The 831,469-nt window shown below is 36.0% G+C and overlaps 18 protein-coding genes, 3 long non-coding RNA genes and 3 other non-coding genes across 51 annotated transcripts; 10 read left to right on the plus strand and 14 right to left on the minus strand.

The window, feature by feature from the left end:
• Positions 1-290: 290 nt before the first annotated feature.
• Positions 291-482,695, minus strand: LOC143208911 (potassium channel subfamily K member 6). Of its 9 annotated transcripts, none has more exons than XM_076423865.1 (11): positions 479,384-482,695; positions 478,696-479,101; positions 415,276-415,340; positions 322,687-322,795; positions 257,132-257,190; positions 175,300-175,424; positions 91,740-94,099; positions 86,432-86,717; positions 3,727-3,932; positions 1,470-1,755; positions 291-714 (listed from the first exon to the last, which is right to left on the minus strand). In XM_076423865.1, the coding sequence occupies exons 7-11, from the start codon at positions 92,097-92,099 to the stop codon at positions 434-436; spliced, it is 1,419 nt and encodes a 472-aa protein (XP_076279980.1). In that variant the 5' UTR covers positions 92,100-94,099; positions 175,300-175,424; positions 257,132-257,190; positions 322,687-322,795; positions 415,276-415,340; positions 478,696-479,101; positions 479,384-482,695; the 3' UTR covers positions 291-433. The 9 variants fall into 9 exon arrangements, with proteins under 9 accessions (XP_076279980.1, XP_076279999.1, XP_076279989.1 ...); XM_076423884.1 differs by adding an exon at positions 376,721-376,783 and having other exon boundaries at positions 478,696-482,695; XM_076423874.1 differs by having other exon boundaries at positions 478,696-479,000; positions 482,281-482,694.
• On the plus strand, positions 281,180-312,423 carry LOC143208951 (uncharacterized). 2 transcript variants are annotated; one of them, XR_013009014.1, is made up of 3 exons: positions 281,180-282,030; positions 309,602-310,274; positions 311,463-312,423. It is a non-coding gene; the product is annotated as an uncharacterized LOC143208951 (long non-coding RNA). The 2 variants fall into 2 exon arrangements; XR_013009015.1 differs by having other exon boundaries at positions 309,602-309,770; positions 310,136-312,423.
• Positions 338,324-338,520, plus strand: LOC143215358 (U2 spliceosomal RNA). The gene has a single exon (XR_013010362.1). It is a non-coding gene; the product is annotated as a U2 spliceosomal RNA (small nuclear RNA).
• On the minus strand, positions 345,489-376,713 carry LOC143208943 (uncharacterized). The gene is made up of 2 exons (XM_076423959.1): positions 356,870-376,713; positions 345,489-355,262 (listed from the first exon to the last, which is right to left on the minus strand). Exons 1-2 carry the CDS (start codon positions 357,062-357,064, stop codon positions 354,945-354,947), a joined length of 513 nt encoding a protein of 170 aa, XP_076280074.1. The 5' UTR covers positions 357,065-376,713; the 3' UTR covers positions 345,489-354,944.
• LOC143215354 (U2 spliceosomal RNA) lies at positions 385,329-385,523 on the minus strand. Its single transcript, XR_013010359.1, has one exon. It is a non-coding gene; the product is annotated as a U2 spliceosomal RNA (small nuclear RNA).
• On the plus strand, positions 389,098-389,292 carry LOC143215351 (U2 spliceosomal RNA). The gene has a single exon (XR_013010358.1). It is a non-coding gene; the product is annotated as a U2 spliceosomal RNA (small nuclear RNA).
• A 19,438-nt stretch (positions 482,696-502,133) lies between the features above and the next one.
• On the minus strand, positions 502,134-504,438 carry LOC143212071 (uncharacterized). Its single transcript, XR_013009600.1, has 3 exons — positions 503,474-504,438; positions 502,543-503,374; positions 502,134-502,427 (listed from the first exon to the last, which is right to left on the minus strand). It is a non-coding gene; the product is annotated as an uncharacterized LOC143212071 (long non-coding RNA).
• Positions 504,439-581,480: 77,042 nt separating this feature from the next.
• Positions 581,481-588,948, minus strand: LOC143216396 (uncharacterized). Its single transcript, XM_076439425.1, has 3 exons — positions 588,856-588,948; positions 582,004-582,076; positions 581,481-581,941 (listed from the first exon to the last, which is right to left on the minus strand). The coding sequence occupies exons 2-3, from the start codon at positions 582,023-582,025 to the stop codon at positions 581,481-581,483; spliced, it is 483 nt and encodes a 160-aa protein (XP_076295540.1). The 5' UTR covers positions 582,026-582,076; positions 588,856-588,948.
• A 30,279-nt stretch (positions 588,949-619,227) lies between these two features.
• Positions 619,228-626,341, minus strand: LOC143214468 (protein obstructor-E). Its single transcript, XM_076435576.1, has 5 exons — positions 626,142-626,341; positions 623,748-623,942; positions 621,734-621,918; positions 620,172-620,404; positions 619,228-619,550 (listed from the first exon to the last, which is right to left on the minus strand). The coding sequence occupies exons 1-5, from the start codon at positions 626,188-626,190 to the stop codon at positions 619,514-619,516; spliced, it is 699 nt and encodes a 232-aa protein (XP_076291691.1). The 5' UTR covers positions 626,191-626,341; the 3' UTR covers positions 619,228-619,513.
• Positions 626,342-628,790: 2,449 nt separating this feature from the next.
• On the minus strand, positions 628,791-634,657 carry Cpap3-b (cuticular protein analogous to peritrophins 3-B). The gene is made up of 4 exons (XM_076435525.1): positions 634,499-634,657; positions 631,333-631,650; positions 629,777-630,173; positions 628,791-628,989 (listed from the first exon to the last, which is right to left on the minus strand). Exons 1-4 carry the CDS (start codon positions 634,533-634,535, stop codon positions 628,872-628,874), a joined length of 870 nt encoding a protein of 289 aa, XP_076291640.1. The 5' UTR covers positions 634,536-634,657; the 3' UTR covers positions 628,791-628,871.
• A 136-nt stretch (positions 634,658-634,793) lies between these two features.
• On the minus strand, positions 634,794-645,330 carry LOC143214500 (sodium/potassium-transporting ATPase subunit alpha). Its single transcript, XM_076435661.1, has 9 exons — positions 644,049-645,330; positions 643,233-643,545; positions 642,700-642,828; positions 642,193-642,599; positions 639,363-639,632; positions 638,400-638,714; positions 636,999-637,416; positions 636,563-636,851; positions 634,794-635,536 (listed from the first exon to the last, which is right to left on the minus strand). The coding sequence occupies exons 1-9, from the start codon at positions 644,340-644,342 to the stop codon at positions 634,966-634,968; spliced, it is 3,006 nt and encodes a 1,001-aa protein (XP_076291776.1). The 5' UTR covers positions 644,343-645,330; the 3' UTR covers positions 634,794-634,965.
• Positions 645,331-645,584: 254 nt separating this feature from the next.
• On the plus strand, positions 645,585-651,712 carry LOC143214403 (uncharacterized). 3 transcript variants are annotated; one of them, XM_076435444.1, is made up of 3 exons: positions 645,585-645,743; positions 646,677-647,850; positions 647,935-651,712. In XM_076435444.1, exons 1-3 carry the CDS (start codon positions 645,591-645,593, stop codon positions 650,169-650,171), a joined length of 3,564 nt encoding a protein of 1,187 aa, XP_076291559.1. In that variant the 5' UTR covers positions 645,585-645,590; the 3' UTR covers positions 650,172-651,712. The 3 variants fall into 3 exon arrangements, with proteins under 3 accessions (XP_076291559.1, XP_076291566.1, XP_076291551.1); XM_076435451.1 differs by having other exon boundaries at positions 647,938-651,712; XM_076435436.1 differs by having other exon boundaries at positions 646,677-651,712.
• LOC143214449 (aquaporin AQPAn.G) lies at positions 651,661-669,111 on the minus strand. 4 transcript variants are annotated; one of them, XM_076435553.1, is made up of 5 exons: positions 668,932-669,111; positions 655,477-655,734; positions 654,135-654,419; positions 652,940-653,137; positions 651,661-652,122 (listed from the first exon to the last, which is right to left on the minus strand). In XM_076435553.1, exons 2-5 carry the CDS (start codon positions 655,732-655,734, stop codon positions 652,087-652,089), a joined length of 777 nt encoding a protein of 258 aa, XP_076291668.1. In that variant the 5' UTR covers positions 668,932-669,111; the 3' UTR covers positions 651,661-652,086. The 4 variants fall into 4 exon arrangements, with proteins under 4 accessions (XP_076291668.1, XP_076291658.1, XP_076291677.1 ...); XM_076435543.1 differs by having other exon boundaries at positions 651,661-652,125; positions 668,932-669,110; XM_076435562.1 differs by having other exon boundaries at positions 651,661-651,981; positions 652,901-653,137; positions 668,932-669,110.
• Positions 669,112-680,303: 11,192 nt separating this feature from the next.
• On the plus strand, positions 680,304-727,658 carry LOC143214431 (aquaporin AQPAe.a). 3 transcript variants are annotated; one of them, XM_076435496.1, is made up of 5 exons: positions 680,304-681,264; positions 684,128-684,257; positions 709,992-710,185; positions 723,097-723,240; positions 725,532-727,658. In XM_076435496.1, the coding sequence occupies exons 1-5, from the start codon at positions 681,169-681,171 to the stop codon at positions 725,925-725,927; spliced, it is 960 nt and encodes a 319-aa protein (XP_076291611.1). In that variant the 5' UTR covers positions 680,304-681,168; the 3' UTR covers positions 725,928-727,658. The 3 variants fall into 3 exon arrangements, with proteins under 3 accessions (XP_076291611.1, XP_076291620.1, XP_076291629.1); XM_076435505.1 differs by lacking the exon at positions 680,304-681,264 and adding an exon at positions 683,231-683,251; XM_076435514.1 differs by lacking the exons at positions 680,304-681,264; positions 684,128-684,257 and adding an exon at positions 705,696-706,103.
• Positions 727,659-727,866: 208 nt separating this feature from the next.
• LOC143214420 (protein-lysine N-methyltransferase SMYD4) lies at positions 727,867-735,020 on the plus strand. Its single transcript, XM_076435465.1, has 7 exons — positions 727,867-728,914; positions 729,087-729,621; positions 730,080-730,402; positions 731,002-731,210; positions 731,327-731,451; positions 731,774-731,983; positions 732,525-735,020. Exons 1-7 carry the CDS (start codon positions 728,605-728,607, stop codon positions 732,844-732,846), a joined length of 2,034 nt encoding a protein of 677 aa, XP_076291580.1. The 5' UTR covers positions 727,867-728,604; the 3' UTR covers positions 732,847-735,020.
• Positions 734,343-740,268, minus strand: LOC143214480 (RNA-binding protein 1-like). Of its 6 annotated transcripts, none has more exons than XM_076435608.1 (6): positions 739,012-739,220; positions 738,741-738,827; positions 738,144-738,191; positions 737,963-738,010; positions 735,445-735,531; positions 734,343-735,034 (listed from the first exon to the last, which is right to left on the minus strand). In XM_076435608.1, exons 1-6 carry the CDS (start codon positions 739,218-739,220, stop codon positions 735,031-735,033), a joined length of 483 nt encoding a protein of 160 aa, XP_076291723.1. In that variant the 3' UTR covers positions 734,343-735,030. The 6 variants fall into 6 exon arrangements, with proteins under 6 accessions (XP_076291723.1, XP_076291742.1, XP_076291761.1 ...); XM_076435598.1 differs by lacking the exon at positions 734,343-735,034 and adding an exon at positions 740,105-740,268 and having other exon boundaries at positions 735,438-735,531; positions 739,012-739,227; XM_076435627.1 differs by lacking the exon at positions 738,144-738,191.
• A 1,145-nt stretch (positions 740,269-741,413) lies between these two features.
• Med18 (mediator complex subunit 18) lies at positions 741,414-742,596 on the minus strand. Its single transcript, XM_076435585.1, has 2 exons — positions 742,272-742,596; positions 741,414-741,959 (listed from the first exon to the last, which is right to left on the minus strand). The coding sequence occupies exons 1-2, from the start codon at positions 742,472-742,474 to the stop codon at positions 741,512-741,514; spliced, it is 651 nt and encodes a 216-aa protein (XP_076291700.1). The 5' UTR covers positions 742,475-742,596; the 3' UTR covers positions 741,414-741,511.
• A 449-nt stretch (positions 742,597-743,045) lies between these two features.
• Positions 743,046-745,441, plus strand: Trp1 (translocation protein 1). Its single transcript, XM_076435481.1, has 5 exons — positions 743,046-743,197; positions 743,754-744,203; positions 744,298-744,645; positions 744,711-744,814; positions 744,905-745,441. The coding sequence occupies exons 1-5, from the start codon at positions 743,162-743,164 to the stop codon at positions 745,074-745,076; spliced, it is 1,110 nt and encodes a 369-aa protein (XP_076291596.1). The 5' UTR covers positions 743,046-743,161; the 3' UTR covers positions 745,077-745,441.
• A 14,371-nt stretch (positions 745,442-759,812) lies between these two features.
• Positions 759,813-779,870, plus strand: LOC143221886 (uncharacterized). 2 transcript variants are annotated; one of them, XM_076447532.1, is made up of 8 exons: positions 759,813-760,194; positions 761,483-761,509; positions 762,923-763,460; positions 767,354-767,587; positions 771,146-771,303; positions 773,138-773,538; positions 776,108-776,185; positions 779,282-779,870. In XM_076447532.1, the coding sequence occupies exons 3-8, from the start codon at positions 763,086-763,088 to the stop codon at positions 779,422-779,424; spliced, it is 1,389 nt and encodes a 462-aa protein (XP_076303647.1). In that variant the 5' UTR covers positions 759,813-760,194; positions 761,483-761,509; positions 762,923-763,085; the 3' UTR covers positions 779,425-779,870. The 2 variants fall into 2 exon arrangements, with proteins under 2 accessions (XP_076303647.1, XP_076303637.1); XM_076447522.1 differs by lacking the exon at positions 761,483-761,509.
• Positions 779,871-780,472: 602 nt separating this feature from the next.
• LOC143221893 (inositol polyphosphate 5-phosphatase K) lies at positions 780,473-787,565 on the plus strand. Of its 2 annotated transcripts, XM_076447549.1 has the most exons (10): positions 780,473-780,675; positions 781,725-782,045; positions 782,294-782,410; positions 782,476-782,553; positions 782,648-782,795; positions 783,007-783,182; positions 783,254-783,481; positions 783,557-783,710; positions 783,782-783,971; positions 784,528-787,565. In XM_076447549.1, the coding sequence occupies exons 2-10, from the start codon at positions 782,020-782,022 to the stop codon at positions 784,701-784,703; spliced, it is 1,293 nt and encodes a 430-aa protein (XP_076303664.1). In that variant the 5' UTR covers positions 780,473-780,675; positions 781,725-782,019; the 3' UTR covers positions 784,704-787,565. The 2 variants fall into 2 exon arrangements, with proteins under 2 accessions (XP_076303664.1, XP_076303656.1); XM_076447541.1 differs by lacking the exon at positions 780,473-780,675 and having other exon boundaries at positions 781,640-782,045.
• On the minus strand, positions 787,497-798,393 carry LOC143221882 (putative G-protein coupled receptor Mth-like 10). Its single transcript, XM_076447506.1, has 7 exons — positions 797,768-798,393; positions 795,149-795,891; positions 794,426-794,658; positions 793,089-793,270; positions 792,434-792,667; positions 790,148-790,372; positions 787,497-788,705 (listed from the first exon to the last, which is right to left on the minus strand). The coding sequence occupies exons 2-7, from the start codon at positions 795,260-795,262 to the stop codon at positions 788,197-788,199; spliced, it is 1,497 nt and encodes a 498-aa protein (XP_076303621.1). The 5' UTR covers positions 795,263-795,891; positions 797,768-798,393; the 3' UTR covers positions 787,497-788,196.
• Positions 798,394-801,314: 2,921 nt separating this feature from the next.
• Positions 801,315-813,889, plus strand: LOC143221839 (uncharacterized). 3 transcript variants are annotated; one of them, XR_013011865.1, is made up of 6 exons: positions 802,216-804,375; positions 808,936-809,205; positions 810,285-810,377; positions 810,873-811,012; positions 811,191-811,959; positions 812,030-813,889. It is a non-coding gene; the product is annotated as an uncharacterized LOC143221839 (long non-coding RNA). The 3 variants fall into 3 exon arrangements; XR_013011863.1 differs by lacking the exons at positions 802,216-804,375; positions 812,030-813,889 and adding an exon at positions 801,315-802,189 and having other exon boundaries at positions 811,191-811,430; XR_013011866.1 differs by lacking the exon at positions 811,191-811,959.
• Positions 811,029-813,468, minus strand: LOC143221812 (putative G-protein coupled receptor Mth-like 2). 2 transcript variants are annotated; one of them, XM_076447384.1, is made up of 3 exons: positions 813,333-813,468; positions 813,233-813,262; positions 811,029-812,512 (listed from the first exon to the last, which is right to left on the minus strand). In XM_076447384.1, exons 1-3 carry the CDS (start codon positions 813,466-813,468, stop codon positions 812,058-812,060), a joined length of 621 nt encoding a protein of 206 aa, XP_076303499.1. In that variant the 3' UTR covers positions 811,029-812,057. The 2 variants fall into 2 exon arrangements, with proteins under 2 accessions (XP_076303499.1, XP_076303508.1); XM_076447393.1 differs by lacking the exon at positions 813,233-813,262.
• On the minus strand, positions 813,469-821,291 carry LOC143221827 (G-protein coupled receptor Mth2-like). 2 transcript variants are annotated; one of them, XM_076447421.1, is made up of 6 exons: positions 820,791-821,291; positions 817,704-818,422; positions 816,142-816,373; positions 815,027-815,190; positions 814,378-814,611; positions 813,469-813,620 (listed from the first exon to the last, which is right to left on the minus strand). In XM_076447421.1, the coding sequence occupies exons 4-6, from the start codon at positions 815,112-815,114 to the stop codon at positions 813,469-813,471; spliced, it is 474 nt and encodes a 157-aa protein (XP_076303536.1). In that variant the 5' UTR covers positions 815,115-815,190; positions 816,142-816,373; positions 817,704-818,422; positions 820,791-821,291. The 2 variants fall into 2 exon arrangements, with proteins under 2 accessions (XP_076303536.1, XP_076303544.1); XM_076447429.1 differs by having other exon boundaries at positions 815,027-815,207.
• Positions 821,292-831,469: the final 10,178 nt, after the last annotated feature.

The raw sequence follows: 831,469 nt of genomic DNA on the forward strand, positions 1-831,469 counted from the left end.
TTAATCGAACGACGTTTCACTATTACGTTGAAGCACGCTTGAGCGCGCGAGTTACAATAGAACGAGTATTCCTCTATTTTTAACATACATCTGTATCTTGCGTTACATGTATATCCACCGGGTTACTTTTCACATTGTTACCTAGATCAAGCATACTTGTTCGAACTACAAGAAGTGTAAAGTTTTACATCTCGGTGTTCTCCTCGGCCTCTTCGTCAACTTTCGGCAACATGTAAACACTAGGAATCGACGGCACGTGATCCTCGAGCTTTAGGATCGGCTTGCAGTCTCTAGTGACGTCTACCTGATTGAAAGAGTCCTTTAAGATATTGATTTCGTTCTCGTGGGCGAACAGACTGGTAGGTGGTTCTGTTCCGCATATGTCGTTCTCGTCAGTGCCGTTCCTGTGGCACAGGTTGCCAGACGGAAATTGTCACGAGGTCAACGCGAAAGGATCCGTCGACAGCTCGTCCACGCTCGGACTGGCTTTAATCGGCTCTGGCTTCTCCACCTGATGGCTGAGCCTATGGACGATCTCATCATGGAGGATGTTGAAGCACATCGCGGTGATTGCGATCCCAGACATTATGTAGCAGGAGCAAAACCAAATGGTTACGTTCCTCGACTCGTAAAGGTTTTGACGGGGGTAGGAACCGGGAACCATATCGCCGAACCCAATCGTGCTCATGCTCATGAAGCAGAAGTAGCTTGCATCTGCGGACAAATAGGAAGCAGGCTGTTTAAATGCTCAATATAACCCTTTTACCGCTAGCGTAATCTTAAATGAGCATGTGGATCAATTCAAGTGCTTCCGTTTTCAGATTTGATGCACAAAAATATTGTACTGCTATAATATGTATAATAATAATATAATAATCTTTACACGTATATGTTACTTGTTTCGCTTTATACTAGCAATGCTTTAAGTTCGCAACATTTATAGTGTGTTATAAAATTAATTTTCTGAGAAATAACATATTTAACACTAGAACTACCGAGAACTAAACACAATTGGCATACATTGCCTTATAATAATGACAAAATTGCATTTCTTTAGATTTTGTACCAATTTTGTTCAAATATTTACTTCAATGGAGAAGTTGACTAAAAAAATTTCTCAGAAAAACATATTTATAATTTTAATATTTCTAATAGAAGAAATCAGGAGCAAATCATTTTGACTCATCCGGTAGTTAATCCTACCTAACTATTTAACATTCTTTAGAATCATTTAACAATTTTACTATACAGTGTATATAATATGCAGTGTTTATTGTATTTTTATAGGTACTAATCTTTATAAAAATTAGAAACTCGCTTCCGTGGTAGGTAAAGCATGTGAAATCATTTTTGACATTTTCTGAATCATATCGTTGACTATATACCCCGCGGTCACGCGTGATACGTTTTACACTTTCGAGGGAATGCGTCTCATCCGGGAAAAATCTGGAATCTCTTTTGCAACGTACCCACAAAGGACCAGTCGTCCAACTTGTGCAGAGTAAAAGCGCCTGCCACAATGTAGCAGAGTATTGCACCCAGACAAATGCTGATTGGTGCGAGTATAGTAACGTTTGGCCTGTCACCGGAGCCAAGACTCGACACTTCGTCCTTTGGGCTGGCCTTAATTTCCACTGTGCTCGTGAACGTTGACGCATTTGCGCGGACATAAAAGGGCTCCTGTAACTGCAATTGCTGTTGCTGCTGAGCCAGTTCCTCCTGCTGCCTTTTCTTCCTCATTCGTCTCTCCTTCTCCTGGGCCCATGTCAATTTAAAAGCAATTTTAAGATCGATCTACCAAGAAAGTGTCTTCACTTTCTCGTCCTGTTTCGCTATCTTTCTTTCAAAATTTATCTTATCATGATCGATATGGAACGATACACTTCGTATACGCGGCTTCGCCATAAAATGCAATTGTTCGAGGATTACACACATCTAGAGACGCTAAAGGTGGAGTTATACTTGAGAATTGTTTCGTGATATTTTTGTGAAATTTTATTCTGTTATTATTAATAATAAATGAAAAACTCGTTATACAAAGAAAATGTTAATATACAAATGAATATGTTTGTTTTTTCATAATTTACAGAATTAGCAAAGTCGTTAGAAAATTCTTACTTTGCATAAACATCTGCAGACTAATACTTTTACACTTAGAATTACTAATTCTATATATATATATATACTTTTTAGTAGAATTTCTAGAAAAATTGTAATACATAAATGTATTTTTGCAAAATCAATTCATTCTATTCACTTACAATTAGATGTACGTAATTTCTTAACGAAAAAGTTGCAGAAAATGATTATGTAAAAAACTTAAAAACTGTGTAAAAGGTACAAAATTAGATTCGATGAAATAATGAAAAATATTCGCTCGTAATTATTATTACTAATAATTGTTTTATCGTGACGAATGTTATAATATATAATATAATATAAGTGCTGTATACTAGTATACTAGTATGTATTTAAAAATATGTATTCTCTTGTTTGCTCTATTTATCACTTATTGTTCCTCTGAGAAATATAACTCCACTTTCCTGCTGTTCCATAGCTTACATTCAGTCTGTATAATATTAAAGATATTCATATTTTACCATGCAAGAGAAATGTAACTCTCTTCGGTCTCATGAGGATTGAACATGTATATCTTTTCATGTGTTAGCACCTACACAGGATGGTCCACGTAAATGTAGACACCTAAAAATATCTCCTTTATTTGTGACGACATAACAAATATTTTTAATTCAATGATACTGTGCAAGGTGAATGCTATGAAATTGTTATTTTTTCTCAAGGTCGTTTTAATTTTAGATGTTAGAGATCACTTCGAGGTCATGTTACTAATATCTCTGAATGCGTTTTAATGTCGACTAGAATATGAAAGGCAAAATGATATTCATTTACAAGAAAAAAATGTCGATAAAATTTGCAAAGCATTCGCCTTATGATACTATGTGCATCGCATTAAAAATATTTGTTATGTAATCACTAGACTGCGGATTTTATGCATTTATAGCAAAATTGAGAAGATAAAATTCAAAATTGTGGAAAAAATTTAAAAATTAAACATGTGATTTCTCCTCTATTAAAATCTTTACGGGAAGAAATAACATTCAATTGAGTTTCTATTTCTTGAAATAGACAGAGACAATTTTTATTTTGCATAAAGATCCGCAGTCTAGTCATCACAAATAAAGCAGATTTTTCGATGGCTAGATTTAAGTGGGCCACCCTGTATACACATACCGTGAATCTGCATTGAATACATTATTCGAAAACGAATCAACATTCGGGACAATCTAATAAATAATTGTACTATACGGGGTGTTCCAGAAATGTTGCACTTCCTTGAATGAGGCGATTCCTGTGGAAATTTGAAGTAATTTTTTCTTTTTCAGAAATGTTTTCGGAGGTGCTAACGCAAAACACGGATCAACCAGAGTGTGGCTTCTGCGGACGAAGTTGCGTTCTGCCAATGCCAGCGCCACGCTCAGTTGTAGCCGCGCTCTGATTGGTCAGTGGTTTTCCGATAATAACTCCTGAACAAAGCCGTGGAGAACATTTTCGCAAATGAAAAAGTTACTTGAAATGACCTCAGGAATTGCCTCTTTCAAGAAAGAACAACATTTTTGGGACAACAACAGTTTAGGTGTGTCTCATTTGTCAATTGCTACGATATTTTACGTGATATATTCTATTAATTAATGATTCTTCGCTTACCTCCATTCTTCTTTCATCGTAGCAACAATAGCCGCAATTCGAACAAAGGCAGCAGCAAAGAGCACGTGTAAAGACACCTCTGGCACACCTGGATAACAGACCTCCGGCACTCGATAGGTAAACCACAGTCAACGGGATCCCAAGACTGGCGTAACCCATGGTCGCGATTTTACCCCAAGTGGATTTCGGCGTTATGCTACCGCAACCTGGAAAAAGATCATTAGGTATTTAGATAGGGTAAATGCTGCCAAAGTTACGTTAGGTTCGCCAAGTAAGTACACACTGAATAGAAAGTGTGTTTTTATTAAAGTGTGGAGCTTGAGAAGCTTCCGAAGTAAAACTTTCTAAGTTTTGAATTAACTTCTCCAGTTTATCAGGAGTCGAAACGCCTTTCGCGTCTTTAACCCTTAAAATGTCAATTATCTGGCAGCCTCTCAGGCGTTGAACTTTTTAAAAGAGATACCTCAGGTCTAAGTTTTTGAAGTGTTTTTTCAGCTTTAAGTACAGTGTGGCTCCAAATTTAAATTTCCAATTCTTGATAAGTTGTCGATATTTAAATTATTATATTCTCGTAAAAAAGAATCGTATAACAATAAACCCGGAATAATTTTTAAGCTCGAAGCTCATGCTTTCATTACCCATCAATCATATTTTCCGAATTTTTTTCAGATGTGTTGCACGATGTAGTGGATGGGAGATTGAAGACACGTTCTTTCTCGAAAATATTACAAACTTGCTAAAGTATAATATGAACTAGAAAGATTGAAAATTGCATGCACGTTTATACATTTGAACTTATAAAAGAGAATTTTTAAGTACTTTTATTCTACTGTGTTTGGTCATGTGTTTAATAATGACAAAGATTGTCCCTTTATCGTTCTCCATGGTTTTACTCTTTCGTTCTCTTTCCACCATTGTTGACTTGTCAAGGACAGTGCAGCAAACACAATCTTTACATTTTCATAGAAAAACCGATTCTGGGTACGAAGATATGTTTAATTTTCGAGTTAAAGTAGCTACTGCTACAAAGACTAAACATTACTTCAAGAGACTTGAACTTAATTATTATTTATTTAACAAATGAGATAAGATATAAGTCTGTGTTCTTTCCAGTCTATTTGAATCAAGTGTTAGTTTACGAACTGACCTAGTTTTAACTTATTTCATAGCATGAACACTTTTTAATTAATGCCACCCATTTTGTAGAGAAAGACCCGCTAGTGCGGCGCATCGTAAGTCGATCTAGAAAAGGAAAACGACATTTAACATTTCGCGAAAATGAAGAGGCGAAGGAAGGAGGCACTTCCTAGGTAGGAGGGACAGAATCAGAAAAAGCAGAGTGGCGAATCGATTGGGCTGACGCCGCTTAAGATAATGGATCGCCTATTGGAATTGCTCTGGACCGTGCATGATAGCGGCTTCGAGTCCATTGCCGATGGAATTGCACTCGCGAAAACCTCGCGGAACTGCACGGAAGCCTATTCGTCACTGTCGTTTCGCCTTATCGTTCACAACGGTGTGACCCTTTTCGTATCCGTTATCTGTTACCATTTGTTAGGACCTACGGCAGATTGTCAGCTCGAGTTTTATTAGTCGAAGAGCAACAATGTGTATAGCAAAAATGCAGGCTACCAGAAGTCCGTCGATCGTTCGATTCACGAATGCTTCTTAGGGGAAGTCTTATAATGTCCCTCCCTGTTGCTGTATTTTATTATTTTATTTAAATATATTTTAATATTTTATTTATAATTATTTATGTATTTTATTATATTAAATATTCTATAAACGCAAAAGCCTCGGTGGGATACGTTTGCATTTATCGTTGATGGGATATTATTTTTTTGAGCTTCAAAGGCCGAGCCGAAATTAGAGAAGGTCAGCGCGTGGTCAGCGCGACTCTCAGTGTCTCTTTCTTTTCCATACGCTGTCCTTCCTTGTACTCGAAACGTTCATCGTCAATTCCACGTACAATTATTCATATATCTAATAATTAAAAATAATACGAATTGATAAGAGATGATTGATTTCACTGTACCCAGGATTTAGGAGAACGTGTTTCCATAAAATTATGGCGAATGTAACAATTTTTGTTTGGCCGAGATTGGTCACCGTCACAAAGTGAGATGTTTGTTCAAGCTTTGCAAGTTCGTCTCCACTTGAATCTTGTGTAGCGAAACTCGGAGAACTCATTGGGAACATGTCCAAGTTTGACAAGCTGTCTTATTGTTAGACCAAGGAACTCATCCACAATGATCTAGTTACGCCTGCTTCTTGAACTTTCACTCGATCCCGGATAATGAAGATTTCCGTCCGACATGGGCAAATCTCTGATTCGGGTTTATCATAGCACTGTTCAAATGACAGTTTAAACAGTTGTTTGCACTTAATCACAACCGAGATTAATGCTCCAGATGAACATTGTACGCTACGCACAGTGTGAGTACAGCAGAAATCTAAGTGTAGTTAACCCTGTGTCTAGTTTCAAGAACCATTTTTATACAATGTGTAACTCGCATGAACGTTTTAGTTTTTGGCGACTACGTAGTCCATGTATTATATGTCATTTTTGTCAGTAATTTTGTACCCTTGTTTCAGCTTATAAAATGACGAGTTCAACGATACAAATATGTGTTGTCCTTCACATGACCTTGAAGAAGAAAAATCGTATTTGTTCTGCTTACATAAAAAAAGAAGACGAAACAAACTTGTCTGAGAACCTAATAGTTCCGATAACTATTATAATTATACTTCTATAATTTCTCAAAATAATAGAGGAATCGTGCGATTCTGAAGTTGATCACTGTCGAAAGAATTTAACTGTCGCATAAGGTTGCGCGCGCAGTTCGTTCACGAACATGAGAGTTCTAATTCACTTTAATGTTCTAGCCCCACAACTTCAACTCTGCCAGCGGAATTTAGTCGGTCGTAACGACATACGATGAGAAATCAATTAAAGGTCTTTACACCAGGCTGTACGTAGCGTATTGATACCGAAACTTCCGGAGCATCGTCGAAAGCATAGGACGACGTGATGTTACGGAGTAAAGTTTGCAACAACTGCTCGTGACGTTGCTGCGTCTCTATAATATACGGTAAATAGTTCTGAAAGTTTGACCGCTTCTCGAAACCGTCCCGTCGCGGGTAACGAAAGTTCATGGTTCGTTCGCATTACTTTCCTTAAGAGTTTAAAGTTCCGTTCTAAAATCTGCTATAATGGCAAGGTAGAGCCGCCTGAATTCACTTCAATTTGCACTTGGAAGAATGTGGAGACCTCGTATATCTCTTTTCGCGTTAAGAACATCAATTATTCTCGTTTCATTATTTTTATTCGGAAACAGAATTATCCGAACTTCCAATTTATGTAGTATATGTACATGTATTAGGTAATATAACTATGCTTTGAGCTAAGAACTTGAGTGGCGAGTGCCTGCAAAAAACACACAGACGGGAGTAATACAAAAATGTGTCCCCGTCTGTGGGTGGGCAGTAAGATAAAGGGAGAACAGGGCTTTAAGCCCTAGACTTGTGGTTTCTTTAGTGGGTATTGTGGACTCCAACCATCTGTGTCCCCCGAGTCCCACACTTCCCCTTCTGGGTGTACGTAAACGTATCTTCCCACACGTTTTTAATCTAAAAAAGAAAGGTATTACAACTATGCTAACAGATAAGAAATTCTCAGTGCATTCGGGACAAATACGAGAAGTGGGACCCTGTCTGCACATATTCTTGGCTAACAGAGGAGGAAACGGGTGCGGGCCCTCGAGCGGTGAGGTTTTTTAGTGGGTACAGTAAAAGCTCGTTCGTTGTCCAAAGGCCGGGGGTTTGAGAGAACAACGATCGTGCCCGGACACTATTTTTGATTTATGACTGCGTCTAGATCTCGCGCCGACCGCGCCGAGCGAGACTTCAGTAGAGAGCCGGACATAGAGAAGGACAGAATGAAATACGGATCGCGTGACCGAAGCGTGTCGCCGTCGCCGGCACAGTTCAAAGAATGTCCCATACGCTGTTCTTCGTTGCGTTCGAAACTTTCATCGTCGATTAAACCACTAAATAATGTCGAATTTATATCGTGTTTGGTGTCATTTTAATCAGAAAAATGCCAGAAATAAGTTAGTGAAAGTCCCATAAAAGCCTAATGAAAATTAAGAAGTTCGATTCACTCGAGTCAATGTTGTGGTGTTCACACCGGTATACCCGAGCCGACATCAATCGTTGCTGTCGTGCGGAGCGACTCGGCGTTGACAGGCAGACTGGGCAACGATCGTGCCCACGATTTTGGACAACGAAGCAGCTTTTACTGTATTGCGCTCCTAAACAAAAAAAAAAGGTACTATAAGTAATAATAACTGTGCTATAGTAAAAATGCTTATGATGTCACGCGACGCTCAGTACATACTAACATGGCGGCGGCCTTACCTCTCAAGAACGGTAGAAACCGCTGAACTTTAAACACGCATAATTTTTGGACCAATGAACTCGTAGCATCAAAACTTGAATTTTCGGCATTTTCTCGCCAAAATCGACAGGATTACGTAAAGAAAGATAAAAATTTTTGGGTTCCGGTGGTGAAGTACAGCTGAAAACACCTCTTCATAAAAAGTTGCACTTTCAAATTGTTCAAATTAATCCATATGGTACTGCGGCAGATTCTCAGTAGAGTATTACTGCACCACACACGATTTTCAAACTGATACTTAACAATTGAAATTAAAATTTTGTTGGAATTAATTATCCTTTGTTAGAAAATGAAGGTCCTTGCAATTACCGGCCTCCTCGGAACGGCCATCCAGGTCATCGCCTCCAGTTCTCCGAACTGCTTTTTCGGCCACGGCTCAATTAACTAGCGCGCGATTTGTCATCCGACGATTTTCAAAAACACCATATTACATTCAGGTAGAAGGACGCGTGGACGATAGAAGCAGCAGAACCGAGAAACGAGGACGGAAAAGCCGGAACAGTGTAACGAGATGACGGTATCACGATAAAAAAGGTAACAGACACGAGACACGCGAAGCGGAACGAAACGAGAAACGGAAGAGACTTCGGGGATTATTTATTTTCACGGTAACCGCAATCCGCGGCTGCATTTTCCGCGAGACGATCAACCAAACTGTCTGGAAAACGAGGAGAAATTACATCGGTAAAAATAATAGAGCCTGGCCACTATTGGTCGGACCCGTAACCAATTTGCGCCTGCACGATGAACAGCGGGGACGACAATGGATCTCTATATTTCATGTCACAGCGAAGAAGTCAATCTTTTCACACGACATCGACTTCGAAGTCGAAAAGCCAGTACAGCGAAATTCATTTACAAAGCGTGTCGAGTTTTTACTGTATTCGTGTCGAAGATACACTATCAGTCGAAAGCATGATTGGATTATTTATCTAACATAAGCAGAATTGCAGGACAATCATTAGAACGTAGAGAAAAGTCTGTCAGACGAGACTTGCTTGGTTTCGACGGTTCGAGATTTTTTATTTTGTAAATGGACGCGTAGAGAACATATAGAGGTCAAACTCCGTTTGTTTCAGGTGAAATGAAATATTTTTCTACCCCTCAAGGTGGTTGAAGGTCAACTACGATGGTAGTTCGGTGTTGGCCTTCGTACATCCTCTACGCGTCCACCTACAAACAAACCAGCAACATGAGATTATGCCTCCCTCGAAACCAAGCAAATTTCGCAGGACACATTTTTTTCTATCTTTAATAGCAACTGAGTTATTCATGTGGCCTGTGTTAAATGCCTCACCCTGTATACCGCTTAAAAAAAGACAAAGATGATACCACAGCGGTAGCTGTGAAAAAAAAATTGAAACTGTTAAAAGGTCAATTGAAATTCAATTAACTTTTTATACAGCCAGTTTGAAACCATTCCGTACATTTCATTTACATACGCGAAGACAGTGCTTTTTGCATTGCAGATTTCGTAACGGTTTAATAAATTGTTTCATTAAAAGTTCTATTTAATTAACGTTTTTAAAATTTTCATGCCTGTCAAATGCAAAAAGGCGGTGTAGTTATATCAATTGGGAAGTTCTTGCGTTACACATGTTCCGAGTACATCTAGACGTGAACGTATTATCGTGGGATTCGTGAATATCCAACTTTTAGTGATGAATTATGTATCAAAAACGAAATTTGGTCACGTATGATGTGTAGCTGACCACAAATTCCAGTATAAGATACCTCTTAAGGCTGTCTTCGGGGACCTGAGGTGCGACGGTTATGGCAATCATCCGTTTCGAGGGTGATCAAGAAATGCATCGTAAATTAATCCCTAATAACGTTCTAATAGTATAGCTCGTTTTCAATAAAGATTTATTGAAAATATAACATAAAAGTTACAGCTGGAATGTTCCTTAGAGTCAAATGAAAGTAAAAAGTGACAAAGTCCATGTAAAATCAAATGAATAAAATTGAAAAATATAAGAGATATTGTGTAAACTAAAAAGTTGTTAGGCAAACTAATGTGTGATCGGTGGGCGATTGAAAGAGAGGTAGAATTTTCATTCTATTCGGGCTGAACTTTCACTCATGGGACCAACAATTTTCAACTTTTCTGAATGTGATATTATATAATTCGACGAAAACATGATAAAACTTTAAATTCTAGTGTGAGGAATCCAATTTTTAGTGTGTGGAGTTCACTCGTTTAAAAGTTATACACGAATAAAGTTGCTCGATTTCAAACACGTTTCACAGGTTAGAACGCTGCCATATTGGTTTCCAGACATAGGAACGGATTCATTACGCCTGGGTTACGTCTCGTTCGACGTCATTTTTTCGTAAAATTATTAAGGGACTGCCGTAAAGGTTGGCACACCGTATAAGTTGAGACGGTGCTTCTTTTCCACATTAACGCACTGGAACCACCAACGTCATGATTGTCAACTTTGTTGACACACTTATTCTCTCTCTCTCCCTCTCACTTTTAACATGATAAATATGGCTATAGGTTCCATTCCATACTAAACCTGGGTATGTTCCGTTTCTGTCTACAGGGTGTCCCAAAATTCCTTCAACAGCCGGAAATGGGAGGTTTCTGAAATCATTTGAAGCAACATTTTTGCTAAGGAAAATGACGTCCTCCCATTTCCGGCTGTTGAAGGGATTTTGGAACACCCTGTACACATACTGACAAAAGTGAAAAGAAGACCTCGGACGTGAGCATTCTCAATTCCTCTGTGCTAATAATTAGTAAATGAGCGTCGTTTAACTTTATTATAAATAATCTAGAATACGAAATGATATTGTGTCCTAATTTTGTGATCTTCTGTAAATAGCAACACAATTGTAGCTTTAAAATTCACGGATGAAAACCGCAATTATTTTTGCAGGAACCTAATGTTAAGTATCAGGAGGTAACAGTGGTACACGATGATTTAGGGACGCGGTTCTCGACTTGCGTCGTCGTGGGGGTCGACTTATCTTGCGGGTAGCATCTACGTCCCAGTTTGAGCTGTTTAGTTTACCGCTAGAAATAATTTGCATACGGCAGGACGAGGGGCGCTTTCGTTGCGCAATAACATCTCGAAGATGAGCCGTATGTCGCGTTAGGCGAATGCAATGCGGGCAGCAGCACACGCTGTCGACTAGTACCCTGAGAGAGGAGCGAACAACCCCTATCCCGTGCCACCCTCTTCGTTGCCCGGCTCGTCGGCGTCGTTTCATGGCACAGGCCTGTCGAGATCCCCAACGTAACCTCCGAGCTCGTAATGGTAAGTCTCTCTACGCGAGGACCTGAAATTAATAACGCGACCTGGCGCAAATACGGTGCACATAATTAAAGCGATATTACGATCTGGGACAACGGCTGTATCGTCTAGCTACCGGCTGGCTCCACGTTGGATATTATTTAGCTGGCCGCTGCGCTGCGCTGAGTTGCGCCTGGCACGCCGTTGAATGCGCTTTGATTTCTAGCTCGGATGGAAGCTGTTTGCGAACAGGTGATTTATATCGATTCTTCGTTTTGATGAACAAAGAGGAACGGAAGAGAACTGCTGCGCGATAACAAACAGCCCCTCCCCTTCTCCAACTTGGTCGAAGCTTTTTGTCCGGGATTAACCTAATGGGTTCCGGGTTGATTTAATTTCTTTTGAAAACTGTTTTTATAAACGGTTTATCGTTTACAGGAATATAGTACCGGGCAAATGTTTTCGGACAGACAATTTTTCATATAAAATTTCAATATTCCGCTGCGATGTTTTGTACATTCGCCTTCTAACCGGGCATGACAAGTTAATTCGCCAATCGAATTTGCCGTTACCAGACTGCGGATTTTACGCATTTACGAAGAAAAATGAGTGAACAAATTTAAGAACGTTGTTACGTTATTTTCATTTGAGAAGGATGATTGCAGGTTGCCACACACGATTCATCTTGTTCCTTTTGCTTGTGCAGTCATCGCCCGCAATGCAAGGTGGGGCTTGGATGCGGCGAAATTGTCCGATTCGGAGTGTGCGTGTCCGTCAATATTGTCCGGCATGAACGCAATCACCACCGTGTTGACTTTTTCCGTCTTGCATTGCAACTTATGATTGGGCAGGCGAAAGGGACGACAAGGCGGAGAGTGTCTGGCTGCCTTTGCTTCATCGCAAGCGTTCGTAATTGAAAAGACGACCAGTGAAAAGATTATTCAATTTACGTATGGAGCAGGGGATAATATTTCGTTTTACGTGAACAATGCATTAGTGTTTGTTAATTCAGATCTTTCTCTTCTCGAATGAAACAGTCAGAAATTTTAGAACTGCGCAAGATAACGTGACTTTTTTTATCGTGACTGAGAGTAAAACCGACATTCAATAGTGCGCATTGAATCGGCTGCGTGGATCGTAAAGAATAAGGCATAAAAGGTATGCGCAATACCGGCACATAAAAGATTTCGAGATTAGTATGACCATGTTATTTTTTTTACCGAAATATGTAGAGACTGTGTATACAAATTTTCATGAAAAAATTTTGCAACAAAGTTAATTTTTAACATGCTTTTTAAACAAATTATTTTTTTGGAGATCAATTTCCGCTGCAAAATCCGTCATTTAAAGACGCAGAAATTGGATTTTGAAATTTTTGTCTGGGTCCGATAATTTCGGAGATATTCAATAAAATCGAGTTTTCATCCCCAACAGGCAATTTTCACCCCCTTGACATGAATGTCGGCAGGTAAAAAATATAGGTGTAAAATATTTTTTTGAGTTCTATGTCATACAAGAATTCCACTAAAATCGGCGTGTTACGATTGGTTAACCTCCTTTTTGTTAGAATAAAATGAACGATCAATTCTGACACTAGAGGCTTCTAGCTTTAAAATGAGTCCAAATTTATTGTCATGCGATCATTTTTTGCTGAATGATCACAGTTTAAATGTGAGCAATTGTTCGAGAATCAAACATTTCGGATTGATTTCTGAAGTAAGTCTCTGCAACGTTTGGCCAAGCCTCTTTACAGATCATATTCGTCGAAATTGAAGTTACCCAGTGAACTAGGCTTTGCCCTAAAATTGTCATTGATTGTACGTTAACGTCTCATCCTATTTTTCCTTTCACGTTTCTCGTTAAGAATAATTTAGCTGGCAGGATTCTCTTATAAAACCAGGAGAAGAGGAGCAAAGTCGTGACGGCAGACTAAAGAGTAGCTTAAGCCTTCAAGTATAAAGATCTTCCGTTCGATTTAGGCGTTAGGTTTTCAAGCTTTTACGAGTTGCACTCGTATTCGAAGACCCATAAAACTTCAACTTGCTTTGAATCTAACGACGTCACGTCACCTTCTTTGCTAGAGAGCTCTTAAGATAACACCCTCTGCTCAAGCCGGCACCAAATTTTATATCCGAAGCTTCCATAGAACATCCACCGAAAATAATGCGTGTACTCCAAATATCCGTAAATACGTGTGCAAAATCCTGATGCAAAAAGTTCAATAGTTTTTCTGAAAGAAATTACTAACCTTCGGTGGAAGAACAGCCTTGAAAACCTCAATAATTTCGTAAGTTGCAGTCTTTAAACGTCTACAATTAAATCCTTTCATACACATCTTGAAGAACACTTATACCCAAAGAAAATGTAAAACAGAATTCGATGTTTTGTCATTTGATTACTCAGTTTCTGGAGAATTAATTGAATGAACAGCTGCTGCGTTAGGAACGACACAAAGATTAACGTGTCGACGAGAGGTACCTTCAAAAATGTATTTTAAAAAATTTATAAACGTAACAATGAATGGTCTTGAACATCCTCGATTATAGTTATCAAAATAGTCTGTCGTTCGAGGGTTGAAAGAAGTGAGAAATTGGAAATGTTGATCGTGGGTCCGATTTGATATAATATGGCAAGGGGTTAATAAATAAGGGAAGAGAAGAATTGTCATTGGTAATATACAGAGGAAGGATGTTGACGTGAGAAAAAGGAAAGAGATGAGGAAGACGTGAGAAAGTGGGCTCTCACAGGGGCAGGAGAGAAATCGGTAATAGATTATGTGGCTGGAGATAGGCATCCATAAGGGGAAGTAGAAAAATGGCAGACGGGGAGGGAGTGGAATTCGACCATTAACCAGCAGAGGTGCATCTAATGTGTGAGGATGAGAGGTTAAATGGGAGAGGCGAAGAGAGGAAGGGGGAAGATATTATAGATTTGCAGGAGGAGGCAGGAAAGAAATGGAGGGGATGATTGAAGGAGAAGAGAGGGAGAGGGAGAGAGAGAGAGAAGCAGAAGCAACGGAGGAACTGTATTGGACAAGAGGCAAGAGCTGACGAGGGAATTAAGGAAATTGAGGAGAAGAAAAGGAAGAGAAGATAAATACGAAAATGCACCGGCAGCTATGTATGAGAGGAGTAGAGAAGAATAATTAGAGGAGATATCGAAGGAGGCAAACGTAAATGCACATAACTTTGGAGAATAATTAATAATGAGAGAAAATGTAAAATGGAGAGGAACCTGAAGAGGTAAAAACGGAAAATGGGGAATTATTTTAATAAATTATTAGAGGAAGAAAGTATTAACACTCGCGCGGTCGGCGAGTCTTTTTAGCCCCAGACCTTTTTAAATATTTACATAAAAATGGTTACTTATTTTGTTGAGTACACTATTTTGTAAAAAGTTTACATTAAAAACATTTATAAAATATCGGGTTTTTTATGATTCCCCGCAACAATTTCTACATTTGTTGTTTCCCTTGAGACTGTGATGTCTGGGGTTTAGAAAGACCCGCCGACGGCTGTGCGAGTGTAATGCACCGGAGCTACAATGAAATACGAAACGAATCGTGAGCTACGGTAAGGAAAATATACTATACAAATTATGTGAAAAGATATAAGAGATGAGGTGATGATGAGGAGGGATTCGAATAATGAAAGAGGGGATGCAAAGAATACGGGAGGGATTATAGAGAAGCGACTTTAATCTGACAGGGTACAAAATACACGTACATGTCAGTATTTGCAAATAGGCTAAAGAAGGAAATGAAATGATACCGGATAGCCAGACTGGCTTTAGAAAGGGACTGCAGAAGGTGCACATGCACGTATTGAACTCGATAACGAGGGAAAATGTGAAGCAGAAGAATATATCTTTACGTCGTTCACGTTCATGGGATAGTTTATTTTATAGTTTTTATAGTTTTCGTTTCAGAAGAGTGTTCTTGCAAGAATAATTTATCTTGAAATCATTTTATCCAGGTTTATAGGTAATTTTTAAGATGATAGATGCTTGGACGAGGAAATTTATTCCATTATTTTCTACAAATAAAATAATTTCAATAATTGTAGAATCTAAAACCGGTCATTATTGTACTTGGCCTCAAAATCTTCTTCAAAAATTTGAGTAGGAGCATCGGAGCTTTGTTTGGGGAAGTAAACAGATTAACCATACTTCACTCATGATCGGTGGCAATTGACATACCGTAGGTTTACACACAGTGAAACGTGATACTGATTTATGGACGAAGATCCTTGCACAAGGGACCTTTACGTAACGTTCTGCATAGCCTAGGTAGCAAAGCAGAGTTAAGGGTCAGGAGATATTGCACAATTTGTGACGACGATGCCCTAAACTGGTGATCTGTTCTGATGTTACACTTGCCAGTACGATGATAAACGAACGCTACTAAAATGCAATTCTTTATCGGTTTTTCTTTTGTATTTATTTCTCAAGTACATATATTTATTTCGCGTTGGTTTTCTATGACAACAATAAAAATATAGTCCCTCTTCGAATGAAATCGATGTCCTTGAAATCTTGAATTTTTGTTAACACATTTTGTTTTTGAGAGACTCCAGTATACCAGTTACGGGTCAAAAGTTGATCGTTCTAACGTAAAATCGTCAACTTATACAACTGGATCTAATGATTCGACCCCCCACCATATATCATCTTTTATTGTTAACTACTCCGAAAGTAAATTATCTCGGAACCAGCGGCGATTGTAGCCCAGCACGAAAGAAAGGATGCTAAAAACGTGTGTTTCAATTTAGTAGGCAGAAGGAGAACAATGAAGTCCGGTTTGCGTGACACAAGTCGATAACCGTTGGGCGAAAAAAGTCGCATAAACGTGACGCCGCTGAAGTATTCGAGTGCGACGTGTCATTGAAAGCATGTGAAGCTGTTTGAAGTTGATGCAGAAAATTATATAGACCAAAAAAGTGTATCGAGATAAGGGGGAAACGATAGGGAAGAAAACAAGGAGCGGTAGGAGCACCAAAAAGAGTATAGAGATCGAGAAATAAAATGAAATAGAGGGGGATGTGGATGGAATATGGAGATTGTTTGGGGGTTCATGGAGAGACGGTGTGTACTCCTGATGTATGAGATACTTCCCCGTAGCTGCTTGTACATGCCAACAACGTCAAGGAAATGTTGCCCCATAAAATATATCTCTCTCGCGTTGGCTTCTGCTGCGCACAGGCCGGCTAGATAGTTCATAGAAACGCACATTCTCTAGCTGAGCGTGTTGAAGGCGACACGTCAAGAGATAAGGTTGATGATGGGGTTGAAGGATAAACCACCCGGGGGTCGTTCGATGCGTCACCGTGTTTCGCAGCTTCTGTGCCGCAATACTACCGGAGATTATTGACGAAATTTTCCCGTTAACGCGTAATTTCCTCTTCCGGTGAGGATTATTTACTTGCGTTGCACAACGTTCAAGACATCGCTCATATTTTAATAGAGATCCCATGAAATGCATTTCTGGCCAAAACGATAATTTCTCGAAAACATAATTGCATATTGAAGAAAGCATATTGAGAAGCGTAGAGGACTGGAGAGAGTCTCTCTCGTGGGATATACTTTAAATTCTGTCGTATTTTATATCCTAGCATTTATTGAAAATTTTTAAAATCCCTAATTGCATAAAAATCTGCAGTCTAGTGATAAGTCACCCTATATGTTATATGTTTATTTACTATAACTGTTTGCTATAACATTTTATTAAACGAAAAGGTGCTTCTGTTGTTAAGCTGATTGTGGTTGTATCTTGATAAACATTCGGCACGATTTTTATTCATTGATTCATGTTAAAACTGTTTATCCGCATAATTATGTAAATCACATGGATAATTGTAAATCAACATTCATGGAGGGACACGTTAAGTCCGCGCGAGTAATTTTGCAGAGTAGGTTAAAATGGATTTATAAACATTCGGTCGGACTCAAGTAATAAAAGCAAGCTGCAGTGAAAGCTTGATTTAGCGGACTAATTGCGGAGAGATGTACGTTACATTCGAATGTCCATGAAATAACGTCTGTGCGAAAACAAAAGCTCAATAAATAACGTATTATCTATTTTCGGACAGAATGCAATCTGTTTTCACATTAAAACGAGAAATTTGGCTGCACTCGAGAATATTATGCATCATGAAAGTAAATATGACTTGAGATAATATTGATCGTTATATTCTATGGGGAAATACATGCCAGAATTGTAGCACACATTTTTATAATTGAATGTGAATCACTTTTTTCACATTAAACACAATCGTTTTACTATTATTTAGCTTTTACGTATCAATACAATTTCATCAAAATTGCTTTTATGTAAAAGTCACGAAAAAATGTTTCTCTTGTGTGTGGTTCACAAATAAAAATATTGATCGTTACTAATAAGATGGCGCTCGATACACACGCCCTTGTTAAACTACACGCTAACTAATCTTGGGCAATGTCCAAGTTTGAATCTGATAAACGATTACTCTTCTCGAAAGTTTCAATATAGGACAGAATATAATGGGGGATCTTTTGGAAAAGTTTCTTGGTCCCCATCCAAATTTGTACGACATACTTACGGTGTCCCCAGAATTATTAACCTATCCGTATTTCGGGGGCCTGTAGATACCCCCGGTCTCGGAAACAAGGATTACATAAATTTTCCCGGGGACTCTTTTCCACCGTTTATGTTCTTCCGCACTTTACCAACTTGCAAAACGTTGCAGACCTGTTCCTCGCCGGTCTATCTCCGATCTCGGCCATATTTCGTAAAAAGTCGGCAATTTGCTTCGACCCGTTCACTCGTAAAACGCTCGGCGCCGCCGTGCGCCGGCCCGGTGCGAAAATCGCCACAATAACGGCAACTCTATAGACAGCCTGCAATGTATGTAGCACCGAATGGCTTTCCCCGTGATTTATGCGCCGACCTTATCGCGTCTTTATTCCCTCAACTCGTTGCAATGTTCCGGTCACGACCACCGGGCTTGCATCTCGATGAGACGCGAACATCTTGCGTTCCGTACGGGAGAAACAATTACAGATTGGAAATTGCCAACGGTTCGAATTGATTGGTCACCTCCGCTATAGAAGTTATCGATGGTATCGTTAGTATTAATGCGACACGTTTGAGCGATCGCATGAATCTGGAATATAACTATAGCATGACTGAAATTTTCAATTTACATGCTGACTATCTCAATAAATTGATATTAAGAGTTTCAAATCACGCATTTCAAGCACATTGAATTTCTTCTCACCGGATACAATAATCTGGGAAACAACATTAACAATAGAACATCGAATATAATTGTTGGAAATATTTAATCGATATCATACATACAATTCTCGTGGTATATGTATACGTATACGTATATTCTCCTTCATCAAAATTCAGTAAAACCTCGATAATCTCAATTTATCGAAGAGAATATATATTATTATTATCATTACACTGACAATCACAATAAATTGTATAGGGTTTTGAAAACGATATTATATACCTCTAATAATGATCTTGAGAAAAAATGTCATTTTTGCGAAGCATTCGCCTTGTGACACCATTTACATTTCATTAGGTGGCTACATTTAGGTGGACTATCTTGTATATACCAAATTCTTCATTTTTATATTTTATATATATTTTAAATTCATATTTAGATTTTCCAATTTCACTATTTTTGTGAAAGAACTAAATATTGCCGATAATGAAAGAGCTGCTTAATTTTTCTGAAAAAAGATTTCGCATCCGATGGAACGGAGTTTAAAAGCAGAAACCGTCGAAGACAAACTCATCAGAGCGCTCGCACACATGGTATCAATGGCAACATCGATCCACATTTTCTTCATCGCGAATTTGTTCCAATTTCGGTACTTCAGTCAGTCACATCGCAACGCAGTGCAGCCGACATTCATGAATTTTATCTTTTCACTTTTGACGATGAGTACTAACACTACGATCGCTCGAAGACATTTTCTCTCCGGGTAATAAGAAGCGTCACCGAACATCTACAAGGAGCTCGAGGAGTGCACGAAAATTCCTCGGAATCCTGGAAAAATTTATGGTCTGGATGTTTACCGACGCTGAATTCTCTCGGGCTCTCTCAGGCAGCGCTAAGATAGCGGTGGCTCTATTTCGTTTCGCTCCTCCGGCGCTAGGGGGTGGCTATTAGTCGTAATTACTGGAGGAATAAGTCTCTGCTTAATACCTCCCGCTCGCACCCCTTTCATCTTTCACCTATCCGAGACGATATTCTCTCACCACCGTCGTCTTCCGGGGGTGTGAACCACTCTCCAGCAGGTTCTGCCGACCTACCTCGCCAAATCTTTCTCATCCGTACGACCTTCATTTCAGCTCAGGCAGAATGAAACAGTGAACAGGAATTGTCGCTTGCAGCTCAATATTTTCTCCTTCTCTCTCCTCTCTCTCTCTCTCTCTCTCTCTCTCTCTCGTCCATACGTCTCGTTAAATCAAGAAGTTAGGTAAATACATAGGCCTGATTCTATCAGATGATTGCATAAGTTCGCGCCCGATTTGAAAAGAATACAGCTTTATTAATCAATTATATAGTTCACTTTTCTGATTGTAGAAAAGAGAGAGAGAGAATGGTGACTATATATTTTTTTACACTTCACCGCGTAGTACAGTTTGCAACATGTATGAAAATCGGGCATGGACTTATACAATCACCTGATATTTTATTCCGATTTTCGAGCCATGCTCCAACACGGTAGACCCTGTCATAACGCGATCAAAAAACTGTTTAGGAAAACCGTATGTACAAGGTGGAACACCTTGATTGACGTCATTATTATTGGATGATTGGATCCATGTTTGGATGGAGATTAAATGGTTTCAAGAGATGATCATTCTTGTATTATCAGTTTGTTGATAGGTGGACACGTCAAGGACTTATGAAGGTCAATTTTTATTTTTTGAATAGAACCATATATTTTTTTTTGCATCAGTCGATGCCGCTTTTTATTCATTATAAATACGATTTACCTATGTTAAAAATGATTAGTTTTTAGTAGTTATTTTAATTTAAGTAAGTTTAGGTCTACATGCATACAAAACTGTATTTATCACTACTAAAAGGCAGTAACTATATTAAAGCTTACACTATTAACTTAATCCCTTTATTGATCCCTTTATTAATCCCTTGCCGTATCATTTTCCTCACAGTTACAGTGATTTGAACGTCTTTAGCCACAAAACTGTTGTCGAAGAGAAAAGAAAATTTATATTTTTTGTATGGTTTTATTTTAATGCTTAAATATTGATTACAAGGGAATCAAATTTTATTTAATTTAAAAAGAAACGCGTAACATTTATATTTGTTGGACTTTATTTAAACTTTTCATGACGAGTGTGACTCGTTAAAATACGGCAAGGGGTTGTTAACAGTACAAAACTTTTCCAATGATTTAGTTCATGATTTATCCTTAAAGGTTTGTAATGGAGACTGTAGTAGCAAATTTTTTGTAAAAGATCGTCTATTTTTGTTGTGGATTATTCAAGGTGGTTCCGTTCTAAATAAAAACCGTGTGTGCCCAGAAGTGCGCAAATTCTGGTTGCATCTCTGACGATCTCTGAAAAAGACCTAAAAGAGCGGCGATCAAAAAGCTTTGACTTCAGGAATCATCAGTGTACCTTCTGATCTCAAAAGGTGTACAAACTGGTTACCCACCGTGTTCGCTTGACTTCGCCGCGTTTGAATATTTTCTTTTCTTCAAATTGAGAATGGAAACGTAAGGTCTTTTTCATCGTTTTAAATTAAATATATCAAAGCGGTTTTCACAGGTTTCGTATTATAGTAAACGTGAATTCTTTCGTGAATTTCTTTTAAGAAATAACAAATCAGTCTTCTCAATAGCTGAAAACAAATACAAAATTACCTGTCGAGATTAACACGAATTTTTAGTAAAATATTGATATCTCTATAATTTTTTTTTCGTTTCAATCTATTGGGAAAATTGATTTTTTATTCCTCAAACTTATTTTTAAATATATTTCATGAATTACATTTAATATATATGTAAAATTTATAATCATATATTGTAGAATATAGTAGAATATACAAAAATATACTTGAATACACTGGAATATACTAGAATATAACAATATATTATACTAAAATATACAAGAATGTATGTACTAGGCGTATGTCGTGAGAATATACTTAATTTATAGTTGTTCATATTTCTCACTCGCATAGTATTGCAAAGATGAAATGAGTCGACATGTTACAGTAACAATTCCAATTTTCCATTAAAATTTCGTAAAGAGTATTGAATTTCGCATAGAATATGCGATTCATTAACGTGTTAGGGAGCTACGTGGTGTTCAAGGTGCCAGCAGACTTCCATCTTTCTCAACTGATTTTGATCGACATTTGAATGTCGTACCAACCGGTACTCCACCGCTGTGAAGACAAGTTTTCGGTGTAATAAGAGTAAATCGACGCCCTTAGAACTCTGTCAGTTCATCTTCTTCCCCCGAGATTCATTAGTCTATGTCAGAAGCCGTTGTAAATGCAGCTGTGGCGGTCATGTGTCGATATTATTAATAGTAACGTCAATATGTATAATACTTTACTACAGGAAGGAAGTATGGAAATACATACCAGTCATGTACCAAATATTACGTTTCGTTCGTTCACAACAATTATCCATATACGCCAGGTGCAACAACAATGATAAATCTACACAACATTGAAATGTATTTGTTATGCATGAAAATCTTTCAAAGAAAATCTTTTTCCCATAATAGAATATGTATAGTTAAACATTAGAATTATTTTAACTGTTTTTAATAATCGCAGTACCAACATTTATATTACTAGATTATTTTAATTTTTTAATTATACAATTGAGTTTATTATTAAATTTGTTAATTTACAACCCACATGTATTTATTTATGTAAAATTTATTTCACTGATTAATAACTTTACAGTTGTAAAGAGCAAAACTGAACCAATAATTAAAAATTTTGTATGAACCTACGCAATAACATTTTGGAGAACTCAATTGTTTTTTATGTAATTACTCAGGCAGGAGAATATACACATTAAAATGAATGAATGAAATTAATGGAAATTTTTAATAAATGATAACAATGGAAATTTTTAATAAATGATAACAACGAAAATTTTAATAAATGGGAGATTATCAACGGCTTTAAATTTACTTTACGTGATAAAGATACCTAACGCTTCGATTAACTTTAAAAATCTGCTTTTAAAGTTAATATCTACTAAAGTTTGATAATACAGTACTGCATCTGATCTATTAAATTCTTTTCTCTCGCCATTTTACTTATGCTCTTTTTTTTTCTTTCTGCTCATTGTTACCATTTTACATATTCTTCCACACGCTTCACTCCATTACGCCCCTCTTTTACATAATTCTTTCTCTATTGCACTTTTTTTCGTCCCGACATTCATTCTTTTTTCTATTTATCCGTCACATTTTTATCTGCGACGCGCAGCTCGGTTCTATTCTCCTTTCTCTGCATCAGCCGTGATGAGTGATCCTCTTTAACAGTTGAGTTATCGTTAGGCGATAGTTTAAAGAGGTTTAATATTTGCCTTTTGTTCCGCCCCGTGTATACAATGGATGTTCCCATTGGGAATGTGTGCATAGTCGGTTAGAAGCTTGACGACTGTCGCAAGTGATAAAACCAGAGAATCGAACCGAGGAGGAGAATAATACATAAAGATAAGGTGAAAAGCTTCGAAAGAGAATGATACACTGGGGAGGTAAGTTATAAAGCGATATGCAGGGTGTTTTTTTTTAAAACTATCGTGATTCGAAATTTTTTTCATGAAAGCGTAAAATCATGAAAATCATGAATCAACGAATCAATCAACGAATCATGAAAGAGTAAAAAGGTATCCTGTTTTTGCAAGCATGTGATTGTGTCTGTAATTTTTTCTATCCGCATTATTTTTTCAGAAATGAAAGAGACGATCAATTTTTTAAATGGAATGCTATGAATTTTTTTTAAGTGGTAAAAATTACAATAGAATTTTTCATGATTTTCGGCCTGCAACTGCCATTATTACCACTTTTGATCGTTTATAATTCGTAAAATTGCAAAACATTAAAAGGATTAAAAGACGTTAATTATTAATGAACAAAATAAAAAAAATTTGATTTTGCATAAAAATCCGCAATCTATTACACATCATTTACTAAACTAATTCTTCTAGCCTTACAGAGAAATTGAAGTCGTTTGGTCCATTCATAAAAAAGTTATTCTGATTTAAAATGTATGTGATCAATTATGTGCGTAACTGTATAGTCGAATTGTAATAGAAATGGGTACCTACTAATTAATATCTACTTAGGTTTACATTGGAATTATGAAATCTGATATGTCTCTCTCTGAAGCCACCGACTCTAACAATAAGAGCACTTGAGCCCACTCACTTATTCAGCCTTCACAGATTAATAACTACTCGGATCTCCCGACATTTACGGTTTCTAATAAATAGTTTGAATAGAATGTTAATGGCTAATTGGTCGTCGCGGTAAGATTTAAACGGTGGTCATTAGCGAGCAAGTCCGGAGAGTACAGGGCAATACCATATCAACGGTAGTATTTATGGGTTTAGAATTCGACGGAACCGATAAGTGATCGTTAACTGCCTCTCAATGGATATACATATATTTACCGTGATTCAATTTCGCAGGAGTTGAACGTGAAATTATATATTACATACTTAAATCTCAAATACAGTGGATCCGAAAAGCATTTGAACACTGAATTTCCCATTTTCTCAATACTGTTATAAGTGTATATAAAGTCAGTTATGTATAATAAATTAATTCAATAAGATTGTGTTTAGTCGCAATCTTTTGTTCCATAGTTCCATATCCTACATTCATTTGCGTTTACAGTAAATCTAAAAGTAACGCAAATCAGCAATATACAATAGAAATTTAATAAATTAAATATATTGAACTCGAATTTTCATTTTCATATTTTCTAGAGTTAATGAATGAAGTTTAATTAATTCATGCAATATATGATCTATACAGGATGTCCCAAAAATGTTGTACTACCTTGCAAGGGGTGGTCCCTAAGGTCATTTAGAGAAATTTTTCCCTTTGTGAAAATGTTCTTCGCGGTTTCATTAAGAAGTCATTAACGAAAACACGAACGGTGTTTTTCGTTAATAAATCGTTAACAAAGCTGCGGAGAACATTTTTGCATTGGAAAGAATTTACTTCACACAAGAGATCACCCCTTCCAAGGAAGTACAACATTTTTGAGACACTCTGAATTTATAAATGGCGAAAACAGAATGTTTATTTTGCACACTTTCGAATATATAATCTAAATAAAGAATATAATTAAATCTAATGTGTAATCACGTAATGTATATCACATAAATAACAGGATTCTTGTTTTAACGATCTCGTTATTTCATTTATGATTGCGACGGCGCATTTAAAAGTTACAAAGGCATCGCTGACAACATGCAAGAGATGTACTAAAATCCCGTTTCACTATCTCGTCGTAGCTTGTTTTATAAAAACTATTTGTTGCAGCTTGCCCCGCCGTACTATGTCGTCGCATTGAACGAAGGTTTTGGATTAGTCTTCGCCGGGTTCTGTAGTAATCGGATATTGGAAAACAGATATTCCCAGGTTCGTTGTTACCTAAAAGCACATTTCGGGCTTATTTGTACGACGTGTGTTCACCCGAAAAGTATAAAATAAATGTTCTTCCCGATTAAGAAAAACGTGGAGAATACGTGCAAAGGAAGCCGATGCTGGTACATGGGTAATGCGGGGAGGGGGTTAAAAGTGTTGGATAAAATCCTTGCCCACGAGCGCGTACAAAAAACAAACATTTGACCTGTTTCTGAAAACACGTTTATAATCCACGCTGCAGAACGCGACGTTGCAAAATCGCAAGAGCAAAAACCGTCCGCGCAGAAAACGCGGAAATCACCTCGCTCCGGAAACTTTCGCGTATATGATACTGGTTGGTATTGCTCCGCAATGATGGCAAAAGCCTTTCGTCTACTCTTAGTATACTAAGAGTCATCGACTCACGGTGCACAAGTTTCCCAGGCCTGAATTAAACCATAAGTCGATAAGTAAACAAATGTGCTGATGTGTGACTTGTTTGTTCACGAAAAATTTATTATAAAATCCTGATCTGTGAATTTTCAAAATCAATAAAAAGGTTTAAAGCTATGTTTATAGTTATAGTAAAGTACATCTCGGCAAGCTAATACAATAAGCGTGGTAAAAAGTCGACAATATTGATGAACTACGAATAAAGGCGTGCTTCAAGAATGAGAAGCATTTCGTTGGGAAGAGGCCATTTTTTAATTAGCAAATTAGCTCTTCTTCGTTGCATAAAAAGGAACGCGGTATTTCTCGTTTGAATTTACGACTCATTGTTTGGTTTGAAGGGACCGATGCGTTTTCTTCATGCTGTAACAGGAATTAGCAATGTAAAATAGCCCAATGATAGTCGTGTATGAAATGTGTTATTTATTCGTGACAAAATGTCAGATATAATACGAAATTGATGAAAATCGTGCTTGGAAACTAATTGCAGAATGTCATCGTTTAATGAAAGGATATTTTGCTTTCGCATACTTCGCAGACGGCTAATGGTGTTCGAAGCAATATTTATGACGCGGAAATCTCGCCATTGTTACCGAAATCCAAACGTTGCTGGACGTATGAAATATTAAAAAGCAGCGAACTCAACGGGAAATCGAATTTGTCGCCGAATTAATTTGATACTGCATGTTATTAATGCAGGCTATATAGCGGCGAGTAACGCCGATTTGTATACCAAAATTAAATCGTTCTTATCGCCATTATCGCCCTGCTTTTAAACAGATTATTTTAGAAATTTGATTTAAAGATGGAATCTGATTAAACTGAACGTCATCCGGCAAATTACAGCTTCAGGGTCATTTATAAACATGGATTAAAAGTATTAACGATGTATATATTTTGCTCCGATTATTAAATTAGACGGTGAAACTTTATTATCATATAAACTGGCGCTACTATTTCTTTGTGACCTCGCCGACCGCGCCAAACGTAGAAGAGGTCAATTAAGCCATTCAATAGAGTTCAAATTATATCGTGTTTAGTGTCATTTTAATCAGAAAAATTCCACAAATAAGTTGGCGAAAGTTCCATAAAAAGATAATGAAAAATAAATAAGTTTTGTAATTGTAATCTCCACCCGTGAAAGGGATATTCGATTTTCTTATATCAAGGCTTTGGTATACTATCCCTGGCAACAATTATTCGATCATACAAACAAAGTGTCCATCAATGTAATTATTCATATTTTCAATATGCAAGATACTTCCATGAACGATAAGAGTGAATATTGATTTTATTAACAACCATGTACTCGATTTTGATCGAGTATTTCCTGCCAGAGGTAGTATATTACATTTCCATATGATATATTTTTCATTACTTCTTTCCTTCGGTTTCCTCATCTTCTCGTGCATTTTCGTCACGATGTCCGTTTCTTGTTTTCACTCTTCAATTAACCTTCCACAATTTTCTCTCTTCTTTCTTACAACTTATTCAACCACCTGTTCCCATTCTTTCTTTTTCCATAATTCCTAACTTCCATTTTATCCCACTAATTGTTTTTACTCATCCTTTCTGTTCCTTTGGCTCCTTTCTCATTTACCACAATTTTCCCTAGTTACATTTTTGCTTTTTCTATTTTTACCTCAGCTCTACTAGCTCTTCCCACGTCCTTTTTATTTCTATTTTTCTGGCCTTCTCCGTTCTCACTCTCTGCTTTATCCCTTGCATTTCGTTCCTAATTTCTTTTAATATTACCGCGAACTCCTTATCTAACGCACCTCTTCCTTTCCTGTTAATCCTTTAATCATTTTTTCTCATTCCGTTATTATATTTTTCTAGATTCTCTAATTTTAAAATGTAATTTTCAATCACAATTTTGTGGTTAATATAATACTTTCCACTATTCATCCCTGCCGAATCTTTCTTCTCGCGTGACGCGGCAGAGGTGCCAGATCAGGGAACCGTTATTCTCGAATTGAGGGGGGAGGGAGTTACCCTATCGCTGCCAGTACCAGAGATTATTCCGTCTTTTCGACTCATTTTTCTATGTAGAACTGTAGGACTACTACCTGACCGCGTCTACAACGATTTCGGAAACATTCAACTGGTTGTTTTTGTGGTGTAAGAATTTCGGGTCTACAGTTTCGTTATTCAGAATGGCGTGTTACAGTTGAATGAATATCCCGGGCACTGGTTTATAGATTATTCGTCGCAGACAGAAATCGATCGGTGTTTCATTGGTGCTTGAAATATAGCGGCGTGGAAAGGGTACGGAAATACGAGGATTATAATTTCGTGAGAAAACATTGCGCAACGGTGACGGGAGCCGTTTAATTCCGGTTTACGGAACGAATCGAACAAAAGGTAATCGGACTCTTTTGTGTTCGCGTTTCTAATTCACTCTGGCTGTCAACTAATCCCGAGTTCATCGTCGCACGTTGAACATTGCGATACGTCGGTGTTCCACAAAGGAAATTAATTTGGCGGACACGCTTTTTTATGTGTTCTTTCGCATGTTGCGTAATTACAAGAGCTCACGCGTGCGCGGCCAAACATTATACTCCGGAGCAGAATTACCCAGGCAAATGAGATTTATGATAGCGCAACGACGCGCCGCCGCCGCCGCGCCGCGCCGGTGTAATGAAATGCGGCCGGGCTAAACAAAATGAAATTCACTGACCGATTTTTTAAGCCGAAGAGCAATTCAATTTCTTTTTCGTCGGAGTATCTACATTCCGCTCGCAATTAAAATTTATGCGTTTGCTACAAATGCTCGTAGGGACTGCCGGAATATTATACGGGCAAACACTATGACCACTGCGCTTATATAGAAATTATTTAATGCGTGGAACGAGTATTAAATTAACATTTCAACTAGATATTTCAGCAACCTACAGCATCGTGTAACCACTTTGCTTCATATATTATTGTTTCTTCGCACGGAGAGAAACTGCTCGCGGGTTTCTGGCATGCAAACATTTAATATTTCTTACTATAAACTTCGGCTCTTTTGTCATGTGTATACAGGGTGTCTCAGGAGGAAGGAGGCCACCTAAATATCTGCTTTATTTTTAATGGCACAAAACAAATATTTTTGGCATAATTTAAAGGAAAACTTTTTTTTTATTCCATCTTGTTAATGACTGATGAGAGAAAAAATGATATTTTTCCCGATGGAAAAATAATATTCCTCCTTCGATACCGTTTAAATTATGCCATAAATATTTTATGCCGTTGCCCTTGCCGCCCTTGCCGTATTTTAAAAAGTCAGACTCGTCATGAAGATTTTAACAAAGTCTAACAAATGTGAATGTTACGCGTTTCTTTTTAGATGAAATACAATCTGATTCGTTTGTAAAAGGATTAAAATAAATGTAGCCATACAAAAAATATACATTTTCTATTCCATTCTACGACATTTTTGGGGATAATGACGTTTTAATCACTGATAAAATAAATTCATTTCAAACACTTTATTCGTGGAAGAGCCGCACTCTTTTTGCAAAAACTATAATGATTTATATCTCAATAACAATTTGTTCGCGACATATGGTTCCTTTCAAACCTTTTCTAAGGCATTGATGTAAAAATAAACTTTAACAACAGTATTTGGTATAAACAATTTTGCGCGAGTTTCTTTTGCAAATGTCCACCGACTCAGACGTGTAGATTCACCCCTAGAATGGCTGACCATTACTTTTTATACACCCTGTACAATACAGCAGCGAAAATTAGTGCAACAGAAATTTTGTTGGAAGGGTTGAACAAGTTATTCCATTGTAAAGAGAGCTTTCTTCTGACGTTGATCTATTATCAATAATAAATGAGATAATATGGTTAGGTTAGGTAAGGGTAGTTCGTATTTTGTCCGACTACCCCATCAACAATATATTAAACGAAATATGTCAGGCTCGTCAACAGGCGCATTAGGGGGTTCTGTATTCGGAAAATATTACGGGCTGCAATTTATTCCGAGAAGCCGTCCGCTTCTCGAAAGGGATAGACCAATCACGAAATAATTAGGCACTAAAGCGGCTTGCCTATTATGGGGGGTAATATAATTAATGCCGATATTACACCTCGCACCCGTTTACTCGCGCCGACAAGTCCCTCCCTATATTCCCGGGAGATTCTGAAAATAAAATCCCGGGGATCATCCAGCCAGGCTCGTACGTACATAGCGGGGGGTTTCTGGGCCAGCGGCAGGCTTTCTCTGGATTTACGAGTGGATATTATGCAGATGGTACTTGCATTAAACGCACTGACAGTGCAATACTGTACGGGTGAAAAAGTAAGACTGATGTGATAACCAGGGACTGAAACGGTTTTGAAAATAATTGTTATATATCGGTTCTGATTGTGAAACAGTTATAAAGAACCGAAATAATATTGTAAGTGTTTCTCGAGAGAATATCGGTTACGGTTATACTCTAACTGTTATTTTTTGGTTCTGGATTTCGGTTCCGGTTTCGGTTATGATTCGGTTCTGTCATTCCGTATTCTGTTCGAGAACCGGAACCAGAGTTGGGCAAAAATTTGTATTTAAATCAAATTTTTGCCCAACTCTAACCGGAACCGATGTCATAACAGTTTTCAATGCCTGGTGATAACCAATTCGTAAGTGGTTGATCATATATCACTTCAACTTGACGGATTTCCTTTTGTCGGACGCGGCATGTTTACACATGACTAGACTGTGGATCTTTATGCATTTATAGCAAAATTGAGTATATGAAATCCGAAATTGTTGAACAATTTTAAATATTGAACATGTCGATATATAATTTTTCCTTTATTAAGATCATCATGGAAAGAAGCAACATTCAATTTAGTTTCCATTTCTTGCAATTGGTGCAGACAATTTTTATTTTGTATAAAGATGCGCCGTCTACACATGACACTGCTCGGCGACCGAGCCAGCTCGAGCTTCTGGGTCCTTCGTGGGGTATGCGCCCCAAGAAAGGGGGTAGGTAAACTGACTAAGATCGTACAGCTCCGTCCGGCTTACAATTAGTCAATCATTAAATTAAATTAATCAATTACAAAGAATTATTAACCCCTTGCCGTATCATTTTCTTTACAGTTACAGTGATGAAAACGTCATTGTCCCCAAAACTGTCATGGAAGAGAAAAGAAAATTTATATTTTTTATATGGCTACATTTATTTTAATGCTTAAATATTGATTACAAACGAATCAAATTTTATTTCATTTAAAATGAAAGGCGTAACATTCATATTTGTTAGATTTTGTTCAAAATCTTCGTGGCGAGTGTAACTCGTTAAAGTACGGCAAGGGGTTAATATATCAGAATTATAAGCATTCTTATTGACAAAAAATTATCACACAATAAGAAATTAGCCCCAACCCCCATTCCATGCTAATAAAATTCTTAAAATTCCAGGGCTAATTCTATTGCCTAAAGTTATAAAACATATTGGAAAGTGCACCAGCAAGTTTGCAAAGATTCAAATGCAAAGCCGAAATAGCTGGTGCAAGATGATTTTCTTAGCGAACGACACAGTGCTGATCGATACTTGGAACTTTCTCAAAGTGTCACCGAGCTTGAGATAATACGAATATATACAGAGAGAACCTTCTTCGCTTTTCCTACTACCAACTTTCCTCTATTCGACCCGGTTGTCCAACCACGTGGCTGCAACTACTTGTCTGCCTTTAACCAAAAGTTTGCTCATCCTCCGTTCTCCGGGGACAGATCGAAGTATGATCGAAAAAAGAAAGTACTGGAATGCTGACGAAATATAGTCCGAGTTTTCTAGTACAGGAGCTCTGTTTATTTAAGTTACACGCGAACGTTTTCGCTGCGTCATGACTATTAATAATACCGAAATGTAAAACTTGTTTTAGATGGAGCCATGTCCACTTAATATGCGATAGAAGTATGAATTATTATTAGTAGACTGCGGATCTTTATGCAAAATAAAAATTGTCTGCATTGATTGCAAGAAATAGAAACCAAATTGAATGTTATTCCTTCCCTTAACGAGTTTAATCGAGGAGAAATCATACAGATATTGGCATTTTCAATTTTTTAAATTTGCCATCAATTTTAAGTTTCATCTACTCAATTTTGCTATAAATGCATAAAGATACGCAGTATCATTATTAGTAACTTAATTTATATTTGTATAGTATACATAAAGACTGCTCTTCACTTTAGCGGACTCTAAATTTGTGCCTTTCTCCTACGAATTATGGTGTATTTGGTATGTAATCCAGTAGATTTGTACCCGGCGTGGATGCAGATCGAAGTTTCGAACCTCTAGGATCAATAGTTGAGGAGATATGGTCGCTTGAAATTGAGCATTTTTGACAGGAAAGGGTGCCGCCATATTGGTTTGTAGTGACGACCGCGAGCCGCTTACCTTGCCGCCCCTCTCGACCGAATCCTAACCAACTCAGCACGCGGCGTGCGATCGTCACTACAAACCCATATGGCGGCGCCCTTACCTGTCAAGAAACTGGAAATATGCTCAACTTTAAGCGACCATAACTCCTCAACTATTCATTCTAGAGGATCGAAACTTCGATCTGCATCCGCGCCGGATATAAATCTACTGGATTACATACCAAATAAATCATAATTCGTAGGACAAAGGTACTAATTTTGACTCCGGCAAAGTAAAGTTTACTCTACAGAAATATCGGAAATGATGTCACGTGAGTAATCTGACACTGACGTAGAGAGAGGGTAACTCTCTCTCTCTCTCTTTCCTCTCAGTTTATGCTCCCTCCCCTCATCTGACAACTCTGGCTGAAGTAGCCTGTATCATTTATAATCTATCTAATTAATTTTATATTTTGTGTCTTAAGCAATCATTACACGTATCTGTTATTACAGACAGTTAATTACAGACGGCATTATATCTTTGTTAATACTAGAATTAACAGAATTGCAAATATAAAAATGTCTTTGTCCAAAATAATCAAACGAACTGATCTATTTATACTCGTTACGATATAAATTACATCTCAGCAAATCTGCTATTGTAATTTTTTAAAAAAATTAAAAGCTGGGCACTTTGGCTATTCGGTAATTCCAGTGTTAAAAACAAACCCCGGTATGGAATAAAACGTTGATTGGGATTTATTCTATACGCAGACTAGTAGAGTTTCGTAAAACTCACGCGTACATCGTGGCATGTGACGCGTGAAATAAAAAAAAAAAGAAATTGTCGAAACTTTTGGAAAATTGTGAAACTCTTCTGAAATACTCTCCATTGATGAAAGTAGAAATTCGAGCTTAAATTGGATCGTATCAACGTGCTGTCGATAAATTGATGGAATTTAATTAAGAACGTTATCCAATTAGCGATTCGAGACGCGTAGAATTCAGATTGATGAAACGAAAATCAGGGAAAACGTTTGGTGCATTGTTATGATTACAACGTCGCTATTTATAGATTGCTCGACAAGAACCGAGTTTGATTTTTACAAACTGTTCGTCCATTTCGGACACGCGGTATCTTTAACTGTTCCAATGAAAAAGCGAATAACATGATTAAAAATTTCCCACTCTATTGACGAAATCGAGAGTTTTTATTGCTTTTTGTTTTGCTCCATTTGTGGCTTGCGCTTATTTAATTGCTTCACTCGACACTCCATGACGTTGATCGAGTTTATTTTTGTTGCATGAAACACCGTGTCGCCCGAAGACCATATTTATCCTTTTGTTCATAAGAAATCATTACTGGATTTTATGTATTTGTGATTTATTAAAAGGGATGAAATCCATTTTTTATTGACTCTTGTTTCTGCAATTAATGCAGCATTGAATGTATTGTAAATGAAATTTCTCGCATTTATGTTTTATGTGAAGGGAAACCTTCCATTGTATATAATTGTTATTAACAAAATTATGTATTTTATGCATAGGTGGATCTAATTATTAATTTCTTATTGCCGTAATTTCTCAGAGACGTTCTTAATAGTCTAATAAAAATATATTTCGAATAAAAGTTAACAAATTACAAACAATATTTTATTTTGTCCAAAAGTCAAAATCAATTTTACTTTTTTTAAATGTCACTCACTATACATATATTTTCAAGTGCATAGCATTATAAGCGGCACCAAAATCAATTTAATGACTTCCTTTAGTATAATCTTCTGGTGAGTTTGTACTGAGAAAATTTGATTTTCTACATTGGTATTCAGTAGCGAATTTAATTGTGTGAGATAATATAAATCTCATGTAATCGTTCCGCATGCACAAAGCTTTCGCAGAAAAAAATCAAGTTTGCGAGCAGGTCGCTTTGACCCCGCGTAAATGGCGTGTCCATCAATATATCAACGGGCTCGGTTGCGCCCAGTGAATAAACAATCTCAGGTTAGTGCGTTCGGGGGCAGCGGTCTGAAAAAAGCATGAGACACGCGCACTATGTCGGAAGTGCACGGCAGAGTTACGGTGAGAACGACACTATTCGATCAAATAATTTTTCGACTGGGTCGGAAATTCGATTCGATTCGAACCGTTCCTTTTTGGTTGTTTGCATCCGCGGATGCCGACAGTGTATTTGACATTGACTGAGAAATGTGCACAACGCGTTTCGAATTTTCCAATTTACGTTCGAACAACCGTGGGGGACCGTCATTTAATTCCTCGGCAACGGGCAGTGTACGATCGCATTTTTTACCGTGTCGTAACGAATTACCGGTAACCGCACGATTTGTATAACGACGAACGATCCACTGACGGAGATTACTACTGATCCGTCTCTACATTGAACGGCAAAAGCTTACTACGCTGCTTCTACTTAGCCGGAAGTTTGAAAACAGTTCTGCCAAAGTGTGCTTTGATCACTGTTTTTCAACCTGTATTTGTGAACCAGCACAAGAAGAAACATAAAAAGGAGTTCAGGAGTCTTTTGAGGGGATCTTCTGGTATTGAGCGTTATTTTGTAGGTCTTGTTTGGACATTTTTTATTTTGTATTAAGATTTGGTATATATATACACATTTCCTACAAAAAAATTTTATATTTCCTTGAAAATGGTGATTTCTCCGATACTTCGTTAAAGAGTTATTAATGAAAAACACGGACCAATCAAAGCACGGCTACTGCAGACGTATTCCAGCTCGGCCAATATCAACGCCAAGCTCAGCTGTAGCCCCGCTCTGATTGGTCCGTTTTGTTCCGATAATAACTCCTTAAGGAAGCCGCAGAGAACATTTTCGCAAAGGAAAACGTTATTTGAAATGGCCTTAGGAATCACCCTCTTCAAAAAGGTACAACATTTTTGGGACACCCTGTATGATGTTATTTTTTGAAGTCAAAACATAGAACAATTTATTGTTTTATTGGCTGACACGACAGCAGCCGTTCTATCGGTCTGAAATGTACGAATATAGTTATGGAATGCAGCAAAAGAAATGAAATATTTAATTATTTACAGAAACCGCGGCATTCTGCATTTCGAATTTTGATTTCTCAAGCATCTTCACATTTACTGTGAAGTGTTATTAAATAACAATTTGGTAGGACTCGATTATAAAAAATATCGCAAAAGAAATTTGTCAATTCTTTGAACCACATGTTCCTAATATACATTTGTGTAGATTCTATTCTAATGTTCGGATAAGTTAATTGGTAAGTTAGAATGAGTGTAGATTGTTTCGTCCTCGAATTCCATCTGTAGAATATGTTATTCCGCGGATATTTAAAAATGCGAACTTTGTAAAATGTATGAAAAAGAGTGCGCCGTCGCGATTGACTCTATTGATTTCGCGACCCACCGCACCGGTGGGTTGTAATCCGCAATTTGAAAAACACTGAGTTATGTAATCTGTATACAATCGCCATTGCAAACAAAAATTAATTTCTGCAGAGTGTACTTCATTACACCTATGATCCTCGCTAAACCTCAATATTTATTTAATCGATATCATACACACAATTCTCGTTGTATACAGTATGTATACGTATATTCTTCCCTCATCAAAATTCTGGAAAACCTCGATTATCTATTCATCGAAGAATATAAATGCGTGCATAGGCGAATCGTTGAATAACGTTCTGACGTATGTAAATTTATCTAGAAAAAATGTTAGTATAGGAGTGAAAACTATTAACATTAAGTACGATTTGATTTAACTCACTTCATTTATGGATTATTTCTTGTTATTTCTTGAAACGTAGTTCTCTTTATAAGACGTTCACCCTTAATAAAGTGGAACCAAACAATTTCTTTGACTTTTAATGAAAGTAATAATTTATTTAATGAAAGCAATTTCCTGCAAAATAGTATACAATTAAAAAAAGTAAGATCCGCAAGTTCAAAAAAACGCACATTGTTCGCTAATGTTTATTGATAAAAGATAATGAAACCACACTTCACTTTTCAAATTTCAGAATAAATTTTTAGATTTTGGTCTGATATTTTTCTTCATTTTTTCGGAAACCGTTTGTTTTACGGAAAAAAGTAATAGGACATAAGAGATGCAGCCTGTCTAGATATACAGGTTTTATGTAACGTATTTTTCGACGGGGTAAATAATTTAGAAGATATTCGTGAAAAACGATTTTATTATAATAATTAATTATTTTAATGTTTAAAGACCTTGGAGGGATGGAATAATCCTGAAATGTTGTCCTCCTGATGTCATTAGAGTGGACACGTGTGTCGCGACGTGCTCTTTTCTGCTCAATAAATAAATTTTGCGTGTTGCTCCCCGTGTAATTACATCACGCAAACTACGAATTGTCAATCTCACTTTATCAAAAATAATTATATTCAATCAGTGAAATATCAAGAATCAGTCAAACGAATGGCAAGACAGGAAAAGGACATGTCCAAAGATATATCTAAAAAGAGCTGGACATTCAAAAAAAAAAAAAAAATAAAAAACTAGAATTTCCACGTGTCCAATGTAAAAATGCAATTTCGGTACTGATTGTTAACAGCTGACAAGTATTCGTTTCCAGCCATGTCGAACAATGGTTGAAACTGTTGGATGTACTACGCGTTTGACGCGTGACGGTTTATTTATTCGTAACAATTGGAGTTGCCACATGAATTGTACTTTCTTTGATATAGTACGCTCGGTTAAGCTCTTTTAAATCCAACAATTTCACTATTTAATTTACATACTATTTACAAGCGTCACTTTATTCCCCAGACTTCTTTTATTTATAATTGTTGCCTACTATAATATCACATCCCTGTGATAAACAAATGGCATTTATAATATCTATAAATTCTTTAGATGTGTATTAAATAAGACCCTCCAGGAAACATTTCTAGTATCCTAAATGGAGTTTTGCAGAGATAGCTTTGGGAAAATGGCTGCCACGCGCGCGCGTCTCTTTAGATATTTCGTTCAAATTTTTCATCAAATACAAGATATTATATAATACGATGTGTGTACTGATTTTTTCAAGAAACATGAATTTTTCCAATTTTTTAACCATTCAAAGGTGTAGACTTAAAAGTTTTTGAAACTCGAAATCGTACAATTAGTTTGTAGATAATTGTAAATACACTACCTCGATGTTTAGTTAACCGGTGATAATTATGTTGAAGATTCAGCTAAGAAAATAAGGGTTCGAAATTTCTGCTATGTGTGCGGATGAAAGAGGACGCCGCTGTGTAAAACAAAAAAGAAGAAAGTATCGAGAAGAATGTGCTTCATCGACTAATTAAGTTGAATTGTAAGAGTTGAAACATTTCAGAACTCATTACGAAAGACTAAATTAATTAAAGAATTAATTAAACAATGAAGGATTGTAAAACAGATCGTCAAGAGACTTCTGTCCAAGAAAGAATAATGAATATCTCGTTATTTCATGAGGTTCTCGACAATGGGAAATAATTAAGTATCCCTTTCTCCGAGTTACAAGCAACAGGCTATATAATGGTCTTAATATTTCTTTTCATTGTTATTATTCCAATCTCCATTGGTCTTAATAGTATAGCGAAATTACATCCAAGATTATACCTACAGATGAATGTTTCTATTTCATAGAAATCTTACTGACTTTTTGCACTCCAATCATAATAGGTATTTCTATGAAAAATTGTGTCATTGATTGGAAATATAATTATATTTATCAAGAACTTTTTTCATTCTTTTTATTGCATAAATAATTAGTTGGATAATACCACTTGCTTTCAGTCAAGCTCCTAACAAGAAAAATAGCTACAGTACTGCTAGCGGTGCTAATTATTATTTATAAATTAGATTCAACCTAGGTGCTTGCCGAAATTCTGTGTGCCAGAAAAAGTGTAGGAAAAAGAAGGAGGTGATTCTAAGGCTTTGTTTTCGAGTTATTAACGAAAAACATGAACCAATCAGAGTGTGGTTACAGCGGATGGTTTTTGATCCGGCCAATGGCAACACAGCTGGGACCTGTCGCCGAGGCGGAATCTGTTTACTATATCCCCACTCTGATTGGTCCGTGTTTCTCGTTAATAGGTCGAAGAAGGTGCTTGGAAGCATCTCAGGAATCACCCCTTTCTTTTTCTACACTCTTTCTGGGACACTCAGTATACACGCTAATGATGCAAATGGGTTAACGCTCTATTTTTATCGAAACCAGTAAGATTCTACCACAATTTTCATCCTTTGTAAACCTAGTAGATTCTAGGGCAATGTTTCCTTAGCGATGCCAATCGTTAAAATGTGGCCGAACGTAAATTGGAAAGCATCAAATCTAAGCTTTCGTTCACCGATCACAAAAAGTTGATCGGTAATCATCCGAAACGGGAACGGAATCGTTCTTAAACGAGCTGCAATTTCCCCGAGAACTCTTAAATAATGCACGAGTGAAATTATTTTCATAGTACAACAATGCGGTGCATCCATGCGTGAGCATCTGCCGTATTATAAATCACCGTCCACGAGTAATTTCCTTTCAAATTCCTCGGGTTTCCACGGGTGCGGCCTGGTAAACGTCGAAGATCGCAATATTTCTCCGCTTTCCGTCGGAAGCTTCACCGTACCGAGAGCAACCCCCGCCCGTCCCCGATTATTTTTCCCCGTGCTGATGCAGGGGTGAAGAACGGGCCGGTAGATGAAGGGGAGCCAGAAACTTATTATGCCGGGCTGCTTTCTGCCGCGGTTTATTTGAATATTGCTACGTGACCGTAATGCATGTCCCTAGTTGCGAGACCAGCCCGTGGTGTTTGCGCCTTCATGGGCTAGATTCGTACGTGCGTATACTTATGGATGCACATCCGTTTGGTGCGTATTTGCGCGTGTGGCGACGGCTCGAACCCAATAACAACGGCGTGTCAAACAGCCACGCGATTTGTGACAGTCAATAAACCCTATGTATTCGAAGGCGAAAAGGTTTTAACCCCATGAGCTGTCTCCGAAGGACTCTCCCTTCGGCTCCCATCGTTTCTTGCCATCTCGCTGCTCGACCATAGGAGAGCACAGTAGTATCTCGGCAATTGTCGCATCGTTGGTAATTGTCAGTAAATGTCCATACTTTATTTTAATACCATTCCTAATTTATCATGAAGTAATAATATATGTAAGCATTTTATGGGAGAATGATGAGTTCCATAAGTAAATCTTTTCGCGCACTTCATTTTACTTCGTTTTCTATTTGTATTACTATTTTATACATTATTTTTCGATTTAATAATGTAATTATTTATAATACTCGTTATCTAGAATCGTGTCTTACCTGCTTACGTGTTTCGAATAGGTACCACACCGCAGTATTAGGGATATTACTACTGATCTTTTTGGGCCGCAGTAATGAGCTTCTCCTTCACTTTAATGCACATAATACTGTTGGCTTGCATTTTTTTTATTAAAAAGGCAAGAGAAGTTTGTTTTTATACTTTCATTGTATCGAAGTAGGTATCTAGATAATAATAAAACATTCCCCTACGCAATTTGAAGAAGTATAAAAAATGTACAATCATGTGAACTAACAGTCCTTTGGTGATCGAGATAGAAGAAAAGATTATGAAAAGAGATTAGAAAAATTATAAAAATATGAGGGGAAAAATACCGCTGCAATGGGTACATTTACCCTAGTAGAAATACTACTTTCGTTGTAGAGTGCCGAACGTACAGAATACAGAAGGTTAGTGCTTGAAAGAGAAAGAGGGACCGTCGTCTTTCACGCCCGAAACTCTAATCGCTTATTACACAAGTAATTATGATCGATGATAGAAGTTTCGTAAAAGACAATAAAAAATTAGGAAAGTTGTAATCTTTTGCTAGGTTTGCATTAGTGTGAGTCTCATCGATACTCGACCCCTCGCTAGCTCGGTCGTGAAGCGTGTTTACCGCTTGACTGGTTCCAACGGAATTCCCCCTATGGCGGCGATATAATTGTGACAGTTACTGTAGAGACCTTCGCGACAGTTATGGAAGTAATACTGGATATGTGTGCTATTATTAATTTACATTAATAAAAGGAACTCGAACTCGTTCAATGCTATCTCGACGACCCCAACGAACAATTTTGTCCAGGAGTGTACCTTTGTGTCGCCCACGTCCGAATAATGGAGAAAGGCGTCCGTCGACGTCTCGATCGTATCGTTTCCGTTCTCTTTCGTTCCTGATTTATCGCCGTTCCGCCCGATCTCCGAATTGGCTTCGTGAGACCAGAGTATTTTTGAAATGATTGTGTGTGTGTGTGTGTGGTGGAAGCGATAGGGGGGATAGCGACGCGCGGATCAAGGATCATTCGTTGGACTTTACATCGTGGAAAGACAATTGCGTGTGATATTGGATGCATTGGATGTCAGAGGTTCGTGTTTCGCGGCCGAATGCCGCTGAAAGAGGTATAGTTTGTGTTTCGGATTGCGATAGGATCCGAGTTCATGATGCGGACGTGATACCTTGGCTGTTTTAAGGATTCGGAATTTCAATATATCCTTTCGGTATTGAAGTGTCGCGTGCTTGTATGCTTGGATCTCTGCTATTTTTCTACTTACACTCACAAAGATCGCGGCTGATCCGACGGGCACGTCGGGAATTGTTCTGTAAATATTGCAACAATTTAACGAGGAAAATGCTTATCGAGGACTGCCCGCGTTACGATTGAATATCAACTAGAATTGGTCCTGCGATTGATCCTGGGATTGATCCTGGAACGTTCCATCCACTGGCCACTTACAAAGAGAGGTCGTGGTCGACGGAATACGGATTTTCCTGAAACTTGCAGTATTTGAAAATGACGTATTCAAATGTAATTTAGCAGAGCAGTAGCGTGCGCTTCTCAAGATTTTCCGAGAAAATTGCATTTGAAAATCTCTTTCCCAGTCATAAAGAGTTCGCGTTAATCTACGAACAACAACCGGATTACTGCGCATGATTATCGTCTTACATTATGAAATGTTAGTGGAATTTATTTATACGATTTTTAAAATTAGAAATTATATGATATATAATTTATTTCATACTCTATTATATGTAGAGAATTCCAGCCAAGCTGGAAGTACTTTTCGAAATGTCGACTATAATTTGGAACAAGTTTCACAGTGGATGTAGTAAGATGGGTGAAGTCAAATAACTCTGTGACGATAAGTTTTAGGACAAAAGTTCTTCAGTTCTATTATACTGAGAATTCACGATGCTGTGAAATTTAACTATAAAAAAATCTCCGTTTATCATTCCGTGCCGAGTTCATACATGCCAAACTTCTCTCTCTCTAGTCAAGTTTGCGATATTTTACTTCTTGAACAGAAAGGATATTTTAGTAATATAGTAACTGTGTTATTATTGTACCTAATTTATTAAATAATAAAATTCACATTCAGATCCGCTTTACACTAAAATAAAACTATCGCGTCCGCGTTTCTTCCAACTTACAATTTTGTTGTTACGTATTTGATTAATACCATGTTTATGGTGCACTAAAAAGTGGCTATTTCCATTGCTTTATAAAAATAACAATATCTCGCAATTAATGCGACCACGTTAAAATAAACTACTAATAAAAAAATAATGTATTTATTTTGATTTTTAATGGAATGTTTGCTCAAAGAAATAAATCTATTGGACTTACACTAAAAGTCGCCAGATTAAGACATGTCGCCACTCCACTTTCCCCTTCTACGACGCTATTCCCCCACGCTGCCACCGTGACTCGGTCACGTGACACAATTTCGCCTGTGTCGTGCATGTCTCAAAATGTCATGTGACTAAATCGGTACTGGCAGAGAGGGTAACATCTTCCCTCAATTCGCGCTCCCTCCCCTAATCTGGCGACTCTACTTACACTCTCAATAATCGGAAATTAAAAAATATATAACCGGTTATTTTGCCGGGTCCCCTAAATTCAGTATTAAAAATTAGGGCTGCTCCTTACTTTATCAGACTCAAAATTTGTGCCATTCTCCTACGAATTATGATGTATTTGGTATGTAATCCAGTAGATTTGTACCTGGTGCGGATGCTGTTTGAAGTTTCGAACCACTAGGATCAATAGTTGAGGAGCTATGGTCGCTTAAAGTTGAGCATATTTCCAGTTTGTTGACAGGTAAGGGCGCCGCCATATTGGTTTGTAGTGACGGTCGCACGCCGCTTGCTGAATTGGTTAGGATTAGGTCGAGAAGGGGCGGCAAGGTAAGCGGCTCGCGGTCGTCACTACAAACCAATATCCTTCCCTGTCAAAAATGCTCAACTTTAAGCGACCATATCTCCTCAACTATTGATCCTAAAGGATCGAAACTTCGATCTGCATCCGCGCCGAGTACAAATCTACTGGATTGCATACCAAATACATCATATTATAATTCGTAGGAGAAAGGTACTAATTTTGAGTCCGGTAAAGTAAAGATTACCCAAAATTAGTGGTGACTTTCTTATTAACTGAGGCCATAATTTTCTCGTGATCATCTGTGAGCGCAGGAGCAGAGAATTGCACGGAAAAGTGAAAAGGGACACGAGTAAGCATTCTTAAAAGACTGCAATGGTCCACTTAGTTTCGGAAAATATTACATACATGGATATGCTTTTCAGTTGTCCGATAAACACAAGGAAGAACAAACTACAAAAATTAAATACTAGTGTATTCTGCATAGACTGCGCGAGAAGGTTTTTCCCTTTGCAGAAAGCTCGGCAGCTAGTCCGTGTCGTGCTGTCCAAATAATGTAAAACTCGTAGCTCGAACTTTTTACCAGCAACCTCTGCAGCACCTTCATTTTGTGTCTACGTGTTTACGTTCCATGTACCTGTCACCTTGCTCCCTTTAAAAATATGTAACTGGAAACCTTTTGAGAACCAGACATGCATTCAATGTGCTTCAATGGATGTGCGTCCACACGAAAGTAATACCAGTGTTCATGAATGTTCAGCGAATTTGTCTGACAAATCCTGGTAATACACACCGCAGCAGAACAGTATCTTTTCCATTTTTAAATAAAAACAATACGCAACACGTCGCGTGTCTTTCCTTCCAAATGCTATCTATTCTAATTCTAAAATGTATGTATATTAGGGCCGTATGAGAACGGCTGAATATTTCACAGGAAATTAAAAACATAAAAAAATGTCGTCCAGAAGAGGTTTTTCGTTCATAGAGGGACACGTATGCAGTTTTTAAAAAGTCTAATATCGTTACGTCCAAGGAAACACTTTGTGCACTATGAACTATAAATGGTTCCGTCAGAGCTAAAATGAAACATTTTTCATGGGACTCTTTTCATTCTATAGTATTCTCTGGTTTCATTAGAAACAACACAAAGGCAAAAACCATTTATTCTATTCTAAATAAGTATCTTACTCGTGAATGAAATTATGTTCAAAATTAGACCATTTGTATCATTCATTTTAATAATTATTTAAACATGGTATAATCAATGTATCCACAAAATTGATCTTGTCGCGAATTTGATGTTGTTAATATTTATATCCAATACACAGAAGGTGAATTCACTTAAAGCATACTTTCAACGTGCAATAGATATGTTCACGTTTTATCATCCAATAAGTTATATAACCTTTCGCCAGAGTAATGGAGAACCAAAGGGACCTATAATAATATCAATAACCCCTTCTACTCAACCTACGTTACTCTTTGCCTTTCCACCCTTACTTGCGCACATCTCATGATCCCCACCTCCTACCATCTCTGTCACACTTGTGGCCCTTTGACTCTCCCTTTGATTTACCGGACTAATTTCCTCCCTGTGTTCGCCGTTCTCCTGAACTCGTGTAATCCTTATTTCGGAATATTTAATCGCAGAGTTTGTCTGGCCGCGATCAATTTACAAGCATTAGGTACTCGAATAAGTTTCTGTCGTTATTTCGGTAAAAAGAAACCTCCTTTGTTTGAATAGAAAAATAGAGGATATTTTATCCAAAGTACAGTAAATCCTCTATAAACGCATAAAAAATGTAGCAGATAGACGCAGAAAATAATATCCCCTCCACGTTAGTAATCTGATCTCGGCTCGGGTATATCGGTGTGAACCACTACTAATGCGACGCGGAGAGCCGCAGTCGTCGACACAGTTATCGACAAGTAAAGTAAACAAATTATAATTCTAGCATTTACCCCACTAATTGTAAGAGTTTGGAGTATACTAGTTTATTAATTTTCTCATGATAACGTACCCCCTTGTATTCGTTCCTATCTTTTGCTACGAATTGTTACTCGTATTAAACAAACTAGTATTCTAAATATGCTGCACTTTTTCCACATCTATGGAGAAACGGATATTTTTAGATTTTTCAGAACGTAGTGGAAAGAGACGACCATTAATGTAACACAGATTGTTCAATGTTAGCTTCGTTCTATATGATTACGAGATGGGCTGTACCCGTGAAGGGAAAGAGGCCACGCAAACCGTCGCGTCGGGAGTTTCCTAAAACGAGCCCCGTGGATTGGCATTAATTTTTATGGAAATTCAGACGCGACCCTCGGTTAGGTGGTTGCCGGAGCATGATGTAGGGAAAGTGGAAATGTCGCTTCCGTGTTCGCTTTCCTTACAGCGATCGCCCGCCCCGGATCACTGAAACTTTGTTAATATTCTTTAACTTTTTCTAACACCCAATTTCCAAGACATGTAAAAATAATTGAATATTGTTAACTAGAGGTTATGAACCATTATTTCATAAATTAGTTTATCACTCTGTAAATACATTCCTTAAACTATGACATTCGTTAATCAAATTACTATTATTAAAAGCGATCAGTGCTGTTGGACACTTGATGATGCAATAGGGTGGCTCTTATTTTCGACTTTTGAATTTCTTGTACAGTACTCTTAGAGTTGTTCCAAATAATTAAACGAAAATCTGTGTAATATTTATTTAAAGATTCATTTTAGAGGATTTTTCGAAACGTAGTTCTCTTAATAAAACCTTGGCTCTTGAGAAAGTGGAGCCAAAAAATGTTTATGACTTTCAATAAAAAAATATATGCAATTTCCTGCAAAATAATCTGCAATAAAAAAAAATAAGTTCCGCAAGTTTTAAAAAATACACATTTTTTGCTAATATTTAATACCTCAAACTTTATACAGATTTTTTAAAATTATCTGGTACAACTCTGGGAGGTACCGTAAAAGAAATTGTTTGTTAACAAAAATTGTTGACAAAAGTAAATAAGAGTCACCCTAATGATGCAACTTTAACTATGATGAAACTGCAGCTATCACAAATAAGCTTACATTGATTCCGCTCACGTCAGTTTCATTAAAAAATGTAATGGCACTCCAGATGCTTGTATCATAAACTCAGCCCAAAGGGAAGCCTCCATGCTAATAACGTTGTAAAATGCAATCTTTATGAATGTGTAAAAAATGTTTAAAACTATGATTAAGTTTTATCATATTTTCTATAGCAACTCGAATATAAAACACTAATTATATATTAATATAATTATATATAAATATCGCTAAATAAACTCTAACTTTATTTAACTCTAGCAGTTATATATCGTTTCAATAATAACAATAATAATCTATTAGACAGTTCCTTAGCCCAATACCCGTTAGCTGGAGAGGGAATTAATAGTCTTGTTGTGCTACCAATTTGGGCATGATCCTTCGATAACGTTGTCAATCAGAATTCCAGAAGGCACACAAAGGACAAAGGGCACTGTCAGTGTTTACAGAGCGGTAGGGTAAAACCTCTATCCAGCAGGTAGAGCTGTCAGTTCCGGAGGCGTTTCTGGTGCAAGGATATTGGATTGTCTTGTTACACACCGTCCTTTCTCTTCCATCGTTCGGTTCAGGTGTCGAGATTCTAAGCTTCACCTACAATCTATACGAGGAAAAGTGATACGATGTGCTTGCAGTTTGCCTTCGTCCTGTATTCCGCGACGATCGATGGAAGGGGAATCGGTGCTGTCAGATCTGGAATTGCTTTGGGGATCTTTGAAGGAATTCTGGATGTCCATACAACGCTCGTATCGTTTTCTTCCAGGGTGAAGGCTAGCCACCAATCGGTTCAATTATTATTGCGAAATATTGACATTCGTTTTAACAGCGCAAATTTGTTAAGCCGAAGTCATCAGGCTCGAACTTAGGGGTTTCAATCGCGAAAGCAATTTTGATAACTAGACTGCTGAACTTTATGCAAAATAAAAATTGTCTGCATCGATTGCGAGAGATAGAAACCAAATTGAATGTTATTTCTTCCCTTAATCATTTCAACTCCTTTCCGTACCTTTTCTTTTAGTTACAGTGATTAGAACGTCTTTATGCACAAAAATGTCGTAGAAGGGAAAAGAAAATGTATATTTTTTGTACGGCTACATTTATTTTAATGCTTAAATATTGATTACAAACGAATCAAACTTTATTTCATCTAGACTTTGTCAAAAACTTTTATCACGAGTCTGGCTCGTCAAAGTATGCCAAGGGGTTAATAGAGGAGAAATCATATATTGACATCTTGAATTTTTTAAATATTCCAACCATTTTGAATTTCATCTACTCAATTTTGCTATAAATGCATAAAGATCCGCAGTCTACTGATAACATATAACTTTCTTTATTTTATGTACAGGGTATTTATTCGCCTCTGGATTGCAGACTACAATAGTACTCGTCGCGAAGAACAAGAGTCTCAAAAAAATACACGTCTCAAGACAGCCATTCTCATAAAAAACAACTTTCAAGTTTCATAAAATATTTCATTCCATAAGTCTACATACAAAGTGTGTCACAATGGTATACACGTAGAGGAGATTATACCACATATAATAGGAGTCCACCTGTCTTCCATCACTGACTATGATTTTTCGTTCATTTAATAGGACTTCACGTTCATATAAGAGGATTTCACTCGGCTAGAATTCAGTTAACCAGGCACTGCTAAAATTTCGTTCATATAAACGCAGTTTCACTGTACTTATTGTTTTTCAGGTATTATTTTTCTATACGAAATTTTAACTGTTTCTCTATATGCAAAAGGTAGGATTTAATTTTATGTTTATTTAAATACAAGACAGATTAAAACCTAGCACATTGTACATGTTTTATTGAATGATCACGCGTTCCAAACGAAAAATTCACCGTTTTTTAAAACTGATCTTAAACTTAAAATCGCAATATACTTTGAAAAAAAGTGTCGTGAAAATTGGTCCAATATATTCGTCTGAAGCAATTATTGAACCGTTTATATCGAAATATGTGGACTCCCATGGCGACCAGTAGCGGAAAAGGTGCCCCATAAAATTTTTATTATAATATACATATTTACTAGTACCGTGGCCTCCCGGAATAGCATTTCCATGTATTTCGAGTATTGCTCAAAGTAGCCAGATACTTTTACCGGCGCGTTATTTCTGCCATTTATCGACGGGCCGTGTGCATTGTTCAACAGCAAATTTAAATTTACACGGGTGCAACGCGTGGAGCAGACGGGTTCTCGTGTCAGTGCAGCAGAATATTCGTGCGGCATGCAGCTGTGTCTAGTACTGTAAATGCAACGCAACGTTCGCGGCCGGGAACCATCAGCCTGCGTATGAGATCTGTGACGGCGCGATCGTTCCAACAAATAATAAATGAATAATATCTCGGATTGGCGCGAGTGTCGGGAAGATGCGTGGGGATTCGTTTCCTTCGAGCCAATCAGCACACCCGAGGTTTCCGTGAAAGATGATAGGGTTGACGTCGGTTTGTAATCCGGTCACGGTGTCAACCATCGATTTTCCCCGATACACATGCATATGTATAGCCATATCTATGTATGTATGTACCTCGTTGCATCGGACGGCACGCAAATATTATATGAGTGCAACTCGGGTATTCGCGTTTAAATGTTTCCGCGTTGACGGCCAGTCAACCGTGTTTTGGACAGTTCAATTCCTGATGGATTCGGGTCACGTTGCATTGACGCCTGCGAGAATTTCAGTTACACGACTGGTTAAGTGATTATTCCTACTTTCTCGCGACCCGTCGCGACGCGACGGCGCTAACAAGACTGTCGATTCTGGAAAGACTGGGCTATTCGATTTTTTCAAGTGAAAATTTTTTTAGTCCATCAATCTGGACGAATCCGGAAATAAATCTTTTTGTATTCTCATCAAAATCCTGAAAAAAGAGAATCACAATCAAATAAAAATCACTAATTGTTAATAATTACAAAAGTATTTAGAGAAGTAAAACCAGTGGAAATTTATCGTGAATGAAATAGTCCATTTTCGAGATTACACGTTAAATTATGCTTGACTAATGTGTTTGTTTCCTACGAACCGTTTCCTATTTAATGGACCACCGCATGCACAACAGATAACTTCACATGGTCGGGGTTGTGTAGAGATGTAGAACTCATTTTTTTTTATTTTAATGTCTTTCAAAGAAAAGAAAAGAAAGAAAATTGTATATCGTATTCGGAGGCGACCTAAGTATCTCCTTTATTTTTAATGGCACAAAAAGAATATTTATGGCATAATTTAAATGGTACACATCGAAGGAGGAATGTCATAGAAGAACAATTTTTTTGTCCGGTTATTTTTTCATAGTTTTTCAAGGTCATCGTTATTTTTTATCGGGAAAACTTATATTTTTTTGTTTTATGTTGTTAATAACTTAAGCATATTCAAATGTATTTTTTCAGCCGCCATAAGATGGAATAACATTCTCGATAAAAAAATAACGATGACCTTGAAAATACGGTGAAAAAATAACCAGACGAAAGAAATTGTTCTTCTATGACATTTCTCCTTCGATGTGTACCATTTAAATTATGCCATAAATATTTTTTATGCCATTAAAAATAAAGGAGATATTTAGGTGGCTTTCTTCAGCTGAGACAGCCAGTATATCATGTATATTAAAATGTTGTCTGTGTTGCATAAAGAATAGAGAGTATTCATGTAATTTTATATTGTATTATTTAGTCGCAGTTCAGTCACTGAAAAATGGCAAAATTTCCGATCAAAGGTAATAACAGTATTTTTTATTTCATCTCGTTCACATTTTACTTGAAAATTGAACGCTTACAGCACATTGATCCTAAATTATGTATATCGGTTTGCTCAATTTCGCCCGCAGACAGAGGTACGCTATGATATATCATATCAATACGAGTTCAACGTATAACGTGGCTGTGTTTACTGAAACGAAATTGAACGAACTGATACTTTGTAGTAAAGGCAAAGAACTGGAATGGAACTAATGAACCTGCAGTTTCTTCGTCAAAGTATTCACTTTTTCAAAATTGTTAACATGCTAGGAATATTTTCAATTCTTCCAGTTATTTTATTTTTGCGCAAAGTAGATTGCTAATTTATCTTTGAGGGTGACATCGGCGCGTGCTTGTGGTGCCACTTAGCAGTACTACATACATACCAATATAGCGGCGCCCTTACCTGTTGAATACTGTGAAAATCGCTGAACTTTAAACGCGTATAACTTTTAAACCAGTGGATTCCTAAATTTCTGGTTTCCTCAGATGAAGTTGCAGACCAATTGCTAGCAAATTTACTCATCTTTAAGGAAATAAAAAAACGAGTGCAAAGAATAATATTTTTCATTTCCTTGTATGGAGAAAATATTTTATTTCTAATATATGATGAACGGTGCCATAATTTTACCGTGGGAGGGCTTACATGACGAAATGGCGGAGCGATTGATTCGTTAACTCGTCCGTTCGAGTTTTACGTTCGTGGATACGAGGCAATTTACTTTTCACAAGCAACGCACGTCGCTCAGCTTCGACGGAAATACATATGTAACGCTTTTAGTCGCCAAACAGCCCTTGAATGGGAACTCGTGTCCAATTCGAGCATCGAAAAAGCTATTTTTTGAAAAGGGAGAGTCCCATGAAACCAGCTGGACCGACGCGACGACGTGTATAACGAAAGAGGACGCGACAGAACGGAAAAGGAAATAAACGATCCCATTGTATCAACAGTGGGAATCCGAAGGGTTCGAAAGTTTTTGCGGTATTTCGCGAGAAAACTCTCTCTCTCTAGGACGAGGCGTTATATCGTTCACCCTTTTTAACCTCACGAAACTCTTTGAAAATTGGCGTCAAAGTTAACGATTTCCGTTACTTTGTGCCCATCCATTGAATCTGGCGAGCTTTGCCGATTCTAAGGATGCACGGGGCCAACGCCGAAGCCTTAGAATCGGAAAGGAGGCGTCTGGCTTTGATAGCTGCTAAGGTGAAAAATATTTCTCTTGGTAGTGGCCTTTGGGAGAGGTGTGCTCACTCCTCTCTCTCTCTATCTCCCTCTCGTTTTTTTTCTCCTGAATCGTATATCTTCCACCATTTTCCTTCCTCCTTACCAACGATGACGCAGAGAATTTGAGAAACTGTCAAAAGTGTCTACACCACAGCTGAGCCTCCACTGTGTAGCTAGAAGGCAAAGATGAATGCTTCGAGCAAGAATATTCGTGCAATCAAGATACTCGATGCTTTATATTTATCACATGGAACATGTTAAAATTATCGTCAAATTATTTTATCGTTAAAATTGTTGTCGTTCAATTACGGTCGTTGATATAATCACTATTTGTATCTTTAATCTCTATTTTGTCGTACAGTTGACTTTTTCTGTAAAAGTATTGAATTCCTCTTTTCTTGCAACTAATTCCCTATTTCCCCTCTTTTTTCTATGATTGTTGTGTGCGTAAACAGCTTCCTCGGACAGTAATTCATACGCGATGGTTTGATACAATATCTCTTGCTACTCAAATCAAAATCAGTAAATTATGTTTTGCAGGAGACAAATTATCTGAATAGTCGAATTCATAGGCCGACGCTATCATTATCACGGAGCAGAATTTATGCAGGCAATCGAATCGAGACGACACAGAAGGGGGGATGGACCTATAATTAATATATGCTGAGTATCGCTTGTTGAACCTACTGAGCGGTTGATTATGCTTGTTACTGTCGCAGCATAGTCTCTGCGATAGAACAATGTTAGGCAAGCAGAGCTCCTCTACATGAATACGAACATATTTACCTCATAGTCCTCGATCTATTGAACTAATGAATCATTTGGCACTGGAAAATATAAGTACACTTCTCCGAAAAAAATAACAAATGATACGTGAATTACTAGGCTTACAATTAGATATATCTGATAAATCAAACAAGAATTGACAAATTGTTTGTCATCTTAACCCTCTACGTTTGCACCACCTTGGGACATCCTGTAGTTATATCGAATAAAATAGTTTACAAAACTTGATCGTTGTTTTTTGACTTGAGATCTATACTTCTTATAGGACTTATAGGATGCGATTAAATTCTTAAATTTTCTGTAAAATTAATTTTAATACTATTCCCGTCAATAATATTAAAATCAGTTCTCATAATAATTTAATGTTACTATTAAACGATATTAAATTTTCGATAAAATTAATTTTCATGTTATTGTTTTTATTAAAAGAATTTTAATAAAATGTGAGTTTTATGTGAGTTATAACACTTTAAAAACAGGCTTAAATCCTGCATTTATTTCTTTACAACCTAATAAAAAGGTTTTAAAAATGTCTTTTTCATTTTTGCATGTAACTTTGTACATTATAATTTTTGGAAAATTCTTTCTTTCATATCATTTCGTAAACCAATGCTTCTAATTGATTATAAAAAATCAGGTCGTTTGGTACAATTATAAAAAAGTTATTAGTTTTTAAAAGATGTACGAATACTTTGTACACCCACTGTATACAAAAAATAACCCGTTTCTACATTGAAAAATTCCACTGAAATAGAAAATTAGAGAAGATGTCCGTTTTATATTCGACTAACCCTTGTATATTTCCGTAAATATTGATACACCGATCCATCGCACCGTGAAATGGAAAGCTTTGCACGGGCATAGTTTTTCACGAGATTAGATTCAGCTTTATGCAATGTCATTCCGTTTTCAATTCTAACATCGATTCCGTGAAGGCTTGCAAAACGTTGATGGCGACTGCGCGTTGGATGGAAAGATCGAATGCGATTGGAGTAGTCATAGGTTAGCGAGAGGGAGAATAAATATGTTTATAATTGTCTATGTATATTCATCGCTTCAGTGTAACAGCATGAGCGTACGATCAAGGGGAAAAAGCAATTTTTCTAGCGATGCGCATGTCAAAGAACTTTTTTTTCGATCATTCAATTTCCTTGGCGTCGCGTATTCAACGGAATATTCGTACCATAAATAATCAGGACGCGACACGACCGTACGTGAAAAGCTTAGCGGTTTTTGCTGCGAACATTTAATCCCCACATCGATACTTTAGCTTGCATACGATCTTGTGACGAGTCGCGTGTATACTGCATGTATTTTTGGGGGCCTGTCGTCCCCGATGAAGCTGAAAAACCAGTTTCATGCCAAAATAAATTTGGTCACTATTCTAAATCTTCTTGTAGTCGTGAAAAAGGAACACGATTTCGATGCGTCCTACAGTGCAAAAAGATAGGCGTAGGCAACGAGCCATGGATAATTAAATGTCATTTCTTGTAAATAATTTTTGTGTGTGGATCTTGGTGTGTGAATAGTTTGCTTGGTTAATCCCTAATTTTCAACAAATAAATATGTTTTTGAAATTATAAAATACGTAAAAATGAATATTTTGTCCTGAATAAATTTGTACAATTCAATGAGAATGTATTCTCGTTGGCAAGGCTAACAAAATTGTCAATCATTCTTCCATTTGTCTTTTATCTCGATCATTAAAAGACTGCTCTTCACATGATTGTACATACATTCTTTACATTGCTTTAAATTGCATAGGGTTAATAAATACAAATGCAGTGGTAAAGGTTTCGTAACGAAACAACTAAAAGTAATAAAGATTCATCATCGCCAATCATTGATAACGAGCAGCGAACATATTTAATTGTTTCAAATAAGTGCCAATTGAACATCGAGGAACTGTCTCTTGAAGAAATCTAGACTAATATGAAGATTACTGACGTTTTGAAAAGTAAGGAAACGTAGTCGCATATTTTAGAGAAACATATCGATGTTGGCGACTACGACAAACGTGTGCGCACACAGAAGTTTTCCATTTATGTTCGATAGCTACATACATCAATTTTACTTGGGTTGCCTTTACCACAAAGGCTTCCTTGACGTATGGCGGTAAAACGGTGCCATAGGTCTTGCAGCTAACACAGTTCTATGCGTACAAAGGGAAGTGGAATTCCCTGCAAAGAAGCTCGCAGATCATCGCGACAATTGCTTCACGCGTCCTTCGAGGTTTAGTAATGACTTTCCGGTGTAAAGCTTCCCATGGCAGACACGAACTTGAAAATCGTTGTGATTGTAGTCGTCGGGGCGTGTATGCCGCTAGTAAATAGCCAGCGAGTTCTTGACGTATCATCGCTTTTAGCAGTTTCATGAAGGCTCGCGGAGCCAAAGAGGACACCTAACCGAAACGCTCGAAGGACGACCTTTATTCTCCAGTCAATAATATATACACTTTGTCCATCAGAACACGTCGAATTATAAATTCTGCATTTCCCTGTTGGCACCATTTGTTTCATCTGTTTTTAGTAGGTTGAATTGAGACTGTTAATTATCTTCATAAACAATGAGTATCGCCAAAAACGCTCGGACATGGGTCTGCATATTACCACGCTTATATTAGCTTGCCGAGTTGTCGTCGTTGTTGTTGTATGCGTCAAATCTTGTAATCGAATTTTAAACCATTTCCCGATGAGCTAGAGACTTGAAACTTTAAACATAGCTCAGATCTGGATGACAATGCAATATTAAAAAACAAATTTTTAAAAAACTGTGCGTTCAGGAGAAAAAAAATTTTAATATTAACCGTCACACCTCGTCGCGCGACGCTCGGTGGTACGTCATAGCGTTCAGCGATCCCCACTCCGCGCGCCAGCGCTCCCTACTCTACTACGCGTTCTCACTCCGACTCATCCCCACTCCACTGAAGGAGCTCAGTCAGTGTGGTGTTCCGTTCATTCAGTTCCATTTCGGACAATTTCGGACTCCATCAAGAGACGTCGTCTCTCGGAGTAACCCTCCATGTCTTGCATTTCTATATATCTTACTATTTCATACCAGTATTACTATATCTTGCGTTCCATTTAAAAAACACTAAAAAGTAGAAAATAGAAAATATATAAAAAAAACTTTTTAAGAACCACGCTTATATTAAAATGCACTAAAAAGGAGAAAATAATTTTTTTAGACATTAGTGACTATAAATAAAAGCGTGGAGCGCCCATGAAGATTATGTCAATATATTTTAGCGCTCCACGCTTTTATTTATAGTCACCAATGTCTAAAAAAATTATTTACTCCTTTGTAGTGCATTTTAATATATGCGTGGTTTTTAAAAAGTTTCTTTTTACATATTTTTTTGCTTTATATTCACCGGAGAAAAAGTTTCATTAGTATTGACGACCTCACCACTGTGACCTGTCCTTGTTAGTATTATTTCGAGGTTACTTAGACAGTTGTTAGTGTGAGGATACTATCGTAAATCCGCGTGCAGAGATGCAGAGTTGCACCATGGGATTTCCTTGATAAGTGTAGTTGTGATGAGTAAAGAGACTATGTGGCAGAACTTCCTGTAAAAAATTCTCAAATTTTCTCTAACAACAAAAACTCCATTCGACGTACAAATGTGACGTACGCATGCCAACTAGTCGTTGAAAAATCCCAGTTTACATCGTTCAAACAATGAACTGAGAAGATAGAACTCTGGAAGTTAAATATTTGGAGAAAAGTAATATTCCATTTTAACTGGCAAGGGAATAACCTCAACTGCGAGTGTTCAAACATTCATGAAACTGGTGTATAAGCTAGCGCGAAGTCGGAAAAAAACGTGACGATATAAAGATTAGTACTAAACACCTAATTTCAAAAGCTTGTCAAATTGCCTAGACTATGAGAACGAACGTAATACATTAGAAACAAAGCTTCCCAAAGGCAAGTACTGTTTTCCTCTTTGTATTAGTTCCTTCTTATGTAAACCTTATGTAGAAGGCCTGAAAATAATTGATAATTTTCTCAAACAGTGTTCCGTGAGGATATAAAAACAATGTAACATGTACGTAATGTAAGCTACATGTATCAATACTATACTTGCTAAATAAACCAATCGATTTAAAGCAATAATAAATATATAAAAACGGACGAATTCATTAAGGCACTGATACATAATTAAGTTGAAGTGATGAGAGGTAGCTCTTCTAAAGTTACATTCTGTTGGATATGAATTGAATGAGACTTTCTGTTGAATATGATGATACGAATTAAGAGATCAGGTTAAGATCGTTGAATATTGTTACGTTTGAGAAGGTACGCTCTCACTCAAGTCGTGTGGTACACTTAGGTTAGGGTAAGGGAATTAGAATTTTGGTTTTGGCCTTCATGTTAGATGCGCCTTGTACACGCAATGGTATTTTGGCATTAGTAACATCTCCGTTACATCTGCATACTTCATGACCTTGCTAATTGCTCGGATGTAGTTATGCGTTAGGTGCGCGGAGAATTTTCATGCATGTCACCGCAGGGAGCAGTTCTGTACTCGACAGTGCCATTGCTTTGGTCACTTTGTTCTAGCCAATCGAACACATGCGTACCCGCGAATGGCGAAGTATGCATTAATCAGTTATACCCACTATTGTGACCTACCTCAGCTAGTCGACAGTCGTAACTAGCACTGGCACCTTCGCTCCAGTCCGTTCACGCAAGCTCAAATAGTCATTAACCACGGTTCCCCAGCATCTGCATATCCCCCGCAAATGAATCTCACATTTATTATTAAGCAATTAATGTCCTGAAATCCCAAATCATGGTTACTAATTTCTCAAGGAGACTTCTGTACCAAATTGACACCACCGTTTCGAGAAGGGTTCCGGAGTTATGCAACATCTTAATAAGTCCCATTTAACCTGGTACATTGGGGACCCCATGCTTACAACAAAATTTCTGTTCATTCACTTTCGCGGTAATTAGTTAAGGGGCTGTCTATCTGTATCTATTGCTAACCAATTGACTCAAAAATTGTAACACTACCACCGCCACAAATATGTGACATCCATAATCTGACAGTTCACTTAAAAATAGTCAAATTAATTTTATGCACTTCGTTGTTTAAAGTCATAGTAGAATGCATAATTTTCAGAGAATCTGTGACTTTCTTCTGCTAAACTCTTTTAATCATTCAAAATTGAGTACGTTGTATTTAATAAAACTTTCGGACAAGGAAGATGAGCAACGAAACAAATGCTGGCAGCGAACAAACAATTTTTTTTTATAATTGTAATGTACCAACAACATTATTTTCCATTCAGAAAATATTTGACGGTTTAATTGCAAAATGATACAATTGAAATGTCAACGTTGTTTTTCGATTTTACAATCATTTCTACCCGACCAATCATAATTAGCAATCTTTCACGGGTTTACGACTTAATTTAAAATGCAAATGACGCACTTGTGGAATAGATTATTTTGATGATTGCGATCGGATCGGTACAAATCAATTAGAGTCCACCAATTCCTGTGCAACAGGCAAATCACTTTATGAATTTCTATGGGACAATTAATACAATTACAATGTCATTAACTGAGTTCAAAGCGTGACTCGTTTATTAATTATTATCAATCTGATACTGTGCCGTGATACACAATCTGGTGTAAAACAATGCATCCGTGATTCTGGAAGTGACCGTTCCAAATTCATCCGTAAATCATTAATCTGATAAGGGAGTATCGTAGGATATCGAATAAATTATAGTTCTGCAAAGCTAATTAATTATACGATTTCCTGTATGCGAGGAGCCCTTTAAAAAACACACATTTATCAAATATTTAAATTACTCTTTAGTTTGTATTACTTATTCCGTTTCTCGAAGAAATTATGCTTCGTCAAAATGATCTTCGTGATGTATTATAGTTTATACATATTTTTAGTATTCCATATATTAATCTTATAAGACAACAAAAATTATATCAACTTTAAAAAAAGAAATAAAATAGTAGCTCTATATTTAACCCTTTGCACTCGGAGCTGTTTTAACTCGAAAATTAAACATTTCTTTCTAGCTAGAACAATTCCATTGCATATGATTTTCATACAATACTTAAATGTTTAGTAATCGATTAGCCACCAACATGTTTAATAATGTAAACAAAATGAAAGGTAAGATTATGAAAATAGTTTTGAACAAAAGAAGAAGAGGTTATAGAGATATTCTTGTTACGAAAAAAATATCGTCGTCTTCTATCGAAAGAAAACTGTATAAGTTAGATCAGTCACACTTTTAATTTCCACAACTTCCTCCTCCTTCGAGCTTCAAAATAAGTCAAGCCTTATAGTTGAACTATTTGTTTTCACGAAGTGATCAGAATTTAAATATCCACAATTTTTCGAAAACCTTCAAGTATATTCTGAATCTACTGTATGTCACATTTGCAGCAAATTATCAATTTATACAAAACATTTTCTTACAAATGCATTTGTTTATAATAGTATTAAAGCAGTTCCGCATTAGACAGAGGAGTAATACTAATTGAGTAAGATATTAGTAACATTAACGAAAGTGGTGGTTCGAAGTTTTTCATTTTCTGAAACGCAAACGTTTACGTGACCAGCTGATTAATCGAAAAGAGCGATGTATGACGTTGATAAGTTGCGAGCAGTAGACTGAAACGATCGAATTTATATTATAAATGAAGGGTCACGAAAACTTCGGGAGGAAGCGTTTTGGTAAGAATTGAACGGTTTGATGTCAGCGATGATGGTAGCGTAATCCATAGTACCAATTGAAGCTTCTTTCGTAGATGAAGAAACAAAAAGGTAAATGGAAAGGAAACGAGAGATCCATAGAGCAGATAGTGGGATCTCTAAGGTAAGGAAAAAGTAGCCGAAAAGTGTCTTCATTCTTTAACGTCCGACACGGATTATAGTGATTGATATAACGAAATTCACTGGCTTCGTCATAGTGTTCCATTTTCAACAGCTGACGAGTATTGATCATCAGCAAGAATTTGATAATCGTGAAATTTATTTGGAACGAACAAATAAGAATGCATTTAATTTGCTGAAAATGTTTTATATTCAACCTGACAATAACTCATTTAATTCTCTTCCGTCTATTATTTTCAAAACTGAATTTCAGCTCCAGAGCACCATTTTTTAAACAATTTAATTTTGCTGATCTCCTAGGATTGAAACTTAGATTTATGGCATTTTCTCATCCAAATCTACAGGATTACTAAGGTACAGTTTGATAAAATAAATAAAGATTTATTTTTTAAATTAATTCTGTGTTTAATTAGGTATATATTATATATTTTTCACCGATTTTTATTAAATTTTAAAATAACCTTCGCAATTCCGATCAATGGCAAGTTTCTCCAAAATTTCTTTCACGTCATCTATAATACTAAACCAATTGTTCTAACTTCTCGAAAAAGTCGTAGTCCACTTTTCAAAAAGATATTTATAAGGTTTTTTACATCCCGCGTTTTATCACCTCACATGAGAACGGAAATATTATTTTCACACCGAGATATTCATCCTTTGATTATTTTTAATTGACAATTCAATTTTACATAGAACAAATATTTTTCCATACGATAAATTTGCCTTCTCTGTCATGTTCACTCAGTTTCTACGTACATATATTGTCGCGTAACGTTTTGTTCGAAGAGGGAAACACATAATACCGAGAGATTTCGTTTTGCATTTAGCTGTCAAAAATGTATCGATAATCCTGTTACGAAAAATCTGAGGACTTTACAGTAAAAGCTCCCCAAGGTTTAACTGTAGGAATAGCAAATTGCGCATCCGGTCCCAGTGAACCGTCGTGCGATGCTTGTTTTCGATCACGTCCGCTGCACCGTTGCTGGCTAGTCTTTTCGCTTTGACATCGATTTTGTATCGGACAGGTAATTACGGGTTTCCAGTTATCTATGCGAATCCACTGACAAGACGTGCCCCGAATTATTACCCTGAACTTCGTTCCGGTTATGTTCTTTTTTTCACTGATTCTGTTTTCTAGTTTAAGTTATACCGCGTGAGTTCTCTTCTCCAGTGAAAATTATCCGAAGCAATTATTATCAAAGGACACGCAATTGGAAGAACATTTAAAGTTGTCAATCGTTGATTAAAATAAGAAATCATCGAAAAGTCTGAGACCGATTCAATAGATTGATGAAGTTAATCGCCATACGGTCTATCCATAAATTGTAATAAGGAGCGAGAGAGAGAGAGAGAGAGAGAGAGAGCTCAGTTTACATATTTTCAAGTAGTCATACAGTTTTGATTCCGTATTTCATTTCAGAGTTTCAGCAGTTAATTATTCGATTGACGATTACAATTGAAAGGAATGTAATCGTTAATCGCAATTAATGACTAAAGTAGACATTTAACCGTTATTCTCAATTAGCGATTTATAAGTACTTAATCGTTAACCGCAATTAACGATTTATAAGTACTTAATCGTTAACCGCAATTAACGACTAAACTAGGAGATTAATTGTTAATTGCTATTAACGATTGAATGTAGTAATTCTGCTATTTCCCCACGCTTTCGCTGCGGTCACCTGGCGCGTTCCATCTCTGTCACACACTGTCACGTGACTAATCTGGTACTGGCTGAGAAAGGGTAACTGTATTCCCCTCAATTCCTTGAGCTGGCGACACTGACTTCACCCCCTAAGGGTTAAAGAGTGCAACGTTCCGTGTGTCATTAAAATCGGAAGTTGCAAGTTGAACAAAGAACTCGTTACAGAGCCAGGTACAATCTAGTGGATAAAAATGATAGCACTGGTCCAATTCACGGAAGGGATAAGTAACAGATCCGGGATTGGTGGAACAGGGGTCAGGCGCCGTCGGTGCTGCAGCGAATCGTGAGAAAGGGGTGAGTTTATTTTCGCGAGGCCGCAATATAACTTCGAGACTGGCGGTGTATCTCGAGCATTAAGGAAGCATTCGCCGTAGAAGTTTATCGGGTCGTGGGTTCGATTTTTCGGTCTCTTCAAGCATGTCGGTTCGACGCTGTTCTAGATTGCGAGTGGCTCGTGAACGGAATAAGAAGCAGACACGATATTTCTTCTGTTCAGCCGGTTTTTTACCCGTGGAAACTTACTCTCGATTCACCAGTCTACCACGACAAAAGTTCGTCGCCGGACACTGTCGAAATTGAGGTTAACGTTTCCGTCTGAAAAGACGCTTTTGTCTGCTCGATGAACATTTATAGAAAGTGAAAACCATGAATGCGAATATCCGGACAACGAGGGAGAGGGGTAGAGGAAATATATATCTTTCTTTAACCTCGTTCTTTTCAAGTTTTCACCAGACGCTTTCAAAGGATGGGGTGTGCGTGAAATAATAAATGCAGTCAGATAAATGAAACGACGTTTATAACTGGTGAGGTGCAGTTCTCTATTTTCTGACCATTCTTAACTAACCGAACGATATTCTTTCCTGTTACATCATGAATTGCATAAATTCCTATGTACTTCTATTTATTGTTAGCGTCAACTACTTATTTATTACGACATAAGTATCGGTATTGCAACTGTTATTTTGTAGTTTGCTCAATTGAGATTTTTTGAGTGAAAACACTTTTTTAGACCCACCGCGTACACAATTTCTGGGCAGTGAATGAGTCTGATCCGTCACGCTCCGAGGTGAAATGAGGTGAAATTCGGGTAAAGGAATTGGTCCGATTTTTTTTCATAAAACACTGACAATATTGAAATTCAATATTTACAATTGCAGATGGATTACTTATATTTAATTTAACGATAAACGCATGGTGGTTAGAGTGACTGCTCGTTTTGTATTGCATTTCTGACAGAAGCCCATTACTGTTTTCAATAATAATTGGATAACGAAGAATTTCAAGGGTTAAATAAACATTGATGAAAATTAAGTAATTTTAACATGGCATTTTTTGTTATTGAAATGCATCGTTTGGTGTGCAAACACACTACCGTGTTTGAATTTCATTGTTTGACACATTTTTGGCAAAAACGTTTTTTGAGCGCAGGCGTTGGGAGGCCCAACCAGTGTGTAGTAGTTCTAACATCATAATGACATTCGTGAAGATCTTGAGCAAATGTTGTCTGGGGAATATTAATCCCTTCGCTACATCAGCATTGGCGAAATAGCAATTTGGCGGTATTGCAATATAGGCCACTGGCGTTACGTCTCGGAGCAAGGAAATCACGATGCACTCTTCAACCATCCCACAGTTCTAACTCGTGGAATTGGAGGTATAACCTTCGAAACACTAAATGAAAATCCAATATACATAAGAGTTTATGTAACAATTTACAAAAAGAAATGAACATTATAAAAACGACTAGGTATTATACATTCCAAATAACTCATTAATTTAATTTTGTATAATGTATTATACTTTATGGGGTAACGTACGTCTAGCAAAATACGTGTTTTAGAAATTCGATTATTAGGATCTTTATGCAAAATAAAAATATTCTACCTGAATTACAACGAACTGGAGTGAAGTAGAAATTTATTTTCTTTTTTAATATGTTCAATAAGTTCTAAATAATATAACAGTACCTTTAAATTCTTCTACTGTTTTTACTGGTTTATATTACACCAATTTAAAAATTTTTTTAAAATGAATAATAATTAATTTCCTTATTGTCCTTTTATTAATTTTAATTTCATTGTGCAAAATAAAAATTGTTTCAAATTTCTTTCTTCCCTTAAAATGATTTTAGTATGCTACCACTGCTACATTGATATTCTTAAATTTATTTATTCCGCTTATAATAAATTAGTATTATAATATGATACTAACTAACTATATTAACTATAATAGTTTGAATGGGTTAAATTTAAATTAGATTGAAGTCGTTAAAATTAATCTAAATTATACTTATGTATTTCTGTCATAAATGTATAAAATCTGCAAATTAATTATTATCATGTATGTAGTTTTAATAATAATAATTTCTGCAAGAGGCGGAAAATTCCATCTCATCGGAAAATTTCAATAAAGGAACAACCGTTTGCACTAGACAGGTTGTTAAAAACAGCGTTTGCGGTGAATGAAATATTTTCAATAACTTTAATCTGAACAAAACGAGGACTAGCTTTCAAGTAAATAAATGAGGCAATTTATTGTCATGGCTAATTTTGAAAATTCAATTTTTTTAAAGAAAACAGCTTTTTTAATTGAAAAATATAAATTTGCATATAACAATTGCCCGCGTTCGTTATTTTTTAAGACAATCGAAGTACAAATATGTTCAGAACTGCAATACTGTTTATAATCACCAAGTAAAATGAACTATTAGAGTGACGAGTTGTTTGACAGTATGTATTACTTGAGTACTCACTAATTCCAATGAAAGTTTATAAATCATTACATAAAACATATAAAAGTTAACTCTGTTCACAAAACATTATAATTATTTAAAGTGAGCATAATTTAGGTTGAAAAATTGTTTTTGTGAAGTTATGCTATTTCCAATTGCATTTAAACTGTTTTAGTTGAAATTTTCAAGTTTTATATGTAGATTATTTATGCAATTCTGGTCCACTTTTACTGCTAAATAATTCTCTTTCTAGAAATCGCGGTAATATTACGAACAGCTGAAGTAACATAGCGACCGAGTTTCGATCTACACAGAAAAATAATCTCCATTTTCATTGTATTTAATACGCTGTGTTTGAAAGAGAATACTAAATTACATTCTACATTATTCTATAAATAAAAGAGGCACACAGCAAAAGAATATCAAAGGTACAATTTTATGTAAGAGAAACAACATTCTTAAATTCATTTAATATGTTTTAATTGGTTCCATCTCATTTTTGTCATAAATTCATAAAATGCATCATTTTTATTCAAACTCAATTTTTATAAATTAGTGCACTTCGTATATACAAATCCCCGATGCAGTAATATATTCTTCAATTTTTCAATAGTGTACGCAATATCATCGGGCACACAACTTCGCTGTTTTGTATCTCCACAATAAATTGTTTAAATGATGGCCTGACTTTGTTCGAAACGAATAAAGAATTCTACGACTCGACTGTACCTTCGCGCTCATAACAAATGTCGACCAAAATATAGAGAATACAGAACGTTGAATTGTATTTCGAAACTTGACGTTCGGTTTTCATCGTAATGCTCTTCCCGTCAGGTGTGTTCTATGAGCGCGGGCATAAACCTGTCGGGCGGTGATAAAAAATTTTTAATCGTCGAAACGAGCTCGGTGGTAGAATGAGTTTTTAACGGTAGTTGTATGTCAACGGCGTCACGGAATCGCGTCATTGCCAGATTGGCTCATTTGGATCAGGGGTCTATATCCCGATCTGATTTCTATTCGATATGTCGCTTCGACGTACCAGCTCGTTATACATGTATAGACACACATGTACCCCCTCCCCCTCCACTCGCCCTATTCACAGATTTTAACAAATCCCATAATTTTTATTACTCGGTTATTTGGAATTTAACACCACCGCCAAAAAACCACCGTGGCACTCGTGCGTTTCGGATATGGTAGGTTATACTACTGATGCACAGCAGAACGTTCATCTTTAACATATGTATGTACTGGGAAGTGCAAATACTGATTATTTTTATTATAATATGATCGAAATTTCTCTAGCTTGTATTTATTAATGTACTATAAGTTAATATGAACTATTCGACATAGATATCGGTCTTCCAGATATTGGTCCTCCATACCATACACAACGGAATTACTGAACAACAGAAATATTGGAATTAAAAAATACACCATTATAGACTTTTGATGTTTCAAACTAGTATATACTCTAGTAAATTATACTAAATTGTATAGTGAATACGTTTCAAAATTATGGTTACAAGTCATGAACCGTAGATCCGTAATGACACACACCAATGTTAATGTAAACTTTACAGTGTATGAAAAACAAAATGTGTCAGAATAATATTTCCCAATTAAATAAATATCCAAGAGACTTTTATTCAATTGTGCATTCACACATCGAGAAATATGACTTTGCAAATGCGTCTGAAATTCAATTTTTCTTCGAGGTAACTACATAGCTAACAGGTATCGAAAAAGAGAAAAAATGTTTTAATAAACACGAACTGGCAACGTGATCGGTTTTCCGAAATATTGAGTTGTGTTCTTCAAAGCGGAATTGTTCTTCAGGGTTAATATAAAGTTTATATTTTCCAATTAAATGAATATTGAAGATAGATTTTCATCAAATTGTGCATTTACACATCGAGAAATGTGACGTTGCAAAAGCGTCTGAAATTCAATTTTTCTTCGGGGTAACTACACAGTTAACAGGTATCGAAAAAGAAAAAAAATGTTTTAATAAACACGAACTGGCAACGTGATCGGTTTTCCGAAATATTGAGTTGTATTCGTCAAAGCGGAATTGTTCTTTATGAACGTACGCGAAATAATGGAAGATATTGCCAGTGCTCTACGCGTGCAACAAAGCGTAGTACACAAAACTGTTGTACCGTATGCAAACTGAATAATAGTCGCTGTATCTAGGATTGCATCTATGAATCAATGCTCACCCTTACAAACAAAAATCCGTCGACAGATGTTTACGACATTGAAAAGTAAATGAAATTTTTGTTAATACACGTGTCCTACTCGACCAGTGAAAATGTGGGCAAGGTTTTGGCAACGGATCAATTATGTAGAGTTGCAACTAGACTCCGGAGCACCGTGAAAATTTACATTCTTATACGCGGGTGCACACAAACGAAAATCAGGAACTCGTTAAAATTTAACATCATGCAGTTTCGTTTTACGTAGAATACATTTTTTAGTTCTACTTGAACCGTTTTTATTTTGGTCAGTAATTAATAACAATTAAAATCAACATTTTCTACATAAATTCTAGAAAACAGGAATCACGCATGTGAAACATTTTCTTCCTTCATTAATAAATCAAATAAGTTTAAAACATGATGATAGTTTTTTGAATTTTCTTGAACTTCACCTGAGGAAACCAGAAATTTTTAACTGTTTTAATGTAATCCTGTAGATTTTTACGGTACTAAACGTGTATCGTGGTGAGATGAATATAAGGTGCTTGTCGGAATGTGTTGACGTAGGTACGAATGCGCAGCCGATTGGTTCAGAGTGTTTCGATCGATTTTAGTTAGTAATTGAGATACGTTTTTCGTGGGGTGAACGAACAATTTCTAAAAGCCAGATATATTCGTAACGTTGGAACTATGGTGGAGAATGGACAGGGAAGGCAGCGGCGTTATTTTCCGGGACGAAGGTGGAGATTGCGTTTAATGTATTCCCTAGGGTGTACAAGTTCTTCGTCCTCGCAGCCGCAGCCATCGTCGAGGACAAAGTTGTCGTCCCACCATGGCAGCAGGCCGCTGCACCGTAACAATCGCTATTGCCATGTTAATGACTGCAAGCTTACGGTGCCGGTTTCACATTGCCTCGTTCAGCTTCTTCATCGCTGGCTGCGTAGAACTTTACCACGTTATCCGCACTTTTTCTGAATACCTGAGGGAGCTAGAGGTGGAGTTAGACTAGTTTGAATGCAAATTTCGACGAAGAAAGATGGCACTTTCGAAACTAACCTGAAATTTTTGTCTCGTAATCGCACCGGATATTTCGATCTAGGTCGCCGCGAAGAGCTGATAATAATTTAGCTATCTTTATTGACTCGAGAAGTGTCCATACAATTAGTGAAAATAGTTAAATGCATGGAATACCATTTTGTTTTTCTGATTAAGCGCAGTTTTTATCATATGAACAATTTTTTAAATCAGCTTACAGTAGAATAAGTCATCATATTTTCGTAGACTAGAACAAACAAGAGAAGTCACAAAATAAAACTTTCCTGTGACGTCACTAATGTTTCTTCAACTGACAAATTTCAATGTGTACAATATCAAAAAAAAAAACAAAAAACGAATAAAATAGTCTCTAGTTGATTGGCAAACGTTCATTTCTATGATTCTTAGAAATAGCAATATGTCAGATTGTACGGTACTTGTACGCTACTCCATGTTTGGTCAGTTGTTTCTATTAGTACGATGTCTCGTTAGTACTCTGCCGTCCGATATTCAATAAACTAATATTGAACTGAACAACGATGGTGAGATTATCAAACTTTCCCGGATTTCGAAACACGCAGGAATTATCGGTAATGAAACAGCTGACAAAGCCGCTAAAGCTGCCACTAAACTAAACTTAGGCGAAGAACACTTTACGATAAACATGCGAAATGCCAAGATGTGGTGAGACAATTATTGATTCCCGTATATTCAGAAGGATCAACAGTGGTCAAGTAAAATTACGTAACGTGAAAATCAATTTTCAGGAAGTACCTAACGTCACCATTTTTGATTAAGAGAGCCAGAATATATTACAATATAGTAGAATATACTTGCACATACCAGAATATACTAAAATATACCAGAATGTACTAGACGATACCAGAATATACTAGAATATATCGCATTTGAATTAGTTTCTTGCCGATAAGGACCAGAAGTTTTCTGAGCGCGAAATTATGAAGCTACCAGAAAGATGGCAGAAGATGATCGAACAAAATGGAAAATATTTGATCGATTAGAGTTCATTGCTTGAATAAAAAAATTGGCTTTCATTTCACCGTAAAATACCGAAATTACATTCTTGCCAACCCAATACAAAGTCTACTGGTCACAGTCGCTCATGTTTCCTGGATCAACGATCGAATGGCAAACGGAGTCGAGTCCGGTTGATGGCATGAACGCAGGAGAAAGCGGAAGACACAACGAACCGAGTGGTAAATAATTAAAGATGATAATACAAACACGCGTGAAACTGAAGGAAGACGGAAGCAGGACGGGAGGGGGTGAAAGAGGGGAGACTTTGCGAGCAACAGTACTATCGGAAGTTCCGTAGATACGGCACCGCCGGAAATATCGTCAGAATATGCTAAAAGCCGACCAGGCCTCCCTCGCGGTCTTAGCATAACAACGGGCTGCCATTCGGCGCAAAACTTCTGAATATGCAAAGGATGCCCAGGGCCTGGAATTAAAACAAGAGCTACCTCGGTTCTCGTTTGTTCTATTTCCTCCGTCTGCTGAACACGCCGTGTCTAGCGAAACGTCGAAACATATCGACAGAATACCTCTTTGGTGCTACTTGCCACCTCGCTCAATAGCAGTTTTCAAGGCGCGACCGAGTGCCTACTAGAGCTCAAGCTGTGTCGAATCTGTTCGCCTCGATTGGACACACAACAACCTACCGGTGCGAGCTCGCGAATATTAATCGGATATTAATCCTTCAGAGTCGGCGACCGTGCACCGTGCTTCCTCCAAAGAACACAATAGCGAACAAAAGTATTGGCACAGCACGAAATTCTACATACTAACACTTTGGGAGACGTAGGATAAACGCCACAATTGTTGCACAGTTTTCTTTCGATATAAGACGACGATGTTTTTCTCGCAACTACTGCTTACTGCCAGAACCAGTGGGTAGGGTAAATGTGCCTATTACTGCGCGTGTACGTTTTACTGCGGAATTTGTTCCCAATGAGATTAAAACACGTAAAAATAAATATTAGATGATTGCGCTTTTTAATAGATGTCACAAACTATACTGCACGGCGAAGTGTAAAAAAATTTATCTAAAATTATGTAAGCCCCATTTTCTAATTATAGAAAAGAGAAGTATTTTCGTCGTAGGCCTTATGTTGTGGATTTGTAGATAAAACCTCGAACCATATCCCAACCGACTCCCAACCGTTGGCCAACCATAAATGCTACTAGGGATGCCTTTCCAACTCGGGTGGAGAGTAGAACGAGGTTGGGGCGATTAAAGACATATTAGATCACTAATTTACAAAATTTAAAAGTGTGACACATTAAGGACATACATCATACTCGGAGCTCGTAATAGTACATTTTAAAATCATGACGTATTTTTAATGATAATCAGTTACAAATAAATGGAAACGAACGGGACAACATTTTCTTCTCGAACGCGTTCTCCCGACGAACAGCGGTTTCTGAAGATTCGCTTATTGTTTATGAATTTATGCTGTTGTTCTGGTATAAATACCTTTAAAAAGGACGGGGTGAGGCAGCGCACCGTCTGCGCAAAACGATCCTGGGAAACACGGCGGATTACATGGCTAACTTTTTGCGGAGATGGATGGTCAATGTATTTGTTGCAGTGCTGGTACAATAAATGTGCAAGTCCGACTGTTCTTGTGAAGCATATTGCTGCGATATTCCATGGAATTATGGCACATACATCTTTACGAGATAATATGGGCTTGAGCTGTTACATTCGGATACAACATTTATGACAATTTTAGATGTTTTTTGTAAAAATAAATATTTTGTCCTGAATAAATTTGTATAATTCAATGTGAATGTATTCTTATTGGTAAGGCAAACGAAATTGTCAATCGTTCTCATGTTTTTATAATCTCAGGATTTTACTTTATTGTGCAGAAAATCTGAAACTAAATAAATTGTGACCTTCCATATCAATAGTTACAATAGATTCAAAATAATATAAAACTGTAATAAGATGTCTTTTACGTATACAGGCGTCATTTTAATCCCTGAATCTTACGATTTTTATTGAAAAAAGGCATCTAGTTTTTATAAACTTTGTTAATTTAATTTTTTTCAACTTACTAGAATTCAGATTCAATTTAGATTCAGTCATACATATGTATCAGAATCAATATGATTGAATTTTATATATTTTTATTGATTTTAGTACGTCAGCTCTATCTCACGCCATAAATATTTTATGTTGTCTTAAAATATTTATGTGCTCCAATTTTTCAAATAAAATGGGATTACTCTCTTCAATATTTTTTTTAAGAAGTTCCTTTTTGCATTGATTAATATTCATTATTGTATATACATTACATGGGAAAATAATATTTTAATTTCATGAGGGCAAAAAAGAAAGTTTGATGGAACAAAAAAATTTTTTAATGCTTTATTCTTCAAACTCTGTTGTATTCGAGTCTCAAAGTGTTTTCATGTGGAACGTGAACTAACTTTCCTCGCGAGAGGCGTATCGCATTAATCAAAGGCAACTATTCTCGCTTTCTTGTCTCGTGTCGACATCGTTCAACCCCCTTGCAATCTTTCTACCAAGCAATTCTCACACGTTCTATCGTCCCTTTTAAAGTGCTCGTTTGCTTCGAATTCTTATTTTCATGAACTGTACTATCGCGATTACACTTATCGAATCTGAACCCTTCCGTTGCCACTAGAAATAGAATAACATTACATTTATTTCCTTATTTATCTACTTTGTTTAGCAATTTTGTCCTGAACTTTGCACTAAGTTAAACTTCACCTTAGAGACACGAAAATTGTTAACTTTTCGTAGATTTTGACGAAAAAATGTCGAAAGTCCAAGGTTTAATCTTAGGAATCAATTGGTTCAAAAGTTATGCGCGTTTAAAGATCTTCAGTATTGAAACTAGACTTTTATGAAACGAACAAATGAGCGAAATGTAATAGAAAATTATGGGGGCATTCGAAGAATCTAGGATTAGAATGTGCTCTGAATTTGAAATAAGTATTGACAATAGCAATGTATAACTTCCTTGCTCATGAAGAATACAGAGTAGAACAAGATACTTTTGTCATATTCTGACCCAAAAATAAATAAATTAGTATACACATATTAGTATGTGACTTCACAGTTCTACGGAGCTACAATAGGCTAATAGTTAATGGTGCAGAAATGATTTCAGAACATTATGAAAATGCTGTGATTTATTATGTTGCTGTAATTTTACGTTGCGTCATTTAGTTAATTTTCTACGCAGCCATGAATACATTACTGCCGCAGGCATAATTTTAGAGTAGCGGAGTTATCACCTCGTGAAAGCACAAAATGACATAAAATGTTACTATTATTTCTTCCATCAAGATGAGTATATGTAGGCGCAGAGTGCTCGGAATTTTTTCACGCGTAACTTACTCGGAAAAAGAAACATAGAGAAGAAAAAAGTATTGTGTTCCCTTCCACGTGGTGACAATGAGTCGATTTAATGTTGACACCTTTGTTTCCCTCTATATAGCCGTAATAAGTCGATTAATTTCGAAATTAATTAGTAATTTTCGAATATTATGTTTTTATACAAAATAAAGATTGCCTACATTAATTGCAAAGAGTAGGAGGAAGATAAATTTCTTTTTTGAATATCTGGCTATCGGAAGTGCCAAAAAAATCGTGGCGACGTGGGACACACTGTATAATATCATATGTTTAACTTCTTAAAATTATTAAACGATTCAATAAATTTCCATTTGGCACTCCTGCTTCTTGCGATTAACGAAAACAATTTTTATTCTGCAATAGATTTGCTTTATAATGTTCTTCACGTTCTAACAATTACTTGGCTATCAACGGATTTTTCTTGGACAAAGAAGCCTGTAGCTAGACGCTTACTATCAAACTATCAATATTTCTTTCGGAGTAAATAAAAACGAATCGGAGGGAGGAACCGAGGGAGGGTTAAAGTGAAGCACAATATAAAGAAATGTTCTTCCTCTGGTAATGCGAGCCCCAGTGGTAAGATATAGAAAAACCGTGCAGGTCGTCCGAGGCTCCGCGAGCCACGTATACCTACGGACGACGTTCGCGAGACAAGAAAAATTAGGGGAGATATATATTTTCAGATGTTCGTTTCACCTATTCAATCTACAATTTATGAAGCATCGCTGTCGGAAGAAGAAACGTAATCGGAAAGTTACCCCCGGTCGGGAATGTCGTGGAGGAAGCAAGGGAATCTGCGAGACGGGGATTCGAAGGGAGAGAACGAGATTAAAAAATATATCCAGCGAGGGCTACAATTCCAGAAACGATCGATCATTCGTGTGGGGGGTGAATCACGTGAAACGGAACAACTAAATGTCTCTGTTGGGATTGTAGAGTGGAGGAAATGTCAACGTGGAAACTTGTACCGTTCAAAAAGACAAATGAGAATATAAGATTTATTTGACACTCTCCTGCTCCACATTATTCTCAAGCGTATTTTGATTTGTTGGAAAACGAGTTTACTCGTCTAAAAAGTCGTAATTTTTAATCTGCTTTCTGAACCCATTTGTATTATAAATACGAATGAAAAATAATATCATTTTTTATTTATCATAATTAAGAAGACCAGTTTCAAACAGTACAAATAAACTTTATGTTTCGGTAATTTCAAAAATTCCTTTTATACTCGGTTTGGTAGACACAATAATACCATGGAACTTTCGTTGGAACTTTGTTGTAATATTATTTGTTGTTCTCGAGATATTTTACGAAAACGAAATTATCGAAATTTTTTCAAGGGCTGAGTTCACCCTTTTAATGTGAGAAGTAGCACGAGAAAAATGGGGTTGTCATTCGGTATAGGTTACTTTACTTGTGGCTAATGTCTCAAAATTTTTTTGAATTTACTCTCCCCACTCCTGTATCCTCGCAGTCACGCGAGGGGATAGTGGGGGAATCGGTACAGGGGTAGTTACATGAAAGAGAGGGGAAGAAAAAAAATACGTGGGGCACCCAAACACATAGCGTCATTCGAGTCCAACGGAACACAAAAGGAGAAGCCACCTCTTTGCCACTACGAAACTTCACCGTGATCCTCTCAAACGCTTTTATCTTTTCTTTTGCGTTCGTTTCTGTGTGCCTCGCTATTGGATTCGATTGATGCTTCGGAGCGGAAAACCGAAGTACCAACAATCAAGAATTGGTTTAAACAGCAAGAACGTGCAACACCCCTTTGTCGACAATCACGGAGTTAATCCTTTGATATTTAAATGTTTTAAAATACAAATGGCTGTATTTAAAAGTGGTTGAATGCTGTTGGCACAGTCTGTTCTATCCACTAGAAAGCACGGACTTACTAGCGACCGAAAATTTTAAAGGTACTGCCGAGTGTTGGTCCGGCGACTATTCTGTAACAAGTGGTAACTTTACATGCAAAAATTGTATAATGATTGCTTAATCATATAATTATTGTATGATAATTATTTAGTACAATATAAAAATTGTATAATAATTATTTAGTACAATATAAAAATTGTACAATAACTATCTAGTACAATATAAAAATTGTATAATAATTATTTAGTACAACATAAAAATTGTATAATAATTATTTAGTGCAATATAAAAATTGTGTATAATATAATAAATGGTATATCGAGGAACATCATATTAGTCTTAATTAGACTGCGGATTTTTATGCAAAATAAAAATTGTCTGCTTCGATTGCAAGACATATGTATAAACGAAATAGAATGCTTTCCTCATTTTGACATTTTCAATTTTCAAAATTATCCTACACAATGTTGAATTTTATCTATTCAATTTTCTTATAACTGCATAAAGATCCGCAGCCTACGTTAGTACTAATATGATGTCCACTTTTCCACGCATGATCTCACGTGGAAGTTTTATTATAATCCTTGTGTAATACATATATAATAATTAATAATATATAAATATTAAATATATATTTAAGGGATGTTCCGTGTAATTAAGCGTTTGCTGCGATGTGTCTTTCATGATTTTCGCTGCGAGTGACACGATATACGAAATCTTTTAGAGTGTCGGTTTTCGTTTAAGGATATTAATGTTGATCGGGCTCGTTCCACGAAGAAGCTCGTTATTTTATGTTGGGCATTTTTATTCTTTATTAATCCTCCGACGGCAGCGCTCCGGTCTACTTTGATCTAGCTTTCTAAAGGCTTTATGTACCTAACTTTTCAGGTTCCGGCAGCTAACCTAAGCTGTCGCTCGTTCACATAAAGCTTAATAAGAAGATCAACGCATCTCGCAGACGCACGTTTGAAAATGTGCTCAGAAAAATAATTGAATCGGGATTTAACCATTAACAAGAAAACATTCGCATTAACAAGAGAACAGGGCAGACAAAGAAATGTTCTTGAAAATAATAGTTTTGATTGGAATAATCCTAATAAAATACAAAAATAAAGGTTTTACCATACCTAACCCGATCACATGTCATTGTAATTAAAGGGTTTAAGTACTGTAACAAATATTGAATGCTATGTAATAAAAAGAAAATTTTCTTAACAATATTTAAATTAAAATAACTCTTCAACTAATAATTTTTCAACGTGCATAGATTAATACTTTTTTATAGAGAATAAAAAACTACATCGGTGCGTAAGAAAATAAGTCCTTGACGCGTCCTGCTACAAGAAAAAAACTGATATTACCAGTGTGTTCATCTCTGGAAACCATTAATCTGTATCCACACATTTCTCGCTGCGAACAATAATAATGACGTAAATCTGGTGACCCCCCCCCCACCCTGTATAACTAATATAAATCTACAGATCGTATTTTTTAAATTTTCGTTAAACAAATAAATACATTGTGAGAAACAAGTTTTACTGTTTTCCTAGTGATTGAAACCAAAAATATAATACATTTTCTAAAACTAGTCTCCTCCTTTTCTTCTTCCACTATCCTATTCCAGCACCATGCGCACACTCCAACGTCCCCCACTAAGGCCATAGACCACGGTGCCCGTGCCGTAGACTGGTCTGGTCATCAGAGAGGGAGTACATCATCTCACCGTGATTCTCCTCATCTCACAGCACTGCACTGAGCTCCTTCGGAGCGAAGTGGGTCAGTGGAGTGGGGATGAGTCGGAGTGGGAACGCGTAGTGGAGTAGGGAGCGCTGGCGCGCGGAGTGGGGATCGCTGAACGCGATGACGTACTACCGAGCGTCGCGCAACGAGGTGTAACGGTTAATATTAAAAATTTTTTTCTCTTGAACGCACAGTTCTTTTTTTAATTTGTTTTTTAATATCGCATTGTCATCTAGTTCTGAGCTATGTTTAAGTTTCAAGTCTCTAGCTCATCGGGAGGTGGTTTAAAATTTGATTTCAAGATTTGACGCATACAACAATAACAACAACGACACGGCAAGCTAATATAAGCTTGGTAATAAAAAGGTATTTCATTTCGAAGCGTGTACGGTATTTTCGACCGACTGCCTCTGTTTATCACGAGTCCTTGCTTCGCCAGTATAAGGTTCCATTGATTTCCGTTTTACCGACCATCATTCGAATTTTGACGGGATCTCCCGTCGGCTGTGCCCCGAGGACTAGCAATCTTCGCCCGAATATTCTATATTCCCCGATCCCGCTATTTCGTTAATTCGCAGTCTTTTGCTAAAACCGAGTACACTCCAATTTTGCCGTGCTATTCGATTTTCTATCGAATGAACGGTGCGCGGCGTGGCGCGGGCTTGGCGCGGCACGTCCGAGCACCGATTTGCAATATTGAAGTGCAATCAGCCGTGTCGGAGGGAAAAGAAAAGGGTGTTACGAGGCAACGAGCAGGACGGGGCTGGGGGGGGAGGGGAAGAGTGGCGAAAGGTCGATGAGATAACACGGCACTGAAACGGAGAACAAAATTGCGATTAGTCCGCGACCTCTTCTCGCCTAGCAATCCATTAGCGAGTCACGGAAAGGTCGAATGCTCCCGACCGTCTTAGGACGCCTCGGATCCTCTGATTAAAATTCGTGAAACTGCCGAGAATGAAAGGCCGTCTTTGGATCTCGCCAGGCCGGTCGGTTGCCGATGTCACCTATCCTTCGCTCTTCCATTCCCGCGTTCTTCGAACCTCCGTGCGACGCCGACAGAAAACGGCGGAAGAAATTATAGTGTTCGTACAAAATGCCCGCGTAGTGTCCTTGGCAAAAAGCAGTCGAGATGAGAGGAGAGAAAAATGTGACGCCCGGCTCAAGAACCACAGATCAGCCTCCCTCCCCTCTTCCCTCTTTCTCTGTCCCTGCTCCCTCTCTCATTTTCTCTCTTTCTCTAGCTCTTCTAACGCCCCATCTTCGGAAAAAACACCGCCATGGATGCACGACAACCTTGACGACGAATAGTGGTACGCAAGTGTGGAGATCACGACGACGTGAAAGTAACCACCCGAGATGATTAATGGATCCTCCCCATCTGACTATCGCCACTCGAAACCTGCTCGTGCCACGGAACAAGATCCGGCAAAACCTGAAAACGCGCATCCAGCATCTATTATATTGTGAATGGTGTGGATTTCGCTGGCATGATGCATCGGGACCAAACGCGGGCTAATTTAATGGTGATTTATGCGTGGCCGCGAAGACTGGCAGCCCGTGCTGCCGAGACAGTTTGTTCGGCTACAAATGAATTATCCTTTGGGATTGTAATGAATTTCAAGGGGAATCGAAATCAAACGTGTGCGATCGAAAGAAATTTAGGAGAGGCTTCAACAGATTGATACATTGGATGGCTTGTTGACACGTTTCTGTCTAGTTCTTTTCCACGTAAAGAACAGCATAGAAACGTTCAATCAAAATATTCAATGTACATACATACATGTCGATCGCAAGAGGCTGCGTCTAAGCGCGCTTAGGAGGTCCCACCTTAAATCTGACATGATCAGTTTTTAAAAATTGCCTTATAGTCTTAAACTAGACTTCTCCAATCGTATTTCGAATTGACGCTTCTGGGAGGTGCTCGACGGTGAACCGGACCGACTCGAAGATGCACATAGAGCAGATGATATACAACGTATATCCTCTTAGGGGATAAAAATTGTGTTTGGTCCTAGTGATCCGTATTCGCCGGGCCTTGGTCCTCGTCCAGAGGCACTCGGACTGTTTTCCGAATACGTAATACCGGCCCGCGGAGAGGCAATCGGCCAAATATTCATGCGACCTCATATCGAGAAATACAAACGTCTCTCGCGATACGTAAACCGGATTATGTGCCCAAGGGCCGGACCAGATTTATCTAGTAAGTGTCGCGTGATATTTGCGAATGGCTTCGGTGTACAAACAGCTGCGGGTTCTAGGGAAAACTTTCCTAAGGTACCTCGACTCCCTCGAGTATTTAAGAACCTGTGGCAAATGAAATTTCATGATTTTCCGTTCGGTAGCTCGATCTCCACTGATCGTCGATTAATATTTATTTTCGTGGAAAATTGCGAGGACAATCAGGCTTTCCTGGTGTTGATTAGTAACTTTATGCGAAATAGAAATTGTTTGCACGAACTGCAACAAACAAGAGTAATAATAAGCTGCAACTATTATATTGATCTTAAATTTTTTTAAATCTGTCCATTGTGTTAATTAGACTGCGGGGTTATATATGCAAATATATAACTTGATCTATATAACTTTTATGCATTTATGGTTTCTGAAAAGGTTCAAAAAATGCTAGAATCTAACATTTGACAGAATTTAATACGATTTTGATTGATTTCAAATCTACAAAGGCTACTACCACTGGAAATAATATCTGATTTGATTCTATTTCCTTAAAATGCATCTACAAAAATTGCATAAATATCCACGGGCTACTAATAACATACAGAAAAACTGTCAAAAATTTCAAGTAAAATAAGAAACGAAACGTTCTGCCTGGACGCACCATGGGTGCGGCTCGTTTTGCGTACCGTGGATCGATAAAGAGTCTGAATGAAAACCGTCACAAGAATTAAACAGTTGAGGATATTGTCAGTATGTATACCGAATGATAATGCATTTAATTAGTCTCACAAGTATTCGGACAATAATTGTCAAAAATTTGTTTATCTATTATGCACACGACAAATAATTACTCAGTATGCCTCGTGCTCTTATAATGTGTTCGTCTATGTCATTATATTTTAAACAAATGTACAGTAAATGAAAAAATGTGACATTGTTTCATAGTTTTGGAGTTTACAACAGATAAAGTTTACAAATGTTGAATGCATGTATTTATGTAATCTTCTGTACTGCTATTCTAATGTTAACCGTTTACCAGGGGGCAATTAAACCCCATACATTTTTGTAGAAAATGTGACCGAAAAAAGTCTGCATACGTATTTGTGAAATTTTACTGATTTGTACGCCTTAGCACTCGAGCGGCGTCACAAATTATACTCAGGGTCACAAATAGAAGTTGCTACACAGTTATTCAAAATATTGTTTATATTATTAAATATGTTGGTATCTAATCAAGAGACTGTGGATCTTTGTGCAAAATAAAAAATGTTTGCATCGATTGAAAGACACAGGAGTGAAATAAAAACTTTCTTCTTTTATATATACGTTAAAAGATAAATATAGTTAACAAAACAATACTTAAAAAATGTGAAAACATATCACAGATACCATTCCTTGAAAATGTTTTGAAATTTTCTATCCGCTTTTATCAGCTTGGGATGCATTTGCACCCCATACGCAGAGAGTAGGTTAAAAATGTTTTGATGAAACTACACAAATATTGCTCTTGAATTTATTTGATGTGCATTTACCGTAAATTAATCGGTGCTCGCCGATTGCGTCGAAAAATGATGCACTAATGATTTTTGAAGCTGCTCGTCAAATCAATAAATTATGACGTTTACAATCAAAGTTGCTACGCTAATCACAAGCGTCACGAATCGCATGTAACCTTCGTTTCTGAAGCACGATTATACCGCTCTTTATGCTGTTCCAGACAGCCACTCGTTGCCGCGATACACGAGCAGATCAAATTTTTCGAATACAGAGGCAACCAATTAAAAAGTTCGTTGCTCGGAATAAAGAAGACGACACTGAGGGTTGCTCGTCGGCGAGAACTTTTAGTTGGAAAACTAAGAGTTAATTTAGAAGAGGCTACCGGCGACGGGACAAAACACGACAACGCTCGTACTCAACCGCGCTCCGGAATATAATTAAGTGCGACACGTTAATGCAAATTGCTCCGTACCAGTAACTTCACGTTATTCATTTACTCACTCATCTAAGTTACATTTCAATGTAATTGTTCCTGAAACTACAGATTTTTCATTTTCGTAGAAAGCAGTTCTTTGCAATTTTAAAATGACATTTTAAACGACTGTCCCGGCGAAACACTTTCTTGTGTAGTCCATTAAAACAGCTTTTGAAAAACTTGATTAGCAGAGAAGGTCAATTTAAAGTTCATTCAAATCACGAATATTGTATGAAGGACAATAAGCCTTTGTTATTTATTAAGATTTAATTGTACACATCATGTACTTCATGATAGTTGTGTGATATCATTATTACAATAATCATTTATATAATATCTTAATAATCTTCGTTTTGATTTAAAAACTTCCAGTTCTGATAACTATTAAAAATTTCCATAATTTTATTATATTGCACTTGTGAAATATTGTTTTCCAAGTAAAAGAAATAGAAAAGAATATCCAAAGCCATTCAAAACAGAATATTAAATTTTGTAATCACGAAAGACCATACAGAACTGTAACTGGTATGCAAAATTTCCATTTTGTATTTACCTTCAGAAGAACCAAGAAGAATAACAACGCGTTGAGAAGCAAAGGGTCACTAGATAATGAAAGTGGAAGCCAAATTAGCATAAAGAACATACTTCATCCTTAGCAAACATTTTTTTAGAAACTTTTACCGTACATACGTAATGTTTACGGGGTATGCGGTGCTTCTATTTTGATTAAGATTTTTCACATAGATTAATATAGGTACGTCTTTTATATTATAACAGAGAGGATATGAGAGTATACCCAGATTTAGCACGGAACAGAATCTATACTCACTTTTAACCCTTTGCACTCGGAGCTACTTTAACATTGCCTTATATTAAGGACAAAATTGCATTTATTTAGATTTAGTTTGAGTTTTCTTTAAATATGTGCTTCAGTAAAGAAGTTCACTAAAAAATTTTTTTAGGAAAACGTATAATTTTAATATTTCTAAAAGAACAAATCTGGAACCAGTCATTTTGACCCATTCAGTAGTTCTAGTGTAAACTCGAAAATTAAACATTTCTTCCGACCTAGAATATTTCTATTCGTGTGGATATGAAATTGGTATAATACCTCGTGCAATAACTAAATGTTTAGTAACTGATTAGATACCAACATATTTAATAATCTAAACCAAATTTTGAATAATGGTGTAGCAATTTTTAATGGTGACTCTGAGTCACCATTCGAGTGCTAAGGGTAACATGCTAAATATGGGAATATGCTAAACCTAGATATACTTTAATAAACCTTTTAATTGGAAGTGACGAATTAATTCGTCATTGAAGTTTGCTGTCACCAATTATTCATTATTTCTTAATTTAATGAATATCTCTAGGACTCAATCGTGTTTCATATTGGTATAAATAAACTGTCTTTGTATGCATTCGTAAATTTATAGTCACTTAGTTAAAAGGCTGCAAATGAAAACAGTTATAGAACCGTTTAAACAATTATTCACTTGTGTTATTGTAAACAAATTTCATCTAATGCTGTACCTAAGTAAAACATAATGGTTATTTTATGTTAGGTCCAGTACAATGCATTTATGTTAATGGCACATTCGCTTCCAGACATTATAATTAATAAAGCTGTGCATTTCGTACAACACGATATGACCATTTCCAAGTTTGGGTCAATCACAACTGTGCGCACGTAAACGCGAAAGCCAGACTGGAATTAATTTCGAGAACCATATCCACCGACCAGAATATGATTAAACACTTCCACAAAAACAGCATGCGTCTGTTAGTTTCTCAGTTCCTCCACTTTGTAATATGACAGCTGATGATTGATGAAATTGAATATCAAAAATTGCAGTGTGCTTCTTGAATTATTTAACATTGGAGAGAGTTTCGAATATATTACTATAATGTAAAATATATATGTATAATGCAAAATGGCGAGAAAATGTCTGATGTAACGAAAATGATTTACCAAATTGCAAAATTTTACTATTAGAAGAATACACATTTTTATCGAATATTATAATGTTACGAACTTTATAAGGTTTTAAATAGTAATTACTAATTATACATTTTCTGATAATTATATACGTGCACATACTACGAATAAAAAAAAATTTGTTTTTAACATCAAATGTATTTAGTATCATTTTATAATTAAATTGAATCATCCATCCAGTATTTCTGAAGATAATGGTTCTTTTCTGAAAGTTTAAATCGGAGTTTAAAAAATTTGTCCCATCTTGTGACTGGCCATTTTCCATCTGGAAAAGGAAGTAAAAGAAACTGAAGAAGGAGTTAGGGAAAGGATTAAGACAAAAGACAGGTTCGACAGAAAGTTGAGAGAGGGCTTAGACGATAGAGAAAAATAGAGAAAATGGAAATTAATAGAATGGGAAGGTAGAGATCTCGAAGTACAGTGAGGAAGAAAATCGCGGAAAAAGTATGGATGAGAGAAAGAAAGATTTAACAATACAGTATTTTCTTGTCTTACTGTAGACGAAGTTATTATTATGTAAAGAGCAACACCTTTTCCTATGCAACATGAAAGCGAAGAAAACGAAAAAGAAACAATTATAATCAATTAAATTTGTTATCTACCTTTTTCATAATTAATTGATATTATGTACTGAATTTTTATTTAAATTTTAAAAGAATTGGAAACACAAGGTCCTTGAAATGATTAAGTAGTGCCCAATTATTTTAACTCTATTTGCATTCGTTATTTCAGATTATTTATACAAACTGTACACAGCTGATCAATAAATAAAAATCTTTATACATGTACCATTTTGATGTATTATAAAGACTTTTTATGGAAGGGACTACGCTATTGTGCATTAGGGATGAAACCCTGTAGAGGTAGGGAGTTTTTGTTTCCTTCCGAGTTGGGAAGGTCGTCCTACGAGAAAGGTTTGCGAAAACAATCAACGTCCGAAAGATCATCGGATCTACCGCGGACGATAACAATGATTAAAAATTGTTTCTGTACAAAGGAAATTGTTCCACAAGTATTGATTAGATCAGCAAATATAAAATAATGAAACCGTTAAAGTACATCCAAATTGAACCAGGATGTAATAATTAACCAGGCGTTATTGACACAGTGAACGTTCATTAAATGAATTACGATGTTTTTCGTGCGCATCGATGCAATGGTACAATTTGGTAATTGCTGTGGAAATCACGCGTTTACCGATCCGAGATGTAAATACGGTACATGTTACAATGAAATTTGTTTCGCGTAACTCTTAATGAATTTGTACAATGTTGAAGCGGACCGGAAAAATTTTAAGCAAATTTCATTATGAATGTCAGCTGCATTCACAGTTGGTATCATTTGCTGTACATCAGTACGTAGCCGTAGTATGTATTTCACGATGCAACTGCAGTAAACCATTTACTTTATTCATACAGACCGCAAATCCCATCACAATTTTTATTTATAGGCTATATCATTAGATTTTATGGAAGACCTCACAATTCATCTGTCGATTGAAATGTGAATCACATTTTTATTTCACTATTAATACAGCTTTCACCGTTGTAATTAACTTTTAAAGGATAGCAAAAATAATTCTGGTCTTACAATTTATTAAACTAAATTTCCTTTGCGGTAGAAATCAGCAAAATGTTCATTTCAAAAACCATTTCCATTGTTACAGTAGACGCAAATTGCATATTTTAATTATTGGAATATTGGATATTGGACACTGATTGCACCTGTAAACCGAATACAGATGCACGAACTATGTATAATGCAATGAAAATAACATTTATGTTTAATTTAAAATTTGTTGTAGTGTTTATTGCTCGATCGTCTACAATTTCGCGTGTTGTTGAACATTTATACGAAATGAAAATTTGTTGTTTGGAAACAAATAAATCTTAGTTTGAATCGAAATTGTGTTCTGGAGAGAGTAAATATATAAAAAAATGATTTTTTGACATATAATTTTTCGCTACGGATAATAATAGTTTAAAAAAAGAAGTTAATGACCTTCACATATCTTGCACGCGTCTAACCTACAAAAAATCGGACCGATACTGTGCGCATAAAGCCGCACGCACGCATAACACCGTCCCCAATGTTGTAATCTAAGAAAGAAACAATGGGCTTGTGATAACTAAAAATATGATATAAATAGTTTCGATGTAAATCTCTCTGAATATCTAAAAATAAGAAAAAGTATACGAAAAGAAAAAGAATAACTCTGCTCCCCCGAGTTTTCCCGAATAGCGTTTCACCTCGGAGCGTGACGGATAAAACTCATTCACTGCCCAGCAAAAATTGTGTACGCAATGCGCCTAAAGAACGTCTCAATAATAACGCTACGAGTACTAATAGTCATGTAAATCGAAATGGTAATATGTGGTAACCCACCCAGTATAAATATAAGCCTCGTCTTTTCCGAATATTGACGCTCGAGCGTACGTACGTATGTATGTACGTGAAAGACATATTTTTACGAGTTCCATTCATTAAACCAAGTCGAAGTCTACCAGGCGAATTTGCATATATACCGCGTAACCTCACGCATACAGAGCGCGCGCAGAGCTCTTCCATGTCGTAAGCCAGCTGAATATCCGCAGCAAAAATTGCCGATGCATTAGAAAGTCGGAGAAGGAGAACGCGACATATATATGGCAACGATAATTCGATAAGCTGCTTCGTATCCCCGTTTGTTTCTCCATTTCGTTTCACCTCGATTTTTTTCCGACCCTGCCCCCCCGTCTTTTTTTTTGTAATATCCACAAAACGCATAGACTTCCAATCTGTTTCAGTAATAACCAGAGTAAACGATCAGACGTGACGTCACTCGGTTCGAACATCGGTAAGCCGGGACCGGTTTGGAATTGTCGAGCACCGAAGTCGATGGTAGCCGGGTTCTGATATTTAAAGTGGACAACAGATGTCCGACCGAGGTCGGTGGCCATTACACGTTAATGTTGGACTTTGTTTGCCTTAAAAATTGATGCTGGCCATACTACCTAAACCCGCTCCTACCCCTTTCCCACCCGCCCAACCACTATTTCGCCCTTCCGGCCCCACCGACCATTGACTCGTGTTGCTTCCACGCTATTTTTCCATTGTGCATCCTCCCACCCGCCGTCAAATGAATATCGGTCGATTTCTGCATGTGCGAAACCAGTAGGTTTTATTAGGGATCGTCCGGGCGTGAAATTCTTCGTCGTCTCATTTCGTATTTACGAAAGGGATGACCACTTACCTTTGGAACGTCACGCGGCACTTCAATGTTTAGCCATCCGATTAATTGTCTGTTTAAACTGTTCTTGCCCCGGCCTGGTCTACCGTTTCAGCACGGTATTTATTCAAGGACATACTATCCGTGACGGAACATACTCATCTTCAGGGTTGGCTATTCGGTAAGCCCCGCTACTTTGAGTCTTGGATTGCATAGTAACGTTTAACAAACTCTAGATCAGTCGTATTTGACCGTGGAACGTCCTGCTCTACGCTCTGTCGTTGCTATAATGCAACCGTTTTCCTAGCGATGTACTGTTTAGCGTTCTCTTAATTGAAGTTAGACAATCGGGTAGAACTGATACAATTTTTATCATTTACTATGACCAAATTGTTATAGCTACTATCATAATTTGTCAAAATTGAAATAATCCAATTTTTTTGTCACATATAAAAATTCAGAAATTCCTATTTTAACCCTTAGCACTCATATGGTGACGTTGAGACGACGCTAAAAATTGCTATACCATTATTCAAAATATTGTATACATTTATTAAGTTAAATATTGTTTACAACAACACGATTGAATAATTGTTTAAACGGTTCTTTAACTGTTCTCATTTGCAGCCTTTTAACCCTTTGCACTCGGTTGTCCCCTCTGAGACACCACTAAAAATTGCTGTACCATTATTCAAAATATTGTTTACATTATTAAATATATCGGTATCTAATCAATTACTAAACATTCAGATATTGTACGAGGTATTATACCAATTTCATATCCATAAAATTTCAAAAATCATAGGGAATGGAAATACTCTAGATCGGAAGAAATGTTTAATTTTCTAGTTAAAATAGCTCCGAGTGCAAAAGGTTAACTGAGTGACTATACAATTACGAATGCGTACAAAGCACATAGTTTATTTATACCAATATGAAACACGATTGAGTCCTAGAGATATTCGTTAGATCAAGAAATAATGAACAATTGGTGATGGTGACGAAGCGCGTCACGTGACCGGTCCGCGGCGGGTGCATGGTGGGAATAGCGTCGTAGAAGGGGAGAGTAGAGTGGGGAGACGAGTCTTAATCTGGCGACTCGACTGTTAGCCAGCGAGCAAGGTCTATCGTATCGAGTACTGAAAGGACGAGTAAACACGCGTTCCTTCGACAAAAAGGGGATAATTGGATGACAAATTGGCCAATGTTTTACGTGTTTATAAAAGACCGTAAATTTCTACTCTGCCTAAAATACCATCGACGGAACGCTGGCGCGGTTCCAATGCGTCGCGGCAAATTGTGCAAGTTAATTTCGAGCGGGCGAGAAATTTTCAATCGTTCGGCAAAAATCATGGAGGCGAAATACTAGGAGTTTGGCGACGAGATTACATGCCCGTAAGAACTCGGCGTCTAACCGGTTAAATAATGTACCCCGGGTAAAACCGAGCGAAACCCCGGCGCTGAAATCAGAGTAGATAAGTATCTTACGCTATCGCCGCCCCCGCCGCGCCGCGGTACCATTATCGCTATCTTGTGTTACTGGCTGCCTCACTGCCACCGTCTGGAAATGTATAGTATTTACCTCCAGTAATTATTCGTTTGTGAACGGGCCCCCTCAAAGTTTACCCGCCGCGTTGGTCCATCGACCTACTAATTACATCGCGCTGCAGCAACGTTTGCAATTTTCTTGGCCTGGTTTCCCACTGTATGAAGCGAGACAGCTCACGAGAAAATATTGATGATAAATTCACCATTCTTACGTTCAATGGTTATTTCGCTGATTGCATGCCAGCACAAATTGCATTAACCCATTGTGACTTGGCTCGAATAATGGTAATATTTTTAAGGAGATATTCGAATTCATTCCGCTCCCTTGGTTCAATTTCTTTGCGTATCAGCCTTCTACTAGAGTAAAAGATTTGTTTTCTCTGTGGAATTTACGGGGTTTGGTGGTATTTATTTATATTTGAAATATTATTCTTGAATTGGATTGTATAGAGGTACGGAGAACTTTGACATGAAAAGAAATAAAGAGCACTCGCGCGACGTAGAAGGAAATATTGCATCGACATAAAACACATAGCATTTGAAAGTGCACAGGTAAATAAATAGAAGAATACAACGCCAATTGCTTTTCTGTTATTCGATCGTTCGTCACCTTGATTTTAAAACGTTCGATAGAGAGGGCACCCAAAAGTCGCATACTATTCTAAATAAAAATTTTTGTGTATTTTTTCTAGAATTTATCGTTAAGGGGTGAAACCACTTCTTTAAAAAAGAAACAATTTATTAAAGATTCAAGTATTTTACGAATATCTGACAGACACATTTGTGAATATAGACCAGTATCTAAAGGGTTAAAGGAAATTTTCAGGCCAATTATATTATGCATTCTTATTGGAATTTTAGAACATTTGAGTGCTCAAATTAAAGGTGCAGGACACACTTTATGATAGGAGCATTTGTGTTTAAGAGAAACACGAGAGAAGAGTTGTAACTAATTTTAAGTCTAATACATACGTGCTGTAATATAAATAAACCCCTGTAATATTTTTGGCTTCATAAAATATAAAATATTTACAGCTGTCGCGTCTTGACAGAAGAAAGGTATTGCGTCACAGTGAAATATATGCGGTTGGTTTTATAACAATGATTAATAACGAAACTGGATACACGAGTGCAAATATAAACAAAATGTACGGCTCCTAGGAAAAATGAAAAAAAGAAACGGGAAAGCATATTAATTTTAATATTTCACGACTTTGGTTTCACCATAAATATCTCTATATGTTTCAAATTTGAAAAACTGAATTTAATTAAACATAGAAAGCCTAATAATTAGGTATTAAGGTTTATTTGAGTTACGTGTTTTGTTAACTGCTTTATGTATAAAGTTCCTATTAAGTGTTATTTCTTATTTTCTATCTTGTTCTCTTCATTCCTACTTAGCATGAGTTTAATGTCAGTAATTAGCATATGGAACATCACATGTTTGACAATCCGGTGGGAAACATAGTTCATTTATCACATGCCATACCGATGAAACAACATCGCTAACGAAATTATTCTCGGAGATTTCTTCTTTAATTAATTGTAGCAATATCCTATATCGTAAAGGTGACTCAATAATTTAAAGGAGACTCTTTATCGAGGTAATAAAATTTTAGTAACTATTTTAAAGCTCCTTATTTTAGGAATAAGAAATTTCTCCTAAAATGCTAAAATCCTATATCCTACACCGTAGAAGTGACTTAATAGTTCAAAGATGACTCATTGCGAGCTAACAAAATTTTAGTAATTATTTAAAAACACCTTTTTGAAGAATAAGAAATTTCTCCTAAAATCCATACAAACCACAATTGTAGCAATATCCTACAATTATCGTAGATGTGACTTAATAATTCAAAAGAGACTCATTGTCGAGGTAATAAAATTATAGTAATTATTCTAAAACTCCTTTTGAAGAATAAGAAATTACTGTGGATCGATCAACAACATAAGCAGGCTCGTATTCGGAGCAGTTGCTGATACCGAAGTTACAGTAATCGAGTCACGAATTCAATGAGGACGATGTCCGCCATGACACCTAATATCACGTTAATGTAGTTAAGTACTTACCGATCGAAGTCGCCACCGTGAGAGAATACAAGAACGCTTTGGCGAAGTTCCATTCGTACTCTGGGGCACGTCGCTCGGTCACAGGATCGCTGGCGGAACTTCCAACGTAGGTCCCGACGTTCTGGTTCGCCTTCATGTCCTCGGTGATCCTCTTCACCAGTTGTTCCTGAAAACGTGCGATCTCCTGCGCGGCGAGCCTAGTCCAATTCTCACGGTAAAGAACGTTCAGGCTCTCCGTGATTATCCAAATGTTCTCCACGGTCTTCGCTCTCGCCTCGTAATTAACCTTAACACGAGAAAACGTCTCCTTGAAATATTGCATACTTAAATCCAACCGAACGTATTTTAAATCGAATTCTTAACCCATCGCACTCGGAGCTATTTCAACTCCAAAACCAAAGTTTTACTCTCTAGAAAATTTCCATTTTATACGATTTTGTGTGTGTGTGTGTTCATTATATTTATATTACACTGATGCAATTTACACGTACAGGGTATATAGAAATTATATGTCACGACTATCTAGCGAGATTCTACACCCTCGATTTGGTGGGAATTGAGACATGAAAACTGCTGCAAAAGTAACTTAAACCTTGAATTTCAAGGTCAAAAGGTCAACTATTTTTTATCATCTTTTCATTTATCATGTTTGCGACATTTATTAAAATGAGCCCAAACACGACATAATTCGAAGCATTTTCGCTTGTTAATTGACGTTTCAGTAGAATCTCGATTATCCGAACCGAGATGATATCTGGATTCTCCATCATTCAAATTAGTAAAGATGTGGCAGAATGAATACTCGATTCCACTGATTGGTACTAATCGATTAGTAATAATCGAGGTTTCACTACTGTGATACTTCGCGAATTAAAAAAATAAATATCATCCAAATTGTGTCGTGTTTAGTGTTATTTTAATCAGAAAAATGTCACAAATATGTTGGTAAAACTTTTATAAAAAGAAACTGGTTGAAGAAAATTATTTTGTTATCAACAGCTTTATGAGAAAATAACATTTTGTAAAATCAGACTCGTAGAAACTAGCGTTTTCACGTATTTTAATAATTTGTTTATTTCGTGCGTTTCACATAAACAAGTTTCTCAAATTTCCTGGCATTGCAAGGCTTCATATTAAAAACCATGTTTCACGAAAAGAGTTTTTGGTATCGTCCTGTTTGATATCCGTGTAGTTTTTAATTAACAAAATTCTATTCTACAACGTAAAACGACTGTTACAATTTTTGAACAAGTAGAACATCCTACAATAAAATTGGCCATTTCTGACGGCGGTATGTCCTGAAGAATTAAATTTCTAACCAAAAGAAGAATTGTTCATGACCATTGAATTTTAATCTCCACTTGACTGCGATGCGCACTGTAGAGGTATAGGTAGAAACTCAATTATACTTGCGAAAATAAGGAACGATATAAAAGTATAAAGAGGAAGAAATGCTAAAAAAGCATTAGAGCCAGCAGGAAAAATGCCTTCTATATTTCATTTTAGACTGCGGACACCGCAGTGTTTTTTTTAAGAACATTGCGGTAGATCCTGTATATAAATCACCCTGTATATATCTATATAATCCCTATACATATATATGTATAGAATGATTTTTATAAAGTAACCGATTGAGTTTTCGTTGAAATGGATAGACGTACAAATAAATCGAAACAACGAAAAATGTTCGCTTCCGAGGTGGACATCTCTTCTAATGTTTACATCAGTGTTCTATGTGGAGGGGCCTAGGTGATATCAAGGTCAATTTAATTTTTTTAGATAGTACCCTATGTGTTTTGCGCTGTAGTCTGATAGTGTCTTATGTGACGAGTTCGTTAACCACAGTACGTCATAAAAATATTTGACCTTGAAGAAAAGGATCAAGGTTAATGTTGTATCTGTTTTTAACAGATCTCTACAGACACAGAGTTATATAATTCACAAAAATCAAATCGCGATGAGTACTATAACGATGGAATAAAGAACAATTTTTACCTTGAGATTCAAGGTTAATTTTAAGTTTACCGTCCATTTTCTCAACAGATCTCCGATCCAGAGGTGTAGAATCAGGCTGTTGTGGTCATGGTATACAATTTTGATTAACCCTGTACAAGGGGTTAACAATTTTTCTCAAAATTGAGCAAACATCTTAACGCTAATTGAAACGTTCATAGGACAGGATCTTCCTACTCCGATCTCTCTACTTCTGAAATCACGATGGGGCTTTCTGATAATAAGTGAAACAATGGATCAAACGAAATAATGAAAAATGTCAAACGACCGCTGAAATCTCGAAATAGAGAAGTAAGGTCACGTACGTGTCGTCAATTCGACTTAAACTTGTGTCTCTAACGTAGGGCATAAAGGTTTAGAGGAGTGCCATCGCCAGGCCACGCAATTTAAGACTAGTGACCGTGAATAACATCGTGAAAGTGGAAATATCCTCGCAACGTAGGAGAGTTCCTGCAGGACGGGTTTCACTTTAAGGGAGGAAGAAAGTGAATGGGACGTTAGATCTATAAATCTTCGTTCAAACGAACTTTAAATGCACGGATAATTCAATTGTCTTCGACTCCAGTGGGAGCATCTTACAATTAGATAGAAAAATGGAGAACGAATGAAGACATTATGATAAATTGAGATTCACTTACGTCGGGTGAAAACGTAATAACTACATACAGGTGGTACGCAAGTGGCAAAATGATTATATTTTGCTGAAAAAAATTTCTATAATTCTGAGTTTCATTCATTTTAATCATATTTTAATTTTATAAAATTAATATTTTAAAATTAACCCTTACGTCAATATAGGTACAATTACAAATTACAATAATTTGGCTAGATTTCTACACCGAGTTTCTGGATCCTCACATTTTAAGAAATTAATCGGAGCTTATTCCAATATACAATACCCAAGATACAATAAAAAGTAAATATTTGCAGTTTGATAAAAGATACTAATTGAGTAGTTGCAAACTGTATTGATATTTCAGCTTTCCTTCGCAGACAGAATTTTTGATAATTGTTTCGTATTACTTCGTTTCTGTTTAATGGAACATTTCCCCATTGAATAACTTTATATTCCGAAATAATTGCTCCAGTTCAAAGAATACGTATACACGAGCGCGCACGCGAAACAATGAAAACCAAATTAGTCGCTTATGCCAGCAATTGAAATTGGATTACTCTGATGTTGACATGTTTGCTTCATTTTCATTTTGACCCCCACCCCCCCCCCCCCACCACCTGTCCCATTGAAATGAAAATAAGATTATGGAAACACCGCATTTGTTACTGCAAATATAGAGAATTTAAAGCAAATTAATAGCGCAGCAAATGTACATTTCTGGTATTCATGCGTTTGTGGAAAACGTTAATAGACATTATTGCAAATTGCGGGCGAAATATTGTTCCCTATGATTGGATTACTTCTGCGTATGCAGTTAATAGCCTACCTACGTATGTATATTGACGTACACAATCTTCTCCTTTTTATTTCAGTGTTAACAATTGTATATCTAAACTATTATTTGCATACATGTTTATATGGACCTATATTTCTTTCTAATTAATTACTCAAAATGCACAAAAACTGTTTTCCTTCAGTTGCATTTCATTCGATTAACCTTAGCAGCCACTAATGAGTAGTGTTGAATGAAAATGCTTATTTGCAAATCGTATTAGCGCCAGGATTCTTTGACTGAACTATAGCACAATTGGACAATTGAAAAATTCTGACAAAAAGTTGATAATACGTTAAAGTAGATACAGTAAGCCTTGATACAAGAAAAACCCATGGGTCCGTGCTGTCTTTTAGATCCTGTGGTTCTACGGCTTCCGTTTTCTTAGATCAAGGCTTTACCGTATTACACATTTTTCCAAACCAAACGAAACGAAACGTATCTTTTTGGTTCTAATATTTTACTAAATCGTAGCGTGTCCTACATACAAAATATATATTTGTATAAAACTGTGACGAAAAAATCCATCGATTTCTCGAAAGTTACATATGGAAGTTCGTACTACGTCATAACTAGTAAAAAGTGAATGTTTGATTTTTATAAAATTTTGTGAAAATTTTTGGGAAATGCTTATTGACGTATTTTATTCATTCACAGTAGTAGGATATTTCATATTTATTTTTGAAATATCAACTCTTGAGTTCATTCTTTCAATAATATAACACAAAATATTTGTATTTCGTTTTAAAAATTCCGTATTTAGACATGGCGTATTTGGACGGAAACTGTTTTGAAATTTCTGCTGCAATTTTTTACATGGAAGTTGTAAAAAAATTATGAAGTTCGTTCAGATAAAATTTAAAATTATCAAGCGAAATATAAACACGTGTGCAACAAGCTACAATAAATACATATACGCTGCGAGTGCAACAAAAAGTAAGCAATTTCATTTTAACGTAAAATCGAGAAAATTTCCAGTTCATGGATCTCTAAATAAAATAAAATAATTTATCGTAATTACTTTTACACTGAAGATACAAAGACAAACCATCGACAAAAATATTTTTATTTATTTAATTATTAATAATCCACTGTAAATTTCTTTATCGAAATAGATGAGGAAATTTTTCTATGCGACTACGTTGAGCGCATAATTTTTTTACATTTACCATTTGCCTGACTAAGAAAATACGATAGACATTTATAACGCACTAAGCACTAATTGTAAGAGTGAAAGCACTTTTGAAACCATGCTATACTATATCTGATAAAAACATTTTCAATCGAACTGTTGTAACTCGCAATTTTGTTTTGATGTCGTTAATATGAAATATACAGGTTGTGTCTCTGTGACTTGCGCGAAAAACAGTTATGCTCTCCGCCAATCAGAAGTGGTCTCAAAAATCACGGATCACTGTGAAAAATCACCGTGATTGGGAACGAACGTGATCGAATCACGAGTGATCCAAATGTAGATATTCACGCCATCCCTACTAAAGTGTGTGAGTTGTAAGAATTGGCAGCGCTGAGATTGGAGGTTAGGATGGCCGTGGGTGTATGATGTTGTGTGTTTGAGAGAATTGTGTATCGAGTGTACCACTTATGTGTCATTTATCCTTTATAATTAAACCAGTATTGAAAAAATAGTGCGTTCTGCAATTACCGAACTCGTCTCCTACACTTAGGGCAAAAGTGTACTATTGTAAAGGACACATGCAGCGATTCAATACATTGATATCTTACACCGTTATACTCTTATTTGATGACCCTATACACCAACCGATAGCACAGAAGGAAATGGGAAAAGAAAATTTTTCGGAGTACGAACCAGCAGGTGTACCACTCACCTGTTTCAGCCAAGCTGTTGAGTTCCGTCTGGTAGGTTGTCCCCCTGCTATTGTGGTAGCAAGTGTCCTTTGTTGTATCCCAACCTCGGCACCGCTTTCAATGGCAAGGAAGATAAAGCTACCTAGCAGAGCGTAACCCACGAGGAGGGCGCATATCCCTAGGTTTATAATAAAACCTTTCAGGAAGGAGTGCTGGCTAGCCTTGTCCGGCACTCCGCCGAAGCAGAGACACTTCACTTGTCTCGATGGATGTGTTTTCGAACGGTCCGACGTGGATCTCTTCAAGGACGACGTATTGCCATTATTCGCGGGCTTGAAGCCCTCGTAAGCCCTGTAATGTCTCGCGTTGTCCTTCTCCATTCTCCTTTTTCCCGTCCTGTCGTATCACCTGGGTCTGTCCTCTGACTCACATTTGTCGAACGGTACCTCGGCGCAGTCTGTCGTTCGCATCTCTCGGCTCGCCTCGCTGATATCGCCGACTATCGACAAAAGACTATCCCAAAAAGCAGAGAAATAATAGGTAGATAAACGTAGACACCTCTGACCTATTCGCAACCTTCCTCTACGGCTAACTTCGCGTAAGTCAGACGGCGCGCTACGGAAATCGAACTTTCCCAAAGCTGAAACGTTCCTAAGCACCTTCTCCTGTTCCCGGCCCCATTCCACTATTATTCATTGTTCACGCAGCTCCCGAGTGGCGAATATTAACCGTGTCGGTACGTCAACGTCGGCGGAGCGGCGGTGGACAGTTCTTTCCTCAACAGTTTTCTTCGCGACCATCGTCGAGATCTGTGCGAATCCATTCGGGCCGGCGGCCTTGCCCCGATCGCATGATCTGCCGAGTTATCAGATTTTCCAATGCAGGCGAGTCTCGGTTCGAAACACTCCATTGGACGAGGCCAGCCGTGACAAATGACGAACGGTTTACACAGGAATGTCGAACGCGCCGCGGGAACGGTCTAACATTTTCGACGGAAATTTCGCCACGCGAAGACAGAGGGCCGTTGTCTGGGAATCGACACCTCGATCGCAGTCACTGTCGATTTTTATTATCCTCGTAGAAAATGGTCGTTCGACGGGTCCGGGATCGCGAGAGGATTTCCAGGATCGGGCGTTCGATCGCGAGCGGGCCGGGCACTCCCGTCATTTTTCTAGAGGACTGCCTCCTCGGTGGAACGCGTTCCAGAATTCTATGGATAAAATCGATGTTTGAGATATTTCCTGGGATATTAGTTTCTCTTCAGGCCGAGGCGGAGGATCTCTATGGACACCGGTCCTCTTCCCAAAGGATATTACCCCCTTAAGGGACGCATACGTTTAAGAAATATTTATGTACGCGGCAGAGTAATGCCAAGTTTTATTAAAGAATCTGCCATTACGCTGGGCATAATGTCCTCTTAGAAGTTCGAATGAGGCGCATCGGCGATTGCATCTCTCCGATCGGCGGACCCGATTTCCGGGAGAGTTATATTCACAGCGACGTTCCTTGATCGCGAGCTATTATATTGTTAAACGTGTCTCCGCGCAATTCCAGTCCGACACCGTTGGCTAAAAGTCTTCTTGCCGAGGATGTATATCGATCAATCAAATTCGACGCGGCGACAGGAGGGAAAGTCGCATCACCGCGACAACCAGCACTTCTAGTACACGCTCTCTTTCCCTCTGTTGGCAGGAAAATAGAAACTTAAGGAACAGCGCGGAGTGAATTTCAAGAGTGTCTCCATAAGTCGCTTAAACTTTCTTTCGTAGCAGATGAATGTAAAGCCACCGCGACGGTTCCTGCTACCCCATCTTTTCTTCGTGGTGCGCGGGGGAGTAAGAGTGTAGCGTCGTCGTTCTCGCCACGAGAGCTGGAGTCGTGAAGAAGAAGAAGAAGAAGAAGAAGAAGAAGTAGTAGAAGAAGAAGAAGGGCGCAGTCGGGAAACGCAACCGGCAAAGAAGTGGATGGCAATTTCAAGGCTTCATTCCGACAAACCGGATTTCCGGAATAAGTATTCCCGATGCAAGTCGCGGCTGCGTGGTTCCGCTCATCGCTCGAACCTTCTCCGTTTCTCCCATCGCCTGTTCTCGGTGTCGTTTTTCCCTTCGTTTCCGCTTTGTTCGTCGACCTGGCAATCCCAATTTAATGCGGACTCGTTCTACCTCCAGGTGAGAACTCGCTGCGAAAAGCCGATTAACACGGTCAGACTCGATCCAGTAATTTGCCTGCGCCTTTCATGCCGCGCCACGCTGTTTTCATTCCGTACGCTCGGCGAATAAATCAGCAAAGCCGCGACGCGACGCGACGCGAGGCAGAATGAGGAAGAGCGAGGCGACGCGCGAGCTGCCCCGTCGTTTTCCTTCCGCTCGATCGAGGTAATCTGCAAACAGAAACGAGAAAATAGGATTGGTCGATTGGATTTCACGTTTACTTTTCTTTACACTACGAACCCCGCGCGGTATTGCGGTAATATTTCAATGCGGCGCGAGAACCCCCTGCGATGGAAATGGAACTGACCGTTTCCCCGTTCCCATCCTCCTCCTCCTCCTCCTCCTCCTCCCCCCGGCTTCTTTCCCCAATGTTAAGGTGCTTTCGATATTCGAGACAGCGAGCCGTGAAATTTGCAAAGCGAGACGCTATCGACGCTGCTGTGTTCAAGATGTATTTATGGGACAGGCGATCACGGAAGAAAGGATTTGAGAATTATTCGGGAAATAACACTTTTCGCGCTCGATTATTTCGGAAGCTGTATGTGCCGGTAATTATTTAAGTGGTCTAGGTCAAGGATAACATAAACAGATCAATACTGTGCACATAAGACCGCACGATTGAGGTGAGAACTTCAATGGCGATTGCACACCTGTCTGCTTCTCGCTCGCTCGCACGAATAGCGTTTCACCTCGGAGCGTGACGGATCAGTAGATGGCAGTGAGAAGAAACTTGTAGGAACCACGTGATATCCCTACTCTGCGCTACATGTTTTTCGCTATTGGTCGATTCGCTTGACCTAAGCGTATGAGTGGAGTCCGCAGACTGGCGTCAAGAATGCACCCCCCTGTCGAAATCACTACCATCTCATCTCCTGATGGACGATCAGTAAAAGCGGGCAGGAGGTGATTCTACATGTAAAAATAAATCGGAAAAAGGAATAATATCAAGGCATTTTTCGTCTTGATTTTGAGAAAATTGATTATAAAGATCCGCTGGGTTCGAGTGCTATAGTATATGCAAGAAGTAGAATTGGCTGGTCATGATCAGACGAATCAGACGGTTTCTATAATAGCACGCATATTCGCTGAATTTTCGAAATCGATTCTCTCGAATACAGGGCAACAAATGAAAAAAAGTTCACTCCATATTTTCGTTTTATTTGCTCATGTAGAATCTCACCATTCACGTTTGTACCATCAATACCGGGACATATAAAAAAATATTTCATACTTTTTTGTAGCTGTACAGTTTCGCGTTACGTGGTGTGAAAGTAACTCCAAAGTTTGTGGGCGAAAACCCATTTTTATAAAATATCTGGAAAATTAAACTAATGAAAATAAGTACAAAAATTCTGCACCCTTTTTATTCTTCATAAAAAGACTAGCAACTTTTATATTTAATATTTTGTTTTATACCCACATTTAAAGGTTATTTTATGACATAGTTTCTGTACCGACAATTTTCGGAATTTTTGCAATTCTTGAGGAGTATATAGGAAGCAAAGGAAGTATTCTACATTATTCAAGATTTTTATGATCAATAAATGGAACTCCTGGGACATATCGGCAAATTTTACATTTTTTATGTTTCTGCATGTGAAGTGACTTTCTACCCAAATGTAACGTTTGCCTCGTTGTATCCAGTATACGCACATAAATGATTTAAACCAGTACGTAAAAATTTGTTTCTTTTTTTTTCTTACTCCTTATTAGTGGTGATAATTTTGAGGAATTAATATTTATGTTTGTTTAAAATAATACTGGTTATTTACTGGATATCATGAATACTGTTCTTGATTATCATAAGAATACCGCATATTTTAATAATCAAGAACAATGTTTATGATATCCAGTGAATATCCAATATTATTTTAAATACGAACACAACAAACAAATGGACAAACATACGAACAAAACTTTTAACAAGTCAAAGAGTTCATTTTACATCATTCAAGTGCCAATGTGTTGCTCCGGTGTCTCCGGTTCGGAGGCTCTTCGACGAAAATGTTTCTAATTCAAGAAATTCCATTACTGTCTACATACATATTTTGTTTGAGTTAAAAAATTAATATTTGTTTGTTTAAGGAGTAGAATGTTGAATGTATTTCTGCGAAATCGTATAAACCCTCCTGAGTCCCTATATTATCAGGAAATTGAAGGAGAAATATATCCTTTAGCTATAAAGCAGGCCTAGGCCTGTAGATCTTGGACGTAAATTGGGAATCCGATCAAGCTGCAAAGGTAAGGATTTTGGCCAGAGAAAGACTGGAGAGTTAGAGACCGGTGGTCTATCGTGACTTCATAGGTGTGCTCGAACGCTTCTTATCCTCTTACTGGCCATATCAAATTTCAAGAAGAATCAGAGATCTGACGCGAACGAGAACGACTTCGATGTGCCGAAGAAGACAGCTGAATTCTGGGTGGACGTGGAACGTTGAATTATCGTGGAAGGCCCTTTGGGAAATCGTGGAGAAGTTCCTAGATGTTCCTGTTTCTTCGCGTACATCGAACGGGGTCCTCGAGAACCTTCCACCGGAGAGACCATAATCGACGATCATCCTCAAATCCGCTAATACAGGTCCCACAAAATCGGACAAAAGGAAGCGCAGGAAGGCCCTGGTCGGATAAAAACGGAAGGAACGACGGCCGGCGGCGGCAGCACAGCGTGGATAGCGAACGAAAAGTCGATTCGTCGTAAGCGGAAACCGTACGATATACTACGTCCTTCGACATCCATAAATGCATAGCAAGATCAACTGGTTTAAAGCCCCGGAGTTCTTCATATCCGAGCGTGATTCAGGAGCCGTGGCTGGCTAGATGTTCAGTGATATTTAAATTCGAAGATTCCACGGAAGCTTTTGTACCCACCTCGTATGAGGATATATGTATAGGAGAGAAGCTCGATGTCACAGTTGAAAACTGAAAACGTTTCTACGGTATTTTTAATATCGTCGTAACATTGAGTTATTGAAATTCTTGGCCGAGCGGAGCTGGGACCCGCGGAGCTACCTTTCGAACATGAACGATAACAAGATCACTATATTAACAATAATGATAGAGAACTGTCGGAAGATTAGAACTGTCCCATTCCGAGTTTCCACGTCCCTGAAGAGGAATAACATCGTACATGTTAGTTTAGTAGTATGCAACATGTTAAGTATGCGAGGCCTATCAGGAAACGACCTTATGGTGTAGTCACGGTCGTCTCTAGTACAAACCTGAACATGTTAAAATTCCATTCATGTGAACTCCTACTGAGTTTCTTAAACAATCGTTTCATTTAGGGAAGCGCTTCTTAAAATTGTCTTTAGTGTTCATTCAATGATGTCTTATTATTTTGTCCAGCATTGTATTAAAAATTCATGCGAGTTGCAGATTTCGATAGAGTTAGGGTGGCAATTGATCCGCACGAGAATGGATACTGCATTTGATTTTGTGGGAAATCCCTTTCTAGGAAAAAATGTAAGACTAGGGATGTATCAGGAAGGAGAGATTCGAAGATAAGGCCCAGACTCCAGACGCATAGATATCGGAAATCCAAAGTCGTTGCGCCGAAAGTGAACCTAACAAGGATTGATTAAGAGCCTTATCGAATAGGGGAAGCAAAGGGTTAAGACATAAATATTGGAGATCGTGGTCGTGACGCCAAGAGCGGGCCTGATAAGAATTGATTAAGAGCCTTATCTGATAGGGGGAGCAAAGGGCTGAGGTATGAATATTGGCGAAGACGGTAATCGTAGCCCCATATGGAATTTGGATCAGAGAAGAACGAGGAAGGGGGTTACTTTGGGACTGATAAGGGTTCGATCGGAATTCCGATACTGAGAATGGTCTCTGTAGTAGTTACTTTAAAATGATTGAGTTGTAACATAAACACGGTTGCAAGTACAAAACGTTGTTCTAGTTTTAATGACTGTAGTAGCTATTATATAGCATCTGATATTACGGAGTATTTATTTCAGATCTACAAAGGCTTCTAGCAATGAAAATAAAATTTTATTTGATTCCACTTTCGTAAAATTTTCCTACGAAAATTGAAAATTGCATAAACATCCGCAGTCACACTATTTGCATTAAAATTAGAATTTCATATTGGTTACACTCCACCTGACATTTTTAATTTCTTTTTATATATTCCTGTAGAGATTTTGACCAGAAAATATAAAAAATTCAAGTTTCAATTTTAGGAATCCACTCAGTGGCGGATCTAACGGTAAGCGGAGTATGCAGCCGCGTTGGGCCCCGAATTGTAAATAAATTTATGAATTTTTAAATAAATTTATGTAATGTGTAACGGTATGAAATATTTAATTACTTTTCTTTTTTGTTAATAAGTTCATAAGAGGTTTCTTGTAACTCCTATTTCTAACTTGAGTTCGAGGGCCCCAAAATTTTTACCGCTTGGGCCCTCCAGTTGACTTGAGTCGCCACTGAATCCAGTAGTTCGAAAGTTATGCGACTTTTCATTGTTTTTGACACGTAATAAAAATGAAAAAGAGTACATGACATTTAAATCAGTAGGAGGATTAGAATAGTTTAATATAGAATATATAATAAATAGTAAAGAGAAATATTGTTTTCACCGCACTAAAATTTGGCTCCTGGTTGATAAAAGTGAAGAAGTCTCTATTTGCATAGAGACACGCAGTCTGTATCACACATTACAGTTGTAGCTATTGAAAAAGAACAGAATTTCAAATCAGTTCTATCAAAGGGATTTAAGGTTATGGCGCCGGTAAACTCGTAACCGCTGCAACCTAATTGAAACGAGGCGTAGTACGTGCTACGAAAACCGTAAAATTAAATAGTTTAATTCCCGAAATACCTCTCATATCTTGCCAACCGCCGACAAAGACCTATCCAGTCAATGGTAGCACAATTACATTCCGACGGTTCGTTTGTGATTGGACGATGGTGAAAGGCGGTGAACCTTTCAGAATTCGATACCAACGACGAAAGCTCTTTCACCGTTCGCCTCGATCGCTTTTGCCAGTCAGATACTCGAAGAATAATGCTTCGAAGGATTTATCGTTCTCCGACTTCAATCCTATACGGTGGAATCCGAACGAGTTTAAGCCAAAAACTCCGCAACACGCAGATACGTGTGTATTTGTACAACAAAATTGGACGCGTACACCCATCGAAGTCTTTATAGCATCGACAACACACTCACACAATCCAATGTACCAGCCGATCTACACGGCTAAAATAGGCCAATGAATTTGATCGCGTCCGATACTAATTCAATGCTAATTTATCGTCGAACCTGATCGATCGTTGCGCTCGATCCTACTTTTTATCGGCGAAGAAACGAACACCCTTTTGAACAAACTACCGAAGCACGCTCACGACCATAAATCGGTTCCAGCGATGGCGCCGGCATGGAACTGACCTCTTCCACTTCCGTTCCGATTTCCAACAACCCCTCTCCGTTTTCGCTTTACGGCCCGTTTACGAGCTCGCCTGCATCCTCATGTAAAAGACTGATTGTCCTTCTCTGTATCTTTTATTGTAAACAATCAAAGAGCCGATGATACGGGCTTTATAGCTCATCAAAGCGGTGCTCGGATCACTGTGGTTTTACTGAGATACCGCGGTTTAATGCGTGGATATCATTCTTGTTAGCGGTTATTACTGATCACGTTGAAAAAATATTGGCCGATTCAAGTTTTACGAGCATTTTTAAGATCAGACCTGAATGTTTTCGAGACGTTCGAAGGATTAGTTTTGTAGCTGCCATGGAATCATTTTTTTAAAAAATCTTATTTATTGAAAAATAATAATAACAATATTGAATAAAAAATGTAAACTACACATTTAAGTGTATTGAAATAATACACATCCTGTGTACTGTGTACATACAGTGGGTAACGAAAGTATTCGAACGCCCTTTAAAACAGAATAACTTTTTTATAATTGCACCAAACGACCTGATTTTTTATAATCAATTAGAAGCATTGGTTTATGCAATGATATGCAGAAAAGATTTTCCAAAAATTATAATCTACATGCAAAAATAAAAAAGGCATTTTTTAAAACTTCTTTATTTGGGACCTTAATGAAAATTTTAAATATATCTTTTGTAGATCTATGTTAGTTGTACACATGTTGAAAATATCATCGAAATCGAGTAACATACACACGAGTTACAAGCGGTCAAAAATGGTGAAAATCGTAGTTTTATTAAATCCACAGAATCGTACATCTTTCGATGCGTGTCGTTTTTTCCTGCGTCAACCGATTTCGATGAAATTTTCAGCATGTGTAGAACTAACATAGATCTACAAAACATATATTTTAAAGTTTCATTAACTTTGCATTTAACTTCGTAAATTATAATTTTTGGAAAATCTTTTTTGCACATCATTCATAAAGCAATATTTCTGATTATAAACAATCAGGTCGTTTGGTACAATTATAATAAGGTTATTCTGTTTTAAAGGGCGTTTGAATACTTTCGTTACCTAGTGTATATTCTCAAAATTTCGTTGACGAGCATATTCTAAACGAAATGAAATGTCGGAATTCAGAAGTCCAAATAACTTGGAATGCGAAAGCTTACTGTACCATGTGAAGAGCAAGCTGTTACAACTCATTCAACAGATTATTATCTCAATATTCATTCAATCTGTGCCACGACTTTAATATCTCGTTTCGGTGGTTCCTTCACAGAGGAGATCATTCGACCACATTTCCTTAACTCTCCAAATTGGAATACATACGTCGTTGAACGCACCGTTTCCCGCGCAGTTCGTCTTCGGGCCTGATAATATATCGCGACATGGTCGAGCTTAAAATTGCACGTCGGCCACGTATCATCCGGGAACGTTCGTTCTCGGAGATTGCACCGCAGCTGGGTCGTACATTAGCATTTATAACCAATTCTCGGCAAGAATCGGGAGATAACTGGCTCAGAAAGTCAAGTGCACGGACCCCCACCCCTCGGGCTCGCATCTTGGGTCGTTGAGGGTCACGGATGCGCGGATTTTATGGGGGTTGGCGACTTGTCGATGGTCACGGGGGGCTGGAAACGGGCGAAAAGGGTCGGTTCTAAAGGTGCGAGATGGGAGGGGAACGATGGGAAAGGGGCGGTTAGTGTGAAATGCAATTTTTCCATTTGGCGCTCACCCCGGCGAGGCGGCGTGCAGCGGGGGAACCACCTGTGCTCGTCTCAGCGACTTTTAAATTCGTACCATTGTCGATTCTATTTGCTGAAAAATGTTTATTCAATTCCGTTTACCGTCACTGCAAGATATTTACCCGCTCGCTTTTGCTCGAACAGCCCCGTCGCACCACTACAGGCAATGGGAATTGGATGAGGTCGAGATGCGAGGCGGATGCCGCGGTGGTCTGGGGTGCTCCGAAGGGAGAGAGAGAGAGTGAGAAAGGTTGGGAGTGGCCGAGAACGAGCGAGACCGCAATAATTTCTCGCTAAGCAAAGTGGAACAAATTTTCCGGCAAATAGAGCACTGCCAGGTAAGTGTTAAAACGGCTTTGGTTTATGAGGGGAAGATATGACTTTTTAAACCCCTGCCTGCTGACTGTGCTAATTCGATATTGGCAAAGGCAATATTTCTTACCGCGTACGCGTCCAGGCTGACACGGTCACATTCATTTTGCTGGAACGTGGACGCACATTATGCGGATTTCATTTTGCTGGTCAGACATGCAGTGGCCGGGATTAATACCACCCCCGGCAGAAAATATTCGAACAAAATCGTGAACATGGTTGTTGAACGAATTACTTCAGTGTACGTTGAAAATGAAAAATAGTATACAAGGTGTTTCACCTAGTTTCACATAGCTTTAGGGACACATTCAATACGCTAAAATAAGAAAAAAGAGAGCTGTTTCGATGAACGGTCGATTAGGGTCCTCAGATTTCACTGACATTGAAATATGTTGTCAAGGTCACGGAAGATTCATTTTCTTTTTTCACCACTAAAAGTTGTACCATTATTCAAAATATTGTTTACATTCTTAAATATTGGGATCAAACCAATTATGAAACATTTAAGTATTGTATAAGTAAAAGTATGAATAAAATGAAAAAGATTGTATACAATGGAATTATTCTAGGTCGGAAGAAATGTTTAATTCTCGAGTTAAAATAACTCCGAGTGTAAAGGGTTAATATTTTTAATAGATTGCAAATTATACAAGAGTATTTTGAATTTCTTGTGACGTTTTTACTGTTTTAAATTACACCCACTCATTCTTGTCATAAATGCATAAAGATCTGCAGTTTACTTAAAATCGTTTGGTTAATGACATGTACGTTAGTTGTGTGTGACAAAAAGCAAACTTTGTTATCCAAGGTCAAGCACATCGACGAACAAAAAAGTCCTGCGATGCTGTTCTATTTTTTCAATTACCTGATTCCGGTGCAACGAAGATCGTATCTCGAATAAGAGTTACAAGAGTGGGATAATAGGAAGGTATACAAAAATCTTGGTACAAGAAGGGAATTCAAAGTCGATCAAGGATCCTCGAGGAACTTGGAGAGTTTACAGCATCCACTCCGTCTTGTAAGTAGCCCGAGCGGAAACACCTCGTTACTTCAAGTGCTTGCATTTGTAACTTTTTACAAAAGTCTATTCGGTTACCCTTACAACCATTCCGGCAAGAACCAAACGTGATGAAACGCTGTTGGACGGCGGTTGGGAAGCCGCCTGCAAAAAGGAACCACGCGCGGACAAATAACGACGATACATTCCCTGCAGATGTTCGCCAAACTTTATCACCATCATTTCTCCCTACACATGCGCGTATGTATCTACATTCGTGTCGCGGCGAGTTACACGTGTAGAACAGCCTGCACGCAGCTATGGCGTTAAGTTAAGCTGGTGCGATGTCCTGGAAGGATATCGTAAGTTGCAGACAATTTTCCACTGGTACATGTGACCGCTTCTCTTATCGAGCCGCGCGCAACGGGAACATGGGAAACGCCAGGCGATGGAAACAGATATCTACTGTTAAGAATTGGATTTCTGGAGACGAGTGTCGTGGCCGGTACGCTTGACAATTCTTATTATACAGTGGATCTGAATAGTATTTCAACACTAAATTTCCAATTCTCGAGCAATTTCCAATATTTGAATTATAATAATTTCGTTAATAACACACACGGTACATTGTACAGGGTGAGTCACCTAAGATATGCCACTCTACTTGTATACACACAGGGTGAGTCACCTAACGTTGCCACCTCAAATATCTTTGTTGTTTTTAAAGCCTAAGTATGAAGTCTATAAATAAGGGGCTTCGAAAATTAGTGAGTGATTAACGAGTAGACTGCGAATTTTTAATGATTAATGGAAAATGGTAATGTTTTGTGTCTGGTATATAGACTAGGTTATCATTGTAGGTGTTGAAAAAAGGGTGCTTCCATTTTAAAAAATGAAGATGACCTTGATATCTCTAAAACGAATCGCATAAAAACAAAAATATTTTTGGTATCATGTGAGCCCCTCTGAACCATTTAACTTTGTCCTTCGGACATTTGACGTATCTTTAAAAACAACAAAGATATTTGAGGTGGCAACGTTAGGTGAGTCACCCTGTACACTATACACCCTACAAGCCAACTTCTACATGTTTTGAGATACGAAGAAATATTTCAGACAAAAGTTATTTGGTTTCGAGGGGCCCATTCCGTGGTGTACATTACTTCTTCTCAGGTGAAGGTGCTTAGGAGATTTGAAGGTCAATCTAACATTTTTTTTTTTTAATAGAACTGCATATTCTGAACTCCTACGTTTGTAGTCCTTCGTGCGACAGTTTCAACGATATAAAATGGCGAATATCTCGACCACACTGGATACATGGAAAACTGCAAATTTTCAAGGCAGTGCTTGTTTCGGTTGTTTCCTGGCATCGCTAATTCCAGAACGAACGAACACACTCCCAAGAGTGAAACCATCTCGTAACCGCATCTCCTAACAAGCAGTATCGCGAATGAACCCCATCGAATGGATACGTATGTTCTCGTGAATATCACCGGTATATGGGAGCGAATTTCATCTTGAACTACAAATTCCAACCTGGTTCTATTTTGCAACGCCAGACATTGGTCCGTTGTACACATTATCCGACACTGTGCGACGCAAGCGCGGTGTTCTAAAAAGACATCATAAGTTGCACACTACTCTTTCCCCTCTGCAGTCACCCTTTCATATCGCATAACGTTATCCTTTGTCCTTCCACTTTTCTTCCTTATATCTTCCTTCTCCCAGTATTGTACGCTTAATACCTTTTTCCTTCCGTTTAACTACGAGATATTACATTTTTTATTTTGGTGTATTCTGTGCAGCGTGCGGCACCAGATATTGCCACCTGGATTTACGTCATTATTATAATACATGGCGAGAAATGTTTGCATGGAGATTAAACACTTCAAAATGTACGCTGGTTAAGTCGGTCTATCGAAATATTTACTTGCTTCCCTTTTATAACTATTGTGAAATACTTGTCATGCCTCTGTGATACTAGAAACGGTCCGTCGTATGCTCTGGCTCCAGTGGTTTCTTAATCCTGTCCACCCTTACGAAAACATGAGAGCAAAATTAGTAAAAATTATGATAGTATTCTCTATAATAAGGTAGTACCTACGCATTTGAATTTGCTACTTAATTACGTAACCATTCACAGTGAAGTTATATTTTTCATCCTTATTTTCGTTTCTGACCTTAAATGACCTTGAATGATTATATCGTTGATATTGTCTCGTGGAGGGCTACGTAGGAGTTCAGCAATAGGGTAAACTGTACAATGATTGGCAGCCTAAGCCAAAATCTTTTTATCTTTTTTGAAATGTTCAAGCGAGCTTAATTTGCTATTATTATAAGCTAATAGAGATTTTTCAGCAAAATCAAACAGTTTTACGAGCCATAAATCTCTTATTATAAAATATATTCAGTGAATAACAATCGTAAGACAAATAGTACAGTCATTGGCACAGTGAGAAGTAAACGTGAAACAGGCTATATGTTTTGTAATGAAACACATACGCACTTATTACATGTGTAGTACAGTCTGAAATTAAGTTACAAAGCGATAAAGTATACATACATACTCGTAACGAAAATGTTAATAAAACACTATTTATACTGAATGTACCAGCGTTGCTAGCAGCCATATGTGGAACTCTGTTATGAAAATTTACAACGTTGCTTCGAAACATAAATAAGAAGCAATATAAAATGATTTTCTATATCAGGGAATACTTAATATTTGCCGTTTAAATCAAAAGTGCCAATAACTACTTCAGTGCCAATAATAGTACAGTTTGTCCTAGTTAAATTTTAAAAAACTAGGTTGGCCTTCAAATCTCTTAAGCACTTTCACTTTCACTTGACAAAAAGTTAGGTACACCACGTATAATGGGTCCTTCGAAATCAAACAACTTTTGTCTGGAACATTTCTACCGATCTCAAAAAATGTAGAACTTATTCGGTGGCTTCAATTATGAGTATAAAATATTAAACCAATGGATATGAAAAATGCTGTATTAACGCACGCATGCTTCATTGAAAAATTATAGCAGAAGTATGAAATGCGAAATAGTCGATAACAAACATATACCATTGGTGCGGAACACGTAATCCGGGGTCTACACGCACGGATTTCGCTTTAGCCACAAAAATATACGATTGCAACGCACTGAAGCTCGGTTTGGTATGTTTTCCGCATCGTATAAGATAAGTCTACAATTCCCCATTAAAACGAGGTACAAATTTGATATGCTTCGAATAAGATATTTTAATGTTCAGTTTTATGTAACTACAGCTACGATTTCTAATTTAATATAATGTCATTAAATATATAATGTCTAATATAATAATTCTAATCTTTAAAAAAATTAACTGGGTTTATTACTGACAGTTTTGTGCAACCATATAATTATAATAAATGCTGGTTTACTTGCTTGTAAATAATACTTTTGATTGTAATATGTTTTAACATAATATAGAACTATAATGTGTATTGTGTATGGACAACGTGAGAACTAAATTTGAAGTTTGCACTCGATGAAATAGTTGTACAACATTTCTACAGGCTAAACGGACAATAAAGATATTAAACTGATGTTTTTAGATTATTAAATTTTGATTAAACACTGTACTTTTTAAATTATACATTGGACATTCCCCATTCTAAATTCTACATTTCGCGTTATATATTTCACATTTTATGTAACAAATTAATCATATCACGTTATACATACATCTTGCTCCGTGCATTTAGATATACATATGTCTAACAATCTAATAATCGAAATGGCAGTTGCTGTCGTTGGAATTGAAATCGATAATTTTAAATGGGACCAACGTGTGTGCTGCTAGAGTTACAGTTAAATCCTCTCGAGTTGCCTTTTCACGAACGCTGTATTATAGAGCCAGTGATGTGTTAAGTGGTTTTGTCTGCAGAGTGGCCGATAGTCCGATATGTCAGATACTCCGAATAATCCGGTCAAACGTTTATCAACAAAATTCCATTACTAGTCATATCAGCGAAAATTGAGCTAATGCACACGATAAACTGTCGTGGGTTGGCAACTCTTTGTAATAGAACTAATAGCGACCGGTATCGTTTGACTAAATCCTGTATGCGTTAATGTCACATCGACGAGCGGCCTGCCAATAATCTAACATTTTCACGGCTCTAGGTAACGTCCGTGTGTAATGTACTGCGTCAATGGTAAATAGTATAACATTTATACCGGCAATTAACTTCTAATTAGTACGATGTTGCGCGCGTACCAGCCTGTAGTAGCAGTTGCATCGTTCCTACTGGAAATCGACATCTTGCATCAACAATTATAGGCTAACGTGTAGCATTAATATTAGTATTACGAATTAATATTAGCGATGCTATGCGACATCAAACTGCTCAATCGGCTGTACGATTTGTACTGAAATGAAACGCGTAATCATCAATTATGACAAGTACAGGATTAGTATTAGCCAACGTGCTATTCTTAATATTAATAGTAGCTCGGTATAATTGAAACATATACTATAGTAAACTACTACATATTGTGTACGATTAGTTCCATGCTTGTTTCAAAATATTATTTGTTTTTTTAGATCGTTCAAACTAAAAGCTGATGCATCGCATATATTTTATTATTGCACGAATATATTTTGTTTACAGGTTGTAAAACCATGTTTATTACATACTAGCTTTCCCCCGCCACGCGTTGCTGTGGCTCAGTATTTTTTAAAAGCTTGTTTTTACCTGTCACAGATGTGACATTTATATGTTTTATTTTAAACTGCATCTCGCAAATGAAACACGAAACCATATCGATTATTATACATCAGTGTTTTAAAGTAAGTGTATAATCAGTGTTTTATTAAAGTAAGCAGTTAACGTTGTAGCCGGTGGAAAAAGTCATCAACTCTTGAAGAAACAACTTCCCGAAGAAACGCTGTGTCTAATGGCTGAAACCTCAGCTTTCTACGTTCAGCCGTTACGGAGATGACCGATTACAAACAAACGGACATTTACATTTTTATTTATATATTAGATAATCGCAACGTTGATCAGCACCGATTTATGGAACTTTATTAATATTAGAACTGTACCGAATTACAGAATTTTAAAACAGTGAGGTTTATAGGACGTTCTTTGTCATATGGTGTTTATAAAAATAGTAAACAGATAGCCGGACCTAGCGAAAGGAAACGTTGCCACAGAGCTTGTACGTATACAAGAAAATTCAATGTACATAGCAGTAGCAACAGTTTGTTGGGAATATCTCGAAAACTAAAAGAAATCATTTATTATATGTATAGAGATAGTTGTTCAAAATGTCTAGCTGCATAACATATTTAAATTTCGTCGAAATCGGATATGAGCACCGTTTTGTAAATAGTAATCATTTAAATTTAAGCCTTTCGGTCATGACGTTTTCATGTAAGGACAGAGTTGGGCAAAAATTTTATTAACATAAAAATTTCGAATAAAGTGGGTTTTAAACCCGCCCAACTCTGTATAAGGACATACTAAATAAATTCAGTAATATACTAAACATTTATATTTTCAAAGAACTGCTTATAGCAAAGCCATGATTTTTCTTCCAGGAATAAATAATTCGTGACCGAACGGGTTAAGATACTTTGATAGCATAAGGTTTCTAGAGTTCACATTTGGCAGTGAACGCGTTAAACGAAATAAAGATTGGTGTTGCGATAATTATCGAATTTTCAGGTGTATCTCGGACCTATTGGTCAGGTCATTGTAATACAGACACAATCCGGAACAAGTAATTCGGCTTACTTCCGCTAATGAAGGAGGGCCGCACCTATACGCGTTTAGACGCATGCACGCAGATTAATTTCGACGCTGCATCTAGAATAATACGAGCAACGCGGAATCGGCGGGGTTCAAATCGATCGACGTGCCGTGCAATTCGAATTCGTTCGGTTAATTCCGCCGGCTGATTCGACAGGTTTGCACCGGTCGGTCCCGCACTGCAAACGAGAGCAAATTATTGTCATACCGGCGATAATTGAGCATAGTCGGACTAATAAACTGAACCGAATTGCCGACTCTTCGTGGGGAAACAGGATTCTACCAATTGCTACTGTTCACTCCGTAGGTTCTCCGACCAATAACGTTGTCGGTCCGTTTACAGTAACGCGGTATTACGTTTACATCAGAAATTACCCCTGATTGGCCGTTCCATAAACCGGGAAATACCACTTAAGAGAAAAAAAAACGGGAACCGCCGCCGCGCTCCACTATGTCCCGGTCATATACGAACCAAATTGATTAATCGACCGATCTCTGCTTCTGTTCAACAGTTCCGCCAGATAAAATTAACGGAATAGCCTCCACGGTTCGTTACAATTCGCTGCAATTAGGTTTGATATCGATTATGGCTCCAATCCCGCAAAGCCTCAAAGAAGGAATTTTAAAAGTCGTTTTATGGAACAATTTTTGTCTTTTAGATCTCTTGGATCAGGCCTGTCTAACTCCTTCTTCATCGGGAGCCACATGGTCCCCACCATCAATCAGTCCATTTCCCCAATATTTAAGCCTCGTGTAAAGAGTAAAGACACAATTTGATCATGCTTAAGGATACATACAAAATTGATGGCGCAGACGCGGTTTAACAAGAAAATAATTTGAAATTAAGTGGAAAACTCCATTTATTTTTTGATTCTGTTTATGTAAGGTGGAGTAGGGTAAGTGCGTCCCATAGTTTTTGCAAAATTGGACTTTACAATGATCTATTTTCAGTCTGGTATGTAAACACTTAACGCTCTTGGTGTCAAACTCTTGCCACAGGATTCTAATTTTCCCATGAAAATTATCATTTTGATAGGATATTGTACAAAGTGTCAACTACTACGCACTTGCCCCGAAAATGGGGCAAGAGTGTCTCTGAGAGTTAAGAATGCTTTCAAACCTTGTTTCAAGTGCTACGGGGCAAGAAAATAATTATTATCCCGCCTGCTACAACATGCTTTTTATTGCATTAAATATATTGTTTAGTTTTATAGTTACCCATACAGTACGCACATTTACCCCATCGTGATAGTACGGACGTGCCCCGAGTAATAATATTTACGGGGCAAGTGCATCTTAGTGATCTTCCCAATAAATTTTAAAAAATACAATAAAAACGATTTATTTCATATAAACCTACATCCATATCTGTTGTACTTACTTTAATTAATAATTTGTAAACTATTGTGCACGTTCAGGGTAACCTCAAAGTTGTACGTGTACCTCGCACGCAACTGTTTGGCATTGGTTGATTTAAGCGAGGAAAACACCTTTATTCCTGGGCGACATCTATGTAGAATAGTTTATACTAACTTATACTTCATTAATAAATGCAAGCTAGAGAAATTTCGTTCATATAATAATAAAAATAACCAATTAACACACTTGCCCCGTTGACTCACTTACCCCACTCCACCTTATATCCTTGTCGATTATTTATAGATATGCAAATAAAGAAAATTAGAATACGGAAAGTTTATTTTGCTTTGCAGCACAATTCACTTATCCTTCGATGAAAGCCATGATCTCTAGCTACAACAGTTACAAAATTCGAATGACAAGGCAGAATCGTTATCTAAAATGACTAACGACTTGTATTTATACATACAATGGTTCATGTGTTCGCGCGGAACTGTCCGCACTGTCGACTGATCCTGAACCTTTTCAGAACTGGTCGACCGACTCCTCCACGATATCGTTCTCGTAGGATTGATGATGGACAAAGGAAATTGTGCGAGTCATGATCGATCGATATTTTCCTGGAGATGGAAACTCCAGATGGAACCGCTCGCGGAGCTCTTCGACCTAATTAAGGGACCGATTCCGGGAATCGGTCGGGCCAACCGTCACGGCTGTCTTGCAGGGCTCACAAATTACAGTGGCATTGTTCAGTGAATCGTGCGGTGCACGGCGTTACACTGAAACTTACGTGCCAACTAAGTTTCCTTCGAATCACAGTGGGGTATTCGAGCCGAAAAGTCGGAAAAAAGTCGATTTCAAAATTTTGCGTAAGTCGTACAATTTTTCCTATCTAACATAGTTGAAGGTCTGAAGAATAAGGTTTCAATATGGTTTTTGTTATATGTACACCCGTGAAGTATCATCGAAACTCAAGAAATTTTATAACTAGACAACGGATTTAATGCCATTTATAACAAAAATTAGTAGGCGTAGTTTAAAATATTAAAAGCATTGGACGAATTTAAAAATACTGTTATATTATTTTCAACCCATTGAACATATTAAGACAGAAAATAAATTCCTATGTCACTCCAGTTGGTTGCAAATCAGGTAGAAAATTTTTATTTTGCATAAAGACCCGCTGTCTATTTATAACACGCTTTGTGTTCTTAACCAGTCTCTGAAACAGCGTTCATTCTTTAGCGATTTTCAAGTGTTTTAAGAACATTGTGGAAATTCTTAGATTGCAGAATCTTTTCAAGTAGGTATACAGAGCATTTTCGCACAGAATTTCATTGCGTTATAATCTAAATTAGTATAGTTATTAATAATTGAGTATGATCAATAATTCTGTAAGTTTTTTTACGATTATAAAACTTCATTGACGATTTTGTTATACTATTGGTATATATTGGTATAACTCTTTTTGGTATAATTACATTCGATAAAGGCTTGTGATCATAGTGCAAAAGGAATTAGTCTCAGATTTGCACAGATGGAAGATTTATAACTAATTTAAGTAGAAATTAGCATCAACAGTCGCAGTCACAGTTAAACAGTTAAAATTTCTGAAAATATATATTCACTTATTAAAAAGTTTCGTAACCTCGACTATCCGAACCTTCGATGTCTGAAGTTTTAAGTAACTGAAGTAACTTATTAAAAAGTGCACCACGTGCCCAGAGCCTTCTCAAGAATTTAGAATTAGTCTACTAAATGATGTGTAAAGTAAATTTCAAAAAACCTAGTAAATGTTAATTTTACGACTTTATTATCTAAGTCCGTAACGAAAATTTAAAATATACGTTTTGTAGATCTGTGTCAAATACTAACGATTTTTATTTTCATGTTCAGTAATCAAGTTTTGCACCCTGAATTGTTTGAGCCTCGGATACGAAAGCATATTCACATGTAACATTTTATACGGTTGGAATTGTAAAAATTATGATAACGAAGCCCGAGCGTATGACGCTTATGGGATATCGACTTTCCACCGATGATGCGCGGTTCACTTTTTCCATTTAAAATGTAAATTTCAAATTGCCGCTAACGGCACATTTTTTATCCCCGAAAGCGTCCACCATGATTCTCGATTTTTCCCGTTCCTTCGCGTTCAACGGCTGAGCGATAGGTGGGAACGATTTCGAAATATCTCGAAACTTTATCGGAGCTTTTCTCTTCATAGGAAGCGCGAAAAGCGCTGTACGAGACACTTGAACGATTTCACCCGCTGTGAAACTTTCATTTTGTCGTACGACCGATAGAGAGGGAGAGAGGTTGGGAGAGAGAGATAGAGAGAGCAGTAGAAATAAAGAAAAGAAAGTTGTAGAAGCGAGAAACGTAAGAAAGAAGTTTTAAAGGATGAAATGAGACGGTGAAGAATTAGTCGTGAATAGCGAATTATCTCTGCCAAAATAAACTCTTAACAGAGAATCAAAAATCCATTTGCCATTCAAAAATGGAATCTAATACAACTGTTATTTTTTTCATTTATTCTTTAAGTTGTATCAACCTCACAAGGGTCATTAGCAACTACAGATTTATACACGAGTGATCGTTCTTTAGATTAATTAATTTTGTAGGTTTCAAGAAATTGACCATAACTGTTTGCATGCACTGTGTATCTTCATATCTTTTATGTAAAGTAATTATTTAAATCACAATTAATTTCTCATAAAGGTAATTCCTGTTTTTGGCAAAATTGTACGAATGTTAACGATAATGAAGTCCAATGTTTCAGAAAATTAATTAATTAATAAATGTACCAATTGCAAAGCAATGTATAACTTCCGATAGGATAAAGTTTGATCAAAGGAAACTGATATTATCAAGCTACCAGGCTACCGTTGTTTTTGTACAAAATCGTTGATGAATTGGAAATTATTCAAGCCATTTAACTGGAGTTTGTGCTCTACAATAAAGCGATTACTTGTCGAAGAAATGTACTTAAGTGGTTACAACTCTGCCGATCGCTTTTAATGAGCGAGATTGTTTCGGAGAGGAAGATAATTTGCGAATATGCTATTTAATTGCTTAACGAGTAATTGCTGAATAAGTCTTACAAAAATTGGAACATACAATCAATGAACAATACAATCATTTTTGTGCCATTTCATGAGTCACTACAAACTTATTACAAATACTTACAGAAAGAATCAAAACGTGCAATCTTAACAAGCACGTTTGGCACTGAATCCATAAATCGAACTTTTACAATCTCCAGAAGATTGTTTTTAATGACTGCAATTTGTAAAATATTTGTATCCTAACCATCTGAATCACAAAATAAAATATTCCTATTTTAACAATTTGAAACATGAAATAAAATATTTTACTTTTTGCGTCGTCATAATATTCTGAGAAACCGCATTACTTGTGGGTGATTTAATATTTCTTATCTTAGCAATAATTCAAAGAAGAAATGGTACTTAATATAAGAAACATTTGTCACTTTTCATTTCATTTTTGTTGGACTGCGGCTATTCGCATACAACAAGGTGCAACGTTCCAAATTCCCTTGTTTTACAGATCACAAACGCGAAGAAATTTTCTAATATAGCCAAAAAAGAGAAAATGGTTCGCTAAACCACTGTTTATTAAACAAAAGAACTGGTTAAGAACGGTTGCTTTGAGATGGAGTATCAGTTGTCATAGTACTCGATGTCCAATAGTTGTCAAAACTGTCGATACTGTACACTGGTAAAAATCTTGGTGTCATATTTCTACGCCATATCATATTCGTACTATCTCTGCTACGCTGGAGCAGTGGTAGCAGAGGAACAGTAAAGTAATATCAGTGGTATTTAGTGCTCGGAGGCTATAGTGTTAATTCAATCTCGAAACTAATTACATTACTTGATTTGCCTATATTGTGAGAACCAGTGAATCGAATATAAACATTTAACAAATACAGGGTAGCATCATGCAACTTGCACAACTCCATAACTTCCAACGCATGCGTCGTACGAAAAAGTTTTGTATACAAAAGTGGCGTGGTTTGAAAGAGTACATTATGTACTCTTCCAAAGAGTATATATCCTGTATTGATTGTGGGAAGCAGGAATAACATAAAAACCGATTTCATCCGTTAACAACTTTGTGTTTGCTTTGTTAAAAGCAACATTCGAACATTCTTGAATTTTTTAAATCTTTTACTGTTTTATATTTCGCGCAACCAATTTCTTCATAATTGCATAAAGATCCGCAGTCTAGTTATTATCATTCACATTCACTGTGGATGATTCATCCACGATGAATATTGTTCCAATACGGTTCCAATACTGTTTCTTGATTATGTACCCAGCTCTGCACAGTAGCCACGCATGTGTGGTCCGAGAAGGGGAGGAATACCAGCCCGTAATTTACGAAATAAGGATGAAGTAGGTAATATATGCAAATATCGCAGGTTCTTCTCGACGAGAGCTAGTTTACCGAATCGCTGACGTGAATTTCTTCGTGTAGTTTCAACGTTCGACTGTGGTCCCGCTTGGGGGATCGATTCCGCGGGGTTTCTCAGCGTCCGTTGGAACACCATTCGATCAAGAATTCAGAACTAGCGATGAAGTTTCCGCCAAGTAACCGAGGGGAATGTATATTTAGAGATATTCCGACGAAAAATGTATAGAAATGAGCGTTTCCGGTGCCTGTGAAACTTCGTTTTCAACTTTCCGCACGTATCGCGAGTTACCTTCGCACTTATTGCACCTTGAAACGGCGCGGCGTGTTTGAAGTTGTGAAAATATTTATTGCATTACCGTGGCGAGCGTGTCAGTATCCGCGAGACTGAAATCATGCCGGCGTCATGTAAAGTTTCAGACTGGGACGTGGCTGTACTTTGAAACGGAATTAATGTTCTTTAATTCACAACTCGTTAGTTACAACGTCAAATTTATTTCACGATTCAATTACAAAATAATTCGTCTTTCATGAATAGACTGTGAATTTTATTCGTTTGTGATAATTGGGCGTTCCCCAAAATAGGAAAAACATTTAAATAATTTACAGATGTCGTTGTATCATTTTCTATTCGATTAAAATTATTGAAAAAAATTGTCTCTGTTGCTTCTATGCCTTGAAATGAATGCAGATTAATTCTCATTTTGCTGAAAACTCCGCAGCCTATTTATGTCGCTCTCTTGTATTATTATTATTATTGTTACGTTAAGAAAAAATAGCTATTGAAGGTATGTGTAATACTATAGACAATTTGTAAATAATTTTTATGCCTGAAAAGGCATAATGAAGATGATCCTTTGAAAAAGACGATCCTTCTTAGCAAACGAAGATAGCATTTTAGCAGAAAAAATTATGAGAGCAAGGTTAAAAATTAATAAGAAATCGTGCCATTCATACACGTCATTGATTCTCTATCCAGAGACTTCGGATGACAGACAATTTTACTGAATTGATGAAACGTCATCATCAGACTGCTGTATGCAAATTCATAACCCTGTTGAGCCATCCCACGTCAAATAGCACGGAATTCACCACACAGTCACCGATATTTGTCAAATTCATAGAATGTGGTTTATGTTTTAAGAAATTCAATTGCGTAAAAGCTCTATTGATCTCAAAAGTGCTGTGATGTAAATGGTTGTTATGTTGAACCTTTTCTGCAATACATAAAAGCAAACACCGTACAATGACCCTGTTCGTGGGTAGAAGACAACGAAATAAATGTATTGGCTGTGTTCTTCGCGCGTACCTCAGAACATCTACATATCTGAAAAGGGCTAATATTTATGGTCTAATGTGCATCAAATTTTGCTCCCAGAGGAAGGACCGCGAATTGAGTTTCGTTTATGGGTATGACATAAAATTAGCAATATATAAAAGTAAAATAAAATAAATTGGCAATAATAAAAGCAACAAGAAATCTGCATTGGATGCAAGAAAACAACGTCCAATATGGTTCCTCATTAATGCTCTAGTGTGGCATCCACAATAGAAAAATAATAGGTTCTTATGTTTGTAGTTCTCATCCTCTATGAAATTCTATAGATAAAACACAAAACGTGTCCCAACCTTTACGACTGTCTCTTACTTTTCCACCTTTGAATTACATGAAATATTCAAGTATATTGAACATCCTTTAATTTTGCTCGGCTCTGTAACTGGTCACTTACTGATACACATTCACCCTAGTATCCGTCCCTAATAAATGTTTCCGACGGGACGTCTTGCTGCGGCTGCGGTCGCGCCGGACGGTGTTATTCACATGGCGGGATCAGTTTCGCGCCAATAATTCGGACGTTCCATCGATCATCGAGAAGTCGCGAGCGCGCGTCGCGACAACGCGACGGAAAATCGCGCGTATCGTTCGCGTTTTGCATATAGATATATATTATTGCACGCGGAGCACGAGGGCCAATTCGACGACGGTGACAGTCGCATGCAAATTGTCGTGGCGCGAAATGACAAATTAACGGCGCCGGCCCATTCATACGGACACTGATTAATTGCCATTTACTTGCAAATTTCCAGGGTGCGCGCGTTTACACGTTGGAACGGGGACTAACCCTCGACCCCTTTGCCCCCTCTGCCACTATCTAGGATCACCCCCTTCTCCCCCGCCCCAACCCCTCCGAAATTCTCTGCTCGCCTCGTCCCGGCGAATTTTGGTCCTGCGGCCACTACGCCGCGTTAACGCAGCTTGTTGTTTGTCATTTGTTGCGGACTGCATTAACGCCGACCGCACGGGAGCGTAACGGGATTCCTGTGGACCTAGCTGCGATACTTGCTGCTGCCGCCGCTGCTGCCCATTGAAAATTCCAGTTTCAAATACTGCGATTCCACTGGGGAGAAACTGATATTGCCGCGTCTACGGTTTTGATTACCGCGGAAAACGCGCGCCGGAGCTTTCCGATGAAACGGCGTCAGTTGTTCGTTGCCGGTCGACTCTTTTTCCAACCGACCGGGACAGAAGGAATGATCTATGAACACCGCGCCACACCGAGCCGGACCGCTCTAAAACGAATTTGTTTGAAGAGAAGAGACCATTCGCTGTTCCGGGATTATTTATCGAAATATTTATGTCGATGTACCGCGGCTCAGACTCATCTCTAATTCACTCGGCTATACGCGACCTGATGAGCGAAATATGGTAGTTCCCTGGGATATACTGCTCGCCAATTTTGACAATATTTTGCTGTGTAATTGATGGACGACCGGCGACTGTCAAGTCTGAATTACGAGGGGAGGAAGATAGTGTTATATTCCGAAAACAATTCTTTTATTTCATATTTTTTCCATCGGCTATACTGTGACTTGATAATACATGCGCCAGTAATGTGGACGAATCAAACACGCTAGCTAATGTCCGCGTCGGCCCGGGTCGGCACAGGGACAAAGGGTGTAAAGGTCTCGCTGAAGTTACGCCTAATTCCCAATTTGACGATTATTCTGCCGCGTATCGTCATCTTTCTCCGCCACGCGATATTGCAGACCCAAAGCAGTACAGTAATTCTTCACTCGAAGTCCCAACAGCCGTGTTTTGAACGGTAGTAGAGTAGTACGGTCAGTAGCGTAGTATGTAGAGGCTACTTTTTTATGACTGCGTCTACCGCGCCGACCGGACCGCGGCGAGACTTCAATCGACGAGCCGAACATAGAGAAGGACAGAATGAAATAGGATCGCGTGGCCGAAGCGTGTCGCCGTCGCCGGCTGCGTCATCACAATGTAACACCAAAATTTATTCTTCTTTATTTTTAATTATTTTTTTATGGAACTTTCACTAACATATTCATGGCATTTTTCTAATGCAAAATGATACCAAACACGATATAATTCCAACTGTATTTAGTGGTTTAATCGACGATGAAAGTTTCGAACGCAACGAAGAACAGCGTATGTGAAAGAAAGAGACGCGGACAGTCGCCGTCGCCGACACAGTTCAAAGGCCCGCGTTGTCGCTGTCCTTCCTTGCGCCTGAAAGTTTCACAGTCAAAAACTGCTTTTCACATACATCGAGACTATATTCATGTGCATACGTACGTGTTCATACGCATTTCTGCCAATGTCTATAGACATCGGTATAAACGTAACTCTATTAGACTGTCCGGCGATCCATGGTAGCAGATAGCGACAGTGTCGCGCGATAACCGCGCCGAAAGTTTCCTGACATCGACAAAACTTTCATCACGGCATGCAAAGCTTCCCGACGAGTTTCGCCGGTGCTCATACACGCCAGTTTGAACGAGCCCTGCTCGCCGGAGCGGTAATAAAATATCACGAAGTGGTCGCCTCTGATAACGGTGGCCGCGATAGTACTCACGAATTGTTGTCTCTGCGACTATAATCCGCCTTTCGACGAGGGTTTAATCCCGTCGACGTAACAAAGATTTCCCATGTTAACGTGCGCTCAAAGGGGCCGAACGTATTTTTAGGAGCTCTTAATCCCAGCCAGACGGAGCTTCCACTATTTTCGCGGTGAGACGTGATTGCAATCGTCGTGGACGTTCCGGGGTCGTAGATACTGACCTCGGCGCGAGACGGATAAGTCGACTGTATGTTGCACAGATTTTTTAAACATTAAACGTGGAGGCAGCTCTCCGTGTACCGTATAGGATGACTGTACCGATTACAGAGGTAGCATGTTTCAATTGTACTTTATTTTAATATTATTCGTAATTTATCATGAAATAATATGTGGACGCATTTGATGAAAGACTGATGTGTTCTGAATACAAAAAAAAAACGTTGGTGACCTTCCAAATCTAATACAACATTAGAAAATATTAAAAAGAGCCGTGTACTAATTACTGCGGATTAGAATTCGAAATGTACGAGCGTACGGAAATAAATTACGCATCTAGGAATTAATTTAAATATATAAATCCTGAATACAGTAACAAATAATGTTTTCACATTTAGATCTCAAATTTTAAATTCAATTTGTGAACACTGTTTTGAGTGAAAATTATTTCATTCAAATGTCATGTATTAAAAACAAAGAAAATCGACAATTATTATTTTAAAGCGTCTCGTTTGTTTTTGAAAAATTGACAATAAACACCTTTCTAGGACAATATTTTTTCATACTTTATAAGAGAACATATTCCTCCAAATGAAATAGAATTACAATGGAAGTTCTTGCAAATCAAACGCTGATAGAGAACGTGTTAATTCTACTATACATATAATTATTATATGATACTCTACTATATTTTATCTATGTATACATATACTATATTTCATTAACCAGTTCATCTAACAAATGAATTATTGCTTAATTAAATTAAAGATATTTTATGCTTTTAGAGATGAATTGGGTATAAATACACCTTTTATGCCCAACTATTGCAGTTCTTGCATTCACTCGACGATGGAATAGCTCCATTAGTGAGATACCGTTATTCAGTGAAATATAATTATCCCGACGTTTCATGACATAATATTTCACATAATAATAGAACCGTTTGAATTAATATGACTCGCACACGCATTGGTTCCTGGTAGTGTCTGTGTATGGAAACTAACCTTCGTAGATATCGAATGATGTATAATAGGGTTATCCAAATTAACAGGGAGAGGTCACATTCACAGTCATCGATTTTAACTAAACTTATTCTGGTGAATCTAGAGGAAAAATAAGCTGACCCATATCCGAGCGTTTTTGACAATATATATATATATATATATATATTCATTATTTATCAAGATAATTAACATTTAATTTTGTGATATCGAGGGTGGTAAAGGTTACGTTAACAAATCCCTCTTACGATTAATAATTTTTATTTTTGTTTTATTTTATCTCAATTTTAAGTTTCAAGTCCCTTGTTTCTCTTTTCTTCAAAAACGTTTTCTTTTCTTTCTAATCTTTCTAATTATTTATAATTATATATTTTCTGCAAGAAATAGACATTTGCTTATTTTTGCTCTAGATTCACCAGAAAAAGATTAATTAATTCCTTGTAAATATCACACCTTCCAACAAATAGCACTGTGAAAATTTTGACAGAGCGTCATTTGTTTTGAAAAGATCCTATGTGCTTCTATTAGTGCGCCTGCGTGATCTTTCTTTTCGTTAGTCGACAATAGAGATGCAAATGCGTCGGGTTTATCGGCTCGATTGGACTAGAGGTGTTCGAAATAATTCTTAAGTTTCGTTTGAAATTAGCGAGCGTAGGACAGCGAGCGAAAATAGCACATTCTTGAAATTCAGACTTAATTGACGCGCAGCGGAGGCTCGATGAAGAAGAGCGCGGAGTGGTTTCTCGGGTGAGCAAGGAAAGAGAGGAGCTGCAAAGAGTTAGAGAAATGGGTAAGAACCAGCTAGAAATATTGCGTTATGAATGCTAATGAGAGAGAAAGCGCGGGCAAAAGAAAGGGACGGTACTTCCTCCGCACCCCCTTCTTTCGCGTGAGCAGGAAGTCCATTATCTCGATTCGTGGACAAAGCATGAAAAATGCTTCAAACGAGATACGTAATTTCAAAAGAACGTCAAATTGTAGCTTTAACGATGCATGCTCTTCCCCTTGCTAAATTATTTACTGTAACGAAACTACGCAGCGTGTTACCTTCTCCGCTTTAATTGTAAGACGGGAGCGTGCACATTTTGAAAGCTCATAATAAATAAGTTCCACGCTAGCTAATCCTTCTGTTTCTCTCGAATAATCATCGGAAACGGAGAGATAAAATTTTATATCTCCTTTAGATCATTAAATAAAAACATCATTAAATGTAAATTTTACTTTTTGCATGATCATCATTCAATTCTACAATTTGTTTAACCCACATACTATGTAGAAGAATAAATATGCTGTTTTTTTCATAAAATGCTTCCACATATGTAGTATTATTATTTCATGATAAATTAGGAATGATATTAAAATAAAATACGATCGAAGCATGATACCGCAGTAATCGGTACAGTGACCCTACACGATCGAGAATCAATACGAGGGCGCAATGATTGCATTAACCTAAAAGGTTCATTTCCAACATGCATAATCCTCGCAGTCTCTTAATAAATTACAACAGGAAGTATAAAAGTATTTGAAAAGCAGGTAATACTATAATTAATTTATGAAATTGACTGTGTTATGAGACGCTCCAACCGGTAACGAGAATTTCCCAGGAAACTACAATTGACAAATGCTGTAATGCATTGTAGTGGAACATTTAATATTGTCTGATACCGTTACGCAATCATCTTTGACATCGACTTTCATTGAAGTGGTATCGGGTTATCGGAGGATCTTCTTGTAACGCGTTTAAGAACAGAGAGAAAGGGTATATCTTTTCCTCGACGGTCAGAAGTATAGTACTACTTTAACCGAGTCCCTCGCATATAAACGCGCTTTTCAAGGTTTCAATGTGAGAATCGATTCCGTGAAATCCTATTTTGCGAGGGATACCTCGATTAAACGAGGGGCAATCAAATAAATGGGATTTAAACGTCGTCGTCGACACTGTATTGAAACGTTGCAAACTTTCGACGGTGAAAAGTTACCTTCTGAATCGAGTTGGAAAAGATTCTCAGAATTCGAACGAATCTCCCGTATTTTATTCACGAGCTTCAACATTTTACGTAAATAAACATCTTTTATTTATATGTCCATTTTTTCAGTTTTTGATATATAATAATTTTCTCCATTTATCAGAAAAATCCTTCAATTATATGTACAGATTGTATAAAAAGTAATGGTCATCCGTTCTAGGGATGAATCTACCGCAAGATTGTTTATAACAAAGAAAATTGCAAGATTCACCCTTAAAACGGATGACCATTACTTTTTATACACCCTGTACAGAGATTTTCGAATAATTGTTTATATTCAAAGAGTGATAATTTCGTTAAAAAAGAAAATTTTCCTCGAAAAATACTGAAAAATACTGAGACGTCGTAAAATTATTTGCAGAAACGTGGGAAGGAGGGACTGTAGTTCTAGTAATATACGTTGGTGAACAACGTTTTATTAAATAAATAAATTGAACTATTCAGTTTATTTATCGTTATTAATGATATTAATTTGTCCATTGTTTAACCTCAATGGGAATATATTGATATATAATGAATTGATATGTAAATATTAAATAATATACATAAGGTGAGTTACATAGCGTTTAATCAAAACAATCTAATCAAATTTGAAACATATAATATTATTTTAAGAAATGAAGGTACTGTGATACCTTTACAACTAGTAACTACTCGCGAAATAAAAAAGTATTGAAATAAATCACCTGTAAAAAAAAAGGTTTTAATATCCTCCACAGAGATTAATTACATACGAACAAGCTGTATCACTTTAAATCAGTTATGGAAAGCGAATACCGATATAAATTTAGCGACAGCCAATTTCATGCTTGAACTAAATTCAATTTATAAAAAAGTGCAAGTTTATTTCACGGTGACGAAATTTATCGATTGTTAATATTTTGTACCGTTTTTTCGTTTTCAAATCTATTCTGTCCCAAAGAATATATCTTTCATCCTACATATATCACATCGAATATATGATAGTAATAGTTACTATGTTAAATGATAGATTTAAATTTTGATCGATTTATATTTACATATCGTGGACTCAAGAAAGAATGCAAACAAATCGATAAAATCAATTATTCCAATTGACAATTAGGACCCAAGAAATTGAAATATCACATTAAAAAATCTAGTAGATTCGACGTTATTGTTACAACAGTATAGCTAGAAAATATGATAAAAATTTTGATGAATATGCGTAACATTTATACTTTTATACTTTACTATACCATATTATACTATACTATGTATACTACATTTGTACATTTATACTTTATCAATTAAAAAACCATGGTATTTTGTTTCCCCGCGTTTTGGCAAAGAATTTTTGCAGTACACTGTTAAACTACTGAATAATACAAATTTATTTATTTATTGCTATACGTAAAATGAAAATATTAGGCTCAGTTGTGTTTAGAAAGAAATTAGCAAGTAAAGTAACTTTGTTGTTATTGAATGTAAAAAGTGAAGTAATAAAAGTTTGAAAAAGGTGAGACGTGTAGAGTTGCGTTAAAGTCTACAACCATCGCGCAAGATTCTCACGAAGATTAGAATACAGAAGGGAAATGTCGGATTGGATATTAATTAACGGTTAACCGAATTACCGAGAGATTCGTCTTGCGGCGCGTAACGAGACAATCCAAATAACATCGTAATTTGATTATTCACCCATCCGACGGCGAATTGGATAACTGCGGTGAGTTTGTATTGTTCCAGGCACAAAGGATTGGTTTGTAGAAGCCATGCACTTCGTGGTCCTCTTAGAAATGTATAATTGGTCCAAGGCGACCGACGACGTCCGTGTCAGATTTCCACTCGCACGCTAATGTCTGGTTATTGCGAATAACTGTTTAGTTTCATATCTGCCGTGTATAATTTGAAATTTGCTTAATGCGTTGATTTAATTACGATCGTGATTTTTCAATAAATTATTTCGGGAATAATACAATAGATAAGACAATATTTTATATAGCTACATGTTATTTGAAATAATCACCTGTCATTTTACTTCAGCAGTCAACTAATTTTTCTGTCAAAACTTTCATATTTTATACACTTACCTAAAGAGATTTCTTCATAAAGATTTGAAGTTACTGTATGTCTATTCTTAATTGTTAATATAAAGTCTTTTAACACGTTTACTGCCATCGTTACGCTTTTTTAACGTCCACTATTCGGAATTTTATGCAAGGAAAATAAAATTAACTTTACGTCCGCTGTTATTTAAAATGCATTCTGTAACATTCAGAAAATGTTAATGAAATTTCGCTTTTACATTTTCTAATATTTTATGCAGAGAATGTGCTGCATTTTACTAAATGTTTTAACTGCGAAGTCCGTTGCTGAAATAAATGTTGCTACTGACGTGTTCATTTTATTAAATAGTAACTAACATTTTATTAAATCGCTAAATCGTAAAAATAATTTGTAAATAAATTGCTAAAAATCATTACTTGCGAGTAGACGAGTGTGTCATGCAGTGAGTAGTCCTGAGAGCATCATCAATGATATAATTGTAAGAATGCTCTCTCTCAGGGTTAATAAATAAAGAAATTATTTTGGTAAAAGAGATCGTGAGTGGGAACATTTAGCTTACAGGGATTTTATTGCCCGGAAAATTGCATTATCTCTGGTAAATCTACTTGAGCTGAGGGGCCACGAGGAGGAGCAGTAGCCGTTGTAAACGGCTATTTACATAGTATTTATTTTAAACGTGAGGCTACGCTGCTCGCGGAATAGTGAAAAATTGGCAGTGCATATTCTCCGTGAACGTTGCGTGAACACAAGCTTCTCTCTCTCTCTCTCTCTCTCTCTCTCTCTCTCTCTCTCTCTCTCTCTCTCTCTCTCTCTCTCTCTCTCTCTCTCACAGGGCTGTCGTTGCTTTGCTCAATACGAATAACCGAATCCAATCGGATGAGTTTGCTTCGTCGAGTGTAACGCACTCAGTGTATACATAGATACTGGCCATAACCACGTGCGTGCGCACATAAACGCGTAGAGGCCGAGAGCTTGGGAGTCCGCGTATTTCATGGTTCGCATACCGCATAACGAATGTTCGGTGCTTTGTGATTTATGCTTTGTTCGGAGCAACCTGGTTTCTACCCTCAACACAATTTTCGGCGGATTACCCGACTTCTTGATTATGATCGCGCACCTGGCCTATGTGCATAAATGTATTTGAATATCATTAGACCGGATCATCATCGTCCGATCGTTCGGCATTTCATGATTTCGATGACATTTTGTGGAACAGGTCCTGTTACGAACTAATTATATATACGCTGGTTATAGCTTATGCAAATTCGAAATTCTGTACACTAATCTCTGCAAACAGCTGATAGTATTTACAGGTTGTTAGAGCAAGCACTAAGTAAATTATTATATTCGATAGAGAATTATATATCGGTAATAGCATGCAATCGTCTTATTCTATGTAGAGCTTCTTAACTTGCAGGATGCATTATAGTACGTTCATGAAATCACAATGTAGAGCAACGTGAAATTTTGATCGACTTATTCCGGTTAACACAGCACAATTTATCATTCATTAAATTTTTCTACTGTGTACAGCGTAAACACAAGTACAATATAAAAAATCGAAATTATAGCGACGATTAGATTGTAAATTTTTTAGATTCATAACAAAAACAAGTAGCATCCCGCAATATTATTTAGCACATCGACCTGCCAGGTCTCCTTGACCAGGTACAAAAATTAATTCTTATAGTGACATATTTGAACGAAATACATTTTGTTCGAATTTTTAGTATCGCCTAACAACATTACTGAAGTGTGCGCATCGAGAAGGAACCTTCTGGAACAACCAAATAAAAATTTCACTAGTACGTTGGAGTCCGCTTTGGCTACTTTCTCTTTTTCCTCTCTTAAATTTTGTTTCTCTTGTCTTTTATCATTTATTTTCAGACTACATCTGGGCCAGCTTGGAACCCCCAACATATCTTTTCATTCTTTTCTGTTACAACTATCTGCGTATGTTAGTGTGCAGAGTTCCCATTTCTCTTATCCTCTACCACCGTAATGTTACGTCCCCCAATTATATCCCGAAATCTACTACCGCCAAGTTTAAAAGTATCCCCTTTGTCTGGCTTCCGTCTTCTCTCAGAAATATCTGCCTACTTCTTTCATATCCTCACCCTTCTCTTTGTTTCAGTGTGAGCTACATTGTCCTCTCTCTTCATCGTTTTCTCGTTTTTTTTCTGTTGGCATATTTCGTATAACTGTCTTATCTACCGTATGGACCGCTGCCTGTAAAGAAAACCCACCGTTTCGCCATTTCCTTCTTTTACACGTTTTATTTATTAGTTATTTATTTATTTATAGTTTTGGAGTGGGCGGTATTTATGGTAGACATAATCCACACCGAACTAGTTTAACGGAGTTTAATACAGTCTAAGAACCAAAGGCTGTAAAGGTACGCCATCAAGTTTACGGCATACGATCCCGAAGTCGCTAAATGAGGGGAGGGAGCACGAATTAAGAGGAAAAAGTTACCCTCTCTCTACCAGTACCGAACACATGCACGGCGGATGTGTGGGGAATAGCAACATAAAAGGGGAAGGTAGAGTGGAGACACAGTGGGACAATTATTGTGATAGAGAAGTTTTTTCTCTGGGTTATATTTTCAGATATTTTAAGGTCATCGTCGTTTTTTTAAATGGAACGACATATTTTGATTGGTGTAACATTATAGCTAATGAAAAGACAAATTAAACAAATTGTAACATGTTTATCTTCAAATGACTTTCAAAAAGCATAATTTAACGTGGGAAGAGCATAATCATGCTTAGCTAGTAGGGTTCTGTTGATGTTCGACCGCGACCATAAATTTTCGTCGCGACGAAGAGGGTTTTCCTTTTTTTTATGTACTCGAGTCAAGGGTACGAAGTGAGGACCGAGAACGGTCTACGTCTCGTGACATAGACCAGACAGGATGTTCTTTGTTCACGGTTTAGTGCGGGTCAGCCCCAATATAAGCATGTGCGCGCCATAACGTAAACCATCGGTCGACTGCGCGGCGCCGAATTTTCCTGGGGTCTTCGAGCGAAGACAAAAGGACGGTTGGGCCCCAGATGAGGGAGTCGAAAAGGCGCGATCGAGGGAGTCGTAGAAAGTCGTCCGGTAGAGTCACTTCGATATCCTTCGGACAAGGATCAGAGAAGAGATCGTGTGATTGAACCACGGTAGTGTCCAGTGTGAACGATATTGCGCGATATTGTAAATCATGTTTGAACATGATCATAACGAACCTATATACATAACAACACAAGGGATCCCTCGGAGTCGTACTCCGCCAGGTCGTGCCGCAGCACACACAACATACTTGAGGGATCCCGCGGAATCACGATTCCGCCAGGTCGTGCCGTAGCACACCTCTATATACACTCGTGTGGATCCCATGGAGGAGTGTCTCCAACAGGTCGTGCCGTAGCACACATTTATCCATATACACCAAGGGATCCCTCGGAGTCATACTCCGCCAGGTCGTGCCGCAGCACACACTACATACTTGAGGGATCCCGCGGAATCATATGGGATCCAGTAGAACTCCGAGTCGTATACATAACGCTATCAATACATGATAATTCATGATTATCGCTACTCTAACGCTCACATCTTCATCGTTATTTCTTTTGTAATCCACGTTAAATTCTTTATTTCTGGGGTTTTTATGCCGCAAGGCTTTTCCCCAATGAGCCAATAAACTATTTAAGATATTTCGGCTCAATTCTGTTTTGTTTATTTATAATTCATTCCTTTTCCATTTTTATATCCTAACACTATTTTTGAAATACGGGATTTCTCCATGTTGGAGAGATTTCGACGATACAGTTGATATAAACGGGAATCAAACTCATTTTTCTCGAAAACGAAGCCTCAAACGAAAACAATATTATGTAGATTCACGTGCTTGTAGTTTGTAATGCCACATCGATACCCTGAATATGACACCCTGTATATGGGCTTATGTAAAAGATAGAGACGCTGCGGATACATTAATTAGAATTACGCAAATGGGCAATTAATGCTTGCTAATTCAGAGTGGATTAAACTTGAATAAGAAGCGAGAGGATCAGACGCTTCTCTGCGTTTGATGTCCGCGCAGTTCAAGGAGTCGTGATACCGTTCTGAAGGCGGACCACCACTTAGTAAACATTCGAAAATGGCTTTTAATTATTAGAACTCGAAGTCTCTTCTATTAGGAACTTTCTTAAGCCACTCGGAGCGTTATCATACTTCTTCGTGTTTCAATGAAACGATAAATTAATCCCGGACCTGATGACGCCCTGGAAGTTGGAGATTAGCAAGTTTCTCGCGAGTACACCGAAAGCACCTTAAAGTCCTGAGCAGGGAACCCATAAGAGACGCGTAATTCCTCGGAAATTTTGACGGAGTGACCTCTCCCTTTCCGTCCCTTTCCTTACTTTCTATGTTTTTTTTTCTTCATTCGCGTGCTCGCCCGGCGCACGGCTCCACTAGTTCTTTTTCCACTTCTATGGAAAAGTTCGTATGCCGAGGTTTCACCTGCGCCGCGCGTTCGGCCATAATGAGATTTCAGGCGAACAATAGTGTCGCCATTTCCCTAATGCGATTCGCTACTTAAATATTTTAATAAAATTCCTTCTTCTTTCAGCAAGCTCCTTACTTAACTTTACCCTCTGCTTTCCGCTGTCACCCACTTTGCATTCTCATACCTTTAATCTTTTTTTCTGCCCTCCCCTTTGACGACTTCCTTCCCATTTGGCTAAGTGAAGCCGAGTTATCGAAATGCCGACGGCGCGGCGCGGCCCGGCCGCCTCTCTTTGTTTTCTTTTCAGAGCAACTGTTTTTGCGAGCTGGCGCGGCAGCTTTGTCGAATGAAAATGCTTTCAGAAACAGGAAACACTCGATTCGTTCTAGAGTAAAACGTTTCCCGCGAGATATTATATCGACATTTATTGCCACAGGTAAATAAAAATCATTCCTACTCGAGTAAATGTTCAACTGAAAAGAAAAATTTTCGATTCACCCTCCGCCAGCGGTGCTTGGGTCTATTTTGACCCAGAGTATTAATATCGTCATTCAATACAGGATAATCGGTAAGTGGTGGTACAACCGAAAAGGGGGTGGTTCTACTCACAAAGATAAATTGAAAATGTACAACAAAATTTTTTCTCGAGAGGTTTTGTTTATCAGAAAATTCGACAATTTCTATTCAATCGCACGCGCGTGTTCGTCAAATTTTCAAACGCGATTTTCTCGAAAATAATGCTTTTCAGGAAAAATTTTATTTTTTTCGACTTATTTTTAATGTAGAATTAACCCCCTCCACGGATTTACTCAATACTGGGACACCCTCTCACAAAAGAACATTTGCGATCTATGGTTCCTGTAAGATTTTTGTTCTTCGTGACGAGTACTATGCGATGCAATCTAATAAAAATGTTGACCTTGAAAATTTACGTCGAGGTCATTCTTGCGGCAAAATTTGTTTATCCGTCTCCGCCGATTCCTAGCTGTAGAATCACGCTGTAATACACTTATCTTTTTATACTGCTTGTGTATGAAAAAGTCAGTGACTAATTTACATCACTTTATTATTATAACAAGAATGTGTCTATCCAAATTTTTAGCCATTTTTATCATAATGTATACCGAAGAAAATAGATTTGTTTAATGCTTCTTCAGAGATGCATGTTTACAATCTCTCAATAATCGTAAATTGAGAATATATATGTCTAAGATCCATGAAAAATAATTCGGCAAATTTCAGTTTATTAGCTCCCCTTCCCTCCTTCTGAAGGAATCGAAATTTGTCCAATTAGCCTATTCAATTACGGGCTGTACTTTATAAGCTAATTTCCGCGCTGAAATCAATTTCTTCACAATGTTTGTTCGTAGTCCCGTCGCCGACTTCGCCTAACTCGCTCTCACAATCGGACACCTCATTAGTTATGCAACCCCAACGATACACCCCACCCCTATCGAACCTTGAGAATCCTTTCTTATTGGCTCAGAATGAACTCGCCACGATTCGGTGCAGTAAGACCAACTTCCTTTCCGCATTTTCTGCTTAGGTTTGCCCACTGGTGGATACCAATCCTGGTGGTCTCTCCTCTTCTTTCGTGAAAAGTTTGAAGTAAGTCGGAGGAAGAGGGGATGGGGTGGGGGTGGAAAGTTTCACGAAAAATAGAAGCAGTGGAAAGTTTGCCGGTGGTCGAGTGGACATCAGACATCTCGGATTCTTCGGTTGGATATGTTTCTGCCTCTATATAAAGGGGGATTGTATATCCGTTCGGTTTCGTGAAGTTTTATTATTTCCCCGACTGTTCATGTGTGAATAATTCTGACATTGAAAGTTTATTCGCCCCTTGGCGTTACAGGGTTCCCAAACTGTGAATTAAGTGCATTCAAATAAATCAAGTGTACCGCGTTGACAAATGTCCGTGAGATTTTTACTTCGGATCAAGAGTTACTTATTGGTAAAACATTCTTCAAGGAACTATCTTCATCAACATTCAAGCCTCATTCCTGCAGCAGGATAATTGGAATTGACACTACACATATTTATTAATATTGTGTGAAATAGTGAATGTTCATAATTACATAGGATCCTAAACGGTAATAAATCGATTAATTAACTATTATAAGTAGTTAATTTTATTTTTATGAGTAAATACTTATTAATGTCATATATGTATAGACGTACAATAGTAGGACCATGATCTTGAAAATGCACAGGTCAAATACGAAACGCTTGATAAATATTTAACAAAAAAATATTTTATTATAGGGTTTTGGAAAGCTCCCAAAACAAGCTACAAGAATATGCAATAAAAAATAGGGGGTACTATTTAAGAAATTGAAGATGCCCTTCACGTGATTTTCAAACGACTATCCAAGGTCAAATCAATGATACCATTTAATGTCCCCCTTGAAACCATACAACTTTTGTGTGAAACATTTTTCTCCAAAATGCTTCATTTACGAGATATACGTCTGTTTCACTTTAACTAACTCACCCTGTATATGCGATATTAAGTACAAAATAATTACTTGTATGACTGTATTGCTGCAGTAAATGTGTTTATAGAAACGACTGAGAAGTGAATATGATCACGAGGAACGTGTTAATTGTTCATTCTTGATTATTAGGTCGATCGTAACTTCTGTATGTGCTAATTGTCGGGCACCTTGCAAGTTCGACACGCGATTAGGTCCCCGGTTCGTCTGGCTTCTGTAAAAACATATTGGCTCGCTCGTGGACAAATAGTTGCACGCGACAGTAAGACGAAGACATCGTATTTCTCTATTTCTGAGAAAAGTTACTCGGCAAAGCTAGGGAGTTCAACCGCAGCAACAGATAAATCACAGTTGGTCACGAAAGTTCTCAAGTAGCCCGAATCCACGAAAAGCAGTTTTTGACGGTTAAATTTCGCAATTACAAGGTACTCTGATGAAGGGTAATAAACGTAACACGAAGTGTTTATGTCGATGGCTGCAATTCTTAAATTATACATTTTTTAAACCTAACTTTTTATTGGTGGGAGAGGAACTTAACTGCAGACAATACTTAATACCGGACACTAGTATTTTAATAAGTAATTGAAACATAACGAGATGATTTAATGCGTGAAAAACACGAAGTCAGATTAATAGGAGTAAAAAATCCAATAGAACACTATGTCCCCACTCTATCTTGCCCTTCTATGACGCTTTCCCCTACCGGTTTCGTCGCGACTCGGCCACGTGACGCGTTTCGTCTACGTCGTGCATGTGTTACGTAATTAATCCGGTACTGGTAGAGAGAGAGGGAAATTTTTCCCCCTCTCTGCGTGTTCCGCGTTCCCGACTCTGCGTGCATGTTATAATCAGAGTTGGGCAAAAATTCAATTCAAATAAAAATTTTTAAGATTTTTCCCAAATGGGTTTTAAACCCACTTCACTCGAAATTTTTATTTAAATTGCCCAACTCTGGTTATAATGCACTTGATTTGCTTAGGGTTAGTTGCTAATTCTTATGCTAATTTGTCTTCTCTCAGGGTTTAGTGATGGACAGATTTTATTAGTCTGATATGCTTTCCATTGATTTCTGTTAAATTCTCACAGCTCTAAATGGGTTTTTAAAATTCATAATTTGTAAAACTACAATTAAAATATTATAGTAGAATGGAACACAAGTTGAATACTATCTGATACTATCTGATAAACAACAATTTCACACAAGCTAATATATTTAAAAAATATTCCCAAAACTATATTCATGAAATTTTTTAATAACGTAATATAATATTTTCTAAAAACGTCACTGCTCTCTCTTACTTCGTCTTTGAAATATGTATATTCAAAGCCTTTGAAAGTAATACCTCCAGAATTAATTTTGTCATAGAAGGGGAGCGTATGTATGCATAACATGCTTGTTAAAATAAATAATTAATGGGAGACACCTTATATTGCAAGTTATGATTTTTTTACAAAATTGTTCTAAAACTGATTAATTTATTCTCTTTTGTATATTCTATCTACAGGACGAACTTTTCATATTCACGAGCAAAGTATCCTTTTCAATCAGAAAATTTTCAATTTCCCGATTAAATACTCCATTTCAGCGTAATCAGTCGATCATCTAGTGGCAACGCATATACATGCTAAATTAAAGTTTCAAGGGAATGAGAATTAAAAGAATTCAAGGGAATTAAAACTCTATTCAAGTGACGTCGTACATGTAACTTTCAATATATTTTTAATATCTGTGGGTGTGTGTGTATGTGTGTGTGTGTGGATATACAAGTAATTTACATTTTATTAATTTCATATGTAATGCTGATTTCTTTCTGTCTGTGTTATCAAATATATTACTTTCAACTGTAGAGTTATAAATAAAAGGGAATTTTTTATTTCAAATTTAAATCACAATTGAATGAATGTATTAGCACATAATAATTTATTGGTCACTGCATTTTTCACTGCTTATCATCAACAATCAAATGTGTAATATTAGTCATATTAGCCATGCAATATTTTAATAAATTTTGCTTTAATGAACCGAGCGTTATTGATTTACTACAAGACACAAATTAGTCACATTAATCATTTAGGTCAATCCATGAACATTAACGAAATATAAAATCGTAATTTACTGCAAAGTACATAAGCAGAAAGATGAACAGAAAAGAAATGCCGGTTCGGACCGATCCGATTAGTATCGGTACTGATCGTCTATCAGAAGGCGTGACCCCACTCTTGAGAACGGTCGACAGGAGCTCAGAGTCATCACATCAACCAATGACAGAAGACGTGTAGCGCGGAGTAGGGATACCACGTGGTCCCCACAAGTTTCTCACTACCATCTCCAGATGGACGACCAGTACATACTCTCCGTGCCTCACAAGAAGTCTCCTATCAGGAATTCGAAAGGAATGCGGCGGCAAGCCATCCGATTGGGTCATTCCACTGGCACTTTCGGTTCCAGTCGAATTATTAGCTGAAGTGTGTGACGTAGTGAGAGTACATATTAAGTTCTATCACTGTATCACAGAATTGAAATTCAGGCTTGATAAGAAAGTTTCCATCGTTCCGGAAGAAATTTCGGTGACGATCAAGCTAGACTTAATTTTATCATTCAATAAATAATGTCAACCGAACAAGATAGAACTCGTTTCAACGTGACGTTCAACTTTTCTCCGGTACTTTCCGTTACGATCTCATAAATTATCGTGATTGTTAAACATCCACGCTGCCGCATACATTACAGGAATGTAGCCACTCGGCATGAATAACACTCGCGAACTTATTTACTTTCTGCACTTTGTAATAAAAGTTTCGGGGGTCGGGGGAGTTAAATGCCACAACTACGCGCACCTATCTGCGGATTCGTTGTCACAGTGAACCACAACATTACTTCTCGACCTTTCCTCAGTTTTAAACGCCGCCGCGCCGCGGCGTTCTATCTGCAATGGAGGCGAAACAAAAGACCATGACCTGCGCGTGATCTGTTTATTTTTTCCAGCATGGGAACTGGCGAAAAAGATCTCCTGGGACGAGCAAACTTTTCTATATTCACAAATTCACAACTGGCCCCGAGATCCGGGGAAACTGATACGAACAGAACGGATTATCCATTACGGTAAACAATATGCATTGTTTTGCGTGGCAGCATAAGAGACGTTGTAAAGGTATTGTGTACCTTCAGAATAAGATGAAACTTAAATTGGGAAGCAAAGTAAAGGGGATTATCACGCCTTGCTCTTCTAAGTTCCTCTTAATCCTTTAATAAAGTCTCCGCTGATCATATCCTATTTTATAATAACACGACTATGGAGTTTGTGCGTCCATGGGAAATGTAAACGTACAGGGTGTTTCGAAAATATACATCGTGATCACTATAGCGTGATTCTACACCTCTGAGAAAGAAGACGACTTTAAAGTTTCGTGAACCATTTTATTCCTTATGTCGTTCATTCAAAAGAAAAGTGACGCAAGTCAACAATAGGAAATTTTACTGTATATCTGTATATTCTTTTAGTGTATATCACCAACTTCAAAATTTAAAATAATGTGTTGTTATTTAGATACTGGATTAATTGTCATGTACATTAGTTATAAAAAAAAAGTACACGACGATTTATATATTTATTATTATACTTTTTTTTAAATATATTTTGAGTTGTGTCACTTTTCTTATGAATGAAAGATGTCTACAGGGTGTCCCAGAATGGTGTAAACGTGGAGGGGGTGGGAAAGGTAGACTACTTTGAGACTTTTGTCCTTCGCGATGAGTATTATAGGATACAATACAAACATGTTTGACCTTGTAAAAAACAATAATATTATAATCCAAACTGGTTCTACGAATAATTAGTCCTGTTCGTTTGTTCAATAAGTGTTAAGAAGTGCTAAGAATAATGAATAAATATTATTTCTATGGAAAACACGTCACTCTCTTCACACAGAACCTAACACTTGTATTATTTCTAGTGACACGATCTCTGCATGTTTACAGACCAATGAGTAAACAGTGAATTATACCACGAATTAGGCACACCCTCTGCGAGATCCAAATATGATCTTAACAAGTAAGCGTAGGAGATTTACATGCAAAGTAAATGTTCCACGACCGAATACGAAGGGAAAGGTACGTACAAAAATTGCGAAGCGTGCGAGTGAATCTTAAGTAGAAAATAAAAATAATTAACGGCTGTACACGCAGAAATATTCCGTTTATTTGCATAAGAGCAACAAAGGACTTGGTACATGCGGTACCCAGTGGAAAAAAAGAAAACAAGGTAACCAAGAGTGCGAATACATAATCTTTTCTGAACCGACGAAGAGGTTAGTATACAGGGTGACGCACCTAAGACTTCCACTGAAAATATCTTCGTTGTTTTTAGTAATACGAAAAAATGTTTCACAAAGAAAATGTTTGGTTCAGTGTTTGATTCTATATACAGTGGAGTCAAAAAATATTTAAATACAACATTTCCCATCCTCGAGACATTCTTCATATATTTATTCTTATATGGACTATTTCATTTTAAAAATGTAGTCTTTTATTTTATGTAAACAGCAGATAGCTCCAACTAATATTTATGATAGTTTCTTAATAGTTCAATAAAGTGTACAATAAAGAGGCAGCTAGTAAAGATACTTTCTTCTTATAATCTATCGTCAAATATTCTATCATTACAATATTTATATCTATAAATGTGTTATCTATTGTATAGTAATGGTTAGAATAAAATGTACTCTCTCTTTAAATCTCTTTAGTGAATATTTGTTATTTCTGTAATTTAATACAAAAAGGTGGCAGAAACAGTAAAATAAGTTTCATATTCAGTGTAAAAGATCTTTTTATCCATTAACTCAAATCACCCAAAAGTAGAGCTGCCTCGTTAATACAGAAATTAAAAATTGTATTCATAAAAATTAATCAGAGTAGTTCGTCATGATTTAATCACGATAGAATCGACAGTCTCGCGAGGGTATACATTTTGGAAGCACCTTGCACGTCGCAGCTTAGTGGTTGAAAGGAAAAAAATCACGTAAATTTCGTTATGGATTATCGGATGGCGGAAACGAAGAAATTTTATTGAAATTAGAAGCGGGGACGTAGAGCGGGTTTGATGGATCCGGCCAGATACACGAAAAGGTCTACGCATAGAAAGGTCTAAAGCGGATGTTAGGTAAATTGATTCAACGCGACGAAAAGGGATCTTCCAGGGGAGTGAAATTTAAAATTTAAATTCAGTTAAAATGTGAACGACGCCTGGCTCGTTATCGTTTGAATTTTTCAAAGAGAATCGACTCGCCCGCGAAATTTCATTCAGCCGCAGCAACGACGTTCTGGTTAAGCTCGATTCAAGATTTTGCATAGCGAAGGAACTCCGAATCGGCCAAAATTAAAGCAGAGCTCTCCATTGTCTTCGGTTATGTCGAATTACTTCATATCCCTTTATATTCAGAATTATACCGCGTTTATTTTTTACTGCCCTCGCGGTCTCGCGTACTTTTCAAAATTTTATACATAATTTCTCACTTCAAAATTTAATACATATTTTTTTTTATATAATTAGATTGCGAATTTTCATGGAAAATAAAAATTGTCTGCATCAACACTAGGTTTACACTGTAAGTTTTTCTCCCAACTTATACGTCACGAGTGCCTCAACTTTACGGAAAGCGCCATATTAAAACACACAAAAGAAACAAATTCACATTGCGCTTTGTGCACAATTCTTTTTGCAAATTTAAACTACATTAAATTTCCAACAAATTAGATATATTTCAGCAATCAGGGTTGAAAAATTTTCAGTTGAAAACGAATCAATAAGAAACACAATGAAACTTTTTAGGACATATTTTTAGCCTTTACTTGGAACACCTACACTGAACACGAGTTGTTGCTTCTAATGCTAATGAAAAGTTTGTTTATAAACAGAAATAAAATTGACAATCATGACATTGGTGTTTCCAGTGCGTTGATATGGAAACAAGCACTGTCTCAACTTATACAGTGTCCCAACTTTTACGACAGTCCCTTACTTTATAAAAATAATAAGAATACATCTATCCCAAATTTTTTCCAAAAATGTGTTTAGGAAAGTCAGTTTAGAAATATTCAATGAAGTATAAAGTGGTTACATGAAACGTTAATAATTGAAAAATGCAAACAAGTAATTAAGTAATCAGTACTTCTAAAATTTTTAGTCCTAAAGATTATTATGGAGCATTATCCAGACAATCAGTACTGTTAGTATTATTATAAAACAGATTGGTGTTGCCACGCTATAAACGCGACACGTATTACCATGCGGTGACGTTTCATGTCAGTTTTTAAAGATTAAAATTGGTATTCGTGATGCAATTCAATGATCCCAATATTCTCACGCAACGTTGAATCATAACATTACATTTTGTCCTGTCCATAAATCATATTATACGTGACACTAACTTTCAGTCTGCATTCACATTATCAAATAACCACAAATTTACCCCGCACTCTAAAAAAAAATATCGTAATAATAATCACAATAAAGTCAAGGCTAATTATTATTCATTACATTTTTGATAAAAATTCTACATTCTATAAAAATGTATATTACTTATAATTGTAAAATAATGTCAAACAACTTTGTTAACATTGGGTACTGAAAATCTCATTAGTTTTATCTCTATAGGATATAATTACCTTTTTTATGAACGTATTATATTCACTGAATACTATTTTATATGCAATTATTCGTATAACGTAGTAAAAGCCTTCCCTGGTCCGCACTTAAAAAATTTGCTTGAAAAATATACCAGACTGCAGGTTATAATCAGTTATTACGTTGTAAAATATTTATAAAGAAGATGAAAGGACCGCCACGTAATTTGGATCAAGTAGAAAAAGTTTTCAACATTATAAAAGACTGATGAACCGCCTGAGAGATTCCATAAACGTGTTATGCGAAACTGAATTTTCACTCGAGGAACCACCGAAGAGGGAAACTTTTTCGATCCTCACTTGAGGTCGCGTCGTCGCCGCGTCGTCGTCGCGTTTACTTTTACGAAACGTCGCGATTTCCCGAAGGCATAAGTTTCAACATGTACAAGTACAACGGACGTGAAACGCGAGACTAAGACTAACAATAAGTCATAGATACCAACGAAAATATTTATATTTGTCTTTCGCATCAACGGCTAAGGTTATTGGCGAGCGATCCAAGAGGAAACTTATATAACAATACACAATATACCCTAACAAACGAGATAACACACGAAGAAAATATTATGAAAAGTTGTGAAACACAAAGTTTATATGTATACAAGGTGTTCACGCTAACACTAGCCCGTTTTTCTTGCAGCTAGTAAACATTAGGAAAAAATGAAAGAGGGAAAAGTTAGACTGTATTATTTTATTTAGAAATGAAGGTAACCTTCAATTTTTTAAATGGAACGCTATGTATTTGTTTTATATCGAAACGAACGTCAACACGAATTCATTAATATACGAATTAATGAGCTTCAAGGTCACTCAAGGTCAGAAATCGTGTACAGATATTCTAGAAAAAATATAAAGTGGTATTTGATGAGAAGACTACGAGCTTTCAAATAAAAACTATTCCTGCACCATTTGTTTTAACGAAATTATTATAGTTCAAGTATTGAGAGTTTCTCGAAAATCCGAAATTTAGTCTTCCAATATACATTTGATATACAATAAATTTTCTATCCTTTCTGACCTTGAAGGTCATTATGTTCATTTATAGTTCATTTATAGACGACATTGCGCTTGCAAAGAAACAGTATAACTTTTCCTCTTTTATTTTTTTTCTAACGTTTACTATTTGCAAGAAAAACGTTAGCCAGAGTTAGCGTGAACACCCTGTATACTGCATACATAACACATAGGTTGCGTCTTTGAAGCATTTATTGGCTGTATTTAGCTATATTGACACTCTATGCTATGTGCTAATGAAACAGTCAAGTTTGTGCGGAAGTTCTTCAGGAACGTTTCAAAGGTGGAGACCAAAGTTCCTGTTCTAGGATGAGATTAACACCAAGATTACAACTTGTAGAACTTGTTGAAATTTCGGGAACTCGAAGCTCTTTTAGAGCATGCCGGGGTTACTTAATTCATAAAACTGAAGGGTACTTTGAACTTACATAAAGTAGGAGTCAGGGTAACTTTGATGGGTCTAGAAATAACTGTATAGACTCAGAATTTTAGACATGCTCTATCCACAGGTATACTTATTGTTAGTGCTGAATTCTTGAATGTAATCAATCGGTTCGAATTTAACTTGCCATTGAAATTGTTGCGTTACATATTCCAATGGTAGACAATAACTAACAATAACTAAATTGAAGAAAGAAAAGAATGTGCTTCAAAATATAAACATTGTTATATTTGTTACACAATCGACGTTTCCGATAAACGACATTCTAATAATCGACGTTTCAGTGTGTTACGAAGATATCGGTAGCAGACGGTAGAAGGCAAAGACACGGTAATTTCATTTTCCAATTTCTGTTCTACGGGAACCGTTCCATGAAATTTGCCAGGAGGTATGTTACAACTCTTCGGTAGGGAAAGAAGTAAAAATCAGCTGTTGATAAGGTTAGCTGAAGTCTGCATAGGAAATAACCTTTTTATTCTGGGATATTCGTAGCTGAGGAAAAATATGTAGGAGAAAGACTTAGAAAGGAGAAAATATACATATGTTTGTAATAAAGTATATAGTATATGATTTAACAATCTAGTAAATAGATCAATCAAGTAGAGAACTTTGAACTTGGAACGTATTATTAATAACACGAAAAAGTGTTATCATAAATCATCCTTATCATAAAAATGCTGACGAAGAAACGAAAGTTTAAAATACTAAATACAAAGCAAATTTGCCTTTAAGAAGGGCAAAGATCTTTTCACGGTATTTTGATTGCGTCTTTTAAATGTAGCTTTGGTTGTTTGAAGTTATGCACAGATCTGAGCAACTTGCAGCTCGCGAGCCACAGCAGTGATGCCAGATGGGGGGGGGGGGGGTCACAGTGAAATGATGTACCCCCTCTCTGATGACGGGGAATGAGTGGGGCGAATGGGAGACACGTTACACGTACGCGATGGGGACCGTGGAGTGTGCGCCTGCGCACGGTGCTGGAATGGAATAGTGGAAGGGGTAGGAGGAGAGTATATGAGCGCCGTCCGGCGCTCATTCTGGCTTCACTGAGCCACAGACGTCTGCACTCCCTCCTCCTGGGGCCTCCCCACCTCCTATAGAGTGTAGGAGGAGGTTGAAGAGATTATAACGCGAGGCAAAGTAGGGGCAATATGAGATAGTGGGAGAACTGGTACACTGGGAGTGGGAATCGTGAAGCGCCAGCGGGGAAGAAGTTGTCCAGGCCTGATGTACAATATTCATTGACGTAGTATTCTTTATTGCGAAAGGATTTAAGTGCCCTTTGCAAATTCTTCGCATTCCATTGGCCATAAGTTCTTTTACTGACCGTAAAAATGTTTGTTGCTGTTTGACATTCCGTACTGTAAGAAAAAGAGGAAAATACAGCAAGATGATGGTTGCAAAGAAGATATTTTTATTTGTTCTTGCTTATGCGAAACTAATGGGCATAAATTCTTTGTTGAAGTATATTATAAACGCGCACACATCTTACCACAATGCGGGGGATAAGATGTCAGATGTTATACGCAAAGAATTGACATTTTCATGGACTAACATTTAGTTCGACTTCATTCAGACATATTAAATGCGTTAATATTTATAGAACGGTCTTTTGTTTCAAATCATGAAACTCAATAGACATTAAATACAAGGCGTTTTGACTTCATTTCAACACTTACTTTTTAGAGTTTTTGGGGTGTCCCAACTTATAGGGCAAAATTTTCTTTTGTCGAGAACTGTATTCGGAAAATTGTCTATAACTTTTTATGCGTTAATGCTATCATTATACTTTATGAAGTGAAAATGTAGCTGGCAACTATGTATACCTATCCAACGAAATAAATTTTATTGCGTAATTCTCATCCTATGAAATTTTGTAGCTGAAAAACAAAATGTGTACCAACCTTTACAACACTCGCTTACGAATTTTGATTTATCGCGACAGCTCTCAGTGGCTTCTAAATTTGTTTATAAACTGACTGGTCGGAATAGCTGGTTCAAGCTACCGATATTCGAGGTTGTGTTCTCAAATTACGTCCATTCTTCACGACACACCTTGTGTACCCGAATACCGCGTCTACAGAATGGGCGAAGATAAGACCATTCCTAACAGTGAATATAACCTCCCGGGCTGCGGAATGTAGCGGACTGAAGGAGGGTGAAAGGTGCCGCACCTGGCGTATCCTTATAACTTCGGAACAACCTCTTCATATTTCAAACAGGAACGTTCGTTGAAAGTGGCTGGCAGAACGAACAATCTCTAGATATGACACGATTCGATTCACTAGCCTTCTTTAAACTCGAGTAATTACCTAGAAGCTACGGAATTTCACGTGAAATTATGCGAATCTCGTTTGTGACAGAACAACGTCGAACCTCTCTCTCTCTCTCTCTCTCGTCCCATCGATCCACTCGAGTAATTTATTCAATCCCGAACTTAATTTGGATCCTCGATGTTCTTTCGAAGAATCACATTTTTCAATCTTATTATCCTCACGTTTTATTGCAACCGGTGTTTCAGCTGTAAAATATAGATGTATGTAGAACGAATTTCCCGGACTTCATGCTCGGAAAGAATTATGATATTTTACTCGAGCTTCGGAACGATCATTCATTATGCTGTCCCTGTAACTCAAGAAGAAGAATTTTGCTTATTCGAACGTAAATGTTCTGTTGTTCTCCTTTTGTTTTTCTACCTCGAATATAAAAATGTATAAAACTGTTGTGTGCTTTCTTTTCTTAATGCATTGTATTCTACGTAGCATGGGGATGAAAAGTATCGAAGGGACCACGAGTCAAAGCTCAATAGTTCTCACAAAAAATAATAGCAACGTCTCATTGTTAGTATTTTACGTTATTGTTTCACGCTATTATTACAATATTATGTTTTTATATCAATATGATGTTCCGGTTATACGGATGATATATTTATTAAAATAAATTCAATACTTTTGATACATTCAAAAGGATATGATAATTATAGATTATCCGAAAACGCGAATTTATTTCGTTTTTTCAGTGCTATAAGTCGGATATAATTACATATAAACTTGGCCCTTATTAAATAGAAATAAACAAAGATTAGCAGTATCAAAAATTATTTTGATGATAATAATATCGACATAAAGTGCAAAATAAATGGTTAAAAATATCAGCAAAATGGATTGCCAAAAGTCGTTTTTAAAATACAATTTATTGTTAAATCTGTTAAGATATTTTAATCCTTTCGACTACTGAGCCGAGTGCCAACTAAGCTATTTCGACATTTACATGTATTTCAAAAAATGGCTAACACCCCTTGTACGTATAACAAGTAGCCATCAAAAGGATGAAACAATAATTCCATCCTAAGCCAGATAATATCAACGTTATAAATTCTAACAATTCTCCTGCAAAATATTCGTTCGTTATACATATGTCCTCTTCCGTTTAAATAGCCATTATAATTATTATATTATATATGTATTGGGTTGGCAAATAAGTTCGTCCGGCTTTTTAGAGTGCAATAAATCACAAAAAGCGAACGTACTTATTTGCCAACCAAATACATTATAATTGAAAATTATAATATGTTTACATATGATCTTAAACATTTAAATGTTCAAGTTAAACGTTTAAATGTTTTTAAACATTTTCACTTTGCTTTACTATACCTCCTGACTAGCGAAATAAATCCCTTATTATTAACATGAATAATAATATAATTTAAATATAATATTTCGAGTCCGACAAGATCCTACGTGTACCAGGAATTAATATAATGGCGTCAATACATGATGGTTCCAAAGTGTCTCCAAAATTCAAATAATTTTTATAGTTATGTTGACCATGAAAGCAGTTATTATTGGAAGAGCGAAACTTTTTTAAATGATTAATAAAATTCATTATTTCTCGTAGCACCAAATGCACTTTAAATAAGAACTCGTAGACCTAACATTAATAAAATGAATTATTTGTCATTATTATCTTAGTCGATAATATGTATACAGGTAGTTGAACAGAATAATATAGGTCATACCAAAATCACACGACTCTTATGCAATGTTTAAAACAATCTCGAATAAAACTGTGGTCGTACTATTTTATTCTAATAAGATTGGAGAACGTAACCTGCAACATAAAACCCTATACATAGGTAGGTACCACTGAATTACGTTCCAAGGGTGACGTTTCCTGCCACGAGAATTTTTCTGCTTAGCGTAACATAACCCGACAATGTCGTAACGTCAAGAGCTTAAAGTTTAAAGTAATCGTTATTAAAAGTAGAGAAAAATTACCATACTTAACACGTGGAAAGAAAGATTTGTTTAAAACCAAATTTTCACGAGAAATTTCTGGTATGGTTTTCATTATTCTTCTTGTTTCCTATAGTAAAAACTTAATTTTAATGTGTACAAAATACAAGGGCAGGGGGCACGTGTGTACACTTTTGTTCATAAGTATCTATCTACATTAAATATGTTGTGAAAATATTTGATAATCTATTTCTTTAGAAATACTTCAGTAAAATACTGAACTGTGAAGAAATTAAATGAATTTGAGAGTATTATTAAACTATTCTCTACTTATTGATATCATTAAAAGAGAAGATTAATATTTACATCATTTCTGATTGTTAACATTGACTTGGAAAATTTCCATTTTGTATGAACATACACAGTCTAAGCGTAATATTCAATAACAAACCTTTACAACCTTTAACATAGAAATCACAGTTTCAGACTTTCGCTTAATTTTACAGAAAGCATTTTATTTTACAAAAATACAACAAATGCAAATATAACAATTCTTCTTGACACTATGTACATCGAAAGATTTAAAACGAAAAAGTTTCGGAGCAAATTTTACCGAAGAATTTCGCTGTGATATTAAAAAATAGTAATTCTCTAACGCAGCTCAATTACATCTAGCACGTGAACGAAATTAATCCCTTTACACCGAGTATTATACCGTTTTGAACGTTTGGTGTGGTTTTAATGCGAATTTCAGTAGGCAATGTTGGGTAACGTTCTGCATACATTCTGCGAATATTGGAGAGGCGTATAGTTCCAACGATATTCCACATATTCGAAGATCTAAAATGATCTTATCAACCTAAACGTCTCAGTTTTAGGAGTGCTATAATGTTACCGCCATTGAATTTAAATTCGTATTTTACATCTTCAAGAAATATAAGACGAGTCAAATGTTCACATTTCAAATACTTTTGAAGGTTGACCCTGATTTTTTAATTGAATCAGTAGATTTTTTATGTACCAACCAATGTTCTTGGAAAATATATCTAAAATTTTAGATCAATCGGACGTCAGGAAGACGTGGTACATTGAATGCGATGTTTTGAAATAGAAATAACTGCACGCTAAATGGAAAGAGTACACTGAAAATTCAAGTCAAATAGTTTATATCTCCAAAAACATCATAATTCCTTACATGCATTAAAGCATAAGTTTACGTTGTACGAATTAAGATTATTTCACATTGATTGGTCTAATTTCTGACCGCCACCTTCCCCCTAACAAGTCAATTTTGGTGAAGCGTAATACCGGTGAGAACGACGCGTTCCAATTGGAGTAATAACTCTAATTCGCCCACCCTGAATCAGATGGGGGGGGGGGGATCGGGGGGATAGGGTTATATATTCTTTAAAAATATTCAAGTCTTTCTTTCATTATAAAATTCATATTTATCGCACTTTCATCTTTTTCAGTAATTATTTTCTTACTTAAAAATCTCACAAAAAAAATTTCAACAGGTACGGTTGTACCTACTGTAGAATCATGTTACCCTGTGAACTGAATTCCGACCAAAATGTGACATAGATTATTCGAGATTCACATTCAATTTAAGAAAACTTGAAATTCAGTAGAATCAATGTGGATACTAAGCAGAAAAGAAGTAAAATAAATTGAGGTAGCTAACGAAGAAAGCGAAAGCAAGAATACGTGCAGAGAAAGCAGTGGAGCAGCGAAGAGAGAAAGTGTAGAACTTCGTGAAAGCCTAGTTGATAAATGTGCACTATTCACATGGGCAGAGAAGGGCCACACAGAATATTGAAAGGAAACGTTCCGCTCATTTCCTCGGGAGTGACAGTAACGAGGCCAATAAGTATTACATATCGGGAATAGTAAATCAAGTAATAATAACGAAACGCGATCAAGACTAAGGGGCAATCAGTAGAAATAAATAAATCCTTTTCAAATATTGTATATCCCTCCGCTCTCTATTCGTGCAAATAGCTCTGTTTTGGGGATAACGAGGTCGCAGACCTGTGCCAGTAACAAGATCTATCGAACCAGTGTGCTGTATCAAGAAGAATGCCTTCGTTATTTCGCTGTTATGGTTTTTCTTCTTCTAACGAAGAGAATGTATCCTGCCAGTAGCCGTTTCTTATCGAACTGCTCTAAAATTTATCCCGGAAGCTGTTCTTTCTTTTCTCTGTACACAAACGCGATTGCGCTGATCTGATCGTTCTTATGTATTATTATTAGAGAGCGGATTTTATTCATTTATGACGAAAATTGAGTAGGTATAATTTAAAACAGTAAAAACATTGGAAGAATTAAAAAATGCTGTTATATAATTTTCAACCTATTAAACATATTGAGAAAGAAAATAAACTTCTATTTCACCCCAGGTTGTTGAAAATCTGATAGAAAGTTTTTATTTTGCATAAAGATCCGCTGTCTAATTATTATTAATATGTGTAGTATGTGTGTGTAACCAATCATATACATATATATTGTGTGTGTGTATTTCGTTTCTATAATAAACTATGAACATATAAACTATACGTTTATTCGTACTTTGTTGGAACTTGTTAATAATTTACAATAACAAACCAGGGAAAAGTAAAAGTCTATTTCGTCAATTATTCCAATAATAAAGCAAAAGTATTATAAAGCCTGCCCAAAGTAAATATCATTGTACATGTGACAAGTTCACAGACATGAAGAAATTGGAAATTTGCAAAGGTAAAAATCGAAATTGTGATTCCAGTGTTTCTCCGCAGCACGTCGCGTCGGCGAAACAATCGGTCATTCGAGGGTTATCTGCTAAATCGTGCACAGCTAAAACAGTCAATTTACACGAGCGCTGGGCGGCGCGGCGTTCATCCTATTAAAATTAATGTTTATAGGGAAAATTAATACCAATGAAAGTTGTATTAGCTCGGTTGTTAAATTACGGTGGATAGGCGGCGGCGAGAGATCAATTTCCCATTAATCGATTATTAATCAAACCGTTGTCGATAGCCGTGGATGAGTTACGACGGGTTCTCGAACAACGAAAACGTAACACGTTACCACGGTGATAATTACTCGGTGGCTTACAAGGGGAACTCGAACACCAAACGACGGAGAATTGCATTACCGTCAGGAAGTTCTGTTTCCGTTCCGTTGTAATTGTTCAAACGATGGGCGCCCGGGAGAATCTTTGTACTTTGTACGCACTTGGCGAGAAGGTATCACAAGAACGGATAGATGGAAAACCATCATCAGCAGACGGGCAAATAGAGATGTAAAGGAACTATGCAAGATGAATATTCTCTTTCGAGGAATGCTGACCTCACGGAGCTCTTTCTTTCTCCCCTCGTGGCAGAAAACGGATAAAATTCTCGATCTTGTACGGCGCGCATTGTATCGCTCGGCAAGGAAAATCTCGCTGCGATTTACATATACGATGTCGCATGGATGTTGTGCTCCGCGAAGTTCTGCCCATAGCTTCGAGCAATATGCTTTCGTTATTCTCTGGAATTCATTCGTGAGAATACTTCATGCGATCGACGTCAACGAAACAGTATCACCTGAAATATTCGTTCTTAATCCTCGGGCTACCAACGTGAAGAACAACGATATTTATTTCGGAAGTTCTTTGAAATATTCAGATCTCTGACATGTCCGAAAATCATCGAAATCGGAGGGTAGGTTCTGAAGTTTCGCAATTACTTTTTATAACTATTTAACAATGTTCCACCCATTTATACATAGTAGTTACATGACAAAACATTATTTTCGTTTGATTCCTGTTGGTTGCGAAAACTATCCCTGAAGAATCAATTGTTTCTTTCAACCCTTAATGACTGATTTGCAATTCTGGAAACAATATCCCTAACAAAGATAGTTTGTAGCTACATTTTCGCTTTTATTCCCTCTAAATATATTACGTAATAACTGAGAAAATAGAAGGTAAAGTTTACGCGTGTTTCACCCCTCAATTATCCGTAAACGAAGAGGTAAATGTCTGAAATTTTACAGAAAAGTGTTTCAGGCAGAGAACATTATTTAGTAGACGAAATAATAAGTAGTAAATGTGTGAAATGTAAATAGATTATATTTATTTTGGAATATTTTCAAGATGTAGGATAATTTACAAATAATAAGTCAATTGTAAATCGATTTGGTATATTAGAACAGGATGTCATTCTACTATGTATAACCCACCCTTGAATTCCCTGTTATTTATGATATGATCAAAATTAATGACAATAATACGACGGCAAACATACTCGGATATAAAGAAACGGTGGTGACATGTGATGCCGTGACATCCACCCTCTGAGTAGGAAAAGAAAGATGTCGGCACCGGTGGCTTCAATAAATAAATGTGATTTTAATGGTGCAACCTACACACCTTCCTCATTTTTCTCAGCAACCTTTGTAATATTTCCATGTCGAAAGTTCTTTCACTGTAACAATGTATACGGGCGAGCAAAGAAACCGCTTTCTTTTTTCGCTGATGTGACACTCTTATCTGCGCGGAGACAGATATATCAATTTTCCTTAGAACAGCTTATTTGAATCCGCGGAAAATACCTTCGGTATCGTTAATATTCGTAACCGTTTATAAATGTAAGTATGCTACTTACGGTGCTTAGGGTTAGAAACATTAGAAACCCAATTAAGTTCGTATTTGGTAAGGCGAACGATAACGGTGCTCAATGTCGGCATTGCCATTCAGATGCACTTCCATTATACTCGTGTCATTAGCAAAATACGGTGCCCACCCTATCCACAGAAGTTCAAAGTACCATAAAAAGTTATTGAATGAGGTCATGAGAATTTCTGCGAAATTAAAAGCAATAAATCGTGAAAGATATGAAAGCACCATGAAATGTAAAGGAGAATTACTATTAATTTTTACATAATTAATACTTCGGAAGATGGATTAGTTAAGTTTGATAGAAACGATAACATTTTGTTTTGCATGGATTGCTAAATAACCTAGTACGATTAATACAAGATAACGTACAATATGTATATTGTAGTATATTCTAGTATGTCCTAATATATTGTAGTACATTCTAGTATGTCCTAGTATATGCTAGTATATTCTGGTATATTTTAGTGCATTCTAGTGTGTCCAAGTATGTTCTAGTACAGCGCTCAGATTTACTTACTTGCGACGGCCGAGTTTCGAAGCCCCGTGACGGCCAAGGTTTTCCTAGGCGCCACGAATACAGGGTGTCCCAAAAGTCGTGAAAATCCCGAAAGGGGGTAGTTCCTAAGACCATTTCAAGCGACATTTCCCTTTGCAAAAATGTTATCCGCGGCTTTGTTTAGGAGTTATTAACGAAAAACACGGACCAATCAGAGCGCGACCTAAACGCGAGTTGCCACAGTCGGCCAATAGACATTTGGCGCGCCGGAACGACTGTGGCAACTCGCGTTTAGGTCGCGCTCTGATTGGTCCGTGTTTTTCGTTAATAACTCCTAAACAATGCCGCGGATAACATTTTTGCAAAGGGAAATGTCGCTTGAAATGGTCTCAGAAACCACCCCCTTTCGGCATTTCATGAATTTTGGGATACCCTGTAGAACGCGCTTGAAGAGCTCCGAACTAGGACCGCCACGAGGAGCGAGACGCGCGGCCGGGTCGAGGGGGCGTAGCCTTCGAAACTCGGCCGTCGCGAGTAAGTAAATCCGAGCGCTGTTCTAGTACATTCCAGTATGTCCTAGTATATTTGAGTATATTCTAATATATTTTAGTGCATTCTAGTATGTTCTAGTATATTCTAGTATATTCCTACATGCCTGCATGTTTTAGTAGATTCTAGTACATTCTGGTATATTCTAGATAGAATATAGATGTCACTAATACTCGTTACTACACATGCTACACATGTTCCCTTATATTCTTGAAATGTGCACATGCAATAGATGCATAAATGTTGTTGTGGATTGGTACGAATGAGCGTCAGCGCCATTGGGAGGATTGCGCGAGGGTGAGAGTGTGTGAGAAAAAAGAAGATCAGTTGTAGAACACGCATGATAGAACGTACATTAAAACCTTTCAACAGAAAACAGACACCCGGTTCTCACAAGTTTATTTATTTATTACCAGGCCCTTTATTCAGTCTTTGACAAATGTCTACTAGTTCGCCCAGCACTGTCAGGGGAAGCAGCAATTACCTGACCGGTAACAATTTCATCGAATGCCAGTGAAAGAATCGTTGGTGTCGAGGGGGTGGATAGGGATATAGCGAAGCGTTCGGCTTTCAGTAACCGGAAACACCGTCAAAGAGGAAATACGAGGTGCTGACTATAGGTAAGGGACTGGGAGTTTCTCGTGCGAGGACGAATTAAAAAGTTCGTGCAGGATGGCGTGGCAGGGGACGGAAATGGAGAAAGGTGGGATCCTTTTTACGCGAAATGAAACGACATCTATATATGCCGGATGAAGAGAGGCTTCGAGGGAAAGTTTTTATTGGACGTACGCGCAAGGTACTACGGTAGTTATCTCCGGTACACGGGTAACCGTGGCCGGGTTACCCTAAGTTCGTAACACGGAGGATCGGCTTCCGGTTGACGTCGACTCCCTATCTCGGGAAGCTCGGAAGCCATCCTGAAAAATCCCTTCAAACGAAGCCGCGTAAAAATTCACCGGAAATTACAAGGTTTTAATGGCCTTTCACAGCCCGTTGATTTTGCTGCAATTGAACATATTTCTGATAAAACTTCCTGTGCGTGCACAAGATCTCCAACTGTCGGCGTTATTGAATATTTAATGAAACCTTCCTGCCCTCGACGGGGAGCACGGACTCGTTTAGACGAACGTGGAAACTGATATGTTTAACTCTTAAGTGGACCTTCGAAATTTGCTTCGAAATCCAATGATTTCGTTAAATTATATATTTAATATTTATCTCCGTCGAAAGTGGACCTTCAAAATGTACTTTAGAAGTGCAGTGGTTTAATTAAATTATATTTAATATTTATCTCAATCGAAATGATCAATAGAAAGACTCGTAGTAAAATTTTATCTGAATACACAAATATAATTATATTAATAATACTCACTCTTCGTCTTAAGGGTTAAATTTAAAAGGAAAGGATGGTAATGTGGCCCTCCAGTTTCATATTTCTTCCTAAAATATGATTCATAACATACATTACTTTAAATTTTTGCTTAAAATGTAGGAAAACTGACAAAAGGTTACAATTTTATTAAATTTAACATTATGAAAATTAATCTTTTTTGGACAAGAGGGGGTAATATGAGCTCCTAACAGGAATCATACAAAACACTTCTGTGGTAACATTTGAACACCAGCAGTAAATAAGTAAAATAAATTCATTTCTTTATATGCAAAAATAGCACACGTATTTTCGTACGATATGAACTCACTATGTGTCCATAATTTACATATGAGGCATTGAATCTCTATTTCTCCACTTATTCTCCATTTTCTCCATTAATTGTTAAATACATGTAATTAGGCATAGATCGAGTAGATGGCGTTGCGGCCCACATATAAATCCAGTAGATGCAATAAATTATACCGTTCCCCGCTAAATGTCTTTGTTGTAATATCGAAAATTACAAGGTGGGCCACATTTACACCCATTCTCTAAGTTATTGATGAAATTTCTTACATTTATTTTCAATACTTTCAGTGCTCGCTCGTAGTTACGACAGTGTTATTGTAGCTTCTTCCTTATGTTATTTTCTGTTCTTGAATCCCTTGCCTTATGCTCTCCTCCACAGCTGCCCGCGCCAGAGCTACTTTATCGTCAATAATTTACGTCTAGAAAAAGGAGTTCTATGTCCGTCGGAAGTCTACATTTACCCCGAAAGATAAACATCAGGAGAATCGTATAATATTTACATTTGTTGGATTCCCTTCTAAATCTTCCCCACGAGAAAGACATAATATTATTTTGAGTGGATTAAATTCCAATCTATAGAAATGAGGGAAAAGAACTTTCTCACTAAAATACTGTCTTTTCCTATTACTCTTCACTTTCATATGTTCTTCCGATTGAAAATTCACTAATTTTCTGTTTTTAGACACTTCTTTCTATTTAAATTGTCAGATGTGAATATCTCCAAACTGTAAAATTATAAATAAATCACAATCTGCATTTTAAAGCTAAAATGAATGAACCATTATCCCAGCATCTTTTGTGCAACTATTTTACAGTTAAACCAATGGCAGTATTTTGTGTGTGTGATAATAATCAAGGAAGAATAATACGTATAATTATAATTACAGCCAATGTGCGTTTCAATGAATGAGGTATATGTAGATTAATTATAGGGACATAGTATATTGATACATTCATTATGTGAAACGAATTATCTCTTTTTCTAAATTAAAGTTATTATATGTGCTGCTGAACGTTCGTTTAAAAATAATATTCGACTCTTAACAATTTGTCTTCATTACATTTTCAACACGAAATGAGCGAAGTGTTGATGTGACTCTTTGGATTCATCTACCTCAGAATATACATATAGATTTTTGTACTGTCTCTATGAAGAACATGCCAAGTTATTTCACATGCAAACATTGTGAAAATGAATCAGACGATTAAGCCGGTTATTATTGAGTGATCAATGTTTTTCTTTGTGTCAAATCATGATCAAAGATATAAATACTCAATAAACATTGAAAATAAGGCGTTTTTGACTTCATTTCAACACTTACTTTTCAGAGTCTTTAGGGTGTACCAACTTACACGGCAAAATTTTCTTTTTGTCGAAAACATTATCTTCAGAAAATTGACTATAACTTTTTATCCGTTAACGCTATCATTATACTTTTTCTGCAGCAAAAACGTAACTAAATAGAATGACGTATGTCACATGTCGAAAGGAAGGGGGGGGCGGTTTCTAAAGTCTTACCCTGGCAACTGTACCTTCCCAACGGTATAAATTTGTTGGCGTAATTCTCACCCTGTGGAATTTTATAGCTAAAAGATAAAACGTGTCCCAACCATTACGACAGTCCCTTACTTATCTAGACGCATGTCGCCGCAGAATTTTGACACAACGCATTTATTTTGGGGGATGTAGTGGCATATTCGCGATACACTTTCAATGGCCATCGCGAGCAGAATGAACAACTGGACCAGTGAAGGATGCTCATCCACTACTAGGCCAACGCGAAGAGCAAGGCTACGTCGCATCATCGTTAAAATCTTGCGGCTGGTTGAAGATCTTAATGCGTCCTACTACGTTAAAAGCATCGGAACGCTATGGCTCCCGAGATAAAGGATCGCTACAATAACTGGCGCACCCTTTATTTTTTGACATGTTCCTTGCCATTCATATCAAAGAGCTGTCTTCCCATTCTCGCAACTCCTGTTCTGCACCGTCGCATATTCGTTCTGTTCCTGTTTCCTCCTGCATTTCTGGATAATTTCTGCACAACGCACCGAATATCACGATTCCTCGTCTTTCCTCATCGACAACACCTCGGGCTTCCTTACTCGACGATACAGGACAGAGTATCGTCGTATTCCTCGATCTACGACGCTTTCAATGTGCTTCATTCTACTCTGTTGAATATGCGATGCGCAAACGGAACGAGAAAGGGATGAGCAGCTCATTTAACACTACCTATTCTTTCTGACGATATTCCGACCGATCCGTAGACGGACGAATAAGGAGTGGAGGATGGTAGCAGAACATGGCGGTATTCTGCACTGCGTGGAAAACGATTGCCGTGGGATACTTAAGGGGTGTTCTGGTTCTGAACCTTTAAGAAATCAATTCTTGGCACTTTGGAGATCTGTTAATACAAGAAATACATTGCCTTATAATAATGAAATATAAGCTGTTTCAATATTAAAAAATTAATTTAAAATTTAAATATAAATGCTTAAATTTTTTTAAAGGACGATAAAAAAGACCCAATAGAATTTTATAATTTATATAAAATTAATTTTTTTACAAAATTGCATTTATTTAGATTTCGTACCAGTTTCGTTTAAATATGTACTTATTTATAACACATAATATAATATAACACATATTTATAATTTTAATATTTCTAAAAGGACAATTTAGGAGCAAATCATTTTGACTCATCCGGTAATTCTAGCGTTAAAGAAGATCAGTTGACCTTCACCCTTTGCTTAAGGTGAAACATTCTCAAAGAGAATTGCACTATCTAGTACTCATCGTGAAGAAGAAACTTCTCAAAGGCACTGTAGGTCTCTAGTGAATCGTTCTCTTAGAAAACGATTTTAAAGGTTCGTAAACTATTTATTTCATATGCTTACAGCGTGTCCCAAAATGGTGTCAACATGCAGGGGGTGATTCTACACAAATTTTTGTCATTTGACGGGACGTTTCCTAGAAAATTAGCTTTAAAAATCCGTCAAATTCGCGTACCTAGAAGTCGAATTAGTAGGTCATGAACAGACGCGTCAGACGATTCAATAGGACGCGTGTTCAAAGAATTTCCAAACTCAAGTTTCTCAGGAAGAAGTTAAATGAAAAAAATTTGTTCTATATTTTCTCATGTAGAATCACTCCCACCAAAACCATTTTGGAACGCTCTGTAAACATATGAAATGAAATAGTTGATGAAACTTTGAAGTTGTTTTCTAAGGGAACGGTTTACTTTGAGACTTTAGTTTGTCGCGATAAGTACTAGACGATGCAATAAAAAAATGTTTGACCTTAAAGTAAGGGTCAAAGTAAAGTTTGCGGTACAATGTTTTACAGATCTCCACCGACACAGAGGTGCTGAATATTGATATTGCATACCCTACATATTTAAATCCTAACGAAAATAGCCTGAAATGTTTACAAATCATCAACCTTGTAATTAGAACATTCTCTGGTACATAACTCGTATGCATAATTCGGTATCGAGGATAAAATATAACTTGACTAATAGAAGTCTAATATGTGTGTATAATATAATAATGTGACATAATAGGCAAATAATGAGACTATGGTATAATAAGATTATTATAAATTTATGTGGTAGAACATCCTAAAGGGTCACACGAGCATGAACCGGGGTGCATGAGTGCCATTGGCTCGGTAAATGTGTGCGTAAGATTTATGCGTCCATAGGCACGCGAGTGTCTATTATGTACGCATTGTTGAGAAGTGTATGCATAGTATATAGATCCTCACCTTTGTGTACGTACACATATATCAGCCTATGTACCTACGCACTGAGCAGCAGTATCATCTTACACATGCGAGTGTAGCTCCATGTGTATAAACAAATATGTATTGAAATTACCATTCACAGTACGCTACAAAAATTTCTAGTGAATAATTGAAAATTTTTAATATTCAGAGAATATGATTAGGTAACTGAGAAAATGGTTGTTCTCGTCAAAATCTACGGGATTATATATTAAAATGATTGCATAAATTCGTGCACGATTTGAAAATAAACTTCAATGGTTAAATAAAGGATACAACTTTATTAATCAATTATACATATAGTTACCATTCTTTTCTAATTGTAGAAAATTTAACCATTTCTAAATTTTAGTTTAACCAATCTTTAAAATTTAACCATTGAATTTTATTTTCAAATCGGGCACGAACTTATGCAATCATCTGATAAAAAAGAGTCCAACATTTTTGGTCCCGTAAAGTAATATCTAGCCAGCATTTATACATATAATTATCGTTCGAACATTTATACATATAATTGACCACTAGAGAATTCTAACAAATTAAGAGAAATTCAGATAAATTATAAAATTCAGAAGTTCTTCCTTGCGTTTACTTAAACAACATTATTCTGTGTAATGCAATTGTGGAATGTTACGTGTAGATTGTAAAATGTTCGGTGTCGAATTCTTCGGAGAAATGAGTGAGGTGGTGAGTGGAAGGATAGATGAATTACTGATTGATACGGTTTCTAAATTATGAACCGCTTACTGATCCGTTAATTTCGTTTCCCATGTAGGCCACGAGCGATGTTGCACAAAAGTTCCTTGTTCGAGGAAACCGACCCATAAATCAGTGTCACTCTTCCACTGCGTGCGGGTCAATTATCATTAAAGAAAAGTTCGACCGGTCTACTTGCTTAAAAGTAGAAAGACTAAAAGAGAGCTCCTGATTCCCAACTATACCAGAATCTTTAGAATGAAACTTTTCATCACACTAGCGAATTATTAACAAAATTCCAATACCTCAGTCAATTCTACTTGAAATATAAATGTGCTCGCGTATCTAGATAATATTTAAGAAATAATTGATTTTACACAATATTTTAACATCTTTATTGACAAGGGAAGGGGAAAATATGTTTTTAAATACATATTCTTTGAGAAATGCATTTAAAAAAAATTTTTACACAGTTTGGCAGAATAATACTACGCAACTTACGTTTCAACTTTTTTTTAAATAACGTTTGTTATCCTTGAGATATTTTACGAAAATATTGAAATTGTTTGTGAACAACCTGTATAACTTAATACTTACAATTTTTCATTCGTTGCAATTGATTTGCAAAAATTACGTTCAAAAAATGGTATTCCATATTTGACTACATTTCTCTAATATTTTATATTGGAACGCAGCGTCAAAAAGAAGCATTATTCATATGATCGGATATTTGCATTGAAACGGGAAATATTCAATATTATTGCTGTGCATAGTACAAAAAAGCGATGGGGAAATTATTTTCAAGCTATGTACTTTTATCATCCGTAAATAAATAATAAATTCGTGCAATGTTTCGCGTGGATATGTAATTTCTAGAAATAGCGACTTTTTAAATGTAATTTTGTAATCATAATCCTCATTCAATATGAAGATTTTATCTATTTATTAGAGATGATTTTATTTATTGTCAATGTTCCATACTTAGATAGCTATTCTACATTCGGTACTATTTATACTGTTTCATTGTTCAATATTCAAAATTGTTTATATCCATAAATAGTAAGTTGTTTGTAAAATTATTAGAAATATGAGACTGTTCTATAGAAATATTCTAAACTGTTCACATTCATAAATAGCAAGTAGTTTGTAAAATTATTAGAAATATGAGACTGCTCTAAAACCAATAACAATTTTTTATTCGTTACAATTATTTGCAGAAATGACAATTGGAAAATGGTGTTCCATATTCGACTACATTTCTCTAACATTTGATATTGAATCGTACCGTCAAAAAGCGGCGTTATTCATGAGATGGTCAGACATTTGCATTGGAACGGAAAATATTGAACACCATTGCTTTGTAGAGCAAAACCAAAACGTCAGAGGAGATCGTGCACCTTTGCAGCAACCTAAACCTTCCTCTGCGATATCGGCTCTCAGCTAACCCTACGGGTCCCGAACTAAATCTATCTGGTTTATCTTCGCTGATTTAATTTATTGCCTGGATATTACCCAGTGATATAGTCTGTAGTCTGAGTTATGGTCACTTAGGCCCACAAAGGCTAGTGGCTTTAAGTGACTTACTCGAATTACTTGAGACACGACGACCTGGTCCAGCCCAACGAGTCACTATCGAACCTGCTCTTTCACCCTTAGCTTATCTCTCGAACCAAACTCGATATAGTTATTAATGTATTTGATCTTCGATTGGATACTTCTTAAAATATTTTATAAGTCGTATTATTATAAATAAAGATGCATTATCAAGTGTGGATATCTTGGATGATCATAATTGAAAATTACACATTGTAATAGCTTATAAATTGTAGATATTCCATATTAGAATGAATAATAATAATAGCACTGTTATTCAGGAAAAATAGAAGCCGCTTGTTAATATGTAAATTATCAGTAAATATGTCTTTATAGAAATTTCAAAAAGGCTTGCCATGATATAGCTTTCTCACAAAAAGTTGCAAATATCTCCTAAACTAATAATTTTTCAACATACTTAGGTTAATACGTTTTTATAGATAATAAAAAGGTGCATAAAAAATATACGGTTTCCTTTAAAAAAATCAAAGTTGACCTTCTTAAAAATTAGTAACACCACCAATATATGCATCTTTTGAAACCATACATCAAGGTAGTAATACTTGGTGCCCCACCCTGTATAATGCATTTAATATTATGTTGTTTTACTTCATTATATGTAGTAATATGTATAGAAATTAGATAACTACCAATAATTTTACTACTATTTGCCGAGGCTTTCGAGTGTAAGCTGCGTCCAGGAGGAATATTATTCCAACGTTTCAGTATTGCAGCTACCTTCATATGGTATCAGTGTGTCCTCAGAACGTTGATGAACCTAGCTGAAATGCTGGCAAAATGTTGGGATAATATTGCTTCTGGACATGGCTTACACCTGCGAGCTTCAACAAATAACATTAATCCGAGTCGTCAGAGTCTCTGACATCTTTAATAACTCTAGTATTAGGTTCGCTGTCCCTTTTATTTGCCAACATACAGCACACAATTAGAAAAAGTTTCCGTCATAAATCCTTGAAGTTCTAGAAAGTTCTCATTATTCTCTAATTTCTCTAAATCAAACAGGTTATTACAAGAGTTCCTAAGGTGATTTGAAGTCACTTCTTCCTTTGCGGAAATGGTCCCCGCGGCTTTGTTAAGAAGTTATTTAACGAAAACCATATGACACATGAGGGTCAACTCCGTTTTTTAAATTAGGATGATATACTTTTCTATGTAGCACCTAATTGGGTATTTCAAGGTCATTCAAGGTCGTTGAAGGTCAACTACGATGGAAAATATTTTACTTTGAGGAACAGATATGCAGTATATTAACATTGTACATACATAGTATATTGAGCATGATAGCCCTTGACATGGGGCTAGAATGCAGAAAATGTAGAAAATAAAAATGTGGTAATATCTAATATTTAGTATTAATGAAATAAATAAATATCGGAAGTGGAAAACTAAGATTATTTATAAAATATACTAGTGAAAATTACCTTTCAAATAACAAACTTATGAAGACGAGTTCACGAAGTAATTTGTACGTCTGACATTTAGAAGTGGTAGAACAATATACTGTACCGACGCGAGGGAATTGTATGACGGTATTTTCACGGAATTGTGCGTCAAGGAACGTTCAGGTATAAGGAATTCCGGGCGGAAGCTTACGTTAAACGGCGACTTTGGTTCCATAATTAAGCGTACAAGGTTGTCGATGTCCTGTAATTAACAGGCCCGTTGGAAATAACGTCCGCGCGAGAGAGCTCTTACGAACTATGCGCCATTGACGTGACAAATACCTATTACTGTTCCATTCGTACGCGTCGGAGCGTCGCTAATCGACTCTAATCAAGCGCGATCGAGCACGCGTCGTACACGCCGGTACACGCCGAATTAAACGTTCCGTGAGAGCGCGATGTTTTGAGAATAAGATCAACGAGGAGCGAAGTCAGCGACGCCATTAGGACGCTTCAGCGGTTAAAGGTTAAAGGTATTCGCGTCCGGGTGACTTTCTGCAGTTGCTACATTAATTAAGCCCATCGAGAAATGAAACTCGCCACCCGAGAAACTCCGTTTCATGGAGAAAACACAGAGGATGCGAAACGACATTCACCGGGAAGCTGTTCCTTCGTCTTCCGTTCGCTTGGTCGAACTTATTCTGGAGAAACAGACGTCTTTCGATTTGTTTTTTAAAGTCCTTTAGCTGATGTGCCTGTCACAGGACAGTTCTCTAACAGATGTAGAATTAATGATTCTTCTCCTTCCCCTTCTTTATAATTTTCTTATAAATTTATATGTATATGTATTCAATTTATAAAATTAGGATTTCATAGAGGAACTTCGACATCTCGCTACACCACATTGATAAACAGGAAATAAACAGAATATGGACCATCTCCAGAAAAACATAACTGTACGCTTCTTAAAACGCCTTGTTAGATAGTACATACAAAAGTATATCATTCTAATTTAAAAAACGGAATTGACCTACATATGTACCCTACGCGTCCACCTACGAAACTGTTAACATTCAATTATGCCACCCTCCAAACCACGCAAGTTTCTGTGGTCAAGTTTTTACAATACTGTGGTGACAATGTATGTTGTCACAATATGTTGAACATAATATAATATGAATATAATATAATGAATATGTATTGTAACTATAAATATTCTTATACTTTTTTAACCAAGGTCACTTTGGTTAACATAAAAAGGATTGTATGCTTATTTCTCGAGATTGAACAGTCGTTGAAATAATAATATCTCCAATTCAAACCATTACTGAACCTTCAATCCGGACTGTTGATTTTATATTGTTTTTATTAAATTTATTTTAGCTTGACGTCTCATATTACATTGTTATCGGAATCAAATCGAAACTCCTGTTTCTCCATTCATTAACTATTTGTGCAAAGTGAAATATAGCAAAGATTGCTAATGGTATAATTTTTCATAAAAAATTTTTTACAATTCTAATAGTACCACAATAGAAGTCCGAAACGAATTATTTTAAACGATGTAGTAGTTCTGCTATATTGTTTCTGTAGAGTATTTGTGTTATACGTTTATTGCAAAATCTTTACACAGTAATCGATTTGCTGAGAATTTGTTAAAGTTAAGGGAAGATATAAGCACGTTCAAATTGGTTTTCATGTTTACTATATCAATAACGTGTGAATAAAAGTTTGTATCAGGTTGTGTTTATACATTAAACACGTTTCCCCAAACATTTAACAAAATACATAAAAACTTTTGTTGTTCTCCGGATATCCGAACGCTCTATTATTCTGGTATACTATTCGCTCGCACAGTAGAAACACACCGATCGATGATTCTGCTCCGGACGTTCCGAAAACAAGTGTCTGAGTAGTTCTTCGACAACTTAAAAACACAATTCCGAACAGTTCCCAAAACTTGGGGGCATGGAAATTCACAATGTGGGACACGCGAAAGTCACGCATGCGACATACAATTGAACGAAAATTGATACGTAAATGTTTGTTCTGCATTCGTCTAAATTAGAAGTAAAGTATTTTGAATAAAAATATTGATAAACTGGTCGAAACGTCATTTCCTCACGGATTTTGGTGAAATTGAAATGTGTTATAAATCTCGACATTTTGAACAACTTTTTTCTGTACAAATAATAAGCTCTTTTAGTTTTTAGATATTTACCAAAAACTGTTAATTTGATCATAGCGAATTCCGCCATAATAGGATTTTGGTTATGCCCGGGTTAGGATTGTGGTGGGGCGGGTGCAGGAGTGAGACTCCGTCCCTCCCCCCACCCTAAAACACCTGTTTCGTCAGTTAAAAAGAGCAGAATTCGCTGTAGTTAGTGTCCGTAGCTAAATATCTCAACAATAATACAAACAAGCCTCTAGCTCATCGGGAAGTTAGTTTAAAATCAATTGCAAAATTTGCCACCGAACAAATAGACAAACAAATACACAAACAAGAAAGCGAGCTAATAAAAACGTGGTAAAATAGCTGGATTTTTCGACATAATGGCTATAATTTTTCCAGTCTTTATTAATAATCAACTTGTAATGATCTCGGCGCACAGGTTCGATCAATGTGATGATTTTTAATAATGCTTTATTAATAATACCTGAGAATAATGTGTAATAAAAAGTGCAGTTATATTTTTATATTAAATCTAACTCAGACCTAACTGAAGTGTACCCAAATATTTAAAAAATGAGAATGGAAATATTAAATCGATATTCTGAAATTTACTGAAAATTACATTTACCCAATTTTGTCATGGTAATTATGAAGAGTCTTTTGTCTATAATGACTTAGTGATCTTGACAACATATCTGAAGGTCATCGAAATCAGTGAGATGTAATTACTGGATCTTTATGCAAAATAAATTATTGTCCAAGGCACCTCTATGAAACAGAAGTTAAACGAAAATGTATTTCCTCTTTTAATAATTTTAATGAGTCGAATACGGAAGAAAAATATCATTGAATTCGTGTAATGTCTTTAGAATTATGTATTTGATGAATCCATGTTGGAGCGCTATTTATACAAGAACTGTGTGTCAATTTCTTGAAACATACAAAATTAATTAACCAAATCTAAAAACGGCCACTAATGTATGAACCTGTAGTTGCGAATGACCCTTACGAGATTGATGCAACTTAAAAAGTGAACAAAAAACGAACTGTATGTGATAATGTGCTCGCCACTTAATTAACGCAATAAATGATGGCAGTACCGGTTGCTTTTATGCGAAATTTTTCACCTGGAACTAGTTATCTCCCGTTTTAAGCTGACCCTTGCGCATGACTGCTTTATTGTACATTATTGCGACGCAAACATGCGTTTTGTGGACATTTTTACACAGTGCAGTTTACGATATGGACGACCGAAACCGGCTGTTTGTGAAATTGTACTCCCAAGCGGTATTTTCAAAAGTCATCAAATCAACCATTTGCGGATGACAACTTTTTCCAAGTGTACTTCTCGGTAGGTCAAATATATTTTCTGTATAAAACGAAATTATAAAAGATGATTAGTAACTGGTGGTATAACTGATAATGTGATGATTCTATACAGACAAATAAATCGAAAATGTGGAATACAATTCTTTCGTATCGGGCCTTGTTTTCAGGAAAATCGATATTGAAAATCCAAATAAAAATTTCTGTTATCGTTTAATAACTCTAACAAGTGGGAAATAATATATTGGTATTATTAAATTCTTCAATTTTTTATTATTTCTTCAACATTATTGAACAATATCATTTTCACTGGCGAAAGAGAATTCGAAATACTTCGGTCCAACATTGATCGCGAAGAAAAAAGAATACTGTGCTCAGAAAAGAAAACTTGCGACCCTCGGTAAAACACAGCGGGGTCTCTGAATTAATCTGGGTTACATGAGCGGAGCTGGAGTGGGATCTTTACACTTCATCGAAGGTATTATGAATCATAGCACTTATGTTGACATCCTTGAAACTCGCCTCCATTCCAGTGCCAATAAAATGGGATTTAAGGTCGATTTTATTTTCATCCATGACAATCATCTGAAAATATTATTCATCTCGAGATTGAATGATCGGAACAGAATATATCTACAACGATGTAAGTTATGTTCGACAACAAAGTTGAAGAAAATATAAATACAAGGATTCGTTTAAAAAAAAATACATGTAAATAATAAATAAAGAATAGTTTGTCGCACAACAATAAATGGGACAGATTTTCAGTTAATCTTATATAGTTAAAATACCCTGTAAAAGCAGCAGGATTGACTGTTCCACAAACACTAACATTACAGGGTATCCTAAAAATGTTGTACTTTATTTATTCAGATTGCAAAAATATTTTGTGAAAAAAGACGTGCGGTTCGCTATATAGACGGTCTTCTCAGCTTCACAAACGACTGGCCACGATCGGTATTCGAAACCCTCACTCGTAAAGTATGGCGGCAAATCTAAGGTGCATTTTCTACATGTGGAACATCACGTGACAAAAGAGTCAATCAAAGTAAGAGTACGTTCCCACTGAGCGACTGTACGCGGCGATCAAGCTGTCGACGACCACAAAAGAAAGTGGCTCGCAACATACGTGACCAATTGGTGACCGCGAGAGGATCTATTGTGTTGAATAGATCGCTATGCATTCATACCAGGTTTCTGTCCATTCACGACTTTGCGAGTTTTCCGATTATTATACTGAAAACGTGGCCAGAGACTGTATACAAAATAGTTCAGGAGTGGACAGGAGACAGAAAAATTTTATTTCACATAATCACTTGATTCTAATGTTGTAGTAATTTTTTGTTTTAACCCTCCAACGGTGCCTGGGTCTATGTTGACCGAAGGTATCAAAATAATCATTTATGCTTTCAATATTTGGCAAACAAATAATCGAATAATCGAATAAAGTAATCGAATCGAATAATAATAATAATAATAAAAACTAATTTGTCTGCAAGAAGAACTCTTCAAAATATGTTTTAAAAAATTAATAATCAAATAAGCATAATTATAAAAAAAAGATACGACGTTAACAATCAACAATTGTTTAAAGGTAAAAGGTGAAATGGAACATAAGGATAACCATAATTTTGAAACTCAAATAAAACATGTTCATGTGAACTCTTTTCATTGTTTCTGTATTTCCAGGAAAGATAAAATCTGTCGAGTATAAAATTTTTTCGAATGGTAATTAATATTAGCCTGCACGGAATAATAAGTATCGGCGTGATCATTGAATACTTGTCATATGCGGAGTTTACGATGCTTTCCTAATTACGTCACTGTACGGGAGCACGTAATTCGAGGCCACCCTCCCTTAACAAGTAACAGCGTCGCAGGCGAGAATGTCTAACCACCTGCCGGCTAAATTAATCTTCCTTAATAAATGGAGCCTTTGCACATTCACGGAATTTCCATCACCGAATTTATTTACAAGGTTTGTTAGCAGTAATACTAAGTCGCAATTACGTCCGGCGAATATTCCGATCGTCGTCGTCGCAGCGGAAAGTCAATTTCACTCTTGCTCTTGCACTGCTGCCGGACATAATTCATTGAACCCTTCACCTCGTGACTAATGGAACTTTAATTAATTGCTTTGCAGGATGCTGGATGTCGTTTCTTTACTGTCGATTAGAATGTCGTTGTTAATTTATATGAGATAAGACGAGTTTTCGCATCAGTAATTAATAAAGCATCCTTGTTGAATGTCCATTTTTTTTTTGGTGAGAGTAATTGGATATTCATACTTATTTTTCAAAGTGCTTCTTGTGTATTCCGAGTAATCATACTGGTGACAGTTACATGTGTTTCTGTTTCTATCCCTCCCAAGTTGTATTAGAGAGGATATGTGGATATCCCCCCTCCTGGTTTAGCATATGTTAAAAGTGAGTATAGTTTCTGTTCTATGTTAAAAATGGGTATGATCTATATGGCAAAAGTGGTGGCAGGAAATACCCCGGTAGTTATGGCGATACATTTCAATTGTATCGATATTCCGTATCGTCAATACATATTGATAATCAAAGTATCGATATATATTATATATAAGTATATCGGAATGAAGTATTAATATCACCGGTATCGATACAGTTACCGCTCATGTTCATACTCGTGTCGTCATATCGATATGCGTGACCTTCTAGTTTCATTGACAATGCACAGTATTAATTAATATAATTCCATCTGTATAGCTTATAGGTTTGATGAAGACTTATGTTAATTAATTTTGTAACTTCTCATCGGAGTAACACAGCCCTTAATTAAAAGTGTAATTAGTTATATGATTGATGTTCCGTCGTTCACGGATAATTAAATATTTTTCCCTTCGCTAGACATGCTTTCAAGATGGATCTTATTTAATCATATTTATGTTGTAAATACTTGATAAATCTGTGACGTAAATATGAAAATTAATTAAAAATGTTACTTTCGTAAGAGAAAGGATCGGAAAATTAAGAATAATTTGAACAATTTGAATCTGTTATATAAACTAGTTTCGCTGTCAAGCAATGTATCTAATTGTAAGTTTCGAAACTATTTCGGAGAAGATTCATCGCCCTCAGATTGGTCAATGTTCTAATGAGGAAACGTTTATCGGGAGTAGTAATTAACTACCCGAATACTGCAGTCGAGGTTCGCTTAAGTTATCTATGACGTGTTTTGCTCTGCACGAACTGATTCGTTAGTCGAAATTTTGCACCTAACAAATGATTGCTAAAGTTCTAAGATTCTGTTTTGTACTGGATGCAATTCCAACATCGCCTTATCATCGTCGGATAGAATTGTATCGTAGATCTTAGAAAATGCAATATAAACTAAATTATTGATATAAATTAAAGAAGCAGTATGGCGGCTCCCTTACCAAAATCGTTCAACTGTAATCAGACATACCTTTGAACCAGTGAATTCCTAACGTTAAAATTTGGATTTTTGGCATTTTCTCGTCAAAATCTACGGGATTACGTAAAAGAAGTCCAAAATTTTTGGTCCCGCAAGGTGAAGTTTAGTCTCTATCGAAGAATATGTTATCATTTCTAACTTTTGCTCTATAAAATGGGTACTCACTTTCCTGATCATACATTTTCTAGGCTTATCAAATCGACGAAAACGTATTTATAACTTATATTTATTTACCGATGCCACACATATCTTTCGGATATTGAGAGGCTTCGATTTTCATATGTTTAAACTTACTTATTTCCAATTTGCAGTTGCAAATACAATGTGTTATTTCTATGTCTACTCTTATTATATCTGTTCCGTTTTAACCAGTGTAACATACTATCCTTTAACACGAATATAGACTCTAATACACATTGGATTTTTCTAAAGATTTTAGCCCTTAGTTAACTAACTTTATCCTTTTGCAATTGTACAATCCCTATTCTTTTTCTATTTTATTTTAACCAAAATAATATAGTATCATCTAACATCAATGTAAACTCTTATCTTCATAGTAATAATAAAGAGAGGGTTCATCTAACCACTTCATTCTTTTCCTGTTCTATTGTAAATATAACACACATTTATGATATATAGAAGAAAATTATTATATTATACATATAAGAAAATAATGTGTACTGCGTCTGGTCTAGTAAAAATTGAATATTTTGTATTCCGAATCAGACACAGGCGACAGCATTCACTGCAAATCAATATCGATATTCGACACTCCGTAAACTTAATCGGAAATGTCGCCGGCACGATTAGAAATCATCAGGTACGTTACTGACTGGCAGGAAACACCTGTCTGTAGGTGGAGAGGCAATTTCCTGGTTAGCCTAACCCCTGTTTACTCGCGCATTACGTTAGCCAGTTCTCTAGACGTCACTTACAGATAATGAATTTTGAAATTCATTAGATCATAAAACATCATTGTATTTAATTAACGACAAGATAGGACATTTAAAACATTCGCTGGTTTTCGACGAGAAGACGAAGCAGTGAAATACTTCAGAAGTTCCAGTATGATATTCTATAAACAAAATTCGATAACATTGAGGTGTCTTAGGTTTTTCTGAAATGAGCATAAAAAATAAGTGTAATTCAGGGTGTACTATCTAAATCGACCCAGTGGAATATCTCCGAAGATGATACTAAACAATGTTTCAGACAAAAATGAAACTATCAGGAGCACACTTTCCGACGTATGTAGATTTCTTCTTTTCAACTTTGTTTTTTAGATGGAATCGTATATTTGAATGCACTACTCGATGCTTCTACTAATAATATTCATAGTTATTAAATGCTCGGCAGAAGTTTCACCTCGTGTCTGACACGCTGTCACGTGGCAACGAGAGTTAGTACCTTTTTATTCGAACAGTATCATTTGACGCTCCCGCAGCGTATAAAGTTTTCAATAGTAATTGTCGACAGACCAGCTGACAAATGGCGATCGTAAAAGCGACTGCGTTTCCGCTTTTGTTTGCTCGTTATTTTAAAAAGCGGCCATTAATGTTGGTGATGGCCGACGGTGACAGCGAGGGTCGGTGCCAAGAGATGAGCAACTTTTGCGTCGACGAATCGGCCGCCGTAAATCTGTCTGGCCATTCTGTCTGTCTTCCCGCGCGATTTCTCCTTCTTCTAACCGGTAGCAATATTAAAGGGTCGAGATTCGACGGTAAACGATCCGTAACCAAATATTTTTCCACTGGACAAACGAAGAATAATGAAAGAGAGAGGCGCACAGTGTGCGTGTGTTCCTTCTCGTAACGACCTGGAACTCGCCCTCCTGTATGTTGCCGTAGCGCTTTTTAAAAGTCCAGGAAACCAGTGCTGGAAACTTTGTTAAAGATTCGGAAATCTCGTCCGAAATTTATGGCCTCGCAAAAGTGCTCGGTTATTTATAGCAGGGTCGTGGGAACGAACGGTGTCCGGAAAAGTTTACGGCAAATACCGGACGAAATCAAGCAAGTATCGCGATGAATTTATGAAAGATTAAACAGCACCCCCTGGTTTATACCTTTTAGAATACAGATGTCCTACAATAAATATTCTTTTAACGTCGACAGCACCCGTCGCGTCGGTATAACGGGATCTAACTTGTTTAACACTTTTTAGTGCTGACCGAAACATTAAACTTGAACGAGGAATGCTGAGACAAATTTAGGTTAATCTTTTCCTTCTGGGATCAAAAATTTCGCTCTTTTTTATGCAATCCTGCAGAATTTGACGAGAAAACTCCAAAAATACAAGTTTTAAAGCAGAGGACTCTCCGTCAAAAGTTATACGCGTGTAAAGTTGAGCGATTTCAACCGTTCTTGACTGATAAGGGAGCCGCTATATTGGTGTTTACTGAGCTGATCCGCTAGCTGGTAGAACAGGCATTTAGTAGCGGATATTTTCGGTGCAGAATTTTGGACAGTACTATGTTACTTCTTTTGAGACAATCTTTGAAGGCTTCGTTGAACCTACATAAAGAAAAAGGAAAAGCTCAAACAAACATTCCATTGCTTTCCATTTTGATGAATCGTCTTCAACGTCATTAATTTCATATTAGAACTTTCTTAAACACAAAATAATCTGCTGTACCACAGAAACTGTGGAGAATATTCAAAGATAATTTAGGTATTAAGCGTTGTAAAAGTTTGTACCAACTTAAAATTAATGAAACATTAAAATAATGATTTCAATTATTAGCATTATTTTCTAAAATTGTCTCCCAATGTTTTACAAGTTGGTGGATTGTTTTTTCTTGAAAACTGCATGGTTTTGCATCAAAGAAGAAACTTCTGCAATCGCCGACAATATATTGCGGTATTTAAACACATTTTATTGTACATTTGCGGCTTGTTTTTGCGTGTAATGCGAATCTCGGTTTGATGATTCTACTAATTGCGGGACAACCCGTACAATCTAGAATCGCACGCCTCGACGGTGATTGTTCAGCTAAACAGTTATCTTATTAACTTTAAAGGCACGCGGAAGTTTCACTTATGTAACTTAAGATTTACTGTTGCAGTTCCGCGCCGCAAAGTACACATTGTATACTACGTGTTTGCGCTTACGGTTCCCCTTTAATTAACGAATTTACGGGAACTTGGGATGTGCGTAATTTAGCTTAGACAAGTCGTGTAATTAACATAATTCATTCTCGAAGTTTTGTCCGGGCGCGTTAATATAGCCCTTTTAGTCGAAGAAACGCCTAATTACATGCAATTCCAAAGACCAACATTGTGATACATAACTGATAATACATGTTAATTCCAACCAGAGTGGATATGAAAGTGCTCACGCACGGGGTTTTTCTGCCTCCACTTTTGTCAGTGTAGACAGACATAGATCATACCTTAGACTTAGACCATATATACTTATAGACTCGGCTTCAGTCGTAATCCAAGATTACTTTATTATCAGATGACGGATATGGGCAAAGTGCTATATGTAGTCTGTTGAGAAGTCGGAGTGCCGCGAAGCTGAAGTGTTAGAGGAGAAAGGGGAGTCGTCGCCGTATCTCATTCTGTATAAATACATTCATTTCTACTTTACTATTATTATTTTAAATAGTGCTAACACATTTTGTCAATTATAATTTGGAAAAAGTTAAATGTTGAACTTTTTGGCTTCCTGAGGTGAAGTTCAGCCCAAGAATCAGTAGGTGAAATATAAATCATTAGAAAGCTTAGAACGACTTAAAAACGTTGATTATTTTCAACTGATTAGAATTATTACAGGAACGAACGAATTTTTACCTGACTCGTGTTCGTTGCAATTGATGCAAACGATTTTTATTTTGCATAGAGATCCACAGTGCATTTGTAACAACACTTCGTACAGAACACCATGCGAGGCATGAATCGAATTTATTTTGCGAAACAGTATAAATCGTCTCATCTGGCGAACAAATGAAGTGAAAATTTCAGATAGCACGTGCTTCGGAAATATGATTTTTTCATGTGAACGTATGCACACGTTACAGAACAATTTCTTCTCCTTTTTTTCACCTTATCAAAAGGTACGGAGATATTCAACATCTGCAATTTAAATGAGGCACGCCGTACCTATATTTTGAATACGCATAACAGAAAGGGATGTACAGGTTCGGGATAGCTTTGCAGCAAGTCTGCTTTAAATACGATGAAAACCGATGTGTACGCAGTGTTGCCCAAGTGCCGCAGACCCATTTCCTAGATTAAGCATAGGAACTTCCGGGAATACTGTTGGACGTCTCTCTTACGGTGGCCAGTTGACCGTTTTATTATGGTTGTTACATCCTTCTACCGTTGAAGCGGCGGCAGCCAGCAAATCCTGGCATTAATGCTGGGGAATTATCTTTTGAGCCACTTTCGTATCCGGGCACAATCTAATCTATCTGAATTTGCGCGGTGATGGTCCCTGTTGGATTATAGCAATAAGTTACCAGCATAATGAACTTATTGTTCGTTGTCAAAATTGAATCAACGATCTCAGAATTGTATTAATAAACAGAGATTACGAAGTACCGATGAAACTATCTCAGAATCGTTTTTAAAAAGAGATTTCGAAGTATCTTATTCGATACTTTGTTGTCTAATCTAAACAGTCTGGAGATACCCTGGAGGGGACCCTGGTTTCAGTCGAAGCTGAGATTTCGTAAAGTAAAGAGCTTCCTCCCGCTCCGTGAACTAATTCTATGATCATTTTCTATATATTTTATCTTCTATGATTATTTTATTGTGGAGAACAATGTTAAAAAAGTAACAACATTTTAAAAACTAGCATGTACGAAATGTTTTCACTAGTTGCAATAATGTGACGACAAATCAAAACTTGTCTCCCACTCTACTTAACCCCTTTCAAGCATCCCCACGCTTCCATCACGGACCAATCACACGACGCGTTTTGTCTTTGTTGTGCATGTGTCCCAAGGTCACGTGGTTAATCCAGTAATGACAGGGAGAGGGGTAAATGCATTCCCCTCAATTTCCCCTATCTCTGGCGACACTGATATTTTACCACGTTTTTTAAAATAGTGAATTGCTACTGTCCATAATTGTAATAGTTTTAAGTATTCGTAAGCTTATTTTCGCCTATTAATTTATGAATTGGAAAGTTTTCATTTGTACTGAATTATGAAATTTATTTAAATTACATTTACATTTCCCTTATATATAGCCCAGACGATTCTATAACGTTGAAGACAGTTCTCCTAGTTTCTTCTTCATATGTATATTCATTTCTGGTTTCTACTTTTCCCGAAAGTAGTGCGTACACATTGTGCAACCTGGAAACCCAGGTGCAGATTTAAAAATATACTTCAAGCATTCTCCTGCATGACGCGATTTGCATTCTTTGAAGCTGCCGTGCTCTCAGAGTAAGACAGCTTCGTGTACGTATTTTGTAAACCTACTTTCAGAGCGAGTTGAATTATTTGCTTTCCAAACATGTCACATATGCATTCCAAACAATATCTTATTTCATCTCTCACTAGGAATATATTCATCTCAGTGAGGAATTGTATTATACCAATTATTAAACGGAATGTAATATTTATAACTATAAAATTATATAACAATATCAGCAGTTGATGCATTCGAGAAAAATTCTTAGCGGATAATAAGTTAATTGTACAAAGCTGTTGTTTAGATACAGTTTGTTGGAATATAGAAAACAATATAACCTTGGGCATTGATAAGTATTGACTAAAGTTTTGTTACTCAATAATATAAGTGATTAAATTCATTAAACAATCATTTGATAAACAAAAACTTTGCTATACTGAATTTTTGCTGTTTTGATCTATGTACTATGACTCTAATAATTCCATGAACTACTGTAGATTCTGGAGACAAATCTCAAAAAGTTGAAAGTTTCAAAATGTAAAATACTAGATGGCTAATACTGTTACGTCAATAATAATCCAGTGGTCATCCCGGAAATACGTATGATCCAATGATTCAGACAAACGCGTGCTCTGACGTAACAGAAGGGAAGAAGATTTAAACGTCAGAGTGCGCCACGTGTGGGAAATTGCGAACACGAAACCAGACGCGCGGTTGTCTTGGGAAACAAAGACGGACAACTAGACGCGTGAATTTTATCGCGACGGAAACCATTCTTCGCGGGTCTCGTAAAAAGTCAGTGCGGATGCACGAACCAAAAAGAAAAAAAATGGGGAAAAAAGGAGAAAGATAGCCTGGGTGGATCTCGTTTCCGCTCGCGTGTGCGCCGCATAAAACATTTTTTTACGAGCTGTTCCTTCGACCCGCGATATTCCCTCGCGCATTGACGAACCTCGAAGGAAATTATGATAAAATATGAGCGGGCCTGTCGATTCGGTCGATAGCTGGCACGGTGTGCGTGTATGTGTTTCGGTTCTGTTCGGTTCCGTTTCGTTCCGAAACATCGGACGGTTAATTCCGCTAAATTAGCCGAGTTCTGACAACGCTCGAGCCTCGGGGAATATTAACAACACGTGGAGCAAAGCAGTTCATGAAGCTCGAGATGCGAATAATTACGGCAAGCCCCTGGCTCGACGTGCCTTTCCCTGGGAAAAACGTCGAACAACTAATTAGTAACTTTGTTCCGCTAACCAAGCTGACAATCAGCCGGAGGTGAACTAACTGCGATCTGACGTGAGCCGCGATTGGATTTCAATTGCTCGGTCAACTTACATGGCTGCACGTCATCGACCAGTTTCACTTGTATTTGATCGGTAAACTGCAAGAGTACACAGAAAAGAACCAGTTACCTAATTAGGGCTGTAAATTAATTTCAAACTTTGTACTGTAGAATATACATACAGTAAGGAGCATAACTGATTCCACACACTTTAAATCAGAATAACTTTTATATGAATGGACCAAACGACTTCAATTTCTCTGTAAGGCTAGAAGAATTAGTTTAGTAAATGACGTCTAATAAATAAGTTGAAAAAATGCATTTGGTAGGAATTGTGAAAAACAATACTAAAAATTGATTTTTACAACTTTTTTAGCTGGCCCAATAACGAAAATTTAACAAATGTGTTTTGTCAACTGGTATAAATTATATACGCTCTGAAAATTTCATTGATATTGGTTAATTGGCATACGAATTATAAACGATCAAAAGTGGTAAAAAGGTCGAAAATCTTGAAAAATTGCAATTTTTACCACTTTTGATCGTTTATAATTCGCAAACCAATTAACTACTTTCAATAAAATATTCAGAGCGTATACAAATTTATACCAGTTGACCAGACACATCTCTTGAATTTTCGTTATTGACCCAGCTAAAAAAATTGTAAAAATCAATTTTTACTATTGTTTTTCACAATTCCGTTCAAATGCATTTTTTCAAAAAACATACACATCATTTACTAAACTGATTTTTCTATCCTTACAGAGAAATTGAAGTCGTTTGGTCCATTCATAAAAAAGTTGTTCTGATTTAAAGTGTATGGAATCAGTTATATGCTCCTTACTGTATGTATAGCTGGGTAACATATTATTTCAAATAGTGAATAGTAAATAGTTTCAGTTGAAATCATACGTGCACTTCTGAATATAAAATACTTTATTTGTTAGAAATTTAAAATATTTTTCTCCAAAATTTTACCCAGTTCTAGGCCACTCAATCGTAATAGTTTCTAAAACAACCAACAGTATGAAGTGCTTTGGTAATCTCTAGAGGACTGAACTGAACGTTAAGTAGTTTCTGGATAAAATACTGTCTTCGTAGAGAAATGTATAAGATAGAAGGAAAACGAGGAATGGAGTAAAAAGTTCTAAGTCTAAGAGTCGACGGGAGATGGTTAAGAGAACCTCGTGAAAGAGAAAACTTAGAAAATGAACTATTAAGAACGAAGAGCTTCCGGCAAATTAATATATTTGAAAATGTAGACGTTATCAAATAGTGAAATAATTTCAATCTGACAATCATGACACAATCAAGTTCATGCATATGCAACAACCTAATATGAAGGTCACTCTCATTTTTTTAAATGCCACTACATCTTGTTTAGGACATAATATTATTGCTTATGTCAAAACAAGATCAACGGCCTAGTATAGTATTACATATCTTCACATGAGCTTAACAGTAAGACAGGTTTGAGTTGTTCATATCTCTTTCGAGAGAGCAATATCTTGACCAGTATCAATAACTCAAGCCTGCCTTACTGTTAAGATCAGGCCAAGGTCATGCCAAGGTCATAGTATACTAGGCTATTGAACTCGTTGTGACATAAGCGATAGTATCATGTACACATAATATCGTGAACAGATTTCCATTTTGAATTTCTTTATTGCATTTCGTAGCCCCGACTGAAAACTAATTAATTTTGTTCTAAACATTTTTTCATTTGGCTACCGGAAGTGCCCGAAAAATCGTGGTGAAAGTTACATGGGACACCGTATATGTGGCCGATATTACAGTCAACGTATAGATTGAAACAGAATTCTTTTTCTCGAGGAGTGAATCCAATACATACACGCTGCGTTTAAATGGTTCATAAACAGAAATAACTTATGCTGACCTGTATGCCACGCAATTCATAGATAAAATTTCACGGTAGAGTTTCCTCGACGTATAAAAAGGAAACTTCTATTCTCTCGAACGAATATTCAGATCGTTCGCATGCTCAGGGAAGAGCGAACAGTCAAGATAATACCAAACCGTTTGGAGCCCCTCCCCACCCATCCCCGCCCCCACCGAATAGTTACACGTTCGATTGCCACGGCCATGAATGTCTATCGAATCGACTCCAGTCTCTAGCTGGATCCATGTAAATACCAGTATCAAGGTTTCGAGTAGGCATTAGAGTAGTATTCAGTTTGCGTCGCGCTCGTTCGGGCACAATGCACCGAAACGTCGGTCGAGTTTCACGCGGTTCTATTTTCCTGGTCGGAGTTTATTGAACGCGAACGGAAGAAAACGAAACACATTGTCAATGAATACAAATAGAACTAGCCAAGATATGTGTCGATACGTGCCGCATGTGTTGCTACCTACGGGCTCGTTTTATCTGCGGCGCGGTACATTTCTGATCGCGTATCTTGAGAAAAGGTGCAGAGCCACGACGACTGGTCTTGCTATTCTTTTCACAGCTACCATAATTAGGACTATATTGTTGTCAATACTATTCTACAGGGTGGCCCAAAAATGTTTCGGTTCCTTCAAAAGGGTGATTCCTGAGGTAATTTCAAATCGGCATTTCAAAGTTTGTTTTATATATTTTAAAATTCAGTTTCGAAGATAAAAATTCTGAAAATATTTATTGATGTGCATTATAATAGCTAAAATATGCCTGATTTTTTTACAAAATTTTCGATTGAAGAGGACAAGAGAAATCACGGGAAAACCTGATTTTCTTAGTCACCCTATTACTATCCCTTATGTCGACGTATAAGGGTTGAAAATTGGCACAAAGTATTTTCTTTGGATAAGTTGTCGAATGGCCTATTTCAAATTTAATTTGGTCTATGGACACTTTTGACCTCCTTATCCGGCTACACTTAACTTACACCATATTGTACAAATTCTTATTGTGCTTCGAAGAACATGTTCTCTTGATTGGTACGATTAATTGAGGTTCTACTGTATCGTAAATTGAACAAGTGAATAAGAAGTTTCATAAAAAAGAAATGATTTTTTTATTGATATTATCACACCGATAGATCCCATCCCCTATCATCGACGATTGAGCTCAAAGGGTATCGTGCACTTCACTTTCACACATATCGAAACATTACCGTACCGAATTCATTAAATAGTTCCAGGACTCTTTCAGTCCCTGATTAAACCACAGCGGACGAACGATTCGAAACAGATGTAACGTCGAACGGTGCGATCGCGATGGAACTCTTCGAAAAAGAGTCCGAAGGCTTCAACGTGACAGCTAAAATGAGAGGATAAAAAGCGGGCATCTGTCCAGCGTTCCGTTTTAAAATCGATCACCTTAACGATCGAGCTCCAGAATAAAAGGAGCGCCAGCGATCAAAAGGTTCGGTTTTATTCCACTCTACGGAGCGTGTCATCCACGCTTCGTTCTACTTTCGTCGCAACCGAATCACTTTGTTTCGGCGGACAATAAACGGTCACATGACCTGTGATCAATCTACCGAGGGACAGTCTAATAAAATATCATCGGCCGTTTTCGATGCTCCAGATACCTACTGCCAAGAAAATTCCGCGTTGGCAATCCGCAGATGGGACAGCTACGGTAGTGCACCGTTAAATTTACAGTGGAACGCGTCGCACCTTGCGGTCGAGGACTGAAAACGCGTACAAATATCGAGGTTGTGCAACGAAAGAGGTAGCGCGCAGAGTCGCCAGATTAGGAATCGTGTCCCCACTCTAACTTCCCCTTCAATGACGCTTTCGCCGCGTGAAGTCACATACGATCACGTGACGCGTTTGGTCTCTGTCGTACGTCTGTCACAATGTCACGTGTCTAATCCAGTACTAGCAGATAGATGGTAACTTTTTCCCCTCATCTGGCGACTCTGGTAACGCGATATGTCCACTTTCCCACTCCTGTGCAGATTTACAACTGAAAAGGGAACATATTCTAATTACACAAGCTGATTTTGACGAAACTCATGCGAGACGTGTCTGTTTTATCGGCAACATCCACATTGAAGGGGTTAGAACAGCCCTCAAAATTGGAGCTCAAAACCACATTCTTTTAGATATCTCGGAAACCAGGGGTCGAAAAGAAATTATATGTAACGTCGTAGAGAGTCGTTTTTTTGTACCTGACTGTATGCAACGAACGAGCATTCGGTGCAATAAACGAGGTTCTACTGCATAGCTATATCATCGCACGATACTTGATCCTTCGCGATGTTATTAAAAAATGCAGCCGTACGCACGGGTTTTCCGTTGCGGTTTCCGTCGCAGTTGTCGTCACGACTCGGATGACGTTGAGAAATGACACGGGGGGTAAGGGAGAAGGAAGCCGGCGAAAAGCCGAGATGGAAAATCTTCAAAAATACCTTCGTCTCCTTCGGCTGTTGTTGGCTTCTTGAGATAATGGAATAGTTGCGTCACGGCATTCCCGATGCGCCGCAATGCCTCCAGTTATTTTTCAAAAGCGTCGTTCCCCACCCTGCCGGACCATCTGGAAAGATACGAAAGAAAATTTGTTGTCTTCTGGCTCGACCTTCGCACATGCAATAAGTCGCACAATAAAAACAAGGATAACAACTCCGCCATAAAGCAAGGAAAGTCGAGAGAGGCCGAACGGCGATGAGAGGGAGCTTTAAGCCGGCTGCTATAGCGGAGCAGGGAGGGTACGTTCACTTTGATCCCCGCTGTGATTATCGTAACTGACTTATGTTTACCCCGGGAAGGTACGCAATAACTTAGGTACCATCTTTTTCATTAAATATTGCCTTACTCTTGTTGCGAACGCGATAGTTTGCTGTGAATTTTGGTCGGCGAGGTTAAATATTTGATACTTCAATTTAGTGGCGGGAGTGATCAAATTCTTTCTCACGATTTTGAATGTATCAGTAATCAGAATTTTAAACGCGGTAGGAATTTTTCACACGAATTATTTATTTTAAAAATAATTAATTATCATAATTTTCAAACATATAAAGAAAGGTTCAGTGGCATATACAAGAACAATTCAATAACCTTCTTCAAAAAATAATACTAATTAATCAATAACCACGCAGACAGTTAATAAAATAGTTACAATAATATTTTTGATTAAATCATCTAATTAGTATTAAACCACTACCAATATGTATACCGGTTCCCCCACTATCAACTAACTTATTGAATAAATCTATGAACAAATATTTTAATTCTATCGTTGCATTCTAATGTACAAACGCTAAGAACTTTTTTTAAAACCATCGAAGTTACAATACACGTTATAAGATATATGCCTAGCAAAAACGTATAGGGGAATACTGTTACCCACAGATTTGGTAAAGTTGCATGATCTAAATAGATTATTTGTTTCGCCAAGGATGTTTGCACTCGGTTAAAACTTTGGACTAACCAACGAAATCAGCTCTTTCGAGAAACTTCGCAAGAAATTAACGCCAGTTACCCCCGATTTAACGCAAGAATGCAGAGTACAGACGGAGTATTCGTTTAATGTTAAAGTCACAACGAAACTGTATATTTGCGTTGAAATAATTGAGTCATTGCGTCTGGAGTACGTTTCCACAGTTTTCAACTGGTGATAAAGTGTCTACTTATCACTTGCAAACTTTTTCAGTTAAACCGTATATTTAGAAGAGAAAACAATGCAGAACATGAATTTAAAAAAAAACTGGAACAAAGTTAAAATAAATGGTTGTTCAAGACCTCTGAAACACTCTGTTTAAGTGTCATGTATTAAAATAAGTGAAAATGAATGTACTGTTCTCCGATATTTTTGGAACACCGTACACAATATATAATTTTTCAATCTACTATGTAAGTTTAGTAAAATCATTCAACGTAATTTCATAACAAGAAAAAAGATGAATTTGTTTGGCACAATTGATTTTGTATTGAAATATAGGTCACTTTGAAATAAAAGTGAACGTGTATACGGGTCATCTAATTTTCCTGTAAATACAGTGATATCAAAATGATTGTTAACGGCGGAAGCGCGAAGTAATGGTGAACGGCTTGTGAACGTTACAGTGTGCTCGTGAAAGCGTCTAACGTGGAGACAGTGAGGGAAAAAGAGAGAAAAATAGGACAGCGGAAGGTGAAAGGGCGTAAAACGCGCAACAGGAGTCGCGAAGCGTGAAGCTTCATGATATTTGAAAAAAGAAATAAAAGCAGAGAATGGGTGACGGGCACGGAGAACGGAAGGAATATAAAACGCGGAGGAAGCTTAACGCGGTGAAGGCAACAGTGATATACATACTACTAAATGGAATCTTTGTTTTCTTCATTGCTGTGATGAGTTACAATTCTTCGGTACAATCAATTAGATTAAATGCAAACCCGTTCTAACGACACTGGAATGTTTTCATTCATGTAAAAGTATGTTAGAGACATCGAATAATAGTCTCAAAAATATGAATCGTATTATGTATACACTTAGCTGGGCTCACTGTATACATAGTTACAATACCGATTCTAAAACGAAATGATCAATTCATTTTCAAAAATGTCCAATATTAATATTTTGGTAAATTTATATCATAGCAAATTAGAAGTAAGCATTATTCGTGATATAATTAATTTCTGAATGAATGGAAATAGTCAATTATTAAAAAATATATCGAAAATTTGGGGAATGACGAATACAACAAGACTGAACTTTCTCACAAATTGAACTCGTATATATTTTGTTCTATTCCAAGTTTACGTATAAACATTTACCTTGTTAGTACCCAAAAATACTGGGACTTTCTGTGATCGGTTACATACAACATTTGCAAGTTACTGTCGACCTGTTTTCGTTCAGAAAGTTAGTCACTGTACGTACAGTTTTGAGGTATAGTGCGCCATAAAATTTTAGAACCACGTATGTTTGCCGAAAGCGGATCTGATCATTGAATTTTAGTAGTTTACGAAGAAGTGAACAACTGAGTTTGACTTCGGAACATTACGGTTATACTTTTTTGGCTATGCCTCCGGCTTTATGGAGTGCATTCTCTGCATAGGGAATCGTTTGAGGAAGATTGGTAGCGATGCGAAACTGCCGCGGAAAATGGAAAGTGCAAAGACTCGCGATAAAATCAACCGATCGCCATTATTTTATACTATCTTCCGATGCACTGAATCAGCTTGAGCCTGTAATAACTAAAACTGAACGCTCTACAGTTTTTATCATCTTATCTGTGCTGTGCACTCATCATTTGAATTTCATTAGCAATGCAAACGTCCATATTTTAATGCAAAAATATAGGAGATCTTTCAGAGAAGATCTTCTGTGCTATGGATCAAAATGATTTTTGTTTACCTACATTCATTTCTTATACCAAACGAAGTCGTAAATTAAATTTTCGCATCTGAAATATTCATCTTATTCTTTCATCAACAAATAAAATTTTATTCATGGAGAAATATAATATACAATAGTGAGCAGAGATCAATTTCAAGAATATGGATCTTTATACAAAATAAAAATTATTCAAGATAATTGTAAAGAACAGAAGTTATATCAAAACGTATTTTCAATTTTACCAATAATGCTAATAAATCGGAAATAATATAACAATATCCCTAAATTTTTATAATGTTTTTGCAGTTTTGTATTTGACCTATTTATTTTTGTCTATTAATCTTTTGTTATTCATTATTAAGTCAACGATTTCATATAATTCGTTGTGTATAATTAGGCAATTATTTATTATCTCGTACGAATATTTATTAATTACATTCGAATTCGAATTACTTTCTTTATTTTTTCAGTAGGTAATCCTACGGATTTGACCTGCGAGTAAACAAATTTTGAGGCGGAAACTAATTCTGTCCAATAATATTTTTGTAATCTTTTAAATCTCTGCAGAATTATACATTAAAACTGTATACATATGTACACTAATGCGAACAGAAAGCGAATAACCGCATAACAGTGGTAGGAATGAGAAAGACAACTGCGCGTGGGATTTCGACTGCATGGTTAATGGTTCTAGCTAATTTTGTATTCTGTGACCTTTCTTCTCATATTTCATACTTAATTAATTAAACATTTGTTGTAAAATTTTCGTTGATTGCAGCTTCACTGTACTTTCTAGGTGCTCTTCAAGTTCACGGTTTACTGTACATCTTCAAGGTAGCAATTACACCATACTGTGTGTATGTAACGTGAGAAATCGGTTGCAACCTGGTTGATGGTCTGTCGCGACGAGCGAAGGGCGGCGCGTGTACCATACGGTTAATTTCGGCGCGAAAGGAACCCCGGAGCCGAGAAAGGTATGGCGAAATATGAAATGAAATTTCCTTTTTCCGTCATTGTTTTGGTGCATTCCGACGCGACGTTTCGAGATGCACGACTGTAAACGAGAGCGTGGATGAAGCCACTTGGGTCATACTTTAATGCCACGGGCTCCACGCAACTTTGTTTTTGACGCATTCACACACTGATGCTATGATTCTTTGTTTGCCATTTTCTCGAGCACAATGAATATAAATGTACTTTGTTTACTATTTTCTTTCTCGCTCATAAAAAAGCTACTGCCTGGCGATTTGAGCACGAACTCTTGTAGAGAAACGACGCTTTGATTAGGATTAAGACCATTAAACGTGTTTTCGACTGAACTCTCAGTGACTACGTATTGTGCATATAATTCCTGTTAATGAAGGAATTTCGAATTCATCCGTGTGGAGGACGTTTAATCCGATTAAAGTTGAAATGTGTTCTAGTTAGTTTATACAATTGAGAAATCCAAATTTTCAATTTTTTAACTTTCTCTGTAATATTTTGTATTTTTCAAACTGTCCTTATCGAATTATTTGTATTTCTTTAGGTAATTATTCAGGTTATCCCTAATTTGAGAATGTAAGTTTGGATGTCGTATGCTGTGTAAGAATAATCAAATAATTACTTGATACATACGCTACAATTTTTTAGTTTTTCAACTTAATTCTAAAAGAAGTTTTAACTATGCTTACAATTGGGGAAGTTTATTGTAGAACGAAAACTTTTTATCTTCAAAATTGTATTACGTTGGTGAATATGAGATACCATTTTCTCAAATGGGATTTCAAACTAGATATCAAAAATTTAATTAAAAAATATTTTATGAAAACGATTAATTCGTGAACATGGGGAAATAAATAGGAATAATCTCTTTGGAAAATAATACAATTTATTGTTGGTTAAATTTCAATTGTTTTAATAAGTAACATTTAACCTATGCTCGTTAATTTTCATTGTATTTATATATTTATATATTATACTGAGCTATTTTAATAGCAAAACACAGGTAAAATTTATATTTTCAATGTTCATTTATCTATGATTTATATATGAACATTGAAAATATAAATAATTTTTTACCTGTGTTTTGCTATTAAAATAGCTCAGTTTTGGTAGATTATGGAGCCATGAACAGTATCAGATAAATATGAAATATTAAAGTAAGTTTACAATGCTGCTCGCGGGCAATATTTCGTCCGGTGTTGATTTAATTCTGTGAATTAAGTCAACAAGCTCGCGTGCAAGAAAGATTTGTGAATCGTACGTTCTCTACTGAAATATATTGGTCGGTAAATTCCAGAGTTCTGTTGCTGATAATGGAACAATATTTTCTGAATGGTTATATTAAATGCGCGTAACAGCGAGCGGAAATAATGCATTATTCAACTATGATAACATATTTCTTAAAAGTGCAGTAATCTTTTCGAATGTATAATCAGACCATTCATTTCTATCGTCAATATTTTCATATTAGACTCCTACTTATCACAATATCATTAACACCTTCGCTGCTATGTCAGTCATATATTTTCAATTACGAAACGTGGAAATCAATTTTTATTACAGTGTATTAAATAAACAAAATTTTTGTAGAACGTGTAAGAAGTAAAATTTCATCGAAATTGGTCAATTGGTTTACGAGTTATAGGCAATGAAAAATTTTAAAAGGCCGTTAATTTTCACAATTTTTAATCGTTTATAACTTGTATACTAAGTAATTAATATCAATTAAATTTTCAACATATATATAACTTAGTCTACAAAACACATTTTTTAAATTTTCATTAGAAGCCCGACTAAAAAAGTTGTAAATAGCAGCTTGTCCTAATTTTTTCGTAAATCAAATTGAAAGCAATTTTTTCCAAAATTTTCATTACACAGACTCTAGTGGAGTGTAGGAGGAGGGGCACGGTGGGGGTTGTTACGCGACAGTGGAGAAGAAGTTGCTCGGGCCTGAACTAGTAAACTAATTTAGCTTGACAGAAATACTTGGTACATTTATACGAAAAATTTATTTGATCTAACTGTGTCGCATCAATTATGACTGTAGTGTGTTATAGCACCTGTCGTTGCGGAGTGTATGCAGTCTGCTAATAAGTATTAAATGTATGCAAAAGTGTAGGCCGGTAGCGTATCTTTTGTAGCTAATTTTCTTGGTCCACGACTGAATCTGTGTTTCCAAGGGAATTCGTTCATCATTGTCTTTCACAGTTCACAGAATATTGTAAGCGACCATAACGAGAGGCTGGTGAGACCAGCCGCCACAATGCTCCAATTCCATGTTTCGCGCCGTTGGTCGTTCCCTTTGCCTCTCGGAGCCGGAGTTGCAAGGCGAAATTGCAGGGCGCACGGCTAAAGGGTCGTAGCTATTGTTCGAGGGAGAATTCAAGAAGTTCTCCTGACACTACTGCGCATCTTTCCCTGCCTTTGGTCGATTGCGACTTGATCGAAAGACGTGTCGAACATGCAGCCCCAAGCGACGATTGCTTATTGATCATAGATCGCCACGGGTCAGTTCGCTCGCATCCTTCGACCCTTGAGACGCCCGTAGAACTTGTCCCCGCTGCGAAACTTCCTTAATTATCCTACAGTTCCCGCGGAATAATTCGGCCGATAGAACAGCGTGGTTTACAAATCTTCTCGACATCACGCAACAAACAAGTTATCGCCGAGGGGTGGGGGGCAAATGAACGAAGGAAACGGAGGGAGACTGGTTCGAAGGAACTGGTTCCGGTCAAAACGCCGACTCGACCGCTCCCCAGACCGACTCCTTTTGAAAGTTTGACTCCGTTGTTCGCCCCTATGATTCGTTTCGACGGTTTCACGAACTTCCCCGACAATGAAAACCTCGGAGGAATTCGATCACGCTTCGCGGGGTTCGACCGAGCCACGGAAAGCGCCGCGCCGCGCCGTCGTCGTCTAACAAGCGTTTCGGTTCGATAGAACAAACCGGAAAGATACCGAATTTATTAGTCATAAATTAGTGCTACACTATCATTGATTAGGAATTTATGTTTGGTATCTTATCTAAGTGTGACCTCCCGAATATCTGTTGCAATTGTGAAAACCAGAGACCATAGCTCTTATAACCAAAGGAGAAAAAGTGATAAGATTATACTATATTTTCGTTTAAAAAGGTTTTTATATCTTCGTCTAAACTTGACCTTCTAAGACGAAAAACTTAACACTTGTTTTTATACAATCCTGTTGATTTTTTACTAGGAGTTCTATTTCGAAGAGTGTTCAAATATTAATTCCGGCCACTGTCGACTCTGAAAGCTGGGAATTTGATTTTTGTCGCCGAGGTTCGTTCATTTGAGACAGTGTGCGCCGGTGAAAGCGGTAAGAGTACGTCGCGCAATAAACGTCAGCGGAGACACAGTTTAAGGCTGACCATCGCCGGGACCCTTGCCAAACGAACTTCTCCGTGCAGTTTTGCTGGTCGATTTGCTCGTTTAGCGGGGGCCCTCTTGGCGTCGGCGAGGACCTGTTTCCGCCTGGTTCCGTTCTCGTATCGTTAGCATCGTCACATCGCCGGCACGTTCGTCTCACACCCTTAGGCTTACTTTCCCGAAGCTCCCGGCTGTCACTCCGACAACACAAACCTCGCAAACAACCGTTGCCAAGATACAGTGAACCGTTCCTCGGCTTCCGGACCTTGTGGCACCGACAACCGGCACCCAGAAACACAGGAATGGCACCAGAAACGGCACCAACGGGTACCAAACGGGGCGCCCCTTTTCTTCATATGTCAAGTTGGAGCGGAGTTCACGGCTACCGGTCTCTGCGGGCGGGCGAACTCGCCAAACTGCCGAGTTTGCAAATGTGTTTCGTCAACCCGCGACGCGTATCCGCTGCTTCTCGCCGCTACCGAAACGAAACTACTCTACCGTCTCCATTTCACCCGCTGCAAACCGTTCCCTTCGAACGTGCGTTTAGCACCGGCGCCACCGGAAGTTTGTTTTAATTTCGTTTCCTGCCCGCGACGTTCGTCTCGCCTTTTTCCGGACGAGATTACGGGTCGAGGAAACCGACCAACCCCAGCTGGGCTCTGATTTTCGCAGCGCTGCGAAGCGAAATTCCGGGCGCGCGAAGTATTGCTCGCCACTTGTTCGCTCCGCAAAAATTGTTCGTACTTAACTTGGCTTGTCTTCGCTGTGCTCGATGCTGTCCAAATTGGAAACGTGTTTAGTCCCTTCCTCCCGAGACCTTACCAACCAGGAGTCGAACTAAAGGGCTAGGTTTACTGATATTTATTATTTTTCTAACGACGATGCAATGTACAAAAACTTCTGACAGAAATTAAGAACAGTAGTTTGAACAATATCTCATCACTGAATTTTTATGAAACTGGTATCTCCAAAACTTCGACACGCAATAATATAAATGTGGTACTTTGAAAACTTCAACATAAAATCGGCAATTTTATGCTTCCGGATTTTCTTAAAGTTCGATCTTGCATAAAAAAATTCTGAGATAATTCACTGGCTATTAGGTAGAATGTTCGTGATTTTTTTCGTAATAGAGCATAATTCATTAAATCATGCTCACTTTATAACTACCCTTGTTAGGAGTATCTCTTGTTGCGTATCTTGACCTTTCGCGAAGCACGCAAAAAGATCTATTGGCAGCTTAATGGAACTCTAATCGTCGAAAAGAAGCTGTTGCATTACGGCGCTTCGCGAATCGAATCGAAGTATTTAGTCGCGGTTGGGAATGGTTACGATATCGGTTTCAGTTTTTGAAACAGTTATATAAGAACGAAAATGATGTTATAACTGTTGTGAGCGGAAAAGCTTCTGGCTTATATTGATTACGGTTCCGGGTCTGCAGAACCGTTATTATATCGATTTTGAAACGGTTACGCATCGGTTCGGTAGCGCTCTTAAAAATATATTGCTTCTGCACTGGTCGGGTATCAGCGTGGAATGAATAATGCATCGATTATATGTATATCCGTTTATTAATTTCACTATTACGCAGCATTTATTGTTTTCGACAAAACCGGATATTTCCTTCGTAGAAGCAGAGTTTGATTTTTAAATTTTGATTTTCGATCCAGTCGAAACTATTTATCCAGAATTATTCTAAAAAGTGCTAATCGACTCTTTTAATAATACAGTTTTGCTTAGACTATAAACTAGGAATAGAAAATGTAATCTTTTTTTCTTTTTTCACAGATCCTATTTAAGGCATGGTTCGTATAATTTTTTATATAAAGTATAGATAAAGAAAAATTCTGGCAAGTAGTAAAATGGACATTTTACATTACCTAAAAAACTAGCAAGCATGTATGTATTCAAATTTTTAATCTTCAAATTCTTAAAACAAAATAAAATCCCGAAAATTAATAATAAAAAAAGTTATACTGTCTTTTGCAAGCAACGTAATGCCGCATGTAGTGTTTTTGTGTTGGCATTATTTTATGTATCAGTAGTGAAAATGACCTTCACTGTGTCACATGTTTTCATGTGATATGAAAGAATATTATGTATAGTATTCGATTAAAAAAATTGGAGGTCACTTTCTTCTCTAAAAAGGTACTAAAAACACAAAAATATTACATATCCATTACCATATTTTTCTATATTTTCTCTTCGATGCATTTATAGTTTGAAGATGAATATAGAAATCCCACTGTATTCCTCGGGTCAGGTTTTAATAATTCCATGCATAATTCCCGAAATTAAGTTTCCTAAAGTTTGCAGATGTTGAGAGTAATTACTTCAAGATGACCGGGTGAGGAAATCTTTTTCGCGTCGTTGTACTTCTCACGTGGCTAGCCACGAGAATGTACTTTCCTTGGATCATTAATCTTCGAAAAGCAAATGGTACGGGAGTAACATGATGAACGAAAGCGAACTCATTTCAACCCACAACAGGAATTTCAGAAAGTCATTCGGGAAGCCAATTTTTGAAAGAAATAGTTTAGCAAATCAGTTTTGCTTATGCACTTTTCTCCTACGGATTTGAAAAAAATGCGTTTTCATATTTTATAGAACGATAGTAGAATTTATATATGTTACAAATGATTCAATTATAAGTCTATCGAATTTATTTTGATAGCTATAACAATATCTCATTGTCATATTGGTGAAACAGGCGTATGCAAATGATAAATCGTTTTTCGAGTCATGGAATGTGTGCTAAATTTATAGATAAATTAGGCAAATATTAGAATAAATTTCAATAATTCTACGATACTATTGTAACAATATAAAGGCATAGAATATAGCGTAAAAGATTGGTAACAGCATATCAGAATTTATGTTCTAGTTCATTGTATATATGTACTTGAAATTACACGATCAAAGTTGGATAATGTAGTTGATTAGTAGCCATTATAGATTATACACATATCTAATTAATGGATAATAATGTAATAATACTACTACATCTTCATTGAATATGTTATAATACATATAGTGAGGTAACATAACATGTGCACGAACGGTATTAACCCCTTGAAATACAAATTAAACGAAATTCGATGTGACCAAAGATATTGTTTATCTTTTAATATATCATTTATGTGAGCTTAACAATGAATTCTCGTATAAACTCAAAATAGATGTGTTCCTGGGATAACAGATGTGTTGCTAGTAATATGTATTTGTTGGCAATATTATTACTAGACTATAACTACATATGTATATAGGACACTATAAAAGATGTATAGGAAATATAAATATTATATTATTTTTACGCACAGTTAATGACAAATTAATACGTGTTCATTCATTCTAGATGTTAATAATATTTGTATGTAACAAGGAAGTTCAAATAGGATAAAGAGCCCTATAAATTACTTAATCTTTTCAAGCATATCCGACAGACGGGATATTTTTGAAAAAGTTCAGCGTCCTGAAACTTTTCTCGGGTTGAAGCATTGTAAAAATTCGTTTGGCGATAAGACTTATCGTTCTCCATTGAAATCCTAAGCCATTGTGGTGACGTACGGGAGTCTTTGTTGCAAGCACAAATAAAAAAAAGAAAGAACGTCGTCCGTGCTCTATTTCCGCGATTCTTTTCTCCATCTTTATCACTATAAAAATTTACACATTTTTTCCTCCTGGATTTCGTCACGGTCTCTGCATATCCTTTTTAGTTACTTTAAAGGGGGTGCCTACCGTTTCTTATAATTCTTAAATATAATATAATATGTATATATATAATATATCTCAATTACAAAAATATTTCGGGGAATACATTAGTATTCCCCGAGCCTGGTAAAAGTATTAGAGAGAGTCTCTAATTATCGTTGGAGATTTTAGTTCTAAAAATTTATGTCAGTGGAGTCGTTTGAATTTGAAAAGTCTTCAGAAAGAAACAGTTTATTTTTTTGCTTTTTCACCTTTTTCTTTGAAAATATAAATCAGGTCTTTGAATGGAAACGTTTTACACTTTGAAATGAGCTCGGGACGACTGTTACACGATTTTTTGTCATGAAGTGACAACAATTTCTTGATGTAAATTTAGCGGTACTTTAATCATTCACAGCAGTATGCAATTTCAATCCTACGCAAACAATATCCAAGTGTTCATGGAGTTTCCAACCCTCATCTGTTTCCCCCTATTTCACTCGATCTTCCTCCCACAAAGATCACCCTTTAACTACCTCTCGCAGAATCCTGTTACAACACGACGTGGTAATGCGGATTTACTCGATTCACAATTCCGATTTCTTCATTCAGGCAGACAGGAGCAACTAAAAGTTCCTATGATAAACGACCGTGTCGGAGCGTTAAAAACGGAACGTTTCTTCCGTGGTCCGTTCATGCATCTTCCCCTGCACCCTCGCTCTCACAAGTTTTTTACTCGATCGTGATTATTTCACACTTTCTGTTCGCCGTACAGTTATTTTCTCGCTAACATTAAGTGAAAAAGTCTTCGCATACACTGACACAGTCTCTTCGATACTGTACATTTTCTTTTGTCGATGAAAATATAAATACAAAGTAAAGTTGATATTTACGTGTATTATTCAGAAATACCGTTAAAGAACGTTTTAAGGAAATATTGCAGCATATATCAATTTCAATGAAATTTAAATTAAATTATATCTCGTATGTCAATATATAAATATTTTTTTAAACATTCTTTTAATATTGATACACCTTTTCCTATTGTTGTTTAACTTGATTTTGTTTCCTTGAACCTCTACAATTTTCAATTCTTCAAAAATTGAAAACGATTTTTCATCTATAGTCCATAGAATTTTAAATATCGTTTGTACATACGTGACGTTACACAGTTTTTTGTCCACCTATGCGTGATTATACATATTAATGTCAGTGTTCGAATTCTGTAAACTGCGAAGTTCCGACAAGCTACAAACATTTTATGAGCAGAATTAAGTCATTTATGGTAAAACAAGAAACTATATCTTGATTATGGTAATTGCTATTCAGATTGCTTAGTCTGTCAGCTGACATAACACTTTCTTCAGGGAAACCAAATTACTGCTTGCAACAAATCTCTAACTATTAACTTATTTAATCTACGGAAGACAGATGTTCCGACACTGACGCGGCAAACGGTGGCAGATTCATTTTATCCGACAACTGCAACTTGATTATATGCGAGTTGGAAAGATGAATTTTATTTTCATGTGTACATGTGTTGCATTTCAGTGTAATTAATTATGCGCGCGTAGGGAAAAGTGAAAACAAGCACGTGCGAAGAATACATAAATATATTTTACACTCTTAATGATATGAGGAATGTTTCAAGCACAATTTAAACAGCTTCGTAGGAAGAAATATCACACAAAGAAATTGTCTTTAACATTATTCTTTTAACGTTGATTTGTTTCTTCAATATTGATTTTTTAAAATATTGATATTTGTGTTAGCCATGACATTGTAGATACACATCTAAATTAAAATATTATTTAATAATATTAACAATATGTCTATATTATCACCTCAAGAACATATCTATTGTAAATTTATATGGACGTTATTTTTTAAACTTGCACAAATGATATAAGTTAAATAATAAATGGTACATTTGGTTATATAGAATTTCATTTAACTTATTGTTTGTTAATATACTACCAATTTGTTCCAATATGATTTACAAATGCCTCCCCTATGAGTTTCACATATTATGCATTATTATGTATGTTTGCATGCATACAACTGCTCCACAGGATGCTGACAAGATGCATTTTTTCGATCCTCGTGTTCATATTCTCGCGACACCTGCTGCAACATTCGAGACTTATCGCACAGCGGAATTTGTGTCGCTCCGTATCTTTATGAAGCGCTTTGAAGACTTGAAAACTCGAATGATTTCTGTTCCCAGATAAAAATGACCCTGCACTCGACCCATGGGGGCTATGTTGTTTGCTATTTTGAGAAGAGTATGATTTCTCTATGATTTAAAAAACCATTACATAGTTTTGATCAGTTATACTCGCTGATCAGCGATTTGACATATGTATGTTCTGGTCCTTGTAAAAATAGCGAGGGTGTGATAAACGTATGCATGTAGAATTATCTGTATAGACCTCAGTTAGAAATTCAGCCGTATAAACCTCACTTATAGGTCAGGATAAGCTTCAATAGAAAAACATGGAATAATATAGTTTACGAAATTTTAAAGTTGTTTTTTAAGAGAACGGTTGACCTAAGACCTATAGTTCCTTTAAGACTTGTTCTTTGCAATGGCTACTATAGGATGCAATACAAAAAAAATGATTGACCTGAAGAAAAGTGTCAACGAGAGCTATTATATTAACAGATCCTATATAAAACTACTTTATTAACACGAAACCTAAGGCTCTATTTATTTAGATCTCGCGAAATTTTTAATACAATATGTGCTTGGACAAAAAAATTGATCGAATCAATTACCATGTATGCAACTTCATAATTTCAATAATCATAAAATGAAAAATATGAAACCGGTCATTTGACCGACGGTGGTAGGTTTTAGTGTTAAGAGATCTCCAATCAGAGGTGCAGAACTACGCTATAGTAGTCACGACATATAATTTTGAAAGACCCTGTACTTTGAAATAAAACAGCAATACAGTGTTAAAGTGAAACACTCCGATCATTTGATCGACACTCGTTCGTCTGGATTCCCTTCAGCCGTAGAAGTGGTTCTCGTTTCGTAATGATAACATCAGTCACAAACAAGCCGTAACTACGTACGTGGTCGCCCGGACGACTGGGCAATTGGTACACCGAAAACTATGTTAGACTTGAAGGCTCTTGAAATGTAGTTACCCGTACAAACCTAACCCAGTGGTCGGTATCCATACTTGCAATCCGTCTATACTGACGCCTTTCTGAAATGTAACCGTCACAGGTATTTGGGAACAATTAATCACGAACATGTTCTTCTCTGAAATACTGTTACAATGATATGTTTAACACATTCGCAGTCCCATATTAATATTAGGGGCACCCATCAGTAATGTAGTTAATACAGGTTGATTAAACCCTTAACACTCGAATGGTGACTCACAGTCACCACTAGAAATTGTTGTACCATTATTCAAAATATTGTTTACATTAACCTTTTGCACTCAGAGTGGAGTTGTCACTTATCTTACAATATGTTGGGATCTAAGCAATTACTAAACATTTAACTATTGTATGAGGTATTTTATCAATTTCGTATCCATAAAATGAAAAAAAAACATATACATTTGAATTATTCTAGATCGGACGAAATGTTTAATATTCGAATTAAAATAGTTCCGAGTGCAGGAACTAGGAAGGGTTAAATATTGCTTCCTTATTCGTGGATTACATACTGCTCAAATTCATTAAAATTCCGTGTGCTTATTGTGCAATTAATCTGTAATTAATTAAGGTGGGCGTTTAGAGTAACGACAGTGAAGACAAGTGATTTTTAAGAATTTCTCTTTTAGAATAAATAGATATATGGAACTGGACCTTTTTGAGATGTAAACATTTTCTATTGAAGTATAAAAAAAATATTATAAATAAAAAATCGAATGTATAGCCGAATATGTACACATGTAGAAGACCTATCAAAATTTCTCCGAAATGAAGAAATTAACAATAAATATTAATAATTAGTTACTATCAATTTAATATCTTTATTTGGTTGACCTTCCAAAAATTACGCCGAACAAAAGCGTTTGTAAATTACATTTCTCTTTCATGCTCCATGAAGTCAAAAATAACTGCATGTTATTTGAATTTTCCGTTTGTAACCCAATTTCATGTAATTTTCACATGGAAATCTTATTTGCATAGTTACTCGGTACTAGATTCAAAAATCGATCCACGAAGTCGTGGTTGCTGTAATTACATTCATGCATTACTGACGTTGTACTCGAAACCATCAATCTCATTGCTACATTATTTATGCCAATTCAGTAATATCCTATCTTGTACTTCTCAAATTAATGGAATTAAATACTTCTTTGAATTTTTTATGATAATTAAGTGAATATTTAAGCAAGTATGCGTGGAATATTTCCGTGAAAAAGCTCGAGAGCTTCACATAATATAGCAAAATTTATAAACATGCTTCCAGGAAAAGTAAACGCATAAACGGAAAAGCTTTCTTTAAACAAAGTAGAGCACAAAACTAAAAATGCAGCGGAACACTCAAAGGAATTTTGCAACAAAGAAATGCGTTTCCTTTGATGATGCTCAACAGTAAAGGAACGAATAAAATTTGGCGTACATCGTGTAACATCAACACGTTTAAACAGATGATGAGAGTGTTAATAAAAAAATTTTTATGGATCATATAAATATATTTTATATTACTTCATGTATCAATTTAAACTAATGTACTCTTGCTAGTTTTTTCTACACTAATTCAAATCACCATAAACTACATATTTTTCTAATTCTTGTAATGTCATCCCATTTCTTAAGAATAATTCTTAGGCTTCTGTCGTAGGAGATTAAATGGCATCGTCATTGTTAGGGACACAACTAAAGAATATTTGTACGAAAAGATCGTGTTGTACGTTTTTTAGTACCTTTTCTATACGATACGACGTCTGCTTAGTTGCCCAATCAATAGCAGCGCTCTGTAGAAGTCCAAGTTTCAGAACAAGACTTAACTTGTCTGCACGAAAAATTCAGTTGTCGAAGCCAGACTATTACTTTCTAAAGGTTTCTACGGACCCGCCCGTTGCATTTCCCGGGAACTTCGCTAAGTTGCGAATTTCGTTCACACACTCTCGACAGTGGGAACTAATCGCTGGAATTATGTGAAATTAATAGCTTCACTCTTGTTGAAAGGATATACATATAAGGTCACAAGGTACGGTAATATATTTCTTTCGGGTGTCGTTCCATTGAATTTATTTGATTAGAAACAGAGACTTATAAGTTAGATGATTGATTGTGATACTTTTTCTGTGAATACAATGTAAAACTTAAAAAGAAATAATTCTGTGTTCTGTGATTTACTTGCTGAATAAGGTTACACTTCACCTGAAGAAACTATAAATTTGTAACTTGTTTTATATGACTTTGAATAGAAAATTCCGAAAATCCAAGTTTTGATGTTAGTTTAATAAATCGACTAAAAAAAGTCGTACATACAGTTTTAAGGGGTGGTTGTGAAGGGGAAGATTCAATCTAGAATTCTATGATAGGTTCAGCCATGAGAAAGATTTTGAAATGCTTTTACAAACGTTTTAATATATTACACGTATTTCATCGACAATTTTTCAAAGACTGTAGTGTTCAAATGATTTTTACATCCACCGTGCATGATTTCATCTGAAAAATATTTTTTGCCTGAAAATTAGTGTTGAGCAAGCACTATAATACAAACACAGAATGAAGGTAAGCCGCGTTAAGCATCGGTAGCATCAGGAATTACTTTCGAGCGAGTGGCCTCATGAAGACGGCATTCCGACACTTGACTGCTCACGATCCCCTAATGAACAACCGCGTGAGATCGGTGAATCGAAATCATCCTTAAACGGAGAGCCGGTGTTCTTGGTTCGAGGGTCTCAGTCATCGGTATTCATCCTTCAGCACGTATTCGTCGGAGTACATTAACTTCCTGAGAAAAATCACGACCCTTGTCCGTGACTATGATCCGGCTCCCCCTACGCAGGTTATTCAACTAGCACTCATCGGTGAGGCGAACGATTCGTTGTACGTAGCACCGCACCGGTGCGGCGCGGCAGCGGATTCAATTTAGCTAAGACAACGTGCCGTGTCGAGAAAATGTCGAAGAAGATACACTTCTGCGAACGCGGAAGAGGAAAGAGGGTTTGGATAGGCCTTTGGGGCGAGTATCGTCCCAAGTAGTTATTCGAGTCGAGACCGGTCATGAAGCACGAAGACACACCGTAAGAATTTACCGCTTACTCGACCGTTTTAAATCCTCGAGCGGTCGAGCCAGCAGCACCACCATTTGCCCTCTTCCCTCCTTTCCGCCGTTTTTCAGCCTCCATTCGCCGATTCTTCTTCAGTTCCGGCGGTTCGCGCCACTCGAAGACCCCCAGACGAATTGCAGCGACCGCTTCCGCGTTGTCCCCGGTCGATTAATATTCCCACGAAGCGCAAAAGCCTGGAACACCTGGCTCTTTTTGCTCGACGGGAATCCTCGGAGCCGGATGAAATCCCGGGCTCGTTACTAATCGGCCCCCGTGAAAGAAGGTAATGGATTCAGGGGTCGCAGGAAGACGTGGCCCGGGTATGAATATTAAGTTTCAGATTTTCGGAAGATATTCCATAGCGCGCGGCGGTTCCCGCCTGGCCACCCCTATGATCGCGGCCGCTGAATAATTTTACGGCTCGCATGATTTTCCTGCTCAATCCCATGTCACCGGGATTTAGCCGTCAGATATTGAATTCTGTTTGCTCGATCGATCTACGTCGCAATGGTCGTCCGGCGGGTTTGTTTTCCTTTCTTCTACTCGGGGCTTGAGGTTGTTGTAATAGCGATTTGAAGCGGTTGCAAAGAGCTTTTCCTTTCACACTAGTTTATATAAAATTTAGCTGTATAATATTTATTCCTATTATACGGTAAGGTTGCTCAAGTCGTACCAGTGCTTAAATTGTACCACTTCAATTTTGAACGAACTACGGCGACAACAGCACATACAACGGCAACCAAATATACATACATCTGAGTCAACGAAGTTATTGTTTTACGTATTATTGTCTGCCATAAACCAGCCTCATTATAAATCCTGTCGTCAAGTAAGTTCATTTCAATTTACTTATAATTTTCTGCATATGTTTGGTAGTTAATCTTGCAAGTAAATTATTGATAAAATTATGTTCCTTATTAAATATAAATTCAGTAGACTTTACAAAATCATTTGGTTGAAACGAAATCGTATTAATTTTATTCAGTTAGGTCATGTTTAATTTTTAAATTTAACTTGCGCCCTGTCTTAAGTCGAACCCATATGAGATTCCTAAATCGTACTACCTCGTCAGTCGAAATAAACACTAAACGAAATGTACACTAAAATGAGTCCCTCAAATAGTAAAAGTTTCTTGTCAAAAAATTACTAATATTTATATATAGTAACTTCGTGAATTGTATCTCTTTCAACAAAATATGTTATTAAAAAATTTAAATATCTGAAGAATTTGAAGGAATATGAGCAAGCACATCACACACAAGAGATTACAGAGGGGAAGCTTATACATACTCTTGGACAAGGGGAAAGAAAGTTTAAAAGTTAGAAGTTAAATTAAAGTCAGAGCGTGTAAGTTTGAAGCATCTCTATACCAACATCTATGTACTTTTAAACTAATAAACAAACTGTGATTTCTGATGTGTGTATAGCATGTTCGAATATTTTCTGTACAATAAGCAGAGAATTTTAATAAAAGCTGATATTAGTCTATTATTTTCAAATTAATTAAATTATTATCATTTTTGTTTAATATTTACTTCTGTAAATTGATCTGTAAAAAAGTATTTGAAATTCTCAATTCTCTTTTCAATTCTCAAAAAATTGTTGATATTTAAATTGTGATACTTTCGTAAAAACGAAGCCTTGACTCATTTTAAAGTTTGAAGCCTCTAATTACTTAAACAATGACTTTATGACGACGTGATTACGTATAAATTCATCGTGTTTGTGTAGGAATAATCTACATCTTATTGTGCATGGACGACATAAACTTCTTTGTTGTATACTCGCCTATGAAGCCAGTTTTAATGAGCCAATATATAGTTTCTTGACATTTATATCCCAATAAAATTTCACCCAACATTGAACGAGCAGCTTAAATATTTCAAAATTCGGTTAATCGAGAATCTTCATCGATTTAGAAGCAACTCCGTTTGAAGCGAATTCTCAATACAACAAATCATTAACGTTAATGATTATAGTCCAATTAACGATTATCTGAATAATAACAATTTGATAAACGGCGACAAGGGAAATACCAACGTGCGATGCGAAGTGCATTAAACGCAGATTTATGCGCAACTATAGCGATTCGTAAAGTGCTCGAAGCAATCGTAAATCGACGTTAAAATAGTGCCACCTGTTAGCCCGGTATTCTTCCCTAAAATTTCGCTTAATCAAGTCGGCCGGTACTAATAAACTCAAGCTTATCGAGCTTGCGCTTAAAACATTATTTTATGACTTTCTCCGCCTTCGTGCTATCATGAGTAGACCTGGCTAAAAATATTTCAACTAAGAAATACAGTTATTTTCTTTTGTTACAATAAATTACTAATTTATCATTAGAATGAGAAATCTAATTGCAAGGAATTCTTATAATAAATTTAATCTGAGAAGAGCAGTCTAGTGATGATTAAAAGCTTACCACGAAAAAGTTGTTAAAAATTGGCTGCTCTAGATTACCTGAACACTCTGTGAAGAAATACTCTGTGAAATTCGTCTAGAATCCACAGGCATATCAAAACCCTTTGTATCGAATTTTTTATTAGAGCGCAAGTATCGACTAAAGTATTGGCCTGTACACACAAAGCGTAGCCACGAGAATGTTCGTGCCAACACAGCCAGTGTAATACGTAAATAAGGTTGGGTTAAAAAGAGCTTATACCTTCCCTTTGTATTAGCAGTGTAACTTCATTTCCTTTCTACTTTCTTTTCGTATACTATACATATTTTCTAAGTAGACTTTATTCGTATAAATTTTAATTTTGTATATGTATACGCGACAGATATTCACTAAACAAAAGGAAAAGTAACATGTAAATAGAAAAATATTCAAAAATTACTTTGCGTTTTAAATACATTGATCTATTGTACAAGGTGTTTCAAAATTATATGTCGCGACCATTATAGTGTGATTCTGAACCTCTGAATCGGCGGAGATCTATTAAAAAAATGGATATTAATATTGACCTTGGCCTTTTTTTTTAAGATCTAACATTTTTTTATTGCATCCTATAGTATAGTACTCCAAATTCCTTTTACATAATTATGTCTTTTCGTGTTCTGGAAATGTTAAGACAGTGTGTAGAATTAGGCGATGCTTTTATCATTGAGTTTTGAATAGTTCTTTTCGGTCTAACTGTCAGGGTCTTTATTCCTCCGTGATAAAAATCGTCGCGTTTAGCATCGATAAATTGAAGTCGTAAAAGCAAGGACTTACTTAGTTTACTGCCTAATACATACTAAAGTAAGCAGCGATAAATGGCTCCGTGTAAGAGCCAATCGAGTACTTTTCGTACACCCAGCACGTTCTGTAAGGTTCCAGGTAATTACATCGGTCATTGGCATCGATCGTGAAAGGATTTGGATTAACCTTTTGAAAGCATTCAAAAGCGTGAACATTCGTCCTTTCGCTGTACTTTCAATGAAAAACACAATCAGCTATTTTCGAATCCGGCGCCATTTGATGGAAATAAAATTAAGTACACTTACATTGAATATTGAAATGTGATTTATAAAAAGCATTTCAATCAAACAAGAATAGAAATGTAATTAAAATTATACTTAAGTAGGCTAAACTTGAAAAGCATAAAATGCTTAACTTCATTCTTTTTGCATGTATGCTGAGCTTACAAAATTATTCGACTGTTTTGGGACAAATCATTTTCATTAGAGTTATTATTGTAACCAAAGAGAGTCAAATCAAATACTAATGCAAGCTAATATATAAAAATAATAAACAATAACAACAATTTTGCATACATAATCAAATGTTTTAATTTTAACATACCAACGTTAGTCAAATTTGGACAATTAATTCTCTATTTTGGACATACAAAGTCTACTTATTTAGAATTTTGTTATAATCCATGCTTGAAAGAGCTATATTTCATTTCTATTTCACTAAATAAATTGCTCAGTTTTACACTTCCCTCTTGTCAAATTTGAACAATTAATTCTCTGTTTAGAAGTGCAAAGTCTAATTTGTTGGAAATTTGTTAGAATGTATGGCAGGAGTAGCAATCTATCAGATAAAGCTTGACCCTTTAATTTCCGTTTCATTAAACAAATTGCTTCGGTTTTGTGGAATTTCTGGAATCTCATAGGTTCGGGGACATAGCAGTCGAAACGTCCGGCAGTTCGTTTAAACAGGAACGATTCGCGTGTTCGATGTTGCAAATGTAAACGGACGAGTAGTTTCGTGTGCGACTGTACGTCGCCCTGATCAGACGTTGTAAATGGACTTCCGGTACACATTGCTCTCACCTGTAGACACATCTGCGCACACTTCTGCACAGTCGGTGACATTGTGCCCCAACATTGGATAAACACGTGCACTCGGGACACGCCTTGTTCAATGCATTATTCGCGGATTTACCGTTACGAGTTATTATGTGACTCGTATAAACACACACACAGGGACGTAGCTGCGGGCTTCGTACACGCGTTCCACATTCGAAATTTCGGAATACTCGCGATGTACTGCATGCATCTGTCGGCGCAACCCTCGCGACGAGTCTCGCCGCGAGGTCATAGAGGGGTTAGACAAAATCTCATCCTGTACCGTCGCCTCTGCACTAAACTCGAAGAGGCTTGATCTAAATTTCATCGTACGTGTACTGCGACACTGGTTCACGGCGGTGCGTAATGAAGACAATCGCCCATGTGCGGCATGGAATTAAACTTTTCATTTGTTACAGAAATTATGTCTGGCTTCACTAATATTGGGTTGGCAAGAAAGTAATTTCGGTATTTTAAGGTGAAAGGTGAAATACAGCCCAATTGTTTATTCAAGAAATCAACTTTAATGAATAAGATATTTTCCCTTTTGTTCGATTATCTTTTGTCAAAAAGAATAAATTAGAAAATATTTTATCGAGATTAAAAGTTCATCGCTTGAATAAAAATTTCGGTTTTACTTCACCTTGAAATACGGAAATTACTTTCTTGCCAACCCGATTAAACCGAATTACCGAGAATTTATGCATTTATAGCAGAAATGAGTACATGAAATCCAAAACAAAAATGTTAAAAATGTTAAAAATAATTGTTTCTTTAAACTAATTACTTATTCTCGATTGCTAAAGTTGTTTTTTAAGAGAACGCTTGACTTGACACCTATAATTCCTGTGAGACTTTTGTTCGTCGTGATGAGTACAAAGACAAAGGGGTCAAGGTCAAGTTTGCGGTCCATTTTTTTAAACAGATTTCGATCACACTATAGTGGTCACATATCATTTTGAAACACAGTACATACGTACAAATTCCACCGTGTTTCACAGTCGGTTCTACGTTTTCAAATATCATTGTTGGTAGTCAAAAGTTTATGCATTCTCAAGCTCCAACGAGCGCGTCGTATTTTCATAAACTAAACAACACAATATTCAAATGATCCCATCGTAAACACACAGCAACAAATACACGGATAGTTCTGGCCAGGAATGTTAATGCGAGTAACTGTGTATCTGTTCAGCGTCAAGTCGAATATGCAGAATATATTCAAATATATTTCAAACGGAATAATAAAACGAATGATTGCCCAGTTTTCCTTGGCGCAACTGCTCCGACAGAGAACGTTGGTCTTTCAAATTGACAAATACAGAGAGCACCAAAATTATGTGTAAAGACTATCACAGCTGTATTCTGTACCTTTGGATCTCGGCGGAGATCTGTTTGAAAGATTTCTGAAGGTCAATATTTTTATTGTTGCATCGTAATCTACTCATCGAGAGGATGAGTATAGAGAATATTTCCGATTTATTTTCTCACGTAGACACGTGGAATAAAATAGTTCACGAAACTTCAAAGTCGTTTTGTAAGAGAGCGTGATTAACCCGAGGCTCATAATTCTTTTGAGTCTTTTGTTTTTCGCGATGGGCACCTTGTTGAGGACCTTGGGAAAAGGGTCAAGGTGAATCTTGCGGTCCATTTTTTAACAGATCTCCGCCGGTATCCAGAGGTACACAATCCAGCTGAGATAGTCTTCACACATAATTGTGCTATATTCTGTACATACAGTGAACGTCACGGAGGGTACAAAACATCCGTGCAGTTCTTGGTTATAGTAGCCGTCCGTTATTCCACTCGCAAAAATTGGTGACACCTGTCCGGGACGTTCCGGTTCCTTGTTCCCGCGAAGAAGTATAGATTGAAAAGCCCGAGCGTGATCGAGGGAACAAGTGGTTACACGAAGATAGGCAAACAACAAACAGCGTGTGTCTAAACCGCGGATGAGAACCGATAATGAGCGGAAATAGCAGACAGACAGAGAAAAACCGGTGAAAAAGTGGAGACGTGTAAAATAGGTGGCAGCACAGTGTCAATTTATGGGTACGTTAAGCGGGAATAAAAATGTCATGCGAGGCATGCAAATAAGCAAGGGAGATTGTACCTCCGCGTCGCGCCGGTAACGACAGAAAAAGACGAACGAAGGCGAGCTAACAGGGACGGGACGGAGAAAAAAGAAGGAGCCATACTATCTTCCCACCTGTTATAGTTATTCGTTTCAGTTTATCCTTTTTCCGAGTCGAACGTAATCCTCTTTCTTTGTCATCATGTGTTACAGATGCGTTCTCGAAAGGGCTGAAAGAGTGTGCTACAGCCGAATGCTTTATAGAATATCAGTTTCCATACGAGGAGATTGAACGAGGCAAAGCTGCTCTCCCTTTATGTGCCTTTATCGGACCCTTTTTATCGACCTTGTACCTGCCGCACACTCCACGCATGTAAGCTCGCCCGATCAAAGCCTTCACTTCAAATTCCACGCCGTTAATTATTTCGGGATTATTCCTGTTCAGGATCCGACGCTGACGAGGAATCTCGTGGCCGTTCCGCAAGATCAATGATCCTCCATCGATGCGCGGATCCTTTAATAATGCTTTCGCGTTTCTTGCGTTCGAAATAAGATAATTCACAGATACACCGTTATTTGCACGTCACTCTCGTCGATGATTAAGGAAATAGACTGAGTCATTCATCTAGTCTCTAGACTGCGCCCATTGGGATATTTGGCCCGAAAAGTTGGACAAAACTATTTTAGCGTTATTTATGGGCTCAAGGTCATAATATAGTAGTTCGTTGAATTTCTACATGAAATCAAAAATATCCTTTAATTTTATATTCATATTAAACAGAAGTAAATGAAACAATAATGAAATCCTCATTGACGTTCTACGAGACAGTTATAAATAAGAAACTAATTAAAATTTTAAAAACATTAAAATTCTTGATATTTAACTAGTTAGGCTCTTAAAAAATATGAAACACACATTGCAATAAAAATATTATAAATTCTCTGAGTATGATGCTGTGCATAACTCGTGCAATATAATGTTGAATGAAATATACACAATTATAATTTACGCGAAATCATTGTCACATAATGTCAATCAAAACTAAAACAAAGAATGAAAGTTTAAATTAATATTTAATTTCTCTGATATTTTTTGTAAATTTTTTTCGATATGTCACCAAATATTATAAAATTTATATTAAACATCATACATTTTGAGCTATATTTTCGCATTAAAATTCAAACTGTGTAAAAGAGGAGTGTATTAAAAGCACATAACTTATTTTTCAATTAATTTTGAAGATTGAACGAGTTGAAACTGTTGTTATGCAACGAAAGAACTGCAATAGCGAATATTTTTGCTACAAGTTATCGAAGAAACGATTTCCGTGTATACGTCGAAAATGTATCAGTGGGGGTTCTCAAAATTCGTTCATTGACATTTCACGCATTCAATCCTACAAGTTTTCAACATCCCATCGCAATTTCGAATTGGAACCGCATATAAATCCAATGCGATTGTCCGCTGTGCGGGCTATTAAAAATCTCCTTAAATCAGGTTGCGAGGTCATCGTATAAACCGTCCGCGAAAGGAGCTCGAATTGCGTCATAAATTGAATCGCACGGATCGACGTCTTAATAAAATTGCTTTCGTTATATCTATTATCTCGATACCACGTGAGTACTTACTGCAAATCCCACAGGAAATTATACTGTTCGAACAATTTTATTTATAACTGGCTCACGAGTTCGTAACCTTACAAAAATTGATAAGTCTCTTATTATCGTTCGATACAGAACAAAAAGATATCGCACCCTTGTGACAAAGGGGGCTCGGCTAAAAAATATGTTTTCTAGGGGAAGTAGAAAACTGTTGGTTAACATGTTTAGGCGTTATCTTTACCTGTTGATCAAAGTTGTGGACAAGAAGAAGTAAACTTCATCCGAGGGAACCAGTAACTTTTAACTTTTTTTAAATGTAATCCTGTAGATTTTTACGAGAAAATGACGAAAATTCAAGTTTTAATCTTAGGAATCTACTGGTTCAAAAGTTATGCGTGTTTAAAGTTCAGTGATTTTCACCGGTAACGCATGTATATCGTCCATTTCATAAAAACATCTTGTAAGATAATGAATTCTCAATTTTCAATCTTTAATATTATAATTTGTAGTTGCGTAAATATCTACAGGTTATTAGTAATCTTTTCATGAGAAATAATATTAAGATACTAATATTCTCCCATCAATGTCCTTCTGCAACGGTTAAAAAATTAGCTTCGAATTGCATTAAGTTTACTGATGTTCGTATAGCTAATTACATTACAATGACTGGTGTAGTTAATTTACTAACAAACTTAGCTGATGAACTAACAGCTAACTGAGTAATACAGCCTGATTGGTCCAGAGTACTCCAAACCTCTCGGGATGCCTACAACCATCCGATACGACTGTCAATGTGTATTAATTGACCAGCCTAAGCCTTTCAGGACGTCCTGATTAGTACTTGAATCCGGATTCTGCTAGACTATGACTATGAGTGCCCTAATTGCCACCATACCGTTTCCATCTACTAGTTAAATTCTACCACAATGATATAGTTATAATTATTATAAGTTGCGTTTCGAAATCGCTTTGGGAAAGGATAAAATTTTTCAAAATTCTATCGTGAACTACAGAATTATCCAAATATTATAGATGTTACATATATTTAGTACCCTTTGGGGCCCCAAAGTATAATTCATTTGTACCACTTACAGTTTCACAGTCCAAGTTCAACTGGTTCCCTCTGTCTGTCACCTTGAGTAATTATAGTCACTGAATTCCTAATGAAAAGGGCCATAATCGTAGGTGTTTAAGAGGGTAATTGTACATTTGACGTAATTTTAATAACAACAAGGATATTTGTGGTGTGAACGTTAGGAAACACCCAGTATATGTGATTTTTAGACTACGAATTTTACGTTCACATAAGAAAGTTGAGTAGGTGAAATATTCCTTCTTTCCAATGTCCTAAGAGTACAAGAGCCTTTAAAAGGACTCCAGCGCGAAGACGTTCCAAGCCGATTCTACAGAAAGCAAAGATAACCCACGGGAATCGGCCGAATGCTAAGTAAAATTTGAAAATCCCCCTCCAGCCGCGAGGCAGGTCATTGGTGGTGCTGTAAATTTCACTTTGCGGAACTTAAGAGTATCGAGGGAGAAAAGGCGGAACGCGACGCGACGGTGGCACTAGTAAGAGTCAAGGGGACTAAGTTCCTAGGTGGAAGACATCTAGACCGGAGGCTGGCGATACCGTGGAAGCGGTTGCAGGATTCCCGCAAAGGGGGTGTGAGTCCTTTGGGAAGGACAGGATGTAGCGAGCGCTATTCGGCTTCTTCTCTTACGGGCCAAACAGTTTGCTACGGCAATATTAGTGCGACGGATAAGGGAGCACGAGCGCTGTAGGACGAGGAAGAGTGTTAGAAAGTGGGGAAAACTTGGGCCAGGTTAATCTGTGGATTCTCGGGGCTTCAGCCCGGGACGACGATGGTTTGTCTTTTCTCGGGCAGCCTCGTCCAGGACCTTCTCGACCGCGACTCGTTTAATACCCGAATGATTTACTCTAACCTCTAATACGGGATGGAACTCATGCCTGCATGAAACCGCCCGAGTGTTCTGTGAACCATCCTCGCTGTTTGATCTGTCCAGCTTTGCCAGGTCCTTTATCGTTTCGCCGGGGACTAGCTTTGACATTTTATTAAGACAAAGGGACGTTTGTAGCGGCCGGAGATACAGTGCGGAATAAAGTGATACGACACTTCGTATATTTATATGAATCGTTTAGTACAACAATGGTGTGTGGATCAAACCAGTTCATCATCGGACAGTGAGGAATTAATTTTGATTATTTTATGTGCGAGCATTTTGCAATTAAGAATATAGCAATTAATTCAGATTTTTAAGAAATCTGGAATATTTTTACAGTATCAGTGGTACAAAACTATTGATCATGAATTTTTCAGATTGTTTGATGAGTTGCGTCGCGGTTAAGAAAAAGAAAAACCGCTTTTTGGCCACGTTTTAACATTCTCTTTTATAGAGAGCAACCAAACATGGAAAATGGCAGGTCAAAGTGCTTGACACCCTGGCAAAACTTGAGAGGGTTGTTTCTGTCTGGCAAGAGGTCCGCGGGGATTGCAATTTAGATGACGACAGGTCTGAGAAATCTGAGGATCGGATCCGAACCGGTACACCCACGTTGTGCCTTTCGAGCAAGCCACTTTGGTAATTGCGACGTTATTAAATCATACAGCCTCTTAATTAATATGTCCCTTAAAACGGCGGCGGCACTGATAAAGAGGCGCAGCCCGGAAAAGAGCCTGGCCTCTTTATGACGCCGGGCCGGGCCTGTACCCGCGCGCCCATCCTCGGCGGGTTTTAATTCCGCTTCTCCGTCTTTCCGTTTCCCTCTTTATCTTCATCATCGTCTTCGTTTCCCTCGCTCGATTCTCTTTCTCATCCAACTTAAATAACTCGTTTGGCAGACCGCACCGAGGGATCTATAATAAGATCGTCGACGCGATATCCGTTCATCTTTTGCCTCGTTCTTCTTGCGTTTTCTTTCAGCTTCGGCATTCCTCGCTCTCTCTGTTCCTCGCTCGCAACGCTTCACCTCACTCTCAACCTCTCATCCTCTCTTTGAGTTTTCAACTTATCTTCTCCCATCTGCTTCACCGTGCCATTACTGCGAATCCAAGGTAGTCAAAGCTCGATTAAATTCTTCAGTTAAATGATTCACGAGAACGAACGCTCGTGCTTTCTCTCTCTCTGTTTCTTCCGGTTCGAAACTACCATGCGAAAACACCAATTGTTAAGGGTGCACATTGTACCGAAACGTGAAACGCGTCGATTTCTTTACGATCGCGGTGAATAGCGTTATTGTGACTATCGTAAGTACCAGATGGGTAAATATGAACCGTATCATTCGCAATTACTGAAAACATAACCTCACTTTTGTCGGGAATCAATAAATGAATCATTTACTTGGCCGTGTACTGTCATGCTTACGGAAAATCTTGATGAATGCAACCCTCTCCATTTTGTAAGACGTTGTTGGGCTCCGATGTGAACAAAAAGTTCTAATTGCTCAAAAATAAAGTAAGGTCGTTTGGACCGGTCATAAAAATTCAAGGTTCAAATACTTTCGTGGCTCACTGTACGTTCTCCAATAGCTATGCATCACGTAGCAGTCCTTATATAAAAGCCTCGAAAATAATGTATAATTTTAAACAATGTTCCCTAAGAATTTCGAATCTATGTAACACCTAAGCTACACGTAGCGATATTGTATTCGCAAAATAAACCATCTGGTTTAAAGCATTATAACACTGGAATACACAGAAAGAAATCGATGTCATTCTATGAATTGTGTCACGTGATTCGATGAATTTATATCTGAACGTTCCGATACGTTTCCGAGCGATGTACATTTCACTTTTTCGGCGATTGACATAGATTGCTTTTTAAATGACTTCAACGCAATCATAATGCGAAAATTTCGCCAACAATCGGTTACAGTGATTTTAATCTCGATATTAACGATTTATTTTCATGTAAAATTGTCTCTATCGGTTGTAACGATAAAAAAAAACATCGCGAACATTACTAAATTGTCTGTGAAATAGCAGTGGCTGCCACGCCAACGACCCTCCCGTCGGTCTTTTTGTTGAAAATCAATCTACCAATAATTTGTCATGGCAAGTTTCAACATCATCGCTCACGTGAAGACCGTCAATACGCAAAAATTGGATGGAATCGCTTGTCGACAAGTGGTCCGACGAACGCGGCCATCAAAAGCACGCCGCCACATTGCCGCAGGAAGATCGATGGTGGTAGTTTCGGGACGACCCCTATTTTAATGAGTTGTCCCCGCCACTACAAACGTCTAATCCAAACCAATACTTAGTTACGGGCATGGTAATGATACTAAGTAACCACGCGCGAACGTGTAAAGATCTTCGATACCGGTCGAACATGGCCACCGATCCGTGCATTACAAGCTACTAAGCGTGATGCTCCGTCGTCAAACATGGTGGTACTCTGGTATCCAAGCCCCGGAATTGTCTATCAATTCCATACATTAATTCCGCATTGAAGAATCCGGTATATTTTGACACAGAGCATTGAAATCGTCATTCAATTACTCAATCTCTAACGATTAAATTAAGCGAACATACTCTTACATTGGAAACAGCACAATGGCTCGTGAGTCTTCAAGAAATAGCTTCCAAAATATGTTTAACAGATTGACAAATAAAGCTGTGAATGACTATACAGATCATCAGTTTTATAGTTTTGATCAGGTTTCATTTTCTAAGCTATCAGAAGTGTAAATTGTTTATCTTCAGCACTGCAGAAAACAGAATAGGACTTACCAACATGGCGGCGCCCTTACCTGTCAGAAATGCTTGAAATCGATCAACTTTAATCACGCATAACTTTTGAACTAGTGGATTCCTAACATTAAGACTCGGATTTTTGGCACTTTCTCGTACAAATCTATAGGATTCTATAAAAAGAAGTCCCAAAACTTTTAGTCCCGTAAGGTGAAGTTTAGCCGCAATAAACCTGCTAATGGAATACATATACAATTTATTGGTAGTAGTAATATTGCAATAATTGGTTGAAACAAAAATAACCTAACAAGGATTGATTTATACAAAATTTCTTTCATTATCTAGAGAATTCAAACTTATTGCGAACATTTGTGTATCATACTGCAATAGCATGAAGTTCTAGGAACGTTTGCAACGTAAATATAAGCTACTATAAAATATGTCAGTGGAAACCTTTTAGCAGGATGGTCCTGAGTAGAACGTAAGCTTAAAATAATATTATGGAAAGTGTGTGTGCGCGAATATAATAGGTAAAGAAAATAGTGGTGTAGCCGTGTTGGGTAAAATTTGGAACAAATATATTCAAAATATTAGATGGCACATAGCTTTTAGATAAAATAATATTTGAACTACAGAGTGAAATTTCGAGAAATACAATATTTCTATTTTATTCATTTGACACAATGTTAGTACTTTCCTTGGCATATGTAAATCCTTCCCTTTAAACGAAGAATGTGATACATTTATCTTGCATATTAGATATGCACTTATTTAAAATATTTCTTTATAATAAAAGTAAAAGAAATATGATACATCGCACCAAAAAATATTTGTAAAAATAAATTCCGTTTCAACTTGTATCTAACGAAATACATTGTTTAAAATTTTGATTGCGTAGATTACTTATTTGTGGATACAAAATCAATTCAATTAAGCTAGAAGTACATATATACTTCAAAGCGAAGTATCAAAAAATTATAAATAAACTCCACAACATTACAAGCTATGAGTATTGTCAATCATAACAAATTTAATGTTGCCAATGTATTTATTCCATTATATGATATTCCCCCCATTCTAATAAATTGATACCGTCATGTTTCCAGTTATTTATTGTTAAAAAAAAATTAATACCTTTCCGAGTAATATTGAAAAAAAGCCTTACAGCTTAGTAGGATCGTTGCGCCCTCATATCAGTTTTTGATCGTGTGATTGGTGCGTGGATTTTGCGTTTGGCTTTCTGCGTGTAAGTAGTTTGATGTTAGTATATTTGTACTCGTATATTTTGTGTGTTGCTACTCGTGTAATTTCACCACGCAGATCTATTCATCTCGGAACCAAGTAAGCCGTCAATTCATTAACCAACATAATATTTTCAAGAGTATTTAATATCATCTATTCGCATTACTACATTACACTTCGAAATTATCCTTTACCTGTAAAGGAAATAGCTTTAAACGATTTAATTTTATACATTTTTGTGGAAACTACTGCAATTTTTTCCTACGAATGAGATCCCACTGGAGACCAGAAACTTCGAAAGTTTTACAGAAACTTCAAGGCAAGGATTTACATATGCCAAGGAAAGCACTAACATTGTAAAATCCTACTTTCACATTCGAACTTTTCATGGCGAACGTACAGAGCAAACTAACCCAGTCAGTGCATGTTTACGGAAGTTTTAGTAATATTTTATTGCGGGACTATCATAATGTTACTCGCGCACTAGGTAACCCATAAAAACTTCACCAGCTAAGAAACGTTAATTAAAATTACGAATAACCAAATTTATAAGAGAGCATTCACTGCATTAATTATGAGTTATCAATTTTACGGTTGTTCACTGTCCATTTTTAAATTTGTTAAAATTGTAAGTTCCATTTATTCAATTTTATGTGTATTCAATTTCGGCGGTACGAGTCATGCCATAAATGATTCTTCCTACACAATAAGGTAATATCAGAATGCCGATCATTAATCAAATTAAAGGGTGCTTATAGAAGCAGCACATTATTCACTTATTTGAGTAAACCAGAAATAAATACCTAGAGACAATAATATGAAATCAATTTTTAATGAATATCGTGCAGATCTTATTCACATACATCGAGAGACATTACCGCTAATAAAAAATTATCTACAGTGCCATTGATCTTTGAGAATTCTAAAATCCCAATTCCACGAACACAGTATATAATTAAGTATATAATTAATATACTCTTTTTCTTCGGCAGTTCTCCATTCGAAATTTCCAACAATTAAGCTGCTCCGCAGCACAAATACTTGTATATATGTATCTATGAATATATCAAAAAGAGTCCATTAACGCTTTTAATTAAGGACCCGAGAATCTGATAAACAAACAATTTGAATAAAAAGTCCGATTACTCAGGCCCGTGCTCATGTATAAAATATTCCGCGATTTTCGTGTGATCTTGAGTTCGTCAAAGGAGCCAGACATCATTATTATAGTGAACGCGTAGCTGTCGCGAAATTGTTTGATTAAAGCGGCACTGTTACGGTACCGCGTTAATTCTCCTAAAGACTTTTTCTCGGTGCGGCCCGGCACCGAGAGAGCTTTATCATTTCCTCGACAGTGTCGTTTCGCGGCGACAAAAGGCGTCATTCCGAGTGTTTACTTCGTTTCTTTGAGACGCGATAGAGCCCGGAGGAGAGGACTCAGTGGCGGCGTCGAGGACGTTTAGAAGAAAGGAAGGTAGGAGAACACGGCAATTGCGCGGTACATAATGGCGCAACGCCGTTTTCGACATTGTTGCAATCAACCGGAGTGTAATTACCCTCCCCCCACACCACCCCCCATCTTTCCTGGACTTTCGATTGCTAATCACTGTAAACGGGAGGGAAGACCGGAAGAGGGAAAAAGGTCGCCGTGAAAGAAGACCCACCGCAGAGCGTTCATCTTCTTCTGTTTTTACCTTATTTCCTTACTTTTGACCCGGCTCGCGAAATACCGGCACGCTACAAAGAAAAGCATCCCCTTCGATAGATGGGAAGTTTAACAGCTCCCCAGGATCAAGAAACTTTTACACCGCAGAACGTTCGCCAACGCGCTCGTAATTTTATTCTGCTATCGTAACTCGAAGTAGTCGAGCATCTGATTGGAAACGTTTGCGTATCGATTGCGTTCCGGTTTCGTTCATCAATTAATTGCCCGGGGTCGCTGCATGTAAACGGAGCAGAAGGTTCAATTACAGTTCCTTCAATAGATGACCGTTACACATTCAACTCCCGGACCAGAGTCGTCAGATTAAGACTCGTGTCCCCACTCTACCTTCCTCATGCTTCCACCACGGCCCGGTCACGTACAGGCAGAGAGAAAGGGTAACTTTTTCCCCTCAATTCGACTCTGCCTCGCAGGACCATTCTTATAAAATAATTGATAATGCTTAAGACCATTCACTGATTTATTTATCAATTTCTTTTTTTTAAACATACTTTTGAAGGTACTTCTTTGACTTTCTTCCCAGAAAGTCAAAACACTGTAGACGCATCAATATTTCTGCTATTCAGTTAGTTAATAACAAGAGAAAAATCATATCTTAGGGAATAAATTTAATTAAATGTACACATGTGCATTATAAATTATTATACAATTTTCTTTTCTTATAATTAAGAATTGCAAAACCAAAGTAAAGTAGAGTTTCATTTCTTGAATTATTAGATTCAGACTATCAAAAATAAAATTCTTTTTTAAAAAGTTAAAATTGTATAATCCCCATAATCTGTCTATAGACCACGTAAATTATCGATTCTGTTTTCACGTGAATACTATGTATAAGGAAAATCATTGTTTCAAATATTAGGGACTATTATTTAAATAATGAGTATTGCAGAGAGGACCCTAAGTTAATTATACGCATTCAGCATTACCTATGCATTTAGCGTTTTCACGCAGCAGCAAACTTAAATCGATTGTTAAGGACATGTCGAAACTAAGTTTTAAGTTCGACTGCACGAAACGCCAGAAACTTGTACAATTATAACTTATGCAAAGTTATAATAAGCATTGGGTGTTCAAGAATTCTGCAATATAATTGGAGACATGACCTGTATGGTTATAGTCTAATATGCTTAATTAGGTACGCTATTGTTTTTGTAAATACGTTTAAAGCAAATATTATCATGTTTTATTTATATCATTTCGGGTTAAACACAACAGAATTTTCGAATGTTACTCATTCATTCAAGTAGATCGAGTTTTAAGATTTGACAAGCCTTAGGCAAAATTCATCCGAACAAATCGGTTTTTAAAATCCGACAAGCCTATAAGTTCACAATTGTAGTAGAATTTTAGAATTTTACACATATATCCAGATAGAGACCAGTATTTAAAATCCCACGAGCCTTAATTTCTATCATAACAAAATTCACAATTACGGTAATAGGATTTGCAAAATTTTTATTTTTGTAAACTGATAGTTAACCCTTAGCACTTGAGTGGTGAGTCAGAGTCACCATCAAAAATTGTTGTACCATTATTCAAAATATTGTTTACATTTTACATTATTAAATATGTCGGTATCTAATCAATTATACTAAACATTTAAGTATTGTATGAGCTGTTATATCAATTTTATAATATATACAAAGAAAAAAATTATTATAGAATGCAGTTATTCTAGTTCGAAAGAAATGTTTAATTTTCAAGTTGACATAGCACCGAGTGCAAAAGGTTAAGACGGTTTGTCTAACTTAAAAAACAGTTTACGAATTTTACAAACATTTCCAAATAAATCGATTTATAAAATTCGTCGAGCCTTAATCGTTACTATACAATATTCCCAATTTAGGCAATGTTATACAAGTGGAACCGCACATGATAAACTCATAATCATCCGAAGGGAATAAAATGGAGCGTAGTAACAGTATTTCGCCGTTTTCAACCCGCTTTACACGCGCGGCTCCACCCTTTCGGTTAGCTCAGGTTCATTCGGACGCGGGTTCACTCAACTTCCGCGCGGAAAATGACCTTCCCGTTGCGGAGCTCCAGCGAGATGACGCAAACGCAATTACGCGGAAATCCTGAGAGCCTTGGCGCTCTCCAGGCTCGCGGAACAGACTGACGCCACTTCAGCGGGCCGGTTTTGTTACAACTTATTGTAAGGCTAGTTTCCGCGGTCCAATCGAGGATCGTTGGACCGCGCGATGCACCGAGATGCAACGCCATGCAGCTCGCGTCTCGACGCGTCTAACATAGATCCATTTCGAGCGTTCGGGGTATCCGCGGAGAGCGATGATGGTTAATGGGAACGAGCCCCGAGGGTTTTCACAGGAGTTTCCCGTCACCTGACAACGCCGAGATTTGTGTTCGTCTATGAGGAAGACACATGATTGCTTGAACTACGTTGCGCGGATGCGCGGCTGGCTCGTGAAGTTAATTTCGTTCTGCTCGAAGGTCCTCGCGATTCTCCCTTCAGCTGTGCCCTAAGCGCGTTTTCTTTGACGAGAGCACGTGACGCAGAACCTCTTGTTTCGCGATGAAGGCGAACATTCGATATAGAATTTCTTCGTAACAAGACTTCGGGAGTACAGTATCGGGTTAAACTTCACCTCCGGATACAAAAATTTTTAAACGTTGTTTATGCGATCCTGTAGATTTTGGTGAGAAAATGCCGAAAAACTAAGTTTTCATGTTAGGAATCCGCTGGTTTCAAAGTTTTGCGTGTTTAAAGTTCAGCGATTTTCAGCGTTTTTAAGTGAGCGTCGCGCGTCGCCTAACAAGCGGAGCCGATAGGTACCATAAGCACAAGCCGATGTTTGTTAAATATTACAACAGATTAATTTTGAACTGAAATTAAATGCATTTAAAATTCATCTAGAAAACACACGAAGTAGAATTTTTAAAATATAACATTGTTACATGATAATGGATCTTTTTTAACAATATCATTAGGGACTTATAACAATAATATGATGATTATATTTAACAGTATTTTGTTAGTTGCAGTAACATAATATTCCATGCCGATGCTCTTCTACATCTCGCAAAATGACAAGCATGTACATCTGACAAAGTGAGAAGCATGTACTCTCATTTTACGTACATTGTAAATGCTTTTTTTTTACTAATTAACACATTAAATTAATAATTTTTTTATTCTTTTTTTAGTAGGACAATTATTTTCTTTCTTTAGTAGGACTGTTATATTAGAAATCATTTGTATATTAATCTTTTCATGTGAGACACAATTATTATATCCGTTATGTAAACAAATTATCGTTATTATGTTATATTTAGTAATAATTTACTTAGTTATGTTATGTCTTAATTATTACCGGTGTTCTTTCCCGTTTCGTGTATAACGATAATACTTTTTGATCATAACAAGGTCCTCATCCGCTTGAAGCAAAAGTTTTCTCACTTTCAACTATGAAACACTTGTAGGAGAAACCTGGCTCTAAACAGTTCCGGGAAGTACAGCAGAAGTCTCTGCTACAAACTCAGTGCAATAAAGAATAAACGAAAGAAAAAGTTTGTTCTACTGCAATTTCGTATTCACTTCAATTTATTCGGCATTCCTTCCTACAAATAATAATGAAATATTTTATACGCTTGTGTTCATTGTTCGAAGTTTCTTCTTCGTAATATTGCTTCAACTTCAATCAAAATAAAAGTTCTAAAGTACTTATACTTGGACAATACGCTGATTCTTCATAATTGGATAAAAAACTTTAAGAACATGACGAATATTAAGGGTAATGAACCATGCATAAAATAACAAAATGTACACCCTAACTATTACACAGGATGTTCGGCAATAGGTGGGGAAAATTTAAAGGGTGCTTTCGGCTTCGTTTGTTAGTTATTAACAATGAAAAATCCGCCTGAAGTGCTACAACCCGAACAACAAAGGTATGTTGGTCGGGTTACAGCACTTTAGGTGGCTGTTTAATTGTTAATAACTAAAAAACAATGCCGAAGTCACATTTGTTTTATTCTCCATCCTTCAATTCGAGATCCACCACTTCAATTTTCTCCTATTGTTGTTTAACACCCTGTTATAATTATAATACATTCACCAAGGCCTCAATATTTTTTTTAAGTGTCTAGGACAAATATACTTAGACGAGAATAATTTTAAATATGAAGGACAATTTCCACGTAAAACAGAATCACATAATAACTTAATACATACCACAAATATTCGCATAGTAAATAGAAATTGTTTTCTTCACTTTTCTTTGTGGAATTATCTCCACTTCAGTGGGAGATCAATTTTTAAAGTATGTATCGTAGTTTTTTTATCGAACAACGTTAGAAGATAAGCAATCTCCAATTATTATATATGCAAAGTAGTATACATATAGTGAGACAGGCCATTTTAGACCATCCTATACAATTTAAAATAATTGAACCTTTATTTTCCTAGGTTCTCACACAGTAAAATAGTAACAATTTATTTCAAAACAAATAAGTAAAATACCGACTCAATAATGCACGTATAAACGATTTTTTAAATTAAATTTAAGATGCCGAAAATCGAATTGCGAATCATCTCGACGAAGAAAGATTCAATGAATCTGTCTGGAAAGGGTCCATTTTTCGAGTCCCCTAATGACACAAACAGGTTAGATATTTGTCCTCAAATGCGAGAGAGAGGGGACTTGATTTTATGGGGGATAATCCAGTATTTTTCAGGAACGACCGTCTGGAATCCAATTCCAATGATCCTTCTGCTCCAAAGAGACCCCGGCTTCACAATCATGTGTAGCGCAGTTCTCTCGAGTCTGTCTGAATGTTAACGCCTCAGCAAGTGCCAGGAACTCTCTGGTAAGAGACTTAGCGCCGTTGAGCGGCGCGACATCGGACAGAGGCAAATTCCATGGCTGATTATGGGAATTAGGTGGCCGTTTTGGCGAGTCCTGTGGAGTCCGTTTAACCGAGCTGTAACTGGAACTCGTGCCGCTCCACTATTCATCGTCTGCCACTGAGGCGCGCCAACTATTCCCGAACTGACAGCTGCCAGTTGTTGAATAAGCTTCGGTGTTTGAGCAACTGCCGGCGAATGAACTATAATTCCAGCGAGACCAGGGGATAGGAAGATTCGTCCTGTGGATCCTTATAGGTCCGTGGATCCTTCTATCGCAGCGTCCCCTCCATCCCTTCCCCGGGGGGTTTATCAGCGACACCATCCGTACGACACGCCGCAACTTTACGATTTTGCTTTCGCGGTGACGCCAGGCTTTTACGAACTGCCAGAAACGTTCGAGACGTACAGATATAAAAATGGAATTTCCGTCGTTTCACGCGTTCTCGGCTGTGTCGCCGATAAAAGGAACCGCGTCGGGACTTCCGAGCACAATTCCCCGGAGACTAATCGCTCTGCGAGCCTTTCAGCATATTTTATTGGACAAACCTCCTGCTACAATGCTGATCAATATAGTAAAACATGTTACATATGTGAGATTATTGCCACAATTAGATTGCGTATTTTATGCATTCATGGCCGCCTTTAGCACATATGGCTATAGCAGACGGATTCCGACTAGGTCAATGTCAACGCCACGCTCGGCGGGATCTGTAGCCCAGTCGGAATCCGCCTGCTGTAGCCGCGTTTTGATTGGTCCGTGGTTTCCCTTTAATAACTCCTTAACGAAGCCGCGGGGAACATTTTCGCAAAGGAAAAACTTATTTCAAATGGCCTCACGAATAAAGTTGCCACCCGTCCGGTTTTCCCTGGATTTGTCCTACTTTTTAGTGCGTTCGGGGATGTCCGGAGGGATTTTCTTTAAGGGTTTTTCCTAGGGTCCTTCCACACTTTTTAGAGTACTGTTTCGGGTTTTCTTCAAATTTGAATATGTTGTAGTCTTTAGTGACTTATGAACGAATCTGAAAGGATTTTTCGATATCTTAAAAATTTTACAGACGTGTACAAAAACGTGTCACCCTTTTTTCATTTTACAGGGTGTCTCAGCTGAAGGAGGCCACCTAAATATCTTCTTTATTTTTAATGGCACAAGAAATATTTATGGCATAATTTAAATGGTATCGGTTATTTTTTTATAGTTTTTTCGAGGTCATCGTTATTTTTTATCGGGAGAACTTATTTTTTTTTATTCCATCTTATAGCGCCTGAAAAAATACATTTGAATATGCTTAAGTCATTAACAAGATGGAATAAAAAAAATAAGTTTTCCCTTAATAAAGTTTTCCCTTGAAAAAACTATGGAAAAATAACCAGACAAAAAGAAATTGTTCTTCTATGATATTCCTCCTTCGATACCATTTAAATTATGCTATAAATATTTTTTTTGTGCCATTAAAAATAAAGGAGATATTTAGGTGGCCTCATTCAGCTGAGACACCCCGTATTATAAGGCTAGAACTAACAAACCAATGAGAATGAGTTTTTATGGGAGCTTATAATGAAAGCGTAAGATTATATCTACAATGCTTTCAACCAAATGCAATGCTTTTGCTCAATGCAAAATTTTTTTTCTCCTAGGCGCGCACAGTTTTTTTTTTAAATTTGTTTTTTAATATTGCATTGTCACCCAATTCTGAGCTAGTTTCAAGTCTCTAGCTCATCGGGAAGTGGTTTAAAATTCGATTTCAAGATTTGACGCATACAACAACGACAACGACAACTCGGCAAGCTAATATAAGCGTGGTAAAAAATAGTTAAAAGTGTCTGGGTTTCAGACGGAAAAGTCCGGAGTGTTTATACCGGTCGTTCTGGAATCTCGATTTTATAGATGGCACCCCTACTCTGGGATCACCCCCTTCGTTACTCAGACGTAACGTTTAGGTTGCGCTTCCACAATAAATCAGTGTTCAATCCGCAATTGATTGCGAGTCATTTCAATTAATCCCACGTCAGTGGGTGGTCTTTCGAACCCCAGTCGGCATCAAATATCACGAGTATCTCGTGAATAATTCGAATATCACAATTCAAGTCCTGAGCAGCTTCATTTGGCAGAAACGTGCACAAAGCAGATCTTGCGCCACACCATTTAAGTTCTTTCTCTTTCTCTACAACTTTCCTCTATCTTCAGCCAAATCCGAGATATACAATGCAATTGCTTGGCCCATTCTGTACGGTAAACGACACAGAGTAGGCGAGAAATAGTTTCGACCATTTATACACTGCGTCTGTGCGTTCATCTTACCGTATAATGGCGGCCGTCTCGCCGCGGAGCCGACTAAGTGTGTATAAATGTATTTTTCGGAAAGTTCCCTGGGAAAGTTCGTTCGGATTCTTATTCCTCTGTTCTAGTGTTCCACATATTTCGGCGGAGAACGAGACTTCCGGTTTGGAATGGGTTAAGATAAGTACTTCGCGCAGGGTGCGTCGTTATTACGGATTTTGTAAACAGTGGAGGAATGGAAGAGGGCAGAGGAGGCGGACGATTGAAAAATAAACGCTCGAGAGAGGGAACGGTCTGGCGATGCCAACGAAACTTCCCGCTGCAACGCCCCCTTGCGAAATTAAGGAAATGCAGGGGAGCAAAAAGATATCGGAACATTTAAAGAAAGCGACGCGACGGGACGAGCTGAATTTGATAAAACGCGGAACGAAGTTTGTCGTCGAGCTACCTATCGATTGTTCTTCATTTGAAGGAAATAGCACTGCACGTGGTATCTCGAATTTGATGCAAATTAGGATTTATTAAATAAACAGGAATTACTTGTGCTATTCAAAACTCCTATGAACTTTGTTGCTATTTATTATGACAAAATTCAAACATTTGGACGTTTTAGATGAAGTAAGCTTTAGAAGAAGATACAGCAAAGATTATATTTCAAATGAACATAAGAAAACGTTGAACGAAGCTAATACGGTTTTATTTTTACTAAACTATTTAAATACTGCATAATCACTACGTAACATCCTTGTTATGGTATTCCTATACCATTCCTATACCATATTCCTATACCATTTTATCAATATAATTTACTGTATAAACTACCAAACATGTACAGAAAATTATAAGAAAGCAGCAATAACCCCACTTTTTGAGAGAACTTATTACCACGCATATATGCATAATTTAACATTCTTATTTTCATTATTAAACTTTGATTCTTCATACGTATACTGCGACCATGTTATAGGAACTTATATAAATTTTGAATACAAATTTTGAGTAGATCAAATACAAATTAGAAGAAAACATTTGAAGAATTTATAAATGCTGTTGTATTATATTTTTAATCTATTAAACATATTAAGTAAGAAAATAAATTTCTATTTCACTCCAGCTGGTTGTAATTCACGCAAAACATTGTTGTTTTGCATAAACATCCGCTGTCTAGTCATTAATGTATACGTTTTCTTGTGTTCCATTTTGCATAAAGAAATATTAAATTTTTCAACTACATATTTTTAAACAGTACACTGGTTTTCAGCCAATATTCCTTTGAAATTCTACGACACAATATGTACCTTCGTTGAACAATATTGTGCTACGTCTGTCTCTTATAAAAATTGTTTTCGCAGTTTTACTGAAAAATAGCATATTTTTAAATATAAAGGTAAGAGGAGGTGGTTGTATTTTAGCTGTCCTCTTTGAATCTTTTCCTTTTACATCACCCTTGCATCCAATAAAAGCCGCTGGAAATGTTCAGACCACTGTAAGGAACATACGCGTTAAAAGGGTAACGTAAAGTGGCTGGTGTTGTTCAATTACTGCATGTCGTGAAACCTTGGTGACCGTGCCCGAGATAAAGGAAACAATAGCATGGTAATAGAATAATACTGTTTCTCGGCTGCAAAGTAATCTCGGATTAATCTCCAGCTCAGGTACTAGTTAAGTGGTTTGTAATTTAATTACGCCGAATATATCCTCGTTACCGTCCGAGAAGGGGCTTTTTTGTGCAGCTTCGAAAGATTTTCTTCAGTAATTCACAGCCGGATAACAGGATTCAGCCGTTCCTTTTCGTAACCGAAAATCCATTTCAATTACTTTCCACTTTGTTAAAAATTGATGTAAGAATTCTGCAAAATTGATTTCAAGATCAAAAGGTCAACAATGTTTTTTTAGTGTGTCTTATTCTATTCATCACAAGGATCAAGTAGAAAAGAAATCATTGGTCGAAACTCGACCGTTCTCTTAAAAAATTGTATCATTGTCAAACTGATTATTTTATATTTTCTGTACTAGCGGGCACGAGGTGGTTCCTTATGAAAAAATAAGAACAAAATATGAAATCAAATTTTTTCATTTAAAGCTTAGTTTTCAAGAAAATCGAGTTTGAAAATCCTATTCGTACGTATGCTCTTACGGCTAATTGTAAGTTACGGTTCGTCGAGCCGTTACAGCATACGTACGAATAGGATTTTCAAACTCGATTTTCTCGAAAACTAAGCTTTAAATGCAAAAACTTTCTTCCATATTTTGTTCTTATTTTTTCATAAGGAACCACCTCGTGCCCGCTAGTACATATTATTCGGCCGCAGCCTGTATTTCTCGCACAAAGAAGTAATTTCTAAGGGATTCACATATAGCACGCTATATGTACAATATATGGGTTGGAACGAAACTTCGTAGCGTTTGCCAATTATAATTTAAAGATGAAATTAAGATATTTATTCACAGCTTCATTAAAAAATGGCAAAAAGCAATAGAACAGAACGGAAAATGTGTTATTGAATGAATCTGTGAATAGATCTCTTAATTGTATCATTGAATTTTAATCTAAAATTAATTAATATAAATAAAATCAGTTTAATAAAACTTTACCGTAATTGTTCAACCTTGACATTCACGGTCAAAGTTAATTTTTCGGTACTTTGCTTACATCAAATCTATACCGAGCTTTAAATGGCGACCTTGACAACATATTTCAAGGTGAATGAAATCCAAGGGGACGGCCCTAATCTACAAGTTTACCAGGCTTGCAAAAGGGTTAATTCGGAGTGCAAACCCTGTACGAGCCTGTTCCTGTAATCCGTAGATTCTGCTCGATTAAAATTAAAATTGCAAACGCTAAAAGTTGTCTAACGGTGAAAAATACAAAATGTTTATTTGCTGTTTTTAAGAACAGAAACGAAATACCGGGTGGGTAATATGAACGCGGTTGCGAATAGAGGCATTTACTTTATAATCGTACGTCACGTTTCAATTAATTTGTAAATGGAATCGCGGAGAATGAGGGAGGTGGGGGGCGTACGGCGCGAACATTTCGCTGTTCATTTTTCCTTGGCCGTACTTCATCGGTTTCCAGGGACCGGCAGATTGCAGCGGCTCAAAAAATGTCGGTCTATTAATAAACGCGCGTGCTCCACCGTCAAGAGGGATCGCAAGGGTCCGTCCTGGCAATTCGCTGATTTATTTATCACCCTGCAATCCCAGTTTCATCGACCCCGGCCATTCCTGTACTTGTCACGTCCCTAGTGGTCCTGCTGAATGCGTACATTGTTTTGACCGTATACACGACAATGACGAATAGAGAACTTTTACAGACAATAAATGAACTCCGGCCGGCGCCTGTCTCGCCCGCATTAATTCCGATGGTATTGTCGGTGTTTTCGCTTCTTTTTTTCCCCGGCCCCGAAAATGGATGGATTTCTAGAAATATTATAACGTTGCCAGGTTATATTCAAATGCACCGGCGAAACACCCCGGCCAGAAAATATAAACCGCCTGCCGCGGTGATTTATTGTATTATCTTCAGAGCATGGACGCAGGGCCACTTGTGTGATCGAATCGTTCGGGAATAATAATTGCTGGGACGCGATATTAGCCGAATATTTCGTCCGTGACAGTGTCAGAAAATTTATTTAGCCGTGCTATTAAATACTTAATCTATAGTGACGTTTTACTTGTTCTCTTCTCCTAAGTGGACGTACACGAACATTGACAGGGGCAGTTAGAGTATACACGAAATATTGTGTTGTAAATACATATGTATACAGGGTGTGGCCGGACGGGTAGTACAACCGACCAGGCATGATTCTGCAGGTTGAAATAAGTCAAAAAAGACGAATAAAATTTTTTCGTTTGACGACTCTTTTTCGAGAAAATTGAGTTTTTTATATGCAGGAAGTAGAATTGATTGATCATGATCAGAGGCGCCAGACGATTCCTATCGAACAACACGCGTATTCACTGCATTTTCAATTTTCTTTTCTTATTTTTTCATAAGGAATCACCTCGTGCCCGCGCGCTTGTAAAAGTTTCTTTTCATTTATTAATAGAGTAATAACACCCAGACGCGTCTAATTTTTAAATCAGTTAACTTACGGCACCTTCAAAGAGGTGATTCCGGAGGTCAATTGAAGTAACTTTTTCCTTTTAGGAAGTAAACAATTTTTGGGACACCAAGTATATTTCAATTGTCGCAAGGCGATTTCGTAATGAGTATGCCCAAATCCATTCGAATATTACGTATTAATTTTCTTTTATATATTTTTAAGGTTACTTTTTGTGGTCCGCGTTCATCATTTTATTATTGATCCTAACCTATTAGAAAGTTAGAATGTAAGTAAATAGGACGCCTGTAATCCTGGCTCAAAATGCAGCTATGTTATTCCATTTAAAAGTTAAAAGGAAACAATGGCATAGCATCGTGACGTCTGCATTCGGTGTAAGGAGAAATAATACGTATTGGTCAGACGTAACAGTTTCCCGTCGCGTCGCGTCGTTGAAAGAAAGGTTGACCACTTTTCCCATTAAACTAGGGCTAATAAAACACAAGGTTTGAGTAACAAGGTTTGTACCTTGTTATTCAAACAGCATCGACTATGTTAAATTAACGATGTAAATATTAAATAAAATAAACATTTTATTTCATAGATTCTTTTGGTAGAATAATGTAATAAAATTGATATATATTTAGACAGTGGCAGTGTCGTGACATTATATCGTCTGCATTCAGTCAAAGTAGAAGCAGCACGTATTTGTCAGACGTAAAATTGATAAATTATACAATTATACAATTCCAAAAAATATTGAAAAATTAATTATTTCTAAATATGCTAAATATTTGATTATTTCATTCAATAGTTCAAAATAAGTGATAATACATTTACTTATTTTCCTCATGGAATTAAATGATCTCAGATAATTCAATGAACAGTTACATAATTTAGTGTAGCTAAATAATAGTAACTAACTTCGAGTCAGTTTCTATAACAAATAGAAACTTCTTTATTTACAAACCCGACACTTCGTTCTTAATGAAGACAACTAGTCTACAAAGAAAGTTCGCAGTTCCCAAAAGAAAGTACAAATCCACGAGATGCAAACGTATAGCTTTAACACGCCCAGTTTTGGACGAAAGTACGCATGCTCGGTGACTGTTCAAACTCGATTTTCTTGGGGTCGAAGTTTCCAACGACCAGACTGTGCCTTTCATTTATTTTGCTATATAAAATCAGCTCTGATTCCCATCGCACTAATTACGTTCCACTAAATTAAGAATTTTCATAATGCGTATTAGTATAATGGAACTCTCTGATCCCAGAAAATTTTTAAAATCATTCACAGACGCAATCTATAGAGCAAATTAAACCTCTATTTACATTGGGAATCTTCTTTCGGAGGCTACACCAACGTAATTAATTTTTGAATTGAATTTTCTAGCAAGCAAACAAAGTTTAATAATTCATGTAAAAGTGCTCGGTTTGAAGTTATTTTTCTCCGAGAAATACGCTTACCGGTTTGTGTTAACTAGCCAGTTAATTCGGAATTATTTAATCGCAGTTATCTGCATTCGCGATCAGTCACAATTAAATCGTAAACATTTGCAACCGAATGAATTTATGTTACAATACTTGCATTTACATACGGGGTGTCCCGTATACCCTGGACAATCGATTGAGATCTAATTCTATGTGCAAAAGTCGAAAGAGTTAGATTTTCTCCCACCCTGTAGTAGAACACCCTGTCTGTGCAGAAAGTAGAATTGGTCGGTCATGATCAGACGCGTATTCGCTGCATTTTCAAACTTTATTTTCTCGAAAACGGGACATCAAACGAAAAAATGTTATTGCATTTCTTCGACTTGTGTTTGCATGTAGATCACCCTGTATTACATCCGACTTACTAAAATGATTAACAAGAGAACGAGATTCCCAAGTAGCTTCAGTTTCTTCGAAAGAGGAAATTTGCATTTGTATTGCCAAAGCAAAAGAAGTATAATAATTCATATAAAAGGGTTCTGTCTGATCTTGCTCGCTTATTTTTACGCGAAAAATCGTCTGCTCCCCCGGTTTGCATTAACTGGCCAGTTCCATTCGGATACTGTTTAAGAGACAGGGAAGGGAGACGAGATGAAAGTACCGTAACAACGTAATTAATGCTTCGAACGTGGAACGCGGCATTTGCAGAAACGGGAAACGAAGAAAGAACGATCTTTGTCTGACCTGATTAGTCCCTCGGACCGACCTCGGTCGTCCACCTTTCCTCTGTTTGAGCTACTTCGTTTCTTTTCGTCGTTTCTTCTCGGACACATTCCACGACCCCTTACGAACTCAGTTTTCCGTCTGAATTAAGAATCGTCTGCGAAGTTAAACTCTGACAAGAGTAGTTCTAATTATAACCAACGTAAAGCTCCAGGAAAAAGTTTCAAGTGACTTTACGTGGTCAGTGAAAGAAACGGAAATGCACTGGATTTCGCATCGTAGTTCGAGTTTACGAGGCCGGGCAATGTCTGAAAATTATAATTAGTACGATTGTTACAAGTTCACATAATATGTGCGACAGGCGAGCAAATTTTCTCGGGGGCATCTCAAGAGAAACTAACAAGCAAACCATTTTTATTGTTGCATGCAGAGCACAATAAAGTGCAAATAATAACTGGACTCTGGATGTTGTGCATTCGTGATAAACATGTGACAGTTTTCTTTTCCTCCTGTTCCTTGCAATTCGCAGAAATAACTTTACTGTTGCTTCTGTTCCTTGCAATTTATACAGATCATTTTTATTCTGCTCCTCTTCTTTCCAATTCATGGAAATAACTTCAATGTTGCTCCTGTTCCTCGCAATTTATACAGATCATTTTTATTCTGCTCCTCTTCTTTCCAATTTATACAAATAATTTTACTTTTGCTCCTGTTCTTTTCAACCTGTACTCTGTACAGGTGTTGTCACAGCTATCCACGTTGATGTAAATGAAATTTTCATACGTGAAAGTGAGATTACTGAAAAAAAGATCCTCTTTTCTAGCAAATTGAAAATTATAATTTCATTGACATCGTTCTACCTCTGTAATCTCAGCGGTGTGCCTCAAGACCATCAAGGTTTAGATGCTGCAAGCTACAAGCTACAATGCTGGTACGATTCTCATTTTCCATTTACATTTCCTGATGTTTTTATATTCATAGAATAAGCTGATGCTCCCCTGAATGCCACTGGTTTTGATTCCGTGATGGAAAGTAATCACCGAGTGCGCGGCTGGCTTTATTTTCGAATCCTACGATTTTTGGCGATTTATTCTAGAATACAAAGACCAAAACAAAAAAGTTGATCTCTCTTCTCAAGACTCGATTGTTTTCCGTCATCTATCCAGAACAATGAAATTATTTATGGACACCGCTGCTTTTTCACCATTTACACGAATATTTAACAAATGATAAACTAACCTAACCCTTTCTAACCAAATTTTTGCAACTCCGACAAAAAGGTACACAACTTGCAAAAGAGTTTAAGAAATACACAAATAGTGCAACTGTGGAGTTGGATAATCTACAAAATTTCAATAAACCAACTCTTTGGTTAGAATTAGATGGCGGAAGAATTAAGTGTTTTTGTTGAATTCTAACGAACAGCCGAAGTCGATGTTAAAAATTGTAAACAATAAATTTGCGTTTTCTAGGTTGCACAGGATTGTAGACAGCTAAATATATTTTAATAGCTATTTAACACAAACAATCTTGTTAAGAGTAAATTATCTGATGTGATACGAAACTTTTTCCAAGTATAATGATAGTTAAATCGTGAGTACAGGGTGTAAAGAAATTATAGTGATTCTATACCCTCGGTTCGATGGAAATTGATGTAAGAAAACTGCCGCAAAATTAATTTCAGGGTAAAGAGGTCAACAAACTGACCGATGGTTCCTTTCAATGGTCAAAGTTAAATAAGGGAAAGTTCGGAATATTGGGGCAATATGAAATAGTTGGTACTGTTGGTAGTGGAGGATCCGGTACACAATGGTAGTGGGAATCGTTCTGTGACTTTTATTAACTAAACACTGCTAATGCGATTATTTAAAAATGTAGAAGACCATAATTCCTGATCAAAAACATTCTCGAATCAAAATATGCAATCACAAACCAAACAAAAGCTAATCCCTACGTATTGTAGTATTTAAATTCTCCAGAGTATTGCCCACTTCTAATGGCCCAACTTGCATTTGATTATTCAGAAGAACCTCTGAAAAGAGCAAATTGCAAGCAGTAAAACGAATAATGGAGGAATCGATCCGGTTGCTCGTTACGTCACTGAAGTATTGGGCAACGTCGAGGACCAATGAAAAACATTTCCTTCGATAACGATCATATTTGATAAGTTGTTGTAAGCACTGTGTAATAGTCGTAATCGCGAAGTTTCAGGTGTCTCGCTCATTAACGAAGGTAGTGTAGTCTCCGAGGAGAATTCTTTATGAATTTGTCAAGTTTCTGTGATATCTAAACTGTAGAATATCCAGGTAAATGCATTCACATTTTCATACTCCACTTTTGCTAGGAAATAAACTTGTGAAATTGACGATATCTTAACTTCCGGATGGCGTGACTCGGCTCCATTTTGATTCGGACATCCAGAATAAACATTCCATCTAAATTCTATTTTTTTTAGTACCCAGTTGAAATATTAGGTCCAATAAAAAGATCGACATTAATCGTGATATAGTTAGCCCGTCGTTCTTAAAAACATTCTGTTCAATCTTGTATTTTTCGTTTCAGAAAATATCTGCAAATTTTTATGCTCAGAAACATGTTACCTTTAGAAACTTTTTTGAAAAATATTCTGATGGAACAGATATCTCAGGATCTGTATAATAGATAAAATGGGAATCAGTTATTCTAGAATAGTTAATAAATTTGTTTTGTTAAAAGAAAGTCGAAGAATTTTTGATCTATAAAGTACCTACATATTACAAATAAATAATCAGAATAATGATGTAATATGATTTAAGCATTATTGTTAGATACTGAATTATTTAAATGTTGGTGCTACTATAAATAAACGTAATTAAAAAAGAAACAAAATTTTTATATTCATCATGTTCTATTCAAAAATTAAAACTTACTATCTGTATGGCAATTTAATACTTATATAATTTCGTGTCTTTGTTCATTGGAAAAATGTGTTCCTTACTCCACGTAATTTCTTTTAAAATAATATGATCAGTATTGCGAAATTTAATAGCACAAGGCACAAGGAACTCCAAGACATATAGGGAAGTTTATCAATTTATCTTCATTTTCCTTCCACAGCTGTCAAAGTTCCGATATATCTTCGTTTAATGAACATGGTTCCCAGAAAATGCACGTTTAATTTTAAGAAGATTATGAGTATTTAAACGCGTTCGAATACTTTTTGCCTAGTTATAAAATAAAAAATCCGAGCTAACAGTTAGCCCAAAAGTTCAACAGCCTCAATAGACCGCAGTTAAAAACTCTGGTAAAACATAAGAGTAATACTCGAGGACACAAAGGGTTAAAGAAAGAGATTCCCAAAGGTGAAGCGTAGTCCCGGAGGATGTGTCGCGAGGAAGACACGCGCGCGCGCGGGGCGTAGAAGAAAGAGAAATGGCGAGGAGAACTCGATTATTCCACAGTTTTAGCGCTCCTTCGACGACGACGGCTGGTTTCGTAAGAAAGCGAGAAAAAGCTGAATGCACAGTGTCGACCAAGAGAAACAAGAAATGCTGGGAGTTCCGTTTCCCGAACCAGGAAACGCGGAAAAACGCGTATATAGGCGAATTTCTGGACTGCCTCCAGTAACTGGCGGATGCCGACTATAGTTAATGAATCCGCTAGAATTTCTCCGGAAGATTAACGACGGAGGTAACGCCGAGCCACTGCCGAAGTCGAGAAAAGCGTACCGGATCGTCTAATTCTGTCTAGATAATATTAGCTTCTCCAATTTCGTGTCGGTCTTTTTTAAGAAACCACAACTTTAATTCATCGTTGGTAATATATTTAATCTCGCAGATTGAAATCTTTCGGAAATCCACGGTGAGTGAATTCGTCGCGTTATTCATTGAATCAATTTTCAAGTTACTCGGTTCCGTATAATTCGAGAAAGAAATTCTGCTCGAATTATTTCGAAGGGAAACGATAGGAAATCCCTCGCTTAAGAACTCGAAGAACCGGTTATTTTTAAGTTCGCTGTGTAGATTGGATCGGCGTCGATGAAGCTCGTTTTTATCCACTTGAAACTTCGTAATTTTGAAAAGCTTTATGGTTACTAACAGGGAAGGAAAACTTCGGGAACAATTCTGATCGGCAAAAGTAGAAGCTATCGTAATGGTATACAGGACGTCCCAAAAATTGTGTGATTTCTTTAATAGGGAAGATTCCTGATCTCATTTGAACTAACTTTTTTCTTTACGAAAATGTTCTCCAATACTTCGTTGAGGAGTTATTAACGAAAAACACGGACCAATCAGAGCAGAGGTCCCGCTGAGAGTGACGTTGGCATTGGCTGAGCCGGAATCCGTCCGAATCCCCACTCTTGACTTGTAGGGCCCACGTGGTCCCTTCTTCATTCTTATTGTGCTTTTATGAGGTATTGATCTTTGAAAATTGTAAATATACGATTCATTGTATGCACAATGAATATTTTCCTATTATGTCTCTAATAATTTTAGTTCATTTAATGAAACAATAACTGACAATAAGAAAATTAATTTAATTGCATCAGTGTAACGAATTTTTCAGTCTGGAAAAATATTTCTGTTACTTCATGAACAGGTTAGATACTGAACGTGTTAAAAAGCCGATCTTCTGTAATTCAAAGCGTGAAATAAGATCAGACAATGAGAATGCAGTTTCTCGACACTTGATGCCACGTTTCTCCACAGCGGAATCGCCTTGGGGTGGTTGTCTGAAATTTTGCGAGCGATAAACAACTGCCAGAGTAATCGCGACAGTAATGTATGCCCGCGATACAGATCCGCCTCCAAAATTCTCTAGAAGCAGTACTATCATGCATACTGCCGTATCACCACGTTCGGGAATCCGCGCTCTGCAGCATTATCAAGCGGAGCTCTAGGTGCGACCTCTACCCATTTCAACGAAATGGATTGAAATGATATTTACAGTGGATCCAGAAAGTATTTGAACAATATTTGAACTATGATAATTCCGTTAAACCAAATAATATATTCATGAAATAAAATGTTGAAAAGTGACTCCAAAATCAAGTTGATTTTTGGTCGCACCATTCGGTAGAATAGCAGTCTGTGACAAGTTTCAAGTCGGTTGAATGAATTATGCTCTATTTGTTCTGTTCCGCTCAACAAAAAATTACGAAAAAATTCATGAACATTCTACCTACTAGGTAGAATCATTTCATAATTTTTGGTTGCAAAATCGATTTTTAAAAAAATCCGGAAGCACAAAATTGCCGATTTTATATTGAACTTTTCAGAGCACTACATTTATATTATTGTTAGTTGTGTCTCATCATGATTATTAATATTAAATGATTTTCATAGATGTCTCAAACTGTACTGCACAGCGGAGTGAAAAAAAAATTATATGGTCACCATTCTTTTCTGATTGTAGAAAAGAATTGTGACTACATAATTGAGATTAGTAAAGCTGTATTCTTTAAAAATTAACCATTGAATTTTGTTTTCAAATCGGGCATGAACTTATGCAATCATCTGATAGAATTGATGTAGAATCTGACGATTTAAGAACTGTAACTAGAATTGATTTAGTTCCATTTTTAGGTTTTTCACCTAACAGTTATTCGGAATAAAAGTTCTTTTTAACTGTTTCAATCAGAACCTCCATATAACAGGTTGGAACGTTTCTCTTCGGAACTCTTTCGAGCCGCGATTGTAAGTAAGGACTCGCGTGCAGAAAGTAGAAGGTGTACGCGCAGGTGGTGCGTGCTGCGAAAGACCCTTCCTCATGAAATCCGTTTCTATCATAGAAGAGAAGCACGCGGCTCCTCGAACGGAAACGGCACAGGTGGTAGGTCACCCAACTACGATCCTGTCCTGAACGTCTGTGCTGTGAACACTTGTTTTTTACTTGTTCTACTTGGCCCGTTATGAAAGTCTTATTTCCACTTTTCCCGGAATTTCCTACGTTACTTTCTGACGGTTGTTTAGTTTCTTTTCTTGGTGAAGCGTTTCTTTCGTTGCGCGCCCCAAACAGAAGCTGACAATGTGTACAGAATGCTCCCCCAGTTCATGTAGACTGTCGACACTGTCGAGTATTATTGCTGGCGATTGTAACAGTTTCAGAGACTAAAAGTAGAAACGGTGGACAAGATGGATTGGAAGAAATACAATATCTGTACATACACAACTATGACCATGACACACAACTTTCGGCTGACTCGGATGAGTGGTGCTGACGCCTACTTTACCGTTCATAGTTACTTAAATGACAGAGATTTTACGCTTTGCTCAGCTTTTCACGCGGACGAGAACAAATGTTATTAGGTTACCACCAGTGGTTCACATTCTTTTTGTTACACCGGGTATAACAAACGATTCTACACCTTTGAATCGGTGGAAATGTGCTAAAAAAAGTAGTCGCAAGATTGACCTTGAGCATAATTTTCAAGGTCAAATGGTTTTTCTATTGCATTATTTAGTACTCGTTACAAAGAACAGAAGTTTGAACGGACCCATGGGTCGGAGAAATCAACCGTTCTCTTCAAAAACGACTTTAAAGTTTCGTAAACACACTGTTAAATACTATAATTTTTTTTATGAACTTGTCGATTAGAGTCCTCCCCTAAGATTTCATTGACATTGAAATATGTTGTCAAGGTCACTATTTTCAACATTTTCCTTTTAAAGTTTTTGTCGGTCGGCTTTAATTTACAAGATAATTGCATAATTCTTTACTTGTAAATGTATGGATTATGGTTGGGTTAGATGACCTTGACGACATATTCCAAGGTCATTGAAATCTGAGGGGAGGATCCTAATCGTCAAGTTCACCATTTTTAAATAAAAAACACTATCAAAGTCTTGTTTTACACGTTTCATATATTTATAACGTTTATATAATTATTTATTCATGTATTTATAACTAACTACTGTTGTGAAATTGGAAGAATTTTAGAATACAAACTTCGGTCAAGTGTGTTTATAAAATATTTATTATATTTTCGATTGTATAAACTCGTTCGTCAAGGAAATGATTCAATTTTATTATCAGTAAACGTCTTTGGTCTTTCCAAATTGATCAGAATATGGTATAGAGATTCAATTTATAAAAACACGCAAGACATTGATAATTTCTCAAAGTGTTCATGAAATAAAGCGTGCGTACCGAAAGCGTCGCAGACCTCAAATCCATCTTTTGAAATTTTCTCAATAAAACGTTTCGTCCTGTTATCTTTGTCCGACAATTTTCTTTTCCAATTCTCCAAACGACTTCTACGAGAGCATCAGAACAGGAGAAGTTTGAAAAGTTGTTCCGTCTTTCAAACTCGAGATACCATAGCTAAAGTAATGCATGTCGTTTACTTTTAGCTGCTTTATGGTCTCGCAAAGTTTTCAGAAGGTATACTGATTAAATGAAATTCTTTAGTACCGCGAAAATAAATTTAATATTTCCGTACAAAAACACACTGTCTGTAGAAATACTGAGAGCACGATATACGAGTGAACAACGAAATATTTTGTTTAATCTACTATCAGGCGAAGATTTCTAGCACCTAATTTTGCAATCGGAATGAATAAAGATTCACAATTCTGATTAATACAGTTCAAACTTTAAGATGATGAATCCAACATTTATTTTTTACCCCCTTGGATGTCACACATCAAAGTATAGGTCTCAAGTAGATGTATATGAAATTACATTAAATTTTATTATTAAATCTCTCCTTTCCTTTTTTATAATAGAAGTGTTACTATAATTAAAGTATTAAATATTTTTATCCAGATCTATTCACTGTTTGTGTTTCACAACAAACCTTGGGGTGATCTTGTCGATTATGGTCTTCAGATTTCAATAACATTGAAATATGTTGTCAAGGCCACCATTCTGAACAACAGAAAGTTTTTGTCAGTCGGCTTGTATTTACAAAATATGGTTGGAAATGTTGTTCACAATGGTGATCTCGAGAACATCTCTCAAAGTGATTGCAATTTGAGGGAAGGACTCTAATCGTCAAGTTCACCAACCTGGAACTTGAATAGTAGGAGAACATATTTAAATGAGTCGTCGTTCCAGTTTCAGGAATGATTAACGTAACTAAGTTAAATGGAACATTGGATATTTTAAAATACATGTGCGTGTAACGCAGCTTTAAATTATTTGTGAAAGGGATGCGAAGGTGTGCTAAAATAGGGGAATTCTTGAAAGTAACGACCAGCCCGAAATTCTAAACGAGTATAAGGAAGTAATGAAAACAGGATACTCGGGAGTATAAACTTTATGGCGCTAGTAACGAGTGATGGATTAAGTTTATGAAGAGTGCGCAATGTGATACTTCGCCTAACCTATGCTGCAAAACCACCTTAATCTGGTGATAATATCTCCAAAAAATATAAAACGATAATCTGTCTGCTTCAAACACACCGTTTCAAGATAAAGAGAGTGCGTAATTATTTTTTTATCGCGCACAAAAGAATTTTACGTTGTTTGATCATGTTCATGTAGCTCCGGGCTGAGCAAATTGCCAGACCAAATTCTCCAGATTAATCCTTTGCACCCCGAATTATTTTCCAATTTTACTGCCAACAACTTATATAATTTATTTTAAAATGAATTAATTTTTTATTCAATTAACGTTGTTAGTCATCCATCGCTAGAAGGATAATTTTTATATGTATAATATATTAATTTAGAGGAATTGAAATTAAGGAACAATTTATAAAACGTATTAAAAATTCCTGTGAACTCTAAATTCTACTTCAATCTAGTAAATTTCTCTATCTAGAATTCGAATTCTAGGTTCATCTTCTATAAATGTCTAAAATAGTGAATTCTATTACGATGTTTTATTACTCGGCAGTATCTTGATTATCTACCATGATGCATGTCGAATGCGAGTGTGTCTGAGTTGTTTGTGTTTTACTGCTATAGCTGCTGCTGTTTGTTAACAATTGTGAGCGTGGTATGACTGGAGTGTGCAAAGAGCCCCACCAGAGCTGAATACGGTCTTACTATAATACTTTATTAGTCTAATTAGCGTCTGCTACCTCAATTGCATACACGAACGTAATTTCGGCTTTTAATTAATGATTCATTAAAAATGTAAATAACAATGCTTCAAGCTTCGTGAATAATGGTATTCACATAAATTTAGCGAACCTGGATAATACGAAAATTAAGAATAGCTTCAGAGTGACCATGAATAATACAGTAATTAAGAGAATTTACGTACATAAATAAGACACGATTTCTGGCAAACGAAATATTGTTTTTATTATGAACAAATATAAGCGAATATTTTCGTCTACATACAGTTAAAACCTGGAACCTAAACAACCGCTTTATCGACCATATATGGTTCTGATATTTGGATTATCGGTATTGTTCATTGAATAAATAAACGTTTCCCTCCTATATTAATTGTTGAAATTGTACATGTAAAGCGATTAACAAAATTACAATGAATATTTCATTTAGTGTCAGCTACGACAACTTTCAATTAGATGAAGGAAAAATATTATCCTTTTCATATATAGTTGTTAATTGAATGTTCGTATAGTATAACGACCGTCTAGTAATAAGCTAATTAAAAATTAAAATATTAGATATACTGCAATAAAATATTGCTGCTTTCGATATGACATATGTTGCAAATACTTACAAACAAATTGTAGTTACCATAGACAAAAAATGTTTGCAACGAAATTAATTAGTTTTTAGTTTGCTACAAAATGCAATAGAAAATTTTTTTTAAATAAGTTCGTTCATTACAAATGAAGGTCATCTTCATTTTTTAAAATGGCACTACATATTTTTCAGGACATAATATTATTGCTTATGTCAAGACAATTATGTCAGGAATATTATTGCTTATTTTATTGCGTTGTTTGGTTATTAATTTGTTTTTGGTGCTGGTATAAAAATTTTATACTTTAGTCATCACTGTATTATTTCTGATAACAAATTATCTATTTTGTTACACTTCGGTAGTTTATGTACTGTAAAATACCATAAAATATGCAGGCCATAAATATTTACCGTGGTTCTGAAATATATTTAATAACGGTAATGGCTGGTAATCAGGAAACGGACAGAATTTTCCGATAAATCCGAACCAGAAGCCTCCAATCTCATTTAAGATCTGAATTATGTTACCATCATGTTTCTACCGCAATTTCTATTCCAGATATTTAAAAGCTGATCAAATAGGAACTATTTTAAACTAAAAATTTATAATTTTTACCATCATTGGAACATCTAAATAGTAAAGACAAGTTTCAATGCTTGTAGGAAACATCAAATTCCACTCGTATAGAAGGTGCAAAACACTTAATGTCGACAAAAAAAATATTTACGGTATTAGTAGTGGTGCTAATTAACTATGATTTAGAAAATAAGGTTTAAATAATTTATGTCTAAATTTTCGACTACTCTCTCCTATATGTTGTATACCTACATTACACTGTGATCCATGCGGACATACAGTGGGTGTACAAAGTATTCGTACACCTCTTAAAAACTAATATTTTTATAATTGTACCAAACGACCTGATTTTTTTATAATCAATTAGAAGCATTGGTTTACGAAATGATATGCAAAAAAGCATTTTTTAGAACTTTTTTATTTGGGACCTTAATGAAAATTTAAAATATATGTTTTGTAGATCTATGTTAGTTGTACACATGTTGAAAATTTCATTGAAATCGATTAATATACATACGATCTACAAGCGGTTAAAAATTGTGAAAATCATAGTTTTACACGACTTTTGATCAGTTTCTGCTTAAAATCCACAGAATCGTACATTTTTCAATCGTTTCGCTTTTTCCTGCGTCAATCGATTTCGATAAAATTTTCAGCATGTGTATAAATATCATAGATCTACAAAACATATATTTTAAATTTTCATTACGGATCCAAATAAAAAAGTTTTAAAAAATGCCTTTTTTACTTTTGCATGTAACCGTGTAAATTATAATTTTTAGAAAATCTTTCTACATATCATGTCGTAAACCAATGCTTTTAATCTCATTGATTATAAAAAATCAGGTCGTTTGGTACAATTATAAAAAAGTTGTTAGTTTTTAAAAGGTGTACGAATACTTTGTACACCCACTGTATAATTTAAGAACGTCCTTGTAGTGAATATAATTTTCCTTTTTTACCACATTAAAAAAGCATATCAACACGTCTGAATTCAGTTTTAAGTCAAGAAACATAAAAATGTAGTTTCCTCGTGCTCGCTGCTACCTCTGGGGATACTGTGAGCTGGTTAGTAATAGAAACGTGGTCGTGAATTGGGACGTACACCTTAAATGTTAGAACGGCAGAATGAAAAGTAGCGGGACTCGAGTCCGTTCTAGTTATTCACTGTCATCTTCGTGGCGCGCACGCATGTAACAACAATTACAATATTAAAATGCTCATTAGCCGAGGCGCGATTCCAGCTTGTTACAACAATATCGAGTTTAACATTAGCTGGCGCGGCGTTCCGGCGACGCGTTAGTTTAATTTCAGGGTAAACTCTGTCCCAACGACCGTTTATCTGGTGTAATTACTCATTTATATTTCGTCGCCCATGGATGTTAATTCCGACGTGCCAATTTGGCAAGCACCGCTAATGAATATCCCGAAAAGTTCGCTAAATAATAACGCCGAGGCTGATCAGAAAATATCTCTACTCGGCACGGTATCGTTCCACCAAACGGCATCGAAAATTCACGCGATCACGTCCGAATCGGTTTATTAACGGCTCGGCCGGATTAAACTACTATCAAAAAACATTTACGCGGCTCAAAACGGATCGACTAATTGCACCGATAGCAGCCATTAATTCTTGCAGTCGCGGAACGGCTGAACAATGAAAAGGCACGCGCGCGAATCACATTGCTAATCATTCAGCCGGGTAATTCATGAAGAAGCACGGTGTTTCAGCGTGTAGCCAAACACGGTCATTCGTGGATGGTAGTTTAACACTTTACATGCCGGTGGTTGTTTGACACTATTCGAAAGATCAGTAATTAACATCCAAGTATTTTTTTAACATTTTCGTTATCACTGTGGAGTTTTATTCTAAATAAAAGTTGTCTACATTAACTGCAAAATTGATTTACTCAGGTTTGTCATGTATGTATAAAGTATAAAGTCTGTGGTGTATTTGTTATTAATTTTTGCTGTAGTTCAATATTTTATTGCTTTCAATCACTACTATTAGGTTTGACTCTTTAGTTAGTATTATTTTAAATAAATTACTTTGATTTTCTGTAAGTGTTATATAATTAACAACTTGTCACAATATAGTCAAGTAAAGTGATTAATCTCTAGCACAGTTTTACGGTGGTAACTATGCCAACAAATGTACAAGATGATATCTGCTGGCAACTGTACATTTTCTGAAACGAATAACCAATGGTTTCGATGAACTTTCAATTGTTTCTGATATAATAACAGAACGATTTCTGATTAATCCATTCGTCACACCTTTTGGAGCGGTACGCTATTGATTGAAACAGCGGAGTAAACTAAATCGTACTGGACAGAAAGGTACAAAATATGATCAAAACCACGTGATTCCAAATAAAAATAAGAAACAGCAAATGTACAATGAAATATTTGTACATTGAGCTTCAGCTTTGGAAAAATGGAATTATATTGTGTACATGTTATGGCTTTGCGTTTCGATTTTCGATATACACAAAACAAGCCTCGTAAAACGTTTCATATCAGTTTATATTAAATTGTTTTGAATAATATACGATATTAAACCACGGTTAATGTTTGCAATTGAAAAACAAAGCTTCGAATAACAGAGTTTTCAATTTATTTTCATTTGATAACAAGCTTTGCCATTTTTCTTAATTACGCATCGTATGCAAATACCATGCTATCGTTCAAACTTATTTTACCGCGTACTATACATGTTGATTATAATTAATTGAAAGTTTACATATACAGTTTGCGTGCTACGATTTTCATACCTGAAAAAATTATCAGTTAATTAGTAACTCTATACTACTCTTTAGGAGATAATAAACTTTACATATGTGTTTTCACTATACAGAGCGTCCCAAAAATGTTGAGTTTCCTTGAAGAGGATGGTTCCTTAGGTCATTTGAAACAAGTTTTTCGCGAACGCAACGCGTAGTTGTAGCCGCGCTGTGATTGGTTCTTGTGTTCCATTAATAACTCCTCAGCAAAGTCGCGGAGAACATTTTCGCAAAGGAAAAAGTTATTTCAAACGAGCTCAGGAATCGCCCCTATTAAGGAAGCACATTTTTGGGTCATCATGTAATACATTTGCATTGTAATGTATAGACAATGCGAAGTGATCTATGCCAAAAATGAGTAGGTGAAATTTAAAATAGCAAAAATATTACGAAAATTTAAATATACCATTATATTGTGTGTGTTTTCAACCTAATAAACATAATAAGGAAGAAAGTAAATTTCTATTTCACTCCAGTTTGTTGCAACTCAGGTAAGAATTTTTTATTTTGCATAAAGATCCGCAGTCTAGAATGTATATTGGACAATACGCAGAGAGAAGAGTCCAGTATAAATATTAATATAGGAACAGTAAAGCTTTGTGTGAGATTGTATAAATATATTATATTCCAAACTGAACTAACAAAAATTATTGAAATAGGTCAATACAATTTTAAAATTATTATTACGTTGTGTCCAATTTGTCCGTGTTTTACTGGTAATTATTTCTATAACGATATTTGTTACAGATATCCTGTTCATTTTGTAAATGGAACAGCAGAGTTTGCATTCGAAAAAGCATTACAATAATAATTACTCGCAATCGTAATAATATAGCTAGAATTTTGTACAAATACTATTATATAATTGGTTACATTATTCGTAACAGATTGGTTAAATTACATTGGATATTTTATAAATATCTGTTTATGTATTACAAATTAATCAACGTTTGCAAATCACATTAATTTAATACCAGACAGAGCTTCATGGGAATGCCGATTTTTGTAGATACGTACATAGATTGATTGAACCAAAATATGGGGAATTGGGTTATATTTTTTAATTGATTCCATAAGTATAAATAAAATTAAGCTGCATGTAATTTCAGCTGATAATTTGTTCTGTAATGTAATGTAATTTTCGGTCGTGTGATTGGTGCGTGTGTTATGCGTTTGCCTTTCTATGAATGTAGTACATACATGTACATACTATGTACGGCGATCTTGTAATAAGTGGCCTGCCCATGCAACAAATCTCTGCATGCCGTCATTTGAAAACGATACGCAGTTTTGTAAGCCTCGAGTCAAATGGGCGTCGCGTATTATAAATGACCGAACGTGTGGAACAACGAATATGGATTAAATTTTTCCAAAATCTTGGACATTCTTGTTCGAAAACCATTGCTATGATCCTCCGTACAGTCCTGATCTAGCTCTTTGTGACTTCTGGTTGTTCCCCAAAATGAAAAAACCTCTCACAGGACAAAGATTTGCGGACGTAGAAGCGATAAAACAGAAAACGATGAGGCAGCTGTTCGCTATCCCTAAAGATGATTTTAAGCAGTGTTTCCGCGAGTGGGAGGATCGCTGGAAGAAAGTTTGGGCTTCTAATGAACAATACTTTGATATCTTACTAAAGATATTTGATATCTTTTAAGCTACTACTTTGATGGGACACCATTGATATCAACCAGGAATGATACTTCCACCCGCTACACCACAAGGTCGCATACTTTCCGGACAAATCACGTATATGTATGCTACACATAGTAAATACGTATACATATACAGTTGATGTTACCAAACTTATTTATTCAAGTAATCTTTAATTATTTTCGAACCATCAAGTCTGTCTTTGGAGATTTCTCGTTTGTTGGTTCGAATAATCGAGGTTCTACTGTATTGCAAAACTAGAATATTGCCGAATGATATTCATTAAGTTTCTTCGCAGCGTAGTGCGAGTAGCCACGTCAAGAAAATCTTTAAAACATGAAAATCGAATGACAAAAATTTAAAATGCAAGGAGATGATGCTATACATATGTATAATCAGTATGAATTGTAGAACAATTGTATTCTTTTGTGCCTTCGCGGAATCCACGGCGACGAAGCTCTGAGGATAAGAAACTTGTTCGAAAGCAAACGAGAAGTTACCGAGTTTACTTCCCAAGACGCGAATAATTTTCGTTCAAGTTTCCGGACAGTGGAAATTCAAATTCGAGTGTGTTCGCCGGCTGACAATTTATGTGTACGAGATTAGTGCCTGCGTCTTCGAAGGGGAAGGAAATTAGTTGATTTGAAAAATCATTTTAGTCTTGATCAGCTTTTAATTATTAAAATAAATGCGCCATTTCATAATTAATTTACCTACGTTATTATGGAAGGACTGCAATTTACATATAATATAAGTGCGCATAAAATCCATGTAATGAATTATGACTATAATTTTAGAACAGAAATGATATAAAGTGACATTTCAGAAGAATTAAATAATGAATATATTGATTATGAAAGAACTTAAAAATACTTCCATAGAAAATCTTTAGATTATAAAAATGTCTGTGTAATATTCACATAAGTCATTTTTACTGTGATTTTCAAATTGAAATGGTTTTTCAATGGGTTCTATAAAACAATGCAATTGAAACACACCGATTAATCCATTAATGGGAGGAAATTAAATATTCAGGTGAAATATCATGTGATGAAGGTCACCTTCAGTTCTAGAAAACAATTATAGTTGATAACGCGAACACCCTGTATGAACAATTTATAAAGAATCTCTGTACAGTCTAATAAGAAAGCTAATTTTCTGATAAATCTAGTAAGAGCTTCAGAACTTGTTTCTACAATTTTGTTATTCCGAAGTGAAACTGATATTTGACAGACTCCGAGAGAAATCCTGAACACTTGAAGACGCTTCGTGACTGAAGGATTCTCTTCCCGAATAGTTTCGAGTTTATTTGCACACTCTGTGATCCTTTTGAATCGCCGAAATCTCTGTCGGGTCGAATCAGTTCCGAACAGAGGTTTCACTTTTCGCGAAGATCCATCATGAGTCCTTGAAATGAACAGGGAAACCTTGAAACTCTTTCCATTGGTGTTGTCTCAGTCAAAAGGACGTCGTGTGTTTCCGATTTACGAAATAATAAATAATTTCGGAAAAATTTTCACTAGATTCTTTTAAGCTACTACTTTAAAATGATATGAATCTTGATTAAAACCTATCTTTTCCAGACTTTAATGTCTTTTCAAGGGCTGTTTCTACGATAAAGAGAGCCTTACGAAAGTTTTACATTTATTTATCTTACCATTATTGAGATCGCTCAGGCTTTCATGAAAACCGATTGAATACTTCGTATTCAAATAAAAAGTTTGTAAATAAATTGAATTTCCAAAATGTTGTACTTTCGTGGAAGTGGAGATTCCTGAGGTTATTTGAAGTAACTTTTCCTTTGCGAAAATATTGTCCGGGACTTTGTTAAGCAGTTATTAACGAAAAACACGGGCTAATCAGGACGTGGCAACAGCACAGCGGATGAATTCCGGCTCGACCAATGCCAATCCTACGCGTACGCCACGTTTACTAATCCGTTCGCTCTATCCGCGCTCTAATTGGTCCGTGTTTTTCGTTAATAACTCCTTAACAAAGCCGCCGAGAATAATTTCGCAAAGGAAAAAATATGTAATTCAAATGATCTCGGGAATCTCTCCTATCAAGGAAGTACAACATTTTTGGGACACCATATCATCAAATATGAAAAATAGACCATAGGAAAACCTGGTTAATAACATCGTAAATGATTAAAGTATTAGATGTATGCAAAAGCTTTAGTCTCTTTTTCAATTGTTTTATTTATATTAGTATCATAATAACATTGAAGGAGACGCTGGAGAAATATCGCTAACAATAAAAACAGTAAACAATTTAATTATTAGGCGTGCTGATCTCTTTCCTACCTAAAATTCATGCTCGCCCCTGTACGTCGGAAAGCATATTGATGAGGGCACAGCGAAAAAAAAATCGTCATGCTGAAGTTCTGCCAACAAATAAGAGCAAAGCGCCCCAAGACGAATCTCTCAGCTTATGAGATGGCAGATGCGCGGACTCGGCGAGACGGTTTCAAATGTGAAACAAAAAAAAAAAGATATGCACGAGCATCATCTGTTTTCAATCCCCGGAAGATTTCGGCCGGTTTGAATAAATAAATCGCGACGACGTCGAAACTTTTCAGGCATTTTACAACATCCGAGCATTCCTTCGGAGCGGTTGCCGAAGAAATGCGGGGAATGCCACTTATCGAGTGAAGTACCTGTAAAGTCTCGTTCACTTTCCGAACTATCGCGGATAGACGACCGTGATAGAATGTTATCCACGCTTCTCGCGATCGTTCCGCGCCGTGGAACTAAGGCCGTTTCGTAAATCGGCAACGTTACACTTTAAAATTTTATTTTGAACCATTTCTGGTGGCTACACCGCTATTTTAATTATAGTTCCTCCCGATTGAACTGAACGCATGCGGCGATTCGTATCTGACATTATTCGGCTGTCGATTTCTGTAACAATATTGATATCGAATATTATTTCTACATATAGTCATAGCGTGATTCTACACCATCGGTTTAGTGGAAGTTGATGTACGAAGGATGCTGCAAAATTGACCTTAAATTTCAAGGTCAAACTTTATTTTATTGCATCGTATTGTACTCGCCACGAGGATTGAAAGTGCAGAAAGAACCATTTACATGATCAAAAATTGATTTTATTTATATTATATTTCCAGTCAGATGGAGTTTCTACATATAAATATGGATGAATAAAGATAATACGTAAAGATGGGGCTTATACGTATAATAAAATACCTAGCATTCCATTTAAGAAATTGAAGATCATCTGCATTTCTAAATTTTCAGACACCATTACATTGATATATTTACTTTTTCCTCTTTTTTCGAATCACATTGCGAAAACAACGCTGGCTAGTAATAACGTGAACACCCTGTATACAAAAATCTCATTTTATCTTTTTCCGCACTTTGAAAGATACATCATTACTTGGTCGCGATACCATTTAGAATCGTTTCCCCCGTAATGTGCATAATGCCGAACTATAAACGGGAGGAAATTGTGAAGAACGCCATTGCGATAATGCGGCCAAATAAACCATAAAAGCAAATCAGGCGAAAACGTTGAAGAGTAAGCTGTTATCAAGATTCAGTGTTTTGGAGTTTTTGTTTTAACGTAGCGGCGTTATTGCATCGATTCGTTCGTAATATCGCTCGAGCACAGTCGTTATCATTTTATTTATTCTTTCTCTTGTTTCCACATTTGATACGTTGAACAAAAATGTTCCATTCATTGAAGCAGTATACCACATTGGAAAAATTAACACATTGATTTACATCTCAGTGCCCAAAAAAGGCAAACAAAATCAGGACGACATGTTTAATACAGGGTGGCTCAAAAATCACTGGACCATTTAAAATTCGAATTTTGCTATGAAAAGTAAATGTCGATTTTTAAAAAGTGAAAGGACATTTTGAAATAGTCTAACGACGTTTGGGGCCACCTTGCATGAGAATGAAAAGTTAAAATTAGTTGTAGCAATTACTTTTGTAACTTTCTTACACGTTGTGGATTCTAACAAAGTTAGGTTCATTAAATGGTTCATGATCGAATAATTGTGGTGTCCAAATATAACCAAAGCTATGGACAAAGTGTTAGTAAATATTTAACCGTATTGACACTAGTTATGTGTTTTCACACGGTATCTAAATACAAATAAGGCAGTTATTATAATTATATTACGTGTTATAGAGCAACTTTTCATTTAGTGGTAGAAATATGTATATCAAATTATCATCATGTGTCTATCAGCATTTCGGTGCGAAGATTCGATAGAATATGACAGTTGAGCCATACTGATTACAACTGAGGGTCATGAATATCAAATACATCTCCAAGTTGTAGTGGGGTGGCTCGCATAACGCGATTTATGTACCTAGGCACATGAATATAAATTTGAATGGTTATCATAATTATTCGAGTAAATAATCGGCACCTGACGAACATTACCAAGTAAAACGGTATCAAAATGTATCGTCAACTGATATCAATTAGGGTAACTAATACACCTAATATGGAACAACACCTAATGGTGCATTTAGACCAAATGAACGAATGTTCGTCCATAATTATAATATTATTGATTTTTGATAAAGTATTGAGTTTAAAATTCGGCGTTATAAAATTAAGAACGTTATATTGTAATTCTTATGTTGTAATGAAATTCTGGCGCAAGTAAATTTATGTTATTTGAACTCGATAACATTGCATTTTACCACTTTATCGACCGGTAGCCTATTAATAGGCTTTTTAATAATTGTGCTGCACCAAATGGGAGCTTAAAAAAGCTTTTACACAATAATTCCGAAGAAAATGATTGGATTTTGTTATTGAGAGTGAGTTGTTGGTTTATGATTAAAAGTGCCGTTGCTATTGAAGGCGGAAAAAGAATTTCACGCACTCTTAGCGTTTCTATTGAATAAAAGTTACATGTAACATGACACACAACATCCGATATACGACGCGCGTACAAAAAGCATAGTTTCCACGCGTCGCAGGATACCTCGCACCTTCTGGGAGCTGAGGAATCGTTTGAAAAACGGCGGAACCTTGTATTAATAGCGGCTACTTTAAAGTTATACTCGATACGTGCTCGAAACTAACTTCGAAACCTACCAGCGGCGGTATACGTGCCTGTGGAACCGTCGATGTCGATGGATTTGTTACAAGGGAATTCGGTTTATGGCCGTGCGAGCTTTGTCGAAACTCTCGTCGAAGTCAGGCCATCCGCAAAGTAGTTCAAACAAATTCGAATAAAAAGTACGGGCTCTGTCACGCAAAAAATTCGACTTCCCGATACTCGCCTGACGTTAGATATTGCGCTGATCGATACACCTGTGTAGAAATTCCATTCCGAAGTTTAATCATTATGTAGACCAATATTGCCAAATTTAGGGTACCATTTTCGTAAATGACATTCTCGCGAAAGTAGATCTTTGGAAATAGAAATTTTTATGGGCGGTCCCTCGTATGTTCACGCTCAATTTAAGACCAGCTTTATGATACTAACATGTGATCAATCTTTAATATTGAAGTTATTGTAAAATCGTATAAATGGTACTAAAAATATGGGACATACAGGTATTAGGCACTACATTTTTCGAAAATACAAGCAAAGAATGCTTGTACTTTTTATTTAACAATAGTTTTGTAATACTAGAACATAAAGAAAATCCAAAATACATGTTAGCATGTAAAAAATCAAATTCATCTCAATTTTTTGTAAAAAGAAATGTATGGACGTCTGAATACTGTTCCTCTTTTGTTCGAAACACTTTTTCCTCAGATTATTTATCGAGAACCCATGAAAAAGCATGGCGATAGTGGAATATTTTAACTGTCACTATCAAGCCTTGTAACTTGAAAAATATTTAAGGAAAAAATATATTATTACAGTGTTTTGGAAAGCTCTCACACAAAAAGATGCACGCCTTAAAACTATGTATATTAAATAATTTAGGTGCTCGAGTTAAAATGAACACCCTGTACATTCGAGCAAATAAATAAGGGATTTATAAACTATATAAAATGCATTTACTATATAATTTATGGCATAGAATCATAAATAAAGTCAGTTAGAGATGCGCAGTCAATTGTGATGGTGATTTAAATAGTAGTACCGAGCAGATATTACTCAGGGATTTAATTGAATTTTATTGGTAAACTTAAATTTAGTTTGAACGATTGATCGGCGTGGAACAATGCATGTGCACAGATTAATTGAGGCGTGGCGAGATTTACGTGCTCGCTGCCAATGTGTCATTCTACGGAAAAACGTGGCGTCGGGACAGCGTCAGACTTTTTCGCATCAGCATCCCGGAAATCGGATAGCGACAGAAATGCACGTTGAATCTCCGGCCAATTCTTTTCGCCAGCGACGAAGAAGGAAGCGAGGCGATACCGTGTGCGAAAATAAGAATTAAGAGCTACTAATTTATACCATGAAGAGAAGCACCAAAAACAAATTATTAACCAAATACCGCAATAAAATTATATGCAACGAAAACATATCACTGATTTCGCATTTCTGAGATCAAGGTCATAGTATAATATACCGTTGAACTCGCCTTGACATAAGCGATAATACTATGTACTAAAAAATAGGAGGTGCCATTTTAAAAAATTTTTAAAAAAAGGTGACCTTCATTTTTCATGAACAAATATCTTTTTTTAAATTTTTTCTATTGCATTTTGTATCTGACCAAAAATTGTTTTTTTATCTGGCTACCGGAAGTGCCCGAAAAATCGTGGCGACAGTTACGTGCGACACTCTGTATATGCTTGTGTATTTTGTAATGATTAGACAAAATAAAAATTTTCCACTCGAATTGCAAGAAACTGGAATGAAATAGAAATTAGGCTGAAAATGATGTAGCAGTATTTTTAGATTGTTCTAATGTTTTACCGTTTGAAATTACACCTACTCTTTTTTGTCATGCAAATGCATAAAATTTAGTCTAATAATAGTCCTGTTATATGCTTATTTTTTCAGTAACTACCCAATTTATGTTATTTTAATTGATTATGTAACATTGGAGTTTAAAATGATTTTCAAAACACTGGCTGAGGAACAACAATGCAGTTAGAATGAGCACTGCAGAAGCCATTTTATTTTCAACGATGCTCGACTAGATTTCATGGAACCATTCTCAAGGGTTACTCACTGACGAAATCAGGACAAGCGAACGTATAGGAAGAAAAGAACAAAGTGGTGGAATAAAAGGAAAACAGTGGTATCGAATAAACGGAAAACTGTATATCAATTGAACGTGTAACAAGCGTGACCTAGTTTGAAGGACGCTTTGAGGATAACTTTGCCTTACACTTCATATCTTGTCTGTTGCTCAGACGTAGTTAGTTTATCGAGTGCAGTGTACAAGATTGCGTATAGTTTCAAAACTGGGATATACCAAAATGTGGTTTCCTAAAATTTCATGTTTTCGTAAGCAAACTGTGAAATTTCCTATGAAATTCAATTTCTGTTTCCAGGATTTGCATACATTTTTATTTTCCATTTCATTTATTCCATTTTCCATTTATTTCGTTATCGGTATCGATTAGTTAAAAATAATAGAAAAAGGGCAAAATAATACGTAGAATTCTTTTACTCGTTTGCTAGTTACTTTATGAAATTCTTCATAAGTTTCTGTATAACTTTTGGTTTTATAAACACTTTCGACAAGTTTAAAAATGCACAAACGTCCGCAGTCTAGCGATGGATCTCTGGTTGAAATTAGGGAAACTTCAAGTGGCTTGATAGTCAAACGTGATCGAACGTCTACAAATAAGATCCAAGTTGAGTTTCAAACCGCTCGAAAAGCTCGACGTACAGTCCACAACGAAGAGACAGTAAACACTAGGAATAATTTCATTGGTACATATTGAAAAGAGTAAATTAAATTTTTTATACACATATACTTTTAGATCGTCTTCATAATTAAATGATTTGAGCGTAAATAGCAAAGTTTTGTTTATTTAAATAATTGTTTTAACATGTAACAACAACATAAGAACTTAGATTTAATTATAATAATTGTTATTAGATATTAAGAAATGTTTTCAAACTTTATGGAATCTTTGTTGCATTTAATAACTGCAAACTACCTCTTGTACAAACATTGTTAAAAGTTTGAACATCCTGTGTATCGATCATATATGATAAAAATATTGAACCATAATCCTATAAAGTTCATAAGAATGGTTAATTTGTGACTTCACTCATTCTGTTTGCTATGCTATATCAATTTCATAAAGTCTTGAATAAATAAGTAGTCTTTGAGGGAAACAATTGGATCGTAGTATAAAGAAGGTTATGAATAAAACAGTGTCATTGATTGTATATTAATGTGATTACACTGATTCTTTTGTTCTCTTCGAATGAGACGATTCATTGATCACGGTTCACAAACAACGGATAAACCTTGCATCGGCGCCGTTCCGGCTACGAAATTATTAATTATACGCGTTTCGACGGCGTGATAAATATTAATTAAAACGCGGTGCTCCCAATGATATATAGCCTGATTTCATTTCCTCGCCCGAGGCATAAGTAAGCGTTTAATCGAAATTTGAATTTCATGCATAAAACTTCTGTTAGATTTGCAATGCATGGCCATGCACCACACACACAATGCATTATATTATTGTAAAACTTTCAAATTTTCTCCGCGGTCCGCGGAGAAACACAAATATTTATTTGAATAGGAAAGTTCGCCCAAGTTAAACGCTCTAAAAAAGAAGATAACTTTTTTAATATTGTACTATACGATTTGAACTTTTTGGGAAGCTAGAGCAATTAGTTTACTACAGGATGTGAACATTTTTTTTCGAAAATAGCAATTGATCGGAATTGTAGAAAAAATACTAAAATGTGGGCCTTTTTGCAATTTTTGAAAAAATTTCTTTTTACATCCTGTAGTAAACTAGTTGCTCTAGCGTCTCAAAAAAGTTCAAATCGTATAGTTAGTATAGCACAATATTAAAAAGGTTATCGTCTTTTTTAGAGCGTCCGAATATTAATTCGAGTAACTGTATTTATTACCATAACTCCAAAGCGATTCGAAGTTTATCCTATGCGTCTGTCAACATTCATACATCTTCTTGTAGCCATTTTTAATTTGTCAGAAATTTTATTCTGGCTGTTACTTTGAAATTACTAATTATACAATTTTTACAAAAACTTCGTTTCTAAAAATGAGCATGAGGGTATCTACAATTCTGGTTTCTTAATATTTCGCATAATATCTTAACATTTGCTTATGAATTCCATGATGCCCATTGCGCAACATGATTGATCGTGAATGATAGTGATCGACTAATTAACACAATGTGGATTTGCGTAACCATCATGCTGCACAATAAGTGTTGCGCAATATGCTTGATCGTGAATAGGCCCCTTAAGCGGTGCGCGACCGTCACTACAAACCAATATGGCGGCGCCTTTACCTGTCAAAAGAGACAAAAATGGATTGCTCAACTTTAAACAAACATAACTCCTGAACCATTGATGCTACAGGATCGAAACTTCGATCTGCAGCCGCCCCGGGTACAAATTTACTGAATTATATACCAAATACATAATAATTTATAGGATAAAGGCACAAATTTTGAGTCTGGTAAAGTAAAGAGCGGTCATTTTCTTTGTTATGAACAATCTTGCGGCAAGTTTCTTTTACAAATGTCCACTGATAAAGAGGTGTATTTTCACCCCTACGACGGATGACCACTACTTTTTATACACCCTGTACAATGTACTTGTCTGGCCCTTGTATTCAGCTCCTGTCTCTCACAATTGGTGGAGAGCATTTGACTTTGCATGAAGATCCGCAGTCTCGTATCATTCACCGAGGATCTCCGCTAAGGTCCGCTAGGGAAAAGAAACAATTTATCGACGGTCTATCGTGGACATTCTGCGGTGGTGTATATCGATTGCGAGATTCGGACAAGCGAAAACGGGGCCGTGTTCGGGTCAACAGGACCGAGCGAACATTGACAGACGAAAAGTTCCGAAAATTTAAGGAACGCCGAAGGAGCAAGGACGGGCTCCCGCTCCTCGGTTTTCGGATCACGTGCCGAATCGCGGTGATCATTTCACGGAGACGTGCTTCCGGCGGCTGGAATCCCGTGGCAGCGGCACGAACAATTCCGCACACGGAAAACCGTCCTTGTCTCCTCTCTCTTTGGCTGCGGAGCTTCGGCCCGACCCGACCCGGCCTGGCCGCCGCGCCGTGTCGAACTCTCGCAACAAGCCCTTTTCCCCCAACTTCCTCAGCAGCAAGACTTTTCTTCCTCCTGCTGTCTCAGCTCGCCCTCGATTCTACGAATGGCTCCGGCTCGTTTACGTTTAAAAACTTAATTAAATTGACAATGAAGCGACGGCGGCGCGGCTGGCCCGTGGGATGTACAACCCGCACGTGAACCGTATTCCGACGGGGAAACGAGATCGTAAATTCCTCGCGTAGATTCGTTTTACCGTCGACAATTCCTACGAATGACCAAGATTCTAATTTATTATATTTAAAGAGGACTCGTTTTTCAACACGGCTACTGCGAGATTCCTCCAGCGGATTCTCGTTCGCCTGATCTTGAATTCTTTGCGGCACGCAATTTTCAACGCGTCTTCAGCGGTTTGCTAATGCGGCAGACGTATTGTGTACATACGTATCGATATGTTAAATTCCGCTAGAATTTTTTTAAGTATTATATGTTGTTTAGTTACTGAGATATTTCTTAACCCTCCGTATGCTATGGCGGGGCCATGCGTGATTATTTGGTGACACATAGATACTCTCTTCCGAAATACGACGAATGCCAGTCCCGAGCCATCGCCTTGTAGCAGAATAAATCTGCATTGGTGAGATATCCGTGTGAGTCAGAAATGACTGCGGCATAAGCTATATTTTTGAAAATGGAATAAATTCAAAATCTATACACATCATATTTTATGAAGAATATATTATGAGCAATATAATTTTTAGCAACTTTTCAATTGTCTTTTCTTGTATCATTCTCATTGTCAGTTGCGAATCAATATATGCTTGGAACAAAATCACATTTTTTAACACAAATATTTTGAATGAAATTGTAGACTGTTTGATATACGTTTATATATGTATATAATATATATTACATATTATTATATATATATTTTTATACATTACATATAATAATAAATAATATATAATAATAAAATAATAATATAATAATAAATAGAAGTAAATATATATATGTATATATATATATATAATAAAAGAATATATATAAAATTTTTGTAGTCAATAAAGTTATATATAGATATTGTATATATGTGCGTTTTGTCTGGATCGGAACATTTATACAAAGAGAGATAGATAATAGTCACACATCAATCCTTCCAATATTTTTTTGTTTATTTTGAAAACTAAAAGGCTGAGATAACATCTAACTACACCCCGCGATAAAACAAACATTTGTCATAGAGAAACCATCAAAGATAACTGCAACACAGATTTTGCTTTTGATTGAGAAAATAAAATATAATAGTTCCCAGGGACACACCGTATGTATCTCGCTTCGTTTGCCATTACGTGCTTAGAAATAACAGAACAAAATACTTATTTAATTATTGTTAATAAATCATTTTGTGGTAGTAAGAAGTGGCAAGGAAGTACTTTAGCACACCGCAAGCACGCACTAATGTGATAAAATGAATTTCCGGTTTCCTCGGGTGAAGTTCAACCTAAACCATCCCTAATTGCTGGCCTCGACAATTGTTATGTTTGGTCCCTGGAGAAGTGCACGAAAAATAGCTGAAATTGGTCGCACAGTGTAATTAACGACAGTGTGTAAGGTCTGTGCGAGGGATCGTAATCATAAAAGGAAGATTTGCAAACGAGGTTGGAAGGGGAGCGTCGTCGAGCGTTGCCAAGGTAAATTCCGAGTCAGCCGTATCCCGGAAAGCTTCCGCGTCGGTTACATCGATAACGCGGCGAAACGAAATTGCACGGCGAACGAATTGTCGCCGACAAATTCGGTGGGAATAATTTTCGAAGTCGGCCATCAGCATCGCCGTGGCCTTAAGCGGAGATCGAGTCATCGCATCATGCGGTCGACATTATTACGGGGGAGGAAAATTAAATGTCAAAATAATTCGGCGATCAATTCCCCGATGGTGTGGAAGGAAACACGGGGGCGGAGGGCTGCAGGGTACGACGGACCCAGCCAATTTACCGTGCACCAGCCGGATCTTAATTCGATGACATTCAAAGCGGGAGAAGAGTGCGACTGATAAGACGGGGTCTAAGGGGTCGGGGATCGCGTCGCTGATGGATCGGGACGATAACGAAATCGACTGCGTCTACTCTCGCCTGGAATAGCGGAGCCTGGAACCACCACCGCCGCGAAAATTTACTGGCTCTTTGCCGGGCATATTTTAGAATATTCGCTTCCACGGCGTTCCGGCCACCGCGTCTGCGTTTGTGAAACACCGAAGGAGTTCTTTAATCAACAGAGGCCCGTACTTTATCAGCACCTGTATTCAAGCACGCCACCCTTCCCCCTTCTCCACCGTCTCGCTTTAAATGTTATCCTTCACCTTGGCGCCGCATCCGGCTAGAATTATGCACCTCCGGTGTAGCTGAGTTCGAGAAACGGAATGAATGGAGAACAGGGGGAAAGAGTGCAAAACGCGATGGTGAAACTGAATAAAAAAAAAAATATGGCACACCCTCCCTCCGTGGAAAGGCGGAGTTCGACGGAGGAAATTTGATTTTTGGCTCGCTGGGCGTTTCTCGCGAGCGTTCGTTGCAGCTCCAGTGTCGGACCGTGATTGAACAACGAAACGGTAGACTTATTAAATCTTTCTTTAATATTCTTTGTCTGTAGAAGTCGTGTTAACAGTGAGGTTATTGGCAACCACGTTGGTTTCCGTGAAATTTAATTAGTTAGGAGAAGATAAATAAATTAATGGTGCACTAAAAGCGACTTAAATTGTCTTAGCTTTACAAAAATTACAAGGCTCTATTAGTTTAGATTCTGTGCAATTTTTATTACAATATGTGCTTGAGTAAAAAAATCTATCGAATCAATTTTCGTGTAACCAACTTCATAGTTTCAATAATTGTGAAAATTTGTGAAATAATAAATATGAAACCGGTCATTTGACCGGCAGTGGAGGGTTTAGTGTTAATGAATAATTGTATTTAGAAGAAAGCTGTGCTTGTTAAATGTTAGCGTTAAAAATCTAATATCTGGACATATTATCCTCTGGATATATATTTATTTGTTAAAATCCGCAGGGATCTGTCAATAATGCTTGCCCAGGATTCTCTGGACATCGTATCTGGGTTTACGATACGATCGAGTAGTGCTGTGCCATTTTTGAGGTATTTATTTTGGCGTACTTGACCCCAAGATTTATTAACTCTTTGCACTCGGATGTCCCCGCTGAGAGGACATCGTAAATCTAGCAAACCACTCGAACGTCCTTTCGTAGAGGACATAAAGAGATTACCAGTAGTTGTATAGGACATGGACATGCCTATACAAGCACACACTTTTAAAAAATTTATCTCCTTTCTTTTCCATTCACAATGCATGAAAAAGCAATGAAAATAATAATCTTTTAAAGAATAATAAAGTAGAATAATAAAATCTTTTTAAAATGGCGAACGATATTGTTCTTCTGGAGACTAGAAATAAAAAACTTTAAAATGGAAATAATTGCTCCTATTTTATTTGGTTCGAAATCTTTCGAACTCATTGATTTCGACTACACTACGTGAAATTTGCAACAAAGAGAACTTTCTTCCCATAACACTTATTATTTTATTAGGCCACTTAGAAATATTTAAACTGAAATATCTCCAAACTATTAACTTTTCGACATGAGTAGGTTAATACCTTTTTGCAACTAATGTCGAGCTGCATCCATTGATGTATTAAAAAATACATCACTCCATCTAAAAAGACGAAGTTTACCTTCACATGACCTCCACAAGACTATTTACGAAAAAACTAATAATACCGAACTATGTCTCACTCAATATCATTCGAATTTCCTCTGAAACACCCTGTATAATCAACCTGTACATTATAATAGTATTTCTTAATTAAAATACTTGATATTTCCATTCCGAAATCGGTCATTTCATATGCAACGACCTAACATAAACGGATTCAGTGTGTCGAGAGCTTCTAACCAGCAGCAATATCGAATACCGTTCGAAACAGTTGCCGCCCTGTTTGTTTTTCGAATAAAGAGGGCGAACGTTTCTTTTTCGATATACAAATTTGCCTTTAAAAATTATCGATGCACGCATTCCCGCGTGATTGTCAATTCATAAGTATTCATGTGTGTTACGATTGCCACGTTGGCAAATGTCAAGTGTTTATTACGCACTGCGATTGTGCTGTGGCGAATGTCAATGTTTATTGTGCACTGCGATTGTCCCGTTGGTAAATATTAATGTTTATTACGCACTGCGATTCTCTCGTCCGCGACTGTTAATTCCACATTACGCGAGTGAAATGCAAAAAGAACTGTTATTCAATTTTCCAGCGGAGATACGCTAAGTAAATATCGCCGAGTTTGCAGATGGTCGAATGTTATGTATTTGTGATCAATAATAGCGAACGGTGACATGAAATCAGCGAAAGAAATATAAATATTAATTATTAATTACATTTCGGAATGCTATCGACGATCGATGCTCGAAGCATATTTTTAAATCTGTAAAATGGAACGTCAGAAATGAATATGTGTATACAGAAGAAACCAGGAAAACTGTCTTCAACGTTATAGAACCCTCTGGGCAGTAGGGGAAAGTTTAATAAAATTTCTTAACTAATAATTTTAAGTATTACAGTTATGGAGAGTAGTGAAAATATAAATGTAGGAATTGTTATTGAAAATATATATATAAATATAGGAATCCCAGTGTCGCCAGATAGGGGGAATTGAGGGGAACGCAGTTACCCCCTCTCTGCCATTACCGTGTTAGCCGCGAGGCAGGCGCAGATGCACCGCGAATTAGGTGCGCGCATCACGTCACGTGACCGATCCGTGGCGGATGCGTGGGAATGCTTGCCGCAGGGGAATGAGGGTATGGCGTCATAGAGGGGAAGGATAGAGTAGGAGACAAGTCTTAAAATGGGGATCACCATTGTCAACGTACAATCTGCACTTATCGAGATGTTCAACGCACTTACAAGTAATTTGAAACATGCTATGTATAATTATCTATAAATATTTAAAGATATATTATCGTTTATATATAATGATCTACAAAAGCGATTATATATTTCGACTGGCTGTGACAATGGAAATTAAACTATAAGAAGGGTTAGGTAATTGTGTACTAATATAGAAAAGTTTAATGATTAGTTCAAAGAAATGTAAACCTGGAGAATATAGGTGACAAGAAGGGGCGAGCAGAACAAAGGGAAGAGGAAGCATAGGGTCGATAGAGAAAGAGTGAGAGAAACAGTGAGAAATAGGGTAGCGCGGTGGGGGGAGATACAGAGAGCAGAGAATAGTAATTCAGAGCGCAGAGATGTTAAGTGTCCAACGCGCTGATGTATAGCCATGAAATCTTTACGATTTCCTTCTTTCAGACTCGCGGGATCTTTAATGGCGGTATGAAACAGCAACGTTGCCTGTTTTATTAAACGATTTCAACCACCTGAAACGTGTTGCAGTAAATTGGACGTATAAATAAACGTTTCTAGAATCAAAACAAACGCGGACACTTGGACACGATCGAGAGAAGATTCTCCATGTTAGATTCACACAGAAGATTCACACTTCTGTTTATCTTAATGACATGAATAATTGTAAATGATAGTTCAAATAGATGTATTCTAACCATTTTATTAATGACAATAAAATATTATTTACATGATAACATAATTTCTTATATAATATCTTATTTTTACACATTATAGTGATGTGTATTCGTTTCAAATTTTTGATAAACAATTTGATATCTTGCTGTAAGAACAAAAACAATTTTACAAAAAAAATTTACAAAATTATTAAAACCAATACTAATAATAAATTAATTAAATCGATTAACTTGTCTAACTATTGTTTCAAATTGAGAGTTTGTGACTGAAAATTTGTGTCAGACTGCTGGAGACTGACAGTTTGTATACATGAACATAAACATTAATTCATTGTCCATTGCAATTAAATTGTAAGACAAGAGGTTAATTCGATATGGAGAGATGGATTCTAAATTAATCGAAGGTAGGTATACTCACTAAATGCAGAATAAACCACTTGGTTTGAAGCAATAATAAATAAATACACATTTCTCCTACAGAAAGTCCACTATTACAACCACTACTATATCCGGTAGCTGTAATTGCAAAGTTACCAGGTCTCTATAGGTAGAGTAGCTGATAGGCAAGCATGAATAAATTCGAAATGGGAGTTTTTTAATGCGGCCGGCTAGCTATGTCAATTCTGGGAGTCGCGATCAATTTCCGAACAAACCGTGAAAGTTCCTTCCGCATCGGGAAATGGGAATTAGGCGAGGTACGGTTGAAATTATTTAAAAAAGAAGCACGCCCTGTAGGGCTGGGTAGAGAGGGGGAGGGAGGTATAGAGAGAGGGGGGAAGAGTAGAAACAAAAGGAGTGAGAAAAAGAAAAGTCGTTCGGAGAATCGAGACTGAAACGAGGCAACTCTTGCTGCAGTTACGGCGTCGACCTGAGCGCAGCCAGTTGAGTGTGGCCATTGTTGCCGAATGTGGGTCAGTCCCGACGTACTTCCGGTTGAGGCACGCAGGAGTAAAGGGTAGCTGAAGCTGCGAGAAGAAAGAGCAACCGAGGAAAATGGGGATGAAAACGCCGGGGGAAGGAGAAAGTAAGAACCGGGGCTAGAAAGAAATGCAGACATTTAGGGTGAATGGATGAAGTCCGCGGCGGTAGATAACGTTAAGTCAACACCGGCGGCCGCTGTTCATCACCTTTAAGTGTTGCTTCCTGTCGATCGATCGCCGCTAGAAATACTGCTCGAGGAAACGTCTTAACCCTTGTAATTGCAAGGCTGCGTGTAATTTGAACCACAAAAGGGTCAGACCGGTCTCTGTCGGCAGTCAGCGTTTCACAGTAAATGAGTTTGCATTGCGAGTGCTCATTCAAACGAACCTGAAATTCTGCTGCTCAAAAACCAGTCGAGCATACGCTAGTTTCATCCGCAGAAATAATTATTACTTGCTGGAAACGTAGTTATCGGGCAGCTCTAATAGTTATGAATTATTTATTTAATTTATTAATCAACTATTTACTTAGGTAAATTACCCATTCCACTTTAAACTATTTTTCATACGACAAGATGTTGACAGGCCATATACTTAATTTTTATTCTTTTTCCATTTAATTAATTTCTTCTTAACTGAATCTCTGTTTTATGACATGCTACAATTCAAATAACTATCGTCAGTTTAGAATACCAAATAATAACGAAGTTAATGACAAGTTATAAAATGCAATGTGCATAATACATGTAAAATGTTCCAGAATTACAAACAAATCGTGGCAATTCTACTTATTGGATATCTATATAAAAATACTCTTCTAAAGTTAATTTAAACTTGAAAATTTCTCTAAAATTAAGTTTAATTACACATTTTAAATACACGTAATTGTACGCAGAATTGATTGGCAATGATTAAACACAGGACCTAATAAGTTATCCCCACTCTAACTTTTCCTTCTGTGACGCTATTCCCCAGACAACCGTCCGGTCACGTGACGCGTTTAGTTTCTGTCGTGCATTTTATTCAGTACTGACAGAGGGAGGGTAACTCCCCCCCCCCCCCAATTCAGGATACAGCCTTATATACACTCCTCACCTCCCAACCTCCTCTTACACTCCACAGAAGTTTGGTGGGGTGGACCTAGGACGCGTTCGATTTCATTTTACACTTTGCTGAGAATTGAGACTAATGAAATTGTGATAATGACTTCGTTTCTATGCTATCAACAATTGAAATTGGCGAATTCAGAATTATGAATTGTAATGAAATTTTACCTTGGAAACGTAATCACCAGCGAAATTTCGCGAGTGTTGATACTAGAACTGCCGGGTGGGTGAAATTTAAAATGACTTATTTCTGGTTTTCGTTTTTACAATTATAAAAATGTTTTCACGAGAAACTTTTTAATGAACATATTTATTGAAGCATATATTAAAATTCTTATGTGAATCTTCATAAATTTTCTGAAATTCTATTGGGTTCGCGAGAAAGAGATTTCGGTATTTTAAGGTGAAACAAAACCCAATTTTTCTATCCAAGCAATGAACTTTAATTAGTAAAATATTTTCCATTTTGTCTGATGATCTTTTGTCGTCTTTCTGGTAGCTTTATAATTCCGCGCTCATAAAACTCCAAAATTTTCCCAAAATTGGGTTTTATTTCACCGAAATGACTTTCCTTCCAACCCAATAGTTCAGTTATTTAACAACATTATTTAATGGTACATCCATATGCAAGGATACAGGAGAATTTCAGTTTCATAAACGATAACCTGGAAAATTTATATATTATATAGCCCCTATACCGGCAGTGAATGTATTATCTAAATCCAGCATTAAATTTCACGCATTTTCATGAAAATTTAATGGCGCAGAAAAATTCTCTTACGGGAGTAACTTCTGAAAAGATGAGCAGCTCTACATCCTCGCGGAATCGATAATGCACGTAAATATGACTCTGCCCGTAAGAGCAGCGAGCCTTATTACGCTTACAAGATATTGGCAAAGAAATACTGTTCGCGACGCAAGGTGTTCCACTTCAGTTAAGAGCATGAGAACCTTCAAAGCGGAAAATTTACTATCGTTATGTAACGTATTGAAAGAACATCCCTTGTTTCACTTTGAAAGGAAATGGGAGCATAATTTTTCGACTTTCTATAAAATGTTCATCCGCTCTTGGACTTCCCGAGGAAATATATATTAACTGCGTATGTGCGAAAGTGCAGATATGCTTTAAAACATCTTGTCAATGAGGTATATAGTTTTTGAATATTGTCAACTGAAATTTAACCCTTGTGCTAAAAATTTTCTACATTGACAACACTGTACTTCATAGCCTCAACGCATAAGCTCATGCCTCAAATACAAGTTGATTATTTTAAATGTAAGAAACGATTAAAAACGAATTATTATCTCAAATTTTATTTTATTATTACAAGAGGCTATGCAATAAATATCGTATATAAATATTGTGCTAAATTCTGCAAACTTTTGATAAAAAATATCCACCAATGTTACTATTTGTTTCTTCCTTATTAACATAATGAGTGGTCTAGTTATTTTTGTTACATTTTGTACAATACTGTTAGAATTTATCACTCCATTTCGCATGTAATTACATATTTATCATAATCTATGCTATTATATTTATTTTTTTAGACAATTAGCAATTTTGCAGAATATTGTCCTTAGACGTTTTAAAGAAGAAGATTGTATTTTAATATATACATGCATACGTAGAGGTTTTAAAAAATGATGGAAATGAACATATACAATACATACACACGTAGAGATTTTTTAAGAAATCTAATAAGCGATATATTGTATACAATTTGCAAATTTATTATTTTCTCAGATCTTACTGCAGCTTTCATTAATGTAATTAAAATTAATATTTTCATTATGCGCAACAATTTTGTAAAAGCAAACCATCATTATACTTTATATGTATACTTACATATAAATATGTGTATGAAATGTGGCACTGTCACAATGATTAATTTGGATAAGGTCGCAGAAGAATTGATACTCCTCGTTACTCGCATTCCCCAAATCGGTACAATTTGTTATTGTCGCATTTACGTTAATGAACACGTGTAGAAAAATGACAGGTATTAACGAAGAAATTTATATTCACTAAAAGCGACATTATTTCGGGAAAGCAAGAATTACGGTCCACCGTTAGTAGGTTTAAGTAGGTTAATTTCAAGATGGTTTCGGTACCTAGCCCGCCCCCAAGTTGCCCCCTAAGTTACAGATGACTTCCATCAAACTTTTTGTCACGAGCTCATACTTATTTCAAAAAAATATAATTAACTAAAAATTAGCTACAACAATTCCAATTTATCCACAATACGCGTTAGTCAGGGCACCTAACTGAGCAAATACAAGTCACAAAAAGTGAAGATGATCTTGAAATCTCCGAAAACCGCTACAAAGAATTATTACCGCCATCTGAATAACTTTTGTCAATCAAGTTTTTCAATATCTACAAAGTTAACAGAGATATTCAGCTGCTAATATTTACAGGACCAACCGGTATACTGTATACATTACATATGTATACATACTTGTATTTTAACCTCTCGCGGACCAAGTTTTTTGGGAACATCAAGCATATTTTCCTCAGAGAACTAGATCGTGTATTAAAGTCTTAAATATTGGGAAAAATGACAAAAGTATTCCCTAGTCTGTATAATGAAATTATTTGTTTGCAACTTAAAAATTAGATGCATACTTCTAATATCAGCATTATGTAGACATTCGTTCTTAAAGACTAACTAACAAGTTAAGTATGAATTTTGACAGAAAATGTGACACATTTAATGATTAAAGAAAAAGATTCGAATCTACTTTTGCGACCAAGGATTCTAAGTCTTGAGGAGTATGCGAACCGTTTTAAAATTTTCAACTCCCAGCGAAGTTTCATAGGGAAATTTAAAAAGAAGATTTCAACCGGGTAATGCATGCGAGCATGCATGTCAAAATGTTCAACACATTTCGGCGCTCGCGAAAAGATTTGCGAATTAAGAATGTGGGACGTTCAGATTCATCTATTCGGATAGGACACGGTTCTAATTCTGAATGATATTCCGTATATTTCATAACGTAAAATTAAAGAAGTTCGTTCCTCGTGTTAAAAAATTTCTTCCTGCAAAGTTTAACGGCCGACAGCCTCTGGAGTACGTAATACGTACCAGTTCCGGCGTGGCTCGAAACCACTTTAATGTGCTCGTTAAAGTCCCAGCCATTTGGAGGCAACACTTTATGAATTAAACCCTCGTTACTTCGCGAAATTAAAAACCGTCGGAACTTACCACATCGAGGGGCTCATAGGACAGATCCTTCTTCAATGTAATTGGTCGTCACCGATTCTCTGAAAAATGTGAAAACGAGACCGATTACTAGAAATCGAGCTCGGAACGTTCCAATTTCGTAGCTCTCTATACTCTACTATACGATACCTTCGCATGAATTTTATTACTCCGAATGTAACAAGCTTGCCATGATAGATACTTTATTTAATGCATTTTATAGTACGGGACTGTCGTAAAGGTTGGGACACGTTTTATTTTTAGCTATAAAATTTCATAGGATAATTATGCTAAAAAATGTATACCGTTGGAAAGGTATACAATTATCAACTACATTTTCGCATCAGCGCGTCCTTGTGGTGCCACCTAGCGGCTACGCTTGGTAAGTGTCGCGCAACCGTCAGTACATAGCAACATGGCGGCACTCTTATCTGTCATAAACACTGAAAATCGCTCAACTTTGAACACTCATAACTTTTGAACCATTGATCTTGCAGGTTCGAAATTTCGATTCTTGACATTTTCTCGCTAAATATACTGGAAAAGTAAAAATTTCTGGTTACTCTTATACGGTGTCCCAACCTTTACGACAGTCCCTTATTTATTGATACATTCAACCTCTAGAGAAGATTTAAATGAAATGGATATCACTTTGGTTAAGTAGATTGAGACAAACCCATGAGAAACTCTTTAACATTAACATCAATTGATATAAAAGGAAGTTATGTAATGTATAGATGGAAAATTCACTTCCCTGTAATACTTAAATTCAAGTTTACACATACATACAACCTTGCTGTTTTATAGTCGATTAAGTGTATGGGGTAAAAGCAACCCCCGAGATGGAAAACATTTTTACTGTAGAGAGTTATTTATTATAGGACTTGTTATAGGAAGTATAATATTATGCATATGAAATACAAAAATTTCTTACAAGTCGATTTTGTATCATTTCTTGCATTACGCTTACTAACCTATATTTGGTTATATTTGATTAAACCATAGGTTAATTTAACGCTCATTTGTAGAACAATAGTGCTTGATTGTCAATGGATGCGCGTTTGTCAGCTTCTGGTCGGCTGTTATAAGCGCTTTGTTGTTAACAATCGTGCCGTGTTCAATTGTTTACGTTCGGCTCACATTGCAAACGTTTATTGCGTCGGATGTAAGTTTATCCGTATTTGTACTATTACAAAGAGAATTTAAACGAAGTTCGTTTGCAAATCAGTTTTCAATTGAGTTTCATTATAAACAAATAAATACCGCAGATGGGATGGCTTCGCTATGGGAGTTCCACTATGATATTAATTTATCCAATACATATCGATCTTTCTGCACCTCGAACAAAGTTCCACTGGTGTGTATCAGCCATTTCACCAGACACCGAGAGAGTTATGGAACTTTTTAATAGGTTCTATTTAAAACACAGACCGCGGAACTTTCTGAAACAACGTTCCCACGTAGTAAGTTCTGATAAGAACAGATAAAGAAAAGTTTTCGATAGTAAAAGTTTTTGTTTGAATGGAACTTATAAAATGTGACAACAGAAACATTCCTGCTACAGGAACGGATGCTTTATTCTTCAATATTAAAGAAATGTCAATCGTCGTGCTTAAATACTGAATACTATTCGATAAATAGTACTACGATAATATTAAATAATTACGATAGTTAAATTGTTAATCTCAGTATATAACTTGTAATATTTATGTAGATAGTTCACACACAAAGAGGATATGAAAGTGCTCATGGCCGGGCTTTTCTGCCACCACTTTTGTCACTATAGACAGAGACAAAGCATACCCAGGTGTTTAGCATAAAACAGAACCTTAGACGTATGTTAAAATTGTGGATTTTATGGAGTTATGACAAACATGAGAAGGTCAAATACAAAATTGAAAATTGCGTTTGACGTCACAAGTTTCAAATTTCTATTTGACCGTCTCATTTTTCTTGTGACTGCATAAAATCCCCACACTAATTATAAATCATAATGCACGATCGATTAACAAAGACAAACACTTTCGCACACACCAAATATTTTCTGTAAATGCATGTGTATACGAGTTCGAGCAGAATTGTGTCAGGCACAACGGATAACTGTGTATTTCGACCCGCGTTTTTTCACAGGAAACGCGCCGTGCAACCAATTCAATTTTTCTCGCGATCAATGAGAACTTGGACGCCGATAATTGAACAATAACGAACGATCGGGGGCAAGACAAGGATCATGTTGCGCAGAAACCAATTCAGAAAAATCGAGCTTCGCGCGGCTCCGGTTACACGTTCTTTTTTTTTCTGCAAACTGTAGTTGCAATTTTTCACGGGCATAAATGCAATTTGCTTTCCATCACGTTCGCGTTCGAGTTAACAACTTCATACCATCGCGATGTTTATCCTTCGTTCTCGCGGCCCCGCTGCGCACCCCGCGCAACAATTACGTTTCCCCGCGGCAGCGGAAGATTACATAGAAAACGCGAGAGACACGTGGGAGGGGGTGGGGGGTGGTGTGGGCAGGGTGAAGACAAAGGTGGGGAAAGCTGGAGGAAAGGAAAGGTCCGATAAAAAATGAGCTACGGTCGAAAGTGGGAATTTACAAGGGTCGAAAAGAATTTTCCGGGAGGCGGAGGCGAGAGACGATCCGATTATGGGTAACGAAATGCCGGAGCCGGTCCCCGTACGAAATGTGGACTCGGTCCCGCGTTTGCATGCGTAATGCTCGTCGGATACGACTTAATTACACGGGGAGCCATAAACCCGCGCTGAATCATTGTCACAACCTTCTCGATTTACGTCGCGCAACGCCGCACACCGCGGCCAATGAGTTACCGGCCGTTTCTATCGGATGATTTATACGGAAATGTACTTTGAATTCTGCTAGCGAACGCCGGAGAAAGCGCGAAACCGTACATGCTAATACCTCGGCTCACGGTGCACATTACGCTTTACTTATACAGCGTATAATATATACACGACGATCGTACCTCGGCTCTTTTATATTCGCCTCGGGCGTCCACCACCACCGGCACAAAGTGTTCGATCAAAATCATGAACGCAACCGCTGAACAAATTATTAGCTACTGTTCATCCGCCAGATGATAGCAAAAGTGTTTGCGTTCTCGCACTGCTCAGGCTCTCCAAGACGATGACGAACAACGACAGAGGGTTACACCAGTGCCGCCAGAACGGGGAAATCGAGGGGAATACATTTTACCTCCTCTCTGATGACCATACTAATACGTGACAGAGTAGGGCAATAATCACCTAATATTTCAAAATGATGAAATAGTCTTTTTGAATGTTAGTCATAGCAAAATAGTCAGTAGTCAAAACTTTGTGATTAGTTAACGTACTTATTAAACACCGAAAAACATTAAATACGTGTTTTTTTGTTTCGGCTAAATACGCTTTTTAGGGGTAGAAAGCACCCCTCAACCTCTGGAGACGGAAACGTTTGTGGCTAATTATTTCTTGAAGGATACAATTTCTGAAAAAAGTGCTAGATCCAGAGTTGTACAGTTCAGAGTGATGCACTTGATGGCGTCCTTGGAATCGACCTCGGGGTCGATTTTCAAGGTCTATTAAATTTGGAAATAATAAGCCGGACTTGTCGGATTTAGCAGTTGCCGGACCTTGAGCGCATTCTGTATCTATAATCAGTAATTTTATGCGATGACTCTAAATCTGTCTTCAGAATTGATTTGTTGCGTTGTTTTCCCAAAATCGAAAAAAATCAGACGTTATGGGAAAATAGGCTCAAATTTATAGAAAAAATATGAATCCTTTAAGAAATAATCTGTCACAAACGTTTCCATCTCCAGAGGTTGAGGGGTGCTTTCTGCCCCTAAAAAGCGTATTTATCCGCAACTAAAAAAAGCGTATTTAGCCGCAACTAAAAAACACGTATTTAATATTTTTTGGTGTTTAATAAGTACTTTAAATTTCATTCAAATCAGTGAGTATCAGTTGGGTAGTGTTACTTGTGAGACGAATTCGGCAACCACCATAAAAAGTATTTCTTCTTTATGAAACACTCAAAAATATCTTAATTTAATTGATAATCAAAATGGTGTCCACCAGCAGCAATACACTCGCGTAAACAGTTAAGAAATTACTTTTTTCGTCTTTTTAGATTCAGAAAAAAATATTTGTCATGCTAACATGTTGTGTTAACTAAAAAAAACTTTCGATCAAACCACTAATAGCAGAAAGATCTAAGCTGATCACGCTTCGTGGTCCACCCTGTATTTCACATCTTACTGAAAATATTCTGAAATTTTACTATTAATGTCTCTATTACGTCCAATCGCGAGATATTCGAAGTTGCAGTTAAGATAGAAGTAAATTCAAAGTTCGCAGCCATTAGCTCGGCATTATCCTCGATTTATAATACTTTATCGAGGATAATACTGATTGCCCAGGTCTCACCACGAAGGAACTACGAGTGAGAGTCCAAGAGAGATAGATGGGACACCAAAGTTGCATCGATAAAATCAGCGTTCAATCTATCTCTCCCTTTTCACATTAATTTTATAATGATCTTAAAACTAACTTGAGACTAACTTGAGCCTAACTCGAATTTAATTATCTTAATACTAATCCCCTCGGCGAATGACTTTTTTCTTGGCTTTGAATCTAAATGAACGGAAATCCCTCGACGGATAATCGGCGTTTGCATTTATCATCTTGAGATTCGTCTCAAGGCTAATAATTACTTCATGCAATTTATAGTTAATTAAAACTCGGTAAGCCCAGGAAAAAAGATTATTAAAAGTATTACTTATATCTTGCAAGTATATACTTGAAAGTGCCATTTACTCTAAAATGAAATTTCATCAATTCGATATACTCAAATTATTTAAAATATCATTCTATGCATTTACGTTCCAATGACGTTAAAAAATAAATAACAATTTCGTCCTGGTTTTAAATGTACCTAATAACAGTAATAAAATTAAATTTTAGAAAGTCTACACTTCTTACAAGATGGAGAACGTTATGACAAAATTTACAGAAGGTTGGCAATCAAATTTCAGTGAAAAAATTAATAAAACTAGTTGAATTAGGTTGAAAGTAGGTGTATTATATAACATTGAACATTTTTATAATCAAAAAAATATAGTAGAAACTTAAAAATGGAATATAAAATATTTGATTTATCTTATATTTCAAGATATGAGTCGTAGCCATTTATGAAATCCTGGATTGAATGATTTTTTTTTCGTTAAACACTTATTTTTGTTCTTTCTTAACAATGTAATCGTTGTTTCTTTGCACGTATATTATGATAAAAGTTGCATAGAATAGAATCTTGTTATTTTTACAAAATAACATAGGCTTGTTATATTTAGTACCTAGTAATTCTACTGTTAGAATCGCTCAAGTAATTGTAAAAAGTACCATATGCTGTTCGTACACGTTCCGGGGTATGTTTCATAACAATGAAGTGAAAAAATAATGCGCAAAGGGTTAATAAGATCCGCAAATAGGGACACGTTTTCGTTTTTAGCTTGAGGGCAGCGCCCCTGGTGGTCAAACCTAGGTCCAGACTACGGAAGCTCAGTGAATGTGCTCATTTCCACCGCTGACGCCACTATCGTGCTTCCACCTGTAATGTAGACAGTATGTTCACAGACTTATACTGCATGTTGTACAGCCAAAAGGCTATCACAGGGTTTAACTATAAAGCAACGTGCGAGCACGTTACTAACACCCCAAAACACGCTTAATTGGATTTCCAAATGGAGCCAGCTGTCTACATAGAGATGCTATTAACGATAATAGATAAGATATTTACAAATTAATAGAAATTATCCAATTATAACGTTATAGTATACCCATATCTAATTAAGAATAATAGATATATTTTGTCGCCATATGAACGTATTAACAGAAAGCTTGCTTATGTACTTTGAGAATACTTGAGTGTACTGGAATAACTTTTCAATTTTAAAACCATAATCTTCAAGCTCAAAAAACTTCAAAAAAGGCACCACATATTTTTTAGTACATAATATTATTGCTTATGTCAAGACGAGGTCAATGGTGCAGTATACTATGACCTCGACATGACCTTAACAATAAGGTTTTACTGTTAGTCATGTCAAGGTCATAGTATATTAGGCCGTTGAATAAATTTCTTTTTTTAATGTGTTTCTATTGCATTTGGTAGCCGACTAAAAATTAATTAATTTTATTCCGAAGATTCTTCAGATAGATTCTTTATTTCATGAAAAACAGTGAATTACTTGTTAACATCCTTTTGCTCTTATTTTTAGCAGAAGTCAGAATTATGCCTCTTATACAACTCAAAACTTGTCTTACAAGAGGTCTTTGACTAGAATTGACTTCTTGAAAATTATATGCGCCCTTCGATTTGAAACGAGCCCTTTGTTCTAGCATATATTTTCGGAAGAGTAGAAAGTCGTAGACGGTGAAGTAGCTCCGCACGTAACACGTACTTTAAGACCTTGATTTATCACATTTCTCAAAGCGAAAGAGTTTTGTTGAAAAATGACACTTCGCCGAAGAGTTTCTGCGAATATGTTTCGCTTTGAGCGTTCTAGTGCCCAGTGCAAAAGGATGGTAATGGGGCCGCAATAAAATTCAGCGAACAACCGGGTCAACGCTCGCGTAACACGTTTGACCCCTCCATTCTCCTTGAAAATAGAGTTCACGTTTAATTCTTTTTTTTTTCACGCAACAAAGTATTGAGAAGGGTCGCGTACTATTTCCAGCAGATTTTAGACGAATCATCGGTTCGAACACTTTTATTACTGTTAAACGCACCACGTAATACCAATTACCGGCTGGTGCAGCTTCGAATCGCATTCGAAATCTCTGAAATGGAAGTTTATACATTTTCGTTAGGGGATGGGGAAACAAATCATGGTTCAGAAAACTAGAAAATTGCTCGTCGTGAAAATAGACGAGTGTGCACCGGACCATTTTTATTTCAATTTTTAGGTCGGTTTCCATTTCAAGAATGTCGATGTCAATTAACTATTCCGCTGGACGGAGGTATTATTGTTATTGTTTATTGCACCAGCGCAGCGGTGGCGTTATCAACGCAATCCTTTGCAACTAGGATCCAAAAATGATTTGGATAGTTACCATTCTCGAGGAGATGTCGATATTTTTTTGAACTGTGACAATTTCGTTTAAAAAATCCTCCTTAGAATGAATGTTTAAAAGCCTGGTCTTTGCTGTCATAGGCGTATTTTACATCTTTGGATCGGTGAAAATGTATAAAAAAAATTTCCCGCAAACTTGTGTTTTACCTTGAATTTCAAGGCCAAATCTTTTTTATTGTATTGTATTCTACGCATCATGGGGATAAAACCATCATTATTCATATTCTCATTATCATTACCAATGTCATTCTCTTTATTGATACTACTTATTCTCTTAAAAAATGTTTACATTTCGAATAAAGCAAGTAATTACTGTTGTTGTTTATATGCTTGTGTATCAGAAGTCTAACATAATCAATCATAATCGATACTACCCGGATGTAAACTCCATGTAAAAATAAGTCGAAAAAACGAATAACATTTTTCGTTTGACGCCTTATACTTTGTATACTTTGCTAGATAAAACTGAGAATGTTTTAGTTTGTTCTTAGTGAAAATCTCGTTTAAATTCGATCCAAACCTTCTCTGATAATTTAGGTTTCTTGTAAACATTGGATCTCAGATTGTGTAAATTTGTTTAGGCACCATTAATCTATTGTGCAATCCATTAATCTGCAATGCAAATCCGGGAATCGATAATCGGTTTCTTGCTGAATGTTTTGGGGTGTTGCAAGTTTATGCTGAAGTTTTCTTCACGTAAGGGTAGTTTAGTAGCTGCTGTAGCGGCGTTGTCAGCGGTTTCATTAGCGGTAAAGTTCAATGGTTTCATTACTGTTGTTGACTTTAATAACAATTGTTTAAATAAATTGTCAATAGAGTATAGAATCAAATAAAATAGTAAATGGTGATATAAGACGACTTTATGCATTTCCAATAAAAATGAAAATATATCAGGCATTCAAAAATCAAGGTATCCCAAAAATGTTGTATTTCCATTATATGTAGTATATTATTCTTCTGAATATAAAAATGTTCAATATTAATACACCTACAAAAATGTAAAGATACCTACATCGAAAAAATTAATTTTCCTTTTTTTAATTACGATGCACTATACAATAAAAAATTCTGAAAATAATTACGAACAATGATCTCAACAATATCTTATTACTGAACTTTTATAAAACTGGTATCTCCAAAACTTCATTACGAAATATCCATTTTTTGGAACTTTTGGAGATTTACAATTTTTTAAACATGTTCACATAATCCGAAAAATCTGAAAAAAATACTCATTATAATAACGACGTGACACGACTAACGTAATAATATAATTAAACTGCAGCCAAAAATTCTGAAATAATTAATTGTGATGTGTGCTATTAGGCAGAATGTTCATGAATTTTCTCGTAATTTTTTGGCATAATTCATTAAACCGTGCTCACCCTATAACCACCCTTTTGGTAGGAGTACCGATTTGAAACTTATCACAGAGGGATTTCTTTGGGAGCTGTATCGACTGGTGTGACCAAGAATCAGACGCATGTTGTGCAGGAAAAGGATAATATTGTTCGTTCCAGAGGATAACGAAACACACATCGCACTGATGATTTCCGCGGGAAGAGATATAGTACAGGTACACACACGAGTTGCTGCATAATTTCGCGTAACAAGCGGAGAACGTGGCCCTTTGATGCGAGGCAGAATGGTGCCAGGTGAGGGGCAACCAAACCGCGAAAGGAACGAAAAGACTAAAGAGAGGGGAGCTTGTGCTAAGACTTAACCCTTATGTTAAGTTTATGAGGGGGCAGGCAGCGAGCTCGGAAATAGTTGCGAGGTCGAGGGAAAAACACATAGACGCGAGACCGGCGCGAGGAGAGTTAGCTCGTGTAAGCTGCCTGCGAAATTATGAGAGGGATAATGCCCGAGATCCCTTCTGGAGAGATAACCGCGACTGGAACGTGGCACGTGCCACATACTTTCCCCGCTTTGGATAATAACCGCCGGTAAAATTTATTTTCAAACATTACTTTACTGACTCTTTTCCCGTCGCGCGTCCGCCGCCGCTCTGAATTACAAGAATGGGGATTTTTAGACTCCACTCGATCCGTTCAAATACTTGCGTTTCACGCTGACCGTTGAACGGTTACGTAATCGCATAATCCAATTACCGTCTACACGAGAATCAGATTACTTTATAACAAGTGGGAGGAGTTCTCCGAGTTCCAGGCACAAGATTTATTTTAAAATATTTAACACACAGCGACTCCCACTGATATTCGGACACTCTTAAAAAGACAATAACTTTTTAAATATTGGACCATACGATTTCAACGTTTTTCAGAAGTAGGGTAAAATGTACAATGATTGACACCCTAAGCCAAAATCGTAGTAAAAATCTTCTATCTTTTTTTGAAATGCTTAAGCGAGCTTATTTTGCTATTATAATAAGCCAAATAAGCTAATCGAGATTTTTCAGCAAAATCAAACAGTTTTACGAGCCATAAACCTTTTATAATAAAATATATTCAGTGAATAACAATCGTAAAACAAATAGTACAGTCATTGGCACAGTAAGAAGTAAACGTTAAACATTGTTTTATAATTAACCATATACGCACTTATTACATCTGTAGTATAGAACGAACTTCAGTTACAAAGCGATAAAATATACATACTCGTAACGAAAATTTTAATAAAACACTATTTACACTGCACTGTGGTCATCCGTCGGTCTTACTGGATGTATGTACCAGTGTTGCTAACAGTCATATATGGAACTCTGTTATGAAAACTTACAACGTTGTTTTGAAACATAAATAAGAAGCAATATAAAATTATTTTCTATACCAGAGAATTCTTAATATTTACCGTTTAAATCAAAAGTACCAATAACTACTGCAGTGCCAGCAATAGTACAGTTTACCCTAAGAACAATTGGTTTGCTACACAACGTAAAAACAATTCTTGAACGAATTGCAGAGAAAATTCTAAAAGTTGTAGTTTACAACTTCTTTATGTAGTTAAAGTTATCATTTTTTTAAGAGCGTCCGAATATTAATGGAGTCACTGTATGTATATTTTAGGTCTAGCTAGAAACCTGAAAATTTGTACGATAGTGCTCGAGCCTGGAAAAATAATATTGTTCATCTGACAATGAGATGCCCCACTTGACTTGTAGAGGATGTCGACTACAGGATGTTCCAAAACTGTTCTATTTGAAAGAGGCGATTCCTAAAGTCATTTGAAGGAACTTTTTCCTTTGCGAAAGTGTTCTCCAACGTTTGGTGAAGGAGTTATTAACGAAAAACCACGGCACTGGTCGCGCCAGGCTCCGTGCGCATGTTTTTCGGCAATAGCTCTTTAACGAAGCCTCGGAGAACATTTTCGCAAAGAAAAAAGTTACTTCAAATTACCTCAGGAATCACTTCATTCAAGGAAGTTTCAAATAGAAAGCCTGAACATTTATCCAACGATTATTGAAATAATTATGAAATTTTGTTACGATTTTAACGCTGTAATTGCCTGTAATTAAATGTAGCGTTTTAATCGTCCATTTACATTGTCCAGTAACATGTTTTTCTCGTCACTTCCACGAGATTTGTTTTACAACGAATGAAAATTCCATCGATCTGAATGCCGGTTATTGTTTTCACGATTATTAGGGATAATATAAAATTGGCCCGACAATTTCGTAAAAGGTGTGACAAGGATTAAGCGGCGGGGACAATTGGCAATCAACTGTAAGCAGCAATCATCGCGCGATTACCTGCGCCGCCAAACGCGAAATCGTTCTCATATAAATCACACGACAGCCTCAGACGAAACGGGCGCTAGGAAATCTGTGGTTGTGCAGGCTGTACCGCGTTGTACGTATGCACCGCCCACTGTTGTCGCCTAAATCCCACTCACTTTCTCCTGTGCGACCAAGGTACCGAGGAACCTGCGGTTCCCATCGCTCATTGATGAAACGTCAAGTACAGATGCTATCCATCCCTGCATCATTTTTCCTTCTAATTTCCATCGAACGAGCTTAAAAGTTGAACACTGTCAAATTAGTCGTGTCATATTTGAACTGTCACAGTTTTCCTTGTTGAGCCATAGTTTTCGGAAATTTCTGGTTTACCTGGCCCTCGGGGTAAAGCGAAATGTACTTTCTGATGGCCACAGTGATCATTTATTCTTTCCATACCGTTGATTTTGTTGGAAAGCTTATAATTGTTTTTAATCCTATTTTTTTATCAGAGAAATATACATATGATAATAAAGATTTCTTAATTTGATGACAATCGGTTTCAAGCAATAAGTGTTAATATTATTTTGTAAAGGTGCAATCTAGTTGCAAATAAAATGTTTGCTTTAATTAACCGCTTTAGTGTGTATTGTAGTTACGAATAAAATTATACACTCATGTATCTGTATAGTAATTATACACTCATGTGTAATTTCTTTTAAAAAATTGGAAAGCGGAAGTGAAAATATTATCTCCATGTTTTGATCGTTTAATTTGATCATAACGAAACGTTATACGTTGTATAATAAAGATGATTCAATTTTCAGTCGTCTTGACATAGGTAATAAATTATTACTAATAAAATTATGTACTAAGAAATATGTAGTACCATTTAAAAACGTGAAAGTGACTTTCACTTTTAATGAACAAACTTTCTTTAAAACTTTTTTCTACTGCATTTTGTAACCGACTAAAACCTAATTAATCGTGTACCAAACATCTTTTTATCTGGCTATCATAAGTGTCCGAGAAATCGTGGCGACAGTTACGTGGGGCACCCTGTATAGTTTCAATAGATACTTTCTCTATGTTCCAATAGCCACCCAGAGCACATACGTAAATGTAATTGCGAATACTTTTTTCCTGTGGTTTAGTACGATCCGAATTCCGTTCGCATGCTACAATTCTGCGCAGTCCATGATAGCACCGCTATTAGGTCCAGAACGTTATAGTACGGCGTTCGAGGGGAATTTTTTCGTGGTGCCGCAATTAAGCTTCGCAATCAATGGTACAAGTGTACCGTGTGAACCGTGCAGAACGATCTAATTATCATTATACTGAAAATCTGCTATCGCTGTTTCCATAGTTCTATTCACTGGCACTAATTACTGGTGATTCAGGCACGTTATGACATCGCTGGAAACTGGAAACGAAACGCGCCAGGGAAATCTTCTACCATGGTAATTCGGCAAGCAGCGCGACGCGCTTCGATCGGCCGAGAACTAGGCACAGCACGTTCCGACAATGAGGAAAACGCGAGTAATGGTCGCGTACGATGGCCCTTTTTTTATCCGTGCAATCACGACGATCGATTAACACGGACGCCGCCGCCCCGATGTCTCTCGCTCTCTTCCTCTTTCTCTCTTTCTGTCTCTCTCTCTGATTCGCTCCGAGTCCTCTGCGAACCCAGAACGCGTACCATAAATTTTGTCTGTTCCGCGCTTCGACGGGTAATTCAATTTTCTTCGTGACGAACAACTACATTTACCGCGCTGGACCTCGTTATTCTTGTTTCCCTGGCTTCCTGTGTTTCCTTGCCGTTCAACCCCACGCATATATCTTAACGAAACAAGACTTCGATGGGCAACGCTTAGACACAACAACTCTGCGACATATTGGACCCGCTAGCTTTATGGTTTGCAGACTTGAAACTACAAAAATGCTTTCACGAATAATTGTTATGTACAGAGGATAAAGAAATTACATGTCATAACTAGGCTGCGGATTTAGAAACCAAATTGAATGTTATTTCTTCCTTTCATATATTAACATCTTCAATTTTAAAAATTTTCCAACAATTTTGTATTTCATCTACTCAACTTTGCTATAAATGCACAAAGATCATACAGTCCAGGCATGACTATCACAGCGTGATTTAGAAATTGATGTAAGAAATCAGCCACGAATTTGCAATTCAAAGTGGTTTTCAATGTAAAATTTTCACGTATCACTAGTCATCATTATTGACTGGTTGAAGTTACTTCGTCCGTGAGCACCACTTCGAAAATATTGCTTTGTTTACTCGGAACTCTGCAACGAACGGCAACTATCTTCGACGTTGCTTCCGTGCCGCAACGAAGGTATCGGTTTTTCCGATTTAATCGTATTAGTATTGACTTACAAGGAACTTTGAATCGCATTTCAATCAATAACAAAGTAGATTCGAACTCACGCGAGCAGAAACAGAATAGTGCTGTAGAACCAAATGTATATTGAATTACCGAACTCAGCCTTCGAAAAGTGAAGAGCAAAGGAATGCCAATAATTTAAAGTTTGGAAAGACTAATTGTAAGGAACAAGAAGTAAGTACAGGGTGTATAAAAAGTAATGGCGATCCGTCCTAGGAGTGAATCTTTAGATTGGTGGATATCTTTAAAATAACTTGCCGCAAAATTGTTTCCACCCAAGAAAATTGTTGTTAATGTACTTTTGCATGTGTCTCCTCAATTTTCAACTTTTCTCCTCAATTCATGCTGCGGGTAAATGCAATTACTAAAAGTCTAAATGACCATTTGCGTTTTATTTTTTGCAAATGTGTCGTCAAGATTCCACGTCGGGAAAGAATTGCAGGGCTGTTTCGCCGTGTTGAGAAGAGAAACCATAAATTCGAGTCCGCCGGTACCTATCTGGTCGGTGTCCCGCGAAGGTTTACGTAAAACACTGAGACACCGTGGTGCAGTTTAACGCACTCCTGAATGTATTTCACGAATTACGGGGGACAATTATTATCATTCCGCGGCAAAGGGCTAGATCTGGCTGTGTACCTTTGTCCTCCGTTTCGCACAGAAATCCTTTCAAAAGGTCACAAGCAATTTCCTCTTCATCCTTCGCCGAGGCTGAACAAAAAAGCGATTTACATCGCATAAAGGAGAGGCTGATGGAAGGCGCGAATAGGATAAGATAAGGGGAGCCATTAGCGAGGGTGGAAACAAGTTTGTCCGTCCAAACTCTGCAGGAAAGAGAACTGAAAGAATAGAATTTTCTGGGACAATTACGACATTCCGTATAAACGAGCCTGCCTGGCCTTATTAAGTGGTTGCCCCCCCCCCCCACTCCCACCTTTTTTCAGTAGCTCTTCAAATTTTAAACTCGTATTTCATATACTGTGAGTCGTAACGTTTCTTCGTAACCCGGTAAAATTGGGATATATAGGTTTTGCACTCCAGATTCACCCTTTTGCAAGTCAAATTCAACCTTTTGCAAATCAAAATTTCACCGTTTTGCAAATTAAATTCAACCTTTTGCAAATCAATTTCACGCAAGAATATTGCAAGAATATTTAAAATTATTTATTTATTTAGATTAAATTATATATGTATTTAGATACACGCGTGAACGGTGTCATTGCTGCGAGAGAAACATAAGACTCAATACGCTTCAATAATTACATATGTACTTTCATTTTATATGTATCTTTGTATTTAAGTGTATTTGACTTGCAAAAGGGCGAATTTGAGGTGTAAAACCTGTACCTCCATTTTTCATCTTTTTATTGCTTTTAGTCTTGAACATTTTAAATGCCCAACTGAAAAATTCTATAAAATCAAAGTGATTCATTTAGTTTTAAAGTAATTCATCTACTATTAACCCTTAGCAGTCGAGGGGTGACTCAGAGGCATCACTAAAGATTGCTAAATTGCTGTACCATTGTTCACAATATTATTTACATTATTAAATATGTTGGTATCTAATTAATTGCTACACATTTAAGGATTGTATGTGGTATTATATCAATTTCATATCCATAAAATGAAAAAATGCTCGTGCAAAAAATGCACATTTGTAAAAGGTTGAAATTGATTTGCAAAAGGGTGAATTTGGAGTGCAAAACCTATATCCAGTGATGGAGTTCTAGACATTTATGTAGTACACAAATCTTTGAAAAATGAGGAAATATACGTGTCAATAAAATACAATATAATGCAGTACTATTCAATTTGAAGTTCACTGAAACCGATATCAAGAAAAGATATAATTTTGGACAGTAGAGGAGACCGGTACTCTAGTATAAGGGGAACCGGTACACTGGTAGTGGGAGTCGTGGAGCGACTTGAGTCGTTTGGTGAATGAGATCATTATAAACTTTTTTCCAAACGCGTGTATCTCGACATGATTAATTCCATGTTACTTAGTTCAGTAATCAGTTCCTCCTCACGGGGGAAAGAAATTGGATCTCCATCATTGTAACAGACATTTGTTCGTTAAAAAAATCGAGCGAGTCAAGCTGAAAGATAAACTCGGGAAAAGAAAACCGCCGGCACAGAATAAATTTTATGTCGTGCTTCCGTTCGAATTAAGTTTCGGAAAGTTGTAGGGGAATCCCCGTCCCCCGCTCTTCAACTACGGAATAAAAAATTTTTCTGCTTGATTGTGCACTGCTTGCTACACTTTCCACAGAGCCGCCACGGTATCTCAACTTGACGGCAAGTGGAAAACAGTTGAACTTTTCCAACTACGGAAAGGAATTTGAAGATAATTATTTAGTTAACGAAGGTTCTCGATGTTTGCGAAGATGCTCGTAAACTTCTAACGACGCTCTTTGTAATATGAGACTCTGAAAAAGGTGGTAGGTTAAAAGCATTTTTGAGAACATTCGAAGTCAAATTTCGAGAAGCATTACTGTAATTATTATATTTTATTCGTTGTGTGTACAAAATGTTTGTTTCAATGCTTGTGAAACTTTATACAGTGCATCCATGCAGAACTTTGCATTTCCATTATTAAACAAATTTATTGTAGATTTATACATTTTTTAGTAAATACGCGTACCGATTTCAATTAAATAATCGTATGCAATTAAACGCTATAAAAGAAAATAATATTTTATTCGTCCAAAATATAAATACTAAATCTTTCATTTTCCTGTAGATACCATTACATTTCTGCCAGTAAATTATAAATCGGCCATGCTCTGTAATAAACGCTATAAAAGAAAAAAAATAATATTTTATTCGTCCAAAATATAAATACTAAATCTTTCATTTTCCTGTAAATACCATTACATTTCTGCCAGTAAATTATAAATTGCCCATGCTCGGCAAATAAAATAATGTAACGTATATATTTATACAGTGTCTAGTAAGTATTACGTTTCCAGCTGATATCAAATTACCGCGAAGATTTGAAACCGTTGTATGAAATGTGAAATCAGATCTGATTTTCTTCCGTAGCGCACCGAATATTATTTTATAAAATTGAATGTTAAACTGATATCGAACATAATGAAACTGGAGAGTATCTTTGCTCCGGGCACGAAACCGTGATGGGATAACGGTAGACATTTTTTTTACCAGATTCCGTCGAGTTTCCGAATTTTTTGTATATAAGGTTGTTTATTTATAACGCATCAACAGTTTCCGAAATTGTTTGCTTTCTCGAATACCATGTACGGATAGATTTTTCTTTGACACGCTATACATCATTTCCTGTAGATTTTGTCACGCTGACTTCAAATCTGGTCATAAAAGTCTACCACCTCAGGATTTTACAAAAAATCGATTTTTTTGTAAAAAAACGAATGAATCATTTTTTCGTTGAAATGATTTGATAACCCAATAGTTTGAAGGTACATTGTATTCTCATATATGTAACACAATAAAGATAAAAATACTATATTTTTCTCTGTAGAGTCTATGCCACGATTCATTTGCATCTTCTGAATAGTAAGCTATCAGTAAATATGATACTGCATTCACGACAAATAGATGTTGTTTTAATCGTGTAGAATACTTAACCGACCCGAAAATTTCAATCATATTAGTAATAAATCGATCAGAGTTGTACAAAAAAATAATGTATCACCAGAAGTTAGAAATTTCGTTGATGAGAAGAAGTTAAAAGGGTTAATTACTGCCTTACTTCCTCTGTAAATGAAAATATAGTTATGTAAAATGGATACCTAATTAAAATTAGATTACAGCCATGCACAGCCTACAGAGAGTGCCAGTGACAATAACAGTGATACGTCAAGTGATGACGAGATGCAAAGTAACTCGAAACGTTCAAATACTTAATTATTTTTATTTTTATCGTGTTCCATATATGAGAATACAATATTACCTTTTTCGGGAACGACGCGGGATGAAAATGTATCGAACGGTAATCGATGGTCATTGATGGTCACTGACCATCGGTCATCGATGGCACCGATGGTCAGTGACCTGTAAAAATACTCGGTGTCGTAAAGATGGTTTGCATGCAACGGTGTGGCGGAAGTTTTGCATGCGAGATTCATCCTATATACTTCTCTACTACTTGAAAGTCCGACCAACACAGTCCACGACTCCTTAACTATGAAAAACGGTTCAAACTTGCATACCGTGTTTAAAGTTTTGCAAAAGCAATTGAGAATTCTCGGTAAAACTCGGAAGACGTGTACAGCAACGCATCCACATCCGATTCCAGCGGGGGAGAAGATTTTTTTAAAGCTACAGTGCAATAATAATGGATGTAGACATTTATGTTTTCTTCTGATTATTCAAGTCCTTAAAATAATACTAATCTTTGGCAACAACGAGCAGATGCAAAACAATAAACCCATTTAAACAGACATACTGTCATTTGCAATTCGATAAAATTATTCAGGAAAGAAACGGAAGTCTACGTAGCTCTTTTATCATGCAATTAATACAAGCAATTTTTCACTGCATAAAATCCGCGGTCTAATAATGTTTTTATTATTATATTAATATACAATAATTACTCTATTGATTTAAACATTTCCGTGATGTAAATGGCTGTTATGTTGAACATTATTAATATGACAGTAATGGTGTCTAGCAATTATGTAAATTGATATATTTTCTAAACTATTAACTTTTTTACAACCAATGTCGAGCTGCATCCATCGATGCAAAAAAACGAACGTTGACTTTTATGTGTTCACTCTTGACTTTACTGAATGTTGAAAACTCAGAAATGTCTTGTTGTTAAGAAGAGAGATAATTTTTGCAATCCTTTCGAATGTCCTTCGCTAATCTCGAGGTATAGTCGTTCTAGAATTAAACTTCGCGCAATATTTCATCCATAGTCGGCTCAGCTGTCCTGCGTTTTGTCGTAACTGATTCATTAAGTCGACTAAAGCCTGCTGCTTGTCTTCGACACAATCTTTCCTCGTTGCGCATCGATTTTTCCGTTGCAACACGACAATCCCGATAGTAAAACAATCTCCGCGACTTTTTCCTGCTTGACCGAGCAATTCACCGTGCTCGTATTCGCTCTGCTGAATAAGCTGAAGACCAAGTTAAACACTGTTTCCCGCAACATTAAGATCGAATCTACTGTGAATCAAAGTTATATTGGTATAATTAAAATAAATATAAAATAATATATATATATATAATATAATAATAAATAGTAAAATAAGTTAGAACAATTAGTTTCTTACATGACGCGACAAAAAAATGTATTATTTATTAATTGTATGACTACTGTATTACGTTTTAGTTATAAATTTTCTATGGCCAATTTCAGTTCACTTCACAACACCAATACACTGAATGTGAGATCTGATAACTGCATTTTGATAATTTCTCGTACTAAATTCTCATAAAATCGTTAACATGAAATAGAATAATTATAGATCAGAAGTTAGACCGAGATTTTATTAATGTTTAGAGTAATATTGTCACACGTTGTACCTTCGATGGCTTTCATCAGTCATTGTGTTCCTAACTTCCGTTGAATGGAATTCGTCTAGTCTTGTTTCACCGTGGGGTGAAAATGCCTGATCAATCTGAAGAATGGCTTCCACAAGGGACAATGTTACCATTTTTCTTGTCGCAGGAAATTGATTACTTCGATATCTTCGCATTATAAATCGTGGGTTAAACGCTTTTCACGGGTGAACGGTGTTCTTTATGAAAATATATAAATCCAAAGGATGTGTTTTCAACGATATCTAACAAATACGGGAGGGGGGGGGGTTATTAGATTGTCCTAAGGACAGTAACTAATCTATAGCATTTATGGGTTATGAAAATTTTCAAAATATGCTATAATATAAGACTCGATAGAATTTGATTTCCCATGAAAAATAGGATTTCATTCCGCTGTCTTGAAATAAAATTGCAAATTGAATGAACATCCACAGTCTAGTATTCAAATTATTCGAGCCATAGTACGGAAAATATATTTTTTAACTGTATGATGAACAATGTTGTCAACAGTGCTGCTAAATGCGTGTTTGTAGTTTACAAAATAAATGAATAAATAAAAATTCAGTTGGCCCTTCAATTAAGAATTGATTGTTTTAATAGAAAGTTCATATAAATTAATATTTTCATCACTGTATATTATGTTCTAATTCAAAACATTTCTCGCTGATCGGAAACATTGTTCAAATAAACTTCTTCGTACTTCACAAATAAATCTTATGGAACTATAGACTAACAAAGTACTAAAAAAATAACATTTTCATCAGTTCAAAAAGCGGATGCGTGTCCTCCAGAGTTAAACTGTGAAAGCTTTTCTTTCGAGAACCGCTTCAATAATCGTGTGTACGTGCACACGTGACATTTTAACAAAGGGTATTAAAATCGCTGAAATTTCATATAACGAGCAAAATCTGTTTGACGTCTAAAATTTAATGATACTTTACGTTCGAGCGCTATTCAAAAGCTGCTGCTGCGGATCCTCACGCGCGACAGATATAGTGAAACAAAAAACTAAATTCAAAGATGATATTTTAGTTCTGTTCGCCATTCACGTTTTAAAACCGTTGAGATAGATAACTGTTTTAGCCTGTCGTCATAAATTCCACCGCAGAATTTTCAGTTTGCATAGTGATCGCACGAATAACACTGTTTTATATTCCGCCGGATATTACATAGGATTAATATCGGAGCGAAACGATCGCATCGGGAGCAAATGAAAAGCAAGATTATTCAGATTTTCGTGTCATCGGTCGCTCGAGAAGTATTTCCTCTGGGACAAAAATATGGTGCATCTTGCATTTTTAAAAGTTTTGTAGAAAACATTGTCTCCGGAAAATTGGCTATAAATTTCTATTCGTTAACACTATCTCGAGCAAAAGTGTAGCTGGTATATACCTTCCTGATACCTTTCTATACATGGTGTCTCAGCTAAAGGAGGCCACCTAAATATCTCCTTTATTTTTAATGGTACAAAACAAATATTTTTGGCATAATTTAAATGGTATCGAAGGAGGAATATCATAGAAAAACAATTGTTTTTGTCCGGTTAATTTTTCATAGTTTTTTCAAGGTCATCGTTATTTTTTATCGGGAAAACTTTTTTTTTATTCCATCTTGTTAATGACTTAAGCATATTCAAATGTATTTTTTCAGCCGCTATAAAATGGAATAAAAAAAATACGTTTTCCCGATAAAAATATAACGATGACCTTGAAAAAACTATGAAAAAACAACCGGACAAAAGAAATTGTTCTTCTATGATATTCTATAAATATTTTTTGTGTCATTAAAAATAAAGGAGATATTTAGGTGGCCTCCTTCAGCTGAGACACTGCATATTATACAAGACTCATCCTAAAAGACAAAACGTGTCCCAACTTTTACAACAGTCCCTTACATGTTTCATGTCAGTACTAGTTTTGGGCATGCCTGTAGGTATAACATCCTGAGTATTGTCCACGGTATTCACATTGTCGCAATTCTACGAAAGCAAGTGTCAATGTTGTAGTATGCAAACGAGATCAAATGGTAACACAAGCACCAAATCTGCAATTCTAAGTTGTATAGGGTACCATATTTCAGAATTATGGATAAATGGAGATATCAAGGTCAAAATTATACATATTTATTGAATCGCATAGTATTCATCGCGACGAACAAAAGTCTCGAAGCAACTATGGATCTTGTTGGAACGTCAACTTCGTACTAACCACATGTACAACAAGTGACCATACGTACAAGTTGTTTTATCTTGTATATTGTGTGTATGTGTGCCGAGCCGTGCGTGTATGCAGATAGATTATTCAGACCACAAACTTCCACAAGTTCCAACAACCTCAAATGAACCGTTCTCTTAGAAAACGACTTTAAAGTTTGGTAAACTATTTTATTATACTACATTATATTATACTACATACTACTATTTATGAAGAAAACATGTCGAACATGAACCTGATAGTCTCAATTATTATTATGATTTAAGGCAGCAATAATTTTGCGCTGCCGTCAAATACAAGATGGCGGCTTAACGACCTGGTCTGATTTATGGGAAAGAGGACATCGGATTTATTACTAGAAAAATAAGGTTCGAAGGACCACCCACTGATGTGGGACTAATTGAAAATTACTCACACCCACTTGTGGATTGAACACTGATTTATTGTAGAAGCGCAACCTTAACGTTACGTCTAACTATTAGCTGTGACTCTGTGCTATTCCAATGTACTGTGTATACTACTCTCAGCGTTGAGCAAAAATTTTATTTAAATAAAAGTTTCGAATAAACTGGGTTTAAAACCTACTTGGAAAAGCCCACTTTATTTGAAATGTTTATTTAAATAAAAAGTTTGCCCAACTTTGACTACTCTGGTCTTTAATCGTTCTTGCTATACTGAGATCTTCTGACCGAGCCGTCTTGACCGAGTTATTTTGACTGACAAGGGAAGGACCCCAAGTGTCCGACTTCGATTGTGATAATTTTTTGTGAGTTGATGGTATACGGATCCCTAATTATGTATGCAAAATATTAGGTGTAGTTACTCAATAGTTTTAAAGATATAAACAATTGAAGTTTCATACCTGTGAATCGCGCAACCTGTTTACACGGCTAATGGAACTTCGAAAACTATGAAACTTTAATTATTGATATCTTTAGAACTATTGAGTAACTACACCTAATATTTTGCATACATAATTAGGGATCCATATACCATCATCTCACAAAAAATTATCACAATCGAAGTCGGACACTTGGGGTCCTTCCCTTGAGTTGACTCGCTAACAAAACTCAACTGATGTTGTCCACTTGTGTTGTACAGATGCTTACTTACTGACCAACCCTTTGGCACTGGGACTTTACGATATGCTTTAATAAAACCTTCTAATTGTTCTTGTTACTATGTGCCACACGTTGGCTGCGGACCCGTCTACTAAAGAAAAGGGCATTAGCTCGATGCTAAGAAAGAAATTACTGAAAAACTTCTAGATGGTCGACCGTACCATAAAGTCAATCCTAGTCTTTTTTTCACGTGGTGGTAATCGTTCATTACGGATTCCCCGCCCACCACGATGACCATCCCTAGGCTAAATGGAGAGCGGGTTAAGATCTTTAAACCAAAAAAACGCCACTGACCTCCCTCCCAATTCCTAGGATCCTTTCCTTAACTCGTTCGCTACCAGAGTCTCATGGGAAAAACTTCCACCACAGTCTATATAGTCTATAACAGTCTATATACAGTTATATTCGGAACACTATAAAACAGTAAAATAAACATTCTTTTAAACTGGCACACATATGTGTCACTGGGCTATAACAATTCTGTTCAAAACACAACGCGTTTCAACATGTCTTGATAAATTGACCAAAAACGTCTGTCACATGTATGTCACATGTATGTGAAAACAAACCGATGTGTCACACATATGTGACGGCTGGTAGCAAACGAGTTAACATTAACTACGTGCGCCGAGTGCAAAAAGAAAATTGTTACAAGATTGTATCTAATAATAGCTGTCGTCCATAATGCTCAGCGCTGTCCAATTGTTATTAAACGTACCCTGAAATAGTTTATAGAAACGAATGTCAGTTGTAACGTGGTAATAAATACACATTTTGCAAAACCTTAGCGCATGCCATCTTTTGCCGGAGAATGTATTCCGCGTGGAACCTCTCGGTGCTTCCTTATCACGGAGATAAATTCGCAGGAGATCAATGCGAGGTTCGGCAGTGAGGTCGACAAAGTGCGAAAATCGATTTTCTGTGCTCTCCCGCGGATGAAAACTTCCGGCCTTTAAAGAGTATCATTATTTTCCTGCCAAGAACGATCGTTCTTACTCGAATTCGACGATCCTTGTTCGTCTCTTTTTTCCCGGTGGCCCCTCTGCTGGAGGAAGGGTGAGTTGAAGAGAACGGCGCGGCGGGGGCGGAGGGAACGTATCGAGAGACTCGGGGTCTGCGGGGGTGGTGGACGAGATTGATAAATTATCGGCTTGAAAAATGCAAAACCGATACCCGCACACCCACAGGCCCACGTTCCCCTATACGCATATCGTCCGTCCACCATAATTGCACGCGTGTGTGTGAACGTGCGCGCGCACGTGCAACGTGGCAAACGAGTAAAGCTGCCTATGCGATGAATTCAGGCGGACGCTTGTTCTCCACATAAATTCCGACACGCTGCTGCGTCGGCTGTCATACGGAGCCACGGTGAAAAACTACAGGCTGTATCACGGCTGCATTCTTCATTTTTGTGCAGTAACCCGCCATGTTGGCGTAGTTAAATGTCGGTCGGCTTGCGAGAGCGCGCACTGACAGCCGGCCCTCCGCGCCGTCAATTAAAATATTAGTGTCAAATTTTGCGTTGTGAAACGCGCGCCGCGCCATCCTCCTCACCGACCGAAGCAAAAATCGAGCCGCTTTTTCTGCCCCCGGCTGCACGTGCCAGTTTCAGAATCCGATTTTCAACGGTCCGTCTGTCCTTGTCTAGTGGGCGCGCCCGCGCGCGTGCGTGGGCACACGCGGGCCTGTGTGTGTGTGTTTTTTTTCACTCTTGGTTTCAAAATTGCAACGCACCGGCCCCCCTAGTATTCGCAACAGAAACACGAAAACGATTGCACTCGCGGACAAGTTTGCTCGCTGCCGGCGAACTCGATTGCATGGGGACCCTTATGTTCCGAAATATAAATTTCTAGTCAGTTCTCATATTTCGGCGGTGTTAGTTCGTCGGTAACATAATATTTATTTTTCTGTTGGGTTGGCAAGAAAGAAATTTCGGTATTTCAAGGTGAAGTAAAAAACCGAATTTTATCTTATTCATTTAAAGTTCATTGCTTGAATAAAAATTGCTCTGTTTCACCTTAAAATACCGAAATTACTTTCTTGCCAACTCAATAGTATACTATAATAACAGGAAAATCTATAGTTCTTTGTATTTTATAAGACTGTAAAGAATGTTATGTGGTATAAATGCACAAAAACTCACAGTTTATTAATATAAGTATTATGTTTGCTCAACAAAGGGTGATAAATATCCACGCTTTTATTATATTATCTGTGCTTTGTTTGGTTTTCATCTGAGGCATCCAACGAAATAGTATACGTGTATATACCGTTCGCACAAAAGATAAAATAATGGTATCGTATTTGCTGCAGCCGAAAGACCGAAATGTTACAAATATGCAAAATATAAAAAATAATGCAAAAGGGAACTAGTTAAATAATGAACTGACAAATAAGTGATGTAAATAACGTGAACAATAGTGAACTATCACAATATTGTGAAATAAATATTAATGTCACACAAGCAACATTTGTAAACGAAAACCGCAAAATTGTTGTTGAATTTGTTTGTTACATCAACACCTGCTCATCGAGAAGAGAAAAAGTTTGAAAGGAACCATACATATGTCGCGAGCAAATTACCAACCGCTACGTTTCTCCCCACCCTTAATCACTGCCATTGTAACCACGGAAATACCGAGGTTACAATCGCAGATCTATTTTAATCGTGGACGGAGTAACTTCTTCTCGTTTGCTGTCACAATTTCGGAAAGTGTGTTGTGTAGTATTTAGTGATCGTACAGAAGTGTGATGTTTTGTGCGACGTGTTCGCGTAAATGGCAGTGTCCTGTAGATCCGACGGAGGAACAGAAGATTCTGATAAAGTGAGTACTTTACATTAGTATTTTATGTCGGATTAATATTCTTATGTATAACAATGGATATTTTCTTTAACCCTTTGCACTCGGAGCTATTTTAACTCGAAAACGAAACATTTTTTCCATTCTGGAATATTTCTTTTATTTTATACATATGAAATATTGATATAATATCTCATAATACATAAATGTGTAGTAATTTATTAAAAATGAGCAAATTTAATATAATGTAAACAATATTTTATTTTTATTTTATTTTGTAAGCAATTGTTAGTTAACTTCAAAATGATCTGAACGTGCAGAATGTCCCTTTAAATTTCGCAATCAAACTGCAAAAATTTTAACAGCTTATATTTAAATAACTTTTGTTTGCGACATATTTTCAAACTTTTTCTCTTCTCGATGAGTAGGTGTTGATGTAAACAAAAAACTTTAACAATAATCTTTTTTTGTTATAAACAGAGTTGGGCAAAGATGTCATTCGAATAAAAATTTTTGCCCAGCTCTGGTTATGAACAATATTGCGGCAAGTTTCTCTTACAAATTCCCACCGATCCAGACGTGTAGGTTCACCCCTAGAACGGGGATGGTCTTTTTATACACATATCATATACACATTATTATACAACCCTATACACATGATTTGACAATTTCGTCATATAAATGGATTTAAAAGGAAATCTACATTCGCGATTAGTTTCGAAACAACGTTATCAGTGGAAATATGTCGGTTTCGTTCTTCACTTTGCGTGAGAATGTTTTCGAGAGATTGGTTTTGTTGTAGCCTAACACCCAATGCGGGAACCGGCAGCCGGGGTGTTACTTTTTGTTGGGAACTGGTTTCTACTCGGGGAACTGTTACCTCAACGTTGTCCACAAAAACTGTGTCAACTGCGGAGGAGGATTCTATCGGTGGCGGACCACGTTCGCGAGTTTTGTAACTTGATTCTATTATTCTGTATAAACTCCGAACGATTACATCAACATATGACATCAACATATTTTACACTTTCATGAACATTATCCTTACTGTGCTCAAATGACCGATTTATCATTCCGTATTTATTAAAATTATAAAGACACTGTAGGAGATGATTGAACGAATTTCATTCAAGCGTTATTTACATTATAAAATGTAAATACATATTCTCGCGTTTATAAGGCAACGCACACTAGTCATTTTTAAATACTCGGTAGGTTAGTGTCACTTGTAGGTCGGTAAATACTTAACAATACATATTCTGATTAAAAATAATACATAATATAATGATATAAACGTGGCTTCGTTTATCAATGCGCAAACATCCTTTGAGGTAATCTATAACTTTTCAAACTTTAAGAATATTAATATAATAAATTACTGGAGATTTTAATAATTAGACTGCGGATCTTTATGCATTTATAGCAAAATTGATTTCTCTATTAAAATCATTAAGAGAAGAACCAACATTCAATTTAGTTTCTATTTCTTGCAATCGAGATGCCGAGTAATAAATCTTACAATAATAAATCAAGTCTTCTCCACACATGTTTTTGAGAACTAAGAAACTACTGTTAAACAAATCGCTTTTAGAGTGGAAGGCATTTAGGGTTGATGTTGTGTAATATCAGTGCTAGCCTATTCTTGACTGAAACAAAACGTTTCTTACCCTGTATCGAATTTCAAACAGTGTATCAACAGAATATACCTCATTAATTTTGATTTCACGATCGAATTTAACAGCTGAGATTCTCTTTTATTACGGCTGAAAGGGAATATGTCGTAAAAAATTTCGACATGTTTTACTTGTTAAGCGAAGGAAATGTGTTTCGGAACGAGGGAAGTAGAAAGGAATAATGAAAATTTAGACGAAATAGGGTGTATAATCCCCGGCGAACGTACACCGCGAACATTTCATCGCAGGAATTGAAGTAGTAGAAGTTTTTCGACGTTAATGAGCGAGTCGTGTAATTTGGAGTAAGGATCTATCAACGGACCTGACGCGGTATTCCTCCCAGCTGTTGGTACGCTAAACTTTCCACGGTGATATCCAACGTTATTATCAGCTACCTTGAAGGTAGACTTGATGTACAATAGAGTGTGTTACTTTAGAGGCTCGCAAACCTAGTCGTTTCGTAATATAGCTTAACTATTTTAATGAGCGACCGTGCTGGAGAAGGTTTCAGACGTGGGAACATTCACGTTTTAGGTATCTGTTCCCTTGTCCTTCTGTTACTATGGGGATACTCGATTTCACTATGCGGACCTACATAACTATATATGATGCGTGAAATTAAACTAGCAAATTGCGCGCAATATTTAATGCAATTCTATTCTAACGAAGGATAGGACGGCATGTAGTTAAGGACACCGTCCCGGAGTGGATTATTCGATAAACGAAAAGTCAAACGCGGAAAATTTGATTTTTATTGCTGGCATCTCATTTTTTACACTTCCCGTTTCCTATTTTATTCTTTCTGCAAACGCAGGTGTAGGTATCTATCATAAAAACTATTCACTATTTTCAAAAGATTTTACGTAACAACGGTAAAATTTATTACACATTTTTGAATCTTTCATTTTGTGTAAATGCAATGGTAATGTTATTGATATAATAGTTATCATAATTATTCAATAAAAATATTAATAATAATAGGTAAAGAGTAAAAGAGGATAATAATATATTTTTAAAAAATTCTGACAATGATTTAAACTATATTTTTTTCTTGCATCAGTAACTCTTAGTTGCAAATATAAATCTACTTAATTTTTGTACTGTATTATAATTTGATCGTAAGTTGTAAGTAAGCATTAGATGCTGTCTCGAAGAAAATCTAAATTAGAATGTCAATTTAATTTGTTTTGGCTACTTTATATTTTACAAGATTTTTCTACTTGTACACACATGGAAATACTAACAATATTCAAACGTCTAACGTTAATAAATAATAATTTATACAAAAATACATATATGCGGTGTTTGTTCTCATACATTTCTCTAAATTGCCCATTTTTCGGAAAAGTCTAAATTAATTGCGACAGGCCGAGGTTAAATAAAAACATGTATAGTTTTTCAATGATGTTAATAGTAAAAACACTTTTAAATTCTTCTAACCTCTTAGCAGTTCATCGAGTCAGCTAATCATTATAATTATAAACTTTTTGTATAATTATTTATTTACCATGGATACCTATGAAATAAAATCTGCCAACAAAAGAGCAATGAAAAAAGACTACAACATCTGCGTGCACCTAATAGCTCATTAAAAAGCAGCAGAACTCGGTCGAGCTCTCTGAAAAACACTGGAAAAAGATTCGAATGCTTTGATTCATTAAAAGACAGGGAGCTATCTTTTTTTGTTTTTAAGCGTAAGAGTACCTTTGGGTTATTGAAATGTGAGCAGAGAATATCGATGGTAACGTTCCCGTAAATGATCGAATACCGGAAAACGGGTAGCCGGTTTGTTAAGAGGCATCCCGGCATGCAACTACACCGAGAGGAAAAAGAGAGGAAGCCTTTAATTCCCGTGTAGAAAATTCGTTATCTCGTTTTCTCTTCGCTGATCAATCGGCCCTCTCCACGAGATTTATATCGCGCGCTTCGAACACACGGAAGCGGACAAGAGACACGCGTCGATTGGCACTAGTATTCGCGCACGGTTGTACAGTTAGAAGCTGTATTCGACGACGATAAACGAATCGAATCGAACCGAACCGGGGTTCGTAATTCGATTTTCCTCGTGTTCGATGAAGCGGTTTTCTCGTCTTTCTATTGGACCGTGTTTCCTGCAGGTTGATCTGTGTACACACCGATACCGCCGCTCTCGTAACTCATAGTTACGACCTATGCGAGGAGATAATAACTCTAAAACTCTCGTTTATGCCTCTCCGCGATCGATTTACCTAGTGAAACATGGGTAATTTTGATAAACACCGGGGAGTGTGTTTCCGCGATAACAGGCCTGATCGGCGATCTTTTATTGCCCTGATTGATTACGTTTATTGCATCGGCCGTTTGTTAAACAGCCGACAAAAATCGACACCTTCGCGATTCAAATTGAAGTAGGGGAGACCGGGGCTAAAACTTCCGATTTTCAAGAAAAAATTTGTAGAAATAGTATAGACATTCTTATCTTTAACGAGAGTAATTTATTGTTAAATTTATCATATTTTTAAATTAAAATATTGTAATTGGTATTTTATATTTTTTCATTTATTTGTCGTTGGGGAAGCGGAACTTTTTGCCCCGCGTACTGGAGCAAGTTGTTCTTACGTTGGTGCAAGTTGTTACTAAAGAATAAAATTTGCTAATAATTAAAACTTTAACAATTAAATGATTAAATGAACCGTTTATTTTGAAACTGGCCTAAGTCCACTTAAGTTTGAATAGAGATATTTAACAGTTTGCATTTCAATGAAATTAAAAATATATGTATAGTCACATATATCTAAGGAGAGTGTGACACAGTGGTATCCTATACATATATTTTTAATTTCATTGAAATGCAAACTTTTAAATATCTCAATTTAAGTGTATCTATAAGAGAGTTAAATTTACAATTCCTATTAATATAATAGCAATTATTAAGTGAATAATATGCTTCTTCTTACCAAGAATGGACTTAAGCCACTTTCAAAATTAACAATTTAATAAGATTTCTCATAAAATTTAAAACAGCCCAAGTCCATTCGATATAATTTAAAATGCTTCAAATAGAAAAAACAATATTCAATTTATTTTATATTCCATTACAAATCTCGAAAGACACCATTTATGCAATTCAGGAAATCTTCTAACTATATAAATTACATAACAATTTACTCCTCGTTTACATTTTGTGTATGCGGAAAGGGATTTGAAGAAGTTATGGTGCTCCGGTGGTATATATGTCGTAGAAAGTCCATGATATCCTTGTATTTCGTTGTTGTAATTTGTCTTATATTTTTATAAAGTGGTGTCAGTACAATATTTTCGCATTTTCTTGGTCTACACCGACATGGTAATAAATTCAGTATTTTAAACTCTGCATTCTCATCCATTGATAGAATCTTATAGAAAAATTTATATGGTTCATTTTTCAGCATATTTTTAACCAATTTATTGTTTTTCCGTTAGAATTCTTTACCCTTTTAAAAATTGCATCCTCCAAAAATCTTGTTGATATGAAATCCTCTTGTTTCATTTCATTTAACATAAAGTTATTACTGTTCCGGCACTTCTTGATAACATTATAATAATCTTGAGGAACAAACAGTATATTATTTTTCTTTAATGACATTTCTACGACGCCAAAATCGTCTTCAGCAATCACTGTATCGGTAAAACAGAGCTACTACCCGTAACATCAAACAACTGTCATTTTCAAAATAAAAATTTGTATCATTCTATTAACCAGCTAACTTCCTTTCTACAAAACCTTTGTGATTTTAAATATATTGGTTACAATTTGCTTAAGAATGAAAAGATAACGTAGTAATGTAAATATTAAAATTGCTAGCTTGATTTTTTTCGAAAATGGACTTAGGCTGCTTTCAAAATAAACGGCTCAAATATTATTGATTTATTAGCTTTATTGCTTAGCTTTCAATTTTTCGTTCCACACACGACCGATCACGATCAAAACCGTCAAGTGCATATAACTGACAATACCGCAATGACAGATTTCTAACATTTCACCGTGCACCGATGCGTAAAACTTGAGGGAAGCTAAGGATCTTTTACAGTGCAATACTGCGCGCGGAACAAAAGCACGAAGCCACGCGACATCTGACATACCAGAGATACGTTCCTAATGAGGCAACGATACGGAAGACTGGTATCGACGAACTCTTCCAACTTTATCTGTTACGGTCTCCTCGACCGCGTGCGCCCTATTTACGTGACTTGTTTCGCTTTATGACGAATGTGTCGAGGAAGTCAAGAGCAAGGATTTGTTTCCTGTTCCGTTTGTAATACGAAATACTGTAACCCTCCCGTTATTCGAATCTGTTTGAGCATCGTGTGTTTGAGCTCGCGTTGAAGTTGACGTGAACAATTCCGATTTTCAGGAAGTCCTTTCATTGCCCGTTGAATATTTCTGATATTTTTAAGCGTTATATATGGATTCTCGAGGAACTCTTCCCGACGTTTATGAGAATCGATTCACTTTAGAACTCATTGTACAAAGAACAAATTCAATTCATACACACTTTTATTTGAACTCTCCGTATACTATGCCGAGGTCATTCGTGACCATGTAAGGGATTGTCGTCAGCGTTGGGCAAAAATTTTATTTATAATAAAATAAATTAATACCCATGAAGTAGGTTTCAATCCCACGTCGAAAAAACCCACTTTATTCGAAATTTTTGTTCAATAAAATTTGTGCCCAACTCTGATTATCGCTAATTTTTTGAAGTTTTGAAGAAATATAAGTTGGGACAACCCAACAACTCTGAAAAGTGTTGAACTGGAGTCAAAACGCCTTATATTCAATGTTTATCGAGTATTTATTTCTCAGATCAAAATTTGACACAAACAAAAACATTGTTTGCTCAATAACAATCGTCTTATTCACTTAATCGTCTGATTCACTTTCACAATGTCTGCATGTGAAATAACATGCAGGCATTTTAGCGCATTCCAAATGCAAAGCTCTCTTGCTTGCAGAATTTAGATCACGTTAGTAGTACTTTAGACACTCACACTCGCTAGAAATGCGTTTATTTTGAATATAAAAAATGTGTGACACGTTCCCAAATGGTCATGAACAATTTTTAGAAGTTTTTATCCGATTGTGCAAGAGATATTTTACACATAAAAAATTCAAATGTTTCATTCCACTAAACTTTAGCCATCTGCTGGAAATGCAATTTTTATTTGATCACAAAAAATGCGTGACGCATGTTCTCGGATGATCAAGTAGAAATTTTAGAATGCTTGCAGATAAGTTCGAGCCCGATTCCAAAATAAAATTCAATGGTTAAATTTTGAAGAATACAGCTATCTTAATCAATTATACATATGTATAGTCACCATTCTTTTCTACAATTAGAAAATAAATTCTAGTTGTAGAAAAGAATGGTGACTATATAATTATGTTTTTACAGTCCGCCGTGCAGTATAGTTTGCGACATCTATGAAAATCGGGCACGAATTTATGCAATCATCTAATATTTTAAAAAATTGCGAATACGGCATACAAACGTAACTACCAACATTTCCGTACGCTAACTTACGGAACGCGAATCAACATTTTTCGGAATGCAAAAATCTTATTTGTGTATATTTTCATACGCTTTTCCAGCTCGCTGAACAAGCGACGATAGGGAAAAATGCGAAACTCGATGCAGGCGTGGAGCGAGTAATAGATCGAGACACGGAGAAAATTAGTTTTCGTTCGGTTAAATGAAGCGTTCGCCAGTCAGGAAGCGGCAGACACATAAATCTGCGAACAATTTATACAAATTACGAAGAACCGTTAACAATATAGAGCGCGTCGCTTCTTCCGACACAACGTATTATAAATCAACGTGTCTTTGACCTTTCTGTGTCTGGCTATACGCGTGGATACCCCGGATTCGTGTACGTTTCACCGTTTAATTCGTTTTTTTGTTTTGCTTTTCACGCACGACACCGAAGTTCCACTGTTCCCTCGTTGAATTTCAGCATGGGTGCGGACGCGGACGCTTGGTATCCTGTTTATAACAATAATCAACGCGAGCGCCGAATCCACTGGCGGATGCAGCGAAAAAGTTTCACGATGAGAACATTTTTTTGTTTGTTGGCCGAAAGTGTTACGTTTGCTGACCACGCCTGCCTCGAAAGTTTGTCATAGATTTACTGTGTCAAGTCCAGCTCTCAAATAAAAATATTGTAGTTCACGATTTCACGGAAACGTTGATTGTACAAGCACCTAATTATGTATCTAGACTGAACTCGAACCTAAGGAAACCAACATTTTTTAACTTTTTAAAGTGAAATCCTGTAAATCTTGACTTTATTTAGAGAAAATCAACTTTGAAGATCCGTCAAGTTTGCGTGTCTAGCATTTGGAACAAGTAGAATCAGTAGATTCTACTAAAATTTTAAAAATTAGTTCTTCCGTACAGAAATATTTCAATTTTTTGAAGATAGAAACCGATCTAGCCTACACCAATCTGAACTCAAATCATGTAAGATTTTATAAGTCGAACAGACTTAATCTTTAAACTTCTGCATTTGAAATTTATCTTAATTCAACATCGAGGTCACAAACATCGTTGTAAATATGATCTTCCGAAAGATATAATGCTGTTATCCCTAAGGTAATTTTTCTAATAATTTTTATTAAAATTTCACTTATCTTAAATTAATTTATGTGTATAACCAAGAATCAGACGATTCCTATTCATAGCCCGCGTGTTCGCCAAATTTTCAAACTCGATTTTCTCGAATACAATTGTACCGCCGTCAATACTGGGAAGTCCTGTATATGTATTTCGTTGTGACTGTATACAGAGTGCGGCCAGATGGTTGGATGGATTGTACACCGGGCAGGGATGATTCTACATGGTAAAACAGGTCAAAAAAAAGGAACAACATTTTTTCGTTTGACACTTCGTTTTCGAGAAAATCGAGTTTAAAGATCCATCGCATCGTGTTCGCGTGCTTTTATGTGCAGGAAGGAGAATTGGTTGATCATGATCAGACGCGTTAGACGATTCCTACCTTTATACCACTCGTATTCGCTGCATTCTAAAACTCGATTTTCACGAAAGCGAGGCATCAAACGAAGGAATGTTATTGCTTTTTTCGACTTGTTTTTACATGTAGAATCATCCCTGTACGGTGTTCTACTACCCCCCTGTCCGGCTACAGCCTGTACATAATGTCCGAAAAGCAGATAATTTAATTTCGAAGTCCTAGGCACTGTATATGTTAGGTGTTTCTCCAAAATAATGGAATAAAAATTATTCCATTATTAGTATACAGTATTAACTTCAATGCAATTTAGTTATCACTGGACTGCGGATTTTTATATTACATTTATGAGTAATAAATATTTTCAAACAAGGCTAGAATATAAAATTCGATAGAATTCTATACAATTTTTATTTGTTTTGGATGTACACACACACGGGTTGTTCGCATCAAAAATAAGATTTTATTTAATTCCACTTTCTTAAATTTTGTCTACAAACATTGTAAAATGCATATACATCCGCAGTCTAGTTAATACTAACGATTTTACAGCCAGTTTTATGCAAACGTCTTATGTATGATGTTTTGATTTGTAACCTTGTACGACCTTGAAGATCAGTGTTTCGTGTACGAATGAATTCGTTTTGGCACAAGCTGCCATACGACATAAAAAAAGATACATAGTGTTCCATTCAAAAAATTGAAGGTCACCTTTATTTATAAAAAATATCTTTATTTATGCAGATAAAAAAATTTGCAGACACCATTACATTGCTTGCAAAAACAGCATGACTATTTACGCTTTCGTTTGTTTCGAATCGCAATAGTTTCCGAAAAAGGCTAGTCTTTTTAAACAATTTCATTTCTCGCGTTTTACGAGAGTCCATTGTACACCATTAGATCGTACCCAGACACGATGTCTAGACAACTCCAGGTACAATTAGCTAGAATTCCAGTGACATAGGAGCGAAGGTATTGTTTCATGGCGGTACAAACGTTCTAAAACAAAATGATAACAGCGCGGAAAATGCCGCGAACCACTCGCGGATATCTACGGTACTCGAGGCTCAAAAGGACTCCACGGTGCCGACCCCCTTCGCACCTGTAACTTCTCAATGCAGCTTGCCATTGCAGTGAATTTGAATCTATGCCCTCCTCCCCCCCCCCCTCTGCTAGTGCAGAAAGCGTCGTTTCTGCTTGCACTTTAAGTAGCGGAAAACCAAGAGCAGAGCTGTTCTGTAGCAAGCGGCTATTGAGTTTTGCTTGAGTCAAAGGTAAACTGGTAAAATGGCAAGTGGAGCGGTAATATCATAAGCATGTCATTTTGATTTGCTTTGAGCAAATAAGGTGGCCCCGTTTGTGACGAGATGTTGCGGTTTGAGGGCTTGATAATATGTATTAAACGAAATTTCCGTTCAGTTTCCGCGACCAGATGGCAAAACGCAAGTGTCTGATTTTCCGGAACTGTGCAAATTGCCATTTCAATTTTTTGGAACGTGACCTGGAAATTTTATATTATGTCAAATTCTATCGAGTGATTCGCGAGAAATAGAACACCTAAATAGCTCCGTTTGAAGGTCATAGTGTACCCACGTCATCGACGTGATATCAGCTACAACACTAAGAAGTTAATAATATATGGTGCCATTTAAAAATCATCGATGACCATCAAAAGGCCTTGAAACTACAACAATCAGAACATTTTTTATATCAACATATTTGCCTCCTTTAACAGTAGGTACAACTTCTCTCTAACATTTTCTATCTTCAAGCCTAACGGAGCTATTTAGGTGTTCTTATTCTCGTGAACCACCCGGTATATTGCATTTTGATAGAAACGAAAGCTCAGTATGCATATTTTAATTTTGAAGAATATAATTGTATTCATAATAATAATATTGAAACACACCTTGTAACATGGACAATGAACATTGTTGTCCGCTTTTTATCATAATCTTAAACACATAGATGATGAAGCTTTTGTTATAAACTTAAGGACATAAGATACATCGCCATAGTTTTATTTTGAAGTATGCAAATCTCTTGACAAGAAATTGTTGTTTTAAGACTATGAATCCACCGATATCCTGCTAACGTGCTTTACTTCCTCAGAATTTTTTAAAATCGTTCCAGAGTGTTTCTTCCTTTCCTGTCCTCTTTCAGCCGCTTACTTTCCTGTTGGATGTTCAGGATTTAGAGCTGCACAAGCTTGTCGAGTATGTCTTTGCGATTGTTATTTCACGACTGTCCAAAGCAATTGTATTTGTGTTATTTCAAGACATTAGGATTCCAGTCACGTCGTTCCAGGAAACCTCGCTATATTTTGACTATTGAAATCTTCATTCGAAATAAGAATATTTGTACCTGAAAAATAAAAAATTCAAAGTAAACTAAAATTTCTTCTTTAAAGAAGTCGGTAAAGAAGTTATCTTACTAGATGATACAATGATGCTGCTGCTAATTTTATATTTGAGACGTATTATTTGTTAACGTTTTGTTCTAATATCAATTTTAGATGTAAAATAACACTTGTGCTAAATATGACAGACTTCGAAATTTTTACGTCAAATAAAAACATTCTATCTCCGTAACGAGTAGAAGTTAAACAAAATGGTATTTTCTATCTTAATAATTTTAATATTACATTATTTGGAAATAATGTAACATAAAGACTATTAGTTATGAAACAATTTATAAGATACAGCTAACGATGAGACACAACAAACATGATAATATAAACGTGGTAACCTGAAAACTTCATTATAAAATCAGCAACTGATTTGGCAACCAGAAATTCTGAAATAATTCACTGTCATGTGTGCTATTAGGTAGAATATTCATTAATTTTTCGTGATTTTTTGTTGAGCAGTACAGAAGAAATAGAACACAATTCATTGACCTTGCTCACCCTGTAACTACCCTTGTGGTAGGGGTACCGAGTTGAAACTTGTCACAGAGGGTTTTCTTTGGGATCCCTATCGAATGGGGTGACCAAAAATCAATTTGGTTTGAGGATACTTTTCTCCATCTTATTCGTTTGGTGTTAAAGAACGCGCACCTTCTCCTGTCCGTTTCTATGCAAATAACAATTGTCTAGATTTTTCGATTCTGTTCTACGTGTTCGATTAATTATTGGAATCCGATTACGACGTGCGTGCTGCGAGCATTGTCGGACGTGACGTGCCTTAATCCTTCGTAGTAAAGCTTTAACTACATCAGATCATTTAGTAGTGTATTCACATGTGATCGCATCGGTCTGCCACGGCACGCAAACGTATGCGAATTTAATCGACCTTTCGGTCATCGTTTCCACCGTACGTAGCAGCACGATCTGTTTCAAGAAATCGCTGACACCACAGAATTTGTAATTGCTATTAAGACAAACTAGATTCTATCAATTTAATTCAATATATTTTAGGAACTTTTGAGGACTAGCTGGCTAGATCGATGCTTTTGTAAAGGTTTTATTTTTGTTTCAATTAATTCGTCATTTGAGCCATTCGTTTAGCTAAAGTATGCTTTGCTTATTAGAAATAAAATTGATGCTGCTGTAGAATTATTAATGCATCTATGTGTAAAGTTTATTTATTTTACATAATTTGATTATGTTTCATTAACTGATTAAACTATATTATTTTAACTCTACTCATATAACAAATATGGTGCACTTCGTTTCTTAATAAAATTAATTAATTCTAATTTTTTATATGAAAAGTTATTTTAAGTTTTTACACATCTCTAATTAACGAATTTGTTAAATTTAAAGTTAAACGGGTAAAACTGTATTAGATTGTTACAGTTGATAGTTGATATAATTATTTTAAAGTAATTTATATTTTCAAAATAAAACTAGTATTTGTACCTTTTCTGCAGTTCTTTTTTAAAATCGCAATCGAAGGTTATTTTAAAGAAAAAACATTTCGAGAACTTGCATCATACTGAGAAAATCTAACGCACGGCCCAGTAAAAAACGGAGTAGTGTTTTCATATTTTGCACACAACGTTTGTGCTTCCACATGCATGCATACATCAGAACACACTCCGAATAAGTGCCTCTTACAACGAGTACCTCTTTTTACCTTCGGTTTTCCATTTGGAACGAGTTACTTGTTTATTTTCGCCGAAACTGTTTCGCGTTCAAAATTTACTGGTACAATTAGGTAAATAATCCCTTCGGGACGATACAAAAATGTAATTGTCTAAATGTATCGTTTACTAAAATGTATGAATTTTAGATATTGATCATTGATATTTCTGGCGTTTCTGTTACGTTTAGTGGAGACAGATTTCAAATAAAATCTAAAATTGCAAAATTCTTCATACGAAATTATGGTAAATTGCCATTTAAACCATCGTTGTCCATTACCTTTAGGGACGTGTAAACTTTTCCTACAAAATAAATTCTTAACCAGTGTTTTTCTTGCAAATCGCGAGTGTGTGGAACGAATGAAAAAGTTGTATATTCTTTTGCAAACAATAAAATTGTTTTGTGTGTTATTCTAAATGTATGATATACAAAAAACGTTTTACAAACCACGCTCACATTAAAATGCACTAAAAAGGAGAAAATCATTTTTTGAGGCATATTAGTGACTATAAATAAAAGCGTGGAGCGCTAAACTATATTGACGTAATCTTCGTAGGCGCTCCACGCTTTTATTTATAGTCACCAATGTCTAAAAAAATTATTTTCTCCTTTTTAGTGCATTTTAATATAAGCGTGGTTTTCAAAAAGTTCTTTTTATATATTTTCTATTTTCTACTTTTTAGTCTCTTTTAAATGGAACGCAAGATATAGTAATACTTGCAAGATATGGAAATACACGAGTTGGAATGAGGGGATGACTCCGAGAGACGACGTCTCTTGATGGAATCCGAAATCGTCCGAAACGGAACTGAATGAACGGAATACCACACTGACTGAGCTCCTTCGGTGCGAAGTGGGTCAGTGGAGTGGGGATGAGTCGGAGTGGGAACGCGTAGTGGAGTAGGGACCGCTGGCGCGCGGAGTGGGGATCGCTGAACGCGATGACTTACTATTGAGCGTCGCGCGACGAGGTGTGATGGTTAATATTAAAATATTTGTTTTCTCCTAAACGCACAGTTTTTTGTACAAATTTGTTTTTTAATATTGCATTGTCATCCAGTTCTGAGCTATGTTTAAAGTTTCAAGTCTGTAGCTGATCAGGAAGTGATTTAAAATTCGATTACAAGATTTGACGCATACAACAACGACAACATCGACAACTCGGCAAGCTAATATAAACGTGGTAAAAAAGTGTCAATGTTGGCAACTCTTTGTCAGATTAACTGCGTTTACCGCTTGACTGGTTCCAAGGGGATAATAACAGTGTCTTGACAACCCTGTACAGTAACTTAAACAAACTACGAAGTTAACTGTTAACGCCAACAGAAGAAGATAACATTTTTTAAATTTATCTTATTGTAATTGCACATTTTTCCACTGACTATCGCTTTCATGTTAAAAAAAAACTAGGCAATTCTTTTGTAGGCGGTCTCTGTACATTTGTTCATGTTTCATTCATGTTTAGGTTTTTCATACAACGAATGAAATGAACTCGCGCCGAAAGAACGAATTAATTACCGGCTCCGCTGCACACGAGCATAATCCGGCGAACCTCGCCATTGAATATCACAACATAAGCAGGTGCTTTCATATTCGCTGGCGACCCTAGCCAGTTGGATGGAAGTGAGACAAGTACATATTCTGTACGTCGGTGTTGATGTATATACGGCGTTCATTTTAACAACCTCCACGGTTTTTAGCAATTAGTAGTAATTTGAAAGAAAATTTTAAACTCATTTTTGGCTCGATAATTGACAAAAGAAGCGAGTTACAATTGTGTCTGAAATACCTTCTTCATGTCTGGATCATCACTGAATCCAATTTTTAAAGTAATTCAATTTTAGTAAAATAAAAACAATCCATTTTTCAACAATTTTATATTTTGTTAGTACGATCCGTTTGAAATACTCGCACAAAATTTTACTTGGGAACTCGTAAACGTGCTAGATTTATAGCTCCCAAGGTGCAGTCGCATTTTGAAAATGCAAAAATGCGTTTTTCTCGAAATGAAGTTTTGTAAACCGGCACCAGAACGATGTGTAAGGCTACTTAACTAATTCCAAATTTTACAATAACATTTTTAAGACTAAATAGGTATTAGTTGCATAGTTATTCACTGGAAACAAACAAACTTTTGAACCAAATTGAAAAAATTGCTATGCGTCCAGGCGCAAACGTCCAGATCATACTTTTTGTATTCTAATTAGATCTGTATATACGTAAACTCCTTCAGTTAAATATATATCCACGCATCAACTCTAATACCTTCATTATCTGCCGCCATAAACGTAACCTACAATTTGCCTCTACTTTTTAAAGTTAAACTAACGATGATTCCCTTAACAGCGCTTCATTAAAACTTATGCGTGTTTTAAGCACTTTCGCTGTAGCGATTTATCAGTAAATCCTTAGCACGACTAGAGGTGGTTCTTAATCTAAACTCGCCGCATCAAACCTTCAATATAAAGCGTAACGTTCCGTATTATGCAAATTATTTTCATCCACCGTGGGAAGATTTATATAAAATATTAAAAAGTACGGCTAACGATATTAACATTACATTTAACAAATTGGAATGGTCCACGAGATTTTTTTTCGTGGAAACCCTTTTCTACGAGAATTAAAATATCCTTCTATTAAATCTTTTTCCCATATTTTATTCTTTATTATTGACACAATAATGATGACTTCGAGGAAACTTATTAAATATGCGTTGGAAGGAAAATTAACTTATTTTGACTGCTCGGTAACTGTGGTAGGTAAATTATAAATATCAACATGTTTTAAAATTTTACTAATTCTTCTCTATTTTAATAATAACGATAGTAATGTTTTATTTAATGGTAAGTTGAATTTGTGAAACCATGTCAAAAGCATTTAACAAAACATAGTGAGTAGAAGATAGCATCTACTAAAAAATGTTATAAAATTAAAGAATAATAATAAATATACATAAAATAGAGCATAATACATATTACAGAGAAAAATTTAGGAAAAAATAATGTATTAATAAATACGATTTAGTTTCCATGTAAAATGTTAAAAATAATTGTGTTTATATCCAAATTAAACCACTGCTAAAAGGTATATTTTGTTATTACAACAAAACAGTTAGGGAATATAATAATAAATTTACACAATACGAACTAATTGTACTTTTCTCGTTCATTCGATAAAGTTTATTAATATTACAAATGTATATCATTAATAATAATTAACAAAATAAAGTGTAATATCATGGAAACCTAATTTGACACACGATTTTTTATTATTATTATATAATATTATAACATGGATAAAAATATTCTATATATTTTATTGGAAAACTCTGAAAATAAAAAATAATAAATATTATATTTTTAGAACTTTATTCTAAAACTGTGAATTTTTTAAAGCAAGGGATATGAAGGTTTCAAATCAATAGTGAAATAGAAAAGTAAAAAATCACAAAGGCAGAATTTACACATGTACATACAAAAACAGCGTTCATTGTGACAAAGCGTGCTGTTATTTGCAATTTTTCGGAGCATACTGCATTTTGATGCGACAGACAATCAAACGCCACTTCGCCGTTCTTTTCTAAAATTTGTGGCTGCGAGCGAACGTCGGGCAAAATAACAGTACTGCACCTCGTCGCGTCGGTAGAATTGCAATTCTACGGGACTCGCCTATGGTCTCACTTTTGTCACCTTTCCTATTTTCCTGTTACTTTGTTTCAAAACCGTGAAACGCGTTGACCTAGCGAAACAAATACACTCACTGTATCATGTCATTCGGAAAATAACACAACTTCGACAACACCGTGTGAAAATATTGTGACATGAGTTACTCATTGAACCCCGACATGATCAATTACGAGGTCGCGTAGAAATTATTCCACGAGAGAAAATGGTAAAGAATTTCTAAATTTAACATTTGGTAGATTTTATTTTTATCATATTTATCAATTGTTTCTACATGTCTACAAATACTTTTGAAGTGAAAACTTCTTGAGACGCACCGCGTACACGATTGCTGGACAGTGAATGAGTCTGGTCCGTCACGCACCGAGGTGAAACGGATAAACGTTAAAATAGTAGGGAGTTGTTGGCAGCAAAACTGAAAAATAATTCGGAGTGTAAAGGGTTAAACTTTGCAGGATGACTTAATTTAAATTTCCGCTGCCAAGAGAATTATTTTCGACTGCTGCACAAGTCTTGATATAATTTGCCAGTTCGCTAACATTCCTATCTTCCTTTTTTATGCGGCAATTTAGAGCCTACCGTCGTATTCCCCAGAAGTAAAGTTCCGTCTATACGACGTAATTCAAAGTACAACAAGGCGAGGAACAAATTAAAGAGATAAAAGGACTTGCAAATTTGCTAAAACCAGCAACTCTTTAAGCCGAAATACGAATTAGTTACAGCGTAGTTACACTCGAAGGAATTAGCAACGAGTACACGAGGTCAGCAGGTACGTGAAAGTTTTCTAACAACGAAGTCAATTCTAGAATCTTGATTCGTTGTCTAGTAAGTCGATTGACGCGTAAACTTTTCCCCCAAGTTACTCGCCGCAAACGCCTGTGTTTAACACATTCGCCTCACGAATGTTCGAGAAGTTCTGACAATTCCGCACTCAGTGCATGCCCTATATTATATCGAATCTTACTCGACGTTCAGTAATATGCAGATTCTTACTATAGAATCCAATTCAGAGTTCTCTGTCATTACTGTAACTTGCTATAGAAGATCTACGGGGCGTCCCAAAAATTTTGTATTTCCTTGAAACGGAGGATTACCGAGATGATTCGGAGTAACTTCTTCCTTTGCGTAAATATTCTCCACGGCTTCGTTGAGGAGTTATTAACGAATAAAAAAATATATTTTAAAAACTTTTTAAAAACCACGCTCATATTAAAATGCACTAAAATAGAAAAAATAATTTTTTTAGAATAAATAAATGTGTGGAGCGCTAAACTATATTGACGTAATCTTCGTAGGCGCTCCACGCTTTTATTTATAGTCACCAATGTCTAAAAAAATTATTTTCTCCTTTTTAGTGCAGTTTAATATAAGCGTGGTTTTTAAAAAGCTTTATATATATATTTTTTTATTTTCTAATAACAGAATTAATAATGATATCTCCAAGTAGAAGTAAATGGAGTCATGAAGAAGATTTGAGACTGAAATACGTTGAATTGCTTCAATCCGAATTAATTGAATCGTAACATGAATTGAGCGATTTACGTATTGAAGCTCTTTAGAGCATGGTGAATAGTTTTCCCATATATCCATAAATACCAGCGATATTTACGTGGTTTCATTCCGCGGAATAAAATGTCATACGCATTTATTTTTCGGAACTCGCATGCACAAATCTTTGGTCCATTTAATACGGCAATCGCTGGATGCACCTGAATTCACCTGAATCTACATTACGTCTATTCGTCTCTGCTTAAAGCACGCTTCCAAACTCGAGGCAATAATCGTTAATTTCATTCATCCAAGCATATTTATGCGACACCTGTTGGCGAACTACATCGTTTTATTCAGATTTAAGCTATCAAGATTTAATGCGAGCCGGTGCGGTGTCTGATGAAAATCGTGCGGTAGGTTCATCTTTTTTTTTCCACCGCTAATTACCTCGGCCGGTTATTTATCTGTGACAGATAATAACGACGAGTCGAACCGGTTCGACAGCGTGTAACTTCATCGCCTTGGAGAACGTGGATTTCCAGAAACGTAATTGCCCCAGAAGGGATTCCACTTGCCCTTTCACGGGAGGGTGGTCTATCGCGGAGTGCGAGCTTGAACTCAACCATGATTTATGACTCTGCGGTCGGTGAGAATCGCTATAAATGCAAGAACATTGGTCGGATAACGTTTCCCGTGATCTACACCAAGGATACTAAAAACGTTCGTTACGACACGCATATAACATAATCATTGGCGCTGGTGTGCCATTCATTTCGGTTTATCGAAGTAAACTATGAATGGTAAATGTAACCAATGCGTTCAACGTGCGTCGCAGAATACTTTTACTGGCCTCCCCAGAAAGCAACAAATCTGTCCTAAGTATGAATAGAGAAAGCTTATTTGCAGTTATAGAAATAAATGTCCAGCTTCTCTTCACGCTCACGTATTTCAACGAGCAGGGAATGTAACGAAAAGTTGCCAATACTGTGTGTACTATCTAAAGAAATTTCGAATCCTTCCCCGTTGTCGCTTCACGGCTCCCACTACCAGAGTACCACTTCCCCCACTACTACCGTAGTAGCATTTATGGTTGGCATTTTGTTGGGCCTTCGTTGCAATATTGGTTGGCAAACCGTTACAAATGTCAGTTTATCTGCCAGTACTGGCAGACAGCGGGTAACGTTTTCCCCTGAAGAGGTGCATCCTCCTCTTATTTGGCAATTCTGCATCCAGCTGAAGTACGTAATTAGTTTATATTATTACCACGCTTATATTAGCTTGCCGAGTTGTCGTTGTCGTTGTTGTATGCGTCAAATCTTGAAATCGAATTTTAAATCACTTCCTGATCAGCTAGAGACTTGAAACTTTAAACATAGCTCACAACTGGGTGACAATGCAATATTAAAAAACAAATTTTAAAAAAAAACTATACGTCTAGAAGATATAAACTATTAAAAATTTAACCATTACACCTCCCCGCGCGACGCTCGGTAGTACGTCATCGCGGCCAGCGATCGCCACTCCACGCGCAAGCGCTTACCTACTCCACTACGTGTTCCCACTCCGACTCATCCCCACTCCACTGGCCCACTTCGCATCGCATCGGAGGAGCTCAGTTTACTTACTGAGTTGGTTAGGATTAGATCGGGGTGGAGGGCGACCAGGACAGGCGATTCTGCTCGGTAAGCGGCTCGCGGGCGTCACTACAAACCAATATGGCGGCGCCCTTACCTGTCAAACACACTGCAATAGCTCCTGAACGATTGATCCTGCAGAATGGAAACTTCGATTTGCAGCCGCCACATGACACAATATTTTTCCTTTTACAAAAGATGGTTGAATTTACAGGTAGAAGTGGTAATTAAAATCGATTACAAGATATGTAAAGACTAAAAAGTAGAAAATAAAAAAATATATAAAAAAACTTTTTAAAAACCACGCTTATATTAAAGTGCACTAAAAAGGAGAAAATAATTTTTTTTAGACATTAGCGACAATAAATAAAAGCGTGGAGCGCTAAACTATATTGACGCAATCTTCGTGAGAACGAAGATTGTTCCAGAGAACTATCCACCAATAATTTTTTTAGACATTAACGACAATAAATAAAAGCGTGGAGCGCCCACGAAGATTGCGTCAATATAGTTTAGCGCTCCACGCTTTTATTTATTGTCGCTAATGTCTAAAAAAATTATTGGTGGATAGTTCTCTGGAACAATCTTCGTTCCCACGAAGATTGCGTCAATATAGTTAAGCGCTCCACGCTTTTATTTATTGTCGCTAATGTCTAAAAAAATTATTTTCTCCTTTTTAGTGCACTTAAATATAAGCGTGGTATTTAAAAAGTATTTTTATATATATATATTTTTTTTATTATTTATTATTATTTCACCACCTTCGCAGCCACAGTATCGAAGCTGGTATCAAAATTTACTATTCTAGAATGACCAACATTTTCAGCCTTTTCCTTCGAAGTATTGAATTCTGGGTAATTGGAGTACTGCGTGCACCATTCTGTATTATACATTCTATAGAAACGGTCGGTACACACGGCTGTCTCGGACGACGTCTTTCTTGTGCATTCACATAAATGCGACTACCGTTGACACGAATTTTCGATCTCTTCGTGTGAATTTTTATGAGTACAAAAATACGCGAACGAATGAATGCGCGGTGTACAGATAAAAAGGAGAAGATCTGCACATCCACCAATAGGTTGGAAATATGCATAGAATTATTTTATATGAAATTACTATCTCGTTTGAATGCAGATGAAATAGTGTTTTGAAAATTGCTGTCCTATTTTCTACATTTTACTTGTTGCAATAAATATTTCAGATTACTAGTTTATTACGACTGCCTTGTTTACCAACGAGAGAACAACAATAACGATACTATTATATAATAACGAAACACGAGGTTTCGCGAACAGTTCGAAATTTCCGAAAATTCAGTGACCTTCCTTAGAGAATCTACCCGGTGTGCCAGCCATCAGCTCCTAACAATTGAAAGCTCTTGTCTTTAAGAAAAAGTTGGTCCCCAAAGCTGAGTTATTGGATCCCAAGGACTCCCTGATGTCTGCTCATTATGCACCTCATGAAACACCCTCGCTGTACACGCGCCCTTGTATTCCCCGGCGTATTTCACCGTGGGTTTCCGCTAGGTGCATTCAGATTCTTCACCAGCATCCTCACTCTTCCTTGCCGCCTCGTTATGTATTTTATTCCATGGTAGTGGATGCCGCAAACGATTTCCCCGGTAAGTGGCAATTTGCATAAACGAACATCCGAAACGTATTCCTGTCCGTTCCCATACCATGATTCGTCATCTCTTCTGGGTTCCGCCAACTTCTCGACACCACAACATCCCACCAAAAACAAGATTTCCCTCATGTCTTATATATTTTCGCTCGTGGAACGTTACTGTGGTTATTCAATTTTATGTACATTACAAGCCAGAAGTATTCAAATTACTTTCCGAGTTGAGTTGTTATTAATTTTTTATCATGATTATATATCATAGTGTCACTAGAGAAATGTATATGACATTATATGACTTTCACCCTCGCAAGGTGGACGATTTTATGGCTGCCATAGCTAAATTGATTGACTTTGTTGCTCCGATGGGATTCAGTAAACTGCAGATATATTACAGGCTGGACTGCTGGTCTTTATGCATTTATAGTTTTAAAAATTGAAGATGTTAATCTTCATTTTGATCAGGAGGCTAGAGAGCTTGACCGGGAGACAAACAGCCCGGATAAATGAAGGCCCGATGGATAATCAAGACCTGAGGGAAATAATTAAAATGTACATTATATTCCAAAATAACTTCTTTATTTTTGAAAATATATTACCGTTCCCGGCAATCTCGGCCGCGATCGCCCTCAAAAGAACTATTTTTACGTTTACGAGGCGTAATTTGCATTATTCGCGTTCTTATCCAGACTCTTTTACCCATCTTTTTGTCACGCTCGGTGCTAAGTTGGGAGGATGCTTGCTGTGACCCCGTCCAGGCAAATAAAATATCTAAGGTGAGCTTGAAAGTGTTAAAAATAATTATTAAATCACGTATAATTTATACAAATTGAATAACAAAATAAAACGAAATGATGAAACATGCATGCATGCGCACATGTAAAAATAGATTGATACCCCCGTTATCAACGTATCTAGAACAGGCAGTGCCCATAGGTACACCCTCGCATCTCAACATTATTCCTACTACTTTTCTAATAAACAATTAGAAAAATTTTGTACACATACCATTCCGAAATGAAAAGTGATTTCCTCCCGAACGAATATTTGCATTTGTCAATGAAATTACATTTATCAGGAGAGCAAGCTCCATCATCAGTTCGCTCGGTGTGCGCACAATGTTTAAGTAGTCAGCGTAGAAAAACCAGGTCATCGGGAAATTAGCAGCTCGCACGGATTGTGTACGTTCCAGGGTTCCATTTGTACCCCGAGGAAACCAAACAAAATGATGCATAAAGTCGATGATTGGTTCAGAACGTTTAAGCACCAATATTGAAACGTTTCGGATGTAATAGACTTTGGGTTGGATTTATCAGCGAGCGTTTACCGTACGAACCGCGGTGTTTTTCCTTCGAACGGCCACGGCAATTTTCTGCGTCCTGAATAAATAAAGATAATGAAGCAGTTCGAGTGTTACTCGGGGAGCAGCACGTCCGCTCGAGCCTTTATCAATTTAACGGTTGATATTAACGGAGGTGTCGTTGAAATTCTGGCATCGATGGACGCGGTTTCCGACACTGCGGATAATTAATCAGCCGCATGTCCCCGAGCGGCCGACAGAAACGTATAACGCGGTAAGAGAAACTAATAAGCCGCGAACCATTCGGTGCAGGAGCCGCGCACGGCTCTGAGACCCGACCGAGTCACTGACGGATGCTGCGCGCGTGAGTTCCGTTCCGTCGTTCTGCGTTATGGACATACCATCAGTCGCAATCGCCGCAAGGATGTGGTCAGAAATGTTTCGATTCGCCGGAGTCGCTTCCAGCTACATGTCCCGATCCGTATACGTGACCACAGCGATGCAGCATGCACTACCGTTTTGAGGAACTTCGACACACCAGTCTATCTATTACGAGGGCCAGTCAATCAATCGGTTAAGCCCAACTTCTGTTTTCGAAAAAGGCATATCTCAGGCATCATAATTTTTAGAAGATAATATTTAGAGTTATTGTACAGCGTTATTGTGATCAAGCGGGCACGAAGTCCATCGGGACCATTGTACCCTGGCCCACACGCGGCAAGATAGCCCAGTTTAGGGGTGGCGTATTATCGGGGTTTTAGTGGATATGGGCAGGGATTAAAGTTCCGTTTCCCTCAAATATCATCCCAGAGTGGGTCGAGTCCCACACTACCCCCCAATCTTCATCTTGGGGGGGGGGGGATACGTAACAATATTTCCCCACCGCCCTAAAACCAAAAAAAGGGGGTGGCTTACTATTTAAGGAATAGGATATGTCCATAGTGACAGAGTGAGACCCCATAGACGCGTCAAGCAACACCACAGGAGTAATACGAATAGTGGTGGTGTTAATATCGGGTATGGAGAAGAGAAGGGGTCTATGGCCTTGGGCGGTGGGGTTTTAGTGGGTGTGGGCAGGGATTAAAGTCCTGTTTCTCTCAAATATCATCTTAGAGGGGGCCGAGTCCAACACTACTCCCCCAATCATCATCTTAGGGGGGGTGTACGTAACAGTATTTCCCCACCGCCCTAAAACCAAAAGACAAAAACAGGAGTGGGAGTATTGAACCATATTGATGTGCGCTTCAATATAAAGCGTCAATATTGACGTGAATATTGGCAATATTAATGATCGTGTAAGGGCCCCTTTAAATAACTTCATTGCCACAATTTCACAATGCTCTTTTGTTTAAAAAAAGACAGGGATATGTTTTTGAATCACTGTTCCGTCTCCAAAGTTTATTCTTCATATCTTTCTCAGGCAGTACCGCTGCATGAAATATTATTTGCCAGAGACAGTTTTAATTTTTTTGTTACACACGTCAAACCTGATGTAAGTGAAGTGTACTTTATAGTAGCTTGCGCTCTTTCATTTGTATTTTCAGCAGAAAATAAATGAATGACATCTGACGGACGAGTAGTGCTGATGGGATTTCATAATTCATTTCACTGAAAAATACCCAAGAGAAATTCTTTGCGGCCAGACGAGTCAAGAGGATTTTAGTACCTTTGCCGAATGAACTGATTTAAAGCGGACCGGGCAATTTTTCCTGTTCGCCCACCCTTGCCAGTGGTTTCGCCCTACTTATTTCCTAATGGAGGTGTAGGCTAATCGCCTGGGTACTCCTTGAGCTGCTATCCACCCTTAAACCACGATCACTATATTAGCTTCTATAGATATCGTGATTTTAAAGTGTTCAAATTATTCGCAGAATACTCGAGTAAATAGTTTGAAAATTCTACAGTGTAAATATAGTTAAATTTTTTATCTTGTGGAATAGAAACATATTTTATTATTGCACATGTTTAATAATCGTTACTGAATGCAATTCGATTAAAATTAATAGTTTACCTCAAGCCGAATTTCCAAACAAATAATTATCTTTGTCGAACTTATCTGTTCCTATGAAATTTTTATGAAAAGAATTGGCACTTAGGATCCTCTCGAGAAGGTGTTCACATTGAACAGATATTTTAGAATCTATGTATGCAATAAAAACTCCATAGAAACATGTTCTTCTGAAACGTTTTTTCAACAAGTTTCAAAATATGAATGAAAAAGTTAAATTATTGTGTACTAGTTTTTATTCATCAATATAATATCATATAGTTCATAAATTTATTCAGGTACGAAAATCTTAACAGTTATAATTAGTCTGCGGATTTTTATGCATTTATAAAAAAAAATAAGCTGAGTGAAATATAAAACAGTAAAAGATGAGAAAAATTTAAGAATATTGTAATGTTGTTTTTATAATGCAACAAAATCGTTAAGGGATGAAATCAATTTTTATTTGACTCCTGCTTCCCGTGATCAATGCAGAACATTTTTATTCTGCATAAAGATCCGCAGTTTGGTTACAATACAATTACCTAATAATTACAAAAGACGCGTTGAACTTTGGAAAATATATAAATAAATATTGAAAATATTCAATGTTCATAAATCAGAATTTTTAATATCATACAAGAAGACAGTTTGCTTTCCTCGAAAGATTAATAATATAATTTATCATTTCGGAATAGTGAAATGTCAACGAATATTTCGTGGAAAAAACAATTTGTTGCAAGTACCCCGCCGATCGATACAGTTGGCGTGCATTTTCGAATGACATGTTATAAGAAACGGAACGAAAAACCATTTGTAAATGTTAAAAGATCATCCATTATCAGATCGAATCACATTTCCGCGTAGTTACTTGCTAACATTCCGCGCTATTTCTTAGCACGATAAATCACAGTCTATCGCAGATTGTTTTTTTTACTAGAATACTCGTACCAAGTTCACTCAAAATATATTAATATACAGGGTGTCCCAGCTAACTTGACCACCTTGAATATCTTTGTTGTTTTTAAAGAAAACAAAAAAATTTTTGTTTTCTATAATTATATTGTTTTTTAATATTATTATTTTTTATTTATTAATATTATTTTTCTATATTGTTTTCTAATATTATTTAATATCGTATTTAAAAAATGAAAGTACAAATGTATTTATTGAAGCCTATTGAGTATCGAGTCTTATGTTTACCTCGTAGTAATGGCACCATTCACGTGTGTCTAAAGAAATATATAATTTAATCTAAATAAATAATTAATTTTAAATATTCTTGATGGGTGAAATTGATGTGCAAAAGGGTGAATTTCGTGTGCAAAACCTACAGTAGCAGAAATAATTGAGGTGCTCGAATTGAAACTAACACCCTGCATAATGAATGAGAGTTTGTGTGTTTATATTCCATAAAAAAGATTTAATTATAATGGATTGATCATACATATTTTTTTGTGTTTCATTTAACTGTCTGGTGCTAACCACGCCTTTCCCGTAGCTATCGTTGTTTTCGTTGTTATCGGTGTATCTATCCTTCACGTGGAAAACAATTCACTTTCGACGCGATACGTTTAACTGACGCGTAAAATCAATCTTTGAGGAAGACTGGAACTTTTATTCGTCTATCCGTCTCGGCAGGAGAGCTGTATTGTAGGCGAGGCGCGCTTGAGGCAGACGAGTGAAAAGAAAAATCCTCGGTCGGACGGCGCGCAGGGATCTTAAGGAATTCCGCGATGTCAGGAGGATTCCTGCGGGACCCCGGGAGTCACCCAATCCGCGGGAATATTCTCCCGATAAAATATTCTTAACTGGCCGCGCAGCCATGTTTGTGCAAAGGGCGGCGCCCCGATCTGAGAACGTCGGAACGTATCTCGTCTCCCCTTTCTACAGACAACCAGACCTTTATCTCTTCGTTTCTGCATTACGCGACACCCCAGCTGGAACGCCGTGGTTTGTAAGGGCACGCGCAAATTCTGAAAATCGAATTTCAAATCTGATTCCAACCGTTGCGTTTCTTCGATCCGAGCTCGCATGTCGTAATTTTTCTTTTTGGCTGGTCCAGACAAATTTACTTTGTTCTGCTTGCAGTGAAATCTGTATAAAATATATTTTCGTTTATTACGTTTTCATTCATGATCATGATTGAAATCATCATGTAAATAGATGTTTAAAACGGACATACTCTATGTGTATTGTTTTAGGCTGAACTCCGTCTCCGGAAACCAGAAAGTAACTTTTTTCATATAATCCCATAGATTTTATGTATCATTATATTAACCTCATCCGCATCCATTATGTCCAAAACTTGGTGACTTTTATTTTTATAATGCGAAACATATAATTGCAAAAACCTAAGATGTAAATGTTAACTCATCAATTCCAATGAAAAAAACATTGAAAAGTAACTGTTTGACTTGTTATTTAATCGTAGCGGAAAAAAATTCACGTAGAGTTGAATAGTATTGAGAGGAGCACATTCTGACATTGATAGTTTTTTTTTGGTAGGTTGATGCGTAGAGGACATATGAAGATCATTAACTTTTTTAAAAATGGAAACATATATACTGTTAACTATGTTGTGTATTACAAAGCACCGAAAAAGGTAGTTTAGAGAACGCTGGAAATGTGACACGTGTGTCAGCTGGCTCAATGAAGAATGATGGGGAATTCGTGCATGCGAATAATGCCGCGTAAGATGCGAGCGTGACTACCCTAAGGGCTGAAGCCTATATTCTTCTTTCGCAAGCTAGCTGGAATATTCGCGAAAGAATGTTGTTCGGGTAAAAGCTATAAATAGTGGACTTTCATGGCGAATTTATAAAATACAAAGTTTAATAACTTATAGCAGAGTGCATCCGGAAACAACGTTCGAAACATTTCTTTCGCCCGCTTTTCTGTTATCTCCGTAAATAAAAAATTAACAGAATAACTTATAAATGTATTATAAAAGCAGTGCATTTTTCATTCATAAATTTGTGAAACGCTCTGTATGTACATAAAAATGTGAGAACAGTGTAGTAGTGTATTTAAACATTTGTTTCACGAAAATATTTGATAATGATGCTTTTCACTTTGCGATTTTATGTTCTCCAGGTACACTAAATTATACATTGTTTCTTTATTACAGATTCATTGACATCAAACTTCGAAGAGAGAGATTTTTATGAGGAAATGCCGAAAATCCAGGTTTTAATGTTCGGAATTCACTGGTTCAAAAGTTACGAGCGTTTGAAGTTGAGGAATTTTAAGCGTTTTAGCAAGGAACGGGCGTCGCCCTGTGTACTCGGCATGTCTTGGTATGTAGCTTGCTACTGAATCTAATCCTTTTGGAAGATTACTGTGCGCGATGCATTTTGTTCTTTATTAAACACATTTTTTTTTTCTTTAACTTGTACTTGTACTTTCTGCAAGTTCATTCCCTCATGGAACTCAGTGCCAAGTATACTTATTCTTTTCTTAATCAAGGATACATTGTAATTTGTTATTGTTTCTTCTTCGAATAATTTCAGAATATCTTCGTTAAAAATCGTTAACGTTTTCAATTGGAAAAATTCATTCGATGATGCCTTGCAGTGTTCGCCGAATGAATTGAATTTTTTTATAAAAACTACTGCAATATTGTTTTAAGCAAAGCAGCTATTTATATAACGTATAAATATAGAATACCGAACGATCATACAAACAGGATGAGCACGAACGGACGTGAATGATCATAAACAATGATAAGTGGTGACGAATGAACGTGAATACACATAAACGAATGGGTCTACATTATATAATAGAGGAGTAGGATTCGGCTAGTAAGTTAATTTGTAATAGCATAACTATGTCAATAAAAGCGACATTTCTGATTTTGTCGGACATTTCTAACATCAATATTCCGTATCTGTGTCTCAATAGAAAATTGAAAATATTTCCAACTTTTGTCTAAGAAACTTTTTTGAATAGCCACTTGCGAAATTGTTCATTGTTTCATTTAGTCTGTCAAATAATATTACGTCTTAAAAATATAATGACAATTTTCTTTCGCGATGCAATGATGGGATAAAATGTTTAAAAGCTCGAACTAACACAATTTATAAATGGCTTATGTAGTGTAGAGCTACTATCAGTCACTGTGTGGTCAATATTTCACAGGAATATCGTCTACGTTGTCTTCTATACTTTTATCGTGTCATGCTACATACCCACTTTCTTTGAAAAATATTTTTGAAATATAAAAGGCTGAACAAGCAGTCTAAATCGATTTTCATGAAATATGGTATTATGCAAAATTCATAATTTTATATAAAGGGTAAAAGCATTCGCGTGCTTCAAAACGCTGGCAGTGTAAAAATTTCTGGAATATCGAACGTTACTATAACAGGGGGAAAATGTTTATTCTAAGAAACGATAAAACGTACGCTTTCAAGCCGAATGAAGCACGAAGAGAAAATAATTCATTCCCGAAATCCATTCAGTCATGGCATTGAAAAAGAAAGAGAACGATGCCAGTTTTCAGTCGAACTAAAACGTTCAAAGTGATAAGGAGACAATGAGCTAAGTTTCCATTCACTTAATGAATGCCATGCGATTAATGGAGGATGGAGGAATCATTATTTTTATGAATCTCAGCACACCTATTCAGTCCTCGGACAATTAATTATACACCGTGATATATCGAAAAAACTCTTTCTTTAGCAGTTCTCTAATTAATCTATGCGAGTCGGTAAGAACATATTACTCTGGTAAGCACTTTTCTTCACAGATAGTGTCAGGTTTGATCGAAAACATGCATCAACAAGAAAAATTCGGTTATAAAACTTAAATTTTTATTCATGGTCTTGTAATAAAATCAGCTTCCTTTAAATTATGCGTTACTAGTAGCTTCAATTAATTCATTAAAAAATATTCACAGAACTGTATTTAATATATAAATTAATGCTTGCTCGGAGTAGGCCAAGGGGATACTTTCAATTATTAATCGAGAAACACAATTTCTATTTCAGAATACCTGTTCGTTCAATCAACATCGTCAATTTCTACGTCTGAATTTCTAATTGGAATTTTTTATGCACTTTTCAAACGTTCCTCTTCTCAAAATTGATATTTTTGGGTTATAATTGGAATCCGATCGGAGGCCCCTGTGGAGCTCACTCGCGGATGGGGAGCATGGTATGTATTCGATAATAACAGAGGGAGAGTAACTGTATTCCCCTCAATTTCCCTGATCTGGCGTCACTGAACATACTGCATAGTGTCTCGAGCGTTTGCGACAAATGGTGCTAGCAGGTTTATCCATTGGCTGCCGCAGCATAAACGAGGTATAGCAGTATAGCAGTCAACTAATCATCTAATATAATTGTCTGTGCATCGGCTGTGACCGCAGTCAGCAGTATTGTTCTATTGTTAGAGCTTCTTGTTATAAATGCTTAGAATATAAGTCGTGTACATGGAAATTACAAACAGTCTATGTATGAATCCACAATTAATCAATAAAGACAATATAATAAAAAGCATATCTGCGAATATATTTATTGAACCATCAATTTTTCACGAACGTCCAATTTGTCGTTGAGTTACACTACTGAATTTCGTGCCACCTCCTTCGGCATCATATTCTCCTAACACTTTCTCAATTTTCGAGATTTCCGAAAGTTTTTGCCAATTTTCGACCGACTGACTTGTCGTTGAGTTGCACTATTGAATTTCGTGCCAACTCCTCCGATATCATTCTCTCCTAATACAAAACTCAATTTCCGAGGTTTTCGAAAATTTTCCGATATTTTTGGATTTGTACTAGAACATGCTAGTAAAGGAGGTATCTCGAAAATTCATTAGTGCAACACAATATCAAGCCAGACGCTCGAAAATTTTCGAAATTCAGTAGTGCAACTCAATATCAAGCCATACGGTTGAAAATTTTTCGAAAACCTCGAAAATCGAGTTTTGTATTAGGAGAATATGACACCTAAGGAGGTGGCACGAATTTCAGTAGTGCAACTCAACGATAAGCCAGACGCTCGAAAATTTTCTAAAACGAAGATTCTCCTAATACAAAACTTAATGTTTGACTAATGTGAAATATTTTTCTCTATTCAAAATTTTCGAAGATGTTGAACTTAGTTTACTATCGAATAGTAATGTACAGGGTGGGGCAAAAAGAACACACTAACTGTTGTAAGTAATAGTCTTTATTTTTCACCAAGAAAATTACAACATTAAACGTATATCGTGGTGAGTTGAGAAGAAGGTCCCTGGCAGGAATGCGGTAACGTAGGTACGAATGCTCGGCTGATTGGATCAGAGTGGAATGGGGACGCCTCTCTCCACACGCATTTTCGGCTCTGGCCGAAATATTGGCTGAAGCGGTCACACATAGTATGTAGCGTATGACGTCAGAGCGGTATAGGAGCATTAGAGGTGGAGACCGACGCACGTAGATAGTCTTCTCTTCTTATTTCTGTTTGGATTAGTGAAAAAAGAATATAAAAATAAAAAGATACAAACAAAAGATATAAATATTGTATTTGTTCAAACATTGACGATTCAGAAATGGAAATAAACATGTGTATCGATTAAATGTCTCCAAATTATTTTAAAGTGTGAGTGTTGTACCGTATTTGCAAAGTGATACTATAATTAATTAATTAAACAAGTTTCACGCTATTCTACAGCACTTGTAACATAAATGTGACATAGAAATTTAAAATAAATGTTTTAGAAGGAACGACTCGACAAATGCATTAAAAGTATGACGATTTTCGTAGCAATGATTCACTGAAATAGTTATAATCGACTATGTCTTTTGGCTATGCGCCAAAATTCGGGCATTTATGGACGCAAAATTGCAATGTATGAATGCATAATTGATCTACTAACTGATTATGTGCTCGATTATGCGGCAAAATTCAAATCTCACAACCATTACTATACTTGCGCGTGTGCAATGGTGTTAAATACCATTTAAACTTGTTGTGGTTCATGAAAAGGGGTAGAAAAACTTATCTGAACATAATCATGCAGCTTCATCCTGCCGTGTTGCAGTATATCATGCAGTATCAACTGATACGAAAACATAGTGCTAGGGCATTTCCTTATCCTTAGGGCATTTTATTGACTGGCTATTACAAAAGGAAGAAGACCATTTCCCACTTCGCTCCAACACCTGTGGTAAAAACATAGTAATACTTGCTTAAGTAAGTACTTTCAAACAAAACCGTTTAGTATTACATAGGTTTCAGGTTGAAACCTAGAATCATTCTATAGAATTCTAGTTGTATATAAACATTTGTATTTATCGAACCACCAATTTTTCCCAAACGTCCAATTTGTCGTTGAGTTATACTATTATAACTAGACTGCGGATCTTTATGCAAAATCAAAAATGTTTGCATTGATTGCAGGGCACAGGAGCCAAATAAAAATTGTATTCTTCTTTTAATTATCTTGTTAAGCTGAAACTAATACATTGATGCCCTTAACTATTTTTTAACACATGTCAACAGCTTTAAATTGTATGTACTCATTTTGGTCATAAATGCATAAAATCCGCAGTCTAATTATAACTATTATAACTCGTGAGTTATACTATACATTCGAAAATGAAGTTGTTACAATTTCATTCAGTTATAATTGTTATAGTATTTAGTTTAGTACTATTTATATTTCAAATGATAGGCTCTATTTGAGACTCGAAAGCAGAGAGGTGTGTCGTATAAAAGCATCGGAAAAGTTGAAATCGATCAGAGTCGCGCCACCATGCAATTAGCGGTACATTGCAAAAATTAACCGCTAGACGAGTCAGTGAAAACGATTGTAAAAGTGTGCGAGAAAGCTTTTGATCCCAGCTGGCCTGACAGCACGGAAGATTCGAAATTCCCTTGAGAATGAGAATCAGACCGAATCGAACAAGAGCTGGAGCTGGGGACTTCGTTCATTAGCGGCCAATTATTTTTGTTCGTTGAAATGGAAGGTTTTTCCAGATAGTGATCATGTGACGCTACGGTATTAAAGCTACTTGATATTTAGGTGACATGGAAGACAACTCATTTAATGGATTGCGATCAATAATTCTCTTGCGTAGAACGCGGAAAATATAAAGAACGCCTCAACATTACGATAGGACCTCGAGTAAGCGGATTCAGCGGGACCCACCGGATAATCGAGAACTGGGGAGACAAAATTCAAAACGCAATTTACATTTACAATAGATTTTTGATTTGATAATAAATGCAACTTCATGTATAATATATACATTGGCTGCTCTTTACTTTACCGGGCTCAAAATTTGTGCCTTTCTCCTACGAATTATGATGTATTTGGTATGTAATCCAGTAGATTTGTACCCGGCGCGGATGCAGATCGAAGTTTCGAATCTCTAGGATCAATAGTTGAGGAGCTATGGTCGCTTAAAGTTGAGCATATTTCCGGTTTTTTGACAGGTAAGGGCGGCGCCATATTGATTTGTAATGACGGTCGCACGCCGCGCCGTTTACTGAGTTGGTTGTTAGGATTAGGTCGAGGGGTGGGCAGGGGCGGCAAGGTAAGCGGCTCGCGGTCGTCACTACAAAAAACCGGAAATATGCTCAACTTTAAGCGACCATATCTCCTCAACTATTGATCCGAGAGGTTCGAAACTTCGATCTGCATCCGCGCCGGGTGCAAATCTACTGGATTACATACCAAATACATCATAATTCGTAGGAGAAAGGCACAAAATTTAGAGACCGGTAAACCTGTCAAAAATGCTCAACTTTAAACGACCATAGCTCCTCAACTATTGATCCTAGAGGATCGAAACTTCGATCTGCATCCGCGCCGGGTACAAATCTAATGGATTACATACCAAATACATCATAATTCGTAGGAGAAAGATACTAATTTTGAGTCCGGTACAGTAAAATTTACCCTGTACATTTACTATTTCTGTTGTTTTGTTAAATTAATAAGGGCTTTGTCCACGTTTCATTATCAACAAAGTTTCTTTTGCTGTGTCGTCAAAATTGTAACGCCACACAGTGGGCTTCACCGAGAAATTTTGTGCCATTTTACTATAAATCTTATACCATAAGAGATATCCGGATGAAATTCTCTCTCTCTCTCTCTCTCTCTCTCTCTCTCTCTCTCTCTCTCTCTCTCTCTCTCTCTCTCTCTCGCACTAAAATTCTTTAAAAAATTATTCCTATATATTGATAATTACCGTAAGAAGATCAGAGTAAAATCAGAGGAAAGAACTTATTTGCACACCTAATATCAACGGGTACATTCTTGGAGCAAAATTCACTCGTTTACAAATCGTCATTATTTTGCAATAATTCTCAGACCGCAGATGAATATCAGAACGAATGATTTTAATTTTATTTTAAATATTTTCAACATTAGCGGTTTTTATGCTTCACTTTTCTAATTGTAAAAGGATGATAAGTACCGTATCGCGGAATTATTAACGTGTGATACCTATCACATTTTAAACCAGAGGATTTTGTTAAAATTTTCGGGTTCAATGTGATCCGCGTTAAAAGTGGCTGAGGTTAACGATCTTTCTACCGCTCCATCAAAAGCTGATGTAGATTTTTAAACGCGAATCGTTGAATACTTTCAGCGATGAACAAAATTGATTATGTCATCAAATATTGAAGCTTTTGAAGGTGGAAAATATTTTGCCCGAATATGAAAATTCTTGTTTACGAAAAAATGCACAATAAATTGTAAATTGTTCACGCCAATTTGCGCAATAATTGTAGTAGCAATTGTAGACATTTTTCCATACCGCGTTTGCCGAATGTATGAAAAATTTCATTCTGGAGAAGCCGAAATCGTTACAATTTTTATTAAATACGCTTCGGAGCGTACACGCACGTAGATATTTCAATTTGAAAATGATTGTTGAAACGTTCAATATATTGATAATAAGTAATTTTTCAATAATGATTAATATCGTCGTTCATTGAAAAATTTCGATACCTCTTCATAAAATTGTTGTACGTGTTCACTAATTTTCTTACCGGAAGTACAAAAGTTAATCTTAAAGTTAATACGTTTATTTACTTTGAAAACTCAAAGTAAAATAAGGTAAAAATGATAGGCAGAAAATTTTTTTCGAAATTTCTGTTACGGCACCGCCCAGAATTGTTCCAAATATTAAATAAAATATGTGTAAACTTTGAGCTCCCATGGATAACGGGAAAACGTGTCCTACGGTCCTTAAACATTAAAATAATTAATTATAAAATCGTTTTTCTCGAATATCTTCCAAATTATCTACCACAGCGAAAAATATGTCAGACAAAATCTATACATTATACATCTGAGCAGGCTGCGTTTTTTATGTCGTATTACTTTTTCTCGTAAAACAAACGGTTTTCAAAAATGTCGGATCAAAATCTAAAAATTTCATGTTTATGCTTCATGTTTCATGCTCATATTTATTTAACGGTTCATTTTTTTGGGTTTGTCGAAACGCAGTTCTCCTTATAAGACCTTGAGCCTTAATAAAATAGAAAAAATACACATTTCTCGCTGTGTGATATTTATTAATAAAAGATAATGATATTTTTCGTAAATAGTTTAGAGGATATTCGACAGAAACGATTTTATAAGAATTAAATTAATTATTTCAATGTTTTGTTGGGGCACGTTTTCACGTTACCCTAGAGTGCTCAAACTTTACACAGATTTTTTATAATTATTTGGGACAACACTGTGGGATGCCGTAAAAGAAATTCAAGGGTCGAAAATAAGAGCCAAACTATACACACATGTAATATTAAAAATATTATAATAAATAAGTGAAAGATAAATAAGTAAGGGAACCGGTACACCAACCAAGTGGAAACAAGTTTAAAAATTAATTTAGAGCTCTGAAATGACGTTTGCAATTAAAAGTAAGTAATTATATATCAAGGGGTTAATTTTGATTTGCCTGCTGTCTCGTGCACATTCGTTATATTAAACGGAAAATCAACGACCTAGCAAGCTTAAGAATACATTTGTCTGAAATAATGTTATATTAAACCTTCGTTAATTTAATTAATAAATTCGTTGTATATATATCGTACAAACGCTACGAGATATAATCTGCGACGGTGAAAAAAGGAAATACATTTCGCAAATGAAATATCGAGCAGACCGAAGTGCAGCAGAATCTGTAAATACCCGACAGAGATACACAACCGCGGTAAAAAGAACATTACAATTGGTTGGAAACGTTGTATCAGCTGGCAACTGATTCGTTTTCTATCAATTAATTTCAGAATTTCGCATTCATCACGGTGCGTTCGCCGATAAATTTCATCGCAGTCGGATTACGTTACCGTAAAAACCGGAACATACTTTTACGGCTACGTGAACAGTATAATTTACATTGCAACATACTTTTTCCAAATTGCGAGCAACGTCTACCCTTATCAACGTTACTTAAAATCAGAATATTAAGCAAGGATAATTCCTCGTATTTTATTTTAATCCCTCCCTGGGAAAATTTTAAATAAACTTCAGAAGTATGTTTTATTACTTTCCAATAGCGCAAAAGAACATCATCAATTAATCCCGGTCTTTATAACGTTTTCGCAGGCAATACCCTTTTCTAACATTCGTGGCTGATGTAATTCAATAGGTTGTAATTGAATTTGGTTGAGAATTTTTCTATATTTCTAATTTGGACAATTTATTATATTTTTAGTTCGGGTAAGTTTTTGGATTTTTCATTTAGTCGAAGACAGAGGTTTTTAGTGAAATTTGTAACATCAGTCATTGGTAGACTGCAAATCATTATGCAAAATAAAATTCCTTTAATGATTTCAATGAGATGAATTTAATAAATAGATATTATTAAATTCTTTTAATCTTTTCATTATTTTAAAATTCTCATTTTTGTCAGAAATGCATAAATTCCGCGGTCTAGTTATTAGTTAGGTGTATGCGTATCAGATCGATTTTTAATTGCATTTTTCTCGAAAACGAATGCAGCACCGCGATTTCGATATTTTTGATTTTCGTCTCGCTTTGTGCCGCACTATTTACCTACCTTTATTTAGACCACGAATTTTAGTTGCATACAGAGAATAACATAAAATGCAATAAGTTATATATACAGGGTGTCTCAGCTGAAGGAGGCCACCTAAATACCTTCCTTGTTGTTAATGGCACAAAAAAAATATTTATGGCATAATTTAAATGGTATCGAAGGAGGAATATCATAGAAGAACAATTTTTTTGGCCGGTTATTTTTTCATAGTTTTTTCAAGGTCATCGTTATTTTTTTATAGGGAAAACTAATTTTTTGTATTCCATCTTATAGCGGCTGAAAAAATACATTTGAATATGATTAATATAAGATGGAATAAAAAAAAAGTATTCCCGGTAACGATGACCTTGAAAAAACTATGAAAAAATAACCGGACGAAAGAAATTGTTCTTCTATGATATTCCTCCTTGGATACCATTTAAATTATGCCATAAATATTTTTTTGTGCCATTAAAAATAAAGGAGATATTTAGGTGGCCTCCTTCAGTTGAGACACCCTGTATATAAATAAATGTATATATTTATTAGGATAATTATCAGTAGACTGTAGATCTTTATGTATTTATAGCGAAATTGAGATTTTTAAAATTGAAGATGTAAGTATATGTATATGATTTCTCCTCTATTCAAATCATTCAGGGAAGAAATAACATTCAATTTAGTTTCTATTCATTGCAATCGATGCAGACGATTTTTATTTTGCCTAAAGATCCGCAGTCTAATCACCAGTATATATATAGGAATAATATTTTAATGAATTTTTATGAATATTTCATCCGGATATCTCTTATTCATTATTAGCTATTTGCATTAGATTCAATAAAATCAACGTTGATCTCAAAGAAGTAGGTTTGAAATATTCATTTAAAATACGAACGTCACAAATTTGATTTCAAAAAGCACTGTTTCAAAAAGAACCGACTAAAAAGTTCTGGAACTCTCCCCCAGTGAAAAGTGCATATCATTCTGGCAACACCAGTTCAATGTTCAACATTTTTATTTCCTCGACTTTACATACCAAAAGAACGTCGATCAAAAATCGATCTAGATTATGCCACGGGGGCGGAAAAATCGCCCGGTTCGCGACAGAATCCGAGCGGTATTCAGCGCGTTGAAAAATCCTCGACACAAAGTCGACCGATTGCTTCCGCTCGCGTGCAGTTCATTGATCAAACTATTCGGCAGTTAAAGGGCCTGAAGTATTCGAGTGATACATTCCATAAGTTTGGCGTGCGGGTGTGAAGTGAGGATCTCCTTCCGCTGATCGGTGGTCGGGATGAAAATCGAATAAATCAATGGGGAATGAACGGGTTCTATGGTCGTGGTTAGCGTTCCCGCGAGCTAGATCGTAAATCTATGTTCTCGGCAGGGGTCAGCCCGGTAAAAGTGATCTAGACCGCATAAAGCGATCCGGTGTTTATTTAATAACGATGGCTCGGGGCCCGTAGAGCTGGGAACGCGGTTGATGAATCTTGTCGCGACAGACGAGCGGAATCGGAATGTCGATTTGCTTGGTTGACTACCCGGTAGTGTTTATTCGTCGCGGTGACGTTGCCTAGCGCTGGGGAAAATGCAGAGTTATTACATCCCGACGGAGAAAGGGGGTTGCGCCTGGCTTTTCAAGGCGACCGGGGCCCGGCAAACCTAGGCCGGACATAAAACGGAGCAGCGAAAACACACCCGGTTGACGAATGCGATTTGCTGCGAGAAACGACGCTCCCGTTCCCGGCGAAATTACGCCACTGACTACAACCCCTTGAGAGCCAGCCGCAGCATCGATCCTCCCGAGAGGGCGCCGCGCCACGCCGCGTAATGCATCGGCAGGCTCCGTCGACCGTGCGCTCTCTCCTTCACTTATGTACACGGTTTATATTTGCGATTTCTATTTTATTTTCCGCTACCGCTCATCGTCCTTCAATTTTGTTAAACAGGGATACAGAATCAGCAGGTGAAGGGAAGAATCACGAATTAGTCGCGTGACATTGTGACATATACCAGTGTCGCCAGATCGAGGAAATCGAGGAAAATACAGTTTACCCCCTCTCTGATAACCAGACCAGTCTACGGCACGGGCACCGTGGTCTACGGTCTTAGTGGGGGACGTTGGAGGATGCTCATGGTAGTAGAATGAGATAGTAGAAGGGGAAAAGGAGGAGAGGAAAAAACTACCCGTTTCGGTAGCTTCTGGCGACGCTGACATATACATAGAATAGCATCGCAGAAGGGGAAGGTAGAATGGGAACACAAGTCTTGATCTGCGACTCTACAACGATGTATACTCTACTGATTTGGACCGTCCGAAACTGCTTCGTAGCTACGCGAGTGAGGAATCGAGAAAGTAGGGGAAATTGAGGCTAGTTAACCCTTCAACTTGACATATTTATATGTATGTAGCGATACCTTATTATGGGGGACATCGAAGGCAGATAGCCCGGCGCTATTTCACTCTAGATCTGGCATTAGAGAGCGTCGAGGATTGAGAAGGGCCTCTTAACACTAAACCTACCAATCATCAAAAGTGACTGATGTATATAGTATTATATATAAAAATAACAAGATTAAAATTTATATTTTGTGCGATTTTTACTATAATATATACTGGAGTTAAAAAATATGTTCAATAAATTCCCATGAAAACACCTTTACAATTTTAATAATTGTCAAATAGAAAATCTAAAATGGGTCATTTGGTCGTGGTAGGTTTAGGGTTAAGAATCTGATCACGGAGTGGAGAAAAACAGAAAAGCTTTCTGATTGCCATGTTTTTCAGATTGATAGTGCAACCGACAATTATCAACGGCCTAGAAAATGCAATAATCACACTATCTTCAACGACAATTGACACATTGTAGACCACTCGTCGGCAAGTTTATGGGTCTTTAATCCTCTCAGTACGGAACAGGGCGTCTAAAGAGCACTCTTGGTGGCCGGACCTAAATAAAAGGTAACCGTTAAGCTCTGTGTACCAACGTTATTCTATATTTAATGGTCGTGTAAGGTAAGGCTAGATTATATACAATAAATATTTACTACTATGTTGTTGAAGAGTTATTAACGAAAAACACGGACCAATCAGAACGCGGCTACAGTGCAGCAGCTCCCGTGGCATTGGCCGAGTTAGACTTCGTCCGCTGAAACCGCGCTCCGATTGGTCCATGTGTTTCGTTAATAACTCTTGAACAAAACCGCGGGGAACATATTTCCCGAAAGGAAAAAGTTACTTCAAGTGACCTTGGGAGTCGCCTATCTCAAGGACATACAACATTTTTGGGACACCCTGTATATGCAGAAAATTAAGTGTACAGAAGCTATATGGACAAGAGAATCTGAAAAATGATTTTATGCAAAATTGTATTCAACTACGCAAATTTATATATGGTTTATTTGATACGATATAAATATGCAAAACACCAGGAGATTGAAAATAGTTTTGAATAGCCAATTTCACATAAATTTTATTACACTAAGCTGTTATTTACTATCAGATAAAATTCAACATATTTTCCAAAACTTCTAATGAATGTAACAATTTTACTATTTAGTGAGAGGAAAATTTTTTGCAATACGTATTTGTTGTTGACTGTACCGTTTAGTTCATTATCGAACTTCTCCGAGCCTCGATACCATCGAATAAATCTTGCACAGTTTATGACAAATTTGCGAATTAAATGTTAAATTTCGCATTTTTCCATTAGTCGAATAATAAAATGGACCCGAAAAATTACAACTGAATAAATTATTACATTTTCTCCAATTTGTGTAACATTTCTATCAATTATCGTATGAATAATTATTTCACTCTCGATTTTTTAACGCACGCAGAATTACCCTATAAAAGATTTCCCAAGCCCAGAGTTCGCCTATTTTAACATTGTTCTTTCAAATGCGAATAAGCTTTGAAACGTAAATTTTTAAATATGAAACGAATTTTCCTCGGAGCGTTCTTGAGGCGTACATTAAAAGCATTTTATCTCATTACGGTGAATAGGACGGTACGAAAAATCCATTACCTCGCTGCCATGCGATCGAAAATAAATCACTGAGTAACATCACCAGCTAAATCCACCATAAAATCCAGTGGGTATTAACAAATCAGGAAAGTACTTCCTCGGCCTTCCCTTTTTCACTCGGCGAGCTTAAGAGAATTTAGGAACCGACCGATGTCATTCTGTGTTCGTACCGACGGTTAACTATACGTTACTAACCTTCCACGACAGGGTGCTTTCTTCCTTTGGAACATCCACAGTGTTTCAGTGTGCGTTGATGTGCTCCTTCAACAGCTTCCGTTGGTCCACCACTTCGAATCACTGAATCCTGTTCAACGAGCATTCAATTAATGCTAAGAATAATAAAACCACAACGGGAATTAAACTAATACATAATATGTGATTTTTATGCATCGCAAAACATTTCTGTACCGATTTGCAAGAGAAACAACGACCCAATAACAATTTATTTCTTCATTTCTTTTTTAAATAATAATATTCATGAGTTAAGCACAATACATTATATGGATGCCTTTAATTTATAAATGCATAAAATCCACAGTCGAGCTTCCATTATAATTTTATGGAGGATCCGGATGAAAAATGTATTTTCTCATGGAGTTCCACAAGTACGTTATTTATTCTCTCAATTTGGTGCTCATATATTTGTTATACGATTTATGTAAGTTTTAGGGAACAAGAGTACTAACGACATTATACTACGTTATTATATTAATTGACATAATTGAATTGAAAAGCAATTTTAAAAAACGTTTTAATATTATAAACGAAAATTTTCGTAGCAAATGCGTGAACAACTCGCAGAAGTTAAATGAAACGAAAAATTCAACACGTAAACGTTTATCCAGTAAAAAATTTCGATCAGGTTTGAAAACTAAAAACTTTATTTTGCAAGACTACTACCAACATTTTTTCACCACATATTTCCGTTCCGAAGTTCGTGTTTTAAAATGTACTTTCCGAGTGCGAGGAAAAAGAAAAATAAAAGAAAAATGAGAAATATTCGCGGGTTGATCATGGTGCTACACGCAGGGTTAGGATTTGAACGTAAAGCTTTTTCTTTTCTTCGTTATGCGCTTTCGCTAGGTTCCCTTCCTCGTTCGTGTCGCAATAAATCTAACCAAAAAATGCGGGAATGTGCCGAAACCTTAACTTCATTACAGCGGTGCGCTTTAATTTTAGCGGTCAGCGTCCGAGCAAAAGAAAGGACGCTGATGGCAGTCGAGAAAGACGGTCGAAATACGAGCGCCGCGGTAACGAGTGTTGTTACGAACAAACTATCCACCCGTCTGAACAGAAAAAGATAGGAAATTCGAATTGCCGACTAACTCCGGTCCACTCTTTTCACACCGGAACAGAGAATTTTTTTGCTGCACGTGTTCTTAAATAAGGTCTGCGCCTTACAAACTAACTTTTAGACCTTGAATTTCGGTAACCACGCGTTTACGTATGGTAGAACACTGGACAGACAGCATTCAAATTAAATTATAGAATTGTATTTCATCTACGAATGTACTAGGTGTTTCAAAATTATATGTCGCGATCACTGTAGTGTGTTTCTGCGCCTCCAGATAGGTGGAGATTTGTTTACAAAAATGGACCGCAAAATTGACGTTAACATTAAATCCCGAGGTCAAAATTGTTTTTTATCTGGATCCTTTTTTTTGATACCCTCAATCTTTCCCTTAAAAAAAGACTTTAAAGATTCGCCAACTATGTTATTAACGCTTTACCAACCTGCAATTTTTTAATAGCATTTTAAAAATAAAAGATCAATAATTGAGAATTTCTCAATAAATTGTTTAAAAGCGACAACAATATCGTTTATAATTTAACTAATATTTACAATCAATATAGTGTAATACCTACTTCTGAAATTATTATTTAAAAGAAAATTATTCAGCTTCTTTTACATACAGTTCAGAAAATAAAATGTCAATTAATACCTTGCACACGGAGCTATCTTAACCGAGAAAAATGAAATAAGTTTGTCCTATATTTGCTCATGTGTGTACAATCATCCCCTCCACGTTTATACCATCTTGAATCACCCTTTAGACATACGAAATAAAATAGTTTGCGAAAATTTAAAATTCTTTTCTAAGAAAACGGTTCGCATGAGACACACGGATTCTGTGAGACTTTTCTTCATTGCTATCAGTACTATCAGTACTATACGATGAGATAAAAAAACATTTTGACCTTGGGATTCAATGTTAAGGTCAATTTTGCGGCACACTTTTGTAACAGATCTTTATCGATCCAGAGGTGCAGAATCACGCTTTTAGTGGTCACGAATTTTGAAACACTCTGTACAGATGACGTTTAAACATTTATTTGCACTATTTTTTCCCACCAAATTTTAATAGATCTGCTTGGAACATAGCCTATCACACTTTTTTAAGAAAACGTTCTCACATTATAATTTTATATGCGGAAACATAAGAAGAGTTGTTAAAAGTGAAATTTTTAGGTTGACTGAAATTTATAAAATACAAAAATTTGTCTATATAACGACTACATATTTTGTTCGTCAATATTAGAATTTGATAAATGTTGCTAAGTACTTAAACTGATATTCTGAACATTTTATTTATTTTATTAATACGTGTAACCACGTGTTCCGCTCATTATCATTAAAGAATGATAATGCAGCTAGTTCGTGAAATATTTTAAAAGATATTATATTGTTAAATCGAAGATTTGTAACAAAATTTCACGTCAGGGAGAATATTTTACGATCGTTTAATATTTAAATGAGAGCTTAAACATCGTAAGGCACGGAAAATTCATTTTCTTTCATAAATCTCAATTTCTTTTTTTTCGTAGAGGTCAAGAATTAACTTAGAAGTTCAAAAAAAATCGAAATAAAGTTTTACGAGGGCAACGTTAAAAAAAAGCATATCACAGGAGAGAAGATGAATGGAGACAAAGCGTAAAGTGCTGAACAACTAAAATTTTCTTCTATAATCCAGAATTTTATGGTGCTTCTCTCCTCACCGCCATCCGTCCCCATACTCCACCCGCGAACACGTAAAACGCGTAAAACGTATTCATTATTTTCTAAGGTAAAATATTCTGAAATTTTGATCCCGGATTGTTAGTCTGGTTTATTGTGATATTAATCCTTCTGGTCGAGAAGTGATACTTTCAATAAAACATTCGGAACAAAAGTGCAATTTTCTTGACCTAAATTCTTATATAAAAATTCTGACTAAAAGGAAGCTGTATTTAAATTATTAATTAAAAATAACTATCACAAAATATTATGTCTAATTTTAACCATATTGTTATTCTGTTTTCGTTTTGTTCATAAATTTCGTTGGATTCCAAAAAGCTTCAACAAAGGAATAAAACCAAGAACACCCATTCTCCTGTTGGTTTTCTGATAGAAGATTGTTATCTGCAGCCACTTTGTGTATGCTCTTTATTTAGAACACTGTTATGCATACCTAAATTGTTTTTATTTCCTGCAACAAAGGATAATCTGATGAGACGACCAAAAAGATGGCACACTGTGTATGAATATAAATGAAGTATGCAGCAGGTACCTGTTTCCTTTGAGGTTTCGTTTCTTTGACGCGCTTCAGCCGCGCATGCTATTAAATACAAATAGATGGCTTGTCTGATCATTGCTTGCTCTTTCTACTGCCAGAGAGCATCAATAATAGCGTAAATTATTTGCCATCGTATTATCTAACTTTTTATTAAATATGTCAGCATGTACCACCAGTGTTGCACCTGAATGGAGAGTGTTAAGGGTTTACTTGTATCCTTGTAACACATGAATAAGGGGAACCGAAACTACATTTTTAATTAAAGCATAGCAATAGAAACACACAAAAATTAATTTCCCTCGGTTTTAATGACAAAGAATATATTACGCCCCCACTTCTAATAAAAAAGTTCCATTATTTTTGGACATTTTGTAGTCGTAAATAACAGAAAATCTGCATCTTCGGGCACCGTGCATCCGGTATACGTAGATCGTATTACACAGACGGTACGCGGTGGCTGGTTCGCGTGCAAGCATGAATGTACTTTACATACTTTTGCCATAGTAACTGTAGCAGGAATACGCACCGTGACAGGAGAAACAAAATAGCTGTACATTGTAGGATAACCTTCATAATAGTTTTCCGCCAAAAACCGACCACTTTTAATTCTCCAGATTGCACTAGGGAATGAATGATTTCACAAGAACATTTTTAATTAAATTGTTAATTAAGACGTGGCCCTCGCACCGACACGGGAATTAATTTTTATGTATGCGCTACGTTCCGTTAAAAATATTTCTCTTTCAAAGTGACTGCCTCTTTATATTCCTGTTTTCTCTGTCGGTCGGTCGGCCCAAGCTATACACAGGTCGCCCGCGAAGAAATGACTGACGAAAAATATTTTTCTGTCCGGCTTTTGGACGTTGGAAACACTAACAATCCAGGCCTGTAACGCGGCAAGCGAAAATGCCGCATGCCTTGAGGACCGACGTTCGTAAATTATATTCTGGAATGTCATTACACGTGCAAACATTCCAATAAAAGAGTAGCCTTTGAGTACACGGCAAAAAGTATCCGTTGTTAGCCGACGGATCGCGTTCGCACAGCCTCGAGAGAATTACCGACATATTATTATAAAATAATGAATGGAAAGTATTACGTGTAACAGGGTGTTACAACACTCCGCGCTTTGACACGTTACGTGGACGGTGACTACGCACCAATTAAAAGCGTATTCTGTATCAAAGTTCTTCGTGATGAAACACCAAAAATGGTAGATTCCCGTTTCAAAACTTTTAACCAGGAAGTACAGTTTTCTGTGGTCCTTCGCGAATTTCAAAATTGTACAAGGTTCTCCAAACTTAGATTTTATACATTTACAACAACGATGAGTAATTAGTAGACTGCGGATTTTATACATTTATGACAAAAATGAATACGTACAATATAAAGCAGGGGACATTCAAAAGATTTAAGGATATCAGTGTATTGGTTCCAGCTCGGTAAGATGATTTTAAGAAATAAGAAGTTTCTATTTGGCAAGAATTGTGGTTGCCAAGAAAAACACCGCATATCATAATTTCAAAAAATTCAGTTTATGCATTAATTGAGATTTATAGTATAGGATTTACGTCTTTATCAGAAAACAAGTCATGAAAATAAAATCGAAAGGCTTAAAAACATAATGCAATTGAAACGGTATCCTATGGCAAAGCATTAGTGACTAAAACTTTAAAGGGAAATTATGTGACATGCGGCGTTCTTTCCTGACAACCACAGATATATTTAAACAATTTTTATTTTACATAAAGATCCGCAATCTAGTAATTAGTAGAGATGTGCGGGACGGGCCGGGAATTCCCGAAAATATTCGGGAATCCCGTGGATGTGTTCGGAATCTCTTAAAATGCTGGGATTCGAAAACGTGTCTTGTTTTCTTGAATATGACCATAGTGTTTGATTTATCCAAATAAAACATAAAGTTTTATTTTACTTGATAATTTATAACTAGACAGCGGATGTTTATGCACATGCTTATTTTTATAGAAAGTATAACTCTGAACAACATTTTCCATTAAAGTGTCTAGTGGTCGGCTGACCAGTTTCATTTTTTGTTAGAATTCTAAAATTAAAATAAAATTAACGTACATAGAGTGAAATTATTGTATTAATTTGTTTATAGATGTACCACTTAAAACGGACTTTCTCCTAAAAGAAACAATTGCAAAAGAATTTTTTTCTAGGACACTTAACAGTTTTTTATCCCAAGTTATCTATGTCTACCCCATAAACCCAGACACCATAACACGCGAGCGTGTGCAGTTGCCAGCTGGTTTCATGCGGACAAAATACACGCGCGACCGAGAAATATGCTCAACTCCGGTAAATTTTTTCGTGTCTTACGAATAACTTCAGAGCATGCAGTGAATTCTAATTATGCAGGTAAATCATGGAAAATAGCCTCTCGGAAAAATACTCCAGAGTAGCATGTAAATTAAATAAGAGCGGCTTTTAATTACCGCGGACACCTTAATCGTGAATTTTTCACTTTCCAGAGAAATACTTCAACGAACGAACAGGAAAACTCTAAGGGATTATTATTCTACCGCCATTGATCATGTCGTTTTTTTTAATAAGAGATACAGTATCCTCGCAGTTTCGAGTCAAATAATGTTGAATCCTGATCGTTTAAGGCGGTATACTCGTTTCCAGGATTTCAAGGGCGCGGGATTCGCGTTCTCATTTCACGATAATACAAACACGGGATTTCTCACTAGTCAAAAACGCTATAAAAGTTCGATCTAGGGCGCTATCTCCCTCAAAAGTCATATTTTTTCATTTACGAGGTGGAATTTGCATTATTCGGCAGCATGAAGCTATGAAAATAGCTAGCGGTTGTATGCTACCAAATAATGCAAATTACGCTGCCGAATAATGCAAATTACGCCTCGTAAACGAAAAACTACGACTTTTGAGGGAGATAGCGTCCAAGATAGATCTTTTATCTAGCATTTTTGACGTATTATCGAGAAATGAGAGAGAAAAGGAGTCTAATCCAGGAAAATAAAGGAAACTAATCACACAATGTATGGTGTATAATATCTAATATAAAACGGAACCGGAGGTACAAATAGTCAAGCAAATTGCTCGCATCATAATTGCTTCTCTCTAATAACGAAATTCAAAATATTCGTCATACTGTTTGGCACTTAAATCAAATTGATCGCGTACATACATAATTCAAAGCGTACAATGCTGGTTAGAAAGTTGCGAAGACGTAAGATTCAATAACCATTGAAATTGCTGAATCAAAAAGTTGCAAGCGCTTAATAAAGGAAGAGAAAATATCGTAGAATTTTATTGGGCACTTGAAACATTCGGCGAGATTAAGTAGTGTGTGCTAACAATTTCCTCCTTCCCCGCGCCGGGTCGACTGCCAATACGCTTGTACAGGGTTAATGCCTATATCTTCTACGGAAACGTGACTTGGTTTTCTCTATGCAATTCTTCTGCAACACAACTTTTATCTCGCGAAACTACGACGCACTTCTTCGTGTTTAATGAATCACTATAAACTCTCGTTCCCGACGCTATAGCAAGATGTTCGACATAAAAATGCTTGCCTTGTTTTCCGCAATCGCGCCTTAAATGATTCTTTCTGCCTAGCGTTGAAAACTTTACCATTAACACTTTGGTTATTCAAGTTTTGCACTCCAAATTCACCCATTTGCAAATCAAATTCCACTTTTGACAGAGAAAGTACTTTTAAGTGAGTTTTTGTAAACAAATCAAATCAAATGTAAATTTATCGTTAAGAAATTCAAAATTTTATTTATTGCAAAGGTCTACATCAAATACTTATTCACAAGTAATTACCAATTCATTAAGTTTATAATGTATGAAAGCTGTGTGTGTAGATATGTATTATATTCATTGTAGCCATTTTCTGATTAACACATTTTAGAAATTACATACATATTTATTAAATACATATGTACTTACTATTTATTGGAGCGTATTGAGAGTATCGAGTCTTATGTTTACCTCGCAGTAATGACACCGTTCACGTGTGTCTAAATAAATATATAATTTAATCTGAATAAATAGATAATTAATTTTAAATATTCTTAATGGGTGAAATTGATTTGAAAAAAGTTGAATCTGATTTATAAAAGGGAGTAATAGATTTACAAAAAGGTGAAATTGATTTGCATAAGGTTGAATTTGACTTGCAAGAGGGTGAATTTGGAGTGCAAAAGATTTCAACAATAAATTTGTCATTATCTATAATAACAATATTCGCTTATTTAACCTCCCAGATTTGATAATTTGAAGCGATGTATTTACTTATTCGTAAAATATGAAAAAAAATAATTTTCAATATCCTTTAATGTATACAACTATACGAATCGTGAAATTGATAAAAAATGCTACAATGTTCAAACTTTTTATCGCGAAAAAATTAACGGCATATTTCTCTTGAATTATAGTTTATCAATACTTTCTGAACCACAAATTAAAATTTGTATGCACTAAACATAGGTCGATACACCAAATTATTAAATAAACCGGTATGTGATGAAATTATTTAGTCTGGCAATATGTGAGAAAATGTGTTGATGTTCAAACGTTCCAATGGAATTTTTTTCTTTTGTAACCAATAATATAATTAAGCATTGAAGTAAACGCACACATATAATAAGGAAAATGTTGTATTCTCTTCCGTGAAATTGATAAGGATATAAAGAGGTTCCAAATATTAGGTCGGAAAGAAAGTTCTTACGGTTTTGCATTTGAATTTAATAATAATTAAAAACCGCAAGAACCTTCTTTCCGACCTAATATTATAGTGTTAAAGAAAATGATGTATAATAAATCTCTTATTTATAAACTATAAACCTAAAATGTGTATCGAATATTTAACACCGTTCAAACGTTCCAATGGAAGAATTTAGAAACGAAAGGATATTGTCACCGTAATTGATCGTTGTAAAATGCCGTTTTACGTTTAATTGCAACATAATTAGTGTTCAGTCACGTTTAACATAGGTCTCGTCAGAGACAATGGTCGGCCCGTCACATGATCGACGTGTATTGGCCCATTGTATCTCATTCAGTAACGCTTTGCTAGTATGTACATAATAAACCTGAACACAAAGCTTCTATTTACTGTCGCCACCTACTTTCATATAGCAATCAAGGAAGTGTGTATCTATATTGGAAGGTTTGACACATTTATGAAAGACAAAAGCAGGGTTAGATTTTCGAACATTTTATACGATGATGCTCCAATTAACATTACGGTTTTTGTTAGAAACAAATGCCCCTCGTTTAACCTTTAACACAAATTTGTTTATCAGCACTAGACACAATATTCTCTCTTTAATCAAAACGACTGTACTCAGAGAGTCAAGCAATAGTGTTCCCACAAGAACCTAACTTGCAGTCGTTGGACACGTTGATGCCAGTGTTGGGCAATCAATAAATTTATTTAAATAAAAATTTAAATAAAAAGTTATTTATTATTTGAGCAAGTCTAAATGAATTATTTAAAATAATAAAGTTAATTTTATTTACAAATACAATTTCAATTATTATTTGTATTGACGAATTAATTAAATTGTATTTTTTATAGGCAGCTAGGTCCTCCGGACGGGCCACACCACTGGTGATATATCTGAAAAGGTTGCTATAGCAGACAAAAAACGCGCACGTATTCATTGTACATACATATACACAAAATACAAGAGTAAAAGAAGACCAAAAATTATTTATTTGATTTCCACCTCAATCCAAATAATAAATAATCTTTTATTTGCAAATAAGAAATAATAATTTATTTAAATAAAAAGTTTAGTTATTATTTCCAATTAAAATCAAACGTTTATTTATTATTTAATTATTTACCATTTAAAATAAAATTTGCTCAACAGTGGTTGACGCCAACCTTTCAACATAACATTTTTAGTGTGGTTTTGCTTTAAAACGTTGCTTTTAAAATGTGAATGTAGTCAGTCGAAATAATGTACATTATATCCCATTAATTTATTCAGCGTGTTACAAAACCTTTCATTAGAATAAAAGTCAATAATTACCACTTATACTTTTAACAAATGCAAGATTTATATTATGGATAGTTTCTGCTGCTCTACGGCCGGATACAAACTCGTAAAAATATTTTATGAATTTGCTTTCATACGTTAATACTGAAGAACAACTGAACGCAAAGAACAAAAGTATAGCTCGTAAATAATAGGTTTACGCTTTCAAATGATACATTGCATAATAAACATACATTGAAAACGAGTGGTATACAAACACCATAAATATTGCAGTTTGACGGTTCATCGTTTAAAATTGCTTCTTGCAACGTGAACTACAAAGCATTGTTTTTATTTAAATGTTTGAATAATTAACCAATAAGTCTTGTTAAATCAGGTTGCAGCTTCTAATCAAAACAACATAATTATAGTGAAATGCGGGCCACTGCTCTATTGTGTTCTATCGTGGCAGCATTCTATAAGCCATTTGAAGCAGGATGCTACCCATTTCTGGTGTATAACAAAAGGGAGCTTAAAGTTTAATCGCGTTGCTCATAGAGCACTGTCTAATATGCTGTAGAACCAAAATTAATGTCGCTTGATTAATTGTACTTACTGCGACGACAGAAACCAATTTCAGATATTCGTTGTGCTTAAGACGGTGTTTAAGAAAGCATTACGATTTAATTATTATTTATTGAATAATAATTTCTTCCACCCGGGAACAACGATTTCTAAATGATGGATCATATATGTATTTGAAAGAATCTTAAAAAATCTAAAGCACGCGAACCTGTTGGATCTTTTAGGTCGATTTTCTCGAAAACGAAATGTCAAACGAAAAAGTTTTATGCTTTTTTTCGACTGCTTTTTTTATATAGAATCATCCCCAGCGTGGCCCAACGTGGCGGCGTCCTTACTCGTTAAAAACGCTGAAAATCGCTGAACTATAACCACTCGTTACTTTTATACGAGTGGATTCCTAACATTAAAACTTGGATTTATGGCACTTTCTCGCCAAAATCTACAGGATTACATTTTAAAAAGCCCAACATTTCTGGGTCCCCAAGGTGAAGTTTAACCGAAACTTTTTACTTTGCATAAAAATCTGGGGTCTATTTTGAAAGTGTATTCTGAAAATATTTACTTAATTGCAACGGATAGTTTACTTGAAATTGCTTCCAAATTATACACAAAACTTTATAAATCTTGTAACTTATAACTTCAGGTATACTTAGAATGATTTTTTTTATAAAATCTGCAGTTCTTTCAAATGAGTAATAAGTCAAATGAATAATAATTTTTATTAAACCATTTTGCAGATGTCATTGCACCTTGCTACAGTAAAGAAAATAAGTGCGAATGAAATGTGGCCAGTTTTCAACGATAAATTCAGGCGAACAGGAAATACAGTTTTGCACTTCGAATATTATAATTTTGTTCGGAAGCTTCAGGGAAGTCGGGAGTCAGGTGCATCTGTATACATGCATATTACATTGCACAGGACCAAACTGGCACGAAATGCGAGACAATCGTCTTCTCCCTGTATTATATTTGCGGTCAGATACAATTCCATTACTTAGCGCGGGCCATATCGTTGCATTTGCAAGAGCTCCGTGATTAGCTGCGCAACGCAATCCTAACGCTTCATGAATTTCATATCAATGATGTTACTTTATGAGGCAGATTGGCCTTAAACACTATCCCCACTAAACGTACAACTATATTTTTCGATTGTACCAACGATCCCAATCACTAATTTTCATTTTACAAAAAGCTCGATAATTATGCTAACGATTATGAATCAAAATTTTTTCAAGTTCAGCCTGTTCAAGTTCAGCCTCGTAAATTATATTATTTTATTACTACAAAATAAGTAGTATTTAAAATGATCGAATTTAATTGAAATATCATCAGAATATGTACAATTCAATTGAAATAATAAAAACGTATAAATTCAACAGCTTTAATTAACGAGAAAACCACAGAAGGCACAGAATTATCTAAAAATTCAATCATTCCGCTTCAATGGTCAAGCTACCTTTGTAATTTTTGAACTTTTCATTCTGTTCTAACTCAAACAAGTGCCGCACTGCCCAGAATAAATTACCAAGTGGCCAAGTTTTTTGGATTTTTCAAGCGTTCCCGCTGTTACACATTAAGGCAGAAGAAAAATAGAAAGTCAAATAAAAAGAAAAATTCACTAAATATTAATATATTCGCGTGCAGAAGTTCGTAGGTAATATTCGTGTTTTCAGTTTACACAAGGAAAAATTCTAAAAAATTCGATGTTAAAGTACGACGTTTCGCAAAATGAAAGGAATAAAATTTCTACTTTTAATTAATATAATTAATTATTACGAATATTATATTTTCTTCTAACTCATTTCGTAAAACTTACGAATACATGGATGGACCTCTGACCGAAAACATGATCTGCCTAATAGTGGGTGTCAAGTATAATTCCAGCAAGAGAGTCTCTTGTGAAGGAACGGAATCGACATACACAACAGCTGATGACTGCGGTGTGTCTCTTCTTCCGGTCGGCATGTCAATGGAAGTGGTTTATTGTTCTCCTGGTGAATAGAGCCTAGGCTTGCGAAGGCACCCAGTCCCGAAATTAGTCTAGTTTGTTTCATTTTGTTCCGTAGCCGGCGCCCCTAGTCTTCGCAAATGGAAGGCTCTTGAGCTCTCGTTTCCTGTAACCTTTCCCGTAACTATCCAATTTTACACTGTTTCCCATATACAGGATAATTCACCTAACGCGACGACTTTAAATGTCTCGTAAACTATTAACCCTTTGCACTCGGACAACAGCTCTGAGGGGACATCGTAAATCTAGCAAACCACTCGAATAGACGCCTATTCTCATGGGACATAAATAGATTACTTAGGAACTATACCAGAGCATGGTTCCTCAAAATTTTCAATTCAAATTTCCATGAGAAGGCAATAATATTGCCTTTCTATTTATTGTTCTAAATTTTGTTTGGTGTCATTAGTTTTTTCGTAAGTGAACGCGTAAAGGTTGTATGAAGGTCAACTTCGTTTTCTTTTTTAATGGAATGATGCTGCATCCGCAGATGTCGAGCTGCATCCATTGATGTGTTAAAAAATACATTGACCTATGTCCCATTTAAAAAAACGAAGTTGACCTTCATATCACCTTTACTCGATGCCATTCAAATTTCCTCTGATACATTTTTTGGCATCAATAATAATAGCGAGAGAATCAAGATGGGGGTAAGACACCCTATATAAAAAGAATACACGATAATTATATTGATTGACATTGAAACGACCTTCGTTCAATAGTAATATTGCATATCTAAATAAAAATTGACGATGGAAAATGATGTATAATAAATCTGTAGACTGTAATGATATTTATATAATATACATACATATACAGTGAGTATGTATATAAAGTGTCTGTACACCTTTTAAAAATTAATAACTTTTTTATAATTCTACCAAACGACCTGATATTTTATAACCAATTAGAAGCATTGGTTTACGAAATGATATCCAAAAAGGGTTGTCCAAAAATTATAATTTACAAGGTTACATGCAAAAATAAAAAAGGCAGATTTTAAAACTTTTTTATTTGGGCCTTAATGAAAATTTGAAATATATGTTTTGTAAATCTATGTTAGTTGTACACATGTTGAACATTTCATCGAAATCTGTTGATGCAGGAAAAAACGACATGTATCGAAAGATGTACTATTTTGTAGATTTTAAGCAGAAACTGATCAAAAGTCGTGTAAAACTCCGATTTGCACCATTTTTAACCGCTTGTAGCTCGTGTGTATGTTAATCGATTACCATGAAATGTTCAGCATGTGTATAACTAACATAGATCTACAAAACATATATTTTAAATTTTCATTAAGGGCCTAAATAAAAAAGTTTTAAAAAATCCCTTTTCTATTTTTGCATGTAGCCTTGCAAGTTATAATTTTTGCTTCTAATTGATAAAAAGGTTATTAGTTTTTAAAAGGTGTACGAATACTTTGTACACTCACTGTAAATAACTATGAACCTAATATTACGAAATTTAATTTTTTTCTTTTGTAACCAATAAAATTAAGCATTGAAGTGAACGTAGGCATATAATAAAAAGAATGTTTTGTTCTCTTCTGTGAAATTATTAAGGATATAAGGAGGATCTAAATATTATACATATCGGTAAAGAAAGTCGAACGGCAAGGGGTTAAGGGTTCCTTTGACGCAATCGATCATATGCGAGATATTTTCCGTGTAACTCTCGTGGGCTCATGGGTTCTCGGCACTCAAGCGTGAAAGGAGAACCCGGGACAATCGTCTTCTTGGCGCAACAAAAGCAAGGCGAGTCGGAAATGTACTGGCTGATACGAGCGACGCAATAGCAGTTGCGGAACCACGGAGTGCTGTAGAATTCACACTAATGCCATTCAGTTACCTCGCTTGATACCCTGCTGTCCCATGCAACTAACAGTCGCAGCACTATGTCCGTTCCACCATCGGTCATTTTCTGCATGCAATATGCTTTTCAGAGCCGGCCCGAAAATCCCCTAAAATATTTCCTGCTTTCGACATATGCGGATATCATCGGCCAGACAATTTCAAGTGCCTATAAATCATATACGAAAAGCGAACACCATGTGCAACTTTAGTGCAAATATTGTTTTTGCCATTGTTTCCATTTTCATCAAACAATAATGTCCGATTTTTTGCAATGACATTAAACAATTTTGTACCCAATGTATTCTATCAACGAAAGTTTGTTGATTGTATTACGGTAAAAATAAGATATTATGGTCATTCACCTTTTGTCATTTACAAGATTGTTATCTTGATTTTGTAGTTCTTTTTTACCATCAACGACTCTGAAGTTAATTAATCACCACACATTTTGACCAAAAATCACATAAAAGTTATTTTTCCAGACATATAAAAGGAATACACGATAGTCGCGTTGGTTGACGTTGAAATATACTTTATTCGAAAGTAAAATTATATATCTAAATTAAAATTGAACATAGGATATTAACACTAAACGTACCAAGCTGTAAAAGCAAACAGGCACGTGGTTGCCTTATAAAAATGACAAGAATTAATTCATTTAGACTTTGCGCGGTCTTATTATAGTATGTGCTTTAATAAAGATATTTATTAAGTCATTTCTTATAAATGCATCTTTATAATTTCATTAATTGTGAAATAAAAAATCTAGAACTGGTCATTTGACCGGTTGTGGTACGATTAGTTAGGATTAGCTTTGTACCACAAAGTTTCTACAAAGCGGATCTTTATGCAAAATAAAAAATTTTCTAGCTGAATTACAACAATTTGGAGTAAATTAGATATTTATCTTCTTTCTTAATATGTTTGTGTTTTGTATTATTAAATTCTTCCAATGTTTTCACTGTTTTACATTACACCTACTCCTTTTTGTCATAAGTGCATAAAATCGGCTGTCTATTCATACATAATAAACCTATACACTGTAACAGCATTTCTTGATCGAAATGTGTTATAAGAGTGGCATTCTAAAATCGGACATTCCATATGCAACAACCTAATAGATAACATGTACCATCATAACAACTTTCCTTGAAATATCCATATTATTTCTGCAATGTGAAACCTATGAAGCACAAAATGCCGTTCAAAAGATAATTGATATCAGTAATATCAGAATCTGCAGTACTTATTTTAATCTTTCTAATGTCTATGAATGACAATTATTATACATGTAAAATTGTTATTATTAGTATTATTCAGGATATATTTTTGATTAGTACATAGTACATATGTATAAAAATTATTATATATACACAGGCATATGTTATTTGTTTATTGACGATGTCTATGTTTCACTTCACAGGCTTCACTTGATAAGTTACAATAGCAAATATCTATTTGATTCCAGGTCTGTAATAAACTATTTGGTGCAATCAATATTGTATTTTTTAAATAAATATTATATAAAATGATCCATATAAATGTATTCAAAACCCTGCCGCCTGATTCAATTTTTAAAAAAATTTGATTGTTCTTTATATTTACCAGAGTCATTGTCTTATGTGAATATATTATTAATTTCATTCAATTAGATTTCTCTTTAAAATTGTATTATTTGAGGACCCCAACTCTAGGACACCCAGACATTTGAAGGCGACCGGGCGACCGTTGCGTTGGGATCGAAAATTTTCCGGACCGACCGCTAGGTGGATCCTTCGGGCGAAACTTTTCTCGCTGCAGATTATGAGAGGTGTAGATGTTATAAGGGGTGTTAGATTTTGATTATGTATCGCTTCTCGGCCTTATGGCTAAGATCAAATGTGTAGTATCTGTTCTTATCAGCTTAATATCTGATACACTACCCATCGGGTAGTCAGAATATTAACTCGATTTTTTAAACTGGACGGAGTGTTTGTGGGGCTTGCCTCACCTCTGTCACGAGTCGACCTGGCATTGCAGTGCTGCTGGGATTCGGCTCTCATTAACTACTTAAAAATATAACTTATTATTATATTAGAAAAATTATTTAAATAACGATTCGAATAAAAGATAAAAAATTTTTATTCGGTATTTGAAGGTTCGAGTAAAAGTTGAAGTCGAGAATTCGTAATGGACTTTATCTTTTTATTCGAAGTTTTATTCGAACTTACAGAATTAGTTAAATGATCACTTGATTTTTTTTATATTTCTTTTTGAGTCATGCGTAATACGAATGAACCAATAAGAAAATTAATTCAGGACAGGATTGATACTAAAACCATTACGGTTTATAGTGCAATTGGGAAGCATGTATGTAGTTCACCCTTATGCCAATAACCAGGTTAAAAAAATAGCTTTTAACATTTTTGTTAATAATTTTTAATTTAAGAATTAATTTACATTTGCGGCATAAAAGCATTGAAACTGTAAATTGCAACGTCATTAAATATTGCTGACAATTTTGGTTACTGACATAAGGGTTGAACAATTTTGTTTAAAATCGGTAGCGGAGTTGGGCAAAATATGTAATTAGATACAAATTTCGGATCACGAATAATAGATACAAAATTTTTAATTAGTTACTCGAAGATTAGATCCAAAAGTATCTTGTATCCGACGTTTAATTAGATACATAAGGATCCGAAGCTACGGATACAAAAGTATCTAATTATTAAACGTCGGATACAAGATACTTTTTGATCCGAACCTCAAGATCACGAATATTAGTTATGTTTTAGTTGGATCCGGATTTAGATACTTTTGTACATAATATTTGTATAATAAATATGTACGACACATATTTTAATACATTCCACAGTACAAGAACGAAAACACATCATATTTTGTGGATTTGTGCAGCGAGCTTTCGTTTCCCCTGAAGGGAATAGACATTTTTATTCATTCAAAAAAAAAAAAGAACGAAACCCCTACCTCCGAGAATTCTACGTCCCCGAAGAACTGGTGATAAATACTGCCATCGCTCACATGAAACAGCCGATGCAAGATATTCTCCCAGGACCTTTTAACACAGAAGGAAAAACAGAAACATTTACAGAAGCGTTCATCGTTCTATCTTCACCGCGAATAGAAATCCTGGTTGCTGTGAGAGCCATTTAAGTTGTTACGAAGGCCCTTGCCTTTGGGATTTGATTCTGAAGCTCTGCCAGATCCTCCTTAGGAAATAGACAAAGCCAGAACAAATAATACAAAGTTACTTGCACTAATGTTCGGACACTATACTGCCCTCATATCTAAATTGATGTAAGAAAGTTGCCGCAAAATTAAATTCAAGGTCTTATTCTACTCATGACAAGGATAAAAAGATAGGAAACTCAATCATTCTCTTAAAATATTATGATAAAGTTTTTCCATTATTAAACTGATTTTATTTAAATTATATTGTCGATATATTTCACGCGCAAAGAAATAATTTCCAAGGGCTCCATTAACAGCTCGCTACACATATGACTAATAAATGAAAATATAATGTAAATAAACTGGATTTGATAATGTTAATAACTTCACAATCATTTTTTAAGAGAACGACCGAGGTTTGACCTATGGTCCTGTTGCTCTTTTTATCCTTATGATGAATAGAATACGATGCAATAATAAAAATCGTTGTGACCTTTCGACCTTGAAATTAAAGGTCTGGGTTAGGTTGAAATGGCAGATATTTTGGAACCTATTCATAGTACATAGTCATAAATTTACTGCAAATATTTATGCATTTATGAAGAAATTAGCTGGGTGAAATATAAAACAGTAATAGATTAGAAAAATCAATCAAAATATCATTATGATGTTTTCAATGTAAAAAATCTATTAAGAGATGCAATGAATTTTTATTTAACTCCTCGTGCCTGCAATTGGTGCAAAATATTCTTAATTTGCAAAAAGATCCATAAATATCTCTGAATTCCTCTCTCTCTATTCCTCTCTGAAGCATGGGAAGTTGAAGTCAACTTTCATTGTTTAAATGTAACGTAAGGTCTGGGTTAGGTAAATAATTTGAACAATTATTGATTAGAATATCTTCCAAAATTTTGCATGTATCGATGTAACTGTTTGACGATAACTGATTGGATTATCCACACAGGAAATGCGTTTGTGACGCTAACCCCTGGCATATGGCTATGCTCCTGCCATGTGTTATGTATGAATGCATTAACATAGTAATTCAGATCATTGTAATCATTGATTTAGGGAACTTCGATGAATATTTCAAGTAAAATAAACTGTCACCTGGCTCTTATCCTTGGAGTAGTACGACACTTTTTAATTCATACGGATTTTATGCAATTTATAATAAAAATAAGTGGACAGAATATAAAACAATACAAACATATAAAGAATTTTTTTTTAGATACCTTATGTATCTCACGATGAATACAAACATTTTTTATTTTGCATAAAGATCCGCAGTCTAATCATCACATCACGAAGATTTAATTGTTATGAAATAAAATAATTGTGACATACGTATTGTGCTTGCATAAGATATAGAACGTTTACTTAATTCCTCATTACCCAATGATTAACTGGTTACATTAGCAGCATTGCTGCATTAAACGGTTCATATATGTATAATAATAAAAAATTGTTGAAATTCCGAATAAATGTTCTCTTGCTATTATTATAAAGTAATGTAAAATGCTCCGTAGACCCAGTGTTAAATGTATGATACATAATACGGATCCGTTTAATTTTGCAAAGCTAATAGCGCTACTACGTAATGCCATAGATAGAAGTATATTGATAACAGAGATAAGAGATAACATTTCAATATTATGTAATTGAAACGTAGTATGTATGAAGTAAAACCTCGTAAGCAGCACCATAGTAATAGGGAATCGTCGAGCCAAGCCAGAGATGGGCAAAATTTTTATTTTAATAAAAATTCCGGGTACTGAATAAAAGATACAAAATTTTTATTCTTTATTCGGGGGCTTGAATAAAAAAGTAACTATTATTCAAAAATTATTAGAATAATTTTTTATTCACCGAGAATTTATTCAAGCTTAGAATAAAATTTTTATTCTTTATTCTTATTCTTTATTCTTATTCTTTTTTCTCGAAAATGAATAAATCCATGAATACTTTCGGCCAGCTCGAGGCTACAATGAACACGACCGACACCCGAGGGTCGAGCCCTGAGGCCTGAGCCCAGAACACAATAGTAGTGCAATAAACACGGCCCGACAATCCCCCGGCGAGCCAGGTAGCTCGGCATGAAACCGCTAAGGAGCGAATGGTGAACTTATTTATTTTCCGTGCTACCCTCACGAAAGTCACACGAGCCAATTCGTGGCGTTCTGCCGATTAAGAAAAGCCTAAACTCGACGGAATTAGGACCGTTTCTAGTGGTTTTATTCATTAAAGTATGCTCGAAATTTTTATTCTAATAATTTTCTGGCCATCACCGCGCTAGCGCGACGAAGCGACGGGGACTTGGGACGCCTTGGCCAAGTGGTGCAATAAACACGGCCCGAAAATCCCCCGGCGAGGCAGGTAGCTCGGCATGAAACCGCTAAGGAGCGAATGGTGAACTTATTTATTTTCCGTGCTATCCTCACGAAAGTCACACGAGCCAATTCGTGGCGTTCTGCCGATTAAGAAAAGCCTAAACTCGACGGAATTAGGACCGTTTCTAGTGGTTTTATTAATTAAAGTATGCTCGAAATTTTTATCCTAATAACTTTCTGCCCATCACCGTGATTGTCACCGGGATTGTCGGGCCGTGTTTATTGCACCACTTGGCCAAGGCGTCCCAAGTCCCCGTCGCTTCGTCGCGCTAGCGCGGTGATGGCCAGAGAATTATTAGAATAAAAATTTGGAGCATACTTTAATGAATAAAACCACTAGAAACGGTCCTAATTCCGTCGAGTTTAGGCTTTTCTTAATCGGCAGAACGCCACGAATTGGCTCGTGTGACTTTCGTGAGGGTAGCACGGAAAATAAATAAGTTCACCATTCGCTCCTTAGCGGTTTCATGCCGAGCTACCTGCCTCGCCGGGGGATTGTCGGGCCGTGTTTATTGCACCACTTGGCCAAGGCGTCCCAAGTCCCCGTCGCTTCGTCGCGCTAGCGCGGTGATGGCCAGAGAATTATTAGAATAAAAATTTCGAGCATACTTTAATGAATAAAACCACTAAAAACGGTCCTAATTCCGTCGAGTTTAGGCTTTTCTTAATCGGCAGAACGCCACGAATTGGCTCGTGTGACTTTCGTGAGGGTAGCACGGAAAATAAATAAGTTCACCATTCGCTCCTTAGCGGTTTCATGCCGAGCTACCTGCCTCGCCGGGGGATTGTCGGGCCGTGTTTATTGCACCACTTGGCCAAGGCGTCCCAAGTCCCCGTCGCTTCGTCGCGCTAGCGCGGTGATGGCCAGAGAATTATTAGAATAAAAATTTCGAGCATACTTTAATGAATAAAACCACTAAAAACGGTCCTAATTCCGTCGAGTTTAGGCTTTTCTTAATCGGCAGAACGCCACGAATTGGCTCGTGTGACTTTCGTGAGGGTAGCACGGAAAATAAATAAGTTCACCATTCGCTCCTTAGCGGTTTCATGCCGAGCTACCTGCCTCGCCGGGGGATTGTCGGGCCGTGTTTATTGCACCACTTGGCCAAGGCGTCCCAAGTCCCCGTCGCTTCGTCGCGCTAGCGCGGTGATGGCCAGAGAATTATTAGAATAAAAATTTCGAGCATACTTTAATTAATAAAACCACTAGAGGCGGTCCTAATTCCGTCGAGTTTAGGCTTTTCTTAATCGGCAGAACGCCACGAATTGGCTCGTGTGACTTTCGTGAGGGTAGCACGGAAAATAAATAAGTTCACCATTCGCTCCTTAGCGGTTTCATGCCGAGCTACCTGCCTCGCCGGGGGATTGTCGGGCCGTGTTTATTGCACCACTTGGCCAAGGCGTCCCAAGTCCCCGTCGCTTCGTCGCGCTAGCGCGGTGATGGCCAGAGAATTATTAGAATAAAAATTTCGAGCATACTTTAATGAATAAAACCACTAGAAACGGTCCTAATTCCGTCGGGTTTAGGCTTTTCTTAATCGGCAGAACGCCACGAATTGGCTCGTGTGACTTTCGTGCGGGTAGCGCGGAAAATAAATAAGTTCACCATTCGCTCCTTAGCGGTTTCATGCCGAGCTACCTGCCTCGCCGGGGGATTGTCGGGCCGTGTTTATTGCACCACTTGGCCAAGGCGTCCCAAGTCCCCGTCGCTTCGTCGCGCTAGCGCGGTGATGGCCAGAGAATTATTAGAATAAAAATTTCGAGCATACTTTAATTAATAAAACCACTAGAGGCGGTCCTAATTCCGTCGAGTTTAGGCTTTTCTTAATCGGCAGAACGCCACGAATTGGCTCGTGTGACTTTCGTGAGGGTAGCACGGAAAATAAATAAGTTCACCATTCGCTCCTTAGCGGTTTCATGCCGAGCTACCTGCCTCGCCGGGGGATTGTCGGGCCGTGTTTATTGCACCACTTGGCCAAGGCGTCCCAAGTCCCCGTCGCTTCGTCGCGCTAGCGCGGTGATGGCCAGAGAATTATTAGAATAAAAATTTCGAGCATACTTTAATGAATAAAACCACTAAAAACGGTCCTAATTCCGTCGAGTTTAGGCTTTTCTTAATCGGCAGAACGCCACGAATTGGCTCGTGTGACTTTCGTGAGGGTAGCACGGAAAATAAATAAGTTCACCATTCGCTCCTTAGCGGTTTCATGCCGAGCTACCTGCCTCGCCGGGGGATTGTCGGGCCGTGTTTATTGCACCACTTGGCCAAGGCGTCCCAAGTCCCCGTCGCTTCGTCGCGCTAGCGCGGTGATGGCCAGAGAATTATTAGAATAAAAATTTCGAGCATACTTTAATTAATAAAACCACTAGAGGCGGTCCTAATTCCGTCGAGTTTAGGCTTTTCTTAATCGGCAGAACGCCACGAATTGGCTCGTGTGACTTTCGTGAGGGTAGCACGGAAAATAAATAAGTTCACCATTCGCTCCTTAGCGGTTTCATGCCGAGCTACCTGCCTCGCCGGGGGATTGTCGGGCCGTGTTTATTGCACCACTTGGCCAAGGCGTCCCAAGTCCCCGTCGCTTCGTCGCGCTAGCGCGGTGATGGCCAGAGAATTATTAGAATAAAAATTTCGAGCATACTTTAATGAATAAAACCACTAAAAACGGTCCTAATTCCGTCGAGTTTAGGCTTTTCTTAATCGGCAGAACGCCACGAATTGGCTCGTGTGACTTTCGTGAGGGTAGCACGGAAAATAAATAAGTTCACCATTCGCTCCTTAGCGGTTTCATGCCGAGCTACCTGCCTCGCCGGGGGATTGTCGGGCCGTGTTTATTGCACCACTTGGCCAAGGCGTCCCAAGTCCCCGTCGCTTCGTCGCGCTAGCGCGGTGATGGCCAGAGAATTATTAGAATAAAAATTTCGAGCATACTTTAATGAATAAAACCACTAGAAACGGTCCTAATTCCGTCGAGTTTAGGCTTTTCTTAATCGGCAGAACGCCACGAATTGGCTTGTGTGACTTTCGTGAGGGTAGCACGGAAAATAAATAAGTTCACCATTCGCTCCTTAGCGGTTTCATGCCGAGCTACCTGGCTCGCCGGGGGATTGTCGGGCCGTGTTTATTGCACTACTATTGTGTTCTGGGCTCAGGCCTCAGGGCTCGACCCTCGGGCGTCGGTCGTGTTCATTGTAGCCTCGGGCTGGCCGAAAGTATTCATGGATTTATTCATTTTCGAGAAAAAAGAATAAGAATAAAGAATAAGAATAAAGAATAAAAATTTTATTCTATGCTTGAATAAATTCTCGGTGAATAAAAAATTATTCTAATAATTTTTGAATAATAGTTACTTTTTTATTCAAGCCCTCGAATAAAGAATAATAGTTATTTATCTTTTATTCAAAAATTTATTGAATAATTTTTTATTTGAATACTGCCCATCTCTGAGCCAAGCGAACTAATAACGTTTCGCTGCGACGTAACGTGGACGCCGAGTGTCAACAGCAAGGAGAACGCGAACCAATTAATGTACATTCATTGCCGCGGAATTCGGGAGTATGTAAACAAAAATCATGCAGCTTGTTCCGCTTCAATAGAAGCTCATAGAAACACGCTAGTCAAAAACATTTTGCGATTACACAACAGTGCAATTTATTCTTCCAATTTTCATTTCTCTTGAATTATTATTCTTAACCCTTGGCACTCGAGTGCTAAAAAATTGCTGTACTATTATTCAAAATATTGTTTACATTATTAAATATCTTGGAATGTAACCAGAGTTCGGCAAACATTTTATTGAAATAAAAATTTCGAAAAAAGTGGGTTCAAAACCTAATTTTTATGGGCGAAATTTTTATTGAAATAAAATTTTAGCAAAGGGTTAATTTTAGGACAATATTTTTAATAGAATCAATCCTTAAAAATTGAACCAATCGAGTTTGTATAGTTACAGGAGTTGTGACGTTTTATCCTCAGTTTATAATTCTATTGTACTACAATGAATAGTTAAGATGAAATATCTGTTGCTATTCTAATCTGTCTGAAATATTTATTGAGCTAGTTGCAAACTTATTGCCGACGGAACGCAATTTCGAATATAGGCGAGTTCTGCGATCTATTGTTTCTGTAGTCTATTATCGATCATGTTGGCGACATGGGAATGGTAATATGTCGTTAATGCTTCAGAATATAAATACGTTGGACGTCAAGTCTATTCTTATACCTTGCCCGCGGTACTATACATTGAACACAACTGGCAACGTAGTTATACTGTTTCGAAAATATTTTCATTAACTCCAGAATGAAAGGAACGTCTGGTAGCGAGGCGGGAGGTCAGCGTGGGGTCATTTTCATCGTGTACTGAAATTTTCGTAATATGTACTTTGGAACCAGTTTCTCCACCAAAATGGTATTTATTATAACCACTAACATTAGCTGTGCGTAACCGTAATACCGACTCGTGAAAATATTTGAACTCTTGCCATACGAAAATTTTAATGATATAATTATACAAGCCTCGGGGAAAAGTGTTTGATAAATTTTTAATACAGTAGCTAAGTGCAACTGTCTTAGATATATTCGTGAGATTGATAGATTAATTGTTAATAAAATGTGATTGCTAGACTGCGGACTTTATGCATTTATGACAAAAATGGGCACATACAATTTAAAGCAGAAGACATGTTAAAGTTAAAAATAATCATGGACATCAATGTATTTGTTCCAGCTTAATAGGATAATTAAAAGAAGAACACAATTTTTAATGTAGCTCCTGTGTCCTGCAATCAATGGGAACATTGTTTATTTTGTATAAAGATCCGCAGTATAGTGATTCCAAACCGTCATTTTAACTGTCAACTTGTTAAGTTATTAATTTATTTCATTTCTGGTAAAACGTTATCTAATCGGTGTTACTGTGACACATTCCTAACATAACGCTTTAAAAAACGATTGTTAATTTTATATGATGGAAATTACTAAAATGATGTTGACCAACTGAGAAACTTTCGAACAATTACACAGTGACGAGTCATCAAATTATTCGAGTCACAACGTGAAAAATATATTTATTTTCAATGTGATAGATAATGTTCCTCACAGTGTTGCCAAATGTATATTTTCAATTTGAAAACGCCAATATTTCATTAGGAAAAAAAAATTCGGTGTGGCTAGGGTTTTATTGAAAAATTACATGCATTGATTTGTGATCAGCCACTGTATCTCAAAATAATATAAGCTAACATAATTTTATTATCTAAGTACTGTGGTACAGTTTACAATACAGTTACAATACAGAAATCGATATTGTATTAATATATTGTAGAAATTGATATTTTAGCAAATAAATATTCTGTCAACTGGTATTGTATTAATATTGTATTGATATTGTCTTAATATTGTAACAATTAATATTTTAGCAAATAAATATTGTAGCAATTAATATTTTAGCAAATAAATATTGTGGCAATTAATATTGTAGCATATCCGAACACTAAATAAATTAAATTAAGTATAATACATGGGTAATATGATATCGATGTTTTGATAGCGAAATGATATCGACGTGAAAATACGTTGCTTCACACTTGAGGGTTCCTTCGTTGACGCTTCGCCAAGATTTAAAAGACAAATGTGAACAAAAGATGTAGAGGAAAGTGGTTATTCACGTTCGCCGACTCTTTCCCCGGTTTCAATAGCATGTATCGGGTGCAGTATCGATATCGTCGGGATTTTAGGTGCCAACTAGCTTCCCGAATTACCATTTAAACGGATTCAAATTGTTCCACAGCCCCCGTTGTTCATAGTCGAACTATCCTTTCACGGATTATAGGCTGACACGGGCTATGTTGTTTCTCTCGAATTTAGGGGATATCTACGCCACGAACCTTCCAGCACGTAAACTCAATCGTTTTTATGAGAATCAAGCGTAAACTAAATGTGGAGAGCTCAAAACTCAATCGGGGTACGCGTCTCTGAGCATGAAAACTAAGATAATTATGACTAAACAGACTGCGAATGTTTATACAATTTGCAATTTTTGTAATAAATGAGATAAAATAAATTATATATATACGAAATAAATGAAACCGTATTAAATTTTGTCGTATTTTAAATCCTAGCATTTGTTGAAAATGTTTAAAAGCCATAATTCCATAAAGATCCGCAGTCTAATTATGATCCTTAAAACTCACAAGGAGAGGTGTGACCAAAAAAAACCTTTTTGAAACGATTCTAGAGACAAAATGAGCAAACACCTGTCCCAGCATATTTACTTTTTTGCCGATACTCATTTTTTAAGAAATAAATTTAATATAAGATTTTTCGGTTCCTCTATATATAGTGTGTCCCACGTAACGTCACATTAATTTTTTTAAATGGCAATATATATTTTGTTTTGTATATGATATTATTGCTTATGTCAAGACAAGAGTTCAATAGCCTAGTATGTAAAGTCTTAACAGTAAGACCGGCTTAAGTTGTTGATATTTCTTCCGAGAGATCAATATCTCGACCAATGTCAACAACTCAAGCCTGCCTTACTGTTAAGGCATCACTAGTAAGGTTATGTCGAGATCATAGCATACTAGGTCGTTGAACTCGTCTTGATACGACGTAAGCGATATATACAGAAGAAATATATGGAATTTATTGAATAAGTATTATGATAACCAAAATCGCACTGCAAGAATAGTGTTTTAAGTTCGTTAATCTGATATTTATTGCAACTGTATGTTATTATTAGACAGCGAATCTTTATGCAAAATAAAAATATTCTACTTGAATTGCAAAAAACTAGAGTGAAAAAAATATGTACTTTCTTCCTTAATATGTTCAATAGGTTGCAAATAATGTAACAATATTTTTATATTCTTCTAATATTTTTACTGTTCACATGTACACCTACTCATTTTTATCTTAATATCACACACACATTAATATCATTTATATCATAATATCTGTGAAAATACATTATTTTAATATATATATAAAGATCGGTTGTAAACAAAATTAATAGATGATGTATCTGCGAGGTTCATTCATACAAATAAGACAATAAATCGTGACTGCAATATTGGTATTTTTTAAATTTTTTACACTTTTATATTATATTTTATGTTCAACATTTCAATTTTTGTAATTTTCCGAAAGGATGCAGGGAAATAGAAATGCAGTCGCTAAACCGTTGAGCTCACAGAAATAGTAGAATAGACAGCCAGGGGACAATTAGAGAGTTCCGGTAACGGCACAATATTGTTAAAAGTTTCTAATTGTGTCTAATTACCAGGGTGGTCATCGGTATGTGAGACTATTAGGAAATTTAAGTTCTGATGGTAATGTATGAATATTATATTAAGAGATAGTGCAGCCCATGAGATGAACTAGTTGTTTAGAGTTTCGGTAACGAATATCTTTCACAAAATAAACGTTGTTCTACTCCATCATAAATGTATAGAACCTCGCCAAAGTGGTTTCAAATATTAAGTAAAAATATCTCTAGCAAATTACTTCGAGTTTAATTGCTATACTATTATTTTTAAGCAATATCTCTCGCGTCACATTTTTCATTTGAAAATATTTTATACGTATTTAAAATTGATGAAGAATCCAAAATAAAGAACTAGAATGTCGGTGGTCATTGTACATAAATTGGATTGAAAATTAAACGACTTAATATTCACAGTAACATGTAATAATACAAATAATAGTACAAATAATTATGTTTATAAATTGTGTATTATTCATAATCACAATTCCTCATCAGTATTTGGGGTCTGATCATCATTACGACCAAAAGCAATATTAGTAATAAGTGAATAATGTGGCAAAAGACGAAGAATAGAATCCATGGTAATGAATAGAAACAATTTTTATTGTTTCTAATAAAATTATCAAATTTTAATGAGAATTTAAATTTATTTTGGTCTTAATCAAATCATTAAGTCGAGTCAAGCTGTCTTATTGAAATAAGTTAACAATTCCGCGAATTTTGCGTTTTAATGTGTGCCCCTATGTTTTAAAGTGATACTTTTGTTCTCATAATTAAATAATAAAGGTACGTATGTATATTGCAAGGTGAGATTAAATAACATTTTTGTATTAGCAGTGTACAGAAGAATTCAGAAAAAATGTAGTAATGTATGAAATTATCCCATAGATCATGGGAATTTCCTTGCACATTTTTAGGAGGTTAAACACGACATGAATTTTAAGTGCTTTATTTGAAATTTACTTCAAAGGATAGTTCCTTGACTGCTACTTATTTTACACAATTTTATTGAACTAAACAATAAAAAATTAGATGAATAAAGGAAGAATATGACGTCGTGTTAACTTTCCTACCAATTGAAGTTTCGAAAGACGAAAAATTCTTTCATGAAACTGTTAGCCATATATTGGTGACATTTATCTTATTAAAATAAGACCAAACGCGACACAATTCGGAGCATATTCAGTAAAACCTCCATTATCTATTATGATATGTAAACGGTGCAATCTAAAGCGATCCATATACAACAGAATCAATTATCCGAACACGTATGTACCACTGATTAATTCGGATAATTATCGAGGTTCTGCTATGTATATTGTGAATTAAAGGAGTAAATATCATCCAAAGTATGCCGTGTTTGGTGTCAGTTTAATCAGAGAAGTATCAGGGAAAGTTTCATAGAAAAATAATTGTAAACAAAAAAGTTTTATTATCGAATTAATATGCACGACGTGAAGGAACAAGGAACCGTGTCTGTAAACGATATAATTGTACTTATCGTTGGTACTTTTAGTAGTCTAAAAGTTTTACTTAAAATCACATAAACTGCACCCGGCATAGGGATCGAATTCGGCCGTTAGACTTGACTTGTACAGATCTTGAAAAAATATGTAAAAGCGAGACGGGCGACAAGAAATGGGGCGATCACGGAAGCGAAGATGTTCAAAATTTTCTTTATCGCTCCGGCAAATCCCGTAAATTTCGGAAGCTATTAAGTTTATCGGGATGGGTAAGAAGCTTCTAAGTTTTATAAATGGCGTGCGACCGGTCCGCCCCGCCGCGCCACGCCGCAGACTTTCGTGCAATCTACGAAAAGCGCTCGTTCTTCAATTCACTTAATTTTACCACCACACTGCGAACGGGGCAGCAAGTGTGTTGCAGCCTTTGCCGGGACGCGATCGATCGATATATCGTAATAGAAAACGATTCATCCGTCTTATCGTCATCCTCGTCTATCTAGGATCGCTGGCCACTGTGTGTCATTCAGTGGGGCATTGAAATCGTCCTGACAATGAGACCATCTAAATAACCAGTTTTTCCCAAGTGCCCGGTAAAATATTACCTTGTTATACATGGAGAAGAATGGAAAGAGTCGATATATACATTTTCGAGAGAAGAGATTGTGATTTGGATTCTATGCATTTAAAACAAAAATAAGTACATCAAATTTAAAACAGTAGACATTAAGAGAATTTAAGGACGTAGATAGTATTATTTTCAACGGATCAAAATTATTGAAGCAAGAAAAACAGTTCTATATATGTAAATACGTACTGTTTCTTATAATCGATGTAGAACATTTTTATTTTATAACATTACTATACAGACAACATTATCTCTCAAATTGTCAATAAATATATTTTCCATGAGTCTAATAGTCCGATTAATTATTATATATTTTCTTTGGCCACGAGAATTCAAATTAAATACAAAATTAAGAATTGCATACAAAAAATACTTTGAAGTGTGTATGCTCGAATGATTAATATCACTTGTATTTGTATACATTGACGAGTTTACATAAAACAATCAATTTTTTTAAACTGAAAGTGCAGTTGTACTACATTTTTTTTTTATTTTAAACAAAGAATGTTTACCAAAAAAATCATTTTTTAATAAAAATCAATTTATTTTGTACAAATCTGACAATTACTTACTTTTGTCGGCTGTTATGTCAATTAAAATACACGATTGATTGTTAAATATTTAAATACTACAGACTGACGCTTTAATATAATGTTTTTTTATAAAAGTGAATCACATTTTTATCTACATTTTCCAACGTTTATGTCCGTTTTTGAATTTATCACGTCAACGGACGCGTTACTTTTTCATTGTTACTTTCATTCCCATTGTTTCCGTTGACTGAAACTGAAACTCGTGAAATTTAATTTCTGCTCCCATCAGGTGAACTGATCTGATACCCCTTATATTGAAAATATTTTATTCGACACGGTAGATTTTAAAAATATCGTTTTACTTTAAAATACCGAAAATACTGGATTTATTTTGAAATATAGCCAGCATTGATTATGTGTTCACAAAGGAGTAACCGAACGGTGAAAACCTCGTACGTACGATATAGTTCTTTGTTCCGTGCCAGTGGTCGTACTTGAACTAAAAATAAATTTACTTTTACGAATATTATGGTTTTACAGTATAATAATACGATTTATGTTTTCGGATTATTTGGTTTTGTTAAGAATGAAATGTGAAATACATATGATATTATCAATACAAGAAAAACGTATTTCTATATTAGTAATAGAAATTTCGCTTCGGACATGCTCTTCTTTAATCCCCCGTATGCTATGACCAGTGTTAGGCAATAAATAAATTTATTTAAATATAAATTTAAATAAAAAGTTATTTTTTATTTGGATATTCAAATAAAAAGCAAAAATAATTATTTATTGAATTATTTGAGCATGTCTAAATAGAATTATTTAAAATAATAAAGTTAATTGTTATTTACAAATGCAATTTCAATTATTATTTGTATTGACAAATGTGCAGACAAAAAACGCGCACGTGATCATTGTATATGCCAAATACAAAAAATAAGAGAAGATCAAAAACTATTTATTTGTTTCCACCTCAATCCAAATAATAAATAATCTTTTATTTGCAAATAAGAATTAATAAATAGATAACTTTTGGAATTATTTAAATTACTTTTATTTAGATAAAAGGTTTAGTTATTATTTGAAATTAAAATCACACGTTTATTTATTATTTAATTATTTATTATTTGAAATAAAATTTGCCCAACACTGGCTATGGCATAGAGATTATGAAGAAGTTGCAAAATATGAAAGAAAACCTCATGTCCCCTCTTACACATAAGAATATTAATCACATAAAATACTAACGTAAAGTACATATAGGTACTTACAAATTTTTCAGAATCTTCTGCTCCTCTGTATTTTCCACTCCATTTATGCGAATATGTCTCAATAACAGTGAAGCACAAAACACGACACGTCTACAGAATCATCACAGCGTGTCGTGACAGCAAACGAGAAGAAGTTACACCGGCCACAATCAAAATAGTATTGCGAATGTCACCTCGGTTTCTTCGTGACTGGTAAGGGTTGACTTAGGTGGGGTGGGGAATGGTTAAAAGGACTTTAGGTTGAGGAGTGGGAAACTGTCAAAGAAATTCCTTTCTGTATTGTCTTCGGTCGTCAATGGCGTGACTTATAATTGTATGTCCGCTTCGGTGGGTCTGTCGCACGTGTTATCCATCTGTCGGAGTTGAAGTTGTCGAAACGCGGTGGTTGTAAAATAATTAATCGGCCCATTCGGACCCATTTAAACAGAATTTCCCTTTTCCCGCTCTCTAATGTCCTTGAGGACAGTCAGGGCCCCGCTTTTTGCATTTCTCCTGACAGCTTATTCGGACCCCACTCGCATGTGCTTTTTGCCTGCTATAACGTCCTTTTCGGGTACACTTCCGCTCTTTATATGTAAGTACTGATGCCGTTGGAGTCGACGTGTGTGTCGCGCATTTTTATTTCAATAAATAAAATATATTTCGTGTGTTGCGCTCCCCGTATAATTACTAGACAGCGGATCTTTATGCAAAACAAAAATTTTGCACCTCAATTGCAACAAACCGGAATACAATAAATCCTTTATAGACGCAATAATTTCTATACAATAGATGCGACCAAGAATATCCCCCTAACTTCGTAATCTGATCTCAGCTTGGTATATCGGTGTGAACCACTACTAACGCGAGGCGGAGAGTCGCAGTCGCCGGCACAATTCAAACGCCCGTGCGTCATCACAATGTAACACCAATATTTAATCTTCTTTATTTCTAATTATTTTTTTATGGAACTTCCATCAACATATTCGTGGAGTTTTTCTATTGCAGAATGATACCAAACACGATATAATTTCAACTGTATTTAGTGGTTTAATTGACGATGAACGTTTCGGGCGCAAGGAAGGACAGCGTATCGGAAAGAAAGAGACGCGGACAGTTGTCGTCGCCGGAACTGTTCAAACGCCCGCACTTGGTCTCTCTTTACATGCGCTGTCCTTGTCTACGTTTGGCTCGACCTTTGGAGATAAAAAATAGCTACTCTATACTCTATACGATAGATGCGACCAAATCCCCCCGAGGCTGTCGCGTCTATAGAGGATTTACTGTAACATAGAAATTAATTTTCTCTCTTAATATGTTCAATAGGCTAAAAACAATATAAAAGTGTTTTTAAATTCTTCCACTATTTCTACTGTTTTAAATTACAGCTACTCATTTTCGCCAAAAACTCATAAAATCCGCAGTCTAGTAATTACATCACGCAAACCATGACCTATTAATCTCATAATTTTTATTGTAATAATATCTCTCTTGGGACTTGTAGATACGTTTTACAATACTATCGATATACTATAGTTTTCATTATAAGTAGCAAGAATACAATTTTTTTAAAGAACCAAAGACCTAACATACATAATTGTCTAATAATACGGACTTGAAACGTTGCGAACTAATCCTGAGATTATTACATCTTCCAAAGTGTATACAATCTTAGAAACCTATGCTATATGATAGCTAAGAAAGTGATTGTTACATAGCATTTTAGGGTCGTATTATGTGTGATTTTCGAAAATTCGGTGTTACTAATTTTCGTCAATATTGCGTAAAGTGTCTGTTAAGCTAAAGGTGGAGGAAAGTAACGGTGATTTGGCTTTCCCAAGTCGTTTCATTCTTGGGGAATTTTTATTAAATTTTCTCGAATTTCTCTGACCGCCCAGAGGTACCATTTTCCGAGGCGAATCCGTGTTAGATTTCATATGCGTGGGAGGTAATGGTAATTTAGCAAATCTCAAGGCGATGCGATTCGCACGATCCAATTCGTCACCCATGGGCAGGAAATATTGGCCTCGGTATCTCCTTAAAATACCATATTCTACGCCCCTTTGCAGAGCTGCTTTTACCTGCAATTATTAATGCTGAACGTCAGGATTGTTATCAGTAAATATTTTGTTATTATCTGTACTCCGCGTGTGGCGTGAAAAATTTCAATTAAATTAAACCCCATAGAATAAAGTATTCCTACATACACGAGGCTCAAATGTTAATTTGTATAAATGAACATTATTTAACGAACTCTTAACTGCAAGTCACTTCTTTTCTGTTTCGAATTAGTACATTAATGCTTTTAACTCCGTTGCAAGAATACGAGATTTTGCTTCAAGATCCTGACAAATCTAATGAACCAGAATTTATTTAATTTTTACTTTCATTCAAATAATTTAGTTTAGCGAAATGTACATATAAACTGTATCAATGTAAATGTCATAAATATTTATTTTATTTGTATAATATATTTTAAATAGGGTTATTTATTTACCAGTTAAAGTTTTGTCATTGTTTCACTGTACGAATAGCTTGCAAAATAATAACTTAAAAATGTAGAGCAAGACTTTTTTGTCATTTTTGGAAATATCCACGTTGAACATTTATCAGAAATTCGTGTATTCAACCTCGCGAAGAAGTAGAAACAAAAAGTGATGAACAGGCAAGCTATACAAGTTCCGTTCAATAGGTTCCGAACTCAGTCGAAATTGAAAAGCTTCATTTTTTCGAGAAGGAGGCAAGCTACCGAAACATTTTATTCTCCATTTTCAATTGATTTTTTCATAGAATCGCCATTCTTTTTATGCAAAAAAGTAGTAGAAAAGTATTTTCAGAAATACATTCTATAAATTTATGCATCTCAATAGTGTACGAGTCCGTAAATATTAGGTTAATTTTGGTATTATTTCAGCCTATAGTAGGTTATTATAGCTACTAGTTCACACTGATGTTAAACAAAGAAGCTAATATGATATGGATACAGTAGAGCCTTGATCTAAGAAAACTCCAGGGGTCCATGCTGTTTCCTAGATCCTGTGGTTTTACTATTTCTTTGTGACTTGTGTTCTTAGCTCTGCAGTGGAGGGGATATTCGTTTTGCGCAGATCCTACGATTTCCGTTTTCTTAGATCAAGGCTCTACCGTAATCAGTTTTAGTGCATTTTTTTATTCACAACACGACTCCTAAAAATATTATTACAGATGAAGTACATGTTACTAAAACGTTAAATGATTCATCATTTTATGTATTTAACATTAATTGAATACCAATAAATTGCATACCAAAATAAACATATTAACATTGAACCAGCTTCTTAAATTGAAATTTTGTGTCAGTAATCGGTTATCAAGTTGAAAATATATAATTTTCCCCACTACAATTAATTTTTGTATTTTTAGATAAGGACACAAAAATACATGAAATATTTAAAAGCGTGCTCTTCCGGAAACATTATACGCGCAACATCGTATACATTAAATATAAGCGTAGGAAGAATTTTAATCGTAGATGTAGAATCATAATTCTTTTCGTCGTAACGTTTATCAAGCTCTTAACATATTTTCCAAATAATCCCTGTTCGAAGGAAAGAAATGAGGTTTGGCTCTTAAATACAACCGGAGGCGCGCGTCTAGATAGCGTCTAAAAATTGCCCAATGCCGTCATAATTATGTTTTAGACACTTACTTGTCGTTTAACGCGACCCTCGCCAACATCGGATGCATAACTTATGTAACCTACGATCTTCTTCGGCGTTGATCCTTTGGTTTCGCGGAGATCCTGTATAGCGGATACGATCAGCGCAGCAATTTTCATCGGCTTTACGATCCGAGCCTTTCTCCTTGATATTTTCTTCGGAACCACCGGCCTTTTCCGAACCATCGTGCACCGATCAAATTTTTCGCAAGAAATCGCTCGCCTGGTAAGTGGAACCCGAACTTGGAAATTTTATGGCACCGTTGCCAGCGAATACCAAAAAAAGCTCGGGAAATTTAACAGTTGGTCGGAAAAATTGTTTGAGCGTTCGTGTGTTTCCCACCAATCAATTGAAGTTGTCTCGAGCTACGAGTCTCGAAGAGAAACAGAAACTGTCATGAAAATGGAAATATACAGGGTGTCCCAAAAATGTATTTCCCTGGAAGGGGTAATTCCTTAGATGATTTGCTGTTTTGAAGAAACGTTTTCCTTTGCGAAAATGTTCTCCGAGGCTTCGTTAAGGAGTTATTGACGAAAAACACGAACCAATCGGGGATTGGCTACTAACGGATTCCGGCTCTTCTGATTGGTCCGTGTTTTTTGTTAATAACTCCTTCACGAAGCCGCGGAGGAGATTTTTGCAAAGGGAAAAGATTCTTCAAATGACCTCAGGAATCACCCCTTTTTTCAAGTACATTATTTTTAGGACTACCTGTATAGCTTGTCTCTGTTTAAGGTTCGTTTACATCGCACGGGGTTGTTGATTTATGCGTTTGTAGTTACCCAATAAGCAAAATGCTCGATTTTGGACAGCAGCTGCGTCCACAGATGTCAGCGTTACGCTGGCAGAAAGAGAGCGGGCATTCTCTGCCCTCGTTTAAGAGGGCAGCACGATCACACTAATGTGGCGAATGCCGATATACAGGGCAGGTCGCACTAATGTGGGAACAAATACTGGAACAAATAAAATTTAACATTATATGGAGTTCATTATTTCGTTTCCCCTCCTTGCATTGCACTAAATACAAATTTAAATCAATATTGATTTTGTCGGTAAAAAGGAAGACTGCTACACGTTTGTACAATAAAAATTTACTTTTCCGACATCTGCCACATTAGTGCGACCGTGCTGCCCTCTTAAACGAGGGCAGAATGCCCGCTCTTTCTGCCAGCATAAAGCAGGCATCAGCGGACACAGCTGCTGTCGAAAATGGCTGACTGGGTATTAATAAATTCTCTGTTTTGTGCTTCTCTGCATGTAACAGTGAATTAAAAATTAAATATACAGTGATATAAGTTATTTAGATTGTGCATAAGTTTCTGGGGATTTGTTTTGTCATAAATAGATCCTTTAAAAAGGAGTTCTTTTATTATAGTGCTATCAGAGTAAAAATATGTATTGCATATATGAATACTATATGAAGACCATATGGACTAGTAAATGTATAGGAAAACTCGGCATCTTCGAATAATATTTATCTTCAGTTTTAAGGAAAGCTTGTGCAATTAAACGCAATTTAGGGCGACTTCAGTACCATATTTATTAACTCAATTAAACAAACATTCTAGCGGTAATGGGGGGTTAGATTTAATCGTAATTAACAGCAACCGACCATCAGCGGCAATTAGTGATGCTAACAAAAGTTGTAGATACGTGACCACCAATGAATCACTTGCAGCCAATACGTAGAACGTGGATTTCGACAATTAATCGAAATTCGAAACGGTCATTCTAACTACCACACTCGCATATTGGAGTATCCACAACCGTTATTCTAGAACTTAATAAATTTTAATGTATCCATAATGATGATAAATTAAAATTTTATAATTCATTTACATTTTACGTATACTCCAGTTATACATAGAAAAGAAAGAGGAATTAACCTCGTTGTTTAATGAGTTCATTGACCTTTCTAATGCACAATATTTAATAATGATGTCTGCACATCGCCCAGGAAACAGAAATTTTCTAAATATTATGGAACAAATGTTTTTTTTCTGCATTGCTTACTTGCAATCTGTTTCGAAACAAATGATATAATTATACTAATAATTAAGTAAATTGAAAACAGTTTGCGCCACGTGTATTTTGATTTTCATAACGATCTATGTACTTACACATATACTGTGGCTGCATTAATATTTATGATCTTCATTAATTAATAATATTTACGTTTTGAAATTATAATTTACGTTCCATAAATATCACATATTTGAAGTTATTAACGCTTTTGAGTTTCATTCAATATGTTCTATAATTCATGTCGCGAAGCTATGAAATATTCATGAAATTAACTAAACCGATATATGTCAGATTATTTATTGGAGCGGATTTATTTTTGCATTACCGTTGCATTATTTCCAGCTTATTACAATCATTAGTGAAAGAAATAAATGTCTATGTAACTCAGCAGTCAATTAATATTTTTAAGCATTCAGAACATTTTTATGGCGATGCTTATTGTCATTTTCACAGTTAAAAATATTAAAAATCGTTCTATTACTTTTATTTACTTTTGAAATTTCCTTATTGTTTAATAGTTGCTAAAAAATATATTTTAAATTAAAACATATTTTACTGAAATTTTTCTAAATTATTATTACGTCTTATACCACATTTGTCTAATTTATACACTGTACTATTATTTATACTTAAGAGAGAATGAATTATTAATATATAATAATTCATTTTTAATATATAATAATTAATTTTTAATATATAATAATTCATTTTTAATATATAATAATTCATTTTTAATATATAATAATTCATTCAGCAATTATTATTACATTCACAATTGCGATCAAATATATGTATATTCTGCCAGGAGTAGTAGTCCTGTATTCAGAGTTGGGTAAAAATTTTTATTCAAATAAAATTTTTACCCGACTCTATCTCTATTGCTGGAACATACTGTATTTAAAAAATGGCGGCACTTTCTCTGAAAGATTGTGAAATCCCCCTCTCGTCGCAACTCCATCCATCAGTTTTATTGATAGATATTACTATTTTCTTTGCGGCAACGAAAGGTGAAGTCCTGAATAATACATCGCGTCACGCAGATGCATTCTGCATCGGTATCAGTTTCAAGGAAGCGTAATTGCCCTTTTACTGCTCCCCCGTGCTTCGATAAGAGTGGCACGCAGTTATGTGCAAATTAGTTCCCGTCAGAGATAGGTGGTCTACCGTTGATACGAGAGAACGTCGTTACGATGATCGAGCGCAAAGCTGCTATCACGTGAATAAGAAATGCAGCAGGTTTATTCAACTCTTGCGTGTGTCATTTTAATTTGTCGTCACTGAAATTGATATCTAAGTTTGCGTCAAGTTACCTGGACAGCCTTGAGAAATCATTTAAGTCAGGGAAACTTCTTCCCCACTGCTGCTTCACGACTCCCACCACCAGTGCACCGGTTCCCCCGCCCCACTATCAACTATTTCATATTGCCCCTACAGGTCTTTGCTTCATATGACTGTGAGGATATGGTCTCCTATACGTACATATGCACCTGATTTGGGCAAACGCTAGGTCACAATTATGATTATTGACTAATAACTTCATAAGCTCTACAAAAGTGACTAATAATTAATGACTAAGTAAATACTTGAGCGTGACTAATGAATAAAAATTGAGTAATGACTTATGAATAATGACTAAATTTTTATTAAGGATGAATATTGAGTACTGACTATAATGGCATAACTAATGACTAAATACGCAATCAGAATTTCACTATGACTAATGACTACAAATGGTTATAAATTAAAAAATAAAACATAATAATAACAAAAAATATCCTACTAGTTTATAAACATATGAAATACAGATTATGACACGTTTGGTCACTGCAAATTCCAATATAGTTTATGTATACATATTAATGTATGTTAATCGCACAATCATGACTGATAACTAAAGATTGATGACTGATCATTTAAATTAACGAATGATTAATCATAAGTAATAAGCAATAACTAACGATCACTCAGAGCTGTGACTAACTAGTGCCATGTAGTTATGACTAACTAATCAAAATGTTTTAACCAATGACTATTTTGCTATGACCAACAATCAATCAGACCATTAGTAATTTTTAATTATTAGTTGATTTGTGCATTGACATAACCTATGTGACATAAGACCTGTTAATAAATAATTGATAAAAGATGTTATAAAAAATACATTTCTGAAAATGAATATACTGTATGAATACTGAACAACAAAAAATCACAGAAATTACGAAACATGGTCGAATGAATCGTATGAAATGCAATAAAATGTGGGATAAAGCCGTTCTTATTTATCTTTCATATTGTATAAAAATTACATAATATTTACTATTAATATTTACATACGAAATGAAATACGATGTTATTGATGTCAAATTTTACCAAACATTTATTCAAACAAAATATCCATATTATTCACTATTTACCCATTGCCTATCAGTTAATTTATCTTACAACCATTTAGTAGATTTTATTTTATTTCAGGAATAAATTAATCTGTACAATGGAGTGTAGATATTTTTCATTCCGAATTCGCCAAAAGCATAAACGTATTTTATTCGGCGCGCGGGAGCTTTTATTTTGAAGCCACAAATTTCCAATAATGTTTATCTTCGATTTATTTCTACCAAAAATATTTATATTTTTACTCCTCGGTCTAAGTAAATATGAAGCTCCTACTTCTAATTTTATATTACCATTTAAAATAGTCAAGTATTTAGTAAATAAGGCATTCAAAAATCAATTATTTCTCAATAAAACGAGGAAACTGACTTTTTGGTTTCATTCAAACATTTCTCTCTCTTCTTTATTTATCATTCATATTTAAAATGAAAAGTGTCCAATCTAGATACATGGCCAACTATAACTCGGAAACAAGGCCAAATGGAATTTATATAAACTTTTCTCATTGGCCTTGTGTTCCGTGTCCATTGCAACTGTAACTCCCATGAGGTATACTACACACATGTTACGTATAATTAATCGTATTCTATAAATTTATGGTAATTCCCATGTGTCTTAATCCCTTCGAGTCCACCACCGAGATATCTCGCCATATGATTTTTACCTATCCGTGCTTATGGATGAAATACATAATACTACACGACTTGAAGTTGTCTATTTGACGTTTAGGATGTTATGCGACATGTATGCGTTTGTCAATATCATAGACATATAGAGATAGACTGCGCCGTCTTATGGGCGAGTTGAAGCCCACAATGGCGGCGCGCGGTACAAAGAGTGAGAGAGAGAGCATTAGCCGGGGTCCATAGCGCTCTCTTTCCAATTGATGTATTTATTGATGTTTTATTTTTGTTTTTTCCCGCCATTGTGGGCTTCAGCGCTTCGTACAGGCCGCGCAGTCTATCTCTATATGTCTATGGTCAATATTGACTATTCAATGTCGTTCATCATACTCTTAGTCAGAGTCGCCAGATCAAAGGAGGGAACTAGAATTGAGGAGTATACATACAGTTACAGTTACCCTTTCTCTGCCATTATCGGGAAAGTCACAGCGCAGACGCAGACGCACCGCGAATTCGGTGCGCGCATCACGTCACGTGACCGGTTCGTGGGGATTCTCGCCGCCAGTAAATGGGAGAATGACATCGTAGAAGGGGAAGGGTATAGTAGGAGACAAATTTTAATCTGGCAACACTGAGTTAGTAGTGTTAGTACTCGATTGTGCACTCGAGTGGTGACTATGAAAGTCATCGTGTCGGTACCCAATCAATTACTAAACATTTAGGTATTGTATGAGGTGTTAATACCAATTTCGTGTCCATAAAATTTGAAAAAAATCATAGGGAATGGAAATATTCTAGGTCGGAAGAAATGTTTGATTTTCGAGTTAAAATAGCTCCGAATGCAAAGGGTTACACAAGAAGCAACTTTCCATTTAAATATCTTCTTTAGCAGTCCATATGGACAATTTTTATTTTGCATAAAAATTCGTAAACTAGTGATTTCGCAATTTGCACAAAGAAAAGATACTGTGAAATAGCTGTGTATAACATAATATGTCATAAAATAATATGCCAAATTTAAAACAGAAGTATTATAATATTGTTATTCCGTTAGAGTAATTCTTGTAATTTTCATAGTAAAAAGTAAATGACCGATGTGAAATGTTAAACTTACACGCGCGTATTTCACAAATTTCAGTAAAAATCATATGAATCATGATTCGTTTCAATTTCGCAAACCTTGATTTTTATAATGGTGTTAAGCAAGTTCTGTTATGTTAACACCCGCAGTAAGCAGAAAAGTTTCTGCTGTTCGGTTGCGTGTCTACATATAATGTTCTTTCCTGGTACATTAAGTAATTATGGATTCAGATTAATTTTATGAAAGTGGACAAGATCAAGTAAACATCAAGTAAACAAGTAAACGTGATTTTCGTCGTTCTTTAAAATATTTCATAAAATCTATTTGGTAAGTGTAAAATGTTTTTAATGTTACACAGGGTATGTCAAAAGTTTCAGAGTTCCTGAAGCTATATTTAAAGTAACTTTTTTATTCCATAAAAATCTTTTTGTTTCTGTAATAATTTTAATACGTTTACGAACAATGTGACCGTGTTCGTTAATTCTCCTAATGTTCTCACTGTTTTGTAGTTTACTCTCTTTCTGTCATAAACACAGAAACTCTGCAATAGGGTGGACCTTATTTTAAGAATCTATCAAACAAAAGTTGTATTATTCGACAAAGTTAATATCAGATGATTGCATAATTTCGTGCGCGATTTGAAAATAAAATTCAATGGTTAAATTTTAAAGATTGGTTAAAAGATTTGGTTAAAAATTGGTTAAATTAAAATTAAAAAATGGTTACATTTTCTACAATTAGAAAAGTTGTATTCTTTAAAATTTAACCATTGAATTTTATATTCAAATCGGGCACGAACTTATGCAATCATCTAATATAATATAATGCTAAAAAAAAATTTTTTAAATCCAATTTTCGAAATTTCAAACCTGCGAATTTTTGTTGACAATGACCTTGTATTTATAGAGCACGGAAAGACAAATTCAATAATATATAAAAATGTGCAATATATTTACGACGCACTGTAATGGACAAAACCAAGTTTCAAAAATAAAAAATTTCCAAGCTCGATGCGACACATTTGATTATTTTTTTAATCACAATCTTAAGGGGTGTCCTGAAAAAAAAATTAATTCACTCCACCCTACTCTGCAGTCTAGTTATCAAGTCGTTTCACCCCTTTGTGCTCTGGTACATGACTCTCCCCTAACACAGGCTAGAAAAAAAGTAAAATGTCCACCGAGTTCCGACTGGAAACAAATATATAAACCCCCCTGGTTCTCGAGCCGGAGTTCGACAGTTCCACTTTACTGTTATCGTTCTCCAATTTCGAAACTGCTGATTTAGGATAATCAATCGGCGAACTTACTTCCTCCACAAGGGAATCTTATTCGAATAACTTAAAAAATGATGACTCCGCGCTGGAACCGAGAGGATTTAGAATCACGCGTGGTTAGACGTCGTAGTCGCGAGGTATATCGATCGAGAACGATTGTAACCGACTTTTCCGGTGTAGTTTTCTCCTTCGGCCGAATCGTAGGAACGCGAAGAGGGGTTGCAAATTGATGCGATGCTAGAGAACCGGCGCGATATCCGAGCATTATTACGGTGATGGAGCGTTAGGCTCTTATCGAAGCCGGCCGAACGAAAGAGAAAAACGCGAACGCGTAGAGGTTATAAAACGGACTTGCGGGCGGTCGCAATCCGTTCGCGACAAGCCTGATAAGTTCCGCGGCTAATAAGCGCAGACATCGTGCAGTTCACCGAGGAATTAACACGGTACAGTTTAAGCCTGATATCTGAAACGACACGCGAGTAGCCACAATTTGCATAGAACGCAGTTAGAAATGCAAACTGTCGCTGGAAATCTCAGTTACGCGATACCATACCGGGCCGTGCGAGTCCCGAACAAACGTAATGGGGATACAAGTTAATAAAGAGGGGATACACGAACCGAGAAACAGAGAGATGTATTTATGCACCGTTTATTGCATCGAACAACGCATAAGCAGTGTCGAGCGAAATTCACCCTCGGAAATAGAGAAATGTTACGCAAACAGAAGTGTCCTGTATAGTTTTATAAACTATTAAGGGGTTAGGACCACAGTGTTGGGCAATAAATAAATTTATTTAAATAAATAATTATTAAAAAATTTAAATAACAAGTTATTTGTTATTTGGATATTCAAATAAAAAGCAAAAATAATTATTTATCATTTGAGCAAGTCTAAATAGAATTATCTAAAATAATAAAGTTAATTGTTATTTACAAATACAATTTCAATTATTATTTGTATTGACAAATAATAAATTAAATTGTATTTTTTATAGGCAGCTAGAGAAGGTTGCTATAGCTGACAAACAACGCGCACGTGTTCATTGTATATACAAAATACAAGAAATAAGAGAAGACCAAAAACTATTTATGTATTTGATTTCCACCTCATTCCAAATAATAAATAATCTTTTATTTGCAAATAAGAATTAATAAATACACTTTCGGAATTATTCAAATTACTTATATTTAAATAAAAAGTTTAGTTATTTTTTGCAATTATTATTTAATTATTTATTATTTAAAATAGAATTTGCCCAACACTAAAAAAAGATAGAACCGGTCATTTAGCCGGTCGTGGTACGTCTTTGTACCTCGAAGTTTTATATAATAAACCTTTAGACTGTAACAGCATTTCTTGATTGAAACGTTTTATAAGAATTTCATTCTAAAATCGAACATTTCATATGCAACAACGGGTACGAACTGTTGGAATTATCCAATACTTAATTTAGTAATGATTGCATTGTGGATCTTTATGCAATACAGAAATTTTGCAAATGAAACTCAAAAAAAGCAGGGGTCAAATAAAAATTTATTCCATCCTTTATGAATCTGAATATGTTGAAAATACTCTGTTGGTCTAGTGGACACTCTCTTCGCAGCATATTTCATTCCGTTTATTTGAATAGATTGGTGGATAAGGTTAACAGATCAAGAGCAAACGTAAGGAACGAGAGCGAGGCCCACGATAAGGCACGCAGTGTCGTTGGACTTTTAGAAATTCTTGAAAACACTATGCACCGCCCGGAATAGTAACATGTAAATGGCATAAGGCATTAAATTGCGGTACTTGTGGCGTGAAAAGAAATGATAAGGGACTATTAAAATGTAGCCAAGTAAATGCACCGATAAAAAGCATTGCATGGTATTTTAAAGGGCATGATATTACATGATTGATGAAAGAGAAGTGTTACCCTTAACGCTACGTCAGTTTCCACGAATAAGACCACGCACGGTGCTTTAACAGTTATATTATAAATAATAAGGAAATTACATGGCTCAACGTTATCGCTTTATTAGCCACTGCGCGCCAACAATGATCCTGTGTAATCGAAACAGCACGCATATGAAAATGAAATGTAGGGTAATTTGCAATGTATATGTATGAGCAATCAAAAACTTATCAAAACCTTCTTTGGAATTTATTTAAACTATATTCAGTAAATCTTGTTTCACTTTTCAGTCAGTTGTTTTTCACAAAGAAAATACGTGCATAAAATTTTCATTTTATAATTATCTTTTAAAATTGTATAAGTAGTTTCACACAGATAAGCTGAACTAACACGTTTTGATAAAAACATTTCGGAAATATTGTAGGATTAGAAAGTTTTGACAGGTTGTTTCAGCCGAATTTGTTTCACAACCACGCACCTGTTAAAATTTGTACGTTTTACAGAAGAGTCAATTGTGTCATAACTTTCTCCCAAACGAGATGTGACCTAGTTTATTGATTAGTATATTGTTACTCATTGTGCTGATTACTTGTAATACATCTTTAGAAGGTATATGTTAATTTTTTAGTATGTTCTTACTACATGGACATATTAAATCACATCATATAGTAGCCAGATAAAAAATGTTTGGAACAAAACGACCTTAACAGTAAGGCAAGCTCGAGTTGTTGATATTTCTTTCGAGAAATCAATATCTTTACCAATATTATTTTTCTACTGCTATATTTTTCTCTATCGTTTATTTCATGTGGCCAATTATCAGTACGAACCAGTATCACTTTTAACCCTTTGCACACCTTTGCCGAGTGTGACTCGACATCGGAGAAAGGAATATCTAAATGAAACATGTTTTCATATATACATATTTGGTTCTTCCTTTATTTATTTAAGTCGTTAAGTAAGTTAAAAACAAATATAAGTTCCACAAATATAAATTACAACATAGTTTGAGAGCTATATTTAATATAATTAGTAAACAAAATTGCTCAAGTTGTTGGCAACAGAATAGAAAAATAATTCGGAGTGCAAAGAGTTAGCAAGCATCAATTCACTGTACTTTTTCCTCTGATCGTTAAATAGTTTAAAAACGAAGACACTTGAATGCAGATTGCATTTCTACTGCAGAGCTACTACATTGTCTCTGACCCTAACCCTATCATTCATTTCATCTGGCCAATTGTCTGGTTGGAGCCAGTATCACTCTTAACAGGCATCACGTGAAAACGCTAACATCCAGAACGCCGAGCCCTATAAATCAACCGGCACGTCGAACCAGAGATACGAAACATCTATTTCACATTGTCTTTCCCGATCAGTATAGTGCTAGGATGCGGCCACGGTCGGCGAGAGAGCAGCCAAGATAGGGAAAGGTCAATTAATCTTTCGTTCCTATGGACGATTCGTTCCTGGTATGCTTGGCAAGAGAATGAAGATCGAAGGTTTGGCTCGGCGAATCCCACATCGTGAAAGAATCAGCTGGTTCGAGAGAGGGGGTGTCGGCGGGTTGGTGCGGAAACGGAACAGGAACAGGACCAGGACGAGAAGACGAGAGGAGAGGAAAAAAACAGGGTAGAAAAAGAAGCGATCTCGTGATCTTCGCCGTTTGCCAAAGCGCAGTGTCCGTGAGTACCTCGCTACGACCTTATCCGAGCCGTGATCGCGGCACTCTGAGAAATAACAGACACCGCGAAAGGGACTTTCAATTATATTCGTATCCAATTACACCCGTGTCCCTGTGCCCCCCTCGCCACGAACGTGTCCGTTGCAAAGCCACTTACGGTAGACGCAAACCCCATTGTGTGCGCCGGGTAAATAAGGCTGAACCTAACGAAAGTTTCTGTGGGTCAACACTACGATTCTATACTCCACTTCGGGAACGTCGCGTCGGGGCCAGTCGTACAACTTTATACCGGGAGATTCAATTATTGCGCACCGGCGCCTGAGGGCTCCTTTATTTTTCCCAAGGCCAGCCCCCGGCCCGACCTGCCTAACAGAGTACATGAATTCTGCATGAGGAAAGATTGGAGAGACCGAGGTATACAAGTGCTTCAATGATTTCTGTTGCACAGGTCGTACGAGGGCCAGCCGCAATCGACCAGAACTATTCGGCCTACTGTATGCCCCCCGCCTCCAGCATAATGGAACTTTTATTAGCCAAACGAGTACAGTAGTGCTCGAAAAATTTTGATCATTTGTTAGATCAGAAATTGGGTCTTCTGCAGTATTTCTACTCCACCTTTCTAACCCGTCTAGTTGAAGAACTAACCTGAAATGCCTAGCAGCTGAAACCACAATTTATGCAGTGATCAAACTGTTAGTGTTACTTGTGTGGATGTTTTTGACGTGGCACCTATGGGTACATTTAAGGGGCCTATTCACGATCAAGCATATTGCGCAACAATTATTGTGAAGCATGATGTTTACGCAAATCCACATTGTGTTAATTAGTCAATCACTATCATTCACAATCAATCATGTTGCGCAATAGGCATTGTTGCGCAAAATTCTTGATCGTGAATAGGCCCCTTTAGTTAAATCCAAATGCATCGATAATTTTTCCATATTTTTTTATGTTTAAGAAGAGCTACTTGCTGAACTTGTCTCCCCACTATACCTTCCTCTTCTATGACGCTATTCCCCCACGCTTCCGCCGTCACGTGACTAATCCGAAACTGGTAGAGAGGGAGAGTAACTTTTTCCCCTACTTCCTACCTTCAGTAAATTGTACCCTTAGTTCTTTCACAGCTGTTTTTGCGTTTATGGAATTAAATTTTATGGATCGAATTATTATAATATAACCACAGTATGAAAATATTTATTGTTCATGTGACGGATAGTGGGGCTGACAGTATTGCTAAATGTATTAAGCTGTCCTAAATATTGTTTTCGTAATGTGTTGAATTAATATTGTTAGATAATAAGAGAGCATACAAAAATCTATCTGTGACAATACAATTCCAGTTTTAATATTCATAGCATGCGAGTAAAATGACATTGCAAAAGTACAATTACAACTAATTTTTAAGGGAACTCGTACAGTTGTTAGATAAATCGATTTTCGCCGCGATTTTGTAAGTAACAGCATTTAAACGATTTCCATTTACGCGCGACGCGGGAAGATTGTTTATAAAATTAGTTCAAGCGAAGCGCGAAAGAACGATGAGAAAATTTTAAAAACAATTGAATCTTACGAGGCCACGTGCATTAGGCTGACGTACAAAGTGAATTTCATTCCTATTTTTATTTTCTCATTAACGCTTCAACTCGTCGCACTTCGCCAAAATGCACCGCAGCCTTTACCCTAAAAGCATTTTTCCGCGGGGCTGTGTCGACTAACAAATAATTTAAGTATTCTTTTTTAGCAGTGTAAGCAGAAGAATCTTCTGAAATGTTTTCATTTGATCAAATTTACCAATTCTTAAAGGAATTCCTAGTAGCGCAAAATATTCACAATCTGTTTTTAATATTGAAATATACATACATGCAATATATATATTTCTCCTACATTAAGAAACAAATATTTTTTTCAAACATACAGGAAATATCTATTTCATATTATGAGAAAAATGCTTTTTGTAAATATAAAATTAATCTTTATTTAAAATTAGTAACAGAATATTTTCTCCCTAATGTTCAAGAAATATTTATAATTTAACATTAATGATACTCCCATTTTTAAAACCCCTTCAAAAATTCATAGCTACATTTTGATAGAGGGAATCATTTTCTATAATTAAATTATAGTAAATATTTCTCAACACAGTATCAAATCAGACTACAGTGACCTTGGAAAGGCTATAGCTAGTTCTGAGACCAAAATCGCACCCGGGCCGATATTAATCATACCTAAACCATTCGATAGCCTATCAAGAAAGAAACCTTTCAGCCAAGTTTGCAGGGAAAAATCGAAACATCATTTTCCGTCCCATTAAATCACAATTAAAAATTCTGAAAAAAATCTGACACACTTCGGGCACCGAGCCACATATCAGGAAACGCTTTCCAATTTTTCCGTTGCAAACTCTGAATGCAAAAAATGAAAACCATGGAAAAAATCGAAAAAATACACTCAGCTACACTTATGGAATCAATTCAGCAATAAGAAGAAGAAGAAAATTAGATATATTTAAGCAATCAGGGTTGAAAAAATTCAGTTGAAGACGAATCAATAAGAAACACAATAAAACTTTTTAGCCTTTGCTTGGCACAGCTACACTGAACAGGACTTGTGGCTCCTGATGTTCATGAAAAGTTTGTTTATAAACAGAAATAAAGTTTCCAGTGCGTTAACGTGAAAAAAGCGCTGTCCCAACTTTACGGCAGTCCTTTATAATTATAATTACAAAAATTATAAAATTTTTTATTATGAGAATGATCTGCAGTCCGGGGGTTAAATCGACTCAAATACAGCTGGTTCGGCCATAACAGGCGGGACGCGCGGCAGTCAGCGTAATCTATACCCGAATCAGAGACGTTAGTGATATACGATTGTTATGGTATTATCGTGAGTACAACCATTACCCGCGGATCAATTGCATTCGCGTAAGTCCAATCGGTGATTGCGACTCCGCATGGAAACTGCGCAATCCTGGTACAATCCGCGGAATGTCGGTAATTCCCAGGATGCGCTTCCTTTCGCCGTTCCAGGCCGCATGTATATTGGTGCCTGCTGGTACTGCTGCTGCCTCGGTTTCGCAAGTCTGGCTGCTTTCTGGTTCGTTTCTGTTTCTGGATCGATCACTTTCAAGTCCGTGCAGTCGAGTACGCTCACGACCGATAGTCACGTATGGATACTGTGCTATTAAAGATCGACCGGCATAGAATTGCGTCGGAGATATACCTACCCGGGCCGCGCGCGTATACCTAGCCTGGCTAGCACGTAATGGTGCCGTTTTAATGCGCAGTCGATGCAGGATCGTGGCGGTGTCATTCGGCGTCGATATTAGATAGCGGAAAGTTCGAACTGTTCGTATTTACCGAGATCCGTGCCCGCGGTGTATTGGTACACGGACATTCCGGGCCAGAGTGAACGCTCTTTTCGGACCGGACGAGCATGAATTATTGAATACAATAATTCCGGCTCCATCGGAACACCCGGAATTCAACTTCTGGCTCCCCGGATATATATCTTCCTGTTTTTGTTTCCGTTGTCGCCGGGCGTTCTACCATTTACTCGGTACAAGTTTTTTCCTCATAGCTCCACGGTAACCAGTTTTACGGAATAGTTCTCTTGTCTAGGTCTCCAAGCTGCAGATGGTACAACCAAACAAATTCTGATCAGAATAGGTTGTATGCACACTGTCGCTAGACAGAGGGAATTGAGGGGAATACCCTCTCTTTGCCATCACTGGGCTAGTCACGTCACGTGATCGGTTCGTGGGGATGCGAAGCATGGGGATGCTCAACGCCACGGAATAAAATAAAATAATTGTTACCTCTCCTATATTTCATATTATTCAATATGTGAAGTAATTTACACAGCACTGAGCCCACTACATACATCGTTAACCCTTAAAGTTAGGGGTGGTCAAACGTGGCGCATTGGATGATTACAATGAATGATTACATCTTCATATTTTCAACACCTGAGTGCTCTCAGATGTATTCATAGAGCCTACTACAGTGGCCGAAATTTCTATAAAGTCATCTTCTTTTTAATAGATATTTTGAAAATATCAGCATTTTTGTTGATTTATCGTATCTGGTCTTGTGCCTTGCAGACACTCGGATAGAGGGACTGCGTACTCTAGACCGTTATGTTTACTATTTACGTTTGTTTTGATTTTTTTCTGTGTGGTGCAGAACACAAGTGCGAAGTTTCTATAAAGTCACTTAGTGTTTCTCTGTATTCTGAGCATAGAACTACGGTAAACTGCGAATATTCTAAAAGTATTAGTTTTAGAACTCACAGAAATCCCGTTTGTTATAATTTGATTCACGTGTATGAGAATGCCGAGAGGAAAAATACTAACAAGTGAAGAAAAAGCTTCAATCGATGCTTATAAAGATATGAGCTGCTCTAATCGCACAATTGCTAAGAAAATTAATCGGTCATATACCGTGATTAATAATTATATCAATGTACGTGAAAATTACGGAAAAAATCATTTTAAAGGTGGTAATAAAATATTGTCAAAGAGACGAGACATTCATTATTAATGAGATCTGCGGCTACGGAAAGGAAAACTGCAGCACAATTTCGAGCTGAATTGGAGCTCCCAGTAACAATAAGACGTGTGCAACAACTTTTAAACTCTTCTGAACAAAAACGCAACGTAAACGATGCCTTAAAGAAGTACATACACTGTAAACAGGTCTGTCTTGATTTCGCACGGGCACAAAACACAGTGACTTTATAAAAATTTCGGTGAGTGTAGTTTACAATTGCAGGATGTGAATTGCAGGGTTCACGACAGCGATCGCCCAGTCGTTCAAGAGATCGTGTATCACTATTGTAGATCGGTGCTCCAATAAACGTGTGTCTTTCGAACTGGCGTAAATTAATCAATTTAGTTGCGTGATTGAGTTCTCCCTTTTCTTCCCTTAAGCAAAGCAGATCCTACCCCTATTTCTATTTTCCAACCCCAATAATGAACGCAAGAAGGTACAAAAGGTGCTAGAGTTGTATGGAGCATCTGAACTCGTATGCGAACAAAATTGACGCATGGTATGTAAAAGGATGGCTTAAGTTTACTGTTTGGGCCACTGCGGTCGCACTAAAATATATGCTAATATAATTCTTTAATGTGTAAGTATTAATAATATAACTGTTTGTGGATTAACATAAAAATTTGCTATCTCGTCACGTTTCAATTAATCATTTCAACGCACATTTTCGGTGTTCACTTAAGGGTTAATGTATTACAACTGGTACACTTGAGTCCACCAGTGTGAAAGTCTCTCCTCCTTCGCCATTAATGTTAATCGATCCGGCCGGATTCGACGGGTGCTCGTAAAATCTATCATAACCTAGATTCTCCCAGAACGCATATTCTCTTTAACGTGCACCGTGACTCTGATTCCCTATTAGTAATTTTAGATGCAGATACGCCTAACTACCGTCTAAACAGCTTTGCCTAAGACCTCAAGGAACTTGAGACACCATCGACACTCATGAAGAATTCAAATCCTGCCGGAGGGTAGTTTCCGGGCAAGGTTGCAAGCTATGAAACTAGTTACCCGTTGTTTGATGTGTTATCTAAGAAGAAGACCCATGGGGAATGGCGTCGTGTCTTGTTAATACTTTAATTTCGTGCACGGTACGGTACAGTCCACACTGACAGAGCCACTGGCTAACAAATGGAGCTCCGCCGGCACGCGAACTTTCCGCTTGCCGCCACCGTCGGAAACGGGTTCAATTGTTTGCTTACCGGATTGTTGTTAGTTAAAGTGCAAAGTTCCTGATAACTCGCGAAAGGGAAAACGAACAAGCGAGAGTAACGCGTACAACTCGCGGAGCCCGGCCGCCGAAGAAGAAGGAACACCCGTCAGCGAAACGGCGAGGACGGAAGAGTATTAAGCGAATGGATTCCCTCGCATCCGCGCAGAATCTGCCAACGGAAGTGTGAGATCATCCAATCTGATCGTACTTGATCATCTCCGGCGAAGGAAAACGCCGGCGAAATGTTTCGGCTGTAAAACTCTCTGGATCGTTTCATCAGCGGATAACGTTAAGTGTCCGGATCAAGCGGGAAAGTTTTTGATTGGACCGGTCTGTCTGAGTGCCAATTTCAGTTTACTTAGCGGCACCGGCAGAAAATCGATGAGGATTAAAAATAAAACTAACCGATCCGGCTTTGAACCGGTGCACTTGCTTTGCGGAAATCTATCAATTCACCGGTATCGTTTGAATATGAATGTATTAGACTCGTCTCGATAACTAAACTTTTACGACCAATCCATTTCAAGACTTCTTAAATCTTAAGTCTGAAAGAAGACTCGTTTAAATTGTACTTGCAATTAAACGTGGTTATAACGCACACTAAACCTGCAAAGATTGAATTTATCAACGCCACCCTCGAATAGTAATGTTTGTTTTAAATTAGGGGTGGGCCCATTTGCCTCGATTAAGGCAAAACTGTCCCTACCATAGCGCCCACATTCCTCTTCCTGTAAGCACCGTTACCATAGGGCAGCGCTCGGATTTACTTACTCGCGACGGCCGAGTTTCGAAGGCTACGCCCCCTCGACCCGACCGCGCGTTTCGCTTCCCGTGGCGGCCCTAGTTCTCCTAGGCGCCACGATTAGCGAGTATTTTCCAGCGAGTAATTTCCAGAGCCAAGGAACTAGAGACGTTATAATTTTATGTTTCTTATTGTGACTAATAATGTGATCATAAAATTTATTTTTCTTCTCTCTAATGCTAATTGTGTCAAATAAAAATTGCACTCACAAATGCAATAATATTAATCAGGCAGCTAAAAGAACAGACACCAAATGTGTATATTGAAATTTTTAACCATGACGCCAAATGAGTATATTGTGCTGACATTTTGTATCATCGAAAAGGATTTCGAAGTTGTTACTACTGAAATAAATGATATAAACGAAATAAATGACTGCGTGGTATCACCATATGGGTTAAATCCTAATGTCACTATTTTTTTTTTAAATATGCAATACATGAATTTCCGGTGAGTAAAGTGTGAACAGGATAATGAACAAAGCTCGAAACACAAATTGGAAGTGGGTAAACACACGGAAGAGTTTAGTCGCTACTTATACCGACGAAAAGAAATTTCATGAAAATTCACGGGTCATGGTAGACTGATGCAGTGCAATGAAAAGGTAAGGTTCGAGTTCAAGATCCACGTATCGTGATCTTACTCGTAAAAATAAATAGCAAGAAGAGCTTGCTTCCATTTCTGTGTACGTATTCTCGTATTCGGTGGGCCGAGCGCCAGATACCGGAGCTATGAAATTTTTCTCGGCTGCGCTACAATTTCGTATCCGTACCATCGACCCTAACCAAGCCTTAACCAACCGCATTGTTCACCTCTCACCGTTCATTTCACTTGAACGTATGCCAGAATAGTCGCAAGCTACGTAATCAGATCCGATGAGAATGTCACCCGGTCACCCGTCTACTGAAATCATAATTTTACCGCTTGTTTAGCTCGCGACAGATTTTTTGCACGACTCTACTAACGTTCAAGACGAGAATCGGGCTAAGACAAGCAGTGTCGCCAGACGAGGTAGAAAGTGACTTCATTTCCTCTCCTCCTTTTCCCCTTCCACTATCCCATTTCAGCACCTGCGCACACTCCAACGTCCCCCACTAAGACCGTAGACCACGGTGCCCGTGCCGTACGCTGGACTGGTCATCAGAGAGGGGGTACTTAATTCCCCTCGATTTTCTCAGTCTGGCGACACTGAAGACAAGACCGCCTCTAGTACACGCCGGAACATGGTTAATTTGGCAACGCTGTCTCAATCCGATTTGAAGTGATCTGAAGTTGTTCGCGGAATATCACGGCCGCCTCTATGTACACTACTGTGCAAAAGAAAGAAGCACCCAGTATAATTATAAGATATTATGACAAACAATATCTTTATGTAGAAAGTGCATTGTGTATAATACAATAATTGATTTATTGCATTTAAAGTATTAGATAATCCGCAATAACACATATTTTCCCAGAACTATTCAATTATTATTTGCCCCATTTTCGGGGCAAGTGCGTAGTAGTTGACACTTTGTACAATATCCTATCAAAATGATAATTTTCAAGCAAAATTAGGAGTCCTACATAATACTAATTCACCAGCTATAACTGTGGCAAGACTTTGATACCAAGATCGTTAAGTTTTTACATACCAGACTGAAAATACTCCACTCCACCTTATATGCTAGACAAAACTCGTAATTATTTGTGTTTCTACTTTAAAGTAGACCAATTTAACTTTACGCTTCGTTCGTGTACCATTGCGTTTTATATAAAAACAAACTTTGGTGTTAAACTTATTGCCAGGGATAGTATATGGTATAATATAACATCTCAATATGATTTTCGTCTAACACGGTTACAAAATTGCGGGCGATCTTGATGCGGTGCGCTGTCTTCACTGAGAGATGCTCAAAATAAGGAGAGTGCTTCAAAGAAATGCGTCGTTCTATATTGCAAAATTTATAAAGATTTTCTAAGAGAAAAGTAACCAGGCAAAAATAACAAACTTCTTGAAAAGAGGTATAATATAAAAATGCTGCAGAGAGAAACTCAAGATTAATCTTTTACAGCAAAGGGACCGTCTCGTCCACTGATACTCAGCAGTTATGAACAAGAGCATAATTAACGCTCATTACTTAACTTTAATGCATATATTAACACTCGTATCGACAATTATTAACATTTGTATATTTCTTATGATTACAATGTTGTGCATCTCTCATGTAACTAATAACTCATTAAAAATTAATACATATATATATATAATCAATACGTTAACATGCTCAGTTTTAAAATGTTCTCTTGAAAGCAACACACACATACCACTTTGATGATTCTGATGCCCGGAATTGTACGTGGCTAATCCGCGGGAGCTTCGCCCGCTACCTATATTAGCCTGATTAGCTTCAAATCTCCTCTGTTTAACATTCGATTTACAACAATTTATATTTCCATGTTATTCCGTTAAATGAAGTTTTCCTATTAGCCGACAGTGGTGGACGTCATGTCGTTAAATAGTACGGCAGCTACGTAGAAAAGTTTCGTATTGCAACGGCGGTTGATTAAGTCAAATTTGCCAGGTCCCGTCCAGCGGATAAGCTGGTATCTGGTCCTTTCTGACGTTTACAGAGGATATAAACAGCAGGCCCTCCCCCGCTGCTTTCAGGCTCCAGCATCTGATATCCGAGGCTTTCCTCTTTCCTGAGGCTTCGCAACGACAGCGGTGACAGTTCGATGAACAATTTCAACGCAGCGGCACTAATGCCATGCCGACGCTACGAATACATTTGCAAGTGCAAGCAGCGCCTGAACGAGGAGCCCTGACCAAATACCAGATGAATGGGCGCACGGCAATGTTCTACTCCACCATCGACTGACTGGAACGACTGGAAGTACCGGCTGGAATCCCCCGACGATCGACTCGCGAATATGTACCATCGCGATTCGAATTCCAGCCTGACCCGTCTATCGGACCGATTATCCGTTACGGTCCGTTTAGAGGAAATCCGGTCAGCCGGCGGAGATATTGTTGCTCCTTCAATTGATCAGTCTGACAATCAAACGATAATCTTCTGTAATGGAGTACTCCTCCAAAAATTAGTTTTTTTGTACGTTAGATTTAGCCAAGATTACAACGGGTAACGTATCGAGCAGTGTTGCCAACGTCGATCCCCAATTTCGTACGTCCGGGTAACTGAACTAGTACGAAAATTGACACGAAGGTACGCAAACCCCCCACCCCCAAAGTAATAGATAAAATTACTTTTTGAGATTGTCAGAGTGCCAGACATTTATATCTGAGTACTTCAGTCTTGTAAATAATTATGATTAATAGTTAAAAATAATAATAAAAATTAAATAATAATGTGTATTTCATTGTATGTACTTTAACTTTTCTCCTATTCGAGGATAAATTCTACAAAATCTTCGAAAAACCTCTTAAATAGTAGAAATTTTAGTAAATATGATAATGTTATTACAAAACTAGTTTATTGTTTACAGAGGCTCTCTACCAATAAAAAACAATCTAAATTACATCTGGCAATACTGGTACGGAGGTTTACAACAACATGATACGCTTTGAAACTTATTCTTTTTTATGTACAGTCCCGGACAAAATGTAGGACATTGATTTGTCAATTTTTATTAGATAACATAAAGTAGATAACATAAATGAAATGTACATACGTCGCTTCATACTGTTTTCTTATTTGGTTCAGTTGGTAAAACTAAAATATTGTTGCTCCGCGTAAATTTATATTATATAGCAAAATGTAAATTTTCAAGACAAATCAGTGGGACAAAATGGTGGGATTCTGCGTTTAAAGAATGGAATGCACAAAAGGAATTTCAGAGGTTTTACCGATGTCTGTTAGAGTTTGTAACGTTTTAACACTAAACCTACCGAGCTTGAAACGTAGCCTGTTGTCTCATAAAAATAACAAGATTAGATTTATTTGAATTTTGTGCCGTTCATATTATAATATCTGCGCTATTAAATATGTTCATTTAATCATCTACCACGAAAGCATCTTTACAATTCCAATAATTGTGCAATAAAAATTCTGGAACCAGTCATTTGACCGGTGGTGGTAGGTTTAGTGTGAACAAACTGTTCCGGGTACCAAGCACCTACTTACAACATTACAACTGTGTGTACTGCATTGGGTTCGTGGGAAAGTAACGTCGGTTTTAGCGCACTAAGAACAGATTACTCCTTATTATCGATTATTAATGCAGGATTAAGAAGCTTACTGAACATAATGGGACGGTGCCGCAGGAAACAATGGACATTATATTATTGATCTAGGACAATGGCGATGTTACTCCTCCACCAATCTAATATGCAACGTGCATACGTATTATTCAGTACATCGTTTATGAAATTGTTTCTTACACACTTACCAGGAATTATGAATACAGGGTGGCCCAACGGCGTTGTCCCGCAGTCGGGGGGATATTTTTTTTGCATCCAACGTGTAACATCTTCTTGCGTCCATAGAATATTTACTGTATCTAGTAGACTAACTGTTCGCGAAATGTTTTAACTCCTTCAAAAATCCAAGTGGTTTGATCCCCTTTCAAAAGAGTCCTCTTTTAAAGAGTGGACGAATACTCTTTCGACTCGGTAGTCTTATAACGACAAAAGTCTAATACCGCAGCAATCATGTGGTCAGTAGACATTTATTTTCGATAACAGATAGACCTTAAACTTTCCCTTTATCCGGGCAGCAACAAATGCCAGCGGAAAGGGATCGAAAAAGGACAGTATCCGCAGAAGCAGATGCAAAGGGAGAGTCGATAAGCCTCCCAGAGAAGAAGACCTATCTGTCCACGGAAGCAAAAAGTTTCTTCATTTGTGGAACGGCGTCCATTGCATGTGTCCGATTCGAGAAACTGAAAGTTCCAAAAAGTCCCTGATACCTCGTAACACGTGTCCGGCTGCTCAAACTTTTTCCACGTGAACACCGGACAAATGACGAAGATTCCTCGGTCGTATACCGTTCATCGATCCGAGTTACATTATGCCCTCTAGTCCGCCGTGAATCTCGCTGCATGAACGTTCAATTTGATCCCGGTTTGAGTTATGCTTTCCCTAGAAAACTATTGGTCGTGTAGGAACTGGAAATGGAGTGGAAAGTAAACCGAGCACGTTTATGGGTCACGACACGCGTGACCACGTAGGTATCCAGATTCGCATATTTCTGTCTACGTGCGAAACGCGGGCTCCGCGAACAGTTGCATGTCGAACAAATCGATTTATCGGAGGCACGATCGATGGATAAACAGTAAAACAGATTCTCACTTCAATTAGATGCCACGTAGGATGACGACAACGTTTCTAAAATCTTTTTCTGTTTTGAGAGATCACTTTTTAATATACGGTAGACTCCCGCATAATGCGTTCAGAAAGTTGTCTTAGAAAGTCTGTGTACTAAAATACAAGTGGCACGTGAACCATGTAGCAAGGAATTAACGATCCGTGCACATGGATCCGTTTTTTCGATTGAATTCGTTTCGATTGTTAATGCTAGAAATGAGATGCAAGCGAGACAGCAATAAATTCATGGTAAATTGTTGGATGTTATAAAATGTAAGTGCGAAGTGTTAAGCTGGTTTTAAGTAAACAATGAAGCACCTGCTTGGTCGCGCTGGTTTTCTGAATTTTGAACAGCTAGATCGTCGATCGGCCACACTGTGCGCCGCCTGATTTGTGGAAAGGTGAATTTAATGTAGGGGTAAGTTTGTTTCGCAGGAATGCGAAATTGGTCTGTACAAGGGTGGAGTTGTAGTGTAAAACCTGAACAACATACGCACGCACGCGAGGATAATTGGGACGATTCTGTAAAAAAATGAATTAGGAGACAAATGTATACAAGCTAGAGTGCGTGCTATAACCTCCGGTTGCCTTCATCGCGCCATTCGTAGAATCCCAGAGAAGCTAGAAACCCGGGTCGCACGGGGTAATTAAAAGGATTTCAAAGAGCCACTTTACGATTGTACGCAGGGAAAGCACTTAGGACGAGAGCGGGGTAAGTTGCCGCGTCAATAACGAAATTTCTCTGGGCGAGAAAGTCTCTATCGGCGTTTCAAAAATGTCGCATCGAGCGAGTGGCCGGTTATCGAAGAATTTTAACAAGCCAACGGCGCTGGTGCCGCATGCCGATGCAATAACGAAGGCCGCGGGTCGGATAGGAACCGGTGGAATAAATCGAAAGGGATCGACAACAAAGGTGACTCCCTTTGAAAGACAACGGGACTCTGATCAGAAGAACAATTAGACGAGGAAAGCCGTAGAGCCGAGGGTCTTGTCACAGCGAGCATTCGGCGAAGATAAAGGAGGACGGTTGCTAGGACCAAGGGAAATTAAATCTACCCGCTTCAATGTCCCCATCCACCCTCATTACCGTGGAAAAGCGTAAAGATCCCGTCGAGATGAGAAGACATTGTTACACGGAACGAGCAACGGGGAAATCCACGTTTCCCGTTCCAGAAGTTCCCTTTGGTCCTTGTTCACATGCTCGCGGCTCTCGTTACACACATCGCTAAGCATCGCCGCGTGCGAACCACCTTATCTCCTTCGAAGACGAAACTTTTCGGGCACAGACGTGTAATCGTCCACAATTCGCGCTGTCGCATACCGCGTCGTCGCGGTGCAGCAAATAGCAGCGTCGCGACGACCGTAATTTCCGATGCTTCAGTAATCGCTAATCGAAATTACCGTTCGAGCCAGGGAACAGTGCGTGAACAAGATACGACTGATAAGTTCGAAACTTATATTACGAACATAAGCGACGTATAGCGCTGATGAGAATGTACACACCCGGACGACAGTCTTGATGAATGGCTTGGATTACTCGGGATATATGTACGTCGAAATTAGCTTGCTTGGATGAATAGAGTCTATTATCTTCAGCTACTTCACGCTTCCGCTGCTCCTACTATGATCGTTCCCTAACTAGTTTGGATAACACGGTTTTCAACGAATGACATCTCCGCTCGTTTACCCGCATACGCCAATCGTTCACTTACATTCCGGCTCGAGCCTAACCCGAAAATTTTCCAAGCAAAAACCGCAATTATTTTTGCAGCAATTCAACAGAACGTGATCGTATTCGTCGAATTAATAATCGCATGAACGTGACAGATACCGGTGGCGCAAGTTCGATACACGGGGATCGAAGTTACACATGCCGATACCTGAAAGCATACGGAGGGTCTGATCAATGCTTAATTGCATCAACCCTCTGTATCCTCCGTGTTCCGTGAGATGATAATTCCAAAGTAAAGATGAATCGGGTTTCGTCAAAGGAAACATGGAATGACGTATTACGTCGTGTCATCAAGTACAAACACTGTCCTGCTGATTGGAACGCTAATCCAATATCAAACTCGATACAAGTAGAACGGAAAGTGACTTGACAATTCCGACCACCTTACTCGTGATTAGATTTATTTGCAGGTGACCATCGAGAGGTATGCGCAGCATTCTGAAAATCAATTGTCCCGGCAACGACAACGGGACGTGCGGACGAGAGGAAGGCATGTGAGAGGAACGGTTTGATAGGCACAAGATTGGCGATGCTGAAACAATACCATGCCCTCAGCGGCCAGTTGATTACCGGAGATAATTATAGATGCTTAAATGATTCGAGTTAACCGACGGCTGGGCGCGGTACTTAGCGCCTCGATTAATTCATCATTTCAGGTGTCTGATGCTTCACGAGAACTTGCAATTCATTATAGATATCAGGTCACAGATACTTTCAGCAAACGTGTTGTGTTAGAGAACGGACCCCCTAGTTTAGGCTGCTACAGTAATGTCTTCATACACGGCAAAGTCTAGACAAGTTGTAATTTTTGATGAATTGAGGACATATTTTGTTGGACGATGTACAATTGTGCGGGATGTTTTTTTTAACATATTTCCACCGATCGGAAGATGTAGAAGCCAATTATGATAGTCCCGACAAAACATTCTTTTACACCCTGTACATATATTAGTAAACTCTCTTATATGTACATTTCAGGGTATATTAGCAGGGAGTAGTCTAGTTTGCACCAGGATCTAGATTGAACAATGTTTATTCAGAGAAAAAAATAGTTATAATGTTACTAACAGTATTCAGTGATTATTAGCTGTGTGTCTTGGAGAAGAACTGGTACTGATTGGCTCCGATTTGTAAATTAAGTTCCATCTAGAGTCCAGACAAGGATTCCCTACTCCTGCGTCCTCCCCACCAAAATCCTGTGGAGGGTAGGAGGAGATTGGGGAGACTATATATATATATAGAAGTGTATAGACATTTTTTTTATTGGCAATGACGGGTTCCAAATTTTTTAATTCACGATTATTAACCCTTTGCACTCGGCCTGAAACATTTCCATTTCATATGATTTTCTTAATTTTATCGATATAAAACTGATATAATACCTCGTACAATACTTTTAGTAGTTTATTAAAATATTAAATATGTTTAGTAATCTATTGAATACAAAAATAATGCAACAAATATTTTAAAAAATGGTATAAGAATTATTAGTGGCGCCTCCGAGTCACCACTCGAGTGCAAAGGGTTAAGATTCCAAACATGCACTTATGCAGAATTATTCAATAAATCTATTTCTATGGATTTCTTGCAATAAAAATCGCCAAAACCTTGAATAAATCTGTAGAGGTAATATAAATGGTTCTATATGTATGATAAAACCACTTAAAAACAATCAAGATTTAATTAATACACTTTTACGATTTTAGAAGTGGTTTAAATCAGCTGAATTGCTTTCCTAACTGCTGAAACTAATGATACATAAACTCCCGTATGAAATTCGGTTAAATTAATGATTTATTAGTTAGTTTGATGAAAACGTCACTTTAGGCCGAGGCAAATATCATCGCTTACACGATAACGATGTCGATGATACGGTAATTATGACAATAAATTTTACACTAAATTACTAACGGAAGCTATTACGAGGTTTTCGTCGCTGTGACAAGACCTGAATGATCGATGAGCACACCCAGCGGCGATTTATCATAATAGTAAAAGTCAAACTATGCAAAAACCCTCTCACACCTAACGTCACAACATTGAGTGACTTTCATTATACTGAATACATTATTTTCGCCGGCATAAACAATTTGAATCGTGTATTCGATAGTTTCATGAATACTTTTTACAATGAACAATAAAACTAATGGGAAAGGCTTATTGATTTTAAAAATAAAATTATTGTTAATATTCGTCAATTTTAGAGAATTATGCAAAGGAAATCTATTTCATTCCAATGTGTTGTAATTCACATAAAAAATTTTCAATTTACGTAAAGATCCGCTGTCTAGTTATTAGCAACATCATAAAATAAGTAAGGATATATTACATTTTTATATTCCATAAATTCTATGGAAACGAAAATTTTTAATTTTAAGAACGTTTGTTTATTTTTTTCCGTTGATATTTATACTGTGAAAATCTGTCAAATTTATTCCGAAACAGTTTCAAATCGAACTCTATCACTTATGACTTAGACTGCGGAACTTTATGCAAAATAAAAATTATCTGCATCGATTGCAAGAAATAGAAACTACATTGAATGTTATTTCTTCCCGTAATGATTTTAATAGAAAAGAAATCATATATTGACATCTACAATTTTTAAAATTTTCCAACAGTTCTGAATTCCATGCACTCAATTTTGCTATAAATGCATAAAGATCCGCAGTCTACTTATGACTTTAAAAGCATGGTCGGACATAACCTACGAATTCGAAAACTTCATTCACTTTCGCGAAATGTTTCCACGTTCGCAGACGACTTTTTCGCACAAACGTTTGCAAGCGAAATACCCCGGTCTTCATTGAGGTAATTAAAAATATTTCAATTATTAATTAACTAAGGGGCGACATCGCCTAACCACTCGGCGAGTGAAATATTTATACAAAGATAACAGAAGTAGAAGCGTGCGTTGACCGTCCCCTCCAAAGAAACTCTAGCACGGTAAAATTTACAGATTAACTCGTTTGCCGTGCCAGCCAGCCCCCTCGAAAGTTTACGAACACCTTTGACCAGAGACGAGTTCGTGGTTGAATCTGTTGATTCGTGAATTAGATACAGCTTAATACTCCGCTGCTTTCGTCCAACGTAATTTGCTAACGAAAAGCAGACCGGTAACGTGGAAGCAGATGTACAAGCGTTCGTGAAAAACGTTTCAGATTTAAATCGCTCTTGAGGGAACGGTAGTTCTTGATCAACGAAAAACACGATTCTCTGGGTAAGACTTCGCGATATCCGGCCGCGCGATATTTTACAATTACTGGAACAGTTCGATTCCCCGAGGACGACGAGGTTATCACTCTCCAAATGATATCGTATACCTGCATGGTACTAATTACAATCACATTGATAATTGTTATTCAACTATAAATCTGACTGCCAATCCTTTCTTCAAAGTGAAATATTCAAATCAAATTACCAAAATAAGTGCAATTACTGTGTTTCATCGAACACAATATTACCATAGTATTTAATAATAATAATACTGTATTATTTGTAGTATTGTGTATTATATTATAGGAATAGTATATATTGTACTAGTATTTTATAATATGTTGATTATTATTTAATCCAGTGCTCATTAAGATTTTATCCCGACTCTGCCTTCTCTTCTCCTTTTCCGATTTTATAGATGGAGCAGCCCCCTACCACAAATAAAATATATATAATCAGGGACTCATTTTTCTTTAAGTTGATCATTTAATTAATCCTCTGTAAGGCTTCGAATAAAAAAGTAAGTTATCTATTATGAATTCAGAATTCTCAACTTTCGCGACTTCAGCTTTTACTCGAACGAATAAAAATTTTTTATCTTTTATTCAAATCGTTATTTAAATAATTTTTCTAATATAATAATAAGTTATATTTTTAAGTAATTAATGAGAGCCGAATCCCAGCAGCACTGCAATGCCAGGTCGACTCGTGACAGAGGTGAGGCAAGCCCCAAACACTCCGTCCAGTTTAAAAAATCGAGTTAATATTCTGACTACCCGATGGGTAGTGTATCAGATATTAAGCTGATAAGAACAGATACTACACATTTGATCTTAGCCATAAGGCCGAGAAGCGATACATAATCAAAATCTAACAGCCCCTATAACGTCTACACCCCTCAAATTCTGCAGCGAGAAAAGTTTCGCCCGAAGAATCCACCTAGCGGTCGGTGCGGAAAATTTTCGACCCCAACGGTTGAATGTCTGAGGGTCCCAGAATTGGGGTCCTTACGTAATGGAATTTTAAAGAGAAATCTAATTGATTGAAATTAATCATATTCACAGAAGATAAATTACTCGTAAATATAAAATAGGATTTTAAACCCTGGTCATCTGTGATAATAATAAAAAAACAAGGTATCACCAGTAGTTAAAAAATTCGTTTATGAGAAGTTAAAATGATGAAATGCTTACCTTACTCCCTGTGTAAATGAAAATATAATTATGGGAAATAGATATCTAATTTAAATTACGTTACAGTCATATATAACCTACAAGGAGGGCCAGCGACAATCGCAGCGATACGTCAAGTGTTTGTTCGCGCCGCGCCGCGCCGCGCCGCGCGCGTCAAGTGATATATGTACATCAAGTAAACGTTCAAATACTTCATTGTGATTGTTGTTAATGTGTTGTATACATGAAAATACAATATACCTTCAAACTATATAGTGGGTTATGAATTCATTTCAACGAAAAAATGAATCCATTTGTTTTGTTCACACAAATCGATTTTTTGCAAAATCCTGAGGTCTTAGACAAATTTTTAGACCAGATTTGAAATCAGCGTGAAAAAATCTACTGGAAATGATGTAGAGCATGTCAAGAAAAAATTTTCTTGAAATTGTGAAAGTTCAAAGATTTTTTTCAAGGTTGAAAAACGTTCAAACCATAATCTCCAAGCCCTCTTTCAGCTTTAATCTATTATAAGTAAAAATTAAATGCTGTTCATTGGTAAGCGCATCACTTGAGAACGGCTGGACCGATTTGGCTAATTAAAAAAAAAAAATGTTCGTGATAGTCCGAATAAGGTTTTTGGGGAAAGAAAAAGGAGCAAAGTCCATTCGTTCAAAAGTTGTGACGTCATTAGCGCGCCCATTGTGTGCCGCCCGCCACGGCAATTTAAAAAAAAATCATCGCTTTATCTCATTTGTATCGAAAGTTCTTTGATTTTGACACTGCGCGGCGCTGCACAGTGGGCCCGATTGAAGAAGCACGCGACAATAACTCTTAAACCACTGAAGATATTGCAATGAAAACTAAAAAATAATTCCTTCTGAATGATTTGTAACTTAATATCAAAATTAGAAAGTTGATTTTTTCGCAAAATGTCGCGTGCTTCTTCAATCAAGCCCACTGTGCGCCGCTGAAGTTCTTCGTGCATTCAAGGTCATTCTTTGGTGCTGGCTGCACGGGGTTGTCTCATTCCCCAGGGAGTCGGAACGAGTCCTCGGGGTTCCGTCGTGAGGCGGCTTGCCAACAACCGAAAAATATTCTCCCGTATTTCGATGTTTCGCAAAGTTTATCGTTCGTTACGAAAAACCGTCGCAGTCAGGATGTCGCCGCGTACACTCTCGCGCGACCATTCAACACGGTACTTTTGTAGGTTTGACAGGCCGTGTCGATTCAGCCAGTTAAAGGGGAACAAAGATAGCCGCCGTTGAGGTTTTTGTTGATCGTGTCTCTACCTTGAGGACACAGTCTGGCGAACAGGAACTAGCGGGCGCGCTTAAACGTTCTGCTAAACCGCTTAGTAAGGTCTATCTTCTAGATTCTAGACGTTCGGTAACAAGCGACAATCGTGTTTACTACAGCATCCCAAGAAAATGATGGGCACGATGCGCTAAATTGAAGTAGTTCGAGTACCTTGGTGTTATTGACAGACGAAGAAGAATGGTTTTACAGACGCTTCTACACAGTCTGAAAAGTCTACATATGCTTGAGTCCAAATAAGAAGGTACTTACTAGCCGACGAATTTAAGACTCTACTGCGCATATGACTCTAACGGAACTCGTTCATTGGCTAATCCTCCTACTCGTCCTTCGCCGACCACGCGATCATTGGCTGACGCCATCAATTTTATGGCTGACCCGCAACAACATGCGCAGAACAAGTACCTTCTTTTCAATTTTTGTATTTTTGTTAGTTTCATTGGTTTCATTGTCTTTGTAGTTCTGGATTTATATTCCGGCATTTTTTGAAACTTTTTAGAAGCCATAAATGCATAAAGATCCGCAGTCTGGTAATAAACCTAACGACTCTTACATATTTCAATACCTGTCGTCCTTTCGAACGTATTTTTTAAATTTTCGATATAGGCCCACATAAATAAGTTATAAAATACAACTTTTAGTATTTTCTCCGCAATTCCGACCAGTTGAAATTTTCTCAATTCCATCTTCTCGTGTCACGTAATAAATTAATTGTTGTAACCTCTCCAAAAAAAAAAATGCAAGTGATATAGTTCAATATTTAAAAAGTTTTCATTTGGTTTAACATTGTTATACAATGTATATTATTTAGAGTATCACAATCGCTCACTATTGATTTTAGAATCATTTAAGAAGCACTCTTCTAAGGTTCTTCCTACTAAATTATTTTTCTTTTACTAAAATATCTTCTACAAAGACAAGAGTTATACGAGATATTTTAGTTTACCGCTATACACCCCCATGCAATCACCGAACCACCGCCGCGTTTTATTCACGGTCGTAAATTTTACATATTCACTTCTATATTCGGTTTTCTCCGTGTAGAACGTCTTCCATCCGATCCATACATCTACGGAAAATATAAGCTTATTCCAAGTAGCGTTACATTTGTTAGTGAATTTTAAAAATCTTGTTCATTCGGCGAACGTTCTCCGAAAACGCAGTATGTTAAATGGCACTGTTTGTGAAATTTTAATTGTTTTGTTTGTAGTCTGTTACTCAATTCTGTGGCCTTCCATGAGGTTATTTAAATGCTGTTTCAAGCGTTTTTGTAATGAACGTCTTTGAGTGTGTAACGATGTGTAACACTGTATACTGTATGTTTTAAATTACCTTGCGAATATAACTTTGAAATCGGTTGACAAGTAATGTCACTAAATTAATTCCTACTTCTTGAACTCCGTTTTGATTTTACGCGAGTTTCGAATATTATATAGTTTTATTAGTAATAATATAAGAAAGGCATAGTAATAGTTTAGCAAGTAGGCTAATCATTCGAGACAGGGACTATGAACGACTGCAAAGTGCAAACGTTACAATATAAAATATTGCATAAGTCCGTTGTTATTATTGTACAATTTTGAAAAAATTACTATTAATAAATAAAGAGTGATAGGGATAAAGAAGGTAAACAAAGAGTCTTTGAACTTTGAATAAATGTTCCTACGCACAGGACCAGGGTTGAAAACCTGCAAAAAAATTTTATTGTATTTTATATTTACGAGTAATTTATCTTCTGTGAATATGATTAATTTCAATCAATTAGATTTCTCTTTAAAATTCCATTACGTAAGGACCCCAATTCTGGGACCCTCAGACATTCAACCGTTGGGGTCGAAAATTTTCCGCACCGACCGCTAGGTGGATTCTTCGGGCGAAACTTTTCTCGCTGCAGAATTTGAGGGGTGTAGACGTTATAGGGGCTGTTAGATTTTGATTATGTATCGCTTCTCGGCCTTATGGCTAAGATCAAATGTGTAGTATCTGTTCTTATCAGCTTAATATCTGATACACTACCCATCGGGTAGTCAGAATATTAACTCGATTTTTTAAACTGGACGGAGTGTTTGGGGCTTGCCTCACCTCTGTCACGAGTCGACCTGGCATTGCAGTGCTGCTAGGATTCGGCTCTCATTAACTACTTAAAAATATAACTTACAGAATTGTTCTTATAATTTAATGAAATAGGGTGACACTGTTTTGTACATGTCTGTAAAATCAACAATTTTTACGATATCAAAATATCTCTTCAGATTCGTCCATAGGTCACCAAAAAGTAGAACTTATTCAAATTGCAACAAAATCCGAGACAGTACTTCCAAAGGTGTCCGATTTCGCGTGGAACGACCCTAGTTATAGAGGAGCGACTGTAACATCGGAAAACCGGATCCGTAAAGAAAATCCTCCTGGACGTCTCCGGATGCACTAAAAATTAGGACAAATCCGGGGAAACCCGGACGAATGGCAACCCTAGTCCTGTGTCTGTGTCGTATTTGAAGGTTTATGGCATCCTATAATAATATAGCCAGACCCTACAAGTGTACACGTTCACAACTTCCAGAGGCCTGACTCCAACACTAATTAAAAGGAGGCTAAAATTCCGTGTGTACGGAACTCCTCGGGAAAACGTAAGTACGCGAACACGTCAGTATGTTGGTGGATGCATCTACTAGTAAAATTGTTATGTCCTTCTATTGGGTTGGCAAGAAAGTAATTTCGGTATTTTAAGGTGAAATGAAACCGCATTTCTTTATTCAAGCGATGAACTTTAATCAATAAAATATTTTCTTATTTATTACCATTTTGTTGTTGTATACGTCAAATCTTGTAATCGAATTTTAAACCACTTCCCGGTGAGTTAGAGACTTGAAACTTTAAACATAGTGCGTTCAGGAGAAAAACATTTTTTAATATTAACTGTCACACCTCGCCGCGTGACGCTTGGTAGTACGTCATCGCGTTCGGCAATCCCCACTCCGCGCGCCAGCGCTCCCTATTCCAGTACCGTTCCCACTCCGACTCATCCCCACTGCACTGACCCATTCGCACCGAAGCAGTGATGGGATTGTTGGCGCTTTTCACGCGCACGCGCGACGACTCTAGCCTCAGTCAAGTACGAAGATCGGGTACCTTGGTCGCCCTGCTAATTTCACGCCATATAGTCTCCCACTACTTTCCCCCCAGTAGTTCCCCACTTTCGGACGTAAACGTAGACACGGCCCTGACGAAACTCGCGCATGCGTGCGAAAAGCGCCAACAATCCCATCACTGCACCGAAGGAGCTCAGTCAGTGTGGTGTTCCCAGTGTGTCCGGACAGGGGTAATCGAAAAGGAATCGGGGGGAATACAAGTATCCCCTCTCTGATGACCAGAGTAATATGTGACACGTTGCGCGTGCGCGATAGGGACTGAACGGTGGAATAGGATAGTGGAAGGGGATAAGGTGGAGAGCCTGGAGGGGGAAATGAGGTTGGTCTCAACCTCATCTGGCCACACTGGGTGTTCCGTTCATTCAATTCCATCTCGGACAATTTCGGACTCCGTCAAGAGACGTCGTCTCTGGGAGTCATCCCCTCATTTTCTCCTTTTTAGTGCATTTTAATATAAGCGTGGTTTTTAAAAAGATTTTTTTATATATTTTTTTTCTTTTTAGCAAAAGATCATCGAACAAAAGGGAAAATATCTTATTCATTAAAGTTCATTGCTTGAGAAGGAACATTCGGCTGTATTTCACCTTAAAATACCGAAATTACTTTTTTGCCAACCCAATAGTTCACAAACCTGACGATGCCCGACGTGGACAGTCGGAAGCGGTGTTCCCATAACCGTCATCGACGGTGGTTGTTCTCATTTAGTCTGATGGAGTGGCCACTGCCCGTGTCCATTTCCGGTGTCTTCGAGCGTGCTCAAGAAACGTCTCTCTAGGTCAATAGCTCGTTCGATCCTCCGGGATCATCCGGCTCAGCGAACATTCGCGTTGTCCCTGGATGGCCTGGATCCTTTTGTTCCGCGCAACTGTTTTTCGAGCCCCCTTTACTAATGACGGTTCAAACCGGATCGTCATATTTTACGGTGGCGTCGTCTTCCGCGTTATCGAAGCCACCCGAAGAGGACACTCGAGAATCGATCACGCTCCGGAACAAGCGGACGGAGAAGGGTTGCCAAGTTTTTAAGTTCACCGGCGTTTACGACGTATTTAACTTGACTCGCCTGCCGTGAGAACTTTACGGCGAAAAGGAGATCGCTACCGTAAAATACAGATCGACAAACTTCCGTTGTTGTACTTAGGTTTCGAAGCGTTGCGTCGGCTGATGCAAGAAAGGGGTGTTGCTTCCCCGGAAATCGGTTCAGTATTTTTAAATACAACATTTGCACAATAGTTATCTACAATTACGCCCAAAATTAACCGTACACGAACTATAAAGGTCTTAGTTGTTTGATTAACGTAAAACAATTTTTTCGCAAATAAAATTCGTGGCCTTAATAAATGGTTAATCCGGACCATATTCAAAAAAACACGAGCAATACATTTATTTCATTAACAAAAATAAAGAGATGTAGTACATTTACATGATAACAATTAATAATTCTGATTTTAATATTTTTTGGCGTATCTTTTTGCATGTACAACGACTTCTAACCTTTTTGGAATAGATTCCAGTAAATTGATTGTTATCGAACTTGAAATTGTTCTCTCATATTTCTGTAATTTCGTTTTGTAGATTTTTTACTAAAATTATTTCTGTAAATTTAGTTTTGATAATTTACGCTTTAAGAACATCTGGAAAATGGTATTAAATATTAAAAGATTCCATAGAATTTCACTTTTTCTCATACAGAGTGTTCCTTTCAAATTGAATATCTAAATTGTTTCCATTTCTATCAAAGAAAGGAAAAAGTAACGAAGATGAATTTGAATAATTTCTAATTTGCCTGTGCAAATAATATACAAAATAAAATTTCAATTTCACTTATTTGTTTGTTACATTTGAAGAGGAAGTATTTAAAAAATAATGTTCCAATTTCAGGAAGACCGACATACATATATTTGGAATATCAAAACGCCCATGCAAGGATTAATTAATTCATACGTCGGTTTTGGTATATCATAAAGGATTGTAGATGAACAATGCAGCTATAAATTGTGACCCCTGCGACACTCCGTTGACCATAGCGCGACTGGTTCTCGGAATCGGCCTCTCAATTACGTTGAACAATGCTGGAAATGGTTCATCATATAGAAATCGTCGTTGTTCAACTTCAGAGAATATGGTGATCGATTTTCGAGTTTAATATTCCTTCATCAATCGCCTGCCCAATACCTATGTTGCGGATGTCGTGCAAAAACCGATCGATCAATTTCACATAAACTTTTTGGATTTTCATACAAGCCAATACAAACTTATACCACAATACTTTTTCGATTTTTTTAAAATTGATGTATTTTCCTCTGTTATATCTTATTATACGTACATTTTTTGTTCCATACGTGTTTATTCACAAAACATAAATACCAAGAATGGGTGGACGTAATTTAAAACAATAAAAACGTTAAGACAATTTAAGAACGTTCAAATGTTATTTTCGATTTATTAAAATTGTTCAAAATAGAAAGAAAGTTTTATATGATTTCTGTGTATGGCAATTGATGAAGAAAATTTTTATTTTGCATAATGATCCGCAGTCTAATTATAACAATGTCCATGTTTTTGTAGCACCATTTTAATATTGTCATTATGAAGCTGTAAAGGTTTATGAAAATCCAAACTAGGTTTACGGCATCAATAAATAAATAATTAATTAATTAGGTTTATGAAAATCTAATATTCAACTTTCGCATAATTAACTGTTAACCTTGTCTGACTTGATCTTGACTTATTTCACTGATTTACAGTACATTCGACAACAGTATACCTAATGTCTGAACAATTTTATTTTTTGGTACAAACAGGAGCAGCTCCAACATTTAAATTGTATTTATTGAGAGAGGTGTAAATTTCATATGAAGTGTAAAAGATTGTTAACACGAATATTAATTGACCATACATTTATAGTACGTTTGAAGCAGTACTTGATTTTGAATTTGCTTTTAGTTGGTTTACGCATTGATCTGAACGTGGAGTTGCTTGTTTAATGCAACAACCCCTTCAATTGTGTATGTATGTGGGATAATGGATTATTAAACCTCAATTGCGACCATATGATTTTTTGATGTTGAAACCGATAAAGTTGTTCCATCCATTTAGGTCAATTTCATTATTATTATTAGACAGCAGATCTTTATGCAAAATAAAAAGTTTCTATCCGAATTCCACCAAACTCGAGTGAAATTGAAATTTATTTTCAGTCTTAATATATGTTCAATAAATTGAAAATAGCATAACAGTATTTTAAAATTTTTCTAATCTTTTTACTGGTTTAAATTGCATCTATTCGTTTTTGTCATAAATGCATAAAATTCTTACTGCTGAAAATATTTGTTTCGAATGTTTTTACGAAGCATACCACCCTACGGACTGTCAATTCCCTGCACAAAATAATTATACAATTATAAATAATTGCACTATTGACAACCGAACCAATAAATAAATAGCAAGATTAGAAAGAAAGAGAGAAGAAAACATTTTTAAAGAAAAGAAAAACAAAGAGACAAGGACCTAAAATTGAAAGTAAAAAGAATAAAAATAAATAGAAAAACCTATAAAAATAAGAACACCTAACCTCTACCACCCTCGATACCATAGTTGTTGCAATGAATTTTCTAGATATCATAAAATTAAATGTTAATTATCTTGATAAATAATGAGTATTGTCAAAAACACTCGGACATGGATCAGCTTATTTTTGCTCTACATCCACCAGAAAAAGTGTAATTAAATTCGACGACCCCACCACTGTGACTTCTCCTTGTAAGTAAATAAGTATAAAATGTGATAAAGATGGCTTATAAAAATTATAAAAAATGCTGGAGTATTAAATTCAACAGAATTTAGTACGATTTTTATTTATTTGAGATCTACAAGTACTGTTAGCATTGAGTACCACACAATGGGTACTACTTCTTTAAAATTTGTTTAGAAAAATGGAAAATTGCATAAACATCCGCAGTCTAGTGATAAATATAGAAACTGTAACATAATTCATGTTATAACACTACATTCTTCAGTAAAATATTATTATTACATCGCGGATTTTATGCATTTATATAAAACGGTAGAAAAACGGAAAGAATTTAATATCCATAAATTAGTTTCACATTATTAAAGTTACTTGAAAGAGTAATCAAAATTCCATTCGGTTCGCTGTTTCATCGAATTGTTGCAGATAATTTTTACTTTGTATAAAAATCCGCAGTCCACTGATTCTGGAATAAATGCAGCGGATAACGAAAGAGTAGATCGCATATGGTTGTCGTCACAATATGGTTCCCGGCCTAATTGAATCACTGGGATTTTGAAATATTCAATCGGATTTTTTGCCCGCTAATACATTTCTCGCGCGCGGAGTGAATTCCGTAACGAACGACAGCCCGCTCGTACAGCTTCGTTAAGTCAAAAGCATCCAACGTGCAAGACAATTTTTAACGACACGACACGACAGAAACTATAATTCCGCCGCTGTTCGGATCGACAGCGGAGGACATTCTATTAAATTGTCCAATTAAGTCGGAATGCGCGGAGTCGCGTAAAACGGCAAAGTAAATTGTTCACCATACGCAGCCAATTCGGTGTCCGCCGACAGTTTGACGCGGTCGTTTCATTCAGGGTCGAAAGTATAATTGGCCGTTCGACAGAGCGCTCGTAAAAGAGTTAGCGCTGCGCGATTCGGAAAATCCTTGACCAGATTAACACTTGATTCTATAATGAAACAGATACATACTTACATGCCACCATTTCTCCCACTGCAGCTTACACTACGCTCATTTTTTAATATTTTCTTGTGTTGTATTATTAACACATCATTCTTCCATAAAATGCGTACACATACTATTATTTATTATAAAAATAAAGTACGATCGAAGCATGCTACCGCAGTAATCGGTACAGTTACCCTAGTTTGACGGATGAAAACCATAAAAAGTTTTACGCACCGAAACTCGCTTCAGAAATAAAATAGCGATCTATTTATAGTAAAGCGGGCGTATAAACTGTTCCATTTGCTAGCTTCCAGAGGCAGAAAATACTATCGGCCTTTTAAAAATTTCTTTCATTTCTTAAACCCATTCAAACGTGGATTCGGATTGGTGTGCATATGAACGTGAAATGGCCCTTGACTTCATTCAAGGATTCGAAATTTTCCATTTGTACAGAAAACGGGGCTTCCTCGCTCGGACGTTCCAAATTTTCAAATGGGTTCGAGTGCCCTCGGTTACACGGCTGTTCCATTATGTTGCAAACAAAGTATCAAGGGTGCCACTATATTAGAACTCACTTTAGGTACATTTTCACGAAACGGCGAAGCGCGCTGTTTACCTTTTCTACGTCACACGATTGTTCGAGCCAGACCAGGAAAGAGACAATTTGAATTACAAATTTACGTCCACCGGCAGCACTTTACTATTGTTTCGTGCTCGACAAGTGCCGCGTATCCATAATAATAACTCGCGAAATTCGGAAACGTAATTGCCGCTAATTTTGCCGCCGGGTGTACACAACTTTCCAGCCTATTAATTCTTCTGTACTTCTGTGAATCGTGTAAGAAATTTCCTGGACCATTCTCTGGTTGCTGAGGCACCAACACTTGATCAAGAATAAGTCATAATCGGTACAAATCATTTAGTATAGTTTATAATTTAAATTGTTGAATTAATATCATACAGCTTGTCAGTTAAAGTTTCGCTTTATTAAATTGTGGTAATTGTACGCTTCTAAGCAGGGACCATAACTGTCATAACCAAAATGAAAAGAAGTCATAGAATAACAAGTATTTCATCGACTAAAATTGGTTACAAATAAGGTTTATAAGTAACCGAATAACTGTTATATTTGGTCCCTGCTTCTAAGTATTATGGATTGCAAAACTTTTATAACTCGGATCTCCTAATATTAAAATACAAAGCAATATTTTATATGCAATTTGTTGGAAATGAATTTCATATAGAATGACTCAAGGCCGTGTTATTAACATTTAGAAAATGCATTCTTATGTCAACTACAGTATACAGAAGAAAAATATTCATGTTGGTGATGAAGTTATTACTAACGGTGTTACTAAACTTATATTTCTAGCAAAACATTTATAAATATTCAGTATAGCTAGGCTTGTATACCTCGATTGTTTTAATGGAAATTCGTTCATTTATACTAATTATGCTCTAATGATGCAAAATACATGAATTTACCCTATCTTTCAAAAACCATAAATGATTAGATAAATGATTTTATAGAACAAGAAAAAACGTTAATCAACTGTAATATGTTTTAAATATTCGTCAAGGTTATACGTTTTTTAAACGAATTACTCTCCTTTTACTATTATTAGAACAAAGATAATTGTTTTATTCGCAATTCACAAAATGGATCTGGATTCAGTGCTAATTTGACGGGCACAATAACAGGAGAATGGTCCCCATGCCATAAACCCACTGGCTTCGCGCTGAAGGATCACGCTAAACCATAAAGTTGCTTCTACACCTCCACGGTTCCATACGATGTATTATCTATGTCTGTGTACACGCGTCACGTGACAAAATGAAAGTCAACTGTGAGATAACTGTGTTTGTTCACGAGGCTGTAAAAGCTTCGTAGGTGGTTTTAAAAATTACGTGTCTGAAAGGAGTGCTTTGCGTTGCAAGTAACAGCCAGCAGATTTACGCGTATGTTAGTGAGCGTTGATTCCTGTTACATGTGTCGACTCATCTGAATCGAATTACTATTACATTTAAAAATAAAACTGCTTTCAATTCTATTTAATATTGTATTTCACCGTTTGTTGATGATTGTTGTAGTTCGAACAAATTTTTGTAGAAACAAAAGATAACTATTTGCTTCACAATTTCAGTCCTAAACAAATCCAATGAAGAAGTTCGATTTCACGAAGTCGTCGTCACCAGCAGAGTCGCCAGATTAGAGGAATTGACTCAAATTGAGGGGAAACAGTTACCCCCTCTCTACCAGTACCGGATTAGTCACGTGACACAGCTTTATAAGTAGACTCCGGATTTGATGCATTTATAACAAAAATGAGCAAGTGCAATTTAAAATGGTGAAAACATTCAACGATTTTGAGAGTATTAATATATTATTTTCATCACAATAAAATTATTAATGAAGAATATAAATTAATGCACAAACTTTTTATTTTGCATAAACATCCGGAGTCTATTTATAAGTATAAAATACTTAATTGTGGAAAGATATACTTGTATCACGGTTTTGTTGTTCCTTGTAATTCTTTATGCAACAAGTTTACATCACTTTTGCAAATGTTTACAAATAATTCGTAAATATACTTGTATATCTTGCTTTTATATCGCTGTCCACCATTTTGAATTATCTTGCGACGTCAGTTGTGGGAATCAGATACTCCCTTATCTTAAAACACTGCGTCCTATGTATACTATACCTATGCTGGATTTATAAGCATGTCTGTGGTTGTAAGGAAAAACAGATATACATATCGCACCCTGACAGAAATAGTGACATAACTAAAAAATGCAGTATTCTCACAATAACGATTTCAAGAAAATTATAAAATTTCCATCAACATAGTACAGACATCATTAATCTTTCTAAAATAAAATATCTTATAAAATGGTATTACGGTCGCCTCCATCAACTCTAAAGTGACACTGTTCCTGCCACTACAGATATGAGCTAGCTCAAAAAGAAAGCCTGACGTAATTGTCCTCTTGCGGTTCAATGAGGAGTTAGAAACATGACGTTTTTCTAACACGTAGAGGCCAACTAAACGCATCTATCACTGTTTCAACTTCAAAATCGTTATTTTTTGAGTTATGTCATTGTTCTTGCCGGGATGCGATATGTACTTATGGTCTAATTGAAAGCACGACAGAGACGAAACGCGTCACGTGACCGAGCCGTGGCGAAAGCGTGGGGGAATAGCGTCGTAGAAGGGGAAGTGTAGAGTAGGAGACAGAACAGCGCTTCGGAATGAAAAACTGAAAATGGAAGACGTCTGGACTCCAATGAAAACCGTAGAAAAGGTATAGTGAAGTGAAGGCTGTCTTTATGCAATTTAGCAGGGCTTGTTATTCGTCCCACTTGAGTTGAGTAGCCGGTTGAAGAGTTCTATCGGCACATTGTCCGGCGAATAATAAATTAACGAAAGCCTAGATTATCGGTAGTTCTAGATTACACCCGGTCCTAGGGATTATTGAACTTTTATCGGGTAGATGTGGATAGAAGCGCAGAGAGAACGGCAGGTAAAAGAGAAACGGATCGGCTGAGAAGAAGGAATTGAGAAACGAGCAAGAATAGGAAATGAAAGTGGGTTCTTCGCAGAGGAGACGGTTGGCAATTCGCCGATCCGATAAACTCAATCAGCTTACTCATCTACCTACGTGTAGCTGCGCGTCTACTAATGATCCTTAAATCCAGCCAATCTCAATTGAGCTTCCCTTGCACCTTGATTGCAGCATGTACCGTTACAATATCGCCACCGTGCGATGTTTCAAATCGCAATCGGGACTGGATGTTCTTTCGATGCGATTTCTCTGATCACTGTACATATGTATTCGTATTCGCACGAAAATAGTGGAAGGCCGAACAATGAAATTACTAGACTGCGGATTTTATGCATTTATGACAAATATGGGTACGTGTAATTTAAAGCAGTGGACATGTTAAAAATATTTAAGGACATCAATATATTAGTTTCAGCTTCACAGAATAATTAAAACAAAAATACAATTTTTATTTGGCTCCTGTGTTCTGCAATCAATGTAAACATTTTTTACTTTGCACAAAGATCCGCAGTCTAGAAATTACAAATGGGCATCGCATTTTTGACGATACAAAACGGTATATTCGGTCGAATGTGTAACAAACACGAATGTTGTAGTTTATATTTCATCCCAGAAGACTATAAAGAGTATCTTCGAAATATATGTTCTTTCGTACTAAAAATGTACAGATCAATCAAGCTTACCTCTGTGGTAAGTCATAGAATTCGTCTTGGGTCACGTGAAAAATCGCTAGCGCCACTTAACAAAGAGGATGTTACCTTGAATGTGCATTGCAGCGGAGTCATTTTCCAAACTCCCAATGATACAATACGTAGACCATTGAAAACTGATGATTTTGCGTTCGAAATATTTTTATGTTAAACGGGAATGTCTGATAACTCATGGGGACTAAACGTTAGACCACCATGGAGAATGAACAGTGAAATCGGTGCTACAAAATCGTCAAAAGTGATAGAAAGCTCCGGTGAGCAGCTAACAATGCACCCTCTGAGCGTGCCTTCATTAGACAAGTGAACCTATCACTGCTGGCTGGTGATAGGAACAATTTATTGTCCGGATATCAGGGCACGGTTTGTCAGGAACATGCACACACGGGGCCACTGTCAGAATGGGGTATAAGATCACTGGTTAGAAGCTTAGGAGGGATGACCAGCTGGCTTTGTGGAGACGGTACGTCACTGGTTATAATGCGCCTCCAGCAGCAGAACGTTACACACACCTCTGGCCGTACATACGTCGGGTCGCGCGTCGGTCGGCCACCAGGGAGACCGAATGGAGAAGGTACGTTCTAATTTTGAGTAGGCGTGAACCAACGAGCCCGTTGTTTCCATTCGAGTCCTACGGTCTACGGACAATTCGTCCCGGAATTGAATGTACCCGAACTCGAATGGCACGGTGAATCGTCGTGATTAACGTTCCTTAAGCGCACGGTTGTATAGCCGTCTCCATAGTTCCATGGTCGATGACGAACGCCAATATCCTGGATGATACACACGCCTGCATCTAAGCGGACCATACCACCGGTTCTAACGCCCCGACCGTACTCTAATACGGGGTCTGACTCTGATGTCCTGCGCAGGATGCGCATAGGAACTATGAACTACCGAATTCACGCGCGATCTGTTTACACGTTTATGAGGCGCCCCTATGCGGGCACGACCGAGTAATGCGTGTACAATGACGTTTACGACTGAATTGATCTTTAAACGGATACCTCCCAGAGGTCTGTCTCGTGAATTTTGGTAGACATTGTAAGGGTTACTGCACCTACAGTCAGCGACCAGATAGGACACCTTAGTATGATAGTTGGTTAACCCTTTGCAATCGGAGCTATTTTAACTCGAAAATTAAACATTTCCTCTCAAAATAATTGCCAACTTCAGTTCTGTATATAAACAAACTTTTCTCATGAGCATTAGAAGCAACAAGTCGTGTTTAGAGTAGTTGTGCCAAGCTATTGATTCGTTTTCAACTGAAAATGTTTCATCTATCATTGAAGGTAAATATATTTATAGTGTTGAAAATTTAATGTAGTCTAAGTGTTTAGAAAGAATTGTGCACTTATCGCGATGTGAAATTATTTTTTTTGTGTTTCGCAATAACGTTTAATTAGGCTTAAAAGTATATGATCATTATTAAATAAAATGCATGTGTTATTGTCGAGTAGTTCGAATGTTGAATATAAACAAAAACTTTTTCTCTTTGTCATGAATAAAATTATAGGATTGTGTATGAAATAATTTCGAATATTTTAATGACTTAATATGTATAAGTATGGGGTTATACCATGGGGTGACATGCATCTAATTTTGAAATTTCAATTACGCGCTAAGAGTTAAAATTGACTAAGATAAATTTGTGATTATTATATGTAGTGTTTTGAGTACTGGATCAATTATATTAAACTGTCCACGCGCGTGCGAGTACAAAATTGTGATCGCATTATTACATAGTATGCATCGTACACTATATTATTGACGTGATGTTAATTTTCGTAGTTAATAAGCAATTGCGGAATTCGAACGATGCCAATCACCTATGCAAACTGGTGGATGCGGTGATGGTGTGATGTAACGTGTACCTAATGCCTAATATATGTATTGCATACGACACATGTGCTTTCGTAACAACGAACCATCTATTCCAACTACGTCCAAATTCGTCTCTGATTTCAAAGAGCTAGTGTAACAATTGTTGGGCATTATTTATAGAAACTTTTACACGATTCCAATTACATAATATAAAATTTCAAATATATAGGTGCTTAATTTAAGTATTTAAACTCGAGTGAGTAACGATCGCTTTATAATTTATCATTATCGTTTTACATGACATTGGACTATGAAAAATTGAATTTATCATACACCAAGAATATATTCTTTATTTACTTCATCCAATAAGATCTTCTAATGTTAATTCTTGATTATGCTGCATATTAATTTTTGTAAACAAGACATTCCATGATAACAATTTACAAAGTTAGTAAGTACAGCTTACAATGACGTCAACTTGCATGATCAGAATGGAAGGTGATGGTAATATGTTTCTATAAATATTTTATTATACGAAAAATATTTTCTTCCTGATTTAGAATATCATATTATATGCTAGTATCATTTTATGGAAAAATTCTAGGACACCCTATAAGCTTGCGAATGCGAACCTTAATCCTTTTATGAGAAAAAATATATTTTATGACGCCTGGCGTACCTCGTTCCTACACTAGCAAAAAGTAGGCGTAAAAACGATAGGGTTATCTATAAGAAACTGTGAACGATCTTCAAAAAAGGGTTGATAAACCCCGTTCTATGTATAGTCATGCCAAAGCCCCTTTCATACCATATCATACTGCACGTCACACTGATGCTTTGTTTCTGCAGTGTAAATTCTTATACAGTATAATCAGTATAACATATCGTCTAAATTCTGAGCGGTGAGAACTTAGAAAAATTTTCGTAGAAGAGCCGCCGAACCAACACAGCGCGGAATTATTGCACAGTAGGTAGATTATTGCACATCTTAATACGTCAACAATTGATTTTATTTTTATTCGTGTTGAAAACAGTGGAATTAATGTTTTGAGAACAAATCACGATATAATCGCCGAAAGACAACAGTATAATTATAGTTTATAAGGAAGCGCTAGGAAACTAATATCACAAACATGTTGATGAGTATTATTAGGTTGAATAATAAATAACAAATTTACTCTTCTGATAATAACTGTTCTCACTAAAATACAAGCTAAGGCAAATTTATAAAAATTCTAATGCAATTTCTTTCAATTCTTAGGTCAGTTTATCACAGGATTTCATCTTCTAAAATTTTTAAAAATGTTCTTAAGTAATCGCTGCAGAGAGTACAAATTCATTTTACATTAATCCTTTCGAGATGTTTAAACTCACATTTTAATATTATTTTATTCCAAAAGGGGCCCTTGTATCCCATACGAGAAGAGTTGAAAAAAGAGCACAAGAAAATGATTAATCGAAACTTGTTTAATGGAATTATTTGTCTCGATCGGTTAACCCGTCAGCGACACAGGTGTATTTAACTATAATAAAGATACACACGGACTCGTGCGAGTAGAACATGAGAGATATAAATGTCCGACAAAGGGGCGGCAAATTTTTTGCTCGCGGCGCGTTCGGCGGAACAAACGTTAAGAAGGAAACACGGTAAACGTAGAAAATTAGCAGATACGATTCACGAGCGGGGCATTACGGGTACGTTTGATTACAAACGCGCAGCCGGTGGTCCAGCGACGGAGACGAGCAAAAAATTTGCGCAACCGGCCCGCAATTTGCTAAATGCTCGCCCTACCCGTGGGCATTTGCATATAGCGCAACGAAACAATTACTCGAAAATGGATATCGCGGTCTGAGCAGAGGGCGGTTGGATGCTAATACAACCCCGCGGAGTTAGTCGAGTGCGTCGAATCGCGGACACGCGTAACAGGAACACGAAAAAGACGATATCATTCCATTAGCCAGATACTGCAACAGCGACGGACCATTACTCAAGTAGAAAAAGACAAAGGCGACCGGTTTCGGTGGTTTTTATTGCTGGTCGAGAACAATCGATTCCGGTGACTCGAAACTTCCAGCGGACAACGATACATCGACAGCATGCAGTTATTTACCGCGAACGCGAGATTGTGCTTACGAAATTATTTAGCAAGGGCGTGTCGTAAAGGGTGGGGCACGTTTCGTTTTTCAACCATTACACTTTATAGCATAATTACGCAAAAAATTTGTATAGTTGTCAGCTACGTTTTCGCGAAAAAATCGCTTAAAATCACGTTTGCACCAAATTTTTGATTTAAAGTCGAGTCATATCAAAATCATAGTATTGTATAATACTCTATGATGTCCTATGATGAATCCTATAATGTCCAAAACGTGTGGTGCCATTTAAAAAAAGTCAAGGTGATCTTTACTTTTTTACGTGAAAAGCATTCTTTGAGATATAAGAAGATGCGAACTTGTAGCCCATCAAATACAGATAAAATTTTGTCTGAAACACCTAAGAAATGGTAACAAAACTCTGTGTACATATAGAACAGTGAAAAATAAAATACTATATTTTATACATTTTCGAACTAGAATATGGGCTTGATCCAATATTGATTGGTTCTTAATATTGTTGGTGATCATATCACACACTTGGATATAAAATTTCATTTCATTTTCGTGTACACGAACCAAGAAAGATTGATTGATTGAAAAATATGGGCTTGATCCCTTCACAAAAGGATAAATTCGATGACCACGTTATCAGTAACTAGGCAGATCACCGATTTCGAGAATAATGGAATGTTCGAACATTAATACGAGTAACCATACATTCTCCCCTTCCGCTACGCTTTAAAACAGCTTTCCATTATGGAAACGTTATAAGTGAGAACAATAAGAGAAATAATAAACGGTAATTCGAACGTAAAGCTTTCGGCTCTGCAAGTTACTTTCAAATGAAAATTGATGACCGTTATGGTAGGATATGAAGTTGAATTTGAAAATCTGCCTCCCCCCAAAGTCTCGACAATCCTTTATCCTTGATTTACCCCAAAGAGCAAATTATGATTACGCAGGGAGGGTAATGCATATCATGCAGCTTTAGTATGTGTGTTGGACGAATGCCGGAAAGAACAAATTTTACAAAATATTCTTACAAACTTACATAGTTTATCTTGCGAGAAGTTTGTTGAAGCGTCATCAATTGATTGCGAATTACTTAGTGCAAAATAAAAATGTTCTTCTTGCAAGAATCAGGAGCTGCTCACAAAAATTCTTTACTGAACAATTTTAGCAACTCGAAAGTAATACAGTAAAGCCTTGATCTAAGAAAGTCTACTGTTTGATAGTTTATAAACTGTCAGAATTGAATTTAACCCCTTGCCGTATTTTAATGAGTCACACTCGTCATGAAGAATTTAACGAAGTCTAACAAATATGAATGTATCTTTTTAAATTAATTAAATTTTGATTCGTTTATAAATAATATTTAAGCATTAAAATAAATATAGCCGTACAAGGAATATTTTTCTTTTCTCTTCTACTACATTTCTGGGGATAATGACGGTTTAATCATTGTAACTTAAAGAAAATGATAAGGTAACCCCTTATAAACTTGAAGTTATAATAAATTGGTCACTTGTTTTGAATTACTCTTTTTGAGAATTGTTACAGATTTTTTATAGGGACTGGGTATTTTTTCTCTCTAATAGAATGTATGCTGCAAAATGAAATATAAACACTTTATAAATGTACACACAGTTTATACGGTTGTATACACAGTTTCCATGTTTTCCCCGCAATAACGAATATAAAGAATAATTAGTAATTTTGACGGAAACTTCATTTCCTTCCACAAACAATGCAATTGCTCATGAAGTAAGTCCGCTTGGAACTAACTGCATTGCGAGACAATTTATTTCGCGACCATCTCTAACTAGATATTAATTACTTCTGTTATCATTTCCATAATAGACAACTCATTAAACAGTGTGCTTCGTTTCGTCCTCTAGGCAGCAATTAAAATTAACGTCCCCTCGTATTATGTACACGAAGATTTGCAGAGAATGTCCGCTCTGAGGATTATACACATGTCGGGAGAAGTATAAAAATGCATGAACTGTGTTTGCATATTATATTACCTCAGAAAAGCTTAAAGTTAACAAAACTTTCGAATTAATTCCCCGTCTAAATTTGCTTTACATTATTTGTTGGAAATGCAAACGAATTTACGTTCGCGAGGGATATTTACATATTTAGACATCCATTATTAAAATATGATAATTGATCGTAAGTACCAAATATTATGACAACACTTGGAGCACTTGAATACGTAATTAATTGAAGTATGTGCGCGATATATTACAAATAATTAACAAATACTTGTTACGATGCGTGTATTATTATTAACATACTATTTTGTTATGAAACAAACCGAATTTATTTATCCAAGAATTTAACTGCAATAAGTTGAATATTGATGCTATGGTGGAATGACTGCATAAAGTAGTACAGATTGTATGAAACCCAAATGCATGATTTTCAATTCAAATAAAGAACATTAACTTGAGAGAGAAGTATTATTTTCAAGGTTTAACGAGCAGAATATTTAATACATTCGCGTTTGCGTTTAAGCAAATCCTTCTATAAATATTAATCTTAAACTGTTTCGAACAAAATGCAATCGTTTCAGGTAATAAATAAATTTTTAAAAATTACATCCACTGAAGTGCTAGTGTGGGTTACCATAAAAAATGTTGTTAATTTGCGTTACTATTTCTCAGAAAGAATACAAAGTGGAAAATAAATTCAAAAGCTTCAACACTTCTAGAGTAATCAATTGGTGCTAAGAAACTTAAGATAAATACATGATAACAAATTTTGTTGAGAGTTATAAACTCTCAAGAACACCAAAATTAGTATAGGTAAAATATTTCATGTTATGACTTTAATCATAGTGCTAAAGTTGCTAAAGGTAACTACAACATTCGTGAACACTGCAGAAAATCGTATTGACAATGAGACAGCCTACCATGATTTTTACTATTCCAGAATCGCTTATGCATTTATCAGGTACAGTATAAAATAGATAATATATCAAAAGATATTAGGAATCCGATCATATTATTCCTATCTTTTGGAAAATCTTCTTCTCTAAAATTGGAAGTCTAACTTTCGGTAATAATCGATGACGATCAACATGCCAAGCAGTACAAAATAAACATTTATATCTAGACAGCGGATTTTATACATTTATGACAAAAATGAGGAGTCTTAACTTGAACCAGTAAAAAGATTAGAAAAATGTAGAAATACTGTTATGTCATTTTCAATTAAGACTGAAAATAAATTTCAATTTCATTCCAGTTTGTTGCAATTCAGGTAGAAAATTTTTATTTCGCATAAAGATCCGCTGTCTATCGATCACCATTGAAAAATAACAAAATTTCGGTTCATGAATTTCACATGATTTAAAAATGTATCAAGAGAGCAGGAACCATGACGCCATAAATTTTCTAAAAATGGCTCTAAACGAGCTTGAGAGGAATGGTTACCCAGCATTCACCTTACTTGTCGGACTTCGCTCTGACGGATTACCAGCTTTTACACTCCATCCAAAATGCTCTAAACGTATTTTCTCTTGACGGCTACGTGAAACTCCGAAAATGACTCGAAAATTGGATCACATCAAAAACCGCAGAAAGGGGACTCAGGAACGATCACAATCCTCGGAATAAATTCGGAACAATGATAAATGCTAATACCAGAACTCTCTACGGACAGACTAACTTGAACATGTAGCCAAAATTCATTTGCAGAAACTTTACTTCCATTCAAGTTATATGTACATATGTAGCCGAAAGTTATAAGTGGACTGCGGACTTTATGCATTTAAAAATTTATATTTCACACTTCGAAGACATTAAAAATGTCATTGTCATAACTAGACAATGTGGGAAGCAGGAATAACATAAAAATTGATTTCATTCTTTAACGACTTTGTCACATTAATCCCCTGCTTTATGATTTATTTGATGATTTCATTACGATTACTTTTTTTTGTAGTTCGTAATTTCCTAAAAAAGGAGACAATTTGTATCTATTGTATGCTTACATGTTCTCCATTAGCAAAACCAACATTGAATTTCATCTCGGTTTAAAGGAAATTAGTAACATGACGATATTAGTAACATGACGATACAAACAAAATACGGCCAAGTTCGTTAGTTTAGAAATACCTCTTGCAGTACTGAAAAAAGCGTTTGCAAAAAATTAGTTTAAAAGAAAGCTATTTAATTTTTAATGAATTACATGGAGGGCTAAATTATTCAAACTTGGCCGCTACCTAACACCTTTTATGGCCATTGGTTTAAATAATTTAGCACTCCATGTAATTCATTAAAAATTAAATAGCGTTCTTTAAAACTAATTTTTTGCAAACGCTTTTTTCAGTACTGCAAGAGGTATTTCTCAACTAACGAACTTGGCCGTATGTTGTTTGATCTCACAACTTTTTACGGCCATAGGAACTTGGCTCCTGTTTACAGGGAGTTTTTGTTGGGTTAATATTAACACACGCGTTTCAAATTCGACATATACAATACTAATCCCCAGACAGGCAATATCAATTTTTAAGAGAAATGTGGAACAGATCGAAATAGAAAAAGCTCAGGTCAAAAGGGTTGAGGGCCAACCTACTAAATTGCAGTCACGGTCGGATTGCTGCACAATTTCGCTCCATAGAGTAACGATGTCTGGCGGAAGCTCGGCAAACGGGGAGAGATAATTTTCTTGGATGCCTGACTGACTGAACGCGGGGGGAGGGGGGGGGGCGGGGTACGCAGCCCTGAAGAATGATTATGAATGTAGTGGAGAGGAGCGAGTTCTCGGCGGCGGTGGCGTGCGGCATGTTTTCCCCGTCCTTTGGGGCTGTGCGGGCCGGCGCGCGGCGCGGCGTGGAACCGTGTAAGTGCGCGCAGGAAGTGGAAAAGCTCGGTGACAGATGCGAGACATTTAGCAGCGGCCCTGATGCCGCGCAACGGCCTGTCTGCCGCTTAATCAATCTAAGGTGTCGGAACGTATTACGAGCGCAATTCTAGCGAGCATCTGGCAGCGCGAATTCGCGAACGCGCTCGGGCTAGTTCGCGCAAACCGTCGACTCCTCTAGCCTCCATGCAAGAGCACGTCGATATTTTCAAAGTTCTCTCAGGTCACGCTGCTGTGCTCTCACGTGCGCCGAACACGTGGACACCGGCTGCACACCAGAAATTGTATTAGATTGCGCTAATGGAAACGATGAAAATCAAACAACCGTTTGCACAATGCCACACCCACTTCTAATTGGACTCCGTATTTCTCGCAGTCGTTGCGCTTTCTAATCAGCTAGCCACTGAAATTGAAATTCTAATGGAACATGAGATAAAACAAATTATATAATTGTTATTGCTAATTGTGCTTGGCCTATAGCATGCCACTGCTTATTAAAATGAGAAGAATGGTCAAAAATAGCTACCTCTATACTATTTGCATTGCTCCACATTATTTTCATATTACATTGATAACCTTTATACAGGGTTCCCCAAAATGTTGCATTTCTTTGAAAGGGGTGATTCCAAAGGTCATTTGAAATAACTTTTTCCTTTGCGAATACGTTACTTCAAATGACCTCAGGAAACACCCTCTTCAAGGAAATGCAACATTTTTTGGACACTCTGTATATTTCTTTGATTTCATTTTATTATTTTCATATTTGTTCACATTACATCGTTACTAATATTCTTGTTACATAGAAAAGCATATCGTAGTTCTATTTTTAACCGACTTCGAAAAAGGAGGAGGTTACTCAATTCGATCTATTTGCATCTTGTGGAGTATGTCCCCGGGGTGGTCCCGTGATTATAAATTTTGCATTTTTTCATTCTTTGCGGTTTTTATTGCAGATAACCAATAAGACTGACAAACCATCCTACGGTGTTCTACAAATTCTGCTCGTTCCACTAAAAAGTGTGAAATAAAAAAATTTTATAAATGAAAATTAAACCTTTTCGGAGGCGGCGCAAAATTGAAAATTTTCCAAATGACAGATGTTGCTGATTATGACTTCATTGGAATATGGTAAACTTGGAAATCAGTAGGTGGGAAGAGAAGATATACATTAATACGTGAAAGCATGTAGAAGAATTTAAGGATATTTTCGTAATTTCCAGTGCCGAAAATTTTCAATTTTGCGCCGCCTACGAAAAGATTGTACTATATTTAAGTTTCGTGTGTATTCATATAAATTAAATGGAAATTATTTCATACTTTTTAGTGCATTTTTTTAGTACGTTTCGAAGTCGGTTTAATTTTTTCGAACTACTACTTTAATTTAATATTGTAATGCTAAATTTTCTCACGAATAATGTTGCCAGATAAAAACTCCGAAAGGACAACGGTAGAATTTCAAAGTTGCATTTGCACAATTTGAAAAAGACTGCTCGATGCAAAATAAATTCGTGTGCACACGCAACGAAAGTATTCGTTCGAAATTGATAACTGTTCGCCGAAATAGTTTTCGATTGTGTCGCATGTTTCTGTCCACCCATACAAGAAAGAGAATAAATGCTTTCGTCCCATGTTCCGCTCGATCCAATTACAACGTTAATTCCGCAGACTCCGTCGGCATTGTTTTTCATTTACGAACGTACAAACACGCGGATGCTTGTTCAACACCATCTGTGCTTGGAACAAAAATTTTGCACTGCGAAATACGCACCGCAGAATACAAGGCTCGACTGATTCTCCGGGCAGATTCGTCACGCTTAATATCTAATTGTATTTTCAGGAGTATACAAGCAAATCTAAGTTCCATTTCCACAAATGGTGCGTTTAGGCACACTGTCGCGTTGGTAAAATGCAGAATTTTAAATTATGACGAAGTATTATTCGTCAGCTGCAACATCAAATTAGACACGAAACGCAGAGAAAATTTAAGAAAACCTTATCACTGCTCTTCAGATGTTCATACAAATAAAAGAAGGCATGCAATTTGGTTGAACTTCTCCTCCATAAACCAAAAATTTTTAACTCTTTTTGTGCGATCCCGCAGGTTTTGGTGAGAAAATGCCAAAAATCTAAGTTTCAATGTTAGGAATTCACTAGTTCAGAAGTTATGCGTGTGTAAAGCTGTGCGATTTCCGCGTTCAGAAGATCGCTTAAAATGGCTCAACTTTACATACGCATGACTTTTGAATCAGTGAATTCCTGACATTAAAACTTGAATTTTTGGTATTTTCTCGTCAAAATCCACAAGATTACATAAAAAAAGTTAAACATTTTTGGTTTCCTCGGGTGAAGTTCAGCTTCCAGTTCTGTTAAGAGATACAGAAATGGGAACAAAAATAAAATTCTATTTAATTTCAATTTTTCAACTTTAATACCTTCATTAGGATGTAAGTAAAGGTAGATTGTACTTTCTTATATTTTGAACATTTCTTCAAGTTACAAATATTTTAGGTCCGTGATTGAATTATTAGACAGTAAAAGAAGTCGAACTTCTTTCGATTTTTATTCACAAAGTGATTTTTATATTTTTATATAGAAACTACATCAACGTTTATTATTTTCTTAATCATTTTAGTGACAGCAGTGGTTTCAAATTCTTCAAATGTTTTTACTATTTCACATTTGATCATTGTTGTAATAAATGTGCAAAACCCTCAGTCTAAATAATTATTATTACAGAGACATCAAACAGCCAGATGTCGCGTACAATAAATATTAATTTGTGAACTTTTCCGACGTAGGCAACCAGTGAACAGTGATGAAATCGGGATTTGAAGGAAATTGGCAGAAACGAAGGTAACATGAGAAATAGTCCACTCATTTCTCTATTTCCTGCCGTCGCGTCGCGTCGCGTCGTTGGCTCGTGTAGCAAAGGAAACGAGCAATCGAAGGGACTGCGTGTAAGAGGGAAGGTTAAAAGAAAATAACTTTGGAAATTCTGGAGAGTACGCGGAAACTAGAAGAGCGCTCGTTAGGTGCATTTTAACACTATCAGAAATTCGTCGGCGCAGTTCGTAACGGTGACTCCTTTCATCGGGCTAGACACACCCGGAGCAACGAATTTACACAGTATTTCGTTCCGAGTTTTAATCTCATTTCACTCAATTTCGCTCTTACCTTGGTCCTGCTTCTTAAGTCACGTTAATGAGTGAACGTGCTTCAAAGCGCAGCGGATCGGTACACACTGTTCACCGAAGTTGGGTCTCGTCTTTGCTAAATTATGGCGTGTTGCGCTTAATAAATGAGGCATCATTGTTCACGCCGGTCAAGGAACATCAATTCCAATATTCTTGCCTCATTCTTCCTCCTCTTCTTTCGTTCTTTAACGTCGCCTTGACAGCTTGATCATTAGCGCAGACTGTTTCAATATTGCATCCCATATGTGAGTCGTTTATTATGAAAGTGAGGTGACCCCATTGTTTCATTACTGATTGCGAGATGTTAAAGACTTTGCGTAGTACCGGCCCAGCAACTTCTTCCCCGCTGGCACTTCACTACCAAAATTATGCTGAATTTCAATTGAATTACTTCACGAATTATAATTACAAATTCATGAACATGGTATTATCCATAAATACATATTGTGTGATTAAAAATAAACTTGCTTCTTACGTTCGTTCCAGAGAAGACATAAATTGTAGAAAGACATAGGACAAAATTACTACAGAAAAAAGGTAACAGTATTTAATAGGATAGACCTAAAACACGAACATTCTTCGTGTGGCACTAATCACTTATGGCAATTGTCAGAATGTTTTAAATTAATTTTAATGAACCCCTAAGTAATGAAGCCACCTAAATAACTGCTTCATTTTTTGAGATAGGAAGAAATGTTTCAGACAGAAGTTGTTTGGTTTTAGTTGAATGTGCTTAGGAGATCTGAAGGTCAACCTAGTTTCTCATGTCAATAGATCTTAGCAAGAGGTTTCTTTTGTTTCAATTTACAAATTTCGTTAACTTCCCTTGGAGTTTTGAATTTTCTGCGTGGCTGGTTCTGTGCATTTTAAAATTCCGTGTTAGACTGTGAGCCAAAGCTAAATGCGATTAATAAAGTAATGGAACACCGGAGGCAATCGTCTTATGGTTCTAATGGAACAGGACAAAGATGAAACTATGCTCAAAGACACGAAGAGTCGGATAAGTTGCCTTGTTAAAGGGTTCTTTCAGCGAAGATGCTTCAAAATTCGATTGACTCTTCTGACCACAAAGAAGCTTCCTCTTCAGCATTTCTTGACTGAAGTGATTGTCTGAGCGGATCAGCAATATAACAGTACGATCATTGACAAGGGACACTCGAGTGTTTCCCCTTTTTAACAGTTCAATCGATTAAACCTTAGAAAGCAATATTCGAAACTGTTGAAGAGTCAATGGACGGGAAACAGTATTTAGAAAATCGTTGGAAAAACCCACTCGTCGCGGCAGAGTCGCACATGTTCGTAGTTGTGCGAAGGTGTCGTATCTGAATCAAAGTTCCCGTAGTACATTGATTGTTTAACGCAAAACGCAACCACTAGCTCCACCGCACTTGTACATACCAGTTGCCCAAAATTAATTTGACGGGCAACGATCAGAATTGGGACGCATACCACGATGGTCGAATCTGGTTTTCGCCACCACAGGCGGATCGAAGAGACATTTCGCACGGTTTTAATTCATGCTACTACATGTAGGATTTCAGATAATGTTTTTAGAGTTGGAAAACCAAGATTCGTTATAAAAGTGTAACTTATTTGAAGGAAACGAATTATACAGTGCATAGACACAATATTGAATCGTTGAATTCGTCAATATTGATTTCGCTTGACTTCCTCGACCGTTGTTGACCGTCTCTTGCTTTTACAGAATCGTAATCACCACTTTACGCCCTCACACGTCTCGCACGCAGTGCCGTAGGCTCTGCGTCACACCCCATATACATTTCCTTACAAACAAATCCATAAATATGCAAGAGAATCGGTGGAAGAATATTTTCCTTCTTGAGTGTAACCAATTATATATATTACTTTTCTTTACTAAACTATGAACACATAAACTATACGGTTGTTCTAACCTCTATTAAATTAACTGTCCTCCAAAGAATGTCTCAAGGGAATTTTTATGGGGATTAATTATTAAACACAGAATCACACTGTAATCAAGAAAAGCGAATACAGATTGAGCATAAGCGACGTCCTACGAATAGGGTGCATCAAAGACCTTTGTGCAATTAACAAGCAGTTGCACCGTTATAGGTGATCACATCGTAAACGTAGAGTATAGAACAATGGACATTGCTACAATGTGAGCGGAATGTTCGTAAAGGGGAAACGATTTTCTTTTGTGCCGCGGCTAATTTAAACTATTCTCGAGCATGCTTCAACAAACAAACAATTGCGAGTGTTGAAACTGTTCTCTCTTGTTTGAATGCACAACCGTTCCAAGGAAGCACAAATTTCGTTACACAGATTGGAAACAACGATACGCGCCCTTGGTTTCGTACATCACGTACGCAATTGAATGTCTTTTGTTTTCTCAATGTTAGCCGGTTTAGCAAGGGAAGTTGTCGACCCCGTAAATTCAAAAAATTATGAAACTTTGCAAACGAATAAGCTATGCCTAATACAACCCTATTTTGTCGTGCTACTTCTCGCATTAAAGAGGTGAAATCAGACCTTGGAAAGAAGTCAATATTTCTCGTGAAATATCCCAATAACAACAAATGATATGAAAAAAAGTTGAAACAAAAATTGCATGGTATTATTGTGTCTACCAAACTGTGTCAAAAAATTTTTTTAAATGCATTTTGTTGTATTTGTTTTGAGAAATACATTACAAAAAAAGTTTTACACAGTTTAGATACAATAATACCATGCAACTTTCGTTGGAATATTTTTTAAATATCATTTGTCATTCTTGAGATATTTCACGAAAAAGAACAAGTATTGAAATTTTACTGTCTTTTTCCAGAAATATAACAGGCATGAAGAATTGTAAAAAATAGCTTTATCTGTTCCATTTTTTCCCCGTACGCTCAGCTTTTTCGATAAAAGTGCTAGCTAAAATTTTTATGAATATATCCTGCGCAACTGGTTGGCAGTTTTATGTTTCACATTAATCGCACGATGCTGATATTATGTCTGCAAATTGAGAATTCTACGTCGAGTTGTTGAATCAGTTTTTAATAACTGAATTATGTATATGTATATGAATAATATCGGTGGGAAATAGCATATGTGTAGGTACACGGAAAGTACAATTTTATGAAATATGTAATAAAATTTATAGTTCTTATTTTATTGTAAATTTAATTGATCCATTAACGGATTGATATTTATACGCGTAATGCTACTTTTAAAACATTCACATATTGTTGAACATTTGATTGAACATTGAATCGAACATTTTTAAAAATGAAATATATTTTGAAATTTTATAATTTATTATCTACAGTGACAACTTCACCTCCGGAAACCAATACTTTATAACTTTTTTTGTATGATCCTGTAGGTTTAGTGAGTAAATGCCGAAAATCCAAGTTTTAACGTTAGAAACTCACTGGTTCAGAAGTTATGCGTGTTTAAACTTGAGCGATTTTAAGCGTTCTTGCCAGGTAAGGGCGCCGCCATGTTTCTCTATCACCGTGTGCTTAAAATTGCTCGACTTTACACTGGCATAACTTTTAAACCAGTGGATTTCGAACGTTAAAACTTGGATTTTCGGCATTTTCTTGCCAAAATATCTACAAGACTACATTGAAAAAGTTAAAAATTGTTGGTTTCCTCAGGTGAAGTCCAGCCTAAAATAGCACAATATGAATCCCAAATTTCTAATGAAGCGGTATGTTATAAAACACAGTAGATAAAAGAAGAATTCTTACAAATAAGAAGAACACGGATATGAAACGATAACATTACCCCACCCCTTTTAAGTCTACATTTACTCTGAAGATCAGATACTATTAAGAAACATAATATTTCACTATAGCGTGCAGAATTTAATGATATTCGTCTTTCTTGAAGTCTGTTTAAAATCTTCATTAAAAGTTTATAAGCTTGTCATATGAAACGGCTTGATATTTTAATTATATTCTGTCTTCCAAACGTTTCAAGTCGTTTACGCAATTATGAACGATACTGCATAACAGCTTTAATTTACATACCTTTAATCACTGGGAACAAGCTACAGAACGGCTGCCACCAACTTTTCCATCTTCTTCACCGTTCCCTAGAAATATCACATAACAATTAGTTGGTAACTCGGAAATAGTTACATCAAAGATTCTAAGCGCGACATTCTCTTCAAAATGGATTCGAATGCTCCATTATTTATTGCTCAGTATGATTTTACTCGCAGAACGTTTACATTCCAAAGTTGGATACAAAGTAAATTAATGGAATTCATGGAATTATCAATCGGCTCCCTTCGTTCCGGGGAACAATTGTATTTAAACATTCGCGCATAGTTCCTGAGTTTGTTTTTCGTGTCACTTCTGTCCGAACGTTCAACGCGATAGTAATTAGACAGATGATTTTTATGCGTTTATAGAAAAAATGAGTAGATGAAATTCAAAATTGTTGGAACATTTTTAAAATTGAAGATATCAATATATGATTTCTCCTCTATTCAAATCATTAAGCAATAGAATAACCAGAAGAAATAGAATTGAATAAAATATTTCTTGCAATCGATGCAGACAATTTCTAATGATCTCTGAAAAAGATCCGCAGTTAGCGATATATTGTTTTTATAAATTCGTGTAATTGCGTATCATTATATTTGCCATCTTCCTATTTCACCTTGTTCTATCGCAAATAATCCGCCGTAGCGTTGGCGAGCCGAAGTGTTAAGTTTCGACAAAGCAATCTTGCTGAGCATTCCTGTTCGTTCCTCGCGAGAATTCTGGAGTTAGCGCCCAGGAAGATCAAGCATTTTGGCAAAGATGAAAATGCCGGGCGTAGTACAGTAAGCCCCCAGCATGCATTACTTATGCGCGCTCTATTTTCTACGTCGGAAAGGGATCCTTCCTGCATACGTTCCACGACGACAACAACGTCGAACCCGTGGAAACAGGCAAGACTCGAATTTAAGATTGACATCGCCTTGCACGATGGGGTGAACGATGGTAGGCGAAGAGAGATAGTAGGCTGGATTCGAGTTAGTTCGGCACAGCACGAAAATGAATTGAATAATTTAGCGACTCAGAACGAAGGGATGAAACGAGTAAGCTCGGCTGTGTGTTCCAGGAAAGCCTCCGAAAATTCCAAGGATGAGGTATCCCCTTAAGGTTTCACCTTGCTCCGTGTCTTTCTGAAAATGCTTTTGAGTTGAGTTTTCGCCGCGCGAGACACGTCGGAGCATTCGACGGAGGAAAGTCATTTTCACGTTCGCACGCGACAAGCAAATCCTTCGTCTCTTTTCGTTAGGAATTCTGTCAATGAATCTATTAAATTCAGGACTAAATTCGTTCGCGCTGCTTTGTGCGGAAATAAGGACAGCGGTGTCTCGAAATATGAGAAACGTTCGGAAACAGACGACGCCATTCCTTGATCTTTTACCGCTACTAAATTTTTTGAAGAGACTATTATCAACATATTCGTGATATTTTTCTGATTAAAATGATACCGAACACGACACAATTCAGATTATATTTACTTGTTTGATACACGATGCAGTGCAATCTCGATTATCCGTACTGACCAGTGGAACGCAAGTGTAAGATTAATACTCGTGTTATATGTATATGAACTGTTTATATGTGAAACACTGACACATTTAGAATCAGATATCGTCGGTTTGGATAATCGAGGTTCGACTTATTCGTCAATTGAGCAGGGAAATATGTTCCGAATTATGCCATGTTTGGACTCATTTTAATCAGAATAACATCACAGATATGTTGGTAAAAGTTTCATGAAGAAATAATTAAAAACGTAACAGTTTTGTCAATGGATTAATATAGAAGTAATACATCGCAATACTCTTTCACGTGTATCGAAATATTACTGTACCAATTTTACAAGGAAATTATGTAGGCAATTATTGGAATGCAGATTTTTATACAAAATAGACATTTTCTGTATTTGTTGCAAGAACCAAGCGGTACTTAATTGACTAAGAACAAGTTTGTGCAAATGCAGGTGGAGTTAGAAGTTGTTTATGGAAATATTGATTTGGACGTTGAACTTAAGGTATCCTCAGTATTCAGTATCACATGGATGCACATACATGGTCACATACTATCTGATTATACTGCCTGCAACACTTACATACACATAATTATATGCGGCTCCTTTACTACCTGTCCATTTTGTGACTTGCATTCGACCACATATAGTCCCCATTCTACTTATCTGACTATGAACAGACCCCATTCTACTTATCTAGCCACGGGCGGTCCTTATTTCACTTATCCTACCATACATGGTGCCCATTCCATTTATCTATCTACCCAGAAATGGTCTTTATTTCACATGCCTGGCCACGAATGGTGCCTGTTCCATTTCCCTTACGGGAAGACCATTCTAAAAATAGCCCGCGCTGTTACATTATTAAACCTATTGTGTTGGCATAAATAAATAATAGGACGTCAAAAACTCACTGAACAGCTTTTTTTAACTACGATGCATCTTATTAAAAAATCTTGAACGAATCGAGAATAGCAATTATGACACCACATGAAACTGTCTAACAACATATTTCTAAATATTTGTGAACGAGTTGGATTAAACAATATGGAGTTTGAATTTTTTTTCAGCCTTACACTTTTTAAATAGAATATTTAAGGCATGAAATAAAAGTTGAAATATCTCTTAAATTATTAATTTTTCGACGAACCATAGTGTACCACCATACAAGATAGTAAACCACATAATTGAACCTGTCTCGACATCGGCATTACGAAGTTAGAAATGTATGGTGCCATTTAAAAATTATCGATGACCTTCAAAAGAATTTTTCGACTTCAATGTATTGAAAAAATTTTTGTTACTATAAAGCTCACAAACCCAACATATTAACTTTAGATGATTCTGTGATTAGATTCTGTGATTACAGTGTTCTAAAGATAAAATCAGACAATTCAAAGTAAAATTGAACGTGTTTCATACCAATTTAGTACTGGCAGTACTACTTCGTACTGTCACCACGATTTTCAGGCATTTCTGACGATTTGACAAAAAAATATTTCAGATAAAAGCTAATCAGTATATATTCAGATTTCTACAAATTTCGATATAAAAATTTTTTTAGAACATTAAAAGTCACCTCCATCTTTACATGTAATTATATATTTCTGACTTCGAAATGTCATACCTGACATCAAGACGAATTTAACGACCTACTTTACTATGGCCGTAAGTCTTGAAATAACGCTAAAATAATTTTGGCCACGAAAAGTGGGTTCCTGATCAATCCAAGATTGATTGATTAAAGTGTACGATTAAAAACGTAATCATTGAAAAATGGACGATTGATTCAATCGATTGATGAAGTTAATCGTCAATCGCTGAATAAAAAATGAAATAATCGAAAAATCGATCCATAAATTGTAATCAGAAGGGAGAGCGAGACAGAGAGCGGAGATGGAGTATCGACAGAAATATATCTCATCAAAAATTCAGTTTACATTTTTTTCAGTATGCATATAGTTTTGATTCCGTATTTCATTTCGAAATTTCAACAGTTAATCAATTATCCGATTGACGATTACAAGCGAAAAGAATGTAATCGTTAACCGCGATTAACAACTACAAGTAGGAGTTTAATTGTTAATTGCGATTAACGATAGAAATAGAAATTTCTTCGTCAATCGTTGATTAAATTTTTGCCCAGATCTGCCTGGACCACTGTGGAGCGGTAAGATGAGCGTAGCGTTGAAGAGAGCGGTGCGATGATTTTCGTTTCTATGTGCACCGCTATTCTCTCGTCACCGCTCCGCTATAAACAATCGCATTTGCAGCGATGTTCACCTCGCCGCTATCCTCGCCGCTATCCTCGATCTTCACCGCTCCACTATATCTATATAGCAGCCAGGCACAGTCATGCTCTAAAACGAAGCGACTCGAACGAGCTTGTGACCCATTCAGAAAATTCTTCGCTAAAGCCCCTCCGCTTGTTTATTCATTAGAAGATGCGCGTTTTTCGCGTGACTACGTGTCGTCGTCTTCCAGCCAGTAAAATCATTAATTCGTAGCCGGCCGTTTCTTCGGCGTCGGTGACGACGCTTCCAAATTCATGAGCAGTAGACCCGCGTCGCCCTCGTCTATTTTATATACGCATCTCAAGCGGTTGTCAGTTAAAGTTCGGACGTGTTCGCCGGCTGTCGTCACCGGTAACGCTCGCAAAATCCAAGACACAGAATCCTTCATCTCCCAGCATCAGGCGTTTCGACAATGGCCCCGGGCTGTCGAGTGTTTCGCTCCTCGGACACGGTTGAATTATGTATTTCGTTATCGTCGCAATAACAATTTGTCAGCGGGAGGTGCAGGAAGTCCAGCTCGCAACCGTACACACACGTTGCGTGTATTATATAGACACACGGGGAACCTGCGGAATAGTTCGGCTTTCGGGCATTCCCCGTGCACGCGAAAGTTCAGATGGAGCTTAAATCGTGGTAATAGTTTCGTCGTTTATAATTATACACCTTTCCGGGTCTAATGCGATGGTAAAGCGGCGTTCGTACTTAACAGGTACACCAGGGTATAGAGGGGGATACGAGATGCGAAAGCCGAGGAAGCACCGGCTCCAAAATATCAGCTCGCTCCCAGTAATGTCGTCTTTGCGTGCTCCCTTTCAACAGGGAATATTAACATTCACGTTTATTTTTCATCTACTAGAGTGTGCTTTCCCGTAACTCTTCGATGGCAATGTGGTAATGGATTGATGCTTTGTTCTTGTAGCAGATGAATGCCAACTTAAATAAAGCAGCTTATTCGACCCTTTGTACGCGGAGCTATTTTAATTCGAAAATTAAACATCTCCTCCAACATAGAATAATTCGATTCCATATGATTTTTTTTAAATTTATGGATATGAAATTGATATAACACCTCATACAACACTTATACGTTTAGTAATTGATTGGATACTAACTTATTAATAATGTAAACAATATTTTGAATAATGGTACAGCAATTTTTGTGGTGACTCTGAGTCACCACTCGAGTGCTAAGGGCTAGGTTATCATCGTAGAGCTAGCGTAGCTGGTCGATAATTTAGTGACCAGGAATACACTGAAGTAATCATTGTAAATTTTGGAAAAAATTTTGTATACGTCATCATATAATTTTGTATACAGTCACCATTCGTGTTGGAGGGGTGAAAACAATCCTTAAAGCGGGGAGCGAAAAATATGACCAATTGACTTAAAATCTTGTGTGCAGAATTAATTAAAGAATTATCTCTCTTCTATTTTTTAAGAACTCGATGGCTTAAAAATATGAAAAAATCGATATATAAATTTCCAACTGACGTCATTCTTTCCAATTATCGACTTTTTTCTTTGCTTCTAGTTTGAGCTACAGTCAAACCCATTCTATAATCAATAATATAATTTATTTTATCAATCTCTCTAGTAAAGTAATGCTATATTTCAAAAGAAATTGTTTTATAATTATGCATTTATGTATGCATCAATGGTGTTACAAATATTTCATCACTGCAGATCCTGCTACTGCAAAATAAAAATTGTCTCTACCCATTGTGAAAATCATTTCATTAAAAAATTTATTTCTGCTCGTAACAATTTGAATAAATTGAAAACCATCTTCTTAAATTCTTTTGACGTTTTTCACCATTTTATATTTCACCCAGCCATTTTTCTCATAAATCTATAAAACACATAGTCTATTAACAAACAATAAATTTCCAGATCTTTTCTATGGACACTATTCTGCATTTAAATACAAAATGCATATGCATTTATTTAGATGACTATGCTGTGGATTACAGATTTTGAAGGTGGTAGTATACACTAGGAGGGATTTACATAAATGGTAATCATGGAAGGCAATGTACTATAAACATAGCAATTCATGTTTTTTCTTAATAATTAGTTGTAATAGTAGGTAATAGCGTTTCTAGGTTGATATAAGCACTACTAATCATACTTTGACATCACACGCAATGTTCCCTTGTAGCAAGAACTGTTTACACGCTACAGCACGCTGAATAATTTAAACAGAATGAAATATTGCTTTACAATAATCGCATAGTAAGAATTGCATGGCAATTAACTTTACAATTTTTTAATCTGTAAAATGTGGATGATAAAATGGCCCTTATTACGTGTACATGTAATTACACTTTCACATACGGGTCTCGTGATATCAGCAGAAAGTTTAAAACTTCGTTTTACGATCGGACTGTAAAATTTTTTAATCCATCCAGAAGTAATCGAAAATAATAATAAACTTTGAAATTTCATATATTTCTATATCGTCACTCTGGTTCAACTTTAACTAAAAGTAGTAAGTCTAAATATGTTGTCACATAATTTATGGCGAAAAAATTATAATTATTACAGACCACAAGCATGCACACACATATTAAACAGGTAGTATGCCATTAAAAATATGGTACGTGGGGAGCAATTTTCTTAATAACTTAAAACTGCCAGTGACGTGGTAAATTGAGTGCATGATCTTTACATCTATCGTGTCGGGCATAAATTAATCATTCGGGAGGTGACCTCCATCAAACTTTGTTGATGTGAAAAGACGATACATGCAACGCTTAATGCGAGTGCTGAAAACACATTTGTAATTGCACTGAGTTTCATATACTTATCGTCCATCAGTGAGAAACTTATAGGGACCACGTGATATCCCTACTCTACGCTACATGTCTTCTGGTATTGTTCGAATTGCTTGACGAAGACAGCAAGTGCGCGTACTAGTGTGACTGGAACAAAGCGAAGTGGGGACCTTAGATCATACATACTTATAGACCCGGCTTCAGATAACATGCCGAGTTCCAAGATTACTTCATCTATCCTACCAGATGACGGATGTAGCAAAGTGCTATTGTTTGTTGAGAAGTCGCAGTGCCGCGGAGCTAAAGTGTTAGAGGGGAAAGGGGAATCGTCGCCGTATCTCATTCGTATTCGTATAAATATTTATGGAAACTGCAACTGTAATATATATTTTATTTTATTACTCGTTCATTTTTACTTTACTCTTATTAGTTTAATTAGTGCTCACTCATTTTGTCAATTATAATTTGGAAACATTTAAATTTTAATGTACATGTTGATAATATGAAATCTGTATTTCTGTCTTTATTTTCTTAGAGTTTACTTTATTTTAAAAAAAGAATAGTAAGAACAATGCAGAGTGTCCCGGGTTTTCCTACTGTTATCAATTATTTTCTAATAAATAAATCAACTAATAAATTGTTAGTTTATAATACGGACAAATAAATAATAAATAAAATAAATGGAATACAAATTGCGTGTTTGCTACGAGAATCCCGTACTCGGGTAGAGCAAAGAAATCTCTTTGCGAAGCATAAACATTAATTATCCGGAGCTTCGCGCTGAAAAATAAATAATCGACGTTAATCAAGATCGCCGAGGAGCAAATATACGTTCGTTAGCTCCGAAATGAACGAGAAAGAGAAAAAGTGATACTGTATAGAAAACACTAAAGATTAATTGAAACGCAGTCTCCTTAATTAAAACAGTTTCCCGTTAACTGCGAATGATAAATTAATTAGCCGCGAGGGGAAATACAACAGTCATTCATTACCGAGTGATGAAAGATACTTGCGGAATACGATAAATACACAGAAGCGTAATTTATGCAAATGGGTGAAACGAATTGGTTATCGAGGGCAAATAAAGAATTTTCGATTTACCATATGTTATGCAAAATAACAATTTCAACCTGCCTTGCATTATGATAGAGGAAAGTTGATTAAAGTATAATAGGGTAAATGCACCTATTACTTAAAATTAAAATACGTAAAAATGAATATTTTGCCCAAAATAAATTTGTACAATTCAATGAAAACGTGTTCTCGTTGGCAAAGCAAACAAAATTGTCGATGTTTCTCATATTTTTATAGTTTCAGGATTTGAAAAAATATTCTTCATAAAAGGTAAAAATAAGACCATTTTTTTTCTATCTCGATCACCAAAGGCAAAGTTGGGCAAAAATTTTATTTGGATTGTTGTTCACATAATTATATTGCTTTAAATTTCACAGGGGAAAGTTTTATTATTATTTAGATACCTACTTCGATACAGTAAAAATATAAAAAGAAACTTTTCTTGTCTCTTTAATAAAAAAAGTAAGCCCTCAGCATTACGAACATTAAAGTGATTAAGGAGCTCATTACTGCGGCACAAAAATCATTAGGAATGTTCCTACAACTGCGGTGTGAATTGCAACTACAATGAGGAACGAGCTTCACTTCAGCCTAACGTTTTAGGTTTGGATACTTGTTCGATACACGTAAGTAGGTAGGATTGGTAGGATACGATTCTAGATAAAGAGTATTAAAATTATACATAGATAAAATATGAAGACATAACTTACAATTAGATTTAACGTTCTCTTAACTTAATCTTTGCTAAATAAATTTCCATAAAATCGTTAAAAGCATTCACCCAACGAGTATTAATAATTCTATCAGAATATAGCGTGACTCCCGATTTTCATCTAATCTCGGTGCATAGAATCATTCCCTAAAACGATGACCACGTGTAGTCGAATATCCTGCGTGTGTTTGCGTTACTCGAATCACATATCAAACCAATCCTCCATGTTTTAGCATTGCGATATTAATTTACCGTCAACCACCAGTGAGCAACGTAAGCAAGGGCTCAATTAATCATTACGATCGTGTATGATACGGAAGATTTTTGAAAGGGTAGTCAGGCAAGAGATATACGTCAACCTCGATGCCCTTTCAATACGATACACAGTGCTCGAAAATATATCCGATAAGTGATTTTTATACCTGTAATAATCCACTTTCGAGCGTTTAAAATTACTTTGAGCTGTGTTTATCTGTAATTTAGTAATGGAAGGAAGATTTTGTATACTGGGTGTCCCAAAGTAAGAGTAAAAACATTAGAAGAATTGAAGAATACTGTTATATTATTTGCAACCCGTTAAAACCATATTGAGAGAGAAATTGAATCTATGTTTCACTCCAGTTTGTTGCAATTCAGATGGAACATTTTTATTTTGCATAAAGATCCGCTGTCTAATAATTATTCATATTTGAAGAATACACACAGTTATTTCAGATATTCAGATTTACGTTTCGTATTAAAGAAGTCGATCATTCGTTAGTTACAGAAGTTACTTAATATCGTTTTATCGTCGTTACCTCATTAGTCTCCGATACTGATATTTATGAAACTTGTATAACATCGTTTCATAATTTAACTCTTATGCAACTTAATTAATTTTCTCTGTAACAACATCGCAGTAAATCTGAAGGAAACGTAATTTACAGATTGAGTTTGTTTATGTATATTTGATTTCCTCGTTGCTATTTACGTTTCTTTTCACCAGACGTAATAAATTCTTATCTCATGAAACAAAGAAGATTATAAAATCTGTGCTGTGTAATTTCTATGACCACTTTTATTTCGTACTGTATTACATTGAACGCCCAGATTAATGAACACAGGTTGTTATCCCTGTTTTCGACACAAAGACGCTCCAATTGATTTTCAAGTACAGTTTTCAGAAAAATCTTATAAAATAGTCTGAAATCCACTTGACCAATTAATACCGTTCAGTTGTTGACTTGAAAATCAATTTTTAGTATATTCGATTATGTAATCCAATTTACTACTAATAATATTGAAAAGTAATAAAAAAAAAAGGTAAAAGACTGCGGATTTTATGCATTTATGACAAAAATGGGTACGTACAATTTAAAGCAGTGGACATGTAAAAAATATTTAGGCACATCAATGTGTTAGTCTCACTGTCAGCTTAATAGAATAATTAAAAGAAGAATACAATTTTTATTTGGCTCCTGTGTCCTGCAATCAATGCAAACATTTTTTATTTTGCATAAAGATCCGCAGTCTAGTTATAATGTTATAAAAATCGTTCTTGTGATAAACTTCGTCTTTTGCAATCCTGTATAATTAAACATTGTTTTGACTCTGTGCTGTTTTTCTGGGCATTCGTGTCGAAGTCAACGTGTTGAAAACTTTTCTTTTTTCTATTTCCTTTAAATTCTCGAAAGTTTGGAAACACGAAAAAGTCGACAACTAAATTTAGAACTTAGAACTGGCCTTATAAAATCGTCCGAACAGTAGCATACAGGTGCACGTGTAATTGCACTTTCATGTCGCGTTCAACGTACAGTTGCACAGTCCTCCTCGTACAAAATTACGAACGCTATCGAGATCTTATTTCTGCGCTACGAGCGTGGATGTAGAAAATTGTTGTAAGTCGCATGTTGATCCATGTAGTGATATAAAGCGATCGGTAACGCGACACAGCGGAATAAAGGAATTTAACAACTTTTTCTCAAAAACAAATCAGATTACTCATTATAACGAGCCAATTTCTTGCATGCAAACCAACGTCGTGTAGACGATTGCAACGGGGGTTCTTCCAAGTCGAGCACGAACGATCTCCCGCGGAAGCTCGTTTTTCAATTTTGCTGTGTAATTTGAACTGCACCATAATTACGAATTGTAATTTTATACACAATCACATAATATTTCAGGCGAACAAGAAGATATTACATTACGTGTATTCATTCGTGTCAGAAATAACTTATCGTACCTGGCGATTTGACACGTTCAGCGCAATTATTTCTGTGATAAACAGTCTGGACAAGTACATTATTTTATTATGTGCAGTGTGTCTGTTCTGTAGGATATGTAATAAAATTATTGGTTATTCTCTTCCATCTGGAACTTGAACTGCGTGGCTGTTGACATTATTCCGCGCTTTAAAACATGTATTTTTGGAGTTTTCTCGTCAAAATCTACGGGATTATATAGAAAAAAGTGCAAAATTTTTCTCTAACTCTGATGATGACACTCTAGGATGTTAGTGTAGACGACATAATATATTTGTCTATTTATTGGAGCATGATGTTGGGCAGATATTGGGCAAGATAATGTCAACAGATACGCAGTTCAAGCTTCCCATCACTGAACAGCTCGTTCCATATAAGAAAGTGAATGAAATACTCATGAAATACTCTATGAAATACTCATAATCGCGATATTAAATACGCCTGTGGTATCGCGAGCGTTATTCGCGACGATGCAGGTCCACTTTATAAATTCACGTGGAAATGATATTGAAATCAGCAAAATTCACGGTGAGTTGTTACAGTTCTTTGAGCCGAGATCCCTTGGCCGAGACCGTCGCCCGTCGGGTCGACCGATTCGCGGAATAATATTCGAGCTGTGCACGCGGGGGGTTGGTCAGTCGCGTTATTCCTTTTCGATCGTTTTCGTCTGTTGGCAAAGACGAAGCGCAATGAGCCAATAACTGCGAGCACGGCGACAAAGACGCGGTGGGCGACGACGACGATGTCGAAAAAGAGGGAAAAGCGGCCGAAGTCGAGGTTAACACGCAAAGCGGCCGAGGTGGCGGGTGGTGACTCAAAAATTGCCAGCGTAGTCGGCACTGGGCGATAAAACTTCAGACTTACCAGCGAATGCAGCCGGAACTTCGCGCCATTAGATCCTCCGGTAGTTTGAACAACAGATACGAAGGGGTCTGCATACACCACCACCCACTCACCTATTCGGCTTCATCTTCTTTCGCGACACGTAGTAGTACACCCGATACAGCACTCGACGCCGACGCCGAGCGACGCTCCGCTTCGTTTTCTCGCGTTTATTTATCCGTCACTACCCACGACCCCCACCTGCCAAATCTTTCTATCTCTTTGCTTCATCTTCTTATCCGCTTTCTACCCCTTATTTCCCCTCCTGAAATCGGTTTGTTGTCGCCCCTAACGATTCTCATCAGCGCTCCATTCAAATTTAAAGTCGAACGATTCGACGCGAGTCCACTCCACTTCCCGTTTATCGCTAGATCGCGCATGTTCATGCGCACATTTATGCCACACTCGGCTGCTTAATAATCATCGGGAATGTTTAATCAATTAGCCGAAGCTTTGTCTCGTTCAGTCTACGAAATCTTGCGCGAGGGTCAGTCGAATATAAACCAGACTTTTTTATTTCCTCTAATTCGGTGTTTAACAGGAATTTTCTGGAAATACGTTCCTCGATCATTTTTTGCATTTGCTACCAGATTGGTCATTCTTTAATTCCAGTTTTGTAGGAATTAGAAAGTTGGGCACGAAGCCAATTGCACAGGAAGTGCTCGCTATTATTGGAACTAATATAAAATCTGCAAGTTTATATGGTTCATTGTATAAGAATAATATGTAATAATAATAATAAGAAGAAGAAGAAGAAGAATTTGCTGATTTTTTAGAGACGAAAGCAATCTTCCTTTTTTTGCATTTGTGACCTTGTATGACCTCGAAGATCAGTGTGTCGTGTACGAATTTAATAAGTCCCTGACTTGCGCAGATCCCTCGTTTAAAAAAATTGAAGACCACCTTCATTTCTCAAAAAATAATTTAAAAAAAATTACAGACACCATTACATTGCCTGCAATAAACAGTGTATAACTTTATCTCTTTCATTTATTTCGAGGAAAACGCTGACTGTATGTTTTGCAACTACATATAAAAAATATTTCTTCCATAAAATATACGGTATAAAATTGAACATTATATTAATGAGCAGCTATATGATGCAGAAAAGGTTCAACGATCGAAGTTTTGGCTATCGGTGATGTTAATTGTTTACCTCGACCCAACCAGTTTAAACTGTTATTTCTCAAAATATCAATTAGCTACTTAAAGTTAATCCCTAGTTGGATTATCGAAGCCACTTCAGCCACAAGAATTTCAAACTAAAATCGGCTTTATGGGCTGCGGCAGCTGTTTAAAGGTTTATATAGTTTTCCAATACCTCATCAAGTTCTCAATGCCTGAGAACAATATTGATTTACACTTGCCGATTCAGTAGAGCTCTGTCCCGCGTGAAATAAACGAGCTTAACGTTCACAGTTCGAACGAGACAAAAACTTTGCGACCCCCATATGATTAAAACTGTTCAAACGTTATAATATTTAGCCGTTCCTAATTAAAGTTCAAAGTTCGAACGGGAACTGAACAAAAAATTTGAATCTTGCAAACAACTGGGACAGCAAAACTCGCTATACAGGGTGTCCGAAAGATGTCTGAAAACCTTGGAAGAGGTGGATTGGAAGAGGTAATTCTTTAAGGAGTTATTAATGGAAAACACGGACCAATCAGGGCGCGGATACTATCGACAGATTCCAGTTCGGCCAACGCTAGCACAGCACTCAGCTATAGCCGCTCTCTGATTGGTCCGTGTTTTTCGTTAATAACTCCTTATTAACTAAGCTGCGGAGAAGATTTTCGCAAAGGAAAAAGTTATTTCAAATGAGCGCAGGAATCACCCTTTTCAAGGATTTCCGACATTTCTGGGACACCCTGTGGTTTGAAGAACTCAACAACAAAGGTGAAATTATTTGAAAAAACGACAAGAAACAGTTGTTGAAAGAAATTAACTGATAAATGTTTGGTTATTTCATCAGTACAAAGTTTCCCAGCACACTACCGCTTCGGGAGAATTAGTTGTTCCTAACGGGTTTGGTGTTCGAAGTAGAAGTGTTTATTTTTTCGCTGAAGTACTTCACGAAGCTTTAAAGTAGCTGTAGCTAATTCTATTTTAAACCATTGTGGGAAAAAAGAGGAGAAATAGGATCTTTCTCTTGCCGGGCAGCGGTTTCTCCTCTCTTTATTTCTGAGCTACCCAGACTGTCGGCGGCTCTTCGTTCTCAGATAAAATTCCAAGCAAACTGTATGCAACGTAAACGTAAACTCGCAATACGGTTACTGCAGCTCTTTATCAGTTATAGTGTTATTTAAAATGTAATTCGGGATCGGTGTGTTGGTCCAATACGATTCCTCCTACTGTGCTTTTCCAAACTAGGTGAAGTGTTGTTTAATTGCTTTACACCACGCTTATATTAACTTGCCATGTTGTTGTTATATGCGTCAAATCTTGTAATCGAATTTTAAACCTCTTCCTTGTATACACACTTGTATTCTTGTATACATCTTGTATGCACACTTGCTTCCGATGACAATAAAAGTAGAAAATAAAATATGTTTAAAAAACTTTTCAAAATTCACGCTTATATTAAAATGCACTAAAAAGGAGAAAATAAATTTTTTCCTGGTTCTCCATAAAATACCGAATCAAGTTAAACGATTAATAATATTCTTCCCCAAAATTTTAAGTAATTAATTCAAAATTTCTTCTGTTATAAAATTAATGTCGGAATAGATAGAAAAATTTAATGTAAATTTAAATAAAATCATGAAATTAGTGACTATAAAAATGAAACCGTGGAGCGCTAAACTATGTCATGATTTTATTTAAATTTATATTAAATTTATCTATCTATTCCGACACTAATTTTATAACAGAAGAAATTTTAAACTAATTGCTTAAAATTTTGGGGAAAAATATTATTAATCATTTAACTGGATTCGGTATTTTATAAAGAACCAGGGAAAAATTTATTTTCTCCTTTTTAGTGCATTTTAATAGAAGCATAGTTTTTAAAAAGTTTTTTTTATATATTATGTTCTGGCTGATCGTGAGAATACTACTTAATTTCGGAAAAAGTTAATTACTAAACTAGCTCTAGCGCAAAAATATTTGTTCATATACTACTGATATACAGTAAAATTTATTTAGTTAATAATGCAAGTGCCAATATCAAAATGCAATATTATAGATCATAAATACGTACAGTATTTATCATGTTCAGTGCCATGTTTAACCTCATCAAGAAAGACAACTTAACTCATTAGACAACGGATGTTTATGCAAAATAAAAATTATCTACTCAAATTGCAACAAACAGGAGTGAAATAGAAATTTATTTCTTCAATTCAAACCCTGCTGATTAAACCCCCCTGTTTATTATTTCATAAGAAATTTAGTTTTGTATATTTAAAACAAATTTCGTTTACTGAAACCCATAGGAAGCAACCAGTCTCGTGAGATATGTCACCATCAGCACCTTTATTTCCGTACGTTGCAGTCGGTTACCAAGCACGTGGTACTGTGAAGGCGGTTTTAGGATACCAAGGTAGTATCTCTAGTTCTCTAGACGTTCGGTAGGTACTTCGGTTTATGGCTCCCATGAACTCGCTATGTACTTCGTTGATCTATTTTAACACTTCCTTTGGCATGTGGGTCACTGATGATACCAGAATTACACGTTGGTAGAAAATAAAGATTACCATTGTGTATAATAAAATTTAAAGGGAGAAGATCCTCCACAGAAGATTCTACGAGAATGCCCCATACATTTAATCAGTTACATCAGTTTAGCGGTTCCCGGTCAATTTTCCGTATTGGATTGTGTGCCAAAATTATGAACAAAGTCTGACACATTTCAGTTGTCAAACTTCATAATTAAGAATTTTTTTCGGATTTTTCTGTTGATAATTTATAATTATATGTATACATCTTATCATACAATGTTTCAACAGCATGCGCTGAAAAATTGAGCTACATATCTTAAAAGGTGATTCCTGCAAAACACCGTGTTTGGTAGCTATATCTCCGTAGAGTTTTATGTAATATACATGTTTCGAATGTCACATTGAACTATACAAAAGAAACTAATCCTTGTCGAAGCTGATTTAAAAAAGTTTGGAGATGCACGAACTGTATATGTATAACGACAATGGCAGAAATATTCACACTTTTATACATTGGGATTAAATCCAGGAAGAATGACGTATGGCATATCAGAATTTAATACGATCCCGTTCCGCTCATCACAGGAAGCGTATTTACCTCCATCAACAACGTCATTCGTAATCTCTTTTCGACACCTGCCTCTCGTGAGATCCTAGCCAGCGATATTCGTTCAGGGATTTCATAGCAGAGACGACGACGACGCCCGGTTGGTGGCATTGTCATCGTCACGCTCTCGTCCTCCCGATTCATGTCTTTCCCCCTCCCTCCTTATTTGGTATCGTTGTTGCCTCTCTTTCATCATCCGGTTCGGCCATCGCTTTCCACAATCAGGGTGGGTCACGTCTCTATTTTGTATTCCATCAAGCTCGCATCCATTCCAGTGCTAAACAATGGAGGAGCACCCTGTTTCCCTTTCTCGAGGAGTCTCCCGGTGGCCCAAGCCAGCGCGACAACCTCCGACGAGTTTTAACGCAGGCGAGTCGCGGCCAGGGCAAACACCCAAAAACTTCTCTATACCTCTCCTCGGCTATCTCTCTTGGTCCCTGTTCATCGCCCTTTCCCTTTCTCTCTCTCTCTCAGTCTCTTCCTTTCCCCTTCCACCTCTCGCCGAGACTATCTTCGTTCTTTTTCTATTCTCCGGCGTCTCCAATTTCTTCTTTCACTGTTGTAATGCAAGGGAACGAGTGTTTCGAGCTGGTGCCGGGATGGGGTGGTCTTTTATCCAAAGGCTCATCTCGATTTCAAATGCAAATGCGCCCAGCGAAAGGAGATAGGGAAGAAAGGGTGGAAGGAAGGTGCATTGCGCGGCAAGTTGCCGCAGTCTGTTTAGTAACTTCGCACCCGATCTACGCTTCAACTCCCCTTTCATGCAGGGGAAAAATGTTTCCTCCTGTTGTCGACGCGATTCACTGTGCTTCGTCCCGTCGTTTCCCATCATATCCTGCGTTTCACGCCCACGCCTCCTAATGTTACTTCCTTTTCGGCCCTTCCTTACGAGTTCAATCAAATTTTCCACGTTTGCGGACTCCGCGCGGTTTTATTAAGCTCGCGAATCAGCGCCCCGTTGTTTCTTTTCATGATGAACAATTGTGAGCTCGAAGCGATGTATCTCGGCGGCTCGTGGACATCACCATGATAAATCTAACCCAAAATCTATTACATCCGAAACGTTTCAATATCGGTGCTTACACGTTCTGATCCAATCATCGACTTTTGGCATTTTTTTCGAGCAGTATTTTGTTTGGTTTCCCGGGGGTACGAATGGAACCCTGGAACGTACACACTCCGTGCGAGCTGCTAATTTCCCGATGACCTGGTTTTTCTACGCTGAGTACTAACACTAAACCTACCACGAGGGGTCAAGTGACCCATTTTAGATTTTTTATTTGACAATTATAGAAATTGTAAAGATATTTTCATGGGAATTTATTAAATATATTTTTTGACTCCAGTATATATTATAGTAAAAATCGCACAAAATATATATTAAATAAATTTAATCTTGTTATTTTTGTAATACTGTCAATCACTTTTGATGGTCGGTACGTTTAGTGTTAAACATTGTGCGCACACCGAGCGAACTGGTGATGGACCTTGCTCTCCTGATAAATGTATTAGGTGTGCAAATAAGTTCCTTCCCTCTCTTTTCTACGATCATAACTTCTGACTGAATTCGAATTACTTCCCGATTTTGGTGCGATCTGAAAGAGCGTTCTTCTAGTTTTAAGAACAGTTCTATATACATATATAACAATTTCAAGCAATATGGCGTGCGAGAAGCATAATCTGCGTCACTGCTTACTCTTTGCATTCCAACTTAGGAAATCAGCTGTTGAAGCTACTGGAATGGTTTGTGCGGCACTGGAAGAGAAAGCTGTATCTCGCAGAACATGCAAGAAATGATACCAAAGATTTAAAGCCGGAAATTGTCATTTGGAAGACGACGATCGTTTAGGTGCTTCGAGAAAGTTTGATGACGGTGAGTTACAGTTAGAGGAATTGCTCATTACGAAAATCCGACCCAGACGCATGAAGAAATGGCAAAGAGATTGGGAGTCACCAGACAAGATTTTAGTACAGTTTATGTATGCAAAATGTAATAAAATCTTAAATTTGGATAAAAAAGGGGAAAGAACTTATTTGCACACCTAATAATTTCATTGACAAATGCAAATACTCGTTAGGGAGAAAATCACTTTTCATTTCGGACTGGTATCGGTACACAATTTTCTAGTTGTTCATTAGGAAAGTAATAGGAATAACGAAAAGATGCGAGGGAATATCTATCGGCACTGCCTCATCTACATACGTAGATAGTGAAGGTATTGATATATTTCTATGTGTGAGAGTTGGAAGGGTTGGAGGTTAGGATCGCCGTATGTATCGAATGTTCCATTTATGTATTACTTATATTTTATAGATAAATAAATATTAAACAAGTAGTGCGTTCTACAATTACCAAACTTATGTATTTTTGAGGCACGCAAACGCGGAGAGTATTTAAGAATGACCACAAGAACATTGAACTGATATAATAGCAAAATAGAATACTATCTGGTAAGAATACTAGGGCAATTTTACAAAAACGGACCAAAACAACAAAAATAAAACTGTATTTGACAGTTTCGGTACCATGAACCTCACCGTGTGTAAACATTCCTAGATAACTTGCGAAGTTGGCCGCAATAAAAAGTTTGCTACAACGGTGTGAAGAGTTCGTCTAATTATTATCTAAAATTCAGAGCAGCGTGGTTTGTGGAGCTCAGCCGATGAGGCAGAGCTCGTTAGACTCTACCCTCGTCGTCTCCAATTTCGTCTTCCAAATTTTCAACGAGAATCGCAGCGAACGAGGCAATTAAGCTCGTTATCTTAACGGTCGAAGCGTCAGAGCCAAGAAAGCCAAATCTTCGAATCCGTTAAGAATAAATCATTTCGATCGTAAGCATCGTGCAAGAGATTTTATAGTTCTAAGAGCCAGAGGTGTTCGGTGTTACCCTCCTACCATTCAACGCTACCAAACTTTTAACTGCCTCGACAAACTTCGCTCTGCCCCGCTCATAATCCTTGGCAATAACATCTCGGAATCGTTAGACGAAATCTTCTATGTTCACGTTCTAATAACGCTCGATTACGACGCACAAGCGAACGTGTCCTAATCGCTAGACATCCACAATAATATTTTTATACAGTGTGAGGCAGTAGAAAAGTTTCCGAAATAAAAGTTGCATCGGACAACAGGGGCCGTGGTGCGGCGTTAGTTAATCTTTTGTTGCTAGGTGGAGTCGCTTCAGAGATGTGTAGGTCATCTTTGTGTTTTTAAAATAGAATGCTATGTTTTGGTACGTGTTTGCTGATAGCGGCTATTCAGACGAATCCAACGAGGTGCAACATTAAGGTCTTTGAAGGTCAGCAAAGGTGATTTATAACTTGCATTTACAGAAGGTGTTCAAAGTGATTGCTATTGGTATCAATGTAACGCTGCAATCTTCTTATCACGGTTTGTCTGACTCGTGATGAAGATTCTGAACAGAGTCTAATAGATGTATGTACACAAAGTATTCGTACACCTTTTAAAAACTAATAACTTTTTTATAATTGTACCAAACGATCTGCATGATTTTTATAACCAAATAAAAGCATTGGTTTACGAAATGATATACAAAAAAGATTTTCCAAAAATTATTATTTACTAGGTTACATGCAAAAATAAAAAATAGTATTTTTAAAAACTTGTTTATTTGGGTCCTTCATGAAAATTTAAAATATATGTTTTGTATATAGATCTATGTTATTTATACACATATTGAAGATTTCATCGAAATCAATTGCAGGAAAAAATGACACGCATCGCAAGATGTGCGACTCTGTGGATTTTAAGCAGAAACTGATCAAAAGTCGTGAAAAACTACGATTTTCACCATTTTTAACCGCTTGTAGCTCGTGTGTATGTTAATCGATTACAACGAAATTTTCAACATGTGTATAAATAACATAGATCTACAAAACATATATTCTAAATTTTCATTAAGGATCCAAATGAAGAAGTTTTTAAAAATGCCTTTTTCATTTTTGCATGTAACCTTGTAAATTATGATTTTTGAAAAATCTTTTTTGCATCATTTCGTAAACCGATGCTTCTAATTGATATAAAAAATCAGGTCATTCGGTACAATTATAAAAAAGTTATTAGTTTTTAAAAGGTATACGAATACTTTGTACATCCACTGTATGTGTCTTATTAATTTCCTTTCTAATGTGCAGCTATTGCAGAACATATAGGCATACAATCGATATAATTTTTCTCCTTTTTTAGAAAATTACGAATTACAAAAAAGTTCTGACCACTGAAACCGTAAAATAAATCATAGTGCAAGGGGTTAATAAAAGAAACCCGTGTAATATAAAATTTGAGACGCGCACATATTGCAGAAGAAGAAACAGTTTGATTCGGAGGCTTGTCAACGACAGTAAGCATCCCTGCGGTTTTATTTCAAGAAGGATGATAGTCGATCGGAGAAGGAATAGTCAACTGATCTAGGTTCCTCTTTCCGGTAGCAAACCGCCACCGCCGCAACTTCCTGCCGGTCGGTATAGAGCGGCAAATGTGCACCGTATGTAAATGTTATCCAGGCCAGGGTAATCTGAAATTTGCTGGCTGCGCTTGGAAGCCACGCCTGTTAGAGAAAGCCGGAATCTATGAGGGCCAATTGATGACTGCCTCCTCGACGTTTATTCTGATATTAATCCTCGGACGAACGGGCCGTTTTAAATCCCGCCATCTATCGCGTAGACATATCGATCGCCCGGCATTCAATTACCCTTAATCTATTAAGCGAATGTGACTGTCTCGGAAAGAATGTACGCAATGCATGTATCGATGTTATTGTGTTGCTGCTGTTTCGCTTAATTGACGCAATAATTGAACATTATCGGTTCTTAGACTCTCAGCATTGCTAAACGTTGTGTCTCCCGTCGATTAAATACTCCCGTCAATACGGGGGATGATATTCTGTAACCAATAACGGAACAGTTGCTGAACAGACGTAATCCGAATGTAAACCAATTTACACGACAAATGGATAGATTTGATGAATGTGTCGTATTTATTATAATATTATTTCACTTATTTAAAATATCCGGTCTGAACTGCCTTCTCGAGTGGTGACTCAGAGTCACCGCTCAAAATTACTGTACTGTTATTCAAAATATTGTTTACATTATTAAATACGTTCGTGTATCTAATCAATTACTAATCATTTAAATATTGTACGAGGTATTATATCAATTTCATATCCATAAAATGAAAAAAATTATGTGTAGGATTGAATTATTGTGTATGTATACTGTCATGTCCTCTCTGCTAATACATTTTGACACGGTCTGTCGAGCTTATCCCCACTACTACCCAGTGTCGCCAGATTAAGACTTGTTTCCCACTCCACCTTGCCCCTTCCACTTCCCAATGGTGAGCATCCCCACGCTTCCGCCACGACCCGACCACGTGACGCGTTTCGTCTCTGTCATACATGCATCCAGTAATGACAGAGAGAGGGTGAGACTGTACTCCTCGCAGTGCCGCCAGAACGGGGAAATCGAGGGGAATACATCTCACCACCTCTCTGATGACCATACTAATACGTGATCAGTCTACGGTCTTAGTGTGGGATGTTGGAGTATGCTCATGGTGCTGAAATGGGATAGTGGAAAGGGAAAAGGAGGAGAGGAAAAATCGATCAGTTTTGGTAAATTCTGGCGGCACTGACTCCTCGCAATTTCACGTATACTCCAGTAGAGGATTAATAGTGTACTAAATAAATAGCATAATTAATAGTAATAAATAAATTAGTAATAATTAATATCTACATCTAATCTACATCTAATAATTAATTCCACACGCAAAAGTGAGACGAAACTAAAGAATAACATTTTTTTGTTTGACGCATTCATTTCGGGAAAAACTACTTTAAAACTCCGTTGGGATCGCGTGCTTTAGTATAGCAAGTAGTAGAATCGGTAGGTCATGGTCAGACGCATCAGACGATTCCTACCTAATAGCACATGTATTCGCTGAATTTTCAAACACGATTTACTCGAAAACGGGACATCAAATGAGAAAATTGTATTCTTCAGTTTCGTCTCGCTTTTGCTTGTACAATTATTTCCTAATCGGTTGTCCATTGTACACAATGCGTACATGCGGGATACCCTGAATACATATTTTAACAAAGAACGACTAAATTACAAATGTGAGAAATTAAATGTAGATTTTTCCTTGTAAATGTTCAATATCTTCTCATTACTATATGTATTTGTAAATATATTGCAAATATGTACCCCTTGAAACAGTTCAATTTTATCTCGACTGTTTTCATAAAATCCCTAATAACAGAGATATTTAAGTGTTTCCATTTAAATGACCCATCCCAGTATATGAGACTAGAAGAATGTTTGGACTGTTCGGTTTTATCCTTCCCAAAAATCGCACAAGAAGGACATATAAAGGAGAACTCTTTTGAAAACGAGATAAGACGGTTAGTGGAAGTGAAATTCTGTTCGGCAATTGGTCAGAAGTTGGTCACGCGTGGTCGTTAACCAATATCAGTCATGGTGTTTGTTTCCAGGAGTTCTATTCCGTTTTCACCGTAATATGCATCGTTGCGGGTCTACAGCGATGGAGATCCGGTGGCTGCTGGATTGGAACGGCAAATGTACGCCGTATGTAAATGTTATCCGAGGAGTAGGGTAATCTGGAATTTGCCCGTAGAGGTTCAGAGACAGGCGTACCGTGGAAAGCTTAGGTTTATGGGACGATTGATGCTACACACTCTACGCATGGTTACGCGCAAGGGACTACTGTCAATGGTGACAAATGTAGACGATTCGAGCTGAGGCTGTATCTATCGATGGCAAATTTCCAAGCAAACCCGCATAATCTCTGCTTTTGGCTCCTTCAAAGTGGACCGCACCTTGCGGACGAGTAAAAACCATCTTCTAACCTAGCAGGTCAAGTGCGGAGATTAGGATAATTATTGTAACTTAAATATTAACCCCTTGTACTATTTATTTTACGGTTTCAGTGATTAGAACCTTTTTGTAGATCGTAATTTCCTAACAAAGGAAAAAATTGATATAAATTGTATATCTATATGTTCTGCAATTTTATTTCGGTTTAAAGGAAATTATTAACATACATTTTTATCAGAATCTGTTCAGAGTCTTCATCACGAGTCGGACACGATATTGTAAGGCAAGGGGTTAAGTCGAATCATAAATAATCGCTGTTTCTATATATCAATTTGATTTACTCTTGTGCTTGCTGTGGTGAAATGAATTTGTTTTTGTATTTCGTGGGTCAAAACTGATCCAACTGAACCTTGTACGTGACTAATGATTATGATTAGACTGCGGATCTTTATACAATTATGGCTTCTAAAAATGTTTAAAAAATGCTGGAGTATTAGATTCAACAGAATTTAGTACGATTTTTATTTACCATGGATCTGCAAATGCTGTTACCAATGAAAATAAAATTTGATTTGGTACCACATTCTTAAAATTTGTCTACAAAAATTGAAAATTGCATAGACATCCACAGTCTAATTATGATAATTAAATTTTCATCAACCCAGTACATGATGTATGTAGAATGATCAAATAGTTTTTTTTGTTTAAGAGTAACCTACAAAGATGAAAGATGTGTAATTGTTGGACCGCAAAGCGGTACTTTTCAAACTTGTCGGATCAATCATCATTATGATGCAGAGCACTGGGGGTCAGTTTATTAATGCACAGTTTTGGTGAACATGTAATCTCCTACCAGTTAGTGGTGGGACCGATCCAATGACGTATTCATTAATATCAATAGGTATTAATTCCCGAATACCATGTTATGGTATTAAGTGGATATCAAAATAGCTTATCACCGTGCCTGGCGTAGAGTAAACTGTACTATTGCTGGCACTGCAGTAGTTATTGGCACTTTTGATTTAAACGGCAAATATTACGAATTCCTGGTATAGAAAATCATTTTAATTTAACGACATAAAAAATACTCTAAATCTGATGTTTCCATTTTTAAAGAAGTGAATGACCTTCATATGTTCTCTTCGCGTTCACCTACAAAAAAACTATTAATGTCAGAGTATGTCCCTTTTGATACCATTCAATCAAGTGGTAATATGTGATGATTAGACAGCGGATCTTTATACATTTATGATAAAAAGGAGTAGGTGTAATTCAAAACATTAAAAACATTAGACGAATTTCAAAAAACTGTTATATAATTTTTTTTTTCAACCTATTGTATAGTACATATTAAGAGAGAAAATAAATCTATATCGCACTCCGGTTTGTTGCAATTCAAGTAGAACACTTTTATCTTGCATAAAGATCCGCTGTCTAGTAGATGATTCATCCTGTATACAACAAAACAGACGTCACTCTTGAAACTGCTTTAAACCAGATGGTTAACATAGCAAATACAATATTTTTACATTTAGTTTGGATAATTCCTAAGGAACATTGTTCAAGAAAGTTATAAGTAGATCGTTATGCAAAGTAAAAATTGTTACGGTAAATTACAAGCAACTAGAGTCAAATAAAAATTGTTACCGTCAATTACAAGCACAACTATTGTCAAATAAAAATTTGTTTTTTCTTGTAATAAGTTTAGTATGTTGATGATAATATGTCAACACTTTTTGAAGGCGGGATTCCTGAAGCCATTTGAAATAACTTATTCCTTTACATGGATCAATCAGAGCACAGCTATTCTGATTGGTCCGTGTTTATCGTTAATAATTCCTTATAATGGCCTTAAGAATCACCCCCTTCAAGGAAGTACAACATTTTTGGGACACCCTGTATATTGCGTTCCTGCTATTTTGTGTTTGTGGTTGATAGTTCCTTAAATTGATACGTGCGTTAAACTCTTTTCTTGAAAATACGTCGTTGTTCCGAACACGATTAACGTGCCATAAACCACAAGACGCGAAGCAGCAGTTAACAGGTCCGAGAGGCGCTCTATCCCCTTGGGTCTGGTCTCTTTGCGGATGAACGCCTCAGTAGATTTTCACACCCTCACGCGACATGATGGGCAGAGGCTTTTACTTTGCAAAACGGTTCCCCCGCGAAGGACGGCTGGCTTCACGATTTATCATACAGGCTGCTGTTTCCTCAACTTACTTTTATGTACACCCCCGTCCATAACTATCTAGATACTTGCAGACTTGTGGATTCTGTATAAATTTGTTTTAAATTTAGAGTCGCTCGCGGATTTATTATGTTGTTCTTCGATGTTGGTGTTATTCTTAGCTGACTCGTGCAATATTTTAAGAGTTTTCCTATGACAGTTTACTTAAAACTAGCACGTGAAACAACTCATTATTTATTAACTTTATCGAAAATTGTTTGATATGAACTTTATTGTATCCGAGATGGCTCATTAGAAAAGTTAGATATTTTGAGGTCTTCAATTTTCTGAGATATCAAGATGACCTTAAGTTTATCAAATGATGTACAGTTTTTTTATTCCTACATGCTTTATAGCTCTTAAAAATACAATTCCAACGACGTATAACAACGAACCATAAATTGACCTTCATAAGAGAATTCGATCCTCGTTCAAACAATAATCCACGAAAATTGTGATTTTTATAAAAGATCTGTGTAGTCTTGTTGTAATAAATATATCTTCTTCTTAAACCTTTCCATAATATTTTTATAACTAAAATTTGAAAGACTTAATTATCTTCTTGTGCATATATATATACTCAGGGAGTTATACTGCTTGGCTTATGATCCTGTCATTTGTTAGATAATAATTTTAATTTTTCCACCTGGAGTGTGTGCAACAAGTCGGAGCGACATAGAAATTTATTTTCTCTTTTAATATGTTCAGTAGCTTGAAAATAATATAAAAGTATTTTGGAATTCGTCTAATGTTTTCAATGTTTTAAACTACACCTACTAATTTTTGTCATAAAAATGCATAAAATCCGCCGTCTCATAATAATAAATAATGTACCCTACATTTATAAATACGCTTAGACAAGTTATATACAAATTGTATGTTGTAAAAGTACGTATAGATAAGAATAAAATCGTACATATTCATAGAACTGATTTGAATATTACATATATATAATAAATAACAATTCAAAAGTTAGAATAAAAGAGTGACAATGAAGAAGTTCGAAAAGTTTTTATAAAATAATAAGCGTGGAACGTTTCTAAAAAAATGTTTTAAAGTTAAAAGCGTCAATGTATACACGTAAAATGTAATAAAAGTTTTGCTGGAACATTTGTACTTCTTTAATGAATAATTGAGAGGTCAAAGATGCTTTGTAGCTCTTTTGCAGCAAGCTGTTGGCATTTCGACTGTGGTCGACAGAGTGTAATTTCAACTTTTTTAATGAGAACTGTAGACAATATATATCGTTACAAAACTGCGTCGTATGAAACGTATTTCAAAATTTTTCATGTATCAAAAGTTATAACGGTTTGGATTGTCCACACTAGAACTGCACGCTATGGCGGTAAACCCCTTTGTTTCCACGTGGGTCACAACATATTTCAATTTGAACAAAATCCCAAACATCGAGTGCAACAGTGATCGATTTGACGTCGAATGGCTCATATGGTATACACGATCAGAAACGGAACACAAAATATTTTACACGCACGTCGATAGTTCTATAGTACATACGAGTGAGGTCTAGGACGTTGTTTTAGAAACTAAAAAAGATAATCTTAGGTGGTATACAAAAATAATAATTGGAGGAGTTTTTGTAGGTGGACGCGACAAAGACTTATGAAGATCAACTTTGATTTTTTAAACGGAACTGTACATTTTTTATGCATCAATCGATGATTTTTATTCTCTATAAAAAAGTATTCACCTCCGATTAATCGAAGTTCTACTGGATTGCGAATTGAACAGGCAACCATGCTCCGAATCAGGTCATGTTTGGTCTCATTTTAATCGGCAAAATGTCAGGAATATGTTGGCAAACGTTCCATGAAAAAGTAATTAACCATAAGAATTTTTTGACAATCGAGATTCTAGATCACTCGAGGGGTAGTACGTTTTACTAAACATCATGCACATCTCTTACACATATATCGATACATTACTGTACTTACTGAAAAACCAAAACCAGAGAATTTCGACTTCCCTCTTCTACGAGGTTTCTGGACCTAGCCGTAATAATAGTATTTTTTCACGACAAAAAGCCTATTATGCGATGCTTTCAACTATACTGTACGTTCATTCGTATGCGTGGAGTCGATATTTCCATGGCGCGTCGATACGTGCGTCTACCTATAAAAATCGACCTTTTATACGCGTTCCGTGAGCGTTTCGTCCATGCATTACAGACGTGGGAATGCGTTTTTGGTATGGAATGGCTTACACGCCTTTGGATACAGGTGCGCCTGGGCGTAACATCGGAAATGAATTAGGAATATGGTTGTAATGATAAAAGTTCGTACACGCGTTTCAACTATTTCATATATTTCAAATATTTACAATTTCGTAGATTTTCTTTCTCTTATATCTGCAACGCTGCAGCTGTTTCTTCAATTGGAACGTGTAATCGATAGTCTTACCTGTCATCAGACCAAGTGTCCCGACCAATTGTCATCATCTTATTGGCAGCTTTTTCTTGGGAAGTTCAGCAAACGGATTTGGAGATTGTTGAAATGTTAAACGTGGTAAACAAGGTCAATAACTTCATGTACGTACAGTATTTTGGAGACACAGAATTTTATCGAAATCGATTAATGTTGCTACGAGCTACAAACGTTTAAAGATGACCACGTGAGGGCGAAATGTCTTGCGAAAATCTGCGACTTTCACCCTTAACCCCTTGCCCTACAATATTCTGAACAGAGTCTAATAAATATATACATACATATATGAATGTTATTAATTTCCTCTAAACTCTCTGAGATGACATTCTATTTTGGTTTTGTTAATTTATAGTTGTTGGAGAACATGTAGGCTTACAATAAGATATAATTTTTCTTCTTGTTTAGGATGTTACGACCTACAAGGGGTTAAGCTCTCACCTTTGAACGTATACAGCTCATTGCAATATTGACCGAGTTTTATAAAACTTTCAGTATGCATATAAGTTACCGTAATCTAGAAAAGCAGTTTTTAAATTGTCGTTACAGCCTCACATAAAAAAGTTGGAAAAACATCATTTTTAAAATTTTGTTGGATTCCTACCAATTGCAATCTGAACAAATTTTTGTTTACTCATTCCCTAGCAAACTAGTCGATCAAACAACTTAAAAAAATTCAAGTCCTCTGGACCAATTTAAAAAAAGTTATGCATATAAACAGAATGTTTATTTGGTGGGATAAAGTGACAATACCGATGAAAAATGGGTCGAATGCATTTCCTATTTGCATTGGGGTCACGAAGAATGGGATCATTCACATGGCCGATCTGTTGATCACATAAAGATAATAAAAAAATAAATATATTGATTTTTCATAGAAAAAATTAAGTTATTTTCTTTACGAATGTTCTAAGTGTTCCTTCTTAGGTACTTGCAAAATTTAACCTGCTTGCAGTTTCTACCATGATTTTAAAACATTTTCAGAGTGAGCAATTAATACGTAACAATAATTTTGGATACCAGTTTCACTAAAACAAAAATGTTTTTATTTTTGGCAAGCTTCCAAAATCAGGTGTTCCACATTAAGGGTAGTTACCTTGTTCCAAAATCAACGTCAGATTGGCATTAATCTAATAACGAAGGGTTAATTCCACTGCTGCAGTTGTTCTACTCTCCGGCTCACCGGAGAAGGAAGATAAGAAAGACCGTCAGAGAACTGACCCGTATATACGTTTGGGAAGGTTAACAATACTCTTTCTTTTAAAATTGCGCAAAACACAGAGAAATTCTGTCCGGTTGGTTGGAGTTGCAAAAGCCGGCTCGGGCAGAAACGAGGGGAGAGTTGAGAGTCACTGGAACGTGGAATCGGAAAAATTGTGCCGAGTATGCAAAGCGAGAGACCTCGCGATCTGCTTGAAGATGCGTTTGTCCCACTATAATGAGCCAAGAGACGGACATACCGTATTGGTCACTAACAAATAGCGGCTCCAGGTAATAGGTATAAAGCAGAGTAGGGCAATAATCAACTAATATTTAAAATTGACAAATAGTATTTTTGAATGTTAGTCATAGCAAAATAGTTATTAGTCAAAACTTTTTGATTAGTTAGTGATTACTAAATGGCAAATGGTTAGTCACAGCTCTAAGTAATCGTTAGCTATTGATTATTAGTGAATTAGTAGTTGATGATCAGTCATCAATCTTTAGTCATCAGTCACTATTGTGCGATTAACATACCTTAATATTATCAATTAGTTGTCACTAACTAATCAAAAAGTTTTGACTAATGACTATTTTGCTAGTCATTGTTAGATATTAGTTGATTATTGCCCTACTCTGGTACAAAGTTGGTAATCGTTGCATAGTTAGGATGCTACAACAAATACATCGTGTGCCCTACTTCTTCCTATATTACATATTCCAATTTAATTTTGTTAATTCTATAAATAGCATTTCTAATAAAAATTAAGTATCTGTTTTTTATATTATTTAATGTTAGTAATCGCAAATGCGAAACATAATAGTATCATAATTCTACAACAAATACAACGTACCCTCCTTCTTCCTATATTATATATCTCTATTTAATTTTTATCCAACGAGATCTCTCTACTTTTTATATTATTTAATGTTAATAATCGTGCACACACACAAATACATAACGTAATAGTATCCACAAAAATTTCATTTTGCAATCTCTCTATGTTTAATCATCACTCAACCCTTTTATATAATAAATACAAATCGGAAAAAACGAATAACATTTTTTCTCGTATATTCTAGTTTGCTAGAGTACATTTATATTTTGGTATATTCCGCTTTTTATTCTGGTACATTTTGGAATATCCTAGTATATTAGAATTTTCTCATATTCATTTAGAAAATCTAGAATTTTTTCATTTAAATGGCTCTGTTAACGAATCGGAGTGAGAATATTTTAAAGAACATAGCACCTTTGATACAACGAAGGTATTATCATTTGATTTAGAGTATGGTGCCCAGATTATATACCGTGATCCTTCCGATCTCGTAAATAGGCGGATCCTAGAGAAATGAATAAATTTCGTCGATAAATATTACGAGGCTGGAAATCCTTGATAAACATTGTGTTCATAAAAAGAGGGAAAAAATTGCAATGATACGGGGGCTGCAGCAGAAACTATTCGCTTTGGGTCGTTGTTCTCTACGCGTACTTTTTCCCGCAAACAACATTAGAGCTATGAATCTCCAACCTTATTTGAAGAGTGCATTTCTACGTAACCAGAAATGCGGAACGCACACAGTCGCGATTTCATCGTGCACGGCTGCAACGCGACCAACGTATAGCCGCCGCCGCCGCCGCGCTCGGTATCGTGCTTTAAAGGATTCGCTAATATTGCGGTCAGAGGGTAATAAAGTTGCAGGAATCTATGGAACGATGTTATTGCGAACCTCCGACGTCGAAAAGAGAAGGGATTCGGAAGCGTGGATAAGTTAACTGGGTTGCGGAATTATTTATCTAACCGGCATTATTATGTAATTTTTATGTTAAATCAACGCGACGGAGACATGGGAAATAAAACCTATATTAATTTCTCCTACAAAGTCCAATTCCAAAACGGTATTAAAAAAAAATAAGAAATATGTAATAAAAAATATGTTTCCATTTAGAAAAAAGTGAATGACCTTCGTATGTCCTCTACGTGTCCACCAACAAAAAATGCATTGTTGCGACATCTCAAAACGTGACATATGTAGAATAGTTAATTTTTTTTATTATAATTGTGGCACCAAGTCACAGAAGTTTCATCAAAATCGGGTTGTGCGACTTGAATGTTCTCTTGCTAATTAGTGGTAACTGAAATCCATGTTTACATAATTGACGAATTAACTTCGGACGCTGAGAGCTATAACGACAGCGCTGCTACATTATGTGACTAATATTTTGGATTTGATCACCGCATTCACGTTTTGGGTTAACGATTCCTATATAGGCTGCGGATTATTAGAAAAATCTGAAAATATTGTTATAATGTTTTCAATGTAGAAAATTTTATTAAGGGATGAAATGAATTATTATTTAACTCCTGGTGCCTACAATCGATGCAAAACATTTTTAATTTGCATAAAGATCCGCAGTCTATTCCTATACGAACAAAAATAATTACAAAAGAAAACGGATTGGTAAATTTGGGCACAACTCTTTCCACATATTAGTAGTAAAAATTAATTTGTGGCTCTTTCTTTATATAGTTATTTATACGACTTATTATTATTTCATATATTATTTATATGATTCGAAAAACATGAAAGAGAAATAAGTTATACTGTTCTTGAAAGAGTAATATAATGTTGTCTGTAATTTTTTTATCTGCATTAGTTTGTTAGTGAATATGTGCTAAAACGAATTCATTCGTATACGACTTTCAAAGTCACGCGAGGTCACAAATATTTGATATAGCTGAAATTTAAAATGAATCTTGTATGACATTCCAAAAAGCATAGTAATGAAAATGGAAGCTACATTTTCAAGAAAATTGAATTGGAAAATTCTTGGAATTCGAGTATACGGAACTGTATATTTCTGCAAACTATAATTCCTGCTCATACATTTATATCAATATTCGCTGCTAATAGTATGTACTTACATTTCCCCAATAATGTGCTAACACGAATACCATTTGCACGGACACCATTTGCAATCGTTAATAAATAATTTGATAGTAGTTAGCATAGGTGAGGTAACGCTTATTAGAAGTGGTGCACAAAATTAGATGTAATTAACAATTAGTGCTCAACTATTTCAACATTGCTCACCATTATCGATTAAATCTATAATTCGAGCGTCGTATTATAGCAATTAACAGTTAATATAGATAGTGGATTATCAGCTGGATCAATGATTACATTTGTTATTTAATGGCCACTCTTGTTTGATATTTATAATTAAAATAAAATTAGATTAGTCACGTTGTTATTGGGAATTTGAAAACGCAGTATTCAATACAGCTTCTGTATCAAGTTTGTTTTATGTTTAATACAAGACATGTATTACATATAAAATTATACATTGTGATAATCATTCAAATTATCTTTGCTATGAAATTAATACATCATTTCAGCTCCAAATATTTTTCACACCTACGACAAATAAGATTTTAAATAAATATTCATTACACAAATTCACAATGCATATCTTTTTTATAGAAATCTGACGATTTCCAAGATTTAACTTTAATCGTTAGTTTAATTGTTCAGTTTTAATTTTGATTTTAATTACAAATCATGAAAAAAATTAATAGTTTCAATCTAGTATTACACACATTTTATTTAATATTATGTTCACAGTTTGGGAACATTTCCGAAAACGAAAGTATCTAAACTTGACAAAATTTTCTTTACCTTTGCAATGAAACTTTGAAAGATAAACTATCATATATTGCTATCGTTCTGAATAAAAATGGGAACGGAGAGTTCCTTCTATTTAACAGCAAATGATGAAGAATGGATTTCAATACTCAAACCAACACAGCCCGACTTCGCTGCAGTAAAATGAAGTAGAGGTCTCATACTTGATTGATAGTTGCACATAATTTAATGCTGACACGTATTCCGCTTCCATTGAGCAGTCAATTTCGCCTAGAATTATACTCTGTGTTTGCGTCTCATTGTCAATTGTACCCTTGACTAATAACCTTCATTGCGCATCCTTATCTGTGTAGCAGCATAGCACTTCCTAATTTGAAAAATTAATTGAATTAACGAAATAATATTCTAATTTCTTTTATAATAATTTATAACGACGGTATTTATACATACTTGGTATTTACATATTTCTGTTAAAAACAAACCAATAGCTTTGACATATTTATAATGATTTAGCATTTTGACATATTTATGCATCTTAAACAAACGAAATTTCCATTATTCGATACACCGTGTATATTAACGAAACCACTTGTATTTCAATCGTTCAATGAATTCTTAGAAATCTCTAATATTTTAACTGTAACGCCAATCATACAAGAATAGGCGACACAAATTATTGTCTAAACTTAAAAATAAATTGTCATGACAGTGGATGAACTAGTATCTATAAAATACAAGTGAGATTAGTCACTCCACCATTAAATGCAATATTTCTGTTATGTTAATAATAACATATGCTGTTGATATGCTCGCACAGACTCCTCACTGTCTATGATCAACTATGATCATCTGTTGTCTTGAACATAATATTTTGCACTGTTTTGTTATTTAGTTAACCGCGATATTGTTATTTAGTTACAGCTCCACACAGTTACCCTAAAAATAGTGGTTTAGAACATAATCAAATTTATATTGTTAAAAAAATTTCTTTTCGCCCGAGTTCAAGCTGTCGGCACTGATACAAACATCAATATTGAATCACATTACTCATGTCAGTGTTGCGTCGACACGCGCGACATGACAGTATTCTGCACCTGAGCAACAAATTTAAAGCAAACGTACGTCATATGTACGTATACACGTTGATGTACGGCATTTGTTCCTGGCCCAGTGTACCTACACCGGTTGTCAATCCGTACATTTCGCCTACTATTAATACTGCGGCACAACCATGCCATTTTCTGTCTCCTCTATCCACTGTGTCCGCATCCTGACTTTATCATCTGTAAATACACTAAATGACCTTCTATTCATATACACGGTGTTAAGGCCTCGTTTATTGGAATAATCGAGATCCTCTGATTATTACACTTGGTGCCGACTAAGGATCGAAGGACCACCAACGTAAAATCCAGGTCGCATGATCCAATATTAAAAAACTGTGGTCCTTTAGAAAGTGTGCCAATATTATTTTGGTTCACTGTAATAATAATCTACTAATATCAAACATTACTTCAACTTGTCTTCATTTTGAGCAGCGTTTACATGACCTGATTAAATTACTTAATATACTTCCCACAACAACCTATATACAGGGCGTCCACCCCCATTAAAATAGTGAAGAGTGATTTTGATTGAAAACTACAAAAATTTTAGTAACTAATTCGAGTACGCTCTATCGAATGGTAGTAGTTGCAATTTCCGGTACGAACTGGAAATAGAATTTTCAGACCGGAAGTCGTTTTCTTTTAATGGGACCTGGTATTTTTTATTGCATCAGATTGTATTCGCAAAAAAAAATAAAAGTTTTGTCTCAGACGTTTCTCTCGAAAATGCCTTCCTCCATTGATGTAGAGGGAAAATTGGTTTGGAATATTTGGTGTAATCGATACCTTAATAATTACTTCGTGATTGATACACGCATTTTCTAATATAGTTACAATGGGAATGACGAAAATCGAGATGGCGATATCTGGTGAACCGACCTGTATATCATTTTTTCATATTGTTACAAGTAATGAAAATATCTGCAGTTTCGTTGCACCATAATTAATAAGATATGTAAACAGATAAAAAAAGATAACCAAGAAATATTATCACATACTGATAATCGATTTATGCAGTAAACTCCGTGACTCCACGACTTCGTCGAATAATATCATCGTTGTATCGTTGCAAAAAACTACGTGGAGCAAACTGTACGCATCTAATTGCAAATCACAAGGATTACAATACTATTCGCATAGTGCCGAAAGATATCGTAGAGCTTGTATTTACTGTAAAAACTCGTTGTAGTAGGATGCATTAACATATTGCTAGCTCGAGGTATAGCTTGTTATTACTTCATACAAGTATAATTCTTGCGGTAGCTGTAAGCATTGTGTTCGATGTAGGCTATTAGCGGGGCAACTTTGCTTTAAATCTTTCGCCACAAACTCCGGAATAGTTAACTATCACAACTTTTCTCACAATTCCCCGGAGAATTTAATAACAACGCGAATATATGTATACGGACCCCGGGTTGGACCGCAGGAGCCAGTCATACAGTCTTACAGAAAGTTCCTAAATACCTCTGACATCGATATTGAAACAGTATTGAATATTAAAAATACCACGGTGTTGAATAATTCAGGAGCCAAACAGTTTTAAACGTCAGCTTCGACGAATTTCTGTACTACGAATTCCTCGCGGCATTTAATTAAATAGTTTCAGATAAGTATGAACAAAATAGCAGTCCACCTGATCCCCAGAAAATGAAAATTTTAACTTTATTATACTAAGAATTCATGTTCCGAATATTTACGAGTTGTGGAATTTTTAAATTGTATTTTCTGTTCTTTTATTTTATATATTATATTTTATATTGTATATTATCTATTTTCTATATTAAGTTACTATATTTCATCTATATGGATTTTCTATATTTTATTTTAATATTATTTTATATACCAAGAATGTAATGTTGCATCATGTATAGTGTGTCATGCAATTTATTCTATATTATATCTTTTTATATTTTAGTTTAATATTATTTTCTATATTAAAAATGTAATGTTGCATCACGCGTATAGTGTTATGGAATTTATAAATGATAAGTGATTAGTTTGAAACAATTTTCTACATTTTTATATTATGTCGTTTTTGACAGTCAACATTTTTCGTTCGAAAAGAAGTTGGAACGTAATAGTGGTACCATTTCAGACAGTTTTTACTAACATCGCTATACTGAAGAATGAGGGAGCAATCAGCAGAGCGAAGCAATTAAGTGTCCTCCACATTTTTCTCTTTTATTAATCACAGTTCTATTAAAATAACACTTGAATTAAAAATAACTAGACCGAAAATGGAAAAGGTCGACTTGCCCTCGTTGTAACAATTATTTTGAAATGGAAATAAAAAGCATAGTCGAGAGTAGAATATTTGGAAGCAAGTTGGAATGCTTGATAAAGAACCGAGTGCAAAAGTTCATTTTCTGCAGCTGCAATTTGTTAACTGTAGCATTGACAATAAAAGAATTTTAAGAATTCTATTTGTTCAGTGTTTTCAAATTGTTGGAGAAATATGATACTATGCATTAAATTAGTTATATACAATTTGGAATAAGTAAAATTGCAGCAACATATTTGTTAAAGTAACATCATTTTAATCACGCTTACAGGTGTACGCTTTACCTAAAACTCATAATTAACATAAAGAAGAGATGTCCCAAAAATGTTGTATTTCCTTCAAAGAGCTGATTCCCAATGTCATTTGAATTATATTTTTCCTTTGCGAGAATGTTCTCCGCGGCTTCGTTATAATAAGGAGTTATTAACGAAAAACACGGACCAATCAGAGCGCGGCTCGATGACAGGTTCCGCTGAGCGCAGCGTCGTCATTGGCTGAGCCGGAATCCGGTCACCGCACTCTGATTGGTCTCTGTTTTTCGTCAATAACTCCTTAACGAAGCCGCTGAGAAGATTTTCGAAAAGGAAAAAGTTACTTCAAATAACCTCGGGAATCACCCCTTTCAAGGAAATGAAATATTTTTGGGACATCCTGTATATCGAGCTAAAGACTCAAAGATTCCTAGTTAGCTCTTCGTCGAACAAGCCGAAACATTTTGATGCACGGGTTTTTAATCATTCTGAAATAGCCAGGCTATAGAAACTGGTAAAAGGAAAAGTGGCTGGTTGCTCACATAAGGGACGAGTGCTTGAAGTTTACGCGAGCGTGTGAAAATTTGTCTTCTGGGCGTAGGAGGAGCCGCGTGTGTCGTGCCGGAGCTTTGAAATGTGACGAAGTAAATAGCAGCCGTTATGCAAACGTGGCTGCCATCTGCGTCGGCCGTGTGCTAGGCTCATTGCCAGTTATCTAGAGTCGCAGCTTCTTTCAGCTTTCCCCAGCCTCCTTAGCTTTATCCTTTTAACTGCCCAATTACTTCCCCGGGTAACGTATTATATCCATCGCCTTTTCCACCTACGGTTAAAACATCTGCTCTGTTTGGAATAAGAACTATTCCCTCCTGGGGATTCTGCCCTGAAATTTATCGAGGCTTAAACGGCTCGGATATTTTTTCCCCGCCCCCCCCCCACTCCCACCTCCTCTCTCCATTAGCAATTAGTTTCTCTTGTTTTAATAGCTACGCCATGTCGTAAGCTTAGAGTGCTAAAGACTTTACAGTCTTAACAGATGGCAGGCTTAAGGACTAGATGCATACGGTTCATGGGCTCTTGATGATTTGCGGAGAACGTAACCCACCGCATTGCACGTGACGTCTAACGACTTGTATGTTATGTTGCGAGAGAGATGTTAAGTTTTCTTATCGAAATCAACGTGTAGCTCGAACTCGTTCTCGAAATTTAAGGGGGCACATATCTTCAAACGGTTGTGAATTGAACGATTTTTCATATACAGATCAAGCAACATTTCAGATACAAAGCAAGCCGAAAATGTAGAATCGAATTTTTTCATACGAGGCCTTATTTTCGAGAAAATCGAGCTTCAAGATCCATCAGGATTCATGCAGAGTCGCCAGACTAGGGGGACTGACTCGAATCAAGGGCAAACAGTCACCTTCTCTCTATTAATACCAGATTAGTCACGTGATATTGTGACACATGCACAACAGAGACGAAACGCGTCACGTGAGCGGGCAGCAGCGTGGAGAAATAGCGCCGTACAATGGGGACGTAGGATGGGACACAAGTGTTACTCTGGCAACTGTGTATTAAAGTTAAAATTTTCGTTGAGTAGGGTCAGTAACAAAATAGAGCTAAATTAAACAATTCATCAATTACTTTAAAGTGAGAGGGTAAGATAATATACTACTATACTACTTATCTGTCTACCTAATTGTTGCGTTGCAATATAAATTCGTATGGTTGGAAATTTTGTTAGTTTTGGTTCTATTCTTAATCCAGTATTAAAAAATACCTCATTCCGTATAAATAAGAACCAAGTTGACCATCATACGACCTTTAGGCGTCCACTCACGAAAAAACTAATATGTAACACCAAAATATGTTTAATCTAATATCTATGAATTCTGTTGAAGCATTGCGACACGGCTCCCTCGAAGAACTCCTATTATTCTTGTTTGGCAGGTTTGATTCAGGTTATAAGATAACGACATGGCGAGACGAGATTTATCTGGAATCCATCGTAACGCTGATAATCAGCGTACAATAAGTCGTTAGGCTCGAAATTCCTATTAGAAGCGCGGGCGAAATGGGCCAGGGAAAAGCGCGAGGCAAGAGACGTCGCCCAATCCCAGTCGGATCCGATTCCTCGTGACATGTTGTACGCCCATTACGATGGTTCATTACCAGCCGGTGTATTTAACCCAGTTGTCAATTCGCACAGCTCGTTTCGCACTCATTCAGCGTATCGCGTCGCGCTGAAACGCGGCCAGTATGCAAATAAAGTTTCTAGGCCCTGGAGCGTGCACGGTCGTCCGAAGTCAAATACGAGCAACGGCTTTAATAATATTCCTCGAGGATGAGCCTTCCGCCCTGTCGTTCCGCGCGGCACGGATAAATAAATAAAACTTTTCCGAGAGGCCGGAAAGTTCGAGCACACGAAACCGCCGCCGCCGACTCCGGAGGTTGCAATCTCTCGGAAAGGAAATTTAGCGGGCGAATTTTCCGAGCTATCGTTAAGGAACCACTCGTCGATCGAACTTCCAAACTCTCCCGTTTCATCGACGTTATGAGAATGTTAAGTAAAAGTATTCTCACGGACGTATCGAACGCGCCCCGTCGAAAGAATCAAAGCGACTCTGCTTCAAGTTCACCGGGAGATCCGGCCAGAGTCGCCAGATTATGACCCGGTCACGTGACGCGTTGGAGGATCCCTTTTACCTCTCAATTCGTGCTCTCTCTCTCCTCATCTAGCGGCACACTTTTTTGCGTGGTGGTAATTACTCATTACGGACTTTCTGTTCTCCCTGGGAGGAGAGACGCGGTTATGCTCCTCCACGGTGATCGCCCCTAGACTAAATAGGGAGGGCCCAAGATCTCGAAACCGAACGCAACTGGCCTCCCACCCACTCATCTGGCAACACTGATTATTATGCACTATGCAGCGGATTTTATGCACAAAAATGACAAAATGAGAAGATGTCATTTAAAACAGTAAAAACATTAGTGCAATTTAATAATACTGTTGTACTACTTTCAACGTATTAAGAATATTAAGAAAGAAAATCAATTTCTAGCTCACTCCAGTTTGTTGAAGTTCAGGTAGAAAAGGTTTACTGATTATAGGACAGGCCCAAGCAACTTCTTCCCCGTTGTCGCTTCACGATTCCCACTACCAGTGTACCCCATGGATATAGGAATATAGGGATGGAGCGTGAGCTAGCATTTTGGGCAAGGGGGGTTTTTTCTTTTTCGGAGGGGACGAGGTAGAAGCATGGATCCATGGGTAGAAGTTGCATCTTTTTCATTGGCTGTGTCCGGCGCAAACGCAGTACGTCATTATGCATGCGTTACATACAGTTACATAACCTTTTAGTGCAGCCCAGCAGCCAGAACGAAGAAATCGAGGAAATCTAGGAAATCGAGGAGAAATAATGTAACCCTCTCTGATGACCAGAGTAACGTGACTAACGTGAGAGTATGTGACGTTTTCAAAAATCTTTATTTTTACTGACATGTATTTTAGCGAAATGAAATGACGTACTGCGCTTGCGCCGGACACAGCCAATGAAAAAGATGCAACTTCTACCCAATGATATACATATATATCATTGCTTCTACCTCGTCCCCTCCTGAAAATGACTTCCACCCCACAACGACATCCTCCATCCCCAATTGCCCGACTATCAACTATTTCATATTGCCCATAACATGCTTCGCCTCGCGTGATTGCGAGGATCCTAATTTTCCCAACCTCCTCCTACACTCCACAAGAGTTTGATGGGGAGAAGTTGCCTGTAGCTCGCGAGCCGCAAGTTGCCCAAGAGTGTTGTAGGGTAAGGGGTTAACAATAATTAGATTGCGGAATTTTATACAAAATAATAAATGTTCAGTCAAGTGTAAGAAATGAAAACTACATAGAAATGTTCTCTCCGTGCCACACAAGAAATCTTCTGGCAGGAATGCGGCGGCAAGCCATCCGATTGGGTCATTCCAGTGGCACTTTCGGTTCTAGCCGAATTATCGGCTAAAGTGTGTGACGTCACAGCCTAACCATTGACTGCGAGCGAGGACACCCTTTCCCTCGGTGCCGTCTCGAGGGACTTCTTGTGAGGCACGGAGAGTAGACTCTCTTTCAGTAATCTCGACAGAACGAAAAAATATTGTAAGAATATCCTAAAATGCTTCTACCGTCTTCGCAGTTTTGTATTTCGTTTATTCATATTTGTCATAAAGTGCATAAAATCCTAATAATGATACCAACACGATTCCATAAGTATCCAAGAATAGAATAAGCATGAAAATTTAATTAAGTTAATTTGCTATAATCTTGAAGTACTTGCTCCTTTTGAAGAACATGAACGAGCAACAGTGCACATACGAAAAGCAAGAGCCAAGAACCGATCTGCTCTCGACCCTGCCCAGAGTATCGACGAAAGATCGATCGTAGCGAGGCTCACCTTCGTAGAGTTGGGGAGCAATTTCGCCGGCTAGAACTTTGAAAAAATTGTGTGTTTGCAGTTTTTTAATTAAATTTCCCGTTCGGCGTCGTTCCGCGGCCGCGTCGCGGCCACGCGGTAGACTTGAGAACTTTCAGGAATTTAATTGAAGTCCAGGCATCCTGACCAACCAGCCGTCCTTTTGCCCAGGGGGGAAAGAGTATTTTCTGGCAAATTTGTGAAAAATTTGCCGCAGCCCCGCTTAGGACAAGACCCGGCCGAGCAATATGTTTTGCCCCGAAAAGTCTCCGTACGGGAGCAGCGCGCACGTTACACACAGCGGCGGCAAGAAAAATTTTTAATGAGAAGAACCAGAGTGTCCCGACGTACAATTTCAAAGATGAACGAGCGGCTGAAGGCTGTCATTCAGAGCAGAAATTACTAACGTAAAAACTGCCTCGGCGTTGATACACGGAGCCAAGAGAAGGCACGTACGTATAAAAAGAAATGGAGTTCCTGTCCACCACTGGACTCTATTCCGGATAATTAAAGATAAATTTCGGTGCTAGCTACGCCAATATAATTTCGGCTATAAGGATGTAACAAAATTATGAGGAAAAGCTATCACAGTTGGATTCTGTACCTTTGGTTCAGTGGAGATCTGTTTACTCATCAAGAGGTTAAAAAATCTCGGAGGAACTATGGACCTCAAAATAAATATTAAACGAAGTTTAACAAATATGAACATTACGCCTTCCTTTTCAAATGAAATGAAATTTGATTCGTTTGTAATCAATATTAAAAAGAATATTTTTCTTTTCTCTTCTACGACATTTTTTTGGGGATAAAGACCACTGTAACTGTAAAGAAAATGGTAAGGTAAGAAGTTAATCGACATCTTAAAAAACGACTTCAAAGTTTCGAAAACTACATATTTTATTCCACGTCTAGAGGGTGTCTGAAAATGGTGCCAATGTGACAGAAGTGGTTCTATGTAAGAAAATAAATTATAAATATATAATAAATTTTTTCATTTGACGGCTAGTTTTCGAAAAATAGAGTCTGACGTGTCTGTTCATGACCGACTCATTCTACTTACAAACTTTTAAACTTTTGACGTCAATTTTCTCGAGAACGAGATATCGAATGAAAAAAGTCTATTCTATATTTTCGACTAATTTTGTCATGTAGAAATGTCCCCTCCATGTTTCTACCATTTTGAAACAGCCCGTAGACATATGGATTAAAGTATAATAGTTTACGAAACTTGAAAATCGTTTTTTAAAACAACGGTTGACTTGAGACTATTTATCCACTTGATGAGAAGATTACGATGCAACGATAAAAAATTTGACCTCGCGAAAACCGGTCAACGACAATTTTGCATGTAATTTCTCCAGCTGTGGTACTTTTTACACGTAATATTGGTACACCCCGTATATTCAAGAGACTCTTGTAATCTAAAATCTTGGAGAAATGATTTCTGTATTTTTGCATTGTCTTAACACTAGGTTTAAAGGCTTACTAATGTGCCACTACATAACTTTTTCACAGTTAAATACAACAGATCAATATTTCGCTTCCTTCCTTGTTAAAATTATTATTAATGATCTCCCCGCAAATTTGATCTTCCCACCTGGTGAACACCGCTGAATATTCAATGGAGCATATGATGTCGAACAGGATTAATAAATTTCGAAAGCGCGACGACAAAAATGGCCACCAGTCCTGATTAATATCGCAGAAAATGGGGCATTGTCGAACGAAATAACAGCAAATACTGCCGTTCCTTATCGTCTAAACGAATCTTCATTGTACATAAACAAAATTCTTCCGTCGTCGCAAATTAAATAATATAGATATTCACATGGGGTTTAAGCTCACCGAAGCGAATCGTATTTAGATACGAACTTCTGTACAGCATAAAGCTGATGAGTTGTTGCTTGTGAAGAAATACGAATCCTATTGGTTGAATTTTAATCTTTACTAACGCGTTTCCCATTTCCACGCTGTAACAGGAGCTACGTAGTTCGTGTGAAATTGTTGCTCTTGAAAAATGCAGAATCGGGCACTTTGTTAAATTGTATTTAATACAAACAAACAGACAAACAAGAAAGCAAGCTAATAAAAATGTGGTAAACTACACAACGGTCTTTTAAATTCCAATTAAAGTTCATCTCGATGATTACGTTCTGCGTATTTCCAAAGAATGTTTGAGGTAACAAAACCAAATCGATCGCCATTGTACATACAATGTTTTTGTGGCGGTTACCTCTTACGATCGTCAGCAGGTGGGCAAATAATCAACACATGTGAGCAACAAGAAATTAAATTTCCGTTGATCAAACAGAGTGGCCCAACTACAATTTATTTATGAGTCCAAGGTCAGTTGAAGGTCGTAGTGTACCACATCATGGAACTCGTCTCGACATCAGCTACATCACTACGAAGTTAAAAATATACGGCACCATTTAAAAATCATTGATGACCTTCAAAAGACCTTGGAAACGACAACTATCAGGTCATATTTATGACATCAGTTTTGTCTTCATTAACAGTACAACTTCTCTCTCCAACATTTTCTTCTATCTCTTACTGACGAGTCCTCTGAAGAATGACAATAAACAAGTTATGTTAACATGGATTTCTTGGACTTGTTGTTATTATTATATGGTACCGCAGGTCTAAATGAATGAAGTACAATATACATTCATCAATTACTGCTTAGTATTTATAATTTTAAAATAGCTATGAAACACGAAAAAATAAGATCCTACAGAATGAAACCAAAAAGCGCGTGCGTCGTCCCTGCGAGGTTAACCCTTTGCACTCGGAGCTATTTTAATTGGAAAATTCTCCTCCCCATGTAATATTTTGAATAATGGTACAACAACACGATTAGTGGCGTCTCAGAGTCACCATTCGAGTGCTAAGGGTGAAACAAAAATCAGGTCGGCACCCACAATGGTTTCGAATAAGGCAGTTCGCAATATTTGATTCGTGCTGTACACTCGGAAGTCGGTCTCGCGAGGGAAAACGAAAAATCATGAAAAGAAAAAAAAAAGAACGAATAGCTTGAGGAAGTCGGACGATGCGGCCCCATAGAATAGCGATGAAAGTCGAGAGGTTAAGCGTCTTATGAGATCCGGCGAGTTCACGGTGCTTCGCGAGGAAAGTGCCTTTTACACCGACGTGCTCCGCGTGCGAGCTATGCGAAAATATGCCATTGATTTTTATCGGTGAGAAATAGGTTTCGATGATCGGTTACGAAGGGGCGGAGGAGAATATGGTAACACAAGTAAGCAGGTGTGCAAGCTGCGCCACAAAAATTGGGGGAACTCGGTTCAGACCGGCCCGAAAAACCTAGACACTTTGGTTGCAAGCTACTAGCGAAGCAACGTGCGAAAGAACCGTAAGAGCGTTCGACGAATTTCTAGCAGGTTCGATTTCCGATGAAAAATGAATTTTTAATACGACCCTGGCCTGTTCTCAAACGAAATATCCCGCGGCCTCCGTTACGCTCTTTTTATTATTTGTACGCCGTGATGTTCCTTGATAGACAGTTTCGTGGAGCACATATCAAATGCTGGTCACTTATTTAACCCTTAATGCAAGACTTTCTACCGTCAGATATCCAGGGTGTCCGAAAAATGTACTTGAAACGGCTGATTTCTCAGGTGATTTCGAATTGTTACCGAAAAACACGGACCAAGCAGAGCGCGTCTACACGAAGAACACAGAACAACAATTTTTTCGCAAAGGAAAAAGTTACTACAAATGACCTCAGTAACCACCCCATGTAGGTTTTCCGACATTTTTGGACACCCTGTATAGGATCTATGAGATTCAAATGCAACATTTTCCATTCATGGAAATTATTAAAATAAGGAATGCACATTATACTAGAATGCGGATTATATGCATTTATGATAGAAATGAGTAGGTGTAATTTCAAAGCAGCAAAAACATTAGAATTGAAAGGTATCATTATATATGATTTTTAATCCATTAAATATATTAAGGAAGAAATTAAATTTTTACTTCACCCCAGTTTCTGCGATTCAGATGGAAAGTTTTTATTTTGCATAAAGCTCCGCAGTATTTTTAACCCTCACATGTTCCTCAGGATGAAGGATCGTCGGGGTCTCTTTCTGTCTGTGTTGCGAGATGCAGTACAGTTCTGACGTTATACACGAGAAACATAATCCGTTGATTTAAAGCGTAGAACCGTTATCCTTCTACGCAACTATTTTTACGGAGAACGTTCAAACAGCAGAAAAATGAGCTCGCCGAAAAAGGGGACGGGCATGGCACTGAAAGTTTTACTATATTCGAATCGTTTTCGTGCAATTTTCTCGACGGCTGACGCAAACACGTGTGCGCGAGGCGAGATGGGGGAAGAGGGAACGCGCGTTAAAGTTGCACGGGCAAAAAGTCCGATTAAAAAACAGATATACGCGACTGCGAAATCGAATTAACCGGCGCTACCGCGCGAGACGTTGTGGCCCGCAGTTTTTGCCCAGTTTGCCCTCTTTGTTTTTCCGGCAGCCTCTGTCCGGGTCTCTGCTCTATTCAGCGCGAAAAGCACGCGCGGGACAACGTGATCGGAATGCTCATTGGTAATTCAGAGTGACCGAGGCGGCCCTGGAAACCCCTAAGCGCGTCAGACCAGGGATGAAGATACCAGAAATCGCACGAAACCACCACGGCTGCTGCCGTGCGAAAACCGCCCGAAAAGACCGACTTCGGGGAAACGAATCAAGATCAAGAGTGTATCAGGAAAACGAATGGAAAATGAAAGGATGGATCGGCCAGGGGTAGAAAGGATCGGGACTGCGGGGAAGTGTTCGAGATCAGAAAACGACGACGAGAGATCGAACCTAACGACGTCCGATGAAGATAAAGAGATCGGACTCCAGCAAGGAATAGCGAATGAGAACTGTTCCATGGTGCTGTGCGAGAGGCTTAACCTTTGGCCAGCGAATTGAGGGTCATCTGGAATCATCGCACAGTCTCATCACTTCTACACAGTAGCTCCAAACACTGCGATTCGAAATAAATTGTCCCTCATTTCTAAACAAAATTCTGTTCAGACTTTCCTACGTAATAATAGCCTCCCTTCATTAACCTCTCAGGTCGGATATAACAATGCTAAACGCAAGTTACCCTAATACTTAATTAGAAGAAATGTTAAAGCATAAAGCATAAAATGTGCTTGCACCTATTATTATTTCATGATAAATTTGGAATAATATTAAAATAAAGTACGATCGTAGCATGATATCGCAGTAATCGGTACAGTTACCCTAATACTTAATTATTAGGTGTGCAAATAAGTTCCTTCCCCTTTTTTTCTACGATCATAACTTCTGATTGAATTCGAATTACTTCCCGATTTTGGGGTGCCATCTAAAAAAGTTCGTTCTTCTAGTTTTAAGAAGAATCATGTTGAGCGCTCTAAGAATTTTCAGGCCTCTGCAACAATTTCAAACAATATGGCGTGCGAGAAGCATCATTTACGTCACTGCTTACTCTTTGTATTCCAGTTTAAGAAATCAGCTGTTAAAGCTACGGAAATGGTTTGTGCGGCACTGGGTGAGAAGCTGTATCTTACAGAACATGCAAACAGTGGTACCAAAGATTTAAAGCCGGAAATTTTAATTTGGAAGACGACGATCATTCTGGCGCACTCATGCTGTTAGAGGAATTGCTCAACGAAAATCCGACCAGACGCAAGAAGAAATGGCAGAAAGATTGGGAGTCAACAGACAAGATTTTATTACATTTTATGTAAGAATTTGGAGTTTCAAGAATCTGGAAAAAAAGGGGAAAGAACTTATTTGCACACCTAATAAAAGAAATGTAGACCCACAAGGAATGTAAACCCATTTCTACTAAGCACTTTATGTAGTCTTCTGAAGATTTTCATACATTAGGAGTTCCTTGATCCCATGAACTCGTTTCAGTAGATGGTTGGACAATAATAATACGTTTCGCACACCATGCAACGTATAAATACTTCTACACGTTTTCAGTATTGAAAATAATGATTCACGACACAAAATGGATGGGAGATTACGTTCTCTCGGCATCGAGACATTAAAAACAAAGCGACATTGAAGTGGAGGAGTAGTTTCGATTCAGGCTTGGGTCTTCGAACTTTTACGAGTACGCCTCTGCTCGTAGTCGGCCTGTTTGTACCACTCCCGGAGTCGTAAAGGTTAACTGTAAAAGTTACGCTGTTATATTTATTCTACTGTTTTATTGTACGTATTGTTTCATGGGCACACACAGAATCGGCTAGACAATCGCCGTGGAACATGGCTGCACGAATTGCCCGTATTGAAGGGAACGTCGGAACAAATGACTATCGATTATTTTCGCACCCGTAACTGATGTTTTATGCGCTCATAACTGGAGATCTGTGAATATATTGCTCGCAATCCGCGACGAACATTTAACAGCCAAGAAAACACGTGAAAAGATAAAACAAACATTTGCCTGATCCCGTGAAACCATCGGAATTATTACGCCTCTAGCTTCAGTTATGACTTCACATCGATTGTATATTTTCTCTCCCATTGTTTGCTTCACAAAATTTAATTGTTGCATCTTTCGTAATTCATGCTTCCTTGTTATAGTATATGCGTTATTAATTTTATCAATACGCTGTTGTTCTCTGAACAAATTCTCGTTGGTTAGGAAACCACATAAGCAAATGTTTTCCATTGCATTACATAAATAAATGTAAATATCTGTTTAAATAATTGGAAAATTCTCGGTCTCCCAAGGAAATGTACCGAATCAATACACGCTGATGTTAACGGAATTTTCGCGAGATTGTTCTCGAATTTTACTTGTATTTTTTTATTGTCACTATACACAGTGTTTTCAGGATGTTCAGAGATTAGACATCGTTTTTCTCGTGAATGGTAAGTACTGGAGAAGAATGTTACAGAGAGAAAGTTTTTCTGTTCTCTAGAAACTGTGTAATAGTGCACGTAAATTTTTCGTATCTCCAATATTTTTCGAGAAACTAAGGTGACCTCGAAATGACCTTTATATAGAGGAAAATATACATATAGAGGAAAAATATATATAATAATAATAAAAAAATATCTTCAATTTTTAATTTTCCAACAATTTTGAATTTTATCTACTCAATTTTGCTACAAATGCATAAAGATCCGCAGTCTACATGTGAAACCATATGTCAAGCATACATATATCATACACGGTCAGAAATGAAGTTTTGCATAAATACATATAGTATGTATTACTATACAACCAATATATTTCTTATTGGCGTGTTTACTGAATAATCAGAGAATAGATATCTTTATTTGAAAAAGTATTTCATCAAATAAAACACAAAATGAAAAATTATTTGATATAAATTATCTTAACCTTTAACTACCCGCGCCCTGAATTTTCACGTAACTACCCGCGCGGTGTATTCAGTACACCACATGTATCACTGTGTGACTGAGTACTGTGCGGAGCACGAGAGAAAACTAGCGGGAAGGGAAGGGGTTAAGAAGATTGCCTTTGCGTTCCTCTTGCCCCGTTCCCCTCCCGCTAGTTTTCTCTGGTGCTCTGAACAGTACATATATATTATTGTATTGGTGTACTTTTTACACCACACAGCGCGGGTAGTTATGGGGGAACTATACCCTCAGATTTTGGGGTATTTATCAATGTTATCAACCTCTGTGCAGAAAAAAGTTTGGCAACTCATACCTACTTTGGGCACTCACATTATTAGATATAAACATAATCTCGTTAAATCAATAGCAGAGCGCGCTGTATTTAACCTTCCTCTATAGAATGAGTCCTCACCCAGCCCAAAATCTGCTCAAATAAGGACAAAAAGTCGAGGCGCGGTAATAAAATCTAGTAAGATTCTAGTTTCTTTCTAGTTACAATCCGAGGGTATAGATCCCCCCCTTAAAGGTTAAATTATCTACATATAAGTTATTAATTGTTCAACTATTTTTTATTTGGATAACACCGAACCTCAGAACACTACTCGGGCCAACGACGACGACACACGTTGACGACATATTAAAAAATCGTCAGAGGTGGCTCGCTTTTGTGAAGAATCATGCTAGATATGACAAAATTTTTCGGATCGGTTTAATAAACGACTGTGCACTGTTGCATGAATATTGGCACATGTCAATTGCTGAACGTCCTTTGTCAAACACCATGCGACCCAGCGAGGAATTTTAGGGCAACGACCTCGCGTAACGGAGGGGGGAGGGGAGGGTTAAAAGAGGCGCGAACATTTTCGCGTGTTGTTGAAACGCGAGGACTCGGTTAGTAATCCGTTAATTACAGCGGAGATCGAGTTCGAGTGAAGCGATAAAAGGGTGGCGAGGAGCGGAAGACACACGACACCAGGAAAAGAAACTTGATCCGACGAACGCGAAAGCGTTTTCGCCTGTCAAGACTCCACCGAAGCTTTGGAACCGACTGACTTGGAACGCTTGGCATTTTATATTAAAATCCTTTCTCCCATGTCAACCCGATATTCCAGCACCCATTCCCGTACCCCGTTGTTCTCAAACGCATCCACGAACATTACCACCCACGACCGCCGTTCTCTCTTCACGTGTCTGCGAGCCAGTGTGTAATAGTGTGTATGTGTGCATGTCGTACTTGCGACCCAGTGCGATTGGAAACTTTTCGAGAAATTCACCACCATTCTATTCTAATTACACACAAATGCATGCCGTGATTATATTTCAATCTGCCGGCGGAGAGATATAAAAAAATCAGTAATTTGACTTCAAAATTCCGCCATATTATAAATAATCGAAAATTTTAATTCAGTTTGGGTTCAGACTACAGCCGCAATGCTATTGATCAATATACTTCCTCATCGCTTGAGTTCAGACGTTCAGCAAAACGAAAATTGAAAAATTCTTTTGTCAGTTCACATATTGTTCCGCATGCAATAAAATGATATATGGAATTTTCCCATTGGGTCGTTTTTTTCGTCAAATCAATATCGGAGTACTACAACCCAGAAGATTGGCAGCGTGATTTTAATTATCGCAGTATTCAATTTTAATTAAATACATGAAGGTTGGGTTGCTGTAAAGACGCATTGCAGTGGTCAATTTAATAATTTTGAATCGACGAGAAATAAATCAGGCGTCATAGACATAATACGATATACAAATGGAAAAGTGGACCAATTATATTATGATTTTAATGATATTGATTCGATGCTTTGTTATTATCTTCTAATTTGACATTAAAATTCGCAGCTCCTCATTACTGTTACATTTAGTTGTAGGGTCTTACTATTATATATCGGATTTATTGCATAATAAATTTTATTGTATAATTATTGTATTTAGACCTTGTAATAATACTGTGATTACAAATACTACACAAAAACTTGGACAAAAATGCGAGTAGCTTTAGTGAACGGTAAGGCTGTGATCCTATTACCTGATAATGTTGAACCTTGTTTTGCACAAATACTGCACGGATTCAATTACCAGGTTCCCCTTCACGTTCCCCATTCGCCGGAATTGTTTCCACTAGATTTTCATTTATTCGGAAGATTAAACAATTTTTAAAGAATAGACAATTAAAAAAAGAAAGAAAAAATACAGTGTGCCTTCCCAGAATTTGTGCACCTCTCTGCTCGAGAGCACAAACACAATCTCAAATGCAAATGAGTTTGAATAAATAAAATGAAGAAGTAACAAATATGTTCACTTGTGCTCCTCTACTTGAATCAGTTATTTTAAGCCAACATAGCAACACATTTAGATTGAACGAATAAAATAATTGAATAATTAATAAATGAATGAACGAATAAACATAATTTACTTAATTTGAAGAATATCTGATTATTTCTCGTAAATGCTCGTAAACGCTCGATTTGTTTACCATAATGTTAACCATATGATTTCAATTATCAGGGTTTGAAATTTTAATTAAATATAAGATCGCAGTCGCGTACAAATTGCAGTGGTTAATTTAATCATTTCTACCGAATGGAAGAGAAACAAATTATAAGTCATAGTCCACTTAAATTATGATTTTAATAATATTCACTTTGTTATTTTCCTACGGTCTCACATTAAAATTCAAAGCGCCTCATTATTGTTATATTTAGTTATTTAACCACTAGGTTTTGTTTTATGTATTTAATTGTGTACTGAAAATTAAACATAACCGCTATTTAACGATTAAATATAATTACTAATGTTAAAAACCTTCCCGAACAAACGCCGCGTCTAATGGATCAAACCCCAGCTTTCTACGTTTAGCCGTTCTTAATTGATGCCGTCACAAACATACAGACTAACACGATTTTATTACATATGCTCACTAATGACGTCACAACTTTTGAACGAATGGACTTTTTCGAATGCGGTTTGCTCTAAAACCTCCCCGAACAAACGCCGCGTCTAATGCTAATGGGGTTTGAATCCCAGCTTTCTACGTTTAGCCGTTCTCAATTGATGCCGTCACAAACATACAGACAGACTGAGAGACGGACACGATTTTATTATAAGAGATAGATATAGAGATATAGCAATTAATAATATAGGAATAGCAGTTTTTATTGATAAGTGAACGTCTGAAGTAATGATAGTAATCCCCTCTTTACTCCTGAGTCCTCCCGGCCAAACTCCGGTGGACTGTAGGAGGGGGTTCGGGAGATTGGGATCCTTGCAATCACGCGAGGCAAAGCACGATAGGGGCAATATGAAATAGTTGATAGTGGGAAAACCGGTACGCGGGTAGTGGGGGAACCGGAACGTTGGTAGTGGGGGAATCAGTAAACTGGTTGTGGGAATCGTAAAAGGACAAATGTACTTTAGTCTCTTTTTATTCAGAATTTATGATTCTATCAGAATCGACCATAAAAGAATAATTCTACTTAGGCGTTCACTTGTCAAAGAATTACTATATTATTAATTGCTTCAAATCCTACGTCTTTACTGGGAACATTTCCCGGTATTGTTTAATATAACGAAGATGTTTCAGAGGGAGAGAGAGTTTGTGGAACACAGCGTATATAATTAATATCTTGTTGCCAGTTGGTGTCAACGGTGTATAGTGTACTCGTAGAATTATGTTCGCGACGAATCTATCGAATTAGCCACTGATTTCTGTTACAGGCCATTGAACGGGAAGCTGATCGAAGTCCATGATGAAAACAATGCGGTATCAGAAATCACGAGTGGGATCGTGCAAATTGTGCAGGGGGGGCTTTGGGGGGACAGATAAACAACTCGAGGCTCGTTGTCAGTGAGCTGTGCTATATTCGAAAAGCTCAAATCTGAACAGCAAAGCACTTGCTCGAGATGCTTACTGACACCATTCTTCGCAGAATAGAACGACAAGGGAAATTCAAAAGCGCATGTTTGTCGTCCACTCGGCGAACCCTTCTGAAAATTGGCCTGGTGACACTCGAGAATTTCAGGACCCTTTCGTACGGTCCTGCTCAGAACGAGATACACAAGGGACACCGGTGAAATTAAATCAAGCTGTATTCGTCCCCTCTTGTTCGACTTAAAGCCACGAAACAGCTATTGCTACATACTCTCTGCACGGTTGCAATACAACCATGGGAAACAAGGTATTCACGGTCTGCGATATTATATGCTTGTTCCACTGGAGATCTACGAAATCGGTTTTCATAATTGTTATTCGATCCGCAGAGCAGTAAAATTATTGTTTTGCTGAATATCGGAAACAATGTTTCAGTATCATTATTTGATACTACTCGTTATTTCCTACTGCAATGTAGAATTGTTATTCCCTACTGTAATGTGAATGTAATTTCTTCCTTTAATGATTTTGATAGAGGAGAAATCAAACATCGGTATCTTTAATTTTTCAACAATTTTGAATTTCACTTACTCAATTTTGCTATAAATGTAGAGATTAAAATACATTTTTATAGATTATTGATATAAAAATATTATCACACTACGTTTAACTTATTGAAGTCATTAAAAGGAGAACACACATTTTTCTTTTTCGTACAATTGATTTGAAAAATCTGTATTTTGCACAAAGATCCGCAGTCTACTGATAACGAATATATGTTTAAAATATTTATGCATTGACGCAGGTATGTTTGAAGCAGACACACGTTACGCAGTAAATGATTTATGTAAATTCATATTGGAAACCAATGTATTTTTAGACTTCCACCGAGCTAGTGTCATAGAACTATTGGATTCGATTATTTTCAGGGAGGAAGTGTGACGAGAAGAGGAATGTTCAGAAACTTCGAATGGTCCTTGAAAGCATCTTGCGAAGTGAGTATCAGGAAATGGAACGTGAAAATGAATACTGGCTGCGTTTCCAAGGTACCACTTCTTTGCCCATATCTCGCGCGAATATTTTACGCCACGAAGAAATTGTCTCAAAACTCAAAGGAGCATGACATGGAAATATGCCTACACCTTCTGATGCATTTGTGTTATTAGATTCGGCGTAACTGATAAATCGAATGGAAATCTAGTTCTTGAAAAATTACATTTTTTCATTGTACCGGATATTACATTATAAAAATTGCGATACATGCTTGCAAATTATTAGTCTACTTATCAATAGACTGTAGATCTTTATGCGTTCATGGCTTCTAAAAATTTTCAAAAAATGCTAGAATATGAAATTTCACAGAATTTAATACGATTTTTATTTATTTCAGCAGTTTTTATTATCCGCAAGTCTACTTGTCATATTTTTCCCTTGCATATTCTAGTTGACATCAACCCCTTGCCCTACGATTTATTTTACGGTTTCAGTGATTAGAACTTTTATTGTAGTTCGTAATTTTCTAAGAAAGGAGAAAGTTTATATCTATTGTATGCCTAATTTCATCTCGTTTCAAAGGAGATTAATAGCACACATATTTATTTGACTCTCTGTTCAGAATCTTCATCACGAGTCTGTCACGATATTGTTGGGCAAGGGGTTAAAACGCATTTGGACATATTAATAGCATGACCTTGATATGATACTCATATTCATTTCCATAATATATGATATTCATCTCCATCGTAGGGACAAGTGATTTCCAATTTAAAATCTTTTACCTAATTTCACGCAGCTACAAAATGCACTGAAAAGTACAATTAAATTCTCCTGATTCCTCGTATATCCGTAGTGGGATGCACTTTTCAAATATCCTAATACTCTTTTCGTCAATCGCCTAGGGATTTCTCCTGGATCAGCAAAAAATCGACTCGGTAAGCCCACTGCAAATATTATGCCTGGATGGGTTACGTGTGCTGTATAAATGACCCGCGAGCTCACGATGTGACATCTGAATCACTTTTAATCTCCCAGTGTCTATTCTTTCCCAGGGCGCTTATTTATTCAGACATTTTAGTAAAAAGACAGTTGGTTTTTCTCCTCAAATCATGATTCCTCGAATATCATGTATTAGCTTCACTTTTATGCTATGAAGTTCAACAAATTCAAATCGTAAATGTTCGTATATCGTCGCATATTTCTGCATTATGTTAGTTTTATTTTCTTGATAATAAATACGAAAACATTGTTGCTCTCTTATATGTTCAATTTGAATTAGTAAATAAGTTGACGACTACAAAATGTCCGAGAGCTTCGCCTCTTTGTTTCAAAAACGTGTGAAAATAATCTATTTTATGTAAGAAAACATGTGTACATGTGTGAATAAACTCTTTTTATTCCACAAACGTGTGTATTAATCAAAACCGTTAACATTTCAATTGATTTTCACCACATCAAATCATTAAAACCGCCTCAGTATCAAAACCAGATATAAAGCACGCCAACATCAAAACCAGATAAAAGAAGTTTTTTGTTTCGTTCTATTTCTTGTATAATAGTCTATGAAAACGGAACTCTGCACCGAGATACGTAATCTATTATAATTAGAACAAGAGTGGCATGTTCGTAATCTTTAATCGATAAATATGTTAATTATATTGATCAGTTTCTGCGCGTTCGCCACCGTTATTAGCGATGAAATTATTAAATGCTTGCTACCAATCACGACCTGACTGCTTCAGACTATATTGAGGTCTCTATAGTTTGCTAACCCTATCTTCAATACATTCTTGAACGAGCATCTCAGGTTACTCTGTGTAAACTTCGTCATACAATTTTCCTTGCATGTAGGCAGAGACAACATCCATCTATGTACCTGTATATCTTCATTTACTGCACCGGCGAGAAGGTTCTAATTGTCTCATGTCTTGCAGCGGATGCAAATACAATACTTCTTCATAATTAATGCCCCGTTCTCATGTCGTCGTCTTACGAGCCTCACCTCGTATTTTTCAATCTGTTTCCACGTTTTATTCCGGGACAGTTAATTTCCATCGAACGTAAGATATTCTAAATGTAATGTAGCTATTTTGACTTGAAATATAGGTTTTATACGCGTGAAGGTCATGAGAAGGTCAACTTCGTTTTTTTTAACACTAGGTTTACGGAGCTCTAGAAATACCTATTTCACATTATTTTATAAACATAACAAGCATTTATCTATTCAAATTTTTGGCCATTTTTCCAATAATACATACCCAAAGTAATAAATTTGGTAAATAATTCCTCAGGGAAACATCTTTATAATCTTAATAATTGCAAATTAAGAATATTAGAAACCTAGTGTTAAACAGAATGCTGCATTTTCTAATACACCATTAATCCTTTGCATTCCGAATTATTTTTCAATTTTGTTGCCAACAACCCCTACTATTTGAAGTGTTTTGTTTGAAATTTGTTTGCTACTTGTGACTGCTACTTATTTTAAACAATTTTGTTTACTAATTATATTAAATAGAGCTCTGAAACATTGTTGTAATTTATATTTGTGGAATTTATATTTGTTTAAACTAAAAAATAAGACAATTAAATAAATAAAGGAAGAACCAAAAACATAAGAACCCGTTTTATTTACATTTCTCTTTCTCTGATGTAGAGTCACACTCGGCAAAGTAGTGCAAAAGGTTAAAATATCGAGCTGCATTCATTGGTGTATTAAAAAATACATCATTCCATCACGAACTTGACCGGAAAGCGCCCCACTCGACATACCACTCAAATGTGTTCTGAAATTTTGTGTAATAATAGCGAAAAAATCAAAATGGCAAAATGGGATGGGACACCCCGTACATAAATAACAGTGAAATAGAATTTAACAGTAACGTATACACATACAGGGCGGCCACCGAAAATGTATACATACTTTAAACCTGAAAGTTGATTACTTGGTTAAATAATTAAATAATTCAAAGTTATCGGTTGTTAAAGTCTGTATGCAGTTTTTTTGGACACACTGTATTTAGTAGACTATATTGGGAATTTGTATCACGAGCCTAACTTGGTATTATAAGACAAGGGATCAATAGCACGTTTCATAATATCTTTCAGTCTAGAAATCCAAATATAATTCTTGGTGATCACATTACTTCTGAAATGGTAGTATCAGCATCATTAGTTCCTGTGTTATTCTTGAATACACCTTTCTTGGCCTGGATGATTGACTAGCTCTGACAATTCTCGGGCGTCGATATCCTCATTGACTTTCTTCGATCTGTTCAAGAGGTTCATCATCTTCTTTTTCGTCTTCTTCTTCCGTAATCGTTCCTGCACTCATTCGTTCAGAGTTTTCACAATGATGGATCGAGTTTTTTTCTTGTAAAAGTCGGAATAAATGTCGCATCCAGCGCGATATTATTCTGCGGATCGATGTCTTCGAAGAATCTAACATCGGATGACGTAATGATAATCCTTATTACTGATTTCTCTCGTCTGTGTGTTTTAGACTCGTTTCAATAGTAAACGGAAATATCTTCTTCGCGAAATAAAAGTGTTTTCGTTTTCGTATATAAATAAGATTTAGAGTTAGGTTTCCTTGATGAATTTAAGTAGGTCATTTATTTGTTTATCGCTAAGGTTGTTTTAAGTGTAAACCCCAACTTAAACTTATTACTTAGATAGTTTTATATTTTCGAATGGATCAAATATCGAAGGTCTCGAAATATCCATTGCACACAATTCAAAACATGGACTTTTACGAAGAACACATTTAAAATTGTCCAACCGGCTGCACCAGAATACCTGCTGAAAAGAGAACCGCAAGCCGTAAAGGATCCTCGTAGTCTTGTTACGAGTTCACGCGGGTTTATGGTACATCTATTGCTATTGAGGCACGAAAGAACTCGGAAACTATCCCCTTCTCAGTTAGGATTTGAAACTCTCATGTCAATACATGGACGGACACTATCCGGCTTAGGCTGTGAATACGGTGGATACATTTTCTGACGAACGAACATAACGTTCTGAAAAATACGTCGTAAAAACAAAATAAATTATTGGGTTTTGACATTAATTTGTACGATTGTAAGAATAACTAGATTGTTGAGATTAGAATAAATTTATATTTGCAATCGTACAAATTAATGTTACAACACAATAATTTATTCGGTTTTTTTTATTATAATTTATTATAATTTAGTTATAACTAAATTGTTGAGATTAGAATAAATAACATTGTGTCTGAACTTTAGAGATTTCCCGATTTTGTTTTGAATGATTTTTTATGCAGTAACTAAAAAATGTCCTCGTGAATAATGATTAATTATCGGTAACCGAACTAAAATTCAAGTCATGTTTAATGGTTACTGGTAGCCAAAATGATTATAGTTATTCATAAGCAAAATTTGTTGCTTAAATGTATATTTTATAACATAAGTTTTAAATTTTGTCTTATAACAATTATGATGTCAGAGATCACAAGTCCAACTTGATATTACATTGCAATAGGTTAAGAATAAAAATTTGTAAAATAATCTATGTAAGCAATGAAAGTGATCCATATTATCCATATCGACCAACGTTTTGTCAAACGTTTACGGCCTCCTTGTGCCTACGTTCAGCTCGCCAGAACACGCAACTACTCTAACTATCGCTTGTTACTGTATACCTATTACTGTAATACCTCAAACGTATGCCTAAGAGCAAATATCCTCACAGCTTACGACAAACGTCAAACATCAGATCTTCAATAATCACCCCAGCAAATTGAACTACTAATTACAAATCGAAGGTGCAATTCATCCGGCTCATCCACTACCTGTAATGGTACCATTCACACTGTACTTGTTTGTAATGAAGATATGCTTATGTATCACTTATGACTCCAAACACATTATCAAGATATGGATCTCTATAACTGAAAGAGTTGAAATTCTATAACTGGCAACGTACCTCGTATGTCACGTATCAATAACAGAAAATTAAAAAAATATTGGGTTGGATAGAAAGTTCGTAGCGTTTTCAAATCAAGAATCGAAGATAAAATTAAGGTATTTATTCATATGTTTATTCAATAACACGAGAAGTTACCTCGAAAATGGCAGAGTGATAGAACAGAATGGAAAATATGTTATTGAATAAATCTCTATGAATAAATATCTGAATTTTAGCTTTCAATTTTAATTTATAAATGCTACGATCTTTCGTTCCAACCCAATACAAACTTTTGACGAGTGATGTCTCATTAAAACAATCAATGCTTCAATGAAATGTTGTTGTGAACGAATTTGGTGTCTATAAATTGCAAATACACATGTAGCAACACTTGGGCAACATTATACATGACATAGTCGCTGATCTTGCATGTGACACATGCACGACAGAGACGAAACGCGTCACATGACCGGATCGTGGCGGAAACGTGGTGGAAACGTGGTGGAGTTAGCAATTCTGGTTCAAAAAGTGGTCGATTCAAACAAGATACATACTCTGTATAACAACCTCCAAAAGTTTGATCTATCTATCCGGCGCTACTCCCTCGTAAATATCGATAAAAGAATACAATAAACGAAACGAAACTGTCAAACAGCAAGACGCGAGTTGAAATCTTAATCCCAGAAGTGGCAAAGTAGTCACGGTCCTGTCGTAAACTTAGCTTAAGCCCGTGTATCTCTAACAATTATTGTACGATCGGATATCGCGTAAATCCCAGCCTATTTAACAATCTAGCCAGTTTGCGGGAGAGGGGGAGTGACTAGCGTAAGGTATGTACGTATGTATGTATGTATATCCATTGGACAGATTCCAGTACGCGGGTGCAGCAGCTTTGGGGTCGAAATACCGCGATGGTTGTAGGGTTGGTATTACTGACATTAGCGTCGCCAGTAACTCTTTCGAAATAGGCTTGGCACATTCTAGACTTCGGCTACCACGCTTGACTTCCTACACCTTGCCTGAATCACGCTTCGAAATTCCGTATATTCCTGCTTGCGTCCGCGCGAATTTCAACGCACATCTCCACGTTTATTCTTCATCGCTCGGTCCTAGTGCAAGTTTTGTATTAGGAGTGCAAATAAATTCCTTTCCCTTTTTTTCTACGATCATAAGTTCTGACCGAATTCGAATTACTTCCCGATTTTGGTGCCATCTGAAATAGCGTTTTTTTTTAGTTTTATGAAGGATCATGATGGGCGCTCGAAGAGTTTCCACTCCTGTGCAACAATTTCAAGCAATATGGCGTGCGAGAAGCATCATTTGCGTCACTGCTTACTCTTTGCATTCCAGCTTAGGAAATCAGCGGTTGAAGTTACTGAAATGGTTTGTGCGGCACTTGGAGAGAACGCTGTGTCTTAAGGAACATGCAAAAAGTGGTACCAAAGATTTAAAGCCGCAAATTTTTATTTGGAAGACGTCAATCGATCAGGTGCACCGAGGATGTTTGATGACGGTTAGTCAGAGGAATTGCTTAACGAAAATCCGACCTAGATGCAAGAAGCATTGGCAGAAAGATTAGGAGTACGTATATAAAATGTAATAAAATCTTGAATTTGAAGAAAAAGAGGGGAAAGAACTTATTTGCACACTTAATATTAACATTGGAGATGCAGGGGCTGATAGAATTGATAGAGCCACTGGCTTCACTCCTTGCACTTTCATTCATTTTATGGTTACAGTGATTAGAATTCTTCTTCGTTGTTCACACAATTTCCTACAATTTCCTACAAGAAGAAGAAAACTTCTAGCTATTCTATCGCTACATATTGGCAAAATATTGACAGCAACAAAATAGAATTTTGTTTAGGTTTTAAAGAAATTGGTGGACGCATTTTTCTTATGCATTTCTGAGGAAAATGAGTAGCTGCGTTTTGAAAGATTGGAAAACTTAAAGGAATCTAGAAAAAACTCATTCTACTAGTCTTACAATTTAATGAAAAAAGGGTGACACTTCTTTTTTACACATCTGTAAAATCAACAATTTTTAAGATATAGAAAAATCTTTTGAGATTCGTTCACTAAAGACTGCAACATATTCAAATTTGAACAAAATTCGAAACAGTACACTCACTGTAAGTACTCCAACTGTAATTCAAAAGAAAACATAACATAACATCAGAGTATCGTAAATTTTTCACAGAATTTTTCACTTTTATATCTACTAAAAATGTTCATCTATTTCGATAAATGAAGCTGATTACCGAGTGCGTTCTTATGAGGTCAGTAAAGGGGTTCTTCACATTAATTGAAGCGTAGTTACAGCGACGAAACGCGGACATAGTTATCCAGTCGATGAAAAGGATAAAATTCATATTTAATAAATCGTTGAGTTCAATATTTAATTCAACGGGTCGGACGCGATTTCCGTCAAAGAAGGCACACGTGTCTATTCATACCTCGCGTTCGCGCTACCCACAATTCCGCGATGATTATCCCCGGGGCAAAAAACTGCAAGTCCGTTGGATTTTAAGCAGAAAATTTAGGTCTGCATAATTATCCGGGCTACGTGTTTAACCATTCCTTTTTTTAAATTCAGAATCTTCGCATTTAAAGTTCCCACTTATGAAATGCAACTAATTAAGGTCACATTAACCCGGTTCCAAAGAACTCTCGCTGTTAAAGGGGCACTGGTAAACCGAGAAACGAGGCGGCAGCAGATAAGCAGCCAGCGCGGTTCGAATCTCGCGGAGAATGAGAGAAGAACAGGAAGCCTGTTTCCACGACGACAGCGACGACGAAGAATATAATGGACGTTTCAAATATAATGGATTTTATACGTCTCGGGTGGGGGGTCATGAATATTTTACCGGTTCGGTTTTAATGAAAATCGTGTCAAAGCCCCGCCGAAAATACAAATCGCAGGATCGGACGCATTCAAAACCGTATTTCGACAGAGCTCGATAAACCCGAAACGCGCAACCTGCGACCGAAACTTTCTCGTATTTATAAAAATGCGGGACAACCGAGCCGGTGCGCACTGTTTTTTTTTATTTTCCTATCGCCGCGGTGCATATATCAATCGGGACGTGCAGAAATATCACGCGCGGTTTTATGTTCGCATCAGTTTTACCGCTTTTTCCGCTAATTCCTACGTTTTTTTGCGATCATACAAAACAGAAGGATACTGTAAAACTTCAAAGGTAACATTGTTTCGAATGGTGGCCTTGACAACCCATTTCGAGGTCAATGAAGTCCAAGACGAGGTACATAAAACCCCCACAAGTTTACCTTATCGTCCAGTAACGCGAGGTTTAATTGGTTGAAGTTTGTTCGATTAGGTTTCTGCATATGCCGACAAACATTGGCAAAAACACTACCCGTAGCGTTCCGATATTTAAACAATGAGCAGCTTTTAAGAGATGGGGAATTGAAAACCGTGCAAACTGTAAGGGTCCAGAAAAAAATAGGACAAGTTGTTTTTAATTACACTGCGAAGTGTACATGGTTTAAACATTTAACTTTTCGCTGCATGCAACTCAGCGCGTTAATCGTTTAATCAGATTTAATGCAATGCGAATGCTCAATGCAAGTTTCATAATAAACGCACGCCGGAAGCGTTGCATGCATGATGCAGTGACTCGTATACGAAATCAATCACGAAATATTCGTTTTTGTATAAAGGTGGGAACATACTCGAAATTCCTGACCGTAATTTAAATAAAATATATGAAATATTTACGATTTGCTATATTTTTTCCAATATTTTAAGAATCGCTTTCATATTCATGACATGCAAACTGCACGGATATCCAATGAAAACTGTTTTGCAATGTTAATGAAGTTTATTTCTATGTAAATATTGAAGTACTAATATTTTAAACACGAGAGCCACTTTGAAACAGCAAGTTAAAATGCAATTTATATAAAACGCTTCACGTTCATCGAACGTGAACATTTTTTTCAATAATATACATTAATGTTTGATTTATTAAATACTAGAACCCTCCGGGCGGGTTGCGCCCAACCGCTGGCGATATACCTGAAAAGGTTGTTATAGTAGACAAGAAACACGCACGGATCAGCTCCGTACCGGCCGATTATTTACAATCACCGCGCTCTGACAACTTCAACCCCAACAGATGGACAACACGTACGACAGACCCCCGAATTAAATCGATGCGATCATACATACAGTGAAAGGAATTAATTTTCCGCGCGGATGCTCTAAAAAATACTTTATTTTTAACTTTTTTAATATTGTACTATACGATTTGAACTATTTTGGGAAGCTAGAGCAATTAAGTTTACTACAGCATATGAAAAGAAATTTTTTCAAAAATTGCAATTGATCGGAATTTTAGAAAAAATATTAACAGTTGCATTTCACAACTTTCTATGCGGGCCTTGTAGACCTGTGTCAATCATATGCATTGTGAAATTTTTATTGAAATCGGTTGATGCAGTCAAAAACGACAGACATTGAAAGATGTAAGAATTCTTAAAATTACTGCTGTTATATGTGTAGGCCGAAAATCGTGAAAATCTGCAATTTTTACCATCTTTAAACGTTATGTAGTAGCTCATTGCAACAAATATAATGTTTTCACTATCTGCTCTTGGCATAACTCAGAAAGATGTCAGAAAGATGACAAAAGATCATCGAACAAAGTGGAAAATTTTTTAATTACCATAACTACAAAATAAGCAGTAGTGTAAAGGGTTAATGTGTATCGATAATTTAAAAAAAATGCACGTTCTATATTAACTTATTGAAAAAAACGAGAAATTGATACAAATTATGTGATCGAAATAAAGAGTAAAATTAAATTCTTATTTGACCTTGAATTGTGTGGTTTAATTCATTAATTTATTTCAAGACTTGCCAGAGAATTGATTTAAAAATCATGGCTGGCTATACACCAGTTCTAGTTGTTCGCAAAATCGATTAAATTAAAACACACGTGTGGACACGAATTTAGTTTCGCAGTGACGTAAAACGAATAAAAGTTTGATATTAAATTTCCGTAGACTGAAAAAAAAATCGTTGAACCTTTTAACATAGGACAGATGACTTTTGAAGTTGGTAATACGTCTTGTACGAGAGTTTGAGAAGAGCACAAGTGTTTCAGTGATGGCCAAAAAGGGGTGACGAACGCCGTCTCCAAGCGCCGAGCCGTGGCAACCGAGAATGGCAATGTCACAAAAGTCAATGGGATAATTCAAAGAGACATACGACTGATCATTAAAACAGTTGCAAGCCTCCTGCCGCGGATTACTTTCTACGAATGTCTTCGTCGCAATAACGCACCTGCTCGCCGCGCGTTTCTCATAAAATAGTTTTCACCCTAGCTCCCTCGCCGAACGGCGAATGGACACACCCCTGAAACTTCTTTTTATTCTCTAATATTTGATCAACTAACTGAAAGAAATACGTCTTTTATGTTTCTCCGTGAGAAAATAAAGAATGAGGAACTTCTGAAGTTGTAAATCCCAAGTAAAACTGATGTAATTAAGAATTAGATTTCGAAATCTCATTCAGAAAATGAATTTAGCGCCATTGAAAATGAATTTACCCTTCATCTATAAAAGACATGTTTCTCAACCAACTAAATATTAGATATTGCTTTTCATAATTGAATGAACGTCTGGAAGAAAGGCGTATATTAGGGTAAGTCATATCGCATAAGCAAATATACATACACACATACCCCATTTTTAATACGGTTATTACAGGGTTGACCACAAACGGCACTAGATTATTTAAAAGTTCGAATTCGTTTATAAAAGAATAAATGTGAATTTTTTGAAAACAATAGTGCTGTTACATGTCAAAATGGACAAATGATTTTGTGTGGGCTACCATGTAATATCTAAGCATTAATTTGTACACAGTTATTAAAACCGAAGCATTCAAGGTTCCTTCGAACATCGAAGGTTCCTCTACGGCGAAATGAGAACAGTAAAAATGCTTATTGAAGCAAAACAATACTTACAGATTCTCGGACGCTGGATATTCCATTCGTCGAGGTCACCGAGGCACATGAACTAGAAACGGTCCGTTGATTAGTGGAATTCGTAGGTATAAGTGTTCCCAGCATTAATCTTCCACGACACAAGTATACTTCGTCATAATCCAGTTACACAGGAACGAATTCGTCAACGGTTTCCTAGGCCCTTCACAAATTTAGCGCTTCACACTTCGTTAAACGATATAACACTGACACACTGCTTGATTAAAAGGGATGTTTATTTAGTTTGCATTATCCGTGCACACCGGCGTCGTCGCGTTACACTGGTTCTGCGGGAAACGTTTATTCAGAAGCGGCTTCGGACAAGTTGGAATGTCATTAAACGCGAATAAATGCGGCGATTATTCATATGCGGGATTCTGCTACGAGACTGCGTTTTCGAAGGAACATTAGTGCACCGGAAGTAATATAAAAACTGTTTAATTTTTTACGTATAAAATAATGAAGAAACCTTTGAAACCTGATTTTTGTAATTTACAAACCCAATGTGTATTGAAGAGATCTTTAAACAAAATAAAAATGTTCTTCCTGAATTGCAACAAACTGAAGTCAAATAGAAATTTAGTTTCTTTGATATGTTTAATAGGTTGAAAATAATGTAACAGTATTTTTAAATTCTTCTAATATTTTCACTGTTCTAAATTACACCTACTCATTTTTATCATAAATATAATCCGCTGTCTAGTAATGAAAGATAAATTAATTTTAAGATTCTCCCTGTTTTGTTTGATTTAAGTCATATCACGTAATGCACTTGTATTATTGAATTTTTTCTTGTATTTGATAAAAATGTTGTATTTAAGAAAAAATTTTGACCATGTGTCATCAAGTGAACCGACGATATCGAAAGTGTAAATCACGTTTTCTAGATCTAGATCCCTAGTAATGTGTTAAATTCAGATGTAAAATTGTGGCACCTACGATGTATCGTTCGAGTGCAATAGCTTAATAATATTTAATAGCCCCTTGCGGTACGAATTATTGGAACACTCTGCGGTCTCATTAACGAATTCATTGACAAAAATAATTAGTTCTTATAACCCTTAACAAAGAGTGGCCAATCAAACCAATTCAGTTCATTTCCCTACGCCGATATTCATTTACTGTAACATGTACAATTCGCACTATAAAAACAAAAGATTTAATCAAACTTCACGTTTTCACATATGGAAATTAGTGCAATAACTTCTTCTGCAATAACACATGAAATTGTGAATTTGAAAAAATGTTTTAAGCCAACATCTGTATTTTATAACATTGAAAAAAATGTAACAATGCAATTTCATTAATGGTCCACAATTAATTTAACTGTCTTCGTGTAAAGCACAAGATCGTGATCCACAAAATGAGTAATTCATCCAGAAGCTAAAATATTTAACTGAAATACACTTTCTATGTTGGACATCAGATACGCCCAGAAAGCTACATTTTATTTGTAATGTTTAAAATTAATTTAATTATAATTGTAATATTATAATTTTGTTATGAAACTGTAGAACACAAAAAGTTTTCCACCGTATACAATTTTCCGAATTCTTCGAAATATTAAATCGAAAAAATAAAGTTCCTTTCATATAATTTAATAAATTCACAAAATTGCAAAGAAATTCACGAGGAAATTAATTAATCAAATCTGAGAAACGACCACTCATATATAAATCTGTAGTTGCTACTGACACTCGAGGTTGACAACCTTGTCAGGTTGATCCAATTAAAAAAAAAAGTTCACGAGGAATCAAAGTTTATTACTCGGAAAATAATCTTCCGGGATAAATTATTAATTTCCCCGAAACAGTGTCATCATTCGGTTATAGAATGATTTCGATTTACAGAGTAATTCGTCGGAGAAATTTGTATGCCTGCAGAGCGTAGTGAAGAGATTTATAGACGGATATTGTATCTGTACACGACACAAAAACGAGAAGTCCGCCGAACGATGCGTTGTCGCATATATCAATCCAATAAAGCATATCGAAGCACCTTGAACCCGTCGCGACAGTTCGATTAGAAATGCAAAAATATCTGTTTGATTGAATCATCGGTTGACATTGAATAGGGGATGGCGACCGCGATCGGGAAGGATTTTATCGGACCCGTTATCTCTTTCACGCTCGCGCGGATTGCCAGCACGCCGCGCGACAATGTTGATTAGCCGGTTTAATTGCAAATTATTGGCCCGTCGCGAGATTCAATCGCCCGGACACCATTCGCGATCCGTGACCGCAAAATCGCCGCGTCTGTACGGTTTTTTCTCAAACCCCTTCCACCGGGTCGATATTAAAATTTATCGTAACTCGAACCCTCCCCAGACGACATTTCTTTATTGCTTCCACAACGCTAAGCTCGGTATTTGCCCGCTGACACGCTATATTCCTTCGTAAATAGAATAGAATCGTTCCCTCTCGTGAGAAAGAATAATTTCTCACGGACCTCGCGCGCCACCCCCTCCCCTCGGGCTCTGTGGATTTTTCCGCGGAAAATTAAGAGGTTTCTTTCCCGAGGAATTCAAAGACCGCGCGCGTAACCGTGACGAAAAACTGAATGTCTAAAATATTTCGTTTGACCGTATGAATATTCATCCGCATCGCATTATCGCTCAGAATTTCCCTCCCTCGACTCGTGTCGCCGGTTCACGGGGGTGGAATTGGAGTCGGCAAGTTGTACACGATTTGGTTGAAATTTTAAAAAAAAATGGCGTGGGCGAATAAGGTTCGCGTAGCACACCTTCATTTCATAATTTCATAATTTAACACATGTACAACCGGATGACTAACCAACAATCGAAATACCAATATCAGTCATTCGCGTCTCGTAATAAATAAATCGAAAAGTGTTAAAACAATCGACACAAACGAAAGACGAAATAATGTATTAGAAAACCTTAGAATAAGATCAAGAAAGAAGACCCGACGAGTCTGATTTCTCTAAAAGAATAAAAATAATTCATGAAATAATTTATCAGGAAATATAAGAGCGATCTTCTGAGAAAAAAGTGTCCCTCAATTCCGAAAGTCAAAAAAATGTTTGAAATCGACGGGAATTCTCGTTTGCGAGGAGTTAGTCTCGGAGTAAGAGGGGAAATAGCGAGATGAAATTAAACAGGCGAGTGTGCGAATTTAAGGGTATAATCCGGCGCCTCGTGTTAAAAAGGTCAGGCAGAAATTAATTGGAATGAATTTACATGCGTCGTATTCGGAGCGGACGGTCGCGGTGTACGCGTCGCGCGATGCGTCGAGCTGCATCACTGAAAACCGCTGGTCGGTCTTGTTACGCGCGGCGTTATCAACTTTAATTGCCACGATTCTTTTCTCTGTTGAGTGGGCCCTCTGAACCACTCCCGGAACACAAAGGGCTCACATTGGAATCTAAGTCGGACTATCCCCTAAGCATATATTTCGCGCACTCGACACGTGATCTTCAAGGTACGTTGACCGGTGATAGATCGACGTAGCACACGAGTCCCAATGGGAACGGTTCCTCGTGAACAGCACAGACACGTTAGCCGTTATTTATACGTTACAACCGTTCGCCGGTTGATGGGGATTTTACCATGCACATTGTCGTCGGCGCGTTAAATCTCGATCGACATCACTGCGGGCGACCGATCGATGCGAACATTTCTCTCGTCGCAGATCCGGGAGAAGAGCAGAGAGCTGCTGTCACAGAGTTACACGGATACGTCGGAACTGTCGCGAGATTTCAAACTGACACTTCACGTTCGGATTGTTTTGCTCGAACGGCCACAGGACGCACAACGAGGAACGGTCACACAATGAGAACGGCGACTTCCGGCGACGGGAAATCGATTTAACGGCGGAATTATTGGTTCCCCGACATCGATTAATCGAGGCGAGGTTAACCCACGACGACGTACGCGACGAAACCGGAGGAACGAGCGTGTGGGTGTACGCAACAAAGCCCGGCGTGTGCGCGCACCGAGCGCAGAACGACGAATGAACGAAAGCGCCACGGCCGAAACTTCGCGAGCCCCACCGCCCTTTCGGCGCCCCGCGAAGTTACGCGCGACGCCGACCGATCGCCGGCGAACGCTGCCGAACGCGCACGAAGATCGATGGACAGGGTTTCCACGGTGTTGCTACAAGATAATTAATCGGTGGAAATATAATGCCCGATCGTGGGGCTTTACGCCGCTACTTCTGTTTTATGAAACGCGGCTCTGGCCCGGACGTGATCACAAAAGAAGCCCGCCACCGACACCGACACCGACCCCGACGACGCCGAACGGCGCCCCCGTTGCCGATGTCGATGTCGATATAGTGTAGGCGAGCGCGTATTACGTCGATCGCGCGATTACCTTTTCTCCCGATGCCGCAATGCCGTTAATAAAACTTTTTCCTTTCACGCCACTGCTGCTGCTGCTGCTGCCGCTGCTGGCCCCATTCACTTTCCGTGCCCCTCTCTCTCTTTTTTCACTCTCGACGATAAGCGTCATACGACGCTTCCATCTTGTTTTACAACTTTAACAAGCTCGACCCGAGAAACTCGTAAAAGTCCCGCGGAATCGAACCGGTATACTTAACTTGCGGAGAGAACGAACCAGAAATTACCTAGTATACTTTACTGAGAACACACGCCTAACGTTCTTCATATGTCTAATGTTACCTTCATTTCGGAGAAAATAATGCATATAAAAAAATTACACAGACACCGCATTACATTGTTTGCAAAAAACAGTATAAGAAATGCACATTCAAAATATTTTTGACATATTAACAAGATATGGATCTCTATAATTGAAAGAGTTGAAATTCTTTAACTGACAACCACACCTCGTATGTTGTGTCTCAATAACAGAAAATTGAAAAACTACAAACTTTTGCGTACGCCTAACACAATGAGTAATGAAATGATTGAAGTCACTTGCATAAAGCGATTGAAATTCTCATTAAAACAATCATTGTTTCAATGAAATGATGTTGTGAATGAATTTAATGTCTATAGATTGCAAATATATTGTACATTTGGCAACAATTTAGGCAACATTATCCATCATTATTATCTTCATTATCAAATAGAATTAAAATTAACATAATAGAATGAATTCGTTTCGACATACCCTTTCATATGATATAACAATATACGCAGCATTCCATTTGAAAAATTGAAGGTCGCCTTCATTTTTGAAACAATAATGCAGATAAAAAAAATTACAGACATCATTACATTGCTTGCAAAGATAGTGCAACTTTTTCCACTTTTATTTTCTTTCCAATGTTCACTATTTGCAAGAAAAACGTGTCACACTGTGTAATTGTACACTTTTTGAGAAACAAAAAGTTCGAGCGGTTGACGTAGTAGTGTGTCCTTAAATAACAATTAAGTAATTATAACTAGACTGCGGATTGAAGCATTTGTGATAAAAATAAGTAGGTTCAAATACAAAAGAGTTTGTAGCCTAGTTATATATATAATTTGTTAATTGTTATTTAACGACATACTACTACGTCAACCGCTCGAACTTTGTTTTTCAAAAAACTTACTAATAGTGTAACGAACACGTTTTTCTTGTAAATAGTAAACATTGGTGAGTAAAAGTATCAGAGGGACTTAAGACTATTGTCACATTATTTTCAACACACTGTTTTAGTCGAAGAAATAAATCTTTACATACATATCTTCTATCTCTGGTAACCGACACAGGCAATTTTCATTTTGCATAAAGATTCGCAGTCCAACTATAATATTCTGCTGAATCAATGCAACTCAAAAAATGTATTTCTCAACTTTTTTTCCGAAACGAACCCCGCCCTCAGTTTTATACAAGTTATAATTACAGCTCGTTTCTAGTGCACGGTCTTAAGTTAAGCCCTCCCGGCAGCAAAGTGTTAATTGTCCATTACGTTCTTTATGTCTTTCATTATCACAGCTGGGTGGTGTTTGGTCTTGCACCAAGTATTTATTTAGGTCTTAGTCTTTAGCCCAGAGACTGTTTGCTTTTAGAACAGCATGTAGACGTTGAGGCATACTTTATACCAATCCCTCATGGTGATTCAAATAACAAAATTGATTTGTAATTATTAATCGATTCATATTAACCACATCTCACATGCTTATGTTTGATATCATTAATAAAGCTGAGAATATATTCCATTACGCGTAAGCAGTCACAGTGAATTTATATTTTTCATCCCTTTTTACGTTTATGATCTTCAATGACCTTGAACGACTATATCATTGAAATTGTCTCGTAAACGGCTACAATCGTAGGAGTACAAAAATATGTGGTTCTATTTAAAAAATTTTTATCTTTAAATTGACTTGTAATGTTCCTACTCTTATTATTAATAAATTGGTCATATTGATTACTCTCATCCCGAATAAAAGTAAAATAGAAAGTTCAGTCAAGTTTTATCCACATAAAATCGCCAATTCGCCGAACCGATACTGAAGGAAATAAAATTTCACTTAACTTTTCTTTCTCGAAATTCTTGTGGAGGAATCCCAATTTGCATAAAGTTCCGCAGTTTAATTATCACATTTAAATGATCCGGCTGGAGAGTAATATAATTCTAAAAGTCTTCTCGACAGTGAACTGTAAGGTGTCGGAAATCTGCAAATAGATAAAACGGAAAGACAATGAGTCACCGTTTACCTGTCCGCCAGAGTCTGCGGGTAGTATCGAAAATCCAGGATTCTCGTAGCAGGGAAGCTGGTAACCAATTTACGGGCACGCTGGTCAATGGCTGGAGGACGGTATTTTACGCTTCGTCGCAAAAAGAGAACCTGGACAGAGACGAAAGGCGGAGGCAAAAAAAAAGTTGACTTCCTCCAATCGAATCCATTTCCATCCCGAATCAAGTACCGAATCTGACAGTGCGGACGAACGATTTCGCCATGCGTAAAATTCATTGTCGTCCGATGTGCCAATGTCCAGCTTAAGCATCATCGGCGCGGGGAAAGAGCGAAAAATTTCGTGCGAGAATTCAACGAAACGGCGGCGCGACGATGCGCGTCCTCGTCTCACGAGAATTTTATACCGAAACTGTTCAATAGTGCACGTTTAAACTTACAAAATCTGTGTTACACTTAAATTTGCATGGCCCATCCTCGCCCTTCCCCATTTGAATGAGCACAATGGTCTGTCTATTCCTCGTTACCAATGTATAGATTCACGCCCCCCTACCACAAATTTCGAAAACACTGTATTAATAATAACAACGTATAACTTGGCTGACTACTGGAGCAATTACTCTAAGTTCCAGGTTTACTGCTAGCACGCTTAAATTTATAAACGCTGTTACACTTACATTTGCACGATCCATCGCCGCTCCTCTCCGTTTGAATGAGCACAATGGTCTGCCTATTCCTCGTTTCCAATGTATAGATTAACGTCTCCCTACAACAAATTTAGAAAATCGTATATTAATAACAATTTCACTATTCATCCACCACGTAGTACTTCGAGCGTCCGTGGACAAGAAAAAAAACTACTTGAGGAGAAGAGACAGACGTACTTCAAAAAGCTGACGCGAGGCTAAACGGTAATTATGCAATAAAGAAAATTTCAATGTCAGTCATTTTTTTGTGTTACCTTTTCAAACGTAGTACTAGTGGATTGCTGAGATTTTTCTGATTAAAACGAGTCCAAACAGGACCTAAATCGGACTAGTTCTAAAAATTTAATTTACTAACAAATTTAGGACTTGCGTGTGGTTGTTATTTTGAAGTCTATAAAAATACAACGATCTACGTCGTGTTTGGTCTCGTTTTAATCGGAAGAATCTCAGCAATCCATTGGTACTTCATTTGGAAAGGTAAGGCAAACATTACTGAATTTGAAATTTTTATTGCACGTTTACAAAGCTATCTATTCGAGCTGTGCACGAATCGATGTATCGAAGAGAGATACTATACTTGTTAAACGGAAGTTAATCAGCAAAGTCCACCGTTAGAAATCTGCAGGATATTAAAAAGATTTCAGTGATTTAATGAGAAATTGCTAACATGTGCGTCGGATAACCGCAGAGTAGCTAAAGAGTTTATTTTTATGCAGAGCGAAATCGAAATTCGATAAGATACTGCCATGTGTTTCAACGGATTCGAAAGAATGCACAATAACGGATTATTGATCATAATTCACCCAATAATTGTGTTAATTAATTCAGAATAAGTAGATATTAAGCGTATACCAAAAAGTTGAGAAATACTTTACGGAAGGCTGTCTGTGTGTGGATTCCTGACAGTGGTTCGACCAAATTAAATGTTGCATTATTAATACTTTAAGCATTGTTGATTCAATACAGGTGAAACTTTAAAAGATTTAATGCTTGAAACTTAAAATAAATAGTGTCATCATACGATCTACAGATTAGTAATGAAAATATTCAAATGTCTCCTATTATTGCCTATTAAATATATGTATAGTCGAAAAGTTGCTAAACATTTTCATTTTTGTTTTATTATACTGATTACGCTTGTAAATGATTAAACTAAATTAGTAAAATTATGTTTATTGTTCTCGTTAATGAAATTTCAATAAATTAATATTTGCATAATAATTTAACATACACATAGTACTACATGAAATTAATATTTATTTATTTCTGTAAATGATACAGCTAAATTGGTAGAAGCATGTTTATTGTTGTGGCTTCTAGTAATTAATTTTCTTTAAATAATATAATAAGTGATGCAACAAACATTAAGCTCAAAAGAGTATAAATACTTTAATTATATTTATACTACAGCAACATCTATAAATATTTGAAAGTTCCATTCAGATCAGTATAAATTTTATGAAAAACTACCTAGTTTTTATGTGTCACACGGTTTTCTATATTCACTGATACAATATTTGATAAAACACATGTTTCACACCTAAATTTAAAGGCCAATTTCACTTCGCAAGCACGAAAGCCGACAGCTATTAGAAAACAGGTGTCAAATATTTTTTGACGCTCTCCGTTCGCCCAAAATACTATTACTATTGACAGCTATTTGTGCGATGTACGTTATGCGTTCAAAATAGCATATGCATCTAATAAATAATAATTGAAGGCGACATATTCAATATTCCTAATCTTCACTATAATTACCATAACAAACGATAGAGACAAATACGTATGTCGAATCCAAAATGTTACTGGTTTTATTATTTTCGTTGACAATATGTGGATCGTTTGAAATTATTCGTGGCATTGATTTAGCATCACTGTTAATAATTAATCTACATCAAATGTAGTCTACGTATGATTCATATAAAATATGAAGACACAATTTCAAGCTATTGTAAAAACAGCTAACCTTTATGTTCCTGTATCTCACAAAAATTTTTAAAAGAATGTAACGGGATGACCGGAGTTTAATGTAGTCATATATTCCTTACCTACCAAAACAATTATCGCAGAAACTAATGTCTTGGAGCATGTCTATGAAAATATAAGATTGTACAGGGTGTTCCAAAATTATACGTCGTGACCACTATAGAACAACGAACAAGTCTCAAATGAACCATGCGTCTCATGTCAACCGTTCTCGTAGAAAACAACTTTAAAGTTTCGTAAACTACTTTATTTCATATGTCTACAGGGTGTCCCAAGATGGTATAAGCGTGGAAGGGATGATTCTATAGAAGGGGATATTCTACATATAAATCTTTTCAGTTGTCTCCTCCTTTCTTTTGAGTTTGAAAATTCGGCGAATACGCGTGCTACTGAATAGGAATCGTCTGACGCGTCTGTTCATGACCGACTCGTCCTACTTCCTAAGAACGCTAGGCACGCGAACTTGACGGATTGTTAGTCAATTTTCTCGGAAACGACGGCGTCAAATGAAAAAATTTATTGTATATCTTCCATTTATTATCCCGTGTAGAATCATCCCCTCCACGTTTATACCGTTTAAGACACCCTGTAGACATATGGAATAAAATAATTGGCGAATCTTTAAAGTCGTTTTTTAAGGAAACGGTTGGATTGAGACCTATAATTCCTGTGAGACGTTTGTTTGTGTTTTGTTTCGTTTGTGTTCGTCTCTTGCTTTACTATTAAAGGTTACGTTAATCCAGTCATCTCTTATCATTCTGTCAATCTCAGTTTCTCAAATCCTACATACATATGTATACAAAAATATATAGCTCATGTAATATTGATTATTTTTATTTTTCAAAACTGAATTATGTACTTCGGATACCCACATAAATACGTGTGCAAAATTCCAATAAAGAAATTTTGACGATGCCTCACAAAAGAATTTCGAAAAATCGGTGAACAAGCGGTTTCGAAATCAGAATTTCATGCCGAGTGAAAACACAGGTGCATTTGTAAAAGCTCTGGTCCTGGTATAATGGGTTAAGTAAATTGTCGAACAGGGAACACGCGGCGTCGAGACCGCGGACACCACAGAGTGCGTTTCATTATCGTTCATTGGCAAGCACGTGTACGTTATCAAGTAGATGATAGATTTCAAAGTGACTGTAGAATGATGAGCGCGAAAACAGTGGGTACGTTGGACTTGAAAGGACAGGTGTCTGGACATTAAACATTCGGAGCCCATTTCGGCTCGTTTTATGAACGCTCACCACTAGAGGACTTTGAAGTGTACAAAGGTCGCGTACCTTATTCGAACGTGCAACAAAGCGCTGATTGGAGGGATCAAAGCCTGCGCCGGTGCCCGATATGTAACCATCCAACCGCTGAAGAACGCATCTGCTGTCAATTGGAGCCTCTGCTAAAACCTCTGCACAACTCGTTTTCCGCGTGTTTTCGAGTCCTCCTTTCTTGACTATATCTATTCCCCTTTCCGGCAAGTCGTATCACCCTTTCACCGATTATGTAAGAATGTGATGAACTACAGATCTTTCTGCAAAAATAAAAATTATTTGCAGCAATTGTAACAAATAGGAGCCAAAGAGACATTTTCTTCTTTCTTAATAAATTCTAATAAGTATGAAGTCATTTTTATCATAAATCTATAAAATCAGCTGTTTAATGATCATTTTATAGCAAGCACTATTTACTAAAGTATATGCACAGAAATACTTCAATTGCACAGAGTTCGATTATCAATTACGAAATTTTTAGATTATGACAACGAAAAGCATCGCTTTACTTCTATTGAATTGATAGTGGAATCTTTCTCGTCAATCAGTATCTGATTGCATTGTTATTATAATATCAGCATCAGGATTACATTTGATCTAATGTTCTCTTTAAAATTTAACAATTGAATTTTATTTTTAAATTGGGCACGAACTTATGCAATCATCTGATATGAATAGGTTATACTAATACTAGAATTATTTAGGCTATACTAGAATTAGGTTATACTAATTATAAGATCAATACTACTATAAAATTATTAAATCTTATCAGATCTGTACGATTAATGCTGTGAATTTTAGTGAGTGCACGAATGTGATTTCAGCTTTTGAATGGCCCTCGTTCCGAAACGACAAAATATTTTTCGTGTATCCTACGTCTTTATCCGAACCTGATGCATCGAGAGGATCAGGAAGTCCCTCTGTGCCAGCATCACCTAGAGTAAATATTTGACGAGTAACTCTGCCATCGTGACAGTACTGGTCCTGATGAGGGCTGCTCAATCCCGCCTTCACTGTTTCGCCTTAACATCGTAAAACGTGTCAGCGTCACTTTGCAAAATCAAAGTTCTTCGCACGTGAAAAAGGTGGCCTTCATTAGGTTGTAAAGTGAAATCTTCACAACGATTCGACCAAAGCAGAATGAAATTGATGAAACGAGTTTTCCTGTAAAATTATAAAGCACATTCATAGCTTATTTTCAAGTAGGAGAATGTTATAATAGTCCTTGAACATATTAGGTAAATAATTTGTTTGAATCATTTGAATATACGTTAATACTACGTTAATCCTACCCATTACTATTACATTATTCTTCAATATACATATACTATTAATATTAATCTTTTCCTATTTTAATATAAATTTTATTATTAACTACATATCTACTAATTTATACATTGGCTACAATTATATTGTAATTTCATTAATGTTAAAATTATCTGACTCATATTATAAAAATTCTCTAAAATGTAAATTATAGAAATAAAAATTTTAGAATTTTAGTTTTACAGATATCATATTACATGTTGGTTGATTAAATATTAATATTAGATTTCACGCGCATGCGCGGCCAAAATAGTAACGTATCTATACATATTACGATGATGAGGCAGCAGACCCCTGAGGCAGTTATATTGGCGGAAATGTACTGAAACAATCAGTTTCGGACAAAAAGACTCCAGGACGTGTCCTACGAGTTACAAAATATACACAAATACACATGTTATACATTCATTTTTCACAATCAAATCATACCAATTTTTTAAAATTCTGCGGGGTGCTCATGGTACCCCATTTTACCGAGAATTTTACTTTACTATGGTTAAAATCGCCGCGCATGCGCGAGAAATCTTGCACAATCATGCTTACGTAGTACATACGTAATTTTTCAAACGAAATAAGATGATGTAGTTTATCATATCTCTTTACAATATTTCTGCACTGTAAACACTGTCAAACAGTTGAATACACATAGTGACACTATACAAAATACAGGATGTTCCAAAAATGTTGTAGTTCCTTGAACGAGAGGCATTTAAAATAATATTTTCCATTGCGAAACTGTTCTCAGCGTCTATGTTTGGAGGACCAATCAGAGCACAGACTCCGTTGAGCGTATACATATATTATATTAATATATTATATTAGGAAGTACTTACACACATATAATACATAGAGGAGTTTAGTTTTCTCGTAACACTTCATTTCTGCAACTTCTCAACAGACTATCGCACTTTGCCCACAATCATCATCTGGTATATACATATATAGACGTTGTAATCTACAATAAGGCATGTTATCTGAAGCCGGGTCCATAAGTTTATATGGTCTATATATATCTATATATATCTATATATGTATAGGTCTAAGTAAGTCTAAGGCAGGCGTGGGCAATTGAGGCAAAACTGTCCCCACCGTAGCGCCCACTGTCCCCCACCAGCATCCGTCGTTACTATGTAGGAAGGACGCGTTTCGCTTGTCGCAAGTAGTGCGCAGGCCTCGTGCATCGGAGCCACGAGGAGCCGGAGGAGCGCCACCGAAAGGAAGCTTGGTGGGGGAAGCAGGCGTTTGAGGGGCTCCACCCGTGCCCACGCCTGGTCTAAGGAATCAGCCAATAGCATTCTTGTAGTATTTACAGGCTTTTGCCACTAGGTGGCTATTCTAGAGACCCGTCCACCTGAGTGCACTCAGCTGACATATTTACTTATTTCGAGATGTGTGATTTACAGGAACAAAGTGCAAGTAACGGTGCTCTGTGGTGCAAGTTATCAAAATTGACGAATTCAAAAACTGTTTTCAGTGGAAAAAATGTCTCGATGTATTCAAATGTATGACGTACTGCCATCCGAGAGGGATACAGTTTCTCTGACTGCCTTTACTTTCGACACTGAACGCAACTAACAGTACCTACGTTGTAGAAGAAAGTGTATCCCGCACAAGTCGGTCCATGGTATAGGATGGACATCGTTCGCTGATGGGTATGTAAATTCTTTTTCGGACTCGTAACTGCTGGTAAGAGATATATGTATACGTATATACATACATATATAGAAAGAAGCGAAGTCGTTTGGTCGGCACAGCCGGTCATGCTGTTTGTATATGCGGGTCGAAAAATCACATGCCGCAAATTCGCCGCTTGTGCACACGTGTATTGGTTTCTCGCTGCCAGAATCTATAAAGCGAGAGCTTTATACCTTCTAATGCATTATGGAATAACGCGTTCCTCGAACGGTGCTTTAACTCAACGCAAATGACGCGGTATACAGAGACCAATGATTAATTAACGACCGTTTTACCATCTGTTTTCGTTCTATCTCTTTATTGCGTTTATACAACGAATTCCCGGAGATAATGGCATAACCTTGATTATTTTAACGCCACTTATCGTTCGTCACCCTAAAAATGTGAAACAATGTAGTCAACTTATTGTATTACATGCGGTAATACAATAATAAAATTCCTGATCTTGATCTTGAAAAAAGGGTCAATGGGTCATTTTGAGGTCCATTTATTTAATTGATCTCCTGTCCAGAGGTGCAGAATCATGCTATAGTAGCCGCGACGTATCATTTCGAAACACACATCATTTAAAATTTTAAATACACCTACAACTGCATGAAAATAACAATTTATAATAAAATGGAATCTGTAAATAGATGATCAAAAGCTGAATAATTCGTAATTTCAATTATTTTAGTTATACTTTTTCTCATTTAATTTGAGAAATTATTTATCGTCTGTATATTCGGAGCAATTTAATATTTGATGAACTCACCGCGGATCTGTCCTCTGGTTAAAAGCAGGGAATTCACAAAGATTAATACCATATGATGTTGGTTAATACGCGTAGAGCGTATAGAGCGTATATAGTTCGCGGGTGTCCTTTATTGCTCACTTAATTAACACAATCGGTGATTGCAATCGAACAGAATCATAGGAATCAAAATTCATTCGAGATAAAATCTTAATTAAGGAAACATCGAGACGCGATCATTGTAACGATAACAATCGGAAAAATCTGCGCTGTTACACATCGAGCTGTATATTCTCGCGGTCTTATTCCAGCCAGGCGCGATTTTAATAAGTTATGCTAATAAAACTGTACACAATCCGCACGTTATAATGAATTGTTTTCCAATCTGATTGCTCGCGCGCCGCACCGTGCCATGCCATGCCGGTGCAATCACAATAGCAATGCACACAGACTCGAGAATTGCCGAGAGTATTTCTATATAATTATAACATACGGTGGATCCAAAAACTATTTAAACAATACACTTCGAATTCTGGAAAAATGATCGATATTTGATTTGCAACGATTTTTGAACACATTTTAAAGCTTGAAGCTTCTACTTTCGCAAAGTTGTAGTTATTTTCCTCTAAAATGAAAATCATAGTTTTTTGCGACTTCTGGTCAGTTTCTGCTTAAAATCTACAGATGCTTACATCTTTCGATGGGTGTCATTTTTTTTCTGCATCAACCGATTTCGATGACACCTGTATAATTAACATACATCTATAAAACATATTTTAGATTTTCATTACAGGCTCTAATAAAAAACTTTTAGAAAGTGCCTTTTTTATTTTCTCATGAAATTCTTAGCAATTGCAATTTTTCCAAAATCTTTCCTGCATGTCATTTGGTAAACCAATTCTTCTAATATTTCAAGAAAAGTCAGATCGTTTGGTGCGATTATAAAAAAGTTATACTGTTTTAAAGTGCGTTCGAATACTTTCGTGGTTCACTGTACATATTTTTCTGCGTGCACTAACACAAATTGGTTTATAAGAATATATGTTAATAAACAATTTTTTTTTTGTCTGTTGCAGGTGAGTTTGAATCCTTACGAATTCTGGTCAAGGAACGAGTGGCTAAGTAGTTAAACTTTTGTATTGCTAACAATTTCTTCCACTCGGTCTCTAATACGTTCATATTACATCTCTAACAACAAGTATGTTCATAATAGTACATTGAAAACTGCAATGCAAATGCTTAATGTCTCGCATTAATTAAGGTAATTATTAATAGACTGCGGATCTTTATGCAAAGTAAAAATTGTCTGCATCAATTGCAAAAAATAGAAACTAAATTGAATGTTATTTCTTGGTTACCCTCTCTCTGCCAGTACGGTCACGTGACGCGTTTTGTCTCTGTCATGCATATGTCCGGTACTGGCAGAGAGGGGGTAATTTTTTCCTAGCCCCTCATCTGGCGACTCTGGCCACGATACGCGTAGCTTTACGGATTTTCTCTCGATCCGGTATTCTGTATTTTCCGTTCACACGTTGTCATTGATTTACAGCGACCTCTTCTCACGATCATCGATTTATAGCGAATGTGATATTCGACTGTGACCGTGAGTTGCATAAGCGGACGTAAATGCTTCAATTAACTTGCGAATTTGCGGTGAATACTAAAGTGCAAGGATCGGAGGTTGCGTATAAACTTTGTGGAGGCAGTAAACTTGTGGAAACCCAATCTGACTGGAACGATAATAATTAATTGATATCGCCTTTCCGTCGATGCATGAAAGCACAGTATCGCTGGAAATCTCATTACAGCTGCCGGGAACGTAGACGAAATCACGCCAAGTTGAATGATAAACCAATATCCGGCGCGCCTCACCATGAAAATTCAATGAAACGGAAATTTATAATTTGTATGTGGTCACGCCCGCTCGCGAACGACGCCGCGCCACCGCGGCATCGCAACTGACGCGGAATTTTGTATATTCAATACGGAGGTGCGTTGGTTTTTTAACGCGTCGCTAGCAAACCCCCGGATCACTGAAAACATTCCTGGGTATCGTTAGTCCTCGAACTTGGTGTCGTTAAGGTATCATTGGTTTACGGTGGATGTTTAATGGTTCGATATTCAAAACTTGGAACGACTTCACACAGGGATTCGAAGGAATTTTATAACTGGATTCATTTATGGATCCCGTGCATTTATGGCACGGGAAAATCTGTAAAATACGAGAAATCGTTTGCTTTAATAAACATTAACCCTCCGGTGTACGGGTGAGGAGAATTCGTTATAATTAGACTGCGGATCTCTGTACAAAATAAAACTTTTTCCGACGATTGCGAGAATCAGAAGCAAAATAGAAATTTCTCTTACTCTTTAATTATTCTTCTCCTAATTTAGAATATCTTGATAAAAATTTACCTATACTTATGTACGTGTTAAGAAAGTAATGCTTAAAAAAATAACACAAGGTGATTCATATGTCATATAGATCATATGAAGATCATTGACATTTTTTTAAACGCATACCTACATTTTTTGGTAAATATCGATTCTCCTTGCTATTCTGCGTAGACAAACTACAAAATATTAGCATAATATTTTGAAAAATTATGTTCGTCAAAGTAGATGTTCAAACTCTTCATTCGAGCGTTATGTAAACACTTCTTGCATCGCTGTGTTACTGTACTGTTTATTTTTATAACGGAATGTGTTCGATACGAGTCATAATTTTTACTTATAAAATATAAAATACATTAAATAATAAAAACATCTAGATAACTGTCAATTTTTCGGCCATATAGTACTTTATTATGTAGAATAGCAAGAAAACTCAATATGCATAACAAAATGTAGGTATCCATTTTAAAAAATGTCCATGACCACGATAATAAGAAAACCGATAATAAGTAACCAAGGTTGATGAATACCTCACAAGAAAGTTGGTACTCATCTCCGTTTATTGAATAGACAGAGTACGGTGCGTGTGTGGCCGGAATACGCAATCCTCGATCCTTATGGTGTAAATGGCGGTCAATTAGGCGAGCATGAGGCCAGAGCAAAAATGGTCTTAACACGAAACACAGTTCGAATTCATAGGATGACCGGATATGTATACCCATACCGAATACATGTACATACATATGTCTAGGCTTTAGAAGTCCGGGGTTACGCCAAGAGAATGGTGAACGATGGTGGTAGTCGGTGGGTCGTTAAGGGGCCGTGGTAGCACGGGCTTGCCCGGGGTGGTTCCCTGTGACAGGGTAGCAGACGACTCGGGGTGGGTTCGTATGGCCCCAGGGGTTAATAGATGGCCGATGTCCCTGCGCCGAGGTCAGACACTGTGTCACCTTCCACGTTCGTCATTACGAATGCAGATTGGACCGCCCGCCATTACGCTGGCGCCTATCTAATCGGCGGCGCCGAGGCCGGCCACGAAACTTCTCGTGACTCTGCCGCGGACACGCTGCTCTTTTCGTGTTTTCCATCGGAACTGGTGCCACCCTCTCTGCGAATGGCAAATCGCTCCTCACCGCCGAAATTCGACGTTTCGCATCTTTCGCGTATTGATACGAGAAACGGATGCACATAGAGCAACGCGTGATACACTGGGCTGTTGACTCGAGGGTTGATGCGAGAGTGACAGACGAGGTAACTCGGGTTCGTTAATGCAAGCGTACGAAATTTCTACAAGAAGTGCGAAACGAAGACAGCACTATAGAATCCACTCCGGACTTAAACGCCAACACCATCCGCCTGCCTGGACGTTCTGATGCTAGAAGAGATCCGCCCTTTTGCTCAAAATGTTAGTTCAACTTGCGAGTATACACTCGACGAGCTAGCCGCTTTGAATGTAGTCCAATGTCTAGCAACGCTGGCTTTATCACCCAGAGATGGTGCTTTGCGGTCTATTGCTGCGAGTACTTGAAGAGTAGGTGCTAGACCTCCAATTCGGATCTTCAAATTGCACCTCTCTACTTAGACATGGAGCAAGTCCCCTTAAACATTAGCACGAAACCACCGATGTGAATAGAAACATCAATGATGAGAATAGAAACTCCAACGATGAGGATAGACACGCCAATCACTTTATGGTCTGCCGGACAACTTTATAGGCCGCAAAAGCTTCCAGCCCACTCGAGAACAATGTCTAACTGAATAGGCACCCTTATCCGCAATAAGTCCGAGTCATCGTCTTGTATCGAAGGGAAATGCACGTGAACTTATGCTCACGGCGAAGCATATCAACCGCGGTCCCTGGAAGTCAAGAGGTCTACGACAAAACTATAACCTCCGACGTTACAAGAACTTGACGTACAAAATGAAAGTGGAAGAAAAATTTGTCATTATTCAAAGTAAGTACAGTATTCTCCCCGTTACTGTCACAATTTTATCCCTATTACTAGGGGTCCCCCTTGGAACTAAACGATTGGTAGAAACGCTCAACGACCCAGCCAGCGAGGACTCGAGTATCTTTGAAACTCACACTAATGCGAGCGAAGCAAAACATTGCAACTTTTCTAAATTGTTTTCATGAAACTTTTACCATTGCATTCGTCTCTTTTTTCTGATTAAAGGTATATCCAACACGATATAATTACGATTACAATTACTCGTGTAATACGCGATTAAAATTTTGGTAGTGGAAGAGGACAGCGAAAGGAGAGCTTAAACTTTTTACGCCATACGGCGAGGTCGTATTCCCCTCTCACGCTAGCCAGCCGGGTGGGGGTAGTCGATTCTACGTCATCGACTCCTGGAACACCAGTTGTCCAGGCTAGCTTCAGTATATGTATGCAAGAAGTAGAATCGGTAAATTATGATCAGACACGTCAGCCGACACCAATCTAATAGCACGCGTATTCGCTGAATTTTCAAACTCGATTTACTCAAAAACGGAGCGTCAGATTTTATTGTTTCACTGTTGCATGTAGCCTCTTGTTTTTAACATGCGTAAAAACAGTGTACTTTTTGTATAAGCATCATTCTCGCAAATTTGCAAGTACCGCAATTTATGAAACTGTTATTCGACGTCGCACGATAACCAGTTCCATCAGAAATTATAACTTCGTCATTTATTGGTTTTATTACAAATATTTTATTTACATGCGACCGTTGCGCGAGCCCCATCAAATGCAGTATATTCGATATAAAACATTTTTTAATGGAATCAATAAGTAATAAGATTGTTTAAAAGGCAATTTTTGCTGCCAATGATTTTATTACCCGCACGAATTAAGGCCATATTTAATTAAAAATTTATTTATGCTTCAGATTTTCATAATGTTTTAATATAATGTATTTTAATGATATTACACAAAATTATCCAACGATGTGCACGAGGTATCGTATATTTACATATAATCAAATTAAAAATTATCAGTGAGACTGTGTTTGATTGAAGAAGACCTTAAATTCTAATTACCATTGACACAACTTGAATATTCGGTCATTACCGTTCGTGTCTACATGCAATATTCTTTACGCAGATGAAATATTTAAAGTAATTAATGATATCTGTTACAATCGGACTGCTTTCACATTCCATTGTCGAAGATCCTCTGAAATCAATCGGAATTAATTGAAATATTTTGATTAAATAATAATATCATGGACGAACAATGTCACTAATTAAATTAACACAATTTATTTTTAAATATTTATGTCAAAAGTCGGAATACAGTGCTGCATTGCAATTTCGATACGTGATATTACCTAAAAAGCAATATATCGAATCGAGATTCATAAAGAAATCAAACAATATACTGATGTGTTCGAGCAATGTTTTTACAAAAATATTTCAGTTGATAAATAAACAGAACGGCAGAGCAATATTCACTGACTCAAAACAGGGTCTCCTACCGAAATATAAAATACCAGTATTTTTCGGTTGCACGTTTGAAATCCTTCTACAGACCGAGGTATGAAAATATAAAAATATCTATTTACAGGTATTTATCGGTCATTTCTTCGGTCCATCTGTAAATAAAATCTATTATAATTTCCAATTTATTTTTTAGCATAGATTTAGAATTATTTTATTATCGATATTAATGTTAACAAATACCAAAATCGATATGAACTACCACAATTGCTATGATACCGAAATCAGAGTAATTAGCAGCATTTTTATGATAATATACAGCATGTCCCAAATATGTTGTACTTTCGTGGAAGGGGTAATTTCTGACGTTATTTGTAGTAACTTTTTCCTTTAATGTCATGTAGTGACATCTTATCCACCTGCTAACGTGATCAACCTTATCCAATATAACAGTAAAAGACTTAAATAAAGATTAAAAATTAATAAGAGAAATGTTGTCTAATGTCTTTGAATATTCTTAGCATCCAGAAATTTGTATAAATTTTAACGAATTAGAAATGATATAAATGAGTAGGTGAAACTTAAAAACAGTAAAAACATTTAAAAGGTGTGAAAATATAGAGACGTTATTTTCAATTATTTGCACAAGAAGTAAATCTTTATTTAGCTTCATATTTCCATGGAAATGATGTATAAATGTTTTATTTTGCATAGAGAGATTCGCTGTCTAATAATATCTTTCTGCGTTAATTTGACAAAATAAGATGTTTAAGAGTGAGGTCACAAGTAAATTAAACTTACACAAGTAAGATTTCAAATTAAGGTAAAAGCAAACGGAATCCACCAAACGAAAAAGACGATATCCTCACGTATTTCTGCTAAAAGTATCGTATAGACGGAATCTGACATTTTCTTTTTCTCGAAGGGCATTCCTCGTCAGACAAATATGGCCTCATTCTTCTTTTACCATGACAAGAATTCTCCGGCCCCTTGCGACGAATATTACCCTCGTTACTTTTTATTCTGTCGAAGTCTTTTCACGAACCCTTGAAATGTCCTTGTTGGGGGACAATAATCTTCGAAACGTTGAGAGATATTTATGAAATATTGATTAATTGCTCCTCTTATTACCTACAGATCACAATATGTATTTTGTTAAGTGACTGCTCTGTACACTTAGACAAAAAGTATTCATTTCACGATTGGAATAATCTTACAATAACAAATAAGTACCAAGAGGCCATTTAAAAAAAATGAAAAATATTATTGTTTTACCTATTCCTTTCCAAGAATAAATCTTTGCTTGATTAACAAATTAATATTTTAATAATTAGTGTTTAATATCTCTTATCAAGGCTCACTACTTCTACTTTTATTTAATACAGATATTGAAACAAGGTGTTCCTAACAACGTCATTATCTTTTTAATTCGTATTGAATTATTTTTAAAATTTATTGATACTACACCGATCTTTCAAGTAGATAAACAGATGCAAAACTTTTCAGAGTATAAACAGACAGTAACGAAATGGCAATCAATGAAAAACGACAATATTATTTTAGTATATCCTGGTATATTCTAGTACATCCTTCTTGTATATCATAGTACGTTCTGGTACATGCTGGTATATTCTAGCATATTATAGATATACGAATATATGAATTCAGTATGAATTTAAACCTGTGCAGAATCATATTTTTCTTGTTCATAACTGAATTTTTAGCTGGAAGTATGCACGTGCATTAATTATATTTGTAAATGTTTCAATATTTCTATTAAAAATTTTTTCATCAATTGTAGCGATAGCTGTCCAATGATATCCTCCACGTGTAATAAACTTCCTGACATGTATCTCACATGCAAGTATAATAATTTATGTATTAATAAAAGCAGAAAATGTATGCATTAACCTAATTCTGAAAACGTCACGGCACCGTTCCCTTTGAATAAAAATATAGTATCAGTGAATAAACATGCAGCATATTTGATGAGCACAAATAAATTCTTGTTACTACTCTCTTTTGCGTTGTCCTAACTGCTATGTAGTGATATTCTAACTGGTAATTAAAAAAATACGATAAAAAATGTATACATCAATTGTAAGACACAGGAGGTAAATCGAAATTTATATTTTTCACTAATAATTTTAATTTAGCGAAAATAATGTATTAATACTCTTGAAATCTTTTGATCGTTTCACTGTTTTAAATTGCACCTACTCATTTAATATTTTCATTACTATCACAAATGTTATTAGCAAAACATGTTAGATAGAGATGTTTGGTCATGGGAATTGAAGCAATACTCGACGTTAAATGTACTTCGAGATCCAAGATCATAAAGGACACGCGGTCCTGTAGAATGGCCAAGACAGTGGGGACGAAATCCTCCAAATATTGTCTCTTGACTTTTACGAAGGATAAAGGAGTTAATTAACCAAGTCGAATGAGCACAAGCTGGACGTAATCATGTGAAATTACCGGCTTTCCCTGAACACTGATTTCGTTTTATTTCGGTTTCAACTGCGCCGGAAGAAACCATAAGAACATCCCTGCTAAGGGTCTTGGTCCAGCAAGCGAGCTGAACAGCGATAACTTCGTTCCTTCGAAATTAGTTTGCCAGTAACTAGCCCGCAAGATCGCATCAAATTAGCTTGCACTTCATGTCCTTTCGCTGAGAGTTCTAATTGAAAAACCGAAATCTTACTCGGCTAAAATAATAAGGCTTCTCGGAAAAGTAATCGACGCTGCGACGTACACCAAAGATGCTAACGAGACATATTGTTATATTAATGAAACCATTGATAAAACTAAGGGAAGCATTCGAAATTAATTAATTAATTATATGATTAGATTAGAATTATTTAATCGCCTCCAACAATTACTTCGTACTTAATTTGTTCGTATATCGATAATAGTTTAACATCTTCAACCCTAGTACATCATTTAAGAGAATATTAAATTACTACTTTTATAACTTACACTGGGTGATCAAATTATTAACGCCACAGTACGAAACATACACTTATAGTTCGTGTGATAGATAACGTTACCTACAATCAGAGTTGGGCAAAAATTAAAGATAAAAAATTTTTATTCGTTATTTACAGTATTGTTAAATGCATAATTCTAGTTAGCAAACATCGTGTGTCCCAACCGTTACGACAGTCCCTTACATTTTCGCCAAAGAAGTGTGAGCAGCAACAGATTTTTTGATCCGCAGTAAATATGAGAAACACAACGTTACTCATTAAACCATCATCCCATATTTCTCTGGAACGGTCCGGGACCATTCTTCATCCACTGGCGGAGGGAACGCCGCGTTCATCAAGCACGTGGCTAAGGTGACGTTATTAAGGTGCAACGCCACGAGAGGGTTGAAGTACGAGCGCGTGTTCGTGGCATTGAAGGCCGTTTGCGCCCTAAATGCCATCTACATATTCATGCTTATAATCGTCCATTACGAGGCGTGCGGGTTGGCCTTCTTCTTCTCGGCTTGCACGCGGCCACAACATCCGTTCCCTCCTTCCTGTTTTTGTTCCCGGAGTTGTTTACAATGAAAGCTACGGCGAACGATGATCGTAAATTTACATTAGCCGGTGGAGGGGGGGGGGAGTATGCGCCGCGCTGTTTCCGCGAGTATCACGATTGTGTTCTTATTAAAACGCGTCAATTTACCTGGTTAACTTACGCAGAAAAATATATGCTGGAGATTGCCAGGGAATTCCCAGAAGCTTGTTGAACTTCCGCGAACGAAAAGAAACACAGGCAGGGCAGGCTGTTTGTATCGCCCCGCATGATCCTCTTCGTTGACGAGTTTGACACAAGTTTCACCCGTCGCGTAGACAAATTTAATACTGCTCGAGGCGTTATTACGAAACTATCTGTAGTAGCGTTACGATTACTCATCCGGAACACATCTTCCGAAGTCTACTGCCGAGTCCCGGCGCGCATGATGTCTACTGTAAAACTACGTCACGAATGCTGAATAAATGGAAATTCCGGCCGTAAACGAATAGTAAAATGCAGAACCTCTGAGCACGTGTTCTGCGAATTTTATCTTTCCTCTTTGAGCCGTGTTGCTGGCTGGGAGAAAGTCCTCTCGAAGTTCAATTCGAAACATTAGTGTTCTTTTTAGAAATGAAGGTGACCTTCAATTTTTTAAATGCAATGCTACGTATTTATTTATATCATTTGAAAGTGCCAAACGAATTCATTTGTATCCGACACACTGATCTTCAAACTCGTACAAGGTCACCATGGAGTTTGAGCCGATTGTAAAGCGAAAGGACATTGTCCCCTTCTACTCGTACAATTCCATAGGGCGGATATTAGAGATGCTCTTGTGGATTTTAACGGGTAGACAGTCTCAATGTCGTTCAACAATTAATTTGTGAATCCTTAAAACATTTTCACCCCACTAGGCCCCCAATTTATATCACTTGATACGAGACTGCCGCGCGCCGGATTTTTATTATCATGGAAAACCACCCCTTAAATTTTTTCCTACCTGTAATCGAACACCTTGTATTATTTCATTTATTAGAACAATTGTTCGTACACCATGTAGCCAAAATATCTCGAATAACAAACGTTCGACTGTACAAACCTGAGAATGTAGTTAAGGTGCTGACAATACAGCATTCTCCCACTATAATCACGCTTTGTTGGTCTCCTTATAATCACATCGTCATCCCCACCACGGCTCGAGGATAATAATGGGAAAGTAGGCCTTGCTTCAGTCTTGCTGGCGATGAAAGAGAGGGTTAGGCAAGAGCGAATGAGAGGAAGTAGGACATAAGCGCATTGCCAGCCAAAAACAATCGCACAATTGTGTCCACTGCTCTCTATAATCGCGTTCTCCGTCCCGAATTGTTCACCAATAGAGATGCGATATTGTATACGACACGACAAACACGCTCTATCCACAGTAGGATTTACGCGTACTCAGGAATTGTTAGAATTCTTTTAACACTAAACCTACCACTGCCGGTCCAATGACCGGTTTTATATTTTTCATTTCATAATTATTGAAATTACGAAGTTGCTTACGTGGAAATTGATTCGATAAAATTCTGTATCCAAGCACATATTGTTGTAAAAATTGCAGAAAATCTAAATAAATAGAGCCTGGTCATTTTTGCAAACTAAAACATGTTAATCGCTTTTAGTGCTCGGTAGGTTTACTGTTAAACCACTTGCAATGTTTGTCATACCCCTAGGGTGGGAAACAAATATATACATTTGTGAATGCGTTTCCTGATATAACCAGAGTCACCAGATGAATGAAGGGAGCACGAATCGAGGGGAAAAAGTCACGTGATACATGCACGACAGAGGCGACACGCGTCACGTGACCGGGCCGTTGCGGGGACACAAGTTTTGATCTCTTTCACCACTATGATTTCTTTTACCAGCATAATTACAACTACTTTCATACCAATAATGTTCTATACGAAAACGAAAATTTATATTTGTTGGATACATGCAATTTAATGGCTAAATATTGGCAACAAATAAGTATACAATTATACTTGGAGTGAAAATAAATTAAGAAATAAGTTTCTGTTCGATACCTTCACAGGTAGTGTGACTCAATATGGCGGAATCGTCCACTTTCTCAATTGTATCTGTATTGCGGGAGCACTCTGTACAATTTTCGATCAGGAGTCGGGAAAATCTCTGGAAAGTTCGTAAACAAACTGAAACTATCGAGTAGTATGGAACGGCTGGATATTAAAGATCGCCGGGCGGGTGGGAAATAGCCAATGGCGAAGAAACGAAAGCTGCGAAAGTCGCATATCGATTCTAGCAAGTTTAACTGGTATTCGGTCCGTTTTGCATACATTATTGCATTTGCATAATTTCGCCAGTTTTTTTCATTACACCGAAATGCCCCTTCCCGCCGAGTGGGGATCATCTCGACCCCGTTTCTCTTCCATCCCCGCCCCGCCCCTCGACCCAACCCCCCTTTGCAACCACCCTTGCGATAGTACGCGCTCTTGGCTGTGCCATAAATGGATTTTCCTATGCAATTTCTATTAGCATAGTTTTTACATAATTGCACACGGTACTGTTGCCAGACCGATGTTCACGGCTAGCCATTTTACAACAGAATAAATTCTGCCACTATGTATACCGGGAGAGGGAGGAAAGATTAAGAAGACCATCCAGTATTGCTCGCAATGTCACGGTGTCCATCGGCTATGCCGCGTTTCGCCTTTCACTCATCACTAGAACTACGGAGCACTGAATATATGACTATTTTACATTACTTTATAAATATAATAAGAATGTATTTTTAGCGACTTTGATTATATGTGCAAAGAAATAGATTTATTAAATAAAAGGTACTGTTTATTTCATTTCGTCTGACGCTCTACATTCAGGCCACTTCTTCCCCGCTGTCGCTTGACAACTCCCACTACAGTGTACCGTCCCCCCACTATGTGATTGCGGGACACTGCCTCCAGTAGCGGGTGATTCACGAGAAACAGAACACGTAAACAGCTCCGTTAGGCTTGAAGATAGAAGAAAATGTTAGAAAGAAAAGTTGCACTGGTAGAGGAAGAAAATATGGAGATGTATAAAAATGTTCTGACTGTTGTCATTTTCAAAGTCTTTTGAAGGTCATCGATTGTATTTTTAACTTCATAGTGTTGTAGCTGTAGTCAAGATGAGTTCCGTGACGGCAATATGAAATAGTTGATAGTGTAAATGTTATAATAAATGTGTGCAACTTTTATTTATTCTGTTCATGTTGATCGAGCATCTCTAATTTTGAAAGTTGCAAATATTGTTTATAGTAGTGCAGTGTAATTATTATTATATTATATTATAATAATACTTACAATAATAGTAATGTAATTGTTATTATATTTACAAAAGAAAGATCTTGCCACACATTTTCAGAACATTGCTCCTGTCAACACTTCTTATTTATAAATCTATCTGTTTCAGAACAAAACTGTTTATTTCTCTTGTTTTTCACAACCTGTTATACAGTGACAGAAAAGGATATTCACATATTTCTAATATTCTTTCTATACATTCTTTCAGAAATAGTAATACTGCAGATTTGAAAATAGTCTCTCAGATATACACCGTGACCCAGAATGAATTTTTAGGACCGCGACCTCCACGAGGTTAAATATTGATTAGTGAGTCGGGATGAAGGTCGAGTCTCGATTGAATGGAGGCTGATGGCACGATTGATTTGGCTTATAAAGAACTGTTCGTTTGGCATTAAGATTTACACCGCGAACCTATATCACAGTTATTACTAGACCGTGGGTTTGATGCATTTATGATAAAAATGAATAAGTTAAATTTAAAACAGTAAAAATATTAGAAGAACTTAAAAGTATACTGCACTAATGTAAAGTAGTATTAGATGATTGCATAAGTTCGTGCCCGATTTAAAAATCAAATTCAATGGTTAAATTTTAAAGAATACAGCTTTATTAATCAATTATATTTATTAGTCAATTATATAGTCGCCTTTCTTTTCTACAATTAGAAAAGAATGGTGACTGTATAATTTTTTTTCCACTCCGCCGTGCAGTACAGTTTACGACATCCATGAAAATCGGGCAATAACTTATGCAATCGTCTGGTATATTGCACTTTCTACCCTTGTGATGAATAGAATGCGATGCAATAAAAAAAAATTGTTGACCTTCTGACCTCGAAATTCAAGAAGAGGATGATGTTCTAAAGATTGAGTTGTTATCTGGTACGGACCCTGGAATCTAGCATAATGAAGTTAGCTCCCCGATAATGTCGGTCAATAGAGTCAATGGCGAAAGTGCAGGTAAAGGCAACGTTATAAACAGATGAATAAGTTGCAGCTGGATTAAACACGATGGTGTGGTACGGGGGGGGAAGGGCGGGGGGTTGAACGGAACGAACAAATATTCTTCGGCTTTTCATTCGCGGGATAATTAAGCTGCGTAATTAGAATTCCCTCGCGCGGTACCGCGATTAAATTGCACAATTTATTGTTTCATGGTGGATGTATCTGATGTACGCATGCATCACGCTCCGTTCATAATACTTACTGTCGGCTCGGTGTTCGCGTACAGTCATTTTACCGGGGAATAAATTCCAGCGCCACGTGCACAGTCAAGCCGGCGAACCGGTGGAGCTGGAGGCAAGGAAAACCGGAAGACGATGCTGGGGAAGACGATGAGCAATTGCGACCAGCGATGACAATACATGCACCGACTGTGATACATTAGATAGATGTACTCCGCGAAGATACCGTGGCTTAGAATTCTCCACGACTATTAGAAATGTAATGGTCTGACGTCGAATCAATGGCGGGGCTGTTACTGACAGGAACCGCATAATGGAAGGTGATCGTAATGATACAACGATTATTGTTAGCTACTGCCACGGTAAATTATCAATACCTAACAAACAATAATGTTAACACTTTCACTGGCACATCGGGCATAAATCGGTGATAGAATTTTCTCGTCAAACTTTCTAATCAATATTTAGTAACAAAAGTCTTCAGTTCTCCTAATACAATCGGGACCAAAATTAAGTGGACACCCCGTATAAACTTTTTAAAAATTGAACCCGAGGAATTTGTTTGTAGATGTTAGAAGGACTAGTTTACTAGGTGATGTATCCAGAGAATTGATTAAAAATTACAAGGAACTATAACATTTATACCATGAAGAAGCACCGAAAACAAATTACAAACCAAAAACGCAATAAAATAATATTCAACGAAAACATGTCATAGTATACTATGTGCAGTGTCATTTAAAAAATGAGGATGACCTTCCTTTTGTTCGAAACATTTTTTTATCTGGCTGCAGAAAGTGCCCGAAAAATCGTGGCGACAGTTACGTGGGACACCCTGTATACATTTCGCAATATTAGAAAATACAAATATAATATCATATACCTCGCGATTGCACGACAAAATTAAACATTAAACGAAAATGAAACATTTCTTCCGACCTAGAATAATTTTATTGTGTGATTTTTTTTAATTGTATGGATATGAAATTGATGCAATATCTCATATGATACTTAAGTGCATAGTAATTGATTAGATACCAACATATTTAATTAATGTGAACAATAGATTTTGAAGAATGGTACAGCAATTTTTAGTGGTGACTCTCTCTCTCTCTCTCTCTCTCTCTCTCTGAGTCACCACTCGAGTGCTAAGGGTTAAAGATCGGTTAGCCTCGAAATGAATGTTCAATTTCCCTACGATTAATTCAAGAAAACGATACGTTATTTATTGCTGCTATTAGCCTTATGGTTTCCAAGAATTTATCGTAACGTTAAATATTCGCAGTTCTCATATATCTCACGAGCAAGAGAGAACCCCTGAATTTTTATTTAATCTGACTGGTAATAATTCACATAATTTTAATCCTAGAATTACACGACAACTTGAAGAAGATTACATATTCAATCCACGTTTTGCTGCGCAATCAATATGCTTAGATTAGAGCGACGGAGAGAGGATGTGAGCGGTGGGGGGGGGGGTGAGAAGTGGAGAGAAGGGAAGAATAGGAAGAGGGAGACTTATTAACAACACTCTCTTCAAAATAAATTGCATGCACGAATGTAGTAGAATAAAAATTGGTTAACTACATAAGCATTTAAATTAAGCAGTACAGTATATTATTATACGTATGCTTATCACTAGACAGCGGATTATAAGATATTGTTATATCATTTTCAATCTATTAAACATATTAAGAAAGGGAATGAATTTCTATTTCACTCCAATTTGTTGCAATTAACATAAAAAATTCTATTTTGCCTAAAAATCCTTTCCTACTTATTACTAGACTACAGGTCCTGCGTAAAGAAAATGTTTGTAATTTGCAAGACGAGGGAGTTAAACGGTAATTTATTTCTTCTGTTAATAATTTCAATTATGTAGTAATAACGTGCCCATTTTCTTACATTTCTGAATGCCTTTGTAGTTGTACATTTGACTTACTAATTGTTAGTAAATAATTATTGCAATTGGAGTAAGTAATGTTAAACTCATAGTGAACTAATATTTACTTGATTGCTTAATATTCACAAACATCAGTAGCAGTAATGTGCATACAATGAATAAAAGCTTTTATCCATACACCTTAGTTATTTATACGAGAAGAATGAACCCTTTTCGCGTTTGCGTGCAGTTGTCTGTTACGTATCAATACGCGTGATCGTCATTGTCAAAGGTGGCTTCAGACTCGTATACTATGTAGAAGAATCAACCGTTTTCACGTTACACGATGAAGTTGCTTGCGGTGAATTAATGCGCGCAGTTAATTTTAATGGTCAAGCAATCTAGGACATTTCTCCGAAGACAAAGGGGTAGTCAACATTCGGTGATAATTAAAAGTATCGCGACGTGCATCCACTGCAATTCCGCTCGCGTTGAAAAAGACGGAGATTAAGAGTGAAGGAATTGTTGGCTCGTTCTAGTGACGCTGTATGCACGAAAACAGTCTCATTTAGCGCAACCAATAGAAGCACGTCAAGGTTAATCGTCCGAATTAATCGCATCGGGTAGTTCGCTGTGAATAATTGTTGAGCTTATCTTGGAAACTTAAAGAGCACCAACGTGGAGACGAAACGAAAGCATTTAAATCGAAATTTAAGGTGTTATCGCGAGCGCATTTCGTATCGATTACTATTAAGCTTCTTACGTTCTTCGTAACAAGTATGACAAAGGGCTTGGCGGCGAACAAATTTTTTAACACCTGTGCTAGAATAATACCCTTGCAATGGTATTCCGGTGTCTCTCGTGACCCCAATGCAATTTTAGCACTTTCACCCTTAGCACTCGAGTGGTGACTCAGTGTCACCACTAAAAATTGCTGTACCATATACACACAACATACTGAGTGGTGACTCAGAGTATGAGGTATTATATCAATTTCATACCCATAAAATGAAAAAAATTATATAGAATGGAATTATTCAAGGTCGGAAGAAATGTTGTATCTTCGAGTTAAAATAGCTTCGAGCGCAAAGGGTTAATTTTTGCTTCTGTGTTACACAATCACTGCAAATGTTTCTTTAACCTCTTTGGAACATTCGAGGTTATATCTTAAATTACATACATGTAGGATTTGGAAAATGAAAATTGACGGAATTATTTGAGACGACTGGATTAACGTAACCTTTCATAACAAAACACGAAATTAACACGAACAAAACAATCGGACAAGTCCGCACGCAGTCCCAAACAGTCCGCCATCTTTCCGACACCCTTCCACTTTCCAAAAGCCGACTGAACTCGATCGTAGTCGCTGGCTTCCGACTAACCTATCCTTCATAATTACATCCATACTTAACCCTCATCCGTTCCTCGTGTCAACTTGACATAGTTTTCCCGAAATAAATCATACTGTTTTGTTATTTGTAGGTAAATTTTCCCAAAACTTCGTGTCTTTTATTTTTCCAATACGAAACACAACCGAAATACCTAAGATGTAAATGTTAACTCATCACTTTGGATAAAAAAAGTTCTTGTTATTTCTGTTTTCCTTGTTATTTCATCGGTCTTTTATCACCGTGTCAATTTGACACCGAGGGACAGATCCAGTTCGTGAAATGAGGGACGGATGAGGGTTAAAACTATCTCAGTAAATTTTTACGAAATTTTGGAAAAGCTACGGTACTTAGGGAAGTAAATATCTGAGTAAACATGGTTTATAGTTTATACATATGGGATACACACGGTTTAAACAAAACATTTACCGAAATTAGGGATACGACACGCGGAATATTATAACAGCGTCGCGATATACAATGTTGTACGTACATAGATAAATGAAAACGGTCGTGATAGAAGGCGCACGTTAATGCATTCTTCGCTAATTATAAACGCTTCTGTGGTATGTATTTACATTTAAAATAAGAACGTTCACATTATGATTATGAATTCTTTGGAGCATTTCTTTTCCCACTGTTAAACTGAAACGTAAAAGCATACTCTCGAACCCGAAACCCTCAGAGAACTCGTTAACGAATATAAAACGCGCTTATACAATTCCCACGAGTTCCATAAACCAGGAAATTGATTTCCACCTAGGAAGCATCGATCCCGAACAGCCCGATATGTAGGGAGGTGCAAAAAGAAAAATAATATAGTAACCGCTTCTTTCTAATAAGTAATATGCGCTCCGGAGATTAATTTTCGTACAAGCTGAAATTTGAGTTTCACAGGACATTTTCCATGTATTGTACATAGAGTTATTTGATAAAAATATTACGCTTGCAATTAGTGTAAGATCGTGCGTTTATGAAGTGAAATTATTTAGTATTTAATTATTATAAAATATTTTACTGTTTCCTCTATTCTTGATAACTATATATATAATTTATCCTTTAAATTAAGAAAATTTTATTATTTTTTTTTATTTATTATTTAAGAAGAAACAGACATCAAATAGGAAGTTCTTTCAGTTTTTAATCATTTTAATAGATCGAAAATAAGATATATATACAATATTGACGTTCTTAAATTCTTGTAATTTCCCTATTATTCTAAACTTTATCTATTCAATTTTGTATCATAAGTATATTGTTGTAGTTTTTATCCATATTTAATTTGTTGATATTTGACAAGTTAGGTGTAGTTGTTCCAAATCTATTCAAGTAATTCGCAGAACATTTACAAACAATAGGAACTATGTATATTTTTTACACCAATTTTTTTGTAAAAAATTTACTGAAATATTGAAATTTTGATATTATAGCGAGATTGGATATTTGTAAATTGTAATCGGGTTCTTAGAAAATGTTGAACACTTTTTTGGCATTACCACGCTTCTCAAAATATGTTAATACAAATGTGATAACTGTAATTTGGGAAAGTTTAATTGGCGAAGAGTAAATTTAATAGATGTCACACACATATTGTATGAGGACGAATTACCGTCACAGAGAGACAAGCGACTCATCAAATATTCAGTTTAAACTACGAGCTTGATGAGGCACCGTACTATTATGTCATTTCATAGGATGTCCAAGTTACTGTTGCAACAAAATATGCTATCGTTTCAATGTCAAATTTGTCGAACGTGTTAGTGAAACAATGAAGTAGCCTGTAATAAAAAAGACTCCAATCGCACAGAGAAAATTAATATTTTATAAATTAATGTCTCAGCTTGGATTCAAGCAATTTTTATTAAATGTCAGTCATATGATAACAGTGAATGCGCACAGTAATGAGGAAGTCCATCGAGATACAATTAACGCATTATTAAATGTCAGATCTATTAAAATTGCAAACCACTTTATCGCCCGGTTACATTATTTTCTATGGAAATGCGTCGCGTAAAAATTCGCTTCATTAGAAATTCAATTTAAAAGCAATTACCTGAACGATCTTATAATCTCATCAAAGTTGAAACACTTAACGCGACAATGCTGGCACGGATGTTAATTTCTTTTATACATATTGGATTATGCACATTAACAGTCAATCTATGGTAGCTCTTCAATTTTCAGATTACATAATTCGTACAAATTGAGGGCAGGTCGTTTTTATAAACGAAAGATTAAATTGTTTCGGGTGGAATATTAAATTCTACGAGAAGTTATTACTTCAACATCCATTCATTTAGTTCTTGTCTTAACTGTTATATTATTCGGTTAATCTTTTCCCTCTGGGACCAAAAATGTTGCACTTTTTTCATACAATCCTGTAGATTTTGACGAGAAAACTCCAAAAATACAAATCTTAAAGCGCGGAGTTCAATCGTTCAAAAGTTATACGCGTGTAAAGTTGAGCGATTTCATGCGTTTTTACAAGAAAACCGCCATATTGGTGTTTATTGAGATAATCTAACAGCAACTTTACAGCGGTAATTCGAACGCGCGATAGTTACTACGATTAACTTTGAAAAAACATTCGTGTGTTTATTTCTAGATTTATTAGGTAGAAGGCTATAATTAATTGTTAATATATTGTGCTTACAGTAATAATAATAGGACAGTATTCACCTAATTTATTACGTTTTCAAATAAGTACCTGTGCAAAATATATTGCTTTATAAAATTATAATAAAAAATTGTCGATCTTCAAACACCAGTAACTTCGTCTAAAAAATTTTACGATACCCTGCCTAGGCTCGTTTTAAAGTGCCTTGGTTTATTTCAATACCTGCGGCATACTTCCCACTTAAAGTACAATAAAACCGCGACAGAAAATCGGAGATCAACTTTAAAGGGGCGTTACCTTTTATAAGATCATCACGCTGGAAGAAACGTGGAAAAAGAATACCTGAACTCCATATACTCTTTTAAATTTGTAAAATGAAAAACAACATACAACTTCATTTTATCATTTTGTTTCATAACAAAAAGGTGTTTTTGAAAAATCTAATTTGAAGAATGTTATAATTAGACTGCGGATTTTTATGCAAAATAAAATTTTTGTACGTCAATTGCAATCTATAGGAGCTAAGTAAACATTTATGTTGCTTATTAACAATTTTGATACAGTAAAAATAGTATAGCGACATTGTTACACTTTTTTAATCTGTTTATTGTTTAGAACTCATTTTTGTCATCAATGCATAAAATCCGCAGTCTAGTTGTAATATTTAAAAAATGTTTTATTTATAATATTGTTTTGTCAAATGGAAAAATAGAAATGGTTTTTCATTTTTCATTTTCGCTATTAGTTCGTTAGCAAACAATTATTTAAAGCACCAATGAAATATATTCAAATTACAGTTTGCTCATCGTTTGATATATTTCACTGACTAAACAATACGGGGAATAAGTGTCGCTTTTCGTTTTTGTTTACAATAAACGTCCGGACGAGATAGTGAACCATTTTTTTCAGATAGCAACCATTGATAACGGAATTATACTTTTCTCGTGGTGTAAACTGATATTCACGGTACGACCTGAAAACAAATGTTTGTGCCTATAAAAACAACTAACAAATGCAGAGGAAACTCAGAAAAACGTCGAATGTGAACATTCAACGGATACGCGAACTTCTGAATAGAACTAGTTATTGTGTCCCCTATTATTTTAAATTTCTACCTGTTATGGACGTTAACAATGATACAGTAGTGAGTAACGAAATTATTCTGACAATAGAGTATCAAATTTTTATTTCAAAGTCTATCTAATTTCTGTGTCTATTATTACATTGAAATATCTCCTAAAATCTGTCTATTAAATCTGTGAATTGAAAATAAATTATTTATATGAATTAGAAGGAAATTAATTATATTATTATTACGAGATTACAATTTTATAGGTATTTAAAGTCTCCATGAATAAAAGAAGAATTATAAATAAAAAAAGTAAAGGAACAATAAAATAAATATTTCATTAAATTTTTAATGTTTCTCGAATACCTAATTTAAGCATACAATTAAAAAGTACAACTAATCAAATTTAAATTTACCAAATTCTTACCACTGGTATTGTTAATTGTGTGATTGTTAACGTACAAATTTACAATAAACATACACACAAATACACATTTTTGACAAAATAAATCTTTCGAAAAATATTTCAGAGAAGTTCATTTCTTATTGACAATGCATTTTGTCTTTCGTTCTGCCTTCTCTTGATCGACAAAAAACTTCATATAATTTTCACATTTTGCGGACATATCGATTTTCTACCGAGTCAGATATATTTATTTTCTTAATATCGTCGCACAAAGCACTTCAACGTGAATTACAGTTTACATTTCCCTATCGATATTCGAAGCGTAATAAATTCACCACTTCTGCACTGTCCAAGTAAAAATGCAACGCAGTAGGGAAGCCACATAAATATCTTCAGAACTTTCTATCTCTTTCTTGAATAGATGCTAGGAGGTGATAGAGAATTTTGATATCATTTCCCAAAGGTTAACTGTGTATTTTATAATGAAAGAAATATTTAGTCTGAAGTCTGAAATTATCCGAATATAAATTTTGTTGTGATACATTTTATCTCATTTTTAAATAAATGCTAGGAGATGTACTGAAAATTTCGAAATTATTTCCGAGTTGTTGATTATGTATGTTATAATAAAGAAGCATTGAGATTATTCAGTTAAATTTTCGTTTTCATTGTAATAAACTTTGGCTATAATTAAACACGAAACCCTCTCGTGAAACTGCGTATTTGTAACGTTGCCATTTTTAACAGTAAATAATAGAACACTCCCGGGAGACAGCGTACAGCAATAGCCGCAGAAGCGATAAACATTGTAATCACAGTTAATTTAGTACCGCCATAAAGTTTAATGAATGCGAGCGCTGAAGGAACAGAAGCGAATTACCATCTTTCACCGAGCATTAAGTACCGCAAAGCTGTTGTGTCAACGGGCTATCAAAGGTGTTGTAGTAGGAATCAGCCAGGTAAAACTTGATCGGACGTAGACTAGGCCAATCGACACTGTCGACTAGACTCCGGCAACGAAACAAGCTACGAACAGCACTATTGTCGACAGAGAAAAGGGATAACACAATATATCTATCGACACGTGGCTTATTCCCTCGGGAAGGCAGAGAGAGAGTTCGGTGCACGATAATGGGGATAATAAATGGCCTCGAACCGCCCTTTGTAATTCACCCTTGATCCTTGTTGGATCTGCTCGTCGAAGGACACACATCTAGAAGGGACTTCGACGTCCGCATCAGGTAGACCTACTCTTCAATAATGTAAAGTTTTATTATCATATTATAACGCGAAAACACTATTTGGGGCAAGCTGCTTCTAACAAATACAGTTAACAGCATAATTGAATCGATCACCTTTTATTCAGTATAGAAATAAGTTCTTTCCATTCAATTTTACACAAAATCAATGCATCTATGTAAGTGGGGACAAAAATATTCGGACATTTGTCTCTCCGCTCTACTTTCCCCCACTACGACGTTATTCCTCCACACATCCGTCCTTAGACCTTAGACCAGGGGTGGCCACAGTAGGGGCCCCTCAAACTTCTATTTCCCCCACCATCTTCCCTTTCATGCAGCACGAGTCTCCGTCGCGATGCGCGAGGCCTGCGCACACTTTGCGACGGACGAATCGCGTCCTTCCTCTATGGCATGGTAACGACGAATGCTGGTGGGGGACATTGGACGCTATGGTGGGGACAGTCTTGTTTAAATTGAGACATAAGTGCCCACCCCTGCCTTAGAGCTTACAATGAGGAGTATGACTGATTCCACCCACTTTAAATTACAATAACTTTTTTACGAATGGACCAAACGACTTCAATTTCTCTGTAAGACTAGAAGAATTAGTTAAGTAAATGACGTGTAATAAATAAGTTGAAAAGATGCATTTCGTCGAAGTTTACAACTTTTTTAGCTGGGCCAATAACAAAAATATAAAAGATGTGTTTGGTCAACTCGTATGAATTATATGTATACGTTCTGAAAATTACGTTGAAATTGATTTACGAATCATAAACGATCAAAAGTGGTAAAAATTGCAATTTTTTATGATTTTAGGCCTTTTTATAGGTGAAAAAATGAACGATGCTCTTCAAAATCGACGTTAAATTTTCGACTTGTCGAAAACCCTCTGGCAGGTATTTCGGTCTCTGTACAATAATATGTTTCACGATATACGTTGATATTGCATTGTACAAAATATAATTAATTCTGAATGAGTTCTAAAAGATTTAACATTAACGTCCAAAGTATATCGCATGTACGTCTAATGCAAAAGTGCAATAGTAAAGGACGTTAATAGTAGTGGAGGGACAATTCTTCGAAGGACAAAGGCGTGTCCGAGCGCGCCGGTAGAAATTCAGCGAATGTGATTTTGAATTTCGGAAAAGAATTATACGGTAAGAAAATCATTCGGTGCTAGTCCCTTACAGCTCGATGTAAGCTTCAAAGCTTTTGTGTAAATCTGTCTAAATGGAAATCCTCTGTTACGAAGTTTCCTCGCTTTCCTGTACAGCCCTGCCTCGGAATATTTGTCCTACCTACGCTGATGAACGCTGGAAGCGATTTCGCTGGCAAGTTCGTCGAAGCGCAGAAAGAGGTTTAGATAATTCCTTGCGAACTTGGCATGTCGTTCTCTCTAATTCAAAGGCTTAATCCAACGAGTTGCTGTTCCTCCGCTTTTATTCTCATCTGTATCAGCACCGGGTAAAGACTGCCGTGCCGGCGTGGCGTACATCGAGCTGCTGTAAACAACGACGTTAAACTTCCAATAATTTATTTACAGCGCACAGTGGGCTAGAATCGCAATGAGCTGGATAAAATTCAGGTCTTTGTTAATTATACATTGTTAATCCTTTGCACTCGGAGCTATTTTAACTCGAAGATTTCTTCCGACCTAGAATAACTTCATTCTACATTAATTTGTTTCTTTGTATGAATATGAAATTGATGTAATACCTCATACGATACTTAAATGTGTAGTAATCGATTGGATAACAGCATACATATTTAATATGTTGAATAATGGTACAGCAATTTTTAATGGCGACTCTGAGTCACGAAGTGCTACGGGTTAATTACAAATAGTACAGTTTTAGGGGTGTCTGGGGTTTCTAGTTTTGGTATTACAGTAGGGCGTTCAATATCTGAACTAATTGGGACCGTGGTGTGGTTCGGATAATTGAACAGTTTTTAATTTATTTATTAAATACAAGAATAGTACTGCTGTAATTAGAAATGTGACATACAGGGTGAGGCATCTGAATAACTTATATATTTTTTGAGATAGGGAGAAGAGTTTTGGACAAAAGTTGTTTGGTTTCGAGGGGCCCATTACGTGGTGTAAGTACATAACTTTTTTCAGGTGAAGATGCTTAGGAAATTTGAAGGTTAGCATAGTTTTTTTTTAATGGAATTACATATTTGAACTCCTATGTTTGTAGCCTTTCAGGAGACAATTTCAACGATATAATATAGTAAACGACTTTAGTAAAAGTATGAAAGTTTTTTTAGTAGAAACAGATAAATGCATGTACTATAGAAACCCATTCTTAATTGCAAGAAAATATTCGGTTAGATACAGTGACAATTGCTGACGTAAATTCAACTGTGCTAAAAGGAATAAAGGCGGAAAGAAATATGGAAATACAAAGGAAACGCTTGAGTACAAATAAAGCGGTGGAAATGGTAGGAATAAAGGGGAAACGAAGATTAAGAACCGGGAGATGAGATAATAGAGAGTTTCAACAAGATGTTATGAATTGTAACGGATTATTTAAAATTATGACGCTTCACTATTCTTTTTTAGTATTCTGTATTACTCAATGCAAAGCTATATGCTTAATCTATGATACTATTTCATAAAGGGTGTCCATCAAAACCGGATGTGTCTACACAGTTTATAAACATCCATAAAAAATAATAACTGATAAACAAAATACAAAAACCATTCACAAATAACTATATGAAGTTGCAGTAATAAAATAGTTAATTGGATACTAATAAGTAATGGAGAAGTAAATTATTTGTCTCATGAGATATAAATTACTGACAATCATTTAACAATATTTTTGGCTTTTAATAAATAATCAAATAAAATCAATAGTAAATTAAACAATTAATTTTGTTTATAACAAATATTTTGGTATTCTTAAACAAATATCATTTCTCAATCAAAGGATACTCTCATTAAGATTCTGAAATATTTAAAATAAAATTATTGGAACACGAAAATTTTGTAAATAATATAAAATTGAATTTTTCTTGACTATCACGCTATTATTATACATTTTAAGATAAGTTAGACAAGAATATATTCTTTTCACCCTTTGCACTCCTTTGTCCAGTGTGACTCGACATCAGAGAAAGAAAAATGTAAATGAAACGGGGTTTTTATATGTATTTGGTTCTTCCTTTGTTTATGTAATTTCTTATTTTTTAGTTAAAAACAGATATAAATTACAACAAAATTTGAGAGCTACATTTAATATAATTAGTAAACAAAATTGTTTAAAATAAGTAGCAGTCAAGGAACTATCCTTTGAAGTAAATTTCAAACAATAGTAGGAAGTTGTTGGAAAGAAAATTGAAACATAATTCGGAGTGCAATGCTCCTGATTTGTGATTATTAAATTTCAATTATTTTGTATGCCAGTAACACGTAAAGCTGTTTTTGATTGTTTGGTTTCTAAACATTTTTTGTGTATTGTACCAGCTCTTGATGTGTTTAAAATCGTTATGGGCAATGTCAATTTACTGGAGAACTGTTAGAGATAAAAAAATTTTCGAGAGTAACAATCGATTGGTGGCCCAGGTATGGGAAATTCAAATCCAAGCCGGTGCCAGATAATAAATCGCCATAACAAAGTTTCTGCGCATAGTTGCGATAGTTCATCGATCGTAACCGATCAGCAACGTTCAATGAGATTTCAATTTAGCAGGAATCGTTACCTCACCGGAGGACTTCGTTTCGATAACCTCCAGTCCAGACGGGAGATTATTTCCGTTCTTCAGGAAACTTCGAATCTTAAGATACTAGATTTTCGATCGGTGATCCTATCCGGCATATAATCTGTAATATTTTATATCCTTGATCTCGATCAGACAGTCCAGAATATTTTACACTTATTTTACGTACATGTATAGGGTGTACTAATATTATGTGTAACACCATTACAGTGTGATTCTATAATTTAGGGTCGGCGAAGGTCTGCTAAGAAAGGTTTTTGCAAAGATGACCTTTAACGATTTTTTCAAAGTCAAATTGTATCGTGTTCTACTCATCGAGAGGAACAAACTTCTCGATGGAACCGTGGGTCAAAAATTGAAAAGATCACTACATTAATATTATCACTAGACTGCGGATCCTTTATGCATTTATGGCAAAAATTAGTAGTTGTAATTTTGTATTGTATTCAACCAATTAAACATATGAAGACAGAAAATAAATGTCTATTTCATTATAATTTGTTATAATTCATGTAGACATCTTCTATTTCACATAAAGATACGGAGTCTAATTATTTCAAATCTTATATAATTTTCGTTCGATTAAACCAATTCGATTTTGTAGTATGTTTATGGATGTTTGTCGGGCTATCAAGCAATTCAATTTCTATTATATTAAAGCACAGTTGACAACACAAAATTACCGGCGCGACGTCGTAAAGGAAACGCTTGGGGTTCATCATCGCTCTATAAAATTTCGTATTCCTAAATAGAAGTGGGCGAACAATAAAGCATTGTAAACACGACAACGGGCTGTGCATCCCCAGCTGACAAATGCGCATTGGAACGACATGACCAGTTTTTACGCCGGTGATTCTAGTCTTCTAGGTGTGCGCTAGCGCGTCATCTCGCGATGGTAAAAACGGAAGACGCGGAACGATATCGCGGGAGATATAACGACCGCGAGATGAGAAAAGAATCTATTAAAAGGACAATGTCAGCTCCATGCCAACTGTCTCAGCTATGCAGCGAAATATCGTCTACCCTTTTCCTTTTGTCTTGTATATACATCACGTCGAATTCCTTTTCCAAAAAGGTTCGATAGCTCAAATGAGAATGCGCGTGCAGTTGCCGATGAATAATGGATCCTCTATTCCAGTGACACCATCCGGTAAGCCGTCAAAGAGGCTAATGTCGTTGGCGTTCCATACAAACTTACGCTATTTTCAATCGTGGCCTGCTCAAACAATCCTGGACTGAATAATTGATGCTGTACAACCTGCACAATTGACTCATTGATGTTTTTAAAATGTAAATTCCCGTCTTAACCTGTCGATACTTGACATTGACTTATTTAAACAAACCATATAGTATTATTTCCTTTGCTATCAATATTGGTTGTGATAGAACTAGATTAAACTTCACCTGAATCGTGAATTTCGATTAGGTCTTTCCATTTAAAGAAATCAAGGTGACCTTGAAATCTGCGAAACGCCTTCGTGCGCATAAAATGTGTTTACATCACAATATTTTCCTCTCCATACCATGCAACTTTTTTGTATTATTTTATTTTTATATTGCGGAAATATTCAAGGTGAACAAAATTATAGCCCCACCCTGTGTAGATCCCTTCTTTAAGAAAAATGTGACCTTCCATTTGCTGTAAACAGGGGGTAGCTTGAAGTAATAAGTATTGTGCTATCGCAAAAGATAGCATCGCGTGCTTCATATATTTGGTACAATAAAGAGATAGCTCTTACCATTACCACCTCCTTATATTTCATTGAATCATTACAGTATTGTTACTTCTAAATGTGTTATTTGTAGACTGTGGATTTTATGCATTTACAATAAAAATGGGCATTCAATCATAAAACAATGGAAATATTTAAAGTATTTAAAAATAGTAGATATTATTTCCAACCCATTAATATTATTAAAAAAGAAACAAATAAATGTAGCCTCTGTATCTTGGAATTAATTCAGACGAACTCTGCAGTTTGTTACGGTAATAATCACAATAAAGTATGCAATTTCACATTTTTTAATTCAAATAACTGTAATTTTTCTTTTGCAGTCATTCATTATATCATGATCAGGGTCATCTGCAGGTAAATCCTCAGAAGTCTCAAAATGATATGTCACGACCACTACAGCGTGATTTCGCACCTCTGGATAAGTGGAAATCTGTTTAAAAAATAGAGCGCAACTTTGACCTTGACCATTTTCCAAAGTAAAATATTTTTCATTGCATCCTATATTACTCGTCGCAAAGAACTAAAGTCTCAAAAGAACTATAGGTCTCAGATCAAACGTTCTCTTAAAAAACAACTTTGAAGTTTCACAAACTCTTTGATTCCATATGTCTACAGGGTGTCCCAAAATGTATTTACCTTACCTATATCTTATTTGTGGGACTGCCCGAACTTTCGGATTTATCCCGACGGCCCTGTAAGTAAAGCATCGCGTAGTTTAAATGGAAAGTCGAGGGAAACAGCTCGGCAGGGAACGTATTAAATATTATAATGCGAGTCTCTTTATCGCGACGGTTTTTCGAAGAATATCGCTGGCGCATCACGTGCAAACACCACAAAATCCTGACTGATGGAAAGATCAGCCACAGGCCGTAATATAGGGCACTTTGTAATTGCTCCATCATGCCCACAATATCATGGGGATAACGGGAAGGAGGGATAATGGTGAACGAGTGACTGTAAATGCTTCAAGGTACCTTAATGCGACGATTTTAAACGAATCTATCGGGATGCAAGGTCGATTACCCGTCGAGACAGTATTGAGCGATATGCTGTTGCGTCCCAAGGGACAGCCGCCATTCTTCGAGCAGTTATTATGCCGAAAACCCGGCATACTGTTCTAAAATCGATACGCCCGAGCGAAGATTAATTAACGTGTACATTGTTCTCAGCGTGCTGTTAGGTACTTCGCGAGTTGCAAACGATATCATTGTATGTAATCCGAGACTCGCGCGACACACCTTTGCTGACTTAATTGAATAAAACTTAATGGTCGAACGAACCTGATAGTGATTCGTCCGGGTAGAATAGTTATTTTTCATTTTTTGAAAACATGTCAGTAAGTTTAATCCCTTCTTCTTGGTACTTCTTTTCTCAAAATGTACAGGGTATGAAGAAATTAGATGGAACATTAATTTCAAGATCAGAAGGACAACCATGGTTTTTATTGCGTCTTATTCAAAACCGTTCTCTTAAAATATGATGATCAAGTTTTTTCATTATCAAACTGATTTTATTTATACTATATTTTCGATGTATTGAACGCACAAAGATATAATTTCTAACGGCTTCATCAATAGCTACATAAACTGTATCTGACTGAGGAATGAAAATATAACATACATAAATAAAATCAGTTTTGATACTGAAAAAGTTTATCATGATATTTTAGGACATCGATTGAGTTTTACCGATGATTCCTTTTGCACTTTTATCCTTGTGATGAATAGAATACGATGCAATAAAAAAAATGGTTGACCTCCTGTCCATGAAATTCAAGGTTAAATAGTCGCGACATATAATTTCTGTACACCCTGTACAAGGTGAATCCGATAAATAACGAGATTAATTTTTCTTAAATTTTTCTGGCAACGTCATCTAAACGTGCATTACATGCATTTTTTATTACATATTTAGTTAAACTATTTCTAGTGGTACACTAACATTAATAAGAGTAGAGTAGACGCATTGATTCTGCATTTCGATTTTTTTTCGATTTTGTTATCTGCAATTCCGTACTATTGTAAATGTTTTTAAAAAATGTAATTCAGAAGTCAGAAGTCAGAACTCCCTGATCGGTACCGATCACAATCAAATTTTTTAAATAATTATATATTGGATATAGCCAAATACATTTATATTGCTTACCCAGGTTAACAAAAATTAATATTATAAATTATAATGCATATTCAAACTGATAGATTTTTAATTTGTTCTAATGTAGATTAGGTAAATAACATAGCACAACTAGAAAGCGTTTGTTTCATCAGTTAGTATTTTTAAGGGTAACCTCGTGCTTCAAATTTGGAGTGTTTACTGTAATTTTGTAAGAACCAAAACTCCCACGAAACTTAGAGAACGTCCCTAGTATGCCATAAATTCATGTTAATGACGAGCGCCAACAAGTTTTACTGTTAAAGCATAAAGCAGGCCTCTTAATTAAAAAAGTTATTAATTTTGCAACGCATAACTTCAGTTTTGAATGACTTTCCTTTCCCCGTCATATATGCGGAAGTATTAACAAGTAAATATGAAAATAATGGTTATGATATACAAAATGAGTAGACACTATTTAAAATATGATAATAAGAGCAAAGTAATAGTGAACGGGTTTTAAGATAAAATATATATTACAGTTACAGTTTCCATAAGTATTATATTTATACAGAATGAGATACGGCGACGATGCCCCTTTCCCCTGTAACACTTTAACTTCGCGGTAAATACTGCAACTCCTCAACAGACTATAGTAGTTTGCCCACAACCGTCATCTGGTAGACGATGTAATCTTCGAACAAGGCATGTTATCTGAAGCCGCGTCTATAAGTATACAGGGTGTCCCACGTAACACTTTTCACGATTTTTCAATTAAGTGTTGCGAATATCTGACAAAAAAATATTTTAAACAAAAGTCGATCAGTTTTTGATTGGCTATACATTGCAAAAAAAAAGTTTGAAAATTTTCTTTTTAATTATTGTAAAAGACACCTTCATTTTTTAAATGGTACTTCAAGGTCATCCGAAGTTCATGGTATACTAGGTCGTTGAATTCGTCTTCATGCGGGCTATAATACTGTTAAATCAAAAATACCAAGTGGCATTTTAAAAACCTGAAGGTGGCCTTGACAATAATAAAATAATTTCTTTTTTTAACTGTTGTTGAAAATATTTTTTTGTCAGATTATCGCAAGTACTTGAAAAATCGTGAAAAGTGTTACGTGGGACACCCTCTATATGGTCGAAGGGCAGAGAGAGGGTAACTGTTTCCCCTCAATTCGTGCTCCCCTCCCCTCATCAGGCGACTTTGAGTCTGAGGAAATAATTCCGTCAGCCAAATATGGCTAATATGACAGTCAACGTGTTCAGCTATTTCTATGTATTGAATTTGGAGAGGTGCGTTGTCTGTGTTAAAACAAGCAGGCCTCGAATATCATAAATAAAAGGAGGACTGTTGGCCGGTCACCGTTCGTTATTACGAACATTTCGACGCCCTTTGTAAGCATTCGACTTCGGCCCCCGTTCAAAGATTTATATTTCCTCCGTTGGCCGTTCCGCGGACGCAGCTCGATTGTGGTAACATAAGTTACCCGCTGAGAAACTTGGCCAATAAATAATTCTTTCCCAAGGTGTCCGCGACTCGACCGGAGACGAAACGAAATAGGGGGTCTGGAAAAACGATCGGGGTATACGGAGAATAAAAAGGGACGGGCGAAAGAAGAAAATAAGAAATTCAACGAGAGCGTGGCAACAACGAGCGTAACAGCAATAAATAGAGCGATGGATTCTGTACGCGATGCCGCGGGTATCCAAGCCGCTTTTATATAAATAACACGAAGACGAAGGTGCAATGTTGCTCGTAAAACTGAATTATGTTCAGTTTCTTCTTATATTTCTTTTCTTTCCATTTCCCTCGGTTATCCCCCCCCCCCTCCCCCCGTTCCCTTATCAATTCATCTTCGGTATTCCGTCACCGTTAATTGTTTAATTGCACAGCAAATTTTCTGTTCGACAAAACTCTTCGATGCAAATCCTAAAGACGATACTTTAATTAATAACGCTAACCGTACCACGACCGGTTTCACATTTCTTACTTCACAATTAGTGATACAAATTGCGTGAAATTCAGTCTTATAATTTTTATAAAACGATATTCCTGAGGTTATTTGAAGTAACTTTTTCCTTCCAAAAAGTGTTCTCCGCTGCCTTGTTAAAGAGTTATAAACAAGAAACACGAACCAATCGGAGCGCGGCGGATTCCGGCTCGACCAATGTCAACGCCCGGCTCAGCGCGAGCCACCAGTAGTCGCGTTCTGATTGGCCCATGTTTTTCGTTAATAATTTCATAACAAAGCCGCGGACACCAATTTCGCAAAGGAAAAAGTTACTTAAGATGACCTTAGGAATGGCACCCCTTTCAATTAAGTGCAACATTTTGGGGATACCCTGTATATCCAACATGTATTGATTATTCCTATGTGCACTAATGTTTGTAAACAGAAGCACTTATAGGGTATTATTGGTTTTCCACAATGATTTCATATAATCTGATAGGATATTGTAATAGAATGTAATAGGATAATTGCGAAATGCGTACTCCTATAAAGTCGTAGGAGGATAATACAAGTATGTGATTGTTAATTGCATCGGAAAATTCTATCTACTCTCAAAAGCCAGATATCTATACAGTATGTAGAACCATAAAATAAAAAATGCAACATTCCGATGCATAATATTCTGTCGACTTGTGAACAGCGACATTATTTCACCGGTGTAGAATTTCTATGACTTTCTGTTAAAGAACTCAAAACTGTTTAAAACTTTTCCTACAACCCAATGCCATAAGCTTTACATTTTCTTCAAGTCGAGCTGCATTTTAAACAAAGATTTTCCCTATTTATATACTCGCCACTGAAAGCGTGTAAAAGTATGTACCAATATAAGGGGTGTCAAATATTTCTGCTAATTTCAATGACGCACAAAATGTTTTCAATTTCCGTCTCTCTCATTGTGTTTTTAGATGTACGTACATATCTATAGTTTTAAGCAATGTTTAAAAGATACCGAGATTATTGCTTTTAAAATTAACACCACACTTTTACTCAAACCACGAAACGATACATACTTTTATTACACGGCTCTTGGATCATTCAAAATAAGGGAAAAATGTGGGTACGTTAAGAAAATAATGTATTGAGGATGTTAACGTTTATTTGCAGGGTCACCAATTTATTTTAAACATTTTTTGGATCATTTAATATAATTGTTTTTGGGAATATTAAAATAATTTCGTGACCCAGTATAGATATAAACGTTAATATCTTGTCGAGAGATTAATATCACACAGTCAGATCGTTTTTCGTATTAAGGAGAATGCACTGAGCTCGCGTTAACACCATATTAAGTCCCGCTTGGATAACTCAAAGCAATGCTTATTAATTACTGCGCATACGTCGAAACACGTTTGAATAGCGCCAGTGGAATGTGCTTTAACACTACATGCATTAAGTCGTAATACCTGCACGAGAATGCACCGATAATTGGAATTCAATTTCCTTCGCATGGAAGAAAGCTCGCGGGAACTCCATCTTTAACGTTGGAACTACTGCGCAGTCGAAATAACAGGTTTGTAATTTGTTGCAAGCACGCCGTAACTAGACGTAATTTGTCGTAATTATACCACGGTTTGAAATGCAGTTCAATCAAGCTCGGTGAAATAAGAATTTCTATAGTGTTAGATATGGATTTAATGTTCGTCTTTAATTAACATAGATACCATTACATAATAATTTCTATTTATTAGGTTGTTCCAAAAGTTTCTTTCGGAATGTGTTCCTTTAATGTTGCTAAATAAATACAAACAATGAGATAATCTCTATGATAATGTTTTAGTACTTCCTAACATGAATTTGCATTATGTGCATGAATCGAAAAGAAACTTTTGGGACAACCTAATAATTTTCATTTCAAACGTTCACATATACATATGTAGTACCTTATGGAAGGTAGCAGGTGTGCACAAAATTTGAATCTTTTGTACTTGCACTTGTTAATCATAAAAGGGGTTATATGCACCATTAAATAATAATAAATGGCGTTTTAAAAACTAAGATTTTATTTCGTCATTTTGAATATATTTTCAAATAATTCTTTCAATATTTATGATTTTGAATATTTCCTAGCAGGTTTTGTGTAATCTGTGAAAAGTAATATTAATTTTAAATATCGTTATTTAATGTATGTACATGCATATAGGTATAAGAACATAAAGCTTTTCCATTCGTTCTACTCGCGACCGTTTGAAATACCTTAAATCTCGTACGAGATTTTCAGGAGAGCGTATATTGTAATCTCTAGATATACGGAAGGAGTGGGTAGACGTTAGCGGACATTCCGGAAAATCCTTGGACAGCCGGGAAGAGTTTACATCATATTAGAAGATTTGAGAAGGTTTTAAAACAGTTCCCGGAACTCTTGCAGAGTCTGACGGAGTTATATGGTGGCTGGAAAAATCTCCAGATACATACCTTGTCGAGAAATCTTATCGATTCCGACGGAAAAAAAATATCCAACAGTTATCGGTTCTATAGTGATCTATCGAATAGCTATCGATTTTAGGAGAATTCAGCTGAACTGCAAGGAACATTAAAAAAGTAACATTCTACATAGATTGCGGATCTTTCTGCAAAATACAAAGGTTTTCTGCATTGATTTCGAGCAGCAAGAATAAAATAAAAATTGATTTCATCCCTTAATGAGTTTACTACACTAAAAACAACATCACAATATTCTTTAATTTTTCTTTAAACTATTCTTTTCTTTCTTTTTATTTTTTAAGTTGCATCAATCTCACAAGGGTCATCAGCAACTACAAGTTTATACCGGTTGATTCACGAGAAACAGAACATCTATTTAGGTATTTAGTTCCGTTAGGCTTGAAGAGAGAAGAAAACGTTAAAAAGAGAAAAGTTGTACTGTTAAAGGGGGCAACTAGTATGGTGATATGAAAAATTGTTCTGATTGTTGTCGTTTTCATTGTATTTTGAAGGTCATCGATGATTTTGAAATGACACAATGCATTTTTAACTTAATAGTGTTGTAGCTGATGTTAAGACGAGTTCTCAATGACGTGGAACACTATGACCGCTAGAAAATTTATAATAAAGCAATGATAACTTCAAAATGTGCAATCATTTTATTTGAGTTAAATTAAATATTTGAAATTACGATCTTGAGCAGTAACACAAACATTTAAACGGTTTCAATTGTTTCTGTTGAAATTCATCTACAACTACATATATCTTATAGGTTAGTATAACTATATCCAGTTTGCAAGTATGTACTTTTAATAAATACTAGTACGTTTACGCGTAGACTAATTTTTATCGGATTTGATCTGAAATAATGATTGATATGAAAAATTAAGTGAGTGATGAGAAAAGCCTTTCCTCGAGAGAAAAGAGATGAGAGAAGTTCGCGGAATGAGATACTGTGAACACAAGGTGATCTTAATGAAACGAAACACCGTACGAAAGATAAAACACACATTGCGTATAGATTCAGTAACGTGTATGAATGTAGAAATACAGAGAGTACATAATAGAATATACTAATGTGTGTTAATCGCAATGTTGAAACCATAAAGCTTTTATAATGAAACGTATACATAGAAGAATGGCTGTTCAGATACGTTAAACGAGATATCCTCTTTAGTTTTACCTGCTGTAAAAGTTAAAACATAGCTTTTGCAGGAATATAGTGAACAATTAAACCTGTCGACTGGAGTATAAGATAACGTTTTATTTTAGTAACATAAAACTACCATTTCGCAGGGGTCCCGTACAACTTTGGACAATCCAAAGAAAAGTTCAAGTGAAAATAAAAGTATTTCGTTGCGAACGTTATTAGCATTCGACAAGATCTCTGCAGTGGGAAAACTTCTCGTCGAAACTTGGTTCTAACATAAAATGTGTTCTTACAAATTTAGTTAACATTTTACTGTTCCCTTTTTTTCAGAATTTTCCGCAGTAACAACGTTTACTAATGTTTCATGAAGTGAGTTGATCTACAAAGTATTTGAATATCAAATTTCTGATTCTCCAGGAATTGACGATATCTAATCTATCGTAATTTAAAAAAAAAAGTACAATAAGAAATTTGAATTCATTTTAATGCTCGAAGCCTGTACCTTCTCAGACCACCATTAGTTTTCTTGTAAAATATTTTTACATGAGGTAGCAGATGAGAAACTGATGATCCATTTTTCCTCAAAAATGCTATAAATTGAAACCTCTGTAAAAGTGCTCAAAAATGTTCTCGTAAATGAATCTTTTACAGATTTGAAGATTCGAGCCGCCCTTTACAATGGCAAAAATTGTTCACTGTTTCCTGAAACACGTACGAAATATTCAAAATGTTTCTTCCATTCGTGATCTTATATGACCTTAGCAACCTAATTCGCGTTGATACACGCAAAATACATAAAAAAACACATTGCTTGCAAAAGACGGTATAACTATTTCCTTCCTCATTTTTTCCAATCGCATTAGTTTTCGTAAAACACTTGCTAGTAATGACGCAAACACCCTGTATATCTAATAGAATTACTCATAATTAGACTGCGGATGTTTATGCATTTATGAAAAAATTGATTGGGTGAAACATGCACCAGTAAAGGATTAGAAAAATGTAAGAATATCGTAATCTTGTTGTTAATCTAACAAAGTCATTAAGGGATGAAATCAATTTTCATTTTATTCCGGATTCCCACTATCAATGTAGAATGTTTTTATTTTGCATAAGGATCCGCAGTCTAATTTAAAATCAAACATGTGCTGAAAATATGAAAATAAAGTTGCATAAAATAGATAGTATTAAATGTGTTTGATAAAATACGCTAAAACCATTGAACAAAATAGTATCACTTTGTCGAATCCATAAAAAGCCAAAAAATAAATGTTGCATTCCAGGATGTCTCTTTTATGATACTGTTTTGTGGATACGAGCAACAAAATAGGTTGAAAAAGTTTGAGAACACCTTCGATATGAAGATGGAACGTCTAGCTTTCAATGTGTTAGGTAGAAGCAATTGGAATCTAAAGTGTTTCATCCGAGTTCACGTACCGAACGACCATAACCTCGTTCCCGTGTATAATGTGTGGTTTGCCTTCGACTATCCTCGAAATTGTCGTGTATCGTGTTCTAACCCGAACCGGTAGTTCCTCGAATAACCATTGTCGGCAATCCGCAGCATTCACGGAATTTCTTAATATGTAGACCATGTACAGCTTATTCATCCTTTAAACCTCCGGTGGCGGGGGTTGGGTTCACTTTGACCCAGTGTTGTAAACGTTCTTTCTTAATTCTAATGGTTTACCACCTGGTTCAAATTATTAACTATTAACCCTTTGCACCCCTTGTCGAGTGTGACTCGACATCAGAGAAAGAAAAATGTAAATAAAAAGGGGTTTTGTATTATTTGGTTCAAATTACAACAAAGTTTGAGTTCTATTTAACATAATTAAATCATGTGTGTATCGATTGCAAGAGATAGAAACCAAACTGCATGTTATTTCTTCCCTTAATGATTTAAATAGAAGAGAAATTATATATTGACATCTTCAATTTTTTTAATTTTTCTACAATTTCCAATTTCATATACTCAATTTTGCTATAAATGCATAAAGATCCGCAGTCTAGTAAACAATATTTCAAATAATGGTAAAGGAATTTTTAGTGGCGCCTCAGAGTCGCCACTCGAGTGCTAATGTTTAAAGGGTTCAGAACGAACGAAAATGGTTTCTTCTTAAAGAGTACATTGGAAACAGTACTTTCATGACTAAATAAAAATTAGTAAAGAAATTTTTTTGCAAAATTGTGTTAAAAAAATTAGAGAATTATGCATTTTCCAAGTTTTTGCCTTCTTTTGAATTGCTGAAATTACTTCGTCAGAGTCACCGAGCATCTTAGACAGTAAATCAAGGATGGCACGTAACCTCAGGAATAGCGTTAAAGTGGATTTCATGGTGAAATCAATAGGGAATGGACGCTGTTGGGCAGGAACGCTGATAGCTATAGGGGAGGAAGGCCGAACTCCGTCGAGCATCATTACCTGCCATTAGTTCATTGATTCACGGTGAAGTTTTCGCATAGTTGTTGAGTTTCAATGATCATCTAACCTGCCAGCTTGTATACTGTTTCCTTTTTATCACTGTGCAAACAACGCTGACGCCTAAACGGATGCTGCAATTTGCCAACAATTTTTATTTTACAGTAATCGTGTAGTTTTATTTTACAATAATCGTTACCATTGAAAATTGTTGTTTCTCGAAATCAAGTTAGTGTAACAAGTAATAGCCGTTTTTTAACAATAACTTTGAGAAGCTATAAATTGACTGAAGCTTAACTTTATTAAACGTTGGAACAGTTATTTAAGGAAAAAATAAGAAAATTGATTAATTAATTACTTCATATATGACAAACTGCCACTTACTTTTTTATTGAAATTCAACGTGTTTTATTTCTTTCATTAATATATTCGGAAAATTTTTCTAGTAAACACTATTAAATATTTTTTTGATATACGAGAATAGAAATTAATGTTGTAAATTATAACAAATAATCCTGAAACGTCTATATACTATGTATGTATTATGTATATACATATTATATGCTTAACCTGATAATAAACGTGTAAATCTGCGCTGAAATACATAGTCTTTCATATTTTCTCTCACCTGACAATGAAAATGAAACTTCCGCTTTAAATGAGGAGCGGAGTGGAAGAAAATCTAAAATGAAAATTTGAAGATCCAACTAACGTAGGCGGACGTCAATGTGTCAGCAAACTTGCAGGAAAACCCAATGAAGGAGTCACGGCAATTTCTAAAGACTTCAAACATTCCAGCAGAGCTAAAGAATAAGTTAAAAAAAAACAAAGTTTCTATACAGGGTGGTCCACCTAAATGTAGTCACCTACATATCTCCATTATTTGTGATGACTAGACTGCGGATGTTTATGCAAAATAACAAATTTCTTCATCAATTACAAGATGCAGAAACTATATAAAAATAACATATGGATATTTTTATAACTTATTTTAAACAATTTTGTTTACTAATTATATTAAATATAGCTCTCAAACTTTGTTGTAGTTTATATTTGTGGAACTTATATTTGTTTTTAACTCTAAAAAAAATCATGACATTAGTGACTATAAATAAAAGCGCGTGGAGCGCTAAACTATATTGACGTAATCTTCGTGAGCGCTCCATGCTTTTATTTATAGTCACTAATGTCTAAAAAAATTATTTTCTCCGTTCTAATGCATTTTAATAGAAGCGTGGTTTTTAAAAAGTCTTTTTTACATAAATTTTTTAATTTTCTACTTTTTAGTCTTTTTTAAATGGAACGCAAGATATAGTAATACTGGTATGAAATAGTAAGATATATATAGAAACGCAAGATATGGAAGTACGCAAGATAGAATGAGGGGATTACTCCAAGAGACGACGTCTCTTGATGGAGTACGAAATTGTACGAAATGGAAATTAATGAACGGAACACCACACTGACTGAACTCCTTCGGTGCGAAATGGGTCAGTGGAGTGGGGATGAGTCGGAGTGGAAACGCGTAGTGGAGTAGGGAGCGCTGGCGCGCGGAGTGGGGATCGCTGAACGCGATGACGTACTACCGAGCGTCGCGCGGCGAGGTGTGACGGTTAATATTTACATATTTTTTCTGCTAGACACACAGTATTTTTAAAAATTTGTTTTTTAATATTGCGTTGTCATCCAGTTCTGAGCTATGTTTAAAGTTTAAAGTCTCCAGCTTATCAGGAAGTGGTTTAAAATTCGATTACAAGATTTAACGCATGACACGGTAAGCTAATATAAGCGTGGAAAAATATAAATAAAGAAAGAACCAAATACATATAAGAACCCGTTTTATTTACATTTTTCTTTCTCTGATGTCGAATCACTCGGCAAAGGGGTGCAAAGGGTTAATGTTTTTACTGTTTTAAATTACATCCACCCATTTCCCAAGTCTCTTAATATGCTTAATATGCCAAATCTTTAATTGCCACCTCTTCATTTTTGTCATACATGCATAAACATCTAGATATAGCAAATGCGGTCCCTAATAAAACGAATAATCCATAATTGATAAGCACACGTTTAGTGAAGTGGCGACTTAATCAACAAACAGAAGTAATTCATCATTCCGTTTGTAAATACTGTACGCTTGAAATTCTTGATTTTCTCTATTAGAGGAACAATGAAGACAATATCAAGAGGAGCGTTCCCGTGGGGGATCCGAAACGGAAAGGAAGAACATGCGGAGCTTTTCTCGAGTCTCGGAGTACTGCAACGGCGCGGCGGCGGTCTTCGCTGATCGACCGCTTCCGTTTTCGGAATATAATGCAAGCCGCGTACTCCCCGGAAAATGAGCGGGGCTGTTTTGTTCTCTGATTGGAAAACTACGAATTGCTTCCTGCCGGCGATAGATCCCCGAGACACAGTTGAAACGAGGACAGAAACCGGCTCGAAGAACGAATCGAGGAGAGAAGTCGGAAACCGATATATTTTTGATTTACAGTCAATATTCGTCTCTATTGGAATTAGTGACAGCTTCGAATCAATCTTGCCGAAACCCGAGAAATGAAACTCTTCGTACCCGAACGAATTATTGCTGCTTCGTTGTGGATGCTGAAACTGATAGAAATTGAAGAAGATGGTTTAAGTTTGTTTTCAGAGGGAACGAACACGATCGAATAAGTCTCTGGAGATTTTATGATGCTCTCCTCATACTTTTTATTTTTCAAAGACAATTTAGCAGAGTGTCAATCTTTATACATTTATTGTTCCCAAATATTTTTCAATTAGTATCATGTGAGGGACTGTCGTATAGGTTGGGACACGTTTTGCTTTTTAGTATTTTTAGATATTCTGTTTTATTTCATAGATGAAAAGTTGTAAAATGAACAACGTTATAAGAGGTGTAAAAGTTGTAAATGAAAGTTTTAAGGAAAACAACTTTTACTATTTTCTATACAATCTCGACCAATTTCAATTTTTGAAAAAATTTCTTTTGACAACATCTAGTAAAAGTAAACTAACGGCTCTAACTTCTCAAAAAAGTTCAAATCGTATAGTCCAATATTAAAAAAGTTATCGGTTTTTTGAGAGCGTCCGAATATGAATGGGAGTCACGTGCTCCTGATTATTGAGGATTTTTGTGATTCCGTGATAGTCAGTGCAGAACCAGCGAGGCCTAAAATGCCCGATGGAGACCTCCGGCGAGCATTAATTTATACTACTTTGCCTCGTTTTTATCGACCCCAGTCGACCGTCGAGTATCTAAACAGAGCAAAGCATTTTCCCACTGAAATACTTCGACGATTTCCTTCATTTTTAGTTTCCATCGGAAGCTCCGTTTTCCATCGTTTCCTGCGAGCTCTCGACTTCCTGCTCCATTCTTTTCGTTTCTCCGTCGGGCTTTTTTCTTTCACGCGATTTCACGCTTTCGTCTTCGCCGGAAACAGGAGAAGAAGAAGAAGAAGAAAAAAAAGAAGACGCAGGCAATGAGGTCAAGTATAAAAGTTCTTACCAAAGGAAGAAAAGCTCGAGGGAAAGAGTGGTCCCGCGTGGAGGCGGGTCATAACTTGAACCGCTATGCCATTCAATTCTCGATTCTCGATACGAGCGAAGGGACTCTTGAAGAGCACGATACAGTCAAGCGAGCCCCCACGCTAGCGCGGTCAACACACTGTTTTACGATTGATATTACGATTGATAATTGCGGACTTCATCGGTTTAAACTTCAGCAATTTTTTAAAGGCACCGTTTTATCTCATTACATTAATATACTTACATCAATGAAAAGTGCGAAGCTTCATCTTGTGTTCTATCATTTATCGTAATCGTTTATCATTATGTTATGTATGCTGTCAAAGTGAAAATGAAAGCGAAACAAATCCATGGCATCTTAGGTTGAACTTCACTTCAGGAAGCCAAAAATTTTTTACATTTTATAAGCTAATCTTGTAGATTTTGACGAGAATATACCGCAAATCCAAGTTCTAATGTTAGGAATCCACTGGTTCCAAAGTTATGCGTGTTATACGCACTGTTTTACGATGGTTTGAATTTGCAACATTTTTGAAGAGGAATATGTCCTCAGTTTCCCGCCTGTTACATCATGTAAAAATATCGTACAGGCAAATGAGCACTCCTTTGCGAAAGTAGAGGCTTCAAGCTTCAAAATGAGTCTGATCTTCTAGCAGTACAAATATCACAGTTCAAATATCAACAATTTCTCGGGAATGGGAAATTTAGTGTTTAAGTACTTTTTGGGTCCACTGTATGCGCAGGATATTAATCTATGAAACGTTTCAGTGCACGGAATGGTTCAAAATAAATTTCTCGACTTGAGTTGAATTGACCCGCACAGTATAGCGGAGGGTCGACTGTTCTCTTTTCGAAACGACGCGGCGCGCGGCGGAAGTGTACATTCGCAGCGACATCCGGCTATAAGCCGCCACTGTACGGCGAAAGGGTGCAATTAAAGTTAAACTACTATAACGAGACATCGATAGGCTAGGCGCTAGATCGCAGCGCGAGACCCGAAAACGATTAGAAAACGAGAAAGAGAGAGGAGAGAGCGGGGGTGGGGAGCCGAGGTGGGAGGGAAGGGTGCTGGCAGCGTCGAAGGGAGGGAAATAGCTAGAAACTGCCTCGAGTTCGTAAGTTTTAATTGGCAGACAGCGCGGCGACCTACTACCATTTTACCTTCACCCTTCCCCTAGCCACAGTTTCGCCGCAGCCCTTCCCCGGGCTTGGGCACAGCGATAATAATTATAGTTACTCTTTGTTTTATAAATTAACTCCAGCTCCCCGAGCCTGTACCTTTGCGGATTCTACGATGAAGCGGACTGGAGATACTTTACATTCAGTTCAACCGGTAATGGATTAACTGCTTATCGTCTTTTCAGTTTGCCGACCGCCACCGCCGCGCCGCCATTGATAATGTTTTTCCAGCACATTGTGCTGTGTTCAACCGGCTTACCGATTATTCAAGGCTTTTTCGGACAAACTCGACAGCAGCGATCAGACTTTCCTCTTGTCGAACTAATACACCGGCTCCGTGTTCTATCAACAAAAACGGATCAGACAACTTCTATAAATGCCGGAGATATAAGGCTCTTTTACAGTTACAGTACACAAACTTATACAGTCGGGCATAAAATTAAGTGGTCACTTTTTAACGACTTGTTTAAACCTTTGCACAACGAATTATTACCACGCTTATTTTAAAATGCACTCGAAAGGAGAAAATAACTTTTTTAGACATTAGTGACTATAAATAAAAGCCCACGAAGAGTACGTCAATATAGTTTAGCGCTCCACGTTTTTATTTATTGTCACTAATGTCTAAAAAAATTATTTTCTCCTTTTTAGTGCATTTTAATATAAGCGTGGTTTTTAAAAAGTTTTTTTTTATATATATATTTTTCATTTTTGTTGACAACAACTCCCTACTATTTTAAGTGTTTTATTTGACATTTACTTCGAAGGACAGTTCCTTGACTGCTACTTATTTCGGTGCGTTATAGGTCAGTGGAGTGGGGATGAGACTGCTACTTATTTTAAACAATTTTGTTTAACAATTATATTCAATATAACTTTGATAATTTGTTGTAATTTATATTCGTAAAACCTATGTTTTATGGATATGAATATTGACATAACATCTCATGCAATACTTGAACGTTTAGTAATTGATTAGATACCAGCTTAGTTCATAACGTAAACAATATTTTGAATAATGGTACAGCAATTTTTGTGGTGACTCTGAGTCACCACTCGAATGCTAGGGGTTAATTGTAAATTGTTTACTCGACAATGATCCAGGGACACGAGCAACTTTATTACTAACAAACAGGCTTATAGTGCAGGTAGCATAAAAACAAACCTAGGGAAAAACTATGGACCTAAACTACTTTCTGTACCTCTAACTTATTCTATTGAACAACGTCCCTGTAATAAAATTAAACACTCGAAAGAAACACAGTGGAACGAGACGATTCCAGTCGCCATGGGCTGAAACATTCACAAAGCGTTCCCGAGACTGCATCGTTAAATTAATCATAAGCGCGTGACGTCGTAAATACGTGGACGGAGTTCAGTAAGCATGAATTCAAAAGAACACTCGGAGGTTTTAAAAAAGAATGGATAATGAAGCCGGAACAGATACGCAAGTATTACGGGGGACAACAAGCTTGTTCCGCTCCGATATTCCAGAAACGCGTCCCTCGTAAAAACCAATTGTTTCGACTTTATATTCGTCTGCCTAAAGTACACTTCCGGCACGGCTACATTCTGGCAAGAATTTCACTTGCGGCTGGATTCTCGATAGAAATGATAGTGTCCAACCTAGGACGTAAAAAGAGTCCTTAAACTTGCGGCATCTGCCCATAGAATAATATATTAAACACCACCTGAAATCGACAAAATCCTTTAACATCAAAAGAGTATGTCAGGGTAGATCGAAGATTATAATATAAAATTGTGTAAGATTTATCCTTACGATCTAGCCTTACAGAGAAATTGGAGTCGTTTGGTCCATTCAGAAAAAAGTTATTCTGATTTAACTGACTAACTGTATATAATGTTACCTTCAATGGATAAACTTGTACAGGATAAAAGTATTATACGCTAAATTAAATCGTCGATTTAATTCTATTAAATATCACTGTAAATTGATATAAATGAAAATAAATAAGTCGATTGAGATAAAGCTATACTTTAATTTTTCGAAGTAACGTATTTTTACCTATTTACATTTAGTTTTGACATAATAAAATTCATGTCTATCTAGATTTTTGTTAACATTGGATACTGTCAGTAAATAAGTTTATTGATTTCGTAACTATTAATGAAGAGCACATAGTTTTAGGTTTATATGTATACAATGTTAATACGTCGATTGTTATGACAAAATAAGCATAGGACTGTTGATATTATTGTAATTAATGTTTGGACGGCGCTGTATACATATAAATGTGATATCATATTTGCATTAGCCTCGAGATAGATTATGTTTACTGGTCGCCTGTAATAACTACCAGCGAATATTTTGCTGTAACAATTGTCATTAATAGTAATAAACATGTGTTGAATATTATGAATCAAACAATGAAGTCAATTCCTCTCAGTAAGGCAAATTCATGGAAAATAACTCAAAACAATTTCTAACAAAGTATAATTACTAGACTGCGGATTGTATGTATTTATAATAAACACATTAGAAACACATTAGAATAGTAAAACATGTAAAATCATAAATACAAAGAAAACATGTGTTCTACTATTTACATTGTGACGAAACACTTGCTAATAATTAGACAGCTGATTTTATGCACTTATGACAAAAATGAGTAGGTGTAATTACAAACAGTAAAAACATAAGAAGAATTTGAAAATACTGTTATATTATTTTCAACCTATTAAACATATTAAGAAAGAAACTAAATTTCTATTCCGCTCCTGTCTGTTGCAATTTAGGTAGACAATTTTTATGTTACATAAAGATCCGCTGTCTACTAATAATAAAAGATAGAAATGTTACATGAAACACATTGTTATATCTTCTGTAATTTCCTTTGGGACATTTTGATTTGTTCGAAGCAGCCGGACAGATGCGCGAATTAAAATGTATTATATCTGCCGAACGATAAGAATCCATGGAAATAGTAGATACACGGGCCCCTGTTAGATTCACTCGAGAGTAGAACGTTTAATATTATTATACTGGTTATAGATGGAGTAGAGGCTATCTTTAACCCAATGTCGCGGAACTAATGCACGACTCTTTCCCGTTTAAAATTCATTTCCTCCTACCTATCGGCTTATCTGCCTCTTCCTTTTATGTCGGATCTCTTTGCCACCCATCGATTACCCTTTGCATTCTTTTTCTCATACCGGCGCGCCACGACGGTTCCTTACCATTCAATCGAGCCCTCCTCGTGGTTAACCTCGCGGCTCTTTGACATGTCTAACCTGGCTAACTAACAAAATAGACTGCTTTTTTATCCCCGGCTCAATCTCTTTCACATCTCGTTTTATCCGACCCCGAAGAACTCTTCCTGTTCAGAACTTTCAATAAAATCAAAGAGAAGGTACGGAAGTAAGAATGAAATGTTCGTCCCTTCACTTACGAGAAAAAATCAAAAATCATTAGCGAATTTAAAAATAATTTTTATGTAATGCTAACAATTGCAAATGTCTGACACACTCACCTCACGCAACACCGTCGCCCTCAGCCAGAGTTGGGCATTAATCGATTAAAATTTTAATCAAGATTGATTGATTAATGCGTACGATTAAAAAAAGTAATCATTGAAATATCAACGATTGATTCAATCGATTGATGAAGTTAATTAACGGTTAAATAACCGTTATTCCCAATTAACGATCAATAAGTAGTTAATCGTTAACTGCAATTAACAACTAAACTAGAAGATTAAGTGTTTATAGCGATTAACGACGAAACTAGGAGATTCATTGTTAATAGCGATTAACGATTGAAGTAGAAATTTATTGGTCAATCGTTGATTAAATTGCCCGACTCTACTCTCAGATTGTTTCTTCTTGAGTGTCGCCTACAGTGGATCCAAATAGTATTTCAACAATAAATTTTTGGACACACTATAGATCAATCTCGATATGTACAAAGTATCGGTGTGTCGAGCTTGAAATTATCGATATCTCAGTACATACATCGATACTGTATCGCCATCACTGTTTCCAACAGATCCGCAGCCCAGTGATCAAGCACTCTTGGATAATACATTTGCCGAGCACTGTATTTCATATTACCGAAACACAACGTCCAAAGGGAGAGGTAATGGGGCTAGTAGGCTTTCAATTGGCATGATGCGAATACTGATTGTCGCTTTTTCGGTCTAAACAGCAATAAGCGAACAATAAAGGATATTTTACGACGGGTGTGGGACAGACTCTCCCCGAGCTCGTTACCAATTTAATATCGGAAGGGTCCAAAAAGCAATCGTTCCAGGAAGAAAACGCGTGAAACCGATCATCGTGAAATTTCGTCTTCCCCGATACGTTCTCTACGACTCGTAGGGGTAGGGCGTTATCGATATCTCTCGCGATATTATACTATATCAGACGGGCACGTGTTCCCAGAAAAACAATTCCAGGGAAGCCGAGTACAAACGAACGAAAAAATACTACTGGGACGTGATAATTGAAAGGTTAGAGCCCGTCCAAGAATAAAAAACTCTGCTTACGATATTTTCCTTCGTTTGGAGGATTTCGCCAACTCGTTTTCGAAGCGGAACTCTGTTTCGTTTCAAGTTCTAGGCTAACTCGACTCGCCCTGGAAGAATAACGACGGGAAAAGCGGAAATTCAAGAAAAGAACAGAAAGCGAGTATGGGAGAGAGCAGCGCAAGCGGTGGGAAACGTAGGGTAAGGTGAAAATAAAGAGGACGATTTTATACGTTGCTTCTTGGCTCTACCTTCCCTATCGCTGTAAGCACTATTTGAATCTGCGTTTCGCGTTTCTGTATTCTTTTTCTATTCTTATTCGTCGTTCAATGTTGACCCTCCAGTGCACGAGTCAAAATTGCTCAATTGTTTGTTTAAAAAACTCGGAGATTTTTATACGCATTGCGATTGTGTTATAGTCTATGTACCAACTAGCTAAATAGCTACATATCACTATGGCATTTTTTCCCAATGAGATTAAAAATATTTTGCTCTGAACAAATTTGTACAATTCAATGAGAATGTATTCTTGTTGGCAAGGCAAACAAAATTGTCAATCATTCTCACATGCTTGAAATCTCAGGATTTGAAAAAACGTTCTTCATAAAAGGTAAAAATAAAACCATTTTTCTTTTTATTTCTTTACTTTTTATTATTTTATTTTATTTCTTTACTTTTTATTATTTAGATATCTATTCCGATACAATAAAAATATAAAAAGAAACTCCTCTTGCTTCTTTAACAAAAGAAAATTAAGCCCTCAGCATTACGTACATTAGAGTGATGGAGGAGCTCATTACTGCGGCAGAGAAATCACTAGGAATGTCCCAAATACTGCGGTGTGAATTGCAACTACAATGAGAAACGAGGTTCAATTCAGCTTAACGGTTCAGGGAAGAATGACGTCTGAGGATGACGAAGACTCGTGGAACTATAAAGCTCCTTAGTTTATCATTGGTTTATTATTAGCCGTGGCACATCCTGCACTTCCGTGAGAATGAAAGCTGCTCATCATATTATATGCTCCATCTACTTTGCTTTAAAATAATTGTCGCCGAGAGGATCATGCTGGCGAAGAAATATTAAGACTTTGAAACTTATGCTTTCAGATAGATCCGATGCGACAGTAACAACTGCGTAAATCTATCAGTAAAAATTGGAGTTTCGTGCAAATATTAAGTGAATTTGTGCGGTACACCTTTTTCTAACATCAGTGAGCTTTAAGTATGTCAGACATTCACTCTTTTAAATGTAAACATATATTTTTTCTCGCACCACTTAATGCATCTTGATATTCTTTACAAGAAAGTGTTAACCTACTTATATGAAAAAATTTTTTTTTTTAAGATAGGAGAGGTTCAATGTGACGGTCAGTTAAATAATTTTCAAGCTTAGAATGATTATTATATGATACTTTGTTTCAATTGGGATATAGCAGTTTAAACATCAATAATTTTTCGATGAAGATTCCGTGCTCTAATTTTTTACGTAAATGTACGTTTCCTACGGAAAGAATGCTAATAATAATTGAAAATAGTTCTATGTACCACGAATGGGTGAAAAGCAGCGAACGAATCGGAGTATTCCGCAATAATTTTCCCATTCGGTGTTGCACCTAATAAATCTTAATCAACGCCGCATTAATCACATCGCTGCAATAATACGATTACCGTATTAATACGTTATACGCAAGCATCACAGCGTACGATGACGTTACATATAACGCTACCACATTAATAACATTAAAATGGTAGATAGCGATTCAAATCGATACGCGTATCTAACTGTTTCACGAGCCTAGCAATCAAAGCTCCGAATCGAAGTTCAAATTCATTTTCGAACTGGAAAATCCGATTGAATCATAGGAACCGTCGTAACGTTCTATCGCAACACCATCGATCAAATTCATTTTAACGAATAAGTCATTAATAATAATAGCTGAGACTTACTCTACATACTTTATCATTAGACTGCGGATCTTTATGCAAAATAAGAATGTTTTGGATTGATTGTAAGAAGCAGGAATAACATACAAATTGGTTTCATCCCTTAAGTAAAAGCAACACATTACAACATTCTTGAATTCTTTAAATCTTTTACTGTTTTAGATTTCGTCTAACCAATTTCTTCATACATGCATAAAGATCCGCAGTCTGTTTATTATCATTAACAAGAAGAGGTCACATATTTGTGAGGTCATTGATTTTAACGAAACTTTTTGTGGCAATTCTAGAGACAAAATAAGTTTGAATAGAATACTCATTTTTTACGAAGATCTTTAACTTTATAATTTTTCGATTTCCCCTCTTTCTGGAAAGAAGGGAATAACATTTTCTCTCTGATATCTCTTGTAAAGATTATCAAGTTGTATTAAGTGGTGCAATAAAAATAAATGTTTCCATTTTAAAAAAGTGAATGATCTTCACTTACTCATTAAGATCAGTAAATCGGAGCAGTAATATATGGTGACCCACCCTATTGGTAATCGTAACAAGTTTCTGTGAATGAAACAGGTGAAATTTCTGTGGAACGTTTCAATTTTGCGTGGCGGTCAGCGTGTTAAAAAATAAAAACGGTAGCTACCTGTGACCACTTTGAATTTAATTTAATTCGCATGTCGAGGAGTGAATGTTGCTATCGTCGTTACAGCAGCGCAGAATTTAATCCTTTGCATCAGCCTGGACTCTTTGTCGATCTAACGAAGATTTTTTAATCCGCCGAGCGAAATCTTTGAACAAGCTGACGATCTCATGCCAAACTTCACAATGGCCGGTTTCATTGAGACCGGTGCAGTGAATGGCCATCGCCGCTTGTACAAGGCACAGTAACTGTTCCCTGCGTAATGCGCATCGTGTGTCAGGATCAGCCTGTCCATAACGCGCACAGGATATCCGACCGTATCAGAGCTGTGTATCTGAATGAAGGATCGGCCAGGATCAAGGGGATCGAAATGCTGAATCGGAGCTGCATTCTCCCTCTACGTGTTATTCCCTAACGCCAACATCTAAATGTACCATCTGAAAAGTTCGTTAGGAGTCCATTACAAACGGTATTCCAAGTTTTCCCTGTCAAACTGTGCCCCAGCATGCTCTGCGAGTGAAGGCGATAACAAAGGTATTGGAAAAACATGGTACAGTCGAACCCCGATACTTCAAATACTAACGACTCAGAGTTTCCACTAAAAATTAATGTACCATTATTCGAAATATTGTTTACATTATTAAATGTGTTGGTATCTAATCAGTTATCAAACACTTAAGTATTGTATGAGGTATTACACCAATTTCATATTCATACAAAGAAAAAAATTAATGTAGAATGGAATTTATCTAGGTCGAAAGAAATGTTTAATTTTCGAGTCAACATAGCTCCGAGTGCAAAGGTTATCAATGTCCCATCAATTTGAACATCTTAAAACACAATATTAATAATAATTTTATACATAATAGTTATTTCATAGAACATTCTCCTTGGTTTTTTAGGTTCTTGGCTTTTCAAATATCAGAGAAATAAATTGTATTTTATTCTACCCTTAATAACCGATTTAAAATTTTGAAAATAAACATAGTCTGTAGCTTCATTCTCGCCTTCAGTTTATATAAATATCTTACGTAAGAACTGAGAAAATAAAAAGTAGATTTTAGGATTTTAATGACCCTTAACCCTTGTGTAGTGAAGCGTGTACCCCGGTACCCATTTACTGCATTTCTTTCAACAATTTTTTAATGTTTCTCTAAAAATATAATAACATTTCTCTGAATGCCCATTCTTTGCTTGCTAATATATTAATTTATACTCTTAAAATGATAATTACATACAATACTAAGGTTTTAAATAATCTGCACATTTTGGTTGGCTACATATGGGTTAAACGTAGAGGTAAAGATTAGTTACAAAATAGTGTTATAGACAAAGAACATTGTTTAGCAGCCATAAAAACTGAAAATTGACATGGGGATTCCCATGCTAACCCTGCTAACCCTGCTTCATCGAAATTTTTTCAGTAAAAGGTGTTTAACAAACAAGAATTAAATATCCAGAGGCTTTATATGAAGGTTAATAATTTTTCAATTATAATGACTGAATACTTCAACTGCTATGTTAGTCGTACACTCCCAATAAAAAATAGCACACACGTGTTCCTATAAACATGGGGACCAATGTGGAAGCTCTTAAGAAGTAAAATAAATTGTGTTGTAAAAAACTATATTACTCATTACTAAACTCCGAATCTTTGTGCAAAATAAAAAGTTTGCGCATGCCAGACAAGAGACATTAATCATTTTAATGTAGTGAAAATAATATATTAAGACTCTCAAAGACTTTTAATCTTTCCATCGTTTGAAATTGCACCTACTGTCAAAAATGCATAAAATTCAAAGTCTACTCATTGCAAAATCAAATAAAAGAAATAATATAAAATAAAGAAGGACGTTCTCATTACTTTGTAAGTAAGTATTACTGTATATGTATAATAATTAAATAAGGAATATCTGAGAGAAACTTTTTTAGTAACCTTTTCCGGAAATTGATTTCTTGAAACCATAAAAGTTAATTCTCCACTGTTGAGACTCTAATGTTAGAGAAGATGGTGGCTCCTTATAGTATTCTGATGGCATCATAACGAACATCTGGGTAGCTTCGGTAGTTTAATGAGAGACTATTAGTCCGACTGCTCACGTATGAAGGGCGCTATAGCCTGTTTTCTGAAAGGGCGGACTTAAGATATACAGACGACGGTAACAATAGTTGTCCACCTAACATTAATCATTCCAGGGTTATGAGCACATAGTTAACAAAAGTTCAATAAAATCCTCTCTAAATTGTTTGATAAATGTTCCAATAAATTCAAAATAAAATGAAACTGTTTTAGATGGTCGAATTGAATTTTTAGAACAAATCGACCCAGCCCCTGTTTACCTTGAAATCGGCAAAAATATATTACACTTCGTTAGTTTGTATGATGATATAGTAAAATGAAATCGATTCGTTAAAAGGGAGTCCGGTTGGCCAACTTTAAAAAATTGCTTTTATTTGCATTAATCAATACTAACACCCTTAGGGATTATATTCGCACTATTTCAGGCAGAAATTCGGAATAGTTATGTAGATACAGCTTATGGAACACAGGCGCATCGCGTAAATGGATATCTGTACGTATGTACCTGCTGAAAACTTTTAAACGCGATTTTTCAAACACATTCTAAATTGACAAACACGGCAGTGGGATCAATCGAACTGTCCCAACGCGACGCGTATATATCTAAAATCTAAACGATAGCTAAACATCGTCAAAAAAATTTTTAATTTATACAAAAAATGAATGAAGCTCAAAATGAATTTCAACCTCAAACCTATGTACATAATACTAAACGATAAATTTGTTTGAAAGTACTTTAACTTTTTCAAAGCACAATAACTGTCCAACTGGAACTTTTTCCCATTTACGAAAAAGTAAAAATTTTCTATTTGCTTACCGAGCAGAACCACTGGTCCTTGCCCCCCCCCCCTCCACCGACCTCATCACCAACCAATTAATTAATTATTCTGCTATGGCAACGCCCTTACCTGTCAAAAACTCTGCAGATTGCTCAACTTTAAGCAAGCATAACTCCTGAACCATTGATGCTACAGGATCGACACTTCGATCTGCAGCCGCCCCGATTACAAATCTACTGAAGTACATATGTATATACTGAAATACATCATAATTTATAGGAGAAAGGTACAAATTTTCAGTCCGGTAAAGTAAAGAGCAGCCTAAAAATGTCATACAGAATGGAATTATCCTTGGTCGCGAGAGAAATGTTTAATTTTCGAGTTGACATAGCTCCAAGTGCAAAGGGTTAACAAAAGATGAATAAGAAGAGCAATACATATTACAAATTGTCACCCAAATTGATTGTCCAACGTGGTAAAGTCGCAATCTTTTGATCGATCATTACAGTCGCGTTGAGAGGATGGTATGTCCGCTTATAAGAACCAAGGTTAGGGTACATTGAAAGCGGAATGGAACGTGCGCCCGCTATTAATTCCGACACCCCTAAGACAGACCAGCCCCCTTTCCAGCTAGCTCGGCTAGAATAATTGTTAGTAGTAACGATATATCTCAGCTTTAGGTATGTGAGAATAACAGCGTCTACGTGCACCTAGCCGAGGGATGCTTAATTAAACGTTCGTGTTAATTGCTTGGACTTCGCGTCAACCTCTCCGCTCGCCCTCTATTCCGGTGAACACTACACGAAGAACTTCCGCTTTTCATCAGTTCGAAACGGAACGGTGGACATGAAATCATCTCTCTGTCTCAACGTTGCAGAACGTTCATTTTTAGGAAACGTTCAATTCGTTTCGATGTGAATTCGTCGGGCATGGCACAAACGCTCTGATCCACGTTACCATATAATTAAATTGTAAACTCGATGCGAGAAGACCTGTACAATGAAATTGCAAATTGCACAACGGAAAGCGACTAGACGCATCTTTATGTTAAATCAACAATTCAGGGTTACAAGAAATGAGTTCTCAACCCTTTTTTAAAAATCATAGAACGTTCAAAGTAATATAATACTTCAATTCTTTCAATATCTCTAATGTTTTATAGTTGTTGCTCACTCATTGTTGTCATAATGGGTAAAATTCGCGGTCTAATAATGATTATTAGAATATCTGCATTATGAAAATTTGCATTGGAAAAAATATCCAGAATGGAAGAAACAGTAGACAATCGACTTTTTTGTTTAATCTCAGAGTGATAATAATTTTCTGCAATTTTAAATTGACAGTAACATCCACAGAAATTCATACAAACGTGTATTCTTTATTTTAATGTTTGTAAATGCTTCAGAAATTAAAAATAGGTTAGGTACGTGTATGACGTCACAGTAGTTTCTAAATATTATAATTCTGTTTTGTGTTATTACATTGCAGTTACACAATGTTATTTACAAAACTGCACAATATAACATAACTAAATAACCAAACATAACAAGACAGCGGATCTTTATGCAAAATAAAAATATCCGACCTGAATTACAACAAACTGGAATGAAAGAGAAATTTATTTTCTAGCTTAACATGTTTAACAAATTGAAAATAATATAACAATATTTTGCAATTCTTCTAATATTTGTACTGTTTTAAATAACATCTACTCATCTTTGTCATAAATGCATCACATCAACTGTTTGAACATAATCTATATTTTTACTACAAGTTGTGTCCATATCACTATTCTTTATATGTATACCTTATATACATATACATATATTTTGCTTATGTCCGTCTCCAAAAGCACAAGTAAAACCCAGGTTAGACCATAAACGTACGCGAAAAATCCGGATCACTTTTTCCAAGTTTCTGTGGAAATTGCTAAAGTAAAAAATGAAAAATGCGCCCACAGGAAAGCTTTTCCACAAAGGAAGCTCGCAGAAACGTGTAAAGGAAATACCTGCGGAGCCTACGGAATAGCTCGAAGCGTCGATGAAGAACAAGAGGAGGTATTTCCCTTTAGTCGCGATTCCCGTATTTTAAAATATAGTAAAAAGATGTACATTTTATCGATATTTTAAATGAAGCACGAAATATAAGTAAATACCAACGTAATACATGAAAGTAAAGATAACTTTAATAACCAAAATAATCGACTGATTTTCTGCTCGGGAATCATAAATTTTTCATTGGTCTGCGTATTATTATTGTAAATATTTAATTCTCTGAATTGAAATATGTTCGCTGTTTACAGTTGCATCCAGTATCCTTTGAAATGCTTTATTTATAAGAATCATCGTGCTGAAAATGCCACATACATGATTATTATTCTCTTTATATGTAATTAAAATATAATAAAAATATTCGAGAACTTATAAAATACATGGCTGAATTGAAATTATTACAGTTTCAATTGTGTTGCATCAGTCTCATGAATATATATTTTAACACATTGTTTTAATCCTTGCATCCTCAAGGTGCTTTCATGTTTCATTTTTATTAAAACCTGACTACTAAAAGTTAAATACACTTATTCAAGTTTAATTTACTCCTGTTTAAAATTTTTAGATTGGGTTAAGTTTTTCATTTGGCAATAATATAATGTTATTTCCTTCTCTATTTCTTGTTGTAATTAATTTCTTCTTAACACTTTACCTACCGGAATAGGATTTTCAATCATTGTGCTGTACCAAAAGAAAGCATAGAAATTTTCTTTTACATTGCAATCATTATTGAGGATGACTTGTTAGTTCACAATAAAAATTGCTGTTGCTATTGAAAGTTCCATTAAAAAGTGTTTAGCCATGCACCATAGATTTTTCAAAATTATGCGATAATCACCGGTCTGTATTGGGACAATCTAATCCCTACAAGTCCGAGAATAGAATTTCCTTAAAAACGAAACATAACTGCTCAATATCACCACTGATGATGGATCATCCGAAATAAAAATGTCAGTATAAAGAGTGGCATAATCCGGGACATTAGGGGTGAAAGCCAATCGCTGCCAATTGGGTTTCAAGGATTAGCGTGTTTCCTCATTTAAACAATCGCCGTGTGAAATTCTAACGCATGTCCTCCAAAGGTACTAACACGCTTTACTCGCATATAAATTGCACGTATATCCTCGCGAGCATGTACCTATACAGAGAAACACGTATAACCGGTGGCGAGACCAAAGTCCATGGCCAAACAGTTCGAGCGTTAGGCAGAACGATAATAAATTAAGCTCAGCCAGAACTGGAAATTGAATCAAACGCAGTAATCTCTAATGCAATTGATTCGGGCATGCAAACACCCCTCCGAACACAGGGTCGAAGGTTCTGAATGATTTTGGGGGTGTGCTTCGCGAGGATAAGAGATTGGAGCGAGAGGAAAATTAGGGTGATAGAAGTATGCACGTATATCGGTTTCTAATACGGATCACGGTCACACTGAAGTGTCACCCCTAGAATGTCTTCCTTAATTTTGACAAAGCAAACAAATCTGTTTGTGTAATTTTTTTTATTTATAGTTTTATGTTGCATCAATTGCTAGATTATTAGTAGACTGCGGATGTTTATGCAATTTGCCATTTTTTAAGACGAATTTTAAGAAATTCGAATTTTGAACAAAGTCTAACAAATATGAATGCCTTTCTTTTAAACTGAAATAAAATCTGATTCGTTTGTAGTCAATATTCAAACATTAAAATAAATGCAGCCATACAAAAAATTTATAAATTTTCTTTTCTCTTCTAAGATATTTTTCGGGATAAAGACGTTTTAATCACAGTAAAGAAAATGACACGGCAAGGGGTTAAGAAATACATAGGAGTCGCGTAGACATTTATGTTTTCTCTTGATCATTTTAATAAGTTGCAGATAATATGATCGGTTTTTTTTTAAATCCTCGGATATTTACACTGTTTTCATATTTAACAAATACTAGAGAAAGTAGAATCTGGATGTTAGAAACAAGACTGTCGTCGTTGATAAGAAATTCGTTAAAGGAGCCGAGTCTCGGAGACTTTTTAGCGCCGGGCACGAATACAATGCCATAGTAAACAGATATTTGATTAACGACCGTCCTCATTAAGCGACTCGTTACTGTTTATACGCGAAATCTTGCTCACGTTGCCGGATCGGTTGTCTCGTTTAAATATCAGGCGGTGTACACCGAATCCGAGAAACGAGCACGATTTGCTAGGATCTACTAGATTTACTAAGCAATGGCCTGGGTAATCCGTCGCGTTTACTGCTGTAGCAACCACCATCACCTATCTTGCCTTTACGCCAGCAGCATCAATCCTCTCGCACATTATAAGTGGTTTACGAAGAGCAACCGTGTCGTCATGCACCATTCATAGTGTTATTTACAAGCGCTCTACCGTAGGAAACACTACAGTACAGACAGAAAGCTCTACTATACAGGGTGTTCATTGTAACTCGAGCACCTAAATCATTTTAAAGTAAAAAGGATGACTAAATGGGATGTAGGCTAGCTGTACCGATTACTGCGGTATCATGCTTCGGTCGTATTTTATTTTATGTGTAAGCAGTTTATGGGACAATGATGTGTTCTGAATGCAAAAAAAAATATACAGGGTGTCTCAAAATTCCTTCAACAGCCGGAAATGGGAGGTTCATGAGATCATTTGAAGCAACATTTTCCTTTGTAAAAATGTTATCCGCGGCTTTGTTTAGGAGTTATTAACGAAAAACACGGACCAATTAGAGCGCGATTTAGACGCGAGTTGGCACAGTTGGCGCGCCGGGCCGACTAAGTCGCGTTCTAATTGGTCCGTGTTTTTAGTTAATAACTCCTAAACAAAGCCGCGGATAATATTTTTGCAAAGGAAAATGTTGATCTAAATGATCTCAGGAACATCCCATTTCCGGCTGTTGAAGGAATTTTGGGACACCCTGTATAGAAAAAAACTTTTTAAATCCACGCTTATATCAAAATGCACTAAAAAGGAGAAAATCATTTTTTTAGACATTAGTGACTATCAATAAAAGCGTGGAGCGCTAAACTATATTGACGTAATCTTCGTGGGCGATCCACGCTTTTGTTTATAGTCACTAATATCTAAAAAAAATGATTTACTCCTTTCTAGTGCATTGTAATATAAGCGTGGTTTTTAAAGTTTTTTTTATAAATTTTTTTATTTTCTACTTTTTAGTCTTTTTTAAATGGAACGCAAAGGATATGGAAATACGCGAGATAGAATGAGGGGATGATTCCGAGAGACGACGGCTCTTGATGGAGTCCGAAATTGTCCGAAATGGAACTGAATGAACGGAACACCACACTGACTAAGCTCCTTCGGTGTGAAATGGGTCAGTGGAGTGGGGATGAGTCGGAGTGGGAACGCGTAGTGGAGTAGGGATCGCTGGCGCGCGGAGTGGGGATCGCTGAACGCGATTACGTACTACCGAGTGTCGCGCGATGAGGTGTGAAGGTTAATATTAAAATTTTTTTTCTCCTGAACGCACAGTTTTTCTTTAATGTGTTTTTTAATATTGCATTGTCGTCCAGTTCTGAGATATGTTTAAAGTTTCAAGTCTCTAGCTCATCGAGAAGTGGTTTAAAATTCGATTACAAGATTTGACTCATACTATAAGTCACGCATATTAATATCTAATACAACATAAGAAAATATTAAAAAATTAAATCGACAACATTTTGTACGTATTACTGTGGACGAAAAGGAGACATGTACCAATTACTGCCAACCTATTACTGCGGATGGCCCTTGTTCATCACAATTGATACAAGCAACTTTTATTTTGCATAAAGTAACATAATCTAGTAATTAGTACAATAACAGAAATTGTTTCCTCGCTTCAGCATCGATCCATAAATTTTTAATTTTCTAGAAAACGTCTTGACAAAGGCTCACTGTTTAACGCGTTTCGCTGGACCCTTGAAAATTACGAAATTATTAAATGTTATGAAAACTGTACATCGCGTTGAATTTCATTTCCCATGCCGCGCTGCGTCGAATCGATATAGGACAAAATAAATATGAAAATGGTTGCTTACGCATTATGCTAACCGGAAATGGAAAAGGAAATGAAAAGTCTTGCGCGGGTGAAATTACACTGGGAGGAATTGTGTTCCGGTCAGATTGTTTGTAAAGCCGGCAGCCAATATGACGTTTACAATTTTTGACGGAACCGAATATGCCTGTGAATCCAATTTCCGTTCTTGTTTCAATTAGCGAAGTAAATGATGTCGAATATCATGATGAATAGTTTTCCGGTTTAATTGGCAAACCGAAGCATTACATTTATATAAATACAACGACGGCACGCATTATTATCGGTTGCATTTATTAAAAATGCAGCCTCGGAGAACACAAATGGTCGGAAGTTCATTGTTTATAGGACAATTCCTTCCAATTGAATGTGGACGAAATGCGAAAGGTTAAGCTCCACAACTTTTCATGATGGCGAATATTTTCCGCGTGAAATTCGTTCCTCGGCGTATCCCCTGACAAAACGAAACCGTACACATAATAATGCACGCGAGATCGGCGGATTTCCATAAACAGGATTTCGTATGGGAAAACGAGGAATTACTTAACCAAAGAAGAATATTTTATACAAATTTTTACAAAGAAGATTATAATTAATTTTTATGTAGAAATGTGTGCTTTGAATTCATTGCGACAAATTGATACTGAATAGGAAATAACTCCCTTTAATCCTCAATGATATTTTAAATAATGGTACCGTTGTTTAAAATATCATTTTCATTATTAAATATGTTAGTATAGTATATACCATTTATAACACAACCCTGACTTTGAACGTTTCTGCGGGCGCACATATGTACCGGCTGTTCGGCGAAACTAACTGTTCAGAAGGATGTTCAATAGTTGATCTTGAATAATAATAGTCTATTCATTATATTGCCGCTCTACTAAACTGTCGATTTCATAGCAACAGATAAATTAGGTTGAGATAATGAAGAGCGGATGATCAGTTAATGACAGTCACCTCAGATTCTGTGCAGCAGCTTCGTTACTTGTTACATGAGATTACCAGGGAGAGACGCGAGGCCTTACAATTAGTCTTATAAGGGTCTTCGACGATATTGCACAAATTTCGTCACTCTGCTTTCTATTATTTCCTTTGCAATACAGTGAACTACATCCAGAGTCACCAGATTAAGACTTGTCTCCCCACTCTACCTTCCCCTTCCACGGCGCTATTCCCCACGCCTCGGCCACGGCCCGGCCACGTGATGCGTTGTCTCTCTGCCATAAATTGCGACGTTGCCGCAGACGTGCGTCTCAAAGATCGCAATATTCATTTCACAAATAACAAAAATAAATTCTACAAGCAAATAGCACTGATGTCACTCATTAGAGTACGACAACCTCTAACAGTTAAATCTTAAAAACTAATTCGTCATCTCAGAAGCTCCTCTTACAAGAGCACTATACGTCTTAGCCTACAGTCCTCTTTTGTTTATAAGATAGTATCAAGTGTTCTCACATATCAAGCCTCTCAAATCTCCCCTGCTCTCGTAGACAGTGCATCTTTCAATGGACCTCTCTCTAAACGGGCGACGTGATTAAAATCAGCCAACCGCGGAAGATTGTTGCCCGTCTGTCTACCGGTACGCCGCAAGAACCGAAGACCCTGTTTATAAACGGGACAAAGTAAATCGCAAAGATTTGCAAATCCTTATGCGAGAATGATGTTGAATACCGCATTACGACAGACCGATGCACATGCATAGAGTTGCCAGGAGAATTTCTGGAGTGTTGGGGAGTGGGGGTGGGGGGGTCCTAAGCTCAGCCGCGTGTTTTGTTACTTACCGAAGATTACCGGCTTACAAGAAACCCAACGGCGGTGGGAGCAATCTACCACCCAACAACCCTCCGAGGCGTTTCCCCTCTTGGGGTGGCCCATTCCACGTTCCCCACGGCGTTATCACGCCTGCCTTCCGCCTTCCACCTTCCTACCACCTTGCCACCTCTTCCACCTTCCGCCTCCCGACGTCCTTGCGAAACACCAGCCTGCAGAATGCAAGGCCGACGCCGACGCCGATGCTGCCGCCGCCGACGTTGCCGCCAGTATGAAGCGGCTCAGCAGAGAGGGAGAGATAGAATAACGCCCCTAAGTGTACTTACTGCAAAGACCCGAAATTGGGGAACGATGTAAATCACTTACGAGATACACTTGCACCTCGCCGCCCGAGGAAAAGCAAGACGCGCCGCCATTTATCGTCGCTACGATAATTCCCGTGGATTCGCGCGCACGAGTTTCCCGTCCTGCGAGAGCACACCGGAGAATAAACGCGACCGAACACCGGGCCACCGGGGGAGAGAGGAATTCGCGTTCCTTCCCCGGGAAAACAAAAATGCCGCTTCCGACGCCAGTTTACTGCAGCGGCTGACGCCGCCGGGGACCCGGGTTGGTCCTCGGACTTGTTGAAGGCTCTCACACTGACGACGGGCTTGCTTCTTCAGGGAATAAGTGACACCGGTTTGGCGACCGACGCACAGTGGGGCTGATCTGTCCAATGAATGAATAAACTAACAAAATAATGTTTCAAATTTATAGGTTACCTCTATTAGACATCTACAGATGTTTTGCCATTTTATTTTTGTTCCACATTACACGTAACTCATTAACAATTGTTTTAACGACGTCCCATGCGTTTAAGATGAGTATTGTTACTTGAAATCTATAATTTGTGTTTTAAGGCATTCAATGATGCCTGCTCTATACCTCTGGATAGGTGGATTTCTGTTTAAAAAATAAACCGTAAAATTGATCTTGACCCTTTTTCCAAGGTCAAAATTGTTTTTATTGCATTCTGTAGTTCTCATCGCAAAGAACAATAGTCTCACAGGAACTATAGGTCTCAAGTCAACCGCGTTCTCTTACAAACCAACTTTAAAGTTTCGTAAACTATTTTATTCCATATGTCTACAAGGTGTACCAAAATAGTATGAACGTAGAAAGGATGATTCCACATAAGATATATTTCAATCAAAATTCGCTGAAAATAAAGATGTATCTCACAATTGCAGTATTGAAATAATTAATCTTATAATAACCAAAAATCACGTTTGTATTTTATTCAAAATTCGCTGGAAATAAAATTGTATTTAACAATTAAAATATTAAAAATTACATTTGTATTTTAATGAGCTGAGGATAAACATGTCTCTAATAATTAAAATACAGATTCATATAGTTTCGATTTAGTTTACTTATTGGTTTCTTTTTTACTATTGATTACACGATGCTTTTAGCAAGAAGAGATGGAGGTTTCACGAAAAGTTCTAGCAATCGATGAAAACGCGAGACCCGTGGTGCATTCACGAATTTGTACGAACCATTTATTCCTATATCAATGTCTTCCCTTTTTACAAACAGATGCATGCCCAGCGGTCAGCGGATATTAATAGAATTTTCCTCTCGATGAAGTTTGCAATTAATTTAGCACCGCGTCCACGAGCATGTCAAGCTTGTTAAAATTTAAATCGAGTTATTCGTCGCTAGCTTAATGAGCGATATTAGCGTTCTCGTTCGTGGACTTGTTAACGGAGAGAGGAGAATGTGCGAATGTTTCATCTTCGACTATGAGCTTCCATTGTCGCTAATAACAACTTTAATTAGAAGAGTTTCGGAAGCGAGTTTCATTCAAAAATAGTTACTACTCGGAAAACTACGATGATTGGATTCGTGGGGAAGTAATATCGGTTCTCTCGATGCAAGAGTAAATCAATTGTCTATGAAGTTATAATGTCCCCTAATCGCTTACGTAATATCCATCGTTTTCAGTGATTCTATCGTTCTCTTCTGTCAACTTTTTAAAGGAAATTGCCTAATTTATTTAATTATAAAATTTAGTTATTTAATTTATTCAATTATAAAATTACAAATTATTTAATTTGTTTAATTACGAAATAACAAATTATTTAATTTATTCAATTATAAAATTACACAAATGATTTAATTTACTTAATTATAAAATTATTTAATTTACTGCACTCAAGAGCAACATTACTTTTCTATCACATCAATATAATTTTATGTTAAACGTTCACCAAAATCGGACATTAGGAGATAAGTAACTTTGAACTGGCAAGAATTTAATAATTAATAATAATAACGTAAATTAGTAATTCGAATTAGCAATATTTAGGAATTGCTTCTTATATTAACCGTATTTATAACTGCAATATGTAACTTTCTAGTTGTGTTTCGGTAATGAGATATGTATTAACTACAGTCTTAACTATCTAACACACAAGTAAACAATATACATAATTATGATTGAATGCTTTAATCGCTAACAAATTAATCGAAGCCGAATGCGTGTACAAAACTAAGCTCTCGTAAAATTTATCAATAGAGTTAGGTTATTTTTTATGAGTCAGTTGTATTTTATATTTTTTATGAAGTCAAACAGAAGCCAAAGATATTGTTTAATACGGCTATTCTGTAACTTATTCTTAGCAATCTACGTGAAAAAATGAACAAGAAACGATTACTAGTAACTATAATAAATAATGCCCCAAGTTAATCCGAGTTTTCAGTTCCTCATCTTTTCAGGCTACTAAAATGGAGCATTAGTTGACGCATCTCAAATGTGCGATATAAGTATGAATTTTGGCACAGACCCTCATTTTCCGCATGGTTGGACATGAAATAGGGTGCAACTGCAAAGCGACGTCATAATATACGTGCATATGTCTTCATCCAAGCAGGTTTTCTATGCAGAACAGTTTTCCAGCATTTCTTTGAATATTGAGAAGCTTTCAGCATATTTGTTAAACAGTGTTTTAAATATCCTGACTGTGTTAACATTAATCAGTAAAAGTTTTATTTACAGAATTAAAAAATATTTTTTATCTAGTTCTCACCTTCATTATAGTAATGAAAACTTCAAAATATGGCTCTATTGTATAATCTTCTTCCACTTTATGGTATGTTAAATCGAATTTGCGAAACAGCCAACTCATTCTAAAATAAACTTTCCTTCTTGAGTGCATCTTTATTTATATTAGTGTATCTTCGCATTTATTCTTTTCTAAATAATATTATATTATTTACTCATGCTATATAGATGAACATATGTATGTAATATAATCTATTATATTAAAAAGTCCTTTCTGCAATTGCAATAAACTAAGAATAAATTGGTCTCCTATCATTAGACTGTGGATATTTATGCAAAATAAAAATGTTCTGCATCAATTGTGAGAAATAGGAGTTAAAATAAATAAAAGAAGAAATAAAAATTTATTTAATAAATTGAAAATAATGTTGCAATGCTTTTAAATTCTTCTGATGCTTTTATTTAATAAAATGTCTTGTAACGCTTCTGATATATTCACTGCTCCGTGTTTTTAGTTTCAGTTTTCCCATAAATGCATAAAATCCGCAGTCTACTTATCATATCGCCAAAGATCAGCTTCACAAAAGCAACATTTCGTATCCAGTAACTTATCAAGCAACTTCTTAAATAAAGCCGAAACCTTGACAAAATTCTTTTACGAGCCATTATTTAATTTTAACGAATTTTGATGGGAAAGTTTTAAGTGTATAATTTGATGGAAACTCCGGAGAAAGATTTTTTCATCGGAAAACCGCCAATATAATCAAATTTCTCCGTGTTCTGATAATATCTTGGGGTTATGCGGGAAAATCTGAGCAAAGATCCATTTACGTTAGTTAGAAAGTAAACTCGTTGAGAACACGTCACGTCTCGGCATCATGCTTTGTCGTTCATCGTTCCGAATTTCCATAGCCCCGAACGTTTAACGAAAACAACGTTTTCACCGCGGTTTACTTTTGCCAAAGGTGAACGTAATGAAATAAAACGAAACCCAAAGTCTCTCTCTCTTAGCACGTGCGTAGGACGTCTTGGTTTGTACTTTGTACTCAAATATTTCATTTTCAAAAACTCAAGTTTCGTTTGTTTACAGTTTGGTTACAAGTGCTGTAGAATATGTGTACGGTAGGATTTGATTGAGTTTGTAAAACGATCGTAGTTGTAGGGTACATGTTCCTATACTGTGGGTGTACGTATTACTGTGGTATTTTTTCCCAATGAGATCAAACTACGTAAAAATAAATATTTTGCACTGAATAAATTTGTACAATTCAATGAGAATTTCTTCTTGTTATAGAGGCAAACATAATTGTCAATCATTCTCATACTTTTATAATATCAAGATTCGAGAAAACATTCTTCATAAAAGGTAAAAATAAGACCAATTTTTCTTCTATCTCGATCGCCAAAAGACTGTTGTTCACATGATTGAACATTCTTTATATTGCTTTAAATTCCGCAGGGAAAAGTTTCCTGAAAAATATTAAAAAATCGGTACGTTATCCGAGTTCAAAATGCTGCCATTTTTTAAACAATCGGGATTTGAATCACTTTTGGTGCAGACCATAACTACATTCTGATTAATGAACAACTTCAATTTTTTGTTTCAAACCAGTAGAAAGATGGGAAGCATGTCGACTCGTCATAACATACGCTATAAAAAAAATACATAACTCATCTAACTTTGAACATGTTTACTTGCAAAAAATCATACATACACTTGAAATATCAGTAAAAATGGCTACGAAAACCCAATGCGGTAGGTTCAATAGTTTTCTTGAGAAAAGGTCCTAAAAATTCGTGCACGCGACGGCCTCGAAAATGTTCAAAAAACATGATAAAATTAGAAAACAAATGGTACATTAGACAATATAGAAAGGCTCGTATCAAAGCGGGATGGGGGAAACCATTTCTTTCAAGTTGCATAGACCAAAACGGCTTAAGTCGATGCTTCGTGCTTATATTGTACTAACCAGTAGCGGCGACCGAAAAAAAAGCAGAGAGCCGCGGAGCATTTAAAATTGTGGGAGAAGAAGAATGGCAAAAAGAGATCTTGTGCGGAGATCCCCGCGACAAATTATCGCCAGCTTTTCTTACTTCCGGCTGCTTCAGGGCCAGACGGTGTGGCGTGGGAAGGTGTTTTGTGCAATATGTGATACGGAATCGGAGTCTGGGAAAGAAAAGTCTTTTTTCGCAGCACGCGTAATAAAAACTGACGGAAATAACAGTTTTAAACGAATTATTCCACTGCGCGCAAATTAATTGTAGCTTTATAGGATCGGTAGGTTAGGACATGTAACGGATGTATAGAAATTATATGTCGCGTCTATTATGTTCACCCTCGGTTTGGTGGAAAATGATGTGCGCAAACAAAATTAACATTGACGAAATGATTGATTTTGACGAAATTTTCAGAATATGTTTAATTAATACAGATCGACAAAACCTATTTTAAAAATTTTCAATATAGGCCCACATAAAATGTTGAAAATGCAACTGTTAGTAATTTTTTCAACAATTCCGATCAATTGTAATTTCTGAAAAAATTTCTTTTCACATCCTGTAGTAAACGAATTGCTCTAGCTTCCCAAAGAAAAGTTCAAATCGTATCGTACAATATTAAAATAGTTATCTTCTTCTTTAGAGAGTCTACACTTTTGTCCACTACTGTAGTATAACGCAATCTTTCTCGAAATCAACGTGATCCGAGCGTAAACTTCTCCCGAGGTTCGATAAGGCGCAGCGCTCGCATTAAATTCAATATTATGTTTTACGTTATGTATTCTATCATCGATTTGTTTAAGAATATGCCAGTCAGTTCCGATAATAGCAATACCTATAAAATCCGTATATGGCAATGTTTATGAGGAAAAGCATAATCCAATTTTAATATTGCTGTAGAAGCACGTCAGCAACGCTCAGCGTTGTGAGAATCCCGGTAAAAGTTATTTTATTTTCGAACAAAAATATTATTATAATATACATATACAATATGTAAGACGGAATAAATGATATATAATATATAGTAGATGGAACGAAGAATTCGGATCATGCAACTCGAACATGAAATGAACAGCCACTCAATGGCCACACCAATAAGATTGATTTGCAGATCGTAATTGAAAAAGAAAGGTAAGCGATATGATTTAAGAATCGCCAGATGCTTTTTGTGGGTTACTAGTCGTTCTCATTGCCTCGAATCGATTCAAGGGAGCTTTTCGGAAATCGATAACTCTCACTCGCAATCGCACGCTTGACCCAGCCGCCTCATTGTTCCCAACCGGGAACTTGAAGAGCTTAGATCCACACCATTGTCGTAGTATTTACCGATATAATTTCCATCGTTAACGATGCATCGTCCTAAAATCGCACTTTCATCGGCCGGCTAATTTTAAGCAGAGCTTTGTGCCTGAACATCTGATTTACTGGCTACGCATTCTAACACTTTAAACCAGCATCAAACTGCAATTAACATTTTAATGTTATTACGACACAGAATTACTAAAAACATTTTCACGCAAATTCATTTCCCTAATTTATTGAAATATTGGAGGTAGTCATAAATAATGTCGTTTCACGATATTTATATAAAATATAATTACACATAAAATATTTAGTATAAATTAATTAATTTCACACAACATGCGTACCACGAACTAACTGTTAATGAATTTGATCAGTATGTAGTCCACGAATGGAATGTTCAATCGATCTGTGAAAACGACATTATTTTTATGGATACCCCTAATATTTATAAAAAAAAAGATATAGTGAGTTATACAGAGATCTTGTTGTATTAATCTGTATACATATAGCAACTGTTCATTAAATATTTTATAATTACGATGTGAAATGTCTACCCCGACGGCAACACATTGAACCGAGATAAATTCTCATTGCTGGCGTCTGGTTTGCAAATGCCGAATGTAATTGCAGAAAGGCGGGGGAAAATTGACAACAAAAAATTTCAATCAAACGATATCGACTCGATGACTTAATCAATTTCGTTGAAATTTAAATTGCCATCGAATTGCCAAACATCGTTTATACGAAAACAACAGGTAGAAGGCAACTCTGCTAGCCTGACATTTGGGATCGAGTTGGTAATTTGCGGTCGACTCTCGAACTGTGCTCCCTAACTTGTTTAGTAGTTACCTGTACTTATAGTTGGACACGGAACTGGATGAACAGCTCAGCGAAGAATAATAATGTCGAGTATGTATAATAGCATCACATGCTGTAACTTAACCATGAAACAATTCTCAATCCGATACACTTTATCATATGAATTTCCTATCTTATTGAATGCGGCTATATTGTTCGTTCACGAGTGAACCATGCCATAATTAAAACTTTGACACCGATACTGTACGTGTACATGCGAAATAGAAACTTCCCTGGTTGACCGTACAAAACAGGGGTTAGATAAAAATGCATTTTATCCTGCAATCATGTTAATAAGTTTTGTATCGAGAATGTGTGTTGTATTTCCTTGAAAAGGGCGATGCCTGAGGTCATTTCAAGTCACTTTTTCCTTTACGGAAATGTTCTCCGCGGCTTCGTTAAGAAGTTATTAACGAAAACTGCGGACCAATCAGAGCCAACGCCACGCTCAACAGCGCTAATCTCGCACTCTGATTGGTCCGCGTTTTACCTTAATACAGTAAATCCTCTATAATCGCAAAAGCCTCGGGGAGGTTCATTTGCAAAGTTCGTATGCTTGGGCCCAAATAAGAATGTACTTAGTAGCCGACGAATTTAAGACTCTACTGCGCATATGACTCTAACGGAACTCGTTCATTGGCTAATCCCCCTACTTGTACTTCGCCGACCACGCGATCATTGGCTCACACCATGAATTTCATGGCTGACGCGCAACAACATGTACGCACAACAAGTACCTTCTTATTTGGGCCCAAGTATAGACGGGCACTATTTTTTTGAACTTCAAAGCCAGAGCTCCGCTTCTCTTTCTTTCCCATACGCTGTCCTTCCTTGCGTAAGTACTGTATTATTATAGTAACATCATATTATAATAACACATAATATAATTGTATAAAGCACAAAATCCGCAATCTAGTAATAATTCTAGTCAGATCTTCACAAGATTAACACTGCTTGAAAGACCCCACTTGCATACTTGCGAGCCCAGAAACAGAAAATAATCGCAACGGATCAAATCAAGCGAATGCAGCAGGTGAAGAAGAAAAAATGCCTTTTAAGCCCGCGAGATTTTACACATTAATCACCGTTATCTTCAAAAAGTGGCAAGATAGATGACTTCCGCGTATTCCTTTGAAACGAAAGAGTTTCAAATTTATAATAAAAGTCCTCGAAAACCTGCGAGAAATTGCCGTTTTAATATTTAACGCACATAACTTGGGCGAATTTTGGTGGCGAACCGCGCACGCGAGTCAGATCAGTATCAATTTTAATTATACAAGGTTTGTTTAACCTTTGTCACGTTATAAGAGCAGCTACAATATAATGCAGATAACATTTGCTCACACCGCTGAAACACAAAAAGAAATAACAATTCGTTTTGATTCAAACGCGTCGCGATCGTACGAACTTAATTTATATCTTTATCCGTACAAGCGATACAAGTATACCCGCGGAATAGTTTGGAAAGTAAATCGTCGTTCCTCTCGTTCCCATAAAATTTGTACAAAAAGTCGTTTCTCCAATTCAGTATCGATCGTTACATCCTCCGAATGCCTCCGATACGGGAGGAAACGTTGATAGTATTTTTGATGTTGGAATTTTTTTTCATATAAAAATGCGTAGACGCGTTTCAATGTTATATCGGAGAATAAATACAAAATCAATTGAATCGCGGATAATTTAAACAAATACAAAATATTCCTGAAACCAGAACGACTCGCTTGCAAAGTTATATCTACTAAAATTTATCTTGTTTTCTTTTATACAATTTTTTACGGGATTAATTACTCTAACTAGACTGCGGATTTTTCTACAAAATTTTCTATCCGAATTGCAACAAACTGGAGTCGAATTTTTTGGAGTCGAAGAAATTTCTTTCTTAATATGTTCAGTAATTTGATTAATAATATCATAGCACCCTTACATTTTTCTAATATCTTTACTATTTTAAATTGCACCCACTCATTTCTGTCATTAAACGTTGTTAATTCTATCAAATACATTTAATACTATTATTTTGTCGAAATATCCTCTGATCCATAAGTGAAGTTTTGTTCCCACCATTTCGCGGTAATCTCTATGCATGATTAATGAAGATTCCTCGTGATTACATTTACATGTTATTTCAATAATACATAGTGCAATCAGTAATGAGATACGTACTAAATGGAATAGGAATACACCGAATTTAACTTATGACATAGCGAATTAGAATCCCTTTCAATTATCTCGACATTGTTTGCACATCGCGGTTTAGCTATTACGCTGACTATTATGGTCTGCTTTTTATTAATATGTAGTTGGATCACAAACACACATTCCTGCATTGACATAAATTATGAAACATTTGGGAAAATAATATTAAATAGTATATATAGTTTAAATAGTATTTAAAATTATATTTCAGTAACTCCGTAAACATTACAAACATTTATATAATTATGAACATTGTAGCGTGTAATATTTGGTACAGTAGAATTCTGATTGTTGTTTAATTCAACATTGGAACTAGAAACACATTCTGGCTGAAGCTATAAAATGGATGAAAAAAAGTAGAAATCCAAAATAAAATTCGTAACAGTATTAACATACGCGAATATTGTTGAAATTATTTTTTACCGCTAAGTAAACTAATAAATCAATTAAAAAATGTATATAAAATGATTAAGAGATTAGGTGTGTTCTGTCAGAATGCCAAGAACACCGACTTTAAAAAATGTTTCTTTCAAAAATTGTGATACTTGATTCAATAAATACAAGGAGTTCCAAGTGTACGTCTTTTCAAGCAATTGTTGTCCATTACAAAAATGTACTGCGCGGTTTTGTTAAGGAGTTATTAACGAAATATACGGACCAATCAGAGTGCGGCTACAGCGGACGGATTCTGGCATTGGCCGAGTCGGAGTCCGTCCGCTGCAGCCGCGCTCTGATTGATCCTCGCATTTTACCGGTAATAACTCCTTAACAAAGCCGCGTAGAACATTTTCGCACAGGAAAAGATTATTTCAAATACCCTCAGGGATCACTCTTTCTCTTTGGGACACCCTGTATATCGATGTAACGTTATGGCTGACATATCGGAGATTCTGCTAAAGTAGTTAATGACCATTGCTGCTGGGTATTGATATTGGATAGTCATCTAAAATCGAAAATTTGATTTGTGTAATATAGTATCGTATTATCGATTAGTGCATGACAAACTTTATTTTAAAACGATCAACATTTTGAGAAGTGTGAAATTTGTTTCTCGATCGAAATTGAAATATATGAATTTATGATTTCGGCGCCAGGTTTCACCTTTATCATGGCTGGCGAAACATATATGATCGAACCTGGCGCCGAAATCATAAATTCATATATTTTGAGAAGTTCCTTACTTTTATTTATAAAAATTTATTGTTATATTGTTATATTGTTTGATGGCAGGAACAATTCAGTTATCCAAACATCGCTTCATGTCATCTGTTCGCCTAATCAAGGTAATGTTGTAGTAGAATGAACTATCGAGTTCAAAACGCGGACAATGTTCGCGACAATCCTTGCTTTAACATGTCTTCCAGCACGAGACGTCTGCTCAACGTTCGAAATATTTAAATCCCGAACTGCTTTGATTTGCTGTCGACGTTCCCGCGGCCTTCTTTCGGCGAATCTCGTTCCTCGGGTCAGGATTATCTGATGATATTATTCTTCAATTTGGATTAAGTTCTTCCTCCGCGAGGAACGACTTTCCCAGCTCTTGACGGATCAACGAGAGCTAGGTGAGAATCAAAGAATGGTGAACCGTGCCAACTAGATTGATCCTCGTGCATTGACAAATGGATTTCGGAAAAATTTTTTCCGTTGGAAACAAAATCCCGAGGGATTTATTGAAACACTAAATTGTTCAGATGAAAAAGTTTTCGAATGGTACACGTACGAAAGATCAAAAATACTGGCGCGCATTGTGAAACAGTTTATTAACTAAACAATTTTAAAGGGGTCGTTTTGAGGGTTGTTTAATATTGCTTCTGATACAAATTCAGCAAGCAATGCTTTGAGATGCAATATATTTTTGTAATAACAACAAAATCTATATAATTGTCTGTTCCTCCGTTCTCTGTAACGGTACAAAAATCTCGAAACACAGAACACATAGAAAGTTGATATTTGGTACACAGATAGCCGGTAGCCCAAAAGGGTGCACGAATATGTTTCTATCCCGGAAATCCTTCAGGATTAATTGCCAAAATTAAATTAGTGTTATTTCTCTGTCCTCTGGAACGGTAAAAGAATCTCGAAACACAGAAGGCGTAGAAAGTTGAAATTTGGTACAGAGGTAGCCCAAAGGGGTGCACGAATATGTTTCTATCCCGGAAATCCTTCAAGATTAAGTGCTAAAAATAAATTAGTGGCACACTTCCAGAAATAAGCCAGCCGTTGATTTTTCAACGGGAATTATGCTAGTATATAATAAATACTAAAACTAGTACTAAATTTATCTATATATTCAGGTTCGAAATTAAAATTTATTTCAAGTACGACACATGTATTCATTTAAAAATTTCACCTGTATATCTTTCATGTAGAACAGTCTATTACTGATTACTGCATAATGACTAAACTACAGAAACGATGTCTTTCCAGCAAACATAGTTATCTAAAGCTCAATATCACATAAAATTGATTGTCAAATTGAAGGTCATCTGAACTGTCTTCCCTGCCTGCCTTACGATAGTTAGAGTTAGTTTATATTATATGATTAACCTGTTCACTACCACCGTCACAAATATGTGACATCCATAATCTGACGGTAAACTTAACTTAACTGACAGTTGACTTAAAAACAGTAAAATTAATTTCTCACACTTCGTTGTTTAAAGTCATAGTAGAATGCATAATTTTCAAAGAATCTGTGACGTTCTTCTGCTAAACTATTTTAATAATTCAAAATTGGGTACGTTGCATTTAATAAAACTTTCAAACATGGAAGGTGAGCAACGATACAAGTGCTGGTAGCGAACGTGTTAATATTTTGAAGTTTTTGTTCGTACATCTCTTGACTTAGATACAGCACGCAAAGTTCTGTTGCATCGTTTCGGGAAATTTAAGTCAACCGCCGCCGTTAGAGAAGAAATGAAAATGTTATGCAATTTAAAAACGGTCCTCTGAATCTTTCAGCTACACGCGCATGACTAACGACGCACGAATACGAGGTGAAAATGAACATGGAAAGGGGATGCTTGTATATGCATGCAAATCGAAAACAGCACAGGTTAAGTTCCCCGTAAGCGGTTCGCTGCACTTCTATTGCATATATATTGTAACAACCGTTGCATTAACACCCAACAAGTCGAGACCGCCGTAATCCAGGCATTAGCGTCATTGATTTACGGGAGGCCAGTGCCAAAACTTTTTCAACCAGTTAACGAGCAACGGAGACCATGCCAAGTTTGAATTTTAGATACCTGACAATATTTTTGATGCCATTCGTTTCGATTCCGTTAGTATTACAACGGGTTCCCGTTAACGCCACCGACTTTCGGTCACTGATAAATTTATACATCCTGAATTATTTTCTGTGCGAGTTGCAAAATTTCGCGTTACTTGCGTGCATAGTGCGTCCAAGATGTATTTGAACCCTAATCTACTATTAACTATACAACAGGGATAAGATTCGTCATCATTTTTTAGGCATTTCCGGTAGTGCAATTAAAAATTGTTTCAGACAAAATTTTATCAGTACTTGGTGGTCTACATATTTGCAAGTATATTTGCATATTAAAAAGTGAAAGCCACCTTGAGTTTTTTAATTAACACCACATGTTTTGGACATGAAAAAAGACATTAAACAAAATGTTGATTAAACTAAAATCTTGTGTATGTCTTCAATTTTACTTTAATTTATAGGTTGTCTCTTCATGTCTTATGAGTGAAACCAAGAAACACATGTCATACAAATACAAGCTATAATCGCTCCACTAAAAAGTAGGAATAGCAATACGAAAAAGATCTAATCATATTAAACGATGGTGTAATATAACGTCGAAAAAATTTGGAAAAAAGCATTTCTGAATGAAATTTGAAATTTTAATTAATATTGAAGAAGTTGGAAAATTTTTTAAAGTTCGAAATGTGAACGATTCCTCAAACTCACTTTTTCCGAGACGTCTGAAGGAAATGACTGACTTCTATAATTACAACCGTCGGAAAATACTCGGGAAAATTGGCTTCCACGATAAAATGAAAAAAGTAAAAGTTCGGGAAATCTGCGGAATAAGGCTTTTTAACGCGAATTTTTTCTTTAAATTTATCTACTGATGCAGCATAAAATGACCTTTTGCAGAAGTTACTCCCCATGCAACTGTAACATGACAAGTAGAATGCGGACGTTTATGCAATTTGCAATTTTTGTAGACGAATTTTAAGAGAAACTCGGATCAAATAAAATCTTATTCTCCTTGGTAGTAGCTGTTTTAGATCGGAAATAAATTAAAATCGTACTAAATTCTGTCGTATTTTATATCCTAGCATTTTTTGAAAATTTTCAAAACCCATAATTGCATAAAGCTCCGCAGTCTAATGACAAGAGAATTTCCAACCGCACGTTTGAACAAAATTTTATTTTGTTGACTGAAATATATATGAAAAATGAAATCAACAAATTGACAAACAAATAAATTTTAAATAAAAATGAACGACGGATTAAAATGAGTCCAGGTATATTATTTGTATTTGTTAAACGAAATTATATCACAGACCCGACCGCGTGATTGTTTCTCCTCAATTCGTGCTCCCTCCCCTAATCTGGCGACTCTGGATCCACTGTAAATACTCCAGTGTTTATCTTTTACATTCACTGCGAATTATTATCATTATCTGCGACCAGTGTTGGGCAGAAACTTTAATTAAATAAAAATTTCGAATGAAATGAGTTTTTTCCAAGTGGGTTTTGAATTTTTAAATCCACTTTATTCGAAATCTTTATTTGAATAAAATTTTTGTCCAACTCTGTCTGCGACGTACATCCAAAATGAAAAAGTGTGAATTCCCCTTAATCGATTTGACCTGTGAACGGAAGCTGATGCCCTAAAGATGGGAGGAATGCCGGAATATCTGGGATGAAGGTATCCAGATTATTACGGGGATCAATATTATAAGCATTTATCCGTACGAATTTTTTTTTTTTGTTGTGCTCGGAGCGAAGCTCGCGATTTTCATCCTAACGATCTGACTGAATTCCCGTCGTTGCGGCAGAAACACGGTGAAGACCTTCATTCAGGTTCGATTTAACTTTGCCGCTGGCGTACCGTCGGAAGTTAAATTAGTAATAGGACCGGCCAACAGAGTTGCATCATGCTCCAACGAGAGACATTCATTGTAGGAAGAGAATGGTAGTCGCATAAAGGTATTATCTTCGAAAACGTAAATGTTGCAATTTCCTAAACATTATTAATTCACCCCGGAATATTTTCGCCCCCAGACGAAAGTCTTTAAATATCTCGAATAATAGACGCTGCTTCGCTGTCTTTCCTTTAAGAACTAAGACAACAGACCACCTTAAGTACACAACCGTTCGATGCAAATCTACTAAGAATTTTAAATTAACTCTGTACTTTACTATGCTAGAAACGTTGTAAGAACGCTACTTAATGGTTATATTAAATTGACTGTACTGATCGTCATGTTACCTTCACTGCTCAATCATTATTATAACTTCGAGTGTGCATTTACCTGTTTTTTAATAGGGTGGCGTGTCTTGGTTGCTGTAAAGCAGTGGTGGCAAAACCGTCCCCACCATAGCGCCCGTTGTCCCCTTCCAGTAAGCGCCGTTGCCATTTTCTCTCTGAGACATTTTCTCGTATCACTAAAAATGAGAACATATTTTAGAATGAAATGTCAGGTAACTCTCGACGTATCTGTTTTAGTAATATAATTAAAAGAATATTACAGGACAATGGATTCATTCAAATTAGCTAAGTAAATAAAATGTTTGTTCAATAATACAACAAATGCAAAATGAAATGGTTATACAGTCGGTGGTAAAATGTTACATATGTAGACCTACCAAATTTCGAATATTGAAAATATAAATTCGAAGGTACTGTACGCTTTATGGACGTTGATTGACTTGTTAGTTAAAATTCAGCCAATTCTGAATAAATGACGATGCTTTTGCATTCGTTGACAGAAAAATATGAACAGACCGAAAATGCCCGAAAATAAACGGTTATATTAAAATTAACAAAATACCCGCTACAGTAATAACAATAAATATAACAAATTTCGTTAACGCAAAGTTTACATTTCTGATTTATTTATGTTTTCAGGCAGACAAAAATAAAAAAAAAACATCATTCAATTCCGAAATCGAAGATCAAGTATATCGAACTTGATACCATTAATTATGCCATTCATTAGACTGCGGGTTTTATGCATGTATGGCACAGATGACTAAATTACATGTACAACTTTGAAACTATTAGAATCACTTAAGAATATTAGTACACTTTTTTTTACAATTGACAATCATGTTTCCGTTTTAAATTGAGCAAACATTGTCCCCCTGTTGCGGACGCTGTTTATTATTACATAACCTAAAATGTAATGAAAATTGGCAGTTAGCGTGTTTATTGTAGAATTAATCTTCACTAAATGTTAATCAAAATACAGAAGCTTGTTTAAGTATCGAAAAGAGACATTATGGGTACCCCTAATAAGTAGTACAAAAATTGTTCAAAATGAATACCGATGAAGGGGCAGTCTTTTCAAGTACATTTTTGACGAAAGACTAACTGATGGGGACCAGTTGGGATGAAGATTGAACAAAAATTCGGAGTGGCGTTCAATATTAACACCATGCTGTATAACAAGGTTAATACAGCATTTCCATTTAACATCGGACAGAAAAGATTTTCCAGACTGGTAGAGGAGCACTCTTTTTTTCCACATGTCCGTACTCGACGAGTCAGCTCATCGACATTATTACACGATGTCACTCGAGGTACGTAGTATCGATTTCGAATCACACTGGCGGACCAATGGAGAAATTTAATTGGGGGCCGCGTAACTCCCAGTTCAATTCGAGCCGGCCTGCAAACGCTCGACGTGCCGGAAAAGATTACCTACCCAGGATGCACCCGCGGAAAAGTCGAGGCTGTCCGCATTGGTTGCGTCGCAAAAATCACTCGGGGGAAAAATTTATCCATTAAACCGATCGCTATCTGAAAATCAACCGGGCGTGCGCGATCTGCGAGGGCTGCCTCCGCTATCATTTTGAACGATGATTTGTCGCCGCTCGATCGATGACGAACGTTTAACTGTACCGGGATCCTTTCATCCTTTAAACCTCGAACAGCTCGATCGGAAACACAGACGCGGCGGACTGGCACATATTTTGATACATACAGTCAAGGACGAAAAGATGGAACGCCATATTGATCTCGTAATTTTTATTTAGTAATAAATAAATAATAAATGAAATTTCTTGTGCAGGGTGTATGAAAAGTAATGGTCATCCGGCCTAGGGGTGAATCTAGGCACTTTTGAGTCCGGTAAATTAAAGAGCAGCTGTTTTTTTTTACGCCAACACCTTGAACTCATGGAGAATAAGAGACAAAGTTTGAATATGTCGCTAACAAATAGTTATTGATAGACTGCGGATCTTTATGCAAAATTAAAATTGTCTGCATCGATTGCAAGAAACAGAAACTAAATCGAATGTTGTTTCTTCCCCTAAGAAATCTAGTTATTTAAGAAGTCTAGTTATTGAGATACAAGCTGTTGAAGTTTTGGAAGATTTGGTTCTGTGGAGCTATATGTATATATATATACGTACGAAACCCTACTACTACAGTTCAGTAGTATTGATAATGATCTCTCGAAAGAAATATCAATATACATATAATAGCAATAATATTATGTAGTAAACAATATGTATAGTGCCATTTAAAAAAATGAATGTGACCTTCATTCTCATGAACAAATTTCTTTTTTGAATTTTGTTCTATTGCATTTTGTGGCCGATGAAAAAGTAATTAATTTTTTCCAAACATTTTTTTATCTATCTGGCTACCGGAAGTTCTCGAAAAATCGTGACGACAGTTACGTGGGACACCCTGTATATGTATTCTGTGTTAATAAAACGATTTAAGTTCACACATGTTATCGATGGTGTGTGTACTCTGTGTGTACTACACAAAATATATTAATATTACTAAATCATTTTACTCAACATATGTATAATCATAATGATCGGTGTAGAATTGTTAACACAACAAGACCAATATGAATTATACTAATTGGAAAGAGGAGAGAACATTGTGGACATTGTTAACATGACATTCAATACAAAGCTACATTGTTTCTTTGAAAAGACAAAAATGGATATAGTTGTACTAATTGAAAAGAGGGAAATTTTGTGAATGTTGAATAAATGTTAAATTTAATCAGAAGTTAAAAAACTGGATATTGTATGAAATTAAGAGATTCTAAAAAACGAGTATCTGGACTCTCGTGAGAAAAGGGAAGAGTGTTACAAAAAAATTGTTCGTCGCGATCGTGTCAACAAAAATGTTACAAAAGAGTTGGTATTGAATTTTTCCGGGAGGGAAACCCTTCGAACTATTTAAATCGCACTCTCGGTTGTACTGCACACTGATGTAATTCGCCAGAACTATGCGAAAAGTGTTTGGAGCGGAAATGGGGGTACAAACTATTCTGCGTTGTATACGCAACTTTGAGATTTGTGGCAACCAAGGAAAAGCCACAGTAACGCACAGTTGAATGAATTCGAATGAAATTACTATATCTGTAGTAACAGCTTCATTCGGAATAAAATATTTCCTCGGGACAGAATGTTGAACAACAAAATTCAATCACGGAAACTTTCATAAATTGTTTTCACTAAATTCGACAAAGTTGTAGTGCGTTAAAACGAATTAACCGCGTAAGTCGAGGACTTACTGTACTTAATTTCGTTATAATAATATGGATATACATTTCAGAATTATTGTCAAAATAAAAATGGCAAACATTATTTTTGTGATAAATCTTGTGAGATGAGGAATTGAGAATTGTTCATTTTTAAGTACAATAAATAGACTGCGGATCTATATGCATTTCTAAAGAAATTGGTTGGACGAAATATGAAACAATAAAAGATTTTAAAATTTCAAGAATGTTGTAATGATACTTTTAATGTAGCAAAGTAGTTAAGGGATGATATCAATTTTCATGTTATTCCTGCTACACACAATCAATGCAAAACATTTTTATTTTGCATAATGATCCGCAGTCTAACAATAAATTTTTCTAGATATGATTCCCAAATACAGAGAATTTAAGTAAAAATTTATTCTATCTACAATTTTAATAAATCTAATCATACTTTAAATTATCTTTTTCACATTGTACATGACGTACATAGTTATTCTGTGGTACTGAGCAATGGCAACACTTCAATTATGCTATTATAAATATACTTTTTCAAGAATATACGATTGATGTAAATAATCCTATATGAAGCGTACATGAAAGTAGTGAAACACTATTCGTTATTGTGGACATAAAACGGGGAGCATGATGCAACGCTATCAATTACCAACCAGATATACTGAGCAAGGTTACTTAAGTTCTCACATATAATAATATTTTATAACATGTCGTAAATGCAAAACGTGGCCGGCACAGCGATTTTTGACCATAAGGTAGTCGCATTACTATGATAGCATGCAAAGTCATAAGTTATCATATCACGTCGTGTCAGACGGAGCAAATACAATACTGCCGTGACACTTTATAGTTCTTTCTATAACTCGGTTACGTGACACAACATTAGGTTCATGCCTCGATGTGCATCGCAAAGTATTTCTGCTAGTGACGTACCTATAATAGAAGCACACTTTTGTTGTACGTTTCGAAGTCACGTTTGCACTGTCTACTTGCATTAAAAGTAACGAAGCCATTAAAACAATGACAAAAATTATCATAATTACATATCAGCTGATTGCATAAGTTCGTGCCCGATTTGAAAATATAATTCAATGGTTAAATTTTAAAGATTGGCTCAAGATTTGTTTAAAGATTGATTAAATTAAAATTAGGAAATGGTTAAATTTTCTACAATTAGAAAAGAATGGTGACTATATTGATTAATAAAGTTGTACTCTTTAAAATTTAACCATTGAATTTTATTTTTAAATCGGGAACGAACTCATGCAATCATCTAATAGATTATAATAATTGTTGCAAGTTGTGTTGTAGCGCAAAATTGCGAAGCCTTCAATCTTTCAATTTTTAGGTTAACCTAATTAGTACGAATTATTACTATTTTTCTATTTTCATCCGCTGATCGAAATCAATTGTTTTATTTCTGTTGAATATCAACACATTGTAAAAGTAAGATGAAAAAAAACAAGTTATGCTGGAATCAATGAAGAAAGATCCTACATACATACAACGAAATTATTGAAAAATCCAGAAAGTATTTGAACACTCAAAATAAAAATTAGGAGTAATATTTTTAATTTATTGTTTAATGTAATTTAGTTTTTTGATAATAAATGTTGCATTCTATATTTATTTTCTTTTGCTGCTATTATTATGGGACAAATTAAATTCTTCAACTCCTACTATTATTATGGGACAAAGGGAGTATTTTATTTTGTAGACAATGGCTCGCAAAATTCCAAATGCGCGTAATCATAGATGCAATTTAACAGTGCGCTGCGGTCGTGTCAATCGTTTTGTTTCTGCGCGTAAGATCTTATTGTAAGTCTTGGGGCTACGCTGTAGTGAACTCGCAAAAGGGAACATATGTGGTTGCCGTTTAGACGAGATTGCTTGCCCCAAGGGTTTAATAACAACTTCCGCTAATAGATTCCGAGCGTTGTGTAAAGCGTCTATTCACCACGCTTCTCTTACGACGATGTTTTAGAAATTCTGATTGGAAAGACTAACGTATGGAAATTTCATCGGTTTTAGGATACCGCAGATTTGTCGAACAACAAGAAGTCGCCATAATTATCCACCCAATTCTGAATAAAGAGTTGAAATTCAAATTTCATCTACAGATAATAAGAGACAGAATCAAGGGAACTTAGATTTCGATTTTATTCGGTAAATATTCTAATACGAAAGCTAAACTTACACGACATGATTTTCTCCAATCGATTCATTGAGCTTTAAATGAAAGGTGTACTGTCATCCCATAAATAATATCTACCTATTTTATAATAAAACCGATTATTATCCGTGAAAATTTTTACCAACTCGATAGCAGAATGTGTAACATTTTCAAGTGAAATATCCTTGGTAATTAAAATCTTCGGTGTTTTGTATTTGGCAACAACAAATATTCTTGGAGAAAGATTGACGTGCAGCAAACGATAGAGGAACGATTTCTGTAACGCCGAAAGTCTTGTGAACCGACAAACGAAAGCTCCTTGAAGATTCTTCGCACTGAAATATTTCAAGGTGTACGTAAAGGAAAATTGAATGCATTCTCCAACCGAGTTTCACGAAATAGTGGCTGAAACATGTCTGACGGCTATGACTGATCTTACGTTTTTATATTATGCACATGCCACTATTCCGTCAAAAATATCAACATCCGTGAATTTTCAAACTGTGGTGGAAATATGAAAAACATAGTTATCATATTGTATGCAGCTCTGTTGCATTCTACTTGGTTTGAACTAGGTATAGAAGATACTGAACGCACCCTTGTTTATACGATTTTGTGATATAAATTTTATATACAAGTTAAAACTAGGCACACTGAATGGAACTAGATATCATACTCCATACTAATCTTATTTATTGATAAATAGACTGCGGATCTTGATGCATTTGTAGCAAAATTGGGCAGATGAAATTTAAAATTGTTGGAAAATTTTAAAAATTGAAGATAATTTCTCCTCCATTAAAATCATTACGGGAAGAAATAACATTCAATTAAGTTTCTATTTCTTGCGATCGACGCAGACAATTTTTATTTCGCATAAGGATCCGCAATCTATTGATAAAGACAGAGTAGAAATTGCTCTTTATTTGAATTTAAATATAACACACACTGACTGATTGAAAATTGCATTAAAATACCGTTAAAACATAAAAACATAAAAATTAAACATTTCATTCGTGGAAGAGCCACACTCTATACGTATAACTCCACACAATCAAATTTTGCAAAAAATTTAACAGCTTAGGATCTCGATAACTATTTGTTCGCGACACTTGGTTCTTTTCAAACTTCTGCTCTTCTCGATGAGAGTAGGTATTGCTGTAAAAACAAACTTCAACAACAATTTTTTTTGGTTTTCCATGTCATGTGGCTTCAAATATGATTGTAAATAAAATTTTCGTCCCCATAGTATCGTTTTAGGAAAAATATGTGTACGCAAAGTCATCTGAAACGAGCATCCAAAACTGCAAAGCTCTTTTCGTTGCATTGGCTTGATGATTTCATTAAAATTTCGAATTCGCTGGTGCGCATTCACATTTAGCAACATCATGGAAACGCATTTTAATTGCGCGCACGGTCAGAAAGAGTTTGCACTCGGTTACAACATTAATTTTATTCTGTACGCGGGGCCAGCGAGAACAAATAATCGTTTAAAATCCCACACGCGTTTGTCTACAAAATATCAACCTATTATAATAAAACAAAAATGATCCAACCTACGGCCACGCGACGATGTTAAATTAATTAAACGCCAGAAGCGCCGAACCAGGTGGAATCATGCACGAATTATACGCGGACGGGTTTATACATTTCTTTCAATTAAAAAGCGATCAAGTCGGTCTGCACGGCTGTAGTATAGTGTTTGCCTACTGTTGTTTACGTGACGCGTGTGGCAATACTGATAATTCACAAACAAATTGCATTTATGTTTGCAAAGTCAGATGATGAAAGTACGTTTTATTGAAAAATAAAAAATGAGATTTGTTATTTTGAAAATTGTTGTTTAAATGGACGTTAAATTGTGGAAATCGAATCGCTGTTCTGAAAGATGGTACCACGTATCTACATATATTATTATGTACATTATTATATAAATCCTTAAATAAAGGAAAACAAGGAACTTATTTTCAGGAATAACTATTAACATCAACATAAAAAGGATTCATGACTACAATGGAATGCTATCGTGCAAATAAATCGCATATCTACTTTAGATTTGCTAAATCGCAAGCTGTTGTTAAAATTTTATCAATGTGCTTTAGTTTCGACGCATTCATACAATGTATCGATCCAATAATGTGTCCGCTTCTTATCAAAGGAAAAACTTAATGCATACTACCACTCATAATTAAATCCAATCAAATTAATTTAATAATTAATTTGCTGTAGGATTAAATTAAAATATAATAATTAATTTGATGTGGAATTAAATTAAAATTTAATGTTAGATTAATTTAAATTCCGTTTTGCGGGATTTTATGCGTCGATTCAAATTATCTTTGTACAAGGATTTTTTTGTACAATGTTCGGTAGTAGTGGGACATGATTCCTTAAAATTGTTTAACCAAAGTATAATGTTAATTCAAGTTAATCGTTACGGAAATGTTGATTGTTTTTCACTTTAATTTCGTTTCTAATATTGCTATTTTATAAGTAACAGGGAATAGAAACAAAGTATTACAGTAATGCCCCATTACTATACAAAACTTTAAATTTTATAATCATAAATTAGATTATTATTATTATTATTTAGCATATCTTAAATATATGATAAAAATTGTAAGTTATGCTTTACATGTACAGTAAATGTGGGCCAAATTGTATCTTGTTTGATGTCATTTTAATCAGAAAAATGTCTCAAATATATTGTTAAAATTTCATTAATAATAAGTACAAAATAAAGAAGTTATTGCACTAGTATTGTCTCACCGACATGTTATTTTTTGTTGCGCATTTGGCCGCACGGTCCGTATTTACATGCTTTTCTACGATCGGCGCGGTCGACGAAGCCACAAAAATTAGTGTCCTATTCCGATCTATGTCACAACGCAGATCCGAGAATTGAATTAGAATGGGAGATTACTGTAATATCTTTTCATTTATTTAAGAAAAACTGTCTGCTGGTGGGGGAACTGCCTCCTACAAGTAGTGCCGTATATTAATTTCGTGAAGGGGATACCTTTTACTTATTACTCGTCGAACGTGGCGCATGCTTGACAGCTTCGGCGAAAGCGTGTCACGGTTGACCGGTCTTGCCGTGAATGTACGCGATCAATCGTTTCCGCGAATTATTCAATGTTATCGTTATCATAAATTCGGCTGCGCCCTATTCTAGCCCGCTAGCACCACCCTCGGAATGATCCTGATAAATTATCGAGCGTAGGGTTGCACCTGCAGTGCCGTCGGCTGCGCTTAAATTTTCATACCCGCCGCAGACCGAGCCCGTAAATCCGATTCTAAAAACGTTTCCTGATGGATGTATCGAGTGGCTATCGTTTCTCCATCGTTCCAATTCGGCCGGCCGGTGTTCGTCAACTTGTTGTGATTTTTGTTATCCTTTCCAGCTGTCCCCGATACTATGAATAAAAGCACACGTGTACAAGGCTGTTTCATAATACATAGAATTCGGCTCCAACCGTGGACGACCAGCATAAGCAACTATAACAATAGACTGTACGAACCTGCATTTCAATCGAATTTTGTTCCGGAGTTATTTTATACTGCAAGCAAATTACTTAATGCAGGTTTTTTTCTGTGCATTCATCACGAAAATTAGAAAATCAAGCTTAATGAAGTAAGTGTAATACTGAAAAAATATCCTTTTCAATTTATCAAAACATTTTATCAACTACAACACATTTTTGGGACACCCTTATATATGTTGTATTTATTTTTAATTTATCAAAATTATTGGGGACAGAAATCCCCTCTCACGAACTGCAATATTTTTTTGAATATCCTGTATATCTATTTTTACTTTATCAAAATTATTAAGGAAGGAAATCCCCTCTCAAGGAAGTACAACATTTTTGGGACAGTATGTATGTATATTTATTTTTAATTTATCAAAATTATTAAGGGAAGAAATAAATATACAGTGTTCCAAAAATGTTGTACTGTGAGAGTTATGAGATTGTCTCAATATAGAAAACATTATATTTTAATGAAGTGTACATGTCAACATCATTAAAAAATATATTTTAATAATTATTCTTGAGAATGATATTGCTTGTATCAGGCACCTGTTTGACTTATTAAAATTACTTTGACGTAGATTAATATAAATGTTTGTACTCCTTTCCGAAACATTATTTTTTAAAAAACAGGTCTAATGTTTGTGATTAATATTTATATTCGATGATATTTTGTACCTACATACATAGAATAATGATTCTATTAATATGATCTCAATATTAGGCACGAACAAGAAAATGAAACTATTCTAGTCATTAAATCATCATTTATCTATTACCTAGTTATTAAAAATGAATAATATACTACTTATTAAAAGCGCTTGAGAAATGCTTAATAAAATAGGTTGTGCTTGGTAGATGAGAGAATATTCACAAACTGTGTTTTTCACACCAGATCTACTATTATCCTTGATGGTAGCACGTAATTAGAGTAACCCACGGGTATTATAATCACACCATTATCTACCTAGCATTACATACTTCAGTAAATATAATCGACGTATCTGCATGTATTTATCTATTCACTCTGAATTTGAAATGACAGAAATGAATGGAAATCTAGTACGATTTGAATAATTCCGATTCCACGATTGAATGACTAGGAATTCAGCTGACGCTACGCGGACACGTAGAAAATAATATTGCGAGCAGTAGCGGTGCTTCGTAAGTACGCAATTTGCAGGACCATAAGATCTTAACAAAAAGCTTTCACGTTATACTTGTGCAATTATACTTAACTCACATTAGATCACGAATATTTACCGAGAATACTTAATATCTCATAAAAAGTTCAACTGCGCATGCAACTATACATAATCCAGAGTACAGAATTTCAGAGAAGAAAATTTTATTATGGACATTACGGATTATTATGCAAAATAAAAATTTTCGAAATTAATTATACAGAACAGAAGTTATTTTCGATACTTATCAAAATTATTAAGGGGAGAAATAAATATACAGGAAGTGTTAAAACTGTTGTACTTGAGAGGGACTGATTTCTCCGGTGATTTCAAGTAATTTTTGTTATACTTTGAAATGACCTCGTACTCGAAAATTTTGTGCAAACGTAATTTTAATGAAAAATTAACTCTCTTGCCTCATTAAGAATAGAAAATAATTCGAACCGATACGTTTAAAAAAAATTCAGAAAATGGAAGGTATTTTAAAATGGTTATAAAATATTGAAGATTGTCGAAGCCGATAGCTGTTTAGGGAAATCAAAACTCGCGACGTTATTTCTACGGAATTCTGGCGTTCAAAGTAGAAGGAAAGTGCGCCGATCTGTGATATAATGCGTCAACAACTCCGCCATAACACCGAGCATAAAACACAGATGTCTACTGTTGATACAACGACTTCGCAGCATGGTTACGAAGGAACAATTTCATTTTATCGTCCGATATCATTGCTATCACAATGTATTCTCCACAAACGATAAACATTTTCTTACGCCCTTTAAAACAGGATGTAAAAATGTTGTGAAATGTGCGTCGAAGTACATACAGAAATCACATTTTAGTGTTAGATGTGTGTTTTTAGTAAGGATCTTACAACTTTTTTTCATGAGCAATCATTATGTTAACCGGGATATTTTTCAATGAAAGATGGCAAAGTAGTTTAAAAATGTCCGATTTTTAACGGGAACCTTAAAAAGAAACATAACTTTTTTTTAAAATAAAAGTAAAGTAAGCAGTATTTTAGTTAACATATTCTGTTAATGAATTACAAGTGTCTTAATTGCATTATAACAAAAATTTAATTTTAACAAGAATGTTAATAGTTCTTGACTCAAGGTCATCCAAGTTGAAGGTCAACTTCGATGGAAAATATTCTGCCTAATATGCCTAATATCTAATTTATATTTTTTTATGCAATGGCTAAGAATTTAGAAAACTATGTAGTACCTAAATAAACCGTCTGGTTTAAAGCATTGATAAACAAATAAAATTAGTAGCATGTTTACTCCATTGCTACAACGCAAGCAATCTTTTAGTAAATGAGAGATATTCTTTTTCTTAAAATTGAGCACAAAAACAGTAGTTTGTAAATTTCATTTTGAATTTTCATTTTATCATTCATCATTCATCATATTAACTTGATTAGGAGGCCAATTAATTGAAATACCATTTATTAACTTAAGAATTTTATTTACAATTATTTACTTCTTATTCTTTATTTTTTCTCCTCCATTAAATTAATTACGAGATAAATTAATCTATTGAGTTAATAAGCTTAAAAGCAAATATTTTGAAAATATTGTTAAGATATAAATTATCTATTAATTTAAACTAAAATAAATAATCCTTTATTCTCAAAATAAATACAATTCGAAGTCTAATAACTAGACTGCGGTTCATTATGCGAAATAAAAATTGTCTGCATCGATCGCAAGAAATAGAAACTTTGAATTTCATATACTCAATTTTGCTATTATGCTGTTATGCAGAAAATAGTTTTCCGAGTTGAACGACAATGTTTGATAGCAGCCAGCTTGAAGAAGTTCGCCTTGAAAATGTTCGCACAGTGGTGGAGAAAAGGGTGGGGGAAGGAATTATATCTTCCTCGTGTTCATTTCCTTTCAGGAATGAAGAAAACGAGAAAAAGAGCCAGAATAATAGGTGCAAATTCTCGCAGTAAACATTCGAGACAACCTCAACGACTGGTCATGCAAAATGACTTTTACCGGGTAATTGCGTAGTAGGAAGTTTCTCAAAAAGGTTTCCATTACGTAGTACTACACCTCGCGGAGATTGGACTGCATCTTTTACGATCGACTCGTAAATATCTTAAGTCCTTCAGCTGCTGCACAGTACCAGAAGCCGGACTTCAAATTACATACAAATGAAGCGCACCAGTATTATATGACCTTCACTCCATTACGGATCAGGTCGCGTAAAAATCGATCACTTTCGTCTAGGATGTCTACCATTTTATTCATACGAAAATATACTGTAATGTACAAAAAAAGAGGTAACTTAAGTCGTTATTTTAGACAAAAAGAAACTTTCTGAATTGGTGTACTGGAAAATTAAGGCCATTAATTAATATTATTATTAATTGTTGTATAGTAGACCACTACAATCTATGTATATGTAACGGTATTTTTATCTTCTTTAAACGTTTTTATTGCTTCATATTGGTTCTACTCTGATAAAACATAAAATTTAAAATATTGCTCGTATATATGTAGACTGCGGATTTTCATGCATTTATGGAGATATTAACTGGGTGAAATGTAACGGATATTGTTACGTTGTTTTCAACGTAATAAGACTATCAAGGAATAAAATGAATGTTTATTGGCATTGTGACGCATGCACGACAGAGACGAAACGCATCACGTGACCGGGCTGTGGGTAGAAGGGGAAGGTAGAGTGGGGACACTAGTCTATAAATCTGGCGACTTTATAATTCACAACACTCAAAATTGATTAATTAATAACCCAGACCTTACATCTTAAAATTTGAATATATGTATCTGAAAGTATCTTATGAAATTAATACAAAACATTCAAAGAACATTAATTTTTAATGTTTTATTCTTTAGTGAATGTTGACAATGACAAAAACAAATTCTTCTGCATTAATAATCATCATCTAACACGCCCATATTCATTGCGTTCACTGACCCGTCGGACTCCAACGCTAACTGTTCGTGACCAGTCAAGAAAAAGTATACTTTTAGTATCATAAGGCATAAAACTCCGATTGCAGTGTCCACTTTTTCTGCAATTACGTAATGGTAGTACCTAAATCTGTTGAAATAGTACTTGAAGTTTTTCACAGGAGCTTGTGGTATTATTCCTTTTTCTGATTCAGTTGCGCTTTCCGTTACATCTTCTGGTTCAGTCGCACTGTCCGTCGCGTCTTCTGTTTCAGTTGTAACTTCTGATTCAATTGTATCCTCTGCTACAGCTGCATTTTCTGGCTCAGTTGTATTTTCCGTTGTATTTTGTGGTTCAGTTGTATTTTCCATTGTATTTTTCGATTTAGTAATATTTTCCATTGTATTCTTTGGTTCCACATTTCGTGACGTTTTATTTCCTAGTATTAACAGTTGTGATAAATAATTTAATAAAATTGTTCCCAAAATAATAGAAACTTACTACGCTTCTGTACTCCATCCATATTTGGTCTCTTTCAAAAGAATGCTACACTGCGCCACTGCAAACAATCGATCTGTAACACACATTATTAAGAAAAAAGCTGTGAGACTACATTCTCAGTTACAAATCATGAATTTTTTTAACAAACCTACAGGTCAAAATACAGGGTGTCCCACTTTTTCCAGTAGCCAGATAAAAAAATTTTTGGAATAAAATGACCTTGATATGACCTTACTGTTAAGGCCATGTCAGGGTCATAGTATGATAGTATGATAGTATGATAGTATGATAGTAAAAATATGTAGTTCCATTTTAAAAAATGAAGGTGACCTTCATTTTGTAGCCGACTAAAAACTAATTAATTTTGTTCCAAACATTTTTTTATCTGGCTACCGGAAGTGCCCGAAAAATCGTGGCGACAGTAACGTGGGACACCCTGTATATTTTCTTGCAAGTTTGCAGATCGGCAAAAATTCATGTAATAAGCCTAGAAGTGAAACAAAAGCTTATTCGCAATTTTTGCTTCACTTCTCGGTACAACAATTTCGAGATAAGAATGTTTGTGCTTGTACATCCACTTTCAGTATATAAAAATCAATTCTTAATTTCGCCTAATTACCCATACGCTTCGAGAACCTCTGAAATATTCGAAAATATGAAGACCGACAAGTAAACAGTGGAAATTTCGTACTAATTCGTTTAATGAAACTTGCAGAATTATTTCCAATACACTCTCGTAATTGCCCCCAACTAAAGTGATTGATATATGGGAGCGAACTAAGTCGTTAGCGTACAAAATTTCCATGAGAGACCACCCGAAGGGCAACGCTCTGCATATTTATAAATTTGATCATTTATGCTAATTCTTTCCCAACTCGAAATTTGAAAGTACAAAAGTTATTTTAATATTTATCATTTTTATTCTAATGTTCCTTGCGATTGAAATTTTTAAGTTCGAATTCTTTCTTTCTTTTTCATGTACTACATGTTTAGTTTGAACACGGGACTCTCTGAGTCACCACTCGAGTGCTAAGGGTTAGAAATCGTAGGGTGATAATAAATAGCGTGATAATAAATTCAACTTAAAAATATAACATTGTACTGGCGAGAGCTAGTAGTATGTATGTGGAATAGCTTGTCAAAATTTCATAGCAATTGGCCATGTGATTTTTGTGATTTTATCTACGTTAGGTGAAAACTAACCTAACCCAGACACCGATATTCTGAAGCACCATCGTTCTGATGGAATCGTCATTACTAGACTGCGGATCTTTATGCAATTATGGCTTTTGAAAATCTTCAAAAAATGCTAGGATATAAAATATGACAGAATTTAGAACGATATTAATTGATGTCAGATCTAAAAAGGCTACTACCGCGGAAAGTGAGATTCTATATTCTATTTTTTTCCACCTTCTTAAAATTCGTCAACAAAAATTGAAAATTGCATAAACATCCGCAGTCTAGTCATTACCTTATCATTGCAATGAATTTAAGCATCAAATTTTGGGAAGACATTTTGAATAGTTCAAACATAACTTTCTTACTTATCCATTAAAAGAATCGAATCGGACCTGTATACGCACTTTCTTAAATCTCCATAATAATTTAAATATGTGAGATTTCTTTGTGTGTTTTTTCACCTCTAATGCGATTTTTCATAAACAAAAATTGTTCTGTTATCGAGATCGCGTAAACTAAATATTTTTTAAGTTGCAAAGTTTGAAATTTTTTCGAAATTTTCGAGTTGCCGAACTGCCCGTGTTGATACACCTCTTAGGTTGTTTCACATATTGTTAAGTGTCGATTACACGCAGTTAGTGTACTTGCTGCTCACGGATGAAATCACTCGCGGCTATTAAATCCGCTCAATGTAATCAATAGGGATAGTAAACCGGCCAGCGAGCAACCAAAGCGAGTTGGAGTTGATGGCTCTCTAGCCATTAAAATCGCTTCCCGTAATATACATAAAGTGAGGAAACCGGTCGGTACACAAAACTCTGATGCAGAAAACAATCGGAATCGAACAAAACACGGAGCAAACGAGTAAGCGAGTTTTCTAGCTGGCCGTGTATGTAGTTGATATTCACGGTGGGTCGCGGAACTCGCTCACTCGCTGGCGAGTTCGTTTGCCAGCGAGTACATAGGTAGATACAGTGCCTGACAGAAGTATTCGCACACCCTTTCAGGAAGAATAACTTCTTTGAAATTGTACCGAACAACTTAAATATGTTCGAGACATTGCAAGAATTAGTTTACTACATAATGTGGCAAAATATTTTGTATCAGACAAATTTTAACAATTGGATGCCAGGGCGTGGTTCCATTTTGATTCATTGTCAGCATTTCAAAGACATCGTCTAGGGCAAATGTACCTATTACTGCGGGTTTACGTGTTTCCCAATGAGGTTAAAATACGTAAAAATAAATATGTTGCCCTGAATGAATTTGTACAATTCAATGAGAATGTATCCAAATTGACGAGACAAACAACATTGTCGATCATTCTTATATTTTTATGATCTCCGGATTTGAGAAAACATTCTTCATAAAAGTTAAAACTTTTGGACTATTTTTCGTTTATCTCAATCATCAAAGGACTATTGTTCACATGATTGTACACTCTGTATATTGGTGTAAATTGCACACAGGGGACAGTTTTATTATTATTTAACTTCTGTCACCTTTCTAATAAAAAAATTAAGCCCTCGGTATTACGTACATTAAGGTGAAGTAAGAGCTCATTACTGCGGCTCAAAAATCATTAGGAATGTCCCTAATACTATGGTGGAATTGCAACCACGATGAAAAACGAGGTTCACTTTAAAAAATGATTGGTTACTGTACTCAAGATTTATTTAAATAATGCCTACATACGTAGCTTGTTTCTGTATGCTTGTATATTTCGAATTCTAATCCGCAGTAATGGGTACGCAGTAATTGGTACATGGCACTTTTTCGTCCGCAGTAATATGTGCAAAATGTTATCGATACTATTTTTTAAATATTTAAATATTGTATTATATATTTATTTATTAATATTATTATTAATATTTGTTCATTAATATTATATATTTTAAAAATATTTTGTAAAATATTTTCTTATGTTGTATTAGATTTCATTTTTCCATAAAATGCTTACACATATCATTTCATTATAAATTAGGAATAATATTAAAATAAAGTGTACGATTCTCCTGTTTAACCAATTTAGACCTGAAACTAATTTTGTCTAAATTTTATGAATTTTTATCTCTCACTGAAGAGAGTTGCAAAATTCCATATTAAAGTTGCTCGAGTATTGTTTCTACTAGTTCGTTGTTTTTCTTCTAGACGCAGAATGCTTAATTAGTTAGTATTTGAGCGCGTGTTTCATTGACTGTTTTTGAAACTAACAGTATCCTACGTGGAAGGATTGGACTAAAGGGATAAAATACTCCATGAATTTAATGTATCAAAACATTTTTTACAAGAAATATTTTAAGAATTCAATGGTGGTGTGGAGAGATCTATTTTGATTCAGGATTTCAAAGGCATCACCTAGCTTCCATTTAGACTGACAAATACTCTAAAATACTATCTTAAATAATATATAGTAAATAATCGTTTATTTTAAAGTATGTGTATAACTTTGAAAATTAAATAATTTATACTATGATATATAACTTCTCAAAATGATATTTGAGGAATATTGAAAATATTTGGACGTTGTCCTGAAACAATTTATTTATTCTCTTTATTTCAAATACTGTTGCCAAAAATAATGATTCCAAATTCAATACAGTTATAAATAAAAAGTAATTTCAGTAAAGTGTATAATAGGAAAAAAATGAAAATTTAAGAACTCAAATAGTGGAACACGTCATCCAGATTACCTGGTGTAACATTTTTTGCTGTATCAACGTATTTCAATATCGCGGGATAAATTGAAAACTACATTTCGCGCACGAAGCGATCGATTTGTTCCACTGCGCTATTTAAAATCCATCCTATTGATAATACTTTTTACCATTACGCGTTTTCCCGGTGTAAATACGCGCGAGAATCGAATAGAATTTCGTTGAGGAAATATTGGCAGCCTCTATTTTTGTCGACCGATAGAGCGTTTCGATTCGCTGAAATACGGCCGCACAGAATTGTAATCGGGTTTTGTTCCCGACATTTTACGTGCGATGAGATTACCCGCGCCATTTTTGCGAGGGCTACGAAATCTCTGGGATACGATATGCCCCACGTTCCGATTTAAGGATATCTATGATCTTGAGAGGGCAGTCGCATGTGAGGACGGGTCAAAAAGATCGATTTTTGTTTGTCGCATTAGGCCGGTGCATATGAAATGTCCGATTTTTTAATGCAAATGTAATGAAGCCTTGTGATCTAGAAATACTATTATAACTAGACTGCGGATTTTTCTGCATTCGTGAAGAAATGAGTAGGGTGAAATATAAAAGTAATAAATTAGAAATATTGAAAAATATATTGTAATGTTGTTTTCAACGTAACAAAGTCATTAAGGGATGAAATCAATTTTTATTTTATTCCTGCTTCCCATAATCAATGCAGAATATTTTTATTTTGTTTGTGCAGAATATTTTTTATTTTATTCTCGTCTTGTTACTTTCTTCCGGCACAATATTCTCTCGTATTAATGTTCGCATAAAAATCCGCAGTTTAATTATAACCTACAGCGTTATTATACAGGGTGTTCCAGAAATTTCGGAAAATCTTGGAAGTAACTTTTTCCTTTGCGAGAATGTTCTTCGTGGCTTTGTTCAGGAGTTGGTAACGAAAAACGCGGACCAATCAGAGCGCGGCTATAGAGTGTCCGGCACTGACGGAGAGAGGGTAACCATTTTCCCTCAATTGGTGCTCCTCCCCTCATCAGGCGACACTGCCTTGCTCTGAAATTTTGACAAGCTATTCCACATACTGCTAGATTTTTACATTGAATTTATCAAGTATACCTTTTTACTTAAAAAGTTACCGGAAAAATGCAATGTAATTATTTGTTATTTTGTCAATCTTTCAGGTAAATTATTTATTTAGGTAGGAGCAGAAAAATTGTTCTGTATGACGAAGGAGTAGCTGAATCATATTTATTAAATTTTGCAAGAGGTTTACATTAGATTGTAATTTCTTGAATTAGCCGAGGTTCAGAAAATGCGTAATTCTTGATGGCTACGGAGCGTCGCGACGCGTGCTGGAACACACTACATCGCAGAGGATGCGAATAGAGATCGTCTTCCTTTGCTTCCTTTCGCTCGATGAATCGACCGCATATGACGAAGTGAGAGCCGGTAAATGATATTTTCGCATTATCGCCGTTAGCGGGGAACAATAGGCATCGATTAACGGTGACCGAACCGTCGTCGTCGATGGACATATTTCCAGCACGATTGTCAAATTCCGGTGTCCCTCTACCAGCTCGACGTTCGACCGTAAGTTTCCGGAAATAAAATCGCATAGCGTGTATACAATCGATTCACCGCTGCCTTTTTCCATAGAGAAACTCTTTTTTTATAGACGAATGCGTTTCAACTGGACAGAAAACGTGGAACGTTGTTTAATATCTTTTTTTAGAGCTTGTCTCGATTTAACTCCCGCGAGGTTAGCAATATTCGTGGGTGCACGCCGCGCCGATACGAGCAAGTGCATCGAAGTGCATGCTTCGAGCGATAGCTGCCGAGGAATTCAAGGATCCACCATTTTACTGATAGGAATGTTTTAGTCCCGTGTTAACGGTGAAACCCCTCTTCGGTCGCTATATGGATTTTAATTGAATCTAAAACAAAACGACTCGCCGTCGCCTTTTGAAAATTAATTTCCTACAAATTCGTTTAAAATGTCGCTCCGCATTCCAACGATTTGTGGATGCGTCAGCAATTTTTTCAATTTTTAGCACGCATTTCATTCAAATATGATTAAATTTAAACATTTTTTTTAAAATTTATCGAACCTTATTGTATGAAACATATTGTTTGCTGCACAAATAGTTATAAAATATTAATACTCGCTGAGAGATGTAAAATATTATTTGTTATGAAAAATTGATACATTAATTCAATGTTAATTCATTGAATGGCTTTATAATTTAAAAGTGAATTGAAATAGAATGCATGTTTTACATAACAAAACGTAATTATCATCACTTGCAAGATTTTTTATTGTACTTTTTGATCGATAATATGAATTTTATGCGATATTGACTTTTGAAATGGTTTTTATGCAGACACTCCGTATAATATAATAACCACTATAATTAATAACCTTCTGAAACCTTAATTTGTAAAAATCACTACAAAATCATATATTTCGCGTTATATGTACATATTACCAATTATGCCTAGACTGTGGATCTTTATGCAATTATCGCTTTTGAAAATTGTCAAAATATGCTACGATGTAAAATATTTCAGATCTAAAAAAGACTACTACCACAGATAATAAGATTTTATTTGATTCGAGTTTCTCTTAAAATTCGTCTACAAAAATTGCAAATTGTACAAACATCCGCAGTCTACTAATTACTATAAATGCTTTTATTAAAAATGATTAGCATGTATGAACAAACTCTCTTGTTCACTATAATAATTTTGAATATACATAAGTTACTATAAAAAATATCTATAAAAATGACCATAGAATATCAAGATATTTTCAATTATTTTATATGTGAGTATTGCAAATTGCAATGCAGATTAGTAAAATGAAATTTTAAAACAAATACTGTTATTTTCTACATAACCTCATATTAACCGTTTAAAAGAACGAATAATAACAAAAAGCGTGATCGCAAATGATAATATAGTCAATGCAGATTAAAAATAACTATACAAATAAATAAGTATTTACCAAATAGTCTATATTGGCGTATGTACTTGAACAATCCAATATAATACAAACAATTGCACTTTTCAAACTTCCTTAAAAACTGACACTGACCGCTGCAAAGTTTGTTTCACACTGCACATAATTATTTTTACTGTCTGCAATTTTTATGACTACTCGTATCGCATTAGTGGAATATTATCAACACTAAAACTAACTATAAACGTACGTCGTACGTCGACGGTTCGAGAACATTATACGCATTATAAATTTTTGCAATAATTTCATATGAACAGTTTATACAAAAGTGGGTAAAAATATTATACAGGGTGTCTCAACTGAGAGAGGCCACCTAAATATTTTCTTTATTTTTAATAACACGAAAAAAATATTTATAGCATGATTTAAATGGTATCGAAGGAGGAATATCATAAAAGAACAATTTTTTTTGGAAAACTTTTTTTTTATTCCATCTTGTTAATGACTTTAGCATTTTAGAATGTATTTTTTCAGCCGCTATAAGATGGAATAAAAAAAGATTAGTTCTCCCGATAAAAAAATAACGATGACTGTTTCGAGCGTTGTCGAGTACAGAATTGCTGCTGGTTCAGGAGCAATCAAACGCTCTGGTTCGCACAAACCATTGTGTATTTCGCAGTCGTAAACGAAGCACACACGTATTGTGAACTCTTGGAACGTCCAAGGTTCAATGGTACAAAGTTCAAGTTCAAAGCAAAGTTCAAGGATTATAATAAAAGTTCATAACATTGTTCGTAATGAGATTGAAAGAAAGTTCATGGAAATGACGAAAGAGAGTTCATATAAATAACGAAGGAAAGTTCATATAAATAACGAAGGAAAGTTCACAATGCACGTCACACTTCAATTTGCAACTCCCGCTCACATTCAATTCCGAATTCGATTTAAATACCGTTTTAAGACGCTTCGTACGACTCCCTCGAAAGCTCGTAAGATTCTAAAAACTATTCTCCTGCAATTCCCCACCAAAGCTCGGAAAAGATAATTTCTTTGGTAAGGATAGAAGGGGAATCAATCACCAGTTCGAGGTGTAGTCCAAATTTGTGGAACGCCTACCAAGATTGTGATTTCATTTCGCAAACTCGCAAGACGCTGCACAAAGATCCCTTGATCGACAATATATTCCTAAACTGGTGTCGCCTTTCCGCTGAGTGTGGGCCTGCGATGCGTCGCTTGTCATTGGCTGGGGTACGGTTGGTTTTCCTTTATGATACGAAACAGGACACTTAACTTTCAACCGTACCCAAGTCCGTAACTAATTTTAAGGGCAAGGATGCCAATAAATAACTCGAAAATGACGATCTTCCACTCAATCGTAGCACAAGCCCAGGCACGATGTCTTGAAAAAACTATGACAAAATAACCGGACAAAAGAAATTGTTCTTCTTTGATATTCCTCCTTCGATACCGTTTAAATTATGCCATAAATATTCTTTTTTTGCCATTAAAAATAAAGGAGATATTTAGGTGGCCTCCTTCAGTTGAGACACATCTTTGAGACATTCTTATTTTTATGTTTTTATATATTTGGTATTCCTATTTAAGCATCAGCATTTTTAATGTTTAAATTAAAATAACTTCTATATTCTATACTAATCATTTTTCGACATACATAGGTCTGTGCTTCTCATACATAACTCCTTAACGAAGCCCTGGGAAACAATTCCGCAATGGAAAAAAGTTATTTCAAATGACCTCAGGAATCACTCCCTTCAAAGAGGTGCCACATTTTTGTGCCACATTGAATTTTAAAACTTTAGCCGCGTTGAATTGAATCCGTTAGTATAATATTCATAATTCTACATGTAACAATTATCTAGAACGAGCACGTAAGAAACTAATTTGATTTCTCCACTGTTGGATTACGAAATACGAAAGAACTGAGGTAATTTTCCAGCACACATCATTTTAGTGATGTAATCTACAAAAGCGCAGTGAGAATCTTTTCTGTGGGATAAGTCTTCTTGTTTCGAACTTCATTTCGTATATGGTATTCACATTAATGAGGAACGGGGTAATTTGAGCCTGGAAAAACGAAACTGAGCTAGAATTATTCCGTGTCGCTCCACCTGACGTAAAACTGTTCTTTCTGTTTCAAAATATCATTTTCTACTTCAAACAGTCCTGTTAGATTAATTAATTCACTTATTACTAGATCATTATTACGCATTTTTGAGAAAAATGAGTACGCGTAGCTTAAAACAGTAAAATTATTAGACGAATTTAAAGCGACCGTTATATTATTTTCTATCTATTGAAAATATTAGGTATAGTCGGGCGAAATTATGCGTCAGGCTTGGGGCTTATTATACTTATCTTTATTGTAATTGTATTTTACAACAAGAATTCATTTTGTGAACTTCGAATATTTCAAAACTATTTCCTAACTAAGTTATGTGTGTGTAATAAGTTCTTATAAGTCGGTAAAGTAATTAGGTATATGCTTTCAGTACTGCGATGGATTATTCAAGTGAAATGTACGGAAGAAAATATTGTAAATACGAGAGTTACAGTTACAAATTTTAAGCAGAGCGTGAATTGTTCCGTTACAAGGAATGGTTCTTCAGGTGCATGATATTTTACACTCGGAAAACGTGGTGCGTTTGCTTCTAAGTAAACGGCGAATGTCTATGCAAATTTACGCTTTTTCAAGGTTTATTAACTGACACGGAAATTATACAAAAATTCATACCCTTTGTTGAATCTTTTATGAAGTTTAACGTAAACGAAAAACGTTATACTGTTTTCTTAAAATTTTCATTTCGTTAAATTTTCTGTTCCGTTAAATTTTCTTTTTCTTTTAAAATCTTTTTTTCCTTTTAAATTGTTTTTGCTGAGAAAGGATTCCGCTGTTTAATTGAATAGTTCTGAGAATAAGTGTTATAAATGCAATAAATCAATCATTGTACAATACAATTTCGACATAAAAATATCTTTTTTTAATTTATTTATTTAATGTTGTCTCAACATCAAAGATCTATTCTATTGTTAGGTGATTCATGTTAACTGGTACTTTACATATATCGCAGATCGTGTTTTCTTTTTTATTTAACAAAAATGAATGGGTTATTTCTGAGTGCCCAATTCTAATACTAGAAATTGAAGTTTGAATTTGACGATCTACTGGACTTGGAAACTTTTGCCACTCGAGATCCGTTCCTTCGTTATGATATTTTTGTATTGTATCCCTTTTAATTTTGTCAAATACCTGTTTCCTAAAAATTTCATTTTGGTGGTTTTTAAAATCGTTTAATCTGGTATAATGGGTGATTTGTTTGTTTGTCATTATATGTTGTAATTGTACTGGGTGCTTCTTTCTTTCGCACAGTAGTGTATATTAATTATTTCACTATTGTGCATAAACCACGCTTTCCGATTGTCAGTTTCGCAAGATCATATAATACAAATTATCAACCAGCATTTGGACTCTAATTTGGAACCGCTGTCCAAAATTAATTTCGCTAGTACACGTTTGAGTACTATTTCATAGCAGATAAATGCGTTCATTGCGTAATTCATAGGAGGTAAATGGATTCGTAATGTTCGCGACATGTAAAATAAAACTTTTAATCAAGCATTAGAGCACACATATGTAAATACTATAAATACAAACACAGTACAAACGTTAGCACAAGAAATAAAATTATATTCGATTATATATTTATAGAATTCAATTTTCAATTAATTTATTCTAATATACGTAAGGAAAAATGAAGTTGTGTATGTAATATTTCTGTTCACATTTTTGTAAGACACACTTTGGTTGAGATTTAGGGTTACACAATTTTATTTTAACAATAAGGAAGGAAAAGCAATATTTCTTCCGAAGTCTGATTTTTGTTAAATTGGGTATGGGAATTTGCTAAATTATCCGATTCATCGATAGACACCGGATCTTTATGCAAAATAGAAATTTTTTACCTAATTTGCAACACAAACTGGAGTGAAATAGAAACTTATTTTCTTTCTTAATGTGTTTAATAGGTAAATTCTTCTAATGTTTTTCTGTCTTAGATTACACCTACTCATTTTTGTCATAAATGCATAAAATCCGCTATCTACTCATCAGACAATCGATTAAATACAATGTAAACAGAATGGACAGTAGAAATGCGGTCGAAAAACAGGAGAAGATGTACAGCAGCCGCAGATAGTGCACGTAATAATGGCAGCAATGCAAATTCTTCATTAAGGGTCTCTTCGTTTTTTCAACGACATAGAAAGTAGTTCACGTTCGCGCATCGATTATCGAGCCCCTTCAGAAATTATAACTTCGGTTAATTCGAACGAGCCGAGATTCCAGAAGCGATTTAATTACGGCGAGAAGTTCCAGAAGCTGACAGACACGTAATTTGTAAGATAATAGAAAAGTCGCGGATAAAAGAAGGCGGTCCCGATGGAATCTGACTAATGCCAAGGAAAAGAAATAAAAAGGGGCACACTGTACAAAAAATAATTAAATCCATCTGGCGCCACCAAGATCCAGCAGCTTCTCGAATATATTATTCCCCTCTCCCCCTCCGGAATAATGGAACAAACCATTTATTCGTGCCCTTAGCGTAATCCGAAGATGTACAAACACTTGCATTTGCAAATCCGTAAATCTTTTGTGCCAAAACTTAGTTACTACTAGACTGCGAATCTTTATGCATTTATGAAGAAATTAGTTGGGTGAAATGTAAAACAATAACAGATTAGAAAAATTCAAGAATATTGTAATGTTGTTTTATAATTTCTCCTATAATTTATAGGAGAAAGGCAGAAATTTTGAGTCCGGTAAAGTAAAGGACTGCCAAATTTAATATTACAGAAGTCTTTGTCCAACAACATTTGGCATATAAGCATTGTACATAGTGTTGAATCCAACAGTAGAAAATAAGAACGGCATATTTCCGGAGCATAAAGGGATAATCCAACTGACAATGAGAGACGAAACACGGTGACACAAAGAGTGGTCCAATGAGTTCTCATAAAATTTCCCATAAAACTCATTCTCGCAAAACTTCGCTACGGATTTGAAAACGAAGTTCCCAGCGTCGGTATTCATTGTCGATGGGGAGCAAAGGGAACGGGAAAAGGTTTTTGCTAAAGGGATTAAGTCCGTTCGCGACTAAAGCCAGTCCACGCATTCGCGTTTGAAGGGCGCAAAGGAAATTAGCGTAGAATGGAAAGAAAGGTACAAATAAGAGAAAGGAAAGAAGCGACGACGGAAAAAGGAAGACGAGAGCGACGCAGGATAAAATCTCTGGACGGGGGGTAGTGGGGGCAAACAGTAAATCTCGCGGTGCCCGCGTCACGACGATTTGCAGTCGGCGCTGCCACTAATTGCATGTCAGCCCCAATGTTTTGCGTTTTATCTGACCGGTACGTCGCTTCTGCTATCTACCAGGTGTTAACTGCCGCGTGAAATTCCGCAGAGCAGAACCGTATGTCTCCCCGGTCGAAACGTAAATGCTCCATGGAACCATCAGCAACGATTTCACTCGTTACCGTTGACTCGTTTAAGGAACAACCTATTTACGCCGTTTTTACTCGGGCATAAAATGAATTTTTGCTCGGGGATGGTTGAAGAACGTTCAAATGCTTTGACTCGTCGTCCCTAGGAAAACACATACCGCGACATTTTATTACAAGTTGTTTGAAATTATTGGCAAATTAGAGGAACGTCGTAACACCTTACTTAGTCGGTCAAACTTATTGTAATATTGGGTTGTGTAATAAATTCCCGCGTTTTTTGTATTTTATTTTTCCCCCGCAATTTTATGTTTGTATACACGGTATTTTTTCACCTAACTGGGCTACCTTGAATATCCTTGTTGTTTTTAAAGATACGTCAAATGTCTGAAGGACAAAGTTGAATGGTAAAATGGGGCTCATACGATACCGAAAAAATTTTTGTTTTTATGTAATCTTTTTTTGATGCAGCTGGACATTCATTATAAAAAAGTACTAACCTATGTATGTCGAAAAGTTAGTAGTTCAGGAGATATCTCAATTTATATAAATAACTCTAAAACACCATTACTGTCGTACTAAGACGTTAGCGTTTACTTACTTGTGTAACGTATCGGTATGCGATCACTGTCCGTGCAGAACAGACGCTGTTGGACAGTAAACGCGACTTTACTGTATATGCAAAAATCTTTACGTTGGTCAGGATTAGGTTCGTGGCGAGATGGAGTGCGCCAGTCCGACTATGCTTGCACATCTACGTTATCGACATCACATGCGTGCATCTGGTGCCACCAGAATTTTTTAGAAACTCAATATACTTACCTGTTTCCTTTCGATTGCTGATTATAACAGCATCTGCAATTACGTCTAAACGACCCGGCATTTGCGATACGAAGGTTAACGACACACTCGAAAAAGATATCCTATAGCAGTTACGGGCAGAGTATTCCATTAGATTCGCGAGCGAGGACAAAAGGAAAAATTGGATGATGCAGTCGTCCGAGTGTCGGCAAAGAAAAATAGGAACGGAAGAAGTGCGACAGGTAGGCGTGTTCCCGCAGGAACAATTCGAGATGTAAATCAATGGCTGATAAGGGTGGCTGTCCTGCGGGAAAAGGAAGGTCGATCTTGGATCCCGCTCAACTAGAAAGGAGGATAGAGCACCGGAACGAAGTTTGTACTAGAGAAAGGTGGGTCTTCGTTCTGCAGAAATACCGCGTCCGAGAATTATTTATTTGCCGAGTTTCAACGACAATTTTCGTTCTTAAGTGGGTTTCGCATTCCCTGCTAAATCCTCCACCTCATCCACAAAATCCCCTAACCTTCTCCTCTCCTTTCCCTTTCCTTCGATCGTAATACAAGACTATTCGTTGCGGAATTAATAGAATGAGCCGAGCTCAACAACATTAATCTAGGGAAGATATGCAGCATGGTCCACTTAAGTATAACCACTTCTTCCGTTATTACTATTTATTTTTCAATTATACAGCCGCTAGCCAAAGAATTAGGACCATTCACAATATTTAACGTTCTACATGTATTGAATAACTCTTATTGATATTAACTATAAATTACCGTGATATACATATTCAGTTTTTGTTGCACAACTTAGCAGCATTACAACTGGAGACAATAGTTAAGTAGCTAACTTTGGTTGCACCACCCTGTATAATGAACTAACTTTCTTTGTGGAACGTTATGCTTGCTCTTGTTGGTTTGAAATTTGTGTTAAATTAAAGACTTGCGAGAAAAATTAATATTTTCGCACAAGGGGGCACTTTATGAATGAATAAAGAAATGATTAAATTATTGATTTTACAGCTAAAGATGTAAGTTCGGCAAAATTAGGTTAGCTTTCTCTGTTGTCGATTTTAATTTATCTCAATCAGCTTCGAAACAGTTTCAGTGGACAATAAATTTTTACTCATAAATGTATACTGTATGAAATACGCCACTTCACGCGCAATAACCTGACAATAATCAGTACATCATCGACTTTAGCAGTATGAAATCACATTTCGATGACATTTATATTCAGTTAAATAATTCTTTCGGTCGTAAACATTTCTATTGACATGCAACGATGCAATAGGTACAGTATTCAGCAAAATTCATTGGCACGGGCAAAATTTTATTATAAAATCAAAACTAAATGTGTCAAGGAAATACATTTTATTTAACTGTAATTCGCGTTGTTGACCACTCGCGCTTTAAATCAGAATAACTTTTTTTCAATGAATCAAATAATTTCTTTTTTTTTTAAAGCTAGAATCACTTTAGCATATCACGTTTAATGAAAATTTTTGAAAAATTGCATGTGGTCGGAATCACGAAATAAAATTGTAAACTATTTTACAATAAAAACGAATAATAACTTTTTACAATTTTTTTATCTGGGCTTACAATGAAAATTTAAAGAATTTGTTTTGTAGATTCATATCGGTTACACACATGTTAAACGTTTCATCGAAATTGGTAAATTGGTTTACGAGGTATAAACTATATTAAAAATTGCGTAAATAGTGAAAAACTGTAATTTTCATCATTTTTATCCGTTTTTATCTCGTAGCAACATTAACCAAATTACGATAACAAAACACATTCGTTAAATTTTTATTACAAGTCCTAATAAACAAATTGTAATAATTCTGACCAAATACAATATTTAAAAATTTTATTACGCTCCATCTACTAAACTAATCCTTCTAGCTTAGCAGAAAAATTGAAGTCATTTACTTCACTTATATAAAAAATTTTGTCCGATTTAAATTGTGTGTGTGATTTAATCATGATGTATTAAATATAAACGATAGGAAAGAGAAAAGTGTATTGGAAGCTGTCGTTTTTCTGTATTTGTATCATTCATTACTCGTGTTTACCAAATTGCCCAGAAAGTTATTTATTGTTTCATCTCGTGTTCACGAAATATATACAAATTGTAGTAACTTAATATGTAACCAGAGTAATAATTCTGGTAGAACCAAATTCGTATTTTTCAGTGATAAATTTCGCATGAGAGAAATGTACGTACGTAATCGATATCCGATACTAATGATCGCTATGTTGAACCAATCGCCCTAAAGTCGTGTAATACGTCATGCTACAATATCTTGTATTGAATTGCTGAACAAGCTTGCAACATAACTATAATTTCGTGTTTGTACTAACAACAAATATTGTCAGAAATGAAACATCTGATTGCAAGCATATCCTGCGAGAAGCGCCATGATGCGCAGAATACAATGCAATAAAAAACAATTTGACCTTGTAATTCAACCTTGATGATTTTAATAGAGGAGAAATCATACAGTGAAATCTTCAATTTTTAAAATTTTCCAACAATTTTGAATTTCGTCAACTCAATTTTGCTATAAATGCATAAAGATCCGCAGTCTAATAATTACGGAGTAATTCAATTGTATTGTGTTCAATTATGTCGTAATTTGAAATTCAGTCGCTTCTTTATATTAAATTACAATGTAATTTGTAGTTCTGGTCATTTATTACATTGTATTTCAATTACAATATTTCGATTACACTCATGACTCGCATAATCGGCAATTACATTATGGAAAAGGTTCGAATTATATAATGCAATTGCAGTATAATTCAAATTCGTAATTCTGTATATGAAATACAGTGTTATTGAATTACATAATTCAATTGCAACGTATTTAAATTCGTACAACTCTGCATGATGTAAGCGACATTTCGGTCTCGAAGTTTTCGCATATATCGAGGCATTACTGTAATAACACGCCATGTACGTAGGAAATGTAATGAATTATTCTGGTTCGCATTTTTGCCTCAAAAAAGTACTTTGAATCTTCCCGGTAAGTCTTTGTTTTTTCTCAGACGCCATCTTTTTACATGCGGCCTTGCGTCCTCGGATCTGCATACGTAAGAAACTAAGGAACAAGCGGAAGGAAGCGCACGAATTGAATATAGACGAAACGCACGCATATCCAGAAGTACAGTCGCCTTGAAAAGTAAGTTTTCTCGCTCAACAATATTGACGTACATTATCATTAGAAAATTCGAATTTCTATTTATTAATCCGTATACATTTTCCAACTTCTATTTGTTTGCTTGCACTTTCATATTAAAGCTAAAGTCATCTTTTGTATGAGCATTGCTGAAAACGGTTTAATGGAAGCATGGCTTATTTTTCAGACTGACTGTATGAACGCGCATCGATCATTCAGTTCTTCAAACCGATCAAATAGATTGTATATATTGAGCTCATAAAATACTACACAATAAAACGTATATCATACCGGTTAATTAAACCAGTTCAATTAATCACACACTTTTTATGTATTTCAAATTTTCAAATATAGGGTGAGTCACCTAACAAGGGAAGCACCCCAAGTGTCCGACTTCGATTTTGATAATTTTTTGTGAGACGATGGTATATGGATCCCTAATGATGTCTGCAAAATATTAGGTGTAGTTACTCAATAGTTTTAAAGATATAAACAATTAAACTTTCTTCAATTGTTTGGAAGTTCAATTTTGTTTATATCTTTAAAACTGAATAACTTTTACACTTTTGAGGTAGAAAGAAATGTTTCAGACAAAAGTTGTTTGTTAAGAGGTGCTTAGGAGATTTTAAATCTCCTAAGAAATAGAAAGATTTTAAATCTCCCAATCTCGACGATATAGTCATAGTCATTCAAGGTCATCGAAAGTCATAAACGTAGAAAAAGATGAAAAATATAAATTCACTGTGAATGGTTACGTAATGGCATATTCTCAGCTTTGTTAATGAAATCACTCAAAAAGTTGCTTGCAACCTCTCCACCCCTAAAAAAATTAATTTTTCTTCTACCCAAAATTTTTTTTTTATTAATCGTATAATACTCATCGCTACGAGCAAAAGTCTCAGAGGAAGCATCGGTCTCAAGTCAACTGTCCTCTTAGAAAACGACTGTAAAAAAAGGTCCGTAAACTATTTTACTATTATTTAAATTTTTTCCATTTGACTCCTCCTTTCCGAGAAATTTGAGTTTGAAAATTCGGCGGACATGCATGTTAGCGTCAACGTGTTTTAAGCAAAGTCAAGGGCTGATGTCGAGGCGACCCTTAAGATTGGAAGGATTTATGGTAGGACCTGGGCGTACGTGATGCCCTGAATAGAGACGGATGAGAATAAACAGAACCGTCCTCGGACGATGGCGGGTGGGCACTTTGGGCCATCCAGCTATCGTTCGGGAAGGTCATGTTTATGAGGACGTGACGAGTGAAACTTGCCGAGGGTATGCAACCCAAGGCCACGCTGTCCTAAAGAATTGGGACTTTGTTCCAAGAGGATCTGGCCACGGAGTGGGGAAGGCAAGGGTGCCTTTTGGTGAGAGGACTGTGTTAGACCCCACGGCACTTACCCCAGAACCTTCGAAGCGAACGAGTCCTTTTACAATTTTTAACATGCATGCTATTAAATGACAGAGTTGGGCAGAAATTTAATCAACGATTGACGAATAAATTTCTACTTCAATCGTTAATCACAATTAAAAATTAAACTCCTGCTTTAGTCGTTAATTGCGTTTAACGATTACATTCTCTTTTCAATTGTAATCGTCAATCGGATAATTGATTAATGATTAACTGCTGAAATTTCGAAATGAAATACGGAATCAAACCTGTATGCATACTGAAAAAATGTAAACTGAGTTTTTGTTGAGATATGTTTCTATCAATTCTCCATCTCCGCTCTCTCTGTCTCCCTCTCCCTCCTTATTACAATTTATGGATAGACCGTGTGGCGATCAACTTCAACAATTAATTAAATCAGTCTCCAATTTTTCGATGATTTCTCTTTTTAATCAACGATTGACGATTAACTTCATCAATCGATTGAATCAATCGTCCATTTTTCAATGATTACCTTTTTTAATCGTACACTTTAATGAATAAATCTTGGTTAAAATTTTAATTGATTAATGCCCAACTCTGTTAAATAAGAATCGTCTGACTTTTGAATGGTTTCGGTAGAATTAAGTATATTTTAATTACCGGTAAATCTAGTGTTAAATTCTCATTGTTAAATCTCATATGTTAAACTTTATTACACCTCGTGATACAATCCCTAGTGTTTTTATGTCTTGAAAAAAAACAACCGTACACGATACCTTCATTAAGGTGACATCATCATCCATCAAACTTGCACCTCGATCAACAGCTACTTGGTGCGGACCTCGTGAACGTCATTTGCCATTCACGTGTTTCAAAGTGTTCAAGCATCACTCTGTCAAACCCATAACAGAACGTCTTACCCAATATCCTCTATATTGCATACATGTAGAAGCCATTACACGATGCTTCCGTTAATTTGTCATATACTCTGCGTATCAGAAATGTCTGGAATTACGTAATAAATTAATTTAATATGAGAAAATAGAATGGATTGAATTATGTAATCAAACATAATATTACCACTTGTACAAACACATACAACATTTTATACAGGGCCTTTGATAATTTCACATAAATGCATTCCAAGTTTAATTCCAACTACACACAAAACATAAAAAGAAATACTTTGTATCGCGACGAATTAATTGAAATGCTACTTGTGTCAAGTTATACACATAAATATCAAATATACATAAAAGGGCAATGATATAAAAATATTCGTCGATAAAAAGTCATTGAACTCCCAGGGCGTATATATATTCATGCATATTTACTTGACTCATTTCGACATTTATTTAGTCATTTGTAACGATTTCAATAATCAATACTGTAATGCAAATTTAAACTGCATAGGGACAAGGATTTTAAAAAATATTCCATATACCTTGAAACAGTGAAACAGAAAAGTGTGTACTAATTGTTGTTATATTCACTTTATTTATTCTGACATTTATTTAGTCATTTGTATAATTTTCAATAATCAATACTGTAATGCAAACTTGAACTCTATAGCAACAAGCATTTTTTTTTTAGTTTTCAATCTATCTTGGAATAGTGAAACAGGAAAGTGTGTACTACTCATGTATTATTTACATAATTAAATTATTTTATTGGGACTGTAAGAATTAGATACATATTAGATACAAAAAGATTAGACACGAAAATTCCAAAAAATGATTCTGAAGTTTTCGGAAAAATCGTAAATTGTTCTCGTCGTATGATTAATCAATGTTGATAAATATCTATAGAGATCAAATAAAAAATCCACAGTCTAGATTTTATACTAATCGCTAGACTGCGTATATTCATACAATTTGCAATTTTTGTAGGCAAATTTTAAGAAAGTGAAATCATGTGAAATGTTTTTTTCAGTGGTAGTAGTCTTTGTAGATATGAAATGAATAAAAATGGTACTAAATTCTGTGGAATTTTGTCTTCTAGCATTTTTTGAAAATTTTTTGAAGCCATAACTGTATAAAGATCCGCAGTCTACATATCACCCAAAAAACACTGCAATATTATATTCGAGAACATAGTGCCATTACCGACAGTGTCCATTTTTATTTATTACAAGTGGAACGCAATGCGACAAATTGTATTAGATTTCCACCCAAAGGCTGAACGAATGGAACGGTAGTTCGTCCTAATGCTTACACTACTTCGTTATTTCCGATTGCCGTTCTGCTCTTCCAGGCAGCCCCTCAAAATTCGATTTCCTCCTTCCACGACCTGGCCCCTTCAACATTTTAACTGTTCGTTCTGTCTAGCGTCTCTATTTCCGTTTTTCTGCTATCGTTTCACAGATATGCAATTAACCTTCTGACACCTAATCTACGCTACAACATTCGATAATAAATATAAAAAGCACGGGTGATTGTGTCCGGAAACAATACAGTTCGTACCGCTTCGTTTGCTATACTCACTATCGTTCGCCATTTCCATCAGAGTCGCTAGATCTGGAGAATTTACTCGAATCGTGGAGAACAATCTTCCTCCCGCTGCCAGTACCGGATTAGTCACGTGACAATACGACACATGCACGACAGAGACGGAGAGCGTTACGTGACCGGGCCGCGGTGGAAGTATGGGGGAATAGCGTTGTAGAAGGGGAAGGTAGAGTGGGGCGATTACTGTTCCTCAACACGAGTTTGATTCATTATTATATGAGAAAGATTGAGTGCAGTTTAATGCAAAGAAAAAATCGAAAAACCGTGTAATTGTCGTCAGAAAGCGTGGGGGAATGGCGCCGTAGAAGGAGAAGGGTAGATTGGGATACGACTCTGTCATTGACACTGAATTTTAAAATTAAAATATCAGCTGGTGAATTGAATCGGTTAGTATTATACAGGGTGAGTCACCTAACGTTATCACCTCAAATATCTTCTGTTTGTTTTCAAAGATACATTAAATGTCTTGAGGACAAAGTTGAATGGTAAACTGGAGCTCATACGACACCAATAAAATTTTTGCTTTTTGTAATTTTTTTTAGAGATATCAAGGTCGCCTTCATTTTTTTTAAAATGGAACTTGAATGAATCCCTTTCATTACGAATTCAATGACTATAATTACGCAAGGTCCATTCAAGGTCACGAACAGAAAAAACCGTATAAAAGTGCGTATCAGAAGTTTAGACGCCCTATTATTTTAACAGAAACGTATCCTCTGATGAATCTTCGATCGATTTTTTTTTTCTATCGTACGTTTAGAACACTGGAAAATTATGATTACTACTGAAACTATACTATATGGCATTGCAGGGAAGAACTTGTAGCCAAAATATGAGAAAGGTCCGTATCAGAAGTTTAGACGTATGTACTTGCTTCTCTTGGTGTTTGTAACTTCATATCGTATCTTCATATTCTAAACTGTTCATTTATAAAACAGTCATTCTAATTAAAAGTGTGTGTCATTAATAGACTGCGGATGTCTATACAATTTTCAATTTTTATAGACAAATTTTAAGAAAGTGGCACGAGATAAAATCCTACTTTTAATGGGAACAGCATTTGTAGATCCAAAACAAATAAAAATCTTACTAAATTCTATCGAATTTTATATTGTAGCATTTTTGAATATTTTGATAAGCCATAAATGCATAAACATCCGCAGTCTAGTCATTAATGATCTTTGTGACTGCGGATCTTTATGCATTTATAGCAAAATTAAGTAGATGAAATTGTTGGAAAATTTTAAAAATTGAAGATGTCAGTCTATAATATCTGATTTATCAGAATCATTAAGGGAAGAAATAACATTCAATTTGGTTTCTATTTCTTGCAATCGATACAGACAATTTTTATTTTGCATAGAGATTCGCAGTCAAGAACATACTATCTGTATACGACAAGTTTAATCATTGCATTGTCTTCAACGTAAATAAAGATGACAAATATGAGTGATAATAGTGATAAACAGTGAATTTGTTTGATCGAATAATTTCCGCTTGGGGTGCAGTATATGTATTTAGTAGCTTCTCTGCCCGCATAAAACGTTACGATGCGATGATTTACGTTAACCTGGCGAATTTCGGTGTAGAGATAATGTGGGACTGATTTCATCATAAGAAAGAGAAATTGCGAGAAAACTGTTTTTAGAAAACTAATTTACTTCGGTTGGAAATGATTGCATCCATAGAAGCTGGATATCGGTCCTTGCTCTCAAGGGATTAAGAGTCTCCTATCTAGATCCTCGGCGCACATGTGTATTTCCCGTGCAATCCGTGTGCCTCCATCGGGACACCCGAAAGAAAAGAAACATCAGACCTCCACGGAAAACAAAGAGCAACACGTTTCAGCCAGAATGCACTCGGCACGTGTTACATTACATGCAACCACGCGATCGTTTCCCGATTCTCGTTGAACTCGCACTTCGGTCCATGGACAAACATCCTCCGACAATCTTCTTGAACGAAAAGGCGTTTCCATCGGGGATCCCTTTTCTTATTTACAGTAAAAGGCGTTCCGCGTGAGGTTCCTTCGCATCGGTCTACGCTTTGTGTTTTTAAACTGTTCGGACCAAATGCCGGACCCATAACCTTTCTTTTCTTTAATATTTAAGATTATGATTAAAAAATGAGTAGGTGTCATTTCAAACGGTAACAACATTAGGAGAATTTAATAATACTGTTATATTATTTTCAACATATTAGACATATTAAGAAAGAAGATTTTCTATTTTACTCCAGATTGTTGCAATTCAGCTAGAAAATTTTCATTTTTCATAAAATCCGCTGTCGTAAAGGTTGGGACACGTTTTGTTTTTCATCATGACTAACGCGCATAAAGAGTTTGTTTATAAACAGAAATAAACTTGACAAGCATGACATTGCTGTTTACACTTCTGCTTTGTCCTAACCTTTATGACTGTCCCTTAGGAATCCTTCAGAGCTTTCCTTTGCATTGAATTGCATTCAGAATCTGCCTGATTCTCCTGATTCAATGAACGGAAGAATCTGGAGAAACATACGTTCCAAGATGAAAAAAAGCTTTCTTTTTACGTATCAAATTTAAAATAATCGTACATACATCCATGATTTTGTAATTTGTTACGCTCGAACTTGTAATTAACGCTCTTATATGAGCATCACATACATTTTACAGTAAAATTTTGATTTCTCATTAAATTTTTCGATTAAAATTCATATTTCAGTAATACGAACTAAAATATTCAAAACATTTCGTATTATAAATACTTGATAAAAATTTTAATTCTCATTTAATGAATTCATATCTACGTCTAATTTACATGAAACAGTGTCCTGTGTATCAGCAATTAATATACATACATAGAATAAAGCTTGATATTTCAAACAGTTAACATAATTTATACGAAGTTTAAACGTTTCAACGTTTCAATAATAAATACCGATGAATAGTAAAACCGTAAATAATAAATGCAGTCGAATTGTGAAGTTGTAAATGATATATTCATTGAATATCGTTAATTAACTGATTAAATATAAATGTTAAATATAAATGATTAAATATAAAAATATAAATTAAATTAATATTGATTAAATACAAATGATTGAATATTGTATAAATATTTATAAATTCAGGAAATTAATACTTAATTCGATAAAATATTTTCAATTGCGAATGTGATATATTTATTGAATATCGTTAATTTACTGATTAAATATAAATGTTAAATATAAATGATTCAATATAATTGATTAAATATAAAAATATAAATTAAATTAATATAAATTAGATATAAATGTTTACAAATCCAGGAAATTAATACTTAATTCGATAATATATATTCAAAAGCTAATATTTAGAATATTGCGAAGCTATATTGAAAGGATTATATATCTGATGGTACGACAGATAAAATAAACGACGTGGAATTTAACGGGGGTGAGATATCAAAACGAAATTACTCATTATGCCTTTCATTAAGAATTCCCTCGATTTCTCTTTCCCATCGTTTCCTCCAGTTTCTAGGCACTCCTTCATTCTCTATTTCTTTGCCGCCACGCAGTCGTGAAGTTGGACGAAACTCGTTATCGGATAGAACGGCCGATTACCGCTTCGTCTCGAGTTCGTCCTCGACTTTTAACGCGATTATACGTCGCTGAAACGCTAAATTGCACAGCGCAACGAGAGTTAACGCCCACGAAAACTACAAGTTCGAACAATGTACCGACGAACAAACACGTAAGCGCGACGAAGGCAAAAATCGCCGTCGAAGCCGAATGCTATGGCGGTAAATTCGACAAAAATCGTACTGGTGACGAATCATCCTCGATAAAAAAAGAATATACACGGTGTCCTAAAAACGCTTCCTTTAAAGGGATAATTCCCGAGGTCGTTTGAAGTAACTTTTGCCTTTGCGGAAATGTTCTCTGTGGCTTTGTTAAGGCGGTAGACTCGTTTCCAGAATTGCAAGGGTGCGGAATGCGCGTTCTCATTTTTCATTTCAAAGATGGGATTTTTCAGTAGTGAAAAGCGCTAGATAAAAGATCAATCTAGGCCGCGATCGCCCTGGACAGTCCTATTTTTTCGTTTACGAGGCGTAATTTGCATTATTCGGCATCATAGCTATGAAAATAGCTACATGCGCAGTTGTATGTTTCCACAGTTTATGCAAATTACGCCTCATAAACAAAAAAATAGGACTTTTGAGGCCGATAGCGGCCTAGATCGATCTTTTATCTAGCGTTTTTTACTACTAAAAAACCCCATTTTTGTATTATTGAGAAATGAGAACGCGCATCCCACACACTTGCCATTCTGGAAAAAGGAGTCTACCCCTTTAAGGCGTTATTAACGTAAAATCAGGGACCAATCAGAGCACGGCTACTGTGGATGATTTCCAGCACGACCAATGTCAACCTCTTGCCGTATTTTAGCGCTCGGATTTACTTACTCGCGACGGCCGAGTTTCGAAGGCTACGCCCCCTCGACTCGGCCACGCGTCTCGCTCCCCGTGACGATCATAGTTCTCCTAGGCGCCACGAATAGCGAGTATGGAACGCGCTATAGCCTTCGAAACTCGGCCGCGTCGCGAGTAAATAAATCCGAGCGCTGCCGTATTTTAACGAGTGTGAAGATTTTAACAAGTCTCACAAATATGAATGTTACGCCTTTCTTTTTAAATGAAATAAAATTTGATTCATTTGTAATCAATATGTATAAGCATTCAAATAAATGTAGCCATAGAAAAATATAAACTTTCTTTTCCCTTCTACGACATCTTTGGGATAAAGACGTTCTAATAAACTATAAAATAACTATAAAATAAAATATAAAAAATATAAATAAAATAATATAAAATAAAATGGTATGCGGCAAGAGGGGTTAATAAAGTCGAATATACTATTATCATTATGTAGACTGCGGATCTTTATTCATTTATAGGAAAATTGAGTAGATGAAAGACAATGTTGTTTAAGAGAAGAAATAACATTCAATGTGGTTTCTACTTTTTGCAATCGATGCAGACAATTTTGATTTTGCATAAAGATCCGCAGTCTAATTATCATCAATCATTCCGTAGTAAAAATGACAAACGCTCGCACGAGGCAGGCGAATAACATATTTCGGAAACCGTGTCGATGAATTCTTGACGAAGAAGACTTACTTCAAATGCGAACACAATTTAAAGTTTACGGCATCGGCACAGCGCGCGGCGTGGCGTTCCGGTGAATTTGCCCATGCTATGGTATACATTTTTACGATGTTAGATGTTTAGGGAGTCAGGTGTTACCTGAATGGATTCGGAGGAGATACTTTATCCGAGCAGGTATTGCAATTCCGGTTATTTACAGATTCTGAACGGTTCAAATATTCAGGCAGGATTGATTCCTCGAGCTCTTGCCATTTTACTATCGAACAACCAGCAATTGCTTTCGTTGATACACGTTTCCACGGAACGGCGAGTATTTCACTGGAGATTCGCAGCCTTGTTTCTTTTTGAACATTAATGCGATGATTGTCGTTAAAAATTGACAAATCTCACTATACTCTTGCTTAAAGTAACACCCGAAAAACTGAAGTAAAAGTGAATTTCTTTATTTAAGCGATGATCTTTCATCAATGAAATATTTTCTTATTTATTCGTTTTGGCAAAAGATTATCAAACAAAAGGTAAAATATCTTATTTATTAAAGTTCATTGCTAAAATAAAAAAATTGGACTCTATTTCACCTTCAAATACCGAAATTATTTTCTTTCGAAACCAATATTATATTTTATCTCAATACGAACGTTAGAAGCGGAATAGTTTTATTGTCAATAATGCTGATTTGTATAATTATTTTGTATCTTAATGCTTGATAATTGTAATCTTCATTAATTTAATATTTTATCTAAAATATAAGCATAGAGTTTTATTGTCAATAATGCAGATTTGTCTTTATTTAGTTAATATTTTATCTAAAATATTCATTATATGTACATTGATTTGAAATTTGTTTTTATCCAAATGTTTCAATATCAACGTCCGTTTTTTAATAGTGTTTATTTAAAATACATATAACCGTTGAAATGTGCAACGAAAATCAGGTTCTACATGCACTTCCAATATTTGAAAAAAAATAAAAGTGATCGCACGAGTAGATTTAAGCCGAACATACTAAATTCGCGTTGTTCCCGAAACTTTTTTTTATTGCGACAAGGATAAAACTGTTTATTTCGAGCCCCGAGTAGAATGCTCGACAGTGTGCACGAATAAATGAATTTATTTACTAATTTAATCATTTTAATCCAAGAGCGCAGCTCTCGATAATAGCAATCAAGAAGAGACGTGAAATACGCCTGGTAGACCTAGTAACAAGAACACAACAGCGCTGTTCAAGTTTCTGTTGAGTGACTTCGAATGTTAATGGAAAAAAACGCACACAGCGCTTTAGATTGCCGGGCAGCGCGGCGCACTCTATCTATATACTCTGTACTCTATCCTCTAACAAAAAACGAGCGAAGAAAATTGACGACGAAATGGAAGGTGTACGTAGAACCCGAAAGATCGAAGTAGTCACTCACCTGTTCCACCAATCGCACACCTGTAAGCACACCCGATGCCGTTAAACCAATCGTCTCGTACGTATCGTTGTTTGGCCAGTTTACGAGCTCTTGCACTCCACGGCTATCGATTACCGATCGGTACGGCTACCACTTCCTTCTAATACTAAAAAATAGAGTGAAGACTTTCTACAAGCCCTAGCAAAGCTTCGGACCAGTATGGGAGAATCCTTGATATCTGGGCACGAGACGTAGAAAGAGCGAGAGGGACAGAGAGATAGAGGGGTGGCTGGGAGGAACAATGAAAAAAGAGATGGGAGAGAGAAACGGAGAAGGGAGAGCAAGAGAAAGGGGTAGGAGGAGAAACTTTGAGAAGGAATGTTCAAAAAGTTTTCGCGTATTTTGAGCCGAGGATTTCCGAAAGGTTAGATAGAATATCGGATGGTCTTTTACTTAACCTGTCCTACTTAATGTGGAATTTATTCCATTATACAAGGTGTTTTACTACACAGGTGGGAGAAAATCTAAGGGGTGGTTCTCCACGACTAGACTGCAGATCTTTATGAAAAATAAAAATGTTTTGCATTGATTGTGTGATGCAGGAATAACATGAAAACTGATTTCATCCGTTAACAATTGTGTTACATTAGAAGCAACGTTACAACATTCTTGAATTTTTAAAATCTTTGTTTAATATTTCATCCAACCAATTTCTTCATAAATGCATAAAGATCCGTTTGTCTGTCCACGACAATATGTATAAGACGAAAATAAAGGATACAAAAAATTACGATTCAGCTTCGTCTTTTTGTTATCAATAATTAAAAATCCGCCTAAAATGCGGCAAACCGATCAACATCGGTGTACATTGCTCACGTCATAGACATGCTCGACAGTTGACCTCTGTTGGTCGGGTTGCCGCATTAAGGCGGATTTTTAATTCTGAACCGTTTGGTCTAGAACCAATTTTAATTCTAAAATCAAGACATTTTTTTTTACCCAGATCGTTTTGATTCTATACAATCTTTTTTACATTGTGCACATCGAATTGAACCTGTTTCCTTATACAACAGTTAGCTTTTTACAGTTTATAGAATACAGACGAATTTAATAATATTAAAACTGTTTTGAATAATGGTATGGCCATTTTTACTGGCGCCTCGGAGTCACCATTCCAGTGCAAAGAGTCAATTATTATTTAATTGTTGAAAGACGAAACTGAAATAGCAATTTTATTATCCTTTGTTGTCGTCTTCTACTGTCATGGAGAATTCTCTTCCTGCAGTCGAACACCCTGTATACATTATATCAATTATATCATTATTCCGCAAATACAACATTATTGTCGTAAATAAAGAAATTCATTGTGTAAACTGTTTGTTTCAAATAGGTACATGATTCGAAAAAACATATCTCGATACGACGAAACGTATTTATTACAATCAAAATTAATTTAACTATACAGTTGAGTGGTTTCACATTATAATATATATAAATATTTTTAAAAATGTATTATTCATAATTTAGAATATTTCCACCGAAGGAAATCCGAAGGAAATAGAGTAATTGGAATAAAAATCGGATGATCAATGTATAACAGCAAATCCCTTCAAATGTAATAAAGATTCAACCACATATTTCACTAATAAAAGATAGCAATTATTAAAATATTTTGGCGTAACCAGGAAAATCAATTATATAATTTATATCCTCCTTCATAAATGATATTATTCTCAGCATTTGCATACGCATAATACAAAGAACGTTTGCTACAAACTATTCACAAACGCACGGAATTTGCTTTCTATGTACTACTTTCGTTTTGATTACACCACTTACGAATGATTTTAATAATTAATTATTAATTGCATGAAATTTCTTTTATTTTCGACGAAGTCTTTTTGTTAGTTCTTTGTTTTTAATTATCACCTGCTGCAACGCGACTTTGTCAAGTCATTCGAAAACCAATTCGCATATTCTACCGAGCTCACCAAGCTGTGCTGGTTCTGTAATTAGTGCAACTTTACCCTTCAAAGCGTTTCTAATGTTATACCTGAGGTATTCACCGAACTTCTGTGTAGTTTCTTGAGTATTATCGTAATTGGTAGAGAGAATGTCCCTCTGTATGTTAAGGTCTGCTTGCATGCATAATTGTGTGCTAAATTGTGTTTGTGCATAATATCTACATCGTATAAATCTCTTTTTGTAAAAGAGCTTGTGGAACAGTTTTAATCTGAAATTCGATATTTTTATTATCATATAAATTAATATCATATAAATATTAACGTTAAATATATACACGCGGTTATGCTTTTTGAAGAATAACTCTTTCGCAGGTCATGTAAAGGTCAACATATCATACATGATTGAATTTGTCTTTCCATTAGCTATAATAATGTTACACTAGTCAAAATATAAATCGTTCTATTTAAAAAACGATGATGGCCTTGATATATTAGAAAATATGACCTTGAGAAAAAAACTTCTACATCACAATAATTGCCCCACTGAACCAAACATTTTCTACCTGAAACATTTTCTTGTATTACTTAAAACAACGGAGATATTTTCGGTGTAGGTGTTAGGTGCCCTGTATACATGGTGTCCGACTACAGATGGGAGAAAAAACACTAAACCTACCACTGCCGGTCAAATGACCGGTCTTACATTTTTAATTTTATAATTATTGAAATTATGACGTTGCTTACATGGAAAATGATTCGATAAATTTCTTTATCCGAGCACATATTGCAATAAAAATTGCACGAAATCTAAATAAATAAAGACTTGTCACTTAAATCAGCTAAAACATTTTAATCTCTTTCAGTGCTCGGTAGTTTTACTGTTAAGAGGAAATTCTCCATGACAATGTAATATGAGAAATAAAAAAATTGAGATTGCTAACTATTTTATTAAAGATTTAAATTCTTTCTCTCTAGCGTGCAATTCTCTCGAGCGTGTGAATACTTTCACGCCGAATTTATTCTGGTATTGTGAGTAATCTAAACGTTAGAATTCGTTTTTGTTGCAACTATCAGAAATCATGTTAACACTAAATGTTAATTCTTCTATGATATTCCTCCTTCGATACCATTTAAATTATGCCATAAATATTTTGTGTGTCATTAAAAATAAAGGAGATATTTAGGTGGCCTCCTTCAGCTGAGACACCCTGTATATTGGAGTCAAAAAATGTATTCAATCAATTCCCATGAAAACACCTTTACAATCTCAGCAATTGTCAAATAAAAAATCTTAGATGCGTCATTTGACTCCTCGTGGTAGGTTTAGGGTTAAACCTGCAATTGAATTATAAGTCAATATTATCGAAGGGATTTAAACTTTGAATCAATTCCACCAAAGAGAATCGGTAACGTTCTAGCGAATATCCTGTGTGCGACTTGATTGCGATTAGACTTTAACCCTAGCCGAGCCGAGAGTTTCCGCGTCCCTTCCCTCTGTGTGTACACGGTGCTTTAAAGTACTCTTACAATCAGCACAGATTCAACTGATCCACCGCTATAAGCAAGAAATTTCACCTTAGTTTGAATTGCGTATAAATGAATACTGCAATTACAAGACCACAATGTAATCAGGAGACTGTTCGCAAAGTTTAGATTGATCATACTCGTCTCTGAATCCCACTTGCGATTGTTGCGAGCGTTTCTTAGCATCAAAGCAAGATCTGCGCTGCAATACAAGGTCTCACCACTGTATACAGAACAGAAGAAACGTTTTACGGAATAATTGCTATTCTTATTTCACTTTATCACTTTTATGAAGATCATATAAACGTATCAATAGACTGCGGATATTTATGCTAAATAAAAATTGTCTGCATTAATTGCAAGAAACAGGAGTTAAGTACAAAATTATTTCTTTCGTTAGTAATTTGAATATGTTGAACAAAAATATATATATGACAGCCACCTGAATAACTTTTACTTTTTTCCAGATGGGAAGAAATGTTTCAGACAACAGTTGTTCCAATTGTCCAGATTTTGCACTTATTGAAATAATAAAAATGATTTCATAAGGAATGGTATTACAATAGGGGTCGTACAAAGTCTAAATAAAGTCAATCTTGTCATTTTTCTAAGGGAACATGTGTACCAGTTACTTTTAAGGCTCGGTAGGTTTAGTGTTAAACATCACCTACCCATTTTTGTCATAAAATCCGTAGTCTATTTGTCATAATGTAAATTAACATTCATTCTACTGTCTATTTAAATGATCCAATTTGAACAACCATTGTGGAAACATTCACACATGGCAAGTTCCTTTCCATAAATAATCTGAGTGATGATTTCTGAGTGTAATCATGTTTCACCAATAAATTGTCGCCTTTAAAGATTGAAGAATTCATCCGAAGGAAGAATTTGTTTGAGATATTTAAAAACGTTTCACCTACAGACGTAAAGTTCGAAATCTACGTGACCGATCCTCCATCATTATCATGAGATGTGATCAAGCCTGTGTACACTTTATTCTGGGACAAGCTATCATCGAACTATACTATATTATAGTAATTAAAATATACAGAAACATATACTGAGCTCAAAAAGAAAGTATAGTTCAAGTTGGTTGTGGTTAGGATCAGCACAGATATTACATCTTATGGACTCTTCTGTCCAACCCTTAGGAAGCTTCAAGATCCCCCGAACCATTTCGGTGTCGCGCCCCATGTTACCGATAGTTCACGGATTTAGGTATATTAGCAGGAACTGAAATATTAGGCTACACAAGTATACATACATGTATATAATTTTATTGTTCCCCTCAGGGTTACAATCTTTACTTATTCCCCTCCCCTTCCTCCTTTCTACACTAATTCGGATTTAGACTTTGACGGTTGACTGAATTTGTTCTTTCTGCCACAGTGCCTGAGGGAAAAGGATCCATCGATTCAAAGACGACATCAATAGCCGAGATTGATAGCCGAGATCGAGAAGCATCGAATCGTGTTTTTTCACACACTATATGTACACATTTAAAATTGTATTGTATATGGTAATGAATAAAGAATATTATTACAACAACTTAATGTGTTCTTCTTTCCACACCCTGTACATGAATGTTTGAAATGTTTCGAAAATTTGGAAAAGAAACTTTCTAATTCGATAAAAGAGAGGTGGCACGAAAATGTAATGCTACCTCCTTCGATATCATGTTCTCCTAATACAAAACGGAATTTTCGAGGTTTTTGAAAATTTTCGCAAATTTTCGACTGTCTGACTTGTCGTTGAGTTGCACTACTGAATTTTGTGCCACCTACTTCGATATTATGTTCTCCCAATACTTTCTCAAAAATCGAATTTTGTGCTAGGAAAACATGATGTCGAAGGAGGTGGCACGAAATTCAGTAGTGCAACTCAACGACAAGTCAGACGGCCGAAAATTTTCAAAGATCTCGAAAATTGAGTTTTGTATTAGGAGAACATGATGCCGAAGGAGGTGGTACGAAATTCAGTAGTGCAACTCAACGACAAGTCAGACGGCCGAAAATTTTCGGAAATTCAGTAGTGTAACTCAACGGCAAGTAGGACTTCGGAAAAAGTCGGAGGGTCAATAAATATATATGCAGATATATACGCTTCTTTACTATAATGTCTTCATTTATTCATTGTAGATTCATACGTAAAATGTTTGTATTGTACACGTACATAACTTAGAATATAAGTTAGAATATAACTATTTATGACGATAATGGTGACTGGCTCAGTGAGACTCTGCACACTGTCAGACTTCTACTGCAATACTGCAATACAGGCGAGGCACAGACAATTATGTTGGATGATCTACCCACCTCGCTTACGCTGCGGCAGCCGATGAATAAACTTGCTAGCACCATTTGCCGTAAATGCTCGAGACAGTATGTTAATAATCAGTGTTGCCGTGATTGTTTCTAAACCAAAGTATCCGTATGACAAATTACCTTTGATTTGAGTCCTCTCTCAAAATGTTAAAAAATTTCTGCAGGTATGCATTCTAACAAGATCGACTCAGCCATTCCTCTTAAAATCATGCGAATTTTGTCAAAGTTGTAGGTCGCGCTTATTCGGTTTTCCAACCCCATGTGGTATTGTTTCTTTAAGACGAAAAGTGTCTTTGTGACAAGAAGTCACAATCGTACGTGCCTTACGTGTTCATTGCCTCTAAATCATATTAAAAATTCGTAATATAAATATAGTATACAAGATACTCGATTCTTACTAATATGCCCAGATTCTTGATTTATCGGTAACGACGAACGCGACACGAAATTGGTAATAAAAAAATATATAAAATGAATGCGCGAAAACGGTGCGTCGCACAGTAGTCTGGTAGCTCGCTTTTTGTGGTCAAAAATATTGTAGCGTTATTTCAAGGTTTAATGTTATATTATTATAGGTCGTTGGATTCGTCTTGATACCAGTTAGAATATTTTATGAAGTAAAAACTATATCTTAATACTTAAAACATTGAGGTGACCTTCATTTTTTATAAAACAGAGATTTTTCTTTAACTTTTTGTATTGAAGTTTGTAGAAAAGTGAATACTGATTAACTTTCGTTGAAAACATTTTTTTGTCAGATCATCGGAAATATTTGAAAAATCTTGTTAACAATTCTCACAATGCATACTGTGGTCTAGAAATTGCGGAAAAGTAGCTAAAATTGAATTCTTCATAGGAATTATACGAAATCTAGTAATGAGAGGTTTTCAGGGTCTCTCACTGGCGCAGAAAAGACATATACATACATTGTAATTCCAAGCTACTATGCAAGATTCAAGTGGAACTGCGTATCCAGGCGTCGAATAACCGCGGTCCCGTATTTGTTAAAAACCGTTTATAGTTCAAGATTGCGGGAGATTGAAGTTAAAATTTACATGGTCTTCTTAGTAAATGTTCAAGCTTTCATATAAAACAAGTCCGATGCTTAGCGGTCTTAAGCGTTTTTGTATAAATCTTTTCAAAGTTTGAAAAATGCTATTAATTTACGCTATTCGTGTATGGACTAAACAATGCTTAAAAATGGATTAAATATTTGAAATACGCTTACTAACATATATGTATAGAACCATCATTAAAATCTATTTTCTGATATTCGGCGATTGAAATTTAAAACGTTTTAATTTACTTTGAATTTTCTGACTTTGTCTTTAGAACGCTGTGTCTCATCACAGAATTATCTAATATGAATAATATTTTGGATTTGGGAGCTTTGAAGGGTTGTTACTTTATAGGAAAAAAAATTTTTTCAATGTATTAAAGTTGAAAACACGAAAACAGGGTCTCCAGACCACTGTGCGTCGTCGGCTGTGCGAGGAAACGGACGGCGCGGCGCACCTCCGTCGGGTCGGAAGGGTTAATAAAACGCCAGTGTCCGACATTAGATGAATTTCTTGCGACTTAGAGTAGCCACGTTGATCTAAGGGTCGTGTTTTCCTGGCGTTACTATGTCCAACGTGTGGGTGGTGCATAGGAGTCCGGGGTGGACTTCAAGGGGCCTGGGAACCCTTGTCGCTGGCTGTCTCATTTTTGTCATTCTGAGTGCATGCCGCGACAAGAATTAAGTAGAGCTCGCGCAGCGGGGTGGCGGAGGTCTTAAACCTCCTTAGCGCTAGACCGCGAAACGCTATCTCCGTTGGAGAAAGACAGCGTTCCTAGGCTTCGGTCTTTACTCCGAGAAGCTTGTTCTCGGAATTTTTACTCTGCGAGCTGGAACCATCGTGCTGAGCGAAAGGGCGCACTTTTCCTGGCGTTACGATGTCCAACTCTGAATTCCTACGGGCCTGGAAGGAAACCTCTGTTCCTAAGCCATCTCGCCTCTTGGAATTAGCATTATGATATTTTTTATTTTATGATTCAGTCAATGTGGCTCGACATGAAACTTTGTTTATGGCAGCAGGTCACATTTCTAAACACAGTTTTTCTTGGATTTTTGACGTCATCGACAGAAGAGACTTTAGTGCCCGTAGTCAGTACAGATTCGTAAGCTCAGTACATAATAGTAAAAATGATATTGTGGAAGTTATTGCGGCAGATATAACGTGCTGCTTTTATTACCATGTTTAGTAACAGTGAAAAATACGATACGATACTTAATCGTTTATGGTGTAAGGTCATAACAATACCACAAGAGCTAAAGCGCTCTAAGGAAAACATTGTGTGACGTCATCAACCACCATCCGCAAGCACATTTTAGCACATAATTCAGATACGTATCGAAATTGACATACTCAATTACTAATTTATGATATAAATAGACTGCGGATCTTTATGCAAAATAAAAATCGTTTGCAACGATTGCAAGGAATAGAAACTATTATAAACTGAATGTTATTTCTTCCCTTAATGATTTCAAAAGAGGACAAATATATTGAATGCTATTTCTTCCCTCAATGATTTTAATAGAGGAGACTATATTGAATGTTATTTCTTCCCTTAATGATTTTAATCGAGGAGAAATATATTGAATGTTATTTCTTCCCTTAATGATGTTAATAGAGGAGAAATCATATATTGACATTGTCAGTTTTTAAAATTTTTCAACAAGTGATGAAATTTTCGGCATGTGTGTAACAAAAACATGTATATTTTAAATTTTCATTAAGTACCCAAATAAAAGTTTTAAAAAATGCTTTTTTTATTTTTGCATGCAGCCTTGTAAGTTGTAATTTTTGGAAAATCTTTTTTGCACATCATTTAGTAAACTAATGCTTCTAACTGCTTACAAAACATCAAGTCGCGCGCGCGCGCGCGCGTTTGGTACAATTATAAAAAAATTATTCTGTTTTAAAGGGCGTACGAATACTTATGTAACTCTGAGTGTAACTATAATTTAAAGATTATTACTAGCAACAGTTGCTTCTACAATAAGCAAATAGAGTCGTCAGATAAAGACTTGGCCCTCCCCACTTTACCTTCCCCTTCCACAACGCTATTCCCCCACGCATCCGCCGCGACCCGGTCACGTGACGCGTTTCGTCTTCTCCGCGCATGCGTCCAGTACTAGCGGAAAGAGGGTAACTTTTTCCGCTCAATTTGTTCTCCCTCCCCTCACCAGGCAACTCTGTAAGGAAGAGGAACCGTACGGAACAATAATTATAGCAAAACTACTACGGAAGGTGAAAGTGCTTATATCGAAGGAAGAGAATCTATGCTTGATTATTCCATGCTAATTAACGTGCTCGGTATAAATGTTGTAACAATCTACCTTTGAAAGTAAATCTAGTAGACTGAGAATCAAGAATATGCAAAATACCTTCAAGTTCCTCATTTTCGAAAATACTATCTCGAAGATAAATCGATTGTATAATGCTTCTTCTGGAATTCCTTAGTTTCACTTTCATGATACATTCTCAAGCATTACTAGCAATTACGAAACACTCTTGAATGAATTATAACGGGACACCCGGTACGCACTAGATATAGTTCCTACTCGTAAAAAACAAACCAGACACGCGTGTAAAAAGTACATTAACACGAAAGTCGTCAGTTCAGTGGATGGATGACGAACAAAAAATATTGAAACGCGCCGCGCGCCGAGGAGAAAGTTTCGATTTGCTTGGTTGAATATGAAAGAGAAGTCGAAGATTTCCTGCATCTTCGTCGCTGCGAAAGTAAATTATTAGCTATGCTGTAATAACGTTTTTCACATCAGATTTGTAGTAAATAATACTGCAAACACCTGAAAACTTCACCACAAAGCTTAGATCACTAATTACGAGATACAGTAATACCTTGATCTAAGAAAACGGAAACCGTAGGATCCTAGAAAAACGAATATCCCCCCTCCACTGCGGTTAGGTCAAGCAGCTCAAGCTGTCTCGGTCGCCCAGCTGTGTAGAGTGTAAACAGAGTTGGGCAAATTTTTATTGAAATAATAAATAATAACGAAACGTGTGATTGTAATTGCAAATATCAACTAAACTTTTTATTTAAATAAAAGTCACTTAAATAACGCCAAAAGTGATCCATATATTACTTCTTATTTGCAAATAAAAGATTATTTCTTATTCGGATTGAGGTGGAAATCAAATAAATAATTTTTGGTTAACTCTTGTTTCTTGTATTTTGAATATACGGGTCAAAGTAACTCACAAAAGCTTCTGAAACAATGCACAACAGACGATACATTAATATTACTATCGTTACTGGGGACAGTTGGAAATAAAATTTGTTTAATGACTATGAATAATAATTTACTATTATTAATACCAAATATTTAATCGAATAATTTGTCAATACAAATAATATAATAATTTAAATTGTATTTGTAAACAACTAACTTTATTTTTTAAAATAATTTATTTAAACTTGCTCAAATAATAAATAATTATTTTTGCTTTTTATTTGAATATCCAAATAACAAGTAACTTGTTAATTAAATTTCTATTTAAATACTGCCCAACACTGAATTCAACCACTACTAAACCAGTTACAAAACTTCTTTATTTTTCATAATTTTGTCATGAAACTTTCGCCAACTTATGTCTGGCATTTTTCTGATTAAAATGATACTCAACACGATATAATTTGAACTGTATTTAGTGGTTTAATTGGCAGTGTACATATACTGAGGTCACAAAGAAATAGTAGATCTACAGGATCTAAGAAACAGCACGGACCCGTTTCGGTAGAGTTGAGGAAGGAATCGAAGTAGAATCTCAAGATATACCGCGAATAAGGTAAAATAGAATTTATTATTTACGAACACTCAAATATCTAAACACACACATGGATTACGCGCTAAACGAGGATGATGTGATTTTACGATGATATCGAGATCCCGATGCGGGACATACTAATTTCGAAGACACCTCACGGCTTTTTCACGTCGTCCTTATACCAGTCCTCACTGTAACAAATATAAATAGTTGTTAGTAATTTGTCATTTCACCAGTGCAAAGTTTGTACTCGTAATTTGCATTAGGTTGTCAAAAGTTTATCCTCTTATTAACGGAGCACTTTATGAGAGATAAAATAAATTTTCATAGAGGTACTTAATACATAATATAATTTTATGCAGTCTTCCAAAGACCAATAACTTTTGTTCAAAATAAAAATTAAGAAAAATGTGTTCTACTTCCTCTGGGGTATTTATCCTCAAAATAGCATGCACAGAGAAAGAACATCAAAAAGTAATAAACTGTATAATAATGAATCAACAAATTTTTTCGTGAAAGACAAATTAATGTGTCAACACAAGTATCATCGAACTAGCTAAAATCGTTAATTTTTAGTTGAAAATTATTGGAATTTGAAGCTGTTTTTCCGAAGTTAATGTAGGGTAATTTTATTTATCGAAATATATGTATTACCGATAAAAGCAGCACGAAGTATGAATAAACGAAGTGTTTGAAATTGTAAGAATAAATGAGAACTGTAATCAATCGCCCGATAAAATTAGAATGGCAACCAATGCAGCAATTCTGAAAAAATGTATTTTGATTGAAAAATTTGATTTCTTTCCACGTACCACCCAGCCACATTTTCAGGCGCGTCGCATCTTTGCTGTTCCTCGTTGTAAACGGTACCATCGCTGCAACCTTGTTCGCGTGGGGTCACACCATTCAGGCAAACATAGAATTTCTGGCAGTCGTCTGGATGAGCGAATTTAGGGTGATCGACGACCATTCCCCTGGTGTCGACTTGGCTTTCCTTTGGGCACTCGAAGCCGTCTTTCAGCTTCTTGTCTATCACTCCGCAGCCCTGGGTGAAATATTATTGTACGTAGGGTGTCCCAAACATGTCGGAAATCCCTGTTTGAATGGTTCCCAAGATTATTCGAAGTAATTCTTCCCTTTGCGAAAATGTTGTCCGCAGTTTCGTTAATTAGGAGTTATTAACAAAATACGCGGACCAATCAGACCGTGGGTACAGCGAAGTCCGGCTCGGCGACAGGTCTGATTGGTCGAAGCAGAAAACGTACGCTGTAGCAGAGTTCTGATAGGTTCGTATATATTTTTCGTTAATAACTCCTTAACCCTCATAAGTTCTTCAGGGTGAAAATTCACCCATTCAATATTTCCACATACTGTAAAATTATTCATCCTTTTATGTCCATGTCGTGAGATGTATTTCTTTAAAATGTGACGTTATAAATGGAACATAATGTGTTGATTTAACGTGTAAAATAAAAATGGGTGAATTGTTATCCTAGTCTCTTTTATGCAGCTATTTTTGAGGAGCGTACGAGGGTTAACTAATTGTAAGTCGAAGCTGAAATTTTCGCCAAGGAAAAAGTTCTTCAAATAACCTCGTGAACCACTTCTTGCAAGGTTTCCCGACATTTTTGGGACACCCTGAGTATAGAATTCGAATATTAGGTGCTTTGATATCACTATTGTACAATTAATACCACATTACTAATGCAACCACTTGATTCGAGTAGCAGTGAGCACGAGTTAATGTTCAATTGTAAAAATGACTGATATCATGTTAAAAAGCTATATAGATAATATCATTTCTCGATAATGCAGAAATGGGGTTTTTCAAAAAGTCAAAAGCGCTAGATAAAAGATCAATTTAGAGCGATCGCCCTCAAAAATCCTATTTTTACGTTTACATCTTTATGAAAATAGCTACGTGCGTAGCTGTATGCTTCCGAATAATGCAAATGGCGCCTCATAAACGAAAAAATAGGAGTTTTGGGATCGATCGAGGTCTAGGTCGATCTTTTATCTAGCGCTTTTGACTACTGAAAAACCCATCTTTGTATTATCTAGAAATTACTAATCCTGGAAAAAAGAGTCTACCCCTTAACCCCTTACCGTATCTTTTCTTTTACACTTACAGTGATTACAACGTCATTATCCCGAAAAATGTCGTAGAAGAGAAGAGAAAATTGATACTTAATGCTTAAATATTGATTACAAACGAATCAAATTTTATTTCATCTGAAATGAAACGCGTAACATTCGTATTTATTAGACTTTGTTAGAAACCTTCATCACGAGTCTGGCTCGTCAAAATACGGCAAAGGGTTAAATATGAAATTTTCAAAAGGTGTCCAATATGCTAAATATCGAATATATCTACCACGCGACCAGCGCTGTCGGGCCACACACAAGTCCCGCTGTATTCGTCGAAGTGCAAGCCAGTCGTACAAGTGATCTCGATAGCGTCACCATCGATGCAATTGTAAAATATGTTGCAGACAGATGGATCCGGATGAGCGAAGAAACCGTTCCTTCGCTGACACTTCTTCGTCGGTTGCGGTGGTTCTGTGAAGGTCGAAGATATAACGGGAGTTAAGAACACTTTCGCTGCCGATTGTCACTGATCTTACGCATCAAGGACACATTAACCGCAACAGCCATCGACTTGGTAAGATAAACCTCGATTTAATAATCCTAGACAATATACTTTTCACACTTGGAATATCATTCAATCGTACATAAAACTGTAAATTAATGGAAATCGATCAGTCTGCGACCAGACCTGCGTATAAATATTTGGAAATAGGTAATGAAATAATGTTCTTTGTATAAAATAATATTTCAAGATTTAAATATTTGACGTCAGAAGTTCATGTATTATTAGTATATTAATAACATGTATTGAAAATAGTTTTTAATTCACAGAAAAATGCACATCTTTCAATCGTACATAAACTGCAGATCAAACATCACTTTGTAAATTAATGGAAATCAAGATGCAAATCTGATTAGTAGACTGGGACCAGACCTGGGTAAAAATTATTTGGAAGAAGTATTAGAAATAGTTAATGAAACACTCTTGTTCGTATAAAATAATATTTCAAGATATGTTTGACGTCAGAAGTACATGTGTTGAAAATAGTTTTTTATGTCATGGTAAGGAAAATTATTATAAGTGAAATAGTATTTTCTTAAGATGTACTAATATATAGTATTTGTAAAATCAATTAAGTACTTCAACTAGTATTTCATTCAATACAGAAATAAATTGATATTTCAAATGAAGCACACGTAACACAGATGAGAGAAATAGTATTTGCAAATATTTGTATTTCCGAGTTGAAATATTTTTACCCAGGTCTGACTGCGACTCTTTATGTACCTTTCCATTTTCATACTCAATTTTGTGGAAACTAATGTAATGAGAAGATCTTTTGTATTCGATGAAAGTTTTCTTGTGAAAAAAAAAGAGTTATTAATTTGTATAGGTATGTATGTCTTCTTGCCATAAATGTCATAAGTGTAAGTGAAGATCTCAGTCTATTAATTGGATAATAATTTAAGATTGCAAGAAAAATGTTTCATGGTATGTAACTTTCATTTCTGAGAGTAAATTGTAATGATGCATTTAACTAGCAATGACGCATCATACTCGAGCTATGTAAGTTATAAATGTCAACAATTTATTGCAAATAATGGCTAATTATGTAGATGATTAAGATGTAATTGTGATTTTATTGACAAATAAAACTGATATAATGAAATAGGAATTATTTATGATTTGATTTAATATGAAAAGTAATTGTTAATGTAATTGTGACTTTATTGTGATAAATAGAACTGATATACTGAAATAGGAATTATTTATGATATGATTTAATATGGGAAAAAAGGGAGAATGTCAATTTTAACAAATTTTGAGATTAATTTTATAAGTAACAACGGTGTACAGCGCTGATAAATACAAAAATTGATCCCCGTTCTTTCAGAAATACTAAATTTTGACATTCTCCCTTTTTCTAGTGGTCTTTTCATAGTTCTACTAAAAATTAAACCATGATTCTAAATCATTTGTCGACAATTTGTAATTATAGCAATATTCTTAATAATCGTCAAAATTATTGACTATAAGAATTTACTTAATTCATTTGTTTAACTGGGATTAGTAACTACCCTGCACAAGGATGACTAAAAATATTGTGATTTCTCACGGTTGAAAAAGTTATAAAGCGATTGCACTGCAAAATCAGAAATATTGAACCAATACGCTTCGAATTTACACGTCTGAAAACGTGCAAAATGGAGTCTCTAGAGACAAAGTCTCAATTAATATTAAAGGGTAAATTATTGGAATAATTGTTGAATTTTAGTGAAAGTAAAAATGATAATCTTACGTAATTCGAGACGATCCTCGCACGCCACATTGAACACGTGATCGCATTTGTTGACCTTGCGATTTAATGGGTCAAAAACAAGACCATCTGGACAAAGTTTTTCTGTTGCAATGCCGTCAACACAGTCGTAGTATTTGTCGCATTGTGTCGCATGCTCGTATTGGCCATCTTTGCTGGGACAATTGAACGCACCATCTACAACATTAAATAACTTTCATGTAAATAAATGTTGATCATTATTTCGCCCCTACAAGATTTTTCAACTTTTCGATCACAACTGACTCTATAATAGTATTATTTACTCTCGTCACATTCAATATTTCTATAGACAAGTTTTTCCAACCAATATATTGGTACTATACCAATTTCGTATCCAGAAAATTTTAAAAATTATTATAAGTCGGAAGAAGTGTTTAATTGTCGAGTACCAATAGCTCCGAGTGCAAAGGGTTAATAAGAATAAGGAATAACCCTCCTGCTTTATATATATACGTACCAAAATTCACTTTATGTTTAACAGAGAATAACAAACTAAAATTGTGTGTTTCTAGTAATAATTGATTCAATTGACCATTTCTGCTTTAAAAATTACTTTGTACCTCAAGTTTTATTATTTTCATTAAAAAATACATGTATTTAATAATTATTTAATAATAATAGTATTTAATAATAATTATGAAATACAAAGTAGCTATCGGAGTACTTAACAGCGTCGTTAACAAAAATTATAAATATTAACTCGCTATTGTCTTCCAGCAGATTTTTTATTTTCTTCTTAATTCAATTAATAATGCTCTTACTTCATTGTGTTATAGTTAAACAGCGGATAAAATAGCTCCGAGTGGTTAATTAAAAAAAGAAACGGTACCACGGATTAAAAATCTCAGTGGCGCAATAGCTCGCACCGTATGCGATTCACTTGACAAAAAATTCGAGAGTACGTACAGCTTTGTCAGAGAGATTAAGTTATCCCCCCCCCCCCACTCTACCTTCCCCTTCCACTATTCCCCGCGCATCCGCCGCGACCCGGTCACGTGACGCGCTTCATCTCCGTCGTGCATGTATACCAGAGAGAGAGGGAAACATTTTCCCCTCGATTCGTGCTCCCTCCCCTCATCCGACGACTCTGCACACAGCGAGGAAGAAGGGAAGAAATTTCAGAAATTTCTCCACGTTACATGCGGCATTTACTTTGTAAGATATACAGGAAATCAATGCCACGCTCCAAGAAGCATATAAAGCAGCTCAGTGTGATAGTGAATGCGAGGTAGTCGAACCCGCTCTAAACTTCTCGTATCTCGAATAGTTGGCGGCCGATCGCCGGCCGTATTGTTTTGTTTCTTTATGTAATTTATTGGTTCTACATACGTATGTATAGGGACGATAACTACTCTGCCCCGATGCTTATGCAACCTTCCGAGCCGTAGATCTGACATTTACGCTTTAGAAAGTTTGGTGAGACTGTCTCTTACGCACTCTCCGCGTGAAATGAATACCTCCAGCAAGTCGGAACGCCGATACGATACGACGCGACGCGACGGGACAATATTTTTCCGATGGGATGGCCGTGTGCAGATATTTAAATCGTTACGAAATTTTACCGGTTTCAAAGCGACGATTACAATACCGGAAATTCTATTACATTTTAGAAGCTGCGGTGGACCGTGCCAAACCAGTCGGGAGAAAGTCCGAGAGTTCTGTTCCAGTGAAACCGTTCTTTTTCCTCCCGGCAATTATCATGCACCATTTTTCCTTTCGTTCGCAGCAGACTTCACATTTCTGCCACGATGCGTTATCGCATGTTTCCGCAAAATTAGGTACATTGGATGTAATTTTTACAATTTACACGTCAACCATGTGTTCCAAGACTGATTACTGTGTTTGTAAAAATTAATTGAAGTACTCGTTCGACGAGTTCTATAACCATGTAGAATATACAACAACGACATTTAGAAACTAGCAAGTTTTACAACCGTGTAGAACAATTTTTAGCAACCATTTTTTAACTAACAATTGTTACTTCAGTTTAATATAATTAAAATTAACTCTTGGCACTCGAATGGTGACCCTGCAGCGCCACTAAAAATTGCTGTACCATTATTAAAAATATTATGTACATTATTAAATGCGTCGGTATCCAATCGATTACTAAACATTTAGGTATTGTATGAGGTATTGTAATGGAAATGTTCTAGGTCGGAAAAAATCTTTAATTTTCGAGTTAAAATTTCGAGTTTAAATGTACGAATGTGATAAAATTTAAAATTCAGCCACAACAATAAGCAAATGTGTAAAGGTGTAAAGATTTAATGTGAATTATAGCAGGAAAATAAAAGATATAATCAGCTAAGTATGAGTTTGAGAATTGACGCGAAGATCAGGAGGAATACTTACGCGTCGCTGCGACCGCAGCCAGCAACATGACGACAGACGGTCTGATCATCTTCTTCGATTTCGGCCTGGCAAGAGATGGTGTCACGCAATCCGTTAGGGACTACCTCGTTCACTGGACACTGAGAGTGTAAATTTTGAATTTCCTTTTGAAATGCCGTCTCCGTCGCGAAACACTGCAGCTCTTCGGCAACTCACCACGAGGGTATACCCCATTGGTCCCCACTACACCCAATGATTCTTCCCCACTTTCGCCGCGTTTTCATCGGTGAATAACTGTCTAGAATCAGGACTGATCAGTAGGGACCACACGCTTTTACTCTTCCTTCTCTTTCCTCAGCGTGGCCACTGCCATTTGACTTCCTCCTCTTCTTCTTCACAGCACACTCTCACCTCGCGTCCTTCTCTAGTCTTCAGAGAAATATTTCAATTATCGCGATCTCCGCGAACGGTCGTTGCGGTTTTCCAGTATTTCGAAACGGAAATTATCGTCGGACCGTCGAACATTGATTTTTTGACTTTTAAATCAATTTGCTTCTTATTCCCTGAAATACGATTAAATTGTCGACGTTTATGTAAATCTGGAAATTATGTTATAAAACAGGTTATTAATGCATAATTATTTCCTTGTTGTGCGTGTCACTGCAAATTTTTAGCTGTGTCAAATAATTTAACACGTTCTGGTTTAAATATAGAAATAAACGAAGTCATGGATTTTCTTGCTTTGTGTTTATTTGTATTTATTAATCATACCTGTAAATGACGTCAAGGATTTTCTTGCTTTGTGTTTATTTGTATTTATTAATCATAGCTATAAATGAAGTCGAGGATTTACTTGTTTTGTATTTATTTGTGTTTATTTTGTATTTATTAATCATATAGAAATAAATTAAGATTGTGACAGATTTTTTGCTTTGTGCTTATTTGTATTTATTAATCATAGAAATAAACGAAGTTGCGTGGATTTGTATATTTATTTAATGTTTCATTTGATTAGGTATGTTTGTTTTGTACTGACGGCTGTGCAATTTCTACCGGTCCGTTTCTTGTTCTACTGTGACTGCAATAATTGCATTAGATCGAAACAGTTCTTGAAGTAATTGTGAAATACGCATCTTTTTCTCGAGATTGTCACTGCGTTACATAAAATTGCTTCGAGTCATTAGTTATGAAAGCGATACTAAATCGAATTTATTACCTTGAAAGCCCCGCGTTGCTAACCCACTGTCCGATCAACTAGATTTCGGAAGCGTTTCCCGTGAAATGTGAAGAACTTTCAGGCTTCTGTCGCTTTCACTCCTCACGGGAAAATTCCCGTGACAACACGCGATTCGAATTCGTAATTAAAGCGAGGGAAAAAGTTGAATATCTCTGGCCGTGTTACAATATCAAATTAACCAGCTCGTTAACCCTCGTTCCACAGAAATAGCTCCATAGAAAATCCTAGAATAAATTTCTGTTTTGCACTTTAAATCAGCAAATGATGTTTCATCCATAGGGTCTTCCATTAAGTCTTCTCTTAAATTGTAAAAAAACGCTGTTTTCTTTACAGTCGACAAATGTTCACAATTTATAATTTTTTCTTAAATTTTACAATTAACAATTTGTTACAATTTACAATCTTTGGACAATTATCAATTTTTTACAGTTTTAGTAACCACGTGTCGAAGAGTGACGACTCTAATCTTCACAAATAAAAAATAGCACAAACTTTAGAATGATACTTCTCAATGGAATATTCTTTATAACTTCATATTTCAAAGAGATACGCCTCACAACGCAGATAAAAAGAAATTAATATACAGTACGCAAAAATGGGCGAGTTTTCACCCTGAAGGACTTATGAAGGTCAAACGAATATTTAATCTGAAACTTGCGGAATAAAATGAGCAAAAGAATAAAAACCTGTATGTACACAGTGAAATATAATTATAGATAATCACGCGCGCAAACAACATATAATTAAAAATTTATTCATCCTCCAATTTTGACGTTCTTATATTGTCAAAGAATACCGATAAACACAACTGAGAACATTTTTATAAATTGATCAAAGTAACTGAATAGCTAATTTACGAACTACATTTCAATGTGCAGTAGAACCTTGTTAGTTGCAACCTAATTTATTTCCGTCACGAGGTATATACATATATTACAAAATTCTGAAACTCCGAGACAAAAGAATATCGACACTAAAAATTACTGACAGCTCAATTTTTGCACACATATTTCTGGTTTCGTGCAACGGGCGAGGTACTACTTGTATATATACAGGGTGTCCCAGTTAACTTGATTACCTCGAATAACTACAAAACGATGTGGTTAATTATTTCGATAATATCTCGTTAAGTATCAGATGTACGACGTACGAAGGTCAATACATCTTTACTCGGAAGAAGTAGGTCATTTCATTAAAAAAATTAAGGTGACTTTAAAATCTCCGGAACGCTTCCACCTACAAAAAGCAAGTATCGTATGAGATGGACCCCTCGCAGTCATTTAAATTCTGTTTTACAATTTTTCATAAAATTTATCGTTTAATACTTATTCATGTATATGCCTATATGTAGTTTGCAATCTTTTGGATCACCGACGTCAAGCAGTTGCCGCATGAAGTGAACAAACATCATTCAATTAGAAAGTAAAGCCGGCTGTATTAAAAACATTTTATTCTCCAGGTGATATGTAATGAGTCAATGTGTATTAAAATCTACATATAAATTCGCCTTAAAACTACGAAGGTTTGGCGCCCTTCCTTCTGCTGTGGCCACCAGTTGGTTTCGGTTTTGGTGGTGGATTCTCTAGTCTGTCCAATTCCTCGTCAGTCAGTTGGCCTTTGTACCAATCTTTGCTGTAATAATAAAACAAGATTTATGTCAGAGTACCAGTCTATAGACTCTTGTATAGACCAGTCTACAGACTCTATACCAGTCCCGTCGTAGCTAGCGACGGGCAAGGACATCCGCCGATGCCCGCGGGCATAGCTGAGGGCGATGTGGCGGGCAAATGTGACGACAGCTTGGACATGACCTTCGCGGTCATGCATGTATTGTTTTTACAATCAACGGTTAAAAAGGAGCAAAACAATTTTACGTTCTTACTCCAACCAATAACGATAATACGTGTGACGAAAACATGCAACGTTGCCCACCAGGTCGCTAATGCCCAGGGAGCCAAATTCTCTACTCGCACGGACGATACCTGAACGGGGCTGGTCTATAGTCTATGCCTATGTCTATGTCTATACTATAGATCAGAGCCTGGAAATTTCTTCCACTATTAATTTTCAGGTCTCCCACTCTTCAGCACCACTCCTAGCTTCACTTTATTTCCAGAGCCGGGGAACTGGCCCGCGGCCTCACGCTATTTCTTTCATAAAATAACAATCAAGTGGTGGAGGCGCTGGTAGCCACTGAGAAGAGGGGAAAGAAACAATGTGCAGCCAATGGGCCCATCGGCCGCCAGTTCCCCGGCTCTGCTATAGATTAATCATCAATCCTTGCAACAATTTAACCCAAGGGTGGCCAACCTTCTACAATACCATGCGTCAATTTTTTTCGCATACGAGTTCAGATGCGCCACATGAAACATGAAACAGATACTGGTCAACCATTGTTGTCCAAATCATTGTAACTCACCATTCGGGTATTTTTCTGGCCCAGTCACACTTGCCAGTCCTTTCGTCGAAGGCTTGCCCTAATTTGCAGCCGCTTCTCCTCGGTATTTCGCCGTTCACGCAGACATAGAAGTATTGGCAGTCCTCTGTGTCAGGGTATCGGGGATGTGTAGCGGCGACGGAATCGTCGACCTTCGGACAAGTGAAATTGAAAAGTTCCCTAGATCCGCAACCCTTCTTCTGCGCCTCGTCCGGCCAATTGCAAATGCCAGTCTTTTCGGAGAAGACCAGACCATCTGGACAGGTGATCATATTGAACTTCCCTTCGACGCAGTAGTAGAACGTGCTGCATATCCGAGGATCTTCGTGCGCGAAGTAACCGTGCATTCTGGGACAATGCGCGGACGGCTGTGGTTTCTCTGTTGGGATAATTCGTTTTTGATTAGTACAGTAAAGTCCCATTCTAAGTCCGACGGAGGAGACCGTACGGAAATGTTGATTGCTTTTCCCTTTAATTTCGCTTCTAATATTGCTATTTTATAAGCAACAGGGAATAAAAACAAAGTATTACAGTAATGTCCCATTCTAAGTCCGACGGAGGAGACCGTCTGTTCGCGTCCAAGTCTGTTCGCCTACCCCTTCCACTGAGGGGCATACCCCGAGAGGGGCCAAGAAGCTCGAGCTGCGAGCAGTGCAAACATGCCGCGTAATCCGATACCGTTCAGATATATCGGTGTGAACCACTACTAATCCAATCACAAAACTTCTTTATTTTTCATTATTTTTTTATGGGACTTTGATCAACATATTCGTCACACTTTTCTAATGAAAATTATACCAAATACGATATAATTCCGATGATATTTACTTGTGTAATGAACGATGAATGTTTCGGACAACAAGGAAGAACTGTGCCGGCGCGCCGCGACTCTCCGCGTCTCTTTCTTTCTCTCTCTTTCTTTGCGTCGGAAACTTTCATCGTTCATGACTAGACAGCAGATACATTTATAGGAAAATTGAGAAGATGAAATTCAAAATTATTGAAAAATTTTTAAAATTGAAGATGTCAGTATGTGATTTCTCCTCTTTTAAAATTATTAAGGGAAGAAATAACATTCAATTTTGTTTCTATTCCTTACAATCGATGCAAAATAAAAATCGCATGCATCGATTGCAAGAAATAGAATCTAAATTGGATGTTTTAATGATTTTAATACAGAAATTTTCCAACAAAATGTTGAATTTCATCTACTCAATTTTCCTATAAGTGTATAAAGATCCACAGTCTACTCAGCGTTGTCAATTGGAATTATATCATATTTGGTATCCTTTCCATTAGAAAAATGCAACGAATTTGTTGGTGAAGGTCCCATCAAAGAATAATGAAAAATAAAGAAGTTTTGTTATTGGATTAGTTATGTTTACACTTCTCGGCGACCGAGGCCTCTCGAGCTTCTAAAAAATAGTATCCGATCCCGATTTATGTCACAACACAGAACTCAGAATTGACTTAGATTGGGACTTTACAAGAGTTGATAAGATTGGGGCGAAAGGGTTAAAGACATGAGGAGGACATACGTAATTTGGGTCGCTTCGAGCAGTCGATCCCGAATGGTAGGTCGCATTTCTCGTGCAGAGGACTGAAGTCATTGAATACTAAACCGTCCGAGCAAAGTTTCTCGGTGGGTTTGCCATCCCTGCAGTCATAATACTTGTCACACTGTTCTGGGTCAGGGAAATAACCATTCGGTTCGGGACATTGATCCTGAAATTCGTCTTCGTCGTATTCTTCTTGCTCTTCAGGCGCTGCCTGCTTTTTGTGCAATGCTGGCAACGCTACTTTCCTACGGCTTTGCTCCGCTGCCTCCTCTTTCCTCGATAAGGAAGTAACAGCACCTAAAAAGTCACCGAATTAGCGCGGCGATACTGCAAACCTAACCTTTTTGCGCAGGGGGGAAAAAAGGCGAACAAACGTTTCAAATGTATTCCGCGGTTTGAGATCGGGAGGAAAAAGTTCTAGCAGAAAATTGGTTAAATTCACTTGAGCAACTTCGATCCGACTGTACAGCTAATAATTATAATCAGGTAAGGTGTTGTTAATGGAAATATCATTTTTTGTTTCATGGATGGATGGAGAAGTTTGGATGGAGGTTAAATGCTTTCAAAAGATGCAGATACTGGCGTTACCAGTTTTTTAATATGTGGACGCGTCAAGGACTTATGAAGGTCAACTGTGATTTTTTAAATGGAACCGTACATGTTTTTATGCACCAATCGATGCAGCTTTTTATTCTCTATAAAAATGGTATTAACCTGTGTCTGTCTAGCAGAAAGTTCTAGCAGAAAATTGGTTAAATACAGCAACTTCGATTCGACTGTACAGTTAATAATCAGACAAGGTGTAGTTAATGAAAATATTATTTTTTGTTTGCAATAGAACGTTTGAGATATTGTTACAAACACGTAATAGTAATTTTCGATGTGTACTGTACACAGGGTGGGACACCAGATATTGCCACCTTGATTTGGACGAAGTTTGGATGGAGGTTAAATGCTTTCAAAAGATGCAGATACTGGTGTCACCAGTTTTTGTTGTAAGTGGACGCTTCGAGGAATTATGAAGGTCAACTTTGATTTTTTCAGACACCGGATTTTATGCATTTATAACAAAAAATTGAGTGATCAAATACAAAACTGTAAAAACGGACTGGAAGAATTGAACGACGTTACTATTTTCAACGTACTAAATTTATTAAAAGAGGAAACACGTGTACATTTAACTTCTGTTTTTTACAATTGAACAAATTTTATTTTTTTGTTCATATAACTATAACCATACCGAGCACGAAATGTGATTGATATTACTTTGTTTCATAAGAGAATTACAGGACTGAATTTATTCAAATTTCTCACAACTTTTAGAACAGGTATTTAAAATCTTTTAAAAGATTTTTAAATAAAATAAAAACGTGAAGCCGGTCATTTAACTGGTCGTGTTAAAGAATAAATTCAATTTATATACGTTTGTTATAAGAGCAGATGATCAATGAGCTCATTGTTGATATGACCTTTATAAATAAATGGTTTATAAAATATATCGCGATTTCAGTTTCTATATATCCTTTCTTTAATCCCAGCTTGAGAATAAGTGGAATTCCCATACTTTTTCGTAAAAGAAGGTGTGGTGATGCAACGCGGATGCATTCGTGTTGGCGGTCAAGAATGACAAATGAATCGAGAGGCAAAAAAGAAAAGGAAAAAGCGAAGAAAAAGAAACGGTGAACGGTAAGAGAGGGTCAACTAGTCGGAGTATTTTCAAGGCAGCACAGCACAGCGCAGCGTCTTGGTTTTGCGTCCCTGAATAATACGCCGGTCGCACGTAAACGCCGCGCCGGTCGACCTCGCGAACGGAAGAAAGTGAGAAAGTGCCCTGGCTCCCATGTATCCGATCGGGCCAGAACTTAAATGTCGTTTAATCACTCAGACCTGTTAACTTTCCAACACTCTATAATATCGATTTCGATTAATTTTTGAGGCCCTCGGACTGGTTTATACAAGTCCGCGAGCTATACCAATTCTAAATCGACTACAAGAAACTCTTACAATTCTCCTAATACGGTTAAATAAAATTGTTGTCAGAGCACGAAAATACTGAATCACAAAATACAATTAGAATTAACCCCTTGCCGTATCAGTTTCTTTACAGTTACAGTGATTAGGACGTCTTTATCCCCAAAAATGTCGTAAAAGAGAAAAGAAAATTTATTGCGAATCAAATTTTATCTCATTTAAGAAGAAACGCGTAGCATTCCTATTTGTTAGACTTTGTTTCAAATCTTCATGACGAGTCTGACTCGTTAAAAAAGGGCAAGGGGTTAAACGCGTTCCCTACCATCGTCACAGATATATGACGTCATGAATTTGTTGGTTCAAGGTGAAAAACAAAAATGGACGAGATATTATTCCAGGATCGTTTATGCAACTATTTCCGAGGGTCGTGTTTAATAAAAACATTTTACCACCGAAGGTGAGCAACGAAATACAATAAGAACAACGTACTAGTCCGAGAAAAATGCCACAAAACGAGCGAAAGATGTTCTAGACACGCTACATTGGAAAGCGAATCCTGTTAAACGCGATCAGTTAATAAATATTAAACAATTTTTTGCTTGTCTCTCGAGCTACGTATCGGCACGTGGACTGGAGAAATGAAACTTTCTATAAAGGTGTAAGGCGAACTGATTTCTCAATAACAACCGATGGCGCAAGTTCTTTCGTAGTCGGGCCGAGATTGCGCATCTGCGTTGATCGGGACCATTAATGAATCATTTGAATTGTTTTAATTCCGTTAAAAAAATATATATGCACAATCTGCACGCCGCGTAACTCCCGTATTAGCATTCTTCGATTATTCCAGTAATCATGAATGCGTCGAAGCTGATTTAGCAGATAAATTCAAGCCGACTAACAATGTTGTAATCAAAGTATTAATAGGAATCATTGCAACAATTAAAACCTGCACCGTGACTGCAAGCAGCGAGACAATAAGTCGGCTAAAGGCCACATTCACATTCAGCGTGCCACTTTTACTTTCGGAATCCTTCGTAGACACAAAGTAGCTAACAATAAGATATGAATATTCAGCTTGTTAATGCGATTGCGTGAATGCATCGGGACTCGATTACGGAATCTATTGTCGCAGATGAACTAGTTGTGTAAATAATTGATTGATGGAATTACTCACCGAGACAGATTAGCAGACAAAAAACCTCCGTCCTCATCCTGACGGAGGATGGCGATGGCTGGAAAGGGGATAGAGTCTGATTTTAATCTTGGAATCAAATCACGGTTCTTCGAACGTGGAGGAATTGATGACTAGAGAATACTGGGCCCCATCGAGAGGGTCCCAGAGCCTTATATGCACCCCCCACTTTTCCATCGGCCAGGTTACAACACCCGACGACCGCGTAGAAGCATAGGTAGATTCATTGCTCTTGTGCATACAGGCATCGAACAGGTGATCCGTTAACGATGCATCGAGCTAACTGTACACGATAAGATTGAAATTCTATTTTTCCTCGGAATTTTTCAATGTGAATAGTGGTATGTTCATTCAGCAATGATGCCCGGATGCATCTTTGAAAGTGTAATTATATAACACAAGAATTGTTTCTATGGTAATTCTTCGCGTTCGAGCGTCTTCCAGGCATCTCAATAACACGTTTCCCTGTCCCACCATCCTTCGGGATTCCTCCTGATCCATAGCTTCCGCAGTTCGTCGTAAATCACGATAATTATAGCATACGGCACGCCCGGTAACCACCATTCGAACCACAGCGGATAGGTCTGCAGGATCTCGTCCATGTACGGCGCGTAGCAGACAATGCAGGCCATTATTAGCTCGAAAAGTATGCCGTAGTTGAGGACCCAGTTGTGCATGCCCTGATAAAAAAGAGAGTTCCGCCGTGTTTTGCAAATCATCACGTCGGCCACTTGTACGATCACTATGCTGACGAAGAAAGCGGTGTGGCAAGTGTATTCGAGTATCTTGCGTTGTTCGTACGTCCATTCTTGACCGAAACTGTCCTGCAGGTCGTTCACGGCCATGCTGTCCCAAGCCTGTCGCAAATTCACCAGTTTGCCGGGCAGAAAACCGTGCTCCGCCATTACCACGAAGTATGTGAAGAAACCGGCGCAGGCTTCTATTATACCGATCTGACCATAAGCCATGAAGATAAGGCGACGGCTGACAAGACGGTCCAGGTGGGGCACTCTGGGTTTTCTGAAATGCAACTCCACCGTGAAGTCAGCAATGTTTGTCAATTGTGTTCTTATGTATTAGGCGTAGAAATAGTCTTTTCAATTTTTCGATACAGTCGCGGCCGTCTACAGTACACGCCAAAACGTGTGATGTGGCAACACCGTAGACAACACATCAGTCCGATCAGCTGCATATGCGCAATCTTCGACCATATACACTACTGTGCAAAAGAAAGAAGCACCCGGCTATATTTAATAGAAAAGCATAAAAAGAAACTTGAAAAAGGATTTCGCTGTTTAATTGAATAGTTCTGAGAATATGTGTTATTGCAGATTATACAGGGTGAGTCACCTAACGTTGCCACCTCAAATATCTTTGTTGTTTTTAAAGATACGACAAATGTCTGAAGGACAAAGTTGAATGGTTCAGTGGGGCTCACACATGATACCAAAAATATTTTTGTTTCTATGTGATTTTTTTAGAGATATCAAGGTCACCTTCATTTTTTTTTAAATGGAAGCACCCATTTTTAAACACCTACAATGATAGTCCCTTTCATTAGGAATTCAGTGACTATAATTACCCATGCACGTATAAACTTTCTAAGTAGCTCCTAGTCCATGTAACAGACACAGAACATTATTATTTTGCATTAACAATTAATGATTCGCCGTCTACTCGTTAATCACTCACTAATTTTCGAAGCCCCTTATTTGTAGACTTCATACTTAAGCTTTAAAAACAACAAAGATATTTGAGGTGGCAACGTTAGGTGACTCACCCTGTATAACACTTTAAATGCAATAAATCAATCATTGTACAATAGAATTTCTACATAAAGATATTGTTTGTCATTATATCTTATAATTATACTGGATGGTTCTTTCTTTTTTATTTCCATTTAAACAGCCATAGTGGTTGCTCGAAGTTAAAGGGAAAGATCTAATTTCTGCGCTTAATATTTTTGTGAGATGTGAAATTTTTCGTTTTTTTTTTTTAATAGGCCTAATGATATCTTAACGATTTTTTAGACAATATCATCGACACCTAAGCATGATATCGGACGTTGACTTCTCGTATGCCAGAGACACAGCAGGCCACATGTCTGTGCCTAGATCTATGCACAATACGCAAACGACGCCTACAGGCAAAGGAATCCCGAGGATGACGAACGCCAAGAAAGGTGTTATCTCGGGAACGTTACTAGCAAGTGTGTACGCGATACTCGACTTCAGGTTGTCGAATAGTCTTCGTCCTTCTTCAATTCCGGTGGTTATCGAGGCGAAGTCGTCGTTTAACAGAATTAGGTCTGCGACTTCTCTGCTCACATCTGATCCTAACGAAATTAAACATTTCTGATTCTTGACTGTAACATTGTTCAGTAACAAAGTCAGTAAAACTTATTTACATCGATTTGCAAATTTTACAAGTTCTGATCCTAACGAAATTAAACATTTCTGATTCTTGACTGTAACATTTTTACCTGCTATGCCCATGGCGATTCCAATGTCGGCCTTCTTTAACGCCGGCGAGTCATTAACTCCGTCGCCAGTGACGGCAGTGATCAAGTGCAGTCTTTGACAACTCTCGACGATCTGCAGCTTCTGCACAGGCGAGGTTCTCGCGAACACAATCTCCGGATAACTTCTTATGATCCCGTCGAGTTCTGCCGATTCTAGATCTCGTAATTCGTTTCCTGTCACCACGATCGAACGTTCGTTCTGATTGTTATTACTTTGCGAAATATCATCGGTGATGATGCCGACGTATTTCGCGATCGCTCTTGCTGTGTCAGGGTGATCGCCAGTTACCATGATCACCTTGATTCCGGCGCAACGACACTTGTACACTGCATCCGGCACTGTTGGCCTCGGGGGATCCATCATCGAGATCAACCCAATCTAACAATGTAGAGTATCAAATTGCTTATGCAAAGTAGCCTAATTCATCAATTAGCTAATGTAATGTACTGGTAATCATTTCTGTTATCGATCCCTTAGATAATACTGTGACACAAGTTTTATCAGAAACACGTCGAGAGATGTTTTAACACAGAAATAGAACTTTCGATAAACATTTATGAGTATCCGAAAAGCTCTCGAATTATTTGCTCAGAGTTTGCCAATACATTTTGGCAATTAACCCATTGTCCTAAGGTTTACTTTACGGTTTCAGAGAATTAGATTTTTTTGTAGTTCGTAATCTCCTATAAAAGGAGAAAATTTTTATCTATTGTATATGCCTACATGTTCCCCAATAACTATACTTTAACAAAACCAAAATAGAATTTCTCGGATCAAAGGAAATTAATAATTCAGAATGTTATAAATTAATAATTCAGAATCTTCATCACGAATCTGACACGATATTGCAGGGCAAGGGGTTAAGTGGATAAAGCTGACGTCCAAATTGTAAATTTACAATTTAATTCATAATACTTTATCGTGATTGTCTTTTAAAGTTTTGGACATTAAATCTATAGTTATAATTGTTATGTCACGTAAATGGAAGACAATATGATAATGTAAACGATTTGAAAGGCTGTACACATAAAAATTAGAGATATTCAAGCTAAAATTAAATAAACAGATTATATAAAACGATCTGAAAATGCTTGCTAAATGTAATAGAATCATTAGAAGATATAATAAACTATTGATATAATATTTAATATTTCGTTTCCATCGAATGAATGACAATTTTTGTACTTGTCGTACGCTTTTGTCTTCTGTCCAACCGAATTTAGTTCATTTTTACAATTCTTTCTAAGATGTTGTGTGTCTAAAATGTACGTAAACTGTAGGGTGTGCTTAAAAATTAGAAAAATTTCGAATAGAGTGAACGACGATGTTGCTACGCTATCATTTTGTATAAATGAAATTACTAGTCTTAGGTTCTGAAGAGGAAAGTTTGGGGGATCAGCCTTGAAGATGAAACCCGGTGGAAAAGCAGAAGCGGGAAGATCGCGATCAGCAAATCCAAGTACACGTTCGCCATTGTTCGCAAGAATATAACAAGATTTCGTATAAGCTTTCTTGATTTCCTCGTCGAGCGCTCTAGTCTCGTTACCGAACGCTAGGGTGGAACATCGTTCGAGAACTTTTTCCGGCGCCCCCTTGAAAGAAATGAAATACTTCTTGTCGCACATGTGAACGTTCGCTTGGAACTTGTCCGTCGAATTGAATGGTATTTCGAACAGCTAGATTTGGAGAAAGAGAACATCAATTTTGTATCGTATCAACTAATAAAATCACGCATGACTATGCGTTAAGGCAGTGTTTCCCAACCTTTTCTGTGCTATGCCCCATCTTAGTCTTTCTAAAATTAAGTAACATACACAACATAATTTTTTATATTAAAAAATTAAATTGTTCACTGAATGCACTCGGAGATATTTTAACTCGAAAATTAAACGTTTCTTCCGACCTAAAATATTTCCATTCCCTATGATTTTTGAAAATTTATGGATATAAAATTGGTATAATCGATTAGATACCGATATATTTAATAATGTAAACAATATTTTGAGTAATGGTATAGCAATTTTTAGTGGCGCCTCAGAGTCACCATTCAAGTGCTAATGGTTAAATGGTAGGTTTTAGGAAGAAATCACTAGGAAATTGTTGAATTGCTCCTCTTAACAATCAAATTGCCCACGTTGGGAAACACTGCGTCAAAGTTTAACGGTTAAACCATGGTCTTCTTCATACAGGCCGGAACATGGTAAATTTAGTAACGCTATCTCAGTTCAATCTGAAGTAATTTTAAGACGTTTCTTTATATTTAAATTGGTAATATAAAAATATCAATTGAATAAAATTGTTATAGGAGTACAGAGGAATAATACCTTTGTACAGTTTTTCCTATAAGCAGCTGCACCCCCTTTAACCAGAACTTCCATACATTTTAGTAAAGCAGCGTCAGAAGCATCCCCTAAAATTTTTCTTTTATGCAAAGGTGGTGCAGGTATATCTGCAGCCATAGGAGCCCATACTGCACGATTACAGAGACTGGCTACTTTAGCCAAACTATGAAATCCAGGATTCTTGACATACTTCTTCCATGTGTCGGACGCCATTACTTCTCGCAATTCGCCGTCGTACCACATATGTCGAACCTAAGGTGTAGATTTTTAGATTACAAAGATTGAACGTATGCAAATATAAACGTGAGCATTGATCCTTTCAACGGCTTAGAAATAGGTGGAAACCAGATCATAAAAGTTATGGAGATTTTTAATAAGTTACATTTAAAAAAGTCGTCGGCAAGAAATACTCGTTTCGTCTTGCCCCCATGTGACAAATGGAGAGCTCGACCGACCTCAGGTGTGTAGTACACACTGTGTACCGTATAAAGTGCGCGTGGCGCATTAGGGCGACACCCGTATCGATTCATTTCCACATTACCGAGGAGATGCTATTGTTAATGCGTTTTTTCTGAATAGACTTCCCTGTTTTTCAAGGGTTTCCGATAATCTGAGGAAGTAATGTTTGCAACAACAGTTGAACAGTATTTAATCATCTACAAACTTCTATTATATATGTATATAAAATTTCGAAAAAAATAATTTTTCGACAGAAAATAAAGATCATTTTAATTTTCTAAATATTAAAATGTATTTTTGATTTTATAATATTATAGCTAACGTTAAGACGAATTCAACAACCTACTGTATTATGACTAGACTCCGGATGTTTATGCAAAATAAAAAGTTTGTGCATCGATTGTAAGACGCAGGAGCTAAATATAAATTTATATTCTTCATTAATAATTGTAATGTGGTGAAAATAAATGTATTGATACCCTTAAAGCCTTTTAATATTTTCATTATTTTAAATTGCACTTGCTCATTTTTGTTATAAATGCATAAAATCCTGAGTCTAATTATGACATTGAACCTATAAATAATGCTGAAACAGTTCTTTTTCGATTTTTCGGGCCAAATGCCCCCCTGTGGCCCGCAATAAAAAAGGAAGAAACACATTTTATAAATTTAAATTTAAGAAATCCAGCGTCGACAGGCCGCGTGTTTGACATGCCTACGCTAATGCGCCACGCGCTGTTCACACGATACGCGCCTGAGGTCGGTCAAACACTAGGGCCGGCACGTGGGGGCAAGACGTGTGGCGGGGGCCAGGGGGCGCACAGTGGTCCGGGTTGGAAAATCGAATGACATTTTGTCAAAAAATGAACTTCCTTATATTGACCTGTACAGGGTGTATAAAAAGTAATGGCCATCCGTTCTAGGAGTGAATCGGTGGACCTCTGAATCGGTGGACATTTGCAGAAAAAATTTGCCGCAAAATTTTTTATACCAAAGAAAATTGTTAAAGTTTGTTTTTACATGAACACTTTCCACTCTCATCGAGAATAGGAAAAGTTTGAAAGAAACCATACGTCGCAAACAAATTGTTATTGAGATATAAGCTGTTGAAGTTTATGCAAAATTTGAATGTGTGGAGTATGGAGTTATACGTATAGACAAAAGCCTACTACCACAGACCACCTAACTGTGTCGATGAGACAGAACATAGTCGTGTGTGTACTTCGAGCAAACGAAATTTAAAGGGACATTCATCGCTAGGAAGTTGCAAAATATGATAGAAAATCTTATATCCATTGTTACACATAAGAATATTAATCCTGCATTATGAAATACTAATGTCAAGTCTGGGTACTTACAAATTTTTCAGAAACTTCCGTTCCTCCGTTGGATCCACAGGACACTTTCCGAAATCGCGACAGCTAACGGAAAGAAGTTACTCCGACCATGGTCAAAATAGTATTGCAGTTGTCACCTCGGTTTTCTTCGTGAATGGTTAAGGGTGGATTTAGGTGGGGAAATGTAGTGTCTGCTAATTAGACGAGGGTGTGTCGGAAGGACTTTACGTTGAGAAGTGGGGAACTATCAAAGAAATTCATTTTGGTATTGTCTTCGGTCGTCAATGACGTGATTTATAAGGGTAGACCGCGCGTCGCTCGATGGGTCCGTCGCACGTGTTGTCCATCTGTCGGGGTTGAGATTGTCGGAGCGTGGTGGTTGTAAAATAATCAGCCGGTTCGGAGCTGATCCCTGCGCGTTTTTTGTCTGCTATAATAACCTTTTCAGATATACTGCCAGTGGTTGGGCGCAACCCTTCCGGAGGACGGAGGGCCTAATTAGGGAAGGTAATTGTTATTCGTATTAGATTATACATAATAGATTATCGTATTAGATTAGATTATAATTCGTAAACCTATTCACCAATTTCAATGAAATTTTGATTTTTTATTATAAAACACATCTTACAAATTTTGTTAATGGCCCAGCTAAAAAAGTTGTAAATATCAATTTTTAAACATATTTATCAGACGACATTTACTACACTAATTCTTCTAGCTTTGCAGAGAAATTGAAGTCGTTTGTCCATTCATAAAAAAGTTATTCTGATTTAAAGTGTGTGTGATCAGTTATGCTATATATCTCAATAACAATTTGTATGTGACAGGTGATTTCTTCCAAAATTATTCTCCTCTCGATGAATCGAACATATTGATATAAAAACAAACTTTGCAAACGAGTATTTCTTGCCGACCTGGTAGATAAAGTGTTTTCAAAACTTCCAAAACTCTTTCGAGCACTGATCTGAAGGGAATGCCGAAAGGAAAAAATCGACGAAATGGCAAACGAAGCTTACGGTCATTTTATTTTGCGTGAGCGTTCCTGTTTTGTCGCTGCATATAACAGCGGAGCACCCTAGCGCCTCGATAGTCTCGAGATGTTTCACCAGGCAAAATTTGTTCGCCATTCGTTTAGCCGTTAAAGTGAGGCTAACTGTCATGGTGGCTTGCAAACCTTCTGGTATATTCGCAACTATAATAGCGATCAAGAATACCGTCGAATCGAGCCAACTGTAATCCATTGATATCGACAAAATGAAAAACAGAAGTCCGAGGAAAATTGCCCAGGACGAAATGAATTTCATAAATCGACGGATTTCGCGGGAAAGCGGCGTCGGTCTGGGAGTCAATTTGGACGTCAATTTAGCTACTCTGCCCATCACAGTATGATCACCACGAGCAACTACGATCCCTTTTCCAGTGCCTGTTTATCAATTAGACTTTCAAAAAAAAACCTTAATCGCAGAAATAGTATTAAGAATCGCAGAAAATAGGTTCCAGAAACTTTATTTATTTTATCATACCTTCCACCACGTTAGTTGAAAAGAAAACCATGTTCTTAGCTTCGAGGATGTTGGTCGTTTGGTTTATATTTGCAGTTCTTATGAGTGGCGTAGATTCTCCGGTGATCGACGCATTGTCAACTTTTAGACCTGAAATTGCAACGAGAACATTTTCTAAAATGTTAATATTCAATTACAGATGGTAGCGTAAATAAATACTGTAAGAATATTAAAAGAAATCTATGTGTGTGCGTGTATGTGTAATATTATATCTAGATTGCGAAATGCATTAAATCCGTAATCTAGTTGTATCAATTAAATTTATAGACTATTTGCGACTAGTTTTATTAACAGGATTTGTAGCACATGCAGCGCCAGCAATTTATCAGACAATTTGAATAATTCTCTACGCGAGCATTTCACGGTTCTGTAAATTCGATTTATAAAACACAAAATCGATGTGATACCTCGAGCGTTAACGGAGAGAAAGGCGAGGACTTTTTTCTGGAGAAATAAGAAAGTTAAGTCTGCAACTACAACAGATACGAATTCACCTTGACATTCCAGGATCCTAATGTCAGCGGGTACGCGGTCTCCAGTTTCTAAAAGGACAATGTCCCCGACTACTAATTCGGCTACGCACAATTCCCTTTTCTCACCGTCTCTCAATACTGTTGCCTTTTGCGGAACCATTTGCTGAAATGACTCCATGATACGTGAACTTTTCGATTCTTGAAAATGACTGAACATTCCGGTAATTATGATCAAACCAATTAGCACGATACCAAGTCCCAAGTGATCGTATGATGCTACACCGTAAATCTCGTATTCCAAAATGTAAATGCCGAAACATAGAATAACTCCGATCTAAAAATTGGCAACCATTAAAATTCCATTATTATTAAGGGATATACGATAACTTTTTAAATAGTTCACTGTACGATTTGAACTTTTTTGAGAAGTTAGAGCAATTAGTTTACTACATGTTGTGAAAAGAAATTTTTTCAACAATTGCATTTCGTTGGAATAGTATAGAAAATATTAAAAGTTGCATTTTACAACTTTTTTATGTGTGCCTATATCGAAAATTTAAAAAATACATTTTGTAGATCTGTGTCAATTAAATGCATTGTAAAACTTTCATCGAAATCGATTGATGCGGCAAAAAACGACAGACATCGAAAGATGTAAGAATCCTTAGATTTATCGCAGTTAGAGGCCGAAAATCGTGAAAAACTGCAATTCCTACCATCTTTAAACGTTTGTAGCTGATTGCAACGTCGACCGATTTTTATGAAATTTTCAGAATACGTTTAATTCATACGGATCTATGAAATGTGTTTTCTAATAATAATTAAAATATTGTGTACCCATATTAAGGAAGAGAAGCCTCCGCAACATCGACGAAGAAATTTCAGCACATCAGACGCCTTTTTCGGCGGTGTCAGTGCATTGAATCCATTAATTTTTAAGAGATCACGTGCAACAGTCGTCGATAAACCGTTCACCGCATCACTTTGATGGCTTCGCAATAAATCTTCTGCTGTACGGAGGTGAACGTCTGTTTCGATATCCCGGTACAGAGAATCTAGATTACTGGTAGCTCGCCGTTTCCTTCGCTTATTAAAACACCGTGATATTCTCCAAGGAAAACCGCAATACATTGCAAGCCCTATCAAAAAGAAATGAAAAAAAGTCTAGATAACCAAAACGTGTAATTAGATATAAAATTCCATCGAGATATCGATCTACATATTTTCGAATGACCGTGTGTCACACTTCAATTGTACTCGCTTGAAATGCTTGTTGTATAAGTCATATGTATAAGTCATAATTAGACTGCAGATTTTATGCATTTGTGACAAAAATGGGTGAATGTAATTTGAATGTTTTAGCTATTTTAAATTACGCTTACTCATTTTTGTCATAAATGCATTGAATTTTCCATCGTCTTTTGTGGTACGAATTTTAACGAAACAAAGAAAAAAGAAACGTGCTAAAAACCGAGTAAAACTGAATAAAACGTTATAAAAACGACCGTGTAAAAAAATTATCACGTAAAAGGAGTCTGAAGTACATATAATATTTACGTTCAAACAATTCAATAAAATATCTCGGGCAGCAAGCTGGCCCAGAGGAAGATCGTTTCATTGCTTTCTTTACGAGCCTTCAACAATCTTTTTCGTACGTATTTAACCCTTTCAAAAATCGACAACATGGTATTTTTGGAGCCGCCAACGTTGCACGAGCTAACCTCCCTACACATTCATTTTTTATAGTCCGGTTGCAGTCGTATGTAGTTCATTAGCGACCCGTCTCAAGTTTATAGAGTGCGCTCAAATAGTAGGGCGTTTTCTGCAGCGTCGGTGAAACAGATCCGTAAACGACAAATATGGAATTAGTATAATCAGTTTTCAATTACGTAAATTAGAATGTTTAGGTGACATCTCGTCGTTGCATTAAGTCTGCGAGGAAAATTTCGTTGGTCGATTAATTAAATAAGTATTTTGAATTTGTTTTCATCTGAAGAATACGAAGTTTTACCGACGGTGAAACGAAAAGAGGTGGATGGTGGCGCTGATGTGGAAAGACCGAAGCTTGACGAGTTTCGACACACGAACGACGCCATGCAGATGAAACGGGTTCTCGTTCTCGGACCGCCATAATAGCGCCAAAGCGGTGTATACTTCGTCCCGCTCGTTTGTCGTCTGTGACGCGACGCTTACCGACGCTCGGCGTCGTTTCTTCGGAATCCGATTAATGAACGATACATTCTTAGCGTGATTGTTGGAAACAGTGTTGGAAAAGTGCGAACCCACCACGTCCGGAGAGGACTCGAGGGAAGAACGACGTGAGAGACGCGTGAGTGCGTGTTCTTCGTGGGTGTCTGTACGGACGGTAGGCAGAAAAACATGGAGAACAGACCGGCGGCACTCCGCTCCAGACGAGTATGTCGATTCTGCCTGACAGAATCGGAACCGCTAAGCTACATTTATGAAAGAGATCATAGTAAGCCATTTCAAGTGCCGCTTACCCTGCAGATCATGTCGTGTGTCGCCATCGAGGTAATTATTTTCTTTAGAGAAGGCATCGACCGCCAGAGATCCGTTCTCTCCACCTTTCATTCCATATTTTTCAGATATACATATTTTTGTGTATTCCTCCATATGTTTTTTATTTCTAACGTTAACGGTACTCCGCTCTCCCAGCTTCTTTTTATTATCGATACTTTTTATCATATTATATGCGTACTGTGCCAATGTACTGCAAACAGCTTGGATAACGCAGCTATCTTCTTTACCGGCTGAGCTATTTTCAACTAAATTTTCGCACATCTAGGATATGTTAAACAAATTGTGTTAAAATGTATACAATTGAATTTTGAATATGCATTGCCGTTTTAATGCGCTTTGACGAGTTAGATAATGTATCGGGAGTCCATATTTTCGACCGTAACGATGGTAAAACATGACGATGTTCGGTTTATTTTGAAATTATAATTTATTTTATCGACAATTGCTTATTTATAAATTTATCGATTTGTTCCCGTTGGCGGGAAAACGACCAATTTTCTCGCATGCTATATGTGGGACACGTTATCTGGAGTAGTCGAGTTTAGTTTGTGGAAAATTGTTGTAGATGAGATTTTTTTAGCTGAATTTAGCAATTATCTGTATCGATGTCACACCCTGAATGATAATTTACCGACTTTCAATTTTCAGAGACTGTATAACGTTTGATTTTTCTCTAATTGTGTTGCAGTGTTGTATACTTGAACATTTGGAATCTTGGATATGATATAACATATCCAACTAAAATCTATTATCAAACTGAGTAAAATATCATTTAAGGATGTTTTGCGTAACTTTATGCGAAGACCGTATAAGTTTTATTTGTTTGTTTTTTAAACAGACAATGTTTCCACCTTGAAATTGAAACAGCGATTCCAGGAACGATTCATTAGAACTTTATTAATATTTTCATATATTGTGTTTAAGGTTTATGCAGCGGATGGAATGCCACAAATGATCTGCAGTATGTGTCGTTGGAATCTAGATCGTTCTTACAAATTTAAACTTCAATGTAAGAAAGCAGATGAGGCGCTAAGAGCTTATCCGTTGTCTGGTGTCTTGCCAAGACCATTTCCACCAATACCTAATGATCCTCCTGAAGTGAACAACAAACGACCATTAGAACAGAGATCTTCAAATGATGGTGCAAAGAAACCTCGTGTTGACAATGGTGATAGAGAAAGACGAGAAACACGAGATAGAGAAAGGGATAGAGAAAGAGAACGAGAAAGAGACAAGGATCGCGATAGAGAAAGAGAAAGGGACAGAGATAGAGAAAGAGAGAGGGACAGGCAAGCAGAAAAACAAAGAGAAAAAGAAGATCCACATGATTTTTATGGGGAAGAACAGGATGCTGGTAGCGAGGGAGATCAAGATACGCATAGTGCTAAAGAAGAACTTAAACTAGAACCAGGTGAGATTAGGGTGCATGCGTGTGATCAATGCGATCGTACTTTCCCTCTACGCCAAGCACTTTCTCTTCACATACAGACTGCCCACAGAGAACGCAACTACAAGTGCACAGAATGTGATCGTATGTTTTTCTCTAAATATGATCTAGCGAAACACATGAGTACGCATTCAGATGAAAAACCTTTCTCTTGCCCGATCTGTAATAAACAGTTTTCAAGAGCGAATTTGTTACAGCGTCATGAAAAAGTTCACAGAGATGAATTGCGATACGGTTGTCAACATTGCGATCGCGAATTCTTTACAACTGAGGAATTAGAGAAACACGAGGATTCTGTGCATAAAAAGGAAAAACCTTTCCAGTGCAATATTTGCAACAAACGTTTCACCTACAAACAGGGGTTGGAACGACACGAGGTGCTTCACAATGAAGATAAAACATTCGTTTGTGAGTACTGTAAGGAAGCATTCCGTACAAGTACTAAATTAGCTCGTCATTTAACAAGTCATGCAGGGCACAGACCATATTTGTGCAAGCTTTGTCCTCGTTCATTCCTTTTATCTCATCATTTAACTAGACACATGCGTACCCATTCTGTAGAAAAACGTCACGTCTGCGAAGACTGTGGCAAAGCATTCAAACGCAAGGAGAGCTTAGAAGTACATCAGCTAACGCACACAAAACGCACAGGTATGGGATTAACTTGCGATGTCTGCCAGGAATCTTGCAGAAATAGGGCAGATTATGTCACTCATATTAAACAACATATTGAAGCAGGTGAAAAAATGGGACCAGATGGATTGCAGCCAGATAATAAAACTAAAATTGAACTAGACACCGACGAAGATGAAGAGGAAGAGCAATACTCGGATGGTGATGACGATTATGAACCGCCAGCATACATCGTGAAGAAGCTTCCAAAACCAAGTAAAGCCAATAGATCGGAAAGCGAGGAGGACCGTGAGAGAGAAGAGAAGGATGAAAATCAAAAAGAACGGGTAGTATATGTGAGACGTAAAGATGGAAACATGATTAAAAAGACAATTAAAACACTAATGCCTATTCAACGTAGAGAAGTACAGGATACGAAGATTAAACAAAGTCCGAATAGCAGTCAATCTCAACCAGTTGCAAAGACTCCACAGCCTAAACCGAACGAGGAGCCTGTAAAGACTACTCGTGTGGATGAAACAGAAGCGCAAGTTCAGAAAATAGTTGCATCTGTATTCAAAGAGCATAAAATTCCTTTGAAACATCAAAATGCTGGTCAAGAACAAGGTAAAGAATCGCCTACATCTACAAATCAATCGAAATCACAACCAGGGCAGAGTACTTCGCCAACTGTGGTTTCTGTGAAAGAGGAAAAGCTGGAAACTCCTACTCCGATTAGTAGTACACCAAAAGCTGTTAGTACCATTAAAGTTATAAAAAGAATCGTAGTGAGGAAACCCGGTGGAACCACCGAAACTACTACAACTCCAGTTACAACAAAAGAAGGAGAGGTACCAGGGACCACGTCCGAGTTGACCAGTTCAGGTCACAAGGTTACGAAACGTGTAATCGTTCGTAGAATTATTCGACAAGGAGACACTACAAGGGAAGTTATCATGAATCCCGATGGTACGATAATAGATCCAGCAGAATTAGCGAAACTACCTACTGGTAACGTTGTCAAAAGAGTTGTAGTGAAAAAGCCGCTCGATAAGCATTCGGGTCTGATCCAAACAGTTTTACAAGCAACCACTGAACCACGACAACAACCGACTCCGGTAAAAAGTACCGAGACTGTAGTCAGCGAATCTCCAAAATTCGAGTTGAAAACATCTCAGCCTACAGTAAGTGCACCGTCACCAGCACCAAAGACGACGGTAGCACCTGTTCAAAAGCCCGCATTAACAGGGGGCGATCAGGAAACTAAAGAAAAATTAGAACAGTTGGAAAAGAGAGTGGAACAGCAACGCCTGAAGATCGAAGAGTTAGAAGCGCGTAAACAACAAGAATTCGAGCCCATAGAGGAATTATCACCAGAGCGTCAGGACGAATCCGAAGATGAACAACAATTGCCACTGAAAAGAGTATTTGTGAAGAAAAAGCAAAGTATGTACGACGAAGAGCAAGAGTATAATGACAATGACGTAACAACCACGACTCCTATAACAACAACATCCGTAACAACAACGCCTGCGACAATACCAAAAGAGGAAACAACACCAGCTGCACCAGAAAAAGAAAAGGTTGCTCCAGTCGAAGTGAAACCAGTCGAGGTAAAACCAATCGAGGTGAAACCAGTCGAGGTGAAACCAGTTGAGGTGAAACCAGTTGAAACTGTACAGAAGGAACCCACCACAGTTGCACCAAAACCAACTATTACAACTGTAGCAATTAGAAGAGAAGGTAAACAGCCATTGATAACTAGTTCTAAAGTTTACGGAAACAAGAAAATTATCCTTGTTAAGTCGGACGAACCGTCTGAAGTGGAAGAGATGAGTCGAGAACTGTGTAGTATACTGGATTCAACTGACTCCGTAGTGAAGATGCAAGAAACAGTTTTAAGTAATCTCAGCCAAATGCCGACTGTCCCAGACGTTGTCACGAAAACCACTGATAAACCGAAACCTGGTCCCTCCAACGAGAACGACGAAACGCTAAAAGAGGAGATAGTCGAAGAACACCCCGAAGAGGAGGAGATGAATATTAAATTAGAATTCTCTGGTGGAATGGAAATAGAAGAGGATTTGCCATCGGAATCCGATGCTAAGATGGAAACTGTAACAGAAGAACCAATTATAATAGAACAACCCGAACAAAATACGACTTTAACTTTGGTAGAACAGGAACTTTCAGAGTCTACAGATATTTTCGGAACGTCGGACAACGTGTTAGAAGTCCAAAAGGGTGAGCTAGAAGAGTCTGTGATAGAACTTGATCACGAGACTCACACAATATCTTTACACGATACGAACGACAGCCAAGACAGTCTTGAAGACAAACTTCAACAAATGGAAGGCTGAATTTGTTGGATATTATTGTTGAACACTTGCGGATGTTGCTTTCGATTAAGAAATATTGGGTTAAGCTATAACAAGCTTGGACTTGGTCAAGAGTTTTGCAAATTCGGAACTTGATCTCGATGCATTTTTAACGAACATACATAGGTAAACACTTCAAACGTTTTGCCATTAGACCCCTTAAGTAAACATGTGAGTTTAAGGTAATTCATGTCTTATTACCACGCTGTATCTAAACTTCTGTATTTATCTTTTATTTTCCCCGTGTGACAGTTGTAGAGTCGCGTCTACATGTTAATTACTAATAACACCAATGAGATACGAAACAAGAAGGTAGTGCCTATTAATAATCCACGTTTCTGCATAAGAACAACAGAAAAGCTATTATTTAAAAAATAAGGAGATAATCGATAACTTTCACAGCTGCTGCAAAGAAATCTGTTTTTTATATTGTTACGTCGCGACGACGTAGAAATATCGAGGATACAATTAAAGGGACATATGTAAATTTAGGCACTCGTTTTAGATATCTCACTTACAGTCTGGTAAACATGTATTGATATATTGGACGTAAAGATGTTGTATATATATATATCGGAGTTTTACGTTTTACTGTGCTTCGAACGTTTTTCAATTACAGACAACGTCTCTTGTTCAAAGCAATGGCCCAATTTGATTTTTTTTTATTATTCACAATTAACTCCATTATTGGGAACACACAAGGTACTTTAAGGAATGAAACTTAATGTAACGCTATGAATATGTGTACGAGGTTAATGTGAAGACGGTACATAGATTATTCGATATTCTATTAACATTTGAAATTATGTATCAAATACAGACAATGGTGTGTACATGTAACATCAAGTGTTGCTTATTTATCAGAACAACCTCTTCCGCACATCAAGCATTGTACAAATGATTTGCCACTGGTACTTTTCATATTGAACATTTACATTTTATTTCACCCGACAGGATGTGTAGCATACATTCGTAATATATTATTCTTTATTCTTTTATTTTATATAATATTATTATAATATTATATAAACGCGATAGCATATGTGATAATATTATTTCCGTCGTACTTTGGATGTACAATTATATAAAAATAATATGTATCGTATGAATTTATAAATACAAGAGATGCAAAACTTCGGTATCGAATGGTTATATCAGCAATTCATCAAGGATATACAAAACACATTAAATGCTATTAGATTAGCAAGCTGCCGCAATCGGAAGTTACATAATTCATGTTACATTTTTATCGCATAAACAGTAGTATCGTAAACCGATTTTTGCAATTTTAACTTACACGTAGAATACATAGACGTATACCGATAAATGAAGCAATACAATTTTTTTAATATAATATACAACTGTTGGGATGAATTTTTAGTTACATTACAATGTAAACGTCTGACTGGATGATTTTTGATTCGTTGTATGTGTCACACAATTTTACTTCGACGATTGATCTTTGGCCTTCTGTATCTTTTGAATCATCAAATAAACCATAATATTTATAATACAACACATAGTCTCAAACCCTTCATAAATAGTACATATACTTTTTATTTAATGTAGGTGAAATTAGTGTATAAAATTGTATGAAATACGTATAAAATTATTTTCCGCTTATCAAAAACTTTACTAGTCTTCTCTTTCTAAGATCTTCAATTTCATAGACATAATACGTATTTATAATTCTAATGCAAGTGATGATTCGACAGTATTTCAAACAGGATGATGGGGAACGCCAGGCAGTTTATGCGGGGTTGACGTCCTTCTTATTGGTAAGGCTCTCCAGCTGCAAAAATAACACTTCACATATTTACGATCATTCGTATATTCGTTAAATGTATTTTAAAAAATTGCATTCCCGTCTTCGAATCTTTCTTTGTATCTTCATTTCTTAAAGTCCACCCCGTCCGCTGTCTATGTACTCGAACTGCTGTGGGAGAGAGACGAGTGACAACTTAAAAAAAAAAGATTCTACTATTTGTATTTTTGAATGCATAGAAAACATAGAAAGATTCTACAACGAGAATATATAAACATTTTCGATTCCAATGTTCGCATAATATTATTGCACTTTTATATTAACCCTTAGCACTCGCGAGTAGTGACAGAGTCACCACTAAAAATTGCTGTACCATTATTCAAAATACTGTTTACATTATTAACCCATTCCACTCCTTTATCGAGTGTAATTCGATATCAGAGGAAGAAAAATGTAAATAACACGGGTTTTACTTTATTTAATCGTCTTACTTTTTAGTTAAAAACAAATATAAATTATAACAAAGTTTGAGAGCTATATTTAATATAATTAGTGAACAAAATTGTTTAAAGTGAGTAGCAGTCAAGGAACTGACCTTTGAAGTAAATTTCAAATATATAAAACACTTAAAATAGTATAGGAATGAGTTGTTGACAACAAAATTGAAAAATAGTTCTGAGTGCAAAGGGTTAAAGAATGAACATCCGTCTCTTTGTTTATTTATTTTCGGAGAGAGAAAGACGGTGAATCTTATTCTTAACCAAATTCTACTGAATAATGATCCAATAAAGTATATTGTTATTTTTATTTATTTTGGAACATGGACATTTACGAACGTCTGCGACCTTCATATATTAAAATCAATGCACGCTTAATAAATCACTGCAATAATTGGCTTTAGGAGTTCATTGAAATCAGAAATGGTATTAACAACTGATGGAAGTACAAGCAACAAGTTCCATTGTCTTCTTCTTCACTGCCGTACCTCCTTCTCCCCCCTCGCCACAGATGCATAACCTTCCGGTTCCTTTGCAGGACCAATTGCATGTGCATACACTAATCCACCCGCCATTCCACCCAAAATCGGACCGATCCAATACAGCCAGTGATTATCGAATGCATTCATTACAACGGCGCTGCCGAATGATCGTGCTGGATTCATCCCTGCGCCAGTTCTTGGCACCTGTTGAAACGAAAAAGTTAGCTAAACTAAAATAGAGAGAGAATTTTATCAATAAGATAAAATAATAATAAACACATTACAATAATTTTCGATTCAGTAAAATACAAAACTGTAAAAACATTCAACAAATTTAAGAGCACTATTACTTTGCTTTTAGATTGTAAAAATTATTTTTTAAAAAGTACGTTTTAATTTAAACTCTGTTTATTATAATTGACTTCAAAATTTTTGATTTTGTATAAAAATACGCGGTTTAATAATAATTGTTCTTTACGAAGAAGCTTAGTGTCTCTAACAAAGCCTTCATATCATTTTGCAGTTTCTTCTTATTTTTGTACAATAGTAATAATTAAAGAAGCGTCTAAAAAAATATTTAGAGTACGAAATTGGTATTTGTAATCTACAAATAAATATTTTAAAATATTATTTCTCGTGTCTTTTGAATATTTCTCGAAATCTCTTTTGTATTATATTCACTTGTGGAAATTATTTGGATCAAAATTGTGCTATTTATAATTTGCAAATCAGTAGTTTTCTAATTTTTCAAGTTTTTTCACGTTTCCATTCATCAATCTTTCGCGTAGACTGTGGCTAGTTATACTTGACATTAACATTTTATTTAATAAAACTCTCGTTTCTTCAATTGATAAATATAAATTATGAATAAAATAGTATTTATTCATTACTAAAGACGTTTTAAAATCCTCAAAAAATACAAAACAGAAAATTCCATCCCAAATATGGTAGAGTAATCTCGTACATGTTTGAAAATGAAAATATAGCAATGTATTGTTTAATTTAATGAACTGTCTCGCGTAAGGTCTATAAATGGGTTCGGGGAGCTCCCACTTAAGCTGACCTTACCAACATATGTCGTCTACGAAAGGTTAATCAAACTATGGTGCTAAGTGCAATCTATCAAACTATACAAGATAATGCAACGCAATAATGGTTAATAGTATAATAAATATCAAATGGAGCTGAATATGTATATTACACCAACGAGATGACCGACGCTGACTGCGAGTCCAATCACGAGAGGTGCTATTCCCTGGCTATGAGGCTTAGCTGCGTCGCATGCACCACACACGACGAGAACCAATATGAACGCCAGGAAAAATTCTATTCCGAAACCTTGAACAGGTGTAACACCATCGGAAAGGCTTACTACACCCAGAGAGTCTTCCATTGATTCGGGGGACAGTGCTCTAATTGTACCAGAGCCTGCAATTGCACCTACAACTTGGGCCAAGACGTATAATAATCCTCTGATTATAGGTATCTAAAACAGAAATAAATATTTTTGAGGCACATTATACAGTAAACACTTTTTATGTGCGCGAAGGCGTTTCGGAGATTTCAAGGTCATTTTTACTTCTTTAAATGGAAAAACTCAATTTTTTGTATCGTGAATCGACATAGTTTGTCCTTGATCTAATAGTTATCCAGATATTATCTGTAGGGTTATATGTGGGCAACCTACATACTGGTAGTGGAGGAATTGTAAGGCGATAGCAGGGAAGAAGTTGCGGTAATTATTTGGAAAGTACCACTGTCCTCCGATTTTGATGAAATTTAAATATGTTATATTTATATATATATATATTGCATTTAAAAATGAGTTATTTATTTCATACTTATTTAATATTGTTTGTCGATTGAATTAGTAGAATTGAATTGTAGCTTTCTAATTTTGTTGATTTTGGTAATAAGAACAGAATATTGCTATTTCTTTCTATCATACAATTTTTAAATTTTACGAACAAATATCTCGACAAATCTGAAATAATAAAAATTTATAATAACGAAAGAAAAATAAAATATGTCTATTATGTGTCATATTGATTTGTATATGATGAAGGGTAGGTTCTCTTTAAACACTATTCATGACTGAACAACATTAGAAGACTGTAACAAGCTAAAAGCAAATTATAAAGCAAGTGTAAGCTAGGATACGAGCGATTATTACACTTTTATGATGTAGAGTGTAGACACCGTAAACTCTGTATGTATTGTAGTACAAGAAAAATCAATCTAACTGTACGTTTAAAAGTAGTGCATACACAATGATTATAACAGTTCATACTTCATTTTTTATTGTTGCAGCACAATTATTACGTTACAGCGATTTTAATCATATCTGTAGACTCAGTAATGTTCAGTACGATATACTATTATGTAACTTTTACTAACATTCAACAAAAATTAATCTAATGATAATTTTCTTAATGGGTGAAATTTATTTGCAAAAGGGTGACATTGATTTACAAAATTGAATGAGATTGATACGCCTGTCTTAGATCAAGGCTCTACTTCAACGTTCAAGTGAAGTTTCTGACCTTGCCAATAACCATCAAACCAAACGTCACCGCAGGATTGATATGGCCACCCGAAACGTGTCCTATTCCTTGAATCGCGGCAGCCACGGTCAGGCCAAAGGTTAGACTGATGGCGACGACGTTTTTGGTGATGATAGAACCGCAGCCGAAGAAGTTTAGAAGCATCGTTCCGAGAAATTCGGCGACCAGTGCCCGACAAAGATTAGCCTTCGATTCGGCGAATTCGTTTGTGCCCAGAGTCGTTTTCAAGGTGTCCATCTGCAAAATAACATAGTCAATTCATCAACCTCGGGCAGCCAAGTAAAGATGTCAGTTCGTTGTGTAACCATGCTGTATAATTAATGGTGGGATGCAGCACGTTATAAACTGTATCGAAATCTAACGACTATGTGCCTCAAACGTTATATAAGCATGATCGAAATGTAAAGCAATTGATCTTACTTTAATTATATTTAGACTGAGAACGTGTATACGTCATGACACACGCAATTCCGCGAGACATATGCGCGTATACATACATGGGTGTCCCAAAATTCTTTCTACAGCCGGAAATGGGAGGTTCCTGACGTCATTTGAAGCGACATTTTCCACAGCAAAAATTGAATTAAAAACTCAATTATTCAGCCGTAAATCCATTTGCTGCTTCGAAATGTGTATCACTGGGTCACTCGATGACGAACTGCTCAAATGTCTTCAGGTATACGACAGTACCGAAAGCTAAGGGACGTACGGCCAGGTCGACGAACTGCACAGCTGGTGGTATTTAGACCAGTTGTGTTTTTGATAGTGATTAAAGTAATCACTAGACTGCGGATCTTTATGCAAAATGAAAGTTGGCTGCTGCTATTACAAGGGACAGGAGCCAAACAAATATTTGATTCTTACTCTGTAATCATTTTAACAAGTTGAAAATAATACATTGGTGTTTTTAGATTATTTTAATCTCTCAAAATGCACCTACTCATTTTTGCTACAAATGCATGAAATCCGCTATCTAGTGATCGCATTACCTGATTGTTGTGGTTTGTACAGCATTACAAGGGATATGGCAATTATTATTAGTGCATAACTATGTGTTGATAAATGTGAACAGTGATCGTGAGTGTGGAATAATTTCGAGGCATCTGTGTGAAATAAACATACGAATTATTTATCGATTCGATAGTGCAAGTGAAATTCTGGATCGACGACTTGACCGCGCATCCCTTAGACCTTAGTATACCAACTAGGCAACTTATATACACAACGTTATTATATACGCAACGTATATACCACCAGCTGTGCAGTTCGTCGACCTGGCCGTACGTCCCTTATTAGCTTTCGGTACTGCCGTATACCTGAAGACATCTGTCCAGTTCGTCACCGAGTGACCCAGTGACACACATTTCGAAGCAGCAAATGGATTTACAGCTGAATAAGTGAGTTTTTAATTAAATTTGTGCTGAGGAAAATGTTGCTTCAAATGACGTCAGGAACCTCCCATTTCCGGCTGTTGAAAGAATTTTGGGACACCCGTATACACTGCGGAGCATAACTATAGCGCCATTAACATTTTTAACATTTTCGGCCTGTAAGAAAATAATTCGAGAAAAGCCAATTATATGGTGTAAAAGATGATTGTAAATCATGGATTGTAGATGAAATTCATTAAAGTTGTATATATCCTTGAGGAAGTGAAACCCAAAACTTTTTAAGACTTAAAAAGAAAAATATATGGAATCTCCGGCAAAATAATCTGCAATTAAAAAAGAATAAGTTCCGCAATTTTAAAAATCGCATTTTTCGCTAATGTTCATTGATCAAAGATAATGAAACCACACTTCTCAATTTTTTCAAAACCGTTTGTTTTACGAAAAAAAAATAATAGGACAAAAAAGACGCAGCCTGTCTAGTTCTACAGGTTTTATCGAACGTATATATATTTCGATGCGGTAAATAGTTTAGAAGATATTTAAGAAAAACGATTTTATGAGCATTTAATTAATAATATTTATGTTTAAGTGCCATGAGGCACGTTTTCCCGTTATACGGGAAATATTGCAATATGGTCGAAATCTCGAAGAAAAGTAAAAATTGTTTTGTACAACTTTTTTGTACAGGCAATGAAAATCGTTGAATTCCAAGAGTTTATGTTAGAACGTTTAAGAATGTTTGTTAAGACAATTGAACTAAGGAGGACAGTACTGATTGGCATCCTGTGTACTTATTGAACTTGATCCCACCACTAGATATAATAAAGAGAACGGTGACCGTTTGCAACAGTACGTGTTTAACCATAAAAAGCAATGTCTACTTTTTCACATGGTGCCTGGCGTCGTCTACAACTCCCATTTACTGGTTAATAGTCCTTGAGTCACGCTTGGCAAAGGAAAGGATTCCGAAGGGCAGGTCATACTTTTTGTGCAACGTGATAAAAAGCATCAATAATCTCGTTGATATGGAAAATATGTTAGAATTCATTCAATGAAGATAGAGCTCAGCATCATCGACTAAGAAATTAATTCACACTGAGCAGATTGCCAATTCAAAATAAAAATTGTCCAAGTTTATTGTAGGAAACAATGGTTCAATAAAAATGTATTTATTATTTTAATAAATGTAATAATATTCTTAAATTCCTCTAATGTTTTTACAATTTTGTCTGCCAATACAAAATAAACATTACATTTACCAAAATAACAAATACATTTTCATCCAATCTTTGCTTCCTACAATAAACTTGGGAAATGTTTATCTTGTTAAGTCAAATCTTAATAAATTTTGTGTTTCATCTATTCGTTTTGTTTGTCTGATTTCTCAGTGAATTATCATCGAACTATAGGACACTTGAAAAGCATGTTTTGGAAAACTAAATTCAATTGCAAGTACGTTTTGAAACACATGTGTTTGAAACGGTTACGAATCTGTTTACAAACACGCTCTTTTATACGTATACATATTTGCTTTGTAATAGCAGTTACATAAAACATAATGTAACGATTATTAATGCTACAAGAGTGGAAAAGTTACAGACAAAACTAGTTACTATCCGAACACTGAGTACTATCATAACGTTCATGCAAATTTTAATAAAAATATATAAAAACCCGAGGTCATCGTTTCTCATCGGTGCTCCCATATCTCATTAGTTATCATTAGTTCCCATATCCAAACATTTCTCGCGCGCGAGCTACGTATAATAATAGTGACGTGCATCAAGAGCCCCATTCTGTATATTATTTAAAAAATGGCTAAACATTTGGATAGACACATTCTTGTTATTTTTATAAAGTAATGTCAAATAGTCACTTCTAGTGCTTCGTAAACCTTGTTAAAAATGTTGCTCTGCATAGGTTTAGCTTATGAAAATTATAAAATAAAGAATGAAACTTGCGGTCAGTACAAATAATTTTGATATTGAACAAAGATACGCGCGCAGCCTACCGATAAGAATCGAATAAGATGTGGTTCAAGGGTCGAGCGTTTTGATAATATAATTAATCTCTCCTATCGTTTAACAACGGATCCGCCAGTTCGCACCATAGATTTAGATCGAGGACGCGTGCACGTTCAATGTTCACGCACCGTTAACAAATTACGTGCGTCGGAGAAACGAAACGTTACGTTAACGAGCGACACATCCAGGTTGCATTACGCATGTAGATCGTCACATCCTCGACAACTACGACAGCCGGTCCCGATCGTCTCGAATTACTTAATCATTCCTGCCGGAATGTACGAGTAGCTAATCGTCACCCACGCCGTTGCATTTAACGTCTTTCATACTGGACGCGAACATCTTCGCGCGGATCTAGGTCGGTCATCCTCCGTTCTTCCTTAATTTTTGTCATATTTTCACCGATGACGTCTCCTAAAGCTGTACCCACCTAGGTACATGCAACCGTTGCCACACATTGTTCACAGTAGAACGTATAATAATATTGGGTTGTCAAGAAAGTAATTTCGGTATTTTCAGGTGAAATAGAATCCAATTTTTTTATCCAAGCAATGAACTTTAACGAATAAGATATTTTCCTTTTTATTCGATGATCTTTTACCAAAAATAATAAATAAGAAAATATTTTAATGATTAAAGCTCATCGTTTGAATAAAGAAATTCGATTTTATTTCACGTTTATTTCATGTTATTCCACGTGTTTAGTGTAATTTGAATTAGAAAAGTTCCGCAAATATAAGTTGGCGAAAGTCCCATAAAAAAATAATGAAAAATTGTTATTTCTCCGAAACGGATAGACTATTAAAAATAATTTTTTTGCATAATGCATTGTCATCCAGTTCTGAACCATGTAACCGATTTCAAGTCTCTAGCTCAGCAGGAAGTTAGTTTAAAATCAATTGCAAAATTTACTACCGAACAGACAGACAGACAAACAAACAAGAAAGCGAGCTAATAAAAACGTGGTAAAATAAAAAGGTTCTGTAATTGGATTAATAGTGGTTCACACTGATACACTTGAGCCCGTATCGGATTGCGCGACATGTTTACACTTTACACTGCTCGGCGACCGAGGCATCTCGAGCTTCTCGAACTGACTAATGTAAGATCTTGTTAAATCAAGACTTTACTGTACTATTAAATTTTTGAAAATTTTTGCGGTTGCATTTATCAAAAAATTGGCTAGGATAATAACTTAAGAATATTGTAACGTTGTTTTGATTGCAAGATTTTTATTTTGCATAAAGATCCGCAGTCTAATCATGACAAAATGTCACTCGAACTGCAAGTTAAATAATTGATTTATGGACAGAAGTAAATTTATTGGCAAGATCGGGACAAGAAATATGCGAGCTATGTTGGTCTCGCAGAGAAGAACGCTTCAGGAGAGTTAATAATGGATTTAATTCGGATGAGATCATCCGTTCCCACGATGAAAGACGATTATATACCATTGTCGCATTACGGAATTTTTACATTCTGACACGCTTCATGTGCGCAATAGTATTGTCGATTGCCTTATTCCTTATTGACATCGTTTCGTTCATGAATTTATATCAGCATTCAGACGCTGTCGTTTATGTATGTACATTCTTTCCATGACATTGCACAATTATTTAAAAATTCTTCAGTATATCAATGTTGAATGATTCGACACGTTCTATTTAAATTACGTCAACTTTGTCATTATTATATTCTTTAATAACTATTTATATACATTGACTCTTACTTGACAATATTGTATTTCATGTTGAAAAATTATTGTTCTTTTTCAAACATTTACTTAAAAATGCACGGTTTTAAGAATTTCTAATATCTAAATTGATAAATATAGATTTAAAAAAATTTTTCTATATTCAGATAATGTTCCGAAAAAAATTCTGAGTAACAGAAAATAAAAAATTTTATGATTGAATACAATAACAGATTATGCCAATTGGGCTCAAAATTATATCAACTTGTTTCCATGTTCCGTGTTCATTGTGTTCATGTAAGCTTTGCTGCAGGATGCAAAATATTAATAAGTATCTGTATGCAAAATAAAAATTTTCTAAGTCGGTTCTAACGAATAAACTTGAAATAGAAATATATTTTTAAAAAATGTTTTCAATAAGACGGGAATAACCTAACAGTGTTCTCGAATTTTTCTATCTTCACAGTTTCGTACTTTCTGTATTCATTTTCGCCATAAAATTCGTCGTTCTATAATTGTTAAGTAATACATACGGAAAAGAAAATTGAATATTTTTTATCTTTATCATTAAATGAAGTAAATGTACGTTGCATACAGAAAACGTAACGTAATTTTTTTACGTTATATGCAGATATTTTTATGCAAGCTAATTGATGTATTTAAAAAAAAAAACTAACTCAATCGAAATGTCAAATGAGGATGACAGTGAGCAAAACTCTACATTAAAAAATTACGATTACGGCGTAATGAAGTTAAAATAACAATCGTAATCGTGATTCTGCCCGTGTGGCATGTCCACAGGTGGTCCACAGGACGAGAAAATCGATTATACTTACCGATCGATATAATCGAACGCACGGTAATCTAAAGATGTTGCTCATGGACCATGGAAAATAGGGATGCGTCTGGTGACAGTGTTACGTGTTGTCATATTATTATATTCTTGTAATATTAGTAGTGTTAACAGTGAAGTGTTGGTATAATACCATAGTGTTAACCCTCGATGGTGATTATTATATATTTTGTACGGACCCACGTACACACACCATAACTAAAAAATAAATAATAATAAAAGAGGTGTAACCTCTACTACTGTACGTTTAAGCAGTACAATACGTTTAATTATCGAAATAAAATGATAGATTTTATAAGAATTACTTCAAGTAGTGCAATGATCAAATAGATTTTACTTCTAATCCAGTTAAACTGCACAGTGAAATCTAAATTGGTCAAGTATGATCTCTGAAAATAAATTAACGTGGAATGACTAGATCCTTTCTGACGAGACATCTGGTAGGTGGATTACGCAAATGGGTATCATCAATGATGTCGTCTAAAGCTCGGTGTAGCGCAGCACGGGGGTGTGCGATTTTTGCGATGATATCATATCTTGAAATTACTTTTTCTGTGTGTGCAGTGTAATCCGATTTCACGGTTTACGTTCTCGAAATTTACTGTTTCGACGGCAGACTCGGTGTTTTTAAACACTCAGTCAACGAGTCCAGCTATTTCGCGCTGCTTTGAACGAAACAAAAGTTATCTTGGCATTGTGTACATCGGTGAAGACTTTATAGCTGCCTGCGAACATCCAGACGAAAAAAAAGCAATCGGCGGTTCGTGCGTCGTTCAAATTTGAATTTTGAGTTATTTACCTCGAAATTTATTCTCTAATTCAGTTGCTAAAAAATTGTACTTTTAGCATTGTACAGGGACGTTATTTTTAAAGTTCCTGTCGAACGCCACAAGTAATTTATAATTTTTTAGCTATTGGTTGGAGGACTTTATTTTCCAGTCCAATGCTAAAATCAAAAGCATATAGGCTCGTTCTATACAATTTCTTTTCTATAACATATTTCTATTATGTACATATATATAGAATAATACATAATAATATGTAAAAATACTGTGATCGGACGCATCCTTGTTTGTCATGCGCGACACCTTCTAGGTTATAGTGCGCTCGATGATAATCGTTTTTCGTTTTACTCGGATTTACGCGGATTCTTAGAAGCTAATCGGAAAAACAATACTGAACTGTGAAATTTGTTTGATTACCATGGCGGGAGCTTCGTCGGTATATATTTGACAGGAGCGAAGATAAATGATTGCTTGTGTACAGCGTAGGCATTCGCAGCTATTTACGAGTGATAAGTAGACTGCGGATGTTTATGCAATTTTCAATTTTTATAGACAAATTTTAAGAAAATGGCATGACACAAAATCTTATTTTCAATGGAAACCACCGATGTAGATCTAAAACAAATAAAAATCTTACTAAATTCTATCTAATTTTATATTCTAGCATTTTTTGTAAATTTTCATAGACCATAAATGCATAAAGATTCGCAGTCCAGTGATAAATTTTCCATGAACATAGTTGGTTTTTCGCTTTACGCGGGAAGCGTAATTAACCCCGTAAGTCGAAGTCCTACTGTAAATTGCTAAGATAATTGAAATATAATATTACCAACAATAGTAAATGTATAAGTGCTTTGATTCTACCGAAAGAAACATTCTAAAAATTAATATAATATAGAACTGTGTATGTATTTAGACACCGTGATACCCACATTTGAATATGTAGTACTAGAATTAGAGCAAAAAGGATCTTTAAAAGTTTCTGGTCAAAATGCTTGAAGTTTGCATCATCTCACCAAAGGTATCGGTAGCCATATGATATTTTCCTCTTCCGGATTCCCAGAACCCTACACGATGTATTATACTTGTTATATAATAGATTCAACGTGATCTTGTGAAGCTGTCATTTTTCGCAGAATTTTACCGCCATCTACATAATCGTTTTTCCTATCGAATTTTTTAGGCTATGACTCGATTTCCGGTTGAAAGAAAAGGCGCGAACCGGATACAGACTCCATGACTATTCTAGTCTACGTGTGCGCGTTCTACTAAGCTTCGATGAATCGGCAGTAAAAGCCGGCCGATTTCACATTAATCATTCGTTGTGTCTTCTGCAATTTATCGTCGTGCACCCATCGTGTACGACACTCGTTATCCCTATATGGTGCAGTACAGGTGCGCGATATCTCTCCTTATCTTTCCTCATCTCGGTCTGTTTTACCTTCGTTTTTATAGACGTGGATAGAGTGTTATTTAATTCTTTTCTAAGCTTCACTTGTTGCTGTAATGTAAAAGCCGAGGTACGAGAGGCCCGTTTCAAATTCATTCATCTCGGAATAATTAATTACTCGAGACTCACTAATATCGGTAACGATGAAATAAAATAAACGTTGTATGTTCAGGATAGTTTATACATATGTACACTTAACCCTTCGCATTCCTTTGTCGATTGTGACTCGACATCAGAGAAAGAAAAATGTAAATAAAACGGGTTCTTATACGTATTTGGTTCTTCCTTTAATTATTTAATTGTTTTATTTTTGAGTTAAAAACAAATGTAAGTTCCACAAACATGAATTACAACAAAGTTTGAGAGCTATATTTAAAATAAGAGCAGTCACGGAACTGGCCTTTGAAGTAAATGTTAAATAAAATACTTAGTAGAGGGAATTGTTGCCAACGAAATTGACAACTAATTCGGAGTGCAAAGTGTTAACATTTCTTCTGCAATCTATTAAGTAAACGAAATTTGATTATTAGGTTATATGAGGTGTGAGACGTTATTGTTATGATTAGAGTGCGTACCTTTATGCAAAGTAAAAAGTTTCAGTATTAATTGGAAGAAACAAGAGAGCTAAAATATATTTCTTCCATTAATAATAACTATACAGGGTGTCTCTAAAATGTTGTACTTGAAAGGGATAATTCCTCAGCTTTTTTGAAGTAACTGTTTCTTTTGCGAAAATGTTCTCCGCCATAGGTCTCGCCGAGTGTGGTGTCGGCATTGACCGAGCCGGAATTCATCCGCAGTAGCCGCGTGCTCTGATTGGTCCGCGTTTATCATTGATAACTCCTTAACGAAGCAGTGGAGAACATTTTCGTAAAGGGAAAGTTACTTCAAATGACGTCAGGAATCACCCTTCGCAGGAAGCACAATGTTTTTAGGACATTCTGTAAAATACCAATATTCTTAAATTCTTTTAACCCTTGGCACTCGGTGGTGACTCAGAGTCCTCACTAAAAATGATTATAGCATTATTCAAAATAATGTTTAAGATTATTAAATATAAAATGAAAATGTTCGACTTAAAATAGTTTCGAGTGCAAAGGGTTTTATTTTACTCATTGTCAGTCTAGTTAAAATAAATTTTATCTTTCCTATTCTGATATTATTGAATAAGTCATTTTGATTTTGTGTAACTTCTATGGACACTGGGGTGGCACTCAACGTGTTAAATAAATTTTATGCATTCATTATAGCGGATTTGTAAACTCTGAAGTGTGATACAACATTTTTTGTACATTTCTACTGAATTAATACCTAATCCATAAAGGCGGTGAAAGCTAAGTCACGTACAAAATTTGAATAACCTGTTCTCTGTTTTGAACAGTGCCCTATAATCGTCCTTCAACAGCAATTGCACAATTGTGTCAGATTTCTATATCTCGATAAAACACAAATATTGAATAACTTTGTGCAACGTACTTGTTATCTACGATGTTATATGTATACAGTATGCACAGCTAATATTGAAATCATAATCATGTGTATTATTTTCAGTATTGCAATGTGCAATTTTATGTATAAAATATTTTTCCCTGGATATTATATTTGTAGATCAATCATCTTTTTAATTGGAATATTAAATAATACCTGGAGAAAATTATTATTTCGTTTGAAATTTCTTTTCAAAGTAAATCAAAAAAAAGTCAGCTTGCCGTGGTAAATTCAAAGTAAATTCAATACAGTTATTAATTTTTTATAAATTTGGAAATGAAATTAGTAAGATTATATGGTTAAAACAATGTTATACCAATAATTATGCATTGGTCATTTCTAATTTCGATTTAGGCGGTATTATTACTAATATTATATCAATAATTTAGATTGTCTTTTGAAAAATCGGATAGAACGTTTTCTTTTCTCATGCTGCTAAAATTGAGAACTCGGTTCTCACCATGAAAATGGTTTTTCTGTCATGTTACCTTAAGAAAATGGTTACACTGTAACTTTCAACTTTCTGCAGCATCACAAATCTCAACGGTAGTTGAAGGCCTTCGTGACTCAAGCAACAGTTACACACACATACATATCGATATAATAAAAAGAATGCTTCTACAACTAGAAAAGGAATGGGAATAAAAACCACTTTTCCATTTCTCTTAACCATTTTAGGACTTGGCATTAATTTTACATTAAGTTTCTCTAGTTCTCATTTTCAGAAGACCCCATAAAATTGATGCAGCAGATAAAAAGTCCATCTTTCACATAAGTGAAAAATGTGTAACAAAATAAAACTACAAATTAAAAACAAAATCGATTCTAAAAGTTCTAAAAATGGACATGAAAATAGCTGAAAACGTGACAGTGTAAAAATACAAGATATTATTTACCGTCAAATACCATCAGTCTTATAATTCGTTATGTTATTTCCGTTCTAATAACAGATGTTTCAATTCAATAACTATTTCAGTGTAATAACAGATGTTAAGAGCTGTTTTTGGAACTGTTCCAACCCCCAGTTAATATCTTCTACATATGTTTATTAGTCTTGTCTTCAATTCGATACGGCTTTTAGAGGATGTAAAATATGCAATTCATGTTCGCTAATGATTGACATCAGTAGAAACTGAGAGGAAATTTTACAAAAAGGATCATCTTTTCAAATTTTATGTTTGTCATATTGTTCTTTACTCTTCATTTCTCTGCCTACAGCTAATTTATACAGGGCGTCCCAAAACTGTTGTATTTTCTTGAAAAGGATAATTCCTAAGGTCATTTGAAATAACTTTTTCCTTTACGAAAATGTTCTCCGCGGCCTCCTTAAGGAGTTATTAACGAAAAACACGGACCAATCAGAGCGTGGCTAGCAGACGGATTCCGGCTGAGTGACAGATCCCGCTGAGCGTGGCGTTGTCATTGGCCGAGCCGGAATCCGTCCGCATGCTCTGATTGGTCCCTGTTTTTCGTTAATAACTCTTTAACGGAATCATGGAGAACATTTTCGTAAAGGAAAAAGTTATTTCGAATGGTCTCTGGAATCACCCCTATCAAGGAAGTATGCATAAAGATCCACAATGCAGAAACATAATAGTTACTAAATTACGGATTTCATGCACATACAATAAAAAAATAAACAGGTGAATTAGAAAACGGTGGACATCAGAAAAATTTAAGAATATTTTTATTGTTATTCGAATGTGGGTCGAAAAAGTATAAAAAAACATGAATAAGTAAAATACAAAACAAATTAATTTTTTCTTATGATTTCCCAATTTTGTATTTCACGAAAAATTCATTTTTTATTTAGTTTCTGTTTGTTATAATTTTTTACTTAAAAGATTTGTATTCTGCATAAAGTTCTGCAGTCTAATTTGAGAAAGAATTTTCCATCAACATTTGTATTACTATCTTGTGTTACCTTCTTTTTCATGGAAGGTTTGGCGTCTAAAAACTGTTAAATTTTATTTTTAACAGAGGTCCAGGCATTTGCTCCCCTCCAAATTGTACACGGCGCATCGTAACGACATCTCAGAAACATGAAATTTCCCGACGCGCTGCTCCCGGTCCGACCGGTAATCCAGCCGTTCTACTTTTCAGGAGAGGTAATAAAGGCTCATTCTACTGTCACATCGCGAACTTGTCATCGAACTCACGTGTTGCAATTTTTGGAAGAGTTCGCGGGAAACGATAGCTACTGTTTACTTAACCCATTTGTCTTGCATGACACTATTCTGAGAGCCCGCGATACCGGTTCGCAGCCAACAATTTCTAATTGCAATCGTCCTTCCGTTCCACGTTCAAGTGAATGACAATTAGTAATTTTTGAACGGGATTTCCATCCTGGTTGTGTACTTTTCGACTAATTGCCACGATGTGTACACAACACGCACGCGGAAGGCGTACAAAGTGTACGTTGTATAATCGTACGCCTTTCCAATTATCATTAGCAAACTGGCGGGTCCAAATAGGGCAAAAATTATTTTTAAACGGTGGTGTGCAAAGGCGCCCACACGTAAATGGGATCACATAAATATCTTTGGCATTGATGGCGTACGATGCAACCGTTAAATACTGGAGGTGTGCGAGATCTCGAACATGTCGGATCGGGTAGAGAATTTTTTTCGGGCTCGGACTGGTCCCGAATATGTTTTGGATCTCCAAACTATCAAGATTCCCGAAAATTTCTGGAACTCGAATTACTTTTCGAGTGAAGTCCTACCCGACCCGACCCGTCTCTATTAAATACTTTTTAAATCATTTCTATGTACAGGTTGATCCCATTCGACTGGTTTATTTTTTACAATTTTACGGTTATTAATTATACTGGCTTGATCATTTTATTCAGTTCAATGATGGTAACATTTTCAATAAATATTAAGATCGAGTAAAGACGGTGAAAGATGGCTGAGCAATTCCATTCGAGTCAATAATTTTATGGTTATAAATTACATCGACTTGATCACATGGTTTTCTTATTTATTTAGTTCAGTGCTAATATTATTTTCAAGAAAAAGTATTAAAATCGAAAAAAAATCATTGAAAAGTTGGTGGAATGCATCATGTTCAGTTTAATCAAGTGGAAGTTACTTTGAAACATTGAAATTCATTAGAAGATTTATTGGCCAAGTGAATAAATAGAACAGGTGACTATGAACAAATGGTTCGTAAACTAACACGCGTACTGGAAATAGTAGGAAAAATTATAATTAACTAGTTTACATTTTTGTACTGCGTATCGCTTCACGAAAATAATATAAAAAGCATTGTTTGATCAATTATACATAGTTTCCATTGTTGTTAACTATCCTTTCCCAAGGAATGGAGAGATTACAACTTTATAATTTCTCTGTGAAACAATCAGCATTTTTGAAGACGGTAAAATTATAGTTATAAGACTTCATGCATTTATGACAATGATGATTATATAAAGTACAAGTCTGTCGAGACATTAGAAACGTTAAATCGAATTATAGTAACATTTTATTTTGCATAAAGATAAATTAATAACTAATATTTATTGAATCCCGTTTAGCTGGTTAATCCTACGCAGAATTGCCACCGAGCAACACGATACCGACCTATTGATGGTATCACGAGTTATTGATAAACATGGGTTGCATTCGCCATTGATAAATATTGTCCGAGAGCAAACATTGTTGAGCCGTGCGGCGCGGCGTTGGAAACCCGAGTCGAATGAAGTCGTAGAAAAGAGTTCGATAAACTCTGAAAAATAACGTGACTGACCTTGATGATTGATTAAGGGTAGCCCAGGGTAGTGAAGCTTTTTCAGTGAAGTTTGACGAATTTTCTGAACACTGGGCCTGATGGGACTTCTGCTGTAGCAACTGCGAGAGAGGCGAACGCTCCGTAAGAGTCACCGAGCAACAACTGTCGAGACTCAGAGCATAGAAAACAGCTGGTCTCACACATAGGGATCTAACTGCGTCTGGTACTCTGCTAGCTGGTATCAGAGTAGGGATATCACGGTTAAAGCGAACGACGATCTCCAGGTAACAGCATTGTCTCGAATCTGCAGTCGGACGAACCACACGTTGCTCTTCTTGTCGATAGAAGCTCGCCTCTGATCGCGACACTTGCGAATTTTATTCCCCGCGTCTTCTGTAGTCTAATCCTGATCAAAGCGTTGCGATGGTCAGTAACTGTTAATTATCTATTGGGACAGTTTGGAACGCGGTACACACCCCCAGAATTTAAGTGTCTGTCATTGTATGGGGTTGGAACGGAAGCTTGTAGCGAATTTAAATTAAAATTCAAAGATAATAATGATTTATTCATAGATTTACTCAGTAACATGTTTTTCATTCTGTTCTATTACATTTTTCCATTTTTGAGGTAACTTGTCATATTATTGAATAATCCTATGAGTAAATATCTTAATTTTTACTTACTCTTGAACAGTCTATATCAGTATTTTTTATTTTTTGATCATGATTGCTTGATACTGTTCTATTTTTTATTTTCAAAAGAATATTTTCAGCTAGAGGAAGTACAATTATTATTTCATAACTATGTTTGTTTATTTTTTTTTTATTTCTAATTACAACGTTACCAAATATAATATAGATAAAATTTATTCCACATGCTTTATATATAAATTTTGATTCTTCGGTATATAATAATTTTATTAGAAGTAGAAGAAAGTCCATCATTTTTTTTTTGTAATGTTCCCATTAACACTTTCTTCAACAAAGTGGATTTTCAATGTTGGAAATGCAAAGATTTCTTCCGAGTAAATATTTATAAGCGTATGTATGTAATTGATGGTTTCCCTTTCAGTTTACAAACTATAAATGATACATTAAAAGAATTTCGAATATATAAAAGATAACAAATTTTGTTTATTCATCAATGTCGGATTTTATGGACTCAGTTTTAATTCATTAATTAATATGTTTTACAGTATTATCGCATAGCATGAGGACAAATGTAGGAATGACCACAGGCTGGAGGAATGTTAAATAAAAGAATAAAAAATAGAACAGACACTGTAAATTTTTCAGGACGTTTATTCAAATTTGTAGAACACTATTTCGCAGCATTTAGTGCTAATTGCGATGAAAATAAAAACGAGTCTGTTAACAGCTGGTTATTTGCTAGAGGAGTTAAAACATCTGAACTGGAAACATGGTTTGCACGTTTGTTTTCTTGCTTCGTTGTCTGCGAATATGACCTTCTCTTCGAAGTTTGATCTATTCTTTGCAAAGCAGTTTTTTCCACGTTTAACAGTATCCTTGCAGTAATTTAAAAAATTTTTTAATTTGTTTTATTCATTTAATTAATTTAATTTTTCAATTCATAGCGTATAAATTTTCAATTGATACATTAACTGAAATTATTTATCACTGAAGTATCAAAATTATTTTAACTTTTCAAATTGGTCTTTTATTTTATGAGATTACCAAACTTGATTTATTAAATATATCTATTTTTATGAAATAATTGAATAGTCAAAATCAGTTTTATATTCCATCATCTTGTTTTCATCAGTTTAGATGCATAATTTATTATTCAAATGAAAATTAAAAGAAATGTTTATACTTCATCATCTTGTTTCCATCAATACACAATTTATTATACAATTGAAAATATTTTGTAAAGTAATATATGTATTTGATCGTAATTAACTCACAGTTTATAAATCATGCAACGTAATATTGGCAGAAGTGAAAACGATTTAAACTACACCATTCAGTGGTAAACATGTTATGTGATAATTTCCATAAGAGGGGAGATAATATCTGTATCTCCGCGTTATTTTTTTCATTTTCACTGCGGTATTGTATATCGTATGCTGACTACACTCGTTTCTACGATAATATAATTAAATACAACGGCAAGAAAAATACCGGTCCTTCACGGATTAATGAACGTAGAAGTACACCTTTTTGCAATACGAGTAAAACAATCAATGTATGCATATATGCTTCAGCCTAACGGGATTATGGCTTTCATCAAATAAAAAAACGACATGAACACATATTCTATTTATTCTTACTGTATAATACCATACAAATTGCTTTTGACACTTGAATTCATATTTCAAAACTATGTATATATTTAAAAAGTTAGTTACAAAAGTTATAAAGTTACAAAAGTTAGTTACAAAAAATTCGAGAATATGACACATGACACTCTTGAAAAGAATTCGTGGTGGACAACATTCTTTCAAGGAAAAGAATTTTGTATAATAATTAAATATTTATATTATATTAATTATATAACATATTTATAAATATATTATACAATAGGCTCGTGTACGCAAACGTTTCCCTTCTTAGGTTCCTGCGCGTAACTACGTATGTACATATATCTTTTCTCTGCTTGCTTTTCTTCGCTTTCATCGAAATCCTGCGTATATATTTGACAAACCTAAAATCATTAAAACTAGGCTCTATTTATATAAATATATAAAGAATAAATTATTTCGAGAATCCCTACTATTCCCAATAAATTCGAGAATCTCGAAATTTTCGGGTACCCGTCCCGATTCCGAAAAAATTGCGTGTTCCCGTCCCGACCCGATATTTCAGGTTCTCGCACACCCCTGGTAATAACATATTTGTACAAAATAAATTGTTTATCTCCTTGTATGCAAAGCAATTCATTCTCTCAGGTTGAAAAACGACAACGTAGGTTGCTAATTAGTTTTCCGTACGAAACCTGTGATTCAGAACATTACGAGTTCTGTATTGCCGTCTTCGTGGAAATAGTTACGTTTAAAATAATTAAACTGCAGGTGAATCGCATTTGCCTTATTCTAGATAAGCGATTGAATCGATGAATGGAAGTTTTCATAGAAAACGGTAACTCTTCTCAAAACCCGCGAAGGTCATTCAAATGATTCATGAGGCGTTATGAAATAATGTGATGAATTGTTTGATGCGGTAATTACTGAGCGTCTCGAAATTTCCAATTAATAGTCTCAATTGATGTTCGTGATATGTTTCATTATGCTTTCGACCCAGCCTCGACTTCGATCATTGAAAATCATACAAATGAATCGTGAGACCTCTAATAGATTGGTATTTGAAACGTGTAAACAATTTAATTAACATTTAAGCATGCTTTTAATTGTAAATGAATTGCATGTTCTCGTATTTGTTCGTAAAGCACATGAGAAAAGTAACAATAAGGTTAAAGAATTTATGTTCGAATTAAACATTTATTTAAATTTATTATACACAAAAACATTAAAACATTCGAATGAAAATAAACCTGGTTAGACAAATTGAAATTGAATTTCACTTTCATGCATTTTTCGAATGCATTTACTTCATAACACACAATTGCGCAATTGTTATTTATATTACGCAATTGTACTTTATTCACTTTTGAGATTTCTCGTCTTTTTTTGAGAAAAGTGTTCCTAAACCAAATTGAATTTACAATAGGCCATTCGATAGCTTGTGCCAATTTTCAATCCTATATGTCGACATGGGAGGTAGTAATGAGGTGACAAAGAAAATCTGGTTTCTCCGTAATTTCTCTTATCCTCTGCAATTGAAAATTCTAAAGAAAATCAGACATATTTTGGCTATTAGAAAGCACAACTATGAAGATCTCTGAACATCTCCACAGAAGTTTGGTGGGGACGATCCAGGAGTGGGAGGTCTAATAGAAATGATCGTTAATTGTCAATAATTTTACTTTTAAAATCGCTCTTTTTAACACCCACTTGACCGGCATTTTTCTGTAGTCATCTTTTTGTTTTTTCTTATATTTTCGAATAAATTATGACGTCATCTTTCGTTAATGTTCATGGATTATTTTATTTCATATCAATTTAAAAAGTTATTTATTTGCTGTAGGACATAAATGATTTATTTGAGTGATATTAATCAATTTGATTACTGGTTTTCCAGATTGCTGGTTTTTATGCAAAATAAACATTGAATTAATTGCAAGATACAGAAGCTGTATAGATATTTATTTCTTTCCTTAATGATTGTAATGGGTTGAAAATATATATAGGGTCTTCGATTAAGAAGCGTCGCTTTAAATTATAAAAAACGTCGTTTTTTTACAATTTACAATTTTGCTAATCACGTGTTGAAGAGTGACAAAATTTAAAATGACACCTTCGAAGGGAAGACTATTTAGTACAACAGTATGTACAAATGTTTGAAATTGGTGAAATTAAAATATGAATGTTGATACTGACTTGTGTAAAGTTCTTTTCCATTCTTGATCTAGAAATTGAACGTTTCAAAATTTCATTTTGCATAAGCATCCGCCGTCTAATCAGTCACGCTCATGCTTCAATCGAAGATTCCCCATATCTAATTGGTATGCAACAATACTTCCCTGCCGTCGTTCCTCTTATTAGATTGACAAGTTGTACTCCTTACCCCCTTATTTGCCCAGCATTCTTTCTTGACGTCCGATTGGACATGCAGAATCACAGCCTACGAATTTAACGGTTTACGTGGAAGCGTGCACAGACCGCATCTTCTGCTATGCAGACAATGCTGAACGTGATTATGGTCTTGCATAACGTTTGCAGCTATGTACATAGTGAAGGAACCGTTAACAGTCACCACCGCTTAATTCTTAAAAATCCTTTTACGTTCACAGTACAAATTATATATCTGTTAACTCTCGATAGGTTTCTCAAACACACATAAAATATTAAAGACTACTTGTTGCGTTCGAAATAGTAAAACAAGTTTTTCCTTCAAAATTATCAAAATACGTTTTTAAAAATCGTGTTCAGTTTAATAAACACATACATATATTTCTCGGAAAATCACTAAAACAAATGGCTATATTCGCAAATACGTTGCTTCGTCTTGAGACTTAGTGTTTTTTCTAATTTTTTCTCTACAAGATATAGAAATACGTTTAATTTTCAGTCTCTCGGCCCAGAGTCGCCAGATGAGGGGAAGGAGCACGAGCGGAGGGGAATTTACCCACTCTCCTACCGGACGCATGCACGACAGAGACGAAACGCGTCACGTGACCGGGCCGCGGCGGATGCGTGGGGACTATCGTCGTAGAACGCGAAGGTAAGTAGAGAAGAGACTCAGTTTACAATAATATTGTTCTCTAACGTTATACGTATGTATATTCACATCGTGTCCTTCTACAGTATTTTTTCTACTATAATTCTGTTATACAGTGACTTCCACTAATATTCGGACACCCTTAAAAACACCATAACTTTTTTAATATTGGATTATGCGATTTGAACTTTTTTTGAAAGCTAGAGCAATTAGTTTACTACAGAATGAAAAAAGAAATTTTTTGAAAAATAGCATTTGGTCGGAATTATATAGAAAACACAAAAAATTGCATTTTACAACTTTTTTGTGCGGTCCTATATTGAAATTTTAAAAAATACTGTTTATAGATCTGTGTCAATTATATGCACTGTGAAAGTTGCATCGAAATCGGTTGATGCGGGAAAAAACGACAGGCATTGAAAGATGTAAGAGTCCTTAGAATTACGTACTGCAATTGGAGGCCGAAAATAATGAAAAACTGCAATTTTTACCATCTTTAAACGTTTGGAGCTCATTACAACGTCGACAGACTTTGATGAAATTTTCAGAATATGTTTAATTGATGCAGATCTACGAACCGTGTTTTCTAAATTTTTCATATCAACCCACATAAAACAGTTGAAAAATACAACTTTTAGTATTTCCGACAACTTGCAGTTTTTCAAAAATTTTTATCACGTTGTGTAGCAAACCAATTGTTCTAACTTCTCCAAAAATTTCAAGTCGTATATTCCAATATTAAAAAGGTTATGGTGTTTTTAAGAGTGTCCGAATATTAGTGGGGGTCTCTGTATTGTATAGTTACAATAAAAATCAATAAAATACTAAAATAAAGTAAAATACTTTTTAGTTTTAGACCATAACTGCTATACATATACATGGTTTAAAACAAGGTGCTTCAATTACTTATATCAATATAAATTACTTACATATTAGATCAATATATAATCAATATAAATTACGTACTTATTAGATAATCAATTATATATAATCAGTGTAAGTTACTTACTTGTTAAATTAATATAAAGTCAATATACATTAGATACTTATATTATAGATCAATATAAAAATGAGCACACTTAAACATAAATACAATAAAAGATCAGAAGTGTTAAAAACTAGTTTCCAACAAAGTAAATTGTTCAGTGCCATTTTCAAAAAGAAAACGTTTATAAAAAGATCACTATTCTACTTGAAAACAGTGATATAATTTGCAAAGAAAATTCGATCATGCTCGATCAGAATCAGATATAGAAATGATTGTACAGGATGAATCGCTTCGTAGTATTGCGGATTGATCGTACAGCCGATTTGCATTTCTAAATGTAACGAGTAACGCCTCCGCTGATTCTCCACTTGAAAATGATTTAATTCGTTCATATATCAACTTCCCTAACAAGATTAACTTGCCGCATTATGCTAATCAAACGTGACTCGTTTGTTGCGAGAAGTATAGTATGAGTTAATCAAACGTTTCACGTCTCTTAATAACATTGTTTCATTCAGAATGATACTATAATTGGTGTATTATTAGATCTTTTTTGTCTGGGAACACGTAACTCGTAAAGAATAATTGCTGTGTAACTGAAATAGAATTGTAAACTCGAACTTGAGCTGTGTAACATTGTTACCTTGCAAAAGATAAGATTATTTCCGAGGCTAATCCATAATAAACTAAACAAATACCATTCTACACTATCTGAAGAAACCTTAAGTCTGAAGACCAGTGAAAGACATTACCGAAGAGTAGTGAAACATATTATTTATTCCTTCATGTAATAAATAAAACAACAGAAAAGTGTGAAGAATATTTCCACGTACAATACGTTTCATATACTTAAAAACAGGAGGGTCTTGTCATTAAATTAGTATTGATACACGTCGCAGTAGCGAGGCAAAACATTTTTCACAAACATCGAAGCATTACTGTATTTGTTATTTCGCGAAAATAGCAACCGGAGAAAAGTGAATGCATTCGTTACGCTAGGAAGATACAGTCATCATTAACAGCTTTTTGTTAGGTATACCATATGCGTGTTCGGGAAATGCATAAAACCGGCACAACACTATGGCCATTTCCCTTCGCCTTTATGAGCGATGCGATTTACACAACGGCACGGCACATCTATCAAGATTTAACTACAGCCGATTCCACCGACTACTGTCACAATCCGCAGATTACGATCCGAAATGACTTTACACACAGTAAGAGACACAACGCGGGGAGCATTTCATATTTCATCCCATATTAGGGCGTCGGGGTCCCCCGGTTAAGGAAAAATTGAATCCGCGAAGCGTAGTAGAGATCCTGGTATTTCATACGCACTGCGCATGCGCCTGCGCGGTAACACGATGTACTTTCTTGGAAATAGTATAACAGGATCATCATCATTACCACTCCTTTCACGAGCTCGCGGCTGTCAACCTCGGTTTTTCTCCGCGGCAAGAATCCGTCTGATAAGAAACGTATTTCTTTGCGTGTATGTATGTCTGTTAGTATATGTGTACGTGCTGTTGCGTTCCACATTTTACCCAGACGGCCGTTCTCATCGTGTGTACGCGCAGGTCATTACTAACAATTATCTTCGTTCTAGTAAGCGCGTCTTCTTCGCAGAAATCTAATTGTTCTTCAATGTCGACGACACGGCCTTTTCGTTTATTTATTCGAAACCGCTCATCAGTAGACTGCAAATCTTTATGCCAAATAAAAATTATCTGCTTCGATTGCAAGAAATAGAAACTAAATTGAATGTTATTTCTTCCCTTAATAATTATAATAAAGGAGAAATCATATATTAGCATCTTCAATTATTTAAATTTTTCAACAATTTTCAATTTCATCTTCTCAATTTTGCTATGAATGCATAAAAATCCTCAGTCTACTCATTAGAGATCCCTAGATACGAATTAAAAGATGGAATTATTTTCCCCACTCCATTATTCCCTAATCTAATTGTAAATCTAAATCGATTGAATAGAGTCTAGAATAGAATACGATTTTAGATACTATTATGAATTATAGTTGAAGCGCAATAATAAATAATTTAGTACGTATATGTACCTATATGTATGTGCGGTGCCGTATGTGCAGTGATCAATATCGAAGCTTAACACGAAATATAAGTTTCAATATATTAATTGTGCATACCAATGCAAGGTAGAATTCACCAGTCTCTTTTTTACTAGTAACAAAATTGGAAGCTCTATTCGAGAAAATTAATGATATTTTGTAGTTTCTTAACAATATTTCCATTCACTCCTCACTATTTTTAATCTGTTTAGAAAAATGTTAGCATTTTTAAGTCAGATTCATTATGAAATTTTTATATTAACCCTTATCCGTCCTCATTTCACGAACTGAATTTGTCCCTCGGTGTCAAATTGATACAGTGATAAAATAACAAAGCAAACAGTTATTTGTCGATGATTTTTTATTCAAATTGATGAATTAAATTTACATCTTAGGTTTTTTGGTTATGTGTTCCGCAGTAAAAGAATAAAAGTCACGAAGTTTCGGACTTTACGTAAAAATAACAGAACAGTATAACTTATTTCGAGAAAACTGTGTCAAATTGACACGAGGGACGGATGAGGGTTAAAAATACCATCTTATACGAAGAGATATCCGCAATTCAACAGACAATGGACAGGGTGATTGGCAATTGTGGCATAATCGAAAAGGAGATGATTCTACAGAAAAAATAAGTTTGAAAAAGTCGAATATTTTACCACATTTTTATTAGCTCGCTTTCTTGTTTGTTTGTTTGTTTATGTAGAATTACGCCCCTTCCGCTTGTACCACCAGCTACCTATCACCCCGTATGGAATTATATTAGTACGCGCCTCATATACACGGTGTCCAAAAATGTTGGAAAACCCTGAAAGGGGTGGTACCTATGATCAGTTGAAGTAACTTTTTCCTTCGCGAAAATGTTCTTCGCGGCTTTTTTAAGGAGTTATTAACGAAAAACCACGGACCAATCACTACTAGTGTACCGGTTCCCACATAGTGGGGGTATAGGTTCCCCACTATCTATAATCTCCCTAACCTCTCCCTATCCTTCATAGGAGTTTGATTGGGAGAACCTGGGAGTAGGGGGAGGAGTCATCTGTATCCGCGCACTGATTGGTCCGTGTTTTTCGTTAATAACTTCTTAACAAAGCCTCGGAGAACAATTTCGCAAAGGAAGAACTTACTTCGTATGACCTCAGGAATCTCTCCTTGCGAGGTTTTCCGACATTTGTAAGACACTCTGTGTGAACTTTGGATTGTGGAGAATTTTTATTTTACAAGAAAGACATCTCCAATTTACTTACTAAATTAACAGACGCAAAATATTCGTTGTGGATCGTCGCAACGAGTGCAAGGCACTGCAGGTGTGACGTCCCGTCGCGCCTCTTTCTCATCGAATCCATCGACTGACCTCCCGTATGCTAATTGTGCCGATTTTATCTGCACGCGAGCTCACCATTGCTGTAATATCAGTTAACGGCTTCCATATAGGACGTCTAGCAGGAAGTCTGAAAGGATTGAGTATTGATTTGCACCCGAATGGAAAGGAGTTTTTTCACATCGTTTCACTCCTCCGGGAACACCGAATTTTCCCGCCGTGAAAAAATCGGCCGTCGCTTTCCGCCGTTCACAATTCACCTGGGGGGAACCTTGTTCACATGGACGACCCAGTTGCAAATTTTATCACTAGCAAAATCTCGGCCAGGCTAGCCGGTAACAGCAAAGGTGAGCCTCGCAGGCGATGATCGGAAGCCTCGGTCGAAGACTGCTTGGCCGACCTTCAAAGAAACTCTTATCGCCGACCTTGATATCCTAACGTCAAAGACGGGATTACTTTGTGCGAAGTGATTGCGATAAACCGTTCGGGTACAATAAAGCGACTACAACTCACTGTTGCGGATGAAAACATCAATATTGCGGACAACCATTGTAAAACCATTCTCTGATGCGGCCGTCCGAGTACTCGGTACAATCGTGTGATACAATAGTTGACATTGCTTTCACCTTGGTCCTAAATACAATACAATAGTCCTCGACTTGCGCGGGTAATTCATTTCATATGAATGTATATAATGTGTTTAGTCGAAATAATTTTGTTTAATTGTAACTATCAAAAGAATGATTCTGTTCGTAATGTATCTATTTCACACTTTTGAATTAACTCGAATTGAGGGAAAATAGGGAAAGATGTTACCCAGGCCTTCGATAGAATGAGACGTACCCTCTTGTTCTTCCGCAGACTCTCGTTTTCAGGATTGCAAGGGTGCGGAATGCGCCTTCTCGTTTCTTGACAATGCATGCGATGGGTTTTTTCAGTAGTCAAAAGCGCTAGATAAAAGATCAATCTAGGCCGCGGTCGTCCTCAAAAGTCTTATTTTTACGTTTACGAGACGTAATTTGCATTACTCGGAAGCATACAGCTACGCATGTAGCTGTTTTCATAAAGCTGCGACGGCTACATGCTGTCGAACAATGCAAATTATGCCTCGTAAACGTAAAAATAGAACTTTTCACGGCGATTGCGGCCTAGACTCATTTTTTGTCTAGCGCTTTTGGCTACATAAAAACCTTATCTTTGCATTATCGAGAAATGAGAAGCAAGAAATAATATTTATATTTCGTTTAGAATATATTAAATAAAATCATAAAGTGAATTTTCCTTTATTTCGGGTACCTTGGAGTGACTTACGAAAGTGTTTGCAAAAGATTGTTTTTTTCGATAATTTGATGGAGATGTAAATTTAAATGCGCAATCAATATCACATTAGTGAACCAACATGAAAAAATGTATATAATTTTGTATATAGAGTGCACTGGCAACTGAAGAGTAAATGTGAAACAACTATAATTATGTAGAAAACTGTTGAATTTTTTATTTCTTTTCCGTCTGTGAACTGTGAATGTCACACATGATGAATTATTTATCAATTATTGACTAAAAATGATGACATGCTTCACGTTTTTAGATTTGAATATTTCACGTGCAACAGAAATGCAGGCTGTCATCGATTCTATTAATAAAATATAATTCTAGTAGTGCGCGCAACGTACATATTTCTAATATTTTTAATCATATTCTATTTACATTTAAATAAATGTACATTTAAATATAATATGATTAAAAATATTTGAAATATGTAAGTGCAATATGTAGTACGTTAAAAATAATAGACTGTTGACGTATGTAAATAATCGTGTGTGTTGCAATAATTTTAAACAGTAGTATTTAAGACCTCAGATAATATCATAAGTAATGGATTTACCATGACGTAGGTCCTACATTATGCATCAAAGTTCTAAATAACAGGAGAAATGAACTGATCTCTTGTTATACATAATAAGATTACACGTTTACGATTTGAGGAATTAGATATACAATCAAGATGTCGTCGATACGCCGAAAGTTATGTCGGAAGGTTTTAATTTTATTTAGAGAGACCACGAAATGATGGTTATACATACGTGTAGGACTTGGGTAACGATCGTGTCCACCGTCAATTGGCTCCGGTACACTAAAGGTTAAAGAAAGCTGCACGCGAGACGGAAAGTTAAACAGGTGGAGATCAACTGGTCAAAGGCGTTATACCATCGTCGCAAGAAAATTGATCGGAATACGTTTGTTTTTATGTGCCGCCATCATCTCCGCGTCAGACACGCAATTGCAGAAGGGTTGCTGTCAAGGTCAGCGTGGACAGTGTATATATACGACGGCATCAAGATCGGGTGGTCACGCTACATTCATGGTTAGTAAAGAATCCGTAGCGGCGAGGAAGCTACCGGTTCAGCACCGCCCCATAGGATTTCGCGTGTTTCCGCGCGGCTCGGACGTAAACTTTGGCACGTGGACCGTGTGGTAGTGCGCAGTGGCGAGGTTTATGACTAGAGCACAGGCCTCGGCCACGCTAAAGAGGATCGCTCGTGGTTGTGGTATAAGTCGATTGGGGGATGCAACGGTCAGTGAGCAAGAAGCCCTCCTATCTGAATCTCTGGCACGAGTTTTTGACCATCCAACCGACGGTCAAACACTGGGCCCGGAATCCTGTGAGTCCCATCATTTTTTCGATATTTCATCTCGATCATCTGTGATCCATTATACATGTGTATACCGTTGTTTCGGGTAGTTAAAAAGTTTCACATGCACCATGTCGTGCGCGAAGAAATTACGGCTGTTGCTTCACACCTTGTCTTGCTTCACAACATCGCAAAAATTCATGTTTCATGTTCGCGATATCCCTCGCAATATCAACACATTGTCGACCGAAGACACTGATTGGCGCCTTTCTTCAAACTCCATCTGCCTCTTAAAAGTTTAACAAATTTACATCAGTGATTATAATTTTATTAATCCTACGTGTCTGAACTATAATTCGCAATTTCAAATATTTATGAAGTTTACTATTGTGTATATATGATTAACACTGAACCTACCGCTGCCGGTCAAATGACCGGTTTTATATTTCTCATTTCATAATTATTGAAATTATGAAGTTGCTTACGTGGAAATTGATTCGATAAAATTCTGTATCCAAGCACATATTGTTGTAAAAATTTCAGAAAATCTAAATAAATAGAGCATCGTCATTTTTGCAAACTAAAACATGTTAATCGCTTTTAGTGCTCGGTAGGTTTAGTGTTAAAGGGTCCAGCTTTTAGGTTGAAAGATAATCCCCCAAAATTTCAAGTTGCTAACCTCTCATTTAAGGATAATATATGGTGAACACCCTCAACTTTATCATTTTTTTCTCGGTTGTTAATTATGATATTAAAACAAAAAAAGTAAAAAATACAAAATACTTATTCTCCTATTGTAAAAATATCTGTCAAATTATTTTTGGATGAATATTTACATAACTTTATATTATTTTTACATATTTATATCTACATATATGTTTACGTATTAGTAATATTAAGATAAACTAGAAATGATTAAATTATCAAACATAATCACAAAACTTAAAGAATCAAAGAACGATACCAGTTTTGTATTAGAAAGCTTATTGTACGAAGAAGTGAAACTGAATTTCTTCATTCGGCTCGGATCTGTTGAAAGTATAACGTGTAGGAAATGGTAATACAGTGATAAGAATAGCAGCGATCTTATCAAACGGTAACTTCAGAATACGAGATGGGAAAGCGTCATCGAGGTGCATTTAGGTCGCAATGAAAATTCATGCGCTACATGAGAAAAGACTGAAGTGTCCCATAAACGATGCAAATTTGACAATAAGATGCTTATAAAGGTTTCATTACAGTATGGGCAAAGGTTTTTTGGCAAACGTATCTAACATATCTGAGCTAACTGGAGTGAAATAGAAATTTATTTTCTTTTCTAATATGTTACACATTACACACAACAGTATTTCTAAATTCTTCTAATGTTTTTACTGTTTTAAATCCGCTGTCAAGTAATAACCTGTAATACGATTTTTGCAAATGTTTGTTGTTGAAAAACATATTTAGTAATTTCAAAATCATATATTACATCGTTTGTTTTATGAATTTAATAAGATCTCCATGGTTTCATGGGATGAAGAATATTAATTTATTATTTAGAACCAACTAAATAAATGAATCAACAGTATTCATTTTGTAATGTGTTTGGTCTAAATAATTTTGTTCAATTGTAACTATCAAAAAAAGTGATTCTGTTTCTAATGTATTTATTTCACACTTTTGAATTATGAATTTGAATTCGACGTACCCTCTTGTTCTGGCACTTAACGGTGTCGAAAGAGTAATTTCAAAAGAAGAAGAGGGAACAGAAATTTCCTATTGTTAAAACAAACATTGACGCCGTTTCTCGAGACAGAACCGTATTGACCAACTGAGTTCAGGTATCGGAAACCACCACTGATATTCACAACGCGAGGTTCTAATAGATTGAATTTAAACGTCAAATTAGCGACGCACCTTATACGACCCGGAAACGCGATCGGGTAAATAGAATCCGACAGTGGTGCGCAGCAGACGGGATTAAAATCTCTTAAATCGCGAGAGTTGCTCGGCCATTTCAACCCTAACAATGAGTGTGAGTCATGACAATTACAATTTTTCTTTTTAACCTGTTAACAAAGGATGGTGGGTTAATTATTTTTACACGATTTTCTACTCCAAAATGTAATACGAGATAAAAGAATTTCAAAAAATCATTGTAAAATAATGAAATTAATTTCAATCGTTTTAAAATAATGAAATTAATTTCAATCGTTTTAAAATAATGAAATTAATTTTAATCATGTTAACATAACGAAATTAATCTTGATCATTTTAAAATAATGTACTTGCTCAAGCTTCATATTACTGATTCAGCTTGTCGTCGAGTAGATGAGATTAAAAGAAAAAATCATTTTAAAATAACGAAATTAATTTTAATCATTTTAGAATAATGTACTCGCTGAAATTTCATATTACTGATTCAGCTTGGCGTCGAGTAGGAGGACAATACTATAACTAGACTGCGGATTTTATGCATTTATGACAAAAATGGATACGTACAATTTAAAGCAGTCGACATGTTAAAAATGTTTAAGGACATTGACGTATTAGTTTCAGCTTAATAGAGGATAATTAAAAGAAGAATACAATTTTTATTTGGCTCCTGTGTCCTGCAATCAATGCAAACATTTTTTATTTTGTATAAAGATCCACAGTCTAACTATAACACACACAATAGTTAATTTTACGGGAATTTCTATTTTCTTTAACATTTTCGAACGTCCTTAATTATATTTATATAATGAAAATCCCATAAAATTCTGACTGCATTAATTTCTGTTCTAAATGGGTTAACAGTTATTTGTACGTGCAAATATGCTTCAGTGCGAGCAGCAATTCAATTTTATGGATATCTAAAACTCCGTTGCTAACTTTTGACCGTTGGTAAATAAATCTGTATTACTTCCAGTTTTACAAGTCCACTGGTATTATGAACGTGTCTACCGTGTTTCCGGAGGGATACACTGAAACAGAGAGACCGCCACGACACGCATCAGCGAGCGTAAAGGATGATGAAGAAGTGCACGATAGATACAACCGTGAGTACTCGAATAGTTCAAGCTTCATGTACAAACGATTTTCTGTCGTCGTAAAACACCGTAACGATTTTTATTATAACGAAATCTCATCTCGTCATGTGCAACATTTATAATTAGCTTGCGAATCTTTATGCAAAATAAAAATTCTCTGCATTAGTTAATAATATAATTATATAAGGAATAATAAAAAATAATCAAATTTACATTTTATTTAGTTACATTTTATTTTTATGGGAATTATGAAAGTGCATTTATTTATAAAAAGTGTAGTGGGAAAAAGTTTTAACACAGATAGATTAGAAATTATTAACTATAATTCATCGTAATATTTCATTTGCAACAACTACTTTATAAATAAAAGTCGAAACTGATATTGTAGGTAAATAACTGCATAGAAAATTATGTAAGAACCATGGATAACGATAGAGGATAAGGTCAAAGATAGGGAAATTTTGATTATTAGAATAGTGAGATTGTTAGACCTTGTAATGACCTTGTAAAAAATTCGTAAAAAGATCACATACAACGTTTGAATCGAGATCCATATCTTTTATAAATATTTAGTATTTTTGTAATGCAGCTAGCATCATTTCTAAAACGATCTAAATCTTTTTGCTCAATCTTTTTTGCACAAGCCATCCTCGAGATATAAACTGTCAAAACACGTCACCGTGATTAGCACGACTCTACCTATACTGTGAGGACGTTGCTTGATTAAACTATTTACATCAACCTTGATAGTTCATGGTCTGATGTTAGATACAAAAATATGCAATGAAAATTGTAGAATTCCCTTTAGAAATTTAATATTTCATAGCGCTTCGCAAGAAGGCTGAAAGTATAAATAAGTTGTTCTATCTCATGTCATTTATTTTATTTTCGACAGTTTCAGGGTAGATATTGTCTTTGACACGTTCTGTATATGTATGTATAGTCACATAGTCCATGTCGGCTAATTTTTCATTCATATTGTGTGATTTGTATATATTATTATATTTATTATTATATTGAAAATATTTATTATATTGCAAAAGATCTAGTTTGCAATTAGTAGGCTAATAACTAATTAATAGTTTTTTGTAGTTTAAGTACTAGTAAAAGTAATTAATAACTAACTAATAAAGCTAAAAAATAATTAAATATAATCTTTTGAGTTAGCTAAATGCATACATACATGGATAGAACAATTTTGAACCTGTTTCTTTTTAAAATAAGGCTAACGGCAAAAATTTGATTCTACTTAATTTATTTATAAGCCCAACTTTAAAGGGAAATGTTGTCCAGAATTGTGACCTTGACAACATGTTTCAAGGTCATTGAAATCTGAGGGTACGACCCTACTCGACAAGTTTACCATTTTCTTAAACGAAATGTACGGATTGAACACAATTTGTTTTAGAGACAAAAGATAACCGTTTGCTTCGACCCCAATTAAACACGCTTCATAAAATTATTAATATACGATCGGATATTTTATGTGTAAGAAACTAATAATTAAATGGCGTATTCTACGCAAGGATCAGGCGTAAAGACCTCGCTTCGTATCGTAAGTACACGGTATCGTGCAGCCAGTTGCATACCGGTAAATGTATTTCCGGTGAGAAAAAGTGATTCAGTATCTGTTAGGCGCGTAGAAAATTTTTCCGCGGCAAAGAATTCCGCGAGAATCAGCGTTATTTGCGTTTATGTGAGATCCCCGTTCCTTTCCGTAAGACCATTGTGCAATTACCGTGAAATTAGCTGACACATGGTGTTTCGTCTAACGTGCGCCATTTTGTAGTGTATGTGTGTGTGTAGAATCTACTCTACCATATTTCTGAGTAGGGACCAAAAGTAACAGTTATTCTAAAATTTTCTACGATCAAAATTATTAATATAAAGTTGATTATTATGGAAATTTAAGATAATGTACACAAAATATAAAGAAAAAAATTAGAAATAAACTTCTTCCATCGATAACTGTTATGAGCGATCGAAATAAATTTCTCTCATTGATAACTGTTATAAGTGATCGAAATAAATTTCTCTGATTGATAACTGTTATAAGTGATCGAAATGAATTTTTCAATGACTTTTTTCTTTTTGGTTATAACAGTTATGGTCCCTGTTTCCGAGATAATCATGAGAAAATGGCCTCATTTTTGTTTAACAAGTTCGCCCTGCAAACACAAAAAGTTGATCAAAATATTCTGCAGTTAGTTCAATAGTCATGCTTGAATATTTAACCCTCACAGCCTTTTCTAATATTTATTAATTTAAAGTCGCATCAGCGTTTACGGCAATAGCGACCACTGTTACATTAGCCCCTTGTATTTTTACGAGTCACACTCGTCATGAAGATTTGAAACAAAGTCTAACAAATATGAATGTTACGTCTTTCTTTTTCAATGAAATAAAATTTGATTCATTCATAATCAACATTTAAGCATTCAAATAAATGTAGCCATACAAAAAATATAATTTTTCTTTTCTTTTCTACGACATTTTTCGGGATAAAGACGTTTTAATCACTGGAACTGTAAAGAAAATGATACGGCAAGGGGTTAATTTGTGTTACATACAGGGTGTCCCAAAAATGTTGCACTTCCTTACATAGGATGATTCCTGAGGTCACTTGAAGTAACTTTTTCAGTACTTCGATTGAAAATGTTTTACTCAACTGACAAGTAATTAAAACTACCTACTATAGATAGTAATTTATCGACAGAGCAGTGAGAACACAATCGCAGTTAATATAAAATTGATTGGAATGTCTCTCGGTAGGTTGCGTACTGTCCAGTCGAAATTTTAAGCTCTGTTACACCCTGTATTCATTATATTAATACTCTGAATTACAGACTACATATACTTATTATAATTATATACCTATAAAAACCATGATAAATAATTAATTATTGTGGATAATTGAAATTGAAATAAGATCTAATACAAAGTCCATTATTCCATTATATTTGGTAACAATCTATATGAGTGAATAATATTTTAATTATTTAAAAAGCACTTTTTATATTTACAAATATAATTGGTTGTAATATAACATGAATTGAAAACGTGATATACCCAATGTATATTTTTGCGTATAACATTGATGTTATCTCAGTTTTTCAATTATACGTAAATTAATGCCATTAGTTGCAGATACGTAAATCTTTGAAAAATCTAGTCAGATCTCTTATCGTAATTATTCACTGCTACTTGTGCACTCATCCATCATTCTTCGTTCCATGATCAATGTTCCTTTCACTTCATTGCATGCACATCATTTCTTTAAACTCCATCTGCTTCCTAAAAGCTTGACAAATTTTCCATGCAAACCAGACACCTTAAGATGTTATTTATTTACTTAATATTAACTAAATTATCTATTTACATCAGTGATTATGACTTCATTAATTCTATATTCTATAATCTATATTCTGAACTATAATTCTCAATATCAAATAGTTATGAAGTTGACTATATTTGTGAGTCATTAATGGGGGGGGGGGGTCCAGCGACCTGCATGATAATTTTTATCGATATCGTGTGCAAAACATAATGCTTTTAGGTTCAATGATAATCCCCTAACATTTCAAGACGCTAACCCCTTATTTAAAGATAATATGAAGGTAAACACCCTCAACTTTATCATTTTTTTTCTCGGTTGTTAATTATGATGTTAAGATGAAAAGAAACGGAAATACTCGAACTTACCTTCTGCATTTCATATATTTTTTTTACAATTGTGAGCAAATTATTAAGGGTAGAAAAAGTTTATTTTTTAGCTGTGGGTGTTGCAAGCAACCCTTTGAATGACTCCTACAAAAATATTCAAGAACAATGTGTGTGAAAGTTTCAAAATGATTGGATTGGTGGAACATAGTTGAGTAATTGTTAAACAAATGAGAAATTACGCCATTAAATTTCAAATAACACATAATCTTACTTTATTCATAATTTAATAGAACAACATAACGTTATTACGTTATAATAGATCAATTCTGAATCAAGTAAGTTTATGTGTTATTTGAACTTCAACGTAAATTTTCAAGAGAACGGTTCATTTTTTACCGATGTTTAATTTCAGAAGTATATTTCTCTGGATGAATAGAACCCTTTACAAACATAAAAAAATTGGACCTTGAAAAAATCTGTCAAGGTCAATTTTGCACAAAAATTTTGAACAGATCTTCGCCGATGCTAAGGTGTAGAATTACGCTGTAACGGTGTTTACACATAATTTCTTGACACCCTGTACAGTTAATAACAGCCCGATACATCTGTCATAAAGCTTTCAAAAAGTTGCGTGCTCGATGCCTCGATTCTCGATCCGATCTCTCTCGTTTTCTGGGGAGTAGCAGAAATCTGGTACAGGGGAATGATTCAACAACAGCATTTGGAAATTTCCAGATTTCACCTTGACTTTGATTGCACGTCGCACGCGAGCCCGATCGTGCGAATCTCTCGGATAAAACGAACTACTACGTGTTACGTGTACTAAGTAAATCTCCATTCGACGAGCTCAGAATTCTGTTTACCGTGATGCCTCGCTCATTTCTCATTCATCGACAATTACCGTTGCCCAGGAAAGAGCTCTAAGCAGTTTTTCGTGTTGCCGCCGGCGCTACAATGCAGACGCTAGAATTATCGCCGATTCACCCAATCGTTTATGCCGATGATTGATTGAGCCGATTATTCTGTCATTTGTTAATCTCCCACAACATTCAAAGTACCTTTCCGCTTGAATTTCTGCTTTTCGTATAATTTTATTCGTCAAATGTTATGTTGCTTCTATTTTTAATTTTCTACTAATGTATCGTGTACACAGGTTGAGAGAAATGGGAAAATCTTGAAATTGTTTACTTGAACTTTCTTAAAGCTAGCTTGTGAATGTGTTTCTAATCAAAAAATCTTTGGAATATAAATAATAATTATTTTTACTTTTCATTTTTATAAAATTGTTGTTTAATCATTACTTGAATTTCCTTGAAGCTAGCTTGTAAATATGTGTTCCTAATCAATCTTCGAAATATAAATAATAATTATTTTTACTTTTTATTCGTATATCATTTTTATTTAATTTATTGAATGATAAATAGTTTTAAAAACAGAACTATTTAAACAACAATGATGTATGTGCATCAAAGATGAAAGTAAAGATGTTCTTAATTTAGTTACTAATTGATAAAAAAAGATATCCCATCTGATAAGCTCTGAAACACTTTCCATGATTTTTAAACACCTCTTATCCACGATTTTTACTTTTCGTTCTATAAACTAAGCATTTTAGTAGCCATCATAAATATTCACCTTATATTTCATGGGGAACAATGCGTCGTTAGAGAGCACAGCGCAGTAGTTATTTTCCGTGGATGAAACTTACACGCGATGCGGGATAAATTATATTACTAATGCTTTGTTTGTTAATTCATATATGCGGCTTATGCTACGCGATTTCTCACATTCATTTTTCAATCAGAATTTTGTGAATATCTATCTCAGTGTCGAGTGGTATAATGTAGCCTGATACTATCACCTACAAGAGGCGGAGGTTCGAAACATAAATAATTCACAAATTTCACGGCAATTTCCGCAAATTAGCCGGCGCACGTTAATTCTATTATAAGAATTTGTGAGACAAATTAGCGAGTTTGATGAGAGACGTCTCCTATAACATTGAATCTATTTAATTAGCCAGAAACATGGAAAATAGAACAGGAAATTGTATCGTCAACATTATTATTAGACTGTGGATTTTTATGAGTCGTAAAAGTTGTTTGTATCAGTTGCAAGAAACAAAGCGGTATTCAAGAAAAAATTATATTAGCTGCACGCGTTAATTTCAGTCTTTTTCAAACGTTCGTGCATAGTGACTTAGAATTATAATGGTCACATTCTTCCACATTTTTGTACAATTGTTTATTGCTATCGAGGTATTTAAATAACCAGTTTCATTATCGACTGGTAACATACTTCATATTTCGTGCATACATAAAGAAAAATTAAAAATAGTAAGTACACTATATATACTAAGAATATACCAGAATATACAATAATATACTGGAGAATACACTGGAATATACTAGAATATACTAAAATGTACTAGAATATACTGTCTGTGCACTTAATGTACTAGAATATACAGCCTGTGTACTAGAATATACTAGAATCTACAGTCTGTGTACTCTAATGTACTAGAATATACAGTTTGTGTACACTTACGGACTTATGTACGAATAATAAGGAATCCGCAATACTAAATTTAAAATATCTCCCAAAGTAAAATAGTTTTCCGACACAAATAGATTAATACATTTTTATTCAGAGTAACGAGATGCACATCGAATAGTGAGTAAAAAATTGGGATTCCATTAAAAAAATAAAGATGACCTTCATGTGTCCTTCATGTGTACACTTACAAACAAAATAACGAAAGTTTCGTATGAAAGATTTTTTCAAATAACGAATAGTTCTCGAGTTGTATTGATTAAAATAGGACACCCTGTATATATGTAATAGACAACAGAAAATTCCATCAGATTTTCTACTCTTTTACATAGGAACAATGAGCATCTGTTGCAAGTATGATGCGAATAACCGCAAAGGTAGTTGGTGTTTTTACCCGTTCCTTCCTAAAGTGTTTAATTTAATGAGATACGTGATCCCGTATTATGGTTAAAGACATTACGTGTTTACGGTGCGTAACGTGGCTCTCGAGAAACACATCACGATAGCAAAGGTGTAAGTATACAACTGAAGCCTGCGTGCTCATTTAAAATATCACCATGAAAACGGTTTCTTTGATCTGCCATTTAATTGTTTTCATATTAAATACGGTTGCAGCAGTCAATTTTGATAATTAAGAAGGAACATGGATTACCGTTTTACGTGTCAATAAAATGATAATCAAGATACACGCGCCCGAATACATACATACGTATCAGATATTCAATGGAATAGCGTTTAATAAATATGCAGAAGAGGGAGGAACGAAAATGTATGACCTTGGATACTCAATTTACAAAACGAATGAAACTATTCATTTATTCTGCAGGTTTTTCACAGAGTATGTAATTATACGAGTTTTAGAGTCAATTAGGAGAAACAATATTTCGGAATCTTTCTTCTTGTATCGATCTGAAAATTTTGATGTAATTGTGCTTCTTAAAATTTAAAAAGTTTAACCAAAAGTATGATTAAAACTATTTAGAAGGAATCATTGAATTTTGTTTTTGTTATAATTGTTTAGTCAAATTTCTTCTTATCTTATTTTTTCCTTATGGTGTCAATCAATATGTAGATAAAAATGACTGAAGACTCAGGTCATTAAGACTTTGTAAATAGTTGAAGAAAGAAAAAAATGATTCATTTGAATGATTACAATGATTTATTTATTTAAATAGATTCGTTCAAATTTTTAAATTAAATTTCTTCTTATCTTATTTCTTCCTTATGGCGTCAATCAATAGGTAAAAATGACTGAAGACTCAGGTCATTAAGACTTTGTAAATAGTTGAAGAAAGAAAAAAATGATTCATTTGAATGATCACAATGATTTATTTATTTAAATAGATTCGTTCAAATCTTTTAATTACATTTCTTCTTATCTTATTTCTTCCTTATGGCGTCAATCAATAGGTAAAAATGACTGAAGACTCAGGTCATTAAGACTTTGTAAATAGTTGAAGAAAGAAAAAAATGATTCATTTGAAGTTTGTGTAGACGCCGTTTCCGCGCCGGAATTCCGGTTGGCTGAGTTTTAAGAGTGAACCAGCAACAGGTACACTTTTTCCCCTTATATCTCGGACAAGGTTTACCGATCTTGGTGTTCTGTAAGGTTAAGGTTACATTGACGTAAATACGCTAAACTTACGCGTTACATAAACCTATTATGTACAACCGGCATGTCTCGGCAGATTTCTCTGTGAAGTAGCATAAATTGAATGCCAAACTTTGATGTCAAAAATTATGTTCCACAAATATTCATGGAATATATTGCAGGATGTCTGAAAGTGGATTTACATATTTTATAATATGATGTATCATATAGCAAAGAACATAATCCGTGTAATATAAAATACCATTTGTTAGTTAAGTCATAGTTAAGTTAAAGTCAACTTCCATTTTGTAAAAGTATTCTGCCCAAAAGAATGATCAGAAACGAATTCTCACATGCTGAGATAATTTAAATTTTCAACGCTTCTTGATTTCATAATAAACGTGATAGAACAATGATTCCAATATTGAGAATGTGGTAATAGACATGATAGCAAAAACATTTCTTCTGTGATTAGTGAACATTGGACAATCAAGATTGTTACTTGAGTTACTCGAACGAATAAAAAAAGAAACTGCACAAAGACATTTTCATTATCAAATAAATTTTCTACTTTACAAATCAGGTTTTACAGGTTGTCTAAATACTCACACAAAGTAATTCATATTACAGACTTAAAATACAGTACAGCCTTGATCTAAGAAAACGAAAACCGTAGGATCTAAGAAACACGAATATCCCTTCCACTGCGAAGCATACCGCGATGTCACAAAAATATAGTACAATAGAACTACAGGATCTAAGAAAGTGCACTATGTGAGAAATATATTTCAAGGAATGCTAAATTAATTCTTTACCAATTGAAATGTAATCGAAGTATTTTCTTATTTTTATTGGGACTTTGTTGCGAACGCCAATGTAATCGATTTGCATTTTTGTTTACGATAAAAGGATCCGATCGAATGACGGTGAGAAGTCTTTCCTCTCGCAGGTGTTGCGCGTGTCGTGTAATGAAACACCTCGCAATCAGCAGACACCAACGCGAATCTGTCGCGTAATTACGTATTTCGCCGGTCGAGCCGGTTCAGAGCACGTGCTAAGTTAATCAATCCAGTTAGAGCGAAGACTGGTCGTTATAGCAGTCTGGCAAGCAAGGCGCGGACAGAAGCCGAATTTTAAGTCAAGGTGCTTAAAAACATTTCTTTATGCTATTGTTTTTCTTATTTAACCCCTTACCCTACAATATCGTGTCAGACTCTTGTTGAAGATTCTGAACAGTGTCTAATAAATATGTGTGTTATTAATTTCCTTTAAACCGAGATGAAATTCTATTTTGGTTTTGTTAATGTATAGTTATTGGCGGACATGTAGGCATACAATAGATATAAATTTTCTGCTTCTGTAGGAAATTACGAACTACAAAAAGAGTTCTAATCACTGAAACCGTGAAATAAATCGTAGGGCAAGGGATTAATGTGCATACGGTCCTGTGTTCCAGATCAAAGTCTACATATAGCTCTGGGGGACAAATTGAATTGTACTGATTTTTTGTCAACATAATAAATTAAAGTATTTGTTTGCAATTCTACAAATTAAATTAATACGGGATTTTTACGTTTACAAGGCGTAATTTGCATTATTCGTAAGCATAAAGCTGCACATGTAGCTTTTTTCATAAAGCTGCGACAGCTACATGCTGCCGAATAATGCAAATTACGCCTCGTAAACGTAAAAATAGGACTTTTCAGGGCGATTGCGCCCTAGATTGATCTTTTATCTAGCGCTTTTGACTACTGAAAAACTGCACCTTTGCATTACCGAGAAATGAGAAGGGGTATGCCGCACCCTTCCAATCCTGGAAACAAGTCTACCCCCTTAGCTAGATACACCTCGAACGGCAAAGTTATATCGTCGTAGAATACCAACTACAGGAAATTCGAAAGTATGTGATAAATAGACAGCGGATCTTTATGCAAAATAAGAATATTTTACCTGAATTATAACAAACTGGAGTGAAACAGACTTTTCTTTGTCAATATGGATAAAAGGTTGAAAATAATATAACAGAATTCTTAAATTCTTCTAATGTTTTCACTGTTTTAAATTACACCTACTCATTTCTCATGTAAATGCATAAACATCCGCAATCTAATGATAAATAAAGGTAGACTCTATTATATTAATATAGATTGATATGTTCTGGATTAGACTCCAGGAAATGACACTCTGAGTTTTAACGTACCTAGAAATGCGGGGGCGATCACTGACGGTATAGGTAGCGTTTGGCAAAACTGATTGACAAGAACTTTGATTACCCAATCTTGCTCGAACTAACGTCATGATACGATTCGTACACTGCGTTTGTTCACTTGAATCAACCCGATTAATAGGAGGATCCATGTCCCTTATATGTATAGCACCAAAATCATATATCTTCGAAAGGGTCAAGAGTCACCAACCGAAACGTCCGCATACGTAACAATTGTAAGAGCTTCGTCAAGCAAACGATCATGTTTGACTGTGACTCACTGATTTCACTTACGCGATCGGTTGTTATGTATCAGATTATCGTGCAACAATAGAATGCTTGCAAACGTAAATATTAACGCAAGTGGACATAATCAGAAATGGACTGATCAAAGAGTTAAATGTTCAATCTATCAATCCATGCTCAATTAATTTTAAAATTGAGAATATTAAGAGGGTTCGGAAGCCAATCAGTGTAAGTCACCGAGCATGAAAACTGAGATAATAATTAAGTGTTTTCAAACTGATTGTTAGTTGTACTATTTATTAACAAATACTACTTCAGTTATTAACTTCAGTAGTATTCAGTAATATTTATTAACTAGTACTTACACACTTAAGTAGAAAACGAAAATATTACTCTGTTGTGGTTCAAATAGATTTACTTCGGAGCCCTTCGTTTGTAAATATATGTATGTGTGACTGTATAATATATTTAAAATTTTATTTTGCGTTTCTTAATAATAATTTATAAATACCTGGTAACACACACAGAATACTTGTCAATATACGTTTTTGAATTCTCGTTTGGCTTGTCTTTTCCTGTTGTTGCCATTGCGGTGTTCACCAGACTTCGGTATGCATTTCAATTGTCATTTAACATGCATGCCAAGTCAAATGTACGTAGATGCAGTCCAGAAGTGCATTTTCAGACTGCATACGTTTCTGTTAGTTTATACTCGTGAGAATGCAATAGAACATTTCTTATCTGCACTGTTCCTAATATCACTAGAAAATAAAATCGCGTTCTTCCAACTATTGAGAACCGAACACAAGATTTGTATTATTAATAGACTGCGGATTTTTACATTTGTGAAGAAATTAACTGGGTGAAATACACACACACAACAGTGAAGAACATAAAAAATCTAAGAATATTGTCATGTTGTTTTCAACGTAAAAAGACTATTAAATGGTGAACTGAATTTTTATTTAACTACTGTTTCATCGAATTAATGCAGAATATTGTTCTTTTGTATAAATATCCGCAAAAAATAGACTGCATCAGTTAGATTTAAAAGCTTGCAACAGACATTTTATATGAGTTTTATTTAACTACAATAGTTTTATATATTTCATTTAATAAATACTTGTGAAAATAAATATAAATTTATATTTTTCTATTAAATAAATACATTTGTTTCTGTTCATGAATTAATAGAAATTAATATCACGGATTGACGACTTCTGGCACTTTTTAATAGGACCCATTGAGAACATTTAATTTTTTAAACTTTAAAACTTTTGTTTTAACATTTGAGGTATTGTCGAGACTAGATAAAAAGAAGTTTCAGTTTGAACAGAACTTGCCAAATTGAAAGAGTCATAAATATTGGTACAAATACAGAATGCTATCTAATGAATATCACTACAACGATGTTAAATAAATTTATCATAATTAAATTGATATTCTGAATACGTTATTTATTTGCAACATTCATGCAAATAATTCAGAGCTCAAAGATTGTTCGTGCTTCTTTACAAAAGCTGTATTAATAAACGTTCTAAGTAAGTTGTCAAGGAACTTCTATTATACAGATTTTTAAAGAATCTCCCGGAGGCAATATTTCTCTCTATAAAACTTCCACAGCAGCAGACATTTTCCTAAACGATAAATTTATACGAAGTTTGTTGCAAAACAAAAGATAAGTTTAATCTCTGATCAATACAGTATATAATACACGCAATAGATATGAATTCAGTAGAACAACTAAAATTTCGCGTGCCGATCCTATCGGGAATAAAATATTTTAATAGTGATTAAAGAATAGATTAGTTCCCTCACACATACACATCAGATTTTACATTTAATTTCTCATTTACCAATCTACCTGCATACACATAATAAATCGCCAAGAGAGAGATAGAGAAAGAGAGAGAGAGAGAGAGATAGAAAATTGCTTTTTCCTGAATAAAATTATAAGGGACTTTTTTGCCGAGAACATTGTCTTCAGAAATGTGGCTGTAACTTTTCATACGTTAACGCTATCATTATACTTTCTGCAACGAAAATGTAACTGAAAACTATACCTTTCCAACGGTATAAATTTTTGGCGTAATTCTCGTCCTATGAAATTTTATAGCTAAAAAAAATATATAAAAAATAACTTTTTAAAAACCACGCTTATATTAAAATGCACTAAAAAGAAGAAAATAATTTTTTTAGACATTAGTGACTATAACTAACAGCGTGGAGCGCTAAACTATATTGACGTAATCTTCGTGGGCGCTCCATGCTTTTATTTATGGTCACTAATGTCTAAAAAAATTATTTTTTCACTACATCAACCTTAAAAATGACAAGATTGATTTTATTTAGACTTTGTGCGGCTCCTATTTCAATAAGTGCTCTACTAAAGATATTTATACGATCAATTCTTATAAAATCATTTTTATTATTCCAATAATTGTAAAATAATAAATCTGGAACCGGTCATTTTGACCGATGGTGGTATTGTTAATAGAAAATCAATCAGAGCTCAGCTATTATCCCTCCGCGCTCCACCATCGAAATCACTGCCATCTCTTGATGGACGATCAGTGTTTCGTAGAAGTGACATACCGCAGACGTCAAAAAGGAAATGATTACAAGGCTCGACGGATGAAATTAGAATCTGCCGAAGAACATTGTACCCATCTGTTTAATGTCCGTGCACACGAGGCGAAAATTGCGGGCCAGGTAATTGGTGTCGATGTATAGTACATACTTGCTTCATTATCGGATTAAAGCTGCATTATTTTCGTCTTGATCTCTTACTGCGCGGTGAGAAAATACGAAATTGCCGCGATTTCTCAGTAAATTGAGTCATCGATGGAGACTTTGTAGATACAAGAAATTATTATGTTCCTCGTTATTTATTATGTAATTCAAATGAACAAGTCGATGTGTTAATCATTTGCGGTATTCATTAGCTGTGACGGATATTATTTGTATTTCCGTGGTTCACTCGAGAGGCAACTTAAACCAGATTACCACCGATTTCATTTCAGAGCTTGGCAGAATTTAGAGACAAATTGAGTATAAACTGACTGATGCTACACGGTTCGAATAAAATAATAATTAAGATATGTAATTTCATATTCTGTGGGATACCGAGATTAATTTCATACTCTGAAACAAAAATTGTTTTAATCATCTGAGACACAAAATGAATTTTGCGATTCAATTTCAAGATTCAAGTCCGGTCGCTGGAAGCGCACGTTTAAGGAGCAAATTAAGTCTTCTATTTAAAAATCACAAACAGATTCTTATATCGTGGCTCGTTAAAACCATTATCACGTAACAAGTAACCGTGTTCGTTCAGCTAGCTCATCGCGCGTGTTCAGTGTTACGTTAAGGTAATTTTCCTTCTTCCACCTTATACGCATCGCGAAGCAACCTCGCGAAAATCCACCGCCTTCTCGGCTGACATTATTCACGCAACGCTTTGTTTCTCGTTCCGCTTCCTAGAAGTCGGGCAATTCTTCGTTTTCCGTGAAATTCGTTTTCCACCGTTCCTCAATTTCGGTAGCACATAATATTCAACCGGCGATTAGGAAATTCGGAGGTTCTCTATGTTTGCACCATAACACAAAATTGGAAATACGCTGCGCCGATCTGGGCGAATTTTATTTGAAATGAAAATAAGAAATAACTATTCGAGGTAATTTGCCGTCTAGTCATGCTCGGTAGAAAACCGTAAAAATGGATCTGGTACTTTCCGTTCCCGTGAACACCTTCGTGTACCACGATCTTTTTTCCACAATCATTTACTCACGTTACAGATAACACAGTTCATTTAAGAATAAAAGATACTTTCTCTGTGCGTTCGCAAACCTCGGGCAGAATTATTTTACAATAGTTCGTTAGAAATTAAAGCTTTCACAGAGATCCCACAGGCGCGCCCAAACTATTGTTGCATTCTATTCCTTACGATTGAACATTGTTATTATTCGTTAATAATTCAGGACTGTCTCGGCACGGCGGTATGAGAACCTGTCACGTATCCTCTGTTTTCGTTTCTCCCCGATTTCTAGTCCTCGATCGTTAAAGAAGGAAAGTTTTCGTTGTAACGTAGGTTTTTGTGCTGCTGCAGGAAAGAATGACCGCGGCGCACGATATAATTGTAGCGATTTCGTGGTACATTCACCGGCCTGGCGAATACTAGAATTGTTCTCCTCCGTTAGTTGCAATCCCAAGGAGAAAAGAAAGTTCGCAACTGTTCTTGTTTACGGGATCCAGATAAATTCGCGGCGTTACCGAGAAAAGAACAAATTGGTCTGCAAAAATACGTGATCCGGCTTCGTCTTCGAAGCTGAATCACGTCGAACAAATTGAAACGTGGACGAAACTGTTCGAAGATTTTTTGTGCGCGGCCGAAGACGCGTAATTCATTTAAAATGTAATAAAAACATTATTTGTTAGTGTACTCAGGAGTTATACAAATTAATGCTTAGATAGGTAGCTTGTTTCTATACGCTCGTATATTTCAAATTCTAATCCGCAGTAATTGGCACATGGCTCTTTTTCGTCCGCAGAAATACGTACAAAATGTTACCGATTTTATTGTTAAATATTTTCTTATGCTGTTAGGTTTTGAGGATCGTTAATTTTTTTGTATTAGAACACATCATTTTTCTACAATTTAAAATGCTCTTACACATATTATTATTTCGTGATAAATGAGGAATAATATTAAAATATAAAGTACGATCGCGCGCGCGAAGCATGATACCGCAGTAATCGGTAGTTACCCTATTTGGTGAATTGTCGACGCCAGGTGAACGTCCAAAATGCTATTAGAATATTGAGCACTCGACGATTTCTATAGGGCAATAAACTATAGCTTGAAACGGAATCGGTGAATCACAATGTCAATACTTCTAAGTACTCGTTGCTCTGTGTAACGTCAGACGATGGAAATGAAGCAGCAGGTGCGCGAAACATCTATTTACAGGAGGCACATTGCTACGCTGTGACCCAATTAATGCCATTTAATTACTATCGAGGGACGTGAGTGGTGCCGCACCACGGCTCGGTTTTGCAATCCCAAAGAATTGGACGATCGTGGTTATCTACCGGTGGAATAACGCAGCTTCTAGATAACTGCTGATAACACAGCAACGAAAACACTCGGAGTAGTATGCTCGTGCATACCACACATCCCGCGATATTTACATACCATTGTTGACTCTTACGTTATAATTACCCTGTTGATACTACTGTGCTATCTATCCGATGATGTTCACCTTACGATACTCGTGGGTAAGAGGTTAGCTACGTGAGAAGCAATCAGATTATTAAAATTATGCGATCTACCGATAAATAATTCACTGCTGTGTTTGTTAATTGTGTGAGAATGTTCTTTAATGTGCAAACTGATCTATTTATAACGTGAGAATATTCTTCCGGTTTAATATTCGCAGTGTTTCCCTCTTCAAGTAAAAGTGTATAATTAATACCGAAGTTGGACTTGCAGACAGTGATGAGTAGATTGCGAATGTTTATGGAATTTTCAATTTTTATAGACAAATTTTAAGAAAGTGGCATGAAATAGTATCCTATTTTTAATGGGAACAGCCTTTGCAGATCCAAAACAACATTTTCAAAAATACACAGTTAACACTAAACATACCGACCATCAAAGCTAACTTGTATTGTGATTGTGATTGTAGTGTGACTAACGTGCATGGTATTATAAAAATAATAAGATTAAATTTATTTATATTTTGTCCGATTCTTACTATAATATATACTGGAGTCAAAAAATGTATTCAATCAATTCCCATGAAAACACCTTTACAATCTCAATAATTGTCAAATAAAAAATGTAAAATGAATCATTTGATCCCTCGTGGTAGTTTTAGTGTTAAATATTATATTCTAATGTTGTTGCAGTAGCATTAACTTTTTCATCAAGGAAATCATCAGGAAAAGCAATACACTCGACCGCCCAAACTCGTCGGTTGGCAAACTGCGGCTCTTTGGCTTCTTGACTGCGGCTTTTCCACGAATTACGTGTTTAACATAAATGTATCTTATTTTAATTGAATATAGTATTTTAATACAACTTTAATTATTAAAGCAGGTTTCTCAAAAGAAATCTAAATCGTTGTACTGCTGAAATTTCACTAATGAGTTTGCCGACCACTGCCCTAACTCAAACAGTAGCTATAGCCAAAAATTGCTTACGTAACGTAAGAGTAGCAAGAACCGTACGACAAGGAAGCTCGCAAGATAGTGATATTAAGCCGATCTCAAATTTGTAAATGCAGATTTTATGCACCGTGCAGAATTAGACAGGAAACTCGTAGTAAACAGACAGACTTATGCAACGATTCTATGTTAAGACAATAGAAAAACAATGAAGAACACTTCACGATAATAAAAACTATAAAATTTTACATAATAATCAATTTTGATTAACATACTTCTTGAATTATTTATTTAAATCAATTTCTTAGTCATTAGCAAGCCTATATTACACACTTCTAGAATATTGTGTTATTTATATTATTTTATACTACCTTGAAATATTTTCGGATGTATGCATTGGGAAAAGCTAAAATAAATTATAAAATGAATTCATTGTGAACGTCATCGTCTACTTGCCCATTCGGATCATTTTGAATGGCATTGTTACGGTCAACGTGATTTATAAGGATAGTCAGCTCGTTTTTTGCTTGCTATAACGTCCTTTACAAATTTTATAATACTGGATTAATATTCTTATAACAATGGATATAAGGTATTCTTTCATATTTTGCAATTGCAAATTTATGATGACGTCTAAAATTACGATGACGTCTACGGACCTAGCGACGAATGTCCCTTTAGATTTCGTTTGGCTTGAGGCACGCACACGATCTGTAAACACCGATGTAATACAGTAAAGTCGCGTTTACTGTCCAACAGCCTGTGTTCTGCACGGACAGTGATCGCATACCGACATTATCTTTTTTATGATTGCGTCTACCGCGCCGAGAGTTCAAAAGAAAGGCGAACGTAGAGAAAGACAGCATGACAGTGGAGTGGGTAGGCACTGGACAGTGATCGTGTACCCGATCGGGGACATTAAACGCGACTTCACTGTAGTAGGCTTTTGTCTATACGTATAATTATACACAATCAAATAACTATTTGTTTGCGACATGTGGCTCCTTTCAAACTTCTTTTCGTCTCGATGAGTAGAAGGTACTGATGTAAAAACAAACTCTGACAACAATTTTACGGCAAGTTTCTTTTACAAATGTCCACCGATCCAGAGGTATAGATTCACCCTTAGGACGGACGACCATTACTTTTTATACACCCTGTACATATGTACCGATTCATTGAAAGATACGTTTGCAAACGCTATGTTAATTATTTCATTTACGGTTCGGAGATTAGTGAATTCCAGCAAGTGAGACAAGTAATAACAAGTCTTATTAATCTCCGTTAATGCAATGCGAAAAACGGCGAGGCGCGCTCGGCGTTCCTACCGTCACGCAATGCGTGTTTCCAGTGCCGCGTCATAACAGCGCGATAAAGCATTGAACATAACCGATTTGCAATTCGCAACATGACACGCAGTTGCGAGAATTTCATTTTACAACGGTATGATGCATGCTCGGCAATGATATTTCCGGTTTTTCGTTATTTCGCGTATCAAGATAAATTATAAAGATATCATCTGAAGCTAAGTATTATAGTTTCACAATTGTGGCACGGGTCGATTAAATTGCTTTCCACGATGCGAACCGTAATCGATGTCAGTTTATGACAAACACCATTTCGCGGACTTCTCTAGCATGCAATTCGTTCTTGCGTAATTATGGCTAATCCGTTGTCGTTATGTAACTACAATACTACTTTTATTTTAATTAACTTTTACATTCTGTATCGTGTATGTAAGTACCTGTATGTATCTATCCAACTCACGGGCCGCGAGTTATATTTGGCCCCGCCCACTTCTTCATTCCGCTAAGGTGGGAGGTGACCTTCCCCCACTATTTAACTGAACTATAGTAGGGGAAAGGACTGATTGAAGGTCATAGGAAGTTAGGACGTATTATGACATATGATTTTTTCCTCTATCATTTTTTTTCTATTTTTACTTAAAAAAGATCAATAACTTGTCCCAGTTCCAAGAATCACCCTCTTTACACATTTTTTAATTATTTTGGTCATATAATGTATTTTATGATCTTTTAGATTATAAATATAGTATAAATAATTATATTATTTTATAGTATTATAACTATATTTTTTTTTTATTGTATGATATTATATATGATATATATTATTCTATAAATAATAATAAATAAATTACATTTCAAGAATGAAACAATTGATACAGTTACTGTTAGCCTGTACAATACATCTTTCAAGTCGTTTTATTATATTTATTTTATTATTATTAGTTTTATTATGTTCTTATTTATTATATTATTCCGTATCAAAAACTTTGTTCTGCATAAAGCAAACCTTGGAAATTCGCAAGTCTTCTGTAACCTCATTTGTGGTGACAAATTTTAATTATCATTAATGGAACAGTGTATCATGCGAATGTGTGGTACAAGAATACTCTTTTCCGTGTACAGTGGCGATAAGATATCCGGGTAATGCAAATGTTACATTTTATAATCGCATGGGTCAAAAATAAAGTCTGAGAATGATTATCAGATAACATTTATGTAATATAAGTGACGCCTTGTTCGATATACATACGTACATGTTCCTAAATAAGTTATTAAAAATAGGCTAATTGAGCCTTGAAAAATTGTGAACATTATGTACATATATTTGTAACAGAGAGAGAGTCGCCAGATCAGGCGAATTGACTTGAATTGAAGGGAGAAACCCTTTCTCCGTCAGTACGCAGATTAATCACGTGACATGAGACGAAACGCCTCACGTGACCGGGCTGTGGCGGAAGCGTGGGGAATAGTGACGTAGAAGGGGAAAGGTAGAGTGGGAGACATCTATGTTCTCCAGTAATAAAATTGCATTGCCTACAACAGTATTCATAATATTTTAAATAATAAATATAGGTATGGTCTTTTTTATATGTAATTACTAGACTGTGGATCTTTATGCATTTATAAAGCAATTGCTTGGGTTTAATATAAAACGGGAAAAGATTTTAAAAATTGAAGAATGCTGTAACGTTGTTTTTAATATAACGAAGTTGTTAAGGGATCAAATCAATTTTTATATTATTTCTGCTTTCCACAATCAATACAAAACATTTTTATTTTGCATAAAGATCCTTAGTCTAGTAACTACTAAGATATTGTTGCTGTAACAGTGGCAATGTGTAATAAGTCGCACTACGATTTGTTTTAATCCTTTCTTTTATCTATACATTAGAGAGATAGAATGTGTTCTGATAGTACTATTTGTTAACAACAATTTTTAAATCAACGCTAGATACAATAATAATCGTTCAGTTTCTAATATTCAGTTGATCTTCCGGATTAACTGGCTTTACGGTATCTATCCATTTCTTCAAACGTTATGTATGTTGCACAGTAGAACAATATTCTCGTAAATTAATAGTGGAACTAATAAACTCGAGTGAAATAACTAGTTTGTTGTGATTCATTAATGTTACTCGTTCATAGTGTTAATACCAAGGTTAAACATGCAATCAAATGCTGAGATTCAAAAAAATTTAATAAATTATCCAAACAGAACTCTCAAAAATATCAAAATTTATTCATAAATCCTGCAGAGTGATGTAAATCAATTATCATTGCAAGTTGACTTTATTGAACTATTTATTTATTATTTTCAATAATTGAAAAATAAGATACATGTTTATATTTTCTAGAATTCCGTAAATTGCTTACTTAGCGCTTAATTGTTATAGTACTTTTCAGAAATATAATTAGTGAACTAATTAGTAGGTGTAATTTAAAACAGTTAAACCACTAGAAAAATTTAAAAATGCTGTTATATTATTTCAACCTCTTAAACATTAAGAAAATAAATTTCTATTTCACTCCAGTTTGTTGCAAATCGGATAGAAAATTTTTATTTTGCATAAAGATCCGCTGTCTTATAATTAGTATACTGTCGTCATGGTTGAACTCAAATAAAAAAGACAAAATGTTGTATATCTGTTACTCTTCGAATATTTCGTTTTATAAGCTTTTGTTATATTTTCTTATTAATTAAAAAGTGAATTTGCAAAACGAACTTCGTTTGCCTCGGGTCATCAGTGACCCTAATAAATCAGTTGAAGGTTATTGCCGATAATATTGAGGTAATTTAACATAATATATTAATCAAAAAGAAATAAGAAACGAAATTATTTTCGGATGAACTTTAATCTAGAGGTACTGTTAGTTATCATATAATTAGACCGAGGATTTTTACGAAATTCTCTGAAATTATTGTAATACTATCCCAGTTTTCTAATTCACTGATTCAGTGTTGTCATAAACACGTAAAATCCGCAGTCTAATCGTAATAATTGAATCACCCGGTAGAACACCTGAACATTGTACTTTGCTGTTGAATAAATATATACTCATTCGAAAATATATTAATTCGGAAATATTTCCACGTGCCACGTTCAATAACAAGTTACTATTACGTCCGTATAAAACTTGCGAATTTACTTTTACCACTTTCTAATAATCTATTCCCTTTCTAATCTGAAAACTATTTCAGTGAAATGCTATTTTAATATCTCGTACACACAAATCACTTTTATGGTTCGAACCAATCCATGTCAACGACCACAATATATCAAACTGACTCTTAACGCGATTAATTCGATCATAAACTGGATCAGCTGTATGCTAAGATTCGATCTAGCCGAAATAATAATTGAGCCGATATAATCGAGCCCGTTGATTACAACATCCCAGAGGACCGAGTTTCGTTACAGTTCCATTTAATCCTTGATTCGTGGTATTAGGATCGCCATTAAAGACACACGGACCCAGGCGCTGCAGCGTGTCAAGGATACGCGGGACCTTGATCACGGGTTTGCGGATCAGACATCCTCCGGGATCGTCGTTGAAAACGCGGGCGGCTGCTTTTGAATGAGTTTTTGAGTGAACAACATTGGTGGGGTTACGATGATGAAGAGGTTGAAGGTGGCGGAGGTGAGAAAGGGGGGATCCGCGTGTCGATTGGAGGGAGGACAGCAGTGGAGAACAGCGATATATGAAGGCGAAACTGCCGCTCTACAGACTCAATAGCCCAGAAACTCCACGTGGTGTACTGTCGAATACGGTAGATTCGCGTGCGACACCGACAACAGTTTCTTTCAACCTCTGTCTACATTTTTTCTTTTCTGTTTTTACTTTTTGATTCGTTCTACGAACCTGCACGTTGCTCCAGTTGAACCGCGTACCCCTGTTGTAGTATTCGAGCCCCCAACCGACGTGATCAGCCATTGTTTCCTAGTTTTGTTGGAAATAAGTTTCTTGTGAGTCGTGATCAATGATCGATATCCTTGGGATATGCTAGGACCGTTCCAATAACAGCATCCTCAGGATCTAGTGACAAACCGGAAGAGGGGTGTTGATCGAAGCTTTCGTGTCCTTGAAGACGTGTGTGTCAACAATGGGAAAGGGGTGGAAAGGTATGTTGAGCGTTTTTCGTTTTAGAAAAGCTAGTTTTTGGTTTATCCGTGGAGTAGTATTTGGATATTTCGAGTGATTGTGTTTGGTTGTTGTCAGGGAATATTGAGGAAGTTGTTTAGAGTCTGTTATTTGTTATGATGAGACTATGACTGATTGTTATAATGATGATGATTTGTTATAATGACTATGTTGTCATTTGTTATTATGAATGTTTATAGTCTGGGTAGGTCAGGTAACGCGCCCTGATACTTTTCTATATTTATTATATTTTTGCTAGTTCTATTTACAATTTGTGTAACATTTTGAATCCTTTTTTTAAATAAAGAATATTTACAGTGATTGTGTCTTGTGCAAGTTGTTTAAGCATTTGTGCTGTCCTAGACACTATATATATTTTCTATTATTTTAATTTAGTTGACTTCTGATAAATAAAATCATTAATTCTCTTTTAATTCATTTTTATATGGAATATATTTTTGTTAGTTCTACTTAGAATTTGAGAAAACCCAATACGCTACACACATCATTGAACAGCTTGAAGATGTAAACAATTGTACGAAACCTAAACAATGCAAGTGAAATAAAAATTTAAGATTATAATCTTATTAATATATAAAAGTGTTTGATAAACGAATAAATAATAATTAATAAAGATGAATGAAGTGCAGAACGTTGTAGTTTTCGCACTCAACGAAATTGTAACAAATTCATAGTCTTCTCCGGTGTTCACAGGAGATTATAAAGAAACGTTTAAATATTTTGGAGCGTTATGATATGAATAATGTTGAACTGAGTCAACAGTGGGACACGCGTGTTGGCGACGTCGCCGTTTCAGACTGTTGGTAAGATAATAAATTACAGAGGAAATTTTTTGTCGCTTCACGGTATGCGATTCACTGCGAGCGAAGTTAGCCAGCGAAATCATTTGCACAAATGTTATGAAAGCCGGCGTGCATAAGTGTTCCTGTTTCCCTATGGCTTCCATTTCTTATCTGGATTACGCGTTAACACGTGTATTGTCTAACAATAATCATTTGTAGCTTGGCGTCGTTAATCTCGCTATAGAATCAAATCTGTTGCATGATAATAGGATTAATTAAAAAAGAATTCGGGATTAGTACACATGATACCTTATCATTCCATTCGATACTATCCGTGTATTCCCTAACATTGATTTTAAATATTGATAAAGATGTCACTTGGTTGTACAACCAATAATGACACAGCTTATGGAAACCGAAAACCGAAACATAAATATCTATGTACTCAAGCCTCGGTTCAGCTTTTGACGACTCGAGTACCCGCCCATTACTAATATCTAAAATACTGGCAACATACTGGAATGAAATAGAAATTTATTTACTGCCTAAATATATTTAATAGGTTAAAAATAATGTAACAGTATTTATAAATTCATCTCGTTTTTTTTAATGTATGAAATCATAGTTTTTCTAATTATTGTGGCAACATTGACTTTAAGTGTATGATATTGATATATGATATCGATTAATATTTGTTGTAGTATTCAACAAACTTCTTCAATTATTTATTTAACCATCACGATATAAAATTACAGTTTTTCTAATTCTTGTCTTAACTATAATGTTTATAGCTGTCAGGTAATAAAAAGATGTTGCAATTTTCATGATTTAAGATTACACATTTAATACAATGCGTGTGATTATAAAGCAAATATATTATCTTTTCTAATACAGAAATTAGTATTTATTTAAAATATTTTTTGGCTGAATTTAGCTAAATATATTAACTAGGGATTTGAAGGCAGCAAAAAAATTTTATTTCGTTCTTGAAACTATTATATTTAAATTGAAGTAGAAGAGATATTTTTATTGAATTATATAAAGTTGAAATTATTATAAATGAAGAAATAAATCCCGATTCAGCTTTCGCTTCTTGGAATTGATGCGAACAAGTTTGTATAATCCAGAAAAGCAATAGACAACAACATTCGAGAACGAAATACGAATCAGGAAACATTCTTCGTTAGCTGCGCAATTAAAAAGAAATATGGAAGCAGAAGAAGGCCTACATAACACTAATCATCATGTTAGTCATTAGAACAACACCATACTCGTATATTACGAACCCGAAGAAACTCCAGCTGTGCTAATATACACGGCTGGCCATACAGAACCCAGTAATTTTGAAAATTTGCAATACAGTCTGCAATGTATTGGTATTAGATGACTGATAAGAATAGAAATAGATGAGAATTACCGGGATCCATCATGAAAAAAAGAATGAGTGTCCTTCTTCGTTACAGGCACAATTAATAAAATAAAATTCATAGAGAGAGAAGGAAAATAAACGGAAACAGTGTTAAAGTGAACAATATTAATTTAGTTCGTACATCAGAATATTTAATATGCGATATTTGTAACAAAATATAATAATCGTTATATTATTTATGATATGAATACAATTTAAGACAAGTATTAAAATACAGAATGTCCCAAAAATGTTGTGCTTCCTTGGAAGGGGTGATTCCCGACGTCATTCGAAGTAACTTTCTCCTTTACAAAAATGTTCGCCGCGGCTTCGTTAAGGAGTTATCAATGAAAAAGACCGACCAATCAAAGCACGGCTACATCTGAGCGAGGCGTAGCGTTGGTCGAGCCGAAAACCGTCCGCAGTAGCCGCGCTCTGATTGGTCCGTGTTTTTCGTTAATAAATACGTTTTCGGTAAAGGAAAAAGTTATTGCAAGTGACCTTAGGAATCACCCTTTTCAAGGAAATAAAACATTTCTGGGACGGAAGGGGACCCTCAATATTTTTTAAAATGGAAAGTAGTATTGGTTTTTTTAATATTGCGATACCTCTCATTAAACTCAATAGAATTCAGGTACTTAATGATTTAATTGGTATGTAGTGCGTCTTTGGGCGCGCTGATCCCAATTCGGGGCAATTGCCGATCTTTGGCGATAATCGGTCGCAAGGGTCCGACCGCGGCTTCATAATATGTATACGCGAAAGTCAAAGTGTACACACGCACTTTTGGTTATCTCCGAGCGACCCTTCTGACCTTGTCAACCACGTCAGTTATTACCGGAATGCAGAAAGTATACGTCATAAAGCAAGGATCGTTACATGGTGCGTAATGTTTCCGTGTTGCATAATTCGATAGACATCAAGATTATTTACCTTAATTGTTATTAGAATTAATTCTGTGTTCAAGTGATTATCGAAGTGAAAACTTCTTTAGGCGCACCGCGTACACAATTTTTGTTGGGCAGTGAATGAGTCTGATCCGTCACGCTCCGAAGTGAAACGCTATTCGGGCGTGAGTGAGAAAGAGTCAGGTGTGTATCGCGCCATAGAAGTTCGATCATGCGGTCGAACGAGCACAGTATTGGTATGTTTTTTTATTACGCTGCGTCGCATTAGTCAGAGAATCTTTATGCAAATTTCCATTCTGATAGAACACCTTTTAAAAACAACGATAAATGTACAATTAATTTCGCCGATTAAAAAAAATTCCTTATAGGAAAAAATATCACTTAACTTTAATCAGTGTATCCTTGTATTTTACATGCATGACAATTTGCAATCGAATTATAAAAGCAAAACATTCGTAATTTATTCTTAGCTTTGAATACATAAATAAAATTTTTGTGAAAATAGAAAACCTAAAATAAATACCGATATAAGAACGAAAAATTGAAAATGAAAGCCTAAAACAAATACCATTTTTGAAGATGATAACCCAAGTAAATAATTTATTATTTGCGATACCACTATAAATCCAGCAATTTTACGCATTTCCAAATAAAATTGTGAGAGTATTCCGGAACACGTTTTTTTTTTTATTTTGATGAAGATTGTTAACCTCTCAACACATGTGTCATTTTATTTTCTGCCCTGTCCAGGTGCGAAAGATTTCGTCGGCATCGACGAGGTGACGAAGGTTGATTTTCTGGTGATGATGTTTGCCGAAGCTCTGGGAACATTCCTCCTGGTGTTGATCGGTTGCGCCTCCTGCATCAGATGGTCCGTCGACAATCCACCCACAGTGGTGCACATCGCGTTCACCTTTGGCCTTGCTGTTGCGAGTCTGGCGCACGTAAGTCAACTGCTCTTTACGTAATTATTTACTAGAAGGAAGCTTCCGAGCCTTGTCAATACCAAATTATTACGTGCTCGCTTCCTCGCGTTACATGTGTGCCAGCAATTATGAAAGTGGCGCGGCGCCACTAAAAGATACAAGGAGCGTGCTATCGGTCTTTTGCTGGATAGCCGAAAATTTAATCAATGAATTGAGTTAGTAATTGGATACGGCAGTGTATCTTGTAATTAATTAATTCGTTCTATTATAGAACCTTGTTTGTTGTGGCATTCGTTCATCATACGAATTATTCATACGTTCTCATTTTTATGTTACGTATTAAGAATGAATACGTATACGTATGCATACGTATTGTATCATACGTATATTCATTCTTAATACGAAATATATACAATGAGAGCTTACAAATGTTATTATTAGACAGCGGATTTTTATGCATTCATGGCTTCTGAATTTAGTACGATTATTATTTACTTGAAATCTATAAAGTTTACTACCACTGAAAATGGAATTTAATTCGATATTCCACTTTCTTAAAATTCGTTTACAAAAATTGCAAATTGCATAAACATCCGCAGTCTAGTTATTATATTTACATTTTATGTATATATTTATAACTATAGTGTTGTCCCTTGCGTTTCCGTGCGTTAATTAGTCTAAATACGTTCATATACTTGTTATACATATTTTTACATTCGACCTTAAGTGTTTTTCATTACGATTCCTGACGTGCGCGAAACTTCCATTTTTCATTCACGTGTCACTGCACGTAAATTCGCCTAACTTTGCACATCATTAAAATGTCATAAATAGACCACAGATTTTGTATACTTACAGTAGATCACAGTGGATCAAATACAAAATTATAAAAACGTAGGAAGTATTTAAAAATACCATTGTGCACTATTTCCAACACATTAAAATTATTAAAAAAGAAAGTTAATGTATATGGAGCTCCTGCATCCTGCATGTAATATGTACATGCAATTTTTTATTGTGCATAAAAATCCGCAGTCTACTAACAAGCACATGCTGGTGTTGAGAAAATGATCATATCAGAGTACGCGAATGATAATCGCGTCAACGATAATATTACAATATCAAATTAACCGAGAACGATTTACTAAAACTCACGGCTCCCGCGTACGGTCGCGTGATAAATTATTTGCCACCTCGCATTTATCTGATTTCATTGAATGGATAAAAGTAATCATGTTCTTTTCTCGTCCCATAAGAACTGTCCGGTATCCAGGTGGAACGGAGAAGGGGGACACGGGGGTTTCCATTCACCTCGGTAAATTACCGTGTCGAGCGGAGTTTCACGAACGGACTGATTCCATTACTCTCGCTATCGTTCGTTCACTCATCCGTGGCGTTCTGTTTTTTTTTCTCGATTAGCAAATTGGGAATTAATTTGTTGCGTTGATAAGCGGCCGTGTAGAAATTATTCAGTGTCCGAATCGAACGCAACCGAACATTATAATGCTTTTTAGTCGGATTTACTTCTTTCACGTTTTTACCGTATTTACTGTATTTTCAGTTAATTAATTATGCTTTTCGTGTGGTTTACGAGACAGTTAACCTTTTGCACTCGGAACTACTTCAACTCGAAAATTAAACATTTCTTCCGACCTAGAATAATTCCATTCTACAATATTACTTCTTTTCTTTGTATGAATACGAAATTGATATAACACCTCATACAATATTTAAATGTTTCGAAATTTTTAACTACACTTTGGGATCTGTTAATTATACTCGCAATTTGTCATTGACTTTTCCTACAGATCTTCATATCGATTATTCGTTGTTTTCCTACATCACTGAATTGCGTGCCACGCGGCATAGTGTATATAGTACAGAATTGTTTCAGTGATCCTTAAAAAAATACTTTTAGAGACTTGCTGTGATATTACTATCACTAAGAAGTTCCGACAAAACTCCAGAAACGTTCTGAATGAGTTATGCACAGCGACTGAGTTTATAAATATTCACAGCTCAAATCTCCTTGTTTTGAAACATTCAGCTACTACATTGCACGAAGAAGAGATAGCAAGAGACTGTTAACATAGAAAAGGTCGTACTGCCTCATCATCAATGTAGTAAAACTTACTTAGTGGATTCTCGGAAATAATAACGAAAAAATACAGGAAATAAGTGTGAGTTTATAATTATTCACAGCACTGTAAGTATATTAGTTAATGTACAGAATATATAAGCATACAATAGACATAAATTTTCTCCTTTTTTACGAAAGTATACGAACTACAAGAAAGTTCTAATCACTGAAATCGTAAAATAAATCGTAAAGCAAAGGGTTAAATGGAGAACTCCGGCGAGAAACGCGATCAACGATCCACGTGCGATCATCAACGAAATGAAAAGAGCCGAACGGTGACCTGGCCATGATTGCTTAACGAGGCGTAGGTAGGCTAGCACGTGGAAGGTAGACGGGTTCACCGAATCGGCGATTCGGCCAGCCTGATTCTTTTTTGGCGCGTCTAGTTTAGCAACTAGACTGCCTGTCGCTGGATGACGATCATCACCGGAAGGCATGAAGCACGGGCTCGCCTCGGCTCTTTCTCGGGAACACGCGGTCAACTCTCTCAAGCCGGCATGCCTCCGCATTCATTAACATTTAAAAAATAAAGGATCATTCAGACTCGGGACTGATCGAGTAAACGCGAATCTGAATGACTGACAAAGAGTTCCCCGCGAAACCTGTCATTACGCGAATTTAGGACGGAACTGGTTCGCCAACGTCTGTTACACAATGAATGAGTCTCTAGCATAATTCGTTCAAGAAAGAAGGTACGTTCGGTCACGGGTTGACGCAACGCGATTTTACGTGCCGATAGAAGCTGAGAAATTTGTTTCTTGTCTGCTCTGTCGATCGCTCCTTGCGATTCCATCAGCGTTGAGTGGATCTATAGGATCTATTGATCTATAGTCGATCTTGTACTCGATGTTGTAGCTTCTATTGCAAAATAATTTTATGGAAGGATGTGCATTTGGGTAGCTCTTATTCACTCTTGTTTTCTTTCCAAATTTCTTTCACGACACTCTCCAGGATTGTTCCGAATAATTACAATAAAATCTGTGTAAAGTTTGAGCTCTCAAGGCACTTAAACACTAACCCCTTACTCTACGATTGATTTTACGATTTCAGTGATTAGAGCTTTTCTGTAGATCGTAATTTCCTAAAACAGGAGAAAATTTATGTCCAATGATTAACAAAACCAAAGGGAATTTGATTTCGGTTTAAAGGAAACTGATAACTAGACTGCGGATCTTGATGCATTTATAGCAAAATTGAGAAGATGAAATTGAAAATTGTCGAAAAATTTTAGAAATCGAAGAAGTCAATATATGATTTCTCCTCTATTCAAATTATTAAGGGAAGAAATAACATTCAATTTCGTTTCTATTGCTTGCAATCGATGCAGATCATTATTATTTTGCATAATGATCCGCAGTCTACTAATAACATACATTATTTATTAGACATCCCCCTTTTTTAATTGCATATTGTTTAGCAAGAAATTGCATTTTTTTTTTATCGATTTAGATCTAAATTAGGGAATAGCAGCTTGTAATTCTATCTTTTAATCCATGTCACACTGACAGCAAGTATAATAAGTGTACGTACAAGTTTTAATCACGTACTTCTACATTAGATCAAAGTATGTCCCATCCAAAGCTGGGGAAAATAGTATTTTAAATAATAAATAATAAATAATCCTATTTATATTAATACGTGTGTACAACTTTGAAAATAAAATACCTTATTTGATGAAGTAATTCTTTAAAATGAAATAATTATTTCAGACAGGCAGTAATTTTTGAAAATAGTATTTTATTTGCAGAATATATTGCAAAAATTTGTATTTTGTCTTTATTTTTAATTTTAATTATAAATATTATTGCTGAAAATAATGGTTCGGATTCAGTGCATTTAGGAGTGTATAAACCGCATATGTGTGTTTATGCAGTTTCTCAGAGTATTATAACAATGCAAAAAGTAAAACATTTTATTTTGTGTTTCAGATTGTTAAAATTGAAATATTTTATTTTCGAAATTGTATATCTTATTTAAAATACTATTGTTTTTCAGCAAAATAAAATCGAAAATATTAAATAGTATTTGAAATATTTGTTTCGCCAAATAATGCCCACCTCTGGTCCCATCAGTATAACGCGATCAAAAAACTATTTAAGAAGACTGTATACTGTGTACTGTGTATAAATAACTTATGTGGCAGTAAATGTACGGAAAAATTGTTTAGAGAGACTGTCAACTTCTTGCTACAAAAGATACATATGCACAGCCTTTTTAAACAATTTTTTTTATCGAAGTGAGTTCACCGTCTAATATTTCAAACAAAGCGAGCTCGGTAGTGGAGCTTCATCCGCGAGGACGTGACGGCAAACAAAGACCGATAACGAGGAACGAAATCACGGATTTTTGCGCGTCCGTTGCGCACGTGTGCGGTGCGTTACGTATGCATATGCGTGTATCCCCTTTACACGTGACACGTTCGTTGATTTCAGAGAGCTGCCGGCACGTTGGTAGAAGGGTAAATAAGGCCGGTGATTCGCCCAAGGGGGTCTAACTCTCGGGATGGTGCAATTCTGCCCCGAAGGCTCCAATAACCTACTCGAGAACACTGATTCGCCTCGAACCTCAGATCAACTAGTATGACTCTTGTTCTGTTTCTTTTGATACTTTATTTTCTGACAGCTTGCAGCGCGGATATGAGTATTTATAATCTCGCGTATCGACGGGACGCGACAGTTTTGCGAGCGACGCCCGCCATATTTTCTTTTGGCTCGGCCGAGGTCTTTTCGTACAATCTGCTTTTCTCATCGAGATCCCTTTCCCCGGTACCGCTCCGTGGCATTTTTAAAGTCCACCAACTTTTAACGCTAAATGTGCCGATCACTCACGAATTATACACTACCGGCCAAAAGTTTGGAACCACTCGCTGATATTTGTAAAAATCGAAAATATATCGATCAAATATTAACTATTGGGTTGGCAAGAAAGTAATTTCGGTACTTTAAAGTGAAATAGAACTAAATTTTTTCAGAAGTTTTATGAGCGCGGAATTATGAAGCTATCGGAAAGATGGCAAAAGATCATCGATCAAAATGGAAAATATTTTATCAATTAAACTTCATTGCTTGAGTAAAAAATTGGATGTTATTTCACCTTAAACTACCGAAATGACTTTCTTGCCAACCCAATAGTTGAATAATATTGGGTTGGAACGAACGTTCGTAGCGTTTGTAAATTAAAATTGAAAGCTAAAATTCAGAGATTTGTTACCACGCTTATATTAGCTTGCCGAGTTGTCGTCGTTGTTGTTGTTGTATGCGTCAAATCATGTAATCGAATTTTAAACCGCTTCCCGATGAGCTAGAGACTTGAAACTTTAAACATAGCTCAGAACTGGATGACAATGCAATATTAAAAAACAAATTAAAGAAAAAACTGTGCGTTCAGGAGAAAAAAAGATTTCAATATTAACCGTCACACCTCGTCGCGCGACACTCGGTAGTACGTCATCGCGTTCAGCGATCCACCCTCCAAGTTTTTTTTATATATTTTTTCATAGATTTATTTAATAACATATTTTCCGTTCTGTTCTACTGCTTTTTGCTATTTTCGAGGTAACTTCTCGAGTTATTGAATAAACATATGGATAAATACCTTAATTTTATCTTCGATTCTTAATTTGAAAACGCTACGAACTTTCTTTCCAACCCAATATGTATTTCTAAACAGATTTCAGCATTTTCTTATGTCCATAATGCTGTTGTATAGTTTATACACCCAGTGTAAGACAATGTTTGGAATGCACTATTCTGAAGGAACATCTTTGACAACATCTACAAGAAGCATGGAGAAATATCGAAGTAGGAACATTCAAAATTTCTTATTAATGTTATGTAGTAAATTAATTGTTCGAACTTCTGCAAAAATATTACTGTGGTACACTGTCTACTATTCAAAGCAATTTTAATTCAGATATTCTTTTCAATGTTGCTCTTTTCTTTCGTACAATGACATTGAGACGTACTCGTAGACGCATTGAGACCGCATAAAGAGAGTAAAAAAGAAAGACCTAACATAAAAATGAACAAAGGGTACAGAAGAATTAACTGAATAAATAAAGAAAGGCGCACACTCGTCGTCAATCATTCGTATGCAAATGCTACGTTTCGAGCCCTGCATTATGCGTCATTTGTAGCAAACGAGCGGGGAATCGTTAAAGATAAAGACGTAATGTTGCATAACCGTGACGCGAACATAAATGGAAATAACATTGGGAATGATTCCAGTGTCCAAAATATTGATACACTTTCGTAAATTCAACTCCTATAAATTACGGTGCAGTGTAATTCGCGATATGATGCTTCAGGTGCGAGACGAAATTTGAATCTTGATTATCTCTACCCGGCGCCTTGTTATCGAAAAAATCAAATTTCACAGCTTGTCGAGTACTCGAAATTCCGGAGATGACTAGACGGTGACTACGATTAATTTTTCTACTGATAACACGTATCGTTTCATCAGTAGAAGATTATCTGAATGTATTGCACAAAGGATATAACCAGATGAGTTTGCCAAAACTGATGACCAAACTAAATTGATTTTTGTTGACACCCTTCAATAGAGCTCCCAAAGAAAACCCTTCGCGACAAGCTTCAAGTCGGCACCCCTACCACCAGAGTTGTGTTGAATTACAATTGAATTACTTCCCGAATTATTCGAAATTCAGTGCTTCATTCATTAAATTACAGTGTAATTTGTAATTCTGGCCTCTTATTCGATTAAATTACAATATAATTCGATTTTAATTGTGAATTTAATTCGATTTTGTAATTGTGAATTATATTATATATAAGAAGAATAAGAGGTGGAAAAAGGAAAAGATTAGTAGCAATAATGAACATGGTATTATTCGTACATGCATAGTGTGTGATCAAAATTAAACTTGTTCATTACGTTCGTTTCAGAAAAGATTGAAAGAAAACATTAATATTAAAGAGGATAATAATATTAGACATTAATACTAAAGTAGATAATAAACAACGTGAAAACCAACGTAGAAACGTAAAAATTCATTAATATAATAATTAGTAGACTGCGGATTTTATGCACTTATGCCAAAAATGAATTGGTTCCACATTTTGTTACAGAATTTTCGATTTACTAAAATGATTAAAAGGAAAATACATTTTTACAATCAAGTGAGGAAATTTTTATTTAATATAAAAATTCACAGTCTAATAAAAGAATGGAACTTTGATTAAACTTTAATTAAACCGATCATTCAATTCTACGAATTTTTATTGAAAACTACGTAAATATTTCAAGTGGCCGCTATAATTGAGACACTCTTGTATGTAACATCTTACAAACTACTGAATATTCGTACAACATTGTCGTCAATTACTTTAATTGTTCACGAAATTCGTGATAAAATCGATCTTGTCGTAAGAAGCGTGTATCCTTCGGCAAATATTAGAGTCATCTTGCTTGGAGGTCTTTTGGGAGGCCTATGAGAGACCGCTCCCTTGTCTCGGGATGTTGTGCAACGTGATCCATGAGCGAAAGATCATTGTCCCGCGTGATCGTACATACGTGAACCTTGCGGCCCGTGTGCAACCCGTGCACCCTAATTATGCGGGCGCAGTGCGAGACAACGCCATTGTCTGTGGATTTTACAACCGCGAATTTGGTTTCTGTGATAATATCTGGAAATCAATGCTTGTTAGTTGCGAAAATTTCCACACACTCCCTTTTTCGGCTAGGGCGTTACGTTACACAGCCATTTAAACAATTATTTTTATTAATATCCGATTTTTAACAGTAACGTTAAATAATCACGAGTGTCGCCATCTTCATCATTTACATTATAGGACTGCCATCTCCATTTTTGAGCTTTTTCCATTTTTATTATTACCACGCTTATATTAACTTGCCGTATTGTTGTATGCGTCAAATTTTGTAATCGAATTTTAAACTTCTTCCCATAGTCCAATCTTGCTGAAATTTTGTATACACACCTACTTCCGATGACACAATGAAAGTAGAAAATAAAATATATAAAAAAAAACTTTTAAAAAACCACGCTTATATTAAAATGCACTAAAAAGAAGAAAATATTTTTTTTCCTGGTTCTCTGTAAAATACCGAATCCAGCTAAATGATTAATAATATTTTTCTGTTGTAAAATTAGTGTCGGGATAGATAGAAAAATTTAATATAAATTTAAATAAAATCATTGCATTAGTGACTAAAAATAAAAGCGTGGAACGCTAAACTATATTGACGTAATTTTTGTGGGTGCTCCACACTTTTATTTTTATAGTCACTAGTGTCATGATTTTATTTAAATTTATATTAAATTTTTTTATCTATTCCGACACTAATTTTATAACAGAAGAAATTTTGAACTGCTTAAAATTTTGGGGAAAAATATTATTAATCATTTAACTTGATGGAAAAAATTATTTTCTCCTTCTTAGTGCATTTTAATATAAGCGTGGTTTTTAAAAAGTTTTTTTTATACAATTTTTAATAGTGCATTCATTTACCGTCACTAAAAAATACTGGAGTATTAAATTCGACAGAATTTAGTACGATTTTTATTTATTTTTACTCTATAAATGCTATTACCAATGAAAATAGGATTTTATTTGGTCCCACTTTCTAAGAATTTGTTTACATTTTGCATAATCCGTGAAAGTAAATGAAGATTAATATGTTTCACAAATATAAAATAAATATAATGTTTTCTCAATATTCGATTTATGTTATACACATCCACGTAAGATATTTCTGTTTGTCAATCCTTGACACGTGTAATTAATTAACTTTCATCCAACACGGCACGTACAACTTCACAATGAATCTCTAAGATCCGTAATTCATTTAAGCGAATGGGAGCATACTTGCGTGCAGCAAACATATCCGGAGGCTTTGGGTCACAGAAGCCCGAAGGCACAAAGTCTATGGCACTAACTCGAGATTTTACGATACTTTGAAATTACGTAGAACTCGCTTGTGCTATATTTAACTTGTAGAGAAAAGCAATTTTATTTTCTCGAAGAATGCAGACAAAACAAGGTTATATATTATAAAATTGGACGGCGGATTTTATGCATTTATGACAAATATGTATTAATCAATTTTGCTATAAACGCATAAAAATCAGCAGTCTAGTAATCAGTTTTGCTCCTAACTGTAATGTTATCAGCTTGTGAAAACTATTAAAGTAAGAATTAAACGTTTATCTGACTCTAGTGTCTTGCAAATGGTGCAGACAATTTTTATTTTGCATTAAAACCCGCAGTCTAATTAGAAGCATTTCTTCCGACTTAGAATATTTCCATTCTCCATGATTTTTTTGAAATTTCATGGATATGAAATTGGTAAAATACCTCATACAATACCTAAATGTTTCCTGATTGATTAGATACCGACATATTTAATAATGTAAACAATATTTTGAGTAATGGTACAATTAGTGGCGCCTCTCTCTGTCGGAATCGCCATTCGAGCGCTAAGGGTTTTAACCCTTCATAAAAAAAAACCCTTCATAAAATTCATCTTCGCAGATAGTTCTCCCAAAAAATCGAAAGCAACGAAGACAATTGTCTAGTGATTGTCCTTGGTCGTTCCGCTGGTAGGTATCTTCGACGAGGAACGATCGCCAGCGCGTGCCCGTTCTTCGAGGTTGGTTTCACCACCTGCGAATCCAATCGCGCAAGGTATCTAGACATTTAGCAGAATTAATAATTCAAGATTAACTGGAGATAAGACTGGGGAACGGTTGCGGGAGGCCAGGGCAGAGGACGACGATGTGTACACGGTCGAAAAGTTTTATCGAGGCGCGGGACGCCGGGGAATAAAAGTCGGGCTTCGTTTATTGCTTTTCTTGGAACAAGCGAGCGAAGCGGGTACGAAGGCCGGCCACGGAGATGAAAAGAGCAGCAACACTTTCCCCATTGTAGGCGCTCGCGAACCCGGTGCCCAAGCGCCGATCTCCGACTGTTAGGCGTGCCCATGGGACCTGCGTAATAATTAAAATCGCTCCGGGATAAGGCTCTTCATTCGGCACAAGGTCGGGGGATCACGTTGGTCCCCTGATTCCGAGAGGAAAACGAACCTACGAGAGGAGTGCAGACGTCGTTATGTCTCTGTTCTGGCCTGATATCTTTTAAAGTGAACCCCCCGAAACTTTTGAATCAGCGCGAGAAAGGATTAAAAGGACCGCCACGCGTCGCTCGTGCTCGATCTTATAATTAATAAAATCAATTAATCGATATCTTGGCGTGTGATCTCTCTGCCCCGGAGCATCGCTCGGAATTTATGCCGGAGCCTGCAACAGGTGTGTATGCGCAAGGCGACAGAACGCGCTAAGAAGAAGAAGAAGATCACGATCAAGAAGAAGAAGAAGAAGAAGAGCAAGAACAAGAAAAAGAAGAGAGGAAAAACGAACGAGTCAAGAAGTTGGGTTATGCAATCGCGGCAACCCGTCGGCGCACATGTGTTCTGATCGCCCCAGGCGAACCAAGACCTTGCCGACGTGCATGAGAACTGGGCCGCGACGGGCCCCGCCGGGTCCTCCTGACATCAGCCCGATTCTACCGGACTCATATTGGTCCGGCCACCGATCTAGACAGCATTTACACTTCCCTCTCTACACCCTCCGAGTCGAGTTTCTCTTCCTTTTGCTCCTCGACCTGTCTACATTTGTCCATTTTCCAAGCCGAGCCTTTGTGGCTCTCGCGCCTCCTCCTCTATCCTTTTAACACGGTTTGTCTCGTTGCTGACCTTCGCTCTTTTATTAGGGTCCCATGGAAATCGCCGACACAGGTCTCATCGACACAGTTTTCACCGACGATATTTCACTGACTCCGGATTTGACCGACAACCTCTTTAACCGACAACGACTTTGACCGGCGGCGAATTTAACCGGCAATGATTTCAGGCGACGACTGTATTATCCGATAGTAACATCGTTTCAGAGTTGTGTCGAATTACCATTGAATTACTTCATGAATTATAATTATTAGACTGCGGATTTTATGCATTCATGACAAAAATGGGTACATACTTGTAATTTAAAGTAGTGGTCATGCAAAAAATATTTAAGGACATCAACGTATTAGTTTCAGCTTCATAGGATAATTAAAAGTAGAATACAATTTTTATTTGGCTCCTGTGTCCTGCAGTCAATGCAAACACTTTTTATTTTGCATAAAGTTCCGCAGTCTAATAATTACAAAGTAATTCAATTAATATTGTATTAAATTATTTCGTAATCCGAAATTCATTCAATTAAATTACGATTTAATTTGTAATTCTGGTCTCTTATTCAATTAAATTGCAATATAATTTGATTTTACGATTGAAACACAATTACAAAGTGCTGTGTAAAGATCTACAGCTTATTTATGAGCAAAATATGCGAGTCAAATACAAGACTGTAAAACCCAAGATTATTAAGAGAAGAAATAAACTATCCGACACCGATTTCTTATAATTGACACACAGAAAGAGTTCATTCTGCATCAGAAGTATATTGTAGTATATTTTGAAATTTTTTTCACAATCAGTGCCACTCACACTGAAACATTTCCGAAAAACATTTCCTTGAAAGCGTTAGCATAGAATTGAACGTTTCCGCGAACACAGCCTCCGTATCTAAGACCTTGATTTCTTCACGAATGTATGTGGGCCACCGTGATTGTTAAGAAATCATTCATGCCGCGAAATAAATTTAAGATCTCTTTATCGGCGCGTATATCAACGGGCCGAGGTCCGGGAATTGAGAAACTTGAATTAGAAGCAGTGAATTTCTGCAAGAATAACAGTCATCGCTTCAGTAAGCGAATTTTAAAACGTAAACTTTTCTATTTTTCTGCGTCACACACATAACCGGTAACCTGTTAGTCAACGAATAGTAAATGTATCATGCTAGTCTTTGACTACAGTCGGTCATCTGATAAGAAATTTTCGCTCCTGTGAATTCAAAATCATACGATTACCTTCATAAAATCTTACAGGAACAATAAGAACTGTGTAATGAATGCAATTCAAGAAATTTACGGCTCTGGTTGCGCATGGCGTGAGACATTTTATAAAACCTTTTTTATTCAATTGAATTGATGTTAAATTTACTTTTCGGTTTGATGCGTTTATATGAAGTATTGTTTAATTTATAGCACAGTCGGAAAATAGTGAAAAATACGTTTGTATTTCACCAAACCAGCCTTTATTATTAAATATAGGATTTGGAAAGTAGGATAAATATTCATTATATTCACAGATTCTATGAATTGCATGCGTGAAACGTAAGAATTAAATACATTGTTACAGAAATTTTTTTCGAACACAAAGGTTGGTCCAAAAGAATTTTCAAAAGAAGTTTGCTTATTATACACATATTACAACATTAAATGTATTATGTATGTGCATATTTACAATATCTCTTATAAACTCTTGCATCTTCAAGAATAAATTCTCACGAAATTGTGATCTCGATTAAATTTTCAAACATTCCAAAATTTCTTTTACACGTTTTCTAAAAAAATTCGTAATACAGTAAATATTCGACGGACGCAAGGACCTCGGGGAGGTTCGTTTGCATAGTTCGTAGAGAGACACTATTTTCTTGTGCTTCAAAGACCGAGCCGAAGCGCAGCTTCATGCAATAAATGAAATATGTATAAATGCGGCGTTGCCCCGCAGTGGAGAGGATATTTTTTGCATGCAACGTGTACCACCTTCCTGCGTCCATAGAATATTTACTGTACGTCGAAATTCGTCCCGATCCATCGTCTTATATCGAAACGTATCTAAGCAATAATAAATCCTTGTTTTCTTTCAGGTCTTAGGTCCTGTTTCAGGATGTCACGTGAATCCAGCTGTATCAATTGGCCTCCTTATCAGCGGAAATTGCAGTTTCCTGAAAGCGATATGTTACGTAGTTTGCCAATGCTGTGGAGCAATCGCGGGTTCGGCTGTCTTGAAGGTGAGAATGTTTAATTAATTCCAACTGTACTTTAACACTAATGAATAACATCTTATCGATGTTATAATTTGATTACTTATCAAAACTCAGAAGCTACATACAGATTTATTACTTTTCTTAACCATTGTGATCAGATGAAAATAATGTAACACCATCTTTAAACTCTTCAAATGCTGTTCTATTTCGCTTTTGATCTACTCATGTTTAGCATGAACAAATAAAATCTACTATCAGTGCACCAGTTTCCCCACTATCAACTATTTCATATTGCACCTATCTTGCCTCACGTGACTGCGTGGATACGGCCTTCTCAGTGACGCCAGATTAAAACATATCCCTCGCAAGGTGAGGTCTAACAACTAGACAGGGGATTTTATGCATTTATGAAAAAAGTGAGTAAAAACATTCGAAGAATTTAAAAAAGCTACTATATTATTTTCAGCCTGTTAAACATATTAAGAAAGATATTATTTCACTCCAGTTTGTTGAAAATCGGCTAGATTATTTTGCATAAAGATCCGCTGTCTACTAATGACACATAAATAGTAAGGTGGGGTCTCTGAGACCCCGACAAATGAATTTCATGAATAGCCTCGTTTTTAATAAATTTTAGAATAAAAAATAGCACAGGATAAAAAGTAAACAAACAGATTTAATTTTATTCATATAAAAATTCTATTCAAAAATCTGAAGCTGGGGTCTCTGAGACCCCAACATTATCTTGCGAAGGATATGTCCCTAATCTACCTTCCCCTTCCGCGGCCCGGTCACGTGACCGTTCTCTCCCTCTCATCTGACAACTAGTGACAGAAGCATAAAGCGAAAGGAAAAATTGTGCTCTTGTCATTTCTATTTCTTCTCTCTGGTTATATTAGAATGTACTTTTCAATTATCGTAAGTTAATTGACGCACTCGGCAAGGTCAAGGTCTCAAGGTTTACTTTACAGGCACTGGTTGCGTCAGAAATCAACGAGAGTGAAGCAAATTAGTATGTAGACAAAATGCGTGATATCTTCCATTCGTTTGTCATAATGGTATCATTAGCCCACTAAAGTGTATTACTTTCAAACGCGACAGGATATACCGTACTATCAAAAAGATATGTAGCAAAGTGCATTTACAAATTGGCGTTACGGAAATGGTTGCGTGTGCGAGAGTCATATAACAACGCATATTTTACAACTGCACGGAAAGACTAGAAATAGAAATTTTATTTCCCAGTCACTCAGCCATTTGTAAATCGTACAGGCATCAGATATGAAAGTTGATTAAACATTAAATCCTCATCTGTAATTACTACTGGGTATTCGCGTCATTACTATTAGGTCGTTCCATATAAAATGTTCGATTTTTAGCTAAAACATTAAACAAACGGAATTTTCAACCCAATCTATTCTTGATTATATTACTAAGAGCCCGCCTTTCGAGGCCAAAAGTCAAGTTTTCAAGTTTAATGTATTGAAACAATTTTTTCCCTATCAACTGACAACCCTTTAAAACTCTGTGATGAGTAATCTGCGGATCTTTATGCATTTATAGGAAAATTGAGTAGATCAAATTCAATATTGTAAGACAATTTTTTTAATTGAATATGTATACAGGGTGTCCCAAAATTCCTTCAACAGCCGGAAATGGGAGGTTCCTGAGACCATTTGAAGCGACATTTTCCTTTGCGAAAATGTTATCCGCTGCTTTGTTTAGGAGTAATTAACGAAAAACACGGACCAACCAGAGCGCGACATAGACGCGAGTTGGCACAGTCGGCCCGGCGCGCCAACTGTCTATTGGCCGACTGTGCCAACTGGCGTCTAGGTCGCGCCCTGATTGATCCGTGTTTTTCGTTAATAACTCCTAAACAAAGCCACAGATAACATTTTTGCAAAGGAAAATGTTGCTTCAAATAATCTCAGGAACCTCCCATTTCCGGCTGTTGAAGGAATTTTGGGACATCCTGTATACAGGGTGAGGCGCCAGAAACAGGCCACCTGAATAACTCGGACGCTATTGGTGTTAGGAAGAAATGCAAGAAATTAATCTGATATTAGTAGCATTTTTGTAGGTGGACGCGTAAAGGACGTATGAAGGTCAACTTCATTTTTTTAAATGGAATGTGGTATTTTTTAATACATCAATCGATGCAGCTGGACATTCGTTATAAAAAAAGTACTAACCTATGTATGTCGAAAAATTAGTAGTTCAGGAGATATTTCAATTTAAATAACTCTAAAATACCATTACTGTCGTGCGTGTGTACTAAGACGTTACACTAGTAAGTAAACGCTTTTTTACAGGTGTTGATTCCAGGATCACACAGCAACAGTCTGGGTGCCACATCGCTTGGGACATCGGTCACCGATGGTCAAGGAGTTTTTATGGAAGCTATCGTGACATTCCTTTTGGTTCTGGTCGTCCATGCAGTGACCGATCCAAAGAGAAGCGACACGAAAGGATGGGCTCCGATGGCGATCGGATTGACTATCACCGTGGCTCATATGGCTGCCGTACCTGTAACGGGAAGCAGTATGAATCCTGCCAGAACACTTGGTCCTGCAGTCATCCTGGGTGTATGGAAAAACCTGTGGGTTTACTGGGTCGGACCCATTCTTGGAGGCTGTGCAGCTGGCGCACTATACAAGATGGCATTCAGACGTAAAAAGGAGGACGATGAGGCATCCTACGATTTCTGAAGATAAAATCTAGAACAACCTTCCTCTGCAAGTCACGACAAATCGAAATGCAAACGAAACTCGGTTAAAAGCTTGCGAAGGCTCGTTAATTTCGGCGACAGACTATCGTTCAATTTCCCAAGGAATCGAGATGTTTTAACTTGGCAATCACATTCGATAAAAATACGACGATTCATTGATAATTGGTGATCAAATTTTTATGTGAACAATTACACTACAAAAAAACTCACAACACCAAAGTATGCATCTCTCGAAACCATTGAACCTTATGTAAACATTTTTCGCTCCGAATAATGATGACGAAAATCGAGGTGGTAATATCTGGTGAATCACCCTGTATACAATACATTTGACTCAAGTTTCGTAAAACATTTCTCCCAGGAGTCGAAGCAATACGCTAATTTACGCGTAATTTACGAACTAATATTTATTAAGCCGTTTCTATTTATTCTTTACGCAAACATCAACGTGTACTTATTGCGAGTCGAGAACAATTACGTACGAGTTTATAAAAGAATTTTTCTATATAGTAGTTTACAGATAAACAAAATCCGCTAAAGAACACATCTGGTATTTTCTGATAATGTATACGATGTAATTTGATCTGTATTCGTAGTATTGTTACATTGATAAGTCACGATAGTTTTTATCGGTAGCAATTAACAATTAGAATGCAATTAGGATCTAATATAAGTACACTCAAAATGTTCAGTACTTACAATTAGATTTAGACCACGTTTCTTCACATGAATTTACAAATTTTTGAACGTATTCGCGTTTTCCGGAGTCATACCTTCTCGAGTACACATATACAGAGTGTCCCAAAATTATAGGAGAATCTTGAAATGGGTGGTTCCTGAAGCCATTTGAAGTAACTTTTTCCTTTGCGAAAATGTTCTCCGCGGCTTTGTTACTCAGTTATTAACACTTTGCACTCAGAGCTATTTTAACTCGGAAATTAAACATTTCGTCCAACATAGAATATTTCCATTCTCTATCATTTTTAAAATTTTATGCATATGAAATTGATATAATATCCCATACAATTTCACAAGAACGCGGCTATAGTGAACGGATTCCGAGTCGGCGACAGGACTCACTAAGCGTCGCGCTGCCATTGGCCAAGCCAGAGTCCATCCGCTGTATCCGCGCTCTAATTGGTCCGTGTTTTTCGTTAATAACTCCTTAACAAAGCAGCAAAGAACATTTTTGTAAACGAAAAACTTCAAATGACCTAAAAAACCACCCCTATCAAAGTTCACTGACACTTTTAGGACACCCTGTATATTTTTGAATATATATTCAACTGTAGAAAATTTAGTTGTACAATTTTGTATTTTTTTCATAAAAAAATACTGCATTCGTGTACATTTCATAGCTGTATTATCTACATTGTTTAAGTTTTGTATATATTGTACTTAAATTAACTTATAAGATCACGTCTAAATATATATGTACGTGCGTCTTATGTCAGCTTAAATGTACATAAAGAATATTTGCCTTTTAACAGCTGTATTCTAACTACTAATATACATTCATTGATCTAACATTACCCTTCTCCCACAATTTTATTTTTTAAATAATATATGAAACAATAAATTAAGAAGCTAGTCGTAAATATTGCATAATGAATCGAGGCAAGACCATCATCAAAACTAATATAACTGTTATAGATGCATATGTAATGTGTACCCTCATTTTATTGACTTAAAAAATACGAATTGGTAATTACGAGACTGCGGATCTTTATGCATTTATGGCTTCCGAATATTTTCAAAAAATGCTAGAGTATATAATTTGACAGAATTTAATACGATTTTTATTTATTCTAGACCTGCGAAAACTACTACCACTGAAATTAGCCGAAATGGTCACACACAGACACTTCTTCTACTATGGAGAACGATAAATCCCTCTTGTCTCTGTGCTGTCCCTCATCTTGTCATCTCAATATTATGAAGAACGTCGCAGTAATTAAGTGTAACTTGCCAGACGTAGAAGAATTTCGAAAATTATGTAGTGCAACTGAACGTCGAGCCAGACGGTCGAAAATTTTTAGAAAACCCCGAAAATCGACTTTTGTATTAGGAGAATATGATATCAAAGAAAGTGGCACGAAATTCAGTATTGCAACTCAACGGCAAGTCAGACGTAGAAAAATTTCGTAACAACGTCAAAGTTAACTTGCAGAATGAACTAGACCCGCTACAATTTCGCGACAATCGTTACACATGCTTCTGTCGTACTTCCTTGTTGTATCACAGAGCTATAGCTCTTGCGATGGCGAAAATAGCCGGGCACAAAAATAGATGAGAGTATAGTTTCTGGGAGAGTAGACGGTGCCAGTAGCTTCGAGCGTTGCGGGGCGTGTAGCTTCGTAGCGTTGAGCAACAACGTGTCACCCATGTGCACGTTCAATCGCAAGTTTCATTACAATTAGTTCGTTCTAGTCCATTAACACCGCATAAGGTGTTCGTAGACATCGAAATCCTAGTGGTTCAACACGACAGAGAAAGAAACCATTCGATAGATACGTTCGATGTTTCTCGAACATCAGAAAATAGATTCGTAGGAATTTCCGAGTAGAAGTTACAGAATGGTAGTAAATTGATAACAAATAAATCATCAAATTTGCAAATTGGTCGTAGAGTTACTCTGGGAGAGAAATTGTTTGAAAATGTTGAAAGACGATTCGGAGAACGTGATCAGCAGCTACTTCAGCGCTAGCCTAATGCAGCTGAAGAATGCAATCGGTCCGCAGGATATGAAAGCATTCGCGGCCTTGAACAGTAGTTCAGAAAGAATCGGCTTCCTATTGAAGTATCCCGAGGCTTATAATTTATCCTTAGAAGTAGACAATCAGGTGCTGAAGAGCAGCGAGAAAGCTCGCCAACTCAAGGACCTCGGTAACAAATACTTTGGCCGCGGCGAATTCCGAAAGGCCCTGGAACTATACTCGAACGCTGTTCTGCTGGCACCTCAGCAAGGTAATTAATGAGTCTCGATGCTATCGGTTCCATTCATTAAATTCCGTCAATATCCATTTGTTAAACATTTAAAAGCATTTACATAAGGACTTAATAAGTTTATATTCGTACAGCAAAGAATAGATGATAATATTCATGTATTTATTAGAGTATATAAAAATCTGCATTCCAGAATCAGGTGTAATACTAGCCAATCGTTCAGCGACGCTCTATCATTTGGAGCATCACGATTATGCGCTGACAGATGCCGAAGAAGCTATAAGGGTTGGTTACCCGAAAGATCTGTTCTATAAAATCGAAGAGAGACGTGCCAGGTGTTTGCTCGGTTTGAAAAGGCACGACGAGGCTGTGATGGCTTTTCGAAGTGCTTTGAAAGCTCTGGACGATACAAAATTAATTTTGGAAAAGAAACAGAAGCTTCAATCAGACATCAGAGTGATGCTTGCCGTGATGGAGAAAAGCAATCAAATGGCGCAGAAGCATGCCAAACCAATTCAGAAATTAGACAAGAGTAATGAACCACTTCAAAAGGCGATACCAAAAATAGAGGCTCGTAATCCTTTGTATTCTGCGTGCAGCTTGGCAGTTGACATTAGGGACGAAGGTGGTGACATAGGAAGACATGCTGTTGCTACGAAACATATTGAGCCTGGTGAAATATTGGTCGTAGAGAAACCACATTGCGCATTCTTGTTGGCTGAATATAGGTATAATTTTCAAAGAATTTTATTTGTAAAATTGAAGGTCTTCTATTTATATTCTATACCAGAGAGGATATGAGAATGCTCGCACAAAAAAGACAAAAGGAAAAGCAAACTATTCTATGCTAACTATAGTACTCCAAAAAAATTAAAAGATTTAATTTTGACAATTATCTTTTTTCTCTAATATACAACTGAAACAAATTATTTTGGTAAACATTTTTATCCAAGAATTATATAAATAAGTACGAGCGTTACAGAATTTATATAGTAAAAGGTGTAATATTAAAATCTATTAAATTGATTTAATATTCAGAATTTTTGGACAAAATAAATCTTCTAAATTATTTACATAAGTGAATTACTAACATTTCGAGTGATGATACGTCTATTGATTTTCAGGAAGTAAGAAGTTCCTTTCATTTCAGAGAAAAATTAAGAATGTATTTTTAACATTGTTTCAGACTTACCCATTGTCAGTTTTGTATGTCGAGAATATTCGTACCACTACCAGCTGCATGCGACATTTGCAGTTGTGTAGCATACTGCAGCATCCGTTGCAGAAATATAGATGCGAAAGTGCATCGAAATGAATGCGTATTGCTGCCTACATTGTGGATTTCAAGCACTTCGATCACGTGTTTCTTAGCTTTAAGGGCTGTCACACAGAAACCCTACGAACAGTTAATAAAACTCAAAGATAGGCTGGAGACTTCCAAGGGTAGATTCGATCTCTCGGTAGAACGGCCTTACCAAGGACACGATTTCGAAGCTTTCTATGGGATGAGTAAGCAATCATTATTTCCTACATTTCAAGCCAATAAAAATTTTAACAAATAAATCAACTGTTTCTAGATATATGAGCATTTCATTAGTAAAAGCATTTACTGCGTTTAATTTACAAGTATAATTTAATTCAGCAATATTCAAAAATATATAATTTAAGCAATATTTATATTACATACACAGGATGTCCACGTAAATGTCGCCACAATGTTTTGGGCACTTCCGGCAGCCAGATGAAAGAATGTTTGGAACAATTAACTTAATAAATAAAATTAAATTAATTGGTTTTTAATCGGCTGCAGAATGCAATAGAAAAAAAATTCAAAGATGAAGTTTGTTCAAGGAAAATGAAGATCACCTTCATTTCTTTAAATGGCACTACATATTTTTTAGTACACAATATTATTGCTTATGTCAAGAAGAGTTCAACGGCCATACTATGACCTTGGCATGACCTTAACAGTAAGGTCTTAACAGTATAGCAGACTTGAGTAGTTGACATTGGACAAGATATTGACAGTTACGTGGGACACCCTGTATACATATGACGAAGTATAATTTAACTTAGCAAAAATATACATTTAACTTCTTTTTGTGTAGTAACTCATGAACAGGAAAGAACAGTAGAAGACCTTCTCCATAGAACCTACATAGCCATGTGGCTCCTCAGACTCTTAAAGAAGGGACCATATTTTCCAGAAGATGTTAAAACTCCAGATACAGTAGAATCGAAACCTTCGGAAGGCGAATTATATATAGGCGGCTTAATTTTACATAGTTTGATGTTGCTACAATTCAATGCTCACGAGGTAATTCATACAATCATCGAAAGATAATAACGAATGAGACATAAAACCGTGGAAGATATAACAGAGAGAATAGAAGTTGCAAAGAATCGAAATATTAAATAATTTATTTATTTCAGATATCAGAATTAACAATGAGAAGAGGTGATAAAGATTTTTCGAACTCTAAAAGTATATTCATTGGTGGTGGACTTTATCCCACAGTGTCACTATTCAACCACTCATGCAATCCCGGTATCATCAGGTAATGATCCTAATGAGAGAATTATGTATATAGAAAGGAAAATCTTTGTAGAAATTATGAAACCAAGGAATAGTGTAGAAAATTGGAAAATTAAACTCCTAAACTATAGATTTAGGAGTTTTTCGAAAAACCCCATTTTTGCAGTATCAAGAAATGAGAAGGCGCATCCCGCTCAGAGAATACCTCCTTAATTATTTATGTAGATTCACTTCCTGCGGTTCGTACCACGCACCCGATCGATCACACCCTTATTGGAATTTATTAAGTAAGTCTTAAGTCTTGGCAAAACAGTAATTTATAAATATTATCCCTACACGAATAGATACTTCATCGGCACTACAATGATTGTGCATGCTATTCGCTCGATATCACCAGGAGAAGATATCTCTGAAAATTATGGTCCAATTTTTACAAGAGCTCCTGAAGCTGAAAGGAAGAGGACTTTAAGATGGCAATACTGGTTTGAATGCAAATGTGAAGCGTGCACGGGACACTGGCCACTTCTGGAAGAAATTGACCCAACCATTCTGAGGTATTATTATCTGTGTATAATCTGTGTGTACTCGTTGAATTACAAGAACTTCTATAAGATATTCTTCTTTGAACGCCATGTGTGAAAAGTTCAAATAACAAAAACAAGAAGAACATGTTAACTTCAATATTTTTTATACCATATATTATGTTTTACGTGTATTGTATTGTATATGGTGTGGAAAACCAGAGCCGCCATATTAAGACACGTATCCCCACTCTACCTTCCCCTTCTACGACGCTATTCCCCACGCTTCACGTGACGTCGCGATTCGTCTTTGTCGTGCAGTATTGGCAGAGAGAGAGAGAGAGAGAGAGGGTAACTTTTCTTCTCCTCAATTCGTGCTCTTTCCCCTCATCTGGCGACTCTGTGTAGAGTAGAACATCGGATTGAAAACAATACCATTCGATTAATCGAATCGAGAGCTTTTGATATATCCACGCAAATTTCATAGATTTTAACTAAGTTAAGTTATGCTTAACTTGAAAAATAATATTTGAATACATATACACACTTTAAACATTTTCTTCTATTCCTTCAGATTCAAGTGCGACACCGGACCTAAATGTGGTAACATTTTGCCTATCAAAGCGGATACAAACGAGTTTATGATCAAATGCTCGAAATGTGGCGACAACACGAATATTCTGAAAGGTTTGAAAGCCTTGCAGGATACAGACGCACTTTTCAAGGTTGCTTCAAGAAATTTGGAAGAAGCGAAGAGTATGGGTGCATTGAAAGCTTATTTAAAAATTTTGAAACTTTTGGACGAGACGCTCGCGTTACCCATAAGAGACTATCATATTTGCCAGCAAGGTGTTCGGTTGTGCATGCTTCTTTTGGGAAATTCTGCTTTCGTATAAAGATCTATATACGTATATATCCGTCAACCATAATTAAAAGTTTGTACAAACTGATCATTTCGAAGCAACAATCATTTCTAAGTGAAGCAATTAAATTACACCTCTGTCACATAATTTTAACTTTTAATACTTTGGAATATTTTTGTTGGAATATATATATTACCTTGGCTCTCTTATAATAAGCTGCAGAGTGGTGTAGAGCAAGGGAGTTCCAACATGAAGCTCGTGAGCCACGCATGACTCTTTCCCCGCTTAGGTACAGCCGCCACTCCTAGACTTCATCGTTGCCGTAGAACTTCGTCCTGTTCCCCCGCCGCTATGCCGCCCACTAACTCTACGGCTGTACATAGTAGTGGGGAGAGGTTTGACTAATGGTGGGGACCTTGTGATTCTCGCAGGGGAACAAGTTGGAACTTGGAACTCCTTGGTGTAGAGCATAGAAATCTTATTTGTTCAAAAAACAAATTATTCTTCCATTAATCAAGTTTATCGTACCAAATAATTGCATTTTTATTGTAATTAATCGACAGCGTGAAATTAAATATGCAAGTATAGAAGTTCTGTTTCTTCAACACTGATTTTGCAATATGTATGTACCACTCTTACAAAAACTTTTCAATGATCACATTCTGTGTTTCGTTATGCATTTAATTATCGCATTCCATTTTTTATTGACATTTCAATAATAAAGTCTGCTTTACAGTTGTGTTACTTACCGGGTCTTTCTGCCAGCAGCAAGCGTTGCCTCTGCTGACGCAGCTGCCCGGCCAAAACCGAGCATTTGGCTGACTGGGTAGATGTACGACAAAATGATTAAGTATTTTGAAGAATTTTATTGTGTACATTCAATTCTGAACTGCCAAAAAATGTACATATCTTGCTTTTTCATGAATGAAATCACTTGGATATGTTGCTTATATAAGTTTTTATCGAATGGTTTATTATATGCTAGAAGTACAATAATCATTTGGTATGACAAACTTGATGAAAAAGTTGTTTTCGTGTGTTTGAACAAATGAAATATATGCTTTGTGTGTACGCTCAAGTTCGTAACTGTATATAACACATATAATTGTCGAAAGCACAAGTGAAGTGTTACTCAGAAACGCTAAATTTCAGCACGTTTTAAAACACCATTATGTAATAGTAAAAATATGGAAAAACTTCTGATATGCTGGAATAAAAGAACGTAACGACTCCATATAATGTACTAAATAGCAGTACTAAATATAATGTCGAGACAGATGAGCAACTGTTATCAGAAATTGAAAACGCAACTGAAACTCACGCACGGAGTTTTCAAATGATGAAAAACGGAACAAGTTCTCGCACATTAACAGTCGCTGCATTTTTATAATACTAAATGAGCGCGACTAATATATACAACGACAAGGGAATGATGAATGAAAAAGACTGATGCGTCGCTACTTTAATCAATTTATTATTAAGACATGAAAAACACTACTCTTCGATAGGAAAGCCAGAAAAAAATATAATTAATACGATACAGTTTTATTTTAGAGTCTTAGATTCGTAAGAGTACAAAATAATTAATACAACATAAAATGACTGTCTTCCGTTTCCGTAACTTTTTCACGCCGAAATGTCTCTGGCCCGAATCTGCATCAATCTTCTCCCGTAAGTTAAACACTCACCGTTACGTTGATCATGGTTAATTATTCTCAATTGTAACCGAATCTCTTTTAACGCACTCGTACACTTAAAGCAATGAGCACATTTCGTAGAAGATTCAACGCACTCGAATATCTCGCGTCACAAAAGAAGTCTTATATGCGTGTATATTGCAACTATATGTGTGTTAAGTTACGCGTACGTTAAACGTGGTCGTGTATGTGTGTGTTGTGTGTGTGTTTGAATGGGTTTATACGCGCACGAATGTGTGTTACCAGTGTTTTAATAATAATCATATATTACGCACATAGGTGACATCTTATGCGTGTACAAAATTAACAAATTAAATGGGAAATGTTGCCTATGTGTTTGTTTTTTCCTTTAGCATTTCTTGAAATGTTTTACTCATTATCATTGCTTCGTCCGAGTTATACACGCATGGTAACGATTATTTTTTGTTTTTCCTTTTTTTTATGTACATATAAAATCGGTTTTCTTTTGTCTTCCATCCAGCACATTTAGTCGGTCCATTCTCTCGAACACTTTTAGCACCTAACTGTAAATAAATAGAGAACACACTTAGATAAACATTCATTTGACCCTGGTGTTTTGAATGTAGCTACACGTTGCTGCTTTGCACTGCGAATCGAAATTTTAGTATAGAGACGAGGATGATAACAGCGGACGAGTTCCATAAAAAAACCGGCAGCGATGCGTTGATTTAAGTCCATTGTTATCATAGACTGATGTAGAACGTTATCGAAGATGAACAAGAACAATCGTGCATCCTTTTTCTTTCTTTTGAACAATCTTAAAGTGAACAAAGCGTTGATTTCGTTCCGTTGTTGAGTTTCGTGTAAAGCACGTGCGATGTTTTCTCTTATGCTGTTAGAGCAAAATTCTGATTTTTGCTTCCGAAGTACTTTTGACTTTCATTGGTTTGTTAATTTGTGAGAATGTTAATACCGTCTGTCACGGGAATCCGAACGAGAACGACGATCTCGGCTGCGGCTACGGGTCAGTGATCTCCTGCGTGGGCTACGGGATCTTGACCTAAAATATTAAAAGCACATTTTATACCACTTTTACCGACATTCAAAAAATAGTTCATTTACGTGCGACTCCCCACTTCGTCTCAGGATGTCAAAGCATAACTCTGTGTCACTGTGGGACCTTCTCAATATTATACTTGCGGAAACTTGAAATCAAAGACATCGTGTCAAACTGTAAAATGAAACACGAGACGAAACGGAATGTCGCACTGAAACACATAGGTACAAAAATGATCGCAAGGCAATCATAATAGAATTAGGACTGGCTAATTCCTATTTGCCTAAGGGGTGATAAAACTAGTTAGACACAATAATTAATACAAAATGACATCTCACCAATAATGAGAAACCAATAAACGAAAGTAGGATTAATTTGGTTAAATTAAATCTTTACAATTAACCGCTCAATATATGTATATGTATGCAAATATAATATATATGTGTGTATATACCACTATATATAGACCATATATATATATCTCTTTTTTATAAATACATATTATGCACCATGCGACAGTTCCCTGGTCCAATATATAAAATCATTCACAAAATAACGGAAAACGATGATGGAAAGAAAAATTATAAAATGCTTTACAATTTCTTTCAGTAGATCTGTCGAACAAACATAAAACGATACTATTTTGCGAAACGGTTGTTCATTGGGCCCCAGAGAACGTGACGCCGTAGTAAAAAAAGATAAAAAATCTTTGAAAATCGGTGAAATACCAGACAACTGTGAACATGTAGTGGTTGGTGGTGGTGGTACTTGGTTGGGTGGTGGTGGGATGGTGTGTAGGTGGTGATCATTTTGCTTTGCTCAGTTGAAGAGAAGTGGCGGTCGCGTTGTCGGCTAAGTTTAACGTGATGGTTGACGAGTAGTAGTAGTAGTAGTAGCAGTAGTAGTAGTAGTAGAAGTTGGGACGGACGGACGGACTGACGCGCTGAGATTTTGACAGAAGTATTCGTTCATATCGCGTCGGCTGTTCGATGGATTCACGATGCTCCTAGCCGCTAGAGGTTGAGGTAGCCCGAAGAAGTCTTTTTGTAGGGGAACAGACGGACTGACGGACTGACGGACAGCATCGGACTGTCAACTGACGGACGACTTGGCTCCTACCGGTGACTGGTGGTGACTGATGGTGACTGGTTGGGAAGTTAGTGGGCAGGCAGGCTTTTTTTTTGTTCAGTTTTGATTGCTAGACTTTTTTTCACGGTGGCTGTAGTAGTAGTAGTAGTAGCAGTAGTAGTAGTGGCGGGGAGACGAGCAGAGCTAGGAGCTGACGCTGGTAGAATCTGCAAACGTCAGTTTTAGCAATATAACCATCAACGTTATCATACTCCTTGCCACTATCGGTATACACGAGAGATTTTTCTTAATCCAAATTCACAAATTTGCACATGAATTTCACTTATTAGCGATAGAGTTCCGTTATGATTAATCCTAGACTGCCCACTCTAATGCATACAAAAAGAGACTACTTGCTGCTGATCGATTAAACTTATATGATGAAAGTACAATTGTCATCTTATTCCTTCGTATACTTATCGCAACGCAAAGTACAGTACGTTCAAAGTGGTACTTTGTATTCTCTAAGCAAAAATAAAAATTCAGCTTTATAATGCTAACATACAAAACATAATTAAGATAATCAAAGGCTGCTTCGATGCGTGTACGATAAATAAAAATAGCTAAAGTATCGAGTGCATTTCAATCACTTTGATATTCAAGTTTCATTATGATATAGAAAGAAAAACTATTTAATCAAATGCAATGTTAAATTTGTACTTCATTCAATATCTGAAAGGTTTCTTAGAGACCTGAAACAACAGAATTCAATTAAGCTCTTTAAAAATTCTCCTTTAATCTCCTTTAATCAGAAAATTAAAGTTACGTTTTCAACGATCAAATAACTTTTAACTTCAGACACTTAAAAAGTAAAATCAATCAGATTCTATTTATATGGTAAGAGCACCATAAGCATTAGAAATAAATTACTTTGGAATGATAGAATTAACACCAGACACCGCTATGATTTATTTTTATATGCTACCGGTGCTACTTTATGTGCAACGAACGAGCTTCATAGTTGCCTACTAATTCTTACTCTTATACGATTCTTTTAATTATGTTTTCAACTACATCTTCGTCCTCCGTCTACCGCACTTTGTTATAGTCCTGTCCTCTCCAACTTATGCCAATCAATTAACACTCTTTGACCACCAATCGTGATTATTGCGCAATTTTCAATGTTTAAATACATTTTGACAATTATTCTACATGTTTCATATGATACATTGTGATTCTGCGTGCAAAATTGCGATGATCACAATACAAGCGGTACTTGCAAATACCTACTTGCAGCTTGTAGATTGGCTGTACGTTCTTGGTAAGGCTCTGAAAAGTTCGTAAAATTATAAAATAATGAAATTACCTGGAATTTCGGATCAGCGGTGACTTGCGTGGACTTCTTGACAGGGACCTAAAAGAAACGAAGAAAAACTGTTGTATGTTTTAGACTGCTCATAATGTTGCCAATCACCGAGATTCACTTTGATTTCTTTTGTCTAGTCGCACCTGAAAAATGGCGGTGAACAACGCGAGAAAATTCTTACCTTGGGTAACGACCCAGTGATTTCTTTCGGGGACTGCGAGATCTGGATCTATAAAGTTGTCAAAAAGATATACGGTATGTGAATCCTGTTGTTCGCTAAGCATATTCACAAAGGAGGTTACATTGGAAAAAAAAAAGAATGAGCTCAAAGTGATAACTCTACCTTTACCATAACTAAAATTTTGCCCTAGCATCTCCCATTAAGATTTCCCATGCAGTGTATTTGATTGCTCTCTTTAGCTAACATTGTGAATTGTCAAACTTAGCATGAAAACATTTTATAGTGTGCAATATGTGAATTCAAGTATTGCTTTCTAAACTTGTATTCACATACGAATAGTAGCCAAAAGAGCACGAAGATCAAATAAATGCAATATATAATATATTCTATCTGCATTCCTATACGAAATATGTAAAAAAAAGTACTGAGTTTTATATGCGCTGTGCATAAAAAAATTCACCGAAACCCGTGCATCATTTCTTGACATTCTTATTCGTTAACTGCACTGTAATACCTACTTGGCAAGACACTTAAGTCATCTGCAGCAGCTCAAATGTTGCTGTAAAATGCAGATATTTAAAGTGTTGAGATTCTTACCTGGAGTATCTTGGACCTGGTCTCCGTGCAGCGCGTCGACTCCTCCCAGACGACATCTCTACCCTTACTCTGGTTCCACAACAGCGTCTATAAATAACCATTCCATCCTTTACATATCAAAGTTGATAACGACTAATTATGAAAGAATTATTAATACGTTAAGGGCCATGGGCTTGGCATTTAACATGTTAATATTATGCAATGAAACATATTATGTAAGTAATCATTGTTTACTATACATTATGCGTAAATAGATTAGGAATACACTTACGTTCCATCTAGTCCTCTAACTGCATCTTCAGCATCTCGTGGATCTTCGAATTCCACAAAAGCAAATCCAGGTGGGTTTCTAGCAACCCAAACGTTTCTGAGGGGACCGTATTTACTGAACGCACTTTCAATTTCGTGTTTACTAGCACTGCTTCCCAAGTTGCCAACATATACTTTACACGAAAGGTCCCATTCACGGTAACGTGACATTTTGCCTCTGTAAAAATAGCATATACACTATATTGATGCTAAACAAACACACTCTGTCGTGACTAGTATAAATAAGACATATAGGTGTTCATAATACAACACATTTGGTATAAAAACGATGTTTACGAAAAAGGATTTCTGGTGACTCGAAAATTATCATCCAAAATTTGTAAAAACCCAAACCTAATCGAAACCAAAAATTCTCCTCGCAAATACTGTTTTTATCTAAAAAGAACCTGTTTTCAGAATTTCAGCAAAATTTGTAATATATTACACATTTTCACAAATAATAAATTCGTATAGATTTATGAATAGAACTACAATTATTTTTACTAATTTTGCTATCGAACACTGATTGAATTGACGACTTTGACTGTCACTTTACCTATATTAAAGAAATATCGACCGGTGACGAATATATTTATTGTTCAATACACTTATTTGCGATAAAAACTTATGCTACACGCGTAAAAGTTTTCAGATGAGAGCCAGCATAAACCACAAATGAATTATGTATGCACGAGTTACACGGAAAAGTTAGACGATTACACTGAAAAGGGAAAGTCGGAATACCGCCATGTTGTGCTCTCAATGTACTGCGGCGATAGAAATTGGCGAGACTGAAATATTTCGATTTAACGAAAGAAAACTGTATCATACTATGGAAAACGTTGTGACAGCAACTAATAATTATTGTTGAAGCATTTTTATCTTTATATATACAGAGAAATAACACAAAAGAAGTGTGTTTGCATTGGATCTAACAGAAACCGACGCCATAGAAATTTTGAGGCATTTTCCTCGTTTATCTGCTCTGCTCTTGCAAATAACTCTAAACGGATAAGTTTCAGTTAATTCTAAATAAAATACCATGTTCTACTTACGTTTTGGGTAGGTGAATTTATTAAAAAGACTTCTACAACTTCGCAACACACACAACCGCTCCTCTGAACTGCACAAGTAGAAATGCTCACAAAATGGTGGCGTGTGGCGTGTATAGTGTTATTCTTCTTCCGTGGTTCCGTGGCCTCCTTTCTAAGATGGCATTGGTGTTGCCGGTGTTGCTGTATATTGTCCCGTACTTCCTCGTCAAACGAACGTTTAATCTTTCTGTAAAATTTATATCTATCATTTTATTTAGACATTCGACTTTTAATATTTATCTACTTTGATATCTGGATTATTTCTATATTTCAAAAAGTCTCTCAACTATTGACACAAAAATGTTCGTATTATTTACCGAATTTAAAATTTACATAGAAGTTCCGTTAAATAGAACTAGCGCATGACGAATCACAACGATTTTCTTTCGATAGTAAAATATTTAATTGTTAAATTAACAAGAAAAAGTAATTTTAAATGAACATTGTACAAAAAATCAATAAATACTCTAATTTGACTCACTGTACAGACAGTGGAGTAAATACTACAATTACATATTCAATATATGCATGTATAAATAGGAAAGAGTCGTCTATTTACATATATTTTAATAACTCGAGATTTGACGTGATATATTTCTTGTTTGGCACTAATTTATGTGCAAGATAACATTAGATACTGTAGATTGATCTTTAAATCAACCTTTAGTGATTTAACCTTCCTAAACGAATTATATAAATATATCATATCATACCTGTATCCAAAATGTACCTTCTCGAAATATACTAAATAAATTTATGAATAAAAACAATAATGAATATGATTGATTTAATGGGAAAACAGTATCCGATTGTAATACTGAGAGGTTACTGCGCATGTCACAATTATGAAATTAATTGTTCACATTTATTTTATAAATTACAAAAGTATAATCAAATTTATGACTTTTCAAGTCTCGTATAACCTATAATATAGAATTTACAATTGTTTTATAAATGTGTGAAATATTTTACAATAAACCTACTGTAATTGCGGAATTGCAAAATAGAATTATCTTGTTATACAATTATCAACTAAAATAAATTGATTGCAATAAGTTATATTAGTTATAGTTAATTCTTTAAAATTATAGAATTCACAAAATTCAATATTGTTCATATTTGTCACCTACAAAAATAATAATAATGAAATACTAGGTAAGAGACAATATAAGCAACCCTGTAACATTAATATACTAATAATTCAGTTAAAAATTTGCATGTATTAGATTTATAGTAAAGATTATATATGTATAATTTATACACTGTTACATATTTTATAAAAAGACTTTATTTATAGTTTATAATGAAATTTACAGGTGTTATGAATACAATTGAAAATATAGTATTCTTTTCTGTGGAACAATATTATTAATGAACAAGCCTCTTATAATCAATTTTCTCAAGTTGAACCAAAGGTTTTAATTGTTCTGCAAAAATTCTCATATCTTCTGCTATAGCATCTTGACCACTTGGTGCTAAAACGCTTAATTCTACTAAATAGCTTTGAGATATAGCTTCCACGCTTTCAGGCATCTTTCCTTGTTGAGCCATTTTAAATATCTTAGAAACTGTGACTTTCATTCTACCTTTACGGAACATGTAACCACGGGCGATGTATTCGAAGTCTAATCTACACCCAAGTTCTGTCAGAAAGTCGACAACTGTATTACTAGTTGCTATATCTAAGCTGCTCCTAACAATTGTAGGTCGTGATTTGTCACCTAATTCTGGTTGACCGATATAACGTAATTGCCATGGCATATCCTGATAATCTAATGCTCTTCTTACACGTAGAAGTAATGGTTGTTCCGATCCTCTGAAAATAGAACATGATCAAGTATTAACATGTTTTTTATAAAAACATTGTTTACACGTTCAGTGCTGTTTTTGCTAGATTTCTTATTCAGGTCATTTGTTTTGTTCTATACTGCATTTTTTATAATGCTTCATTCTTTTGGTGAAAATATATTCTACAGTCTTGAATTTGTTATAAACTATATCTTTGTAGCACACTAAATAAATATGTCAGTGTGTACCACCAGCGGTACATGCAGTCTGAAGTTTAACGTGTACCATTGGTGGTACACATGGCACGGAACATGTTAATATCGCTATTTCTTTTATTTACCTAATACTGAAACACATCTCATGGTCGTTGAATGTTTCCGGAGCAGTATCAACATTGTCACATAAACCACGTAACCTATGCAGCAGCACTTCAACAGCACTATCTAATACTGATCCTTGTAATAGATATTCTTGATTAGGAATTATGTTCGATTTAATTGCAGCTGATAAACTGTCCATCGCTGTGCTTACTGGAGCATTCATTTTTATAATACAATTTTAATTCATAAATATAAACCTCTTTCGTGAATGTTTGACAGATATTTACGTTTAGGTTAATGTTTGGTAAGTGTTGGTAACAGTTGGTAAGCGTCAGTAAGCGTCTCGCATATGTATATATGTATTTACCTATGCATATTGTGTGTGTGTGTGCACGCGCGTAACTTTCTCATTACATATCATTCTGTACTTGTTATTTTCTGATTTAAAATAAAAAATTGATCCAATATGATCAGATATTCGGTAATAATATTTATAACAGCATAAAAAATTCCGGCATATTATATAAATAAAAAAATAACGTTCCTAGTATGGAGATAAATATAACACATATATAAAACGAATGATAAATGTATGAAATTCAATTTCGTTTATACAGTGATCGCGTGCCACGTATAAATATAAAACAAGTTGAATACAATGGAAAATATAAATTAAAAAACAAAGCGAATTATCTGCGAACAAGTATTTTCCTAAAAAATTTTATGTTTTATTTCCGAAAAAATTATTTCGGTTATATTCTGTAATCTTAGTGTACAATCTAAGACACATATGTTTAAATACCCGGCTTTACAGTTATTGGCATGTTACGCAGAAGCACATGCTACGTTTGTTGCTTCTGCTAATGAGTAGATAAAGTTGAATGCGCAAGCGCAGAAAGAAATTTACAACATGGCGGAACGCAGGAAAAGCAGGAAGCGCAAAGATGTAAGCATCACATACGGCTGTAATTATTGTAATATTACTTAACTGTATATACATATTGTTTTATTTATTTAGCGGTTATAAATATATCTATCGTTTTTATGTTCGACTGATTTTATTTTATTTATCGAAAATATGTGTCACGATTGAGAACTGTTTCAACGGAGTCCGATGACGTAGCAAACCCATCAGTCATTCTTTCTATTCAAAGTTTTGAAATTGATTCCAATTATACTAATAAGTTTCATGTTTTATAAATTACTTTATATTTATATTTACGAAAGTTAAATTAATATATAGATTGTATTGTTTATAAAGAAGGCATAGGATTGTTTCGATAGTATTCTCGTATATTTTGGGTCACCATCTGTATCTAAATTTTTAGTGCACCGTTTTTTTTAACAGTACGCGACAAATCACGTGTTTTATTTAACGCGTTGTCATTACTATGCAAAATTATGTTTCTTATTACGAATTTCAGTTCGTTTCTTAGCATTAGCAAGTCATATGTTTGGGTTTGTTGAAATTTCTAATACAATGTTTCTATTATTTCTTATAGGAAGTGGCAAATATAGATCATGATGTGGTCGAAGACAAACCATCTAAGGATGAATATGCGGTGGCTAAATGGATCCGTAATAATGTGCCGTCGAAGAAAACGAAATTCGACAGAATCCACAATGTTGAGTATTTCACTGGGAGTCGTGCAGTGGATGCACTATTGAAAAACTCACCGTGGAGCAAATTCAAGTTTGAAACGCGTGAACAGGTTACAGAATTTCTTGATTTGATGTTAAGACATAAATTCTTTCATAGAGCAAGAAAGGTAGTAATTACTGAAGAAGAATTATGTAAAATACGTGGAATAAAGAAAAAAGTGAAAGAAGTGAAGAAGGAGAAGGACAAGAAACCGAATGAAAAAGAGAAGGAATATTCTAAAGACACCAAAGATGCAACAGGTGGAAAAGATGGTGAAGATAAAGTTGAAGAGAAAAAGAAAAAGCCAAAAGTGAGTTTTGATAAACAAACTAAATATTTCGATTATTTGCAAAAGACAATTATTATTCGAGAGTAATTGAAATCACATTATTTGATTTATTTAGGTACGCCTGGAAATGCATATGGAACAATATTTTGTTGATTGTAACGATGCTTATGTTTGGATATATGAACCAATACCAGTGTACTACTGGTTCTTTGGAACTCTCGTAGTGTTAGGCGCAATTGGCGTTTGTCTGTTTCCACTGTGGCCATCAACAATTCGCCTTGGTGTATATTATCTGAGCGTTGCAGGAGCTGGATTCCTTTTATTTGTTATGACATTAGCAACTATTAGATTGATTGTGTTCTGTCTTCTTTGGGTTCCAACACTTGGCAGATGTCATCTTTGGCTTGTGCCAAACTTGACAGCAGATGTTGGATTCTTTGCGTCGTTCTGGCCACTTTACCAAGTATGTATTAATTTTGAACGCTATCTTACTCTTATGGAAACAATTATATATAAATTTATTTACAGTATGATTACTATGGTGGTTCATCATCGAAAGATAAAAAACTTAGTAAAAAGAAAAAGAAGAAAGAAAAAGACGCTGATTCCGATGATGGAGCATTACTGCAATCGTAAGTACAAATTTTAGACCATAACTAATCATTCCAATAAAGATTAAAATATCATTGTAACAGTTTGGTAATATTTTCGCTATTTTGCAGAGATGAGCAATCTAGTACGCAAGAATTCAACACAGAATATACTCAAATTGAAGAAACATCACCTAGCGAAGAAGACAAGCTGCCTTCATCTGAGCTGGTTGAGGGTGAAGAAGGTAGTGAAAGCTCAGGAAGTGAAAAATCTAATACAGGCCGGGATTTTGTGATGGTTTAAAATAGAAACTTTTGGTAATAAATAGTTTTCCTTTATTTAATACAAATGCTGTGTCAATTAATGGTTAATTTTTGCTATTTTTATTAAATAATTCAGGGATTGTAACATACAAGTTAAACAGTTATCTTAACGTTTGAAAATATGAATCGTTTTATTACATTAATATTAAGTATAGCAAGAAACAAAAGCGCGGTTCACCGATTTAGCAAATTTAATCTGCTTCTTGCTTAGATGAATATATTTAAATTTTTTGTATCTAGAAAGTGAACCAGAAGATCTAGATATATTTTACAGAAAGAAAATTTTTGTAACTATGCTATAAGGATCCATCTTCGAGATTCCAATATAAATATTATGTATGCTTATTTAATTCATTATTAATCAACATTCATTCAGATACATATTTACATGTTATTCATAAAAGTTATTGTGTCAAAACATGTACTTAGTTAATATAGGTGCCTGAAACCTTCCTGCATCAATTGAAAGCTGTTTTTAACAATTTACATTGTACGATACAGTATTGTACGATAACAAAATATTACATTTCAGTGACATAATTTCCTCAGGTGTCGTAAATGTACAGAATCGGGTAAAAAATAGAATACGAACTTTACGAGAAAGGCTACAATTATTTCTACAAACTGTTATTATACCCAGAAGTTCCTTATCAATTGTAATTTTTAATTTTCTGTACAAATTTCAATGATAACATTTATGGATCTGTTATTATTATATTTCAACATTGTCGTTGGTATTGTATTAACACCAAAAATCATTTTTATCGTTTTTAAAGCATCGACCATACTTTCTCCTATCATAAAATAAATTGTAAAAGGCATACGTGTAAAGTATTTTATTCTTTAAAATTTATACACTTTTTGTTAAATAAATAATATGTGATATCATAATGTTTAAAAATATGCTGAATATTTGTTATTTTCTACACATTTACAGCATATATATTAGCGCTGAAGGATTTGCCGAATAGTATAATAATATTACAGTACGTTTTTATCAGTTTCATAACTAAATTGATTATTTTACATATGCATTTAATAAATGATTATATGACGATAGATCATACCAGATCATGCCCACGTCTAGCATAGAACAGAACTTATATGTATCCACTTTTAACATGCTGAATATGGGAATAGGTTCTGTTCCATGTTAAAATAGGGTACAGTAAAGTCGCGATCTAGCTCGCCGAGGACGAGCGATCCCTGACTCCACGATCACTGTCCCTTCGCCTACCCCTTCCACTGGGGGCCATCCCCGCGAGGGGCCAAGAAGCTTGAGCTACCTCGGTCGCCGTGTTTACATGTTGTCCTTTTCTACATTCGGCATCTTTTGTATTTTCGGTGCGGTCGTCGAGGTAAAAATGTTTTCCCTACACGATCTATGTCCCTGCTCTGAACAGATGATGGGAGCTAGATCGCGACTTTAGTGTATAATCTATCTCTGTCTATACTGACAAAAGTGGAAACAGAAAAACCTCGGGCGTGAGCACTATATCATATCCTCTCTGGTATGACTTATTGTTAGTGGTAAATGAAGGTTAAATAGGGTTAAACAAAAATGATTTTCACAATTTCGAGGATCTATCTATCACTGCCGAGACAGCAAGGGCCTGGAGGAAATTTCATGTCAGTACTAGAATTGCGTCTATCGTCTTGCACAGGACAGGCATGTATACCGTTGCACCCTCTTTTTGCAAAAAGTATGCTGAGGGCATAATGGAATGGAGATTGCGATGCTTTCAAAGATAGAGGGTGATGCACAAAGAACTTAACGCGTTTAGTAATTAACTTGCTTACTTAATCGCTACAAATAATAATAGTCACTGTAAAATCGTGTAAAATCAGAAGTGATAAAACGATTGGCGAATGTAAAATCGAGAGTTCAGTTTTCTGACTATGTCTCGCAATTTATAGTACCTCAAAAGATTTCTTTTTATAGCGAGAGAGAAGTCTTTGATACATATATACAGTGGCTCACAAAAGTGTTCGTACGCTCTTTAAAACACAGAATACTTTTTTTGTAATTGCACCAAACAACTTGATGTTTTGTAAGCAATTAGAAGCATATTGGTTTACTAAATGATGTGCAAAAGAAAAATTTCCAAAAATTATAATTTACAAGGTTACATGCAAAAATAAAAAAGGCATTTTTTAAAACTTTTTTATTTGGTTCCTTAATGAAAATTTAAAATATATGTTTTGTAGATCTATGTTAGTTACACACATACTGAAAATTTCATCAATTTGTAAATTATAATTTTTGAAAAAATTTTTTTGCACATCATTCAGTAAACCAATACTTCTAATTGATTATAAAGAATCAGATTGTTTGGTACAATTATAAAAAAGTATTCTGTTTTAAAGGGCGTACGAACACTATTGTGGGCCACTGTAAGTATGCAGCTTTTGTATCACACAGGATCACACGTAATGCATTATCGTAATGGCATGACATTCTACAATATATAAACTCTTAACGTTCGTAATGGTGATAACCATACAAATCTGACGATTCGCGCTTTCCCATACGACGATCTTGATTCGTATGGGTGAGTTCGGGTACCGGTAAACGGGAGAAAACAACTATTTTGTTACATTCGATTCTGCGTTCGGTGGCCGCGAAGATTGTTGATCCTGTTCTTTAAATCTGTCCCAGGAAACTCGTTTCGATTTATCGTTTTGCCGTGGACTAATTATATTACGTCATTCACTGGCAAATTCTTTCGGAATGTCGCCGAACCGGCGGCAGTGGGTTTCCCTATTGCTGGGAATGATCCTGCGCATACGTAAATACTTGAGCTCTCTCTCTCTCTCTCTCTCTCTCTCTCTCTCTCTCTCTCTCTCTCTCTCTCTCTCTCTCTCTCTCTCTCTCTCTCTCTCTCTCTTTCTCTCAGTTGAATGCAAGAATTTGTCAAAAGAAAAAATCACTCGACAGGAATATAAACTCAGCCCTTTTACAGTTAATATATGGAGAAGGTCATCGACAGTTTCATCGATACATCTGCACAGTTAGAGTGCAGGAGAATTTAATTGAATTAAAATCTAATTGAGTGTGAGATAACTTTATCCGACAGTGTCGTTGCACTTTCTTATTTATTTAACCGATGAATTTGAACGATATCTTTATTAATATAAATTACATTGCCTTTGGGATTGCCATGAATATTCATTAGATTAGTATAGTTTATACCTTTGCGTATCTTTCGGTGAACATTCTATCTGGTTACGACGCTTAGTCAGGTTTCAGATCGGCGGAAGTAGTCGCTACAGAAAAATTCAATATTATTTAATAGAAAAATAATTGCATACTGTGCGACAAAAAATTCATGTATATATATTTTAGGATATCGTCGAAACAATTACGGAGGCGCCTGCAACGAGATTTTGTATTCCTTTGCCATGATAATGAGCGTCTCAGTCTCATTAATTAAGGCGCTGCAAAAACCAGATTGAAGGAGAACTATTTGCGGACGTATCATCGTACGATAACGTGTATACGTATACTACATAGAACGTTGTGGACGAGACTTCGAGGAAGTCTAACACGCATTCGATGATCCGCGGTTGGATAGAGTAGTTCTAAAAGGACTAAATTGAAAATTGATACCGTCGCATCGGGTAGGTTACACGAGCATTCCGTTTCCTCGCTATAATGCTAACGAGCGTTTAGCGTCGCGCTTTTTATCAAGAGCCTTGTAAGTTTACCGTTAAATCTGCTTAAGTGTTACGTTTGCGCCGCCTCTTTCCCACGGGCGGCATATTAAAAACTTTGATTTTCCGAATCGCCATCGTGCGTGCTCGCATGTAGAACCGAGCAATTTTTCTAGCAGGTTTTCGAATGAAATTTCTTTTCCTGCGACAAAAGCACAGTGGACTACAAAAAGCTGGACAAAATTCATGTCTCTGTTAATTATATTATTATGGTTTTAGGGGGTTTTGCGGTCGTAGAATCTAATTCTGGTATTATGCAGACAGTCGAACCCGCTTCGAGCAAATTTTGATCAATGTCTGTAGTCGTACTTCGCAAGCAAAAAGCGGTAATTTAAGTTTGAATCTATTTTATATACGACATGAAAACTCTGTTGGATTAATTAATTTTGCATGGACGAGCCTCTTTTGATTAAAAAGGAACTTTCATTTTATACAGGAACACTATTTTTTTGCAGGTGGAGCGGCGATTCGTAGGCTGGTCGGTCGCGGAACGAAGGGCCGCGTCACGAAGGCAAAGTTAACGGCCCATAATTCATAGCAGACATATAATAAATATCGTTACTCCATCGTGAGCACACGCAGACATGCTCACGGTGGTTTAACGCACACGCGCATAAACGTTCTTCCTCGTGTAATATGTGCCTAAGGATTTAAACGTTTCACGACTCCGCGTAGGTACAGACTTTCCCCGATATTATGTGGTGAGCTTTCGTCCTTGGCGAAGGTAATAAAAATTTCCTTTAACAATGCGCTCGCGTGCAGAATAAAATAATAGTTGCCCCTTTGAAACTCTTCTTCAACCCTTTGCCTTGCACCGTAAATATGTCTATGGGTTTTTTCAAAACGGAGGTCGCGTGGAACTGTTTATCCGGTTGTCCGTTTTGTGTATTTTTTAATCTTTTTAGATCGTGCTTGATTTTTTTAAATGTCACTACAAATGTTTTTGTACATAATATTGTAGCTTATGTCAAGACTAGTTTAGAATGGATTCTTTCATGCTTCGGGTCATTAAACTTTCCGAATAGTACTGTGTCCTTGAGCCAGTCTCAACGACACCTGAATGAGACATGAATGAGAATTTATAGGATGCTCATTTCCAAATATTCTTCCAAAACATTCTTCCGGTTTATTTTAGAGAATTTAATTTGATGGAAGATAACGGATGGACACCAAACTGCTCAATTAAAAATAAATATTCTAACACGTTAATCGCGAAGTTAACTAGCTATAAATAAAAATCGATAATACGATTCACAAGAGTGACTTTAATGTGGCAATCAAAATTCGTGCGTCCCAAATTTAAGATTTCTAAACAAATAAAATTTATTCTTATACATATATACATATGTATAATGAGCGATAAAATAGTCGTACATCAGATTGTACATGTACATATGTATGAAAATTTATTGGTAGAACTAAATTCCTTGAAGAATATTTTACATAAATAATGCATATGGGTATGATATTATACTAAAAACATTCTTAATTATTGAAGTAAGAGCTGGCCTCTCGCTATTACAAATCGTAGTTTTATTGATTTTCTATTAAATATTACAAAAAGAAAAGACTGAAAAGGCTGAGAACATTATTAGTAATTAAAAGTAAGAGTCTTTACCTAAATCATTATGCAAAATACAAATTTTCTACCTGATTTACAACAAACTGGACTGAAATAGAAATTTATTTTCTTCGTTAATATGTTTAATAGGTTTAATAATAGTTTAATAATATAACAGCATTTTTAAATTCTTCTTATAACAAACTGGACTGAAATAGAAATTTATTTTCTTCCTTAATATATATGTTTAGTAGGTTGAAAATAATATAACAGTATTTTAATTCTTCTTATAACAAACTGGACTGAAATAGAAATTTATTTTCTTCCTTAATATGTTTAATTGGTTGAAGATAATATAAAAGTATTTTTAAATTCTTCTAATGTTTTTACTGTTGAAATTACACCTACTACTCACTTTTTGTCATAAATGCATAAAATAAAAAGGAAAGACGTATTAAATGTTTTCGGTGGACATTTTTATGTTTCCTTATTATTGTTAACATATGGAAAGTTATGTAAAAGGCAGTGGTATGACGAAACATTCCTAGCACCCCGCGTCCTTTGAATTTATAGTAGTGTCCTGCTGGAAGGGTAGGTCTCGAAGAAGCTGCGAAAAAACGAGATGAAAAAATGAAGCACGGAGAGGAACCCAAAATAAGAGAAACAAAAAATATCCTACATGGCCGACCACCGCGGTTTGCGGTTACAATGTGCAACGAAAAAAGAATTCTTCGTTTCGTCCTTCTCTCTCTTTCTCTCTCCTTCTCTCTCCCTCTCTAGTTTCGTACACCGCCTCTTTCAATCCTTCGTCCGATCTTCCATTCTCTTCTACCTTGGTTCGTTCGTGAAGGACTTTGAACGTGTGTACACAGCCGGATTTATATTCAAATGAATCGTCGTGGAAGGGTCGACTTATCAACGTATCAAACCCGACGAAGCGGAGGATAGACGAGGGGTGAGTCGCGAAAGAATGTTAGCTTCTTGATCGATCGCAGCTATCGTTTCAGAGAATTCTTATTAATTTTATTGACAACTTGTTCCTTAATAATTAATTCTTGAACGCAGGATATAAACGTGGGGATCGGTAATGACGCTTTCAACGGAGAATCCAAACAATTCATCGTTTCTCGTGTCGTTATATCAATTTATTAATTAAATCGTTATCAGATTTTAACAATTTTTCGAATCTAGTGGAAAAGAAAAATTTGGTTGTTTCAAGATTGTTGTAATGTTGCTTTTAATGTAACGAAGTCGTTAAGGGATGAAATCACTATAGCTAACTATAGTATTACAAATATTACAGTATCAGATTAATTATTAACCCCTTGCCCTACGATTTATTTTACTGTTTCAGTGATTAGAACTTTTTTGTAGATCGTAATTTACTAAGAAAGGAGAAAAGTGATTGTTCTCCAATAGCTGTATACATATTAACAAAACCACAATAGAATTTTATTTCGGTTCAAAGGAAATTATCAACATAATTATAGATTTTATTCAATTACACAATATTTGTTTTATTAATTTATACCATAATGAATACAATAAGAGATTTTCAGATGTAATATTAATACATAAGGGAAATTATAGGTGAATTACGGAGAGATTATAAAAGATTAATAATTTTATATATGAATTATTTCTAGAGAAATGTCCTTCCTACACATTTACAGAATTCCAGTCGTCGTATTTAATTTTATATTGTATGCTTTCAAAATACTTGTATGTTTTTTTAATACACAATTTCTTGCATATAATTACAAGGAACGAAACACGCTAAACTGTTTTTAAGTAACTGATTCGCTTTTGAAGTGGATAAAATCACGCATCACGGGCGAGTACTTCAATTACACGAATACCCGGTTGAAAACGATGATTACTGTTTTTAAATATTACGTGCTGAGTAATGACCTTTTCGCGGGCAAGGTCCAAAAGTTTTTCAAACGCGTAATTATCGGCAGAACGATTTCCTTCGTTCACGCCGGTACATGACTTTATTTAGCTTTAGTTTGTCGAAACCGGTTGCAAGCGACTTCTCTTCTCTCTTACTGCAACACCAAGAGTTCAGTACACCGCATCATTTAGGGTTCCTCGGGTGGAGGAAGGAATTTCGCGTTCACCATGCTCCACAGCTTCTTTGGCGTTGAAATAATCCTTGGTACGGAGATTTATTTCGTAACAATTCAATATTATATGTATAAATTATACAGTATAATATACTACATATTAGAATCCATGGAACTTTTTAATAAAAGTTTTCATATATGTTTCGACAAAAACGAATAAAAAAATATTTTCAAAAACAAGCTTTGGTTTGAATCGAACTAATGAATAGACTAGATTTTATGCTTTTATGACAAAAATTAATAAATAAAATGTACAACCATAAAGATATTAGAAAAATTTAAGAATGTTGTTACACAGTTTTTGGATTTAATTAAATTGTTAAAGCAGGGAACACATTGTATTTTTGCCGGGGTAAGTATTAGGTTGTTGTATATGTAATGTGCCATTTTAGAATGCGACTCTTATAAAACGTTTCGATCAAGAAATGTTGTCACAGTCTATTGGTTTATTATACATATAAAACTTTGAGGTACAAAGCTTATCCTTATATATATATATATATATAATATCCTGTGTTCAATTTTAATTTAGATGAATAATTTTACTTTTAAATAAAGTTTATTTCAACGTCAACAATAAAAAGAAAAATCAGAAAAATAACTTTTATGAGATTTTTGGTAAAAATTTGGTGTTCACTTAACTTACTAGTCGTTGATGGTAAAAAAAGAACTACAAAATCAAGATAACAATCTTGTAAATGAAAAACGTGAATGACCATAATATCTTATTTTTACCGTGATACGATGAAGAAACTTGAAATTTGTAGATACAGAATACATTGAGTACAAAATTGCGCTTTTGTTTAATGTCATTGCTAAAAATCGGACATATCATATGCAACAACCTCATACTTCAACTCTAGTATTTAATTTAATATAAATAAATTAGAATAAAATAATTCTATTTAAAATAATATTTGCAAATATTTGTATGCCTTTAGTTGAAACATTTTTATCCAGGTCTGAGTCTAATTTTAGACAGCGGATCTTTATGCAAAATAAAAATAACCTGCATCGATTGCAAGAAATAGAAACTACATTGAATGTTATTTCTTCCCTTAATGATTTTCATAGAAGAGAAATCATATGACATCTTCAATTTAAAAAATTTTTAAACAATTTTGAATTTCATCTACTCAATTTTTCTATAAATGCATAAAGATCCGCAGTCCACTAATTATATCAACCAACGTGCAGCGGTTTTTTAAGTTACCTTGTCAGATAATTTGCGTCGGACATTCACAACTGCCGAAAACAGTTATGTAGGAGAAAGGAATTAAGTAGCAGATTAACCCACAGAGATTATAACCGTGGCGTGTCAACGCGCGATCCGCTACAAATAATATAATTATACTGTTCGCGAATGTTCGAGAGCTTGGAGCATTCAGTGGTCCATCCTCAAGTTCAAAGAAATTCGGTCAGGGCCGTTATACGACCCGATCTTCCACTTTTTGCTGTTAAGGTGTCCTGTCATAATTACTTTTTTCCCCCGTATCCTGTCGAGGTTATAATTTACATACCTTCGTTGGCCGATGTACGATGAGAAGGAAAGCGGTTCGCAACGTGGTTCGCGTTAGGTTCGAGCGTGGGCAGCTTACGTCATTAAGCGTAACTTACAGTACAAGAATGACTTTGGCTTTGGCGGAGAAAGTGGTCGGGTGTGGCCATTGCGAGACATTGTGCATTGTACAATGCGTTTGTGTGTCTACACTGACTACGGGAAAGGATTTTCGATGTTCGGTATTTGGCAACGGCTATTGTCCTACAAATTTTTCCTCTGTTCGAACATTCGAACATTGCTAGCTAACCAGCAGTGACCCGAATTAATATTCCGACGCACTGTGAAAAAGACGATAACTTTTTTAATATTGTACTATACGATTTGAATTTTTTTCAGAAGCTGAAGCAATTAGTTTACTACAGGATGTGAAAAGAAATGTTTGAAAAACGCTTATATTAAAATACACTAAAAAGGAGAAAATAATTTTTTTAGACATTAGTCACTATAAATAAAAGCGTGGAGCGCTAAACTATGTCGACGTAATCTTCGTGGGCGCTCCACGCTTTTATTTATAGTCACTAATGTCTAATAAAATTATTTTCTCCTGTTTAGTGCATTTTAATATAAGCGTGGTTTCTAAAAAGTTTTTTCTATATATTTTTTTAATTTCTACTTTGTAGTCTTTTTCAAAAGAAACGCAAGATATAGCGCGATACTGGTATGAAATAGTAAGATATATAGAAAGGTGAGATAGAATGAGGGGATGACTCCGAGAGACGACGTCTCTTCATGGAGTCCGAAATTGTCCGAAATGGAACTGAATGAACGGAGGAACACCACACTGATTGAGCTCCTTCGGTGCGAAATGGGTCAGTGGAGTGGGGATGAGTCGGAGTGGGAACGCGTAGTGGAGTAGGGAGTGCTGGCGCGCGGAGTGGGGATCGCTGAACGCGATGACGTACTACCGAGTATCGCGCGACAAGGTGTGACGGTTAATATTACATTTTTTTTTCTCCTGAACGTACAGTTTTTTCAAAAATTTGTTTCTTAATATTGCATTGTCATCCAGTTCTGGGCTATGTTTAAAGTTTCAAGTCTCTAGCTCATCGACAAGTGGTTTAAAATTCGATTACAAGATTTGACGCATACAACAACAACGACGACAACTCGGTAAGCTAATATAAGCGTGGTAAAAAAGTTATCTGTCTTTTTCAGAGCGTCCGAATATTAATCTGGGTCGCTGTATTAAGATCTTCAATTTTCAAAATTTTCCTACCATTTTCAATTTCATCTACTCAATTTTGCTAGAAATGCCTGAAGATCCGGAGTCTAATCATTACATTAGTATCGGCGAGCAACGCGTATATAGTAATTACTAATAAATAGATAACAGAACAAGATTAAAATGCTAATGATTCGTTTACGCTCTACGCTCGGTAACACGTTAATCTCCGCCTATATCGATTACAAATTTATTATTATTACTATTCATTACTAGTTCTACATTGTCCGGAATTATTCTGTGGAACTCTTCACCTTCTTTTTCACAGCGTGTGGACAGAATAAATGAATATTGATGCGCAATATAAACATTAGACGGGAAGAATAACACCGTAGCGTGTAATTAACAAATATAAATCATGATGGATTGTTATGTGTCGTCGAATAAATTCGATCTCATTTATTCACGAGTAACTGCCTCGTTGACTTCGATGATTTGTGCTTCAGATAATGAGGAGGATCTGTCCAGCATATCCACGTTCGAGAGGGAACAATAAAAACTCTCTTGTCTTCGCAAGAAAACCGCGAACATTCGTCCCAAATTCGGTAAGTTAAATATTTATGTTTCCTGCTCGAGCCTGTTTGTCGGTAACGTTGTTACGGAATACGTGAAAAAAACCGAGACGCGTACGTGTACGCTGCCAAACAAACTTCAACGAGATTCGACGAACGATTCATTCATACATACATATACGCGCCGTACAACGTTGCGAGTTTGCGACACAGTGCAACATAAACTACGGCTGCTGAAAACCGAACTGTGAGTTTTTTTCGAATTTAAATTGATATTCAACGCGTTCGCGCGCAACTTCTTCTCCGTTGGTTTTTGGTCACTGTTGCAGTTGTGCTTGCTTTGGCGAAGAACGTATCAGACCTGGGTGAAAATATTTCAACTGAGAAAGACAAATATTTGCGAATATTATTTCTCTCAACCAGAGTTGGGCCAAAATTTAGTCAACGATTGACGAATAAATTTCTACTTCAATCGTTAATCGCAATTAACAATTAAACTTCTACTTCAGTCGCCAATTGCGGTTAACGATTACATTCTTTCCAATTGTAACCGTCAATCGGATAATTGATTAATAGCGGATTTGATGCATTTATAACAAAAACTGGTGCATAGAATTTAAAGCAGTCGACATATTTAAAAATCATTACGAGTCATGTAGTAAACAAATTGTTTTAACTTCTAAAAAATGTCTAGGTCGTATGGTTCGATATTAAAAGAGTTATCGTCTTTGTAAGAGTGTCGGAATATTAATAAAAGTCTCTCTGTATATCCCTGGCAGTTCGACTGAAGGAAGTTCTTTGGCCAAGCATCTTTCGAGAAAGCGTGAATAATTCGAGCACAGCGAGGGTAATCGTGGGCTGTATCCGAATTCGATGCTTTCTATTCGTCGACGGTTTTTGTCGTCGGGAACATTGTTACGGGAGGGTGAAAAAATGTACGGCATGCCCCTCACTCGCTATCGAGGAACCTGAATTCCCGAACTGAACGTGCAAACGGTTTGTCCGGTTTTCGAGGTAGAGAGTTCATCGAACCTTGGTTGCAAGTTGCAAGGGATCGATCCCATACGGCTACCGAACGTGTCGTACGTGCGCAAACGATCGTTGATCTGTGACGCGCGACCGCCTACATGTTATCTAGTAGACCAAACGCTAGGCATCAAAATAAGACACACTCCTTCACAATTAAACACACGTAGAAACGAAACACCTCAGCTGTTATCACTTTCACCGGCGGGAACGATTTTATAAGAGATTTCTGGGCCAAGGTACATCATTTCTACCTCTCTCGCTAGCCTAGATGCAGTTTCGCGGAAACTAGACTGCGTATCTCTATTCAAATAAGTCATTAGAAAATTCATGTCCATTTACATACCAGGAAAAGCTTTACAATCCTTTTACAGTGATTTTTCATATTTTTAACCCTTACAGAGTTGTGTTGAATTACAATTGAATTACTTCACGAATTATAATTACTAGACTACGGATTTTATGCATTTATGACAAAAATGGGTACGTACAATTTAAAGCAGTGGACATGCTAAAAATATTTAAGTACATCGATTAGTTTCAGCTGAATAGGATAATTAAAACAAGAATACAATTTTTATTTGGCTCCTGTGTCCTGCAATCAATGCGAACATTTTTCATTTTGCATAAATATCCGCAGTCTAATAATTACAGAGTAATTCAATTACATTGTATTCAATTATTTCGCAATTCAAAATGCAGTCGCTTCATTCAATTAAATTACGATGTAATTTGGTTTTACAATTGAAACACAATGACAAAGTATTTTTTGTCTTTTTAAATTTTAATTATTGTACGAGCCTGATGGTCCTTTTATTTCCAAATCTAAAATCTCATAATAAATAACAAAATTATATTGTTATGAATTTCTCCAATGCTAATAAACCAATTATGTTTCATTTGTAACGTTACATTTTTAACAAATATATCTCACAACACAGACTTTTTTCATGGGCAAAATTTCCTTTCCAAATTCTTTTTCCTATTGCATTTTCTAGCCGACTAAATCTGATTAATTTTCGTTGCAAATATTTTCTTATCTGGCTACCGGAAATGCCCGAAGAATTGTGGCGACAGTAACGTGGGACATCCTGTATATTTAATACCGTTACAATATTAAATTCTGTAGGTATAGATTCCTCGTTGATAACAACGTCGAAGAAGTTCAAGCGTTGAAATCCGTTCAAATAATTCAACTGCAATCTTGAGAATCTTCGCAAGCATAACAAACAGCTTTCGCAAAGATTGATGTTCGCTGGATCATTTCGTCTCGATTTTTAAAAAAGAAAAAAGTGTTACGAAGGTCTCCGTGATTATTTCGCGGAAGGTGTCGGCGCAAATAGAAGATAAATTAACGCAATAAATATTTGAACGCGTCGTCGATAACCAAAGAAGATAATACATTTTCAGCGAGCAATCAATCTCGAAATCTTTTATCCAAATGATTCTCGAGTTCTATCTTTAGACGATCGGAACTATACAGCGCAACGGTCGAAGTTATTCATTCGACGTGTCTCTCGCTCTCCCCGGCCGTCAAGATCTCGTCTCTTTCGTTATTGTTATTCGATTCCACCTACAGAAAGTAATTCCGCGAGGATGTTTCCGATGTCTCATTGCTCAAAGTCCAAAGAAGCTTGTTAAACGTTTCTTCAATCGATCCTCATTCTCATCCCGGCTTTCTTTTCTCCCTTTTACCACTTCTTCGCGGCCGAGGCGGACCCTCTCGGACCATTGTTAAACCTTTTTCGATGTTATTACACGTACGATATGTAAATGCGTCGCCGGGTCCGGTCTTCGATGTCGGAGAGGACCAGCTCTCCACGCTTTTTCTTTCTTTCATTCCGATCCTACTCTCTATTTCTCTTTTACTCCACTCAGCTCCTTCTCCCGTCTTGGCAGGGGCGGATCTAATCGGAAACGTCTCGGCAAAATAGACCCGTCCCGAATAATTAATAAATTCATTCGGACTCTTGGAACTTACATCAGACAAAAGGACATTCAAGCAAATTTTTAACCCTTTGCACTCGGAGATATTTCAACTCGAAAATAAACATTTCTTCCGACCGAGAATAATTCCATTGTACATGATTTCTTCATTTTATGGATATGAAATTGATATACTATTTATATATTTTCATTGACAAACTAATTTTATATTTGTAATTTGACATTGGACACTTTGCAAATTTTCCTTTCATATTAAGTTTATAATTACAATATTTACTCAACGACGTACAGAAACATGCTATTTTGCTATTTAACATAATGTGTAACACCATGCCTCAAATTATGACGTACGCAAGGAAAATCATTTGTTTATAAAAATATATCACATTTTTGATTTATAGCTAATCACTTCACATTGAAACACAGGATAATTATGGCCTGATTCCCTTATTCTGATTTGCATAAAACAGTGCTGAAAAATAAGATCTACAGTTTGATTATTATTTAACACTCTCACATGTGTTTATGCACACAGACAATTTATCCAATTCAAAGACCAAGATGTAAACAATTAAAAAAGTGATATACATGTCATCGTCATTTTATTTTTTACAAAACCGTGTACAGAAATTGAATTGCAAATGGATCCTCAATTCAGTTATTATTCAATGTGTTTATGGATACAGATAATCTGTTAAATTCGAGTGCCAGGATGTAAATGATTAAAAAGTTGGTATATTTCTTCTCCATTTTATAACACCGCGTACAAAACAGAATTTGATTATTATTGCAACGATTGTATATGCGTAAATAAAATTTTGTGGAGTCTGATGATAAAATATGAACAATGAAAAAGTTAATATTTTTGTGGTTGAGCAGCAAAAGTGGGTGTTCATTGAGCGATCCCGCTCCTCGAAATTCGGTGGAAAAAGCGAATCCTCTTCTGAGAATTACGTGGATCCGCTCCTGATGTATGCCACTGCCACCTCGGCATCGTCATCACCATCTCCCTGGCTCCTCCGTAACGGATAGGCTTCACCTCCAGAACGGAACTCCAGTCTGCTTCCAGTTTCTCCCTGGAGAATGCTCGTTGGCTTAGTCGGAGTTTGACTCTCCTAACACGCGCTTCGTGGCCACTCCATTAACTTGTCGCGTCACAGAACCGTCTCGCGAATTGACAGAAAATCCTCCTCGCCGTAGAAGATCTTCGAATATCCTGCGCGGTGTTCGTCGACCATCGTTCTTCCGAATTGTCCGGCGTCGAAAACGTACTCCGAAAATCCGCGAAAACTATTCCCGACTCCAGTGTTCAATCCCCAACACTGTGTGTTTAAAAGCGAAACGTTTGGACAACTTGGTGCGGATAAGAAATGTGGGGGAAGCAGTGTCGTCGAGATATCGAAGGCAGAGGATGATCCACGTTTCGAAGGTCCAGTTGATTGCCTATTTCAATTTATTATTCTGCCCATTTATTGTTTCACGGTTTCTATGGTATATTTGCGTATGATTTTCGTCGCGATACCTGTCTTTACAGTTCTACTCCGGTTTTACTCGGTTCATGCTTCACTCTACTTACGGCTGACCCTGTTCATAATAATTAATGGTGTTAGACTCCATGAATGCCTGCGGACTGGTCATGCTTGGCTCTCGCGGAGAATAGCCTGTGGTTTATTTCATTCAGCCGGCGTTGGCCATTTTCGAAAAACTTTGCCCTCTCGATTCGAGTCTTGCCTCCATTGCAATTTACTTTGGAACATCACGTTGCATTTTTACCCCGAATTTTACCAATCACGAGCAGTACAATTATGGCAGGACCTCGATTATCCGAGCCTCCGAGCATCGAAGTCTTTGGTATCCCAACAGTCTTCGAATCTATGATCTATGATGATTAGACGGTGGAATGTATGCTTTTATGATTACAATGAGTAGGTGCAATTTGAAACAGTAAAAACATTACAAGTATTTAAAAATACTGCTTAATATAATAATATTCAACCTATTAAGCATATTAAGAAAGAAAATAAATTCCTATTTCACTCCAGTTTGTTGCAATACAGGTAGAAAATTTTTATTTTGCATAAAGATCCGCTGTGTAATGATGATCCATATGCAACACTAGTTAATATTTTAATATACGAATGAATAATCATTGGATCTTATAACTAGATCTTTATGCAAGATAAAAATTTGCTACCTGAATTGCAACATAAATTTATTTTTTTCTTATTGTACAATCTTATAACTAGACAGCGGATCTTCATGCAAAATAAAAATTTTCTACCTGAATTGCAACAAACTGGAATGCATAATAAATTTATTTTATTACTTCTAGTACAAATGACTTCATGCAAAATAAAAATTGTTTATCTGAATTGCAACAAACTGGAATGCAATATAAATTTATTTTATTACTTATTGAACAAATTAATAAACATTGGATCTTGTAATTAGACAGCGGATCTTCATGCAAAATAAAAATTTTCTAGCTGAATTGTAACAAATTTTAACTACAATTTTATTTTATTGTTTAATATATGTTTAATACCTTTAAATAATATAATCGTATTTTTAAATTCTTTTAATATTTTTACTGTTTTCTCATTTTTTAAATAAATGCATCAAATCTAATATTCGAACTGTAATATTCGAATCTAATGTTCTACTGTAATTAATTATACAATTTCTGAAGAAATAATGTCACAAATTCACATCTACAGGCTGTTTAACAACCGAAGACGAAAGAGGTATGTACGTTTCTTGGTTTGGTCATTGAGAGAAAGTTCATGTAGAAATTCTCAACTTGTATTTAAAAAAATTATTAGAGAAACTAAGATTCTTCATCACTATTGTTGGAAACGTTTCGACTGTCTTGAAACAGTTGCTACGACTTCGGGATGTTTTATACATGTACAGGGTTAGCACTAGAACTATTTACACCTCACTGATGTATATTGTGTGTATAATAACAAAATAAATTTGTTAATAATAACAAAATGAATTCGTCCAGAGGTCCTACGATTTTTACTGTAGTATGTGATCAGTAGACTGCGCATCTTTATGCATTTATGTTTTCTAAAAATATTTAAAAAATGGTAAAGTATAAAATTCGTCATAATTTGTGCCACTGAAAATGAGATTTTATTTGATTCCATTTTCTCTCTTAAAATTTGTCTACAAAAATTGAAAATTGCATAAACATCGCTGGTGATCAGATAAAGGGGTTGATTCCAAAAATTTCCATAAAAACATTTCTGTGATTTCAATGAAATCAGAACCTTCTGGTAGCTCTATTGTTAAATTAAAAATAATTCGAAATATTATTTCAAATAACATGTTACTTTATTTTATAATTATTAGACTACGACTATTTATGGCAAAAATGAGTGGGTGCAATTTAAAACAGTAGAAAGGTTACCATTTATGATTTAAGAGTGCTAATCTATTTTTCTCAGCTTGTTAACATTATTAAAGTAAGAATTAATTGTTTATGTCCAGTCACTTGCAATTGGTTCAAGCTATTCATTTTATTTTGCATAAAGATCTCAGTCTAGTAATTACATACTTCCATGTCTGTGAACACATCTTATTTTATAATTATTTGGGATAACTTTGAAATTGTTCTTCGAAATTATGTAAGTTGCCCTAACGATCAGACTTATAGTGACACCTTTTGCTGCACATAATTTATTTGAATCTGAGATAAATAAGTAATACATCATTTGAAATTGCTATTCTTTCAAATAAGACAATAAGTCAATGTAATTTTTATTCTCCAACAGAGAATAAACTAATTATTTCAAATAGTTATTATTAGACTGTGGATATGTTTATGCAATTTTAAATTTTAAAACAAATAAAATTTTATTTTAGTGGTATGTAGTAGCCTTTATAGATCTGAAATAAATAAAAATCGTATCAAACTCTGTGGAATTTTATATCCTAGCATATATTTAAAATTTTCAGAAGCCATAAATGCATAAAGATCCACTGTCAAGTTATGATTTTCGTTTCAAATATTTGCCCAGGGGTCTGGCTCTCCTGTATCTAACGCAGAGAGTCGCGAGCACGTGTCAATACGATATCGAATAGACTTTCGCGTGGTAATGGATGGAGGTAGATGGACCAAGATTAATTACCGAGACGAATCGTGATTGCAGGTGTGCGATTCCTCCGAGTAAAGGGAAGCGGGCGCGTAAGGATGCGCTTACGCAGGAAGCGGTGCATGTCCCGGTGACGCTACAGAAACTTGGAAGAAGAAAAAAGAAAATAGAAAAAAAGGCCATAACCAGCGATCCTAACCACGGAAGCACGGATGACGCGATGAGACTGAGTCCGATTATCCTGTCGTGGGCCACGGCAAGCTGGCTCGGTCCAACCGGAACTACGGCGATACAAGCCCAGCCGTCGAAGGACTACGAGTTGTCCACGGAATTCTTCCTGGTACCTAGCGACGCGGCGGCGATGGACAAGAATGGTTTGGACAGCGTGGCGAGTGTCCTCAGTGTACCAGCGCCGAACAGGAACGTTTCGATGTCCAGGCTGCCTCCTGGAAAAAAGAGCCCGGAGATCGAGGCCGATACTCAACCGTACCCGAGGTTCTTGCTCAGACAACGACCCTGGGCTCTTCCTCTGGCGGCCCTTAGCGCGGCCACGATGCTCCTCATGGCTGGCTTCGAGGTTTTCGTACTGCTCAAGGTCGGTTCGTTTACCTTTACGACACCATTTTCCAAACTGATTTTACAACCAGTCCAACTCACGTCGACTCCCATTAACACTAAACCTACCAACACCGGTCAAAATGACCGGGTCCAGGTTTTTTATTTTACAATAAGAAAAATAATAAAACTGATTTCGTAAGAAACGATGGTATAGATATCTTTAGTAGTGCGCGTATTACAATAGGAGCCGCGCAAAGTCTAAATAAAAACAATCTTGTCATTTTTATAAGGGAAAATGTGTACCAGTTACTCGAATTAATATTCGAACGTTCTAAAAATATTGTACTATTTAAAAAATTTTTTTTTTCAAAAGTAGCAATTGATCGGAATTGTACAAAAAATACTAAAAGTTGCATTTTGAAACTTTTTTACGTGGGCCTATATTGAAAAAAGAACGTTTGTAGGTCTGTGTCAATTATATGCACTGTGAAAGTTTCATCGAAATCGGTTGATGCGGAGAAAATTGACAAGCATTGAAAGATATAAGAATTCTTAGGTATAGGCCAAAAATCGTGAAAATCTGCAATTTTTACCATCTTTGAACGTTTGTAGCTCACTGCAACGTCGACCGATTTTAACGAAATTTTCAGAATATGTTTCATTCACACAAATCTACAAAACATATTTTTTAAATTTTCAATATAGGCCCACATAAAAAAGTTGTAAAATGCAACTTTTAGTATTTTTTCTACAATTCCTATCAATTGCAATTTTTGAAAAAATTTCTTATCGCATCCTATAGTAAACTAATTGTTCTAGCTACCCAGAAATGTTCAAACTGTATAGTACAGTATTTAAAAAGTTATCGTCTTCTTTAGAGCGTCCGAATATTAATTCGAGTAACTGTACTTACCAGTTACTTTTAAGGCTCGGTAGGTTTAGTGTTAATAGACTATTTTTCAACGATTTTTCGGAATTTTTTTCGGAAGAATTAGTGAACTATTTCTATTAGGATTTTGCACGGGTATTTTTGTGCATTTGAATGAAACACCCGGCCATATTTAATAGAAAAGCGTAAAAAATCAAATACTGTAAGTTTTGAAAAAGGGTTTCGCTGTTTGCTAATACTTTAAATGCAATAAATCAATCATTGTACAACACAATTTCCACATAAAGATATTGTTTGTCATTATATCTTATAATTAGACTGCGGATCTATTACAAGCCAAAGGAACCAAATAAAAAATTCTTTCTTCTCTTAATGATCTTATTAAGCTGAAACTAATACATCGATATCCTTAAATCTTTTTAATATGTCCACTGCTTTATATTGTACGTTTCTATTTCTGTCATATGCATAAAATCCGTAGTATATTTATAATTATACTGGGTGCTTCTTTCTTTTGCACAGTAGTGTATATACGGTATTTTTTTCAAGTGAAAATAATAAAAAATTCCTGAGTTGTATATGTATACTACCACCACCAAAACAAAATGAAGGTGTTATTAATTTTCGTTAATACAGACGTTTACTTGTATTTTATGTATGCACTCATGCCATAAACGCATGAAGATCTACAATCTACAATAAGTGTAGCTTACGAGAATTTCTCATTGCATTTACATATTCCGATTAACACGAGCAGAGACGTTTTAAGCAGTTTTTATTTCTACTAAGTACTGGGTTGCTGTATAATAAATGGCTCTTATGCAATTTCATGTCTGTAATGCAGGAAAGGAGTTACAATGTTATCTTGTCTCTGCAGTTTTACGTGCTTTGTCGGCTAGGATAGTTATCATACAACGAGTGAATTTATATTTGAGGAAAGCAGAGTTCGAGAGAAAGTGAACTGCTAGTTAATTTCTACAGTAAACTCTCGTATGATATGCGATCAAAAGAATTGATTTAAAAATACATGCATCTCCTATAACTAGACTGCGAATCTTTATGCATTTATAGCAAAATTGAGAAGATAAAATTCAAAATTGTTGTCAAATTTAAAAATCTGAAGATGTCAATCATCTGCTTTCTTCAAATATAAATTATATATAAATTATATAAAATATCGACAAGTTCACCCCTAGTACTAACAGCATAAAGGATTCTCTTATTATTTTGCATTGGATGATTTTTCTTCCACTATAATATCGTCAATTAATGGGCCGCGAAGCGAGCAATTCATTACTCTTATCAGACAGCCACTGTTTATTAGATTTTACGATCACGAATGTCCAAAAAACAAGATCTAAGAAGCAACAAGATGTGTACCAGATTTCACCGTCGTGTAGCGACACGAAAATTACGAACAAGATTATTCTCGAACGCAACCACGTCGGCTATTATAAAATCTAATATACGGATCGTTCGGTCCATTTCCGGAAGAGGAGCACGACAGAAATTTCTCCGAAGTAATTCTTCAGAAAAAAGCGGGCGGGAGCAATGCGCTTAACCGTAGCGATCCGAGTCAATCGCGCTCAATGATACGGGACCGATTTTCGCGGTCGTACAATCATCGGTTAATAGAGATTTGAGGAAGTGGCGAGATAAATAGAGCTTAGAGAAGAATCCTCCGATCTCTTTCTCTCTCGACAGCACGTGGCAGCGCGAACAGGAGTCGACGGTAATTGTTTTCGTTCGTATCTCTCGACAAGCTCCAATAACTAGCACGCTCGCAATTTCGCCGAGACCTAGGCCTAGTTTGCATGTCGATTGCCTATTTCTCTTTTCCCGTGTCGTCTGCTCGTATCGATACACTCCATTGAACAAGAGCAGCCAGGAAAGTCTTCGGATACTAAACTCGATATTCATGCTGCCCGTAATGCCTACCGTTATATTACCCAACGGGCTTAAAGCTGGATTCCTTCGGTTTTTATGCGGAATCGACGATCCTTCTTCGCGATCGATTTTCTAGCAATTTACGACATCGATATATTCGCAGGGTCACCTTGTCGAAACGCCTCTTCCTCGAGGATTTTGGTTAAATTGAAATATCTTATCACGGTCATCATTCTGAACAATTTTTTACCATCCCGATTTTCGTCATTATTATTATTCGTAGCGGAGAATGTTCATATTCTTATAATGAATATGTATAGCCACTGGTGTACAATATATGAAGATACAAATAAGTAAACACAAGTGCGTCTTAACTTTTGATACGACTCTTTTTCATATTTTGGCTAAAATTTCTTTCCTGCAGTGCCATATACGAATAGTTCAGAGTTGTGCAGAATTACAATTGAATTACTCCAGGAATTATAATTACAAAGTAATTGAATTACATTGTAATTTATAATTCAGATCTTCATTCAATTAAATTACAATGTAATTCGTAATTGCAATTGGAGTACAATTATAAAATAGCGTTACGTATTATTAAGGAGGACGAGGAATAGAAACTACGCCGCATAGAATATGATAGTATATGAAAGAATAAACAAGCATATGAAAGAAAAACATAAAAATATATCGCACTTCTTCAAAGTTCTGGGCTATAATTTGGAGAGCTGTATTTTAATTATATTGTATTTCAATTACACATCTGATTAAAATACTTAGTAATTGAATTAATTGAAAGGTTTGAATTATGTAATTCAGTTACGACATAGTTGGATTACTATATAATTGAAATACAATGTAATTCAATTGTGTAATTGAACTACAATGTAATTCAATTGTGTAATTGAACTACAATGTAATTCAATTGTGTAATTGAACTACAATGTAATTGAATTAGCACAACTCTGGATAGAATAACTGGAATAGTTTTAGTAGTAATCTGTTTAGCAGAGTAAAGTAAGATAAAAACAATCAATCGAAGATTGGTCAGAGGGTACGTTTTTGTTAAAATAATAGGGTGCGTCTAAACTTCTGGTGCGCACTGTATGCGAATGTATGTATTAATTATAATAAAATCCATTGTTTTTCAGGCAAGGGTGACTGCACCGAATAGAAGACACTTATTTTTGGGACAAGCTCTCCTCCTGGGCCTTTTTCTCTTGGCAGGACTCTCAGCAGCAGCCTCCCTCAGTCAAAATCCCCTATCCTGTGCCGCATTTCGACTAGTAGGTTTACCTGCCACTCTTGTATTTGCGGCTCTCTTGGTTAAATGCGTCTTCTTACTTTCTCTGAACAGTGGCATTTATCTACCTGCACCATATCAGGTGAGTTTACTCGTACTTTACACCACCGATTTGCTTGTAGAATTCAATTTAATCCTCGCGTGCGACCATGTTTGCTTAAATTACGAACTGTTGGGTTGGCGAGAAAATAATTTCGGTATTCTAAGGTGAAATAAAACTCAAATTTACTATTCAAACAATGAACTTTAATCAGTAAGTATTTTCCATTTCGTTCGATGATCTTTTGCCATCTTTCTGGTAGCTTCATAATTTCGCGATCATGAAACTTCAAAATTTTCTCAAAATTGAGTTTCATTTTACTTTAAAATACCGAAATTACTTTCTTGCCAACCCAATATCATACCAAAAATTTATTGAAATAGCTTCAAGCATGAAAGTACTTTGAAATTAACATCCCCAAATGTTTTGAAGAAATCAAAGAAACTTTATGTTTGCAGTTCTTGTGCAATGCAGAGTTGCCAGATTAAAACTTGTGTCCCCACTCTATCTTCCCCTTCTACGGCCTGGTCTCGTGACGCTTCACAATGTCACGTGACTAGACTGGTAGAGAGGGGGTAACTTTTTTCCCCCATTTTGGCGACTTTGGTGCAACGCAATAGCGAAAATTAATGTACAGGAATTTTGTTGGAGATTCTACGTAATTTTATTACATAGTTTTTTATTATTATATCTGTTATGAGACATACATATCTGCCAAGAATTGATTGTATACTAAACAGGAAACGTTTACGGATTTATAACACCTGTAATTTATTTAACACATTAACTGTGTATTAAGTTAAACAGAATAGAACTCCTAGTTTGGAAAACCAGGGTTCGCCTAATTTTCGTTATTAATTTATATAAAAATTCATATCGCAGACTGTTTACTATCTTTGTTTTTCGTTTTAAATTCCTTTTCAGTAAATAATATTTATCAATAGTTGAAAGGTACATGTTATAACTAGACTGCGGATCTTTATGCAAAATAAAAATGTTCTGTATTGATTGTGGGAAGCAGAAGTAAAATAAAAATTTATTATATCCCCTAATGACTTTGTTCCATTAAAAAGAATATTACAAATGTTCTCAAATTTTTCGAATCTTTTACTATTCCATATTTCACTCAATCAATTTTATCAAAAATGCATAAAGATCCGCAGTTATAACATTTGATTTTGCAATACTATTAGGGATTCACTTTTATATAGAAAAGGAAAACTGTTACATCAATTCAGTTGTGGCTACTTATGCAGACATTACTGAAGCACTCGATGAAAGTCGCAATTCATCATCTTATTATAACGTATGCTTTTTCTGGTACACTGATCATTATGCCTAAGAAAATTCAGGAGGGGGATTCTTGAGCTCATCTGGTAGTTAATTAAGAATATATTATTTCTATCGTTTAGAACAGCGATTTTTAATTACCGGTCTACAGAATGGTTGTTGCCACTGACTTGTATTCAAGTGTTCATAGATATACATATATTATTACTCGAGTTCCCTGATTAATGAACTCCATAATTTTCAAAACGATGTACAAAGACTTCAGATAAGTATCGAGCCTATCTATCGAGCCTTAAAAGTAACTGGTACATGCATCCTTATAAAAATGACAAGATTGCTTTTATTTAGACTTTGTGCGGCTCCTATTGTAATACGTGCACTACTAAAGATATTTATACAATCGTTTCTTACGAAATCAGTTTTATTATTTTTCTAATTGTAAAATAGAAAACCTGGACCTGGTTAAAATGACCGGTGTCGGTAGGTTTAGTGTTAACAATAAGGAGGAAAAATAATAAACGGTTAACCTGAGACCCATAGTTGCAATAATGAAAAATTTGATCTTGAAAAATCCAGTCCAGGTCCAAAAGTACAGATCCAAAGGAACATAATCTAGCTGTGATAGTCTTCGCACATAATTTTGATACACCCGGTACATTTTGAAGGTCCACCTAAGTGTTAAAATTTTGTAGCAATTCTCCTATTCATTTTTGCTATAAGTGCATAAAATCTACAGTCTAATAAATGACAAGAAAGTCACCCTGTTAAAAAGGTTAATTGAACCATCGGAATCCAATCGAAAGTTTTAATCGCGCAGGTGTGTACGCGGCTTTATGAAACGTCTGGTAGAAGGGTTCTCGCGGAGGATGCTGGATAGTATTCTTATTTCGTTTGTGTCGGAGATCCGGATGTCGATCTCGATCGACTATTTGTACGCGCGGGACGGGACTTGAATGAAAAGTAATTCAGTAGTAACGCCCGGTAGTAATAGCAGTAAGTGCAGCTGTCGTGGTCGTTAAGTACATCTCGTTGTACATTGAATAACGTTAATATTTCCGATATTCTCTTACCGAGTGGGCAACGGATTTGACGGGTGCATCGTTTTGTTACTCGTCAGCGACCGGGTGTGATTATACGCATTAAAGAAAGCGTCGATAAGAGCGGATCGAAACCAGTTTTGCGAAATATCTTGTTGGAAAAATCAACCGTCCTCTTTCTTCTCACGCCTCGAACAATATTTTCTGATTGCATTCGCGGTCCTACCGTATTATTACATCTTCCTTATGAGCAACGGCTTGAGGAAGCGTCGAAAGAAACTGCGACACGGAAGACAGGCGTTAGGAATATGCTATTAATTAAGCATAGCAATCGAGCAAAAACGAGACGCCATTACGCGGATGTCCAAAGAATTACCGCCGTGTAAAAACATATTAACACAGCGCTAAACAAAGTCACTCTTTTAATTTTATTGGGTGATTAATGTTAATACTAGAACTACCAACAGTTGAGACGAAGCTATTTCTACCAAATAAAACACGTAATAATAGAATATTTTTATATTTATTGATTTATATTACTATCTTACGAAAGGAATATGGGACCGAATATGTATTTGTGAAAATATTATGTAGTTGTAATCTTCCAGCAGTAGAACATTCTTTTACTTTTCCCAACTGGCTCTGTCTGAGGCAATTTCATTTTGATGATCTAGTATACTTTCATTTTCATCTTCAGAACTTGAAGGCACACAAGCACACAAGCTATACTGCTAGACTAGCATTATCATATGTATAACAAAATTGAGTAGATGAAATTCAAAATTGCTGGAAAAGTTTGAAAATTGAAGACGTCGATACAATATGATTTCTTCTCTATTAAAATCATTTAGGGAAGAAATAACATATCATAGTATAGCAAAATTGAGTAGATGAAATTCAAATTTGTTGGACAAGTTTAAAAATTGAAGACGTCAATATAATACGATTTCTCCTCTATTAAAATCATTTAGGGAAGAAATAACATTCAATTTGGTTTCTATTTCTTGCAATCGATGCAGACAATTTTTATTTTGCATAAAGATTGACAGTCTATTTATTGCAAAGTTCAAGCTTGATATTTTCTATGGAGTCGATCATCTGAGTCTATTTGATGTTCGTATTCAAGTACGAATGCACCAGTGAAATAGCACCACTAAAAGTTTATTCGTAATAAATATAATTAAAGTGTCATTGGTAGTCCTACGGGCTCTCTGAAACTGCACCTCGGTGTGCTCGAGGGTTAAAATGCATTGAATTTATCTTCTTGTTGCAGGCGTTAGTATTGGGCTTTGCCGTGCTGGTACAGGTAGCTATCATTGGACAATGGTTTTACGGTGAACCGCCAGCCGTTGTTCAGGTACACAATACAGGATCAATCCCTCCAACATCCTGTTGCAAAACTCCTCTCGGACAGATTGTGGCCTCCCTCGGGTAAACTTTTGAAATGTAAACTTTTCAGCGACACTATTCTTTCGATTCTTGCGAATTGCTATTGTGAATGACGTTCGAAATTACGTTGTCATAACACATGACATAATAACACAACTATCACCACGTACAATTAGTGAAACAAATGTGTAGATCACTGTTATGAATAGACAGCGGATCTTTATGCAAAATAAAAATATTCCAGCTGAATTGTGCAACGAACTGGAGTGAAATAGATATTTATTTTCTTTCTTAATATGTTGGACAGGTCGAAAATAATGTAAGAATATTTTCTAATTTTTCCAATGAGATTACTCTTTCAAATTACACGTATTCATTTTTGCCATAAATGCATAAAATCCTCTGTCTAGTTATGAACTATTAAATAAGTAAGCAGAAAAATAAAATAAATAAGCAAAGATCAGAAAAATTTCCGTCAAAATTCTCTTTGAAAGTTTAATTATTATTTAAACATATTTACAAACACAAAGTAAATTCTTTTTGTAAAAGTACAGGGTGTCCCACTTAATTTGAACATCTTGAATATCTCGCCTATTTTCCATGAGAGGGAAAAAATTTTTCTCAAGGCCATATTTTTCGAGATTTCAAGGCTACCAGAGGTTCTTTTCAAAATGGAGCTACATATTTTCACCATCGCGGTACGATATCTGAGGCCATGATATATCCAACCGCCCGTAATACTATGACCTTCACGTGACCTTGAGTATACAAAAATGGTAAACACTAGGCAAATGATGGAAATAGTGAAAGAAGTCTGATAGAAGGATTAACGAATGATATCGAATGTTTACCTCTGACATTATTCCTTATCGTAAAAAATAGCGAGATATTCAAGGTGCTCAAGTTAGGTGGGACACCCTGTATTTTACAGGAATCTCACCTTAATAACCCTGCTCTACAATCATTTGATGTGAATACGGGTTCTTATATGAAAATTCTAAGATTTAAACTCTGTTACGAAGAGATAACCTCGGATGATCAATCGCGGAAGTAACTTATTGTTCATTGTTTGATTGAGATTGATAAAGGATAGAACAAGAACGATAACTCATCGCGCAACAACAACGGGCTTGAACTATCTTCTAAAATCTATGAGATAGTAATTATTAAATAAATATTCACACGTTAACTGATTTTTCTTCAAAGTAACTATTTATTAATTAATCAGATTCGTTCTATATCGTGCTTATTACGAAAATAAAAAACATTTTTTTCTTATATTAATAATTAATGTTACTTCTGATGAAGATCATTAGTATCTTCTAAAATCCAATGATTCGTTATACATTATTCAGTATAATCTCATTCAGTATATGTATTTCATTTATTCAGTATAATCTTGCTCTAAAATTAAATATCGAGCAAAATTGAAGTAAACCTCGCTGTACAAGGGAAAGTTGAATTTTATTTAAATTTTTAAATTATATAATTTTAAGTTTCATGCATTTCTAATAATTTAAAGCAATGTTAGGTTCGCTCTTGGTGCGACCGGCCTCCCCTCCACACTTTTTCGCCAAATAGCGAGCCTAATTTCAAACCAAATCAAGAGCAGATTGCTTACTAGGTGTGCAACCATCAAATATTGTTGGAATCGTGTTTTGCAAAGTGAGAACTTAACAACAACAAAGCCTCCTTGTAGAAATACAGGAAATGAAATAACGATTTCGGAATACTAATTTCAACAGATATGCATGCGCTTGTTCATTGGATATGTCACCCTAGTCAGCATCAGTGTTCCGTAGATTTAGCGTTAACTTCAAGAGTGTACAGATGTTTCGGACACAGCGCGCTTAGAATTTCGATGATTCGATTTCAGATATCCCGGATCACTACTCGTGGCCGTGGCTTGTTTAGCAGTTCGAGCACGTGGTGTCCGAGACAATAACCGGGAAGCGGCGTTTATCGGCCTTGCTATCGGTTTATCACTTCCGATTTGGATATCCAGCGCGATCGGCTCGATGGCAGCATCCTCGGAAAGTGACAGAGAGGCTTGGCTAGCCTACGGATTATTAATTACTGCTCTACTCGTGTTCCTGACGATGTTCCTGCCGAAGGGTCGTCAGTTGGCTGCACTTGGTCGCGAAGCTCCCGACACAGTGATCCGTGATCGCGACGACGCATTGAGCTCGCTTCCTGGCAGCGGTTACTCGCCTTCCTTCTTCCATTTCAAGCCTACCGAGGCTTCCTTGAAGAGGAAGCTGCATTATCACAGTGCTGGTATATATATATACATATTTATTCAATTTCACTATTCATCTTATGTTACTGATTCTTCCACATCGCACACCATCCCCTATCTACATCTCCTAATATTAACCCTTTGCACTCGACATCGGAGAAAGAAAAATTTAAAAGAAACGGGATTTTATACAGGGTGTCTCAGCTAACTTGACCACCTTGAATATCTTTGTTGTTTTTAAAGATACGTCAAATGTCTGAAGGACAAAGTTGAATGGGAAAATGGGGCTCATGAGATACCAACAAAATTTTTTTTTTCATCTAATTTTTTTATGAGATTTCAAGGTCATCTTCATTTTTTTAAATGGAATGAGGAATGAGGTAGAAAAAAGTACTAACCTATGTATGTCGAAAAGTTAGTAGTTCAGGAGATATTTCAATTTAAAAAACTCATTACTGTCGTACTAACAATAAGACGTTACATAAGTAAGTAAACACTAACGTCTTATTGTTAGTACGACAGTAATGAGTTTTTTAAATTGAAATATCTCCTGAACTACTAACTTTTCGACATACATAGGTTAGTACTTTTTTATAACGAATGTCCAGCTGCATCGATCGATGTATTAAAAAATACTCCATTCCATTTAAAAAGATGAAGGTGACCTTGAAATCTCATAAAAAAATTAGATGAAAAAAAAATTTTGTTGGTATCTTATGAGCCCCATTTTCCCATTCAACTTTGTCCTTCAGACATTTGACGTATCTTTAAAAACGACAAAGATATTCAAGGTGGTCAAGTTAGCTGGGACACCCTGTATGTATTGGGTTGGAAGAAAGTTCGTAGTTTTTTCAAATTAAGAATCGAAGATAAAATTAAGGTATTTATTCATATGTTTATCCCATAACATGAGAAGTTACCTCGAAAATGGTGAAAAGTAATAGAACAGAATGGAAAATATGTTATTGAATAAATCTATGAATAAATATCTGAATCTTAGCTTTCAATTTTAATTTACAAACGCTATAAACTTTCGATCCATCCCAATATTTGGTTCTTCCTTTATTTATTTAATTATCTTATTTTTTAGTTAAAAACATATAAATTACGCGACAAAGTTTGAGAGCTATATTTAATATAAATAGTAAACAAAATTGTTTAAAATAAATTTAATAATAAGTTTGAGATAAGCAGTCAAGGAACTTTGAAGTAAATGTCAAACGAAACACTTAAAATAGTAAGGAGTGTTGGTAACAAAATTGAAAAATAATTCGGAGTGTAAAGGGTTAAACCTTAGCACTCAGAATCACCACTAAAAATTTCTGTACCATTACTCACAATATTGTTTATATTATTAAGTATGTTGGTATCGAATCAATTACTAAACATTTAGGTATTGTACGAGGTAACAAATTGTAAATATTAAACAAATTTTTATTTGTAGGACAAGAATGATATAAAAATTTCTATTTTCTCAGTGATTTGAATTTTTATTTCGACAAAAAATACGAGAACATCAAAACAGAAACCTCTTGCCGACAAGTGTCTAAAAAAAATCACAATGAGAAAACAAGTATCATTATTTTGCACGTTTCCAGGCTTGCCTCTACAATTAACGTTTCTAAAAAATATTTTTTTAAGGCTTAAAACCGCGCTACACGCGATGGCGATTTCACTGTATTCCTTTTCTGTCGAAGAAATGAGTTTCACCCGTGTTTTCGTGCACGCACGAACCATTATGCTTCTCCCAGTACATTCTCGATTCCCGTTCCGTTTCGCTCATTCGATACGACATTAACGGGTTCGTCATATTTCTTTCATTATGGAATCAAAATCACCCACTTTTATTGTACGCTAAGACCAATGAGATCATTAAACTCTAATCAATTTAATGAAACGGTACATGCCGCGCATATTAAAGTCCTGGAAAGTGAGAACATTAATTAAAGGTGTCTTGCTCCGAATGTAATGAAATTGACATTAAAACTTTACACTATTAGTTGCTCTTTCCGTTTGTATTGTATTATATTGTCAACATACATTTTTTAAGTTCGCGGCCTTCATACTGACAGCATTTTATTAAATGCAACACAACCTGCTATGAAAAATGAGAAAAATATTACAAACATGAAATTCACAAATAAGTAATAGTGCGAAATCTGAAATGACGGGGTAGATTCGTTTTGTGCGCTTTCTCATTTCTCGATAATGCAAAGATGGAGTTTTTCAGTAGTCAAAAGCGATAGAAAGAAGATCAATCTAGGCTGTAATCGTCCTCAAAATTCCTACTTTTACGTTTACGAGGCGTACTTTGCATTATTCGGCAGCATGTACCTGTCGCAGCTGGATGAAAATAGATATATGCGCAGCTTTATGTTGCAAATTATGCGTAAACGTAAAAGTAGGAATTTTTAGGGCAAACGCGCAGTCTAAATTGATCTTTTATCTATCGCTTTTGACTACTGAAAAACCCCATCTTCGCATTATCGAGAAATGAGAAGACGCATCCCTCACCCTTGCAATCCCAGAAACAAGTCTACCCCCTTAATGGAAGACCCTTTAACATGTTTCTGTATCTGTGTCTCATTAATGTGCTTTGAATTGTAGATCGTGTAGCACTAGTTTCATCCGCTTTACCTGGATGCACTGCCTGCAGGCACGGTGGAAGTCCCATATACTCCGAAGGTAAGACCTCTCAGAAATCAGCTAGTTATTAGATACCGGTATTATCGATTGCAATAACTTAGGAATAGTTAGGAAGCATGTCGAATTATTTACAGTCACGCGAGCTCTAGCTTTTCCTAGACCTCTCATATAAATCAATGAAATGCAAAAACATTTCGATCGTGAAAGAAAAAAGTCTGAAAATCCTAACAATTCATTTTGACCCACTCGGTAGTGTTAAAACACAAGCGACAGAATTTATGTAGCAAGCCTTAAGGGGCCCCTAGACAATAAATAATATTGTCAATACGCCTATCAATAATATTGACGAGACGCATCGAAAAGGCATATTGACCGTTTAGCAGGGGTTCAAACGCATTGTCAATTTATTTAAGCATATTGATAGAAATTTTGATTGAAGCGCATTGACGTTTAGGAGATTTAGTTGTCAATATTTCGTCAGTCTCGACTCGGACATCGCGTCGTACAGGCAAAATGGCTGGCCGGGATCGCTGTACGCATCACTGTATCTTGTTTTTCAATTTTGGGCCTAATTAGCTCCAATAGATTATCAAAGTCCGTTTTATCCGTTCGGAGGAAATTTTTGTAATCCTCTGGTTCTGTGACTCGCAGAAAGTTCAGCAAATGTTCGCGAGTAAAACGGCTTCTCAGCTTGTACCATTCTTTTGACCAGCGTCTACTTCTTTTCTTCTTTGATTTTGTTCATTTTATACACTGCCAAAGTCAAGGCAAGGAACGCCACATCTGTATTGGGAACCATTGCTTCCAAAAATAAACACGTGAAAATTGCTACCTCGTCACAAAATAGAGTACACAACCATTTTTCAAAACAACAAAGAACTTCAATATTATTGTCAACCTTTATTGACGATATTATTGATCGTCTAGGGGCCCCTTTACTCTTCGGAAAATGGAAACAGTGTGGTAAAGAAATTCTGCAAACGGAAAAATATTGCATTTGTCTATGTGAGAAAGAAGCTCGATCGTTTACCAATAACAAGACACCGATTAACTACCGTCGTCTGATCTAACGGGATCCATTCCCCCTTCCAGTTTAATTCTCGAAGAAGCGCTTGACCTCCGCCTCGAAACTTTCTCCCTCTCCACCTTTCCAGCACGAGGTGTTTCCTCCCTTTCGTTCGTTACTCGAGGTGAAGGTCGCCAGAAGCAATGCCGTAACGAAGGAAAAGTTTCGGAGGGGAATCCATCGAACGAACGAGCCCGGAAATTTCCCGAACAATTCTTTCTTCCATTGTTCGAAAATTGCTCTAAGAAATAACTTGCGGGAGACAATCTATAACTGGGAATCTACAGCCGTTATCTTGCTTCTATTGAGTTGATAAGTCCTGTCGTTTATGTATTATTAGTGAATATAGTTGTGAATCAATGATAATTATAATCAATGGTGAAATAGAAATTTATTGTTTTTCTGAATATGTTTAGAGTAGGTTAAAAATAAGAGTGTTTTTATATTTTTCTAATGTTTGTACTGTTTTATATTACATCTACTCATTTTTGTCACAAAAGCATAAAATCTGCTATCTTATAATTACTTCTCCAGCAAACATTCAACGTCTATTCTTAAATAATTAATTTCATCCCATATATGCTGCTTTTATATTATTTTTCTCTTTCGAATAATATAAAATTGCATACTATGTTATAAACTGTTTTAGCTGCAGAATATGTCTCTTTGCCGCAATAACCATGATTGCCAGTAGGGCGTGGAATATACAATAAATTGCAAGGCAAAGGTCATCAACCTGCATGCGTACACGATCCGCTCGTTTATGTCACTGGTCATGGTTATCACCAGACTGCGGATCTTTATGCGCATTCTCATTTTCATACGTAATTTTATGAAAAATAAAACACGGGAAGATTTTCGTTAATTGATTCGAAGATTTATTGCGCAGTCAAGATAAAATAAAAATATTATTCATTTATACGTTTTCTTGTTCTTTAGAAATTTGCATACACATATGCCGTAAATGCACAATGATTCGCAGCCAAGCAGCTTTGTGTTTAAGATTTTCTAATTTCTTATTACAGTTTGCAATAATAATATCCTTGTATATCTATATATTGTACATTTGACAAATTTCGTAATAGTAAATGTACCGTGTGTAACAATTTCTCAATATTTAAGATTCTTCATAATTGTTTTCAAAATTCTTTGTTAAATTTCTTATTACAATGTGGAATAACGATATCTTATATATTTAATCATTTTCGAAATAATGAATATTGTGTGTAACAATATATTCAAGATTCTTTCTTTTTTGAAAATTTCGATTAAGATTAAAAATTCTTCTCGTAAAATATTTCCTTTTGTATTTTATATTTTATCCACTCTGATACTTTCGTTCTCGTTCTAATAACAATATAAGATTTGCAGTCACTTTAGTTTCGAGTTCCTATTCATTTTCCCGTTCGTGTTACGAAGTAGTTTCTTCTTCCACGAAGTTATCAGTCCGTTTCATCCCGCTGTTTTTGTTGCTTCTTCGAAGTGATTCAATTTCAGTGACAATAAATTACTCGTCCGTTGCAAGAGACTTTCGAATAATTATACGGTTGTAAAAAGTGTGACAGATGTGACCCACTTCAAATCGCGGTTACGTTTGCCCAGTAATCGGGCCATCGTTTAAATGGAAATTCATCCTGCCATTTTACGAAGAGAATAGATAACATTTATGAAACTGGTATTTGCTTTAAACTTCAGAACAAGAAGTACTAATGCAGATAACGAAATCGCTATGGACACAATGTAAGCCTGGAAGAGTTTCGCGTACAATAAATCCAAAAAGTGTTTGTACACTTTTCAGCTTTTCCAAATAAAATCGTTAATTTTTAAACCGTGATAATTTTGTAAAAAAAAAAAAATAGGACATACAACAATAAATCTGGTCGCATCTTAATGCTTGAGACTTATATTTTCATCGACTATCATTCATTTTTCCTAAAACAGTTTTGGAAAATATTAAGTTGAATAGAAGTTTTTGATTTAATGAGAATTAACCTGGCAATAATTTACAAAACAATGAGGATAGATATCGTTATTTATAATTAAAAATCAAACACTTGCGTGTTTCGCAGATGTTCACGGACCAATGGAGACATTTGTTTTGCCACCCGGCATGTACTTGAGGCCAGAAGAGGCTGGGAACTTGTACACGACTCTATCGGCGAATCCGAATGTATTTTTTCAACGAGCAGCTCATCCAGGAATGATGTATTGATAATGTACCGGAAACCATCGCGAGGAAAACCTCTGTGCATTTGATAAAACAGTGCTTCATTGCTAAGTCCTTAGATTAGATAGCCGCAAAGAAACAGGCTACGGTTTCCTCCGTTTTACTTGATATTGTAAATTATATTATGCGAGAGTATCAATTGAGACTTTCACGTTTTCGTTTTATAGCGGCGGTGCTCGATTATTTCAATAACAAATCAAACAATAGCTGCTGGAAGCGACTTTCATGAGAAACTGTAATAAAGGTACGACACCTTTTTTATTAATGTCTTTTCTTTCCCATCACTTACATATCAAATATTGTATAAGATTTTAACGAATGTCTATCGACATTATTTAATTATGTTTAGAGTATTGATGTAAAATATTTTTGTAGCGCATAAGATTAAAGACTGGACCTTAATACATATACATCATTTACGAGTATGTAATCCTTTTTTTTTTGAGAGAGGGAGACCTCATCGATTTTTCGACGAAATTTAGATATTTGATCAAGATCATCGATCTGATTAAGTTCTACGAACTACACTTTTCCGGATTTACGTGATTTAAACGTTATTCATTGATTACGACACTGTCCAACACCATTTTGCGTTTCGGTAATCTTCCGATAACGTTTGGCAAGTCTTGTTACTCAGGCTATTGACCTTATATCATATTATATAATTATTATATTATTATTATTATAATATTATTAATTATTATATTATATTATATAATGTTTTTAGATATATTATATTATTATATTATCATATATATTATATAATATAATATATCTAAAAAAAACATTATATATATTATTAAATTATTATTATTATCAGCTTGAAATTTTGGAAGCACGTTAATCTAGAGAATATTTGTAACCATCATAAGATGATGAACAAAAAATGATTGATTGCTGAAAAATATCTACAGCCATGTATTGAGCTTAAGTATGTCTTCCACGAAACATTCTATATGGTGTGGAGAGATATGATAAGAACATTTAAAAGAACTCGCTGGAAATGGAACTATTGTTCTTCTATCAGTAAGTGAATCACATTGCTCAATGCTCAGTGATCACGAACCTGTCGACTCGCTTTTATTAAGGTGCAACGAGATCTATAGTTTACAACATAACAAATAGTATCGTTTAGCATTGCAAATTAGATTCCGAATTAAAGTAAAATATTTATCAAGATTAATACAAAAGGTGTGCCAAGTTTTTGCCTCCAAACAGTGCCAGCATCTTCTACAAGTAAGAGTAAAAAAATATTGTATATAATATAGTACTTTCGATAATTGAACAAAGAAACGTTTCCAACAAAAGTAAGTCAGTTTTGCATCAAGTACAAGTGGTAATATATTTAAAATATGTTAGAAATGCTTTTTTCGGTAAAAATTCGAAGTCACTCCATTTTTTAATTGTCAGAACAAGTTCAATGACCTAATATTGTGACCTTCAAATGACTTTAAGTCACATGTTTAGTAGTTGTATTTCATTCCAAATTAGTTTTTCTACACTCCATACATACACACTTGTAACGATACTAAAAGAACTGGGCCTATTGCGTATCAGAGCAGACTTTGTATGTTTAGACTAGCATAGCTTTGTGACCCATTGGGTATTAAATTTCACACATATCACGTCCATTTCGCATATTATGCAGGTTACGGAATGTTTTTTACGTATAAATCGATCACATTTACGTGGCGTAGTGTCGGCCACGGTGCCGTGGTGTCGGACTGTCGGCGTCGGTCAGTACATATGTGTATTACAACATTCGTGGAGCTTGCATAAATACTTTCTAACCGTAACAATTTTCAGTAAATTTTGCCAGAAATGAATTGGTTATTATTTATTCCCTGACACATTATATTTACATTTATTGATGAAAAATCAAGAGTATATTGGCTGCTATACACATACTATACCTATGCCGGGTCTATAAATATGTACAATGGTCTAACAATAAGTCTAAGGTATAGACTGTATTGTATACGTACTTACTCGTCTCTATCTGTTTCTATCTAATCCATTCATGCCAGTTTTTAGTATTATTGTATTTAGTATTACTATTGTATTATTGTGTTTACGCAATGGAACGGGGTGTTGTTTACAATTGTTATGTCTCTGACCAAAGGTACATATTTAGTTATTTTACTCCATGCGTAATGCGTTGTGGCGTAGTACATATGTAAATAGTATGTATTCGTTTGACAGTAGACGAGTAGACGACAGGTTGCTTCGTAAGGTCACATGGCATGGCGGGTTTAAGTAGAGGGGGAAATTGAATTTTGTTACAGCTGTCAACAGAATGGTTCTTTGATCAGTTTCGTGCATTAGCACGGTGCAACGAAAAACACACGTCGTTACTGTGAATCGATAATTCAATCGTCCACAATTGATTTGCCAATGACGACTGACGTCGGTCAAATCATTCAGCTGTACGCTGGCAGCATGAAGAAACTTTCTTAACCTAAAAATGTGCTGGTATGCACTCTGCAAAGTCACGGTGCTATAGCCTGCCCACGAATACTACCAGAGCTTCGTAAATATTTAGTGTAATTTCCGTAAATCTCGCACATAAGTGTTTTAGAAATGGCCGACAAGTTGGAACGTCTCAGGTAAGTCAAAATAAATATACGTTTTCCGCCACAACCGTATACTATTCTTAATCGATAGGCTCGTCCATAACTGAAAATTGAGTTTTGTCGAAGCAATTGATATTTTGCGTTGTAACTTATTGTTAGATTGATGAATTAAATTTCGAATGACATAGCGCATATTTCTGCTCGTTATATGCAATTTTTATATTATTCGTTGTTTTATTGTAAGTCATTTTGATAATGAATATCTACTATATATATTTCAGGATATACTTTGTCACATGGAATGTGGCGACTAAGTATCCTAAACAAGATTTGCATCAGCTGCTCGACGTTCACCGTCATAATTCGTCGAAAGCAATGCCAGATTTATATTTCGTCGGGTAAATATACAGTACAGTCCATAGACGCGTACAAAATAACTATATAATCTTACAAAACAAATTAGGTTGCAGGAAGTGAAAGCTCAACCGCAAAATATGGTATTAGACATGATTTTCGATGACCCGTGGACTAAATCTTTTAGGTAAATGATCATAGACATAAATTACTTCCGTAAATTGATGACCTGTCTCACGAAATTGATGTAATTTTAAATACACATTGTTTATGGTTTTCAGGGATGTATTACAAAAATATGACTACGTGAAAATACGTACACAACGCTTACAGGGTTTAGTATTAATTGCGTTCAGTTTACGAAAACATATCACCCATTTAAGATTGATCGAAGCTCAGTATACAAGAACAGGGTTCGGAGGCATGTGGGTAAGAGAAATTCTTTAATTATAGAGCTTTCATTATACAGTCAAACGATAACACGAACCTCTTTAAGTTGAAAACCTCTGTACTTTTTTTACAAATCCCCTGTAAGTCGAATTTTCGTAAACCTCTCTTACTCGAAGATTTTAGTTCTTCCCTTGAGATTCGAGTTATCGAGCTTCGACTGTAATTCTTCTAACAAGTGTTTGTTACACAGGGTAACAAGGGTGCAGTTAGTATAAGACTAAATATATATGGTGTCAGTATATGTATTGTGAATTCACACTTGACACCCCATGACCATTTATTAGCGGACAGAATATCAGATTATAATACAATACTAACAAGCCATGCTTTTAGTTACTCGGATACATCAAAGATATTGTATCATGAGTGCGTATTATACTTTCCATTGACAAGATCAGCATATATTGATTTTAATACCGAGCACTTTTTCTACACAGTTATATATTTTGGATCGGCGACTTAAATTTTCGGCTACACGGAGAAGATTTAACAGCTGAGGATATCGACATGAAGGTGAAACAAAATCAACTGAAACCCTTGCTAGAAAGAGACCAATTAAAAAGGGTGATGCAAAGAGGAGAGGCTTTTGAGGAATTGAATGAAAATGTTATTACATTTCCACCTACATACAAATATGAATTTCAATCTCAAGAATTTGATCTCAAGTAAGATGAATTTCAGTTCTTAGCGATAGAGTCATTCGAAACATTGATTTTCCTAACTAAATATTTTTTATACAGACGTAGACCATCTTGGACTGATAGGATTTTATACAAAGTAAACGCAGATGTGTACGATGATGTGAAGCTTAGCGCAGTTCAGCATAGTTACAAAAGTCATTCCAGTTACATACAATCGGATCATAAACCAGTCACAGGAGAGTTCGACATTATTGTAAGATATTTTTTGCAGTATATAAATAGGCGAAATCAAATGATAATTCAGTGGGTACATTCAATTTATAGGTCAGACCAACAGTGCCAGATCACGGTGTAGAGTTCCAACCTGTAACGCAATGGTTTATCGACGAAGAAAATTCTGTATCGTATAGATTGTTGAGAGATGCTAAACCTGCTGGTAGCGATTGGATTGGTCTTTTTCCTAACGATTTTTCTAGTTTGGACGAATACATCGTTTATGAATACGTGGGCCGAGGTAAAATGATATTTTCATACAATTTTATACAGGCTTATTACGCTTCTTGTTACGGGTGAGTTCCATTCTAAGTATGGCGGAGGAGACCGTTCTCTATGTCAGTTCGCCTACCCATTCCACTGGCGGCCATACCCCGCGATAGCCCAAGAAGTTCGAGCTGCCTCGGTCGCCGAGTAGTGTAAACAGGCCGCGTAATTCCATACCGGGTCGGGTATATTGATGTGAACCACTACTAATCCAATTACAAATCTTCTTTATTTTTCATTATTTTTTTATGGGTCTTTCACCAACCTATTTGTAACATTTTTCTGGTTAAAATGACACTAAATCACCAATCTCACCGATCCGCAACTTTTTGGTGCGCCTTCGGCCGCGCGGTCGACGAAGCCACAAAAAAATAGTGTCCGATCCCGATCTATGTCACAACACAAAACCGAGAATTGACTTAGAATGGGACTTATTGTATATGTTTTATAGAGGTGTGCGAGAACTCGGAAATGTCGGACCTCTAATATTTTATAATTAGTCTGGTGAATTCATAAAAATTTTCTTCTAGGAAAATCGTCTCCTGTTCCTTTTGAACCGCATGCGGATACAGAACGAATTTACTTCAGCGATACGGCCTTACGTTCGCCAGGAATGTACCAATTAGTTTATGTTGCTCAAAGAGGGAATCTGCTTGGAATTTTAGGCGTTAGTCCACCGTTTCCAGGTCACCACAGACCAGCTTGATAGATTAAACAGAAATGTTCATTGCATATAATTATGACAGTGTATAATCGTGTGCACATATAGTGATTACTGGCTCGGTGACTTTATAGTTGGTATACGTAGAGCACTTGATTTAAATTTTTTAACTCTTTGAAATCGACTATTTTGTATTATTTTACAAAGTATTGAAGTGTAGCAATACGTTTTTATAAAATATTTTAATCTGACTCGTGAACAAACAATAATGGAATTCACAATATGCGTTACACACACGTGAAATTTCTTTAGAAGTATACTTGCAGAGAGCTTGGATTGAATTGGCTGACCATAAAAGAAAACACTAATCATTGACAATATCTAATTTCACTGCGGATATGTTTCAGGATTAAATTCTGCGTATGTACGCTATAGGATGACAAAATGTTCAAGCTTACTGTGATGTCGCATAATATGGCTTTAACAAAATTCAAAGAGTGAATACAATTTATTTAGAAATTATAGCTAATAACGTTACTCTGTTCTGTATTGTTCATTAAATATTGCGCATTAATCAGAATACTGCTAGTAAATCTTAGGTGCAGTACAGTTGTATTTTGAGGAAGTTTTGTATTTAGTTCGATTGGTCCAAAGTATATTATGAAACTGAATACATACGTACATTCCAGAATTCTGAAAGGCGCAGTATCTGTTGGATAATACGGGAATATTTTTAAAGGTAGAGAGCTACGTGAAAAACTCTACTCAGAATTTGGTACCTGGTTTTCGCTTGTTGGGTTGTCATTACCCAAAAGCATTAGTACTTACTTAAATGTGTTACGCTTTAGAACTTAGATAAATTCGCCGATGTGTTTTGCGCACCTAACGCTCGAATGCATGCGTGCATAATAATTGAATATTAGTTGAACACGTTTTTCTACTGGGTTGGAAAAATTGCTACAACGGTTTGGTTGTACAAACCTGCGTATTTTATTTTTATAGTGCGTAGATACGCACGGATACGAACAAATGTACACTATGGCATAAATGGGGATGCAAATAAAGAAGAATATTTTTTACTTGCCAAGTAGATTATTTTGTCCTATGTAGAACTATTAGAGGAAGAAAGTAGCGATACTCGAAATAAAATGTTTATTTCATAAATTAGAAGTAAGCAAATAACTTAAGAGCTTTACATTTAAAATACGTAGAAATTCTTTTGGTACTGCAATTACAAAACATAGGATACAAAATTTTTATAATAGTCAAATAAAATATGATGAATGTAAACAAATGGTGTGGAATTATTGCAATAGACAGGGTGAGTCATCTATGCTTAGAACTTGAATTGTCTTTCTCTTCATGGCCGTATACTTTCTATGATTTCACGATCATTCATAATCTATTAAATGTAGTAATATATTTCTATTCCTGCAATATTGTAGTTGATGAGGAATATTTTTTGTTTGATTAATATTTTACAAAAATTAGTATGCAGTACTGATTTCAAGAACAACCGATTATACATGGATGAATTTGTGTCTTCGTCAGCTACAATATTAGAATAACGCGAACATCTTCTTTGTAGGAAAATATGAATGACTTTAACACATCGTAAAACAGTCTGGCCATGAGGGAAACATCTTGTAAGTTCTCGCCTTAGATGTCTCAACCTTTACATCTAGTATTCTGTATAGACAATTTTTTAGTTTTCACAAATCATGTTCAGTAAATGCTACGTTTAATTTGAGTATGATGTTTTTCTGAAATAATTAACATATGTTATTGCTTTATATTTTATGTCAGAATACAGTGTTTTTCAGGTAATTTAAGTTTGTATGCAGATTATGTATGAATGATAGACTGCGGATTTTCATGCAAAATAAAAATTGTCCAAATATTGATTGTATGAAAATGTATTTTCTCTTTTAATCATCGTAAAAAGTCGAAAATAATAGAACGACATCCTTGTATTCTTCTAATGTCTTTCTCGTTTCGTATTTACATAAAATCCTCAGTCTAATGATAAATGAAGCTATCAATACTAATTGTAAGTGTGCTCATTGCTGGTGTTTGTTTTTTTGTCATGCAATATTGGAAACGATTATGTATCATGCAGTATATTGAAAGATACTTTAGCAATGTTACACTGGCTTCCAAAAGAGCGTGAATGTATATACTGTAAGGACGCAATGCAGCTTAACTCGCTTCTCATAGTTATGCAATAGCATACGAATATCACAACTTGCACATGTATTGTAAAACGAGTCGCAGATGTTTTTATATAACCAGGCGTTTCTCAGAAATGCGTTATTTTTGTCTGAAAACATATAAACTTTAATTTATTTTGAACGTTCTTTCGAACCTCTCACAAACTTATCAAATTTTAGCTGAAGATTACAAAACATTCGTTTTTACAGTCTCTGAAAACCTAATTTGTTATTATTTATATTAAATCGACATATATGACGCACCGGGTTCAATAGAAAATAATATATATTTGTACATGAAATTGTATTTCGTTGAAATGCAAACTCGTAAATTGAAAATCGAGCTTTCGTTTGCATATACGTTCAACTGTTTCGAAGAAGCTATGTGTACTTATCTATAATTAATGAACGATGACATCGCCGCCCCTATTGTACAATAAATTATAAATATTTATGCATTATTTAACGTAGAATTTCGCATACAGTAATTAAAGAATATATTCGAACAGCATCGTTTAAATTAATCTTATACATATATATGTATTTTATGTGCACGTCGCTTCGTCAGAAACAAATAAGAAAAGTTATACATACCAAAAATTCATGATAAATAAATAAATAAAATGTCTTGCGTGTAAAAATACATGTATAGTTTGAAATAAAGTAAAATAGTGCAAATTGAATTTGCTAAATGTTATCTCTGTCAATTTTTATTTGAATAACAAAATAAAATATTCCTTTAAAAAGGAGTTTTATAAATAAATTAAAACGTGCGATTTCGAATTTAGGGCTTTCAGGAATTTCAATTACCATTTTTACAAATTTTTTATATTACGTTAGTAAAGGCAATGTTTCAGTGGCAAAGCATTTGCGTGAACACACTTTTGGAATCCTTAATTCCCTTTAAATATCCGCTCACTTCGAATATTATCGTTATTTACTGTACGTACATAACAATTGGTTAACTATAAAATAATTTACTCGATCTTTGTGATTGATCAACAAAGTCTGAAGAGTTCATCAGTCTCGTTTCGGTTGTTGATGGTTCTGATGCGAAAAGTCATTGAAATGTCTCTTCGGAGGAACTGTAACACAATCTGTGGCAGTAGAGTAACTATCAGAGTCGCCAGATAAGGGGAGGGAGCACGAATTGAAAGGAAAAAGTTACCCCCTCTCTCTCTCTGCCAGTAACAGATTAGTCACGTGACATTGTGACAGATGAACGATAGAGATGAAACACGTCACGTGACGGCGATAGAATTCCCAAGTCTGGCGATTCTGGTAACTATACGACGATCACACGCACTGGGTAAGGGTTGCGATCATGTTTACGGAATGATCGTTTGTCCAGGCACAGTATCACCGTTCACCATCGGAAGTAAATACACTTCCATGCTTCCAACTTGAGGTGGTGTCGTGTTGATGCCACGAAGCTGTTGTATCCTGTGCCAGACGAGGTCCTTTTGCGGTCTTCGTATCACGAACAAATAGAACACAACAACACCCAGAAGAGTGTTCACTAGGTCGTATATGGACCATTGTCTAACTGGTACACCACCTTCAATGTCTCCATCGACTAACAAGAATCCGAGAAGCTCTATCGACCAGTTCAGAGCCATCAGGGAGAAGATGATCAAACAGGCAATAGCTGTCCTGGTATAGCGTCGGACGAGTCTTCGATCCCGACGATCCGATTCCTCATTCCTCGCTAAACGCCTCAAGTCGAGATCCTTCTGATAGTTCGACAGCTTAATGAACGTTAGAACGAAGAGAATCACGTTTCCAAGAAACAGCAATCCGACTGGCACGTAAAAGAATGTCAGTGCTTTGCTGCTCGCTGTGGAAGAAGAAGTAAACGTGAAGTTTCCAGTTAACGTAATTTTCAGTTAATATAGTTTCACGATTTTTTGTGTGCGAAGTTGGACTAACTAATAATTTGCTGTAATTTATAATTTTGACTGTATAATGTTTTCTTTTCGTTGATAATTACTAGACTGCGGGTTGTATACATTAAAAATGAGTAGATCAAATGCAAAATAGAGGAAATATTTAAAGAATTTGAAAATGCTGTTGTGTGTTATTCTCAACTGATTTCAATATGATTAAGAAAAGAAATGACCGTCTATGTGTCTTCTGCGTTTTGCAATTAATGCAGATAATTTTTATTCTGCATAAAAATCAGTAGTCTAATAATTACAGGTATATTTGAATATCGTGGAGAAAATATTGATATAATCAGAGGATTCAGTTTAGATCTAAGAAATCGAATACAAAATTCAATTTAATATCCACTTCTGTATTTTTTTCGAAGATTCTAACGGGTACCTTGCACAATAAACAATGGATTCATTCGTTTGAACATCTGTAATATTTATGATCAACTGCAAATGATAATTATACAAGATGATAATAATATCAGCAATATTGAACGATAACGTAAAGATTATAGAAAGAAAAAGCCGATGATCTATCGTCCTCGACAGACATAATCTCGTAAAAGAAATAAATGTGATTTATCCCTCAATCCGCTCGTGTATTCGAGGCTTTAGCAACAATATAAACATTATAATTGAAATGAAAGACGGAAGTCTCTGTGACAAATCGAGTTTGAGAAACCTTGGGTGTACACACGCAAGTACTATGTCTCAGTGCAAAGCATATCTCAATAGGCGATCATTTCCTTGCATTCGTAAATATTGATAATGGCGTAACTCGTTTCTGTTAGTTCCATTATCTTCTTCAAAGTTGTATGCTTATCCAGTGATTACGTAGATACGACACTATTGCACGTTGCACAGCACGTCGAATGATGTAAAATAAACGAAGCAAAGCAAATTTGAAAAAAAATATATTGTGTACAATGTCTAATGGAATATTAGTTAAGTGTCATGTTGCATATTCAGAAGTTGGAATATTAAATTGTATTTATTAAATTGTAGTTTTTAGAAGTAACATTGTACTGTGTGTCTTACTAATTGCACTAATGTTTCCATATCCTGGTCTCAATATTTTGTTATTGTATCCCGAGAGAAATATTTTTTTAAAATATAGTTTTGTATTCTACAGGGTGATTTGCAACGTCATTTGAAGTATCTTGTTTCTTTGCGAAAATCTTCTCCGCGACTTTGTTAAAGAGTTAGGCCCACTACACATCATCCGTTTATTTTATTTTAATTTATTTGTAAAAGGTTGAAATTGGTTTGCAAATGGGTGACTTTGGAGTTCAAATCCTGTATCTAGCACGGACAAATCGGATTTAGAAAATTGAATTTAACTTACAGCTGTTGATAGGTATCGTTGGACCAAGATCAGCGATCAACGAGATGAAGATAAATATCATCGAGAGACCCCAACACCATAAAGAGTAATAAAAGAATAACGTTTTTGGCTTCATCCTCTTGTACGTTTCGCGTTCCACGTGGCCACGCACCAACAACCACATTTCGATGCACATCGCATTTAGCCAAAAGAAGCAGGCGATGAAGGAGAACTGGAAAACAAACGCTGAAAAAAGCCAATTGTTTTTTAATTGCTCCCAAATGAGTACTGACCTCTCCACCGATGGAATCACTTCTTACATCATTTTAAGTGTAATATTCTATGGATCGCGCTATATACAGTCAAAAACGAAATGCGATACGAAAACAGTATTCTTCGACATTCAATGGTACAGCGACTATGCCCGTGTTTATAGTGCGCAACCATTTCGAAGATTTCTTCCACTCAGTTTTATTAAATGAACAACGTTTCTTCCAGGCCTCACGTTTTAAGCAAATTAATAGAATGCGGATTTGTTATGAAAAATAATCCCCTTCTTTTTAATAATTTTAACAAGATGAAAAGTATTAACTGGATAATTTTTTTAAAGATGTATAAATGTGATTTTTTAAATGGAAAATGCTATGTACTTTTTATATCACATGAAAATGTGTGCCAAAAGGAATTCATTCGTATATGACATAATGACCTTCAAGGTCACACAAGATCAGAAATAGAACAAGGAGACTTAAAAATTAAATAAAAAGATAATTAGGCGATTTTTAAGTCTGGGTTTAATATATCTTGAACGATAATGGAATTAGAAAATCTCGAGAGTCTTTGAACAAGTGTAAACACCAGTTTTTAAGAGTACGTGATATTGAATCGCATGCGATGGACTCCATTACATGATCAAACGACTAAAAGCCGTGAGATAGTCATCGAGAAAATGGGTGGTGGAAGAGCTAATCTCCTCCTGACAGAGATAAAACCCTCATACTTATTCTTAGTATTCACTGACAATGGAGCTTTTTAGAGTGAAATAAGATGTACATGTTATAAATAGTTCTTTAATGTTATCGACAATGATAACGGCTATTAGTCAATTCATATTTATCTTTAGTCGACGGATTAAGAATCTCAGATTGGTGATTCAGAGCTGATTGATGTAAAGTCAATGTTAAAATTCCTTTTTCCGGTTTATGAAGCGAATTTTCTCTGTTCTGTTCAAAATGTGCAGAATTTAAAACAATATTGGAATAATATTTCTTTATGTCTTTACATAATATTATACACGTATAAATGGACTGCTGATTTTATGTATTCATGGTTAAATGATTTTGGGGATGATTCTACATGAGAAAATATAGAACAAATTTATCTTCTCCTTTGAGTTTGAAAATTCGACGAATTTGACGGATTGTTAGTCAATCTTCTCGAAAACGACGCGTCAAATGAAAAAGTTCATTGTATATTTTCGACTCATTTTCCCGTGTCGAATCATCCCCTCCATGTTTATACCGTCTTGGTCATCTTCAAACGTTTGTAGCTCATTGCAATGTAGACCGATATTGATAAAACTTCCAGTATGCATACAAGTTAACGAAATCTGCAAAACTCATTGGTTAAATTATCGTTACAGGCTTAGATAAAAAAGTTTAAAGAACATTATTTAAAAAATTTTTATGATTTCTACCAATTGCAATCTAAAAAAATTGTTCTTTACTCATTCTCTAGCAAACTAGTCGATTTAACATCTTAAAGAAATTCAAGTCCCTCGGACCAATTGTAAATAAGTTATGCGATTTTTAAGAGTGTCCACTTAATATTGTACCCGACTGTAATTTACGAAACTTTAAGGTCGTTTTCTAAGAGAACAATTCACACGAGACACATAATGGCTTTGAGACTTTTGTTCGTTGCGATGAGTACTACACGATTAAATAACAAACAATTTTGACCTTGAGATTCAATGTTAAGATCAATTTTGCGGTACATTTTTGGAACAGATCTACACAGATCCGGAGGTGCAGAATCACGATATAGTGGCCACGACATATAATTTTGAAACACCCTGTACAGTACTGCAAGATAATCTCTTCTTTGAGATTCAAATTGTATTAATAAAAAAAAAGATAAAATAAGGAAATGAGGAAATAAGGGGCACGAAATACGACGATACCGCGATAACGGAGAATTAAGTGTCAATTTATGAGAGATTTCAGTGGAAGTGAACGCGTCCAAGTGATTCCATTCAGCCGGCTAGGTAAATGGTATATCAGAAGGTTCATTTTATGACACTCTTACCTATACTGATGCAAGCCTGTTCTGATAAATGCAAACTTCCCAGTTGCGTTATCGCCAACGTAAAAAAAGCGAGTGCTAAACAAGCGCAGTAACGGCACAGTGCTTGTCCATGGACGTCCCTTAATTGCGGAGTAATGCAATACGCGACGATGGTAAGAATTAAAAATGGCACCGGTATTAGGAGGCTGCAGGCGTAAATGGCGTATCGGGAATCCGCCGCCACGACTGAAGGATCTGAAATTATTGGATGTGTTAATCTCAGCGCGCGAATTAGTCACAAAATATTTTATTCTAACACTAACCGTACGACGATCGGTCAAATGACCGCTTTCACATTCTTTACATAGGTTTTGCGCTCCAAATTCACCATTTTGCAAATTAATTTCAACCTTTTACAAATAGAGTATTTTTAGGTAAGTTTTTGTAAAGAAAATCGCATCAAATATAAATTAATTGTTAAGATATCCAGAAGGGTGAATTTGGAGTGCGTAACCTGTATTTTAATTACTGAAGTTATAAAGATGCTTCCATTAAAAATTATTCAATAAATTTCTTTATTCGAGCACGTATCATTATAAAACTTGTGAAAAATCTAAATAAATTCAGTTTTGTAATTTTTATAAAACAATATATGTATATCCGACATATTTTGTACCTTCCTCTGTCGTAATCTCCGGAAGGCACACGAAAGTTTTCAGACCGATTCCCGGAAGGTTTTCCATACAATAATCGACGCCGAACTCCAACATCGACGGTTCTTCGTCTGGCGCGAACACAGACCCGTTTAGCAACAAAATGTTCTTCTCATTTCTGTATTTGTCTGGATCTAACATAGACCTAAAACAAGTACTTAACTGTAATGAAAATAAATCTATTCAATTGTGGGAAAATTTTGTGACGTTCGAACGCGCATGCATACTGGAAGGAAAAACCTACACTCAATGCGACATCTTTCCTGTTTCCTCATGTATGTAATTCTTAATAGTGAAACAATTAACCTGTGTTCTTTTTATCACGTATAAAATCCTCATTTTTTTCTGTACACGCAATCTTTGGAGAACTAAAGATTTATCGTTTACTTTTTTCAATTATTGTATATTCCATAATTGATTATTTATTATTATTGTTGTTTATTTATTTTTATAGGTAATCCTTTTATTATATAGTTACTTCTACTACTACTCACTGCTACTTTTTAATAATAATTGATTAAAATATATATTAGAATACCATAATTGATTAAAATATATAAATAATGAGTAGTGTGAATGTTTATGTAATTTTCATTTTATATGAAGTATTATGTAGCCGGACATGTCTTGTACTAATTCAATCTATTTATTAATTATTATATATTCTGATGTTTGTGTTTTACTTGTGAAGAATTTATCATTTCGAACACACTAAAAATACAACGACTACTTAACTTAACGAATATACTTAATACTAATAGATAAGTAATTTTAAATTCACGTTTTTCATTTACATTCGATTTAGTAAACAATGTTAATTATTATTGAAGTAGTGTTGCAGTAGACTGTCTAGATAAAGTGGATAAAGTGGTACTGAATTATTCATTGTATAATCAAAAGTGAATATCCAATAAATCTTCGTCGTTAAGTTCTATAGTTCGTCGATTTATTTTTACATTCAGAAACAAGAGTAAATCGAGTAAACGTTGTTAAATATGTTACAACATTTATGCTTATACAGTATACATATATAAAACATTAATAAAATATGGTTAAATAATGGTTATTTTGTAAATAGACTGCGGATTTTATGCATTTATAATAAAAATGAGAAGAACAAACAGTAAAATCATTTAAACAAATTGAAAATACTATTGTATTATTTTCAACTCACTGAAATTACTTGAAAAGGAAATAAACGTCTATGTAGCTCCCGTATCATGTAATTAATGCAGACAATTTTTATTTTGCATAAATATCCGCAGTCTAGTGATAAATAATGTACCATGTCAACACTCACTTGTTGTATTTACAAGGGATTCCAATAATCGCAACGAACTCAGTTGGTTTATCACCGGGAACCTCATAGCCAGTATTGTTGAAGGTATGAAAGAGAGGGGAGAAACTGTATTTGCAGATGGCATCAGAAACAACGCATTCATGTGCATTATGGTCAAAAATTTGACCGATTGGGCAACATTTTCCAACTACTGGCAAATTTTTATTTTCCTCTGGTATCCCAGTCCCATTTTGCTACAAAAATAAAATAAAAAATTTGTCATTGTCAGTTATTATTATCATTATTATTATTGTCAGTTCTCTCGTATTCTCATAAATGATATACGAATGCACGTAATGAATAATCAAAGTAAAATCGAATTACGTTGTAATTTATTTGAATAACCAGAAGAATGACCAGAATTACAAATTACATCGTAATATATTTGAATAAGGGACCAGAATTACAAATTACATTATAATTTAATTGATTGAAGCGACGGAATTTCGAATTACGAAATAAATGTAATCGAATCACTTCGTAATTATAATTCGTGAAACAATTCAATTGTAATTCAACACAACCCTGGCGGGGAAGAATTTGCCTGGGCCTGTCGTAAGAAGAGTATGAATAATCATTCAAGTCATTACATTTTGAAAGGATCTTCTTTTTCTCCTTCCTTTATTTTCATGCTATTAATTTCACGCTATTAATTAAATGTAGAAATAAAATGCTGATACTGACCAGAGAAATAGAGTGTATAGTCGGTGTTTCATCGTTCATGCGACCATAGCAAACGCTCAGGCCGCAGAGAAGAATGTGCAGCAACATTAACAACCATTCAGTATTCCCAGGCATTGTTCAGTCTTTTTGCAGACCCTGCAAAATCCACAATAAAACTTGTACAACGTCTCGTGGATGTGTCCGTGTTAACGTTCAACTCTTCTTTCTTCGCCCGTCGGTTACTGGCTTCGTCATCACGTGTCGAAGAACACAAACAGCGAGAAAATTTGGAGCATTCGATACGTCAGCAGCATCTTCTGTCTGTCATAATCTCTCGTACTCAATGTATGCTTTCGGTTCAACCGAAGTTATTATTCTCTGGCCGGTGTACACGTAAATGTCTTCTTCGAGATTTATGGCAAACTGTTCCGGGTTTAATAAAGTTTATTTGATCGGTACACGCGTTCAATGCGAACTATATGAATCGAGAAGACTCCTCGATTGAGATCCAATGTATTAATAGTGATATTTCCTTGAAACTCCTACGAGCACTATCGATCCAATCAATTCTTCACTGATTATATTATTTCCACGTTAAGTATCGATTGAAGACCTCGCGATGATCAAGATATTATTAATCTGCTCGCCGAGTAGGAGTATCGATAACAAAATACGGTCCGCTTTCGTGAGTTTTTCGATAATTTAGTGTAATGTGACAAAATGGCAGGTGGCGGTGGTTGATCGAAAATCCTCCTTTCTGAAGTCTGTAACATGCAATAATTATGCTATTTAGTAGTTTAGAGTTAGAGTTTGTTAATAAAGAAATATTTAAGGATTATCAACCCTTTGCACTCCTTTGTCGAGTGTGACTCGACATCAGAGAAACAAAAATGTAAATAAAACGGATTTTTATATATGTATTTGATTCATCCTTTATGTATTTAGCCCCTTGCCTAACAATATCGTGTCGAACTCGTAATGAAGATTCTGAATAGATTCTGATAAAACTGTATGTTAATAATTTCCTTTGAACCGAAATAAAATTCTATTTTGGTTTTGTTAATATAGAGCTATTGGAGAACAATAGGCATACAATGTATATCAATTTTCTCCTTTTTTAGGGAATTACGATCTACAAAAAAGATCTAATCACTGAAACCGTAAAATAAATCGTACGGCAAGAGGTTAATTGTCTTGTTTTTTAGTTAGAAACAAATATAAATTACAACAGAGTGTGAGAGCTATGTTTAATATAATTAGTAAACAACATTGTTTAAAGTGAAGGACTTGTCCTTTGAATTAAATTTCAAATACAACACTTAAAATAGTACATAGAGAGTTGTTCGCAAGAAAATTGAAAAATAATTCGGAATGCAAAGGGTTATGTTTATTTCTAAGAAATTTCTTGATTCGGTACAATTTTCTGCTTTTTTTAAGTCAGTAACTGCGCCAATTCGTAATCCATCACTATTAACCACGTACATACGCGATCCTCGATTTACGCGGCACTTTATTTACGCGAGTTTCTTTCGTGCGGTAAATAATCTCTCGATTTACGCGGTTTTTTCTTTTTCTTCTCCATTATTCGCCTTTTCATTTATATCGTAATTTTTAGGATTTTTATAATATATACTGGTGAATTTGGAGTGCAAAACCTGTATATGAAATTTACTGCAAGGACTAGGATTTGCTAATATTATATACAATATAGCTCTCAAACTTTGTTGTAATTTATATTTGTGGAACTTATGTTTGTTGTTAACTACAAAATAAGACAATTAATCCTTAGTACTCGAATGGCGACTCTGAGGTACCACTAAATATTGCTATATTAGTAATGTAAAGTAATTGTTACGTTATTGAATTATTTTATATCAAATAAATTACTAAAAATTCGAGTATTGCACGAGCAACTTGCATCAGTTTAATATGCATAAAATGAAAAAAATCATATATAGAACGAAAATATTCTAGGCCAGAAGAAATGTTTAGTTTTCGTATTAAAATAGTTCCGAGTGCAAAGGGTTAAATAAATAAAGGAAGAACCAAAGACATGTAAAAACCCTTTTCTTTTACATTTTTCTTTCTCTGATGCCGAGTCACGCTCGACAAAGGAGTGCAAAGGGATAATATTTTAGTTAAAATCCTGTTTCTTGGGGCGTAAATTCTTATATAACTGACCTACAAATAGTAACATATTTCTAAACATCCACAGTATTACCCGTATGGAAAAACTGATTTTCACTACACAAGCGGTTTCGTAATAAACGAAGCTAATCTACCTTAGCCAACTATATATTACTAAATCGATAAGACGACTAGTCGCTCGAGTCATCGCGATCGATCGAGATCGATAATAGAAGCTTCGCAAGAATGTTTAATGTCATCTCGAAAGGACAGTGAGTTTAATGAATGAATGGTCGTTGACCCATAATTCCCGCTATTTCGACGGCGAAATTCGCAACTATAGTGTGCAGAATCTTCGTGCTGCATCGAACATTGTTTCCCGGATTTTCGCAAGGATTATTATAGTGCAGCAATTATTGTCACGCAACCATGACGGAACAATACGCAGCCAGCACACGTGGTCAACAAGAAGCGGTAGGAATCGATAAAATTCTGCGTTGTTGCTACACTTACCTATTTATTTTCCAAAATTTGATTCCCGTTCCTTTCGAGAGAGATTAACGCAATCGGATTGTACGGGCTCAAGGTCCGATGGACTTTCGACGCTGTCGAGATTAAAACGCTTGCTGATCGAAAAGAAGTATTTCACCGGTGTTTATCATCACAGAATCCGCTTGAAACTTTGAACACTCGCGATCACAAAATTGTAGAGATAAGATTTTTGTGGATCGATCCGGATATTCGGAGTATCGGAGTTTCGGGCCCGAGGAATTCCGTCGAACTGGTTTTCCCCAAGAATGTAGCGCTTTATTTATTACACCGTCTGAAACGGATCAGACACGCCGGCTCATCGCGACTGAGAGAGGGAGAGAGACAGTCCGGACGAAATTCACGTGGCTCACCGAACGATGTTCCGGAACACACTGGCCGTAGTCTTCGAAGAACGTGTCTTTATCTATCGGTGCACGATTTCTCGCAAGATGCACACATCATCAGAGATTCAGTAGACAGGACGCGTAATTGCAGGTTTTTACGGTGGATTATAATACATACCAGAACTACACACGGAAATGCAAACGTGGGAATAAAGATACTATGAATAGCCGTAAAAATACGATATTGTTAGCGATACCAATTATTGTAACATTTTGGATTCACATATAATTATGTGTGAATCGTAATAAACTGAAAATGTAAGAATTATGATTTTAAGATTTTCCCATGTTATTTATCTAAAAACAGACCAACAGAGAACAAATTCTCCTGTTATTTATCTAAAAATAGTGTATGCGTCCTTCGGAATAATTGTTTCTCATTTTCAGTTACTTAATAATAATTTAATAAACTGAAAATTTTTTAGAATTCTGATTTTAATATTTTCCGTGTTATTTATCTATAGACACAGCGGATCTTTATGCAAAATAACATTTTTTTACCAGAATTGCAACAAACTGGAGGGAAATGGAAGTTTATATTCTTTCTTAAAATGTTTAATAGTTTGAAAATTACACCAGAGTACGTTTAAATCCTTCTAATGGTAGTCAATCAATAAAATGTTTTTATGGAAAGTGTAACATTTCTCTCATGTATATATATATATGCAGTCGAAATAAATAAATTCTATTTTTTAGTTTTTGTTGTAAATGTATATGAATATTAATGCTATGAATGAAATGCTTCGTTCTTACCAGTCTAGAAAGTGTAATTTTAATATACATATAATTAAGTTCAAACCCAATAAATACGATTAAGTTTAATTTGTAAACGCAATGTTGCAAATCAATGAATTTGTGTAAAATGGTTTCATGCAACTAATATAATTAATATAATTAACATTTGCATCGTGTATACATGTATTACACAATCTAAATAAATAAATTCTACATCTTCAGAAGTTCTTCTATGATATAAACGTATAAACTATAAAATGGGTAAAGCAAAACTGTGACTTTGCAATTATACAATGTACATAGAACACTGAATCATTGAATAAATAACGATTTAATTGATAACCGAACGTATTTCAAGAATGCAGTCGCTCCGATACGATATAGTCCCAGATCGTTCAATGAGCAAACAAAAAGCTTCAGTCGTTGAATTTGCCGAGAATTTGTTGAATTCGTCGAAATCGGTCAGCTTCACTGTCCACCTACATTAAACATTCCATTAACTGATACCGGTGGTGTGACGTAACATCGAAGAAATTTTTCTATTATCGACGCTGATATGACGTAGGTGTGAGTTAAACCGTTAATATAGTAACGCGTGACGAAAGGAAGTCAAGTCTTCAAGTCTGATACAAATACCTTTCGGCGAATCGTAAGATTCACCAGCTGTTTCTGCGAACTCGTGGTTCAGCACGATCGACGCGATGAAGAAACTACTGCACGTATCTTATTCCGTGATTTACGCGATATTGGCAGCTTGCAGATCCCCGGGGGTTGCAACCGGGAATGCAAACAAAAGCTCGCCTCTAATTCGAACAGAAGCAGAAATAGAGACAGACTTCAGCATCGGCTGTGCAATATCCTTATTTGCGATCCGTTGAATCACTTTCTACTAGGTCAAATGCAGATAATATGGAGCAGTATGGAATATGGAACATCCTACATCCCGATATAGAAGCGACTCTGTAATTAGAAGACAGCGGACTTTATGTATTTGTGACAATAATGAGTAGGTGTAATTGAAAACAGTAAAACATTAGGAGAACTTAAAAATAATATTATATTCTTTTAAACATATTAAAGAACAAAATAAAATTGCATTCCAGTTTGTTGCAATTCAGGTAGAAAATTTTTATTTTGGGTAAAGATTCGCTGTCTGGTAATTATGTGTACGAGTTGTCCAAAGACCAAAAGTACAACATTACTTCAAGTTACCTCTCAGGGACCATCCTGATCAAAGAAGTATTACATTTTTGGAGACCACCCTATAATAATGTAATTAAAATATGACAAACGTAATGATTCAAATGTGGGTCAAATCGAGTAACAGGAGAAATGGCAATCAAAAAGAACTTCTGCAATACATTGAATTTATGTTGTAACTCTTACTAACCTCTTCAATCTTTATGGTTTCTGAAAATTTTCGAAAAAGGGTGGAATATTAAATTCGACAGAATTCAGTCCAATTTTTTTTTGAAATCTGCAAAGACTTTCTTAAAATTCGTCTACAAAAATTGAAAATTGCATAATCATCCGGAGTTTAGTTATAACTATACTGCGAATCTTTATGCAAAATAAAAAATGTTTGCATTGATTGCAAGAGACAGGAGCCAAATAAAAATTTCATTCTTCTTTTAATTACACGGTTCAACAAATTTCGACATTTTTTTGACGTTTCGATTCTCACTATGCGATTCTTATAGAGTTTTTATAGAGTTTTTCGCACAGTTTCTGATGAGTTTGAAAACAAGACATATCTTTCAACTTTAAATAAATATTGTGATGTTATGATAAAAGATATTGAATTGTTCTTTACAGTATAAGATTCTGCAGACTTTCCCGAATACAGTGATATCCAATATTAACACATTATGATTGTTTAAACATGTTTAAGCAATCATTAAAGACGGAGAGACACCACTTTTGCACCAATTTTTGAGGATATTTTTCAATTTATTTCGAAAAATAAGGATCCAGCGGAAAATCGAACTATACCACGCGATAGAGTAGACTTTTATCTTGAGAAACCACCCTTTCAGGTTTGCAACGTCGACGTTTCCTTCGAATCAGAAAACAAAATATCTTTACCCGACATGAGTTGCCGACAGTGACGCTCACCACTAGAACGGTCATTCGCCGCGCCGCGCCGTATCTGGTCGAACATCGCTACGTACCGTGATTAAAAAAAACCTAGTGACTGGTCTTTGACAATATAACAATATCTTGGAAACCAGGATCGCTACGGTAATTCCGTTCTCAAAAATTGGGGGTGTTCGGTGCGGAGATCGGGACAAATTGACGGTAAAATTCGTTGTCGAACAGTGAAATATACCTATACACATACATTTTGTTTTTGTTTCTCGTTCAGTTTAATGGAACCGTTCGTACCTATGCAAAAGTAACAACGTAAACGAAGTTTAGCGTCGAAGCTTCCGCTAAAATGACGGGTTTCCAGCCATCAAAACGCTTCGAAATTTCATCAAGTCGTTGTTCGATAGAGTTATGACTTAAAAGAGTTGCTTCAACGAAAAACAGTTTGGAGGGGAAAGACAATTCGATTAACCTGTGCAGATTGGCGGGAGCCATCACCGAGGTCGGACGTATTTACAATATCGTGCTCGCGTGTATGCGACGGCACTATCGGATCTTTATCATCTAACAAGGGAAGGACCCCAAGCGTCCGACTTCGATTTTGATAATTTTTTGTGAGACGATGGTATATGGATCCCTAATTATGTATGCAAAATATTAGGTGTAGTTACTCAATAGTTTTGAAGATATAAACAATTAAAGTTTCATACCTTGTTGATATACCATGATTTACAGCTCAATTGTTTTGAAGTTCAATTGTTTATATCTTTAAAACTATTGAGTAACTACACCTAATATTTTGCATACATAATTAGAGATCCACATACTATCGTCTCACAAAAAATTATCAAAATCGAAGTCGGACACTTGGGGTCCCTGCCTTGTAAGTGTTTCTTCTCTCACTGTGTTTGTACTTGTGTCTCTGCCGGCAGAGGCACTTGTATCAATAGTGCCCAAAGTTCAAGTACATCAAGTTCAATAAATCCAACGATGGCCAACGCAACGATCAATGCATCCTACGCGCAAATTACTACACAAATGGCCGCTCCGTATCCCGTCGAACGACCGTTCTGGTGGTGAAGCGCCACTGGCAGCAACTCATGTCGGGCGAAGATATTTTGCTTTCTGGTTCGAAAAAAACGTCGACGTTGCAAACTTGAAAGGGTGGTTTCTCAAGGTAAAAGTCTGCTCTATTGCGTGGTATAGTTCGATTTGCCGCTGGACCCTTATTCTTCAAGATAAACTGAAAAATATACTCAAAAATTGGTGCAAATTGGTGTCTCTCCGTCTTTGATGATTGCTTATACATGTTTAAGCAATCATATTCTATGTATATTGTATATCGCTGTATTCGGGAAAGTCTGCAGAATCTTATGTTGTAAAGAACAATTCAATATCTCAAAAACTGTGCGTCTAGGAGAAAAATTAAGGGCAGATTCGGAATCAGCGCGAAATTTTTTAATATTTCCACTGTTATAAATTGTACGTAACCATTTTTGTCATAAATGCATAAAATCCGCAGTCTAGTTATAACTTTTCTAGGTGTATCTGCAAATGTTGATAGTCCGAGAACTAAGAAAATGTAAATTCTCTGTAATATCTAATAACGTTGGAAGAAGTTGTTTAGTCTTGATGAAACTGCGTTCTATACGTATTTCGATCGTCCACAGTATTAATTACATCTATCGCCTAAACATTCCAGGTTAAGCACGTAACTCGATCTGGGCGTGATTTTCGTAGTTTACGTTACACCAAAGATTAATCATCCAAGATAAATTTAGAGAGTACCGCGAGCACAGAAATTATTATCTTCGAGATCACCGTCCAAGCTGTCTAGAAGTTTAAAAACAGCCGCGATCTATTTTGACAAATGCTAATACGGATCGCTTCGTTATGATGCAGTAGCTAAAATCGAGAATGATTTATCGTTCATTCGTACCGATTTAACATTATTGATTTTACCGCATCTATAAATACACCACCGACATAATCGGGTCGGAAACCTACGAACAGTAAAGCTGTTATTCCAATACATTAGAACATTGCTTGTTTAAAGTTTAAAGTCTGGCATTTACCTTTTCGAATGTGTCAAATTATACAGAGGCAAATATGTAGAAGGCTGATTTGTAATAGTTTATAAAAATTACAAAACGACGTTCAGTCAGATTTTATTATTATTTCATTTATAATTATGTACACAAATGAAAGAGTATATTAAACAAATCCATCTCAAAGTATTTTTATAATTTTTGTTTATAGTTTGAAGTCTGGCATTCACCCCCCCCCCCCTTTCGAATGTGTCAAATCGTACAGAGGCAAATATGTAGAAGGCTGATTTGCAATAGTTTATAAAAATTACAAAACGACGTTCAGTCAGATTTTATTATTATTTCATTTATAATTATGTACACAAATGAAAGAGTACATTTAACAAATCCTTCTGGAAGTATTTTTATAATTTTTAATAGGAAAATAGTAATGTCTAACACAAAAGTAATAACAGTCGACAAAAATTTCGTTTCACATTAATATCAAACATTTACCTTTCCAAAGTACCTTTTCAAACAACAATTCCTTAAATTTTTCTTGATCGACTACATGTGTTGCTACGATGAATGTAACGCTGCATATCATAGTAAATGGTGCATTCTTTTAATTTGTTATTTACTTTTGGACTCCGGTTGCTGCCGATTAAGTATAATCATACTTAAAGCTGTCCATCAAGAAGAGTCGAGATTGCTCCATCAAATCCTACCTCAACAACAACTTTAATTTTCCTCGATACAATCAAAGTTAGCTGGTTTATGAATGGCGGTATGGTTAATAGGAATCTAATGAAGAAACAATTACTGATGGGAAAATTCTTTGAAAAACCACTGATACAAGCAGTAATGCGTGTGTAGCTTCAAGAACGTGATCGGCCGAATACTGCTCGACTTTGACAGTTATCATTCGACCGTCGTCGGTCGCGTCGTAGACTATGAGCGTCGCATAACACTGTGAAATTCCCAAGCAACTTGCAGGACAGTGGCCGTGTAAACACTGTATGACGTCAATGTCACCACGCTCAGAATGAAACTGAATAACTCCTTGCGGTGATAAAGTTACGAACGGACGCTTCGCGAGCGCTGTAACGTGACATTAACTCCTTATTCGTTTTTACCAATCGAACACGAAGTGATAGAGCCCTAGAAGGATCAGAGACGAGAAATATGTAGTTCAGTGTAAACACGTGTCAGAGATGTACGAGCACTTGACACAGATAGATGTCACGCGTACGTCACAATATACGTAATTGTTCAGTGTACCTGTAAGTGTGGGAATAAGTGGGTGGAAACACCGTATTTCTATCGTATACATACAGTGAGTGTAAAAAGTATTCGTACGCCCTTTAAAATAGAATAACTCTTTTATAATTGTACCAAACGACCTGTTTTTATTACCACGCTTATATCAGCTTGCCGAGTTGTCGTTGTTGTATGCGTAAAATCTTGTAATCGAATTTTAAACCACTTCCCCATGAGCTAGAGACTTGAAACTTTAAACATAGCTCAGAACTGGATGACAATGCAATACTAAAAAACAAATTTAAACCAAAAACTGCGCGTCTAGGAGAAAAAAAATGTTTATATTAACCGTCACACCTCGCCGCGCGACGCTCGGTAGTACGTAATCGCGTTCAGCGATCCCCACTCCGCCCGTCAGCGCTCCCTACTCCACTACGAGTGCCCGCTCCGTCTCATCCTCACTCCACTGACCCATTTCGCATCGAAAGAGCTCGGTCAGTGTGGTGTGTTCCGTTCATTCACTTCAATTTCGAACTCCATCAAGAGACGTCGTCTCTTCATCGTCGTATTTCCATATCTTGCGTTTCTATACAGGGTGTCCCAAATGTGGTGTACTTAATTGAAATGGGAGGTTCCTGAGACCATTCTAAGAGACATTTTCCTTTGCACCAATGTCAACTGCGGCTTTGTTTAGGAGTTATTAACGAAAAACACGGACCAATCAGAGCGCGCCCTAGACGCGCGATGGCACGTTCAGCCCGGCGCGCCGGGAGACGAGCGCGGTGTAACGCCGCGATGCCGTAACGAACAAGAGTTTCTCGAGATTATGTGAATCTTCCCCGATTTGGATGAGCTTTGGATATGTTGTCAAGACCATGATTCTGAACAACATTTCCCTTTACAGTTTTTGTCGGCCGGCTTTAGTTTACGCGATAAGTAACTTGTAATTGTAAATCGATCGATGTACTATCTGAACTATCTCCTCTCCGATTTCGATGAGCCTTGGATATGTTGTCAAGACCATGATTCTGAACAACATTACCCTTTACAGTTTTTGTCGGTCGGAAGAACTTTACTTGTCAATTCATATGGGTGGATCTCTTTACCCGACTTACGGCAACTTTACCCGAACGAGGGAAAAAGCAGAAACTGATTGTATTAAAACCTCACTTATTCAGCCGTAAATCCATTTGCTGCTTCGAAATGTGTGTCACTGGGTCACTCGGTGACGAACTGCACAGATGTCTTCAGGTATACGACAGTACCGAAAGCTAAGGGACGTACGGCCAGGTCGACGAACTGCACAGCCGGTGGTAAAAGGCCTAAGGGATGCGGTCAAGTCGACGATCCAGAATTTCACTTTCACTTTCGAATCGATAAATAATTCGTATGTTTATTTCACACAGATGCCTTGAAATTTTTCCACACTCACAATCACTGTTCACATTTGTCAACACATAGTTATGCACTAATAGTAATTGCCATATCCCTTGTACTGCTGCACAAATCACAACAATCAGGTAATGCAATCACTAGACTGCGGATTTCATGCATTTGCAGCAAACATGAGTAGGTGCATTTTAAGACAGTAGAGAGATTAAAATAATTTCAAAACACCATAGTATTATTTTCAACTTCTTAAAATGATCACAGTGAGAATCAAATATCTGTCTGGCTCCTGTCCCTTGTAATAGCGGCAGCCAACATTAATGTTGCATAAAGATCCGTAGTCTAGTGATTAGTTTAAATATTACTATCAAAAACACAGCTAATAGCAACCGTTAGCTTTGAATTGACAAGTCTTTGGAGATGTTCTCTCTATCGCGGCTCGAACGACACTGATTTTCCGCAAGATTTTTCTAAAGAATTTAGGAAGGGCATTTAGAGTGTCGAAATTCGAAATGTGCACGCTGTAGCACGAGAACGACGGGACGGTTGTACGAAAAACAGAATGCGAGAAGGACCGCTGTAAGCTTTGTGGCAAACACATGTTTAGTTTTTCCTGCAGGTTGGTACGCAGAGTCGATGGGTAACTGTTCGAAAACGTCATCCGTCCTTTTACCCAGCAAGGGGTAAAAATGTCAGGTCAGCGTAGCATCCCTATTGTCCTATACCTTCCTTAAGAAACTTTCTAAAAGAAGGACAGACGACGTTTTCGAACGGTTACCCACCGACTCTGCGTACCAATCTACAGGAGAAACTAAACATGTGATTGCCAGCGGTCCTTCTCGTATCCTGTTTTTCGTCCAACCGTCCCGTCGTTCTCGTGCTACAGCGTGCATTTCGAATTTCGACACTCTAAATGCCCTCCCTAAATTCTTTAGAAAAATCTTGCGGAAAATCAGTGTCGTTCGAGCCGCGGTAGGAGAACATCTCCAAAGACTTGTCAATTCAAAGCTAACGGTTGCTATTAGCTGTGTTTTTGATAGTAATATTTAAACTAATCACTAGACTACGGATCTTTATGCAACATTAATGTTGGCTGCCGCTATTACAAGGGACAGGAGCCAGACAGATATTTGATTCTCACTGTGATCATTTTAAGAAGTTGAAAATAATACATTGGTGTTTTGAAATTATTTTAATCTCTCTACTGTATTAAAATGCAACTACTCATGTTTGCTACAAATACATGAAATCCGCGGTCTAGTGATTGCATTACCTGATTGTTGTGATTTGTGCAGCAGTACAAGGGATATGGCAATTACTATTAGTGCATAACTATGTGTTGACAAATGTGAACAGTGATTGTGAGTGTGGAAAAATTTCAAGACACACATTTCGAAGCAGCAAATGGATTTACGGCTGAATACGTGAGTTTTTAATACAATCAGTTTCTGTGCTTCTTCTCTTTTTTTACGATAATCTCGTAAACTAAAGCCAACCGCCAAATAGTCTAAAGAGAAATGTTATTCAGAATAATGGTCTTGACCACATATCCAAAGCTCATTGAAATCGGATAGGAGCTAGTAGTACATCGATCCCATGGATTTACAAGTAAAGTTTCTCGCGATAATCTCGTAAACTAAAGCCGATCGCCAAAAAGTCTAAAGAGAAATGTTGTTCAGAATAATGATCTTGACCACATATCCAAAGCTCATTGAAATCGGAGAGCATTCACATAATCGAGAAACTTTTGTTCGTTGCGATGTCACGGCGTACCACCGACACTCGCTTGTCGGCGCGGTGTGGCGCGGCCGCCCAGGGCGCGCTCTGATTGGTCCGTGTTTTTCGTTAATAACTCCTAAACAAAGCCGCAGTTGACATTGGTGCAAAGGAAAATGTCTCTTAGAATGGTCTCAGGAACCTCCCATTTCAATTAAGTACACCACATTTGGGACACCCTGTATATGTATATCTTACTAGTTCATACCAGTATTACTATATCTTGCGCTCCATTTAAAAAAGACTAAAAGATAGATAATAAAAAAATATGTAAAAAAACTTTTTAAAAACCACGCTTATATTAAATTGCACTAAACAGGAGAAAATAATTTTTTTAGACATTAGTGACTACAAATAAAAGCGTGGAGCGCCCACGAAGATTACGTCAATATAGTTTAGCGCTCCACGCTTTTATTTATAGTGACTAATGTCTAAAAAAATGATTTTCTCCTTTTTAGTGCATTTTAATATAAGCGTGGTTTTTAAAAAGTTTTTTGTAAATATTTTTTTATAATCAATTAGAAGCATTGGTTTACGAAATGATATGCAAACAAGATTTTCCAAATAATTATAATTTACAAGGCTACATGCAAAAGTAAGAAAGGCATTTTTTAAAAATGTTTTGTTTGGGCCCTTAAAGAAAATTTAAAATATATGTTTATTGCTTATGTTCAAGAGCTCAGTATACTGTGACCGTGACAGCACCTTAATAGCATTTTCAATAATTGTGCTGTAAAAAGAAGCCATAGAGATTTTCTTTTACATCACAATCTTAATCCCTTGCCTAATTACAATATCGTGTGTGACTCGTGATGAAGATACTGAACAGATTTTAATAAAAATGTATGTTAATAATTTCCTGTAACCGAAATAAAATTCTATTTTGGTTTTGTTAACGTACAGATATTGGAGAACATATAGGCATACAATAGATATAAGTAGACTACGGATCTTTATGCGTAATAAGATTTTTATAAATCAATTGCAAGAGAGAGAGAGAGAGAGAGAGAGAGAGAGAGAGAGCTATAGGAGCTAAGTAAAAATTTATTATCCTCGTTAATGATTTTTATATGTTAAAAATAGTATATCGGCATTGTTAAACGCTTTTAATCGTTTTCCTCTTTTGCATTACACCTACTCATTTTCGTCATAAATGCATAAAATCCGCAGTCTAGATATGTATAAGTTTTCTCCATAAAAAAAGTTCTAATCACTGAAACCGTAAAATAAATCGTAGGGCAAGAGGTTCAATGAAACTATTATATTATATGACGTTATTGAGGGTGACTTGTTAGTTCGCAATGAAAATTGCTGTTGCTATTGAAGGTTCCATTAAAAAGTATTTAGCCATGTACCATAGATTTTTCAAAATTATGCAATAATCACCGGTGGGTAATCTGTTAATAGTAAGGCAAGCTTGAGTTGTTCATATGTCTCTACAAAGATTAATATCTTGACCGATGATCTACAGAGAGGTAGCTGGAACCATCGTGTTCCGAGAGTTTTCACTTTCCCGAAATTCGAGGAGCGAAATTTCAAATTTAGCCATTGACGCAATGAACGGTCTCCGTACCTACGGGAGGCTCACTGGCTCGCGTTGGCGTCAACAGGTTCCGATGCCGAACAGAATCACTCGAACCAGAGAAAATCCAATGACGTCTTCGAACGCGTGGGCGTCCCAGAAGGGGATTTTACCGGATCACCTGTAGAGAACAGGAAGTATCAACGGAATGCCAGATCGGTGAGTACGTTGTTTTTGTGGTACAGAGTCGCCAGATTAAGACTTGTGTCCCCACTCTACTTTCCCCTTCTACGACGCTATTTCTCCTGCTTCCACCGCGATCCGATCACGTGACGCGTCTCGTCTCTATCGTGCATATGTCCGGTACTGGCAGAGAGAGGGTAACTTTTTCCTCTTAATCCTTTACACCCGAGTGGTGACTCGGAGAAAGAGAGGCGCCACTATATGTATAATAATTCTTACACCATTATTCAAAATATTTGTTGCACTATTAAATATGTATTCAATAAATTACTAAACGTATTTAACCCTTTGTTAAATGAATGTAAATGAAACAGGTTTTTTTATGTATTTGGTTCTTCCTTTATTTATTTAATTGTCTTATATTGTAGTCAGAAACAAATATAAGTTCCACAAATCTAAATTACAACAAAGTTTGAGTAACATTTAATATAATTAGTAGACTGCGGATCTTTATGCAAAATAAAAATTTCTTGGCAGAATTGCACCAAACTGGAGTGAAATAGAAATTTATTTTGTTCCCTATTGTTTTTAGTAGGTTGAGAATAATGTAATAGTATGTTTAAATTTTTCTAATATTTTTGCTATTTTAAATTACACCTATTTTCGTCATAAATGCATGAAATCCGTCTAATCATAAAGTCTAATACTTGGTAAACAAAATTGTTTAAAATAAGTAGCAGTCAAGGAACTGTCCTTTGAAGTAAATTTCAAATGAAACACTTAAAATAGTAGGGCGTTGTGTTGGCAAGAAAGTTGAAAAATAATTAAAGGGTTAATATTTTAATAAACTACCGAAAGTATCATACGCGAGGTATTATATCAGTTTTATATCGATAAAATGAAGAAAATCATACGATATGGAACTACATATTTCAGGCTGAAAGAGAAATTCGGTTTTCAGCAAAGAGCGCAAAGGGTTAATTTGTGCTGCCTCCCCCATCTGGCGACTCTGGTCTGGTGTAGATGCAATATCAATTCAAGTTTCGATTGCACTGTTCGCAAATTCTCTGACGAGTTTATTATTTTTATTATTTTCATGTCGATGGGGAGATCAGGATCTTGACCCTGAACGTACCCGGCGGCTCGTACCTGTTGGGATTCCCAAAACTCCGAGATTCCTGACATCAGGTTCGAAAGATAAACATCTGGTAAGGAAAAAGGTGGAATGTGAGAAGACTGTCCACTCTAGTCACAGTTCTTCGAACCTGATCTGGGCGCTTCTGAAATGGCATTATTGTATTTAACATATTATTTCCGTATTTTTCATTATAAAAAGGTTTTCATGTGATATCTAAACTGTGGTGCCCCACCTTAATAAACTGTAGGCTCCACTGAAATTAGGCGTTAGTGAGAGCGGAAGAGGGGGAGGGTGGTAACGGACTTAAAACCTTGAGAGGACCAAATATATTATTGTAAAAAAACATATTATTTCCAATAAAACGTCATTTTACTTTATAATTGTTCTTGAATTTAAAAAATTGTTCTTCTAAATTGTATCTTTGCTGCATATTATATTGAGTCTGAGTGTTATATCTTTGGCCTTTATAATAAAAATATAACGAAATAATATATTACTTATTGGGTTGCAACCAGAGTAATAGAATTATTACTTTCCATTTTGATTTCAAATAGGTGTGTTTCAGACTTGTAACATGTAGGAGTGACATGAAGAACTATTAGGACTGGACTGCGGATTGTTATGCAAAATAAAAATTGTCTGCATTATTTACAAGACGCAGAAGCTACACAGACATTTATTTATTGTCTTAATAGATGTAATCGGGTGAGAATAATGCAACTTCTTTAAATGTTTCTTTCTCTATTTTGCACTTAATAATATCTCAATAATCTTTATCTTCTCATTTGTATTACAAACGCATAGAATTTGCAATCTAATTATGACTATGAGCCAAAACATCCACGTGTCTTTCAAGCGTTAAGATTTCATTTTTGTTTTTCAGGAATATCAAAAATAAACAGGAAAAATGATTTTTGATTCAGCTGATTAGAAGCAACATTGTCGACTTAATATAGAAAGCGGAATTTGAAATTCCAAAGATTGTATAAGAAGAACTATTTCACAAGAGCGACGTCACAGATTATGTAAATATTTGTGATGCAGATTTTATGGACTAGTTGCATTAATTAATGCAATATTACGCAATGTGTTCCCAGCAGACTAATAAAATTTTTTTCAAGAATATTATACTATCTTTTAACTGGTAGTAAAGATAAAAACTGGATTTGTTGGACTCTACTCGTCGCATACTATCAGAATCGCTATAATGCTTCAGTGGCAAAGCATTTGCGTGAACACACTTTTGAAAAATAGTTCCTTTAATACAAAATCCTTAATTTCCTTTAAGTATCCTCTCGCTTCGAATATTATCGTTATTTACTGTACATACATAACAAATGGCTAACTATAAAATAATTCACTCGATTTTTGTGATTGATCAACGAAGTCTAAAGAGTTCATTAGCCTCGTTGATGGTTCTGATGTGAAAAGTCATTGAAATGTCTCTTCGGAGGAACTGTAACACAATTTGTGGTAGTAGAGTAACACAACTATCAGAGTCGCCAGATAAGGGGGGGGAGCACGAATTGAAGGGAAAAAATTATCCCCTCTCTCTGCCAGTAACAGATTAGTCACGTGACATTGTGACACATGAACGATAGACATAAACACGTAACGTGACGGGGATAGAATTCACAAGTCTGGCGATTCTGGTAACTATACGACGATCACACGCACTGGGTAAGGGTTGAGATCATGTTTACGGAGTGATCGTTTGTCCAGGTACAGTATCACCACCGACATCTTGTACCTAGTTTGTGGTATCACTGTTCAACATCGAAAGTTCCGTGTTTCCAACTTGAGGTGGCGTCGTTTCATTGCCACGAAGCTGTTGTATCCTGTGCCAAACGAAGTCCCTTTGCGGTATCACTAAGGAATAGAACACAATAACACCCTGAAGAGTGTTCATCAGGCTGATTAAGGACAACTCTCTAATGTCTTTACTGAACAAAGATCCAAGAAGTTCCATCGACCAGTTCAGAGCCATCAGAGTGAAGATGATCAAATAGACAATAGCTGTCCTGGTATAGCATCGGACGAGTTTTCGATCCCGACAAACCGATTCCTCATTCTTTTTTAAACGCCTCAAGTCGAGAATCTTCTGATACTTCGATAGCTTAATGAACGTTAGAACGAAGAGAATCACGTTTCCGAGAAAAAGCAATCCGACTGGCACGTAGAAGAATATCAGAGCTTTTCTGCTTGCTGTAAAAGAAGAAGTAAACGTGAAGATTCCCATTAATGTAATTTTCAGTTAATAGAGTTTCACGATTTTTTGTGTGTGAAGTTATGTGCTTTGTTCTATACTGCAAATATATTCTACAGTCATATTCAGGTCATATATTTCTCGTCTCGAGAAATTTTAATGTTGAAATAACAAGCACTATCTATCTAACGGTTCATTTTTGACAATATTGTAAAAAGTATCATCGAATTATTATCAAATAATTTAGTTTAACCTTCCGTCGGGCGCAACCGATCTGAGAGGCACAGCGCGATCATTTAGGTACCTCTTAGGTATCTCGAAAACAGTCACCCCCACCCTTGGGGAGGGCCCAAAAGGGCGGCCCTACGAGTATAGACGGCACCAAGTGCACTATTTCCCTAACAACAGTTGTATAAATGAACTTAATTAGATCCGTCGCGAAAAAAATCCTAACAGGATTAAGTGCGACGTAAAATAACCAATAAAAAAAAACTTAATTAGGTGTTTATCATGTTTTTTGAATGTGGGCCCGTCAAGCACATTGTGCCCGAACTCGGCGGTCCAGATATTGCGCCCGACGGAAGGTTAAATGTGATGTGAAATAACTGCGATGATCTCATTTATTTTTAATTTTCACTTAGACCACTTTCATAATCATGGGAACATACATATCTACACACAGTTTCCATACATTACAAAGTTAATGAATTGGTAATTACTTGTAAATAAGTATTTGATGTGCATCTTTGCTATAAATAAAATTTTGAATTTCTTAACAATTCATTTATATTTGATCTTATTTCTTTCACAAAAAATTACTTGACAATACTTTATTTCTAAATGGTTGATACTGATTTGCAAAAGGGCTTTCCTCCTTGCCGCAATTTGGCTTCACGTAGCTGATCGGTATCGTTGGACCAAGATCTCCTTTCACCGAGATGTAGATATGTATCATCTAGAGACTCCAACACCATAAAGAGTAACAAATAAATAACGTTTCTGGCTCCATCCTCTTGACTGTTTCGCCACGTACCGACAACCACATTGCGATGAACATCGCATTCATCCAAAAGAAACTGGCAATAAAGGAGAACTGGATAACAAATGCTGAAAAAGCCAAATGTTTTTTAATTGCTCCCAAATGATACTGACGTCTCCACCGATGGAATCACTTCTTACATCACTTTAAGTGTAATATTCTATGGATCGCGCTATACAGTCAAAAAATAAATGCTATGCGAATTGCAATCTAAACATATTTTTGTTTACTTATTCTCTAGCAAACTAGTCGGTGTATATATAACATCTTTAAAAAAAATTCATGTCCTTTGGACCAATTTTAAATAAGTTATGCGATTTTTAAGAATGTCCACTTAATATTGTACCCGACTGTATCATAGTTTACGAAACTTCAAGGTCGTTTTCTAAGAGAACGGTTCACACGAGACACATCATTGCTTTGAGACGTCTGTTCGTTGCGATGAGTACTATGTGACGAAATAAAAAAACAATTTAGACCTTGAAATTCCATGTTATGGCCAATTTTGCGGTACATTTCTGGAACAGATCTCCACAGATCCAGAGGTGCAGAATCACGATATAGTGGTCATGACATATAATTATGAAACACCCTGTACAGTACTGCAAGATAATCTCTTCTTTGAGATTCAAATTGTATTAATAAAAAAAAAGATAAAATAAGGAAATGAGGAAATAAGGCGCACGAAATACGACGATACCGCGATAACGGAGAATTAAGTGTTAATTTATGAGAAATTTCAGTGGAAGTGAACGCGTCCAAGTGATTCCATTCAGCCGGCTAGGTAAATGGTATATCAGAAGGTTCATTTTATGGCACTCTTACCTATACTGATGCAAGCCTGTTCTGATAAATGCGAACTTCCCAGTTGCATTATCGCCAACATAGAAAAAGCAAGTGCTAAACAAGCGCAGTAACAGCACAGTGCTTTTCCATAGCTGTCCCTTAATTGTGGAGTAATGCAATACGCGGCGATGGTAAGAATTAAAAATGGCACCGATATTAGGAAGCCGCAGGCGTAAACGGTGTATCGGGAATCCGCCGCCACGACTGAAGGATCTGAAATTATGCGCGCGAATTAGTCACAAAATATTTTATTCTAACACTAACCGTACGACGACCGGTCAAATGACCTTTTTCACATTCTTTATATAGGTTTTGCACTCCGAATTCACCATTTTGCATGTCAAATTCACCCTTTTGCAAATCAATTTCAACCTTTTACAAATAGAGTATTTTTAGGTAAGTTTTTGTAAAGAAAATCGCATCAAATATGAATTAATTGTTAAGGTATTCAAAAGGGTGAATTTGGTGTGCAATAACCTGTATTTTAATTATTGAAATTATAAAGATACTTTCCATTAGAAATTATTCAATAAATTTCTTTATTCGAGCACGTATTATTATGAAACTTATGAAAAATCTAAATTCAGTTTTGTAATTTTTATAAAACAATATACAACACAATTTGTACCTTTAGTCTGATCCGGAAGACACATGTAAATTTTCAGACCGGTTCCCGTGAGGTTTTCCATGCAATAATCGACGCCGAGCTTCAACATCGTCGGTTCTTCGTCTGGCGCGGACACAAACCCGTTTCGGCATAAAATGTTCTTATCGTTTGGATCTAACACAGTTCTAAAACAAGTACTTAACTGTAATCAAAATAAAATTATTCAATGGTGGGAAAATTTTGTGACGTTCGAACGCGCGTGCCTACACTAACCGGAAAAACATACACTCAATACAACATCTTTCCTGTTTCCTCATGTAATTCTTAATTGTGAAACAATTAACCTGTTTTCTATTTATCACGTTTAAAATCCTCATTTTTTTCTGTACACGCAATCTTTGGAGGACTAAAGATTTATCGTTTACTTTTTTCAATTGTTATATATGTATACCATAATTGATTAGAATATATAAATAATGAGTAAAGTGTGAATGTTTATGTAATTTTCATTTCATATGAATTATGATGTAACCGGACATGTCTTTTACTAACTCAATCTGTTTAGTGTTTTAGTTGTGATGTATTTATAGTTTGGAACACACACTAAAAATACAACGAGTACTTACCTTAACGAATACTTAATACTGTTAATGCTAACAGAGAAGTTATTTTAAATTCACGTTTGTAATTTATTTAGATTTGATTTAGTACACAATATTAATTAGCATTGAAGTAGTCATGCAATAGACTATAGAAAACTATAGAAAAGTTCTATAGTTGGTCGATTTATTTTTACATTTTGAAATCAGAGTAAATCGAGTAAACGTTGTTAAATATGTTACAACATTTATGCTTATTCAGTATATATAACACATTAATAAAATATGGTTGAATAATGGTTATTTTGTAAAGAGACTGCGAATTTTATGCATTTATAATAAAAATGAGAAGATCAAACAGTAAAATCATTTAAATAAATTAAAAATGCTACGGTATTATTTTCAACTCACTAAAATTACTTGAAAAGGAAATAAACGTCTATGTAGCTCCCGTATCATGTAATTAATGCAGACAATTTTTATTTTGCATAAAAATCCGCAGTCTAATGATAAATAATGTAACACGTCAACACTCACTTGTTGTATTTACAAGGGATTCCAATAATCGCAACGAACTCAGTTGGTTTATCACCGGGACCTCATAGCCAGTATTGTTAAAGGTATGAAAGAGAGGGGAGAAACTGTATTTGCAGATGACATCAGAAACAACGCATTTATCTGCAGTACCGTTAAAAATTTGACCCTTCGGGCAACATTTTCCAACAACTGGCAAATCTTTATATTTCTCTGGTATCCCAGTTCCATTTTGCTATAAAAAATAAAATAAAAAATTTGTCATTGTCAGTTGTTATTATCATTATTATTATTGTCAGTTCTCACATATTCTCATAAATGATATACGGATACACGTAATGAACAATCAATGTACAACGTAGCAAAGTATAGTAAAAGGTGAAGAAAAAAAATTATGTATTCCCAGAAAATGAACTCACGAGAAGTAGATAAAATTTATCGAGTGATAGATATCATGTTTTCGGAATTTTGCAATAAAATAGATTACTGTGAGTTACAAACGTCTTTGAACAACTAGTGACATACAGTGAACCACGAAAGTACTTGAACGCACTTTAACACTTTACCTACCGGAAGCCTATTAATAGGATTTTCAATCAGTGTGTTGTGCCAAAAGAAAGCATAGAAATTTTCTTTTACATTGCAATCTTAAGTGAAACTATTAGACGACGATATTGTTGGTGACTTGTTAGTTCTCAATGAAAATTGCTGTTTCCATTGAAGGTTCCATTAAAAAGTGTTTAGCCATGTTCCCTAGATTTCTTAAAATTATGCAATAATCACCGGTCGGTAATGTGTTAAAACAGTATTACTTTTTTATAGTCGGGCCAAACGGCCTGACTTTTTTTGAGCGATTAGAAGAATTGATTTACCAAATGACATGCCAAACAGATTTTGGAAAAATTGCAATTCCTAAGAGTTACATGAGAAAGTAAAAGAGGCACCATTAATAACTTTTTTAATAGAGCCCGTAATGATAATTTATAATATGCTTTTCATTTTTCATCTCTTATGCTTCTTATATGTATGTATATGTATGTACTTCATAATTGTGTTTCAATTGTAAAATCGAAGTACAGTGTAATTTAACTGAATAAGATACCTGAATTACAAATTACATTATAATTTAATTGGATGAAGCGACTGAATTTCGAATTACGAAACAAATGTAATCGAATCACATTGTAATTATAATTTGTGAAATAATTCAATTGTAATTTGACACAACTCTGGCGCGGGGAAGAATTTGCCTGGGCCTGTCGTAAGAAGAGTATGAATAGTCGTTCAAGTCATTACACTTTGACAGGATCTTTTTCTTCTTCCTTTATTAACATTAGATTAATGGAGTACTAAAACTGATTATGTTTTACATTACCTTACAAAAATAACAAGAATGTGTCTATCTCGGTATAATACGTCATACAATACATAATGTTTAGTAATTGATTAGATACCGACAAATTTAATAATGTAAACAATTATTATTATTATTAATTTTGTTAATTAAATTTAGGGTTAATTTTACGAGATTAATTAAATGTAGAAATTAACATGCTGTTACTCACATAATCGGAAAGGGGAATAGTAATCAGTGTTTCATCGTTCTTGCAACCATAGCAAACGCTCAGGCCGCAGAGAAGAATGTGCAGCAACATTAACAACCATTCCGTATTCCCAGGCATTGTTCAGCCTTTTTGCAGACCCTGCAAAATCAACAATAAAACTTTTACAACGTCTCGTGGATGAGTCCGTGTTAACACGTTCAACTCTTCTTTCTTCGCCCGTCGGTTACTGGCTTCGCCATCACGTGTCGAAGAACACGAACAGCGAGAAAATTTGGAGCATTCGATACGTCAGCAACACCTTTTGTCTGTCATAATCTCTCGAAGTTTGTATTCTTTGGCCGGTGTACACGTAAACGTCTTCTTCGAGATTTATGGCGAACTGTTCCGGGTTTAATAAAGTTTATTTGATCGGTACACGCGTTCAATGCGAACTATATGAATCAAGAAGACTCCTCGGTTAAGATCCAACGTATTAACAGTGATATTTCCTTGAAACTCCTCCGAGCACTATCGATCCAACCAATTCTTCACTGATTATTTTCACGTTAAGTATCGATTAAACACCCCTCGATGATCAAGATATGTAGTACTAACCTGCTCGCCAAGTGGGAGTATCCATAATAAAATACGTCCCGCTTTCGTGCGTTTTTTGATAAATTAGTGTAATGTAACAAAATGGCAGGTGGCGATGGTTGATTGAAAATCCTCCTTTCTGAAGTCTGTAACATGCAATAATTATGCTATTTAGTAGTTTAGAGTTAGAGTTTGTTAATAAAGAAATATTTAAGGATTATCAACCCTTTGCACTCCTTTGTCGGGTGTGACTCGACATCAGACAAAAAAAAAAATGTAAATAAAACGGATTTTTATATATGTATTTGATTCATCCTTTATGTATTTAACCCCTTGCCTAACAATATCGTGTCGAACTCGTGATGAAGATTCTGAACAGATTCTGATAAAACTGTATGTTAATAATTTCTTTTAAACCGAAATAAAATTGTATTTTGGTTTTGTTAATATAGAGCTATTGGAGAACATATAGGCATACAATGTATATCAATTTTCTCCTTTTTTAGGAAATTACGATCTACAAAAGAGTTCTAATCACTGAAACCGTAAAATAAATTGCACGGCAAGGGATTAATTGACGTGTTTTTTAGTTAGAAACAAATATAAATTACAAAAAAGTGTGAGGGCTATATTTAATATAATTAGTAAACAATATTGTTTAAAATAAGTAGTAGTCAAGGACCTGTCCTTTGAATTAAATTTCAAATAAAACACTTAAAATAGTAGAGAGTTGTTGGCAATAAAATTGAAAAATAATTCGGAGTGCATAGGGTTAATTATTAAGTTATAAATCATCATCATAGTTGTTCATGCCAGGAGTTCAATTCGCCTTTATCCAACGTGCGCCCGTGTTATCAACCGTTTCTGAGTTTGATAGATAAGTGTTTCCGGATCTGGCGGAAGCATTAAAAAATTCTATTACTAACGCCATATCAATTTCCTGTGTACATGTAAGCATTTTGCTTTAATTGCATAATGCTTTTTTTCGACGGATATTCTGATAACGGGCCGCTTAATCATCGGATTAAGTCTAGTACGTTGCCACTACACTAGGATATTATTCGTTCAATCATCGGATTAAAATGGGTTGTTGAGGTAAAGCTGGCTTGATCGTTTACTGCCACGTGTGACATTTTGTATTGATTCACAATTTAATATTGTAGTAACCTGTTGTACTTTCTCTATTTAATTTTGAAGAAGGATTTCGATTTTGTATACATATAAAGAAATAAATTTAAACATGGATATATCTATATCAGGAACAATGGGGTGAAATCAGTCCATATAATCTCATTTGTATTGAAAAATGCATTATGTTCTTAATGACTCATCATTAAAAAAGAAATGAAGAAATCATTTCTTCATTTAGTGAGTTGTTGGCAAGAAAATTGAAAAATAATTCGGAGTGCAAAGGATTAAGTTTATTTCTAAGAAATATCATGATTCGGTACAATTTTCTGCTTGTTTTTAAGTTAGTAACTGCGCCAAATCGTAATCCATCACTATTAGCCACAAACATACGCGATTCTCGATTTACGCGGCACTTTATTTACGCGAGTTTCTTTCATGTAAATTTCTTTTCTTCTCCATTATTCGCCTTTTTATTTATATCGTAATTTTTAAGGATTTTTCTCTTACCGGTGAATTTGGAGTGCAAAACCTGTATATGAAATTTACTGCAAGGACTAGGAGAGAGAGAGAGATTTGCTAATATTATATATTATTATATATCAAATAAATTATTATATATCAAATAAATTACTAAAAATTCGAGTATTGTACGAGGAACTTGCATCAGTTTAATATGCATAAAATGAAAAAAATCATATACAACGAAAATATTCTAGGTCAGAAGCAATGTTTAGTTTTCATATTAAAATAATTCCAAATGCAAAGTTAAATAAATAAAGGAAGAAGCAAAGACATATAAAAAACTGTTTCTTTTACATTTTTCTTTTTCTGATATCGAGTCGCGCTCGACAAAGGAGTTGCAAAGAGTTAATATTTTATTTAAAATCCTGCTTCTTGGAGCGTAGATTCTTATATAACTGACTTTCAAATAGTAACATATTTCTAAACATCCACAGTATTACCTGTATGGAAAAACTGATTTTCACTATACAAGCGGTTTCGTAATAAACGAAGCTAATCTACCTTAGCCAACTATATATTACTAAATCGATAAGACGACTAGTCGCTCGAGTCATCGCGATCGATCGAGATCGATAATAGAAGCTTCACAAGAATGTTTAATGTCATCTCAAAATGACAGTGAGTTTAATGAATGAATGGTCGTTGACCCATAATTCCCGCTATTTCGACGGCGAAACTCGCAACTATAGTGTGCAGAATCCTCGTGCTGCATCGAACATTGTTTCCCGGATTTTCGAAAGGATTATTATAGTGCAGCAATTATTGTCACGCTACCATGACGGAACAATACGCAGCCAGCACACGTGATCAACAAGAGAAGCGATAGGAACCGATAAAATTCTGCATTGTTGCTACACTTACCTATTTATTTTCCAAAATTTGATTCCCGTTCCTTTCGAGAGAAATTAACGCAATCGGATTGTATGGGCTCAAGGTCCGATGGACTTTCGACGCTGTCGAGATTAAAACGCTTCCTGATCGAAAAGTAGGATTTCGCCGGTGTTCATCATCACAGAATCTGCCTGAAACTTTGAATATTCGCGACCACAAAATTGTAGAGATAAGATTTTTGCGGAACGATCCAGATTTTCGGAGTATCGGAGTTTCGGGCCCGAGGAATTCCGTCGTACTGGTTTTCCCCAACAATGTAACGCTTTGTTTATTACTCCGTCTGAATCGGATCATCGCGACCGAGAGAGAGACAGTCCGAAAGAAATTCTCGTGGCTCATCGATCGACGTTCCGGAACACACTGGCCGTAGTCTTCGAAGAACGTGTCTTTTATCTATCGGTGCACGATTTCTCGCAAGATGCACACGTCATCAAAGATTCAGTAGACAGGACGCGTAATTGCAGATTTTTACGGTGCATTATAATACATACCAGAACTACACCCGGAAATGCAAACGTGGAAATAAAGATTCTATAAATAGCCGTAAAAACACGATATTGTAGCGATACCAATTATTGTAACACTGGATTCACGTATAACTATAATATACCACATATACATAACTGAAAATGTTAGAGAATTATGATTTTCAGATTTATTATTTATCTAAAAATAGTGTATGCTTTCTTCGGAAAAATTATTTTGATGTAATAATTATTTAATAAACTGAAAATGTTAGAATTGTAATTTTAATATTTTCCGTGTTATTTATCTATGGACAACGCGGATCTTTATGCAAAATAAAATTTTTTTACCACTATTGCAACAAAGTGGAGTGGAATGGAAATTTATATTCTTTCTTAAAATATTTAATAGGTTGATAATTAAACCATAGTACGTTTAAATTCTTCGAATGTTTGTACTGTTTTAAATTACATTTACTCATTTTTGTTATAAATGCATAAAATTCGCTGTCTATTTATCTAAAAACAGTGTATGCTTGGTGCATTATCGTGGAGCAAAAACCACAAATTGTTTCGCCACAAACAATCCGTGATCGTACTAAAAAACATAAAACGTACCGACAGTTTTCCGACATGTTCACCAACACAACAAAGAAAAAATTGCGTGAATCGGACTAATACAACCCGCAAAACAACAAAATTCTCGTTATTTTTTTAACACACCTCATAATTCCATAACGAAACCGCGGAGAACATTTTCGCAAAGGAAAAAGTTATGTACTTCGAATCACGTCAGGCATCACCCATCTCAAGAAAGTATAACGTGTTTGGGACACCCTATATATTGAAAAATCTATAAAATTATTGAATTTTTCATGGAAGATGTCAATATCAGTGAAATAAATAAAAAGATTCTGTTGAAAGAGAGGACGCGAGATGCGAGTGCATATTAATGAAACTATTGCGCTACGTATTCGCAGGCTTGAATTATTTTTGGCAGAAATGTTCGACTCTATTAAAAATCGTATAACATGTATGTAACCATTGCACTTTGGAAGGATAAATATAATGGAGATATATAAGGAATATGAGAAATTCAGTAATACAAACAAATATTCCTAAATTGATTGTTGATTAAGTAGAGTGTTTATGCAAAGTCGAAATGAAAGTTGATATCCGACATGGAAGTTAATATTCGATATGAAATTTAATATCCGATATTACTGTGTATCGTTAGCAAATATGTAGAATTTACATTTTCAACCTATTTACGTGCACTGCATCGTAAACTCTTGACTTGCTTCACTTGATGCGGAGTGTTTGAATAAATAATTTACGAATGGGAACAACATTAAAGCAATCATTGTAAAATATATGATTGTTATTTCATATTGATGATAAAAGTGCTCCTTTTCTTTATTTCTTCGCTGGAAGTCGAATTGTTTCGAATTCCTCTTTATCGTTAGTCAAGTTGTATATGTTTTTCATTTTAGAAAATCATGCTACAAATATATAAGGTGTCCTAAAAATGTAGGATCTCCTTGAAAGTGAATTTGATCGTTCTGTGGATCTAGTTCCAAAAATTGTTCTTCAGTGTAGAGGGCGTAAGAAATCGACTCGTTTTTAGCGATGTCGGTATTTCAGATCGTCTGACACGAAATCCCATTCGGTGATTGGTCTACGCTCCTATCCCTCGTTTGTGATATTATACATAACATTAGATTATTTATTTATTTGGGTGTCTTCTTAAGTCTTCCCAAAATTGTTTTCTCGGCGTAGTTATCAAAGCATCGAATTTCAAATCCGTATTCATATAATCGAATTTTGCTTTATACTTTATACTTACACAATACTAGAACCGTCCACGTCGTATTACTTCGAGTCATAATATTTTTATAGGACGTCATAGCTAAGAGGGGCAGGGAACTAAAGTACGAACTTGGCAAAATCGATTATGAGACTGAAACTTTTAATGAAAGGTTCGCTATACGCTTCAAAAGATTGTGAAAAACAAACGTTTCATAATATACAAATCTTTAAAAAGTCTACATTTGATATATAATAATAAATGTTTGAAAATATTTCAGGGCGAATACTGCAATCATTAAAAATTTACTTATAAAATAAAGTTTTTTAATTATAAAATTACTTATAAACTATATACTTATAAGTAATTGCTCCAAATGAAAATGTAAACACAGTTGTTTATATAATCTGCAATAATTATATAACCTGCAATATTACAATTTATAATAGGTACTTTGTGTTCCTCAACTTCCATACTGTAACGATTAATGTCTCACGCGATTTAACAGACGACAAGCATATATGTTTATTAAAACAATAACAAAACAAAACGAAATGTAATAACAACAACAATAACGAGAAAGCTAAAACTATAAACGTTAACAAATCTCCAGTCCTAGCAAGGTACAAAGATACTAACGCGGCGCTGACAACTCTAGAGTCTAGAGCGATGCGTTCTCAGCGAGTGCCACAAGCTTTCTTGACCAGTGGTAAAAATCCTTTTTGATAGAAGGATTAGCAACGTAAGAAAAACCGTTAAAACGAGGGCAGGAATTCTCCGTTCCTCAAGAGCAAGGAGAAAGTTACCTTCCCCAAAACAATTCAAAATCATCGCTGCCAAAGACATTGCAACGGTTGAGTCAGGGTTCTGGCAATCGTCACTTTTATGACCGAACCTTCGACACAAACATCCAAAGTGCGCACTTGAGAAGGATAGGATTTCTGCGTCTAGAAAGTCCCTCTTTCCCACGCACTATGTCCACTACATTACCCTAAACAGTAGGTGGAAAGTAATGAAGAGAATTTACATGAAAGTAAAAACTTAATAAATTAGGGTGTTCTATCAATTTGAGTACCATCTTATTTCGAACATCTGCAGTTGTATGCACCTCTATTTTCTTAACACGCTCTGTTTGTCTATAAGGTTGCCCTCTCTCTTCCCCCGATCACTCCATGTATTATACCATCTCCACTATGGTAATTAAGTACCGCCCTTCGGCTAATAAAGAAACAGCATTCCCCACCAATTTTAACCCTTTGCACTCGGAGCTATTTTAACTCGAAAACTAACCATTTCTCTTCCGACCTAGAATATTTCCATAACCCTATAATTGTTTAAATTTTATGGATATTAAATTAGTATAATTGCACTAAATCAAGACTAAATTGATTACTGGGTATAGTATACTTTCATAATTGAAAGAAACGTGTTTATAGAATATATGAGTACAATGTTAAAATAATGTTAGATAATACACGCCAAGCGTCTTCTTCCCCATTGTTCCATTAGAAGAAGCCATTTCTTTGTCGCGAAATATCCATCTCCAGTTTCTTTTCTCCGGTATCTTCATTTCTCTACTCCACTTTCGACGAGAAGTCTGTTATCTTCGTTTGTTGACTTTTTCTTCGGAAACCTTTGTCAATTTCGTAATATGGCGTCTGCGAAGCTCTCCCTCGAATCCTGTGCTTTCAGCGAAAATGCTGTGCTTCGGAGGATCTCCCCAATTCTCAAACCCTGTTACAGGGAAACCGTGTTACAGGAATGTTATACGGTGGCTGACTGTATATTAAAAGCTTCATTCGGAACAGGATTCCCAGGTGTGGTGGTGGCTCCTTTGTGGCTCGCATTTTCCTCCGGAGTAGGATAAGCCCTGTGCAATTACCCGAGCGTGATTGATCCCTTGTCCTCCCGGTTTCTTTGAGAGAAAAGTTGATTAAGAAGCGGCTAGAGGTGTGTCTTCCTCGAATCAAAGTTCACCGAGTCCGCATTCTTCCCTTGCATCTGCCGATGCATGGACTCGCCACGGCGCGGCGTCGCATCGTGGACAAAATTGTCGCGAGTCTCGCATGCGTTCACGGTCAGTGACGTCTCCCTTCTATGTACGTTCTCTCGTCTCATCCTGGACGAAGTCCGCCACGTGACCTTACCGGTATAGTGTTTGCCATAAGTCGCGAGCATACGCCGGAGACACTACTACTCCTAATAAAAACCAGCCTGTTGTTAACACTGTCCAGTGTCCACACCACTTGGCTGCAATTAAACGTTATACCTTCCGCCGCCGCAGTGGGCTGTTTCTATGAAATAGGATTTTTCTGATTTTTCATTTAACGTTATCAAGTAATTTATTGGATCACACTGGAGTATAATATTCAGTAAGAATTGAATGGTATTAGCTATTTTCCCCTATCCTATCTAGTAATCATGTCCGATACGCATTAATTATTTAGATTAGTATAGGGCAGCTTTTGGTATAGGATAGTTGCTAACTGAATTGACTGCGTGTCTGAAAAGATAGGATCAAAACGGAGTAAAATATTTTTTGATGTTGCAGTAGAAAGTTACGTAAATAAGCACTCTTGACAGACGTTAAGAATTCAAGAATATTTATTTAGATACCGCTTGATGTTAGAGCTATTTCTACGCATTGCATCGGCTGTCAAAATATTTTCTAACGAAATTATATACTTCCGTGTGCATTTTGCATAGTTTTATAATGATCATAAGTCCGTTACTATGATAGCACAAAAGTTTAATTAGGAATGATAAGAAAATTATAAGAATTTCCTTTGGAAAACCTTGTGACCTTGTATGACCTTGAAGATCAGTGTGTCGTGTACTACTTGAAAATTGGAGGTCACTTTCATTTCTAAAAAAACAACGCATATTAAAAAATTACAGACACCATCACATTACTTGCAAAAAACAGTATAACTTTGAACTCCTGTATATTAGCAAAAATGCCATTGTAGATTGATAGATATTTTAATCATTTTTTCGTTTTGAATATACCTTTATAGAACCGATGAAAATGTAATAATTATGTGGACAATAGTATAATATTTTTAATTTTATAAGAACTTGTGATATTTGTGAAGATTCAGATATGTTTCTTGACTTTGCATCTTGTCTTAACAACAATTTGTTTATGAATTAGTTTTGAAGAAATACCAAATGTGGCAATCACAATTACCCAGTTAATTTTCAAGATTGTTTATATCTCTTTTGGATGATATTTAATTATATTAGATTTAATATTAAATTGAAAGATTTATAAGTCTTAAGATTAAAATCTCGAATTGAAAATTAAGCCTAAGATACGACAAGATAAGAGATAAGTAGTTTATAAGAATTTATTTTAGAAAAGTGAACGTGAATAATATTTAAGGAACATTGTTGACGCACTATGCTACGCAAAATTAGAAAGAAAATAGTCCACCGGATATAGTGGAGAAGGTTTGTTGCATTTATGGAAAGGATTACTACCGTACTCTTTTGACGTGCCCTCGGCAGATTTTTATCTTTTCAGGTCAGTACAAATGCTCGCTAGCTGGCACGAACTTCAAAACCTCTAACTATGTAGAAAGGCATTTAGCTCACTTTCGCAGTTCTAAGAGGAGGTCTTACTACATATAAAAATGATATATATTTTGTTTTATCGAATAAACTCTCTGCCAAATATGACGCATAAGCAAGTAAAAATGTTATGTCAGTAATAATTAGACAGCGTATCTTTATGCAAAATAAAAATTTTCTACCTGGATCACAACAAACTGAAGTGAAATGAACATTTATTTTTCTTTTCAATATGTTTAATTGGTTGAAAGTGATATAACTAGACTGCGGATGTTTATGCAATTTTCAATTTTTCTAGACGAATTTTAAGAAAGTGCAATAATTAAGAAGTTGCAGATCTGAAATAAATAAAAATTGTACTAAGCATTTCTCGAACATTTTTAGAACCCATAAATGCATAAAGATCCGCAGTCTAAATATAACAGTATTTCGAAATTCTTCTAATGTTTCTACTGTTCTAATCCGCTAATAAAAATCCGCTGCCTAATTATAATAATATTTCTTGTTTAAAATAGCACTCTGAAATCAGCCATTTCGTATGCAACGACCTAATATTTAATCGAAATGTCACTTTCACATCGTAAAATAAAAGTTCATCGCCATTGTCGCGTTAAAACAATGAAAATAAAGAAATGAGGACTGCATACCACCCATGCTTAACATTTAGACTCTGCGTGCATCATGCGACTAAAACCAGTTAACATTGCTGCAACCGTGTACACTAGAGTGGCTCTTGTTTACTCTTGAAAAAGATCTCTATTTTGCATAAAGAACTGCAGTCCAGTCGTTACACGCTAACCACTGAAAAAGACTGAAACTTTAGCATCCAATAAACAGAACAAAATCACTGAATGTCGTTCGAAAAGAAGATTGCCGAAGGTACAATGAGGCTTTCAAAATTAGCCTGATGTGGAATCGAAATCGTTTGAAACAATTCGCAATACAGCAGAAGGGAGTCAGGGACTGAAGGATCGAAACCCGCGGATGGAAGGGCGGAAGTGCAAACGGGGCTTAATGCAGCATCAGCATCCGACACGGTGTACTGCGCCGTGTATTCGTCTCTCTCTCTCTCCCTCTCTTGTTCTCTCTGTCCCTCCATTAAGTCGTCTCCCTCCTTTTAATAAAAATATTTCTCTCTCTCTGTTCCACCGCTCCCTCATGGCGGTCGATCTTCCCAGTCACACCCTGATCCGTGCTCTCACTCGCTCCCGTTGCGGAATATAGGGTGACTACGATTTCGGCCCCCTTCGCGGAGCCACTTAACGAGGAGGTGCTCGTTTATCGAAAACTAGTTCCCCGTCGGGGACACGGGTAAATCTCTCGTCCAGAAAATACCGTCATCCCTTTCTTTTTAACTCTCTCTTTCTCTCTCTCTCTCTCTCTCTCTCTCTCTCTCTCTCTCTCTCCCTCTTTGGAGTGTACGACCAGTGTATACGAAAAACGAAAATTTTAATACACCCGAACGGAGACCTAGCGAACGTTAACATAAATAATTCCGCGACGTCGCGTCGAATCGACGGTTTATCGATTTAAAGACTGAAATAGTTGACGATAACTTCCGACTACGACTTCGGCGAAATATTTTCCTCGGCCGTATAGCAGTCGTTCGATGGACGTTCCGGTAATCGGTGATTTTCGAGTATTACAGCGGGGAGGGTCTCGCGGGTGTACGAGAGAGCTCGCCAAGAAGGAAAGGTCGTTAATAAGGCGCGGCTAAATCGGTCGAATTAGCTTCGTTTTAACGTTGGCGGAGCCGTTGATACCATTGCAATCGAAGTTACCTTCAGTACACTCTGTATACCGGTATATACACACAGGTTATCCCATTCTCTTCCTCTCTATCCGTCCTCGTCCGTCGTTCGGTTTGTCTTTTTCGATGGTCGGTGCTCCGGCCGCGAGCTGGCTATCTCGGGGTGAGGGGTAAGAACGCAACAGGGCCGGCGCGAAACGTTTCGTCACCCCGTACCGTTGCAGGATTGTCAACATTTTACATTACGGGGTACATAATCGGCTTCTCGGTAACGAAACAAACAAAATCAATCGCTTTTTCAATGCTAAAAATTTATTTCAAAAGATGAAATCTGTTTTCAACATTATCATTTCACGTCGAGACATCGCAATAGTAAAGCAAATAAAACTGGTTGTTTCAAACGTCTTTCTTTCACCCGTACCGTACCCACCGTTGCAAAATTGTCAACATTTTACGTCGAGGTACATAATCGGCTTCTCGGTAACAGAACAAACAAAATCAGTCGCTTTTTCAACTCTGGAATTCGAAATGTTATCGTAAATGTCCATCACTAGAATGCAATTTTTAATTTTTGTAGATAAATTTCAAGAAAGTGGAATCGTACCAAATTCTATCGAATTTCGTATTGTAATGTTTTTTGATCATTTTCATACGCCGTAAACGCACAAAGATCCGCAGTCTAATCATCAATTCATGTCGAGACATGGCAATAGTGAAGCAAATAAAACTGGTTGCTTCAAACGTCCCTTTTTCACCCGTACTGTTCCCACCGTTTCAAAATTGTCAATATTTTACATCGGCTCCTCGGTAACGAAACAAACAAACTCAGTTGCTTATTCAACCCTGGAATTCGAAATGTTAATGTCAGAAGAAGAAATCTTTTATTAACATTATCAACATCTTACGATGACACATTTCTCTATATTTAATTGATCTTTCAATAATAAAGTTAACAAAACCAATCGCCTTGAACGTCATTTTTTCGTCCGTGCTTTGCGAAAAGTTAATGTTTGAAAAAGAAATCTGTTATCAACATTTTATCGTCTCTTTTTCACCCGTGCCTCTCGAAAATTTAACGTCGAAAGAAGAAATCTGTGCAGGTCTTAATCAACAAGTAGTAGTATGTTACAGCGATGTAAGAAGTGACACGTTGCGTATGCGATAAAAGATTTCGGATTATTAATCAGTAATTAATTAATTCAGTAGCGATTAAAGAAGTTTATAAGACTTCACGATCGAGTTGATTTTTATACGAAGCAGTGGGAAAACCGAAACTGGCGTTGAAAACGTAGAAATACACTTTATAAATAACTTGGAACGCACTTATACATTCTGTATGTATAAATAAGCCCGTATATAATGTAGTTACAAAGCACAAAATTAGAATATTCATTGTCGTGCCAGATTTACTTGAAAGAACTGAATACCAAATTACATTTATCGCCAAGACTCCCTTGTTAAACTGTTATCGACTGAATTTAGTGTTTTAACTTTTAAATTCGAGATATATAAATGTACACGTGACGTGTGTAACGAACAAATTTTTGCGATACATGTGTTTATCAGCGAGAATCTCTTGTTAAACTGTTATCGACTGAATTGAATGCTTTAACTTTTAAATTTGAGATATAACTGTGCGAGTGAAATAAGCACACATACAGTTACTCGAATTAATATTCGGACGCACTAAAAAAAGACGATAACTTTTTTAATATTGTACTATACGATTTCAACTTGTTTGGGAAGCTAGAGCAATTAGTTTACTACAGGATGTGAAAAGAAATTTTTTCAAAAATTGCAATTGATCGGAATTATAGAAAAAATACTAAAAGTTGCATTTTTACAACTTTTTTATGTGAGCCTATATTGAAAATTTAAAAAATACGTTTTGTAGATCTGTGTCAATTAAAAATATTCTGGAAATTTCGTCAAAATCGGTCGACGTTGCAATGAACTACAAACGTTTAAAGATGGTAAAAATTGCAGATTTTCACGATTTTCGGCCTATATCTAAGAATTCTTACATCTTTCAATGCCTGTCGTTTTTTCCCGCATCAACCAATTTCCATGAAACTTTCACAGTGCATGTAATTGACACAGACCTACAAAACGTACTTTTTAAATTTTCAATATAGACCCACGTAAAAAAGTTTTAAAATGCAACTTTTAGTATTTTTCTAAAATTCCGATCAATTGTTATTTTTGAGAAAAAAAATTTTCCACATCCTGTATCAAACTAATTGCTCTAGCTTCCCCAAGAAATTCAAATCGTATAGTACAATATTAAAAAAGTTATCGTCTTTTTAGAGCGTCCGAATATTAATTCGAAGAACTGTATGTGAAATAAACAAATCATTGCTATACAAAATTTTCGTATAATAATTTAGTAACACAAGACCGCTTTTAATATTACTGTGTCTGTCGATTGACAAAAACTTTAATCAAATTGACAAAACTTTAGTCAATTAACTAAAAGTTTAGTTAATCTGAACGATTCCCTTTATTTGTTCACGAAATTATTTATCATCGTTAAGAGAGAAAAGTTTTATTAATATAAAAGTGTGAGTAAAGTATATTAATTTTTCGAAACTTGATGAACTATTAAAAGCGTACTTGAATTACATGAAATGCTTTGAATTTGTTGTGAATTCATTTATATTATTAAATGCAGTTCTAAAATCGAATTTTATATTAGAGGTTCTAGATAATTCGAAACTAGGTAATGGCCTGATTCCGAGTAGTGTTGGGTGACATGCATTCGAATTACATATGTACTTTTTAGAAGGAACTTGTAAAGTAAGGAAATGCTATTTGTAAGGAAATTTCTTGTGCATTCATTTTAAACGTAATCCTTTTTACGCGATACATAGCTGAGTATAGTATCGACGTTCATAATTATTTTCGTATATCGTGAACATGAAAAATACTAGTTGAAACAATTATCCGTCATGTATCGCACCATAAAATGTGATTCCAAATAATTATAAAACAATTGATAAAAGATAATTTCGAAAATAATCTCCACAGTATTTATGTTTTCAATTCCGAACACTGT

This window comes from Lasioglossum baleicum, chromosome 1 (assembly GCF_051020765.1).
Source record: "Lasioglossum baleicum chromosome 1, iyLasBale1, whole genome shotgun sequence".
Lineage (NCBI taxonomy): Eukaryota > Metazoa > Arthropoda > Insecta > Hymenoptera > Halictidae > Lasioglossum > Lasioglossum baleicum.

Excerpts from the sequence above, each read along its gene's own strand:
- LOC143208911 (XM_076423865.1), bottom strand. The coding sequence starts at position 92,099 with ATGGAGAAGGACAACGCGAGACATTACAGGGCTTACGAGGGCTTCAAG. Across the intron at positions 86,718-91,739 it reads CAACAGCTTGGCTGAAACAG|GTTAATTACGAGGCGAGAGC; the intron begins GTGAGTGGTACA and ends TCTCGTGTTAAG. Across the intron at positions 1,756-3,726 it reads ACGATGAAAGAAGAATGGAG|GAGAAGGAGAGACGAATGAG; the intron begins GTAAGCGAAGAA and ends ACATGGGCCCAG.
- LOC143208943 (XM_076423959.1), bottom strand. The coding sequence starts at position 357,064 with ATGGTTCGGAAAAGGCCGGTGGTTCCGAAGAAAATATCAAGGAGAAAG. Across the intron at positions 355,263-356,869 it reads AGGGTCGCGTTAAACGACAA|GTAAAAGCAGCTCTGCAAAG; the intron begins GTAAGTGTCTAA and ends TAATAATTGCAG.
- LOC143216396 (XM_076439425.1), bottom strand. The coding sequence starts at position 582,025 with ATGGATGGAGTACAGAAGCGTA. Across the intron at positions 581,942-582,003 it reads GGATGGAGTACAGAAGCGTA|GAAATAAAACGTCACGAAAT; the intron begins GTAAGTTTCTAT and ends TGTTAATACTAG.
- LOC143214468 (XM_076435576.1), bottom strand. The coding sequence starts at position 626,190 with ATGATCAGACCGTCTGTCGTCATGTTGCTGGCTGCGGTCGCAGCGACG. Across the intron at positions 623,943-626,141 it reads GGCTGCGGTCGCAGCGACGC|ATGGTGCGTTCAATTGTCCC; the intron begins GTAAGTATTCCT and ends TTAATGTTGTAG. Across the intron at positions 620,405-621,733 it reads CCGACAGCGCTGGTCGCGTG|GGCTGCGGAGTGATAGACAA; the intron begins GTAGATATATTC and ends TATTTCACCCAG.
- Cpap3-b (XM_076435525.1), bottom strand. The coding sequence starts at position 634,535 with ATGAGGACGGAGGTTTTTTGTCTGCTAATCTGTCTCG. Across the intron at positions 631,651-634,498 it reads TTGTCTGCTAATCTGTCTCG|GTGCTGTTACTTCCTTATCG; the intron begins GTGAGTAATTCC and ends GTGACTTTTTAG. Across the intron at positions 628,990-629,776 it reads GCCAGAAAAATACCCGAATG|CAAAGATTGGTACAAAGGCC; the intron begins GTGAGTTACAAT and ends TTATTATTACAG.
- LOC143214500 (XM_076435661.1), bottom strand. The coding sequence starts at position 644,342 with ATGTATTGCGGTTTTCCTTGGAGAATATCACGGTGTTTTAATAAGCGA. Across the intron at positions 642,600-642,699 it reads TTCAACTAACGTGGTGGAAG|GCACTGGAAAAGGGATCGTA; the intron begins GTATGATAAAAT and ends ATTGATAAACAG. Across the intron at positions 635,537-636,562 it reads ACGTCCGATATCATGCTTAG|AAAACCCAGAGTGCCCCACC; the intron begins GTGTCGATGATA and ends GTTGCATTTCAG.
- LOC143214403 (XM_076435436.1), top strand. The coding sequence starts at position 645,591 with ATGGAGAACAGACCGGCGGCACTCCGCTCCAGACGAGTATGTCGATTC. Across the intron at positions 645,744-646,676 it reads TGTCGTGTGTCGCCATCGAG|GTTTATGCAGCGGATGGAAT; the intron begins GTAATTATTTTC and ends ATTGTGTTTAAG.
- LOC143214449 (XM_076435535.1), bottom strand. The coding sequence starts at position 655,734 with ATGGACACCTTGAAAACGACTCTGGGCACAAACGAATTCGCCGAATCG. Across the intron at positions 654,420-655,476 it reads GTTTGATGGTTATTGGCAAG|ATACCTATAATCAGAGGATT; the intron begins GTCAGAAACTTC and ends TTTCTGTTTTAG. Across the intron at positions 653,138-654,134 it reads GCGTCGGTCATCTCGTTGGT|GTGCCAAGAACTGGCGCAGG; the intron begins GTAATATACATA and ends TCGTTTCAACAG.
- LOC143214431 (XM_076435496.1), top strand. The coding sequence starts at position 681,169 with ATGCAACGGTCAGTGAGCAAGAAGCCCTCCTATCTGAATCTCTGGCAC. Across the intron at positions 681,265-684,127 it reads AACACTGGGCCCGGAATCCT|TTTTACAAGTCCACTGGTAT; the intron begins GTGAGTCCCATC and ends TATTACTTCCAG. Across the intron at positions 723,241-725,531 it reads CGGGTTCGGCTGTCTTGAAG|GTGTTGATTCCAGGATCACA; the intron begins GTGAGAATGTTT and ends GCTTTTTTACAG.
- LOC143214420 (XM_076435465.1), top strand. The coding sequence starts at position 728,605 with ATGTTGAAAGACGATTCGGAGAACGTGATCAGCAGCTACTTCAGCGCT. Across the intron at positions 730,403-731,001 it reads CGAAGCTTTCTATGGGATGA|TAACTCATGAACAGGAAAGA; the intron begins GTAAGCAATCAT and ends CTTTTTGTGTAG. Across the intron at positions 731,452-731,773 it reads TGCAATCCCGGTATCATCAG|ATACTTCATCGGCACTACAA; the intron begins GTAATGATCCTA and ends CTACACGAATAG.
- LOC143214480 (XM_076435598.1), bottom strand. The coding sequence starts at position 739,220 with ATGTCACGTTACCGTGAATGGGACCTTTCGTGTAAAGTATATGTTGGC. Across the intron at positions 738,011-738,143 it reads TCACTGGGTCGTTACCCAAG|GTCCCTGTCAAGAAGTCCAC; the intron begins GTAAGAATTTTC and ends CGTTTCTTTTAG. Across the intron at positions 735,532-737,962 it reads CCGCTGATCCGAAATTCCAG|GTCAAGATCCCGTAGCCCAC; the intron begins GTAATTTCATTA and ends TTAATATTTTAG.
- Med18 (XM_076435585.1), bottom strand. The coding sequence starts at position 742,474 with ATGAATGCTCCAGTAAGCACAGCGATGGACAGTTTATCAGCTGCAATT. Across the intron at positions 741,960-742,271 it reads GAGATGTGTTTCAGTATTAG|AGGATCGGAACAACCATTAC; the intron begins GTAAATAAAAGA and ends TTCTATTTTCAG.
- Trp1 (XM_076435481.1), top strand. The coding sequence starts at position 743,162 with ATGGCGGAACGCAGGAAAAGCAGGAAGCGCAAAGAT. Across the intron at positions 743,198-743,753 it reads AAAGCAGGAAGCGCAAAGAT|GAAGTGGCAAATATAGATCA; the intron begins GTAAGCATCACA and ends TATTTCTTATAG. Across the intron at positions 744,815-744,904 it reads GATGGAGCATTACTGCAATC|AGATGAGCAATCTAGTACGC; the intron begins GTAAGTACAAAT and ends GCTATTTTGCAG.
- LOC143221886 (XM_076447532.1), top strand. The coding sequence starts at position 763,086 with ATGAGACTGAGTCCGATTATCCTGTCGTGGGCCACGGCAAGCTGGCTC. Across the intron at positions 763,461-767,353 it reads AGGTTTTCGTACTGCTCAAG|GCAAGGGTGACTGCACCGAA; the intron begins GTCGGTTCGTTT and ends ATTGTTTTTCAG. Across the intron at positions 771,304-773,137 it reads CAGATTGTGGCCTCCCTCGG|ATATCCCGGATCACTACTCG; the intron begins GTAAACTTTTGA and ends ATTCGATTTCAG.
- LOC143221893 (XM_076447549.1), top strand. The coding sequence starts at position 782,020 with ATGGCCGACAAGTTGGAACGTCTCAG. Across the intron at positions 782,046-782,293 it reads GACAAGTTGGAACGTCTCAG|GATATACTTTGTCACATGGA; the intron begins GTAAGTCAAAAT and ends TATATATTTCAG. Across the intron at positions 782,796-783,006 it reads CAGGGTTCGGAGGCATGTGG|GGTAACAAGGGTGCAGTTAG; the intron begins GTAAGAGAAATT and ends TTTGTTACACAG.
- LOC143221882 (XM_076447506.1), bottom strand. The coding sequence starts at position 795,262 with ATGCCTGGGAATACTGAATGGTTGTTAATGTTGCTGCACATTCTTCTC. Across the intron at positions 792,668-793,088 it reads GGAGATTACGACAGAGGAAG|ATCCTTCAGTCGTGGCGGCG; the intron begins GTACAAAATATG and ends CAATAATTTCAG. Across the intron at positions 788,706-790,147 it reads AACGATACCTATCAACAGCT|CGAGCAGCAAAGCACTGACA; the intron begins GTAAGTTAAATT and ends CTTCTTCCACAG.
- LOC143221812 (XM_076447384.1), bottom strand. The coding sequence starts at position 813,468 with ATGATACATATCTACATCTCGGTGAAAGGAGATCTTGGTCCAACGATA. Across the intron at positions 813,263-813,332 it reads TAGAAATAAAGTATTGTCAA|CAAAGATGCACATCAAATAC; the intron begins GTAATTTTTTGT and ends TTTTATTTATAG. Across the intron at positions 812,513-813,232 it reads CATCAAATACTTATTTACAA|CAAGCAGAAAAGCTCTGATA; the intron begins GTAATTACCAAT and ends CTTCTTTTACAG.
- LOC143221827 (XM_076447421.1), bottom strand. The coding sequence starts at position 815,114 with ATGTTGAAGCTCGGCGTCGATTATTGCATGGAAAACCTCACGGGAACC. Across the intron at positions 814,612-815,026 it reads TCTTCCGGATCAGACTAAAG|ATCCTTCAGTCGTGGCGGCG; the intron begins GTACAAATTGTG and ends GCATAATTTCAG. Across the intron at positions 813,621-814,377 it reads ACAGGCTTGCATCAGTATAG|CATTTGTTATCCAGTTCTCC; the intron begins GTAAGAGTGCCA and ends TGGCTTTTTCAG.